This window comes from Xenopus laevis, chromosome 9_10L (assembly GCF_017654675.1).
Source record: "Xenopus laevis strain J_2021 chromosome 9_10L, Xenopus_laevis_v10.1, whole genome shotgun sequence".
NCBI classification, from domain to species: Eukaryota; Metazoa; Chordata; class Amphibia; order Anura; family Pipidae; genus Xenopus; species Xenopus laevis.
The window spans coordinates 90,282,724-91,371,507 of NC_054387.1; the positions used below are offsets into that span (position 1 = coordinate 90,282,724).

The 1,088,784-nt window shown below is 37.5% G+C and overlaps 2 protein-coding genes and 1 long non-coding RNA gene across 11 annotated transcripts; 2 read left to right on the forward strand and 1 right to left on the reverse strand.

Moving 5' to 3' along the window:
* The first annotated feature begins 165,015 nt into the window (after positions 1-165,015).
* LOC108701460 (partitioning defective 3 homolog B) lies at positions 165,016-818,776 on the forward strand. Of its 6 annotated transcripts, XM_018236176.2 has the most exons (22): positions 165,016-166,131; positions 201,401-201,502; positions 285,201-285,369; positions 308,286-308,386; positions 345,906-345,997; positions 351,138-351,224; positions 353,323-353,448; positions 354,506-354,858; positions 359,643-359,782; positions 361,072-361,200; positions 385,961-386,146; positions 393,928-394,098; positions 415,682-415,763; positions 424,962-425,061; positions 426,764-426,828; positions 476,775-476,981; positions 477,999-478,227; positions 544,059-544,154; positions 578,703-578,987; positions 670,136-670,271; positions 748,525-748,598; positions 818,225-818,776. In XM_018236176.2, exons 1-22 carry the CDS (start codon positions 166,012-166,014, stop codon positions 818,553-818,555), a joined length of 3,381 nt encoding a protein of 1,126 aa, XP_018091665.1. In that variant the 5' UTR covers positions 165,016-166,011; the 3' UTR covers positions 818,556-818,776. The 6 variants fall into 6 exon arrangements, with proteins under 6 accessions (XP_018091665.1, XP_018091668.1, XP_041432889.1 ...); XM_018236179.2 differs by lacking the exons at positions 748,525-748,598; positions 818,225-818,776 and adding an exon at positions 728,352-728,811 and having other exon boundaries at positions 165,018-166,131; XM_041576955.1 differs by lacking the exon at positions 670,136-670,271 and having other exon boundaries at positions 165,019-166,131; positions 818,225-818,456.
* Positions 818,777-824,372: 5,596 nt separating this feature from the next.
* Positions 824,373-852,500, reverse strand: LOC108701463. 2 transcript variants are annotated; one of them, XR_001933180.2, is made up of 5 exons: positions 852,411-852,500; positions 844,642-844,703; positions 844,339-844,385; positions 825,355-825,491; positions 824,373-824,897 (listed from the first exon to the last, which is right to left on the reverse strand). It is a non-coding gene; the product is annotated as an uncharacterized LOC108701463 (long non-coding RNA). The 2 variants fall into 2 exon arrangements; XR_005964145.1 differs by lacking the exon at positions 824,373-824,897 and having other exon boundaries at positions 825,208-825,491.
* Positions 852,501-878,526: 26,026 nt separating this feature from the next.
* Positions 878,527-974,717, forward strand: nrp2.L (neuropilin 2 L homeolog). Of its 3 annotated transcripts, none has more exons than XM_018236183.2 (17): positions 878,527-879,287; positions 905,002-905,179; positions 915,054-915,235; positions 918,954-919,184; positions 920,222-920,377; positions 922,057-922,226; positions 925,232-925,387; positions 932,869-933,013; positions 933,752-934,101; positions 935,283-935,427; positions 940,912-941,022; positions 941,738-941,878; positions 947,787-948,058; positions 951,106-951,202; positions 954,177-954,218; positions 970,707-970,760; positions 970,852-974,717. In XM_018236183.2, exons 1-17 carry the CDS (start codon positions 879,215-879,217, stop codon positions 971,148-971,150), a joined length of 2,802 nt encoding a protein of 933 aa, XP_018091672.1. In that variant the 5' UTR covers positions 878,527-879,214; the 3' UTR covers positions 971,151-974,717. The 3 variants fall into 3 exon arrangements, with proteins under 3 accessions (XP_018091672.1, XP_018091671.1, XP_018091673.1); XM_018236182.2 differs by having other exon boundaries at positions 878,528-879,287; positions 970,704-970,760; XM_018236184.2 differs by lacking the exons at positions 970,707-970,760; positions 970,852-974,717 and adding an exon at positions 961,760-967,951 and having other exon boundaries at positions 878,528-879,287.
* The last annotated feature ends 114,067 nt before the right edge of the window (positions 974,718-1,088,784 follow it).

Genomic DNA, 1,088,784 nt, shown 5'->3' on the forward strand with positions numbered 1-1,088,784 from the left:
AGTTCTAGTAAGATATAGGGGTCCGTTTACTAAAGTGCGTTAAAAATATTCGCACAATATATAGACAGAATTTTCGCCAAATATGTTATCGCCAGTTTACTAACCTGCGGTAAATATAAATTTGCGAATTTTCTTGCGCAAGAATAATTGTTCGCCAGTTATCGCATTTGCTGAAAATAACGCTACGTACACATTAACGCATGGTTTACTAAACAGCGAAATGTGCTAAAGACAAAATTAACGCCAGAATATTCGCAAACTTTTACCGCCACATATGAAGTGGCGTAAAAGTATTTTTTCTGCCAGAAAATTCTCAAGGGGCAGGAAATATCCCATAATAATGTTTTTTTTTTACCCATCATTCTTTGCTGACAGGAGAGAGATCTGTAGCTATTGCTGACAGGATGTTTTGGCTTCTGCTTCTATCTGGTGCAACAGCAGCAGTTTCAGCTCAGAGGTGTATTATTGGCAGTGGCATCACAGTCCAAGGATTCGTCAGCCTCTACACTTTTTGGTTTCATTGGGATTGGCTACATTAAACTGTGCATTTCTATGAAGCAAAGAGATTGACTGGTATCATTTCCTATGATTCTATTGGCAGAAGAGTTTATATGATGCAGACATGTTTGATTGGTATTACTCTGGTGATGTTGTTGGATGGTATAATCATCAGTCAATAAAGTTTATAAGTTTTGAAGATGCATTTCTGGCCATAAATGTCACAGTAAAAATTGCCATAATAACCGCCATAAAACAAGACTATTTTATAGCATAAATATTCGCAAAAACGTAATTTTTCGCCAGAAAATTCGCAACTCGCTAAAATTACCGCTAACGTAAGCTGGTTCCTTAACGTAGTTACCGCAAGTGATCGCAATGACTTCTGAGCGCATCGCTGTTTAGTAAACTTAGTCGCTGCGAATATTCTGGCGTAAAAATATTCTCAGCGATAACATGCGGAAACGTAAAGTCAGATTTACCGCACTTTAGTAACCAGTAATTGCTAACTGCTCATTAGTTGCTATAAAAAAGCTTTAGTCCATTTATTAAATCACTCTCTTAATTGCTTGGGTTGATCTCATGCAAATTTACATTGTGGTCAATGCAAATGATAGATTTAAGCTATTAATCAAGCAGGTGTGTATCCCACCAGAAAGCTCAGAATAAACATAACATTATTTTTTTATGCCATAGTTTTATGCACAGTCTTCATGTTTTGAAACCCCGTTCAAGGATATACACATTTACAAGTTTATAAATCACTACAATAGTAAATGTATAGGATATCCCTTGTAATTTGGGGCTCAATGCACTTTATATCATCCACACCATGCCCACTGAGTTCCCCATATGCTTTTTTACCTGAATCTTCCCTTTACTGATCAATCTTGTGATATGGGTTTAATAAGAATGTCTTATTAGTGTCCAATTGTCTTTTCTTCTGCCACCCCCATTCTGTCAACAGGTTACAGGTCTAACTTCAATCCCCCAGATAATCAGTGAATGTTATCTATTGAATGGTTAGTGAACACAGACTACTGAAAACCTCCTTGGTCACAGCTGTCTCCTCAGAAATAGTGATGGGTGAATTTGCGCCGTTTCGCCGGGAAAATTTGCGAATTTCGTGCGAAATTCGCATAACGGCGGAAAATTCGCAAAACTGCGCTGTTTTTTTGACACCGGCGAATTTTTTTGGGCGAATTTATTCACTAGCAGCGAATCGCGCAAATTTGCAGCGAATTCGCACCTGCTGAATAAATTCGCCCATCACTACTCAGAAACACAAATCCCTTTAGGTGTATACCTGCAAGTGTGTATTTACCTATGATCCTCTAAATCTCTTTACACCTGACTTCCTCTTTATCATTTGGGGGTAAGGAGTGTAAATAGGGCACCAAAAATTTCCTAATCTACAACATTGAAGGGATACTGTCATGGGAATTTTTTTTTGCAAAACATATCAGTTAATAGTGCTGCTCCAGCAAAATTCTGCACTGAAATCCATTTCTCAAAATTCTCAACAGATTTTTTTACATTTAATTTAGAAATCTGACATGGGGCTAGACATATTGTCGGTTTCCCAGCTGCCCCCAGACATGTGACTTGTGCTCTGATAAACTTCAGTCACTCTTTACTGCTGTACTCCAAGTTGGAGTGCTATGAGCCACCTCCCTTTCCCCCCAGCAGCCTAACAACAGAACAATGGGAAGGTAACCAGATAGCAGCTCCCTAACAAAAAATAACAGCTGCCTGGTAGATCTAAGAACAGCACTCAATAGTAAAATCCAGGTCCCACTGCAACACATTCAGAAAGCAGATCCATCCTAAAGTGTTGGCTCTTTCTGAAAGCACATGACCAGGCAAAATGACCTGAGATGGCTGCCTACATACCAATATTACAACTAAAAAAAAATACACTTGCTGGTTCAGGAATGAAAATTTATATTGTAGAGTGAATTATTTGCAGTGTAAACAGTGTAATTTAGAAATAAAAACTACATCATAAAAATCATGACAGAATCCCTTTAAGGTTGTCTTATATAAATGTTTGTTTAATGCTGATTTTTCTAAACATTGTAAGTTGTAACCTAATTGGTTATTATTATATTGTTATGTGCTTATAATAAAGCTGTGGCCCTTTATATCCTTACGAGTGGTCTGTTAGCTTTATTGGGTAATGGGAAGGTACTGCATACATACATACAGGTGCTACTATTAGAAAACTGGGCCTTGGCGCTGCCCTAGTCATGTCATTCTTAACCCATGGGTTGAGGCTAGTTCTATTATAGTGTTCTTCTCTTCTTCAGTTCTAATAGAGCTTTATCTATATAGTACTTTATTCTATCCTTCCATTTATATTTGTTGAAGTGGGTTGTGTTTTTAAAATATATTTACAAGCTAGAAATCAAGAAATACAATCACACTTGAAAGCTGGAAGTATTTGTCAACAAGTGCCATATCCATCTATTTATATATCTAGGTCCATATTTTTTTATCTTACCCATTTTTAAATATTGCAAACAGTTTTTTATTAGGTGTCTTCTACATCATCAACATAACTGAATTTTAATTGGTCTGTATATTTTTATTTTAGACCAGAAGCCAGGACCGAGCTTGCCCTTGAAATACAACTTCATTTTCTAGTCTTTACACTGGTATTTAATAGTTCCACCATGTAACTTTATTTTGTAAAAGGTTAATATCTGCAAGAATGTTTGAAAAGGTTAATAGATTGATTTGTGACTAAGTCTACCATTTGTATTTATATTTTATGATGTACAGTCCTATTAGTGTCCAAATTTATTAGGACCTGGCCTATCAAAGCAACGGTAGGAAATTATGTCTGATGTATGAAAATGCATTCTGATATCAGAAACAATTGCCCATTAGGTTGAAGGGCAAACGTTATTTTTTTATTATCATGGTCTAACAAACTAAATTCTGCAAAAGTCAGCAATGAATAATGATCTGCTAGACAGACTGGGGCTCCATTACCAACAGTAGGCAAACATGGCCAGTAATCCATGATAACCAATAACAATCATTCTTTTTCTTGCAGATGAGGGAACAAAGCTAAAAACTCATTGCTGGTTTTTATGGGTAATGTTTCGGTCCACATTGGGACTGTTATCAAGGATTACAAAACATTGGACACAAGCGGTATGTGAAATAAAGACATTTTGTTGTTTTCATGCATTAAGTGTAGTGTGTATATATACAATGTCCTCACTTTTAAAAAATGAAAAAGTTATTTATTAAAAAGAACTGTCGTTTCGGCTAGCACTCTAGCCTTTATCAAAGTGAAAGACATTTACTGCTGTGTGTCTAATAAATACCAAACGGTGGGAAAGTGCATGGAGTGACATCATTAAAAATAATTAGGCCAAAGTAAGACATGCATATAATTAGCTACCAATTAACCCAAACAAATCCCCCAAGAAGGAAAAAATCTAAATAAATAAGTAACATCATTTTTTTTAAACATTTTAACAGTAACATTTTTTTCTTCTTGGGGGATTTGTTTGGGTTAATTGGTAGCTAATTATATGTCTTACTTTGGTCTAATTATCTGTCATGATGGGACCTGTTATCCAAAATGCTCGGGGCCTGGGGTTCTCCATATTGATCTTTCCGTAATCTGGATCTTCATATCTTAAATCTACTAGAAAACTATTTAAACATTTCATAAACCCAATAGGATGGTTTTGCTTCCAATAAGGATTAATTATATCCTAGTGTTATTATTACAGAGAACAATAAATTAAAAATGTGGATTATTTGATTAAAATTGAGTCTATGGGAGACAACTTTTGAATTTGGAGCTTTCTGGATAATGGGTTTCTGGATAACAGACCCCATATATTTGCTGTATATATATATTGTTTTGCTTTGGATAAAATAAATAATAGTTAACAATATATGTGAAACGTAGCATCTTTTTTTCACACTGGATTAAAAAAAAACAATAGGCGCTATTGATTACAGAAAGCACTTCCTCTATTTGTTAAACAGCATTAAAACCTTATAGCACCCAAGTGAACTGTATTTCAGCATTCCCAGACACAGATTGCTTCCAAAGTTACAACTGTAAAAAAAATCAATATACATTTAATTAGAGTTGTAGGTCTATTTGTTAAAGCACCCATTAGATAAGCAGGTTTAATGTTTCAATCAGTTGATTTTGCATGTTTACTCAGTTTTTCTGCAGGGAATGTAATAGGATGACTGCAACGTCTAGCACGGGTTGTTTAAACTCAAGGCATACATGTATTGAAAACAAGATTTAACACCAGCTCTCAGCTTTGGCTCGCACACTGGCACACTCTGCCCTTCTCTCTGCATATGCTGGCCATTCAAATGGAAGTTTTGGATGTCTCACTTTACACAATTACTTCAGGGACTACATATTTCTGCTGGCAATAAAACAGTGATTGGAACGTTTCATTAAAAGAACAGGAAGCTGCTGAAATGCTGTGTTTTATGGCCCCTCGTACGATTTCTTAAAAATTGCTAAGCTGTGTGAATCTACAGTAAGAATATTGATGGATTCTTTCCTTTATAAATTATACACTTGAGAATAATTGATTTCTCAATGCTTTTCAAGGACGGGGGTTGCAGTAAGTGGTTACCAATGTAAGTAAATTAGCTTTCACCATTCTAAATAATAGTTTAGGATTGATGGGTTGTCACTAAATGGTACTTTTTAGATTATGAACATGAACATTTAGCCCAGAAGGGTTTAATAGCCTGACTAATATCTAGAAGAACTAATATGGTGTTTCAGTTGCCAGTGGGAACCCCATAAAATGTTACTATTAAGAAGACGTAATCCTCTTTTTAAACAAGCCCCATTTAATAATAATCTTTGCATACTTGCTTATAACTTATGTATGAAGGCAGAGTATAATGCAATGATTGCTCCAGTAGAGTAGGAATTATAAAAGTAACTGGACCAAGCCAGTTGTTGAGTACAATTCGGATATGAGGTTATAAGTTTTCTTGATGGTACCATGTGAAACTTCTAATCCCTCTTTAAAGACAAAGACACAAGCTGCTATTTCGGGAAATTAGTCACCCAGCAACAAATCGGGCAACTAATTTTCCCGAAACTTCCTTCCCGTCGGCTAGAATATAAATCGCCGACGGGATGGCACACTGATTGCTTTGTCCGAAGTCTCCTTGTGAATTCGGGAAAATTAGTCAACCGAAGAAGAATCGATTTGTTGCTGAGCGACTAATCCCATGACCCTGTGTTAAATACAGTAAAATGAAACAAGGAGCCCTTCAAACACATGTTTTAGTAACAATCAACTGGGACTGCTGTGGAAAACCCAATACTGGCACAATATTTGAAGAAAATGAGCATGGGTTAACAGCAATTTAGTACATTAAGGTGCCAAAGAAAGGTTCCAGCACAGCTCATTACATCATAAAATATACTGTAACCATGGTTCCCTTGAGTGAGTGGCATCAATTAACATAGGGGCGCATTTACTGTACATCTGCAAGTGCAGTGAGCAAAGTTCAATTTTGAGGGCATTTGCCATGTTTTTTTTCCCATGATGCTGTGTTTTTTCACCCCAGAATTACAGTGTTGATATGGTCACAAAGGGGGTGTTGCATCCGGTGCAACTTGTGTACCTTGCCATTGATTGGATGCTACGGAGCTGAAAGTTTTTCAAGTCCAGTTAGCATCATTTCCAGTGTTTGGTGTGAGAGTAACCCAATCTTTTGGTCACAACCACACTATGCCTACTGAAGAATGGCACTGAGGAAACCCTGGAACTACTGAGATGAAAGAAGTGCATTTTCATGAAAGTAATGTGCCTTTAATGAGTAAGGTTTTACACGCAACTGATTGCGGGAACCATTTTTTAAAATGTTTTTTATATTTTTTATATTATAAATTATTAATCTTTTATTCTGGTTTATTTCTTAACATCGCTAACATTGTTTATCAAGATCTATCTTTATGGTAGGGTAGCTTTCTCTTTTTGCCAACCATCATCCTGTATGTTTATTGTCTTGATACTTCAGCAATATGATCAGTTTATACTACTTTGCAAATTTGATATATTCTTACTTCTTACTGCTTCTATATAAAACTCTGAAATGCTTTACTGACCAACATTTTTAGTACTGTTACAGCATACTTAATTCAAATACCAGGAACACACAGGCATACCCCTCTTAAACAGTTTTCTCAGTGCATATTGTGCACCAGATACATCAATAAAGTCTTCTCCATTTATTAATACACCCATTGCTTATCTGCAACTTGTATTTAAGATGCATGTTAGACATGAAGTCCCACGGTAGAATATCCCTGTAGATATAAGCAATGGAAGGGACTAAGTGCAGGACGTGTGCCAAACTGGGTTTAATCCATAAAATTTAAATTAGACCTTTCACCTCATTTAGAAGTTCCCTTACATGTTTAATTGAATTCGTTTTCTCAGCACCTTAAGCAGAAGCTGAGCAAAACCACAAATTCTTCCGAATTATTTTGCTCTGGAAAGCTCCAAATTAGGCAATTCTCATAGAATCCATTTTAAGCAAACAAATTGAATCCCAATTTTATTGCCTTAATTGGAAAACTCCAGGCAAGTCCCAAGCATTTTGGATAATTGATTATATGGGTGGTGGAATCAAGGGGGTACACCTAGATTTCTCCCCTGCCTAACTCCTGTGAATACATGACTGCCAATTGCAGGCAGAACTGTATCCATGGGGCACAGACAGATCTCTGTTTTTGTATCCATTTTGAGCACAGAAAAGTGAGTTCAAAAATGTGCAGGACACAATTGCTGTACTTGGCACCTGCTCTGTATTCTGTATGTCTCTTAGGTGTACCATAATAAAGTTACATAAGATGAATCAAAATTCATAGAACCATATTATAATGTCTATCTATCTATCTATCTATCTATCTATCTATCTATCTATCTATCTATCTATCTATCTATATCAATCATCTATCTATCTATCTATTTATCTATCTATCTTATCATTATCTATCTATCTATCTATCTATCTATCTATCTATCTATCCATCAATCTATCTATTAATCTATCTATTAATCTATCTATTAATCTATCTATCTATCTATCTATCTATCTATCTATCTATCGTCTATCTATCTATCTATATCTATCTATCTATCTATCTATCTATCATTATCTATCTATCTATCTATCTATCTATCTATCTAACTATTATCTATCTATCTATCTATCTATCTGATAGATAGATAGATAGTTAGAATGATAGATATATAGATAGATAGATAGATAGATAGATGATAGATAGATAAATAATGATAGATAGATTCATAGATAGATATATAGATAAATTCTATCATCTATCTATCTTTGAATGAATCTATCTATCTATCTATCTATCTATCTATCTATCTATCTATCTATCTATCTATCAATCTATCATCCTAAATTTTATAAATCTCTTTGCCCCTTGCTGTTTACTGTTAAATATTATCCATTTGTTGTCTGGCCCTGGTTTCAGTCTCTGTACTTTTGTTTTGTGGCATGAATTATTTCAGCATTTAGAACCATTGGGTAAGTTCTATATAGTGTTTTTTTGCAACAACATTACATTGTAATACAAAGTGGCAAAATTTGGTAAAAAGTCTAGTAACCCAGAGCAATAGTTAAATTGTTCCCTGAATAGAAAAAGTGTAGAAGCTTTCTACCTGCTCTCCTCTGATAAGAGATTTTCTGATGAGCTGCATAAACCCTCATGACAAATGACATCAATAGTCTTGTCACGCAAAATCCTTCTCAATGGCTTTAGGTCAAACTTTCCTTTCTGCAGTTTTAATACTGGAACATCACTTTGCATTAAAAAGTATAATACTGTATTATTTGACAGAGCAAATTGAATATGCACAGATGCTGGACAGCAAACAATATCTTGCTTTACTAGAAGAATTATAATTATATGCAAGTGTCAAAGGGGTAGCATGAAAGAAAAACAAAGCACACAGTTGATTTTTTAATACAATATGGAGATAGAATTGTTATTACATTCATGTCGACGTTAAAATAGAGAGTTAAGTGTTCTTGTTAACTAACCCAGAATTTTCTACATATGAACTAAATATTAATGAGTAGTAGGTTCATTTGTGCCACCATGAACTTTGCATCATCATCAAGTTTGCAGCACATACATTTTAAAGTTTAAATAAGGCCTGTTTTTAAGTGATAGGGTTGCTAAAAATTACATACTATACTGCATGGCTGACCAGTTATTAGTTCATATGGTACAATAAAAATCAAAGCAGTCTGTAGCTTTAAGCTGCAGAGACCTAGGGTGCAAATAGTTTGGGAAAGGGGGTGGAGCTACTGCAGAAATCATGATTATTATTATTATTATTATTAATAATTTTCCAACTATGGGGTAAATTTATCAAAGAGTGAAGTTCCGCCACTAGAGTGAAATTCCGCAGCTCTCAATTCATTTCTATGGGATTTTGAAAGGCGTATTTATCAATGGGTGAAAGTGAAAGTTCACCCTTTGATAAATACGCCTATAAAAATACAATAGAAATGAATGGAGAGTGGCGGAATTTCACTCTAGTGGCAGAACTTCATTATTAACTTCACTCTTTGATAAATATACCCCTATATCAGTTCCTATTGGCTGATGGAGGTCAGCACAGCAGCAGAATACTTCAGGGTGCCTAATCATTAGAATCACATACGACCATGGCTGGGGTGGGGACAAAGATTGACATCCTAGCCTTGGGTGCCAAAGCTCCTTAGGCCAAATTGGTGTACAGAAGTCTCATTAACCCCATATCATTTGTGTTCCTTGCATTCTTGCAACATTCCCATTAAGAGAGTGAGCCTAATTGAATCACCTGCGACTTAATCATACAAAATGCATGGCATGATCTAAAGAAAAATTGATACAAATGGCCATTTTTGTTGTTCCACTTTTTGCACCATGCTGTGCACTTTCAAGAATAATCTTTGTGCTCCAAATCGAACAACAAAGACCTGCTTCCGCCCCATGGATACAGTGCTGCTTACATTCAGTGCAGTGCTGTATTCATTCTTAAGGGCAAGTTAGTGCTGGTGAGCATGTGTTGCAAAGGAGCTGCAAAAGGATAGGGCTGCCATGTGCCTATCAAAACTGTGCACATTACACTGGATCTTTATTCAAACACAAGGTGAAGAAGGCAACAATTTCCCTGCCACTAGTCGAATGTTAATAAGGGATTTTGCAGCAAGAAATTGCAGTTCACGTTGCAATGCTAATTTTTGTTTCAGATATACTGTAATTCTGACAGATCCCCTGATACTAAATAATCCACATAGTATTCATTTGGAGATCCAGACATTACTTTTGCTGCGACCTGTAAACTTGTTTGTAACCCAGAAACTAACAGGCTTGTAGCAATTTCATGCACATTTAATTAGCATAAAAACAGCCCCCATTCAGATAATCACATCATTATTCTACTCAGTACGGAGTGGGGATTTCCCATGTTAATTACCTCAAGGCTACAGACTGTACTTTGTTAATATGCTAATACACAGGTATCTCTTACTAAATAAACAGCCCATGTCAGGTTATGCATCAACCAGGCTGCTACTGCTCTTCTAATAACTATTCATAAAGACAGGATCATAATTAACTTGCTGCTAAAGGTTTTTTTTGCTATTGTTGTTAGCAACACCGTATGCTCCATCACCCGTACAGAATCCCTCTTTGGATTATGATTGATACTTTCACTATATATTGGAATTATGAATCTGTTCAGCAGGATCTATGAATTCCGATGAATGGCATCCATAATATTATGCACACATCAGAGAGGAGTGTTTTTAACTCTTGGTATTTCTTTCAATGTTGGTATTCATTTTGGATGCAATAACTTTGCTTGGGAATTAATCACATCCCACAGACACCATGTTTGATAAGTTAGAGCCTGCAAGAACAAGTCCCCTGCAAGTAGTAGTTATGCTGCTGGTGAATGAGTACAAAAGAGGGCACTTTCTAGCTCTGTAATGATGCCTGCTGATGTCTCCAGTAACACCTGAACGCATAGGGAACCTACATGTTGCATGTTGAGTTCCTTTCAGTTGACATGAAGATAGCGAGGCATAGGATTTCCCCCTCTGGTGCAATGCAGATTTTATAATGTTCTGTGCCAACAGGCTTCTGCAGAGTGAAAAAGATGAAGAAAGAAAATGAGATCTCAAGTCACTGTATCATTTTTCCTCCCCACTAATTGAACTTGTCAAGATAATTACTGCAGATTGGAAAATGCTGTCTACCTTTGGCATATGAAAGTAGAAATGGCATCACTACACTCTTATTGCAATGGTTTACTTTGCCATTTGAGGGGGGATTAGTCAGCTCTTGCTGATATTTAATATTTAGAATGCTGTGTACTCCTCTCATTGAGTAAACCTTTAACTCAGCAGTGTGTTTTACAGATAGATTAGATAGATAGATAGATAGAGAGAGAGAGAGAGAGAGAGAGAGAGAGAGAGAGAGAGAGAGAGAGAGAGAGATAGATAGATAGATAGATAGATAGATAGATAGATAGATAGATGATAACTTAATTGATTTCAGTCTGCCCTAATAGGGTCTGTACTCATGGGGGAGTTAACATAAATGCTGAAAGTTGAAAAAAGACTTACACAAGACTAATTTTTTCAGCATTTATCTCAGCCCCTTTGGATACATATTATATAATATAATATAGCACAAATTTGAGTTAAAAACACATTTGTTTTACTACAAATCCATTAGTGTCTTAACTGCTTACTGTTAAGCTAAATTTAAAAAGTATAGGGCAGAGTGCAAATAAAAAAAAGCAGATGCAAACTTTACTGTGTTTTGTACATTTATGCCCTGGCCTGCTAAATTGGAGTTGCAGCAGAAGCATAACTACATGACCCCTGTAAAGTAATATACACAGCTTCTGAAATTGTAATAAGTTTATCCTATTGTCAGTTTTCCTACTGATGGAGCTAAATACTTAGGGGCAGATTTATCAAAGGTTGAAGTGAAAATTCGAAGTAAAAAAATTCGAATTTCAAGCTAATTTTTGTGTACTTCAACTAGGGAACAGTCCAAATTCGATTTGAATTTGAAAAAAATTCGAATGTCAACATTTAACATGTACTGTTTCTTTAAAAATTTGACCATTCACCATCTAAAACCTGCCGAATTGCTGTTTTAGCTTATGGGGGACCTCCTAGAACCTATTTGGAGTCAATGGGTGGACTTTGAAAAATGTAAGTTTTTTTGGAAAATACTTTGATACGTACGATTCCAATGCGCAATTACTTCGATTCATGAGATTCGAATTCGAAATAATTGGAACTAATACGGACTATTCACCTGCAAAAAAACCTTTGATTTTTTTTTATTAATTTCAGTTGGTCTTTTTGAATTAGAATTTTGAAGTTTTTCAAATTCAATCTTCAACCCTTGATAAAACTGTATATACCATATAACTCTTAACCAGAAATTTGTAGAGCAGGCACTCAAAAGAAGGCAATCTTCCACTATGCAATAAAATCAGGTAAATATATTTATTATGTCAAATAAGTATAGCCTGCAGGCAATCTTCAACCAGGCAAATAAAATGGGTAAAAATATTTAAAATGTTTTTTATAATATAACTCTTGCCTAGCTTGTTTTTTTGTGGTTGTGTCCCAATTGCAAACTAGCAACACATTGAGAGCTGATATCATTAATATTTTGTCTATGAGTTATATATAGTGACTGATTTCAAGGCAGCCATGTGCACTTGCTGTATGAAGCTCATTATTTGTCTATAACTGTGCCCTCAATAGTAAAAAACAATCCTTTTCAGTTAATGCTAGGCAAACTTGCACAAGTAACAATGCAAGTCCACAATTCCTTACTATTTTCTTCTTGTTATAAGACAGAACTAATTCACTAACTGAAACAACTTTTAGTAGTTGGGGGAAGAAGAAAAAGAAACACATGCTGTGAGTTTTTTCTAGCTTGTTAAAATACAACACAACTATGGATTTTCTTATGTCCTTTTATCTAAATGACGTCACACTATACTGAAAACCATATTCATCATTAAAGTACATTAGTAAAAATGCTGCTGGGATTTGTAAAAGGGCTTGTAGATTTTATTAAAAAATTTATATTAGCGGCGGATGTGTACTTGCATTCCTCAGGCCCTGTTTTTTATCTACAGAACAATTTCCTGGAATCTTAAAAAGGTTAATTCAATAAATAACAACATATATTGTTTTGCCAGACCTCTGGTATTTTCTTGATGACAGAGAATGCCATTACCAAGGAGACATTGTAATTCTTCAGAATGTGTTCCTATTACACTAACCTACTTAGTAGCAGTAATTATGAACATTATAGATATTGCCGGCTTTAGCAAATATCCCATTTTCTTTTTTGAATCATATAAATTATATATAAAAAAGGACGACATGTTAGATCATGTGCACCATGGTTGGGAAGCACTCAGTCTCATCAAAGATCAAGCTATACTGACAGATGAACCAATAATGAGACACTAGCTACATGACAGTAAAAGAAAGGCTATGTTTAACACATATTCAGCTTCTGAAGGCTCAAAGAACACACTAGGGGGGTTATTTATGAAAATCCGAAAATATCTCATTATTTTCTGAAATCTACTCTGAACCAAATCCACACAGGTTATTTTCCTTTATTTATCAATAGATTTTCCTGAAAAGTTGCCGTGCAGGAAAAAACTTGAAAAATCATGAAAAATTCAGATTGCACGAATTTTTCGCATTTGATGCTCGAAAACTCCGATTTTTTTAGATTTTTTCCCCCGAAAACCACAAAATCTTCGGATTATTGCACAAAACCCAGCACAGATCAGGATATCGTCTTCTTCTTCCATTGATTTGAGATGACAGATTTTCTGATTCTGACATATTCTATCCTCGGAATATAATAAATCTCAAACAATATGAGGTTTTTTTTCCACAAAATATTCAGATTTTATAGTAAAAAATACTAGGATTTTTCACGGTTTTGGACTTTAATAAATAACCCCCTAGGTGATAATATAAAACATTCCAATCTACATATTCAGTGTCGGACTAGCCCACCGGGATACCAGGAAAACAAATTTGGTCTATTTCATGGCCATTCCCTATTTCTATGAGAACAACGAGGCTACATAGATGGAATAATTGATTATAGTATGAAGAAAACAGACTAGGAGAATAGAGGTTGAGTGAGGAGATGAAGAATATTAGTACTGAGAGTGGGCCCCTGGTCTAAGGTTTTTGGGTGGGCCCCTGGTGTCCCAGTCCGACACTGTACATATTGATTTGTAACTGTATATTGATAATGAAACTGTACTGCATTATATCAGGTTTTTTTATATTAAAATGAGGGTACTGAATAAACTATACCAAATAGTTGCTAAAATATCATTGCTACTTATTGTGCATATTTATAATACTTAATGGGGTTTATTACTTCGCACTCTAAGGCCAGGCGAATTTTCGCACTGGCAAATGTACATGACTACGCTGATTCACTAAGATGTGGATTTTCCTGAACGTTACCTCTTGCACCATACTTGCCAGGCGAAGTGCAATAGAGTAGATAGGAGTTCCTCAAAAAAAAAGTTTACATTTTTTCTAAGTCCCAAAAAATGCTGGCGTCTTCTTCTTTTTACAGGGTGATAGGCTGAAAAAGATCGAAATTTTTTTTGGGGTACCCTCCTTCCCCCCTACATTTGATAACATATGGCACCTAAACTATACTGTGGGCACATGTGTAGGGCATTATAACACTGGGCTTGTGTAGTGTAATGTTTTTGCTGCAGCATATACGTCCGTTGTAATTTAACTGCACGCCGTATGCAATGCACTTGCGGCACTTCGATTTCCGAAGTAGCCCGAAGTTTCCTCGTGAGGCAACTTTGGGCGACTTCGGAAATCGAATCGCGGTCACACCAGCAGACCATAATCATTGTGTGAAACAACCAAAATAAAGTTTTTTGCAGCAGAGTCTGCAGTTAGTGTGCTCCTTCCTATCCCTGGTTGTTGCACTCTGTGTGTCTTCTATACAGCATCAACTGCATAGGAATTGGGGTACAGGTGGTTACCTCTCCTTTACAGAGAGTATGGTATTGCCTATATGTCTATGGTGGTTATTTGTCGGTCAAAAAAAAATATGGCCTCTCCAAAAGATATATATTATGGGGGTTCAACTGAGACATCAGTCAGTATAGTGAGAGACTTTACCCACAGCCATTCCTGGGAGGGAGTTGGAGGCCCTGTTGAAACATGTAATAGTCTAGGTATGCAGAGCCATTCTGATACAGCAGCCAGGCATGGACTGGAAATCTGTTGGTTGTGGCAAATGCCAAAGGGGATGCTGTAAAATGTCATAGACCATGGGGTAAATTCCCTAACCAGTGAAAATTCAGCAGCAACAGCTTCGCAGCCATCGCAACACTTCGCTAGGCGTAAATTCGCTAGGACAACGGTAATTCACTAAAGTGCAAAGTTGCATCCAGGGAGTCAAACGCTGGCGAATTTTCGCTAATGTTACTTTAACAATCAAATCGAAGATGTGCTATCGTTGCCTAATTTGCATATGGTGGGAAATGATAAAGTTACATGGACATATATTTTGCAGCAAATACATTACATTACACAAGTCCAGGGAACCTTAATAAATAAAATAGATTTGTTATAATGCCCTACACATGAGCCCAGTGTTTAGTTTATGTTTCATATGTTAGAAAATGGAGGGGGGAACCCAGTTAAGCAAAACATTTTTACGGACCTTTGCAGGCTATCACTCTGAAAAAAGGAAAAGAAGTCAGCGTTTTTTGGGTCTTTATAAATGTTTTCACTAACAATTGAGGAAGTCCTATGCACTCCATTGTACTTCGCCTGTTCTGAGCTGGTGAAGGCAAGTCTGGCGAATGAGGTAATATTTAGTAAAATCTTATGAATTTTCGGAGTTATGTCCATTCGCCACATCGGAAATTCGCCTGGCATTAGAGTGCGCTAGCGACACCTGCACAAGGTCTTTGCGGGCAGTAACGATAGCAAATTGACGCTAGTGTTAGCCACTTCGCCCTTTAGGGAATCTGCCCCCATGACTATTTATATGCCTGGTGGGAGGTGTTTGAGTCTCTGTGTACTTTGAAATGCCAATGCCTATTTTGCCTCCCAGTCCATGCCTAACAGCAACTTTGGCAATTACTCTCTTAGCCCAGCACCAAGCTGGTCTTATACCTTTCTGTCTTTCATTATTTTCTACCAACATATAAGTTCTTTTGTATTCATTAACCCCAAAATAACTATATATTGTCTAAAATTTCCCATATGAACATCTGACATGAGGGTAAAAACCTGCAAAACAAATGAGAATCCTACATGTACTTCTGATAGACAAAAGAGGTTATGATGCCACTAAATTGAGCAATAGGCCCAGAGTGTTCATGGTTAAACACACTTCAAGGTGGATAAGTATCTATGTCTATTCAAGTGCATATATTTTTAAACAAAGCACTTGCTGTGCTGTACATAATTCCTTGGGGTTTGATGATTTTCTTGCAAACCTTGGGCTAACCAGAGAAAGAAGTCAGACACTGACAAAATGCAGATTAACCACAGGAGCAGACAAAGGGCTGCAGCAGCAACAGATCAAAGTGAAGAAGCTTGAAGACATTATAGTGTAATGTGGCTATGCTATGATAGGCTATTACCATAATGAATTCAGCAAGAAAGCAACATGCACTCAAATCCTTCCTTTTGATCTTCTAAATATGCACTTACTATAATCAAGAAAAGACCTACTTATTATTACGGGGTGTCTAGTTTAAAATTTAACCTATCATTACTTTTCCTTTTCCCTTCATTCTTTCATTATAGTCACAAATAACTTTTTTTTCGGACAGACATAGTTCATATTTTAAAGGAAAAATGCCCTTCATGTTGCCACACTCAAAAGTCTAGCGCCACTATTTTATAGCACCTTGACACATATGGCCCAGGTATGGGATCTGTTATCCAGAATACTTGGCATCTGGGGTTTTACGGATAAGGGATCTTTCTGTAATTTGGATCTTTAAACCTTAAGTCTACTAGAAAATCAGTTAAACATTAAATCCCAATAGGCTGATTCATTTTATCTTAGTTTGGATCAAGTACAAGGTATTGTTTTATTATTACAGAGAAAAAGGAAATCATTCTTTTACAATTTGGATTATTTGGATAAAATGGAGTCTATGGGAGATGGTCTTTCTGTAATTTGACGTTTTCTGGATAACGGGTGTCCGGATAAGGGATCCCATACCTGTATTTCTGTATGCACTTTTTGTAATATAGTTCATCAGCAAAATGTGCAGTTCCATTGAAGCAGTAGAAATCTGAATATATCTTCACCCTTAAGCTGGTCATAGAAGCAAAGATACGCTCGTTTGGCAACATCGCCAAACGAGCGGATCTTTCCCTGAGATGCCATTAACGATCATGGCTATATTGGGGGTAATCTGATTGTTCGGCTGTATGGCCGAACGATCCGATTACGATGCGCAAAGGGCTCCGGCGGGATCGGTCGGGTCAAAATCAAACCTGACAGATCGACGAAACGACTGATCTCCGCCGGATGAAAGATGTCGGCACACTCCACACAATCCGAAAATCGTACGAATTCTCGGTTCGTATGATAGGATCTGTGTGTCTATGGCCAGAATTACATGGAGGTTTCTCAGAGAAGTCATTGGAAAGCAACTTTTGGCAAGTAGGAGGCATTAAACCACTGCCACAGGAACAGAGCATCACAATGTCCTATGTGAGACTACTATGATGCTCTACATTGCTGTTCTCCAAAAAGAAATTTTGTTTCTTTGAAAGGGTTCCTGGCATAGACATCTCAAAATATTTATTTTTTCTATTTGGTTACATTTTTCGGTGAACAGAGCTTATGCAAAATACAACCCATATCAGCACATAATGAAATTATAATGCTACCAGAGTAGTTTTATTCCTACAGCTACATGTGGAATAACCATTCCATTATTTATAATATAACTAAAAAGTCACTGAGATGTTAGAAAAGTCTGTCACTTATAACTGCTAAGCAACGGAGCCCATTTACAAAGGGGCCACAGATCTAATTTTCATGAAGGTCATTAACATCCACAGTGCAGTGTCCAAAGTGCAATCTTTGAACCCAAAGTGACATTTTCTTTTGTAAGCTTTTCCCCCAGAATTAGAGTGGCGTTCCAAGCTTGTGGGGAGTTGCCCTCACTACAATTTTGTCCAGTGTATCAAAATTAACAGAATTGCTTGTGTACATTTTTTTTAAAAAATCGTTGCAAGGTTCAGCTAACATTTTCAGAGTGGGCATTCCAGTACGTAAATTGTATTAGCATTTTATTCTTTTAACACAAGTCTACTGTGCTTATTGACACAAACCACTGACGGAACCCTGGAATTAAAGTCACAGTCAGGGTGGCAGTCTTCCCCAGCATCAGTAGGCGCACTTGTGCCAATTCAATAGAATTGGCAGGATTGACATAGCACAACTATATGGCAATACAGGTATGGGGCCTGTTATCCAGAATGCTTGGGACCTGGAAGGGATGTCTCTGTAATTTAGATCTCTAGACCTTAAGTCTACTAAAAAATTATTTAACATTAAATAAACCCAAAATATAACGATCAATTAAGAAAAACAAAAGAATGTGAATTCCTTGATTACAATGGAGTCTAGGCCAGATGGCCTTCCTGTAATTCAGAGCTTTCTGGATAACCTGTACAATGAGCCTGTTTGGACTAATGTATTTTTATGAATATTGTGAATAAGCGCAACATTTGAGTCCTTTTTAATTCAACGGCACTTATGTCTGTAGTTTTACCCTTGAAATATACATAAATCTAGAAAATGAAAACTGAATGTATTTTCTAAGAAAAAATGAAGGAATAGAAGAATTTCTGTCTTTGCAGGAGAAGGAATTTTGGGTCTCGGTGCGTAATGATTTCTACAAGTTCAGTGAAGTGGTTTTATTCAAGATATCTATAGCAGGCTTGTCTTGGTTGAATGGTTCTACTGCAGCATTATTGCCAGCTTCTTATTCCTCTGTTCCTTTAGCTTGGGTTGAGTACATCTGCAATTAAATGGGCTGGAAAAGCCTTGATTGCAAAGTTGTGAAATACTTTCATAAACATGTGGGCTGCTGCTTTGCAAATTGGGCAACATATTACTTTTTCACTGTATTCTAAAGCTGTGCAGAGTAGTAAGGTCCAACAAACTTTTATTTCTAATGTTTCCTATGTATCAAATATGGCTTTTTTTATCCTGCTTAGCAGGGCACCAATTCACAATTCATATAAATCAAGTTGGTGAAAAGATTTGTGCAATTGCGACCTGAAAAAAGCTGATCTCAAAGTAGTTACAGTGTATTTCCTAATCTTACACGATGGGTATCAGTCTGACAAATGGATATAAGTGGCAGACCTCATACAAGCTGGGTCAGCTGGGATAAATTGCCCACTGTTCTCTGTAACAGAAATGAGCTATGTTACTATGCGGGAATCAGATACACAATTAAGAGATACTCTAATCTCTCTGGAGTGGATTACGGTACTTTAGTTGAGATTATAATGAAATAATCTCAAATTTACATAAATGAAAGTAAACAATACTGTAACACTTCTGTAACACTCAGAAGTAGTGATGGGCGAATCTATTCGCAAGGCGCAAATTCGTGACGAATTTGCGTGATTCACCACGAAAATTATAGACGACTGTGACGATTGACGGACGCCCATTGACGTCAATCAAAGTTGACGCCGGTGCCCATTTTGATGCCGGAGAATTGTTGCTGGTGTTAGAATTGACGTTTCGAGATTCTTTTGCCGTTTTCATGAGATTTCGCAGGAAATTTGCGAAATTCGTGGTGAAACGGGACAAATTTGCCCATCACTACTCAGAAGCCCTGGTTAAACAGAAAACTATGGCAATGCCAAATCTACTTGTATTTTGCCCACTGGAGATTGCCTCTCCTGCAGGCAAAAAAGCCTCCAGAAATGCTTTTTTTTCTAGATAAGTGCGTATCTCCGCAGTCAGCTAAATGATTCATCTGACATTGCTCTTATACTCCTGACTTTGTCTGGATTAAAATATTTATGGGACCGGTTATCCAGAATGCTCAGGACTTGGAGTTTTCCAGATAAGCAATCTTGTAATTTGGATCCTTATACAATGTCTACTTAAAATTGACCATTAAATAAACCAAATAGGATTATTTGCCTCTGGAGAGGATTAATAATATCTTAACTTGAACCATTTATTGTTTTATTACAGAGGAAAAGGAAAACAATTTTATTAATATGAAATACTTGATTAAAATGGTGTCTATGGGAGAATTCCTTCCTGTAATTTGGAACTTTCTGGATAATGGATCCCATACCTGTATCTGCCCTTTTTCTGTGAGCATCCTGAGAACTTTTTCTACACCTATGCAATTAGTAAATGTCACTTAAATTGTGGATCTTTCTCATACATACATTATAAAGCTTATTTTTATGATGTTAAATTTCCTCTGCACATTTGTTACCCTTTTCTATCTCTTCCCTCTCCAACAATTTAAGGTGTTGAAAAAAATAACAACCAAGTTAAACCTGGCCTAAAATATATCCAAAATGTTATCAAGCAAATTCTAAGAGGCACAATAAGTTCATATACATTTGGAAGCTCTTTTTGATGTACAGGTCCAAAGCCAATCTCCTAAGCACACATGGGTGGAGCATAAAGTAATGCCACGGATAGCAACAAGGATAGGAGGAGTGGCATCATGACCCGGGCTTAACACAGGCAGGACCCTATAGGAGGGGTTAGGGAAAAGGGGGGTGGTTAACCCTAAGGGTGGGCACTGGTGGCCATTTTAGTGCCAATGTTGATAGCAGGGGAAAGAAGAGAGGTTTCCCACCCATCCTCCCTAAGATGAGATTGGTTGAGGGGTTGAGGGGTAGTGGGTTAGAGTTGGACTAAGTGGGGGTTATGGCAAATCTAACCTAGTTTGAGATATTAATCACAGGAGAAGGGGCGAGCCCTTGTTAGTCTGCTGGGTACTAAAACTGTGCCGCTAGGATAGGCATAATCGTGACGTGATGGTTTAACCCCTAAGGTGGGTAACCATCGGCGGAAATCAGAGGCAGGCAATATATTCAGTATTAATGACGGGCTCCAGTTAGGGAAGGCTCTAAAGGATTTTGAGGCTGATGGCGTATTGTCTGAGCCAGGATGTTGCGGCTAGAGGATATTGCTTGGGTCAAGGAAAAGGCAGTCTGACAAAGGCTCAGGGGGATATTGGTTTACACAATGGCAATGTTATATTCTGATGTTATGAATGTATAATAAAATTTGGTTCTGTTATATATTACATACACATGATGTTAATGTTTGGAGGATTCTGTGGTAAGGTTAATAAAGCTGTGGCCAGGAACATTCCAATAAAGAAGTGTCACACAGTGGTTATTGTTAGATTGAGGGGGTGTAGGCAGTGGTGAATGCCTGGGTCATGAAAGTGTAAGAAGGCTTAGCCACTAGTGATGTGCAGGTTGACCCGAAAGTCGCAAATTGGGTGAGTTTGGGCTGACTTCTACATGATGTTCTCGCGCAGCAGATTGGTGTGGGCTGAATTTTAGCCTCTGTCCACTTCTGCCTCCATGTGCACCTTTTTATTTACTCGTGCTGATGTGCCCCACCCCTTCTGTTACATCACAGCTGGGTGGGGCAGGTATATAAAGAAGGGAGCACACCAGGTTAGTGTTAGGGTCCAGTGCTGCCACATCGACCCACACATCACTATTAGCACTTTAATATTACCAAACAGAAACAAACTTCCATATATATATATATATATATATATATATATATATATATATATATATATATATATATATATATATATAGAGCTTGTCCCATGGAAAGGTAACTGTTGATAACCTTCTCAAATACAAATGTCTAACCCTCTGCTCAAACAAGAACAAGACTAGAAATGGAGGGCTGCTACCATCACTTTCCTGTTGCCCTACAGGCAGAAATAATTTTTAACCAGAAAAATGGACTGAGATGGAGTCACACATGCATGTTTACAAATGCCTAATGAGAAAACAATCTGAAATGTTTATAGCCAGTGTAATTGATGTGCTTTGCTATCACAACATTAAATTGATAGCTTTGCTATCACAATATTATTTAAAGAAATAAAAAAAAAAAAGCATGAACAATAATAACTCCACTTTGAGAACAAGAATGAGCAGAGCAGGACACTAATAGGTACTATGTAGGTGAATGTAGAATAATTCTACAACCAGAAACAAAGGAAAACAAATCCTGATCTTGATTAGTTTGACTTCGATATACTGAGGGCCAGACAAACTACATTTTTAGTCTGCCTTTGGCTCCGCAGCTGATTGTTCAGCCAGACACACACATAATCTGTATACTTCCTGATATAGGAAAGACTCATACTTTTTCTTCCAATAACTTGAGAGTAAAGATAAAAAGAGTCTCTTGAAAGCTCCTTTTTTATGCTTATGGGTTTTCTAATAATGATTAGAGATATAAATATAAATTTAATTTATACATTTTCAAAGCCTCCAGCACTTAAGCCGTGCGATCAAGCAGTCAGTTAATATCTTCTGTAAAAATAGCACATTAGAAAAGGGAAAAGCTGTCCATTTCCAGTTTCAGAAGACATTAATCAAGAGTCCCTCCTGAATGACAGCATCTAAAGTACAAAATGAATTTTTTAGACACCGGATATACAGTATATAGCATGTATAGACATTTCAGTCTACAAAGCATGCATCTGATAAGGGGGGTATATATGAATAAAAAATGTTTCCTTTATGGCAAAAAACATTATTCTTTAAATCATTATTGTCACGGTCGGCTCCCTAAATCCAGAACAGGTACTAAGCTCCCTGGTCACAGCTCTGCTTCTGCCTGTAGCAGCCGCCTTTGGCCTCAGGACGAGCCCTCAGCTACTCAGATGCCGCCAGGTCTTAATAAGAGAGGAGCAAAGCAAGAGTTCTGGACAGGCGAAGGGGCACAGTTGTTACCGAGGTTTAGGACAGAAGGCACCAGTTCAGGGAATAGACGATAAGCGTAGTCAGGCAGGCTGGGGTCGGTACAGGAGAGTACAAGTAGGGTCAGACAGGCAGTGGTCGATTCAGTCGGAGTTCAAGCAAGGTCAATCAGGATAGTTAGGCAGGCAAGGGTCAATACCGGTAGAATCAGAATAGTCAGGCAGGCAATGGTCAGGATTGGAAGCCATAGTGCTTACAGGCGATCGAGGAAGAAGGACCACGCGGCGGTCATCCACCAGGGTACGTTACAATTATATATGAAATTTATTAGTCAATTGATTTTCTGTTAATATGTGAACCTGAAAACTGAGAACCGATCGATCATTTGATTTTTTCGGACAAAACTCTCCGAAAAAAACTTGAACAACTGGAAAACTCGAATTTTCGTGGAATAAACAACTCAAACCTAATAAATCTGCCCCATAGTGATGAAAGTGTAGATTTTTCACACTGTAGTTACAGTATACACTCAGGGGCAGCTTTACATATGGTCGAATATTGAGGGTTAATTAACCCTGGATATTGACTGCTGAATGTAAATCCTTCGACTTCGAATATCAAAGTCGAAGGATTTACCGCAAATAGTTCGATCTAATGAAAAACTGTTAGATCGAACGATTAAATCCTTAGAATAGTTCGATTAGAAGGATTTTAATCCATCGATCGAACGATTTTTCTTCGACCAAAAAATAGTTAGAAAGCCTATGGGGACCTTCCCAATAGGCTAACATTGCACCTCTGTAGGTTTTAGGTGGCGAAGTAGGGAGTTGAAGTTTTTTTTAAAGAGACAGTACTTCGACTATCAAATGGTCGAATATTCTAACAATTTTTAGTTCAAATCGTTCGATTCGAAGTCGTAGTCGAAGGTCGAAGTAGCCAATTCGATGGTTGAAGTAGCCAAAAAAAAATTTGAAATTCGAATTCCTTCACTCGAGCAAAGTAAATGGGCCCCTCAAAGTCAGTATATAATATGTCCTATATATATATCCCACTGGTGCTCCATCCTAACACCATATATTCCAATAAGTAACATCAATGTGGGGGAGAAAAGGACAGAATGCAGGATTACTGCAATTGTGCAAGTTTATTGCAATCCACACAACATGTTTCGGAACATCACTTGTAAAAAGGGTTTGTGATGCCCGAAACATGTAGTGTGGATTGCAATGATCTTGCACATTAGCAGTAATGATGCATTCTGTCATTTTGTCCCCCACATTTATGTTACTTATTGAAAGTGTATATTCCACAGGAGTAGAAATGCATGGAAATAATACCAACAATTGTTGTTGCCATACAAAGTGTATACATCCTCAAGTTTAATTGCACATAGAAAAGGCTTTAAAGGAATTGTTCAGTGTAAAAATAAAAACTGGGTAAATAGATAGGCTGTGCAAAATAAAAAATGTTTCTAATATAGTTAGCTAGTCAAAAATGTAATGTATAAAGGCTGGAGTGATTTGATGTATAACATGTCAGTCAGAACACTACTTCCTGCTTTTCAGCTCTCGTGGTTTACACTGACTGGTTACCCTGGTTACCAGGCACTAACCAGAGACTTGAGGGGGAGCCACATGGGTCATATCTGTTGCTTTTGAATCTGAGCTGAATGCTGAGGATCAATTACGAACTCACTGAACAGAAATGTACCATGTGGCCCCCCTTCAAGTCGCTGACTAGCTCAGAGTTTTAGAGCTGAAAAGCAGGAAGTTGGATTCTGGCTGTTTTATTAGACATCTGTTCACTCCAGTCTTTATACATTACATTTTTGCCTAACTAACTATATTAGAAACATTTTTTATTTTGCACTGCCTATCTATTTACACAGTTCTTATTTTCACACTGAACTGTTCCTTTAAGTACTAATAATAGTTAACTTTAACTACCCAAACAGTATATAAAGTGAGAGTACTGTGAATGATGTGAAAGCAGTTTCTTGATGATGAAAGATGTAATTTGTCCCGATCAACAACCCAGTTATAAAGGATGTTGTCTGTCTTATTGTCTAGTAGAACCGATAATATCAAGTCTCCAAATCAGGTAGCATTTATGTAGTAGTAAAGTACAAGATCAGACTTGTTCCCTGCTCTTTGAGCAATAAACATTGGGATTAACACCTAACCTAAAGACAACCTGCAGTTTTAGGATCCAGTGTGTGTGATTTAAAATCTTTACAATTAGCTCACAGGGGCACACTGGAAGATTGAGGGAGATTAGTCACCCAGAGACAAATCTTCTCTTTTTTGGGGCGACTAATCTCCCTGAACTGCCTCCCCTGCCTTGACATGGGCAGGGACAAATACCTGCCTTTTCCCCCAAACTGGCCTAGGAATAACCAACTCGCTCACCATACATTTTATTTGTTGGAGTCTTTTTGTCCACAGCTTTATTGCACAACAGATTATTTAACAATAGATAACACATATATCAATAACAGTTATATTAACAACATTATAAACATACAAATATGAACAGTGATATACCATTAACATTTTAATCCTCTGCAAGGCCCCTGGCAATGGACCCAATTAGGTGCATGCAATCGTTAAGCCACCAGCCGCTTGTGCCTTCTAGCATGATGGGTACACAGGACTGCATGCTACCCCCAATACAACATACCCTCCCAGAGACCACCGCTCTTAGAGAGGAACACCACCAACCAAGTTCCATTAACCAACTTGGTACTTGGTAAAACTCCACTTAATTAACTCTCCCCATTGCCAGGGACCCGCCGCCCGGCTGTGACAACGGGCTATTCCCTCTCATCACCTCTTGGTTAGTCAGCCCAATACTCACCATTCCACATCAACTTATCCTGTGCCCCACTACCCAGGCCACAATTGTGACAACTAGCACAAAGGGTAATACAAGGGAGGGAGGGTGGGACTCCTTTTCTTCTTCCAAAATGGATGCCCTCCTTAGCAGTTAGTGCTACACATCCCTTTACAACTCCACCCCCCAACTACGTCACTAAACCCACTGCTAATCCCCTGCCAGGCAGCTTTGTCCCGCCCCTGTCATGCACCCTTTGCCAGCATGCACTGTCCTGGGTTTCACTTTCTGCCTGCTAAAATGTAAATCGCTGGCAGAATGGAACTCAGAGTGATTTGTTTTCTGAAGTTGCCCAAAGTTGCCTCACGAGGTAACTTCGGACAACTTTGGAAAACGAATCGCCTAGAGTGCCATACTGTCGTGATTTACATTTTAGCCAGTGGGAAGGCAGGGGAGGCAGTTCGGGGGGATAAGTCACCCCGAAGAAGAGGAGATTTGTCTCCGGGCGACCAATCTCCCTCAATCTGCCTGTGTGCCCTGACCCTTAAGGTGGCTATACACTATAAGATCTGCTCATTTGGCAAGCAGCTGCCTGATTGACATCAGATATCAGTCAGGTAGGCCTGTTGGAGGTCCCCATACATGAGAAGATAAACATCTAAACTGGTCAAAAGGGCCTGAATTGGCATATTAAATCTGTTCATGCATGGCAGACCTTTAACCAGGCTAAATCCAACAATCAGTTTTAGCGCATCTCTACAGCAAAACTTGTTTTCTACCTACAGAAAAATCGCAGTGTAAGAAATAGTCAGCATTTCCAAAAGCAACATGATATTGATGTTCGAAAAAAAAAGTTTCAGGGTGGCCATGATCAAAAGTAAGAAAACCAGTGTAAGAACAGAAGGAAAAAATGGAAAATGAACTTGAAAATGAAAAGGGACTCCCTTAAAAATGCATTCATACTCTTAATCAAGGTGCAGCATCTCCTTTATTTCTCTTTTTATTTATCCCCTTAAAACATAAGAACTTAATAAGATCTTGCTGGAAAAAATAGCAAAACACAGTCCAAACTAATTCCTCCTAAACATAAAGAAAGGTTTATTGATATAAATGGATTATGTCTCTTTTGAGAAAGTAAATAACACAGGCATCGAGACTCTGCCTTGAGAAATAGGTCCCAATAATATGGACTTTTGATAAGTCTTGTTGTACTTAATGATATTTTATTTAAAAATTAGTTTCAGCTACTTTTGTAGGGCTTTACTTTTTAAACTGGAACAACAAACGTCTAATGAAGGAGAAGGAAAGCAAATCCCATGCAGTAACATTAGGACAAGAAAACTATTTTATGTGCTAATTACTGTTACAGTCTTTAATATATTTGCTTTGTTGGGTGTGGTAGTTTGAGTGCCAGGAGCCACAAGAGGAACCACGGGGAGGCAGATTCTCTCACTGTACCCACATATTGTAGCTCATATATAAAGACATAACTAGCATATTTTAAACAGCCCAAGATCAAAGTCGATGCACAAAGCTGGTTTTATCCTTCCAAATCTTGGATTTTTGTTGAACATATATATTTTCCATTGTTCCATTGACTTTCCTTTCTTACAGTCACAGCTGGCACATTCATAGTCTGGAATTCTTTCCCACAATTCCCCTCCATTAGCATTTCATATTGTACATCAATCCTGTGAAAGAATATGTATTATCCCTTTATTGTGATGGGGCTATGTGACACAGGAAAGAATTAGTGAATGTAATTCGTACCTTGCATTAAAGTCTTGTAAAAAAAAAAATCTGCAGATTTGGGTGGATAATATACAATAGTGTGTAATGACACATAGATAGCACATTATGCATTGCAGACACGCCGAGATAATGTACTTTGCATTAGGAAGATAGATAGATACAAAGGATGATTAAAGAGAGGGGAAGGTAATTGATGATTACAAAGATAAATAGGAAAGGCAGGGTATTAAAATAAGAAATATGGGATAATAGAAGCAGAGCTCCCAATTTACTTGACTGCAAATCCCTTTTCTCTTAATTGGTTTAAAAAAAAAATAAAACTTGGTATCACAATATGAGCTTTCAGTAGCTTCTACTTTGCTTCTGCATAGAATCCCATTAAGTTGAAAACAGGATGGACAGTTGTCGTTTGCATAGGCACTTAGAGATAATCTGCTGCAGCAGTTAATACAATTACACAGGATTACTGGATTGCCATTGATACAGAGATTAGAATAAACCCATTGGGATCAGAGAGTGCCCTGGAATCGCAGAGTGTGTCATGTTGAAACACAGGCATCAAATAAGAATCAAATAAGGAACAGCAACAATGTTTTATGTATTGCTTGTCCATAAACTCTCCATCGTTCAGCAGACAAAGTGCTCATTAAATTCACCAAGATTATTCACTTCTATTATTGCATGTTTTCTAAGGAATTACTTTATATACAGTACAAGAAACATGGTTCAATTAACAAACTCTAATGTGTCACTACTTATGACATCTACCCCTCTCTTCAGGTTTGGTAAGGAAGTCTACAGTAAAAAGTTAATAGTTATAACTCCCTAAATGCAATAGGGGGTATCAACCTCCAAGTAGATTTTGTGTGCAAAATCAACTGTGGAATCCACCATCTAGTTATGTTTTGATATAATATTTCTATACTGTAAAATAAAACAGGGTTACTTTTTGGGCAGTTTTGTGGTAGTCTTACAAACCACGGTTACTTAATTTCATGACTAACATACCTAAATATTTAAAGATAAATAAAGATAATTTCATAGACACCCTGTTATTAAAAAGGCTCCATAATTCACCTTATTGAGTTCATAAATGAATTGATTTAGCAGTTTGAAACCTTCTGCCCCCTCCATAGTATGGCATATTAGCGGCATCTGGTCTCCAGGTAGAACATTAATACCTGTGAATCTCTCTTTTAGCTCAGCCCTGGCAGGAATAATGGAGATAAAGTCAAGCTGAACTATAATAGTTACACACTTCACAATGATTTTGGCACCAGTGGTTCTTAAACAGGAGCAATAGGTGTATTGCTGGACAAAGTAGTTAGGCAGGAAAGGCACTTCACTTTGCACACAAAATAGTTGGAATAATCATAATCACATCCCAGTGGTCTCTCACATCACATGTTTTCTTTTCCTTAAAGGAACTGTTCAGTGTAAAAGTAAAATCTGGGTAAATAGGCTGTGCAAAATAAAGTTTTCGACAATTTTTTTGCGAATTTTTCACCATTATGCGAATCTCACTGAAGCGAAACTGGAGAAATTCACCCATCACTGGTATCCACCTACCTTCATTCAAAAGAGATGTGCAATGGGTTCCCTTGTTTTTTTAGACTAGGGACTAACCACAACACTCTTGGCCAACGGTGACACATCCCTCCTACAGGTCACAGGTAAACTACATAGATTTGCAACTGTAGGTAAAGTTAACTTTTTACTTTTTCTACAAATACACAGGCTGATTGGATATGTTGCCTTATTAGCCCATAACAATGCTCAAGCATAACCTTTGTTCTTAACGATAGAATAGACCCCCCCCGTAATATGTGATAAGGTGTTAAGTGGTAATAAGAGGTTATAAAAGTATATTTAAAATAGATCTAGACAAATAAAAGTTTTCAGCAGTTGTGTTGTGGCAAAAAGATGTTTGAGTTCTCAATGAAAACCCATTAATTAATTAATTTAGTGCAGCAAGAATCTCTAGGGAAGTATTATCCGAATAACATTACCGCTACATTATTACATGTAAAAATTTGCAATATTCTTTTAACTTAGGCTTCAATGATCCTCACCTGCCGCTACATTATAAAAATCAGTACCTGTCAGAATATCAAACCCAGACACTAATCTAAAAAACCCTTTGCAATAAATATTTTTAATTATAACTTTTTATACTACCACAGACATCACCCTGGTTCACAGAATAGAAAATGTATTGAACTACCTATGAATCAGCCCCAAGATAAATTAGCCTGCCAGGTCGCCAGAATGGAGGTGCATGGTTAATGATTATTTCGCATCTGCTCCATCTTTAAGACCCTTTGGCATTAGTTAGAGAGCCAGTGGACTTTTTCACAGCCATTTTCTGGAACTGAGGATGCTCACCATGACACTGAGAGAAATTTAGCTTCCATTGTTTCTATTTTCAGTACCAATTAATCAGTGTGCTAAAAAAGGATAACAAGAGATAACAGAGATTTAATCTTGCATCCAATTATATTTTGTTAAACCTGAGGAATATACAAAATAAAATCACAAGCTTGAAAACAACTGCACAATGCCAGCGAATAAAAATGTGTTTACACAAAATGTTCTCTCAGCATCATTTCTACAAACCATGAACAGGATTTAAAGAAAAAAAATTCTCTCACATTCTGTTCATGAAGATTCATGAAGTCAATGCATATTTCTCATTGACATTTACTACAAATACAACTAACAATAACAGCAATGGTATCAGCAGTAACATTTGTATTATTATGTATATGCTATAGTCTGTGAAAATTCATTGCTTCACCCCAATTCACTCCCTTGGGTTCCCAATGATTCTTATTAGGCATGCATACAACGTAAACAAGCACAGGCATGTATGTACGCTGGGAATTGCTGGTAAATTCCATGAGCCTATTTTTTTTCTTCCCAATATTATTTTAGCCTAAATGTTAGCACAACACAAGAATGATAAGATACTGATGGAAAGTTTGGCACAGAAGAATAAATATACATGGCATACATTACATTTCTCTCCAAATCCCACCCTAACTGTTTTATGGATTATGTCCCCAATCAACATTATGGGCCTCTAGTAGGGGATATGCCACAGTTTGGGAGAACCAATAAGCTTGTATCGGAAAGACATGGATATGTCCATAAGTCATTCTTATGATCTAAATGTGCAGTTAAGGTCTTTGTGAATGAAAGAAGGTGTTTGGTTCCTAGAGCACTAGGGTGATTTTTCTTTGGGGCACAATCTATCTAGACATGTTGGATTACACCTCAATGGAAGGGGGTCCGCGCTATGCTAGGAAAAAGAATGGCTAAGACTAGGATGGAGGAGGGTTTAAACTAGGCAGTGGTAATAGTAAGGAGCACATAGTATACCAGTTAAGGAAATCCCACAAAAATGAATTAATTATATCCTTAGATCTATGTGTCCATTGAATAATATAGATTTCAGAGGGAACAGTAGTAACCTCCAATGTCTGCTGGCAAATGCCAGGTAAAATTGGAGAGGTGGAGTTGATTGCATTTAGCAGTTTTGCGTTTTAGGACATTGAAGCAGACTCTGTATAACATAACCTTCTTCCCCTAGCAGCCTGCCCTTGCTAAAACCAATCATAAAACTGCAATATTAAAAATACCAATATAAATAAAGCCTTCCAAACTGCAAAGATTATGTTCACGTTGCCATTTTATGCCCCAGGAAATTGACTAATAAACTAGTCATTAACTGGGATTACAACTAAGCTATCATTTATATTATTGTGTTTTTAAAGTTAACATGATCTTGGAGAACTGAAAACAATTAGAAGATTTAGAAAAAAAAAAAAGATAGACAATTGTGCTTTAAAGGAAATGAGCTTTCTGTCTCATCTTAGATGAAAATGCATTACATAAAACTTTGGCATGCAATTATCAGATTAATTCATATTATCTGATTGTTATCTACCAGCAAAAAGCAAAAAATGAATTCACAAGAACAACAAATAAGAGAAGAGTTTAAATTATCGCTTAGTTATACTGCACAGTAATATAACTATATGCGTTTTATTGCTGAGGTCAAACAGAGATCAAGATGGTAATGACAATAGTATCACATGTATTTTGAAGAATAATGTAAAAAGTAATGGGATATCCAACCTGATCCTAAACTGGATTTTGTGTCGCTTGGATGAGAAGCTCCTCTTCAGAAACAGGGTGACGATTTCTCCTCCCTGGCTATCTCTTATAGAAGGCAGGGAGGAGAAATTGAGTGCCACACGATGGATCGTCACCTTTCTCAAGAGGAGCGCAAGCAGAGAATCGGTAAGTAATTTCTTAATAAAGACTTTGCGCATTTAAAGTGAAAACTGCCTTGGTGTTTTTTTTCGTTAACAAAATTTAATTTTTTAATTTTTTTTTATGTTACTGGTCTTTTAAGGTTACTCAACCTAACATTTTTTGGTTTGGCTGAAGTCAGCACATACATGTTGTGAGTCATTGACAGATTCCACAACTGCCCTGAATGGCACCAATTTGCAATGCGTTTACTAACAAACAGCATTTCTGAGTTTTTTTCCAGCTGGGAAAAATGTTGGGTTGAAAATACATACTAATAAACCATTTATATAAAAAAAAACTATAAGAAAAATCTGCTTGTAAAAAATAAGTATTAAGCATGATAAAGCAATGCAAGGGCCTAAGGGCCAGTTGAAGTGAAATTGGCAAAATTCCTTTTGTTCTGGATAAGCCTGGCATGGTTTGAAATATATCCTTATTTATGATCCTAGATATCGTTGGAACTATGATATTATGTTGGTAGCCACCAACCAGTACTCCTTAAAGCACAAACCCTTACAAAAAAAGTAAATTGCATAAATGTATTTTCACTTACATATAATTCAAGGATATCATTGTAACTATGTCAAAGTGATTCATTGTAGTTAATTCAAAGCGTGATTGGATAGCTAATGTAGGACCTCTGGTTTCATTATACAGTAAACACAATGAACATACCATTATATAGTTATTTTGTTAGCCCTACCCCTGACAGTTCCAAATTGATTTTGTGTTAAGCTGGATGTGCCAAAATAGAGCAGACAATGCTTCCCTGCAACTTTAGGAAGACAGCTGAAACTTATGATCTAAATATGCAGTTCAGGTCTTTGTGTATGAAAGAAGGTGTTTGGTTCCTAGAGCACTAGGGTGATTTTTCTTTGGGACACAATCTATCTAGACATGTTCGATTGCACCTCAATGGAAGGGGGTCCGCTGTGCTAGGAAAAAAGAAAGGCTGGAGGATGGAGGAGGGTTTAAACTAGGCAAGCTAAAGGGTGAGCTATAGTATTAAGGGGAAGCTAGTGTAACTAGGCAGTGGTATTAGTAAGGAGCACCTAGTATACCAGCTAAGGAAATCCCACAAACTAACAATTACTTATATCCTTAGATCTTTGTCTCCATTGTATAATATAGATTTTAGAGGGAAAAGTAGTAGCCTCCGATGTCTGCTGGCACATGCCAGGTAAAATGATGGTATATTTGGTATACCACCTGGTGGGATGAAACATATGATTTGGTTGTGAATTTAAATGGTTACACCCTTTCTAGGAGGGACAGGAGGATTAAAAAGGGCAGAGTTGTTGACTTTATGTTGAGCCATTATTAAAGCCATGCACTTTAATAGCACTGTAGAGGGTGTGGAATCCGTTTTGGGTAGATATTTTTACTGAGTTAAAGTTTACAAAAGAAATGTGTGATTGGTGAATGCTACAAACTGCCCAGAATAAGGAGGAGAATGAAGCCCAGTTAATATTGCAAATGAAAGAGGCTTCACAACTCGGTCAAGTTGTTATCATGGGTAACTTCTGTTATCCATACATTGATGGAGTTTTGGGGCAGCCAAGTCAGTGAAAGCTAGCAGGTTTTGTAAATATGCTAAATGACAACGTTTTATTTCCAGTAGTTCAGGAACCTACTAGGAAAGAGGATCGGGTAATAACTAATAATACCAAATTCATGGCTAACATTTGGGTGAATGAGCATTTAGGCATGATTGGTCATAACATGGTCTCTTTTGAGTTGCAGAGACAACTCTTTAAGGGAGTAACTAAAACAATGAATTTTAGATGTGCAAACTTTGCTAGTATAAGGGCATTTTTGCACTATGTTAACTGGGAAAGATTTTCACAGGATTAAACACAGAAGGAAAATGGGATGTCTGTAAAAAGCTGCTTAATAAATATAGATGTCAGTATATTCCCCTTAAAAGCAAGGAACATCACCACAAAGCAAAACCTTTATGGTTTGAAAAAAGTGTTGGTAAGAAAAAACATGCTTTTAAGGCATTCAATGTAGCAGGGACATGGTTAGCTGGCATGGTGACATGAGATTGCCCCTGTTTAAAAAAGGATCCAGTTTTCCTGAAATCTATGGGACTGTTAGTTTAACATCAGTGATAGGGATGCTTTGGGATGCTTTTGGAAGGGGTAATAAGACATAAGACAAACTATATATTTGTGCACACATGGATTTATGTGTAATAGAATAGATCTACTTAGACTTAACTCAGAAAACTGTGCCGCAAACTGGCAAAATAGGTTCAATGTCTATAAGGTTCTGCACTTTGATATAAATAACTTAAATGCAAGTTATACACTAAATGGTTGTGTATTAGGGGAATCCTTATGTGAGAAGGAGCTTGGAAAATGCTGTGATGTTAACACTTTTAAGAGGGACTTGGATATTTTTGCTTTCTTGAACAAGCATAATATCCAAGGCTATTGTGAGCTATAGATCTATAGTTGTTAGTGATATTGTTTTATATGTAGTTTATTTATGTGATAGTATAGCTAGGTCTGTATAAATGCATTCATTTGGAGGGTTTCATGGACTTTGGTCTTTTTTCAACCCAACTTAAATATGTAACTATGTATCTAGGCCTCACCCCAGTTTTTTGTAATAAGGTTATAACAGAATAGGAGGACTATGGGAGAGAAGAGGGTCATTTTGAAGATGAAAAGGAACACAGTCATAAAAACTAGAGAGAAAAGCACAATTTAAAATAAAATAATCATATTTAAATATCTACATAAAATAATCAAACACAACAGTCTTGCCATCTCAATGTCACTAGGTAACAGAATATTCTAGTTCAATTTCCATCATAATCAAAAATCAATATTTGGTGCTAAGTAATAAAAAAATTTTATGTGCCTCAGCTAGAGCACTTTCAGATTTCACAAATTTGCTTGCAGTGAATTCCTCAGTACATCATATTTTAATTCAACGCAGGACCCTCCAGTGAAATAGGTATTAAAGCACACGTTATTCATTGCATAAAATGGGCCAGAACTGTTGGAAACTGCATACATCTTGCATTTATTTGCCAGTGTCATAAACCATAAAGGCAGATGCATAAGTATTTCAATAAATACCTACCCCATTTAAAATAAAATTTTAAAAAAATGCACTGCCTGGTAAATAACTTTCTGACAGTTGGCAGCAGCCAGCGATACAGTCACTTTAGCCTAGAACCAGCTGAGAAGGCAAGGAATGTATTATTTGCCAATTCAAGCATAAAGTTGTAATGGATTAGAGTAAATCAATAACTGCTTTTTTATGAATAGAGAAGCGTACTGATGCAGGGACAGCCAGAGAGCCTGTAGCGAGACATAAAAGGGCACAGAGCGACAGCTGAAAGTCCTCACCCTTACGCTAACCTTAATCATTCCTGGCAATCACTTATATTCTCTGTAAAGTTCAAGCTTTTTGGTATTCTGGTGCATGGGGCTGACATTACAGTTACAAATATTGAATGAAGTGCTCACATAATTACAGGGTAAGTAAGGTTTGCAACAAATTACATTTAGCTATTAGAGGTGCAACTCTACATAATGAACTTTAGTAAAGCTGAAGGGAACTTTCTGTTAAGTGTTTATATACAGTATATGTATTGACTAATACCATTAACAGTGGTATGCAACAGAGGATGGTTTAACCTTATTAACCTTTTTCACCAAGTATATTCATATTAGTATTTTTACAGAAAACAGAAACATAATTCACATGATGTACTGTATGTTTTAACTGCAAAGTAGACAGAAATTACAGCATGGTACATCTGTGGTTATATATTATGCCAAACAAATCCCATGTATAAATATTGGAACTAAGTTTCTATGGTGAAGTTCTGCTTCAGAATATTTCCTGCCAGACTCTAAGTACCAAAGGATCAGGCCAGACTCCTAGGATGGGGCCATATCAGGCCCTGTCCTAGGAGTCATAGCAAATAAATCTTCCAACCATAGCCCTTTATCATCAGCTATTCATAGCTCTTATACATTTATGATTGTCCTTAAACTGAAGTGTACTTATAACTTCAGCTTGTGTATGGTGTGTAACACTGGCATAATTATAGAGGTCAACCGGGGGAGTCCAGGGAGTAGGGGGCCCAGACTGTAGGGTCTAATTTATCTATAGCACAGATATTATCCCACCCCCCCGCAGGCCCAGATTTCAGACTTGGACGTCCCTAGTCCACTGTGCACAGTGCACATGTCATTGGTTGCGCACACCTGCAGCTGGGGACAAAGTGGCCGGCCAGGTTGCGTTGAGTTGAGGTTTGACTATCAGGGAGTAAAGGTACTAAAAGAATTTTCATTACAGACATAAGAAACTATAACATGAGCAATAGGTCTTTCACAATGGCATGTTAAGGGCACAATACTAAGGTCGAAAAGAATTGTAGAAGACCTTGAAACTAATCTTTTTCCTTTTCTTTTAATTTGACATATCTGGTGTATTATGCACAACAAAAGAAATAATCAATTCACCTATCAAAGGCTGCGATAACTAATCATAACAGACCATAGTAAAGTTTACAGTTGCATCTGGGTAAAAGCTCATCAGGACTTAGTGTCTTCTAATATCAGCGGCAGATATTGTGTGAAGCAGAGGATAATGATAAAGCTGCTTACTGTCTCTGGTGTTCAGAATGATGTGAATGTCAAGTCTAAAGAATTCAGCTTTGTCACCTAGCGATTTCTCTCTTAGATAAAAAAATGATTTCTATTTGTGCTTAACTTCTTCGTTCTCTTGAATCTAGTTTTGTAAAGAGAGGATTGAGTTAGAAAATCCCCTTCTGAGTGTTGATAACATTGTTGATTCTTATACTCCAGAAAGAGGATATGCATTTTTACAAACCTGTCTATAAATCAGAGGTAGCTCTTAGAAAGGCTTATTATAGATGTAATAAAGTGATAACAATCGCCAGCATAACATCTTTTAAGCCACCATTATATTCTGCTCTTGCTTTGTGACATGTTTTGTAGAAAGCACCTTCTCTCCTTAATGCATGTCAAATAAAATCAGCCATTAAATTCCCCTTCATTCCTTAACATATTTCTAGGAAACAGCACCATGGCAAATCATAAATTCTTATAATAACTAAAACACATCAGTTGTATTACCTACTAAGCCATTGGCCAAAACTGTATTTTATACTCTCACTTGGACTTATAATTCTTTAGCGTGTTAGTCTTTGATTATGAAAAACCAAAATAAGAACATTCCAACACTCATAAATACAGTATATATTTGCTTATAATGTTACAGGATGGGAAAACAAAGAACCTATATTAGCATCAGGGTAAAGATATATATATTATATCAAGAGGTGGTCTTGCAAAATCATACACCGAATTGAAGTGTCAAAAATTGTCAATATAATAAAAACCTGTACAATATAATAATATAATAACCAGTATAAAATAAAATAGATTACAAGTTTCGGTTTTACTTCTGTGCAGTAATGTAACAGTGACGTGTATAACATAATGGAACAATAACCCCTATAAACCCTAACACATTACATGTTAAATTAAGAGCTAACACGTTCTGCTGTAATATTTTTTCCATGTGACATGCATTATTGCTGATAATGTCAAGACTTCAGCCCTGGCCATTTCAGGAGTGCCTGAGGCATATTGTTGAAGTTCTAAATACCAGGGTGCATCTCTATACAGCAGTGTAAAAAATAGTGTTGAAATACATGGAATATTGGTACTTAAATGCCCTGGTACACAATGAAAATAATGCATAGTTATAAAGCTACTTAATGATTTTATGTAAATGTGTAGCTGAGAGTAAGGGGCTAAATTAAATATCCCGACTGATTCCCAACAGTTTGATTTTTTTTTTCCATTTAATAATCCGTGTTAAGGAACATTATCCCCTCCATGTCTGAATCTCCTCTCTCCAACACGTTTGGCATGCAGGGAGAAATAATTAGTTTCATCTCGGAAAATAAATTGTTAAACCTAACTGCTTGATGGTATACATTTCCTACCCTTTATAAAATAAGCCCCACCATTGTGATGCCAATCCATGATGAGGAAGCAAAGAGTAGTAAGAGCAGCCATACTGGGGCAGTACACAGAATATCCAAACTGGTAGATCAAGTTGAAAGATGTAAAATGGCAATATTTACTGATATCTATATTCCAGTTTGGGAAGATTCTTTAATAGGCCACTTAATATGATATAAACTATCTGCTGCTTAAGTATTCATTTTGGAGGTAAAAATTTCCTTGAAGTAAGTACATAAAAATATATTTTTTATATACAAGCCAGGTGTTTTGACTTGGGGGGTGTTGGCACAGTGATGAGGTTAACTCATGCTTATCTCCTATGAGTATCCCAGGGACTGTTGCCTTTTTGTCATTCCCCCTCTAGTACTTTTGCCCTTCTTTCCATATGATTTCACACCTCATCTTCTCCATAATGTATTTTCTCCATCTTGCAATTTTATGCCTATGCATTTATCACAGCCTGAGTAACCAGTTGCAGGTATATCACCTTATGGAAGTTATATGTGTAACGTATGGTATTCCAAAACCCAGAGCAAACCCCAAGGTCCCGGTCTCAGCTCACTCTTCTGCCTATAGCAGCTGCCTTTGGCTTCAGGAGGAGCCCTGCTCTACTCAGGTGCCGCCAGGACTTAACGTGAAAAGACCAAGAGGGAAGCTCTGGGCAGGCAATGGAACATATAAAGAAAGGATGGGGAGCAAGGAGCATGGACAAGGAACAGGCCGGGTCAATACCAAACAGACAAAATGGAACCAAATCAGGAAGCAGAAGCATAGTCGGGGTCACAGGCCAAGGTCAAACCAAACAGATCCACATTATAGTAACAAGATCCAGCAGAATAGTCTAAGAACAGACAGAGGTTGGTACAGGCAGCAGAACAACAAGGGTCAAGGTCAGGCAGTGGTCAATAAACAGATCAGGAACTATGGAGCATAGACCTATACTGGGCAATGAGTAAGAGCAGAGTATGGGGTTTTATAGCCAGTCAAATGGCTTACACAGATCATCTGTGGCAACAGGTGAAACAAGCCATTATTACTAGCAATTACAAAGCATAGCCATAGAAGTGAACAAGGGCCTTAACTTTCTGCTTCCATAGAGCAGTGATAATGCAAACAGCATAGGAACACCAGGTACCTGGTTCAACTCCAGGCAGGTTATCACAATATGTATTCCCATGTATGATTTTAAAATACATCTTTCCTCTTTTTAAGGATCCTCTCGTTTTTTTCCCTTACTGTCCAATTTGTATATTCTTTATTCACTCTTGAGCACAAAAAGAGATGTCTTTTGTTTGCAAAGGTTTTTGTGCATGGAGTCTCTCCTCTACCTGTTTATTTTTCTTTACAAACACCAACCTACTTCACAGGGCTGCTTTACTATGATGAAGTTATGCAAAAACAATTTTTCTTCAATCTAAAAAAGCACATTAAGGACATAAAATAAGTCACAAGGCATTAATTGTATGCTGTTAGTCTTTTTTTGGGAGGGTGCACATCTTATGGTTAATGCCTCCTTTAAACCAAATTATAATAATGAAGGCACTATTCTGTATATTTGTTCAGGCTCTACACAAAACATAGATTTCCACCTTTACTGAATCCAGACACTTCTGATCTAGATTAAAAATCACAGCTCACCTCTGGTCCCTGGGTGATTAATGACGAATAGTTTTTCTTCAGGAGTACAGAATTCTCCCTGGGGGCTCCACAGGTTGATAAAGAAATGAATCTCTCAAATGAATAATTCCCAGAGTTGAGTTTTTTGTTTAATAACTCTGTTGTCAGTGATCGATTGGAATAGGTTGGTTGGTGTGTATGTATGCGTGGGGAGCATAAGGGTGTGCATAATGTTAGGATAACAGCAGAGGTGGGGGAGGTAGCTGTCTGATATTAATACACAGCAACTGTTTAGCACAGAGGGAAAAAAATCAATAGATAAAACTCAAGAAAAATCACTCAATCTTTTCTGGTGCCAGCCGTGCAAATTATTTTGGAAACATTTCCTTTTTGACATTCAAGAGCCATAGAAGAATTTGGGCTGGGGAGGGGCAAATACATTTAAGTGTAAATGGAAAAGCATCAATCAGAAGGGGAAATTTATTCTGCAGACCTTTATTATTTTATGGTTTGTTTGTGAGTGAATGATATATATACTGTATATTCCATTCTTTCTTTTATTTAAACATAACTGGATAGAGAGAGGAGGTGATTATTCCAAAGACATGTAGGAAGGGGCCTCAATAGATTTACATATATACTGTTATTTTTGTATGTGACAGCATATTTTTGTCATAATAATATGGTAATAATAGTAACGGGAGGGGAAGGATGGAAAAACCCATCCTGAATATTTACTGCTGTGCTCAGATGTCCCTTACATACATCAACCAAGATGCATGAAATAGTATAAGGTTTTTCTAAATGTCTCTTGCTCAGGGGTGAAGGAAGCGTATGCTATATTAACTACTTGTGAATTTATTGTTACCAAGCTGGCCATAGATTGAGCTAGTGGTTAGTCAGATTTGACATTTTCAGCCTAAATTACCAACTATTATCATCTGTGTCTTCTCCTTCGGTCCTACCCACTGCTGCAAGATTATGGTTATTCAGGTAAAGGAAGTGATCATCCCTCACCCTATTCAAAATCTCTGTGAGGTCCAATCATTCAGTCAAGTTATCTAATAACTTCTTTAGCCTTATGAAATGGATGATTAATTTGTCAACTCTAAGAGACACATTCATCAAAGGGCGAATTTTGAATTTATGTGAGTTTTTAAAAATGCCTCTACAGTCCCATAAATTAGAAATTTGACCATTCTAAATTGATTTAAAAAATCAAATTTTTAAAACTCGGATGAATTAAATTGACCCAAAAACTCGAATCGAATAAATCTGCCCCTAAATGATAAATGCTATACTAAGGGGCAGATTTATCAAAAGTCGAAAAGTAAATTAGAATTTTAATTCATATTTTTGAGTGTCAAAAGTCACACATTCGAATTTTAATCCCCCTATTCAAATGTAAATTCTAATGTGAAATTTATCAAACCTCAATCATGGAAACAATCCTAATTTGAATATTTGCCACCTAAAACCTGGCGAGTTCATGTACAAGTCAATGGCAGAGGTCCATTGAGCCATTTGGAGTTGTTAATAGTCTTCCTGACATTCAAGGTTTTTTTTCGGAGAAAAACTGGATTCATACGAATCTAATACGAATCGAATACGATTCGAAATTTCTGGTCAGAACCATTCAAACAAATATTAGACATTGAAATTTTTTCTATAACCTCCCAGTCGAATTGTGAGTATATTCAAATTCACATGAATTTGAAATTTGACTTTTGATAAATGGGCCTCCCTGTATTTGGCTTCAAAATAACATCGGAGCAGCATAAGTGGGTTCCCGAATGCCAGACCAATAATTCCTAAAAACAATAAACCAATTTTATTCAGTTTTCTACCAACCAAACCAAACTTGACAATGTGTGGCAAATACTGTTCCAGTTTTGTGGCTGCAACTTTTCTCCAGAATGGGAAGAGATTGAGAACAAATTCCCCTGGTTGTTTGTGATACAGGTACGGGATCTGTTATCTGGAAACTCATTGTCCAGAAAGCTCCAACTTATGGAAAGGCCATCTCCGATAGACCCAATTTTATCTAAGTAATCCAAATTTTTTAAAAGAATTTCCTATTTCTCTTTAATAATAAAACAGTACCTTGTACTTGATCCAATCTAAGATACAGGTATGGGACCTGTTATTCAGAATGCTCGGGACCTGGGGTATTCCAGATAATAGATCTTCATACCTTAAGTCTTTAAACATTAAATCAACCCAATAGACTGATTTTGCTTCCAATAAGGATTAATTATATCTGAGTTTGGACCAAGTTCAAGGTACTGTTTTATTATTACAGAGAAAAAGGAAATACTTTTTTAAAATTTGAAATATTTGGATAAAATGGAGTCTATAGGAAAGGGCCTGTCTGGAATTTGGAGCTCTCTGGATATCGGGTTTTTGGATAACAGATCCTATACCTGTATAATTAATCCTAAATGGAAGTAAAAACAGCCTATTGGGTTTATTTAATGTTTACACGATTTTCAAATTAATGAAAGGTTCATTATCTGGAAAACCACAGGCATTTTGGATAACAGGTCCCATACCTGTATTTTTCAAGACAACCAAAAGGTCCTGGTTGTGGACGGTTAGTAAACTATCCACAGCCTGCTGCGGTTGGGAGTGGCCTAGGCATCTACTGAAAAGGCATAGTGATCCCACTGTAAATGTGAGCTGGTAAAGTACATTTTATTTTGTTTGTTGATTGACATAATAAAATTCTGATCTGTTAATTATGACATGATGTTGTTACAATGCTGTTGGACAAGACAAACCTTTGCGTTAACAAGTCTTATCAAATGTGATTGCAGTACTGTAAATGTGAGAGCTATTTGTGTCACACTCCATTATCAGGAATCATTTCTATTACGTTTCAGTTGGTGCTTTTGCTTTTCTGAATATTACTTACTCTAAGTCTAAATCAGGATCTAATTTTGTAACTGAACAAAGACATGCTGTGGAAACAAGCCAGGATAAAGACATGCTTGGATGGATGTCTAACATGGCTATACATTTAATTTCTAAAATTGCCTTGTGGATGTTTTAGATTTGTGCAAAAGCTGTTAGTAATACAAAATGGAAAAACATGTTAGAACTGTAAAGTAATACAATGTTGACTACGCCTTAAAGAACTATGCCAGAAAAGCTGCATCCTTTCTTTCAAACATATTGTTTCAACAAAATGAGATTTTAATACAGCCAAACACTTTTTTTTGACCTGTTATTTAAAATGGTTGTTTCTATTTTAATTCCAGAACATTGACAGACAAACAGTAGTTCCATTTAAGTGAAAGGCATGGTGGCTGGCGTAGTCCAATCTGTTTCTTCCAGCCTGTTAGTGTGCACCATAGAGCTTTATAAATGTCACTCTGAGGCTATGAAAATAATTTGTGAAGATCACCTTTGTCTAAAGGCATCTCATCTCCCTCAGAGTTTAATGACCATGTTCTCCAGCTGCAGACTCGGAGCCCAGAGCTCAACTCATAACTCACAGCATTATGGGCTACGTTTCCTGCGTATCATTATGTGGAAATGAACTAAGAAAACCTTTTCTCTCCAGTCAGCATTCGGTCTGCCTCTATAGCGTATATACTTTGTGGAATAAAGCACACACACAAAAAAGTATCTTCATGATGTGATAGCCAGAGCAATAATATTATAATAAGTGCTCCTGAGAGGGAAAGGTTCAGCAAGAGTTTACTCTAGGGTTTGAAGCCAAGGATATTAGACAACCGTATGGAAGAATAACAATAGCACAAATTCTTATCCAGCAGTTCAATGATGAGACCATTTGCAAAATGCAAATAATAGTGGATGATGAGCAGCGACCATGTTGATATTAATTTTAATATTCTTTTGCATGAGCAAGCCTAAAAGATTTGCCTGAAACTGGCCTTCTTGTATTGCAGCTGCAACTTTTTTGTAGTTTATGTAAACAGGCACCAGTGCACTGCTTAGTGGGAATATTGGATTTAAAAGAGGTTAGAGGGCTTTGTGGGAGGAACCCCAAATAGGTCAAAAGGCCAACCTCCCACCTCTGAATCCCAGCAACTAGAATTCTTCATTACCCCACCATAATAAAGCATATAGCCTCAGTATTTGAGATTTGCTGTTCTCCCCTGGGGTTTTAATAGGGAGATTGTTAGTTGTTATTGACTTGCTGTACAAAACAGCAGTTACCTTTTTCCTTTGGATTCCCAGAAGACTTCTTTGTGTTCCTAGGAACTTGGTAGTGCATGACATATTTTGTGGAAATTCAGGAACTGCAGATCACTTGAGGTAAAAGATAAAAGTTTATTTGACACCAGCTCTGTGGATTCTGAACTCACAATGAGTCAGAACCGCAAACAAAGATATCACAGGGTTCTTATAAACGTGTAAAAAGGGAGTTACCGCAGATCTCAATCGGGCAGGTTAAAAAATCCCATCGGATCCGACCGCCCGTATCGGATGCATTATGATCCGATTGCTGGGCCCTTTGGAGACATCGCCAAATGAGCAGATCTCTACGTCTATGGCCACCTTAAGAATCGCTGCTTGTGTCACACACACACTGGTCTATTTAAATCATTGACTTGAATAAATATTGTCACTTTACTTAAAAATATTTATCTCTGTATTGTATTGTATTATTTCTGAGGATTGGTATATTCTGAGGTACCCTGAGTATAGCTGCTATTTAAAACTAATAGTAAATTAAGCATAGCCATTCTTGGTATAATAAATCTAGCTCTATAATTATCCAAGATAGGTATTTAATCCTTCCCCCTGGAACAAGAAATCTAAAACCTGTAGCTGGGAGATCAGTTACATATTCTTTCCTGTTCGCTTTGGAAAGGAATAATAAGGCTTCACTAGATGCGCTTTCTTTGGCCAATGACCTTTTCAAAATATACACGATTCATTTAGTTAAGGCACTAATGACAAAATGTGATTGATTTTAGGTTTACTGTTTGCAGGTGTAGCAAATCTTGCTTTGATAAATGGCTCTGAATACACTAGCATGCACTTCATCTATTTCTGTGCACAAGAAAACAAGCCGAGCAGTGCAGTTCTACATGCATACCTTATTGGGGCAAATTTTTCTTCACCTCTGATTTGAACACTGCATTGCTGTTCAGTCTTGCCATGGATCTGGGATCAATTAAAAAATATGGCAGAAGAGAAGAACGCATTAGGAATACACAGCATGCTGTGCATATCCACTTGCCATTTATTGCATGTAAAATTATGAAAGAAAACATATGAGAACAATAATATTATATCCTCCAACCGGATTTGTCAAGCATGATTCTCACATAATGTAAATAATGCATCTCAGATACAGATGGTCACATAGGTTGACTCCAGACAGCTGGCTGTATTTCCCTTACTTACTCCTGTAGGGAACAACTGTTTCTCAGCACCAAAAAACGTGACTTTGCAAAAAACGTTCCCCACTGGAGAGCAGTGAATCTCTACGTGTAGATAAATCAAAGCCATATTACCTTGCATGCCAGGGTATTTTGAAGGGACTTAGAGCAGCCCTACTGTTTCAGAGAATCATGGGCATATCAAGAATTAATACTTTTTTACTTGGTTTATGTATTCACCTCAGCTTAACTGCATTCATTTAGAAGACAGATTTCCCTTCTTTACATCCATCTCTTAAAAAGGATTTTCAGCCAATATAACAGCTACAGCATGTATCACTTGAACATTTTATAGCACAATGCCTTAGAGATATGGTTAAGTTAAAAAACATGCAAAAGTCCATTTTGTAGCATTTCCAGAGGCGCTGGCAAGATTCTGGAGTGTAAGCATGAATATTATCAAAGGTGTTTTAAATTAAAGCAATACATCAACTTTTTTTTACTAAAGATATACTTCATACTAAATGTTGATATTTTAATAACAAAAACTTAAACAGGTGCTCAGAGATTGTGTTTGTGCAAAAGTCAAAATATACTCTCAGGTAGTATCAAATGCCATTTAAAAGCAGGTATCCAAGAAACTATTAATACTAATACTAATAGAGGTGCAGCGCGTGCCATACAAGTGGGGATCCCCTTATACAGGTCCACAAGCGCCAGGACTGCCGAATACTGCTCATCACGGAACCGGAACGAAGACGCTGCCACACGTCTCTCTAAGGACTCACAGTCATTCACGGACTTCCGCATGGTCGGTAATATACTTTATCTTGGTTGAGCGGGGCTGCCCTGGAAAACATCCATATTTGTAGGACACCCCACGGAGGCGTCCTTTTGGTCATTCCAATTATTTTGTACTCACCTACAGGGTTTTGGCCGTACGGCAGGTGCATAAAACCCCTCCTCACCCTTGAACATTGAACGGGGTTATTATTTAGAGGAGACCTACCCTGAAGGGGTGCTTTATTGATACCTATTGACTCTGGCACTTTGACACCTGGGATATTCCTTTATTCATAATTCGGTTATAATTAATCGAATACCAGCATCGGATAATTTGGAATTTTCGCTATAGGTGGCTCCAGATACGCCACTTTCACACCACAACATTTAATCATTACCCATGCTGGGTTACACCTATAATATTCACAAGGGATCCCTTTGTACACACAGCGCTGCTTAGTTTGGTTTTAATTGTTTTTAATTTGAGATTTTGGCATAGTGTTGAACAATAAATATTGCCTTTTATATATTTGAAGTATTCATGTATAATTGAGTAGTTGGGGGTCACATGGGCGGGGATTTATAGTCCCAATTGTTGTGTATATATAAACTATTAATACTATTAATTATTAATGAATTAATCATTTCTGTGTGAAAGTGAGGTCTGTGTTGGGCACAGCCTCCTCAGATAGTTGGTCAGACTATGAAGATCTTAGAATAAACAGAAGGGAAGAAGAACACACTCCCATAGTGTAAAATCAAAGAGTACAATGTATTTAATAGAAGTATTGCACTTACAAATGTTTGTTGTACATTCAGCTTGCCAAAAAAAAAATAACGAATTTCGTTGTGGATCTGACTTCCTCAGGTGCATAAACCACAAAAAAATGTGTTGGGCTTTTATCTATTGATAAGCTGAAAGTACTACAAACATTTGAAAGTGAAATTTCCTTCTATTTATTAAATTGTACTCTCTGTTTTTACACTATGGGAGTGCAACCTTCTTTCGTTGATATTTTAATGTCATTTTTATTCAAGTGTAAAAAGAACTGAGGGTCTGCCCAGTTGGATAGGTGCCCTAGGCAACCTAGCTGGCCAACCTGCACCCACCCCCACTAGCACAAATAATGAAGCAGGAAAGTGTGTGATGGATGGATGGATGAGTGGGAGGTGGGGGAAGAGGGCTTGGTCTAGGGGTAGACAGGCAATAGAGGTACATACTTAGCACCTCACCCCCACCATTGCATCCTAGACACATAACTCTTCTGCCTAGCCCTACTTCCAGCCTTGGGTTCACCAGTGAAGGATGAGCAAACTTTTTTGCCAGGCACACTTTTATTCTAAAACTTCGCCAGAGGTGACAATTTTTGCAAATTCGCACTAGAATTTCTGCATTCGTTTTGTTTCCTAAAAAAATACATTTTATGTTTGTGCTAGAAAATAAAAATAACACAGGAAAACACGTGTCATGATTTGAATTTCTCCAGTTTTGTTTTGTTGAGGAAAAAGTGCAGGAAAGTGCCTTCCCCTTTGACTCCAATGCATTTGGCAAATTTTGGGTAAAATGTTTTGGCAAAGCAAAATCGTCCAGTTTCACTCACCACTATAAAGTGGATAGTAACAATTACAGCCAATAATAAAAAAAGAGAGGCACTTATTAACAACTTATAGCAATAGTTCAATGAGATCAAATGTAGGAGAGCTGTGTACACTCTCTCCTCTGTATTGATTTTGTGCAAGGAGGGGGAGGAGCCCCACCCTCTGTCAGCTTACAGGAAGGAAGAGGGAGAGAGAAAGGGCTGCTGGGAGAAAGGAAGTGCTGCTGGAAGATAGAATCAGCAGAGTACAAGCAAATTGTGCATACTCCCAGAGTTTCTGTGTGGGAAAGTTGTTAGGGAATCCCAGTGGCAGAAAATCGTGCTCTCTTTAGGGTGCGTAAGGAAAGGGGGTCCTTGTCAGGGCTCTGAAGAACAAAGCGTGCTCTTCTCAGGGCATGGAAAGCCAAAGGGAGTCATTCTCAGTACTTTGAAGCAACTGCCACATAAGTGGGGATTCACTTCAGCAGTCCAGAGATCATTAGCTGTGTTATTTGCGTGAAGTTGCTCCTGGCTGTCAGGCTACCTGTATCACTGTAATTTAAAGGTAAAGCGTCCTGCCAAATAAATCCATCAACCGTTCCACTGTGTATGTGTATTGCGGATCAGAGAAGTTCCCAGGGAGGGGTATTACAGTTCAGCCTGTCCTGACCTTTAGTGGAGGCACGCCATATTAAAGTGAACCTGCTCTCCCATATAGCGGAGGCACAGGACTTCTGTAGCACCACTAGCAAAGTGCTAGATCTCTTGAGTCAGGGCCGGAACTAGGGGTAGGCAGAGTAGGCACTTGCCTAGGGTGCAAAGCTGGCAGGGAACCAGGCACGTACCTTCTCTGTCGCCTACCCCATGTCCTGTCCCTGATCTCCCCGACTATCGCTGCATTTACTTCATCCTTTGTGCTCCTGCGCACTCCAACCTCAATCTTTTTTTACGAATTGCGCGCGCGAGAGCGCTCCATTTCACTCGTGCACGAGCGTCAATTCGCTCAGCCGGCACCGGGCCAGACAGCTTGCCTAGGGTGCTTGGCTGCCCTGGTCCGGCTCTGCATGCAGTAGCAGAAGAGGGCTATACTAATATCTAATATGCTTCTGCCACAAGAGGCTATTTCTCCACCTTCTTATAAACGCCAGCCTCTGTAAACTATGATACTACTACACTAAGAGCTGAGCATAAGGAGCAAATCACTCTTTCAGGTGAAAATATAATGCTGCAACTTCAGAGAGAACTGCATTACTGGGCTGGGTGCTGTACATGCTAACCCTTAAATTAAATAAGACGTTTGCTTGTTGCCCTGAAAATTCCTATGAGATGCAAAAGGTATATCTATAATGAACTCCGCAGAGTGATCTAATGAGACTTGCAGGGTGATTGCTATACCTGGGCCAAAAGCAAGTCCAGCTTATTCTGCATAGCACAGGAACCTTTCACCAGTTGTATGCTTTTTCTGTGTTTACCATTACCTGACGTTCCAAATATGCACCTACAATGCACTAAGCATTTTTAAATACAGTAAAGATCAAAACTGGTATCCCTTATGCTTTTTTTTTTTTTTTTTAAATCATACCACTGTTACTTGGAACTAAAACTAAAAAGCAAATGTGCCTTCCAGGTAAATAAGTGAAGCAGCACAACCCAAGGGTGCATTTCTCTGCCTGCTTGCTGTACATATTGATAGTTCATCATAACTTCTGTGCATCTGTCATTTATATTACATACCAAGCACAGAAATGAAAAAGAAAAACAACTGGAGACAATTGTCAATTTTAATAAACGTTAATACATTTTGTATCTATGGAAAGAGCAGAATATGTCTTCAAATCTAATCTTGCTGCATTAGAAGCACATAGAGACTGACAGACAGCAAAACAGTTCATATATTCTGAGACAATATGCGTTTGGTTTTCATTTTATATTATATGTGGTTTTTGAGTTATTTAGCTTTTTATTCAGCAGCTCTTCAATTTGCATCTTAACAACCATAACAATACATTTGTAGCTCTACAGAACATTTGTTTTTTTAGAAGGGAGTCAGCAACGCCAATTTGAAAGCTGCAAAGAGTCAGAAGAAAAAGGCAAAGAACTCAGTGGATCTCAATGACAAACATACTGGCCACCAACCATATACTACTGTTCATATGAGAATGTAAAATATGTTGGCCTGGTAAGGTAAAATTCCATTCCCAAAGCAGCCATATTGATTGAGAAAATTAACTCAGTGATTGTAGAAGAGTAGAAGAGTTCTGTTTCAAATCAGAATATGTGCAACGTAAGTTTTATAATAAATTTGCCCTATTTGTGATCCCTTGTTACCCATTTTCTGCCTGAAATGGGGGGGGGGGGTCACCTCCCATGGAGAGACTTCAATGGTGGACAGTTCAGTTAATATCACATCAGGTAACAAATGGGTTCGGTGTGCACTAGAAAAAAAATCTCATTATAATTAAAAAAAGATTTGGATTCATAATGTTGCTTTATCTTAGACCCCTGTGGTCAAACAATAATCTTATTCACTACAAAAGTAAGACCAATGGCTAAAATACATTATACCATTCCCCACAGAGGGACTGGTATGGTCTGAGGACCATGATTGGTCATAGGTACTGAGTAGCTACAGTAGGTTGAGTCAGAATTCTTTGAAAGTCATAGACAGATTTATCAGCCTCGATAATGTATCGCCCATTGGTTCAATGTACAGTAACCCGATTGCCCATTTCCTATGTCGATTGTAAAAATTCCTCTAGCCTCTTCTCATTCTACCTTGACTGCTATCTACATTCATTCCTTAAACCTTTGCCTTATTAGATATTCCCAAACTGATAACTTTAATATGTGTTCATTGCTCAATAATTAGCCAGCTTGTTTTCATATCTTAGGTTAACAACTTATAAGGCAGGGAATGAATACCTATGCCGGCATTGCTTAATGGCAATCTATTTGTCTGTGCAGACTATTCAATTGTAGTCTGCACCTTCACTGTTGCAATGTAATCTGAATTTGTGCCTTAATAAAGCCAAGTTGTTACTAAATTGATTGTCCTCCTGGATGTGCTTTGATCAGCGGTCTGAAGCGAGTGAGTATATGGCATATTCACATGTAGCTGTCCATATTTACTGCCTGTGAAAATCCACATGGCAGTCCCGCTGATGAACTTGGCCACTCTGTTACCAAGCTTCTTCAATGGGTAACGCAGCAGTGTAAGGTTACAGGAAAGTTTATGAAACTATAGTACAATAGGATAGCTACAAACACAGTGTACGTTTATGATAGTATAGCAGCTAAACAAATATTACATTGTATATCAAGATGATTCAGTAATGCCTACATAAAAACTAGATGGTGAGTTATTTATATATTTTTCTATGTGTGGGTCCATTTATTAAAGGTCAAATTTTAGTGGCATTAGAGTATTTTTGAAACCACGATTGAACGCTATTTCCTAAAACCACAAATGCCATTAAACATTATTAAGAGATACAAATATAAAAAGTATGAATGTAAAAAAAAACACTGAGCGATCCGAATTTTTTTTTGAATATATCTAAAACCTCTAAAATCTTAGAAAATCACTAGCGAGAAAAGAAATCGGAAAACCATTAAAAGTCTGAATGACTAAAAAACATCCAATAGGATCAGTGCAGCTCACATGGACATCGACGGCAATTTTCTTTCATTAGAGTATTTCGTGGTTATTACACTTAATAAATCACAATTTGATTTAGAGTTTAAAGAAACTAAAAAGCCACACAGTTTTAGAGGAAAAATATGAATTATGAAAAAAAAGTTAAGTAAAGAGGCCCCATAGTTTTACAATATAGTGTCCTTGTAAACCTAACTTTACTTTAAAACTGACTCCTGTACAAAATTTTGTATGATCTGCAAATGTGGCCACATGACTTTTTGAAACATTTACAATGCAATGGCAGTAATAAATATAAATAAATACTGGAGTAAACCCAGTACTGGTTTGTGTAGCACTCCACTTATATTTTTGGTTCCGTTGTTTTTGATTCTGATAACTTCTGCTTTCTCTGTCGTCTTCAGTTTCTATCTAAGATTTTCTATCTAAAAATGAATGCTAGGCCTAGTTCCCTGTTATATGGAATAGTGTTGAAAGCTAATCAAAAGCTGAGCTTTATCACATCAACTGCCTTTATCCAGTTTACCCGTTACCTCCTCCTAGGAGCTAATATGATTTGCTTGGCATGAGCAATTTTTCATAAAATAATGCTGACTCTCCGTAATCAATTTATGGCTATATTACATTCCCGAATGGCATCTCTAATATCTCTTTCCTCACGGCTACTCACCTCAACTGTGATATGTGTCAAGAACAGACCGGAACCCATGAGTCAACACAAGTTAGGACAAAAAAGGGGTAAAGCGTAGGGTTGGTGCTTTATATACAAGTATCGATCTTACATAGGGATGGGCGAATTTGACCCGTTTCGTTTCGCCAAAAATTTGCCGCTGTCGAAATGTCGCCGACACCCATTAAATTCTACGGGCGTCAAAAAAATTTTGATGCGCAATGATTTTTTTTTTTGACGCGTTTTTTTATTTTTTTTTGACGTACGACACCATGCAAGTCTATGGGCGTCATTTCCGTGGCGAAACAAGGTGGAAAAATTCGCCCATCTCTAATCTTATATATGGTGCAAGATTTTCCCCTTTCCCTCCCATCTGTAAAAACAAATTACAGTTTAGTAAGGGCATCATTATATATATATATATATATATATATATATATATATATATATATATATATATATATAACATACATTTTCATGGTAGGGCAGTTCTGATTTGAGTATTATCTCCTTTTTTTCCATAATTTGGATCTTCATATCTCCATATTTATTTTAAAATAATTTAGATATTAAAAAAACACAATAGGATTGTTTTGCTCCAATACAGATGAATTGTATCTAAGTTGGGATCAAGTACAGGTATGTGACCTGTTATCCAAAAACCCGTTATCCAGAAAGCTCCAAATTACAGGAAGGCCATCCCCTATAGACTCCGTAGATTTAAATAAATAATGCACATTTTTAAAAATGATTCCCTTTTTCTCTGTGATAATAAAACCGTATCATTTACTTGATTACATCAATATATAAGTAATCCTTACTGAGGCCTAATTCCTCTTAGGTTTAATATTTAAGTTATTTTTTGCAGATTTACGGTATGAAGATCCAAATTACGAAAAGACCCCATATCCAGAAAAACCCAGGTCTCAAGCATTTGGATAACAGTTCCCATACCTGTACAAGATACTGTTTTATTGTTACAGTGAAAAATCAAACCATTTTTTAAAAAAAATTTTGATATTTGAATATAGTGGAGTCTATGTGGGATGGCCTTCCAATAATTTGGAGCTTTCTGAATAATGGGTTTCCGGATAACGGATCCCATACTTGTACAAGCTGGGTTCAATGTTGGATGCTACATATGTTTTTGTAATCATACATGACAGATAGTCAGCAACAGCAGTGTAATAACCAAACCCTGCAGGTGAGAATAGACAAAGTGCCCCAAAACCGATGCAGAATATGTAACAAAAATAAACTGCAGTTAACAAAAAAGAGAGACATGAAGTGGGCCATGGCACAGCTATATGTAATTACAAGGAGCTTGTTTGGATCCATGTACCTTTAATGAATAGGGTCAATATGTTCAACAATATTAGGACGACTGAACCATGTAGTTTAGTGGGAACACAGCAAAGCACAAACCTCTGTTACATCTTGCAAGCAGGAATAGAAATAAATACTAACAGCAACAAAGATAGAGTGTACAGTATATGGTAAATATCACAGACGCCAATTACGAGCTCATAATTTAAAGATTTTTGGTTCAAAACTGGTGATTTCTGCCCTAAATTAGTATTACCAGGAATAAAGGCTAAACCATAAAAAAAACTATTGTATTACTGTATAAACCCTTAGATTTTCTAGCCACTAGTCATATATAGTTTCTTTTTACACACAGATTATTATATTCACTTTTCTATATATCCAGTTACAAGTTTTCTGATATCTAAGCACAAAGAAAAAATCTATTTTTCTTTAACATTAGTACACAGTAGCCTTTGATATAACTCATCATGTTGTAGAGATCTACCAAGCACTGTGATGCATTTAATCCTGAGGAAAAATGCTTTATTACTGTATTTAAAGCTCGGGGTTCCCATAATTCTCAGGAATATTGATCCCTAGGTAAAAATGATGCATTCTTTTCTCGCATGACTTTTCTGAGATGTCACTTAGCTGAGTATTCGAACTTTATTGCAACTGCAATTTATGTCTCCTCACTAAGATACAAATCAAAAGAATTGATTTTGCCTTAAACTACAGTATAGATTCCTAATTCCTCATATAAGCCAGCTCCCCATCTCTTTTCATATCCACGTGCACAGCATTCAGCTTTCTGAAGCTTTTTAGTACCTTTGTTTGCACCGTATATGTATCTGTGGAATTTTTTAGGCCAAGGATTTTAATGTATTAAGAAGATCTCTGAGGTGTGAGAGTGGGTCTGGCCCAGTTGGATCTCAGAAAGAATTATAGATGATTTGCCTGAAGAGAGACACTGCATAGTATGCACTGGTATATTCTATGTGGGTAGATGTCATCTATATCTATCTATCTATACATACATATATATATATATATATATATATATATATATATATATATATATATATATATATATATATATATATATATAGGTAATGTAAGGATCAGCACACTCATTTGTAGAAAAGCAAAGTGTATTTTATTTCAACACAGCATTGTGTCCAACGTTTCGGTTCCTCCTGGGAACCTTTATCAAGGATAAAGGTTCCCAGGAGGAACCGAAACGTTGGACACAATGCTGTGTTGAAATAAAATACACTTTGCTTTTCTACAAATGAGTGTGCTGATCCTTACATTACCTGTATCATTAATTTGATCCTGCACCTCAAACTCATCCAAGTATCGAGTGCTGATACCCACAGGACGCATATATATATATATATATATATATATATATATTTATATTCTCTGAAGAACCAGCACTCCCATATATAAAAATATAAGTTTTTATTTCTGTTGCATTCCAACGTTTCGGTCCCTGTTGGGACCTTTCTCAAGGATAATTCAGAAACATTTAGCCAATCTTAAATAGCCTTACAAATTCAAATCTTCCAATCAGTGCTTGTTATCCAAACTCAGTTAATTTCGTGATTTAACCCATTGTGACTTTCTTTGCCTATAGCTTCTCCAGCACCCCAGCTGGAGAAGCTATACCAGAGTGCATTGGAGTGCGGATACTCATTGGAACGTGATATATATATATATATATATATATATATATACACATATACATATTTATATTTTTAAACATTATTCTGCAGTGAAAGCACAAGAGGCATAAGGATAAGGCTTGTACATACATACCCTTTCCAAAACCCACCCACCAATGTTTAAATAATAGGTGGGTGGGTTTTGGAAAGGGTATGCATGTACAAGCCTTATCCTTATGCCTCTTGTGCTTTCACTGCAGAATAATGTAAATACCAGTGATTACCACTAGGTGGCAATCAAGTAGTTTGCTAGAAATTGCCAGCATAGTGTAAATGTCTGCAGCTAATCCAACCATGGTCAATACAATGGAAACTTTTTCTCTTGTTTCAAACAGAAATGAGAGGAAGGGTTTGAGCACTTTGTTGTGTGTAAAAGGCAAGCAGACATCTGGATGCAATACATCAGAGGCATGTGTCATTCCTGCACGCACTTTACAATCCGTAAAACTTAAATTTTCTAGTTGTTTTACATACAAGCAAGCACACGCATACACACCCAAAATAGGCAGCAAACAAGGGACTGTTGTGAAAGGCAGGTGTTTATTCTGCATAAACTATATGAGGTTTTGGCTTTCCTTATAGTAATTAGAATTGAATGAATCAAAGTCCTGTGAGTGCTGCATATTTTGGAAACTCTGTTGCACGGAGTTGCAACCGTTTTGGAATTACAGTAAGATATGCATTGGCATTTTTTTCTCTATCCTCATTTCGGTTGTTGTAGACCAAGGAGGTTATTTATCAACATTCGTAGTTTTATTTTCCATGATTTAAAAAAAAATGTTAGCGTTAAAAACCATGCATTTGAATAATGGTTTAAAAACACACATTTTTCATTATTTATTAAGTATAAAACCGCTAATATAAAACTGGCATCTGAAAGTTTGCACAGTCAATTAGAAGTCAATGGGAGCTGTCCTTGGCGAAATGTACTATTTATTCAATTTGAGTCTTTTGAACTTTTTTGAGCTTGTTGATCCAATAAAAATGATGAATAAAATACTAATTTGAAGTATTTATATTTTTTTGAAAGCTTTATTGGATCTATTATATATTATTTATTAATAAATAAGGTAACATTCGTGTGTTTTTTTTTAAACTGTGATTATTCTAAGTAGAAAAAAAACTCAAAATTAGCACAAATCTGAATTTTGATAAGTAGGCCTCCCTGATTTTGACAGATGCTTTAGAATTAATGATTCAAATGATTGTGGGAAAGAGGCTACATGAAACTGCCAGGATCAGCAATACAGCGAATGGCAAAGCACAGAGAGAAACTTTGTTTAAAGGGGATGTCCACCCAAAGAATATTTTTTATTAAATTGTATAATGAAAATAAAATTCTAAACTGCCTTCTATTCTACATTGAGTAAAAAGTAGGGATGCACCGAATCCAGGATTTGGTTCAGGATTCGGCCAGGATTTGGCCATTTTCAGCAGGATTCGGAATCGGCCGAATCCTTGTGCCTGGCCGAACTGAATCCGAATCCTAATTTGCATATGTAAATTAGGGGGTAGGGAAATCACGTGACTTTTTGTCACAAAAGATGATTTTTTTTCCCACTTTTTCCTTTCTTTCCCCTAATTTTCATATGTAAATTAGGATTCAGATTCAGTATTCGGCCGAATCTTTCACCAAGGATTCGGGGATTCGGCCGAATCCCAAACAGTGGATTCGGTCGAATCCCCAAATCCTTGGTGAAAGATAGTGGATTCTGTGCATCCCTAGTACAAATATACTGTATGGGGCCTATTTATCAGGCTGTGTAAAAAGTGGAGTGAAGTATTACCAGTGATGTTGCCCAGAGCAACCAATCAGTAATTAGAATTTCAACAGTTAGAAAACAAAAGCAAAGAGCAACATCAGTGGTAATGTTTCACTCCACTTTTTACACAGCATGATAAATAGACCCCATATGTTATGAAAGTTAATTCTACAGGTAAGGGACCTGGTATCCAGAATACTCAGGACCTGCGGTTTTCCGAATAACGTATCTTTCCGTAATTTGGATCTTCATAACAGTCTACTAGAAAATCATGTAAACAATAAGTTGGTTTTGTTTCCAATAAGTAGTGATTAGGGAATTTTTCTGGCAGCCATGGATTTGCGGCAAAATTCTGCATTTCACCATCTGAAATTTTTTTCTCGAAAACTGCGAGACAAGATTGTCTCAGAGACAAAAAAAGTCACCATAAGAAAAAACGCCCATTGACCTTAATGCATTTGGACAAAAAAGTCGCCATAAGAAATACGCCCATTGACTCATACCTGTAGTTGCTGTTGATGAAGAAAGCTGTCTGTTTCTTATATTTCCCACTTCTCCTTTCCTTTACTGCACATACCATGGAAAAGCTAATTTAGATACACAGTGGGCATTTTCAGACTCAATCGCCATGTTTATTACAATGCAGTATTTGTTACCTGTTAAGCTAACTTATTCGATTTATTAATCTAGTATATACTGTGGCTACAATTTGGCCTTAGCAAATCTGTTCCTGCTATTGATCCAGTCCACTGTAGGAACCCTGACATTACTGTAACATCTACTGTGGCTGTAGCTCCAGGGTTCCCTTGCTTCATTATTCACTTGCACGTGGATTTTGTAGCAGTCACTCAGAAAACAAAGTGAAAGGGGCATGCTTGGATGAAATAACCTATTAATGAATAGTGTAAAAACACACACAGTCTTGCGTGACATGAGATCTCAGCACCTTACTCACCCCATCAAAATAGGACTGCTGTGAGAAATTGGAGAACACTATTTGAGATAGCAAGTCCGCTTCGCTTGGCGCAATAACGCTAGCGCAACTTCACCAGTGTTCGGCGCCCTGGACGCAACTTTGGATTTTAGTGAATTAGCGTTGTCCTGGTGAATCTAGGCCTGGCGAAATGTTGCTCTGTGAGCAAAGCCATCGCTGGCGAATTTTTGGAGGTTAGTGAATTTGCCCCAAAGTGTAAAAAGGGAATTTTTGTAGGATATGACAAAAAAGTCTTTCATACCTGGTGTATTACCCAAGCACTGGAAAGGTATTTAAACAAGTAAAGTTCATTACACAGAGTTTGACTGAGAGACAAACTCAAACTGATGTGTTAGATGCTGATGATAACATTTATAGGGAAAGGTATGTACGCCCTTTTGTTGAGGGTGCAGAGGGCAATGATAATGGGCTAAGTACAAGATACCCTAAAAGGGACAGAAAAGTCCCTCAGTACTTAGATGACTATGTATTGATGTCAGATTGTAATGATCAGATACTGACAAACATTGACTACTGTTACAGAGCACATGATGTACCACAAACTTTTAGAGAAGCCATAGATTCATCCAGTCACAGATATGGCTTAATGCAATGAAAGATGAAATCGATTCACTAAAAGAGAATAATACGTTAACATTGACTCTACCAGAAGGTAAAAATGCAGTGGGGGGTAGATGGGTCTATGCAATAAAAAGCAATGCAGATGGATCTGAAACATACAAAGCTAGATATGTTGCTAAAGGATACAGTAAAGGGAATTGATTACATGGAGACTTTTTCTCCAACTGTGAATTTTAATTCTATACACATTTTGATGCAAATGGACAGTAAAAACATTTTGAAGATAATCAAGGTGCAATAGCTCTCGCTATTGCCGTCAAAGGTGCAAACATGTTGATATTAAATCCCATTTTCTTAGATTTGTACTAAGCGAGGGAAAGATAACTCTTGAGTATTGTTCCACAAAGAAAATGGTAGCAAAAGTTATGACTAAGCCAGTAACAAGTTTTAAACTTGGAGAATTTGTACATTACATATTTGGAGTATAAACCAGTGTACTATACATTTATGCTAAATATGTCTTTCTGTAATATGAGGGCATGTGGGCGTGTTAAGATACTGTATGTATTAATGGGTGTTCTCTCATACAGATCCATAATGATCTGATACTGATACAGTGTCATGTGACATGATCTTTGTCTGCTAATGCAGAAGTGTTAATAAAGTTATGTCTCCTTGAAGAAAGAGAAGCATGGTGTCTGTGTGAAGTTTCTCCTCTGTCTATAAGAAAGCTGCAAGCTCATGTGAGATTGAGCTACCGGTTATCCCATCTCTTAAGTAGAGAGGCATCAACAAGGTACTGTTTTATTATTACAGAGAAAAAGGAGAATTTTTTTTAAAATGTGGATTATTTGATTAAAATTGAGTCTATGGGAGATTGCTTTCCTGCAATTCTGAGCTTTCTGCATAATAGGTTTCCAGATAAAGGGTGCCGCACCTGTAAAGCACAGGTTTGTAAGCTTCTAAGTAAATCAATCGCACAACCATTTTTCAAGCAAGCAAAGGGAAGAGAGAAGCTTACACTTGATTTTATATTTGCATTGCAACTGTTGTGTGTGTAACAGCTCTGCTATGTGGCATAGAAACATTAACAGAGCTGTGGGTTTGTTGCGGATTATTAACTGATAGCTGCTACATATAAATAGAATAATTAAGGACAGTCTCAAGGACGCCATCCATCTTTCATTGACTTATATATGACCTCAACAGGTCTGACATGGCATCTTTTTTGGATTCAGGCTTTTTGCAGTATCGGGATATAATAAATCTAGAAAATATTTTGGGTTTTTTTTATGAAAAATTCGAGTTTTTGACCCAAAAAGCCCAACCAGATAAGTTTGAGGTTTTAGTAAATAACCCCCATAAAGTCATAACAGCAGGTAGCAAAAATTATGTATACTAAGGGCATATAAGCAAAAACAAAAGTGCAATAAAATAAAATTTCACTATTTGGCAATATCAAGTACCACAAAGTACAAGTTCTGCAAGCTAAGGAGCTTTTTCAAATATTAAACATCTACTCTAAATTAATTTGTTATCTTCATTAACACCACAATGTAAACCCATTGTTGGAACATTAAAATGCTCAGCTGGCTGGGCTTATTTAAGGATGTGGGTCTCTTCTTTCATTTGCCATGCAGTGGAGTTTCTCCTGCGAGCAAAGATCCACAAAGTAGTCCGACGGTGTTTATAGAGCCTTAGGGTCATAGTACATCGGGTGCCCTGTTTCCAAAATGTCCTCTCCCGCAGGTGACAAAGTGCCCAGAAAACTTTATATGGAGATGAATGTAAGTCGCCACCTGTAAAATAATTGCACAAAGTTGCCTTGGCAGAGAACTTTGTGCTATTACCTGATTGATATAAATTACCCACAGCAACTCCCCCCCCCCCCACCATGCTAAGGTGGTTTTGGTCCTTGAGAGGAGATTTCCCGCATAGTGCTCCATGTGCCATCCTCCTTAACCTATACAGTTGAGCAGTCCAGCGCACCAGTGTGTGTGTGTGTACTATGGGCCAAATTCACAAAAGGGCGAATTTTCGCCACACTTCTTGCCACTCTACCAGGGGTAAATTCGCTACCACTATGCTAATTCACTAAAATGTGGAAGTTGCATCTCGGCAGCCGAACGCTGGCAAAGTTTAGCTAGCGTAAATTCATCAACGTGAGCATTTCATAGCAAACTTTCTCTAACGTTCGCTTCTTCCCAGCAAAACTTCGTTAGTACACTTGTGCTTAGGTCAATTTGAATAGGGAGGATACATATAGGTCATATATATGTCTTTATTCGAGATGTTGGTGCAAATGCTTGAAATGGCCACTTATTATTAAAATGTCCAAGGAAGCAAAATAAAGACAAAAGAGATCCTCTAATGTCCTAGACATGAGCCCACCCTAAAACACATGGCGCATGCCCCTTAAATGGTATAAAAAAGGTTAAAACAAAATTTTGTAATAATTACAACTTTTTTTATCAGTTTGCCAGGTCTAAGTTGGCGAAGGAAACTCTGATGAAAGAGGTAATGTTATGGAAAATTCACACTTTAGTGAATTGGTGGAGACATTTGTTCGTCTGAATGAAAATTTGCCTGGTGATAGGGTGTGCAAGCGACAGTCTCTTTCGCCAGCAAATTGTCCTCTATGCCTGTTAGTAAATTGGCGATGTCCCTGTGGATGGGATTTCTGATAAATTTTTACTAGCGACCGCCACTTTGTCCTTTAGAGACTCTGCCCCTATGAGCATTATAAAGGTTGAGAATGTCAAGTGCACTAAAAGGACATTTTACAGAGTGAACGTTCACTTTCACTCATAGTTAATTATGTACCTAGAAATCCCATATACAGTTCCATAAATCTTTGGACAGAGACAACTTTTTTCTGATTTTAGTTCTGTACATTACCACAATGAATTTTAAATGAAACAACTCAGATGCAGTTGAACTGCAGACTTTCAGCTTTAATTCAGTGGGTTGAACAAAAAGATTGCATAAAAATGTGAGAAACTAAAGCCTTTTAACACAATCACTTAATTTCAGTAGCTCAAAAGCAATTGGACAAATTAAAAAAACTGAAAATAAAATGTTCATTTCTGGCAATGACAGCCTAAAGTCTTGAACTCATGGACATCACCATATTCTGGGTTTCCTCCTTTTTAATGCTCTGCCAGGCTTTTACTGCAGCGGCTTTCAGTTGCTGTTTGTTTGTGGGCCTTTTTGTTCGAAGTTTAGTCTTAAACAAGTGAAATGCAGCTCAGTTGGGTTCAGATCAGGTGCTATGCTATTTTTATTTCTCTAAAACCCTAAAAATTCAAGATTTATTAAGTGTAAAAACCACAAAAAACTCTGATACAAAACTTCTCCAAGTAAAAGCAGTCCCATTGAAGTCAATTGAAGCAATGCTGATCCTATTGGACATTTTTCAAACCATTTAGACTTTTTGAGGATTTCTGATTGTTTTTGCTTGTAATTGTCAGAAAAACTTGCATTTTTAGAGTTTTTAGAGATTTGTTTTTTCACTAGTAGCACTTTTTCTGTTGGTACCTTTAATATTTGGATCTTTTAATAGTGGTTTTAGAGAAATAAAGTTGAATAAGCTCTAATACCACTAATATTCAACTTTTAATATATGGGCCTCCAGATGTTAAAATATATTGGAAGAATACACTCCAGGTAGCTGCTTTCTAAATATGCTTCTGTCTAGTGTGATAAAGATATGACTGGGTGGCTGGTTGTTTATTACCTTAATGTGCTTACTATGGATAGATTCCCCAAAGGGCCTATTTACTAATACCCATGTTAGTTCATATACATTAAATTCAAATAATATGGACTTTTCCACTAGTGAGAAATGTTTTTTTTTTCAGTTCAGTTCAGGACAAAGTTATTTTTCTTACATAAGACTATTTATATTCCTCTGAAGTGCAAGTGCCTGCTTTTTACTAAGGTACATCAATTTTCCAGTAAGGATTATTGGCCCAAAACTGCTCTGAGGTTAAATAAAGCATTTTTACCTGTGGCAATATTTTAGAAAGTTTTCCATTTTGTAAAGTTATAGATTTAAAGGCCCCCTTATTGTATTCAGACTGGGTTATGTTTACTTGTAATGGATGGCAATGGGAAAGTCTCAGTGGGGCAAAAGAAGTTGCTGTGCTAACAAAAAAATGTTCATGAATTGTGGAAAAATTCAAGGTTCCCTGATAGGAAAAAACCTTTTTTCACGCAGACGTCATAGGAAACACATCATCGTGCAGTCCCCGTTTTAATGTCTTTGGTGTGTAAAGACAGTAATTAAGAAAAATATTTTAGTTTTACTGTAATTTGACTAATTCATACTATACAAAACAGAACTCTTTTTTTCTCATCAGTTTTCATTTGTTTTACTGGAGGTGTATATTGCTTTGACAGCAAACCCCTAATTTAGAAAACAGTATATTTATTTGGAACTTTAGCATCCCCAGGATCATCCTGCTTATTGAAGGTTCTGCTTGTGTATTTTGGAAAAAAATTAATCTATGCTCATAAGAAGAATAAGAAAAAATAAAGAAATCTTCCTTCACTTTTTAGAAATATATAAGAAAAGAAGATTATGGAAAGCATATATACGGTGTATCTGTATAATATTAAATCACAGTATAAGCTTGTATTGTCAAGGTAGAACAATGCCAGTACTTCCATAAAGTGAAGACCACAATATTCAGGCCACCAGGTGCTGAGCACTACTCTTTTGTGAAACACCAAGGGGCAGATTTATCAAGGGTCGAATTTCGAAGTTAAAAATATTTCGAAATTCGACCATCGAATTGAAATACTTCAACTTTGATTATCGAAGTCAAAGTTTTTTTCATCGAATTTGGGTATCCTGCGGTCGAAGTATAACCGTTCGATCAAACGATTAAATCCTTCGAATCGAACCATTCGAAGGATTTCAGCGATCGATCGAACAATTTTACTTCGACTTCCAAAAACTCAGAAAAATGCTCTAGAAGGTCCCCATAGGCTAACATAGCACTTCGGCAGGTTTAATTTGGCGAAGTATTGAAGTCGACAGTACTCGATTCGAAAGATTTAAATCCATCAATCGAATGATTTTCCTTCGATCAGAAATGACTTAGAAAGCCTATGGGGACCTTCCTCATAGGCTAACATTGGTGCTCGGTAGGTTTTAGGTGGCGAAGTAGGTGGTCAAAGTTTTTTTTAAAGAGACAGTACTTCGACTATCGAATGGTTGAATGGTCGAATAGTCGAACGATTTTTAGTTTGAATCGTTCGTTTCGAAGTCGTAGTCGAAGGTCAAAGTAGCCAATTCGATGGTCGAAGTAGCCAAAAAAAATACTTCGAAATTCGAAGTATTTTTCCTTCTAATACTTCACTCGAGCTAAGTAAATGTATCCTATTCGATGGTCGAAGTATCCAAAAAATTACTTAGAATTTCAAATTTTTTTACTTCGAAAATTCCCTCAAATTCACTTCGACCCTTGATAAATCTGCCCCCAACTGTTATTGCCAATGACACACACCAAATATATTAATACTGCTTCATTCCAAATCTATGAGATTAACATTCAGAATTCAGAAAAATAAGGATAAAAATCTAAAATCCTAAATTTCAGTAAGGTAACATAAGTACAGTAGCCAATATGAACAAATCAATCTGAGCTATAGGTATTATAGAGGAAATTTGTCTGTGAATAATCTCATCTCAACGGAATATGCTGGGAATATTTTTTCTCTTTTGCAGGGGGTAAAATAGAGGAGATTTCACAGTATTGGATCCATTATATAATATACAGTATAATTACTAAATTTCCTATGCATATTCCGAAAAATATGTCCTCATAAATTCATGGTTGAGGGTAACCATACCCAATGCCAAATATGGGTATGAATATATAGTAGTAGATACCCAGTAAATAGTGACTCATGTGAGTAAATTATGATGATATGTGCCAATATCCGTGAACATTATGCATGTTAAAGAAATTATTCAAGCCGCTGTTAAATGCAACAATAGAATCTGCTATCATAAAATCACCCAGAAGGGCAATCAACAACCTCACTGCCTTTACCGAGAACAACCTACATCTACACTGCTTCAAATAAATTCAGTTCATCCAGTCTAAAGACAGGCCTCTGCTTTGTTGAAAAATTATATTAGAGAACAATATGTCCCACTGTCTTTACTGTTCTCAAATTTACTTATAAAGAGTAACCATGTTGCTTCACAAGCGCATTTTCTCTGTACAAAACAAGCCCAACCATAACAGTCTATCCTCATAGTTTAAATCTCCATCCCCTTTACCAGTTTACTTGCACATCTCTGCACTGACTCCAGCTCATTATTATCCTTCTTAAGGACTAGAGCCTAAAAACGACATTGCATACTCAAGGTGATGCCGTGCTAGGGACCTATAAAGAGGCAAAATTATGTTTTCGTCCATCACAAGATTTGTTTTATTTGCTTTAGTAATCACTGCATGACACTGCCTAGAGTTCAACGAGTTCGGCAGCCTGTTATCAATAAAAATCCCTAAATCCTTCTTGAATAAAGATTCTCCCGACACATTATCATTTATTGCATAACTCTCATTAATGTTATTTCCACCAAACTGCATGACCTTGAACTTCAGTTACCAGTTTGCTACCCAGTCTTCTAATCTGATGATCTGTGTGTTCATACTTTGCTCTATTGAGTTGAGCGTTACAATTTTTATTGAATATCCTGCATAGAACTCCAATCAAAGATTGTTAATAGAGTCAACATATAGATTAGAGGATGGTACCTACATTAAAATGAAGAATTCTACAACCACCATACTGAAACAATGACTACATTTTGAAAATAGCAGCAGATATTTCCGCTGACTTATTTGTGCCTTTTCCTTTGCTAAAAAGCATCTTGCCACAACTAACCTTTTATAAAAAATTTTTTTGTAATATCTTTGTGCCTTTTCTCTCAGCTCTTGCCTTTGCTCCACATCCTACGCGAATAATGCCAGTAATCACAGTCTGGCAGTTCACTCTCAGAGCAGGGCTGCAAAATTGATGATCATTCTTCATTGTGAGTTATGACTCAGGAGCCTAACCTCCCCTCTGGTATAAAGCAGCACCTGCCAATCGTGCTAACGTAACATGGAGGGAAATGAGAGGCCTGCAGAATATGGACAGCTTCCCTGCTGACTCTAATTACCCAGTTGGGAATTTTACCTTTCCTCCTTCTAATTTCTATCTGTGTTCTAGCCGCCATTCTACAGGTCTTGGCTCTGTCTTTCAAAGCACACTGAGGGTTGCTCGATTGGATTTCTAATGACTCTTAAAGTTAATAGTTCACATAGTGCAGTTTGGTCTGTCTCTTTATTCTTAAGGGACCGGAGAGCCTAATTCATAACATCCCCAAACCTTCAACCCCTTATGACTAAAATACTTTATTTATGAATCATTCACTTAATACAAGCAAAGAATTAAAATATCCATACAGTAAATATATTCTCAGAGAGATTTTTTTTAAATTAGAAGCATAAATTGTGAACATTGTTGGCCTTTACTGTGACCAGTTTTAGTTCAATCTATTAATGGTGTGGCATATAAAAGCTACCTATCTGCTATCATTTTTGTGTACTGTGCCAGAAATGTTTATGTTGTTTCTGTTTTGTAAAGTCTGGATGTTATCCAATTTATAAATGTGCAGCAGGCAACATGGGAGCCAATGGTCTAAAGTGCTATATATATATATATATATATATATATGTATATATATATATATATATATATATATATATATATATATATATATATATATATATTTATACTGTAGTTTATATGTGTGAGTGTAGAGATCGGTTGGTACAAGTATATGTATATATGCACACTGGGGTTTGTTCGAAAGGGTTAAGGGTTAAACTTGATGACCTTTGGTCTTTTTTCATGGCAACTTAACAATTTACCTGTAGATAGTAAGTACAAAATAGGCATTATTCCCAGTTAGTACCCTTATAATTTTCTATTTATTTAGCATGTCAATGTTTTTCAGCATGCTTATGATGTATTTTGTAATTTGTCACAACTAATTAGATAAAGTCACCCAGGCTTTAGAGATTTTTATAATCAGTAAAAACCGCATTGTAAACAAATTGCTAAAAAAACAACCCCTTTTTGCAATTCAAATGAAAGAATCCCAGAAGTTACGAGCTGGTTGCAGATCAAGAATGCATTTGTAATTTGTGATGTACATAAAAATGTATTATAAATCAATACGTAATTCATAGCCATCGTATCGATTCTTCAGTCAGGGCAAAATGAATTATGGTTCAGTTCATGGTAAGCAAATGTATTCATGGTAACAGAATATGAATTGAGAAGACAAAGCAGGTAGGCAAACACGTGATTTATACAGGGAAATAAGCACTTTTATTGTAAATACTGAGAGGTATATGCAATGAGAATGTACATGGGGAAAGGAGGGTGCCCCTCCTTCAAATATAACATCTTTTGCTATACTTGGCTTGATATACATTTTTTAGTTTTAAAGGGATACTGCCATGGGGAAAAATATTTTTTCAAAACGTATCAATTAATAGTTTGACACCAGCAGAATTATGCACTGAAATCTGTTTCTCAAAAGAGCAAATTTTGAAATCTAACATGGGGCTAGGCATATTGTCAGTTTCCCAACTGCCCCAGTCATGTGACTTGTGCTCTGATAATCTGCAGTCACTCTTTACTGCTGTACTGCAAATTGGAGTGATATAATCCCCTACCTTTCCCCCCAGCAGCCTTACAACAGAACAATGGGAAGGTAACCAGATAATACAAGATAACAGCTGCCTGTACTAGTGAGTGCAGAGCAATTATTTGAGAATTTGTCCACTGGAAAGAAGGACCTTACATGGTGACCCTGTAAACTAGCGACAGGGATTGAAGAACAACTATGTCTAAAACAGAAATCAGGTGATAAAAGGTAAGCAGTCACAGGAGGCAGACTTTAGTGTGGGAGGCCACACTACGGGGCCGCCAGTTGGACAGCACCTATGGTATCTTAAAAATTAGAGCAAATTTGTTCATAGCAACAGCTATAGCTGTTGTCGGGACATCTATGTCTAGCCCCATAGTGACTTCTCCTAATGGATCCCCTAAACCTGTATATCTAATATACTGTACTATAAATATAATATATTTATTTATATCTACTATACATATATGGTGACCTCTCTTCCTGCACCAGCACTACTAGCATCTACAACTGCTTACACTTTTTCCTCTTGGAAGTTTAGTACCTTTTATCTTTAACATTCTTAAATGGCGGTTCACCTTTAGGTCAACTTTTAGTATGTTACAGAATGGCTAATTCTAAGCAACTTTTGAATCGGCCTTCAGTTTTTCTTTTTTTTTATACTTTTTTAATCATTTGTCCTTGTAAAAAACATGTTCTCTGTATGGCTACAAATATGCTGTTATATCTTAATATATCTTTATATTCACCCTCTCTCCTATTCATATTTCAGCCTCTTTTTCAAATCAATGCATGGTTGCTAGTGTAATTTGACCCTAATAACAAGATTGCTGAAACGACAAACTGGAGAGCTGCTGAATAAAAAGCTAAATAACTCAAAAACCACAAATAATAAAAAAAACAATAGCAAATAGTATAAGAATATCACTCTCTACATCATACTAAATTAATTTAAAGGTGAACAACCCTTTACATTATAACACAATACGTCTATAGCATAATATAGCACAATACATTCATTTTGGAGGAAATATGATCATGTGCTTTCTTTGATGGGTTTGCACATACTTTATAACTGAAAGCTGTCGCATTGCTGGCCTAGCGTATACCAAAAATTATGGATGCTAATGACAAAAAGCAGCACCTGTTGGATATGTTATATCAATACAGGAAAGTAACAATTTGGTGCCTGCTTTTATTAGTATATGCATTCATTTATACAGTGATACTAGAAACTCACCCTTGTTATTATAAAGGAGAAAAGGTAAGTAATTCTTATATAAATTGGATTTGTTCTATGATTCATAAAGAATTTTAAACAGATAAAAGGAAAAAGAAAATGGCTAGTAATCACTGGATGTATTGTTTTATTTAGTTATAAAGAAAGAGAAAGGAACAGTGATTTCTGACTGCATATTCTTAATGGGAAACCTGCTTGATGAGCACGGCATGCTTCAGTTGCATAGTTGCACCTCAACCAGGGAAAATATTGGTTTTAATTGTATGCATTAGATCCTGTTGGAGGGATAAAGCATGCAGAACAGGAAGTGAGGAGAGAAATAAGTATCATCCCCACACTAATGACAGCAGTTAATATGCCTTTAATGATGGAATTAGGAAATGAGTGTTGGATAAAGCTAAATGCAAATCAATATTGGTATATAGTTGTTTTCTTTTGAAAAATTAGTTTGAAGAAATTTTCTAAAGGAAAACAAATGTGTTCCTTTATTTTTCTTGTTGATTGTAGTACAGGTGTAATACACCGAATGTGGCCATTGAACTGTGAGCTAATTACAGTGAGAAACAGATGTTACCCACTAATGAGGAAGCGTGATACATGGAGCTCTCTGCTGTTTACTAATGCTTCAGATTAATGGAAAAAAAGAAATCCTATTAGCAGACCACTGGTGGGGATATCCCCAAAATCTGCTTACTTAGTCGTTAGGTGTAATCTTTTGAATTGTTAAAAGCATAGGAAATTGTACAGGAATAGTGAAATCCCTTTCATAATGATCATTTGTACTGTATATAAATGGCAAGTTCACCTTGTAGCCTTTTGTGTTCTTATCCTCCCCATGGTAATACCGCATAATTCAGCTTTTAGCTGGTTAACAAGTAAAGTGCTGGAAAATAATCCTCAGGGGTTCCAGGGGCCCCACTGTGGGACGGGGTTCTCAGCTGTTCTGTCTGTCTCGCTAAAGCAACCCGATAATTAAAATGGCATCAATGTGCAAGTCAGCGAAGCTCACCAATTATTTACTTTGGGCTTTGCTAAATGCATGTTGTAGACTGTGCAGCTATTCTGAGGAGTATGTAAGGGTCTCAAAGGTAAATTCATTTAAAAGTGGAAAATGAAATTCTGCTTTTTAATCATGCTTGAAACATAAAGCAGACACAGGCAGAAGTGGTGATTGTGTTTTAAATTATGCTAAGCTATATTTAGCTCAATATATTTTGAGACACGGAAATGGTGGGAAATAGGGATGAGCAAACTTTTTTTGTCTGGTACAATGAGCAGCAGAATTTGCAATTTGGCCAGCTGCAAAAAGTTTAGGGAACAAGTGCTAAGATTTTGGCATTCGTTTTGGTGCTTATTGCACCAGAAAAAAAAACACGTTTCTCCAGATTGTTCAATTAATCATTAATCATTTTGTTGGTTAAGACAAATTCAACATTCAACAGCATTAAACCTGGAAAAGACCATTGTTCATTGGTTGATGTGTGTATGTTATTGGTGTAGGGCAAACTTTGCCACAGTTACTATATAAACCCATTGAAGTAGTAAATTGTACAGTCATCTTAATTGCATTACAGAAAGTTGTTTGAACCTCTTTGAGAAAGCTGTTCTAAGATGCACTGCCAGATTGCACTAGAAACAGATAATTGTTGTAAATCCCAGTGAAGGCCTGAAGAAAAATTACACATCATATAATATTGTAGATATGCAGGTTATGTCTTTAATTTTGACATCTGTTAAGTCTAGAAGACTGTTAATGCATATTATACATTATATAGACAGTACCTGTCTATACATTATATAGACAGGTACCAATGGGATATATTTATATGCAGTGTATTTTTTGTTTCATTTAAATATTGCTGTTAAGAACACACCAGTCACAATAGAAGGGGGATAGGAAAGCTGTTGTACCTAGGAGACCACACACACTATTACCTTCCATGGGAATTGTTCTTTATTAATGATTTCAGCTGCAGAAAGAGAGAGAGAGAGAGAGAGAGAGAGAGAGAGAGAGAGAGAGAGAGCATTAGTAAATAAAACTACAATAAGTATATTTGTCCATAAGGACAATCTTGGATCATGGATGATATAAATGGCAGAGTACTAAGCCTGGTTTAATGATAAATACCCACCTGTAATATTAAGGTGCCACATAACACTGACTCAGCCAGGGCTACAGCCTTCTCTAGGAACAGAACTAAAGCAGTAATACTGTATATAAATAACTGACTTACCAGCATTAGTGCTCTGATGATAAAATGAACTGGACTCAGTAATGGGATAATGAGCAGGAGTTTCAGATTCTAAATAAAAAAGGGAAAGTTGAAAATACGTGTTTTTTTTAAAAAAAACCTAAGAAAATAAGGTTTTCTGAAATATTTCTTTAATACACCAGCAACAGGAAACACCAGTGTTGTCAAAAATTAAACATCTCTGTATATAATTGTTGATGTTATCAATAACGCAATTTAATTACAATGACCTTTACGTAGGAAAATACTCCAGCCAATAAACACCCAGCAAATAACACAAAACTCATTAAAAAATATTGAGCCAGGCTGCTTAAAATACAAGTGTTTTTCTTTTATTAATAGAACAGAAACATTGGCTGTAGGGGTGGAGCCTATTATTTAAAGATGCACACACATTCACACATTGCACTTTCCATATATAGCATTTTAAGGAGAAATAATCAGAACACATAGGACTTTACACTGCACTTATAAGTCATGTCGTAAATAATATTTGTGTGATGTGACCAATAAAAAAATCACTAAATCTTTTCTTACCTGCTTTTGGTTTTCTGATGGGAAAGGATGGCACTAATAGACACGTACAAAATAACGTCAAAATGATAAAAAAAAGCTTCAAAAACATCTTGTTCTGCTTACTGACAACTGACAAATGAACTAGAAATGAAGAATAATAAATAATGAAGACCAGCTATACCTTTCATTCTCATACACCCATATCTTATATACGAAAGTTAAATTTAGAGGAAACTTTCCCCTTTAGTCAAACAGTTCGTATGAGTTTTTCATTATAACCAGATGAGTTTTTCATTCCGTAATACCACACGGCACATTCAGGTACATGGCACATATATGGCTACAGAAATCTTTGTGTGACATTTATAAAGGCGGCAATTGCAATCACAAAGTGCTCTTTATCAATGATGTGATGGGAAATCCTGCTCACATGCATAGGGCAGTAGGGTCCCACGATGAGATCTTTGTCCTGGACTCAATGGTACCTTAAAGCAGCCCTAGTTCTAACTAGCAATAATGTGTCTATGATATTGCTTCTTCTTGCCTAGATATGAGTTCCACTTCTACAGATCTACTTAGTGTTGGTGTTCTTCAGAGTCCTGTACTTGCAGTGTCGGACTGGGACACCAGGGGCCCACCCAAAAACCTTTGACTAGGGGCCCATCAATTAATCTTAGACAAGGGGCCCACTCTTAGTACTATTATTCTTCCTTTCCTCACTCATCTATTCTCCTTTTCTTTACATACTATAATCTATTATTCCATCTATTTAGCCACTTTGTTCTCATAGAAATAGGGAATGGCCATGAAATAGGCCAAATGTCTAGCAACATGAGGGCCCACTGACACCTGGGCCCACCGGGACTTTTCCTGGTATCCCTGTGGGCCAGTCCGACACTGTGTACTTGCACCTCAGACTGTGGTTCTCCCACTGAACTAAATCTTTTTAGAAACTTAGCTTTAAATACTTTTTGTAAACAGACGATATCAAGATGTCCCATTGAACTTTTAACCATGATCTTTTATTGTATTCTAGTCTTCTACCTCCTCCTGGGTGAATTAAAGTTATATCGAACTTGGCAAAATCAGAATAGTGTAGATCCATCCAAACCTTATGCACACCAGCATTAGTGATGGGCGAATGAATTGGACAGGCACAAATTGGCCAGGAGCAAATTTGCAGCAAATTTCCAAATTTCTTGCCAGCGAAAATTCGCTGCGAAAAATCCACTGCGTCAAAAAAATGTAGGCGTGCGTCAGAATTATTCAGATGCCTATCAACTTTAATGCATTTGGACAAAATAGGCGCGTGTATAAAAATTGTCACAGGCATCAAAATTGTCGCACATCAAAATAATAAAATTCACAATTTTTTTGGTGAAACGGAAACAAATTCACCCATCACTAAAAAACATCTTTACAGTTACTTTTTAGGCAAGGTCATTAACTGATTTAGCACATTGCTTGGGTGTATTTTTTTAACTTTTTTTTTTCAGAAGTTCTGCAATTTGCAATTTTAGCAGCTATCTGATTGCTAGAGTCCAAATTACCTTAGCAACTAGGGTGTGTGTTGAATGAGAAACTGGTATATAAAAAGAAGAGGACCTGATTAGAAAAATAGGTAATACAATGTAACAATTACAATACAATAACAATTACAATATAATTGTAGCATCACAATAGATTTTTGGCTGTCAAGATCAGTGACCCCGATGTGAATGCTGTAAAGAGTCAGAAGAAGAAGGCAAATAATTATAAAAAAAATACATAATGAAGACCAACTGACAAGTTGCTTAGAATTGCCAATTCTATAATTAACTTAAAAGTAAATCAACCCTTTAAGGGTTTGATCACCACTCCTTGATAGCACAGCAGATCAGTAAAAATTGCTATTCTGACTAAAGCTGGCCATAGATGTTGAGATTTTTAAAAGATCCGATCGTCATCTTGAGACCACGATTATCTCGGAACCATTGTACAATCGTACGAATTGACCATCAACTAAAAAGACCAATTGGCCACGAAAACAAAGGGGAGCTGCCTGATTGGCCCTGCAAACATAGATAGATTGCACTGGGACCGATAAAGGTTTTTTAACCTGGCCGATCAATTTCCTGACAGATGTCGGCCAAAAAATCGTAAGATGTACGATCGTTTAAATCCCACTATCCGCACGATAATTTCGAAGGATTGGTTGGACTTCGCTAAAATCAGTCGTTCGGCAAGAAGTATCGTCGCGTCTATGGGGAGCTTAACACACTCCTCCAACAAGGTTTGATACAGTTAAAAGGTATTTTTGTAGACCTGAGAAATAAAGTACAGAATAAATGCAATCTACAACATCCATCTAAGGAAAAATCCTCATAAGAGTTGAACCCTAAGTACAGTTTTTCAAGAAGATCATTTTGTAGCTTAGATTTTCTCAACTATCGAAGAACAAATGGGTACAGATATTGTCAGGCTACGGCAAGCTGTGAGAAAGATTAACACGACAGCGTGCTGGATAATTAATGGCATGTCTTAACTTGTCATCTCTCATTTTAATGCCCTATTAGGACTAATGATACAGCACAATCTTTTCCCCCTCTCCAATCCTGTGGCAATCCTTCTGGGAGGGCACCTGAAAATGACCTTTAGTGTGCATCGAACAGGAGACGTCAGGGAAGCAATTGGGAGAGGTAAATCACAGGTCTCTGATTTAATTGCATTGCCGAGCACTGTATGTCAGTCACTTGAAGAGTAGTGGCCACATCAAACTGTGGATTTGTGTTTCGCTAATTGGATACAGGGAGGAAGAGTAGAGTTTTAAGTATTCAGTCACGGAAACAATAACTTCATGAATCTGCCTGACAGATTGTAGTGACATCCTGTAGACTAACAATTATTTAGTTTTGAGTCTTGATCAGAATTAATAAATGTTTCAGAAAAATGTTATAGTACTTGACAGCAAATCTTGGTCAGCGAAGGGGCTGATTCATGTCGTTCATCTTTCTTTTTAACCCCTATCTGCATCATCATTAGTTACAGTGTCAGCTACTGATGGAATATATTCAATGCATTTTCTTTCGTTATATTTTTTCCTGAAGAAGTGTTATCATGAAATAATACAGAGAGAATAGGGTCAGAATGGGTGGCCAAAAAAGGGGAATACAAAGGTATGGGATCTGTTATATGGAAACGTGTTATCCAGAAAATTACAGGAAGATCATCTCACATACGTAGACTACATTTAAATCAAATAATTCAAAATATTAAAACATATTTCTTTCTTTGTAATAATAAAACAGTGCCTTGTACTTGACCCTAACTACAATAGAATTAATCTTTATTGGATGCAAAACAATCCTATTGGGTTATTCAAATTGATCCAATTTTTTTCTTAAAACAAAGTCGACCAAACTCCCTTTTACTAAATGAACTTATTTATCAATATTTGTTCTCAAAAAAGTCGGAGCGAAAAAACGATGCGGCGAAATCGAGTGTCAATTCTAATCATACGATTGACACTCCTAAAACTTGATTTTAGCGAATTTGCGCTGCAAAAGATCACAATGTCAAGAAACAACTTCAGGGACATCTGCCATTGACTTCTACATGACCTCGACAGGTTTGCGATGGAATATGATAATAAATCTCGAAAAATATAAGTTTTTATTTTTCTATGAAAAATTGGAGGTTTCAACTAAAAAACTCGACCAAAAAAAAAATTGAGGTTTAATAAATGGACTCCATAATGTTTTAATGATTTTTCAGCAAACTGAGCTCAGATTTACTAAAGGGCGATGTGGCCGTCGCTAGCCACAATTCACCAGAAATCTTATCCGCAGGGACATCACTAATTTAGTAACAATTTCCAATCCAATAGCGAAAAAGACCATTGCTAACGCAGTTTCGCGCTCTAACACAGACGCATTTTTGTCCAGGTAAACCGTCGTAACTCCGCAGGTTTAATAAAGTTCAAATTTTACAAAACGTTACCTTTTTCTCCAGAGTTTCCTTTGCCAACTTAGACCAGGAGAACTGATAAAATGAAGCTACATCCCCCTCAATCTTTTGTCTGTGACATCATATCCTGTATGCCGAAATGTCATAAAAGTTGTAAAAAATGCTGTAAAAAATACAAAGTTTTGTATTAGTGGTTTTCATGGCTTTTACACTTAATAAATCTCAATTCTTTTAATTTTTTTTTTAAAAATTAGAAAACCACACATTTTTAGAGATTCGTGGAAATATTCGAAATTTGATTGTTAGTAAATCAACCCCTTAGTATAGCATCTATACCATGTTCAGATTTTCTTATTCAGTTTTTCCACAAATGATTTATGAATGGTGTCATGAGTTTTCTATTCATTGTACTGCATGTATGGATTCAGTTTATAGTTACGATAAGGGTGGCCCAATGCTAAATTTTGTACTACTAATAAAAAAATCTTCAAGCACTTTCCAGATATTTAATGGCTTTAAATGCTTTGTGATTTAAGAAGACTTAGCACAACTCAGCACTTCTTAGCTCTACTATGCAGCCAGAGAAGATTACATCATTGAGGTTAAATGACAGGATTTGCAACTTTCAGAAATTATAGGCAATTTGCAAAATGCCCCAATTATTCAACAGGATGAGGATTTTAAGTATTGCATAATTTATTGCAGGATAGTTATTCTCAAAAGTTTATTTAAAGGAAAGTGTACCTGTAAAAGGTATGTTTACCTTAATATAGTATATTTCAATGGGCTTTTTATTTTGTTAGAATAAAATGTGACTTCTGGACACTTCATAAGAGGGAGATTTAAAGGAACAGTTCAGTGTAGAAATAAAAATTAGATAAATAGATAGGCTGTGCAAAATAAAAAATGTTTCTAATAGAGTTAGTTAGGCAAAAATGTAATGTATAAAGACTGGAGTGACTGGATGTGTAACATAATAGCCAGAATACATCTTCCTGCTTTTCTGCTCTTTAACTCTAAGTTAGTCAGCGACTTGAAGGGGGGCCCCATGGGACATAACTGTTCGGTGAGTTTGCAATTGATCCTCAGCATTCAGCTCAGATTCAAAAGCAACAGTTATGACCCATGTGCTCCCCCCTAAAGTCACTGATTGGTTCCTGATTGGTCACCAGGGTAACCAGTCAGTGGAAACCAAGAGAGCTGAAAAGCAGGAAGTAGTGTTCTGTTATGTCAGACATCCCAGTCACTTCAGTATTTATACATCACATTTTTGGCTAACTATATTGGAAACATTTTTTTATTTTGCACAGCCTATCTATTTAACCAGTTTTTATTTTTATATTGAACAATTCCTTCAAAGGCGTATTCATGAAGTGCGGGAGTACAGAGAGTCTCCAAATTGTACCCTCTAGGGCTCAATATGCAATAAACGTGTGTGAAGCCATTCTGCAACTGAAAATACTGCAGGATGGGGTAGCACTGTATTTAGCACCTGCTAGCCCTTTTTGGACCAATTTATTGTCACAACCTCTGCACCCCTGTTGTTTCCCCCTGCACCTGCCTAATTTTAGAGGTTGAAGGGGGAAAAACACCCCCCCAAAAACACGAACAAGGAAATTGTATTCTTTCCCGCATGCTGCATGCATGGTTCTGTTTATCCATTCCTTACTTTTATTTGAATATGCAAGTTAGGGTTCAAATTTGATTTGAGATCCATCAGAATGTCACGAAAGATTGGGTATTCATCTAAATCCCAAAATAGTGGATTCATGCACCCCTAATACAGATATACATCTATTATACAGAATGCTTGGTATCTGGGGTTTCTCAGTTAAGGAATGTTTCCATAATTTAGATCACCATACCTTAAGTCTGCTAAAATCATTTAAAGATTAAATAAAACCAATAGGATAGTTTTGCCACATATGGATTCACGCAACTTACTTACAATTAAGTACAAAAATGAAAAAAGAAAATAATTTTCCAAAATTAGAATTATATCAATATGCAGCCTTTCTACAGATAGTTTTCTTTTTTAAAGCAAAAGTATATTTAAGTGAGGGATTTTAAGAGTATTAATATATGGACTAGAGGGCAGGTGCCAAACTTCTATAGGAAGTTTATTAAGAATTTTTCTGCAATAATTAAACCAATCACAGACTTAACAAGTCTCAAGAGAAATTTTTTTTGGTCCTCTGCTAACCAAGAAGCGTTTGAGAAGTTCTGTTCACTTCCACTCCAATTCTTGTTCACCTGGATCCCACAAGGCCTTTTTTACTAGACGTGGATGCTTCAGAAGAAGCGGTGGGAGCTATTCTTTCCCAGAGGACGGGAGTCAAAAACATTGTGCACCCGGTTGCTTTCTATTCAAAGAAACTCAGCGCCACAGAAAATAATTATGCGTGGGTGATTGTGAACTATTAGCAATAAAGTATGCTTTATAAGAATGGCGACACTTACTGGAGGGAACATTACATCCCATTTTAGTTTTTACAGACCACAAGAACCTAGAGTATTTGAGATCGGCTAAACGATTAAATCCTCATCAAGCCCAATGGGCTCTGTTTTTCTCACGGTTCCAGTTTCACATTACCTATAAGCCCAGTTCGAAGAACATGAAAGCAGATGCTCTTTCGCGTCAACTCTCTGGGGCAGAATCTACATACAATTCTTCCAACGATCATTCTTCAATCCAAAAATTTTTTTTTGATAAAGTCTTCTTTTGTCAAGGAGGTTGAAAAGACTCACCAATCTATTGAAGAATATTGTCATTCTGAATCTTTACATTTTAAAGATAGGATTCTCTTCCATGGTCAACGAATAGTCATTCCTTCTCTGCTTCATGGTGAGGCTCTTAGGCTCATGCAGGATCATCCTCTTGCGGGTCATTCAGGAGTCAGAAAGACTTTGGTTTGGTAAGACGTTTCTTCTGGTGGCCATCTGTGGTGAAGGATTGAAGGATTGCATTACGTATCTCCGCTCCTGTGAAAATTGTGCCAGATCGAAGACTTCTCATCTTAAACCCATGAGTCTATTGAAACCGTTGCCACCACCAGAGACACCATGGAGTTTCATCTCTATGGACTTTATCGTAGAACTTCCTCCCTCTAATAAATTCAATACCATTTTGTTGTTGTGGACCGTCTTATGAAGCTAGCCCATTTTATACCACTGTCTCATCTTCCTTCAGCTTCAGAGACTGCAGATATTTTTATTAAAGGGGTTGTTCACCTTCAATGTACAAATCTTATGAAACCACTAACAATGCTCTCAATGTGTTAGAAAAACCATTTTCCATAACAAAAAGTAAAAATGCCATTGTAAAAGCTAATTTTTTACCTATTAACTCAGCCCTTCTCCTGTCTCTCTGACCAGTTTTCTGAAGTGATGGGAGTGGCCTATTTTGAACCTGACACCAAGAACTTCCTATATGATGACATCATCATGCCCAGGCTTTGCCCTTACTTGTTTCCTATTGGATGTTGATACTGCCCTCCTCCTAGTAATTTATTGGGTGCTTGTGAATTGTAACCAGTCACATAATTTGAATGGTCATTGGTTGATTACTCAATTGTAATGGCAGAGGTTAACAGACGCAGCATATAAACCTGTCTTGTAACAAACAATCACACAGCCATGCAGACAAATACTGCAGAAAAGGAAGGAGTAACATTGTTTGGCAACCTTTGGCATTAAGCATAATGTCAGTTATTTACAAAATTGCAACAAAACCAGCACTGACTTGCTGAGAAACGTATGTAACTTACACATCTAGCAGGGACAGTAGGGCTGCACCTCACCCTTTTAAAACCAAACACATATGAAATCCACAGGCTGCATGGCTAATTATCAACTCATTTAGATGCTGCAGACTGAACTGATTTCTGTGCAGCCATGTATCATGCATCTAAATGAATTGCTAATTAGCAGGCTGTAGATTTCATATGTGTTTGGTTTTAAAGGGGTGAGGTGGCAGCCCTAAGTCACAGGCAGAGCAGTGATGAGGGCAGGTACATTTTTTGAACATTTTGTGCGCTCTCCCGGGGGGGGCGGTATTTTACCTAGGAAAACGATACCTTTTTTAAGTGTTCCACTTCTGGAACAAGATTTAGAGCTCTAAATACCAAAAAATTAAAAAGTTATATTTTTCATGATATAGGGATCTCTACCAGAAAAATATTTTACCTTTTTTATGAGGTAAATACACAAAATAATACATGGACCCCCCCCCCCAAAAAAAATAATAATATATTTCTGGAAAGTACAAGTGTCATCTCCCATAGTAGCCATTATAATCCAATAATTCAAATTTTTAAAAATGATTTATTTTTCCTGTGTAATAATAAAACAGTCGCTTGTACTTGATCCCAACTAAGATATAATGAATCCTTATTGGAAGCAAAACCAGCCTATTGGCTTTATTTAGTGTTTACACCATTTTCTAGTACTAAGATCCAAATTACAGAAAGATCTGCTATCCGGAAGACCCCAGGTCGCAAGCATTCTGTATAACAGATGCCATACCTGTACCTTGTACTTGATCCCAACTAAGATATAATTAATCCTTATTGGAAGCAAAACCAGCCTATTGGGTTTATTTAATGTTTACATGATTTTCTAGTAGACTTAAGGTATGAAGATCCAAATTATGGAAAGACCCATTATCCGTAAAACTCCAGGTCCCAAGCACCTTGATCCCCCCATCTGCACAGTTGAAGTCTCTGCAGCACACAGCCCACACTCCCCCTCCCTCTCACAAACTTGTAACAGTTTCTCTTCAGTACCTGAATGCTGCTCAAATTCCCCAGCACAGCCCAGCACAGGAAGCAGCGGCAGATTGACAGCAGACATAGCCAATAGGAGTTAAGTTAGCTGCCAGTACAATGTGTGATGTCATATAAGGAAGAGGAAGTGAACACTGTAGTGTTTTTGGGGGTCAGTGACCCCCTCCCAGCACAGGGTCTGTGTGGAACTGAAGGATTAGTACAGGGACACTTCTGAGGTGAATATCTCTTGAACTGTACTTTTTCTGTTAACTATTTCTATGGAAAAGTTTGTTCTATTCATGTGAACTGTTAGATTTGTCAATTTGTTACAAAGGTGAACAACCCCTTTAAGGAAATCATTTGTCTTCATGGGTTGCCCGAGAGATTATTTCAGATTGTGCATCTCAATTCACCTCTAAATTTTGGATGACACTTTGTAAATCTCTTGGAATTTCTTTGGTCAAATCCTCTGCATACCACCTCAGATCAATGGGCAGATGGAGAGACGAACCAGACATTGGAACAGTACATCTGATGATCGTCCTATTTGCAGGACAATTGGGCTTTGCTCCTTCCACTCACAGAGTTTTTGTGAAGGTACCTGTGCGGCGGGGTCGTCCGCCGCACCTTACTTCCTCTTAGCCGCGCCAGCGTGTTTTCGCTGGCGCCTGCTCCTCCATAGGGCGCGCGCGCCGCGCGACTCCTTCCAGTTAAAGGCGCAGGCGTGCTGACGTCATACGTCAGCATGCAAAGGCGGCGAAATTCAAACTTTATTTAAAGCCCATCATGTCCACAGCACCTTGCCCGTGATAGGATTTGTTCTTGGTGCTTTTGAGCTTAAGCTATTTCTGTCTGAACCTGTTTGTGATTCCTGTTGTGACCCTTGCCTGGCTTTTGACTATTCTGACTTCTGGATCCTGACACTTGCCTGATTACCGACTACCTCTTTGATTAACCCTTTGGATTGACAACCCGGTTTGACCCTTGCCTGCCTGACGATTCTTGATATCTGCCTGCCTCGATCCAGCCTGTCTGACGATTCTCTTGCCTGCTCCATTTGTACTGTGACCTTCGGCCCAAAAGACTCTGCTACCTGCCGTGCCCCTCTGCTAGCCAGAACATCTTGCCTTGTACCCCTCGTTAAGTCCAGGTGGCACCCAAGTAAGCTGAGGGCTCCTCCCGAAGCCCAACGGTGGTCACACTACTGGTGAAGCCGAGCCGAGACCAGGGTACTTGGCACCTGTTCTGGTATTGGGTGCCGGCCGTGACAGTTTTCTTATAATAAATCTATTCATTCTTCCACAAAACAAACACCTTTTTTTCTCCAACTTTGGTTCTCACTGTACTATGTTTCCCAGTATTCTTCCTGTATTCTTCGCTCCCCTCGGTTCAGGACAGGCTATCATTCCTGAAGGAGAATCTTGAGATATTGCAACAATCAATTCGTCGTGCTCAAAAACAGTTTAAAGATTTTGCTGACTGGAGACGAGGTGCAGATCCGGGATTCCAAGTAGGGGAGAAGGTTTGGCTGGCCACCACGAATCTTTGTCTTCCCCATCCTTCTAAGAAGTTGGCTCCCAAGTTTCTGGGTCGCTTTCCCATTAAGAGGCTCATTAATTCCGTTACCTTTGAACTGGAGCTTCCTTCTTCCATGAAAGTGCACCCAGTGTTTCATGCTGCTCTACTCAAAAAGTCCTTTTCCTGGTCAACATACCATCTTTTGCCTAGAAGGGGTAGAATTCAAAGTAGGACAAGTTTTGTATACCTGGCTTCGCAGGGGTAAATTGCAGTATCTGATCAAGAGGAAGGGGTTTCCTGATGAGGAGAATTCTTGGGAACCTGTTGGGAATATCCACGCTCCAGAACTTATCAGAGGACCCATCCTGAAAAAACATCCAAGGGTGTCCGGAAGCAACTCCTGGGAGGGCAATGAAACACGCCGGAGTAGACGCCGGATGCGGGCATCTAAATGTGCACTAACGTGAACTCGTGAAACTACGTGACACTGGACGCAGGCTTTGTTACTTTTGGCATCAGGGAATGGTTCTGTGCTTGGTTATAAACTTTGCTCCTGTGAAATTGCATCCTGTTGAATTGATTCCTGTTTTGACTCCTGCTTGCTTTTTTGACTACGCTTGATCTCTGCCTGCCTTGACCCCGGCCTACTTAATCGACTACAATTGAACTCTGCCTGCCTTGACCCTGGCCTGCTTAATTGACTATGCTTGAACTCTGCCTGCCTTGCCCCTGGCTTACTTACTCGACAACACTTGAACTCTGCCTGCCTTGACCCCGGCCTGCTTAATTGACTACGCTTGAACTCTGCCTGCCTTTACCCCGGCTAACTTACTCGGCTACGCTTGAACTCTGCCTGCCTTGACCCCGGCTGAACTACTATTATACCTGAGCGGTCAGTCCCACTTCAGACCAGTTACATCTCCTCACATATTGGCTCAGAGAAAGGGAGAAGCCTGACAACATTGCCCATAACAACACACTGCCAGGGCGGACACATGTTTGCAGGCACCCCTCCTGGGCCCTGGCCAGCTCAATCCAGATTTAGCCTTTCCTCTTAAACCCTGGGTGGCGGGATTTCAGCTGGGAACACTATGCCCACTCACTTGGGGCCATAACTGCCATGCTAATTACCTCTCTCACTTACACTCACTAGAGATTATAATTACACCACTAGGCCTCACACTTCCTACGCTCAGTACCCCTTCCAGGAGATTACTCTACTGCCGCAGTGCCCTCTGATCATCTTGCTTCCCATGAGGCATCTCTTTTATTGTTATTAATGAACACGCTCAATCAATGAGGCTTGCACGCCACTTCTTAAAAAACGGCACTAGCCTGGAGTAGTTCTTTGCACAGCAGGCCACCACCATCTTTCTCCATCTTCCCAGACATTCCCTGCTCAAGTTTAAGTTTGGTTCATTCACAGAACATAATACCTTTGTAGATTATATTAACTAAATGTTTATTTGCAGTAAGGACATATTCTTTGCATTAAACATGTTTTTTTCCTTTTTACATTCCTACATTAGTGTGAATCAACTTTTTAAACATTTATATGTTTATCTGGGGGAAATGCATCATCCATAAAGCTGTGTATGTTGAATGAAAAAACTTTGTCAGTAAAATATAATAATTATCCTTTTGGAAATTAAAAAAATTAAAAGAAAAAAGAATAATCTGTGAATGTTCCTGTGTTTGGCATCATACAACAGTCACATTTTAAACAACATGACTGTGAAAAATATATACCATACAGCAGATGGTCTAATTAACAGGTTGTATTGCATGCCAAGCTTTTCTTGCTTTGTGCAGGTGCAGAAAAAGAGGTAAATACGGAAGGAAAACACCACAGAGCTGGACAGATGAGTGGCATTTATGATCAATGTGTGGCCAATTATACTTACAGAAAAGTCCTCCGAAAAATAAGTTGAGTTGCACCATTCTGGGCCATTGTACATGCTCTTTGGGGGTCAAGAAAGAAACTTCACTTTGTATTACGGACTGTAATAAAGCTGAATGCTGTGGTGCTGTTGTGTGTGAAATAATCAGTTCTGGACCACAGCCAAGTGGGAATAATAGAACTATTGATTCTTTCATGGCTGGTATTTTGTTTTCTTTTGAAGGTAGTGATTAAGAAACATTTTACTTTTGGCTTGTCCAAGGAAAACAGAGCAGGGTCCTTCAGCTGTGAACTCTCATGAGGCTTTCAGCAGCAGAGTTAAAGCCCTTTACTCTTTTTTTATGGTCCTTGTTGTGTTTACTGATCTGAATCTTGTGTTGTTTACTGCGAGTAATGGCATCTTGAGGAAGAAATGAACACAGTGTTTCAAGTTTTGCTTCTTAAGAAACAGTGAAATGAAATTATTATAACAGTGTTTCGTGTACACTTTCTAGTGCCTTATAAAGATGTACAGTTGTACACACAAACAGTTTATGGATGTATTTTTTATGTGAATTCCACTGGACAGAATCTGCACTGAGGGGTAAGTAAAGACTTAGAGGCATATGCCCGGGGTAGCAGCTAGGCTGGGGGGCTATTTAGGGTAGGGGGTAGGGGCTTTTTAACTTTAGGGTTTGCTTCTCCTTTAACCACAGTCAGTTGCTTGAAAAATTCCATTAATTAAAGCTACTTACATCAACATGTGCTTCTTACACAAATAAAATAATATACAGAAGACTTATTTCTATTAAAGAATGAGAACAAAATCTGGTTTGAGCACAAAAGGATATCATAATATAATGCTGTACTGATTTTTATTCTAGAGAAAGAAAATCATGCAGGTAATATGGCTATTATTATTGAAATAATCACAACACTAGTGTAGAGTGCACAACTGTGCACGCCACAGAACACCCAGAATTAAAAAAGAGCAATTGGGTCTTATCTGTGTCAAAGCACAAATATAACTTATATGCTTTCATTTTGTTGATAGAATGAATCCTGTAAAATAAAATCTTGCTTTATGTCACAAGCATCTATTTTGTCATTAAAATCTAGCTTGGCATGCACTATTTAATTACAACACTTCTGTTCCGTCCAAGTATTTTTTATATAATTCATTCTTTAAATAACTTTACACATAACTGCGTCTGTAACATGGATGTTATACATTTGTGAGATAGATTGCTTGTTTAAATATACAGAATGTAGTTTGTAATATGATATCCTTTTGTTCACATTCATTAATAGAAACAAGTATTTTGTGTAAATGGTCACAAATAAGTACTGTATGTATCATGAAAGACATTCATTCTTTGTACTAGGGATAGTTTTCTATACAGAATGTATTTGGGACAAACAGCACCCCATATTCTTCTGTATAGTTGTGTTGAGCTTGAGTAGGACTGCAACGGAAATTGTGTCAATACACTAGGCACATACCTCTATCTGTTTACCCCTACTGTGGATGAGTGAAATGGAGCTTTTTTGGCAATCACCCTAATGCCCCATGTGCACCATGAGCACATAAAGAGGAAAGGGGTAGGGGGATATTGCACATGTTTAATAATTGCCTTCACCACCTCCTTGTCATGGCCCAACTGTTACAATTGGTATCCTAAACCGAGAAAAAACCCCAAGGTCCTGGCCACGGCTCAGCCTTCTGCCTTTAGCAACCACCTTTCACTTCGAGAGAAGCCCTCCACTACTTGGGTGCCGCCAGGTCTTATTATGAGAGGACCAGGGAGAGAGTTCTGAGCAGGCAAGGGAACCACACGTTATACAGAAATGGAGAACAAGGAACATGGTCGGAATCTAAGGCCAGGTCAATACCAAAACAGGCAGAGCGGTACAGATTCAGGAAGCAAGAGTGTAGTCTGGGTCACAGGCCAGGTTAATACCAAATGGGCAGAGCAGTACAGTAGCAGAAGACAAGAGTGTAGTCGGGAAACAGGCCGGTCAATAACAGTAAGTAGTGTAAATATGGAATCAAGAAGAATGGTCTAATACAGGCAGAGGTCAGGACAGGCTGCAAGACAGGACTTGGTCAGGATCAGGCAGGGTCAAAACAACTTATAAACACACAGAAATTGCACCCAGGAACTACGATTAGACCTTTACATTGGGCAACTCGCAATTGGCTCCTGCGGCTATATATATTTGAATCTTGCGACAAACCGTGATGACGACATCTGTGCTTCAAACCCGGAAGCAAGCAGCGTGGCTATTCTTTTAGTATGCGCATTGGCGCCAAAGAAAGATGACGTGGCAAGCATAACTGCCATGGGTATTGTATGGTGACCCAAATTACAGGAAGAACCTTTATCTGGAAAACCCCAAGTCAAGCAAAACCCCAAGCATTCTGGATAACAAGTCCCATAGCTGAGGACCATTAGATGAGCAGCTATAGAAAGATGCGAGGTACTTTAAATTAGGGCATCTTTTTGCTAATATAATAGTGCTTTAATGATCTTAAAGGGGAACTATAGCCAAAATGAAAATTTCATATAAGCTTCCTCATACTGAAGTAAGAAACATTCTAAATGCAATCAATTAAAAATTCTGCATTGTTTCTGAAATTATCAGTATGCTGAAGCCTATATTAAATTTTCATTTTTGTGATAGTTCTCCTTTAAAAACATTTAACGATTGTATTTTTCTGCTAAAGACTTAAAGGGATACTGTCATGGGAAAAAAAAAATTCAAAATAAATCAGTTAATAGTGCTGCTCCAGCAGAATTCTGCACCGAAATCCATTTCTCAAAAGAGCAAACAGATTTTTTTATATTCAATTTTGAAATCGGACATGGGGCTAGACATATTGTCAATTTCCCAGCTGCCCCCAGTCATGTGACTTGTGCTCTGATAAACTTCAATCACTCTTTACTGCTGTACTGCAAGTTGGATTGATATCACCCCCTCCCTTTTCCCCCCCAGTAGCCAGACAAAAGAACAATGGGAAGGTAACCAGATAGCAGCTCCCTAACACAAGATAACAGCTGCCTGGTAGATCTAAGAACAACACTCAATAGTAAAAACCCATGTCCCACTGAGACACATTCAGTTACATTGAGAAGGAAAAACAGCAGCCTGCCAGGAGGCATTTCTCTCCTAAAGTGCAGGCACAAGTCACATGACCAGGGCAGCTGGGAAATTTACAAAATGTCTAGCCCCATGTCAGATTTCAAAATTGAATATAAAAAAATCTGTTTGCTCTTTTGAGAAATGGATTTCAGTGCAGAATTCTGCTGGAGCAGCACTATTAACTGATTCATTTTTTAAAAAAAAATGTTTTTCCCATGACAGTATCCCTTTAAGCAGTGTTTCCAAATGACTGGGATAATTGTTCAGTGCATTCTATTTCAGCTGTCAACAACCAATATGATCTAATAGTCTGTATTAAACAGACATTACATTTTCAATTTGGATTCAACTATCCATGGGACTGATTTATGACCAATCTATATTTTTTTTATCATGCTTTAACGTATACACACTAATACATATTCAACAATTCATTTTCATTTATAATTGCTCAGATCTATTTTAATAAATTAGCCCTTACATCTAAAGTTTTAGAAGAAACAGGGCATTTACTGGTCAACTGTTCAAATGCAAGCATCTTGTTGACTGCTAGGGGTATATGGAACTGGGTAAACTTAGGACCTTTTATAACATATAGGGCTAAAAACTCTTTCCACAAATGTATCTATAATTTCAGATATGATGGATGGCCCAGTGTTGATGAATACTGAATTATGAGAAACCAATAGTTTTATTAGATTAGTGCAATTTTATTTTTGAGGATCCTTTAATTTAACTGAAACGGTGGATACTGAAATAAACACAGAAGTAGTTGAGAAAGAGATACTGCCATTGTGTGAAAAGGAAAAGAATCCTGTGAGCATTAAAAAGCCGCAGGAGAAATTAATAAGTAACAGTTGATTGACCCAAAGGAGGAGCTTCAAGAGAAGCAAGAAACTTCTTCCTTCTCAAGAATAAAAGCAAAAAAAAAAAAAAAAACTAATGAAAATAAAAGGACAAAGAAAAAAGCAAAGCAGAAAAGAAACAGAAAGGAACAGGATAGAATTGGTCCTTCCTTAAACAATGCTTAGGTAATGAAGGAATATGGCATGCTCGGCATTATGTATGAGGCTACTTGTACATATCATCCAAAAGTCATTACCTGCCCCAAATATTTTCCCATTCAATTAAATGGGAAGCAGGTAGGATTGCCACATTTTCTGGAAAAATATATGGGCCTTTGAAAATTTTAACATTTCTTCCCTATTAATAAGATTAGAACCAAGCAGGTGCCACATGTAAAAGCAAGCCTTGTGGCACCTCTAGAAGCAGAGTAATCTGTCACCTATGCAGAAGAGTGGGGATGGGCGCTAATTGTGGCATCTGGGATGGGTAGAGGCTCTTTGATCATGTCATAGGAACTTCCGATGAACGCCTAAAGAAAACTACATTACACAAACAAGGAACTCTGCCTTTAATGTTTTGTGCAATGGAGGAGACAGATAAGTGTGTTAATGATGATCTTCTGCCATACCAAATATAGTACAGTAGAGCCCACGGGGGTTATTTATCAAAGGTCAACTTTAGAACTTCTGTGAAATGTTTTTTACTCTAATAAATTCGAATATACTCAAATGGGAGGTTATTTATGAAAACACCCGAACGTTTAATATTCGATCGAATAGTCGAGACATGAAAATTTGAATCAAGTTTTCCTCCAAAAAAAACTTGATTAACATATTCAAATGGTTCAACGGACCTCTGCCATTGACTTGTAAATGAACTCAGCAGGTTTTAGGTGGAGAATGTTCGAATTAGAACTGTTTCCATGGTAGAGGTGTGATAAATCTCACATTCGAATTTACATTCGAGTTGGTGCTTTTAAATTCTAATTTGAGTTTTGACATACGAAAATTTACCATTCAAACCTTAATACATCTGCCCCTAAATCTCATTACTTATTTCTAAAATTGCCCTTTCTTTGCTTCCACCCCTCTCTCACTTTTCTTATGTTTTTTAAAGTTTGTGATAACTTGAAAAACATTCAATACATTTTTTTTTAAAACATCCAGTTTTGTGTTTGTGTTTGATATAACGGATATTGTTGTATTTATCACTATGTCAGGAATGGAATAAACATTGCTTTTGTCGGCCCAGGCAATTCCTGTATTTTCTTGCTTTGAAAATTGACTTTTCCCAGTGCTGTGCAACCAGTGTGGTCTATGGTCTGTGGTTTATGCAAGGATGATAGCCATATAATGGCAGCTTCATACACATTGTACCTATGCTAGATGCATCTTGCATTGCTTGAGCGTTATATTTCCTGGTTTCAAAAGTAAATTTACCCTAGTGCTGTCAACCATAGCCAACAATCATGACTTTTACCTGCTGCTGATAGATCAGACTTAAATTCTGATAGATTTTTACTTTCCCTATAGGACGGGCATAAGCTCAAGGAACATTTTTACCATCTCAGATAGTACTGGACTTTGAATGAGGGTGCAAATAATCAAGTGTACAATACATAATTAGCTTAACTGACTTTGCTCCCCTAGAGAAACCATTTAAGGTATAAGTATAATAAGTATAATTGGATGCTATTATGCCTATAATTAGGCAGCACTATTAAATAAGGAGGCTAAAGAGATTCTAGTATTATAAGTGCACTTATCCACATTTTCATTTAAACGAAACTAGTAAAAAAATGAATGTGCGCCTTTCATACTAACATTAGTGCTATAATGCAGCTGCTGTGTAAAAGCTAATATATTGAGTGCTGAGACAAAATGAATACCAATCTAGCAACAATAGCAGTAATTATATCAATATCTATAAAAAAAAAAATAAGATGTCTGATGTATTCATGCATTATTCTGTTTCTGTTCCTAATGTGCTAAATGGAGGCTCTCCCAAATCAAAAACCTTAGAAGAATACACTCAGGCTCATTCAATAACACTAGGCAATTTTGCACCTAAGCATTAACTTATGGCAACCGATCCACATTTTAATTTCATTCTTCTACTTACAGTTGTCTAAACAAAGCTTAGCACTGATTGTTCACAATGGGTTACTGCCCAGGTGCAACATTTCCAAGCATTGGTAAATGATCTCAGCTCTGGAGCTACTAAGGTTAGCAAAAAATAAAGAGAGGGAATTTTTTCAGTCACTGCTGTCCAATGCTGTCCACCTGTCACTGCTCTCAATACTATTATATGAAATGATATGGATGCACATGGAGCACATTTTCCATTTGGAGCATACTTTATATTCAATAGTATTACAAGCGGTGACAGACAAAGGACAAACTATGTGCTCTCAGCCTTACATCATCATTCAAATACCTTCCTACTAACTTCTATCATGTTAAGTTTACACTTACATGTTATTTGGGGTAAAGTGCTGATTTCTCTTCCAGTACCTGGTAAAGTTTTGGTAGGACAATTCACGAATGCTCAATTCAAATGCATAGGGTACAACAGATAGTCCATGTGCATTCAACTGCCTTAACCAAGACAGGAATAATAGTCCCTAGACTCTCATTATATAGCCTTAAGCTTTGGAGCATTTGTTATTTAATCAATCCATACATTTCATAATAGATAATAATCAGAGAATTTTTCCTGCCAAATTCGTGAAACGGCGGAAAATTTCGAAACTCGAATTTTGACACCCGAGTCAAATTTGATGCCAGCGTTAAAGTCAATGGGTGTCCAAATAGTGTTGACATGTGACGGTTTTGACACAATCAACTTTTCCGACGCACATCCAAATATTTTTGACGCTGGCGAATTTTTAACTGCAAATTTTCGTGGGAGTTTCACAAATGTATCTGCCGGCGGTGAAACGCGGAAATGTGTGAAACACGAATTTTGACGCCAACATCAATTCACATCAATTTTGAAGCCAGTGTTAAAGTCAATGGGTGTCCGAATAGTGTTGATGCGCAATGGTTTTGATGCATGCAAAGTGGCGAAACGCAGAGATTTGCAGCGAATTAGATCCTGGAGAATGTATTAGCCCATCACTAATATAATATCCGTTATCTGGAAATCCGTTATCCACAAAGCTCCGAATTACGGAAAGGATGTTTCCATAGACTCCATTTTAGCTAAATAATCCACATTTTTAGAAACGATAAAATAGTACCTTGTACTTGATCCAAACTAAGTAATATAAGTCATCTTTACTGGAAACAGAACCATCTTATTGGGGTTATTTATCTAAATTACAGAAAGATGCGTTATCTAGAAAAACCCAGGTCCTGAGCATTCTGGATAATAGGTCCCATACCTGTATTAAAATGGAGGATATTAGGGTATGGACTATTCTTTAAAATAGCTCTTTAAAAAAACTTAAAATAGACATGAGCAATGTAAACGGTAATCTTTCTAATAATTGTATTATTATATGATAACATAATTAAAGAAAGAATGTGTAAATGGCATTATATTTATTGAAACACTAGGTTCAGTATTCCCGTTTAACAAAAGTTTTTTCCAAAGCACTATATTGCATTGCGTTGGTATAACCATGACCATTAAACATGTCATGAAAAGCAGCACAATTAGCACAATTCTTTCAGCACAATTCAACTTCATGCAAAGCCCAAATGACAACATTTCCCAGGGGATTATTTTCAATTTTTGGCAACCATGAGTATGGCACAAATTTTTTCCATTGAACATGCTATATTAGAGGAGTCAGATCATGGATATCATATGACCATATGCATTCAGTACCTCTCCCTTTAGTTAGAACAAAGTGGAAAAATATAATTTGTGCAGGAAATATTCATTGTGAAACAGAAAGAAGAAGAAAGAAGAATCAGATATGAAAGCAATCTGTATGACATTAATATAGCAATCTCTTTGGTTCAACTTGCACCTTTCCTTTACAGTGCACGAAAAATTGCCTTTAGCTGACTCCCATTTTCCAGCACAATTCTTGTGCTGTTTTACACTGACTTTGCAACCAAATTCGTAGCCTCTTGTCAGAGCTACAGATGAAAATGTTCTTACTGTATCACTTTTATGAACTCTTCAAGGAATAACTGGGCCACAAATAGTCACATTTAATCTGATCATTCACCAAGCAAACTTTTCATCATTCTTTCTGGACCTAAATGGGTGCAAAATGTACTGGTGAGCCACACCTCCCTAATTTCAAATCTTGACCTGCTTGACTTTTCTGTACATGAATTGAAACTGTATTTTAGCTTCTGATAAACACTATATGGTAATGTGGATGCCCAATAAAACCACAGCTCATTCGTTGAGATTTATTAGTTTATAATAATATGCAATATAAAACTCTTCTCCCTATAAAGTACCAGTAATCAGTTTGTAATCTGCAATACATTTTATTTTTCAGCGTATTTAAGTCTGCATGATGGGAAGCAATACCAAGCGCTGACTCACATCTTCATCAAATGAATACAAAATGAAAAGTAAATTAGTTCTAGATTTAAATGCATGGGAAAAGCAGATTAGTTTGCGTTTATATTTGATTTAATGAGAGATATCGCGACCTTCCATTAATCAAAGTGTATTACTTAAAGCACCACTTATACAGAAATTTTCAGCATGTCAGCATGTTGTTTGATGAGTGCTGTAGCGTTGTCACAAAGGTGTATAGTCTCCTGGCAAAAATTAGTGTTATAAAAGCAATATAAGTGCATGAGATTCTACACCTAGATGGTGTGATTAATACAAGCCCAAGACTAACAATACATACTACGCCATCTGTGGCTATACACATGTAGATTACAAACTTTATATTGAGCCTTTAACCGTGACCTTCTGAAACCTGCTATGTTCTTCCAGTACATAAGGTCCGAAAATTTGGGGTTTTCAGACGATAACCCTAAAAATCTAGTGATTCGGGTATCAAATTTGAAAAATTTGTACGATTCGCATTTTCGCTCAATTTTATCGAGTTTTTTCGGAACCCTACTTTTTGGAGTTATTTTATTGATAAATAAGGTAAAATTGTGGATGGGAGTTTGGTCGAGCTTGGTTTAATAAATATATGAGCTAAATTCGAGTTTCATTAAATAACCCCCATAAAGTCAAAATAACAAATAAAAAAACAAATAAATACAAAAAGTATTGTAGAAGTGGTACCTATATTGGCTAACAATAAAAATACATTGCAAGCTTTTGGAGCACTAAGGCCCCTTCATCAGGCAAAATACAAATGAAAGCCAGAAAGGCACAGCATATATACTGTTAGATCAGTGAAAGGTATTCATGGGCAATAAATTAGGAAGTTACAGATAGATAGAGATCAAGTGTAGAAATAATACAATGAATTAGGGTGGGTTGTAAATAGTCCAGGAGTTTGGATTCAGTCAGGTCACATAGTGTGACATGAAACCTGACCCTAAATTAAGGCCCTGTCTTATTGTATTAAATAACTCCATACATTTGAATTCATAAATCTTCATTTCCCGTTCAGTTTTAAAGTTCCCTTTTAGAATTAAGACCTTCATGTCCTGAAGACTGATTTTGACTGCAGAAGTGTTGACCCATGTGTATCACATGATTTGGTGTTGATTTTATGTCTGTGATGGTTCATCTTGGTGCGCAATTTTTGTCCTGTTTCACCAATGTATATGCCTCCTGTATAGCACCTAGTACATGTAATCATGTATACCACATTGGATGAAGCACATGAATAGTAGTCCAGAATGGTGTAGACTTTTTGTATTCGGTATAGCAACTTGATCTTTGCACATACCTTTCACTGATCTAACAGTATATATACTGTGCCTTTCTAGCTTTCATTTGTATTTTGCCTGACGAAGGGGCCTTGGTGCTACAAAAGCTTGCAATGTATTTTTAGTGTTAGCCAATATAGGTATCATTTCTACAATACGTTTTGTATTTGTTTGTTTTTTTATTTGTTTTTTTATTTGTTATTTTTGCTACTGGTTACACGGTACCACTGTTTTTGTTTTGTGCTCCCCATAAAGTCCAAACTGAAATGATACAGAGTTATTGCTACCAAAGAGTGGTCACAACAAATTTGAGGACTGTACCCTTTTAAGGTAGGGTACAGCAAAAGCTACCCACGGGACATATACTTAGGGCTTATAATGCCTTGGAAGGTGCTGTTTCACAGAATGGAGAGTACAGGCATAATCTATTCATATGTTTTTGGTATAGCCATTCTGGAGAATATAAGTATAAACCATACGTGTATTTTTTAAAAAAATGGTAAATGCAAGTTCTGCTAACTTGAATGAAGTGTAATGCACAAAGAGCTATATCAATTGTGCCCACACTGTGGGACTGGCCTCCCTAGTGGGAGCCAAATTATTGACTGGGAGCTAGGATGAAGGCCAGTTAAGAAAAGATTAGTAGAGAGTGCCCCAGATATAGCTGGAACCCCAGCACTGAGACCAATTATCCTGAGATGTAAACACTTTAATTACTGTCCTTGATATTCTTGGAACAATGGGACAGATTCAATTCAGTGAGAAAAAGGTTTATAGGGCAATCATAAAAATTAAAACATATCAGTGAGTGAGACACTGTTTATGTTTCTTTAAAAAGTTAAATACACACTGACTGTAACTGATTTTTCAGATTTTATTTGCATTTTGCATTACTAGAGAACCCACCATCATATCCATGGCTTTAACCCAATGAATTACTGTAAACAAAATAATTATTAAGTTGGAAAGTATGCCGGAAACCACTTGTTGCCCCTCTTTCTCTATTTGCACCTCCTCCTTTATATGCATGCAGATGCATGTGCAAGTCTTATCACCTCGAGTACGGAGCACAGGGATTGGCTCAAGGGGGATTTAAAGAGCTAAGAAATCTCCTGCAAGTCCCCCAGTGCTTCTGAACACATTGAGATACGGCTGGGACTGTACATTTGAACAATGAATCTTTAAGACCTGGGGATACCATTTTGTTTCTCAGCAAGAAGAATATGTTTTAAGGGCTCCAGTTGGTGGGTCCTTGATATATATGCCCCAGTCTGACATTGTTGCTGGTGGTTTATGCTTTCAGGCCACTCACAGAGATCCACAGCATTTTAATCTCCAGTACTGAGCAACAGCATGTAAAATGTTAAGTGGCCCACGGGAATGTGGTTCTGTTCCTAAAAATTATCAGCTATAAGGCTCAGCTGTAATCCTTAATAGATATTTGTACCAGATACGCTTACATTAAATGCAGTGCTACTCACAGCAAAGTGCTTGCCTCTAATAGACAGATGTGATCAGCCTGGAATCATCTGCCTGCTGCTGTCCTATTCAGATTTACTATACATCACCAGAAGGTGGCATTATGCTGCTGGTTGTGATGGGTGATCTTTGTAAATTATCACTGACCATTGTAAAGGATTCAGTAGAAAGAATAGGAATGCATAAAAAAAGAACAATAATGTGATTTGCTGCTCAGACTGTGCTGCTATAAATATATTCTTTCATTAGTGCTAATTGAAAACATCACTGTCACTTTAAATATATAGATATACTCTTTTTATAGGTTCTTTATCTGTGAGCTAGTTATGAGGTGTTGAAATATTCTTCTCGCTGTCAGTAAAATCAGATATTTGCCTATTATACTCTGATCGCTGGGGTCATAAAAAACACCCAGGGCGACATGCAGGCAGCTTCCTCTCTCTGCATTGCTAGGAAGGAAGGTTACCTGTGGAATTTTTATATAAATAAGACTGTTGACAGTAGTGGTGAAGTGTCTGTGTAGGTCATGCTGAGCGTAGTTAATTCTACAGCAGGAAACCAGGAAATCAAATAAGCAGGAAAAGTTACAAGAAAAAAACTCAACAACTTTCACTGTAATAGAAAATAAACATCGTTATTCCAAAGCCCAGCGTGGAGGATGCTAAGGATATCCTGAGGAAAGTTTCATCAACCTTGTAGTTTGGCAGAATGAAATCTGCAAAGAATAACCCTTGCTTTTACCAATGGGATTCTAAACATAGATTTAAAAAAATCTTGATAGCATTTGTATTCAGTTAGTGCTGGGAAACCCATACACAATACAAAGATATATTACTTTAAAATATATTGTAAAAAATTGATGGTCAATTCACACTCAACTGAAGCAAGTTATGACACCAAAACAACAGACAAAGCTAAGAAAAGTATATTTTTTTGGCAGAAAGCACATTCCTTTTGTTGAATATAATGGGAACGATATTGGTTATGATTGCATTTGTGTTCTCCTTTCTTTTTTTCAAGCACAAATGCTGTTTTTTTTACCATAAAGCAAAGTTTTCCCAGAATTCCAGTATTATTACGGTCGTAAGGGGCTTTGCATCCAACTCACCAGAAATGAAAGCAAATGTATGTGCATTTTGTCACATATCCGATTCAGCTGTGCGGAAGACTGTTGTCATTTTCAGTGTCTGAGTGATGTCTGACCCCCGACTCTTCAGGCGCAAATAAGCTGTGCCAATGACACCGGGTACAAAGAGAACCCTGGAACTACTGTCTGGCCAGGAGGTGGTACTATTTCTAGGGTTCCCTTGCTTCAATAGGCACAGCAGCACTTAATTCAGAATGGAAGGCTGCACTTGCAGCTGTAAATGGGATATTTTGCAAATTCATTTACTTGGATTCATACAGTAGTCTTCAAAATTCTATCCTAGTGTTTCCCCAATGTTTGCATTTCCCATATAGCAGGAATACCATATTTCTATGCACCATATCATGGGCTTTTACTGTGTCTACAAACCAGACAATCTTCCCAGATATCATACATCACACACCACCACCTATTCAGCAATATCATGAACATATCTTGAAAATGCAAAACAGAAACTTGAATAAGTATACAAATACTAATTTTCAACAGTAGGCAGAAATGCCATACAGGAAGCATCAAGAATATGAAATGATGTATATGTTGCTCTAGTTTGATGAGCAAAAGTGACCAGCATGTTGTAATAACAGTTCTGTACAGGTCTGACCACCAACTCATCTCATTTAGTGGGTAGCACCAGCATCCAAAACTAAAATATCAGATTCTGCATGGATATGAGCTTTCGTGGGCACATTGAAATTTCATGTCCATATTCATGAACTGGATGCAGTTTGAGCCCTGGATATCATAATAGAAGAATAGCAACAGTGAAAATGAATTATAACTTGTTTATTAGGAGTTAAACTGAAATTTATGACATTAATGCTAAACAGGTAAGTGTGGCTTATTTTTTCTTCTGCATGTATATACTTTATATTTGATCTAGAATGGCATGCTAGGAATCTGTACTTTTTCCTGGGATATTAGTGCAGCAGGGTGCAGACACAAGTTGCCATGTTTTTCACACTTGTGCACCATACGATACCATACCCCTCCATTTTGTCTAGTTGTGCAGGTTCTTATACTCCAAAATGGAGTTCAAGAACTTGCACTTTCCGTAATATAGCAGCACCAGTATTAATGAGGGGCAGCCTGGGGGAGGCATGTAGGAATCTCTACTCCCAGAATGACACCCAAGTCTACTTCTTTCTATCAACTTGCAGGAAACAGCAAGGCCCCAAAAAAATAAATAAGCACCTTAGCTCTATCACTGTGGATGTAATTGACCCCTACTATCTGTTGAACTCTTCCCTGTTGCTCATATAAGGCTCACTAAATTCACTACTAAGGTTCACTAGTGTTGTTAGGACCTGCTCAGTTAAATAGTTAGGGCTTGTACATAACACAGAACCATTTACCAACACACAGAAAAAGCCAAAAAAATCAATGCACCCAAAAATATTTATGCATTTTAATCAGGCTTTCAACTGAGATGTAGATTTTGCTGGGATATCATAGAACAGTCTCTCTTTCTGAAATATATAACATATTTTCATTCCACTGAAGAGTTAAACAAACTGTGAAAAATCTCCTCATTCTGAAGCAAGTTCCAGACACACGCACAGCACAAATTCCAAATTGATTGAATCCATTTGTCAATGTATCTTCATAGGTTATGCCATCATGTTTTCTGACAAAACTGTGTAATATGCAGCAGCATTTAATGATATCATCTACAATGTCTGGATCTAAACATATGTCTCCTAAATGTATTCTACATTTATTAGAAAATGTTCCAAAAGAGCATTCTACAATTTGTCTTGCCCTGCTCAGCCAGCTGTAATTAAAAATATGATTTTCACTGCTGTGAAATCTACTGGGGTATGGTTTGAATGATGATATTGAGTAGTTAGTGTATTAACATTAGCAAAACCAGACCAAAGAATGGCTTTTTGGTAAATTCAGCAACCCAGTTCAGTCTTCTTTGCCAGTCTCCCTTTTACTCTGGCAACCAGGCAGTGGTCTGAAGGCATGGATGATTACTAGAAAAAGGCCACAATAAATATAAATATATAAATATATCAACTAAATGTAGCAAAACCAATAAAAACGTCTCTAACTTTCTAAAAGTTATATTAAAGGTGAACACGCTAGTGACTCCCCTTTTATGTAATATATCAACTCAATAATGTCAAACAGCTTAAGGTGTTATGAGATATATTTATAAGGTAATCCCTTTCAATTGTCACCTTTCTACCATGCTTGGATCTACAGCCTAATATGGCACAGTGTTCATGATCTGGCTCTGCACAAAAGGCATGATTTTACATGAAAATGTTGGGCATTAATAAATTGGTGATTATGTTTATTGGTTACTGAATTTGCATTATTATTTCATTCTGATGAATGTCACCCACAGTCATAACCCCATATTCCACTAAGTAGAGGCACCATGCAAAAGAGTACCAGGTACCTTGTCTCTTCCCACAGTAATGCAGAGTGACTGAGGTCTGTCCTGTACCAAGAATTGGTTTTCCCAGTAACGGTACAATACTTTTTACGTGCAAAAAGTGGTTATTATCAGTGTACATTTTCTATAGTTTATTGTACCTGGATAATATAAAGTGCATATTATTCTGCATGTATTTGGTTCATAATCAATTAAGGTCAGAATTAATAGTAGTCCAATTGTAATTTTACTGTGCAGGAGCATTTGAGATGCATTTCCAAATAGAAATGGTATAATTATTCGTGCTGACCCTTTATAATGAACACACCTTACACACTGTTTCTAAAAATTTGCCTAAGATAAGCTTTTATGCAAATTGCTTGTAAGTGTGAGAAATTTCCCCTGAATTATGTAGTTCTCGTGGTGTGTAAATTTAACATAGTATAAAAGAGTGGGTCAGACAAGATATCAGGCTCTTTAGCTTGATTTATTCTTAATCTTAATTTTTTTCAGTGTAACCAAGAGGTGCAGCTGAGAGCAGTGAACTCCACCAACATTTCCATGTGCTCTAACTATAAGTAGTTCTGAAGGCCAAAAATCAGAGGGAGCTTAAAGCTGTATGGGATTAGTGAATTACTCAATAGTGATTTGCTGGGTGTCTCCCTATGGAGTTCTGTTCAGAATAGGAGTGAACAGAATAGGTAGAGAATATACTGTATGGGACTATTCCTTGAACCAAGATGTTATATTAACCTACAAGCCATGGTATCATACACCAATATGTAAACTGTAATACCAATAATGTCACTTGATTGTTGAAAGTATTGCATATATGCAAAGACAAAGTCCTACGCTTATTTCACTTCCCTCAAATATTAATTATACTCAGGACACTACACCGAGTTATTGCCAACGTAAGACAAAGGCCCTTGTATCAAAATGTGTCTTCCATCTTCCTGCTGTTGTATAAATTAATGAACTTATCTCTGCTAGGAATAGCAGCGAATTACAGAGAAGGCCCGTGTAACATGAAATTTGCTAACAAAAGGTCTATGGGTACGTTTTAGATGGATAATTACATTTTTAATTTGAAAGCATTTCCCACAAGGGTACACACTGATGTGTCTTTTTTTAATCCCCAGTAACAGAGACGTTAGAAGGCCAGGCCTAGAGCAGTAGTATTATGCTAGAGAAGCAGCAGCCACTGTCATGTACTACCTTTTCAGGTACAGTATTTAGGGTATTATTATGGGCATAACTACTAACTGCCCTACTAAGGGTAGGCAATGCCATTATTCATAATGGGTAGTAAGCAGTAGGTGCATTCTTCTTCATTGTACAAATATACTCCCATGCATTGCCTCAATGAAGATGCTTGTTCCCAGGCCACTCACTTGATATCAAGTAAGCAGTAATGCAAAGAATGTAGGAAATATCCCAAGAAAATAATTGACCTAGTATTTCACATGACATTAATGCTACTTGCAGCTGTGATGCTTTGGTACAGAACTTCCACAAACATTTTACTGTACATAAGGTTCATGGCACACAAGGAGGAAGCGAGCAAACTCAACTGTGCAGCTTGTCATTTGTATTCATGGAATCCACCTGTCACCAATTCTGTTAATGCAAAAGACAGGCTGCATTATCAGGTTCAGGCTTTTTCAGCAGAATATGCCACCATGAGCCTAACTGAACATGAAAACAAATGTGATGACCAACTGCATTACTAATAAGAAATTACAGCGTCTTGCATAATAGTAAGCACCCCATTGAACATTTCCACATTTCACAACCTGAAATTAAAATGGATATTGGAAATGTATAATTTGATTTATACTTAATATATTTTTCTTGTGGCATAAAATATTTTTATTGTGACACAACAGTTAATTGAACATAAAAGCAGACATTTGTTTGTTTGATACCTAGTTACTCACTAAGCCTGTACTTGGTAGATCCGAATTTGGTTTTAAAGGGATACTGCTGCGGGAAAGCATGTCTTTTATCAAAATGCATCAGTTAGTAGTGTTGCTCCAGTAGCATTCTGCACTGCAATCAGTTTTTTAAAAGAGCAATCAGATTTTTTTTATATTTAATTTTAAAATTTGGAATGGGCCTAGATATGATGTCCCTTTCCAAGATGCCCTCAACCATGTTACTTGTTGTCAACTGGTCTGTAAAAAAAACAGCCCGCCCCAAAAAAAACACCCAAAGGTAAAGTATTGCATTTGTTGTTCATCCCAGAATATAAATATATTTGTTCATTATTTTTTCTTAATGTAAAGTATTTCCAAAAGATATAAAAAAAACCATCATTATATTTTTCATGAGTATCAAAACAAAATCTGTTAAAAGGCACCTGTCATCTAGAAAAAAAAAAGCTGTATTATAAAATCCCTTTTCAGATTAAAAATGAAACCATTCTTTTTTTTAAACATCAGCACCTATTACAGTATAAATGTATTCAAAGAACTTAGCTGTCAGTCATATATTTTCTTCCTGACCTCTATGCCACTGGCATAGCAATAACTTTAATATTTGCACCTGGATATGCTTTTCATGTGTTTGGGTATTTGTGAAAACACCCTGCATAGCTGCTGTACAAAGTATTCACATCACTTTATTGTATTCTATACCAGCCCAAGACAACTATATATATATATCTATATATATATATATATATATATATATATATATATATATATATATATATATATACATACACACACACAGGTATGGGACCTGTTATCCAGAATGCTCGGGACCTGGGGTTTTCCGGATAATGGATCTTTCTGTAATTTGGGTCTCCATGCCTTAAATCTACTAGAAAATCATGTAAACATTAAATAAACCCAATAGGCTGGTTTTGCTTCCAATAAGGATTCATTATATCTTAGTTGGGATCAAGTAAGATAAACTTTGTTATTAAAGAGAAAAAGGAAATCATTTTTAGAAGTTTGGATTATTTTGATAAAATGGAGTCTATTGGAGACAGCCATTCCGTAATTTGGAGCTTTCTGGATATCGGGTTTCCGGATAAGGGATCCTATATATATATATATATATATATATATATATATATAAGCAGAAAATTATTGGCTCATGGCAGCTCAGAAACCAACACAATTAGCATCAGAATTAATAATCAACTCTGTCATCAGTTTTTATGATATGCAAACCTAATTTTCTACTTGATGATTTTCTACAATACCTAAGTTTAACTTCTCAACAGCTGTTTAAAGCACACTAAGCATGTGCTTGTTGCAGACACTCCTAACAAAATCTCAAGATAGGAAACTCTTGTGACAACTTTGAATGCCAGGTCCGTTACTGCTATAGAGATGCTGAACCTTTAGGCTGGTTTAATAAGTTCAATATATAAAATATGGCATATCTAGCCATATTCATTTTTATGGTTTAGTTCTCCTTTTAATTATTGCACACAAGTCACTTTTATGATGTTTTATAGTGATATCATTTATGGAATTAATTTCTATTGTATATTTTGAATCTAAATGAATCTGCACTAGTCATTTTCATTAGATTTTACTGTAATCTGACATCCTCAATTGTAGGGTGTAGTTGCCTTGAGAAAGATCACAAAAGGGTCCAAAATGTTATGTCGGCTATGCATGCTTTTATAAATATACTTGATTTTCACAAAATTACTGGTATTCTCTATCTATCTAATCTATCTAATCTATCTAATCTATCTATTTATCTATCTATCATCTATCTATCATCTATCTATCTAGCTATCATCTAGCTATCTAAAAACTGCATATAAAAAAGGTATATATAAATTGTATAGAAACCTGTTTTTAATAACAAGGATGCATGGGGTAATGGTATCAAGTCTGGAAAGCCAGTATTCTATAAATCAAAGGTTTATTTTACTGCCAAGTATGAAAGAAATGCTTTCAAAATGCCATCATTTGTGCACAGCTGTAATTATTATAGATAGCTAAATATGTGTAATTATCACCATTACAAATAATGATAATAATTTGCTGTTTGTAACCACAGAAAGCTATTGCTATTATCCAATTACATTGAGCCTTGCCTGGAGAAGATATCAAGGTCAATTAAGAACTCCCTTAAAAGTTTTTCTTGTGTGTGTTTTTATTTTGCTTTTTATTTTCCAGTCACTCTTTTTATTTACCATGATACTCAGCAGAAATTATAAGTATCCAATTAAAACACACAAATTATATTATAAGAGTTGTGGGCTAAAATCTTTAACTTGTTAAAAACATTTGGATAGATTTGATAAAAAGCAATGGTTTTAGTCCACAGGGCAATTTGGGGATAACATTAATAGTATAATGGCTGGCTAACCACTGGCTGCAGAATACTGCAAGTTATAAAAATAGTTATTTGTGCTTATATTATTGCAAAGCCCACAGCACTATACACCATGCAATATATAGTATTACAAGACCAAAATGTTATGCTAGACTTGCCCTTTTAGGCCGATTAGGAGTATATTGAAGTTAAAGGATACTGTTTTCACAATACAATTGTGTTATTGGCACTTGGAAACAACATGGATGGTTTTTTAAACCAGTGTAGTTTGGGGAGCTTAAAAGGAGTTTCCAGGAAGAAGGAGAAGGAAAGGCTGCGTTTTGCTCTGCTGGAGAAAGTATTTGAGCATCAGGGAGAGACAGTTTCTATCTCCTGCCTGTGGATATTTTGGTTACTGTGTGTTTCCCCAGGGTGAGGACAGGTCTTGCTCGTGTACCTGCCACGTGGAAGTGGCTACTACTTTCAAAAGGAAAGGTACCACGTGGAAGTGGCTACTACTTTCAAAAGAAAAAGGTAACTTGAAGGTTTAGCCTAGCAAAGGTATAACTGCTGCAACCACCAGAAACTGGGTATCACACGCTACTTGTTCCATCCCAATTTCTAAGAAATAAAATATAGGAAACACAGAGCACTTAAAATTATAAATGGGTACAATGGCAATCTATATTTGATGAGCGGTATGTCACATTCTGAAAACTACATAAAATATTTAGAAAGGTGACTAAATTAGTATTCACTATCCCCAAGGAGTCCTGTGGCACATAATTAAATGTGCTACAAGACAATGTGGACATCCTTATTCTTTATTGGTTCACACTCATAATGCTGTTTTTTAGTTCAGGGGTTCAAGGCATTTTCATTAGTTTGGTATTTCCTGAAATTAAGATGATCAGACCTAATCAAGTGCCATTAGACTCATAACTGGCATTGTAGCTGTATACGACTCCTGACTCCTTATTTGAGAAGCCTAGTTACATTTTCAGCAATGATAGAAAAGGCCTATTGTGTGCATGAATACAAAGGAACCCTGGATTTACTCACAATCTGGTGGGAATTCCAAGGTTCCATAGCTGCAACTGACTTGCACCAACTGAATCAGAGCACAAAACGGGAAAGCAAAGTATGCCCTACAAAATAAGTGCCAATACAACACTAATTTGCATTAATACTGGTGCATCACATGCAAGCTGGTTAGCTATTACATTGGCATTTGGAGGAAAATACTGTGTAGCCGGTAAAATAAAACATAGTGATTTGCACCCAAACATTGCACTTTGTTAATCGTGCTGCGCTTGAAAAGGAGCAGTTGGGTATCTATTAAATTGTATATTGTGAGAATAGAGGTTAAAGTAAAGTAACCACTTTCTATAAAGTATATAATCCCCGCTGCTATATTTTTGTTCTGTACTGTTCATGGAATACACTGTGTAATACTGTCTTCTGCATTGCCAGGGCATTCAATACACTGCACTCTAAACCATATACTGACCCCCTTGATACAAGAGGTGCTATTTCTAATTAGCCTCTTCACAGAATAATCGACAAGCAATAAATTAGTTCAGAAAGATGGAAGAGGGTTAATAACAATGATTAGCCCTCTAAACTGATGCCATGCAATTATTCCTCATGGAAGAGTATCTTGTCCTTTGCTGTACAATTATTTATTGTAATGGATAGTTACATTCACAGCTGATTGATTATCCAGCCCACTTGTTCTGCACTTACATCTATGCACATCATCTCATTATCTTTTATTACCGCTACCTCTCTAGTCCCTTGTATGCTTTTTCCCCTCTTATCTACTGTCCACTCATATTACCACTTATCTCTGCTCTCATAGGTGCTATTAATTGATAATACACAACATATATCTTGATTACAGTGTATAATGTTCTGTTGTCTATGTGTATTTTTACTTTTGTAGCATTTCAGTGTACGGCATATTTAAAGTTACATAAGGAATAAACTTCCTGTGCCTGTAGAGCAATGTCATTAAACGTATTAGTAGTTGATACACACATAGGGACATAATGAAGGAAAATAATGGGATACTACTGAAAATGCCTTGTTATGTGGATTGTTCTTGAATGTTGTCATAAAACAAGCATATATGTTAGAGGGATATATGAGAATTATTTCTTAGTTGAGAAAAGGTCTTAGGTGGCACAGGAGACATGTACAGTACAACACAGAATGGCATGAAATTTAGTGACTTGTCCTCAGGGCCCATGAGTAGTAATGTTACTACTGCCAGCTTGAATTGGGCAGTATTGAATCATAATTGTCCCCTGCTATGGTTGTTAGCTGGCCTTGGATCTTGAGCATAAGGCTTCCAAAACACACAGGATGAAAAGTGCAGCTGACAAAACTTCAACAGACATCCTTTTCAATAAAGAGTGTTCTGTATGGCACTAACATGTATGCTAGAGGCAATGCAATTCCTATATACAGTCTTTCTATAGGAAGCCCTGACTGGTGAATATTTGTTATTTTATTTGTTTTCAGCCAGAATGTGCCTTGTGCTACAGGCCTCAGGCCCGGATTTGTGGAAAGGCCAGGATTTTAGGGGGGTGGCATGCAGCCCAACCACACCTACATTGGTTCAAAAACACAGATGATACACTGGAGATACAATAATTTTTTTAAATTTCCCATGCGCCAATTCCCATTGCTCCGGTCCAGATATATATATATATATGCACGAATAAAGGGGAGGGGACAGGGGCAACGAACGGCAGTGGGCCTAGGGGCACCCACAATGTAAATCCGGGCCTGAGGTAAATACACTTAAGTGGCAGATTCTATCTTGGACTCCACTGCGCCCAATGTATAATCTACTTTTCTGGTGAACAAAAAAAGAAAACAATGCTTTAGTGAACAGCATGAAAACTAACAATCGCAGAAAATAAGGATGTGCACAAAAAAGTCGCAAACTCAACTTTTTATAACTAGGAATTATCATGGTATATAAATTTGCATCCAAAAATAAAGGGATTTCTACAGGCAAAACCTGTTATTAATCAGGTTATTACAGCTGGAAAGGAGTGATGTTTCTTCATCGCGTTTCATTATATGGGCTCTTTTAATACCTACAAATATAAATAAATTACAATTTGCTGCATTGCACACTGAGGCATGCTTTATATAAGATACTGTCTGCTTGCCTGATTCACTACCTTATCGGCTGCCATCAAGGCAACAACTTCACATTTTGTTTTTATGAAAATGATGGCAAAGTATTAAGCCTATATAACTTTCCATTCTTACTGTGCTGCTTTTCATCTGTTAATAACTTCCTTTTAGAAGGAAACATGAATGGTAAATTTAATCTGAGGTGTAAGACTGCAAAGGGACATAATTCAGAAAACTCCTTTGCAGTGAATCTTTGCCAACTTTTGATCAAACGGGGAGTTATCTCAGCAGTGCAATGGCTTCTGTACATCTGCTTTATATCAGTGGTCATAAAAAGGCATTCTTAGAAGGCTTATTGCAACTAATGCTGTGGGAAATCAAGTACCCAATTTCCAATCAAATTAGTATCACTGACTTTGAAAGGATGTCCCAATTATGCCTGTTCAAAAGGAAATACATTTTTTTATGAAACCAGATGAGACCCATACTGTTCATGAAATATAAGAAGCAATACTAGCATTTTGTAGCTGTGGGTATCCCAGAAAAAATGAACCCAAATCATATTTACGGACAGAAAGATAATGTTATTAGAGCCAAAATAAATAGTTTGCTTCTATTGTGTTATAATTTCCGTAAGTCCCAAAGTAGCAGAACAATACTGTTTACAGCACATATTTGCATATTACCTTATGGAACATGACATTTGTTGCAGCTAGATTATCACTGGAGGCTCATCAGGTGGAGATCATTTCACCTAATACACATTAGTGCAGTGCAGCTGGCTGAGGTTTTGAAACGGTTTGTGCAATTTGGAGGCGCTGTTAAAGCTATTGCTTGTTTATTGTTCTCCTAATGTCTCCATCTACTTTTTTATGGCTATTCCACTTGCTTATCACAGTGCACATAACAGGGAAAGAGTCATAAGTCATGTTAGACAATGATACCCAGTGCAATGATGCTTGCTCATTGTATCCCTCTAATTTTGTCCTGGAGACGGCTACTAGTATTGCTTCTCATGAGATACACTTCTTGCCAAATAGCTGTTGCTTTCACTATAGGATTACCCCTCCATATCATGCAGTCTGTTGATGCTTCCAACACTGAATGCAAAGTTGTTTCTCTAACGCTTTGCTTTTGTTATAAGAAATATTTATACTGCTTTGAGGAATTCTAATTAATTTTGCTCCCACACAACAATGTTATTTTGAACAGAATGAGCTTCATTTGGAATTTTCCATTCGCTTTGACAAATAATGTAGTAGGATATCACAGTGCTGCAATGTTGCACAACCTAATTTATTATCCTATTTTAACATATTTAACAATTGAGATTTTCTACGATCATGAATGCTAATATCTCCCACGATGGGCACTTGGCAATTAATGGAAACACTACGGCTTACTGACTTTTTGCTCACTTGTTTCTTCCAGCTGTATGTCATACCACAAAAATTGATCCCCAAAGCATTCGCAATACTCAGAAAAGCAAATATACAAATAAAGTCTACTGATAAATCCTTTCAAACATTAAATAAATACAATAGGAATGTCCTAATCCAATATGGATTACTTATATCTTGGTTTGGATAAAGTTCAAGGTTCTGTTTTATTATCACAGAGAAAAGGGAAATAAATAACTAAAAATATGAATTATTGGGATAAAATTGAGTCTATGGTAGATAATTTGGAGCCTTCTGGATAATGGATCCCCTCAGTGTACACAGAAGAGTTTATTTCCCATTCTGTTTAACTATTATTTCCTCTTGTGAGATCATAAATATCTAACCAAATCCTGCCCAATGTCTGGGGAAAAAACACTTGTTAAGACATTTTATCAACAAACTCCACAAAGAAAAATAGGAAAATTGAATGGTTACTTAAATAATTGGACTCCTGGTAAAATCAAATAAAAATATTTAAAGAGAATGCAACCAAAATATTTTTTGCCCAATAAAAGAAAACATCATTCTTAGCAACTTTGCAATATACACAATTTTTCAATGGTTTTTAAGTTATTTGTATATGTATTGCTATTTTGTCTGTCCCTTTCTATTCTCTGCCCTGGTGGCTCAGACTGTTGATACAATGTGAGACAAGGCAGCTGATTAACAGACCTGTCTTTGCTGGGGAACCAAGAATTTAGCAACATTGTTTAAAAAGTGACAACCAGGCGTTAAGCAAATGTTGATTTCAATAGCCAAATTAAAGGGGAACTCCACACAAACATAACTTGAGCTTTTTGAAAAGTAAACATAATTTCAAGCTACTTTGCAATATACATCAATTAAAAAATATGCAGATATTTCATGATTTTTAATGGTTTGGAACAGTTCCCTAAGCCTAGCCCCCTGCTCTCCTGCTGATCTGTCTGACTACTGCTACTTTGTATCAGCAGCCATGCCCTTAGGCTGCATCCTCCAAACCCCACAATTCCCTGCACATGTGATTTCAAAAAGGATAGGAACATCGAAGTACAATGCATTGTGGGTTATGTAGTTCCTGCATGCTGTCTGTAAGCTGTGGAGAAGTTGTTACAATTTGTAACATCAGTGTTTTAGTCCCTTCTTCCCTGCCAGAATTTCAAATGAGAAAGAAAATGGAGTTTTCTGCACACCGTTGGTAGTTAAAATGCAAAATCTTCTTCTTTTGTTTTTTTCTCTCTTTTTTTGTCTATATATGGGGCATACATTTATCTTTACTGAAATACCTCCAATAGAGGTCGATGTGGCGAATGCCTATATATAGTTCACTCTATGTCTGTTCCTTTCATGCTTATGATTAAGGGCGTGTAGCCGAAACGCGTCAAGTGTGATGCTGTGTGTGCCGATGACTACGATGATTTTGGATTTTAACTACCAACGGTGTGCGGAAAACTTAATTTCCTTTTTCCTGCAATCCAATACGGCATGGGACGCCAAGGGATTTCAGCACCCGATAATACTTTCATGGGCAACCTGCAATGTGGAAAGCACCTGCGGTGAGTCTGAGCGGTATTTTTTGTATATATAGGATTTCAAATGATGAAGAAAAAAAAAGAACTGTTGAACAGCTGGATTTCAGCATAGAAAATGGCATTCATTCATACTTTTTGATCAAACAGGTAAATGTGATGGGTATATTAGGGGTTTATGTGTTATGTGGGTCTCTTTATCAAATCTTGGTTTGGAAGCCGGAGTCCCCCTTTGATATAAAAGCACTGAACATTTTTAATAAATGTATATTGGAAAGTTGCTTTACCAGTGGGTTTACCAGTGAACAAGCTTGAACTACCCTTCACTTATGGACATAGCGTTGTTATACAGAGCATGGAATTTTATTTTATAGAATCACTAACTGCTCAGGATATACTTTAATAGGCCAAGCAAGAACAAAGGGACAAAGAAACACAAGAATAAAAATGTAACTCGGTTTAGATCATAGTGTGCTCCAGATTCATTCCCATGACAACAATAACTGCCTGACATCATTCCATAAAGCACCTCTCATAGAGAGGCACATTTCATTTAGTCCCCTGATGTGCCACTTTACTCATAGCTTCAGTAAGAATACACACATTCATATCTTGCCTGTACGCAGGCGAGTGCTAAATAAATAGGAATAGCATAATGATAGGCAACGTTATATGTTAGGTCATTAAATAAAAAGCCAGCAGATAAAGACATGCATAAAAGAAACAATATCTAAATAATAAAAACAAGTGTGGATGTTTTCGCATCAGGTGCATTACTTTGTAGCAGGTTAAGTAAAATAGCCTTAATTTGAATGGAAAGTCTGTTGGATATACAGGGCCAGATTAAATTCCACGAGAAAACATTATTTTATGGTTTATCATGTGAACATTTAAGGGAAAAATTCATTTTTAGGAGAAAAAACATTTCTCCTAATTCGGATGCAGTTTTTCCTATGGATTTTAATAGAGTTTCCATATCATAAACATTGAAATAAGTTTTCTCACTGAATGGCATCTTTCTCAATGGGACATTCCGGAATTGAATTAGGAGATAAGATTTTCTTAGCAAATTTTTAATCTGGCCCATAATTTGGGAAACAGCCATCCAGTACTGAGTAAAAACAATGGAGCAGATTTACTAAAGGGTGAAGTGGGCTTCGCTAGCGAAAATTCTCCAAAATCACAATTCGCAGGGACATTGCCAATTTACTAAAAGGCGTAGAGGACAATGTGCTAGCAAAAGAACTCAGCACTGATGAAGTTTCACAAGAAATTCCATCAACACTCAATAATAAAGCCATATATGACCTATATGTAACCGCCATATTTAAATTGACATAAGAGTAAGTATGTTAACAAAGTTTCGCTATTAAGAAAGTAATTTTAGAGAAAATTCGCTTAGAAATGTCTGTGCTGATGAATTTTCTCTGGCGAGGCAAAACCAAATTTCTATGAATATGTGTATTCACTGCAAATTAACGTCTGACGAAGTTGCGCAAAGTATGTTGAAGCCTTATGGGATGAAAATTTGCCCTTTAGTTGATCTGCCCCAATGTATCTAGACGGCATAGGTAGTGGCAGAGGGTCAAAATATTTTGCAATTGTTGATGCATTGTTGAGGTAATATTAAATTAATATTTGAGTAAAGGCCCAGCTGTTACTTTAAGAAATGTTTACAGGCTAAAACATATCCACAATGGGAAAATTTGCCAGTTGTTCCGAAGGTTGAATAAATACTTCTTTTACAAAGTAGGATCGTTTTATTAGGAGCTCTCCAGTTTTTTTTTAGCAATTTTAGCAATCTGGTTGCTGTGGTCAAAATTACACTAGCAACCATGTGCTGATTTGAATAAGAGACTGGAATATGAATAGGAGAGGACCTGAGTAGTAAGATGTGTAATAAAAATAGCAATAATAAGAAATGTGTTTCCTAACAGAGCATTTGTTTTTAGATGGGGTCAGCAACCCCCATTTCAAAGCTGGAAAGAGTCAGAAGAAGAAGGCAGATAATTCAAAAGCTATAAAAAGAAAAAATGAAAAAATGAAGGCCAATTGAAAAGGTAATTAGAATTAGCCTTTCTATAACATACTAAAAGTTAACTTAAAGGTGAACCAACTTTTAAGCAATAATGGCAAAAATCAGTGCCTAGATAAGAGGAATGAATTTCATCTGCCTTGGAATTTAGATACTCACTAACATTTCGTTTGTTACATTTCTGCAAGACACTTTAATCTAAGGATCAGTATGTTCTCTGCCTTGGAGAGTGATTGGACAGTTGCCAGGTGTCATGGCAATACCAATAAAATATATTTTTTTACTCACCCCTATCCCATGGAGGCACGTCTTTTCCCATCTGGCTCACATTAGGCACAATCCCATTGTTTTCCCATGTTCTTTTTGCCCTTTGGATGCTTTCCATAGATTTAGCAAAAATTAAATGTATCTTAACGCAGCTGACAAAACAGTTAAGTCCATCTACCCAACCTTTTATGCATGTCTGTGCTGAACAATACAGCACAGTGGTAGATACTATTTTATTTGTTACTATTTTAAATACAATTTTAAAAAAACATTATCAAAAATACAAGTTCATCCACTTAAAAATGGACCTTGTTATATGAATGTACATTTAGGGGTCATTAACTAAACTCTATTTTTTTCTGGTTGAGGTTTTTGGGAAAACACTTGAATTTTTAGAGGAAAAAAACTTGATAACCAATTTTTTCCTTGACCCGACTTTTAAGAGTTATTTTATTGATAAATAAGATAAAATCATGGATGGGAGTTTGGTCAAGCTTGGTTTAATAAAAATATGAGATAAATTCAAGTTTTAGTAAATAACCCTCGTAATCTGCTTGAAAAGGAATGTTCTAAACACTTTTGCAGTAATCATTATCTTAATGAATTTATGTAGAATCTTTTGCTACATAAGTGTTATACTTTATCATAACTTGTAGGGAGATGGAGAGGGGTGTCATTGTTGAGAATCTGACAGATACTTTATTTGAAGAGTACCTCCTATTTATTCACAAATAACCAACAGAATCACCTGAGCTTTTGCTGACTAATCTATATACAAGGTCCCTCATTTCATAATGCTCCTGCTGCAAGCACAAGAGTACTAAATGAGTACAAAATGAAGCAAAATTAGCGCTCATTCACATTGGACTTGTGGCAGGGGCATTGTTGCATTCAGCATCTTGCATCACACCAAAATAAAAATCCCAGGCCCCTATGAATACAGTGCTGTCATATCCAGGCAACACTGTATTCAGACAAACATATTTCTACAGCTATTCTTGAAAATGTAGGGCAGGGTGCAAAAGTGTGGAAAAAATATCAGCTTGTGCTAATTCTTTACTCTTTTCTGGGGTATTCTTTTATTATGTGCATGTGTGCATCCCAACATGGGGGCCTAAACCAGGAGCATTTCTTACAAATATAGCATTTTTCCCCCAACCACAGTGTGGACTCTATTAGAGCTCACCTCCAGTGGGGTAAACATTTTTTTAATGATAGATGCCCTTTAAAGGCAGCACACTTTTAGATGCTGCAATTTCTTCCTCCTCATCTGACTCCCCTCAGATCGGGTTCAATCTCATAAAAAAACTCCTTGACTAAAAGATGGAGTTCATGAGCACAAATCTGCTACTTATTCAGATGGAGATGGCAAACCAAGAGACTTTCAAAGAAAAACAAGTTTTGCATTTTCATGCAGGCATAACCGATATGGCAGAGCAAAGTGCTAGTGACTAACAGAGCTTTGATGTCTATTTCCAGCACTGAAAATATGGACCAGTCTCTTCACCAATTCTAGTTTAAAGGGATACTGTCATGGGAATTTTTTTTTTTTTTCAAAATGAATCAGTTAATAGTGCTGCTCCAGCAGAATTCTGCACTGAAATCCATTTCAAACAGATTGAATATATTCAATTTTGAAATCTGACATGGGGCTAGACATATTGTCAATTTCCCAGCTGCCACAAGTCATGTGACTTGTGCTCTGATAAACTTCAATCACTCTTTACTGCTGTACTGCAAGTTGGAGTGATATCACCCCCTTCCCCCCCCCAGGAGCCAAACAACAGAACAATGGGAAGGTAACCAGATAACAGCTCCCTAACACAAGATAACAGCTCCCTGATAGATCTAAGAACAACACTCAATAGTAAAAACCCATGTCTCACTGAGACACATTCAGAAAGCCAGAAAGCATTTCTCTCTGCAGGCACAAGTCACATGACCAGGGGCAGCTGGGAAATTGACAAAATGTCTAGCCCCATGTCAGATTTCAAAATTGAATATACAAGAATCTGTTTGCTCTTTTGAGAAATGGATTTCAGTGCAGAATTCTGCTGGAGCAGCACTATTAACTGGTGCGTTCTGAAGACAGGATCCCTTTAATTTGTTTTAGGGTGGGCTCATGTCTATGGCATTAAAGGCCACTTCAAGCATTTGCACCAACATCACTTATAAAGACATATTTACGACATATATGTACCCGCCCTATTCAAATTGACCTAAGCAAGAGTATTAACAAAGTTTCAATAGACAGAATTGAACTCTACCGAAAAATTGCTATTATATGCTCGTGCTATCAAATTAATGCTAGCGAAACTTCGCCAGCGGTTGACTGCTGAGACGCAACTTCGCATTTTACTCAATAAGCGTAGACAAATTTATGCCTGGCAAAATGAAAGAAAAATCAAAGAAAGAACCAATAAACGTTTAATATTTCAGAAAGGAAATTTGTGATTTCTTTGCTGTTATTTTAAGAGAAGTAATAAGCTGGGAAATAGAACTGTGCAAATTGCCAATTCCAGGCACGGCAGGGACCTTTAAAAGAATGCTGTCTTCAGTATGGTACAAGAGACAGGATAACAAAGTTTCAAATTAATTTAAATTACATATTTCTAGAGATGTAAAATTTAAATTAAAAGGATCACCAGGGCCACTGGGACTATAACAATTTATCCTTTGTCTTTAAAATGAGCTATATTGTTTGTCTATGCAAACTTGACCTCTTCACAATTAGAAACATATATTAGATCCCCAAAATAAACTTTGAATTATGTAATCATGACAAATCATGGCTAATTGTTATTTTGAAGAGAAACATCATTCTATAACTATTGGTTTAGTTATGTCTCCAACTATAATTTGTGTGAAAACAAACTTGTTGTTTGTGTGCATTGTAACTTTGTTTAAAATTAAAATGTTCTTTAGCTCCTTGACCCCATCCTTTTACTCTACCCTGTAAATGCTGGAGTGAAGCAAAGCAAAAAAATCAAGAAGGGGTCCCTATTTTCCATTTTAACCAAGGCAGTCGTTCCTTTTATCCCACCCATCCTCAACCCAATATAAAAAGGGAACCTGGTCAAAAAGGTCATTTGGACACTCCTGCCCTAAACCAGATGGAGAATGGTAGAACATGTCAACATGGGCTTCTTTTACAATTACGAAGCACAAAAGAAGAGGAACTCCACATTGGGGATTTCACTCTACAGCAAACTTGGGGTCATTGGTTATTACAGGAAAGTTTAAGTTCCTTCAGATCAGGGCAAGGTCCCACCTCTAGCTAAGTGTTCCCCATGCTCTTCGCCTTTTTGAACTCTAGCGCACACTTTTATTTATTATATCTTGCCCCGCTGCAGATTGGTTAGTGTATATGGGACCAAGAGCAAAATGAAAGACCCCACTCCAGTCACTGAGGCTTCAATGATTATTATTTTAAAACTGGTAAATTATTTTAATGCATCACATTAAGGAACATTCTTTTTTTTTCAGTAAAGGGCAACATACTGAAGGTTTTCATTGAGGATAATTCTCATACAATTCTGACCATATAAATGTCTCGGAGTTAGAAACACCCACAGAAAACCTGTCCAAGCTTATGAATCCCCAATACAGAAACAAGCAAGTTACGGTGCAGTCCTTTTGTACTGTATTTGTCTGCAAATTGAGTGTCAATAACATTATAATGAAGTTACAGCATGTCACTGTCATAAAGACACAGACTTAGCCCTGGTGCAGTAACCCATAGCAACCAATCAGCAAGTAGCATTTTACATTAATTTTAGCGTTCTGCAAGTAAATAATCCCTCAGATTCTCCTATACAGCAAACAGCAAATCTGTGATTATAACTGTTTGGTAAAATGTTTTTTATTATGCACTCTGCACCTATTTATAATTATAATTATTGTATCAGGAGAGAGTAATTTACCCCAAATCCCTTTATATAATTAGAAATAGGTCTTGTGTGAAAAATATGTTTAGATAATGTATAAGAAATAATATATGTATGCCAGCTTTAGAGTACGCTTTGTGCAGCAAGCATAAGTGTATTGTTGGAATGCACTGGAACATGAATCAAAAGGGCACTATGCTACAGTATTTAACAACATTGGAACGAATCCAAGCACTTCTCAATGAATCATTGTTTTTTATTGCAGGGATTTTATACACTCAATTGTCAGAGTTAACTGATCCATTGCAAGGCATCAACTCAGCCCAATATAATCATGCTGCTATATGATTTGTGAGCTCAACATACTCCAGCCACATACTGTACAAAACTCATCTCTTCTTTTCCAGGTTATAGTTACAGACAGGGAAGATTAATGTAATTGTCACACTTCTCATAGGGTGGAGGAACTAATTTCCCAGTTCATAACATACTTGCAACATTCGCAAATGGTTCCACAATCTGGTAATTAAGATGCATAAAACTGTATACACTGCTACAAGGTAGGATGGGAAATAACAGTGTTTTATGTTGCCCATAATACTCAACAGAAGGAATCTGCATTCCCGTCCCACAAAAGAACAACATATATGATATAGATACAGCATGTTAAAATTACATTAATCCCAAAACATATGTTGTGATTTGCATATCCAACTTTCATGTAATACCAGGGGGGAAAAAAAAATATTTAGAAGTATCGTTGACAAATGTCCTTGACGTGCCCTATAGTCCATCATTGGCAAGAGATTACTCTATAGGGCTCATGTATTCACACAAGTTCATTGTGCAAAGTAAAATGTCGGACACAAATCATTTCACATGTCCTTTTAACCAGAATGCAAGTTTTTCCCCATCACTTTGGTCATGCAGAGATTTGTGTCCAATGAATGCAATTCCATGTTGTAGCTAATCCTATGCAAACTGAAGCTATTATTTTGCCCAATATATTTTGCTAATATTTTAAAAGTTGGGATTGTGTCACTACTGGTGTTAAAATATTGTTTGAATGTGATTCATTTGGAGCAACTCTGTTGTGTCTATTGACTCAACACAATGTGGGAACCCTGGAAATACCACCATGTTCAAGGTGTTGGTAGCTCCAGAGTTCCCCAGCATCAATAGGTACACTTGCAAGTGATTCAGCAGAAGAGGCAGGGAGTCTGCAAGAAGCATGTTCACAATTTTATAGTCTGACTAATCTCAAAAACTAAAATTGAATAATAGCTTGAATTTTTTTTTAATACAACTCCCATTGACTTCTACATGTACTCAGAAGCAGTTAGATCCGTCATTTTTATATTTAATTTTTAACCTTTAATTTTTATTTGCGGTTTTTGCCACTTTGAATTAAAAGGGAATTATTGTGAAAATGAAAATGTAACATAAGCTTCATCACACCGAAATAAGAAACTTTCCAAATACAAGCAATTACATATTCTGCATTGTTTCTGAAGTTATCAATTTTATCTTCACTATCCCTCTCTCAGCATCTGTTTCTCTTTATTCTCTGGTCATGCAGAAGTTGGGTGTCAGATATTCATTGACAGTTAGATCTAATATATCTTAAACTGTTCAAAACTGCACTGTAAATGAGCCCCAATATCTCTATACAAATGCACCCCTCCGCCATTTATGATCTACAACAAATTTAGATCTACATCATGAGAATGTCTTGCACTTATCATGGGCTGTAAATAAACTTCTAACCGTTCAGCTCCTATATTTTAATGCACACATTTGCTTCCACATTTCTGGTCGAGTCTCCTCTGTACTAAATTGTACCGCTTTACCCCAAACAGATGGCTGTTTCATTCCTTAAGGGTTAAAGTTACTTTTTTTTTTTTTTAGTTTACATTAATAGGATATTCAATAATGAGTCAGATTCCAAAGGTTTCCATGTTAATTGGTTGCTACAGTAAATATGAAAGGTGACTGACTCAGAGAGTTCAAAAGAGTATTGATCATATGGTTCAGATCAGATGGTATTAATTACAGAGCTCAGTTCAGTCATCATTTTCTTTAAGATTTAGGGGTTTTATAATGTCTGCCCTAGCATTAAGAGTCTAATTTATTGTCGTTACACTGCTATGATTCACTATGGGATTTAGCTGTAAGTCAAGAAACTATTGGCATGTTTGACCCATTAAATGTTAAGGCTATTGTCGCATCTTGCAATTTCTGTGCCAATTGAGGAAAGCATGAATAAAAAGCCCTGCGTCTGCCTCGTGTGTGCAATGAAAAACAGATGCCATTGCTTCCACTTCTGAGAATCACAGCACAAATTTTGGCTCAAAAACATTAATGTATATGAACATTGTTTAGCCCTTATCTGTCCCTGTGATCAGCAAGCCATTGACAAGCCATTGCTGCCACCAAAAAGATTATCTGGGCAATATTGCAAGGTTATGCCATAGAGGTTTCTTTCTTGTAAGGTGTGTGAGCAAGATAGGTGAGTCTGGTGAGTGCATTTGACTGGCATATGTTTGTGTGTGAGACTGGTATATGGTTGTGTCTAGTAAGGGTGTGTGTATGATGTATGTAAGAATTAATAAAGTGTGACTGTTGAATGTGAGCCTGCTTAGTAGATGTATCTGGTGAGTGTGTATGGTTGGTGTGTGGGTGTTTCTGAAAGTTTTGAGGCTGAAGTGCATGTGTGGCTGGTTGTGTATGATTGGTATGTCCAGAGGTATGAGACTGGTGAATGTGCCCTCCCTTATGCCCTGAGGTGCCTGAAGTGCTGCCACCCCCCTCAACCCCTGTGCTTAACTTGTTGACATCGAAGTGGAGAGGGGGACAGGTTGCTAGTGCAGACAAAGCAAATGTTCTCCTTGCACTAGTAGAGCCAAAATTCGGATTAAAATAATGGAATTTTGGCTCATTAAGTTACCATTTGCGGCTTTTTTCTGCCCAGCAATCTGGGGGGCACCTCATGGCTTGACTCTTGGCTGGGGAGTCCCCAGTGCTTGATGAGTGTGTGGATAATAACAGGGTATTCCTGGAGAGAGTGTGTGTTGATGGCTGTTTCTATTTCCACATTTAAAGAAGATCATTTTTGACATCCCTACTCATGTATTCCATTTCAGAGTATGAAAGATGAATAATAGTGAAGTCATGAAGGAATAGCAAGGTAGCTCAACTGTGTAGCTATTGTAAGGAGCACTAAGTGAGAGATAAGTCCCATTCAGTGACATTAATTAAACTGCTTAAATTAAACTTGCTATTTTAAATTAAACTTGCTATTTTAATCATGATCTATTTACCTATGTCTTAGAGAAACAAACAAATCTATTTAACTAAGTTGCAGTCTTGGCTCCTTTAATAAAAATGAAATGTGAGTAATGTGTTTGATGGAGCTGAAGCTAATTAACTTGGTGTGAGAAGGGGAAATCCAGTGTGAAATAAAGAGTTCTTATCAATCTGGGTTTTATTCTTTTACTAGGATTTATTCACTGACTTTTCATTACTCTTTGATATTTTTGGGTGCCATCATATTTCAAGTCTGTTGACTTATGCATTGTGCACTTTTTTCTTTAAAGAAATAGGCATGAGGCAATTTCAGGTAACTTCAGAAATCTGAAGCGATCCCATATTCTTGCCGGCGGGAAGGCAGTGTGGGGAGATTAGTCGCCCGCAGTAGAGATTTGTGGCTGGGCAACTAATCTCCCTGTCTGCCACCAACCTTACCCTCTATAAAACTGTCCCACTTTGCCCCCTAATTCACTAAAGAAGAGGAGCAAAAGCCTAATTAAGGATGCAAGAACATTCACTAAAGAGCATACTAGTTAGCAGCATTACTGGCCATCTCTTTTCTTGCATATTGTACAAAGATATTAATTAAATTTTGGCTTTAAGATATTACACTGTAATCAAACACCCCAAGGAATGACATACACTTGTTTATTACCAGTAACTGCTACAAACTAGCATATGTTGATATAATGCTGAAATTTTCTGCAGAGATTATACAGTATTCACAACTATTCTTTCTCCACCAGGGGGAAGTATATGTTACAATAAGTATATATAAAAATATCTTGAAAGAGTTTTATGTACTGCCTTATACAAAGCAACATATTGTCCGAACACTGTTAAGTAAAAGTAATGTGTTACAGTACACTTTTAAGTGGTTAATATACTGTACAGTGGGCAAAATTACCAATACAGAATGGGAGCTATATAATAATAAGCCCAATAAGATTTGATATCCCCTTAGTCAAAATATCATATACAGGTACAGGATTTGTTATCCAGAAACCTGTAATCCAGAAAGCTCCAAATTATGGGAAGGCCATTTCCCATAGACTCCATTATGAGCAAATAATTACATTTTTTTTTAAATAATTACCTTTTTCTCTGTAACAACAAAAAAGGTACCTTGTACTTGATGCAGACTAAGATATAATTAATCCTTATGGGAGGCAAAACAAGCCAATTGAATGTATTTAATATTTAAATGATTTTTTTTTTAGTAGATTTTACATATGGAATCCAAATTACGGAAAGATTCCTTGTCTTGAATACCCCAGGTCCCATGCATTTTGCATAACATGTCCCATACCTGTACCTATGTCATTTCTACTTTAAGAAAATCTTTAAAAAAATTGTATGACTTATTCCCCATGTAGTGTAATACAATTTTCCTAATTGCTGTCTCTATAAAAAAGGCAGAACTGGTAAGGCCAATCTTCAATAAAAGTGCCAGGTGCGTGTAGGTTGGCTCAGGTTTTGGACATGCTTGAACCTACACAGTATTTGTTTTAATTGTACCATAGTTATGCATGTATCGCCTTTATTAAGATTTCATAGCAAATAGTACAGTATATTACAATAAAGTTGCAAACATTTATCCAGCAGGTCGATTGATTCGATTCGAAGTAAAAATCATTCGACTATTCGACCATTCGATAGTCGAAGTACTGTCTCTTTAAAAAAACTTTGACTACATTCTTCGCCACTTTAAACCTACCGAGCTACAATGTTAGCCTATGGGGACCTTCCCCATAAGTTTTCTAAGCTATTTCTGATCGAAGAAAAATCGTTCGATCGATAGATTAAAATCCTTCGAATCGTTCAATTCGAAGGATTTAATCGTTCGATCTAAGTATTTGCGGTAAATCCTTCGACTTCGATATTCGAAGTCGAAGGATTTTACTTTGAGGGTCGAATATCGAGGGTTAATTAAACCTTGATATTCGACCCTTAGTAAATGTGCCCCTTATACTCAAATTGATCGAGTTATCGGTGACGACGGTGAAAAAAAGCTTCAGTAGCTCAAATTGATCGAGTTTTTTACCGGAAAAAAAACACAAAATTTATGAAAGCTAAAAACATCTTCAAATGGTTCAAGGGACCTCTGCCATTGACTTCTACATGACCTCAACAGATTTTAGATGGTGTATTTTTAGATTCAAGCTTTTGCAGTTTTGGGACATAATAAATCTTGAAAAATTTGAGTTTTTTTTTTTTTATCCCAAGTGTTTTTATTGAAACTACCCTTGAAAACTCAATTGTTTTGGGAAAACTTGATATTTAATAAATAACCCCGTAATATGAGATGCTATGATAATAAAGGCAAAAGTGCTTCTCTTTTTATTTGCTAACAATTAAAACATGTTCTGCTGTGTTTAGGTAAGTATTTGAAAAGGAGTAACTATTGTTGTTCATAATGCAGTATACAATTGTATTCATTGATAACCCACTTGCAAACTCTCATTTAGTGCTACACAAACATATTTTATTATATGTGTTCGTTTCCTATACAGAGTTTTAAAATCCAGCCTAAAGTTAAACGCTTGTCTTTGCTTTTTGCATAAAAGATAAGAACAAGTCAGGTGAACCTGCCATCAGAACCTCCCTCTATACCTTAAGAATGCTGACTTACCAGATCTGCCCAGAATTGTAACAACAAATAACAAATATGCATGAAACTGATGAGTTTCTGTCGATAGCACAGCCCACACATTGGGGCATATTCATTTCAGGAACTTTGCCTTACATTCTTGGGAGGACACATATTTATGCAGCTGCTTTCAAAAGTAGCAATCCCAGCAACATTAGGATAAATGAGCAAGGGTTGAGAAACGGTGTAAATATAATTTGAAAATGTGATGGGGTCAAATAAAACACAAAACAAATATGTACCACAATAATTTGCATTCCTTAGTTTATATGTAGGTATTACTGAAACTGGTGCCAACAGGTCTGATTCCTGTGAGATCAAATATATGTGTGGCACTGATATTTTATTTCTTAAGAAAAAATGGTAGCTTGAAAATAAAGCAATATTAACTTTTTCTTCTTTGCATCCATTTTCAAGATTTTCTGTGTTATACCGATTGAAAAAAAATTCCCAAAGTTAAAAAAAATTATTTCCTGTCCGCCCTTGGCAGTAAAAATAGTAATTCCCTGGCAGCCACATAAGAAATAATCATAGTTTTCCAAACCAATAATAGGCCAAGACCCAGCAGTTTCTCCATTGTCTTTTCTTTTTTCTCTGCGACTTTGCAAGGAAAGGTGGCGGCAAAAGTGCCAAATAACATGCCAAGATTCACATCTGGTGATGGATCTTGGCGTTCCAATTATGGTTACGCCCATCCTAGACACTGAAATTGTTACAATAGATGAGTTAGCAAATGAATAAAATCAGCGCTTCCATTTTCAATGAAACCAAGTTCCTGGAACTGGTCAAAAAATATTATGTTGTGATTATCTTGACCACAGAACTAAAGAAGAGCTTCTCACGGTGGCATGGGTAGAGCAAAATGCTCGCTGTCTTACAGACACCAATGTTGGCAGATTTCAGACAAAAACTTGTCACAACAATGTTGTCACAGGAGTTTCCCATCTTGAAGTTTGTTAGGAGTATCTGCTCAGTGTGCTTTGAGCAGCTATTGAGAATTCAGTATATTGTGCATCAGTCCCTAAGCTCAGTAAGTGACAGCAGCACAGAGCATGTGCAGATAATCAGCAGAAAAGAAGATGGGGAGCTACTAGGGCATCTTTGGAGGCAAAGGTCTTTCCTGCTAAAGGGCTGTGGTTACCATAGGTTGGTAAAGAAGTCCAAAACATAATGTACAACATTTCTGCCCTACTTATTTAGTCTTCCTTTAAAGTCTATGCTTTCAATTGCAGAAAAGTGTTCAAGGAACCTTTTGCCTGCATTTTCATGTGGTTTTACCCACATGCTGGGAACCACAATTACAAGTGGCCAAATAGACTATCCCTTCGACAAGCTATTCAAATATTGTTAAATGTTATAAAATCAGCTGCTACAAGTACTATTGAAAACAAATAAACACATTTATTACACTGAAAGCTTTACACCTAATCCTGCCACATTTATATGTTGCTTTGTATTTCAGCAAAGTTGTTGTCAGTGTTTTTAAAGTTATTTGTAAAAATATTTGCCATTAAACGCAGCATTTGCTTAACTCCTGCTTGTTACTTTTTAAACAATGTTGCAAAAATCTTGGTTTCCCCAGCAAAGTCAGGTCTGTTAATCAGCTGCCTTTTCTTACATTGTATCAACAGTCTTAGCCATCAAGGCAGAGAATAGAAAAGGGCAGCCTAACACTGCTTTCAATAGCAATACGTAAATGAATAAATTAAAAGCCATAGAAAATGTGTAATGAATGTATATTGCAAAGTTGCTTAGAATAATACTTTCTTGTATTAAGCAAATTTTTATTTTGGGGTTGACTTGCCCTTTAAGTGTAATTGTTTGACTTGACTAATAATGAGTCCTGTTCACCCTACTATCCTGTACAAAGATCACATCACATAAAAAAGTTGTAGATCAGTGGGATGAGTCTCATATAGGAAATGTATGCCTTCCACTGCACCATTACAAGTATTGTGGAGCTGCTCCCACCAACCCATAAAAAGGTTTCCATAGGTGGGGGCAAACAATGCCCCATTGTAGCTGATGAACTCACACTGGATACCTAGGAATCTTCTCTTACATCCCAACCAATACTCTATGGATTGCAATGCATGGTCTATGGACAAATACAAGGCTGTAACATCCCGTAAAACCCATCTATAAGTTGGTTTCCACTCCATATCATCCAGCATATTGATACACATAGTTGTTGCTCTCAAACAGGTCGGGAGTTTAACAGCCACATATTGTGCAAGTCCTTCATTTAACGCTAATATTCTAGCCACAATTAGTTGTCCTCTTACATCCTCTAATGACTTATGGGCCTAGGGTAGGTCTCAAAATATAAGGGTGATTGGATCTGCACAATTTAAAAAAAATAAGATTAGTTCTCTTTTAAAGGTTAAAGAAATTGAAACAGTCCCGTGTGCCATTAGTCTGTGTGTACGTATAGAAAAGTATAGGCTGAAGCAACAGAAAACCTGTTAACATGTAGCCACTCATTTCTTGCATATATCCAAATATTTCTTGACCATAGTATAAGTATACTGACATAAAGGGGTGGTTTACCTTCATGTTTATTTTTAGTATGTATGAATGGCCAATTCGAAGGTCTTCATTTTTTATTTTGCATAGTTTTTTAATTATTTGCCTTCTTCTTCTGACTCTTTCCAGCTTTCAAATGGGGGTCAGTGACCCCATCTAAAACACAAATGCTCTGTAAGGTTATTGTTATTGCTGCTTTTTATTAGTCATCATTCTAATCAGGCCTCCCCTATTCATATTCCAGTCTCGTATTCGAATCAATGCATGGTTGCTTGGAAATTTGCACCCTAGCAACCAGATTGCTGAAATTGCAAATTGCAGAGATGCTGAATAAAAAGCTAAATAAGTAAAAAAAAAACACAAATAATTAAAAATGAAAAACAATTGCAAAGTGTTTCAGAATATAACTCTCTACATCATCAAAGTTAACCCAAAAGTGAACAACCCCTTAAAAGGGGATGGGATGTCCACCTTCCTGACCACTCTTGTTTCCCCCCTCTATTTCATAGGCAAATAGGTAAAATAACTTGCTTCTCTTATTTTAACCCTCTTAAGTGGCTTCTCTGTGGTGCTTCTCAATGAGAGGGAGGAGTTTTATGGAGGAGTTCATGTGTGTCAGCCAGTCGGATTGCAGGAAGGAACAGATACCAGAAGAGCTGGGATTCCACATTAGCGAATGCTGCCATGCTGCTGCCAATCTGCTGCTGACATAAACTTCAATAAGAGGTCAAAGCGAGTAGGTGACCCTCCACATCCTGATGGTGCCACAGTATTACACTATCAATTATTATGATTATATGTCAGTACTTAACCTTTGAATGATAAATATTTTGTAAAGGATTCCAACTGGAAATATGTTTTGAATGGCAAGAACTGTCAGCTTACAGGCACTTCCAGAAAGGTTAACATCCCCTTTAAAATCCAGTACATAGTGATTGACAGGCTGACATAATAAAAGTTAGGGTCTGAATTGCACAAACCTAATGGAAACCACAAATAGCTAAATAAATGAAACCCTAAGATGCACATAATTAGGCAAAACGAAGACAACATTTTATACTGTATATTATGCTATTAAAAAAAATTCAAATGATCAGTAAGCTTAAAAAGACAATGAAAACATCTAGATGCAGGTATGGGATTCGTTATCCAAAAACCTGTTATCCAGATTGCTCCAAATTACGTAATGGCTGTCTCCCATAGACTCAATTTTATCCAAATAATCAAAAATGTTCTAAATGATTTCCTTTTTCTCTGTAGTAATAAAACAGTGCATCAGACAAACTGAGGTGTGGAGATGGCGGAGATTTTCTTTTAACATTAATAAAGCCAATTAGATATTAGCACAACTCCTCTGCGTTGATCAGTGCTCAGAAGCGAGTGATACAATGTGTTAATAATAAAACAGTATCTTGTACTTGATCCAAACTAACATATAATCCTTTTTGGAAGCAAAACCCGCCTATCTGATTGTTTAATGTTTACATGAATTTCTAGTACATTTAAGGTATGATGTTCCAAATTACGGAAAGATCTGTTATCCGGAAAACCCCAGGTCCCGAGCATTCTGAATAACAGGTCCCATACCTGTAACTGTTTTCTTTTGAAGGCATTAAGGAATTGCCAACAGATGCTGGACTATGCAAAAAACATATAATACCTGTTCTAAAAATTAGCATTTATAATGCTCTTAACATTTCAAATGATATTAATTTACCCTTAAATTAAATGCTTTGCCACTGAATATTTCTAATTGTATCTACTGTATTTTTGTTGTAAAATGTACGGCAAATGTTATAGAAATATATTTATATATATATATATATAAATATATATATATATATATATATATATATATATATATATATATATATTCAGCAGTATAAAATAAAGTAGAAAATGACATTCAGAAGTCTTTATACAGTATGTAGAAAAAATGTAGAACATTAGTATGTCTCTCAAAATGCATTGAGCACTAATAAAATGAAATATATATTCTTAAGGGAAACATATGTCAAATTCTTTAATAGAAAATGTTTACTCTTTGGAGATTACTGTATTGATCTTCTACTGTCAATACATTATATGAATGGGTACATAAAAATAAATGATAGATTAAGTTGTTAGACTTATTTGCCTCAGAGAATCAGCTTTGTATAAAGTTATTATATCTTGGTGATGGAAATTTTCAAAGAAAAATCAATGGAAATGGTATTCAAAGACTGTTGCCACATGAGAGGACCTAAAACCACTAAGGCTTAAATACAAATGTGTATTTTGAAGTATTCACAAATATACAGAAAATGAAAGTAATTTGTAGAAATCGGCATAATTGCAAACTATTGCTTTCATTACATTTCTCTGTGGAACAAAGTGACACAAATTTTACCTTTGTGGAACCTTGCTGGTAATTTTAACAGCCTGTGCCAATAAAAATGATGCTTGATGCCGGAGTAATTGATAGGGAAGAAAGATAACAATATAGGAAGGCTGGTATTTGTTTCTTATATATTATATAATGAACAGTATATTGATATACAATTGACTAAGTAAAGACCACAAAGACATGCAAATGAATGATCCTGTCCTAATCAAATGCTTTTTACACTTGTGGCCAATATACAGCAATAAGTGCAGCTATGGTTTCCAGCATGCAGAAGTAAGGAGGAGAGAAGCCCGTTATAACAATAGTGCTTTGAGTTATGGCTACATCAGTCCCATTACGAATATGGTCCATCTAATGCTCTAATACTTTTGTTGGGGTTTATAAAACTGAAGACCGAAGCGACTTAATCACCTTGTCCTTGATTCAACCTCACGCAAGCTCAATTTATCTTGAGACCAGGGTTCTTTAAACATAAACTAAACGTTCATGTGTGAGTGGCTTCTGATACATGCTAGTACAGACATTTTTAGGCAGGGAACATGCTAACATGCAACTTGTTTTCATCTAGGTAAAGATCAAATATCATGTGTTTGCTATACTACATTTTGTTGTGAGTGTATGTGTGTATAAAAAATTCTAAAATTGTTCTTATAGTATTTAAAAGCAACGCAAGCCAATAAAGTAGTTTTTAGTTTTCATTCTTTGTGATATTTCTAAGAGTTTGTAACTGCAGTCATTTATAAAGACCCAACAAATAAACGTTGCTTTGACTAAGTGGAACTGAATCTTCATTAAAGCGTAGAAGGGTTTACTGACAGCAGCTGTGTTGAAATGCTTTGGCTTCTAGTCTTAATTATTGTTCTATCTACCTAATGAGCTTTCTTAAGGAGGAGGAAGTGGAGGAGTGTGTGTGATTATGTGGTTGGGGGTTATTTAATTAAAAAACAATAAGGGCTCCAACTGCTTTCTGTTAATAATCTGTACCATCCACACCTCCTCCAGATAAGGTTGCAACCTTTTACTTAGACCTATATTAAGCATACAGTCAGGAGACAATGCCTATATACACCAACAATATTCAGAGTAGATAACCCCTTACACATAATCCACTATAAAATATGCGTGTGCTTTCATTTTACACTCCCAAGATAAAAGTTAATGCTGGCTATTCATATTTGCTGATTCTACATGGTCAACTGTAATCTGTTATTCTACTTAAGTGTTTATACTCATTTTAATGCTGCTAAATATTCAGTAGATTTCAATACACCATAGATAACACAGCCATTAATACCAAATAGTTTTTTCATTCACAAGATATGGCCACGCTGATTGGCCAGTTAAGAGCAACAAGAATTGGCCGAAACATAAATACCATTAAAGCTTTGCCTATCCTAGATCACAAAGTGCAGAGGAAGAAGGACTAAAGGCAGACTATACCCACCTTAACTGTTAGAAGCACCCGATGGAGCTTCCGTCCCTGGCACAACGGCATCCAAGATGGCGACACCTATGACCCACGTGAGTCGGCGCCGGCACCTTCACGTCTGAATATGACTATGCTTTCGTCTGACCCCTTTTGGATACCGCTGAACTTTTACACAAAGCTTCCTCCTTGGTCCGGACTTCTCCTATTGGGAGCCGATAAGCCCCCTGACATTAACCCATGGAAGGCGAAGAGTGGTGAAAGGGGTAGGATCACGCAAGACCCTTCTGTAGTTACCTAAAATTAGAGGCTTTTTTTTACACCCTTCATACAGACAAATTTAAAGACATATTCTGAGGCCCTAATTAATGAGCTGCAATTTTAATATAACTTGGTAAAATAGGCCAACTTATCGATAATTTGGGGCCCTAATTTCCCCTAAATTTGCTGTGGTAACATCTAGTTACACCACTGAGACAATTCTCACTACACGCTATAAGAGAGGAATTTTCAGGTGTTTTGATGCTGTGACAAAACACAGGCGAGGAAACACCCCTTCTTCGTTGCTTTAAATAGAACTAGAGGGGCATAATGCAGAAGATGTTTAGCTCAACCAAAAGGTAGTTATAGTGACAAGGTCATTACTTATGAATGTGATGTTTATGAAACTATAACAGGGTGACTGTAACAATAAAGCAATACATTCATTTATCTTTGAACAAATTAAACAGAGGCTGGAATAAACTGGGTAACTACCCCACACTTTAAAAAGACTATGCCAGGCTTCAAAAAGGTTGTTTTAAAATGTACCAAGAATGATAACCCAAATAATACCATACTGTACACTTTAATTATTAAATTCCATAATTTTAAAACATAAATGACTAACACATTTTTAGTAGGGCCTTTAATTCATAGTTTTAGGGGGTTATTTACTAAAACTCCGTTTTTTATGAAAACAAAGTTTACCAAACTCCATTCCACGAATTGAACTAATTTATCATTAATTTTTCTCAAAAAAGTTGGAGCAACAAAACATTGCAACAAAATCGAGCATCAAGTTGTATCATACAATTGACGCTCCAAAGACTTTCCAAAGAAAACTTGTTTTTTTTGGATTTTTGGACGAAAACCCCGACTTTATTGGATTATCTAGCGCACATCACAACGTCACGAAACCACTTCAGGGACGTCTGTCATTGACTTCTACATGACCTTTACAGGTTGGAGATGAAGTATTTTCGCATTTGGATTTTTAGCAGCTTTGGGGTATAAAAAAATGTGAGTTTTCTACTTAAAATCCTTACATTTGAGGTTTAATTAATGGTCCCCTTAAAGTGTTGTTTCTCGTCAATTGTTTAAATGGATGATAAAAGCCTAATACTAAATTATGAGACGTGCTACCATAGTACATCCTATCTTGATCTGTGCTCTTATTTGTAAAATATGTGTGCAGGCTATGGATGGATCTTCAAAGTATTGACAACTATTATTACCTCCTAAACCATTATCTTCTATAGTGAAGTGTAAGCAGAAGTTAACACCTTTAAGAATTTTTAAACTATGAATTGTCACTACAGAATTAGACTTATCATATTGCTTTATGAACCCTTGGCATGTCGACTAGAAGGCTTAATTACTGTATATTACCACATTTTTTCTAAAAAATTTACAGACCAGTTTAGCATGACTAAGCAGGATACATCCACCGAGAATCTATTTTTCTCACCCAGAAACACAGATTTTATACACACTAATAATTCATCTCCTAATGCTTTAAATCCAAAATGACATTTTTTTGCCTCTCAGCTCTGTATTCCCAATTAACAAGGCAGCTTCTTTTGACAGGAACAATTTTTCAATTCGCCACTCTCCGAAGCCCACTGAAAAGATAAAGAAGGTGGCTGAACGCTTTGTGACATGGTGAAGATTCCACCACTATGTTAAAAGGTTTAAATGTCAAGATAGCTTTGCCTCCGCTGAAGTATTTCATGCAGACAACATGTAAAGCCCCCCGGGGGCTGCAATACAAATATATTTTCAAGCACTCACAATTAGCCTTAATAAAACAAATGCGCTTTATTTTACTCCCCAAGCTGTTATATTCAAAGGCACAAAGTACACAGCATTTAAATGGATCTCATTATATCAGTAGCACTACATCTTCCTTTTTATGTACACAGAACGAAACATCTTTTTACTGTCATGCAACATAAAATTGTAAAACCACACGAGTGACATGAAGTCTGACAGGGTAATGACTTTGCACATCCGTTTGACAACTAAAATCTACATACCCATTTGGTAATTAAATGGTAATAGGTTAGATGGGAACATTTCTGTCACCAGAACGATAACAAATTTCCTAAAAATGGGAAAAACTAACCATGTGGATGCCTTTCAAAAGATTACAGTGGAGCATTCATGCATTTTCCATTCCTGGATATTTTTAATAGTAAAAGCCTTTCAGTTTGAAAACAGTCTTAAGACAAGGGCCCTTAAATGTGTAAGCACAAGTAATGACCTCTTACATCCTTGCACAGTTTCATATTTTATTTATAATACCCATATTTCCAGCTGGGTATCCTTAGGATTCAATCACTAATTATTTGAACATGATAAGTGCAAAAAACACTGAGGTACTTGTCATGGTCTATATGGTGTAACACATTTCAGCATGATTGTTAAAATAATGACAGCTTGGAAGGTACAAATATTTTATAACTTTGTCAGCTATACAGGTATATGATCCATTATCCAGAAAGTTCTGATTTACAGGAAGGCAATCTCCCATAGACTCCATTTTAATCAAATAATTCAGATTTTTAAAATTGAATTTCCTTTTCTTCATAATAATAAAACAGCTCCTTGAACTTGATCACAATATACAGTATATATATTCAGTGCAGCGGAGCTCACAGGAGGCATCTTCAGCGCTTTGGTAATCTTCAATAAGTGCCGTATTGGTGCATAAGCAGTTGTAGCAATATTCCGGTCCCGAACAACTGCGCATGTTCTGAAAGTCACGGAAATAACCTAGGGGAAGGAAGAAGACCCGAAGATTACCGAAGCGCCGGAAGATGATGCCCTGAGCTCCACTGCACTGAATCTGCAAAGAGAGGTAAGTAAAGACTTAGGGGCAAGAACTGGCGTTTACACCTAGGCTGGGGGCAGCGGGGGGGGGACTATGTAGGGTTGGGGGTAGGGTTTTTTTTTACAAATAAGGGTTTGGTTCTCCTTTAAGTCTTCTTAAAATAAATTTGAAATGGTTCTTCTTTAAAGTGTGGAGATCCAATTTACAGAAAACCCCAGGTCCAGAGCATTCTGGATAATAGGTCCCATACATGTATTAAAATTTCATTCCCTTTATGTATTGCATATTTTAGCAATCATCACAATTTCAGACACGTGTGTTTTTTTTCCCCCTATAATGCAGCATCTTCCCCACAATTCAAGCATAAATGCAGACACAAGGTGCCTATGCACCTGACGAAATCAAGACAGATAGACTCTGGGGCAGTAAAAAATTTGTTCCCTGAAGTGATAAATGGCATTTCTCAATTTTGCAGTCTTACAGAAGTCTTGGTTTGAGAAATATCTGGAGAAAACAATCTGATCGAATCACAATACTTAAGGGACCTATTTATCATGCTGTGTAAAAAATGGATTGAAGCATTACCAATGATGTTGCCCAGAGCAACCAATCAGCAATTAGATTTCAGCAGTTAGAAAACAAAAGCAAATATCTGATTGGCTGCTATGAGCAACATCACCAGTAATGCTTCATTCCATTTTTTACACAGCATGATAAATAGACCCCTATATGATGTTAGAGTTTTTTGGTAACGTTATAATGGTCTGGGCTCTTGTGCATGGCTTCCTCCAGGGCCCCTGGTTCAATTTAAAGCAAACCTTAAGAGTAAGCCTTCATGAAATTGTTTCTCATGGAGGTGACAAAGCACCTGAAAATATCATTGTATTGAAATTAATTTAAATCTTTACTAAAACCTTGTTCCTGCCAACAGAGAGTTGATTTAGTACAAGCGACAAAACAACCTGTGTGCCATTACCCTATGGCTATAGTGTACAATGACAGTCCCGATTATTCCCTGATTCCTGTTTTGTTGCAACAGCTTGGCAAATGCCTTTTTCAGTACAACATTGCCCCCATAAACAAAGAGACAGCCATAAGTAATTGGTTTGCTGAAATAGGAGTGGAACTTGACTGGCCTGCACAAAACCCTGACCTTACCCCCAAATAAACACTTGTTAGATAAACTGGAATGCAAACTGCAAGCTACACTGTAGGCTTAATGCCCCACAACAGAGTACAGTCTCACTAATGATTTTATTGCTGAGTATAAGTAAATGCCACCAACAAATCTGGGGGAAAATCTTTCCATAAGAGAAGAGGTTGTTATAGCATCAAAGGGAGGACCACATTCATATTTATTCTCATGTAGAATGAAATGCTACATAGGCAGATGTCTAAATACTTTTGTCTTATAGCTTTTACTTTTCATAAACTTATTTTTTTAAACAGAAAACAAGTCTCAAGATAAACAGCATTAGCAGCACTGCAGTGGAGGGATCCAGGATTTAATTCCAACCAGGGAGCTACCAATATAAAGTTTGTATGTTTTCTTTCTACTGTATCTGTTTGGGTATTCTGGTTTCCTCCCACACTCCACAAATGTATAGGCAAGTTATCTTATTCAGTGATTTCCATTATTATGCAGTATTGCTTCTTCTAAACACATGACTTTGCAACTAAACATGCTGAACCATCAGCACCAAAGAATGATCTATTAGCTGTCAAATCTAATTGATGGTATACCCTTAATGTCATGCAATTTACAAACAACGTGTCAACTACTGTGACAAAATGAAGCGAAAATTAACAGGTCTTACTAATGAGAGTTTGTTGAGAAAAGTATCTAGGCAGAATTTATAAAATTTGCAGAAGAAAGTCTGCAAAATTAAATTGGTGCTACTTTATACAACTGATATTAATACTGCATAAAGTAGCAGTAAATATTTATAAATTATAAAGAAACTTTATAATTTCAAAAAAGACACATGCCTGTATATGCTGGGCATCCTACCTCAGTTCCTGCCTACTTCTTTTTTGACCAAAGTAAAAATGTATCAACATCACAACAGTCTTTATGGCTAATATTATACTTATGGAGATTCATGATGTTGTAGATGTTGTAGTTTCTTAAAGATGTAATGAAAAGTTGGTAACTGAAATGTAATGGTAAAGTTGGTAAAGGAAAATACTAAAAGTTATGCCTTTGGGTGGACAAATTCTCCTTTGTGTGAATTTAATATAGATTTTGTGAACCTGGAATCTGTTTAATGACCACTTCAGTCATTGGAAGTAAGATTGCGAATTGTACAGTTTGCGCCAATGCGCAGTGAATGTAATTAAACTTCTGACTGAAAAAGTTATTTTTGTTTCAAAAGATTACAACACCTTCAACAACTTCTTAAAAGTGCCGAATTAAAATTTGCAATGCACAATTTAAATTCACAATACAATAAAAGTTTAAGGAAGAATATTACATTTTTATTCTTGTTGGTGCAAATTGTTTTCTTCTTTGTGTTTTTTGTTACATGTTTTACATCGTTGTTTAAAAATGTGTTTTGTATCAGTAATAAAGACTCTGGATAAGATAAATGCTAAATTAAATATAGGGGCCGATTCATCAATAGTCGAATATCGAGGGTTAATTAACCCTCGATATTCGACTGGGAACTAAAATCGTTCGACTTCGAATATCGAAGTCGAACGATTTTGCGCAAATCCTGCGATCGATCGAAGGATTTTTCGTTCAATCGAACGATTAAATCCTTCGAATCGAACGATTCGAAGGATTTGAATCCAACGATCGAAGGAAAATCCTTCGATCAAAAAATCACAGGCAAGCCTATGGGGCCTTCCCCATAGGCTAACATTGACTTCGGTAGGTTTTATCTACCGAAGTAGGTGGTCGAAGTATTTTTTAAAGAGACAGTACTTCGATTATCGAATGGTCGAATAGTCGAACGATTTTTACTTCGAATCGTTCGAATTCGAACGAATTTAACCAATTCGATGGTCGAAGTACCCAAAAAATACTTCGAAATTCGAAGTTTTTTACATTCGAATTCTTCACTCGAATTTTGTAAATCTGCCCCTAAGTATACATTGAAAGTTCTTCTCCATTATAGCAAGAAATATTGCTTCACTTTAACCTTTCAACCTACAGGTAAAAGCAAATGTTATTTACATTACACAGAATTCCTAGTGCAAGCACCACACCATGGTACGATACGGTAAGAAACTTCATTCAGAAAATGTTTTTAGAAAAGTTTTCATGTTTATAGTTTCATTGTAGTTTACAAAAATGTTCCAGTTCTGGTTATAATAATAAATGAGCTATTGTTCTATCACCCTTAAGCATGGTAGAAGGTACAGTAAGTCATATGTGACATACGCAAGTCTGGAAATAACGATTTAAAGAAATTTGAAGTAGTTAAATAACAATGAAAAGGGTTAAAACTATCACCCTTATCACTCATGCTGAACTCTGAGACACAAGCAGCAGATATGAGTTTTAATGCTGTCATAAATTTTCTCCCATATCATGGTGTTCTACTCTATACTACACTGACCTTTTTAAGGATCCATTGTACCATTGGCTGCCAATGACAAGCATTTTTCTGTAGTTTAGCAAGGCTGTAAATGGGGGGGGGGGGTAGAATTTAAATGGCCAACCAGTCAAAATGCGGAATATTGAAAAGGTCATACTGGTGCATGAATGTGCTATAAGACACCAAATAGCTGTAATTCATTCTCCCAGTAAAGCATTAAAATTCCAATATTTCATCAAGTGACATAGATTGTAATGAGAGCAGAAAATGGCAGAAGGCTTTCCAATCTTTATATATTATAATGGCAGGGGAGCCTGATCGAGTCGAAGCAACGAAGTTTGAAAGCTTTAGTGACAACCTAACATTCTTTCACATGAAGCAGTATCATATTTATTTCAAACTAGTACCTTCCCTACTATATATATATATATATATATATATATATATATATATATATATATATATATATATATATTTATTTATCTTATTACAGGCAAAAAAGAACTGACATTTCCTCTGTAACAACAGCCTTTATCAAAGTGCTAAATTATGTTAAGTATCCACTCAAATACTGTGTTTTGGCAGGAACTACTGTGGCGGGAACTCCAATGTCGTGTTACAGCTGAAACGTCAGTCCTTTTTTCCAGAAATATGTATTATAAGTCCTGAGATAAATACCACCTCTAAATATATATACAGGTGTATATATATATATATATATATATATATATATATATATATATATATATATACTTCCCCAAAATCCCAGCACTCACGATAAATGCCCTTTCATAGCCTGGGTGCATGCCTCATAGCGTTGCATACGATCCTCCCCTGAAGAAGCCGCACAACTCAGGACTTATTGTAAAGAAGTAAATTTATTGAACGCAGTAACGTTTCGGCTGCCACACCATATATATAAATAATCAAAGACAATGTTAGGTGATGTTAGAAAATGAGTTGTTAAACCCTTATGGGTAGAGTTCTTCACTGATTGATAGGTCAGTGCACTCCTCGCTACACTGTTTGCAGATGACACAAAACTATGCAGCCCGGATAATTCCGTCCAGGATGCAGCATCCTTGCAGCAGGACCTTGACAAACTTGCAATCTGGGTGACTAAGTGTCAGAAGAGATTCAATGACAATAAATGTAAATTCATGCGCCTGGGATGTAAAAATGTGCAACACTTATACCCTTAATGGGACTGCACTAGGCAAATCCATAATGGAAAACAGACCTTGGAGTCTTTGTAGATAATAAACTTGGCTGTAGCAAGCAATGCCAATCAGCAGCATCAAGGGCAAATAAAGTCTTGAGTTGTATTTAAAGGGCATAGATTCATTGGAGGAGGGGGTTATTCTTCCACTATATAGAGTGTTGGTAAGGCCCCATCTAGAATATGCTGTACAGTTTTGGTCTCCATCACTCAAACAGGAAAAAGATATGGAAAATCTCAGCTAAGAAGAAAGACTGGTTAGGGTTGTTCATGCTGGAGAAGAGTGCTTAAGGGGTGATATGATAACTATGTATATATATATAAAGGGATTGTACAATAACCTCTCTAATTCTTTATTTGCCAGTAGGTCCTCCAGCTGACAAGAGTGCACCCATTCCGATTAGAAGAATGGAGGTTCCATCTAAATATTCAGAAGGGTTTTTTACAGTGAGAGCTGTGAAGATGTGAAATTTTCTCCCTGTACAGGTTGATAAATTACATATTTTTAAGAAGGGGTTGGATTTTTTTTTTAGCAAGGGAGGGAATACAGGGTTTTGGGACATATCTTATAGCACAAGTTGATCCAGGGACTGGTCCATTTGCCATCTTGATGTCAGGAATTAATTTTCTCACTCTGAGTCAAATTGGAGAGGCTTCAGATGATTTTGCCTTCCTCTGGCTCAACAAGCAGTTAGGCAGGTTTCATATAGACTTACAACCTTACTTGTTAGGTCACATGAGCCAATTAACAGACAGAGTTATGTATTTTGTTTCAACACTTCTTCCTGTTACAGTTAGAGTTGTAGTATTTCTGGTCAGGTGATCTCTGAGGCAGCACACAGACCATCGCTGAATGGTGGCTCAAGGCAAGAGATGTAAACGGGCAATATTTACTTAAATATATAGACCAGTTTGGTAAGATTCTTTAATATGCCACTTACTATGATGTAAACCAGTGCTGTCCAACTTCTGTGGTATCCAGGGCCAAAATTTTACTGGCCTATGTGGTGGAGGGCCAATAATGGAAGTCAGTGTTGGCCACGCCACCTTTTAAACCAAACCCACTGTAAACCAAACCCATATTACCACAAGAACTTTTAAGATCATAAGATCATATCCACATTAACGGTGGTAGCACACCGAAAAAACAAATGGTTGGTGCTCACTGCAGGTAAATCCCTCATCACTCATATGTGAAAAATTGAAGTTATGTTAAAAACATACCTTTAAACCATATGCCAAATGCTAACAAACCCCAAGAACAGAATACATCCCTAACAAGCAGCACTGGGCAAGCAGAGAATGGCACACACAAGCAGCACTGGGCAAGCAGAGAATGGCACACACAAGCAGCACTGGGCAAACAGAGAATGGCACACACAAGCAGCACTGAGCAAGCAGAGAATGGCACACACAAGCAGCACTGGGCAAGCAGAGAATGGCACACACAAGCAGCACTGGGCAAGCAGAGAATGGCACACACAAGCAGCACTGGGCAAGCAGAGAATGGCACACACAAGCAGCACTGAGCAAGCAGAGAATGGCACACACAAGCAGCACTGAGCAAGCAGAGAATGGCACACACAAGCAGCACTGGGCAAGCAGAGAGTGGCACACACAAGCAGCACTGGGCAAGCAGAGAATGGCACACACAAGCAGCACTGGGCAAGCAGAGAATGGCACACACAGGGAGGGAAGGCAGAACAGAGCAGGAGACAGGGAAAGCTATCATTCTAATGTGTACTACATACAGTGACACAGTGCTGGTGCCCCATTAGCATTTTAAATAAGGGGTGAACAGGTGAACAATGCGGGCAGTTTCAGTCTGGGTCTCAGAACAGTACAGGCTTTAGGATATAAACAATAGAGGTGTCACAAGTGTGAGCAATACAGGGGGATCACAGGTGTGAACAATACAGGGGATTAGAGTCTGAATTTGAGGTTTAAACAATGCAGGGGCCAGTTAATCTCTGTATTGATACCTTTTAAAGTTTACATATGGTAAACAGACACAGCAAGTGGGGGGGCCACAGAACGGGGGGGGGGGGGTCGTGGGCCGCATTGGCCTGCGGGCTGCCAGTTGGCCAGCCCTGATGTAAACTATTTGTTGCTTAAGTGTTCATTTTGGGGTATAGTTTTCCTTTAAGTCTACAAGAAAATCATGTAAACATTAAATAAACCTAATAGGCCATTTTATTATTACAGAGAAATGGAAATAATTTTTAAAAATGTAGTTTATTTGGATAGAATGGAGTATGGGAGACAGTGGCATAACTATATGTTACTGGGCCCCACAGCAAATTAATTTTAGGGCCCCCAACATATCCAGAGGTTGTCCTGTTTTTTCAATATTTATTGAAATTGAATATGAACTAGAGCCTCATGGGGCCCCTATACCTCCTGGGCCCCCCTGCATAGAGGGTCTGCTTCCTCTATAGTTACGCCCCTGATGGGAGACAACCTTTCCATAATTCAGAGCTTTCTGGATAATGGGTTTCCAGATAACAGATCGCAAAGCCATGCTCATTAGTACTTTTCCAGCACAATCTTGAATGTGATTTCAATGTCTTCAATGCAGATGTCAAACTCACAGGGCTACAGTATAATTGTCAGGTTTAGTCCATGTACAATTTTTAAATATTGGAATTAGATCATCTTTCCCTCAATCCATGGTACCATAACAATTGTTTGAGGAGATGGAAATGAATGGGCTGGCTAAAATATTACCTCTGGAATATATTTTCTCAAGCTGTTTTGATATGCTTACCTGTTTAAGTTCTCTGTGTTCTGGGTCAGTCATTAAGAATTTGTTTGAGCAAAACCTTCTCTATTATCACAGTGGGAGTCCTGATCTCATGGGATGGTGACTTGGTTCCAAGGAAGTTGATCACAGTAATGATACAAATTGATCCATTTATCTCACCTCATTTTAATTGCTTTAGTACATCAAGCAGTAGATAAACAGTAATTCACAATTAACTGGGAAGAGGGAATCTGATAAGGGCAATTGACGGACTCCTTGATTTTATCTTAAAAAAAACACCGGATGGTGGGGTGGGATTGAGACTACTGGAAAACATTTAATTTTATTAATAATTCTCTCAGACTCTTTTACTTATCTATTTTCTATTCCAAGGACTATGGAGTTTGCGGTTTTGTAGGTTAAGTTAGCCTCTTCCAAATACAGATAGGAAGGTACAATTGAGACCGCAGCCCTATAGTTCTACATCTTTGTGGTGCTCCTAGGGACCCAGAAAAAAACAATTAGCTAGATCTTGGGAGCAACTCCACCCTCTATACAATTTTCACCTTTCCTTAACTTTTAGTTAAAAGGTTGACAATTGAGGGTTCACGATTGTGACCACATTGATCAACTTTTTTACATTTTAGTTAATTTATGCACAAGTCACTTTGAAACTGTGCACTTTAGATCCAATGAATTGGTGAATTAAATTAATTGCACAAGTCACTTTATAAACTAGAACGCATTCTATTAATCTAAAAATGATAGCACAATTGATTGCACAGGTCACTTTACACTGTGCACGTTAATGAATTGTAGTAATAATTTATTTATCAGTTAAGTTGGTTCGATAAAACAAAAAAAGAGCAAACATAATTAATTTTTGAATCAATTGGAGTTTTATACAGTATTGGCACTTAAAATGAATTAAGTTGATTGAATTAATTGTGATTAACTCCTGGTTTGCCTTCAATTGTTGTTGGCGCTGTGGGTTTAACTTGGAATAAAATAAATAAACAACGAAAACAATTGATGATTTTCTTTTTATTTAAAAATGTTTTATTGGGGTTTTCTAAGGTGAACGTTACACGTGGCACGTTATATTCATCAGTATACAGCAGGGTGAAGCTGAACCTACTTAATTTCAACAATAAGCAACATTGTAATTTTCACTATTCATTTAACTTGGTGTTATCAGCCTATCCTAGAGATTTACAACAAAGTATCAAGTTGTGCAATTTAAACAGATAAGGTTGTCCATTCAAAACTATACAATAAATATAAACTAAGTAACCATTATCACTGTGACAAATATTAAGGGAAACGTTTGAAATACAAGAGGTCTTGTAAATTGATACAGTCACAAACAAGGTTATTTTTCTTTCCTTTTTTCTTTATAATGGTCTTTTAATAAAATCATATCCAAAAAATGTATAAAAAATGTTCTTGGTTATAGTCATGCACTTGCAGTAGTGTAGTAATTCTGTGCATGAAGTGTTGCTTTATTGTTCAGTCATCATGGTTTAGTATTGCCTAGCTACTGTAATATTTTACAATAGGCCATCAACCAACCATTAAAGCATTAAACCAACCGTACTAATAATTTCTTTATCTGTTTTCCTGGCATCCTCTACTGTCTGAAGTCTTTTTACAAAGTCAAACCCATGTTCAGTACACTGACATAGGGGAACTCAAATGCTGGGACACTTTTATCCTACAACTATAATATAACTATAATATTGAAAACAATTATAAATTATTGCAAGTAAAGTATATAGTTTGCTCTGATAATCAATATCTCTTTCATTGGAGAACACATGTGTTGCAGTAACTTGTTGCTGGAAGCAGAGTTGGGAAATAAGAAAAGATACTAAAGAGAAATAAACTTGTACAAGGGTGTAACTAGAGACCAATGGGCCCTGGTCAATAATGTGTTCCTATATTCAGAAACGTGTCCCCAGATACCAGAAGTTCCTTAAAGAGATACTGACACCAGAAATTAAACTCTTTTTTACATCTATCATAATATTGCCTCTGAAACCTACTTATAACTTTGCCATAAAGTATTTGCACAATGTTTTTACATTACCTGTCTGATGCATCAGTTTTTCTCATCCTCTTCATGTAGCACTGTGTCTAATATGTTGTGCCTAGTGTGACTTCCCCCCCCCCCATGTCCTGGAGGGTTGGTGCAGTTTGAACCAGTGTTATTCTCCTTAAAATTAACCTGACACCAAGAGCAGTTCATAAATTGACTATATGCCGTGGTGTTCATTTTTTATTTGTCTTCTGTGATTTTTTACCTTTTGTTGAGCTTCACTGAGACACTTGAAGTCATCTATGCCATAGGAGATGGTGTGTCCTGAATAAACAGATCATCCAAAATAAGTATGCATGCACTCCTGCAGCCAAGGCATTAGAGGTTAAAACTTGCAACTTTTATTCCATCTTGTTAAAAGGTATGCGTCCTAACGCGTTTCGTATCAAACGATACGTAATCATAGGCACTTGTTAGCAAACAACCGTTACAGATATTTAAACTTAATTAAAGGAAATGACGTCCGAGCTGACCTTGCATAGGGTACTCCTAGCGGACTCAAAAGGTAAAAAACAGTTAACTCTTAACGATCAGGAAATAGAAAAAGTTACCAATACAAAATGTCATAAATTTGGAATACAATGAAGTTTACGTCTACTGACTAATACATGTCTGTCATAATAAAACAATTTTCATTACGTAAATGCTCATTTGATTTTTAATATAATACAAAATGTAAAATGTAAAAAATGACACATATTTGATTCTACATGTTTCACTCGAAAAAAAGGTTACTCTAGAAACATGTGAAACATGTAGAATCAAATATGTGTCGTTTTTTACATTTTACATTTTGTATTATATTAAATTTGTATCAAATGAGCATTTACGTAATGAAAATTGTTTTATTATGACAGAACAAAATTATAAGCCGGGAAAGGAAGAAAAAGACATAAAAATTAAAGAAAAGGTGAAAAAAGAGACAATACTTGCCAAACATTTGTTTTATAAAAACATACAGTCTCACAAATACGATGGCAGATTTTGGAAGAGGTGTTGGTGTGTCCAAGTAATGATATCAATAAAAAAATAGCTTTACTTAAAAGGGAGGCTTTCTGGATTTGGAAACTGGAAACACTACACCCTACAGGTCATTAATGTTGTAACAGATCAGGTATGAAAGGGATATATAAAATTTGCAAATATATGTGTGTGTGTATATATATATGTATATCTATATCCCCACACAAGTAAATGCTACCATGTATGTGTGATTTAAGACTGCCAGATCATCCATTTTCAACCCAGATAAAAATTAAACATGCTGCATGGCTAATGATAACCATGACGGGGGGCTGCATAGATTTCTACACAGCCTGGAAGTCTCCAAGAGTATTCAGATTTCCCTCAGGGGGTCTTTATCATGGGGAAAAGCATTAGAAGGGTGTAGTGTAAACCAGATTAGATAAGCTCTTTAGGTTGTACAGAATAGTGCTGTTCAAGTGGTGGCCCACAGGCCCATGTTATTTAGCCTGTTGTTCTTTGCTGTCACCTGTCTTCCTACACATACATTAGTGCTTCCTTGTAATTTCCTTGTGACAAGAGGCTGCTCCGATCTGCATTTTCCTGAGAGAATACAATTCTGAGCATTCACTTGTTAAAAAGGAATTGCTAAACACATATTAGAAGAGGCACTCAGGGAATGTGTGGGCAGACAGGATTTGCCTGTGGGCCGCCAATTGGACAACACTGCTCTACATAATTTCAGCAGCCAACTCAGGTTTTATTTGTGCTTTTTGTAATAAGGGCTTAGCAATTCTTTTCTAACAAAAAAACAGGTTGTTAGAAGGGTTTTGCAAAGCACTTATTAGAAAAAGCCAAAAGGATCTGACCAGCAAACATAACATAGAGTATTAGCTAAACCTCAGAGACCACTTAACTAATTAGAGTGGCCAACTGAGGGACAATACCTTTACCTTATTAGGAGAGTGTCACTATCAGAACCTTGCCAGGGACAATATGGACCTTAGTATATTGGAGCAATATTTGGTATTTTGTAGTATATGCTGGCAATATATTTTGGAATACAGAAGAAGCAGCAAGCTACTGTCTATATTTAAATATGGGATGATTAAAATATTGTTTTTGGACCACTTGTCAATCCATCTTAAGACAGTTGCTTGTTTAAAATTGTCTCCTGCATAGCCAAGTAGCACCAAATGTCACCATTTTTTAAAGGGTCAACAAATAATTTACACAAATGCAAACTTGCCCAAATGCATTAGGTTAGCACACAGCAACCAATCAGAGGTTATAGCACTTTAGCTGTAATTGGTCTAGTGCTGCTGGAATAATCAAAGCAAAATATTACTGGTCGCTATAGTGTACTGCAAAGATTCAAACTTGCACCCACTTTAGTAAATTATGTAGACTGTCTATTATGCAAGTGTCAACTTGCAAATGAATAATAATCCAGTGAAGTCTGTAAGACATTTAAAAATGAAAAAAAAAATACATTATTCCATGTAAAATTGTTAAAATGTTAACAAGATTATCAATGTAAAATGATATGACTTAAATGGAAGCCACTTACAAAAATGCTTATTAAAGACAAGGACTTGAAACTATTTCTCTATTTTCCATAAGGCTATCTCATGTCAACATTACAATAACAACATAATTTATAAGAATTCTTGGGTTAAATTTCAAAGAAAGAAAAACGTTTTATAGTGCCTTAATAACTAAAATTCATTTTATTGCCTGAATTATCTGAAAGTGCCTGCTTATGCATATTTAAGCTGCTCCTGTAATGAAGAGATAAAATTTGCAAAATAGGGATTCAGGATAGCTTGTATCTTTATCTCTCTTCTCCTTTCTTGTTTATCAACTATTAACCCAGATGCACAATAAACCGCTCATCAAGGGTAACTGTATTTAGAGTTTTATCTCCTTGTCCAGCTAGCTAACTTGTAATCTTTTTTTTCATGAAAAAATAAAGCACTCATTTCAATAAATCCACTTCAGGCCCAAAATAACACAAGACTGTATTTCAAAGTTACATTTAAAGATAAATAATTATCACTGGAAATATTATGCTAGTTTAAACAAATGGCTTTTTCATGATCAACTGAAAGTTTTTGTGATTATGATGAACACTTTCCATGTAATTGCTGCATGGACAAAATGATTAAAATTGCCATGTGTATTATTGACCTAATGCCACATTGGCAGATCTGTGGGCTAATCATTCACATAGATTGCCTGCTGAGTTTTTTCTCTGGGACATCTACGGTGGGTCTGCTCTTTCTACAGATAACTTAGATTGTCCTGTGTAAGTTTCCAGATTCTCTCTCTACTAGATGCCTCCATTACTTATACACAAGGTTGTCCACTATAGCTTCTGCTCTCACCATTCTTATACAGTTTTCAACCTTTCTTTTATTCAATCGAACTTGCTTCATGTTCACACACTGTTTGTATCCAATAATCTTATGTCTACATTGTAAATAACGTATCTCTCTACATATATTCAGTCCTTGCTACTATTACCCTTTCCCACTATACTGTGATTTGCACCACATGCTTCATTCTTAAAGTCCTGTTACTACGGATATTAGACCATCATTGTGACATCAAGAAATCATGATTTTAGGGATTGATTTACTAGCAGTCAAACCTTTATTCCCCCACATATTTCCTAAGTTCGGGTAGTCTCACTGTATATGAAAAGTGAACATTGGTTGATCAATTTTCATGTTTAATTGCCCAGAATGTTTTTCGAAGTGTGACTCTTCCTACATTTTAAAGCATTTTCTAATTCCTTGCATTGTTTTTTTGCCTGTTCTAAGTTGGTGTAAACCACTTTGAAGAAAATGGTTGCTATTTTTTTTTTTTTAGAATTCTATAAAAATGTCAATAGCACATTTTATTTAGCACCAGGAGATAAAGGTATGGGATCCGTTATCCGCAAACCTGTTATTCAGGAAACTCTGAATTATGGCAATTTCCTGTAATAAAAAACAATACCTTTTACTTGATCCCAACTGAGATATAATTAATCCTAATTAATCCTAATTGGAGGCAGGACAATCCTATTGGGGTTTAATGAATATTTTATAAAAATTTTTAGTAGACAAAGGGATTCTGTCATTTACGATGTATTTTTTATTTCTAAATTACACTGTTTACACTGCAAATAATTCACTCTACAATATTAAGGGGCCCATTCATTAAGCTCGAGTGAAGGAATAGAGGAAAATAGAGGAAAAAAAATAAGAATTTCGAATGGTTTTTTTTGGCTACTTCGACCATCAAATTGGCTACTTCGACCTTCGACTTCAAATCCAACGATTCTAACTAAAAATCCTTTGAATAATCGACCATTCGATAATCGAAGTACTGTCTCTTTAAAAATGTCTTCGACCCCCTAGTTCGCCACCTAAAACCTACCAAGGCCAATGTTAGCCTATGGGGAAGGTCCCCATAGGCTTTCAAAGGTTTTTCTGATCGAAGGATAATCCTTCGATCGATGGATTAAAATCCTTCAAATCGTTCGATCCGAAGGATTTAATCGTTCTATCGAACGATTATTCCTTTGATCGAATTTCCTTTGATTTTGAATTGCGCAAAATCCTTCGACTTCGATATTCGAAGTCGAAGGATTTTAATTCGCAGTCGAATATTGAGGGTTAATTAACCCTCGATATTCGACCCTTGATACATCTGCCCCAAAATGTCACCCCTTAACCAGCAAGTGTATTTTTTATCAGAGCACAAGTCACATATCTTGGGGCAGCTGGGAAGTTGACAATATGTCAAGCACCATGTCAGATTTCAAAATTAAATATAAAAAATCTGTATTTTCTTTTGAGAAACAGATTTCAGTGCAGAATTTTGCTGGAGCATTGCTATTAACTGATGCATTTAAAAAAAAATTACAGTGACAGTGTCCCCAAATTACAGAAAAATCCTTATCCTTAAAAACCCAGGTCCCAAGAATTCTGGATAGCAGATCCCATACATGTATATTTCTTATAATACCTATCTTTAGAAAAGTCTTGCGTTCTGTGACATATAATGCTATGTCACTCCTGCTTTGTATTTTTACTAATATTTGCATTGCTTCATGGTAAACATTTGGGATCAGTAACATTCCTTAGTGGAATTTGTACATGTGCAATTTCCTTCAAATGTATAGTCTAAGAACGTTCTATTAACATTACACCAAGGCTGTTACCGTTATTTTTATTTTATGGCTAATCTTCTTCCACGCGATCTTCTTCCTCCTTTGACCGGCGTTTTGGCGCATGCGCAGTAGGATCGTTTCGCCGGTACGGATCTACTGCGCATGCGCCAAAAGTCACGCGCATGCGCAGAAGATCGTACCGGCGAAACGATCCTACTGCGCATGCGCCGGTCAAAGGAGGAAGAAGATCGCGTGGAAGAAGATGTCGCCTGTGAACTCCCTGGACTGGACCTGCGCAGAAGGGTAAGTAACAAGTTAGGGGCATTTGCCCAGCGGGAGGGGTAGGCCAGGGGGGAGGAGGGAGGGGGGGCAATACACGGGAGGGGGGAGGGGGGTTAGCGCCGACGAGGTTTTCTTCCCCTTTAAATACCTGAAGTCAGTTTAAGTCAATTGACTGTATACTTTGTAGTCATATGGGCAGATTTATCAAGGGTCGAATTTCGAGGGTTAATGAACCCTCGAAGTAAAATCCTTTGAATTCGAATATCAAATTATACTATAATAATACTTCGACCAATCGATCGAATAAAAATCGTTCGACGATAAAATCCTTCGATCAAACGATAAAATCCTTTGAATCGAACGATTCAAATAATTTTAATCAATCAAAGGATTTTTATTTGATCATAAAAAAACTCGTGCTGGGGAAGGTCTCCTTAGGCTAACATTGAACCTCGGTAGGTTTAAACTGGCTAAGTATGTAGTCAAAGTATTTTTTAAAGAGACAGTACTTCGATTATCGAATGGTCGAATAGTCGAACGATTTTTAGTTTGAATCGTTCGAGTCGAAGGTCGTAGTAGCCTAATTGGAGGCAGGACAATCCTATTGGGGTTTAATTAATATTTTATAAAAATTTTCAGTAGACAAAGGGATTCTGTCATTTACGATGTATTTTTTATTTCTAAATTACACTGTTTACACTGCAAATAATTCACTCTACAATATTAAGGGGCCCATTCACTAAGCTCGAGTGAAGGAATAGAGGAAAATAGAGGAAAAAAAATAAGAATTTCGAATGGTTTTTTTTGGCTACTTCGACCATCAAATTGGCTACTTCGACCTTCGACTTCAAATCCAACGATTCTAACTAAAAATCCTTTGAATATTCGACCATTCGATAATCGAAGTACTGTCTCTTTAAAAATTTCTTCGACCCCCTAGTTCGCCACCTAAAACCTACCAAGGCCAATGTTAGCCTATGGGGAAGGTCCCCATAGGCTTTCAAAGGTTTTTCTGATCGAAGGATAATCCTTCGATCGATGGATTAAAATCCTTCAAATCGTTCGATCCGAAGGATTTAATCGTTCTATCGAACGATTATTCCTTTGATCGTTCGATCACTACTCGATGGTCGAAGTACCCAAAAAATTACTTCTAAATTCAAACTTTTTTTCATTCGAATCCTTCACTCGAGCTTAGTAAATGTGCCCCATATAGTTCAAGGACTAAGGACAGACTTAAGTACACTTAGCCCCTCTCAGCTCTATAGGCACTCCTATAATACAGAATGTAAACATTATTGCATGGGTGTGAAGTTGTGAACTTACACTAAAATGATCCTATAGAAAATAATGATGCATTCACTTTGATAACTACCTACTAAATAATCTGCCAGCAAGCCTAAATTCAGCCATTTACTGTATAACGATATGACTAGCTAAAAATTGCAGATGTGCTATGTATTTAAGGGTAATTCTTCACCACCCTACTGAACAAAGGATAACATTTGATCATCACTCATGTTCAGTGTTGCCATGGGAACTGTTGGGTCATCTGTAGCAATGGAAACAGAACAGAAAAAAAATCTTAGTGGGCTTTACAGCTGGCTACGTGGGATTGCCTTTAATAAGATTGCCAACGTTTTATCACGAATGGATATTTCTTAAAGAGAGATTTTGTTTAAATATTGAGATAATTGGCACTAGAAAATTATAAGATGCCAAAGTATAATTTATGAAATGTAATTATTTTCATAGATGTTATGATGAAATGTAAACTTACTTTGCAAAAAATGTTATAAAAATGTCATTATGGAAGGCAATTGTGTTTTTGTTTTTTTTTAAAAGAAAGCATGGCCTTGAGTTAAAACCTACGAACAATGATGTTATGTATGTAAGAAAGGTAAGAGTTTCAGGCACACACATTGTGACTAGACACGTGGATGATACATGTTATATTTCACTATTAAAGTTCTTACCTATGGCAGCTCCCCTCCGCCTTTTTTTTTTTTTTCCTGTGTTTTTTTTTTGTAAATTGGAGACTTTGATAGGCAGTTACATATTTGATACATTTGGCATATATCATTTCTGATTATGAGGATAGAGGATATATCCAGCTTTTTTATTGCAAACATTTTCATTCAGCATAGGTGTTTTTTGTTGTTTTATCCTAAAATCTTTTTGATTGGCGGAGAATGAACCAACATTATTTCTAGGGATGCACCGAATCGCAAAAGATTCGGCCGAATACTGAATCAAATCCTAATTTGCATATGCAAATTAGGGATGGGAAGGGGGAAACATTTTTTACTTCCTTGTTTTGTGACAAAAAGTCACGCAATTTCCCTCTCTGCCCCTTAATTTGCATATGCAAATTAGGAGTCTGATTCAGTTCGACCGGGCAGAAGGATTTGGCAGAATCCAAATCCTGCTGAAAAAGGATGAATCCTGGCCGAATCACGAACCGAATCCTGGATTCGGTGCATCCCTAATTATTTCACATTAATGGTCATGCACTGTTCACTTAGTTTAAGGTTAAACAAATCAAATTTCACTATTATTTGAGCCTTGAGTAAAGATTTATGTTTGTAAGATAACACAATGGAATGCTGAACTAAATGTTTTGTTTTATTTACACCAAATACAGGTGATGAGAAGAAATATTGTTTTTTACTGACCAGGTGTGAAGTACAGGGGCCAATTTGCTCACTGTGCCCATACTCGCTACTGTTTTGCACTCTGAAAATTGCAATTACAATTGTAATTACAATATTACACAAAGTGTAATTATTTTTTATGTAAGAGCATGACAAAATTCTGTATTAGACAAGGACCGCTCACCATACCTGTAATGACAGCTAGAAACCTGTAGCTGGGTGAAAGAAGTATCAACTCATCTTGGAAAAGTGGATATACAGTATATGCATAATTTGGAGTTGTTCTCGTGGATCTCAAGTGGAACACAAGTTGTATACAGGTCCAACTAAAATTAGTTCTGAGTATTGAAATGGATATTTTTTAAAATCTTTGTCCTTTAAAAAATACTACTATTATGCAGTCTTGCTTGCATAATTCCATTTCACAAATAAAAACATACAGAATACTTGCCTTTAAGCACAAATAATTTGGATGGATCATTCTGATTAGTAATGAGTTTTATATTAGAAAAGTGTGAGAGGGTGTACTACACGTGATTTCCTTAATATGATCAGTATAGACGTAGACCTGACTAAAGCTGGCTGATGATATTCTAATTCCTGTGTGATCTCATCATTTGATTTTAAGGATCACAAGGTATAATTTTGCAATTTTATTTCCTAAACATTCCCTTTGCATGGAAATCATGTGAGAGGTACATTCTCTGCATTTTCCAGCCCAATGATTATCAGTCATATATCTTGCTGTCATTTGTAAGCAAATCACTCATCCCGGTTTGATAAACTGTTGGTTAGTCAGAGATTATGGTTGGCAAGTTTGGTCAGCTCTATTTTACCCCTATAAAACACCAAAATAGCCAGAAGCTTTCAGTCTTTACCATGTTGCTGAGCTGTCTACCAAGGAAAAGGTTAACCAGCTCAGCATGCTATTAAAAGGTTCCCTTTGCCTGGCAATGTATTGCAGGTCCCTCAGGCACCAAAGGGATTAATCACAGAAAAAGTCAGAGAGTCCTGATTAACGCCATAACTGATAAGAGCAAATCGAGCTGCGGAAAAAAAATGTATTGCAAAGAAAGAAGTAAAAAACCAAACATTAGGGAATAGGAAAATGTACTGAAATTCATCTATTCATTATCTGTGAGTTAGAAGCCACCTGTTTTTCATAATTGTCTGTTTAAATGAAGAACTCTAAGCATAATTAAACAGCACATGTAGGCCGGGACTGCCTTTCCAACATCAGCAGTTATTAATGGACATCTATACTGGAGTCCCACACGTTTCTAAGAGGCTAATTACAATGTAATGTTAGAGCTGGCAGTTCTGAAAAAAACATTACGTTGCTGCATTAGAATAAGGGGTCTATGTCATGATTGCTCTAAGTGCTTTTACCCCTTTTTATTTATTTTTTTATAAGATCCCTAAGGAGATGAAATTTAGCATAAATTCAGCCTTTCTCCTTCTCCCCACATGATGTGAAGTATAATTTTCCCTGTTTAGTTAATAAGATCAGTGAAATGTATTACTGAGTGTAGTTACAGCAGCATTGTTATGATAGATTTCAAATTGCACATAACTACAGCAAAATCCAGAGCTAGTTTGTAGTGACTGATGCCTCAATTACATAAGAAAATGACAGCTTGCTGGCAATTACACATGTTCCTGCTAAGAGAATAGGGACCTTCCTAAACAACTATTTCCTCTTCAACAAGTATTAAACTGGGACAGAATTCTGACTGTGAGGCTTTTTTTTCACATACGCCTCGCATGATATTACTAACACTGTCACTGTTCTGTTCTCACCCTTGCTAAGCAGCTGCTTTGCAAATTTGTTATTTTTATTTCCCAGGTGTAAGCAACATTAGTACTTACTCACTTGCGCATCTGAATGACACACATGTTAAGGGGCTTCCAAGAGGTGCCCTTGTTCAGGCCCCAGCTGATCCTGGAGCTCAAAAATCTGCACCTATGGGCACAAAGCGCACGGAATTACACCTGCTTTTTGCACTTTGCACCCTTCCACACACCACATAAATGACCCCTTGCAAGTTTAAAGCTAGAAACCTCAGTATTTCTAATTGTTCAGACAAAATAGGGATTTGTCTGGCAAACTGTCTATAACTCTATTTATGCATACCATCCAACCTGTTAACTGGTGCAGGACAGCAGGTTGTTTAGTTATTCCCAGTGGAGGCAGGGCAAAAGCGTCAAGAAAACCCTCCTCCTTCTGTGCCTCTACTTCCTGTCTTCAGTTTTTTTTTGGGGGGGGTTAGTTGACTTTCTGTCTTTATAAAATAAAGAAGCTAAGAAGACCCTTCTTACTAAGTACTCCTGACCTTAGCCCAAATATAGCAGTTTGGCATCAATGATGCCCAAAACATGTTGTGCCACTGACAGCCATACCTTATTGGATGTCAGTGACACAGCATCTGGGGAATTGCAGTCTTATAAGAGCACCAGCTACTGTGTGTTACCTTAAAGGGATACTGTCATGGGAAAAAAAAAATTTTTCAAAATGAATCAGTTAATAGTGCTGCTCCAGCAGAATTCTGCACTGGAATCCATTTCTCAAAAGAGCAAACAGATTTTATTATATTCCATTTTGAAATCTGACATGGGGCTAGACATTCTGTCAATTTCCCAGCTGCCCCTGGTCATGTGACTTGTGCCTGCACTTTAGGAGAGAAATGCTTTCTGGCAGGCTGCCAGAATTTTTTTTTTCCCATGACAGTATCCCTTTAAGATTGTATAACTAATCTAGTAGCACCTGCATGGCCAAGAAGAACTTGGTTTGCAGACACCTTGAGACAGTGGACCAAGTTTTTAGAAGCCCACATCTACTGATGCAAGGGCTCTCTTGGTATATAGATGTTCACAAACTAAGTTTGAGAGCCTCCACAAATATATAACAGTAGGGGGACAAAGGCAAGTCAAATTGAAAATAAGTGCTTATTTACTAGCACATGCACAACATGTTTTGGGACCATGTGTGCTCTTTATGGAGTTTGAGTGCATATACAGATATAACCCACTCCCCAACTGGTGCCTTGTTACTGGATTTTCATTGGAATTACACACCACTCCATCCATTCCATAATGCCCCTAAGTGCTTATTTTAGGGAAATAAAGTCCACTATAATTGCATAAAAAAAATCCAATAAATAAGTACATTTCTCTGTTAACAACATCCATATAGAAAAGTGTTTATCTTTTGAATCCAGACAATGGAGACAAAGAGACTTCTTCTCTCTGTTAGTCACCATTACTGGCCACACCACCGTCTAATAAAAAAGCTTATCATTATTAGGATGTACATTATTTTCCTGTTGCTTATCATCACGTGCTGAAAGTCTAAATGTTGGCTTTAGCAGCACTCTTCCACAAACAGGGAGAGGCTCTTCCAGTATTCAAGTTATTTTTAAGTTCTGAATAGAATCAAACCATCAATACGAAACCCAGTTCCACCATAAACTTAAATTTGGTACAGAATTTATCAAACCTCAGTTGTCTCTGGAAAGTTGAAGGAGAGTGGATGTAGTGGGTAAGAGTCAGGGATCTGAAACATATGGCAGCTCCCCTTGAAAACTTTTTTAGTATGATGTTGATGACATTTAAAGGAACAGTTCAGTATAAAAATAAAAACTGGGTAAACAGATATAGGTAATATAATCAGCGTGCACTTCCTAAATGAGCAAAGATATAAGATAAGCTTCACCAAAGTTATTAAATCTAGCCCGTTCTCCACACGCAGAGTCTCTTTGGGAAACACGTTGTGTCTTTGAATATAGATTAACTCCTCTTATTTCCCACTCCTCCACGATCCTCAAAGACACAAAAAAAGGGATACTTTGTGTAGTGCTAGGCAGTAACCGATCAGTGACTCGAGTGGGGCCAAAACTGTTGCTTTTGAATCTGATCTGCATGCTAAGGATCAATTGCAAACTCACTAAACTGTTATGTTCCATGTGACCCCCCTTAACTCAGAGTTAGAGAGCTGAAAAGCAGGAAGTTCTGTTATGTTAGACATCCACTCACTTCGGCCTTGTAATAAATAAGACTCCCCCTGGTGGTCCAGTGGTGCGGCGGGGACGTCCGTCGATCCGTGTCCGGCGCCATCTTGTTTACCTAAAGGCGCAGGCACGCACCTCCATGTCCTTTCAAGGCGCAGGCGTGCTGGTATGATGACGCCAGCGCGCAATGGTGCCAAATTTGAAACTACAAATGCTCAATTAAAGCCACAGGACCTTGCCCGTGATAGGATTGACATCCTGGTGCTTCCTGAGCCTTGTGCTTCCTGAACCTGTATCTGTATCCTGTTTGATTATCCGTGTTTGACCCTGCCTGTATCCTGACTATTCTGAACTCTGAATCTTGACCCAGCCTGAACTTTGACCACTCTCTTGCCTGATCCCATCTGTCTGATTGATACCTGGTTTTGACCCTTGCCTGCCTGACGATTCTGATATCTGCCTGCCTCGACCCAGCCTGTCTGACCATCCGCTTGCCTAGTCCTTTTGTACCGTGACCTTCGGCCTAAAAGACTCTGCTAATAGCCGTGCCCCTTTGCCAGCCAGAACATCTCTCCTTGTACCCCTCGTTAAGTCCAGGTGGCACCCAAGTAAGCTGAGGGCTCCTCCCGAAGCCCAACGGTGGTCACACTACTGGTGAAGCTAAGCCGAGACCAGGGTACTTGGCACTTGTTCTGGTATTGGGTGCCGGCCGTGACAGGCCTTTATAGATTTGTCATCATCATTTATTTATATAGTGCCAACAAGTTACGTAGTACATTTTTGGCCAAGTAACTATATTAGAAACATGTTTTATTTTGCACATCTATTTAACCAGTTTTTTTTTTTTTTTACATTGAACTGTTCCTTTAAGCATAATGTAGACAGCAGTATTTAAGACATTTCCTGTTTGGTATTTAGTAACAATTCAATATCCTCAGGATTAATATTTTTTTTTGGTTGGGGGACACTGCTACCACATACCGCCAATATTATGTGAATTTCCTAACTTTAGCTAAACATTATTGATTTAAGGTCTGAGAGAGCTGTTGTCTTAAATAATGAGATAAAAAAAGAAAAGCTGTTACCGTATATACTCGAGTATAAGCCGTCCCGAGTATAAGCCGAGGTACCTAATTTTACCTCCAAAAACTGGGAAAGCTTATTGACTCGAGTATAAGCCGAGGGTGAGAAATGCAGCAGCTACTGGTAAGTTTCAATCAAAAAATTTAGGGTTTCTGCTACCATTGGAGGTGCCGGCGTCCAGTTTTTGGATGCCGGCGACTATTCTTGGACACCGGGGGCTGAAAAACTCGGCTTATACTCGAGTATATACGGTAACTCTAAAGCTGCAATATCAGCCATTTCTGTCTTGCATTGTATAATTGCATTGCCCACATCTTACAGGCTCAGAAAAATAATATATTTTTGTTTATTAATAGAGAGTAACAAACCTATGTTTGGTGTACCAAGCCCCATTTCTACCCTGGCAATGACAATAAGTAGAAATAGCTAAGCTGAATCCCTGAGTTTCATTAAAGGGATTGTTCACCTTTAAATTAACTTTTAGTATGACGTAGAGACTGATATTCTGAGACAATTTGCAATTGGTTTTAATTTTTGCTTATTTGTGGTTTTTGAGTAGTGATGGGCGAATTTATTCGCCAGGCGCAAAGTCGTGGTCAATTTGCGGGATTCGCCGCCAGTGAATAAATTCGTGAAACCCCCGCGAAAATTTGCGGCAAAAATTCTCTGGCGTCGGAAAAAACGGAATTTCGCGCAAAATTCACAAATTTTTTTGGCGAAATGGCGCAAATTCACCCATCACTATTTTTGAGTTATTCAGCTAAATATTCGGGAGCTCTCCAGTTTGCAGTTTCAGAAATTGGGTTGCTAGGGTCCGAATGGGCTTCCTGATATCTGGCCAGATGTTGATCGGGCAGGGTTTAAAATACCATTGGATTGCGGCTGCATCTGTTCGATGATGCTGTCCAGAGATCCGACTGCACGTTTGGCTGCATTATGATCCGAATGTTGGGCCCTAGGGTCAGCCCAATATCAACCACCTCAATGAGGGCATATTGGAGAGATATGGCAACCTTTATGCTCAAATCAGCCAGATAGAGCAGGGCAAATCTCTCTTTGACTCACAGCATGTGTAAAAAGACTGGCGATCTCAATGATATTACATATAAACTGTGAGAAAAAAATAATTCAGATTTATTAAACATCTGTGAAAGATTAATAAAATAGCGACAGGTTTGTTATCTCGGAAACAAATATTTTTTAATTATCCTATTTACAAAAGTTCTAAGGGATGCTTCATAAATAACGTATATACAAAATTTAACTTAATTCTCAATATTTACCCTATACTAAAGGTGGGGCACACTGAAAGAGACTAAGGAAATGTATACATATCCCATGAATTATTCTTTAGAGGAACAGTGTATTTCAAATTTCTTGAAGTGATATTTGATTCTAAAAATCATGACCTCTAGTAATAACTCACGCCATAATAAATATATAAACAGCATTTAGCATACATATTAAAAAACTAAGTAAATCTAAAAGTAAACTAAAAGTAAATGGCAATACTTCCTAAAGCATCCCTGACAGATTGCAGTAATTTGGCAAAGATTACCCACATTAATTATAATAAATATGGCTAATTTAAATACATAAATGTAATATTTTGTTTGTGACCGACTAGATAAAAATAGAGCTAAGGACACTGGGGACAGAAAAAATTTAATGAGAAATTCATGAACATTTTTCACAGCTAGAAAGAAGACATTTAACTGTGGGAGGGCTATGGCTACTTATGTGTAATGGGTCCTTTTGATCTGGTGTTTTGACTACAATGCTAATGAAATTCTAAAGAAAAATCTCTTGGCATTGCATTTTAATTACATATATTCTTCTATTTCGTGAGAGCAGTGAGAGCAATAGAATCAAGAATTCAAAGGACATTTTAATTTTAAATAGCTCTTGCCAAAATGCAATGTTGTTTGGTGCAATAATCACACACTTGAAGTATCAATACAGAACCATGAGCAGAAAGAATAGAAAAAAGTAATGTTTAAAAGCATCTGGTGAACGGAGAGCTTTCAGTGTGACTTCATGCTTATGCTTAGTTCCAGGCAGATTCCCATTCCTCCTATGGTATATCCCATTTAGTATGGTTAGTGTTTGTCTAAAAAGAAAATGACTAAGGACAGACCCCTGTGGTACTGACTAATAACACTGGCCCAATTAAATATTTACCACCACGTTTTTTTTAAAATATATATTAAATGGGGAAATGTGTGAGTGTTAAGGACCACCCTATGTTATTTAAATGAGACATAAGTCAAAAGAAATGAAGAAGAAAGCTTTTTTAGAAAGTCAGAGGGGACAGACGCTGCATTTAAATAATACAAATACTATAACAAATGTTGTAAACATCAATCAGGAAGGTGGAAAATATGGAAGGCACAGGCTAAGACTAACCCAAAAAAGTTTTTAAAGTAAAATTATAATGAAAAGATGCAGGTAGAAAGCTCCATTAATTAATGAAAATAATGTTGTTAGTAAGGATACAGAATTACGCAAATGTGCTGAATCTATAGGGATATAGATGGCTCAGCTAAATCAAGTCAGTTGATGACACAGGATACAATATGCTACATTTAATTAATGTAAAAAGGCATAAAGGCATTATGTCTAGCTCTAATACACCCTTGTATACTCAGGGAGCTTGGTTTAGGTTTAGGTTTTTTTTTTATATTGTCAGACTTGCTTTCATCTTATATGTATTGGAGGAAAGTTGATGTAATTCCAGTATTTAAAAAGGGATTACAGTCTCAGTCTGGCAATTACAGGCCTGCAAGGCTGACATCTGCTGTTGGCAAGTTATTTAAAAGTTTAAGAGATCACATTAAAGATTATGTTCTGGATAATGGTATTATACGTAGGAATCAGCATGGTGTTATGAAGGACAGATCATGTCAGACAAATTTGATTACTTTTTATGATGAGGTAATAAGTTGGACAGTGGGGTCGCAGTAGATGTGACCTATTTGAATAATAGTGCCTCATAAATCACTGCTTTCTTCACTATGATATGTTGGTCTTAGTAATTTTGCTTGTATATAGATAGGAAACTGGCAACAGGATCATGTACAGAGAGTGATTGTCATGGTTTCACTCTCTACTTAGAGTATAATTCTTAGTGGGGTGCCACAGGGTTCTGTATTGGGTCCACTTTTACGTATATATTACATTAAAGTTTTTATTAGTGTTGGCAGATGACACAAAAATATGTAGCCCAAATAATGCCATCCAGAATGTGGCATCATTGTGTCAGGCTTGACAGAGGATCAGATCTAGATGGTGGCCCACAGTGACACCAAACTATCCAGAGATGAGAAAAGGTAGCTGACATAGTGGAGAGAGGCTAGTGTGGTCTAAGTGATGTACCAAGGAGTAGGCAAGCAAAAGTCAGACAGGCAGAAATGGATGCTAGTCAAGTATCAGACAACAGGCCAAGGTAGGCAGTGATCACTGAGAGCCAATTTAGAGATGAGTTAAACGAAACAGGACAATAGGAAATCTATAGGAAAACAACTTGATAATCAAGCAAGGTGTGCAGAGTTAAGAATTCTTAAATAAAATCTGTGCAGTTAGGTGGCAGATGAGATGATAAATGTAAGGTTATGTATCTGGGTTATAAAAATATACAAAACACTTAAATCCATTATGAAGAAGAATCTAGGGGTCCTTGTAGATAATAAGCTTGACCACAGCAAAAAGAAAAAAATCAGTCAGCAGCTGTAAGGCTAAATAAGGTTTTGAGCTTTATAAGGGGTATACATTCACTGGAGGAGAAGTCTTTGTACCCCTAAACATATCACTAGTAAGGCCCCATGTAGAATATGCTCTGCAGTTTTGGTACTCAAACGGGTTATTAATGAATTTGCGAGAGTCCAAAGAAGAGCAACTAAGCTGGTAAAAGGAATGGAAAGATTGACTGGCCAAGTTGTAGTTGTTTACATTGGAGAAGAGGTGCTTAAGGGGAGATATGAAAACTTTGTATAAATATTTAAGGCGATCATATAAAAAACTCTTTAATGCTTTATTTACATTACAAGTCCTTACAGCTGGCATGAGAGCATCAATTCAAATAAGAAAGCATATTCCTTAATTTAATTAGAAACGATTAGTTTTGTGGTACTGTATAAAATGCAAAATCTAAGTAAGTCATATCCACTGCAAGCCCAATATCCAGGTTTCTGCTTACCTCCTCATACAACATAAGGTAATTTGGTTTCTAAGGCAAGTTCTATTGTTCATGAAACCATTTTTTTTACAAACCCATGGTACTGTGATTTAAAATGAATTCCTGTATCTTATCCCTTATTAATGCCTCTGATAGCTTCCTTCTACAGATATCATACTAAGAGGCCTATAGTTTAAGGCTGAGCAAAGCACCTTGAATCATGGCTCCACATCAAAGAATTCTGGATATAAAGTGGTCACAGAGCTAAGCCTTTCTAGTATCCTGGGGTAAATGGAAAAAAATGTGGCATGTTAAACCACCTACTAAGCTATATGTGTAGATAAAGTTTGTTCTATCCTTAGCACTAGACAGTCTACGTATATATAAACTCAAAACAATTTTTAAGGTAAACAACACGCTACCAGTGGACAATATTTAGACTTGTTAAAAAAATATAATAATAATAATACATGTTAGGATGAAAATCACAAGGAACATTAGTAACCTGTGTTATATTTCTTACTTTTATACATACAAGAAAAAAGAAGCAAAGCTAAAGGCAACAGTAGGCTTTAAAATAATTGCCCATCAGATTGTAGGGACCAAAGTTGATGTTTACATTGGAAGTAGTTTTAATTTGTCTTGTTACTTGCTTTAAACTTTCAAGAGCCTTATTAATTAGAGGCTTTAAACCAGGGGCTGTTAAAAGGGTAGTTCACTTTTAGTACGTTACATAAAGGCTATGTCAAGTTTTCAAGTGGTTTATTTAAATGTAAACTAAGAAATGCACAGCTCAGACACTGTGACTTGTAGCGCTGAGCTTAATTGTGGAATTGTGAAAAGCACTCCACATACAGTCCTGCTCCTGACTGTTTGCTGTGGTAAAAATATGTAAGAACTTATACTGTTGTTTTTTGGTGGTATCTGCACATTTGTATGATGGCTGTTTCTATATGTAGGAAAGTTTACTTTAAATATTTTATTTTGATTTTAAAGGACCTAGGTGGTAAATTGCCAAAGTTTTATCTGAGAACTGTGGCTTGGCAACTTAAGGAAACATTCCATTCTGATAGAGCTGATAACAAAACAAGAATATGATTTCAGATTCAATGGATAACCTGCAAAAAGTGCTCATTAGGAACCACTAGTATGTCAATACAAATGGCTGATCATAATGACCTACTTTGTTATTTTGGTTTAGCCCCATACACAGGCTAATAACATGATGACTTGGCCTGGAGTGAACTAGTCTACTGTTAGAATGGACTGTAATACTCTGTGACATTGATAATAACTTTTACCAATATATGTGGATGATTTGTATAATAAGCCTCGGTTTGGATTTGAGGGAGGTTATATGCCCTGTGGTAGAATGACCATAGAAATGTGTAAAAAGGTGAGCTTTGCCTTTAATTTCTCCCCAATAGGAGATGAACTCTGCAAGGGAGATGTTACTAAACAGGAATTGTTGTCTTTGTTTAAAGGATATTGCGTTATCCTAGACCTGGAACCTATGTTGGTGCATATACGTGCTTCCCCCGGGATAAGAGGCCTTGAAGTAAGGGTACACAGTACAAAGTGGCGGCATACGCAAATGATCTGCTGTTTTTTTATAACTGTCCCTACTGTTACCATCCCCAATCTGAATAGACTCTTTACTGTCTTCAATTCGATTAGCAATTTTAAAGTCAATTATGATAAGTCGGTAGCCTTGAATGTATCTTTAGCAGACTATACGATACTGTGAATGACACAGAACTTCCCATATAGATGAGCTAAAAGGGACTTTTTATATTTAGGGATCATAATTACCAAGGACTATGAAAATTGGGTGGCAATTAACAGCAAGGCCTTACTTAAGGCAGATTTGCAAAAGTGGACTCAGCAACCTATCTCCTGGTTGGGTAGAGTTAATGTAATTAAAATGAAAGTGATGCCTCGCCTACTGTACCTTTTCTAGTGCTTGCCTCTCCCATTCTCCCCCTCCATATTGAGGTCTTTCCAGGCTAGTATCACCAAGTTTGTGTGGTGTAATGATCCTCTGCGAGTTAAGAGTTCCATTTTGCACAGAAATAAGGCAGACTGTGGGTTAAGCCTCCCAGACTGTATTCGATACCGCACAGCATCTTTCCTGAATAGGTTAATTGACTGTCCCAGGGTTTGGACAACAAAGCTTGGGTTAAAATTGAGCAACAGTCTACCTGTACCCACCTGATCCACCTCCCATGGATAGACAAAACACACAGAAGAATTCTGCATAATAACCATCCAGTGTTGAATTATGCCTTCAGAGACGTAACTTGAGGGGGGGCGGGCCCTGGAGCAGGACGTGCAGTCAGGCCCCGCCCCCTCCGTACGGGCAGAAACGGCCGCATTTCCCTTAGAACACAGTGGCGCGCGAGCTGCCGGGGGGCCCTGAGGGGGTGCGGGCCCTGGCCCTGCTCCCCCGGTAGTTACGCCACTGTATGCCTTAAAGGTGTGGCACAAAGTCAAAGGAAATAGGAAACTCACCAAATATCCCTCCCCACTTATGCCCGTCGCCAACAACCCGGCCTTCCCCCCGGCACTTCAGACAGCCAATTATAAAGATTGGTTAGTTGATGACCATCTACAATTCATGCACCTGATGACACAGGGTAAACTAGCAGATTTCGAGACACTGCAACTGGCTAGGCCCCAGATTGTTCTCCCAAAATTTCAATACTGCCAGATCAGGCACTATTACACCTGCCTAGGAGATAATGCTCGATTAAGGAGAAATATCACCCCATTTGAACTCCTGTGTACTGCTACCCAGACACCGAGATGTACTATCTCAACACTGTACAAACTCCTGCTACCGCAGGGGGACAGTAAGCATTTAATATATATATGGTCATGGAAAAGGGAGCTTAAACTGGATCTTTCAGAGGAAACTATTAAGAGAAGGCTGCACATCCTCATGTTCAGCTCCTGGTGCTGCAGAATTCAAGAAATGAATTATAAGATTTTGACTTGATGGTATCATACACCTCATAAACTGAAACAAATTTTTCCCCAAGCTAGCAATCTGTTTTGGCGATGCCATCGGTCGTTGGGTAACCTGGTACATATTTTCTGGGAGTGTGACGGGTTGAGCCCATACTGGTCCAATATTCTACAGCTTTGTAAGGGGGTCCTAGGATGTGACATTATAGCTTCTCCTGCTCATGTATTGTTGTTTTGGGATGAAGAGGGGACAGAAAACATTCCGGATAGGGCTTTAGAGAGACATCTATTGAACACAGCAAAATTGCAAATTCCACTCAGGTGGAAATACGCCTTCCCCCCAACCCCGAAAGATTGGCTTCTTAAGGTGGACAAATTAGCCAGATTTGAGGAGCTTTTGTCTTTTTATGCTCAAAGGACAACAAATTTTAGAGATGTATGGCTGAGATGGTTTCTCTTTAGAGACACGGAAGACTATAAGCAGATATTGGGCTCATAAAACACCTGTTCGTGGCATGTTATGGCAAACTGAGATTTAAGCCTGTCTGTGTTAGAGGTTGCTGTTTGACTGCAACACAAAATAAGAAATGTGCTATGCTTCCCCCCCCTTTTTTTCCTTTTTTTTTGTACCTCACATTTGTTTTTATATTTTGTTTTATAACATTCTCAATAAAAATTATGATTTTAAAAAAAAAAGGATATTGCGGTCTGGCCCTGGAAGCTATAGTGTTCTGGAAAGAACAGGCAATCCATTCCAATGGTCCAGTTTGCATGTTGGAGCTCACTTTCCACTGAAGGCTGTTCTGTGGAAAAGTATTAAATCATAGATAAGTGTTAGAGCAGGGCACAGATCAGGAAAGTTACCTGTCTGTGTTAAGAGCTCCCATGTCTTTTGTATAGGGAATGGTATCAGCACCACCCATGTATAATTCCTTATTTTTGAGTTCAAAGATAACAAAATATTGAAACTGTGAAGCAGGTTCACTCCCTTTCTAGACCGCATGGATGGATGAAATGATTGCGCTGCCCCCCAGTTCTAAAACCAACGAATGTACTGAGACAGAAGTGTAGGTGAAGGTCGGCCACAGCTTTTATTTATATTGCTCTTAAACATTAACCTGATCCTTGCCAAATCCATTAACAATTATCTTATAGTAATAAACATAACATCTACACTCACATGTTATCCACACCCAATGCTGGCCACTGTGTGTGCAGTGGGCATGTGAGGTCTCACTGTTATAAGAACCAAGGATCAATTAACCAACACTAGGAGTTTGTGTAAGCCTACAATAAACTCCAGCCTCCACCCAAAAGATAAAGTGCTATCTCAACTCTGTCTTGGATGCCAGACAACAATATATTTAAGCCTATATCATTGAGCTGGACTCCATATACCAACATCCAGCTGCCAGTGCCTAACCACTATCCGTACACTATCCTAACCACTATATGTACAAAATGCAAACCCTCTGGTTTTATAACTGGCAGGCTTTATCCTACCTAGGTCAACCTAGGTATCGCTTCCGACTAAATTCGGATTAGATCTGCGAAGAATGGTGGGAAACGGGTGATATCAGATTTTATGAGGGAAATAAGCTCAGAAACTCTAACTTGGCAGAGATCATTGTCCCCAGCCTGTACCACCAGGGCCACAGAACCACCATAGGCTCGGCTGAAGCGGATCACCTTAGAAAGAATTTGTAACCATCTCAAGCCGCTGATACCTCTCCAGATTACATGTGTACTGTAAAAAACAATGCTTTTACCCTCTGGTTTAATCTCTACATGCTGTGCAGCCCGACGGATATAAGAATGCCCAACCAGCAGTACAACCGGGGTAGAATAGCCTGAAAGGAGATAATGAATTAGTCAACAGCTGTGGAATTACATAAGTAGAGTCACCTTTTGATTTCCATCTGCCAAGGTTTTCTTAACTGCTCTTAACTCATACCCTGAATGCTTGCTTCTGTGGAATTGCAGCTGTGGAATTACATAAGTAGAGTCACCTTTTGATTTCCATCTGCCAAGGTTTTCTTAACTGCTCTTCACTCATACCCTGAATGCTTGCTTCTGTGGCACCCCCGATATGGAACTAATGCGTACCAAATTCCTTGCTGTCAAGGTCCATGCTAAGCAAAATGGCTTCAAACTGGTAACTTGTCAATTCTCGTGTGACAGGAAGTGGTGCCCTCTTGACCAAAGCCTGGAAAACATACAGGTAAGTTTTACTGGGCATTTGGGCAAGCTGCATTGTCAATGGCAGACAATGAAACCCAGGTGCCCTGGCCATATATATCTGTCTTTGATTTCCTAATTTTAAATCTAATAAAGTTGTGTCCAAGAATAACATCTTCTGACAGAATGCCCCCTGCTTTGATTTTGCCTATGTGGACTAATTCACTAATGCGGAGGGCCCTGAAAAATTCTAGGCTAAAAGCTGTTTTAAACAATGTGACATCATATTGGGGTCTGACCACAGACCGTATTATGAGCAATAACTGTTGCAACAAAGTGAAGGAGATAGGTCTACGGTTCTTTTTTATGCCACCTCTTTTCTCCACCCCTTCACGGTTTGTCTAATAGCAAATTGCTTTTCTACTGTACATCCTTCTATCCCCTCAACTTGAAGAAAAAAGCAAACCTAGACAGCCGCCTTTGGGCCACTACCACGGAGAATTCCTTCGGCCCTTAGTTTTAACATGTATTCCACAGTGGACTGTAGCTGCTGATTGTCGTCAGTTAAGCACCAAACCCAAACTGTTACCACTTTAGACACGCTTTACTGTTACCTTTTTTGCTGGTGTCACTGGTGCAAGCATCAGGTTCATAAATTGCTCTCGACCAGGAACCAAAGGGAAGTAAGGCATTCCATAACTGTCTAATCTGCCTCTGGAGCCAGCCGTCGGAACGTTGACCATTGGAAACAAGAAATAGCATCAGCAATAGGGTTATCAACTACAGGGACATGTCTGGCCCAAAACCAGATGTTATGAGTTAGGCACAGAAATACTAAGTGCTGAAGCAATGCTAGGATGGGTAGGGAAGAGGAGGTTAGCGTGTTAATGCAGTGAACCACACTTGTATTGTCCAAAAACAGATCTTTCTGTTAGTCATGCAGGGAACCCACAACTCCAGTGCAGCTATTATATGAAACAACTCTAAGAGTGTAAGGATCTTACATAGGCCCGACACACGCCAGGTCTTGGGCAAGGACTCAGCACACCAAGGCTTACCAAATATGGCCCCAAAACCTGCCAAGCAGGCAGCATCAGTGTATAGTGAATTTTCACTATTCGGGACCTCCTCCTACAAGAGGCAAGTACCCACATGTCATTGCGCAACTGCTTCTTTTGCATATGTTATAATGGGCCTTTTGTATAACCTCCTGCAAAAGACCCTGCCTATAGGCATGATGCAGCAGGCTAAAGCCAGCAGCCCAAGGAGGGACTGTATTTTTTGCAATGTCATATTCTTGCTGCCGCACACCTTTGTGACAAAATTAATCTATCTCTGTCAAAGAGGATGAATCTCGTGGGTGAGTAGAAGATGAGCTGTAGTCACTGTACACAGGACTGTGATGACTGTGGCTGGTGGCTCTACTATACAGTACAGTAGTGGGTTTTCCAGCAGCCCAGTGGAGTTTATGTCTGCCTGAGCCCTGGAATGCCGTTTCTCTACCAGTTAAGACATCCCTCCTCCTATGACTAGTTGACCTGTGAGGTGTCTGAAGCACTCCCGCAGGCAAAGGGGTGTTGTTGTGGATGGGTGGCAGATTAGGTAAGGTTGTGGGGGATGAGGAATAAAAGGTGTGCTAACACACTCTGGTCTGTTAAGGGGTGGGGGCACAGGCACATCAAAAAATGGTAGTTCCCTTTCTTCAGAGCTGTACACTACTGGTTAGATTAGTTATTCAATCAAGTGAGCTACTGGGCCAGAGATGTTCTTGTTGTCCTGGTGTCACGTGGCCACTGGGTAGGGGGGATGACAGTAGGGGAAGGGGTGCATCTATCCAAGTGCCTTTGATCATAACTAACATGGTCTGGGGAGTGAGGATGTGACTGCTCAACTGCAGCAACTGTGGCTGCAGCTGAGTGAACCTGTGCAATCACATGGATTTGTGATCGAGCAGATGCAGGTGTGCTACTGATGTGGCCGCCTGAACTCTCTTAGGGGAGGACTAGGGCTTAATCTAGAGGGCAGAGATTGGTGAGCAGGGCAAGATCTAGGCCTGTTCACCCATCAACAGATTTTGCAGCCAGGCCATGCCTGCCTGAGCCATCCTGGCATGAATTCAAGAAGCAATTCTGCCATTAAAGTGCAGGCAGGACCTTAGCAAGAAGATTGCTGCCTGTGTTCTGGTGATGGCACCCAGTGAATGGGGGGACGTGCACCAGATGGGGAAGTAGGAAGGAGAGAATGGGAAGGGCACCACACCGTATTCTCCCTGCAGTCAGCCTGCGCTCTTACTAGGTGCTTCACTCCTGCTCAAATCCATTGTGTACTCCCCAAGCCTCATTTAGAATATTCTTACTTTTAACCATCTTCTCTATTTCACTTGCCTAAAATTACATTTCCAAACTCAATGCTTATTGCATACCTCCCAACATTTGAAAAATGGAAAGAGGGAGAAAAAGTTGTGCCTCACGCAGACCACGCCGATTTTATAACCACCTTCTGATTACCAAGTCCATTTTACAAAATTTGGCAGGTTATGAAAGTTGAACACATTTTAGTGCAATGTTTTATGTGTTATAACAGTTTTGCTAATGAAAGTGACTTGCCCTTTAAGCTGCTAGTCTCATTTCTCCCAAGAGACCTGCTTATCTTTAATAGTTACAATTGTATCTTTGCTTATGTTACATTTTTACAAAGTATCAAAGCACAGTTGCTGAGTGTTTTGGGCTATCTGCCGAAAAGCCTCTTATTTTACTTAAAGGGGTTGTTCACCTTCAAACACTTTTTTCAGTTTAATTGGTTTCACCAGAAATAAAGACTTTTTCCAATGACTTTCTATTTTCTAATTGTGACTGTTTTTCTAATATTAAAGTGTAAAGTTTCATTTTTCACCTTTTAAAGCAGCTCGGGGGGGGGGATAACTGACTCTTTAACTGTTTAAATTGATACATTTTTCAATTCTATTCAGCTGTCTTTAATGAAACTGGGGGAGATTAGTCGCACAGCGACAAATCGTCTCTTCTTCGGGCAACTAAATGCCTTCCTGCCAGGCCCGGACTGGCAATCTGTGGGTTCTGGCAAATGCCAGAGGTGCTGCTATAAGCTGCCATAGAAAGTCAGTATTTAGTGGGTTGGTGGGGGCTGTTTGGGCCTCTGTGTGGGCTGATTGGGCCTCTGTGTACCTGAAATGGCAGGGCCTATTCTGATTCTCAGTCCGGACCTGCTTCCCGCCAGCTAGAATGTAAATCGCCAACAGGATGGCACTCAAAATGCTTTGTTTTCCCAAAGTTGCCTCACGAGGAAACTTCGGAAAGCCGATTTTGTCGCTGGGCATCTAATCCCAGTTGTGTGCCACTGCCCTCAGATGATACGTTTGTTAACTTTCTCTCTGCTGAGCAGAATCCCTGAGTTTCACTAAAGGCAGCTGTTAGAATTGATACAATAGTTGCTAATATTCCACAGATACTGCTGAGAAATGTATCGACTAATTGTATCAACTAAGTGTAGCAAATTGTCAACAATGCTCCTGGATCACTGAGCTGCCAGACTGACACACCACAGACACAAACATTAAACATAAAACAACTTACATTTTGGTAAAACAAATAAAAGTTGGAAAGTAACTGAAAATAGTCTTTATTTATGGTGAACAATCTGAAAACAACTCAACTGAAAAAAAGTGTTTGGAAGGTGAACAATTAAGTTTCAGAAACGTTGTCTCTTTTGCTGGCGTCAGTGCAGGAGATGAAAGAGAAACTCTGGACATGCTTGTTGAGCTCACAAAACGGGACAGTTAAGGGATTCAGTCAGTGGTATTGCAGATATTCACAAGCAATGTCACTGTTTATAGAGAAAGAGAGAGCCCTCATTCTTCCTGCTTGATTTTACTTCAGGAATTCCCCCATTCTCTATTGCAGCCATTTTTTTCTCAGTGAGCTTTGTTGGCAGTTTGTATTTTCCCTCCACACGCAGCTGCCTGCCTTTGGTCACTTTTCTGTCTGTGTCTCTTGTATTGGCTCCATTACCACAGCACTGAGAGGGAGGCGGGGCCAAAGTAGTCCCATTCAGGCATTGTATCGGCAACACCCTCCTCTCCCTGCTGTTGCACAGGAGTCTCTCCCTCCTCCCTCTCTAGTGACATACAAACTTCGTCTGCTCCTCCCATACTGCAGTGCCTGCCTGGGAATCCCGGCCCTGAGCCACACTTCTAACCGGGACCTTGTAAAAGCTTCTTAACCCATGCACCGTCGCAGCAGTCCCATTCAGCCCCGGAAATAGCTAAACAGAGCAGGATAATCCAGCCCATCCCGAGAGACCTGCCTGGAGTGGCTTCCTCATTCCACCTCTCCCCTCCCTTTAAACACACTCTCCTTCCTTCCGCCTCCATGGGGTTCCTACTGCTCTCTTGGGAGACTTTTAAACTACCTGGATAATAAAAAGAAAGGTTTTTATATAATATTTTTTCAGTTGTTTACAAAAACTTCTCATTAACTTTGTAAGAATTTGGGACCCAGCTGGCCATCCACCTGCATTTTTCTCCTTTTCTCAAATTAAGGATTGAGGCTAATTAATGAAACAGTTGCACTTGTTTTCCTCCATGGAGTAAACCTAATTATGGAGCATGCTGAGTACAAACTATAACCATTCCAAGGCTTTGCACCTGTTGCTCCCAGGAAACAACAACAACAACAGCAGCAGCAGAACAGACTGACACTTTGTGTGCAGGGATTTTGCAACTCTCTATTTTTTTTTAACCCTTTTTTTGTGCAAATCAGAAAAGGAATAAAATGAAAGTAACAGTTTGCTTTGGGAAGACTGCAATTGTTGTGCCTTGTAAAGATGGAAAGATGAGCGTCAGAGACCTAATCCAGCAAGCTGCGCAGAGATTCATCAAAGCCAAAGAAAAAGTAAGATCCCATCATAATGCAGACGTGACAGTTGTGATTTTATGTTATTGTGCAATGTATGTTACAGTTAATCTTGGCAGTGGTAACTTAAGTAAACTTGCAGGGTTTTTTTTTTCCAGCTTTTAAATATTTTATTGATTTGGTAGAATGGTGGAGAAATGGAAGGAAGTGGGCTGGTTAATAAAATATAAGTAAGTACACACAAAGTTATCTTAAAAAACAAACTTTTCTGGCTTTATTTCATATGCTGGTTACTGGCCTGAATGTAAAAAAAATATGCACTCCATACTCTAGTGCAATATATATATTTTGCTGCTGCGTCACTGACTGCAGCAGCAAAAAAAAAATTATTGTGAGGCTACAGTTGTATTACTTATTGTTTTTTTTTTTTACTACTTTCTTTCTGTTATTTATATTTCTGTCACTCGTTTAAACCACAGTCTGGTTTCTATGGCAAACTGGACCCTAGCAACAGAAATGCTGCTACTGAAATGTCAAACTGAAGAGCTTTGCTGAACAAAAAGTTAAATAATACAAGATAAAACATGTTGACCAATTGCAATTATTTTTGTTTGCGTGATACAAAAAGTGAATCTAAAGGTGAACTACCCCTTTCAATGAGTGTACAAATTCATTCCTAATTGATAAACTGATAGTTTCAAGAACATCAACCCATTAACTGGTGTGATTATATTCACAAAACAGGTGTGCATCATAATAGGAATCATAGAAAAAATTCTGGTAAAATCTGATTTGTGAAAAACTGCCTTGAAATAATAGTTCAACTGATTACAACCCCTCCCCAGCCCTAGTCACCTGTGACATACTAGCTAAACATGTTTGTCTGTTTGCATGCCATATCTGTGCTTCTCTGTCACTGGCCACTTAGTCCTATATAGTACATTCCAGCCAAGCAGGCTTATTTATTATGCTGTATGAAATTAAATTCGCCAGAAAAACAGTGTAAAAAGCTAAAATAAATGGAAAACTTATCAAGGTGTGTGATATTTGACACCATGTGAATGACAGATTTTCCATTGTTATTTTACACTGCTTCAGAACTTTGTAAGTAAGTTCCGGCGGAAGTTGCTGATAGAAAAAGCGCAAAAAAAAAAAATAAAATGCAATTTTTACGCCATTTTTGACACTGAGATGTGTGCCAAATTATTCTGCCATTTTTTTTACCACAAAATCTCCCCCTTTATGTTCAGTTCCAGTTCTTAGCAATTTCTGGGTTCATGACTTGGCTTAGTGGGTAGCTTTTCAGTATCTTTTTCTTCCTAGTTGAGGAAAGAAGTTGAACTTCTTATCTTTGGGTCTGGTATTTGTCTGAGCAGATGATACACTTTGTATGTTATTACTCAGTACTAATGAGTCTGGTTTGGTGTTAAAGGCAATCTGTTGAACTCCACGGAGCGTTGATGTCCAATTCGTGGCCATGCGAGGACACGCATGCAACGTGTCTGATGTGCAGAAGTTAATGGAAATGAACGTGAAATCACAGGTATAAACTACATTTACCCGACTGTCGGATGTAAACACCGCATGCTGCATTTTCATCCGACAGTAGGATACTTGTAGTTTGTACCTGTGATTTCACGTTCAGTTCCTTTAACTTCTGCACATCCGACACATAGCATGAGTTCAGCCCTTATTGTTCGCGCATTAGCATAAAGTGGTTTATTTTCAAAAGAGCCATTTGCAGCATGGAGGCCAGAGTGAATATTACTTGGATTACAAGTAAAATGTATGGCAAACATATTGCAAGTATCGTAGAACATTTTAATGTAAGACATTTTGAGAATGGTCCTCTTTACCTATTGGTTGTGTTTTTGTATGTAATCTGTTTGCTCAATGTACTCCTTCATTTATTATACAGTGCTGTGGAATATTTTGGAATATTTTCAGGCTTCAACAGAAAACACCATTGGAAATCATCTACTGCTACTTTGGGGGGGGGGGCCAACACAAAAGTGGAGTAGGTTGAAATTGTTGTTAGAAATATCAGAAAGCTTAAACTCTTTTTGAGATGCCATTTTTTTTTGCCATTCCCAAATGACATTTGATTTGAAGTACCAAATTATTCCAGTCCAGACCAATTATGCCAGCTTGAAAGTTGGTCTACGATTTTTAGCTGTATTAACATTTAGCTGGTGCTAATAATGTCCGATTCAGAAAGATTGTTACTCCAACTTTTTGATGGTGACAAAGAAAAACACCCAGATAATGGAATAGGGTGCTGTAAAAAAAGTTGATGTTCATGTGACTTTAGATTTATCGATCAACAATTTCTAGTGTAAACAATAATTTTACACCAATTAATGCCAAATATGCCTTAACAGCAATTTTGTGAATAAGTTTGAGAATAATTTGTGAATAGTCTTATCTGTAGGGGTAGATTGTTTCCCTTGAATTGAATCAACCGTGATGCATGAATTTTCAGGACCTGGGGTTTTCCAGATAAGGGATCTTCCCATAATTTGGATCACATACTAAAAAATCATTTAAACATTAAATTAAACCCATTAGGCTTATTTTGTATTCAATAAGGATTTATTATATCTTAGTTTTGTTCAAGTACAATGTACTGTTTTATAATTACAGAGAAAAAGGATATAATTTTTACAAATGTGGATTATTTGGATAAAATGGATAACCAATCCCATATACCTGTACAGTAAACCATCAATTTTACATGCCCTGATTTTAACTTTTCTCTCATTTTGCACCCTTTTGTGGTCCTTCCTACATATAGCGCATATAATATTTCCCTAATTTAAAATTTTCCCAGATTTTACACAATTTTTTCTGGTCCCCTGAAAACCATAAAATGGGAGTTCTAGTACATGACTACACTTTATAATCTCTTTCTCTATAAATATATATATTATATTTATGCAAATATATATGTATGTGTTTGTAATTACTGTAGTGAATTTGCTTTCTTGTCTATGTTTTATGATGTTATTTGATGATATATTATTCATGTGCTGCACATATCTGACATTCCACACTGCTAAATTAATCTAGGTTAATTACTATGAACAATTCCCATCACCACTTTATGCTCATTTGCGTAAGTGTAAAATTTGAGGAGATGAAAACTGAAACTCTGTGAACATAATACATAAAACAATGAAAAATATTGCAAAATAAGCCCTTAAGCACTACCTTAAAGCCTTGGTAGAAAAAAAGGACATATTTCATAAACTTGGCAAGTTAATTGTGCTTTTGAAAAATTAAATCTATAAACCAGGATCCTGGTTTTGTTAAAAAACAAAAAGATGTTTCCTGGCAATCTTAAGGGCAATGGCACTTGGCTTGTTTTGCTGCCCACATGATATCTGGCCATCTGGGCTTTATGGGAATGACCATCCAATAATTCAGGCCTTTCTTTATAATAGGTTTACCTGTATATCCTTTTACTTCATTTAGAATGCTTCCATACCACTTCAGTGGACCCCATTACTTTATATGATAAACTTGCATAGATATATAGTGTCTAATGAAAGGCATGCATCCATCAAATCAAACATTTTAACATAAACTACAAACTTTGCCTTTTATGCCTTAAAGGGGGTTGTTCACGTTTCAACACTTTTATTTTAGTTCATTTGTTTTCAGATAGTTCATGAGAAATACTTTTTTTCAATAACCTTCTATTTGTAAAAATGTTTCTAATATTGAAGTGTAAAGTTTCATTTATCACCTTCTTATCTCTTTGTAATGCAGCTCTGGGGGTAGTGGGGTCGCTGATTCTAAACGATACATTAGTTGATACATTTCTTATCTTTGTCCCTGCTGAGCTGAATCCCCGAGTTTCATTAAAAGCAGCTGTTATAAATGGAAATGTATTGACGAATGTAGCAAATTATAACAGCACAGTATCTGCACCTGGATTTTCTGAGCTGCTAGACTGAAACACCAGAGACTGGACCATTACATTTTAAACTTCAATTTCGGGAAAACCGTTATAGATATAAAATATGGAAAGCCACTGAAAAAGTCTTTATTTCTTGGGAAAGTGAACAACATCCTTTAATAGAAGCTTTTGAAAAAAAAATGTAGTGGCGCTGTAAAATTTGACGTTCAGAGGTGCTTTTTTGGCAACGACTGTTTTGTCTGTTGTTCCAATTGCTTTTGTAGGAAAGGTTTTTACAGTCAAAGGGATTTTGAGTGACCATCGTTAGAGAAGAAGAACTGTTGAAGATAATTGTGTAAAGAGGAAATAATAAATTTTGAATTATAAGTGTTTAATCAATAAACTGGGTCTCTCTTGGGCCCTCTAAAAGCTAAGTTTGGCCCTAACTGCCCTGTAATACCCCATAGATAAAGATAGAGTTTTTCATTTTTAGACTTACATAATACTGTGATATTGGAGAGGTCACATAGAGTTGAAAAGGTTGCGAATGTTAAATGAGGTCAGTGAACATAAACACTGACAAGCCAAATCCTACTCAAAATAACAAAAACCCAAAACTTTGTTTTTATTAAATATATTAAGTGTTTTCACATCATGACTCCTAGTAATTATATTACAAAAGCTTTATCAATAATGCAGTGTTTTTTCTTAAGATGTTTGGATTGCCCAATTTAGGGTGCAGATTTACTAACGATGAGTTGTGTTTTGAACAAAAAAATCGGGTTTTGAAGGTGAATTGTGGGTCAAAAATGTATTTGAGATTTTTTTATACCCCAACCCTGGAAATAGCTCGAATCCGACATCTAAGACTGTCAAGGTCATGTAGAAGTCGATGGCAGAGGTCCCTTGAACCATTTGAAGATGTTTATAGCTTTTGTGATATTCAAGCTTTTTTAGTGGGTTTCCCTTGAAAACTCTTTTCTGGGTTTTTAACACGGAATTCGCCGATTTTTTGTCCTAAATCAGAAACCATTCAAATTGTGAGATCATTTTGAGTTCATTTGAGTTTTTTAAAAAGCTCACGTAGCTATATAATTCGACCTTTGATAAATAACCCCCAATGAAAGTCGGCCAGATGCTGATCGGGAAAGGTAAAAAATCGTGTTGGGTCACAGCCAAATTTGTTTGTTGATGCAGTCCCACGATCTAACAGCCTGTATTGCCTCTATTCTAATCCGATCAGCCCGATATCGCCCACCCACTTCTTCCTGCTTTGCAGCTGTCTTGGTTTCCACTGACTGGTTACCAAGCATTAACCAATCAGTGACTTGAGGGTGGGGGCACACGGTCCATAACTGTTGTTTTTGAATCTGAGCTGAATGCTGAGGATCAATTGCAAACTCACTGAACAGTTATGTCCCATGTGGTCCCCCTTCAAGTCACTGACTCAGAGTTAGAGAGCTGAAAAGCAGGAAGTAGTGTTCTGGCTATTATATTAGACATCCAGTCACTCCAGCCTTTATAGATTACAATTTGCTAACTAACTATGTTAGAAACATTTTTTATTTTGCACAGCCTTTCTATTTATCCAGTTTTTATTTTTACACTGAACTGTTTCTTTAAAGGAGTTGTTCACCTTTGAGTTAACTTTTAGTATGATACCAGTAAACCCCCGATTCTCTAAAGAATCGTTAATGAAAGAATGGTAACAACAGTGAGGCAGCAAAATGCGATGGGTGCTGATTCACTCTGCATCCCCAGGCAGCAACTGGCGACGCTAATTTGTGGGGATGTAGAGTGAATCTGTGCCTATTGCTTGTTATTACCTATCTGCTATTAGAATTCTTAAATTTTGAGTTTATTGGTAGTAAAGTGTTACTGAAAAATTTCTTTATAAACAACATTTTTTGTGAAAATGTTCTCCTGTCCTTGAATGAGTTCTCCCTGGTGAGCTGTACTTAAAATCTTGACTTTAACATCAGATGAACGCTGCACTCTTGAAAATGCAACATAAAGTTGACCATGACCAAACACAGGCTCAGATAGGTAAATGCCGACTTTATCCAATGTTTGTCCTTGTGATTTGTTGATTGTCATGGCAAATGCAGCCTTAATGGGGAATTGTCGTCGTTTAAGTTTAAAAGGTAATTCCTGGTCAGAACTGGTAAGGTCAATTCTGGGAATCAAAACAGTATCACCGCTATGGGATCCTGTAAGCACTTCTGCCTTGATAACATTTTGTCTCATGCTCTTCACAACCAACCGTGTACCGTTACATAAACCTTGCTTAGTGTTAAGGTTTCTTAACAGCATGACTATTGTTCCTACTTTGAGTATAAGATTGTGTTGTGGTAATCCAGCAGGGTTGATAGTGTTTAAATATTCTAATGGGAAATTAAGTTTCTCACTTTCGTCTTCAAAATCAATACAGTCAGTACTCAGAAAGACACAGCTTTGTCCAGGAAGTAATGCAATCACTTGGTTGTTTATCATGTCAACATCAATATTTTTTGGAGATAATATAGCCCGTTTTGCTAAAAATGGCCACCCACGCAGGTACGCAACCGGTTCCCCTCCTAGAGTGACGCTAGCGCCGCCATTAGACAAACTTGCAAAGGAGTAGCAAGATGGCCGACGCTTATACAGACTTTAGTGGGCGGATGACAAACTCGCAGAGGAGTAGCAAGATGGCCGACACTTATACAGACTTTAGTGGGCGGATGACAAACTCGCAGAGGAGTAGCAAGATGGCCGACGCTTATACAGACTTTAGTGGGCGGATTTGGCAGTGGGCGGATGACAAAGTCGCAGAGGAGTAGCAAGATGGCCGACGCTTATACAGACTTTCGTGCAGGTACGCAACCGGTTCCCCTAGTGTGACGGTGAGCGCATCTGCCTCCCTAGATCCTAACCTTCCAGCGGTCGCCGCCTGAGTGAGCAGGAAAGAAGAGGCGGCGGGAGGCAGAAGGAGACGGTGAGCGCATCTGCCTCCCTAGATCCTAATCTTCCAGCGCATCTGCCTCCCCGATCCTAACCTGTTCTGATCCTAACCTTCCAGCACATCTGCTAATCGAAGGCCGCATCTATGTCTTTCGGCTGAAGTTGCGCGCGCATCTCATAGATCCTAACCGAAGTTGCGTGCGCATCTGCCTCCCCTCCACTCGGGACATAGATAGGCCTTCGATTAGTATATAGGATAGAGTGATATCAATTTTGCAATTGGTTTCCGTTCTTAATTATTTGTGGTTTTTTAATTATATAGCTTTTCATTGAGCGGCTCTCCAGTTTGCGAAACTAGCAAACTGGTTGCTAGGCCCAAATTGCCCCTAGCAACCATGCACTGATTAGACTAATAAACTAGAATAGGAGAGGGTCTGAATAGAAGATGAGTAATTTAAAGTAGCAATAACAATTCATTTGTAGAATTACAGAGCATTTGCTTTTAGATGGGGTCAATGACCCCCATTTAAAAGCTGGAAAAAATTAAAACACTATAGAAAATAATGACCAGTTGAAAAGTTACTTAGAATTAGACATTCTATAATATACTAAAAGTTAACGTAAAGGTGAACCACACCTTTAAAGGGAAACTCCACAAAAACCATAACCTAAGCTTTTTGAAAAGTAACCATAATTTCAAACAACTTTGTAATATACACAATTTAAAAAATATGCAGACTTTTCATTATTTTTAATGGTTTCTGACAGTTCCCTAAGCCTAGCCCACTCCTCTCCTGCTGATCTCTCGGACTACTTTGCTGAGCTGCCTGACTACTGTTATTTTGTATCAACAGCCAGCTGTACTTAGCCTGCATCCTCCAAACCCCACAATTCCCTGCACACGTGATTTCAATAACGAAAGGAACATCACAGTGCAATGCATGCTGTCTTTAAGCTGTGGAGTAGTTGCTACAATTTGTAACATCAGTGTTTTAGTCCTTCTTTCCCTGCCAGGATTTAAATGATGCAGAAAGAGAAGAACTGATAAAAACATCTGGATTTCAGCATAAAAAATTGCATTTATTCTTACTTTTTGAAGAAACAGGTAACTGTGATGGATATATTAGGGGTTTCTGTGTTATGTGGGCGTCTTTATCAAATTTTGGTTTGGAAGCCGGAGTTCCCCTTTCATAAAGTTAGGGAGTATGCTTACTTTGCTTAGTATTTCTGATAAGAAAAGTATCAACTAATGTATCAGTTTAAAGTGATGTCAACAGATTTGCTTTTGGTAAACTTGAGATGGTGAGTAATGAAACGTTTAGGGTAAGAATAACAAAAAAATAAACAAATTAGTTATGTCTAATGTACTATTTAACAACAATGGAACGAAAAAAAGTTTCTCAAAGGTCAACTTTCCCTTTAACTTTGCCAATGAATGAGGATGAATACGTTCATTGTTTGACAATCTCTTACTGCACGTGTGGGAGATGACAACCCTGGGACTAAACGTAAGTTTGTTTCTTCAGCGATGACAGCTAACATACAAAGCACATAGCAGAAATAGTACACTGTACCTCTCAACTAACTAAAAATACAATGGTAAAAATAAAGTCACATTCATTTATGTATATAGAGAATAAAGCCCCTGTTGTAAAATGTAATAATTTTCTGTCAGGGTAGAACATCGTCTGATCTGTTCTTTTACTACTTTATTTAAACTGAAGGTTAGTGGCAGAACGGGAGATGGGCATGTCCGTTCGTTAGTCCGATATTGCAGGTACAGTAAATCTGCACGTCTATGTCCAGCTTAAGGCAGGGCAAGTGCCTGCAAACTGAAATAAGCTTTATGCATCACAGCACATAATGGGTTAAACAGCTTTCAGATTTCAGGTACAGGCAAGCAAATCTTTAGAGCAAGTTACATAAGGGGTTAAGTATTTCCAAAGTCCAGACAAAATATATTGCTGCACTTTTTCTCAACTCGGGGTCCCACCACAGATGAGAAACAGTAGAGTAAAACTAAGCCCAGGCATCATGACCATTAGAGAGGGAAACCACTGTGAGAAGTAATGGCAAGGGAGGTAAACATTCAGTTATGCCAGCAGCCTGTCCAGTCAGGTGAACACAAACAGGCAATGGTAGTGGGTCAGACTGAGGTATTTAAAGGCAACAAATAAGGAAGGCTTTACCATTGAGTTGTATGTGTTGATAGGGCTCTATTTATAATAGAAGCAGCTGAGGACCCCATGCCTTGCAGCTGTACTCAGGATGGTCCTTGGTTTTCTATGTGAGGCCGGCTCGTCTTGCCTTCTGAGCCTTCAGACTAGCCATCTTGCGAGACTGTAGTCCTGCCATCAACCTTGGGCCTGACATTTTGCTGTCTGTGGCTAGCATCCTGCCGCTGTGACAGTCCCCACACTCTTTGGATGGTCCTGCTTCTGATCTGGGTTGCCCTACTGTTCAATCTGCTATAGGTATAGAACCTATTATCCAGAATGTGAGGCCAAATATGTTCTTTTTGCGTAAATATAAGGAATCTGTATATGGCGGATGTACATTATGATGAGAACAGGTAGTTAAAAAACACCTATCTTACCCATGCCTCATATTAGTAGCTACTGTATATGAGTGTTGCTATCATCACCACTATCATAGTGCACTCATAGAAGTGTTTGACAGTGTGTTTTTGGGCTGTGCTAATGTAGATTATGAAGGAGAATATGCCAGGGTACCAACACATGTAGAGTGATTTAAAACATCTTCATAACAGTATCTGTGTGATAGTACTTCAGCATCTTTCCTAGTTTTTTGAAATTCCTCTTTATAGCTTATACAGTAATATGTTTCAGGATCTACGTCCAGCATATGAGAAAGAGCCTGTGAAGCTCAAAACATGTTATTGCCCCATCTTTTGAATGTTCTCCAATGCATACATTTGTTTAAATAAGTAATCGAGTGTACAATATATGAAGTGTCTTAGAGAGCCAGGAGGGATTCTGAGAGATGCCCTAAATAAAGATGCCAATTCTAGATCACTTGACCTTTACTAAAATAGTGCAAAATGCTAAAGACTAGTATTATTTATCATGTTTGTACCCAAAATGCAATATTATCTAGCGGTTCCAGTATAAATTATTGAGCATTTTGTATGTTACAAACGTAGAGTAATAGTGATAGGGTCTCTAAAGCTCACCATACCAAGAAACCACAACAGACCCTTGCAGTTCACCTGGGCTGCCCTGTCTCATCTGTTTTGCTCACTTGCTTTTGAAAATCAGGTCAACAGGCAGTTAGTTCTTTGAGATGTAGATCATACATGTATTATTTATGACACTTGATTTGGAGGACGTAGCTGAATGATGTAAATGGAATACAAGAGAAAGGGAGCTTTTTTTGACCTGTTTTGATAATTATTCAGCTGAGTAGCATATTTTAGAGCGGATCTCCTCACCAGTGATCAGGGAAATCTTTTCAATTTGCACAACCATGGAGGCATCGTCTTGGGTGTTATCTTGTATATTTACCCCTGACACTGTAATATTCATTCACTTGGTGTTTATTGCAAGCATTTGGGCCTAGAATAGAAATGCATAATTTATGAACCTAACCAATTACAAACAGCAACTGATTTAATTTTTTACAATACAGTATTCAAATTTTTGGTGTAATCCTTGACAGTTTTTTGCTAGAAAACTGTGTGTTTATTTCGTTACCTTACATTCAGCCTAATTTTGTAGTATGTTCCTTTTAACAAAAAAACTTGTGATTGGTATTTTAATAATTTACCCCAACAAAAACAAACAGAGGGAAGGCCAAATCTCATTGTATTATGCAATATAATTTTCATCTTGACAATGGTGGTCCAATTTAAGAGCTTTTCGAGGCAAATCAAATGTCATTAAAATGCTTAGGATTAAAGATCAAGAGAATGGTGCAAATGTAGATGTGGTGTGTCAGAGAGAATGGTAAGAATATGCAGAGTTGATGAGTGAGTATGCATATTGGATACAATTGATTGGATTGGATAGAATGGCCAGAATGTATGAAAAATTGTATGCTAGTGATGTCCTGGATAAAAATGTGTTATAATAATGCTAGAAGCTAAACACTTTTTAAGACATAATTTTTAAGGCAGCTGGAGAGCAGGAGTTTAATGTTTACGATATGGAGAACAGAAAAACAAATGTAATAGCCTAAAGCAGCCTTATGCACACATGTAATAGCTGATATTAATGCCTGCTTATCTTTTTAAGTTACACTGTATGATGCTCATTATCTAAATTAGAAGGCAGCTATGTAGGGTTGTATATACCAATTAATCTGAATTTCGCTCTAGCTAAGTTACATATCAGATTCCTATCGACGAATCCCATATGAATTACTAACTGCTGCTAGACTAGGATTCTACATTTTTGATTAATATTCTGCCTGTGTTTCAGTTCGTCCAATTTGTAACACAGCACGTATAAAATGTGAAAACACCCAAGTTATTCAACATTTTGACTTGAAAACATATAGTACAGGACATTTTTTTCCTGCACATATTTGTTTATAAATGTAATAAAATTACATCTGTGTGAGTGAGTTCTCCCAGCACCTCTAGAGAGACAGGTTGGAGTTCCAACGTTGATTGTGAATGGCCACAGGGCAACCCTACTACAGTATGACATAATATAAGTGAGAGGGTTTTAGCATTTTGTGCAGGCAGGTCCAGGTAAAGCCTTAAGGGTCAGGCCACACAGGGCGTTTTGGGGAGATTTGGTCGCCTGGCGACTAATCATCTTGTTTTTGCGGTGACCGATCTCCCCAAGCGCCTTCCCTGAATCTGCGCTGGCTGAAATGAAAAAAACGTTAGCGCTAATCACACGTGGCGATTTGTTTTCCGAAGTCTCCCGAAGTTGCCTCACGAGGAAACTTTGGGCGACTTCGGAAAATTAATCGAATCGATCTCCCCAAAACGCCCTGTGTGGACTAACCCTAATGCTTGTTTCTAAGTTCAGTAATGAAAATATATGATGGAAGGGCTATGTTAGCCAAAAAAAGATAATAGGAGTGTGTCCCCTTGTGATTATATAAAAAAAAAAGATTTTATTCTATTGCCATTACAGATCCCCAGCCATCAGTAGGCTAAATTTATTTATTTATTTCAATAAATTTTTATTGAATATAGCAAAAAAGTTGTACATAACATTATTACCACAGAAGCATCTCTAATACACATTGGTAAACAGAGCATATCAAAGGTGACACAGAAAATCACAGTTGGTATTGAGATATTAACAGTAGAACAACTACAATTAAATGTACCATAAAATACACAATAGTGAATATCCCTATTCAGATATTTTAACTGAAGATATGTACAAAAATTTCATTTATCTATATACTTATATTCTTGACTAGGTAGCAGCCAATTGGTCATAATATCCCCAAAATTATTTTGAGGATCGTATCTAGCCACATCCATAGTCGTCTTTTTGATGATTGGTCTTAAAACTCAATTAATAAATTAGAACAGCCCAATTTGGCTCACAATATATTTATAGAAATTTAGACAGTCCCATGAAACACCTACTGTCCCAGATTCTGTTTTTGTTGGCTGAAGCCTATTCCAGAGCTAGGCACTATTCCACCCATAGCACTGGCTGCCCCCCTTATTTCTCTCTATCTCCCCCTTCTAAACTTATGCCAATGTTATTTAGTTTAGGGGAGATTTCCTCTATACATTGTGTGTGTGCTGGAGTAAAATACCAGCTAAAGGATTAACTTGAACATGCTGAGATCGACGCAAGTATTGGACATGTTCAGAAAAGGGATGCAGACATTTTAATAAAACTGCAACCCTTCTACTATTGCATATGAGGATCTTGCCTCTTTTGCCTATCCCTAGATCTAGCCCTGGACTGAAGTACAAGGCTTTGGAGAGTTGCCTGATAGAGTATGCTTTCATTAGTGGTGGTCTGAGCAATAACAACATGTGTAATTGAAATATTTAGCACGATATGTACAGTGTGAGCTTCTGGCATCTACGACATTGTCCTTTTGCATACATTTTCACTATTGTTTTGAATAAAATCTTTGGTTTTTGTTATTTCTTGGACTAAACTGTGCAAAGACTAAGTGAAAGCAGCTTCACTTCACTTACAAACAACTGTGGGAGAAGGAAGATGCTAAATAAACAATTGCCTTCTAAACTATGGTTTGTTGGTCTTGGTGCTTATTTGTACATTGATAGAGAGGAGGTTGAAAGAAGTACAAAACGTTAACAATAAAGTCTCAAAATGGCATTGCAAACCTAAGTGATGTGCCTCAGGGTTAGATATAGGGGCCACTTTGATTTGTTTATTAATTACGTAATCACTTAAAGGACAAGGCAACCCCTTCAATGATGATTTACCACCAGAAAGAGCAGTTCTAAAATAAAGCACAGGCACTTAACATTTTTGCAAAGAGAGCACACAAACCCTGCATAGCTTAAATTTACCCACAAATATGTCATTGCCATGGAAGTCTGCCGCCTCAAACAAACCATTTGCTTATAACCATGAAGGAAAATGTAACTGCATGTGGATAAAGTATAAAAAAAAGTCAGTGTGGACGTTGACTTCAGCATCATCTGCTATTTGTCGTCCCTCTTCATTGCTTCGTCCAATATAATACATCACTGTATCCATGGAGCCTTGCACACCCCAACAACATCTTTTTGATTGTGATCCAGAGGCCATCTTAAAGGAGAAGGAAAGCTACAGAGGCATTTTATTGCCAATAGATTAGCTGCAATAGTGCAAGCTAGAATGCTATATTTATTCTGTAGAATGTTTTACCATACCTGAGTAAAAAGCTCTAGAAACTGTCTGTTTGTTTAGGATAGGAGTTGCAGTATTAATGTGGTGTGACATCACTTCCTGCCTGAGTCTCTCCCTGCTCTGGGCTCAGATTACAGCAGAGAAGGAAGGGGGAGGGGAAGAGGAGCAAACTGAGCATGCTCTTGCCCAGGGCAATGAGGTTTAAGATGAAAACAGGAAGTCTGATACAGAAGCCCATGTGTACACAATAGAAGGAAAGAAATGCAGTGTTTCTTTTGACAGGGGACTCAGAGCAACATTACTTTGAGGGTTTACTGGTATATTTAGGTGGACCTTTCTGATAAGGCTTACTTAGTTTTAACCTTTCCTTCTCCTTTAATGATGATAGTGGAAGACGGTGGGTACAATCTTTGTGGTCAAAATTTTAGACAAACAAACAGCATATACTTTAAGGTTTTTTCAGCAAAAATAATATAGTTATTCAGAGGGGGACAGGTGGCCTTCTAACAGGACACATCATGCTGTGAGGGGTTTCTTTGTCTTTCTGACCCTTTCTCTAAAATATCTAATGTATATGGCAGTAGAATCCTGGCTAGATTGAATAGTTCTGAACAGTGGCAAGCACAAACATATTACTTTCAGTGCCCTACCCTATGTAATTTATAACCAAATAAAATAGGTCCCAATGCAGCACCCTAAGTAGGGTAGCCACCAGTTCCATTTTTTTCCACAGGCTGTCTGGTTCAAATCAGCTGCCCCCTACATCACCCGCTCCTCCCCCTTTCTGGGATGCCTGCTGACAAAAGGTGGCAACCTAAAGCGCTTTGCTTAGGAAGCAGTGCCTATGAGAAAATTCATAATTAATGTATCTCTGTATTAATATTTCAACCAGTTCACTATTCATGTAGATAGTACCTGGCTCCTATTATGCTCCTGCATGTGACATATGATTGGTCAACTGGCCCTTGAATCTTACAATACGCAGGCACTTTTTACTCCCAGTGTGAGTGGCAGAGCACTTGCTAGGATGCTTTTCTTCAAAACATAATCTTATTTCCCCTTCCGGAGTGCTGGGTCTGTTAAAGGAGAAGGAAAGGTTAAAACTAAGTAAGACTTATCAGAAAGGTGCACGCAAATATACCAGTAAACCCTCAAAGTACTGCTCTGAGTCCTCTGTCAAAAGAAACTCTGCCATTTCTTTCCTTCTATCGTGTACACATGGACTTCTGTATCATACTTTCAGGCTTCTGTATCAGACTTCCTGCCTTCAGCTTAAAGGGATCCTGTCATCAGAAAACATGTTTTTTTCAAAATGCATCAGTTAACAGTGCTACTCCAGCAGACTTTTGCACTGAAATCCATTTCTCAAAAGAGCAAACAGGTTTTTTTATATTCAATTTTGAAATCTGACATGGGGCTAGACATTTTGTCAATTTCCCAGCAAATGGATTTCAGTGCAGAATTCTGCTGGAGCAGCACTATTAACTGATTAATTTGGAAATTTGTTTTTTTCCCATGACAGTATCCCTTTAAACCTCCTTGCCCCGGGCGTGGGCATGCTCAGTTTGCTTCTCATCCCCCCCTTCTATGGTGTAATCTGAGCTCAAAGCTATAAGTGAGCAGGAAGTGATGTCACACCAAGCTAATACAGCAGCTGTTATCCTAAACAAACAGAGCTTCTAGAGCTTTTTGCTCAGGTATGGTAAAACATTCTACAGAATAAATAAAGCATTCTAGCTTGCACTATTGCAGCTAATCTATTGGCAATAAAATGCCTCCGTAGCTTTCCTTCTCCTTTAAAGCCTCTTTTAAAATGATATTGTAAAAATTGGGCAGTGTTATGGAATATCTATTTAACTCTTCTGGTGCTAAAAAATGATGGCTGTCATATTTCCTTACAAGTAACATGAAGATACAAAGGTGGAAATGTTTTGCTTATTATTTAGTAGCAAATGAAAATAAATTCTCAGAGGGGCGCACAGTGTGGCTCCACTGTCACTGCTGCCTGTTGAGTTTTAATTTCAGCATGTCAGACTAATTTGTTCATGCTTACTGTAAATTTTCAAAAAGATCTCTATTCCAGAAGTCAACCATGACTTCGAGCAGCACTGGATCCTTTCCAAGTCTCTATGCTGTAAGTGCAATATTTTTCGTTGATTTATTTACTCCCAAATAACAGGCCATGCTGGATTGTAGGTGTAGTAATTACACCCTGGCAAAATAGTAAATAAATGCTAAAGGTCCATAGGCAGTGAGCGATGCATCTAAAATGTGAAAAAAGTTAAAGGCCACTTTTGCCCAGCTGTGCATGAAAAAAAAAGTACAGTACATATTTGCTGGTGTTTCAATACTGACTGGCGAACAGTACATGGGGGGGGGGTTTAAACAAAATATGGCCCTTTTTGCAGCAGGTGCAATTGACATTTACAATTTAATTAACGTCTAATGAAGATATTGACCTGTGAACTGTTAATTTTCGTTCTTATTTTTAATTTTTTTTGGTTTGGTAAATCATGGCTGCTGTTGCAGTGATATTTGGCTTGGGGAAAGTTAAAAGACTGAATCACTGATGTATACGTTTTCTCTGCCCTGATGCTGGGCTTTGGGATGGGGCAGAATTTTATTCTTTACATGGCAGCTTTGAGCCGGGAAGCTTTTAAAGTCAAAGAAGATAATTAGGAAAAACTTTGTTCTCATTTTATGCAATGTTTTTTATTCCATTTTACCAGTAAAGATATGCCCATGATATGCCTAGAACATTTATAAAGATGCCATGGTTTATTTTGGGGGGTTTTTTTTGTCTGTCACCGTTTCTTTTACCTTGTATATCCTTTCTGCTACCTACTGTGAATGTAATCCATTCTAAACTTTATAATAATTAAACACCCTTTTATTTGTATTGGTGCCTGAACTTTATTTAACATTGACATTATTGCAAACTGGTTTTCCCTGCAAGATCTGTTGTTAGATTTATCTAGTCACTTCTGCTATGAGATTAATAAACTGTTTGTAAATGTTAGTAACTGTTGTAAATGTTTCCCTGTTATTATTGCAGTTGACAGAATTGTGGCATTCAAGTGTGCTCAGTGTCACTTACATGCATAGGGTTGCCACCTCACCCCTTTAAAACCAAACACATATGGAATACACAGCCTGCATGGATCATTACCAATTCATTTAAATCAGTTCATTCTGCAGAGTGCTAAATGAATTGCAAATTAGCGATGCAGGCTGTGGATTCCATATGTGTTCGTGTTTAAAGGGGTGAGGTGGCAACCCTTCAGATACACAGTCACTCCAAACATTTTAAATGCTCTATATTATTATGTATATACATTTGTCGACTTTTCTAGCACCTTCTTGGAAAGATGCAATAATGTTATAAGGTGGAATACATGGCACAATTTGAGCACTAAAGATAAGTGACAAAAGCAACAGAAATTAAAGGGCAAAGTTGAAAGCAGCCAAAAGGGCAAGCACAAGAAACAGAATGAAAGAAGAAATACAAAGGGAAGACATAAGAAACTTGGAAAGAAATACCAAAAGAGAAAGTTGCAGAGAAGTGAGCATTTTGTGCCATAAAAAGAAATAGCACAGCTGGAAGTAAACAGTTCAAAAACAAGTGAAAACTCAATGCAAACTGAGAAAATTAAGTAACAAAAATGTTTTTGACAGACACCATTCATGAAATGGATCGTATTTTGTCTCAAAATCTTAAATATTGATATGATCTTCACTCTCTTCTTTTGTTTGCAATAAAAGTGTCAACTTATTGTCTGTTGGTTCACTTCTGCACAATGCTGCTTAATCTTTGTAATGTACAGTATCAGATCTTCTCTCACAGTGACTCTTTTCTCACATAATCTCAGTGACAAACAGTGTCCGCTCTTCTCCTACATCTTGAAACCTATAGCGGCCCTATAATTAGGTGCAATTAATACAGTAAGTATTTAATGATAACGGCATTGTGTCCCTGAGCTGTCATAGACATTTCACTTGTGAAAAAAAATATAACATAATACTTTTTTAACATATTTATCATTGGTTAAATATGGTCATGTTACACATGGCCAAGCCAGTTCTACCCATCATAGGCCATATTTATTGGGTGTCATTGAGCTCCTCCACCCCCTTCCTTTACATTTACATAGTGATCAGGTAACCTTACATGTGTAAAATAAATAGTCGCCTTTTGGAAGAATTGTAAATGTTGATGCTGATGAGAATGCTAGGCATGGATGTGAAACTTTCTTTCCAGCAAAAGAAATCTGCAAATTTCAAACATTTTACATTAATCGAAGGTACATGTACACATCATTTTTTAAATACATGTTCTTTCACATAACCAAATTAGTGCTTATAGATATTTTCCTGTTAAACCTAAATGTTTAATATGCATTTATACTGCCTGCATTTTGAAATGCGACTAATTTGGGATATAAATAATTACAGGGAAAATGCACTTAAGGTTACAAGCTAAATTAAAACTCAAAAATGTGTTATTAAATGAAAAAGCAGAGTGCAGAAAATTGCAATGACCGTGCGCTTTAAGCTAAATGTTAAGCAAGCAGTATACATGCAGCCTAATTATACATTTTCTAAATAGAGAATATGAAGAGAACATGAGAATTGAGAATATGATATAACAGTCAAATAAATGCAGCTTTTATAAGCCTCCTTGGTTGGACCAGCCACAACTAAGGGGCTGCATGTTTTTTTTTTTTTTTGCTCAGTCTTTCTATTTACCAATTGTTATTTTTACACTGAGCATTTCCTTTAAAACACCAGCCTGAGAAAATAAAAACCTGTTTTGTATAGCATTCTAGTATGAGGACAGGTAATGTAATACTCTTTATCCTATTTTCTAACAAGTTATGGCACCTTTTGCACACACGTATTGAATGTCGTAGATATATCAAACAACCTGGCTACCATTGGCATGAATTTTATCTTTTTGCTTCTTTGTTCTTTAACATGGAAAAAAAATACGTTTCAATTGTTTGGGCAGGGCAATCCCAGTTAGCAAAAGGGAGGGGATGGACATGGGTCAGGCCAAAGGCATGAAAGAAAATGAACAGGTGACAGGGTGGGATGTGTCCCAATATGTCACAATATAAGTAATATAAATAACTTGCATATTTCACAAAGAACATTAAGAGGTGTCCAACTTTATCTATGATAAGGATGTATTTTCAATAAGGATTTGCAGTATACAACCGCATAGTGCAACAAAAATACATTAAGACCCAATACACTTTTAAAATTACATGTTATAAGTAATTCTAATAAATGTCTAGTTTTCCTTTAAATATCAACCAAAGTATGGTTTTCGAAGACTTTTAATTCTTTTATGCCTCAAATCATGATTTCCTTGTCATACAAAACCTAATAACCCCAATGTATATGGCTAATAATTCATGCTCAGGGCTGAGAAAGGGTGTAGTATTGATGCACTTGAATATGCACGAGTCTGTAGTTTCATGAGAGAGGCACAAATGATTTAGCCATGTTTCATCACTGGTCTCTTCCCTGATTATTTGTTATACAGATATGGAAACCGTTATCCATAAAGCTCCAAAATACTGGAAGACCATCTCCCATAGACCTATATTAATCAAATAATTGAAGTTTTTAAAAATAATTCCCTTTTTTTCTCTGTAATAATAAAACAGCAATTAGTTTTTTATCCCAACGAAGATACAATTAATCCTTATTTGAGTCAAAACAAGTCTATTGAGTTTAATTGCTTTAATGATTTGTAGTAGAAATTAAGAAAATACACCTTATCTGGAACACTTCAGGTCCCGCGCATTCTGGATAACAGTTCCCCTACCTGTACATGAAAGTACATGCAGAATAGATAGTGAGGAAGGAGCACATTAACCTGTGGGATAGTTGACATGCTACATTAATGGTCAAATTCAGAGTTACTTAACTCTTCTACTTAGGGGAACCAAATGTGATTGGAAGATCAGCTTTGATGTCCAAACACTTTTACATACAGCAAGTGCAAAGTGCAATTTCTTGCTCAATTATCATGATTTTTACCCAAAATACAGCATTCCCCCTCCCCCATAACTGTTGTTGCAAGGGGAAGATGTGTCTGGCCCAATTGTGGCAATGTTTAAGTATGTTTGCGACTGTACTTGCACTTTAACACAAATTAGACATGATTGTGAAGAAAATTGTAATTTTCACCACTCACTGTCAAAATGACTTTTGTGTATAGCCACAAATGCACTGTGTCTATTGATGTAGGCCACTGTGGTATCCCCAGGCTGCCTTCACCTTTGAGGGTGGCAGTAATTTCAGGATTTCCCTGCCTCAATAGGTGAACTTGCACAATAACAGATGAAGGCCGCAGCGCCAAGTAGGGTTGCCACCTTTTCTGGAAAAAAATACCGGCCTTCCTATATGTATTTACCTTTTTTTCCTATTAATAACATTGGGAACAGCCATAATTTTTACCGACCAGGCCGGTAAAATACCGGCCAGGTGGCAACCCTAGCGCCAAGCAAAACTATACCGAGGTGCAAGGAGCAGCTTCAGATGCAAGTACTTTTAACGAATGGCAAATATTTGTGTGACTGTTCTAAAATCACAAAGGCTCATTTCAGCATAAACAATTCCTTTTTGTCTTACTTACTTTTTTTTACTTTGTATTCAGAAGAATCTTGGTTATCCAATTTAAACAATGTTTTACTGTATTGTAAATATCATGGGGGTCCCAATCAATGCTCTAATACAATGCTGTTCATCATCTTCTTCAACATACTGTACTTCAAATCTGAGTACATTACATTATGTCATAGATAAAAATGTTTAATAGATAGCTGGGACCATAATAACGCCATGGATGGCCACTTCTACCCAGCTCTATTCAATTAATTAATTCATAAAGATTTTCAAAATGGAAGCAACTGCTTCACATGAACCATATGGTGTTTTTTATATATATATATATATATTTATATATATATATATATATATATATATAATATATTTTGTTGTCCCTTTAAATACTGCCAAGATTTTTGCATCTGCATTATTTTGTCAATCCCTCATTTAGTCATCACTTTGTTCTTTTTATTTTTACGTGCATTGATTGCCTAGCTACTTGTATTTAAATATTTCCCCTTTTGGTAGCTGCATTTTTGTTCTCTTTTCTTTTGTTCGTCACAGACAATGAAGGTTTCTACAGTGATGCAGAAGGAATAGACGATAGTGTAATCGAAATAATGTAGGTGCATTACATAGTGATTAATTGCGGGCTTTGTTTTAAAAAAGCGCAATTTACAAATTAGGTACGTAAACCAACCTCTGATCCCTGTCTCATTAAGGTTTGGAAAAACAATGCCTATTTGGTTTCCAAATGACTGCTCTTTTATATTTACCTGACATTCAAATAACTGTCCTAGGAATCAGAAATATTTTTTTTTACATTCATTACCTTTTCCTGTGAGGCAGCAGTTACCTGCTAAATTACAACCGTCTAATGAGGGCCTACACTGTTTCAGCTGCATATGTGCATACAACAATCAACAGTTCTCATAAGTGCAGCAATATTATAGGTATATTCACAGTAAAAATCATTATGAATAATTAGACTGTTCTTAAAGGTAATCTCTGTGTCCCCTATTTTAAGAATTCTTGTTTGATATTCCAAAATCATCATTATCATGCAAATTGTTTTTTTTCCTCAAGATCTGTACTCCCATATGTAATGAAACACAATCACTTTTTCCAGGAGAAGTAAAAAGTAACTTGTAGTAATGAATAAGATGCTTGCTTTTAAACAGGTGACCAGTAAATGCTACCTGCTGATTGCTGGCTGTGTGGGTACTGCATTAGCGGTGTATTTATAACATTGGAGACCAACATCACCGGTGATATTGCCCATAGCAACCAATTAGATGTGAACAGTCGCATACAAGCAAGACAAAAGCAAAGCGATGATTAGTTGCTATGGGTAACATCACCGGTGATGTTTGTCTCCATTAATAAATAGGCCCCTTGGGGTCTATTAATTATGCTGTTTTCTGTTTGGTGTAAAAAGCTGTGTAAAATAAATGGCAAATTTATCAAGCTGTGTTTTATTTTACACTATGCAGACGTCAGATTTACCACCAATTAAGTTAGAAACATTGTTTCTGGCTGTTCAGTGCAGAGAAAGTTGGGACTTTTCAGTACAAACACGGGACTGTGGGTTGAGCTGTCAAAAGCAGGACTGTCCGCTGAAAACGGGACAGTTGGGAAGTAATATCTATCTATCTCTCTATCTCTCTATCTCTCTATCTCTCTATCTATATATTTATATATCCTTGATAAAGGTCCCCAGGAGGGACTGAAATTTCGGATGTAATGTTGTGTTACTAATAAATACACTTCATTCACAAGAAAAAAGAGTGTGCTGATCATTCATCGTTTTATATACATGGTTTCAGAGTTATTGTTAATTGCTTTTTTGCTCTGTCCTTTTACTTCATTGAATCTTTCTGCAGTGCTGGTCCTGACTCTAGAAACACTCAAGCTTGCATTTTGAAAATTGGTGCTTGGCTGTAGTAAGAACCAGCAGTGCAGAAATACTGCTTGCAAGTACAAACAAAACTTGTAATTGCTGTATATACTGGAAAGTTGCTTAGAATGAAATTGTCTTTCATGATGGAATTTTGTTTCTTCAGTAATAGCAAGTGGTCATAGGAGAAGTATTAATGCTTGTTACAATTGTTGTGATGTACATTATCGATAGTCCCTAGAGAAGTTTTTTTTTTTTTTTTTCTTCCAGTCACAGTTTTTGAAATATGATATCTTCTATCATTACCGAAACTGGCTTGTCATCACGTGTGCAAAGTAAGGGTGCTTGGAGTTTTTGTTTGCCTTTTGATGTCATACTTTTGGCACTAGCTGAGGTTTGTAAGGTAGCTGTTGGATGCTGATCAGGAAGTCATTCCGAAATGCTCTGCACATTTTTCATCCCTGTTGATTGTTTTGTGAGTTTAACCCCTTCACACCGTGGGGAAACTGGTGCAGCAGGTAGCTGAGTTTTAAGATTCCTCACTTAAAGGGCTGTTCTACATTATATTGCTGCATTCATTAAAGTGGACCTGTCACCCAGACATAAAAAGATGTATAATAATAGTCCTTTTCAAATTAAACATCCAAATTCTTTTTTTTATTAAAACATTCATAGCTGTTGTAAACTCATTTAAAAATGTTAGCTGTCAATCAAATATTGCCTGCCCCTCCCTCCTCTATGCCTTAGGCATACCTCCCAACAAAAAGGATTTTTTGACCTCGCCCATTTTTTGTGGCCGCACCCCCTAATTTCCATGTTCATTTTACAAAATTTGTCAGGTTATGAAAGTTTTTGAACATATTTCTGTGTTTTTTTTTATTACAGTTTTGCTAATGAAAGTGAATTGCCCGTTAAGCTGTGAGTCTAACTTTTCCCCAGAGACCTGTTATCTTATATTGTTACACTTATTTGCTTATCTAGAAATTGTTACAAAAGTATCTTATCTTCTGCTGTGGCTGTTCTGGGCTCTCTGCCAAAGCCAATTAATTAGAAACTTTGTTTCTTTTTCTGGTTGTTCAGTGCAGAGAAAAACAGGACTTTCCAGTACAAATGAGGGACTGCTGGTTGAGCTGTCAAAAGAGGGACTGTCCCTCTAAAAACGGACAGTTTGGAGGTATGCCTTGGGCATAGAGGATGGACAAGCAATTACTTTCACTTTCCATTCAGCAGTTACTAGATGTCACTGTGCTCCCCACATTCCCCCCACAACCATTTAATTGTGTAGCCAGTGCATGAGGATGGAAATCAGGTCCCCCATTCTGAGATGATGCAAGGCTTGGCTCCTGCCCGCTTGCTATAATTGAGTTCCCAGACTGATGGAAACACAATTCAAATAATATATACAGTGTAATTAAAGTTCATTTTGCTTGACTAACATGATAAAATAGGATTTGTAATAATTTTTTTGGGTGACAGGTCCCCTTTAACAGGATTTTTAAACTATGTTCAGATCTGCTCAGACCAATGCCACATCAGTAAACCTACCCAAATGCTTGGAAGCCCCATCTATTAAAATTGGATTGTTGGCATTCAGATGAATTTTTTAAAATGGCTGAAATTCCTATACATGCTGGCAGACAAACTGTAGGGCTATTTGAAGATGATGTCATACTTTCCTTCATGAATCTTCACACATCTTTAATAAAATAACTAACTGACTTCTATCAAATATCATGGTACAAAATAAATCCAATGTACAAAATGGGGGTGTGGAAGCACTCTAAAGGCTAAGTAATAGTATATTTAAGTATAATGGAAGTGCTAGTTTCCCTAGTCCCCTGTCTCAAAAGTAAGTTTATAAAACAGGGGTTTTTAGTTACAAAGTTATGATCATAAATTTGAAAAAATGGTGGTCCCTAACTTGTTTGCCTTTCGGCCATAGTATAAAAAGTCTTCCTTCTCTGCATAGTAGCATTATCCGTGAATCAGTGTTTGTTGAACCTTGGTTTCAGTGTGAAGGATCTATCCTCCCCCGCCAGTATGTGGCTTTTAAGGGAGAGGAATTGTCCATTTTTAAAAGTATAGGGCCCCATTAGATTAAGGGGGGTATGGGGTGCTATTAAAAACCACATGAAGCTCAGCCACAGCTTCCGGCAACAATACAATGTACAAAATGGGGGTGTGGAAGCAGTCTAAAGGCTAAGTAATAGTATATTTAAGTATAATGGAAGTGCTAGTTTTAGTGCACATTCCCTAGTCCCGTGTCTCAAAAGTCTACAAAATAAATCCAAACAAAACTCAAAGATTGGCAATAAACCTACCAACCCAGAACACATGAAAGCTTCTTAAAAGTAATCTCCCATTTGAATGGAGAGAAAACTTCTAAGGATCCAGAACTGCTATTTTACTCCATAACAGTGCTAACCATAACCACACATACAGTAAATTGGTGGCCATATATATTTTTTGTGCTGCTTTGTGTTGTCTAGAAAACATCCACAGTTGGAAATTCCCATGAACCTCTGACTATATTTTAATGGAATAATGATTTCTTACTTTTTAAATGATGTGCTGCTAACGGTGCTGGTATGTCCATTTGGAAAGGGGAGATTATTGCACACTTATTTGAATTAGCACAACCCTTTTTTGTACAAAGTCAGTGATGGTGATGATTCTCGGAATGGGACATAGACACATAGGATGAGGACAAGCCAGATGTGCCCACTCGCACAAAAGCAGAATGAAAATCCAGTAGAGCAACTTCTCTTTCTGGGAATTAAATATTTACTGTATGTGACGTCCATAATGACCCTGCTACCAGTAATCCTACTATGATTATATGATTAACCTGGTTCCTGAGGATAAATACAAAGCAACCAGCATCTGTTTTGTCCAGATTGTCCAAATTATATATGATCTTTCCAATAAAACAACTACTTCTCCTAAATTCTTAGAAAGTTTAAATATCTGGATTTGTGCATTAAAAGGGCGTTTTGGCATTATGTGTTGCCAGCAGACCTGCTGGAATGCTAAGGCAACGCTGATGGCATTCATGATTCACCATTCTGTTGTGACATCAGTGGGACTATATAGTTTATAATTATTACAAAGCAATGTCTAGTTTACAGTATGTTATCTTAAATATAAACATTTACAGCCGTAATACTTTCTCTGCCTACATTTTTTTGTAGGTACTCGCCATCAGCTATAGAAACATTAGCAGAACGTCAATTTAATATAGATTTTTTTTTTCATTGAGTGGCAGGAAAGGTATTTTGAAAACAATAAGCTCATTATGCATTTGTTTACTATGATCTACCATGTTGTGGATGTACCTAATTTCACAGTTCTTTAGGATGTTTAATTCTAAAACACTTCTGAAACTTTTCACACCAGTAATTGTTCTGTATGTAAGAATAAAATTGTGAGACATAGTGGCAAATTCATTTTATCATTGTAAGGATTTGCTAACCACATTTCATCTCCTTTCTGATCACTGCTTTCTTTGTGAAAATAGTGTTTTTATGGGCATAAAGAGCTTTCCAGATGGAACATATTGGAGTTATATTGATTAATTTTATTATACATTTAAAGTTGACCCGTCACCCAAAAAAATTATTCAAAATCCTATTTTATCACATTAGTCAAGCAAAATGAACTTTAATTACACTATATAAATTATAAGAATCTTGTTTCCTTCAGTCTGGGAATTCATAATTATAACAAGCAGGCAGGAGCCATTTTGTGGACACTGTTATTAAGGCAAGCCTTGTATCATCTCAGAATCTTGTTTGTGCACCAGAATGGGGGACCTGATGTCCATCTCCATGCCCTGGCTACACAATTAAACGGTGAAGAGAACGGGAGAATGTGGGGAGAGCAGTGACATCTAGAAAGTGCTGAATGGAAAGTGAAAGCAGTTGTCTGCCCCGCCTCTATGCCTAGGCATAGAGGCGGGGCAGACAATATTTGATTGACAGCTGAGATTTTTAAATGAGTTTACAACAGTTATGAATGCTTTAATAAAAAATTGAAATTGGATTTCATGTTTAATTTGAAAAGGACTTTTATTATACAGATTTTTGTGTTTGAGTGACGGGTCCACTTTAATAATAAAATGATTTGCAAAAGGTGAAGTCACATTCTAATCTCACATGGGGTGAAAAACTAGGACTTAGAGAGCTATCCTAACATCCAGGGATAGTCATCAAAGCGGCAGATAAAAGTGTTAGAGATAGGGATGCCTATTTGACAGAAGCAAGTAGTTTTTTGGGTGATTCATGTTTTATTGTATATAAGACATGGATCTCACAAATTACGTTTATAGATCTTTTAGTCAATTGATTCACAAGGGTCACTCCGAAAAGGCTAAATATGAATATATTTTAAACATAGACTGTAATATGCCATGTACCAAAATTACACAAAACCCTATTAATCCCCCTGGTCTACCTATCATAGCTGGCATAGGTTCTGTTACAGCCAATTTGTCTCGCGCACACAATGGCAATTTTGAAGTCTCCTGCATGCTAGAACACTTTCTCTGACATACGTCATGCGCATATGCACAGTAAATTATACTGGGAGCATACATCATTTTCTTCAGCATCCGTACAGGGGGTTTAAGTATCTGCTTCTATTTATATTACAATATGCCCCGAGGAAATTGACAATCTGGTTAAACGTGCTGGAAGTCTTTCCGACTTGATGTAAGTGCATTACTTTTATATAAATAAATTACTTTACTTGATTTTACACTATGGGGGCGCTCTCCCCTCTTTTTATGTTTATTAATAAAAGCTGTGTAATGTTATTAACATGTTGCTATGTTTCTACAGTAAGTGATTGTCTATATGAATTCCCATGATCAAACAATGGTAAGGTCAAATGACCATTGATTCTGTTACAGAAAGGCTCATTCCAGTAGGAGCTTAAATATTATGCAGTTTACTAGCAGATCTGAGCATCGAGAATTAAGGTGGCCATATACGGGCAGATAAAGCTGCTGATATTGGTCCTTTAGACCAATTCGACAATTTATCTGCCCGTGTATGGGGGCTTCTGATGGGTCTTCCCGTTCGTTATCTGCCCCTAACTTTTTGCATACCCATCGGTGCAGATTCAGGGATCACAGTTCACGGCAGTCATCTTCCAGGTCTTAGGCAATCTTAGACTGAGACCAGCGAAGCGGTGTATGCGCAGTTAGAGCAATTTCCCGGTTTGCCACAACTGCGCATGCTCCAAAATAGACGGAAATTGCTGAAGCGCCGGAAAAAGACACGAAGACCAGGAAGATGGCTGCCATGAACTGCGATAGTAACAAATGTATAATAAAGTCAGCAAGCAGTATGACAAATTGAGAGAAAGTATATTTAGTATTTGATGGTGATTTGTTCTTAAAAGTGTGGTTTCTATTAGTATTCTAAATCTAAACCATTTACTCTGTGGCTATCACCTATTGGTCTTTGTATCAAACAGAAGTGTGGATGGAAAGAATATACAGGTATGGGATCTGTTATCCAGAAACCAGTGATACAGAAAGCTCAGAATTACGAAAAGGCCGTCTCCCATAGAGTCCATTTTATCCAAATAATTGAATTTTCTCTGTAATAATAAACAGTACCTTGTTCTTGATAGAAACTAAGATATAATTAATTCATATTGGAAGAAAAGACAGTCTATTGGGTTTATTTCATGTTTACATGTTTTTCTAGTAGACTTAAGGTATGAAGATCCAAATTATGGAAAATCCATTATTTGGATAACCCCAGGTCCCGAACATTTTGGATAACTAAAGGAATGAAAATCCAAAGTACTATTACAAATGATGTAAGATGTAGACAATGTATTGTCTGTTAATGTTTATAACAGACGTCTGAATCTCCATAAAAGCACATACAAATTTGTACCCAGAACTCTAGTTATGTATTTGCTAAAGTCTTATTTAATGTTGCTACTTACTGATCCACAAGAGAGTGGCATAAATGTTATGTTTTACGCTGTAAAATTGAAAATAGTATATTTGCTATTTTTTCCTTATTTTCCCAAGGTTCAGTAATTTGCTGAAATTCAACTTGGAGTTCTTCTCTTAATACAGAAAATCATATGTTCCTGAAGCAATTATTGTCAGGACCATTCAGGCCCTGAACAATATTAAATGAGCTCAATGCAAAACATATGCTGGTTAAATATATTTTATTCATATTTTCTGTGTCTGAGTGAATTTATCAGCTGTCCTGTATTCTGGTTCAGTTTTCCTTATGAAAAAATATAACTTTATTTTGAAATGAGCAAGAGGCTTGGGTAATCATTTCTGTATTGTTTGTAAAAACAATCTGCTTGTGCTTATTCCAAATGCCCCTGGCTTAATACAAACATTGAATGCAGCATGTTGAGTAAGCAGTAGGATCCACTGCATAAAGAAAATAATCCTTAAAATAAACAAAATGTCCACAGCTGTTTCCTATCAAGCCCTTCCATAAATGGTAATTTTCTGAAAACTTGTTTAACTATGATAAAATTTAATTTCAAACTCTTACGACTGGAAAATTTGGTGATCAAGAGAATACTGTTGTGAGGGAGCATGCAGCAGCACCTCGCCAATCTGTGACAATGATAGAGCAAAAGAAAGGGTGGTGTTCTTGGAACACTGAGTGGAAGAGAGTATTAGGGTGTGACGTTCTCTTTGGAAAGACCCACATACCATGGCAAGAAAACAGCCAGCAAAATTCCTTCAGTCTTGGAAATATAGCTGAACAGAATTTTTTTTTTCCTGAGTTACACTATCGCCTTCTGACGTTTTTATTTACATCCTTTCTTTTCTTTCTCAGTTAAAAATTAATATGTATCTGCATTTGTTGTGTGAATGGTTGCAACTTCTTTGTGTAAGCCAGAAATGAGCTTAGGGTAGTTGTCCCCTGTTTCTTTTGTATTTCTCTGTAAATACAGCTCCTTCTTTTCTTGGATGTTTCAGGATTACTCTCTCCAGCAACTTTTATGTCCTTGATGTGGCAAGAGGCAATTTGGCCGTAAGCTTATTTTGTTTATTTATATTGTTTCTCATTCCCAGGGAGACCACTTGCCTGTTTCTTGGATGTTTTTTTCTGTTTTTGCAGCTTAAGGATGGCTTGTTTCACCTGTATGAGAGCTCCTTTGACCGCATGTTGTCTGTTCACAGCAAAATCTTCCACATACAAGCACCCCCTCAAATCAACTCCAGGGCTTTTATCTGCTTGATTGATAATGACATAACGAAGCAATTGCCCACACCTGCCCATGAAATAGCCTTTGAGTCAATTGGCCAATTACTTTGAGCCCCTGAAATGAAGTGATTGTGTTAAAAAAGTCTTTAGTTCCTCACATTTTTATGCAATCGTTTTGTTCAATCCATTGAATTAAAGCTGAAAGTCTGCAGTTCAACTGCATCTGAGTTGTTTAATTTAAAATTCATTGCGGTAAAGTACAGAACCCAAAATTAGAAAAAAGTCTCTGTCCAAAGATTTATGGACCTAACTGTATATGTATATTATATATTCATTCACTATTGAAAAAGGAGTTTGCTGATCCTTTATTCCTACATGATTCACCAATTGATCTTGCACCTCCAAACATTGAATGTCAGAGGTGCGGGCGCTCCGAAAAAAAAAAAAAAAAAAAAAAAAAAAAAAAAATATATATATATATATATATATATATATATATATATATATATATATATATATATATAGTCAACTACAAGAGGTCCTCTGCACTCAACCCATTATCAATATATTTAAGACAGACATTTTGTGCATACTGCTACTAAAAAATGCCTTACCCTTTAAACAACACAGGGATTGTTTGTCCATATATTGCAATATATTTAAGCTGGCCAACTACGTCAAAGTCATCCCATATCTGGCCAGTCCTACGCTTAATTTTCATCTGATTCATTAAGAATTCAATTGGGAGTTTTACTTTGAAAGCAGCTAGTAAGTTGCAGGTAAAACTTAGTACCTTTGTAAAATGTATAATTTAGCAATTGAATTCTTAATGAATCAGATGAAAATTAAGCGTAGGACTGGCCAGATATGGGATGACTTTGACGTAGTTGGCCAGCTTAAATATATTGCAATATATGGACAAACAATCCCTGTGTTGTTTAAAGGGTAAGACATTTTTTAGTAGCAGTATGCACAAAATGTGTCTGTCTTAAATATATTGATAATGGGTTGAGTGCAGAGGACCTCTTGTAGTTGACTATATGTATTTTGTGGTCACACCCTTATTGCACCCCCGCCTAATGGTTTTAAAAAATAGTGGTGAGCACAACTTTCCCTTATTTGTTATATATATATATATATATATATATATATATATATATATATATATATATATATATATATATATATATATATATATATATATATATATATATATATATACTATATATATATATATATATATATATATATATATACTATATATATATATATATATATATATATATATATATATATATACTATATATATATATATATATATATATATATATACTATATATATATATATATATATATACTATACTATATATATATATATATATATATATATATATATATATACTATATATATATATATATATACTATATATATATATATATATATATATATATATATATATATATATATATATATATATATATATATATATATATATATATATATATATATATATATATATATATATATATATATTCGGTGGGACCGAAACGTCGGATATGACAAGATCAAGTTCCATCGGATTCTGTTTTCCAACAGGCAAGTGGTCTCCCTGGGAATCAGTTACAAGCTTAATTTCATAAAGTTGCCAAGCCACCAACATGTCAAGGTAAACACTTTACTGGTCATATTATTCATAGGTTGGCACTTCCCTGCTTGGTTGTTTATCTTGAGAACGGCATCTTCTACCAAGGTATTGATCTCACAGGTTGTAAGTGGCAGACAACACCAAAACCCATTTTAAAACAAAATTATAAATATTTTAAGCTAAATGCCATTTTCTTGCAAAGAAAGACAATAAATATAGGTGGGATGGTGTAGTTTTCCAAAAAATAGTGGCAACCCTATACTGTGGTGATTTTGAACAAAAAGGAGCCCATAAAGTGCCATATTCTGTACTGTTGGACCCCACCTCCATCTGTGGCTGTTTTTCCTTTTATTTGCAGTGTTAGTTGTTCTTTTGAATTGTGATATGATAATTTCTCAGATGCTAACACTGCTCTTTATTTAGAGAATCTGTATATGTAGCCAGATGTGCTTGTTTGATTTAAAAAATGTACATTTCCTTTCCTAAACAAACCTCATAATGTAACAAAAAGCTTCTGATTGCCTTCATGTGGATACAGAGTGATCACTTGTCAGTGTGTGTTTCTCAATGAACAACAGTAACAAATACTCATAATATAATGTTGGCATTACTGCTGACTACATTGAAAGGTAATGAGTCCCCCCCAAAATTTGAGGACCTGCATACAAATTTCCAAATGATCTACTACTAAAGCATGTAATTATGGGTGGGTAGCAATCTGACCTGTTCTGAGAACAATTACCTTTGTGTAACCAATATTAACTACTAAGTATTCCTTGAGCAAATAATAATGTGTTATTGTTTGTTTTTCTACTGCTCTATTGCAGTTATACCTTAGCTACCCTAAGTCCATTGTTAACTGGTGCAGGAAGGTGTAGTGTAGCAATAACTGGGTGCCATAGGCTGGCTCTATTCTAGAAAAAAAAAATCGAATTCCCATCTTTATATTTGAAATCCACTTGCCTTGGCACTGTGTTCTACATTCCTTCAGACCACACAGTGTTTATTCTTTGTTCATTCTTGGCAGCAACAGCCTGAGCAGTTGAAATATTTATTCTGGAGATTCTACTTGGCAAGAGTTGTTGTTTTACAAAAAAACAATTGGTTTAATAAGATATGATCAGCCATCTTTAATTAAATATGCCTATTTTCTATATCTCTTACTTTTTGAAAGAAGGGATAATTTGCTTCTTTATTTTAAAGTGAATGCGGAGCAGTTTCTGAGGCTCTATTTGCTTAGTTGTTGACTAAAAAAACATTTATTTTTTTCATTTTATTAAAATGAACATTTGAGCAGGATGTAGAATTTAACATTATATGGAATTAAAAGCCTTCATGCTTTACACTACCCTGCATGCACATTTTGCAGTTGCAGTTAAGATCTAAACTTTCATGCTCTTGTTTTTAGCTGCTTTCTGTGTCTACTGCACCATACTTTAGAGGTAATGCATGGTGCTCTACTCTTAACCTGAAAGGTGTAGTTATTATTACCTTAATGCTTAAGTAATATAAGTGGATTCATGTGATAAAAGATGCCAAGTGTAAGGAGCTCCTTTGCACACTTTAGAACTCATCCTGACATGGTTAATAATGTGGCAGCTCCTCTGATGCTCGATTGCTGCTAATAAATCTTAGTTTATAAGGCCATTCCTTGCTCAAGCTGGCTCTGTGATACAGAACATGCCTAAGCTTTGTTCCTGTGTCTGCTTTATGGTTTGATCTTGTTCATGACTATGGTTTTTCAATGCTTGCCCTGACCCTTTACCTGATGCCGACTACGGCACTATCTCAGCCTTGTTTGTATTTTGTTATTGAGATTCTCTCTGCCGTGTTCTCGATGGAGACCTGTGTTGGCACTAAAGACTAGTAACACATAGCAACCAGTTTTTGGCTTTTGATAAGATACTAGTAAATTCCTACCTGCTTATTGGTTTTTAGCGGTTTCCAGACCTTGGGTGAACTTTGCTCCTTTAATTGAATTACCCCCAAGGTAAGGTGAGATAGGCAGTTGTTGGGTGAGTTGTTCGTAAATATGCATTTTCATGTAGCACATAGATATGTTTTTTATATTGAAGATTTACATCTTTGTTATTTGGTTCAATGTTTCATATGCAGTTGCTTCCAATTAGTTGATATTAATATAGTGCCAACATGATCAGCAGCGTTATATGAAGATAATATAATTAACATCAGTCTGGTCAAATTTTTAATAGTTCTACAATTTCATGAAATACAGAGGGTTCTACAATAAAGCAACTTATCTTCCTTTTCTGGGAGTTGCTTTGTTTCAGCTCAGGCTTGAATCTCCATCTTTATCTGCAGCACAAATCCATTTTATTTTATTGCACCGGAGAGAAAATGTCCCTGGTATCTTTATCTTGTGAAAAAGTGGTTGTACAGGTATAATCAAAATTTTTTTAATGAAGCCTTTTCTATAGAAATTACATCCCTCCGTTGAATGATCTTTACGTTATGTTTAGTAGGAGAAAGCTTTTTATAAGGCCTGCAATGTAGTACATGTTAGTCTATCTCTTAATACTGAACCAGAGCTTTCAGTTCAGTGTATTTTGCACAGAAAACATTTTATACCTGGATATTTGTGCAGTTGTGGGAACTGGTATTCTGCTTACTGTTTTAAAGTAAAAATTGTACAAGATTTGCAGTAGGGCATTCGTTTAAAGGCAATGATAAAAAAATCAAAAACAATGTTTTACATAGTTACAAAATGCCATTATATTAACCAAAAAAGTGTCATAAAAGATTTTTTATCTTTTTAAAAGTTCACATTTTTCTTTTTAAAGCTTCTTTAAATAGGCAGATACTGTGCCCTGTTTAGAAATATTTAATTTAAATATGTAGATTAAATTGATATTCCCAGTCAGATTGATATCTGAATAATTTTTAAATTTTTAGCAATATACGTTGAGAAATTACTTTCTTTGAAAAATATATATATTTTTTTTTTTTGAGGGAGATCTGATGCATACAAAAGCCTTTCTCTGCAAAAATAAACTCTCTGCATACATAACAAATATCAAAATGAACACGTGATGTTGCCCGTTATGGAAAGAGCTTTTTTTTTTGTTTTTTTTTTTTTACAGAAAATCCAAGATCCCAATCATTCCAAGATAATTGTACTGTTACACTTATATAAAGTGACTTGCTGCTGATAGTCTGGTAAAACACAACCTTCTAATCCTGTCATGGTTTTACCATCTATTTTCCTATATTCACTATGTGATTGTCACAGGAAGCCATCTTTCTTTGCAGAGAATTGTTCATTTGCACTCACCTCTAACTGATACTTTTTAACCATTTGCTTAGGAGTATGGAATGTAGGGATCAATGTAATGACAATGACAATTTTTATTGTAGGAACACATTTTTCTCTTTATTCAGTAAAAGTGATCATGGAGACCCACCATAGACAGAATGTAAACCTACTTTGGGTCCTAACCCCAAGAATACTTACCTGCTCTAAATATGAATTCAGTGGGGTTGTTTCATTGCATTTTTGACACATGCCCTATTTGATTCATGTTGAAAATAGGTATATGTTCCCCCTTTAAATATGGCAGACCACTTTATCTTCCTTCTCAATTTACTGTAATAATTGAATTATTCATTTACATGTACACAATAGCTATCCTATGTAAATACCATTTCTTGGGGGAGTCTAATCCAATTAATCAATATTTCTTATGTTGTATGCATTGTTTTGCTATCCGCTTGAAAATGAGGACTTGTAAATCATTGTGACATGAAAAATGTTTATGAATAAAGTACCAGAGAAAATTACATTTTCTCCCTCTTGAGGCCAGAGCTTTTGAGAGGGTTTACTATAGCTTACAGTACATAATTAGCAGTTATTTTGCTATAGCTAATACAGGTATAGGATCCCTTATCCAAAAGCTTTTAATTACTGGCCATGTCCAATGGAGTACATTTTAAGAAAATTATTCTAATTTTCAAACATAATCTCCTTTTTATCTGCAATAAAAAAACCGTGCCTTGTACTTGATAGTAATTAAGCTACAGGAATTCAAATTGGATGCAAAATAAGCCTATTTTTTTTTTTATGTTTATCAAATGTATTATGCACTTGAGGAAGGCTGGTGGGGCCAGAACACGTAGAGCTTCATATTCCTGCAATTAAAACCACTATGGTGAAGTAATATTTTCTCTTTTTAATTGTCATATGGTGCAAATGCCAAACTGTCCATCTGCATACAGTGTGATATAGAATGTTGAATGGTAAAGGAGGCTGATGAATGTTGTTTTTTTTTTTTTTTTTAAAGGAGCCAGGATACTGGGTAAAGGTTCATCACCTAGAATATCAAGATGGAGGTATCTTAGACCCTGATGATGTTTTGGCAGATGTTGTTGAGGACAAGGATAAGGTAAAACAGATTATGCTGTCCAATTATTTTATTAAATGTATTTAGTTTGTAGCTGGTCTGATGGTTCCATATTAGTGGCAAAACAATTCTGCTTGGTTTATCTAATATTTAATTATAATATATGTTTTTCAGTAGACCTATAGTATGATTATCTAAATGACCCAAAAAACCCTTTTGCAGAAAATCCCAGGTGCCAAGTATTCTGGATAATAGATTGCATACCTGCTACTAAAAAACAGTGTGTAGATTAAAGGTGTAATGGACAGCCAACTTCCATATCTGTAACAAAAGTATCCATGATATAAGATGTCAGTCTGAATAAAATAATTACACATCAATTGTCAGTATCTAATATATAAACGAGGGCCCAATTCAAAAATAGAAATATGTCATGAGGTGCTAAGGGAGTAATATATATAATCCGTAACTGTCCTCTTAGGTTATGATGTGGTGAACCAGTCAGATGATGACTAGTCTTAATTAGAACCAGAGCTGCTTAGAGCATAATCCACACCCAAACACAATTGCTAGAACTGAGCTTGCGTATGAATCCCTTTGATTATAGAGTGTGATGCAATGTATTGGTCTCTTGCACAAAAATAAAACAGACAATGTTGTGATTTCATTTCTAGTGCAACCACCCTTTGTTAAAGCTGTGCCATACATTAAAGCATATCATGAAACTATGAAAACTTAAACTGAGGCTGAGATTTACTGGATCACCTCAAAAATCTGTTTATGCACAGGGTTGTTGTGGCAGACCACTTATACTGTAGTGCTTTGTCAGTGAAGTTCCTTCACTTTTTAGTTTTTTTTTTTTTTTTAGATAGATCCTTAACTCCCTGTGTAATGCCTGGTTATATAACCAGATAGTGAGCTACAGTGGAGAAGTTTGGGATCAGGAATCTTTATTGTAAGGCTTCACTGGGTTAGGGCACACTATAGACATGTGGGAAGTGAAAAGAATGATGAATGCAAAAATGAATTAAAAAAAAACAGAAAAACTGCTTTTTAATAATTTAAATACAGTGCCAAGTGAGAAAAAAAGGTTATCCAGTACTATTGTGCTTATGTCTGTACTTAAGCTTGCTGAGACTAGTGATTCATTAGCAATAATTGCAGAGCCACAGGATTAAGATCATCAATAAATATCTTTACTCAACCCAAGATTCCAGGAATTTTGTGTTTTCTTCCAAAGATTGCAGAACTTTTTTTTACAGCTGGAAAAAGCAGCATTTACCATATTTGTGATTAATAAATTGCATTGACTGTACAAACTGATGGATACTTTTATTGAGACACCCCAAACTTTAGTGAACATATCAGATCCTTCTTTCAATATTGTTGTCGAACAGTATGGAATTCTTCAGTTTGTAACCATGCCGAGATAGTAGGGTACCAAGTTTTGTGTGCATGCATTAAACTATTACACCTGGGCAGTCCATACATTCTTTAGAGGCCTGTTGTCATAACTTTATTTGACTGAACACACAACTTTAGATTACAAAAATCATTTATAAATTGTGCTATAGCTATCTTTTGAAGCTTTAAATGCATTTAGCAGTTTAATTTAATCAAAACAACCCTGCACACAGAAATCTGTCACTTGAGTTCCAATTTGCAGTGAAGTTTCTAGATGTCAGATTTAGTTTAAAAGTATATGGTCTGTGTTTTCAAGCAAGCACTTAATTCATGACTTTCAACAAACAGCAGGAATTTAATAGTGTATTGGTTTTTAAATCAACTAGACTTTAAAAACAAATGTCGAATAGACTGTGGTGTAAATGTATATTTAATTGATAAACATGAAAGTCTCCATGAAATAAAACACAGATAAATCATTGTGCTTGTGTATTTTTCTGTCATATAGAATGCACCAGCTGTTTTTCTCTGTCCTTCAATGAAGAAGTACATGTAAACATTCGGCCAACTGCATAATTTTCTCTGTATTGTGTGTAGTTGACACTGCAGTTAAATGAGTTCTGTTTATTTTACACACCCACGGGAGGTTTTAAGAAGACTGACTTCATAAGCGCATTCTTTTCATTTTTTTCTTTTTGTGTTTACGAAAAGTCTGCCAGTGTTGTGACAAATAAAGAGATATGGGCCTAGATATTTCAGAACATACTATTGTAAACCCTTTTAAAGTTCCTCGGCCAGAATGCTAGTTTCTCTGAGTTTATTTACTGCAGATTACTGGTATTTTCTCTATCTGGTTGAAACAAAAAAAATTGTTTGAAAACCCATAATTTCTAACTTAATCTCAAGGTGAAGACTCCCACAAACAAAATCAATCCCTAAATTCATAAATAAATAGTAATGGCAAGCACTCAGGGGAAGTTAGTATCTATGCACAGCCATTTCTCAGGGTAAGCATTCAAGCGTGTATTTATTTTATGTAACCTCCACCCATGGAATACCATTGACAACACAATTAACTCAATATGATACAAATGAATATGTTTTGTGTGCAGGTGTGGAGCCTAATAGTTTAATTGTGTTGATGATGTCACTGGTATTCCATTCCAGCTATCAAATAGTAAATTTCCTGGAAGATAATTAATTAATTAATTAAACAAACAAACAAACAAAAATAAACCCTTGATAAAACTAAGTGCAATCAAAGAACCAACCAGCCCTGTAAGACTTCTGATGAAGTGACTCTGAGGTCACGAAACGCGTCAAGCACATATCCCCTGCCCGCTTGTGATTTTAGAAGGATTCTCAATAAAGTATGTACGATTTTATTAAGATGGTTTCCACGTGATGACTAAGTCTGTCCGGTGAAGTCCCTTTCCTGTTTCTTGAAGACTGGTTTTGTCAACCTTTGTAAGCTCTTACATACAGACTTTTTTAGTGCATTTTTAAAAGCAAGCTAAACTCTTAAAAACCCATAGATTGCATTTGCAAAACCCATATATTGCATGGAAATGGCATATAGTATAACACAACTCTAAATATTCATGAGTACAACCAGGTGGAATATAATGGAATCCAGTGTCGGACTGGGACACCAGGGGCCCACCTAAGAACCTTAGACCAGGGGCCCACCTAAGAACCATAGACCAGGGGCCCACTCTCAGTACTATTATTATTTCTCTCCTCACTCAACCTCTATTCTTCTAGTCTCTATTATTTACATACTATAATCTATTATTCCATCTATTTAGCCTCTTTGTTCTCAAAGAAATAGAAAATAGCCATGAAAACAGGAAAAAATGGCCATGAAACAGGCCAATCATTTTGCTGTTGCGTTTAGTTGTGATCAAGCTTGCGTCTCAAACATGTTAAAAAAAAAATAAAATGCCAGAGTGTGTGTTTATATATATATATATATATATATATATATATATATATATATATATATATATATATATATATATATATATATATATATATATATATATATATATAAATGCAAAGATGGACAGCACTCATAAATATTATGCAAAAGCTTGTATTAAAGTGAAAAAAGCATATACATCACCATGTACACATAATGTAGCGACGTTTCGAGCCAATATAGGCTCTTTCTCAAGCCATGTGAACAAGTGTTTTTCACTTTAATACAAGCTTTTGCATAATATTTATGAGTGCTGTCCTGCTGTCCATCTTTGCATTTGTACATAACGAGGGAAGACCGGAAAACCTCAATGGGAGGTGCACCACAGACAATCAAAGAAGAGAACATAGCATGAGTGCTGTTACTAACCAACACAAGTGGAATTATATATATATATATATATATATATATATATATATATATATATATATATATATATATATATATATATATATATATATATAAATGTCGAAAGAAAAAAGATGCACACCAGGGTTTGTGTACAGAAGATTAAAAATCCATATTTATTAAATTACATTAAAAAATTCGGCCAACGTTTCGGTCTGCTCCTAAGACCTTTATCAAGACCATATTTTTAGTAAAAATATGGTCTTGATAAAGGTCTTAGGAGCAGACCGAAACGTTGGCCGAATTTTTTAATGTAATTTAATAAATATGGATTTTTAATCTTTTGTACACAAACCCTGGTGTGCATCTTTTTTCTTTCGACATTTGGATAATTTTGCCCTTGAAGATAGCACCCAGGTATCAACTCAGAATCAGGCATTACGGTGTGCGTTAAGAACTTCTGGACTATATATATATATATATATATATATATATATATATATATATATATATATATATATATATATATATATATATATATATATATATATAGAAAGAAGATCAGCACTCTCTGTAGTTTTGGTGAAAATTGTGTTGATTTATTAATCAAAAATCACATCTTATCCGACGTTTCGGTCCCACATGGGGACCTTTCTCAATATATATATATATATGCCACGATACAAGGCTATAAGTAATTATTTCGGATTCACATTACATGACAGCTCAGAAACCAGGGCAGTTTGTATCACCACTTAAAAAAAACATGACTTTCTGCTTAGCAATTTGCGATAACCCCTAAGCTTAGCCTCTCAACAGCAGCCCAGAACCCACTGAACATGTGCATGTCACTGCCACCGCTAACACAATCCAAGATGTTGAGCTCTTGTGCGCACATTTGAAAGAATGGATCATTAACTTTATAAAGAGATGCTGAACCTTTAGGCTTGTGCAGTATGTTCATTATATAACTCTTTCTATTTTTGTTTTTAGGATTTAGTAGTTTGATTTAAGTTCAGATCTTATAACTCACTTTAGTTACCTCAATGTAAGGATGTCCAGTACATCAGACCATCTGATTACTATGGATACACTTCAGACAAGATGAATTTATATACTTCAGTATCTGTGTCAATCTGCTTCACGAAACACCATCCTTCGTTCAATTTCACCCATGGAGGATTTAGTATAGAGAATGGAAATAAAATATGACCAAGCTGTGGCCTTTCTTGTTTTTATCCATTATTCCAAGAAGAATGCCTGCGAAATTACACTTGGATATTGTTACAACACGCTATAAAAACTATCCGTATAATTTATACCCCAATGCCAAATAAGTTCACAATATGTGTTTTCCTTATAAAAGTTTAGGAATGGTCCTCTGTAATATGTTTCTGACACAGTATTTTATTGTTCCAAACATCTGATTTATACCATGGCAGAAAATTGCTCTAACATATCTCATACCACCCATTAAAGCTCTTAATGTGGAATTGCACAAGACCTTGCAGATTATGTTTTCTAAATTTCCTAGCACTTAAAGAAAATTTGCTGGAGTTTCTTATAAGCAGACTGCTCTATTTCTGACAAAGTTGTTTTACAAATATAAAGGACTTTCTTTCAATGTTACCAGTTTTTTGTATACTGTGGGATCTGCTTTTTTACCGTCATTGCCTGTAATGACACTCAGCTTCTTCAGCAAACAGCCTGTATTAAAGTGAATCACAAATTTGACATTGCTTGATCAAATTTAAAATTCCTGAATTTATAGTACGTTTTTCTGGATAAGGAATTTTTTTTTTATACATTTGTTATACAACTCCTTGCACCCCAATTTGTAATTCAGGAAAATTCTGACTTGTCTTATACTGGCTCCGGTGGATATCAATTTACTGTTTTGAAGTAGGGATCCCAGCAATTATCTTTTCAGAAAATTTATTCTGTAAAAAAAAATTCCTGAATTTATAGTACGTTTTTCTGGATAAGGAATTTTTTTTTTATACATTTGTTATACAACTCCTTGCACCCCAATTTGTAATTCAGGAAAATTCTGACTTGTCTTATACTGGCTCCGGTGGATATCAATTTACTGTTTTGAAGTAGGGATCCCAGCAATTATCTTTTCAGAAAATTTATTCTGTAAAAAAAAAAAAAAAAATTCCCCTCTCCAAAAGAGGCCTAGTTAAAGTTATGATCTGTTTTGGAGAACATTTTGTTCTCCGAAGTATAATGTCAGATTGGCACTTACTGTATGTAATGGCTGTGTTAAAGATTTTTATTTTTAAATCAAATATGTCATTAAATGTGTAGTGAGTCTTTTACTCTCAGACATATTCCACGCTCTGGCGATGACAGTCGCTTATTTATCTTTATTGCCTGTTTGCAGATTGTACTGAAAATAACCATTTTAGAACAGTTGTAATGTTTTCTCTGCTGTGTATAAGTACTTCAGTAATGATGTGCATCGAGGGAAGTAAATATAATAGCAGCATGGTGCATATATGTAGTTGAGGATGTGTAAGCAGCCACTGCGGGCCCATTGCTTTGCTCAGGTTGCATTATATGATCTACTTTTAAAGCAAATGAGACAGTTTCATCCCAATGCATGCTTAATCTAATTCAGAAATAGGCAACTGTTGTCGCTTCAGTTGTTCCCATTGCAACATTAGCAAAGTCAACACTTTTGAAATAGGGCTGCTGAAAAATTTGGACTGCTAAGCCTGTCTTTCCCTTATCCAAATGTTGGGTATCACAGTTAATAGCTTCCTTTTAAGGGCCGAGACACACGGTCAGATTCGGTGAGATTAGTCTCCCGACGACAAATCTCCTCTTCCCAAACTGCCTTCCCGCTGGCTAGACTGTAAATCGCCGGCAGGATGGCACTCTGAGCACTTCGGTTTCAGAAGTTGCCCGAGGTTGCCTCAGGGCAGAGACACACGCTGTGATTCGGGGAGATTAGTCACTCAGCGACAAATCTCCTCTTCTTCGGGGCAACTAATCTCCCCGAACTGCCTCCCCTGCCTTTCCGCCGGCTTGAATGTAAATTGCTGGTAGGATGGCACTCTTAAGCACTGCATTTTCCGAAGTCCCCAAAGTTGCTTCACGAGTAAACCCTCTAGGCAAGTTTTACTTCCAATAAGGGTTAATTATATATAAGTCAAGTAAAATGGAGTCTATGGGAGATGGACTTTCCATAATTCGGAGCTTTCTGGATAATGGTTTTCCGGATATCTGGTCCCATACCTGTATTTCTCAAGCTGTGTATATATTTTCAGAGACTGCAACTAGCATAATAGAAAATAGCAGTTCTATTGCAAAATATGGCGTTCATCCGTTGTGTTTTTTTTGATAAATTCACCATTTATATTACACAGCTTTTTACACTGTGTTTTGGTGTTAATCATTTTACACAGTATGATAAATAAGCCCCTGGTGTTCTATTGGCCAGATGCATTTTCACTCAAATTCACTAAATCAAACCTTCTCTCTTCTGCATAGGAGACATCTTCCGCATGGAACACTCCTCTGCATTATAAATATACAAAATTATGTTTATTATGAACACCCTCTCTAAAAAAAAAAAACAATAACCCAAGGCAGGAAAGTGGGGTAGGGGACCTTGTATAGGTATTTATGAATTATTGTCCAATGCTGGGCAAATGGTTTGTTTATTGTGCTCGCTGTTGAATGCCCATCCCTTTGAGCAGTTACTGTACATGAGTATACTTATTAACACTAAAATGTGGTACAGGCAGAACTAATTGTTGAATGACAAATGCTTTTTTTTTTTGACACTATATGACCCCTGTAAGCTTCTTACTCTAATCTTCTTATTCTATTAGACATTTTTGATTTGCAATATATTTAAAAAAACAAATTAAATATTATTTAAATATATTTTTCCACAATCACTGGATTAAATCATGTCTAGTATTGGCTGGCTCCTTTTCCATAACATAAATCAGTGAGGTCCCAGTTCTTTCCAAGCTGTGAGCTCAAAATGATATACAATAGAGTCCATTGGCAATAAAATATCAGAAATTTCTGGTAATATTTTTGTGTCCCTACATTTAAAAAACCAGTGAATCCGTGTGATGCTGTACTAATGAACCATTTGCTACAACAAAGTTACATTTGAGGTATTTGGAGCACATTTGAAAATATAATGCATGCAAAGTTCTTTAATCTCAGAAACTGTTTGATGGGTGACCTCGTTATTATTTTCATGTAATGAGGAATAATTTATCTGGAATTACAGCCGTTTTCTGCCACAGGGTTGCTTGTAATCTGCCTGCTGTATCATTGCCGAATGAAGCTCTGTTTATTGCAAACTGAATTGAATCGAGCTATCATTATCTTTTACATTTAACTGACATGTTGTTATTGAGTCAACAGATGAGACTTGTTTTATAATTGCCTGAAACCTATCCAAATTCCACACTATACACACGGAGTGTAATAATAAAAGGTTATGTGAAAACATGTCTTGGATCTGAAAATTATGTATGCTGCATCAAATTAAAAACTGTCTAATCTTTATATACAGTAAACTATTGACAGGGGATATTTTGTCTGCTAGGCTAAGACAACAAGTTCAGTTTGTCATGTTATTTTATGGCTTGTTGTTAACCATACATGAACTTTTATTGTTAATGACCTGTTATAGCTCTGTCTACCAAAGAAATGCATTGGTTTGAAAATCCTCTTGCTAATTTGGTTTCTGATAGCCTTATACAATGAACGGTGTTTGGTGGGGTTGAACTAGATATTCTGTTGTTTCCAGAAAGCTTTGGTTTTAAAATAATGATGTTGGATACAACATAAGAAGCTCAAAATGATTTGATTGATGTGAGTAACCCTGCAAATGCAGTTATTGCTTGGAAACTCACAATTGTTTAATTTTAATAATCATGCGCTACTTGTGTACTTCTTACTGCCACCAATGGATAACGATTAGTGATGGTCGAATCTAACCAAAATTCACAAAATGGCAATAAATTTTCCAAATGCTTTGAAGTCAATGGGACACGGACAATTTTTTTCACTCATTGGAATATATATATTTTTTTTTTCGGTGAAACCTGGTGAAAAATTTTGCTCATCACTAATCGAGATTTGTGGTGTTTAGGTCCGGTGTTGACCTAGGCTCAGGATCTCAGCCCCACCCCCTCACCAACTGTCACATGCACAGTACCCCCCCTCTAAAGGCTATAAAAGGTCGAGTTTGTGAGGTTTTTGTATACCTCGAATAAACTCACAACTTGAATGTTTGCTTATTTATGAAAGAACTGGATTGTAACTCGTGTAACTATTGAGTTTTTGGCAAAAAAACTCAAATCACTCGAATTAATTGAGCTTTTGATCGAAACCACCAAAAAAAAACCCCGAACATCTAGAAGGCTAGAAACCTTTTCAAATTGTTCAAGAGGCCTCTGCCATTGACTTTTATTACATGACCTTGACAGGTTTTAGCTGTATTTTCGGATCTGAGCTATTCGGTTTTTAAAAACCCTAAAAATTATTTTTCTTCTTTTTAACCCGAAAATTACAGTTTTTATTGAAAACTCGAATTTTTCTTTAAAACAATAACTCAATCTTTGATAAATAACCCCCTAATTGTTATTTATTTGGTTTGGGGCATTTTATTTCTGTATAAGCACTCAAGTCTGCCCCCTAAATCTTCTGCCCTACACTCTGGGCTTTGGGTGTCTAAATACAGCCCTGGTGCTTGCCACCTAGGCTCTAAACAAGTACAAATTAAATATGGATACTAGACAGGAATTCATCTTAGAGAATGCAAGACACATAATGCCTTAAATGCAGATATAATACTTGCTTTGGAAAGCTGATAGCAAAGAAGCCATGTGTCAATCTGTACAATTTCTCTTTCAGGTTTAGTTCAGTTTGTAGTCACATTTATCAAACATGGCTGATTTATTATTATGACCTCCAAATGCATTATTTATGTTAATATGTAATTGCTGGTGTCTGAGCTTTTCCATTTTTTCGTTTATATAAATATGTTAATTATTGATCTTTAGTGATAGATTATACACCCCAAAGGCACTCATCAAATTATACAATTTAGATCTAGATTTGCATACTGCTACTCATATGACCCAGACATCTTACTCAACCATTAGGAGGTGCCTGCAGTACCTTAGGGCAGGAGGTATGAAGTGCTGTTATCTGCAGCATTGGATTGCAGAAGATGTAGCTCATTGCCTTCTGATTTGGTACAGTTAGCATAATAACTATTGCTGATTATATACATAAATGCTGTAGTCAGAGCTGTCTAATTATTACATTCCAATGAGTTATATGAATACATAATCAATAATCCTCCAATCACCCCGAATGCTGATAGTTGCCTAACAAGATATTTGAAAAGTGTGAAGGGAAGTACTTAGATTCAGAATTTTCCTTAAAACCTAGTTAAGCTAAATCAACATATTTCCACTGATTAGCTAGTGTTGAGTACCAAGGGAAAAAACGTTAATTTGACCATTTGGGAATGTAGCAGTTCAAGTTTGGGTTAATTATATTGGTGCCACGGCAAAATCTAAAACTTTATAGAGAGAAATGCTTTTAGGAACAGAGACCTTAAATTACACAAATCTTTGGGAATTTATGCATTGTAGTTTTCTCTTACCTATGTTGAAAAATAAAGTGTGTGTATATATATATATATATATATATATATATATTGTAAGAGTTTGGGTAGCTGGGATCAGTTTTCCTGGGGTAACAAACACAGCCCACGGCACAAGCACAACTCATGAGAGAATAGTCTCTTGCTGGCAGTTTATTGTCTCTTGCAGAAAAAAATAAACAAAACAAACAATTCAAAATAAAATCCTTGCCACTTAATGGGCTTCTAACTAATACAGGTCAGTTTTCCTAACTAACCAGGAGAAGGCCTACCGCCTGTCTCCCCAAAACAAAGAACATACAGGAAGATATAAAATCCCAAACCTTTTGGTGATTTCAATCCCTCTCACACAGGCAGCTTTCCTGTGTCTTTTCCCCAGCCAGGAACTCTCCACTCTGGCTTGAGCTGTTTTTTTAATTAACCACCTGAAATACATCAGTACAACTCAAAACACCCGGGCTGGACTAGCAGTCCCGGAACCACTCTGTTAGGAACCTGGGGCATAAATAAGCTCCGTCCTGGACTTTCCCAGGTATCCTAGTAGTGACCTTACCACATACCCCCCCTCCTTGTTTCAACCCAATGGTTGGAACAACTGAGCCCCAACAGGAATGAACCCGGGACAGGGCATCAACATTGCCCATTTCTGACCCGGGCCTATGTTTCACTGTGAAACAGTAGTCCTGCAGCGTGAGGAACCAACGATTCACTCGTCTATTGGTCTCCTTCTTTTGGGCCATCCATTTTAGAGGTGCATGGTCAGTAATAAGGTCAAATTTTCTGCCTAAGAGGTAATACCTTAAGGCGTCTAAGGCCCACTTTATGGCCAAACACTCCTTTTCAATCGTGGCATACTTCTTCTCACAGTCATTGAGCTTTCTGCTTAAGTACACCACTGGATGCTCTTCCCCGTTATAAAGCTGGGATAATACTGCCCCTAACCCTACATCTGATGCATCTGTCTGGACCACAAAGTCCTTTGAAAAATCTGGGGAATACAAGACTGGTTGTGCACATAACGCATCTTTGAGGGCCTGAAAAGATTTTTCTGCCTCAGGGGACCACTTGACCATGACAGAGTTTTTTCCCTTTAAGTCTGTTAAGGGAGCAGCCAAGGTGGCAAAATGAGGAATAAACCTCCTGTAGTAGCCAGTGATACCCAGAAAAGCTCTAACCTGCTTCTTATTAAGAGGGTGTGGCCACTGTTGAATGGCTGCTGTTTTATTTACCTGGGGTTTTACCACACCTCTGCCAATGGTGTAACCTAAATACTTGGCCTCCTCCAAACCAATGGCACATTTCTTGGGGTTGGCAGTAAGGCCTGCTTTACGGAGGGAATCCAACACAGCCTGAACTCTGTGCAGGTGAGACTCCCAATCTGTACTGTGTATCACCACATCATCTAAATATGCAGCCGCATACTGTTGGTGAGGTCTTAATATTCTATCAATAGCCCTTTGAAACGTGGCAGGGGCATTTTGTAGAGAAAATTATTATCGGCTTGGTCCCTAAGTAAAGCCAAAATTAATTAATTAACCGCTCACCCAGCGCAGAGTAGGACCCAGGTGTAGAAACCCTGGGTCTATCGTTGGAGGGTGCAATTTCACTCGGTGCACAGCATACAAATCACAAACACAGCAATCTTAGTAAAGATGAAGACTCACCGAATTCACAGAGTGGCCCGGGTGCAGCGCCCCGAACCCGTAGCTGGGGGAGTAATATCAATGCAGATAGCGAAGAAGCACGCACTCCATGGACCAACGGATAAAATAAAAGATCTTTATTGAAACAGCTAAAACAATGATCCTTACGCGTTTCGTATCCGTAGATACTTAGTCATAGGCATAATTGAAAACAGCCGTGAGCTAACATTTAAACAGATAAAAAGTATTCATTTACATTGCGAGATTTATGTTAGGTATAGACTTGTATTGCATATCTCGCAATGTAAATGAATACTTCTGAATTTGATGCTAGATTTAAAGCGATTAAAGTTTATGTAAATTGTGATTCATTAACTTATCATTGTTAACTTACCATTATTAATTTTAGTGTTCTATCCACATAAATAATAGATCGTTTTGTGTATAAAAATTGTATAAAAATTATGTTAAGAAATATCATATTAACTGTGATTTATAAATTAACTATTTAATTTGATTTAAGAATATGTACAAAAGCAGAATTTTTCGTTTCAGCTGAAACAATTTTAGGGTTAAAAATTTAAAATTCAAATTTAGGATCACTGATTTATACGTCATATCCTTTTTATCTGTTTAAATGTTAGCTCACGGCTGTTTTCAATTATGCCTATGACTAAGTATCTACGGATACGAAACGCGTAAGGATCATTGTTTTAGCTGTTTCAATAAAGATCTTTTATTTTATCCGTTGGTCCATGGAGTGCGTGCTTCTTCGCTATCTGCAGGGGCATTTTGTAGGCCAAAGGGCATTACTCTGTACTGGAAAGAACCGCCTGGAGTGACAAAAGCAGTTTTTTCCTTGGCCTGTTTCGATAATGGTATCTGCCAATACCCTTTTGTTAAATCCAATGTTGTCAGATAACGAGCAGTACCCAGCCTGTCTATGAGCTCGTCTACCCTAGGCATTGGGTAAGTGTCAAACTTGGATACCGAATTAAGTTTGTGAAAATCATTACAGAACCGCCAGCTACCATCTGGCTTAGGAACAAGAACAATCGGGCTAGACCAGTCACTATTGGACTCTTCAATTACCCCTAACTCAAGCATTTTTGCCACTTCATCAGCCACAGCTTTTCGTCTAGCTTCGGGAATCCTATAGGGTTTGAGTTTAACTCGAACACCTGGCTCAGTGACAATATCATGCTCAACAACGGGAGTCTTTCCTGGGAGGTCAGAGAAAGTATCCCTATTCCTCATTAAGAATTCTTTTACCTCCTGTTTTTGGGAGGTGGACAAATTTTCTGCAATGGTAACCTCAGGGACCAGAGGGGTCTCGTGAGTTACCTTAGAAACAGCATAGGCTGGTACTGCAATCAATGATGTCCTGTCTTTCCAGGGTTTAAGTAAATTAACATGATAAATTTGTTCTGGCTTCCTCTTGCCAGGTTCGTGTACCTTGTAATTTACCTCCCCGACTCTCTCAATTATTTCAAAGGGTCCCTGCCATTTTGCAAGGAACTTACTCTCCACCGTGGGGACCAAAACTAGTACTCTGTCTCCAGGTGAAAAGACACGTATTTTAGCATTACGGTTGTATATTCTTTGTTGGGCAGCCTGGGCTTGGGCCAGGTTTTCTCTTACAATGGGCATAATTGAAGCAATTCTGTCTTGCATTTGTGATATGTGTTCAATTACACTCCTGCAGGGTGTCACTTCCCCTTCCCAGGTTTCCTTAGCTATGTCTAAGAGCCCCCTAGGATGTCTCCCATAGAGTAACTCAAATGGGGAATAACCTGTAGAGGATTGGGGAACTTCCCTAATAGCAAACATAAGATAGGACAAAAGGCAGTATAATATTGCAGAGACTGTGAATTAAAGGGGTAGTTATCCCATAAGAACTGTGCAGTATGGTGGAGGGTGCTCTGGCACAAAATAAAGCAAGAAAAAAAAAAAATAAATAAATAAACAAAACAAACAATTCAAAATAAAATCCTTGCCACTTAATGGGCTTCTAACTAATACAGGTCAGTTTTCCTAACTAACCAGGAGAAGGCCTACCGCCTGTCTCCCCAAAACAAAGAACATACAGGAAGATATAAAATCCCAAACCTTTTGGTGATTTCAATCACTCTCACACAGGCAGCTTTCCTGTGTCTTTTCCCAGCCAGGAACTCTCCACTCTGGCTTGAGCTGTTTTTTGAATTAACCACCTGAAATACATCAGTACAACTCAAAACACCCGGGCTGGACTAGCAGTCCCGGAACCACTCTGTTAGGAACCTGGGGCATAAATAAGCTCCGTCCTGGACTTTCCCAGGTATCCTAGTAGTGACCTTACCACAATAAATATATATATATATATATATATATATATATATATATATATATATATATATATATATATATATATATATATAAAATCAAAAGCCAGCACCAAGAGTCTTGCAGTGTCATAAAAGACCCCTGGTCTTCTGGATAACAGGTCCCGTATCTGTATGTTGAAAGGGTCCTGGTCTTCTTGAAGTATGAAGTATTATCAATTTGGTTACAAAAAATACTAAAATACACATGTTGATGCTTTCAATAAGAAGTATGATGTTTCATATATACAGTGGTGTGAAAAACTATTTGCCCCTTCCTGATTTCTTATTCTTTTGCATGTTTGTCACACAAAATGTTTCTGATCAACAAACACATTTAACTATTAGCCAAAGATAACACAAGTAAACACAAAATGCAGTTTTTAAATGAGGGTTTTTATTATTTAGGGAGAAAAGAAATCCAAACCTGTGTGAAAAAGTAATTGCCCCCTGAACCTAATAACTGGTTGGGCCACCCTTAGCAGCAATAACTGCAATCAAGCGTTTGCGATAACTTGCAACGAGTCTCTTACAGCGCTCTGGAGGAATTTTGGCCCACTCATCTTTGCAGAATTGTTGTAATTCAGCTTTATTTGAGGGTTTTCTAGCATGAACCGCCTTTTTAAGGTCATGCCACAACATCTCAATAGGATTCAGGTCAGGACTTTGACTAGGCCACTCCAAAGTCTTCATTTTGTTTTTCTTCAGCCATTCAGAGGTGGATTTGCTGGTGTGTTTTGGGTCATTGTCCTGCTGCAGCACCCAAGATCGCTTCAGCTTGAGTTGACGAACAGATGGCCGGATATTCTCCTTCAGGATTTTTTGGTAGACAGTAGAATTCATGGTTCCATCTATCACAGCAAGTCTTCCAGGTCCTGAAGCAGCAAAACAACCCCAGACCATCACACTACCACCACCATATTTTACTGTTGGTATGATGTTCTTTTTCTGAAATGCTGTGTTACTTTTACGCCAGATGTAACGGGACGCGCACCTTCCAAAAAGTTCAACTTTTGTCTTGTCGGTCCACAAGGTATTTTCCCAAAAGTCTTGGCAATCATTGAGATGTTTTTTAGCAAAATTGAGACGAGCCTTAATGTTCTTTTTGCTTAAAAGTGGTTTGCGCCTTGGAAATCTGCCATGCAGGCCGTTTTTGCCCAGTCTCTTTCTTATGGTGGAGTCGTGAACACTGACCTTAATTGAGGCAAGTGAGGCCTGCAGTTCTTTAGATGTTGTCCTGGGGTCTTTTGTGGCCTCTCGGATGAGTTGTCTCTGCGCTCTTGGGGTAATTTTGGTCGGCCGGCCACTCCTGGGAAGGTTCACCACTGTTCCATGTTTTTGCCATTTGTGGATAATGGCTCTCACTGTGGTTCGCTGGAGTCCCAAAGCTTTAGAAATGGCTTTATAACCTTTAAAATTGAACTCAGGTGTGATAAACCACAGTTAAGTTATTTTTTAACAAGGGGGGCAATCACTTTTTCACACAGGCCCATGTAGATTTGGAGTTTTTTTTCTCCCTCAATAACGTAAACCTTCATTTAAAAACTGCATTTTGTGTTCAATTATGTTATCTTTGACGAATAGTTAACGGTTTTTGATGAGCAGAAACATTTAAGTGTGACAAACATGCAAAAGAATAAGAAATCAGGAAGGGGGCAAATCGTTTTTCACACCACTGTGTGTGTGTATATATGTGTATATATATATATATATATATATATATATATATATATATATATATATAAATATATATATATATATATATATATATATATATATATATATATATATATTTAAAAACTAGTGGTGAGCACAACTTTCCCTTGTTTGTTATAGTTCTACAAGAGCAGTGACCAGCTCCATGTTGTAGCTCCCACCCCCTCCAACTATAGTCAGGTGATCCCACTGGTGTCTAATAAAAGGGCAGCCAAGTTTGGGAGTTTTACTTTGAAAGCAGCTAGTAAGTTGCAGGTAAAACGTATTCGTCCCTTTTATAAAATGTATAATTAAACCATAGAATTCTTAATGAATCAGATGAAAATTGAGCATAGGACTGGCCAGATATGGGATGACTTTGACGTAGTTGGCCAGATTAAATATATTGCAATATATGGACAAACAATCCCTGTTTTGTTTAAAGGGTAAGGCATTTTTCAGTAGCAGTATGCACAAAATGTCTCTGTCTTAAATGTATTGATAATGGGTTGAGTGCAGAGGAATCTTGTATTTGTCTATATATATATATATATATATATATATATATATATATATATATATATATATATATATATATATATATATATATATATATATATATATATATATATATATATATATATATATATATATATATACATTTATCTTTAATTCATTTTACAAATTAGCAAGAATTCCAGGCCAAGCACTCTAATGTTACTATCTTATATTTTAAGATATGATAATGATACAAACATATTTATATATTGCAGAGGAGTTTACTGCTTACTGTGAGAAAAGTTTTAATTTCCATGGTTAACTAGTATAGGTTTTTCATTCAAAGCTGTTGGATAGTCACCTGTCAGAATACCCAAGTGCCTGTCTGTATAATTACATCAAACTCCAATATGCAGGGTAAGTAAAACCAAAATAAACTCTGTCATCTCTGTAGATGTGTGATTAATGCCTTCCTGTTAATTTGCAGGTAATCAGCCTGTCTCAATCCAGTGCAGCCTGTCTCAATCCAGTGCGCATTGCATTTGACAGTAATAGTTGCTAAACTGATTATATTTAAAGGTTTTAATTTTGGGAGAGTTTTATTCCAAAATGGAAAAAAAAAAAAAAAACATGGGCAGGGTGAAGGGGGCTACAACCCACTTTGGCCACTGATACAGAGCAACGGTATGTTCAAATTACATAAACAATGCCATATATATTTCTTACATGCACTGCTGCTGATACCTCCAGATAGTGGATGTAAGAAATATTACCACCAGTGGCATAGCTAGATGTTACTGGGCCCCACAGCAAATTAATTTGAGGGCCCACAAAATATCCAGAGCTTGTCCTGTTTTACCAATGTATATTAAACGTACTCATTAATTAGGGCCGAATGGGTCGCAGAGCCTGCTTCCTGTAGATACGCCCCTGATTACCACAGACAGGTTTGTAATAATTGCATTAAGCGTTGTACAGAAAGGGGCATATTTATTACGCTGTGTAAAATGAAATTAGCCGGCAAATGGTGTAAAAAGCTGTGTAAAATAAATGGAAAATTTATCAAGGTGTGTGTATGTAAAGGAAACTCGTCTGCACCAACGCCATGTCCCTGTCCAAGATGGCGGCGCCCTGTCCTTCCACGTGGGTCCTGCTGGTCGCAGCGCTTTGACGTCAGCGCCTTCTCGCCCGCTGATTGGACGCTAGCGTCTGAACGGGCGACGACGGAACGCCAGCGTCATGACATCACGTCCATCTTTTGGTGCCAAAGGAGGCCTATTTAAAGCAGCTTTTACATTGCAACATTGCCCAAGTATAGGTTTCACTTTGTGTATTCCTGGGTGTGATTTATAGCCTTGTCTTATTGATTCCTGTGTACCAACTTCTGCCTGTTTATTGTATTGACCCTTTTCTGCCTTGATTGAACCCTTTTCCTGGACCTTGACCATTCTATTGCCGAACCCTCTTGTTACCATGAACTTTGGTCTGACGAACTGCTTCCTCCTTGGTCCGCACTCCTAACTGTGCCTATGGGCCCTTACAGTGCAATTTTATGCCATGCGAACCCACATTTTCTGCTGTAATTTTACATTGCTTCCAGCACAATTTTTATGCCGAAGCCTGGCAATTTGTGGTGTATTATGCCACTGTTGTTTTACACAGCATAATATATATGCCCCATAGTCATATATAAATAAATACAGTTAAACTCTATTTATAGTTTATAAAGCCGGCATTCATGTCAAGAATGGGTGCAGTCCAAAGTGTAACTGCCACTAGAAGAAGTGAAATGAAGTGATTATGTTAAAAAAAGGCTTTTGAATGTCTGCAGTTCAACTGCATCTGAGTTTCATTTAAAATTCATTTGGTAATGTACAGAACCAAAATTAGAAAAAAGTTTTCTCTATCCAAAGATTTATGGGCCTAACTGTGTGTGTAGTATAGTATAAGAATATAATGTAAAAATGCATTTAGCAACTACTGCTGACTTGGAAGGTGCTGGTTTTTATTTGCCTTGAGTTACTTTTATAAATAAATGTGTGGAAATTAAAAAGTGTTTATGGATGACAATTGCAACATTTTGCCATTATAAAAGGGGTCATGATTGTTGAGTGTGAGGGGGAAATGAGGAGGCAAGTGGCTTGAGTTTTTTTGGGATCTGTTTAAGATGGAAACAGTAAGGCTAGAGATAATGATGAAAAACTGCTTTGTTAGTGTAAAGTGGCAAAAGGAATTGAATTTATGTTTGGAAAACAATTTGGATTCAAATTTTTTTTTTTTTTGGTGAAAAAACTCATCCTATTCCCCCGAACTTAAAAAATGCAATTTTTTTTAAAATAAATTTTGATTGGTCATTTTTTCCCCAGAATTTCTAGTTTATGGAAGGTTATGGGAGTTTTTATAAACTCCCATAAACGCTAAATTACACCCTTAATAAATATGCCCCTAAATGTAGGTGTGCCAGTGAAATAAAAATGGGTGATTCTGAAAGAAGTGTTTTGTTTATGTAAATATATGGCGGGTATTGCTATATCCTGCAGAATGCACTGGAAGTTAATGTAGTTTGGAGATGCTTCTTTACTTCATTATTAAGCAGACTTGTATTATTTATTTTATTAATCTTACAAAACTCATTTACAGGTATGGGATCCTTTATCAAGAAACCAGTTATCTAGAAAGATTCAAATTACAGAAAATTCCATCTCCCATAAACTCTATTTTTATCAAAATGTTTAAAATTTTTAAAAAAATTAATTTTTCTAATACTTCATCCAATCATGTTAAAATTAATATCTATTGACATGGCAAAGCAAGCCTATTGGTTATGTTTAATGTTAAAATGATTTTTAGCATAGTTAAGGCATGGTGATCTAAATTATGGAATGGTCCCTTATCTGGGAAAACCCAGGTCCAGAGCATTCTGGTTAACAGGTCCCATACGTATGTAAATAACATAAGTGATGGAACATCTAGAGTTGATAGTAACAAATGACCAAGCAGAATAAATCGGAAAACCCCAAAAGCAATCCGGCACAGCCATGGGTGCTGTATGACATGGTGGAGACTCTGGGTAGTAGCTTTCCTTATCTATTAACAAATGGATCAGACCCCAAGTATAGTGTAAATGTTGAGCACAATTTAGTATAAAAAGTGTGCCAGATCACAGAATTAACTATAATTGCTCAGTCTTGAGCGTGTACATGGTTACGTCTTGTATTTCATTGTCTCTTTTGCATACTTATTGGTTTTATTTAAGTTAGTTGCTTTAACATAGAATTTTTATATATTTGTGCTAATATTTGATAATACAGGGAAAAATGTAGCCTTGGGGCAGCAAAGAAAAAAATCTAATTGTCACTGATAAAAATAGTAATGTCCCTGTGCATCTGAGAACACGAACACCTTCTATAAACGTTACATTTGCTGGCAATTTGCAGATGAGCATATTACTAATTACAGCTTAACTCTATCACCTGCTTTCAAATGAAAGTCCTGTCTTCCTTTGAAACTGTGCTTAAAATATCAGAGATTTTTCTAGTTTCTAAACTTATTAGAAATATTACAATGGGAGCCTGATTTGTTTTTCCCTATTCCATTCTCACAACTTTAGTCTTATGGTTTTCTGTTTGTGGTCATATGTTACTTGTCCTGGTAGAATGTAGGCTATTGTAGGCCATATCATCATCCACCCCCCAGACTATATATATATATATATAGATAGATAGATAATATTGGCTCTGTATAACAATAATAGGTATTATAATTAACAATATATTCCACAGTCTGCAGACCCCCACTAATTTCACAGTTACAAGTGCCCATACAAAGGCAAACATTAATTTGCTGATCTAACTGGGGCTTGGTTTAAGAATCCATTGCCTAAGGACTAGATTAGGCCGTGTCTGATATGGATGTTAATGCTTACTGAAAACAGTAGTGCACATCCAGCTAATACATCAATTCAAATCCCTTTGCTGAAATGGATAATTTGAGCAAATTAGCAGAACTCTTAATGTATTTTTGTTTTGTATGTGAGTAGATTTTGGTCTGCAGCTTAATCTCTGGAATATTTTGCAATGCATTTTATTCTAAATTCACAAAAGTTGTATTAGCAAGTTTCATGTACTGTATATTTAGTCGTTTTTCCCTTGGATTATAATTCTGTCTACTATAGTGTTTTATATAGTTGTGCAGTTCTTACCTAGGCTAACCTGCTCTCTAGTGGAACTAAATTAGGTGCAGGTATGGGACCTGTTATCCAGAATGTTTTGTACCTGTGTTTTTTCCAGATAAATTTCTGTAATTTGGATTTCCATACTTTAAATCTACAAAAACATAATGTAAATATTAATTAAACCCAATTATATTGTTTTGGCTCCAATAAGGATTAATTAGCTGGGATCAAGTACAAGGTTCTGTTTTATAATTACAAAGAAAAGGGACATCATTTTTTAAAATTTGAAATATTTGATTAAAATGGAGTCAATGGGAGATGGCCATCCTGTAATTTGGAACTTTCTGTATAACGGGTTTCCAGATAACAAATCCTATATTGGTATAACCACAAACTTGCTCTTACTCTTTCTTTATTTACATCTGAGCGAGTTGTATTTACATCTGAGCCAATTGTATAATGCTAGTGTATATTTCCATCCTACATTATACAATATTAATAAACCCCTCAGAATAACCCACTTGCTCCCATGAGAATATCTTAATCACATGGACTCCTTGGAAACTTCCTTCATAAAAAGAAATTATATTTGACATACAAGCTGCTTAAAAAAGGTTTGTGTTTATTTTAAAACAGAATTTGGGGTTGTCTTTGTTGTTAGTAAAGATTAAGCACACTTTCATTGAACCTCCTCTCACTTGCTGTTATCCATGGAAGGAAGACATTCTGAAATATTTTATACAGCCGGACATTATGACAATAGACTTTATTTTATGTAATGTACCTTTATCTGTCCTGCAGTTTCATTCAAATGCTAAATCTTAGAAAATATATTTTCAATGCTGTGAAAATTAAAACTGTATTTTAATGTCTAATTTATTAAATGACAAAAATGGCATGTGTCTCGGTATTCACAGTTTTATTGCATTTGCTTAATTTAGTTGGTGGAATATGCATGATAAACCTTGCGTGATAAACTATTCATAGATACAAAAATTAATGCAGTTAATTCTAATGCAAATGTCCTATTATGTAATAAAAATTAGATATATTCTTGAAGGGCAGAATTGGGAAAAGATCAGGCAAAGGTTTGGGGCAAAGTTACATTTCATTAGCCTTACTGATCTGTGGCATGTAGTCTGAAATGACATGTCATTCCATTGCAGTTATGTAATTTTCAGTATTCCCTCTCCTTAATACAAAGTATAAAAAAAAAAAAAAAAAAATCAAACAGGAGCAAAGTCTTTTTTATAATACATTCCATCATCATGTTTAATTTTCATGTACAGCTATGGGACCTGTTATCCAGAATGCTCGGGACCTGGGTTTTCCCAGACAAGGGATCATTCCATAATTTAGATCACCATGCCTTAACTATGCTAAAGATCATTTAAACATTAAACAAAACCAATAGGATTGTTTTGCCATGTCAAAAGATATTAATTATAATTTGATTGGACATTTCTGTAATTTGGATCTTCATACATTAGATCTACTTGAAGTCATGTAAACATTAAAACATTTGTATTTTAAATTAAAAAAGTCCAACCAAACTAGAATCAACGATGAGACCTTATTTATTAATAAAAAAGCGCGATTTAATTGGATTGTGGACAAACTTCATAAAATCGAGAGAAAATCTGAATTGTACAATTTTCCCCAAATAGCTCTTTTTTTTTTTCAGGTTTTTCCCCCGAAAACCTCAAATTTTTCAGATTTTTGTCAGAAAAGTCTGAAATAGTCTGATTTTCCAGCTAATTCCAGCGCAGACCACATAAACTTTCAAATAGGAAAGGAACCTCTCCCATTGACTTATATACAACCTGAGTTGTCTGAGATGACAGAGTTGCAGATTCTGACTTTTTCCATCCTTGGGGTATAATAAATTTCAAAAAAATTTAGTTTCTCCCCCCCCACTAAAAATTCAGATTTTATAGTAAAAAAAACCTCGAATTTTTCAAGTTTTTGGCATTAACCCCCTAATTAACCCGATAGGTTGATTTTGCTTCCAATAAGGATTAATTAAATCTTAGTTTGGATAAAGTACAAGGTACTGTTTAATTAACACAGAGAAAAGGAGATTGTTTATAAAAAATTTGGATTATTTGAAAAAAAAAAATGGAATCTATGGGATATGTCCTTTCATTAATTTGTAGATTTTGGATAATGGATCCCATATCTGTATTATTATTATTATATAATTCAGCGATTTGCATATAGATGCTTTTTTTTCCTGTAAACAGCAGTGCAGGTAGTACCAAAATTTCTTCATAGGCAAGTGCCACACTTGCTTGCCTTTTTCTAATATTTGACGTCACAGAACAGAATGAATGTGTGATTGTTGCTCAAAAATACATGTTTATAAGCAGTACAGTTCTTTTCCTTACCTGTTTCTCTGAATTTATTATTTACTATTGAGGTATTTTTACAGCAGAGGTAAAGTTGCATATTAGGCACCAGGTGAAAGCATGGCTATCTACTTAACATGCAGATGACAGTTTGTATTCCTTTGAATTATTAACATGGAAGCCAGACCAGGTTACAGTCACTTCAATTACACCGAAGCTCCTCATTTCCCCCTTGTATTACTTTACTACTACACTAGTACTGTCAATAGATTTTGTGAAAGAACATATATTGAGATAATTAATGTAGAGTTGGGTATTGTATGAAAACCTATTTAAACGGTTTATCTCCCTGTAGTCCATGTTAACAGCAGACAGAACTGATGAGTTTAATTCCAAGAGGGATCAGAATGAGAAGCAAATAGATGCACTGTACAGCATATCTGGTGAAAAACAATAGCAAGAATGTTGGTACATTTTAAGAGAATACTGGTCATCTTGTACATTGTAAAACAATGGCAATCGGAGTAGTTTAAGAAAATGAAATTAAAATATTTAAAATGTAAGTCTAAAAATATAATGGAAATGAGTAAAGTATTCACCCACTTAAAAAAGGAAATACTTTTGTTCTTTGTTTCGGATGGGGCCCGAAATCCTATTTAAGGAATTAACAGACCATTATTTCAAATCCAGAAATTGTTTGTATGCTTGTATAAAAAATAAACCATCATCAGACAATTAGACCATTATGATTAAGTTGTTACAACTGTAAATTGGTTTATGTAGGTTTAAGTGTAACTTTCTGTAATCGTATGCCTTGAATGCAAGGTGAATTTGAGTGCAGTGTGCAAAGTGCAATGTTGCCATGTTTGCCATTGTTTATACCTACATTGCAGCTTTTTTCCATAATTCCAGTGTAATAGTTGTCACAGGGTAGTGTTGCACCTGACACAATCGTGGCTGATGAATTAACTTGTGTGTAATTGTAAGTGATTAAGGGATCTAATCTCGAAACATGTTAGGCCGTTTGCAGCAGTTCACTACAATAAATATTGTCCAGAAGTGCCATCTGCCTGTGGAATGTTTTGATGTAATTGTAATTTGGAAACAAATCAGATGCAATTGCAATAAATATCTTCGGTAACTGGAAACTTTTATGGTCACACGTATTTATCTACATTTGAGTTACACCACAACTTTGGTGGCAGACAGAGAATAATATACACTGAACAGTTTTTGCCAACTGTGCTTTAATTAAAGCAATATATGTTGTCATATGCTATATTTGAGCATCATGATTATGCACAGTGGCCACAATCATGCAAACACCCATCTTATTTGAGAGCCAATTGTGAATATTTCTGTGCACCAGAAATTCAGAAAAACAATTAAAGACGGAAAAAACAGCCATATGGGCAGTAGTGTGACTATAGAGGAAGCAGTCGCAGTGGGGCCCGACTGTGGGGTCTGCTTCCTCTGTAGCTAATTAAAAAAACCTTCTCCCCAGCCGCTCTCTTACTTGCGGCAAGGAAGGGGAAGCATGTAGGCGAGAGTGGGCAGAGGCGGGGTGGAGGCGGGACATGGGCAGGGCAGGATGGGAAGTGGATGGGAGAATGGGGATTGGAGTGCGCCAGCCAACTTTGATAAATATGTCCTGAACTGCATTTATAAATGACACCCATGTGTAAATGAGGGGATTTGATAATCTTTATTTAGTCATAAGTTTTGATATTTAACAAGGTTTATTATTTGATTATTGCTGGACTGCTATATATACATATATATATATATATAGGTGTTATTGTGAAAGAGCTGCTGCTTTGAATGAATAGCCAGATAGGCAGCACAGTTTCTTTCACCCAACTCCTGTTTCTTTATTGCATCAAGGAAAGGTATTTTACAGCAGATACCAATTATGTTGTGCACTGATTTTCCATGTCTTCTCAGAAGTAAGTTTTACTGTCTAATAAACATGATTCAATATAATTTATAACATCTGTGAAAAATTCTGCATGCTTAAGCATGTCCCTTCATATGGTACCTGTGCAAAATGTGTCACTTTACAGCACTGTTTGGCAGATGTGCCCAGACAGGCATACTGAACAAGATTCATCCCATCTGATTCTCCTTGTTCTTTTCTTATTTCAGTGACGAAAAATGACATCATTGTATATTGCTGAGATGTCAGTTAGGAAGTTCTAAAATGACTAAAATGAATGTATTGTTATATTCATAGAAAGAGGAGTATCTGGGGCTTTCCATAAAAGCATAAAGTACAGTACAAGAGAGGGACATATGCTAGATGATGAAATACCTTTATCTTAACACTTTTGTCAAAATGTTTCTTAACTTTTGGAAGCTTTCTTGTAAAAAAAAAGCAAAGGCAGGCTATATATGCATTGAAGTAAATATTATTTTAAGGGAATGCATTTGATGTAATTTTGGTTTCTTTTATCTGGAGTAGTCCATGGAATAATTATTTAAATGATCACAAAGCGGATTATGTTCTGAGATAAAACGACAGATCTACTGATGTAGGCTGTAAGTTTCCAGGCAAGAAGATATGTTTCATTTTCTGAAGATCACCTTGAGTCATAAATGATTTTAATAGTGCCAGTGTAATTTTACATAATATCTAATAAGTAATAAAGTTATAATGTCTTGTACTTCCTTAGAAGAATCAGAATTGTAATGAAACCTATTTCAGTTAAATAAAAACTAAGGTCACATAATTTATGGAGTCTTTTATAACCATTTATCTTCTTTATAGGTATAAATATTGTGCAGTGTTCTGCTCTATAAGGATACATATACAGGTTTGGGACCGGTTACCCAGACTGGGACCTGCATTTTCTGGATAAAGGATCTTTTCATAATTTGGATCTTCATAGCTTGTCTACTAGAAAATCATGTAAACATTAACCCTTTGCCTGTCAAGCACGTACGCTGTACGTTCTGGCAGGCAAGGGCTTTAACTGCCAAGAACGTACCTAGTACGTTCTGGCAGAAATCAGTGCTGATCTCTGCATCAGCGGCTTTAGCCGCCTCTGCAGAGACTTAGCAGTGCTGACAACCCCCTGGGCAACAAGGCTGGGGGGCTGTCATGTCGGCCCTGCAGCAGGATTGTCGCAGGGCCGACCTAAAATCGCAGAAAGAAGCAACTTACCAGCAGCTTCATCCGTCACACCACTTTTAGAAGTGTATACACAAAAAACTCACGAGGGCTTTATTTTTTTTTTACTTTTTCATTTTACTAATTTGTGTTTTTTTTACCCCTAAAAACCATTTGTTTTGGCAGCATGACTATTGGGTAATCGATTTTGGCCACTAATTATGCTGTTGGATCAGTCATTTTGTTATTTCATTGATTTACACAATTTTTGTGGTTTTATTGCAATTTTCTCCCTGCATTATTTTTACTTATGTATCTTTAGTATAGTTTTGCTGTTTGGTGCTTTGGTATAGAAAGATATATTTTACTTTGTTTGATCCGTCAGAATATGTACTTTCCAAAAATATATGCTGTTCTGGGGGCTTTTTACAGTTTGGGGGTCTTACAACACATAACGCAAAGTCGGGGTACTGTTTTCAGCAGCTTAATTGGCTAGTGGGAAAATTCATATGCATGTTTTTCATTTGGGGTCCGTATACACCATATACTTTGGTAAATCTATGCATATTGGGCATCAAGCTATTCAATAGACCTCTGACGTCCATATTTAGGGTGATTTTTCTTTGTACGTAAAACAATTTTCAGAAATGTAAAAACCTCTAAGTTTAGAAAAGCTTTGCAGTTTGGTAGTTTGGTGTAGAAAGACGTCTTTTTCTTTGTTGGATTCGTCAGAATGTGTACTTTCCAAAAACATATGGTTTTGGGGGGTCTTTGCTGTTAGGAGGGTCTTGAGGCACATAATATGAAGTCAATGGTCTATGTTAACAGAAGGCGAATCGGCAGCGGAGAAAACTCATATGCACTATTTTTATTTGGGGTCCGCACATGCCAGCTGCCTTGGTATATCAATGCATATTGGGCATCAAACGGTTCAGTAGACCCTAGGCATCAATATTTGTTATTTTACAATTGTATGCAAGAAATTGGGTGAGATAAATGCAGCCAATTGCAATATTTTTAGGCGAATTTCAAAAATGTAAAAACCGTTGCTTTTATCACCAAATTTAGGAAAGACTTGCGACTTGGTACTTTGGAGTACAAGGACATGCATACCCTATTTGGGTTTGCGGGAATGTGTACTATGGTTTTCTGGGGCGAACTTACTTTTTTCTACCTTTGGCCCCCCCCCCCCCAAACGATGTAAATGTGTTGATTTTGCAGTACCTGAAATGACAGACCATATGGGGTTTTCTTTTGGGGCCCCTATATGCCACATTCTTAGACACATCTACATATTGGGCATCAAACTGTTCAGAGGACCCTAAACTTTCATATTTGGGGTAATTTCTCTTGATAACCTAAAAGTATGTGGGTAATACGATGCTGCAGGGTAGAAATTTTGAGGTGATTTTTGGAAATGTCACCGAAATCACCAAATTTAGGAATGATTTGCGGCTTGGTACTTTGTAGTACAAAGACATGCATACCCAATTTAGATTCGTGGGAATGTGTACTTTCCAAAAATATATGGTTTTCTGTGGTGAACTTACCCTTTTCTACTTTTGCCCCCCCCCCCCCAAAACGATGTAAATGTCTTGATTTTGCAGTATCTGAAATGACAGACCATATGGGGGTCTTCCTTTTGGGGCCCCTATATGCCATGTGTTTGGGTACACCTATACATATTGGGCATCAAACTGTTCAGAGGACCCAAAGCTTTCATATTTTGGGTGATTTCTCCTGATACCTAAAAGTATGTGGGTAATACGATGTTGCAGGGTAGAAATTTTGAGGTGATTTTTTAGAAATGTCGCCAAAATTACCAAATTTAGGAATGGTTTGCGGCTTGGTACTTTGGAGTACAAAGACATGCATACCCAATTTAGATTCGGGGGAATGTGTACTTTCCGAAAATATATGGTTTTCTGGGGTGAACTTACTTTTTTCTACTTTTGACCCCCCCCAAAACGATGTAAATGTGTTGATTTTGCAGTATCTGGAATTACAGAACTGATAGCTCAAATGAGGTGTCTACATTTTAGGGCCCCTATATGCCACATGCTTGGGTACACCTATATATATTGGGCATCAAACTGTTCAGTGGACCCCAGGCTTTCATATTTGGGGTGTTTTACATTGATACCTAATGATTTGTGGGAGATATGATTCTGTAGATTGGAAACTTTGAGGTCATTTTTCAAAAAATTCACCAATTTCTATAAAACATTATATCTTTAGGAAACAATTGCAACTTGGTAGTTTGGAGTACAACGATATATTTACCCATTTTTGATTCACCAGAATCTGTTCTTTCTAATAATGGGTAGGGTAAACCTACTGTTAGTAGAATGTTTGGCCTTGAAATCGGAAGTATGCCGTTTGGGGAGCGGTGCTTTGGAAATTTGGTAGTGTACTGCTTGTAGATTTTGAGTGAGAAATCTCCATAAAACTATATATATTTGGTATTGCCGCGTTCAGGAGACATAGACCTTTCCAAATCGGCTGTGTTCTCATACATAAAGTAAATGATATATGTGATTGTTCTTTGTGAAACATGTTTTTTTTTCATTTTATTGGACACTTAGAAGCCTATATTTTTTTACAGAAGTAGAATTACACCTAAATTCTTGCATATTCTTGCAAATATTGAAAGTTCAGGTTGTCCTGAAAAAAAACAATATATTGTTTTGCTGGGTAAACTAAAAGACCGCCCCAGGAAAGGCCCTTAAAGTGAAAGAGTGCAAAATATCTAAAAACTGCTTGGCAGTAGATGTTGCATCTAGTACAAAATGGCTGGCAGGGAAAGGGTTAAATAAACCCAATAGACTGATTTTGCTTCCAATGAGAATGAATTATATCTTAGTTTGGACTAAGGACAAGGTAATGATTTGTTATTTAAGATTAAAAGGAAAACATTTTTAAAAATTTGGATTATTTTGATTAAATGGAGTATATGGGAGTAGCTCTGTTCGCTCTGAAAGTAGTACACTTTAATACTTTATTCTAGTAACTAGAATGTATTTATTACAGTGAAAATTTAAAAAAGACAAAAGTCCATCTGGTGCTTCTGATGGGAACAAAATCTAGATGGCAAAGTTGGCTGAGCTGATGGTGCCAGTTGTGAGGGTGGGTCAACAGCTTTCAGCAGAAGCAGAAGTATCACATAATGTGTGCAAGGATTTTAGGGGAACAAAGCTTTTCCGCCTACAGGTAATGGATTGATTATCCAGAATTCTTTGGACATGGAGTGCTGTCTGTAATTTGTATCACCATACCTTTAGTCTGCTAAAAATAATTGATACATTTAATAAACCCAATAGGATTGCTTTGCCTGCAATAAGGATTTATTATATCTTAGTGGGGATCAAGTGCAAGGTACTGTCTTATTAGAGAGAAAAAGGAAATAATTATTGAAAAAAAAATTGAATTATTTGTTTAAAATGGGCTCTTTGAAGATGGCCTTCCTGTAATTTTGAGTTTTGTGGATTATAGGTTTCCAGATAAAAGATCCCTTTCCTGTTATTATAGGAGATGCACAATGCAATTACACAGACTTTATTTTATTTAAATGTTGGTTCCCTTGTACCATTTGATACTGTTTCCAGGTGTAGCCTCTACCTTTATTTTGATGATTGTGTCTACTTAAAATAGCAGCACAAATACTGCATATATTAACCTAAGGCTTAAGCACAGGAATATCTTTTTTAATGCTCTCAAGCTGTTTTACATTCACTTGTTGCATATAGTTTATTTACTCTTTTATAAATAAGTCTCAATGTCAAACAACTGTGCATTATAAGCACGGAAATGTCAAAGCAGATATTTCCCTAGGCTTCTCAAGATAGAGGAAGCTAAGGCAAGTACAATAACATTAACAAATGACAAATGTTCTCCTTTATATACTGTATAAGATTGTAAAAATGAGATCATCTATTTTCTGTAGCAACTTACAATTTCTTCTTCATAATCATTTCCCAGACCTTTGTGTGAAGTGGCAGTAAGGCAAAGAATGTGTAAAATCTCAAAACTATGTTGTTATTGTCAATAAATCCAACAGAAATGCACGTCCTCTGCCTTAGCCCCATATTCAACATACAGGTTTCCAAACTTTCCAGTACCTAACCTCAACCACCAAATCTTTCAGCACTAACATTGTGCTTTCTTATGTCAACAATATCGTTTGCTTTAAAATATTCTTCTGTAGGAATGTAAACAAAGATTTAAGTATAAGCACCTGATAAATAGAAATAAACACTTTTAACTCACTCTCACTTTCTTACAAACAGCTAAGACTAATTAATGACTGCACTATAAAATGTTAATTGATATTGAGTTCATAGTTGAAGGTAGATTGCTACTGGCTAAGAGTTCCCTCTGGTAACACTGTGTTAAAGCCTCATCATCCATAAATCTCTCGAAGAAGAATTTTATTTCCTACGGTAATTAAACACATTTTGCTTTCATGCATGCATTTTCTAAAATTAACTGTCTTGTTCACACTGATATTTCACTGCCTATAATTGGTTTGAAATGTGTGGAAAGATTAAAATATTATAGTAGATATGAAATGTTGCATTAAAGAAATCTTCTTTTTGGGTATAGTTACAGAAAGTATAGTTTAAAGGGGTTGTTCACCTTCCAACACTTTTTTCACTTTTCAGTTGTTTTCAGATAGGTCACCAGAAAAAAGGACTTTTTCTAATTACTTTCTATATTCTAATCCATTTTTCTAATATTGAAGTTTAAAGTGTTACTTTTTCATCATGTGTTTCTACAGCAGCTCTGAGAGGGGGGTCACTGACATTAGTTGATACCTTACTTATCTTTGACCCTACTGAACAGAATCCCTGAATTTCATTCAAATTTCATTAAAATAGTTGCTTATATAAATATTTTAAAATATACATATATAAATACATAAACACATCATAATTTAAGGTGACCTTGCATTGCTCAGGAGTCCAGGTTTTTGCTTCTTACACCAGGTTACACATTGTCTCGGAACACAAGTGGTCTCCAAACAGTAGCTTGATTTGCAGTAGAACACTGCGTACCTCTATGCATAATAAAATTCCAGCTTTTTAAAGATAAGTAAATATAGTTTTGTTGAGACAATTTTGTAGAGAAACTGGTAAAATTTGGTTCTGTTTACCAACTGCCTTCATAAGTATTTAAATTTACTTTTACTCTATTTGTGAAGCTTTTTTCATATTAAAAATATGTTGTCTGATAGGAGAATGTACCTCTTACCGCATTTAATTGATAAATCATAAAGTAATTTGTATTCATATGTACATGCGTGAATATTTCAATTTTGTAATTCAAGAAGGGTTGCATCGAATCTTCAATTTCAGGTACAGCCAAATGCCAGGATTTTGATTTAGAAGATCTTGAATAACAAAACCAGGCCCAACAAAATAATTTACTTTTAAAAGTTTAATCAAATAAAAATAAGCAAAGGATGTGTACATTTGTAGCTCAGGTTTACTTTGCTTTTAAAGCTTTAAGGCTATTTGCCATAGGATCTACGGTGCTGTCATACAACTACAACCATGGCATTTAATCTGTGGCACATTACATGTTTACTAGCAACACACAAGGTTCCAGTATCCAAAGGGGTTTAAACCAAAACAATGGCTGGGAGTATGTTAATTCTGTTTATTCATATAAAGACAATGGTACACAATGAGATTTCAGGTTGCCCAAACACATGGCACCAGGTTGCTTGATATCAACCCCTTTAAATCTTATGGGATTTGTATGGCAGTCAGTTTAAAATGTTGCAACCCTTCTCCTGAGCTATAAAAAATTGTGGATGACAAAGCACCCAGAAAAGCCCAGCGTGCCATTGCCCTAATAGGTGTCCCTTTCTGTGCTGATTTTTCCTCTTACTATAACCACTGATGTTCTACAGTAGTTGACAGAGAATTTAATCTTTTTCTAATCTCTCTGAGAGACTCTTATCAGTGTAAGAATTCCGTAGCAAGCTGTGGCAACAGCAGGAGATGGGCCATAAAGCAGGTATTCTCCAGTATCTAAAGAGGCTGTGTTATGCTTCTTTATTTCTGTGATTAACTTTAAAAGCATCCACTTGCTTAATGTGCTTTTAAAAATCTGTTTGAAAAATAAAATATGTAAACATCTGTTTTTTTAATCAGAACACATTCATTCCTAATATGATTAAAGATAAATGAGCCTTTCTTACAACACTTACTGCCTCATATTGTAGGATAAATGGGTAGTTCACCATTAAGGCAACTTTTAGTATGATAGAAAACAGTATATTAAAGCAATTTATAATTACTATTCCCTTTTTGTATTTATTGTCATTTCTGAATGATTTATTTATTCTGCTCTAAAATAAAAAAATAACCAGATGCCATTTTCAACCATTTTTGTTCTGTGGCAAAGTTTCATTCTTGATCCAAAGTAAGATATAATGAATCCTTACTGGAAACCTATCACGTAATGTACTGCTTCTGTTGCTCCTGCATATCATGTTATATGGAAAAACAAAACAGCAAGGTAGGTATTTATGTAATGCAATTCCTGTGACTTGTTTCCTGTGAAAAAAGGGAGCAAATTAGGTTCAGATCATTCTTGTAAAGAAACCAGCATTACTGCACTACACCTACTAAAATGAAAATCTTAAGGTCCCCATACATGGATAGATCCGCTCGTTTGGCGATGTCGCCAAACGAGCGGATCTCCCTCCGATATGCCCACCTTGAGGTGGGCAATATCGGGCAGATCCGATCGTGGGCCCTAGGGCCCAACGATCGGATCCTAGCATTCTCAAACGGGCGGTCGGATCGCGGGACCGCATCAACGAACAGATGCGGCCGCGATCTGACGGGATTTTTAAACCCATCCGATCGAGATCTGGCCGACTTTCGGCCAGATCTCGATCGGGGAAGCCCGTCGGGGGCCCCCATACACGGGCCAATAAGCTGCCGACACAGTCTGTCGGCAGCTTTTATCGGCCCGTGTATGGCCACCTTAAGTAAGAAAATTGAAGTTTTGTCAGTTGTTGACAAGCTGATCTTACGCTACACAGCTTATGTCCTTTGACCTGCTCCAGGAGAATTGCTGCTTTCTTATTAATTATGTGAAAATTGGTTCTGAAGTTGGAAAGAGTTTGCATTGTTTTAGGGAAAAAATGATTTATTGTTTCTTATTTCTGTAAATATACCTACAAAATATGCCAATTTATTGTTTGGACCAAGATTGCTGAAGAATAAAGAGGGTGATAAATTGAAACACTTGGAAATCACAGTACAGGTATGGAACCTGTTATCCAGAATGCTCAGGACCAGGGGTTTTCTGGATAATGGATCCTTCCATAATTCGGATCATATGTTAAGTGTACTAGAATACACCAGTTGTCCATAGATTAACAACTCCTTTTGATACATGCTTGTTACTTATTTTCTGTTATACCAGGTACCCTGCATTGTATATAATTACAGGGAAGGGGCTAGTGGAAAAGGCTGCACTTTCTTTAAGGGGGCAATATTTGAAAATCAGTAAGTAGAAGCTACTGTAAGATAAGAAAATTCATGAGTAGACTGCTGATGAAGAAATGTATGCCTTGGTCTTATATACCCCCTTGTTTAACATGAGTGCAATGTGCTGAACATACTATTTACCCATTGTTTTGATCCTGAAAAATCCATTGTGTTTATGTCTTCGGTTTAACAGGGCAAACAAGGAAATTGAAGCCCCACCATGTTTCGTTCTTGCGAGATAGATAATTGATTTACCTATATACGACCCCATACTTTATTTAAACAGGCAAAAATACATTTGGCCCAAGCGCTATTCGATGGGCTCGCTTAAACAAAGGGGTATACTGCCTTTAAACCTGGAGAGCCAATGCACTACAGTATTAAGGCATATACATAAATTATTTAGCAGACCTTTATGATCCACTTGTTCTGCCTGTGAGTTTATTAACAAAACATGCATTGCTAGGGATGGATGAAGAAATGTTTGATAACCTATGGTCTAATACAGCTCTTTTCAGATCTCACCCCTTTAATATCACAGGGTTGCAGATATTATTTTTCATCTTGCTATAGTATCCATAACAGCAAATAAGTTTGCTCCCTTGTATTACTATTTAAGATTAGGCTCTGTCTACTACACCTTGGAGCCACCCATAGTTACAGAACATCTATTGAATGTACTGTGTGCCATGGACCTTCGTTTGCTTAGTATACATAAATATGACATAAAACTACTTCAAAATTTGCATTCCCCTGTATTAAGCATGCAATAGGAAAATTGCAGTGTATAGTGGCCCTTGGCTAAAGTTATTAACTGTCACTAATTGAGCAAAGGGCACTCTAAACCAGTAAGTTACCCTTTCTTCTAAAGGAGTACATTTGTGTTTCAATTCGCTACATGAACCTGTAGGATACGTTATATGCTTAATAGGGGTTTCATAATTTTCTAGTAAGTGATATGGTGTTGAAAGAGGAAGTCCATTTTTTTTCTGCAGCCACATAATCTTTTGTGGTACAATGTACCCTGTAGGCGAGCAAATTGCAGCAAGCAGCCAGCATTGTCCGAAACTATCTTAGCATACATAGTTTGAAGAAACCAGGCTCTTTCAAATTATCCTCTCTCTGTGCAGCTATTAAAATAATTACAGCCATTTATTTTTTTCAGCTCCGTGTTTCTCTCTTTTGTCTTGGTATCTTGCTATTCTTAATGTAGTAGATCAGCAGTCTGTGCAGACTTTCTGCACCTTTGTGGGGGCCTCAACTTTCTGATGGAACACTCAGTGGTTTATAATAATGAATATGTTCTGTTATTCAGTGCAAAATCCTAATTGAAAATTATGGTTTGTCACAGATCTATTGCTCCATAGAATACAGAGGTCCTGGCTGATGTATTAAAATGTATATATTTTAAAATATAGCTTAAAAGGCAGCTAGAGTTTGTTATAAAATTGCCCTACTGTTTCTCTCTGTCATCATATTTAAATATTGATCAAGTACTATTTGAGTTGATTGACATCGGTCAATCAAGTTCAACCCCTCTAAATTGTGCCCATTACATGCATACACGACTAAACATCTTAAAACCACTATAGCCCTTGATATTGTGCTTTTCCAAGAATTTATCCAAATCACTCTTAAAGGCATTATTGCAATCTGCCATCACAACATCACCCTGCAGGGCATTCCACAACCCCACTCCACCTTTGCTGCTTCAAATGGAAATTCTCTTCCTCGGGTGTAAAGGGAGTCGCCTGTTATTCTTTTCCATGTAGAAAAAAAAATCCCTGTCCTGTAATGTAGTTATCAAGAGTAATCATGCAACTATGTATTTTAAGTAAGTAAATACTTAGAACCCAGGATTGGTTTTGTGATTGTTTGCATTACATTTTTTCTCATGTATAAATTTAAAGGATGTCCCGTGCTTCCAATTATCCTCAGAGGGCTGATTTAAAAAAAGCAGTGCAAGAGGCAAAATGCTAAATTTGGATGCAAATTGTTATATCTTTATACCAAAATTCCACTGCAATAGCAAGCACCCACTAAATAGCCTCAGCAGTGGGCATTGCATCGCACATACAAATATAATCCATTCACACTCAAATTAGTCCATTTTAGTGTACAACAGGATATGCTTTATAGTTTTTTTTTTTAAAATAGGCATTGCAGATTTTTATCTGTGCCTTCTTTTCTTTCATTATGCTATTTTGAAATAAAACCATTTAAAACACAGTCATGATATGTGGAGATAAAGTCACATCTAAGAATGTGCCATTTTTTAACTAGGAGTACTTTAGGTATAATCCTTTGCTACTACAGTTTTTGGTCAAATCCCATTGCCTGGAAATTCCATATTGGTACAGGTATAGGATCCCTTATCCGGAAACCCGATATCCAGAAAGCTCCGAGTTACGGAATGGCTGTCTCCCATAGACTCCATTTTATCCAAATAATCCAAATTTTTAAAAATGATTTCCTTTTTCTCCGTAATAATAAAACAGTACCTTTTACTTGATCCAAACTAAGATATCATTAATGCTTATTGGAAGCAAAACCAGCCTATCGGGTTTATTTAATGTTTAAATTAATTTCTAGTAGACTTAAGGCATGAAGACCAAATTACAGAAAGATCCATTATCCGGCAAACCCCGTGTCCCGAGCATTCTGGATAACAGGTCCCATACCTGTAGTCCTTTAAGACAGGTTTCAAACATTTTATAGCAGAGTTTTCAGACTTTTAGAGATCAAAACTCCCTTTGTGCTGTAAAGTTCAGGACTTGTGTTGAGCCCATCTATCAAAGCTGTCCTAGGGGGGCAACCCCATGGTCTGTGAGCAATATAAAATGAGCACAGAGAACAATACTATTGTTATTTAGAAATGCAGTAAAATCATGTAGATTGTAAGCCTTTTGGGGCAAGAACCACCTTCCTCCCAACTCTTTAACATGTTAGAACTTAATCTTGAATGTAATTTAATTTGGGTTCATTGAACAGGAAAAAGTACTTTCAAGTTTTTCAGACAGAATACTTTTATTAAAATAATAGTAGAAGGTTTGTATGGAGTATGTTTGGAGGTGCTGAACTCATGCAAAACAAAGGCTTTGTGGTTACAGGCCCTCATCTTACAGCACTCTCACTTAATGCATTATACTCTGTAATGAAATTGTGATAAATGGCACAATTATTGGCAAGCAGCTCCCTAAAAAATACTACATAACTGCTCCGCAAATGCTTGACAATCAAATCCACACGTTCAGTTACATTGCAATGGGCACAGCATAGTTAAAATGTTGTCTTTGTCTATATATCTGTTTAATACACTCATGAATAGGGTAAGTGTGGCATCTTTTAGATCATTTCTGTGTTTCCATGGGAATGTGACAGAGCTGAAGTAATTCTTGTTGGAATAAGTAATAATGTCTGTTAGAGTTATCCTTACTGCTACATGTTTATTTTGAAGACTGCGCTACTGATGCATTATATGTCACTAAAAGCTGGATGCAATATAAAAATAACTTTAGAAAGACTAATTGGCACTCTAGCAGTTGTTGACAAGATGGCCCTTTGGTTTGCACCCTATGTCCTTTGACCTGCACTAAGCGTGAGCTGTGTTGTTATTAATTATGTGAACACTGGTCTTGGCATAGCACATTACTTTCTTTTATTCCACAATATATAAACGACTTTTTTTCCTAAAGCATAACAGTCAGAACTCCTTTAGTACATGTTTGCATTTTATCTAGTCCTGTGTTTTTATGATTACCAATATAAGAATCCTTGGGAGAATAGAAAAATATGGTTCCCATGTCATTATATCCTTATATGTTTAAAGGGCACATAAATGCTTTCAATCGTATAGGCAGTGATGTGTATTTCTCTGCCATATTGAGGAGGCTACTTCAAAGGACTTTTTATTGGACTTTATGCGGATATTGTATAAAGTTTCAACATTTCAAACATATGGGCAACAAAAAGAGACACTTCAGAGGAAACGTCACCGCTCTTGGAAGAAGCCTGAACGGCGAAACGCGTCAGTGGTGAGGTAGCAGGTGCAGAAGCATACAGACTGTGGAGCTGGGGCAAGCGCAGTGAATCCAGGTGAACGCTGAACAGACACGCTGGATATGGAAGAGAAACTGTGACGCTACCAGCAGCCGATTTTGATTTTAAAGAGGACTTTTAATCGAACGGAACATTTTATGCTTGTGAGTGCAATTTTATTCATTATTAAAATTTAACTACGCTTCTACACATGCTGCTTTCTTATTGCCCATAAAGGAGAAAGGGGAAAGGAAGACTTAACTCGGGGGACGGAATCCATGTTGCAATAAGCTCTGTTTAAGTTACTTTTTGTGAGTATAATATACCACCGGAATCATTAGGATTGTATAGTGGGTAGACCCAACTTCACCAACAATGGATCACTTGTTTGATGTACTTAACCCACTGTTCACCTAATTAAAATCATTTTTTATGGGATACACTTAATTAGCATAATATATTAAACACTTATATGGTGGTGTTATATTTAAAAATTACTACACTATATTATTTTTTTCCTACTCAAATTTATTTTTGAGGCACACAGCGATTTTTTAAAACTTTAATTTTGGAGGTGGGAGAGAGCCCAATGATCGATGGATTGGGAACACACTGCGTTTGGGAGTCGCTCTGTATTTATTACTTTCTTTTTTCCGCAACTATTTATGATTTTTGGCTTCTTAAAGAAGAAGGAAAGGTTAAAACTAAGTAAGCCTTATCATAAAGGTCCACCTAAATATACCAGTACACCCTCAAACCTCTGAACAGGTAGGGGATCCATTATCCAAATCCCATTATCCAGAAAGCTCAGAATTACGGAATGGATGTCTCCCATAGACTCCATTTTATCCAAATAATCCAAAATTTTGAAAATGATTTCCTTTGTAATAATAAAACAGTACATTGTACTTGATCCCAACTAAGATATAATTAATACTTATTGGAAGCAAAACCAACCTATTGGGTTTATTTAATGTTTACATGATTTTCTAGTAGATCCAATGGTATGAAAATCCAAATTATGGAAAGATCTGTTATCCGGAAAACCACAGGTCCCGAACATTCTGGATAACAGGTCCCATACCTATACTAATAAAACATTACCTTGTACTTGATCCAAACTAAGATTCTTATTGGAAGCAAAATCAGCCTATTGGGTTTATTTAATGTTTACATGATTTTCTAGTAGATCCAATGGTATGAAAATCCAAATTATGGAAAGATCTGTTATCCGGAAAGCCCCAGGTCCCGAACATTCTGGATAACAGGTCCTATACCTATACTACTAAAACATTACCTTGTACTTGATCCAAACTAAGATTCTTATTGGAAGCAAAATCAGCCTATTGGGTTTATTTAATGTTTACATGATTTTCTACTAGACTTAAGGTATGGTGAAACAAATTATGGAAAGATCCCTTATCTGGAAAAACCCAGGTCCCGATCAATCTGGATAAGAGGTTCCATACCCTGTTTATGACTGAGCATCATTCTCTTTCAAATAAAATATTTTCCTGGTGTATTCTTTTGGAATATCTTTTGTGCTGAAACTATTTAAGAAAGTATTTTCTTATGTGTGTATCTGTTTTGTGCTTGTCTGTTTCAAGATTACACATGCTTTTGCATCATGAAATTAAATCTCTGTATGCCTTCTCTACCAGGTGTTTGACATTTAATAATCCTATGTTGGAAAGGGCTTTGCCAGACTGAGTACAGTGTGCACAAATGAGCCTAATGATTGGCAAAATGGTTCTCCGTTTGGTACTCAAGCAGTTAGCTGACACATGTAAAGTACATTTGGGTATAGTTATGCACAGTTGGCTCAAGTAGCACGACGGATTGGCTGACGCTATTAAAGTAGAACTAACAGTGTAAATGCAAATAGGAAAACTAACAGGAATTCACCATAGGAAGTTGAGTTGATTATTTTCTGCTAAGAATTTCTTGAACTTGCACTAATTAATCATTACATGTAGTCAGCCTGTCATCCTGTCATCATACAGTTAATTATCAAAGACTGTGTATTTCAGACAGCAGGGACTCTTTCCTTGTGTTGCTATAGAAACATACACAACAATGACTATTAGCTAAAATTATAGAATATATTATGTTCTAAGCAAATCAGAGTATCACAGAGGGTAAACCTGTGCCTGGTGGGGAAAACTGGGGCATTAACATTCTATAAAACTTCAACACTGAAATAAGTTTTTGTGTAATATTTGTTCCTGTTGTTTGGTACAGTTTCTTTACAATCCAATAGTTACAACCAGTGTATTCATCAAAACACTAAACAGTTTTGATTCCTCATTCATTTTGCCCATCATGTGGATAATGGGTATCTGAACTAGAAATGTTGCTGATAATAGGGCCAGTAAGAGGACATTGTAGTGATGTGCGGGGTCATGCTTTTCCCGGCCCGCAACCCGACCTCCCACCACCAGAGCCCAACTTTCGACTCAACCCAGAAGTTGGCATTAGGAAGGTCGCGAGCGGGCAGAGCAATAAGAAGAGCTCAACCTGCACCCGCCCACCACCCGGAAAAGAGAGTGCGAGGTTGGCCCAAACCTGCCAACAGCTATCGGGTCGGCCCGCACATCACTACTGTACATCTATTACTCTATTACTAGCAATGAATATTACAACAATATTATTTGCAGATTAGAAAGGCAATGAAAAGAATGGGAATGATGTTTCCCTATTTGTGTTATTTGGATGTTTTTCAACATTTTTTTTTATTCTTAATAGTCTGCTTTATGCCCTGTGATTTGTCATATGTGGCCTAAGCTAATGAGATACACAAAAGGTGCCTAGGCTAATGAGAATATATTTGTGGTGCACATACCATACATGTTAATGACTGTGTGTTTTCAGATGAACATTGCCTGACAAGTGCTCCTTCTGGTTCTTTAAAGTGAAGATGTCAGAGAGTGAAAAATATAAATCTGTATTTCTCTGAAACTGTGTATCATGCTGCATATTCTAAAATATATCGCATCATCTGTATATAACTAAAAGGGTAGCACTTACCCTTGGAGACACATTTATCAAAGTTCGAGTTGCGAGTTTTTGTAAACTAAAATAAATGTGAATATACTCGAAATTCGATTTGGGGGGTCTATTTAATAAAAAAAAAAAATCCAATATCTAAAACTCGCACAAATTTTATCGACTCAAAAACTCGAATTAGATTCGAAATTGACTAAACTCGATTTGCGTTATTTCTTCGAAGTCAGGAAGGCTAGTAACGTCCATATTGGTCCCTGGACCTCTCCTATTGACTTATACATGAACTTAGCAGGATTTAAGTGGCAAATAGTCGAATTTGAATTTTTAAAGGGCCAGAGTTTGATAAATATCGAAATTCTAATTAAAATTAGAATTGAGTTTGCATAAATCACAATTCAAATTTGAGTGTTTTGACCATAACATTTTTTTGAAAATTCATATTTTCTATTTGACCCTTAATAAATCTGCCCCTTAGTGAATTTTCGAATGAAAAAAAATTGAATTTCAAGCTACCTTTTGTGTACTTTGACTAGGGATTCAAATTCGATTCAAATTTGAAAAAAATTAGAATATTGAAATTTATCATGTACTGTCTTTTTAAAAATTCGACTTCGACCATTCGCCATCTAAAACCAGGTGAATTGCTGTTTTAGCCTATGGGGGATCGCCTAGAACCTATTTGGAGTCAATTGGTGGACTGGTGGGTAATACTTTGAATTGAATTCCATTGAATGCGCTATTCCTTCGATTCATACGATTCGAATTCTGCCGAATACGGACCTATTCGATCAAAAACAGACATATTCGACCAAAAAAAAACTTTGACTTAATTTTGGTTGGTCTTTTTGAATTCAAATTTCAAAGTTTTTTCAATTTGAAATTTGACCCTTGATAAATATGCACCTTAGTGTCCAGTGCAAATCTTTTGAGCATAATTGCAATGCTTCTATTTATAGCTAAAGCTTTAAAGTATGTAAAAGCTTTACCTACTTAGGGTTACAACTAATGGAACACGTCCCATTGTCTCAGATGGTGGAAAAACATTGGCAAAAACAAATATCCATTCCCAAACTGTCCGGTTGGAGAAAGTACTTACAAGAATGGCACCCGTTTGTCAGTGAACACACAAAGGGCGGATTTCAAGTCTGTCTGGAATCCTACAGATTATATTTTTACATGTCTAAAGATGAAAATTTTCATCTATTTGAAGAAAAATAAGTACTCTTTGACTAGACTTTAAAAAATACCTCTCATTGCTTATTGATAAATTATATTTGTCATTATTGCTCATCCTTTACTGAAGCAAGGTTTTTTAATGAGCACCTACGTTGTGTAGGAAGCTGGCACATTCAGTTTAAATTTTAGGCTATTTAGATTGCATAAACAACAGGTGGCATTGCATTTCAAATTAATTTGCATGTGGCAGCTTGATATCTTTGTTTCATCTACTGGAACATTTTTCTCATTCATTATTTCAAAGTTGTGTTTAAGAAAAGAAATGGTTTGGTTTGTTTCTTAACTAGGTTTAATGTTTCTATCGACACAATTCCTTATTGTAGTGGAAGGAGATATTTGCTAAGATCTAAAGTCTAAAACAGGTAAATGTAAATAAATCTCAAAGGCAAGAATAACAAACCTGCATTAGAAATATTTTGTATGGACAGTTTTATAGATTGGAGGGGCATAAAAAAACTCAGGGGGGCAGTTAGAAATAGCAAATGTAGAACTGGTAAAATATGGTGACTTATTCAAAAAGTGAAGCTGGAAACACAGTGAAAAATTATTATATTCTCACACAAAGGAATGAACAGTCGCACACCCTTCTTTAGATTAGCCTGGGGCACAATATTTGAGGTTCAGGCAACCTCAAGCAATACTGGAAGAAAATATCGGCACACAAGGCATTTAAGTTGCACCCTGCTTGTTTAATGTGCGGAAGATGCAATGTTTCGGGGACACAGGTAGGAGGAGCCATGTTGTGGACACTGTTATAAAGGCAAGCCTTGCATCATCTCAGAATCTTGCTTGTGCACCAGAATGGGGGACCTGATGTCCATCCCCATGCACTGGTTACACAAACGGTGGAGAGAGCAGGGGGGGGATGTGTAGAGAGCAGTGACATCTAGAAAGTGCTACCGGTAAATGGAAGTGCTGAATGGAAAGTGACAGTAATGGTCTGCCCCCCTCTATGCCTAAGGCATAGAGGAGGGGCAGGCAATATTTGATTGACAGCTGAGATTTTTAAAAGGATTGAAAAGGGCTTTTATTATACAGCTTTTTATGTCTAGGTAACAGATCTGCTTTAAGCACTTTCCTTCTATAAGAGAGTAAAATGCACGGGCACTGTTGTTTTTTTTTACATAATATGTCATCTTTAAAAAGCAGCAGGTTGTTTAAGTCCTGTGCAAAAAATTCTATAAATATTTTGTGTAACCAAAAGCATCCCGGCAAAACATTTACTTTGAGGTTCTCTTTTGAAACAACCTTTTTTGTGAAATTCAAAATATTGCAGAACCAGAGAATTGTACCACAAACAGTATCTGTACTTGGAAAAGCTATATCTCCGGCATTTGCAAGCTACACATTCCTTAAATCATCACAGTTAGACAGTAGCTTTATGAACCTATTGTCCTAAGCTTTCTGCACCGGTAAGATTCATAACAATCTAAATTACTGGGTCCATGCTGCTTAATCCAATCTAAAAATGATACTACATGAAGTCTTCCTTTCTGACATTTCCTTTTACTTCCTCACACCAGACACATCTAGCAATTGGCTAATTGATGGTCAACAGTGCAAGTAATGCTGAAGCAAGTACCAAATATATATGATTTGTACATCTTGCTGAGGACAATGGTTATTTTCACCTGTCACTGATTTTTTTGACAGGGAAAAATGGTGGAAAATTTCAAGATGAAATGCATCAAGAAAGATTATAATGTTAGAAGCGCTTCTGTGAATATCTATTAACCGGGAGGATGAATTCTCTCACAGAAAATGATGCTTTATTCATAGATTCTGCTTGGTAACTAGATAATCTAAAACTGATTGGCATTACCATTTCATTTTCATATTGACCTCATAGGGAAAAATTGGACGCCCTTGATGGTAATGTAATTTACTTTTTAAAGCAAATCTGTAAATTGGATGGAAATATGGTCCTTTTCCTTAATTTAATGCAATAGACTCTGGCAAAGGTTGTTTTTTTTTTTTTTTTTTGTTCTTGTATTTTTTTCCTTTATTTTATTTTTTTTCAATTATTATTATTATTATTATTATTATTATTATTATTATTATTATTATTATCATTATTATCATTATTATTATCATTATTATGTCATCTGCCATTTTCTTTAATCTATAAGGTTAATTTAACCTTATCTGTTCATTAGATGCGTGGTAAAGAAAAACCAAGGGATGAAGCCCAGTGCAAAATCCCTGTGGCAGTGCTGGGGCAGAACATCCAAAATCAGAGCACCCAGGGAAGATAAAAGTCTAAACATCTTGAAACATTAGTGACACTAAACCTGCAGATTTGTATGACGCCTCCGTGCAGGTGTAACAGCCAGCAATGGTTATTATGGGTTTAATTATTGCATAAATGTAAGTTTTTTGCCCGAGTCTATGGTATCTAGGAGCTTTTAAGCCTATTGTAATCTACAGGAGTTAGTTATTGTATATTTTATAGCTTTTTGTAAATGCTGCCAAGAAAAAAATCCCTGCTAGCAAGCTGTTGGCATTATCCTTCCTGAGTCCTGCTTATGTGGATGGAATGAACAGAGCCATAGACAGTTGGCAGACAGGCGGAAACGGTGCAGGTTTTATTAGTTTATCTATATTAGTACTTTTAACAGGAGGCCTTCCCGAGGGCTGCGTGTGGCCCTTTAAACACATATTTATGGCCCATACTCTTCACAGATTCTACAGAGATTTTTGCATGGTATAATTATTTTACTATCCCAGCTCACAAACATGAAGTATGCTGCACTGATGCACTACAATTACCCTGAACAGACCATACATTTTAAATGAGGTTGGTTCAGTTATCTTTTATTATTATAAAATGCTGACAACAAGTTCCACGTTATGATAATACCTTTGTGAATGGTTAGAATTGTAATAGGTATGCAAATTTGGCATGCCATATATAATGGGCATAGTGTATTTAGGTTCCTTTTAATTACAAGCGATATATCCATCTAGTGGAAATTAATGTACAGTGTTGACTATGAACAGGATCATTCTTGCACATCCATTACTTAGATATTTAAAGATGTCAACAAGATATTTACTGTAGTCCGTTGTCCTCAAAAGCCTTTTAGATCCTAAATACCAGAAACTCAATGATGCACTTTGTGACAAAGCACCCCATTAAGAATATTGTCAGAGAAGAAGATTATAATGATGGCACATGATATGATGATGGGGTGAGTATGGGAAACGTTCTGAAGTTGACAATGGCATGTTTTTGTGAATATGCTGTACTTTCATGCAGTAGGATCAAGAGGGACATGTTGATAATGACTCTTCTTTGCTGCAAACTTGGTGATGTGGAGGGACTGTGCTGTCTTATCTGAGACAGGATTACAGATGCAAAAGGTGAAATAGATTTAAACAACCCCTTTCATGAATGAATTTAAAGAAACAGAAGACAGTCAGTAAAATGAGTCACAAGATTGGGAGATAAAAAATAAAGTGGATTGCAAATTGTTTGACAATGGCTTAAATTTAATAATTTTTACGTAGAAAATATATTTAATACACTAGAGCAATGAATATCCTATTATATATCAGTGTAACAGATCATAAATAATGTTTTCTGCCCTAAATGTAATCGCACAGTATAGTAACTGTCTGTAGAAAGGCATGACTGTGCTGTATAATGTATGCATGGATACTTGTAATAATAAGATTACTGACAGGACTTACTGAGTTCCCCTTTAAACATTGTAGCAATTTCGTAATGTGTGATTACAAACGTGAGCATTAATGTGTGCTCGTTTGTGGTTGGTTTACGTTTGACAGGGTTTTAAGCCATGTGTAACCACCTAAATAATTTAGGAACTAACCTCCCAGAACTAATCTCAGTGTTTACAAGGCATACAGCTATTTAGACTAAATGCCTGTTATGTTTAACTTAACCTGTGCCATACCAAATTGTAGTCTCCTTAGAATAATGAGGAAGAAAGGAAATCAAAAGAGGTCCACATTCTGCAACATAATATGAATATATATATATATATATATATATATATATATATATATCTAGATGAAGGAACAATTAGATGTAGCTTGAGTTACATTTGTATGGATTCAAAATACACTGGATAAAGTCTCAGTAGAGCAAACTATAAGGATGTAAATAGATGTAAATGTGTAGTCAGAACAAACTGTTTTCAGTAGCGATTACATTTACAAATAACTTTAATAGTATAGACACTTTTTATTTTTTTGTGTATTGGAAAATAGCTGAGGCTGACAATCTTTTTCATTATACAAAAAAATGGGTTGACATTCCTTTGTGTACATTCCCAGTGTTTTATGGAAAACTATTAATAGCACTATATATCAATTTTTTTTTTATATAATTGTATTTATTTATTTATTTTGCACAAATAAAGAAATATTCATATGTACACATTATACTCCTGTATGTTTAGGGCAGGAGTATGGCAGTGCTGTAGCCATTGCTAATCTGAACCTACTGGCATCACACATGCACTTTTATGGTGTTTGTTTAATGATCAAAGCATTGCAAATGCAGTTTCATTTTGTGATTTTTGCCCTGGAGAATGGTGCTGTAGAGCAGTTGGAAATAAAGTACCCCATGTTGGTAATATTTCCCTACTGGAGATGTAGGCGCTACACCATCAGCACGAAAAGTTAGGGATGCACCGAATCCACTATTTTGGATTCAGTTGAACCCCCGAATTTTCTCTGAAAGATTTGGCCGAATACCGAACAAATGCGAATCCTAATTTGCATATGCAAATTAGGGATGCGAGGGGGAAAAATGTTTTACTTCCTTGTATTGTGCCAAAAAGTCATGTGATTTCTCTCCTGCCCCTAATTTGCATATGCAAATTAGGATTTTGATTCGGCCAGGCAAAAGGATTCAGCCTAATCCGAATCCTGGCCAAATCCTGGATTTGGTGCATCCCTACAAAAAGTGATAGCATGCCCATGATATAGCATCTATGTTTCTAGTTTTAAGGTTACTTTATGGGGCAATTAGCTTGTGCAGCAATGAGCTTTTTGCATCCTTAACCTTGAAAATTCTGGCATGGAAAGGGCTAAAAGGTAAGTCAAAACTGCATTTTGTGCTAAATTAACCAAAAAGGTCAAATACTATGCCTGACTGGCATATTCAGCATGATACTGGTGCTGTCCGTTATCACACAGAACAAAGATTCTGGCTGAAAGTGTAATGACTTCAACAATTTGCTCCAAAATGGATAAGATTCATAAGCAAATTAGCAAAGTGCTGTATACGTTACCTGTAAGTTGACCTTATCCTCCCTTAAATGAACAGTAAAATACTGTTGTTCATGTAGCACATCTACTTACATTTGCCATTTTTGTTGCATTGACAGACGCAATCTCCGTAAAAAGTGTAAATATTGTAGCCCCCTTTGTAAGTGCAGTATACATATAAATATGCAATGAAATCATGTTTTGTGACTATGGTATTTATATGTGCCTTATACCTTACTGCCTGTTTGCAAGGAATTGAAAGGAAAGATTAATTAGGTGTTGTTTCCCTTTATTATCTCACTGGTATCTTGAGGATGACTGATTTCTCAGGTAAAAATTCATTGGGATTGCTATGCACATTCCATTCAGGAACTTTAACGAAGACACTTTTCATGGCTTATTTGCACCGGTCCCTCAGGGCACCTTTGGAAGCATTTTGAGAAACGTTTGCTTCCTTGTGATACTTTGCCTTTAATTGAAATGTAGCATTTTCCAGCTGTACCCCGTCTATTTAGTGTAGCTAGGGCAATCGATCTCTATAATGCTGTTTGCACCTCATTGGAATTGCAGAATCTGGGATTTGCATTCAGCATCTTACATGTGGCAGCTGGGAAAAGAGAGGCTTCATTAATTAGTGCCGCAAGAAATCATTTTCTAACAAGCCTGTGCACCATTTCAGTTGTTTGCCGCAGCAAACAGATCAATTCCACTGTTTGCATATTTATCCTTATTCTGCTTCATATCACAATCTCATCTGTTTGTTGTGCAAAGGAATTGTCTCAGGGTACCTTCACCAGAAAGAATTCCATTTTGCTTGTGCAAACTTCTACATTTCTACTATGGGAATTACTACTCCCAGTATCTGCTGGAATGAAAATACTGGGAGTTGGAGATGTGCAAGTGGGAAAGCTGCCTATCCCTTGGGTTATTGTATCATTCCACACTTACACAAGGATGTTTTGGGAAAGCCTTTTCATCGCCTGCTTTCAATGCATTATCTTGTTGGGGGAGGATGATTCTTGTGTGAGGTGTTAATATTTTACATACCTCCCAACATTTTGGAAATAGAAAGAGGGACAAAAAGATCTGCCACATGAAGTGTGACGAAAAATGTTGACCACGCCTGTTTTTGTAGCCACACCCCCTAATTACCATGTTCATTTTACAAAATTTGTTGTTGAAAAGTTTAAACACATTTCTGTGTTTTTTATTTGTTATTACAGTTTTGCTAATGAAGGTGAATTTCCCTTTAAAGGAGAACTAAACTAAACAATCCGGGACTGCGGGTTAAGCTGTCAAAATCTGGACTGTCCCCTGAAAAACGGGACAGTTGGGAGGAATGATATTTTTTTACTGTTTCCTAAGTTTGGTTCTATAGGCTTTCTGCATCCTAATTGTTCCACTATGTCAAAGACATACCTGGTCTGGTCATCTGATTTATTATCAATTCTATTGCTTTATTATAAATTCTACACAGGGACTAAGGTTTACCTGCAACTTGCTTGCTTTCAAGGTTAAAACTCCCAATTGGTTGCTCTTTTATTGGCCACCACTGGGATCACCTGACTATAGCTGAAAAGGTGGAGCTGTTTATCGAGAGTGCTGGGATTTGGGGATATATATATATATATATATATATATATATATATATATATATATATATATATATATATATATATATATATATATATATATATATATATATCTGTGTGTGTGTGTATGTATATATCTGTGTGTGTGTGTATGTATATATCTGTGTGTGTGTGTATGTATATATGTGTGTGTGTGTGTATGTATATATGTGTGTGTGTGTGTATGTATATATGTGTGTGTGTGTGTATGTATATATGTGTGTGTGTGTGTGTGTGTGTGTGTGTGTGTATGTATATATGTGTATATTTGTGTGTGTGTATGTATATATGTGTATGTGTGTGTGTGTATGTATATGTGTGTATATGTATGTATGTGTGTATGATGTGTGTATATGTATGCATGTATGTATGTATATGTGTATGTATGTGTGTGTATGTATGTGTGTATATATATATATATATGTATGTGTGTATATATATATATGTGTATGTGTGTATATATATATATGTGTATGTGTATATATATATATATGTAGGTGTATATATGTATGTATGTGTGTATATATATATATATATATATATATATATATATATATATGTGTATATATGTGTATATACACATATATATATATATATATATATGTGTGTGTGTGTTTTACCTGCAACTTACTAGCTGCGATATATAATAGTCCACGAGAAGCCGGCACTCACAATAATAAATAAATCAATAAATTAATCCTAAATCCATCGAATAAGATTCACACGCTCGGGTCTTAAAAATAATAAAAATGTATTGTTCAGTCACAGACTGACGTTTTGGTAATGGGTTGAATGCAAAGGACCTCTTGAATTTTGTGGTCACAGCCTCATTGCGCTTAATGGTTTTAAATTTACTGGTGAGCACAAATTTCCCTTTTTTGCTGTAGTTCCAAAAACATACAGCCAGGTAAATTGGTTCTTGATAAAGCTGGCCATAGAGTGTGTCATTGTGATTGGGACCATAGATTGTAAGCTCCACTGGACAGTGACTAATGGGAATGATGTATAAGCATAAGGTTATAGAAATGGACTGAATAGAGGAACTGATTATGCATAGGTTTTGTGCCACGTCATCATAGTTCAGAAGCTGGTATTAATATATGTTTCAAGTATACTGTGTGAAATCACAACATAAAGAAAAAAATGTTTATCATAGAATTCTGCATAAAAGGCAATGGTAAAAATACAGTCAGCACCATTGACGGCAAGGTTGCTATGTACTTATTGGAGTTCTAGCAACAAAGGAGTAATGGCAATAAATACTAACTTGCAAATATAAATCATATGAATACATTTAAATTGGTATTAAAGTTGACGGCCCAGACACACAATAATGTTGTGATTTATAGAAGCTATTTATATTTCAGCTCAGTCTTGAAATGATAATAAATGGAAACATTGATGCCGAAGCTATCATTATCTAGACCTTTGGCTCCTATGCTTCACCAAGTCATTCCGTGCCACCCCATTTAAGTAGTCAGTTATCATACTGATCCCATTGAAATTAATACTTTCATATGTTTGTGCCATGATGTGCTAAGACTCATTTGATATCATAACAGTTTTCCTCTAGAAGGTTATGTTTTGCTATTCTGATACAGTTGAGTATTTACAGTATTAGAAAAATGAAAGCGATACATAACTAAATGCCCTTAATAAATGTTTAATTTTTTTTATTTAACTTGTATTTATAAAATTGTCAACATAAAGTGCAGCAATGTACAGACTTGATATAAAGAACACTTTTCTGCTGTACAAACCTTTTAGTTATAACAGACCCACAAATGCAACTAGATCATCTGCTCTTACCTTTTTTAATACCATTTGTGACCCCTTGAGGGCAGCAACGATTTAAGACAGTGGAATAAGCATTGATCTCTGCCATTTGTAGAAAATAACGGATCAGCGGGTGCAAATCTTTTAGCTTTTTACCTAAAGTCTGAAGGAGTGGAAAACAAGAACTATTTAACTTTTTTTCTCACAGCACACTTTCTGTAATCCTGGAAAACAGAGTATTGAATGATAATAAAATCTTCTGCACTCAGCACTGCCTTCATGCTACAGTATTTGAATACAAAGTATGAAAGCAGTACACAGCACTATAAATATGTCACAAAAGGAAAGCTTAACTCCCACCTCTCCTATTTACTTGTTACTGGCTTTGCTTTTTATTTTGGCCTTTTTTGTTTTTCTTGTCTAATTGGAATACAAATTTATTTGCTGTTATTTCATAAAGTTGGAGCTAGTGTGCTCCCAAAATTATGGAAATAAGATTCAAAACACATCAATTAAAATATAAACAATTGCCCTTCCAGTGCAACTTTGCCTTATTTAGATGTTGGATATGTAGGATTCTATATATTTAATTCTGTATGTTCTTTGTATAAACACATTTATTTTACAGCACAGTGAAAAATGTTAGCGCTCTAAAAATGCACGTTAATAATAATAATAATACTTTATCACAGAGCTTAGGAAATCAGAAGTCTGTGATCCTCCATTCCTTTCTAATTTAGAAATCTAATATATGAATGCTTGAACATTAATAGGCATACACATTCACCTCTGTGCCCCACATAAATCAAAATTTGCAAGTGCACTCTTGTTCTCATCTTCTCTGTGCTTTACAATGCAAAAAAATGAACACAGACTGTGCACCAACAGCTGCTGAAAAAAAATATGTAGAACATTTGCCCACAAGTTTGGTCCATATTTGTTGATGGAGTTTCAAACATTCGAGAAATATGGCTCAGATAATCCCGAAAGGGATCAATACCAATATCAATACTCATACACTGATTAACATAACTGATCTATCAAAATAATAAACTCAAACTGCTGCAGACTGTAACAATCAGTACTCACCCTGGTGGTCTAATGGTGCGGCCGCTCCTCTTCTTCCTCTCTTCCGGTAACTTAGGGTGCACGAGGCATGCATTCTCCTTATTTATAGGCGCATGCGTGCTGGCGTGACGTTCAAATGGTATTTAAAGTGACAAATTGTATTTCTCGGTGCCCGTTATAGGTTCATCTGTATTGAGTTCCTGGTGCTTCTGTTCTGCGATTTTGTTTCCTGATTCCTGTTGTGACCCTGCCTGTTTTTGACGATTCTGATCTCTAAAATCCTGACCCTGCCTGGTAACCGACTATTCTTATCTGTATCCCTTCTAATTGATCTCCTGGTTTGACCCTTGCCTGTTTGACTCCGCTTGTACGCTGCCTGCCACGACCCGGCTTGATTTGACTCCACTTTCTGCCTACGCCTTGTACTGCGACCTTCTGCCCAAAAGATCTTGCTTTTCAGTCATGCCCCTTTGCTCATCCAGAACCCTTCGCTTGGCACCTCTCTTATTAAGACCTGGTGGCATCCGATTAGCCGAGGGCTCCCCCGAGGTGAAAGGTGGCTGTTAAAGGCAGAAGCAATAGCCGAGAACAGGGTGCTTAGCACTGGTTCTGGATTTAGGGTGCCGAAAGTGACACAGACGGATGTTCAGCCTATATGACTGAAAGCAAATAAATGGTATGGTTGTGGCCAGCTTATTGAATGCCGTAGGTATACAGGTATGGGACCTGTTATCCAGAATCCTCAGGACTTGGGGTTTTCTGGATAACTGATATTTCTGTAATCTGGATCTTCATAGAAAATCATATAAACATTAAAAAAACAGGCTATATTGGGGATACAAGGTACTATTTTATTATTGCAGAGAAAAAAATAATAAACTTGCATTATTTGGATAAAATAGAGTCTATGGGAAAATGCCTTTCTATAATTCAGAGATTTCTGTACAATGGATTTCTGGATAACAGATCCCATCCCATTATCTACAAATGGATTTCTAGATAAAAACTAAAGCTGTAACATTTGGGGAAATGTTTTCACTTTTGGGCTACAAATTAGTATCTAACGACCAGCTTTCCATAAAGGAAGAGAAAGTGTTATCAGTCATTGCATCCCTTATGCTTCAGACAGTGACATCTGTACTGGAATATCATCAAACCTGCCCTTTGCCCCAAGTGTAATATTATACTTTCCACCCATATGTCCATATGAGATTTAGCATAACTGCCCAGCTTTTGTACAGTAACAGAGGCAAAAGAGAAGTGCTGGGGAGTAGCCTTAAAATAAAGGAGCCCACAGACAGTATAAGTAGGGGTTTATCTTTAAGAATTACATTGTGTTAATCTTTGGAGGCTAGAGAGCCTGTAAATTTTGTCACTGATGCAGATTAAGGGGCTTGAATAGGTTGTTTTGATTTTTTTTTCTTCTTTGTTTATACCCATCACCTGGATTGACACTAAAATCACCATATATGGTTTCTTAAAACTGTTATTTGCATACAAGCCTGAAAGTCACATGGTTACAGTTATGCAGAGTTACAAGAAATGAAGCAGTAGAATTGGCAGTTCTAACTCTTATTAATAAAAAATGCACAAAGCTAAATATATATTAAAGAAATTCCAAACTAAAAATGTCTTAATATTATGGAATAGGGTGCAACAGGGTAGAGACTGATATTCCTTCACCCTGGGTGAAATCCTAGAGAACCTAGAATGTAAATGGGGGCTGCATTTTAAAAAGTCCATGCTATCGGACAGATCCATCAGCCCTATGACATAACACTAATAAAAAGGGACGCTTTTTCAGACCAAAGCATTGCATCATGGGAAAAATACATTCTACACTTTTTTGGTACCATAAAGGTAATAATATATAATATACCCTCTGAGATTTTAGAAATATTTCCTATTTCAACAGTCATTTGACACTGACCGTGCAGCTATAAAGTTCCCCCTACTGTTGAGGTTTATTTTAAGACCTGCAGGTGAATGTGTTGGCATGCTGTGACTGCCCCACTTAATTTATTGCTTGGAAAATAAAACTAGAGGATTAAACCTAGCACAGATTTCATAAGTTTCACTACAAATGTTACCTACATCACTTTGAGAAAGATGGGCAACTTGGGAAATCACCTTCCTTTTCCTGCCTCACAAAAAGCCGTGGCACTCAATAGTTAGTCAAAGTCCAAAAAACTCCAATTAAGCAGAGTCTGTTAAACATCATTCTGTTGGAGGATCAGCAGTTCTCATTGAAGCACTTTATGACTCATGCACACACAATAATGTAGCGCTCCGTGCCATTGCGGGGCCATAAAGAAATGTGTTAGAACTTTCAGGATTTAGCATTCCCCGTTCTGCTTCATTGTATGGAAATTTCTGTAAAAGCAGGAAAATGCAGATTTTTTTGGGGAGAGGCACTAATGTGTAATGTATTTAAAAATATAGAGCTAAATCTTTTTAGATGTCATAATATTAAATGGCTTATCAAATATCATTTACTGTCAACCAGGCTGACTAAATGACATTCTAATGCTATGTGGGGTCTTACAGCTGCAGTGAGCTAATATTAAACGCACTGGAAAAACAGCTTTACCTGGACACAGAGGAAGAATGCTGGTAGCTGTAATTCTGACACTGCTGCTTACCTTAATTCATTTTTTGCCGGTAAATGTATAACTAGTCGAATGCCCTGGCCATGCTTCTGATTCACCCCATATCCCCCTCTAGCCCACAGACACCCATACTCACCAAAGTCCCCTGTGACCTGTCTGGGGATGACTCCTCCCATAAACATAATAACAACGCCCCTTACATCATGGACATGTATGTATGTATGTATGTATGTATGGATATTTGTATAGAGCTCCTTGAGGGCAAAGCACTGTACAGCAAAACAATGTCCCTCACACTGGCCAATAATATGGTTGCCAAAAGGTGGCAACCCTACTGACTAAGACCCAAATCATTTGTCTACCCTTGATATGTCTACTTTAAAGGTGACCATATACAAATACTATCTAGAATCATTCACCCAACAAGCCACATAAAGAGAGAGCACAAATGATTGGAAAAGCAGTAAATGAAGATTGGCTGTGGCTTTCTTTATCCTGCTAGTGCACCATGTACCTGCCTAATTCCCAGGTTTACCAAGATCATAGTACATGGACATATTGGCAAGCTACTATACATACAGTATACCAATAAATTGGTATTGTATGTATATGACCAGCTTAAGGCAGGCAATAAAGAAGTGGTTAAAGCTTACTGAACTAGATGACACTGCATTTTATTTAGGAATGGCTGCTCTTTGCTTGCTTGAGCCAACTTGGCATTTGTACTACTAACACCCCCCTTGAAATACTACCCTATTATTATAGTATTTGTGAAATAAATATATATATTATGGAGTATATTGCTTTGTCTACTGTTTCTACACCTACATCATGGAGAAATTGGAGGGGCAAGACTACAGTGGAGGCCCCCATATATGTATCCTTAACTTTACCACTTATGCATTCCTTTTTCTTACGCCCCCATTCCTTTCAATTAATATCATTAGTGATATGGTTATGACTACACACATTTAAATTGTCATGTCTCTTTAAATGAATATTATTCAGTAATAAAAATAAAGTATCAAGCTGTCATATGATCGCATTTTTGATCAGTTCTCCGAAGTGCTCTTTTCCCCAAGAAAAACACACACTATTAAGTCCCTGTGTTCTGACATAAGGCTTCTTTATAAAAGTGCATTTGATTGGAAAATGAATTTTCCAAATCATTTTCTAAACTGGATATAAATCTTTTGCAGTCATTTTCTAGCTACATACACGTGAAAATGTTCCGATTTAATAGGAAGCATCTGGGAGTGCTGCGTGCTCATATATACGTCATAAATCAGAATGGGTATAACGTTGCTGTTATGCATTTCAATCAAAATGTGACTGATGGCATAACATAGTCTCAGTCACGGGGTGAAGGCTTTTCAGGATTATATTGGGAAAAGTTTAATAGAATGTTTATGAACTGCCTAGATGGAAATATAAGAAAAAACACATTTGGTATCAATCCAGTTTTATGCACTTAACATTTATGGCAGTTTTTGCAAAGCTAGAATGGGACAGGATTTGGGGCCATGGGGATATATGGAACCCTCAACAAAAGCAGTCTAAAAAGTGATGCAGTCTTTCATTCTCTGTCTCCTAAAGTGACGAGATTCCATAATGGATACGTTTTTAGTTCATAAACTTGCAGAGGAAAACTATGATCCACCATTTGCCTTTATTAGAAAGGGAACCAAAAGATTGTTTTCTGTAAAGTGAAAACCTTTCTTTTGTCTGTCTGAGCCTCATTTGCTTTTGAACTAGTTACAGGTCTTTCAGTTTTTGATATCTATACGCACACAATAAATAAAGTATAATAAGAAATAATGCTTGTTATATTGCTTTTCTAATAAAGGGAACGAAAAGAAAGTCCTTCACCTTTACCCTTTACCTATCAGCTAGTTCATGCCTTTCTTTAGTAGCTTTGGAGAAATCCACAGTTAAGCTTTAATCAACTAAACTAAAGATACTTTTTAATAACAGCTGTTTGTTTTAATGCAGGTCTGGCCATTCCTGTTTTTCTTATTTTATTATTAGCCTAATGTAACTGTAAACATGGCGATTTGCTAAAGGTCACCATTTTCCTTAACCAACAGGTGACTGGCGTACACGCCATGGTTATGTATTTACACTTTTCATGTACTGAATTTTATTGACCTTTATAGTCACATAGCTTTATGGAGAACATTTATTATATGGAGCACGGGAGGTTAGATTTATTAACTGCATACATAGACCCATTATGTCATTCTCACTGCATTCTCTCTGGGCACATTTAATGGTCTGGTGGCAGTGTTGTGTTAAAGAGAAACAGTCCTTACATAATTTAAAACATTTTTCAGGTCTTTTAAGTCTTATATATGTAACAGTTCAGTATTGTGCTTGTTCCCATAGCCTGTATTAGAAGGCAATACTTGAAGTAACAATAGCATTATTGTAGGTGAATGTATGGATGGAGCAGGCTGTAATATGGCCTCTTGCTAATAAGGCTTACAATTTATTTCACTGTGAAAAATAGTTCTGCTGGTCATGCAGAAAAAAACACTTTCTGTGGTTACATATGGGACATATTAAACTAGCTGTTATAGCAGCTAATTTGAATGTGTTTAAAAATATTTGTGGAACATCTGCTCTATAATAAACTTTGACCAATAGACCATTTTAAGTTACCTGTACGGGGGGGGGGGTTTCTCTACAGGTCCCATGTACAGGTATGGGACCTGTTATCCAGAATGTTTGGGACCTGAGGTTTTTCGGATAACAGATCTTTCTGTAATGTGGATCTTTATACTCTTAAGTCTGCTAGAATATCATTTAAACATTAAATAAATCCAATAGGCTGTTATTGCTTCCAGGAGGGATTAATTATATCTTAGTTGGAATCACGTACAAGGTACTGTTTTATTATTACAGCGAAAAAGGAAATACTTTTTAAAAATTTGGATTAATTGATTATAATGAGAGATGGCTTTTCCATAATTCAGAGCTATCTGGGTAACTGGTTTCTAGATAACAGATCCCATTCCGGTAAAACATTGTGCCTTTTATTATTCTTTCCTGTAAATAAATGATGATGTTAAAGGGGTGGTTTACCTTTAAGTTAACCTTAATTATGTTATAGAATGGCCAATGCTAAGCAACATTTTAGTTTGTGTGCTTTATTTAAATAAAAAGCTAAATAACCCAAAATCACAAATAAACAATAAAAACCAGTTGCAAATTGTTTCAGAATATCTCTCATCATGCTAAAATTTCAATCAAAGCTGAACAAACCATTTAATGCTTGTCCAGCCCAGACCAGGTGATGTATCATTGGGTACAAGAGAATAAAGACATTTTCCTTGAAAGAATATTTGGATGTTCTATTCTTCAGCACAATGTGGTAAACCCTGCTCATCAGATTGGAAGCAAGTGAAAGTGAAATTTATTTTAAATTGTTGTTCTTCTACAATTCTTTCAAATTTCTCCCAGAGACAGGGGGTCATTTATCAACACTGGGCAAATTTGCCCATGGGCAGTAACTCATGGCAACCAATCAGATTGCTGCATTCATTGTTCTACTTGCAGTTGGCTTTAAAAAGCTAATCGCTGATTGGTTGCTATAGGTAACTGCCCATGGGCAAATTTGCCCAGTGTTGATAAATGAGCCCCGTTACTTGTTTTTTTATCCTCAATCAATACTTAATTCTGATGTTATCAATAGGGACAGATGATAACAGAGATAATAAAGCTGGTGCATTTTTCTAGAACCCTTTGTAAAGGCGCACAGGACAGTCTGATGGTGTAAGTTTTTTACATATATTTAAAATGTTTAATATAAATAAATCTATTCAGCACAAAAATATGCTGAATGTACAGCTATTCATGTGTGCTCTTGACGCAGTTTTACAGAACAACCCTTTTCCAGTCAAACAACATTTTAATGACAAAGAGATCTGTAAATGAAATGTATAGTGTGCAGACTGCTAAAGCTATGTTTTGACGTGTGTCGATGTAGGAAATATGAGTTCTATGTATGACACAATTATAATTCCATGACAATAGCCCTTGGCATTTTTTTTGATAAATTATTTCCACAGTACAGTTAAAATAATTACCTTTCACGTTTCCTTAAAGAGTGATTCAGGTATTCTCGGATGGGTGTGGGGCTGGCAGAACTAAGGAAAAAACAATAAAATACTTCAGTGTAAACACAGGCATAAATACACACATACACACACACTTGTAAAAATGATGTATGGTTTTCTGAGACCTAGATTAATCTAGATAAATTCTTCCCAGTATATACGTCTTTGTGTTCACATTAACATTTCATTTTTAAGATATAGGGTCATAGGGAGAATGACCTAAAGGCAAGGCAGATTATAGTGACAGTTCCATGGGGATTATAGGGAGCAATTAGGAAATGAAAGACATACTGACACATTGGAATGTCATCCACAGGACCCAGTTTCTGTTTACGTTCTGTTTATTAGTAACATATTCTAATTTTGTTATTTTCACAATACCTTATGTACAATTTGCCTACATATCATATGCAGCACTTGGCAGACTCGTCATCCTCTAATCTATTGGTGTTTCATGTTGGTTTCACTGATGTAACTAATCACTCGGTCCTCCTGATATATTTGTTTTAAGTTTCCATTGCACATCCTCTTCTTAGGTTTAGCATTACAGCAGCACTGAAAAGTGTAGGTTTCCATACACTATATGATGGTTCATTTATTCATGGCATTGAAAGTATTTCTTCTTCATTGCACGTGTGCATGTTGATTTGCCCCAGACTTTGCCCCAGCTTTGGATTCACTGTCATTACGTTTTTTTTGGTTTTGTATTATATTTCTTTCAAATAGGGGGTTAGCAGACAATATACTTATACCTAAAAAAAAAAAATCTAAATTCAATAAATATTTTTCCCTACATACAGCTCTGCCTATGTAGATCTTTGGTCAGGTTTATCAGGAGCCAATTAATTTGCTTGTTTTTGGAGTGTGGGACGACACCGGAGTATCCATAGGAAAACCCATGCAGACATAGGGAGCAATACAAACACCCTACAAGGCTAGCATGGTGGCCCAAGCTCAGGTCACCATGCTGCTAGGCACCCTCTGATCCCAAGTCGACTTTCAAAAACAAAATATGTCCCTGTTTGGGGTACTGTTCTATTGAGTGCTGACACCAATATCTTGTCTCTTATCCCAGTAGCGAAAAGGTTGAGCTTTTATATGTGCACCTGAGACAAGATGGTGGTGAGGTGGTTAATAGAGCATCACCCCAGGTCAGCGGGTAAGTATGAATGAAAAAAATAAGGTCCACCAGACCACCTCAAACTAGGGAAGTCGTGTCATTGACACTTATCATAGCATTGCACGTGGGAGGGACACAGATAGACGTTCTTTGGTCCGTCACCCTGTTGAAGTAATGTCACAGGAGTTATACAGTTTGGCCTAGTAACTCATACCAGCCAATCATTGTAGGATATACTATAATTGCCCACTGCTAGAAAGCTAAATCTGAAGCAGACTTTATCCCTGTTAATGCAATGTCCTTAATGATGAGGAAATACATCAGTATCTTTATTAGAGAAAAAGGCATGTATGCTATTGGGCAGTTTGTAAGAACAAAACGTAGCAGATTTTTATCATAAGTAACACTTCTGTTTATTGATGGAACTCCATGCACGTTCGGACATTCATGCACTTACCAATAACATTTTTGTTTGCTCCGACAAGGTCTGCTCCTCCCGTAGCTTCAAATCACATTAAAAGTGAACTTAAATTTCTTTCCTTTTATATAAATAGTTAGTGCTTACAATTTTCGACACACATGTGCTTGTATGGAAAGTCATGCTACAATACAAGGCATTAGATGGAACTGCATACGTGTGTCATTTGTACTGCAAATACATTTGTTAACTCCTTATAATGCTCCGCAGGATCACCTTTGTGGTTGGTGGTTCCATTTCTGCTTTCTGTGTTCATTTTAATAGCTAACCTACAGAACAACCTGCACTTCTGGTAGTTCTAACACCAAGGGGTATGTAATCACTGATCACCATCACATGAGAGACACCCTTATTGTCACCTTAAAGTAAAACTATACCCCTCAAACAATATAGGTCTCTATAAAAACATATTGTAAAACCCTGCTTCATGTAAATTAACCATTTTCATAATAATATGGTTTTTTAGTAGTATGTTCCATTGGATAATCATAAAATATAATATTGGCATTTTAAAAATTAAGGGCAGCCCCCTGGGATCATATGATTCACGGTGCACACAAACATACCAAACAAACTATACTTCTTAGGTCACATGAGCCAATTAACAGAGAGAGTTCTGTCTTTTGCTTCCACACTTCTTCCTGTTACAGTTAGAGCTGTAGTATTTCTGTTCAGATGATCTCTGAGGCAGCACACAGACCATTATGAAATGGTGGTTGAAGGCAAGAGATGCAAAAGGGCGATTTTCACTTAAATAAATATACCAGTTTAAGAGTCTTTAATATGCCACTTACTATGATATAAACTATCTGTTGCTCAAGTATTCATTTTGGGGTATAGTTTTCCTTTAAATAATCTGATTTCTAATTAATATGCAGCTTTCCTAAGGCATTGTTAATAGTAAAATACAGTGGCAATTTTCATTAATGAAGATCCTACCTAATGGATTGTATGCTTTTTTTTATTCTATGGTTTTCTCTTGGGTCTGCAGAGATATTTTTATTTATTCACATTAACGTTTATTTGGCTTCTCTAGCGCAACATTCTGCAGTGCACACACAGCCAAGCAAAGATTTGGGGATTAATGTATTGTTTTGCAACAGAGTTCCAGTAAAGAAGTGCACATGACAGCTAATAACTAAAATGCTTCAGGCTCCTGCAGCAGTGAACTGACATTTTTGATAATTTTATTTTGCCTATTCCAAATATTTAAGCAGCATATTTCACGTTACTTGTAATAAATGGACGCTGACACGCAGCCACAGCACCAGAGGAAGAGCATGGCCCCTGGCATCTTTCTTCTCCTATATATTTCTATTTTGTTGCTATATGCCTGTTATGAGATACCTACAGCTATGCTCCATATCCCAGCAGTTCCATTTGTTTGATTAGCACTGTGTTGGTGTGACAAGGCAATCTATCTTAGGTAATCGATCTGATTAGTATGGAGATGATATGAACACAGAATGTATTGATGTTTAATAGTGCAAGGGGCCAGGTGCTGTACACTTTATGGATGTTATTTTATATGCTTCATCCAAAAGTCTGCATGTCAAATAAGGCAAGCGCAGCAATTTTTCCACTTACAAGATATGTTTTCTGACATAGCCATTAAATGGTATTGTATAGTAAATAAAGGCATCCATTTAATATGATATTTTGCTTCAGCTAAGACAGGGGGCACCTTATTTCATCGTTCAGCTGGGTGGTTTTAACCCCTTTTCCAACAATACAGATTCTACATTATTGCAAGAAAAGTGACAGCCTGCCATCAGCATAGAATTCCTGAAGTGTTCCCACACCTGCCAATAGCAGGGAATGTGTTAAGAGGGTTTGTTTACCCAAAAATATAATTTTGAATAATAGAAGAAAGTATAATTTTAAAGGGGAACTATTGTGAAATGAAAATTTAATATAAGCTTCTTCATACTGAAACTAAATACTAAATGCAATCAATTAAATATCCTGCATTGTTTCTGAAATAACCAAGTTTATATTCACTAGTCCTCCCTCAGTATCTGTTTCTCTTCATTGATTTGTGCGAAACCACTGGAAAAAAACTTGAACGCTATTAACATCTTCAAATGGTTCACAGGACCTCTGTCGTTGACTTTTACATGATCTTGACAGGTTTTTTCGGATTCAAGCTATTTCCAGCTTCAGGGTATAATAAATCATGAAAAAGTTAGTTTCTACTCAATTTTTTTCTAGTTTTTTTAACCCGAAAATCTGAGTTTTGACTAGTGGAAAAAACAACGAAGGGCAGGATGGAGTATACGAACTGCAGGCTCTGCTGCATAAAACGTTATTCTATCACGATTGTCGTAATAAAATGAAGTTTTTTGCAGCAGAGCCTGCAGTTCTTGTGCTCCATCCTACCCTTTGTTGTTTCATGTATTGAAAATGGTCTGCTGGTGTGACAAACATTGTTTAGTGGAAAAAACAACTCCACCTTTGATAAATAACCCCCTAACGGTCAAAAAAGCCAGCTGATTAATAGACTTGTATGCAAGTGGTATTAAATTATTGGCTGGACATAGTTGACATGTACAGGTATGGGACCTGTTATCCAGAATGCTCGGGACCTTGGGTTTTCCGGATAACGGATCTTTCCATAATTTGGGTCTTCATACCTTAAGTTTACTAGAAATTCATTTAAACATTAAATAAAGCCACTAGGCTTTGTTTTGCTTTCAATAAGGATTAATTATATCTTAGTTGGGATCAAGTACAAGCTACTGTTTTATTATTACAGAGAAAAAGGAAATCATTTTTAAAAATTTGGATTATTTGGATAAAATGGAGTCTATGGGAGACAGCTATTCCGTAATTCGGAGCTTTCTGGATATCTGGTTTCTGGATAAGGGATTCTATACCTGTACTACATTTTATACAGAGGCAGAACCTGCAGTGACACACATTTACATTTTCTGTCATTAGGCAAAACTTTATTTTTATGTGTATATCCCCTTTCAAGGACCAGTAAAAATTTGTTTGTACTTAACGAAAGACACTTTCATCTTTTCGCAAAGTCTTTATTAAGAAATACTCTCTGATTCTCCACTGCGCTCCTCTTCAGAAACGGCGACCAAGCGACGGTCCATAGTGCGGCGCTCCATTCCTGCTCCCTGCCTTCTATAGGAGATAGCCAGGGAGCAGAAATCGAGTGCCGCATGATGGATCAACACCCTGTCGCCGTTTCTTAAGAGGAGTGCAAGCGGAGAATCGGTAAGTTATTTCTTAATAAAGTCTTCGTGAATTTAAAGTTAAAAGTGTCTTGGTGTTTTATTTTTTGTAGTAGTTAGGCTGCCTATTTACTTCCTCTATCCCTTCATGTAGATAAAAAAAAAAAAAAAAAAAAAAACAGCACCCAATTCCTTATGCAGTTTCACATTGAACTGGCACCACTTCTCAAAGGTTCTTTTAAATGAAGCAGCCTGAGAAGCTTGGTCAAGTGAGTGGGTCAAGCTGCTTCATTTAAAAGTATGGATGCACCAAATCCACTTTTTTGGATTCGGCCGAACCTCCGAATCCTTTGTGAAATATTCGGCCGAATACCTAACCGAATCCGAACCCTAATTTGCATATGCAAATTAGGGGTGGGAAGGGGAAAACATTTTTTACTTCCTTGTTATGTGAAAAAAACAAACATGTGATTTCCCTCCCTGACCCTAATGTATATATGCAAATTAGGATTCGGTTCGGCCGGACAGAAGAATTCGGCCGAATCCGAATCCTGCTTAAAAAGGCCGAATTCTGGCCGAATCCTGAACCGAATCCTGGATTCGGTGCATCCCTATTTAAAAGGATCCCTGGGTCTCACCTAGGCCTTCCAATTAACTACCCTGAATGCCAATGTATTTGCCGGGGGCGTTAACCTCTATGTTAGATCAACAGCTACACATTTTAACCTGTCTAATCCTACACAATAAACATTCTGCTCCCGCTGAGGAAGGCATGAAAACTCAAAATTCTAGGTGTCTCGTCTTCATCATGTTCTTAAACCAGTCCAGTGAGGACTTTATCTTTCAGCCCACCCCCACACAACCATATAGACTTCAGACCTCAGGACCTTCAACTATGCTTAAAACTTTCAGGGGATTTCCAAACAGCCTCCCCAAAGGTGTTGCTGTTCTCCCTCAAATGTTTCACTTTTACTATCCCGCGAACCACTGTCAGTGCTTGTTTTATATTTTATATTACTCTCATTGAAGAATGAAATGTACAGTGCTTAACAACGTGTTTTTCCATCCTGATAGATAAAACAGACTTTAGTTTCCAAAGATTAGATTTAAAGATCTAAAGTAGTTCCCTCTGGTAGAAAAAAAATAAAGATTAAACACAGTGAAATGATTTTTTCCTTTCTAGAGTGTGCAGCAATTTCATCTTTATGCCTTTTTATGCCTTAAAAGCCACCATAAAGGAGGCTCTCTCAATCTTGGTAATTGTGTTGAATTAATTGCTTTCCAGCTTCTGGTCACTGATCACTCCTTACTAAATATTAATCATAGGTGTTATAATTTCACAGTTGGGTTATCAGAAATAAAGATACAGCAGATAAATTGATTTTGCTGCTAAAATGTATGGTCTGTGGCTGCTGGTTTTTAATGCAAATGTGCTTCTGTTTTATGTGTTCTCTGTTTCTTACATCAGTTCTGCATTCTAATGAGAATGTTGTCATACAGAAACAGCTGGTGACATTAATACTGAACACAAACCTGGTAGATTGTAAAGTCACATACAGAAAAGTTATAGTCATTTTCCTGAGTGGCCTAGCTAGGGGGCATTTGCTTTACTTTTGCTTTACTGTAGTTTTGTTTCACAGATAAAACCATTTATTTTATTTTATTCAAAGAAATTGAACTTAATTGAACATAATATTTAAAAATAATAAACAAAGTAACAAACTGAAACAAATAAAGACATGAGGTCAAAGTTAACAGGTAAAGTACCCCCCCCCCCATTTGACATATTCAGTTGGACTACTTTGAACTTCCAAAAATAAATGTAAATGTAGTGTCAGGTATATCTAATTCCTACAGATTGCAAGAAAGCCATTTCCCAACATCCCTAAAGCTGGCCATAGAAGCAAATATACCTTTGTACAAAAGGAAGGTTTGTACCATTTTTGAACAGTGTGTGCAGTGTCCTGACATTTTTGTACAGTCTTTCAGTTGATCAGACAGGTTAAAAGATTTATATCTGCTAACGATAATATCTGTGCATGTATTGCCAAAAGTCAGGCACCCTCAGTGACTACTTTTACTTACCTGACATTCCGGGCCAGTGCAGAAAACTGCACCAGTCTGGGGTTCTTCTAACGCGCACCACGGAGCGATCTTCTTCTTGCTTTTTTGTTTTTTAAATTTCCGGTGGCAGAAGCATGCACAGTATATCGAAATAGCTGGCTTTTTCGAGTAAGTTCGGCTTTTCACACTAGTGGTGCTCACTAGAAGAACCCTGGGTCGGTGCGGTTTCTGCTGATAGGAGCACCGGCCCGGGATGTGAGGTAAATAAAAGTTGTCACTTGAGGGTGCCTAACTTTTGGCACCTCCAAGTAGAAAATAGTTTTCCTTCTCGTTTAAAGAGCACAATTCACAATTACAATTTGCAGTGCAGCACCAGTCTAATGAGAATATTACATTGCAAATAGTGAACTTTTGTTCTTATTTGTGCAATTTTTTTTCCCATGGGACTTTGATCCATCTGCTTTCCATAGAATCAGCCTGTAGCTTTTACTATCATGCTTTTCTTTCAATTTGTGTATTTGATCAAGGGCGTAACTACAGAGGAAGCAGACCCTGCGGCTGCAGGGGGGCCCAGGAGGAATAGGGGGCCCGATGAGGCCCTAATTTATTAGCAACTTCAACATATATTGGTAAAAAAAGGACAAACTCTGGATATGTTAGGGCCCTAAAATTAAATTGCTGTGGGGCCCAGTAACACCTAGTTATGCTACTGTATTTATTTTGGCAGTTCAGATTGTTGGTATGCACCTTTTTTATATAAGCCCAGCAGAATGAGCAGGGCCACTCTTGCCTCCAGCAGCAGTAAGTAGCCAGTAACCAGGGACGGCAAAATGCCACCTCCTGTAACTTTTTTTAAAATGGAAATTTGGCTCTGCTATTGCAGAGACCGATATGTTGCTCATTACACACAGGTGATGTTGCACCCTATGCTGCACCCTGTGCTGCCCTGAGGTGGCTTTTGTATGGCCACCCCCCTTCCCTTTGTCTATTAAGCATTATTTGGTTGTCCTTAGTTTACCTTTATAATTATTACTAGATATAATATTCAGATGTCTGGGGAAATGCCTCAATATGTTGAGAAACTCCTGCTTCCTTTCTATTTGATGCATGGGGAGTCATCCTAGCGTTTGGGCGCTGTTATGTAATGTATCGATGAGCTTATAATGCATAAAACAAGCTGGAAGCTGTTCTGATGGAGATTGCCTATACGCTTGTTAAACAAAATCAAAAACAGCTTGACGGCATAGTTTTGATCACTATTTTTAACTTCCAAAACTCATTTATCCTCCGTAGATCCTCCGTTCTAATTGCTTCTCAGGAGACCACCACTTCTCTTTTCTTAAGTAACCCAAGTTTCACCCTGGGAAGATATTCTCTCAAGACTCATTTAAAACTCAAAGCAGAGTCAATAAGAATGTTATGTATAATAGATATGCTATAGGCTTTGTGCTACTTTGTGTTGAAAGGTTTACGCTATTAAGCAATGTAAAGTGATTTTTTTCCCCTTTTCCTCCATATTGTGTAGTTTAATCCCGGGCTGCAAAGTATCATAATGCATTATGGAAATCTTTTTAAGTAATAAGCTCTTTTGTTAGCGCACTGGCTTCTCAATTCAACAGTAAATTATAGACTTAAAACAGGAACTTTTGAGAGATATTTAACTTAATTAACCTAACATGTGGATGATGCCTCTCAAAACACAACACTAAGCAGGCTTTACCCTCCACTTACGTTTCATTAAAGCAAAGGCAATTATAACATCAATCTTGCTTACTCTGTGCAAATGTATTTTGTAGCTTTCCTATATTATTTACTGAAAATATCATCTTTATAGATTTTAAAAGTCATCATTTAGCTGTTACAATGTAACAGTATTAGTGATGGTCACAATAAACCTTTCATTGGGACTATGCATGTCTGCTGAGATACCCAACCAAACACATGTAGCATTTTGGCCATGACTAGATCACCTTTACTCTACTCCTATGCGAGGACCGAACTCTCAACTATCCACATACATAACAACAGTTGGTAGTTGTGGTCTATAATGAAAGAAGGATTATTATAGGATTTAGAAATATTTTTTAAATCAGTTCCTATATCAGTGGAGCTTACAATGTAAGGTCTTTTTTACATTACCACACACTACTTTCAGTTTTAGCAGGAGCAAATGATCCGGGATGCATGTTTGTGGAGCATAAGAGGAAACTATAGTACCCAGAGGAAACCCACACATGCACAGGGAGAACATAAAACTCCTCATAGTGCCCTGGCTGGAATGGAACCTAAAAACCCCAGAGCTGCAGACAGCAGTGCTAACCATTGATAACCACCTCTTTCTCTCTTCACACAGCATCTGTAGGACCCTTGTAACACGTTACAGCAGCATTTGCTACTGCGAAGTAGCTATGTGGTAGAACTTACTGAGGGAACAGACTGTATTTGGGTAGACAATGGGAATAGAAGAGAAAAGAAAAGGTCGATTGGTTTAAGAAATGCAGAAGAAAATATTGGAGATCAGCAGGGTAGAAAAAAGGTAGGAGGGTAAAAAATTGAATAGAGGGCAGGATAATTGCCTAAATATAGGATAAGGGTAAAGATGAAACAAGAAATGGAGAATAAGAAGAGAAAAGACAGAGATAAAATTAAAGGTAAGGAAAAAGAGTGCATACGGTTAATCAAGAGAGAGATAAGGATAGTGTTTTGCAGGGTCGGACTGGGGGCCCCAGAGTCCACCAGGGCTGCTGTCTCAGGGCCCCCCTCTGGACCCCCTGCCACAAGTCTTTTTACCCCCCCTCCATTACTCGTGTACATGCGTGCACGGTTTTATTCCTGTGACTGCCTTGGAGAAACAAGGTCACGGCACGAGGAAGAGGTCTGGCGAACAGCAGCGAGCAGGTCTCGGCCGGCAGGGCCCACCAGGTTTTTTCCCGGTGTCCTGCCAGCCCAGTCCACCCTGGTGGTTTGTTTCCTGCTGTTTCCCACACCAGTCTTAAATTGCTGGGACATCTGTAAAAATAAGACAAATGTATGCTTTTGTCTATAGGGTGTGTATGTGAATGCCAGAGCGCTGTTAGCTCCACAGTGATCTCAGCTATGTCAGCGATGTTTAATTTTTCTAAAGTGGACTATTATAGACAAAGCCAGACCAATTGTTACTGGCATCCAAGTCAAATACATCAGTCTCCCTTCATTTCAGAAACATCAAATAGGTCAACCAGTTGGGCTCAGTGTTGCAGGAGCAGACGATATCATACAAAAATAAATAAATACAAAATCTCTACTGAAACCCCCTTACCCAAAAATGTTACCTACACAAAAGCCTCTGCTACCCCTATTTCCACTCTGATTACAGAACTTATATGAATAATGATAATATGGTTACACCACCTCCTCTTTCCCTGGTCTCTTTCAACCTGCCAAATCTACCAACAGAGATGGCATGGAAGATTGTTGGCATCTTCAGTCATAATATAAGCAGACAGTGTTTCAAGACAACTATTTCTCTGCAAAAAAATGCTCCAAACAATTGCAGCTAATGAACCAAATGCATTATTTGTTTTCATCCCACTCAAAATATCATAATCTGCTGATACTTCTATACTTCTGTGATTCATGCAACTGTTGTATACACCCAGTATACACTCAGCTTGCTGCACACATACCAAAATAAATCTCTAATATATGTATATTTCTTTGTGTTAATATATTTTGCTATTGCTAAATTTATCACATCCTTTTCATATTCTTTTCTAACAGGGTCTGTGCCAAAGCAGCTATTCCTTTTCACCTTGTCTACCTTCAAAGCATTGAATCCATGTCATTGTGTTTGACAGCTTTCTGATTTCCTTGTCAGATGCAATTTTGTGCTAATCAGATTGCTTTAGCTTAGTGTCAACGATGCAGGCCATGCATAATATTCTCCAATGTCCACTTGATTGCAGTAAGGCTGAAATGACTTGGGTATTAATCTGATAGAGAGCAGCTCTATTGATATGCAAATAACAATAGTAGAGGTGGAAAGGTGCTAGAACACAATGCGACAGGTGCGCTGCTAGAGAAACAGAAACCCGTAAGAAACAATGTGGTTTTTTTTTTCGGTTTCAGGCTTTGCTGATTTTTTGCTATCATTTCCAAAACCCCTCAACAAGCCTGAATCATTGTAATCAGTGCTGGCTCATTACATCGCCATCATTAATAATAGACTTGATTACATGGTAGACCTCTGGAACAATGAATTTAAATTTCCTTTTTCCCATGCGTTTGTAGGACGAGTGAAATTTTAATTTAGCTATGAGTTATTCCTTTGTCGGATAGCCGATGCAGATGGGTGAATAATCTGCAAAAGTATTAAAATAGGAAAGTGTGGGCAACCTTTTGATAATCCTTTGCTACATTCAATAGATGATTGGGACATTTGGTTAACATATTTTAATGGTTCAATCATTTCTCAGTAAGGGTCATTTGCTTAAGGTCTCACAAGTCGCATCATAATGTCATATTTTCACATGACAATATTCATATAGACCAGGGTTCGGCAAACTGTGCAGCACACTACTTAGCTTTGCAGTCCTCTGGGAAGATATAAATCACTAGAGGCAGAGGTTGTATTGTACCATAAATTTTCATCATCAAGTTACTAATTTTGGCCCATTTAGAGACACCGCAAAGCTGAATTATTACTGATCAAGTACATAGCACTTTGCTGTAAATTTGTACCTATCAAAACCATGATTAGAGCCAAGTGTAGTGGAACCCATCTTGTGTTTTTGCCTTTGTACATATAAATGGAGATGCCATTTTGCTTTGATGCACATTCTTCATAAAGCATTAATACTTTTATACAAAACATATTTGTATATTGGTACTGACTGTATCTGACATTTGCAATGCTGGGCTCAGTACCTTCTGTGACTTTTCATATTGATTATTGATTCCTGTTCAGGCTCTTTATGGAGGTAAAATATTTGCATACTCTTTGAATCCCACTGTTTTATGTGCAGCTGTCACTGTGTTTGCATGAACATTTTGTAATATAAATGTGCTGCAAATAATGCCAATATCACATTTGCCGATGCAAAGTCATACTTCTGGGGTGGTGATCATGCTGTGAATTCAAGGAAACAGTTCTTTGGGGTAATTTATGGTCTAGGATCATGCAGAAGCATATATTCCACTTAATGTCCTTTGTCTGGTTGTATTAAGTAAAAATAAGAATGAGTAATTTTGGCAATGGTTGTTTGTCATCTGCTCTGGTAATTTGAATGCATAATTGACTGATCACAGTGTTAATGCTTCTCTAAAAACAGAACGTCTCTAATCAAATATAATGAGTAGGTTTAGTGCGAAATAAATATATTTTTCAAGATGCTGGAAGTGAGTGCCAGCGAATTAACCATGCTTATGTTTGTTTTGCCCCATCCATGGTGCTCATTCTCTAAAGGGATCGGAACAGAGGAAATCAAATTTAAAGGAGAACTATGCTTCGTTGTGCAGGTTAATAGCGTTTCTCTATCTGGGGGCTGTCATATCCACATTGCCAGTTCTGATCCCTAAGCAACAAATTAAGGGACTTTTGAGTAAACATTCTTCATTAAAATACGTTTATAATAATTGGGACCAACGTATTTCGGTGTTAATTCAGCAGCAATGTCAGGAAAACAGTTTTTATAGCCTAACAAAGTAAATAGGCATGTTTACTGATAATACATCTTCCAGATTAAAGAAGCATCTAACAAGAAGATTGTATACATCTTACTTTCACATATCCATGTCTAGTGATTTGGAAAAGTTTAAGTGATTAATCCTATTTTGAACATGGCCACTCTGAGTCATTTTACTCAGCTCTTCTCCTTGCAACAAACACGCCACCACCAAGCAAGGCAAGTCAAACATTGGCCTTTGACTCTATTATAATTCTTTGCATTGTGTTTAGATATGCTTTTACTACACAGCGATGGAGAGTGCCATTAGTGAGCAAAAATGATAGTCCTTTGTGATGGTGATGTCCAGCTCTTGAGTCGTGGCAGTTCCGTGGTATTAACTCTGTACCCAGTATTTGCAGAAGCAAGCGTGTACCTTTCTGGCATAAAATGCTGATTCTGCTTACATGATAGTAGTTCAACCATTCATCTTTTTTAGACTCCCTATTTTGCAGCCCCAGTTTATTTGTTACAAGTCCCAATTTCCATGCCAGCTGCAGCAATCCAGAAAGCGTGTCACAGTCTTGTAAGAAGAGGTTGTGATGTCACTGCCCATAAAATATAAAGTGTGCTGGTAGTCACCTGAAGGGGCTTGGAGAGCACTGATGTTAAAATCTGTGGAGAGCTTAGGGCATGAGCTGCCATTGTGTCTATTGTTAAAATGCTTATGGATCACAATGTGTCATGAAATGCTTGGGGGCAACAATGTGTCAGGTAATACGTGTGGGCTGCAGTGTGGCATGAATACATGGGGACATCAGTGTGTCATGAAATGCTGGGGGTGTGGGGCAATATGTAGTGAAATGTGGGGCAATAGTCTATAGTGTTGTCTGTCATAAAATATTGATGCATCTAGTGCTTCTTTACTCTTGATGGGACCATGCCTACAATGTTAAAAGATGTGTAATTTTGATAACTGGTAGTGGTAGTTTGGGGGGTGTGAGTAGAAAGTAGACATGGTCAATAATTGTTACCACCTCGGTCCATGCACCAGTTCATTGTTTCCCTCTTTCTATTTTTCAAATGTTGAGAGGGCTACATGATCTGACAAAGGTATGTGGAGGTTTTAACTACTTCGGGGACAGTTTGGCAGTCTTTTATGCCTCCCTGATTGATCTAATTGTAATCTACAACCTAAATTACTAGGGTTAAGTTTTTCTGGCCTGGAAAGAGTTTTTCATTTCAGATCTAGTTTTTTCTAGAAGCCATTTAACTAACACCAAATACATTATATCATAAGCTTGTTGCTTTTTTGTGGTGTTATGCAAGGTAGAGAAATCAGTTTCGCTCCTAAAACTAGAAAAAAACAAACTTTAAACAGACAATGAGCTGTTTCACTACCTATAGAATTTAGGTCTGGGAAAAAGCACATTTTAAGAGCGAGAATCTTTAATGTAGTATCTGTTATAATAAGTGAGGTGTTGTTTTATTTTAGTGTCTAGGGCTTTTGGAATAATTTAGCAAATGTAAATGCCCATGTTTTGCATAATTAGTAATCCAAATTACTTTTTCCACAGAAACGGCTTCTTGCTTTGGGACAGCATTATTCACAGGCACTGTTATCAGCAACTTAGAGGGATAAATCTAATGAATCCACATTTTATTAACCATGAGTTAAAGATATTTTGGAATCTAAAAGCAGCACTTCTACCATAGGCCTAAATCGGGTCTTGTGCACTAAAACAAAGTTAATATCTATACTGGACCATCCAGCTAAATTCTGCAAATGTTACAGGTGAAACAAAGGCTGTCTGATAGTATAGCTGCCATTGTTCCACCATGACACTAAGTATGTTTAATATTGTAATATTTTATATTCATTATAACCATTCAGATTTCCCTTTTGTCTACTTTATTATGTGGGGTCTTGTGGAAAATAATTCCCCCTGACAAGGTCCACCTATGCCATCCCAACACATTTCCTCTTTAGAATTCTAGGGGAATGCTGACAACTAAACCCTTAAAATGAATATGGCTAAAAATGCAATATTTTATATAGTGACCTTATTGTATCAACCTAAAGTTTCAGATTCTCAATAGCAGCAATAATCCAGGACTTCAAACTTGTCACAGGGGGTCACCATCTTGGCGACACGCACATGCTCAGTGGGCTCTGAGCAGCTGTTGAGAAGCTAAGTTTAGCGGTCATCACAAATTATCAAACAGAAAATATAATATAAGTTCAATTCAATTCAATAATTTAATAGATCAAACACCACATTCATAATATTTCAGGTGTTGCAATGTATTTTCAGGTTTCTTATTTTGGTTTATACGTTGGCAGTTTAGATACTTAGGGAAGCATGTAATCAAAGATATAGAAGACCATTCTCACGGGTTTAAAAGGACTAAAAAGACTCTTTGTTATTCTGGTTTCAAAATTATTCAGTTAACTTGTATGACTTCTCATACAGCCTCAGTTTGCACTACTGTGTTTAAAAAAAAAAATCTCTTCCCCCTGTGAACAGGGAGGTAAAGTCTTGTTTTCATATCCTGCTTGATTGAAATTTAAATGTGTAAATTATGTACATTGATCATATTACTTCTATACTTTTTTTGCCCTTCCAGATCAGAATATGGGTTATGCACATACACACAGAGTAAATTGTAATATCAATAGTGACGATGTTAAAATTTAAATAGCAAGCAGAGAAAGAGAGAAAATAGATTTACATACTGGTTTACTGGGTTTTTATTAACCCTGCAATGCCTGTGAAATAATTAAAGCGTAAAAGACACCCGACTTTGTTTGCTATTACCTGTATAAATGTTAATTTGTCATAACTGTCCACAAGATAAGCAAAAAGATATATACAGACAAGCAGCAAGGAACTATATGTTTGGTTATATTGGCACCTGCAATACCTTTCAAATATTTCAATCCTAAACTACTACTTTAAACATAAGCAAAGACAGTTTTATATATCTGCTCATCTAACAAATCATAGAACTTGTCAAAACAACTCTTCTTCATAGTCACTGCTGCTCATTTCCAGTAGCTGTAATATGAATTGAAGCAGTCTGGGAGGATGCATGGATTGCCAGTCATTGCAGAGTGATAGATGCTGGGCTGGATTACTGCCACTATAGGAAAATTTATGGTCATTAAGGGACAACTTATAAAAAAAAAAAACAGGCACATTGCAGTGCCCCCTATTGTATGTATCAATCATGCATTAATGCAATACTAATGACTAAATGACATAATTATGACTTATATTAAAAAAGTAGATAATTTGCAAAGAAATCTCACTTGTTGTTCAAAGAGTGGAAACTAATTGGTGGTTCAAATATTTATAAACCTCCTAAACAATAATTAAGAGAAATACGTTTCCTTCTCAGAGATTGCATAGAACTGCAAGCTGTAAATGCAGGCCCCATGTTATAGGTGCATTTGTGTTGTGAATTCAAAAATTAGAGGCACAAGTGATTTCAGTGCTTCATGTTTTTACCCTTTTTATGACAAGTAGAGAAAATATATTGTACAGTAAGCCAGCGAAGTAGGGTTGGTGGGAAACTCCGGGCAGTGGATGACGTTGGGGGAGTTACATCTTACATCAGGGTGGGTCTATTGCATTAGGGTGCGTGGTTATGACATGGAGATCAGCTATTGGCTGATCACCATGCCATTAACGCCAATGACCTGTCCAGATGACCTTCCAAAAACTAGGCTGTCCAAGTGAAAACTGGACAGGCGACAACCCTACAACTAAGCTAATTAATGAGGCGTTCATGCAAAAACAAAATACCTTTTTCAAAAGAAAATTTACAAATGTTTTTTAATTAAAAAAAAATAGGTAGATTCAGCATAATTTATTTCAGCATTTATTTTGCTCATAAACAAGTGTACATAGTTGTATACTGCCCCTTTAAATAAACTATAGATGGAGCAGTACAAATGATTATTTTTGTTTTAAATAAATGACTTAAAGTCAGCAATAATGCATGTCAAGTTATAAGAGCACTAAAACTACATACACCCCTTTTTTTGTATAGAATTACTTGTAAATTACTATATTGTTACGAAACATTGCTGTTAAAGTGTATGTTCCAGGCTTATGTTCTAATAGAGTGCTGAGCCCTTAGTTCTAGGGAGGCTAAATGCAGAGAGCTGAGAATGGGGTAGATCACATTGTTGTTAGAAGCTAACAGTGATAAGAATACTTCCCACTTTAAAAGTTCTCTATCTATTCTCTGTCTGGTGCTGCATTTAAAAATAAAGTCAAAATATTTTTTTCCTCAGATGACAGCTTTGATAGTTTGTTGGAAAAACTTGTACAAAAATGTAGTGATTCACTCCGGAGTTACGGCAGACTACATTATATGCTGTGATCTGTAGAAACTGCCTGATTTGTGTGTCTCCTAGAAACTCTCTGCATTATTCTAAATCAGAAATATGTCAGCACTTCTGCTTTATTGTTTCCTGTAGGGAATGCATTGCCAACGGGTAATATCTGTTCCTCGATACTGTGAACATCTCCATACATTTCCAGCAATTGGGAACGCGACATTTAGAAATGCAGCAGTCAGTGTATATCTATGTTTTCTAGATACTGTCAACATCTATAGGTTTGGAGGAAGTGTAGAAGTTGTGTAAGCAAAAATACCTTTGGTGTTGGCTGAACCTAAAAAGCTAATAATTGAGACAATTGTATACTAACAAACTAAAAAGAAAAAATATTCACCTAAATATCTAGCAGACAGTAACAAGTCCTAGTTGGGGAAGCATTAAATAAAGAACTACATTTTACTCAATCTAGAAGAAGCCCCTCAGTCTACACATTCATATAGTGCATAAGTGCACTGCTTAAAACTCAATTTATTTTTATTGAGACACCCTTGGCTCTGTGTTTTTGTGCTGGCCAGCAGCGTTGTTAATATAGCAAGTAGTTGAATGTTGTCATGAGGGCAGGGTCGGACTGGAGCCTTGGTGGCCCACCTGAGCTGCAAAATGAAGGGACCTTCTGGCAGTCCCCAGTGCCCCCTCCAGACCTCCAATTCCCTGTGGGGGTCCATGAGGGCCGGGGGCCCACTGGGTTTTTTCCTGGTGTCCCGCCGGGAGGACTGGAGCCTTGTTGGCCCACCTGAGCTGCAAAATGAAGGGCCCTTCTGGCAGTCCCCAGTGCCCCCTCCAGACCTCCAATTCCCTGTGGGGGTCCATGAGGGCCGGGGCCCACTGGGTTTTTTCCTGGTGTCCCGCCGGCCCAGTCCGACCCTGCTTGAGGGCTAAAGTTGAGTGTTTTGCAACCAAGTCCTCTGACGACCTTCATATATGTCAGCTTGTTAATAGGGAAGTAATTTAAAATGTTTTAGATGAATGTCCAAGTAATTAAATAAGGCATACCTGTTATTGCTACAATTTATGTGATTGGTTGTATTTCTGTTACTTTCTAGAAATGTGTAAGGTATAATGCAACAAATTCTTTAGACACAAACATAAAACTTGTAGTATCTCAGGGTTTGAAAGGATGTCATCTAACATGTTTGGTTGACTTAAATTCCAAATGCATTGTCAGCTTTTGCACACTCTGGGATGTTCTGAGGGTCCAAAGCTCTTGGAAGTTTATAGGTCGATATGGATGGATATATACTGTAAATACTGTAGATACTGTAGATAGGCTGATGGATGATAATTAGAGAGATGGATGATAATTAGAGAGATGGATGATAGGGAGATAGGCAGGTAGATAAATATAGCTAGATCAATAAATATAGAAATATAATTAAATGTAGATATATGAATAGATAGATACATATAGAAATAAAAATAGATAAATACATAGATATATAAATATAGAATTATAAATCTGTAGATAGCTGCATGAAAATATGTACTTAAAATCAGTGGTCTTTCTTATATTACGGATATAATCCTATTAAATTTATTAATCCTATTACATTTTTATACAGTGATCTGGTACTATGTTCATGCCATTCTTCTGAGGCATCAGATAATTTTCGCAATTTCATAATTTTTCTTCCTACAGTGTTCTGTATATGAGGGGAAAAGGAAATATAAATAAACATCCCTGGGCAAAAATAAGAGACAAACTTCCTTTGAAATAATAAATAACTCAATATGAAATAACGAGTATTGGGTGAGCACTGACTAAATGTGTGTTTGGGAAAAAAGCCAAGACAGAGACACTATTCAAAGTAACATTTAGGCTACTTCTTCCAGGCATGAAATATTTTATGCCCCTGATTAATGGCTTTCACCGGTGAACATTTACATTTTTATTTTGTTTGTCAGAATATATTGTTTTGCAATTAATAGGTAAAGGAGACATAGCCCGACAGCAGTTTGCTCAATGTGTCTATAAACTGACATCTTGTAAAAAGATAACTTTAAAGGTTTATTAGACATTTTGTGTTTAGGAATAACTGCTTCTTTGTAGCATTTATTGATCTCTGTGTTTCCTTCATGAGTTAATGCCCCTGAGATTCAAGAAATACATCCTAATGTGTCACATGTATCCAAATTAAAATCTAAATGTAATTTGGTGCTCACACTTTTAAAGTAAAAGTAAAAGCTAATGAAATTGTATTCATTGAAAAAGTGACAGAAATAGATATAAAAGATTTCTACTATCTCATATGCAAAACTTTTCCTGCCTTTCCTTACAAAAACCAACTGTTGGCTAGGATTAAACATTTTCTCTGCTGTTTGTGTTGTCCCTATACTATTGAACTATACTACCAAATCTTTTTGCAATGGTTTTAATTCTAATATGCATTGTAATTTGCTGTTTTAAAGATTACACACAGTACAACCACCACAAAAGTCTAATCCCAAAATAAATCTCCAGCACGTATTTGTTCTAGTGAGACCACACCTTCAGATTATCAAAAATATAAAGGCCAGATCATTATCAAGAGTAAAGATGCTAGATATAAGATTTTCCTACCCACCAAACATTGCCTGTATTAATTCTATTCCACCATATTAAATCTTTATATTCTGAGACACTAGAATTTGAAAGCTCTAGTGCATAACATGAGTACTTGTATCATGTTTTAATGAACATGGGACAGAGGGTGAGCAAATAACTCATTCTAGTTTTTATTTATATTGCTAACAACCATAATTTCTAGTTTGGGGGTATTTTAAGGTGGGGGGGAAGATAGGTAGTTCACAAGGTATGTAAAAAAGGGACCTGAAGGGACCTCGTCCAACCTGACCTGACAATTCACCTCTGTCTTTTGCACCTGTCCTGCTCCATCTATGATTTCATGAAGGGAGCAGGTGTTTGCTTGTAAGTAAAGGCTGCTTTTTGCAGAAGCAGGGCAAAGAAACGTTGTGGGCGGAAGGAAGAGTTTGAACCAAATACATCCACAATACATAAAAAATATGTAAATGTTGACTAGTACACTCCCCACTCATGGATAAACCCTCAGTCTCTGTGATGGTTGGAGTAATTCAAAAATGTGGTTATGCACTATTTTGTCTGGTGATGTAAAATATTAAATTATTTTGAACATGTACACATTTTCTCTCAAATACCGCAAGCAATGTAGACATACCTTGATAGCAACCACTTACATCTCCCACTATTAAAATGATATGAGAAGTCAGATTTGATCTAATGAAATAATGTCTGTTAAAAGGACTGTAATGGAGCAGAGCTGGGTCAAGTAATATTGGCACTCAAGGCACTGTTGATGGCCAGGAGGAAAGTTTTGGTGGTCCATTAAGCAGTTGTTGTGGAAATCGGATATCCAGATAGGGGTGGAGTGGGAGTCCTGAGCATGTATGTGGATCCTGTTACAGCAGATTAAAATTCATCAAAAATACCATCCGCAGGGACATCGCCAATGTACTAAAAGGCGCAGAGGACAATTCACTAGAAAAAGAGACTGTTGCTAACTCAATTGCGCTCACTTTCAGCAGGCACATTTTTGTTCAGGTGAACATTCGTTACTCAAATTCACTAAAGTGCGAATTTTACAGAACGTTGCCTCTTTCGCCGGAGATTCCTTCGCCAGCTTAGACCTAGCAAATTTATAAGATGAATCTTATCCATCTTATGTCAGGGACATCATATCATGTATGCCGGAAAGTAATAAAAGTTATAAAAAATGCTGCCATTTTTTCATATTTTAAAGCTGGATTGTCTTTAAAAGTTGTATCTATTAAATTTTTTTTTTTTTTTTTTTACCATTTAAGGGGCATGCCATGTGTTTTAGGGTGGGCTCATATCTAGGGTATTAGAGGATCTCTTTATTTTGCTTCCTTGAAAATTTTTAATAATAAGTGGCCACTTTAAGCAATTTCCCCAAAAACACTAATAAAGACATATATACAACCTATATGTACCTGCCCTATTCAAATTGACCTAAGCATAAGTGTACTAAGTTTTGCTACGCAGAAATGAATGTTAGCGTTCGGGTGCCGAGATGCAAGTTTGCATTTAATGAATTAGATGGCAAAGTGTGGCGGAGCCTTCACAGGCGAAAATTCACCCATTAGTGAATTTGCCCCTTTCTGTGTGTTTAAGAGGTGGAGGCAGATCTGCATAATACAGAAACGGGCCACTTATTGGCTCTACCAGTAGAGATCTCCCCAACATTGTAAATTAATTATATTATTTTTATTATGTATTAAAGTTGAGTAGATCTCCTGTAAGTAAAAGTAGATGAGCCAAACCACTCGTTTCCTTACATAACAGAATTATTCAGTGCTACAAATACTTTGCATTTGATTCTGCCACATTCCTCAAATATGACTTACAACTATGTTAAACTAATTATAACCGAGGTTATTTAATTCCTTTAAATGCATGTGACAGAACATAAAGTTTTTTTTTGCTAAACAAAATTGCAAAATCATAAAACAGGCAATATATTTATTTATGATTGAGAGTCCTGGTCTGTTCAGTGTTTTATTATACATTTTCCATTAGCAGTAAAACTTCTTTTAATTACAATTGGGGAACTGTTCAAACAAATATTTGGCACCTACTCCAGAGCATAACTAATTAAACAGCTCTAGCAGTTAAGATGCAAGGGCTTGTTTAAAAAAGTAGGCTAAAAAATGAAGACAGATTTTTGACCATTTAAACACAAAATGCAAAGCACCCGATTTTGGCCATTCTAGGGCTTATAGCCTATTCCCCACAATTCATATAACAGATATTTCAGATAACAGACCTTATACCTGTATTGTACACCAGCTCAAGGCAGGTGTTTAAATACAAGTATCCATTGAGCCAACGTGAGATGCCTTATATTAATATGTATTGTATGTAAAGTACTTTATGTACATGCATAAAAGGGTGGGAGCGCAAACCGTTTTTTTTATTTTTATGTCCCTTCTTTTTGTCCAGAATAGGATAAAAGTCTTAAAACTATTGGGTTTTTTTTTTAAAGGGAAGTAATTTGGGGGATTTATGAACCCTAAACCTGATAAGTAACCTCTCATACAATATGAGTGTTACTGTTTTTTTTTATTGTTGCACCTTCTCCACTGGCAAGTAGCCCCCCTGGAGTTTTTGAGTCCCAAAGACTTATACAAGTTTCTGAGGGTTATTTACTAAACTCTGAATTTATCTCATTTAAATAAAAAAAATCAAAACCAAACTCCCATACCCAATTTTACGTTATTTATTATTAAAGAAAAGCTTGATTTTATCGGTTCAAGTAAAAACTCAATAAAACCGAGCAAAAACCTGAATAGTGCATTTTTTTCCCTGTTGTTTTTGTGAATCTTCTGATTTTTTTTTCTGGGTTTTTCCCGAAAAGCCTGAATTTTTCATATTTTTGCCCGAAATGTTCCAGTGCAGACCACAGAAACGTCAAAATAGGATAGGGACCTATTCCATTGACTTAAACACAACTTTGGCAGGTCTGAGATGGCAGATTTTGGGATACAGGCTTTTTATTGTATCAGGCTTTAATACATCTTGAAAAATCTGAATTCTAATATAACCCGGAAATAATTGAATTTTGCCCCAAAAAGCCCAACCGGAGTTTAGTTCATAACCCCTTCTGTGTTGCTACACATAATATTCTCTTCTCAGCTCCTATTTGATTGTATACTGGGGTGATTCTATTGCTCTGCTGCCATTGTATATACAATGTATATATGTTTCTGCTATTCTTTCATGAAGGTGCTACATTGTGTGATTACAGCTTCCAGTAGCAACCAATCAGGTCTTGCAATTGGCATAAGCCCTTGTACAATTTCACCTTTGTTCATAAATCAGTCCTATAAAGTCTGTAGATTTGTTGAGCTTTGCATTTGTTGATGAATGTGTGAGCGCCCAAATCCATCAAAATATTCCATGGGGGGGAACAGGGCATATGAAGTTAGCAGTGATTTGTGGACAAAAATATCTATTAGTCTTTCATCATTCTCTTTATGAACTACAAAGTAGATACCACAGATTTTGCTTATTTTATGCAGTAGCATACCTTAAAACATTAGACTGATTAATTTGTGAGGACAGATGTAACCCTGATAGTGTATTGTATGGTTCATTCTCCCATGCCATGGCAATAACATTACTACCAATGTTATATTCTTACATTTAGAGTTAAGCTATTTCCTTATATGATAGAACTTTAGGATCTGCCAACAATGTCTGCATCTTTTTAAATATTTTTAATTATACTTATTGTAAACCGCATTCTTGTGTCACAGTAGAAGTCTTTTATTGGTTGCCAAAGTGTGATAGATTGAATATTTGATTGTTGCATGGGTTACATTTGTAATGTAATTTCAGCTTAAGTATTTTGGGTGGTCTAACCTTTAAATGGGAAGATCATTTGACTTATTCAGGGATAAAAAACGTGCTTAATATAACTTGGGAAACCGACATCTTTCCTCTAGAAATAAACTGTAGAATTAATTTCCAGCAAACAACATATTGCATTCTTTCTTCTCAAGCAAGCAACCTGCTGATTTTATATCTCATCTTAAAGGTGACTTGACATTGCCTTTTTTTTGATCGCCACAATTATGTATTTATTTTTTGGATTTAATAGACCTATTAACTATTTACTACCGGTGCTTGAATCTAGCTTAACATCAATGACTCCCATCTCTTGAGATCCCAGTTTTTTAATTAAGTAAAGTAATCTGATATATGACTTCTCCAACCTTGGATGTTGCAGATGGGTGCACCTTTCAGCTTCCTTCCCACTTATCTCTCCATAAGTTTATTACCTGGAACTGAGCTTTCACTCTGTTCTTGGAAAGTTACCAGTCTTCCTATATTTTTATCTTTCTTCCCTATTAATAGTATTGGCATCAAGCATCATTTTTAACAAACAGGCCAGTAAAATATCGGCAAGGTGGCAACCCTATCAGGAATAGCAGTTCTGATAGCTTAGAAGACTTGTCTAATGGCTTTTTGTCTGATGATCTTGTAATTTAACCATTCTTTTCATGAAAACTTTTATGGGATTCTCCTTTCTCTTCATAAACAAGGTTCCACACAGCTCTTCATTACTCCTAGTACTTGCGCTACAAGCAAAAAGGTTTTTTTTTGTTACCATCTCTTGCTGCTCTAAGTCCATTAAGAATCAATGAGATATAAATGTTGGATGGATGTTGCTCTTTTGTAAAAGGGTGGGTTGCAATAATATTATGAGTAAAATAAATAATATATATATATATATATATATATATATATATATATATATATATATATATATATATATATATATATATATATATATTTACACAGTCCACAGACCAATAAACTGCTGTATTATTCATTTGTCCAAGGAATAGTTGCACACTGGGATTTGGTTACAAAGTAAAAATTCAAATTTTTATTGTCATATTTTAAAATCGGCCAATGTTTCGGTCTCCACTTAAGACCTTTCTCAAGACCTGTATATGTGTATATGTGTGTGTGTGTGTGTACAGTATATATATATATATATATATATATATATATATATATATATATATATATACACACAGCATGATGAATTCTATAATATTGGTATAATATGGTCTAGATGCTCTTCTTTTCCATTAAGGAAGTAGATTTAAAAAAATGTACGTATATTTGAAGTTCCGTTTGAATGGCAACATAGTATTGCCACCAGGCCCGGATTTGTGGAAAGGCTAGGGCAGCAGGATTTTAGGGGGGAGGCATGCTACCCAACCACACCCACATTGGTTCAAAAACACTGGGGATGCACGAAAGATACAATAGTTTTGTAAATTTCCCATGCCCAATCCACATTGCTCAGGTCCCGATTATGAAGGAGGGGCACAGGTGAGGAGCGGCAGTGGGCGCCCTCTATTTAAATCTGGCCCTGATTGCCACCCAAGGTAATACCGTGTGGCACATCACCCTAATCACTCGGCCACACACCAGAAACATTTCATCCTGATCCACACAGCCATCTCACTGCCCACTCACCCCCTCCCCTGCCATTCTCCTCTTGCTCCTACACATTTTTGTTCATAGATGATGCACTTTATAAATTATGTGCAAATTAGGGTTTGGATTTGGTTAAGGGTTCAGACAATGAGTCCAAAACCAGTAACACTTGTAACTGTCAGTGCTTTTCCAAACCTGCAGTTCTATTACTAATTAAACTCTTTGTATTTTGATATATTAAGAAGTCAACTTCCTCTGTGGGTGTTAGGTGTTCTTGTTATAGCGGGTTATGAATTAATTTTTTCATGCTACAAGCTTCAGTTAAGACATGAAAAATAGCATAAGTATGTTTAAATATGTGTTGTAACATTAGTGAAATAAGTATATTGAGTTTTATTTTTTTTTTCCAGATAATTGCTGTGTTTGATGAACATGAAGCACCCAACACAAATGAAGATGCAGCCAATGTCATAGACCATAGCAGCCCTGACCCATTTGAAGCAGAATTATCAGCTCAGCGTTCTGCCTTCCAGCCACTTCGAGGAGAAATTGATGTCACATCTTCTGCTTTGAAGATAGGTATGTGTGTTGACTAGTAGCGGTTTTCAACCTCTACTTTTTATTGTATTTTCCTTATCCTCAAATATTCATTTAATTCTTCATAAAACTTTTTTTTTTATTTCTCCTCACACTGTTTGTTTCCCATTTCCATTTTGTCCTGCCCTCTACATACTCCAATGTTCAATATTATCTGCTTTTCCTTCCCTAACTTCCCCTTTACTTTAAGTCTTCGAAAATATAATTAAAACATTTGGGGGCAGATTTATCAAAGGTTGAATGTTAAGAGTTTATTTTAATTTGAATGAACTCCAATAAACTCGAAATTCTAATAGTATATTACCGGCCTGAAAACTCGAATCGAATTGAATTAGACTAAACTCGTATAGAGTTTTTTTCTGCGAAAAAAACTTGAATGTCAAGAAGGCTATAAACATCTACAAATGGGTCACTGGACCTCTTCCATTGACATATATGAACTTGGCAGGTTTTAGGTGGTGAATAGTCAAATTTGAATTGATCCCAGGGTCCAGGTATAGTGATGGACGAATGCATGCGAATTTACAGCAAAATGGCGTAAAATTTGTGAAATGCATTGAAGTCAATGGGCATCAAAACTATTTGGACGCACTCGTCAATTTTTATATGCGCAACTATTTGGTCCAAATGCATTAAAGTCCATCACTATCCAGGTATGTTAATTCTTAAATTTGCATTTGAGTTTTGACCAAGAATCCAACTTGAAAATTAGAATTTCCAATTTGAACCTTAATAAATCTGCCCCTACGTAAACCCTATAGACACAAGGTTTGTGCTACTGCCTTATCAAAATGAATAAATGTGGTACCACTTAATGAATAAGTATTAAATCAAAAAATACCAAATGAAGTAAAGAATGAAGGAGAAAACACTCACAGTTCACCTCAGTCCCAAGGTGCAAAATCAAAATTACTGTGTCCAAACGGAATGTGAGGGTCTCCAAAAATACGAAAACAAATGTAAAAAGTAGAAAATTTATTAAGACATGATACCTAACGCGTTTTGTGCCTATTGGGGCACTTACTCATACGTAAACCCAATTGTTTTGCCTCCAATAACGATTAATTATATTTTAGCTGGGATCAGGTAAAGGTATTGTTTTATTATTGCGAGAAAAAAATGATTGTAAAAAATGTGAATGATTTGATTAAAATGTACTCTATTCGACATGGCCTTCCTGTAATTCAGAGTTTCCTGGATAACGGGTGTCCAGATAACCGATACTAAACATGTATATTCAGTGGTATGGAAATGTTACATCTTTGCATACCAAAATTTGGTTTTAAACTGATGTAAAGCAATTGTCTCTTTGTACATTGATTGTTGCTTCTGAAAGAGAATTTGCTTAATCCCATATTTAAGTCATGGTCTTAAATACAAATCTGATGAAAAATATTGGACAGCTAACACATACCCTCACCCTATATTAGAGCTTGAGACTCAAAGCAGTATCAAAGTATCACATTGGCATTCTCCTCCACTAATCGACCTTCACACTGAGCCCCTTTGGCCACTGCTCCAGGGGCCAGCCAATCAGTTTACAGAAACCACGGTTCTAGTGTGAAAAGAGTCAGTGCATCTAACGAGCAGCTACTCTAACAGCCACAAATGACTGATGTTGCGCAAATGCCCTTCTGCATACAATGAAATCTCAAATCACATCTCTTTCATTATGCTCATAATCAAGGATATAAGCAGTGTATTTTAGTAATAATACAATTTATAGTGTCATATCTTATTGTAAGGATGAGCTAATGGTAATTAGCTCTTTGATTATCCTCATAACAGCTTGGCATTTACAATTAGAAGAACTAATTAGCTGAGAAATAAATGATAAACCGAAGGATGGATTTCAAGGATAGATGAAAGCACAGTGGACCCTTTGAGACTGAAAGAGCTTGTTGTTGTAACCAACATTTGTGTCACTAGAAATGGAGAATGTTTCCTTCATTAGTGCACCTGTCATGTTGATGTCTGAAAACAACTTTGCCTCTATGATGGCAAAAAGGCTAAAGTATGCATATTGTAGTTTGCCTTCTTTCTCCCATCCAGTCAGCACAAAATAAGAAAGGTTTTACTTCAAAACTTTATACTGAATTAGCCAAGAGCCTATATATCTATATCTATATATATATGTATATATATATATATATATATATATATATATATATATATATATATATATATATATATATATATATATATATATACATGTAGTGATTAGTGAGTTTTTTCACTAAGTTTCCCTGCAAAAATGACTCCTATGGGAGAAAAATTAATTTTTTTTGATTCCCATAGATTTAATGCATTTCAGTCGTTTCGGGAATTTTCGGCGAAACGGGTCCGATTAGCCCATCACTAGTAGTGATATCAATCAATAAGCCGTTTGTAGCTGCTGTCATAGAGGGATCATTTTTTTCAGTGCAATATAATGAGATGCAAATAGAAGAATAAGTGGAAAAAAAAAACCTTTCTCTTTATACATCCTTAAGGGCCCTATCTGTGTTTTTGTTCTCCTCATTCCTTCGGTGTTGCAGTGACAAGTAAATTTTTTCATACTATTAAAGGAACAGTAAAACCAATATATGAAAGTGTTTTAAAGGAATGACAAAACAATGTAGTGTTGCCCTGCACTGGTACAACTGGTGTGTTTGCTTCAGAAAGACTACTATAGTTTATATAAAAAAGCTGGTTTGTAGCCATGGGGGCAGCCATTCAAGCACAGGATACACAGTAAATAACAGATAAGTTCTGAATAATCCCATTGAATACTACAGAGTATATCTATTATCTGCTGTGTACCCTGTGCCTTTTCTCCTTTCTCAGCTTTAACTGGCTGCCCCCATGGCTACACAACAGCTTGTTTATATAAACTATAGGGGTAAGTTTCTGAAGCAAACACACCAGTTTTACCAGTGCAGGGCAACACTACATTATGGGGCCCATTTACTTAGAGCCCATTTACTTAGTTCGAGTAAAGGAATAGAGGAAAAATAGTTTGAATTTCGAATGATCGAATATGGCTACTTCGACCATCGAATGGGCTACTTCGACTACGACCTTCGACTTCGAATCAAACTAAAAATCGTTTGACTATTCGACCATTCGATAGTCGAAGTACTGTCTCTTTAAAAATTTCTTCAACCCCCTAGTTCGCCAGCTAAAACCTACCGAGGCCAATGTTAGCCTATGGGGAAGGTCCCCATAGGCTTCCTAACAATTTCCTGATCGAAGGAATATCCTTCGATCGATGGATTAAAATCCTTCGAATCGTTCGATCGAACGATTATTCCTTCGATCATTCGATCGTAGGAATAGCTGTAAATCCTTCGACTTCGATATTCGAAGTCGAAGGATTTTACTTAGACGGTAGAATACCGAGGGTTAATTAACCTTCGACATTCGACCCTAGGTAAATGTGCCCCTATATTTTCATTATTTTAAAACACTTTGATTTTTTGGGTTACTGTTCCTTTAAGTGTAGCACATGTATGTTATTTTTCCAGTCTGGGTCTATTTGATTTCAAAATTCAGCAAGTCAACAAAGTTTGAAGATTTCAGCTACTTTTCAGAGTACTTTTAATAATTAACTCCATGTGATATAATGTCAAAAGATAATAATAATTTTTTAGCCTATATTTTTTCTAACACATCATAAGTTTTTAAGTGTAGATAAAGTATTTTTTTGTGGGAATTGAGCAGGTCCCAAGTTAAATAATACAATTTGTAGACAAGTTAACCAATACAATTTGCAAGCAGCTTGCTCCAATCATTTCATCTTCCTTGGTGCGTTTATTACCTTTGAAGTGTTAGCTTGTGTAACCAAGTCCTAAGAGACCTATATGATGTTCTTTAGTGCTACTTGTGTTGAATAATATGCCGACAAAATGTCAAGCAACAGCACCACAAATTTCGTTCAAGCATAATTTTTCATTTTAACATTGTTGTATTACAGCTTAGGTGATTTATTAGCGAAACAGTGAAATACTGTAAATTACAAATTTCATCTGAAAAATACATTCCCACCTCAGATGTATTATTTATTTCTCGCCACAAAGCAATCTGTTCAGTTTCAGGATAACATCAATGGAATGTAGTGCCACGCATAGCTGCATTCTACCAGTTGCTTATTCTTGACATATAGTACCACCTACTTAGCCAAACTAAAGTAAATGTATCTGTCTTTAATTCCTTTGAACATCACATATGAAGCATATAATGGCTTTCTAACGTAAAGGCTTGTTTTGTTCTCCCATGTAGTCTACAGCAGAGTCCTTATTAAAAATGTCACATTACTGTCATAGGATTTTCATCCACCTTCATTTCCTGCAGAGCCTTATTGTATAATGTCAGAACGCATATAAAATATGCCTTTCCAAGGGGGACTTTGGTCTGCTTATCTGGACAATTAGCTATTGTAATTAAACCCTATCCAGTCAATGTGAGAAATTGTTTATCCCAGATTTTCACTATGCACATATGAAATTTACAGAACGTGATACAGACTGCCATTTTATCTATTTTTTTTTTAATTGTACGTTGCAGCTATTTGATGACACATCTTCCTTTTCTATGTATTGCAGCTTTTGATATTCCTTTTGTATTTGTTTGAATTTTCACTTCCATAAAAGTCTTTTACTTGGAGCCAAAGTATTGAATCACATTTGATATATTTGGACCGAATGAACAGATCAGATAGCACTGGTCCATTTTTAGTCCTGAACGAAGAGCATTGAATGAAAGTGAGATGAAAAAGTGAGGTTTTTTTTCTCCTTTACACTTGCCGGTGCGCCCTGTTCATTTGCCATTAGAAGATCTACTTTTTAATCCAATAAAATATTGTGGCTTTACAAACCCAGATTATGTGACAGTGAGCTCAGATTCTGACTGATTCACTAAATGGCTACACATGGATTATTTTAACACTGTTACCATTGTTTGCTGCTGAACATGACCCCCTGGTAGAGTCCTGCAGCGGGTCGGGTACCCCCAGGTTATCTGCAAAAACCTGCCGTTCCCTGCGGGTTGCAGGTAGGAGTTTCGGGAGTGGGTACGGTCGGCGGTTCTTCCGGTTTTTGGGTCGTGTGGCGGGTCTTCCCAATAGCGAGTTTTAATTTTTTTTTCTGATCACGCCTACTTCTAATGATGTCACTTCCAGGTTTAAAATGACAGCACTTCCTGATTTACTTATTTTTTTCTGATCACGCTTCTAATGATGTCACTTCCGGTTTACAATGACAGCACTTCCTGTTTCTTGATGGTCAGCGGGTTGCAGATAATGTGCTTGCAGGTCCAAGCGGATACGTATGCGGGTTGGGTTCGGGTTTAACAAATTGCTTCCACACAGGACTCCACCCCCTGGTTCTCCGTATTAAGTATTTTGTCTTGCCCCATTTTTCATTTATTCTTTCTCTGACTTTTTTTTTATACATTAGAATCTTGCCTCTGCAAAGGTAGCATACCGGGGATGTCCAGCCCAGTGCTGGGAGTTGTAGAATAAAAATGAGATGGTCCTATAATTATAATTTAGGGGTACATGAGCATATGCTATAAGTAGTACTTTGATGTCCTGGTAATACCTTTTCTTGTTTTACTTACTTTGTAAAACTTTTGTTAGAGGCATGATATATTCTTTGCATTGTTAATTGTTCAATCTCACTTTCAGTCTCAACATTTTAAATAGATGTTCTACTTTTTGAGCCAAGTGTTGCTCCTTATTTGCATTTATAGCTAAGGGGTGCTCAGGCATAGCCTAATATAAATGTGAAGAGCACCCATTAAAATGTGTTAACAACCTAAGTGCCAAGGCCCATTTTCTCCTCAAGTGGCAACTTTTATATTTCCATTTATAGTACAGACCCTTTCACTTCCACAGGGGCTTCCAAACATCATTAAGACAGTCAAAATAAATAGACTGCAATTGTAAATGCTATATAGAATCTTACTAGTACTGCTGTTTTTTTTTTTTGTTGTTTTCAAAAAGTATATTCACTGCTGTGTTAGCATTGTGTCAAGGAATAGTTTGATGAAATATATAATAAAAAAACACAATGTATGCCAACTATGTACCCAAAACTGCTAGTTTATATAAAATAATGATTAACAGTAATAACTTCAAACTTTCATATAGAATATTGTGATCTTTTTAGATCTTTTTAGATCTTTTTAAATCTTTTTAGATCTTTTTAGATCTTTTTAGATCTTTTTAGATCTTTTTAGATCTCAGCAGTTAAAGGTAGAGTAACAGTGGTTTCTGAGTGGTAAGATTTGGAGAGCAACTTAATATTTTCGAGCAACTGATCCTCCATTCTCTTTATTTAAAATCCAGAGGCTGATGCATGTGCAGTAGAGCAAAAAGGCTGGATTTTTTGTTAAAGTCCAGCTTTTAACTCTAGTGGGCATGCACACCCGCGCAAAGAAAGATGGAAGGAGAAGGATTGCTCACAAGTGCCCCAGACTAGTGTAGTTTTCTGCTAACTGGAGTACCTGCCCGGGGTATTAGGAAAGTCATTACGATCCTTGGTGGATGTCCTAACATTCCCCCCCCCCTTGGATTGGAGCTTTCGTTCTCTTTTAAGGAATTATGGGCAGAGACGAGTCTAACTGGTGGGTAAAATGCTGCTAATATGAATGTTGTTATCAGTAACATCATTAATCTAACTACTTCCCTATAGCGTGTATACTGTATATTTACTGTATGCAACATTTTAACAAGTTACACAGCATGTTACGTCTGGATTACAAACCAATTGTTGTACACAGTGATAAAATGTGCAACTCCATTTCCAAAAATTTGGGATGCTGGGTAAAATGTAAATAAAAGTAGATAGTAGCAAACAATCTAAATCCTATATTCATTTAACAATTGTACATATGACCACATAACAAATGTTGGAAATTAGATGTTTTTGTTTTATGAAAAAAATGCTTGTTTTGAATTTGATGCCAGCAACACATCTAAAAAAATTAGGGTATGTTTCCCACTGTGTTGCATTACCTCTTCTTTAACCACCCCCTGGAACTGAGGAGACCAGCAACACCCTGGAACTGAGGAGACCAATTGCTGCTAAATAGATGGGGACTCCTTTTGGTATTTTTCATTTATAATGTAAGAAATGTTTTCACTGAGTGACAGGTCTGGACTGCAGGCAGGTCAGTTTAGCACCCGGGCTCTTTTACTATGGTGTAATAAGTGCAGAATTTGGTTTGGCTTTGTCTTGCTGAAATAAGGCTTCCCTGAAAAATACTTAGTCAGGATGGCAGCATATGTTGCTCCAAATTCTGAATACACTCATATGAAAAAGTTTGGAAATACCTCTCAGCATGCATAATAATTTACTCCACTTTCAACAAAATACATAACAGTGGTATGTCTTTCAATTCCCTGGAACATCTGAGTACTGGGGTGTTTTCTGAACAAAGATTTTTAGTGAAGCAGTATTCAGTTGTATGAAGTTAAATCAAATGTGAAAAACTGTCTGTGCAAAAAGGGGGGTAACCTTGTAATTTTGCTAATCTGAATGCATGTAACTGTTCAATACTGATTACTGGCAAAACAACTTGGTTGTATTAACTTGTTAAGCCTTGAACTTCATAGGCAAGTGTGTCCAATCATGAGAAAAGGTATTTTAGGTGACCAGTTGCAAGTTGCGCATCTGCTTGACTTTCCTCTGAAGAGCAACACCATGGGATCCTCAAAGCAACTCTCAAATGATCTGTAAACAAAGATTGTTCAGTATCATGGTTTAGGGGAAGGCTACAAAAAGCTATCTCAGAGGTTTAACTGTCAGTTTTAACTGTATGGAATGTAATTTGGAAATTGATGGCCACAGGCACAGTTGCTATTAAACCCAGGTCTGGCAGGCCAAGAAAAATACAGGAGCGGCATAAGTGGAGGATTGTGAGAATAGTTACAGACAACCCAAAGATCACCTCCAAAGACCTGCAAGAACATCTTGCTGCAGATGGTGTATCTGTACATCGTTCTGCAATTCAGTGCAATTTGCACAAAGAACATCTGTATGGCAGGGTGATGAGAAAGAAACCCTTTCTGAACTCACGAGTCGCGTGTTGTATGCAAAAGCTCATTTAGACAAGCCACAGTCATTTTGGAACAAAGTGCTTTGGACTTATAAGACAAAAATGTGGTTAGTTTGTCATAACAAAAAGCACTTTGCATGACAGAAGAAGAACACTGCATTCCAAGAAAGACACCTGCTACCTACAGACAAAGTTGGTGGAGGTTACATAATGCTGTGTGGCTGGTTTGGGACTGGGGCTCTTGTTAAAGTTGAGGGTCGGATGCAGAAACGGAACTAGAGGGGGACGAGCCCTGGCACAGGACCCGCAGCCGGGCCCCCTGCCCCCCTCTGTAAACCCGGAACTGGCCGGGATATGCGTTGCACGCGGACTGCTGGGGGGCCCTGAGGGGGTGCGGGCCCTGGCCCGCTCGCACCCCCTGCTCCCCCGGTAGTTCCGCCCCTGGTCGGATGAATTCAACCCATTATGAACAAATTCTTCAGGATAATGTTTAAGCATCTGTCAGAAAGTTGAAGTTACCCAGGGGTTGGATATTCCAATAAGACAATGACCCTAAACAGACTTCGAACTCTACAAAGGCATTTATGCAGAGGGAGAAGTACAATATTCTGAAATTGCTGTCACAGTCCCCTGACTTGAATATCATTGAAAATCTATGGGGTGATTTGAAGCAGGGGTGCCTAAATGTATGCACCTGTTTAATTTTGTTATGCATATTGCATGTTTTCTGTTAATCCAATAAATATTGTCACTGCTGAAATACTACTGTTTCCATAAGATGTTGTATATTAAAAGGAAGTTGCTACTTTGAAAGCTCAGCCAATGATAAACAAAAAATAATTGAGGGGTTTCCCAAACTTTTTCATATGACTGTATATCATTCAGCATTAATTGTGCCTTCTCAGATGTGCATACTCTCCATGCCATGTGCACTAATATACCCCCATATCATCACAGGTGCTGGTTTGTAAACAGGGCACTGATGATGACAAGACAGATATTCCTTTTCCTCTTTAGTCCAGTGGATGTGCCATCCATGATTTCTAATAAGAATTTCACAGTTTGATTTCTCAGACTACAGTTTCTTCTTTGCATGGTAGAGTTGTAACTTGCATGTTAGGGTGCAGAGACAGACTGTGTTCACAGATAATGGTTTTGGGAAGTATTCCTGAGCCCATGCAGTGATTTGCACTGCACAATTGTGTCTGTATTTAATGCAGTGCTTTCTGATGGCCCAAAGATCACAGCCCTCCAATATTGGCTTTGGACCATGTGAATGGATATTTTTCCAGATTTTTAGAATCTTTTAATGATATTAGGTACTATAGATGATGAATGAAAGTGTTGCAATATTTGGCCGTACAGTGTTTCACAGAGTGGGCTTTCCATACCAAACTTTACTTCTGAGAGACCCAGCCTCTCTGGGATCTATATTACACTATTTTTCCAGTTTGTTGCCAATGTCCCTAATTTTTTCACTACCTGAGACCAGTTTAAACTCAAGCATGTGTTACTGTCACCTGGTAGTGTGCAGGTTGAAAAGGGACTGTACATTGTAGACACAGCTTAATTCATTGAGTGTTCATACACTGTTGCTGTGTATATAAACACACAGAGAAATAATTGCACTGGGGTTTTGCCTGCATCGTTGTGTGCTTGGTGGCACTAAGACTGCTGGAGTTTAAACTGAGGTCTGATGGCTTATAGCTACTTCTGTGCTTGCAGTATTCACGGCACTAAACAATTAATTATACTAACCCATTTGGCATAAAAAAAACTTAGCTACTTTTATTTTTCATTTTCTAGCACAAACTGTCAACCATTCAGCTCGTATATTTTGTTTTCTGTATTTCATATTGGAATTAAAGCAAATCCTAATGAAATTACATTCAGATGATCCATCTTACAGAAGCATTGTGTGTAAGGGATATGCTCCTACTAACAGCCGAGGAATTCTTTGTCGTTTATCAGATAATACACTGTGATGGATGAAGGCTGACTTTACCCTGCACATCTTCTTTTCAGTATTTCTACTTCCCAAACTAAATAAAACCAACTGCAGCCTTTGACTGTCTCGGTTTCTCTGTCTATGGTTGTCTCTTGCCTAATCTAAGTTGAAAAGGTGAGGTCATCAGCCGGACATCTTGGACATTGTGATGAGAATCTAATTATGGATCCTTCTGGCCCTCAGCCCTCTACTATACTGTTATGCAGATATGCGTCTCCTCTAGAGACTGTCAATTAAAGCAAATTGACAGAGCAAAAGACAGTCCTTAGCTATTCCTTTTATTTCCTTCAAAATATGTCTTCTATTGATATTTTCACGGATCCATCAAAAGTGTAAAACAGAACTTTATTTTTAAATTGCTTTAGACTCTAAAATATGTAGGACTCTTACAAAAATAAAGGCATGTTATCCCCTAAATGCCCTTTTTAAAAATACACAGAGAGCAGCTAGAAGTAAATACGAGAGGAAAATGTGGTGCAATGCCCCTTTCTTGTTACCCCTTTCTTGTTACTCCAATTTTTTTTTTCCAATTATTTCTGCCACACCATATATTAATACATTATGTACCATTTTGCATTGGCCTCGTTACACAACAGTCCACTCTCTTCCTTGGCATGCAGTCAGTTATTTGTGCCCCTGGGGCAATTTTAGGTTTGAGTGCCTAGGTAAGCAACATATTTGTGTCCTTCCAAATAATAAATGGGTTCAGCAATCCCTATAGTTATACCAACATATTTTATTGTTTTTATACATCTACATAGAGCTGGGTAGTTTTGTAAAACATTTTCATAAAATGTTAAGACTGATTACACACATTTTCATTTCTATGGTCTTCTCTCTAGGGAAATCAAACTTTCCTCAAACGGCAGATGTCAAAATTCTGTAGTCACTTTGGCAAGCTTTCTTCTGCTGTGCAAATATGCACTTGTCTGTGTATTAGAAGTGTTTGCCACTCAGGACAGCATCTTCTCTACCCCCCCCACCTGTGCTAACCTTTATTAATTATAGTAATAATTCAAAAGTGATCCTATATGATTAGATACATTTCATAAGATTATCAGTGTGTGTGTATAGTGGCCTACTGATCCTGACCACTGTATATGCACAATTGATATCAATCGGTTCTAGGATTGTACACATGAGGAAGTGAAGATGAGCTGTAGCTGCTGATCTGATTATTTGTGGGGCCCCTCAGTCCTTTTGGCCAGTAGGTCAAATGAACCAAATTTCACTGTGTATGTCCATTTTATTATGAAATTCAGGGAAACTAAGCATTCGGAAAGAAATATACAAAATATACAGAGAGATGGGAAGGACCAATGTGCATAAAATGTAGGTAGTGCCACCGGTCAAGTACAGCAAGGGAGGGAGGCAGAAATCTGTGAGGCAAAGTCCCACACAACTCATTGGCAGGTCAAAGTTTCAGTCCCTTATCCCAAATGAGCACACGTTCCCAGGCAGCGCTAGCAGCCCAAAATACCTTTCCCTCAGGTTAGGTACTGGCTCCCGCGTGACAGGCCCCCACTGGATCCTTTCCTCTACTCTCCCCAGGCAGACTCACCCGAGGCCTGGCAGATCTGGCAGGCTCACACAGAGTGGAAACAGGCATCCACAGCGATGATAATCTTTATCCAACAAATAAAGCTTTGATAAATTTGCTGCTGAACTAGAGCTCCCAGCATTGCCTATAGCGCAAGCACACACAGTTCAGTTTGGAAATCCGGAACTTCCGACCCTACTGGTCTTGCTCCCAGGCATGGGGTCACCTACCCCAGCCTCAGAGGCCTCCTGCCTCTACATAGTGGCAGCTGAAATCACTATCTCCTTAATGAAGTACAAACAGCAGAAATCCTCCAGCAGTAATGGCTGTGAGCACATGGCAATCTCCTTTTACAGGGTGCAGCAGCGACACCTAGTGACTTCTTTTGGGATTTGCCATGCTGCACCAACACAAGGGCTCTGGCCCTTAGGAAACCCTGTAGTTAGTCCCAAACAGGGTTTCTGCACCATGAGGCTCCGACCGGAGGGGAATTTACCCTACAGGTCCCTACATGTATATGAAACGTCATTATCTGCATGAATTTATTGGGGCTTCTCTGGGTTTTCTGGTTTCCTTCCACACTATAAAAGCATACAGCCAAGTTATTTGCTCCCTAATGAAGCTGACCTAGTGTGATATAAATAGTGACCTTAAATTGTAAACTCATCATCCCTATTCTATTTAGATTAAATATCTACCGGATATTACATTGCTAGAAAATTAAGCAATTTCTGCGTTTAAGTTCACAGCCAGCAAAGTTACGGTTTCTGTTTACCGACTTGCTTTATAAGCCCACCTTGTTAAGACTTCCATTCAAACCAGATCCCCTCTACACCACCAAGCCACAACTTGATCCCCACCATACCCCTATCAGTTATGGCAACCCTAAAATGATTTCTCATTTAGATAGTTAACTCGGGGAAAGGAACCTAACTTTTATGGTGCTCAGTTCTTTGCCACACTTCATATTGCTGCTATTATAATAACTTATTCATCTCTGCCAAGGCACTGCATATTGTAGGTTTGCTGGTGCCAAATGTATATAAATGTCGGCACAAATAAATAATGGCACTCTGGAAAATGGAGATAAATATGCTCAAATCTTCTGCCCAGTTTTCATCAGTGTTAAAACAGCACACTAATAATGTTGCTTAAATGTTTGCATGATGCAGAAGTACTAGTTCCAGATGTGTTCATTTTAAACATAAGGTATTCTGTCAGCCAAGTTGCATATACTTTCACTCATGCCTCAAATATTATACATGAGGCAACAGCTTTGTGCAGATGTTGTGAACTGCAATCCCATTGTTCCATGCAGAATCTGGTGCTGGCATCACTGACAAACCATTCATCTTCTTTGCCTTTAAAATGACTGCCATAGCAAACTGAAGTTCATCTTCAGGTGACTGTTTAGTTAATCAGCCATCATACACAAAGCTGCACTTGCCCATATGGTTTCTATCAAGCTCCTTGAGGAGAAGGGTAGGGGCAGTGTGTTTACAATCCCAGCATGCGTTCTGAAATAACTTTGTAAGTGGCTTTATAGGTCATAACACTGAACGTCCCCAGTGCAGCATCACATTGATTGACAATCCCATCAGGCATTGGGACACTCCATATACACAAAGACATACAACTTTTCACTCAGAGTGGCAGCTGTTTTCCTGTGTTTAGAAAAGCTTGTATTTTGTGGAGAAGAAAAACAGAAATCTGCAGTCATGGAACATAACACATGAAAGTTAAAGAAACTTGAGGAGCATGTAAGCCATGCATGCATATCATTTTTTATTTATTTTTTTCCTGTAATTTTGATGCGGTTAGTGTATATATTTTAATAGAAGAGCATTCATGTAGCTAAATGTTTTCCAGATGTATTCTGCTTTAGTCTATAGCTATTTTTTTGTTATGCTTTATTCTTCCCATCTTCTAAAAAGGTTTTCTTGCTCACCTTGTAGGTAAAATCTTGCCTTAACCTCATGTTGGCTGGCCAGGGGCGCTGGGTCTCACCCTCTTCTTGGCAGGCACAGCCTAGTGGTGCTAAATACTCTGTTTATGGGGGGTGCCCAAAAAATCCTGATTGTTGGGCATTGCCCTTGGTAATATCCAAAGATATTCCTAGGTTTTCTGATGTACCCTAAAACATTCTTTTCCCCCCAAACTGAATAATTCTGCGGCATTTTTAATTATATCGTGGCCCTGACTCTTTAAAAGAGATTGCAGTGCCCACTATCATCATTACATATATACACATATATATTACATAAGAGTCATGAATATCCTGTAAATGATATCCTTATCAACAGTGCTTAGTGATGTCATCAGTTATAATCGGAGCTTGTGATGCAATTTCTGTCTCATGACTCACTGAAACTTTTGTATTATAATAAATTAAAGTACGCCCTGTTGCAAAATATGAGGATATTAGTAGTCACCATGACCTATATAAAAGCACTTGGCCTTCCATGGTCATGGAACGACTCAGTAACTTATAATATCCTTATATTTTATAAGAGGGGGTGCTTTATTCACTATATATTACAGGAACAAAATTTACAGGAACACAACACCACAGTGTACAGGAACTATCAACAGTAATTTATGTCAAACATAAATTTCCCACGTTTCTCTCACGGGAAAACAAAATACAAATGTGTTTTAAAAAAAACCTCTAAATGCCAAGCCTGAAACTTTTAAAAAACCCAAAACATTATCATATAATATGATAAACATGTACACTTATCTATATCTCTCTCTCTCTCTCTCTCTCTCTCTCTCTCTCTCTCTCTCTCTCTCTCTCTCTCTCTCTCTCTCTCTCTCTCTCTCTCTCTCTCTCTCTCTCTCTTTCTCTCTCTCTCTCTCTCTCTCTCTCTCTCTCTCTATATATTTTTTCTTAGTTAAATATATATATATATATATAATCAAACAGAATGGAATGCACAACCATTAGTATGCAGAAACCTGGGTGCTAGTCTGAGAAGTATGTAGACATAATGATGCAGGGATTGATATATCGATATATATATATATCTATATCGATATATATATATATATATAGTGTGTGTGTATATATACTGTATATCTTGTTATTTCCCACTTAGTGCCAGAGTAATATATTCTTTTTCTGCCTTTTTTTCTCGCAGCACTTCCCCACATTATTTATTAAAGAAGTGCTTGCTTTGTTGAGCTATTTGCTTCATGTTTTTCCCTCCTGACATTTTACTTAAAGACCAAGATAGCCCTGTCAATAGGCGATTAATTATTAACTGGAAAATAATTGTCCATAAATGTATCATATATGTTTTAATTACACTTCTAAACAGATGGTTCGTGTGGCACCCAGAGATTTGCTTTTGCATTTATTTTATCCTCATTGCCCTGGACAAAGCTACTTTTTTACTGTTGGCAAACTGTTTTAATGCAGCGGATAAAATATTTTTATTTTTTATTTTGTTTCAAGTAATATTTTGATATTTTCTTGTACAGCTTCTACCCAGTTTCAGGGTTAGGGATGGAGCACCTTTAAACAAATTAGACTCCCACGAAGCATGACATGAAGATACTGAGGGGAAGCCTACTGCACCACACTGCAACTATCTTGTATCACATTTTTACTTTATATTGCATTTTAACCAGGCGCGCTCCAGGCTGTTTTGGCCGCCTGAGGCAACATTTGAAATGCCGCCCCCCCCCGCCCGTCGTGCTTACCTTAAAATCGCAGAAACGCCCCTGATATTAACTGATGTTTTGCTTGGAAACACATCTCTTAGCATTATATACCTTTAAAAAAACATGGTGTCCATAACATAGGTTAAAACAAGTTTCACTGTCCTTCTCATGAACAATGGTAAATTAACTGAGAAAGAAAATATATACCAATAAAACTAATAAATGCTTATCCTATTATGTTAAAATAAGGCACCCCCATAATAATAATAATGGGACCTCTTTATGAAACATTAATGCCATGATGTCTATGATAATGAAAAGAATCCATTACACAGAAGTTATTTCTTGTAAATTGTATTTATAAAGATTTGTATTTTCAGAAGGCCCCTATCTGAGATCATCATCATCATTTATTTATATAGCGCCGACAAGATACGCAGGCTAAACAGTGGGTTGCAGGCTTTCAGTATGAAGCAAGTGGTCACTGCTTGCTGTATCTATTCTCTATCAATAATACAAAAGAGCACAAATACTTAAGTGTATTTTTTCAGTTATTAAGATTAGCATTGAACTGTATATAAGTGCAGTTTTACTCAGATGACTATGGGCTTACATAGTTGTATGCTAAAGTAGGTATGCTTATGACAACTCTGGCATGGGTTTTTGGTAAAATTTCAATATATAGGTGTGGTGTTGGGTATATATTGTCCATATATGTATGATGGTATTCCAGTCCAAGTACACAATAAAAAATAGAGACTGCACAGCAAATTAAATTTAGCTAGTGACATCACGAATGTAGGCTTTTTGTGGCAATTTTATGTATATCTTTTGTCTGAGGGGTATCTTGCATGTTTCTTGATGAAGGCTCAAGGTAGGTCCTAAAAGGTTTTCCAGTTGCTCTTCCCCTGCCCTAATCAAAGGAGAATTGAGAGGATGGTGATGCAGGAATTCAACTGAACCTCTCTGTAAACTGGGGTGCACATGCAGCTTAGTATATAAAAGGGTGGGGGTAAACAGTTTAAGAACATAGCATGACATGGATAGATTTGTGATTATCTTCCCATCTTTACACCCACCCACTCATGCTGTGCTTATTTGTAATCAGTTTGCTTAATAACACAGCAAGCTTTCTCTCTTCCAGTGACTCGCTCATTACTATTGCTGATCAGAACACAACATAAATCTGCACTTCATGTCCCGAAATGAATGTTCCTTCCACGTGTGTGTGTGTGTGTGTGTGTGTGTGTGTGTGTGTGTCTAATGATTCAAATGAACAATGATGAGTAAGAAAAACATCTTTGTGCATCTGCTTTTTTTCTCCAACTTCCAGTGTCATGTTTTTCTGTTCCCCTTTCAAATTAGAGGTCACTTTCCAGTGGGTGCATTGACTACTCTTACACAAGACAAACATACCAAAATCCATGAGAGATTTAAAAGGTTGGTAAAGGAAAATAAAAGCCATTAAAGTAACTGCCTTTTTTCCACTATGATGTAAGGCGTGCCCTGTGGATCCATTGCTGCCAATGCTATTTTCAAACCCTTTTATCTTTAATCCATATTTTTATCTGGGACAAATGTGCTTGTATTCGTGTACAATTTCTCTTGCAGAGAGGTTTTTGCTTTGATTTAACTTTTTCTTTGAACACTTTTTTTTCTTAGTTAAATAGCATTTTTTCCAGGGAATGCACAATAAATCTAAAGAGATTGTAAAGAAGGGAGACCGAGCTGACTTACAGTTTGCAAAATAGTGGGCTGGGACAATATGAAGAAATACATTAAATATAGCCTCTGATTTTATTTTGATTTAAGAATATCTTTCCCTTTTTTAAACTGTGCAAAAAGAGGTTCATATTGTAGGCAAATGATTGTACAGTAGCTTAGAGGTGAAACCTGAACTAGTTTGGTCTTAACTATAAGGAGAAAACACACAATGACATGATCAAAATTGCTCTGAGACTTCCGAGGAATGATTGCTAATCCCCCTTGGCTTGGTAGGGGTTGCAAAGTTTTCCCAAAGTATGGCAAAATAGTTGCTTGCATAAGGGCTGGCCACCTAACCAAATTCTGCTCAATGAAGCTTTCCAAGAAAGATCCAAGTTGTAATCAGCCTCAAGAATTTCCTTTCCCACAATCAACATTACCATCCTGTTTCACCGTTGGTCAGTAAAAATAACATGCACCTGTATCTGTAGAACCACGAAAATAAATGATGGCTTTATACCCAAGGGGGAGGAATGTGCTAAACGTTAACAGCAAAAATATGTGCAGTTTCAAAAAAACACTTAAACACTTTTTCTTCTTTCGAAACTTATGATGAACTGGGTTTGTGAGCTCAAAGCTAAATATTGTAATATTTAGATTGGAAAGTGATTATTTATATTGGTTTTTTTTTTACTAAAATGTGTTTCTTACGAGATGGCCAAGCTTTGTCCTGTTATAAGGCCTATTTACTTTAACTCAAATTAATCTCAATCCGAAAACATGAAAACTCGACTTTATCAAGAGTGCAGTTCACAATGTCAACAACAACAACAGGGGCATCTGCCATTGACTTCTACATGATCTCAACAGGTTTGAGATGGAGTATTTTCAGATATTTTCGGATTCAGATCTTTAGCAGCTTTGAGGTACAGTAAAGGTATGGGCATACCTTCCAATATTTTGGAAATAAAAAGATGGACAATTTTTTTGACCATACCCATGTTTGTGGCCACACCCCCTAATTACCATGTTCATTTTACAAAATTTGGCAGGTTATGAAAGTTTGAACATAGTTCTGTTTTTTTTCCAGTTATTACAGTTTTGCTTATGAAGGGGAATTGTCCTTTAAGCTGTGAGTCTAACTTTTCCCAAGGGACCTCCTTATCTAAATTGTTACAATTACTTAATTGCTTATCTCAAAATTGTTACAAAGTATCTTAGCTGCACCTGATAGCTGGTCTACTAAGTTAGAAACTTTGTTTTTCTGGCTGTTCAGTGCAGAGAAAGTCAGGACTTTTCAGTACAAACCCAGGACTGCGGGTTGAGCTGTCAAAAGCAGGACAGTTGGGAGGTATGGGATCCATTATCCGGAAACCCGTAATTCAGAAAGCTCTGAATTACTGATAGGCTGTCTCCCATAGACTTGTATAATCTCCTTTGGTCTTACTATATTGATCTGCATTTTCTGAGGAATCTTCCGTATGCGCCAAAGTCACAAAATTTTTATTAAAAAAATCGGAGATATTGTGAATTTCAGCGCATGCGCAGTAGCTCCGCAACGGAAAATTCCTCCAACTCCGCATTCGCCCGAAAATTCCGATGTGTGCACCGTGAATCCTACGATCCTAGGAGGTGGCCCTTATTTTTTAAATTAGCAATTTTCTATTTAGGATTACCCAATGGCACATTCTACTAAAAAAGTATATTATTCTGAAAATGGTTTATTTACATTAAGCAGGGTTTTACATATGAGCTGTTTTATGCAATATCTTTTTATAGAGACCTACATTGTTCGGGGGTATGGTTTTCCTTTAAGTAGTTCATTTCAGTAAGACAGCACTCTGTGCCTAACTGCACCACCTAGCTGTGAAGTCAGAGTTCAGTTCCACACAGACAACTAGTCTATTTCCTTTACAAAGTGCCTTTTATCACATTTTAGTTCTGTTTTGACTCCTACAAATGAGAGATGAATAGAAAGTAGTGCAGAGCAGATCTCCAAGAACTGCTGCCAAACTCTGTTCCAGGGAGGGCTCGACAGTTGAAATCTTCAAGGAACCCCATGGCAATATTTGTCTTTCATGTGAATTTCAAATAGCGGGCCGAAACAGCTGAATCATACAAGAGAACTCAAATGTTTATATTGCTGAAATACCAGTGCTTGTTGCTGAAGACAAACTGCTTGTAGAGTTGTTGAAGTCACGCATTTGTAATTTTTTTTTCCTTTAGAAATTCATTGTATTGTAAACAAAACATTCTCCTAATCCGTTTCAAATTCTAATTGTTACATTCCTATTATGCGAGCCCCCCTCTCCCAAAAGTGGATCTCCACCCAGAAATTGGTGATAACATTCAATTTATTATTAATAGTACATTAGTTAAACATCTTCACTGATTTTAGTTATTTGTAAAAAAAAAAAACGAGAAATCAAAATTTGTATCTCTTTCTGTTCTCTGGCTCTGACTCCCCAAAAAACTGTAGCAGAAGTCTGTTCTCCTCCAGGTTTATTAATCAGCTGCCTTCTATTGCATTATTTCAGGGGCCATAACCTGCAGTGCAGAGAATATAAACAGCAAGCAAGATACTGCTTTCATTAGCAATTACTTTTGCAAATAACTATAAAAATATTGAACTTATTTTACCTATGTACATTGGGAAGCTAAGTTGTGTGACACAGTGGAATAACATTTTAAATTAGCTCTCAGGAAAGGGAACCAGACGATTAAAAGGGGCAGTATACCTTTTTCCCCCCAAAATTATTTCAAGGTAAGTCATGACTCTTTTCAGCACTCAGCAATATTACAAGCATTACATCTAGGCTCCCTAGATTGCTGACAGCCAAAAATTGCATTATCTATTAGATTCACAACAGAGCACAAAGTGTTAAGCTGAAAAGGTGGCCCCATACACTGCAAAATCTGCTTCTTTTTTTAGAGTTTGTCAAAAAGAGCATATCTCAACCTGCTTTGACCACCCTCACGCTTGCCAATGAGACCTGTCAAATGAGAATGGCGTCAATGCAGTCCTTGTCCAACATGATTTTTATGATATGAAACATATATAATAGGAATGACTGCAGGGCTGTGATTGGCTATCCCCCTCATTCTGTGCTTCTTGAAGGGATTGTTAGGACATGCACACCCCTCATGTGAAACACAGACAGGGAAACATAGCAAAACTATAGGGAGCTCCAATTAAAAAAAAAATTAGCCCAAAGTGAAATGAGCACCATATATTATTCATTATTGCCCACTAGATCACTTATCCTATATGTCTCCTTAATAAAATGCAAATGCAGAGCTGTTGTCCTTGCTCTGAGTCCTACCATATTTGAGCAGGGCTGCCAATGCTTCTTCCTACTGTCACTCTGATAAACAAATTTATGTATTCGCATATCCGCTGTTATAGAGTTACGATTGAGCTTCTTTTGCCAATAGTGATACAACTTCTACTTCATACGGTCTTCCAGCTGTTACTTATGACATATACTAGAGGCTGACAGTTGAATGGGCTGTCTGGGAGTTGTTGATCCCGAAAACAATTTTTGCACAGCATTTATCTTATAGAGACAAACATGCTATATATCCCCTGTGGCATTCTGGGAAGAGTTTGCTGTAACATTATTTTTTACTAAACCTACTTTTATTATTCAATTGCAGGCTAAACATCTTGCTCAGAATATCATTCACTAAATCATCTCCATGATGCAAAACTTCTGGATTCACACACACAATATCTTTTTAGGGCAATAAAAAATGTGCTGCCATAGTTCCATCAACTCTGGGAAATGATAATCATTTCAAATACAAAAGGGGGGTGTGGGAGCACTCCTAGGGCTAAGTAAAAATGTATTAAAGTATAATGGAAGTGCTACTGACTTGGCCAAATTAATGTTTTTTTATAAAAAAAAATGGGCGTTGGTTTGGGCAGTCTCTCTCTTAAAAGCCGCAAAAGCAGGTGGCGGGGGAGGATTTAGCCCACAAGTTGAAACCAAGGCTCAGAAGGCATTTACTCCTAGTAATACTATTAAGCAGAGAGGTAAAAGACCTTTTATACTATGACCAGAGGTAAACAAGTTAGGGACCACCGTGTGGGGTTTACCTTGATGTGCTATGGTGACTTATCAACTTTTTGATCATAACTTTGTAACATTTAAAATACATGCACTTGCATATTTATTGAATTACTTAGAAAGGGGACCAGGGTATGTGCATTGATTAATTGGCCAGGTATATATATATACCTAGAGCGGTCAACCCACCCCCCTTTATTTTTTGGGAGTTGTCCCCCGGTTTCCTGTCATCCTACCCCATTCTCCCGAATTTGAAGCATTCTCCCAATTTATTTTGTGCAGGTTCTCTTTAAATTCCAGGCATGCAGTAAGCATTTAGTGACATGATTGGGAGTATGTACGCATGTGCGGGTTGAAATCAGCAGTTGGTCCCCCGACATTTTCTTCCCAGTGGTTGTATACCTCAAGACATTACTAAATTTTGGCAATCCTGGTTATTGTGGATTACACAGATATTTGTATTACATTATTACTTCTAACTTGCAGCTCTTCTACTATCAGTATACCGTAGAATTTACAATATCTGCTATTTTAAATACACCATTTAATGAAGTAATATGTTTTGCCTTTTCATATTAAAGTAAGCAGAATGTGTTTTGTTTACTGCCTTGTTTTCAGCCTCTCTGCCTCTTATCATGAGAAGAAAAAAATCCCTCATTTTCACTGTCATTATGCAAACAAGCTGTCATACATACAGAAAGCTACCCGTTAGAATAATGAAGCTCTTGAGCTAAATGGAAAATTGCGATTTCTTTAATGAATTCGCATTCATGGTGTGGCTATGAAATTTTAGCTATTGGATGCTAATTTCTGCAATGTGCAATACACACACTCCAGATGTTAATACATTTTTTTTTTTTTTGCTGTGGAGGAAACATTAGGTTTGCCCATGGGTTTCTGCCTTGCACCCTAAATCACAGCTACTCATTGCAGAATAGTTTACATACAAGCTGAACCGTACCATCTTTGCCATTATAAGACACAGATTGCATAGTCAAGAAAATGAATATTCTACAAAGTAACTCATTTTCTATAAGCAATTTTAATGCATTACCCACTATCTGGAAGAGGATTACATTCAGTTTGTGCTTGGAAAATCTTAATAAAGTGTTTTCCAGTTACTCAAAATGTAACACATTTGGATTGTATGCATATTTTCTCTCCAAAATGTGAAATGTGACTCTCCGTGTGCACTACAGATTTTTGTGCAGGTTCAGACAGTATCCATGTGGCCCTGTTTGGTCTTACAAATCTAAGGGCTTGATTTTGCAGCTCCAGCTGTCAGTGTAATCATTTCCGTGAAGGACAGTGATCAATAAAAAAAATGCATGGGCATATTTCCATACAACCAAGGTGATATCCTCATGTAATCCTTCTCATGGTGAGATTGATGCACAGATGGTATTGCACTGTGACTCTGCTGCTGTTCACACTGGAGAGGCTTTTTCAGCTCATTACGGTTCTGCGTTATTTGTTTCCATCCCAGCTTTCACATTAAATTAACTCAATTTGTTTTATTGGTATTTAATATATTCCTATGACTAGCACAGGTAGGCTTTGGATGGCATTGGAAATTTTAAATGGCTATTGACCTTCTAACCGCTGAAATGCTGTGGCTTAATCCATTTATTCTCCTCTTGTAAAATGACAGGTCCAGATGAGAAGCATTAACATTTACCAGACATCTCGAAAGGGATTTTCTATTAGGCCTTTGCTTTGTGTTTATTCTCAAAGAAAATACTGTCTTGCAGTGAAGGCATAAGAGATATTAAGAGTGTTTTGTTTAAGTCGTTACTGATTCTTTAACTATATCTATTTCCTTTCAAGTCAGATCTGCTCTTCCTTCATTTTAATGTTTTCTGCTTTGCAGGAACTCCTTTACTAGTGAGAAGGAGCAGTGACCCAACTGTGGGACCAGCTGAATTTCACCCATCTTCTTCTGCTGAGCAGAATGTAACTGATTCAGCACAGGTTAGTGAATGACTAACTCTCTAACCACATTTTGTAAAAATAAGTTATTGTTTGCACAACATCTGTTCATGCATACCCAGCATACTGTATATACTGGATTCCAGTCCAGTAATCGTATCTAGAGATGTATTGGTTTATAATGTATACCAGTCTTAAAGTGCACCTGTCACCCAGACATAAAAAGCATCAATGTCCTTTCAAATTAAACATGTAACCCAATTATTTAATTTAACATGTTTAAATTTTTTATTTAAGCATTCATAGCTGTTGTAAACTCATTTAAAAATCTCAGCTGTCAATCCAATATTGCCTGCCCCTCCTCTATGCCTTAGGCATAGAGGCGGGCAAGCAATTACTTTCACTTTCCATTCAGCACTAACTACACTCCCCACATTCTCTTAACCATTTAATTATGTAACCAGTGCATGGGTATGGACATCAGGTCCCCAGTTCTGATGTGTAAACAAGATTTAGAGATGATGCAAGGCTTGTCTTAACCATAGTGGGGCTCATTTATCAACACAGGGTAAATTTGCCCATGGGGCAGTTACCTATAGCAACCAATCGGTGATTAGCTTTTTAAAGCCCGCGGCTAGTAGAAGAATGAATGCAGCAATTTGATTGGTTGCCATGGGTTACTGCCCATGGGCAAATTTGCCCAGTGTTGATAAATAATCCAAATGTGCACTAAATGGCTCCGGCCTGCTTGCTATAATTATTAATTCCCAGACGGAAGGAAACAAGATTCAAATAATTTTTTACAATGTAATTAAAGTTAATTTTGCTTGACTAACACGATAAAAAAGGATTTGGAATTATTTTTTTGGGTGACTGGGTCCCCTTTAAATCTACAGTGAAATATTGCCTTACTTGAGTGACTTTCTGGTGTCCGAGTGGGACATTTATAAGGATGCATTTCAGTCATACTGGTACAGTCTGCATCGTTTTTGTAGGGTTGTAATGCAAATTACACTGCCTTTCCTTAAATAAGACAATAAAACAAGACTCTGCCAGTGCATTTTACTCCTCTGACTATAGAAGGAATGTGCTTCAAATTAGCGATGCACCGAATCCACTATTTTGGATTCGGCCGAACCCGAATCCGGTTCGGCCAGGCAGAAGGATTTGGCCGAATCCGAATCCTGCTTTCAAGGACAAATCCTGGCTGAATCCCAAACCGAATCCTGAATTCAGTGCATCCCTACTTCAAATGCAGTATATGTGTTTGGGGCTGATTTATTAAAAAAATCCCCCCAAACTCAACTAGCCCTGCCCATCTGTTCCACTTTCTGCCTGCTGAATTCCCAGGCTGTGCAGGGGAGCTGGTGGCACTCAGCACATTACACTGTAGGATAGAAACCAAGTAGCAGCTAAGCTGTCCTGATAGGAAACTGAAGCCTTTCTTTGCTTGTGTGACTGCAGGGCTGTGATTGGCTATTCCCCTTCCTACTGTGCTTTTGGCATGGACCATTCGGACACTTCCACCCCTCATTTGAAACACAGACAGGGACCATTACAGATCCATTGGAAGCTCCAATAAATAGGCAATTTTTGAAGATATTAATTTTTAGCCCCAAAGTAAACCCAGCACTTTGTGTTATTCATTATTACCTACAAAATTATTATTTTTTAAATAACTTATTCTATATGTTTCCCTACTGCAATTGTCCTCTTCTGGCATGGTCGGTAACTGGCCTATTTCCTTTGGATAAGATCACCTATATTCTTTAGATAAATAGATATTTGGTTTACTTATATTGTGTCTGCTAGTTTATTTCTACTAATAACCCCACTGGGTAGAATGGCAGTTTACCAGTCTATTCCCATTCTATCGAAGGTTTCATAATAGTGTCTAAGTGTCAGAGTAGGACACTGATACATGTTACATGATTATATATACACATAACTTTTTGGGCCAATACCCTCTATTATTTTTTGCTGGATAAGTTCTCTAAAGCTCACATATGATGGAAAACTTGCTTGTTTTGTGATATCATCAAATGAGGCATTCTTTTCCTACATAGCCACGCGGGTTATGGACAAAATTGACTAATAAAAATGTTTGGCACCTAGGCCACAGATTGGAACATATGGGGGCTCTACAGACCCTATGGGAATAGATAACATTCTTTGCAGCCTTCACCCTTGTATAGTTGTCAGTCGACCTTAAGAACGGGCTAATAATCAACTTTGCAAAGAATGTTCAAGTTAGTAAGCACATGTATGGCCCTCTTAAAGGAATACTGCAATCGCACCTTTAAACCCTTTAAAACATTTTTTACACAAGTGCCCTAAAGTACGTAGACAACAAAGACTATCCTTCTAGCACATAAACCCAAAATACTGTAGCTGGTGCATAACTAAAGTTAATTTATGCCTTAGCCACTCCTCACCCCAAACCCACAGGCAACCCTTCCACATTTTGTGCTGACTATACTATGTTTCTTTTTGTTTTAAGAAATGGTAGTAATAATTATAATAATAATAATAATAATAATAATAATAAATAATTAAACTAAAAAACTTTTATTTTGCCACTTCCTTGGAGCAAATGTGGGAGGAGAAGAGGGTATTTAACCAAGTTACCAGTCCATAGAAAGGGATTTGCTTATACGTGTATGGGATTTATATTGTAAAATATGTTGGGCTGACACTCAAGTTACAAAGTGCCAAAAAAACTATCATAAAATAATGATTAATAATAAAAAATAGGGCTTTTTTAGTTAAAACAATAGGCAAAATATGTTTTCGACAACACATTTTTTTTTTATATCGTGTTCAGGTTGAACAACCCTTTCGCACAGTGTATTGTGTCTCAGCATGAGAAAGCCCAGCTTGTGCCTCCATTGGGGGGGAGTACCATATTTCCTTGGTTATTCTTCCTGCCATCTGCAGATGACCTGTTCCAGCTGGCTCAATTCGCAGATCCAAGTCTATGGCCAAGTATACATGGTCAGATCCTCCGGGCGCAGTACATATAGTGGGATCTTGAATTTGTTTAGCATTAAAAAGGATATATTTTTTATATTTAGATCCAGTTCATTTTTTGGTTTTCTTTAGAGCCAAGGTCTACTATTTTTTCTAGATCCATGACAGTGTTCGCTTTAAAATTGCAATATATAAATAAGCAATAGAATAAGGCAACCACTGCTTCTCTGTTGCGTTCTCTCTGTATAGATATATCAGGTATATACTAACTTGCCTTCCCAGTCCAAAACGCAGAAACAAAAAACTTGTCAAACCATAGCAGAGTCCTTTAATGATTACTTTGTTTTAGTGTTGCCACATTGCTTCCCTTCTTGCCTCAGCCAACATGTGGTTTGTGCTTTGTGTTACACTTGGGAGGGAGGCTGTCACTCAATGGGATAACACCAAGCCAGGCCACCAGAATTCAGTGCACCCCAGACAACAGATGGCCTCGGCTTTCACACTGACCTTCATGCTGACTATGTTTATAGCTCCATCGCCTCCTTCCCCATTCTTACACCTCTGAGACAGTTGGTCTCTCAAACCAGCTGCTTTCAGTGCATTTGAATTAATCTGCATCCCCAGGGCTGTAAATATTACTCCCGCAGCATTCTGTAGCAATTCCAAGCAAGACTGTCAGACCATTTGAAATCCAGAATTCCCCACAAAACCATCCAGACCTACTGTAAATCTTCAGTTTGCGTCTAACCACTATTAACCCCTTTCTGCTAGCTAGTTCTTATGGCAGAACTAAATATTACCAAGAGAGTAACAATTCTTCAATAGTTTACATTTGAGCCTCAACTCATGACCAAACATAGCTCAAAACTGCCGAATTTCTAGTTTTAACAAGATTTACTTATGCAAGAGCTTTAAAAATGTAACTTTAATTCTGTATAGATATATTTCTCTTTGTGCGGATTGTTGCACTTTAAAATTAAATTGCAGTTGAGTTCGCTAAAATTCATCCGAATAGTAATGCAAAAATTAAATGATACATATTTTAAATTATATTTATTTCAGCCTGTTTGCAATGAACAATATTTTGTGTACTTTGGTTCACTTTAAAAGTGGAGAACCCCACTTTGAAGTGAAAAGATCGAACCTATGATAGATGGGGTTTTCGCTGAACATTGTAACATTGGTGTGGTTTTAGGGATGTAGTTTACTGTACTAGTTACATTGCAAATATATCATTCCTCTTAAAAAAACTTTTTTAAAATGATAACTGTGTGTGGGTAGCCATCTCTGCTCATTATGCATGATACTGTGCTTCCAGATGCAACTGGAAGATCATCATACAAGTCTTTCCATGCAGCTTTTCAGTTCTTATCTCCCTAATTATAAAGAAGAGCTTTAGCTTCTATTTCTCCTGCTGGATGTTATTGTCACATCTACCACTTGGTGGCAGATGTTTTTTGCAAAAGATTTGCAAGATAATTTTGACCTACTCAGCCTTCAGGTAACTTATTTTTGGAAGGGTAATGGGGAAGGGGGTGCCAGGAAACATTATTTACAAGTGCATGCATAGCTTTTCACTGTACAAACAGATATAGACATTCTAAATGTCTAAATTGTCATCGCCACTTATTAAGCAAGTACACGGCAGTTCTTGGCCCAAAAACGTGCATTAGAGCATTTAAATAACCACCTGCATCAGCGCTGTTATGCATCCCATCAGGACTATTCCACACCCTGGTGGTCAGCAGCACCTAAAATGTCCTTGTCACTGCTCCTGAGCTTTAAACTGCACTGGCCTTAGCTTCTTCTTTTTCATGTTGGATGCACATGTGAAGTAGTGTGGAAAGTGTCTTTTTGGGGCCCTGAAGAAGGAAGAAAATGATCACTCCAATGGGCTGTAGGAAAGTACCCTGGCCGGTACAGTTTCAGCAAACAGGAGCACTACCCCAGGGTTCAGTGTCGTATTGGGGGGCCCGGGCCCACCGGTGCTGCTGCTTCAGGGCTGCATTTGACTAATAACTGAAGTGTTGCCATTCTCCATACAGGTAACAGTGAGACATATAACAGACTGACTTGTATTTTGAACCTGTGGTCTATAAAACTAGTTGCCTCGTTGATGTACTGTATGTATGTATGTATGCAAAAATAGCACATCTTTTAAGGAAAGCACGGTCAACAATCATTCTTCTATAAATAAAGCAGTTGGACACAAGAACTATTTTGCAACACACAAGGTAGAGAAGGACAAAACAATATATGGGCAACCTTACTGGTGACCAGGCATTTTACTACATAGATAAATAAATAAATAGACTTCTTACAATCACTCTAAAGAGCTGGTGATAGACATAAAACATCATTGCACTCTGGATTTTCCACAGTACTTAGGAATTTCAAAGAATTGTAGTTTAACTTTAAGATAAATTTTAGCTTGCTATAGAATATCCTCGTTTATCAAATTTTTATAATTTTAAAGCATACCACCTTCTTCTGCCTCTTTCCAGCATTCAAAAGGGGTTCACCTTTGCAGAATGAAAATATTCCCCTCTGAGGCTACATTTTTGTTATTTATTGATTATTTTTAATTTTTAGTCATCTTTATTTTCAGGCAAGAGTAAAGTGAACCCTAGCAACCAGATAGCTGCTGAAACAAACAGCTAAATAATTCAAAGAATTCAGAAAATAAGAATTTAAGACCAAGAGCAAATAGCCTCATAATAGCAATGTCTACCGTTAAACTACCACTTTAAATTGCGTTTTACTCTTCTGTTAGCTCAACAAGGATCCTGTTGGGGTTATATAAAAGCTTTAAAACTTGATTTGGTGTGTGTTTTTTGTTAATGTTTGCAGCAAACAGGCCAATAGATGCCTAATAGCTTGCAAAAAAATGATACAGGTATGTGATCTGTTATACAAAACCTCAAAGCACGGACTTACAGGAAGGCCATCTCCTGTATGACTCAATTTTAATAAAATAATTCACATACCTTTTTCTTTGTAATAATGAAACCTTACCATGTACTTGATCCCAATTAAGATATAATTAATTCTTATTGCTGGCAAAACAGTCATGGAGGGTATAATGCTTTAATTGATTGTTAGCAAACTTAAGGTCTTGTATTCCAAATTAAGGAAAGCTTTGGAGGGTGAATTATTTTATTCAGTTGCATTTTGTCATCACTGAGCATTGTCATTGTTATTTCACAGGTGGAACCAAGTAAAATGGTATCACAAATGTTGAGAAGGGCTACTAAAATCTTTTGTTCATAGATAAAAGGAAAAATGTCAAGGTGCTGGCCATGGTAGATAACTAGCCTTTTATCTGATATTTGCATAATAAAAAAACCGAGTTCTGCCCATTGTGAACATGCAACATAATTCACCGTCTGTTTGTTTAAATTACTCAGCGTGGCTTTATGTTATCGGTGATGGATTTAATCCTTTGAAATGATGGAGGTTTCAGAGAATATGTGTAAGCAGTCCCACTGTGTAAGCCAACGCATGCTACATTCATTACATTGCAGTGTGTGTTTGAGGAGATAGAGGGTGAATTATTGGAGGTCTTGGTTTTAGAGATGTATAAGGGCTTTATTTCAGTATATATATTTATTTTAAAATAATCAGCTTGTCTACAAATGACTGGACAGTAGTAGTAATAAATAGGCATGTCGAGAATAGAGTGAACTGAACAGCAGCATAATGTGAGTATTCTGCCGCACCCAGGAGTTTGAGCTGTCCACTGATAAAGAGACAGTGGGCTGTGTTGCCCTTGTATTTCAGTGTGCCTTTGTTTTGAAAATATAAAATCCTCTGTCCAATGCTGTTGACAAGGCTAAGCACTTCTCCATTACAGGAATGTTGGAAACATTTAGTTTATCTTCTTAATGAGCAAAATCCTCATCTAAATAATTTTGAATGGGGCTACTTGGCTGAAGATGTAGACACCTGGGGTATTATCCTGTAAAGTGTTTTATGAAGACAGATTGGTGCTGTCTAAATGATTCAGGCATACATAATAAGTGAAGCAGAGGTTTGTGTCTGCCTGACATTTTCTCTTTGCTGCAACACAGCCAAGACAACATATTGTGGCTCTAATAGTTTGTGATGGCGTATCATGCCATGGTTCTGTCCAGAGGCTCCTACCAGTGTCAGGGTCATGCTTTTTAATGTGAATATGGAATATACTTCCACTTTACTTTAACTTTTTCAACAGGTTGGGCAAAACATATTGGAGCAGAGTTTATCAGATGAAGATACTGAGCAGATATATTATCCAGCACATAAAAAAAAAATATTATTGAAAAACAAATGTACGAGAATAAAGTTACTGAAGTTACAGTGTTACCCTTTTAGATAAAAAATAACAAGTAAAGGAAAGTTTGTTATTTATAGTATATAGTGATTTTTTTTCTCCATGTGATCCAAAGCATGTTATAGGTATTGCAGTAATTAAGCCAGCCATCATAAATGTACTTAATATGCATGGGCACCTACCCAAGGACTCAGGAAGTTCCCACAGGAGTTTGAACTAAGGTCTCTGCCATTAGATCTGGCATCAAAGGTGGATCACTGACCTGCTACACTAGTAATAATGACAATTGCCTTTTGTTTACCTTTTACAACAAAATTCTTTGTGTGTGTGTATAGTTATTTCTTACATATTTGCATATGATTGGGGGATGTTGTATTTGCGGAAACATTCTTAAAATTGAAATTGCAGAACATTTTATTGTTGCTCATTAGTGTTGACATTATACTGAAATCTTTATATCAAAGCAGTGTGGCATCTCCCGAACTGCATACAGATGTACAGAAATGGAATGCTTGGTGCAAACCCTGAGCTGTGCCATACTAAAGCTTTGGTTGCAAAGTCTGTCCGTCAGGATTTAATTAGGTAATAGGTGAAACAGAGAAAGGTGGAAAAAGAGATTAGTTTCATATAGAGGATGGATAGTCAGCTGCAGCAATTATTGGTGTGGCTTATTTAAATATGGGTGTGCTTTTTACCTTGTGAAATTGGCTTGAGTTTTTCTCGATGCTTATAAAAGGAAGGGCAAAATTCCAGATTACAGGGCTTCTACATCTTCTTGTAGGAAATTCGACATTTGTTTTGCATGAGCTCAGTTGTGATAGTAACACAATATAATCAATAGGCAATGTGTGTCTGCCTTGTGTTAACCCAAAAAAAAGTGACGGATTACTGTAAGAGCAAATCAAGTGTCTGCCTAAGGGTTATGGTTTCCTTCCTGTTTCCTTTCCATGAACCACCCACTCATAACCTGGAAGAAGTCCCAGTGAATTATGTTCAGTGAAACACTTTTATTTATAGATATATAACAAATCCTTATTGGAGGCAAATCAAAAAAAAATTGTATTTAATATTCAAGTAATTTTTTATTAGACTTAAGGTATGGAAATCCAAATTAGGCCCCTTATCTGGAAACCCCAAAGTCCCCAGCATTCTGGAAAACAGGTCCCATACCTGTATATACATTTGTGAAGCAAACCGTTCAACCTTTTAATAAACTGGAGATTTTATTTGAATTTCCATTACTTATGCAGTTTTATGTGCTGTTATGGAAGTTTTGTAATTTATACATGGTCTTAATACAGTAGCCTGAACAGTAACTCCAAAAAATGAAAGTGTTTTAAGGGAATTAATAAATAATGTACTGTTGCCCTGCACTGGTAAAACTGGTGTGTTTGTTTCAGAAACATAACTATAGTTTATGTGAACAAGCTGCTGTGTAGCCTTGGGGGCAGCCAATCAAGCACAGGATACTCTGCTGATAACTGATAAGCTCTGAAGAATCCTGTTGTATGCTGCAGAGCTTATCTGTTATCTTCTGTGTATCCTGTGCCTTTTCTCTTTTTACAGCTTGGAATGGCTGCCCCCCATGGCTACACAGCAGCTTGTTTATATAAACTATAGTAGTCTTTCTGAAGTAAACACACTTGCAGGGCAACAGTATATTATATTATCATTCCTTTAAAACACTTTCATTTTTTGATTTTAATGTTCCTTTCAGCTCAAGGTTGCGTCACTGCAGCTTCTCTTCAGTTCCTCACCCTGCGATTGTTCATTGGGAGATAACATTTTCCAACATGCCTGAACTGATCAATATTCAGTGCAAAACTCATAAAACAGCCCAAAACACAATTATCGCTTACGTTAAATTCCACTTGTCCAGTTGTTCCAAACCCAGCATGTAAAGCTTCCCAATATAGTGTTTTTCCTCTGGTTGTGCCCATGACCTCAGGTGCAGCTGCTTTTCAAGGCGTGTTGTAAGCTGAACCAGCAATTTCTATGGAAAACTGTTGAATTACCAGATATTACATTTATAAAAATTCTTAAAAGTTTACAACTATACACCAACTTCTTTAATGCCTCTCCTTTGAGAGTATCTCTTACAGCATCAAAATGTTGTGAAAATGGCTGCATTCAGGGGTGCTTGATCATACCATTACAACTCATTACTTGAAAAAATCTTGCAAGGAAACAACCTGGAGTAGCAGCTAAACACAGTGGGGCCCATTTATCAACACTGGGCAAATTTGCATATGAGCAGTTACCTATAGCAACCAATCAGTGATTAGCTTTTTTAAGCCAGCTGCAAGTAGAACAATTAATGCCACGATCTGATTGGTTTCCATGGGTTACTGCCCATGGGCAAATTTGCCCAGTGTTGATAAATGAGCCCCACTGTGTTTAGCTGCTACTCCAGGTTGTTTCCTTGCAAGCTAGGTAAATATATTATTAGTGCAGAGATAATAAGTAGTCCGTTATACTGGGGGATTGTCTTAGTTCTGGGAATCTAATTATCTAACTCGCAAGGACCAAATGAAGTGGTTTGAATTGTCCTGTTTATCTCAAGAAATGGCAAAAACACATTTCTCATAATTAAAATATTAGGTAAAACGTATGTTTGGCACAAGCCCGAGGTCATTGGACTTATGTTGAAAAGTTTGTGACCCCTCTACAGTTTTCTGTTTGCTATGAACCAGTGTTTTCCTTTCTTGACACATATATGTCCTTGCTCTTAGGTCTTACTGTCTTACATTGAGATAAAACGTCTGTCATAGAATCTTGAGTTTTAGAATAAGAGAATGAACAGAATGCAAAAGCATAACAGTCTTTAATGTTAAAGAAAATGAATTTGATTTCATGCATCAAAGTTTGAACTATGTTCACGTTTGTTTTAGTGGTGAAAAGTCATGGATACCCAAAATCAGGGCTGTGGGTTGTCAGTATAGAGCTTTTGATGTCTGATTAGATGATCATACATACATCTGGAGTTGGTTAGATTTGAAGGCATTGCTATATTTCACTGTGAAATCTCTGGCTGCATAGAAACTGATTTTCAGGAATCCATTTCCCCCAAAGAGTTCTTCACAGTTTATGTCTGTTCGATTGGCAGAAGTGTATGTTTTCTATCTTTCAGCTCAAGGCTCACAGTAAGTGCCATTTGTAAATGAAGCTGTACTGAAAGGACAAGGAAACCCTGATTCACAGGGAGTACCAGTATGTTAGGCACCCCCTTGTGAATTGAATAGTTACATTTTTCCTTGGGTAAGTGCTTCTTTATGGAGCAAAAAAGCTCCAGCCCATTGAAAAAGTAGCACTGCCATTTTACCTGCTTTTCCCATTTGTCAAATTCTAACTTAGACACATCCACATTAGAGGAACTTTATGAAAATGTTACTTTACTGCTCAGGTTCAAGTCTGTGACCCCATATGAAATAAAAGGCATTAAGTCTGCCCAGGTGCAGTAACCCATAGAGACCGATAAGATGTTTGTGTTTAAACAGGTTACTAGTAAATTCTTTGTGCTGATTGATTGCTATATGTTACTGTACCTGGGCAAACCGAGGGGTGTATTTATTAACATTGGAGACAAACACCGTTGGTGTTGCCCAGGCCCGGACCGGCAATATGTGGGTTCTGGCAAATGCCAGAGGGGCTGCTGTAAGATGCCATAGAAAGTGACTATTAAGTGGGCTGTTGGGGTCTGTTTGGGCCTCTGTGTACTATGAATGGCAGGGCCTATTTTGAATCCCAGTCCAGTCCTGATGATGCCCATTGCAACTCATCTTCATATAGATTTGAACAATCACCTACTAGTTAGAAAACAATTGGTTTATATGGGCTACTGGTGATGTTTTTCTCTAATGTTAATACATATACCCCTTTTTGTCTTTTATTACACAACCCTTGGGGCTGTAGCTGAAACTTTATCAAATCTTGTTCCCCCATGGAGCCTGGCAATGGCAGCATGTAATATATAGATAAGGGGATGATGGCTGATGCATTGTTTGGTTTGTCCTAAGTTTTTATTTTTATAGTATTTGAAGAGTTTTAGATAACCCAAAATACTATGTCTGCTATCCATACGTCACAGACTGGGCCCACTTAAGATAAAAGAAATAGACGTAGTAACAAGGGATCTATTATAAATCAAAGAATACTTGTATAAATAACAGTTTCATGTCAGAGTTCTCTGCATATTCATCTCTTGGGAATTTTCTTACTTTCGTCGGAGCATAGTTTGACTTTGGAGGCCCCAGAGCAGAATTCTGCCTTGTCTCTAGCTTTTATTCAAACTCAGAAGAATGTGTCCCTAGAGAAACAATTGTTTGCTGATGAAAAAAAGGGAGCCCCTCTTAGAAGTATGGTGTCCTTACAGGCTAAAGGTTGCATTAGTGCTGGATCTCCAAGGGCCTATAGTTTTGCTCCTTCTAGTAGCTCTGGCTCTTAACTTTAGCTGCATCTTGTGTGCTCATTGCAGTATTGCTTTAAGCGACTGTATTGCCCGTTATCAACAACATTTTAAATTTCAGGGTCCTCGCATGGTACCCATGACTCAAAAGTCAAATCATTGTTGTGAACTAGGTTATATGTTTCTCTTACACTGATCAGACCAAGAGTTACAAAGCATAATATATGATATACAAGAACCATGAATATCCTATAAATTATATCCATAAAAACAATGCATAGCAATGTCATCAGTTATATTTGGCGTTTAGTGCTGTCGCATGACTCGCTTAAAGGGCAAGTAAATACCTAAATAAATTTGCCTAATAAAAGCCTTATAAATAAAAACATAATTCTAAGCAACTTTCCAATATATATTTATTAAACATTTCCAGTGCTTTTAAAATTATATGTCAAAACACTGCTTTTGTCTCTACTTGGTCAGCATGGGTAACACATATTGAATCAGACTTTGTTAGAAATTTCTACAGGATGGGAGCATCCTTAAAACATATATCATGCCATAGGGTATTACATGAGAGTAGCTTACTTTAACAGCATATATGGACTCCATTTAATTCCCCCTGGAATAAAGATGCAAAATCACATTGAACTATATATGTCTATATGAATATGTTGCTAATGTTCTGACTCACTTTGTTTTTGAATTTTCGTATATAGTAAAACGTAAAATAAAGAATATACAAAAAAAAAACTGCTTATTGATTAGGGCTTTGTGTGGCCTTCTACACTCCTGGGCCCTTCTCTAGGGTCTGCTTGCACTATAGTTATGCCCCTGATAATTGGTATACATTAATTATTTTTCTGTGTTTCCAGGAAGATGAGCGTCTCCATATATTATTCTTCTTATTATAACATTATTAAGTATGTACTTCCACACAATTCTATGGGGCATATTTATTATGCTGTGTAAAATGGAATTAGACTAAAAACTGTGTAAATAGCTGTGTAAAATAAAGAGCAAATTTATAAAGGTGTGTGTAATTTCACACCATGCGAATGCAAGATTTGCCTCTGTTATTTTACATAGTTTTTTTTTTTTGATGATCATCGCCATACAAGTCTATGGGCAGCATTCCCGCGGGACAACAAGGTTAAAAAATCCACCCATCACTAGTGGGGAGTCATTGCTAATGAAATTGAAAGGAGTTACCTTAATGTTGTTAGTTGCAATTTGCTCATCAACAAGTATGACTGAAAAGCTTGAAGATTGAGGGTTTTTTCCTTAGATGAACAAATCAATTTCAACTTATCAAAATGAGTTTTAATGTTCTGCTGATTTGTAATTGTATGCATAAGAGGAAAAGGCAGGTTATTAATTCCAAATGTTTAGGATCTTGAAAAATGACCATTCAGTTTGGGAGTGATATGATGAATATGAATTACAAATGAGAATACATCTAGTATAGGTCAATGTAAAAACAACTGGACTTGCTGAGTAATCAATGAAGATATTTCACTACTCATCCGAGCAGTGAAACGTCTTCATTGATTACTCAGCAAGTCCAGTTGTTTTTACATTGACCTACACTAGATATACTATGACCTGGATGAATGAAAATCTTCATAGTCAAATGAGAATACATTTAGCCACATACACACATAATATGGGCAAATTGTGGTCCAGGCAGTCAGGCTGAAAACAATATACCTGTTCATGTCTGCTGTGGTGCCCGGAGATCATGTGCAATTCCAATATCAAAATAATGTAATATAATCTATTTGTGTTTGTTTGCCTTCTACTTTAGCACTGCCTTTTCATTTGAGGATTTTGGCAGATATATACCCAAAGGAAAATGTTACTTTATTTCTATGTGATCAAGCAGTACTGTACATTTCAGTCAGATACTCTATACTTCATGTATTTTTGTGGAGAGGTCATGATTTGTAGTTCAGTGGGATATGTGGGAGACACGCATATCAGTTTTCCCTCTCTTGGCAGGATATGGTATCCGCCAACCAAGTTGTATTTTTTTTTTTTAATCTGCCATAAACAATATTCAGTCATAGTGGTGAGGACTCTGTTTAAGTAGAGAATAACTAGAGCTCTGTATAAAGAACAACTCTGTTGTGTAGGTGTACATTTTAAAATAGAATTAAAGAATGGATTTGTCTAGTGTTCCTGCTATTGTAAATTTGGTGTTTTGAATAAATGTGATATCTAATTCCTTATCTTAGTGGAAGCAAATTGAGTTCTTGTCAGTAATTGCACACATGACTTTCCTAAACATTTAAGCCTCTTCACTGTTAATAGCTTGGCAGGACGTTGCTATACTTTGCCCTCTGGCTCTAATGGGGTTAATACAAAGTCTTGGCTTAGTCAAGAAAAGTAATAAGGAAGCGGAAACGAGCAGGCAAATATAAATAAAAGATAATAATCAACTTCTGATTTAGCTAACCCCAGAGGCCTGCTGCCAAAGCTGTCAAGGGGAATAATAATGAATGTTTTGGGATTTCAAACTTATTATGGTAAAGCTATTGAATATCTACTATTCTGCTCCAACAATCCACTGGAGGGCATTATATATACCCTTTGGGAAAACTACAAATAAAATATAAATAAAAGTAGCTCCTTTGTATGTGTGTATATATATATATATATATATATATATATATATATATATATATATATATATATATACTTGGTTTATTAGCATGGAACCACATTCCTGATGTGTAATAGAATATTAGATAGGACTGTGTAGCAACTACTACTGAATTCGGGACACCAAAAGATTAAATCTGAGTGGTATTATGAGATGAGGAAAGGGGATAAATGATAAATTTAGTAAAGCACAGACAATAAACATTAAGAATTAGAGCAAAGCAGAAACCATAGAAATTAAGAATCAACTGAGAGTAAACCTGTGAAGTGAAGGCTATCTATGGCACTGGATCCATTGCAACGGGGGTGGAACTTGTGTAATAGTCCACTATATGACTGGAAGCCTAAAATTATATCGACTCAGAGAATGACTCAGTAGGAAATATGTTTATATAGTTAATGCGGGATTTTTGAAAATTGATACATTTAAAGGAATTATTCAGTGTAAAAATAAAAACTGGGTAAATAGATAGGCTGTGCAAAATAAAAAATGTTTCTAATATAGTTAGTTATCCAAAAATGTAATGTATAAAGGCTGGAGTGATTTGATGTATAACATGTCAGTCAGAACACTACTTCCCTGCTTTTCAGCTCTCTTGGTTTACACTGACTAGTTACCCTGGTTACCAGGCAGTAACCAATCAGAGACTTGAGGGGGGGCCACATGGGTCATATCTGTTGGTTTTGAATCTGAGCTGAATGCTGAGGATCAATTGCAAACTCACTGAACAGAAATGTACCATGTGGCCCCCCTTCAAGTCGCTGACTAATTTAGAGTTATAAAATTTAGCTGAAAAGCAGGAAGTTGGATTCTGGCTGTTTTATTAGACATCTGTTCACTCCAGCCTTTATATATTACATTTTTTCCTAACTATATTAGAAACATTTTTTATTTTGCACAGCCTATCTATTTACCCAGTTTTTATTTTCATACTGAACTGTTCCTTTAAGAATGCTATTGTGTGTGTCTTGTTTTTAAACTTTGTTGTATTAACTGATGAATGGCAATGTGGAGTTGTGGTATGTAAGATTTGTCTATATATTAGATTGATTTATAGTGATACCTTAAACGCAGGCTGCCTAATTATGATGTCATAGAATATGCTGCTGTGTTCCCGCCACAAAGTGGATTTAAGGCATGATCATTGTGTATTTGGCACTTTGAGAAAAGCCTTGGTTGGGCCGAAATGACAGTTTTTAATTCTGCAATAAAGAATTTTTTTTTGTAATTTTAAGTCCTGTGAGTGTGGATTCTTGGAAATGAATATATATATATATATATATATATATATATATATATATATATATATATATATATATATATATAATACACAAAAGCCATGAATATCTTGTAAATTATATCCTTATAAACGGTGAGTAGTGATGTCATCAGTTATAAACGGTGAGTAGTGATGTAATTTCTGTCACATGACTAACTAAAATTTGTGTATTATAATTAATAAAGTACCCCCAGTTGTAAAATATGAGGACATTATAAGTTACCTCGGAGTTCCATGACCTGTATAAAAACACTCGGCCTTCGGCCTCGTGTTTTTATATGGTCATGAAATTCCTCGGTAACTTATAATATCCTTATATTTTACAAGAGGGGGTACTTTATTCACTATATATATATATATATATATATATATATATATATATATATATATATATATATATATATATATATATATATATATATATATATATATATATATATATATATATATATATATATATATATATCCTGTAGACCATAAAGTGTCTGATACATTTGCAGAATTTAACATGCCTTGCCATTTATTTCAGTGTTAGGAACCATCTGTAAGGAGTTGTGATTCCTGGTCATTTGAGCAATATTAACAGAGGAGAACACATTTGGCATATGAATGGGGTCCTCACACTGATAAGTGATAGGTCTGTAGCCCATGAAAACAGACTAGAGGCACATCCTGCTTGTTGGCCTCCAAAGGGAATATTTTAACCTGGTTTAAAATTTGAAGGGTGGTCATTAGGTATGACCAGACAGTGATGCCACCCCTTCTGTCATTTCAGCCAATAACGCTTCTATAAATCTTGGCGGAAAAACTCTAAAAATGAACATATTAAGTCAGGGTCATGAGGTTTAAGATTTATCTCCTAGAAGTGTGCTTTTCAAGAACATGAAGAGGTTTGACTGGAAAACTGTTCTTCTCTCTTCTTCTGGACCAGAAATTACTACGACTGATAATTCTGAGATTCACTCAAGTGTGGGGGGGGCATCAGAATCTAGAATTTTTTTAGAAAGTTAGTATTAGATTGTTAATTCTCTCTTCAGTAGGGAGAGGAACCGCAGTTTCACATTACTGTACATTATAATAGGTTCATATAAGGGATGTGTGGGTCAGCAAAAACTCAACCCACAACAAACCCTAACCTGCAAAACCTTGACCTGCAGCCCACCCCTAACCTGCATAATGTTGCCATTGTTGGACCCGCACCTGACCTGTACCTGTGTCATCTTGCTCTGTCTTCCTAGCCAGGGAATCTTGGGAGCAGCGGAGTAGTGTACTTCTCCAGTCTGACCCGCACCTAACCCTATAACCAGCAATGGTTGGCCAAATTTCAACCCCCGGGTTTTCGGGTCAACCTGCATATCATATCATAATGGTTTATTTTAAAACCCAGAAATCTTGATTTTTTTTTTTCTAAACCTCATAATGAGGCACCGCCAATCAATATTCTTAGATGCCTTGGATACATTTTATTTAATCTTTATTTTTTTTGCTTTTCATCTAAGGCTTCTCTTAAGAGTTCTAAATCAAGGCCATGGAACTAAATAAATCTTTTTCCCCCTCATAAATCTTTGCTTAATTAAAAGTTACGCTCCAATCAGTTGTATCAGGGGAGAAATAAACCCCACCTCCTGCAATAAAAATTCTCACACACCAAGTAAATTAAATGTTTACTTTTAAGTCTGCAAACTCACATAGGAACAATTGTTATATTAACCCACTGTTGCATTACTATTCCCAGGCTATGTTTGACAGTTTTTACTGCATGGTTGAATCTTGACATCTAAACCAACTGTTTGTAAACATTGATAACTAATGGTTAAGTATAAACTGCATGTCCTTTAGATTTGTATTTTAATACTTTCTCAGCCCATTGTGCTGCATGGGATATAGGCCTTGTCAGTTCCAGACCTTTCAGGCAGTGGCCCCTCACTCAGATAAGATCTACCTCCAATGATCTTTTATGGGCCTGACTAGTGCTTGAGCTACAAAATGGATCAACTTTGGTCCATTTGACCTTCATATAATGTTGTATGTATGTATAAATTTGTAATACACTGTTAGGCTGCCACAGTGCCATACAATGCATAAAAGTGAAACATATAAAAGCACAATATATTATTATTTAAATGTAATAAGTAATACCAGAAAAGACCAGATGTTCCAGTGGTTTAGAGGCTAGCGGTAAGAGAGAGACAGGGCGGTAGTTACACAAACAGGATGGGTCCAGTGTAGCCTTTTTCAGAATGGGCTTGACCAAGCCTGTTTGAATAACGAGGGGAAATGGCCAAAAGTTAGTGAGGAATTGAATATATGAGTAAGTGCTGGACGAATGTTAGTGGAGATTATTGTTAGTGGAGTTTGGTAGATCAACTAGCAGTTAAGCATGTTATATATAGACTTGAAAGGTTGAACTTAATGGGCGTTTCTTTTTTCAACCTAACTAACTATGTTACTATGTTTTTATTAGTAAAATAGCTCAGTCCTACTGTCTAGAGAGCTATAATCTGGTGATCTACAGACTTTTTTTTACTATAGTATATCTATATTGGTTGAGTGAAGCCCTCCTCGTAACAGAATTCTTATTTTTCCAAAATTGAAATGTACCAGATGCCAATTTCCAGACTGGCTTCAGGCACTGATCAATACATGACATGTGATAATGGATATAAATTATCTGCACAGAAGGAGAAAGGGGACATGTAAGGGAATGCATAAATAACTGCTCCTACTACTGTCACTGGGCACATCTTGAGAGAAATGCACTGAATATTTGTTACTGGAAAGCCATAGAGGGGTTCATGAGGGATTCTAAATGTGCACTTTTAATTATAAAATATTATCATGTATTAACTGCAGGAAAAACAACAGAACAAAAACTATATAGTAATGGGGTTTTAAAGAAAAGGCACCTTTCTCCATGGAAGATGTTGCTATTGTGATTGCAATAGCTTCAGTTACCAGTAACAACCAATTAGTAATTTTTAACAGTCAACATCAAGTTAGTCAATTAAATCAAAATCAAATTAAAAAGACTTGATTGGTTGCTGAAGACAATTGCACTTGCACCATTTAGCATATTATGACAGTGCCACTGGTGAGAAATATTCTTTGGAAGTTCTTCATTATAACCCCATAAGGTAGGGGAAGAGGATATCTTGGGTAGTATAATTGAATGCCATGGTGTTTACATGTACACGACCATGAGTGTGAAGTGTCAGAGAGAATAAGGGGTTGGTGAAGCCCTGCTGAAATGTTCCAGTGAGTAAGTGCCCAGAGAGAGGAGGGCACCTGTATGCTTATTGAATTAAATGTTGATTGTCAACTGCTCTATTAAGATCTTACTGATCTTTATTAACTGTGCTGTATGGGCCATTATTGCAGGGATTACAACCATCAGGGGTTTTAGAGTTCTGTCACAGATTACACAGCTCTTGGACCCACGTGACCTAGAATGACAGGCTCCCCCCACCTTCTCCCAAACTGCAAAGCTGTATAGCAGGGTTGGTGACCTTCACGTCTGGTCATTTGGGTTTAAAGGCTCCATGGTGGGGATCAGGGAGCTGGGCTATCTGCAATACTGGACTTTGGTCCAGTACACAAGCTCCTACTTGCGGATTTCTGGTAATAGTGCCTGGTAATTGAATTGAAATGGGGCTCTCGACTACCATGGTAACTGTTTTAAGGACAACTAAAGTTTAACAAAGATGTAGGGTATAAATGCTGCAGTTTTGGGGTCCTCTACCAACCCAAGGCAACCACAGCCTTTTAACAGTGAAGGTCTGTGCATCTGATGATGCCCCCAATAGATCCTCATCACCTTTTGTGCTCATATACAGCATGTGCACTGGGCTGCTGTCAGTTACCTGAGCTTATCAATAGTCTACTGTGTGTATATTTATATTATATATAATATAAATGTCACAATACAAGGCTGATTAGTAATTGATTTAGGTTCACATTACATGGCAGCCCAGGAACCAGTGTAGTTAGCATCAGAACTGAATAACCATCTCTGTAGCATAAATTTTTGACATGTGAACCTCTTTTTCTGATGATTTGCAACAACCGTCTAAGTTCATATCTCGATAGCAGTCCTGCCCAAACTGGCTATGTGCATTGTTGCCGACCCTCATCAAACATCTGTTTTTGAATTATAAAATTATGCCTGCGGGTTGTACTCAGAGAAGCTATAATAATGTTTAAGGTAACAACATTTTCAAAACTCAGAAAGACAAAATAAAAGATATAAAATGAAAAGCACCACCATCCGCGCTTCATCTCACGATGCAATGGCCCAAACAAAGAGCAGTGTGTGCCAGAAGAGTAGATCTGCACGCTTAATCTGATCATTGCAAATCAAGTTAGTGTGCATGCAGTAGGCCGAAACAGGTGGAAATTAGTTTATCTGCAGCAGACTTTTTCTGTTTGCTTTGAACAGTTCTGGATAAACTTGTTTTGAAACCATATTAGAGTTAGTAATATGTTGCTGAATAAGGCACACAGTTCTTCCACCTGTTTTGTTTTATTTCAGTTATAAGCAACTGAAATCGGTCTCTCTAAAAATAAAATATACAACAAGAAAGAATAGTCGATATGTCAGCTGTATATGGATTCTCAAATTTCTATAAAAGTTGTTTCATATAAAAGGATTCCTACTGTAGGAATATTTTTTAGGGTCAATGTAATAAAACTCCTGGAATCTCTGCTCTTGGAGAGAAAATCCATGGAGACTGATTTTGCCAGTATTGTTTCACTGAAGAATGAGATTTACATTTAAGTTTTTTCTAAAATAAGATATCATTTGAGTTGTGAGTTCATTCAAGGTAAAAAAAAAAACTCTAAAATTCGAGCTTTGATAAATAACCCTAAAACTATCTCAATAAAGCAACCACCTATTAAAAACTCATCCCTAATGAACTGTGATGAGGGAAGTGTATGAATAATATAGATAAGCAAAAAAAAAATCAAATTTTTAATTATAATCATTTTTCTCTGTAATAGTAAAATTGTACCTTGTAACTAAGCTGAATACATTTATATTGGTGGCAATACAATCCCACTGGATCAATTTAATGATTAAATTGTTTTTGGACTTATATAAGGAAGAGCTGTCCAAATAGAGGCTGGTGGGCTGGATAATTGTATGGCCTTCAGTCTGATTAAAGACTCCATAAACTTTTTTTAAACTTTTTTTATTTAAATTGAATTTAATTGGGCTTTCAAATGTACTATATGAGAAATGCTCTTAGAAGTAAGTCTCGGTCTGAAAACAAACCCTTCTTTATTTCCTTGGTATCTTTTGACTATGAAATTTTAAAAAAGGAATTTCTGCATAACATCTGTTTATCTTGGAAAGTAAAAATGTGCAAAAAGGGTAAGAGGGAGTTGGAGTATATATTCCTTTCTAATTAACTGAAATCTACCGAAGAGCCTTTTTTCTCTGGTATATAGACTGATCATAGTTAAGAGAACTCTGGCATACAATCCCCCTTTTCAATAGAACAACAAAAAGACGTGTACTAAAATATGCATAAGGAGACCTTCATTACAAAAGGACAAGTGCCACCTCCGTGTTTAAAGAAAAGCGCCTCACATATGTAATAGCACATACTGCGTAGACTATAATAGAACTGCTATGGTATTATTAAATTCCTTAATGAATCTGCGGTTGGTGTGAGCACTGATGCAGAGGTTCCTTTATGTCTGACTAGTATTATTCACACTACAACATACTAGGACTTTGTTCACTTTTGTCTGTTTTTATGCACTGGTGAACTTTCCCCACTTCTTCTCACCTGAATGCCAGAGGTCTGACTGCTGACCCCTAACCCTACATGTCACTGGTGTGTAGAACTATTGTTGGTCTTCATGTCCTAAGATCACTATCTATGCCCAACAAAACCATCATTCTGTTGTGTTTTTTTTTTATACTGTCTCTTCTATAAAGATTGCATTTATTACAAACTATTGTAGACTTTTAGGAAATGCTAATTATTTCTGCTGAGTGTGTTAAAAGTTGATTTGATATATACATGTATTTGTATAGGTGTACGTATTTATTTATAGACTGTCTGAAAGCCATTGAATGCACATCACATGCTATCACCCAAGTTGTATTTGTATAACCAAATTCACTTTCTAGTGTATTATAATACACAAAAGCCATGAATATCCTGTAAATTATATCCTTGTAATACACAAAAACCATGAATATCTTGTAAATTATATCCTTATAAACGGTGAGTACTGTTGTCATCAGTTATAAACGGTGAGTTCTGATGTCATCAGTTATAAAACGGTGAGTTCTGATGTCATTTCTGTCACATGACTCACTGAAACTTGTGTATTATAATAAATAAAGTACCCCCTGTTGCAAAATATGAGGATATTAGAAGTTACGTCGGAGTTCCATGACCTGTATAAAAACACTCACCCTTTGGCCTTCTGCTTTTATATGATCAAGAAACACCTCTGTAACTTATAATATCCTTATAATTTACAAGAGGGGGTACTTTATTCACTATATAAATGGTGCTTAGAGATGTCATCGGATATAATCGGAGCGTAGTGATGTCATTTCTGTCACATGAGTCACTGAAACATGTGTATTATAATAATCACCTCAGAGTGACCAAGTGTTTTTATATGGTCATGGAACTCCTCTGTAACTTATAATATCCTTATATTTTACAAGAGGGGGTACTATATTTACTATATAATAACGAAAATATATTTGTAGGGTACCACTGATGAGCAAAATAAATTTGCTGATTCTTGCTATTAGAAAATAATCTACTCTGTTTAAGCAATGATCAGTTCCAGGTTTTCATGTTTATAACCGCTAGATGTTGCTGTCTAGATACATTAGGGTTAGCCAGTCCAGGTAAATAATATGATAGCTCCCTCTCCACTATTTATGGGCAAGTCTGCAGGGACTAACTTACATTTGGGGCTCACTCAGATTGGAAAATTCTGTGATAAAGACAATATCAACCTGTGTTTATGGTTCTCTCCCCCAAAGGTCTGCATAGGACCCCTACGTGGTCCATCTGATTTCAGATTCTATCTGGCAAATACAGTATTCATTCATTTGGGGACCTTGCCAGACAAATGGATCTCCTCATGTATAGCCTGCTTGACACTCTGTTAATGAGGGAATACAAAGTTGATTGCTGGTTAATAAGTACAAGGCGCTGTATTAAATATTACAAAAATAAATCAGTCAGAAATGAGAAATTGTTTGTTTAAATGGACTCTGTGGGAAATGGCATTTACATATTTCTTAGCTTCTTATATAATGGTTGCACAGTGTGATCGTACCCAGGCAGGGTAGAGCAGGGGCACTGAGCAGATCTGTTTCTCTCAGCCTGCAAAAATATACAGGCTAGCAACAGCCACTGACAACTGTGTGTGTCCATTGCCTAAAGCCACTTTTTTTTTTTTTTACTTCTCTATCCCTTCTGGTATTCTATGTTTTCTTTAAATTATTCCTACTAATCTCTCTCCTTCATTGTACATGAGGATAGGTTGTTATGATAAGGTCATGTGAAATATCAGTGACACTTTAAATGCAATTAACTCAACTGCACTGATTGCAAACTGATTGAATTTAAATTAAATGCCATAAATGCTCCCCTTCTAGCAGAATTTGCCTGATCCAGTGACCTTATGTCATAGACTGTAGTAAGCAAGCAGGTAAAAGACTTACCAAGAAGAATTACTGGCTTAAATCATACGGAGCAGCTCTCATTGGCTTGCCCATGCTGCTATAAGGCTCTATTATAGTATCCAACAGTGACCAGCTGTAGTATGAACAATTCCAGGAGAATACAATTATGTTCCTGACAGGCAGAAGAAGAAGCCAATCGATACTCAGTCCAGACTCACAAAATCTACATAAATGACAGACTGTAAAGATGACACAATTTAAACACTTGTTCTTTTTTGCTCTAATTTGGATTTAGTGCATTTGTTCTAGGAATTTGGCAGTTTTTCTAAACAGAATGCATACTGTGAAATACAGCCCTACTATACACTGTATGTTAGAGCATTTATTATTGCCTATCAATATCTGCATAATGATAATTAATTTCCATCTTTAACCAAAAATGTGAAGCAGAAGAAAGTAAGAATAAAAATAAATCTACAGGATTGTTTATAGGTTTATAGGATTTTTTTTGCCACCAACATGGATTTATGATAGCTAAGTATATGATTGCATGTTTTTATGGACAAAATATTCCTCAATGACCATTCTTTGGACAGTAGATAGTAGATCTCTGTATAAATTCCATTTTAAATTCAAAGTACTTGGCTTCTCTACCCTACCTGCAAAATCTCTAGAATAGTCCATTTGCATTACACCCCTGGGCTTCCAGCATTTTAATGCCAGTAACATTTTATTTTGAGATTTTTTTCCGCCTCTCCTTAATTTGGGACATGGATGAAAGATAAAAATGTAGACTAAACATGGAAATTTAAAACTTTGCTGTCAAGCTTATGAAATAAACTACTCTTTTGATCACAACAGTAAACCGAGCTGCTATTTATATAGAAGCCATCAAATAACCTTTCAGTTTAGCTGTGCTTAATCTGCATAACAGGGAGCACCTGAGGACCAGTAGGGTTGTCAAAGAAAACTGCAGACTCCAAATGATTTCATGATTTTTTATTAGTTCTTGTAAGTTAATTAATTGATGCATATTATGATCTTTTAAGGTGGATCTAGGTGAAGCAGAGCCAGCTAATTAATGTTGACATTTCCAACCGTGTTTAATTTGTTATTATAAGAAGGCTTTGACTGTATGTTTTGCGATTCAGAGCTTGGCTCCCAGTGGTGTTCTATGGCCAGTCAAAATATCAACCTGTACATTATAATGGGAAGAAAAAGGCACCAGTGGCAATAGGCTGCAATGAATCATCATCTGTTTTCTTTGTGTCTCTATTGCTTATTAATTGTGTTAGATAACAGAAGATAAATGCAATATCCTGTGCTCATGTTTATAATATATATATTCTATATGGGGAAGCACGTTAACGTATGACTGCAGAAAGCAGGAGTGCTGCTAAACATAACAACATAAACATAACATGGAACATCTGAAATGTTGGAAGTGCTCAGATGGCATTGAGAAATTTAGTGGGAAGCAAAGTGTTTTCTCTTCTGCTGACAATGGGATTATTGCACAAAGAATCGCTGTTCCATGTGAAAACCTTTCAACAGTTTTAAAGGCAAGTTTGCCTGAGCCGACTTGAATGTGCAGTGACATTGTATTGTACGTTAAAGGCTGTGGCCCAGACTAAGAGCTGTGGTCTATCCGTTCTCTAAAAAGGATGCAATACCTTTAACTCTAACGGCAAGGCCAAACGTGGCCTTTTTACATTGCGTTTTTAAAAATGCTCCCTCTGACGTAAATACGCATAAACTGCACTACCACTGAAACGAATGGAAAACGCACTATAGCAATTCTCACAGGGCGCTTGCAAGCTGAAACCCGCCATGGGAAACGCCAATACATCAAGAGACTACCAAAACTACCAAATCAATAGACTCTATGGGATCTGCAAGTTTGAAAGCATACTTTACGTAAATATGCAGCGTATTTTAAATATGCTTCCAAATTCTCGTGAGATAAATGACGCATATACGTTTTATGGCCGGTGACGTAATTACGTTGTGTATTGATGATCATTCCTGCCCCATTTTGCATGTAAATAGTTTTTCTATTTCTAAATAGCTTTTCTATTTTCTATTTCCAGCCAGCGGAATTATGGGGAACGAGAACAATGAGAAATGCATGTTGGGAAAAGAAACCTATGTGCTGAAAAACGCATGAAAACGCATGTTGATGGTCGCATGTGGTTTCAGTGGCGGATTTAGGCCAGACAGCTTTTTTTTAAAAACGCAACATAAAAATGCCATCAAAAAAGCCTGTATTAGCCAGTGTATGCCCAGCTGCTAGCAGAATTCAGGACTGGTTTAAAGGAGAAGGAAAGGTTAAAACTAAGTAAGCCTTATCAGAAAGGTCCATCTAAATATACCAGTAAACCCCCAAAGTAATACTGCTCTGAGTCCTCTGTCAAAAGAAACACTGCATTTCTTTCCTTCTATTGTTTACACATGGGCTTCTGTATCAGACTTCCTGCCTTCATCTTAAACCTCATTGCCCTGGGCAAGAGCATGCTCAGTTTGCTCCTCTTCCCCACCCCCCTCCCTTTTCTACTGTAATCTGAGCCCAGAGCAGGGAGAGACTCAGGCAGGAAGTGATGTCACACCATGTTAATACTGCAGCTCCTATCCTAAACAAACAGAGTTTCTAGAGCTTTGTACTCAGGTATGGTTAAACATTCTACAGAATAAATATAGCATTCTAGCTTGCACTATTGCAGCTAATCTATTGGCAATAAAATCCCTCCATAGCTTTCCTTCTCCTTTAAAGGGCATGTAAAGTCTAAAATAGAATAAGGCTAGAAATGCTGTATTTTGTATACTAAATATAAACATGAACTTACTGCACCACAAGCCTAATCAAACAAATAATTTATGCTTTCAAAGTTGGGTACAGGGGGTCACCATCTTGTTAAACATCTTTGCAAGACTAAGACTGTGCACATGCTCAGTGTGGTCTGGGCTGCTTAGGGATCGTCAAAAACAAAGCTGCTTGAATTCTGCATGGCTGTGAAGTAAGGCGGGGGCTCCCCCTGCTGTTTATAAGTATGAATGTTTCCCTGCTCAGCAGTTAGGGACCATCTGACAATTCCTATCCACAGCAGTAAATGAAGGGAGAATTTCACTGTATACAGTCAGGTTTCTTATAAAAATGGTACACATTTTTTAATTAAAGTATATTGGAGATAGGTTTCTTTTTCATTAAATAAGTAAAAATGGGATTTTATTTTTTTGCCTTTACATGCCCTTTAAATAGACCCACATTTATAATAATCTGGACTTAGTAACCAAGTAGCAATGCGTTCTCAAAACTAACCTCACATACGTAACTGTCATTTTCCCCACATTTTTAAAACTGATCAAATGCACAATTTGTCCTATTACAAGAAAGCAATTTCCCTTTTTTCTGTCTTTATTCTGTTTTGTAGTCACTCTGATTTATTGTGCTGTATAGGCTAGCCTAAATGCATTCAAAGGGAGATGTGATAACAGACAAGTCCTTTGCTAAACCAGGCCCATGATCACAGTAATTAATTTCATTAACAGAAAGAGAGCAGCCTTTGTATGCAAAAACCCATTTATTTTCTTTAGCGAACAGGTAACTTCTTATAGATACCCTGCTGCCTCCTGTCTCTGTTTTGATGTGTGCATCATTTATCTGCCAATCTGCGAGTATTTGAACAGTGCCTTCTTTTTACTTATGTACACAGCAATTACAGCTGATTAACTTCCAAATATGCTTCTCTGGAAATTTCGGTCAAACTTCAATGTCCTCGACTGTGAAAAGAAGTATGTTGTAAATGGCACTTCTTAGAACAAACAACATATGCACCAACAGTTGGTGATGTGAAACTTACTGTTACAGGAGATTGTTTATCTGTGGGTGAGATGAATAATGCAGTCTTGTGCTTTGCATATGATAAATAGTGACATTTTCTGATGCAGAATATGGCCTTTGCAGGTGAGCATAATTTAGATATCAAATGAAGTTTCCCTTGTGGTGCCAACATCACATGCTTTTGACTGATGGAATATATTTGAGTAATAAGTTTCCCAGCAGAAATGACAAAGAAGCCATCTTTCAGAGATGCTGGATTGTACAAATGCGTGAGATTGATCTGTTTCTTCCTGCTGCCATTTCACACATTCATATAAACTACTGTATATGCCCCTGGCATCTTTGTATAATGTAAGGAGTTTTTTGCTTTTGAAGGAACGTTGTCATAAATAGAAATGCCTCTGTGCCCCAATCCTACAGTAATACCGGGTCATTTGGATTTGCAGTTCTTGGGAATATTCCAGTGTGTTGAGTTGTTTTCTGGTAATTGCGGGATATATACAATATATATACATTATGTTATGTGTTACTATGTGAGGGCTTCTCCATTTATTGTACTACAGCCCTTGTGCTGTAAAGTGGCCAGATCACATTTACCTTAGTGGTTACAGAGTATAACTTTAATAACTAGCATACACTAGCTTTTGCTGGGTCAGTTATTCTTTAGTTGGGTCTGTGTCCACATATGGGCCATCTTGTCAAATGTCTGGTCAGCATGTGGCAAGCAAGTTGGGTGTGTGTACAGCTTGGCTAGATGCATAGATGAGTACATTGTAGCGACCAGACTTACTATGTAGGTATGCATGTCCAATATGCATGGGCAATTAAATTATACATGAAATAATTGGGACATATTTACTTGGATTTGAACTTGAGAATTCTTCATGATTCTCAGTAGCAAAGCAGTGAATTTTCCCACTTATAAAAGACACTTTCCTAACTGCAGTAGCTTTAAAGCTTGGTACATAATTATAAATAATAATAATTTGGCCCCATATGCCTGAGGTATGCACTGGCCTTATAAATGCAGGGAATTAAGTCATAATGTAGATTCCTAAAGGAATTCCAACAGTTTTCTCACAGATAGAAACCACTTTGCTGACTAATATCATCGTTCCCAAATGTACATTTGTATCGAATCTAAGATTTCATTTAGTATTCTACCAAATCCTATCACTTTTTGCAGAATTCAACCAGAATGAATCTGAAACTTCTGTGACTTCTGAGGACAAACATTTTTTACTCATGGGATTTTTCTCAAATCTGAATTTGCTTATTAGAGTTTGGATTCAGTTTGGAATTTGCCAAAATCAAATGTGAAAAATTCATTATTTTACAAATTTATAAACTATGAATTTGGTGCATGCCAATTATAAACCGATCCCATAGACCTTAGTAGTGTTGCTTTGGCTGATTAGTAGGAATATGTGATGACAACATAGATTGAACTCCTAATGATCTGTGCCTGAATAATTAGCAAATTATATGAAAATACAGATATTTGTGGCAGGTTTAACAAGCAGCGGCTTACGTGTATGGGCTATATTATACATGGCTTTCTAAATTGCTTCGATGTGTTGTTTTAGGGCAACAGATTCTCACAGCTCTCAAAGCAATTTTTATTCCTTTTAATGGGAATAGATCTGCAGCTATCTTCTGATATTGATCTAAATCTTTAATTTGCTAAAACATAGCAACAATGGGGACAAAGGGCAATATAGCTCTTAATTAGAAAGGTTCTCCTTCCATTTCTTGCTTTAAAATGTAAAGCTGTACAAACAGTCTTGTTTATCTTTATCTATAGTTAGGGCTATAAATATTGGAACAAAAATATATTTTTTTTTAATTTTGGTTCTGTTCATTACCACAATGAAATGAAACAACTCAGTTGCAGTTGAACTTCAGACTTTCAGCTTTAATTCAGTGGGTTGAACAAAAATATTGCATATAAAAATGTGAGAAACCAGTGGCATAACTAGATGTTACTGGGCCCCACAGCAAAATCATTTTAGGGCCCCTAAAATATCAAGAGGTTGTCCTGTTTTACCAATATTTATGAAATGTATTCATTAATTAGGGCCTCTTGGAGTCCCCTATACCTCCTGGGCCCCCTGCAGCCGCAGGGTCTGCTTCCTCTGTAGTTACGCCCCTGTGAGAAACTAAAGCCTTTTTTTAAAACAATCACTTCATTCAAGTGATACTGCTTGATTTACGTTTTGTATTGATTGTTTTTTATAGTTTAATTTTTAATCTTAAACTGCTTATACTGGTCACACCCAATTAAACTTAAAAATGATCTGTGTCTGATTTGGCCAATGAGCTTGTGATGTCATTGCACCAAAGTTTATTAGTAAGTAATTGATTTCTGGTGGTTGATGATGGCATGGAATCCCTTTATAGTGCTCACCAAATACACACATGCAAAGTTATAGTTACGTTTTGAGCTTGAATTGTGTCATGTCTCATTTAGTTTTGGCTATTTTGAGTAATGACATTTCTCTAATTGAGCAACAGATTTATAATTATTTACAGCTGGGATTTGAACCATCTTTATAAGATATCATTTTGACTAGTGATCATGATTACTATTTAAACCCTATTGGTTACCTCACTTTAGCCTTAGAATCCCTTAATTACCAAGGGTTAGAAAAATAAAGGAAAACCAAATGTCAGTTGTAAAATGTAAAATTTACTTTGATGGAATATTTAAACCATAGGAATAGGAAAGGAAGGGAAACTGCACAGAACTAATTTAGCATTCTTGAAAAGGCCTCATACTTACAGTTCCAACTATCCCTGGTTTTGCTGGACAGTCAAGAGAGTCCTAACACAAAAAGATGTAGGGACTAACTGGTAAGTGCACAGAACTCTGGGATGAAAAGGCAGTATAAGGCTCGTGGCCTATCATTTTTCATTTTTAATCTGGAGAGTTCTTTGAACCTTACAGGGCCTTTCATGTGTAGTGCCCAATGCTCCCTCTGAAGTGTGAGCTCATGCTTACGCACACAAGTTTTGAGGCTGGCAAAAACAACAGATTGTAGAGCGCACAAAGAATTCTGTGTGAAAACACAAAATTTTGTATTAATTCTGGCCTGAGCACACCAGTTTAAAATGTGTGCACCATATAATTTTTGTGCACGTATATAAGAAGGAACTAGGGACATTTGTAGTGACAGTAGAATACTCTTTTACCTACAATATATTGCCATCTACCATCTGTGAATCTGATGGGCACTTTTTAAACTCACATCCAAAAAATAGCATCTGCTGCTTGGAGTTGCTCTTTAGATTTAGCAGACTAATCAAGATAATTTGGTTTGAATGTTAAGCATTTTTGGGTACCCACCTGAGTGTGCACAACTGTTTCCAGTTGTACTTACAGTGTCTTCTGGGTATTCTGTTTGAGGTTGTGCACAGCCTGCACAGACTTTTCCCCAAGACACAATTGCTCAAAAAAAAAAAAAAAAAAGTTAATATCAAGGCTAAAGAAATATGTGGATTTGTGCTGAATATTTAGCAAGTAATGAACATTTATAGAAGTTTTCACCATTAAGACTTCCATTTTTTTAGTAGAAAGGATGTTTCTGTTTATCTGAGTGAGTAGATATATTTTTATTTTTGTAATAAGCACACATTCATCAACTGCCTATAAACCATATAAAGAAACGAATCAGCACAGCTTTGCATTATGAGGTAACTTCTGGTTCCTCTACCCCACAATGCCTGCTTTATTATTAATACATTTCTTTCATTGTAACAAAATGAGAGAAGAAAGTATCTAGGCATGATTTTTGAACACGTATATTTCATGAGGTTTGTTTACATCTATAAGCCACTATACCTTTTACCACAATTTCTTCCAAATGTCTGCAAAAAAAATTGCAGCATCGGTTACTACAAACGTCTTAAAAGGACAGATGGTGAAAATGCCTTGTTTTCTGAAGGCCAGCAATGCAGTTCCCTGACTTTCCTCATAGCCATTCAATTTATCGAGTTATGCTCATATTTTTTAGATAACAGCAGTAGTGCTTTTACATTATCCTCTGTCAATATCGTTATGGAATCATCGAGGAGAGAATGTGAGAACTCAATTTAAAAACCTTCTTAGATGTTCTCTTCTACAAATTCCTCTCTTGAACACTGCAATGAATATTACGCCACTCCTTCAGGTAACAAACTTATATCGCAAAATACATGTGTAACAAACTTACATCGCAAAATACATGTGTAACAAACGAACATCGCAAAATACATGTGTTTTTTAAGAGATAGCTATAACCTTTTTACTGCTTGAGAAGTGTGCACATAGCATAACGTATTGTAAGCTGAAGAAGAAGAAAAGTACTTAGTATTGATTTGTTCAAAACAGCTTGCTATACAGTGCTGTATGTAATTTATCTGAACATCTATCGGAAGTCTCCTCTTGCTCTTGGATACCATATTGTGGTAGTGCATGCACTAGTTATTCTGTAAGTTAGTACAATAGTTATGTAACCGATACTCGGAAGTTCACAGTAGCCACACTATCCAAGGATCTCTCTATTCCTGAGCCTCACTGCTTGAGTTCCTATGCTGGCGAATTTGTCACTGCAGATTAATAACCCTTACTAGCTTCCTTGAAGGAGCCCTTGACTACTCTGCTGCCTCTCACTCCTAGGGGCACATTTACTAAGCTCGAGTGAAGGATTCGAAGTAAAAAAACGTTGAATTTCGAAGTATTTTTTTGGGTACTTCGACCATCGAATAGGCTACTACGACCTTCGATTCGAACTAAAAATCGTTCGACCATTCGATAGTCGAAGTACTGTCTCTTTAAAAAAAACTTCGACTACATCGGTAGTTTAAACCTATCGAGGTACAATGTCAGCCTATGGGGACCTTCCCTATTACTTTTCTAAGGTTTTTTTGATCGAAGGAAAATCTTTAGATTGATGGATTAAAATCCTTCGAATCATTCGATTCGAAGGATCCTTCGATCATAGGATTTGCTGTAAATCCTACGAATTAGATATTTTTACCTCAAGGGTCGAATTCGAGGGTTTATTAACCCTCAATATTCAACCCTTAGTAAATGTGCCCCCTAGAGTGAGCTATTACAAATATTTCCTAGCACTTTCTACTCCTACTGGTAACCACTTCCATCCCAGAATCACAGCAAGCACTTCCTTCAGCAAATTGAAAGCCAAGCACATATATGCCTTGCAGATCCTGAATTCAATACAATACAACATTATTTGCAAGGCATTTGTATGTTCTCCCTGTGATCACATGGGTTTCCTTTGGTTACTTTTAATTTCTTCCCACACATACATGCAAGTAAATTGACAAAAACAAATGGAAAAAAAAACTTACTCTGCTGTGTCTAAATTTTGTGAATGTCATTGGAACATTAGACTGTAAGTTCATTGGAGTAGGGACTGATCTGAATGATATATAATTTTTGTAAATGGCTGCAGAAATGTGTTGGAAATATAAATAGCAGGAAATAAACAAATAATCAATATTCTTTTCTTGACAATATAGATGGTCACCGCTTAGGAAAAAAAAATACAGATTATATTATATTGAACACATTTTTCCATTCTGGAAAGATTTTTCCAATTCCTTAATCCCTGCTCACAAATTGCAACAGGGATGCTCTGCCACTAAACTCTCACACCCCATAAAGCAGAACTGTGTTCCACTAAAAGCAGTGAAAGATATTCTGCTGAATTCACATATTCATTTGCTTTGATAAACGTGTCAATCCTTTAGATTCTTTCTTGACAGTCAGGAAAGTGTTTTGTGATGCTACTAATATTTAAATTGCTGGGGATCTATAGGTTCCCTATTTATATGTATTTGACATGTAGAAGAGGAATAACTATCCAGCCATTGTGTGGCTACTTCTTTAAAACTTTAAACATGGTTTGTGTTGGCCAAAATGTTTTCCAATATTTTTTTTCTAAAATACATCGGTGAATCTGTTTTACTTTTAATTACTTGTCAGTAACTCTAAATATAATAAATTTTATATATCTGCTAGGTAGATGTTGAATGTGGTCATCCATTTACTAAGGTTCATTAAAGGGTTTGTTTACCTTTCAGTTAAAGTTTAGTAAGAGGTCGAGAGTGATATTCTTAGACAATTTGCTAGTCTTAGTTATTTACCACTTTATTCAGCAACTTTTCAGTTTGCAGTTTTAATGCTCTGGTTGCTAGGTTCAAAATTACACTAGAAACCATGCATTGATTTGAATAAGAGACTGGAATAACAATACATTTTTGTAGCCTTACAGAGCATTTCTTTTTTTATATGGGGTCAGTGACCCCCATTTGAAATCTGGAAAGAGAAGACAAATAATTGAAAAAAATGATAAAATAAAAATAAGTAATGAAGACAAATTGAAAGATTGCTTAGAATTGGCAAAGTTGTAATTGGCAACATTACAATAGACAACACTGATAATTATTTGAACTTTTGATAAATTGTTTTTATTTCTATTGTGGGTTCTTTTTAGCAACAGTTTGTGGCAATGATTAAACCTCACAATATAAAACTCAATATCTTGAAATTCAATGCCCTGCTATTAAATATTTGAATTACCTACTACAGAATATAAAAAAAAAAGCATTAGTGAATGCCATCTGGAGTTTTATGGTTTTCAGTTTCAGGCATTTTAGGAATGACCTCTACGAGCATGATGTCTTTTGTTTGACTTTTTTTGGCTTAGGGGCTTAGCAAAATGCATTAATGCTCGTGTATCACCTGCTCTAAGTAGCTTTTGCTTTTTTGGGACAACATCTTCTAATAATGCCAAAAAACCAAAACAGAAAACACACAAAAAGTATTAGTTTACATCCACATTTACACCCACATTCAGCTTATTCCTTTTGTTTTGGACTAACTATATGTTTTTAATACACACATGCTAACACAAAATGTGGCTTTTTAGGCAAAAGTACATGGTAAATCAAACCTAGAAGGCCAGTTACATTGCATTAAATTAAAACGTAGACATGCCAAAACAATAACCATACATTTGAACAAAGATTGTTTTCCTATATTTGTCAGCCCTCTAGTCTTCTGAAGTACATGTATATGCATTAAATAATCCAAACAAGCTCACTGACTAAGCAGTGTTTTTGGAAACTTCTGTTGGGATGTAGATGTGACTGCTATTTAGAAATACAGTATAGTAACTTTATGGGGCAGATTCACTAAGCTCGAGTGAAGGATTCGAATGAAAAAAATTCGAATTTCGAAGTATTTTTTGGGTACTTCGACCATCGAATTGGTTAAATTCGTTCGAATACGAACGAAATCGAACGAATCGAACGAAAAATCGTTCGACTATTCGACCATTCGATAGTCGAAGTACTTTCCCTTTAAAAAAAACTTCGACCCCCTACTTCGGCAGATAAAACCTACCGAAGTCAATGTTAGCCTATGGGGAAGGTCCCCATAGGTTTGCTAACCTTTTTTTGATCGAAGGATTTTCCTTCGATCGTTGGATTAAAATCCTTTGAATCGTTCGATTCGAAGTATTTAATCGTGCGATCGAACGAAAAATCCTTCGATCGATCGAACGAACGTTTAGCGCTAAATCCTTCGACTTCGATATTCGAAGTCGAAGGATTTCAATTGGAGGGTCGAATTTCGAAGTATTTTTAACTTTGAAATTCGACCCTTAGTGAATCTGCCCCTATGTATCATGGAGCATGAAATTTTTTTTCTTTTGAGGAATACTCAAAGCACAGAAATCATTTTAGGATTTGGCCATATCCTAGCACTTTTTCCTGGACTCTGAAAGCTAAATGCAACAAATTCCTGTTGATGCATAAAGATGTTCTCCAGTTTGGCGCTTGATTTGGTTTCCTATTTAGCTGAAGGTTTTGTGGAGGATTCAGCCACACCCAAAAATAATTGATTCATTGAATCCTTCATTTTTCTCTTTACTCTTATTTAACAGAATTAAATATATTGCAGTGTATTTATTCTTCTTAAATGCACCCAATGAAACATATATTGAGTCCAGGTGTATACGTGTTCCATGTGTAATGTTTATCTGGTTCATCGATTGATTTTTGCTTTTGGGCCGTGTGAAAACACTATATCAAAGGTAATTTGCAAAATTGTTATAAACAGAAATGTAAATTAAGAAGCCAACTTAAATGTTTTGTCTCTCGCACTGGAGGAGATTGAGTGTTTCCCGTCTGGGAGCAATATACAGTTAGGTCCATAAATATTTGGACAGACTTTTTTTTTTCTAATTTTGGTTCTGTATACAATGAATTTTAAATGAAACAACTCAGATGCAGTTGAACTGCAGACTTTCAGCTTTAATTCAGTAGGTTGAACAAAAAGATTGCGTAAAAATGTGAGGAACTGAAGCCTTTCTTTTTAACACAATCACTTCATTTCAGGGGCTCACAAGTAATTGGACAAATTACTTAAGTAATTTTTCAAGTATTTCTAATACTTGGTTGAAAACCCTTTGCTGGCAATGACAGACTGAAGTCTTGAACTCATGGACATCACTAAATTCAGGGTTTCCTCCTTTTAAATGCTCTGCCAGGCCTTTACTGCAGCCGCTTTCATTTGATGTTTGTCTGTGGGCCTTTCTGTACGAAGTTTAGTGTTCAACACTTGAAATGCAGCTCAATTGGTTTCAGATCAAGTAACTGACTTGGCCATTCAAGAATATTCCACTTCTTTGCTTTAATAAACTCCTGGGTTTCTTTAGCTGTATGTTTTGGGTCATTGTCCATCTGTATTGTGAAACACCTCCCAATCAATTTGACTGCATTTAGCTGGATTTGAGCAGATGGTATGTCTCCGAACACCTCAGAATTCATTCGGCTGCTTCTGTCCTGTGTCACATCATGGATAAACATTAGTGTCCTAGTGCCACTGGCAGCCATGCACTCCCAAGCCATCACACTGCCTCTGCAGTTGTACAGATGATGTGGTATGCTTTGGATCATGAGCTGTTCAACGCCTTCTCCATACTTTTTTCTTGCCATCATTCTGGTAGAGGTTGATCTTGATTTCATCTGTCCAAAGAATGTGCTGTGCTGGCTTTTTTTAGATGTTTTTTGCAAAGTCTAGCCTTTCTATTCTTGATGCTTATGAGTGGCTTGCACCTTGCAGTGCACTCTCTGTATTTACTTTCATGCAGTCTTCTCTTTATGGTAGACTTGGATATCAATACGCCTACCTTCTGGAGAGTGTGGTTCACTTTTTTGGCTGTTGTGAAGGGGTTTCTCTTCACCATGGACATGATTCTGCGATTATCCACCACTGTTGTCTTCCATGGATGTCCAGGGCTTTTTCGTTCACCAGTGCTTTCTTTCTTTCTCAGGATGTACCAAACTGTAGATTTTGCCAAACATAATATTGTAGCAATTTCTTAGATGGGTATTTTCTGCTTAAGGATGTCTTGTTTCACCTGCATGGAGAGCTCCTTTGACCGCATGTTGTCTGTTCACAGCAAAATCTTCCACATACAAGCACCCCCCTCAAATCAACTCCAGGGCTTTTTATCTCCTTCATCGATAATGACATAACAAAGGAATTGCCCACACCTGCCCATGAAATAGCCTTTGAGTCAATTGTCCAATTACTTTTGAACCCCTAGTTCAATTACTTAATAATGTACAGAACCAAAATTAGAAAAAATTTGAAAAAAAGTTGTCTGTCCAAATATTTATGGACCTAACTGTATATACAGTAGGTGTAGACCTGACCGATATTGATGCACTGGGTATGGCAAAGAGAGATACATAAACTGTTGCAGAAAGATAGACTTCTAGCATAATAAAGAGCTATGCATGTAATGATGCCTATGCAATATAACAGATGGGCAGGTGTAATAGACTGATGGAGTTACATGGAAAGCAGGAGACTAGGGTATATACAGTAGCAGCAGATGGTGGTGCATAATCATTTGAACACCAGGTATGTTTATTCCAGAAGAGGCAGATTTGTATGCTTAGTAAATAGACAATGTCTACAACTTCACTAATTGTTTATAGTACTTGTGTATATAAATCAAGAGAATTTATGTAATTTGCTAAATGGCCATGCTGTATACACTCAGGGTGGGCACGTCACTTGGATTTATGTAATATCTGTTGCTGCTTTTAATACAAATGTAATTTTGCTACCTTTAACTAACTTAAACAAATTTAAAATTAAAATATTTTTTCTTCCTGTAATGGAAATTGATTGTGGTTTTAGTTGTGTTTGATTTGTTTCTTTCCCTGATACATATAGACCTTGGATTTATTATTTTGCTTAGTATGAGTCAGTTTGCAGCCATTACCCTATACTGGCATAAAGTCAGGAGAATGTCATCGCTAAAGCACAGAAACTGCCATTAAGAATATATCTTTCTACCTGATGTCTGCTAAAATTTTTCTTCTCACCTTCTTAAATCTACAGGGATTGTGCAGAGTACTTGCACCAGATGAACAGAAAGATCTCAACTGGCAGGAAGAACATCCTGGATTACAGAAACCTCCATATAAAATGAGGTAATATTGATAGCAATTTCATCATAGGAATGTTCTATAATTATTGGACAATATGTCTAAATCTACCCTATAATGAGGACAGAAATCAAAAGAGATGCTCACCTTCACATTAACTTTTATTATGATGTAGACAGTGGTATTCTGGACAATGTAGAATTGACAGTGTTTGTTTATTTATTCATTTATTGTAGTCATGTGTGCCATTTTGCTCAACTAAATATGTAATAAAAAAATTAGAAATGATTAAACAATTAACGTTACCTTCTAATATGCAGAGTAACTTGGAAAGATCCAACATATTTACCTATAAAGAGCACAAACCAAGAGTTGTTCATATGTATATCTTGGTTTGTTTAAATAGCTTTGTAAAAAAGCTAAAATGAAAATACAGAGTTGTATTTTAAGACAATTTGGAACCCCAAGAAACAGAAGCAATACGCTGTGGGTGGGCTGGTGCTTCATTGTGTTCAAGCATGCAGTTTCACTCTTTCTAAAGTAAATACTCATACTCACACACATCTACAGATTTATTGACATTTTTTGTTTATGGATTTGAAAACAAAAATGCCAAGTATATTTAACAAAATTAAGGTAAAACATAGACACTTCAAAGAAAAAATCAGAGTTTGATAGATGTCTCTTCCAGCTCTGTATTTAGGTCCTGTGCTGCCCTACACACTGGATCTCAGTGTGCCCCTCATTGCGGAATTGACATTGTGCTCATGACTTCTAGTACTAAATGATAATATGGGATTAGGGATGTAGCGAACTGCCGATTTGGTGTTCGCGAACGCCGTTCGCGAACACCGGCAAAAAATGCGAACGTTCGCGAACAGTTTGCGAACTTCGAACACCTGCTAAAATCGTTCGAATCGAACGATCAAAGGATTTTAATCGTTCGATCGAACGATTTTCATTCGAATCGAACGATCGAAGCATTCGATCGAATGCTTTTCATTCGATCAAATGCTTTCAATCGTTCGAACGAATGGAAATCGTTCGATTTTTAGCGGTCGAAGGAATTCGAATGGTCGAATGGTCGAACGATTTGTATTCGAATCGAACGCGAACTCAAAATGCGTTCGCGAACATTCGGCGGACGCGAACGGTCGAAGTTCGCGCGAACAAGTTCGCCGGCGAACAGTTCGCTACATCCCTATATGGGATCACCAGAGTATCACCTCTTTCAGTCTCTCTTCATGCAGGAGTCATTATTGGTCTGTGCTCACTTTGCTAGATAATCTAATAGAGATAATTTCCTTTCAAAATATCCGACTGTGACACACAGAGTTACTTGATTACTTAGAAAGTTTCTTGAGATGAATATTATATTCAAAGTTTTATAGTAGTTCCCTTTTAAGGTTATTTTTTCATATCAATATAGTTATTGAATCTTCTTGATTTTTTTTTTCAAAAGAGCATCCTGTCTGAAAAATTCATAAACATCTGCATGAGATGGCTCAAGTGCTTTCATCTGGCTTTGCTGATATTTAAAATTTATTGTTGTAAAGGGCATAGGGCTCTCATTGTGTGTTTGAAGGTCATCACAGGAAGGCACAGAGAATTTCTGGATGCATAGCTTCTTATAGCCTTTGCACCAATAAAAGACAGGAAGCTTATAAAATTAAATCCATGTCACATAGCTACAAATTGTGAAACTGAGCACCAAAAATATACTGTGCATTCATGCAGCTCAAATAAAGATTCCTCTGGGAACACTATTAGTAATACAGTATATAATGAGTATATTTGTTAGGCATACTAATATAAAATTGTTTACAGTTTTTTAGAAGTCAATTTACATCTCTTATACCAATTATAAATGGTGGCTGGTGTACTAGGTTAAATTAGAGCCAGTGCAGTAACTGAAAAGAACATTACACCAAATTGTAAAGAATCATTTCTGTTCAAGGGGAAATTCTGTTCCTCAAGTCTAAAGGGGGTGGCTTATTATGTGAAAAATTCCACCATATGTCTATAGTATAATTTAATGTGCTTGTAAAGACGAATCATTGTCACCTTGCAAGCGGCCTTTCTCACAAAGAAATAATCCCAAATTTTGGTAATTTTATTCCTGCACTCTCTCCATTCTGCACTCTCTCCATTCTGCACTTTCTCCGTCCTTTTTAAAGAGATACTGACACTAGAAATTAAACTCTTATTTTAAATCTATCATAATATTGCCTTTGAAAGTGACTTTGAAAACTAACTTTGACATAAAGTATTTGCCCAATGCTTTTACATCACCTATATGACTCCCGGTGATCGCCTATGAGGGGGCTGCTATATTTGTGCAGCAGGAGTCCGTCAGCATTAGAAACTCTGACAGGCTGAGATGTGAAAGTCAGGTTGGCAAAACAGTTAGGTTTAGGAACTTCAACTAACAATTGCTTAAAAAAACAAACCTCTCAGCAAAAACGATCAACATGATCTATAGGTAACTTTTAATGTACCGTATATACTCGAGTATAAGCCGTCCCGAGTATAAGCCGAGGTACCTAATTTTACCTCCAAAAACTGGGAAAGCTTATTGACTCGAGTATAAGCCTAGGGTGAGAAATGCAGCAGCTTATGGTAAGTTTCAATTAAAAAATTGAGGGTTTCTGCTCCCATTGGAGGTGCGGCGTCTCATATTTTGATGCCCGGCGACCATTCTTGGACGCTGGCGAATATTCTTGGAGACTATTCTTGGACGCCGGCGACTATTCTTGGACGCCGGCGACTATTCTTGGACGCCGGCGACTATTCTTGGACGCCGGCGACTATTCTTGGACGCCGGCGACTATTCTTGGACGCCGGCGACCGTTTTTGCGCTTGACCCAAGTATAAGCCGAGGTAGAGTTTTTCAGCATATTTTGGGGGCTGAAAAACTCGGCTTATACTCGAGTATATACGGTACATTCATATTTTAAAAAGTAATTTTATAGTGTCAGTATCACTTTAAGGAATGTGGCCTAAAACTGCACTGCATGCTCAAGATGAGGTCTTACCAGGGACTTATAAAGAGGCAAAATTATGTTTGCTTCCTGTTTGTCATTCAATCCAAGCTTTATTAGAGTGGGAACAAGAGCCAGTGCAAGAGCATGCCCCTTAGTGCTCATCTTTTAAACCCTTGTGCCCCCTGGACACTGCGCTCTGCATGGAGCACTAGATATAAAATCAGCCCTTAGGGCAAGCGGTAAGGACAAGGCCCCCTGATGTTGGCTGCACGTCCTGCCACTCCTACCTTGCACATCAAAATGATGTGCACTAATTATCACACTTAAGTTGATCACACAAGTCTGTGGCCTTTATAAGATCATGTTTGGCGTCATCTCTCTCCCAAAATAGGATCAGGCCACACACACTTCATTTTCACTTGACTGACCCAAGGCAAATTTAGCTGCAGTACAGGTATGGGATCCATTATCTGGAAACCCATTATCCAGAAAGCTCCAAATTTTTGGAAGGCCGTCTCTCATAGACTCCATTTTAACCACATAGTCCAAATGTTTAAAAAATAATTTCCTTTTTCTCTGTAATAATTAAACATTAGCTTTTACTTGATCCCTGTTAAGATAGAATGAATCCTTATTGGAGGCAAAACAATCCTATTGAGTTTAATGAATGTTAAATAATTTTTTTATGGAGATCCAAATTATGGAGAGATTCCTTATCCAGAAAACTCCAGGCCCCAAACATTCTGAATACCAGTTTCTGTACTGCTATTTCACCATATACATATGAGGTCAGATTATATAGTATCTGACTTAATAAACACAAATCTTTCTGATTTCTTTAGAAAAATAAGTGTGTGGCTAACTTTAGCCAGATTATTTGGATTCCTATAAAACGGCAAAATCCTCATAACATAAAGCACATTGTACAATATGTGCCTATGAATTTCATATATACATTTATAGGTAACATCTTGTACAGTTATAACAATATTACAGTATTCTAATCCTATAATTATTGATATCATAGCTGCTGTTAAGCGATAACCAGTTTCTGCAAATACAACCTTTATGCCAGAAGGCCACAGGATGACAGGTCACTTTAAATACAAGAAAATACTTCAGCAGCACTCCGATTATGCTGAATAAATTGTTGCTTTATTCATGCCTCAAGCTAAGCTAAGCTTACGTGAATCAGACCTGGGCAGACAGGTTCACAGACGGCACCCGACGCTGCAAAGAGCGGTGAGAGTGTGTGTGTGGCACTACTTTGTGTTTGTTAGGTCACTTTAAATAAATATTTATTTCTGTATAAATGTATATTGGACCCCCTACTGAGGATTATCAGCTCCTGTAAATATAATGATTGTTTATGTATGTATGTATAGTGCCAAACTAAGAATGTAAAAAGTGAATATTGCAAAAGAAGTCTTTCTAAGCAGTAATTATATTAGAGATTATAACTGTTTTTCTTATTTGATCTTTAGAGGCATTCAGAAAATTCTAACTTTTATAACAAAATGTTGTATTGCATGTGATATTGTTTCTAAGTGTAAATTGTTCCCATTGCAAATATTTTCCTGTTGCATATTTTCTTTTTCTTTTTTTTTTCAATTTGAGAAAAATGCGAAGGAAAAATGTAGTTATACTCGACAATCTTTTTAGAAAATTCAAAACGTGAAGAAAAAAAGCAAACAATTTGCATGAATAACGTATAAGTGCCAATGAAAAATGTTGAGTTTCTATAGATGTCTATGAAAATTTTAAGTTTTAAGATTTTCACAGTTTATTGAAGCAGTCAAGATCAGCTTTGTCTGTGTACAACTTTTTTCCATAACAAAACATGACCACAAGTATTCAGTTTTTTCATAAATCTCAAACTTTTACTCGAGACTTTAAAAAAAATTGTTGCAAAAAAAAAGAAGCTTTTCAAAAGTTATTTGAATGTAAAATATATTGTGTATTTTGGTTGCATCAGTTCTGTTATTGTTAAAAATGAGGACAGCTTATAAATAATGTAAAACTTGATGATATAATAGTGATATAAAGTGCAGTGCTAATAAATAAATTTAATCAATCAAGCAATCAAGAAATGCCATTATTCTCAAACATGCACTAAATGCCATTAAGGTTTTTTTTTTGTTTTTAAATAATAGTCTGCATAGATCTCAATAAATCCTATATTCTTTTCTTCCCATGTTCAGAGAAATCACCAGAAAGGTAGAGATTTCAGGGAGTGGAGGACCACTTGGCATCCATGTTGTGCCTTTCTATTCTTCTCTAAGTGGAAGGTAAGTTTTTTTTCCCTTTTTATTTTAAAGTATAAAATGCTTAAGATGACATTTTTCTTATAATTCCTTAACATTTCTTGGTCTTGGTGCTTCTCAGTTAAAATTAAACTTTTACAGGAAGACTCCAATTTGTGAAACAATGCAAAATGTCGAGATTTTTCTGTCATGGCTATAAATGTCATCTATAAATGACTTCACTGATTCATATATACACTTACATTGCTCACATCAGGTTATAGGCTGGACCAAAATGTCTCCTCATTTTAGGCATTGTTTAAATAATAAGTAACCTTTTTTTGCATTACAACTTTTGACAATTCTGCATATAACTTGCACCTGCCCAGCACTACTTACAGTAGGAAGGAAACAAGTAGGTTATTCTCATTCATAACTCTATAAGAGAGAGCCAAAACATTTAAACAGGCCCATAAAATCCATTTAGTGCTAATTGAACCAGATTAATTTATTATTGTAGGAAGGCAGCAAAATACATTTTAATCTTTTTTTACCTTCTTGTCAAGTCTCTCTACCAGACATGTATTCCCTGTAGTATGTTGTACAGTAACACATGTTATTTTTCTGCCTGCAGTGCATAGTGTCTGCTAGAGATAATCAGGCAGTGATGTTGGGAACATTTAACGAGTTACAGTACATAAAATCCCCCAGCTGGATTTAAAAACTGTCTCTTTGGTAGCACATCAGCTGGTTGAGGATTAAAGCACAGGGCTTGGGTAAATGGGACTAGAAGAAGGACCAGAGTGAAATTCCTATTTCAGGTGTTTTGTAACAATTTTGATATTATTTAGCAAAGTCGCTTAACCTCCACTGATAAGTGAAATGTATCTTGTTGATACACACCAATAGAAGAACTTATGTGACCAGGACTTAGGCTAATGTCACACACACACAGTGTTTCCTTGTCCGAATAATATTGGTGGAGAAAACAAAGATGTGGCCCATTTCCACCCCTTGAATTTAGGCAACAACTGGAATGGCATCCACCCAGGACCAGAACTCAAAGTAGGCAGAAGAGGCATGTGCCTTTTGAGGACAGTTGCTGGGCATGTGCTTCTTCTGCCTGCATTCCTCTACTTTAGCTTGTGCAACAACTCTATTGTGGGTGACTGCTGAGCACCCCATAATAATAATGTGGGGGGGGTGACACACACACATGTCACCTCAGGGGGTAAAGTGATCCAGTGCGGTGACCTACCTTGGGGACCCTTTTAACTGGCCTGGCACTGCATCCATCTTTCAATCCGCACACAGAGTGACCCATGTGTGCAGCGACAGGCAGGTAGAGGTAGTAACTGCTGATATTAAATGTTTTTTATGTGTAGGATCAGAATTTAATATGTTTATGTTAATATATTTATTGTAAACCTGTGGTATAAAATACATCATATTTCTTGTACAGATAAGTGCTCTACATAGTGTTATATGATCATTTCTAGTAGTGTCTCTGCCTGTGTGTAAGGGGTATAAAGCAATAGAATTTGCGCCTGTCTTATGTAGATTACATTGTGTTCCTGAAATATTCTAGGGGAGAGCAAGTACCATAAAACTAAAATCATGTCATACTTCTGTTTTTCTAAGGTAGAGTCACTATACCAACATTTCCTTAGCAGTTTGCTTTCTACACACCCAGTAGTACATGCAAATGTTGCACTGTTTTAAAATTTCAGTCATCACACTGGGCTTTGGGTGTTGCAGACTGCTTTACATGCAGAAGTGCCAATGTAAATAAGATCTCTAGCTGTTTTGGCCTTTGCCCTGACCCTAGCCTAGTGCCTTAGCATTGCACCAAGGGAAGAAGCATTATTGTAGGTCCATTTTATCTGGAAACAACAAAATAGACCTACTACAGCAAGAAAGAAATTGCAGTATTGTCTTATGGTAAAAAAATTAATATGACCCAATCTGTGGCAGGTTCTGGTGACTTCTGCCATTTAAATATGTATTAGCTAGAAAAACAGATGAAATGAGATCTGATATTCCACCTGACTATTACTGCATGGAAATTTAAACAAAAATACTGTTAACTAGAAATTCTCTTGTGGCTCTTAAAATTTCCTAACCTACTTTTGGTTTATGTTAGAGCTCTGGGGTTGTATATTCGAGGAATTGAAGAGAGCAGCCGTTCTAAGCGAGAGGGTTTATTCCAAGAAAATGAATGCATTGTGAAAATCAACAATGTGGAACTTATAGACCGATCATTTGCACAGTAAGTGCCGTTGGAATTGCTGTTTTACAGTAGGTTCCTATGCTTGCTGGCCTAATTTATGCAGAAATGTGGCGCTGAAGATACAGATTCTGGAAAGCAACAAAGGAATTATAGTGATAATCTATTTTTTTTGTACCCAAGGATCTTAAACATCTAGATGAACTAAAAACTGGTTGCCTAAGTGGCAGCCTTCATTCACTTTCTGAATAACTATCTTATATATATATACAATTCAGGATTGTCTTTATTTGCTCTATAATTTATATATTTAGTCATTTTATATACACACATATATATATATATATATATATATATATATATATATATATATATATATATATATACATTTTATATACACCTTCAATGCTTTGTGTCCTGGAGTGCAGGGAAAAACCAAACAGTCCAGCCAGAATAAATACAATACCTATAGAAGGGATGAAGAACCTGTGAGTTTTAGTTGCGTTATGGCCAGACTCTCACAAGGGCCCTAATATTGTGCATTAAACAGTGGTTGTATTTATATAGGAGATTAAAACTCTGTTTAATCTGCATTTTGAAATGAAAAAATGTGTATAAAATGGTAGCTATAATTATAAATGTAAAGTAGCTAAAATAGTAGTGGATATAAAAAAAATAGCTAAAATATAATTATAAATTCGGAATGAAGGTTTTCATTCATCCAGGTCATGGTATATCTAGTAGAAATAAATCTAGAGCAACTGGATTTGCTGAGTAATCATTGAAGACGTTTCACTACTCATCTGATCAGCTTCTTCTGAAGAAGCTGCTCAGATGAATAGTAAAACATTGTTAGTAATTACTCGGCAAGTCCAGTTGCTCTAGATTTACTTCTATTAGATGGGCTTTATAGATGTAATATGATTCAACATAGTGTTTAATTTTGCACTGGAACCATTAACACCTGTACCATCTCAATTTGTTTGTCCTCTTACTTCTCTCATAGTATTGGCCAAAAAAGAATGGATGCTGCAGTTTTTGACTTCTGTAACTGCAAAATACATACACCTTGTTTCTTATTCTTATTCACCCTTTGTAGAGCACAAGATATCTTCCGACAAGCGATGAAGCAACAAAATGTGCTGGTAAAAACCGTGCTGCCAGAAAACCGTGACTTGTATGAAAAGTCTGTCATTTCTTCACTGTATCTATTGGATGATGATATTGATGAGGTTCCTGACATTAAACCACCTCCTCCTCCCACTGTAAATCGAAATGTTAAAATGGCAGAGCAGATAAATGGAGTTGAGTCTACTGGAGCCAAAAAACTGCATCCGCCTCTTAGTCCAAACCAAATATCTACAGGCAGCACGTTCTCTTCACCATCGCTCTCCCCTTTGGGTTTTGGAAACAAGAAAAATGCTAAGAAAACAAGGATTGATCTAACTAAAGGTAGTCACTGAGCTTTTCATACTTGAACATAATTGAACATGCAGTGATTTAACTTCTATGTGTCATGACACTTCTATGTGTTCTATTAATGTGTGTTTGAATGTATGCATATATTAAAATATGATATAATACAAAGCCACACATACTGGTGTATATATATCATGTACACTTTCCACTGTGTACAATTTTTTTTTTTTACAAAAGTGAACTTTAGTAAATTACCATAACAAAGCATTAAGAATCCCTAAACCTCCCAAAATTTCTAATGTCAACTCTGCAGTTATAGATAATAGATTTATGGGCCAATTTGTCAAAAATCATGTTGTCATGTTTGAGCTGATTGATATAATAATTTTGAGTTTCCTAATCTTGAGAGATTTTAATCAAATAAATAATACTCACAAGGTAGTGATACGTTTCTCACATCCCATCATACCATGTAGTCTCTGCCCAATTGAGGACTTAGGTGATTTCTCAAAAAATGTTAATATTTGAATTTGAGAAAATTTGAGAAATTCTATCGTTTTCAAAGTGATAAAATTCAATTCACATTGAAACCAATAGTATTTCGTAGATCTGGGCTAGAGAGCTTAAGCTTCCAATCAGGTCGAGCTTGTTATATCATAAATTTAAAAAAACCTTGTTTTGGGATAATAAACATTTACCAGGAAATTTTTTTTTCCAGCTTTTTTGGTTTCCACTGACTGGTTACCCTGGTCACCAAGCAGTAACCAATCAGTGACTTGAGGGGGGGGGCACATGGGTCATATCTGTTGCTTTTGAATCTGAGCTGAATGCTGAGGATCAATTGGAAATTCACAGTTATGTCCCATGTGGCCCCCCTTCAAGTCGCTGACTAACTCAGAGTTGAAAAAGCAGGAAGTTGTGTTCTGTTAGTTATGTTAGACATCCAGTCACTCAAGCCTTTATAGATTACATTATATCCTAACTAACTATAATAGAAATGTTTTTTATTTTTCACAGCCTATCTATTTATCCAGTTTTTATTTTTATACTGAACAGGTCCTTTAAACCATAAAATAAATACACTAATATCTTAACCAAAGTCATTTTAAAGTGGACCTGTCACCCAGACACACAAATCTGTATAATAAAAGTCCTTTTCAAATTAAACATGAAATCCAACTTCTATTTTTTATTAGTTCATAGCTGTAGGAAGCTCATTTGAAAATCTCAGCTGTCAATCAAATATTGTCTGCCCCTCCTCAATGCCTAGGCATAGAGGCGGGGCAGACAATTACTTTCACTTTCCATTCAGCACTTCCTAGATGTCACTGCTCTCCCCACATTCCCCCAGTTCTCTTCACCATTTAATTGTGTAGCCAGGGCATGTGGATGGACATCAGGTCCCCCATTCTGGTGCACAAACAAAATTCTGAGATGATACAAGACTTGCCCTAATAACAGTGTGCACAAAATGGCTCCTGCCTGCTTGCTATAATTTTGAATTCCCAGACTGAAGGAAACAAGATTCAAATAATTTATATAGTGTAATTAAAGTTCATTTTGCTTGTCTAATGTGATAAAATAGGATTTTGAATAATTCTTTTGGGTGACAGGTCCTCTTTAATGCTATTTCTTTTTCAGTTTTGCTTTAAAGATCTGTATTTTTTCCTAATTCATAGTTATTTCCAAAATCTAAAACATCTAAACTATCACAGTGATTTTAATTCCTTCAATGCTAAAAAAAAAAAATTTTGATTTACTTAGGGTCAAAACACGATGGATTTTCTGAAATGATGTCTGACAATTTTAAATATTTCAGTTTTTGAGAGACTTAAAAATTTACAAAATCTATTCCCAGGATTTCAGTGGTATTGCAAAGATCTGAGCTATAGAGATTAAACCTATCAATTTGAGTTTGTTTTATCATGAATTTCGATTTGGGCTTATAAAAGCTTAAATCATCCATCATCAATCAGCAAATCATTCCAAATCAATAGAAAATTCAATGTGCTTGCATTAGCCTTATAAAACACAATCCTTTGACCTTAACCTTTGATTAATGTGCCCCCCAGCATCTATGTTTTCCCAGCGAGGACTGTGCCATTTTGGAATCCTTTCCCACATGCAGCCTTGAATCATATGCACTATATATTATGTAATTAAATAAGCTTCATGTGAAGAATGAACTAAAAACATATTTGGATTCAAATAAGTAGTTGAAGTTCTTGGATAGAAATTAGAATACTTGTATTTTATGATTTCTAAGATTTAGTTAGAACTTGATGCCGTCATCTCCTATTTAGCACTGTGCTGCATATCTGGAAGAAGGGAGTCACAGTGCCATGTTTCAGTAAAGGACCTGAACTGTAAAGGTGCTTACTTCAGAACTGGCAAAGTCTTTTTTGTTTTTCTTTTTGAACCTTTGCCTAATAATTTGCATTCCTTATCCCTGCCCCTGGTTTTTAGTGTCTAACTGTCTTGGCCAGTGTGTTCCCTTGCCTGTGGTCCAAGCCTGTCTGTTAATACTGATAATGAGGCTTCTGTCGTTGCTACTATAATGTTGCAGTTCTACCACCATGCATTTATTGTTACACACTGCTTCTGAAAGGGCTTGCCCCCTGACTATGCCCCTATTTCTTAATGAGAAACCACATTTGCAATTTAACTATTGTTTGCACTGATACATAGGCTGTAAATAGCCACAAATATCCTGTAAATAAATGATATCCTTATAAACGGTGCTTAGTGATGTCATCTGTTATAATCGGCACTTAGTGATGTAATTTCTGTCACATGACTCACTGAAACTTGTGTATTATAATAAATAAAGTACCCCCTGTTGCAAAATATGATGATATTAAAAGTCAACTTGGAGTTCCATGACCTGTATAAAAATACTCGGCCTTTGGCCTTGTGTTTTTATATAGTCATAGGACTCCTCAGTAACTTATAATATCCTTAAATTTTACAATAGGAGGCAGGGCCGGGCCAAGGTATTTTGGCACCCTAGGCAAGGGCTTCAATCAGTGCCCTCCACCCCCCACCTGGTCCTGCATTAACATTTCCCCCAGAAGCAGTGATTGCTACTTAATATGCCAGAAACTCACTATTTGCTCATATAAACCCACTGGTCTTAAATAACCTACACTGCCAAAATGATATACTTATATAATAATAATAATAATAATAATAATATACTGCATTAAATTGATGTCGACTTACAGTGGTAAATTAATTTTCAGTGGTTCCTCCTTTCTTAGTGATCCTGAAGCATCTACATGTCTCTCCACACAGCAACACATTCACTCTTAAAGGACCAGCAACCCAATTAGTATGTTTATAAGCTCTTACCGTATATACTCGAGTATAAGCCGTACCGAGTATAAGCCGAGGTACCTAATTTTATCTCCAAAAGCTGGGAAAGCTTATTGACTCGAGTATAAGCTGAGTATAAGCCTAGGGTGAGAAATGCAGCAGCTTCTGGTAAGTTTCAATCAAAAAATTGAGGGTTTCTGCTCCCATTGGAGGCGCTGACGACTAATCTTGGATGCCGGCGACTATTCTTGGAGACTATTCTTGGACGCTGGCGACTATTCTTGGACGCCGGCAACCGTTTTTGCGCTTGACCTGAGTATAAACCGAGATTATATACTCGACTTATACTCGAGTATATACAGTATGTAACCTTAGTGCCCAGAGGAAATGCCACAAATTAAGGTAGAACATACATGGTCATTGCAGGTAATGTCCAGGCTGAAACCACAGGTTCTACCTATTACTTACAGTGGTACATTCTCTCTTAAATTGCTCCCACTAGAATGCAATAATTATTACACACTGATCTGCCTGACCCACACTATACCCACACCCACAGTTAATTGTTAGTTTGTAAGGCCCAAGTCCCCACTATAGTATTATTATATTATTTATACTGTGGCAAAAATTCCCCCCGCGAAAAATTCGCTGCAAAAAAAAAAAATTGTTGCACATCAAAATTGGTGCGCACATCAAAATTATTCGAATGCCCATTGACTTTAATGCCCATTTGACTTGGACAAAATTGTCACTTGCGTCAAAGATGTGACGCTTGCGTCAAAAATTGTTGCATGTTAATTATTTTGACACCCATTGACATCAATACTTTTCGCAATTTTTTGCAGTTTTTCGAATTTTTTGCCATTTTGTGAATTATTCAGCAAAGCGAAACTGGACAGATTCACCCATCACTAACTATAGCATGGTGGGCACATTTGCATCATAATTGGTATATCATTCCTAACCGAGCTGCTACACAAATAACGCGAAACGACATTTATTGTTCCAAACAGTGACTATATGATTTTAATTTGTGTGAAATTGAGCTTTTTGTATAAGGTATAAATGCTTCAGTTTTTTGTCAGAGAAATAATTATTTTTCCAACTATTCAGCCTTGTCTCTGGTATGTACCCTCACTTTATTCTAACATCCATTCTAACCAAGACAAGACCTTCCCTGCTTATTAGTGCATAATTCTGAATGGCATATGGCATACGAATATGTATTGTGATTTGAGACCTTGTGATGTATCATTGCATTTCTAATAGCTAATGGGAATATTGTCAGTATTGTCAGTTTATTGTTTGTCTATTGTTTAACCAACAACCATTGCAACTAGAAGCAAACTTAGCTTTGTTCTATGTCTTTTATGAAGTGTGGAAGCTCTTCATATGGGGGAAATAGATATGGAATTTTCAGAATAATTTATAAACTTAGAGTTTTATACAAATGTTGCCTTGGATGTGCATGCCTTGACTGTTTTCCACAATTTCTTTTCTAGGTGCAGAGGGCCTTGGATTCACAGTTGTCACTAGGGATTCCACTGTACATGGGCCTGGCCCTATTTTTGTGAAGAATATTTTGCCAAAAGGAGCTGCAGTTAAGGATGGGAGGCTTTTGTCTGGAGACAGAATACTGGAGGTATAAGAGCCCTGTGAAATATGTATTTCTTATTCAAATCCTGTCAGTCTAGAATTTAGGCATAGGTAATTGAACATACAAAGTATTTATTGGCTCACTATCAGCTGATTTGTGCTGACCAGAATAAAATTGGTGAGATTTAGCAGGATAATTGAAGGCATGAAATCCTTAGAGCATATATAATGAACACACCCAGTTTGAAAAAGTTTTAAAGTAATTTGAAAGCTATTTCTTTTTCAGTTTGCTTTAAGGATCTATATTTTCTTCCCTGTATTAGTACATGGATATTTCCATATATCTCATTATGATTTGGATTATTTTTATTAGATACTTTAGTGTCTTTCACTACTGTAGATTGAATCTTTAGAGGAAAACTAAACCCTAAAAATTAATATGTCTGAAATTGCCATATTTTATATACTTAACCAACCTAAAGTTCCAGCTTCTCAGTAGCAGCAATGATCCAGGACTTCAAACTTGTCACAGGGGGTCACCATCTTGGAAAGTGTCTGCGACACTCACTTGCTCAGTGGGCTCTGTGCAGCTGTTGAGAAGCTAAGCTTAGGGGTTGTTGCAAATTATCAAGCAGAAAATGAGGTTGGCTTGTAATATAAGCTGATGCTACAGGACTGATTATTAAATTCTGATGCTAGTTGCACTGGTTTCTGTGCTGCCATGTAGTAATTATCTGTATTAATTACTAATCAGCCTTATATTATGACATTTATATTTTATGTGTACTGTATATTGTGAGTCGCTCACTAAGTGACAGCAGCACAGAGCATGTATAGTGAATCAGCAGAAAAGAAGATGGGGAGCTACTGGGGCATCTTTGGAGACACAGATCTTCACTGAGCTGTGAATTGCCTTGGGCTGGTACAGAAGCCCAAAACATAATGTACAACATTTCTAGCCTACTTCTTTGGTTAAGCTTCTTTTTCCTTTAAGTCACAAGTCTTGCTGTCACTGCCCTTTTCCTGGTGTGTTTATTACCCTCCAGTAAGTGGCCATAGGCAAACAAATACTTGAAGAAAGTTACAAGGATTAAAAATAGATCAAATAAAACGTCACTGCTCGTACATATGCTAAGTTAACAAAGTTAACACACTTAACACACTGTTTCTGCTCTGTACAAAGGTGTGAAATATTTTTTGTGCAAACATGTAAAAAAAAAACAATTATTTGACAATTTCATCACCAAATTCTGAATATAGGAAAGTAGGACACATGCCACAAATACAGATTTGGCTTTATTGGACATGAATATAACTTGCTGTCTTTTTATGCAGGTGAATGGGAAGGACATTGCTGGAAAGACTCAAGAGGAGCTGGTAGCCATGCTCAGAAGTACTAAGCTTGGAGAGAGTGTTTCATTGGTGGTGGCCCGGCAGGATGAAACCTTTTTACCACGTGAACTGGTAATAAATATTATCTTGAAAAACTTCAGCTTTATGTCTGCACGAGTGTCTCTTTGTGAGACGCCAGACCACAATGATTTACCATTAGTCCATGAAATTTGATTTTCAACCCCTGGTGACATCATAAGCTACGGGATGTGATTTTGTCATGGATATCACACAGCTCCTGATTTATGGAGGAGAAGTCTATGAATATATCTGCCTCTTGGGAAAATGTACAGATGATTTAAAGCCACCATGACAAGTCATAAAACCGTAACCCACCAGGATTTAAAAGGCACACTGAGTTAAAATGGCACGCTGATTTGATCTCAGCATGATAAATGCTTGAGTCCTTCTGCTCTTATTCTATTAGTCAGATCTTAGTTTATATACCTTTGTCGGACCGAAACGTTGGAGCAGTCTGTTGTAGTTCCAACCTAATCAATGGCAGGTTTGTTATTTATATTTTTGAAGATTCACATAAAGAATTGAAGGCAATAGCTGGCCCTATTTTTTGTTACAATTAGTATGTTGTCGGGGGCTTCTGTTATTTCCTTTACCCCCTGTATGTAAAATAATGTACCCCTTTGTCAAATATGACAATATTACTTAGCATAGAGTTCATCAACATATAAATACATAATACTGCATGGTGGGTGCTTTTCATTCATTTGACGGAACTCAAGTTTGTATCTCATATACTGTATAATATAACAGGGCGGGTTATTTCTTATAATCAGATGTGAGACACAAAGCAATTATAGCTCATAGCATCACCAAGCCCCATCTATTTGGGTAATTTGTGTATATAAATATATTGCAAAAAAATATCTATCGAGTTCCCATAGGCTAACTTTCATGCTGTTCGCATTAATGCAAACTTTTTGTCATTAACTGAAGAAAACCACTTTTAAGATTTATTGAGTTGCCATTGACCAACATTTGTTTCCTGCATTGAGCGATTCTTGTTAATCCTAATATACTGTCTTTCTGTCTTTCTTTTACTGTCATTTTCATTTGTATTCCGTGTCCCGGTCAGTTTGAGTCAATATCAGTTGCAATATAGACAAAGAAATGCTGATATTTCTTATCTTGATTGATGTTGGTTTGTATGTTTGACCTCTTGCTGAAGACCAGGCAGGATGAAGGTCTGGTCAAATGCTTCCTTCTGCTGTCTATCAAAGAGATGGGCTGTTGTCATCTGTATTGCAAAGAGAGAGTTGTTGCTATCACAGAATGGCTTTTCAATTTTACATCCTCTGTGTCACTTTTATTCCCTTGCACATGCTGTTGTTGTCTTGAAAGTGTGTGCTTCCTTTTAACTTTCTCCTGTGCCATGCATGTCCAAAGGCTAGCAAAACTGTAGACAGGAAGTCTGATAAGAGGTTGATATCTGGTGTATGACCTTTCAAGTGTGTGGCTGTTTCCCTTTGCACCAAGTTGTTTTTAGTTAAGCAAATTTGTGTCTTGCCTTTGATTAATCGAATTTAGCATGCACTGACTCATCAAGTACTATAAAACCCAATGAATTATCTTAAAGTCTTGAATCAAATAAATAAAAGTGTGAAGAAGTGATTTTCTAAACTGAATTCATCAGTATCACATTTCAGAGTTTCAGACATCATGAGTTTACAGCATTAGCATTTTTTTGTGTAATAGTTTTTCATTAGCTTTATAAAACAGAGAATAAATGACTTGAAATATAGTTTTTCCATTAGAATTTAAATAAAGAAATATTTGTATATAAATCAAGTTGGCAAGATGTGTCAGTTAAGTTTTATCTGATTATATTTTAATACTTTGTGAATGTTCAATGACTTTTGCAGTCATTGGCAACTAGTAAATTATGAGGCATCTTACAAGTTAGAGTAGTTTGTCTTATAAGTTGTTTTTATTTTGTTATTATGCAGTTTTTTTTCTTTTAATTTTTATGATGCAGTTAGAAACCATATAAATTGTATGAAATTAATGAATGGTTGAGAAAAAGCAGTGCCCAGTTTTTCTGCAGGTTACATATGGCAAACTATGTCACTCTGCGTCTCCAAATTGGGACATGTTATCCAGAATGCTTGGGGCTTTCCAGATATGGGATCTTTGCATAATTTGGATCACCGCGCTTTGTCTGCTAAAAATCATTTAAACATTAAATGAACCCAACAGGATTGTTTTGTCTTCAGTAAGGATTAATTAGATCTTAGTTAGGATCAAGTACAAGGTACTGTTGTATTATTATAGGAAAAATGGAAATTACTTGAGGTTATGGGACAGTCTTTCCATAATTTGGAACGTTCTTGATAATGGGTCCCATACCTGTACTACAAGATGCAAGTTGCCGAATAACCTATACACTGCCATATCTGGCTATACATTTTGTAACCCTAAACATCTTTGTCACCTTCATTGCTACACAAAGAAACTTCGGGTGACTTTGGAAAACGAAGCGCTCCAAGTGGCATTCTACCGGCGATTAAGATTCTAGCCAGCGGGAAGGCAGTTAAGATTATTAGTTGCCTGAAGAGGAGGCGATTTGTCACTGGGTGACTAAATCTCCCCGAATCTTCGCATGTGGAGAAGGACCTAGGGATACTAAACTTAGCTATAGCAAGCAATGCCAGTCAACTGCAGGAAAGGCCAGCAAAATATTGCCCTATATAAAAAAGTGTATTGATTTTCAGGAGGAGTGGGTAGTCCTTCTCCATCTCCATTGCAAAGCACTAATAAGGCCCCATCTAGAATACAGAGTGCAGTTTTGTTCAAAAAAGGATATTACTGGAGTAAAAAAGAGTCCAAAGCTAAGTGACTAAGTTGATAAAGGGTATTTATAACAAAAGGCTAGAGAATAAACACTGGGGGCAATATTCCCTCAAAGGTGTTTGCTCGTGGCCTCACACATAACAAAATGTGTGTGCACAAAAAATTTGGTGCTAAAACACATTTTGTGTTATTTCTGACCTACGCACACAGTTTTTTAAAAACTGCGCACACAAGTTTAAAATGTGTGCACAAAAGATTTTTTTGCGCCATAGCTGAGAAGGAATTAGGTGGGGGGGGGACATTGCTGGGGACAGGGGTATAATAACTATTTATAAAAGTACAAAGTAATAATTTTCAGATCTGAAAAAAAATGTAAACTTGATGGATGTCTTTTTTTTAACTTCTAATATGTTACATAGGCCTAAGAAGATCTCCTCTTAAGCAAAAGAGGTCATCAGAAAATAATTGCTTCAAAGATGTACTCATCTTGTAGGAAAAAGTATTGCCATTTAATGGGAAGATCTGTTCACCCTTCATTTCGCTTACAGATCATAATTTCTCCAGTGTAGAGTGAGTCCAGTCCTGCTCAAAGGGACAACAACTCAGACAAATTTAAACACCTTTATTTATGTAAAGAAATGAAACCATATCTGAGAATGTTTATTATTGTATCAAAACATAGCAGTGACTTGTACTTCAGGTGTAATATTGCTTTAAGTAGCTCAATTAAACTGTATTGTCTTATGTCTACCTTATATTATCATGGGAATAAAGTTGGCATGTCAAAAACAGCCGAAGGTCAAACTTCAATTCTTCAGCAGTAATATACCTTCCGATTGCAGTACTATATCTGAGTAATGTGCAATTATAGAATACCATGAGTGCACACAAAGACATAGCACAGTGTGAAATTGGTATTGCAGAGGGCAGTGAAAATGATAGAGGGTTTAAAATATGATGAGAGATTAGCCAGTCTTGACATCTATAGTTTGGGGTGGGTTGGGAGGAGTGTGACCTTCCTAAGATACCCAGCACACTGCAAAAGAAAGAGTTCTATTGATTCCAGCAAGCTCTTTGAAATAATAACTAACTTGAAAACAAGAGGTCATGTTCTGGAGTAAAGGACGGGAATATATTATATAACCAATTGTGACAGTGTTCTGTTGTAGAAAGAAAGTTAAGCAGGCTAACATTGCCAAAAGACATTTATTTGGAGCAGGGAAAAACAATAAAATCACTAAACCAGTAGGGCCTGATTATTATATTAAAATATAAAATTTTCTTCTATAAAATAAACATTGTTTAGACTATGTTTCATTTCAGATAGATGGCTGGAATATAATTATTTTGAAATTAATATACTTCCTATTTTAAGATAGAAGGATATTATAAAGCTGGCCATTCAGTTAAATAAATCTTAAAACTTTTAGGAAAAAAACGTCTCTTAAAATAACTTTCTCTTGCTGATCTTCCCGCTGTCTCTCAGCTGTATCAAAAATCTCCAAAAATTGTATGTAAATCAGCGCCTACGGCAACAGAGAAAGAAACAGAAACAAAGAATAGTGCAATATGTTTAAATATTACACCATGCACCCATTGTCCAAATTATTTTCTTGAGGTGTATTTCCCCTTTAATCTTTCCACTCCTATTGGTGACATGCACGATTTGTCCAATCCGTTGCCACCACCGTTTGGCTAAATTGCCTACTTACAAACTGCAGGTATGGTATATTGCCTGTAGTGTCTAGCGAATCTCTCCCTCCTCTTTAGGTCAGCTTCTCATGTCCCCATAGAGAGATATAAATCCGAAATAGTGTAACACAATTTATTAAAAAGTAATCATAAAAACAAGTTTGCACTCACATTTGGTTTGAAGATTGGTCACACATAGATATATGCATTACACAGGATATTGCAGCTTCTACATGGGGGGCCCTGCCGGCATGAATATTCCCCTTGTGTCTCTTCCTGTGTTCTCTATGTGACTTCACTTCTGGCCTGACGCCAGACCAGAAGTGACGTCACATGGTAGGGCAATGATCTCAGTTTAATATGTCATGATTATAATTCTGTAACTATGTTCTAGTTCCTTCAACATTTATAACTTGTAACTGTTAGGGAAGAACTAGACAAGCGTTTTCCATGCAATTCTGCTGGATCCAACACGCTGCCCCAAAACGCAGGCGTCAAGTCGGATACAACGGAAAACAAGGTAAGAAATACAAATGTCGGATAGTGTTGCAGTGTTGATCCGATGCAACACGAATGTAGGATGCAGACGCTGCACACTGTGTCTGCATCCGACAGTCGTGATGCATCGAATCAATGCTGCGACACCATCCAACTGCTATAGCTTACCTTGTTTTTCCATCGCATCCGATTTGATGCCTGCGTTTTGGCACAGCACGTCGGATACGGCAGAATTGCATGATAAACGCTCGTCTAGTTCTACCCTAGGTCTGGACTAATGGGGTGGAAACGCTTGTCTAGTTCTATCCTTAGCCAATGAGCATTTGTTGACATAGTTTTTGCAAACAGTTATCAGATTGGTGGTCTATAGTGGTGCACTCGCGATATAGGCAACTGCCTGGGTGCTGGTTATAACATAGCATAACAAACCAAAGATAAAACAGCACTCCAAGGCCTTGAAATAGTGAAAAAAGTAGAAAATTTTATTTCAACGTTTCGGCACACCAACTGGGGCAATATATATATATATATATATATATATATATATATATACCTCCTCCAAAGAAGCCGCACAACTCAGGACTTATAAAGAAATGGTGAATTTATTAAATCACACTAACGTTTCGGCTGTCACACCAGCCTTTGTCAAAGTAACAAAATGTTAAAACATTTGCCTATAAATACCCCACCAGTGGCGCGAAAATGTTACAAACCCTCCCACTCTGACGTGTATATCTATAAAAGTACTGACAGAATACTCCCCTACCAAAAAAACCCCAAAGATCAATCAAAGAACAATTGTAACATACATATCCATTCAGTAAGTGAACACTACATGCTAAAAAGTGTCAAAGCTAAAATTGTTTCAATATCTGCTGGAATATCCATCCGATACAAGGTTGCAAGGAGGACAAGTGTTTATACAACAGTGATCAAACATACCCATCATAAAAGGTGTAGTAAAATATTGATGAAATACAAATAAAGTGCACATCCTTTAAAAGACTAAGACGCTAATGTTTAGATTAAACATTAAAAATTAGGTCCGAGCTAGCTTACCGCTGCTGTGTGGCGTCATCCGTCGTATCCGTGTGACAAGCATGTCAGTTATCTGCCTCATGATCACCCCAGTGAAAACCCTTATAGACAAAAAAAGACTCTCCGATCCTATACTTCCCGTGTAAAACCGATCACCCGGTGTGAATTATCTCACCCAATGAGCCCTAAATCGGACATATGAACAGAGTCATTGCGCGCACTATCAGTGTGTCAGTATCAAGCTCGTGTCCAATAGGATTTCTTGTTCATTCATCCCTCTGCATCCGTATGCGCGTCATCACCATGGTGAGTATTGTAGTAGAAATAACATCCGCGATCTGTCAAACGGATCTCACGATTCCCATCATGCCAAAACATCGGGCAGGAAAACACGTAGCGCTCATAGGTGAAAGGTCTCTCAGGGCCATTTGTGTAATTATTCAAGATCACTCGTATAGACGTGTCCACATCACAACCCATCAAGAATGGTTGCTAAAAATAAGCACAAAATAATAAAAAAAAAAACAGAATACTAAAGAACAAACAAAATACCATAAAAACAAATTAAAAAGATTGACAAAACTATACTTTCCTCAATATCTAAAGTGTGTATAAACTCAATCAATAATACTAATACTAAAAGTTTATTGTAACTAGGGTCATATTAGACACCCCAGGGTATGTAGACCTAGCTGAATCGGAGGAAAATCACGCTCCCTCACTGTTCCACTAGCCAGATCGAATAGGGGAAAGTGATCCTTGTTGGTATAAATGACCTCCCTCTGTCCAGTATAGTCCCCCCAAATGGACCTAAGTTAACCATTGGATGTGGGAAATTGTTGTACAAGTATATCTATGTGTGAAATGGCAACAATTACTGTAATAAAAACAAGAGGATACAATCCTATGTTGCTAATCACCCCGTATGCCTCTGTTGTAGTTGCCATTCTAAAGGGTTAATAAAGAAATGTATAAATCTAGACAAATTAGCTTAAAGTCATCCGATATCCACTATCTGCTCGATCTTAAAAGGTAGCTACCCACCCTCATACCAAACTGCAAACCCAGAAACTGGGAACTCCTAATAAAAGGGAGTAGAACAATTAAACTTCACTCATATATTGTAAACACCCCTAATAAAAAGGAGAATAAGACACCATCTCATTCAGGCCACCAGGGCTGATCGTATTTAACCTATGGATCCATCTCAATTCAGCTTGCAGAAGTAGTCTTTCACGATCACCACCTCGCGTAGGTCTTGGAATATGATCAATAATCATGCATCGAAAACTCGCTAGGGTGTGTTTATACTTCAAAAAATGTAGTGCCACCGGGGTTTCAGCCTTGCCGGTCTCCAATGCTTGTCGTATTGAACTTCGATGGTTAGCCATCCGGTCTCGTAAAGTAGTAATCGTTTTCCCCACATAAAACAGTCCGCAGGGGCATTTAATAAAATAAATCAGAAATTTAGATGTACAAGTGAGCCTGTACTTAATTTCAATTTTCTTCCCTGTATGTGGATGATTGAAGGACGATCCTACTATCAGATGACTGCAAGTGATACATGAAGGGCACCTATAACATCCATTCTTGGTTGCCGTTAACCACGTGTTTGTTTCCACACTCTGATAGCAATGTGTGGGGTCAGTTTTGACCAAGAGATCCCGTAAATTTCGTCCCCTTTTGTATGAGATCCGTGGTTTGAATCTGAATATAGGTGGTAAGGTTCTATCTTTCTCCAGAACGGACCAATGTGAATGTATGGCATCCACCAGCGGTTTGTTATCAGGGGTGTAGGTGGTTATAAAGGTCAGTCGTCTTTCGGGGGAGTATATATATATATATATATATATATATATATATATATATATATATATATATATATATATATATATAATATAATATAATGTCCAAAATATTAGAATATCTATCCCACAAATAAGGTCCGCACTCTCAGGTCTTAAACAAATATTAAAAATGTTTTATTTACATGGAAGGCCTTCCATGTAAATAAAACATTTTTTATTTTTGTTTAAGACCTGAGAGTGCGGACCTTATTTGTGGGATATATATACACGCACACACTACACACGCATGCACACACACACTTTCTCAGGGAGAGATTAGTACTGAGTAACAACATGACTAGCCACATTCGGTACTTAACATTTATACAATTAGTCATTTAGTCTAATTCTGCTAGTACTTCCTGGCAGCTGTTATCCTGCAAGCTGAAGAGGGGGATCTCTGCTTACTTCAGAGATAACCTTGATTTGGCTAATTACACACAACAGGAGAGAGTGGTCTGTAATTATTTGAGTTTATTAATAATTCGGTATAATGAGAGAGTCCATCTGCTAGTGTTTGTTACTAGATTACCTCAAAGTGTAACCACCCCACGACAGAAAAGTAATAGGACCATTTTAAACATAATTGCAGCCACAAGGGGGAGTTGCACTTGATGCAATTCCGTCTGATGCATCAAAACACACACAAATTATCTGCAATTGTGCTTAAAATGTCCCAGATGGATCAGTTTTGTAGCGGTGCCTGATTCTTGAAGCAAAATTTTTTCTGTGCGCATTGACTCTGGTGCTACCACTACTTTTGAGGTGGCAGTAGTGTCATTGTTCCAATGTGTCTGTTTTGGCACTGGCCTGCAGTTAATCCAGACTGGCGGGACGCATTGCCTTGGTTACTCAGTCACTAGGACTGCTGTTTTCAAAAGTAGTCTTGGGCATTTGTCTACTTATGAGGGGACTAGTGGTCTAGTTCCCATACACATACCTCCCAACTGTTCCATTTTCTATGGGACAGTCCCAATTTTGACAGCTTAGCCCACTGTCCCGGGTTTCTTCTTGAAATGTCCCGAGTTTTTCTTTAGTCTCCTGCACTGACACCAGAAAAAGATACAAAGTTTCTGAAACTTAATTAAAGTTTCTGAAACTTAATTAAAATAACACACTCAGCAGCTGCACTTAGATACTTTTGTAACTAAGATAAGCAAAGGTACAATTGTAACTATTTAAGATAAGTAGGTCTCTTGGGAGAACGGAGACTAGCAGCTTAAAGGGCAATTCACTTTCATTAGCAAAACACATAAAACATTGCACTAAAACACCCATAAATATGTTCATACTTTCATAACCTGGCAAATTCTATAAAATGGACATGGTAATTAGGGCGTCTGGTCATAAAATGGGTGTGGTGGTCTGCACAAGGCACAACTTTTTCTTCTTCTTTCCATTTTTCAAATGTTGGGAGGAATGCATACAGTGGACCCCCATGGCCACAGCTGAGAATGCAAGCTCCCCCTGCTCTCTCCCATCACTAGGAATTCAATTTACAGTGTAAACACTTGCAGCATTTATAGATAACCATAGAGCATATGAGAGATATGATCCAGAGACATATCCAGAGTCACGTTTAGAAAAATTCATTGCCATAGATAATTTAACTAACTCTGGCTAATATTTATATTTGTTTAAAACTGTGATTTGAATATACACCATTTATAGAATGCTGTTGGTATGCCGGCACAATTTAATTCTGCTGTAGGTTGTGTCTGTGCAGGCTTTTTTTGCACATGTTTTGAGAACAGAAGGACTTTTCCATTACACAAAGCTAAGAAAATATGGATATTCTTTTCATGTGGTAAGGAAAACAAATGTATTAGCTATGGTGCATTATGTGCCCAATAGCAAGTAGTTCCATCTGCTCCATTTTGCAAGAAACTATGTCTGACTGTTGCTTCTACAGATGTCTCAGAGCAGAGGTTAATCCCACCTACACCTGGTTGATTTGCCCACAGGAAAGAGAACCCTGCGCAATCTTAAGCTCAGCCTGTTAGAATTTCATTTTAGTGTTCTTTCTCTCTAGTTCCATATTAAAGTACCATTAATGTTAAAAGGAAACAACCTACTTTTCTGAATTTAAAAGAGGCAATGTTTAGAAGCATTCCTTTCTTGTGAGGAGGCCAATTGTGCAAAAGTACAAAGTTAATAGGCCATGCTTATGTATTTTGCCCAGTTCTCATACAGAAATAAGATTTAGAGAAGAACTGAGCAATTACTACAGCTAAACCAAACGCTAAGGGTGCCACAGATGTGGTGAAATCTGTTCACTAGTTGGTAAACGTGGGTGGCAATTACTCTTGAGAGACTCTATACCGAGATATTTTTCTTACTTAAATATTACCTCTGATACTAATAACAGGTATCTTGGTGTAATGATCAATGTTGTCTCTCCTCAGGTCAGATCTGGACACTGCATTATCTGGCACCTGACCTAAGCTTGGTTTAGTATCACATAGACTTGTAGCTAGGTAATTATCTATGGCCAGCTATTTCCTGCTTTTACCTGCTTCCAGATCTAAGGCTGGAGACATTCATTGGGTAGCTGTTGTACTGCAGATTCTTTGAGACCAGTTGCTAACAAAGTGACTAGAGGCAAGGCTATGGAGTGTGAGCCCCGTTCATCTGTACCATCCCACTGACTATCAGCTGTTGTTTTGGCACACAAACAGTGGCAGAACTACCGAGAGCAGAGGGTGCAAATGTACCAGGGCTCGCACCCCCTGTGGTCCTGCTGGCGATTCGCGCAAGTGCATAGGCGCTGGGGGTGGCCTAGTTGCATAATCTGCACTCGGGCCCAATGCTGAATAGTTACATTACTGCACACAAATGTTTTGTATGATATGTTAGTGTGTGGTTCAAGCACTTCCATCTATGCACTGTCTCTCTTCCAAGGATCCTATACAAGGAAATGCAGCAGTCTCTGTTAAAACTGTCACAATCCCTTTTCTTTAGGATTATATGGCACATTGAGATTATTATTAACGGAGTTCTCTCAGTTCTTTGGTAGGGATATATGTAGGCAAGCTACAGGGTTAAAACCATTGATGCACATCCTTGCCCAAATCTGAACAAACTTTTAACCTATGTGACCTTCATTGTTTGTTCAGTACACACATGAGTTCCTTTGTTCTCTCTACAACTGTAGCTCATAACAGTCCACAGAAGTATGGCCCTAAGCAATATTCTGCTTGGCCTTTGACTGTCTGCTTAATAGTGATAAGAGATGTCAAGACCTCTGTTATTTAGAACCCAGCAAAGGACTGCCGAGAGAAATGTTACTAGGGTGGACATGGGATAGTCACGCATGCTTCTGAAAACAATAAGGCATTTTTATATTTAATTTATTGGACAATATGTTTTTATTGTGAGAAAATCAGACATGTTTTACCACGTTCCCTGCAATAACAAATAAATCTAGCCCATGGCCATAGATAGTAAAATATAATGTAGTTTGTTACATTGAGTGAAATATAAAATAGCATTGAAGCCAAGAAAGTTATGAGCAGGACAAAAGTGGACCCTGGAATACTTTCTATGGAAAGTCTAAGTATTTTGGAAGTAGGGACAACCATCTTGTTTAAAAGTCAATCCTGGGAAATCTTTGGTCATTTATGACACTGGTCTGCCTTTAACCTTAACCATTTTGGTTAAACCCTGTCCCCTTTGTCACCTGTTTGTGGACTCTGTGTCCTATTGGCAATTCTAAGTTACCGTGCTCCATGGAAACATTTTTGCAGCTCCCAAATCACAACTCAGGCACACAGGGCATTACGTCTGCTGCCATTAATGGACATAAACTTCCTGTGCACCTGTCTCTGCTTCTTATAGTGTTGAACATAAAGCATACATACAGAGTGGTGACAAACAGACCTTGGCAAGAAAATGACTACTTGGGTGTTTTTTGGCACCAATATCTGGGCATTTTTCATTAATTACTTTTAAGAGCAGTGAGAGGAGGACAGGGACATTTTGACATAGAGCAGCGTCAGCCAAATGTCTCCGTGTGCATTCCTAAGAAAACTGTCATTTCAGAAACATATTCTAATTGCACATTAGTAAGGAAGCACCCTGTTGCCCCCCCCATTCCCAAGTTCAACTATATCTTTCATTCAAAGCTTTGTCAGATCCTGTTGCTGTTCTGTTCTTGTGTCTGTTTTACCAAATCCATAACTTTAAGGGGCAATAAACCCCCACATATATCTATCTGTACTATTTGTACCATATGTTAATTGGAGAATAATTCTCAATGTATTCAGGCATCAGACATCTTGATGTCTTATATACAGAAATCTACTTCCATCATGTAGCTTTAACTAATACAAATGCACGTGTGAGATAATGATCCTAAAAATGATGTAGCAGGTGCTTTTAAATTATGTTGGGTTCTGAAAATGACATTAACAATATATTTTTTGGTATAAACAATATTTTGTTTATTCTTTGCATGACTTGACTATTGTGTGCTATACAGAACAAGTAAGATCTGTATTTGAATATCTGTCAGTATTCATCTGTTTGGTGAGAATGTATTTAAAAAAAGACAATCAATTGACTGGTCTAGACTCACTAACATTTGTATTATACAAAATAGTAGGGAAAAACATGCTAACTGCAATCTTTCTTTGCAAACCAACTAACCAAGCTAAATTGTGTGTTTCTTTCTTTAATAAACACAAAAATTCCATAAATGCAAATGACCCAACACTTTTGAATTCCTGGAGTGTTGGAGAATTCTTTTTTATGAATGCAAGTCTCTTAATTAGCCAGCCATTTTACTATATCTATATAATGTGATTGTTTATGATATGTATGCAGCAAAGGCTTATACTTTGTCATAACTCATTTAACACAAATTTTTAGCAAAAGCTTGCTGTAAATAAATGGTCCTAGAAATTAAGCCTGGCAGTTGTAAATAGTTAACATTCATTTGTTTGAAAGCAGTGTATGTGCCCTGGTGCAGCATGTAGTTATTATTTTTGCATAAAGCTTACTTGACCCCAGCATGTAAAACTCACAGAAAAATGACAAGTAGGATCACTAATGTGACCTCTGAACTGTAAAATCATAAATTAGGGGATGGGGAATGGATTTGCACAAGGGGGTTCAAAGATCACTGGTGTTAATAAGAGAAGTCTTTAATGGTCTACATATTTGATGAGGTCATCAGGCAAGCAGATCTTTTGCCCTATTTAGCCACCCACATGCCATACTGCAGTCCTGTGTTGAGAGGCCCACAGCAAGGAGCCAATGTGGGTTTCACCCAACAATATTTTCTCACCTGTCAGATACAACCCTTTTCCAACAAAGTTGGAACACTGTGTATAATGTAGATAAAAAGAGAATGGGATTATTTACAAATCATTTGAAACTTAAATAGAATTGCAAATTATACAAAGATAGCATATCAAATTATGAAACTGAGAATTTTTATTGTTTTATGCAATCTATGTGATCATTGAATTTGAAAAACAAAACATGGTTCAGAAATGTTGGGACCGGGGCAACCAATGTATAAAGGTAGGGTTTGTGCCAATGCCAAAAAAAAATATATATGAATTGGTACTACTTCAAAATAATTAATAATGCAAAAACAGAAGTAAATCTTGGAGGATATACTCACAATTCACCTCAGTCCCAGGGTGCGAGTCCAAGACAACATTTCAAAAGAGAGATGTGAGTGCCTCCAATAATTAGTCAATCAGTTAAAAATGTAAAAAATTTATTAGGACATAAAAGACAGGACCTAACGCGTTTCGTGCCTGCTGGGGCACTTACTCATAGGCCTATGAGTAAGTGCCCCAGCAGGCACGAAACGCGTTGGGTCCTGTCTTTTATGTCCTGTCTTTTATGTCCTAATAAATTTTTCAAATTTTTAACTGATTGACTTATTATTGGAGGCACTCACATCTCTCTTTTGAAATGTTGACCAGGGCAACCAATGACTGGAAAAGTTGTGAACCACTAAAAAGTCTGGATCCCAGAGAGGTGTAGTTCAACGGAAGTATAGATGGGGAGGGGAAACGCTGTGTAACACCGCACATGCAAATATTGCCACATTTTAAAATAATGTTCCTAAAGGTAAAATTGCAAAGAATTTTGGGATTTCATCATCTACAGAACAAAATACCATTAAAAGAGTCAGAGAATCTGGAGAAAGCTCTGTTTGCAAGGGAGAAGGCCAAAAGCTCATATTGGATGGTTGTGATATGTGGGCCCATAATATTTTGGTTCTGTGAACACTGAGGGGACTATTTATTAAAACTGGATTTATCTCATATTTTTTATTAAACCTACTCCCATCCACAATTTTAACTTATTTATTAATAAAATAACTCTAATAAATTCAAACCTCCCAACATTTTGTAAATAAAAAGAGGGACAAAAAAGTTGGTGCGTGTAGTGCGGGAATTTTTTGACCATGCCCAGTTTGTGGCCACACCCCCTAATTACCATGTTCATTTTACAAAATTTGGCAGGTTATGAAAGTTTGATCATATTTCTGTGTTTTTTTTCCCAGTTATTACAGTTTTGCTAATGAAGGTGAATTGCCCTTTAAGCTGTGAGTCTAACATTTCCCAAGGGACCTGTTAACTTATATTGTTACAATTACTTATTTTCTTATCTTGAAATTGTTACTAAAGTATCTTATCTGCTACTGTGTCTGTTTTGGGCTTTCTGGCAAAAGCCAATTAAGTTAGAAACATTGTTTCTTTTTCTGGCTGTTCAGCGCAAACAAAAACAGGACTTTCCAGTACAAACGAGGGACTGCGGGTTGAGCTGTCAAAAGAAGGAATGTCCCTCTAAAAACGGGACAGTTGGGAGGTATGAAAATTCTGTGTGGGAAAAGACGAAACTCGAATCGTACAAATTTTTCAGATCTGAAGCACGAATCACTCCATTTTCTCTGGTAATCGCTGAAACCCCCTGAATGTTTGGGATTATCAGACGAAATCCAGCGCACATCACTATATCTTCAAATTGAAAAAGGGACATCTACCATTGACCTCTACATGACCTTGGCAGGTTTAAAATGGCACATTTTCAATTTTGACTTTTAGCAGCTTCAGAGTATAATATATCTTGAAAAATGGAAGGTTTTTTTTCCCACTAAAAATTCTCCTAAAAAACCTTGACCAGAAAAAAAATCAAGGATTAGTAAATACCTCCCTGATTGTTGCATCCACAAATGCAAGTTAAAACTCTACAATACAAAGAAGAAACCATATATAAACATGATCCTGAAACTCAAACACAGCCAAATTCTCTGGGCCCAAACTCATTTAAGATAGACTAAATCAAAGTTATTTGTCGACTGTGATGGTCTTGAAGCATTAAATATTTATATAGTTTTGCACAGTAGACATTAGAGATGTCGCGAACTGTTCGCCGGCGAACTTGTTCGCGCGAACATCGGGTGTTCGCGCTCGCCGGAAGTTCGCGAACGTCGCGCGACGTTCGCCATTTTGGGTTCGCCATTGTTGGCGCTTTTTTTTGCCCTCTCACCCCAGACCAGCAGGTACATGGCAGCCAATCAGGAAGCTCTCCCCTGGACCACTCCCCTTCCCTATAAAAACCGAAGCCCTGCAGCGTTTTTTCACTCTGCCTGTGTGTGCTGAAGAGATAGTGTAGGGAGAGAGCTGCTGCCTGTTAGTGATTTCAGGGACAGTTGAAAGTTTGCTGGCTAGTAATCGTTTTGATACTGCTCTGTTATTGGAGGGACAGAAGTCTGCAGGGGTTTGAGGGACATTTAAGCTTAGGTAGCTTTGCTGGCTAGTAATCTACCTTCTACTGCAGTGCTCTGTATGTAGCTGCAGTGGGCAGCTGTCCTGCTTCTGATCTCATCTGCTGACTGCTGCAATAACAGTAGTCCTTGTAAGGACTGCTTTTATTTATTTTTTTGTTGTTTTACTACTACTACTACTACTACTACTATAAGAGCCCAGTGCTATTAGTCTAGCAGTGTTGGGGAGTGGGACTGGTGTGCTAATCTGCTGCTCCTAGTAGTTCAGCAGCACCAACTTTAATTTTTTTTTTTTAATATTCATTTTTTTTTATTTTACTTTTTTTTATTTTACTACCGCTGTAGTAGTGTATAAGTTGACCTTTTAGGCATTATTTGCCCTGTAGGCATTATTTGCACACTGTTTTCTTCAACCCGCCATCGAGCTGTGTGACCTTGTTCACATTCTGTCTAAATATCCATAATATTACCGTCTCCAGAAAAAACACCGGAGTCACTTTTTTCAAGCAGCCATAATATATTTTACGTAATCCGTATCCACCGCTGTAGTAGTGTATACGTTGGCCTTGTAGGCATTATTTGCACACTGTTTTCTTCAACCCGCCATCGAGCTGTGTGACCTTGTTCCCATTCTGTCTAAATATCCATAATATTACCGTCTCCAGAAAAAACACCGGAGTCACTTTTTTCAAGCAGCATTCATATATTTTACGTAATCCGTATCCACCGCTGTAGTAGTGTATACGTTGGCCTTGTAGGCATTATTTGCACACTGTTTTCTTCAACCCGCCATCGAGCTGTGTGACCTTGTTCCCATTCTGTCTAAATATCCATAATATTACCGTCTCCAGAAAAAACACCGGAGTCACTTTTTTCAAGCAGCATTCATATATTTTACGTAATCCGTATCCACCGCTGTAGTAGTGTATACGTTGGCCTTGTAGGCATTATTTGCACACTGTTTTCTTCAACCCGCCATCGAGCTGTGTGACCTTGTTCCCATTCTGTCTAAATATCCATAATATTACCGTCTCCAGAAAAAACACCGGAGTCACTTTTTTCAAGCAGCATTCATATATTTTACGTAATCCGTATCCACCGCTGTAGTAGTGTATACGTTGGCCTTGTAGGCATTATTTGCACAGTGTTTTCTTCAACCCGCCATCGAGCTGTGTGAGCTTGTTCACATTTTGTCTAAATATTGATAATATTATCGTCTCTAGAAAAACCACTTGAGTTACTTTTTTTCAAGCAGCATTCATATATTTTACGTAATCCGTATCCACCGCTGTAGTAGTGTATACGTTGACCTTGTAGGCATTATTTGCACACTGTTTTCTTCAACCCGCCATCGAGCTGTGTGAGCTTGTTCACATTTTGTCTAAATATTGATAATATTATCGTCTCTAGAAAAACCACTTGAGTTACTTTTTTTCAAGCAGCATTCATATATTTTACGTAATCCGTATCCACCGCTGTAGTAGTGTATACGTTGACCTTGTAGGCATTATTTGCACACTGTTTTCTTCAACCCGCCATCGAGCTGTGTGAGCTTGTTCACATTTTGTCTAAATATTGATAATATTATCGTCTCTAGAAAAACCACTTGAGTTACTTTTTTTCAAGCAGCATTCATATATTTTACGTAATCCGTATCCACCGCTGTAGTAGTGTATACGTTGACCTTGTAGGCATTATTTGCACACTGTTTTCTTCAACCCGCCATCGAGCTGTGTGAGCTTGTTCACATTTTGTCTAAATATTGATAATATTATCGTCTCTAGAAAAACCACTTGAGTTACTTTTTTCAAGCAGCATTCATATATTTTACGTAATCCGTATCCACCGCTGTAGTAGTGTATACGTTGACTTTGTAGGCATTATTTGCACAGTGTTTTCTTCAACCCGCCATCTAGCTGTGTGTATTATCGTTTCCAGAAAAACCAACTGAGTTTTTGTTGTTGTTGTTGTTTTTTTAAAAATAATGCCAGGCAAAGGCAGGCCGCCACGCAGAGGCCGTGCTAGGGCCGTGCTGCTATGCAATCCTGTGGCCCTAGCAAATTTCCCAGTTTTAAAAAGCCAATGACCCTGAACTCCCAAAATGCTGAAGAGGTAGTTGACTGGCTTACACAGCACACCCCATCCTCTACCGTTTCTAACTTTACCACAACATCCTCCTCATCCTCCACTGCTATGGCCACCCCACGTAACACTTCCTCCACCACCGGTGCCCCTTCTTCACTGGGGTCAGAGGAGTTATTTTCCAATGAGTTTCTTGAACTGAGTAATGCGCAACCATTATTGCCAGAAGAAGATGAAGGAGATGAGGACCTTACACCAGATTTAATTCTGGCAGAGAACACGATAGAGATGGACATAATGAGTGATGAGGAGGAGGTCCCCGCTGCTGCTTCCTTCTGTGATGTGTCAGAAGAAATTGATGCATCTGAGGAGAATGATGATGAGGAGATTGATGTTTTGTGGGTGCCTAGTAGAAGAGAGCAAGAGGAGGGTAGTTCAGATGGAGAGACGGAGAGTCAGAGAGGCAGTAGGAGAATAAGACTTAGAAGAAGCAGGGAGGACAGCCCGCAGGGATCAGCAGGGCAACAACATGTATCGGCACCTGTGTTCAGCCGGCCAACGCACCCGCCATTGCCGCCAATACCGCCAACTCCGCCAACTTCTACTGTTACCGCCAGATCGCACACTTCCAAAAAGTCAGCAGTGTGGGATTTTTTTAATGTGTGTGCCTCTGACAAAAGCATTGTAATTTGCAATGAGTGCAGTCAGAAACTGAGCCTTGGTAAGCCCAACAGCCACATAGGTACAACTTCTATGCGAAGGCACATGAGCGGCAAGCACAAAGCACTTTGGGAGCAACACCTCAAAGGCAACAGGCAAACTAAAAGCCACACTCCTTCTGGTCCAGCATCTTACTGCTCTACCTCTGCTCTCCTTGACCCGTCTGAACCACCCTCCACTCCGCCTTCCACCTTGACCACCTGTTCCCATTCCCAGTCATCTGCCACCAGCCAAGTTTCTGTGAAGGCCATGTTTGAGCGTAAGAAGCCAATGTCTGACTGTCACCCCCTTGCCCGGCGTCTGACAGCTGGCTTGTCTGCACTCTTAGCCCGCCAGCTTTTACCATACCAGCTGGTGGACTCTGAGGCCTTCCGCAAATTTGTAGCAATTGGGACACCGCAGTGGAAGGTACCCAGCCGCAATTTTTTTTCTAAAAAGGGAATACCACACCTGTACCAACATGTGCAGAGCCAAGTTACCGCATCTCTGTCACTTAGTGTTGGGCCAAAGGTCCATATGACTACTGACGCATGGTCCTCCAAGCATGGTCAGGGCAGGTATGTCACCTACACTGCCCACTGGGTGAACTTGGTAATGGCTGGGAAGCAGGGAATGGGTAGCTCAACAACAACAGTGGAGTTGGTGTCACCGCCACGGATTGCACGCGGTTCTGCCACCACCTCTACTCCTCCATCGCTCTCTACCTCGTCTTCTTCTTCTTCTTACTCTGCTGCTGGGTCCTCCTTCTCCTCCTCCACACCTGTGCACCCCAGCTCCCCCTAGGCTATTCGACGTGCCAGGTACGCCGTTGTCACGCTGTCTTGGGGATGACGTGCCTGGAAAGCAAAAACCATACCGGATCTGTACTCCTGTCATCTCTGCAGTCACAGGCCGATCGGTGGCTGACCCCACACCAACTGCAGATCGGAAAAGTGGTGTGTGACAATGGAAGCAATCTGTTGGCAGCGTTGAGACTAGGCAATTTAACACATGTGCCCTGCATGGCACATGTGTTAAATTTAATAGTCCAACGTTTTGTCTCCAAGTACCCAGGATTCCAGGACGTTCTCACCCAGTCCAGAAAGGTGTCGGCCCATTTCAGACGTTCCTACACAGCCATGGCACGCCTTGCTGACATTCAGCAGCGCTACAACATGCCAGTCAGGCGTTTGATTTCTGACAGCCAGACTCGCTGGAATTCAACGCTCCTTATGTTGGAACGTCTGCTGCAACAACAAAGGGCCGTCAACGAGTACCTTTTTGAACTGGGTGGTAGGACTGGATCTGCACAGCTGGGGATTTTTTTCCCCCGTTACTGGGTGCTTATGCGCGATGCCTGCAGGCTCATGCGACCTTTTGAAGAGGTGACAAATATGGTCAGTCGCACCGAAGGCACCATCAGCGACCTAATACCCTTCGCTTTCTTCCTGGAGCGTGCCGTGCGACGAGTGACAGATGAGGCTGTAGACCAGCGTGACGAGGAGCTGGAAGCGCACGATTTCTGGTCGGAATCACCAGAACGAACCCAGGCACCTGCTGCAACGCAGGGAGAGGTGCCAGAAGTGGAGTCAGAGGAGGAAGGTGGCTTTGTGGAGGAGGAGGAGGAGGACCAACAGGAGCAGGCTTCCCAGGGGGCTAGTGGTGACCTTTTGGGGACCCCTGGTCTTGTACGTGGCTGGGGGGAGGAGACCGTGGATGATGCAGTCCTTGATAATGAGGAAGCGGAGATGGATAGCTCTGCATCCAACCTTGTGAGAATGGGGTCTTTCATGCTGTCATGCCTGTTGAAGGACCCCCGTATCAAGAGGCTTAAGGAGAAGGACCTGTACTGGGTCGCAACGCTACTAGACCCTCGGTACAAGCATAAAGTGTCAGAAATGTTACCAACATACCACAAGTCCGAAAAGATGCGGCATTTACAAACCAGCCTGCAAAACATGTTGTACAATGCTTTTAAGGGTGATGTCACTTCAGGAACTCATCAACATTCCAGGGGCAGAGGTGCCAGTAATCCTGCCACGAGCACACCTGCAAGGACAAAGCCCTTTGGCCAGTCTGTAACGTCAGACATGCAAATGTTTTTCTGTCCAAGGCAGCGCCACAACCCTTCTGGATCCACCCTCAAAGAACGCCTCGACCGGCAGGTAGCGGACTACCTGGCATTAACTGCAGATATCGACACTCTGAGGAGCGATGAACCCCTGGACTACTGGGTGCGCAGGCTTGATCTGTGGCCAGAGCTGTCACAATTTGCCATGAACCTCTTGTCTTGCCCAGCCTCAAGTGTGCTCTCAGAAAGGACCTTCAGTGCAGCAGGAGGGATTGTAACTGAGAAGAGAACTCGCCTAGGTCACAAAAGTGTCGATTACCTGACCTTTATTAAAATGAATGAGGGGTGGATCTCGGAGGGTTACTGCACGCCGGAAGACTTGTTCTGACTTCTATGCAGCTGTCCTTCTCTTCAAGCCTCATGACTCCACACACAGCTGTCCTTTAGCGTCCTCCTCCTCCCTCCGCCACCGTTACAAACTAGGGTGCAAACCCTACTGGTTTAATTTTTTCTGGCCTCTGTGCTTCAGTGGCTGCAACCAAAAAAACTGGGCAAACAATGTCTACAAGGTCAACGTATGGCAAAAAATGACTATTTTCAGCATTTATATGGCATATTTTTTCTGGCAACTGTGCTTCAGTGGCTGCGTCCAAAAAAATGCATATTTTCTGCATTTATATGGCATAATTTTTCTGGCAACTGTGCTTCAGTGGCTGCGACCAAAAAAATGCATATTTTCTGCATTTATATGGCATAATTTTTCTGGCCTCTGTGCTTCAGTGGCTGCAACCAAAAAAATTTATATTTTCAGCATTTATATGGCATAATTTTTCTGGCCTCTGTGCTTCAGTGGCTGCAACCAAAAAAATTTATATTTTCAGCATTTATATGGCATAATTTTTCTGGCAACTGTGCTTCAGTGGCTGCGACCAAAAAAATTACTATTTTCAGCATTTATATGGCATATTTTTTCTGGCCTCTGTGCTTCAGTGGCTGCGGCCAAAAAAACTGGGCAAACAATGCCTACAAGGTCAACGACGTTGACCTTGTAGGCATTGTTTGCCCAGTTTTTTTGGCCGCAGCCACTGAAGCACAGAGGCCAGAAAAAATATGCCATATAAATGCTGAAAATAGTAATTTTTGCCATACGTTGACTCAACGTATATGGCAAAAAATGACTATTTTCAGCATTTATATGGCATATTTTTTCTGGCAACTGTGCTTCAGTGGCTGCGACCAAAAAAATGCATATTTTCTGCATTTATATGGCATAATTTTTCTGGCCTCTGTGCTTCAGTGGCTGCAACCAAAAAAATTTATATTTTCAGCATTTATATGGCATAATTATTCTGGCAACTGTGCTTCAGTGGCTGCGACCAAAAAAATGCATATTTTCTGCATTTATATGGCATAATTTTTCTGGCCTCTGTGCTTCAGTGGCTGCAACCAAAAAAATTTATATTTTCAGCATTTATATGGCATAATTTTTCTGGCAACTGTGCTTCAGTGGCTGCGTCCAAAAAAACTGGGCAAACAATGTCTACAAGGTCAACGTATGGCGAAAAATTACTATTTTCAGCATTTATATGGCATATTTTTTCTGGCAACTGTGCTTCAGTGGCTGCGTCCAAAAAAACTGGGCAAACAATGCCTACAAGGTCAACGTATGGCAGTTGTTTAAAGAGAACAGTAGATTACTAGCCAGCAAAGCTACCTAAGCTAAAATGTCCCTCAAATCCCTGCAGACTTCTGTCCCTCCAATACAGAGCAGTATCAAGCAGATTACTAGCCAGCAAGCTTACTATCATCTGTCCCTGAAATCACTAACAGCTCTCCCCCTACACTATCTCTTCCAAGCACACACAGGCAGATTTTTCAGATACATTTTTGCCCTTGATCCCCCTCTGGCATGCCACTGTCCAGGTCGTTGCACCCTTTAAACAACTTTAAAATCATTTTTCTGGCCAGAAATGTCTTTTCTAGATGTTAAAGTTCGCCTTCCCATTGAAGTCTATGGGGTTCGCGAACCGTTCGCGAACCGCTCGCATTTTTGCGCAAGTTCGCGAATATGTTCGCGAACTTTTTTTCCAACGTTCGCTACATCCCTAGTAGACATTTGGGAGAATTATTTTTTTAGTTCTGCACGTGTATCTGACTGGCGAAGTGGTCACTTTGCTCCCATGCCCCAGAGACTTTACACCCTATTTACATGGTTGATATAGTTATAGATCCATTGTTAAGGTTTGGATAAGTATTAAAAGTAATACATTTCCAGAATGTTCAGTAGTATATCATGTACCAGATTAAAAAAAAAGGAAAAACTCAAGTGAAAGGCAAATTTCCAGATAATTAAATAATCATACACCTTTAGGGCCCTATGATGTGCAACATTAATCCCTCTGTACATTAAATTTGGATGTGTTTCAAGTTAACGTGCCAAATAATGCCAGCTGTCATAACATATTATCAACTAGCAACGTTAGAAGTTTCCATAGTGGAAAGCAATTAAACAGATGTAGCAGCTTTCAAGGCCTACTGGTCTATAGATGGGATCCTCAGGGACACTTTTAAACTTAAGTCATTCATCTCTGGTTACCATGATCATTCCTGACCTTTTAGCAGAGAAATTAATTTATTCTTATTTCACTTGTGTGTGTAGTAGGAAGCAGAAGTGTGATTTGCTTACGTTAGGCTGGTGTAAAGCAGTTGGGAGGTGTTAGTAGCAAGAAATTATGTGTGGACAGAAATTAATCTTAAGCAACAGGTTGGATTTCTACCTACACAAACCCAGCAGTTTCTCCAAATGTCACTGTGTCCTGGAAAGCTGCACGTGTTTTTGAGTGATTCCCCCCACAACCCCATTTGAAGCCTGTAGGTATTTTTCTGGAAATAAATTTATGGTTGAGAATATCCATAGGAAATGCAACATTACTTGGAGCGAAGTTTAATTACAGGACTATTATTATATGTTAGTCGTCGCTCAATGCAATAATAAAATTACTGTAACCAGATTTTCCTTAGTAAAACTGTGTGCACAGCAAGGTATGAGCAATTGCAACCTCAACCTCAATTAATCAAAGGTAGTGATATGTATTGTATTACATCTCCTATTACAGGAGGCTAAAAGCTTCCTAAGGGGACCCTTAGCATGGGCAGAGCAACTGATCCAAAAGGGCTGACCTGCTGGGCTAACCAATTCCTGAACAGAAGCTCCCAACATTCTGTAACCAAAAGGGACATTGCCACTGGCTAAACACAGACATGCACTCTTTGATTTTGCTTCATTATTAATAATTATATTTTATTTATATACTGCGCTTTGCAGACATTGTTAATTATTCACATCAGTCCCTGCCCAAGTCTAACTTGCAATGTAAGGTCCCTATTACATTCACACAACATGGTTGGTGTCAGATTCATCAGGCTTTGATTAACCTAACTTTGTTTTTTCAGTGTAGGAGGATCGGCAGAGGAAACTACTGGGAAAACTTTAGGATTCTGTGTGCTCTGGTATATGCTATGGGATAACAAATACAACAAAGGAAACAGAATAACAGGATGTGTCCTTGTCCTCACACATTTATGCTTTGAAAAACTGTCATAGCCAAAGGCAGGGAGTTGTAGTTCACTAACAGCAAAAGTCTCAAGATCCATGCCCTGAAATAATATTTCCAAACAAATGGTCACGTTGGACAAGCCATTGTGTATTTTAAATAATGTTACACTATAATGTCTGCTTTGAAGAGACCGTATACCACCTTGTTAAATGAATTCAGTCAATTTTGTCAATTGTTTTAATTGTGAAAAAATTGTACATGGCTGGTAGGGAAACTGAAGCTACTCCATGTTTGGTCCTTGTGAGGTAGATCATTAGATTCCCAGTATACAACCCCTTTCCCTTTGCTGTGACTTTTCTTAGCAGGAGTCTGTTTTGCAGGGGAGTTATGTGTTCTTTTTTTTTTAATGAAATTTGCTTTGTGAATATTGTGAATTGCTCTCATTTTATCTTTTGGTCATTATACAGTAGCATATAATTCTAAAATTGTGCCTATTCTATAATTGGAAACTCTGCTTTGGAAATGGTACATCTCCGGACTGGAATTTTATATGGTAAACTCGGTGGAGGCGTAGACTGGATAGAAAGAGTTAAGAATTATTGAATGAAATATGAGACATTTCGGAAGTTAGACCGCCTGTTTGTCCAAATATGGCTAAAATATGCGGATTAATGTTATTGTGACTGTATGTTGTTTTGATTCTTCTTTTTGGCTAATGCCATACAATACTCCTTTGTAAACAAAATTAAGATATTTTTTCCCCTGTAATACAATTTCTTTTGATTAACAGAAGGGAGAGACAGAAAATCTTGTATTTCCCCCGGACAACACGGCACAAATGACATTTGAGATACCACTGAATGATACTGGTTCAGCCGGACTAGGAATAAGCCTGAAAGGAAACAAGTCCAGAGAAACAGGCGCAGATCTCGGGATCTTTATTAAATCTATCATACATGGAGGTGCTGCCTTTAAGGTATGTTATGGCCTGAATGCATATGTACATACAGATGATTTTCACTCAAAGAAAGTCTGTTTTTTATGACATTAATGAACTTTGGTATGTGTGTGTTGTGCACTCAAACTGCCATTTTCTCATTAAAAAAAACCCCAGAGCTCAGAGATAGCAAGAGCCATTGTAACCAATCTGAACAGTTGCAGAACTTAAAAATATGCTATCAAGAACTTCAAAAGATCTTTTCAGGTTACCGTTTACCTATGGAATCTTTGCATAACCTGCATTTTCCCATTAATGAAAATGAAATGATGTGAGAAAAGAACAAACTAGTGAGAAAACGTTAATCTCACTTAAGATGGCCATAGATGCAAAGATACCATTGTACAAAACGAAGGTTCGTACAATTTTCAGTACAATGGCAACTGGTCGTTCAGACGATCGTACAGGTTAAAAGATTTATATTGGCTAATGTATGTATTGTCTATATGACAATGTCAGTGGGTGACTGTCATTACTATTTGTCGGACATAACTTCCGTACGTTTTCTGTCTGTCAATTAATGACCTAAGCATTGTGTGATTTGTTCTCTTACTACTTTATATTAATCTGAATAGTTAGTTGCAGGTCGGAGATTGGCAAAGACGATTGTTCGCCTGACATAGGCTCATAATCTGCACGTCTATGGCCATCTTTTTTTTTCATGCAAGGCAGAAGATGCCTCTATTTCCTATAGCCTATTACCAGTTTGCTCTTTTTGTCCACAATCTTTATCTGATTCCTCTACCAATATTTTATGCCAAATAAGGCAGATTGGAGCTTTTGGCCCTAGGATCCCATACTTAGATCTCAGTGTGCAGTGCACTAGTCAATGTATGTCACGGCTTTGGAGAAGAAGCACAGGGGTAGTTTACAGCAAACATAGTTTCATAGCCATACCACTGCTATATAAAGTCAGTACCCAATACACTTCCCTGGGATCTAGTCAAATGTTTCATTATTGATATTTATCCTATTTTCATTGCTTCTCACTATCTCAGCAGATTTTGTCATCTCTGTTACAAACATTTGCATTCTGTTTATGCTAATGTTTTTCATCTAGCCCCAGCCTGCTGAGTCAGGCAGTCCTGCCATTAAACTACAGAAAAGCAAATTTCTAACCTATGTTAAATGACTTGCCACAACATCAATCACAGCTGATCCTGTGTCAGTCGCCTTGTATCTTTTATTCACCATTCTGTAACATGACATGCGCTTTTAATACCAAGGACAATGAAAGGAAAAATATCTCAAGGAATGTTGATGCATTCCATCCAAAACTTTTTTATTTCCTTTTTGGCTTGCCAAAGGTACTTCAATCAAATAACCAGGACATAGTGCCCTATTCTTACCATGGTACATTCAATAAAAAATTGACTTAAGGGGCTGTGGCTATTTATTTATTAAAACAATATATTTTTAATTGTCCAAGTATCACAGGGAAAATCACACATACAAGGCTTAGCCACTCAAAAGGATTTATTAACTCAATATTTTGGTACATTTGTTATAATTTGCTTTGAAAGGAATCCATTGTTTTAACTGAATATTCAGCAATGGACCAGAAAACTGAAAAAAACCCATAGGTATGCTGTATAAAGAAAGAACCACTGAAATAATACAGGTATTGGACCTGTTCTTCAGAATACTTAGGACCTTAATTTGGATCTTCATACCTTAAGCCTTCTATAAAATCATTTAAAAATTAAATAAATCTAATTGGTTGGTTTTGCTTCCAATAAACATTAATTACTGTATATCTTAGTTTAAAACAAGTACATGGTACTGTTATATCATTACAGAGAAAAAGAAAATATTTTTCTTAAAAATTAAATTTTTTGGATAAATTGGATAAAATTTGGCACAGTCATTATAATTTGCTTTGAAAGGTATCCATTGTTTTAACTGAATATTCAGTCAATGGTCCAGGTAACTGACAAAACCATAGGCATGATGTATAAAGAAAGAAGTAAGAACCACTAAAATAATACCAGTATGGGACCTGTTCTCCAGAATGCTTGGGACCTTGGGTTTTCCAGATAATGGATCTTCCCTTAATTTGGACCTTCATACCTTAAGCCTACAATAAAATCATTTAAAAATTAAATAAACCCAATAGGTTGGTTTTGCTTCCAACTTACTTACTTACTTATAACTTTTTAATTATTTCTTAGTTTGGGAAAAGTACAAAGTACTGTTTTATCATTACAGAGAAAAATCATTTTATTAAAAAATTTATTTTTTGGATAAAATGGAATCTAAGGGAGACAGCCTTCCCATAATCAGGAGTGTTCGGGATAACAGGTTTTCAGATAATGGATCCCATACCTGTATACAGTATATCAAGGTATAATTGCAAAGCCTTGGCAAAGCCCTTCATTGTATTTAGGTCTCAAAAAGCACAAGTAGTCCAAAAATTGCAGTGCAAGACTAGTCTTTTTATGAAGTAAGTGTTTTCATTTGGTCGTCCAGTTGGACTGATGGAGTCATTATTACACTTTGCCTCTTGGCTGAGCAGTGCGACACAATGAAAATTCTGAGGCTCGTGTATCACTCTGAAAAGAGAGCAGGCAAGGAAAATGACATAGTTACAGATTACAGTATGATGTTAATAGACTCCCATTACTCAACAGCAAAATAAGTCATCTGTTGATGACATTAGGCCCTATATTAACTTAGTGGAAAGCATGTCTGTCTTTTAACACTACAGAGAGCTCTCTAACACGTAAAATATAAATATAACTTGGAAGATGCCACTGAACAAAGGAATCGAATGAAATCTCACGTTAGATTGTGTGTGCTATGTGTTGCTGGAGTAGCAACATCAGGTTTTGCACTGCTTTACATGTGAACAAAAAGAAAAAGCCAAAATGAAAATATCTGTTTAACCAGTTTACATACTTCAGGGAAAAGCATTACATGCTAGTTAAAATGAAAAGTCGAGATCAGTGGTCACCTGGCTGTCAGCCAAATAGCCTTTTAAAAGTCTTTATCACAGCTGGCCTGTCCAGAATCGACTCTACAAATTGCTCACATAAATGTGAGACCCCTTTCCTATATTTCCCATTACTGTCCTGACAGAAGAGTAAATTCCCCCTATTATCTATAAACCACAGGGCACAGGAGAACTCAGTACTTTTCATAAGTATCATGGCTGCAATGACTCGGACTCAGACAATTTCATTTCCATGATGCACTGAACTGTCAGAGTCTTCAGGTGCCATTAAATCACAAATGCTTCTATTCAGATCTGTTTTGCTATTCTTACTCTTTTTTGTACTCTGCCTGTATCTATTTTCAATTCAGTTTGGCTCTTTGTGGGTTGTTGTAGTCAGTTTCCTATGTGGTCGAAATGTTATGCTGATCACCCCTTAAGTTTCATGAAATGTTTTACCTTGTGATAAAAGTAGGACCCCTATGCTGCTTATGTAGATGGCCATTATGCTACACATGTTAAAAGGAAAACATTTTTGTACAGGTATGGGACCTATTATCCAGAATTCTCAGGGCCTGGGTTTTTCCGGATAATGGATCTTTCTGTAATTTGGGTCTCCATACCTTAAGGCTACTAAAAAATTTTTTAAACATGAATTAAACTCAACAGGTTTGTTTTACCACTAAGGATTAATTATATCTTAGTTGGGAGAATGTACATGATACTGTTGGATTATAGAGAAAAAGGAAATCATTTTAAAAATGTGAATTATTTTGGGTAGAATGGAGTCTATGGGAGACAACCTTCCTATAATTCAGAGGTTTCTGGAAAACAGGTTTCCAGAACTCATACCTGTATATGACAATATGTGTGATGCACTGCATTGTTCTACTAATCCTACTTATATAGAGATATAGATGAGCACATTATTTCCTACACTGTCCGCTATTCATTGTTACAGTATAATGGCAAATAATTCTGATTGCAAGCAGTTTTTTATCATGTATTTTTGCTTACAACTGGTACCAGAGATTAACTGGTGAAATATTGGTCACGCCAAGTCTTAGCCTGTGTATTTCGATTTTTAACACAGTGCCTAGCATGACACCTAGTAGCCTTTAGTCCTAACTAGTAATGATTCCATTTTCCAGATATGTGGAATGATCAGTTTGAAATATGATTATTTTGTTGGACAGCAATATCTAGTCTTACAGGAGCCTTTATGGAAAGGACTGGAGATGTCTTCTCCAAGTAAGGAGATGTTTGTATGATAATTGGCAAATTTGTATCTCATGAAGGTGTAGAAATTGTCATAAATTTGGATGGAAGGCAATACAGGTACTAGATTTGCATGTGAATTTTTGGATTATTCAGTATTATAGAATCTGTGCATCATTAGTCTGCCTGCTACTGACATTGTAATAAGATTTTTTTATCACTGTTTTGGTTCCAAGGGGTATTGCCTGGAAATGAAGCAGTTTGTAAGCTGACCACTACTGCCCTACTAAATGTCAAATATTTTTATAGCTTTTGTTTCTAGTAGCTTATCTACATCACTATTGCTGTAGCGGTATTTGCGCTCTGCTTCTAAAGATTTTGTCATTTTTCACTCACTTTAAAGCTGTCAGTTGGATCTCTTCGCAAAGCACTTTGTACAGCTTCATCTTCTATGTGTCTTAGTTATTATTGATACCAAAGATGTTAAGGTTAATATACATACAGCTTTCCACTGAACTGAGGTTTTACATTGCACAGCTGCGACAAGAATGAAATCATCTAGTTCATAACCCTTTTGGGTCTGAAGATATATGTACAATATCTATGTCGTGAACGGAATTTCAAGCAGCCTTGGTGTGCTTTTAAAGTAGACACTCCTTTTGCAAATGAATACATCCCAAAGTTATATAAACTGGACAAAATCACATGTTGTTCCAGTAGGGTCATAATTAAAGACTGTGTTTTTAGTATGTATATTTTTTCCACAAACACAATTCTATTTATAAAAAAATTATTTTTCATGACCTTTTAGATTAAAATCATGTGTTTGTTTTCCTATTAACATAGAGAATTTTCACTTGTTAAGCATACTCTTGAGTTTAAAGGGTTCCTTGAAAAAAAGATTGACTGTTGCAGGTGTATCTGTGGCCTACTAAATGCTCTTAGATTCTGTTCCTCGTATCTGCCAACAGGTGTCGGTTGGTTCTGTATGGTAGAAGACTTAGTTCAACTTGAGATGAACAGCCTAAGACTGGATATTTATGAGACTTGCAGAGTCCATCAGTAACTAGCAAAGATGTAGGACAAGGCCATGGCAGTAGACTAGACTGCAAAGTTTTTTTTATTGAGGAGGTAGAAAGCACACTTCATGTTTCAGGTTAGGCCCTTTATCAAGTGTTGGATGGATTCATAATTGAGATCTGCACTAGATACTCCATGGATTTAAATTGCATGGTATAGCAAATGTTGAGACTGACAATGTGACTGATCATCTGCCCTAACCCTACAGCACTATGTTTGCTTCTTGCAGAATAGCTTGCAGATGTCATAACTTATGTCCTGGAGGACTTGTTTGAAGAAAGATCTTTTTCTTTGCCTTTCTTAGAAATATATTTTTATTTTCCTTATTACGGCAGCAATTCAAAAGATGTAAGATATGGCTGAAAGAAGGCAAGGTGTGGGTCAGATCATTGGTGAGGCTCAGTATAACTGGGCTTGAATTAAGTGGATGGTTAGAGTGATGTAAAATGTCGTAGTTTCCAGCTAGAAATGTTGAGAGACATCTTATTGGTCTGTTTATATCTGTTGACATCTTATTGGAAAATTTACAGCTACAGTATCTGCCTATGTATGGACAAAATTTGGAATAGGCCTTCATAAACTGCAATCTGCTGTAGTTTATAAAAGTTAACTAAACAACTAAAATGCAATGTATGCTAAAGTAAAAGAAAAGGCAGATACATTTAAATGTATATTTTTATCTATTTACTCACCTTTTATAGAATTTATTTGTTAAATGTGTTTTATATTTATAATATGAATTTCAGGAACTGATCCATTCAATTCAAGCCCCTTTTATATCGAGCTACACCAATAATCTGTTCCAAACCCTTCCTATGTTAAACTACAGTAACTCCCATCTCATTTCCTGGTCAATATCTGTTTGTATTGGTTGAGATACTGTATGAATCACCTGAGGAGATGGGTTTGCAGGTTAGTTCAAAGATCAGTTGTCTGTAGCTGCAGTTTTTTAATTAGAGGACCAGAGATTTCATATTTTTTTGGTATAATGGAGATTAAAGGCATTTGTGAAAGCATTTCATTGTGATGTATCTGTACCTTACCCCTCATTCTGTGCAGAGACACATCTTTTCCAGGTGGAGAGAGAAATAGAAACTTGAGTACATCATCTCTTTAGGACAGCAATGAGATTGGAGAGCATCACCTTTCATTTTCACTCACCTCTTTTGTACTCCTGTTAATGTTCCCGTATAATGGTGCTGAGCTGACTTTGTAACAATCCAGTGATTGATCTTGAAGCACTCATGCTGCTCTGAAATATGATCATTGGTGGGAATTGGGCTTTCTGCTGAAATGGATTAGCACCAGGGCTGGTTTAATAGGACATTTATGATGTACTATCCTAGTCGCATAGTTTTAATTAACTAAGGTCATCGTCAGATTAGGGCTGAAGAGAACTGATTTGATGAAGGTATTGGCAGGGCCTGTATATTGACTTTGCAGACAGCCTGACAAAGCATAAATCTGCTACATTCATTTTCATAGTTCTATTCATAAGCATTTCATTGAATGAATATGTTTTCAATATCATTGGAAGCTCATTTAAACAAATGGTGTTCTGCTCCCTTTCACTTCATTAAAAAATGCAATATAGCAGAACTCAAATTAAATCAGTGCAGAGCATGATGGACCATACAGTTTCCTCTAGGGAAAGCAATGATCACAGTAAATTGCCATTTCAGTTATTTGTAAATAAGCAGCAAAGAGGAACTGGAAAATTCACCACCACCAACAACAAAAAAATATTCCGAAGCTCACTGCAAAAGTACAATGATGTTACATATTCAAAATGCAGTCATTTTTAAATATTTTATTGCTTTTTTTATAGACATTTCTGCAGCTCCACATTAGAGTTTTATTGTCCTTTATTTCACTGGGTTTGAATGTAGCTTTCTTTTCCTTTCAAAATATCAACTGTGCCATTATGTTTTCTACTTAATGCTGAATATGCTAAACCTTAATAAATAAATACTAAAAATAGGATGTTCTAAGTCAGCTGCTAAAGCCTCAGTTCATATGTCAATTCAATATAAATGTTTATCTAAATCCATCAAAATATGGCAGATTTTGCACTGTGTTGCACCTAGGATTATCTTTATACTTTGCTTTCTGATTTTCAGTTTTTTTGGAGTTTGAACTTTAAAATGAGTCAAATGTAAGTATATGGCTTACTGTAATCCCAGAAGAATGCATACACTTATGCAGAAACACACTTCTCAATTTGCAGAGGCAGACTTCGTATGGCATAATAGTCCATCTTTTTTGAAAATCCATATCCAAGATGAAAATTAAAAAAAAAAAAAAAAATCCCTTTTGAATTTCAAGAATTTAGACATAATTCCTATGCTTGGACTTTGATAAGATCATGGGGTCTTTGAGCAGCATGTCTATTACTATCAGCAATTGAGTAAAGAAAAAGTTGTATTCGGATTGATGCCTTATTTTTCTGGCCCTTTTAGAAGTATCTGTCATCAACATTCACAATATTTTCTTCCTGTGCTCACCTTAAAATTCTTAACTTATTTTACAGGATGGCCGTCTAAGAGTAAATGACCAGCTGGTTGCTGTAAATGGAGAAAGCTTATTGGGAAAGTCAAATCGAGAAGCTATGGAAACACTAAGGAGGTCTATGTCTATGGAGGGAAATATCCGTGGCATGATACAGCTGGTTATCCTTCGTAGACTGGATTGGCAAATGGAGGTACATTTTGGTGTCTACCAATTAGGCAGGCACTTCTGTTGCTATGTTTCTCATCTATCTGCTTCCTCGTTTGGCAAACTACATATAAATTATTATTATTATTGTATTTATAAAACGCCAACATATTTCACAGTGTTCTCCAATGAATGGCTGTATACATTAAACGTCCAGGAAAACACATAGAGACCACCAATAACCAATACAAGAGGTAAAGGTCCCAAATATAAATATTGAACAAAGGCAGAGGTTTGGAGGGGCACGCTTATTACAGCTTACAATCTAAAATGAGAAAAAAGGTGTGGCTTTGGAGAAATCAGAATTTAGCAAGCTAAAAGACATAGCACCGCTCATGGCAGTAGCTTATAGTGTTTATTGAAGGAATGGTAAAGAAATGTGTTCGTAGCAAATCCTAAATCTGTTGGAACCAAGTTTGGGTTATTCCTCATAAGCACTTGATGAATCTCAGACTTTTTTCTGTACATGACAATGATAATGCTAAACATAGCTACAATGCATGCACAAGGGATGAAATATCACCCTTGTTTACCCACTAACCACAAACATGCTGAACTATTTAATAGGAGTCAGCAAGTGCATATTCTTCCAGTGATCAAAGCTCAGTTCCCTTATGGGTATATAGTATTACTGATCCTTACATGATGGTACTAGATGTTATTCCCTCCATGCCTCCCTTAGATGTCTTAGAAGGGGGTTAACGCCATAAAGATTGCTAATGTGCACAACAGATTTTATTTTAAGATTCATATTTTTACAATAAATATTTGTTTTTTATTTTTTTATTGGACATGAACAAAAGCTGGTTTAAAGAACTAGATCAAGCATGTTAGATGCCACCTGTGGAAGAGAAGGGCTGAATAACCTATTAAGCCACACACCCTCTACTTTTTTTTTTTTTTTTAGTTCTAAAATGTTATTCAATTCATAAAATACAGAATCTGTATTCACTGCTCTGCTTGGAATAATGCATCGGAAGTGAAATAATTAATTTTCTTGTATATCAATAAGGGCAAACTTAATAGTAATATCCAACGTATCGAGCATCTAAGGCAGAAGAATTCACTTATAGCACTTGGTATATGCAGAGCTGTAACTTCTGTTGCTTATCATAGAGCATATCTGGTGTGGAGATACCAGAAGTCATGATTGAATGCAATAAATGACCATTATTCTATTGTTGGGGCACTTGACAGGTCACTGAGTATTTGGCATCCAGTGGAAGCTTCTTTGTTTCCACTGGATGTGGTATTTCTCCCCTCAATTTTTGTAACCTTTATGGTCAGTTCCTGTACCCCGTCCTTGGTAGAGATGTCGCGAACTGTTCGCCGGCGAACTTGTTCGCGCGAACATCGGGTGTTCGCGCTCGCCGGAAGTTCGCGAACGTCGCGCGACGTTCGCCATTTTGGGTTCGCCATTGTTGGCGCTTTTTTTTGCCCTCTCACCCCAGACCAGCAGGTACATGGCAGCCAATCAGGAAGCTCTCCCCTGGACCACTCCCCTTCCCTATAAAAACCGAAGCCCTGCAGCGTTTTTTCACTCTGCCTGTGTGTGCTGAAGAGATAGTGTAGGGAGAGAGCTGCTGCCTGTTAGTGATTTCAGGGACAGTTGAAAGTTTGCTGGCTAGTAATCGTTTTGATACTGCTCTGTTATTGGAGGGACAGAAGTCTGCAGGGGTTTGAGGGACATTTAAGCTTAGGTAGCTTTGCTGGCTAGTAATCTACCTTCTACTGCAGTGCTCTGTATGTAGCTGCAGTGGGCAGCTGTCCTGCTTCTGATCTCATCTGCTGACTGCTGCAATAACAGTAGTCCTTGTAAGGACTGCTTTTATTTATTTTTTTGTTGTTTTACTACTACTACTACTACTACTACTATAAGAGCCCAGTGCTATTAGTCTAGCAGTGTTGGGGAGTGGGACTGGTGTGCTAATCTGCTGCTCCTAGTAGTTCAGCAGCACCAACTTTAATTTTTTTTTTTTAATATTCATTTTTTTTTTATTTTACTTTTTTTTATTTTACTACCGCTGTAGTAGTGTATAAGTTGACCTTTTAGGCATTATTTGCCCTGTAGGCATTATTTGCACACTGTTTTCTTCAACCCGCCATCGAGCTGTGTGACCTTGTTCACATTCTGTCTAAATATCCATAATATTACCGTCTCCAGAAAAAACACCGGAGTCACTTTTTTCAAGCATCCATAATATATTTTACGTAATCCGTATCCACCGCTGTAGTAGTGTATACGTTGGCCTTGTAGGCATTATTTGCACACTGTTTTCTTCAACCCGCCATCGAGCTGTGTGACCTTGTTCACATTCTGTCTAAATATCCATAATATTACCGTCTCCAGAAAAAACACCGGAGTCACTTTTTTCAAGCAGCCATAATATATTTTACGTAATCCGTATCCACCGCTGTAGTAGTGTATACGTTGGCCTTGTAGGCATTATTTGCACACTGTTTTCTTCAACCCGCCATCGAGCTGTGTGACCTTGTTCACATTCTGTCTAAATATCCATAATATTACCGTCTCCAGAAAAAACACCGGAGTCACTTTTTTCAAGCAGCATTCATATATTTTACGTAATCCGTATCCACCGCTGTAGTAGTGTATACGTTGGCCTTGTAGGCATTATTTGCACACTGTTTTCTTCAACCCGCCATCGAGCTGTGTGACCTTGTTCACATTCTGTCTAAATATCCATAATATTACCGTCTCCAGAAAAAACACCGGAGTCACTTTTTTCAAGCAGCATTCATATATTTTACGTAATCCGTATCCACCGCTGTAGTAGTGTATACGTTGGCCTTGTAGGCATTATTTGCACACTGTTTTCTTCAACCCGCCATCGAGCTGTGTGACCTTGTTCACATTCTGTCTAAATATCCATAATATTACCGTCTCCAGAAAAAACACCGGAGTCACTTTTTTCAAGCAGCATTCATATATTTTACGTAATCCGTATCCACCGCTGTAGTAGTGTATACGTTGGCCTTGTAGGCATTATTTGCACACTGTTTTCTTCAACCCGCCATCGAGCTGTGTGACCTTGTTCACATTCTGTCTAAATATCCATAATATTACCGTCTCCAGAAAAAACACCGGAGTCACTTTTTTCAAGCAGCATTCATATATTTTACGTAATCCGTATCCACCGCTGTAGTAGTGTATACGTTGACCTTGTAGGCATTATTTGCACACTGTTTTCTTCAACCCGCCATCGAGCTGTGTGAGCTTGTTCACATTTTGTCTAAATATTGATAATATTATCGTCTCTAGAAAAACCACTTGAGTTACTTTTTTCAAGCAGCATTCATATATTTTACGTAATCCGTATCCACCGCTGTAGTAGTGTATACGTTGGCCTTGTAGGCATTATTTGCACACTGTTTTCTTCAACCCGCCATCGAGCTGTGTGAGCTTGTTCACATTTTGTCTAAATATTGATAATATTATCGTCTCTAGAAAAACCACTTGAGTTACTTTTTTTCAAGCAGCATTCATATATTTTACGTAATCCGTATCCACCGCTGTAGTAGTGTATACGTTGACCTTGTAGGCATTATTTGCACACTGTTTTCTTCAACCCGCCATCGAGCTGTGTGAGCTTGTTCACATTTTGTCTAAATATTGATAATATTATCGTCTCTAGAAAAACCACTTGAGTTACTTTTTTTCAAGCAGCATTCATATATTTTACGTAATCCGTATCCACCGCTGTAGTAGTGTATACGTTGACCTTGTAGGCATTATTTGCACACTGTTTTCTTCAACCCGCCATCGAGCTGTGTGAGCTTGTTCACATTTTGTCTAAATATTGATAATATTATCGTCTCTAGAAAAACCACTTGAGTTACTTTTTTTCAAGCAGCATTCATATATTTTACGTAATCCGTATCCACCGCTGTAGTAGTGTATACGTTGACCTTGTAGGCATTATTTGCACACTGTTTTCTTCAACCCGCCATCGAGCTGTGTGAGCTTGTTCACATTTTGTCTAAATATTGATAATATTATCGTCTCTAGAAAAACCACTTGAGTTACTTTTTTTCAAGCAGCATTCATATATTTTACGTAATCCGTATCCACCGCTGTAGTAGTGTATACGTTGACCTTGTAGGCATTATTTGCACAGTGTTTTCTTCAACCCGCCATCTAGCTGTGTGTATTATCGTTTCCAGAAAAACCAACTGAGTTTTTGTTGTTGTTGTTGTTTTTTTAAAAATAATGCCAGGCAAAGGCAGGCCGCCACGCAGAGGCCGTGCTAGGGGCCGTGCTGCTATGCAATCCTGTGGCCCTAGCAAATTGCCCAGTTTTAAAAAGCCAATGACCCTGAACTCCCAAAATGCTGAAGAGGTAGTTGACTGGCTTACACAGCACACCCCATCCTCTACCGTTTCTAACTTTACCACAACATCCTCCTCATCCTCCACTGCTATGGCCACCCCACGTAACACTTCCTCCACCACCGGTGCCCCTTCTTCACTGGGGTCAGAGGAGTTATTTTCCAATGAGTTTCTTGAACTGAGTAATGCGCAACCATTATTGCCAGAAGAAGATGAAGGAGATGAGGACCTTACACCAGATTTAATTCTGGCAGAGAACACGATAGAGATGGACATAATGAGTGATGAGGAGGAGGTCCCCGCTGCTGCTTCCTTCTGTGATGTGTCAGAAGAAATTGATGCATCTGAGGAGAATGATGATGAGGAGATTGATGTTTTGTGGGTGCCTAGTAGAAGAGAGCAAGAGGAGGGTAGTTCAGATGGAGAGACGGAGAGTCAGAGAGGCAGTAGGAGAATAAGACTTAGAAGAAGCAGGGAGGACAGCCCGCAGGGATCAGTAGGGCAACAACATGTATCGGCACCTGTGTTCAGCCGGCCAACGCACCCGCCATTGCCGCCAATACCGCCAACTCCGCCAACTTCTACTGTTACCGCCAGATCGCACACTTCCAAAAAGTCAGCAGTGTGGGATTTTTTTAATGTGTGTGCCTCTGACAAAAGCATTGTAATTTGCAATGATTGCAGTCAGAAACTGAGCCTTGGTAAGCCCAACAGCCACATAGGTACAACTTCTATGCGAAGGCACATGAGCGGCAAGCACAAAGCACTTTGGGAGCAACACCTCAAAGGCAACAGGCAAACTAAAAGCCACACTCCTTCTGGTCCAGCATCTTACTGCTCTACCTCTGCTCTCCTTGACCCGTCTGAACCACCCTCCACTCCGCCTTCCACCTTGACCACCTGTTCCCATTCCCAGTCATCTGCCACCAGCCAAGTTTCTGTGAAGGCCATGTTTGAGCGTAAGAAGCCAATGTCTGACTGTCACCCCCTTGCCCGGCGTCTGACAGCTGGCTTGTCTGCACTCTTAGCCCGCCAGCTTTTACCATACCAGCTGGTGGACTCTGAGGCCTTCCGCAAATTTGTAGCAATTGGGACACCGCAGTGGAAGGTACCCAGCCGCAATTTTTTTTCTAAAAAGGGAATACCACACCTGTACCAACATGTGCAGAGCCAAGTTACCGCATCTCTGTCACTTAGTGTTGGGCCAAAGGTCCATATGACTACTGACGCATGGTCCTCCAAGCATGGTCAGGGCAGGTATGTCACCTACACTGCCCACTGGGTGAACTTGGTAATGGCTGGGAAGCAGGGAATGGGTAGCTCAACAACAACAGTGGAGTTGGTGTCACCGCCACGGATTGCACGCGGTTCTGCCACCACCTCTACTCCTCCATCGCTCTCTACCTCGTCTTCTTCTTCTTCTTACTCTGCTGCTGGGTCCTCCTTCTCCTCCTCCACACCTGTGCACCCCCAGCTCCCCCTAGGCTATTCGACGTGCCAGGTACGCCGTTGTCACGCTGTCTTGGGGATGACGTGCCTGGAAAGCAAAAACCATACCGGATCTGTACTCCTGTCATCTCTGCAGTCACAGGCCGATCGGTGGCTGACCCCACACCAACTGCAGATCGGAAAAGTGGTGTGTGACAATGGAAGCAATCTGTTGGCAGCGTTGAGACTAGGCAATTTAACACATGTGCCCTGCATGGCACATGTGTTAAATTTAATAGTCCAACGTTTTGTCTCCAAGTACCCAGGATTCCAGGACGTTCTCACCCAGTCCAGAAAGGTGTCGGCCCATTTCAGGCGTTCCTACACAGCCATGGCACGCCTTGCTGACATTCAGCAGCGCTACAACATGCCAGTCAGGCATTTGATTTCTGACAGCCAGACTCGCTGGAATTCAACGCTCCTTATGTTGGAACGTCTGCTGCAACAACAAAGGGCCGTCAACGAGTACCTTTTTGAACTGGGTGGTAGGACTGGATCTGCACAGCTGGGGATTTTTTTCCCCCGTTACTGGGTGCTTATGCGCGATGCCTGCAGGCTCATGCGACCTTTTGAAGAGGTGACAAATATGGTCAGTCGCACCGAAGGCACCATCAGCGACCTAATACCCTTCGCTTTATTCCTGGAGCGTGCCGTGCGACGAGTGACAGATGAGGCTGTAGACCAGCGTGACGAGGAGCTGGAAGCGCACGATTTCTGGTCGGAATCACCAGAACGAACCCAGGCACCTGCTGCAACGCAGGGAGAGGTGCCAGAAGTGGAGTCAGAGGAGGAAGGTGGCTTTGTGGAGGAGGAGGAGGAGGACCAACAGGAGCAGGCTTCCCAGGGGGCTAGTGGTGACCTTTTGGGGACCCCTGGTCTTGTACGTGGCTGGGGGGAGGAGACCGTGGATGATGCAGTCCTTGATAATGAGGAAGTGGAGATGGATAGCTCTGCATCCAACCTTGTGAGAATGGGGTCTTTCATGCTGTCATGCCTGTTGAAGGACCCCCGTATCAAGAGGCTTAAGGAGAAGGACCTGTACTGGGTCGCAACGCTACTAGACCCTCGGTACAAGCATAAAGTGTCAGAAATGTTACCAACATACCACAAGTCCGAAAAGATGCGGCATTTACAAACCAGCCTGCAAAACATGTTGTACAATGCTTTTAAGGGTGATGTCACTTCAGGAACTCATCAACATTCCAGGGGCAGAGGTGCCAGTAATCCTGCCACGAGCACACCTGCAAGGACAAAGCCCTTTGGCCAGTCTGTAACGTCAGACATGCAAATGTTTTTCTGTCCAAGGCAGCGCCACAACCCTTCTGGATCCACCCTCAAAGAACGCCTCGACCGGCAGGTAGCGGACTACCTGGCATTAACTGCAGATATCGACACTCTGAGGAGCGATGAACCCCTGGACTACTGGGTGCGCAGGCTTGATCTGTGGCCAGAGCTGTCACAATTTGCCATGAACCTCTTGTCTTGCCCAGCCTCAAGTGTGCTCTCAGAAAGGACCTTCAGTGCAGCAGGAGGGATTGTAACTGAGAAGAGAACTCGCCTAGGTCACAAAAGTGTCGATTACCTGACCTTTATTAAAATGAATGAGGGGTGGATCTCGGAGGGTTACTGCACGCCGGAAGACTTGTTCTGACTTCTATGCAGCTGTCCTTCTCTTCAAGCCTCATGACTCCACACACAGCTGTCCTTTAGCGTCCTCCTCCTCCCTCCGCCACCGTTACAAACTAGGGTGCAAACCCTACTGGTTTAATTTTTTCTGGCCTCTGTGCTTCAGTGGCTGCAACCAAAAAAAACTGGGCAAACAATGTCTACAAGGTCAACGTATGGCAAAAAATGACTATTTTCAGCATTTATATGGCATATTTTTTCTGGCAACTGTGCTTCAGTGGCTGCGTCCAAAAAAACTGGGCAAACAATGCCTACAAGGTCAACGTATGGCAGTTGTTTAAAGAGAACAGTAGATTACTAGCCAGCAAAGCTACCTAAGCTAAAATGTCCCTCAAATCCCTGCAGACTTCTGTCCCTCCAATACAGAGCAGTATCAAGCAGATTACTAGCCAGCAAGCTTACTATCATCTGTCCCTGAAATCACTAACAGCTCTCCCCCTACACTATCTCTTCCAAGCACACACAGGCAGATTTTTCAGATACATTTTTGCCCTTGATCCCCCTCTGGCATGCCACTGTCCAGGTCGTTGCACCCTTTAAACAACTTTAAAATCATTTTTCTGGCCAGAAATGTCTTTTCTAGATGTTAAAGTTCGCCTTCCCATTGAAGTCTATGGGGTTCGCGAACCGTTCGCGAACCGCTCGCATTTTTGCGCAAGTTCGCGAATATGTTCGCGAACTTTTTTTCCGACGTTCGCTACATCCCTAGTCCTTGGTACTAGCATTCAATTGAAAGTGTAGTTGGTGGAACAGACCAAGGTAGACGCAGAGCTTTGCTGCAAAAAATCTTTTTATTCACACAACATGTTTCGAGCAAAAATGCCCTTTGTCAAGTGTACTCTGCGTCTACCTTGGTCTGTTCCACCAACTACACTTTCAATTTTATTTGGCATCCAGTATAAGTGGATTGTAGTTGGTGCTCCATTATTTTTTCTTGACTTTCTGCTTTATTTGCACCAGGTGGGGTTATAGCTAGATAGATAGATAGATAGATATTATTTATTTTATTATTAACATGTATTTATATAGCGCCAACATATTGCGTAGCATTGTAATAGATAGATAGATAGATAGATAGATAGATACATGTAGTTTAGTAGTAGTAGATTTGCGGCGAATTTCCTAATTTTACCATCCGCGAATGTTTTTGCGAAACTGCAGTGAAAATTTGCAGTGGAAAATTCGCTGTGAAATTGTAGCACGCATAAAGATTGTCACGCCGCACAAACGCCCTTTGACTTTAATTGATTTGGACAAAAGATTAGGACAAAAGAGTCGCGCGTATAAAAATTGTTGCTTGTGTTGAAATTGTTGTGCGTCAATATTATTTTGATGCCCATTGACTTCAATGCGTTTCGCAAATATATTGCCGTATCGCGTTTTGACAGATTCGCCCATCACTATTTAAAATATTTCAAATTAAAATTACTCTTCATAATTGTGCTTTCTTATTTGCTAGGTGTAAACTCTTACTGATTCCACATTGTCAATATGTTAGTCTTAGTAGCTGAAACTGGGTTTCATTTATATACAACAAATGTAATAGATGGGAGTGGTAAACCAATGCACACAATATAAACCACACGTAGATATGCGCTATACATAAATATGAGCAATAGATGTAATAGCAGTAGATGGAATAGATCTATCCATTTATACTGAGAAGTGATTCATCTCCCTAGAGATGCATTAATGGCAGTCATAAATGGATCAGTGAAGCGGTAGGTTGCAGATCATGAAAAAAAAAGAACAGTGTTTGTTTTATCTGGGTATCTGTCTTTCTCGTCTCTATGTACATGCTTGTCTCTCTAGTGGAATACTCAAACATGTGTAAGGTAACAAGGCAACAATCTAAAATTACAATTAAAAATATTACAGGAGACTTTTTGGTTCTGTAAAGAAGAACTTAAGTCTATTAACATGAAATGGAAATTTAAGAAGTGCCGAGGGACTGACGGCTCAAAATATTCACCTTTTATCCTGAAGGAGATGCAGATTTTTTTTTTTTTTTTTTTTAGCCCACAGCCTTCCTTAAATACTCTCTGGGGTTTCACATGGTTCATTCTGTAACATTGGATTATTACTAGTCCTAATCAACAATCACAACACAATTGGGTTTACCATAACACAGTGGTGTGTAGATATTGTAGGCTTAAGTGTAACTTTGTGTCGTAGATCTGTTCCAGACACTTTATACAACAGCCATATGAACATGATGTTCTATAATCACCCTGCCATCGTTTAAAGAATAATCAAGTCAATAATTGTTGATCGTTATTAGCCCTCAGGTTGGGATTCCTGTAGTATATGAAGAAATAACTCATCAACCAAAACCTCAGCCAATCTGACCCTGGCAACCAACAGAAACTTCAGCCAATCTAACCCTGGCAACTAAGAGAATTAAAACATAAAACAGGATATTTGCTGCCCAGAAATAGTTTCGCCTACAATAAAACTGTCTAATTATTTAGGGTTTACTGGTCAATTATGAATTTATGAAACAATAAATCATGTGCATGGTTATTCTTGAAGTGTAAAGTCTGTTTCAGTATCTGAAAAATGAGAACGTGGACTCTAAACTGCCCAGGTTTATTACAGGCTTAGTATCATGTTACCTCGGCATAGCAAATACAGTCTGGCCTTACTGTATACACGTGTTTATCTTGTGTGTAGTAAGCACTTTATCTAAACTATTGTGACATGTTTTGATTAGACTTGCTTATACAAACTTGCAAAAAGCAACCAAATTAAAAGGAGGTAATTGGTAATTGAGTTTAGTAACCATCACTTAATTATCTCAGAGCTGTCACTTTATCTCTAACTATTTACACTGTGTTTGTATGTTGTCTTCTCAAAAACACCTTGTAGGAGTTTGCTTACATAGGTTTTTATTGAACAAAGTTTCAAACAGTAATGCTGTCCTGAAATGTACAATATTGGTAAGCTATTGAGAAAAATAAAGTAGTGTAAATTATTTTAAAAAGGGTCAAATGTGAAGCGCATTACTTGTGTTGTCTAAGTCATTTGATTGCAAAGACATCATCTCTGTCACAAAACCAGAAGCCCTGTCACTTTTATCAAAGAAAATGGAGACAATGGGAATCATGTAAAAACAGGTGCAAATTTTGACCATGAGTTCTAGTATCTGTAAGCTACCAATCAACAGGTAGCATTTACTGATCTGCTGTTTAAAAGCAAACATTTGAATTACCAGGTTACTTGACCTGCAGCAAACTGTGTGCGTTTCATTCCCTTACTGCCAATATCTGTATCAACCAGTATTTAGAACAGGGTTGTCCAACTTTAGACCCTTGGGCCAGTTATAGCCCTTAATTAACTGTTTATAGCCCCAAGGTTTCTCAAGACTTACATTGCATCTGAAGTCGCTTCAAGAGGAAACTTTAGGCAACTTCGGAAGACTTAAGCATCACATGGGTGTTACCAGCAGCGTTTCACTTTATCGCTGGTGAGTAGGGATGTAGCGAACCGCCGCCGATGTGTTCGCGAACGCCGTTCGCGAACACCGGCATAATTTGCGAACTGTTCGCGAACTGTTCGCGAACTTCGATCATCCGAAAATCGTTCGATTCGAACGATCGAAGGATTTTAATCGTTCGATCGAACGATTTTCGTTCGAATCGAACGAAAATCGTTCGATTTTAGCGATCGAATGGTCGAATGGGCGACCGATTTTGACGCGAACGCCTATTGGCGAACGTCGCGCGACGTTCGCGAACTTGCGGCGGACGCGAACAGTCGAAGTTCGCGCGAACTAGTTCGCCGGCGAACAGTTCGCTACATCCCTACTGGTGAGAAAGCATTTGGAGGAGAATAGTTAACCATAGAAGAGGAGATTGGTAGCAGGTGATTAATCTCCTTGTTGACCATTGCCCTTATTTGTTAATACCATCTAGTGATGGACAAATCTCTCCGAAGTCAGTAGGTGTCAAAATTATTTTGACGCGCAACAATTTTGACACGAGCGACAATTTTTATACGTGTGACGCTTTTGTCCAAATGCATTAAAGTCAATGGGTGTCCGAATAATTTTGATTTGCGACTATTTTTATGCGCACAACAGTTTTTACACGCGTGACTGTCCAAATGCATTAAAGTCATCCGAATAATTTTGGCGTGCGACAATTTTGATCAGCAACTATGTTTTTTGTCGCAGCAAATTTTTCCACTGCAAATTTTCGCTGCACTTTTGCAGTTGGCGAAATATGGAAATTCGAAGCGAAGCCATGCCTGGTGAATAAATTTGTCTATCACTAATACTGTAATTTTAGTTTAATCTTTCCCTAATATATGATATAGTGGTCAAAGATCCCACAACATGGAAAAAAACAAGGGTTCTTTAATTAAAAGTGCAAAGTTTGCATCAAGTCTTGTAACTTATAGCAACCAGTAAAATGGTTTCTTTTGAACAGCTGGCCACACTGTGATATTATAAAGAAAAAACAATATGCTGAGGAAACACTGTAACTGAAATTGGAAGCTTTCTTTAAAAAACTCTCTAGAAAAGAAGGTCTTCTTCAACCAAATAGATCTTATTCCAAATGTATAAGAGCAATGGCTAATGCGGTATTTAGCACACTTTTTTCCTAGGTAACAATAGTTGGTATAACCTTTGAAATTATTCCTCATTTTAAAGGGGAGAACCTTCAAACAGCACTGTTTTCTAATCTGCCATTTATAGCCAGTCCAATTCAAGTCAGCAGGACATTATATTCAAGTCTGTCCTTTAAAGGGATGCCTGAGATCTCCCCTTTAATTTAAAAAGGTAGTTGAAAGGTAACGGTGACTGGAGACAAGATAATTAAATCAGTCAACGGGTAGCATGTTGCGCCTGATTGAAAGCATAACATATGATGACTTTTTTTTTAACCTGCAGCAAACAGTAGATATCATTATATTTCCCCAGAAATTTGTATATGCCATTGGTGTTGCTTCTGCCTAAAATATGGTATGATGATGTTTGAGCAAAGTGGCATCATCTCTATGTCTGGTGTGAATTTTTTTTTTTAAGGTCTTTTAAAAAACAAACAAAAAAAAAACTGATGTATTTTTAAAGGAGACATTTTGTGTGAAAAACAAAACAGAAATGTTCCAGTGTATTATACTCTTAGGGGCAGATTTATCAAGGGTCAAAGTGAAAATTTGAAGTAAAAAAAATTCAAATTTTGAGCTATTTTTGTGTACTTCGACTATCGAATAGGCAAAATTTGATTCGAATTTGAAAATAATTTGACTATTCGAATATCGAAATTTATCATGTACGGTCTCTTTAAAACTTTGACTTCAACCATTCGCTATCTAAACCTTGCTGAATTGCTGTTTTAGCCAATGGGGGACCTCCTAGGAGTCATTTGGTAGACTTTCTTGGGGCAAATACTTTGATTTGAATTCGATCGAATGCTAAAACTTAGATTTGAACGTTTCGAATACAGCCTGTTCATCCGAAGGTAAAAACTTCAATTTGTTTTTTAATAGATTTCGATTGGTCTTTTTATATTCGAATTTCAAAGTTATATGTCTCCTTTAACTATTGTATGCACTCAAACTTTTACATTCTATGCTATTGGCATGAGTGTATGTCTAACACATGTATAGCAGAGAGAAGTATATGATTTTTATGTAAGCTGCACCAGTCTTTGGAGATCTATTTTTTCTGCATGACAAGTTGCATTTGAATTAATATGGAAAGATTAGCTGGCATGCTGCACCACATGGAAAACCAATAAATCATCTTAAAGTAGTTGTAGTAATCTGAATACTATGGGCGACCAAATCGAAAAACCCTACTTAAATCCTCAACCTGCATTTGTCTGCATGAATCACCATCCCTCCACCATAGTATTTTTACTCTTGGTGAATGTAAAATGAGGCTTAGATTGAATTTAACTTATCTTAAAGAGAAATTAATTTTAATATGGTGTGCTGGAAGTTCAATCGTAATTCCATTTGGAAATGAGACTTAGTCTCTGTCCTTTCCCTACTGAAAAGATCTGTCTTTCTAGCACAGAGCATGTCGAGATGGACTGAATACCTTTAAACGATCCATTATCTTTTTATTGGTTCAGACACTAATGGAAGCATCCATGACAGCTTTGTTTTACAAGCTGAATACTTTAATTAGGCTGGTTGCTGATCAGTTGTTGGGATATCTATTGTGACATTTATCAAAGAGCCTGAAAAGCACTTTTTTTTTCCTCTTTTGTGTGTATTGTTTGTTAATTCACAAATCCTCATAGTAGTTTAAAGTATAACTGTATTGCTGATCCCCTCTCTTTTATTTACTTGCCACACTTTTTTTTTGCAATCTCTATATTTAATCTTTCTTTAAATTCTGCATTAACTAATGTATCTCATTAAAAATCAGCTTCTTAGCTAGCAAATGGAGTGCAAAAATCTCTACCCCATATCCTTTAAGCAATGGTGTCTATAATCCCTTAGATTTGTTTGCATAATTTCACATTGGGTGACTGTTCTGTAGCAAAGTAAATGATCAGTCTATGGAGAAAAGCTGCTCCTATGTAATACAGTTTAGGAACTTCACTTTTTAACTGTATTTAGGCCATTGGAATAAAGATGCCTTTTTAGTTTTATAGTAATCTCTCTCTATGTAGTCAGATTTAAGTGGTATACACAAATATGAGAGAAAACCAGCACTGGGGTTTTAATTATAAAAAAAATTAATTTGAAAAAACATTGTGGGAAGATCCTTGGTACTGGTTTTCCCCTTATGAGGATTACCTGGGGAGTTTAGTTGTGACCCTGTTTGGCCTTACATATTGCTAATTATGATATACTGTGGCATGCGTCCAGTAGCTCTAAGCCATGCCCCTTCTGGCTTCTTCAAATGTAACACCGTGGGCATATTTGCTTAAGTGTGAATTTTAACCTTGTTTAACATTGTCACCTACAATTTTAGTGGGAAATATTCTCTACTCAATAAATAAAGTATGTTGGACATTAGAGAATTAATTAAAGGTATATTTTCAGACCAAGTTCTTCAGTAAGTATACCATTTTGTTTAATATTAAAAATCTTCCATTTAAAATCTGGCGGGCCAGAAACACCATAAATAACAATATAAATACATAAAAGATAGTTATCAATTTACTACAGGTAGGTGGTCACCTATTTAAAATCTTAGTAATACAATTTTTACTCCTAGGTTGTAATAGGTGGTTCCCCCAGTTTTGTAATAGCGTGAAAAAAACTGTGAGTAATAGTTCTCCAACTTGGAAGAAATATGTGTGGCGTGAGTTATAGTTCTCAAATTCATTGATTAGGTACAAGGTAGCTTTCCCAGTGAATTACCAAGCTAATTATCTGAAGATATAGATGAGAAAGGTTTACTGGGGAGTCCCCCACTTCCCCTCTCTTTCCAGCTGTAAGTGCCCCCCAAAAAAATGGACCATGAAAGTGGTCCATGAAAGGTCCAAACATATACAATGCTATATGGCCAGACCAAACAATTACATGTATTATTGCAAAGCATCACACTAGTTTTACTCAGAGGACTTGTTACGTCTAAAGTTAGCCATGCACAGGCCCATCTCCTACTCTCTCCAAGCTGATCAGAGCATGGTCTGAACAGAGGAGCTCACACAACGGCCACAAACAGACACCTTTTTTTTTTGTGTCAACAATTTGTACAGAGCGTGCAAATGATTGGAACATCAGGAAGTGGAGAGGAGCTTCAACTTCCTTATTTACAGATACACCAGTTTTGTTTTGTACAATTTTATTTGTACATGTATGACCATCTTAAGAAGATTTATAGACATAAGTCTTACATTTTGTTGGTGTGTGTAGGGCCACCTTAAAGGAAAAGCTTGCAGTACTTGGTGGTGCCAAATATTCTATCAGTGAGCACAACGGAGCGATCCACTTCTGTCTTCAAATTTCCCGGGGGAAAAGGCATGCACAATTGAACGAAATAGCCAACTTTAAAGTTTGGCTTTTTGTTCTACTGTGCATGCGAAGCCGCGCGAAGAAGGAGAAAGACGGAAGATCGATCCGTGGTGCTCATTGGTATAATCCTGGGCCGGTTCACTTTTCTGCTGATAGCAGCCGGGGGTTTCAGGTAAGTAACTACTATAACTTGGGGGTGCCTAACATTTGGCACCCCCAAGTGCTGCAAGCCTTTGCTTCTCCTTTAAGAATATTTGTATATGAATATCTTGCATTCCCCATTAAGAGTGTCATAAAATGAAACATCAATCTGCCTTCTATGTATTAAGTTGGTTAACTTTTACCTTTCCTTTTTTTTTGCTTGTACATAATTCTTAATCGTGTAAACAGTTGATTTGTAAATGATTACTGTGTATCCTAGCTGCGGTTTTATTACAGAACAAGAAGCAATATCACAGAAAAAAATGTCATCAAAGAACACTTTTGGCGAATTCTCATGACACAAATGTACTGTTTACAACATGCTTATGGGAATCGTATCCTCTCACAACACCCATGAGCAGCCCATAATCCACTACACATGGTATAGTAGAGAATGATGAATATGTGGTTTTCAGGCTTTTTATATCTACTTTAATCACATTTAAGGATTTTAAATTATTAATACTCATTTTCTTTTTAAATAGATATTGATGATTTAGAAATGGCAAATACACTGACCAATTTAGGAGAAATCAGCAGAGAAATTGACCTAAAAACGATATAATCAATTAAAATATAGAAAGTGCAGTCCATACAGATTCAGTAGTCAGTGTATAAAGTTTGAACAACAGCAGGTGGCAATACAGAGATATGATGCCTGAACATATGGAATCAATATTAAATACATTTTATGCTTTGGGAATCTATACACAAACACAGACTTCAACGCATATCTTAGAAGAGAAATTACTTCTATAAATACACTATATAGTAACTTCATATCCAACACTGGCAGCAATCCATTACTTAATAATTTTTCTTTACTTTTTAATGTAAAGAATATTGACAAATACATTCAGCAGCCTGTGATTTGGTTGTGGGCAGACGAAGTCCTGCTGCAATCTGTTGTGCATTTTTGGGGCTCAAATTCCACCCGTGTAAGCACTTAAAAACGGGGCAGATCTCTGAGATATAACAGCAGTTAAAAAAAAAAAAAGATCAAAATTCGGAATTACTGAGCAGTTGAACGCTATGGACGCAGGGGAAACCTAGAATTACCTGCCTTAAATGTCTGCAATTTTAGGGTTCTCTTAGTGGGTTGCGTCCATAGCTGCAACAGACGTGTGCTAAATGAATTGGACAATCATGCAGTTATTGATGTTGCACACCAGAAATTATGACATCACGACTTTGAAAAACATGCACTGTGACTTGTACACATTTTGGCAAAACAGATGCTAATTTGTGCGTCACATGCAATGGATTTAACATAGCAAGTGCTGGTAATGATGCTGGAATTATATGAAAAATGCTGAATTGTCAGACAAAATATTGTATTTTTTTCCATAAAATTGTAGAAGCTGTTCTATGTTAATAAGTGTAGGCCGTTGTACGTTGCATACAGTGACTGGAGTAATTAAAACTTAGTTTATTGAAAATCCATTAAAAAAAAAACACAAGTTAATTTCCTGAATGTGACATCTCCCCCACGCTTGCTGCATTTCGTGGCTTCTCGCCATTTCCTCAGAAGAATTCTGAGGAAGTGGCGAGATGCCACGAAACGCGTCAAGCGTGGGGGAGATGTCACATTCAGGAAATGAACTAATTTTTTTTTTAATGGATTTTCAATAAACTAAGTTTTAATTACTCCAGTCACTGTATGTACACTTACACCAAGTTCGTCTGGATCCGGGGACGTGATACACGTTGCAGCACAGGTGTTACCTGGACCCGCGTGGACAGGTGCGGGTGAGTACTCGAGGTTTATGCTATTACATACTCTGTTAATAAGTGAGCTTTATATAATAAGCTTATAAACAGGTATCGGATCTGTTATCTGGAAACCTGTTATCCAGAAAGCTCTTTATTACATAAAGTCTCATGGACTCCATTTTATCGAGATTATCCAAATTTTTTAAAAATTTCTTTTTTTCAGTAATACAGGTATCCAGAATGCTCGGGTATCCAGAATGCTCGGGTCATGAGCCTTTCCGGATAACTGATCTTTCCGTAAATTGGATCTTCATATCTTAAGTCTACTCGAAAATCATGAATGCGTTAAATAAACCCAATGGGCTGGTTCTGTTATCAATAATGATTGATTATATCTTAGTTTGGATCCAGTAAAAAGTATTGTTTTATTATTACAGGGAAAAAGCAAATCTGTTTTCAAAATTTGGATTAAATGGAGTCTATCTGAGCCTTTCTGTAATTTGGAACTTTCTGGATAACAGGTTTCCAGATAATGGATCCCATACCTATAATAAAACAGTACCTTCTACTTGATCCAAACTAAGATATAATTAATCCTTATCGGAAGCAAAACCAGCCTATTGGGTTTATTTAATGTCTACATAATTTTCTAGTATGAAAATCCAAATTATTTAAAGAAAGATCCGTTATCAGGAAAACCCCAGATCCCGAGCATTCTGGATAACAGGTTATGTAACTGTATATTAAATATATTAGTATTATTTTATTTTGAAGGTTAATTTTAGTCTTAAGGATTTTAGCAAACTCTTGCTCTTAACTCTTTATCAGTTAATGCGATTAAAACTAAGTTCCATCCCTGCCATAAAGTTAAGTATTGCAATTTAGATTGAACAGTTAATCCTATTCTTGTGCTTGGGAACATTATGCATGCATACCATGGCACATTGCATACTTGACAGTATTTTCTTAGCTTTATTAAACCGTAGATATTAATAGCCTTTAGCAAGTATCCACAGACATCTGGCATGATTGGGAAACATTTTGTTGCCTACGAGACACACGTTCTATCACTGGGCAGCGTCTAAAGGTGCCATCTGTATTATGTAAGGTCAAAACGATACTTTATCTCCCCCGTTTCCTCCATACTGTTTTGCAGTGGGCTGCTTTGTACATTAAATTCATTAGTCTTGATTGGAGCTAGTGTATGCATGATATGGTTGTGGTGTTCAAAGGCAAATCCGAAATTAGGTACAATAAATATTCATTCCATCTTGCCTTTGTATTTGTGGAAATCTGCACATTTCATTGGCAGCATTGAAACTGGATGCTCTGCACACCTTGAGGCTGCTCCACTATGAGACAGCATATTGAAACCATGTCTATGAGAACAGAAGCTCGGCTGTTTTGGACAATTGGCATTGGCCATGTTTGGCGCTTATGCTGCAGGCTATTACTCCAGATGGAGAAAGTTCTGAAACATCAGTGAACCAGAGGAAAACGTGTAAATCCCTTCTTAAATTTATCAACAGGTGTTTTGTAAAATGTACAAAAAAAGCCACAAGATTGCCAGAAAACTAAACTAAGAAGCTTCACTGAGCAGAACTGTTATATAAACTAGTCGTGCATTAGTTTTGTTTTTTGAAGAATATGGTGGGAAGATCAAAGCATATTCTATTTAAAGGAGACATATACGATTAATGAAAAAAAACATAGTTTTGTAGGCAATTATGAGTAATTTATAGTGTTGCTTTTACGTGGTGAAAAAAATTAATATTATCTTTAAAAATAGCCCCTTTATTGGAGCTCCTTATAGATGTTCTCTGGTCACTGTCTGTGTTTCAAATGAGGGGTGGGTGTGTCCTAACGGTCCTGCCAGAAGCACAGTAGGAGGGGGACAGCCAATCACAGCCCTGCAGTTACACAAGCACAGACAAGCTTCAGTCCCCTATCAGGTCCTGCTAGCGGCTGATTGGTTCCTGTCCTACAGTGCAGTGAGCCGAGAACCGCCGGCTCCCCTGCACAGCCTGGGAATTCAGGGAGCAGGAAGTGGAAGAGAATGGAGGGATTATTAGGGTTTTTGCAGAAATATTCAATAAATCAGCCTGACACACTACTTATTTAAGCACAATTCTTCTATTTCTAAATGACTATAATGCACTGGTACGTTCTCAATTTTTACCCAAAATGTCTCCTTTAACATTTTTTATGTCTCTGTAATATACGTGTTGTGTTTTCTTTCTTGCTATCATTGGTAACACTAGGGATGAGAAAACTTTTTTGCCTGGTACAGATTAACAGTGAAAATCGAGGTTTTGCCAGTGGTATACATTTTTGTGACTGTGTACGAGAATTTCACCATGTGTTTTTTCACTGGAAAGCGTTTAAATGATGCCAATGGCATGATCCTTGCATTTTGTTTTGCAGAGGGAAAATAAACACATCTTTTTGCAATAGGGAAAACTCATTTTATTTTGCGCGGAAAAAAAAAAGTTTTGTAGTGGGAATAAAAGCTGAAAAAACTGCCTCCGATGCATTAGTAACACTTGATGTGTAATGGTACATTGCCCTGTAATCACCCCCATTACATTTCTCAGTAGTACTAAGGATCTTTTATGTAAACCATGGATGTCCCTTAAGCTGGCCATAGACGCAAAGATCAGATCGTACGAATTGAGGATTTTCGAACCGTGTGTGGAGAGTCCCGACATTTTTCGTCTAGAGGAGATCGGTCGTTTGGTCGATCGGACAGGTTAAAAGATATCTGTCGGCTGCCGATAATATCTCTGCATGTATTGCCGATCATACAAGACTGTCACCAGCTTTGGTCGGACATAACTATCGTACGATTGCTGTCAGGGGCAAAACATCGGCTGATCTGTTCTTTTACTACTTTATTTGATCAGAGTGGTTAGTGGCAGGTCGGGAGATAGAGAAGTCCAATCGTACGATGATTCGTACGATTGGATCTTTGCGTCTATGGCCAGTTTTAGTACTTTTGCTTAGAGATTTTCTGCCTGGGGGCTGGCTTTTCCAGCCTGCATCTGTCACCCTTCACTTGCATGTTCCTACGTGCTTTTGCTCTTCCACCCCTTATAAATACAGTACTGCCAGATGCAGGCATCCGTTGTGCTCCAGAGTGGCGTGCAGACACCTGATTCAATTCAAGTAGAAAGAAAGGCAGTTTGCGGCCCATTTCTTTGCACTTTGTAGCCAATTTTTTGCACTTTGCATACTACGGTATCTTCCCAGGTCATAAACAAGTATGTGTGACTTTTGACAGACTGTTATGGCTTAGTATTGCAAGCAGACACAGGTGAGGTGTCTCACTCCAGCTTTTGTGGGCCTTGAGACATTACCACCACCTTTGGTAAAAGAATGGTCAGATGTTTATCCTGCCAGAGTGTCACATATATCGTAGACCTGAACTATTTATAGGGAGTAAAGTGGGCTCTTCATATTTTCGTGGTGTCTGTTCTGACACTCTGTGTTTATTTCACGGACATATTCCTAGCACTCGTGCCTTCCACATTACCTGGTTTGTCTGTGTGGAACCACATGCTATGCATGCCTGCAGACAATACTGGAGTTGAATTTAACTCCATGTCCTGCCACCCCACAAAATTCTTTGCGTAAAAAATCGTGGGGCCAAAACATAAGAAATTGTGCTCCGATGACTTTGCTAATCTCAAATGTGTCCATGTGAATTTGAGGGGAATGACTGCACCTGTGTCTGTCACTTTAAATATCATAGACTTTGCTGTATTGTCTTGAAATGGTCTTGAAGTACCTTTAGTATGGTAAGTAAAATGCCTGAGGAATTTAGCAACAATTGTGTTTGTGATAATCATTGAGTGTGAATGCAGATCCTGGAAGTTTGTAGACTGGGGATGGTCCCCAGACTAATAAACTCCTTTTTGGATGGCAATATATTAAAATCTGGCCTGCAGATATGCAATATAGTGAATAACTAGCCCACTTTATTGAAATGGTTGGAGAGCGCCAGTCTCAAAAAAATTAAAATGTTACAAGTTTGAAGAAGGCTGATATTTACAATATAAATATTAGCAGCTATTTTACAATGGATCTTCATTTACATATTCCCCACAATTCTGCAAATGTTTGACAACACTACAAAAATTAGTATAAAAGAATTTATTAAATGGCAACTATTTTTTAACCTGATGTTTTTTTTTTTATCTCTTAACTTCCAGGAACGATTGGAAACTGTTCAAAGAAATACTACAGATAATCTTGCCATCTCTGAACAGAATGGTGTGCAAGAGAAGCTGAAAGGTAAAGTACAGTATGAAGCCCTGATTTCTGACATTATCAATAAGTCTTTATTAGTGCAATACCATAGTGTAATGGAACAGACATGTTAACAGACATGTACTGTAGGAAACGACTGCCAGGTGACATATTTACCAAACATCCTTCTATTAGCTAAATTTAAAGTCTTGTCAAGATACGTTTTAATGGTAATGTATAGTGCTACTCTACTGATTCACATAAGAGACCTATAAGATGCAATTGTGTCCCCTTTTAAGAGTGGCCATTAAATGGACAGTGGGTACCTGTGTTTTGGATCAGATAGATTGGCATGTAGGGTTAAGTAATTTGATTGTGTGATACACAGGTGCCAGGAAGATTGTCTGACAACTGTATTTTCCAAGGCAGCCATTGTTCCCCCACATATGCAGGTTAGATATACTGATATTGAGACATAACAGGCCAGCTGCAAAAATGGACACACACGCCTGTCAAAACTATTGCTTCAGAGTTATATGGGTATGGGATCCGTTATTTGGAAACCCATTATTCAGAAAGCTCCAAATTATGGGAAGGCCATCACCCATAGACTCTATTATAATCTCAAAAAAAAACAAACAAAAAAAAAAACCCTCAAATGTTTAAAAATGATTTTCTTTTTCTCTTTTATAATAAAACAGTACCTTATACTTGATCCCAACTATGATAAAATGAATGCTTATTAGAGGCAAACCATCCTGTTGGGGTTATTTAATAATACATTTTTTAAGTAAACCTAAGGTATGGAGATCCAAATTGCAAAAAGATCCCTGTTCCAGAAAACCCCAGATCCAGAGCATTCTGGAAAATAAGTCCCATACCTGTACATACAGTGATGGTTAGGCAGGTTTGGTTGAAAGTGACGGAATAGCATGGTTTGGTGCATTTAAGGATAAAGACACGCAAATTGAATAGGCCATTCATATTACTGCACCTGCATAAACATTTTGCTTTTTATTAGCTATAAGGCATATGCAAAAGTGAACTTTTGTATTGACATTGGGCAGATTTGCAGTAACCCATGGTGCCCAATCAAATGTTTGTTTCAAATCTTTCACTTGAATAAAGCTAATCACTGATTGGTTGCCTTGGGTTCCTCTGTATGTTCAGAAGGCTGACCAATTGCTGAATTATGTGTGTGCATACAGCAAATTGAGAGCATGTGCTGGTACCATAACCTCACAAATGGTACACTGTGTTACCTTGGACTGGCCCAAAGTAAAAGAATTCTAAAGACAGTTGCTGAACTCTAATTTGAGGAGCATTTATTGGAAATTTTGCTTCAGACTAAAAGGCATATCTCGGAGTAACTTGGTCATTTTCTGTATTCATAAAAGTAGCTTTTTGAGCTCCATGATGCAGTTTTTAAATCATGGTTTATCTTTCAAAATGTTTTTGTTAGTAAAAAATTCACTCCAACAAGCTATGGCAGAGAAATAAAGTAAAAGCACTTATGATAAAACACTATATTACACCACTCAAGACCTAGCATAAGCCATTGGCAATGGGCCAGACTTAAGCTGCAAGAATTTCTTGTGTGAAAAGTGCTGTATAAAAAGTAGCAGCACTCAGTGGCAGTTTTAATGCAGTTTTCTGACAATTTTTTTGACAGCTTTATAAATATGTCCCATAGATTCTGAGAGACAGACTCAGTAGAGGCTTTCCTAGGAGCCCGCCTGAATACCAAAAAATGATCTCCTAAACTTTAACAGCATTTGTTTCTAGTGGAACAGCCTCATTTGTAATGTCTCGGTTAATATGACAAGAATGATTTTTGTGAGTATCTCTGGGCTACACTGTCAGTACATGTGCCATTTGGAGGAATTATTATTTTTGATGTCCTATTTCTGTATCTGACCCTGCCAGTACACTTTGATATATTTTATTGCTTTGAGTCCTTTATGCAACGCTTATATTCTTCCTCTTTTCTTGAGGCCGGTAATGGGCTTTTTGAAGCTGTTGACACACCACAGATAAAATTGTTTTAAAGAGGAACTATTACAAAAAAGAAAATGTTATTTCCGATTCATCATACTAAAATAAGACATTTTTTAAATGTAACCAATTAAACATTCTGAACAGTTTTTGAAATATTCAAGTTACTCTTCACTATCCCCCTCTCAGCATCTGTTGCACTCCATTATCTCGTCATGCAGTTAAATCTAATATATCTTTTAGAGGGGCTACTTTTTCATAGAAGATGTAGAAGAGCTATCTAGAAATCCTGCCCCTCTCTATGTTGAATTTTTGCAGTTGCAGTTGGCAGTTATTTTTTTTAGATATTGTTTTTTACTAGTGTCAGTTATTTGAGTGAGCTCTAATTCATCTGATAGGAAAGGGAGCCCCCCTATAAGATATATCTGATATAACTGTCAATGAAAATCTGAACCCCAAATCCTGCATCAAGAGAGAACGAAGAGAAACAGACGCTTAGAGAGGGATAGTAAAGAGTAACTTGATAATTTCAGAAACGGTTCGGCATTTTAACAGATTGTATTTAAAAAGTTTCTTCTTTCAGTGTGATGAAGCTTATATTACATTTTCATTTCCGAGATAGTTCCCCTTTAAGTTTTGTAAGAGTTCTCAAACTCAAATTTTACTGTATAATTATTAAATAAGGGAATTAATGAATTAAGTCATGATTAAAGCATCAACAGATACAAGTGATATTGGAGCCTTCAGAGAACAAAGGGTGACATTGGTTTTACTACATCTATATGCATAGAAACATCCAGTTCCAGATCAGTTTCTACATACAGGTCAAGATCAATAAGACTTAAGGTGGCCATACACGGGCCGATAAAAGCTGGCAACAGACCGAGTCGGCAGCCTATTGGCCCGTGTATGGGCCCCCCCGACGGGCTTTCCCCAGATCTCGATCAGATGGGACTAAAAATCCTTTCGGATCGCGGCCACATCTGTTCGTTGATGTGGCCCCGCGATCCGACCGCCCGTTACTATTCGTTAGGATCCAATCGTTGGGCCCTAGTGCCCACGATCTGATTAGCCCGATATTGCCCACCTCAAGATGGCATATTGGGGAGAGATCCGCTCGTATGGCGACATCGCCAAACAAGTGGATCTCTCCGTGTATGGCCACCTTTAAGGGAATTATATTTGTGCTGCTAGTGTCTGTGCAGGCTGCCACCAAACAAAAAAAGAATGAAGAAAAGTGTGTCTGCGGCCCTAACTCACCAATGTTTAATCAAAAAAATGAAGTACCACTAATGGGGATAACAGCAATCATAAATGTCTTTCATGGTGAATTGCTTGTTTTTTAGAAGCTGTTGAACAAATCGAACATGGAAGTGGGAAAATGTTACGGAATAATAGCAAGAGCAGATTAAATATATCTGAATAGTTCTTTGTAATGTAAGATAAATATTGAAACAAATAATACATTATACAAGATGCTTCCATAGAAAGCCTACAGAAAATATTTACATATACACATTATTATTATTATTATTATTATTATTATTATTATAGTATTTATATGTTTTTCCTGATACTGACCGTACCTTTTTTATCCTAAAACTCTCAGTATTCCTCACAACTTAACACCAACTATTTTCAGCTATTTTCTGGGGAAGCTATCCCTGTGGTCAGCTGGGAAACAGCAGAGCCATTTTAGGTGAACCATTTAAACACCTGCCTTAGTTTAAAATACAATCTTAATGCTTTTATGTATCGCTTAGATACTTGGAAACAGTGCCATATAATAACACTCCTGCACATAGGTAGAGGGTTACTTTGCAGGTATGTTTAAACTGTAGAAAAGAACTGCCAGGAAAGGTAGCAGAATGCAAACCTTGTCAACATCTCTCTTTATGATTGTATCTGATACTCTCATGCATAAAGAGTAGATAGAGCACTTCTCTTTGGATGATTGCGCATCACATTAGTACCCAAGTCAGCAGTAGCACCATAAGAAATATTTTTGTTTGTATTGACAAGGCAATGTCAAGATTAAGCATAAACTATTATAGTGACCTGGCTCATAACATCTGATGTCATTCCTGTAAAATCATTATCGAAATTGAACTTACAGCAGTTTACAAAAGTCTAATGAAATAAAATCTAAACAAAAAGCAAAAACACACAATTTTGAAGAGAAAACAGAAAATAAATCATCCAGTCACCACTGGAGAACTGCCATGTCTGTTTGTATCCTGGAGTCACCAAGTCTGCAACTCAACCATTAGATTACACTGCTTAGCCAATGTGCTAGTTATTTTGCTATATCAGTAATCAAACTGCATTTCTTGAGTTTGTCAAGTGCAATTTGGAATTGATTGGAAATAAGAGCTTTGTCAGTTGAGATCAAATTTAACTATTTAACCTTTAACACCATTAGTATTTTTGATATCAGAAAAGGGAGGCATAGCAATGATAGAACCTTGGCAGGGGGTCCTTGCTGCTCTGGAGTTTGCTTTGCTGTCATGGCCCAACTTATTTAATAAGACTTTATATTCATAATAAACACAGACCATGAAAAGCCATATATCAGGTCTGCATTGGCCAGTTATCAAGCCTTTGTTGGCATCGGCAGAACCTTGAAATGTATAAAACTGCAGTTAGGATTTAGGTGGTTATTCCAACAATTAGAATATCTATTTAAATGTGGAAAACCTAACAAATAGAGCCTACAATTCATAGAGGATTTTTTTTGGCATACTTTGGCCAGACAGTGGGTGGCCAGTGTGATCAGTAGATTTTGTGATTCTTCCGCTGTTGCTCTATTGCTTGATGTGCCTGCGCCCAAATACATTGTCTCCGGTGTAGACAGACTCGGCAGCTTTTGTGCCGATACCTGATTTTGCATTTCGTGCTGAAATCTGCCGCATCTGCCTGAGCCAAGGCAATTTATTGGGGTATGGGCACATGGAACAGCAGAGCCTCAGTTTCTCCACAGGCCAAGATCTGCAACATCTATCTCTAGAGCTGATTTGGTTCAACATGTGCATGACAAATTGTGCATGGTCAAAATGCATGACCAGCTTCAACTGATAGCATTAACCCTTCAGCAGAACAATAGGCTTAACCCTCTAAATGCTGACTGTCAGCAGTAATTCCTTTATCTCCATTGCAGTCATACTGGCACAGGTTTAAGACTAAGGGCACATGTTGTGTTTTCTCAGCCACCAGAAAAACACTGACAGAGAAAATGCCAATTTGCTCCTTACTGCTCCATGGTCAGGAGCACTGACAGGAATGGCATCCATCTGTCATTACACGTGTAGGATTTTGGCCTAAAAACTGTTAACTGAAACATTAGGAGCAGATTGCTCTTTTATTCTATATTGTTTTGTTGAATGTATGCCATAAGCCTAAGCATATGTCCTGGAAAAGGTAAGAAGCAGTGAGCCTTGAGTGACTTATGCAGCCTATCTGGCTATTATGAATCCCAAAGCAAACTGAAGAAAACTGAAGCATGGATATGGCCAAAAATGCTGTATTATATACTGAACTTATACCAGATCAAAGGTTCTGCAACCCTATAACAATAATTATGTATGCCGTTTCAGTTGTCAACAGGAGCTTCCTATGTAACATATTTTTAGTGTCATAAAATGAGGTTTGTCTGTCACAAAAGCTGATGTTACAGGGATGATTATTTATGATGCAGAATGGACAGGTTTTTCCAACCTCCATTAATTACTAAACAGCCTATTATCATGACTTTGTGTGTAAATCCCTAAACTCTGGTAACTGACAATAGCCCAGATTTACTGTAAATCAGCAGAAAAGAAATGGGGAGCTCCTGGGCGCATCTTCTGAGGCACAGGTCACTGCTAAAAGTGGTGTGGTTTTTCTAGCATTTCTAGCCTACTCCCTTTTTAAGCTTTTAAGTTAAGTTTTCCTTTAAGTAGGATGTCTACCCATTATGTAAAATTATTTTCATGGAGGTACCCATACTGTATGTAATAAAAATCTATAATACAAAAATGCTATCAGCATGTGATAGACACACTTTCAGCCAACATAGAAACTACCATGTGCTACCCACAATTTAGTAGTAAAATGCTTGTTTTTCAGAGTCTGTTTAATTAAAACAAAGAGACAATTCTCAGCCCGAAAATTAGCAATCTCACTTTACGTTAATTGTATATTAATTTTTGAATGAAAGTTGTTCTGCTTCTGCAATTTCTTATCTGCTTTTTGTTAGATCACTTAAGTTTTGTCGGCTTATTTTCCTGGGTCCTTTTGTGTCTAGCAATAATTTAAATTGTGTTGACTTTTGTGTATTAGAGTAGCCTAGGTTCAGGATATATCACAGCTAGCACTCAAAACATTTTAAAATATAATTTCTATGCTATTTTTATAATGGGAAAATGGCACAATTTAGGAATATTCAATCTTTTTGTTAATCCTTTGGGTGTCCTTAAAGGCAGAATCTAACATATGATCAAATAGCACAAAACCAAAGCCCATCTGTGCCATATTTACTTTTGGAGAAGCTATTGGAAGGAGAAAGAACAAGATAAGCACTTGAGATTAGAAGAAACATATGTCACACTGGTAAACTCAAGAAATCTGGAATATGACTTCAAAATATGACCCCTCTGTTTAAAATCAAGCAATGTAATTTATTCAGTATCTGTTTCCTCCTGAACAAAATGTGATATCTTTAGAAGCTTGACTAATCACATCACATGGAATATGTATCCAAAACAAAGCAAATTAAACATTAACACTCATGATTTAAAAAAAAATGTGATTAAAAGGTTTTTTTCAATTGCTTTATCACTTTCAGCTGGAAATTGTATTATGTAGAGTTTTTCTATGGATTTTATACCATCAACATCAATTAAGGAGACTGTTCCATTTGGCCATAAAGACTTGGGGGTCCCCATCCTTTTTAGTCAAACTCAAATGTAAAAAGTGTTGGAGAGCAACACAGGCATTAAAAACAACTTCTTCAAAGTTGCCAGTTAAGTCCTTTGACTATTTAGTATCCCCATGTGGTCTGCTAGCCTACAGAAGGCTCTGTTTGGAGTCTGTTTGGAGAATGTGTATTAGGCCTACAAACCAGGTACAGGAATGGAAACCAGTTTTACAGAAAGCTCCAAATTACTTGAAGGCAATTTGAATCAAATAATTCTAATTTTGAATAATGATTTCCCTTTTCTCTGTAATAATAAAACAGTACCTTGTACTTGATCCCAACTAGCATATAGTTAATCTTTGTTGAAGGTAAACAATCCTATTGGGTTTATTTAATGTTTAAGTGACTTTTCAGTAGACAAAGTATCAAGACCCAAAATAATGTAAAAAAGCCTCATCTGGAAAACCCCAGGTCCCGAGCTGGATAACAGGCCCAATACCTATATTTGAAAATGATTTGCTTTGAGGCTGGTGGGAGTAACACTAATTGAGGATCAATTAAACAGAGTATTGCCTGTGAACAAAGTTCTTTGTCCTGTATGTTTCTGCATGTAAGGTATACGTTCTCCACAACAACTACACCCCCTGGTATTTTGCAGCTTCATTTGATTCAATTCACTTTGGCAATCTCTTCCATGTTTGAGTGTCAGGCCCCGGGCTTACCACACTACCACCTCCTTTTTTCTCTTCTCATTTATGCTCTCCTTACTGATGCCATTTAACCCTTCTTATCATCAGTTTTAGCCTTGCTATCATTTCCCCTTGCCAGAGTATAGTGAAATTCCAAGCCAAAGTCAAGGGATGGATCCTTTCCTGTAAATCATTGCCTACTTTAGCTTTATGGACAACATTAGGGATACAAGATAAACAGCAGGAGAAAAGCACCAGAATTAGATTTTACAAGCTCAACTTAATAATGCATGCCACAAAACATTTAAACATTCCTGTCAAGTGACATGATCTTGACTATGAGAAGGATTTAAATCTGGAGAGGGAATTGCTTGGGAATAATATTTTGATTGTTGATATCTGAGCGGACTTAGTGTTTATAAGGCTAATTGCTGGGAAGTGCCTAATTGATAGCACCTGGTGCCCCACCAGCTACTTCTGCAAAGATAATGAGCTGCATTTGGATCTCTTAAGCCAGCAGCAGAGAGAGAGGTAACATAATCTATCCACCTGCTGTATGGCTCTCTATCTCTTACATCTCAAAACAGAAACCTGTAGGAACAAAATGAGCCATTGTCAGAATTCAGCCATTTATGGTGTTAATGTAGTGAGCTTTTAGCTTGCCTATAGCAGATATATTATGTATGGACATCAACACAGTGTTTGGGACCAGGCGTTTTTCAGATAAAGTGGCTTTCCATAATTTGAATCACTGTGTAAATCTATTAAAAACCTAAGTGAAAAAATCCTAAGAGAATCGCCATAGGTATAGGTTGTGCTTCCCTTTTTCCAGCAAATGTGGTTATTTTCACACTTCTCTTCAAGTTTTATTATTTATTATTTTCTCTCTCTTGAAGATTGAAAGTTTTTTTTCAGTTGTGCAGTGTTTTAAGGGATTCTTATACGAATTATTTTAAATCCCCCCCCCCACAGCATCTCAAACGGATTTAGATCTGAGCTTTGATGTGGTCATTCCAGGGCCCTCTGTTTATTTTTTTCAACTATTACTTGATGCATTTACTTTGTTATGAATGTTTATGGTTATTGTCATGTTGCAATGCCCACTTTCTGTTGAGTTTTTAGCACCATGAAGAATTTTTAGTGCATTCTGTTATAGTGACCTGCACTTGCATTTTGTAGCAAAGCAACCCAAAACTATAACATTTTCCCCACCATGCTTTGTAGTTGTTATGTGGTTCATCTGCTGAATTGTCTTCTGGCACTGTGGCCAAATAACTATCTTCGCCTTGTCTGTCTGGAGCACATTGTTGTAGGAGTTCATGGGTAAACCTCCTGCCACACCTCCCATGGTGATCTAATTTGTGCAGCCTCTTTTTTAATTTAACTTGTGAACTTTTATATTAATAGTAGAGAGAGCTAACTCTAGGTCATGTGATGAGCTTGGGACTCTTAGAAATGCCTTTATTATGACCAATTGTTTGGCAATCTTTAAATCCTTTATCTAAAAGACATATCTATCTGTATAGTTTGAAATGAAGATCAAATATATTTTTCACTGTATTAACATTGGCAAATGCAGGCAGGGCTGCATCGACAGAAAGAGAGAGGTACACCAGTTTGCAATACTTGCATTCAATCTACATTTTTTTCCATTTCTATACACAGATTCATTGAGATTTAATGATCAGAATTCAGAGAATGAAATTCCACCCCCCATCCCACCTTATCCAAAGGAGCATATCATTGTCGAATCTCCTAAACTTAGGTAAGAAATGGATTTCTGTCTTTGCTCTGTTTTTTCTTTCCTATGAAAACATTAATTTAATTGTGTCAAGTAATTTAAGGCTGTAGGCACACGGGCAGAAGGTCTCCGCTGCTCTCAGCCTGCGTATTTTTGTCTAACTCGGTCAATGTAATCTTGCCTTGCTTATCATCTTAGCCACAGGAACTCCTCATTGTTCATCCCTCCATATATAGTTGTTTGAAGTCATTGTTTATCTTTTTACTTTTTGTGTTGCCAACATGCAACAATGTGTTCTATTACTTGTATTTCTTTAGATTGTATTCAAAAATTAATTTCCTTCTGACATCCACTTGATCTTCCTAAGTATACTTCGTGATTTGTAAAATGGCTGTCATGGTATAGTAATTTTCTAAAATTGTTTCAGTGCACACAGATGTGAGTGTCATCTCCTCTCTGTATGATTTCTGTATAAATAAAATTACCTTTAACAACTTAATTTGTAACTCTAGAAGACTGCATGTGTCTGTAATTGCTAATGCATATTCATTTATCGAATGGAAGTCCTATTAGACCCTGCAGAAGGCCACAAATGAAAAAAAGTTTCTTACATTTCTCAATATTTCAATTATATATGAGACTAGTTTATTACTTCATTATACTTATAATATCATTTTAAGTGGTAATATCTTTAAAGTCAGGGCTTGGAGAGTCAGAAACATAAGGATGTCCAGGAATAACACCAGAATGCATAGAAGTAAGAAAGAACTTGGATAAAAAGGAAACTTGCAACAAAACATATGTATATATAGATAGATAGATAGATAGATAGATAGATAGATAGATATTGTATTAACATATTTACATAACAGCTTCTCTGTTTATCTTATTTACTATATTGCTTTAAATGAGATAGTACTTCCTTAAGTCTCCAAATATGCCTACCTTTCAGTCATTGACATCATGGTAAGAAGATTGAACTGCAGTATTTAAACCAATAGAACACACTTCTGAGGATTAATTTTCCAGTCCCTCTCCAATAACTTTCCTATCAATTCACAACCAATTAACATTTATAGATAACATCATTCTCTCTGCCCTTTGCCTACTTCTTAGTGCCATTATACATACTATTTATTAGTGTGCAGGCTTTATGGTAGCGCATGCATAGGTAGGAAAGTGTGTGTGTTGTCATATGTTTATTTTTTTATACCATAACCCAAGGGTCCTCAACCCATGAGCTATATTCAAATGTAAAAAGAGTTGGGGAGCAACACAAGCATGTAAAAAGTCACTGAGAATGTCCGATAACGGTTGCATTTAGCTATTTGATAGCCTCTATGTGGACTGGCAGCCTACAGGAAGCTCTGTTTGGCCGTACATCTGGTTTTTATGCAGTCAAATCTTGCCTCCAAGCCAGAAATTCAAAAATAAGCACCTGGTTTGAAGCCGCTGGGAGCAACATCCAAGGGGTTGGTAAACAACATTTTGCTCACGAGCCACAGGTTGGGGATCACTGGCATAACAACCTCAAACATTATTGCATATATTTGACGTTTGTCTTTTGTTTCACTTTTCTGAACTTGAAAGTCCAAAAAAGGGTGGGTGGAAAGGATGTGCTTTGGGCGCTTGCATCATATTATAGCTTTTAAAGAAGTGTCACGTAATTGTGACTGGCCATTCTTTGTACTTTCTTGCTTCTAAATGGTTTGCTGGCCTTTTACAGGAATGTAGCAGAATCTCAATCGACTGATTCGCTGAACATTAAAGCATCAAGAAGCATGGATATAGGTAAGTGCTGAGCACAACCAGGGGTTAATAAAGCTGAGGGCTGGGTCAAGTCACCAGTGCACACAAGGCAATTCATGTTCATAATCACACCCCAACCTCCCCGCGCATTTACGCTCTCACAGTCTCATCCTGCAGGTGAGGGAGGGAGGAGCTATGTGCCTGGCATCTCCTTACCTTTGCACCCTAGGCATGTGCCTCTTCTGCCTACCCCTAGTTCTGGTCCTGAAAAAGCTTATGTATGTAGTCCAAAAGCTAATTTTGAAAATATTTTCTTGCCCCATCTACCGTATATACTCGAGTATAAGCCGTCCCGAGTATAAGCCGAGGTACCTAATTTTACCTCCAAAAACTGGGAAAGCTTATTGACTCGAGTATAAGCCGAGGGTGAGAAATGCAGGAGCTTCTGGTAAGTTTCAATCTCGTTTTTGGATGACTATTCTTAGGCGCCGGCTACTATTCTAAGGCGCCAGCGAATATTCTTAGGCGCTGGCGAATATTCTTAGGTGCCGGCTACTATTTTAAGGCGCCGGCGAATATTCTTAGGCGCCGGCGACCGTTTTTGCGCTTGACCCGAGTATAAGCCAAAGTAGAGTTTTTCAGCATATTTTGGGGGCTGAAAAACTCGGCTTATACTCGAGTATATACGGTATGTTTCTTTGTGAAAAATGTAAGTCTTGTAAATTCAAACATTTGGTTGAGAGTTTAAAGTTCTTCTTTACTGTATGCCTAAAAGTCATGTTCTAACTGGCTTGTCACTATGAAGCTAAGGGCAGTCTATGGAAGGAAAGTCCTTATTTGTTCCGTAAGGGGCAATATCTCCCATATGGGTTAGTTTTATTAAGCCTCTTTATTTATCAAGGATGCCAATGACAGTTACAATGTTAAAATGGATTTATTTACATTCATTACACTTTTTCTATAGTTAAATGTTCAGAAACAGAGTTAATTGCTATTTATGTTTTAATTATCTTTGTTCTTTTGGTGTAATTGCCAGAAACTAGGACAGTAACTTTGAAAATGTCTATTTACATTGTTTAATTTCTTTATAGCCTTTTTAGCTAACTGTGCGATGGGTTTGAATCCATTTTGAGCAATTACACTTTCAATGATATAATAAAATAATTTTCAGGGGCATCCATACTACATTTTTGTGTTGAAAGCAAAGTAAGAGTTTTGTTTTATTTGGATAGAAGATAATTTTTTTCTATTTCTACCATTCATTTGCAAAGAACACATGGAACATTTTAGCTACTGCAGGGTATTCTTAATGATAATAAGAGTTATTTTGTGCTCTGGTAATTTAAAAGGCACCCATTTGTAGAGGGGGTTGAGAAAGCTGAAGTCTAATTAAGGTCTATGTTCCCTCTGCACAAAGGGGCTGTTATTATAGCAAACCATCTATATACAAAGTAGCTGCAATGACCACTAATGTTTTCTTTCTCTCAGCTTGTAGTATACAACATAAGGATTTCTGTACTGTGCTAAGTGTACTACAAAGCAATTTCCTTTGTTCTAGGGCCCTATTATGTGTAAGTAGAATACTTCTGTATGTATCTCATCTGTGCCTGCAGTACATCAGCCATTATACATATAATTGGCTACAAATGGTCTTCTTTTCTTCTCAAAACTGGTTTGTGACTGTGCTTGTTAAAAATGGGTTGCATCTAGGTGGGAAATCCTACCATGACATTCTAAGCAAAGCTGAATGCCGTGACCCTTTCATAAGAGGCAACTATTTTGTAAAAAATACGAGTATGCAAAGGTTTGAGCTACTAGTTTTTTAATATCCATTTGTCTCTTCTGCCCCTGTGTTAGAGATCTAACTAACCTGTTTCCCTCTAAAAACATAATCATAAGTCTAGCCCCTTCACATGACTATGCTTCTAGGCATTGGCATCTAAAATGCAGGGGCTTTAGTTGCTGCTCATGACATTCTTGTTTTATCGACTGTAAACCTGTTGTAGTTGATCCAAAATACCTCTTGCTAAATGTATTTACAAATGTAGGGACAGGGTCCAAAGTGCCAAAAAACAGGCACCAGTCAGAGGAGAAGACACCAATGCTCTCTCAACCATGTAGATAGCGAGGACTGACAGAAATTGCATCAGCATGTACATGTGTTGGATTTGGGCCAGAAAATGTGCCCCATCTGTGTTTTTGGGCTGAAATCCACCTTGTGTGTGTACCACATTGAGTTTTATAATTTGGCATTTTCACCAACGGCATTTCCCACTTGTGCCATTAGCCTTATACAGGTATGGGACCTATTATCCAGAGTGCCCGGGACCTGGGGTTTTCCAGATAACAGATCTTTCTGTAATTTCAATCTTCATACTTTAAATCTACTATACAATCATGTAAAGATTAAATAAACCCAACGGGCTGGTTTTGCTTCCAATAAGGAATAATTATATCTTAGTTTGAATCAATTACAAGATACCTGTACTGTTTTATTATTACAGAGAAAATTGAATCATTTTTAAAATGTTGGGTTATTTGGATAATGGGAGATGGCCTTTCCATAATTCAGAGCTTTATGGATAACGAGTTTCTGGATAACAGATCCCAAACCTACTTTTTTCCTGCATGGAAATTCCTATACAACAAACGCAAGTGATATCCACCTGATGGTTTTGAATGGTTGCTACATACATTTTTTTTCCCATTTTGGGTTTTTACAACTGGTTAAAGGCCCCCTTTGTGACAATAAAGAATACATATGCTAGGAATACCCAATGATAATGATGATTTTGGTGTTCAAATATAATTATGAAAGGTCCTTCCTCCTCTCAAAACTATACAAACACCATTTAAGCCTTAGGGAACTTAAATGTACAGCTTTGTACAATGCCGAAGGTTCAAAAAACAATTCAATTGAGTATACATTGCTGCAGTTAAACAGAAGTATACAGCTACTTGTTTGACCAGAACTTATCTGTTTGTGTTAATGCACAAATATGTGAACTGCCATATTTTTTTTTTTGCATTGCTAATTACATTCTCAGGTAAAGTAATAAAACAGTATTTTCCTTTTGAAGTGTAACTACAAGTCCAGCATGCATTCTGTTCTGTGTTTCTTGCACACTAAAAGCATTTGGCTATCTATTAATGGTACAAATAGTAATTTGATTGAATAGGGTATTACTTTAATGGAATCTAAAAGCACCCCCCCCATCTATGGATGCTTTTTAGAAAGACTTTATCTTCCATTGGTTTGTATGAAGATTACCTGCAAGTTCCAGACAATATCCTAAACAGTTAATACCTTGAACAGCTTGTCCAAGGTGTAACAAAGAAAAAAATCCCATATCTCAGAGAGATTTAATTCAGCAACCCCAAGGGAGCAAAAAGTTATACAGGTACAGACCTGTTATCCAGAATGCTCGGGACTTGGGGTATTCCGGATAATGGATCTTTCCATAATTTGGATCTTCATGACTTAAATCTACTAGAATATCATATAAACATTAAATAACCCCTATAGGCTGGTTTTGCTTCCAATAAGGATTAATTTTATCTTAATTTGGATCAAGTACAAGATACTGTTTTATTATTACAGAGAAAACGTTGTATTATTTGAATAAAATGAAGTCTATGGGAGACGGCATTTCCGTAATTTGGAGCTTTCTGAATAAGGGGTTTCCGGATAAAAAATCTCATACCTGTAGTGTTCTTAAAAGTTATCCTCAGCAGAAAAGGTTGGTTTTCTATTAGTAAATACAAATATACAGACAAAAGGGATCTTCTGAATAGATCATATCATTGCCAGTACTTTGCTATGCTATCCATTTATGGTGCTTTCAAAATAAAACTATTAATTATAACATTTTCAATATTAATAATAATAATAGCTGAATTTGAGTAGTTTTGGTGTGAAGATACCAACAACAATTACAAGATAAATACACATGCTCACATACACTTTCTCCATACTCTGTTTTTCTAGGCATCAAAATAAACAATAAATACATCTGTATGGAAACAAATATTTCTACACTGCCCGATTGAAAACAGCTCTGCATGTGAATTTATACAGGAAGATTCTTGACATGGTACATTAGTTTTATGTATTAGAGCTGTGCACATATCATGATTATTTTGCCTATAATATTCTTCCTGCTCTGAGGCATCCATGTTCCTTGGGGATTTTTATCACTAGAATAAGCTATTTGTGTATCATATGCATTTATATCATTAGTGTGCATGCATGGGCATGTGTATGAGTGGATATATAGTAATGGGTGTAATAATATTATGCAAAAATTAGATGTCAGTAATTAATGCCTGTGAATATTTGTCAGCTCAGTCCAGTGTTTCTTTGTTGGCCTTATGCTGTTAACTCTTCTCATCCAATTACATTTAAACACTTGCGGTCCTTGAGGGGCCATGTACATATTGCTGTGTAATTCTTGCCAATCACCTCCAGCAATGAACTGGGGAAGTTGTGATCCATCCTGCTGTTGCCTCGATCTCTGATGATTCAGTACCAGCTGAGCTCTCTGCAGGGGCCACAGCTTTCATTTTCAATCTGCTACTGGGTGTCCAGAGAGCGGCGGAAAAAACCCAAAGTCTCCTATTGCGAAGAAAATGCCTTAGTATATGCATATTCTCTCACCAGCTGGAAGTGCTTAATAGACTTTGTTCTTTCTTTTTTTCATCATAAATGCAGGCCAGGTACAGCTGCATCAAATATGCTCAGAAAGAGGGAAACCGTTATATACATACAAATATTTCATCCCTTTTAAGTTTTCGCTTATATATTATTATTTTTATTATTATATACACAGATTTATAAGTGCCAACATTTCACTCTACAGTAATGGGAATGTACATTGAACATAGCAGTTACATATACAAATTATAACCAATACAAAAGGTAAAGAGGGCCCTGCCCAAAAGAGCTTACGATCTCAAAGTAAAATTCTAAAACAAATATTTAATTAATTACATTAAACCCCTATTTTATGTACACAGATTTTATGGTTTCCTGGAATTAACACTGGTTTTTCCACGGCAAGTGGTATCTTTTTCCCAGAATTTATGTCGTCCCCTTGGAAAATTAAGACCGTGGTTTTACTGTACTTTTAAAAGGAGAACTAAACCCTAAAAATTAATGTGGCTAAAAATACAATATTTTATATACTGAACTTCTTGCACCAGCCTAAAGTTTCAACTTCTCAATAGCAGCAATGATCCAGGACTTCAAACTTGTCACAGGGGGTCACCATCTTGGAAAGTGTCTGTGACACTCACATGCTCAGTGGGCTCTGAGCAGCTGTTGAGAAGCTAAGCTTAGGGGTTGTTGTAAATTATCAAGCAGAAAACGAGGTTTGTCTTTAATATAAGCTGATGCTACAGGGCTGATTATTAAATTGTAACTCTAGAGTCTAAATGCACTGGTTTCTGTGCTGCCATGTAGTAATTACCTGTGTTAATTACTAATCAGCCTTGTGACATTTATATTCTATATGTACTGTATATTGTGAGTTGGTCCCTAAGCTCAGTAAGTGACAGGAGCATGTGCAGTGAATCAGCAGAAAAGAAGACAGGGAGCTACTGGGGCTTCTTTGGTGACACAGATCTTCCCTGCTAAAGGCCTGTGGTTGCCTTGTGCAGTATTTCTAGCCTACTTATTTAGTTAAGTTTTAGTTCTCCTTTAACTAAACATCATAGAGCTTTTTATGAATAATAATTCCATTTTTAATAGTAAAAACCTGCTCTTTCTACCAATTGTAATCAATTTAATTTTGCATGCAATAAGAATGCTGAATTCTAATATGACAAGACGTGTGAGAAATGAAGTAAAATGGCTTAATATAGATTTTTAAAAAGGAAAACAAGAAGCATCACATCTCTAAACTGCAAGAGTTAGTTTCAACTTTATATATATGATTTCTGGACAGAAATGTTTTGATATTTTTTATTCAAGATCACATCATCAGTTATATTATCATATTTATTCTGTATATGGAGCTCCTAAAAAACATATTTACTTTTTGTACTATGGGGCAATCACTAGTTAAAAAAAACATGAGCCCCATCATCTTCATATGTATGGGGTCATCGGCCAAGCTTATAGGGCTGCACATATCTTGCATTTCTATGGACTAGTTTATTTTTCTTGTACTATACCTGTCTATTACTTTGATTTACCTGAAGAAATTGCTGCCAAAAGAGAGATTTTCTGTGAAGTATGAACATTTATTTTGCCTAAAATTGATCCATAACTGGTGATTTCACTGTATGGTCTGTAAATAAATTTTTCCCTATGCCTGTTTAACAGCAATGCATAAATAAACTGAGCCTTAGAGTGATCTGTTTACTTGTTCAGCACTGCTGAATGCTGATTATGTGTTAGTGGAATGACCATTGAGTATAAAACTGACTACATCATTTCAAAATGACATAATGCTTCTTAGGCCATTCCCTTGACAGTAAAGACCAATATATGTCCATAACTCTACCAATAATAATGAAAATCTGAAATACCTCTTCTGTGTATTTTAAAAGTACAAGCAACACTGCAAATAAACCACAGGCTATGTCAAAGACCATCTGAAATCAATGTAGGTTAACCAATCGAGCCCCACTTTTTAATTCCCCTTTATTTGTTTCCCAGCCAAAAATGCTTACCTTACCTCTCACTCACCTTTGGTCATGCGCAGCTGTCATTTCCAAAAGCACCTGTACAGGCATTTGCAAAGTCAAGTTAGGCATCAGTGCATAGGTCACATGGGAAACCATCACATAAATATAGAGGAGCTTGAATCTATCTTACAGACAGACTGTGAGCAAAGCATAATCAAAAACTGTTTGTTCAATTTGTGAGAAATTGTTGTTTAGATCTGTTAAGTTATGGTATAAAATTATTGTTGCTAGGTATGACTCTCATATGTAGCACTTTTTACAGATTCAGTGCTGTAAATTTTGCGCAGCATGAAAATTAGAGTTAGGCTCAAAGGTTAAGTGTCTTGTACAATTTACAATCTAAGAGGTGGGGTACGTTACACAAATAAGTACTAGTTGCCAGCAAATGCCAAGTTTGAAGAAAATACTGTGCAAGTTTTTGTTTTGAAGAGATTGAAGGGGTGTTTTTTTTATATATGAATTTGTGGGTGAAATATCAGAGGTAAGGAGAGAAATATTTACATTCAGGAAGTGGCAGTAGATGTGGGTGTTGGAAAAAGATGACCCAGAAAATCTAAAGACATAAGTGAGGCAAAGTCTTGACATGCTTTTAATAGCAGGCAAGCACGGGAGAACAGGAAGATTCCCCAACTAGTGATGGGCAAATCTGTCTGGCAAAAAAATTTGCGAAATGCATTGGTCAATGGCCGTCAGAATAATTTTGACGCGTAACAATTTTGACGTGAGCAATAATTTTTATACCCTCGACTATTTTGTCCAAATGCATTATAGTCAATGGGCATCAGAATCATTTTGACGCGTAACCCGATATACCAAACCTATTGGGGAGAGTGGTTAGAAGATGGTTAGTAGAAAACTTTAATAATCTATTCTAGACAGAATAAAAGTATGGACTTTTGCTTGACAACAACTGGAAAAAAAAACAAATGTGATAGTAAAGGATGGTAGTGAAATTATTAGTGAGAGTGAAGTACAGGTAGAAGATGAGGGCGTAGTAATGTACCTTGAAGTGCCACCACATTGGTGCAGAACTATCCTGCTGCATGGGTTTAAGCAAGAATGTATATGCTCATTGTTCTCTGGGATGCTGCAGGTGCTTACTGGGCAAGTTCAAGGTGTACTCATTCAGCTCTGCACAGGGTTGGGGAAAGACTCTATGCCACTGACGAGAAAAAATGGAACAAATTTGAAAGCATCCATGTTTATGGCAGAATTGTCTTGTACTTTCTGCATGGTGTTCTGAGGCAATGCAAAGGCTGGGTTCCAGCCACAGAAAAGTTGGAAAGCCCAAAATAACACATCATATAGTTATAACTCTGTGTTATGGTATTTAATTAGACTTGAATGTGCCTGTTTCAAGGTATAAACTAGTTTTACTACTGGGCGCAGCAGTAATGCACCTTGGCAAGCATTTGGAATCCACTTAATGGTCAGAGAGCACTCTCTTCCTCTATCCTTTTAGCCAAAACTTACCATACAAAGGAGTGAAAGTTGCAAAAGTACATTTCCTTTAATAGAATACACTGTTTGTTTTGTTATTGTTATTGAAGGCTGACAGAAATGCAAAGGACCACTGTGCATTATTACCCTTGACAACAAAGGGAAGTGATTTGATTGTACCCTTAAAAAGTGTACTGTTGTTTGAGCATCTTTGTAAACTATTGCCTATGCTGGCAAATTGCTTAGCTCCTGGACTGTTTTGTTAGCTTGGTAATAGCAACATAATTAGCTGAGGGAGATAATGGAAAAGAACAGTAATTACCTGATAAAGCAATGGAACCTGACATGTTTTTATACAAGGCACAATTAAAGCCAAGATTACATTGATAAAGGAGTTAAAAACACAAAAACAAATTTGGACTTTGCCAACAAGCGTTTCATTGTGTACAGATTTGCTTTTATGTGTTCTTACTGAACTTTCATGTTTGCTTCAAGTAAATGCAAAATTACTCAGCCAGAAGTTAGGTTAGGCTTGAGAATAGCGACAAAAATGAGGGCCCCTCGGAGTTACCAATTATTTTCCCTCGTTCAATTAAGTGAAAGATGATAATATGCAGCATTAGTAGGAAAGAAATGTGAAACTGATTCAGTGAATCCAAAAAGGTGATAAAACACCTAGCTGAATAGTTCATTCCTGCAAAAGACAGCCTAGGATAGTGTCAGAAGAGATTAGAGATTGAATATTCTTGCTGTCGCGATTGTCATTTGCTGCCCTAGCCAACTAGTTGACAGCTAGACCAAGCCATATTTTAACTGGGTTAATTTCTAAACAGGCCTCCAAGGGGTATCGGTTAAGGAAATCTGGGTATCTGCTCATATAGGGGTTCATAGACATTATGGGGGGAATGTAATAAAAGTCGCAAGGAGAAAAACAATTTGCACCAATAAGAATAAAAATCCACATCTCGCAATGTAATATTCTTCCTTAAACTATTATTGCATTGCAAATTTTAATCGCTCATTTCGAATTTTAATTTTGCACTCTTAAGTAGTGTTTGAAGTTGATCTTTTGGAGCAAACATAGCGACTTTTTCAGTAAGAAGTTTTATTACATTGACTGCGCATTGGCGCAAACTATAAAATTTGCAAACGGTCTTCCACTGTCGGAAGTGGTCTCTAAACAGTTTCCAGGTTCACAAAAGCTATATTAAGCTAAGCAAAATTTGTTTCGCGCAAAGGCATAACTTTTCGTGTTGCGAATAGTTTTTCTGGTACCGACTTTTATTACATTCCCCCGTATGAGTCTTAGGAGCAGCTGTCCTTATATATGACATGGATGATGCAAACCAAGAGAGAAAAGGACTACCAAAATAAAGTATTTACCTGTGTCACATTTTAGTCTTTCTTTGGCTTTTTCTTAGAGTGATCAATTACTACTTGTACATAAAATCTATTGATAAATAACACAACTACGGGGTCTGTCTGTACCCTCTATGAACAATGTCCTGCTAGGTTTCCCTATGCTTTTTTGTCCACTGTAAGAAGTCTCCCTATACTTTGCATTCTAATTTAAAACGCCTAAAACTTCCTTATGAATATTGCACTGCAAATGCTGGCTTTATTTTGAATTTTAAGAAGGAAAGGCTAGGAAGAAAAGATAGGGGTTGGCTTGGTTTTAAATCCATTTGAAACATGTCTTTATATAATATTTCAGAGTTAGCTTTTTCTAGGTTACCTTGATATATATACCAAGGTTGCAATATAAAGCCTGTTCACCTCAACCTCTTTCATTGAAATTTGATATACTTACGTTTCAGACTCCCTGTTCAATATTGGATTGTGTTTTTGTGTTTCAGCTCTCAGTTTAGTTTATGTATATTTCTATTAAAACTGACATGTATATGGTAACCTTAACCCTTGTTGCTGTTAGTAGAAATAGTTTATGCAATTATATCATCATGTTATTATTATAAAAAAAAAATACCCTTAAATGGTCTAGCCTTTTGTTAGTAGATGATTGAAATAGCAATACATGGAATGCAGAATTCAGCCTCTGTTTTCAGACGGGTATCAGGTATTTTAACAAAATGTTGTTTCTGCAAACCAATGACAGCACCTGATTTTACTGGTATAGGGCGTTTTCATTTACCAGACGTTAAATGCGGTGGATTCCATATTCATGCAGACCTATAAATGAGGCTTTGGTACTTCATGAAGGTAGTGTGTACTATGCTGGTAGGTGCCTGTGTATTTCAACTTGCTTATTTTTAGGTCCTTCGAGAATTTTGGTGGTAGTGCATCTGTTAGCAATAATAAACCAACTGTGTTATGAAATGGGTTATTCCATTGGTAGTGCATAAAAAGTAGATTTTAATGGTGGAGAACTGTCCACAACAGGTTTTAGATCACCGATATAAACAATAGGACACAGTGGGAAACTTGTGCTTTTCCCTCACAGTGAGTTGTTGAGAGTTGACAGTGTCTCAAACCACAAGGTACTTGCACTACGCACTTCTGTATAGTTGCTCTCAGCGCTGCTCAGTACTGCCTTCTAAATCGGGCACTGCTGTGTCTGTTAACGCAGAACGCTCCATAAACTGCAGGTACCGCCTGGTCAGGAGGTGGCAGGAACTATCATGCTGAACACCTGAAATGACGCCAGACAGACTTTGAAAATATTTGGAGCAACTGTGTCCGATTTGCAAGAAAGCACAAAAGCACTTGTGTCCATTTTGATGAATCAGGTGTAGCAGAATTGCTAGCAATTCACACGCACACATTGGCTCGAAACTACAGTGGAATTCTGGGGAAAAACATGGCGATTTGCGTTAGGATAAGTGAATGTGCCCGAATATGTTTTCCTTTAGATTAAGGCTGGTTTAGCATTTTAGCAATTAAGGTTTCCAATGTTGTGACTGGAAAGTGGCAGTGGCAACTGGCCCTCTGTAACCATGGTTAACTACATTTCCTTGTATATTTCTATGAATATTAATTAAAGTATATGAACATAGGTTTTATTGCACAGAAAGCTGTATTATTGCCTCTTTGTATGTATTAATAGAGGGTAGAAGCCATGCTGCTTATTGTGCTGAGCTAAAATACAATTTTATCCATAGACACCGGTGGCCAAATTATTATGACAAATGAGAGTATGATTGATTGGATTATTCAAGCAGTAACATCGGGAGTGCCCTTATTTTACTTAGTATGAAGAGCTTTAAAAGCATTTATTGTTCTCAAAATCCATAGTTTTCCTTTAAAACATCCCTTTAATCAATACGGGCAGTTGCCCTCAGGGTTGCACAGAGGTAGGAACCATGCATCCAGCTGTGTTGCTAACACAAGGACCTGTGTATTATAATCTGAGCAGTAATTTACAGAGGTATTCAAACAATCCCTTTAGAAATCCAACTTTCAAAGAATTTCTTTTATTCAGTGCTGACCATTGTCCCCTCTATTGATTGAAATGATTGCACTTTTTCATCTGACTTGATTTTTGTGTTCTCTTTTTTTATGTATTGCCTTCAATTTATCACTGTGCATATTATCAGTAGTTATCACTGTCTCTTTTTCTCTGTAAATTTTTTTCTAATCTGTTCGTGTGTATTGTGTCTGTTCCACAGTCGATCATTATTATCTCTGAAAATCCTTTGCCCTATGCAACAAATAGTGCACTTATTATAAAAAGCGCCAGCTGTTCAAATAGGATCGGGAAAAGAAGAAAAACAACGTTATGCACATTTCTTTTTCATATTTTATTCCCCTTTGTGTTTTTTTCATACATTTAAAGCTAGGGTAAACTAAACAAACCAGGGTAATTGTGAGAGCATATAACTATGCCCTGCCAGGCAGTTTAAGTAATGGCAATTAAATTAGGCAAAGGTCACTTTTCACTGACCGCAAAAGGAAACACCAACACTTTGCATCCGAAATTATAAAAAATAAATGAATATAATGCACAAAAAGCCTCGTTCTCAGAATGGGGGGATCACCATCCTGCCAAATGAATGGAAGACACTAGAACAGTTGCTAGTAAGGTAAAACCTTGCTTGTTTATGCCATGAAAAATGCAGTTTTTTGGGGGGCAATCCACCTTTGTCAAGCGTTTTTCATGAAACTTACAAGGCTGGCACACCTTTTACTGCAGTCTGCTGGTGGATAGCACTGGCAATGGGCACTCTAGTATACCCTCAGCTCCTAGCATGTGCCTCTCGAGGAATATCTTTTTGAAATATGAAAAGTCAATGGGCCATATTGACAGGATATTAACTGTTGTATTTTTGGTATGTTTGCATGGGATGTGGATGGACCCTTTGCTGAGTAACTCAGAGATGTTTCCTTTAACCTTTAGCTTGGGATTTCCTTATTCCAGCTGTTGGATCTGGGCCAATATAAGATGAAAAGACCACTTTATTAGTGTCCCAGCTCCAACAGACTCTTCTGTGGAAAAAAAATAGTTAAGAAGACCTGTTCATTCTGTAATCAGAACTAAATGTGCAAAAAATGATGTTTTGGGGGAATGTTCAATGTGCTAAATATTCCAGCTTCCCTGCAGACAGAATGGAGCCAGGTTAGCAGCTGTCCTGTCATATGGAACGGCTTTCTTTGCCACGAAATTGCTAGGTGTTTCCTGTCACACGTTAATACTTCCTTTGTTTAAAATACTAACTTACAGGAAACAGGCAAACCTCATCAAATTCCATTTACTGTTGCTTTATAGTCAACAGTAGAGATTTTACTCCTATTATGGACATTTTTCTTCACATTTAGTTGTTATTCTGAGATTTCTGTTCAACTACTACACATTTTGGCACAAAGCTGACATATTTTGTATCTACAACAGGTTCTTTCATTCAAATTAAAAGCAAGTTACCTTAAATAATGAAGGTCAGACGTTTGCATCATGTGATTTATCTGCTTTTGTCATGGGAAAGAAATGCTGTTGTGGGTTTTTGGTGTTTTTTCAGTTCATCCTGGAATAGGTATTAAAACTATACGTACCTTAGTCACCTTGCCGTCATTCTGAGCATCAATTCTATCATAGCTAACACTGTGCCCAAAAGTCCCTTGGTATAGCTACAGTTTTAGAAGACATTTTGTTTTATCATGTTGAAAAACTGCATTGGCTACTGTATAGTGTTTTTATCCTCTGTTTAGCAAGAATTACAACTCATCACTTTACACTTTGAGGAACTGTTATAGTAATAGCTAAATAATTAGTGGCAAGCACAGAAAATGATATTTCAGAGATTGGTTTTTCGATACTAGTTTTATAGAGCGATACACTAAGCAATTGGCTACCATTTAAATCTAAAATAAACTGGCAGGCCAATGCATTCAATGTTCTGTTCGGTAAAGAAGCTGCTTCATCATCGGCTCTGCTCATTTTGGAAGTTAAAGAATTTCTTATCCGGAACTCCAATATCCAGAAAGCTCCAAATTATGGGAAGGACAACTCCCATATTGTCCATACCGTCCATTTTCATCAAATAATATACAGATATGGTACTTGTTATCCAGAATGCTTGGGATCTGGGGTTTTTCAGGAGAAGGGATCTTACTGTAATTTGGAACTCCATCCCTTAAGTCTACTAAAAAATCATTTAAATATTCGGTAAACCCAGTAGGATTGTTTTACCTCCAATAAGGATTAATTATATCTTAGTTGGTATCAAGTACAAGGTTCTGTTTTAGTATTACAGAGAAAAAGGAAATAATTTTAAAAAAATGTTTGATTTAGATTTGATTAAAACGGAGTCTATGGGAGATGGCATTCTCGTAATTGGGAGCTTTGTGGATAACAGATTTCCAGATAACAGGTCTTATACCTGTACAATTTTTTAATGATAAAACAGTACATTTTACACGATGGGTAAATATGCTGCATAAATCAATTTTGGCTATATTTAGTTAGAAAATTAGGCTTTTGGTTTTACTAAATCTTTAAAACTTATTCTAGTGGCCCTAAGGTTTGGCAATCCGAATAGTGGAGAAGCCCTCTTACGAGAAATCCCAGGTTTCAAGCATTTCAGATAATAAATCCCATTCCTGTGTATGACTGATTTCCTTAATATGATGTTGTGCGTTGCTTATGTTGTGCAGTAGCCATGTGTACAACAAGATTACAATTCTGTTTACGTTTGTTACTACGTTTGGCAAACTGAAAGGAGTTTGATCTGATTTGTAAGAAATATACAGCAATGATTTTTAACTGCTGTTGTTTTCTCTTTGCGAGCAGTGCTTGCACTTATGTCAGCCCTCTAAATGTGCCTGTATATTATGGAAAATAAATCTAGATTTGAGCCTGTGAACTAATGTTCACTGGTGGTGACGTATGGCCATGCTTTGCCTGACACCAAATGCAGCAAAATCCTCAGCTGTTTGATAAAATACATTTGCAAAGATCCTACAGCAATTTAAATGAAAATTATCTAAGATCCAAGTAAAATATGCTCTAGTTCCTTGCAAATGGCAGAGCAAGAAAGCACAAAAGGCTGTTTTATTCCACATTAAAAGAGATATCAGACTTTCCACATCCTGTGTTATTATTTAATTAGAAACGCTATTGAAGTGAAGCAGTGTAAGGAGCCTTAACTTAATGTGCACCTAGTTACAACCAATTTAACAGTAAATGCAGCAATATTTATTGGACTAAATGCGAATGGATCAGTAACACTAAAAGACAGAACTGTCTGATCATGTGGCAGTGCATGTCTGTATATAGTTTTATTTATTGATTCTGTCTTTCTAGACTAGAGCCTGGTTTCATTACCCATAGTGCATTCATAGTGCCAAGGTGGGGCTATACAGTTTAGAAATACTGTTTTAGATTATGGTGGTCGATCAACTGAAGCCCTAAATGAACGTCATTTCCAAGAAATGTCACAGGGCACCGCAACATTATAATTTAGTAGCTATTCTCCCACGTAGCTCTGTGCTGCAATTTTGGCATCATGCCCCATTTGATTTGTGTATGGAACACCACATGCTCTGTGCCCACAGGCCTACGAAAGAATGTTAATAGTGCACAGTGAGGCCTTAAGTTGGGCTTGCTGATCTACAAACAAGTGTATATAGATTCTTTTTATTCAGTGAAAGCAGATTTGTTTTCACTACTCATTTCGTAATCAGTGGTCAGTATATACTATTGATCTACATGGCTATGAGGAAATGGCTTGTTTTATGTAAATGCCTTGTACTTGTTAAGACTTTCCACATACAGTAATGGAATAGCACCCCTAGTTATATTGCTATGAATGCATCAGCCAAGCAATATAATTTGATCATTACAATTATCCAGAAAGAAAAGGTTATGTGCACCTCTCATACTTTGCTGCCAAAGGGGATAAGAAATTAGATGAAAAATAAGTTGTTCAAATAGAATAATTTACCCCTTATTGTAAAATAATGACCATTTGAAATCATGAGGCAGAATTATTTACTACTATAATACAGTTTCAGTCATGTGATAGAAATTACATCACTAAGCCCCAATTCTAACTGATGACATCACTAAGCTCTGTTTTAAAGGAGAACTATTGTGAAAATCAAAAGTAATATAAGCTTCAGCATACTGAAATAAGAAGTTTTCTAAATATAATCAATCGATTAGTGATGGGCGAATTTCTCCCGTTTCGGTTCACCAAAAACGAAACACGAATTTTGACGCCAGCGACAATTCCGACGCTGGCGACAATTCTGACGCTCATTAAAGTCAATTGGCACCTAGAATTGTCGCCGTCATCGAAATAGTCTCAGGCGTCAGAATTGTTGCAGGTCTCAAATATATTTTGTTGCTGACTAATTTTTGCGGCAATTTTGTGAATTTAGAGTGGCGAAATGAGGAAATTTGCCACGAATTCGCATCTGCCAAATAAAATCACTACAATTGATTAAAAATTTGTTCCCGTTTTTGAAATAATCAAGTTTATCTTAACTATCCCTCTCTCAGCTTCTGTTTCTCTTCATTTTCTCTTCATGCAACAGTTGGGTGTCAGATATTCATGAACAGCTAGATCCAGTATAATTTATAGGGGGCTCCTTTTGCCTAGAAGATGTATTAAAATCACCAGACATCCTGTCTCTCTACATGTAGAATTTGTGCAAAAGGTAGTTATTTTGTTAGACTTTGTTTGTACTGGAGTCAGTTATTTGAGTGAGCTCTAATACATCTGCTAGGAAAGGAAGCCGCCCTATAATATATATTGGGTCTAACTGACACCCAACTGCTGCAAGAAGAGAGAATGAAGAGAAACAGATGCTGAGAAAGGAATAGTGAAGATAAACTTGATTATTTCAGAAATGATGCCGAATTTTTAATTGATTGTATTTAGAAAGTTTCTTATTTCAGTATGATGGAGCTTATATTAAATGCTCTTTTTTTGGATAGTTCCCCTTTAAGGATACTATTTACAGAATATTCAAGGGTATTGATCTATATATATATATATATATATATATATATATATATATATATATATATATATATATATATATATATATATATATATATATATATAGTTATTAAGGGAATACCAGTCAGGTATGGAGTCCTTCTCTTTTTGTTTGTAACCTACAGCTGGATCAGGTTTACAGAGGGTTTGGTGAAACAAGGGCCAGCTCATTAATACTCATGGTGTCTCCAACAGTACAGGCACCAGAGTTGGCCAGTGCAGGGGGTTGACAGGAACCATTTACCATAAGACAGATGTCTATTCCCTAATGCATATAGATTTACTTAGAAGTGCAAGGCTAGGAGCAGTAAAGTTTAGTGACCTTTCTGCGTGATGAGTGAGAATGTTCATGTAGCCTGTGTTCCTTTTTTGGTGATGGGGGGGCTTCTTGTTTGTGTCATGGAACTGGTGTTAGATAAATGCAAAAAGTAAAAGTAATGTGTGATTTTCAACAAATTGTGTTCACTCTTAGTGGCATAATTAGAAAAGCTATGGTGTTAAAAGCGTGTTATAGATGGTAGCATAGTGACAAGGCACTGTGAGCTAGGAATCCTGGATAAAACACACTACTTGGAGTCCCACCTTTGTTTCTCTTTTATCTCCTATTTCTTGTTTTTCCCCTTTTGCCTTTAGTGCCCCTGTTCATGTGTCTTTTGACTATTCTTCTCTCTTTTCTTCTTTTCCTCTTGCTTTCTGCGGGGTTCCTTTTAGATGCACTAATCTATGGCCAAGTTAAGCAGCTGACACATTATCCATGGGGCCACTGGAGCTGCCATACACAACAGATTACAGCCACTACCTGCATCCCTCTCATGGAGGTAAATTGGAGGCAATTTTGTGTTTTGCCCTTTGTTTCTTTTTTGTGTTTTATATCCATCCCTCTTAAAACTGTATAATAATTACAACTAAATATGTAAACTAAAACATAGAAAATCTTTTCCCCATAGATTTGCTTGCATCCTGCTTATTAAACTCTGCTAGATTGTTGCCCACCTTTACAGTTATAGCTCCCTCTGCACAGACATTGACCTTGTTGGAATTTTGTAGGGGTATCTAGCCGTCAGTCATCTTGTGCGTTCCTGGAGTTATAACATGTTGACTGGTTTCAATTATCTGTATTCATGCTGTGAGCTTCATTAAAACAAGAATTTTGATAGATTTGAATACTTGTCACCAAGGAACAAAAACACAATGCTGCCCAGATCCCTTGGTTACTACATATGGAAAATGACGTGTCAAAAAATTATTAGAGATCTTAACTTGGTGCAGGCTTACAGACGTCAGTGCCATTACTATTGAGGAATACTCTAAGGATTGGCATAGGCTTGTATTGCTTGCTGTCCTCTCTGATTCTTCCGTATTCTTTACCTGAATGTTCATGTAGCCTGTGTTCATTATTCTTGGTCACTGGTGCCTTTTTGTTTGCGTGTCATGGAACTGGTGTTAGATAAATGCAAAAAGTAACAGCAACGTTTAATTTTAACAAATTGTGCTCACTCATAGTGGCAAAATTAGAAAGGTCATTGTGTTAAGTGTGTTATACAGGGTAGTATAGTGACAAGGCATCGTGGACAAGAAATTCCGGATACAACACACTGCTTGGAGTCCCACCTTTGTTTCTCTTCTTATCTTCTATTTATCCTGCTCTTGATTTTCCCCTTTTTCCTTTTCTGCCCCTCCTTAAGAACACTGTCTTTAGATTACTTCTACTCTTTTTGTTCTTTTCCTTTTACTGTAGCAAATACAGAACCTTGTAACAATATTATCAGTATACTAAAAGAAAAGAATTTCCCCACCAAAGACTTGCTATTGTTAACAAAACAGAGCAATATTATTGATATAGAAAGAGAGGTAAAAGGGGACAGGGATACATTGTTGGTTCAATAGCACACGGCTGATTTTCTCATTGCAGAACATTTGGGAATCGGCCCTTGAACTGCAATCTTTTGAATCTTCAATGCTTATCAAACTATTCAAGCTTGCTTCCACATATATTGATATTCTTCTTCCTTCAGCAACCCAGGAACAGTGTTCTATGGTTGACAATTCACAGTCATTGCAATTCACAGCTTCATTTTCAAATGTTATTGTGTGTTAATTAAAATATGGTTGCGTCTTCCTACGTCCCAGATACATATCCCATTTTTGTCAGCTTTATTTCCACTTTCTACAAGAATAAGAACCCAAAGATATATTTATTATTATGGTTTGTTGCGTTTTTATGTCTGCTACTGCAGATCTGTTTCTAGTACATTAAAAATGAACAGACTGCTCAAAATATATAAAAGACCTAATAAATTACACAATAAAAGAATACAATTTTAATAACAAAATGCAGTACACTTAATAAATGCGCTTTTCTTTTTCTTCTGCACTTCAGAAATTGAATTAAGTTCTTTAATACGCGCCTTGAGAATAGCTTGATTTCTTCCGCACTAATTATTATTCTATCTTCACCAAGGGATAATTCATTTTAGTCTGAGAGTTGCACAGGCAGTTACTTTATGTAGGGATAATTAACTTAGTCATCCCTGGAAAAAGATGTATATTTGCTGTGAAAGGAAAAGTGTAACCAAAAAGTTTCCATCAAATTCAAAAGGGGACTGCAAATAAATATCTGTGCCAAAACATTAGTATATCATGTGCACTATATGACATTAACATACTAAAACCTGACAAAGATTAGGGTATAACATAGTAACATAGTAAATTAGGTTACAAAAGACACATGCCCATCAAGTTCAACCTTTTAACTCTATTTTAACCTGCCTTACTTCATTTGATCCAGAGGAAGGCAAAAAACCCTATCTGAAGCCTCTCCAATTTGCCACAGAGGGGGAAAAAATTCTTTCCCAACTCTAAGGTGGCAATCAGACTAGTCCCTGGATCAACTTGTACTATGAGCTATCTCCCATAACCCTGTATTCCCTCACATGCTAAAAAGCTATCCATCCCCTTCTTAAAGCTATTTAATGTATGATGGATTCAGGGAGAGAATTCCACATCTTCACAGCTCTCACTGTAAAAAATCTCTTCTGAATATTTAGGCGGAACCTCTTTTCTTCTAATCGGAATGGATGACCTCGTGTCAGCTGGAAGGACCTACTGGTAAATAAAGCATTAGAGAGATTATTATATGATCCCCTTATATATTTATACATAGTTATCATATCACCCCTTAAGCGCCTCTTCTCCAGTGTGAACATTCCCAATTTGGCCTGTCTTTCCTCATAGCTAAGATTTTCCATACCTTTTACCAGCTTAGTTGACCTTCTCTGGACCCTCTCTAATTCAATAATGTCCTGTTTGAACGCTGGAGACCAAAACTGTACGGCATATTCTAGATGGGGCCTTACAAGTGCTCTATACAGTGGAAGAATGACCCCTTCCAGCCCCTTTTAATACAGCTCAAGACCATATTTGCCCTTGATGCTGCTGACTGGCATCTACAAGGACTCCAAGGTCCTTTTCCATAATGGATTTGCCCAGTTCAGTCCCATTAAGGATATAAGTGGCTTGGATATTTTTGCATCCCAGGTGCATGCCTTTACATTTATCAACATTGAATCTCATTTGCCACTTAGCTGCCCAGATTGCCAGTTTGTCAAGATCCTGTTGCAAAGATGCCACATCCTGGATAGAATTAATTGGGCTGGATAATTTTGTGTCATCTGCAAACACGGATATATTTCTTGCAATACCCTCCCCATAGCCATTTAACTGGGGAAACCTGTATGGTGGAAATTATTTCTAATTTCATGGCAGCAAAACCAGGAGCACAGCAGTATAAAACTTCCCAAAAGTCTTTCATCCTTAACTTGGTTATTCACAGACCACTCTATGTATTATCTGCATATGATGATAAACTACTTTCTGTGTGGTTTTGTCAAACCCATAGATTACCATTAATTTTTTGGGGGGGTGGTTAGTTTGGCTGGTCAGCTATGATATACCCTGAAGATCCAAATATCTTACATTGGTCACATGGACTAGTTGACATCTTATTTATGCAGGTATAGGATCCATTATCCAGAAACCTGTTATCTAGAAAGCCCTGAATTGCATGACAGCTATTTCTCATTCTCCATTTTACACAAATATTAAATATTTTCAAAAATTGGTTTCCTTTTTCTCCGTATTATTAAAACTGTACATAGTACTCAATCCCAACTAAGATATAATTAATCCATATTAGAGGCAAAACAATCCTATTGGTTTATTTAATGTTTAAAACTTTTTTTAGAAGATTGAAGGTATGGAGATCTAAATTACAGAAAGACCACTTATCCGGAAAACCCCAGGTCACGAGCATTCTGGATTGGCAACCAATCAGAGGTTTGCTTACATTGCTCAACTTGTAGGTGGCCACTCACTGGTTGCTATGGGTTACTGCCCAGGGGCAAATTTGCCCTGTGTTTATAAATAAACCTCACGGACTCTCGGCATTTCAATTATCGGGCTGTTGGCACTATAGTCCAACAATACGTAAATGTTTGGAGGCTGGACCTTCCTGTGATGCAATGATTTTTTTCTTCATCATGCCCCTTGATCTTAAACAGCAACCTTACGAACTTAAGAATCCACAGTTGTGGAAAAATGATTCTCCATATAATTGATGGCAAACATAAGATAAACATAGGTTAAATAATTTAGTCTTTTACTTTAAGCAGCTACATGGCAAGCACTAAATGCCACATTTATTTAATTGCCCCAAATACAGTACCATTAATTTCAAATGAAGCTCTTTGATTACAGCAACTGGCATGTCTCACTGCAGCCCTCATTCCTTCCATTCATATCCATGGAGGAAGAATTTCAACAGGACCCAGCTGCTGTGACCTACTATAACACCACTCTAGTGAGCTTTCAGTTTAGTCCTATAAAATGTGGCTATGTCACTGGTCAGAACTCTTTCCAGCTGTCAGTAAGCATCAACACCTTGGCCAGATATCAACATGTAACAGAAAGGGCTCTTTCGTGCATTGCTAAGAAATGAAAGTCAAAGAACTTGTTGAAAACCAAAAAAGAAGAGTTGATCCTTCAAACAGGCTATTTTTATTATCAAAATGATCTTTTACACAATGAGCTCAGCATTGATATACACAGTCAGTATACTATGAATCCTGGGAGAGCTCTGGCTTGACCTTACTCTTTAGTGAACCAAGACCATTTTGCTCCCAGTGGCTTCAAAGCAGGTGATTATTTTTGAATTCCAGGCTTGGAGGAAACTTTTGGTTGCATAAAAAGCAGTTGTATTGCCAAATAGAGCTTTCTGTAGGCTGCCAGTCCACATAGGGGCTACCAAATAGCCAATCACAGCTCTTCGTTGGCATCCTCAGGAACTATTTTAATGCTTATGTTGCTCCCCAACCCTTCTTACATTTGAATGTGTCTCACAGGTGAAAAGGGTTGGGGATCCCTGCTATACATCATGACTGACAGGGACCCTAGGGGCAGGGATTAGACCAGAGATAATTAGTTCAGGGCAGATGGCTAGTATCAATGTCACTAAACAGGTAGAAGTCAAAAACCAAATAAATGAGTACTATTTTTATGACATTTCCTATTGTACATTGACATCTATTTCCCTCAAGGTTTAAGTAGCAAGTTTTCAGTTTTTCAGAGGATGTGTTGGAGCAGGAAAACACTTTCCCTGGCACTTTATAAATGAGGTCTAAAGTGATAACGCTTATGACTGTCTGATGTACCCAGGGCCGCCATCAGAAATCACGGGGCCCCACACAACAACATTTTCTGGGCCCCCCTCGCCACGCCTCCCCTAACCACGCCCCCAACCACGCCCCCACCAGTACAAAGGTCTCATGGACATTTGTGGCTAGTTAAGAAAACCAGGCAGGGCCCAAGAAAAAAAAAAACTGGCGGCCTACTAAAATTATATATAAAAACACTCCATTCAGGCGGATGTCGAAAAGCTACATTGGTGGCCGGGGTCACAAAAAAAAAAAAACACTGGTGGCCAAACCCTTCTGCAAGCCAGGGGGCTGCATGGAGGGTCAGGGGCAATCATTGGTGGTCAGTGACTTGCTGAGGGGCCCTGCCACCAGTGTTTTTTTGTGACCCCTGGCCACCAATGTAGCTCTTTGGTATCCCCCAGAATGGGTTAGGTGCCCGCATTGGGGGTTCAGGGGCCCTGCATTGGTGGTTCAAGGGTCCAAAGCCCTGCAAGGGGTTCAGGGGCCCTGCATTAGTGGCTCAGGGGCTCTGCATTGGTGGCTCAGGGGCCTGCGGCCCTGCATGGGGTTCAGGGGCCCTGCATTGGTGGTTCAGGAGCCCACAGCCCTGCATGGGGTTCAGGGGCCCTGCATGGGGTTCAGGGGCCCTGCATTGGTGGGTCAGGGGCCCACAGCGCTGGATGGGGTTCAGGGGCCCTGCATTGGTGGCTATGGGGCTCTGCATTGGTGGCTCAGGGGCCTGCGGCCCTGCATGAGGTTCAGTGGCCCTGCGTTGGTGGCTCAGGGGCCCTGCATTGGTGATTCAGGGGCCCACAGCCCTGGATGGGGTTCAGGGGCCCTGCATTGGTGGTTCAGGGGCCCTGCAACCCTGCATTGGTGGTTCAGGGGCCCTGTGACCCTGCATTGGTGGTTCAGGGGCCCGTGGCCCTGCGTGGGGTTCAGGGGCCTGCATTGGTGGTTCAGGGGCCTGCGTGGGGGTTCAGGGGGTCGCATTGGTGAACAGGGGCAGGCATTGGTGGTCAGTGGCACTTACCTGTAACTGGGGGGTCTCTCTTACACACCCTCACATGGTGACTTCTTCTTCTGTGCGGTCTTCTTCATCTGCGCTGTCATCTTCTTCTGCGCGGTCATCTTCTTCTGCGCTGTCTCCTCCTGCATCCGGCGGGGTCTTCCGCATCATCGCCGTCACCCGGAAGACTGTCCTTCGCCAACCGCGTCTTCACTCTTCTGTCTGCAGGCGGCAGGGTGCCGGCGGTTTAAATAGCGTTGCGCCCGTGCGTACTGACGTCATGTGTACGCACGGGACGCAGCCAATAGGAATAGCCGCTGACACCAATGAAAGTTTCGCCGGGCCCGGTTTCTCTACGTGAAGGGGCCCGGCAATCAGTGAAGTGCGGCTCGACCGGGCCCCCCTCACAGCTTAAAATCCTCCGGGCCCGGGAGAACTGTCCCCCCTGTGACCCCCTGATGGCGGCCCTGGATGTACCTAATGAATAGATGTGCACTTTAAAAATTGTGTTAACCATATAACTGCTGTAATGTAAAATACTAACACCTGGTTATCTTCTTAGTGCCTCCCCCTTCCCAGGTAAAAGTATGAACTATGTTCCTTTACAGTACTTACCAACACATTTGATTTAATGAAAGGTGAAACATGCCCATCCACACTGCATACATAACACCTGAAAAGCTGTGGAGGTATGGGACCTGTTATCCAAAATGATCAGGGCCCGAAGTTTTGTGGATAATGGATCTTTCCGTAATTTGGATCTTCATACCTACAAGAAAATCATGTAAACATTAAATTAACCCAATAGGCTGGTTTTGCTTCCAATAATGATTAATTATATTTTAGTTTGGATCAAGTACAAGGTACTGTTTAATTATTTCCGACAGAAAGGAAATAATTCTTACACATTTGGATCATTTATTTAAAATGGAGTCTATTGGAGACAGCCTTACCATTATTCAGAGCTTTCTGGATAATGGGTTTCTGGATAATGAATCCCGTACCGGTATAATGAAAATAAAATGCAGTTCTGCTATTATAAGTAGCATTAAGCATCCAGGCCTATTTCTTTAATGTTTTCATGTGCAACTCCATATAAGATCATGAAAAACCTGTGTATTGAATCTGGGTGTTGGTTAAAGTAATTGTTCAGGGTAAAAATAAAAACTGGGTAAATAGATAGAAAGTGCAAAATAAAAAATATTTCTAATATAGTTAGTCAAAAATGTAATGTAACTGGATGTCTAACATAAAAGCACATGGGCTGTTGCTTTTGAATGTTATGTTATGGCCCATGTGGACTAACTCAGAGTTAGAGAGCTGAAAAGTAGGAAGTTGTGTTCTGTTATGTTATACATCCAGTCACTCCAGTCTTTATACATTACATTTTTGTCTAACTATATTAGAAACATTTTTTATTTTGCACACTATTTGCCCAGTTTTTATTTGTACACTGAACAATTCCTTTAAATTCAGTTAGAGTGTCCTTAGTTTAGTACCTACATAATTATTGCATACATTTATGCTTTTACAGTATATAGCAAGTCCCCACAACCTTTAAAATTGGGGCACATCCATAGTAAGACGGGGCTAATATTTTTATGAAAATTTTCGCCAGCAAACCTTGTCATGTGAAAGGGACGTTCTAGAGCTTGTGAGTTTAAAATCTATTTACGTGAAATGCTGATTTAATCCAAGAGCTCATCCATTTTACCACCCACCCTTTCAAAAAGCTTTTAGTAAAACCACAATATTTTTTTTTTTTACACCTGTAGCTTCAGTCACCAGTTGCTTTATGTTTAGAAACGGTTTAGTCACATTCCAGCTCTAGGCACTCTCTTTGTATAGCAGTTGTTAGTAATATACTTATTCAATACTCACTAATTATTATTCTTTCTGCATTACTTTAAATGGAAACTTAAGCCACTTCTGGCTCATTTACTTTGCCTGTAGTAACCATAGTAGGCGCTTTTGTGAACCATATCCCATTCTGGGAAAGTAGCTGTTTAGTTAAACAAAGCCAGCATTGCAGGTGTTAAAGCTAAGTAATCCATAGGAACACACTCTTGCTAAAGGAACTCTACTTTTCACATGATATGATGTATGTTGTAGTGACTGCTTATTACTGTATATAATTTGTTGTATGTATTAAGCAGACAGGGAATTCTTAGGTTAGAACATCTTTTCTCCCATTTGAGTAAAAAAGGAAACAGGTTTGGAAAATGAAGCATAGAGCAAAGCTATCATTTATGGATTTGACCAAACTTTGTATGTGCCTTTCTTCATATATATCAAATCTGACGTCACACGGCTTGAACTAAATTTTCTAGTAATAGGACAACTCAGAGAAATGATATATTTATCCAAATCAAGATCCAGTGGTACATTCCTAGCAACCTGGGACCAATCCAGCTCCCAAAATACTGTAGCAGATTTGACGTTATTTGAAGTTATTTACCCCTGCCTCTACTTTACATTGATTTAGATTTGAGCACAAAGTGAGCTGCATCACTTGACTTGCTAATGACCCAACTTTTTTGCTGTATTATTGTTAATCATCATTTTAGTTTTTGATAGATGGCATTCACACTAACTCTGCAGGAGCCATGTGGTGGCAAGATTATAGGCATAATATGATAGGGTGTGACATTAGGGTTTAAAACTATTCAGAAGTCTCCTGACTTCTTTGTACCAAATAATATATGTGCGATACAATGTAAACTGCCTTTTTAGTTGATTTTGAGTTTGAGCGTTTTTCCCCATAGGCTACAAAGCAAAGTCGCCTGCGCTAATTGCACACGCGGCGATGCGTTTTCAATAGTCGCCCAAAGTTGCCTCACTGAGACAACTTCGGGCGACTATAGAAAACGCATTGCCGCGTGTGCATTATTCTCCCCGAATCTCCTTGTGTGGCCTTACCCGTAATCAAAAGCGCTGGTTTTTGGTGCTATGATTTGAAAATTCAGTTTAGTTATGCTGTGGGTTATTTTATCTCTACAAATGAACCATATTTGGTATTTTCACAATGCAGGGACTTTCTTAATCACTTGTACTGTTGTGTGTATAAAAAAAAGTGTATTGCTATATTTTATTAGAGTGGAATAAGTGGAATTTTACAGAAATGTAGATAGCTTAAAATGCTGTACTGGAAAAAAAAAATAGTTTTTGTAGGTAAACTAAACATTACCCCCAGGAAATTTCCCGAAAGTGTAAGACGACAAAATATAGAAAAATTGTTGGCAGTTAAATGATTAAAGCTTTAGGTTGCAAATAAATTAAGCCAATTTATTTTATTGCATGTAATGAAATAAAGTGAATGTAATGGATTTAACTTCCTTTTCATGCGCATAATGCATTTTGAGATTGGACCTATGCATTGCTGTAAATAAAATCCAATGTTTTTTATGTTTCTACAACCTGACTTGCTTAGTCCTCTTGAGTAATAGCATTTGTGATTGCCAAGTCTGTGTTCCCTGAATATACAAAATGTTGGCATTCTTATATAGCATGATGTCCTGGGGCATCACCAGCTGTTCCTCAGGGATGTAGATCACTGAAGATATCTGGAGGGAAGGAGAAATAATACAAATTTCAATACTTCTGTACAGCTAAATCACACAGAAAAGGAGGAATGTATTTCATTAAAAAACAGGCAGTTTCTTGAAGTATTCCTGCCAAACAAAATATACAGTTTCCATGAAGTAGCTTAAGACAACGAAAGAACAAATGATGTATAGTTAGTTACTTGTGCAAAATGTGTTTGGAGTGCTGAAATCTTGTTTTTGTTATATTTGCTCACTACAAAATTTAAATATGACTGTTAAGCTTAGTCTCTTGTCTTCCTTGTACAAACAGTTATTTTTAAATCCAAGACCTGTAGGATTAAGAATTGACCAAGGTTGCTACATATGCACAGATAGACCATAAAGGTGGTCATACACACCTCAATATTGTTCTTTCCCTCGATCATTGTCGTACAAAATATCTTTCATCCACTCAACTAACAGTAAGAACTGAGTTGTCAAATATCTAGGTAAAAACAAAAAGAATTCTTTAGCACTGTCTGACAATTCAGCATTAATGTTACGATGTTCAGGCACCTTAAAAATTAAGTGTATGGCCACCGTAAGGCTGGAAATTGTAAACTTCCTTTGTAAAGAAGCACAATCAGAGCAAATCACTAGTCCATTGAGGAACCCTCTGTATAATGAGCTGTTCCTTATCTGAAAGCCCAACAGTCTTCAGCTGTATGTTGTGTATACATAGAGCTTCTCAGTTGTCTGGCAATTTGCTTTGATTGTGCTTGTATGAGCAGCAAGTAGATTGTGACTTGACTTTCAATTTCAGCTTTGCCCTGTTAAGTTCCAGAAACGCAAATCATACATATTTCTTAATTCACATGAAAAAGCAAAAGTATTTTCAGCATAATTAATTGAACTAATTTTAAAAAAATGGGGTATACTGCCTCTTTAATGTCAATGTTCTAGACCTGCATTAGCCAATGCTCACTCAAGGGTGCAACATTATACTGTTTTTTCTTACCTCCAAACTTTAATGCTTGATTCAAGATACTGATCACTGTAGAACACTACTTGTACTTTTAGGGGGGCATATGCTTCTCCCTGTCACATGGGTGCTAAACTACTTCTAGGCAGCATCTCATTCACTCAGCGGGTTACAATACACTTTCCCACTACTCCTGGGAATACACCAGTCCTATACATTACATTGTTTCTTATATAAGGGGGCAATCTCTGGTCAAAATACCCAGATTATGTCTCTACCAGCAATTTTCTTCACTGAGGTGTATAAACTCCCTAAACAATAGTACCGTGCATTGACTACCATAGGACCTCCTGTCAGAAGTTTGGAAGGAGAATAAGGACAACATAGCTGACCATTGTGTTTATGTAAATTAATACCAAATGGGAAATGTGTGCTCTTTAAGTTTCATTTACTAATTTTACATTAGTGGTGGCCAACTTGTCATCGTAGCTGCACTTCTATCAAACTTCTCATAATCCCTGTGTTATCTAATGCTTAGTGTCACTCTTACTAAATGTTTAATTTTAGAAATGCACAATGACAACATTGGTTTGGAATTTTAAATGATTCAAGTGTACATGAATAAAGGACTGTTTAGATAAGCTATGCCCTTGGTTTAATTTGTCACCTTTAAACAACAGTATCAACCCCTGCATTTATATTCAGTAGGTGACACCATTTTAAGTAGTAGTATATAGTATTAAATGTAGTATGTAATACTACATTTTAACTAGTAGTATATAGTACTAAAACTCAAGAAACAATTATGAAATGCTTCTATACAAACCCAAGACCTCCACAGTCCACTTTTGTACATTTGCGCCTCTGAAAATGCCCTGCTGAATCGTAAGGCTGCCCGTTACCTGAGCTTCCGGCTCAAGTACATAGTATATATTCAATATAAAAATTCACAGTACATAAACAATTAAAAATGTATCCTGATTCACATTAAAAACAAGCTTTTTGTTGTGATCTGAAGAGGTCAGCATTTTCGGTTTGTTGCTTTTTAATACCACTTTCTGCAACTACCATTTTACTTAATTAAAAAAAGTATATATATTTTTTCCATTTGTTCAGAAATGTGTGCTGCCTTAATATTATAAAATACTGTTGCTCTTGTTCCCTAAGATATTATTTATTAGCCATATCTTTTACTAGCCTTTCCCCTTTCTGCATTTCATTTTGATTTATCACTTGGAACTCCTTTTAATATGTATTGACTGTCTGCTGAGGCCTGTGCTGACATTGCTCTTTTGAAATGATGCAGTACCCAAGAAAAGCTGATGAGTTTCTTCTTTATGGACTCTGACATATTAATTAGCAAATGGAATTTGAAAAAAAAGAGGATTTTTTTTTTTTCAAACTCCTCCTCAATTTCAATTTCCCCTGAAACACCTGTCTGAACATATCTAGAAAGGAAGGTCATCTAGAATTCACTTGATCCACTGGAGCCAAAAAAGTAGCTGATTGTTCTTCGCTAGATCCACAGAGCAGACAAGGCCTCTCTGAAACTCTCTTGATATCAAGCCAAGACAGACTATATACCTTGCAATGGGTTGATGACTTTCATATATCTTGGATCCGAATTCTGACATGATAGAAGTGTACAAAGACGTATTGTAGCTAGAAGGAAGTGAAGTTACCTCATTAAACTAGGAAGCCACATAATGAAACATGCTGGGAAATAATATCATCATTTATCATCATTAATTTATATAACTCCAGCAAACTACACAGCTTTTTATTACAGTTTTATAATAAACAAGGGGTCTTAAATAAATTAACCAACATTATAGAATGAAGCAATAGTGTTAGAGGGCCTGTTTTATTTCATACTACCCCCCTATGGTTGGGGGTTGTATATGTAATGTGCTGGTTAAAATGATCCAATGCATTTAAATGTTAAATTGTCAGATCTCCCTCTTGCTATTTTCATTGTAATACCGTTGCCTTGTTCAGGCCATTGTGTTCTAGAATGTACTGAAATTGCAGGGTTAACACACGTCTGCTAGCATTCTGTTACAGTCCTACTGAACTATTTTGATGATTTTATGAAAACTGGGACAAAAGACAGCACTTCTGCTGCATCCATTTGGAGATAATGCTGTTAAACTGTCACATACTGTAAAAGACCATATTAATTTGCAGTTAAAAAATATGCTCTTCAAACGGGGAAAGAAGAGGACGTCTGAAATATGCTTTGCCCTTTGTTCCTCAGTGTTTTTTTATTCTTTCTGGATGGCTCAGCATGCCTTAATTTAATTTAGAAGGCATCACGTCCAACTTGCTTGGACGCGGCACAGGAAGAAATTGCTCCTCAAGTCAGGTTAGTGTGTGCTTCTCTTTGTAATGCTTCCCTTCTTTTTATTTCCTTTACCCCCTGACAGTTATTGGTCTCTCTTATTTCATATTCAAAGACATTACTAATGAGACACTGTTAAATTGCAGAATTTGCTTTATATTATTAACCCTTTGTTGTTGGTCGCTTCAGACTTAGCTGGTTGAGCTCACTTAAACTAATGAATTTCCCTAGTGACTGGGAATATAGCGTTGGATGTATTGAACTGTGAAAAAATGTGTGCTTCCATTATTTGATTGAGTCTCTTTATTAGCCTGTTTAGAAAAGCCTCTTCACCTGATTCCACATTTCCATAGAAGACTACCAGAATTGTAGACATAATTCTCAACCTAATAAATCAAGGCTATAAGACCATAACTAAGCACTGTTTCACACTTTGTAGCATACACTTTAGTATAACTAATGTTCCTTTCTATTTGTATACATCACCAACCCATGGTATTTCAAAGATAATCATTTTTTTTTTATAGTTTCATTGCTGCTGTCTTTCACCATCCTGTAATAAACATACACATTCATCGGAGGCTATAGCATGGGTAGAATCTGTAATTTACTGGTTAAAGTAGCAGTTCCATGAGTAATAAATCCCTTTAAACTTCCCCTCTGTAACAGAGTACAAAGTTATAGCCAGTCCACATTCCAACTACAACATTTTATGATGTTTTAGAAACCACGGGTAGAAAGTGATGTGTTAGAACAATAAAGGTTCTGATTCAAATTTTTCTTTTGGTGGTGGTAAGTTACATAGTAACATAGTAACACAGTAAGTTAGGTTGAAAAAAAGATGAGTTCAACCTTTTAACTTTTTTACCCTGCCTAACACGACAGTTTCTATTATTCTACATCCTCCTCTAGATTGAATTCCCTTAAAAGCTGTGAAGTGTTCCTCTAATTGTTACCCATTCCCACAAGACACTACTTTTATACTATATAGATGCCACTTCCAAATTTTACAACTAAATGCACCACACTGTATAAAAGTGTTATAGATTATGCAACTGGTATCCATCATCTGCCACTCTACTATCCACTTTTTTAATTAATTGTTTTTACTCTGCACAGATGCTATAGTCAAATAGCCAACTCAAGCCAACCTACAGTTCCCCCACCACTTTATTTTCTCTGTTCCCTCTGTCCTGCCAGAGATAATATATTGATTCTTCATGCTCTCTTTTATACAGGAGTTCGGCCTGCTCAACTCCTTGTTTCTTTGTCTGCCTCTGACGTCCCAAGTCATGTAATCTGCTCTGCGGCCATTTGACTTTCTTTCTTTCCACACTTCATCAGGGTTTGGAGGGTTGAATGAATTTGGGCAGACATCCAAAACTTTGTTTTATTGATTGTATCCAGATTGCATTTAGCTTGCTGAAGAAGCTGTGTTACTGGCCTGGATTCACTACTTATTTATCTCCTACTGAGATTTTACTTCATTCTGACATTTAAGTTAATTAGAGAGTTGTGGAACAGAAACCATTGATTGTAAAATAAGGAATCCTTGCAAAATATCTCACAATGTTGTTGTACATTATACAGAAAGTATATTTGGAGGCAAATTTCCCCTTTAGTCATGCATGTTTTGAAAAAAAATACACCCCTTCATTTCTAACTAGCTTAAAGAATTAGAATCAGTTTCAAAAACATCAGGTGCAAAATATTATAATACTGATAGACAGGATCTTGCAGGAACCTCTATTCTTTAAACCTCAGAAATGTTAGTTTGCTCTTTGTTGTTGAAATGTGTGTTCTCACAATGCCTAGATTAAAAGAACTCTCTGATGCCTTTAGAAAGAAGGTTATAGATGTCTATGAGTCTGACTTGGCTTGTCTTGGGCATCAAGCATTCTACTGTATAGAAGAACTTTTATGAGTGAGTGGGTTTATTTTTTTTAAAAAATGGCAATTTGGCCAGGCAGTTGGCCAGGTCATCCAGCAGGTTTAGCCCGAGACTAGAATGCAAGATGCATTCTACAAGAAAGATACTTTTAATGTAAAAGTGGATGAGCCTACCATTAGAAAGAGGCTGCATAAATTAGATCTACATGGGAAGTGTGCCGGGACGAACATCAGGGCAAGACTAAAGTTTGCTCATTAAAACCTAGGCAAAGACCAGGACTGGTACAATGTGCTCTGGACTGAAGAGGCAAACATAAATAGTTATTTGGCCCCAATAGTAGAAGACAACATTTCAGCAGAAGAACCTGGTACAAATTGGAAAGCATAGTGGAAAAAATGCTATGGTGCACAGCTGCTAATATTGTATCAAGGCATAGACAGCACATCAATATAAAATCTACTATTTTTCCTTATTCCAGAGAGTTCTTAAGTATAATGTGATACCATCTGTCAGAAGATTAAAGCTCTACCAAAAGTTGACCTTGCAACATTGCAATGGTCCTAATGATTATAGTAAATGCACCAAGGAATGGTTGGAAAAAAAAAAAGGAAATTAAGGGTTCCAGAATTGCCAAGTCAAAGCCTGGGTCTAAATCCCATTGGGATGCTGTGGAGAATTTGAAATGGGCTGTGCATGCAGAAAACCCCTCAAATATAGCACAGAAGAAAAATGTATGTCTGTATGTAGGAGTGGAAATACATTTCTTCCATATAATGTTTTAGACTGGTACATAGTTTTAACAAATGTCTATTGAGGTTGTTTATGCCAAAGTTGTCAATAACAGGAATTAGTGCCAAGGGTGTTGTTACTTTTTTCTACAGAATGAACTGGCATACAGTTATGGGACCTGTTATCCAAAATACTTGGGACCTGCATAAGAGGTCATTCCAAATTTTAATCACCATATTTTAAATGATTTTATAGTCAACTTAAACATTCAATAAAGCCAAAAGGATTGTATTTCTTCAATAATAATATATATATCTTAGTTGGGATCACATGCAATGTATGTTTTTATTTCTGCATTGAAAAATAAATAATTATTAAAAATGTGAAATAATGAATTAAAATGGGTTCTAGGGGAGATGGCCTTTCCATAATTCAGAGCTTTGTGGATAACAGGTTTCCAAATAAAGGAACGTATACCTGTATATGTTATTTTTTTGTTAAATAAATTACTTTTTTTTCATTAATTGTTCATCAAATATTGATATGTACACATATGTTGGGATGTACTTACTTTTTCACCCAGCTGAATACCAAAACTAAGGTATAAAGATACGAGATTTATTATTCAAAATCAGCATTCTAAACAGAAATGCAGCATATTTTACATCTTACATCAACTGTCCCATTCTTTAATTTTTACAGTGGAAAGCTGACACTTCACATTTATGGGCATGCATCAACTGCGGGTGATCCCATAACTAATAATTTAAACCCACTTCTGAAAGAGCTCAAGAAAGAAAACATTTTTTTTAAAAATGGAGTCATCGGGGACAGCGTTCCTGTAATTCGGAGCTTTCTTGAGAACCATTTTCTGAAGGAATCTCATACCTGTACTACAAGATAGAGGGAGTGACAACCTTCTAAAATAAGAAAATCTAACTTTAGTGATTTACCTAATAGTAGTATATTTAGAATAGAAGATATTCATTTGCCTTTAAATGATCTGCTGTTCGTCATTCTGTTTTATTTGAAACAAGTTTTATTTTGATTGGAATCGCATTACATTCACAATAACGGCAAATTTTCGATTGCCGGGGGGGGGGAGATTAAACATTGCAAACATTCAAAATACTTTTGAGTGATTGTTAAGAAGGCAGTCTCATGCACTTGAGACATAATTATGTCTTGTTTTCTTGGTTAGTGAGGGCTGTCTCAGCTACGGTGCTATTCTGGCATGGTGGAGACTTGAAGTATTTCTGTCATTGTTCATTTACTTGTATTTCTATTGTCTTAATAATAAGAAGCTTGTACATTCAGATCAGAAAGAAGGATGTAATAGTTTTATGTAATCAGAACCCAGAATGACAGATGTTGAGGAGTTTATCTCCCTAAAGAGATACGTTATCTTTATGTTGTAGCCTTGTATGTTAAGGTGCTGGCACTCTATGAGATTAGCTGCCCATGAAAAATCTGCGCTACTGCATGCAACTAATTACCTGTAAATGCTTTCCTTTTGGCTGTAATGTAAATTTCTGGTAGGAAAACATACGTGTTGCTTTGGTTTTGCAAATTAGCCTTAAGTTTCCTCGCAAGGTAACTTTGGAAGAAGGAACCCCCTGATGGTAAAATCTAAAGGGAATGACAAAGCAAGTTTTAGTAATTTTCTGGCCACTTTAGAAGAAATGGATTACATATATTACCAGCATCAATGATGTACAATGCCATTAACTCCTTAACCCTTAGAGGTGAGTGACACTGGATTACTAGCCATTAGGCTTAAAAGTAAAACGATTAATCTTTGAAGGAATAATTATCACATTTACCCGCATGTTGTGAAAACAAAGAGGACTTAGTGTTTTGATGCTGAGCAACAAAGACCAAATGGCTGGTGATAAGAGCCTGTGGCTGGTGGCATGATGATTACAGATCTTTAGCGAAAGGAAATTGGGAATGTTATATCTTTGAGAGTAGGTTTGAGGTCAGCCATCAGGAGATACCAATGCTCAACAGCTGACAGCTAGCGTGCTGAAATAAAGGGACGTATTTAGGGACTGTTGAAAGACACATTTCATGAACAGCTTGAAGTTCTATCAACCCTTTAAATATTTATTTGTATTTTTTTGTGCGGCAGTCAGAAGTGTCACTAGGGACAATTGGAAAGGTGACATGGTGGCTAAATAAATTTTGAACAGGCACCAACCTCAAGGTTAGTGCAGGTGAGATCTGTGGAGAATGTTTTTGTTTTCCTAGATACCCAGAAAGCCCAACTGGAAGTTCAGAGATTGGGAGTTAACACCTGTTTGTAAAACTGTGGCTGAACTGCAACAAGATCATGTTTGTAGTTGTACAACACGTATTCAAGAATTAGGGGAGTTTAAGGGTTTTTTGCGTTATTTAAGCTATCAATGACTTGTTTTGTGGACAGTAAATGCTAGCCTAGAAACCATCTTTCCCTAAACTTAAACTGTTGGCTATAGAACATAATTGGAACAACAGAAAAGTTTATATTAAAAAGTTTATATTAATTTGTCTCTCTCTCTCTCTCTCTCTCTCTCTCTCTCTCTCTCTCTCCTTTTTGTTCACAGGTGTTGGCCATGCTATCATTAATGTCAAGTTTTTTTTTGTCACCACTTCTTGTGACAGTAAAATTACTATGAGACTACATAAGTAGTTCTTGTTAGCAGGTTCCTCTGATCCTATTTTTATTGTGTAGCTTCTGTTTCTAATTCTGTATCTTTCTGGCACCATATAAATGATAAGGAGGATTATCGGAGAAATGCAAAATAAAGACTGTAGATATAGCAGTCTGCAAGTAAAAACATTATATAAGCAAGGAAAAGCTCTACAGCATAAATATTTACATTATTCTGTTATTTCCCTTAGACAAATGCAAAGGGAACATTCTTTGCAAAATGGTATCTGTCATGCGGTATGTTTCTTATTACTAAGACTATTTGTTTTTGTTTTTGCTACTTAAGATCCTGCAAAAGTATGCTCATGTAGAATGCTGACCCATTCAGGTAGTTTGCTAGACAAGAATGAAATTTATGTATAAATATCAACTGTAATGCGGTGCTATGCTGCTGATTTCAAAACTTTAATAGAAGAATATTCTGATGATCTCTGAATGAGTAATGGTGCATGGGGACATTAATTAGGTTCAGACTAAATAAGAAAAATATTTAGATTATGGCATTTTATTGTAAAGGGCTTATGTAAAAGTCCTGTTTTTTAATCAGCCCTTTTGTATATAGAAATCTTTGTGTTCAGTGGATAAGGTTCCACTACTGCCTATTATAAAATCCCCTCCCAAAAGGACAACAGAGTGGATATTTGTAATAAAATTGTTGGCGCTATAAAAATGAATGATGATGATGAAATGCATACTCACATTTCAGTGCTGAAATCTGCACTGAAAGTGTATGAACCCGGCCAATGCATTGGCTCTGGTGTAAACACATAAGACAACAGATATACGCATTAGCCTTAATGCAGTGGTTAATCAATGGGGCCCAGGACTAGGGATGTAGCGAACTGCCGATTTGGTGTTCGCGAACGCCGTTCGCGAACACCGGCAAAAAATGCGAACGTTCGCGAACAGTTCGCGAACTTCGAACACCCGCTAAAATCGTTCGATTCGAAGGATTTTAATCGTTCATTCGGATCGAACGATCGAAGCATTCGATCGAATGCTTTTCATTCGATCGAATGCTTTTCATTCGATCGAATGCTTTTCATTCGATCGAATGCTTTTCATTCGATCGAATGCTTTTCATTCGATCGAATGCTTACAATCGTTCGAACGAATGGAAATCGTTCGATTTTTAGCGGTCGAAGGAATTCGAATGGTCGAATGGTCGAACGATTTGTATTCGAATCGAACGCGAACTCAAAATGCGAACTTCGCGTGACGTTCGCGAACATTCGGCGGACGCGAATGGTCGAAGTTCGCGCGAACAAGTTCGCCGGCGAACAGTTCGCTACATCCCTACCCAGGACCTCCCAGCATGTTTTTGCCCAAACCCCCCCCCCCAGCAGAAATCATGGTGCAAAAAAACACCCACAGGGCACCCACGCCTTGCAAGAAAAGAAAAAAAACACAGGTAACCTGTGACCATGAATTGCAGGTTACCTGCGGGCCCCCTTACAGAGGGAGCAGAACCGCCCACCCCCGGGCCCTAGGGGTCTGCTTCCTCTAAAGTTACTCCACTCTCTTAATGAAAATATCAGGATTTCTACAGGCGTAACAGACTGTACAAGTGCAAACGCAAGCAGCATGTTTTTGCTCATTTATGGCATTTTTGTTTCCTGGCAATACTGGCCCTTTAACAGAACTGCTTTTTCAGTCTCCATAATTTGTTGAAGTTGAAGGCCATTATCATGTTACAGATAATTAGCATTCTCTTTCATCCTCACAACTTTTACAGAGTAGGGTATAGGGCAGAATTCACTATATGTTAAGTCATACTCTATATATAGACAATATTTAGCAGAGGATTTCTCAGTATTAATACCAGGGTTTTAGGATTATTTTACAAGCAGAGAACCTGTGATTATCTTTTCACTCTTAGAGATTCTTTCATTCGTGAAGTATTTTCCTATCTCTTTTCCCGTAGCTTGCAGGGTGTAATGGGAACTTTGTATGTTAACAAAGGGTCCTGCCAGTATCTTATTAAGCTGGATCTGGTCACCTTTTGTGGCTCTCTTTACAGCTAATAAAGGCTTTCACCGAAGACCTAAATATCATCATTAATTAAAATACTAATGTTTCACATTGAATCCTTGTTTAGGAAACATACTTTTTAAAAACATAAACTTGTACTGATGGAGAACAAGTTATATCTGATATTTGTGGTGGCATGTGCCTCACAGACTCCTTTTTAGTTTCACTAGCTTTAAAAATAAGTTGTGATTATGTTTGCAAAAATAAAAATCATAAATCCTGCAGGTGGTTGTTGTTGTTTTTCCATTGTTTCCGATGTTTTTTGTCTTGGGCTGCAAGACTATAAGCATTTTCCTGATAAGGTTAAGCTTACATAATAACTCAGAGTCTTGACATGCTTTCTAATTGCCTCTTGGTCAACAAGCAATTGCCGCATACATTCTTCACTAGTGTTGTCGGGTTCAAGCTTTTGTGAGTGATTGACTGCAGTGGGCCAAACAAAGTAAACAAGGAATTTTATGCTTGCTTAATTCAGGGGCAAGTGGATTTAGATGAAGTGTTTATTCAGTTTTCTGGCTGCCTAGGATTGCAGCGCCTTATTGATTATTTTTATTGGCTAGCAACTGTTTAACCTGACCTCCTCCAGACATAGTATTTTAAAGGCTATAAATTTTACCTTTACTTACGAGCAAAGCCTGGAATTCCGTGAAAGCCTTTTTATTAGTGGTGCCCTTCATGCGTCACCAATAGCAACAATATTTAGTGCTTTCTAAATTGCAGCCACTGTTGGACAATAGGAAGGTGAAGCTGGCAAGTGTAGGTTGGGATTCTCTGATTAGAATGAGCAGGTGAATTGAAGGAAGGAAACAAACTGAAGGGGATAAAATGGATTTCTTCCTTTTCTGTCTCGTTAGATTGTTAGATTGAGTTTTCTGATTGCATTTTAATTTATGGAGAAGAAGAGATTTCTCTATGTAGCAATCACTGTCCCCCCCCGCCCCATTTTTTTGTAAGTAGCTGGAGGTTAAATCTCTGGAAGTGAGATATAGATTTCCACTTTCCTGACCCTGTCTTTGAGATTTTCATTTCACGCTCAAGTTCTCTTGTAAAGTGACTTCCCAAGTCTTGGGTCTGTACAAGAAACTATAGGATATAATGAATTCTTAGGAGAGATTTTTCTCCTTACTCTTCTTCTTTTGGGATTTTTTGTCAACTGCTAAAATGTATTCATGAATTCATAACATTCTTGCATTTTAGAGTTTAAATAAACACATCTGAATACAATGGTTTATTGTATGATTGAATGTATTGGATCGTAAAGGTCTTTTTTACTCACCAAGTACAACTTGGGTTAAACACTTTAATGGGGAAATTTACCTTCACAACACGTTTAAACTTTGTTTTTCTATATTTTTCCTTCTTGAACTCATTTTCGCTCCCCTCATTTATCCTAGTAGCAACCCAGTGTCCCAGGTGGATGACTCGCTAAACTGTAACAATGTTATACAGTAGCTACTAATAACTTTTAGCAGCAACTTTGAAATGGCAGAAATTACAGTATGAAATGGTAACAGTTGATATGACAGACTTGAGTAAAAAGCCAGAAATCATGCTCAGTAGTGGCTAAAGCGGTGAAAATGAAATTGTAACAGTTTAGAGAGTCCACAGCCTGGTTCACTGAGCTGCTACTAAAAAAGGTGAGAAGGTGGGATTTTCCAAATAAACAAAAATTAGTAATTTAAAAAGTAGAAAGATTTTTTTGAAAAAGTAGATAAGGAGTAAAAGTAGAAAAAAGGACAGTATGTTTTTGACGATGAACTGAATCTCAATGTATTCAGTTTGTTTGAATGTTTATTTTTGGTCTGAACTAACAGTATGCAAATGCAGAGTGAAATATACAAACCAAGACAAGCGGTCCTCTGCACTCAACCCATTATCAATATATTAAGGACATTGAAACATTTTGTGCCTTAAGCTACTTTTACTGCCTTACCCATTAAACAAAACAGGGATTGTTATTGTTTGTCTATATATTGCAATATATTTAAGTTGGCCAATTATACATTCTACACAAGTACTGTACTAAGTTTTACCTGCAACCTACTTGCTGCTTTTAAGGTGAAAACTCCCAAATGGTTGCCCTTTTATTGGCCACCACTGTAATCTCCTGACTGTAACTGGAAAGGGTAGGAGAACAAAAACAATCCAATTCCCCAAAAAAAAAAAAATCTTATGAAAACCTAACTATATGTTAATTTTTGTGTTTGGATCATGGTTTCCCTTTCCATTCTTACTTATTGAAGGCAGCATTATGTTGTATTGTGCCTATAGACGTTCGATCATGGAATGTATTGTTTTACAACTAATAACATTAAGGGGCACATTTACTAAGGGTCGAAGCGAATTCGAAGTGAACATTCGAATTCAAAAACTTCAAAGTAATTTTTAGGTACTTCGAATAGGCCAAATTCGACTTTGATTCAAAGTGAAAATGCTTAGAATATTCGACCATTCCATAATCAAAGTACTGTCTCTTTAAAAAAAACTTCGACTTCGCCACCTTAAACCTGCCAAATTGCTATGTTTGCCTATGGGGACCTCCTAGAACCAATAGACAGTATTTGGCTAAGTTTGAGAAGTTGAAGGATTTTTTTGTAAAATCGTTCGATCGTACAATTAAATAGTTTGAATCGTAGTACGATCGTACGGTCTTAAAAATCCCTCGAATGTTGAACTAGCCTATTCGATGGTTGAATTTCGACTTTAAATCTGCCCCTAAAGGTGGCCATACACTGAGAGATCTGCTCGGTTTGGCGAGCAGATCTCTCCCCGTGGGCAATATCGGGCTGATCCGATCGTGGGCCCTAGGGCCCAACGATCGGATCCTAACGAATAGCAACGGGTGGTCGGATCACGGGACCATATCAACGAATAGATGTGACGGGATTTTTCGCCCCATCAGATCGAGATCTGGCCGACTTTCGGCCAGATCTGGATCGGTGAAGCCTGTCGGGGGGCCCCATACACGGGCCAATAAGCTGCCGACATGGTCTGTCCGGCAGCTTTTATCGGCCCGTGTATGGCCACCTCTAGTCGTTCTAGCGCTATGTTTGTCCTTTGCCTTCAAACATTTGTCATTTTGTTTACACCATGGAAAGATTAACTCTGTTAAAAATCTCCATTATAAGCAAAGAGGCCTGCATGCTGTTTCTGGCGTATTGTTATATTGTTAATGAGAATATTAAATATGATGCAGCCAAAAGTGGTCTTACTTCCAGTTTATTACATTTGTTTTGCTTTCAGATTACTTTATGGTTTTGCATCATGGGACTGGTGAGTTGCTCAGGGTCAGTGCCATTCTGCAAGCTGGTGTATATCCGCACACAGCCAGCTACTCCTCCTCCCAGGCATAATGAGTTCACATTTATAATAATTACATACTATGGCACTCACATGGCCTTTGGCATGTCACCCGTGTATGCTCAACTTATTTGTTTATCTAAGTATGGATATGTGTTACTGTGCAAAGGAAGCCAGAGACCAATTTATATCCCTTATCTTGTGAAGGGTCCTATTTCCGTATCTAATTAAGCTAACAAAATCTATAGAGCATCTTAGTCCAGACAGACAAAGCCAGACAAAAGTAAGCACCAGTTAGCGGAATGTTTACTGCTCATCCATTTGAGACTGATCAATTACAAAACTGGGGAGAGACCTCTCAGGAGTTATATTTTCTAATCTGCACTTTTACCAATCTGTTCTTTTCCATGTCTATGAATGAGCAATCAAGCAAAGCAATCTACATTGTGTTAAACACATAGGATAACAAAGCCATTAAGCAGAGTAATTATGGTAATTCCTAGAATGAGGAAAAGCACAAGCTTTTACTTTTTGCATATGGATCCTAAAATGTTACCTCTTCATATACTATGCTCAGAAATATTCTTTAATTGTTCCTATAACATGGGGCTGTAGCTGTTAGGGACAGTTTTATATTTTCTCTCTTTACAAGCAGTTGGCAAATATAAAGGAGTTCCTGTGGTTTTCCTAGTGACTATTTCCTTTGGTTCTGCAAATGCCCAAAATAAGCATGTCTGTGCCAACCCTTTCTTCAGTGCAATAGTTGCACGTGAAACTGATAGGCTTTGACTCTGGAGGGGGGATTGATCAATGCACATTCCCTGGTCCCCTGTCTCCTAAGTAATCCAGTATTGATGCAAGTGCATGTATTTACAAAGACTGGGGTTTTTAGTTACAAAGTTATGATCATAAAATTGGTAAGCCACCATACCACGTCAAGGTAAACCCCATAGGGTGGTCCTAACTATTTCCCTCCTGTCACAGTATTCAAAGGCTGGGATTTCTTGGGATAAGTGTCGATTTCCCATAGGGAGGAAGCACACCAGAAACTTTGCATTCCCTTTGAATCACTTATTTCAGCAGAAAATGGCACATTGAGACATCCCGGAGTTTCTGTTGTGCTTCCTCCCTATGGGAAATCAAATATGAAGACTGGCCTGGAAGTAGCCTGAGGAGCTGAATGCACCCAAAAGAAAAGTAAGTGGTGGTCCGAAGAAAGTGTGTATTGATATATGTTGGGATAAGTGTCTCCTGACCTGGGCATTGGTCTCCGTCATAGGCATGATCCTCACCTACCATAGCATTGCTTTCACAGGCTTAATCCTCCCCTGCTTGTGACTTTTAGAGCTCGCCCAAACCAACACCCATTTTTAGAGGCATAAGACCACATATAAAGTGGTGTGGGGATTCAACCACATCGAAATGTGGCCATTTTCCCAGCAGATTAACTCTGCCAAAGTTAAGAAATAATGAACCATGTTTGACCCCCCCCCCCAATAAAGGTTCAACCAAAATGTACCTTCAACAATCTTGATTTATAACCTGTCTGTTTATTTGTATCCAGGGGCTGCATAACGCAGCCATTGGGCAGCTTCATTATCTGTATTTAGCTGATTGTTTTGGGGAAATATGACTTCCCTTTTAATTAGCATAGTATGAATTCAATATTGTCTTAGGTTGGTTTCTTGTCATTTCATTTTACCTGCTGTTATAAGTAAAAACATGCCTGTCTGTTCCCTTTAAGTAAAGGTGGTATAGGCATCTTTTTTGGATAATGGGGCCCTATCAGGTATAGCTCCCTTTTGCAATAAGTGTGCTTCTGATAAAGGATCTGGGAATTCTCCCACTAGTGTTATTGGGTAAAAGCTCAACCAGATTCATAAACAAATTCTCAAGTTGACTCTGATCTAGGTGGTTTGTCCATTAGGGCAGTATATTTTTCCCAGTACTAAAACTCTAGGGCACTACTGATATTCCATGTATGCTTATCTTAATTATTAGTGTGTAATCCAGTGACTTGGCTGGTGTATGGTATCTACATTGTGGGGTTAAGACCTCAAGCCAGGCTTTGGGTTTAAAGCACCCTTAAATTCAGCCTAAGCTCATGAAAAGGGTTAACTGTTTATATGAACATGTCATTCATTCTACTATAAAAGTCCTATCTGTCTTTAAGAGATCCATTTAAGAGATCCATGTATCAATGCAATTATATATACAGCACTGTATCTCCCACATGCTCTTGTTGCTCAAATTGATACCACATATCCATAGGGTGCGAAAACATGTGACTTCTAAGGACCTCAAAATTGACAGAGTTTTCATGGCTGACACTTCAGGCTCTACAAACACAGCTCAAGTTATCAAAACTTTGCAAATTTGCACTTAGGCTGTAACAGGTGGCCGCCAATCAAATTTATGTTTTCATTTTTTTACCTGCAGCTGGTTGAAAAATGTATGTATGTATATTTTTATTTGTATAGTGCTCCTGGAGGGCAAATCACTGTACAGCAAAACAATAAATTAGTAGTAACAAACAACGGGTCACTTCATTAATAAGTAACACTTATTAAAGCATTATTAGGAAACTAATCACTGATTGGTTTCCATTGGTTACTTATCAGGTGTAAATGTACACAGTGTTGATAAATGAGCCCAGTCTTCAGTTTATGTGCAACAACACTCACTAATAATAAAATATTTCAGTTTGTTTTCATAACTCTTAAGGACAAGTGTTGTGGCCCCAAAGGTTGCACAACGCAGCATGTAACTTTTCATCTGCATATGGAGATTCAGGGCACTTCCATTAGTATAGTCCACATAGAGAAGAATGGGTTCAGTTATGGATTCGTATAGCAAAAAGTTTGTTATTCATTGTAATGAAAAGTAATTTGCGTTGGCCTTTTTTTTGCAATATGAATTAGTAAATAGAAAATAATGGATTTTTTGTTAGCTGCTAAGGGGAAATGTACAATTTATATTTCTATTTATTTTTTTGTTAAAGACAAAATGCTCTTCTTATGCTTTTACAATGTAACAAAATGTTTCATTGTTTCATTACAATGGGTCAAACGTTCCTATGTATTTTCAAACCATGTTTTCAAGCCAGATCCATCTGTGATCTTTAAATGAGCCCCTATGTTTGTTGCCAATGAGTCAGGGAGAGCTTTTCCTGTAAATAAAAGGATGGAGGCATAATGGCCTCTCAAGTGTGTACCTCCTGAATAGTGGTGATTTTCATAAAAGTTCATGCTCTGTATAGAGGGATTACATTCTATTTAATGCTAGAGGAGCTCTGTTGGCTTTGAGTAGTTCAGGGCACAATATGAAACACAAAAGCTTTCTTTCTCCTTTGCACGTATTATTGTTTCATCTACAAGTTTCCCACATGTAAGTCTCTATATACAAGATTTAATGGAAGGCCAAAGTAAAATCCACTAACCACATGGCTTTTTGTATGTTTTTCTGCTACTCCAATTTGGGTTTTGTTCATCGTAATCCAAAGCTTTCAGCTCCTCTAAAGGTTTCAGTTCCTCTACTTCTTTTCTTCTGGTTGAAAATCAAACTAAGGCAATCACGTGTAGTTTTTGTTCGGACAAGTGGCTGTCTACTTATGGAATGTCATTGTCAGAAAAAGTTTCCAAAGCTCCCCTTTGAGTCAGCGCTCAGAAATGGTTCATGGGTCATCTGTATTCATGGTGAATGATATTTAGCACAGATGAAACACCAAGAGTAGCTGGTATTTTCAATCCTGAGATATATTAGTATTTTCATCATTTCCTAGCGTTTTCAAAACTGTTTGAATGGATTTAAGTAAAATGTCACCTTTATCTTAAATGAAATCAATAAGTAACGCTGCAGTTTTTTTCTTTTACAAATAATCGGTGGAATTTTTAAAGAAGCACATTTTTTGAAAGAGTTTTCTAATATACAGTTATGGGATCCCTTGTAAACCCATTATCTAGAAAGCCCTGACCCGTAGGAAAACCAACTCCCTACAGTTAATTAAATCTCTTTTATCTATGGTTGTAGAATTATGATGTTTATTTTGCTTTTTTTAATATTGCTTAGAATCATATTTTCTTTCATTAAGCAATAAACAGTTATTAGGCGGAGATCCTCAAAATCAGGATTTGTTACCATTAATACTCTGAAAACCCTGTTTGCTATGTTTTCCAAATAGGGGCTATAGTTATAACAGCCCAGTGGATAATCTATTTGTACCTGAGAATAATGTGTTTTGTTTGTTATCCAGCCTACATTTGGAGGACAAAGTTTTAAGGTTACATAGCCTCTTTCAGAGTTAGAATTTTACAGACAACACTTCATAAAGATAGGCCCTTGGTCAGCGGGAGGCAACATAGTATGGGGTTCTTAAACTATGGAACTGACTAAACTTGCAGGAGACAGCTGGGGTGAGATTTAGGATGAATTCTTATATGCTGTCCTAGATATTATTGATACCACAGGATGAATAAATGTTTACAAATATAGGCTGTGTGACCTAATGATGGATGATGTACAGTAGGTGGGCCCAAAACCCAGAAGCCACTGCCCTTTTATGCTAACTTAGATTAAAGGACACCGGTCATGCCACAACTCTGTCCCCCACATTAGGTGCTGACCAATATAGTCTGCACTTTGACTGCGGGGAAAAATAGTATTTTGTGAAGAAACCTCCCCCCGGCAAATGTTAAACCACCTGCACTAAGATGGAACTCTATTAGCTTGCACCTCACGTGGGAGAAGTGCCCTAAAGTGGTCTGTGAACAAAAGTAAAAAATACTGCTTTTTCTAGCCAACAACTATGTAACTATATCAATTTCAGATCATTAATGCACAGTAGCTATGCTAACTTGTAGCTAGTAAACCTAAGTAAATCCTTAACTAGATCACTTTTGAAAGGGAAAATTTTAATTAGAATCCTTGACCCAAATAATATTTTAGGCCCATCACTGTAGTCTTTGGGGTATATGCCACTCTTGCCGTTAGTCATTCAAAAATTTGACAAGTGTGCCTTATTAAGGCAAGAGTACAATAGAGAGAGTAACTGCTTAGACAGCTACAGTCAATTAGTTATTCATTCGCAATTGTTATAGTTTATATGATAAATATTGATCAATAGAGATATTTATTGAAATAAAAGGAAAAAATATAATTTCCCCATGTCATTTTTTTGAAAACCGAACTGGCATTTCAAAATGATCATCCAGTTGGACTGATTACTAAAAATGATAAAGTTAAAAGTTTGAATATCCACTTTTTGTTTATCTTCGTGTGCATACTGGGATATGTTCTTAACAGTGATGTTATCTCCTAAAAGCTGAGTTATGCACAAGTGCTCTTATAGACTCTGGCCAACCTAAACTGCCGCTAATTCCAAGGTTCACACATTGCCAGATCTCATGCTAATGTTGTTTAACACCACACCCCTGAAAAAAGCAATTTTGACTGATTGGGAATGTTTGCTGCAACTTGCAGGTGATTCATGGAAAGCTGCACAGACAATCACGTTTCTTTTGAGACGTTGGGTTCAACTGCAATCACGCTGCAATTTTGCAGTTAAAAAAGCCTTATGGGTAAAAAACTTGGTAATTTGTGTGCCAAATTTGCTCTTGGTACACTGTGCTATGTTAGTAAATGAAAAACATCTCAAAATGGATGTTTTCATGGAATGTCTGATCATGTGTGAAGTTTTACTGCAGTCTTTGGGTTGACTTTACACATCATCCTTGCTTTCCTAGTTACTTGCATTTACTCATACAATCCTCTATATTTTGAAGACAATGAAGAAAAATTTGCTGTACTGAAGCACTCTCACTACTCACTATTCAATGGAATTTTCTGTGCACATTAGTGAATATACCCATGTACTTTGCTGGCTATACATTTCATTTACTTGGAATAACTATAATGCTCTAAAGGGGCATCATATTCAATAATTTGGAGTATTAATTTGCTTACATGTTAGCAGGTGAAAGCTATATGATACGATTAGGTATCTGTATATCTTAGCTTTCCTGCTGATGCCTAACATTTTTTGGTTATATATTTTCTTCTGAAGTGCCATATGTTACCTCCCATTGGTCTGTGGTGCTAATTGTTTCGTATGTCTAAGGTTTCTAATGCACATGACATTTTAGGAAGAGGCAGATTTAGCAAAGCCTTCCTGAGCTGAGCAAGTCATGCCTCTAAATCCATTTCAGCACTTGCTAATTTGAGAATAATAGTAGGCCTTGCAATAGCAATTAGTGAACAAAAGAAGAGAGCGCAGTGTGACCTAGCAACCACATCTCCTCCCTCCCCTTTTTTTTCTTTATTTCTTTTATTTTCTTAAACAGATATCAGAGGGTATGAAGAAAGCTGCTGTTTAATTCTTTGTGTGCTTTATTTTGGCACACCACTGCTACTTGTATTCTCTTAAATAATTGCCATACACCGGTTTACAAAAGAACTTTTCAGAAACTAAGTGTCATGATTATTAAATCTGTTTGGTAATTAAATATCAGAATGATGTATAAAGATGAAGAAAATGCCCCTTTTAAAAAAATAAAATAGAGTGATTGATAAAACACATTCATTCTCTAGTTTCATTGTTACAAACATTAAATAAAATAGCATGTGACTGTATCTACCAAGGACAACTCGCCAGTGTCTTAAATTGACCTAAAGAGATTAAAAATAATAAAGATCATTTATTTTCTCAGTTCCTTAGCGGAATAGATAAAACTCTAGCTCTGCGCGTGGCAATAATGCATTGTATTAATTCTCAAGACTAATTGTTTTCCCTTTAAGCATGAACTTTAAATTTTCTGTAGTAAGTAGACGTATGCTATCATTGTTTTGACAACAGCCTCATATTCTGATTGATAGAAATTCTGATTTTCTTTTTTATATGTATAACTATAGTGTTTTGACCAAAATGTAATTACTTAATCAAACTTACGTAGGAATCATGTAACTTGTTTCCTTGGGATGGGAAATCTGTATTTTAGTGGTTATGGCATGGTTTCCAGTTGTCAATAAAGGCAATTCCCCTATGTTTGACTGGTATCACTTTTCTGGGAACATTTCCCATTGGAGACAAAATGATCAATGTGCAAATGCTGTTCATATGAAAGATGGGCATGGTAATTATGATATTTATTTATAGAGTCCTTATCCACAGCATTGGAAATAAGAATATTGAGCAAGCAATGACTTAGAGACAAAATGAGACAGAAGGTAATGAAGGCCTTGTCTGCAATGTCAACACACAATTAGTTAGTTGTATTATAATACTATTGCAGTCAAGTATTAATAGTTTTGTGTTATTTTCTCACCACAGTGGCTTAGAAACCATATAGTTACACTAGCTGATGTACCTTGTGGTAGATCTTTTAAATAATGCAATAATGGTTTAAATAATGTAATAAAATTAATTCAAAAATATTCACACTGTAAAAAATGTACTTCTCTGCGTGAATTTAATATAGGTTTTGTGTGCCCAGAAGTTATTTAGTGGCTACTTTCGCCAGAGGAAGAAAGATTGCAAATTTTATAGTTAGCATATGTGTGTGGTGTATGTAATAAAAATAAATAAATAAAAAAATGAATGAAAAATGTATTTTTGCACCAAAAATTACATAGCAAAATGTAAATTCTTATTCTTATTTATGTATTTTTCCCCTGTTTTTATTGCATTCCCCCAATGTCTATAAAAAATAACACTCTAAATTGCAAAATATGTTTACGGTAAAGTAGATGAATATAATACAGTGTTTTTCATTTTTTAATCAAAGATATGCCTCCTAGCTGGTCCCACTGCCCACTTGCAGCCACAAATTGTATGACTGCACTGGAGTAAGCTGGATCTTTGGCAAAGTGTGTGCCAGCCGGGGTGGTAGCCCCAAACAGTCAGGGAGCTAGGCATGCGGAACAGGAGGATCTGCACAATTGCACTTATGAAAAAATCTGTTTAATAGGCCTTTCAGCTTGATCCCTATATTGAAGTGAAAGCCACTTACTCCTCTAGATTGGTCAATAGCCCCATGCATATTTTATCAGCAGTGATTTTGGTTTTTTGGCTATGATGTTTTTAGGGATAACTGTCCAAAATCTTTACTCAGGAACCCATGTGCTGAGGGTCATCAGATTTCATAACCTGTATCTACATGTGTGGATGGTATGGATGTCAATTGATAACTCAGAAAATGAGCAGTGTATTCCTTTGGTTATTTCAAAGTAGCAAGAGTTAAAAGAGTGAAGGGGTCACCCTTCAGCTGGTAAAAACTACAGTATGTGCTTCAGGTGCAACAAGTAGTTTATAAATACGTTGCTGTGTAGCCAGGGAGGTAGCCATTCAGGCTGAATAGGGCATTAGGGCACATGTTTGCATAGCTGATAACAGATATGGTGTGCAGAATGCAATACCGGGAAAATTTGCACACAATCAGTAACCCATAGCAACCAATAAGCGATTTAATTTTTTTCCCGCTGCAGGTAGTACAGTGAATGCAACAATTTGATTGGTTGCTGTGGGTTATTGCCTACGGGCACAGGAAATTAAACAGGGATCAAATCCCATTTATAACACACCACAGGACTAGTGATGGGTGAATTTGCGCCGTTCCGTGAAATTAGCGAAACGTAATTTTTGACGTCGGCATCCATTTTTATAACGCGCCCGAATTTTCGCGGGCGTTTTGCGAATTTATTCGCTGGCGGCGTATCGCGCAAATTTGCGCCGGGCGAATAAATTCGCCCATCACTACACAGGACCACAGAATGAAAACCTCATTTAAAATAGAATATTCTTTGCTTAGAATGTTTTATATATAAAACTAAGACTAAACTAGTTTAGTAGGACATTGTTGAAAGTACAACAGAGATATGAAGAGGGCCCTTCTTATTAGAAATCTTGCCTTATGCGCTAGCATAGTTACCCATCAATAACTGTTGTTTTTTATCTGATGCAGTTACAATGATGTTCAATGTGTTAAAAGAAATATTTGCCTACAGTTACATAGTCCCCTAAAGATAAGTAAACACATGTTTGTTGTTGTTTTGCCATGACATGTTTACAATTCTAGATGGAAGAGATACTGATACCACAAAATGAAGTTTACATATATATCAGTGAGAAGCATCTTGACTTTATCTATTTGAATGCATCAATGTTTGAAGTGGCAGCATAGGACAATGCAGTCACTCAAGTGGTATCCCTTCTTATTTCAGGGTCTCCTGGGAAAGACTTGGGGCCACGTCTGGGTCTTAAAAAATCCAGTTCACTTGAGAGTCTACAGACTGCCTTTGCAGACGTCAAGAAAAATGAGCTTCCCTTCTACAGACCCAGACCACATATGGTCCGTGGCAGAGGATGTAATGAAAGCTTCCGGGCTGCTATTGATAAATCCTATGATGGACCAGAAGGAGAAGAAGAGGGTATGTAAAGAGATTGACTTTTGGTTGGTATAAAGGAGCCAATTAATTGATTTTTATTGTACTTTACTTTTTAATGCCAGTGGTTGCTTTTTGGCTTATTACGTTGATTTCTTTTCTTTTGGTTTCATTAGTCTATCCCATATGCAAATGTTAATCTGCTATTTTCTCACATACAAATTTTACTGCAATGCATATTCACCTTTGTTTGGGTAAATGTCTGAATATTAAAAAGGGCTTTACAATGAATAGAGGTCTTGCTATAACTGCAGATGAAAAATTGATATACTGCAAAATGTAAAAAAGGCTGAAACAAATAAAATATATTTTACAAATGAACTGTTTTTGCTTCAACGCCTTTACCAGGGCTTTGAATATTTCAGCTTTAGCTGGTAGTTGGTCGCTCTCGGCACAAGTAAATTTAAAAGTATATTAAAATCGCAGAATATAAAAAAAACTTTCAGTTTTACACATTTAGAAACACCTCAGAGAAATTGCTAAATATCTGCTTCTTTAATCTGCTCTCAAAGACACAATATCATATTGTCCTGAAATATTTGTGGACCATTATATTTGGAGCCCCTACTTCCAATAGTTCGGACTTATTTTGATAATAATGGCTGCTTGCAATAAAATTGCTAGTTAAAATATAGTGTTAAGTGTAGAGACCTTAGAAGTGCAGGAACTGTTTGGAAAACCTTTATCAATATATAAAAATCAAATCAATAAATGGCTGATCCTTCAGTGCAATCAGCTAGAGAAATTTACAACATATAATAAAAAAAAAATTGTGATTAAACTGTTTAATGTACATATATCTTTTATGGTAACTTGGTCTGCAACCCCTGTATCTGATTGGTTGTAGCCTGTATTGGTTACTAGGCCTGGAACAAACCTAGCACCTGTTAGTCCACGTAGGGACAAAAAAAATCCAAAGTAGATGCCATTTTTAGAGAGTAATAGACTAATAGAATGATTTTCCAATAGCTTATTCATTTTTTTTTTGTTTTTGTTTTGCAGATGCCCTGTCCGATCTCAGCTCTCACTCTGGCCGAGAATCCCCAAACAGTGAATTTGTTCCACTAGGAAATCAGGAGACCGAGGATACTGATAAATCCAAAAAAGAAAAGAAAAAGAAAGATGCTAAAAAAGAAAAGACCAAAACAAAAGGGAAAGAAAAGAAGAAAAAGGATGATGGGGAAGAGCAGGAGAAGAAAGCCAAGAAAAAGGGCTTTGGCGTTTTGGGCAGGTACTTCTCACCCCAGTCTACGTTATCTAGCTTCTGTTATTATTTATTTATTTTTTCATGGGTTTCATTTCTCACTTTCACTTCCCTTTTCACTGAGTGATCTTATTTATTAACCTGACAGCTGACTTGTCAGATTAGTGGAATTTGGCCTTGAACACATATGGCCACCTTGCACTAGCATTCAGATTATCATCCCATGATTGGTCTCATACACTCAGCCTGTGTTCCTTACAGCATTATATATTTCTTAACCATACCCCTCAGAACAGGGGTTTTCACACTTTAAAAATTGTTTTAAGTTTAACATGTGTTCAAGGTCCCATTAGTTCATAACAACATTACAAATGTATGTACATACTCCGGTACTATACATTCAGTAATTGCTACCTTTAACTGCAAATAAGTATTCATCCTACATATTTCACCTTTCTTGACCTTCAAACTTGGCTACCAGGACTTTATAGAACTGCAAAATGGCACTCTATCTTAATATTGCCCAAGATCAATGCCTCACAGTTTGACTAAAGATTCCAAATGCGTGTTAGAGACCTGGTGGTAATAAATGCAGTAAATGTAAAGTAAAAAATTATTTATTAGGACATAGTAGCCTAATGCATTTCGTTCCAAGCAGGCACTTACTCATAGGCCTATGAGTAAGTGCCCACTTGGCATGAAATGCATTAGGCTACTATGTCCTAATAAATAATTTTTTACTTTACCTTTATTTTTGCTACTGCATTTATTACCACCAGGTCTCGTAGACGCATTTGGAGACCCTTGGACTGGGGTTATAATATGTTGAGACCGCTGGCTAATTGGCTTGACTATATATATATATTTAATATTTTGTTCTTCAGGTGCAGACACATATACTTCAATTTAAAAACTACTGACTAAATGCAGCATGTGAAAAACAAATCCACAGTATCATTTTCTGATTAACTGGAGAAAGCACATAAAGACCATGCACCTGAGCAAACTGCCACAGATAAAGATAGATACAGATTTGAGTGATTTTCTTTCTGAAAATGCTCACCCTTGTGTTGCCTGGAGTGCCGGATTCAAGTGCAGGAGGCCATCACAGTCCTTTTCAGCTGGCTAAAACATGCCGCAATGAAAAGTGACCATTGTGATTTTAGGCTTATGGTTACACCTCAATATGTTTACCATTAATTTTGTTATGTTAAAGGTATATTATTACACATTATTACATATGTTCACAATATTAACTTTTTGTATTTTTTTACATGAAAGATAGTGGTTTAAAAGAAACGATAGTACCTAAGAATGTATATGCACCTTCTGATTGGAGCCTAACCACAGTATTTCAGTGGAAAATGTACAGTAGCTGCAGTATTTTTATTTATTTTATTATTCTTTATTTGTATAGTTTCTTGTAAATATTGTAAGTCCTATATTACCGAATATTACCTAAATTATGTTTAGATATTAGGAAATTATATCCACAACATTTTCTCTCTCTATTGACCAAATATTGCATTATTGTTGTATAGTTTGTTGCCTTTAAGCAAAGCAAAGATTCTGATGGCCTACAATAATGTTTCTGAGAGCTGTCCCGCTGGTTTAACCTTTCTATAGTTTGATGTTTAATTCTTTAGCATCTATTTTTGCTTGGAATCTTGACCCTTAAATGTGCTGACCTTAAAGGTTTACCACTTTGCATTCCCTTGGGCCTATACTTTGCAACTTTAGATCCTGAGTTCTTAACCCAACACATCTGACTTCCAGTGTGTTTCAAGAGGGGGGAAAAATACACCATCAGATATTTCAAAGGATAAAGACGCAGCATGCAGTGTTTCCATCCGACAGTCACCCAGGGCTGTTGAGTCGGTACATAAATCCTTAAACTCTGACTCCTCTGTTTATGGTACCTCCGATAATGTATTGTTGGTCTGTACTGGTAGAACTGGCATGTTTGCTTCAAAAAGACTACTATAGTTTATATAGCCAAGCTGCTGTGTAGCAATGGAGGCAGCCATTCAAGCTGGAAAAAGAATAAAAGGCATAGGTTACATAGCAGATAACCGATAAAACACCATCATATTGGACAGGGCTTATCCGTTATTTGCTATATAACCTGTGCTTTTCTCCTTTTTTCATTTTATAGTATTCTTTTTTTTATTTTATAGTATTCTTTCTTAAGCAAACACACAGCTTTTACCAGTGCATGCTAATAGTATATCATATGTTAATTACTTTAAAACGCTTTAAGTTTTTGGTGTTGCTGTTCCTTTAATATACTAAAGAATTTTCCATGTTGATTGAAAGAAGTTAAGTACACAACATTCAGTTTTCTTTTTATGTAATTATTGAGGAATGGTAACTGAAAAAAATTCTCACCAGTGGTAAGAGAAACCCTTGAAACCATCCAGTAATGTGTGTTTATTTTTCATGGACACCATCCCAGAAATGTAATAAATCTCCCTAAGCTCTCTTGATATTTATACACTGAAACAAGTTGTTTCTGGTCAGGGTGCTCTACAGAGAACTAGTGCAATTTTGGCTAATGAAGCATCTTCTTAAAACCCAAAACAAACAGCTAGGCTAGTATATTATGTTTATTTATGCTGTTAATAGCTTCCTACTTATAGCTGGTTAATATAACAAATGCTGTTCTCTGAATAGAAGGGATTTTGATTCCTGATGGCTAGTAGCTGTATAGCATTGAGAAATCCCAAACTGTCTATTTAAAATCAATTTCATCATATTTCTGCTTAATCTCATTATATACTAGATGAGATTAGTTAATGCTAATTTACTTTTTGAATGCCTGAACGATATCTGCATGACTGAAGAATGTCAAGAAACCACCTTTTCTGAATAGCCTCTCCTCCGAACAGGGACCGTAATTAATACTTTTTATCTTTTATACCTTCGTTCTGGAGATTTTGGATTTTCATTGCACAACAATTTGTCTTCAGTTATTTACTTCTCTTTTTATACTCACCATGAATATTTTATCCCTTTTTTTTTAGCCCGTTAATTTGCCAATTTTCCTTAGAGCAAAGAGCCATGGTGATTTAAATGTTTCATTCTAGTTGGGGAAGAGAAATGGCCCTTTTTTATCATTACTGTTATGGGCCTGTGCTCAGAATGATACTTTTTATGACCGGCGGTGTGGAGTCTGTAATGGAATTGCAGAGTGGATAGTATAATATACAGATATTGACTTCCATTAAGTCGAGCAGTGTGAAGGCTGGAATACATTACATATAAAATGTATTTTAAAGCTGAGTTGCTTACAATGTTAAACATCTGTAGGGAAGATTCCAAATGTATGAAAGATATGAAAAAGCACAATTAGGATTAATTGGTATTCAGTGTTACATGGAGAAGACAAATGTTCGCCATGAGGCTGGATGCTGAAAGTGTGCACTCTGTTAGCATTTTAGGGCATTTACAAAATATTATTAGAACAAACAGTATTTCAGTTCATTCATACAGATGAAGCCACTTGGATTTGTGAGATAAATGCGTCATGACTCATGGTTAATTGAAGAAACTGCGTTATCTAAAGTCATCTTAACTCATTTAATGCATTTAACCTTTCCATTAGCATACCAAAGCACCATTGTGAACAATGGTGAATGCTTTAATTAGATGGGATGTTGTGACTCAGTTTTCTGTGTTAAATGAGATAAATGGGATATCTGTGTTTAGTTATTCTGTGTCAAACAGACAAACCAAAGTGGCTGCATCTGTATATCTTATTTTGCTATTTCAAAATAAATTCTAGTGCAGAAGCAAGCTTTTTTCTTTCCTTATACGCAATACTTTCAGTATGCTGTACAAGTTTTTACTTCTAGGGAAATTTTATGCCAAAATAGATCTATATTACACATATTATATTAAGCACCTCTGTTGATATATTTTTGCAACACCTCAGCAATTGTGGCACTACACCTCCCAGCATCCCTTCTGAAAGTGAAATTATTCGGACAATACATACAGTTGCCTTAGAGCTGCAGTATACACTTAATATACAATTTTGTTATAAAGTACAATAAAAAGGACTTAAATTAATTTAAAAACAATCATGCTATACTAAAAGCACTAATGGAAAATAGATTTGTTGTTCCATCATAGGGGTGGTTCACCTTTTCATTACCTTTTAGTTTGTTTTAGAATGGCCAATTCCTAACCACTTTTCAATGTTTATTTTCTAAAGTTTTATAATTATTTGCCTTTCGTTTCTGCCTCTTTCCAGCTTTCAAATGGGGGTCAATAACTCTGGAAGCCAAAAGAAGATTTCTCTGTGAGATTAAAAATTTTTCTTAAGGTCAATTTTTATTTCTAATAGGAACAGTAACACCAAAAAAGTAAAGTGTTTGAAAGTAATGAAAATATCATATAGTGATGCCCTGCACTGATAAAATGTATCTATTTGCTTCAGAAACACTACTATAGTTAATATAAACAAGCTGCTGTGTAGCAATGGCGGAAATTGAAAAAGGCTATATGGCACAGGTTAAATAGTGGATAACAGATAACATGTTCTACAGAGCTTATCTGCTGTGTAACCTGAGCCTTTTCTCATTGGAATAACTGCACCCATGGCTACACAGCTGCTTATTTATATAAACAAGTCGTGTTTCTGAAGCAATCACAGCAGTCTTACCAGTGCAGGGCAACACTGAATTATATTTGTATTACTTTAAAGGAACAGTTCAGTGTAAAAATAAAAACTGGGTAAGTTAATAAATAGATAGGCTGTGCAAAATAAAAAAATGTTTCTAATATAGTTAGTTAGCCAAAAATGTAATGTATAAAGGCTGGAGTGAGCGGGTGTCTAACATAACAGCCAGAATCCAACTTCCTGCTTTTCAGCTCTATAACTCTGAGTTAGTCAGCGACTTGAAGGGGGGCCACATGGTACATTTATGTTCAGTGAGTTTGTAATTGATCCTCAGCATTCAGCTCAGATTCAAAAGCAACAGTTATGACCCACATGGCCCCCCTCAAGTCACTGATTGGTTACTGCCTGGTAACCAATCAGTGGAAACCAAGAGAGCTGCAAAGCAGGAAGTTGTGTTATGTTACACATCAAATCACTCCAGCCTTTATACATTACATTTTTGTCAAACTAACTATATTAGAAACATTTTTATTTTGCATGATCTATCTATTTAGCCAGTTTTTATTTTTGTACTGAACAATTCCTTTAAAACATTTAAATTTTTTATGTTACTGTTCCTTTAATTCTTATCTTCCTATTTAGACTCTGTCCCATTCATCTTCCAATCTCTCATTCAACCCATTGCCTGGTGACTATAATACCAAACTGCCAGAGCTGCTGAACAAAAATCTAAATAACTGAAAAATCATTAAAAAATACTTCATACTAAAAGTTCATTTAAAGGTGAACTACCCCTTTAAACCTTCCCTCTCTACCCCCTCAGTTGGACATAATCATCTGTGTTTAAACAAACCCATGCCTTCCCCAAGATGCCACCTTTGTCAAGCTTTGAGATAAGGGGCAGCTGCTTATACAGAGGAGTAATTTTTACTTTAACCTATCCCTTTGGTGCGTTAACCGTTTACAATTCAAGTTGATTACTTGAGCATGTTGAATCCTACTGTGATAGCAAAGTAATTGACTGGTTAAAATGGAAGGGGAAACTAGGACTGTCTAAACCCTTTGTAGGCTACAGGTGCTGGCCTACAGATTTAGCTGGCCTGCAATTATGTGGTCATATTAGGCTTTATTGAAAATTCTGAGTATTTCTTCCTAGAGCTCTATTACTACTAATATGGAATATTTTTTTTTTATCATTTTTCTAGACTTAACCTGTTCTCTGTCTCTGAACTTTCCTATACGTTTAATCCTTTCTGCTTCTCACAATGCATCATAATGTTTTGTTCTTCACCTACATACAACGTGTGTGTATGTCACAATATGCATGCAGAAGGCTAAGGATTCTGTCATGTTCTTCTGTGAAATGGAACTATTTTCCTGACTTCCTTCTTTGACCTCTTTGGTCAGATGGAGTATCTTATACCATCTGTACTTCATAGAAATATGTTTATTTTACATACCGGTACTAAATGTAGTTGCGTCAAATAAGATTAAGCTGAAAGAACCAATGCAGACACATTATACATTACATATAATGCATTGCAGATGGATGGGATTCTGTTTATATGTTGAAGTTTATGAACAATGAATAATGCACAACCATGATGATCTCATCACAGTGCTGTACCATCCATACATTCATTCAAAGTAAGGCCCAGTAAACCTAATAGGCAACTATATATATATATATATATATATATATATATATATATATATATATATATATATATATATATATATATATATATATATTTTGTGGTGGGAGGGAAACGTGAGACACAGGTGAAGACATCAACAAACATCATTAAAAAATGTGAGTAGTACATTATCATACGTCATTATGTATAGAAAAATAGATCAGCGCCTCTGGCATCGGAGACAAATAAACATCAGGAAAAAAGAGAGAGAGAGAGAGAGAGAGAGAGAGAGAGAAAAAAATATATATAGTGTAGTATTTTTGTAAATTTATATTTCAATACCACGTGTTATTTTCGGGAAATGTTTCTATTGTGTTACTTCCCTTTAAACTCAGGTGTTTCACGTGCTTCTGTATCCTGCTTAAACCACTCCTCCTGTGCCCTTTAAGTTTTCCCAGTGTGAATCCTTCCACCGATAACCTGTAGCAATGCCTACTTACAAGACCCTGATTGTTAGTTTGCCCGTAATGGTGTCCACGCTCCGTTCCTCCTCCGTTACTTCTTGTCCACTCCCATATATATAAAAAAGACTTGTATCGTGTAATATTGCTTTACTAAAACATATAAAATTTATTTTAAAAAGGTTCACTCACATTTTCAATGTCCTTTATACACATATCCAAAGTAAAAAGGCTGTTTTGCGCAGGTTGCCCAGTTGTTTTCCGTTATGGGAGTTGAAGAGCCGGCTTCCCCTTCTCCCTCGTGGCTGTTCCCCTGCAGACTGCCGTTCCGTCCCCACTGCCTGATGCGTTTCGCTGGTCCAATCAGCTTCCTCAGAGGCAATGGAGAAGGGGAAGCCATTACGGGCAAACTAACAATCAGGGTCTTGTAAGTAGGCATTGCTACAGGTTATCGGTGGAAGGATTCACACTGGAAAAACTTAAAGGGCACAGGAGGAGTGGTTTAAGCAGGATACAGAAGCATGTGAAACACCTGAGTTTAAAGGGAAGTAACACAATAGAAACATTTCGCGAAAATAACACGTGGTGTTGAAATATAAGTTTACAAAAATACTACACTATATATATTTTTTTCTTTCTCTCTCTTTTTTCCTGATGTTTATTTGTCTCCGATGCCAGAGGCGCTGATCTATTTTTCTATACATTGTGAAGTATTCTACAGTTGGGAGGACTGAAGTAGGATCGGCAGGAGCAGATTAAACGAAAAGACTGACTTTTCCATTTATTTTGCAACTTGTTGCGGCTTTGCATCTAGTTGGGAAATTTTTGAACCATACGTCATTAACTGACCCAGGGCCTATTAGCTATGCTAATCTTCTGGTATATACAAGATGTTAAACAAGCTATTAATAAATCTTTCTTTTGATAAATCTAGTTTTTTAAGCAATTTGATTTGTGTTAACTATTGCTTTATCTTCATTATTAAGAGGCGCAGGACCCAACAGATAAAGTGGAAACAAAGTAGCATATCAAGTAAAAGAAAAAGAAAAGTAAAGAACAGAAAAATAGTCGAGACTCAGTGGTAGAACATAAATTAATTATGTGATGGTGATAGTGAGAGGAGAAAGTAGGAAGTAAACATTCGAACCAGTATGTAAGGATAGCAGTCTAACAGACTTGGAGGAGGATGCACCTCCTATCTCCCATAGCAGCTTTAGGCACCCACCTTCTCTATGGGAGGAGGTCCATAAGGTTGGTAAGGGGAGGACTCCAACTACCAGGAGTGCCTTTGGAACTTTAGGGACATATGGTGAAAAATTATGTCACAACTCCCATATTGCGATGCCACAAAGGGTGTCAATTATGGCCTTATTATAGGTCTTGTACAATCATGTCCTGATGACGATTTTGCTATAAATTGCTCGAGGGACCTGTGAATATAATCTTTTCAATTCAAATTAACATTTTAAGATAAAGCCCATATAACAGTGATCGTTTTGTAAATATAGAGGGCCTGTGCCCTTCTAAGGCTCACTGAGACCCAACTAGGAGTCTCTTTAACAATATAGTTATAGACAATTTTTGATCATTTTGGGGGAGTTTACAGTATGTACTGGTTGGTATGAATAGAGAAAATGAAAAAAAGATGTTAAAATCAAGTAAAAAGGAGGAGCACGTTAACTCTTCAATTACCAAAAGTTTTTTTCTTTTTTCATGAAGTAATTTACCATATATTGTTGTTGCATATTATATGAAACTCAAACTGACGCACCAATATAATATATAAATTTGAGTTGCATCCTCACATACTGGTTCATATTTTTACTTCCTACTTTCTCCTCTCACTATCACCATCACATAACTGATCTAGGTTCTACCATTGAGTCTCGGCTATTTTCTTGTATATACCAGAAGGTTAGCATAACTGGTCAGTTAATAAGGTATGTACTACTCTCATTTTTATGGTAATGCTGCTTGCTGATGTCATCACCTGTGTCTCACATTTCCCTCCCACCACTGTGTGTTTAATTTGGCATGGTTTGCTGGGTTTTTTCACTTTGAGAAAGGCTTGAGTGCAGGCCGAAACGTCAGTCTCCACAAAAAATGACTGAAGTCGTGCGGATTAATTTGCTCTGCTGGATACTTATTCTGTGGACTGCACCCAGGCAATATCATCATATACTTTACTAGAGAAACACACAAACATAGCTGTACACACAGAGATTTTTATAGACCAGGGAAGAGAAAGAAATACAGGAAGGAGCTCATAACTTTAAAGATTTGGTTGAAATGTTGTATTCCCCCCAAAGATATTATGTGATTAAATCATTATTTTTCCCTACTTGGTCTTCCGAATAGTACTTGGTCAAGTTGCTGGTAAATCATATTAAAAGAATTCATGTAAAAAAATGTTGCCTGATTTGTTCTTCCCATATCACTTGATTTTCTTTAGGTTCTGTGTGTTTTAACCCAGACCTCACATTACCATCAATGTGGCAGTTGCTATCACCCTTAATAGGGCCTGACTGTTCAACACAAGTGGGCAAAAATGAATAAAACTTATTAAAGTAATTAGCTTTCTATCTGTGAAAGATCCAATCACTCTTAATTACATTTTTCAGTCTAGTTTGTTTTATTTCATGCAATAAAACTCATATCTAATTATTTTTCTTCCCTTTAATTTCCTAGAATGTACTATTTTGCTATCAAATGTCAAAAATTGCTGGCACTAGCAACTTAATTATGCAGCGCTTGTTTTGTGAAGCCATAAAAATATAATGCTTTTACGATGCTTTTTGTAACAATTATATTTCTACATTTAAAGAGAAAATATTCTGATTCATTGATAGATATATATGAATTTGTGTATGTATATATATATATATATATATATATATATATACTTTTTTTTAGCACAATCACTTCAATTCAGGGGCTCAAAAGTAATTGGACAATTGACTCAAAGGCTATTTCATGGGCAGGTGTGGGCAATTCCTTCGTTATGTCATTATCAATTAAGCAGATAGAAGCCCTGAAATTGATTTGAGGGGGTGGGGTGCTTGTATGTGGAAGAAGAGCTCTCCATGCGGTCAAAGGAGCTCTCCATGCAGGTGAAACAAGCCATCCTTAAGCTGCAAAAACAGAAAAAATCCCATCCAGAAATTGCTACAATGTTATGAGTGGCAAAATCTACAGTTTGGTACATCCTGAGAAAGAAAGCAAGCACTGGTGAACTCAGCAATGCAAAAAGACCTGGATGTCCATGGAAGACAACAGTGGTGGATAATCACAGAATCATTTCCATGGTGAAGAGAAACCCCTTCACAACAGCCAAACAAGTAAACAACACTCTCCAGGAGGAGGTGGTCAAAATCCAAGTCTACCATAAAGAGAAGACTGCATGAAAGTAAATACAGAGGGTGCATTACAAGGTGTAAGCCACTCATAAGCCTCAAGAATAGAAAGGCAATAGAAAAAAAAATAGAAATCTAAAAAAGCCAGCACAGTTCTTGAAAAACATTCTTTGGACAGATGAAACAGAGATCAACCTCTACCAAAATGATGGCAAGAAAAAGGTATGGAGAGGGCAGCTCGTGATCCAAAGCATACCACATCATCTGTAAAACCTGGCGGAGGCAGTGTGATGGCTTGGGCGTGAATGGCTGCCAGTGGCACTGGGACACTAGTGTTTATCCATTATGTGACACAGGACCGAAGCAGCCGAATGAATTGTGAGGTGTTCAGAGACATACTGTCTGCTCAAATTCAGCTAAATGCAGTCAAATTGATTGGGAGGCATTTCATAATGGCCCAAAACATACAGCCAAAGCAACCCAGGAGTTTATTAAAGCAAAGAAGTGGAATATTCTTGAATGGCCAAGTCAGTCACCTGATCTGAACTCAATTGAGCATGCATATTTCACTTGTTGAAGACTAAACTTCGGACAGAAAGGCCCACAAACAGACAGCAACTGAAAGCCGCTGCAGTAAAGGCCTGGCAGAGCATTAAAAAGGAGGAAACCCAGAATCTGGTGATGTCCATGAGTTCAAGACTTCATTGCCAGCAAAAGGTTTTCAACCAAGTATTAGAAATGAACATTTTATTTTCAGTTTCTTAATTTGTCCAAATACTTTTTTGCCCCTGAAATGAAAAAAAATAATAATATGGTTGTTTAAAACCCTTGAGGAGGGCAGCTCCTAAAAACAATTTCCTCATCAATGAGTGGGGCAACATTTTATATTTGGCTTATTATTATTTTATTGTATAATAATTGTCAATGTGTATACTTTCTAAATGATGGGCAGCAATGCAGTTCTGGAAAAGTTATAGATTTATATGGTGTTACGTTATCCATCTCCCATAGACTCCATTATCATCAAATAGCTAAAATTTTATAAAATGTGTTTCCTTTTCTCAGTAATAATAAAACAGTATCTTGTACTTGATCCCAACTAAGATATAATTCATCCTTATTGGAGGCACAGCAATCCTATTGAGTTTATTTAATATGTAAATTGTTTTTAAGTAGACTCAAGGTATGGAGATCCAAATTATTGAATAATTCCTTTTCCGACAAAACCGAGGTCTCAAGCAGTTGTTCTGGTTATGGCACACAAAACATTTTCGTTACTTCAGTTGAGAAGCAACAATCTGTGGTCTGTTTTCTATGAAAACAAAGGGAAACCATGGCCAACAAAGTTACTAAGGTGCATCAATGCGTTTTCAGGTTTGAGCAAAATGCCTAGTGTTTTGTAAGGAAGGGTTGCTTTTCCATGAAGTCTCTTACACTTCTTCTATGACAGATCTAGTTCCATTTCTCATACCAACACAAGGCTCAATATCATTTCTTCTGATGACGTTTCTTGACTTTGAAAGGTAGTTTCCTTTATGCAGGACATTTAACTGGGCAATGGAATAACTAAAGGATGGTTTAATATTTACAATTGCTGAAGGTTGTGCTTTTAAATTGAAATTTTTATTATGGGACTTAGGACTATGGTAGACAGAATTATCTTTCATTGAAGGCTGCAGCAGTCAAAACATCCTGGCCCATCTGACAAGGCTTCCCTTTAAGGAGCGAAAACACTAACTTTGGCAGACACAAATGGTGAGAGTTGTGGATAAGTAATGTGCAGGTCGAGCAAAACTCGACCTGCACCCGACCCTAACCCACTGCTCCTCCACCCGCAACCCTAACACATTCCCCTCTTTATATACCTTTATATACCAAAGCCTGCCCTGCTGTGATGTCACAAAATATATAAAGTGAGGCACGAAGAGGCAGAAGAAGGCCACTAAAGTTCAGCCCCACTTCTGATATGTGAATTTGTGAATTTTAGACTCAAATGTTTGCTTATTCATAAAAAAAACGTGAATCCAAAAAAACGATGATAAAACAGTGTAAAAGAACTCATGCATCCAATTCGTATTCTACTCGTCATTTTCAATAAGTCTACAAAAGTGAAAAAACTAATTGAAAAAAATCGCCTAGGACAACTACCATTGGCTTCTACAGAAACTCACACGCTTTTAGATACTAACATTTTCTGAATTTTTTGTGCTTATTAAATATCAAACATTCCTATTTTAAACCCTATTTCAAATTCATGAGTTGTGGCGCAAAGAAAATGGAATCACTGTAAAAGTTCAAATTCGTACGTTGATAAATCAGCCCCTAAATCTTACTTTGGCTAATATAAACTTATTTCATTTTCTTTTGTTTAAGATGACCATTTATAAAACTGAAGCAAAAACAGGGAACTCTGAAACTTGAACTGTTGGAAAATAGAAACAGCTTTCAGCTGCTTAGATACATTTTTTAAAGCATCCCAAACTAATTTCTTTTTAAATAGTCACAGGAAATACTCCCCCCTGCCTTTTTATATGCATTTGCAGAAAAACAGAGACTTTGTGCTGTATGAGGAAACCAATGTTTTGTGTAGGCTTGGACACTCTCCCCGACAAAACCTTTAATTGCTGGCATCCTCCTAATCTCTTTATTATCCTCCTATCAGCACCCAGAACCAGATAATGTCATTCAAGGATGGAGATTTCTAGTCATCTCCTTATTAGATAAAAATTTCAAAGCTCTTTGTATCCAGTGCACCTTCTACACTGTGTATTCTCTAGCATTCCAGGCTCATGAAACTTCCTATCAGTCGTGCTGAGTCTATTATCTGTATTGTCTCCTTTGTATAGGTAGCACTTGAATCATAAGAGCTTTAAAAATATTCTGAGAATGTGAAAATCGCAGTGTAATTAAGCATGAAACAATAAAGCTTCTCACACTTAGTGTCACATCGTGGTTTTTATGTTTGTCAGATAAATGAATGTCATTTCAATGAAATGCAAATTGTATAACCTTAAAGATACAGTGCAAAGCAATTTAATCACAGGCATCTTTAATGTGAAACATAATTCTCTTCACATCAGATCATTTTTGTAGCTTAAGAACTACATCTCCCAGCATCCACCAGTCAGCCAAATTCTATAGCCGGCTGTCAGGATTTGTTAGTTAATAGAAAGGGGTTCTGTGTTTTGAAACCACATTTATAGGTAAAATGATGCTTTAGTGATGAATAATCCTGTGTAGATTTGCATGTTACCTGGAACCATAGCCTTTATTGTACTGGCACACTGGCACTTTCATGTCAGCTCTATAAATTTTATGGCTTGTGGAATGCAAGAGGTTAGATAAAATATTAATTTTATATCATCTATTTTGTGCACAGAACTTTCATTTTCCTTAAATATGAAGGGAAGGGACAAAGTGGCAATGACAATGGGCTATAAAACTTGGCTAGATACAGGGTGACTGGGTGTGCTGTCAGAATGGTCAGCCCTTGGGCCAAACAGACAGAGAGCATACAAGATACAGCCACCTTTTTATTGAAGCAGGAGCCTTCTTCACGTGGTACATGGAAAGATGACATTTTCAAATCTGTGCATGTATGACTAAATTAATTACTTATTAATTACTTGGAACAAGTCACCCAGGTGCTTTTTTTTAAATAAAGCACTGAAGTTGGAACAATGGTCAAAAGTTTTTAAATACCAAAGCGTTTTTCTGCTTGAGGTGGCCATACAGGACCATGGTATCCACTTTGGTCAAACATACAATAACTTCTCATATACTCATTTTATTGTGCTTGAGATGACTTGAGAAGGAGCTGTTGTTCGTCATCTACCAATGCACCATGTACCCACCAACAGATCTGTGACATGACGGGTTGGCCTGTTGACACCAAATCCCAAGCAGACACACATGTCCAAGTGATTGGCAAAATAGTTAAAATGTCGCAAAATGCCCAACCAGATCTGGGCACGTATGGTCAGCTTAAGGCTGTTAAAATAATATTTGACTGTTAAGCACTGGCAGTTTTTGGACAACCTCTAGCAGGATGTTGCCCCAAACTATGGTCTACTACTAAACATAATTATTCACCCACTCAGTCAATTAGATGATATATATACAGCACAAGCTCATTTAGCATCTCCCCCAAAATTTCTTCCATGAATACTCACTCAAGTGGTTTGGCCTTTTATTCAGTATTATGAAATATGGACCAAGTTTAGTCAGTTTTTGGTATAAGCTGAGATGGTGACTTGCCCACGGCCATAGATAACTAATATATTTGTGTACATATGGCATAATAGCTCTGTCTTTCTATCTATTTATCTACCCTTGGATGCACATCAATAACAAAAAACAACAGCAGTTATCAACAATATGTAGAATGCAAAAATATGCAATCACAGAGCTTAAAGCAGTGTAGAAAAATAGTAATGAATACATATACTGTATATGCTCAACATTTTTTTCTCCTGGTGTTTGCCAAATTGGGGGACAAATGTGTATGAGCCAAATTGTGTTATGTTATCTTTATGTGCATGTACATATATAATGTAAATGTATTTATAATTTTTTAATATCTGATATATGCCAGTAATGGGGTATACCACAATGTGACACCCAAATAATTTTTCTAGACTTTTCTAGAGCACTTTCTCAGCAAAAGCTTCCCTGGGGGTTTCTAATGACTAATAACCTCAGTCTGTTCCACAATGTGCTTTCTCCGGGCCATCCTTTTATTGCTAATATTCAGAACAAGAACTACAGTCTGCAATCCAAAGATTATAATGGGAATGTGTAATACCCCGACATAGAGTAGAATGCTGCTCCTGCATAAAGTTCAGCTGCAGCCACTGTGCCCAGAATGATATTTAATATGCATATACTTTAACATTCTTGAATTTTTTATAAGTGCTGATATGACAATGAGCTCTGGATACATAATTTATTTTAATATGTCTTGCATCCTTTGTAATCAGTTGAAAGACTGAAAATGCAAAAAGTGATATTTCCAGATATATTACTGAATGTCGCTGCAGGCAATGTTAATAAGAAAAGTCATGCATAATAAAAAAGCATTGCGTTATAGTGTTTTGGTAGGGCTAATCCCAAACCTAGGCACCCTGTGGCACCCCTCCCAATGCACAAACTCATTTAGTTATTTTTATTAAAGGAGCACTTGCTGAATCACAGGTCAGTCCAATGTAAAGCTTGCCGGCACATTGACGTATTGTATGTACATTGACCATTGACTTTGAACGTGTGTGTGTGTGTGTGTGTGTGTGTGTGTGTGTATATATATATATATATATATATATATATATATATATATATATATATATATATATATATATATATATATATATATATATAGCTGCACACCTTAAAGTACACAAAAAGATCTGGGTGCTCTGGTTAAATAATAGATAGAAGTTGCACGTGGTACCGGCACTCACAGGGTTTGCATGAAAAATCAAACGTTCGATATGGTGAAATAAGAGAATGAGGTTTATTGAATCCGACGTTTCGGTTCCCCACAGGAACTTTTCTCAAGGGCAAACCGTATATACACACACACACATATATATATATATATATATATATATATATATATATATATATATATATATATATATATATATATATACATACATACAAAATGCAAAATGGCAGCACTCCTAGGATTTTACAAACACAATCAAAAATGTAGCACAAAAAACTGTTTTTTGTGTTACATTTTTGATTGTGTTTGTAAAATCCTAGGAGTGCTGCCGTTTTGCATTTTGTATTACTACTATTTGGATTAGCACCCAGGTGGAGATTTTGGCTATATGTAATATATATATATATATATATATATATATATATATATATATATATATATATATATATATATATATATATATATATATATATATATATATATATATATATATAATAGTAAATGGATCCTTGAGAAAGGTCCCATTGTGGATCGAAAGTTGGATATGCACCTGTGAATAAAATTCAACACTTTTTTTCACAAAAAAATTGGAGTGCGGGTCCATTTACTATTTTGTACTCGAAACTTTGAACAACGCACTCACATCGAAAGAAATACGGTAAGAGTGCGCTCACCAAATTGACTATATATATATATATATATATATATATATATATATATATATATATATATATATATATATATATATATATATATCAAGGGAAAGTTGTGCTCACCACTAATTTTTAAAGACCATTAGGCGGGGTTGCAATGAGGCTGTGACCACAAAATACATATAGACAAATACAAGAGTCTTCTGCACTCAACCCATCATCAATATATTTAAGACAAATATATTGATAATGGGTTCGGTGCAGAGGATACTCTTGTATTTGTCTATATGTATTTTGTGGTTGCAGCTTCATTGCACCCCCGCCTAATGGTTTTACAAATTAGTGGTGAGCACAACTTTCCCTTGTTTGTTATAGTTATACAGGAGCAGTGACCAGCTCCATGTTGTAGCTCCCACCCTTCCCAGCTATAGTCAGGTGATCCCACTGGTGTCTAAAAAAAAGGGCAGCCAAGTTTGGGAGTTTTACTTTGAAAGCAACTAGTAAGTTGCAGGTAAAACTTAGTCCCTTTGTAAAATATATAATGAAGCAATAGAATTCTTAATGAATCAGATGAAAATTGAGCATAGGACTGGCCAGATATGGGATGACTTTGACGTAGTTGGCCAGCTTAAATATATTGCAATATATGGACAAACAATCCCTGTTTTGTTTAAAGGGTAAGGCATTTTTCAGTAGCAGTATGCACAAAATGTCTCTGTCCTAAATATATTGATAATGGGTTGAGTGCATAGGACTCTATATATTATATATATATTATATATATATATATATATATATATATATATATATATATATATATATATATATATATATATATATATAATACACAAAAGCCATGAATATGAATTATATTCTTATAAACGGTGAGTATCACCAGTTATAAATGAGTTCTGATGTAATTTGACTCATTGAGGATATTTGAAGTTATCTCTGAGTTCCATGACCTGTATAAAAACACTCGGGCTTCAGCCTCGTGTTTTTATATGGTCATGAAACTCCTCGGTAACTTATAATATCCTTATATTTTACAAGAGGGGGTATTTTATATATATATATATATATATATATATATATAAGTCGGATTTGGACCGCACTCCATAAGAAAGCCGAGGCCTGGGTGCCAGTTGGGTATAGATAAACATATTTCGCCAAGTAACAGCACTCCAAGGAAGTAAACAATGCCAAAAAATTAGTGATAAGCCAGGTTTATTGATTCCAACGTTTCGGCTCCATGTTAGAGCCTTCGTCAGGGAAAAGAAAATTAACAGTGAGTGGACAGGACTTTTAAAATGGCTGCAGTTGGCGCCAAACATACGTTGCTAGGAGCCCCTAGCAACCTCTTTACATAATTAGATCATCGTCCCGTGTAAAAAAAGGTTTAGAGCACAATGTGGTACCGTTGTAGGCGTGGGGGACAATATGCCGTGCGAGTGATCAAGGGTTCATACCTATATTGAGGGATCCCAAGAGTACCGTGGCAGCCAGGCAAGACGCGCGACCCGCACTAGTAACAGCAGAGGTGAACCGGAACTCTTAGCGGTTCCCGACAGAGCAGAGCACGAACCCAGCGCTGTTGCCTAGCAACCCGTAAACAACTCCTGTGTCTCTGCTCAGTGCGGCAGTCCCGTCTCGCTCAGTATTTGGCCATACACAGGGTGCAATAGGGGATATGACTGGCATCTCTGGGGGGAGCTCTTCGCTAATAAAAGCTAAGAGTTAACCCGCATTGGCACAGTATTCTCCCTGAATTATAGGTAACGGGTGCTCAGGTTTAGCATGAATAGTGGGTTGCTCTGAATCGTCCCCAAGTAACCGAAAGCAAATCGTTAAGGGGTCCACATGCTGAAGACAGGTGCTTAAAAGTAATTGGAAGCGCAAGGGTGTCTTATTTAGGGAGTAACCATATATTGGGAACCCTCAGGTAGAACCTAGAGGCCTTGTCCGCAACTGTATCTACTCCAGGATACGCCTGCTATCCCGAATGACGGCATATTGACAAAAAACGAAGGGGGGCAAAAAGGAAACAGTGTAAACGGTAACCACACATAAATAACTGTTAAGAAGCAATTCGGAAGTGGGACATCAAAACAGTACAACACCTAGGGATATTTGCAACAAAGTATATGCAATATAGTAACAACATAGCGGAGAAGTCTGTTGGACACAGGGAAACAAGTAAGGGTCAAAAGACATCAATGATGATAGTCACATGAAGCATCCCAATGGAAGTGATTCATTAAGTCCCCGAGGGGTAACAGTATCTAGTCTGTGAATCCATCGTGATTCTCTTCTAAGCAGGGCTTGATCACGGTTGCCACCTCTGTCCAGAGGGGGCTGGTGGTCAATTGCCATGCATCGAAAGGTAGGTAAGGTATGTCCCATCTGTAAGAAGTGTCTGGCCACAGGTTGAAGGGCCTTTCCTTCCCGTAAGGCTTTACTTATTGTCGACCTATGGTTACTGATTCTTTCCCTAAGTGTAGTTGTAGTTTTACCCACATAATACAATCCACAAGGACAGGTGATGATATATACTACAAACACTGATGTACAGCTGAGTTTGTGTAAAATCTTAAATCTTCTTCCTGTGTGGGGGTGTGGGAAATCAGGACCAGTGAGGAGGCATCTGCATGTAACACAATCCGGACATTTATAGCAGCCAAGTTTTTTCTTTACTGTAAGCCAATTCCTCTCTGTGTGCTCCATCCTCAGAAAGTCTGTACGCATCAGAAGATCCCTCAGGCTGCGCCCTTTCTTGTAGCCCATCATTGGTTTCGGGACCTGATGTAGAGATAGAGATTCGTCCATGTTTAACATTGGCCAGTGTTCTCTGAGGCTCGATGATAGTCTGGGGGAGGCAGGTGAGAATGTTGTGGTGAAAATCAAAGGAATGTCAGTTTTGTCAGTAACCTGTTTGTTTGCCAGAAGTGACGTTTGTGTATGGCGTAATGCTCGTTCCATTTGTACATTCAGTAGTTTTTCTGAGTACCCTCGTTCACGGAACCGAGTGTGCATTTCCCTTATCTGTGTCAGGGCCGTGTCACTAGAGCTATTGTTCCGTATCACCCGGAGGAATTGCGAGTATGGGATACCCCTAATCGTAGCAGGAGGGTGGTTACTCCTGGCGTGTAGGACAGAGTTTCTGTCCGTGGGTTTCCTAAAGAGTCTTGTGCCTATATTAGAATCAGAAAGAAAAATGTTAAGATCCAAAAATTCAATATTATTAGGGTCATATTTCAACGTTAATTTGATAGGGGTATCTAGATCATTGAGTTGTTGTTGAAATAATAGCAAGGCTTTCTCCGATGATGTCCATATAAGGAAGAGATCATCTATATAACGGAAATAAGTAAGAATGTCTATCCCCAGTCTCGGCAGGATGTAGGCAGTCTCAAATTCACACATGAAGAGATTAGCATAGGACGGCGCGAGTGCACTTCCCATGGCTGTCCCAGATATTCGCCTTTACCATACAAGATGCAGACCGGATATTGTTTTCAGAAACTCCGCTTGATATCGCAGTGAGTAAAACTAACCTTGATATCTACCATGAACTGATAAATCTAAAGAAAAAGGAAATAGATCTGCAACTGCACGGCATATACTTGTCCAACTACCACAGACAGAGACTTATCCCCCGTGGATTTAGAATTAACAATATCCCCACCATTGGCCGTAGCAACCCAGAATTTTGTGCAAAGTGGTGTGGCATTCTGAATAGATGTTCCTTTGATCTAATCTTGTTAGTTGTTGAACAAGTGGGCAAAGAACTGACAGCGATCAGAGAGGATATAAACAAATTGGAGGAGCAATATCTGGAATCACTTAAAAAGGACAGTGTCACTGACTGGCTTAACAAACTGAAAGGAGTGGTGGACAAACACAAACTAGATTTGACTAATTTTAAACAAAACAAACTTAGGAAGGTGTCGGACGACTACAAAACAAAACGTGTTTATGGGTGGCTTATGGGGCTTAAATCTGACAATTTTAGATCCACGCTCAGAAGGAGACGTCTCCCAAGAACCCTGCTAACAGTAGACAGCTCCGACCAATCGACAGACTCTGACACCACCACTCAAACCAATACTTCCAAACCTTTTTTAGGGGTAAAGACACGCTCTACCATAGACAGAGACAAAACAAAAGAATTAGGGGCCACACCAGACGGGGGGGCCGCTGTTCCAAAAGGAAAACCCCCCAGGAACAGGAGAACATAATATTCAATCTCAGCAAACATATTTTGACCCCAGGCGAAATGTCCTTACTCTCCAAAGGGTTGTCCTTTGTACCTAGCAACACCCCCAATAACTTGGACATACTGGTCGATATCCATAGGTTTCAGCGCAAACTTAAGCTGAAAGAGCATTTCAAGGAATCCCCTGAACAGACCAGACCCCTCTTCAAGAATAAGAGCACATTTGAGCCTCCAAACACTCCGGCCCCTATCAGTACCTTTGGCAAAATAGTCAGTAGAGATATGAACTACAAATCTAAGGATCCAAAAACATTCAGTAACCTATCCCCTTTGGAGAGACAGGCTATAAAAACACTAAAAGCTGATAATGATCTGGTTATTAGACCGGCGGATAAAGGTGGGGCGATTGTCCTACTTGACTTTATATACTATAGAAATGAGATACTGAACCAATTAGCTGATACTGGAACATATAGACTTCTTCCGGGAGACCCCACCTCCAGGTTCAAACGGGAACTTGACGAGGAACTACTACTAGCAAAAAATGCGGGTTGGATTGACCAGAACAGCTATAATTACCTCGTGACAGAATACCCCAGGACCCCCATTTTATACACACTTCCTAAGGTCCACAAATCGTTATCTTCCCCACCGGGCAGGCCCATCATCTCGGCAGTAGGGTCTCTATACCAAGCCGTCTCCACCTTCATTGACCATTATCTACAACCACTAGTACAACTTATGCCCTCATTCACACAAGACTCCAGCCATGTGATCAAGAGACTACAACTACTAACGAATATTCCTCCACAATGCTTACTTGTCACGATGGATGTAACCAGTTTATATACTGTTATCCCACATCAACAAGGAATCGCATCCTGTAGGAAAGCATTATTGACCTCGCATACTGGATCCGTGCCCACTGAATTTCTTTTGCATCTATTAGAACTCACACTAACCAGAAACTTTTTCAGATTTGAAAAATCGTACTATCTTCAAATATCTGGGACAGCCATGGGAAGTGCACTCGCGCCGTCCTATGCTAATCTCTTCATGTGTGAATTTGAGACTGCCTACATCCTGCCGAGACTGGGGATAGACATTCTTACTTATTTCCGTTATATAGATGATCTCTTCCTTATATGGACATCATCGGAGAAAGCCTTGCTATTATTTCAACAACAACTCAATGATCTAGATACCCCTATCAAATTAACGTTGAAATATGACCCTAATAATATTGAATTTTTGGATCTTAACATTTTTCTTTCTGATTCTAATATAGGCACAAGACTCTTTAGGAAACCCACGGACAGAAACTCTGTCCTACACGCCAGGAGTAACCACCCTCCTGCTACGATTAGGGGTATCCCATACTCGCAATTCCTCCGGGTGATACGGAACAATAGCTCTAGTGACACGGCCCTGACACAGATAAGGGAAATGCACACTCGGTTCCGTGAACGAGGGTACTCAGAAAAACTACTGAATGTACAAATGGAACGAGCATTACGCCATACACAAACGTCACTTCTGGCAAACAAACAGGTTACTGACAAAACTGACATTCCTTTGATTTTCACCACAACATTCTCACCTGCCTCCCCCAGACTATCATCGAGCCTCAGAGAACACTGGCCAATGTTAAACATGGACGAATCTCTATCTCTACATCAGGTCCCGAAACCAATGATGGGCTACAAGAAAGGGCGCAGCCTGAGGGATCTTCTGATGCGTACAGACTTTCTGAGGATGGAGCACACAGAGAGGAATTGGCTTACAGTAAAGAAAAAACTTGGCTGCTATAAATGTCCGGATTGTGTTACATGCAGATGCCTCCTCACTGGTCCTGATTTCCCACACCCCCACACAGGAAGAAGATTTAAGATTTTACACAAACTCAGCTGTACATCAGTGTTTGTAGTATATATCATCACCTGTCCTTGTGGATTGTATTATGTGGGTAAAACTACAACTACACTTAGGGAAAGAATCAGTAACCATAGGTCGACAATAAGTAAAGCCTTACGGGAAGGAAAGGCCCTTCAACCTGTGGCCAGACACTTCTTACAGATGGGACATACCTTACCTACCTTTCGATGCATGGCAATTGACCACCAGCCCCCTCTGGACAGAGGTGGCAACCGTGATCAAGCCCTGCTTAGAAGAGAATCACGATGGATTCACAGACTAGATACTGTTACCCCTCGGGGACTTAATGAATCACTTCCATTGGGATGCTTCATGTGACTATCATCATTGATGTCTTTTGACCCTTACTTGTTTCCCTGTGTCCAACAGACTTCTCCGCTTTGTTGTTACTATATTGCATATACTTTGTTGCAAATATCCCTAGGTGTTGTACTGTTTTGATGTCCCACTTCCGAATTGCTTCTTAACAGTTATTTATGTGTGGTTACCGTTTACACTGTTTCCTTTTTGCCCCCCTTCGTTTTTTGTCAATATGCCGTCATTCGGGATAGCAGGCGTATCCTGGAGTAGATACAGTTGCGGACAAGGCCTCTAGGTTCTACCTGAGGGTTCCCAATATATGGTTACTCCCTAAATAAGACACCCTTGCGCTTCCAATTACTTTTAAGCACCTGTCTTCAGCATGTGGACCCCTTAACGATTTGCTTTCGGTTACTTGGGGACGATTCAGAGCAACCCACTATTCATGCTAAACCTGAGCACCCGTTACCTATAATTCAGGGAGAATACTGTGCCAATGCGGGTTAACTCTTAGCTTTTATTAGCGAAGAGCTCCCCCCAGAGATGCCAGTCATATCCCCTATTGCACCCTGTGTATGGCCAAATACTGAGCGAGACGGGACTGCCGCACTGAGCAGAGACACAGGAGTTGTTTACGGGTTGCTAGGCAACAGCGCTGGGTTCGTGCTCTGCTCTGTCGGGAACCGCTAAGAGTTCCGGTTCACCTCTGCTGTTACTAGTGCGGGTCGCGCGTCTTGCCTGGCTGCCACGGTACTCTTGGGATCCCTCAATATAGGTATGAACCCTTGATCACTCGCACGGCATATTGTCCCCCACGCCTACAACGGTACCACATTGTGCTCTAAACCTTTTTTTACACGGGACGATGATCTAATTATGTAAAGAGGTTGCTAGGGGCTCCTAGCAACGTATGTTTGGCGCCAACTGCAGCCATTTTAAAAGTCCTGTCCACTCACTGTTAATTTTTTTTTCCCTGACGAAGGCTCTAACATGGAGCCGAAACGTTGGAATCAATAAACCTGGCTTATCACTAATTTTTTGGCATTGTTTACTTCCTTGGAGTGCTGTTACTTGGCGAAATATATATATATATATATATATGCATAAAGAACACTGAGCACTCATGGGACTTAATTTATGTGCAAAGCTTTAATGGTGTAAGTCAACGTTTCTATCCTGCACAGAGGACCTTTATCACAAAAACTTCCCCAAACTGGATCCCAGACCTGTACAAGGTAATGTTTCATTATTACAGACAAAAGGAAATCTTTTTTTCTTTAAAATACAAATTATTAAAATGGAGTCTATGGGAGATATCCTTAATGTAATCTGGAGCTTTATGGATAACAGGTTTCCAGATAACATATATATTTCCTTGGCGTAACATATATATTTCCATGGCGTGCCGTCATCTGCTGGGATATATATATATATATATATATATATATATATATATATATATATAAGTATACTTGCTGTGCTTTTCTGTGTTCGCTCCAATCGATGATGCCGTCACATCCCCATACAATATAGAAATATAAAAAGAAGAAGCAGCACTCTTATATTGCAAAAAGATATATTAGAAAGTCAGTGCATCACTTAGCAACGTTTCGGACAACACGTGTGTCCTTTGTCAAGCCAGAAAAAAAAAAAAAAAAAATATATATATATATATATATATATATATAGCGTCAGCACTCTGTTCATATTGCCTTCGGGGTGCACGGACAATTTCTCAAACATACAGTTCAGTTTAGGGCAGCACTCCGCTTCATATGAGTCCCTGAGTGCAAGGTAAAATCTTTCCAAAATATAGCAAATCAGACCAGCAACACCGGGATTTCTTAATCTAATTAAATCACATGAATTACATACATAGAACATATGGAGTTACATACATCACAATTAATACCGGTACAAAAGGTGAGGAAGGCCCTGTGCAGAAAGAGCTTACAATCTAAAGAGAAGGGAATAATACACAAGGTGTGGGAGTGGGCAAGATCAGAGAGTGGGTAAGAGATGTGGTATTGTATTTGGTAGTTAAGAGTGAGGGTAGGCTTAATAAGTGTGTTTCAACTAAACTTGTAAAAGAAATGGAACAATTTTATAGAATGAAGGACTGGAAGGAGTTTTTGTTGTTTTCTCTGCAGGAGAGGTTTTTGCAAGGTAGCACAATTACTGTGTCCAAATATTTTATAGTAGATTATTAGTTATTGCAGGCATTTTTATATAGAAGACTTTAGACTAAAGGAATACAATTTTCACTTGAACCAACACAAATGGGTCTTTATCTTAGGGACATTGAGGCTCTACATAGCCTGCAGGGAGATACTGTGATCACAGATTCTCTTTATGCATGGTTGGGTGTTTTCTAGGGCAGGGAAATATACAACTATGTAACATTATAGATTGTTTTGCAGTTAAAACAGTACATGGTGCTTTTGGTAGTTAGTGGGTTTTGAATAAGTACTGGCATATTTCTACCAATGTCATAGGGAGGCCCATAATGACTGTGTGATGTCTATCAAAATGTTATTCATTGATGTGAAAGTGTGGTTTAAAGGTGAAGTACAAATGTAGCCTGATAGTGGAAACTGATGATCCGCATCTTTGGTTTGTAATGCTCCATGATCCATCTGTAGATTGGGCCACCAAAATTCACAGACATACAGCTGCCGTTCACAGGATTTCATGTAATGCTATTAAATGTATGCAACTATGAGAATGTGTTTGTATTACATGATGCAGCACTGGATTTGCAGAACACTATCCCCGCACTAGTTAAATCGCTAAGCTAAATTATTTATCGCCAATACGTTTTCTACACCCGTATTTCTGAAACTTTGTTTGACTGATGTGTGTCGAGCAAGTGTTGGATGGCGATCACTCTGCTAGCTTTAAAGAGAGTGAAATGAAAGTGTAAATCATACTCTGCTGCCTGTGTCAGATTAGTACTGCTGCTGCTGGCTGCCATTCAGCCTGACATTGCATCTGCAGATTTGTAGGCCTCTGACATAAGCACAAAATATGCACATTCACCAATGGCTTTGGGAAAATGCAGAGTGATTGATTGGCTCCCCACTGAATTGCACATGGAGAGTGGCACTGAGAGCTAATATAATAACCTATCACTACATCTGAGAGCAGAGAGTGTGTGCAAGTCATACTAATGTGAAAGATACAATGGCATATACCTTTTGGAAAGAGGTCTATCCTGTGGGATGTTTTCTTATCTGTATTCCTATGGTCCTGTCCAGCTGAAATCTAAACATTTGTTTCACTGGCAGAATGCTGTTGGTGCTTTCGTGTTAGTAATGCCTATTCAGGAAACAATTTCATGTGTGCTTATTGAAAATTGAAATAAGTTTTTAATGAAAATTGTACAAATATGAATTCTTTGGTGGTTTCAGGAAAAAATTATGAGCAGGGAAAATGAATTTTTGTGAACTCACATAACACATAATTGAGCTTTAGCGTGCTCAAATCTGGCCCTCGAGCAATGTTGGTTAGCAGATCCCATTTGCTGAGACACCTCCATTCCAACACCGTCTTCAACAGCGACTGCAATGAAAGGGTTTAACAGAAAAATATGCACAGTGCAAATAAATTTTCTTTTTGGCGCATTTAATAAAGTTTGCAAACTTCAAATGTATAGAAACGTATGCAGTGGAAAAAATGTGAATTTTATAGTTTGTGCTAGTTTTTTGTGCCAAATTAACCATTTGTAGAACAAATCATCAGCACTCTACTGAAAAGATGTATGAATAATGAAATATTCTTTACCTCAAAGCATAATAAAGCTGGGGGAAGTAAGGGGTTAGTTTATACAGAGGACTTCTCAATGGACTGGTCATTTAATTTTGCTCGTAAGAACCACTAGTAGAATGTAACTTCAGATTCATATTTTGTCCTGTTTAGTGCAAGAAAAAACATGCTTCTTTCTTAATTAAACCAAAAGCAAAATGTATGTTCAGTGCAAGATCTGTTTATTGAAATAATGTTGAATAATTAATTGTTTATTAAAGGACAAGTTAAACCTGTTTCTCTGGAGGGGGGGGGGTTGCCAAACACCCAGTGAAATACATCTCTCTTAATTTTTTCCTTTGCCTGTGTTCCTTTTGAAAGAAAACTACACTGGCTTGTAAAAAACCTTCTGTTTGTCCACATTTGGGCATTGAAATGTGCAGTAGAGTAATACGTTCCAGTTTTACTGTATTGCACATGCAGAAATATGACTTTGTGCTAGTGATACCTGGGAAAAAGCTGTCCAGAACTTAGATTATTTTCAATTGCCCCAATGTATTTTTTCTGAAGCCGAGCACTGGCCATGAAAAAACCATAACAATTTATTTACCTTTGAGGTGCCTAATATTTTTAGGCACCCCATGTCCTGTGAAATAGGCTTTCCTTAGCTTTAAGGTCACTTTCAAACTGGTTAATTCGATCTAATGACACATTCAATCACACCCCACAACTTCAAGTTATAGAGACAACACAGGAACTGGTTAAGAGAGGGGTTGATAAAGGGATTTAAGGATGCTTATGTAATGGCTACTATACCAGCCCATCTACTTACAGCTGCAGTATATAGACATGAGAGTCAACGTGATATACATATCCATGGCATTCTGTATGACGTTGCAATTACTTATGTTGATTTATCTGATTTTGGCCAGGCAAGTTAATATTACATCTTGTTTGTCACTTGGTAGGACATTTATTCTTCTCTTTAAATACATACATATCAAACTGCGGCATCTTTTGTTACCAGGCATCAGACAATTAACCAAATTGAATGAAAGAACAATTTCCATACCTAGAGAACACCATGTGCTTGCTCCTTCGTCCTCGCCAAGCACGTATTCAATCAACCTAATATATTTTGAACACCAAGTGGCAATATTGGATTCAATGAAATTTCTTCTTCATTAACTGGGCTCCTGCAGTCAATTTCAGGTTTTTTTTTTTGTCCCCTTCAAGATGATTGAAGCTTGTCATTGATGTTACTGGGAGAGAATGTATATGTAACAGAGAAGTATTGGTCTTTACATTGACATTGCTCAATTCTTCACCGGATCATTACCCAGTGTATCAAGAATCATCGAGCAGTTTGTTGTAATGCCATTTAGCAAATGATAGCTATTTCCTGAACAACCGGCCTCCTCTTCTGTGCATATCTGTGTCCTCCATCTATCTGTAGTAATGGGGAAAACGCTGCCTTTATTTGTATAATGTCACAGTGTACATTATGTTGTTGAATGCAAATGCATCAAGGTGTGGCGAGAAGCTGCACTTTCTCCAAATTAAAACAAGGAAAAGAGCTGAAACAAACAGCAAAAAAAATGCAATGACATTCCTTAATGGGAAAATCTAGCCTCATACGGTTCTATAGTGAGGGGAATTAATTGTGATCAATGGTACCCAAGTAGTCGAAACTGATTTGTTTTTGTATTTTTTTTTTCTCTTCCTCAGTCTTCCCCAGTCAATTGAAATAGGTTTAGAAGACAAACTCATTGCCACAGTCACCCTGGTCAATGTTTGTGTATTTTGTATCTATTTATCACTGCAAATGGAGAAAATACAAATTTGAAATTCATTGCACACTAGAGTCCTAAGATCATTGCTGACCAGGGCGTTGGTATGTTCTTAGCTTTCAGAAGGTAATAAGGAAATCAAATTGGAGGCTGCACTAGGGTGAGAACTGATCTGAAAGATGGCCAATGTACGTTAATACTTCATTTCTGTATAGATACAAGTAAAGTATTGTGCTGTGTGTTGTATTCTCATCTGGATCTGGATTCACATTCAATGCTGTTCCATACATTGTACTGTTATTAGAAAATGCAATACAGTGCCATCTGCTGTATTATGATAAAGCTGAATGGCTGCATGAGATATTATATATCAAATTGGTACAATTCTCTGCTGCAGTATGTATAGAGGCAAGCCCAGCACTGCACCATCTGTTGTCATGCACTAGGCAAAAGTGTATTACTTTATCAGTGGTTATATGATGACTAGCTGTAAGCACATTCCTGTGATACTTGTGGTGTCTTGAACAGGCACAAGTGTAGGACCGTGTCATTTATTGAGTTATGAGTAGCTGCAAGTGCAGTTTTGAATCCATTTATTTAATAGGAGCTTGCTGTGCCAACTATTGCATATTGTAGATAGACTGCAGAGGCAAGTACACAACTGTGCCATCTTCTACATTTTAAATAAAGAAACAGTAGTGTTCAAGCTGTTCTATTGTGTCTAGGTGCAAGTGCAGTACTGAGTTGTCTATTGTTTTATAAGTAGGTGCAGTTGTAGGACTCTGCCATCTGTGTAAATATGAATAGGCTCCAGTACAATATGGGTCATATTCTTTGTTGTAAATAGACCCAAATATAGTAGTATCCAGAATGCTTGGGACCTGGTGTTTTCCAGAAAAGGGATGTTTTTGTAATTTGGATCTTCAGGTCTTATGTCTACTATAAAACCATGTACATAATGAATAAACCCAATCGGCTGGTTTTGCTTCCAGTAAGGACTCATTATATCTTAGCTTGGATCAAATACAAGGTATTGTTTTATTATTACATGTACCAGGTGATCAATTCATTGTAAACTTATAGAAGGGTACTACTGTACCTTTGGCTTTATGTAGAAGCAGTAGTTCAAAAATTATAGGTGTCGATACAAAACAGCGCAGAGGTTCTGCTGCAAAAGTGCCTTTATTTAACACGACATGTTTTGAGCACCAAGGCTCTTTATCAAGTGATACACTTGATAAAGAGCCTTGGTGCTCGAAACATGTCGTGTTAAATAAAGGCACTTTTGCAGCAGAACCTCTGCGCTGTTTTGTATCGACACCTATAATTTTTGAACTACTATTGATGGCTTTGGATGTAAGCAAGGTGCTGCAATACCTAAACTAAACCACAGAGGAACAAGTACCAGTTTATTACATTTACTACTTTATGTAGAAGCAGCACTGTAAATGTACTGGATTATTATTTGGTACAAGAACAGTATTATACAATATACTGCATTGGGATTAGGTGCAGGAACAATAGTATACCATCTCCTGTATTATTATTATTGTCATGCACAGTACTATACCATCTACTGCATTGGCATTAGAGGCAAGTACAGTACTACACCATCTCCTGCATTGGTATTAGTTGCAAGGAACAATAGTAAACAGTTTTTTGCATTATGATTAGAGGCAAACACAGTACTATATCATCGCCTGCATTGGGATCAGTTGCCAGGAAAAATAGTAAACTGTCTCTTGCATTACAATTAGGGACAAGAACATTACTATATCATCTCCTGCATTGGGATTAGGTGCAGGAACAATAGTAAACTGTCTCTTTCATTATGATTAGGGCCAAGAACATTACTATACCATTGGGATTAGTTGCAGACACAGTTTGATTTTGTGCAAGCACCATACTATATGAGTTTTATGTGTATTCACATGTATAGCCCCCCAGGCTGATCAACTGATCTCATAATTTATAAAGAAACATTTATATTGCAAATATATTATTAATCTCATTAGTATGAGTTGCTATGGATGGGTTAGATGTGTTTAAAGCAACCATAGCTCACAACTGGCTTCTGACGCCCATTAACTGCCTTGTTGCAATCCAAGTGCATCACATACTGGAGTGACCAGCAGCCCTGTTGAAACAGAAAAATGAGCAGCTATGCACGGCAACAAAATCTACCCGTTCTATGGCAGCAAGTGAGTAAAATCGCCCAAGCTAATGAGATTTACACTTATTAGTTGTTTTATATGAAAATTGTTTGTATTCTTGGTGCGTGCATGTGGCTTTAAAGCCTGTCTATTTAAAAAATGAAATGCTCAGCCAGCTGCTTTACAGACTACATCCTAAATGTTGTGCTTCGTTTTCGCTGGTAATAACGTCCATATTTTCTTGTGCCAGCGAAGGGGGTTGTGAAGCGTGCTAGCAATGAACTCTGTCGCAGGCCATTGCCTGGGACCACATGCATCTTTCTAATGCTAGATGGCTGGAGCTCTTTTTGGAAGGAAGCCATAACCTTGTTGCTAACTTTCTTGTGCATGTGTATCACTAGTCGCTAAACTCCAAAACATATGTTTTTTCCCATTTTTCAAGTTGTCTTTACAGTGCTCTTTCTCATCTTTATACAATTACAGCACAGTACATTGCATTCCATCGCTTCTCCCTGCAGCCCAGCATGTGTGTATAATTTATTGCATCTTGTGCAACAAGCATAGCCATAGAAAGATGGCTTATAGTTCTCTCAAGCAGAAATAACATCTAATCTCAAGTCTCAAAGATTTATTTTATTGTCTGATTGGATACCTGTATTTAGGGATGCTACTTGCCTTGTATTATGTCTATTTCCTTTATTTATATAGCACAGACATATTCTGCCTCACTTTACAGAGATCGTTCATCATCAGTCCCTACCCCATTGGAGCTTGCAATCTAAATTTGGTTTATAATGCATATTCCATAACACAGAATTATGGGAAATAACCGTTTCCTTTTCATGGGAATTCTTACAGGGTTCACCTGCACCACTGCAAACTCTATGGTAAATTGTATGGTAAATGAGGTGAAAATTCGTTTTTTTTTTTTTTTTTTTTTTCATATCTTAAGTCTGACAGCAGCAAGTTAAAACTTCCTGTAGCCATTGGTAGGAACTCAAGACATGGGCTGCTCAACAGTCCTTTCCAAACATCCCTGAAACCATAGTTCTCCTGCTGCAGCTATTTTATGTTTTAACCATGCATTGCCTTATCGCTTCTGTTCTTTTGCGTTTTTAATCTGTATATATAGAATATATATATATATATATATATATATGTGTGGTGCCTATGACTGTTTTGTCCAACACAAATTGAGTTCTCTTTCCCTCTGCTATATTTGCATTTTTACTCAATTTCTGAGTTTGAGTTCTTCACTGCTATACCAGCGGATCTAGGCCCAGTTTGGTCACCCACATGCTGGGCAAATTCAGGCTTATCCAATCATTAGGCCAGGAGCAATGATTAGATGGGATGGAGGGGCCTACAGACCTATCGGATAAGAACTGCATCAATGTGCTGATGTGATCCTAGTCTGATGGGAAAATCAAAACTGCCATGGGGGGGGGGGAATGTACATTATAGAACCAAACTTTAATTTAGAGTCCTGTGCAGACCAGGCATCTGAATGGCCAATCTTGCATTATGTACGTATTTCTTTCCATTATGTAACTCCTCTTCTGAACACAAAATTCCATTGTGAATTCCTTGTTTAAAAGCTGCATTTGTGGAAAGTAGGTTGTTGTTAAAGGTATACTGTCATGAGAAAACATGTTTTTTTCAAAACACATCAGTTAATAGTGCTGCTCCAGCAGAATTCTGCATTGAAATCCATTTTTCGAACGAGCAAACTGATTTTGTTATATTCAATTTTGAAATCTGACATGGGGCTAGACATATTGTTAGTTTCCCAACTGTCCCAGTCATGTGACTTGTGCTCTGATAAACTTCAGTCACTATTTACTGCTGTACTGCAAGTTGTAGTGATATCACTTTCCCCCAGCAGCCTAACAACTAAACAATGGGAAGGTAACGAGATAACAGCTCCCTAACACAAGATAACAGCTGCCTGGTAGATCTAAGAACAACACTCAATAGTAAAAGCCAAGTCCCACTGAGACTGATTCAGTTACATTAAGTAGGAGTAATAACAGCCTGCCAGAAAGTAGTTCCATCCTAAAGTGCAAGCACAAGTCACATGACTGGGGCAGCTGGGAAACTGACAATATGTCTAGCCCCATGTCAGATTTCAAAATTGAATATAAAAAGATCTGTTTGCTCTTTTGAGAAATGGATTTCAGTGCAGAAGTCTGCTGGAGTAGCACTATTAACTGATGTGTTTTGAAAAAAAACATGTTTTCTCATAACAGTATCCCTTTAATGTCCAAGGAATGTATGTTGCATATTATTTCCGTTTCTTTCCCAGTTTATATAAGAAATTACAGCTTTTTGCCTTTTGTGCTTCCCACCCTGAGCACACACACACATTTGTACATTTGTCTGTTTATCCCTTACCCTTTATCTTCATCATTTAAAACATATGTGAAGGCAGCGTTGAAGCTGCTGTAGGGAATCTGAAAGCTCCAGCCATATGGAGGCAGTGATGTGCCTAGATAGGATGTCTGAGTGATATGTTTATACTTAACCTGCCGTCTCAGTTCAAAACCCAGAGCTTCAGTCCATCTCTTGCTCACGCAACATTACTTGCACTTTCCTTTTAGGTGGAATGGGAAGTTGCTGGTAATTTTAGAGACAATTTTATTAGAAATTGGATCTTTTAACATTAGAGGAGAGGCGTGCTCTGCCCATGTCTGCTGTTCATAAAACAGATAATAGCAAGCCACACGGCTCCATATCTTTGCTCCCTGTGGTCCTCCTGTGAACAGACCCCCATGCCAGATTTAAAGCTCAGTGCCCATAATCATTTGCCGTCTTTACCTTTCTAATTAAATAATATCAACACAGACTTCTTCCAGACCTATCCAAGGGGAATCTTCATTTATAAACGATTCTTTACAAACCATGCAAAATACATGAATATTCGTTAACTATTTCACTGCCGTGATTTTTAGACTGTCACGTTTGTAGTATGGAAATAGTTATGATACTTGCCATATACCATTGTATTATGCAGATTAGCATTATTCAGGGTACTTATTCCATAAACAAAGAAAAGACAAATGTGGGTTTAATTGTAATTGATAGAATTCTATTCAGATAAAGCTCCAAATAAAGCTCAAAAACATAGGTTTGTGGAGCTATAAGGGCATGGAACATTTGGAAATCAAGTAATGCCCAACTGAGATACAGGTACTGGGGGGCATATGTTTTGTATTTGAATGTGACCGGGGGGGGGACCAGAAAAGAGGAGGTTTCTGTCAAAGAACATATTGGTTGTTTCAGCACATTAGATATATACATGTAGAGTTGGAATCCTAATAAAGGCTCAACAGGAAAATTGTCACCCTGTAATTGTAAGCAGTCACATGTCAATACAATATCATAAAAGAGCAATAAGGATGATAGTCAATGCATGGTATTAATATTGTGCCCTTACAGTCCCCTTACCCTCTCATTCACAACATTCCGCCTTTCCAAGCCTTCTCTTTGTTCTCCCCTATATAACTCTCTGTACTACATCTGTGTAACCCCTTATAACTAATCATATGAATTGTGGGATCTGCAAAGTTTGTCATCCCATGAGGTCAGTGGAGTAGCCAATATGGTGGGAAATGTTTTGTATAAGTTACATAGTTAAATTGGGTTGAAAAAAGACAAAGTCCATCAAGTTCAACCCCTCCGAATGAAAACCCAGCATCCATACACACACCCCTCCCTACTTTTAATTAAATTCTATATACCCATACCTATACTAACTATAGAGCTTAGTATCACAATAGCCTTTGATATTATGTCTGTCCAAAAAATCATCCAAGCCATTCTTAAAGGCATTAACTGAATCAGCCATCACAACATCACCCGGCAGTGCATTCCACAACCTCACTGTCCTGACTGTGAAGAACCCCTACGTTGCTTCAAATGAAAGTTCTTTTCTTCTAGTCTAAAGGGATGGCCTCTGGTACAGTAAAATAAAATAATTTACATTCAGTGCTATTAGAACAACATTGGGTTTCTGAAAACCATTGCTATATGTAGCACCCTGTAGCTCGGTGCAGTGATATAAACTTGTGGAATGCTGCATTGATACAAAAGTCTGATCAGTCCCCTAGCAAATTTGATAGCATGGAAATGTAGGTCATATAGACTCATTCTGTGGATCTTAATAAATACATTGTGTCCCCTTAAAATTTGCATTTACAATGATATAACCGCTGCACCTTTTAGTGGCAGAAAAAGTCAAGATCCTGCCTTTGCATTTTGTTAAACTGTGCATGAATTTGGTGGATTTTATTAAAAGAATCCACTGAATATAAATCCATAGTAGACTGGCTGGGTGAGGCTGCCACAGGCCCTCTTCTCTAACATCATATACATATCTAATCCTCCCCCCCCCATACACTATTTCCCCTTTTCCTCTCCTTCATTTCTCTGTATGCCCTTTTCCTCCAGCTGTTTTTGGTTATTTTTCCTCTATTATGTTCTCTATTCTTCCATCTTGTTATTGTGCCTAGGTGCACCTTGTACTGGTGTTGGATCCATTATCCAGAAGCAGGTTATCCAGAAAACTCTAAATTACAAGAAGGCCATCTCCCAAAGTCTTTTAAGAAAATAACATTTTTAAAAATTGTTTCCATTTTTATCTGTAATAATAAAACAGTACCTTGTACTTGATCCCAACTAAAATATAATTAAGGAGGCAAAACAATCCTATTGGGTATACTGTACTTACTGGGTTTAGCAGACTTAGGTATGGAGGTCCAAATTATGGAAAGATCCCAAATCCAGAAAACCTCAGGTCCCAAGTAGTGATGGTGAATTTATTCGCCAGACATGGATTCACAGCGAATTTCCACACTTCGCCACCTGAAAACCTTTTGGCTAAACTGCTGCAAAAAATCACAGCGGAAAAATTTGCTGCAACAAAAAAGTTGCGCATGTGACGCCCATTCACTTTAATGCATTTGGACAAAAGTTGCACATGTAAAAATTGTTGTGTGCGTAAAAATTGTCTTGTCAAAGTTATTTTGATGCCCATCAACTTCAATGGGTTTTGCAAATTTTTTGGCGTTTTGCCAATACCTGTAACTGTTTTGAATACTGCAACATTGTACTTTGATTTTACATCTTGTGACTTTGTCTTTATTACGAATTGGAATCATATTAGAAAACAAATAGGAGATAACTTCTATGTAAAATTTGGATGTGAATACCATTTTAACTGGAATCAATTCATAACTGAATGGAGGCATATGCTTGGAACTGCTCTGGCTGATCAAGTAGATGATGATTTATTTGTGTATGGGAATATAATCTTAGACCTGAATAATAAGCTGAACAGGCAGACGAGGTATGACAACTGTTTTTTTACCTGACATTGTCATCTCTCGAAACTTCTTATTTTTCAGTTGTTTTGTACCCAAACCATCTGCTCTGGGAGTGTGGAATAGAGTGCTTTGTTTTCATGTCATCATAATATTCTGCTTACTTTTATTAAGGCTGTGACTAAGATAAAGTATTTAGAAGTAATGCAGGCTTGTGTTTCTGATGGATATACATTAAACTATAGTATGGGAACATTGGGAAGAAATGCAATAAAGGAAAGTATTTCTTTTCATAATGGAATATTTTTGTTGCTTTGCTATGATGAAAAAGAGCTAATGAATACCAATTACTCTGTTTCACCAACCAGGCAGAGAGACAGGACAGAGAGTTATGACTGAAAGTAAAGACAATCACCTAATTGAAACAGACAATCACTTAGTAAAGACAATATGTGCATGCTGGCTCACATAATAGGTAAAGAAAACTGTATTTAATTAGGCGGTAGGATATTTAAGGAAGAGACAGAGTGAAGTCTGTTGCTTTCTTCATTAAATTATAAACTACTCCCAGCAATTTACATGCAAAAATTCCCTTCTTCTTTATCCAATTGAATTTTTTTTACCCTGACAAAACGTGCAAATAACTGTTTGACATATTAGAAAAAGAGGAAGGATCAATGTGATTTGTGTATGGATCCTTGAGTTTCAGATCCATCATTTTTGCCCTTATTCTTATGCTACATGTCAAGACAACAGCACTCTCACTGAAAAATTAAAAACCACAGCTCTATTGAACCATGCTGGGCTCTCCACCATTCTTAAACTCTCCTTGGGCAGTACTGTAACATCAGTAACTGAACCACCTGGCTAAGCTTTAACCAAGCCCTATAAAACTGCCTTTCTATGAAAGTCACTTAGTTTGAAATAAAATTGCAATTGTATGTCATTTGACAAACATTATGATTTAGTTTTAAACTGCAGTAGGTGTGCATTTTTCTGGTTATAATGAGTAACGTGGTGTCGTCCACACCCACTGTTTTGTTAGCCAACAGATGCTAATTGATTGTCATTTTATATTTTAAGGGGTTTTTTTCCCAGAAGATGACCAAAACGGAAAGATCCAGCCTAGTAGAAAATATAGGACAGATGTAGAGTAGCCAAAAGAGCAGTGTCAAAGAAAAAAGTATATGGCAAGGCTGACTTTCTTTCCTTTCCGTAGGGGCTGATAGATCACTTGGATTCAGTAAACTGAAATGACTTTCTCTGATTTCTGGCTGCTTTGAGTTTTTTTGGAAAGTTAAGTCCACATTTGTTTTCCCTGGACACAAATCAAGGGTTCAGGAAAGGGAATGAAAACAAGAGGAAATGTGTTTATTAACTTTTTTGACAATATGAATGACATAATATGAAATTTGGAATTAAATCTTTAAACAAAACATTTTATTTGGAGTTCTCTAAAAAAATAAAGTCAGCCAACCGGCTGCCCTTGTGGGAATTATATAATTTCACAGCAACTGATTAGGTTGGCAGGTAGCAGATTGGATGGACTTACCTTGTACATTGAGATGTAAGAACCAGAACACAGACTGGTTAGGCATCCCTGTACCTAATACCTACCATGTCCAGGTCTGGGTTTTGCCCAATTATGTCAAATATTGCATGATAAATTGCTCCCAAATAAAGGGCATATTTGTGCATTCTCGTGTCCCTTTTCAAACAATTGGAAATTGCAGCCAGTGCTAACCAACGAGCCAAAAGCATATCTTTAATTTCTGCATATTTATTACATATATTTGCCTCCATGATCAGTATTTTAAATATGGGCAGGCTTCCTGCGTTGAGGTACAGAGTACTGTGTGTTTGAACATACTGGCGTAGTTCCAGTGCTGGCCAGGCTGTATGAGTCTTCAGCAGAGCAACTGACTTAAGGGGGCCCATTTATTAAACCTCCAATTTTTCTTTTCAAGTATATAGGGGAAAACTCGAATTTTTAGGGAAAAAAAACTAACATTTTTACAGATTTAGTTTACCCCAAAGCTGGTAAAAATCCGAATCCAAAAAATACTCCATCTCATACCTGTCAAGGTCATGTAGAAGTCGCTGGCATTATGTCCCCGTATTTGTTTCTTGAAATTGTGATCTGCGCTGGGTAAAGTTGGGGTTTTCATTGTGACAATTTGATAAAGTCGAGTTTTCGTAGCGTCAATCGTATGATTTGAATTATCGCACGGATTTGTTGCAACGTTTTTCCACTCCAACTTTTTCAAGAAGAATTATTGATAAATGAGTTCAATAAGTGGATGGGAGTTTGGTTGACTTTGTTTTAATAAACAAATTAGATTAATTCAAGTTTCAATAAATACCCCCAAAGTGCCTGTTCCTTCGGGGTGACAAGATAATGGGATTAGTATGAGCACTTGCAGGGTAGTCACTTCTACTAACGGGTAACTCCTGTTATTATTGTTAAGTTTATTCTCAGGCCTGAGGAAAAACAAAAAGTGCTGAACCTCCATTTCACTTTACTGCAGACTTAGACACACATGCTTCCAAAATCAAAAAAATATTGCCCTCGGCTAACTTATTCACAAGGGGATTAAAGATTAGCGGACCAAATAAAGTGCTTGTGGTGAACCATTTAGATGTTTAGCGCGGTTAGTGTATGTACCATTGCCAATGTCCACTGGGATATAACATCTACTGCAGTTGCACAGACCAACTTCATTCATAAGTGCTGTAAATGTGCTTGTTGGGACCTCTTTATAAAGCCACGCTGATTACTATTTCTAACGCCATTCTCCAGAACATAATTTTGAATTTGATTGCTTCAAATAATGAACTATATGTTTTCTATTTAGATCTCATATTGTCATATTATACCCTTCCTTAGGTCCCATGTGTAGTTACAACCCCTGCAAGCCTGTATCTATATCCAGATATAAGATCTTTATACTTGTGTGATTTATGTAACGGGATATCTGAAAGGCAGAGTAACACTGATCTAAAATACATGATTATAAAAGAATTCTAGGTGTCCTTTTATAAAACATATTTATTTGCTGATTTTTAATAGACTGGAGAAATCCATTTTATTACCTACTTCGTGTTACATTTTTAGTCTGCCGAAGAGCAGGTACACGTACCATTACCACTGGTGCTGAAAGAAGACTGGCGATCGTAACCTCATCATCGTTTTGTTCTCTTTCTACAGGAATAGTCACTTTTTTTGCATAAATGATTTTTGTTTCTTCTGTCAAGATGCCAATTTTCCATGTAGGTTTTACACCCCATTCATAAGGCTTATTCATTTTGGAACTTAAGCAGCATTTTAGGGTTGCTCTGTCCCTGATGCGCTGCGGGTTTCTTTTCTTGATTTTTGAAGTGTATTTTATTTTGTGTTCATTGTTCCCCAGTCCTGCCTTCACTTTATTACTTAGGAGTAGGAAGTGGCGGGAGAGTGATCTTAGCTCAGAATGATATTTAGGATGTGCTTATTTGTGACTGCGTCTGCAGAACTCGGTACTTGAGACAAATTGGGCTTGTGTATGATGTGTGTTATTACATTTTATCAGCCAAGCAATTGATGTTGTGTCCAGAGCACTGACTCTAAGGCACAAGGAACCATCTCTTAGTTTAATCCTTGTGATTCACTTTCCTCTCTCATAGCCTCTTATGCCCTCGGTGAACCTTCTGCGTTCCACTTCAGTCCTCTTCCAAGATAGTGCTTTTTACACCGGTAATCTCCTCATCCCTATTTCCATTAACTCGTTTTATCATATATCTCCTATAATTCCTTATTCACAAAAGCCTATGAACTGTTCTCAAAATGACTTTTTTGTTACAATTAGATCCAGATCTCCACTAGAAGATATTCTTTGCAACTGTACATACCTGTAGTGTTATGCACTTACTATGCTAAATCCAGCATTGGGGATTGACAATTAGATTTTATATACAAAACGTTCCCAGCTGCAGTTATTCTACCAGAAACATTATATGACCCTTCAAGTCTTAAGGTCATTTCTCATCAACATATAAATAACCACTTTTAAATCCAGATTTATCCCACTGCAGATCTTTTATATCTCAGTGGGAAGCTATTTTCTTCACTTTGTTTTTCTTCTCCTGTTTTTATTTTAAGAAATATTAAATCTTCAGTAGGATATGCCAGCAGCCATAATTGAATAATGAAATAATATATATAATATTTACATATCTTGTATCACAAAAGTATCATTGTGGCAAATTTCTCATTTACCTTCAAAGTAGCTTCTTTCTGAAAAGCATTGTGCCATCTGCATAGATTGTTATTTGCTTTAAAGAGAGGAATGCCAGAGAGAGAAGCCATTACCCCCAACTCATATTCTTTATATTGTTATTTTAAATCTGACACCCTTCTGTTGGCTTTTTAGTCTTATAGATAAGACTAGCGAGTAGCTAGTAGCGATAAGGGAAATATTTATATAGAATGAACCAGCTGAACAGCAATGATACTGTGTGACACTCCCCCCGGCAGTGGAGCAACTAGATGTTATTGGGTCCCACAGCAAATTAAGTTTAGGGCCCCCTACGTATCCAGATTGTCTTGTTTTAACAATTTATTTTGAAATTGCTCATTATTTGGGCATCATTGGGCCCCCTATACCTCCTGTCCCCACCTGCAGCTGCAGGGTCTGCTTCCTCTGTAGTTATGCCCCTGCTACCCCGTCTCTGAGTTGTAAAGCCCTTCAGATTATAGTTAAAGCTTTCCATGAACTGTAAGCTCTTCTACATAATGATACATTCTACCAATATTGTCTCACTGTGTTGGCTTTCCCTAATAAGTATTTTGTATCATGCCATGTAGAATATGTCGGCACCATCTAACTAAAGAAAAATAATTATCATTTGTGTATATATGAGAGATAAAAATGACCTTAAGGTGGCCGAATTGGCTAATTGTTCCTTGTATGCGGCCTGCCCAACCGATGTCTTGCCAAAACTTTTGCAGATATCAGTTGCACGGGTTTTATTTCATCTTTGGGTTGAGGATCACAGCTATTGACTGTGTCTGGGGGTAAAAAAGGTTGGGGACCCCCAGTTTAAGGGTAATGGCACACATGACGTTTTGTTGCCTGCACTAAATCTGCACAACCGTGAACGACAAAACATCCCTAGTTTTCTTTCCACCAGCAGTAATGTAATGGCTAGTTAGAAGACATACATGTGCTTACTGTTTCCGAAGTTGCCTCACTAGGAGACTTTGGGCTACTTCGTACTACATATGTTTTTCCAGCAGTGATTTTTATTACTGCCAGTGGGAAGGAAAATAGGGATGTTTTGTCGCCCATGGTAGCACAGATTTATCACAAAATGTTTGATGTGCCATTGCCCTTAGAGCATAGAAAATATTTCATGTGCAGGAAAATAAGTACGTAATTAACACTGTGTATTCTCATTAGACACAAATGGAGAACATAAAGCCACCATTTCATCCAGGCTCATGTTAAGACAAACATTTGAGTACAAGAGGCCAGTTCATATTTAAATACGCCCATTCCTGATATGTAATGTTAGACATAAAAGCTCATCACTGAAGGGTAAAAAAAACATATGGCTGCAATAGCTGTGGATTTGAAAAAATGCATTATTTGCGGGGTGCAGGGACTACAGCCACATATCCAACTAATCAGCATGTAGCCTTTACTGGTCACCTGTTCAAAATCAAACCTCTATTGGTTGCTATGTGCTACTGCTTCTGGGCAAATTTAATGCATTTTATTACATATGGGGATATATATAATAAGCTTGCATCTGATAGATATATACTGTTGTAATGTCCTCTTAACAGGCAGTTGCTTTAAAGGAGAAGGAAAGGTTAAAACTAAGTAAGCCTTATCAGAAAGGTCCATCTAAATATACCAGTAAACCCCCAAAGTAATGTTGCTCTGAGTCCCCTGTCAAAAGAAACACAGCATTTCTTTCCTTCTATTGTGTACACATGGGCTTCTGTATCAGACTTCCTGCCTTCAGCTTAAACCTCATTGCCCTGGGCAAGAGCATGCTCAGTTTGCTCCTCTTCCCCCCCCCTCCCTTCTCTACTGTAATCTGAGCCCAGAGCAGGGAGAGACTCAGGCAGGAAGTGATGTCACACCACATTAATACTGCAGCTCCTATTCTAAACAAACAGAGAGCTTCTAGAGCTTTTTACTCAGGTATGGTAAAACATTCTACAGAATAAATATAGCATTCTAGCTTGCACTATTGCAGCTAATCTATTGGCAATAAAATGCCTCCGTAGCTTTCCTTCTCCTTTAACCAGAAGGAAATTATTCAACTTGTGTGAGACATTTTAAAGAGTGACTGGTTGACCAGCTTTGGCATCTCTTGTTCCACTTGTGCATGCAGTGTATTAGAAATGACTCTGCCCCTGCACTTTGTGACCCACGTGAATGCAAACTCCCAGGAGCAGTCAGTTCCCTTGTCATTCATATGAACATCAGCTGTATGAGTTTGCTGCACAATCGGAAGTCTGTATATTCAACAGGAAACAAGGGAATAGATCAGCAACTTCAGTCTTAAAAGCAGTAATGGGGAAATATATAAATGGCGCTAGAGCAAATAATGTATGTTGTAACCCCCCCCCCAACATGTACACATTCACACGTGTGCGACGGAGAGTCTCATATACTTTAGCAAACACTAACTGTAAAGCTTGGCTTTACTGCCTTCAGCATCATAACAAGATAATAGGAAAACAGGCTGTTCTGGTATTCAGGATAGCGAAATGTAGTCCAGATGTTTTTCCGAATACATAATGCATATCACAATATAATATAAATAAAAACAGCATTGTTCTAATGTGATATTGTATTTTTACTTACATATATCTTGGGCACTTCCTTCCAGTGTTTGCCGCCGTTGGTTTTGAACATGGAAATAGAAATTGTTTCTATGTAAATTCTGTTTCCTGGATATATTCATTAGCATCATGGCAGCAGACAACACTTTTCCTGCCACGTTCTTAGGCTTCATAATGACTGTCTGCATATGGAGATCCTGTGAGAGTTCATCCTATTATCTTAGTTAATAAGAGAGGAATTACAGTCTGATGCAATAAATCTTCCCAGGAAATGGGAATTTACAGATGCTCTACAATGTCACATTTCACCAGATGGGGGAAGCAATTTTCATTTGCACTTCTTCCTCTCCGTGCCTTTTCTCCCTGAGGAGCTTGAGGAATTTCTCTTGGTTATCTCAGTACATACAGTACTTGTTTTCTGCCTAGGATGAAAATGTTAGCTTACATTACTGAGAGTTACTGCCTCCTACTATAGTTTACAAAGGCATGAGCAAGCACTACACTGTTACACTTGGAGGCTTAACTATCGGAGGTCAGATTTTAGTGGTTTTAGAGGTTTTTGAAACTACAAGTCAACTCACAAAACTCTAAAACTGTTTTAGAGTTAGTTTTAAATAACATTTATTAAAAGATCTGAATAAAAGAATTGCAAATGACAAATAATGCAAATACCTAAAAATTTAGTTTTTCAGACAATTCCTAGTGAAAAAAAATCCAAAAACTTCTAAAAGTCAAATGTTTAGAGCTTTTTTAAAAACAAAAAATAACCACAAATTTTGAGATTTTTGAGATTCATGGAAAAAAAACAAATTTGTTGTTAGTAAATCGGCCCCTTAGGTTTAGCTAATTTCATACCTAGATTCACACATGTGCATGCACACCAGCTACCAGCACCCCATTAGTGCTGTGCAGTATTGTCTGGAACTCAGAAGTAGAAGCAAATTTGCATCTGAGCAGTAATTCATGGCAACCAAGCAATTTGTTGCTTTAATTGTTCTACCTACAACTGGCTTAAAGGGGTGGTTCACCTTCAAGTTATCTTTTAGTATATTGTACAATGACCAACTCTAAGCAGCTTTTCAATATCTCTTCATTATTTATTTTTTTTATAGTTTTTTTTTTATTATTTGCCTTTTTCTTCAGACTGTTTCCAGCTTTCAAATGGAGGTTGCTGATCCCATCTAAAAACAAATGGCGTGTTGGGCTACACATTTTTTATTGCTACTTTTTATTACTCATCTTTCTATGCAGGTCCTCTCCTATTCATGTTCTAGTCTCGTATTCAAATCAATACATGGTTGCTATGGACCCTAGCAACCCGATTGCTGACAAACTAGAGAGCTGCTGAATAAAAAGCCAAAATAATGCAAAAACTACAAATAATAATAAATGAAAACCAACTGCAAATTGTCTCAGAATATCACTGTCTACATCATATTAAAACATTAACTGAAAGGTGAACAAACCCCTTTAACAAAGCTAATCACTAACTGGTTGCTTTGGGTTAGTGTCCAGGTACAATGTTTTTAACAAATCATAAAGTCCTCTGCAAAACAAGCCAGCTCAGCTGTTTTACTAGTTGTGCCCTTCACACTCACAATTGTTATATTGCTATTTACTGTGCGGAGTAGCTAAGTACTTTATACTTAAAATGGGTTCTGTTTCCCAACATAAATGAAAGTGCTTGCACATCGTAGCAGTGAAAACTGGCTTTACATATGGTTTTCTCCATGCACAGGATGCTGGGGTCAAAAAACAAACTTCTGGGATGTGTCAGAGGAAGAAGAAAACCAGATGAGAAATCACTGTAGAACGGGAAGATTGCGAACACCTAAGGTCACATAATACAAGTAGACCTGGTTTGCATGGGATTACTCCTGCAGGCCTTGTTCATCACAGGATTTCTGTCATTATTTCCCCTTAGGAAACCTATTCAATCATAGAGAAGCTGACTGCGCTGTTATCCGTATCCTGTAGGGATTCTTTTACAGCTATATTTGAATTATCATAAGAACGTGTACATTCTCATTGAAGGGGGAAATTAGACTGTAACATCTTCTAACATTGATTCTAATGCATGGACATTGGGATCAATCAAATATTATTCCCATGTCTGATATTTGCTTTCAGTATTCTTACTGCACTGGGCCTGCAAAAGATAACTGTTAACTGGTTGCTATAGGTGACTGGACTGAAGCATATTTTGACCATTGCCATATCATATGCCCCCATGAACTTCATATAAATAAAAAATTATTTCTAAATTATAAATGATGTTCATTGTCTGGCCACTGACATTATGGGCTTCCTTGCAGAAAATGTTTGGTGTGATTCTTATCAATGCTATAAGGGAAAGTTGCACCATGTTACAAATGGTTAGTAGATGATGTCTCATGCTCCCGTCTCCTATATAGACTTCATTATAGGTTCTCCAGTGTTCTGTTTAGTACAACCTGATAGTAATGTTGTTGCTTCAGTTAATATAACCTGTGTAGCTCAGCCCTAATGTAACAGAATATTTTTAGAAGTTGAATCTATTCTTCATTTTTCATCATTTTATCAATATTACTGAAAGCCACAATGTGGCATCGCATCATGGGGGAAATGTATTAAGGTTCGAGTTGTTTTTTCCATTAAAATTTGAATTGTATTGGAGATATTCGATATTAAACCCCGACCCTTGAAATAGCTTGAACACCAATCAGTTTGACTTTTCAGGTTGCAGGACTTGAACGCGCAGAATCGTTTTTTTGCCATTCAAGTTTTTTCTTAAGTAAGATACCATTCGAGGTTCAAGATCATTCGAGTTCATTCAAGGAAAAAAAGACTTTTAACACTCGACCTTTGATAAATCAGCCCCCGCTTGTCTTCATTTCCAGGTGATGCAGGTCCATTGTGATGCTATCACACTTTCCATGGATATAAACATGGAGCAGGAACTTCGTTATGATTCTCGTTCTGCTTTTGCCTTAACAGTTCAAGTAGAGTCAATGATTCCTACATTGAAGCAAAGGAAAATAAGAACAGTGACACATTGCACTCAGAGCAAGAGCATGAGGTGTAGCAGTTTCTACTTCCAATTTGCAAACACAAATGTTACATTTATTTCTAATTTCCCATAAGAACTAGTGCATGAAGCTCAGTACCTGTAGCTAAGTCTGTAACTCCCCTCTCCCTCCTGATCTGTGTGCTCAGTAATGCTGAAAAGAATGTGGGCACTCTCTTGTCATTTGTTTTGTATCTAAATCCTGATAATCTTGATTTTCTCTTCCTTATGTGACCCATTTAGCAATTACAGTGCTGTCTCCCTCCTCCTTGCCCTTATGATGTATTGCTTTAGTGTCTGAGTGGAAAATCCAGTCTTTGTTGCATCATATTATTTTACACCAAACCCATTCTTGGCTCAGGTGGATGCTATTCCTTTGTGGGTCTTCCAATTCTCAAAAGTATTGAACCTGATCCTAAGTAGTCGCCAGCTACAACAGCGCTGCTTAAGAACCTTTACTTGCCAGGCTATAAATATATTTAGTGAATACAATGAGTGTTTGCATAGGGGGATTCATTACAAACATATGTTGACCATACCCTGATGCTTTGCTTAATGGTTTGCGGTAATTGTGAACATCCCAGATCTGGGAGAAGAGATCATGCTTATGTAATGTTGCTCAACATCAAAAGCCATTTTTATTCTGTCTATAAAATGATATTTCCTGGACTATATCCCAACAGGTGTATCCTGTGTATTGTATAGTGTTTTCTCACCTTTTCACTTTCCACTGCAAGCATGATACACTATGTATGTTTGTTCTTCCATTCAATTACATGATTTATTATTCCATAAATCAGGGATAGCTTAGTAACCATTTACTGTCAAAATCATTACTTATTTTAAAATATAGCAGACTTATAGACAATATTTATACTATATAATATAGGTGCACAGAAGCACCTCAATTTTGATAAAAATGGGTTATTCATGGTTGACTATTGCCAGTGCTTACATACATTTTCTGTTATATTTTACAATTATGTTTATAGATATTAAAATGATTTCTGTATCTTAGCTGGAATGGAAGCTGCACTTGCATACCCACAAAATGCAAGCAATTTATAAAAACAATACTGAAATGTTATTAAAATTGTTTAGAAAGCATCATAATATTTAGGGGCAGTGAAAAAACTCTGAAAGTAAAAGCTGACGAGGTTGTTTAGAAGTCAATGGAATGTTCTCCGACAACTTTATTTATTTACTTTCCCAGCTTATTAAAACATTTGAGATTTTCAGGCTCGTTGAAAATGAATGCGACAATTAGATTCTCACTGGCATGCAACTTTTTCCCCCACGTGCACAAGTTTTGTCGGCACTTTTTTTCCTCGTCCGCCTTTTTGGATTTTCACAAACTCGGATTTTGATAAATCCTTTGATAAATCCCTTAGAGGCACATTTATTAAAGGTCAGAGTTCGAATTCATGTGAGTTTTTTTAAAACTCTATTAAATTTGAATATACTCGAAATTCGACTTTTTTTATCAAAAAATTTGAATAGCTAAAACTCGGACGAATTTTACCGACTCGAAAACTTGAATCGAATTTGAATAGAATTCCTTTTTCGGAGGTATCCAATATGCTTTAATGAAGGCATATATTTTCAAGAGTGCCTAAATGTAGGCAATACATGAATTGACATTGGCTGGTAGCTCAGCTACTATTTGCCATCTGAGTTCTAAGTCTGGTAGACTGAACATTTATAGAACAATATTGGTCTGAGGTGCCAATCTTTTACACATGGGCTCTCTACGTAATTTGATAATAGGCTTGCTGATTGCATTACTCTCAATCGGATATCTGCTTATTTTGTGACCCCACCAAACGAATGCAATCATGCAACCTAACTATGCATGGCAAGCTTTAATACTGACACCAGGGAAAATATCTCACTTCATTAAAACAATCCAAGAATGACCAACAAATCTTCCTCACCAAAGCTAGATACATCAATGAGGCACACTAGAAAGATTTAAAGGAGAAGGAAAGGTTAAAACTAAGTAAGCCTTATCAGAAAGGTCCATCTAAAGATACCAGTAAACCCCCAAAGTAGTGCTGCTCTGAGTCCCCTGTCAAAAGAAAAACTGAATTTCTTTCCTTCTATTATGTACTCATGGGCTTCTGTATCAGACTTCCTGCCTTCAGCTTAAACCTCATTGCCCTGGGCAAGAGAATGCTCAGTTTGCTCCTCTCCCCCCACCCTCCCTTCTCTACTGTAATCTGAGCCCAGAGCAGGGAGAGACTCAGGCAGGAAGTGATGTCACACCATGTAAATACTGCAGCTGCTATCCTAAACAAACAGAGAGTTTCTAGAGCTTTTTACTCAGGTATGGTAAAGCATTCTACAGAATAATGTTATTATAAAAAATATATCGGGAACGGTCCAATTCCTATGACGGACGAATGGCTAGTGTCAGAGGGTTGATATTTGTCACCCCCGCCCTCTACGACGCCATAACGCTATAAGGCCTAAGGCAGGATGGACTACAAGGACATATGGTCTACTGTGGACAATGGTCAATCATATAGCTTATACTAGGCCATACAAACAAAAGATCATCACTCTGTTACTTAAATTCCAGAGTGTCAGCATAACGCCAGTCTGTCTGGTGTGGCCCCCTCCTGCAGACGTGCTGCTCAAATTACTTGAAATACCACAATGGCCTTGGTTAGCCATAGCTGATTGCGAGGCTGTGGACCGTTGGAGCAAGGCACAGTATGTTACCACATTCCGTTGATAACATGTAAGACTAAGTAAATCATTTAGACATTAATTGTACAAGGAGGAGTCAGACTATGTATGGTATTGGCATACTCACATTTGTTATCACCACCATCTATGACATCAAAATGGGTATATAAACTTATGTTATATGGGAGTATCCTTGGAAAGCATTCGGGTACCACCTAGGTGACACACGACTACTTCCCCAGGCAAAACCTATTGTCTTGTATTTTGGACACAATAAACTACATTTATAGGACAATGGTCAATCATATAGCTTATACTAGGCCATACAAACAAAAGATCATCACTCTGTTACTTAAATTCCAGAGTGTCAGCATAACGCCAGTCTGTCTGGTGTGGCCCCCTCCTGCAGACGTGCTGCTCAAATTACTTGAAATACCACAATGGCCTTGGTTAGCCATAGCTGATTGCGAGGCTGTGGACCGTTGGAGCAAGGCACAGTATGTTACCACATTCCGTTGATAACATGTAAGACTAAGTAAATCATTTAGACATTAATTGTACAAGGAGGAGTCAGACTATGTATGGTATTGGCATACTCACATTTGTTATCACCACCATCTATGACATCAAAATGGGTATATAAACTTATGTTATATGGGAGTATCCTTGGAAAGCATTCGGGTACCACCTAGGTGACACACGACTACTTCCCCAGGCAAAACCTATTGTCTTGTATTTTGGACACAATAAACTACCTCATTGTATTTGAACTTGCACTATTTCGTGGTTTTGCTTTACGTACGAGGTCATAGAGGTAGAAATATATTAACAATAAATATAGAATTCTAGCTTGCACTATTGCAGCTAATCTATTGGCAATAAAATGCCTCCGTAGCTTTCCTTCTCCTTTAATGCCACAATTGGATGTTTGTCCAATCAGGAGTTTACAAAGACAAGTCACAGCACTAAAGTAAGTATATTTAGCTCAAGCAAAATCCATGAGAAATCTGTTAGACCCACACACGCTGTATATTGGCAGAAACCTCTCTAAAATGTGCAAATTTTGTGGGTCTTTGCTATACCTAAAGCTAGCACAGACACGGTATTTAACGTAAAACTTACTTTTTGATTTCACATATTGTTTAATCTATCATAATCCCAAAATGGAAGTTTTACATTCAAAACAGATGCAGAACCCCCAAGTGTTGTATCATATGTTACACAGACAGCTTGGCAAAGTCCCATTTGTTATGCCCTTATTGATCTGTAGGTCATGCGTGACTGGAGTAGGCTAAGGATATAACGTAGACCTATTATTACTCTGATGAGTAATACACATGTGGAATTGCACACCCATGGGCTATCCTCTGTCCACAGATTAGCACACAGTTTGTGGACTCTCACTAAATTATTACCAGCAATTTGCTTTATTATGTATGTTACTTGGCATTATAAATATATATTGTTCTCCATCTAACATATGATATTCTGACAAATAATTCAATACTTGATGCCAGAGTATTCACCTTGTACTGTTAGTTTGCTTGTGCCCATTATCACACTGTTTATTTTTTTACATAATCATTTACATTAGTAAGTGCTTAATATAAATCAGGCTTCCTTTCTCAGATTTTTTTATTACATTACTTGAAGTGAACCTTTGCGTGAAAAACAGTTCACAGAATTATGACATCAATTAATGTTGATTTTGTATATAATTTTATAAATAAAGTCTTAGGTATTAACATTTGCTATTCTAACAGGACAAAAAGAAATACAAGTGCCATAAAATCTTATGCTAAGCTGCGTTGTCTAACTTATACACCAATGGTATTTTTAAGAATTTTAAGAAATTGGGTTATGCAGTTTGCTTCAGTTCAGGAATCAAATGAGACTGTTTGCATTTGTTATACTAACTTAGTAAACTAGTTAATTCTACCTGAAAATTGTTTTGTATAGGTTACTGGAATATATAGATGCCTAGGGGCAAATTTACCTACCTCTGAAGTTGCGCCAGCGTTGGCTATGCAGCACTTCGCCAGGCGTAGATTCGACAGGGCTGCGCACATTCACGAAGATCCAAAGTTGTGTACAAGTTTCCAATCGTTTGCGAAGTTGTGCTAGCAATATTATGATCAGCGGTTCGAAGTTACTCTAGCGATGGCAAATACGGCGTCCAGTTAAAGTACAATGGCCGTAAATGCAGCAGCAAACACATTACACTACACAAGGCCAGGGAACCTTAATAAATGTGTTCTAATGCCCTACACATGTGCCCACAGTATAGTTTAGGTGCCATATGTTATCAAATGTAGGGGGGAAGGAGGGTACCCTAAAAAAAATTTCGATCTTTTTCAGCATATCACCCTATAAAAAGTAAAAGAAAAAAAAAGAATCAGCTGTTTTTGGACCAATCCCTATCTACTCTATTGCACTTCGCCTGGTCTGAGGTGGCGAAGTAACGTCTGGCGATAGAGGTAGCGTTTATGAAAGTCCGCAACATAGTGAATCAGCACAGTTACGTCCCTTTGCCAGAGCGCAACTTCGCATGGCGTAAGGGTGCAAAGTAGCGCTAGAGTATTATATACTTAAATTGATTGCGCAAGGTGTCTCTCCAATTTGAAATGGCCTAATTGGAGGTGTCCACATATACTTTTCAAAATTTCAACAAAACCAGATGGGACTTATCCTCCAATAGTATGGGCCCAATTATTTGCAAAATACACACATAATCGTATTAAGGAGTAAAGATAAAAGGCAATATTTATTTAACTACCATGCCACAGATACTTAAAACCATTTAAAATAAATAAAAAACAGCGCTGCGCTGGGTTCAGGGATCCCTTTAACCCCAAATAACCACTTATAAAGAGGACTCCTCTATGTAGGATTTGGTGGAAATTTGATTATGTCTAGGTGGCTCAACAGCCAGTATTCCAATCAAGCGTTAGTAGATACACATGTAAATCCAATTGTTCATGTGAGGGAACGAAAGTGCATCCTTATAATTCACATCCGCAAGATATTGCAGAGAAGAAAATCCTGGTTATATAACACTGAATAGCGTGCTGCAGCTTAGTGAAGGTTACTATCTCCCGCGGGTACAATAGTCCCCGTGATGGTTTGCGGTGCAAAGCCAGTATATCAGGTTTAATGTCTTTGCGGGTAACTGGATTTGCCAATGTCTACTGTCCCATCCATATATTTACAGCCGCCTATTGCTCTCAGTGGCCAGCTGAGAGGTTGCGGCTTCGTGATACTGCGATCACTGACAGTCACCGTATTGTGCCAGCCCAGGTGTAACAGTTATCCCGGCTATCACCAGACCCGAAAATAAAGGTATACAGACCACGTGTCTTTGAGAGTTTTTCACCCGATAATTTCCGCGTTCCATCAACTGGCAGGAGATCTTCTGTCTGCGCACTTAAGTTCTGTTTCGCCACTCAACGTGGCTTTGTCTCTTGACAAAGCCACGTTGAGTGGCGAAACAGCTGTCGAGGCACAGCGCTGACACTGAGTCGTTTGGGATACCCTGCTCCCCTATTTTGGGAACTTAAGTGCGCAGACAGAAGATCTCCTGCCAGTTGATGGAACGCGGAAATTATCGGGTGAAAAACTCTCAAAGACACGTGGTCTGTATACCTTTATTTTCGGGTCTGGTGATAGCCGGGATAACTGTTACACCTGGGCTGGCACAATACGGTGACTGTCAGTGATCGCAGTATCACGAAGCCGCAACCTCTCAGCTGGCCACTGAGAGCAATAGGCGGCTGTAAATATATGGATGGGACAGTAGACATTGGCAAATCCAGTTACCCGCAAAGACATTAAACCTGATATACTGGCTTTGCACCGCAAACCATCACGGGGACTATTGTACCCGCGGGAGATAGTAACCTTCACTAAGCTGCAGCACGCTATTCAGTGTTATATAACCAGGATTTTCTTCTCTGCAATATCTTGCGGATGTGAATTATAAGGATGCACTTTCGTTCCCTCACATGAACAATTGGATTTACATGTGTATCTACTAACGCTTGATTGGAATACTGGCTGTTGAGCCACCTAGACATAATCAAATTTCCACCAAATCCTACATAGAGGAGTCCTCTTTATAAGTGGTTATTTGGGGTTAAAGGGATCCCTGAACCCAGCGCAGCGCTGTTTTTTATTTATTTTAAATGGTTTTAAGTATCTGTGGCATGGTAGTTAAATAAATATTGCCTTTTATCTTTGCTCCTTAATACGATTATGTGTGTATTTTGCAAATAATTGGGCCCATACTATTGGAGGATAAGTCCCATCTGGTTTTGTTGAAATTAGCGCTAGAGTATGTCACTTCGCTAGCGAATTTATGCCAGCCCCCGTAAAGTAGTGAATTTTCACCCTTTAGTAAATTAGCCACCTAAACTTTAACCTTAAAAAAAAAACAGCATTCCATAGTTCTCCTGGTTGCTACAGATCAGCTTTTGGCTACAGTTTCTCTTAATTTAAGCACTTAAAATAGGACTCAAAAAGCTATAAAATAGAGACCGGGGTCCGTTAACTAAAGCACAGTAAAAATATGCGCACAAAATATAGACAAATTTATCTTCCAATATGTTTTCACCGGTTTACTAACCTGCGAATTTCCTTACGCAAGAATATGTGTTTGCCAGTTATCGCATTCACTGAAAATAACGCTACGTACATATTAATACCTGGTTTACTAAACAGTGAAATGTACGAAAGACAAAATAAATGCCAGAATATTCGCAAAATTTTACCGCCATCTATATAATGCCAGTAAATTATTTTTTCGCCAGAAAATTCTCAAGCGGACAGGAAATATCCCATAACACCTTGTTTTACCCATCATTCTGTGACTGTTGCCATTCCTGGCAGGAGAAGAGAGAAGTGACAGGATAATCAAAGATGTTTTGGATTATTCTTTTGTCTGCTGCTACAGCAGCTTTTTAAGGTGAAAGACGATTTATTATGGCTAGGAGGGACCAAAGGCTTTGTCAGCCTAGATTAAACTACATTTATATGATGCACACAGATTGATTGGTTAAACTTGTTAATGAATTTTTTTTTATTATTATATTGGCAGGGGGTAAGTCTTGTGACTGGATGTATTGAAATGTGGATTTATATGATGCATACATGTTTGATTGGGAGAAATCTGTTTACCATGTTGTTGATAATATCTATAAAGTTTAGCAGTTTTGAAGATACTTATCTTTCCATAAATCATGGCATAATAAACGCCATGAAACAAGATTATTTTATAGCATAAATATTCTCAAACTTAATTTGCGGGCAGAAAATTCGCAACTCGCTAAAATTACCGCTAACGTAAGCTGGTTCATTAACGTAGTTACCACAAGTGATCGCAATGACTCCTGAGTGCATCGCTGTTTAGTAAACTTAGTCGCTGCGTATATTTTGGCTGAAAAATAATTGCAGCGATAACATGCGGAAACATATTGTCAAATTTACCGTGCTTTAGTAAACGGACCCCATAGACCAATATACGTTTTCTGTATCTTTATTTACTGATGAATTTTGTCACAAAAAAACAATGTAGTGGTGTTGGGTAGATAAACTTTGGCTGAGATTTAACTATGTCTCTTGTGCCAAGCAGCTCATACTGACCCTGGCTTTCATAACTTTCCCCCTTCAATACTAGCATTTTTGTTTCCCGAATGCATGGGGCCCTCCATAGCATACTGTATTCTAACTTTTTTCCCTGGCTGTTATTCATGTTTTACATGCATGGTCTAGACATGGAAAATATATTAATTCATGGTATGGGCAGATGGCTCTCAACAAGCAGACAGCTCTGTTTGAGGTGTTGGAAGAACAATAAGCTATTAACATCTAGCCTCTCATTAAGGAAGGCAGGAAAAGAAATAAAATGTAGGAAAAAAGAATGTAATTTTCAATTGCCTAGTTAAAATCTTATGATAAAACTATTACTGCTCATATCATCTTTATCTATAGTTCTGCAATAGCCTAAAATACACAAATAAGCACTTCATAATATACAAAAAAACAAATAAATACAGGTATGGGATCAATGATGCAGAAACCCATTCTCCAGAAAGATTTAAATTAAGGGAAGGCAATCTATCCTAGACTAAATTTTAATCAAGTAGTTAAAGTTTTCCAAAAATGAATTCCTCTTTTTCTGTAATAATAAAACAGTACCTGTACCTTGTACTTGATCCCAACTAAGATATAATTGCTGTAATCCTTATTGGAGGCAAAACAATCCTATTGGGTTTATTTAACGTTTAGCAATTTTTTAGCAGATGTAAAGTATGGAGATCCAAATTACAGAAAGACCCCTTATTTGGAAACCCCCAGGTCCTGAGCATTCTAGATAACAGGTCCCATACCTGTGCAAAAAATATATAAAATAGAATAAAATATTAACATCTCCTGCTTTACTTGTAGCCTTCAGCTTTGAGCCTTTGTATGGCCCTGTAACTCATACTTGAGTATTTTAAATAGTGGGTGCATGTTTCCATATATATCTGTGACAACAGTAAGGGCAAAGTGTTGATCCATTACATGCAATGGTTTTGCATGAGAACTCTCGATGATGGCATATAGTATTTTTGGAAACCTACTAGTAAGTATTCAGCTTATATTCTGCCCTCTGTTATTGAATTTATGCCATAAATAATTATACAGGGAGCAATAATTTGGTCAGCTAAGATGTGGAAGTGTATTGATTCAGTCAAAGTTCAAAACATGATTTTTACACTGCACTAATTATGTACCGATTTCATTGCATTTTTGTTCTACAACATAGTTGCTTTTTGAATGTGATGTTTTAAAAATGGCATGCTAATAAGAACTAAATGTAAATGTAACTGTGAAAAACTTTAAAAACTTTGTTACAAAACACATGACTATGAAGATTTTCCTTCATCCAGGTCATGGTATATCTAGTATAGGTAAATCTTAAAACAACTGGACTTGCTGAGTAATCAATGAAGATGTTTCACTACTCATCCGAGCAGCTTCTTCAGTTCAACTGACTGGTGTTTGAAGTTCTCGGCATATAAACTCTTCCACTAATCCAATCACAATGGCACATTGTACCTCTTCAAAGAGGTGACATCTGAAGAAATTCACAGAGGTGTTGATTCTGTGTAGTTACTGTGATAGGATCGGATGAGTAGTGAAACGTCTTCAATGATTGCTCAGCAAGTCCAGTTGTTTTTAGAGTTACAAAACATAATTTCTGCACTCCTCAGCTTGTATTAGGGCAAACTAGGCTCGCCAGAAGGAGGAAGCACTAAAATGAATTGTTTAAGAGAACATTGTTTGTAAACGGCAGGGTTGAATTGATCTGTCTCATTTCCTAGTCATTTGTAGTAACATATGTATGTAGACTAGTTTTCTGGTTGATTATTAACACACACGTGATATATTTGTGAGATGATTTGAAATACTGAAGACACGTTAACTCATTGGAAATAACAACACCCGGTTATTGCTGTGCCACTTGGCACTTCTGTCATGACATGTCTGGCAAATCATCAGCTAAATCCAAAGCGCACTCATGATGAAAAAGTGTTGGAAAATACAGGAAATAAACAAGAAAAAGAGAGGGAACATTAAAACCCTTGGTGAACGTGATACCAAAGTAGTCACATAGAAGAACGATACCTTCACAATCACTGCATTTCTTCAAAAGGGGTATATCGACAATTATCCTAGCCACAAGTCATAGTCAACTCATTCTATCACAATGGAGTGCAAGGATGTTTGAAATTCCATATGATACCTTGTGGTGGATAATGGATCTATATAAATAAATAAAAATACCTCTCTAAATTAGTTTCAGTGTATGACTATGGTCTTCAGTGCTCGCTAGTTCCCAGCCATACAACTTTGGATGTCATAAGTGCCCCTGAGCTTAGCAAATTTAAGAAGGAGAACTACAGTATTCTCCTGTGACAGTTTAAAAGGACAATCACTCTTCTGCCTGTAGGTCTTATAAATCCCTTTTATAGCTTTCTTTAAAGATCAAATAGTACGCCAGTTCATAAGATCAGACATATCCAAATAAAGTTTTATGTATAGAATAGTCCGATGTTATACTTAATTTGATAATCTATTATATTTTATGGCAATAAGCAATATTAATTTGAAAGCACATAGTTAAATTAAAGACGCAAACAAAAATAGAGATTTTTATTTATGGAGAGAAATCCCAGTAAACATATGCTACACCAAGCAGGTGCAAAAAACACATAGCATAACCACAAAGATTCACGGTCATTTATTTTCACTAGATCAAAAGGGAAAGGGGCTCAAGTTCAACAGTGACCCCGTCCTTCATCAGTATCACAGAGTGCTGATGGGTTTCCTCTTGCGTGTTCATTCAACATCTCCTGGTCAGTTCTCTCAGCACTACAGCTGGGTAGTCTTTGAAGAAGTCACTGCATTCATATGGAAAACCCTGAGAGCTGTGGAATAACGTTTTCGCTGTTTTTCCCACAAAATATTTTTTTAATACAACATTTTGTTTCCCTTTTACATCCTTTAAATGTGTAGTAACAAAGTGTTTTCTCTGTATACACAATCTCTACTAAAGAGTACTTCTATTGCCTGTGCTAAAAGAAAGTGTTGCTATAGGGTAGGACTACACGGACGTTTTCGGCGGGATCCAACGCACTGCGAGAAAACGCATGCGACGGAAATAAGGTAAGTGAATGCATTGTCGGATGAAGTCGCAGCGTCTGTATCCGATAGTCGTGTCGCGTCGGATCATCCAACAATGCATTCACTTACCTTAATTCAGTCGCATGCCTTTCGTCGCAGCATGTCGGATTGCGCTGAAAACGTCCGTGTAATCCTACCCTTAGGTAATCTGGTGGTCAAAATGCCTAAAATCACCTGTCATAGCTTAAAATTCATGGTTGCAAAGCTGCTCTTGAACCTTCAGTCATAATGTAATAACAATGGTTTCCAGACACAATAATGTTTTCTTTTTTACAGATTACAAATACTGCAGTAAAATTATAGGTAGCCTCTAATAAGGCAATGCACTAGTCATCATCTGGCCCTTAGGAATCATCAGGAGTTTGGCCAGAATTTTCACTGAAAAATGTTTTCAGTGGAAATTTTCACTTCTAGGCTTGCCATTCATTTTTCCATCCATATTGCTCTGGGTACATCCAGCTTTAGGTTATCATCATCTCCTTTTTTTTTTACAAATACACTTGATATTTTAAACTATCATTTCAATGGAAATCAGTCATTGTATTTATATTTTTGAAAAAGAATTGGCCTTTAACATTAGTATACATATATAACACATAATAATGAGATGGCGTATTGATCTATGAAGAGAAGTTTCCTGCATCCCCTGTCTTTTGATCTTGCTTTGATACAATGCATAGAAGTAGACAGAATCCTTGAGATTTTTCTTGCCACGAGTAGAGCACGTTTCTGAATCCCCATGTTGTGACATCCTATCTGATTTTCTGGAGATGGGGTTTAGCGCCTGATTTCAGGTGGAAAATGTTGCTTTTGTGGAGGTTGTACGTATAATAAAAGATTCATAGATCTTCTGAAAAGCTTAGCACGTGTTAAGGATAGAGAGCTTTTCTAGCACAGGAAATGTCCTTGAAATCTGAGAAACTATTATACTTCTAACCTCATTTGCTTACAATTTGGAGTCATATTGGCCATCACTCTAGCGTGCATGTGAAGTTTCTTTCAGCAGGCATTAGTGCACACGTATTTCATTTTCAGTAATGACATATGTTTAATGGTAATTTATCACACTACCAGAATGCTTCTAACTGTATTTTTCTAGCATTAAGCTGCTGCATAAATTAACGTAACACACGCAGAAACTTGCAATTTGTATGCTTTTTTTTTTATAGCCCCTTCGTGGTCCTGAAATCATGCTTCATTAGTGTTTTATCTGTTTTCTGCTCACTTATCCAATTTTTTCCCTGATTTTAAGCATTTACCGAGTTTTTTTTTCTTCTCTTCTTTTGGTCCCTTCCTAGAAAGGCAGTTTATCAAATGCATCTTCCCTTTTAAGAATCAATAGCATAAACGACACTGTTTCCAATTATGGCAATTATGTGCCTTTGGTGTAATATGTTAAACACTGGGAGATGCCTTTAATTTAAGGAACTGTAAAAGCATGCTGGATATTTATGATTTTTGCATCTATTCCTCTACTCTGTTCTTAATACCTGAGTATGCTAAATGTGTTTATGCCCTTGTTATATATCTCTCAGTACAGTAATAAGATCCTTGCAGGCTGGTTATTGCAACTTAACTGATGTTGTTTCCTTATGCAAATATGGAATGTTCTAAGCCCTTCTCCTTAAGATTATAGCAAATAAAGCCATATTGGATATCTGGGTACGTCTCACACAACAGATACAATGTTGCCATGGTCACCATCCAATCATTTGTGAGATGAGAGTTCTTTCCAGATTTTTTTTTCATCCTGTGGATAATTTCTTATTGATGCTTAATAAAGCAAATGACATTATGCACATTTCAAGTTAGTCAAAATCTATTGACCTTTAAAGTGGCACTCTAAATATGCAGCGCCTGTGATGGCCAAGTCAGCAGTGTTGCGGCTGAATTTCCTCTCGCAGATCACGTCTGTGGCATTCGAGCACATGATGAAATTCATCTTTCTTGGATGTGAAGCTGTGAGGTCTGCATTCTGCAAGGCAGGCGTGACCGAGAGCTCTGCTTCTGAAAGCAAGTCCAAAATTGTAGCATGTCAGATACTGAGAAAGGTACCATTCGCTACTCACATTACCTTTTCCTTCTACAAATTGCCTTTTATGCTCTTTAAGGAAAAAGTGCTTTCTATGGTTTTTTTTTTTGAAGCTCACTGAGTAAAAGATGCTGGTAACTGATAGAATGGAATCCTGGCTCAGAAGGATCCACGTTGTCTCCAGTTCCACAAAACGATGCTCACTTATTGCTCCTGTTTGATATCTATAGAAGTTAATGTTATTCAGTGAATAAAGGATCTTAAAGGAGAATTCAACCATTTTTTAAAATAGCATTTGTTTTTTTAGATGGGGTCAGTGACCCCTATTTGAAAGCTGGAAAGAGTCAAAAGAAGAAGGTAAATATTTCAAAAACTATAAATAATGAAGATCAATTGCAAAGTTGATTAGAACTGGCCATTCTTTAACATAGTAAAAGTTATCTTAAAGGCGAATAACCCTTTTTTTAAATGCAATGTGCTTTGAAAACCTTAATTTAGGTAGGGTTATAATTCCCCTGCACAAAATTGCCTCTTAAAATTCTTGTCGGAGGATAGAGTTGCACAAAAGAACCCTAGGTCACACATACATGTAAAGAGCAAGCTGTAGTACAATTCAGGCTGCTCTGGGGATTTTCCATATGCTTCTCAGGGGGAGCCAGATGACTGCCAAGGAGATCACTGATTATGCCTCATAGTGATAAGGCTTAAGCTGGCCATAGACGCAAAGATCCGATCGTACGAATCAACGTACGATCGGACTTTCCCATCCCTCCACTAACCATTCAGATCAAAGTCTTTACCATTCCGATCAAATAAGAACAGATCACCCAATGTTCTGCCCCTGACAGCAATCGTACGATACTTATGTCTGACAACACTAGTGACAGTCTCCCTCTGAAAATCGTACGATCGGCAATACACGCAGAGATATTATCGGCAGGCGACAGAAATTTTCTAACCTGTCCGATCGACCAAACGACCGATCTTCGACGGATGAAAAATGTCGGGACTCTCCACACATGGTCCGAAAATCGTACGAATCCACGATTCGTACGATCGGATCTTTGTGTCTATGGCCAGCTTAAGCAAGGAAAGAGGTTATTTATGTCAACCATTCCAAAAACATGGTAAAATGCCTTTATTCAGCCAGCTTTACAACAATTCACACCTGCAGTGCCAGAATAAGATGCCTGGTACCACTGTGACTGATATTTCCCAGCACACAGAGCTTCAGCTAACACCTGCCTGAAGAAGTTCAGGTAAAAGTACTTTCCTTAAAGGAAAACTATACCCTGTACGATGTAGGTCTTTATAAAAATACATTGCATGAATCCGCTCATTTGTAAAACCCTGCTTCATCTAAATAAACTGTTTTTGTAAAATTATCTAATTTTAGCAGTATGTGCCATTTGGATAATCCTAAATAGAAAATTGCCATTTTAAGTACAAATGGCTGCCCCCCTGGGATCATACCATTCATTGTGCACTTAAAGCAGTGATCCCCAACCAGTAGCTCGTGAGCAACATGTTGCTCCCCAAACCCTTGGATGTTGCTCTCAGTGGCCTCAAAGCAGGTGCTTATTTTTGAATTCCTGGCTTGGAGGCAAGATTTGGTTGTATAAAAACCAGATGTACTGCCAAACAGAGTCTCCTGTAGGCTGCTAGTCCACATATGGGCTACCAATAGCCAATCACAGCGCTTATTTGGCTCCATCCAGGAACATTTTTCATGCTTGTGTTGCTCCCGAACTCTTTTTACGTCCGAATGTTGCTCATGGGTGAAAAAGGTTGGGGATCCCTGACTTAAAGAAACTGAGGACACCCATAAATGTTAGGACACATGAGCCAATTAATGGACAAAACTCTGTCATTTACTCTCACATATTTTCTAATACAGGTATAGGATCCATTATCTGGAACCCCAGAAAGCTGTGCATAGTCTCCATTATAATCAAATAATCAGAATTTTTAAAAATGATTTCCTTTTTCTCTGTAATAGTAAATCAGTAGCTTTTACTTGATCCCAACTAAGATATAATTAATCCTTATTGGAAGCAAAATATTTTTTGGGGTTTTATTTAAATTTATTCAAAAAGTGATGATATGGAGTGATATTCTGAGACAATTTGCAATTAGTTTTCATTTTTTACTATTTGTGGTTTTTGAGTTATTTAGCTTTTTTTTTTTTTTTAGAACATCTCCAGCTTGCCATTTTAGCAATCTGGTTGCGAGGGTGCCTATTACCCTAGCAACCATGCATTGATTTGAATAAGAGACTGGAATATGAGAGGCCTGAATAGAAAGAGGAGTGATAAAAAGTAGCAATAACATTACATTTGCAGCCTTACAGAGCATTTGTTTGTAGATGGGGCCAGTGACCCCCATTTGAAAGCTTGGGAGAGTCAAGAAGGCAAATAATTCAAGGACGATAAAAAATGAATAATAGAGACCAATTGAAAAGTTGCTTAAATGTAGCCATTCTATAACATACTAAAAGTTAACTTTAAGGTGAACCAGTCCTTTAAGTATTCATTCCTTAAGTGTTTTTAAATTCCCTAACCCTCTGCTGAATTGACGAAGCCTCTCAAATGAGTGGCAAAATATTTTTAGAATCACTCCAGTGCTTTAGACTTATCACTACTAGATAATTTTTTTTTTTTTATTAAGACCTGAATCAATGAAAATCTCAGACAAACGAATAATATTCTGACTGGGCTCAGTTTGCTGCTTAGGAATTGATTTATGTGTAACTCTGCTGTTATATGACAGGTCCTCAGTTTTGCTATGTGTCTGGCAAGATTCTGCCTAGTAGATCCTCATGGGACAACTAGTTACTGTATTAATCTTGATTTACAGAAGGCTAAATTATGGTGCACTGTAACTCTGAGACTACATTCTGTGTCAAATCTCACATTTGACTGCAGTGCATTTCAGGTAAGCCTGGCATGTGATCCTGTATATTTGCAGATGTGCAAGATACTTAGTACTCCGATAATCTTTTAACAGAAGGTTCAACGTTACATGCAGTGTTTTGGGTGCAGAGGTAACATTAAGCCATCTGTTCATACTACTGGGTACTGCAATTCACTTCAATACAGATTGGGACCTGTTATCCAGAATGTTTGGGAACTGGGGTATTCTGGATAATGGATCTTTCTGTAATTTGGATCTTCATACCTTAAGTCTACTAGAAAATCATGTATACATTAAATAAACCCAATAGGCTGGTTATGCTTAATAATTCTAACTTAGTTAGGGTGAAGTACAAGGTACTGTTTTATTTAATACAACAGCTGAGTAATTATTGATAATTATCCAGTTGTTTATTTTTGAATTAATTTATTAGCTATACCATGACCTGGATGAATGAAAATCTTCATAGTCGTACTGTTTTATTATTACAATGGATTTTTGGATACAATAGAGTCTATGGGAGACGGCATTTCCGTAATTCGGAACTTTCCACATAACGGTTTCCAGATAACGGATCCCACACAATTTTGGACTGTAGGATATTTGAAAAGAGAATTTTGATCAAATTTGTTATTTATAAATCGCATGTCAGAAAATATAAAAAATTTTTTTTGCTATATATACAGTAGGTATCAGTAGGTATTTTGATTGACCAAAGATTATAACTCAATTTTGTGTAGGCAGAATATAATTTCCCCAGTTCACATAATCAGCCAGAAACGTACACTCCGCTCTTTAAGAAGTGATTGAAAGCATTCCATGTATGGCTTGAGGTGCATTACCAAAACAAACTCTTAAACAATTATAAAATCTGAAATAGCGACATTGTAACAAGTATTTCTTTGCAATGCAGTGGAGTGATGATAAGTTATGTCTTTGGGTTGTGTGCTTTAGTCTTACTTTATTCTTGCTTTATTCCATATTTTCTTGCTCTTGACGCACGTTCCTAAATCAATGGGATAGAAGGTTGCGGTTGAAAATGACAGAAACACCATAGCTGTGGTTTAACAGGCTCAGCATTCACTTGTAAACACCCGTGTGTAAGAGACCTTAATTGTAAATGGTTTGTTGACAAAGAAAAAGTTGAGAGATTAATTAGAATATTCCTGTGTATAGATATCATGCTAAAAGGTAGGTTTAATGGGAGCTTACCCCCTCCACCAATATAGACATATTCCACTTATTCTCCACTTAGTTAAGTTCTATTGTTTTATAATGATCTTACTAGCAGATTAGATGGAGGCCAATGGTCCAAGTGCTACTTTTGGCATCAGGTCCCCTTTTTTTTATCTCCTTAAGTAATATATCCTCCAAGTTACTATAGCTTTCTTATTCCCTCCAATTCTAGTAACACATATATGACATCTGTGGGATTCTGCAATGACCCTTTATCTTAAAGTATGAATTTTTTTTGTGCTGAAAGATCTAAACTGTTGTGTCCATGCATCCTGCGGCATAGGTGAGGTTACAGTCCTTGAATCACTTTCAGCTTGCGCTTTGACAGCTATGCCAGATTGCAAAACAATATTATTATGTAAATGCTCTGGTCTTGCTTGGTTTAGTTACACTGTGATGTGCTAAACAGGGCTATCCGGTGACACAATGTCTGTGTGTCTGTTATACTAGTGTTAACATTTCCATGCTCCATTGCATGCTACCCAGAAATGTTTTTAGCGAGTGCTTTAAACATGACACCAAACAAATTAAAAGATGGAAAATAGATTATAAATGTGTTTTCAATTTTAGTAGGGATAGATGAGGGTGTGAAGCCTTCCAACTGCTAATGATGTCCAAAAACACTAGTGTGCTTTGAAAATTTCAGTAACCTGGGAATTTTGAGAACTGGAGGATTTTACCCAGTGGTGGACAGGACAATATTTGCATTTAGTTTCTGCTTCAAGCCTATCCTTCACGCAATATAAAGTATACAGTATATTGAAAGGGTTATCAGCATTGAAGTTAGGGTGCTTATGAGTAGTGATGGGTGAATTCCTCCCATTTCGCTTTGCCAAGAAAAACGCAAATTTCCAAAAAATCGTGAAATCGGAAAGTTCACGAAAAAAACGTGAAATTCGAAAGTTTTCACAAAAAAATCAAGCGATTCGGACGTTTTCGCAAAAAACATCGAGCAATTCTAACGTTTTTACGGAAAAATCTAGCAATTCGAACGTTTTCACAAAAAAATCAAGCAATTTGAACGTTTTCATTAAAAAAAATCTAGCAATTCGAACGTTTTCACGGAAAAAACAAGCAAATCGAATGTTTTCACTGAAAAATTTTGCAAATCTAATGTTTTCACGAATAAATTGTGGAAATTGGCGCCAGCGCATTTTCGCGGGAGAATCGTAAATGTATTCGTCGGAGGCGAAACACGGAAATTTGCCCATCACTACTTATGAGCAGATTAGGCCTTAAGAGTTTTGCCATGTCAGTATGTCTGACGAACAAACTGTAAATTTGTTATGACAACATCTTTCACATTCAAATGCAGAAACTAGATAGGTATTGTGTCTCACAAAAGATCATCCATGAATAATAGTCCTCTCTCAGATGTATATTAGGAATTTTTACTTTACAGCAGCTGGAATGTGTACATGATTACAAGACAGCTGTGTTGTATGTGTTGTTCTTCTTATGCCACGTCTAACATTTGTTGATTTTTGGGAATAATTTCCCTTTAACGTTCTAATATTGTACCTCCTAGGTGCATGCTATATATAATACATGCGCGCAGAAGGATATTTCGGGATTAGATGCATAAATTAGCCATTGACATTATTAAGCAATGGCCCCAACTTCCATGCGATACCTTTTAGCGATGTAGTTATTCATAAAATGACAAGCAGACCTTATAAATAATGAAGTGAGTTAATATGACCTGGAAGTCATAAAACAGACACATCCTTTGTGCTATAATTTGCATAGAAAGACTTTAATCACGGAGACTGGCTTCAAGCATTACCTTAACTGGGGTGTTGTGCATCTAAAGGCATCACTTTTCTCGTGCCTGGTTTGTCTTTGTGAATGCACTCCCTCTAGGCACACCACCAAGGCTTCCATATCTATCTAAATGTAATCCATTTCTTATTTTCATGAGTGACATTAAAATCAGATAAAAAAGAAATAATAAAATCAGTATAGTGCACTTGTACTAAGGCACTATACCATATGTAGAATACTACATTTAGCAGGACACACCCAGTGAGCAATATGTGTGCCATTTAAAAGCTTGTTTGGGGAAGGCCCATTGCTCAGTTTAAAGAAAATACAAAGGGGGATCATTTAATTAAGTGAAATATTTGTATAAACAAAGGGCTTCGAATTAAAACCAGGAAATGAATGGGTAATTAATTAGTCACAGGTAAGGTTTTTGAGCCTTTGCAGGAAGTAATCAAACTCAAAGCTAATATTCTCCTATAAGTCCCTTATCTCAAAGACCGAACAAATATTATGTTTCAGCAGCAAATTGCTCGGCTAGTCCTGATGACTGTATATTTTTTCTTCTTTGTTTTACTTGTTTGGCAGTGAGCAGCAGCAAGACATAGGTTTGTGCTCTGTGGTATTTGGAGGAGATTAAAATTAACAGCTTTTGTGCTCCTCTTCTTTTAGTGAATTAAATTGCTCTGTGCCACCAAAACAGCTCAGTATCTAAATATAGAAATCTGTTTTTTTTATACTGGAAAGTACATTTGCATACAGAGTTTATTCAAAATGACACTTTAGAAGAATCCACAACTGCCTGCTGATGTTTTCTTAGCATATCTATCTACTGCATCCTGCCTTTAATACAGGATATAGAATATGTTGACAAAGGGCAGAATCCCATATATACTCGTACTGCAAAAGCAGCCAGGCCAATGTATTCGGAAAATGTGTAACTAAATCTGTTTCCTGAGCCTCAGTCTCTTCCTTTGTTCCCATCAGGCTTATTAAGAAGAAAGAAGAGAAAGGTAACCAAAAGCAAAGCATGCTGAAAGAGGAGGAAAATGAAGTTGAAAAAATGAAGGAAGAACGTGAAAGGTAAAAAGAAAGTCAGGACCATGCTCCGTGTTAAAATAGATTCTCATTACAGAATTATCTCTTTGACAAGTGGAAGGCAAAATAGAGTTTCTTCTACAGAGATAAGTCCTGTGTTCTAGGGTTCTAGAGAGGCTAATAATGCCGCACCATCTTTGTCTGCACGTTTTCATGACATCTGGAGAAAGGCTGAGTGTATTGCTTTACATTTGGGTTCCTCTTATTCACCTGCAATATGTGACATCTAGAGACAAAGAAAAATGAAGCTTACAATACTTTTGCAATTGCTATGACCATTAGTGATTTGCAGGTCAGGAAACACTCAGCCCCTACCCAACCCTAACCCACAGAATGTTGCCACTGTAGGACCCGCACCCAACCTGTATCCAAGTTTTTCCACTCCGTACACTGCTTCTCAAGACAGGGAATTTTCAAAAGCAGAGGTGGAGTGTATTTCCCCAATCCAACCCATACCCAACCTGAACCCATAATAGTGGGCCAAATTTCAACCCAAACCTGCCTGATTTTGGGTCAACCCACAAATCACTAATCACATTGCTCTTATACGGCTATTATATAAAAACATGCACACTACTGCGACTACCACTAACTCTGGTCTGACTCCAGACTGCTGCATACACATTTATTTGTACATTTGTGTTATTCCAAAGTACAGTTTATTAGTAAATTGCATATTTTTGGCCTACAGTAGACCTATAGTTTATGGGATCATTCATCACTTGATCAGTCAAACAGCAGAGCACACAGCAGGCCATAAATTAAGTATTGCATGGCACAGGTCAGCTCTCAGATTTAAAGCTGGAAAAACTTTGCATGCTGTTGAAGTTTTTCTGTGAGGATTGAAAAGCAGTCTTATAAATTAAACAGTAAATCAAGGAGCACGGTTTGATCTATGGGCTTTTAGTTTAGAAATAAACTCGCTATCTTTTGTTGCGATAACAAAATTTTATGCTCAGATAAATTGCTATAAATTCTGAGAGTATGTGGTCTATTTTTCTTTTTCATGGAACACGTTTGTTCATTGAATAAATACACTTCATGAATATGTAGAGGGAATAATGTAACCCCCTATTTTAAAATAAAAGGCTTCATGCCTTGATACAGGTCATGGAATCCAAAGCAGGAGTATGTTATTTTTTATTTTACGACAGTTTTAATGCACCAATTGTCACCGATGACATCACTAAGCTCTTTACGTGCACAAGAAGTGCTGCGAAATTTGTCTTTAATAGGAAGGGGTCTGCAGAACAACTTTCAGTTGTGTGTATGTATGACTGCAGGACATTTTTTTTTCTTGCTGTAAATCCCTTGTGTCCAGCATTGGAAACATTGGAGTGTACCGTGACTGTTGCAGCTGTTCAGATCAGCATTGTAAAACATGTGTATACAGTGTTCACTTAGGTGCTTGCCAGTTAACAGACCATGTTTTGTTCTCTGAAAATACTTTAATTTATTAATAGCACTCTGACAAGGAAAGAAAAATGTGTGCCATCTGCTATAGAACCAGACTGGATAGTCACTGGAAAGTATCTTGTGTGGCTTGTTTGTGACTTAACAGTGCAGCAGCTTCATGCTACGGCAAGTTTATACCTTTCAAAAGGGGTTATTTAATAAGTTTGATCCAGGTCCAATCACCTTTAGCAGCCACTTAGCAGGTAACATTTATCAGACCCCTGATTAAAGGACGAGTAACATCAAAAACATTTTTTTTAAAAAAAATTGTTAGGATACCTGAAAAAAAAAAACACCAACACAAATTAAACTTTAAAATCGCACAGCCTTTATTATGAAATTACTTTCCAAAGCTCCTCTTCAGAAAAGGCAACACGGTGATCCATCACGCGGCGCTCGATTTCTCCTCCCTGTCTTCCTTATAGGAGAGAGCCAGGGAGGAGAAATCGAGCCATGCGCGATAGATAGTCGGTGTTGGCATTTCTGAAGAGGAGCGCAAGTGGAGTTTCGGTAAGTTGTTTTTTTAATAAAAACTGTGTGATGTTAAAGTTTAATTAGTCTTGGTGTTTTGTTTTTTTTCCGTGGTACACTAATGAATTGTTTTAAAAAAAAAAAAATTTATGTTTACTGGTCCTTTTAAAACAAACATGGTTGCCATGGTTTACTGCATCTGGACAAAGGTTGTGTATTTTATTACATATGGTGGATGTTAAATACAACCTTAAATTTGGCTTAAAGCAGTTGTTCACCTTTGAATTAACTTTTAGTATGATGTGGAGAGTGATATTCGGAGACAACTTGCAATTGGTTTTCATTTAGCTTTTTATTCAATTTAATATTTATGCAGCTCTCCAGTTAGAAATGTCAGCAATCTGGTTGGTAGGGTCCACATTACCCTAGCAACCATGCTTTGATTTGAATACAAGAATGGGAGAGGACCTGAATAGAAAGATGAGTGATAAAACATAGAAATAACAATACATTTGTAGCCTAACAGAGCATTCGTTTTCGTTTTTTTAGATAGGGTCAGTGACCCCCATTTGAAAGCTGGAAAGAGGCAATAGAACAAAGCAAATAACTTAAAAAAAAGTCAAATATAAATAATGAAGACCAGTTGCAAAATTGCTAGGAATTGGACATAGCATAACATACTAAAATGTACCTCAAAGGTGCACCACCCCTTTGACAGGAATCAATTATAGATTTATTATTTCTCATAACGGCTATGGAAAGATCTTTTTCTTTCTTCGTAAAGACCTTTTTTACAAAGGTATACTATTACAAAAATAAAATTGTGTTCATGAGATGGGCCTAATTATTCTCACAACGTTTTTTCCAAAGATGTGCTGCCTAGTGATAGAGAGGGTCTGCAGACAACGTTAACTCATCTCTGGCCGATTTCATGTTTGGCAACAGCACCAGTTGCTTCAGCAGATATGACAGGGGTCAATGAGAGCTCTGTTCTAATGGCACGTATCATGTATGTGCTTTAATTTCATCTTCTGTTTCACGGTTATTTCAAAACACACAGAAATCAAACACACAGGCAATAGCAAGTTTGTGCAAAAATGTACTTTTCTGTTTGTATTTTGGTATTGTTATTCTCCAAGCACATGATTAAACACCTTAGGGGCCCCTACCAACAATTTTCAATTGCTAACAAACCCCTACCAGGCTTATGTTCAACATGCAGAGCAGGGCACACAATGCTGGTGCCCCTCCAGAACTTTGTATGAGGTGTGAACGTGTGAACAAGATGGGCACTTTCAGTCTTGGGGTTATCACTTGTCAAGATTTGACCCTGACAGCCCAGTTTTCAGAAGAGGTGTCTAGGTCAAGACAATCTGTCCAGTTTTCCAAATAAGGGCAGGATCTCCCCTGATTGACATGGCATTCAGCCAATTGCTGATCACCACATCATAGCCCCACCCATGTAACAGCCTCACCCACAGTCTCATTTCCCCACCCCTATGCCATCATGTTCCGCCCCCTGCCTTGATTGTGAATTGCACAAAGGTGCAGTGCAGGAGTTTATAGTCTGAATTTGAGGTGTAAACAATGCAGGGGCCAGTTAATCTCAGTACTGATACTTTTAAAAGTTCACACAAGGTAAGAAGTCACTCACAGCAGGCAGACTCACATGGGGGGCTCGTTACATGTTTGGGATGCGGCCAATTGCTGGCTGCCAGTTGGACAGCACTAGTATAGAATATACTGTAAGTACAGATGGGGAAAACACTTTTGAGTTCAAAGGAGCTAACTTAATCAGACTCTGGTACAGATTAGTTCTAGGACATGGAAATGTACAAGAAAATGAGCAGAAAACAGAGCAAGTCAGTCATCCTTTATAAGAGCTTGCTGTTTTTAAACGATTTTGCTCTTTTGTTCTGGATTTGTAATGCCCTGTGCCATAACTGCACTGCCGTGAAACAATGTAGAAATCACATCATTTCATCCAAAAACACATGATCTGCATTTTTCTGCTGTTCGACAGCTAGATCCACCATGTAATGCCAATTTGGCACCCTGTCTACCCAGGTACCATAGAGCACAATCACTTTGCTGCTGGTAATGTAATTGCAGGTTATTCAGTATAGCAAAGGCTCGTGTTAAATGCACAATTCAGATTAGCAGTATTGACACTGCATCTATTCATTTATAAATATCTCAGCCCTGTTTTATGGTGGATTGTTATTAGTACTTAAGTTTCCGTTTAAAGTTATACAGATATGGTATCTGCTATCCAGAATACTCAGGACATAGGGTTTTCTGTATAAATTTCCAGATCTTCATAACTTAAGTCTACTAGACATTCATTTAAATAATTAATGGCTTTGCTTCCAATAAGGATTAATTATATCTTAGTTTGGATCAAGTACAAGGTACTGTTTTATTATTAGAAAGAAAAAGAAAACCATTTTTAAATATTTGAATTATTTGGATAAAATAATTTGAAATGTATGAATTAGAAGGTATAAGGGACATCATATTCATTGGCCAATGGTTAATTTATTTGTGCCTCTTTTCCTTTTGAAAAACATGTGATTTGAGTTGAATAGTGCTGAACACAGTAAAATAGATTGTCATGGGTATGGAACTGAAAACAGTAGATAATTATTGCAAACTGAAAAAAGTTATTCACCTTTAAGATGATAGAAAAGATATGAGAAACTGGAAATGTAAGATCTCCAGCATTTAACTTGTGCCCTGCGATCAGCAGCCCCAATCAGGAGGTGGAAAATAACCTTGCCAAAACAAAGATGGCCTATGGTGCATTTTAATGAGAGGTCATGGTATGAAAATTCAGACAACTAACCAATGAGACCAATTATTAGAGGTTTTTATTGTTTCTTTGCTTAGCTGTTCATAGGACTTAAAAGGGCAGCACGTCTGAGCTCACCACTAAAATTCATTATCTAACAACCCATTAGAGCTCAAGTTCCCTTCTTAATGCCGCTATCGGTCTGTAATGGTGCCTAAGTTATGCGAAGCATTATTGGTAATTGTTTTTCATTAACCTTTTGTCTCCATGCAGCTACTGTAATACAGAATGCATCTTCAAATGGCGATTAATGTGCTTGAAGTTAAAATACTGACCTTCTGTTGAAAGTGTAATACCTAATGCTATGGATATTGGAAATTAGGGCGCAGTTCTACTCATAAAAGCAGACTTTGAAAAACATGTTGCATGTGACTATGCAAATATGGAAAACTCAAAGTACTTAGCTGTCATCCCAGTCAGCACTAAATGTTATCAACTTTGGCGTTTATATCATTATGGGTTTTTTGAGCAAATTAAAGGAGAAGGAAAGGCTTTTGTGCACTTGGGGGTGCCAAATGTTAAGCACCACCACGTGATTGTATTGACTTACCTGAACCCCGCGATCACCATGGAGCGATCCTCTTCTGTCTTCCTCTTTCTTCTTGTGAAAAGTAGAACGAAAAGCTGTACTTTAACTAAAAAGTCGGCTATTTCGCTCAACTGCGCATGCGTTTGCCCCGGGAAATTTGAAGAAAGAAGAAGCCGGAAGAGGATCGCTCCTTGGTGCTCACTGGTATAACCCTGGGCCGGTGCAGTTTTCTGCTGATAGGAGCACCGGCCCTGGGTTTCAGGTAAATCAATACAATCACTTGGGGTGCCTAACATTTGGCACCCTCAAGTGCACAAGCCTTTTTCCTTCTCCTGTATAGGGGGTTTCGAACCAAAACTTTTTTTGTAAAATTTCAAATTTCCAAATACTCATCAATTAAAATGTGATTTTATGAAATACTGAACTGAAGAAGCTGCTCGGATCAGTAGTGAAATATCTTCAATGATTACTCAGCAAGTCCAGTTGTTTTAGAATTACTTTTATTAGATATTTTGTTAAATAGTTATTTGTAAATGTAATTGCCATTAAACACAGTAGTTGGTTGTCCCTTACTGTTCTTTTCACCTACTCCTGGTTCTGACTCTTGAAACAATGCAAGAACTCTTCCATGTCCATGTTAATTGGCTGGCTTCTGCTCCATTGCTTCAGGAGTCAGAATCAACATAGTAGAGACTATGAACAGTAATACATATACTGGTTTTGAAAACAGTTATACTTACATACAGCAGAGCCACCAATTTACATTTTACAGAACAGAAAAAATTGTGTGAAAATTTCAGATTATTGCACACTGTAAAGTTACTCAACTAACTGAGTTAAATTTTTTTCATAATGCAAGAAAAAAAGATATTAGGGCTTATCCCTTATTAGGGCTAGTGGTTAAACATTTTGACATCAGGTGGTTTTAGAGACCGAGTTGGAGATTTACAATTTATTCCTAAACAGTTTACTTCACACCTTTTGGGGATCTATTACATCAGCTATAACGGTGCCTGGAGTGCATTCAGGAGGACTTGTGGAGTGTGCTTATGTACCTCTATCTGCATATACGCATACAAATACAATAATATCTAAGCTTTTCCCTAAATATAACTATGGTAACACTGGTCGAACAGCTGAAGGTTCTGATATTATAATGCAACCATTATTAGTTCTTCCTGCATCTACCTTATGATATATGAATTTTAAACACAGCTAGCTGTAATGATAGTCTGTCATGGTGGTAAGTGTTGGATGCTTCCCATTTGAGAAGAAGCTGCAAGTGTTTGGATGCTTCCCATTCAAGGAGAATTGCAGATCAGGGTATACTTGCAGCCAAAAATACAGCTAATTATAATGATCTATGAAACCTATGGTAATCATACCCAGGCTGACTTTTGTTTTTTGTGATCTTTAGCCAAAGGTCCAAAGAGTAAGGGCTTTGTTCATCCATGTTGCCAAATACTTCTAATCAGCTCATAGTTGTAAGGCTGATAAAACACATCCATCAATCAACTTTAACACACATCAATGACCTGAAAGAGTGGAAATGAGCACAGGTGCTGACCTTGCTTTCTGATGCCTCAGAGGAACACGAAACAAGGGATATCAACATAAAGCATTATCTGGATGGGCAAGTTGTGGTCCGATGGATAGTGCATCAAAACCTAAATGCCTTCTTGGCACGCATTAATAGTTGGTTAGTAAGATTGAAATCAGCCAAACTGCCCAACTATTTATGTGCGAAATGGACGCAATAAAAACACTCTTTTATAGGTAAAGGATTCTAGTTCCAAATGAACGTTAAGACATACAAGGGAATGCTGTGTATGCGCACAAGACAGATTCCTTCACAAGAAAGTGTGTCTTTACTGCAATATATATTTGTTGCTGAGGAATATTTCCAAGCCATTATTTTGGTTAGTTTTCAAGTAGCCAGGTACATGCAGAGTGTGGTGCTCCAAGTCCATGTTTACATGAGGTGAGAGAATTACAAAGCAGTGAGTTCCCAGGAAAAATGGGGTGAGCGGAGGATAATAGAGAGCTGCAACTGTACAGGGGAAATGGTATAGCAACCCTATGCCCTGTAGAGTACAAAAAAATATTGTTGTAGGTTTCCTTTCAAAGCAACAAGTTGATTTATGTAACGCAGCCAGACTAGATAATGTAGTGGAATCTTGCCATACTCTAATTAGTTGTCCTTTTAGAAACCAAATTATTTTAATACCCCAGATTGTCTTGGCAATAATATGTTTGCTTGCAACATGCACTCAGTCCTGAAAAAAGTCTGTTGTATAAGAGAAATGGCTGCTTAATGCAAACAAAACTGAAGTGAAGTTTGAGAGGTTCACTCGCCTGTACTTGCGACTGCCATGTACCAGTATGGCCACAGGCTATAAAGGTTTTAAATGGAATCCAAACTGATTTCAAGATAACAAGATCATACATATTTCAAATGATCTTTGACTATAGAATATTTAGCATTTCGGTCAGAGACAGGTGAAGAATTTCTCTATCTGTTTCCTTTTATTGCACACAGGAAATTAGACTAGCTTCCAGCTTATTGTCATTTGAATTTTCCCTGTCTTTACAATTCATACTGTATTTATTCATTCCGTTTGTTCAGTGTTACTTTCTTTAGCATGAAAATGAATGAGTTCTGTCAACTCTGTACAAAATTGCTGGATCTTTTAGTGAGTATTTGCGTGGAAAAAAAATTTAAATGAAGCCATCATTTTTGTTAAGGTGCTTTGTATTTTATTTAATGTGAATTCTGCTTAATGTCATTAGTCACCGAGTGAGTTCACTAAGGACACACAATACGGTATTGCTGGCTGGAAACAGAAAGGTGTTGAGGCTGCTGATAGCTGTAATGATGGTTAAAGGGATACTGTCACGGGAAAACATGTTTTTTCCATAACACGTCAGTTAATAGTGCTGCTCCAGCAGAATTCTGCACTGAAATCCATTTCTCAAAAGAGCAAACAGATTTTTTAGTATTCAATTTTGAAATCTGACATGAGACATATTGTCAGTTTCCCAGCTGCCCCAGTCATGTGATTTGTGCCTGCACTTTAGGATGGAACTACTTTCTGGCAGGCTGTTATTTCTCCTACTTAATGTAACTGAATCAGTTACATTAAGGGGGGGGGGTAGGGGGTGATATCGCTCCAACTTACAGTACAGCGATAAAGAGTGACTGAAGTTTATCAGAGAGCAAGTCACATGACTGGGGGCAGCTGGGAAACTGACAATATGTTTAGCCCCATGTCAGATTTCAAAATTGAATATAACACAATCTGTTTGCTCTTTTGAAAAATGGATTTCAGTGCAGAATTCTGCTGGAGTAGCACTATTAACTGATCCCTGATTTCCCATCAGGGAATCCCTTTAAGAAACATGTATCCTGATATAGAAGTACGTAGAATAATGCATATAAAAATTTGGTCCAGATGCACCTAATAAATAAAGGAATTGTTACCTAAGTTGCCTATTAATAACAATGATATAATAAACACGATTCCCTTGCAGCGCGCACTCAACAGAACAGCAGACAGTGGTGTGATTAAAACATCCGGTGAATAAAGATGTATTAATCACACCGCTTTCTGCTGTTCCATTGAGTGCGCTCTGCAAGGGAATCGTGTTCACTGTGAAGTCTCCCCAAGCTGTGGGTTTGGGGCACTGCACCGGACCAGAGATGTGGAGCAGTGAGTGACCTGTTAACATCAAATGCTGAACTGTGAAGTTGAATTTTAAGCGAAAGCTCTGGGGCAGCTGTACCCAGGCCCACTTACTCACATGGTGAGCGTTGCATGATTTATGCCTGTTTATCTTAAAGGGCTTGGAATGTAATAGGGTTGGAGTGCTCCCTAACTGGTATATTGAACAATGATATGATGTCTAATTTTAACCAGCCAGACAGGTAATATTTGCTACAACTTGTTCTTTGGCCATAACCAAGAAGCTAAACTAGCTACAGAAGGCCCCTAAGCCATCAGACTGGATGTATGGGGAAACACAGACCTTGATCTGTGCATTTAAATCCAGCTGAATTGGTTTTAGGGCACTCCACCCCCAATTATAATTTGACATTTCATATATAACTGGTGCGCAGTGCCTTATTTCTCATATAACATTTTATTCAGTATTATTCCTCTCCATTAATAGAATAAATGTTGACATCCGTGTATAAAAGTCCATCTTTTAGGCCAAAGAACATCAATACCATGACAATGACCGTGCCACCACCTTCTACTCGAGTTCTAATTGTGTGTGCTACCCAGTTGCAGTGTGTATCCTTGTGCAATAAATGGATTCAGTAGATCTGTGAAAAAAGAAGGGTTTCTGCATATATAATTAAAAAGTGGGGAGCTCATTAAGAAATGTGACAGGGCATTTACGCTGAGTTTAAGAAACTCTTTTGGTACATTCACAGTGTTGTTGTCACAGATTCATACATCTGCTCTATAACTTAGTGATCTGACTAAGCATCTGGGTATCTTGAGAAAGCTCATCAACTTCCAATGTTTCTTGCAGCCAGGAATATACTCTATATTAGAATACTGGAAGCAATTCTTATAGTGTTACAGTTATTTGGAGGTCTTCCAAATATCTGGCTCATGTTTAGATACATCCCTTACAACACTCAACCTGCACAGCTGCACAAATCCTAAAAGTCATGGATCATCATTTTCTGTCTTCCGTCTCCTTCCACTAAAGCCATTAACAAGTGGAATGGATACCTGCGTTCAGGAATATGATTCGGATAATAATGTGCTTATGGGGGGAATTATACTGGTGCGGAGCAGATAGGTCTCCCAACAGGGATATTTAAACAGCAGGAGAACATAAACTACTTTATGCTCTCCCCAAAATGAACATATTGCACTGGAGTCCATCAACCTCTGTGGGAACTGATACAGTGAGGACAGACCGACAAACATGTAAAATAGAACCTATTTTGTGCACAGTTCCTTAGATAAAATAAGTAATAGAAACATTTCTCCTGATGTCTACTATGATATAAAGTTGAAATATATAAATAAAAAGATAATAATCAGTAGCAGATTAATGAGATGTGGGCCCCCTAGGCTACACCCACAGGCCTCCCTTCTAGGTTACTGCTAGATCTAGAACATGCAGCTCCAGGCACTCATGCACCCAAGCTCTCTATGCCACCGCACTGGATCTGCATGCATCCAGGTGCTCGAATGCACCATGCCTTACTCCCAGCAGGTGCTCCTGCAATTTGAATTTGTAAAAACATTCTGTTCGGTAAAACATTTTGTAGAGTGAATGAAACAGACATTCAACATGTTTGGTGACTTACCCTTAACACAACATTTTTACTTTTTGCTATTCTAGACCCTTTATAACTTGATATTGAAAATGTTTTATGGCCTCCAGCATTCTGAAAGTGGTATAATCCTTAGGTTACAGTGGTATTATTGTTATTCATTATCCTATTAATCTTCCAACCTGTGATTGAGAACACTGAGCTGGGGTGGGGCTTTAACAACCAGATCATTTGAATTACAAACTACAGAACAAAAAGTTAAGTAATAAAAATAAAACAAAGAAAAAAAAAAGTGCAAACTATTTTTGAATACTGCTGCCAACTTCATTCTTTAAGGTAATTTCACTGCCCTTTTGAAACAAGAATACAATTAAATTACATATTCTGTACCATTGCTATAAAAGTTGGGTGTGTTACTGCTTGTGGGCTTATCTCTCTCTCTCTCTCTCTCTCTCTCTCTCTCTCTCTCTCTCTCTCTCTCTCTCTCTCTCTCTCTCTCTCTCTCTCTCTCTCTCTCTCTCTCTTTTTCTCTCTCTCTTTTCTCTCTCTTTTTCTCTCTCTCTCTCTCTCTTGTTCTCTCTCTTTCTCTCTCTCTCATCTATCTATATGGAAGTTGTGGCTTGTGGTTCACTTGAAAATGCACAGGTCGTTGTTTAAAGAGAGTTTAGAGCTACCCACTGACAATCGGCTTTACATGTACTGGCTAGATGATCTTTATAAAGGGGGATTACAGTGCCCTAAAAGTCTGTGTACCATGATTTGATATAGTATTTGCTCTTAAGCACCTGAAACCTTTACATCTATTTCTTTAAGCTTTAGAATTCCTTTATAAAGTCATTCTTCGGTGTACAGCCAATGAACTTGCATAAATCTTGGCGCCCAGCCCTCATATCAGCATGGTACCCGTTAAATTGTAAAACAGCATAGACAAAAAGCTTCATAAAAGTATAATAACTCCAGCTAAGGCTTTTCAAGTGCAATTAGGGCATATTTTCTGTTTGTTTTGGATCGTTTTACTGAAATATTCCTGCTGAGACCAAAGTCTTATTTCCAGCAGTGTATCGGATTATTGGTGTTGGAGTGAAATGTCACTAAGTGAAGCTTCTTATTGACACGTGGTGACGGTTACAAATAGTATATGACTGAAGGGTAAATGTTGAAAAGGCTTGCGGAAGAAACATCTAACCTTCATTATAGGGAGAAAATAAGCTTTTATACTATGCCTGCTCCTCCTCAGCTGTACTGTACTGAAATGTCAGCACGCTAATCCAGGAATATGATTAGCTGCATTAGATGTATTTAGCAGATCTCAGGTTGACAGAATCATTTATTGGTAGAAATGCAGAAAGGCCTTTAATAGAAACATTGTGCTTAAATGTGATTTAGGCAAATCTGCTGAGATTTTCACTTTCAAGTGAACAGAACCTTTCTTTGTTGCCAAATCGGATATGGCTCTGAATACGTTTTATAAAGGTGTGCGGATAGGTTTGATGGCTCTATGAAAGATTGCTTTAATACAGCTGCCACCACAACTCAGTGTAGTTACAGTTGTAGCTTAAAAACATGACATTTCTAAATAGCAGTCATGCCTGTTGTAGCCACGTACTCCTTTGCAGATTGCAGGCCCAGAATCATACGGAGCACAGATTGTGGCTGGCACTGAAGGTCATGCCGTGGCACGATTGGTTTGTAGCAAATTTTTTTTTCAGCTATTAATTGCTTTTCCCTTTAGCAACGTGTTTTAAATGTATCCCCGTTGCTTTTCCTGGTGAAGGTGATTTCTCAGTCAGCTCTGCAGAGGCGATTAGAGAAAATGTAGCTAGAAACCACTGAATAGCCTAATAAATAATGTAGCTCCTAGTTTATTCGAAATACCCTGGCTTTGTAGTAAAATCTCAGCAATGAAAGCCAGCTCCTGCTGCAGACGTGCACAAGAGCTTATATCATATGTGCAGCTTCACTTGCACTCTATGCATGCAGCAAAATAATCATTTTATTCATAAGAAGTCATGCCTGTCAGATTTTACCCCTATTTTATGTCTTGATTTTGGTGTTTTTAAAGGGGAAGTTCACTGTCAAATTAACTTTTAGTATGTTGTAGCTTTTCCTATTAACGATTCATTATATGGCTTCTTTTTCGGTCTTTTTCTAGAATTTAGTCTGATGGACTAGAAAAGTCATTTTGGGGGGGCAGTTTATCATGCACCCTCCATAGTGAATAAATGTATTTAAAATTTTGACTCTTAAGGTAAACCCAGATTCAGGGTGGAATATGGAATCCCTGGGAATATGAATCTAGATCAAAGGAAATGTATGTGTGTGTGTGTGTGTGTATATATATATATATATATATATATATATATATATATATATATATATATATATATATATATAGGCACCTATATAAAAAAATTACATATTTTTTTTAGATAAAAAAATCTCCCCAGCTGCCACTGGAGACTTGTGGGCAAGCTGGGGGGCTGAGGGGTATCAGTATACTTCTTTTCAGCGAAAGTGACGTTAGATGTTGTTCACCTGACATCATATACACTATGTCACTTCCACAACAGGGGCCATGCTGAGGTCCAGTGCGCATCAGATCTTAATACAGCACAGATTGTGGTACAAGGCACCCCAAACTGGTGTGTTTTTTAATGAAAGAAGAGCACCAAAATGTCTTTGTCTCTTTAAATAGTATGCAGTTGCTGATGATCAATGATGATGCTCAATATCTATACAGTTTGTTTGTTGATCAATTCTATTTGTGTTCAATTCTGATTTGCTATCTGCTGCCTCGGTGCAAGGGTTAAAGGATCCTCATAACCAGGGCTGAAGGGCTGCATTTGCGATTTTTTTTCAGAACACAGATAATTTTTACAACTGTGGGTGTCTTTTCATATGAGAAGATAATGGGATGCATGCAGGCATTTTATGTATGTTTTTTTTCTATGTGCAAGTTCTTTCCTGTGTGTGTGTGTGTGTATATATGTATATATAAATATATATATATATATATATATATATATATATATATATATATATATATATATATATATATATATATATATATATATATATATATATATATATATATATAGTTGTCCTTCACCCACCTGAGCTTTCAGTAATAACGAATTAGGTCATACGTGCACAATTACCCTCCTACAATCAATCCATGTGTGCCATATCGTTTTTTTTGGGTTTTTTTTGCATAATCATATTTGTTTTGACATGGGAAGAGAAGGTAGTGGAGAGCATAAATGACTAATAAAATTGCGAGAAGCCGCAGGGCAAGTGATAAGCTTTATGAAAATATTAAAAAATATGAAAAAAGACAGAGAGGGGTGTGATACATAAGGCGGGCACAGAAAATGGGGGTACTAGAATGTTAGAATGTAAGAAGAATATAATATGTAAGAGAGGGGCAATATTTTGGAGAAAGAGGGAATAGATAAACTAGCCAGGGCAAAAAAATAAAGAACTGTTGAAAGAACAGAAGAATTTATTTATAAAGGAAAACAATATTCAGAAGTTAAGAGAAAGGGACAAACAAAAGATTAAAGAGGAACATTTATAGGGATATCAGGTTAGAATGTATAATGAAAGTCCTTTGCAAATTAAACTTGAAACCCAAATTCTTTTTTTTCTTTAAAACAGCCACACCTTTTGTAAACTCATTGAAAAGTCTCAGCTGTCAATCAAATATTGACTTAAGGAAACAAAATGTAAATAATAAATATAGTGTGAGTAAAGTTTATTTTGCTCAACCAACTAAGAATTTGGAATAATTTCTTGGGGTGACAGATCCCCTTTAAATCCTGAACACACATAAACACACAGTGGCATGGTGCATCCCTCACAGGAGCTAGATGGCTTTTTTGTTTCTGTAACATGGCTGGATCCTAGTGACTGAACACAAATTTTCAGATGAAATTTTCTGCTTTAATAGCCCCATTTGTTCTTTTATTATATTGTGCAGTGAAATCAATCTCTGAGTTTTCTATCTTAATGGCCAGCGTTATTACTGCGACTTTGCAAATGAAGCACTTTTTTCCTATCAAAGTCTTTTAAAAAATAAGAAAGAAGTTAATTACTGTTAGGCCAATCAAAGCGACAGGGAAAGTAAGTTAAGTGAGAGAATGTGATGTGCAGCCAAAAGGTCTATTGCTTCTATAGATGTCTCACCTATGATCAGTTCAGTGTTATTCTGCTATAAAACTGAGCATGAACAATATAGGTCATCAACTATGGCTGAGAAAAGCTTGAGACTCAACCATCGCCCTCTGCTATACACAAAGTTGCATCTGGCCTTCAGGGCATGACCATAATTGAGACACGTCTCAAAAGATCAAAGATGACTTTTTCTGTGTGTTGTGCCATTTGCACTTCCTGCAGTGACGAGGAATTCTCTGTAGGCAGCTATATCACAATCTGTTCATGGCCAATAGCGATGTTATTCCTACAGTTAGACTGGGTGCTGGTTTACTGGATATGCCAACACCTTCTCTTGGAAACAATGACTGGTAGCAGTACCTTGGTATCTTAGTAGAAAGTAAAAGGAGAGCACTCAAATTGCAGATTTAACTGCTTATGCTTATTTATTTCAGTCTGTGAGACACGACATGTTTCGGGCCCAAAAAAAGCCCTTTCTCAAGTGTAACACACACAGATACACAGTGAACATTTAAACACACCCATTCTGCCAATTAAATCCCCACATCCAATCTGATATGGTATGCAAATTATCAGAAAGTTCAATGTTGTATCCACAGGTGATTCAAGTGCAATCCACAAATCTTCAGGTGATTATGTACTCTTTAAGTTAGTGTCCAGTCATAAAAAATATAAAAAATACATTGTATACATTATTAAGTGCCGTAGTGTCAAGTCGAATAGAGACAATGTAGAAAAACAGCCAAAATACATTCTAATATTAAATACATTGTATCAATGAGTACATTAATTTCACCAACCTGTTAAAAACAAAATTAGATACAAAATGTAAAGGTAAAGTGATATTACCATCTAAAACTACCCTTAGAAAAAGGCTAAAATACTTGAGACAATTAGAAAACTTGAGACTAGGGACGTAGCGAACTGCCGATTTGGTGTTCGCGAACGCCGTTCGCGAACACTGGCAAAAAATGCGAACGTTCGCGAACAGTTCGCGAACTTCGAACACCCGCTAAAATCGTTCGATTCGAACGATCGAAGGATTTTAATCGTTCGATCGAAGGATTTTCATTCGAATCGAACGATCAAAGCCATTCGATCGAATGCTTTTCATTCGATCGAATGCTTACAATCGTTTGATTTTTAGCGATCGAAGGAATTCGAATGGTCGAACGATCGAACGCGAACTCAAAATGCGAACGTTCCCAAACGTTCGCGAACATTCGGCGGACGCGAACGGTCGAAGTTCGCGCGAACTAGTTCGCGGGCGAACAGTTCGCTACATCCCTACTTGAGACAATTAAAAAACTTTAGAACAATAAAATCTTACCCTGTTATAGTTGTTATTTCTGTATTAACTTTTCTCACAACTTCAAGGTCTGTAAGGTAAAGGAGTCAAGATATTAATTTTACAAATAAGGTTTCAGACTCCAAGAATCATTGAGACCATCAGGGATAAGTGTACCTAGCTTCTTGATCCACTTGCCTTCTTTCTGTAAAAGTCTTTTCAATCTATTGTCTCCTCTACTATCAATGGGAGCTTCATCTATAACACACCAGCGCAGTTGCATAGGATTATGCTTACATTCAAAAAAGTGTCTTGAAACAGACGTATCTGTACCTTGGTATCTTATATGTACTCTGGCTGATGAGGGAATTGGTCCTGAATACTTTCCACTTTCCATATGTTTGTTAAGCCATAGTCTTATGGATGATGCACTCCTTTTTGTTATTATTGCTTATAGGCACCTGAGGAAGAGCCTGTTGGCTCGAAACATGTCGTGCACTGTATGAATAAAATGAATCACTGAACTACTATCTTGGTTCTCCGGAGTCCTATGTTATAATTGTTTGTAAAGCCAGCATGGTGCAATTCTGGTAGATATAAATTCAGCAGAGGGCTAAATTGGGATGTTCAGCTGGTAGTTTGGATAGTATTTCTAAGGTTGAAAGAATGCTTCAGTGACATGAAATGTGAGCAGCCCCCTGGTCAATAATCATTGAGGAATTTATACAAAGACAAAGTTAAAGAGGTAAAACTATTATTAAAGGGGAACTATCACTTAAATGATCATTTAATATAATCGTTATCATAAGAAAATTTCTATAACAATTTTTCCGTTTTTATCATAAGAAATCTTATCATAAGAAAATGTCTTAATATAATCAATTAAAACCTCTGACCCGTTTCTAAAATATTCAAGTTACTCTTCTCTATCCCCCTCTCAGCATCTGTCTCACATCATTCTCTTTTCATGCAGGAGTCGGGAGTCTGATTTTGATTGTGCTCACTCAATAACTGATTCCAGCCAAACAAAATGTTCCAGCACAACCCCTACATGTAGAGAGAGATGATATTTGGTGGTTTTAATAGAGTGTGCACGAACACATCTTGTAGGAAAAATACCCCCCCCCCCCAAAAAAAACTATATTACACCTAACTGTCAATCAGAATTAGAAAAGAGCATGAAGATCTACAGGTGCTAAAGGGTAACTTGATTATTTCAGAAACTGGACAGCATTTTTAATTGATTATATTAAGCAAATGTCTTATTTCAGTATGATGAAGTTTCTATTAAATCTTAATTTTTGTAATAATTTCGATTTTAGTGTGATTGTTCCTGTACATTTAGTCCCCCATAAATTTGCCTATGTAGTTCCTCTTCACGCTAAGGTTCTGTGCTGACTCTTGGATTAATTAGATGTGCTATAAATGATTCAAACAATGCTAAATATCAGATTTTTGATTTACCATGGCTGATCGTAGGCTGGCTCAACTTTTGTGTCTCGGAATACCCTTCCTCCCTGTGCTGTTCCTACCAATTAAATGATTTCAAAACCACTCTACAACCGGTATAAACTTAAACAGATATTAATCGAAATATGACTAAATTATTAATCTACCTTGTAATACAACTTGAATTCATTTCAATAGTTTCTGAAACAAGATTATGTGTTGAATATAAGAACTGTCTGGATACAAATCTGTCTTAACCATTTGATTGCTACTGACCAGGAGTAAGTTTCTTTCTTTTTTTACATTAACCCTTAGCAGCAAGTGACCGAACAGATTCAGTGAAAGTGAATTTATCAATAATGAGTCTCCTAAAAACTGCCTTTTGTTTTTTTAGCAGGTTAAGATGTATGTAATATTATAAATGATATGAAATGCACATCAGTATGCAAACAAGCACCCAAAAGCACCCTTTATTGTTTTGCGCACATTACAATGCAACAGCAAGATCATGAAATATACACATCATTATTATTGGGAAACAAAGAGCGTAACTGTTATATACCATCTGAGACATAGCAGCCAAGGAACAGACCTGAGATAAATTGAGTAATCATTGCTGTGCAAAGAACTGAGAATGTATCAAGGCTAGAAACCGCAGTTATTATGCCATTACCGGAGAGAAGGCCCATAAGATGTAAGAGAATGCATTTTAAGATGACCTCTAATGACCTTGCACTCTTTAAACTATAGAGCAGTACACAATCCACAAACATGGCACGTTTTTTTAGAAGATTCACTGTTCTTATAAATGTGTTGAACTAACAGCATATACTGCTTTTTACTGGCGCGCAGTCTAGTAATATTTTATGAGAATGCAACAACAAAAACATATCAGCGGATGATTTAAAGAGTTTCCTCATGTCAGGGTTTTACAAAGTGCCAAAAATTACAGGAGCCAATACAGCACCATGGCTATCTCTTTTTCTTGCAGTTGGGCTTTGGTATATGCTTGTTTCTTTCAGATTTTACTAGATTAAATGACCAATGTCGCTATAAATATCACACAACACCACACAGCTTCACAATAATCGTCATGCACAAAGCTGTATTACCTTTTATTTATTTATTAGTATTCATCAGATTTTCAATGTGCCCTGGTAATTGTTGAGATAAGAAAGCTAGTGTAACAGTCTGTTATAGAAACCCTAGATCAGGGGTGCCCAAAAGGTAGATCAGGATCTACCAGTAGACCTTTAGCTAGTGATCAGTACAGATCTCAAGACAATGTCAACAAACAGCTTGTCTAACTCACTGTCCTGGAACAGAATGCTAACAGTTCTTTTATGGATGTAGATCATAATGGGACACCTCATTAAAAGTAGATCTCGTATTAGTAACGTATGGGCACTCCTGCCCTAGGTGATATCTGATATAAGTTCCATGAAGCATGGAAATCCCCTGCTAGCACTGTTACCCAATCCCTTTGGGGCCCCAGAACTTTCTGCTCTGGTATCTGATAAGTAACCTGCATATAGAAGTAGGGGTAGCGAGATACAGACAGGGATCAGGAAAAACAGTGACCAAAGTCAGTTTATAGGTCAGGGCAGGTGACAACAATTGAAGTCAGGAAATAGGCAAGGCTCAAAACCATAATGAAGTCACAAAACAAAGTTTAGGCAAGATCTGAAATACAGAAGCAAGCTTGGGCATCAGTGTACTGGGAAAATTGTATTTGAAACTGGAAAAGTCGCCAAGAATTGACGCAACAGCAAGCACACTTACACTAGTGAGCTTCATGGCTAGCAAAGGAAGAGAAGAACAATGAAATTAGGATCATTAATAAAAGGAATATTATGAGATAACAGAGTGACATTGATTGTAGTTTTCAAAAAAACTGCATGGCTGTATATTTTATTACTCTTTTGTGCTTTGACTGCAAAGAACATTATGATGTTCCACTAACAGGCCTCTAGTTGTAGTGACGTTCTCAACTTGTTTTCTGAGCCAGTGCTAAGCAGAACAGCAGCTAGTGCTAGTTTTGTAGAAATATTACATGTATTACTACATTCCACCTTCTCTATACAATGACGAGTCATGTACTAACTGCAAACGTAACACACACACAAAATTATGGGCTGTTCAAAGGGTCCATGGCATCTACTGGGAACAATTTGGGAATATATTGTACTGGAACCTCAGCAAAAAAAAAAACTTACTAGTAAATATAAAAGTTCATATAAAAAACAAGTTACAGTATCTTATTATTTTATTCGCCACCATCAGTGTTTAATTAAAGATCAACTTGTTTTAAGCATCACTAACCGGTACTCTGAAATGCCGCAAGCCCAAACCCACTCGTATAATCAATAGACACATGTTAAGCCTGTTTCAGAGTGTTTTGAATCAAGGGAGGAAAATCAATAGTTACTCCAGAGCTTTCAATATACAGTAGAAAATGAATACTTCTGTCATTGAATTTCTCGTTTCCAGTATGAATATAAGCCAGGGAAAAATTCTCAAGTCAATTAGCCGGCACTGGTTAGAGTCAGACATCCACAGAGGTTGTGGGTGGCGTGTAGCATTTGCTTAGATGTGTTTCACAGCCATATTAAAAGCTGCCTAGTTATAAGTGCATTTTAATTGTATTCTGAGCAATGGGTGGTTATTAGAAAGCTATTTTGTAGCCTCTGTATTTATTCCCTTTCTTTATTATTTTATCTCAAGAAAACTCAGATTTACAGCCATTTTCCCCTTCTGTATCTGGCATGAGAAGAGGTTTGCTTTTGATTCTAGGTAGCTGAAAACTCACACTGCAGCAAAAAGGTTACTTAGGTTCACTACAGAAATTAGTCGTGCTATACTTTATACTTGCATCTTATTTCACATAAACATTTTTTAAATTACTCTCTTTCAAACATCAGTAGCGTAAATAGATCTGCAGCGTAAATAGAGCTTTGGCACTGTTGCGCTGCAGCCCTATGGAAACAATGGCTGGTGCCAGAATCATGTTAAAATCAGATGCTGCAAATAATATCCTTTGGTTTTTTTTTATTTTAACTGCAATAACATTCAAACATGATCCCACATAACTGTAAGAACACTTATTTTATTTAGTTTATCTTTTTTGAAAAAGAAAATATTTATTTTAATAAGAAACCATATAACCCCTTTAAAAGATGTCAGTGCTTACAGCACAGTTGCTTTTTCCAAAGGAACTTGAGGGCAGATGAAATTCAAAATTTGTTGGCTGTTGTAATAATGGTAATTTTACCCTTTAAAAGCAGCAAAAATGTATTTTTTTCTTTATTGGGATGATGTAGTTTGCTAGGCTGTTTCTGATTTTCTCTGGTTATTCTTACTTTGCTTGCAAAGTGTTATGAATCTGCTCCAAATCTATACCTTTAATTCTCTTCCAGCTGTCATTTTATTAAACACAAACATGTCTGGAGCCGTCAGTTGATTCCCTTTGTTTGTTCAGATTCATCCTGCAGCCCTTATTTTGTGTGCTCACATTGAGCCATGGAGGGGTTTCGAGCCATCCCAGACTGGTTTGTGTCTCACACTGTTCGTATAACAAGCCCCCCCCAATTCCAGCTTAGCAAGAAGATAGCAAAATCATATCTCCTATCACCTTTGACTACAAAACGTGCTTTGCAGATGACGCTTTGTAGAAGGTGTTTCATAAAAAGGTGCCCTGTAGCAGTATTCTATCTTACATGATAATTTGCCTATTTCATGAATATTTCTATTCCCTTAAAGGCTCAGTAACACCAAAGTCTAAAACGGTTTCCCTTCTATTTAACTATAATCCACCGTAAACTGGTAAGCACCACGTCTTTGTTTCAGACATTCTCATGTAAAGAAAACGTATTGTAGCAGTAGAGGGCTGCCATCTAAGGTCCTAAAGTGGACTTCAGCCCACCCTATACAGTAGACAAAAGGAAACCTTGATAAAGCAGTAAAATATTTATTACCTTTCATTCACTTGGCTCACATAGTGGCAATCAACACACTAAAATTCACAATCACTTGCCATTCATTTGAGATGTCCCATTGCTTCACAAAGGGAAAATTGTCATCTGTGTTAAAATCTGCACCACCTCGGGCGCTAAATCTCCCCGAAATGCTTTCCCAACAGGAATAAAGTAAAAATAACATACGCAGAGGAGCTTCATTTTCCAAAGTCGCCCAAAGTTTCCTGCACAAAGATTCTTCAGAAAATGAAGCAATGTGTATGTTTTCCATTGGTGTTTTACTTTATTGCCGGGGGGAAAGCAGTTCGAGGAGATTTGTCACCTGTGGCTAGGGTTGCCACCTTTCCCAGAAAAAAATACCAGCCTTCCTACATATTTATCTTTTTTCCCTATTAATAACATTGGGATCAACCATCGGCAAGGCCGGTAAAATACAGGCCAGGTGGCAACCATACCTGTGGCAGTGCAGAGACAAATCTCCCTATCTGCCAATATCCTTAGAGGTCTATGGAAAACCTTATGTCTGTACAGACTTGGCAGAGATTGATGGACCCAATCTCATTCCTCTCACCATTGCTCTCATACCAGGTATGCAATAAATTCCAGGTTTCGCGCGAAATTCGCGAAACGGCAAAAAAATCACGAAACGACGCCCGTTTTTGACGCCGGCGCCCGTTTTTTCAACGCATTTTTTCGCCGAATTTTATACCTGCTAATTTTCGTGGGCGTTTTGCGAATTTATTCGCTGGCGGCGAATTGCGCAAATTCGCCGTGAATTCGCGCCTGGCCAATAAATTCGCCCATCACTATTCTTAAACCATTATGGCCTACCTATCACACCGGTTCTTATTACAAGCATGCAAACTGAAGCAGGTAATACGATTACATTGTTGTGTTGTCCATATAGTTAAATGCAAAAATGCTCAAGTGCTGGGATTTAACTTTTGATAACACATCAAGAGATATGTGTGATGATTGTGTAGGACTTTGCCTACATTCACCTACTAGTTTGAGATCACTTTTTTGCTGCACAGAAATATTATACCAGTAGACATGCTATGCAGCATCAGCATTTGTGCCCCCTGCTACAAATACGATAGGTGGCTTTCCACTTGGCCCTTAGCCCATAGGATCCTTGGATCACTGCATCTTTCCTGGTTTCAAATACTACAGTCAGATAATGTAAAATTAAAATGATTTGACACTGCAATTGTACAGCTATCACTTAGGAATAGCACTGAACCACTTGACTATATGATAGATATTAACATGTTAAAGTAACATTTGAAGTTGCAAACCATTTTTTTCCACCCAGTTTATGTGATGTCCATGTTCCTAGTGCTACTTTCCATTCATCTCAGTGAGAGGCCATACAGTATACACGGTGTGTTTCTCCAAGTTAGAATACCACTAGCCCATTGCCATAAGTCACCATTATGTGTGAATCACATGAACGTACAGACATGAGTGATTTCTGCACTTTGAGTTTTGAAGGTTCATGTGGGTACCTTAGTTCACTGACTCTAGATTAATCTGGCTAAGCACCATCACCAGTGCAGATTACCTATGTGCTGCTTACACCACAGAATGTGTTATTTCTTCTGCATATCTGACATTATCTGATCACTTTTTCATCAGATATTATCCGTGTGCCCTGTCCCTAGCATCTCACCTTGAATCTGCAGCATGGAGTCACCAAGAAGCATTTTACTCTGGGGTTTTCAAGGCAATTCTTACTTTACATATCACTGATACTGTATATGAGTCCCTATATAATAATTTCTTTTTTTTTTGTGTAATTTCTCGCCTCTCAAGTTGTAGGTGTTAGAAGTGAGAGGCATTAGAGCTGGCAATATCCTCAGCACAAATGTACCAGAGCCAGCTGCTAAATAGCTCTATGTGATGCATGGTTCATGCATCCAGCCTGTTTTTTTGATAGATGTAACTTCTTTACTAATGCTAGTGATGTAAGATGGATTGCTATGGATTGATGTAATGTGCTTTGATGGACTTTTATGGATGTGTAGGAGCCACTTATATGTGTTATGCAGATTTCAGAATATTTTCAAAGTCCCGATATTATACACAGCACTTTCCCATTCAGTATCAAAGAAGTGAAAATTAGGCATACAGGTTTCTGAATAAGAGCTACTGGATTATGTTTCAGCTTCCACTATGCTTTATCCAAGCCTATTTTCTTAACCCAGAAGGCAGGGAAATTAGAAGTTCGGTCTTTGAAAGCAAACGCCCCAGCCAATTGGGTATTTTCTATTTTAGGCTAAAGATTACATGGATTCTGTCTGTTCTCTTATGTTATGAAGAGCATTGGACATCTGTTTTATACAAAGTCAGTTAAGCAGGCTGCCAATACAGTTTTTTTTCTAGAATAAAACACAGGATAATGAATGCATGTGTTTTTTTGCAATGACAGAGATGAAGAAATTATGGTCCTGGGAAGCAATTCCAGTTCCTCGCTTGTAGAACAATAGCTTTGGCAGAGGCAAAGCACAAGGGCAAGATGTATTGCATGTTTAAGGAAACAATGGTTTGGGAACAAAATGCAATTGCCTAGTGATTACACCCTATTGAATAGAAAAAAAAAATTAATTATGGCTGCTATAATGGGTCTATTCAAATATTGATCATGACAAGTTGTTTCATTTACACTTTTATTGACTGTTCAGTGGAACAAAACTACATACTGTTGTTAAGAAGAATACAGGCAACTGTTATGACGATTGGCTTGCAAATGGTTACAGTACCAGACAAAGCCCTGTACATGTTTTCTAGGCAAGCATAGAAAAGATTGCAGTCTGATACAAAGAATATTGACACTTTGCTTAACCCATGATTAGCAATAATATTTCAGCCTGGCGGTAGTAATCTGACTCTAACCACCTGTGGGACTCAAAATATAGACATAAAAAATGCACTTTAATGGCTAAAGTAGCACTTTGAAAACTGAATGTGGGTTCTAAGGGCAGATCATACAAAGAGAACCAACTTTTGAAAGTGTTGATCTTCATCTGGGGTTTGTTTAGTAATGGGACTAAGTAAGTTTTTCTCCATGTCAGATTTTTCACCAGTGCGTAATTATTATACAATATAATATTTATCACTGTCTACTCTTTGTTTGCTCTAGTAACAAGGTAGTAGTTCAAATGGCTAGAATATGAATAGGGGAGGCCTTACTAAAAAGAAAAGTAATAAAAAGTAACAACTATAAACATTTTAACCTCGCTGAGCAATAATTCTTGGTTGCCAGGGTCAGTGACTCCCATTTGTGAGAGGAAGAAAGAAAATAATTAAAAAACGATAAAAACAAATAAGGACCAGTTAACAAGTTGCTAAGAACTGACCAGTCTATAACATACTAGAAGTTAACTTTAATATTAATACAGCAGATATGTCACCTATTGATGTATCTTTATCATAGAAGTAAAACTATGGACATATGGCTCTTGCAAATGTTTAGGGACATCTACAGATAAACAATGTCCTTTAACACAGTTCGTACCTTCCAACATATTTTTCTTTCTTTCACTGTATATCAAAGGGTGCAGTTGTTCTCCAGACACTCTTCCTGCTCTGGTTTCTAACAAGGCTTTGTATGATCCTGTTTTAAGCTACAGTCATGTTTGTAAATGCCTGCTCTGCCTATACAGTTCTGTTCTGTGATATACAACATAGTCACCTGTGGTTGGTTTTATCATTTATCAGTTGGTCACATCTGTATTGAAACCCTTGCATTTTTAGTTCCTGTCCCTCATTTTTCACTCCCCCTCTCCTTCCTGGTTTCACATGTGTAGTTCCCTTCCTGCTCTGTACCTTTGAAACGAGCCTAACAGGAAATATCCTGAAACACCCAAGCTGATGGAGACATACTAAATCAAGGTAAATAACCTTTAGGCCTTTTCATTTTTCCCATGTCCCAGCTGTCATGTTTGCATCATTTTCACTTCATCCCACTGACTCCATCTGTTGAACCTTTCCAATTCCACTTCCTCGTGTCTGTCTTTATACTTCACGGCAATTCCATTTCTGAAATAGCAACAGTAAGAGAATATTAGTCCAAAGGCAGAACAAGCAGTAAAATCCAACTTTATCTGAAATAGAGCTATATTTGCTGATTTACAAAAACATATTTTCATCGCAGACATTCTTCTTACATTGTTTAACAGGGTAATGATGACAGTTTTATAGTGATGGGTGAATTTATTTGTGGCAAATTATCACGGTTCGCCGCCGTTGAATAAATTTGCATAATAAATTCAGTTTTTTTGGACGCTGGAACAATTTCGCCAAAAACGGACGCCGGTGTCCAAAAAAACTGACTCCGGTGCCGTTTTGCGAATTTTGCACCGTTTTGCGAATTTTCCGGCAAAGCGAAATGCCCCAAATTCGCCCATCACTACAGTTTTATTTTCATGCTGCTGTTAACCAACCAGTTTAGTATGTAGCATTTGTAATACAGGTATGGGACCTGTTATCCAGAATGCTCGGGACCTGGGGTTTTCCGGATAACGCATCTTTCTGTAATTTGGGTCTTCATGCCTTAAGTCTACTAGAAATTCATTTAAACATTAAATAAACCCAAAAGGCTGGTTTTGCTTCCAATAAGGATTAATTATATCTTAGTGTGGATCAAGTACAAGCTACTGTTTTATTATTACAGAGAAAAAGGAAATCATTTTGAAAAATTTGGATTATTTGGATAAAATGGAGTCTATGGGAGACAGCCATTCCATTATTCTGAGCTTTCTGGATATCGGGTTTCCATATAAGGGATCCTATACCTGTACTATGAGTGTTTTTTCTCCATTCTTCTTAACTGCATCTTTTAAAAATAACTAGTTATCTGTTAGCCTTTTCTTCTTGTTTTCTTTGTTATTATTGTATTCTTTTCCACTCAACTGATGACACTTCTCATACAGGTATGGGACCTGTTATCCAGAATGCTTGGGACCTGGGGTTTTCCTTATAACAGATCTTTCTGTAATTTGGATCTTCACTAGGCTACTAGAAAATCATGTAAACATTAAATAAACCCAATAGGCTGGTTTTGCTTCTAATGCGGATTAATTATATCTTAGTTGGGATCAAGTACAGGAAATCATTTTTAAACATTTGGAATATTTTAATAAAATGGAGTCTGTGTGAGACTGCCTTTCCATAATTCTGAGCTTTCTGGATAACGGGTTTCCAGATAAATTTTCCCATACCTGTATCATGTTTTTCTAAACAAAACCACATAAAAGTGCAGCAAAAGTGGCTTTTGATTTTTTTTGGCCTTGAAAGAAATCCCAGAGCCATTCAAGATAGTTCAAGAAGGCTATCTCCCATAGACTCTATTTTATCCAAATAGTCTGAATTTTTTTAAATGTATTTTGTTTTTCTCTGTAATAAAAAAACAGTACCTTCTATTTGATCCAAACTAAGATGATTAGTGATGGGCGAATTTATTCACCAGGCAAGAATTTGCGGCGAATAAATTTGCGAAACCGCAGCGAAAATTCACTGGCGTAAAAAAAATAGACGTCGGCGTCAAAAACAGACGCTGTCGCCGTTTTGCAAATTTTTCGCTGTTTTGAGAATTTTTCGGCGAAGCGAAACACCCCCAAATTCGCCGATCACTAGATATGATTACTCTATATTGGAGGCAAAACAAGTTGATTGGGTTTACTTACTGTTTAAATGATTTTCTATAAGGTATTTTCTTTTTTTTCTCTAGAAAACTTTATCTATGATGCACAAATGAATGTTCTGCTATGTTTTCTCTATTGGTAATGAGTACTTCCATAGCAGATCAAGAGTCCACACCCTCCACTTCTTCTTCTTTCTTTTAACATAGTTTCCATGAGGTGTACAGCACGCTACGGCCTTTGGCTGCCAGCGACTTTAATGACTTAAACATCTGTATATTCAGCTAGGTTTTATTTGCTGTGGAACATTCCAAAATAGTCTTCCTATCCACCCTTCTTTTTCTTATATATGAACACTGATGTGGGCCCTCTGAGAATCCATTGTTGTAATCATTCTCATATGATTGGAAGATTACACAGATTCCTGACCTCAGAAGAACCTTGAGCGCAGAAAGTTTCTTTTCAAGGGAAAGTGGAATGTTCTTATAAAGGAAATTTATAAGAGCCCAGTGCTTTGGGTCTGTGTTTGTAGAGCCTTTTAGAGCTGCTTAATTAATCTAGAACACCGTGAACAGCAATAGACAATAGAGCAGATAACAATGTCAGTGTTTATTCACTGTAAGTGCAGGACTGCTTCCAGTAATTGTTTTTGAGGGGCAGCAACCCCTTGGAGTCACAAGCTGTGGATCAACATTACATGTAGGCTAGGGTGACATAGCACTAGCAGTTGTGAAATTCATTCCTCCAGTTGAGAATTTTAACTCAACAGCAGCAGGTAGTGATGAGCAAAATTTTACAGCCACGGAGTTCCCTGTGGAAAAAGCTGCATTGACAAAAAAGTCTCAGAGACAAAAATGTTGGCAAGACCAGAAAGTTGCCATAAGAAAAAAACGACTTTAATGCATTTGTACAAAAAAAGTTGCAGAGACAAAACAAAGTTGCCACAAGTATAAACTCCCATTGACTTTAATGCATTTGGAGCGAGAAAAAGTGTTGCACCAAAAAAAATTAGACGCCCATTGCAAATTTTTTTGCCGTTTTGCAAATTTTTTTCGCAGTTTTTATGAAACGGGTCAGATTCGCTCATCATTACAGCGTCTCGTTTTTGACGCCGCGCCTGTTTTTTTTACGCCGGCGAATTTTTGCTGCGAATTTTTGCGGGCGTTTCGCGAATTAATTCGCTGGCGGCGAATCATGCAAATTCGCAGCGAATTCGCGCCTGGCGAATAAATTCGCCCATCACTAATCATTAGCAGCAAGTACAAAGATTGCTCATCACTCAACCAGGGTCAGACTAGGCCGGCAGGACACAGAAAAAACCCGATGGGCCCCGCTGGCCCAGATTCACGCCCTGCTCTTATTTTTCCTGCAGCAACCGGCCCAACAAAGAGGTATATTTATCAAAGAGTGAAGTTAGAGAAAGTGAAAGTTCATCCTTTGATAAATACTCTTTTAAAAATGCCATAGATTTAAATGAAGAGTGATGGAATTATATGCGGGGTGTCGCAGTGGGGGGGGGGCTGCAATAGCAGCCCCAGTGGCCCTGGGCCACCAAGTCTGACCCTGCACTCGGCTTATAATAATTATAATAATTTTGTAATGCAAAACCCAACATAAGATCATTGGGGATGGGCCTCTTCTCAGTCTCAAGCTGGCCATAGACTCAAAGACCCGCTCGTTTGGCGACATCGCCAAATGAGCGGATCTTTCCCTGATATGCCACTAACGGCATGGCTATATCGGGGGTAATTTGAACGATCGGGCGTATGGTCGAACTATCAAATTACGATACGCCAAGGGGCTCCGACGGGTCGGTCTGGTAAAAATCAAACCTTCCCGATCGATATCGTGGCCAGAAGCCCCCATACACGGGCAGATAAGCTGTCAAATTGGTCCAAACGACCGATATCGTCAGCTTTATCTGCCCGTGTATGGCCACCTTCAGACAGACTAGTGTGTTTTTACCTCATGGTGCCTGTGTGTGTGCACTGAATATCAAGTTAATTAATGTGACAATTGGTGCATACTGTAGTGCAGGGGTGGCACTGAGTTTACTGTGAGTTTTCTGCTTGGGCACACCCTACATGACCCTTCATTTTATTTTCCAGCTGCTGTGTTAGTGAAGCATGCACTCTAAAGGGAACAAACACCTCTAAAACTCAGTATATATAATTCCTAACGCAAGACTGTCCTCCTGAATATTTAGCACGCTGTTCCTTGCTGTGACATTTCCTGTGCTCGTCAAGCAGTTTAATAATACCAGCATCTGGCCTCCTTGTCTGCCCATATATCTGCCAGTGCTGTGTTCTAATGCAGAGAGCTAACCTGTGACTTCCCAGCTGTTGATGAACTATGATTCCCAGCATCCTTAGCCAGGTTAAGAACCATGGGACTTTGTGTTCGGCAAATGCTCATAAGCACTTATTTCAATATTTTAGTCTTTTGTCAATATACATTTTATTTGCAATCCCCTTGTCTCTGATTACTGCAAATATAGTTGGCAGGCTCGGAAACGCAGTGCTCGAGTGCATGATTCCAAAGCAGCTGTACCGTTAATCTAAAACTGGCACTAAGTTTGCAGGGAATTCTGAAATATTTATTGTGTATCTGTTACCAGCCTATGTACATTCTGGCTCATGCATAGCTCCAGAAGGTAGAGCGAAGCCTTAATGTCAAATGCTGAACTTGTGTAGCATGAAATGACTTTGTGTTGCTTTTAACACTGAACCAGTGGCCATGTGACTGTGTCCTTGTAATGACTTGTTTATAAAATGAGCTTATACATGGGACCTGATGTGACTTTTGTACAATATTGGGGCTCTTTCTATTTTACCTTTCTATAATGATTTTTTTTTTCCCTCGCTCACTGATTATGTTTTGCATTTTACAAACTAGCTCCTAATCGAGTCTGTAATATTCACAGAGTTAGGACATATGTACTTATGAATCCTGTATAGATTGTTTTAGATTCTGGCAAATGCGTTATTATAAGCAGTTTATGACATCAGAGCTATTTTTATTTATGTGACCCTGGGTGACCCCAGATGTTTACAAACAAGGCACTCTCAAATAAACAAGTTTGGTGTTGTCAGAAAACAATTTATCAAACTGTTAGCAGCTCCTTCCCATTATGGTGTGTAGGGAGGGTGAAAATTTGGTCTTTCATAGTTTTTCATAAAAAACACTTTTTTGTTGGTTGCATGGGGTGCACACTTCTTGTATGCTGGAAATGGCAAATAGGCGAAAGTTTTGAAAGTACCAATGCGTACAATACGACCGCATTTGTCCATCTAGTAGGAACAAACCCACAGGAAAGACAACTCAACAATTATATTGCCACTTGGTGAAATGAAAATCCATGAGATGTCAAAAGCAAATAAATATTGCCATGGGCAGTACCCAAATGGCAGAAATTGTTATTTTAAAATGTCTGTGCAAATGGAACAATTAGGGACATATTTATTAACAGTAGAGACAAGCCTCACCGGTGATTTTGCCCATAGCAACCAAACAGATCTTTTGCTATTGTTTTCTAACTTGTTCAAATCTAAATGCTGATTGGTTGCTGTGGGCAACATCACAAGTGACGTTTGTCTCCAGTGTTAATGAAAACACCCCTGGCTGTATTATTAACAGTAGGCAGATTTGCCTTAGGGCAATAGTCCATGGCATCCAATCAGATCTGAGCTTTCAGTGTTGAGCATGCAGCTGGGTGCACAAAGATGGTCATGGATTGGTTAAAAAGGGTCACTGCTTAGGAGCAGATTTGTCCAGTGTTAGTAAATGCAAGTCTACAAGATTAAGAAAATATATATTTTCTACTATAAGCTCATATTTCTGAATGCAGGGTCACAATCTCCTGATGGGCTCCACCATATCCAAAACCACTATTTCCACCATGTCAAACCAATCCCATTTAGCACATTTTTACAATGATTCTGGTAGGCCGACACCAACGTAGTAACATTTAACTGTGTGCAGTCAGTGTGTTAGAAATATACCAACGGTAGCCAGACCAACTCTGTTCTAACTACCTGCAGGATTATGATATAATTCCCTTAGTACTTTTTTAAAAAGAATTTTTCAACACAAACACCAGTCCTGTTGTAGAACAAGCATCCTGCAATCATGTAATCAATGTAACATGGTATCCTAGATGAATATGCTGGCTGTGAGCATCCTTTGTTGCTTTAATTGATATCTGCAACATTGCTTTTTGCTTTGTGGTTTAATAGGTTTCACTTGAGCTTTTGCTCACTGCTAAACTCCATTGTCATGGTTACTGGTACCAACAACAGCAGGACACCGGCTTAGTCATTTTTACCTTTAACAAAGCGTGGTTTTTCTTCACCTTATCTGTAACTTTTTTGTGTTGAAATTGAACTACTACACTAATTCTATTTTAAAGTTGTATGCTATAATTGGAAAAAAAAGGCATTTGGATATTATGGAGCACCATAGATTTTGATCTGTGATAACATTCTAGAATGGGAATTACTTTCAGGCATTAAAAGTGGTGGAATAACCAGAGGTTCCCAAAGACATAACTAAAGGTGGCCGTAGACACAGAGATCCACTCGTTTGGCGATGTCACGAAACGAGCGTATCTCTCCCCGATATGTCCACATTGAGGTGGGTGATATCGGCTGATCCGATCGTGGGCCCTAGGGCCCAACAATTGGATCGTAATGCATCCCATACAGGTTGTCGGATCACGAGGCCGCATAAACGCACAGATGCGACCGCGAACCAGTGGGATTTTTTTTTAACCTGCCTGATTAAAATCACATTTTCCTGCAGACTTGTCTGTACTACAGAGAAATACTCTGTAATACAGAGAAATACTTACATCTACACATACTTACATCTACACTCTGTTACATTAACTATGCTCCCAGCTAATGACTCTACCAAACTACTAGATGATTGCAACAGTATCATAGGAGTCCTTTTGCTATAATTCTAATTGTCAAATCACTGCAAATTACAGCCAAAGGTGAACCCTGTAGACATCTTATGTGCAATGTTTTGAGAGCCATTCTGGATGACCATGCCATAGGCACATCCCCAAACTTGGGGGGGTCATATAATTTCCCTAAAAACACAAAAAAAAACAGTGAATAACAGTGCCTGATACAAGAGCCATAAATAACTGTCTTCTTGGTGAAGGCCAGAGGAACACATTTTAAGGACTAGGGGTTCTGTTGATCTCTGTATGCCCCAGACCTCCTGCAATATCCTCCTGCAATTCTACCATAAAAGTAAAAAGTAAATTGTAGTTTTTACTTAAAGCTCCAGGGTCATCAACATAGTTTGTGGTCTGCATTTTGTATGTCATTTCTTGTGCATATTGTAATTTAATCAGTTGGTTTTCTGTTCACAGCTGGTGTGCTTTCTCTCCCAGTCATAGCAATTAAAATTTCACTGGACCAACTCTTGCCACTCCCTTGTTACAAATAATGCAACCACTAACTTTCACTTTTCTGGGAAAAGCAGTTTTTAGAAACGCCCAAGCTCTGGAAATGATGAAAAAATATATTCCACATTGTATATGCTTATTGCAGATGTTTGTCAAAGAGTATGAGGCATGCAAAATAATCACTTGCCTGCAGACAATTCCTAAGGACATCACTCTAATGGGTAGTCTCATTAGTGCTCAGGTAATACTAAACAATTAGGAGAGTTAGCCTCCCCAAAAAGCGGTCAAGTACCATTTACTGTAATAGGTAGTTTTTCCTCATTAATGTTTCCTATTAGCTCTGGAAACAATAAGTCCCAATGTCACATGAATTCACTGGCTTTAGCTTCCTTTCCTGCTACCAGCATACACTAAAGTCACGTAATTAAATTGCAGGGATGTAAATAACATCATATCTTGTCCTTACATTGTCTAGCAGTATTATTTTGGAACCAAATGGACTGAAATGTATATTAGTGTATATATAACAGAATAATGTATGTACCAATATAAATATGAAAGCTAAATTGTTTATAATAATGTTGAAGCTGAATACTTTGGGGGCTGTTTTTTTTTTGGGGGGGGGCAATGTATGAAGTAAGACAACTCACAAGAGATCTTAATTTCACTCCCGTTCTTGCCTCAATAGTTTTTTCCCCATTATTAGGAATTTAAAAAAAAAAAAGTAAAATAAAAAGCTTGGAAATTCTTTTTTGAAAAAAAAAATTGTAGATAGAAAAAAAGATTGTGGGGGGGGCAAACTCCAATTGATAAAAGAAAATTCATGCAAAATGTAGATTGCTCTTACTTTTAGTTGTTATAGTTAACCTATTAAAACTACAATTTTTATCATTATTCTGCGGTCGTATTGGGTGGAGAGATGTTGGGAGCCTCAACTGCATTAACCCCAGTTGCCTATCCCTAACCAAAATATGCCCCCTCCACTAATTAAAAGAGACACTATATAATGAAAATTCCATTTTGCTATAATAGTTCAGAGAGGCTCTTAATCAGTGAGACTAAATTAAAGTCGATGAGTGTTGACAACTATAGAAATTGTGTTTTGTGTAAGTGAGAATTCCCTTGAGGAGAAATGCACTAAACAACATGTCTCCCTAGAAAACAACAGTTCTTGTCTTTATGTATTTTTAATATTGGTCTCTTCGGCAGCCAACTATATTATTATTCAAAAGCAAAAAAATATATCGAGTATTGCAAAGATACTACTTGGTATCCTAGAAACGAACCGGTGCTCTGAGAAAATGTGATGCACGTCGCTTTACAGTTTATTGTTGATGCTTGTGGAAGGGATAGAATTGGGCTATCCGTTCCAACTACAATTATAATAATATGGGCGTTATTGGAACTATGGACTATTGTATGCATTTTAACGAATGTAGTTTAACTTAACATTATAAATATTTTCCAGTTGGACCAGTTTTCCAGTTGTTTTAAATATATTGATAAAATAATCAGTAAAGACTGGTACTATGAAAATATGAATGCAAGAGCCAAATGTTCATGGCTATGAGATCAAGTCATGATAGCTTTGCCAGATTGTTCTGATGGCTGTAGAAATGTATCTATGTTCTTGCATTGTGCCAGGCTACAGCATTTCTACAACATCTTTTTACAGAAACCAACACAGATATTTTTCTTGTTAAGCTAATGTCACAGCAGTGGACATAAAAGCTGAGGGTCTGCCAAATCTCACTATTGTTTTCTTTGGAAATAGCATTATATATAATGATGAAATCCACAATGGGCCAGGTAAGCTGGGAAAGGATACAATCTGTCCACATTTCCTGAGTTTCTAATACAATACAAAGGTTTTACCATTTTATGCAGAATAAATGAACAGCAAATAATTCTTGAATTAATGTGCCTATAAATATAGGGGCGTTTCCCATCTCCATACACAATTCTATTTTTTTTTTGTTTCAGAATTAACATTAAGCACCAAGAACTTCGAGAACAGCAGGCCAAGAATTCATATGGCTATAACCGGAGTCATGACATGGAAGATGATGATATGGACCCTAATTATGCCAAAGTAAACCATTTTCAAGAAGCTCCACCGCACCATAAGGTGCACCGTCCTTATTCCCCTCCAATAACTGTCCCTCCAAGTTATCCGTGGGAGAGCCAAGTACTGCCAGAGAGAGAAAATCTTCAAGACACTTATGCCAAGATAAACAAAAAGCAGCAGGCACCAGATAAATCTGACAGGTAATACCAACTACCAACTATATCTTGGAGTTCTGTAGGTCTTGATGGTTTGACACTCATTAAGGAAAATTGTAGAGAAAACAACACCTATAATTACACATTACTTCCTCCCCTTTCCTGCTGTGAAACATCAAGGCGATTCAATTAGGTTTTGATGTAAGCTTGGCTTCACTCATTGCCCTTCTAACACTTTCCAGTATCTGAGTGAGTATAAAGCCTCAGCATACAATCTGTGTGCCTTTGTAAAATGGGTTAAGGATTTTGGGAGATAGAAAATACAAAATTCAGGTGGGGCTGACATAAAATTCCGGCACACTGTAGTGATGCCTTATTTTGCATGGAGTAAGCTGTAAATGTAGCCCTTACTCTGTTGCAGAGCCCATATGTTATTGCTGGACTTACAATTCTGGGGTTTTTATTTAAAAAGAAACTCTATTCAATGTAAAGCAACACTGTAGAAATAAAGGCACGGTACCTTGCCTGTTGGTGATAGCTGCCACAGCAATTGTACCATATATTGCAGACTCCTAGGGCGGAAACCATTGGTCTTTCAGTTGAAAGCAAGGGGTTAAAGCCCTAACTGTGAAAGCTACAAGATGCATAAAGTCTACAATGATTTGTGGTATTTTCTGTCTCCATTAAAACTCTCCATGTTTCTTTAGAAAAGAATAAAAGCAGCCGTGTGGGGAAAAAAAAGCCCAGTACTTTATTCACCGCTGCTGAATTGATTAGATGCTTTTGAGCCATATCCTGCTAAGCACATACCCATTTGTGGATATTTATAAAGAGCCAACAAAAGACTTGATTTTTCTGCACGATAAAAATGACCATGTTGAAGAATCAACCTTTATACCCTCAGCGGCTGGAAATCTACCTCTGTTAAGCCTTAGCCATTCATCTGCTAATTCTCATGTTAAATGTCATTCACAATCTGTACATAAATATCTACATTAATTCATTATAGTATTTAAATTTGCTGATTAAATGGTTGCACTTGGGGAAACAGTAATGAACGTTTCAAAATGCTATTTTGCTCTAATAGCGCACTGTGGGTTAATCGTCATTCCAGTAATAATACGCTACCAAGTGCATAGATTTTATATTAATTGTGTTATCTATAATATATGTATGCCGAGACCATTGTGTGTAATTATCGCATTATGTCAGATCTTTGGAAATGACACCTGATTCTTTCCGCTAAAGAAAGTGGGTTCATTAAATTGTGCCTTTTGGTAAAATGCTGGGTTTGCAGTCGTTGTTTTGTTTTCTTGCTTAATCAGCAAAATCGATATCACCTACTACTGTGATCTTCATAACTTGTCTTTATCAATCTATAGCTGGCTATGTGGGCCTTTGTGTAGAAAACGTATAGAATTGACACACTTATCGTTGCCTTCGCATTTCCTGCGAATCATTAATAGAATGTGGCACTTTATGTGTCAGACCGTTGCTGTTACTGATATGTCTGTGTCTGTCCATGGAATTCTCTTATCTCTTTTTATATTGTCTAAAGTAAGTACAGGGTGCTAAGAACATTGGGACAATGAAAATGTATTACTAGAAGTATTAGCTTTAGTTAGTGTGTTCATCTTTTCTACCAGCTCAGATGTGAGTCACCCACACTGGATTTTTCCCGAGCTCACAAAAATATCTCCCCTTGAAATGTATGTCATGCAAACTATTATTTTCTGCTTGTCAGTGATGCTTTGAATAATGATCTCCTTTTTGTTAGCTGGATATGAATGACTGGCCATAAGTACCTAACAAATGTCTAGAAGACGCAAAGAATTGCTGCTTTGTTTATCTTACAGGTTATTGATCTGACTGATGTCTTCCTTGTATGCACAGCTCTGGAATCTATTATCTGGAAACTGTTATCCAGAAAGCTCCATTGAGCCCTATTTAAACAAAGAATTCTTAATGTTTCATTAATTTTCTATTAATTAAGCAATACCTTCTGTATTGATTATAACAATATGGATATTGATTGTAAAACCATCCTGCCTTCGTTTTTTTATATTTAAATCTGTTTTCTAGTTTTAAGATATGGAGCTCCAAATGACAGGAAACCCGCTTAACTGGAAAATCACAGGTCCCAAACATTCTGGATAATAGATTTTATACTTGTATATACCTTATACCAAGTAAAAGGTGGACATGACTGGAACTTTGCATGTTTTGCTTTTCAAGGGTTCCAAAGATTTGGGTGTCTTTTATCTCTCATTGTTCTCCAACAAATATACAGATAGTTGTGTGAAGAGTAACATTCTTCACACAATGAACACACACTTCACAATATGCACTTTTCGTGCATATTTGCTTTTGACCTGGGCTTGGCTGCTACTACCATATTGCTGGTTTTGGCAGTGGTACAGTATGTGGGAGAAACTCAATAGATAATGTACAAACAATGTTTTCTATAAAGCAAATAGAGAACGTCATCTCATGATCATCTGAGCCATGACAAGTGCAACATCAATACTGCCCCATAACATCTACTCTGTTGAAATCCCTTACCCTAAGCATGACTCTGACTCATTATACCTGTTTGGGTTCAAAAGGCCACTGCCCAACTTGTTTGCAATCATTTGGACTTGACAAAATTGTAAACAGCATACTTTAACAGTAATATGTTAACGTTGTTAAATAACTTAATGGCAAGGAACTACTGAAGGCTGCATTTGTAGGAACAGTTCCTGCCCCTAACCACAATCAATTCCCCTTTCTATAACTACCCCCCACACTTTTCATTGGCTTACGGCCACACTCCCTGGCCTCAGATCTAACTTTTCACTCCTTCATTGCCATCCTGCAAGCATCTCATGTTTGCAAATCCACTCATGTTCTTACTGTCCCCTTACAACAAACCATAATTAAATTGCTCAAAAAGGAGGGAAGCTATTAAGGTAAAATGGTACCCTTCTTTCCCATTTTGCTTAATTTGAATTGGGGTATCCAGCCTCAACTATTCAGACTGCAGAACTACCTTTTTTGAAATTTTCTTAACCTTGTCATGGCCTCCTCCCCTTAGCCTGTGCATTGCTCTGTCCCTGTCTCACAGAATATCACAATGGTGGCTCGGGTAGAAGAGGTGACAGGACAATATATACTGATTTGATAAGAATCCGGGATCGGTCATTTGTTAAATTATAAATTATCTGTTGATTTTCAGTCAAAACATATACAGTATTACTGCTTTAATAATAATAATAATTGAAGGCCTACCCTCTTCTTCTTCTCCTGATTTAGTGTAATCATTCCTACAGAGCAGTAGAAATTGGACCTTCCTAATAACTGTATGCAATGTTTTCTAAAACAAAGATGTATATCATTGTAATGTTTTAAATAAATTGTTTTACTAGCAGCACATTGTCTTGTAAATATATTAATCCATTTGTCTTATCTAGGAAAGTACATTTTGCTGTTATCTGAAAATGAGCCTATGATAAGGGACGAAGCAAAACCAAAGGACTACTTTAAACGTCCACATGAAATGTTGGGGTATAAACAGTGATAACACAAAGCTGGAATACATGAACATGAATGGCATGTATTTCAGCAGAACAGTTTAAATCTGCCCCAAAATTCTAATTTTATTGGAGGGAAGTCTCTTGATCCTAATTGCTTGAATCTTTTTCCATTGCAGTCACGCGTTGGATTAAAATGAACAATCACACGTTAATACACTAAATCTGATTTCAAATTTATACACTTTCTCTTTTTGTCTTAGGCATAATAAATGAGCGGAAGACTGTTTAAAATAGTGTATCAGAGTTCCACCCAACATTTGATGCAAGGGCAGCATTATTTTGGATCAATACCTACATTGAAATTTGTACTGAGGCTTTGAATGCGCATTCTAGGGCATTCGGCTTTTAAGTGTCATTTCAGTGTTACACAGCCTTTGTGTTTAGGAGCATTGTCCAACTAAAAGATAAACTTTCAAGATGAGATCTTTGTAGCACATAGCATATCTCCTCTCCAACATGCGACAAAGCATTCAAACATAGCTTTGGATGCTTTGGAACATTGTATAAAGTAATGGTCTTGTAAAAACATGAAGGGGTAAACCATTCTTGTGCCGCTCTAAAAATATTGCTCTGACCAAAATTCTACATGGAGTAAATTTTTTGATGTAGTAGAGTCCAAATTCATGAAATAGCTTGGGACACTAATGATGAAATAATACTGCAACAATCTGCATATGATGTTAGAATAATGCAACAGGTCCCAGTACACTTCACGCTTAGGCTAATCAGGCTGAAACATTGAAGTATAAATCTTAATTTACTATAATACAAGGAATTGCTTCATTATTGTTGGATGGACATGAAAGAGTTAAACTGCTGCTGTTAAAGCCCCTATAACTAGTCTTGCTCTCACGTGTGCAGTATATTGTTGCCAAGCCTAGAGGCCATTGTATTGTTGTTTCTGCCTCAATTATTATGACTGTCATTTGGAAAGAAGCGAATACATTTTACTACAAAAAGAGAAAGATGTTAATTTCTAGATAAAATATAATGAAGCTTTTTCTCAATCACAAATGATAGTTCTGGACATGTTTCATCTCATGCTGATTCTATAAAATTGCCCAGAAATGTGAAAATCCTGCAAATCTTTTCTGTATCGTACACAGACCCATGTTTTCTATCGTTGCTGTATTCTGCATATGCTGGTCATTTCTATGGGGCAGATTTATTGAAGTGTGAAAATTCTAGGAGTCACCCTGGTGCATAATGTCCAATAACCATGTAGTAGTTTAGTGTGGCAGTGAAACAACAGTGCTGAATGTATTCCTTTAGGCCCCAAAGTGAGACTGGAGTGTAGTTGGCAGAGTTTAGGATGTTGTTCCCTTACCAAGAAAAGTGTAAATTTATTTTATGCCCTTCCTTGTTACTAAATAAACACTTTAGTCTAAATGAAGCTTTCTAAAAATGTATGAACCCATATCAGTAAAAAGCAAAAAGTAATTTAAAACAGAATTAACTTCTGATGTCCTCCAAGGTGACAATTTTACTTGCTGTAATTTACTGAGCCTTCTGATTAAAGATCTCATCTTATGATTTGGCATTTTAGTTCTGCATCAGCCTCACCTGGGTCAGCTCAAAATAGCAAGTCATTTGTAGGCACTATGACCTTCTAAAATGGTATCAACTGCCTTTGTAACCTGCCCTCTTGTTTGAGGCCATAATATATTATCTAAGTGGAGAGATTATTGAAGTTCATTTTCACTATTCCTCCTCATTCTGTCTTCATTCAGGAGTTGGGTGTCAGATGAATGATCCAATATATCTTATAGGAGGCTCCTTTTGCCTAGTAGATGTATTAGAGCACCTGAAATCCTGTCTCTCTACATGCAGAATTTGTGCAATTTGTACTGGGATCCATTATTTCAGTGAGCTCTAATACATCTGCTAAGAAAGGGAGCCCCCCTATAAGATATATTAGATCCAGGGGCGCGCCGCCAATGAGGCGAGCTGAGCCGCTCGCCTCAGGCGGCAGTGCCTGAAAAGATTCCAGGGGAGGCAAAAAGCTGCTCCTGCACCTTTAAGAGCCGAATTTCCGGTTTTTGAATTGCGAGAGAGTGCAATTGCGCTCTCCGCAATAGTGTTTCTGCCTCCCCTCCCGACACGTAAGTTGGTGAGGGGGGGTGGCATTGCAGGAGCCGCCTCAGGCGGCTCCTTAGTCAGAATCGCCGCTGATTGGATCATTCATCTGACACTTGACTGCTGCATGAAGACAGAATGAAGAGAAAAATATGCAGAGAGAGTAATAGTGAAAATAAACTATTATTTCAGAATTTTTAATTGATTGTATTTAGAAAGTTTCTTACTTCAGTATGATGAAGCATGTATTACATTTTAATTTTTCACAATAGTTCCCCTTTAAGGTACTGACATTCTAGTTTACTTGCACCATGGCTAACAGTATACCCCACTAAATTTTATTATTTAAAGGGGGTGTTCTCCTTTTAATATGATTTTTTTGGCATGTTATGGATTTCAGCAATGCTTGCGATTGAGTAAATGAATCGATTTGCATCACCATAATTTAAAGAAATCACAAATTTTGTTTATTATACTTAAAAACTATTGTTTTATTTACCACTTTTAAACTTCTGCACTCTTTCGCTTGGCTTTTCACTGGCTTCAATAATACCAATGATTCCAGATTGTTGCACGAACTGGGACAAATACCCTTTGATTCTCTTCTATAAAAAATGTTCATTGTTGTGGAGTGTTTTATCACCCCAAAAACATAAACCAGTATTTTATTTCCATGTTGCATTTGTCTGTAAATTAAAACAATGGACGCTGTTCAGTGTAAAAATGATGTATTGTTCTGTGATATGTCACTGGATTTCTTTGGAATAATATCTTGTGAAGCATTTGCTGAAATGTCTTAAAATATGTATACAGCATACTGACAAATACTTTGTGTACAAACCTAATTTCATTTTTTTTAAGCTGAAAATGTATTTCTATTTTAAAAGAAACCTTGCTCACAAAAGTTTAGTTTTATATATAAATAAATGATTTTCTCTACTTTGTTCTCAGTGTTTGTATATTGTTTGCAGCAGACATGGTAGAAAGATGGCTGACTGAAGATGGTTTAAAATAAAAGGGTAGTAGTGCATCTAAATCAGCGATTCTTTTTGTTCTGCAGCAGAGCAAGTGTTTCCCGTTCTGTATTTTTTGCCTCATTACTACAACATACCTTAGGCAGGGAACCAATGTTGTTTTCATAGAGTGGATTTGACTCGGATAAAGCACATACCTGTACATGTAAAGCACATGCTGTGAAATGTTTTATATCGCTGCTGAATATGTTGGTGCTTTATCAATATAAGGTTAAAATATTTTTGTATTAAAGTGATACTGCTGTTCTTCCAAAAAACAGTACTACTAAGAATAAAGGGCCTCTGTATTCTTTTTTGGAGTATTCTTTATATTTTCTAAAAAAAAAATGTCACCCACTGAAGGTGCAGGCTAATAAAATCCCGCCAGCTCTATGATACTCACACTGGGAGGGAGCTTCTGGTGTGAGCCGCCATGTTGTGCAAAGTGCATACACATAATGAGCTTCTGATGTCATGAGAAAGTTTCAGCAAAGTTTCAGCATTCCCTCATTAAGCACATGCCCCCATATGGCCACTCAAACAGTGAGCTCCCTCCCTGTGCTAGTGTCATAGTGCTGGCATGGGGCAATTTTTTTAAAGAAAAACTACTGTTACCCCACCTGGAGTGCAGGCTCTATTAGCATGCATCTTTGGTGGGTTGGGGAAAATATGTTATCGTAACATGTACCCTTTAAAGCTATGGAAGGATCACACTGCCCACAGCCCAGCAGTAAGGCTTTGAAGCAGTTGTGTTACCCTTCATTTCTAGTAACACTAACATGTTTTTAGCAGATGTTCTAAGGAAAGTGTGTATTTTAAATTAAATCTGATATTTTGCTGAACAACATATTTTACCAAACCCCAAAGAAATTTAGATTAAAACATCTATCTTTTCTGTATTTCTGTATTTTCAACACTTTCTGTTGCCATATATCCAGTGCAACCAACTAATTTTGAATATGTCCTTTACTCACATTTCCCATAAACTAATGAGAATATTTCTGGCAGTTTCTTCTGATTTCATAGGAACCTCCCCATCCAGGTTTAAATGATGGTTCCCAAGCAATCTTTCAGCCTACTGTATTTATTTGTCTTCTTGTGTTACTGCAGCTGCCCCTCCGCCAGCCTTGTTATAGCTCAGATCAGTGTGTTACAGGTGGAGGTAGGTAGTTTCATTGTGATATTGAAATAGCAAACACCATCAAGGTGCCATTTTAATATTACAGTTCTGTATGGATAATGAATTTTAACATTAAGGGGGTTATTTATCAAAGCTTGAGTTTGTGAGTTTTTTTTATACCTCGCTATTCGAATGTTTTCTGATTTATAAAAAAAAAACTTGAATGGGAAAACTCGAATTGATCGAATTGTGGCAAAAAAACCCTCAAAACCTCATGAAGGCTACAAAATTCCTCAATTGGTTCAAGAGACCTCTGCCGTTTTCTTGGAGTATTTTCAGATTCAAACTATTTCCAACTTTGTGGTATAATAAATCTCTAAAAAATCTAGCTAGAGTTTGGACTGAAAAATACCCCAGAAACCTGAATTTTTCTGGTAAAAATCAACTTAACCATTGATAGATAACTCCCTAAATATCTTGAGAAAGGTCTCCTGAGTGTGGAAACTTTGACTTAAATACATCATTTGCCTGATAATATTTGCCTGATATTTAAATCCCTTGGAGTGCTGCTTACTTGGGACTATACTGAAAAATTGGACTTTGCATATAATTAAATAAATATAATATCCAGGAGTGCAGAAATTGTATTTTCTTATTTTTCATTCATCTCTGTGCTCTGTACTATGTGTATATATATTTCAGATAAAATTTGAACCAGAAATACAGAAGACAAAAAAAAAAAAAAAGAAGTATATCCTTTATAGGCATATATGCCTATATTTAAATCACCAACAATTGTTTATCAGGCAGGGGTAAGGGATTCTTATATTATATTTACATTTAGGGGCAGATTTACTAAGGGTCGAATATCGAGGGTTAATTAACAGGGATGGTCGAATTTGACCCGTTTCGTTTCGCCAAAAATTCGCCGCCGGCGAAATGTCGCAGACGCCCATTAAAGTCTATGGGCGTCAAAAAAATTTGTCGCGCGGCGAAATTATTTTGTCGCGCGTCTTTTTTTTTGGCGCACGTCTCCATACAAGTCTATGGGCGTCATTTTTCCGGCGAAACGAGGCGAAAAAATTCGCCCATCCCTATTAATTAACCCTCGATATTCGACTAGGAACTAAAATCGTTCGACTTCGAATATCGAAGTCGAACGATTTAGCGCTAATCCTACGATCGAACGATCGAAGGATTATTCATTCGATCGAGCGATTAAATCCTTCGAATCGAACGATTCGAAGGATTTTAATACAACGATCGAAGGAATATCCTTCGATCAAAAAAGCACAGGCAAGCCTATGGGGACCTTCCCCATAGGCTAACATTGAGTTCGGTAGCTTTTAGCTGCCGAACTAGGGGGTCGAAGTTTTTCTTAAAGAGACAGTACTTCGATTATCGAATGGTCGAATAGTCGAACGATTTCTAGTTCGACTCGTTCGATTCGTAGTTGAAGTCGTAGTCGAAGGTCGAACTAGCCCATTCGATGGTCGAAGTAGCCCAAAAAACACTTCGAAATTCGAAGTTTTTTTGATTCGAATCCTTCACTCGAGCTTTGTAAATGTGCCCCTTAAAGTAAAAAATGTAAAGAAATCATGCAGCTGCAGGGTCATGCTATAATAGATCAAAGGTCATTTGAAATAATATATTGCAGTTATGAAAAATAGAAAAAATGGATACCCTTTTTCATACACTACTTTAATGGATATTGAACCACATACATTATCTTCAGGTGGATTTAGAATTTTATTTTTTGATGATTTTTGCCTTTCAATTGAATTTGGCAATCTTCAGAGACACAAAGCTGCAAAACTTACGTTGATATCGTTTTGTGGCATGCCACTTATTACTTATCTCAACCACCTCTTTCATTTTGTACATGATAGAAGAGGCCACTGGTTGGTGTATATGTTCTTTTTTTTTTTTTAATTGTAATGGCTGTTCTTCAAAAATAACTAAGTGAAGGACCGCTGCTTTGTTTCTGCATCTTGATTCATTTTTTCCTGGTGCTAAAGTAATTTGTTTTCTGTAGAATGTGAGCAAGCATGTATATTAATGATCAATTTCTCAAGCAGTGCACATTAATTCCTTAAAAAGGAACTGTCATTGAAGCTTAAATGCTAATATGCGTACGGTTAATTAAGAAGCCAGAATTAGCTATAAGCTTAGTGAGCACTGAGAGTAAAAGATGGAGAGAACGGAATTCTTCTCTCTGCTCACAGATGACTATAAGGACATTAAAAGTGAACTGGTTCATAATATGCAAAATTAAGATTTCAGAAGTGGCATTTTATACGTTCATTAAATGGCCCAAGATTAATTAGATAGTCAGAGTTGGGCAGAAGAGAAATTGTTTAAATGTTGAGCTATTTGAGTGGAGGGCAGACTCTTTTTTCGATATGCAAGTCTAATTACTTCTACAGCACTTCTCTTTAATAAAAGCATGTTATACAGCCTCTGTACAAACGTATCCACTTTTATAGTTAACCCCTATAGTGCAGCATATTTTGCACTAGGAATTAAATGCTAGCTGACTTTTGAACATTTTGGGGATTATGTAATAAAAGCCACTAAGTTTGCCCAAGGGCAATAACCCTTAGCAGCCAAACAGCAGACAGCATTTACTAGTCACCTGTTTAAAAGCAAGCATCTTATTGGTTACTATGGGTTACTGCTCCTGGGCAAACTCAGTGCCTTTTATTACATAAGCGGGTTAATGCTCTTTCACTTTAGAAAGCCTGGGAGAGCCTCTTGTCAGGTGTACCTACATCTAAAAGAAAAAGTTTGAAGACTGCTTCACATTCTGGACAGGGAGGAGGATTGGTTCAAAGGAGGGGTCAAAGAAGTCATATATGTGAAAACTGAATAAGCAAGTTTGAACAGAGGCCCGGGGTGCGACACTTTGTAGCACATTTATTAAAACTCAAATTCATTTAATGTTTTATGAAAACAAATCTTACCAAACTCCCTTCCACAATTTCAACTCATTGACAATAATTTTGCTTGAAAAAAAATCATAGAGACAAAATGACATAACAAAATCGAGCTTTTTCACTGCGAGAACTTGACTTTTTTGGATTATCAAACGAAAATCCCCAAATTTTTCAGGTTATCCAGTGTAGCTCACAATGTCTAAAAAACAACTTTAGAAACATCTGCCATTGACTTGAACATGACCTTGACTGGTTTGAGATGGCGCATTTTCGGATTTATAGCAGCTTTGGGGTATGATAAAAAAAATTTCCATGACAGTTTTCCCCTTAAAGGGGAACTCCAGCTTCCAAACCAAAATTTTATAAAAAGGCCCACATACCACAGGAAACCCCTAATATACCAATCACCAGGGCCGGATTACATAGCTGGCACCCCTAGGCCCACTGCCGTTCATCACCCCCCCTCCCCTTTATTCAGGCAAATTTTTTGTCATTGGGACTGGAGCAATGGGTATTATATCTCCGGTGCATCCCCAGTGTTGCTGAAAAATGTGGGTGTAGTTGAGCAGCATGCCGCCCCTCTAAAATCCTGCCGCTCTAGTCCCGAGCCTTGGTGGACATTCCACAAGTCTGGGCCTGCCCATCACAGTTACCTGTTTCTTCAAAAAGTATGAATACATGCCATTTTCTATGCTGAAATCCAGCTGTTTAACTCTTTTTGCATCATTTAAATCCTACCAGGGAAGGAGGGACTAAACACTGATGTTACAAATTGTAACAACTACTCCCCAGCTTACAGACAGCATGCAGGAACTACATAACCCGCAATGCATTGTACTGTGATGTTCTGTTCCTTGAAATCACGTGTGCAGGGAATTGTGAGGTTTGGCGGATGCAGCCTGAGGACAGATGGCTTTTGATACAAAGTAACAGTATTCAGCCAGCTCAGCAAAGTAGTCAGAGAGATCAGAAGGAGAGCAGGGGGCTAGGCTTAGGGAACTGTCAGGAAACCATTAAAAATCATGAAAAGTCTGCATATTTTTTAATTGATGTATATTGCAACGTTGCTTGAAATTATGTTTACTTTTCAAAAAGCTAAAGTAATGTTTCTGTGGAGTTCCCCTTTAAGAACCTCAACTAGAAAAAAGCGAGGTTTAATAAATGGGCTCCCTATTGTTAGCCATATAGAATGCTGTTTTAGCACTTCTCCCTGGATGGTTCAATATTCAATCATGCTAGTACAATCAACACATTTCGGGGTTATGTAATAAAAGGCACTAAGTTTGCCCAGGAGCAGTAACCCATAGCAACCAATCAGCAGGTTGAATTTACTGGTCACCTGTTTAAAAGCAAACATCTTATTGGTTGCTATGGGTTACTGCTACTGGGAAAACTTAGCACCTTCTATTACATTTGGGGGATTGTCTCTGAAAGTCTCTGAGACCATGCTAATTTTTCTAAATACATTATGCTGATTGGAGTAAGATTCCAACGTTAGGGGCATTTGCCTGGGGTATCACTTGATCTGCCTAGTCTAACAAAGGGAAGGGATACAAAGTTTGGTCTCTGTTTGAACTCCAATTGGCAAAGGTATCTGGGACCCTGAAGCAGGAGGAATCAGTAGAAAGATGATGAAATTGTAGGTTTAGCTGGTGGGAAGACTAGCTGCAATGCTTACTCTAGGAGTTACAGTCAAGCTTAGGATAGCCATAGGCTCCACAAAGGGGCAACAACCAGAGTACAGACTCAAGTGAATGGCCTCAGTGATAGCAAGATCCAAAAGGGCACCACTTACAGGGTCTTGTACAATCAAAAATGTGAGTGGTTAGATGCCTACACTACCTGTTCAAGCATAAGTCATTAAGCATCATATCATGTAAGATCTATTTACTATTTACTTGCCCAAAAAACCCAATCAATTCGAGTTTTCGGGTTTCACAACTTGAACTCACGGAATCATTTTTTTTCCATTCAAGTTTTTTCTTAAATATGAAACCATTTGAGTTTTGAGTTCAATTCAGTTCAAGGTGTCCATTTGAGGTATAAAAACCCTTTGATAAATAACCCCCTAAATGTCCCAATAGGTGTTTCTTGATATATTAAAAATGTTTTTTTTTGTGCAAAACTGGAAAATTCAACAAACTTGTGGGATGTAGCATTTAATAGCATTTAATGGAATACATGTGCATGGAGCCAAACAAGGACAGTAACTAATAGAAGTAAAAGAGAAATGTTTGTGCTGCTGTCAGCTGAAAGGCTTACACATCTGTCTGTTCTAAGGTATCGTCATAAAGGAAAAAAAGTTCCCTGTGGATACATAGCTAAGCCTCTGCATAAAAACTGTATGTCAAAACTGGCTTTTAGGGTGCACATTTAAATTAGAACATGGGGAACAAAATACCTGTTGTGTTTTTCAAAGTACTTTAAAAAGCCTTTTCTGCCACAGAACAGACAGAAAATTGGCCACTTGAATGTAAGGGGAAAAGGGCACAGTGGGTTTTTTTTGGTTGTTTTCTGACTAAACTACCTGTAATGTTCCATAATTGTTTGAAAGGGCTGCTGTAATTGAGCACTTGTGTTCAGTAAGTGTACTGCTAACCAGGGGTCCAGAAGTGCTTCTCTCTGTTCTCAGGTAATGACAGAGTAAGTCTGTTGCCTTGCAACTGCAGCTTTGTAAATCAGCCCTGTTTCTCCAGTGTAAATGACAGGGGTCCTTATTTATTTATATACTTACCTTTACCCAAACTTTATCTATTCTACTTCACTGGGTTAGGTCCTTCTACAGTCTTCTTAATGTATGGTGACCTGCTCATAATGCATGGGATCAGATTATTTCTGCTATAATGCGGACTATAATTCCTGCTCTATGCCACATACTGTTACCACGTTGGACTTGTTGTTAAGTAGAGGCTTATGGTAGGTATTACATCTGAACAGTTGTATACTGTGGGTTATGTAAATCTGGCCTCAAGAAAACAACTTTGTGAGCCTGGAACAGAATTCTGAGATGTTATTTTAACAGATATTTTTCTAGAAAAACATTGACTGATCTAATTATTTTATTATTGGCATGATTCCGAAAAGCCCAAGTGCCTTTTGACATATGTTTAAAATTCCTCTTTTGTATATGGTACATTTGACTGTACAATAAATGACTTCTATGTGTGATTAACATGTTTTTTCTTCTTTCTTTTCTTTTATTCTTTCTTTGTCTTCTTTCGTCATCCATTAGTTTGTTTCCAAAGACCTATCAATGTGAGACAAAATAAACATGCTCATGTGGATTTCAGAGAAAACAAAGTACAATACACTTTTTGAAAAATTAATGGTAGAGACAAATTAATTGGCCCATGATATATATAATCACTGCTGGTAACACATGAAAGGTAAGCATGTAGGGATAGGCTGTCTTGTTGTTTAATGATGGAAATGTAGCCAAGGCTTGAGCCATTAACTTTAGGATACCCTGAGCCCTGGCAAGAAAAGTTACATATTGTGTGATATTTAGTCTGCAGCTCTTTAACTACAAAGCCCAATAGTTAACTAACTGGCCAAAGTTGTCAGGTAGGTCTGCAAGTTGAAGTGCAAAACAAATGAAAGATACATCCCAACACTCATGATTAAAAATTAGGTATTTTAAAAAGTTGTCCTAGTCGTCACTCCCAGGCTGTGAAAAAAAAAGGTTTTATATAAGAAAATAACTTGCATTTAATGGACAACATTTAAAATCACGCAGTTCCCTTCCTTTTCAATGAAGCTGAAAATCTTGAATATTATAATAAACTGGGAAATAAAGTTGTTAAAGTTGAACTAAACCCTAAAAATTAATATGGCTAAAAAATGCCATATTTTATATACTGAACATATAACACCAGTATAAAGTTTCCCAATAGCAGCAATGATCCAGAACTTCAAACTTGTCACGGGGGGTCATTATTTTGGAAAGTGTCTGCGACAGTCACATGCTCAGTGAGCTCTGAGCAGCTGTTGAGAAACAAATTTATGGGTCGTTGCAAATTATTAAGCAGAAAATTAAGTTGCCCTGTAATATAAGCTGATTCTACAGGGCTGATTATTAAATTCTGATGCTAGTTCTGCTGGTTTCTGTGCTGCTATGTAGTAATTATCTGTATTAAATATTAATCAGCTTTATATTGTGACATTTATAGTCTGTGTACTGTATATTGTGAGTGGGTCACTAAGCTCAGTAAGTGACATCAGCACAGAGCATGTACAGTGAATCAGCAGAAAAGAAGATGGGGAGCTACTGGGGCATGTTCAAATGCACATACCTTCCCTGCTAAAGGGCTGTGGTTGCTTTGGGCTAGTACAGAAGCCCAAAATATGATGTACAACATTTCTAGCCTACTTCTTTAGTTAAGCTTTAGTTCTCCTTTTAAGAGACAAGGAACTCCATTTTGATCAGTATGATCTTCCTTGGGGAATGTTCAGGGAATCGAAACCCTCCTCTCATGTATGAATTGACACTGCGTACGGAGAATCAAAAGACACTGATCAAGAGGCCTCCAAATATATGCACAATGCTCACTGGTGTTTAAGGTGTTTCTAAGCTACAGATATGCAGGCCGCAACATTATCACATACTACAACATAAATACCTCTTATCATTTTTAAAGTCCATTATCAAGAAGCCATAATGTTGTGTAGCCCAATAGCCACAGGGGAGGGGTGTGACATAATTGGGCTCATGGCAATATGATCAGGGCTATAAATTCTGCATAGTATGAATAACTATAAAAACGATTGAAACCATAAAACTATGCAGGTACCCCTTGTGCTCAGCACAGTTATAAAGCAATATGTGATATTGTAGTTGCATTATGAAGTTGTTTTATCTTTTCAGTTTTCCTTTATGACCTGAACACTTAGGAGCAAATTCATGATCCTTTGTAGCCTGAATTTGGGTGAATCATTGTAAGAAACTGTACGTTTTTTTATAGTTCACCCAAGCAACAAAGGATCATAAATCTGCCTCTCTGCCCTTAAAATGAACTGATGTCAAGAGGCCTAACATATTCATTCTTTATCCTGCACTTTTCCTAATTAATTTCTGTCATATAGTAGCACATATTACTGTACAGACTTCTTGAATAAGGTAAAACCAATTGCTGGGCAGGTATCAGGATAAAAATACATTATTTTTTATCTTACATGCATGTGCAGGACGGTTGGCCCCATCCTCACAAAAAAAAATTTGAATATTGCTCCATGTTTGGAAGTAAATGAGTCTCTATAAATGGCTGGACCCCAGTGTCGCTTGCTTCTGTTCTGACAAATGAGTTCCATTGTTGTTAGTAATGTAGGTATGAAATAAAGTGAAATAGTGGAGCCTGTATTGTCAAATAACATGAAATGTATCTAATGGTGGTCATGTGGTCAACCTAACCACTTTACTGCTAATGCTGTTTGTACTGAGTTGTTAAAAACCAATGTTGTCTATAATAAACCAGAAGTACCTTCTATTCTATGTCTTGATCAAAACGTATTACCATTAATGGTCACATTTTGTTTTTATATTATTTTAACTCGAAGATTTCAAGATGCCTTAAAAAGAACAATCACTCTGTCCCTCTCATTCATCTTTTGTGGGTAAAACACACCCCAGACAGATTTAAGTAAATGTTCCTTGTGCACTTAAAGTGTAAAATAACCTAATTTAAATATGCTGCTCTGGAACCAACAATTACTTATGGTGACAGCACATTAGTATCTGTAGCTAAATTAAAAAACACTCTAAGAATGTCACCATTACTCTTTGTTGTTCTTTGTGTCTGTCTTCCTAATGTAGTTTCTTCTTTTAACCCTACATTTGGCAGGCAGTGTGCTGATCAAATATTGTCATCACTGTTTCCATCTGCACATTCTTCCTTCAATTCACTATATAGCTTTCTAAAAAAAACATAAATAAATAACACCTCTAACTCCTGCTGTTTTGAGGATGCATAACTTTTTCAATTTTTCTCCCCTATAAAATTCTCTTCTGCTTCTGCTGGTAATACATTCCCAAATCCTGGTCCTTGCCACATACTGTATGTATTGCCTTTTGCCTACTACATGATTGTCATTTTTTTAAACCCTTTCCCACCTTTCCCCCATCAAAACTTATAACTCCCTTCTATCCTTTGCTAATTACTCCCATGCCAGCTTACAACCCTACTGCAGTTGTACTCCAAACCATAGCCCCTGTTTAATTCACAGACATGATATTTGTGCACTTGTACACAATCTGCAGAATGCATTTGGAGGAAATTATATTCAAAAACTGACCTTCACCACCATATTTAATTATAAATTTAATTATACTTAATTTCATGCCTTAATTCTGACCTCTACCAGGGCAAAGGCAGTCTACAACACTTCATCATTATCATAATTTATTTATATAGGACCAGCCTGTTACACAGTGGAGCTCATTTATCAACACTGGGCAAATTTGCACATGGGCAGTTACCTATAGCAACCAATCCGTGATTAGCTTTTTGAAACCAGCTGCCAGTAGAACAATGAATGCAGCAATCTGGTTGCCATGGGTTACTGCCCATGGGCAAATTTGCCCAGTATTGATAAATGAGCCCCAGTGTGTTACATTAATAAGCAAACAGGGGTCTTGCAATCACTTAACAAACAAGGGTTACAGATAAAAATAGGATCAGGGAGCCCTGCTCACAAGAGCTTACAATCTGGTTTTCATATTCCTTTCCAAAAGAATCACTCGCCTTACTACACTCTTTCCGGACTGAAAGACAGAAAGAAAGATCTGTTTTAGTATGTGACTGAGCCTGAAGTTTCCTAGCTTCTCATTTCCTCACCAATTATAAGTTGTTCCTTTGATCGTATGCTTTCATTATTAACCTTTGTGCTTCTGTCCTTATTCCAGCACTTTCACATATATTCAATTCCTCTCTAGCTTCTAGAACTTTCAAACAGGCCTGTGTCAAGCCTATTCTCCAAAAAGCTACAATTAAACCTTTCTGTATCTAATGTAGCATTAAACTCTCTTCAGAGAGTTTCAGAACTTCTGTTATCTACTGTGTATCCTGTGCTTGAATGGCTGCCCCCATGGCTACACAGCAATTTGTTTATATAAACTATAGTAGTGTTACTTAAGCAAACACACCAGTTTTACGAGTGCAGGGCAACACTAAATTATACTGTCAGTTATTTAAAACACTTACATTTTTTGGTGTTACTGATCCTTTAAAAGCAATTACAGGGCATTAACAAGCAACCAGAAAAGGTGACAATAAATCAGATATTACCAATACTCAAGGCCACATTGTGTATTACCTGTATTTTTCCCTTACTGTTTTAATTAGGGCGCAAGGCTTGATTAGTACATTCCCACTATATGTGTTCTTTCTCATTGTAAGAATTGTGAAAAAATGACTGACTTAAACCAGTTTCTACTTCATCATTAGGTTCTCTGAGCTCAACAAGTAACATGAAGTGTAACTTAAGTTTAAGATACAATGTAGTATGAGGTTCTCCTAACATCATCTGTAAAATACGTATAAGCACAGATGTTCCATTTTATTTTAGATAAAATACTTCCCTTTTCATATACTCCTTTTTGTCCACTTTCCTTCTTAACATTTCCCAATGTACATGTGCTGTATTCCCCTAACAAGCAGACATATTGAGGTGTGGTCAAGATATTCAAGGTTACATATGTTTGTGAGTACTGAACACTCCACCTGATTATTCCCACTAGTTACAGACGACTTGCCCTTGGTTGTCTATTTTTCATGAAAAATCAATGACAGAATAAATTATGAACAGATTTGTAGATGCAGCTGTCTATGGAGATTTCAGATCTGCCACTGTCAAAGCAAAAAATAAGGCAGCTCCTCTTGTGTATCTGCATGTGCAAACAAAATTAATGTTCTGCCTACCTAATCGAAAATAAAGTCATATTTTATTCTCTATGCAGGGGAAAGAAAAAAAACCCACGTTAACAGATTATGTTTTCCAATAATGGATTTTATTCATTTACATTGGCATAAATTACTGATAAGTCTCTTGCAAATTACATATGGAAAGCAAACATATGAAGGGCTGACATTGCTTAATGAAATGCCACCACTTCTTTTTTTAATAACTAGACAGAAGTTCAGTGCTAATTTCAGCCTCCAGATTGGTCACTTTATCAGGTGAGGGAGAGGCGTTCTGATCACAAATAATTTCACAAATAATTTCTTGACATCAAAACAACTAGGGACACATTTCAAATTGAGTTGTCACTTCTTATTTATTTGTGAGATCTTTGTTTTCCTAGGGCATTCTGACCATACTCACACTGTCATCTGTAAGTGGATAGCACTTGAGTTTACAGAAAATAAAGTGTCACTTATGTAAATCTAATTTTAATTGTGCTAATATTTCCTTCTTATTCCTTAAAGATGATTCATGTGAGAATCCCAATGCACTGATTAGCTTGTTACATTTGTTTCCAATACCATGTAGCCTAAAGAGCACTTATTTCCATTTCCTATTTCCATTTTGCAAAATGACAATTATTTTGTGCATTTATATTTAATTCACAAAAGTTAAGATTATGGCTCAGTTATATTTTATTTCTGAAAAAGTACGGTAGCTTTTACCTTTCCAATCTTATGTCAGTCTTTTGCTAGAATGTTGTTACATTCACTAGTCCATCATTTGCTCTGTCAGGATGAATGTTAGCTTAATGCTTTAAGTTTTTTCCCAAAAATACACCTAATTTTGTTGATCCATGTAAATAATAATAAAAATGAAAAAAAACCCATATATATAATAATGTATCAGATTGGATATAGAATATACCTGAGGAGCGTAAACAATGGGCCCCAAAAGTTACATCAGCTTCTTAAACAACACAAACTTCTTGATATGTGAAGACTTTTGATGAGCACCTTACTTAATTTTTTTTATGCTTACCATTAAAAATCTTCTTCCCTAGTAATATCTTATGATTGAGACCTTCATAGCTAGACACTTCGATATCGGTGGAAGTTGTTAGGCACTTGCTTTCCCCTGTCAATCACTGATGTGCCTAAATTCTTTGCCATTAATGATTGATGGGGGTTGCAGTTGAAAGCATTGATAATCCTGTCCTCCAACCAAGGTATGACATGTGGCTGGAGATCAATGGTGTTTATTTATTGTAGCATGACTTCCTGACCACTAATGAGCTGTATTTGTGGACACTTGTCTGGTGCATGACCCCCTATGGGGACCCATGAGATATATTGTGTGTGTATATATAGAAGATTCAGTTTGCGTGCTATTCTCTGTTCTTGTACATTGTTCAACTACATACTAATCGATTATCAGATAGCGTGTGCAGACATTGGAGACTTATATATATATATATATATATATATATATATATATATATATATATATATATATATATATATATATATATATATAGCAAGTCACTGTGGGGGTAGGGATGGGATGTTGTTAATGCTAAACTGATCTGTTTGCTACTAGTACTTCTCATTACCAATTTGTGTTGTGTTCATGAAAGCATTGCAATTCTAATGGCATAAACAAATGTTTTATAGTAATGTTGTTATACTCTGTTTGGTGTTTCCTCTGTGTTATTGAAAATAATGTATTTGATTATAGTTGCTGAAAGCTGCCTCAGAGTGTAATGTGATCCCCCTTTTGGAAGGAATAGTCTGCAAGATGTGTGACTTGAAGGAAAGAGAACTGACTTCCTTCATTAGCCAGAAGGAAGTAGTGGGAATCCTGTTAAGGGTAATGCACATGGGGAGATTTGCAGTGGTTTTTCTTCCCAAACATCCATCACTCTGGGTGGGTCCCCCCATTCACTATCACTGGGGAACATTACACTTTTATAATGTCCTGCTGAGGGTAATGGCACATTGTGATATTTGTAGCAATGTATCACATAAAAGGATGTGCAGATCTAAACCCCTGTTCAGTGTGAGAAACACAGCAATTACACCTTTTCCAGCTCAATGACACAATCACTGTGTTTCAAATTCACATTGAATTGAGGACAGAATTGCAGTTGCATCTTTAGTGGAACAAGAAGTAGAAGAAACCTGCTTTTGTCATGCTCAAACTTTGCAAAAGTTATTTGAAAAAAAGTTCAAAGGAGCCAGTATTTTTGCTCATGCCAACTGTTAAACGAAGGAAAATAAAGGCAATACATATATTATTATTATTAGTTCAGTGCAGCCCTCAGACTACATTTTGAGTATATTGAAAAAAACACTCAAACAGATTACATTATATTTCATATATGACATCTTTTCCCTCTCTCTCATGGGATTATTTATCAAAAGTAAAGAGTTCTGAACACAAATTTGCCAAACCTGAACTACACAAATGTATTCTGTTGTATAGGGCTTTGGGATTCTCTCTTTTTGTGATAAATCATCTCTTCAACATTTTGCCAAATATGTTGTTTAATGCTTCTGACTCAAAATAAATTCCACTGTTTTCTTGTCCATTTAAAGGTGTTGCCTGCATACTCTTGGTACGTGTACATCTTAACAGAGGGTTATATTAAAGTGTGATGGGTAAAAGGAGGATAAATAGGAGCCTTTGTGAATGAGTCTCATGCAGCTGAATTATGGTTTATTTATTTATTATTAATTATACACAAGAAAAGCAATCTTGCGTTCAGAGAGATGGAGTAAAGATTTTATTTTTATGCTTTGTTCATTGATGGTCAAGATATAAAATGACATTACAGTTCTTTCAGTAGGGAGTAGTAAAAAGGGCTGGGAATAGAAAAGAATGTTGTATCTTGATGAGATCTGAGTTCCAATGAAATGCTGAATAGTGGGCTTCAGAGGTAATAAATTTTAAGGATATTGTGTTCAAGACTGAACATTGTTGACAAGTAAGATTGCAGTCGTATCAAAAACAGTTAGTCTTTCAATCTTTACTGACCTTAACCCTGCTTTTTATGGCTAAATGCATGTAGTGTTAGCCTTGTGCAATCTTGTCTTGCTATACAGCCTTAGTGCTGCCATGTATGGCAACATGTTCCAATGCTATAACATTTTTCTCTTTTCTATTCCTTGAGGCGTGCTGCCAAGTAATTTAATGTGCTTTTGCAGGTAGGCTGGAATTGAGAATCCACAAGTTTAACTCTTATGTTATGGGGAGATGCTGCATTCATTTCAACCATACAGCACATTGGGTGGATAACGAATGCCACTGGAAATGTTAGAATAATTCAAATTTTGAATATAACCTCTGTAGTTTATTACTCTGCATTGGAGGCTCATTGGACTTCTTTTGCTTTGCCTTATCTCCAACATACAGTATATACCCGTTATACTAATTTCTAAACCAGCACCACCTCACTACTTAGTTCTTACCTTTGTTTTTTTGTTTTTTTGCATGGCAAATACAAATTTTCTTGCTTCTTGAAAAGACATATATTATTAATGAATAATAACATCTTTATCAAGTGATTATATGCAGTTTTTGCTTGTTGTTCTGGACCAGCTATGATCATCCAAGACATATATAACTGTCAACTTTGAAAATGTTGTTACAGGGGGACCTGCAGCACACATACACATAGCCGCTCATGATGCTGTGCATTCACATACGTCTGCTCACGTCACAGAAATGTTCTGCATGTGAGCTCATTGGGTTTTTGCCCACAAATAATCCAAAATTGTGGCAAATCACCACAAATCATTGAAATACTTAAGAGTGATGGAAGACCAGGGGACAGAGCCCAAAATCTGATAACACCTGAAAAAATAGTGGTATTGACAGTTCTGCATATTCCCAGAAAAATTTAAGTCTTAGGAAAAAACTGATTTATGTCTGGACAACACTTGTCTTGTCCAAGCTACAAAAAAGATGTTGAAACGTTTATATCAGAGTCAGAAGGTACAATCTTGAACTATGGAACATTTTCACCAAGTAAATTTTACAATTCTATGAGGTTATCCAGGGGATAACTAAGCTAACATAGCTTAAAGGTATCTCACTGTACTGGTCATTACACTATGGATTTTGATCCTGCTATACCTATGGAAAAACATAGTAACCATGTTCATGAATGAGATGAGGCCATGCTAAGGCAAGTGATAAGTCACATATTGGTGGCCAGCCAGACAAAAGTGAAAGGGAACAATCGCGAAAATGAAAATTTAATATAAGCTTCCTCATACTGAAATAAGAAACTTTCTAAATACAATCAATTAAAAACTCTGTTTCTCTTTGTTCTCTCTTCATGCAGCAGTTGGGAGTCAGATGAATGATCCAATATATCTTATAGGGGGGGGCTCCCTTTCCTAGCAGATGAATTAGAGCGCACTTAAATAACTGATTCCAGTACAAACAAAATCTAACAAAATAACTGCCTTTTGCACAAACTCTGCATGTAGAGAGATATGATGTCTGGTGATTTTAATAAAGTGAGCTCTAATCCATCTTCTAGGCAAAATAAGCTCCCCTATAAGATATATTGGATCATTCATCTGACTCCCAACTCCTGAATGAAGACCGAATTGAAAAAACTTTTTTCAACTTCGAAATATTCAAAACGGTAATTTATAATGGTGTGAGGTGCTCAATGTAGATAAGAGCTTCCGTTAATACGTACAAAAATTGGAACAAAGGCACACTCACTACAATGCATCTGAAAAAATTCAAATTCTTTTCATTTTTATTTCTGGTGTGATCTCAGCAAACGTTTCGGGGCAAGCCCCTTCATCAAGTGCTACTTACAAAATGTGTGCAAACAAACATTTAAAGGGAATGAGGAGAAATAGATGCTGAGAGAGGGATAGTGAAGATAAACATAATTATTTCAGAAACAATACAGAATTTTTAATTGATTGTATTTAGTAAAATTTTCATTTTTGCGATAGTTCCCCTTGAAGTTTAGGCTGGAATAACCTGCAACTGAGCTGACAATACCTTTGTAGTAATCAGAGAAAACAAATTAGGAGGAAAACAAGTATGTGTTCAGAAGAATGTGGCTTTTAAAGTAGATATTTTGTTTGTCTATTGAAAATCCCAACTGCCTGTCCCAGGATAAATTTTATTGTAAATTTAAAGGAAAATTATACCCCCAGAATGAATACTTAAGCAACAGACAATTTATTTCAAATGAAGTGGTATGTTAAATTTTTTTTACCAAACTGGTCTATATATTTAAGTAAATATTGCCCTTTTACTGTACATCTTTTGCCTTGAACCACAATTTCATGATGGTCTGTGTCTGTGACCAGAAATACTACAACTCTAAGGGGCCGATTCACTAACTTCGAGTGAAGGATTCGAAGTAAAAAAACCTCGAATTTCGAAGGTTTTTTTGGGCTACTTCGACCATCGAATGGGCTACTTCGACCTTCGACTACGACTTCGAATTGAAGGATTCGAAGTAAAAATCGTTCGACTATTCCACTATTCGATAGTCGAAGTACTGTCTCTTTAAAAAAAACTTCGACCCCCTAGTTCGGCATCTAAAAGCTACCGAAGTCAATGTTAGCCTATGGGGAAGGTCCCCATAGGCTTGGCTAACTTTTTTTGATCAAAGGATATTCCTTCGATCGTTGGATTTAAATCCTTCGCATCGTTCGATCGTACTATCTGCGCTAAATCCTTCGACTTCAATATTCGAAGTCGAAGGATTTCAATTCCCAGTCGAATATTGAGGGTTAATTAACCCTCGATATTCGACCCTTAGTGAATCAGCCCCTCACTGTAACAGGAAGAAGTGTGGAAGCAAAAGACATGTGACCTAACATGTATGGTTTGTTTGTGCACCGTGAATCATAGGATCCCAAGGGGCAGCCCTTATTTTTTTAAAATGGCAATTTTCTATTTATGATTAGCCAATGGCACATACTACTAAAAAAGTATATTATTATGAAAATAGTTTATTTACATTAAGCAGGGTTTTACATATCAGCTGTTTTATGCAATATTAATATTATACCTAAATTGTTCCGGGGCTATAGTTTTCCTTTAACTGGAACAATTCCAGTGCCATAATGTAGATACCATTGTGAAACTACTCTCTCCACTTTCTGCCGTTGTAGGGTTTATTTCTGCAAATCAAAGCTACAAAATATTTAAGGAAAACCTTTATATTTTTTTACAAACACGTTGGGTGGCCTTACTCCAACATGGCTATAAAGCTAAGAAATATTGCCCCAGGTTTGTCTTTTTGTTACCTCTCTCGTGACTGATCAGAGCACAGGGTTTCAATCATAATATGGATCACATAAAACTATCAGCATGCCATTAAATGTGTCAAGAAGCCATTCAAATGCATGAAATATGGCGTGACATGAATGCTTAGCAGCCCAGTGAAAGCCCTCATTTATGACATGCACTATATTTCTACACATGGGTATAATAAAATGTTACCTAGCACCATATGCTTAGGCAATTACTGATTTGCTAATTCTGGTATAGTTTGCCATAAATTAATAGTGCAGTGTGCTGGTTAAAAGTATAAGCATCTCCATAAAGCCACATGTTCCCTTTAAGCACCTGTTTCCAGTTCTGTACCTGAAACAACTGTATTTTTTCAGATTTGTCAGATTCAGAATTCTTCAGTTTTTCAAGTTTGTCTTGGAAGGCTTGCTGGGGTTTAGAACGTGTTAGGTATTATAAAAACTGCTAGGGATTGAGAGACGCCATTGTACTTTAAGCATTTTGGACTTATGAGCCATTAAACAAGTTCCAAAACAAACTTTTCCAAATGGTATTGAATGTACGGGACTTTGTGTGTTTCTTCCGTAAGCTCAGCTTCATCCTTTTATTTAACTATGTCACTGAGCTTTAAACATTCATTTCACCAGCCGTCCACATTAGCAGTCACCATTGCTCAAGGCACATAAATCGAAATATTATAAAGTCATTTTAATGGCGCCGAAGCTGTGTTGCCTGAAACAGACAGAGTTGAGTTATAGGACCATAAATGGAAATGGACGTATTTGAAGAATATTTGTATTCTGGTTTGAAAAAAGCCTGATGAAATCTCCGAACACAGCATAATTCCCTGCTGCTGACTGATTTAAAATATTGGTGTATTTACGTTTTGATGAACTTTTAAAAAAAAACCAAAATCGAACAGTTTGATTTATGATAAAATATGAGTAATCTATGTGAAATAAGGTCTCTTTAGTTTAATTAAACGTTAGCAGGCTATCCATATGCAGGTTTCTGAATCTCAGCATATTTACACAAATGTGCCTCCAGACCATGATCACATCCACACAGCCAAACAGCTGATTGGCAGGGCAGGTATGCCTTTTTTATAGTCCATTTCCAGAATTAAGTCATAAATCTTTAAAACACAGTTCCAGCATTATTACAGAAAAAAAAGCCCTTCTAAGCTGTCGAAGTGTAACATTTGATCAGATTTATGGGTGCTGCATTTTGATAGATCATTTGCAGAGCTGCTTGGGCTGCCCTTTCTCCCCTCCCTTCTCACTAACTCTCTCATATGGAAGAAAAAAAAATAAACATATTATAGATTTTACGTATTAATATATCTATGTAGGTAGCAGCTGCACTTAAACTAAGTAAAAAAAATGCAGAAGAGGCCACTACATTGATTGATCAGTTTGAATCTTTTATACACACAGAAAAAAAACAAATTTTTTAGTAAGCAATACATTAAAATACTGTATTATACTGTATTTATACTTTAGGCTGCCCCTAATTCACTTGAGTAAAGACATAGATTTTTATAAGTGGGGAGAGTTTGAAGTGAGGCATGAATATATACACGGAACAATATGCACAATGGAGAGTCATGACACCTTTCAGTACAGGTATGGAACCTGTTATCCAGAATGCTTGGGGTTTTCCGGAGAACAGATCTTTCTGTAAATTGGATCTCCATACCTTAAGTCTACTAGAAAATGATTTAAACATGAAGTAAACCCAATAGGCTGGTGTTCAAGCCTATTAATCCGTTAATAAGGATTCATTAAATTTTAGTTTGGACCAAGTACAAGGTACTGTTTTAATATTAAAGAGAAAATGGAAATCTTTTTTTTAAATTTGGATTATTTGGATAAAATGAAGTGTATGGGAGATGTCCTTTCTGTAATTCTGAGATTTCTGGATAATGCATCCGATACCTCTGGTATGTATAAATTAGTTTATATAGTGCTATGAGGATACCACTCTGCTGCATGTTTTTCAATACAGAAAAGTAAACTACACCACCATTAAATACCAAGCATACCAAGTGAAGAGCCATTCTTCCGCCCCCACTATTTACTGCAATGACTGAATGCAAACTTTGCACTGGCAGCAGTGCACTTGAATTTCTCAGAAGTGGCCTGATATTGGCTTTGTGACTCATTGTTTCCAGAGCTAATAGGAAGCATTAATGAAGAAAAGCTACATACTATTACAGTAAATGGCACTTGAGTGCTTTTTGGGGAAGCTTTAACTATCTTAACTCTTCTGTATCAACATAAGCACTAGTGATAGTGATAGAACAGTGGCATTGTCCCCTCATTACTGTCAAGACATGTATGGGTAAGTTGTTCTATGTCCACATTTGCATCAAATAACCTGTTATTATTTGTGCAGAGGTTTCTCAAAAGAAAACCTTATCAGTGCACCAGGACATTATAACCAAGGCCTTTGGTTCCTCAGTACCCTATCCTTACTTTGGGAGGGATTTGCCTTGGCTTTTACCATCCAGTGAATAGAGGGGTGCCTGTGAAGTCCAATTATACCATTCATTCATTCATCTCTGCATTCTTGGCACATTTGAATTCTTTAAAGAGGGTTTATTTTATGCAGGCTGGGGTGTTTGGGTGGGTGAGTTTGAGTGCCTTACCAAGGTATAGGGTAAAGGTCAACGTGCTAAATAAGATTGCAAGCTCTTCTTATTTTGACGTCTTCAGTCGTTGTACCTGCCAGGCTGAATGAGTGGGCAGTGAGAGTGAAAATTTTTGTATCCATTTGTATCAAAGGGTGAACTTTTACCTGTTCATAAATTTGCATTTAAAAATCGCATAGAATTTAACAAAGAGCATCAGAATTTGCCACTGACTGACTATAAATATTCCCCTAATTATGAAGTTGTGCACCTAGATCCTGATAACCATTCCTACATGTGTGGAATATTCTCTTGAGTGATCTGTGTCAACCATTGATTTAAGTACTAATTTCTCCCTTTCAGATACAATAAAAACATATGGAAAAATGCCCTTATGTGCTGGTTAGTACAAGTAAAAACAATTTTAGAGAAGGAGAGAAAGGTACCCTGCTTCTACCAAGTTAACACCCACAATTGGTTACCCAAGAGCCAGTGTTTTTTAACTTTACAAACAAATAACCACTAAAATTTGAGAAGTAAAAAGACATTGGCTCTTGGGTGATCAATTGTGGTGATAACTTGGTAGAAACGGGGTACATTTCTCTCTCTCTAAAACTGTTTTTATCTAGCTACACTGACCCAGGTCAGACCTCTGCTTTAATCCAATGGATATAATTATAAGTAGATAATCAAGGGTATCCATTGTTCCTTTTGTAATACAATTGGTTAGTTCAAGTATTCATAGGTATCGCTCAACATTACTGACACTTTATTTTATCATTTACTTTTTATGTTCAGGAAGTAAGGAATTGAGCAAGAGATGCTGAACATTGAGCACTACCACCCAAGAGCAGAATGGTATTGAACTGCTCAAAGCAGATGAACACATTTCGACCAATGAACACCCTGAATAATATGTCACAGCAGTAATAACTTTCCTAACTATCAGGAAAATGTATCAGGAAAATGTTACTGCTAGGAAAGTTGTTAAACATCGAAAACTAGAGGAACCCTGCAACTACCGCCACCTTCAATTATGGTGGTTGTGCAAATTGCCTTAGCAGATATTGTTTTGACATCAAGTGCCAGGAATTATACATTATGGGGCCAATTCATTAACTTCGAGTGAAGGATTCGATGTAAAAAACTTCGAATTTCGAAGTGTTTTTTTGGCTACTTCGACTATCGAATGGGCTACTTCAAATATGACTTCGAATCGAATGATTCGAACTGAAAATCGTTTGACTATTCGACCATTCGATAGTCGAAGTACTGTCTCTTTAAGAAAAAACTTCGACCCCCTAGTTCGCCACCTAAAAGCTACCGAACCCAGTGTTAGCCTATGGGGAAGGTCCCCATAGGCTTGGCTAAGTTTTTTTTTGGTCGAAGGATAATCCTTCGATCGTTGGATTGAAATCCTTCGAATCGTTTGATTCGAAGGATTTAACCGTTCGATCAACCGATTATTCCTTCTATCGTACAATCGCAGTATTTGCGCAAAATCATTCGACTTCGATATTCGAAGTCGAAGGATTTTCATTCCCAGTCGAGTATCGAGGATTAATTAACCCTCGATATTCGACCCTTGATGAATTTGCCCCTAACTATAAACATTTTCAGTGGAGATTAATTAGATACAACCCTGAAATTCTGAAAGCTGAATTCTGGTTAAAAAAACATGGGAATTGTGTCTGAAATTGCACACTGCACTTGCCTTCATAAATGAGCCCTTTAGACTATTCGATTACGGCACCTGATATTTTGTACTGATTGAGCTTTTGTCTGCAGACTATCCAAAACATGGCAATGTCTGTGTTCAAGATGGGAAATACGAATGTACCAGAGAAAGTGACAACTTCTCTCAGAACCTGTAACTACATTTTGTTTCAAAAGAAGTCATCATGAATTATTTATCCAGCATACATCAAATTCTAAATGTAAATACATTGTCCATAGAAAGAAATCCATTTGAAATGAATGCAGAACAAGTTCCTATTTCCAATGGGGGTAAAAAAGCAAATACTTCTCCGTTCCAAGCCCTCCAATTGTACTGCTGTTTGTACATGACCAATTTGTATTAGTTTATAGTTACATACAGCAGTATGAAAGCTCTTCGAACCTTCCAAAAAGCTTTATTTGCTCCATCGCTTCTAGCTATGTTTCTATGTTAAATATAGCTAAACCACCTGCAAAAAAAATACCGCTTAATTTTGTGATCGGAATGTTCACATCATTTCCCTGTATGCAGTGACCAGCTAGTCAAACATTTAAATGCTTCATACACAGACTTGTCTCTCCTTAGTGTAATTGTAATTAGACTTTGAAAGGTCTTTACCCTGCAGGAAAAAAACAGGCAAATTATTCAAGGTAGCATTGCAATCAGAACATCTGGTGTGTTTCTATAGAAAGCGTGATGATGATTGCCTTAAAGCTGTTCTGCTGTCGATTTTAGAGCTCAACCATCATACTTTATTTTTCTCTTGTCAGAATAAATAGATTTGTTTACTTAGGCCCATATGTTTAAAAATCATATTTCCATTCTGAAGAATTATGTAGAAGGGCATATACATATTCTTACGGAAAGCAAAAGAATACTTGAGAATAAAGAAGGTATATTTTTTGTCGTCCTCCTTTGTTACATGATAGATACTCTTTTGCTAGTGCTTTGAGGTTTGATACCATGCCTTGAACAGCCTTCCAGCTTAAGACCTCTATGGTTACCACAACAGTATCTCATTTTTATTCTTTTTTAAAACTTTGGTATTGACTACATTTTGGATATTTTGCATGCAGTCCTGCTTTTTCACATTCGTGCATTAATGGTATACTTTTAATTTGGATTTTCTACAAATTAATTTTTGTTGTTCTCAATGGCTTTTCAACTTTCTCCACTATCTAGGTACAGGGCTCCCCAAGCTATTTTGCCTGTGAGCCATATTTAAATATTAAAAAAGTTGGGGAGCAACACAAGCATGAAAAAAGTTTCAAGGGGGTGCCCACTGAGGACTGGCAGACTACAGGTGGGTCTGTTTCACAGTACACACAGTCATTATGCCTCCAAAACTTGCCTCCAAGTAAGAAATCCAAAACTGAGCACCTGTTTTGACTATACTGGGAGTTTTCAGAGGGAGAAATGAGATACGGTTGTGGCAACCATATTGGTATCAAACCTCAAAACATTAAGAAAAGTGTCTATTAAACTATCACGTAGCAAAGGATAATGACAAAAAATATACCTTCTGTATTCTCCAGTATATATATATATATATATATATATATATATATAAAGCTTGTGAATTATATCCTTATAAACGGTGAGTTCTGATGTCATCAGTTATAAACGGTGAGTTCAGAGTGTGCTGATCTTCTATTCATCATATATATATATATATATATATATATATATATATATATATATATATATATATATATATATATATATATATATATATATCGATGTTGCTCGCAAACCAGTGGTTGGAGATTTCTTATCTAGGAGTTCAGATGGGACCAGCTAAAAAGGTGTTATATTTCATACGTTTTCATCCAAGAAACACATTTTTTTCAGATTGTTCAACTTTGGAAATTATTTTACAAATATAGTTACCACTGTAAGGTGTGACAGATTTTTTATTAATACAGAATTATTATGAAAAGTGGGAAGAGTTATCAAAGCTCAACTAATTTTTCACAGAAGTATTTTAGGCATTTAACTGTATGATGAGAAGTATTCTGGTTGAATCCTCAGTAATAATGCTCAATAAAGACCAGAAATTATTTTTTCAAAAAAGCATTGCAAACTGTTTCACTTTGAGTGGATTAACACAGAGGTAGATAGATACGTCACTTTTCTCTTGTTGCAGAGAAGATGGTAGGGATGAGTCAGGGACAGAGGAAGGAACAGAGGTTGTGAAAGGTGCAGGAATTAGGGACAGAGGTATGCATAGGAGCAAGGAAAAGGGTCAAGATATACATACCAAATAGGATAGACATAGAGATAGGAGTAGGAATATGGACCAGAATAGGCACAGGAGTTGGTGTGTGGAGGCATGATCTGCTCTCCTTAACATCTAGTACTTTTAATACTGGTGACCTTGAAGGAGAATGTAGCATTATTCTATGATGTGCTACGATGAATTTGTTTCGATTGAGCTTGGTCCCATTGCGGCACATGTCCCACATAACAGGTGAGAGCTGTAAGAATGGACTAGAGTCACCTCATATATTCACGGAGAGAGAAGACCAAGAGTCCTGGGGAGATCCACTTTACAACCTCCATTTCCATAACTATGAAGAGGATATACAAGTGAATACAAGCCCCCTTATCTCAAAGAAAAGTAAGTTTCCAAAGTTTATCATTTTTAATAATAATACCCAGCTTTTTTAAATTTTGATTTAGAGGACATCAGTCTAAGTTTCAATTATATTGGGCTACAGCAAAATTGCATCATTTTACTCGCTTAGGTGTCTTTACACAGCTCAACATCTTTTGTTACCCTTATTTGTAAAGAGGTCAGCATACATGGTAACATAGTGCACCCTCTAAGCATTGTCTCGAATTGTTATCTTAGTAACTTTTTGGGATGGTCTTAACTCACAACATGTTAGCTCCAAATTGCCACATAGGAAGCTTGGGTTTTTGGGACATAAATCTACATTAATCATACATTATACTTCGTATTGAGAATTATCTCCCTTATCTCTTGTTGTCTTTAGAACCACGTCCAAGAAGTAGTTAATCCCCTTCTAACATTGACTCCTTGGCCACATCCATCCAGCTGCAGGGATATCCCAGGGAATATTGCATTGGACTATGGATTATAGTCACACCAGTGATCAGGTCTCGGGTTGCAAAGTTAATGTTTGGCTTCTAGAATAATTTTAAAAGTTTATTGTGACATTCTTTCAAACTGATTTCTAAGCAAAGTCATTTATAATTCCTTTCATAATTATCTTACAGAGATCCTAGTGGGGATGATGCATTGTCCATGGTTCTGTTGGACAGAAGCATAGGTAGGTCAGTTTGAAGTTGAATTTGTGCTTTCCTTGGGGTTCTATTCATTTATTGACCTAAACTTACTCATCTCAGAACATTTTCCTTTAAATGTGCCAACTAGTCCTAGTCTTTCTAGTTACCTTCATTTTTTGGCCATGGCCCATAAGTAATAAACAGTCAGACAACAATGCTATCCACTAAACCATTGCACCACTCTGCTGTATTAAGATTCTAATAGGTCAATTTGGGTTCTCCATATAGGAGTGGTACACCAATAAACACCTTAAGTGAATTTGAACTAAAATCAAACCTCTTAATATTACTGCCTTAATAGCTGTGTATCCAAGGCTAAACCTGGCTGAAAGAAGGAGGTTACAGGTAGTTTGCACACTTATAACACCATAGTAGCCTACTAATGATATTCCAAAGAAAAGTCAAAACTTTCGGTGTATTAAAAAGACAAATGTATCTTGTCTGAAGGCAAATATATGAAATCAAACTATATTTGGAACAAAGTTGTTTGTTTTATATGTATTGTAGGATCCATTCATTTTTCTAATCCTTGCCATGGCATCCATAGAATTGTAGCATAGAAAATGCATAGCAAATGAAGGCCACTTCTTTACTCAGAGCATCCATGACATTTTCCAGCTAAAACCTTTTGTTTGCTATTGTTGTTGCCCAAATGTTCTTAATGCACATGGTACAAGGTTTGAGTATGCCAAAGAGGCACTTAAATACGCTGGGCCTCAGAATTGTATCTATGTTGCACATGCATGTATCAGTACTGTATTGAGGTCATCAGATATTGATTGAGCAGATTTAAAAACCCTTGGAGGCATGCGTCATATCATCTAATGATACGGTCCTTGCTCCGAAGGCATGCATGTGCCATCATTGTGATCTGATCGCCTGGCTTGAGGGCCAAATGATTGGATTAGCTTTTATTGCCCACCAGTTGTCAAATGAGCTGATCTTTTAGGGCTAAACTAAATGGCAAATTTTGTAGGATGGTGTTGGATCAACGGAGCGTAACCTACAAGTCGGATGTGGTGGCATGGGTGTACTGTATAATGGTCCTTGTGTAAACGACATTTAAGATTTGCCATCAACACTGTTGAATGTGGACACAGCATCTGACTTCATCTGATCCAACATTACAGCTATGGCTATGATCAGATTTTTTTGATCCAACAACATTTCATGTTGTTGTGTGTTAATATCAGATAAAATCTAATCCACACAATCTGATCAAAATCTCCCATGTAGTTTTGCCTTTAGTGTATGGTCATTCATTTATATGGATCTATAATGGTCTACAAAAAAAATGGAAAATTTATCTACACAAGCTCTCATACATTTGGCAACCAGTGTGACTTAGGCCCATATAGATGCATGTAATGCAGTTTTTTCTATGTTTAAAAGGGGATAAATTCAGCCCAATGCTTTATTACCTACAAGTGGCTCCTCCAGTGCCATGGGTCAGAACATTATCCTGTGCATTCTGTCTGTATGCAAGGCTTAGCTTTAACAGGCTGGATGTATTGAACTAAGAGAATGCAGCATTTAGGAGTCCTTTTCTAACAAATGTACAAAGGACAAGGAATTCACCTTTAGGTTTTAAGAAAGAAAATCATTTACTTTCTTGAAGAGAAGTGAAGCTTCTTCACTATGAAAATGGTGAAATAATAATATAGTCTGCAACTGGAAGTAGCATTGACAGATTCTTTTAGTACTTACAGTAGATATTTTCTAAGGCAAGCACAATATCGAGGGTTTAGAAATATGGATATGTATATTTTAAGCTACTTTTATAAAACAATTTAACTAATATCTAGTATCAACAAAGACAGCCAAGACAGAGAAAATAGTAAAGACAAAGTAGAAGAGACGAGGAAACATAATAGTGGTGAATTGGTGGTTCGGTTTGTTGGAAGGTCAGCAACCGATAGTCCAGTCATACAGAATCACGATAGCTATTTATGAATTACGATTCTAATGACTGACATTATTACAAAAGTCCACAGTGACACGAATGTGTGCCTGGCAATGTTTACTTTTCAGTCTGCAGTAGTTTGTAGGCTGCTTCATCACTCATCATTGCTTGTCTTATCACCTGCTGCACTCTATTCACTGGACAAGAGAACAGGAGCTTCATTTAATACTGGTAAATGATTAGACTCTATGGGGCAAATTTACTTGCCTCCGAAGTTGCGCCAGCGTTGACCTCGCCGCACTTGCCAGCCATAGATTCGCCAGGGCTGCGCTAATTCATGAAGATCTGAAGTTGCGCACAAGTTACCAATCATTTGAGAAGTTGCACTAAAGATGTTACGATCAGTGGTTCAAAGTTACACTAGTGATAAGAAATTTTCGTACGCCGTACAGTTAACGTGCAATGGCCGTATATGCAGCAGCAAACACATTACACTACACAACTGGCCAGGGAACCTTAATAAATATTTTCTAATCCCCTACACATGTACCCACAATATAGTTTAGGTGCCATTTCTTATCAAATGTAGGGGGGGGGAACCCTACCCTAAAAAAAATTCAATCTTTTTCAGCCTATCACCCTATAAAAAGTAAAAGACGCCAGCATTTTTTTGGGACTTAGAAAAAATTTCAACATTTTTTGAACCATCCCTATCTACTCTATTGCACTTCGCCTGGTCTGAGGTGGCGAAGTAAAGTCTGGCGCAAGAGGTAAGGTTCACGAAATTCCACAAGTTAGTGAATTAGTGTAGTTACGTCCCTTCGCCATAGCGCAACTTCGTCTGGCGTAAGGGTGCGAAGTAGCGCTAGAGTAGGTCCACTTGGCTAGCGAATTTACACCAGCACCCATTAGTAAATCGGCGAAGTGGCAAAATTATGCCACGCAGGTGAATTTTCACTAGCGCTAGCCACTAAGCCCTTTAGTAAATTTGCCCCTATAGGTGCAAGGCACAAACAAAATTATACTTTTTTTTTTGCATTAGGGCACAATTTTTTGTTTGTTAAAGTATCATACAGAACAGAAATCTTTTCATTGTAGCATCTAGTGTAACTTCTTCCTTTGAGTCCATTACGACAATTCTCTAGGTACAATGTAAACTTCTATATCACAGCTGCCTTTAACTAGGAGTAAAGTCTAAAAAGAGAAGTAAGTCAATGCATAATGTCTACAAGGACTTTGTTGCAATTTGCATGTGATGTATATACTGTACAGTATTGCACCTTTCCTTTTGTATTTGTTTGCACCTATTTACGAGTATCAAAGCTTGCACCAGACACAAGCAGGCACTAAAGGGCGAAGTGGCTGACGATAGCGTCAATTCGCCAGAAATTCCATCCGCAGGGACATCGGCAATTCACAGACGTAGAGGACAATTTGCTATCGAACAAGACCGTCGTTATCGTTCGTTTTACTGTACATTACCTCTTTCGCCACCTCAGATCAGGTGAACTAATAAAATGAAGCAACATCTTCCTCAATCTTAAATCAGTGACATCATATCCTGTATGCCAGAAATCCATTAAAGTTGTCCAAGGTTGGACTCTGGAATTCTAGCTGAGTATGGTGGTTTGCCCCAATTTAGGATGAAAGTGAATTTTCAGGGTTGTTTAGAAGGACATATGATGAAGTTGTTCTAGGTCATTTCTCTACAAGATATACAGTAGCTTAGGGATTAATTTGGACCTCTTTTCTGTCTCTGAGATTACAGAGCTGGGGTGAGACTGAAATCATTTCATAGACTACCTTCACAGTCCTCCCTGTAAATTTGTTTTGTGGTCCATGTGTTACCCGGCAGGTTATCTCCACCTAACTTCAGTAATAGGAACTAAAGGATCATAACTTCAAAAATCTTAGGAACAAATATTTCACAATATTCACATTTATTTTAGCCACAGATGTGACAAATAATATATAAAGATCCTTTGAGATGCAGGTGGTAAATGAATATCCAGGATTAGGAGTGGGAGCAGCAAAATCCCAGCAATATTTCAGGATTTTTACTGTTCAAACTAATTTGATGCAAATCCTTGAAGTCACATTAAAACTGAAAGCGAAAATTCTTTTGCTTACAGATGATATCAAGTTTTTATTTTTATCAAAATGCAATATACAAATTGAGAATCTGATTCAGTTCAGTATCCACCAATATCTTTTGGAGGAGGATTTGGTATTTTCTCAATCCACATATTATGTACTCGGTGCATCTTTCATTTTCCTCAAAGGGGTTTGAAGCACAACTGGGCCTTTTAAAATGAGTTCATTTTGCTTACCTTTAAATCAACAATGGCAAGTAGCATGTTGATGAGCAGAAGCAGTTTATTTGACCCGAATCATTCGGTAACCATTGGTGTTCAGAGCATTACAAGAAGAGAACTTGGCTTCAAAACCATAGGCAATATACAAATTGGACAGGCCTTTTTGAACGGGCTCTTGAACTGTTTTCGACCTTCCGTTTAAACCTTTAACCTTGGAAATGAAACATGTATGCAAGAAGGGTCAATAGAAACAGTTTATGTGCAATAATAAATCTGAATTATAGTCTTCCCGCCTCAAAGGTCTGGAAGCAACCAGCATGCTCTGTGAGGTCAACAGTGCAGAATATGGGCTTCACCTTTATTCACTGTAATGTACCACATACATTCTGTGATTTACAGAGGTTTTGTTAAGACATCGTTTCTGTCCTGTGTTTGATCCAGACTACAAACCATAGTATCACTGTTCTTATTTGATCACATTATGCCACCAAACTCACTACACATTCTGTAGATAGATCAGTTCTAAACACTGTTATTAACTTAATCTTTTAGCATCTCTGCTCATCAAGCTCCTCTGTACAACTGGCATAACACGCTTGAATCCGCCTGCAACATTTGTTAAATTACCCAGTCATCTGTTTATAACTGTATGCGGTGTCTTTTGGAACCAAGTGGTGTTTTTATTTTCCATTCATAATCCTATCGAGCAGAAGGCTTCGTAGCTTCCGCGCTGAGCTGTCCAGCAAAACTGACAAACATTGTGTGAGACTAGTGCAGCTTTACAACATGACTGTAATTTGAAGTATAGAACAAAAGCAGTGCATTAGTGAATCTTTTAATGCTAACCCTTTAACCCAGCGGTTGGTAAATGGCTCCTTTTAACTGGTCTTGTGGCTTTTAGCAGTTGGAATATTTTAGACTCTGACAAGGATTTGCCACTCAGTTTAATTAAAAACACAAAGCCAAGAATATTACTAAAAGAGTTATACAAAGCCACTTGACAAGTTAAAATGATGAGTAATTCCCCAAGAAATCCTAAGACTAATATGCATTAATATTGTCCTCCTGTTCCATCAGAAGTCTGCATCACAGGCTTCTGCCTAATAGCATCATTTGGCACAGCATATTAGATTGTTTTTCATGTGCCTACAGTTTAACATGTCTCACAAACAATATTATTTCTGTTTACAACAATTAATTCTATGAAACAACCAGTTATTCACCATTCATTAAATTGTTGTGTTTCTTAAAATAACCACGTTTTTGTGTGTGCAGTAAAAAGGTAAAGCAGGGCCCTTGTTCAATAGATCTTGATAATTTAGTCACTAAACAGCCGACACTTTAAATAAAACGGTGATTGTCAATTAAAAAGAAAAAGTTTTTTTTGCTGTTCTAAATGCCTTTATTTTGATTAGAGCTAGGAAAAATAAATGGGTCATCCACAAGTAGCTGAAAGAAAAACAGAAACAGGTTTAATTATATGTTTTAATTATAAAAAAAGGATCAATAGTTGCGAGAATGTCATAAATCAGTCACTGACTGTCAAGTGCCACACCAACAATGTATGGTCACATCACACGGCACACCACATATTTACTTTATTATTATTAATTGTGGCTCATGAATAGGATACCATTTATATGTTATAGCAGGGTAGTAGGGAGGTGACAATAAGCATGGGTTTAGGTATGATAAGTGGCAGTGGTAAGGAGGCATCCTTGAACTAAGAAGGGGGTTTCAGACAGGTCCTGACTGAAAATTAAAATAGGCCCTGGCATTTCAGGTACACAGAGGCCCAATCAGCCCACATAGAGGCCCAAACAGCCCCCACCAGCCCACCAAATACTGACTTTATATGGGACCTTATAGCAGCCCCTCTGGCATTTGCCAGAACCCACAGATTGTCAGTCCGCAATTGCCGCCCCTATACCTTCCCCATAACATAGCATTCATTAAAGATACTTGTGTCAAAATGTGCTTCTTGCACTTCTGTATAGTTGTGCTTGGCACCACTCAGTCCTTCCTACTTTCTGTTCCCTGAGTGCTGCTGCTACTATTGATGCAGAGAAACCCTGGAGCTTCCACTATCTCCAGAATAGGTGGTGGCTCCAAGATTTCTCCAGCACCGTGCAACAATCAATACAGTTTAATTGTGCTGAAAGAATAGGGCGCACATATTACTTGCATGCCGAACAGTGGAAATTATGGCAGGCAGACTCCAAAAATATTCTATGCAACTGTGCCCAATTTGCGACAAAAAGCAGCCACATTTGCAATTAATTTATCAAATTGAATGTAACTGCAGTAGATGCTTTAAGAACATTGCCCCTTTGCAACCATAATGATGCCAGAATTCTGGGAGCATTCTGTGGCCAGTGATGTCAGGGGGTGAGGCCACTGACATTAAGGGGTCATTCCATGGCATAAGGCGAAGGGTCATGACATGGAGGTGATTGATACATTTTATTCATTCTATCTGCACAGTGTTGTCTGGTTTAAGGACTCTGAAACTCAAACATGTAGTTTTTAACTGGACAGGCCATGTAGAAACCAGACTATCTGGTTCAAAAACAGACAGGTAGTAATCCTTATTTGAGATCCTTGAGATACCCATAAACTAAATAGTAGGGGAGAGGATTATGTACCTATCAGTTGGCTGAATGTTATATTCATCTGTTTAAAAGCAGTCATCTGATTGTTTGCTAGTCACTAGACCTGGTGCAAGCATTGCATTTGAATTTTTTTAATACATTATTCTTTAGTGTGCTCAAAGTGTAGTTCTTAGTTATTAGAACGTGCCTTCATTTAAATAATGGCACTTGACTGTGTTACCCTGAATTAGGAAAATACACCTGCACGCAATTACGGAACATTCAAAATGTATAAAACACATAGTATCTTCAATAAAAATGTTATGAATTATAGCCACTTAATGAAATGTAATTGCAAGCCATGTGTTACATATCTTACTAAAATCCATGGGAATAAACGAACACTCATATGACTGATTTATTCCCTGAACAGTTCCTTCAATTCTAACCATTCCCCCAATAAGCGCAGGCCCTACCCTACCCATTAAGCCACAACCAAAGGCAGTTATTAGTACAAGAGTAACACATCTTACAGTATGGCTATGGAAAAAGATTTTAAAAAATTGGGGGAAGAGTTGCCTTGGACCAGACAGAATAATCAACAGTCAGAAACACCTTTATAGAGTCAAATACAAAAGGTCCTCTGTACTCAACCCATTATCAATATATTTAAGACATTTTGTGCATACTGCTACTGAAAAATGCCTTACCCTTTAAACAAAACAGGGATTGTTTGTCCATATATTGCAATATATTTAAGCTGGCCAACTACGTCAAAGTCATCCCATTTCTACACTCAACTTGCATCTGATTCATTAAGAATTCTATTGCTTCATTATACGTTATACACAGGGACTAAGTTTTACCTGCAACTTACTAGCTTCTTTCAAATAAAACTCACAAACTTTTATTGGTCACCAGTGGGATCACCTGACTTTTAAAAATTAGTGGTGACCCCCACTTTCCCTTGTTTGTTTATCCTTTATAGAGTCAATATACCCCAAGTCAAGAATGTAATTACACATACTTATAATGAAATAAGCATGCTCAGACCTTTAAGAAAAACAAATAAGAACAAATGCGATTTAGTGTGATCCGTGTCCATTTTGTTATTATTTATTATTGTTATTCCAGCTTTGTTACTTTTATTGGAGAAAGGAATCCAACTGCAGCAAGCGAATTAGGTTGCCAAATAATAGATTTACAATGAACATCATACTTTTCATGAGAGACAGATTTGTGTTTATATATAGCAGAGAGAGGGAGAACTTTTTGGTATCTGTACATTCTAATAAACATTGCTGGTGTTACTTTTATTTTTTAAGCTCTCAGTATTACACTTGATCAAAATGGCAGCACTAATAGGTTCCTTGAATTAGCTAATGAATTCTGAGAAAGCTTGTTTACAAAGCTCCTACAGCTGTCTAGAAGGAACCTGCCATGGCACACAGACAAGAGGCACTGCAAACCACAACGTGCGACAGTTTTGGGAAGCTAAAGAAAATAAAATTACATTTTAATAGCCGTCATAAAAACAGCAGAATGGTCCAGATTCTGGCAAAGGTTAGATTAGTTAAAGTTTTTAGACAATATCTGATGGAACCTCTTTTACCATAAATACGTGGTAGAGCCCTCATCCTGTCATTAAAGGAAATCTGTTGCTTTTAGATACTCTGGCAACTTCTAAAGGAAGAAGTGAAAAATATATATCCGTATATAAAAGGAACAGCTATTTGCTGTTTCTAAAGAGAAAGCAATACAATATGTGTACCAGCATCTGCAGTGCTCCCATACTGGAGTCGTAGGTGCTTAATCTTAATAAATTAAGATGCATGAAAACCACTTACTGGATTCATCTGGCAGAACAACATGTTTTAAATGCATGGACCATATACTGTAGCAAGGGCTAGTGGCCTAAATAGATGTTACTGGGTCGCACAGCAAATTAATTTTAGGGCCCCAAACACATACAAAGGTTGTCCTGTTTCACCAATACTGTATATGTTGAAATTGCTCATTAAGTAGGGCCTCATGGGACCTTCTATACCCCCTGCCGCTCCCCCCTGCAGGCGCAAGGTCTGCTTCCTCTGTAGTTAAAAACTTGGCTCATTTCAGAAACCCATGGCAGTTGGCTTTCTGTGGTTTCCCTTATTCTAAATGATGTACTGATAACAGGCTTATTAGTTTCCAGGCTTATTAGTCTGTTCTGCCCAGGGCCATGTGCTTCCTTTTCCTAAATCAGTTAGGAGTAATGAAACCAAGCATTAAATGGGTGCTGTGTGTTACTACATAACTCCTAAAGAAGTTTTTCATCCTTAGGGTGGTGGCACTTGTATTCAGAGAGCTTTCTAAAGCTGTAGTCTTTGGGTCTGCTGCACACCATAAAGGTAGTCACATCTCAGTGGGTAGTACTTGTGCCTTGCAGAGCTGGGGTCCTGAGTTTGATTCTGGCATGGACACTGGAGTTTGTATCTTGGCATGGTTACCTCACCCACTTTAAAGCAAACCAGCAATTTTACATATAGTGATATTGGTGTCCGTCATTTGCTAGTAAAGTGCTGGATAATCAATATGAGGTCTTTCAGTAAGGTTGAATACCATTAACTGGACAAACCTTTTAGTTAATAATCCAAGAATAACATTTTTTTGTCTTTAAAATGTATCTGCAAAAAAGTAAAAATATTGAGTGCATTAAAACTATACACAATAAGGATGTGACATGGCATTGGCAGCTAGCAAAGCTCATGGCACTTAAAGATTTCCTAAAAAACCACACTGAGACCATATTAGTGATAATGTATAAAATGATATATGCACTAAAAAAAAGGTAAAAGATAACTGCCCCGTAGAGCTTACAGTCTAAGTATATAGTGTTATTTATTTATACTTTACCAACTCATTGCATAGTGCTTTCCAACAATTGTAACTACCTGTCTCAGTGAAGTTTACAATATGTTTTTTATCCTTTCACCAAAACATACGCATTAGGGTCAACTTTATTTAGAACAATCACTTGAGCAAATCAAAATCTATAGCTTATTAAACAGGCTTTGTTCAACAAAAAAAACCTAGCGAGTAGATGACAAGGCTTTTAAAGTCCATGGAGTTATCAGTCTGTCGGATACATGTGATATGAACAATTGGCCTGGGGGTTGGACAACAATATCAGATCCAGTTAATAATTAATGTGTGGCCATATTGTCCAATGGTTGCCTGAAGCATCTATTATACACTATGATTAGGTTTCCTTCTGTTCTAGAAGGACAGTATATTAAAGCTGCCCCTGTAGAGGTTAATGTACCTTCTATATAAGTGAAGTTGTAGAGGTCAATAAGAAGTAGTGTGCAATGCCTGTATACACAATAGCAAAAGGTTAGGGAGACCCAGTGTCGGACTGGGATGTCAGGGGCCCACCAGAAAACCTTAGACTGTGCGCCCACTTTCCAAACTATTATTCCTCCTCTACTCACTTAACCTCTTTATTCTCCATTCTCCTTTTATATCTACTTACTATACTCTTTTGTTCCATTATTAAGCATCTTTTTTCCTAAAAAGAAATAGGGAATGACCATGATATATGCCAAATGGTTAGAAGCAAGAGGGCCCACTGACACCTGGGCCCACTTGGAGTTTTCCCGGTATCCCGGTGGGTCAGTCCGACACTGGGGAGACCTTTTTATCTAGGAGAACATCAGTGGCGGAACTACCGGGGGGAGCAGGGTGTGCGAGCGGGCCAGGGCCCGCACCCCCTCTGGGCCCCCCGGCAGCTCACCCGCTACTGTCAAATGCGGCCAAAAGCGGCCGAACGGAGGGGGGCGGGGCCCGGCTGCGCATCACGCACCAGGGCCTGCCCCCCTCTAGTGACGCTACTGGAGAACATGCTGTAGTATGTTGCATCTTGTTTCATGAAATGTTTTGCTTTCTAGGTTGGGAGTGGGAAAAACAAATAACGTTATCACAGTGCTGACGCCAAGGATGGAGAAGGCTATCATTTTTATGATCATTTGCTATTTTTTTAGGAACTCCTCATTTATTTCCAGCATGAGATTGCCTTATTTGTCTGCAACTGTCATTGATTATACTTATTTTATCTCAAGTACTGAGAATGTTTACTTAATTTACTATGTTTCATTAGAGACCAGGGACCAAATTCCCTAAGCGGTGCAAATTCGCTAATGACCGCTTCGCAACACTTTGCCAGGTGTAAATTCACCAGGACAATGCTAATTCCCTAAAATGCAAAGTTGCGTCCAGGGCCCGAACGCTGGCAAAGTTGTGCTAGCGTTACTTCGCCAAGCAAAGCGTAGTTGCACTAGCGTTGGCTAATTTGCATACGGTGGGAAGTGAAAGTTGAATGGACGTATATGTTGCAGCAAATACATTACATTACACAAGGCCAGGGAACCTTAATAAAATAAAATAAAGTTGTTATATTGCCCTACACATGAGCCCAGTGTATAGTATAGTGTATAGTGCCATATAAGGAAATATAAGGGGGGAACCCTGGAACCCAAAAAAATTTTTTATTGACTTTTGCAGGCTATCACCCTGAAAAAAAGGAAAAGACTCCAGCATTTTTTGCGACTTAGAAAATTTTTCAACCAAATATTGAGAAAGTCCTATGCACTCCATTGCACTTCACCCGGTCTGAGGTGGCAAAGACAAGTCTGGTGCAAGAGGTAACGTTCAGTAAAATCTGCATCTGAATTTGCGGAGTTACACTGGTTCGCCTGGCGTTAGAGTGCGAAAGAAATGCTAGCATCTATCTCCTTCACTAGCGAAGTGACCCCTGCACCCATTAGGGAATCGGCGTAGTTATGTAGTTACATCACGCTGGCAAGTTTTCGCTAGCATTAGTCACTTCGCCCTTTAGGGAATCTGCCCCTAAGAGGCACATTTATCAAAGGTTGAATTTCAAATTCATGCAAGTTTTTTTTTTTTCAAACTCCTTTGAATTCAAATATACTCTAAATTCAACTAGGGGGTTATTTAATAAAAAAAAATTGAATATCTAAAACTCACACTAATAACTCGAAAAACTTGCTTCAAATTCGAATCAAATTCAACTGAACTCAATTCGAATAGAATGTTACAGTGTTACATGTTCGAATTGAATCAATTCATATGAATGTTACAGTTACATCTGCCTTTGATGAGAGTATTTTGTTCTATGAACGTGTGTATAGAAAAAGCATAAACTCTGGTGTCCTGAGTTTAACCAGCACTTTGTATCAGACGGTGATTACCAATGGTAATGACTAGAAAAAGTGCTTTTACAGCATAAACCATCTTTAAACAATTGCCTGTAGCCACAGAAAGGAATATGGTCTTTGAAGAATATTATTGATGATGTCCTTGCTTGTTTAAACCCTCCTCTGGCAGTACATTGCTTTTCCTTTTACATTTATTTTAATAAAGCACAGACTAGCTTTTCCCCAAAGCAAAGATTCCCTGTTAATATCAGTGCACAGCGCATATAGGAATGTTAAGCATTACTCCGAAGGTCAGAATGAGTGGAGCCAAACTATAGCTGTTTTTGAAACTCTTGTTCTTTTTTTAACCTTAGGTGCTACGTTTATTACATCTAAATCCAATTGTACATGCAACAATGATACATCCATGTAGTTTTTGTTTGCTTCCTAGATGTTATAATAAGTGTATACACAATCTCCTATACTTTGACATAAACTGTAGCTTTCCTTTACAACAGGTAATAATAATGCAGTGCTATCTCTAGAACTGGACACAGAATTCAGGTGGCACCAAAAATAACACTTCCTGGTGTCACCTGACATGTTCTTTATTCATGTCCTGAACAAGTTTCTTTTATGTGAAATACAAAAGCAGTTGCCAATAGCAACCAATCAGGTCTTTTTTCATTTAACTTGTAGCAGATTGCTCACAACTAATTGCTGATTGGTTGCTATTGGCAACATGGCTTGTTGCAGTTAAGCCCCCTTGTTTTTATTGCTGTGGGATTGCTGTCAGCTTTACTCTTAAATGTTGCCTTTCTATTACAGAATCTGTCTCTGCAATTCTATTCTTCGCAATGAAAATGTTGCCACTGAAATAATCTTCCACTTGAGGTTCATTAATCAGCTACTGACAGAGCTGGTGTCAATCCACTGTTTAGTGATGGTTGTGGACAAACATTAAAAAAACATTACCACCTTCTAGGGTTCTCCATTACACGAGACTGTGTGTAAGCCACTGCTCCTTTCTCAAAGTCACTTCTCAGCTTGCAAACAAACAAAATATAAAATGGGAAGCCCTCCATGCAGCTGCGTTGAGCAATGGAACTTTAATTTGGAAGAATTCTCCTGTGTAGACAGTACAGATCATATGTGTAGGGCAAATCAAATATTATTGTATTGTGACGTAATTGGCCCTGAATAAGGGAGGCGCTGGCCCTCAGAAATGTCGTCCATTGTGTGGCTCAATAAAACAAAAATTGCATCGCAAGAATTTGTGAGTGCTATAACTTCATTCATATGTTAATGCACAATTGTGACATGGACACGCATCCAGAAGCAGAGGGGCTTCCTATATGTCTATATTTCTGGACTCTCCGACCATTACCTGATCCAAAGTCCAGACAGTTAGTAGTTAAATAAGAAGGAAAGGTTAAAATTAAGTAAGCTTTATCAGAAAGGTCTATATAAATACACCAGTAAACCATCAAAGTAACACTGATCTGAGTCCTCTGTCAAAAGAAACACTACATTTCTTTTCTTCTATTGTGTACACATGGGCTTCTGTATCAGACTTCATGCCATCAGCTTAAACCTCCAGGGCTAGGACTCGAGCATGCTCAGTTTGCTCCTCTCCCCCTCCCTCCTCCCCTCCCTTCTGTAATCTGAGCCCAGGGCTATGAGTGAACAGGGAGAGACTAAGGCAGGAAGTGATGTCACACCAAGCTAATATGGCAGTTGCTATCCTGAACAAACAGCTTCTAGAGCTGTTTACTCAGGTATGGTAAAGCATTCTACAGAATAAATTTAGTGTTATAGTTTGCACCATTGTGTTACCTCTGACTTTTCAAGGCTTCCCTTGGTTAGTGACAAGGTCATTTCGTCCAACGACATTTCTAGGGTGTGATGAACAATTTTGTTTATAGGACAATGTTGCCCTAATAGAGCTAAATAGACCTTCTTAAAGCATTTTGTGTTATAACTGAGCAAATATTATGGTCGCACCCAGCGACCCTGTTTAACACGTGGGATTTCTGTGTTTACCATGTCAGACAGCCGTGCTCCACCACTGGTGATCAAAAGCAGCTCCTGGTACCTTTAAAGGAGAATTCAACCCTTAACTATAAAAACCCTACCCCCTACCCTACATAGACCTCCTCCCCCCAGCTGGGGGAATTATCCTAACTTTTAACTTACTCGGTGCAGATTCAGGGATCGCAGTTCACGGCAGCCATCTTCTGGGTCTTTGGGTCTTCTTCTGGCACTTCGGCAATTTCTGTCTATTTCGGCACATGCGCAGTTCTCGTGAACCCGGGAAACTGCTCCAACTACATAGTAAGTAAGGTTGAAAAAAGACACATGTCCATCGAGTTCAACTTTTATTTTTTTTTTATTTTTATTAAAGGGATACTGTCATCAGAAAACATGTTTTTTCAAAACGCACCAGCTAATAGTGCTACTCCAGCAGACTTCTGCACTGAAATCCATTTCTCAAAAGAGCAAACAGATTTTTTTTATATTTAATTTTGAAATCTGACATGGGGCTAGACTATTTGTCAATTTCCCAGCTGCCCCTGGTCCTGTGACTTGTGCCTGCACTTTAGGAGAGAAATGCTTTCTGGCAGGCTGCTGTTTTTCCTTCTCAATGTAACTGAATGTGTCTCAGTGGGACATGGGTTTTTACTATTGAGTGTTGTTCTTAGATCTACCAGGCAGCTGTTATCTTGTGTTAGGGAGCTGCTATCTGGTTACCTTCCCATTGTTCTTTAGTTTGGCTGCTGGGGGGGAAAGGGAGGGGGTAATATCACTCCAACTTGCAGTACAGCAGTAAAGAGTGATCGAAGTTTATCAGAGCACAAGTCACATGACTTGGGGCAGCTGGGAAATTGACAATATGTCTAGCCCCATGTCAGATTTCAAAATTGAATATAAAAAAAATCTGTGCTCTTTTGAGAAATGGATTTCAGTGCAGAATTCTGCTGGAGCAGCATTTTTAACTGATTCATTTTGAAATTTTTTTTTTCCCATGACAGTATCCCTTTAACTACCTATCTGCCAGTTGATCCAGAGGAAGTGCGCATTCGCCACTTCGCCGGTCTCAGTCTCAATTACCAAAGACCCGGAAGGTGGCTGCTGTGAACTGCAATCCCTGCATCTGCAACGAGGGGTAAGTATAAAGTTAGGGGCATTTAAGAGCCAAAAGTCCAGTTTTTATCCTTCAACCTTCAAGTCCAGTGAGTTCAGTTACACTCCCTGCACTAGTGATTTACCCCCTCATCACCCCTGTAAAAGTTTCATGTGTGGGTTGAGCGTTAGTACTGGAGTGGCAACAGGGGGCAGAATTGTCCCTGGTCAAGACATACAGAAAAAAAAATAAAACACAAGATAAACCAAATTATATGTTTTTGGTAGCCAGCATGTTGTCCATGAGTTAATATTTCACATTTCTGTTAAGAATTCATAGACTGCTAAGACTCTAACAGATTCAGGCTAGTTTTTGGTTTTAGCAGCGAGAGAGGCACGCATTTTTTTAAATTATTTTTCTTCATCATTTGCGTGACCCTGAGCTATCATGTTTATCCTATGGAAATGTTTTTTTTGTGTTCTTTTTCATTTCCTTATATAATTCTTCTCTATCCCAAAGGGATAGTGAGAAATTATTCTTGACTGCTATTTGTTTTGATTGAATATATTTAGCAAGCTCTTTAGTGCAGAAGGCTCTTAATGTGGTTTTAAATACAGTAAAGTGCAGCAATACTAAAGTATAGAAGTATTTTAATATTAACAGTAGGAAATGAGGCAGAATGTTAAATTGCTTTGAATTATGTGATGGCCATCTCCTTTAAGCAAATAATTCAGGGTTTTAAAAATGATTTCCTTTTCACTATAAAAATAACAAAACAGTACCTTGTGCTTGATCCGAAATAAGATATAATTAATCCTAATTGAAGGCAAAATCATCCTATTGGGTTTGATTAATGTTTTAAATGATTTTTTGCAGAATTAAGGAATGTTGTATTTCTATATAGGAAAACAAATGATTTGCACATGTATCATAGAGGTAGTAGTGTTGGATTAAACGGGTAGTATACAACTATATACACCTTAACACCTCAACAAATTCGTATTTTCTTATTTCTTTTTAATTGTAAAGAATTTACTCATCATTATTGTTATCCTTATAGCAGATAGGGAGATTACCAGTATTTTGCTACCAAAGCAATTTCCACCTTGGTGGACAAGCAGCTCCTCTATTGATTTTAAAAGTAATCATGTGGATTACTTTTCTTTTCCTCCTCCCACATTTGCTCTCATGAATCACAGGAAACTGCCAACTGGAAGTTGTTCAAATTTGCCCAATTTTGCTCAAGAATAACAAAAAAATATATATTTGTTTCTTAATTAACAAAAACCCTGCTGAGAGTAATTTGCTCTTCTTAACTGGGTGACTCTTGCTTCGCAGCAGCAAATACATCTGGACTAGAGAAAGTGGGTTTCCCAAAGGAGTTGGTTTCCTCTCAATTTCAAGAGTATGTCAAGAATTTATTTAAAAAAAACAACCTCTTTAAAGGTTCCACATTGGTCTTATTAATGCACTTCTTCTAATAAACTCTTCAGTCATAATCATTATCATAAGTAGTAGCAGTTACACTCCTTGTATAAACACAGGCCTGGTGCTACTATGGGAATATCACAGTACATCAAATCAAAATGGTGCACACAAGGGACTTCATAATGTCAGGAAAGTGTTGTTTATTTTAAGTCAACATTTCAGTCCTCCTAGGGACCTCCCTCACCCACCCTAAATGCCCAAAGGAATGGAATGTGTAAAAGTTCATTATGAAGTCATAGTAAACAAGAAAGGTGGAACTGTGCAGCAAAATGAATAAAAATACAAATGTAAGAAAAAAAAAAAACAACATAAAAAATGCTGTAGTAAAAATGCTGAAATAATTCATTATGGCTATGTAGTACAATGTGTAGTGTAATAATGTGGCCATTCTTCCAGTGTTTAGGCAGGATATAGAGACTGCTGCCAATATGAATTAAAGCTGGCATGGAGGAAAGTGATAGAATCCTGATTGTACATTTCCTTCTGTAGCTTTTCTCCATGTCAAACCTATATACAGCTGTCCATATGGGTTCATGTGAAGTCATATTTTTCCCAGTTTTGTCTTAATTCAAATAAACAAGTGAGGTTTAATTTTTATTGCCTTTATTGTTTTTGTCCTTTTTTTTTAAAAAAAAAGATCAGTTAAACCCTAAAGGTGGCCATACACTATTAGACCTCGCCAAACGAGCGGATCTTAACCCGATATGCCCACTAACGGCAGGGCGATATCGGGTCAATCCGAACGTTTGTCCCTTAGGCTGAATGATCGGATTACAATGATGAGAATGGGCGCTGACGGGTCGCAGGCCCTATCTACTAGCCGATGTGGTCCTGGATCAAAGGAAAAAAAATCAAACTTGCTCGATAGATATCTGCCCGATTTTGGCCCAATATCAATTTGGGGACCCGTCAATAGTCTCTTCACACGCCATATAATCTGCGAATCAGTTTTATCGGCAGCTTTAATCTGCCTGTGTATGGCCACCTTTATATACATAGATTCATACATACCGTACTATTCATTAAAATTAATTCAGAACAAAGTCAAATTACATGGATTGTGTTTTTTTCCCTTTTATTAAATAGTTTATAGGGTGGTTCACCTTTACATTAATTTTTAGTATGTTTTTGAATGGCCAAATCTAAGCATTTTTTTCATTGTCATTATTGATTTATTTTTAGTTTTTGAATTATTTGCAGTCTTCTTCTAACTCTTTCCAGCTTTCAAACAGGGGTCACTGACCCCATCTAGCCCATCTAGGCCCTCTTCTATTCATATTCCAGTCTCTTATTCAAATCAATGCAAGGTTGCTAGGGTAGTTTGGACTCTAGCAGCCAGATTGTTGAAACTGCAAACTGGACAGCTGCTGAATTAAAAGCTAAATAACTAAAAAAAAACACAAACAATAAAAAATTAAACCAAATTACAAATTCTCAGAATATTACTCTCTACATCCTACTAAAATTGAATTTAAAGGTGAGCAACCCCTTTAAGTGATTGTGCAGATGAAATAAATATCAACATTTTCTTGGAACAAATCTGAGCTCCCCTTGTAGAACCAATGAACAACTCAGAAATTGTTTGCTATTGAAAACTTAACATCATATTTTGGTCTTTCCAGTGTGCTATGTTCTAATCCCCTAAAGATTACTTCAGCTACATGGGCCAACTATCATTTCCGAGTAAGAATCTCTCTTTGCATATCTCTAAATGTCATATCCCAGATTTGATAACGTGTGCATACTAGTTTACATCTTATGCTGAAAATCTTGATATTTATTTTATATTATTGCAAAGTATTCATACCAGTATAACAGGCTCTGTCAAATACCAGATGGATACGATAGCTTCAGGGTAGACGTCAAATGTTGACTACAGCCGCACATATCATTTGGAAAGTGCTGGGAAATTCTGATTAACGTAACCACAGCAACAAGGAATATACATTTACATTTCTTCATTTTCCCTAATGCCTCATATCATCTCCTTATGATGTCTTCCATATCTATATATATTTGTCATTTGGAACTATTTGGTCTTGCAATATGTTAATAAATGCAATAATGCTCCTATTAAGATTTTAATCATCGAGCAAGGTTCATAATGGTGAAAGCAATATATATGCTCATATTCAGGAAACGTGTTGTTCTTTGTGTTCAATAAATGTATAATCTCTAGTTTATATTGATAATGATGGAGATGGAGGCCTTGTACAATGTCTGATGTAGGTAGGCTCAACTAAATATTACATATTTAAGAAACTCAATGCACCTTTGTTTTTTTGATATAAAAGATTTACTAATAATTACAGAAAGAATAAACCGTCTTCCTCAAAAGTAGTGACAAAAGGAACGATAATATAGTGGACAAAGCTGAAAATACAGTATTCAAGTTCAGCATTGGCTTTACCAGATGCAACAATGATGGGAGTGGGGTACCAGCAGGTCTGGACTGAGAGTCAAAATAGGCCCTGGCATTCCAAGTACTAAAAGGCCCAAATAGTCCTCCACCAGCCCACTTAATAGTGATTGTCTATGGGACCTTACAGCAACCCCTCTGGCATTTGCCAGAAACCAGAGATTGCCAGTCCGGACCTAGATACCAGGCTGCCGCTCTGTTTGTATGTTCTCCTCCTCACTCCCTCATTCTTCTCTTCCTGATCCCTTGCTATAATCTTGCTATAACAGTTTAACTACTAACAAACAGATATTGCAGCACAAACACTTGCCCAGTAATTAGAAGTCATAGGGGGAGGTTGGGTGCCAGACATGATACTGGCACAAGTTGTCTTCAAAGGGTATTTGTCAATGTAATTGCAATTGAAAAACATTATTTGCCTGTGCCTTTGTGCACTGCAGGTTCAGACTTAGTGAAACAGGAATCCGCTTTTCTCCAGCCATGACTGCAGTTCCCATAATGCATTACATGTATCTTTACAGGTCTTTGCAGAGACTATCAAGGAAAGGCATTTACTGCTTGCAATTGTGATAAAATTTAAACTAAGCTCCTTGTATGACATTTTGTTTTTTTACAAGAGGCAATTATTTTTACAGCTACTAAAAAAAATAAAAGGACATAGTAAATCTGCTCTTTTGTTAAAGTTTAATATATGTTTAAATTATGGTACATGTCCTTACCTATAAACACTGTAAGTTCCCTGAAAGCTGTTGTTTATAATCCAAACTGGAAATATTATATTGAACCTTGCCTGAGAGATGGGACACTGACAGTTATAATTTCACGGCGAGTGCTGTTCAACATTTGTATAATTAAAGATTGACCTTTGGCTGTTGTGGAAAATTTGATGAAAACGTATTCAAAATACCCAGGCTCAGTATAAAAAATTCAAGAATGTAATTTATTCTTAGAACTAACTACATTTGAGTGTGGTCCACCTGTTTGGTAAAGAAATATGTCCTACAGAATTAATATTTGTAATTTCAATTTTCTTCTCATTGCTCCATGAACACAAAATAGTATTTATTTGTAGCAAGTCCTAAATGAAACATTTTTGTATCAGGGATCCTACACATGGGTGTTTTTTCCTGCGCACCCCTGCATTAAGTCTCAGGCAAGCACCAAATGCAGCTGGAATGCAACTTGGTGACTCTGGGAGTGCAATGTGATCAGAAAGATTGCATTCCTTCCTGCCTTCCCCTGCAAAAGATTGCATGAAAGATCCACCATGGGGGAATGCAGGTAAGAACACTCATGTGTAAGAACCCTAAAATAGGAGAATGAGATTCAGCATGCAGAGCTCATTAGCTGTTACATGTTACTGAAAAATATCAGTACAGTATATTGGTTTCTATAAAGTAATAAAAGATTATAGATTAATGTTTTGCCAGTAAAAAACAAACAAAAAAATCATTGGAGAATTCTCTGGCTCCCTGTGGGTTAATATGGTTAGCCTTAAAGTCAGATGATTTAGTGAGAAAAATAAACAGAATAAAGCTCTGCGGGAAATGTGTTTCAGCAATTTCATTAACATAAAATATTGACAAAGATTTTCTTAAAGTTACTGAGCACTAACAAGTTAAACTCATTCAAAGTAAATTACATGTTTAAAGTACTTGCCCTGACTCACTCAGGACAACTCAGAAAGGTTTTGTACAAAAGCAGAATTCATCAGTAATTATGAAAATTGAAATAAATTGCAAATTTCTGGTGTTTATTTTCTACAGAGGAAATATTTTTTGTGTGTGACTGTGGAATGCCCTGCCAGATGGTGTGAGGGACAATTCTGTTAATGCCTTTAAGGGTGGCTCAGATGATTTCTTGGACAAGCATAATATCCAAGACTATTTTGATCTTAAGTTCTGCAGTTAGTTTGATGTTACATTTAGTTAGATATTGGTGTATATAGTTTATATATGTGAGTGTATAGATAGGCTGATATGAGAGTCTGTGTATGTATATACAACTAGTGTTTTTGCACCTTTTTGAAGCAGGGGTAGTGAGCAGCGTGCAGCCAATTAGATTATGGGCATATATGTTTTTTATTGAATTAATTGTGTCACTTTCCATCATGAGGACATAGGGTAGCTACTTATAATACTTTCTGTGGCAGGCAGGCATACTCCTGGTTACATTGGGTTGTAGAGCAGTAGAGAACCTTTAAGTTAAAAGTTAACAGTTAGGAGCCCATTCACTAATGGGCTACTTCGACCTTCGACTACGACTAAGACTTCGACTCGAACGATTCAAACTAAAAATCGTTTGACTATTGGACCATTCGATAGTCGAAGTACTGTCTCTTTAAGAAAAAACTTCGACCCCCTAGTTCGCCACCTAAAAGCTACCGAAGTCCATGTTAGCCTATGGGGACGTCCCCATAGGCTTTCCAAGTTTTTTCTGATCGAAGGATAATCCTTCGATCAATGGATTAAAAATCCTTCCAATCATTCGATTATTCCTTCGATCGTTCGATCGAACGAATTGCGCAAAATCCTTCAACTTCGATATTCAAAGTCGAAGGATTTTAATTCGCCAGTCGAATATCGAGGGTTAATTAACCCTCGATATTCGACCCTTAATACATCTGCCCCTTAAAGTTAAAGGGAATATAACTTTGAAAGCTTTTTGAAAGGTAAACATAATTTCAAGCAACTTTGCAATATACATCAATTTAAAAATATGCAGACTTTTCATGATTTTTAATGATTTCTGACAGTTCCCTAAGCCTGGCCCCCTGCTCTCCTGCTGATCTGTCTGACTACTTTGCTGAGCTGGCTGACTACTGTTACTTTGTATCAACAGCCAGCTGTCCTCAGCCTGCATCCTCCAAACCCCACAATTCTCTGCACACATGATTTCAATAAGGAACAGAACATCCCAGTGCAATGCATTGTGGGTTATGTAGTTCCTGCATGCTGTCTGTAAGCAGTGGAGTATTTGTTACAATTTCTAACATCAGTGTTTTAGTCCCTCCTTCGCTGCCAGGATTTAAAATGATGCAGAAAGAGAAGAACTGTTAAACAGCTGGATTTCAGCATAGAAAATGGCATGTATTCATACTTTTTGAAGAAACGGGTAACTGTGATGGGAGTTCCCCTTTAAGTTAAAGGCTTTAACAGCCCAACTGTTGCAGAACTTCTGTTCCTTTGTTACACCCTTAATATATTTTGCCCTATGTGATGTCAATCTTAAAGTGTGCATCTTTACAAAGATCACGTGAACAGTATCACGTTTTTCTTCCACTAACCCCGATGCCTCACTACTCATTTGGGAAACCCAGTTTCTCTAGGGCAAATGTATCTGCTGCTGCCAGAGCACAAAGTTTAAATACGAAAACTACACTCTGCAGGGTGAGTTCAGCTTTCTGTTCCTGGGGCTGTATTTATTGTGCTACTACATTTCTTTTAATGTTTATTGTTTTCGACTTGTATTCTAATTAAGTACACGTAATCCAGCTTTCTAACTCCCGCTGAGCAGTTTAACTTTGACAGGTCTGATACAGTGGGAATAATGAAAGCAAATACAACTGGCTGTTATAGGTCACTAGACAAACCTTTCCTATGTCACTACAATTCCCTTGTGTTATATTACAGTAATGCAGACAGACTGGTAATAGGTCACCATCTTTATTTCCCAGTCTTCTCCCTCTATTTCCCAAGGCAAAAAAAAATCTGACATCCTTCAAAAGCAATTAACTACATAAAACATAACACAGCTTATGCCAATATGTAAACTTCTCAGTGTCCTATACATTCCAGCCTGAGAGCTGCTTAGTTCAGACTTGTGTTCATATTTTGCTTCATATTTTTATGTTCTTTAGCACTTAAATCAAATTAGAACCTTTCAGTTATATCAATAAAAACTTTCAGTACAGAATGTCCATGTCTATCTTTTTAAGGAGTATTAAATAAAGTGTGATTAAAAACCAACAGTGAGCTTTCCTTACAAGAGGCAATTATGCCACATTTCAGGGTAATGGCACACCGTAATATTTGTTGCCCATGGTTAATTCTGTCCTGCGCAAATCTCCTGAAAATAACTTGCCATGGTATAACATTAAGTTCACCACAAGTGCTCCTGCCTAATTGCGGGAAATCTCGTATCGCTACATTTTCCTGGGATTAAGCCAGTCCATCTCAAGTAATAGGTTTTACTTGCGGCAATCGTAATGTTATACTATAAAGTCGTTATTGGGAGATTTGTTGCCATGTACCAAAGATTTAACCATGGGAAACAAATCGCATTGTGTGCCATAACCCTAAGAGCAATGTGGATAGTATCTACTAGGGATAAGCTTACCCTTTTTTTGTCTGATACAAATTTGTGGCAAAATTCATGTTTTCGCGGGTCAATCTGCACAGGAAAAAAATTGTTTTTTGCATGGGGAAAAACACCAGTTGACTCTACTGCCTTTGCCATGACAAAAAAAATGCCCATTGATGCCAATGCATTTGGTGTGAGAGAAAACATGGAGCAAAAAAGAAACCCATTGACGCTAATGCATTTAGCAAAAGTTTGCAAATTTTTCCACAGTTTTGTTAATTTTTCAGCAAACCAAAATAGGTAATTTCACTCATCACTAGTAGTAATTTAGTGGATACCACCTTTTCCAGAAATAAATACCCAGATACTGTATTTTTATCTTTTTCCTTATTAATAACAATGGCATTAAGTATGAATTTTACTAGGCTGATGGCAATCCTACTTCCAGCTCATTTAGTTTGGCACTGTTTAAATAATATTTTTCACCAAGATTTTGCCTCAGCACAACTAGAAGATCTATAGAATAATTCTATACTATATACCTGGCACTGGATTTCTGGTCTGGTGCTAGGCATAGAGTACAGCCAGACACTGACTATATGTCCTTTTTTTGTGAGCTTAAGGTACTTGCATATGGGATCAAAGTAAATGACCCATCTAGCCTGGGTAGATATTATCAATGCCACAATACAAGACTTATTAGTAATTTCATTCAAATTACATGTCAGGTCAGAAACAGAATCAGACATATTTTCAAAACTTTGCTTGTGTTATTTAAGCACTGCAAAAATTTTTCCTTCGTTGTAAAATGTAGCTAAGAAAATATTCCAATGGTAGAGACCTACATTTACTTTTCAAACTAACCTAGAAGATGTATTTGTTTCTAGAAGAGAATAGTTTCATATTAAAGTCTTTCTCCCCTCATATTTTACCAAAAGCCGAGCACAGCTAACCCACTGACGAATTTAGAGTTTTTTCTTTTTAAAGATAAACTGTGATCCCAATGGAAAAACAGAAATGATCCATGGCAATGGCTTGTTTTTTTTCTTCTAATGAGCAAACTAATCATTTGTAGAGGCAATCCAATATCCCCTTGTTCCAAGTCCAAAGAATCAAATTACTCTCCGGGTAATATAACAATTAGAGAAGAAAGAGGCCAAAAATGCTTTGATGCTCGAAAAATGAAGGCTGATATTTTGTTTATACTTCTTGGTGCTTAATGAGTTGTGAAAAGGTGATTCCATGTGACCTACACAGCTGATAAGACTTGCCTGTTAACATTGCAATGCTTAAGGGACACCTCAATTTCCTTTCAGTGAAAAGGTCTATAAAGCCCTGCAGTGTTTAGTACCCTAGAATGTTAAACAAGATTGAGCAAATCATTTCAGAATTTGGTTTATTTTGGTGAATTTTAACATTTTCAAGATATAACGCTACTAGATTATTGTTTTTTAAAACTTGTTTACAAGTCATTCAATTTGGCTAAAAGAGAGTTTAACACCTTTGGAAGGTGATACAGATCACAATGGGGATCATTTAGAATTTTTGTGAATGAGCATAATTCCCCAGCTGGTATTTGCATGTAAGATACTGTGTATATATATATATATATATATATATACACAAACAAGGGAAAGTTGTGCTCACCACTAATTTTTAAAACCATTAGGCGGGGTGCAATGAGGCTGTGACCACAAAATACATATAGACAAATGCAAGAGTCCTCTGCACTCAACCCATTATCAATATATTTAAGACAGCGACATTTTGTGCATACTGCTACTGAAAAATGTCTTACCCTTTAAACAAAACAGGGATTGTTTGTCCATATATTGCAATATATTTAAGCTGGCCAACTACGTCAAAGTCATCCCATATCTGGCCAGTCCTATGCTCAATTTTATCTGATTCATTAAGAATTCTATTGCTTTATTATACATTTTACAAAGGGACTAAGTTTTACCTGCAACTTACTAGCTGCTTTCAAAGTAAAACTCCCAAACTTGGCTGCCCTTTTATTAGACACCAGTGGGATCACCTGACTATAGCTGGGAAGGGTGGGAGCTACAACATGGAGCTGGTCACTGCTCCTGTATAACTATAACAAACAAGGGTATGTATAAAATGCCTCTGTCTTAAATATATTGATAATGGGTTGAGTGCAGAGGACTCTTGTATGTGTCTATATGTATATATATATATATATATAAATTATCTTCAGACCAGCACTCCCTTTAAAAAAATGTTGTTGTTTATTATTACATAGAATCAAATACCCAACGTTTCAGTCCACATTAGGACCTTTTTCAGGACCTTGAAAGTTTTTTAAAGGGAGTGTTGGTCTGAAGATAATTGATATAAATATATATATATATATATATATATATATATTTATATTTATATCAATTATCTTCAGACCAACACTCCCTTTAAAAAACTTTCAAGGTCCTGAAAAAGGTCTATATATATATATATATATATATATATATATATATATATATATATATATATATATATATATATATATATATATATATATATATAGACAGAGGCATTTTGTGCATTTTATACATACCTTTGTTTGTTATAGTTATACAGGAGCAGTGACCAGCTCCATGTTGTAGCTCCCACCCTTCCCAGCTATAGTCAGGCATAGCTGTTTTTCTAAATCATTTATGATTTCACTGTGTACAGAAGGAGAAGCACAATGTGTAGGTGCTAGTCTAGTAAGCAATATTTAAAAGAACTGCTATCCTTCCATAGTCCTCATTTGGATGTTCATGCTGGGTGTCTGGAAGGTGTGGAGAGACCATGTAGGTCCCATGTTCAGCCACCCTAATTCAGCAATGGCAGCGGCAGCATTACCCAGTGAATGTCTCGACTAATACTAGTTCATCTCACTGCAGTCTTTCTGAAGCAAAGGGTTGTTGCCACAAGGATCTATTTGTGACTCTATGGAATCCGTTAAATACCACAAAATTGTCCTGTCTGGTCATTGCCTGAAGGCTATTATAAATTGTGAGATATATTTTTGGATTCTTGAAGCATATTTTAAATAAACACGGTTTCTGGAAAAGGAACTCCTTGCACAGAGGAAAAGTTGTTTGCAGTGTTAATATTTTATCTGTTAACAGCTTTATATTCCCCACTAGAATCTCAGCCATAAAACATAATTTGGAAGCAGATACATTTACATAAGAATAAAGAATAGGTGACAGGGAATGTGTTATACGACAATGTTTAAATTAATAACTTTGGTGAAACACTTTTCTACTTTATTTAACATTATTGTTGTCAGGCATCTTGTCGAAGATCATATTTTTCACATAGTATTCTTTGAGTAAAGTCTCTGGGGGAGTTCTGGGTTCTGTTTCCAGTGGCGCCTCTGACCACCATGTTCAAGACCTCATGTTAAGGGAGAAGTGTGTTGCAATGCTTTATATGCCAAATATCTCAGCTCACACTTTAGTACGACCTTTCAATTTCCTACCTCTGCAACCTAACACCTGAGAATACAGACAAGATACCCAGTATGACAGTAGCCCTAAACTAATATTTGGGTGCATATGTATTGCAGATGTAACAGCTCATAATCATTTTGATGATAACCCATGCACAATGCAGGAATAGGAAATACCTGCACTGAATATTGGTTGTCTTCAAACTTGTTGCAGTTTGAGATCTAAGGATGACTTTTATCACTGGTTTCTTTGGAAAAGAATAAAGAAATTTGAACTTGCGTTCTTTTATATTTATTTTTATCTATCCAGAATAATTTCTCCATCTCCCCACTCTACTCTTTTTTATATACTATAATATTTTTCCTTAGGCTAAAGACTCGGATACAAAAACATTTTCTTTTTGAACCCTGGTTTCATAATTCATGTCTTTTCAGGGCACTTGAATGCAGTAGCATTGCTGTATGTGTCTCATGCCTACATTTCTAAGAAACTACTGTTTCTATTTCCGTAGGTTTGTGTGAATCTGCTTGAAAATGTGACAGTTAGACCATCATCCCAGCATGGGTTATAGATCCCCCATGGATATTAATCAAAGCACAAAATAGAAATGACTGAGAACAAAAATAATAGATAAAGAGGAGGCTCTACACAAATGTAATTTGTTTGGAATATTTTCCTGATGCCATATTGTCACTTCTTTTGTAAACCAAATGATCTTAGTTCTGTTAACCTGCGGAGTTCCAGAGACAGCTCTGTACTGGAGACTTTGATAGAGTCAAGATTTAAATAGAAGTCAAAATAAATCTACCGCTTTAAAATCCTCTTTGTAAGCTTCATACGTACATGATAAAATAAGGCTGTTGACAAAGTGCAAATTAGAGTATTGCACACAAATTGTACACAATTGCTGTTTACAGTAAAACTGCAGATGGAGAGAGAAGAAATAATGTATTGACAACTGATCTCAGAAGAAACTTTGAGGAAAATAATTATTGTGTGCATGTTTGTAACAGCAGAAGGGGAAATTTAACTCATCCTGCATCAGAATAATGTGCCACTTGGTTTAATGTTTCAGCCCTCTCTAGATCCAGATGCTTTTATTATTAATGAATCTAAGCATGTTCTGCAAAGCTGGAATGAAGCCCCATTTGATTAAGAGAGTCGTGTTTTTCTTATCCTGTTCAAGAGTTGACCAAGGCAGTGGCCAACATTATATACATTACCTGTTTCAGTAGGTTAAATCCTCTTCTCAGCTACAGATGCTCTATCATCATGAATCATCCATTTGTAGCTTCACATGCTGAATAGCAAGATACATTTATACATTTGCCCTGAATGTTGAGTGTGGAATGGCTGAGCTCTAGCTTTGCCTATGCTGTTATAGATATAGGAGGACCCATAAAATGACAGTTTAGGAGAATGGAACCTCAGTGAAATTATAGGCCAGGTGGATATCTAATTTGGTAACCAATGAAACACAGTATGTGATTTTGCTTAACTCCTTTTTCCAGTAGATCAATCTTTGATCTTGAATTGTTTACACTCGAGATTCTACATTTCCCTCAAAACTTACATATGACTGCTTGAAGAAATGTGAATTCTTTTGACCTTGTGTATACATTTCTATATGTATTTTTTCACAAAAGGCTATAATGTCTTCAGTCTTCCTCATTTTATAGAAGAAAAATGTTTTTGAAGAAAAGTAGAACACTGAATTGGATGGTATTTTTATTTATCCTGCCACCTACCCCCCCCATTCTTCTTTCTGTGCCAATTTCCCCCCACCCCAACTATTATTTCTGCAGGAACTATTTTTTTTCTCTACAATGAATGCATAAATACCAACACTGCAACTTAACCTGATGAATAAAATGGAATTTTTAGGTTTCATGGAAATACATGTAAAGGAAGAAATGATTGCGCTTAGGAAAGTGTATTTTACATCTTTCAGAAATGATCTTATACAAGTATGGGACCTGTTATCCAGAATACTCTGGGCCTGGGGTTTTCCAGATATTCGTAGAATATTTTGTAATTTGAATCTTTCTACCTTAAGTCTACTAACAAATGATTTAAACATGAATTAAACCCAATTGCCTTCAATACGTTTCGATTTTATTGTAGTTTAGATCAAGTACAAGGTACTGTTATAATATTACAGGAAATCGTTTTTTAAAATTATTATTTGATTAAAATGGAGTCTATGGGAGACAACATAACAGTAACTCAGATCCCATAACTGTAGTCTCATGTCAGGCCTAGCACTTTAATATTAGGAAATGAGAATTAAGGTTACTGAATGTTTGATTTAAAGGGGATCCCTGCTGGAATGTGTGTTCAGTCTACTATCAATTTAGTAATTGTTAACAGCTTAACTGTGACATTGCCATCTTAAAGGGAGTGGTTCACCTTCAAGTTAACTTTTAGTATGTATATATAAAAGCAACTTTTCAATTGGTCTTCGTTATTTATTTTTTATAGTTTCTGCATTATTTGCCTTTTTCTTCTGACTCTCTCCAGCTTTCAAATGGTGCTCACTGACCCCATTTAAACAACAAATGTTCTCTAATGCTATAAATGTATTGTTACTGCTACTTTTTATTACTTATCTTTCTATCCTCTCCTAATAATATTCCAGTCTCTCGTTTAAATCAATGCATAGTTGCTAGGATTATTTGGACCCTAGCAACCAGCTAGCTGAAACTGCAAACTGGAGAGCTGCGGAATAAAATGCTTAAAATAATTCAAAAGCCACAAATAATAAAGCATGAAAACCAATTGCAAATTGTCTCAGAATATTACTCTCTACATCAGTGGATGTTGCTCCCAGTGGCCTCAAAGAAGGTGCTTACTCGTGAATTCCTGGCTTAGAGGCAAGTTTTGGTTTTATAAAAACCAGGTGTCCTTCCAAACAGAGTCTCGTGTAGGCTACCAGTCCATATAGGGGATAGCAAACAGCCAATCGAAGCCCTAATTTGACATCCCCATGGACTTTTCCTAAAGAAACAGAGAGACCTTTTAGAGCTGTTTACCCAGGTATGGTAAAGCAATCTGCAGAATACATATAGTCTTATAGCTTGCAATATTGTGCCTAGTCTGTTAGCAATAAACTGCTTCGGTATCTTTCCTTCTCCTTTAAATGTGGCTCTTGAGTAAAAAAGGATGGGGATCCCTGCTCTACATCATACTAACAGTTAATTTAAAGGTGAAAACCTTTAGGTTTAATTAAGGTGTAATTAAGAATAGCGCACCATTGCCATTTATTATATGAGACTACATATATGTAGAATAAACAAGAGCAGGGTTTAGCATAACCCTTACTAGGCCTGTTGCTGGGTAGAGTCTTATAGGTAGCCATTTAATTAGATGTTAGATTGCATACAATTATGCTTATTAGACAAGATTAGTTTCTGTGGAACACAGCTTGTTCATCCATAAAGCTTGCGTACATTGAGACAAAGTATTGCTGCTTTACCAAGAACAACATCAAAGATCCAAGCCACTTGAAAGCTGCATTGATTAATGCTAAATCACTGCTTATTCGTCTTATGTTCCTAGAATCACGGGTAGTTTTTATTGTGCATAGTGGAGATATAAATATACAGTGAGTAAACACTGGTGACCTCCAAAAAAATCCGTGCTCAGTTGTAATTACTACTAGGGTATTCATAGGCCAGATCTATTTTGTATGTTCTTTATCTACACAGGCTACTATCAAAGTTATAGTACTTTTTCTATACCCATCAAATACCCTACTCTCCCAAACCACAAAAACATACAGGCAGATTTATTGGCTCCTGATCATATTGCCCATAGTGTGTGTAAATGAGCAAGGGACCTTAGATTGTAATGGGGCAGGACCTAATGTAATTTCTTTAACTGTGGAATTGGTTGGAGCTTTATAAGTAAGGGTCAATAATTACCAGTGTCCCCAGCTCTAATTATGCATCCATTGGTAACTGGCCACACCCTGAGAAACTAGATTTTCTGACACAGTCACTATTCCAGTGAGGAGCCGGCTACACTGGCATCATCAGAACAACATTTAGACATGAATCAAAAATCTTGATAAACCTTTCTACATTTCCCCAGGGACAACTGAGCAATCTGTGGGCAATATTGGATAACAGTCTTTCTAGGCAAGGGTTCTATTTGATACTCACTCATGAGGAGACAGAATGGCTATAGACATAGGAGACTCTGTAATGCATTTTCAGTGACTTATTTAATGCCTTTAAACAGTATATTCCCTGTCTGACCTCAGACAGTAATTGTCTCCCAAAGCATGGTGCATGATTCTACTTAAAGGGGTATTACATTTCTATATACTGTAATTTAAATTTATATAAATAAGCCATTGTATTTTGTTTACCTAAATTTCTTAGAGCTTAACATTTGCAAGTTGGTCACTTTCAGACAACATAGTGGGGCTCATTTACAAGCGAAATGCAGTGGGCAAAGTGCAATTTCAGACTTAAGTCAATCAAGGTGATGCGTCTAATGCAATTGTATCCAGTGCGGCATTAGCATTTTGATACGTATCGGATGTAATAGTGCTGTTAATCTTCAGTAACACCATTGAAAAGGGGCTTCCAGCACACTAAAAATCTGTGTAACCAGGGTAAAGTAAAAATGTTTCCTTCTTTTATTAGTTTACATAAAAAAAATGAACATCTGGGAGATGTTAATTTTTTATAATGTAAATTAATAAAATGTTTTTTTTTTTTATTTTACACTTGTGGCCCCATGGATTTTCTAGTGTGCCAGAAGCCCCTTTTAATACTTTTGCTGTCGGTTTATTGCACCCCCTGAGAGTAAGGGTCTGGGTCCGGTGCACCTGGACCGCCTTTCTATTGGTGAGTGTATTAACATTACTTATTTGTGGCTAGTAAAGGGGCAAATCTGTCCCGGCGACACGGCAAAAAATTTGTAAAACGCATTGAAGTCAATGGGCATCAAAATAATTTTGATGCAAGCAACAATTTTTATACGTGCGACTATTTTGTCCAAATGCATTAAAGTCAATGGGCGTCCGAATAATTTTGATGCTCGCCAATTTTTTTGCACAACAAATCTTTTTTGATACGGATTTTTCGCAAAAACATTTGCCGTCGGCAAAACATGGATAATTGCCAAAAATCCAAGCCTAATGAATTTATTTGCCCATCTCTATTTGTGGCATCTTTTAAGGGCAGAAACACACACCCACATTCGGGGAGATTAGTTACCCGGCGACAAATCTCCTCTTCTTCGGGGAAAATAATCTCCCCGAACTGCCGAAACGGCAAAAAATTTGCAAAATGGCGCCGGCGTCCGTTTTTTGGATGCCGCCGTCCGTTTTTTTGATGCTGGCGAAAATGCATCGGCGTCCAAAAAACGGACGCTGACGAATTTTTGCAGCGGTTTCACAAATTTATTCGCTGACAGCGAATCGTGGGAATTCGCCGCGAATTAGTGCCTGCTGAATAAATTCGCCCATTGCTAGTAATTTCCAGTGCTTGGCATCTAAATGATGTCTGCATGTCATTATTAAGGCTGCATCTAATGATTAAAGGATCACCCTTGGATATAAATACCTTTAATGACTGTTGACAGTTTGTATAATGGGTGTGTCCTTCTTTATGTGAAGGGGTTATAATTGTAGGTAAATTTGGTAGAAATTGGGCTAGTGAGAAGCAGCTACATCCCAAAACCCTTAACTGGTTTCAAATAATAGAGATTTATTTGGTGTTGGCGATGGTGCATATTGCAGCCATGCAGTCTCATATCTTGGTAGATGATGCCCTGGACTACATGCAGAAATTCGTAAAATGGGGATATTACCATTGCGAAAGAAATGGAAAGAAATACCAAGACTACTCTTATAATTGTAACTGGATGTCATGAATAATTCCTGCTTCTCTGGCAACATCTGTTGACACAAAATGTCTTATAATGTTTATAACTCTGGTTGTGCAATGAAGAGGGTGATGGGAAACTCTCCGTTTAATGCAAATTTATACCATTACACGGGCAAACATTTCCATTCAGTCAGTCTGAGACTCAAAACACGACGTGAAATTCTAAACTGACAATTCTATCAGAGAATGTCATTTGTTTACCACGTGGCGGTGCAAACTATGAAAGCTTATTAATTCCCATGCCATTTCGCATTTCATGTCTGACAAAGATGGAAACCTTACCCGTGGAATTATGTTCTTGGAATGGATTTTCTAGTTATCAGTTATTTTGTTTACTCTGCCATTTTTCTTTCTCTAGTGTATCCTACATTTTTCTTCGTTTGCAGAAACATCTTCATAAATCTGGGGGTGTTTTCAATTTAGAAAATAAATGTTATTACATAGACACCAGTTATCTCCATCTCGCATCTCTCTGGCACAAGTTTCTGACCTGGTTTCCAAAGGGAAGGTTGATATCTTCTTTTTTGTTATATATTGATCTTTTTAAATTTTGATGGGTAGATAAAGCAGATCTCAGTAGGCGTTTGATGCCTTTAAGCTATGGCAATCATTTATAATCACTTGACATAAGGTTGTACAGGATATTTGTCATTCTTAAATTGAGTGCATGTCATTTCTTCTGTGTACTAAAGGCTAGTTTCAAATTACATTTTGTGAATCCTGCTCTTATAGTAAATCTTGCAGACAATAGAACACATATTTTAGGCAAATAGAAAGAAATGAGGAGCTTGTCACAACTGGGTTTCTTGTGGGTTTCCACTGTTATACGGCTGCTGGGTTTTAAAATACCATCTGTACAATTGTTATTTATAGTTGAATTGTTTTAACTGGAGTTGTCACACCAGGAGGTCCAACGGTGGTTTGAAACTCTTCTTCTATTATAGGTATGTTAATGCATCCAGCATTATTCTCCTGAAATGCATAGGTTTATTGGATTTAAATGAGGCTTGGTGGTACTGCAGGGTCCAGACTTTGACCACTTGCATTAAGAAGACCAGCCCCACAGGACTAAATAGTGAACAAAGAAATTGCTCTTAAGTCACCAAGACCACCCAACCTTTCCAACTGGATGCTGTTGTCGCCTTCTGGGAATTTGTTTTTACAAAATATGAAGATACATGGTCTCATGAAGATATTTGAGCTGTACTGGCTTCTTGTGTGACTATATGCTCAAATACTATACACCAGGGGTTCCCAACATTGTTAATCCTTTCAAATGTAATAAAAGTTGGAGAGCAACATAAGCATGCAAAATGTTCCTGGGGGTTCCAAATAAGGGCTGTAATTGGCTATTGGCACATAGCTTCTATGTGCTATATTCTTGCAGCCTTCAGGAGGCTCTGTTTGGCAGTATACCTGGTTTTTATGCAACTACAAATTGTCTTCAAGCAAGGAATTAAAAAGTAAGCATCTGCTTTGAGGCCACAGGCAGCAACATCCAAGGAGTCAGAGAGCAACATGATACTCACAGGCCACTGTTTGGGGATCACTGCTCTACACCAATAAAGCCAGCAGTGTGTGACTGTTAGTTATTTGCATATATACAACATGCAAAGAAACCCTGGAAGTAACACCTCTTTAAGACAGATGTTAATGATCCTGTTGTCCTAGCTTTGTACACATGGTAAAGATAATGAGTTTTAGGGTAAGACTTCACAGACGATTTCCGTGCGATCCGACGCAATGCGCAAAAGCTCAGGCGGCATGTCGGATGCGACAGAAATAAGGTAAGTTAAGGAAATGTCGGATGAAGTCGCAGCGTTGATCCGACACGACTGTCAGATGCAGACGCACCAAGCAGCATGCAGTTATCACAGATGTTTACATGTCAGAGAATGATGGAGGAAGAATGTTTTCATGCCAAGCCTTAAAACTTTTGAACATGTCAAGTAAAAGGGACAATGGAGGTTAATGTGTAACTCCTTCGACCTGTAGGTAATACAGATCACTTTCCCTTCTGCTGCTCATTTGAGATCTCTTTCTTGGACCATGATTCTCTGTAAACACCTTTTTGGAGGATAAAATTATTTTGAATGGATACAATTGTAAATAATGGTATACTTTTCATGTGCTCTTTGTATTTTGTTGTCAGATATGCCCTTTAAAGATTGATCACAGTGCTTTTCGTTTGCACTCAACTTTCATTGTAATCAACAGAGATGCATAGATATTCAGAACAGCTATCTTTGTTTACATTGAAGAGATGTTCAGATAAAACAGCCTATGTCTATTTTTCATTCCATGTCCCTGATTACTAGCGATTAGGCTGAGACTGTGGTACCTTAGGCGATGGATCATTAAACATATTCCTGTTACAAGCAATAACACATGTAATTACCAAAAAGCAGTGAACGTTTTCATTTTCCATCCTTTCTGAGCCACATACAGAAGGTGCTTTAAATATCATTATCTGAAAAGCTGAACATTGCTTGCCAAAAGCTTCTTTATTTTCATTAATGCGTAAAGCATACAAAAAAGTGATTTATTTTTATTAGGTGTTACTGCTCTAAATGACACTTTGTACATCAAGAGTTGTCAAAGCTTAGTCTATTATTTTACTGGCTTTTAAATACATCATCTACCTTTGGAATATTTTCAGAAGGTTTTGATGAGCAAGATTACAAACAAAAACATATAAAGCACTTAAACCAAAAGCCCAATGCAAGCCATCAATTGGCAGCTTTCTGATCAAGACAGGGCAGTTGCCCCAGAAATTTTTATTCTGCATAATGAAAAAGACAAATGCAGAAAGAGGAGTATTGCCACCAGATTCCAGAGTAGTTTGCCACAGTAATCAGATGCTTGTTATTGCCCTGTAAATTAGCATGATAATGTATCAAATGGCTTGTTTATCTGGTCCAAGCCCAGAAATCAATGAATAAACTTCTTGCAGCATGGAAGCAACTAACTTTACCCATATTAATACAAAGTGAATTTGTGCCGCTATCAATTCATAAGGGGCAACTAAGTGACGCCTGTTAATCATTGTATAGTGACTTATATGGGCTATGTTTATTTTAAAGTTTCAAAAATTTCAAAGGAGCAGTATTTTCCAATCAAATATTCTCTCTAGGGGGGAAATTCACTAAAGGGCGAAGTGACTAACGTTAGCGAAAATTCGCCAGCGTGACGTCATTTTGGGACTTCGCCGATTTACTAATGGGCACAGGTGTAACTTCGCTAACGAAGGAGATTACACCAGACGAAGTTTCATTCTGGCGAAAGAGCGTTACCTCGCAAATTCACTAAGATGCGCCTTTTACTCAATGTTTCCTGTTCCTCCAGACTTGCCTTTGCCAGCTCAGACCAGGCGAAGTGCAATTGAATGTATAGGAATTTTCTAAGTCCAAAAAAATGCTGGTTGTCTTTTATTTTTTCAGGGTGATAGGCTGCAAAATTCCGTAAAATTTTGTTTTGGGTAGTCGGGCTCCCCCCTACATTTCCTAACATATGGCACATAAACTATACACTGGGCTCACGTGTAGGGCAATATAACAACTTTATTTTATTTTATTAAGGTTTCCTGGTCTTGTGTAGTGTAATGTATTTGCTGCAACATATCCGTCCGTTCAACTTAAACTGACTGTCGCATGCAAATTAGCCAACAGTAGCGTAACTTCGCTTTGCTTTGCACAGTAACGCTAGCGCAACTTCGCCAGAATTCAGCGCCCTGGATGCAACTTCGGATTTTAGTGAATTAGCATTGTCCTTGCGAATCTACACCTGGCGAAGTGTTGCGATGTGAGCGAAGCCGGCGCTGGCAAATTTCCGCAGGTTTATGAATTTGCCACTATGAAGTGTGTGTATGACTCATATAACGTCTTTAGGCTAAATTTGGGACTGTGGAACCAAAGGGAAGTTCTGGAGATCCAGCAACCTCTGAACTGATAGGTGGAAGAGGCAAAATAAACTAGAGATGCACCAAATCCAATATTTTGGGGTTCGCTGAGTCCTGAATCCTTTGTGACAGATTTAACTGAATACTGAACAGAATCCAGACCCCAATTTGCATATTAAAAATAGTACAAGGAAGGGCCAAATAGAACTGATGAGTGATGGAAAGTCATATGATTTTAAGAACTTGGTTGTGATTTGGCCGAATCCTGCCTGAATCCCGAATTGTATCCTAGAATAGACAGACCAAGTAGTCAGTTGCTACCACAGTGTATGTTACCATGGTTTAAGCAGTTAGTATTCCTAGTATCCCCTGCCTTAATATATTCTACCAGATACGTTTTGTGTTTGCATGGAGTACACAAGCATTTTACTTTGAATAGAGGAAGTAGCAATACATGAAGAGACTATTAGAAAATGTAAGATTCATCCAAAGTGATGAATAAAATGAAATAAATTACCATACGTGTGGGTCTAATTATAAGCACATCAATTTATCGTCTGGGAGAAAGAAAACGCTTACATAAAAACACTTCTGGGTCTGAGCTGGGCATTAAAGCCCCCTGCACAACTAATTTTGCCGTCATAGTTTGAATGATGTGTCACAAGTACAATTCCTTCTGAGCCAGTAATTCGTTCATCTTCTGCCGACTGCAATAAACATCCGCACACTTCTGTAGTTAGAACCCACTAGACAGAAAGATGGAAAGACTAATCAAAGGAATTCATTAGTATGAGGGGCAGGCAATGCATGTATGCCTAAGCTGCTTTGTGTTATCAAAAATCTGAACTAAAATGAATTTGTGTGGCAGCGACTTTGCTTGTTACTGTAAAGCTCTTCAGCCTTGGAAGATATCAATTACACTGGATTAAAGGGATATTGTTCATCACTGATAAAAGCAGGTTTGTATAGCTTATTTGAAATCTCCTGCTAGTGACAAATTGTGCCACAGCCAAAAAAACGAATTCAGAACAAATTAGAAACCTTGGTAAGCAACAATATGTATTACAGCTGCCCTGGCGTTGCCCTGTGCCCATCCCATTTTAGATTTTGCTATTGGCTGAATTGGTGAATTGTGTTATCACCAGTGAGATGTGCAGCTTAATTAAAAAGTTAAATACCATAGCGTTTATATATAGTCAGAAGCAAAAGCAAGTGGAGCAGGCTAAGTATATTTTTTCAGTTATTCCAAAGATTTTCTTATCCAGCAGCTTATAAGAATGTAAAAATGGTGTGTGAAGCAAGCAATAGCAAATTAGCAGGTAGCATAGTTTTAGACTTTTTTTTAGCATGCAAACAGTGTGAAAATGCTTCATGCATAGTAAAAAGTATTAATTGGGTTGTACCTTTACTTGAGTACTTTCTGGCTTTTCCCTGTTTGGAAACTTTGAAGTCAGAGTTTCCAAAATAGTGAAAGCATTTTCCTTTGAGCTAGGTCTGAGCAGGTTCCTTGCCCCAATATATGTCTCCTGACTTATTATTCTGCCCAAGAATAGTTCTGGTTATTACTTTTTTTCTGTGGAGTGTTTGTTGGTGCCAATAAACCTAATTGTAATCAGTAGAGTTGGTTTGAATTGGCGAGGCCTGTGTATTGACTATAATAACTATATAATGCCTTGGAGAAAAAAAAACGGAGAAAACTCATATTTCAATTAATACCATATTTCCAAGGAATATATGATTTCTCTAAGATTGGGATTATCCTGCCCAATTTTCCAAATGACTCCATAGCTCATTCTAGCTCTCTTTGTCCATAATTATTTCCCCCTCGTATGTGGTTATTATAGTAATCCGTATGACATAAAAAAAAGAAGCTAATCCAGCCGATGCATCTCTTCTCTAGTCTTCTACCCACAGTGTGACTGAAGTGAGAGGCAAACTTTTAGAAAGAGCCAGTGCTTTACTATGGATCTGCTTTCTGACAGGCTATTGTTTCTCCTGCTCAATTTAACTGAAGGAGTCGCAGAGGGACATGGATTTTTCCTACTGAGTACTGTTCTTATATCTGCCAGGGAGCTGTTATCTTATTACCTTCCAGTTGTTCTGCTGACGGCTGTTGAGGGGGGAGGGAGCGGCGGTGATATCACTACAATTTGCAGTGCAGCAGTAAAGAATGAATGAATTTATCAGAGCACAAGTCACATGACTGGGGGCACCTGGGAATCTGACAATATGTCTAGCCCCATGTCAGATTTCAAAATTAAATATAAAGAAATCTATTTGCTCCTTTCAAAAATGAATTCAGTGCACAAATTGGAGCAGCACTAATAACTGATACATTTTGAAAAAAACACATTTTCCTAAGACAGTATCCCTTTAAAAGTGAAAACTGACCGTAGAGAATGAAAGCTATAGACCTCTAGGATATTTTTGGGGTGATTTATCAAAGGTTGAGTTGTTTTTTAAACTGACAATTTTCGAGTTTTTTGGTATTTTTCAGTCAAAGCTTGAATTTTTGCGTTAAAAAACAAAAAAACTAGTTTTTCGAGTAAAAAAAAACTAACATTTTTCAAGATTTATTATACGCTAAAGTAGGAAATAGCATGAATCTGAAAATACTCCAGCTAAAACCTGTTGAGTTCATGTAGCAGTCAATGGCAGAGGTCCCTTATAAACAATTTGAACATGTTTGCAGCCTTCATGTTTTTCTAGTTTTTTGTTGGTGGGTTTCACTCAAAAACTTGATCAATTTGAGCGATTTGAGGGAATTCGAGTTTTTCACCCCAAATTCACTCTTTCTAGTTTTTCCCATTTAAGTTTTCTTTTGTTAATCAGAAAACATTCTAGTTGTGACTTTATTCAAGATATAAAAAACTTCACAAAACTCAAAAAATTGACAGTTGATGAATAACTCCATTGTATGCCATTGATAACATGACTCCAAATGTAACCGTATATATATATATATATATATATATATCTGTAAGTAGGCTATAAAAGTCTATGGGCGTCAAAAAAATTTTGACGTGCGGCAAATTTTTTTTGACACGCGTCATTTTTTTTTGGACACTCAATGCTATACAAGTCTTTGGGCATCATTTCCGCGGTGAAACAAGGTGAAAAAAATTGCCCATCCCTATCTGTAAGCAGTGACCTTCAGTAGAAGTGTTATCATGAAAAAATTGTAAATGTTTATTAGGTTTAGTCAAGCAGTAACATCCCCCTGACCTTCTAGAAAAGCGATCATATATCCATAATTAAACAGTATAATATCCATTTAATGTATCTTAAACACCTAAAAAATCCACCAACTTGTCTGTACATCAGAATCACCTGCATGAACTTTGCATTTTATTGGACAAACTAATTTATGGTCAGGATAAGTCCTGAAAATGAAATATGGAAACTGATTTTTCCCCCCCTTATAGTGCACTGCATTTAATAAAACATACGACTATACACATATTGTGTAACATATTTAGTAACATACAGGATATACAAGGTAGCAATCTGCTCTTGGTTATGCAAAATTATTTCTATCGTTTAAAATACCTGTTTCTTTGCTCATTATTGCTAATTGAAATTCCTTTGGAAAGGGGCCATGCAAATATTAATTAAAATGTGTTATTTACCCCATCTCAGTTAGCTGACAATAACAAGTACATGTGCCAGTCCTGCGGTGTATTGCACATTAGCAGGGAAGCTGCATTGCCTTTGTTATTCCTTTTGATGTTTGATATTAAAAGTTCATTAGAGGGGGAAAAAGAGCCCCAAATTCTTGACCAAATAACACGAGAAGTTATTTTTTTCATGCAAATGTATATTCCTGGGGGAATATCCTTTACCTGTAATGGATATGATTCATGTTGAAATGTTAATATGGCAGATAATGCTCTTTTCATTCAAATGCAAATGTATTTACTGGCTTAATGTTTTCAATGGAATTGCTGAATAGCAAATTAATAGTCTAGTTAAACCTTATAATTATAACCGAAGTCTTCGAATGCTCAGTGCTTTTGATAAATACTGCACATTTTATTTCTGATTTCAGCCTTTCTGCAGCGTGGTGCGTGTCATATAAGTGCATTTCCTGCGGTGGATTCTTGTTGTTCAAGGCAATTATATCTTTCTGTTGAAAAATAATCAAGCACTAATATGTATTTATAATTAAAGTAGCAGCAAGGTTTTCTTTACAGAGTTTCTTTCGGTTATGGCAGATATGAATATTGAAGTGATAAAGTGAAAGACATGTTTGCAAAGATCTCTGTGAGCTTTACAGAATAATTACATTTTAGTAATAGTAATTTGGAACAAAATATATATATATATATATATATATATATATATATATATATATATATATATCACACAATCCAGTGAGTATCTGCACTCCAAGGCAAACAATATTGCAGCCTATGGAGCCGGGGTGCACCGTTAAAATATATATATAACCTTGTATTCAAGAAACTGGTACTCCCATGTAAAAATTCTCAATTATGTTTTCCGTTGGACCGAAACATTGGATAATGGTACAATGGAATAAATTAAAGATATATATATATGTATATATATATATATATATATATATATATATATATATATATATATATATATATATATATATATATATATATATATATATATATATATATATATATATATATATATATATGGGACCTCAGGGCTTTCCGGGCTTTCCGGATAACAGGTCTTTCTATAATTTGGATCTTCATACCTTAAGTCTACTAGAAAATCATGTAAACATTGAATAAACCCAATAAGCTGGTTTTGCTTCCAAAAAGGATTACTTATATCTTGTTAGGATCAAGTGCAAGGTAGTATTTTATTATTGCAGAGAAAAAATAAATCATTTTTAAAGATTTGGATTATTTGATTATTATGGAGTCTATGGGAGACCATTATAACGTAATTTGGAGCTTTCTGGATAACGGGTTTCTGGCTAATCGATCCCATACCTGTATACACACATGAAGAGAAGTATATAAAATGTGATAAGATCTTTCATAGGATCATGCTACTACAGCCTTTTGGTAGACATTATCAGACCATTTTCCCACTTGCGGTAACCACATGAGTGGCCTGAAAAGTTTTAAGTGACCCCATTGTCAGATGTTTAGGCAGTCCAATCATTCTCTATGGGATAAAACATGGGACCAATAGAAAAGTGTAGCTCATCCTACTACAAATAGGCCAGTGACCCTTAATAGGCACAGATAAAACTCATTGCCAACAAGATCTCCTTTTCTAAGTAATTAGGATCTTCTTGATCTGATTGAACTTCATCAAGATAATTGTGTGATGGTCCCAAACATGAATACAGGTATAGGATCCATTATCCGTATACCCGTTATCCAGAGCGCTCTGAATTATGGTTAGGCCATCTCCCATAGACTCCATTTAAATTAAATAATTAAATATTTTAAAAATGATTTCCTTTTTCTCTGTAACAATTAACCAGTACCTTGTACCTGATCCCAACTAAGATATAATTAATCCTAATTGGAGGCAAAACAATCCTACTGGGTTTACTTAAGGTATGAAGATTCAAATCATGGAAAGACCCCTTATCTGGAAAGCCTCAGGTCCAGAGCATTCTGGATAACAGATCCCATACCTGTATATGGTCAGCCATATTTATCAGAAAACGTATCCAGCCAAATTTTGCTGTGTGGCTAGCATTAGGGTTGTTACACAAACAAGTAAATTTAATGTAAATTTTAAACAGAAAATTATTTGATTTGGCAGTTTAACAGTGTTCGATAAGCAGGTATTATGTTGTTTTTTAACATCTTTTTCATTGACTGCCTAAAGTTGGTGTATTTTTCTTGCAAAATAATGATTTTTTCAATACTTTAATTACATATATACCTTGCACTGGGGCACCTTAAGGGTCAGCAGAAAGAATCCCAAGGCACACAGGATAATTGCAAGCAAGCTGCCTTGCGTGTTTATTGTGAAGCACTTCGCAATAAACACGCAAGGCAGCTTGCTTGCAATTATCCTGTGTGCCTTGGGATTCTTTCTGCTGGACTTTTTGGGAGGCGGCCGATCCTCTACCTTCGTGCACCAGGTGTCGTTACTCTAATTTATTAAGGGTGTGCGAGAGCCATAGTTGAACTATTAGTATTAGTATACTAGTATTAGTATTAGTATTATTAGTATTAGTATAGTTGTCAGGACACACAGGCAGAATCAGGGAGATCAGTCGCCTGGGACAAATCTCCTTCGGGGCGACTAATCTCCCCGAACTGCTTCCCCTGCCTTTCCGACCGGCTAAAATGCAAATTGATGGCAGGATGGCACTTTGCACGATTCGTTTTCAGAAGTCGCTCAAAGTTGCCTCACTTCGGAAAACTAATCAGGCCGAGTACCATCCCGCCGGTTATTTACATTTTAGCCGGCGAGGAGGCAGTTCAGTCAGATTAGTCGCCCTGAAGAAGAGGAGATTTGTCTTCGGGCGACGAATATTCTCAAATCTGCCTGTGTGTCCTGACCCTAAATGATTTGTGTATGAGTCACTTTTACAGATTTGCAAAACCACTGCCTACTCATTTCTAGAATAATAGCTCCATAGCTCAATGTCTATGGCACACCAGAGTGAATAATGCAAGAGAGCCACTCATTGCTAACCCCAGTATGCATGAAGCAGTTCAGTTCCCATAGAATATCATGGCTAGAGGCTGACTTTGGCTCAGGGTGTTCTGGTAACCTCAGTATTCCTAAAACAATTATGGTAATCAAAGTGCTCTTTGCATCACAATCCAAGGTTAGCCACGTAAGGGGTGATGAAATCTGTTTTGTCATAATTAGAATATAATTCAAGGGTAAGCACACAGTATGATTAGTAAATAACAATACCAACAATTTTAAAAGCCCACAAAGGGAGATATTGGAGACCTGTGTCTTTTCTCCTTTTTACTTGCTTGATTGGCTGCCCCAATGGCTACACAGCAGCTTGTTTATATAAACTATAGAAGTGTTTCTGAAGCAAACACACATCTTTCTTCATAAAAGATTCAGCCGAATACTGAACCAAATTGGAACCTTGATTTTGACAATGAAGGTGGGGGAGGGAAAAAGAGAGCCACGAGTCACATGATTTTAAGGATTCGGTTCGGCCAAGTACAAGGATTCGGCCAAATCTGAATCCCAACAAGAATACTGGATTCGGTGCATTAATAATGCTAACAGCATATTACAGTGTCGGACTGGCACGGCGGGAAACCGGGAAAAAACCCGGTGGTCCCCAACCCCCTCTCCCGATGCTCGTTTTTTTTTTAAAAAAAAGGATTTTCGGAGACAAACTGCGCAGTGTGCACATGCGCACTGTTGGGGCGCAGAGGGGGCGCTACACGGCGTGTCACAGCAGGAGAACGGGGGGCCTGTAGGATGACCCTGGTATATTATATGTTAACCGCTTTAAAACACTTTAATTTTTTTCTGCTGTTACTGGTCCGTTAATTGCTCTGTCCTTGCCTGTTCTGTTGTATAACACAATTCTCCCTCCACAGTCAGAAAAACAGCTGCCCACTGTAATATATAAACATTACACCAAGCTCTTTGAAACAAGACTGATTAATATTTTTTCATCAAGCGACAAACATTCGCTGTGCTTACTGTTAAAAAGGTGGCACTTCTTTTCAAAGAGCACGTCGTGACATTTACACTGTGTGACTTTCTAGAAAACAGGCCAAAATCAGTGCATGGAACTTACTGAAAAATAAACATGCCCTGGAGAATTAACACTCACTCACAATTAATGTAATAGTAAAGACAGGAAAAAAAAATCAATTGTTAATTGTAACTGTAAAAACAAAACTCTTATGTTGACACAATGTTTTGGAATAAACGCACATTCCATAAACAATGCTTTATAATAAAGTTTATTTTATCCATGTTACTCTTGCAGGTGAGCGCTGGGGGGCTCATGTGAATGTTTAAGACCTTTTAATGGGAGTTTCCATGTTTCTATTTAATGAAGCAATCTACTGAGGTCAGTGACGTTTGGCATATTTCATTTTAAACGCAGCTTTTCGAGTTCCAATATTTCATCAGGGCTACCATTTCAATTGTAACAATGGAAACATTTCTGTATAATTCATTCACTAATATCTAGAGAAGCAAAAAAGTGTTAATCCAAAATCTCATCCCAACTGACCTTCAAGTTGGTCTTTTAGGAGTATCTAGTTGAGCAAAGATGCATCTTTCCCAAATTTTCACCCTAAATGATTTTCTAGTTGGATTCTAGAAGTCACTGCACAAGGAGATCCATCACCTTCATTGTGTAACTACTGTTTTTGGTTAATGGCACATGAGTTGCTAAGGGTGAGGCCACACTGGGTCTTTGCAGCGACCAATCTCCCCGAACGCCTTCCCTCACTCTGCGCCTGCTAAAATGAAAAATGCCGGCGCTAATCACACGCGGCGGTTCGTTGCCCGAAGTTGCCACACGAGGAAACTTCGGGCGACTTCGGAAAATGAATCACCAATTGTGATTAGCGCTGGTGTTTTTTCATTTTAGCCGGTGCAGAGTGAGGGAAGGCATTTGGGGAGATTGGTCACGGCAATGACGAGGCGATTAGTCACGAGGCGACCAAATCTCCCCAAAACGCCCAGATTATCCTTACCCTAAGTAGTTCTGAGGCTGCTTTCAAAGCACCCTTCCCCATCTGTAGTGCAAATAATATAAAGCACTAGGCAGTACAGGTATAGAACCTATTATCCAGAATGCTTTTGACCTGGGGTTTTCCAGATAACGGCCCCTAATTTGGATCTCCATACCTTAAGTCTAGTCAAAAATAATTTAAACATTAATTAAACCCAACAAAATGGGTTTACATCAAATAAGGATTAGTTATATCTTAGTTGGTTGTAGTGTACAAAACTTGAATCATTTGCTTAAAAGGTAGTTTATTAGATATGACCTTTCTGTATTTTCTGGATAACGAGTTTCTGGATAATGAATCCCATACCTCTGTATGATTTTCAGACTGCTGTAATATTCTAATTTAAGGAGTAAATGTGATGCTTCCAGACTTTGGTTGTCCATTCCCCTGATTGGACACCCCACCACTAGCAGTATTCTGGCATAGGGTAGGATTCCAAATTATTTATATATGATATGGTTGTCTTACAGAAGCAGGAATAGTTTAGTCATAGAATGCCATCATTGTTAATCTTCCCCCTATGTATGTAATTTAATGTCATATTAAATACTAATTAAAGGAGAAGAAAGCCCTAAATAAAAGATGTGGCTAGAAATGTTGTATATTATGAACTGGAGATTCTAAATCAGCCCAGATGTTCAGTCTTTTGCATGTCACTGATTTCAACAAATTTTCCAAATGACAGCAATGGAAAAAATAGAAACACCAAGGACTAGTGTCCTGCTGCGTATCACACGTGGAAAGAAAGGCTTTGGATAGATATTTTGCAATTATTGAATCCTGAATATAGGAAAAGGTTTACTAAATTGTAGCTATTGTTGCCATTGGGTGAGATTGTCCCACTAATAATTAATCAGATCCTCAGATTTTTTGATAAAGGGAAATTCATTTAATAGGAGAAAAGTTCTTTCAAAGGAGTTTTGCCCACAATGCAGCATCCTTTGCTTGGCTAAATCTCCAAGTGGGACTTTAATACACTAATGAACATGAATCTCACTAAATCATGTGAACAAATGGAGTGTGATCAGGAGTGTGTTTGAGCTTAAGCTTTGTCGATAACTGTTAAATTAAAATTTCTTGCAAAATAAGTCCGATTTTTGTGCGTTGTACTCTTTTCTGTGTTAGGATCCAACGTGCAAAAAAAGGATTCCAAAATTATATTACATTTCTCGTCAGACAGCCTTTTAACATTCTACTTCTGTCCCTGGCAGACACAGAATAAGTCCCATTGATGCTGTGCATGGTGGATATTATATCAACGAGGAGACAGGGCAACATACCTGTAAAGGGGTGGTTCGCCTTTAAGTTAACTTTTAGTATCTTATAAAATGGCTAATTCTAAGCAACTTTTCAATTGGCCTTCATTTTCTTTTTTATAGTTTTTGAATTATTTGCCTTCTTCCCCTTCTGACTTTTTCCAGCTTTCCAATGGGGGTCACTGACCCCATCTAAAAACAAATGCTCTATAAGGCTATAAATGTATTGTTACTTTTTTTACTCATCTTTTTATTCGGGCCTTTCTTATTCTTAATCCAGTCTTCTATTCAAATCATTGCATGGTTGCTAGGGGAAATTACACCCTAGCATCCAGAATGCTGAAATTATAAACTGCTGAATAAAAAGCTAAATAACTCAAAAATAATAAATAATGAATTGCAAATTGTCTCAGGATATAACTCTAAACGTTTACTCAACAATGCCTTTACCCCAAACTAAAAGTGAACCAGATTTAGTTGGGCAGTTTCTCTCACTTCAACAATTCTGTTTGGCTATGTGGACATGTATGGCACCTCCTGGAAAGAACCATTCTGATATCCAATAGAATTGCAAAGTATTTACAAATAAAATCTGTCTTTATGTGGATGTGGGGATATTTAGCCCAAATGATTGGAACAATGTTATTTAGCCATAGACTTGGGGTCATTCCATTTTTAAATTATTTCTAGTTGTACAAGTGCAGTTTAAGAAAGCTAACTGAATTCCGTTCAGGAAGGGTTCTGTAACAGTTAAAACATGCTTATATAATGGTCACACTGACATTATATCACCCCAGCACCAGAAAGATCAATGCTAACAACAGACACCTAGCAGCTGAGACACAGTACATGACGCCCTTAAATAAATCAAAGTTGTCACACTGTAAAAACAATTAGCCTCTTAAAATAAACAAGCTTTTTGCACCTTCCCAAAAAGAAAAGGCAACTACTTTAAAATGTTAGAAAAAGTTTAAGTATTGTTTCAGGGATTCTGGCCCATTTGATATAAGCCATCAAAAGTGTGCATGGTGGCAAAGGCATGTACTTATTTTCCATGCTTTCCTACAGTGGCCTGCAAAATAATAAATACAAAAAATAAATCAAGGTAATTTTGCTATAAAGATAAACCATATATGTTTTGTGGTTTTTGAGATTGTAATAGGTTTAGACTTTGAAGGTGAGAGCATTAGCAACCCTATTGTCTGTGCACTTTCTATGCACTCGCTTCTTTCAGTTGAGGGTTGTCAGCTGAGCCAAAAGCCTGTTATTAGCAGCCTAAAAATGCACAAATGCGCTTGCAAGTGTAAACGACCAGGTTTATGTTTTTTTTTTTGTGGTTTTTCAATTATTTTCGCTTTTTGTTCAGCAGTTCTCCAATTTGGAATTTCAGCAGCTATCTGGTTTCTTGGGTTTTGTTTACCTTAGCAACCAGGCAGGGGTTTGAATGAGGAACCTGAATATGAATAGGAGAGGGACTGAATAGAAATATAGTCATAGGGGCCGATTCACAAAGGGTCTAATATCGAGGGTTAATTAACCCTCGATATTCGACTGGGAATTAAAATTTTAGCTCAAATAATGCGATCGAACGATCGAAGGATTATTCCTTCGATCGAACGATAAAATCCTTCGATTCAAAGGATTTTAATCCAACGATCGAAGGAATATCCTTCGATCAAAAAAAGTTAGCCAAGTCTATGGGGACCTTCCCCATAGGCTAACATTGAGTTCGGTAGCTTTTAGATGGCGAACTAGGGGGTCGAAGTTTTTTCTTAAAGAGACAGTACTTCGACTATCGAATGGTCGAACAATTTTTAGTTCGATTCGAAGTCGAAGGTCGTAGTAGCCCATTCGATGGTCGAAGTAGCCCAAAAAACACTTCGAAATTCGAAGTTTTTTTACTTTGAATCCTTCACTCAAAGTTAGTGAATCGGCCCCTTAGTGTTCAAAGGTTGGCACTTCCTGCATAGTAGCATTTCCTGGATAAGTGTCTCCTGACATGGGCATTGCTTTCAGTCAGAGGGTTTAGTCCTTTCCCACCATTAGCTTTTAAAAGAGAGAGATTGCCTAGACCACAGCTTTGGTTCCACGGACTTAAAGGGGATGTAAAGGCAAAAAAATAAAATCCCATTTTAAAAATACTTTAATTAAAAAAATGTGTACTGTTTTTACAAGAAACCTGACTGTATGCAGTGAAATTCCCCCTTTGTTTTACTTGCTCTGACTGCTGCAGATAGGAGACTTCAGATGGGTCCCTATGTGCTCTGCAGGGAAACAATCATACTTTCAAACGACCACCTTACTTCCCAGAACTCGAGCAGCTTTGTTTGTTTCCCTGTAGAGCAGCCGGTGACTGTGTAGAGATGTCTACAGACCCAGAGTAGTCTGCATATTCTGATTATTAATCAGTCTTGCTGTCGGCTTCTATGGCAGATATTATTTGACTTGTGCAGTTTTGATAATTTATGATGACCCCAAAGCTTAACTTCCCAACTGAAGCCCAGACCACACTGAGCATGTGCGTGTACAGCATTTCTAGCATTAGTCTATTTTAGACTTTAGTTCCCTTATAATCCTCCCCCCGCTTGCAGCTTTTAAGAGAGAGAGACTGCATCCATTTTTTAAAAAGCCTGGGACCACAATTTAAAGGGACAGGTGTGGGAGTGCTACAACCACATGGAAGCATGCCCTGCAGCATAACTTCCAGCAGAGTAACTGCAAAAAAAAAAAGGGGGGGGTTGTGGGAGCACGCCAAGGCTAAGCAAAAATATATTTACAGTAAATACAATGGAAGTGCTACTGATCTGGCTAAATTACCTTCAAACATAGAGAAAAAGAAGGGAGATTGGTCAATGCACATTCCCTGAAATAGGAATATGACATGCTATAACATTCTAAAAGTTAACTTAAAAGTCACCCAAAGGTGAACAATCCATTTTCCTGGCTGATTTTCTACAGTGTGAACTAGTTACTGGAGAATAGTTTAATGGGAGATGTATTTCCCCTAGATTCCTCTTTTACTTCCCTATGTACAATGGTGATGAGTGGGTTAATTCCTCTAGAAAGCCTCACCTGGGGAATAATTAGCAGGCTGGATCTGCTAGCTGCCCAGAGAGAGGGGTTCCAAAGTGAGAGTCACTGAATGGGTTGAGATCGGGATCTGTGTGGAAAGAAGGGAGCAACTTGGAGTGCTGCTGTTTTTCTCAAAGGAAAAGAATTCTTTGAAGGTACTGTGACCCTGTGGAGTTGTGCTTTTGTACTTTGATCAGGAATCCCAGTGGGGGACAGGTGTTAGAGAGGGAAAATATCCCTGATATTAGTTAAAGAAAAGGTTTTGTTTTATTTTGATTATGCACCTGTTTGCTCACAGACTATTGCAGGATATGTTGAGATACTTGTCCCACTCACAAATGAGCAGATTGAAAAAAAGTTCTCATGTAGTATTTCCTTGTGTTTTGCATCATCTGTTCTTCCTCCTATTTTAAGATGCCAAGGCCCTGTTGGTAAAACAAATGGGCAATATGGACAGTATGTGGATGTTCAGAATGAACAGATAACAAGTTGCACATGTAGAATATGACCATCCAAAACTCTTAACACATGACTCTTAACGCATATTTACATGTATACATATATATATGACATACTGCTTGTCCTGTACAGTCTATAGGATCACTTTGTCACATCAAGACAAGGCGAGTAAGACATTTGCTGAGACATCAGTACTGATATACTCATTTTGTGCCAGAAGATTTAAAGGACCAGGGTTATATTACAAAAAAGTGGGTGTTAAAAAAATATGAGTGTTTTGAAATAATGCTGGCAGATGATGGTTTGCCTAAGCTTCCAATGCTTTGAGTCCTAGATTGAACTCCAGCCAGAGCATCTGTACGGAGTTTGTACTGTAAGCTCTTTTGGTCTTCTGCATGGTTTTCTGGTGGTTTACTGGATCCTATAAAAACTTGATTGGTAAAGGGATAGATAGATGAGTGTAAGCTCCACAGGTTCAGGGTCTGATGTATAATCTCTGCATGGTGCTGTGGAATTTAGCCAGTTCTTTATAAATAAAGAATAATAATACAAACATATTTTTGCCTCTTCTATCTTGACTCTTATCGACTTATAGGCAAGTGCCTGCAGCAGAGAAAGACCTTCAAGAGACAAGAGTTAAAGGATTTAATAGATCAATGACCAATTCTCTCCAGATCTTATAATATGTCTCCATTATTTCATGTTCTGCTGCAGTATAAACAGCCATATTCATGCAAACCTAAGACAATCCCCTGCATTTTAAACAGGTTTTTTTTCCCCATTCCTGCTTGCTCTAGTTTTGCCATCTGATTAAAACCATATTTTTTGGTTCATCCTTTTCAAATGTAAAATAGACGGATGGCGCTTTATCATCAGAAAAAAAATCTACCTTTTTGCCACAATGTGGGAAAATTGGGCATTTTTAATCGTCTTATCAGTCTCGTTTTCGTTATTACTGATGACTTCATTTGGTTAGAATTCAATGCTTTCAGATTCATTGGGGTAAACTAATAGATTATGTATGCGATATTTGCACAGTGCTGATTGAATTCGTCTGCTGGGCTTCAATGCAGTTCATATATTCATATAATTGTCAGGAGCCAAGTTGAAATTCAGAAATGTTACACTTAGAATTTGCATGCACCTCACATTACCTGGTGCTGCCTAAAGAATACGTAATGCCAGAGTATAACATTACAATACAAGCCCACCTTAGCATGGAATATGGCCTGCACATTAATCCCTCAGTGCCACAGTGAGACGAATATGGAGGCGTATCATTCTTTATCTCTTAGTTTGGATTCTGTATCTAATAACTGTAAGTATGTAGATATTTTTCAGCAGTATTTTTAGTTTTATTTTAAAGAAACATTTTATAACACATGATGTTATCGAAGGTTTTCCTGTGTAATGTGTTCTCTGTATCAGTGCATGTTTGTTAGGTACATATGTTTCTGCTCAAGCCTATCAATAGATGGGTGCAATTCTGTACCCCTTACCCCCACATACTGTATACATGTACAACCTAAATATATAGCATTGAGTGACGGCACACAGAGGAATATAGTAACAGCAAAACAAAAAAAATGAAACTAAATCAAGGTTTATTTATTCCAGCCAGGCCCAGACTGGCAACCTGTGGGTTCTGGCAAATGCCAGAGGGGCTGCCATAAGATACCTTAGAAAGTCACTATTTAGTGGGCTGGTTGGGAGCTGATTGGGCCTCTCTGTACTTCTAATGCCAGGGCCTATTTTGACTCCCAGTTCAGACCTGATTCCAACGTTTCGGTTCCATGTTGGAACCTTCGTCTGGTTTGTCTGGTTTGTCAGGTTTTCCCTGACGAAGGTTCCAACATTGGAAACGTTGGAATAAATAAACCTTGATTTATGCTATATGCTCGATGCTATACATATACGACTACATGTATAACATATATATAACAAAGGGTCATTTTTTTCAGATGCAGTTACTCATAAAAACCAATGATGTGTTTTAAATGGAGGACCAGTAAATTGTACTTTCTGTGTTTACTGTACTACAGGTATGGGATTAGTTATCCGAAAACTCATTATCCAGAAAGCTTCGAATTACAGAAAGGCCATCTCCCATAGACTCCATTTTATCCAAATAATCCAAATTTTTAAAAATAATTTCCTTTTTTCTTTGTAGTAATAAATCAGTACCTTGTACTTGATCCCAACGAAAATATAAGTAATCCTTATTGGAAGCAAAACCAACCTATTGGGTTTCTTTATTGTTTACATGATTTTCAAGTACACTTAAGGTATAGAAATCCAAATTCCATTATCTGGAAACCCCCATGTCCTGAGCATTCTGGATAACAGGACTCATAGCTGTATATTGTAAATTTGTACAGTGCCGCATATCCTTGTAATTTTTATATAAGAAATGTAACAAACACACATACCTGCTATAGGTGATAAGGACCCTTAGTGCACTTGTGCTTTGGGCAATAGTAAATGAGATCGTCCCTCCAACATGTTGGAGTCTTCTCAAACATACATACAAAATATTATATCTGATGAACAACTAATTGTCTGACTAGTGATGCAATGCAGTGTAATGCAGCTAGTTGTATTGTAAAACTAACTACGTATGGGTTGTGATTGTTGGGCAATAGTGATAAGTAACATTTTTTCCAGGTATGGATTTGTGGCACAAATTTCTGATTTCTATGTGTTTGCAAATGAAAGCCCATAGACTCCAATGTATTTGTACATAAAGTTGCTACAAAAAAAAGATGCCGTGTAGTTTGAGCATAAAAAGTCACGGCATAAAAAAACTACTGTGTGAAAATGCACCTTGACTTAAATGCATTTCGCAAATTTTCGGAACAGATTTGCTTATCTCTATTGTTGGTTGTTTTTGGAAGCATTCATACTGAACTTTTCCACTAATATTTTTCTGAAAATATTTTCTGTTACACCTGGTTTAATCACTTCGATCCTGTTTTTGGCAAAATGAGGAAAAGGAAAATAATGGAAAATGTCCTGTCTGTTTTCTGAAACTGATTGAAATGTTGTACAGGTAATAGAAGTTTAGTAGCATTTTATTATGCAATGAAATTTCCATTTTGTCATCAACAGCTGTTTGATTTGGATGGAAACTTTTAACGCTTTATGAATAGTCAGACCTGTTACAGCTCTACTGAGAGTTTCTGTAGGGCCCTTTGTATATTAACTCGATTTTATAGGAAGTGATGGGCGGCCCTTCCTCCTGCTTTATGTTTCTTCAAGTTGCACGTGGGCAAAGTGATCATAAAAAATTCATGGGCAATGCTCCTGTGTGTGATCAGTAAGGAAGGAGATCTGGAGAAATCCAATTATATCAACCTGTTTATGTCACAGTAGAAAAAAAACAGTTTTTATTGGAACTTTACATTTTATTTTGACTTCTGCGGCCTATGACATGTCACTGCTGCTCTTTTCATCTGGAACTTACATTATAAATTGTAATATCATTTGTTATTTGTAATAAGATATTTCATTTGAATTTTTTAAGCAAGGGTGGCCTTTTAAAGATGCAGTCAGTCACTATTCTACTATAAATGTAAATGATTTTAGATTGCATCTGCCACTTTGAATGACTTTCTGACAATATAGTGTATTAGTAGGAATTCTTGATGTCCGCATGGTGTACTGTATGCTTATGCTTAATGTAAAATATTCAAATAACATTCAATAAACAGCACCCCCACTGGTACCTTTTAACACTTTGATAACAGAGAGTGCAGTGCATTGCTGGCAGCTTTAGCACTAAAGAAGCACATGTTTGCTCATTGTGTTCATAGCATTTCTCCTATAATTCTTCTAAATGCCTTGTAGCCAACATTTTCTCCTTTCTAGTTCTATCTAAAATCCGTAGGGAAAATAATCTGATTGCAGTTTCAAAGGCAATGAGTAAGTGTGGAGGATACTGCTAGGGGTCCAACTGAGCAACTGTACATCAGCAATTATAAATCCCTTTGATCTGTTAGGATTCTGTTTCCCTATGTTATCAGCCCTCCAACACTGAGTGTGCTATTGCACCTACCACCTGTCATCTGTTGTGAAAAAACACTCTGTTTCATGTGTGAATGACACCAATTCTACATTATCCTCATAAAACCCAAGAGGTGGAGGAGTGGCAGGTAAATAGTCAAGTGTGTGACTGGCAGATAGGAGCATATGTGCTTGGTAACCTGTTCGGTGCTTTGACAGAAATTAGGAGTACGTAACTGTGCACAAACAATGACTTCATTTAAAATAAAATCAGGACAGGCAGCAAGGTGAGATATAAATCCATAGTGAGGCTGAAGGTTAGGGCAGGCAGCACGCAACATCAAGTCCTTATAAGGGCAATGACAAATGAGGAGATTAGTCACCCCTCAATTAATCTCCTCTAGCATGGGTGACTAACTCATCCAAATGCTTCAGGTGGCTAGCATGTGATTCACCACTGGGGAAACATATGAGGCGCAAAAGTTGTATGAAGTTTCTGGGCAAGTGTTTTCCCACTGGAGCCACTAATGTCTAATGTCTTCATTTGTCATAACCTTTATAAGGCCATGGGTCAAAACTGGGAGATGAGCTATAAGATGGCAGCCCGGTGGGCCCTGGACACCCTAGTCCGATGCTGGATCTAGAACACAGAAATCATCTAATGATCCAGCAATGAGCAGAATGAGGAAACTGTCTTAAAGGACCAATTTTTAAAACAATTTGTCAGTATACCACAAAAACAAAAATCACCAAGACTAATTCAACTTTAAAATCACACAGCCTTTATTAAGAAATAACTTACCGAAACTCAGCTTGCACTCCTCTTCAGAAAAAGCGATCCATTGTGCGGCGCTTGATTTCTCCTCCCTGTCTTCCTTATAGGACAGGGGTCTTCCACTAAAGAAAAATAGTCTGTAGCCGCAAATCACAGCTTATAAACTTTTAAGAGTTTTAACCTTTTTTTTTAATTTTAACTGTTACAACAACAGAATACAACAAACAGAAGTGCAGTGTGTATGTGTAGACCTACTTTGAAATAAATCAAACACTGAATAGTCCTATAAAATGCTAGTGTTCTCATCTGTTTAATGTGATTTCTGTTTCTGAAGCTCCATGCTGATCTTCTCTCTCTTGCCTGTCATTCCTGGGTAGGGTTGCCACCTTTTTTAAAAAATTTAACCGGCTGGTGGGGGACGGGGACACAAAGGGGCGGGGCGTGGCGTCTAAATGGGCGGGGCGTGACGTCAAATTGGGCTGGGCAGCGCCACGGACGCTGAAAGAAGCACAAGTAAAGTGAAGTTCCAGGGGATTGGGGGCAGGCCGAGGGATCTTTTTATTCGTATTACAAATTTACCGGCAGCTACATTGCCGGTAAATTTGTAATACCAGCCCCGGCCTTGTCAGGTATTTTACCGGCTAGGCCGGTAAAATACCGGCCGGGTGGCAACCCTACTCCTGGGACGTCTATACAGCCCTCGCACCTGCTGGCGGCTTCCTGAGTGTGCGACCTCGGTAAGCTAACCGTTAGCTTACCGTGGTCCCACACTCAAGAAGCTGTCAGCAGGTGCAAGAGCTGTATAGATAATGTGACAGGCAAAGCCGCAAGACCGAGCCACAGCAAGCAGGATGAATAGCCGCGGGTTGCCTACCCCTGTTATAGGAGATAGCGAGGGAGGAGAAATCGAGTGCGGCACAATGGATCGTTGCGGTGTCGCCTTTCCAGAAGAGTAGCGCAACCGAAGTTTCGGTAAGTTATTCGTTAATAAAGGCTGTGCGATTTTAAAGTTTAATTAGTCTTGGTGGGTTTTTTTTCATGGTTTACTAACATTTTTTTTTTTTTTAAAAAAAGTTGATATTACTGTTCCTTTAAATAGGCCCTTGGTGTCAGGATTGTAAGCACCTGGCCTTAATGATAGGCGGAGATAATGGAAACAGAGAAAGTAGCATATGTTTATCAGGATTATCAGCATCGATGATCTTCAATAGCCTCCAGTGGTTCAATAAAGAAATGAGCTTGCAGGTTTCTACACAGACCAGGGTTTGATTCCTGAAAGTTCCTGACAAGAAAGACAGGTTAGGTGGAGGGACATGGCAGTGCTGAATGTATAATTAAACAACAATGGGGTGTAAGGATTTCCACTTTACTATAAATACTACTGTTGCAGAGGAGCAAGTAGTAAAATCACTCCCCCAAGTGCCCACTATTGAAATGCAAAGGGTTCCTTCACTTTTGTTTTCTAAATTGTAGTTGGCTAATCAAACCCACTTTCTGGTTGTTATGACTAACTGCTCAGGGACAGTCTTTTTGTAAGAAATGTACTTGTTTCTGAGTTACTGTAGACTGCAAAGAACGATTTGGCATGTTGACAGCCTGATATGGGTAAGGCAAGCTGCAAACAAACGTGCATACAAATTCACATTCTCTCCACCCAGGATTAGGATGAAATAACTGTTATACATTTGCTATAGCATGACTCCCAAGGGACAGCAGGAGTGGAAACAATTGCTCACAAGTTCCCACTTATAAATGGTTTTCATGAGAAAATTTGCAGTTCAAATGTGGGGATATTGTACAAATGGGACAATGGGATGCTTCTCAGCTGATTTACTTCCAGACACATTGCAGCTGCTCCTTGTTCACTCATAGGCAAGTAGTAAAACACTGCAACATGCAGACAGTCATGGTACTAAGGGGGCTAAATCCCATAGCAGCTGAGTTTACTTATGAAGAAGGCAAACGATGCTTATACTGTATCATTATATCATGTATTAGTATTGCCTTACTATTTCTCTCCCTCAATAGTTATGTTGGGGCAGAAGCTTAGAACCTGTAATCATTTTTTTTGGCACTGCCACCATGTGTAGTAAGCAGGGATGTTACAGGGTGTCATATTAATCCTCTATTTGTTTATCTACATTAAATAAATCAGATGTATTCAGAACTCAATGCAGGGGTCCTGAAATATGTGCTAGTCTCTATCTACCTATTGCTGCAAGTCTTCCCTGCTCTACTTGACCTGCTGTGCAGGAGTAGGACAGTAAAGTGCAGGGTATAACCATATAGAGGGCAGCTGACCTGGAGCATAATGTAAGCTAAGCCCTAAGGTTTAAGGCTGCTTTGGCACTTCCTATAGGCAGCATATTGGTTTACCAAGATAGGGAAGGGAAGGCATTATACAGGGCTCCATCCAACTAAACACCTATGAATTGAATCAAAATGCTGACTGGGCGTTAGGCCTGGTCTCCAACTTCAGTGCCCAACCTCACTATTGCTCGTCTGTAGTGATGGATGAATTTATATAAAACTCCACTATCTACATAATGTCTACCTGCAATTATAACCTTGCCTAATTTAGAAGCTTTTTTTTTTTGCTCTAAAAACTGAACTTTTCAGACTTTTAGATATTCCTGTTACCTTATAGTACTTTACCTCAGTTTTGAATTTCCACCTGCTGTTTCTCTGTCTCGTCTCCTTTTTGGTGAATTTTTCCCTTGGACCTAGTTGTGTATCTATAGAGAAAGCAGGTCTGCTTCCTCTATAGGTAACAACAAACCCCCCCCCTGCACAGCTGCTTTCTTACCTGTGGTGGGAAAGGGGGGCACAAATCGGCAAATAGAGTAGGAGGAAGCAAAGTGGAAAGTGGGCGGGAGGATGTGGATCAGAGTGCGCATGTCCCCTCTGAAGATCTTTTTGCAGATATAATTTATTTACATATTTGTGTTGTTTTTTGTTGTATAAAAGAGAAGTACCACGAGTAAACTAAATATATAAAAAAATATAGGGGGAAATGTTAGTTCTTATAAAAAGTGTGACCAATTCAAAGTCAAATGAATTCAATGAAACCCAATTCTGATTGTGCCATAGGCACCTGTTAGTTTGTCTGTGCACTTTACTTATAATTATCATTTCTTGTTCTTGACATTCGCCCTGTACAGTTGCTTTGGCAAAAGTACTGGTGTTTTGCTTTTAAGGAGGAGAAATGTGTACTGTATTCGGTGACATTTTGAAGGGAAAATAATTTTAACACCTTTCTGTATAGTTTAGGATTGGGAAAGGTCATTATGAAGAAGCAAGGTGTCTATGAATAATGGAGGCCCACCAGGAGCCAACAAATAAACGATAGATGATGCCTCACTGTTGCTTCCAGCAGGGAAGTACGTGTGATGATTATTTTCTCATTTGCTAGATGTTTTTCTTTTCTCTTCTTCTTTTTTTTTTTTTTGCAAAGTAGAATGTCTTTTTATGCATGAAAAATGCTTTCTTGCAGGTGTTGATATGAATAAAGATTCAATCTTGCCTATTCTTTGCTCGGTATTATTTCAGCTTTTGGGAAATGGGAGAATTTTTTGAACAATTGTGTATATAACACTGAATATTCATGCTCCCTGGTTTTTAGATAAATGAAGGACATTTTGTTGTCTTTAGGAAATGTTTTTCCTAGCAATAAAACAATCCAGATGGTATCAGAACTCGTTGAAGTATGTGTAAACCTTTCAAATTTGCATTGGAGCAAAAACACAAATTTGGGGGGTATGATCATGTATTCATTATGTTGGCTTTGCTTTTGCAGCGGTCGCTCAACATCTGGTACCGCAGATCGTATCCAGCAGCTGCGGATGGAGTTCCACCAAGCAAAACGGGAAGGTTTTCTAATGCATGAAGATGATGATGAGTTGGGAAGACCTCTGGAGTACGAACAGACATGGGTATGTCTCACTTCCTGTTACAACCAAATTGAAAATAATCTTGATTTAATCTGATCCAAGTTACTGTAGACAATGTAAACAACACCAATAGCTGCATCTTTAATTATAACATTCCAATACTAAAATAGAGAATATATAAGCTGAATTGTTTTCTCATCTTGTTATTGGGCAACATCACAGATTCTCTCAATGTATTCGTGGTTAAAATTGCAGTTTTGCTTAATTTAATACAGCAATTACAGTGGAAATTCTTTGTCTTACATCGATAGTCTTTATGATAAGGAATAGACAATTAGTTATGAGTATGTTTTTAAAAGGGACATGACATCAAGGTTCTGAAGTATCCATTGTATTATTGCTACAAGCTTTTGTCGTCATTTTTGTGTTTTATTCTATAGCATATCATGCGCCAAATTCAGTCTGATGACTGAAAAACAGATTTTCCTATAGACCACACTACAGATCCTGTATCCTGCGTTTACCTTTTTTTCTGTTTGGTTTACTTGTTTGTTCTTCGCAATAGCTTAGAAAAAAATAAAATCTCACATTTTAGAATACAAATGTGTTTGAAGCAATATGGAGTGACAAGGAGACTTTCAGTATATGTGTAAGCACAGTTATATGCCACCAGAGTGTTTTGAAGGAGAAAAATAATAGACAGAAAACGATAACAGCAGATTGACAACCAACTGGGATGCATAAATGTGTATATTTATATAGCTAGGAATTAGTTTGAATCCAGCTATTTTTCTTACCGACACATTTACTGGCCTTCATTTCAATACTCACATCTTCCTCTCCATTATTTATCTGTGGTGTTCCTTATTTGCCCTACCCTAAAACTATTTATGTACGTTTCATGAATAAATTGAGCTATTCGTTGCAAAGTTAATATTTCTTGTTGTTTTTTTTCTGCATATTATGTTTAGATGTAATGCCTCCTATTTATCATTGCTGTACGTCTCAGATTTGCTGACCTAACTTATCTAAGGAAAGAAAGTTTGTAAGTTTTTGTTGTTTTTTTTTTTCTAGTTTGCTCTCTCTTTTTCTTTATTTTGGAGGTTGGATGTAGATTGAAAATACAAAAGCTGTATGGCAAAACACAGAATTGTGATGAGAGCTAAGAAATATAGGGCATTTTTCCCACTGGAGGCACTTGAAACTGCCTCTGCCATAGGGTAGATTCCAATAGCAACCAATCAGTTTAGATCAGTCTACTATAAGGTATAGAATTATCTGATTACTTGCTATGGATAAGTGCACTTGTGCAAGTTAGCATGCACTTATTAATTATTAGTAAATTTGGCCCTTAATAGGTGAAAAATTAAGCAACTGTTCACATTTTGATTCAGGGCCTAAAGATATTTTGAAACATTGGGAAGATACGCCAATATACCTTTTCACATTTCTAGGAACCAATAGGGCATACTTTACTGTTAGGAAGGACCATTCTATTGTCATATATCCTGAGTAGCATCTCCTTCCTATCAGAAATAAGGATATCTATCAAGGCATGCTCATGCCATCTGTGTAGCTTTTCAAGGGGATATTGTAAATATAGATATTCAGTTGCAGTTATATCATCCCATGACCAGGTACTTTGTTAAACCAATGTATTTGCAGAGTTAAAGTAGCTCAAACATTCAAAGCTGACTCAATAGATGAGCCTTTAAGAAGTCAGCTACTCCTTTCTATCTTAGAGAACAACAAGAAGAACCTAAGTCATAGTATTCCATAGTTACTGGGGCCTGGAAATTAGGATGGCTGTAGCCCAAAAGAGGGGGTCATTTATTAAAAAATATAAATGTGTGTTGGCATCCCTTAACATTCTAAAAGTAATCCTGCTATTCCATATGTATGTAAGCCCAGAGAGACCTTAATTATATTATTTTCAGGGTTGTCTGACTGTTGGGTTTGATTAGACCGGCCGGGGTCAAAGTCAGAACCAAATCCAGATTCACCAGGAAATACAACGTCCTGCCAGCTGCTTGAGTCTACATATAAATACATTAATGTAATGATGTGCTTATTGAATTTGCACTGTATGGGTTCCCTGTACCTAAAAGGGTGTACATTTTGTGGTTAGAGGAACTGGGGAAATGATTAGCTTGGGGCACTGGAAACCAGTTCACTGCTATAAGGCTTTTATTGTTAGCAAAATATGTTTTCAATTAGGACATGTTTTTAGACTACAAAATTCATAATGCTACATGATTAGTTATTGCTTGCCATAACTTTAAACTGTTGTGATATTATGGCTTGCCACAGAAAAAGGATCTACCTTTGGTGCTCTTGTTTTGTGAATTTCTTGAATCTTGGCCAGGTTTGCTGTAAAATTGCCATATATCTGCAGTATCTGCACTGTCTTCCAAAACCACAATCAGAAGGAATAAAAAACTTGATTGAAATGACTCATATTCAGTGTCGGACTGGGATACCAGGAGCCCACCAGAGAACCATAGACGTGCGCCCACTTTCCACACTCTTATTCCTCCTATCTTCACTCAAGCTCTTTATTCTCCTAGTCTTTTATATCTACTCACTATATTCTTCCATTATTAAGCATCTGTGCCATAAATAAATAGGGAAGGACCATGAAATATGCTAAATGGTTAGAAGCAAGAGGGCCCACTGATACCTGGGCCAGTCCGACACTGCTCATATTGACTTTGTTTCCCAGAAGGTATGGCAATGATCCTGTTTGTATTGGTACTACTGTATTTGCATGAAAGTGCATTGAAAAAAATACAGCATATCAAATGTTTACAGTAAGCCCCATGATTTTGAGACTCCTAATGCTAACGTTTAATGGATGTCAGCTCAGGTTACACGATAGGAAAAAGTATCAACTGTATACACTTGAAAATGTAAGAATTCAATATGTCACAAACTTTAAATTACATTTTGAGTTGCTAATTTTTGACTATTCAAGTAAATTATTCAAGTGAAATAGGTTTTTTTTGGTGACAAGTAGTGATTAGCAAATGTTTTCGCCAGTCATGAATTGGATGGATGACCATATAAAAGCACAAGGCCAAAGTCATGTGACAGAAATGACATCACTAAGCTCTGATTATAACCAATGGCGTCACTAAGCACCATTTATAGGATATCATTTATTGGATGTTCATGGCTCTTGTGTATTATATAGTGAATAAAGTACCCCCTATTGTATATTATAAGGATATTATACAGTAAGTTACCGAGGAGTTTCATGACCATATAAAAACACGAGGCCAAAGGCTGAGTGTTTTTATACAGGTCATGGAACTTTGAGGTAACTTATAATATCCTTATATTTTGCAACAGGGGGTACTTTATTATAATACACAAGATTTAGTGAGTCATGTGACAGAAATGACATCACTACTCACTGTTTATATCTGATGACATCAGTACTCACCATTTATAAGGATATCATTTACAAAATATTCATGGCTTTTGTGTATTATAATAATATTAGACACTAGTGTTATAAATAGAAATGAGAGAAGAACCTTTGAATCCATTTTGCTTTATGTTACTTTAGTGGAATTTCAAACAACCTCCTTTCCTAGCTTCTTTACCTTAGGTCATGGCCCCGCAGGAGTCACCCAGTACAACTATGAAGCATGGTCATGGTAATCAGAGCAAGGCCAGTAATCAAACAGTTGTAGGACGTAAATGTTCAATCCAGTGGGTTAAACTTCAGTTCTACCCAACTAGCCAGCAATAGCATATTATTATTGCCCAAGTGGCAAAGCAGTATGTCTGGGGAAATGCCAACAAGCAATTTAAAGGCAGAGTGGGTGAAGAAAATTGTCCTGAAAATGGCCAAAATAAACAAGCATTCTATTGTTTTCTAACTTAACCTAGGGTTGGAGCCATTTTCCCTTTTAATAAACTGTGTGTCATTTGTAGCTTGTATTGCTACACTTTTCATTGCTTCGAGCACAGTAACTTTGCATTTTGTTTTGTGTCTACCTTACAGTGGGTACAGAGAAATCCCATTTTATAACGCCGTATATTGTTTTTATAAAGCAGTTTATAAAAGAGATCCTCGATGCCTGTGGTTATTTGCAATACACTGTGAAAATGTAAATCCTCCAGGCAACAAAAGCGTTAAACGTTGCACAAAGAGAGGCAGTTTAAAGCTCTTGATCCTTGTACTGAAGTCTTTACATGGCAGAGGTTTTACAGACACATATTAGGATCTGTAAGAGAACACAGGTTGCTCCAGTGAGATTGATTTAGTCCCCTCTGTGTAAATCAGTTTCCAGTGTGCGATGTCTTCTCTCCAAACTTTTAACCAACAAGGCATGTTGAGACACAGTTGGTTACATGAACTGGGGTCAGATAAATCCAGGAGTTGCTAAGCAATGCGTCGTGCCTGGAACACGCTTAGAATACTAATGTCTTTGCTGCGCTCTGAGTACATTGGTGCCTACACCTGCAGAACATGCAGCGTTTGACATCTAACCTTTAAAGAGAGAACATATTCATCTCCTTCCATTAATGACAAGTCTCCAAGGGACTCCTTCCACCCGTCTTTAAAACTGGACAGCTAATCGCATTCCCTTTACATGAGTCTTGTCCCTGGCACTGCTGCTGTGTCATTTTAGGGATGCTCAACCATTGAGCAGATATCTCACTAGAAAATGTTACAATTCCCATTAAATACCTGGGAAATGTAAAGCACTGTGGGTACAGACTTCATAGTGTATAACCTTGCTTGCTTAAAGCTGCAATTAATTGTACTTACTTCATTCTGATTTCTTTTTTTAATGCTTTGCAGCTGTCTTTTCATAATACACATTAAGGGAGTTACTTATCAAAGGTCAAGTTTGTGAGTTTTTTCTACCTTAAATAACTCACAACTCGAATGTTTGCTTATTTATGAAAAAACTCAAATGAATGCAATTGGGGGAAAAACAATTGATTCTCAACTCAAATTGATTATCTGCGAAAAAAAACTCTAATACCTCAAATTGATCAAGTTTTCGAGCGCAAACCACCAAAAAAAAAAACAAAAATCAAGAAGGGTAAAAACTTCTTCAAATGGTTCAAGGGACCTTTGCCATTGACTTCTACATGACCTCCACTAGCTTTAACTGGTGTAGTTTCGGATTCTGGCTTTTTGCAGCTTTGGGGCATAATAAATCTCAAAAAAATTAGTGTTTGTATCCAAAAAAATTCAAGTTTTTAGTGAAACTACCCTAGAAAACCTTCTTTTTCTCAGTAAAAACACAACTCGACCTTTAATAAATAACCACCTAAGACAAATGTTTTGCATATTTTGCTGTATTGGTATTTACAAGGAATTCTAATTATGATTAATCTCTGTAAAGCACTATGGATTATGTGGGCACTATATAAAATTAAGGATAATAATTCTAAATGCAGCTTAAAGTGTAGCAAAGTGGTTATTCTATTCACAAGACCTATAGTGAGATATAGAACCAGTAGATACAAAACAGGCTTATTACAAACATAGGTGTTAAATTGCACAAATTAAATTGTCAATAACAACCAGGTCTTTGCTTCTATATTCTAATTTTCTTTTTAACTAATTGCCAGTTGGTTGCTATTGGCAGCTGTATTTGTTCAAATTCGCGCTTTCAGATATGGCATATGGCTGTACTGTAGATTTGTGCTGCCATAGTTGTAAATAGCCATTAAATCGTAAACAATTTTTTTAACTTTAAAAATATGTTAAATTGCACGAGTGTTAAATAGTCAAACTTTTAAAAATTAACTTTGAAATATGCCTTTGTATTGTGTAATGCTGGTATGAAGAGATGCAGATACACTATACTAATATTCCTGTTGGTTTCATCTACTTTGTTAGAGCTTTAAAGCTTTCTTTTGCCCTCCTATAGATTTATTTTTCCTTTCTCTGTCCCATGATCTACGTTATCTTTATCCAAACCCAATCAATTAGTCTTAATGACCCTACCAATGACCTGATTCATGTGCAATCTGATAATGCGATCTGCACACTAAATTACCAGTGTCAGTACAATTTAGCCACGTGTATACAGGCCACCCATGCATAATAGACTGATGACCCTCTCGTGCAGATTGTAATTATCAGATGAATTAATTCTCTGTTTTGGGCAAACAAGTTCATTTGGACTTATTTGGCACATGATGAAGAGCAGTGCTGTCCAACTTATGTGGTACAGAGTTTTTCTGGCCTACGTGGAGAAAGGGCCGATAATGTAAGCCAGTGTTGACCACTCCACTTTTTTTTAAACCACACCCATGTTATTAAAAAAAATGTGGGTAAATGATACCCACATTAATGGTGGTAGCAAAACAAACAAATTACTGGTCCCAGCGTATAAATTCAAGAGTTGTATCGCTGTGAATTCCTAGGAGCCAATAATCTGACTTTACATTAATGGTGGTAGCACACAGAAAAAAACAAATGGTCGGTGTTCACTGCAGGGATATCACTCATATGAAAAACTATATTTCATATTAAGACATACCCTTAAATCCGTATGCCTCATCCTCCGGTGTGGATAACACAGCAACCCCCAGCACATGACACCTTAGGGGCTGCTAACAACAATTTGCAAATGCTAACACATCCCAAAAACAAAACCCTACCAGGCTCATGGCCCACCGGCCAGGCCCGGACTGGCAATCTGTGAGGGGCTGCTATAAGATGCCATAGAAAGTCAGTATTTAGTGGGCTGGTGGGGGCTGTTTGGGCCTCTGTGTGGACTGATTGGGCCTCTCGGTACCTGAAATGCCAGGGCCTATTTTAATTCTCAGTCCGGACCTGCCACCGGCAGAGTATGATACACACAGGGAGCATAGGGCAGGAAGAGTATGAAACATACCATTTTGTTTCCCCTCCAGCAGCTGTATGAGGTGTGAACAGATGAACAATATAGCCACTTTCAGTCTGGATATGAGGTGTGAAAAGTACAGGGCTTTATGGGTGTGAACAATGCATGGAGGATTACAGGTGTGAACAATACAGGGGATTACTGCCTGAATTTGAGGAGTAAACAATGCAGGGGCCAGTTAATATCTGTAGTGATACCTTTTAAAGTTTACACAAGGTAAGCAGTCACAGAAGGCAGACTTTCATGTGGTGGCCACACAAGGCGGGGGGTGGTCGCAGGTCATCAGTTGGACAGCACTGATGTAGAGCATGCAAAAATATTTACTGTACTCCATCCCAAGAAGCATTGGTTGAGAAGAAGTTTGGCCAAAAATTCTGTTATGTATTAAAATAAGCTCCTTGCATCTAAACAATGCTGGAGAATGACCTAGCAAGTGGGTCCCTTGCTAGGGACTACTATTTTATGCATGACAAACGCGCAGGCCCAAGAATATCGATTTCTCAAATGCTACGTAGCACAGAGCCAAAGTCTGATAATACAAGGTCCAAGGTATTTTAAGACATCTGTGAAAATTGAGAAGAAAAATTGAAATCAGGGTTGCCCAGCCTTTCAGCTGTTGCTTTATAAACAACCCCCTACAACACCTCCAAAGATGGTTATACTTTAAGGCTGGTGTGTCCAACTTTGTTTATATTAAAGTAATATGTAAATCAGGATATTTATCCCTTAGCTGGTTGGTGGGCTACCTTGATGGTTATACCACTACATGCGAAAAATGTCTGTTATATTTCACAAAGAAATGAACTAAATGGTAAAATTTTTAAGGGACATTTATTGTAAAGGCTTTAAAATTTCTAAATGAATTACTGCCTTTAGAAAACACATCTGGACAGTTATATCTATACTCTAATACACATCTGTTTCACTGTATTAATAGATTCCGTTGTGCAGACAATCACCCATAGAGATACCATGTGCTGTCTAATAAGATCGGTTTCCTGTTGCAAAGTCCAGATCCTGCAGAAAAACTGTATTGGGACTTTTCTCTCATTGGCAAAAGGCCAGTCTTAGTACTGATCAATGTTCCCCTTAAACCAGAGCTTCCCAAATGATGAGGCTCGTCACCCAGGGGGACAAAAAGCAGCAGATAGGAAGCTCAGCCTAAAAAAAGATTTAGGAAAAACACAATTCACTTTTCTGGATGCTTTATGAAAAATATTGCAGGATGACAGTTATGACAACATTTTGGTATCTGGACTTTGTTAATAAAAACCCTAATACATACAGACAAATACTGTACATACACCATAAATGATTCATGATAGGTTAAAGTTAAAGTCCATACACTGTGCAGTGAATGTTTCCAAACAAGTGTTGTGTGTAATTTACACTGCACACACATTGCATACAAATTCTAAAAAGTTACATATAAGATTTGTTTTCTATACACTCTACAGAAACTTATAGTGTATTGATTACCCCAAATGCTGCAATAATGCCCAGTAACCAGAGCGTGCTACCATACATAATACTGACATTGTCTGCTTTTGTTCTTGTGTCATCTTAAAACAACCTTTGGCAATAGTGAGCAGTATGGTGACCAAAGCAGATATACAAGCGAGCCGCAAGATAACCCCAATTCTCTGATTATTTTCTACTCCTTGTTGTCACACCATCATATTGACTTATAGTGCTTTTGCAGTACTGCATAAATTTTTAGTCCAATCAGTTTTTGAAATCTCAGAAGGGTACGATAAATCATTTGACCACTAAGTGTCTGCAGTATCTTTCATTTGTCACCACCAAAATACAAAGGAATATATGGTTTGCTTTTCTTTATTTTTCCAACCCAAAAGCATTACACACGTCTGTTAAAAAATAAAAAGGTTGAAAAAACTACTTTGGATTTTAATGAGCAAATAATTCCAAGTTCAGGATGCTGGCTTTTCAGTACATTACCCTTCCAGAAACCTCAGACGTTTTCTTTGGATTGTGGCTAGAAACCAAGGTTTTAGTTATAAGCATTCCTATCCTGTAATGCAATGGGAGAAGTTGCATATTTGTGCTACACCAGTGGTTTTCTCCTCCACAAGCTTTTCTGACTAATAAACTCTCAAAACCACCAAATATGCATTTTTGAACACAATTGCCTTAGTAGGTAAAAAGGATCAGTATTGTTACATGAAACCTTCTACCACTTTATAACAGTCTTCGCTTATTTCAACACACAAAACAGACTAAAGATCTATAAATGTTGGTCCCAGGAGCCTTATTCACAAGTTCTCACTTATAGCAGAAAAAAATTAGAGAAATGTGGCACTATTGATCTCCTCACAAAGACATGCTAACATTTATTATTTGCCAAACAGCAGTGCAAGCTGTTGTTGTGCGCTTACGCAAGGTGGTTTTGGCCAAACACACAAAACTACTGGTGCTGCACCTTGTGCAATCACATACAACAATAGGGAGACATTTGCCAAGATAATATAAAAACTATTTTCAATATCACTTAATTCCAGAGTTAGTTTTAAAATAGGGAAATTAATGGGTTCCGCAAGTAAAAAATGTAAAAGAAAAGAATAAAAGGCACATATTGTGCACAGTTTCTTAAATTATTTCATTATTTTTCACAGGGAGGCCCTGACCCACTCCCAACCTGAAGAGTGTAATTCTAATAAAGCTCTCCATAGACGCGACCATTCTTCTTGCCGAACGACCGAATTTAGGGAAGCCCGACCGATCCTTCGAAATTATCATGCGGTTAGTGGGATTCGAACGATCGTACATCTTACGATTTTTTGGCCGATATTTGTCAGGAAATTGATCGGCCAGGTCAAAAAATCTTTGTCGGCCCCAGTACAATCTATCTATGTTTGCAGGGCCAAGCAGGCAGCTACCCTTTGTTTTTCTGGCAAATTGGTCTTTTTAGTTGATGGTAAATTCGTACGATCGTTCTGAGAAGATCGTGGTCTCACGATCAGGATCTGATCTTTTAAAAATCTCAACATCTATGGCCAGCTTAAGAGCTGTAATGCATTAACATTTCAAGATTCATAGGTTGGGCATTCCTGATATACATTATTTTGCCTCTCATGTTGGTGCCTTTCTGCATAACCAAGGGTCTACTAAAAATGTAGAAGGAGATAATCCAACAGATTTCAGAGTTTGCACACCAAAATGCTGTCAGTGCTGCAGCAACATGGAGCAGATCTTAAGGGATTGGTATGTTCTCTGCTGGCAGAGAAAATGCTTTGTGTGCCATTAGCCTTTGTAGAGAAGGACCTCAAAATATGTTGTATGCAGTCTACTGGCATATTTTATCCTGAGCTACTGCTCCTGCAAGAATATATTTTTATCCTCTGTGCACCCATTGTACAGTGTGGACATCCACTCACTAATTCATATTTGGCTGGAATCACATATTCCAACTGACTCTCTTATGTCTTTGTTTGAAAAAAAGCATACAGTTAGTTCCATTGCGCTCTGTAGCTCCATGATATCTTAAACTGTTATATCCTTGTCATGTTTGGTAGTAATAACTGCTTTGGGGAAATTCTTGCTTCCTAGTAGTGTTACCTACTCAGAAAACATGGGTTGTTAGATAGAGTCATCACCTTTTTCCTTTAAAATTGCACACATATGAAATCAACATGCTAAATGGATAATTAGCAAGGAATATAGATACCTACTGAGCAAGGTTTATTTGCATATTTGCAACATGTGCCTTAATAAAATGCTAATTAGCCACAAGTGGAATATGGAATCAGTTTCAAAGAAATGACATGGTAACTTTACTGCTAGAGTAAATTGTTGCGCTTTTGTGGGAATAAGTGAATGGCCAGTCTCACTTTATATTTATACATTGGCTATAAAACATAGGATATAAAACTCATCAAGTAAAACTAAAAAGATCAAATAAACATCATCACAGGAAGGGTGCTACATTGCGAAGTGAAAATAATGAATTCCCTTTCTCTTTAAAAGAGTGTGTAGGCCTAACTTATTTTACCAGTCAATACATGCAGTAGTTCGGTAAAATATTTACACACTCCAAAGTACAATTTTTTCTAGATGTGCTTATTTAGAAAGAAGATCATCTCCTGTTTTAATGGTTGAGTTAAATAAATATATTTTTGTATAAAATAAATGGGGCAAAACAGATACTGTGATTTTGTACCAAAAATTAGCATTAGACCCACAGGTTTACAACAGTTAGTAAATTGTACGCAGGATAACGTGTGCCTACAAGGGAAATGGTGGTACGCAGTTGGCACTTGGGTGCACAGCTACTCTAGGAAAGTATTGCCTAAAGACTAGTTAGGGATACATTTGGCGATAATCCTATTTGTTCTCCTTGATACTCCTGGAAGCCCAACATCAAAGTAATTTGGCTGTAAGCTAAAAGGTTGATATTAAAATGCTTTCAAAATCTGCAAATTTATGACTAAGGAGGTTCCTGACCAAATGCTGTACCTCAAAGAGGGGCTTGAAGTAATAAAGCCTGAATACCACTGTTGTGTCTGAAAGAAAAACTATACCCCCTGAACAATGTAGGCCTCTATAAAAATATATTGCATAAAACAGCTCATATGTAAAACCCCACTTCATGTAAATAAACCAGTTTCATAGTAATATACTTTTTTTTAGTAGTATGTGCCATTGGGTAAACATAAATAGAAAATTGCAATTTTAAAAAATAAGGGCTGCCCTTCGGGATCCTAGGATTCACTGCGCACACAAACAAACCAAGCAAACCGTACATTTTAGGTCACATGAGCCAATTAACAGACAGAGTTATGTCTTTTGCTTCCACACTTCCTGTTACAGTTAAAGTTGTAGTATTTGTGGTCAGCTGATCTCTGAGGCAGAACACAGACCATCACGAAATAGTGGTTTAAAGGCTAGAGGTTTAAAAGAGTAATATTTACTTAAATATATACCAGTTTGGTAAGATTCTTTAATATGCCACTTAATTTGATATAAACTGTCTGTTGCTTAAAGGAGAAGGATAGCTACCGAAGCAGTTTATTGCTAATTGATTAGCCACAATAGTGCAAGCTATAATACTATATTTATTCTGCAGAATGCTTTACCATAAACTGTAAACAGCTCTAGAAGTGCTCTCTGTTTGTTTAGGATAGCAGCTGCCATATTAACTTGGTGTGACATCACTTCCTGCCTTTGTCTCTCCCTGCTCACTCATAGCTCTGGGCTCAGATTACAGAAGGGAGGAGGAAAAGGGAGGGAGAGAGGAGCAACCCTGGAGGTTTATGCTGAAAACAGGAAGTCTGATACAGAAGCCCATGTGTACATAATAGAAGGAAAGAAATTCAGTGTTTCTTTTGACAGAGAACTCCGAGCAGCATTACCAGGCCCGGACTGGCAATCTGTGGGTTCTGGCAAATGCCAGAGGGGCTGCTGTATGGTTCCATAGAAAGTTACCATATAGTGGGCTGGTAGGAGGCTGTGTGGGCTGGTAGGGGGCTGTTTGGGCCTCTGTGTACTTGGAATGGCAGGGCCTATTTTGACTCCCAGTCCAGGCCTGAGCATTACTGTACTTTAAGGTTTACTGGTGTATTTATATAGACCTTTCTGATAAAGTGGACTTAGTTTTAGCCTTTTTTCTCCTTTAAGTATTTATTTTGGGAGTATAGTTTTCCTTTAAACTTGCATACAGTAGAGGGCCATGGTGGCAAATTGTGCCTTTTCTGTGTGTATGGTCACTCCTCACATGTAAAGAGACAGGAGATGCACACTTTGCTGATTACAACTAGCACAAATGCAACTGTGATGTATTCATTGGAAGACCAGCATTGCAGCAGGGCTTCATGACGTGACTGGATGGTTAAACAGCTAAGCTGAGAAAGACATTTTATGAATATTTAATTAATAAATTACAAAAGTATAAAAAGAATTATAGAAGTATCAAAAGACAGAAAGTTTAATAACATTGTTATATGTAGTGTGTTCTACTGTATAATGTAAACTGACTAAAATTGATAAGGCTATTAAAAGACATATTAGTGTTTAGTGATCTGTATAAAAGCACTTAGCCTTCAGTCCCCTTATTTATAGGGTTACAAGACCCTCAGTGATCACTAATAGCAGTTAAGTTAAAGTTCTCCATTACAAACAGTACATGCACAGCAACATTGTGTGGTATCCATTTAGTATTGATATCCCAGCTTTAGTTTGTAAGATTCCATGATTTTTCTTCAGCACTAATTATCTGATGTGCTTCAAGGTTATATAGATGGCTGCCACTTAAGGCATAGGACTGCAGCATATGCAGAACTTGAAAGGGATTCTGATAAATGATGGGCGAATTTGACCCATTTTACTTCGCAAAATTCTGATTTTTATAGTATAGGTTTTAACTAAATTGTGTATATTGCAAATAATTCATTCTACCATTTAAAATTGTATTCTTAAGCCAATAAATTTATTTTTTTAGTTATTGGTGTGTAGGCAGCCATCTCAGGTGATTGTGCCTGGTCATGTGCTTGCAGAATGAGCCTGCACTTCGTGATGGAACTGCTTTCAGATAAGCTATTGTTTCTCCTACTCACTACCACTAGGTAGGGGCATGGCAATATTTTTAGCAATGTAGGTGTCATGGAGCTATTATCTGGTTACCTTCCATTGTTCTATTGCTGCTAGGGGGGGGAGGGAGGTGGTGATATCACTCCAACTTGAAGTACAGCAGTAAGGAGTGACTGAAGTCACAAGTCACATGACTAAAGGCACTTGGGAAACTAACAACATGCCTAGCACCATGACAGATTTGAATATTCAATTCAAAAAAAAAAAAAAGTTGCTCTTGAAAAATGGATTCAATGCAGGATTCGTCTAGAGGACCACTATTAACTGATGCATTTTGTAAAAACATGTTTTCCCATGCTTTAAACAACTGTAAGTGAACACATACTGGCTTAGTTTTCCAGCTTTGCATATTAACCCAAAGAAAAAATGTAAAATGCAGTGAAAACACATGGTACAATGAATAAAGCACATTGTTTTTTTATGGGGACAATACATTTAGGGCCGGCACTACTGACACTTCTCGGTGTTATCTATATACTCCATCATTTAACCTCAAATTTTCTTATGATGCTGCCTACCCAGTGAGCTATTACAATTAATAACCAAGACAAACAGCTCTGTTAAATTCAATCTTAACAAAGTAGTTCTGGATCATAGACTTGCCTAGAGTGCATTTTATAAGTTCCATTAACTTCTAATTTTGTTTATTTTGAAAGCATTTTAATCAATTTGCCACTCACAGTGTTTAAGTACAAAATGGAAATATTTCAGTGCAGGCTTGGCTGTATGAAAGCGTCACTATTCATTTACCCAAATAACTGATTTCAGTGAAAACACAAAAGTAAATTACTACTTTAGAGAGCTGACTACAGCCCAGGGGAAATTTCTTCACTTTGCGCCATTTCCAGCTTTCTTTAAATTTCCTTGCAACAGAAGAGAATACAAATTCTTTTCTTTTAAAAGGGGGATATGTATTGGAAACTTAATATCTTCACTTCTGAGAACTTCTGCATCGGAAAATGATTTTGGCCTTGCTTCGAGTGCTAAATTCATGACTATCCGTGCCTATTATTTTTCAGCTATATTTTTATTTTTAGAGCCACAGAAAATATGATAATAAAAATATAGTATATGTAGTTTAAAGTTAGCTGTAACCAAAGTTAATTCAAGATGGTCTCTGCGGAACTCTGCATTACTCATAAAAATTTTTTTTTTAAAGGATATTTGTGTATATTAGATTTAGAGAATAGAAAGATACTCCCTGCATAAAACATTTATTCATTTACCCCAAGATGAAAGTTGCTTAGATAAATGGTAGGAAAGCTCTAGATGTTTTGTTTTGTGGCCATTTTTGTTGATTCATGGTGAATCATGTGTTTAATAAATAGTATTTATCCCCACAGGGAGTAGAGATTAATTTAACTTGCTTAACCAGTATTATTATAACCAATAATTTTTCATGTCGCAGGTAGGCCACTTGAAAAATTGAGAAGTATTATTTTTGTTGTACTGTTTTTTCTATTGTGAGTTTGTAGCACACTCTATACTCATTTATACAAGTATTGTGGATTTGTTTAGGACAAAGAAGTTGAAATGATGAGAGGTGGATCTTGCTACTTAAACACTAGAAGGAGGAGAAAGGCTTGGGATGCTCGATTAAATATCTTATCTGTGGGGTTTGTGTCCTGGTTATGAGCTTTGGTTTGGAAATAGGTGACTAGGGAGAATGCACTGGGTCTGACCTAATTGTTTCTTTATGCTGTACAGATGAAGGAATGAAGAAAGGCCTAATTTAATGGACTCATAGGTCATAAGCTAATAACAAACAAGTGAAATTCCCTTAAAGGACAGACCAATAAAACTATATATGAAAACAATTAATTTGACTTGACATACAATGAATTTCTGTCCTGTACATAAACATAACATTTTTTTTTTAATAATGATGCTGTGCAGACTGACTTGTATTCTAACTTATATATACTGACTTATATACTAACGTTTAGATTTCCTGTTTTTTGTCCAACTCGAAAAAAAAATTCTGGTCATAAATGTGACTTGAGAAATTATTGGCAACTTTATAAACGGAACTTTCAATTTAATTTTATAAACATGTAAGTAATCTTTAAACTGGGTGCAATGGTTTATGCCCCCTCCAGGCAGGCAACCCATTTAGGCATGAAATAGTGCATAAGACCTGAAAATGAATTAGAGAGAAACAAAAAATAAATCACACTTGAACAAAAAATATTACCCCCTAAGACATCTTTACTAAAATAGACACATTTTTCTTTACAGGTGTTAGTAAATCAATTTTACATATAAATAAGGTAAGGGCATGTTTATTTTATTGTGTCAAAAAACATTTATTATTAGTTGTAGACTTATATCTGTTTATATTACATGGTATGGGAACTATTATCCAGAATGCTCAGGACCTGGGGTTTTCTGGATAACAGATCTTTCTGTAATTTGGATCTTCTTACCTTAGGTCTGTTAGAAAATCATGTAAACATGAAATAAACCCAATAGGCTGGTTTTGCTCCCAATCAGGATTAATTATTATAGGATCAAGTACAAGTTACTACTATTCCTTCTAAAACGTGGCGGTCCACGTGAAAAACTTTAAAGGAGAACTAACGCTTAACTAAAGAAGTAGCTAGAAATGTTGTACATTATGTTTTGGGCTTCTGTACTAGCCAAGGCAACCACAGCCCTTTAGCAGTAAAGATCTGTGACTCTGAAGATGCCCCAGTATCTCCCCATGTGTCACTGCACATGCTCTGTGCTGTTGTCACTTACTGAGCTTAGGGACTGACTCAAAATATACTGTACATATAGAATATAAATGTCAAAATATAAAGCTGATTAGTAATTAATACAGATACTTGCTACATGGTAGCACAAAAAACAGTGCAATTAGCATTAGATTTTAATAATTAGCCCTGGTGCATCAGCTTATATTGCAGGCCAACCTCATTTTCTGCTTGATAATTTGCGTCAACCCCTATGCATACATTTTCCAAGATGGTGACCCCCTGTGACATGTTTGAAGTGCTGGATCATTGCTGCTATTGAGTAGCAGAAACTTTAGGCTGGTGCAATAAGTTCAGTATATAAAATAAATATGGCATTTTTAGCCATATTCATTTTTAGTGGTTAGTTCTCCTTTAAGGATTAGAAGCAGTAGCAATTAACCTGTTTTAATTGTACAAAATCCTCAATTTCCTATTTGTTATTTGAGTATACCCAGTTGTGGGGGCACATTATTTGTACATCCTGCACTATTATATGCTTTTTACCTTTCATGAATGTGTGAATACTTAAATACACCATGCTTGATGTATAATTACTTTTAAAGTTTGGTGAGTAGACAATTTTACCATAGGGTGCCTGATTTATCATCCTTGGTCTAACCTACCTTAAGGGTCTACAGCACATGGCACTTTTCTAAAAAACTTTTACAAAATTAACATACCGTATATACTCGAGTATAAGCCGAGTTTTTCAGCCCCCAAAATATGCTGAAAAACTCTACCTCGGCTTATACACGTGTCAAGCGTAAAAACGGTCGCCGGCATCTAAGAATAGTCGCCAGCGTCCATGAATAGTCGCCGGTGTCCAAGAATAGTCTCCAAGAATATTCGCTGGCGTCCAAGAATGGTCGCCGGCATCCAAAAACGAGACGCCGGCACCTCCAATGGGAGCAGAAACCCTCAATTTTTTGATGGAAACTTACCAGAAGCTGCTGCATTTCTCACCCTAGGCTTATACTCGAGTCAATAAGCTTTCCCAGTTTTTGGAGGTAAAATTAGGTACCTCGGCTTATACTCGCGACGGCTTATACTCGAGTATATACGGTAGCACAGTGTGTTGTAATTGGCACTTTATTATAATTAATCAAGGGTACTGCACCATAGTATCAATTTTGCACTTCCCTACAGAGATTTGTTAAGTACAAGTTACTATGTTATTATTACAAAGAAAAGGGAAATTTGGATTATTTGGATCAAATGGAGTCCATGGGAGATTGATTTTTACATACTTTCTGGATAGCAGGTTTCCGGATAGCAGATCCCATACCTGTATTCTGTTTATTCCATATCTGTCTCACTTTACTAATCAAATGATTTTTGCTTAGCTTTAAGTGCTAAATTCATGTCAATTATTTTTAAGCTATTTATTTAGAGCCACAGAAAATGTGATAAACATACAGTATCTCTAGTTTACAGTTAGCTGTAGCCAAAGTAAGCGCAGGATGGTCTCTGCGGAACTCTACATTTCTAACTCATAGACCCCCGGATAAAACATTCATTCATTTACCCCAAGATGAAGGTTGCTTAGATAACTGGTGGGAAATCTCTAGATGTGTATTAACATTTTTGTTGATTCACTGTGAATCATATGCTTCATAAACAGTATTTATCCCACAGGGAGTAGAGATAAGTATAATCTGCTAAGCCAATACCTTTCATGTCACTGTTAGGCCACTTGAAAAAATTGTTCTCTATAATCTTGTCCTGTAGATCAATATGGGTCACAAAGATAAGTCATATAAATGGCTATTTAAGAAAGATTAGACTTAAGAAATAACTTATTAACTATGGAGAATTGACAAATGCTTTATCCTTGCTTATCTATGATTTGAGAGCTGTCTGGAGTCTTGAGACCCCAAACAGCTTTGGTGGCTAGACATCCAAAGGTCAGTCTGTGCTGCATTTTTTGCACATAACTGTTTGCCTTTCTTTCACCATATTCAAATAATTTAAAAATGATTTCCTTTTTCCTGTAATAATAAAACAGTACCTTGTAACTTAGCAGCATGAATCCATATTGGTGGCAAAACAATCCTATTCGTTTATTTTTTCCGGCAAATGAAACGTATGGCAAAATTCTACTGCAGATTCATAAACATTTTAACCACTCACAAAACATGAATTTCACTGCAAATCTGTATCATGCAAAAAGTGTTGTCATCCCTAATACAGAAGCACCAACCTGTGGCATTGAGCGAGAGAAAATGCACCCACTGCAGAGAGTACAAGGGCAAATCATTTTATCTGTATGTGTGAATGAAACAATAAGCCTCTTTAGACCAGTTTACATTTACATTCTATAGTAGCCTTATATTTTGGAAATAGAGGTACAATAATTATGGTAACAATAAAGCAACATGTGCCCTACACGCTTGAATTTTACAGAGTTTCAGAAAAGCTCTCCTATGAAACGGAAGCGTGGCTTTAAATAGGGAGAATAAACTGCTTTTTTGGAAATGCACAAAAATGACCTAAAGCAAGTGAGGAGAGCAGAAATATGTAGGTTAGACATGAAACACAATAATTGTACGACATGCTTATCAGTAACAAAATAGTCAGATGTATTTTAAATTGTCTTAGATTACTTTTTCATATTTGCAGAAATAAAGAGCATTAGTCAATGTTATCCAACTGGGTCTGAAAGTTTATGCTAATCTCAGAAGAGAAAAGTAGACCTAATTCGCTGTCAGGCAAGCAAGAGATAAGGAAACTCCAGTTAGTAGGTCGCAGGGATGTTTGAGTCTCATAATATACTTAACATTCTGCCGCCAGCTTTATCACATCCACATCAGCCTTTTATCTATGCAGCATTAGGAATGCAGCAGACGTTATGCTGAAAATGTGATTTTTCTGAAAATTGCCAGTTTGTGTGATGCAGCATTCTTGCAATACTTGATGGGAAATAGTACTCATTAGTTGTTTTCTCCTTCTTATACAGTATTTCTCTGGAAACCTCCATTTCTTAAACCAAATGTTTACATAAGGTGGCATTACACCAAAAAACACCACAGAAGCACAAACTGTGCAGCAGAAGGACATAAGTAATAGATGATTCATTTTGCAAGTAATAATGGTGTATTAAAAAAGATAGCAGGGATCATTTATGACCACAAGTGCAGTTGCAGGTCCACTGAATTGGGCTCAGACAAGGGCACGAAAAATCCTAACCATTAAAAGTATGCTCAGTGACACTGCCTTGCTCCTGCAGCAAATAAAGCATAAGAAGTGATGGGCGGATTTGCGAAACGGTGCCTCGTTTTTGCCGCCGCGACATTTTTTTTGACGTGGGCGAATTTTCGTCAGTGAATTTTTGCGGCCGTTTCACAAATTTATTCGCCGGCTGCGAATCTCGCAAATTCGCCGCAAATTCACGCCTGGTGAATAAATTCGCCCATCACTAAGCATAAGTGTGTCTATTGATGTATGGGGAACCTGGGAGCTTTAAGCTGGCCATAGACTTAAAGATCCAAACGTACGAATCGACGATTCGTACGATTTTCGGACCGTGTGTGGAGAGTCCCAGCATTTTTCGTCCGGCGGAGATCGGTCGATCGGACAGGTTAAAAGCTTATCGGCTGCCGATAATATCTCTCCATGTATTGCTGATCGTACGATTTTCAGTGGAAGACTATCACTAGCTTTGGTTGGACATAACTATCATACGATTGCTGCTGTCAGGGGCAGAACATCGGCTGATCTGTTCTTTTCTACTTTATTTGATCTGAATGGTTAGTGGCAGGTCGGGAGATGGGAAAGTCCGATCGTTCGTGGATTCGATAACCCTGTAGTGGGTAAATAAAACATGGGGATTGTGTCCGAAATTGCACTTGGCACACTCTTTAACAGATGGCAGATTGAAGCTCAGTACTTTGGAAAAAGTCACGATCATTTATATTGGGGATGCACAAAATCCAGGTTCGGTATTCAGCCAGAATTCAGCCGTTTTCCTCATGGCTGGCCAAACCAAATCCTTAAAATAACATGACTTTTCATAACAAAACAAGGAAGTAAAAGAATGCTTTAATTGCACGCTGCGTGTGTGGTTCTTTTTTTTCCCCTTGCCGATCCTGATTTGCATATGCAGATTAGGATTCCGGTTCTGTATTCGGCCAAATCTTTCACATTTGGGGGTATGGCCAAATCCCAAAATAGTGATTTCGGTGCTTCTCTGATTCTTATGCTGTGATTTTGTACAAAAAAATGCAGTAAACCCCAATTTTTAAATTTTTCAGGGGACTGTTAAAACGGCATAACTTTAAATTTTCAATTTGGGAAAGAAAAATCACAGCTTGCCTGAATGGGACTGCGACAAAACAGCGTCAGTTCTAGGAAAACATAAAATTGGGGTTTGACTGTAAATCATTATCCTTTATCTATGTTAATTTGTATATTTTTGTTTGTGTATATTTGTTTATTGATTGCAATATGTGTCCCCTTGTTTGTACTATTAGTTTATTGTCACAATGTGCAGAGTGTACTCAGGAGAGGTATATACAGTAAAATAAAGATACCGTGCATGCCAATGATTGAGGATAATTCCTGTCTCCCAACTGTTCAGCCAACAAGTTCAAATTCCACCTCATCATATCTATGACTTTGCAGATGTGGGAGCTATAAGTGCCAGCATCCCTCCAACTTATCTCTTGCTCTTCAGTTGTGGCTGCCCTTTGAGTTCCAGTACCCCTAATAGCATATCTTCATCCTGCCGCCATCCAAAAGTCTCCAAAAGCCATCCCCTCCTCCTGTTTGTAGGTATGCGGCTTCTTGTTCAATAGCAGCTTGTGGGTGAAGCATGTCTTAAACCCCAGAAGTACAATGAACAATATTATAGAGTATTCTGCAAAATGATTGTATCTGTATAGTTCTCCTATCGGTTTGCCACACAATGTAAATATGATTTAGGCAATTTCAGTTTAATTGTTCTTGTTATGTGCCTCTTTGAAAACCATATTTTAAAATTTCTTTTTTACCCTTTACATTCTCCTTGTGGTGACTAGTGTACAAAGCATCTTTCCTCGGCCTTTCCTTGAGTTTAGCTGGAAACACCTCTACAGGTATGAGATTCATTATCCAGAAACCTGTTATGTAGAAAGTTCTGCATTACGGAAAGGCCATCTCCAATAGACTCCATTTTATGAAATAATCCAGTTTTTATAAAACTACTTCCTTTTTCTCTGTAATAATATAACAGTACCCTGTACTTGATCTAAACTAAGATACAATGAATCCTTACTGGAGGCAAAACCGGCATATTGGGTTTATTTAGGGGGTTAATTACGAAACCCCCGAATGCAAAAATCACAAAAAAATTGTGATTTTTTTTTTTTTTAAATAAAACCGGTCTATTAAAAAAATCACTAATTTTTCTTAATGTATGAAAACCAGAGGATGGAAAAGTCTGATCAGAAAATCCGGAAAATCTGGCATCTCAGACCTGTCGAGGTTGCATATAAGTCAATGGGAGAAGTTTTCTGAGTTTTCGGGCAACATATGTGAAGTGCATATGTTTTCTTTCCACTTTTATTTTTTTACATGCGGCATTGCTGTTGAGAGAAGTTGGGACCCGCTTTTATTCTGTACACATTTTTGTATGAAAAATTCAAAGAGAGAAATTTTATAGTAAAAAAAAAAAAAGTCATTGAGAAATTTCATAATAGTTTCAGAAAGGGAACTTTTGAAGTTTAGTTTATCTTCTGCGGGTTTCATCCTGTTACATTAACCACTGGCTGTGGCAATTACGTAAGTTGATCCGGTAAAGTTTGTGTTCTGTAGACAAGCCTGCTGTTCCATATAGTCAGCATGTTGGTGCTATCACTAAACCACTGTGTAAAGATATATGGCCTGGACATGTTCAGTCAGTTACTTTTGTCTCGTGCCAAGGCCTACAGTTAACATTGCATACGCAAGATAATGGCATTGTATTCAACTGATGATAAAACAACACAATTGTAAGTTTTATCACATACTCAGGCCTATTATTCCCAGCTATAGTTACAAACTCTCACTAAACAGCCTTTATCTTCTCCACATATTCCAGTATAAACTGCCAGATCCAGACAAGATGTCCCACTCCAAAGATCAGGAACAGTAGAGCAAAGGCACCACAACAAGGTGCAAGTCAGTGTTTTGACTGACGTGCAGTAGACATTTGAGCTCTTTTTTTTTTTTTTTACAAATATAGGGCCAGGGGTGCAAAAATGGGCTCAAACCAACATCATTTTTGCATTTTCGCTACATGCTGTGCACTTGGCAGAATAGCCACAAACCTTTGTGCTTGGAAATGGAGCACAGAATGAATTTGGCAGTGCTGTAATCATGAGGGGTGAGCTGGTATAGGCATGTAGGCATCCCCCTATCTTTCCTCCCTAACATAACATGTAAAGTAGCCATGACACACAGTAATAATGTTCTTTAATAAAAAAGTGTTTAAAGTATTAAAGGTCAATAAATAAACCAGACTTTACTTTGAGCCAGGACCACTGACCAATTCTATCTTTCATCTTCAGGGTAGGACTGGGCTTGGGGGTACACTGGGAAAAAAACCCGGTGGGCTCCAGCTGGCCAAGACCTCCTCCCTGCCCTTTTTGGCTGCGGCCACCTTCTCCGGCCATGGTAGTAGCAAACAAAGGTACCAGTATGCGCGCGAGGGGGCTAAAGGGGTGTTGCAGTCGGTGTCCGGAGGGGGGTTTGCGCCAGGGACATGGGGCCCTAGTCCAACCCTGATCATCTTCTATCTATCTATCATCTTTCTATCTATCTATCTATCATCTATCTATCTATCTATCTATCTATCTATCTATCTATCTATCTATCATCTATCTATCATCTATCTATCTATCTATCTATCTATCTATCTATCTATCATCTATCTATCTATCTATCTATCTATCTATCTATCATCTATATATCTATCTCTATGTGATGTGTATATGTGGTTTTTAAGATTTTTAAACTTTTAATCTTTTAATTATTTCTGATGATATTTTCTGAATAATCAACTGAACAAAACAGCTTAATAAAAACTGCCCCAATGAAATACAGCTCGTTGTAAAGTAAGAATGCTTTGTAAATGATGGTATTTAATACAGTTTACTAGGAATTTTCAGTTCCAGGATCCACAGCCTGTCAAACTGTTATATGTGTATGATCTGACCAGTGGCTGACAAGTCACACATAGATATATGTGGATTTTTTTCACAAGTGTATTCTAACAATGTCTATTTGCAAATCAACAAGTTCTGTGTGACAGGGCGGAATCTCATAGGGAGAAGAGTAAATGCAGAGAAGAGGACAGTTACCGGGACTAATTGCCCCCAGTGGTGTAAGGTGCATTACAAATGTGCCAACCACAACCCTTTCTGTCTGTTTGGCTGGATCCTCTCAGTGACTTACTACATGCTTGTCACTTGTAGTGTTCAGCCAAGGCAATGGGCTTTTCAATATATAGTCTCTCAAGTCACAGCACCACTCCAAGCAATTAACTGCTTGTCATTCATTCACAGCAGTACATCTAAACTGGAACGCCGTTAGTTATAAACCTGCAGGTTTCCTGCCCACCAAAAGCAGAGTACTGTAGAACCGCAAGCCCACCCTTAACACAGCACCGGCTCACTCCACTCTACAGGGAAATTATACTTACAACATTTTACCTTGATTTATTTGTCAACAAATTAAACATTAAAGAAAAAAGTTTCTCAGCAGAAAGTGACTATACATTTCCAGAATAAACTTAAATTTTCCATATAACTTAAACGTAGCCCAAAAAACAAGGGTTTTAGCAGTCAATTCTATTTTTATAATGTCCATTTAATTAATTGGCACCTGCCAACACTGCTTTAATAAAAGCACAAAACCAGATTGTTTGCTCAGGCTTTAATAACAATATCATGATATTATATATACCTGTTTCTTTTGTAGGCACAGCGTCCGTGACAAATGCTCTTCTAGGTCCTTGACAAAGAGGTAATTAAACTAATACTTTAATTGCTTATGCAAGTGTTTTCACAGATAAATAAATACCAATCTTTGGTATTTGTTCGCGAGTTTCTGGAATAATAGCTCTAATAACAAGTGGCATGACCTCTCTTGAATTAAGAAGAAAAAATTTCAAAGCTAGTTACATTTTAATGCAAATGTTACCTTTTGTAAACGGATAGTCTGAAAGAAAAGGTTTCCATAGCAACGCTCGCAAACTAGTAACCTATTTATCATAGATTTTGTGTGAAGACGGAGTCGGAAAGCAAAATTTGAAGGGGAGAGTTCTCCTTTTGATGTCAGGTGTTTTTGGTTTTAGAAGACACAGCATTATTCTAGACAAAATTTGGAATACATTAGCCATATTTCATTTTGTTGCGCTAGGGAACACATCCAAGAAAATGATCATTTGCAGGAAATGGGAAAGCCATTATGTAAATGTCTGTTTAATGTTTACTTAGCTCTCTACCTTACATAGAGATTTATTCTCACTTATTTAGGTTAAATGAGGTGCTAAATAAATGCAATAAATATTTCGATTTCTTGATATATGTACACTTAAGATGGTCATATAGGGGCTGATAATGTTGAGTCATCTGGCAATCCCAGACCAGGTCAGCAGTGTATAAGGGCCAAAATGGTAGACCCCTGACTGATATCTAGTAGATACTAAAAGGGTGAGCTGGAAAATCTCTTTGGGTAAGGGTTGCATCTTCAAATGCTTTCCATGCAATTGGAACAGCCTCGGATGGCCAATTTTGGCAAATGTGTCTTGTTTGGGGATGTCATCTGGGTGTTGATCACCAGCAGCATTACAGTAGTTTGGGGGCTATGACATGTAATGTGCCACCACCACTTGTAGCAGCAATTAAAACACTGCTAGTCTCCCCTAATTCCTTCACTTGCTGGTGGTTTTAGTAGCAGCGAACATGTGGTGCTTTCCATTCAAGTAAAATAGCTTGAAGAAATCCCTGGCATTATTGGCACGGCACTGGATTGTCAAGTGTGCCATAACCTTTTGGCTGTGGACTCAAGGGTGTTTAAACACAATTACCATGCAGTGCAGTTAATTCAATTTATTGAATTAAACTTTTTAAGGCAACTACAACAAAAGTTTAAATAGTCAGCATCCATACAAGGAAAAAAAGGGTAAGTAGATAGGATCTAGCTATTAAATCAAGTTCAAGAAGTTAACTTTGAAATACTAAATAGGCTAGTAAAATTTAGATGTATCCAGGAACAATGGTGAATATAGAATTTAGTCTAGTTGATCTGTCTTTCCTTGCCAGTTTGTTTTAAAATATTTTCCATTAGAAAGGTATTTCATGTGTTGTTTTTTTTTGTACTTTCAAATCTAAAGACCATGGCTTCATTGACACATAAGACATTTAGCTCATTGATACAGTGCAGTTGTATGTGGTCCCTTGATTAGTCTGCCCTGAGGGTAGAAGCCCATGAATACATTTATTACTGCATTCTACAAGGCACATTGGAAACTATAGTTTAAGACTATTACTAATTGGATCTCTACACATCTCTGCTTATTTGACATGTGAAAGTGTTGCAGAAGATTACAGATACAATACAGGGGGAAATAATACACTGTAGGGAGAGCTTACAGACCCAGGCTAGGGACAGATGGGCTCTTCTGTTTAGAGTTTAACCGCAATGAGAAATTGGACAGGTTTTCCTGTGACTGTCTGCCAGCTTCTAGCTACATAAATATGTTCCGCCAGTGATCCTCTTTACTAGTTAATGCTGTTGGCAGTATTCCTTAAATGACACAGGCTTACTTCTGTGGGAACCCTGCCTCACAGGTCTCCTTTGCTGGCCTAGTCTCAGGGCCGGATTTACATAGTGGGTGCCCCTAGGCCCACTGCCATTCGTCACCCGTGTCCCCCCTTTATTTATGCAAATTTTCATGATCGGGACCTGAGCAATATGGACTGGGCACAGGAAATTTACAAAATTACTGTATCTTCTGCACATCCCCAGTGTTTTTGAACTAATGTGGGTGTGGTTGGGCAGCATGCCGCCCCCCTAAAATCCTGCCGCCCTAGGCCCGGGCCTAGGTGGCCTTTCCACAAATCCGGGCCTGCCTAGTCTCCATGTAGCTGCTAGAAAATGTCTCTCTCTTTTCAGCCTGCAATTCATTACAGTGAAATAGGATTACACCAAAATGCTGTTAGGACCATGGGGGAAGACTGAGTAGCATTGCCAACCCTTGTATGGAACAAAACATGACACATGAAATTCTTTCTGTGTTCTTCTGGTTTTTCCCTTAAGGTGGCCATACACAGGCAGACTAAAGCTGCCAATATCGGGCCTTTAGACAGATTCGGCAGCTTATCTGCCCATGTGTGGGGACTCCCAACGTGTCCCCCCAATTGATATCAGGCCAAAAATCAGCCAGATATCAATCGGACAAGCTTGATTTTTTCTCCGATCCAGGAACGCATTGGCTAGTTGATGCGGTCCCTGCAACCCGTCGGAGCCCAGCCATTGTTTGTCATACGGGATAAGATCCACTAGTTTAATGACCTCGCCAAATGAGCGGATCTAATAGTGTATGACCACCTTTACTTAGTAAACTTTAGCTTAATGCTATGCAAAGGGTCCATTGTTTTTCCTGTTACCTTTGTATTTTTAGGTCCTTTTTACAACATGAATTCTTATGATTCTACTTTGCTAAAAGAGAAATTAACAAATACATCATTCACCAGTCAGATTATACACAGAGAAGAGGCAGTTTCAGTGTTTTAGTTAAAAGTACGTGACTCTGATGATTTCCTTCTTCATTAGTGCTTTAATATCCTTATCAGTCTAAGATGTAAAATATTTTAATAATTCGAATAATCTCACTAATGAAATGATTGTGATGATAAATCGGCACGTAACCTGTGAGTTACAGGTTTCAATTTTAATATAATAAGACTGTTATGCCTTCTTAGGAGATTAAATGAAGCCTAATAACTTTGTCATAAATAGCCTAATGTGTAACATATCCATGAAGATCTCATAACAGATTCGGCTCTGGAACTATTAGTAATTACATCATATAAAAACTGAAGATAATGAGACCATTGTACAAGGGTTATTCTGTGGCATTAAATATTACTGGTAATAAGTATTAAAAAGGAAAATGGCAGAGATTACTGTATATACAAAATACTGTCCTGAATTTGGGGTACTGTCAAAACTACCTCTGCAAAGCTGAGCTGCAGCTTGGAGGCCTGATGGATATTTATTGTGCAGCATATGCATTTGCACCTTTATTGTCTTTGGATGTATATGACTGAGCAACAAGTTCAGATTCATTGTGAAATTGTTTCATACAAGGGCAGATGAAAATGATGTTAGGTGCACTGCATTAATACCATTTCTAATGTATTCTTTGGCCAGCATTTACTAATATATGTCAACCAGATATCAAAGGTGTTTGCTGTTTATGAGACCAGTGTGACATATAAACACAATTAGTCTAAGTTTGGGCCAAGGCATATTTTTTCCTCTGATTTAGACTTTACCTAAGAATGACTTTTTCGTGGAATTTTTATAAATGATGGATTATTTCTCTCTCATAATTTTCTCAAATGTCAAATACAATTCATGACACATAATTGGATGCAATTTCTGTTTTTGTTCCAATTCCAGCATGCTTGTGGCTTAGGAAAGAATATATATTATTTCCCAAGATATGAAGGATATTGGGAAAAATATGTTTCTTCTTTGGAGGAGTGACTGTTCTCTTACAGTTTGGTATCAGATGCAGAACACAACACAGGCCTAATGTAACGGTTGGCACCCTGAATCTAGAACCAATGCCAAGCATCCCGGTCTCGGCTCGTGCTTCTTCCTGTAGCAGCCGCCTTTGGCCACGGGAGGAGCCCTCAGCTACTCAGATGCCGCCAGGTCTTAAAAGGAGAGGTGCAAGGGGAAAGGTTCTAAGCAACGAAGGGGCACAACTGTGAGCAAAGTCTATGGGCAGAAGGTCGTGGTACAAGGCGTAAGACAAAATCATAGTCAGATCAGGCCAGGTCGAGGCAGGCAGAGAATAAACTTAGTCAGGCAGGCAAGGGTCAAAACCAGGTAGTCAGAAGGATGAGGCAGAAGAGGTAGTTGAAATTCAGGCAAGGGTCAGGATACAAGAATTCAGAATAGTCAATAGCCAGGCAGGGGTCAAAACAGGATACAGATCAGAATCAGGAACAGATAGCTCAAAGTTAACACCACCAGGATAAACCTATAACGGGCAAGGTCTAGGAGCCCAAATGAGCCTTTTATAGTGGTTTGAATTTTGCGCCTTTGTGCGCCTGCGTCATTACGCCAACGTGTCCGCGTCTATTTTAGAAACAAACATGGAGGAGGAAGAAGCATGGCGTGGCGGGCGTCCCCGCCGCACCACTGGACCACCAGGGCAAGTCGTTTTTATTACACCTATTCAATCACATATTTAAAGACTTACATTTTCAGATTTTCCTAATATCTTGAGTGAGCATCAGCTTTAACTGCTACAACCCTGCAAAATACAGCTGGAGCAAACATTCACAACACACCAGGGCTCCCATAATACAGTACACCATGGCACTCGGGGGAGATCCTGGCCCCTCCGCTGCCTGAGGCAGCAGCAGTTGTTGCTGCCCCCCCCCCCCCGGAAATTCGCTCTAAAATTACCAGGAGCAGCATTTTTACCGTCCCCTGGTACCTAGTCGGGCGCTGCAGCCTGAGGTGACACCCCTGATGGCACTGCACAGCATTTTTCTTTGAGCTTGCTGCTAGTCTGGACTAACATCTCCTCCAGCCAAGACTCCAAATTCCACAATGTTCTTGCATGATTCTTTAATTATTTGCTTATCATACCTCCCAGTTTTCCCATTTTTTGAGGGACAGTTCTGATTTTGGCAGCTTATTCCACAGTCCTGGATTTTTATTAAAATATCCTGAGTTTCAATTTGATCTCCTGCACTTACACCAGAAAAAACACAATGTTTCTGAGACTTAACAAAATAAGGCTTTTGGCAGAGAGCCCAGAATACTCCGCACCTCAGCTCTTCCATGACCTGTCAAATTTTGTAAAATGGACGCTGTATTTAGGGGGTGTGGCCAAAAACATGAGTGTGATTTTTTTTGACCCTCCTTACATTTATCAAATATTGGAAGGAATGGTTTATCCCTTGGTTTCTGCTGCATTGTTTCATAACCAGCAGTGCAAAGACTATTGACAGACAGGTATTGCTTTCAATAGCACTTTTTTTTAACTAATGAAAATTAAATTAATAAAATATTTCATATTGAACATATACTGGCTTAGAATTGTTTTATTAGGGAAATTTTGCATTTTTCTTCTTTAGTGACATGATGACGTTTGAGCCAAATGTCATGAAGCTTTTCTTAAATGGATTCTGTAATGGGAAAACCTTTTTTTTTTTTTTTACAAAATGCATCAGTTCATAGCGCTCCTCTACCAGAATCATGGTTCAAGAATAACATTTTAAATGAATTATTTATTCTACACATAGTGTAATTTAGTAATAAAAACAATATCATAAAAATCACAACAGAATCCCTGTAAGTTGTTTTGTCAAAGTGGTGAAATATAAATGCCCTATACAAGTGATAACCAAAATATAAGACTTCTTGGCTGTATATGTCAGCATACATAAAGACAAATAATGTTCTACACAACGGCCTTTGAAAAGAGTTTGCAGTGTGGCTGGTTTGTTTATTATCAACATTTAGATTTTTATAAATGCAGATGCCCTTTATGGTGGGCCCCACAGCACTAGTTTCACCATCCCATAATTTTAAAAATGGCAGTTCCTGAGAGTCAGACTTCTACACAACATTTTAAATTACACCGTCACCCTTCATAAGCTGCTCTCACTGACACCTATAACTAATGTTTCAGTTGAAAGCTGTGAAAAATAATGCTTAGTACCTCATGGAAAATTGCCTTAATCCACATTTACTTAGACATCAGGGAGACACAGATCTGTGTTTAATTAATCACATACTGGCTAGGTCTGGTGACAGTGTGAGCCAAGGAGGTTTAGTAGCAGTATTCATTTCTCTTCTCTAATGGTATATATTAAGATATGTGGATAACGTGTTGAGTTTATAAAGTGCTAACAATATTTACATTAAACGTTCTTATTTTGCTTTGCACCAAGCAGCAATTACCTTGGTAAACCGTGGAACAAAAAACAAGAGTTAAACTGAAAGTTAACTTTTAGTATGTTATAGAATGGCTAATTCTAAGCAACTTTTCACTTGGTCTTCATTATTTCTATAGTTTTAAAAGTATTTGTCTTATGAATCTGTCCAGCCTTCAAATGGGGTTACTGGCCCCCAACCAAAAAACAAATGCTCTGTAAGGCTAGAAATGTATTGTTATTGTTACTTTGTATTACTCACCTTTCTATTCAGGCCTCTCCTATTCATATTCCAGTCTCTTATTCAAATCAATCCATGTTTGCTAGGGTAATTTGGACCCTAGCAACTAGATTGCTGAAATTGCAAATCGGAGAGCTGCTGAATAAAAAGCTAAATAACTCAAAAACCATAAATAATTGAATATGTCTTAGAAAATCAGTCTCTACATCATACTAAGGGGCACATATACTTAGCTCGAGTGTAGGATTAGAATAAAAAATACTTCGAATTTCGAAGTATTTTTTTGGCTACTTCCATCAAATTGGCCTTCGACTACGACTTTGAATCGAACGATTCGAACTAAAAACTGTTCGACCATTCGATAGTCGAAGTACTGTCACTTTAAAAAAAACATCGACCTCCTACTTCGCCACCTAAAACCTACCGAGCACCAATTCCCATAGACTTTCCTAGCAATTTGTGATCGAAGGAAATTCGTTGGTTTAAAATCCTTCGAATCTTTGATTCGAAGCATTTAATCGTTCGATCGAACGATTATTCCTTTGATCAAATGAATTGCGCTAAATCCTTCAAATTCGATATTCGAAGTCGAAGGATTTAACTTCGAGGGTCGAATATCGAGAGTTAATTAACCCTCAATATTCGACCAATAGTAAATGTGCCCCTAAAAGTTAACTAAAAGGGTGAACAACCCCTTTAAGGTAATAGGACAATTTGGGGAACTTTGCTGGCTACAATTTTTGCTATTTTAGGAGGCACTACTATATTGCCTAAAATCGCCCCCATTGTCTTAAAGCACTAGTGCAGGCCATTTTAAATGACTGTGTCAGGGCACTAATGCCAAAGCAAGCAAAGGGGACAGTTTGGGAAATTTGTTTCCAAAAGTGTCTGAAATCACCCACATACCATTGCCTTTACTCTCAGGCACAGCAACATTTCTACTGTGCTTTTATTATTATTATTATTATTATTATTAACATGTATTTATAAAGGGACTTACTCCACGTCAGTCTTGGCTAACTAACTGGGAAGGTTCCCAAAATTGTGGCGCACGGAAGCCAGGTTTGCATACATAAAATGTAATATTCCTTTTGTATAACACCAATGCACCTACTGGTTGGCGCTAATTCATATGTCTAATGGAAATTCAATATGGTCTAGAGGAGTCACCGGAAATAAATTCTTGCAAATCATGGTCACTGTGCTGAACCAGGTGCCTATAGACAAATAAGTGCACACATTTTTCTCGCTAATGACTTCACTTGATTACATGCTAATGGAAGACACTGCATTTGATGAGTTTTTGTGCATATGTCTGCTGATAGTGACATTCTGTCTTGGATATAAATTGTGTTGGCGGATCTTTGTGCATCTGACTCATGTATCAAAGTATCTCTAATTTGAATAGAAAATAATAAAAGAAATGTTAGTAGGTTATCTCAGGGGCCCCTGTAAAAATGTGGTATATGGATCCTCATTATATCCCTAAAACAATTATCTCCCCCAGTGAACAACATTTTCTCCCACGCCCTGTATCGACCAATACCCTGTATATCGACCAATACCCTTGTAAGATTTTGACTTGTCTCCTTCACACTTCAGCTAAATTAAATAATTATAATGAATTATATCATTTGCAAAGTCACATTTTTCTTTTTGAATACATCTTTTTTGCATTTGCCACAATCATAAATCCAATATTTATATATTATAAATGCCTATTTTTTCTATTATCTTGACCCACTCAATGTGCTGTATCCCTTCTTCGATAATTGAACCAAGGTAAGACGTAGAAGTTATAAGCAGAGGGGAAAATTTCTTCTTAGATCCTGTTGACAAAGTATAGTGATTTCTGTTTGGATAAGGAGACATCAACACACACACAAACACCCATGCACACTTATAACTCCATTTGCCTTGCAAGTTATCATTTAGGCTCTTTTGTTACGATATTGTGTGGTGTAACGACGGACTAATATAAGTAATTAATTGGAAGTTATACATAATTGAACTGTCAACTTACAGAGATAAACTACCTCAGGGCAGCAACGGAACCTGATCCATACAAATATACCTGGGAACTTGACCCTGCAGCTCTATGCAGCTGTGCTAAGGAGTAGTCAACTTTACATGGCCTTATAGTTGACAGCTGGTACATCCCTGTGAATTAAAGTGTCTTATTAAGCCTAATGAGAAATAGCACATTTGCCCAATATATGAATATCTTTATATAACAAAATATTTATAGAACTATAACATATTTATATAATAATATATATATATATATAAAAAAAAGTTTAGATTGCTTAGATTTATAAATGTCTTATTAACTAGCCTTTTGGGGCCAGAAATCTAACAGTGAAATAGCACAGTGCATATGCCTACAACGTATATTTTTAGGAAAATGAGTAAGAGCAAGTGATATCTTTTATTAGTGAATTATAAAATGTAAGCTTTTGGGACAATTTATGTTCATGCTTTAGTTATTGTTTGTCATACAGCTATTTTCCTAAAAAAAAAACAAAAAAAAAAAACGACATCCTCTTATATCAACGACTTTAGGAGTGTCAGATATAGTGAAGGCCATAGTTATAAAATTGAATGGATTGGTTAAAATGTTGATAAACTTATCCGAAAAGCTCAGAATAACAGGAAGGCCACTGGCCATAGACTTTTTTTTAGAATTAGAATTATTAGATTAAAATGTAATTTCCTTTTTCTTTATAATATTAAAACAGTACTTGATCATGGATCGATTTTAAAGGGAAAAAATCGAATTTTTAGAGATTTATTATACCCCAAAGCTGCTAAAAATCAGAATCCTAAACTACTCCATCTCAAACCGGTCAAGGTCACGCAGAAGTCAATGGCAGATGTCCCTGAAGTTGTCTCTTGACATTGTGATCTCCGCTGGATAATCCAATAAAGTCTGCATTTCGTCCGTAGTTTTCGTTTCGACAATTCAATATTCCAATCATACAATTTGAATTGATGCATGAATTCGTTGCAACACTTTTTCACTCCAACTTTTTCAAGAAAAACTATTGATAAATGAGTTCTATATGTGGATGGGAGTTTGGACGACTTTGTTTTAATAAAAATTAATTGGAGTTTTAGTAAATAACGCCCTCAAGGTATGGAGATAGGGCCGTGGCCGGTATTACAAATTTACCGGCAATATAGCAGCCGGTAAATTTGTAATACCCCTAAAAAAAGCCCTTGGCCCATCCCCAATCTGATCAAAACGTACTATTTTCTCTGCCTTCAGCCCATCGTGCCGTGGCTCTACTCCCTTTGACGACATGATACATCCCCTTTGACATCACGGCCCGCCCCTTTTGTTCCCGCCCCCACCACTGGCTGATGAAAATTTTGTTAAAAGGTGGCAACCCTATATGGAGAGCCAAATTCCTGAAAGATCCCTTATCCGGAATACCCCAAGTCCCTAGCATTTTGGATAACAGACTCCATATCTGTATACAAATATCGTATAAGTATAAGATCAATATTGATATTTTGTACTGATTAATGTTGTGATGCATCCTGGTTTGCATGTTTTCTTTGTTTCAATAACATAGGTAATGTGTGTGTATGTGTATGCATACAAGCTGAATCTGATAAGCAATCTCCAAGAATCCTTAACTCATCCCCATCTGTTGCAAAAGAAAGGGAGTACAGGGATGTGTTTAAATAGGAAAGGTGGAGCCCAGGCAACTAAATGCAATGCACTGTGTATTTATACATGCTTGATACTGCTTTCAGGATGTTTTTTTCTCTTGGTATAAAGACTGTCTTGTCAGTTAAATGATGTCTTGTTCAGTTTAGATAACCCCATTGTATCACTGTTTTTCTTGCATCAGCGCATCATGTAATTGAACTCACTATAAGCCCTATGGCTTTCACTTTGCAAGGATAAAGCTGAAGGCTGTAAGTCCAAAAGAAAAGATACATTCCTGGCTCAGTCTTGTAATGAACCAAAGAAAAGACACACGCTGATTTTATTATATTATATAGAAGTGAATATCTAATGATATAACTGGGGCCGTACTAATACTGTTAACTCTTTACAAATGTTATTTATTAATTTTTAGAAACCTATAGTCACACTTCTTTTCCCACTTAATTTAGGTGATTATAGCCTTGTTTTCTGATTACCCTTGGCAATGGCTTAAAAGTGACAGTTGTATAAATGTGCAGGCCGATAAGCACACATTGCATTATCCCTGCTGATTACATGTGGAAGGCTTATTAGTTATTAAAGTGCACTGGAAATTGTGGAAGGCTTATTAAAGTGCACTGGAAATTGCATTATATAATCCCCGTGATTGGTTATTTTATGAACCCTGAAGAATAAAGCATTTGGACTGAGGGTGACAGCTGAGTAGTAGCCTTTGTGTTTGTTAAAAGAGAACACGTTAAGAAGATTTAGTGCCTTTTAGGCAGTCCCCTTTGCCAGTAGTGACCTCTAACTGGTAGGGGTTGTAATAGATAATAAAGCAGGCTCTCTGCTGGCAGGCTGCCTGCCTCTGGGAAGCCTTTTCATTGTCTGTTTTCATTAGTTACATTGTTCCTCGATTTCCTGTTTCTCAGAGAAAAACTCTCTTCCCCGAGCAGCAGATATCAGTGGAAAGGGTCATCTATCAGGTAGAAATGTTACTTGCTCCATGGGCAGGGTAAAATTATAGCCGAGGGATCTGTCAGTATAGTTTTCCTTTGCTGGTTACAGCGGCAGAACTAAGGAGCAGATCATTGTGTTGGAAATGATAATTGTATTAAAGAAGAGCAGCTCGAGGATTTGAGTTATATAAGCCATTTAATGCAACCCCTTCTTTAGCTTATAGGGGCAAAAAAGTCATAAATCACCGTGTTTGAATTCTTTACTGGTGATCAGTGAACTTTGTATATATGTATATATGTATGTATGTATGACTTTATTTGTAAAGCGATGTTAATGAGCTGCAGTGTCGTACATTGCATAAAAGTACAATATGAATAAAAGTACAATATGTAGAAAGTACACACAGGGAGGACAAGTCAGTCAATAAATACAATAAATATGCACAGTACACAGAGCTCATAGAAGGACACAGAGCTGAAGTGCTATGTGGTAAGAGCCACAGTAGAAAGGAGGTCCCTGTCCATAGAGCTTGCAGTATAAGTACTTGTGGCATTTTGCTTTTGATATAAATTTCACAAAACTGTGGAAAATTCATTGAAACTGCAAAATTTTGCCAAATTGCTTTGGTGTCAATGGAAAGGTGACCTAGCGACAGCATTTACAGTACCCTACCTTGTTAGAGAAGCTCCTTTCCTCTATGCTTCAACTGTTCTTCATAGAAAGAAAAAGGCTCCCATGCTGCCAATATCTTCCAAACATGGTGCCCGGACAGTATCTTAGATAGACAGAGGTAGGGCTGGGGAAGCCTCAAATCACATTGGTTGATGTGTAAGGCAAGGGGAATATTATAATGCTTTTTTTCCAGTGCAGCAGGAAATCTACCACATGGCCAAATTCTAGCAAAGATGCAAATTTCATTGCAAAAATTGTACTGGGCACAAGGTATGGTCTTCCCTATGCTTTACACCACGGTCATCCATGGGTGCATAATTTATGTTTAGGAATTGATGTGACATGCAACACATGCACACACTAAAACTGACAGCACTTGTAAAGTTTGACATGCCGACATTTAATTGCAATAAATACTATTCGCCAGATTTGTGAGTCCCGTTTCACTTGCGTTACAGCAAAAATTCCCTTCCTTTAGCTGTGAAAAATGAGTCTATGAGCTGCAAAAACAGTTGGAAAGTATTTAAACTTGCTTGCACATACATTAAAGGGGAGGGGGTGAAAATCAAGGCCCTCTAGTCTTTTGAGTTTAAGTATATTAGCAGCAATTATCAGGTGCTTCAATATTGCACACATATCTCTGGGGTAAGAACAGTTTTCCATGCTGTAAATATCCATAATAAGTGCTTATGACAAATCAAACAAATACATAGGTATTCTGCATTTATCGATGTGGCATCATTTGAGAAAAAACAACATCAGGCAGGCACCAATCCGGTCCAATCCAATCAATTTGGTGCCTGCCTGATGTTGTTTTTCCATGAGTTACTCCCCTGTGCTGATGGTCTGGGGCATGAGCACCCGGACCCAACTGGGAAAGTGGTAAGCTTATCCTAATGATACATAAGATTTATGCTTTTCATTAAATTTTGGTTCTTTGCATCATTTGAGGTCAAACTCACAGAAGCAGCTTTCTACTTTTATTTGACCCCAACCTGCCCAAGATCCGCAAAGACCTTTGTGTATGATAGTTTCAGAATTTGGCATTTCCTTAAAAAAATGTCTCTTTCATCTGGTTGGGGTATTCATCTGGTTGCTCAGGTCTCATAGGCAGTCCTCATTGTGTTTTTATGCCCCCAGCCTGTCCAACAGATGTATAAGCCATTTTGTACCACATTACCATCTTAATAGGATTTGTTTTGCAGACACTTGGGTGTAAAGGACAAGTTGCTATCTAAATGGAAAAAACTGGATGTCACAATTATGAATGAAGTAGTTAGAATTTTAGTATTTTTTTGGCTAATTTAATATTCTCAAAAGGTATAACCATGTTCTAAACTTGTTCTTCCTTAGAGCAGTTTTTCCCTATCTTTGGGAATAACAGGCAAGGGTACTTGCTGAGATTGTCTATCATTGTATAGAGCTGCCAATCTGGTGTTCATTAGAGGCAATTAAGAGATGGAATTAAGAAAATCACATTATAGGATTAAAAGCATAAGAAACCACCCACAGAGCAAAGGACAGAGAAGATGACTGGGAAATGTGTTTCACTTTTCTAAAGACAATGGCAGCCAGTGGGACAGTTTTGGATCACAGAAAGGCTAAAGTGGCTAATCTGCAGGGTTAAAGACTAATGCTCCTCCTTCCTTAAACACCTATTATTTTTCACCAGATTCTAAAGATGGCTTTCTACAGACAGATATTTCATACAGATTGGAGAATGTGCGTCTGATTATGGTTGGCGCAATTACATTGGAATTCTAAGAAGGAATGTTGCAAATAAAACATGGCGAATTGGAATAAAATTAGCATCCACTAGAATCCTAGGCTAACAAACAGCACATGTTGCATGCCAGCATACACTGGGCAAAACCTGCCCCATGTGTACAGTAACAATTGAATTTGCCCTCTGTCATATGGGGCCTTTCTTTACCTTGTTCCACCATTGCTCAGTATATTACCCAATAGATTGGATTTTTTTTTTAAATGTGACAGTTATTACCATTTTATACACAATAGGGTCATACTAGTAATACCTATTAATGCAGGATGCTGTCTTTCCAGGGTAGCTAATTGAACAATTAGCAAGCATGTTCCACCATTCAGCCAATACGAGTATCAAGTTTTCACTTGATTATTAGCATAGGCCAAACCGTGTGCATGAGTTACCAAAGAAGATGCATATTTATATTGGCTTCAATACATGGAGAGCAAGTTGCATTCCTGTTTTACATGTGTCAGTGAAGGTCTGGTTTCTGTAATTTATGGTGGCAAAAACAGTGTGACTGTATGATTTGGTAGGTGCAAGTTCATTGCAGTTGTATACCTACAAAGAAGACATACATATAAGCCCTGGAAGTGACACTTCCTCAAGGCATGTGCTAAATTCAGGGTTCCTTTAAACCCTTGTGCCCTATTCTTTGTACCGTTTAAAAAATAAAGCAAAATTTAGATGGGCGTGTATTGATGCAAGTACCTCGGGAATAGTGCTTGAATGGATGCAGTTTTGGCACATTTTCATGACAAAATACCTTGCACTCATCTCTATTTTAGCCACAATATCCCCTATTACTTTGTATTCAACAGGCCCGGATTTGGGGAGAGGCCCCCTAGGCCCGGGCCTAGGGCGGCAAGATGTTAGGGGCGGCAAGCAGGCCCCCTAACATCTTCTCTATAACATAGTAAAGCGGAGCGGTCCGTGACCGTCACATTTCCCTATTGACTCGGCGCAGCAGCTTGTGTGGACTCCTGCTGTGCGCCTGCCTCTACTCTACAGAGAGTAGATAGCAAGCGGTGTCGGTGCAGATCTCCACTTCTTCCGGTCTGCGATCTGTGACGTTGCCGCGTTACCATGTAACTGCGCATGCGCGCTTCATCGTGACATCATTTGTGCGCCACACAGGCACGCACGGCGCCAGAGTAATTAGAAATAGAGTCTAGAGGATTGGGAAGGGAGCAAGTTCAGGCAAGAGCTGCTGAGCGCATGCGTGCACAGAAAATACGGGGGGGGGGGGCGGCACAGTAGCTGGGCCTAGGGGGGCAGGAAGGGTAAATCCGGCCCTGGTATTCAAGCCGGGTATAATAGAGATTTAGATATTAAATCAGCAGACATGTTTACATGTCTACAAAACACATTTGTCTTTACATTCTTGGAAGGTGTTTGATTCTGTGAGTACCCTCCCATCAGGAAAGTGTCTTTTGAACCAGCTTCTCTGTGCCAGTGGCCTACAGGAAAACATCAGAAACATGTCCTTTAATGAAATTCTACAGTGGAATCTGGGATAGTACTTAACTCTAAAGCTGTAAATGGATCATGTCATCTGATTGCTATAATCCCACAAACCAGAATATGATTGGCTGTTATCACGGATGTACAAGGAGAGGCATCCAGTCTGAGCTTGTCCAGACCCTTCTGATTTACACAAATGGAGTCACACACCTGTAGTTAAGACATGAGCTGGATTTTCTGTTTTCTTATGAACTAATCGCACATGCTGTCCTGGTATTTATGAGCAATATAAACTGTCCCAAGGCACCGATTAGAAATCTATGGCATTCATAGGTTATGACATAATAAACCATAAGGCTGGAGTACAAATGCACAGATTTAACTCCTTCTCAGTTTTTGTGCTGCAACCAAAGCCGAGATGAAAATGTGTTGCTAATTTCATCTCTCAGTACTGGCTTAACCCATTCCCTCATGATGTATGTTCAGCATATCCTCTAAAAGGAGAAAATTACCCAATCTGCGGAGAACTTTACCTTCAATGTTTAAAATCACTTTGATGCAAATGTGCCTAATTGCTTATCTTCCCGTTCAAGTTATAGAAATAGCCACACTGCTGCTTTTATCAGTGTGGCTCCTTATATGAACTTGAACTTTAGAATCTTTATAATTAAAATGATTTTATCCCAATTATGCATTCAGTATTGATTCAGTTGAGACTGATATGCATTCCTAGGTGATGGATCTGATTTAGATTGAACCTTCAAAATTGATTTAATTTGACCAGATTTGTTAAAAGTTTGATAAGCCCGTTGGATCGACTAGGATTGATCCATCCATAGCAATTATTATTGCCTTTGGCCCTTAAATAAGCATATTATTTTTTTTTCCAGCAGAGGACAAGTAGCTAAAAAACCTTTTCAGGCCTGCCAAGTCAATGCAAAATAAATGATAATATGTGCAAAGGAAAAATGTTTTCAGTACGAACAGGTTTAACAGGTTTAATTAGATGCCTCCATTTGTGTCTCAGACCTCTGTAGGGAATTTCCGCAAATCATTTGCTCCATTTACTTGTCAGATGTTGCTTAGCAACTCCCCATATTAAAACCAAATTCCTATTTCCTGAATTAGCCAATATTGGTGGTGTTGATGGGGGGGGGGAAGGGGGACACGGTGTCTTCAACAATCAAAACACACCAATGGCATAAGAGTCTGTTCCTGTCACTATATTGTCAGTAATGATGTTTCTGAATGTAACAGGTACAGCACAGAAAGTATGATCATGTTTTCTCCAGCATTGTACTCCACCAATCAATTTTCTATGGTGTGGTTAGAGGTAGGCAGCACCTTAGGCTAACAATTATTTTTGGGTATGAGCATGGCAGAGAGTCGATTAGCGTTGGTACTAGTGGATTTAGGTGATTCTCATAGGGACTACTCAAGGGCAATTTGGGGTGTTTGTGGCACTAAAAAAAAGCAGTGATAAAAATACAAGACTATCCATGTGCCATTGCCCATAAAGGAGGGCAGTGGGATGACAACATTTTAATACCTACTTGTGTAAACAAATTGAAGCTATCAAACCCTCTGCCTTTAACTAAATACAAGGGGCAACCATGTTGGAGTAAAGATAAGGGTTATCAGTCTCACATGAGTAGAAAGCTCAAAGAAGCATTGTAATTATAAGGGCAGAGACACATGGTCAGATTCGGGGAGATTAGTCACCCAGCAACAAATCTCTTTTTCGGGGCGATCCGAGCCCATCCCATCGGCGATTTACATTCTAGCCTGCGGGAAGGCAGTTCGGGGAGATTAGTCGCCCTGAAGAAGGGGGGATTAGTCGCCCTGAAGAAGAAGGGAATTTGTCGCCGGGCAAATAATCTCCCCAAATCTGAGTGTGTGTCTTTGCCCTTAAAGGATTGTGTCACTCCAATTCTGTTTCACAGAAACCTCTGCTGACATCAGTCAGTTTCTGTGTGCTAATAACATTATGTGCCCGATCACAGTTTAATGAATAAACCTGCAAGGCATCGTCTCTCTAACTGATTACTCCCAAATGCTACAAAGTGTACAATGCAGGTTTAGTTACACAGGCACTGGCTATTGCAAGGACTGAAAAAAAAAGGGTATCAGTTCCATGGCTGCGGGGCAAATGAATATTACTAGTTCACATATCAGGACATCAGTGTTCCTTAGGGTAAGGCAAGGAAAAAAGGCAATGGCACACTGGACACGATCAAGCAGGGAAAACCCTTGCAAAGATTTATTTGCACACGATGCAACGTTTCGGGGTAGTCCCCTTTGTCAAGCACGCGGCGATCTTTTTTCTATTGTCGCTCGAAATCGCCTAGCGAGGCGATTTCGAGCGACAATAGAAAAAAGATCGCCGCGTGTGTTTTTACGCAGCGATTCCCCATAGACGCCAGCGCCACAGGTTCGCCAGCGATTGAGGATTAAAAGTCGCGGCGAATAGTCGCGGCGAGTCAAATCGCCGCGCTATCGCTTAGTGTGGCCTTACCCTTAGGGTATAAGACTGCACTGGCGAATATTGGTTACAGAAATTAGAGAATTGGTTACAGAAACGCCTTCCCTGCAACATAAGGAAAAGACCCAGCTGGCAAGGACACGGGACTATGGTTCATATTCAGAGACATTTACTTGTATTTTGCAGGGAAAATGCATACCTGTATTTAGTGAAAAGCCTATTCAAATGGGGTCTTTGCTAAAAAAAAATTTTTAATTCTGGAATGTTCACAATTTAAAATAGTCTTTCTATGAGAGAGGGCTGGATGGAAGTACTAGCTACACCATGTGCCTCAGATAATACAGATAAGGGATCTGTTATGTAAAAGGCTGTCTCCCATAGACTCCATTTTATCCAAATAATCCACATATTTTAAAATGATTTCCTTTTTCTCTGTAGTAATAAAACAGTACCTTGTACTTGATCCAAACTGAGATATTCCTTATTAGAAGCAAAACCAGCCTATTGGGTTTATTTAAGGTAGTGGTAGAAGACTTAAGGTATGAAGATCCATATTACAGAAAGATCCGTTATCAGGAAAACCCCGGGTCCCAAGCATTCTGGATAACAGGTCCCATACCTGTAGTTAACATTGAAAAATATCAACATCCTTCTAAGATGCTTTGTAGGTCATGAGACCTATTTACTATGTACATGTTAAAAATATTGTGGGAGTGGTTTTGAGACCCAACCCATTCCCATAATTCTATTGGGAAAATGGCAGAATCTTTTCCCTTATTCTCAGGTATTTTACTCCCTCCAGATGTTACTGCTTTTTCAGAGCCAAGCAGATGTCCCTCCTTTCCTGGCAGCTGCTGCTAATGCAAGCATGAGTTGCCAAACAATGCAATTATATGGTCACTACATAATCATATCATTTTGCAGTTTTCTTGCTGTAGTAGTGAATAGCCAATTGGAGAATAAGGACACCTGTCCAGGATGAAGGGAGTAGGAAGGCAAATTATTTGTTCTTAGTTCTCCTGAGCTTCCTGGATGTGCACAATGGAGCACTGATCAGTTGTAACTCATGCTTTAAGACTTTTACACGGAACCTCATGCTGTAAAAACTTAACGCAGCCAAGAGTTAAATGGGGGTAATATGACATCCTCCCAAATCCAGCCTTCTGGGCACCACTTCTATTTAAGCTAATTTATAGAGCTGTGCACACCAATCATAAAGCCTGATTAAACCGGATTGCCTCCAACTACAGAATTTGTTTCCCCTTCCCTAGTATATCTTTATCCATTGGTTCCCATTATAAGTTTTATAAATCACTGTAGTTGGCTGTAGTTATGCAAGTAGTTATAGTTTACAGTGCTACAATGTTCTAGTGTCACACAAAGCAACAAATGTCACAAATAGGAGTCTACAAATTAATGAAATAGATCAGTGAATAATTAAATTAAAAAATTGGATCAGTGAATTCCATCCCCACAAAATTTTTGTTTTTTCACTCAGGACCTGGGGCTAGCTAGATAAGAGATCTTTCCATAATTTGAATCACCATAAATGGGTCAAAGTTTTGAGAAAAATTGCAGTTTTAATGGTTTAATGGATAAGGCCCTTAATTTTTTGTAATGAAGGCTTAAAGTGTGACCAGGTGAAGGGAAGGTAACAGACAGCTACATGCTTTATATTTTTCCATTCAAGTACAGTGGTGGCTAACTGAGTATTCCATGCAGTACTTATTTATACATCACTGGTACTGCTACAGAAATATAATTGACTAATCTTTATTCCTATTTGCCCCACATGGAAGCCAAGTTCCACTCTGAATCTAATTAGAATTATGTGGGTTTCTCTTAAACCTGCTGTTAAATCTGTTTGGACAATGATTATACTTGTGCACATAAGTGATCAATAACCTAATGCATAACTAGTGATTTCTTGTCCCGATCCTGGGGCTCTCAAGAAGCTTGGCCCAGCTTAAGAAGTCAAATTAAAATCCCTTAAAATGTTTGGATTGCCATTCCACCGGTCCTTAAAGCCCTGGACACGAGCAAGAGGACTAAGGGGCACAAATTTAGAGGCACAGTCTTGCTCTGGTAACTTTATATTTCATTAGTGTTTTTTACAGAACACAAGTAGCACTTTCAAGGTGCTATATATTTTATATCCAAACTGCTATAAAAAAACTTAAGAAGAAATGGCTTGACAAGCATTGCAGTCTATATATTGTGTTGCTGCTTCACTTAGACAGGAAATCCTCTGGAGGAGTACAAATTAAACTTGTAGTATTTATCTCCCTGCAGCTCAGGTGCCAAAAAAGTGATCAATTGTGATTTTATTATTCTAACCCTTGCAGTGCGGGGTTCAATAACTGCAGTTGAGATAATAACCCAACTGACAAGCATGGAACTAAACGCTGGGCTAATTTAGCAGCAGACTTTATTGCTTTCACATTTGCTTTAAAATCTGAAGGGTGGAACTACCCTGACCATGGTATAATAAATCTATATTATTGCACAGTTTTTCATATTATTTATTGAATATCCCTAGATTAATTCAGATTTTAATTATTAACAGTCAAAGACAAACATTTACAGTTCAAAGGCTAGGATCCTCTCTTCTTATAAAATCTACATGTTGCCCAGTATGAGATTCAGAATTTCATTGCAAAGAGGAAACGCTTTATCTCAGCCTTTCTAAAAATAGATAAATAGATCTTGGATGTTTGGAACTGCACCTGGTGATTCTTAAAGGGCCCCCTATTAGGGATGTAGCGAACTGTTCGCCGGCGAACTAGTTCGCGCGAACTTCGACTGTTCGCGTCCGCCGCAAGTTCGCGAACGTCGCGCGACGTTCGCCAATAGGCGTTCGCGTCAAAATCGGTCGCCCATTCGACCATTCGATCGCTAAAATCGAACGATTTTCGTTCGATTCGAACGAAAATCGTTCGATCGAACGATTAAAATCCTTCGATCGTTCGAATCGAACGATTTTCGGATGATCGAAGTTCGCGAACAGTTCGCGAACAGTTCGCAAATTATGCCGGTGTTCGCGAACGGCGTTCGCGAACACATCGGCGGCGGTTCGCTACATCCCTACCCCCTATCTGCCAGTTGATCTGACCTTCTTAAAGTTCATGCTTTTTAGTGCATCCCCTTAGTCCCAAAAGGTTATTTTGAGGACTCCAAGCAGCTGGCTGTGTATTCTCAGAGATTGATGATTGCTAAATAATTTACCATGTGTGGATTCCTACGTTTGCTGTAAAGGATTTTTTTGCTCTAGGAATGGCCATGCCAAAAGTCAGGTGAAGCCTGAGATGTGAGGAAGTGTCTTAGTTCTTTGTGAAATCTGATACTATGCATAATCCTAGGTAAATAGAGAGGTGGCAGCCATGTCGCTGCAGTTAGGCTTTAGCTGGCACATTTCAAACATGACTTTACAGGAATTTGATTTATGAGGGTCAACTACTTCTTTCAAATAAATAAACAATCTATGGTTATCACTAGGTTTTAAAGAATGTATGTTGTGACGGCTCAGTATACAAAATGTTCTTCATGTTTCATGTCAAATAATGGTGTGCAGCTCAAAACATGGTTTTTGTGTACTCAAAGATATCTGATGAATCACACAGGGAGATTTGAGATGTACAGAATTGCACTGAAGACTTATCTAGACTCAAAATACAGTTTAGAAGAGGAAAATATTCCTCCCCATCTTCCTGGGTAGAAGATTATCTACGTTTACAGGCTAAATACCAAGCTGCCATTCGCTATTTATTTGTAGTATTTGTGTTCTAGTAATATTTATCTGACCTATCAAAGGAGAATGAGGAAATGCTCTTATTGATCTCTGTGTGCTGGGATATTAATAGCGTGTTTCTTTATTATGCATCAGAAGACAAGTGAAGTATAAATTTATTTTATATTTCAGTTGCTGAGCTAACTGTATTTCTGCATTTATTACAACCTCCAGAATATTTAATTGAAACTATTGTTCCACAACAATTGAAGTACACTCAACTGCAATCTTACTGCTATATGATAATAACAAAAATTATTAATGAACCATTAATCAAATATATTATAACTATTGCAAGGGCACTGATACCCAGAAAATGGAAAAAAAAATTGAACCTCCAGTCATATCAGAATGGGTAAATTTAGTAGAGGAAACCACGCATAATGAAGAGATAATAGCTTTTAAAAGGGGTACTTTACTCAAACACTTCCAAAATTGGAGACTTTGGTCTGATTATAGTAAAAAGTACAAAAATAAAAATGTGATACAAAACACCTCCTAACCTATAATGTATTTATTTATTTTTCACAATTTTCTGATAGTTTCTATCTCTAACATATATAAATTATATTGTCTTGGAATAGCATAAAAATATACCATTGTAAAACTTTTCAATTATTCATTGTGAAATATGTAACAAATTCTTATGTTTATGTCAATATTCTATACTTTAAACCCCCCCTCTTCATTCTGTACCCACCCCAATCCCCTTCTTTTTGGAAAATGAAAAATAAAAGAAACATTGAATTGAAAGAAAAAAAAAATGATTTGACCGATTAATCTCTGGTACAAACACACCAAGGTTAATAGAATGAAACAGAATACTGGTTCTGAGAGATGACTGGATTTAGAAAAAGTATTGCAATCACAAATAATTTACATTCATTGAAAATGTTTCATTGATGTACTGTATATTGAACAGTTGTTCTTTCATTAGACAAAATGTTATTGCTTATATACCCTTTAAAAAGTGTCTGAAACAAATGTATCTTGAAGGGGAGCTCCACCCTGTTACCTGGAATGCTCAGGACTTGGAGCTAAGATACAGGATCATAATATATAATAAAAATATAGAAAGCATTTTAGGCTAAATTCTTAATTTAATCCTTGGAGAGAGAGAATCTAATTTTTAATCCATACTGACTCTCTTCTTTCTAACTGTTGGCTAAGATTACTGCCCCGGGCTTAATTGACCTGTTCTTGTACCCCCTATTTCACTCAGGCCGTCGTATGTTTAGAAACATAAAAATGTTTAGCCACAGATAATTCCAATACGTAATATTTTTCTCAGCCTTAATTGTATGCTTTTCTTTCTCTGGTCTTTCTCTGGTGTTTGGTTTCATATATTACTCTTATGCTCATTCAATTGAGTCCTCAGACTTCTAGATGTCTGTCCTACGTAAGACAATCCATAGGGGCATTTTATTAAATAAATAACCCCAGAACAGTTACATGTAAAGTGTCTTTTCATCTCAATCGGTGTGCCCTTGGTTGGATGTGATATGGTCTTGTCACTTATACTACCCCTGCAATATTCACATTCACCACAACCAAAGGTACCCATTTTTAAGGGCATTAATAATCCACTTTTCTTTACAATATCTGTCCTATTGATTTTCCCCACATATATGAAAACAATGGGGAGGTCTACAGCAGCATTTCAGGGGCTACTGCCACCTAAGCCAACAGCCCCGATGCCGTCCCCCCCCGCGCTCCATGCTTTCAACTTCTAGTGTCCGTGCGGATCCAAGGGAGGGCTGCATCTTAGTGCAGTGAGCGCTATTGCTTGCCTTATGGCAGGAGCGGCCCTGGAGGTCTCAATATTTTACCTTCTTCCTGTTCTAATTGCAATATCCTCCAATATTTAAGAATAGTTTTTTTTATATGTGAAGTCAAATTTCCGAATGTTGAAACAAACACAGCTTTATTATATCTTTGTTGCCTTTTCTTACCTAACCAATACATCCTCATGTTTCGCTTTACCAAAATCCAATTTTATTTGATTTAATTGTCCTTCATCATTACACAGCTGAAGAAACTTTTTAACCATCGAATCTGCTTCGCGTTCATAAAAATTATCATTAGATGTAATATGCTTTACCCTACTTAATTGACTGTATGAGAGGCCTTTAAATAATCCTGGGGGATGGCAACTATTGGGTAATAAAATATTACACTCAGTAGGCTTATAATGTATTGTAGTAACTATTGTGTTATTTTCAGTTTTTATATTAACATACAAAAACACCAATTCATATTTAGACCGTTCAGACAAAAACTTGATGGTATCATGGACCTTATTTAATTCCTGTTAATTAATTAGATTTTGCAGATGCCATTCAAAAGAACTGTATTTACCTTATACAGGTATGGGGATCTATTATCTGTAAACCGATATCCCGGTGGCTGAGTTACTGGAAAGTCATCTCCCATAGTGTCTATTTTAAGCAAAGTTTAAACATTTTAAAGATGATTTCCCTTTTCTCTGCAATAATAAAATAGTACCTTATATTTGATGTATTGGTAAATTAAAGAGGCATAAATCCATATTGGTAACAAATAAATCCTGTAGGGTTTATTTAATGCTTATTTTTTGTAGACATTAAAATTATATTGATCCAAATTACGAAAAGATGCCCTATTTGGAAAACTCAAGACCCAGAGCATTCTGGATAAAGCAGCTACTGCCTGAAGCGAGTTTATCATTGCATGGCTGAAATGAATCTAGAATTCTGGGGTGAATGCAGCATTTTGGGTAAAAAAGCATGGCAATTTGCATCTGAATTGCACTTTGTACACTGCACTGTGTTCACAAACAACTCTTGGGTGTTTGATTACAGAAACAAGAAGCAACAACATGCCTGTGATTCCCCAGATTATTTCAGTAACACATTTTTATACAATATATATTTACAGTATATATTTACTTTCATTCAAATTTTGTATTTTTTCTCTTAAAATTTGTGTTTTTTTATTTCGCTGAAAAGCTCAAAATTCGAGATTTATAAAGGGTAAAAACCAAAACTCTAAAACTCTAAAAACTTTAATACAAAACTTCACCAAGTTTCAGCTGTTGAGGTCCTATGTTGATAAATGGGCCTCCCAGAGTCTGTACAATGTTGCATTTATGACCTTACGGGCCTAATCGTATAAGGAAGATAATAAGTGTACAAAGGAAACTAGAATCAAATTTTTCTTGGGAGTGGGGATTAAAGTCGTATTTGTCATCATTCACATGTTACTGCATCTGGAAATGAAAAGGCTTACATCATACAAAGGGCTATTGAATTTTTTTGCATTGAACCAACTACGAGAGACATCAATGATGTGATCATGTAATGCGTGTCCCTCTTTCAGGAATGTTTCAACTTAAATAGCTGTAATGATAGATAGATCCATAATTATGTATATAAAATGATGTGGTCAGATATGATAATTGCTACACATTTAGCAATCGGCATGTATGTTCTCTTGTAAGTTTTTTGTTGATTCAATGGAGCTTTATTAGAAGATATCTAAAGCAGACAGAGAATTGCTAAAAATTATGTCATCAGCTTTTGCTGGAGCTTTAGGAACAAATAATATATTTGAGAAATACTGAAACATGTATTACAAATATTCAGGTATCTCTGTGGGTATTACAGAGGAAAATTATTATTGATAAAGACTTAACGCTAAAACGTGGGGATAATTTTCAATATATTACTTATAAAGAGTTCTTTCTTACAATACCGTACAATACTTTGTGTATGTACAATTTATTGTGAGTGTACAAGCCCATAACTTTATGTGGCAAGCTCTACTGGGCAGGGATATATGTCAGAAATATTTACTTCTATACTTTGCAGAGTAACATCAGTGGCATGTGGGTAATGATAATTATTTGTCTCCAGAACAAAACCAACTATATCCATTATTTGTCTAAATAAATAAAAATAACATAAATAATAAATATATTAAAACTATATATATATATATATATATATATATATATATATATATATATATATATATATCTGTTTTGTACTTGAATTGACCTTTCTCCTGCTGGAGTTTGCTGTAAGCAATTCCAATAACAGATTTTAAAAACCTTAACTGAACAACAACAAACCTCAAAACCTAGACCAGATCCAAACTAAGCTGCGAGTGCTTAAGCAAATCATCTCATCTGTTTCAGACATCTTATTTCCTCCCCAGAGTGCCATTATGATATATGTGTTCTTTCTAGTTTCAACACAGTGCCATAAACCCAAATGTCCTGAAACATAAATGTTAGGTGCCTTTTTTCCTGTCCAATTCTCCAAGGAAAGGGATGGAACACGTGTTTGAACAGTGTTTTTGCTCTGTACAGTATAACATAATTTTGCTGTGTTGATGTTCATCCATGACATGAATTCCAGCAGAATTCTTCACTGAAATCCATTTCTCAAAAGAGCAAACAGATTTTTTTTATATTCAATTTTGAAATCTGACATGGGGCTAGACATTTTGTCAATTTCCCAGCTACCCCTGGTCATGTGACTTGTGCCTGCACTTTAGGAGAGAAATGCTTTCTGGCAGGCTGCTGTTTTTCCTTCTCAATGTAACTGAATGTGTCTCAGTGGTACATGGGTTTTTACTATTGAGTGCTGTTCTTAGATCTACCAGGCAGCTGTTATGTTGTGTTAGGGAGCTGCTATCTGGCTACCTTCCCATTGTTCTTTTGTTTGACTGTTGGGGGAAAAAGGGGAGGGGGTGATATCACTCTAACTTGCAGTACAACAGTAAAGAGTGATTGAAGTTTATCAGAGCACAAGCCACATGACTTGGGGCAGTTGGGAAATTGACAATATGTCTAGCCCCATGTCAGATTTCAAAATTGAATATAAAAAAATCTGTTTGCTCTTTTGAGAAATGGATTTCAGTGCAGAATTCTGCTGGAGCAGCACTATTAACTGATTTGTTTTGAATATTTTTTTTTCCCCCATAACAGTATCCCTTTAAGGACTCAGTCTTGCATGATATGGTAAATTGATCTGTAAATAGTTTTAATTACTAGTCTTTTATAAATTTCCCTTGGGGCTCTACTCTATCTTTAAGTGGTGTTGTATTGAGGCCAATTAGGGGCCTGCCTGACGATATAACATTGTAGGCCAGTTTTGTTGGGCATGAACAATGAATATTTTTAAACTGGTATGTCATAGATCATGAACAAAACCTAAGCACTCGCAATAACTGTACCATAAACATGCATAGTCTAAGGCAGTTACATGTAGAAAAATCAGATTTTCATATAAAATAGGCTGCAAGTGATAGCACCGATTGCATAGATTTGGCTGTTTTCAGTGAACAAAAGGGTATGCAAAGAACACTTTGTATTGGTTAACCACTATGGGGTATAAGCTATCAAAACCTACTAGCCAAATCTGGTTGTTCACTTCCAACACTTTTTTCAGTTTGGTTGTTTTCAAATAGTTCACCAGAAATAAAGACTTGCTTCAATGACTTTCTACCTTCTATTTGTGACCATTTTTCTAATATTGAAGTGTATTTTTCACCTTCTTATGTCTTTTTGAAACAGCTCTGGGAGGGGGGGGGGTCACCGACTCTGTAAAACATTTTAATTTGGTACATTTAGTTCATATGCTTTATATATCTGAGCAGAATCCCTGCGTTTCTTTAAAGGGATACTGTCATGGGAAATTCTTTTTTTTTTTAAAACGCATCAGTTAATAGTGCTGCTCCAGCAGAATTCTGCATTGACATCCATTTCTCAACAGAGCAACAGATTTTTTTATATTTAATTTTGAAATCTCACATGGGGCTAGACATATTGTCAGCTATCCAGCTGCCCCAGTCATGTGACTTGTGCTTTGCTAAACTTTAGTCATTCTTTACTGCTGTACTGCAAGTTGGAGTGATGTCACTCCCCAGTAACGTAACTAGAGGGGGGCGGGCCCTGGTGTGGGATGTGCAGCCAGGCTCCCCACCCCCCTCAGAACGCAATTTTCCACCCGGAATCAGTGGTGCGTGAGCTGCGGGGGACCTTGAGGGGGTGCGGGCCCTGGCTAAATTGCACCCCCTGCTGCCGCATTAGTTCTGCCACTGTCACTCCCATCCCTCCCCCCCCAGCAGCCTAGCAAGAGAACAATGGAAGGTAGCCGGATAGCAGCTCCCTAACACAATATAACAGCTCCCTGGTAAATCTAAGAACAGCACTCAATAGTAAAATCCAGGTCCCACTGCGACACATTCAGTTACATTGAGTAGGAGAAACAACAGTCTGCCAGAAAGCAGTTCCATCATAAAGTGCTAGCTCTTTCTGAAAGCACATGACCAGGCAAAATGGCCTGAGATGGCTGCCTACACACCAATATTACTATACTATACTATATACCAACTATATATATATATATATATATATATATATATATATATACTGTATATATATATATATATATAAAGTTCCTGTGGGGCCGCACTCCGCTAAACTGTTTCAAAGTCGGGTGCAAGGTAAAAAAGATTACATACTGTAGAAAAGACCAGCAACACCGATATATTTTGTGCAAAAATTCAAGTGTATTGAAAATGCATGTACAGCCCTGTACATGCATTTTCAATACACTTGAATTTTTGCACAAAATATATCGGTGTTGCTGGTCTTTTCTACAGTATATATATATATATATATATATATATATATATATATATATATATATATATATATATATATATATATATATATATATATACCTGGACGAGCAGGAACGCACGACCATGAATGCTGCAAGGGCCGGGTGCCAGTCTGTAAACACATACAAAATCCCTCCAATGACGGCACTCCAGAATCAGTCACGCTTGAGTCAGTAGATAAATATCTTAAAGGTTTATTAGGATGAACCAACGTTTCGATACCACACAGGTACCCTGACGAAGATACCTGTGTGGTATCGAAACGTTGGTTCATCCTAATAACCTTTAAGATATTTATCTACTGACTCAAGCGTGACTGATTCTGGAGTGCCGTCATTGGAGGGATTTTATATATATATATATATATATATATATATATATATATATATATATATATATATATATATATATATATATATATATATATATATTACCAACTAAATAAAATGCACTTGTTGGTTAAGGAATGAAATTTTGAGAGTGAATTATTTGCAATGTAAACAGTGTAATTTAGAGATAAAATGACATCATAAAAATCATGACAGAATCCCTTTAAAGGCAGATGTTATAATTATTACAATAGTTGCTCATAATCCACAGATGCTGCTGAGAAATGTATCAACTAAGGGTTATTTACTAAATTTAAAATTTTTCTGGTCAGGCTTTTTGGGGCAAAACCTCAATTTTTTTGTCAAAAAAAAAAAACACTCACATTTTTCGAGCTTTATTATACCCTGATGCAAAAAAATAGAATCCAAAAATCTTCCCTGTTAGGCCTGTTGAGGTCAATGGGAGACGTCCCTATGCCAATTTGAAGATATCGTAGTTGCGTTGGGTTTAGACAGATGATCCGAAAAATTTGGGGTTTTCAGGCAAAAACCAGAAAACAATGAGCGATTCAGGCAAAAAGTCCAATAAAATCATACGATTGGGTTTTTGCTAGATTTTATCGATTTTTTTCTGATCCGATGTATTTGAGATTTTTTAATGATAAATAAGGCAAAATAAGGCAAAATCAGGAATGGGAGTTTGGTCAAGGTTTTTTTATTGAAACAAAAAATATTTAGAAATATTTTAGAATATTGCAGATGCTGGATAGACATATGTATAGAATATAAATAAATAAAATACCGTATATACTCAAGTATAAGCCGAGTTTTTCAGCATCCAAAATGTGCTGAAAAAGTCTACCTCGGCTTATACTCGAGTCAGTGGGCAGTAGCTGAGATTGCAGTCACTTTTAATCATTCCTATACCAACAGTTCACTTGGGGAGAGACTGCAATATCACACAGCGCCCTCTGTTGGCTATATGAAAGAATAACAGTGCGCCCTCTGTTGGTTATATGAAAGAATAACAGTGACTGCAATATCACACAGCGCCCTCTCTTGGTTATACGAAAGATTAGCAGTGATGACAATATCACACAGCACCCTCTGCACATGGTAGTGGGACAGTGGGACAATGCACACAGTAATCCGTTTGGCAATTCTCTGTCACCATCAACTTTGAAAAGAAGTCTGGTTGATCGCGTGGGGGGGGTCGCTTTGGTGGAATGTGCGCTGCTGGGAGACAGGGCTGTAGTTGTGTCTAGGCTTATACTCGAGTCAATAAGTTTTCCCAGTTTTCGTAGGTAAAATTAGGTACCTCGGCTTCTACTCAGGTAGGCTTCTACTCGAGTATATTTTACTACTTGATTCAAACAGTAAAATGTGGGTTCTAGATCACCTTAACTTGGTATCTAACCATAATGCCATATATGTTCTTTGAACATTTCTAGCAAAATGTAAGTGAAGGTAAACCACGATTTTACTGCATATATGTTGTTTACTCCATTGCCATTAAACAACAGCTAGAGGGCTTGCATAGCATATACTACAAAGTATGGCACAGGGACAGTTTATAATAAAGACACTGTATTACTGGTAATAGGTACCGACAACACAGCACAATGAAATAGGCAGGTTAACGTAAAACATGTTGCCATTACATGAAAAGCCCTGTTTAAAGCATTCCCTCATGCAAAGGCTTCCATAACTTGATAGAGCATCATATATATCATGCTTACTGCTCTGTATTTCAGCAAGACGACAGAAATAATGCTATTTGCACTTCATTTTTTTGGTGCTGTGTCAGAATGTTACAGAATATAAGCATTATGTGGTTTTTCAAATAAGTGCAACTTGTATCCTTTCAACAAGTACCAAACGTATGACTGTACTTTGTCACTTGACAGCAGAAAGAATGGGAATATTATCGGAACAAAAAGCCTAACTGAGAAGCACTTATTCTTTTGCAGTCTCTTCAAACAAAGGTGAGATTTTACATACTCCAAAGGGGACTTTGTCATTCTGAGCAGAAGAACGCAACCTGAAAGATGCGGGTTTATGGAACACAGATTGTATGTGAATATACAGGCCTCAGATCATAAGGCTTTTTATCTGCTGGTAAAAGATTGGAGAAGGAAATGCAGAGTGTTGCAAAACAATGATTGCAATTAGATTAATTGCTGGCAAGATATGGGAACTTACATATGTTCCTGCGTGTTTCATAACATACACTGTGTCTTAGCAAGTTCAACATTACCATTAGCCTTTCTGTAAATGACTCATAGATTACAGTGAGTTATATTCTTTTACTCTATCATTTTAATGGCAAAATTGCTATTGAAGTTCTACTTGTCAGAACTTTTGCAGGGGCAGTTCATGTTATTTTGTACATTGTCTTAAGGCCAAGTCTAAAACATTTATTAAATTAATATAATATTTCCTGGATGAAACCACTTGGTAGAGATAAACGGAAACCCAATATTTGTATATAAAATGTTAAGTAAATCCAAACTGTTGTTGTCCATAAGGAAGAAGCTATAGTTTGTCTGTTGTTGTAGCTCCAGAGCAGGAACTTTCCAGTTCATGTGACACCAGCTGCTGGTGCATCCTAGTAACTCTTCATTTCTTAGGAATTTATTAAAGTAAATATAAATATTTATGGAGAGGTCAAATACCCATAGTTTCCAATGGTTGTTGTGTAAAAAAAATATCACATGAGATGTGAGTACAGTAACAAACTACATCAAGATATGGTAAATTAGATTAGTAATGGGTATTGCATATAGGCACTCAAAATTATATTTGGGGTACAATTGAGAATTGAGCTCAGGGATTCTACAACAATAGATATATAGGCTAGAATGCTGATGGTAGGGCTGAGACAATGATAAACAGGGACTCATAATTTTTTTATTGTAGGGTTTAAAAATGAACTATAGCAAGCTGACCCCGGCAGCTATGCTGGAGTAACACCAATAGATCACACTGGAAAGAGAATAGAACACATGTATTGAGCAGCATGGTGTGTGAATGTAAAGGGGAATATCAGGCTGAGCAGATCATTGGGCTACATGGTAGAAACTAAGGACTGGTTTGGGAGAGAAAATGGGGGGGTGGGTTGACAAGAGTATTATTTGATTATTTTGGAGAGATATAGTTATCAACTTATAGGGACAGCTGGGGCATAATACAAATAGGGGTATTATACGACAGAGGATGGAGAAGAATGTTCTGTATGAATTGCAGCAATTTTATTGCACTCTGTATGGATAATGGAAAGTACCAAAAAAAGGAGTGATCAATACATTGTCCATATGAAGTGTTCTGGTTGGGTGCCCAAGTAAGAAAAGGCTGGAACTGCCAGATTGCAAGACAGCTGCTTGTCATTTGCTTCCAATATGGAGAAAATATAGCGACCTTCAAGGTATTCACTGTGTTTTGGGGGGGAATGTAAGGAAGGAACTTTTCCTTTTTCATGCTGGGTACTTTTATTTTAATGTAACCATGATACCAAGGCCATGTTAAACTGCTTTATTCAGTTATTTTTGTTTAACAAAGTAATCACTGAATTCCACATCATAAAGTTTCCTTGGGCATAATATCACATACTGTACCATATTCAAAAATGTGTCTTAAGGAGAACACAATATACTATTTACATGAGATCCTACGACAGTTCAACTAATAAGGGGGTATAGTAAGTGCAGATAGACATACTGTATGCTAATTTGTAGACTTGAATTGCCTTTACGAATGGGCAACTTAATCAGCCCTGATCTGCCATGGATCAATCATTTAGAGCTTTAGGCGGCATAACGGGAGTATACTAGAGGCTGCCTCACAACTGGTGCTTATGTGTATAACTCACAGGTTGATTGTATGACTTGCAATCCCATGCTCTGCAAACCTCATGAATATTTCTCAATATCCAAGCAATGTGTGTATCACAGAAAAGATGAATCTCTTTACAGTAGGCACGTCAGTGCATGTAGTGAGTAATGTTACCCATTCTAATTCTGCACACAGCTAATGTTCAGCTTCTCCAAATACCTTCCCTTTGCATTTAATGGCTGTGGAAAAAGCCTGTTGTCCATGAAATTGCTTACTTTCTCAGTAATGGGTGTGTGTGTCCCATTGAAGATCCAGTTATCTTAGCGCGCATGTACATTTCTGACTGCTGCACATTCCTTTATTTAAAAGCTTTTTGGGCAACTTTTTTCTGTATTAAATCACGGCAGAATAATCATTAGTCTAACACTTTCTTTCTATTCATATATCCAGGTGTTACTTTAGTAGTTTAATGCAATGATAAAATGATTAGTGAATTCTATAGTATACAAGGTTAATATTACTTTTATTACTGAAAATATTTCTGGCAAATTACACAGTATTTTAATTAGGAATTGAATTATTAGGATGTTCTTAATCACATATCAGTATGGATTGTGGGATAAATCCCACACAAACACAAATAGAACAAATGTAAACAGTGCTCCTAATGGCACCATACCATCATTTACTTATAACGGTTACTTGTCTTGAAAGAACCTGACAGACCAGATATGTTTTTAGACTGCGTGGGCAAACTACAACTTGCATGGGCAAACTGACAACTTGCTATAAGAATTACATCAGTGTATGAGAGTGTTTCAGAGTACAAAACCTTTAAAGGGATACTGTCATGGGAAAAAAATTTTTTTCAAAACGAATCAGTTAATAGTGCTGCTCCAGCAGAATTTTGCACTGAAATCCATTTCTCAAAAGAGCAAACAGATTTTTTTAAATTCAATTTTGAAATCCGACATGGGGCTAGACATATTGTCAATTTCCCAGCTGCCCCAAGTCATGTGACTTGTGCTCTGATAAACTTCAATCACTCTTTACTGCTGTACTGCAAGTTGGAGTGATATCATCCCCCTCCCTCCCCCCCCCCCAGCAGCCAAACAACAGAACAATGGGAAGGTAACCAGATAGCAGCTCCCTAACACAAAATAACAGCTGCCTGGTAGATCTAAGAACAACACTCAATAGTAAAAACCCACTGAGACACATTCAGTTACATTGAGAAGGATAAACAGCAGCCTGCCAGAAATAATTTCTCTCCTAAAGTGCAGGCACAAGTCACATGACCAGGGGCAGCTGGGAAATTGACAAAATGTCTAGCCCCATGTCAGATTTCAAAATTGAATATAAAAAAATCTGTTTGCTCTTTAGAGAAATTGATTGATTGATGAGTAGCACTATTTACTGATGCATTTTGAAAAAAACATGTTTTCCGATGACAGGATCCCTTTAAATTGACTAACTAAAAAATAGATTGAGATCCTATTTTGCACAGTTCATTGGGTAGGACTTTGGCTTTGTGGCACTGTGAGATAAATCCCAGTCAGGGCACTATATGCAATCGGTTTATATGTTCTCCTGTATGGGATATGTTGTCTGTATGGGTTATCTTTGGGTGCTACAGTTTTCTCCCACTCTCCAAAAACATACAGGCAGGTTAATTGGCATATGACAAAATTTGCCATAGTGTGTGTGAATTTGATAGGACCCTTGTCAGCTCCTCTGGGGTAGGGTCTTAAGTGAATGATGTATAATCTTAGTAAAGCTCTGTGGAAATGTGCTGGCACTATATAAATACCAGGAATTAATTTAAAAATGAATTAAACAAAAAAGCTTTAGAGCATCAGACTTTTTAATATACATATTTACTCCCTCTCTTTCAGAGGTACCCAAAAGAAGAGGACAGGTACATTCAGGATAAGATATGGATGAAGGCTGTTCTAAATACTCACAGAAAACTACAGAAAGGTTACAAAGTTTCCAATGTGCAATACATCATGGGCTGTATATAATGCTACTGCAGTAGCAGCATTCTACAGAATAGCTAGACATTTGTTTTATCTTGAACCAGCCCTTACATTCCACCTAAGTTCCCTATCACAGTGGCACACACTATAGTCAATTTTTTCAAGAGCCAACCTGCCTACAGTATATCTATTTAGACTAAGTGCCCATAGAAAATCAACGGAAGCACAGGGAGAACATACTGTACAAACTCTTTGTAGAAGCCTTGGCTGGAAATCATGTGAAAACTTTGATGTTGAGAATTAAGTGGTCATGAAAGAATTACTGTAGAAAAAATTGCTGTTAAATGGACTTGCCTCTTGCTCTGAATTTGCTGTCTCTTATTTACTTGCTTATTTATTAAATCATAACGCTTTCACCATATGATGATTTCTGGTTTTCATTGAGCCACTAACAAGCATTACAAGGGTTAAGTTGGCCATACATGGGTGATAAAAGCTGTCAACAGACCGAGTCGGCAGCTTATCGGCCCGTCCGTGGGGCCCTCCAACAGGCTTCCCAGATCGATATCTGGCCGAAAGTCGGGCAGATGCCGATCGGGCAGGGTAAAAAATCCTGTCGGATCACGACTGTGTCTGTTGATGAGGCCCATGATCTGACCGTCCGTATTGCCTACATTATGATCGAATGGTAGGACCCTATGGCCCACGATCGGATCAGCCCGATATTACCCACCTCAGTGTGTACGTGCACGCAGTGTCGGACTGGGAAACCATTGGCCCACCCAAAAACCTTAGACCAGGGGCCCACCATAATACCTTAGACCAGGGGCCCACTCTCAGTACTAATATTCTTCATCTCCTCAATCAACCTCTATTCTCCTAGGCTTTCCCCTTTATACTATCAATTATTCCATATATTTAGCCTCTTTGTTCTCAAAGAAATAGGGAATGGCCATGAAATAGGCCAAAGGTTTAGCAGCATGTGGGCCCACTGACACCTGGGCCCACTGGGAGTTTTCCTGGTATCCCTGTGGGCCAGTCCGACACTGCGTGTATGGTCACCTTACACAGCACATAACGCTCCTACCAACAATTTTCACACCTATAGACTTTCCTGACACAATCCAAGAGGAAGCAGAAGGGTGGTATTTTTCCTGTCACTTTTGGGGCAACCAATGACCCCCTACCCCCCAACTGTACAAAGACATTGGCAGACTTACTTTCTTTTCCTGATGAAGCGCAATCTAATAGGATCATACATTTCAAGAGGGTCCATATCACAAAACAGTACTTGGTTTATTCAGCCAAAATCTGCCAAATTTCATTACTCCATTAACGTCAACATTTTCATAGAAGAGAAGTATCTGATTGAGAAACTGAAAGGTTCTATTTATGTCTATTCCATGGGCAAGTCACTCATACCATTCAAATTTAAATTTATTTATATTACAGGGTAGAGATTTACTCTATCTCTCTGTAAAATCAGTAGCACTATAGATGAATAAGTAAATAATAAAGGTCAGTGCCCCTTTGACTTTAAGCTTGTCTGATCTTCGTTATTAGACAACTGAATAGATGTTATTTAGAATTTCTAACTCAAGTCTATTATAACTGAGCACCCAGACAATCATGCATATGTATATATATTAAACTGAGTAGAAAATTCACATTAAATAAGTCTTCTTCAGCACTGTGATTAGCTGCTGACCTAAATTACAGTCTGGATATGTAGACACAGGAGTTGTATTATGTATGTTTTCAGTGAACAACAATGCAATAAATACAGTGAGAAGAGAGAGGATTGAGGGATTATTTGCAATCAGTCTATCACCTCTTCCTGTTAAAAGGCTCTCTCTGTACCTTACAATTATCATATTTGACAGGAACATAGTATTACATTTGCATTTACTCTTCTTTCCTCTCATCCTGCCTCCACTGTCTCCTGGTCTTAATTTCTCACCCGCACAGTTGCTTTACTGTGGATGTTGTTTTTTTATTCCCCCTCCTTTCCATCTTTAAAGTGTAGATTTCCTTGTCAATGTATTTGTCATCATTTCTTTTAAATGAAGGATTGAGAAATGTGATTTGGAAAGCTGCCAACCTTCTCACATTTGGCTGTAGGTTGTCGTTCCCTTTGATTAAATGGTGTAGAGACATAACTTCAGCAGGAAAGGTGAAAATTGGTATCAGAATAGCTTTGTGTGAGGCTGGAAATTATAAAATGGGAGAAAAGGAATAGGCTCAGGCTTGAATAAAATGTGGAACATTGCAGATAACCACACAGTCATCCGAAAAAGGATTCACAGTGTAATGCAAGTCCATTTACTGAAATGCGTTGCAGCCCCCTCCAGCATAAAAGGCATCTACTTGGTGCCGGAAAACATAGTTTGTTCTTGAGCTCATGACAATAAAGCATTTGTGACAGGGACACCTCTGTGAAAGGCAGAGTTCCACTGGGAAACAAGTGTTTTCAGACATTTATTGCTTCCAAAGTTAGCCCCTGAGATATCAGTGCACTATTTTACAGAAACTAATGATTTCTTCGGGTAACAAGTGATGCGGCCAGAGAGAAGTGGAAGATGGAGAGTTGTAGTTACATAAATCTGCCTCACTGGCTGAATGTAAACAAAAACGTGTAATACTTATATTAGTGGGACCAAGCCCAGTTCTCTTCTGCTATTACAAATGGTTTGTTCTAATTAGTGTCTTTTAACACATGTGCATGCCATCACCTTTCTAGCCACACAACACTGTATTCATAACGGGTGGGCAAAGGGAGACATGTACCCCCCCCCATCTACTCCCTAACCTGCATGTCATTCGGATTTTTTTTTGCAACATGGTGCAGACCCCAACCAAACCAGGGGGGAAGTTTTGGCTGAATAAGAATGAAGGGCACACTCTTGCAGTTCTTCCCCAATTACCCCCAATGTATGTCTTAGGTAGTAAAGTATATTATTGTGCCCACAGGCAGTCCAGCTTGAATGCCATGCAGGGCAACATAAGCAGGACTGGACATCATGTCTCTCAGTAACAGGCACCAATCGTTGCCCCTCCACAAGCAGTAATTGATGCAACTTCTTCTCAGACAAACTCTCCTCTCTTCCTTTAATTATAGTCATGTTCTGCTGCCAGAAAGTGCATTCCTCCTCAACATTGTTAATTGTCTTGATATATTTCCTTGTTATTTAGACCATGATGCACCTCAGTTTCCCTCCTTAGGACAGTCTCTATTTTATTAACATGTTTCTGTAGGTTGGGCCTTTAAAACAGAATACAATTTCCATGGTTAGGTCTCACCAAAATACCTATAAAATGTTTGACTACACTGAATACTTAATTATACTAAATTAAATCTAAAGTTTTAATTCCTAGATCCCTTTCTTCTGCTGTCACTCAGTAAATCAACAATATAGTCTGTACCCTGCTTTGAGATTTCTGTGTCTTTTCCATTATTTCATATACTATCTCATTACAAGTCAAATAATGTACTGTTGCTAGATTGGCCAGTCGTTGAGCCTCCAGCTGTTGGACATTCCCATCAGCACTTGCACTTCTCAACACTGGACTTTTTAATTTTGCTTCAGTAGCTTCCACACAAACAGATCAGATGTTCTCCACCTGCTGAATTCTTTAGTTCTTCACTTAACACCCAAAGGGTACGGGAAAATTAGGTTTTTTCCCTGTGGACTTGGCATGAGGTCAGACTCATGTCTCATTCTCATTGATCTCATTATGAGAAAATAAGATTTCACTTTGAAATGTACTAGATACATAGTACAGGTATGGGATCCATTTTCTGGAAACCTGTTATCCAGAAAGCTCAAAATTATAGAAAGGCTGTCCCCCATAGACTCCAAATAATCCAATTTTTTAAAAATGATTTCCTTTTTCTCAATAATAATAAAACAGTACCTTGATCCAAACTTAAGATGTCATTAATCCTTTTTAGAATCAAAAGCAGCCTATTGGGTTTATTTAATGTTTACATGATTTTCTAGTAGACTTATGGTATGAATATTCAAATTATGGAAAGATTCGTTATCCGGAAAACCCCATGTCCAGAGCATTCTGGATAACAGGTCCCTTACCTGTATAGGAAAACAAAACTGGTTTTACACATTTGGAGGTGATCATACAGGAATAGGGATGTAGCGAACGTCGGTAAAAAAGTTCGCGAACATATTCGCGAACTTGCGCAAAAATGCGAGCGGTTCGCGAACCCCATAGACTTCAATGGGAAGGCGAACTTTAACATCTAAAAAAAAAATTTCTGGCCAGAAAAATGATTTTAAAGTTGTTTAAAGGGTGCAACGACCTGGACAGTGGCATGCCAGAGGGGGATCAAGGGCAAAAATGTATCTGAAAAATCTGCCTGTGTGTGCTTGGAAGAGATAGTGTAGGGGGAGAGCTGTTAGTGATTTCAGGGACAGATGATAGTAAGTTTGCTGGCTAGTAATCTGCTTGATACTGCTCTGTATTGGAGGGACAGAAGTCTGCAGGGATTTGAGGGACATTTTAGCTTAGGTAGCTTTGCTGGCTAGTAATCTACTGTTCTCTTTAAACAACTGCCATACGTTGACCTTGTAGGCATTGTTTGCCCAGTTTTTTTGGACGCAGCCACTGAAGCACAGTTGCCAGAAAAAATATGCCATATAAATGCTGAAAATAGTAATTTTTCGCCAATACGTTGACCTTGTAGACATTGTTTGCCCAGTTTTTTTGGTTGCAGCCACTGAAGCACAGTTGCCAGAAAAAATATGCCATATAAATGCTGAAAATAGTCATTTTTTGCCATACGTTGACCTTGTAGGCATTGTTTGCCCAGTTTTTTTGGTCGCAGCCACTGAAGCACAGTTGCCAGAAAAAATATGCCATATAAATGCTGAAAATAGTCATTTTTTGCCATATACGTTGAGTCAACGTATGGCAAAAAATGACTATTTTCAGCATTTATATGGCATATTTTTTCTGGCCTCTGTGCTTCAGTGGCTGCGGCCAAAAAAACTGGGCAAACAATGCCTACAAGGTCAACGTATACACTACTACAGTGGTGGATATGGATTACGTAAAATATATGAATGCTGCTTGAAAAAAAGTAACTCAAGTGGTTTTTCTAGAGACGATAATATTATCAATATTTAGACAAAATGTGAACAAGCTCACACAGCTAGATGGCGGGTTGAAGAAAACAGTGTGCAAATAATGCCTACAAGGTCAACGTATACACTACTACAGCGGTGGATACGGATTACGTAAAATATATGAATGCTGCTTGAAAAAAAGTAACTCAAGTGGTTTTTCTAGAGACGATAATATTATCAATATTTAGACAAAATGTGAACAAGCTCACACAGCTAGATGGCGGGTTGAAGAAAACACTGTGCAAATAATGCCTACAAGGTCAACGTATACACTACTACAGCGGTGGATACGGATTACGTAAAATATATTATGGCTGCTTGAAAAAAGTCACTCCGGTGTTTTTTCTGGAGACGGTAATATTATGGATATTTAGACAGAATGTGAACAAGGTCACACAGCTAGATGGCAGTTGGTTGAATAACACACTGGGCAAAAAATGCCTACAGGGCAAATAATGCCTAAAAGGTCAACTTATACACTACTACAGCGGTAGTAAAATAAAAAAAAGTAAAATAAAAAAAAAATGAATAATAAAAAAAAAAAATTAAAGTTGGTGCTGCTGAACTACTAGGAGCAGCAGATTAGCACACCAGTCCCACTCCCCAACACTGCTAGACTAATAGCACTGGGCTCTTATAGTAGTAGTAGTAGTAGTAGTAAAACAAAAAAAAAATAAATAAAAGCAGTCCTTACAAGGACTACTGTTATTGCAGCAGTCAGCAGATGAGATCAGAAGCAGGACAGCTGCCCACAGCAGCTACATACAGAGCACTGCAGTAGAAGGTAGATTACTAGCCAGCAAAGCTACCTAAGCTTAAATGTCCCTCAAACCCCTGCAGACTTCTGTCCCTCCAATAACAGAGCAGTATCAAAACGATTACTAGCCAGCAAACTTTCAACTGTCCCTGAAATCACTAACAGGCAGCAGCTCTCTCCCTACACTATCTCTTCAGCACACACAGGCAGAGTGAAAAAACGCTGCAGGGCTTCGGTTTTTATAGGGAAGGGGAGTGGTCCAGGGGATAGCTTCCTGATTGGCTGCCATGTACTGGTCTGGGGTGAGAGGGCAAAAAAAAGCGCCAACAATGGCGAACCCAAAATGGCGAACGTCGCGCGACGTTCGCGAACTTCCGGCGAGCGCGAACACCCGATGTTCGCGCGAACAAGTTCGCCGGCGAACAGTTCGCGACATCTCTATACAGGAATGGGGGTAGCGTTTAAGAGGGTTGTAAATGTGGTTGGGTACAGCATTATAAAAATCCAATTCTAGAATTAGCTTAGATTGGGCCACCCTGGAGACATGTTTATTTCTCATTGGTTCTTTAATACCAACTAACAAAACAGAAAGCGCAGCACAAAAATAACCTTTTTGGTAGGCATCAAAACATACCAGTCTGCATAGTATTCATTTTGTCTGTGATGTATAACACATCAGAAGGGAGAAGGGAAAACAATAAGCAATTTCCAAAGTTTTAGAGGACTGCCCAAGAGATGATTTAAGTGGGGCATTTTGTATATAAAAAAATAATAAAGTGTGTACAGCCATTGTTTCCATAGCATCATGGGGCCCTAGGTTTACTCCCAGACATAGCAGCAATAGCCAACCTTTTGTAACACTAATATACTGTAACTAAATTGTAACATTTTTTTATTGAGTTTTATACAATATAATAACACAGTCAGATGGACAAGCAGAGATGGAATTATACCAATACCACACCTATTGACTTCCTTACTCTCTGGAGTTTTATCACCTCTCCTTTCTTTCATGCACAGTTACATTCAGTCCAAAATAAGAGTTTTCTGGAAATAGAACTCCTTGGCTGCACTAAGATCATCTGTTTCTGGACTCTGTTTCTGGACTCTAGCTAGTAAAAGTAGATTATTGGAAAATGTAAGTACTAAAAATTTCATGAAATATTATTACACAATGGAAGATAAAAATGCAAAGACTTATCACCTGCAGGATAAAGAATAGAACATTTTATTAATTCATATGGTAGAATTATCATTTTTATAAACAAGTAAAAAAAAAAATCTAATTGGTGGCTCTCCAGACTAGGAAATGAGTACAGCAATAGTGAAAAGGTTCAGGCTGAGCATGCCAATACTTTCTGTATCTTCTTTTGGGCTGTCTGGTTTTCTGTTGGCACAACAAATATGTGCCATGTAGTCGACTGTAAACAAGTATTTGTTGGTTTGAACACCAAATTTGGACACTACATTTAAAAACATTTTCATACATCTTTTGTATTACTCTCTGACTAAGAGGCTGTTAGCAACAAGTTTTGAAAGGGCTGACTTATAAAGGATGACGAATGGAGAGGTAGGCCTATATTGAAACATATTCATGATTCAGTATATTCACCCCTTTTTAACATGAGCTCATTCAGTTGGGCTTGTGTATACAAGGTGCATAAACACTAAATTACCGAAAATAAATATACTTTTTTTATATGAATTTGTGCATGATTTGACCTTGACCTTGATAGTCTTTGTACTCATTGGTACCTTACGCTCACAGTGTACTGCAACTCTTCCCAAACCTTGTCCAATAGGACTTCACCTCCCAGAATCTATCACTTTACAATGGAACATAGGAGAACGCTGCTTTGCAGTGTAAGCCTAAGGGGGTTGCCCAAATTCACGTCACAGAAAATTTGTGAAAACCACAGGAAAGTTCACCAAACAGAGAACATTCGCTGAACGCAATGTGAAAAATCCACATTTTTTTGGCACAGAATACATTGAAGGCAATGCTTAAATATTGTTGCACTTTTGTGAAAATAATTATGTGAAATGTGGCATTTTGACATGAATCTGAAAATTCTGTGAAATTAGATATGTAAAAAAATAAGTTCATAAATTTTTTTTTTAAGTTCACGTATTTTTTATGCAACTAAAAGAAGCCCCTGTCAAAAATTGGGGTATTTTTGCCTTTAAGCATACAAGTTAGCAGTAATATTGCTATATGTTTGATCACTGCTCAACAGTTAAGGCAGTATTCTCCAGTTACCCTACCCTTGATCCAATTACCATACATGTGACAATGTTAAGTAGAGTACTGGAGTATTGTTCTGCCATGTGTGTAACGTGTGAAGTCAAACCTGTGTATAGTGTTGTGTTATCCAGTAAAGTAGTTTTTGGGCTGCACTGTGTGGTGCCAAGGGGTTGCTGCTCCTATGGTGGGTGGCACAGCTTTTTTTTTTAATACAAACCACAACAAATATTAAATTGTTAATAGTAAGTAACAGGAATGTTACAAATAAGTTTCCTTTTTATAGGTATTACGGTTATTGTGCACAACTGTCAAAAGAACATTCTAGGATTAATGGGAATACAGCTTTAACTCAGGTTATAATAATACTTCATAATACCCAGTAAAGACAAAATGCAAAAACAGATAGAATTTGCAGACATAGAGGGCAAAACTGGAAGCTTTGTTATAAGTAATGTGATGTAAAAAAAAACCACACACACACACACACCAGAAAAAACCCAACATTTCCACCCAGTCCAAATCAATCCCTCCCTATTTGCATGATAAAATATGAACAGCCTCATTCATCAGTTGCACAGGTTGTAGCCAAGGGTTTCCCTGTGTTGTTCCTAATAGCTTTTCCAGGCCCACTAATGCATCATTAGCACTCTCAAATGCAGTCCCATACTACAGAGAGCTCGTCAGATGTAAGGAATAATATTTGACTACATGAAAAATTGTATCACAATCACTGTTTCTATAGTAACTTCATCTCCTAGCAAAGTTGACTGGAGATGCCCTTTTTTATTTTCTTTTGGAAAAGCAATCAAAAAGTAGACATTTCAAAGAAGGGTTATCTTTCTTAGAACCTTTCTACTTTGTTTGTCATCTGACAAAAATAAAACAGTGGATTCTTTGAACCTGCCTGTAGTCTAAGGAGGGATTATTATACAACTGACTAGACGGAGAATCATCATTACTTGCAGTGTTGTTTTTTATGATAAGTTTCTTTTTTCATAGGAGTACTGTGCTGGAACTGCACTAAAGACAATAAAGGATCTTGGTAATGCCTGTGTCTTATAAAAAGACAACCATTGCCTAAAACAGCTGGCTGGGACACTCAACTGCTGTATAAGAATGAAAATGGGTTTAAATTCCATGCACACTTTTTGTCACCTTGAGCAAATTCTGCGCCACAGATCCGCAAAAAATCTCCTCTAGTTGGGCAGAAGCTTGAAGCACTACATAACAATCATGGCTATTGACTTGAAACCCTCTGTTTGGGAAGTGAAAAAATTTAAATTTATTTTTAATTAAAACTTATAATTTGAACAAAGGTCTATGTGTTCAAAACAGTTTGCTGCCTGCATTCAGTAGTGCTGTATTCATTTGGGACAGAAGGGAGGGGCACATAGTCATCCCCTCACCTGCCACCTACCATCACTTAACTTGATTCTCATTCACACAAGTTAGGAAGCACCGGCAGGTGCAGGCTACATTGAAGCTCTGTGTTTGCCTAGAGGACTGCCTTGAAAGCAATAGAGCTGTGTTCTGCACTCCATATCAGACTTTTTATTAAGGTGCAGTGTGCAGCCACTGCACTGGCATCCATTATGGCAGTAAATTACCCCAATGTTGTGGTCTTCCTTATGTAATTTCTATAGGGGCTAGTAATAAAAAACAGCAAAGGGTCAGATGGAACATAGGCATCTAACAGGTTGAATGAATGTAGTTTAACTTGACCTGCCCTTGAGTTGAGCATTACCAGCTTAGATCATTATCCAATGCAAAATATAGACTACACTGGTCTCTGCTTCCAACATATGATCACTATACCATTTAGTTTGTATACCTGATATATTTTATTTTTCCAAACACATTTTAGATTGCAAGCTCTATTGAGCAGGGCCACTTCACCTCCTGATTTTTTTTCATAAATAACTTGTAGCCGTAGGGACCCTTGCCTCTAATGATTTTTCTTTATAACTTGTAGGGGGTCCAAGGTCACCAATGGTTTTTTTCTTTAACTTGTAGGGGCCCTGACCACCAAAACTCATAAGGGGGCCCTGGGCACCAAAGTAATTTTTTTTCAACTTGTACAGGGGCATGTAATGTTTTAAGGCTTGTGTCTTGTGTGGCAAGGGGGGCCCAGAAAATGTTGTTTTGCGGGGCCCTGTGATTTCTGATGGCAGCCCTGAGCATAAGTTTACAAACACTCAATGTATTTTGGTCCCCAAACACCAGGACCTTTGTATGAGGCACATGCAAAAAAGTGCAGGCCACTATAGTTAATACTGGGGGAGAACTACAGGATAACGATAAGTTCTATAGCTGAGGAGGACTACATTAAAGTTCTGCAGCATATAAGTGTATCTATTTGAAATTGTAAACAGGTACTGCACACATTTTCATTACAGCTTCTTTGTTCTTCTCGGGAATGCTGGAAATATAATTTATTGTCTATGCACAGATGTCATAGCTTGTTTTTAAGACCTAAATAAGTTTTAAAGTAAATTAAAGGCAAATTAATTTGAATTAGCCTAACAGACCTTACACCAGACTTATGTACTTTGTTGTGAATGAACTATGAACAAAGAAGAATACAGGGCTATGTTCTTGTTTGAATTTTTTAGTGAGTAAATAACAAATATATGAAATGCAAATATTAAACTAACCTTTTTTTAATGGTAATTTTTGTTTTACCTGTCATTTAAAATACTGTAAATTGGGATTTTTTGCCCTGAGATAACAGTGAGTAAATAACAATCATATCCTGACAAGATGGTTTAATAATTAAATGTAGTATGTCAATGCAAATAAGTTTAGATTTGTTGATTATGTGCCACATAAATTAATATATTTATTATCCTAGATGTATCCTTAGATTTATTTATTTTTTATTTTTATTTTTTTTTTATTTATTTTTATTACTGTTGTAAGTATTTTTATAGAAAACAAATTAAGCTTGAGCTCCCCCCAGGACAGGTAATTGTTTCACTCAAGCCTTTCCTTAAATTAAATGTGCCTGTGCTTTGTTGCTAGTGGGACCCTAAAAACCAGATACCAATTTATATTTCAAAATAGAGAGCTGCAAAAAAATATCTTAAATTAATAAAAATCAAAAAGGATAAAACATATAGACCAACTGCGTATTGACATAGAATAGTGTCTTTATTAAACGTTTATATTAAAAGAAACGTTATGCACCGTATGCATAGTACTAGTGGCATTTTTAGGCATTTAGGTCCCATACCTGTAGTAGCAAATACCAATAGGTAATTAAGCATCTTATAGGGAATTAAATCTCACTATTGGTAGAGAGGGGCAATGGAAGCAAAAACAATCCCACATATTTGCAAATGGTTTTGTAATTTGCAATTATTTTTTAACCTTATGGGGGCACTACATTGCCAGAAAATAGGCACAAAAGTAATTGCAAACAATTTCCTTTTTTCTAGAGATGAAATAAGTGTTGCTTAACTTTTAGGGATGGGATATCTTTGAAATCCTCAAGTAGTGTCAAAAAGAAAATATTTTTTCATCAAGGAGAGTGATATCTTTAACCACAGGCAGAAATCAGTATGTGAGAAATATGTCTGGTCAAATAAACTCTCTAAATCCTCTGTTATTCTCTGAAAACTGGACAGCAAGACCCAGGATTTCTAGGTATTTTCCCATCTCTTATCTAGAGTTGGTTGTCTGCAGATTTTTCTTCTTCTGGAAGTCTTTAAATGCTTTTTTGTCCGAACGAATCATTTTTTCTTTATCTACCATAGAGGTAGGAGATACATTTATACTGACTGGACGTGCCATTTTAATTGTAATATGTGTAACTTTAAGCTGCACTGATGTATGAAAGTAGACACCTCTTAAAAAGTGGAATGCTTACAATGCTGGTGTGTGTTAGGAAAGGTCACAACATGAGATCAACGGAAATTCACTGCAGTGTTATGCATGACATTAGGAGTATGGGGTCAAGCTATAAAAAAAAATGACTATGAACTCAGCCTTGTGTTATCCCAAAGAAAATAACTTGTGCTGCATTCTAATTTCCAAGTGTTCCAGTGCGCTACACAAGCTGCCAACATGTTCTGCTGTAGAACATACTGAATTTCAAATAGATTTCATGACTTGTTTATAATAATATCGCAGCTCATTTTTTTTTACAACAGTCTCCATCCATCAGCCTCACTTGCCCAATTTTATATGTAGAATATGAATTTACATTCTGATGAACATCTGCTTTTGTGGGAAAAGAAAAGATTTTGGTATGATATATCGTGCTGTTTCATACTCTGGGTTCCAGAACTTAAAGACTGATGACATGGTTTATTAAACACATGTTATAGCAACAATACATGAATGCTACAGTTTATTAGCAACCCATATGGTCTATGATCCTGGTATTGCCATAGAGTAGAGGGGCCGCCTTCAGAGACACAGCCTGCACTGTATTACTTATTTCCAATGTAGAACTTCAATAAAAACATAATTTGTGCTCTTGGCAAGTATCTAACAATGGGTAATAATCCACTAAAGTAGATTTTATTTCTTAAAAATCAGTCCTCAAAAATATTGAATAAAATTTCAAAAGTTGTAATCAAAATACTTTATTTTCCATAACCTTAAACTGTGTGAAGCACACAGCATATTGAGACTCCAACCTGACTCCCTTCTGATTCTGCACAAAGCACAAATTTCCCACTGTCGCACCCCCTCCTTTCTGCCATCAACCTATCTATAGGGCTAATTTGCAACCCCAAAAGCAGCATGCAAAGTGCAAAAAAAGTGTTGCAATTGCCCATTTTTTTCACTGTGCACACTGTGGTCAGGTGTGTGCAAATAGCCGCAGACCTTTGTGCTAAGTTTTGGCTCTGGCTTCAGTCCGTCATTACTTTGAATCATAGGTGTCCCCCCACCCATCCCTAACTTGTATGTCACAAGCACAAATTTAAGAGCATCATGGAGGCATTGCATGCAAATAAAAGGCTATTGGTCTTTGTTACAAATATCTTTATCTGAAAGTGCAATTTGCATGCGCATATGTTATATTTAAAAGTAGAACATCTATTTTCTTTGTATCTTAGCCTTGTTTGTCTTACCATATGCCTTTATAGTTTAATCTAAATTAAATGAGGTTAAAAGCCAGTTGGAAAATAGCAGTAACTTACTCTCTGGGCTAGGTTAAATCAGCCAATGAATGCACACAACACTGTCCTGTCATTTATTCCTGCACTTCTTTCCTTCGTAATTTAAGTTCAAGATCTCAAACCTGAAAAATGAATCAGGAAAAAAACAAACGGATGTAGTTGATATATGGCTCATTCCATTACAACTGTTGTTTTTAATTTCATAGTCATAGGGGCAAATTTACTAAAAGGAGAAGTGGCTAACGCTAGCGAAAATTCGCCAGCATGACGTCATTTTGCTGCTTCTTAAATGTACCTCATTGTGTAAATGATTAAATGAGGACAAACTTACATAGATAAACTGTAATTAGCACCTTGAATCACCTACTTGATTAAATATAATTGCTTGTGCAAACAAAAGCTTGTTAACACTATTATACATAACAAGGTAGCAATATAAGTGATGTAAACCTTGTATTTTTAACTTTGTAGTTCCACTTTGATCCACTTCTGTTCTGTCACCCAGTATCTATGAATTGCACATTGTGTTAACATTCCATAGGTCACACAGCCTTCATTTAGAAGCTTCCTTCCACCAGTACCCAGGAGGCATTAAATGTCTCTAGCACTGCTGCACCAGTCAAGTATCTATGTGCCTGAGGGCAGGTGTGATGCCCTTTTTAAGTAACTGTATTGACTAAAGTCATTCTAGGATAACCCCTTATGGCAGTGAGTAGGGTCTTTCATAGTCATGTGGTGTTGCTTTTGTTTCCAAGCAGCTAATGACTTTTGACAATTATTATTATCCTTTATTTATATATCACCAACATATGCCATGGTGTGCTTAACAGTCATTTACAGCAGTCATTGTACCAGAAAAGCAGTTGCAGATAAATCCTTATAGCTAAACACCTACATAGACAACAGGGTGATTTTATACACCAGCATTCTGTAAAATTCCTATGAAAAGTCACCCAACAAAACATTTGGAACGGTTTCCATTTCATATTACATCACATACATAACAGATATACATTTTGTATTTTATTAACTGCATTCATTGTGGTTTTTTTTCTAATCCTGGCGGGATATACTACCTGTGGCAGTCTAGTCCAGTTCTGTAACAGATGGCGTGGCACCCACACCCTCCTTCTATTCTTAGTTTTGTGCTAATAGATATTTTGCTGGCAAATTTCCAACGTAACTTAACATAACATTAAGCTTAAACTGATAACATATGGATTGGTTACTGGCCACGAGATACATTTGGCCTGCTTGTTAATTTAATAGATTTTATGCAGTTTACTAGATGACCAAGGTACACAAGTCAGTTGCTTGGAAATGGAACAGAAATTGAACTGCAGGCTTTGCATCTTGTCTGTTGGTAGATCTCACAAAGCATGGCTTTTCACTGCACTACAGACTGTGTGATCAAGTTTGATCCAACTTTTAGGTTGGTTCAAATCATATGGTGACAGATGAACAGTTGAGGACATACTTGGTTGAAATAGCTTTCCCGGCCTAACATTAAACAAGGTGCATCTTTTGTCCAGGTCTAGTCCCCCAACAGCTGACCAATATATTCTACCTGCAGGCCGGGACTGGCAATCTGTGGGTTCTGGCAAATGCCAGAGGGGCAGCTGTAAGATGCCATAGACACTCACTATTTAGTGGGCCGATGGGGGGCTGTTTGGGCCACTGTGTGGCCTGTTGGGGCCTCTGGGTACCTGAAATGCCAGGGCCTATTTTGAGTCTCCGTTCAGACCTGTCTACCTGGGTGACTTGACCAGTAATAATGTCCTTAGAGCTTGTTCCTTGCACCTTTTAGCAGTACCCATTTGCTCCTCCCCAGGTAACTTCACATGATGTAAGTCAAATGATCATATTTGATGATACTCTTAAATATTGATCTGTGGCAGACAGCCAAGCTCAAAATAATATTCCAGAAAAATAATACAGGACTTATTATTTGATCGGCCAGGTTAAAAAAACATTATTGGTCCCAGTGCAATCAATCAATGTTTGCAGGGCCAAGCAGGCAGCTACTCTTCAGTTTTGCTGGCAATATCGCCTCAAATGGTCTTTTTAGTTGATGGACACATCGGGGCAAATTCATTAAACGACAAAGCGCCAAACGCTAGCGTGAATGCGCCAGCGTAGCGCATTTTCGTTAATTCACCAATTCACTAACGGACGCTGGCGTAAATTTGCTAGTGTTACTTCGCACCCTTATGCCTGGCGAATTTGCGCAACAGACGTAACTACGCAAATTCACTGACGTGCAATTTATTCTGAACGCTACCTTTTATGCCAGACTTCCTTCGCCACCTCAGACCAGGCGAAGTGCAATAGAGTAGATAGGGATTGCTTCAAAAAAAGTTACAAAAATTTCTAAGTCCCAATTTTTATGGGTGATAGGCTGAAAAAGATCTAAAAATTTTTTGGGGCTACCCTACTTCCCCCCTACATTTCCTAACTCGTGGCACCTTAACTATACAGTGGGCACATGTGTAGGGCAAAATAAAAATTTTATTTGCTGTTTTGAAGGTTTCCCAGGCTTGTGTAGTGCTGCTACATATACCTCCATTATAACTTGAATTTGGCGCCGTATGCAAATTAACCATCGCTAGCGTAACTTTGCTTTGCTTGGTGAATTAACGCTAGTGCAACTTTGCAACCTTACGCTTCCCCTGAGTGCAACTTCGGATTTTAGTGAATTTGCGTAGCGCTGGCGAAAATACGCCAGGCGAAGCGGACGCTGGCGCAATAACGAATTTAGTGAATGTCCCACATCGTACATTTAAACGATCATTTAGAGATAATCATGGTCTCACGATAACGATTGGATCTTTTAAAAATCTTTACATCTATGGCCAGCTTAACTGTGACTACCATAGTATTCTACTTACATATCTGTATGTTTTCTTTTCCACTTTATAACATGAAACAAGTTCTTGGTCATAATCATAGCTTAGGAAAATCTATTCTTTTCTTTGCTCACACCATAATTCTCCTTCCATAACCCGCATTAAAAAAATCTGGCAAGGATATGTTTTTAGTTATAAAAACATTTGAGGAAACATGGAACATCCTCCTCTGTCTGTTTTTGTATGCAATCTGTATGTTGTACAGTGCTGTGGCAAATGTAGGCGCTTTATAAATGCTTTTTAATATTAAATTAAAATACATAAATGAATGTGAAGGTTTTAATGCACTGTGTATGCCTTTCTAAATGAGACTGGTACTTTAATCAGGCAAATGGGAGGTGGCTGAAAGGCCTCTTAGCATATTTCGTACATTGCCTTAAGGTTTTAAAAACACAAAGACTCAGGAACATTTCTTAATGCAATGGACACAGAAATTGCCTCAGGGAGACTCGCATTTACAGAGGGGAGAAAAAGTCTAATAGCATCCTTTTAACTAGGCATTTAAAGCTTCATCTCTAGTTGTATAGGTGAAGTAGGGAACAGAGCTAAAAGTGGCCTAAAAGCATCTCTAGTCATGCTGTTTGCCCTCCCCGTGTGAGACTTTTCAGAGTGCATTATGCAGCCGCTAGCGAAGGTTACCCCTTGAAAACAAACCGAAGTGCCGCTCTGGTATTCTAGCTGAGTGTTAATAGCTGAAGTGCTTTCACCCTGATATCCCTTTCTTAGCTGTGTGTATTATCTCCCGAGATAGAGATAATAAATCTATTGTGCTTTTCTCCAGCAACCTTCCTGGATCAGATAAAGGGGATTTCAGCCCTATAGGGCGATCAGTATTTTCATATGAGGGTAATGCCAACATTTTAATATTTTAAGATCCTTCCTTAATAATCTCCCCTTGTTCCCATCAACAGAGAAACACTGGTTTTTGGGCATTTGGGGAATGAAGGGAAGTGAACTAGGTGCTAAATCATTGAAGATTAGAGAAGAAGGTATTAAAAGGCCTAAATACTTGAATTAATGGAGCAATGCTGTAATTCAAGGATAAGGAATGCAAGGCAGCACTGCTACTGAATTAATAGCCATTCCAAGTGATGGCATCACAGACAAAGCACACTCTTTCCGCTATAATGGCCATGGAATATCCATCTGCTGCAGCACCTGTGGTCAAAAAGCAGGAGACTGTCAGCCTGCACCAAAACACAGATGGCCTCCAAAAGGTCTCAAAACTTGTGCATCCATTGATGATTAGATATTATGGTTTTGAAGAGCTGTTCAAGGAACAGCTCTTCAAACATGGACCATTTGGTTGGAAAAAGGTTTTAGAAATCTTTTATTCTAAATAAGACATTCAGCACATGCAGTTAGATATAGAAAGGGCTGGTGGCATTACCATTTGCTGTAACATAACATTAGCCACAGACAGTCAATGACATAACATGTAATGTGTTTATATTATATAAGTAACAATTTTGATTATATTGTTGAATATGAGCTTCACTTCATGGAGCTTTCTAATTATAAACAATTAAAAATGATCTTCTGTCTGAAATAATCATAGAAATAATTATGAAATAATAAGTCATTATTCACTAATCCCTCTCAGAAATCCCTTTCTCTCTCTCTACACGCACAAGTTGGAGTGAGATTTGGTCCAATATGCTGGTGTGTGCTGCCTTTGCCTAGACAATGTGTCAGAGCTAACTCTCTTTCAAAATATCTAACTCTGACACAGAACTACACGTAGAGAGACAGATTGCTGAGAGGGAGATAGTGCAGAATAATTTGATTTCAGAAATGGATCAGAAAATGATTGACTGTATTTAGAACGTTTACCATTTCCATGAGATGAAGATTATATTTTCAAGATAGTTCCCACGTGCTGCTAAAGTAAATATTGCACCATTCCTATCTATCCATGATATATACAGTAAATTAGTGGCTTGAAGTTCAGAGTTCTGCACCCACGCACAACAGGGCAGAGGCCTGGATCTGTGCTGCACAGGGTTATAAGAATGTCTAAATATATATATATATATATATATATATATATATATATATATATATATATATATATATATATATATATAGGTATATATATATAGGTGTATATATATATAGGTATATATAGCAGTGTTTAACTTTTTTTAATTCAGGTGTTTTTTGAGAAAAAAATATATCACAAGTTATAACATAAAATGCTGGTATACTGTATGTGTGTGTATATATATATATATATATATTGTTACGTGCATCCTGTAAGTATTAGTGGATATGTTATGGGTTATCTTTCGGGTATAACTTCATCCATGGATCCCAGATTTTATGGTATGAGTGTACATCCCTACTGTTAGCGCAGAAATCATTTCTCCAGCCCGCAGATAAGCATTCCAGTTCAGTAAACGCAGCTGAGATGGTTTTCTACCAATTGGAAGTTTTCCCCTAAAGGGTGCTGGGCAGTATTCATTTAGATCTGAGACTTCAGGATTGCAGCGTATACTTTTAAAAAATATAAGGGCTAGTGACTAGCGAATTTGTCCCATTTCATTTTGCCAAAAAATGAGCGAAACTGCAAAGAAAATCGTGAAACACATTGAAGTAAATGGGCATCAATTTTTTTATGCGCGACAATTTTTCTCACTCCAAATGCATGAAAGTCATTAAAATCAACTTCTTTTGTCTCTGCACCATTTTTGTCCAAATGCATTAAAGTCAATGGGCATTTTTCTTATGGCGACTTTTTTTGTCCAAATGCATTAAAGTCAATGGGTATATTTTGTCATGGTGACTTTTTGGTCTCTGCATCATTTTTGTCTTGGTGAATGTTTGATGCAATGTTTGATGCAGTTTTGTGAAAACATTTGCAGATTGTGAAATGTGGAATTTTCTACGTTTTTTTTCCCACAATTGTGGCTGTACCGAGATTTAAACTTAGTATTATTGTGCTCGACATTGTGAGTATTGTTTCAGTTCTGACTTCTGGAAGTGAATGTTTAGCCATGAGTCGGTGCACCTATTCCAGTCCATGTTGGGAACACTGGAATTTCTGCCAGTTCATCAATAGGCACACATGCATGCAGTTCATCAGAACTGATAGGGCTGGTTTAATGGCACTTGCTGGAAATAGACGCAAGGATCAATGAGGAGTATGTTTAGGTGTATGTTTAGGTGCAACAACATGAATTATGCTACCTTTGGTTTTCCCATTTGTATGGATCTATTCAATTATATGATTTACTGGTAACCTTTTGCTGATAACAATAACTATATTCAAATACTTTGCTCGGCTAATATGACTAATTAGTGGCATTAAGACAATCGTTATTTGATCATTTTCATTAATACGTTTACTTTTATAACAATGGACGTAGAGCCATTATTCATCAGCTACTTTTCCTCAATTTTAAATGATTTTTTAGTTAGCAACCCCTTGCTCTGTATGGAATACATATAAATATTCTATTGCTGATTGTAAGACTGCAGGAGCTTTTGTGGGTCTCTGGGAGTGTGCTCGAGTGTTCGTGCAGAGAAAGTAAAGTACAAGTGGTAATTCGGTTAGGATTTTAGGCACTGACAGAACAGTGCAGTTAAACCTGCCTGCTACCTGTTCTCGCTAATGAATTCTGCCTGCCTGTCAAGGCCTTCACCTTTGTGTGCACTTCATTAAATCAAGTTCACGCTTATAGTTTAAGGGGGGAAAAAATGAAATTGCTGCATTGATCTGCCAGTACTGGCGTCACTGGGCTGAGTAATGTCCCCGTTTCCAGCAGCCGATATAGAAAATAAGTCACTGCTGTGTCGCAAGTTAACAGGTATTGTGTTTGTGGTGTAAGTGATCTGGCTGGCTGTCCTAGTCCTGATATCTTGTAGGCCAGATACTTATATATATTTATATTTTTTTATATTTACAGGTACCTGTTAGAAGCCCTGAAGCCTCACGTCTGCGGTATGAAGGGATGGAAAGACAGTATGCATCCCTGCCCAGGTATTTCATGGCAAAATTCACTATGGGAATAATGCACATTTGGTTTTTATATTTTTTTCCTTTAATTTTTGAGTGTCTGCCAGTAATAAGTAGTTTACACAAGTTGTGATCTTGCATTCTTCTATTGACAGCTTACTACAGCTAAATGGCCCACAGGTTGGCAGCCCTTTTTTAGGCCTATGCAACGCTTGTTGCTTTGACTGTTGAGGTACTTTGAGGAGGGAACACTGTAATATTGCGCTGCTGCATACTTCTTTACGAATTGTTAGTCAAGCAAAAGCAACTGTGCATTCAAGCTATTCACATTATGGCAAGTGGGTGATTAAGGCGTTTTGATGGCACAAGTTCCAATAAATAAGAAGTAAAGTAGACAAAATGCTATAACTACAAAAAGAAACATGCCAGCCTAAGATGCATAACCTTTTTATATATTATTAGCTGACAACTTCAAAAAACTGCCGGTAAAAGCCCCATGTAGTCTATATTAATATTTTCTGCTGTCAGTCACAACTTAGTTTCCATAGAGGCGGAGCTTCTACAGGCAGTGACATCACGCTGCCAACTGGAAATTATTTTCTTCCACATCTGATTCTTAATGTAAAACAGGTTTATGCTTGTGCCTATGAGCCTTGTATTTTATGCTTTCATGTTCATTAATGAACCTTGTCACTGTTCATTTAAGCCACAGGGCAGTGTTTTTATCAAAGGTCGATTTTCAGAGCTTTGTGAAGTTTTTTATACCTCGAATGAACTCACAACTCAAATTTTTTCCTAGTTAAGAAGAAACTAAAATGAATAAAACTCGAATCAGTAAATTAGAGGTGAACAACCCGAAAAGTGGAATTGATCGAGTTTTCTGCAGAAAAAAAACTTAAATTGACCCACCAAAAAAAACTTGATCATCGTGAATAGTGATGGGCGAATTTCTTCGCCAGGCGCGAATTCGCGGCGAATTTGCGCGATTCGCCGCCACCGAATAAATTTGCGAAACGCCCGCGAAAATTCTCGGAAAAAATTCGCCGGCGTCAAAAAAAATTTTCACGGATTTTTCGCCATTTCGCACGAAATTCGCAAATTTTTCGGCAAAGCAAAACGGCGCAAATTCGCCCATCACTAATCGTGAAGGCTATTAAGATCTTCAAATGGTTCAAGGGATCTATGCTATTGACTTCTACATCACCTCAACAGGTTTTAGATGGGAGCATGTTCAAATTCAAGCTTTTTCCAGCTTCAGGGGATAATAAATCTGTGAAAAAAAGTTTCTTTTTAACCCTGAAAAATGTAAGTTTTTTTTTATTTTTAACCCAAAAATTTGAGTTTTGATACCCTCAAAAAAAATTTCGGGTTAAATACAACTCAACCTTTTATAAATATGCCCCTAAGTTTGTATTTGCTTGTATTCCTTTCTTTGATATCAGAGGCCTAACAATCATCTGCATATATCATATATAACATATATTTTGTTATATTTCTTATTCTGGTGACTTTCAAACGTATCTTTAAACTAAAGCAATAGTACAAAACTCTCAAACATTGGGGTGAAGGGAGTTCTTGGAAGCCAGGCTGTAAGGATGTAAGTTGACATTGCTTTGAGCTGTATGTTTAACAGGGATGGGGCAGCTTTTGGGCAGTTATTTTATGTAGATATCTGTATAATTGGGGATTTATATCATTAATGTACTAAGTTACTCTGCTAGTTTAATTAGATGGACAAATTGTTGAAAAATACATGTATTGGTGCCTTTGGGGCACATCCATGTGATCTTGCATTGGCTAAACATTTTACACAGTACCCCTAAGTGAGTTTGTTTTGCAGGCCATAGTTAATAATGTATATTAAAAAATCACCAAAAAATGCTATTGGGCAGCAAATGGGCACAAAAGCTGTGCATGTCTTACCCACCACATGTATAAACACCGTGCCACAGTAAGTATAGTCCTCCTGAGATAAACGAGCCGTGAACAGCAGCGAACAGTTTGCACTGTTGGTTTATTTTAAATATCAGGAAACCAATTCTAAATGTTCCAGTCAGACTGCATCCAGACATTTTGTCCGAGAACAAGATGTTTAAGCTCTGGGCCAGTTCTGGCCAAAAAAAACAATGTACCCCATGCCAAGAAAGAAAGGAACTCTAATTTAGAGAGAAGCGCGCCATCCAAGCATTACTTATTAGTGCCATTAATTTCAAGAAGATCAGTATAACAAAGATAAATTGTTTTCATTAATTCAGTGGAAAAGAAGGTGACTTTTTTGTTCTAAATTTGGTATTGAAAACATTTCTGTTAACTTTTCTGGTGCCTCAGCGGAGTTCATTTCGGGTAGCCAGTAGGTTAACATAACCTGCTCATTTATTTTCCCAATTAGGGCTTTTTAGCATGCTGTAGTGCCTCCTCTGCCACTAACTTGCACTGATTTTCTCTTAGTTTCATTAGTTTATTGGCTGGCTTGAAAGCTTTTCACTGGATTTCTTTCCCCTGTATTCTCAGAGTAGCAGAAGGTTGTTTTTCTAATAGGTTTATTTTTTCTGCTGGACAGTGTTTAGCTTTGTGGTATACGATTCACCACCAGTCTACATTATTTAAGTGGTTATGACTGCAGAGTTGCAGCAGCTGTGTTGTCTTACTCTGTGAAAACTGATGCTTATGTTGCCTTAACTCATCCAATACCAAAGTCCAAAAAATAAATAAAGCTGGCTCCCTTATCTTGTGTAACCCAGTGTCTTGAGATTCCACATCAGGCTGGCACCCTGCTTCTTACTCAACATGTGGAATGTATAACAGCTGAGTGTTGCCTAGTATTTGTCTATTTCACAGTGCACCTGGATAAAGTTTTTGAAGTGTTGTGCCACCCTATGTGCACAAAATATCAACAGCCCGGGTGCTAACTGGTCAATATAACTGCAAATAAGTATAGCACTCAACCGGGGGAATGTAATAAAAGTCGGTAACGGAATATTTGCAAAGCGAAAAGTTATGCATTTGTGTGAACGAATTTGTCCCGTTATGCTTTGCTGAAAAATTTGCGAATTTCCCGCGACACTGTCGAAAATGCGCTGCCGTCCAAAAAATGGACGCCGGTGTCCATATTTTTTTGACCACGGGAATTTGCCGCAAATTCACTCCTGGCGAATAAATTCGCCCATCACTAGTGAACAAATTTGGCTTTGTGCGAATTGAATATAGCTTTTGCGAACCCGGAAACTGTTTAGCGACCACTTCCGACAGTGGAAGACTGCAAATTTTAGAGTTTGTGCCAATGCGCAGTAAATGTAATAAAACTTCTTACTGAAAAAGTCATTATGTTTGCTCCAAAAGATTACGACACCTTCAAGTACTTCTTAAGAGTGCGCAATTAAAATCCGCAATGAAACAATATTACATTGCGAGATGTGGATTTTTATTCTTATTGGTATGAATTGTTTTGCTCTTTGCAACTTTAATTACACCCCCCCCCCCCAACAGGTCTTAAAAATAAAGCAACAAATATTTATTTAGAACCCAAATGTTTTGGTCACAACCTGTGAACTTACAGGATTTGAAAAGAGCAAAACTTTTTTTTTATAAAAATCAACGTTTCAGTCTGAACCAAGACCACTTGCATACCGGTAGGCTCGCCGATCGTGTTGGCCAGAAAATTATCTGGCACCTTTGAAGTCACCCGAACATTGGCCATTGTTAGTGCTGAATCGTCAGATACAGGTAGAATTCTATTGTTTCTACCTGTATATCTGACGATTCAGCTCTTCACATGTGCATTGAAACAAACAATCTTTCCTGGAAAGATTTATCCAGGAAAGATCATAATTGTTACATCTATGGCCACTAATCCTTCAACTACTGTACATAAATGGGTTTATTTAGGGGTTATTTATCAAAGGTTGAATTTCGAGTTTATGTGAATTTTTGTTAACTTTAATGAATTCTAATGTACTCACAATTCGAATAGGAGGTTATCGATGAAAAACTTGAACGTCTAATATTCGATCGAATGGTCCCGACCCGAAATTCGAATCAAATTCGAACCGAGTTTTCCAACGAAAAAGAACTAGAATGTCAGGAAGGCAATTAACATATTCAAATGGTTCAATGGACCTCTGCCTTTCAGTTGTTTAAATGGGTCATTGGTGGCAATTGGTGAGCACTGTGCATAGGTCCATGTATTTGTATACTCAAAAAAGAAAAATGCACGCACAGAACCTCACATCAAAACATTTAACTGTGCAAATTCACCAAAATGTGTCAACAAATATGTTAATAAATATGTCAATACATTTAATTGTGCATATTCACCAGTTTATGTTTATGAACACTTGTTTATTCATGAAATTGTTTATTGACATATATGTTGACACATTTTGGTGAATTTGCACAATTAAATGTTTTTATGCGAGGTTCTTTGCATGCATTTTTCTTTTTTGAATATATATCAGATCTTGTATCAGATAATGAGGGTGGTAGGGCACAGCAGCAGGTGTGAGAAAGATGTAGCATGTGGGGGAGAGGGAGAGAAGAACATATTGTTTGTAAGGATATCATTCAAATTTAGTGCATAGGAAAATGCCAGAGCTGTAGAATTTTTTTATGTCAACACACAGAAACACACACTCTTTCTCTCAATCTCTCAGTAAGAGGTCTTCCTTTGTATGTCATGGGCTTGCCTGACTGATAAGGGAAATTTCTAGTGCTGATTTCAGTAAGTTGTGTATATTACAAGTGTTTACCAAATTGCTGTCTGGAGCATTGACTGGGGCCATCGCCAAGGACCCCTTTCTTCTCTCGCTGTCTAGTTTTCATGACTGCAAATCACCATTTGTGCAACAATACAATTGACATGAGGAGCTTCTTCTGTTATTGCCACATCAGTTCATATCTTGAAACTGGCCTGAAAGGGTTTGGCAGCCTGAAAATGAAGCCTGTTTAACAGTGGTTTAAAAGAGATAGGATTTACTCATGCTTAATAATACACTCCAGCTCAGCATTCACCCGTTGCTGGGGGGCACACAATAACTACTGGTAGTTCTGTCTGGAGAGCATTTAAAGTAAACACTGAACTGTGAGCTTATTGGACGCTAATCTCAGCTGGCTTCGACCTCTGGAAATGTAATTTGTCACTGAAATGTAAACTGAGCCCTTTGAGTTGTGCAATACCTTGATTAAAGGCAGAAAATAGAAGCATTTTAGATTAAGGAATTAATTATGGAATCTTAAAATGACTATATAATAAAATTAAAGCTACTATTTTATTGATATCATTATATGCTTTATCTTTTGTATATTTCCTATTAAAGTTGTATATAAAATGTAAATACACAGTATAAACATATTATTTTCCACCTCCCTTGCAACTCCTACATTAGAATAGCCCACATCAGCACTCTATCTCTGAAACTCCTTTTCTTAAGACTTGTATAATGTATGGACTCTTATATCCATTATCCAGTACAGTTTTCATACTCCATCAATCCTTATGTCACTCAGTGTGGAAAAGCTTTGGGGGGAACTGTACAATACACAAAGTTTTCTAAAGCTCTAGTGACCTATAAGATTCTGGGGAGATTAGTCGCAAGGAAACTTCGGCATCGATTTACAATCTAGCCGGCCGGAAGGCTACCCTTAATGTGTTTTATTTCAAATTTCAAGCGCAACAGTAACAACTACCTGCTATGGGTTGTTGAACTGGAGTAAACTTTGTACCTGTTATAATATTACCTTATAAAAAAAGTAGCAACATTTGCACCAGGTCTAATAACCCATAACTACAAATCATATATTTGCTTTTAAGCATGATATCAGGTAGAACCCCCTTAAGTCTTTTTTTTTCTGTAAAGATAAAGGTGACCATACACATACAATCTACAATCTATAATATACAATTAATATATATAATGGTATATAAAGTGTATGGAGGGGTTGATATGAGTGTGTGTGTATGTTTGGGCACTGGGTTTGGTTTGGAGGGGTTTAATGGTCTTGATGGACTTTTTTTTCAACCTAAAGGTCTGACAGATTCAGTTGGCAGCTTATTGGGGAGATTATGGGGCCCACCGATGGGCATCCCCAATAGATATCTGGCCAAACGTTGATCAGGCAGGGTTAAAAATCCCATCTGATCAAGGCTCGAAACTGTTCATTGATGTGGTCCTCGATCCGATCCCACATATGCTCGTCATTGTGATCTGATCATTGGGTCCACAATCAACCCGATGTCACCCACCTCAAGGTGGGCATATGAGGGAGAGATCTGCTCATATGGCGACCTCAAAGAACAAGCAGATCTATGTATGTATGGTCATCTTAATTTAACTATGTAACTATACAAAGGCCAGTTGTGTACACTCTCTAAATGAATGGACTTTTATTGAATGAGAGACCATTAACCTTATGGCCACTCCTTCTATTAGGAGAATATAGGAGGACAGACATGCAATGGTCACCTTTCTGTTGGTCCAATCCGATGAAAATTTGCAGCTGCCATACACACATATACACAAAATTGTATGAAGTTATATACAAATCTGTTGTATGAAAAAAAACACACCCCTACAGCTTTCTTTCTCGAGAGCTACATTAGCTTAAAAAAAAACGCAACCTTGAACTGAATATTTGCCTTTGAAATTAGTTGCAGAAAGTGTCACAAAATAATCTCAATTATTAAAACATTTTGAAAACTCTATTTGAACTTGTAAGCTTTTATATGCCAAAGTCTTACATTTCAGTTAAATATCGAACATTAACATTTTTGAAATCATAATTCAAAATCATGAGTTTTAGTGCAGAAGATCTGAATTGAGGTAAAAAGTTGTTGATAAATCCTGAATCTATCTATCTATCTATCTATCAATCAATCAATCTATCTGTCTATCATCTATCTTTCTATCTATCTATCTATCTATCTAATATTCTACACCAACTTTGCATGGTGACTTGGCTATTATGGGGATACTATATAGGTTTTATTTTGTTGTTTTTTTTTTTTTTATTTCCTGAACCCCATAAAAATATATTTCTATAATACTATTTTGATAGCATTACTGTGTTTAGAAATGTCTTGTAAATAGAATTGTGTTCTTATGTGGCAGGTTTTACATTTGAAATGTGCATTTATAGTCCTATAAAAGATGCACATGCAAGTCATGGAATGTGGAAAAAGATCAGTGTTACATAATGAAAATACAACATGTGAGCCCAACTGGGACAAAGCTTTGAAGTTTATATTCTAGATTCTTGTGTGGTCTGAAGTGTAACACATCACATATGTCACATGTATATTTTATCTGTCCATCATGTGCAGTATGAATAGGTTACACAAAGGTATTCTTTCTGTTCTGAAACAGAAATATATTTCCAAAAAATGTTAATTGTTTGTATGTAATAATAGTTTTCATTTGCAGTGACGGGAATTCCTGAATTGCATTTACCTTTATATTATTCGCAAGGAATTTCTTCTGTCCAGCCTGCTAGAAGTGGGTGTATTGGTTAAATATTTAGGTGCAATTGTTTGAAATGCATTCTAAAGTACGTTACTCCATATGTTCTATGTATGTAATTCATGTGATTTAGTTGTATAATCACATTTACTTTACAATGCTACGCAATATGTTGGCGCTATATAAATACATGTTAATAATAATAAAATACGAGCTTGCAGGCAAGTTTTATAGCACTGTGTTATCACACAGTTTGTTTCATTCTGATTTTAACAGAAATCAATAAAACAAGATTAACTGACCAGGGACATCATACAATCAAGTGAAATTCCAGAGTTAACTAGTATCAGTGCATGTACTCGCATACTCTTCAGAATGGTACTAGGTACATTTTAAATTCAAAAGAGCTACGAACTTAGCACCATCTGATTGGATGTCATTTTACATACAAAATCTACAGAGAGGATGAACCGATTCATGAGTTGATATTGAGCAGCTATTACTGTTCCCATCAACTACATTTTACAGGTTTTGGGAGGATGTAATAATAGTTGTATATGGGAAGAATTTCATAAATTAACTTAAATTCATGTTTCACCATGTAATTTTCTTTATTATACAGTATCTACATTGTATATTTTAATTGTGCATGGTGCACATTTAAAGGGGTTGCCACCTTTTAGTATAATATAGAGAGTGGTGTTCTAAAATCAATTTGCAAATTATTTTTATTGTTTTTATTTCTTGTGGTTTTTGAGTTATTTCATTTTTTATTCAGCAGCTCTCCAGTGTAGAATTTCAGCAATCCAAATTGCTGTTCCAAATTACCATAGCAACCTAATGCATTGAATTAAATAAGGGTCAGGAATATGAATAGGAGAGGGCCTAAATATAAAGATGAGCAAAAAATAACACTAAAGAGCAGTTGTTTTTTAAATGGGGTCAGTCGCCCCCATTTGAAAGCCGGAAAGTGTCAGAAGAAGAAATAGAAGAAAAATGAAAATTCAAAAACGATAGAAATTAATACATTAACGTTTCTTAGAATTAGCCATTCTATTACAAACTAAAAGTTAACTTAAAGGAACAGTAACAAAAATTAAAGTGTTTTAAAGGAATGACAATATAATGCTCTGTTGCCATTCACTGGTGAAATTGGTATGTTAGCTATAAAAACACAGCTAGTTTATATGAACAAGCTGCTGTGTAGCCACGGAGGCAGCCATTCAAGCACAGGATACACAGTAGATAGCAGATAAGTACAGAATAATCCCATTGTATCCTATAGAGCTTACTTGTTTTCTGCTGTGTATCCTGTGCCTTTTCCCCTTTTCAGCTTTGAATGACTGCCCCCATGGCTAGACAGCAGCTTGTTCATATAAACTATAGTTGTGTTTCTGTAACAAATATACCAGTTTCATCAGTGGATGGCAACAGTTCATTATATTGTCATTCCTTTAAAACATTTTAATTTTTTTAGTTTTACTGTTACTTTAAAGGCAAACCACCTGCTTAAGGGTGGTCTAACTTTTTCAAGACATTTTATTTCTCACTGGTGCAAACTATACATTTAGCAGTTTTTGTTTCACAGGTTGCTAAATAGTTTCATGATTTTTCATTTTTTATTAAATTTCTCCCTTTGTGCATTTACTTGGGCCCTTCTTCTCAGACAATGGGGATAATAAGTAGATTCCGACATTGTTGGACAAAGGTATAAAGCCTGCTTTTTACAAGTAACATTTTTAGTGCTTGGCTATCTAGGTTATCAAATGGGGATCTACACTGCTAGCTTAACTACGGTAAGTTCTAATTTTGTGTCTGCTGTTTCTTGTGTATTGTTCCTTGGAAGTGAATTAATAAAAGCACAGCTTAATATGCTGGTGATACATAAATTATGATCTCCATGGACAAAGCCACATTCAAGGGCTACAAGGGTGATAGGAGTAAGGTTCATTGGCAAAAACGTCAACTTTTGATTGGTAAAGCATTTGTACAGCAGCTGCCAAGAGTAGTTATACATCTAACCTTCACCTCAGTATATAATTACCTAAAGTGAAGACAGTATGCATTAAAACATCTTACCCAGATATGAGGATACCAGAGGCTTTTTGCTCCTATATACAATATTAACAATTATTAATGTCTCTAGACTGACATGAAACAGGACACCTACTTCTAAAATTCCACTGTATGTCAGTTTTAGTTTTTCAAGTCCTTTGCACTCTAGAGCAAAGAGCAACTGTGGAGTCTCTTGTGCTTTATAATACATACAATTAAAGTAAAAGATTGAGGTTGAGTATCGAAAAGGAACCCATATGGAGCCTTAGAGAAGGTGAAAAAAATACTGCTGCAGGGCAAAATGCCATTGGCTTAATAGTAATGGCTCTTTGAATCTTAATGAAAGATGGTGTAAGTGCTGGAGATTCCTACTGTCAGCTCAGTGCTGCTTCTCCGCTAGAACAACAAAAAAGCCATCTAATTTATATTCATGTTCAAAAGGGCACGTCCTTGCTCTCATGCTAAAAGGTGGCAGTCTGTGGTCTATTTTCTTCCAATTAAACTTACTGAAGACACATACTGATATTTTTTGTATAAATTTATTTTAGTCTTAGATCAAAGTTCTTTCTTTTATCACCTGAAGTAATAATGCCAGAGCTTTCAGTTGTGTTAGTGAAACGTATGCACACACATGCACGCACACGTGTATACATTATTTTGATTTGTGCAGTTATTTCAGACTACATTACAGGACGGCATCACACAGAGTAAGAAACTTAGACTGTGCCATTGCTATATATAGCTTTCGCCTGCTGACAAAATGTTTGCAAAAGGGGGGCAGCTGTTAAACAAGTGCTGGTCTGATCCTCTGTGACTTATAACCGGCACCTGCTATCTTTATGATACTTACCACTAAAGGGTAGATAGATTGCTTTTGGGATCTCTGGTATTGGTGGCAGTTACAGAGAGCTGTAGGCAACTCTAATTTATTCTAACTATTATTTTTGCTCCATCCAATGGGCCCTTGAACCAGTCTCAATGCAAATTGTGAACTACACAAAGGGTGTGGGGGTTTTTACCTCAACAATGGAAGTTTGCAAACTGTCCATTGTCTGTCTTCAACAGACAATGGACAGTTTGCAAACTTCCATTGTTGGAACAATCAACATTTTCTATTTAGTTCTGCAAATACATAAAATGTCTATGCAATGTAATTTGTCATCTTGTTAAATGTAGGGTTTAAGGAAATAAGAGAGCTTGAATATATGAGATATGGGCATAGTGCTCTTCTGAAGCTCTAGTTTATGAATTCATAGACTATCCCTGTCTATACTGATATGTTGTTTGGCTGACTCTTTACTACTGACTTTTTGCCTAATCCTTTCAGGATTAGTTGGTTTATGGCCCTGATGTTGATGTCCTTTTAGATGTAATTTAGTCCATTCGTTCAAGGGAATTGGAAATTCTTAGTCCAGGGCAGTCTTTCAACCTTAAAGAGATATTGACACCAGAAATTAAAACCATTTTTACATCTATCATAGTATTGGCTTTGTTTAGTACTTATAACTTTGCCATAAAGTATTTGCTCAAAGCTTTTACATTACCCATCTGACTCCCTGTGCTCATGTATGAGGGGGCTGCCATATTTGTGCAGCAGAAGTCTGTTAGAATCAGAAACTTTAATTAGCAGGCTGAGATGGGACAGTCAGGTTGGCAAAACAGTCAGGTTTAGGAACATCAACTAAATATTATTTACAAAAACAAACCTCTTCGCAAAAAAATGATCAACATGACCTATAGGTAACTTTTAATGTACATTCATATTTTAAAAAGTAGTTTTTTAGCGTTGGTAACACTTGCTTACGCTTAGTCCAAGGCAGTGGATCCTCAACCAGTGACCCATGAGCAACATGCTGCACACCAACCCATTTGATGTTGCTCCCAGAGGACTAAAAGTAGGTGCCCATTTTTAAATGTCTGGCTTAAGGTGGCCATACACGGGCAGATAAAGCTGCCGATACTGGTCGTTTAGACCAACTTGACAGCCAATCTAAGGAGAAATTGTAAGGAGGCTTCTGACGGGTCTTTCCGATCAATACCTGGACACTATATCGATCGGGAAGGTTTGATTTTTCTCCTTGGGAGCCCATTGCACTCGTCGTAATCCGATTGTTTGGCCATAGGACCGAATGTTCAGAATACCCCCAATATAGCCCTGACGTTAGTGGCATATTGGGGAAAAGATCCGCTCGTTTTGGCAACATTGCCAAACGAGCGGATCTTATAGTGTATGGCCACCTTTAGAGGCTAGTTTTGGAAGCACAAAGACACAGTTTTATGCCAAGCAGAGTCTCCAGCAGGCTAGCAGTCCATATCGGGTTACCAAATAACTAATTATAGAATCATCAAATAACTTTTTTCATGTTTGTGGGGCTCACCAACACTTCTTACATCTTAGTTTGGCTCACAAGTAAAAAAAATGTTGGGGATACCTGGTCTAAGGGTTTCAAACTGGTGAAGCCCATAATGGAATCAAATCACAAAAGTCTATCAAGGAAAGCCATGACCTTGGAAGGTCCAGTTACCAAGGCCTGATACATTGTTTCTCTGTCCTCCAGCCTGCCCCCTTCAGTGAACTAGACTTACCTGGGTCAACCTCTACTTATATTCAGGACAGAACAATAGCAAGAGAATGTTCTGTAAATATTCTTTTGACTTATCTGTTGTGAACATAAAGGTTGAAATTATCTCCCTGAGAAAAAGGGTGGGTTGGGGGTGTGCAGATCAAACAAAGTTTCTGCAGAAAACTGTTGTAAAAACGTGGCGATTGCTGCACAGAAGAGACTAACAATATTATTTTTTAACGTGCATTTAAATTCCAGGGAACACAATCAAAAGGCTGATCAGAATATTCTAGAAACAGGATAGGAAAAAAAAAACCAGGTACACATTGAGAATAATCTCTAGGAACAGGAACATTAGAGCCAGGAGTATGGAGTCCTTAAGGTGAATTGTCAAAAACAGAGTGAAAGAAGTCAGGAAAACACAGAGGAAAGCATTGTTAACAGAAAAAGAGCTCTGGCCATTTTTAAAATGTAGCCATTGGGAAGTGACCTTCAAAGATTCGGCAATTATGAAACGCCCATAAGCTATAGCCCTAATTGACCATGCCTGGAGCAACTGTACAGATTATAAGGCAAATCTGTTAACCTACCATCAGTTTCTCTAGATCAGAGGGAAAGAGAAATGTCATAAATAGCAGGCCACAGTATCAAAAGCAGTCATACCCTCAGCACCCCATTTTGACCTATTCAAATGAAAATAGCATAGACAGACATTACACATACTTCTGTGTAGCCTCTAATCATAGAAAGGCTTTTATCCCTCACACTGGTCCTCTGAAGATTAATGTTGTGTTCTGCAGAACTGTTTGCAGTTCTCCATGCTGAGTGATTGCAGAGAATTTCCAACTATATTGGTAGAGATATTGTAGCCATAAATATTCTTAAGAATGTAAGCTTCCTCGTGAGAGTTACTGGGAAAAGTTACATGGACTACAGCAAGAAAAAAAATTCCTTCATGGCAGCTTTTATTTTATATGCTTTTGCTTAAAAAGCTAATAATAATACATATGCGCTGGGATAAACGTTCCAATAAAAACCTCCAATGTGTTTGAGTATGTCGTAATAAAAGGGAGTAGTAAAATTAAACCCCCTAGTTGCTGGCCTAACTCTTTTGAAAGAAATCCTATTTTGTGCACTAAAAGTTGAATTTCTATATTCTTCACAAACAGGGCCGGATTTACATAGAGGACGACCCTAGGCCCACTGCCGTTCGTCGCCCCTGTCCCCTCCCCTTTATTCGTGCAAATGTTCATCATCAATGGGGAAATTAAAAAAAACTATTGTTTCTCCAGCGCATCCCCAGTGTTTTTGAACCAAAGTGGGTGTTGTTGGGCATCATGCCGCCCCCCTAAAATCCTGCCGCCCTAGGCCCGGGCCTAGGTGGCCTTTCCACAAATCCGGGCCTGTTCACAAATTGAATTCTTTGTCTAAAAATTTTAATTCCTCTAAAACGCTAAACAGTAGAGATTTATTACATTTAAAAACCACGAAGTCAAGGGCCTATAGAAATAAATGAGAGCTGCACTGACCCTAATGGACCTTTTTTTTAGCCATTCAGACTTTTAGAGGGTTTTCTGGGGTTTTTTGCTAGTTTGTCCAAAAAATGCAAATTTTTTTTCTTAGTGCATCATTCTGTGTGGTTTTTTTTTTATTGGTGCCTTTCATATTTCAATATTTCAGTAAATTACATAGCATTTGTGGTTTTAGAGAAAATTAGTTTATTCATGGTTTCAATAGGCCTCCAAGTAACTGCAAGCAAGATGATGGGTGTACGGCATTCCACTTAGGTGTTTCCTGATACCAGAGAACTTGCTGACCTTCAGAGAGTTTAAAGGGATACTGAATCAGTTAATAGTGCTGCTCTAGCAGAATTCTGCACTGAAATTCATTTCTCAAAAGAGCAAACAGATTTTTTTATATTTCATTTTGAAATCTGACATGGGGCTAGACATATTGTCAGTTTCCCAGCTGCCCCAAGTCATGTGACTTGTGCTCTGATAAACTTCAATCACTCTTTACTGCTGTACTGCAAGTTAGAGTGATATCACCCCCCTCCCTTTTCCCCCAGCAGCCAAACAAAAGAACAATGGGAAGGTAACCAGATAACAGCTCCCTAACACAAGATAACAGCTGCCTGGTAGATCTAAGAACAACACTCAATAGTAAAAACCCACGTCCCACTGTGACACATTCAGTTACATTGAGAATTAAAAACAGCAGCCTGCCAGAAAGCAGTGCAGGCACAAGTCACATGACCAGGGGCAGCTGTGAAATTGACAAAATGTCTAGCCCCATGTCAGATTTCAAAATTGAATATATAAAAAAAAAATCTGTTTGCTCTTTTGAGAAATGGATTTCAGTGCAAAATTCTGCTGGAGTTGCACTATTAACTGATGCGTTTTGAAAAAAACACGTTTTCCGAAGACAGGATACCTTTAATGATATTAAGTGCCACCCACTCATATATACTGTACATAGGGTTGTGACTTTTAGCTGAGAAGTGGGAGATTTGCTTGCTTGGGCAATTCATTTTGACCACAGTGAATGAGGACTAATTATGGAGTAATATTTGTGAGATGCTTGAGAAAGCATAACAGCTTTAATTCATGGACCACTACAGATAAATTGAGTGATGGTAGTCTGGTAAAACATAGTGCAGTCTGAAAATACTTTGACATAAGTTACAGTTTACTACAAGATAGATTTGTAACCCTAACCAACATTTAGCCAAATTACACAACAAACAGAACCTTCAAAAGGATACTTGACCATTCTACATTTTTTTATGCAAGCAAAACTCACAATAATAATAGCTATACATCCCACACATGATCATTTTTGCTAATTTGGTGTAATAATAATAATAAGTGGACTCACACTGTGGCCCTCTACAGACCTGCCAAGGTCCCAATATGTACCTGACATGATGGGACTATACATTCTTTCTTATTGATCTTGAAGTCCCAAGCAGATATGCGATGGAAAGATGTTGACCCATGACCCAATATGCTTCTAATTCAGTCAATAGCAGCAAAGTCATCGGCCAATAGAGGCCCTGGTATGGCCATTTTACACTTTTAAGAATTTAAATTAACCTGTAATCTGTATTGTTTTTAGATGACAATATTTCTTTAACGAAAGACCTTTTTTCAGTTACATGTAAATAGAACAATGATTTAAGTATTCATATTAATATAATTATTTCCAAGGGAAATAGTTTATGCAAACAATTAAAACTACCCTTCGATTTTTCCTCTACATACAATTTTTTCTGCAATGCTACTAAACTTAGTTACAAATGATCTCTGTGGAAATCACAAATTAGAGTAACTTTGCCACTCTGAAGTTCTATAGAGTTGGGCCAGTAATAAAGTTATTGATGAAGGAAGCATTGTCCTACTTTCTGCTGCTTTCCCTTTCAATGAACACACACGATTGACAGTTACTCCAAGCCTAGAAACTTGGGTTTGAATTGACAGTATTTTAACTTCCTACATGCTGATGCATTGGCAGTACCATAAAATATAGCTTTTTTTATACTGGAATCCCTGCCAAGTTAAATCACTGTGATTTACTGGGCATCATGTTTTTGTTTGGCAGGGGTTCCTATAACAGAAAGTTTTATTTGATATTATTTCCAAGGCACTTTACTTTAGGACTTTAGGACAAGGAGCACACTGTTATTTCAAAATCAAGGTTTAAAAAGATTGTAGTCATAAATGACTTTGTATGTGCGGTTTCCATAGGGAGTAATTATAGCTGCAAATTCTAGATCTTTTCTTGTGCTCCAGCTGAATGTTATCTGCTGGCACAAACTCATAGTATTATGATTTGCTATGAAGTCCAGTATCTTATCCTTTATTAACCCTTCGAAAAGATTTCCTACCACTGACGTCAGACTAACTGGCCTATAGTTTTGAGGCTGAGAACGGGATCCTTTTTTGAATAGAGGCATCACTTTAGCAATTCGCCAGTCTCTCGGCACTATGCCAGATCTCAATGAATCCTGGCATACTCATATTATTCACTTGTTCAATTTGCAGTTTTATATTGGTATAATTGGAGCTCAAAAACATGTCTGTACAATACAGAAAAATAATCAGAAATTCAGAACTTAATGCTTGCATAAATAAAATAACTATTACACACTTTTTCTATTATATTGTATTCTCATAAGTACAGTTGTGCATTTCTATATACTAAATATATATATAGTATGGTACATGGGTGCTCAGATTTAAATTAATCCAAGATCAAATTCAGAGAATATAAATGTCTAAATAGTAGTTATCCCAAAGGATAATGAAAATACCTGCACCTGCATACAGATTCAATTCATGGCATCCTAAATATCAAACAGGTTGCCAGAAAATCTTTCAGAATAAAGTCTATTATAAATGATATTAGGCCATTTCTGCATCTGTGTATGTGTCACCTGAAAGTGTGGAATCACAATGGCTTCATAAATTCAGAGTGACTCTTGCCTGAAGCACATGGAACAAATGGACCAGAAATAACAATTAATGTAAAAAAGGGAATTCAACATTATACTTTGGTTCAAAGGTAAATTTCCCCCTTTAGAACAATTCACCAACAAAGCAGAGTAGCATTTTAGAATTAAAGCATAACATATACAATATAAAGTGTATACTTTTATTAACTAAGATGAGAAGCACAATAAGCTTTTACAACATTTCAGTTTCTTTTTCAAGCGGATTGTCTTGACTCTGAAAGCATGTTATGAATACTGCAATTTAAGATGCAGTTGCCATGATTTTGCTACAATGCCCAGTTTTTTCCCCAGAATTAATGCGTCATTACATTCAATCAGATTCTATGGTAATTTGTCTGACTCAACTGTGCTGTGCCTGTGCAACTGCATCTGATTCGTCAAAATGGATCCAACTCTGCATGTGCTATATCACGAATGTAGGCAATTGACCGAATAACTTTGCAAGTCTGCCTGGTGTCAGTTATGGTGTTTGGCATATGAATGACGTGTGCCTGATTTTATTAGAAGCAGCTGGATTTCAGAGATAGATGCAGGGCATTGAGGAACGCTTGAAGTGATGGCAGCTCCATGGTTTGCACAGCACAGTGCCTCAAAAGTGGATTAGTGCTTTACAGGAGGCAGGAGCATAACCTTATGTAAGTGCAAATAGCGGATATAAACGAAAGTAGCTTTAATAAAAGTGGTTGCCCATTGCGTATTTGGACATAAATGAGTCCTACTGTCATTACGCCAATACCTTTAATACCTTTACCTGGACCAAGGGGAAAAAAAACACATGGCAGACTACTCAGCCACAAAGGAAAGCATAGCCCCTTAATCGAAATATACTCTTACAGAAGGAGCTATTAAGACTCAAAGCAGTATTGTGATTTTTCACAAAGGCTGTAGATAAAGGCAGTCTGAACCTTGCATGATGACTTTGTCATAGGTAAGAAAATGAAATTCTGTTAAAGTGTTGAGATATTTTACCTGTCCAGTTTAATTTTATACAGTATGTGCTTCAAGTAGCATTCCATCAAGGCCCCTTTTCTCAAAACACAGATGGTGCAAAATTGATTTTCCAGCACTGGCCAAATTTTTCTTCAGCCAATGGGGCTTAGGCTAATTGGATGGTGACCTAGAAATGGCCTGGCAGGGTTATGAACAACTGATCCATACATTGCAGTAATGGCCTGTCTAGTTAACATCCTGATGAATTTAAGTCTAGTAAAGAGGGAAATAACACAGCAAAAATTATAATGCCTAAATTTGCTATACAATACATAGGGGTAATGTACTGTAATTTATATGGCAAAGTTAAGGAATGTGGCACAGATATGGAAGTTTGCACATGTTACTCAGCAATTTTTGCTTTCTCTCTTAAAGTATGGTAATAATGGGAGTTTTATAGTATTTTGTCTCCTTTTGCTCCAGGGAAAAGTAGTGGGGACATGACACTGAAAACTGATTTAGGAGAACATCAGTGAAAATGTAGTTTTTATAACACATGGAGATTAAAACCCTCCAACTATATTACACATGAGTGACCATTTTGAGCAAATCAGCAGTGGCGGAACTACCGGGGGAGCAGGGGGTGCGAGCGGGCCAGGGCCCACACACCCTCAGGGCCCCCCGGCAGCTCACGCCCCACAGGCAAATGCGGCCGTACGGAGGGGGACGGGGCCCGGCTGCGCGTCACGCACCAGGGCCTGCCCCCCTCTAGTGACGCTACTGCAAATCAGACATAAAACACTCTCCATAAAGACATGAAATGATTGGTTGATATTATTGCCTTATTCAGTATTCCCTATCACTTATGAGGAAACAACTTTAGTAATACAGTATACACCAAAATACACAATTTTTTTCTCAAAATGAAACCTCTGTAATTGCGAGAGGACCTTGGGCCTAGAATAATAAACGCATTCCTAACACCCTATCCCCAAATTAACACATTTATGGTATCGCAGCTTCCACTATACATACAGTATTTGTACATCAGTAATGATAATGCTGGAGAGGGCCTTGTGTATTAGGCCTATCTGCTAGAAAACCTGCATTCCTCTCATAAACAGCACTACAGGGATCTTTACATAATGTGGACCACCATGCCTTAAGGCTACTAAAAACATTTTAACATAAAAATCACCAATATGTGCCATCAAGGTGGATTTATGCAAGGTTAGTTATTAGTGATGGGCGAATTTCTCCTGTTGGCTGAAAAATTAGCGAATTTCTCGTGAAATTCACAAAATGGCAAAAAATTTGTGAAAAATTAGTGAAACTTGAAAATTGACCCCCGTGTAAATCTTGACGCCGGCTTAAAGTCAATGGGCGTCCAAAATCTTTTGACGCGGATTAATTTTTGTTTGAAAGTTTCCTTAATGTATTCGCCAGTGTCAAAACTCAGAAATTCGACACAAATGCGTGCCAGGCAAACTTATTTGCCCATCACTATTAGTTATCATTAAGTAGGAGGCACTAATAGTACAATCTAATCATTACAGAAAATTTGACTTGTAATATTCAAGAATTGTTTGTTAACATACAACCCTATGGAAAACGGCAGTGTTTCAGAGCTTTCAGATGATAATATACAGGTATCTCCTACCTGTACTCTAATTTTAATATATTTTTTGTTCTTACTAAACAAACCCTTATTAAGGAATTATATTGAAAAGTATATATTTCATTTGAGTTATCCATGCTATGGTTTGAGTGTGTGTTTCTATAGTTAATGTACAGTATTACCTATGTCTGACCTACATGTTCTCACTGCAAGTGGCTACAATCTTGTTTAAGTTGCTTTTTATGTCATTATGGTTCTCACAATGGCAGGGCCTCTTATTAAAGGCCCCCACTCACAGATCTGTAGATGCCTCATACATGTGTTGAGATCTACTCATTAAGCTCATCAGCTAAAAAAAAGATCAAAGCTACCAAACAGTATAGATGACCAATATCTAACAATCCGACCCACTTAAGGCAGCCTTTACTTCAGCCTTTACTTCTGCTATACCATATCCCAGTCAGGAGATTCTAGGACACTTTTAATCTTATGTAGTGTTATGAATTATGATTTATTATTTTCCCATTTGCAGCTTAAAATGAACAATGGCATATATTACCCTGTGAGTACCTATTGGGAAGCTACACTAAATCAGTAGGGGCTCTGATGTACATGGTCACAATTTGACATTTTGACACTCTTAAACTGATAAAAACATTGATAGGCAAGGGATGCATCATCTGTAAATCTATTATCCAGAAAGCTCCAAATTACAGAAAAGCCACATCCCATATAGTCCATTATGAGCGAATAAATTCCATTTTTTATTAGTAATGATTTTCCTGTAATAATAAAACCGTATAAATAAACTATTTATACTTAAATATACGTTTGTACCAATATTTAAATTACTTGTAAAATCACAGTTTCTGTAAAGATTATTCCTCTTTGCCCTGTGGTTGTTAAAGTGACTAGTGCCTATTATCTGCAAATATTCACCTTTTATATAATTTATTTCAATTAAAGTTGAAACCAGGTGAAAGTGGCTTTCACAATAGTGGTTCTCATAAAATGATATTATTACAATATGGGCAACAAAAAACCTCCATGAAAGTGACTTGTGCAATAAATCATTAAAACAACCAAACATTACACCGTGCTGATGTTTCCTCAGTAATGTTGAACACTTCAATTACATTGAATTCATATTACATTGCATGTTTAATAGTGATTCCCACAAAGTGGTATTCACATACTGTATGCAATAGTGATCCACTGAATCCACTATTTTACGATTTGTCCAAATCCTTTGTGAATGATTTGGCCGAATAACGAACTGAATCCAAACCATAGTTTGCATATGTAAATTAGGGGAAAAGGGGGAAAGTGAACCGTTCACTGCATGCACAGTTAGAACATTTTATATCTCCTTGTATGTGATGAAAAATCACATGATTTTTTTGGATTTGGTTCTGCCAGACACTTGAATTAGGCCTGCTGAAAAAGGCAGTATCTTGACCGAATCCTGTATTCGGTGAATCCCTAGTATGCAAACACCAATTTAACTTGAAGTGACTCATACAATAACTTAAAGTTTAAAATATCATGTCTTGTGAGATTTCAGGTATATCTCAGAATTTACCTAGCCAGACCCAAAATTGGAAAACAAAAATACATAAGGTGGATATAATTTTTACTATTTGTGGATATCACAAAGAGGGTGAACAGCAGTACACCAAGGGCTATGGTCTCATTAGTTACCTTCTCTAGTACTCAGGAGGGAGCTAAAGGCAGGACACCAAGGGTTGTGGTCTCGCTAGTTACCTTCCCTAGTACTCAGGAGAGAGCTAACGGCAGGACACCAAGGGTTGTGGTCTCGCTAGTTACCTTCCCTAGAACTCAGGATCAAGTACCTTGATCAAGTACCTTGCACTTACCTTCCCTAGTACTCAGGATCAAGTACCTTGATCAAGTACCTTGCACTTACCTTCCCTAGTACTCAGGATCAAGTACCTTAATCAAGTACCTTGCACTTGATCCTAACTAATATATTTCTTATTGGGAGGAAAAATAATCCTATTAGGTTTATTTAACATTTAAATTATTTTAGCAGACATATGGTGATCCAAATTATGGAAAAATCCGGAAAACCCCAGGTTCAAGTCATTTTGCATAAAATAACCTTTCTAAAATCAGTCAGTGCTGTATTCAGGTCCGGTGCCACTCTAGGGCAGTGATATCACTTCCATTATGTGTGATGTCACGCCCTCTAGGAATGACTCCTCCACTGGCGGTGGCTGGGGAGGTTTTTAAATTTTTCTTAAAAAAGCAATAACATAGGCACCAAGAGCCGCCCCTTAAAGCACATTCCACATACATACAGTAGGAGGGGACAAGAAGCCAAGCAACAGTATTTATGCTGCTATTTGCACTGGAACATGCCCTGGAGTACACATTTCGCTGTCTAAAATTCAGTGTCTTAAAATGAAAACTGAATATTTTATAGGAAAACAGACAGTATTGCCACTTCTCAGCAGCAGAAATATATACATATATTTATATATTATATCACCAGCCTCAATCACCCTGCGGAGCCACACACCGCAATTTATCAGCTTAATACCTGTGATTGTATTCGAGCTTATTAGCAACTAGCAGAATAATTATCAAAGGCTCTTTTATTTTTATTTTAATTGCTTTACTACTTTTAATAAAATCAGCAATTTTTTTAAGTCCCACAAACATTCCTCACCACATTTGTGGATAAAATGTAATTTCCCTGTCATTTGCTCTTTGACCTGTAAAAACCAGAGAAAACTGGTTACTTGCTGTCAGCCTATTTGCACACAATATAATAATGGCCTAGAGGAAGCAAACAAGCAGGAGATGGCTGGTTTAGCAAGAAAAAAAACCTTGCAAGGCAACATATCTGCCATTTTCCTGCTGTCACCTGAAAGTGTTGGTAAGGGTTTTTATGCTGTCCTTATGATTGACCTCAGGTCTCCAGTAAGGCAGAAATGCTAACCCTTTTAAAATTAATTCAAGATTCCTCTGAACACTTACTAAACATACAATAGTTTTCTTAGGCCCTGTTTTTATTTTCCAACTTCTGTGGTACCGAGGGCCAGTTTTTCGGAACAATATGGTGATGGATCCATGATGGAAGCCAGTGCCAGCCCCTCTTTAAGCTTTATATTCAGTGCTTTGTGCCTTGTTACATAGTTACATAGTTAAATTGGGTTGAAAAAAGACAAAGTCCATCAAGTTCAACCCCTCCAAATGAAAACCCAGCATCCATACACACACCCCTCCCTACTTTTACACAAATTCTATATACCCATACCTATACTAACTATACAGTTTAGTATCACAATAGCCTTTGATATTATGTCTGTCTAAAAAATCATCCAAGCCATTCTTAAAGGCATTAACTGAATCAGCCATCACAACATCACCCGGCAGTGCATTCCACAACCTCACTGTCCTGACTGTGAAGAACCCCCTACGTTGCTTCAAATGAAAGTTCTTTTCTTCTAGTCTAAAGGGGTGGCCTCTGGTACGGTGATCCTCTTTATGGGTAAAAAGGTCCCCTGCTATTTGTCTATACTGTCCTCTAATGTACTTGTAAAGTGTAATCATGTCCCCTCGCAAGAGCCTTTTTTCCAGAGAAAACCCCAACCTTGACAGTCTACCCTCATAATTTAAGTCTTCCATCCCTCTAACCAATTTAGTTGCACGTCTCTGCAGCTCATTTATATCCCTCTTAAGGGCTGGTGTCCAAAACTGAACTGCATACTCCAGATGAGGCCTTACCAGGGACCTATAAAGAGGCATAATTATGTTTTCATCCCTTGAGTTAATGCCCTTTGTTATGCAAGACAGAACTTTATTTGCTTTAGTAGCCACAGAAGGACACTGCCCAGACTTAGACAACGTGTTATCTACAAAGACCCATAGATCCTTCTCATTTCAGGAAACTCCCAACACACTGCCATTTAGTGTATAACTTGCATTTATATTATTTTTGCCAAAGTGCATAACCTTGCATTTATCAACATTGAACCTCATTTTCCAGTTTGCTGCCCAGTTTTCCAATTTAGACAAATCACTCTGCAAAGTGGCAGCATCCTGCATGGAACCTATAGTTCTGCACAATTTAGTATCATCTGCAAAAATAGAAACAGTACTTTCAATGCCCACCTCCAGGTCATTAATAAACAAGTTGAAAAGCAAGGGACCGAGTACAGAGCCCTGCGGTACTCCACTAACAACACTGGTCCAATTTGAAAATGTTCCATTTACCACCACTCTTTGTAGTCTATCTTTTAGCCAGTTCTCTATCCAGGTACAAATACTATGTTCCAGGCCAACATTCCTTAATTTAACCAGTTACTTTTTGTGTGGCACTGTATCAAATGCTTTAGCAAAGTCTAAGTAAATCACATCCACTGCCATCCCAGAATCGATGTCTCTACTTACCTTCTCATAAAAAGAAATTAAGTTAGTCTGGCAAGATCTATTATGCATAAAACCATGCTGGCAGAAACTCATAGTATTATGATTTGCTATGAAGTCCAGTATCTTATCCTTTATTAACCCTTTGAAAAGCTTTCCTCCCACTGACGTCAGACTAACTGGCCTATAGTTTTGAGGCTGAGAACGGGATCCTTTTTTGAATAGAGGCACCACATTAGCAATTCGCCAGTCTCTCGGCACTATGCCAGATCTCAATGAATCCTGAAAAATTAAGTAAAGAGGTTTGGCAATCACAGAGCTAAGCTCGCTAATTACCCTGGGATGAATACCATCTGGTCCTGGACCTTTGTTAATCTTAACATGTTCTAGTTATTAGACCAGTGTGTTGTATGTGACTTGGCTCCAGTGATGTTAATAATCCTTTCTTAAAAACTATTTCCAAGGTCCGCGTGGCACTCGTCTCTCTTACCTGCTTCATTTAATTCTTAAGGCATCTTTATATAATAAGAAAATGTATATAAAGTGAATATATAACTTAGAAGGCATTTTCCTCATCATCTAAAGGAAGGAAATTTTCTATCAAGTCAGAGATGACTGAATACAACAGAAAAAAGACAAGGACACAGACATATCGTATCCTCTGGAGTAATATATATATATAAAGAACGAAACTCACATTGTTCTTCAGCAGAGTGTGTTCATTGCAGCATTTAACATTCTAACGCTTCCTTTGGTAATCACAAAGGGCAGAGGTTTAATGCTAATGAGACAGAACAGGTGTAGTAAAGGCAACTGATTGTTTCATTATGCATTGACTTTTAGATTCTGCAGACAACTGATGTATGAAGACTTCTAAGCATTACAAATTAAGCTAAGAGTTTGTGAATGTGGTGTTACAGCACTGTTTTAACTTTAAATTCAATTCTATGTTCTCCCCTTGTAGTGATTTTTGTTCCATAGAGCTAACGATCTAATTTATGCCAATGGAGAATTCGTTTTAAGCACAAAATTATCTTTCTGTGTCTCATGCATTACACAAGGTGAGCAGGCTGTCTCTCTGATTCACATGCAGCTGTGCCCATGAGATTGATTATAACCGGTTACCCTTAAACTGTAAAGCTGTGCAGTATTCTACTTTTGTCAAAAATACCCTCAGTTATGGCTTTACCTTGTGTGTACAGTTACATAGGAATTAATAATCCGCATCTCCTTCCCACCAACATCCTGCCAACTGGGTTAAAAATGAGTCTAGTGTCTGGCGTACCCTTGGGAGGTAAAGCAAATAATCAAACCTTGGCTCCACTGACAGAGTGTTTTCCAATGAGTTTCCAATGAGTCACTTTAAAAAAAATGTCCTCTATCTTTTTTTGCAGTACTACTATAAAGAAGAACTGAGGTCTTATAATATACTAACATACACTGCACACAATGTGCTAATAACTACACGGGCACACTTACACTGAATACTTTAGAAATACATTTTTTATCTTGTTTTTGTTAAAACATTTTAGAAGTTGATTATTTACGGGAAATGTTAACTAAAAACAGGAGGATGAAAAGACTCAGAAACTGAAAAAAAACTCTCATTCAGTTACAGTGTTTCTCAACCTTTTCACTAAAATAGCCCTCTAGCCACCCTGCTCCTGTTCAGAGAATACCTCTTAACTCCTGACAAACTAGACAGTAGCGCACAGTTCTAAGGGCATTGTCCTTTGTTACTGATGGACTGCTGCTTCTCACACTGACCTTTATAATTGCCCATTTTTCTTCGCTACATGAGAAGCTGATACCATTCCTCTCACTTCTTTGTTAAATGATTTGACTGCACAAATGGTCAAGAAATTGTTTGTGAAAAATTGAACTGCATGCTGTTACACACGTAGAAAAACTAAAACCAAACCCACAAAAATTAATTTTAGCTATCAGGAATATGTATTTTATGTTTCATCAGCATCAGTCAACTTAGTGCTAATTTGCTGTTAAACATTTGAAACTCACTGTTTTATGGAACAGGAAAGGTTACTAGGTTTTCTATAAGCTTGTTTGTATTTCAATCTGCTAAAATGTGTTGAACTCTTCAGTACCTCTTCTGTGATAGAATGCCTTGAAGTTTAAATATTATTAGCCAGGCATCTATATAGCATTATCGTTCTTTATATAGCACCAACATCCTTTACACAGCACTATGCAGAAATTATTCATCATTCACATCAGTCCCTGTCCCATTAAACCTTACAGTCCAAAGTGTGTACCATTCATACATCTATTTTAGTAGAAACCAGGTAACCTGTGTGTATGTTTTTGATGTACCTGGAAGAAAGTATCTGTGCCTAGCACATAAACTCGCTTTGTGCCCTTTTTGACCCCAGCATTAGTGTCACTTATCAATGTAATGGAAAATGCCACAACGAGGTAAATGGTATCAGTAGAGAACTGATGAGCATCGATATCCTTAATTGTTCTTCAAAATGTGCTACAAGTCACCAGCATATTTTTTCTTGGGTGCTATATCTATCTATCTGTCTGTCTGTCTGTCTGTCTGTCTGTCTGTCTGTCTGTCTGTCTGTCTGTCTATCTATCTATCATCATCTCTATCTATCATCTATCTATCTATCTCTCTATGTATGTTCAGGATAAAATATGTTCGGTCAATGAATGAGTTAGTGAATGCATTGGCCCTTGTAGGTGGCCGTTGGCTGGATGGGCTGTTGTCCCACAATGATCTGCTTTGTATTTACTATACTACTCTATTCTTAGATCTCTGTTATACTTAATCAAATCCTTTGCATTCCAGTATCACACATACAAGCATAAAACAGATATACCCTGGTTCTCATAATCTCCCCACTTTGCTTGTGATACAGACATACCTTCTCCTTAGCAACTGTCTTCGCTTTGCTTAAAACATACTGTGGCTAAAACCAAACTATTGATCTTTATAACTTCTGCACTTGTGTTGTGCCTAAAGTGTTACTGTAAAAAAACATCCAATCTGCCAATCGTTTTTTATTCACTCCCCATATTTAGCTTTGCACAATGCCTGCTATTTTTACTGACATTACCTGTTTTCAACCATTCTTCGCATTGGGTATGTATAATTTATGCGAGGGTATGGAGGGGTGTGTGTATGGATGTTGGGTTTCATTTGACGTACTTTGTCTTTTTTCAACCCAATTTAACTATGTAACTATACAATTTAACTATGCTTGCAACTAAAGGTTTTTTAGTCTTGTGTCATATTCTAGTACACTGCAATACACTTTTTGGTAGACAAACAATCTCCAATCCATAATAAATAGTGCAGCCAGAATTGTGCAGATGCCCACTTGCCCACCAATAAATCAGCATGCCTTTAATATCTGCTATGGCATCCTGCCATATATTTAACATACGAAACCCTCAACAATGCTCCCCGGTCTCTGGATCATTTCTTTAATCCCCAAGTGCATCCCTTGACATAACCTTTTCTGCAGATAACCTCCGTCTCTCCTCCTGCGTCATTTCTTCCCACTCATGCATCCAAGATGTCTCTGGCAGATATTTATCCCCTGGAACTTTATCCCTAGTGTTAATAGGTATCCCTAGTGTGCAATCCTTCAAGTGCCCAAAGAAAACTCCCCTCCTTTTACAAGCATGTAACATTTAGATCCCCTTAAGCTAATGTGCTGTTTTCTGCACCAGCAGAAACAGACAAAATGCCAATCAGATCCAATCAGGTGCTATGATGATATTGTTTATATATAAATTACTGCCACGTCAGAAATACAAAAATGCATCTGACTGCTTATACACGGCATGGCCTATGAGCTCAGAGATGTGGGGGATTTACAAGCAAAACAATATAGGATTTTTAAAGGGGTTATATAAAAAGTGTGATGTTCAGTGTTGGTAAAGTCACCTATAGCAAGTAACAGCAGGTAACATTTATTTATAGAGGTTCTGCACGTGGGAAAATAACGTATGGCATAGGGATATATTTCCGATGCAAGAGTTTGCTTCAAAATCCCAGGTTTAAACAAAACTCTCCTCCATGCACATAGCTTGCTCCACAGTACAGCTCAAAATTACAGTTCTAGGGTAAAAAGCAAGCTCAGTTTTAATAAACTTGAGACAAAACTTAAAAAAGATTTTATTAACACCCAAGTAGTAAAAAGGGGGAAAAACAGATAATTTCTAAAATAATTTAGTACTGTAATATTGCAAGTAAAGAGAGTGGAGCCATAGATAAAAGAAATCCTTTGAGAAACACTGTACTGTGCTGTTAATTAGTTTCCCAAGAAATGTTCTAGCTGCAAATACATCAAGCTTCATTGGACATCTGAGGGTCAGTCCACACTGACTATACTCTAATACTAACTGAATTCCATCCTGTGTTACACATACAAGCTCACAATAGGAGAAGCTCTGCCATTCCAGTTCAAATGTGTCTGTACCCTTAGAAATTAGAATGATATTGTGTCTTCCATGTGCATAAGGTATATATATATATTTTTTTAAATGTACACTTTTTCTTATAGCATGAATCAGAAACCTATAAAAGAAACTTTTATTTACATAATGGCTCACTAAGTGTAATGTCACACGGGACATTTTTAAAAACTCAATCTGCAGCGTAATTGTGTTAATAAGGCATTTATATTGTAATGAATTGCCTTAGCCAAATAGCATGCATTTCTGTCACAGGACAGTGCATTTTTTGGCACTGGCTGAAAATGCCATTAACTTTCCTTGATCAATGCATCATACAACACTCTTTCACCTAACTAATCAATTAAAATCATAGTTGGAATGATAATGGCCACAAATTTAATAAAGTCACTATAGTCCAAACTTCATTAAATGAATTAATTGGAAAACACCTTGCAGTAAAAACACGGTCTCCTGAGAGCCCATCAGTCTGCCTTTCCTTCTGTAATATCGTCTAGATGGCAATCTCTTTCCTCTAAGGATACCCACCACCAATCCAAACCCACTACTGCCCAACTTTTGCCAATCAATCATCTTCAGGACCCACCAATAGTGACAATTTTTTTGACGCGGTGGAATTGTAGACGCAGTTTGTGAAAAGATTTTGTGGGCAGCAAAGCGCAAAAATTCGCTGTGAATCCATGCCTGCCAAGTTTATGCGCCCATCCCTACCCACCAGAATATTGTAGTGCACTTTTTCATCACTCCATCAAAACCAATGATCACCCAACTTACATGTTAAACCATCCCCCACGGCCTACTCTGGCAAATGAGAACAGATCTCCTACTGACAAACTGACAAGGACCCACCAATGCTGTGACCACTACCAAACAGCAAAATTTACCTACCTCCTTCTCAAACCCCTAACTAATAACTTGTGTACCCCCAACCTTCCAAGGCCACATGAGTGAAAACTAGAAAAACAAAAATAATATGGAAAAGTTTAAAAAAATACCTGGTGGAAATCAGTTTGAATAGGTCCACAATTCAAATCACTGTAATTCTTTGTGATGCAGCTCATTACTAGGATGTTGGCGGGATATCATATGAGCTTGCCTACTGGGTACTTACATTGGCAACAGGTAAACACATTTTTCATGCATTTCAATCAATTTTTGTCTAATGATGTGTGTGGGCCTCTTAAAGGAATCAATTTTGCTGATCAAAGTCTATCCATCAAACTAAAAAATTAAGGCTGACTGATGGCCTGAATCGTATCAGGTCATTGGCAAACCCAGAAATGCTTGGCTTATTAAATGCCACACTACCATCTATGGCTCAGATTAGTATAATTAAACTGTCCATGTGTGCAGCCACCATTCATTCCCCTGGCTCATGTGTAGTCAGCTTTAGTCATGTGTAGCCTTTGCTTTGGTGACATTACATTTCAAACAAAGCTTTATTTACATGGGATAATAGGTTAGTTATATTGAGTTATACTAACTCCATGTTGTTATGGCCCAGAAACACATTCATGTTAGTCCATGTCCAAAACAAACAACTTTTTCAAATAAATCATTTGAAGGGATCTTGTAAACCTAAATACAGGTGTGGGATCCTTTACTTGGAAACTCGTTATTCAGAAAACTCCAAATTATAGGAAGGCCATCTCCCCATAGACTCAATTTTCATCAATTATTTCACATTTTTAAAATGTACTTCTTTTTTCTTTGCAATAATAAAACATTACCTTGCACTTGATCCCAGTTAGGATGTAATTGATCTTCAGTAGAGGCAAAGAAAAAAAAAATTGGGTTTATCTAATTTCTAAATGATTCTTTAGTAGTCTTAAAAGTACAATGATCCAAACTATAGAAAGATCCCTTATGTGGATAACACGTCCTATTCCTGTATACAGCATGTGCATAAAAAAGCCAATCTGATACTATGCTACTTTCCAGCATATATTAATTATAAATGCTTAATGATTTTTCCTAACATATGATCCAAATTCCCGAAAGATCCATTATCTGGAAATCTCCAGGTCCCGAGCATTTTTAGCTGCATTTTCTGTTTAGGGTTTCTATAGTATATGATCTGCTGCAATCCAGCCAGCGCTTAACAACAACCACTCTTAGCGAACTAAACAGATGGAAATATTAAGCAGGCCAATTTTCAAATGAATAGGAGACCAAGACATTGTATACATCTGTGCTTCATAAGTTATTGCACTTGTTCCGACTGCCAACATGTAAAAATGTATACAAGTGCTTGCAGGGGTCCTGAGAAATTGCATCTGCTTACTTCTATGTCCATTACCAAAAACATATATTCAGCAAGCAGTTTGGAAAAAAATATTGTTGTCTTGTTCCCCCAATGGGATTTAACACAATCCTAACAAATATGTTGTGCCAAGAATTTGTTCCTTTGATATCTTAACAGACTGTACGTTTTCTTATTTGTTTGACTAAACAAGTGTAGTTGTACAAGTGGTTGCGATTTTACATTACATCCTACCACTGGGGCAATTCAACTCCCTGATAGATGGTTTACTACAGAAATGGAGAACATTTGTCTGTTTTGAATGAAACTTGTGTGAACTATAATTGTTAGTTCTAAATATCCCTGGTCGCCAATAAGAGTAAGGTTTGGGATGAACACTAATTTTGTTGTGGGATCAGACTACATGTTGGTCCTCAAAAGGGGCTTGAATTTAAAAAAAATCTCTGTGACATAGTTATTGGTTGATGAATATTCCTATAGCATTTTTCTCATTATGATGATTTCAAATAGTCTCAGAAATGAGAATTTAAAAAGAAAAAATTGTGAAAATGTCAATTAAAAAAGGGTGGCAAGAAGTGGTGATGTATAAACAGAAGGCCGGGTGACGCATATGTCGTCAATAATGTTTTGTTTACTAAACAGATGCTTCACAAACAACCCAGAAGTGCTTTGCACCAGTGGAGTAACAACAACACGTCCAGGTCGCTCTTTGTGCACACAGCAGCACTTGTATCTTAATGAGGAATATAACACTGCCTTTATTCTCACTATTTATGAGGGGTGTGCTGAGGGGCTTTCCCTATCCAGCCACCTATGGGGATATGCACAGTGCTGCAGATGCCATGTACCTACCACTTGTCTATGACAGATATTACATTTAAGGCTGTGTTGTACCTGTAGTACAGCACAATGCACTTGTCCAAGGTGCAAACACAGACTGCAACAGAGGGTTTGGTAAATGACCCCTATTAGATGTTAATGCAGTTGCATGTGGGTCTGCAAGTATTTGAGGTGCTTAGAGTTAGTGATGGGCGAATTTATTCGGCAGGCGCGAATTTGCGCGATTCGCGGCAGGCGAATAAATTCGCAAAACACCCGCGAAAATTTGCGGAAAAAATCCGTAAAAAATGGGCGCCGGCGTAGAAAAAAAGGGCGCCGGCGTCAAAAACGGGTGCCGGCGTCAAAATCAAGATGCCGGCGCCATTTCGCGAATTTTTCGCCGTTTCGCGAATTTCGCAAATTTTTTGGTGAAACGGCGCAAATTCGCCCATCACTACTTACAGTGCCACATTTTTTAAGAACCCCAACACCACCGCTTTTTGAACTATAAAACAAGTGTGCTACAACATAACTAGTGATGGGTGAATTTGCGCCGAAAAATTCGCGAAACGGCGAAAAATTCGCGAAACGGCGCCGGCGCCCGTTTTTGACGCCGGCGTCCGTTTTTTCGAAAAAAAAATTGACGCGGGCAAATTTTTCCGCGAATTTTCGCGGGCGTTTAGCGAATTTATTCGCTGGCAGCAAATTCGCCGCGAATTCGCGCCTGGCGAATAAATTCGCCCATCACTAAACATAACCTTTTTTTCCCCATGTAAAAGATTAGGTAGAAATGATTTCAATATGGTAGTGATTTAAGAGGATCATGTTGGACATACAAGTGTATAGCCTTGTAGAAAACTCATATTTCCATGTTTGCAGAGTAACTTGAACGCATGGATAAGATGCATGAAATTTATGTGCTATTTTTATGAAACCAAGGAAACAAATGTCCTTTCTACTTCCAAATTACAGATGGAAGGTTGTAAACTAGTAAATGTCACACAGGGCAACTTTAATTATCAATTGCTCCAAGGTCAGAACAAAAATTATGAATTCTAATAAATGTGCCATGCCAGTCTGTCCCCACATATATATTATAGGCACACAACATCCAGGGTTATTACCTGCCATTGTAAGTGAGATGTGTGCAGTTTAGCAGCGAGACGTTTATTTAATGGGGCAGTTCAGGACAAAATATTGCCCAGTATGAATCCTTTATAGTTTAATTAATATTCACCATCGCGGTTTTATAGTTAGCATCATTATTATTGCTGTGAATATTTTTACTAGCAGCAAAAAAACAGAATCTGTATAAAATGAATAATGTTGGTTTAACTGCATGGTTCTGTTTATTAAAAAGTGCAGTTATGAGAAGAATCTACTGGAAAAATGAAAGATTTTTTATTAATATTGTGTTTATAAAGTGCAATAAAAGAGCAAATAAACCCCTTTGCAAATGTATAAAATCAGAGATGAATATTCAGTAATAAGGGGAGGAAAACAGGGAACTCAGCAGCTCTCAATGATCTGCCTGTAGTACAAAAAGAACATCGAGATCAGTATGGACCTGCATGTTTCCTCTAAGACAGTGATCCCCAACCAGTGGCTCATGAGTAACATGTTGCTCTCCAGCCCCTTGTATGTTGCTCTCTGTGGTCTCAGAACAGGTGCTTATTTTTGAATTCCAGGCTTGGAGGCAAGTTTTGGTTGCATGAAAACCAGACGTACTGCCAGACAGCTTCCTGTAGGCTGCCAGTCCATATAAAGCCAATCACAGTCCTTATTTGGCATAAATTGTTCCATGCTTGTGTTGCCCCCAACTCTTTTTACATTTGAATGTGGCTCACAGGTAAAAAAAAAAAAAAAAAAAAAAGATTGAGGACCCTGCTCTGAGATGATGAAAGTCTATTTTCTAATACTTTTACCTATTTTTTTTTTGTCTTATGATGGCCTGTGTAATTATACTTATATGAGAAGGTGAGAAGTGAAAATGAATGTGCAATTTTGAATGCAAATCAAATTTTCTTTTTTACGTATAAAACGGTATTTTCTCCTATAATTCCAGAGTACTAGCAGTTGCACTTTGAGTTGCATCTGCTGCAATTTCATTGACTCTAAACAGCATTTTGATGCAAATTGGGTGTGAGCAGCTTCAAAAATTCCAAAGTGGGTGTTACATCACTTCTGGAGCTTGCAATCAAAGCTCAGTTTGCATCTGATTTACTATGCACAGATCTGGTGGGTAGACAACATATCGATAAGGTGAGGATACACCTGATTTAAGACCAGGAAACAGATCTCTGCTCTTTTCTTTAGATGCAGCTGACTATGAATAAATCCATTATGAGCTTGTTCATTGTGGTCCTTCTCTAACTACACTCTTCTTGTATATGTTTCTCATGTGACATCAGCAGGGAACACTTTAAACACAGATTTTTCAAGACATATGAGCAGATGGGTTTGACTATATGAAATGGTGGGCAGGTAAGTGTTTAATGTACATTAGCTAGGCAAGTCTTGTGTACTTTTATGGTAGTGGGAACATGAACTTTACATCAGGCCTTCAAGATGTAGGCCTCCCCGTCCGGCCCCTACTTTGAAGTGCGCCGGCGCGCACGCATTCTGGCGCGCTCAGCGCGCACGCACGATGCTGTACTCGCCGCATCGGCGCATGCGCAGGCTGCGCGGCGCAGTTTTTTCTTTCCGATTTGTGAATGGAGAGAGGTGGTCTGGCCCGGCGGGGGCCCATGAGGGTCGGGGCCCACCGGGTTTTTTCCCGGTGTCCCGCCGGGCCAGTCCGACACTGCCTGAAACACAAACTTAGTTTGTACAACATGGGCCAGATTCGATTTAGTGGGAAAAATTTATCTTCTGGTTCATCTCATGAAAATTCAGCTTGAGTATATGAGGAAATCTGAAGACTAAATTGGGAGACACATTTTCCACATATAATTGAATCTGACACAGTTCCAATTGCAAAAATATATCACATTTTTTGGTTTTAATTGTTGTTGTGTTCTTATGTATCCTATGGCTGATCCAATATATCAGGGACTGTCTTTTTTGGATAAATACTGATGTCTTTTTAGATTGCAGCTTGTTTCCAAAATTAAATGGCCAGGAAAGCTATTCACTTTATGACCTTCTAGTGCTGCCTTAGAAATGCCATCCATTTGCTTCTACAGAGAATAACTTCTATATTTTATATTTGACTGGAACCAATATCCCTTATTGTGCTATATACTAAATATATTTTGGTATAATTTAGTGTGAATATTAGTTTTGTTCTGCAAGGCATCTTCTTGACTCTTTTGATGATTTTTTTTAAATCAGTCATGTTTTCATCAATTTAGCCCATTGATTGCTGCAGAGCTACAGTTCCGTCCTGAGCTGGAACTGCCCAAATCAGGTTTAACGGTATTGTTTTATTCTTGTTTATTGGCTTTTGTATTAAGCCTGTACCCTTATGTCGGTAAAATAAAGACATACATAGGAGAAACAATCTGACACATTACTCAGTGGCATACAGTGGCCTTGCTGCCATGAGATTCTTGTCTCAGGTAACCACTCCAACTGGGTTACCAGAAGCAGCATTGTGGCTCTTCTCGTGTAATTGCACTCCCTGCACTAGTGATGTAGACCCTCCTCATCCCACTAAGACAATGAAAAGTTAAGCACATGGGGGGGGTGAAGGAGGTGGTATTGGAAAGGCTGCCTTAGGCTGCACAGGGCCCATAATCGGCCCTGGTGGCATAACTATAGAGGAAGCAGACTCCACAGTTGCTGGGGGGAGCAGGTTGCTTGCTCTATACAGTTTACCCCGGGGCTCAGAATGTTTTAATTGCGGGGCCCAGACTTGAAAATGTACACCACTGACAATACTTACCTGTGACAAGGAACCCTTCTACATTTCAGATATCGTTTAGAGGTAGGGTTGCCACCTGGCTGGTATTTTACCGGTCTGGCCGGTAAAAATTATGGTTGATCCCAATGTTATTAATAGGGAAAAAGATAAATATATAGGAAGGTCGGTATTTTTTCCCAGAAAAGGTGGTAACCCTATTTACAGGTATGGGACCTGTTACCCAGAATGCTCAGGGAGTTTTCATGATAATGGAGCTTTCCATAATTTGGATCTTCATACCTTAAGTCTACTTGGGAAAACCCAATAGGCTGGTTTTGCTTTCAATAAGGATGAATTGTATTTTAGTTTTGATCAATTACAATGCACTGTATATTTATTATTACAGAGAACATTTTTTAAAAATTTAGATTATTTGGATAAAATGGATTCTGTGGAAGATGACCTTTTTGTAATTTGGAGCTTTCTGGAGAACAGGGTTCTGGATTACAGATCCCATGCCTGTATTTTCTTAGGGGTGTGTTCTCCTTGTGCTTGTATGGGTTTCTGCCAGGTATTCGGATTTCCTCCCATGCTCAAAAAACCTAAAGAAAGGTTAACTGGCCATCTTGTGTGTGACTGTCATGTGATACAGATTTATTCCCATTTGTAATAAAAAAGCAACATGAGTTGCTATAGGTTACCATACCTTATTTAGGGGTTATGTAATATAAGGAGTAGTGATGGGCGAATTTGCGAATTCTTTGGGAAAAAGTGACAAACTAGCTACTTTCATAGTGGTTTTTATTAAACTTTGTGCTGCACCTCACATCACTAGGCTTTGCAGTGTAAAAAACGGTGTACAATTTGTACGTATTTCTTGACTTCCGCTGTTATCAATGTAAAATAAGGATGGAAAATCTGGTCTTCGTATGGCATAAAATTATACACATCTTGATAAATTTACCATTTAGTTTAGACAGTTTTTTCAGCAAATTTCGTTTTATACAGCGTAATAAATATGCTCCTAAGTACACCAACCATATATTAGCCTCATCCCAGAAATAGCTGATTATTTTGCTGCATTGACTAATTTAACCTGCAGGATTGTTCCCTTGGCTGCCTGTCAATAGTGGGTGTATTGTCAGTGGTTTCATGTGGGCTTTTGTTTTTTTTATTTATAGATTTTACCAGCCCTCTGTTTGTTCCACTGCTTGTCTCCTTGACAGTTGAGAGTTATAGGGTGTGTGTTCAAGCTGCCTTGATTTACAGATTGCCTACACCGTGTATAGACTTTTTTTTCACACTAGATATTTCCCACAAGCAATGTTATCTCAGTTCCTGGCAAGACAGGCTTCTCAACGCAAGGTTCCTTTTAGTCTATGAGATGTACTTTGCCAAGCTGACTAGACACTTTAGCATTTTGATTGACACAAAGCAGCAGGACTGCCTTTAGATGCAATTAACCAAATCAGACAAAATTAAGTGTGACTTTCTATTGCCTATAGGCAAAAGCAATCGCTTTGTGTGTACATTTACATTACAATGAGTTGCTGTTTTCCTTTGACACAAAGAGGTTAACTGCAGGCAGCGCTCTGATCTTACCAGCATTCACATAAATAGGTGTAATGCTCTCTTGGAGACGTTTATATTCCTATCCAGTGAACATTCATAATTTCTCTATCACTGCAGCCTTTTGTTGAATGTATTTGCACAGTGGCCCCCGTCCAAAAAATCAGAGCTCTGCTTGGAGCCAACAAACACAGAATTAAATATCCTGGGCAGAGAAAACCCTTTGGCCAGGGAACATTATTGCTGGAAGAAGAATAGCTGAAAAGATCTATGTGCTTGGATTAAACAAGGGTGTGACTTGGAGGAAGGTTCTGTTCTTTTAGTACCACAAAGCTTCTAGATTGAAAAGTGCATGTGCATAACAGTATGCCTTATTTATTCAGCAAAATTGCCTTCACCATGATGGGCAAACATATGATCCATTGCTCACCAATGAAATGGGTATATCCACTAAGCATCCATTCTGTTGATGCTCGATAATAAGTAGCTGAATGTAATGCTTAATAAAGGCAGAACTTTGTAATTAATATATAATTGGTTCTTTGTTGTAAAACTGGACGTGTGCCTTTATATAGTCATGGAATTGTTTGGTGACTTTAAGGGTAAGATTCGGGGAGATTAGTTGCCCGGTTACAAAGCACATCTTCTTGGGGCGACTAATCTCCCAGCAATGCCTACCTGCTGGCTAGAATCAAAATTGCCGGCAGGATGGCACTCAGAGTGCTTCGTTTTACTAAGTCGTCTGAAGTTTCTTCATGAGACAACTTCGGACAACTTCAGAAAATGAAGCACTCTCAGTGCCATCCCGCCAGCGATTTAGATTCTAGCCAGCGGGTAGGCATTGCTGGGAGATTAGTCGTCCAAAGAAGAGGTGCCTTTGTGCCGGGCAACTAATCTCCCCCAAATAGCATTGTGTGCCTCTACCCTAAATATAGATTGACAGACAGATAATTAGATAGACACAAATAGATAGATATTTTTATTAATATACACACACACACACACACTCTTTCTCTTAGGATTTAAAGAATTGGCAAACAAAACATGTAAATAAAGTTATACATACAAATGCACAAAAAGAAATGTTTATATATACACACATACATATATTATAATGCAACATTATCCAGAGTGGCTCTGTAATGGATAGTCTGGTGCTCAAACAATTCATCTAATCACTTCCTTCATTGAGAGCAATCATTGTCTTTGATACACTGATCACATAACTAACTAGTAAGAAAGCTGATGACTGTTTGGTGATGGCAGTGCTGTTCTGCACTTCATTGTTAACAACCATGACCAGTGGTCATCTGTTAATGGCTGGAAAAGGTTAGAGTGCATTAGAATAGCCAACAGGGGGTCAATGGCTTGTAATTATTGGCAGGAGCAACTGACAATTAGGTCTTTCAAAGTCATCTGTTACATTTACTGGGCAATTTCTATGCAGATAACTTGTTCTGCTCTGCACTGTTTTTATGTTACAACATAAAGTTTCAAAAGTTTAGGTGGAAATGTTTCGTTGAACAGAATTTCCCTTTAATTTTTATTCTTGAGAATTCAGCAATCGCTATAAATGGCGTATTGAGATTTGAAAAAAGCATCCATATTGTATATGAATGTATGTATTGAGTTTAATTTTTAACTATTGCTTTACATTCATTTTTTGTGAACTTTGCAATCTTTACTATGTTTGCTAGATATAAATAATAAAGCAAGTATGTACCTTTGTAAACATTGCTAAGACAGATTGCTTGAAGATCAGTCATCTTGACCAAAGTTGAAGAGAAAGTTAGTATTGTTTCCATTGCAGAAGATGGGTGTATGATTATTACTATTGGAAACCTTGCTTTTTGGGTAGAAACATGGCAAACCGCATACATATCTTGCATATTGCAATGTGCTTAGAAATAAACCCTGGTAGTCTGGTCTCTTGCTTGCTTAGACTGCAGCTGTTTTTACTTATTCTTGTTAAAATAATGGTAACTAACTGCAGATAAAAATGTTTTTAAGTACCAGTAGCCGTTATTTTTGATTACGCTATAAAGAGCGATATATGAGCTTGTAAGAAGTTGATGCACCTTGTCGAATCATGCAATATGACTACACACTACAATATCCAGGGATATTATCCTCTCTGTTTGGATCAATCATATCCCAATTTTTTCATCTGCAGAGTTAGTTACCATTATTTTAATAAGAATAAGTAAAAACAGCTGCAGGATATTGTACAGTGTAGGCATATTGCATGATTGTAATTTTTTTTTAAGTTTTGCATGCTCTAAAAGGCAAAAAACAAATGTTATGTATTATTATTATCATTATTATTAACAACACATAATTATCAAGTGCCAACATACTGCAGAGCTGTACAATAGATATGTGTGTGCATGGAACAGATGGGTAAAGAAGGCCCTGCTCAAAAGAGCTTACAATCTAAATGATAAAAATGAATAAATGATAGAAATGAATAAGAAAGAGATCTGATGCTTATTACTGAACTTAGAACATAGAACGTATTCACTGCATATGGTGCTTCTGTGAAATGTATGTATGTATAACTTTATTTATAAAGTGCTACAAGGATATGTAGTGCTATACAATCTTACAATTAAGAAAAGTATACACAAGGAGGATAAGCAGTACAATAAATAAGTATAAAAATACAGAGTTTGAATGCCAGTAAGAAACACAGTAGGAAGGAGGTCCCTGCCACATAGAGCTTACAATCTATGTAGGAGAATAACATATAGACACAAATTGGAAGGCAACAAAGGTTTGGGTATTGGCCCTTAAGTGTCAGGACTGGCTTAGACTACATGTTCCCCGAAAAGCACCAATGTCTCATAGGCTGTGTGTTTCCCATTCAAACAAAGGAAAATCAGTCAATGATCAAAATGCTCATAGCCCTGAAAAGATAAGGAAAAATTGGAAATATTATTACAAGCTGACGAGCGAGATTTCAGGTGCGTTTAAGATTGCGTTGCAACAGGGAAATACATGCTTGACAGAAAGGAGAAAACAGTTGCCATTGGCTCAATTACCACTATGCATGAATTATTTTATTAAATATTCACCAAACATCCAGCTTCGGGCTGTACTGTCTCTAGTGTCTTGCCAAACCACAGAGATATGTGAATCTAGTGCTTACAGTAATTTAACCTATGCTTTCCATACAAAGAAAAAAAAACATATTTTACATTGGGATATTTATATCAACTTTGAGAGAAAAGAAAACTGAATGATGTGGCAGTGCCGGCTTTAACATCCATTAAAAAGAATGTTAACCAGACACTTATTTTCTGGTGGTTATTCTGTTCCTCACCAGTCCTTCATGGGTGGCCTGAGCTTCATTGCCAGATGGAAAAAGTATTGTCAGTAATTATATATGTATGTTGAGTGTGGAATATCATCAGAATGGAACTGATGTGTCCCATGCCACGTAGAAAGAAGATGGATTTTATACATATCTTTATATCTATACAATACATTTATATGGAAGGTCAAAAAAACAAAAAGCTCCCTTTTGCAGGGATTGGAATATAAAATGTTGAAATTTATAAAAAGAACACTGATTATTTTATTATATTATGATTATAGCTAACACTCCACACAATTGCTTAACTTGGTAAACCCATACAGGGTGTCAAAAATGTGCTTTTGTTGGCAGACAAGGCTACTGGAAAAACTTAATTTTAAAAGTCGCCCCAAGTGAAACTTCAGGCTAATTCGTAAAGCCATAGCGATCCAAGTGTCATCCCGCCAGTGATTTACATTTTAGCTGGCGGGAAGGCATTTAGGGGTGATTTGTCGCTGGGTGACTAATCTCCCCCCAGTAGCCTCGCCTGCCACCTCCCACTGTGGCCTTTCTGATCCCATGAACATCTAGTCACTATCTTCATTTAAATACATCAGTTACCTGCCAATTTCTGACTCCACAAGGATGTTCACAGAGTTAGGGTTCAAAAAGCACCAAGGTACATCCAGAATTCTAGTTGTAGAAGCAGTGCCAGCCATAAAGGAGTTGACTTCAGTGAGTTACACTATGCCTAAAGTGGAGAATAAAATGGTATAGGTACTGTATAATATACATTATCTGGAAACCCATTATCCAAATAGCTCTGAATTATGAAAAGGCCATCTCCAATAGACTCCAAACAATTCAGATTTTAAAAGTTATTACCTTTTTCTCTAAGACAGTACCTTGTACTTAATCAGGGCGACCAATCTCCCCGAATCTGCCTGTGTGCCCTGACCCATAACCAGATGATAAGATACACTAATACAGAAAAGGCCATGGACACTATCCTGCAGAAGAACACCAATGGGACCTATTATCCAGAATGCTTGGGACCAGTTATCCAGAATACTTGGGACCTAAGGATTTCTGGATTAGGGGGTATTTCTATAATTTGGATCTCTATACTTTAAGGGTAAGGACACACTGGACGATTTGTCGCCAACGTTTTTAAAAAGCAAATCGGTGACATATCGCTCGTTTTGTCTCTGAACAAAACCAAATGAAAGACGCCAGCTCCTGTGCCCACAGCGCGTTTGTGAATCGACTGTAGCTCCAAAACGCACTGAGACCCTTTTCCAAGCGATTTATCAGAAATAGCATGTACTTAGAAAAGCACTGAAATCTCCTAGACACGCACACACATACAGATAAGTAGCAGCAATTGTATTCAAATTACAATGCAAACGCAATGACGCAAGAACGCAAGCACGTAAAGACGCCAGGTTACAGCGGGAAGCAAAAACCGTTTCCGGTTTGGGTGGAGCACGTACCGCACAGAGTAATGGGATACAAATCGCTCTGTGCCAATAGTCGCTGTGAATCGTCTGTTCAAAAAAGACGATCGTCTTGTCGCCGCGATTTACTTTTTAAAAAACGTTGGCGACAAATCGTCCAGTGTGTCCTTACCCTAAGGGGCCGATTCATCAAGGGTCGAATATCGAGGGTTAATTAACCCTCGATATTCGACTAAGAACTAAAATCTGCGATCGTGCGATCGTACGATCGAAGGATTATTCCTTCGATCGAACGATTAAATCCTTTGAATCGAACGATTCGAAGGATTTAAATCCAACGATCAAAGGAATATCCTTCGATCAAAAAAACTTAGGAAAGCCTATGGGGACCTTCCCCATAGGTTAACATTAACTTCGGTAGCTTTTAGCTGCCGAACTAGGGGGTCGAATTTTTTTTTAAAGAGACAGTACTTCGACTATCGAATGGCCGAATAGTCGAATGATTTTTACTTCGAATCCTTCGATAGTCGAAGGTCGAAGTAGCCCATTCGATGGTCGAAGTAGCCCAAAAAAGTTAATGAATCGGCCCCTAAGTGTACTAAAAATCATTGAAACATGAATTAAACTCAGTATGATTGTTTTTCCTCCAATAAGGAGTAATTATATCTTTTTGGTTCAAGTAAAAGGTACAGAGAAAATGAAAACATTTTTAAAAATGTTAATTTTTATGATTAAAGTGGATACTATGGGAGATGGCCTTCCCGTAATTCAGAACTTTTTTTGATAATGAGTTTCCGGATAATGGATCCCATAGCTGTGCTGGTGTTGGGACTGTCAGTAAGAGTGACGCACTTGGCTTGCTCCTTGTCACATTTAGGGAAACATTCTATAGCCGTTGCAGAAAACGTTGTCTGTGTGACATTAGCCCAAGTTCAGGACTGCTTTCTATTCTTTGCCTTTGTTTTCACACTAAACCAAATTGACCTTGACTCATTCAAAGTATATCATTTTAGAAAATTGAGCAAATGTTTTTGTTTCACTAGCTTTAAATTTCAAAACCACCAACTGCTGGCATTGCCAGCCATCGCCGACTAATTTAGAGCTGTGTTAAATAAAAACATACTCGAGTGCTCAATGTAATCTATTCCATACGTTCAATTACCAGCATGTGCTTTTACTTTCCAGATGAGAAATCAACATTGAGACATTGACGGCTCGTTCTGTATGTCCCATAAATTGTGTGCTGCATTTAGAAAGTTTAAACAACAATTCCTAGGATGTATATCACTTTCGGCGTGACTGGCAAACATAAAACATTTAACTGTTTGCATAAAATCTAAGCATTTGAAATAACGTGTGAAAAACAAGAATCTCTTATGCAAAACATATGGGTAAAAACAAATTGACATGTTGAGATCCATTTGAGACTGTAAACAGACCTAACTTGGTGAAGATGGAGGCAGATGTAGTGGTATATTTATAACAACGGCATTGATATACACAAGACAAGGGCACTTTAATGCCAAGGTATGCGGTGTAGAATCATGCTTATAAATGTGTTTCAGAATGTAATATTAGATAAAGAAGTGACAAAATGAGCATTAAGGCCATTGCTTTTCGCATAGCATTTTATACATCTTCTCCCAGCAGATATTTTGTGCTGCCTGAAATTGTCAACTGTCAATTGTCATTGTTGTGAGTTACGTCAGGCAATTTTAGCATTTGTCTGGTAAAAAACAAAATTACCATTTTAACAGAAAAAATGCCCCATATTTGATAACTGTAGTCGCAAGATCTCATTTAAAAGGACACAGATGCTAACACTAGCAAGGCATTGAAGGGTAAGAAGCCCAGTTGGTTTGCAGTTTAGTGGATTCATTACTTAACTGTCTGACTGCTACAGTTGCAATGTGGTAATGTTATAAAATGTTTTAAATCATTTAACAATAAGTCCAATGGCATGAGCAGGGGATACCGGTCAATCTGGAATTGTAGATTTTTTTCTAGTAGACTGGTAGCTGTGGACCCATTTTTCTATTCAAGTCTATATCCGTAAATTAGACTTTGGAAAAACATATTCTCCAGTCATCTCCAAATTCTAATATGCAATCTTAAAGCTGAAAAAATGAATATCAGTGCTGTACATTGTCAGGAAATTGGCCTAGTGTTCATTATCTGTCAGTTATAAAAGCTGTAATACTTTTGTTCAATTTTGTACATCTGCTTTACTTTTGGTTTCTTTTCTCAGCATTATGTTAATAATGATGATAGTCAATGAAGCTTTAGGGGCAAATTCACTAAGCACCAAAAATGCGCTAGCGACGGCTTTGCCGCACTTCGCCAGGCGTAGTTTCGCCAGGGCTGCTCAAATTCACGAAGATTCGAAGTTGTGCACAGGTTACCGAATGCTTGCGAAGTTGCGCTTGTGATAATACTATAAGCAGTCCAAAGTTACGCTAGCGATGCCTAATTAGCATATGGCGTGCAGTTAAAGTACAATGGACGTGTATGCTGCAGCAACTACATTACACTACACAAGTCCAGGGAAACTTACATTAAATAGAGCTCTTATATTGCCCTACACATGTGCCCACTGTAAAGTTTAAGTGCCAAATGTAAGGGGGAAGGAGGGTACCCCAAAAAACATTTTAGATCTTTTTCAGCCTATCACCCAGTAAAAAGTAAAAAACGCCAGCGTTTTTTGTAACAGACAAAAATTCATCTATTTTTAGAGAAACTCCTATCTACTCTATTGCAGTTAGCCTGGTGTGAGCTGGCGAAGTAAAGTCTGGCGCAAGAGGTAATGTTCAGTAAAAAACGCAACTTAGTTAATTAGCGTAGTTACGTCCCTTCACCAGAGCGCAACTTCGCCTAGCGTAAGGGTGCGAAGTACTGCTAGAGTCTGTCTACTTCACTAGCGAATTTACGCCAGGGGCCGTTAGTAAATCAGCGAAGTGGCAAAATGACGTCACACTGGTGAATTTTCGCTAGCGTTAGCCACTTCACCCTCTAGTAAATTTGCCCCTTAGGGTGGTGGCACACGTAGCGTTCTGGGGAGATTAGTTGCCCATCAACAAATCTCCTATGCCTTCCTGCCAGCAAAAATGTGAATCGCCAGCAGGATACTGGAACAATTGGTCAGCACTCACCCAAACCACAAATTTGTCAAGCAGGTGCACGTGCGAGGTTGTCCACTCCAACCGGATAAGCAATGCACGACGAAATCACAGCACCATCCAAATCGTGTATAATCTTAAAAAGCCTTTATTGGATTTTCTGGCTTGGATCTCAAACCAACAACGTTTCAGGCCTATGTGGCCTTTTGTCAAGTTGATGTCAAGTTGTGGTGTTAATAAATGAGCCCTTTAATGCTCAGCAGTTTGTTTTTGTCGTAGATATTTTTGATATTGAAATCCCGGTCAGATTAAGCATATGTTACAATCAGTTTTTTCTGTATAAACCGAGGCTGAGCATTTTTATTTTTGCAGTAAAGTTATATTCAGATGAGGAGCAACACAAGCATGAAAAATGTTCTTGAGTGGAGCAAAATAAGGCCTGTGATTGGCTATTTGGTGGTCCCTATGTGGACTGCCAGCCTACAAGAGGCTCTGTTTAGCAGTAAATCTGTTTTTTATGTAACCAAAACTTGCCTCCAAGCCAGGAATTTAGAAATAAGCACCTGCTTTGAGGCCACAGAGAGCAACATCCAAGGGGTTGGGGAGCAACATGTTCACGAGCCACTGGTTGGGGATTACTGGGCTATAGTGTAGCGCTTCAAAGGAGGAGCCAAAGCCTTGCCCCCTGGGATCAGAGAGAATCGCTGCTCAACTTTATACAGCAGTTGCTTTCTATTCAAATCAGAATTTGTAGCAGTCTTTGGTGCCTTTAAACAATAACCAAAATAGAATATAAGCACAAATAATGCATGCACTGCCTGGTCAAGGGAAATCTATTTGAAGGCAGAATTAATAATTGTCTTTTTGATGGATTAAGGAGGACCTCAAACAAATACTCTATATAAGGGCATATATTTTAGTTAGTATGTAGTAATTATATATTTACTTATATATTGTGATAACAATTGCTATTCCAAAGAGTCGTTTTTTCCTCTGAAGGGATACATCACAAATATTTCCATTGTTCCTGCCACTTTTATATTCCTTGGCTGTTACAAGCAGAATAAAAATGTCTTGTTGACTTAAATAAAAATCAATAAAACATGCTCAGTCCTTCATTTTCATTAGGCAAATCTGTCACTGGTAATGTGCTGTTATGCATTCTGTATGTATAACAATGGGTATAGATTCCAGGTTTGTGATACAACTGCTTTGCTTATCACTAGAACTGATCTGCAATGGATTCCTTTCTGTACTGATTTTGCTTATATAAAAACAAATAGAAATATTCAGATGTTTTTGTATTAAAGGAACAAACATTGGGCAGCTTATGTTGTCATCTTAGTTTGCTTTTATATAAACTAGAATCAGGTACAGGTATGGGATCTGTTATTCGGAAACCAGTTATCCAGAGCGCTCCAAACTATGGGAAGGCCATCTTCAACAGAATGTATTTTAATCAAATAATTCAAAAATGTAAAACATCCTTTTGCTCTGTAATAATAAAACAGTACCTTGCATTGATCCCAACTAAGATATAGTTAATTTTATTGGAGGCAAAATAATGCTATTGGGTTTATTTAATGTTTAAATGTTTTCTTAATAGGCTTTAGGTATGGAGTTCCAAAATTACAGAAAGACCCATTATTCTGAAAACCCCAGGTCCTAGGCATTTTGGATAACAGGTCCCATACCTGTAGTGCAATTTGATTTTCTTTATAGTTAAATAAGTTACTATACTTTTAAGAAACTAGCCTTACTATTAGTCCCCAAACAAGTGCGTCCCATCTCTTAACAACCGTCAGTACAATGTCTACTTCCATCAATGCAAAGGTGTTTCAATCACAACAGTCCTCCGCAGAGTTTGTTGGGTTGAATTGGGGGTCATTGGAACTTGTAATGGTCCTTCAGGTAAGGTTCACCAGGCATCTTTAAAGAGACAACTCATCTCAATTCAATGTAAGAGTATTTTATTAGCTTTAGTGGACATTGATTGACACTGCCTAGAGTTGCAAAGTACATAATAACCCTCAAATCCTTCTCAACAAAGGAGGCCACTGAAAAAAATCCATTTACTGTATAACTAGCTTTTATGTTAGTTTTGTGCATAACCTTACAATCATGAACATTGAATCTCATTTGCCATTTAGCCTCCCAGTTCTCCTGTTTATTCAGATCTCTCTTAAACCAGAAACAAACTATGCACACTTTAGTATCAACAACAAGAATGTAGGGGATATTTACTGTGTTCATTGTATCATTGTCTAATATCATTTCTTCCATGAAAAAAGGGGACATTTATAATCAAATGGATGTTAGGATATTCTGACTATTTCTTCATTTCAGTGTTTACTTGTCTTTTCTGTTGAAAACAGACAGGAAGTACAGTTGATTTGTTTGCAGCGCTGATGTTGATGCTGTCCCTATATTTTATACATATATATATACATATATAATGTCCATATAGGTGAACTCACTCTTACCGGAATTTAGCAGAGGTGGGTAGGGATGTAGCGAACGTCGGAAAAAAAGTTCGCGAACATATTCGCGAACTTGCGTCAAAAATGCGAACGGTTCGCGAACGTCGCGAACCCCATAGACTTCAATGGGAAGGCGAATTTTAAAAGCTAGAAAAGACATTTCTGGCCAGAAAATGATTTTAAAGTTGTTTAAAGGGTGCAACGACCTGGACAGTGGCATGCCAGAGGGGGATCAAGGGCAAAAATGTATCTGAAAATACATTGTTGACACAGCGCTGCGTTTGTGCTGTAAAGGGCAGAAATCACACTACGTCACTCAGGTGATGTTTCTGGACACGGAATGTGAAAAAGCTCACACAGCTAGGTGGCACTTGGTTAAAGACTGGGCAAACAATACCTGCAAGGGCAACGTATACAGTAGTGGATACGGAATATATTATTGCTGCTGTAAAAACATCACTCAGGTGATGTTTACGGACACGGAATTATTATTGTTATTTAGACAGAATGTGAAAAAGCTCACACAGCTAGGTGGCACTTGCATACCTCCCAACTGTCCCTCTTTTGACCACTCAACCCCCTGTCCCTCTTTTGTACTGGAAAGTCCCTCTTTTCTCTGCACTGAACAGCCAGAAAAAAACCAGTTTCTAACTTAATTGGCTTTTGGCAGAGAGCTCAGAACAGCTAACAGGTGCAAATAAGATACTTTGTAACAATTTTTACTCTGGTTGGTGCTGGTGGTGGTGAACTACTAGGAGGAGCAGCACACCAGTCCCTCTTTTCTCTGCACTGAACAGCCAGAAAAAAAAACAGTTTCTAACTTAATTAGCTTTTGGCAGAGAGCTCAGAACAGCTAACAGGTGCAAATAAGATACTTTGTAACAATTTTGACTCTGGTTGGTGCTGGTAGTGGTGAACTACTAGGAGGAGCAGCACACCAGTCCCACTCCCCAACACAGCTAGACTAATAGCACTGGGCTCTTACAGTAGCAAAGTAAAAAAAACAAAAAAGAAAATAAAAGCAGTTCTTACAAGGACTATTGGGTTACAGGCAGCAGTCAGCAGATGAGATCAGCAGCAGGACAGCTGCCCACAGCAGCTACACACAGAGCACTGCAGTAGAAGGTAGATTACTAGTCAGCAAAGCTACCTAACCTAAAATGTCCCTCAAATCCCTGCAGAGTTCTGTCCCTACAATACAGAGCAGTATCAAGTAGATTACTAGCCAGCAAAGTTACTATCAACTGTCCCTCAAATCACTAACAGCTCTCTCCCTACACTAGCTCTTCCAAGCACACACAGGCAGAATGAAAAAACGCTGCAGGGCTTCAGTTTATATATGGAAGGGGAGTGGTCCAGGGGGTGTGGGGGTGGTCCAGGAGGGAGAGCTTCCTGATAGGCTGCCATGTATCTGCTGGTCTGGGGGAGAAATGGCAAAAAAAAAACGCCAGCTAAGGCGAACCCAAATTGGCGAACGTCGCGCGACGTTCGCGAACATTCGGCGAACGCGAACAGTCGATGTTCGCAGGCGAACAGTCCGCGACATCCCTAGAGGTGGGTGCGTTGGTCAAAGGCTTAATGATACATCATGATAAATGGACCCGCACTCCAAGGTTTTTCGTGAAAATAGTGTTATTCTTGGATATGCGTTTGTGAATAAAGAATAACACTATTTTCACGAAAATCCTTGGAGTGCGGGTCCATTTATCATGATGTATGTATATATATATAGATATATATATATATATGATGCTGTTATAGATATAAGGATAAGTACACTAAAAGATAATAGCACACAATACAAACCAGTAAATACCAATTTTTTATTGGTTTTCCCTCTGATTAATAAATAGCAAATGCTTTGCTGCACAATTCCCCACCAATAATCCTCACTTTATGTTTTAGTTAGAGTTTACCTAACTACTCTATTCCTCACACTCTCTCCCATGTATTAATCTGTTTTGCAAACCTGCCCCTGTTGACATCTTTGAAATTGGATGACTTCATGGAAGTATTTGCACCTTGTGTTCATTTAAAATTCCAACCACCAACAGAGTGGCCAATATGACCCTGATCCCTGCAGCACAAGATGGGTTAACCTCTTACTAACTTATCTGGCACTATTACATAGCTCCCTGCTGGGAGACAAATTCACAGGGATTCCTCTCCTGTTACTTGAGATGTAGACATTTTTAAGCAAGTCTGGAATCCCTATGGATTTTTCCGAAGGGAAAAAGGGAAAAAACATTTTTTGTTCATCTGAGGGTTTCACAGCTGTTTCATTTCACAACTGGGTCGCTCTAAACCAGCCTTAGTTAATTGCCGTCAGAGATAACCAGAAACACATTACGGTGAGTGAGGTGACATTTCACACCAGGTTGGGTGCAAGGACGGCAACGTGAAATTGATGTTTTCTGTCTGCCCCTGTCTGGAATATCTAGTACTTTCCAATCCTAGTGGCTGCAGCAGAGGTTTTTTGATGAGCTCTAACACAAATAGCATAAAACAAGCATGGCTTGCATGTAGGGTTGCCATCTTTTCCAAAAAAACATACCGGCCTTCCTCTTAGCTTTATCTTTTTTCCCTATTAATAACATTGGGATAAACCATCATTTTTACTGGCAAGGCCGGTTAAATACCGGCCAGGTGGCAACCGTACTTGCATGATCTGGACCATTTAGAGAATGGTTGACTGTAAATGTAAGTTTTCTGACAAATAGTTCTCTATCACTGTTTATAGATATGATCTAGATATAAATCATTGGCCCTGATGTTGGTATTTGCTGAAGTGCATCAGTAGGTAGAAGTGCCTCACAACCACGCAAACCTTGCCATTATTATTTTTTTTTTTTTAAAGTGTTTTTATTGGTTTACACTTGCCATTATTAAACCTTGAAACCATGTAGCAGAAATAAGTTATCCTCTGGTCTGTTAAATTGCTGGCTTTTGCTACCTTGTTTCTGGACTAGGCCTAGCCAACCTGGCACTCTAGGCAACCTGGCCGGCCACCACTCTACCCCCACCCCTGGGCATGTATGCGTCATAACAGTGGGGAGGGTGGAGAAGGGCAGGGGAGGCAAGAGCAGCAGAGGGAGCACAACAACTGGACTAGGGGTAGGTTGAAAACCATTTAACAAGTACCTGCCCAGCACCCCCATCCCCACATCGTTGAGTCCCAGACAGATACTGTTTTCAACGGCACTTAATTAATTAATTTTAAAATCATGAAACTTTCTTAATGAATGTATATTGTAACGTATGCAAAGACGTTTAGTGGAGGAGATATCTTTTAATGTCATGCTTTGTAGCCACAAAAGTCATCCATTACAACAGGGGCATTTTTATAAACATCTGTATTTACTTTTACACCAGACTTAAGCCTAAAGATCTGGCATTGTTTATACCACTCTAGACCTTGTTTAACCATTGAAGTCAGTGGGACAAACACATGTAGGAAAGAATTGCTTGCATGAAAAATGCTGTAAAATGCTTAGTAGAACACTCAGTGCTTCTTGTTATGTGGCTTTTTTCAAGCTAACACCTCTATTTATGTCAAAATTTTATACTCAACATTTCTGTAAAATACTTACACAGCTCTGTAAATACAAGTGAGTTTATATGGCATTTTATGGCACTAACATGGGGATAATTAGTGTAATATAAAGATATCTTTACACCTTTATATTAAGCCTTTTAGGATTTTTTTTTCCAGATTTTGCTCTGAGTTGTAAGGTAGATTTGTCAGCTTTTAATTGTTCAGGCCCCCAATACAATCATTAATGGCTTTCAGAGGAGACAAGTAGTTGCACATGGCAGATTCTGCAAGCAGGGAAGGTGCCCATACACTAGCTGCCAAACCAGGTCTTGTATGGTCAGCTTAACACCAATTTTGGCTAAATTTTCCTCAGTTATGCAAATTTTTATGCAATGCCAAATGCCGCAAGTTTTATCATAACTACTAGCCAACTTGAAATGACTGATTTGAAGGACCAGGTCCCCTCTATCTGTGACTTAGTGCAACTTTTGCCTTGAGAGTACCTTTTTAAAGGCTTGCAACAACTCCCACATAATTTATTAGAAGATATTTACTGTAAACGTGTTGTAATATAATATATTAAGGTAGAATTACACAGGAATAGTTAAGTGAATACATTTACGCTTTTCAAAATATCATGGATATATTATAACAACGCTAGAAGGTATGGTATGTGGGTGGCAATGTTACACAATTAGACACAACTGCTTCTTTATTCCATTACTCGCCCACAAAAACAGTGAAGCTGACATGTCTAACAGCTAGAGCCCGTCAACAGTATAAATCAGTGGGAAGGGCCTTGCACAGAAGGTGATAGAACAACAATTACATTTCGACGAATTAACTCGCCAGGCAATTAAGTGATTTTTCTATAATCACACAGGGCAATTTGGAATTGGGAAGACAAGGCCACTATTGTAAATCCCTGTGCAGCCTTCATGCATTCTCTAAGCCTAAATACAGTATATTTGACTGGCTTTATTTCTGTAATAATATCACAGGGTAATACCTCTGGGTAATAGAAATGATTGTGTTTTAGAACATCTGGTTAATGTTATTTTCAGGAATCAAAAGTAAAAAGTTCATTTGCAGAAACTTTATCTACAGCATGACCAGTTCAGCCAAGCAAAACCATTGTCATTTTGCATCCATATAAAATGCATAATAAAAAAGATTTACACCACGATAATTAGCTGCAGCATTATCCTGGTTGCACCTATGTTACCTAGGAGTTATCTAAAACCAACGCAACCTATTATGATTTAGGTGGAAAATGCAATGTTATAGGGGTAAGAAAGCACCTGTTTTTGTGCAGCCAGAATCCCTACATGCTGTTCACTACCATACACAAATGTTGCAGCAACTGATCAGAACTCGCATGAAAGGCTTATAAAAGCAGGTACATAAAATGCCCAAACTGAAGCCCAGGCATTTGGTGCCTGGTCCTACTACTTTGAGTGTGTGTCTAAACTTAATAATATACTGGCACTTGGCGTCCATAAGGTCCATATGAGTGTATGCGGTATGTACCAAATAAATCCACCCAGCTTTCAAAGTTTATGAAAAATAAAATTTTCTTTACATACATTGGCTCCATTACAAACTGTCGTTCCAAAGCCTTTCATGCAACATAATACCAATGCATCTACTTGTGGAGGATATATTGCTGCCTTATAAGTAATGAGTATTAGGGGTGGTCTGACTGGTTTGGCTAGGTTTACATGCAATATCACTTATATAGTCTCCTATACACTAATTCAGTTGCGAGACTTAAAGCACAGAAAAGCACCACTGATTTGCGTAAACAATTAAGAAGTGGAATCTAATTGCATAAGAGCTTACAGTTAAGGTACAAGTATTTTAAACACTGGTCTCACGTTTCCTATAGCTTGGTTACTGGAGACAACCCCTTTTCTACAGCCTGTTTAGCTTAGAGTAATTAGATAAACACAGTGTGGCATCCTGAAACTCTAGAGCACAGCAATTCCAGTACAAATAAAGAAAACAACCCTCTGTTTAGTTCACACCTCATCGAATCTCTCCATCTCAATAGGAGTTATTTCCTCACGGCCCTACCAAGCCCATAGGACTCCATAATTTAAGACACTTATTGAAATGATATATTTAAGGCCTGCATTCATTGCTTCAGGGAAGGTTTTTTTTTTCTTCAGGTCAAGAATTGATAGCTTATAATGGGCAATTAGCCACTTTACTTTGGTAGGAGAACCTATAATTAAAAAACCAGAGTTTATAACATGGATTGTACAAATTTCCTTAAACAAGATGCTACATGCTACTTGCTACAAGCTGGCCCTAGGCTTTCTATGGACCCCAATAACGAAGATCCTTCACAATACTTGCTATCTGGCGATCCCAAAAGAAAAGAAGAAAACAATCCTGTGCTTAGTTTCTCATTAGATCTCCATAGTAGTTATTTACTCATAGTCTTACAGCCGATTGATAAGCCATCTAAGGCTCCCTAATCCAGGACACCTGTAAAAAATTATGTATTTGAGGGATTGCTTTCTATGCTTTAGGGAAGGAGTATTTTTTCCATGTCAAGAATGGCTCTCCTATACTGAAAGAACATGATAATAGAAGGTCAGTAGTATTTATGAGATGTATTTTTCAAACACGTATGATACATTTACTTCCTTGCTAATTCTTGTGCAGGCTGATCCCAGGTTTTGTACAGATCCCAATATCCAAATTCTTACAAGGTATTTATTCAGCCAACCTGTTGGGGATACAATATGACTTCTTACTGATGCTGATTAGGCTAAAAAACATGCTCTCCATGGGGTATATTTATCAAAGAGTGAAGTTAATAGTGAAGTTCCGCCACTAGAGTGAAATTCCGCAGCTCTCCATTCATTTCTATGGGATTTTTATAGGCGTATTTATCAAAGGGTGAACTTTCACCCATTGATAAATACGCCTTTCAAAATCCCATAGAAATGAATGGAGAGCTGCGGAATTTCACTCTAGTGGCGGAACTTCACTCTTTGATAAATTTACCCCTTTGTCCATTGTGCCCCTGAAAAAAGGAGCTTGATGGGTATATATGTTATATGTATGTATACTTAGATGACTGTGACCTGCCACGTGACCAAGAAAGTTTCACGTTTTGCACCTTACATTACTGCATATGTTGAGCCTAGAGAGGCCAAATTTTTTGTGCCAGTGGAATTTAAATGCTACAAAGGGCACATTTTGACCAAACCCCAACATTTAGCATGTGCAGGTAAAAAAACATGAGCTCAGTTATGTCTGATAACAATTACAATGGGAAATGTTCCTCTGAAATATTGTTTTCTTCTGTAAACAGCAACTACCCGTTTGGATATATTATGTTAATCTATAAATCCCTTTGCAAACACGTTCATGAATGTTAAAATATTTTTTATTTTAGCAACAGCAGGTATTTTAGTTAAGAGAGAGAGAGGATCACGCTTTAATTGCTGCCTGCAGAGCCACTCTACTGAATGAGCCGCATGCCCCTACCTGCCTGGCATCGCTAAAGAGGAATTATTTCCTATAGGTACAAGAATGGTAAAATCTGATCTTACATTCATCCTGCTGAGCTGTAAACTTAAATTTTTCTCCAAAACAAAACCATTGTTTGCCTAATTGTGTTTTTGAAGAGCTTTAGTGTCACACAAGCGAAATCTGTAATGATGGGTGAAAGCTGTAATTAGATCTAAAATATAACGTGTGATGCTTTGATCAGTTGTATGCTTTAGATGTTATCACTTGTTAGGCACTCATGTTACCTTTGTATCAGCAAAATGCTGGTTCTCTGGCTGTGAGCATATCAACACCTTGGCACAAAAAGCATCCGTAGCAGAAATATAAATGCTACATATGCCATGGCGATAAGGTGCCAAGAATTGCCACTGATTGCTTCCATTAACTACAAAGACAGGTGCCATGAGAAGCCTACAGCCCACGCAAATGGTGACAAATGATGGAGATTGGCAACTTGTAGCATTTTCAGAGTAGCCAACAGGGAGTAACCAGCAGTGTAGGAACTCAGCAGCAGTGGTGTGCTCTAACACTCCACCTAATGAATATCACAAGATTTGAGTTTAAATTAACACAATGCAGGTTAACAGGGGCTTAAATGACTGTGAAAGTAATTTTTCAAGTTTCCAAGAAGTAGCAATAATGCTGAAAATTCTTATTTACTCAATCATGTCCATGCTTGAAAATAATACAGCATAATAAATACTGTATATCGCAAAGTCTATTGACCAGTATCAATGCTACAAGATTATCTGGCCAGTGTACGTGTAAATCATAGGGGACTTTGTAAAATTTTATTGGTACAAACATGGCAAGCTTTAGGGTAGGGGCACACTGGGCAACGCCTTCCCTCTATCTTGTGCCGGCTATAATGAAAAGTCGCCTGCGGCATGGCACATGCAGCGCTTCGTATTCCGAAGGCGCCTCACTGTTGAGACTTAATAAATACATACAGGATGCTACAATGAGTAATCTTCATTATTATAGTACATGTAACTAGATATGAATGTGGTAAAAAAAAAAAATACATGTATATAGACATTGTAGTTGATCTTAAAAATAAAGTGACGTTTTGTTTTTTGTGCAGCTCTGCTTTTGTGTCTAAACATGGTTGCATTATTTCATGGTAACTATACTATGAACAGGGGCTGCCTTTTGTAACTTGAAACATTATTAATCGGCAATAGTTAAATGCACATGCATTGGCCAAGGCAAACAAGATGTTAGCTTCCATCCATACTGCACCAGTGCATGCATGCAGGAAAGGAATGGTTCATGCACATAATGAATTATCCATTAATAAACTTTATTTTGAAAACAGTGCATATTTTCCCTTTTGCTCCTCCCTTCTTTTTCAATAATGTAAAATAGGTTACTCTCATATTGCACATCCTGGACTAGAAGTTCCGGTTCTCAGATATTTCCTTCTATCAGTCTGTGATCCTCCACATAACAACACCGATACTTATAATTCTGACAAGTGTTTGCAATTGCCTTTTCTGTAGACATCAGAGATAATAGTTTCACAGAATTCTTTGAGTATCAGAAAAAGTGTGGCTTTGATCACGACACCTTTCCCCCAGTGTACTCGTTTGTAGTGCTTAGGGGGGAAAAAAATCTTTCCTTCTCTTATCCACAGCATGGGATTCTTCCTCATTTGCATACAACAGGACTAATGTGTATATATTTTGTTCTAACGAATGTGTTCTGCTCTGCAAATATATGTATATAGCTGAGTGTCCATGTTTACACAATTAGAATGTGTTTTTACTGACACTCTGGATTTTGTGTATATTAGGCAAATCTACATACATATATTGTATGTAAATGTGTTCTCGCAGGAACAAGAAAGGACATGTATACGGTTTAGTGATACCTGCTTACACGCTTCCAGTCTGCTAAACAGTCTTCTTCTATAGTAGGACAGAGGCAAGAGAAAGCCTTTTCAGTTGCAATTATTTGCAGCCAATCATACCAACGAAACTATAGCAAGGTGGCTGTTATACCAATGTTTTTATAAATTTGTAATTTAATAAGCTAATGGGATCCAGCCTGATGGTCTATTAAGCTACTGGCATGGCACATGGAAAAACACAGGCAATAAAAATTTCAATCTGGTGTCATCCACCCTGACAGGCTTGGCATCTGACTGTCCGTGTTATCAAAGGGCAGATTTCAGGCCTTGTGTGACACAAGTCAGAGGGCACACGGACTGCTTTCAGCCGATGGGGGTTTTTTTGCAGGATTTTTTTCACTCCTGAATGTAGAATGTGAGCCCCAGACTCAACGTGGTTTGCAGCAAAATGAAAGCAGCAAAAAGTGTGGGCATACAGACACTCAAGGAGTTCCACAAGGGTCACAAAGTAAAAAAACGTTTAAAAAAGTCTTTATTCAAAGCTACATTAAAATAAGTTAACATCTCCATAAACCCTACACATTTTATGCCCTAGGGGTACTTAATCATGGGCTAGGTCTAAACAAAAATAAATAGGTATTTATACAATGCACAACAAATCAGAGGAAATATGTGGGGCAGAGTCTTAAGGCACACATATTTAAATTACTAGTATAATGGAAAAAATAGAGGCAAGCAATCTAGGAAGAATTCAACAATTTGATTCTTCTTTGCATTTTGCTGGTAGTCACCATGCATGAGCAACATTTTTGGAGGCTGCCATCCCTTTCTTCAGACATATCAAAAAAGGCAACAACAAAAACATTTTGTGCTTGTTTGATACCTCCAAAATGCAATGAAATAAAAAGAATCCAATCCTTGATTTATTGCTGGAGTGCCTGCCTCAAGTTTTTGTACTTATACGGACTTGTCCCAAGTGTACAAAAATAGAATATCTTTGTTTCGACGTTTCGGCTCTAAACTCAAGCCGTCTTCAGGAAGTCGGCTTGACTTCCTGAAGACGGCTTGAGTTTAGAGCCGAAACGTCGAAATAAAGATATTCTATTTGTACACTTGGAACAAGTCCTGTGAGTGCGGTTCTTTTTGCAGCTCTGTATGATATTTCTAACCAGCACCTGGGCAGTAATTGCATGATTGCATGCTAGGAATTCTTCCCTTACTTGAATGTGTCCCATTGACTTCAATGGGCTAAGCCTAGTTGGTGTAAGTTTTGGATTGTCTGGCATTAATAAAACAGTCACCTTAAAAATATACAGATTTGCACTTCCTAATGGGCTTTAATTCATGCCTAAGGACTGCTACAGAGCCTTTATAAATGTGCCATTTATTTTACAAAGTTTTTTTGCCATAACATATTTTACTTAGCTAAATAAATGCAACCTTCACTATCTTTAGAAATTGACTTTTTTCTTCTGTAGGTAAAAAGAAGAAATTGTAATCAAATCTACTTATTTGTTTGAATCATAATTAGAATCAGCACTGTGTGTATTAGTAGTTATTGGGCGATTAATAACACGCCCTTAAGCATAAAATGAAGCTCGAACCACAATCAAATATGTCAAAAATGCTTTCCTTCCCCTTTTTGTGTTTTGTTATACCCAAGAATCCACAGCAGTTTTTGGTCCAAGGACGCATTAGGAGGAATATGACACTGCTGGAATTCCAAACAGAGGCCTTCAGCTAAAAACAGCCTTCTCCGTACACACTTGTAGGGATTTATTTTATCTGATGGCTGGAGTCCTTGTGTTTATAAAAGGACAGGTTAGAAATCTAAACAAGTTTGTGGAGCAATCGATGCAGGGTGTGTGCTTGAGATGCTAAGACCCTGGCAGACATGTGTCTGCTTCCAAGAGCTACAAGTGCACATCACACTGGGTGCTGGGCTCTAGGAAAACATGTTTCCACTGACAGACCTATTGTTCCTTACGTGTCATTTTGAAGTGCTACACAGTCAAGTGAATAACAAGTGAAGTGACCTAATTGTCCCTGACAATTCCCTTATATCTTTAAGGGGTCCTTCAACCAAAAACAGTTTTTGTTTGCATAATATAATCTAATTCAAAAGTTGTCCTTGGTTTAGGGTTGGGGCAGATTCGGGGAGATTTAGTCACCGGGTGACTAATCACTTCTTCTGCGGGCCGACAATTTCTTTGATTTCCAAAGTCGCCCGAAGTGCAGCGAGTGCATTAGCGCAGGCGATTCTTCATTAAAGCAGGTTGAAGGCAGACGGAACGCAGTTTGGGGAGATTGTCACTCCGCAGAAGAAGCAATTAGTCGCCAGGCGACTAAATCTCCCTGAATCTTCCCATCTGCTCCAACCCTAAGGGGGCAGTGTGTTATATATTTATATACTGTGCATGTGGATATGTGCATATAAATATATATACTATACATACAGGTTTGGGAACCATTATCCGGAAACCCGTTATTATTAAGCTCCAAATTATAGGAAGGTTGTCTCCTATCGACCCAGTTTTATGAAGATTCAAAATTACTGAAAATTATCCAGAAAGCCCCAGGTCCCAAGCATTCTGGATAACAGGTCCTATACCTGTATATGTGCCTTCTTACTGTTTAACTTGTATCTGCATTATGTAACTGTGCAGCTTTTTAATTACAACTTTCTGTACAGTTGTTCAGTGCATTTCATCTCCCATCATCATCATCTGTGGGTCTCTGGTATTATTATTATAATAGCACCAACATATTGTGCAGGACTTAATTGAGATTTTACATTATTTCAATCAATCCCTGTCCGTTTACAAAGGTCTTTATTGCATTGACCCATACTAGTTGCCTGAAATTACACCTAGTTCAGCAACAGCTTGCAAATCCGACACAAGGAAATATTCCCAGGGCCTACGGTAATGCAACCTCGCTGATTAATTCCTATAATAGCATTTCATTTTTTAAGCGTTTTCTCAGACCAAATGTGGCTGTCCTGCTGGCTTTTTCCATGTTCCCCACTGAAGGTAGCCAATCTGTGTACTCTACAGGCTGTGACATTCTACAGAGTCTGTGCTTCAGTTACAAGCAGGTGGTACATATCATGGCTGTCCTTACCTTATCCTTGTAGGTATGATGATTACATTTGTTAAGATCACTGGGTGATGGTGGGTGGTCTGTGAATCAGTGAGACAGGGTGGGTGGTAAATGGTATGGGAGTTCTTTTAGTGTTTATAGCCATTTGCAGTAGCATCAGGTTTACTTTTCTCCTGTAAAAAGAAAATGAAATACTCTTAGCCTTCCTAAACAGCCCAAAGGGTTGAATTCTGCAAGCAACCCTCTGACTGTTACATTGTCCTTTGCTTTGAAATGGGCAAGAATGAATATTAGGATAGCCTGGAAGCATGTTGTGCTTTGTATATGAGTATGGCATAATCTGATTAATGCTTATTGGGCTAGATTCATTACAAATACAAATACATCAATCTCTAGTGCTTTTCATTTTTTATCACAAATATCTGATTCACAAGAAAAACTGTCAGAACTTTTAACAGTTTTTAAATGTCGACTTTTTCGATTTATTTTTCTCGGTGCCACAATATATTAACCTAACACTGATCCATGAGTTCTGTTATAATGCCAAATTTATTTTTTGGCACAGTCGCAAAGAAAGTCTCTTGGTGCAGCAGATGGTGCCACTGGTGGGCAATACATACTGATGTGCCATGGGGGGAGGATATATACTCATGGTCTATTGGCGGAGGATACATACTGATGTGTTATTGATAGGAAAACGTACTGCTCAATATGTCCTCTAATTTTGTTTTTGTTAGCCACGTGAGTAATTATTTTCTATTGAGAGCTCCTTTTTTAATAACTTTATGTAGGAGGGTAAGTCTAAGCCACTGTGTTCCCCTATTTAATCATTTGTTTGTATTCAGACACAGTATACCTAAGCAGGGATTCTGAAACACGTCTTTATTTGAAGAACACACTGTTCAGAATCTCAAGTCATTACAAGTCAATGTTTTAGGCAAAGTCATGCCCATCTATGGCACTGGATTGATAAAGGCCATGGATAAGCACAAAAAGTCAATGAGCCAAAAAACCTACCACTTTTTGTGTATCTAATCTGAGCATTAATACCAATTTGCATGTGTAGGCTACTCTACTCAAGAATTACTTTAGGAATTGTCCAACACGTGCTTTTTGCTTTGAATTACATTTTACCCCACCTGTTAGTGTTTACAGCTGAATATATAAAACCCAACAAGTCTTATGTTGGGATACGTTGGGAAATGTCTTATGTCGGGAAATGTAAATATCTCTCCAACCAGTGCTCTCTTTTAATGGTTGTCAGCACATCTGTACAGTGTGAGCTTTATCTGAGAATGAGACATGATGCAGGATATGCAGTGGTGATAAGCTGGAGAGGTTTATCTCAAGACAAAGTATGTGCATCTTGTGGAACACACGTTTCATGTTTGTAATTTCACACACTTTAGTATTTTAGTGTGGAACATACAGTTTATGAAACAGCATGACAAGCAGCTAGCTTCACGCATTTTTCCAACTAAGTTGAAGAATAGAGGAGCCTTTTCTTATCAACATGGGTGTTTCAGTCTCGTACTGTAAGTCAGCAATCACTAGCACAACCTAAACAGGAGCAGAGGCATTTGCCCTAGTGTGTTTCTCATTCTCTAGACCATTGATCCCCAACCAATGGCTCGCAAGCAAAATGTTGCTCACCAAGTCCTTTGATATTTTTGGATTTCTGACTTGGAGGCAAGTTTTGGAGGCATAAAACCATTTGTACTGCCAAACAGACCAGCCAGTAGTCTGATAGTCCACATAGGGGCTAACGAATAACCAATTGCAGTCCTTGGACACTCCCTATGATCTTTTAAATGCTTGTTGCTCTCCAACTTTTTTATATTTTATATTATACTTTATTTTATGTGGCTCATGGGAATATAAGGTTGGGGGCCCCTGCTCTAGATTGAGGCACTTTAATAACCGTGAGATGTAAGAGATTTAAAAGCATGCTCCAGTGGCCTCATGTCATTCTTTGTGCTACATCCAAAAAAATTGTCAGTAGTGCTGTGCAACATAATGCATGAGCAGCCCTTTACAGCCTTAATAGCAGTGTAGCTATCATATAAAGGGCAACGTTTCCTTGGTCTTCTACCCACTTAAAACATGGGCAAAAGTGCTGCTCTAACCCTCTGACCTCCCTCCCTTACTCTCCCCCCCCTTTTTTTTCCCTCCCTGCATTCCTACCTTTATTATTCACCTTCTTCCTCCCCTCTTGGTACTATACGAAGCATTGATAGCGGATTGGCCAATACTTACCTCATACCACAGGCTGAGCACATGACGACGGCACTAATAAAGTCATTTACTCGCTAATATACTCGATACCAAGGTTTATTGATAACACATGGAAATGTCTATAGCAATGCCTGCAAGTTTTACTGCTCCAATCTAAAGTAATGTAACTATACCATTCATAAATGTGCTAATATTATGCTTGTAAGAATTTTTCTTTTTTCCATGAAAATAAAAAAAATTACATGGGCAAAAGTGGACTACAATATCTCACCTTTCAGAGATTCAGAATTGATACTCCAAAAATATAATTTTTACTATAAACACTGTACTTAAAGCTTTATATAGATTAAGAGAATAACCAGTTTGGCAAACCCTCCCTTATGGATAAATGTACAGTCTGACACCCAAATATTTAATATTGAGTATTTAAGATCAGAGTTTCACACTTTCATATAGTACCTAGACTGTGTACATATGGTTAGAATTAAGGGCAATGGCATAAGACATTTCTCTGCAATATTTTTTTGGAGTAGGTTCCAGTAATAATCAAACTCACGTGGCATAAACACTGTGAATCCCATTAATATTACTGGAAAGAATGTGATTCATAGACAATTTTTGTACTCAGAAAGAAAGTGTTAAAAAATGGTATGTGTAGTAGGCCTGAGCCACACATCACACTACAGTTTCATTTGAGCACGACTCACTCATGTTAGGATTATAATTATATTTATCTTTCACACCTAGTCCTCCCCCTGTTCTTTTTCTAACCTGGTATCCTAGTACTACTTGAATAGTGACATACAGGTAGCAGTTTAGTTTTTAGCTCTATGAGACAAAAAGTTTAAAATCCCCCTCCATTCATTTTGAATGGGAATGGTCTGCAATCTGGTGCTGTAAAGTGACAGACGCTTACCTTATACCAAGTGCTTGAAGGTAATTCCAATTGATAGGAAGGGTGATTTTAAGTTTTTTTTGGCCAATGACCATGCTACAAAACACCAAACTGCTCAAAACTATTATTATCTACCATAAAACCTTACACACCAAAGCTGAGATCTGTAGAATTTAAGTGATTTAATTTCAAGCAATTCTTCTGTCAGTATAAAAAAAAATGCCCATTTTCTGCCTGAATATAAAAGTGGCTACTTTCTGCCTGAATATAGTGTACAATATTGCATAAAGTACAGTCATTTTGGAAACCTTTATTGTTGAAAAGAAAATAGTTGTATTCTTACTGAGCAAAATTGGTATTTCTGTAGTTTCCTTTTACTTTCTGCCAAATAAGAGTAGTTCTACACTGCTTTATGGCAGGGGATTCTACATATACTCATAGGGCCAGAGCCAATGCCCCACATGATGAAGCCGGATCAGTTACCCTTTATCTGAATGGCCGAACAGCATCAGTTACTGATGATATAGATCTAACAAATAACAAACAGGGCCCTACAATACTTTAACAAGCAAGGTTTACAGAATGAACTTTGAATAGGAGGGCCTGTTATTATTATTTTTATTTAAATAACGCCAACATTTTCCGCAGAACTCTGTAAAGATTATACATCATTCCTATCAGTCTCTGCCCAAAGGAGCTTACAATCTAAGATCCCTATTATGTTCACACAAACAGTCAATTTTTATCACAATCCAATTTATCTGCCTGCATGTTTTGTTTGTTTTTTTGGAGTGTTGGAGTCCCCCTATAAAACAATGTCTTAAATATATTGATAATGAGTTGAGTGCAGAGGACTTCTTGTATTTGTCTGTATGTAGTTTGTGGTCACAGCCTCATTGCACCACCTCTTAATGTTTTAAAAATTAGTGGTGAGCACAACTTTCAGCTTACAATATAGTTGGATGTGATAGCATTAGCATGTGCCCCACTGATGACGGTCCTGTCCCTAAAACTTAAAATACCGATCATTGCCTTTGTTTTAGGATACTGCTGTCTACACATTAAATACGATATCATTTATAGTTAAAATTCCCTTTTAAGGGTGCTGTTTAGCTCATGCAAAGCACACAGTATCAGAGTTATTTTCAGCATTTTTCATTTGGCTTCATCTGTAAAAAAAAAAAAAAAAATAATATGCCTGGGAGTGATGATTGGAACTGGGGTATAAGGAGTAGGTGTGAGAGAAAAGATACCAGTTGTCTGGAAGTAAATCCCATTTAGAAGTCATTTTATAAGTATTTCGAGTTTGTCTCTTCCTTCAACACACAGTCTGGTCAGTCTCAGTGAGTTTTTCGGTGTGTAAATCCCAGAGGGTGTATGTTAGCTCTGTGCACGTGCAGCCTGTTCTCCTTCCTATAGCAATTCTCATTTGATTTTAGACAGGAAACACTTGCACTAAGTGATTCCAGTGGGACAATTATTGCATTGTTTTTAGGCTGATCTTTTTTGTCCCATGTTTTCTGAATTTTGTGTGTAGCAGATGGATCTTTTACTGGGGGAAGCGTCCATCAGTGTTGTTTTCTGGTCAGAAAACCATATGGCTCTATTTCTATATGTCACTGATAAACACCAAAGGGGGGAAACTACCCATTTGCGGCAGAGTACTTGTCATTCCAACAAGGGTGCAGTAAGAAAGCCACAAGCCTTGGGCAACTTTCCTTTGTTTCCATTTGGAAGTTGGACTTTTATTCAAATGTATTACAGATTATTCTCCGTAATACTGTTTTTAGTAATGTATTATGAATCCATGAGTATTTTCACAAGGTCATCATTTACGGTTATTACAAAAATTATATATTATATGAACCCTTCAAATGCTACATTCAGATTGGGCCACGTTAATGTTCCAGTGCCAAGAGCAAGGATCTCACTGGTCACATGAAATTTGTAATGGAAATAACTTCAAGCAGGTGAACCTGAATATGATAAGGCAGCCAATAAAGAAATGATCTGTGTTTATTGAAGTCGACATAAGGAAAAGGAACAGGTGCGCTCCCTAGATCAACAGCTGTGGGAGTAGATAAACCAATATTCCATTATAGGAAAAAGATATCTCCAATTAATGTATCTTAGGAACATATATTAAAAACAGGAAGGAAATGTAAATGGTTATGTGTTAGAACTCCTATGTTTATTGATATAAGAGGTCGGCTATATCCCTTGTTCAAAAGTTATAGCAGATAAAGGTCTAATAGTAAACTCACCTTCATGAAGGGCCCCTGGCCTTTACCCCTTTTTTGGCAGTTATTAAAATAGCTCTACATTCAGACCTATCAGATCACTTTCTAAAGCTGTTCCACGATCAACCCCCACCCCACCGCAAGTGTGCTCCACTTCCACTGCCTCTGGCTCAATAATGCAAAATATGTCATTGGCTGATGTAAAAGCATATAAGTACAGTGATACCAGGCCTTCAGGAAGATGAGGGTCAGGGGAAATGCTAAGGGTAAGGGGGTTGACATTATCTAGCAGAGTAAAGGAAACGTTTATTCATTAAAACTGATAGAAGCTGAAAGTAGTTGTCAATGTGAGTGCATAGGGTCTGTTCAATAATCATTACCTGTTATTTTGATCATATTTAGGGCATGTTTATGGCTTTTTTTGTGCCTTTGATTCACATTTGAGACGCTGCATGAAGAGCAGCTGAACACACAAGCTAATTGACTCTTCTGCTTGTTTGTACACATGTGTACATTTGGATTTGTGCTTCAGTGCATTCTTTAAAGAAAAGATGTTGCATTGTTTTGGGATTGACATGTGCACATAGTACAGTGGAGCGGAGAGATGCATGTTGGACTCACAAAAATGTATTTAGTTGCATATAAATGTAATACACGCATCTTAACCTGCTCAACATGCATTTTTAGACGCATAAAGGCATTTTTTGTTACTGAGTTGTAACTTGTACAATTAAGGGTAGTTGTGCCTCCAATCACTGGCACGATCAGGGTGGTTTCAGCTGCAGATATGCAGTCAGTAGGCACGTTTGCACATGATTCAGCATAGAAGGCAGGACAAATGCAATTGTGCTTGCTGCCTACAACTGTACAAAAATGCAAGGGGCCGGTTTGGTCACAAGTATATTTAATAAAAAGGGTCAATAAATGCAACATTTGCATCCATTACAGCATTACCGCACTTATGGCAGGGTCTGTAAATGACCCCTTATTGATTAATATTGCTCATATAATTAAAAACAATTGCAGCAAGTCTACATTTTCAAGATACTTTGGTATTTTGGGCCCTTTTGTTTTGAAAAATTCAGTAAAATGCATGTTCAATAATTATGTTCTCTATCTATTCCCTTACTGAATCTGTAGCCAATACATGTACAGATATGGGATCTATTATTTGGAATGCTTCAGACCTGGGGGTTTCCAGATAAGGGATCTTCCTGTAATTTAGATCTCCATACCTTATGTCTGCTAAAAATCAATGAAGTGTTAGCTAAACACCATAAGTTTATCTTGCCAATACAGATTCATGCAGTTTAGATAGGATCAAGTACAAGGAGAGAAAAGGGAAATTATTTTTAAAAAATTAGAATTATTTCCTTAAAATGTAGTCTATGGGAGAGAGCCAACCTGTAATTCAGGGCTTTCTGGATAAGAAATCCCATACCTGTATTAAGAGTGTCTGCAAGTTTCATGCACCCCAGTTTATAGTTCAATTTTGCAGTCACAATGACAGGAAGAAAATATGAATGTACTACTCGCACAAATACCTTGTGCTCTGTATTAGTTAGTGCATTACATCCAGACTTGTCTACCTCCTCAAAATAGCTCTTCTCTTCAGAGTGGAGCTGGAGGATACATACTTCAGACTACTTATTAACTTCCCGGGTAAGGTGACAGTACATTTATTGACAGATAAGAGCACTTAATACAAGAAATCTAGCGAGGTATTATGTTTTCTCAGAAAGAAAAAAAAAAGAATTGAATTCTTCGAGTCACAGATATTTCTTCCTCTTGAAAACTGTAACTGGACAAAAAAAAATATCATTACATTTGTGTTTGTTTTTCTAAATGACTTTACAATGTCCGTTTTTAATAGCATGCCCTATCCATGTCCACTGTTTTACTAAGCAGCTAGAGCTGAAGCGTCAGGTCCTTCACCTGATGAATAATCTTTCTATCTGATAAAAAAAATGTAATGAAGGTTCAAAGGGTCACTGCCTGTTTTTTTGTACTGAGTCAGATTATGCAGAAGGCAACCAAGATTCCTGCCTAAGGCCCCATCAGTACTAGGGGATTACCGGTGCTACATACCAAGCTCTAGAAGCAGAGAAACAATGTGCAACATTATTTTTGACTTTTTTTTCAGTACCAGTCATGTAGTAGTTACGCATATATATAGGCTCTCTGAGAGAGCAAATGATTGCCCATTCTAGGGCATCTTTGATTTTCCTTTATTTCCCTTTATTATTTTATAGTATATTATTATATTTTCCTTTGTTAAAATCTCTGCCAGCACTGCATGTACAACTCATATTAAGGTACAGATAAATATAATGGGGCACATTTTGGAATCTTTACCATTATGTGAACTCTGTGCAATGCAAGAATGCTATATTTCTCTCTTTTGCGGCCATATTGGCTAGTGCCTTGTTAATAATTATGAATGAGACCCATGCTTAGTTGAATTCATAAGGCCTATATATTTTTTCAGCATTAGCTACTATGCTTACTCCCTCACATTCTTTAAGACTAATAAAGTTGTTTCCATCAACATGACCCATTACTGGTCCGTGTCTAAAATCTTCTTAGGATAGGATGTTTTTTTTCTCCTTTGAAAATGGCAGATAGTCTCATAAACCTACGTGCAACCATTGGCTCTGCCTGAGCACCCACTATTATGGCGATTTTGCTAGCTTATTACCTGATAAGTGCATTTATTGGCCAGTGTTGCCTTAAATAGAATTCTTTCCATGATGATACCATTCTGTCCTCACATCTAAAATGTCCCGAATGTCCCGTTGATCAAAAATGTACCTACTATTTTGGTTGCCTACATTCATACGGCCATCAGCTAATCCTTATTTTCTTACATGACATTTTGAAATCAGGATAAATATATTGGTGTTGCTCTTGAGCTTTGATTCTGAATAAAAAAAGATGCACGTGTCTTTTAGACACTGCTATATTTATGGTCCTGAAATGAACACTTATTTACTTTCACCTTTCCTTTTCTCCACTGGAGAAATTGAACAGAAAAAGGGGACATTTACAACTGCAAGTCCAGTGTGTGACATGCAAATTTTGGAAACAATTTGCAATGTTTTTTTACCCACAATCCAGTGTGTGCCACTATTTCATCCAAATAATCAAAAATGTTAGAAGATGAAAAAGATTATTTTCTTTTCTCTCTACAGTGTCCTGTACTTGATCCAAACTAGATATAATTAATCCTTATTGAAAGCAAAAATCCTACTGGGTTTAATCTTATTTTAGTAGACTTAAAGGAATAGTTCTGTGTAAAAATGAAAAAATGGGTACATAGGCTGTGTAAAATGAAAAATGGTTCTAATATAGTTAGTTAGCCAGAAATGTAATGTATAAAGGCTGGAGTGAGCAAATGCCTAACATAACAGAGCACAACTTCCTGCTTTTCAGCTCTCTAACTCTGAGTTAGTCAGCGACTTTAAGGGGGGCCACTTGGGACATAACTGTTTAGTGAATTTGCAATTTATCCTTAGCATGAAGCTCAGATTCAAAAGCAAACAATTATGATCCATGTGATCCCCCACAAGTCCCTGATTGGTTACTGCCTGCTAACCAATAAGTGGAAACCAAGACAGCTGCAGTGTTCTGGCTATTATGTTAGACATCCAGTTTCTCCAGACTTTATACATTAAATTTTTGGTTGACTAACTATATTGCAAATATTTTTTATTTTGCATAGCCTATCTATTAACCCAGTTTATATTTTTATACTGAACAATTCCTTGAAGGTATGCTGATCCAAATTATGGAAAGATATGTTATCTAGAAAACCCCAGGTCCCAAGCATTCTTTAATGAATAGTGGCAATAAGCTCTAAGATTGTGGCCCTATAGTTTTTGCTTGAAAACAAAACCTGTGATCTGATTAACATTTGTCTGATCAAATCAAATATAATTTTAAGTTGCAGACACTTTTCTGCTTTAATTTCCTGGTACATATGGGTGTTACCTACATCTAGTTTAGTCTTACTTGCAAAAAAGGTTAATATAAAAACAATATGTTCTCTATTTGTCTAGGCAAATTAATAGATTAGTGGGCAGGCAAGACATGCTCAAGTTGATTTTATTCAACTCTCACCTGGTAGGGTCAGAGGGTGTGGGGAATGGCCCAGATCACAGATCCTGCAGGTTTTGTTCTGCCACGCACATCCCAAGAGCAGGTGACATGACACTTTGGTTCTAAAATTATTTGATCAGCCATTACCTAAAATCATGGATGCTTCTGAATGCTGTGCAACCTTCACTCTGAAACCCAGGTCATCATGTTTCCGCAACATGCAATTCCTAGAAACAGATAACCCATAAACATCTACAACTAGAATTTACCTAGGCTGCTAAAATATATATATTTTGTGTTGGTGGCAGGCATAGGATTAAACTGTACTCAATAACATTCAAATTAAGGTTGAGTAACCTTTACTGGGTATAGGTTCATTGTTGTCTCTTTGTTGTAACTATGGAAAGATAATTATAATGCTATATATGATTTAGTGTGGAAAGTGAAACCCAGGACAGTGCATGCAGGCAAAGGGTGCATGACAGGGGCGGGACAAAGCTGCCTGGCAGGGGATTAGCAGTGGGTTTAGTGACGTAGTTGGGGGGTGGAGTTGTAAAGGGATGTGTAGCACTAACTGCTAAGGAGGGCATCCATTTTGGAAGAAGAAAAGGAGTCCCACCCTCCCTCCCTTGTATTACCCTTTGTGCTAGTTGTCACAATTGTGGCCTGGGTAGTGGGGCACAGGATAAGTTGATGTGGAATGGTGAGTATTGGGCTGACTAACCAAGAGGTGATGAGAGGGAATAGCCCGTTGTCACAGCCGGGCGGCGGGTCCCTGGCAATGGGGAGAGTTAATTAAGTGGAGTTTTACCAAGTACCAAGTTGGTTAATGGAACTTGGTTGGTGGTGTTCCTCTCTAAGAGCGGTGGTCTCTGGGAGGGTATGTTGTATTGGGGGTAGCATGCAGTCCTGTGTACCCATCATGCTAGAAGGCACAAGCGGCTGGTGGCTTAACGATTGCATGCACCTAATTGGGTCCATTGCCAGGGGCCTTGCAGAGGATTAAAATGTTAATGGTATATCACTGTTCATATTTGTATGTTTGTAATGTTGTTAATATAACTGTTATTGATATATGTGTTATCTATTGTTAAATAATCTGTTGTGCAATAAAGCTGTGGACAAAAAGACTCCAACAAATAAAATGTATGGTGAGCGAGTTGGTTATTCCTAGGCCAGTTTGGGGGAAAAGGCAGGTATTTGTCCCTGCCCATGTCATGGAGCTGGAGCTGTACCATGAGAAACCAGATGTGAATCTGTATTACTTGTGTTACTATGCAACTCATGTCTAAAATATATGATTTTATTTACATACTCATCATAACCTTGTGATTCTCTTTTTTCTAGACGTGGTCCCTTCCAGCAAGCATTGTTTGTGTCTGGGCCCTCTACAGGATATAATGAGAGAGATCCGCCATATTACTATGATGTAGCACACATTAATCAAACGCCTAAAGGAACCTATTCCCGTACCCAGGCTCATGACAAAACTAGTTATCGCATACCTCCTTACCAGCCTCCACAGGCCAAAGGTCCTATCCGCCAAGATGTCCCACCTTCTCCACCTCAAAGCCATCGACTCCCAGGCTATAGTGCTGTAGTAAGGCCAAGACAAGAGGAATATCAATGCAGATCACAAGATCTGAGGCAGAAAAACCCTATGACTGCTGCTGTATAACTTCCAGTGCAGTTGGTGATTCAGTTCATCATAGTTACTTCTGGTAATGGCAGATCATATGTATATAGACCTAACATTAATTCAGTTATTGCCAAAATAGTCTGACGGTACCTTAAGGGCATAGACACACTGGCAGATTCGGGGAGATTAGTCGCCTGGCAACAAATCTCCTCTTCTTCGGGGCGACTAATCTCCCCGAACTGCCTTCCCCTGCCTTCCTTGCCGGCGGGAAGGCACTCTGAGCACTTCGTTTTCCGAAGTCGCCCGAAGTTTCCTCATGAGGCAACTTCGGGTGAAGAAGAAGAGGAGATTTGTCACCAGATGACTAATCTCCCCGAATCTGCCAGTGTGTCTCTGCCCTAATAAAAGGTGTTACAGAAACCTTGTGTAAACCAGCTATTCATCAAAAAGTGCATTATAATATTGACTGAAAGTTACTATGTTAAATATATATTTTAATGTGCATATTTTAACTTTTTAATGAGAGGTAAAGGTGTTTAACATGTTTTATAATTGATATATTGGCTTCTCATGGCAGTCATTGAAGTTTAAATCACATTAATACTAGATTTAAGCCAATGGAGTCAATCATGTATTAGTGCCGAAAATATATTCCTATGCATTCCAAACTCTACCAATACTTTAAGAATTCAGAGTTCTAGTGAAATAATTTCATTTTTATGTTAACTGAAATGAATGGCTTATGTTTATTTGACATTGTGCCTAGCCTGAATCATTATTCCTCATCATTTGTTTACCCTCCATCCAACTGGGCTAAAACAGCATTTAAAACGGTTTGGTGATTTGCAACCAAAATCTATAAATATTGTATTAGAATGGGGCACCCGAAGAAGCATTTTTTGCTATCGAACTCTGGTTTGATATAGACAGGCCAAAATGGAATTTGGCACTAAAGCAGTCTACCGATGTGTATGTTCATCTGATCAGCAGGCCTGCACACTATCAAAGAACTGGATGGTATACCACTCAGATATGTCTGGCAAACTTAACTGTCTTTGGGGGAATAGTAGTTTTACAAAGTCTTGAAAAATGCAGGTTTACCACCATTCTACAATTAAATCTAAACCATGTCTCCCAATTTGTGCTTTGAAGATAATGGCCTGCACAAACAATCATTGGCAAGCAAGTACACATTCAAATTGTCAGTGACTTTAACTGCATCTCCAGGAGTTCCAGGAACATTCACCACAACTCAAGTGATTCAGGGCAGGTTTCAGAGTAACGATTAGAATTTTGGGTGTCTAGTACAACAAAATGATTCGGGCTCCCTGTTACTAATCAAACAGCAAGTGTTGGCTTCAAATATGCTGCAAAGAAACATAAAGCACACAATGACCCAGACAAGAAAAAAAAGATGAAAGGTACAAGTAAGTTAGTGTTCAGCATGAATCCAGCCCACAGAATGTATTGATCCAGCACTAAGTGTACAATCAATACTTTCTGTCACTGCATGCTTTTTACTGTGAAAAATATATCATAGTTACGGAAAACTGCAAACCTCTGCCCAAGCTTTCTATTTCTTCATATTCTGCAGATGAAACGTTCCCTGCTGTTCTTTAGTGGTTCCTATGGTATGTTGAATAGGATGCCCATTAATGAAATGGATGCCCCAGGGTGGATTTTTCTGCTGTCCCTGGATGGTCAGCTTTATGTTCTGGTGGTGAGGGGGGAGACCAAAACACAGGAAACGTAACTAGAGGAATTTGACTGTTAGTCAAAAGCATCACAGGGCAGCCAAGAAAAACAGCAGGAGTTATGTCTATTTGTATTACCATAATAAGACTACATTTTTCCCTGCAGACTTTGATGCCAATTTTATTTGTGTGACTTAAAGATCTTGTAAAATTAAATGAGGTTCGTTAAGAGCCCAAACTAGTGTGTAGTATCCAAGGGTCCACCCTAAATGCTGTGCATCCCATGTGTATAATAAAAGTGGAGAATGTGGTGGCCCTCCTATACACATTTGCCATGTCTGAAGTGAATGGAGGGATTACTTGGGTTCACTTTGTCACTGGGTGGCTTAGGTGACATTTTTATAGAACTGAATGATAGGGCATTGCTATCGGGTTTTTTTTTTTCAGTTGTTTTTCAGTTATTTAGCTTTTTGTATGGCAGCTCTCCCGTTTTGTAGTTCTGCAGCTATATAATTGCTACGCTGTTATTTACCCTAGCAACAGGTAGTGTGATTTGAATGAGAGACTATAACATGCCAACTTTTTCAAATATGAGAACCTGCTTTGAGGCCACTGGGCGCAAAATCCAAGTGGTTGGTGAGCAACATATTGCTCACAAGCCACTGGTTGGGGAATCACTGGACTAGAATAAGAATAAGCAAAGAACAGATTTGGAACAAAATATAAATACAACAATAAAATTGTAGTGTCAAAGAGCAATAGTTATTGGTCTGCTGGTGTCAGCGACCTCATCCAACAACTAGAAAGATGCAAGAAGGCAAATAGTTAAAAAAATAAAATAAAGAATACTAATTGCAAAGTTGCTAGGAAAAGGACTAACATACTAAAAGTTCACTTAAAGGTGAACTCCCTTATCCCTTATAGGGCAGGGGCACACGGGCAGATTCAGGGAGATTTAGTCGCCTGGCGACTAATCGCCTCTTCTTGGGGTGACAATCTCCCCGAACTACCTTCCCCCTGCTAAAATTACAAATCGCCTGCAGCAATGCACTCACGGTGCTTTGATTTCCGAAATCGCCAACGTTTCCTTGTGAGGCAACTTCGGGCGACTTTGGAAATCGAAGTGCCGTGAGTGCCATTGCACTGTTGTTTTCTCATTATAGCACGGGAAAAGCAGTTCAGGGAGATTGTCGCCCCGAAGAAAAGGCGATTAGTCGCCAGGCGACTAAATCTCCCCGAATCTGCCCGTGGGACCCTGCCCTTAAGGTAAGCTTAAGATTGATCCCTCCAAAGACCTGTTCCACCAATAAGCAGAGATTTTTTTTGTCCATTGATTTTCTGTGCAGCTCAATGCAACTTGAGCTTATTCTGGGAAAACCATAATGAGCCACAGCTTCCTAACCAGTCTCTCCTTGCCTGACTTGCAATTATAATTGTGTACAATATTGCATGTCCATATTACTTCACATGATTAGTAGCCTATTGGCAGCCAACAAAAAATGAATAACAAAGCTTTCATTCTTGTGCTGCATTCTATTCACAGTGCTGATTTGCAAGCCTCCATATATTAGAAAGATGGTAATATTATGGGGGACATATAGGGTCAACAACCATGATTTGCATTTTACACCTTTAAGAATAGGTGCCTTTAAAGGCTATTTTTTGTAAATCTAATAAAAATTACCCCCCTAAATAAAAAATCCATCCTAGCACTACCTAAACATTCTACTTCATTCTATCTGATTTCCCAGTCAGCATCTCTCAATAATAAAGTGGAAATGTTACTTATTTATCAAAAAATCTGAAAAAAACAAAACAAAAACTTGATAGAATAAAACAGTGAAAAAAACTTGAGAATGCATTGAATTCATATTCTACTCATCAGCTTTTCAAACCATAATTCAAATCTATGAGTTATAGTGCAATTGTGGGAACATTTTGAATTTGAACATTAATAAATCGGCACCTTAGATTGGCTGCCAAATGGGATTGATGGGGATCTACAGTTTATCTCCCTGTAAAATAACTGCTTTGTTAACCACATACTTTTGTAGCGGAGGTTTTTATTTTGTTTTGTGGGAAAAGTTAAGGTTATCATCTCTGTTACTATTCGCTGTGATTCTTCATTTCTTCCTTGGAAAACGGGAGTCATTAAAAAATCAGAGAAAATTGCTGAGTGTCAATAGAAACCTTGTGGAAATATTGTTTCCAAGAGACACCTGATTTTCTTCTTCTACACCTTCATTAGATTGCCCAGCTTATCTTTAATCCATGTGTAATAAAAAGCAGAGTCTGCCCCTCTATAGTTATCAATTTAGAAAATGCTTTTTTAATTAATTCTCAGGAGCCGGCCTGAAGGAACAACCACTTCCATTTGTACAATTTACAGTTAATCTCAAATCAAAAATGAGGTATCATTTTGCTCATTGTATCTTTTTAAACATCTTAACCCTTTTACAGTGGGGATAGTATTGTATAGAGTAAGCCCTTAAAAATGAATAATAAAACCAAATATGGATTTGATATTTAACAGCATACAGGATGGTTCATTTTCTAACAATTAGAGCTTTGGTCTATAGTCAAGATTTCAATAGGAAAAAAGACAGACTGAAAGAAAATTATTTATACATTACTGGCTTTGCAAAATAAACTTTTTCTATCAATGTTTTTGTTTCTTCTTGAAGCCCATTGTTTTGGCATGACTCACTTGCATTTGGAAGCCTGCCCTTAGTTGGAGAAGTCAAAAACACACACTCTCAGGAAACTTTCCCCTTTTTCTTTTGCATCCCAATCCCTGCCAGTCGATTCAGAAATGTGTTGATAGGTTATGGATAATGTTTCTTGTTAGAAAGAATTTCAGGACATCAATGGGGCTTGTTTAACACAGGTAGGAAACTGCTTTAGTTCAATAAAAATCTTATCGTCCAACCAGCAGTTTGTTTTGATTAGCCGATTGCATTTAGAAAAATCGAAGAAAGTATCTTGGCTGTTATAAACTTCTGCTGTGAATGATTGCACAGGTACAGTAAGATTGTCAATGAGTGGAGCATATGTATTACAGATTGTATGTTTATTTGGCCACAATTTATACAAAATCACTTGTTTAGCTAATTTTTACAAAGATCCCATACTGTATGTAGGAGAATTACAAATCTATAAAGTACAAGTGGTTGGTTGTGTATGGTGCAATTCGAAATCAGTGAACATGGATCTATTAGGGCTGAAACACACGTTGCACCTTCTTCAGATACAACGCAATGAGAGGAAGCAGATGCGATGAGAAGAAGCGAATGCGACGAGACTGATACGCTGAACATAATGTAAGTAATACGAATGTTGGACCTACAAGCTGCGTGCATCCAACACGACACAACTGTTGGATGAAGACGCAACGTGCGGTATTCGCATTCGACAGACGTGACGTGTCGGATGCACGCAGCTTTTAGGCGCATCCATCTTGTCGCATCCGCTTCTTCTCAATGTGTCGGATTTGAAAAAGACACCGTGTGTTTCAGCCCGTACACTCCAATTTATTTTAAATTCTTTGTAATTAATATAAACTACGTTAAACAAATAGGTTCCCAGCAATATACAGATGGCTAATCTGCTAATGTTGAAGATGCAATTACCTATGTACAGTTTCTGATAGGAATGAATGGAATAAAACCTGGAAATATGTTATTGTGACCAAGGTGCTGTTACTGCACAGCTCACGTTCCTCTAGCCTAACCCTTTATTATTGTGCTTTATTTTTATACTGCCAACATGTTGCATGTCGCATCACAAAGATTCTTCAATATGTAAATTAAAAGTATATTTTCTACCCCAATATATGGTAGAATTAGGTTGGGACTAAGATTTAAAGTAAGCTCTGTCACATGGGGAGGCCCATTTATCAACATTCTCATTTTAGTGTTTTTTTAAAACTACAATTAAACTCTTTCTCTAAAATCACAAATGTCTTGTAATTTATTAAAGGGGTAGTTCACAACTTTGAGTTAACTTTTAATATGAAGTTGAAAATGAAATCAACCATTCATTGATTGGAATATGAATAGGAACGGGCCGGAACAGAAAGAGGAGTAATAAAAAGTAGAAATAACAATACATTTGTAGTCTTGCAGAGCATTTGTTTTTAGATGGGGTCAGTGACCCCCATTTGAAAGCTTAAAAAAGGCAGAAGAAGGCAGAAAAATAAATAATGGAGGCCAATTGAAAAGTTGCTTAGAGTTAGCCATTCTATAACATGAAAAGTTAACTAAAAGGAAAACCATCCTTTAAAAGATCTGAAATATAAAAAGTGCAAATGAAAAAAAAACACTGAAGGATGCAATTAGAAATAAGAAAACCTCTAAAACTTTGAATTACTAGCGGAAAAAAATCAGAAAACCATCAATCAGTCCAAATTACTTTAAAAAAGGTCTTATAGGATCAGGGCAGCTTCCACTGAATTCTATAGGACCTCAACTGCTTTTACTTGCCGAAGTTTTGTATTAGAGTCTGTTGTGGTTTAACACTTCATAAGGAAACTTCGGGCGACTTCGGAAAATGAAGAGCTCCGAGTGCCATCCCGCCGTCGATTTAGATTCTAGCTTCCGGGAGTCAGTTAGATTAGTAGCCCTGAATGAAGAGGCAATTTATTGCCACGCGAACTAAATCTTCCCGAATCTGAGCGTGTGTCTCTGCCCTTGGAGTTTTTGAGAAACAACAAAAAACAGCAGGTTTTTAGAGAACAAAATCCGATTTGTGAATAAATAGAAATTTGAATGTTAGTAAATAGGCCCCTTAGACGGTGACTTCTTTCTTTGGTATCATGTGCTCACAATCTTTAAAAAGTTATGAAATCAAATGTACTGGGCTTCCCAATAAAGATCATATTTACAGTAACGGTATAGTCATATTCTGAGATCTAGTTTTTTTTGTTCCTCCTGATAATTTCATGAATATTTAAGCACACCCAGCGATGTTGCCAGCATTGCCATTCATGGCAGGTCAGAGCTTAGTTAGCACCGCTGGTGTTGCCATAGCAATGCTCACCAGCTTGGCTTTGGATTTGTGCCAGGTAGGAGAATGTGTTAAGAGGATTTTTATGTTATTTTATATAGAGCAAATCAATAATAGTTTTTTGTAAGTTTAATACTGACCTTTATTTATAAGGAATTTTCATTCTTGAGAGTGTTGCGCAGCACAAAAAGCTATCTATTAATCTAGAAAGGTTTTTCCCCTGGAAAATTAAAAGAATCTGGCCTCGCTTTAACCCATTTGTGGTGCAGACATGGAGCTGTGGAAAAAAGTAAAAGCACATGTTTTGGAAACAGATCTGTTTTATATTTTCAGACAGTACATGGCGATAAGACAGCCTAGCTGTAATATTTAATTTTATTCTGCAGGATTTATTTTAACGTCATATCAGTACACTTTATCCCCTTACAGCTCATCAGTTTGATGTTTTCTTTGTCTGGGGCATTAGTGCTCTGCTTGGTTGTAAGCTTTCTTGTAAACTTCAATTATTTTGCTGTGCTTAATGCTGCCCTTAGACTGACAGTGGGGTCCCGAGTAGCTAAGCAACACATCCCCATAACTCTCTTTATCTGGATTCTGATAGGTGAATGTAGGTGGTCAAAGGGCAAACAAACCGCAATGGGAAGGTTTGTTCTAAATTCTAAGAAAACTATAGTTGGTTCATCTGCACCAGTATACTGTTGTAATATCACCAATCTAGACCCAATTAACTCCTTCAGTTACAGAAACCAACCTCCAAATCACCCAAGCTCTTAAAGGATTGACCATAAATGAAGTAACAGAAAATATTTATAGCTATTTACATACATACTATAAAACTGATTAAATTATTTTCCCCAGATTTCAATAGCATATGATGGATATTTAACACGAGCAACACATCTTTTGAGCTTTATAGTGGCAAGCAAAATCACCTAGGTCTGCAACAATGATTGTAAACCTGTAGGGTAGAAGCGATTCGGGGAGAGTTAGTCGCCTGGTTCCTTCATCTTTGTGGCGACCAATCTCCCCGAACGCCTTCCCACTGTCTTGCGCCGGCTAATATGAAAAATCAACTGCGCTAAAGCACACGTGGCGCTTCACAAGGAAACTTCAGGCGACTTCGGAATACAAATCGCCGTGTGTGCTTTAGCACAGGCGATTTTTCATTTTACCCCGCGCAAGATCTCCCCGAATCGCCCAGTGTGCCCCTACCCTAAGTCTACTAGAAAACTAAGTTAAACATTAAATAAACCCAATAGGCTGGTTTTCCTTCCAATAAGGATTAATTATATCTTAGTTTGTATCAAGTGCAAAGTTCTATTTTATTATTACAGAGAAGAAAGGTAATCATCGTTAAAAATTTGGATTGTTTGGATGAAATAATTCACAGCTTTCTGGATAATGGATCCTATACCTGTATCAACTCTGCTTGACATACCCTTCTCGCTTTTTGGGGGCAAAAACTACCATTTTTCATTGGAAAAAAAAACTTTTCAGATTTATCATACCCGATGCTGCAAAAAGTCTGAATCCAAAAACCAGACATCTCAAACCTGTCAAGGTCATGTATAAGTCAATGGCAGATGTGCTTATCCCAATTTGAAGATATAGCAGTCTACCCTGGGTTTAGCCCCATAACCGAAAAATTCAAGGTTTTCAGGGTACCTGAAAAGAATCAAGCGATTCGGCAGTAAAGTCTGAAATATTTGTAGGATTTGAGTTTTAACCTGATATTATCAAGTTTTTTTCCGACCCGAATTTTTCCAGTTATAAATTAAGTAAAATTGCGCATGAGAGTTTGGTCGAGCTTTGTTTAATAAAAAAAAAAGGAGATAAATTCAGATTTTAGTAAACAACCCCCTTATAGTCTCAAATCTTTTCCCATAATTAATGCTAATTTATTGGAAAGTATATCATGCTGTTGCAACTGAAAATCAAAATGCACAACATTCAGCAGTAGTTCTAGTTGGAAGTCTTCCAGAACAGAGGTTATTATGACAATCTTTGCATGGCCATTGCATGATTTCACAATTTTTCTTGAGAAAATATGAGCACTTTTCCATATTGGATATGTTGCCTATAGAGCTGCCTCTGTTATTGGATTGTTCAAAAGTTTCCTGTTACAAAAGGCCTTACAAACTTCTATACAGTGTCACTAAAGGTGGCCATACATGTGCAGATTTGCTTGTTTAGAGGGGTTGTCAAATTGGCGATATTGGGCTGATCAGATTGTGGATCCTAGAGCAGATTTTCAGCCAGACATCGGTCAGGGAAACCCAACGGAGGGCCCCTAACATGGGCCCTTGTCTGTTGACAGCTTTTACTGCTCTTGCCTGTCGGCGGCTTTTACTGCCTTTTTTCCCGTTTCCTCCTACTTGAGTTGTTATGATGCTGCTATGGTTACAGCCAATTAGCCTGTGTTTTGGAAGAAAATCTAAATCAAAATAAACATTGTATTTATTGCAAAGTTATTTGTTACTGTGATTGCTATTGAAAGCAGAATCTGTCAAAGTGTTTATGTTCTCCGCTCTGCTGGTTCTCACTCCTGCAGGAGAAACCAGCTGGAAACATTGTTTCAAGAGTCAGATGCAGGAGTGAGCACAGAGCAAGGGATAAACCAAGGGATACTACTTTCAATAACGCTGAAAATTCTTCATATTTATTAGAAGGTTACTTCAATTTCAGATCAATGTAACAGATAGCGACCTCTCAAGAATGGTGGGGCAGCCAATGGAAAGACAATGAGAGGTTTTAGCTCTAAAGTTCTGACTCTAAAGACAGTCACATGTCAATTATGCCAAGTAATATGTGGGGCTAGGTTTTACAATTCGGCAGTGCCTCTGAATTGGCAGCACACAGCCAGCAATGAAGTGTAAGGTGCTATTCAAGGTTGGTATACTTTCCACCCTGTTGGCCAATAAGCTGAACATACACAGAGTACAGTAGGGTATGAAAGCCTACCTATTGTTCTGATTGGTTGTGCTGGATCTCTTCTGTTCCTCATCTGCCAATAAAGCATGCAGTTGTCCGACATGGTGCATTGGCAGATGAAATTTCCATAGCAGAAGAATATCTTTTAGGATCAGCGGGCCACCATTCACCAACTAATAGTCATATTCTTTACATTCGAAGCAACATAGCTTGTCTGGAAACCCACAACAGTCAATGAAAACATACCATGTGAGGTTTTCAAGCTCTAGTAACAAGTGTCAGGTCACCCATGTGTGTGGCCCAAGGCACAATAGATGATTTGGGGTATATTGCCAAAAATGTTTATCAATAGCCCAAATTTGTGAGGAAAAACTTGATCACCCACCATTGCCCTGTATGATAAGTGTCTAAAAAGAATTTGTCAAAGCTAATGTCAGGTGATCCTCAAAACATGGCATGACGTGTCCTTGGAGGGGGGGGGATGTATTCTAAATTAAATAGTTTGTACGTTTTTCTATTAATAATGGTCATGTATCTATAAAAATAAATGACCACCCACCCTCAAACTGATTCCTCAAGATTTGCACTTGCATCTTAGCCTAAGCTATATAAGCTACAGAATACAGCAGGCTAATTATTGCCTTTTAGTATGTCTTTGGAAAAGAAATAAAAGAAATCTGTGTGAGCGCAGTTTAGGTACCTTTTTCCACTCCCATAATCCTTTGTCTTCAGCAACCTGGAAAATAAAACAATCTGCCAGGGCAATGCTGTTGGATTTGCAGAGCGACTGTGATGAATTTAACATACTTGCTGATTTAGGATTTATGTCTTTAGTGGAGTCGCTGCAGTCAAGGCTGGATTTACCTGTTTTGTGTCTCTTGGCACAAAGCTTTTATAGATGGAAATTGTTGCCACATTATAACAACACTTGTAACCCAGCAGTTCCATAGAGCCTACAGATTTCAGAGTTGTCAATTACACACATTTGCAGCACTGGGGCAACTAAATATAAGACAAGCCGCTATTAAATGTTGTGCTTTAATGGCTAGTGGCCAGAAGACCCTAAGCACACAATTATTTTGACTGACTGGAGCCTTGTCTCTACCTGCAGTGATAATATATTTAAGAGCACAGAGCACATATTGCAAGGATTAGGGGCTTATTTCCCTAACTGCCCATGGTACAGTTGGTATCAGGTAAAGTGACCAAGTTGCATGCTGCCTAATTGTATTCATGCGACAGTGAAGAACTACCTCCTGCTCAGAAGTGCTTAGTCTTCCAAAAATTCACTGAATTACTTCTGATTACTTCTCTGGACTGATTACACAGAGAAAGAGAGAATTTTATCCCAAATTGCATCAATTAAAGGGCTATTTACCAGCATAATATAACAATTGAACATGTTGTCTGTGAACCTCAACTTAGATACCTAACTTTTTACTTCCTCTACAGAACACACTCTTTATTGTTTATATAAATACTGTAAAAAAGATCTTTAAAATCTTGTTGTACCAGCAGATCAAAGATGTTTTTGTACCAGCAGTTTTGCTTTTGTTACTGTGTCTATCTATGGAAATTATACCTGTCTGCTTTGCATTTAAATAAAAGCAACAGGGATTATAAAAGCTTTTCTGTTGTGATTCCTTTATGTTTTTCTCACTTTGCAAGAAATGGGTTGCTGATACATATAATGAAAGCAAAGGTATATGCTCCAAGTGTTACAGTGACACACACAAAGGACTTTATTGCTAGAAGTACAATAAATGGAGGTCGTACGACCAGTGGCACACATGATTGTTGCCTAGCTATGCTTTATTTATACACTGTGAGAAGTAGGATGACATGTTCATGTTGCGTCTGAATGTGTCCTGTGATCACACCCTTTGGGAACATGCCACCATTCATGACAGAGAAATACTGTTTTGGAACCCTTGCAATAAGACATTTTGGTTTTCTTAGCCCCCTGGCAAAATGCCCCTCTCCGTCTGTCATCACTCAGTGATGGTGACAGATGGGGGGGGGAGGGTGACATTCAGACTTTGGCATCAAAACACCAACAGGACATTTTTCATTTAATAGTATTAGGAGCAGGGGCAGGTGGAGAGGGGCCACTGCTATTTTCCACTCAATAACAGTGTAAATGTCCTTTGTGCCAGTGGTCTAAACTGAATAGCAATCAAACTCTAAGGGCATGGGGATGTTCCCAGTAACCTTACTACAGGTGTGGGGCCCGGGTGCAGGCCCCCGACCCCCCTCCAGAAGAAATCTTTTCTCACCTGAGGGGTGCTGGTCCTAGTGCATTTGCTGCACCCCCGGTAGTTTTACCACTGGATGTTCCAAGCTTTTTTATGCCAATAGATTTCCAGCTCAGCAAATTGGGCCCCATTACCTTTAGGGCTAGGGCCAGATGGGGCTGAAATTAGCCTGCTGAAATCCGCAGGCTGATTTCAGCCTCTCACTACTATCAGAATCCTCTTCTCTGCACCGGAGCCAACACAAGGCTCCAGGACATGATAAAACACACTTTGCGAATTTGAGCGCAGTGCATCTTTTGAACACGTGTCAAGCACAAGACAATGCAGCAAGTTGCATTTTGAAAAAAAAACAAAATAAAACACATAAGGGAATCAATTAGCGCCTGCATTTAGGTGTCAGTGTATAAGAGCCTTAATGCTAACCTTCAAGAATCCTGCTGTGTTATAGAATGACAATCACGTGACCCACAAATGCACTAGTATGGTCTACATGGTTACCATAAAAGTCAATCGAGCTGGAAATTACGCAGGTTTCAAACCACTGTATGCCCCTGCCTTAAGGCTCATGTCATGTGAGGGGTCATTTACAATGTGGAATGAAGGGTGCAAAGTGCAAAAAAACAGGCACAACAGCACAGTATCTTCTATGCAGGATCAGTTGCCACAGGCACCTTTGGCCACCTTCATGAATACAGCACTGTCTACATTTGTCAATGCTGTATTCATGAGGGTGGGCCGGGGGAGGCACCTAGGAGTCCTTCCTGTCCAGCCTCTACCCATCCCCTAACTACTTGTGCATCATTCAAACATCCACCAACACTGTGCACTTTACATTGAATTTGTTATTTGATACAAGGTAAAGAGTTTATTCTGCTGGCCCCTAGGTCATTCAATTTGTACAAGATGTTCCCACACTGCAGGTTGGAAGGTGGCTAACAGAAATAGGTAAGTCATATATGAAAATAAAATAAAGGTTTACTCAAGATAGAATTTACAGTACAGGTCTCTCCACAAGGAGCTCTGTTTATTTATCCACAATCCAAAATGAAAAGATATTTGCATGATTTGGCCAAAGCAGTTGGCCAACAATCAGATCAAATAAAGCAATTTGTGGCTGTTTACTGCCAGAATATATTACATTGGTTAGTATCTAAAGGATCAATCAGCAATCAGATAATTTGGGGGGCCAATGTTTTGGGCTGTTATCAGAATCTTCAAGTGTATGGGTACCATTAAATTCAATTTTATATGGAAAGCCCTGAAACAGGAATATATTTTTACATTACAAAAATATAAGTGGAAAAATGTAATATCCATTTAAGATTTTCCCACTGAATGCACAAAATTGGATATTGTTGCAAAAAAAATGGTGCAACTGGCAGAGGTTTTAGAGTATACACTGTTAAAACTGAGACAAATGTATTCTGTAATTAGCCAAATGAAAAACCAATTAGACAAATGCAGATGAATATGACAATTGTGCATCATTGTGCTGCCAAGAGATGAATATTCCAAAGCACAGAGGGGACAAGCAGGACACCGGAGGATTTTACTAATGGAAGGAACCCAGAGCTTATTTCAAATAAATCTACTTAGTGATCTTCAGTGAGCAGTTTATTCATTGTTATCTTTTTCATCATTATCTCAGTGTCCATGTGCAGGACTGGTTTTCCTAATAAGGGACATTTGGAGACAGAAAAATATACATGAAAAGGCTTCTAGCAAAAATGTGCCTAGCTCTGGTATTTAAGCCGTACATAGTTAAACCAAGGAAAGAATTGCAACAGCAGATAAAACTAACAAGCACTTTTGCTCTGCCCAGTTACTTATCTATGGTAAGAACACATTTCCAGCCAGCTCTTATCACTGTCATAGCTATGGCACACATTGCATATTGGGCATCACAAAGCAGCAATGGTCATTACACTCAAAGGACCATAGATCTTAGTGTCACTATCTGCTTATTCGGGGAGCCAGAATGATCGAAGGGCCTAACCTCAATGTCGATCTCTTGGATAGAAAATGTCTTTGTTAGGACATCATTACATTGTGTACTATATTTATATGCAGGTATAGGATATATTATTCGGATTTCTTGTGACCATAGGTCTTTCCATAACTTGGATATCAATACTTTTTCTGCTAAAAAAATTAAACATTAAATAAACCCAATAGGATTTTTTGCCACGATATGGGTGCATGTTGCTTAGTTAGGATAAGTTAGGGTTACAGTGAAAAAAATATGAGCTTGCTAGATAAACTGTTTCTGAATAAGGTATGCCATACCTATATATATATATATATATATATATATATATATATATATATATATATATATATATATATATATATAAAGTTCAAAGTGGACCAGCACACCAAATTTTCAATCAAAAAAAGGTTTATTCCAACATCACTTTAGTGTCCAACGTTCGGCCCACATTAGGGCCTTTATCAATCCTTGATAAAGGCCCTAATGTGGGCCGAAACGTTGGACACTAAAGTGATGTTGGAATAAACCTTTTTTTGATTGAAAATTTGGTGTGCTGGTCCACTTTGAACTTTATATACTACGATTGACCAAGCACCCACCCTCGACAACCAGGAAGGAGTGCAGGTACTTTATGAATATTTATATATATATATATATATATATATATATATATATATATATATATAAAAAAACATAGAGATATTGGCACTCACGAAAAACAAAGTCCAATGATGCCTGAGTGCTTGTTTCAAAAAATCAAAATAGTACAACTAAAAAACCGCACTGCTCAGGACTTATATCTGTTTAAATAAAAAGTTTATTTTATTGGCACATACTGACGATTCAGCTGCTGCTGCAGCCTTTTTCAAAGCAAAAAAATTAATAGATCCACCAAGATAAATACACAATGTTGGCGCGAACCTCTAGTGACCTCACCAATAGTGATGGGTGAATTTATTTGCGCGATTCGCCGCCAGCGAATAAATTCGCGAAACGCCCGCGAAAATTCGCTGCAAAAATGGGCGCCGTTTCGCAAATTCGCCCATCACTACTCACCAACGTGAAATGACATGTAAAAGGTGTTAACCCCTCACCCCTGATTAGAACACCCGGTGATAAAACTCGTAGTGCACCCATTATGGAGCTCATCTAACTTCCATTCATTAATACCATAACTTGTGTGTCCTGTGTCATACAATAAATTAAATCCAGTGTTTAAAATCACAACGTGTCAAAGTTTATTAATTAGTTTAAATTCAATCTCCCTATGCTGTGCACACCGTGTATTCGGTGTATAATACTGTGACACTTCCATCCCCAAAGCACAACAAATTAACAAAATAACATTTCTATATCCAACCACACTGTAACTAAATAACAACCTGTGTCACTATATGCAGTCAATCTTTGTAACTCACTCTTCATAATCTCGCTTATCGGTATGTTACATATGTCCGGATGTCTCCCATTAAAATTTTAATTTTAACACAAGTCATGTGTTTCTATAAAGGTCATGGAACTACAAGGTGACTTTTACATTTCATTAGGGTTGCATTATCCTATATGATGTACAAATGATATGAGCAACTTACAGTATTTCTAGTCTTGTACAAATCCCAGGAGAAGGCTCCTCTGCTCTCTCCATACTGCTGCTTTCCCACCTCCACCTCAAACTGTGGTCAGATATACATGTGCTAATTCTTCTGAACAGTTCTTAGCACTTTTACTCTTATGCCCAAAGGTTGCCATAGACATAACAATTAATATCTTTCCTGGAAAAGATCTCCAAGAAAGATTGTTCATTTCCATACACACATGTAGAGCTGAATCATCAGAAATGCAGGTAGAATCAATAGAATTCGACCTGTATCTGACAATTCAGCACTAACAATGGCTGATGTTCGGGTGCCTTCAGAGGTGCCCAAAATAAAATTTTCCGGGTGGCCTGATCGACGAGCCAACCGATATCCAAGTCTTCTGCCGATATCGGTCAGCTAGTCTTTCACCATACACGCACTGAATATTGTGTGAAAATTAGTTTTGTATGATATTATCGGTTCGTCTATGGCCACCTTAAATTCCCGGCACATATTCTAGCAAACCAACTCATCCCACCACAGACATTTAAGATATTCTGGCAACATCTTTCCTCTCTTAAACTTCAACCTTGTTGTTTTTAAGCAAGTTATCACTACTAGAAGTGTCACTGCTCTGCCATCCTGGACCACAAAAGTTTCACATTTTGCACTGCTTCCCCCCGAACACCCAACCAGCCCACTTGATGCACTTATAAACAAATCCCAACACCAGTAAAACCCTATCAGGTTCTTTGTCCTGTATGAAAATACTCAGCCTTTGGGCTTGTAACTTTATTCAGTCATGGAACTACTTAGGGCCTTATAATATCCTTATATTTTATAATAGGGGTATATTATTACATATACACTACACAATGCCATCTTATTGACATCCTTAGGCATTGTTTATGAAGATATAGATTTAACTAGCTTGTACATTAGATCATTATACATATAGATGATAGATAGATAGATAGATAGATAGATAGATAGATAGATAGATAGATAGATAGATAGATAGATAGATAGATAGATAGATAGATAGATAGATAGATAGATAGATAGATAGATAGATAGATAGATAGATAGATAGATAGATGGATAGATAGATAAATAAATAGATAGAAGGAAAGATAGATAGATAGATAGATAGATAGATAGATAGATAGACAATGCAGTATATTTAAATCCTAATCAGTTGCATTCAGGCTGCAATTTGATGGATCTGAATCCTGCACACAATGACATTTTATATGGCTGTATTTGTTCAGTTGTATCCTAAAACACTTAACTACAATAGCTGTAATCAACCTTTGTCATGGAGAGAGCCACTTCAGCGTGGAACCTCAGAGCTGCATTGAAATGTTCTTTTTTGTTTTATACATCTCATCGAGGCTTTATATTATTCCCTTTCTCTTTTTAACCACTCTGCTCCCAAGCTCCTCCACTCTAAGCACAAGGAAGGTCTCATTCAAACACATAATCATGTTGGCTCCAACACACTGTGCAGCATTAATCCTCCAAGTGATAATTATCTTTTTTCAGTTTCACATTTGTAATAAATATGAACCTGAATTAGAGAAGGATTTAAATACAGAATAGTGAGACAAGGTATTTCCCTACAACTAAACATGATGGGGCCGATTCACCAAGGGTCGAAGGATTTTAATTCCCAGTCGAATATCGAGGTTTAATTAACCCTCGATATTCGACTGGGAATTAAAATCCTTCGACTTCGAATATCGAAGTCGACGGATTTTAGCGCAAATAGTTCGATCGAACGATCGAAGAATTATTCCTTCGATCGAACGATTAAATCCTTTGAATCGAACGATTTAAATCCAACGATCGAAGGAATATCCTTCGATCAAAAAAACTTAGGAAAGCCTATGGGGACCTTCCCCATAGGCTAACATTGGGTTCGGTAGCTTTTAGGTGGCGAACTAGGGGGTCCAAGTTTTTTCTTAAAGAGACAGTACTTCGACTATCGAATGTTCGAATAGTCGAACGAATTTTAGTTCGAATCCTTCGATTCAAAGTCGTAGTCGAAGGTCGAAGTAGCCCATTCGATGGTCGAAGTAGCCCAAAAAACACTTTGAAATTCGAAGTTTTTTTACTTCGAATCCTTCACTCGAAGTTAGTGAATCGGCCCCGATATGTCTACAAATATGGCGAAACAGTGCTTTATACAGTGCCATTCCCCTAATCAAGATGGTATAATAACCTATAGCCTTATAACAATGTAACAGTATGAACTGGAAATATGGATGTGCCTCTGAGTTATTTCACACCCCTCTTGTCTGAAAGCTGCATTCTTGTGGTCCCTGGAAAAATGAATGTAGGTGGGATTCAGTGTTTTATCTCTTACCTTAGCAGCAGTGGGGATCTGCCTGAGCTTTCTAGCAGATGCAATGTAATAAAGCAAGAAAACATTTCATAATAAAATGTGTGTATTGTAAACCTGACATTTGCAAAGCCCAGTTCCTCGGGTATACTTTTTCAGTGCAGATGTGATACAGATTTTATTCCCCCGACATTAAAATGTATGAACTTTATTACTGTTTATTTAAGGCAGGGATCTTCAACCTGCCGCTATCCAGCTGTTAGGTTACAATTCTGTGCGTCCCCAGACATTTGATGAGACTCTTCTCAGTCTGTGGAGAATAACAATATACCAGGTAGAGCCAAAGACAGTTCTTGGGGGTATGCTTATGGTTATTTCACAACATTTTTCTGTTCTCATCATTCATGGTCTTACCAAATCGAATAGACAGTATACACCTCTTTTCAACATGAGCTCAACAAATAGGGCATGTGCTGAACATACTTTTTGCCTATCGTTTATTTAAGAAAAATCTATGGTTTCTGTTATTTCTGGCACTAAACAAAATATGAAGCCATTTTCATTTTAGCAATTTATGTCACTTCCTGTACCTGAAGAACTTCAAAGGAACTGATAAATGTAATTACCAGTCAATTGAGAAGCCTCTGATAATGAGCTGCTTAAATGCTGCTGCTTAGAGAAGACTAGTGCCACATGGTGCTGCAATCGGCCTGCTGAAAATGAGCCCCTACACAGGGATTAGCCTCCTCTCCTGCCTGCACCTGGAACCATTGTGTCAGCTGGGGTGCAGACACACAAGAGTTTGCATTCTTGCACCAAAATCAGCCACATGTGCTTGCACCTGAGCTGACCCAACAGTTCCATGTGCAGGCAGTGAAACTGGCTTCATATTTTGTTCAGTGCCCGAAAGAACAAAAACCATAGATATTTCTTAACTTAAACAATAGGCAAAAAGTATGTTCAGCACATGCCCTATTAGTGAGCTCACATTAAAAAGTGGTGTATGCTGTCCTTTTAAGCAACCAGAATGGTAGAGACACACCCACCCTATTTACCTGTCTCCCAAGATGAAACAGCCATTCATTCACATTAGAAGTGAGCAAGTGTTCTATATGGTGATATCTAGGAGTAACTTATCTTAATCACCTCTGGGAATTTTAGTAAAGATAAACATAAAAGCAATTAATCACAAGGCTTTACATTTAAATAGATGTGTCTCTGGTATATTTGCTAATATATACCATTGAGTGATAAGACAATGTGCTGTCTGGTTCAGAAAACAAACAAGATAAAAAATTTTTGGCCAAAGTGAGGATCGAAGCAAAGCACAGAGACCAGGGAAAACTAATGGAATGGCAACCTGACCAATCTGCTGTTCGATTTTGCTTACAAAAGTAATATACACATTAAAGCACAATATATATCTCCATGACAGTGCAACATTTTTCATTTTCTCTTTTGTTGTTAACATTTAAATTGTATTTAATATAGGAAAGTATTACTTAAGCTGTGTAAAGGAAACCGATACTCACGACCATGCTTTGCTCCAAGATGGCGTCCAAGATGGCGGCGCCCTGCTCCGCCACGTGGATCCTGCTGGTTGCAGCGCTGTGATGCCAGAATGGGTGCCGACGTCAGAGCGCCAGCGTCAACGTCATGTCCTGCTTTTGGCGCCAAAACAGGCCTATTTAAAGGCGCTTGAACACTGCAACACACTGTTTCACTTTGTGCATTCCTGGGTGTGACTCTAGTATTGTTATATAGATTCCTGTGTACCGACCTTTGCCTGATTAACCGTTTTGACCCTATTCTGCCTGGATTGACCCCTTGCCTGAACTTTGACTATTCTATTGCCGAACCCTTTTGTACCTTGAACTTTGTTTGCTTGAACTGCCTCCTCCTTGGTCCGCACTCCAACTGTGCCAACTGTGCCTATGGACCCTTACAAGCTGTTATATTTAAATTGTATTCCTATTTTCTGTTGAATAAAACAGGTATTAAGAAGGATAAGTAGTTATGCATTGGTCATACCCACCTATCTCTAGCCAAAAAATGCAAAACTTTTCATGTGATTCAATTCTGAGCAACAAATGGAAGCACTGCATTAACTATGATTTCTTGAATCTCTGCTTTAAAGTATATGCATCTTTGTATTTTATCCTCTACTCAGCACTCTTTTTTTTTCTCTCTTTGGTTATTCTTTCTGTTAATGCCTTTCTTGCTTTTGTTTGTTTTGTGAGGCTTGGTTGATCTTGCAATAAACACAAGGCACTCAGACGTTTTCTCTACTGTATCCACCCTCTTTCTCAACGGCACTGAAACAAAACAGCTATACGTTTTACAGCCAGGAAGAGAGCTATCAGTTGGAACCTGTTAACTGTGCTTGTAAAAGACCCCTAAAAGGATGATATCTTTTATTTTAGAATGTGCTAAAGGCACACCGGTCCCTTACACCATCATTAAGCAAGAGGCTCAAGACAATCACAAAGTGCAGGAGGAGAATGAAAACATATCACAGAATATAAATATATGTCTCCCATGAGATGATCTCTGAACTAAATGCAGAATACACAGATAGTTAGGTTTTTATTACAGTATTCCATCATATCCTTCACTTTATGATTTGTCAAATAGATTTCAGGAAAAATAAAGTGCACTTGTGACAGTCAGAAGATGTGTGCATAATATTTACATACTATTGTTTCCAGCATTGTAGTAGAGGGAAGATCATTTGTGGATCTTACAGTAACCATAAAATCAGTCTGAAGTTTATTCTTCTAAATTCTCTCTAAATTAAAAACTGCCATATGTTATTTTCTGTAAAAAGAAAGCATAGCCTTCTCTTTGCTTGCAATACTATCACTAGTGAAACAAGTCAACCAATGATCCCAGCCATATCAACACCCTTACCCTCCAAGTCCCCTGGATCCCATTGTAGGACAATGCTGAGCTTGAAATAAATATCAACAAAATTCTATGACTTCTTTGACTCACCCTATGAAAGGACTCCATCAGGACTATTTATTAAGATTGAGATTTGTTCAGAAAGGAGAAGACAAAGAGGAGAAAACACTTTTTAGACTGACACTAGAATCTAATAGTTATTTACTCACATGTGGACAGTTGTTTTTTGCCTCAAAAGCCATCAGAAATGGCACCATTAATACTACTATCACCTAACCAGAGATTTAACGTTAAACATTGGTTTGAGACTCACCCACTACTCCTGGTCTTTATCTACCATTCATAGGTGCTTAGCATCAAAGGCTGGCCAAGGTGAATAAATGTACAACTTAAGGTACCCATACATGGAGAGATCCGCTCGTTTGGCGATGTCGCCAAATGAGCGGATCTCCCTTCGATATGCCCACCTTGAGATGGGCAATATCGGGCTGATCCGATCGTGGGCCCTAGGGCCCAACGATCGGATCCTATCAAACGCAAACGGGAGGGCGGATCGCTGGGCCGCATGAACGAACAGATGCGGCCGCGATCCGACGGGATTTTTAATCCCATCTGATCGAGATCTGCCCGACTTTCGGCCAGATCTCGATCGGGGAAGCCCGTCGGGGGCCCCCATACACGGGCCAATAAGCTGCCGACTCAGTCTGTCGGCAGCTTTTATCGGCCCGTGTATGGCCACCTTAACATAAATCTTGTATAAAGTTAGCACTCAATTTGTTTGAAGTGGATCTGCCTTCATATTTGAATTGTAATACCAAATACTGACTGGTCAGTATACTTAAAAAATTAAAATGATAGCATAGTATTAAATGTATTTTAAAGAAGATGTTTCCAGCCCTGGTACAAGTTCATTGGTCCTTTATGGCTTCATTCTGTACTTACTCTACTTATTGTGTGCGTCTATGCTCTAGTTTCTCTGCATACAAATGATATGGATACAAAAAAGCTTCAGTTTGATTCACTCCAGATCTTTTGCAAAATGTAAGATGGATTTTTTTTTATATGAATAACTCTGGAAATTGATGTATGTTCTAATCCTAGAAGTATGTCCTGTAAGCATTGTGCATGGCTGTGTGACCCCGGCATGTCCCTGTGAGTATATATCCCCGGCTGTGTATGATTTGTGTGTATGATTGCTTGAACGAGAAGTGACATTTTTACGACTGGCTGCGCCTGTGTTCTATTCATTATAGCCCACTGCAAGCTTTATTAACCTAGGTATTTGGAATCGAACTTGTCTGGGTGATTAATATTTGTCACACAGTAGGGAGAAGCTGTAAACACAGGATAAATTCAAATGTTTTATAAAAATCTATGGAATCAGGATATCACAATTCTGACTGTATATCATGTGCTTTATACTGTCTGGATTACTGAAATTGACTTTATTACACACGGGTTTATTTTCCTCAAGCAAGGGTGGAACATTGCTATTGCCAATGAAAATGTGATCCTTAATATTTATAAAACAGACCGAGCATGGGCCAAAAAAATTAGAATGTCTATCTCTAATAAGATTATTAATATATAGGTATGGACCGGTTATCCAGAATACTTGGGACCTGTGCTTTTCTGGATAAGGAACCTTTCTGTAATTTGGATCTGCATACTTTAGGGCTACTAAAAAAAACATTAAGATTGTTTTGCCTCAAACAAGCATTAATCATCTTATTTGGGAGAAAGTACGAGGTCCTGTTTTATTATTACAGAGAAAAAAAGAAATCACTGGTAGATGGCCTTCCCATAATTTGGAACTTTCTGCTCAGTTTTGGCTTTTGGAAACTTATTCATGTAAGTTTGCCTTGCAACTTTACATGATGAAATGATGCAAAAAAGGATTAGCACTATCTAACCACTGTTAAGACTGTTCTTTACACCACCGAGTTGTGGGAATGTCTGTTCTTTTCATTAGCTATCCAGTGTCCCAATGTGTATATAAAATTTCATATTGTTTTTGTTCTTTCACTTAGGATCTGGTTGCCACAAGCACTACTTGTTTCTTGTGTTCCTTGTCTTTTTAGTGTATATACTATATTAAAATATTAGAACTACTCTTTAAAGTCTTGCATCTGAAAATTATATTTGGCCTATGTTATAAAAGCAGCACACAAAAAAGGACATTTCCAACGTGTTTTAAAGGAAAGTAGGAGACATGTAAAAGTACAGTAGTGTGTACACGCTTACATTATATATTTTTTCACTAAGCAATAGAACATGACCAGATTCAGTCTTTCCATAGATTTCTATAGGGTCCACTGACGTCTTTGAACCAAATGATCATTTTATCATTATGCAGACCCCTAACATTTAATTTAGTGGATAAGCCACTGCATGGTAAAAAAAAGTGTTGTCTGGCATCATTCTGCTAATATTCTTCTAAAGAATATACTTCTTTATAAATACTACTAAGAAATTGTATTTAGTTTTAAATACTGACGGCTTTTAACTGATGAAGTCTTTGGGGGGGAATGTGATAAAAAGTTGGCACGAGAATACAAATTTGCAAAATTTAGATTAAAAAATTTACATTTCACAATGTAATATTCTTTGTTTGCATTGTGTATGTTAATGATGCATTGCACACTTTTAAGTGACAATCTATTGGAGCAAACAACTTTTTCAGAAAGAAGTTTTATTACATACACTGTGCACTGGCACAAACTATAAAAATCTTTCTTTCACTGTCAGAAGCAGTCACTAAACAGTTTCTGGGTTTGCAAAAGCTGTATTAAATGCACGCTAAGCAAAATGTGTTTTTGTAAATGCATAGATTTTTGCATTGTGACTATTTTTACCGTTACCAACTTTGATTACATTGCCCCATAAAAGTCTGTATCAGTGTTTAAGTCTGTGTCATTTTCTTTTACAATGCTAAACTAGGGCTTTGTATATTAAAGGGATACTGTCATGGAAAAAATGTTTCAAAATGAATTAGTTAATAGTGCTGCTCCAGCAGAATTCTGCACTGAAATCTGTTTCTCAAAAGAGCAAAAAAATTTTTATATTAAATTTTGAAATCTGACATGAGGCTAGACATTTTGTCAATTTCCCAGCTGCCCCAAGTCATGTGACTTGTGCTCTGATAAACTTCAAATCACTCTTTACTGCTGTACTGCAAGTTGGAGTGATATCACCCCCCCTCCCCCCCCAGCAGCCAAACAAAAGAACAATGGGAAGGTAACCAGATAACAGCTCCCTAACACAAGATAAGAGCTCCCTGGTAGATCTAAGAACAACACTCAATAGTAAAAACCCATGTCCCACTGAGACACATTCAGTTACATTGAGAAGGAAAAACAGCAGCCTGCCAGAAAGCATTTCTCTCCTAAAGTGCAGGCACAAGTCACATGACCAGGGGCAGCTGGGAAATTGACAAAATGTCAATGACCTGTACAAAAACATTTGGCATTCGGCCTCTTCCCTTTATGTGTTCATGGAACTCCTTATTGATCCTCAACAATAATCCTGGTATTATTAACTTTATAATAGTCAAATTGCCTACTTTTTTTGCTTCACTATCTATTTGTTAGAGAATAAAAAAAAAAGCGAAACCCTGAAAAGCGGAGTACAATTTTGCTTTAAAACTAAAAATCATATTAAAAGTATATGTCTTGATGGTTACAATACAAAAACATTTATATTTCTATTTTTTAATGACAGATCATAAAAAATTGCCTGGAAAGTGCATTAACTGTAAACATGTCACAGCTTGAATCACTTCATATATTCCCTTTCAATCATTCCGATGACATAGCCATTAGGAACTGGATTGGCAGCAGCAAAGTTGTAGGTTAATAAGGTGGAAAAGTTTATACTTTTAAAGACTTTCTCTTATACGTGATGTGGTTAAATCCAGGAAGACACCCTGCTTTGAATTCATACAAAACCACCGTGGTGGAACATATATTTCCAAATAAACACATTCTGCACAGACACTTAAAATGTATTTTAGCAGTTAGGTCTTATATACTTATTTGTGGTGTATTTTATTATTTTTATTTTATAATTCAAAATGATACTCAAAGAGAAGGACATTAAACATAGTTATGGCCTTTGGAAAAAGAGTATGGCTGTCATAAAGAACTGATGAGAACATGTATGTAAAGGGACTATGAATATACTGAATAGATCAGTGTATTTTGTGTTTTCGTTCTACTTCCATGCACAGATTCATTTTGAGGTAGGTACAAAGTTTGTTACAGGTCTGTTGTAACCAATCAGGGGGTAGAATTTACTGATCCCCTGCTTAAAAGAAAACTTTTTTTATTGATTGTTTTGGTTAACTGGGCAAACTGTGCCTTTTAGTACATATGGGGGTAAAGGTTTTTTGTCCATATTATTTTATTTATTATATTCTTTTCTGAACTATCTGCTATTCTGCCTGCAATCTTCTTCCAGCCTGTCATACAAACAACTGCCTGGTTACTAAGAAAATAGTTGAAAAAAATTGAAAAGAATTGTATCAAAAAATCAAACACAGACTTAGGATATGATTATCAGTGGTGTAGAGTAATAGAGGAAACAATTTTCTTTGGGGCTTCACATGCATCCTCCAGTGTTGACTAGTTTCTTCATTTATGGTGGGCTTGGAAGGGGCTAGGGAATCATACGACTCCCAAGACAATACAGGATCCCTTGTCCCTCAGGCCCTCACTGTATGGTCCCTAAATCACTGATAACTCTCTTTAAATTACACAAGCCAGTGACCCAAGGGAAATTTTGAGTGCTTTTTGGACTCTAAGCCCCAAACAAATGTTAGTAGCAAGCAAGGTGCAAGGAGTGATTTCAGTAGATTTGGTGCCTTCTACCAAGCTACTAAAAAATTGCAATAATACAAATGAGACACACTCTCCCCAAGGACAATAAACCCTCTACCTAATCAGAGAATGCTCACACCTAGAATAATATAGAAAAATGGAGATACTTAAAATCCAATTTGATCACATCAAGTGCAAACAGACCCTAACTGAGTGGGAAAAAGTTTGTGACACAGCGAAACTCCCCAGCCATCTTATATCACTTCTTTATAAGCTACTATTGCAGAAAAAAATAGCCCCACTTACCTTACATGTTACCCGGTCCTGGGAAGAGGAATTCCACCTACATCCACCTGCAAATGGAAGAAGAAGATTGGGAGAAAAGATTAGTTTATTAGCGAAATGCTCCATAAAAAACAAATTCTTAGGAAACTCTTATAAAATTCAATCTAATTGGCTAGATAGTGTTAACAATATATACTTAATGGAAGAAACCACTTCATCATTCACCAATAAACAAAACAAATTCATAGCAACATGGCATCCCTGGGTCTATTTTCTAGATAAACACAACAAGCTATAATATGAATATAATAGGACCGTACTTACCTGTTTATTTATATCTTTGTTCTGTTCACCTAACGTATATTGCACAGGTTTCTTTATGTACCCTAGAAAAGAGAAAAAGAATTGTGTAACTATGTACAGTGACCTTTGAGACATTCTGTTTTATATCTGTGCCATTTTTATGCAATAAAAATCTAAGTTGGATCCCCATTTGTCACTGCCCTAAAAGCTCATTTTAAAGGAACAGTAACACCAAAAAATGAAAATGTTTTAAAGAAATGACAGTATAATGTATTGTGCCCTGAACAAGCTGCTGTGTAGCCATGGGATACACAGTAGATAAGATACATTCAGAAGAATCCCATTGTATACTAAAGAGCTTATCTGTTATGTTCTGTGTAGCCTGTGCCTTTTCTCCCTTTTCAGCTTTGAATGACTGCCCCCGTGGCTACAGAGAAGCTTGTTTATATAAACTATAGTAGAGTTTCTGAAGCAAACACACCCATTGATACCAGTCTAGCACAACAGTACATTATATTTTGATTAGTTTAAGGCACTTTTTTGTTGTTAATGTTCCTTTATGGCAAACATCCTCTAACACCAGCATGCTCTGGTAACTGTCCTCCATTCCTTAGGCAGGGGTGTTAAGCATCTATTGGTTGTTTCGCACAGATTTTAAAGGGAATTGACAACCTAAAAAATAAAGTCATGCCTAATAAAAGAAAACATAATTCTAAGCAACTCGGCACGTACATGCATTACAACTTAAGTTATTTGTATATTAAACGCTATTGAAAACAGTGTTTGTCTATCCCTTTCTATTCTCTGCCCTGATGGCTCAGACTGTTGATACGATGTAAGACAAGACAGTTGATTAAAAGACCTGTCTTTGCTGGGGAGGCTAAGACTTTTACAACATTGTTAAATGCTGCTCTCAATAGCAAATGTTTTTACAAATAACTTTAAAAGCACTGACTTTTTTTAAAACTTTTACATTGGAAAGTGGCTTCGAATTATGTTTTCCTTTATTCAGCAAATTTTTATTTTGCAGTTGACTTGCCCTTTAAAAAAAGATATTTTGTCCTACAAAGCCCACCACTTTTTAGCTTCGCCAGAGTGATAGTTCCAAGATTGAGAATATTGAAGCTCCTTTTGACACACAGTTGCATTGCATGGTGTACACAGAATGCTTACTTGAAATACACTGCAATATTTTACAGGTCAATTCAACTGCACCCTCAATATACTTTAGACATGAAATTTATTATTATTTATTATATATTGCAAATATATAGTGAAAAACAATGCTCAGTGCACCAATGGGGGAAAGGAAAAATTAACTCTGAATACACCCAGTACAGAGAAGATTTAGTTTTTTCCCTTTGATTTTTATGAACTTCTCAAGATCTGGCTCATTACACCTATCACTGCCTTTACGTTAATGGTTTTACATGAAACCAATTGAATGTCTGCTTACTCTAAAATCACATTAATTACACCCAGTTAAGCTGTTTAACTGCTGAATCTGTTTACGCAGAAAACAGACTGACCAGCTGGGTTGCTTGTATGTACATACAGGTGTCAGGACGGATGCCTATACATACAAGTGACAAAGAGCTTTGGTGGTCTGAAAAGCAATAGAGGGACACCACTATGATCAGTGATGTGGACAAAAAAATTCAGGAAACTACTGTCAGAGCTGAATATGCAGAAGGCAAAGGTGTTATGTACTAATGCAGTTCCTGTAGTGCAAGAGTAAAAATTCACACCTACGCCCACATAGGTACTATGTGTAGAAAACAACAAGATGTGGTTTTGATCAGGATTGTGTTAACTGATCTTAAAGCTCTGACTACCCTGCAAAAGATGTAACTAATGCAAGTAAGCACATGCTGACCAGTAGGAGAGATTGATAATTTCACATTGCAGGGTAGTAAAAAACACACCCTTGACTCCAGTTGGTTTCATAGTGCACATCTAGCAAATGATTAGTGATGGGCGAATTTATCCCGTTTCGATTTGCCACGAATTTCACAAATTTCCCGCGAAACTGGTGAAAGATTCACGAAACGGGTATTTAGACGCAGGTGTCTAAATTGGCGCTGTTGATTCCACCGATTCCGAAATGGGGAAAGTTGCAGTGAATTCGCCCATCATTACTGTCTGTAGCATATGCAAGTATAATTGTATATAGGTATGGGATGCCTTATCCAAAAATCTTTTATCCAGAAAGCTCAGAATTACTGGAAGGTCACCTCCTTTTTAAGCAAATAATTCTTATTTTTAAAAATTATTTTAATTTTCTCTGTAATAAAAAAACAGTGCCTTGTATGTGATCCAAACTAAGCTGTATGAGTCCATATTGGTGAGTCCATATTGGTTGTTATTTAAAGTATGTTGATCCAAATTACAGGAAGATCCCTTATACTGAAAACCCCAGGATAATAGATCCTATACCATATCTATATATATATATATATATATATATATATATATATATATATATATATATATATATATATATATATATATATATATATATATATATATATATATATATATATATAAATAAGGATATTATAAATTCCATGACCATGTAAAAGCACAAGGCTGAAGGCCAAGTTTCTATGGTCGTGGAACTCCAAGATGACTTCTAATATCCTTACATTTTGAAACAGGGGGTGCATTATTATAATACAAAAGTTTCAGTAAGCCATGTGACAGAAATTACATATCTAAGCTCTAATAACCGATGACATCACTAAGCACTGTTTATAAGGATATCATTTACAAGATATTCATTGCTCGTGTTTGTGTGTGTATATTTGTATATTAAACAGTATATCTATATTTTTTTTTTCAAAACTGCTATTAATCACCCTATCATGGGTCAATAGCTCAGACAAATGAGGCTTGAAGGAATTTCTTTGACATGGCCATATTTGTGAATTGTCCCTTTGATCGCCCATGCACCTTACTCTCTTACAATTCAGTGGTCTCTGTTCTCCACAAGGTATAATTTGCCTTTGTAAAACATGCCAATTACTTGTGTAACTAGAAGTTACTGCCCCCTTAGCGAAATGCTTATATTCCCAATCACTAATCAAGATCCTCTTTTAGGATCCAAACACCACACTCAATCAATGTGTCAGCCTGTAGCAGCTAAACAAATCCATTAGGAACAGGTACACGGGGAAAAACAGGTACACTGGGGGGCAAGTTTGGGCTACTATAGTGCATATGTTTTGCCACTGGTCCATGGGAAGGGAACTTTGGATCCAGTAAGCACACCCCACAGGGAGGGACAGGGGGTCATGGACCTTGGACCCACTTGCCTACTTTTGAATGGAGACTCCATGGAGGGAGGACTCAGAGAGGCAAGAGAATGGGCCAGCGGGGGGCAGAAGAGTAGGAGGGGGCGGGTGGGTAGGGATTGCTGTGTACCAGGCTCCTCTGAAGAGGCCTGGAGTACACTAGTTATGCCAAATGTCCCAATTGTCTGTGCCTTTAAGGGCTTATTTATAAAACTCAGCAAAGTGCTATGCCTCAAAACAGGGCAAAAAGTGTATACATGGTGTACAGGTATTGGACCTGTTATCCAGAATGCTTGGGACCCGGGATTTTCCAGATAAATTCCATAATTTGGATCTTCAAGCCTTAAGTCTACTAGAAAATCATGTAAACATTCAACAAACCCAATAGGCTGGTTTTGCTTCCAATAAGGATTAACTATTTATTAGCTGGGTTCAAGTGCAAAGTACTGTCTTTCTATTTCAGAGAAAAAAGGAAATCATTTTTAAAAACTTGGATTATTTGGATAAAATAAAAAACATTAACGTTAAGCAAATGTTTACCTTCAGCATAATATTTGTGAAAAACAGATAAAGTAATTCTGCATAATAGCATATGGAGAGAGACAACCTGCAGTTTTCTTTATAAACCTTTGCAAATCGTTTTGACCAGATTCTTTTGTGATTTTGATATTTCCTTCTTTTCTAAGGAATAAAAGGCAGCGCAATGAGATGAGTGGAATGGCTCTGGGAATATTTTTCACATTTTTTTGTTTACCTTGGAAAAGGATAAATGGGAACATCATACCGAAACAAAGAACTGGTTGTATGGAAGCGAAATAATACACATAAGCAATTGTTTGCGTTATTTTTTTCATGGATTTTTTAGAGATAATCCATCCAAACAATGATTTAGTTTTATTTGCAGGACATGTCACTTGTTATGACTTTGGGGTATGTGCATTTGGGATAATAAATGGCCTCTTGCATCCAATACATTTTTCTTAATACATAGTTCTCCAGTTTCAATCCCCATTGACCACTAGCAAGCAGGGCTGTCAGTGTCTCGAGTAAACATTTAATTCCCTAATCTATCACTCGGAAACTCTATAAGATATACATTAATAGAACAGTGATGGCTAGAAACGTACGTCAGCTATACAAGAGAGCTTTAAACTCTCTGCTTTGTCTCAGCAGTTTGTAATATTATCAGAAATATATGTGTTTGTTCTCAGTCTTCACTAAAGTACTGATTTAGCACAGCTTCTATAGTCGCAGCTCTGCCATGAGCTTTATAGTTACCCGAATAAGGGGAATACGGTCACCAGAAACAGTTTTATCCTTAAGAAGTGCGCCTTTTTTGTGTTTGATTTGTTGTTGTTGCTAATGGATTGAATTATCAGATATCACAGATGAACGAAAATTACTTTAAAAGGCAATGGTTTGCGTCTAGTTTAAGTCTTGCAAGACTGCTGTCTCTGAGAGCTTATATTTATTGATGGCATGCATTGCATTGTATTCAGTTGTGTTGGCATGCAGCACAAATGTACATTCATTGGTGAGAAGGCAAAGGCACAAAGCTGTCATGCATGTGAGCACAGATGAATAGATTATTCTGTGATCGGCAGTAAAGCTAGGTGATATGGTTCAATGCAAGACCAGTCACTGGGTTTTCACAGTATTAAAGCAAATTCCCACTGTGCACCACTGCAGATCAGTATCTACATGCCTGTGTCTATATATGTATGCTTTTCATAGCTCTATACTCAAGTATATATATATATCTATATAGTCAAAAGAGAAACTGCACCAACAGGACTTTATATGAAATAAAAAAAAAGGTTTTATTGATCAACGTTTCGGCTCAACCGCTAGAGCCGTCTTCAGGAACTAAAAATTGTTCATACAAACAAACAAACTTTAAATGCCCCCATTACCCGCCAAAAGGGAAGTGACAAGTGAGAAAGTAGGAGTGCACATACTTAGACATCTAGTGACGTGACAACCTTCATCTTCAGTTAGAAATAAATAACCATCCATAGTGTGTGTTATAAACTGTCAGTGATATGCGTCAAGGTAAACCCCATACGGCGGTCCCTAACCTGTTAAACTGTGATCAAAATTTAAAACCTTGGTTTCAATCTGGACTAGATCCTCCCCCGCCACCTGCATATGCGGCTTTTGAAGGGGAGACTGCCCAGACCAACGCCCATTTAAAAAAAAAAAAATGTGATTGTGAAGAGACTATAATGAATGCCTTTCTGCACCCTTGACTCCCTGCTTTTGCAAATGGTCAGTGATATACAGTATATGATAGATTTTTTAATATATCTGCTGAACAGAAATATAAGTTGTTTCAAAACAATAAAGATATGATGCTCCATGGCTAGGTGCTTTCACTTTGCTGCAGCTCACTGGCTGTGAAATTGACTGATTCCTTTGTCTGTCGCAGGATAAAGACATTATACATTAATAGGATGCAGACAGTGGAAAACATCCATTAGGTAGAGAACAAAGCAGGGACTTACTAGACTGGTCATAGAGGCAAGGAAAAGGTTTTCACAACAATAAGCTACTTGATTTTCCAATCAGCTGGAAAACTGGATGGTGCAGGGCTCTTCATTTACCCACACTGACGGGGTCGATGAACCCCTCATATAGCATTGGGGAACAGCATGCTCCTTACTGGCTTCATTGTTTGCTTGCTTCACTTACTCCAGTCATTGTTACAGGAGAACAGCAGGATAAGTATCATTTTACTCTGCGAGAAGGAAGAGAGATGGCACAAAGAGAAAGAAAAGGAGACAGCAGACATCTCTTTATCTGATAGGAACGGACTGCTGCAGAGGCTTGATGATTTACAATATTTCTTTGGTATACTACCATCACCAGTCATAAGGACAGAGGACCAGGCATATTAATATGTCAAACTAAACTTTAAAAATGTCCGAGCTTATAAAATCCAGTGTATCACTTTTAGTGTCCAGAAAGGGGATCTTCACTGGTTTTGCACAATGAAATAAATTGGAATTCTATGCACCTTTCCAGTGCACAATCATTTAGATATTTTCAGATTTGCAAAGGCAGTTGCAGCAGGAAGCAGTATTTGTGTATTCCTTTCTGTTTTCTGCTTCTGATTTTTGAAACAATGCAGTTCTCCTCGAAGTCTGTTAAACAGCTGACTTCGGTGGCATTGTTTCAGGAGTCAGAACAGGAAAGGCATACAATAAAAACAGACAATAACAAATTGATTTACAAATAATATTAAAACCATTGGACATTATTGGAAAGTTACCAAGAATTACAATTTTGTTAATTATGAAAAAAAATTACAGGTATGGAATCTGGAAGCCCATTATCCAGAAAGATAAGAATTACAGGAAGGCCATCTCCCATAGACTCCATGTTAATAAAATAATTCACGTTTTTTAACATGATTTTCTTTTTCTATGCAACAGTACCTTTTACTTGATCCCAGTTAAGATACAATTAATCCTTATAGAGCAAAACAATCCTTCTGAATTTAATGTTTTAATGTTTTTTTAGTAGACTTAAGATTTGGAGATCCAAATTATGGAAAGCCCCCTCATCCGGAAAACCCCAGTTCCCAAACATTCTGGATAACAGGTCCCATACTTTATATAGAGGCTTAGGGTGTGCATTTAAAACAATTTAAATAACAAAGATAAATTGCTTCTGCTTGCAACAAACCAAACTTATGGTCAGGGCCGGATTTACATAGTGGGCACCCCTAGGCCCACTGGCATTCGTCGCCCCTGTCCCCTCCCCTTTATTCGTCCAATGGACCAAAGCAATGGGGATTGGTGCATGGGAATTTAAAAAATTACTGTATCTCCAGCGCATCCCCAGTGATTTTGAACCAATGTGGGTGTGGTTGGGCAGCATGCCTCCCCCCTAAAATCCTGCCACCCTTGGCCCGGGCCTAGATGGCCTTTCCACAAACTCAGGCCTACTTATAGTGAATGATGCTACACACTTTTAATTGCTACACACTTTTACTTTGTAAACATATTACAAGGGCATGAAAAACAGACACTAAATTTCCCATATTTATATGCAGACAGATTAATGATAAGGTTGCACTTCTCAATATTATGTCATATTTCCACAATGGTCATTCTCTTTATTAATGTATAATACACAGGAGCCATTAATATCCTGTATATTATATCCTTATAAATGTTGCTTAGTAATGTCATCCGTTATAATGGATGATTAGCGATATCATTTGTGTCATCATCAGTGAAACTTGTTTATTGTAAAATGAATGTACCGTTTTAGATTGTAAACTCTGTGAACAGGATTACATAAACAGACAGCAGGTTAAAGTCCATTATTCACATTGCTAGACTCTGTGAGCAAACAGGTGCATTAACAAAATAATATAAAACAAACCCTTTGCCACACTTGGGCTTTTAACTAATACACAGGGTATTGTCCCTATTAGAATTCACATCTGATTATAATAAAAATATATATATAATTCCACAGAGGCTGTACCTTTTTGATGTCCTTTTTTCCCAGTTGTTCCACACAGAAGGCAGATCCCCACTCAGCTCCTAACTCTCACTCTGAGACCAGCCTGCTAATTATTCCCCAGGTGAGACTTTCTAGGAAAATTAACCCACTCAGGACTACTGTACACATGGGAATAAGAGATGATATCTCCCGTCAAACTGTTTTCCAGTTACCGGATCATAGTTCCTTGAGCAGGGCTCTCTTTAACCTTTAGTTATGATTTGTGTTTGTCTATGTAATCTATATGTTTAGTGTATATAGGTATGGGACCTGTTATCCAGAATCCTTTGGATCAGGAGTTTTCCAGATATTTCCATAATTCATACCTTAAGTCTACTAAAATTACATTTGAACATTAATTAAACCCAGTAGGGTTGTTCTGCCTTCAATGAGGATCAATTATATCTTTGTTTGGATCAATTACAAGGCAATGTGTTATAATTACAGAGGACAGAGGATATCCTTTTTAAAAATTTGGATTATTTGGATAAAATGGAGTCTATGGTAGATGGTCTTTTCATAATTCAGCGCTTTCTGGATAATGGGTTTCTGGATGATGGATGCCATACCTGTACTCCTATTTATTGTACAGTACTGCAGAACATAATGGTGCTTTATAAATACGTGCTATTAATAATAATGATAATAATACCCTCTCTTTGCCTCCCAACATCATGAAATCTGTGTGACAAGCACCACCTTTGACACCGAATGCCGTATTGTAACCCCCTTATGTGTCTCTAACTGTAATACCTGCTTCTTCTATATCTGCTTCTGCTTATCTGTATACTGTATGTGACTTCAATGAAATGTTATTGTAACTAATTTTTTATAAGCACATAACTTTAAAAAGAAAATTAATTTAAGTGTGAAAATATTAGTTCTCATAGAGAGGGGCGAATTTGACCCGTTTTGTTTCGCCAAAAATTTGCCGCCTTTGAAATGACGCTGATGCCCATGAAAGTCCAAAAAAATTTGTTGCGCAGCGAATTCTTTTTTTGACGCGCCTCTTTTTTTTTTTATTTCTCGCACAACGCCATACAAGTCTATGGACGTCATATCCGCAGCAAAACAAGGCGAAAAAATTCACCCATCCCTAGTCAGGAAAAGCACACAGCTCTTTGATCTGTTTATCCTGGGCAAGGATCATGTCATGGTTAATAATAGCTTGGTACCTTAGGGCTGGGACCAATGAGCGTTTTTCCTCAGATCGGCGCCCACTGACAAAATGTAGAACGCAAGTTGGACGGAGTCGCAGGCGTCAAGATATAATTGGACTGAGTGAAAAGTCGCAGATAAAAACTACATTATATCCGATGCGACACAACTGTCAGATGTGAACGCAGAAAGCAGCGTCTTCATCCGACAGTCTGACCGTGTAGTTTTTAACTGCGTCTTTTCGTTCAGTCCAATAATATCTTGATGCCTGCGTCTCCGTCCAACTTGTTGCCTATGTTTTGTCGCCGGTCGCTCATCTGACGAAAAACTCTCGTGAAGTCCAGCCCTAAGTCTGAAGACACATGTTTATAATAGTGAATCGGTTGTTGTGATGCTCATCACTGCACATTAACAATGGTGAGACAGTTATTAGCTGTTCTTTGGATGGAAGCCCTGTTCAAACAGATCTGGAGCTGCTCACCAAAACTCTGCCTGCAAAGTCTTAACTAGTCACTAGTATAAATGAACCCTAAGGCTGAAAGGGATTAGTCTGAACATAACAATTACGCACTGGAAAGGGTGTGCAATTGAGAACATGTATCTTTTTTCAAAAACAAGTCCATGAAAGGCAAGTGAGGACATGTTATAAATCAATTATTGGCCAATAACAATAGGTGGCTGTCTATACTAAAAGGTCTTGTAGAATGATTCTATTAGGCACTAGGATTGTGCCATTCAAATGATTCATTCATAGCCAAGCATTGTTGGTGAAAAAATAACCTTTTGAATCAATCTTCCAAAGGTTTATTTTTCTCAATGTTTTGGTCCCCCACAGTGACCTTCGCCAGGAGTCAAATAGTGCAATAATATATAATAACCCATATATAAAGTGTAATATATATATATATATATATATATATATATATATATATATATATATATATATATATATATATATATATATATATATATATATATAATATATATATATATATATATATATATATATTGTATATAGGAATATAGTGTAAATATACAGTATATATATATATATATATATATATATATATATATATATATATATATATATATATATAAATATATAAGTTGTGCAAACAAGCAGTGAATGATTTAGACTGAAAAATGCAAAACTGGCAGTATGTTGCTCCCAGACATGATTGCATAATGAAAATAATAAGAATGTTTCCTATACAGTATTGCTTCCATAGACCCACAGGTTGCAATATAGCCCTGCTATCAATATGGACTCTCGCAATCTCAATCCATGTTGTTCTGTATTTCTGTTCATTGTGCAACACAATAGTTAGTCTATTTGTGGAGTCTGATTGCCTAGCCAGTGCCATACATTACAAGAAGTAGGAAAGTTAGTATATGTTGATTAAGCTAAAGATACTTCTTATGAATGTTGCCAGATGTCTCTTCAAAATGCCATTGATGAGCTCAGTAAAGGATCTCTAATCAGCAAGTAATGAAACAGCAGGGGGTTAATCATCTCTGTCATTGTGTTCATGTTCTTCTGTCAGTGTGTGCCAGTATGTCACTCTTTTGTGCTAGTATATTGTGCTGCATGCTCGTATGCTATGCTGTATATGTCCTGGTGTGCAGAAATGTCTTACTATGATGATGTTTGGGAGTGACGAGTTCTCATTTCATTTATGTATTTTAAAATTTTAATGACTTTGTTATCTTAGCCCTTATCACTATCACTCTCATCACCTAAATCAGGCTAATATGTAACAAAAAGTTACAGTTACCCATGGTAGGTTTGTTTTTAAACAGGTAACCATTAAAGGAGAAGGAAAGGCATGTTATACTTATGGGTGCCAAAAGTTAGGCACCCCCAAATGATTGTATTTACTTACCTGAAACCCCGGGGCAGTGCCCCTATCAACCATGGGTTATTCCAGCAAGCACCACGGAGCGATCTTCTTCCTGCTTTTTCTTCTCACGGCTGCACATGCGCAGTAGAGCAAAAAGCCAGACTGACTATTTCGTTCTACTGCTCATACGTCTCCCACAGGAAATTTGAAGAAGAAGCAGGAAGATGATTGCTCCGTGGTGCTCGCTGGAATAACTCCGGGTCGGTGCAGTTTTCTCCTGATAAGTACACTTGCCCGGGGTGTCAGGTAAGTAGAAACAATAACTTGGAGGTGCCTAACTTTTGGCACCCCCAAGTAAAAATGCCTTTTCCTTCCCATTTAAATGCTACTTGTTGATGGGTTACTATAGGTGTTTAGACCAGTAGCAAACGGTGCACCTTTGGTTACCTAATTCCTTTTTACATTGAGTTATTACTGCCATCCATGACTGGAGCACCTGTACACAGGTGTAACAGTTTATAACAAACTATATACAGTTTTACAAGGTATAAATATATATATATATCTATATATATCTATATCTATATCTATCTATCTATCTATCTGTCTATCTATCTATCTATCTATCTATCTATCTATCTATCTATCTATCTATCTATATCATCAGACAGCAATGTAAGGATCTATATAAACAGTGGGGAAGTATATCCTGTCTGCTGTTAGTTAGACTCAATGTTTATATGTTTAGACCATTGCTGTTTTCCTGGCACTAAGGGTTGAAAAGATTTTACAGAAGACAATGTCCCACCAAACCATATAAAGAAGAGCTTTCAGAATAACCTTTCAGGCATGTAATAAGTTTTATGATTCATTACATTCATTTGTATTCTTTGCTGAGCTCTAGATAAAATAAATTCACTGTACTCCAATTGGCCATTGGATATTCATTTTTCACCATGGATTATACCCTTTGAAATTGGCTTACTCAGTGACACGTGGCTTGACTGCCTAGCATATACTAAGCAACTTGCCCTTCTTTGGTCGGCTCAGGTTAATTACGATAGGTTTTTGGTATTTGCTGAAAAATAGTTTTGATATGCTAAAGGGCATCTGCTAAAGAGACCGTCACGGAGAACTCATGTATCATCATGAATCGGATCCTTTCTAAAACCACGCTTTAAATGCTTTATCTACTTTGCTGCCTTTTGTTTTAGTTATGTAAATAAGCAAAAGTAATGTGACCTCCATCTAAAATGAAAAACACATGGTATAAATACATATGAAAATGAAAACATTATCCATTAAAAAAATGAATTAAATGAAAACACATTATTCATTACTATCCATGGTTCAACAGGAGCTCTCATCTTCCCAAGCTAAGCCGTTATAAATGAATTTTATGCAGTTAGCATGTATATATCTGCTTTGTTTAACCTTCTCTTAGAGTACCCATAGCCTCGTGTCTTTTAAAATCTCCCACTCTTAAGGCACAATTGAATCTGAATAACAGAAAAAAAAACATTTATAACATTCACCTATCTATATATAATACTTGCTCAGGGTCACGCCTAAAGACCTCAATAAATATTTGTATTAGGCTGACCGTTTTGAAAGTTTCCTCTTCAGTCTTCCGAAGTCACCTGAAGTTTCCTCTTGTGCCAACTTAGGAAGATCGAAGTGACACATGGGTTTTACCACCAGTGATTCACTTTATTCTCTAGTGTAACAATTCCAACTTGGCCAGGCAGTGTAGTTGATCTTATTTGGGGCCTTATTAGTGCTTTGTAAAGGAAAACAGTTACCCTTTCCTCCACAAATCTCTGTCCCTTTTTAATACAAACCAATACCTTGCTGGCCTTTCCTGCTGCTGACTTATATTGTTACAGATACATTTGTTATGCACAAATTCCACCAAGGGTCTGCCTAAAGCTGGCCAGAGACAGACCCATCTCCCGACCTGCCACTAACCATTCCGATCAAATAAAGTACAAAAGAACAGATCAGCCGATGTTCTGCCCCTGACAGCAATCATACGAAAGTTACGTCCGACCAAAGCTAGTGACAGTCTCCCTCTGAAAATCGTACGATCGACAATACATGCAGAGATATTACCCACAGCCAACAGAAATCTTTTAACCTGTCCGATTGACCAAACGACTGATCTCCGCCAGACTAAAAATGTCGGGACTCTCCACACACGGTCCGAAAATCATACGAATCGGAGATCTTTGCGTCTATGGCCAGCTTAACTCAGTTCATGGCAAAAACAAAATGCAGGTGTCGATTCAAGTAGATCTAAATACAGAATATTTTTATTCTTTTATTTCTTGTCACTGTTTTTGGGAGAGATTTAAAAAAGCATTAATAGAAATGGTTAAAATGTACTTTGTGTGCCTTGCCACATCTAATGCAGTATTTTACAATATCTGCTAGTACTGTATGCCTCTTTGTGCATGAGCTGTCTGACCAGTTGCCTTAGAGCTTTTTGCTTCCCAAAAGTTACAGTGGATTTGTGACAGGGTGTATAGTTCCATGCCCTAAATCTGTGTGAAATCATTGCCCACTTCTGAGGTTGAAGATTCCTTGACACAGTGGTGTTCTGTACAAAGCAGCTGAACTGTACATTCCATTTTGCTGGGAAAGCAGTTATAGAGGTGCACTGTCTCTAGAATGGCAGGATAACTAATATAATCTACTACACTCTCTGTTGTTAGTGCCCTTTACATTTTAACCCCAACTGTTGGAAATGTTAAGGCCTGGAGAAGAAACTGTAATAGTAAGGCTGAGTTATTTCAAACATGACACTAGAGACAACCTGCTTGTGTCTGATTCATTCAGGAAAATTCCAGACTCACTAATAACAGACAGATGTATTGCATCAAAGAGACAATAACCTCACTCATGCTCTTTCTACAACACTACTAAATATAGGGATTCCTATGAGGAGAACAGTGTATGAAAAGGCATTAAAAAAACTGACACTTGGGGTTGGAAAGAATGAACATATAAAAAAAATCATACAGCTTTTTAATGAATCTCTTCTCTTCAAAGGTGTCTGTTTTTTGGGTTGAAAAGGTTAAATTATATCTAGTAATGCCTTTTTCTTGTGAAAGGCAGACACGTGATATTTGAAAAACGTGTGCTTCTTCATAAAACATTAATGACAGGTTAGCATGCCTCATTAGGCTAATAGGACCACAATGTATTTTAATCTTTAACTTGATCAGAGTGTATCACAAGCAGTCAGGGGTGAAACCGCACATTGGAATGTTTTATGATTGAGGGGAACATTTCAAAATGCTTTTACAGCTCCCAGCCTCCTTGGGCTTCACAGTTTTGACAAATTACTTATTGATGGCTTATATTTAATGTTTTTTTAACTTGTTGCAGGAAGAAACAATGTTTCTATTATAGTACCCAAAGGATGCCTAGCAATGAATACAGAATTTGTTTGTACACTTATAAAATCACAATTAACTACAAGACATCTGCAATGTGTATACATATAAAATAATCTGTTTTCATCAAAGTATTATATTCAGATACTTGGCACAGTGATATATATATATAGTGGCAAGAAGCAACAACAGGGAAGACAAACATCAATATTCTGTAAATACATAGAGTTACAAAGCTGAAGTTCCATAAAACAGCATATTTGTCTCACTAAGAGCCCTACAGTGATCAAATACTGACATCTTGGGGGTTATTTACTAAACTCCGAATATCCGAAATTCCCAGAAATCTGAAAAATTTGTGATTTTTTTTATATAAATCTGACTTTTAAAAAAATCACAAAAACACGGCATCTCAAACCTGTCGAGGTTGCATAAAAGTCAATGGGAACAGTCCCATTTATTTTTGGTTATGTCCGGGGTTTCGGCAATTTCACAATGTTTTCGGAGCTTTCGGGTGAAAACTGTGAAAAATTCGGAGATTTCTGAGAAAATTTTCACGAAAAAATCGTGAAAATCTGAGCTTTTCCCTCAAAGGTGATTTTCGGGAAAATGTAATAATAAATAAGTGGGTTAAAAACCTGTGAGGGTTAGATCGGAGTTTGTAGCAGCCGATATTGAGATAAATTCGGACGTTGATAAATAACCCCCTTTATGTACTAATAGCTGTGAATCTAGATAAACACTTAAGTATGCATCTCACAATACGAAGGGGGTTATTTATCAAGGTCCGAATTTATCTCAATATCGGCTGCTACAAACTCTGATCTAACCCGCTCGGGTTTTTAACGCTTATTTATTATTATATTTTCCTGAAAATCACCTTTGCGGGAAAAGCTCAGATTTTCGCGATTTTTTCGTGAGTTTTCACCCGAAAGCTCCGAAAACATTGTGAAATTGCCAGAAACCCCCAACACAACCAAAAATCAATGGGACTGTTCCCATTGACTTTCAAGCAACCTCGACAGGTTTGAGATGCCGTGTTTTTATATTCTGGCTTTTTAGCCCTCGGGGTTTAATAAATTCTGAAAAATTCGTGATTTTTTTAAGTCCGATTTTATAAAAATAATCACAAATTTTTCAGATTTCGGGGAATTTCGGGTATTCGGAGTTTAGTAAATAACCCCCGAAGTGTAGTAAAATTTACACTTTAATGTGCCATGTCTCAAACCATGACACACACTTTTCATTCATATGCGTAACAGAATGCATTTATTGGGTGTTTCTCCTACAGCTGAAATACACCAACAGGGAAGCAATATGTGTGGCATAATCCTAAAGAAAAGAAAAAACTGGGGCTGACCAAACAAACATTACCAACTGTTCATATGACTGGCAAGCAGCTGCAGGCTTGTAAAGATATACATATATATGTATGTATAAAAGAAGGCTACAATAACACCTTAAAATGACCCTTTAAGACAAATTAATGGGCACTGACCTTTTGCACTTGGTACAATTTAGATAAAAAAGGAATGAAAAAGTCTAAAAGCAGACAGGAAAATGGATAGCATTAAACACTGTCAAATTCTCTTTTCAGCACAATCCCCTTTAACTGTGCATTTATCCACTCAGATCTTCACACTAAAATGAACTTTTACCTGCTTGCTATTTGCCCTATAACTGTATATCGTCAGTATTCTGTCCTAGAAAGAATCAAACAAAGACAGGACTCTTGTAATCTTAATCAGCACCTGGAAAATGCCCCTTTTTCCTTGCAAAAAAACACTGTACTAATTGGATGGGCCGGGCAGCAGAGGAAAGAAAGGCTGCCATCATAGTTGCCATGGTGACAGTGTGGCCCTATGTAATGGCCAGCTGCTTGTCTTTGTTACTGAAGACAGCTGAGGTCCCAGTTTTATGCAACCTATGGGCCACATATGTCCCCATCAAACAATCATTTTTCTCACCAAGTATCACACCTTTAGCGATCAGGTCGGATAAATTCAACCTAACACTCTACAGAAGCTTTACACCAAGGAGTATTATCTTAACACATTTAATAAAGGCTTTTTCTCCCTTCCAATAGCCTTTTTGTTGTCTACTAAAAATCCTATCAAAGGCAAAATTATGTTTCTGTGAGATTTGAAAAATGGTTCTGTGAGCAGAATATTATCCTAATGATATTATTTTTGCATTATTAATGTTAACATCATTTGTTACAGAGGAAGAGCTAGGAAAATCATCATTCTGTAATACTCTGTGAATAAAGGGTAATATGAAACAGTTCCATTAAAGCAACAAAGCTCAGCGCATTTCTTCATCACTTTGCTGAGAAAAGACAGAAATAACTATTCAAATGTACAATTTAGAGTCTGATCTACTCATATAACGTACAAAATATGGGGTTCCAGGGTTCCTGAGAAATAAAAGTGTTAATTGTAAAAATACATGGTATTATGGGTAAATTCATACAAATATATTAATGAATTCCAATTATTATTAGCATGTATTTTTAGAGTAACAACATATTCTGCAGCACTGTAAAATAAGTGGGTTTATACAGAATAAATACAGAATTACATACATAGGTGGAGTTCCCTACCCAAAGGAGATTACGATCTAAAAGAGAGCTTACAATCTAAAAGATTTTGCAACAAAACAAAGTGAATTTAAATTGAAAAATTGAAAGACAAATCTTAATTTGTATTTGAGCATTATTTATGGGGCAATGGAATTACATATTGGAGTTGTTGCCAGTTGTATGAGCCCATTAATGATGCTGTAAACTATGCCAACATAGGAATTAGATTGTGGAAGCAAGAAATGATGGGTGTTATATTTTGCACCAAGCTCTTACATTTTAATTTACTTGCACACCATATTGTGTACTAGTTTATTAAATGAAGAGCTAAAAGCAGTTTAGTTACAGCTGTGTGCACTGTGCTCCATTAATATATTAACTCTTTTGACGGTTCATAGCGAATACACTCACTAAGTGCACAGTGCATGTAGAATTAATTAGCATCTCTAGCAAAAAAAAACAGTGTGGGTTTAAGCATTTGATTGTACTCCACCCAAAAGTAGATCAGTCTACCCCAAGATAACCAACTTACCCAGCCTGAGCATTACTCTATCTTATCTATCTTGCAAGCTTAGGAATGGGTGTGGGGACAATTGGTGGAATTTTAGGGTTGGGGCAGACGAGCAGATTCGGGGAGATTTAATCTAATTGCCTCTTCTGTGTGGCGACAATCTCCCCGAACTGCCTTCCATCTGCCTTCCGTTTGTTAAAATGAAGAATTGCCTGCGCTAATACACTCGCGGCGCTTCGATTTCTGAAGTCACCCAAAGTTTCCTCATCATTCAAGCATACGGAAGGCAGACGAAAGGCAGTTCCGGGAGATTGTCGCCACGCAGATAAGGCGTTTAGTCGCCAGGCGACTAAATCTCCCCGAATCTGCTCGTCTGCCCAAACCTTAATGTTCTTCCTGAGCCCCAGTCTCAAATGGAGACTCATAGTCTATCATCATAATGTAGTAAGGGGTAATTTAAACGGGCTAGAGAAAGAAGTGTAAAGCTGGCCATAGACGCAAATATCTGATCGTACGAATTGAGGATTCGGACCGTGTGTGGAGAGTCCCGACATTTTTCGTCTGGCGGAGATCGTCGTTTGGTCGATCGGACAGGTTAAAAGATGTCGGCTGCCGATAATATCTCTGCATGTAATGCCGATCGTACGATTTTCAGTGGGAGACTGTCACTAGCTTTTGTTGGACATAACATTCGTACGATTGCTGTCAGGGGCAGAACATCGGCTGATCTGTTCTTTTCTGCTTTATTTGATCGGAATGGTTAGTGGCAGGTCAGGAAATGGGGATGTCCGATCATTCGATGATTCGTACAATCGGATCTTTGCGTCTATGGCCAGCTTTAGAGTGTGCCCCTTAATGCTTATTCAGCCAGTACTTTTAATGTGTCAGAACAACCACTTTTGCTCATATTTGTTTTTGCAAATAGTATGAAAATCGCAGCTAATTTCAAAATGGGATTGTGCACAGTCAGCAGGAGAAAACTACAAGGGCCGCGACCCTCAAAGGCTGTGTTGATCCAGGATGCCGATACAGGGGGAGACTCTTCCGGTGGTGGCCCCAGTGGGCCAATACTGGGTTTGGTTTACTTCTGGCACACAGTATTAAAACAGTAGAAGTATGCCTCACCTGCTGAAGCAGCTCATGTGGAAACCCTGAAATTACTGCCATGTTCAGGGTGGAGGAAAATGCAAGCTTTTGCATGTGTCAGTAGTTACACTTGCACAGGATTCAGTAGAAAAGACAAGACTAACAGAATGGCATTTAGTGCAACTATAAAGAAGAGCAAGGAGCATGAGCACGCATGGTGATGGGGCGCTGGGAGTGGCTGGTGGTGGGATGAGGGCCCATGCTAGGGGTAGGCAGACAGAAAACTGCTCTAGGCATGTGCCTATTCTGCTTTCCCCTAGTTCTGTCCCTGGTCTTAGGCTGGTGATGCAGGTGAAATGCTAATAGCAGATCTCATAGAACAAAACATTTGCTGACTCTCTTTTATGTGGCTTCCCACAAAGAGGGAATGATTTTTATGTGACGTTGACATGCCAGTTAGATGCCACATGAAAATACTTAGGGCAATAACTTGTGTAGTGCATACTTTTTGTTGCCCATCATGATCAACAAATGCTCAGAATTGCACTTTATTGGAATCGGCTGGCACATGGTTGCACCAGAGATCCCAGAAAATTGCCATTGTAATCAAGGAGAAGCAGTTCCAAGCATTTTGGATGGCAAGTTACCCATAAGCACAGTGTAAGCCATTAGTATACATACAAATTGTGTGCAGCAATCAGGCAATACACAGAGCACGAAGAATTAACATTGCTACAAAACAAAGGCAATGTACTGTACTCTTTGCCCTGCTGATAGCTTCATTTTCTTTAGTTTTGCCAAGAATATTATTCCATGAATGTTAGAGAAAGTTAGTCTAAAAAAGGAAAAGCAGACAGACTCCCAAGCACGTTACCCTATGCAGGATGAAAACATAAAAAGACAATCTGCCAACTTTCACATTTGTTCATCATTTAGTAAGTATGCTAAACATGCAATTCTTCTCTTTCATTCTGACCCAGTTGGTCTGCGCGCCTCCAATGAATGATGCAAATGTTTTTATTAAATGGTATGCTATATACTGTGTGCTGCATTCCCCTTCCACTTCTTTTTAACATGTTGCACATAATTGTACTTTATATATTTGTTTGTATATATTCTTGTATTGATCTGTTTGTTCTAATGTATTGTTCTGCTGTACAGAGCTGTGTACATATTGCTATATAAATAAAAATAAACATACATACATACATAGACATAAATTCGAAGTTTTTTTCCTTCTAATCCTTCACTCGAGCTAAGTAAATATGCCCCTTAGTGTGTGTATATGTTCCCACTGTACAGAATAGGCGCTTGATGGGTGGAAAGTGGTGGTGGGGAGATGGACTGGACCACTTTACACTAGGGAGGGGATGAGATGGACAGTACCACTTGACATGGAGGGAAATGGTTTAGGGGTGGATGGCTTTACCACGTCAAAAAGAAGAGAGGGGACAAGATAACCATGCAAATTCACAGAGGGGAGTGGAGATGGACCATATCACTTGAAACCAGAAAAAGGTAAAGATAGACTGTCAGTCTTCACAACAGGGGAGATGGACCATACCACTTCAAACCAGGTGTGGAATTTATCACTTGACTGGGGTGGACCATAACACTTAACGGCTGATGGACTGTACTACTTGATAATAGTGGGGGGGGGGATTGTAACACTTGAAAACATAAAGGATAGACCGTCACTTTACCAATTGATACTGGGGAGGGGTGATGGACCATAACACTTGACAGGTGGAGTAAATGGACTGCACATCCTAACAGTAGTGGCAGGGGAAGATGGACCATACCACTAGACACCTGGAAGGGGGAAATATGGACCATGCTACTTCACACTGGGTGTGGGGAAATCCTGCCCATGCGATGCTGCAGGCATTATACCTTGTGGAACTTGATGATGGTGGATATGGATAGATGATGCCACTTGTGTTAATTTTTAACTTTGTCCAGAACACATGGCAGTTGCATTTAAAAATAACTTTAAATGTGACATAATCATTGGTGAGTGATGTGAGGTTCTAGGGTGGGAGGAGGGTGGAAAGAGAATCTGTTACAAAGTATTGTAATGCTCAATGTACACTTCTAATCATTGGATGGTCTGTAGACCTACTCCAGTTTATGTTTGTGACCCTCATTTACAATTGTATTGGCATGTTGCATTTTGTTTGTGAACATGAATCTGCTTGGTGCAAATAATAAAGACATATATAAAAAAATTAAAAAAAAATAACTTTAAAAGCACTAAAATGCTAAGTTGTTTAGAATTATATCTTTAGGTAATATTTTATTTTTGGTCTGACATTCCCTTTAAAAGTAATGGCAAATGGTGTGATTTTGAACATTTGAAGCATCAGCCTTTTGCCGCTCTGCTGGACAGTGACAACATGGTCCATATTGCCCCTTCATTCCTTTGAATTGAAGTCATCTGGGGCCCATCTTTTACAGGAGATATGGAAAAGGCCACATTTTTTAATAATAATCTTCTGCACAAAGTTAATGGAGGGGTAATCTGGATTGTTTTGTTCTGTGTCCATGGGGCTTCAAATTGTCCCGCCCATGTACCAATACCCTAAAAATAACCATGCTCACCCAGTCACATTCCTAGACTAATCAGTATAATCCTCTGCATTATCTAGAACCATTGAGGCTATCATTCTAATTGTTAGGATTATCAGTGAACACTATTATCTTGGATACGTTATTGCAGCATTGATTAAGATAACTAGTCTCTTTTCAGAACTGTGGACATCATTAAGTTACTCTGTTGAAAGGACAACTTGGTGTTTTAGCTGTGCAAAGCAGGGTGGCGAATGGCAGACAGAATTGTTAAAAATAAAAAGAACTTGAGGAAAGGCATATATAATAAGTATATATACAGATCTGCTATCTCACGTATGCACATCATGGCCCCATTATGTATGAATGGATATCTTACAGAGTGAAACATTATCCTGAGACCTGGGGCCTGTGGATTTCAAGCATGTGACTATGATGAAATGTCAGCTTTCATGATAACTTAAGTATTATCTTATTATAAATTAGCAAATACAATATAAGATGCCTATCACCTTTTGTGCTTATATGTTTTTAATGACTGATGCACTTTGCTTTGCATGCAGTGACTTGTTTTAAGCTAAGCAGTTTATGTGTTAAGTTGATCAAGGAGGGATATTTTTGCACTAATAATTAATTAATACCTGTTGAGTGTCAAGGTATCCTTCTTTATTGCTTTCTTTTGTTTTTTATTTATAGTTTGGGGACCAGAGCATATCCCACTTAGGGTGTAGGTTAGCCCAAGTAATAACTCGCACCATTTCTATATCTATAGTATGGTTCAGCAACTGATGCTATTATCAGGTGATAATAGAAATAAACACCCAGTGCATTGTACTGCAGGGATTAGAGCAGTATACTGATTATCTGTTATTGAATATTTATATATTTCAATAATAAAATTTCATTGGAACACAAAGGCTCAACAGCAGGAAACCATTTCTTGAGACTGTGCATTTATTGTTCCATTTCGCACTGGTAGTGGGGGAACAAGGAACTGAGATCATAAGGCTTGGTACATACCAATAAAAGGCATAAATCTTTTACTTATTTATATATTTAGTTGTTTTCAGATTAATATGCAGACAACCCCATTACTTACTGGTTACTATGAGCTAGCACCTATATTAATAAAAAAAAGCCCTACATTGATCCACCATCAGTAGGTCCACTAAGGGTAGAATTGCCTCAGCCTTGCATGGATTTAAGTCTATTTCTACATGGTACTTATTATATATAATTCACAAAACCACACGCCTATAATCTTAAATGTAATTTCCTACAATGCTAAATATATTAATTTAAAAAAAATTCTGCAGAGTTGTACTGAACTCTAAATCCCATCCCTTTAATTCATTTCACATAAATAGTGCTTTAGATGAATACATACTACTTAACTACAGAGAAATTAGTCTGCAGCACATATCAAAATTAATTGCAGACCAGCCATGCAGCATACAGATATATTATATATATCAAGTTTTAAAGGGAAAGTTCTGGTGACCCTACTATATGCATACATGCTAACATTTCCCTTTATGGAACTTTGATCTGATTTGAATTGATCTCATTTTTAAAATAAAAAAACACAACCAAACTGCCATACCCGATTTTACCTTATTTATTGTTAAAAAAGCTTTATTTGGGTAACAACTTGATTAAATTGAGTGAAACCAGAATCATACAGATTTTTGTGGCTTTTTCCTGAATTGCTTGAATTTTTTCTGGCTTTTCCCGGAAAAGCCCAAATTTTCGGATTTTTGTCCGAAAAGTCCAAAATGATGGGATTTTCAGACTAATTCCAGTGCAGACCACAGAAACTTGAAAATTGGATAGGGACCTCTGCCACTGACTTGTACACAACCTCGGCAGGTTTGAGATGGCGGATTTACAGATCCAGGCTTTTTGCTGCACCGGGCTTGAATAAATCTTGAAAACTTCGAGTTATTTAAAAAGCCCTGGAATATGACTAAAATACTGTATTTTATATACTGCACAGTTTAAAGGTTTAGCATCTCTGTAACAGTAACAATCCTTAAAGGAAAACTATACCCCCCAAATAATGTAGGTCTCTATAAAAAATATATTGCATAAAACAGCTCATATGTTAAACCCTGCTTTATGTAAATAAACCATTTTCATAATAATATATTTTTTAGTAGTATGTGCTATTGGGTAATCATAAATAGAAAATTGTCATTTTAGAAAATAAGGGCAGCCCCCTTGGATCGTATGATTCACAGTGCACATAAACATACCAAACAAACCATACATGTTAGGTCACATGAACCAATTAACAGACAGAGTTATGCTTTTGCTTCCACACTTCTTTAATATGCTACATAATTTGATATAAACTATCTGTTGCTTTAGTATTAAAGCAAAGTAAAGCAAAGTTTTCCTTTAGGTCATAGATCACCCTTGTATAATGAGTTTATATTTTATAATATCCAGAATATCTGGAGTTGGTCCCTAAACATGGGTTACCAGCCTATAAACTATGCAGCTTAGCTTCCTGACATTGAACACTGAGCCAAGCCTCTGCTCACCTCCTTCATATGGCAGCTTTAGGAGATGGGTCAATAGCCAGGGTATCCTTGCACTATTTCTGTAAGGGCTCTTACACACGGGCGTTGTGCACTCCCCTGCGTTGCACTTTCTTCTGTTCAGCCACAGGGGAGCGCAGGAGTAGACGCACTGAATTATTGTCAATAAAAATGCAACATGCTGCTACGCAGGTAAAATGCCTGCGTTTGGCACTTACATGCGTCTGTGTGAGTACAGCCCCATTGACAATAATTCAGTGCGTCTACTCCTGTGCTCCCCTGCGGCTGAACAGAAGAAATCGCAGGAGAGCGCACAAACAAACGCCCGTGTGTAAGAGCCCTAAAGGAACCCTTTGCTGATGTGTCCACCAGCTTGATAATGACCTGCAATCTACAATTAGTGCACTGCAATATGATCAGATGGGATGCTTGCAATGAAGTACAGGCAAGCTAAATTAATTAATGCACTTGCTCAGATAATTAATGCACATGTTGCCAAGCAACAGTGCAGCCAGATGTTTCATAGTAAACAATGTGATTAACAGATATGGAACAGTTTATTTTCTTTTGTAAAGCATATTCGGGGGATTTCAATATATTTTATGCATGTGGAGCTATATGTGTGAATATATTTCAGTTCTTTATTTTATTTCATATCTACCCACCTCAAAGCTATGGCTCAGGCTAAGTATGTGGCATCTTTGCAACAGATTATCATATCCTCTCTTCTCTCTCTGTACTGCACAAGGAAGAGCTAGACTGTTTAAACTAGCTGCACGTTTGAAGGTGTGTTTTTTAAACAGCCTAGTTTATAGTGGACATACAAGGATAGAAAAGGTTTCCAGCTTCCAGCAGAGCTCTCTAAATTCAGCTGCATATAAAGTTAGTGGCTATGAAAGGAAAGAATAGATTTCTTTGAAGCAGATGGCAAATAATACACTTCCTTCAGACGTGCTCCCCTATTCAGCAGGTTAAATTCATTAAATCCTCTATCAGTATCTTTAATGCCTCTCAGGTCCCTCTGGGTGAATTAACCATAAACTCCTCCATTTGTATAGTGAAATTTCGCATCTTAGTGGGAGTTCAGCTGCAAGAGGGAAGCCTTAAAATCTGTGCTTTTCAACACAATCTTACATTATAGCCCCTGACATTTATATGCAATCTAATGAGGAACAGTATGAAAAAAGAGCGCCTGGCACTCTACACAGGGTGCAAGAGGTACAAAGGTTTTTTTCTTTAACTTAAGTTTAGGAGCAAATTGTGACTTGCATAAATAACGGTAAATCTACTTGCTTCATGTATTGATACATAATATGATTCATTTAGCAGCTACAATTGCAATTGCATAAAACATGGAAATAGATAATAGGTAATGCAGCATTGGATGAAGAACATGAAATGAAAACAAATACATATATTCTCAATAGGCCACTAGTAGAGACATGCAATAAATTGAAAAGCATGCACACAGTTATTGTTCATACTTGCAATTTTTATATTATAAAGTATTATATTATATTAAATATAAAGATTGATCCTGGAAGGAGCACACACCACTAAAAATCAAATGCCTGGGTGCTGGTGAATAATCAACAAAGAAGAAAATTTGAAAAATAGTTCTATTTCAAGCTTGAAATAATACTATTTTTCGCTTTTTAAAGATAGTGCTATGTTCTGTTTTTTCTTATATATATTTATATATATGCAGTAGTGAATGATCAGCATACTCATAGAAGTAACTAAAGTGTTTTATTGGTAACACAGCATTATTATCCGACGTTTCGGTCCCACCTGGGGACCTTTCTCAAGGATAATGCTGTGTTACCAATAAAACACTTTATTTACTTCTACAATGAGTGTGCTGATCCATCACTACTGCATATATATAAATATTGATCGTGCACCTCTACTCTATCTACTCTACCTGAGATTGAGTGCGGACACCCAAAGCATTTCTATATTTATATATATATATATGTGTAAGAATTATGGTAAGAATTGGCTCACCTAGACTGGAAATCCATTCTGAACCCCAATAATGTTAAGAAAAATGTTATTTCAAGGTATTGTTGCAACTCAAGCTAATGAGCTCTTCAAAGCCAAGCCACTGGTTGGGATCACTGCTCTATGCTCTTGTGCCTGGAGCCTCATTGCTCTCTGCATCATATGTCAATTTAGGCAAAAGGTGCAGAGTACAAAGCTATTACATACTTACCCCAAAAGATTTATGTTGTTATTGTCACAAAAGGTAGGAATTACCCTCTGCCTCAACTTTTTTCATGCTTGCGTTGCTCTCCAACTCTTTTTACTTTTGAATGTGGCTCACAGGTAAAAAAAACTTTGGGGACCCCTGCCTTAATAGGTAGCACAGTAAAGCCACAGCTGACTTGTGCCAAGTAACTCAAATGCTAATACTATTAATGGTGTATCCAACACGTTTTCCTAGTTTACCAACAATGATACAATTGTGCATCAATATTGTGGTGGACACAACTTAGCATACACCCACAATTACCTTGAAATTCTGGGAAAAATGTTGCCTCTGTGCCTTTATATGTTTTCCTACCAGTATGTACTAAAATCTGAACATTGTTACATCACTTGATTTGTGTTTCTGGCCTGTATCCTATGCTTATTCTCATTGAACTGTTTTTGCTTTTCTTACCTTCTCCTATACAATCACTTTAATGGTATATCATTTAATAAGCCGCTAAGATGTGTGATTTCTTTAACGAGACCTCCAAGTGCACCTAGACTTCTTTTGGGGTAGCACAGGCAATCTGTATGTGCAGTTATAGCTTTGGTTGCTAAGAAATTAGGGCCATACTTTTAGAATGGGCTTTGCAATCGTATTACTGCAAGTCATTAGTGCTACTAATTGGACAATCATCTGACAAGCACCTTATTATTTAACGAGAGGATAGAAATGCAGTAAACAAGAAGATACAATTAAATAAGCCTTTATGATTTGAGATGCTGTATCTGCTTGTAATGCTGCTCATTCCCAAGTGTTTGAAGATGGAAATGATATAAGAGTATATTTCACTGAAAAACTCCTTTCTACATGAAACTCTACAATACCTTAATAATAGGTTATCTTTTTATTGCTACAATTAAAATTACTGTAGTATGAAAGTTTCACAATAATTTGTTTTTGTATAGAAAGAATACTCCGATTTCCAAGGACCTGATATACCTGGATGCCTAAATAACAGGATTGCGGAATAATGCTGGAGCCATTCTTCCCATGTTAGAGCATTTTAAGGGGGTTATTTACTAAAACTGAAATTTATCTCATCTTTTCATTAAACCAAGCTTGATCAAACTCACATCCATGATTTTATCTTATTTAAATATAAATAACTTTAAAAAGTTTGGTTTGGGAAAGACTCGATAGAATCAAATTGTACACAAATATTTTTGTATTTGACACCTGAATCGCTCAATTTTTCCAGGTTATCGCCCGAAAACCCCGAATTTTTTGGATTATTGGATGAAACCCATCATAAAAGGGACATTTGCTATGGACTTCTACATGACCTTGGCAGGTTTGACGTGACGGATTTTTAGATATGGACTTTTAGCAGCTTCGGGGTAAATAAATCTCGAAAAATTCAAGTGTTTTTTTGTCCCACGAAAAATTTGAGTTTTTGTCCAAAACACGACCAGATATAAATCAAGGTTTAGTAAATAACCCCCTAAGTGTTATGTATAGTGTAACACATTTGGGGTGGAGGCCCATGGCAGTAAGTAAGGGGTACTTACTTTGCCTCTATAGGGCCACTATACCCCCTCCAGAACTGTGCTGGGTTATACACAATACTCCACTCATGTTTAAGAACTCCCCCAGGCTGATCTGGTTGTAAATCCTTGTATCTTAATGTCATTTGGCATGGTCATGGCCTATGCAAAAAACGTTACACTTCCTCTGATCTATGCAGAAGCAAATGTAACAATATTAGGATCACACTGAATTGCACAGAGCAAGATGTTTACCACTGAAAAAATATTTGGTCAAAATCTGTTGTTTTTCATCCGTTGGATCAGTTTGAATATTGTTTATTTCCTGCAGTAAACATATTTCTCTTGACATTCCAGGAATCCATTCCCTAAGCTGATTCTTTACTGGTCACATGCTCCCCCGCATGGCCATATGCTGCCATTACAACTGGTAACAAAACAACTTCAAGCCCAGAAAAGATAAAGGTTCAGGAGGCTTTCTAGGATGTAGGCAAACTTTAATCATTACTTAAATCCAGCAGATACCTTCTATTAATCACAGTTTTCATTTGCTAATTCATTATGTGATCTACAAATGCTGAATCTCAGTAAAGTGTGCATTTGTTTTGTGTTGGTAATATGAAACCTGCCCTTTACATGTTAATCTTGATATGGATATCTAATCATCTAAATCTACTGACACTACTAATTAATGACAAATTACCATAGTTTATTTTACTATGTCTGGGTGTTTACGCAGGCACTAGACAAGGAGTGGGTGGGTGAAGCAAGGGAATGCAACTGAGACCTAAAAGAGAAGACTAATTACAAACAGTGTGGTTGTTAAAATGTACAGTATATCATTTTATATAGAATTGGGCGTTGCATTTTCGGTCAGATGTGGCCTTGCCTTTAATGCAGAACATCTTAGACATGAAATAATCGTTACCCACAGATTTAAATATGCTTTGTAATTTCAATACAGCCATATTTAAACATCTCAAATTCTTAATTTCTGAGCTATCCTCAACGGCAAATTTGGCACCAGTCCAAAGCTGCGCCCAGACATGTTATTTTCTCTTCAGTGTATTTTTGGGGGATGCTTATCCAACTAACTGCTTTGAAATTCACTGTGAAAACTATATGGAGTCTGCTTTCCAGCATGCAAAAAAAAAAAAAGAAAAAGAATGGTCACTAATCACACGTTTCTGTTTGATTGGCAGCTCAGCAAACAGAGTGGGAGTGAAAATTAGGCAGGTTTGAAAACTAATGGCTGCAGTGGGTGTGAAAAGAGACCAATCCCTTCAGGGTCTTCACTGCTGGGAGGTCAGCAAAGGATACTCTATTTTCCTTGTACTTACTGCATTTTCTTAATGTCACGGATAAATGAGTACCAATTTCTGGAACAGGCCTTTCTCAATCTAGATTTTTTTTCAATTTATTTGTGTCTGTGTTAGGTTATTGATAAAACCTTAAGCTTTGGTGTCTTTGTTTGCCAAGGAAGAAAAAGACTGGTCAGCTTTCCTTTGTAATATCTGATAAAAAAAAATGACTGCTAAACAAGCAGTGTAGTTCCCTCCATCCAGCATTAAACCACTTTTGCTCTTCTTCAAATGCTGGTTGAAATGGAAGCGACATTGCCTATGCCTACTGCACACAAGACAGACAATATGAAAGTGCACTAGTCTTTACACTTGACTTGTTCAAACTACAGACTTTTATCCAATTGCTGTCAAACTGGCAGTCTGTAGCAAAAGACAAATGTCAGTTCTTTGACTGGGACAGCGACACTCACCTCTGTTGAGTTGTATTGGAAATAAATGCAATGTGATTTTTTTTTCCAATACAACATTTTTATCGGACTGTTCAATGGAAGCAAATAGATGAAAGCACCACCTGTGCAATATAGGCAGGCAGTCCAAGTGCAATCTAACCAAAGTCTATAGTCTGAATAAGACATAAACGGGGGATGTAATTAAAGTTGCAAACAGCAAAACAATTTGAACCAAGAAGAATAAAAATCCACAGTGTCCTTTTTTCTATGTAGTTTAAAATTCCACTAAGAAATATATAAGAGATATTAAATAAGTGAACCAATTTATGATCATGGTTTATCTTTTTTAACAATTCGAACCAATAAGAATAGAAATCCACATCTCACAATGTAATATTGTTCGTTTTATAACATTGACTGTGCATTGGCACAAACTATAAGATTCGCAAACCGTCTTCCACTGTCGGAAGTGGTCGCTAAACAGTTTCCAGGTTCGCCAAAGCTATATAAAATTCGCACAAAGCAAAATTTGTTCACGCAAAAGTTTTTGCGTTGCGAATAGTTTTTCCGTTACCGACGTTTTTTTACATTCCCCCGAAAGTGTCCTTTTTTCTATGTAGTTTAAAATTCCACTAAGAAATATATAAAAGATATGAAATAAGTGAACCAATTTATGATCATGGTGTATCTTTTTTAACTTTATGGCAATGGAAGTCTATGTGCATTAAATTAAGTGTCATATCATCATCATCATCATTTATTTATATATAGCGCCGACAAGATAGGTAGTGCTTATACCTGGAAAATTCTGATCTGGGAGTAGATTGAAACCAGCAAAGACTTTTGTAACTGCAGCTTAAATGACTTATAAACTTTCTTTAGAGTCACCAGGGAGTTGAGGACTGTGCTATGTTTTGAGAAGAAGTCCACTGGAATGCACCTGAGGCTACCCGTTCATACCACTGGCTGGGGAAGGGGGAATGACGGAGGCTTTGGAAATAATAAATTTACTATTTGTTGTGAAAGAGTAAAGGCTAAGAAGCAATTTTTGGATCCACCTTTAAAAAGCCCTTACTTTTTCCAAGAAATATAATTTTATTTCCTGAAGGTGAGAGGTGCTGGAGGATTTCCTGATAAACTCTGTGATCCGATAAAAGTAAAAGCCAACTTAAAAGCAGTGTTTTCTGGATCAAATTAAAGTGTGAGGCCATTGTCAGATGTTTCACAAACACTGCCTGCAAGTTATTAACGTATCTGGTGGTGTTCTAACATTACACAGGTCTCGACAACTGCGAAATAACCGTTTACACAAACATAATGACAAAATAAATGACAAATATTACTGCAGTGACAAGTTATGTGAAGTGGGCCTCTAGTAGGGGTTTACAGTGCTCCCTTTAATCCACAGAAGCCTAGCAAAGGCCCAGAAGGACTACAGCACCCCTGTTTGTAGCTATTTTCATCCTGCTCAATCATAAACCTGAGGATTTTATCAGGAACCAGAAACTTGGCAGTCAGTATATAAGGCCCATATATGTTTAGCTTCCTGTGGCAGCACATGGCAATGCATTTGATAGCACGTACTATACACGGGAATCATATAAGGTGAATTTCAGTGTATAAACCAAAGAACTGATCCTGTACAAGGATGTGAAGTAGTGAAGGTGCTGGGCTTCATCAAAATTTCACTTGAACAAGCGGCAAGAAAATTAAATATGGTGTTGTCAGCGGGTTCAGCTAATACATATATGGGCTCATGCACCATACTAGTTAGTAAAAGCTGAAACTCACTACTCTCCTCTGAGAGCAATTTGTTGCACTCCCCTTAGTGTTTAATTCTCAATGTTGCCCCATGTGACTTAAGCCTTAGGAGGGCAAGTAATTATTTTGTGCACATGTGCCGCAGGGAACCTGGAGCTCTTCTGCTGATGTTGAACTATAAAGCCCAACCTGTGCAGGGAATACTGGAAGCTGGAGCTCAACAACAGCAGCAGATTGAAAACTTCAAGCTAATGTGTGTATTATCAGGAGACCGTAACACCTGATCTTTGGCAAAGATGACCCAAACCAAATGTGTACAATGCAGTTTCCTCCGTCAATCCACTTACAAAGGTGGGAAAGGACTTATGAATTTTATAATAATTCTCTGCTGCTTTATGTGACAAAAAAAATGAGGTAGGGCACGATGCCAAAAAAGGCATACAATGTGTGGATAAGATCATTGTGCAGATTTAAATAAACTTCTCTCTGCATGGGAAGCTGCAGCGTGACCCTAGAGGCAGATATACTATGCAAAGAGCACAGAGGTCACAAAGCAAAAAGGGAGGCATAAACATTATATCCGACATCACCACTGCCCTGAACAGCTGCCGTCCTTTACTCATGTGCAGGCCAGATTATCTCACGCCACTAGGAATTTGCTTCATACACTCTCTCTTGCACTGGCTGCAAAATGCAGTGGCTAATGGGTATTTGATTGTTGTCTGAGGGGCTGGGAAATTAAGGGAATTATGCAAATATGAGGTGGTTGTGTGTAAATTTAAATCGTAATACTATATTGCATTGTTTGGCCTCTTTTATTACAATGGCGGTACCCCAAATTAAATTCAAACATTTCCTTTTTCCATTCACTTGATCAATGAGCAGTGTGACAGAAAGGTGTCAAATGATAATCAGTGTGGATTCTAAAATTACAGGGAAACTAAATATCTGGTGCTAGTGAGCCCTTAGCATAGGCTTCACATAAAGGTGGAGTATACTTAAAATGGTATAGCATCTTTATGATATATATATATATATATATATATATATATATATATATATGGCACTATAGGTAGTGGTGTAACAATATGGCTGGGCAGAAAATATTGTGAAACTGGTGGTCACAGGGGACAAAAGTGTTTAACTGCAATGAGGATAGCGTCCTTAAGGGCTCTTATACATGGCCAAGTATTCCTCAATTATTGTGAAGGGGGCTATGCCCCGAATGCAGGTGAAATGCAACATGCCGCGTCCCAAACTGCATTTGTCGCTTAAATACGTCTGTGTGAGTACAGCTCCCTTCACAATAATTGAGTGTGTCTACTCCTGCGCTCCCCTGCGGCTGAACGGAAGAAAGCACAACGCAGGGGAGCGCAGGTAAAACCGCCCGTGTGTAAGAGCCCTAAGGTCATTTTGCAGCAGGGCCCTTGGGGGTCTAGCTACCCCTTTGGGAGACAGAGATAATAATCACTTTTGATATAATCTCCTATTTTATAATAGCTTTGTACACCACCAGCTTTCAGTATATTTTTGCCACAGTGTAGTTAGACCTTCAGAGGTGTTGCACCTAAGAAGAGTAGCACAGGTAGACCTTTAAGTGTACGGACATAAACATGTTGCTGACGGCCTCCAATTTACCGTAGCAGCAGTTGATTACAGTTCAGAGGTACACAGGCCCCCGTACTTACTAATTGTTAAAGGTTTCTAAGTGCTTTCTAGTTGGGGCGATCAAACTATGAGTTATGAACAAAATAAAAGTATTGTGCTGCACACAATAGATTTCCTATTAATGATCAAGGCCATACATGGTTCATGTATTTGGCATCTCATAAGCCTTCGGCACAGCAGCTACAGGTCTTGTTGGAAACCATGGAGTTAAATCTTAAAGCAGCTAAAGATTTGCTGGAAACCATGGAGTTAAATCTTTACATTAACGGTTAGATTTTATCTCCCTTTATAAATTAAGTCTGGAAACAGCAGTGTGAGGCCGATCAATGAAAAACTGTCATGTTTGGCCACAGTGTGTGCAGGCTATATCTGCCACCGCCACAGCAGAAAGGCAAATTTTCTTTGTGATAAATGCACAACACAGCTATCACTCTGAAGATATTTTATTCTCAAAGAGATCGGAAAGCTTTCATTGATAAAAGGGTATTGAGCTGACTCATAGAAATGCCATGAAATGGAGGTCTATTGTGTGCTCTAAGCACTCATGTCTATTTCTGTGTCAGTATAGTTTTCCGTGGTAAAAAGGAACCAATTTTAGGTTATTTATTGGGTATTGGATTTCCAGATCTCTGTGTCAATATGACAAATCCTCTCTGAGTAGCGGGTTCCCTATCAGCATACAGAAAAAAATGCACAAGAGATATTTCTTTCTTTGCAATTGCTCCCTTTTCAACTAAAGGCAATTACCTGCACTTTATTTCTATCTCATAACATGGATAAAAAAAAAAGTATCTATTGTATAAATTTAACACAGAAAAGCATTTGGCTGTCTGGTTTTCCTACTGTACAGCAATATTTTACTTTTATGATATACTCGCCAATCCGGCTCCCTGAAGCAGGCTTGGAACATCAGAGTGTAAGCTCTTGGGCAGACTCCCCCAGAAAGCTTGGTTGTATATGTATAAAACTCACACCAGAATTATAACCCTGCTTTATAACAACTGTGGGGTGAATGAGCTTATATATCCATATATCCTGATTATGATGGGGGCAGTTGAGGACATTTGACAACAACACGAAACTGCCTTGCTGTGGAATGCTGTTATCCCTAGTTGCTTGGGCTTCACTGCAATGCTAGGGCCACTTTTAGCAATCATGAGCAGCAGTGAGATCTACAGTATTTCTCTGCCATTTTGTTGATGTTGAGGTACAATGGGGGACAAGAGCAAATCAGATGAGTGGCACAGAGCTGCACTCTCCAAAAGCCCAGTACTGGGCACCTGTACCTGTTGCTTTGTCTTCCTGCATCTGAGGGTTTGAGATGCAGCTTTACCTATGGAGGAATGGTCTTGATCTTGCTCTGCATCTCCTTGCTTCTGATATAGATCTGATATAGGGTATTATCTCTGTATCTCTTCTTCTACAGATATGCTATTCTCTATCTCTGTTTCTCCTGATATATACTGTACTATTCTCTCTCTCCTGATATGTGACATTCTTTCTCTCTCTCTCCTGATATATGGCATTTTCTCTTTCTCTCTCCTGATACATGGCATTCTCTGCGCCTTCAGATAAATGGCATTCTCTCTCTCTCTCTTTCTGCTTTAATCAGAGACAGGGCTGAGGGGGCGTGGCCAGGCTGTGAGTGTGTAAGAGAGAGAGAGATTGTAGCTCTGCCCCCTATGCTGACATCCACATGCTTGTCTCCCTGTATAAGGGAACGGAGTGCTGGGGAGGGAGGTAGATAGAAGACAGGGGCTCGGGGTTTACACTTAAGACAGCAGCCGCTTGTGCGATCACTGAAGCCTCCAGCCAGAGCCGTGCCAGGGAACTACAAGGATTGGCTCTGTCCTGCTGCCAAACTGCCTGTTGTAACTGCCAGTGTGTGCTGCAATCTGCCCTCCTGTCTCCAGTGGAAATAGCAGCGCTTTCTTGGACACCCCAGCATCCACTTTCCTCTACTCCTGAGCAGCGGACTGAGGAGCCTCCCAGGGCTGTTTTTAGGGGTTTGCTTGTACCTGCTGCTGGGAAGCTCGAATTAAACAAGTGAGGGACCTGGGACTGGACCGAATCGCAGTTTCTAATCGCCTTGTGCTGAGCGCCAGATAAAAGAGAGGCAAATTGGTGCAAATCAATGACTTGCTAACAAGGCAACTCGTGGGATCTTTCTTGTCAATATGGATGGGATTGCTTTGCTGCTTGGACTTATTTCTCTCTGCTCGCTGGGGGCCAAAGTCTCAGGCCAAGAAGGTAAGCGGGGACAAAGTTACTGTTTCGGGTGTTTTACTGTCTTCTGCGTCTGGTCGCATTTAGTCGCTCATTGTATCCGACAGCTCCTCTTCCCTTTCTCTCCTCCATAACAAAACACATTTGCGTGTGCGAGACGAGCCCTGGCTGCTGCTGGATGTCACATCTGGAGTGCATCAAAGTTCACAAATACTACAAAGCCCTTTGCCAGGCTCTTCTTTTCCTTTGCTCCCAGGGGCTGCCTCCAGCGCGTCTTTAATCTTTTTAATCTTCCATTTCAATAGCAATGAGATGCGTTACTGGTGTCGAAAAACGCGAATTACAGCGATGCGGATCTGTATGATAGGGCAGGAGATTTTAGCTATTGGCGATTATCGCAGTTCTGTAGCTGTTGGCGCTTTCACTGGTCCCAGCTGTGCGGATATTCGGAGAGTGCGCGATCCAACGCCGGGGTCGCTCATCATAACGCTGCGCGACGGCTACAGTATGAGCGGGCGCTCCCAAGCTGGTGGGAAGTGCTTATGATCCCTGGCGGTAGATTGTCAGTTGCTGGGGATAGAGAGGGGCAGATGGCACTGGAAACAAAAGCTCTGCCCAGCTGGCAGTCCATATCCGTGGCACAGACACACAGCGCTATTTCATTTCTTCCAGCCATGGGCAATGGGAATCCAGCTGGAATGGCAAATTCCTTCTAGCATGTGGCACCGAGATATACTTGATATCTATGGAGTTGATCCACACCATTCGGTCCCCATATTAATTACACAATTACAATTCCTGGGCAAGGTTAATGTGAAAATGTAGGGCACAAGTAAGGCAAGGAATGGGAACATTGTGTTTTGGTGATTTTCACTGGTGCCCCTAGAAAAACAGTGACTGATACTGGAAGGGTGAATTCATCATTTAGTAGTTTCAGCCTTACACATCGGAGTTCAAAGGGCAGCCTAGGGTGCATTGTATTTTATTGCTGGGCATGGGATTCACTACCCACCTTAGCTTTATACTATTTCCACACCAGGGCAGAGATTTTTAACCTGCCACCTTACCCTTGTTTCATTTATAGTTACTAAAGGGCCAACACTTGAGGGGCCAAGCAACTAGTTCTTGGGATGGGCATTCCTGGGTCTCTATTAAGCAGGGCTGTGTGTCAGGATACAAACAAATTAACAAATGAGCTTTACTATTACTTGTAACGCCGTTTTAGCTGTGCCCTTCCCTTAGTAATTAGCTCCGTGCACCCCCTGTATTTTGTGCAATACACATTTGGAGTTTGAACCATCTTCCTTTCTTTCCCTAGAAAGTCTCACTGACTTGCAAATAAGATTAGCATCTATTGTATGGGGGAAAGACAATTGAAAGCATAATTGGCACTATTCTGCCAACAACAATGAAACTACAATGTAACAATGTAGATATATACAACCTGACATAAGAGATCATTGTGGGGAACCATAACTCCTAACTGGCACCAGATTTGCACCAATAATCACTGATTGAAATAGATTTGAATAAAGAACCAATACAACCCTTCTACAAATAGTTTTTTTGTTTAATAAAGGATCACCAAGTCATATAGCATATGATTTGTAGGGGACTGTACAGAGGCAGAAGTGGATCTGATCTTCATTACACACAGGCCAGGATATCTCTGCATTAATTTGGGATTGTGCTTGTCCTGCAGATCAGTGGAAGTGAGGGGGAATGCAGGAGTTTGTGCAATGCTTTTCTGCAGAGGCTTGGAACACTGGTTGAATATATAGTAGGTATTTGATTTGTTCGTGTGAGCAGTCAGCTTGCACAGTCACTTTGCTTTAACATATTGAATTCTGAATCCCTGCCAGCTAGGGTTAGTGGACTCACCGGCTGTCCTATATCATACAAAGTGGTTGCCTCTCTAAATAAAAGTGAACAAACCAGCTAAAGTCATATTTGTACCTGTGACAGGCCTAAGAAATAACATCTACTAGAATGTGGGACCAGGCAGGAGGATCATATTGTGCATATGGCGTTTTCCCCTATTCACATTGCAACTGTCATGTTGCATGTTTAATGTAATGCTACATTTTTCAAATAACAGTGCAAGTCCATGGTCCTCCTGTTGGAATATTGGTACACTAAAAGGTTGAGGAACACACGACAGACCCTCTGTATCTATACCCATATAATATAATAAAACAGCTTCAAAGGACTGGCCTACTGTGTAGGGACCAGTGCACCTATATAGTACTATCTGCTTGTTGAATGCATTGTTTACTGTGTAACAGACCCTAGTTTTTTACTTGGGGAATGATGGGATTTAAGCCTGTAACACACACACACACCTACAATGACTGAGCATTGTTAGGTTCCATAAGCAGGAGCACAAATAATTCAGCTTTTCCCACCATAGGGACCCAAAGTAAGTCACTTATTGAAATTGGAGCGCTCAGGGATCAGCACTGACATGAAGCAGCAAATTGCAGAAGGAAGGAGCCCTGTGATTTCAGAAAGAGGATTATCTATCTCAGTGTTGGGAAGGGATTGCAGAGCGCAATGGCATCTCATGATCCCTGGCTAGCTAAGTGGCTTTGGCAATCATACTTCTCCAAAGATCCCCATGTGATTAAAACTTTAAAGGGTGGAAAACATGCCTGGGGGACCAGAGCCATAAATACCCACTCTGTCTACTCTCTCCCAAAGATTTTTTAGGGACAAGCAGCCTCTTTTTCCTTTGGTAGAAGGAATTATGCTGTGGAATAATTGGATCATGGAGGCATGTAGGATCTTTATAGGATCAAAGCGTGGCCACCTGGCTTCTCAAAGCCAGCAGCCCAGGCACACACTGTCCATTTTTTTTGGAAAACACTGTATACAGACAGATTTAAACAAATCACAGGATACATTAGATTTTCAGAGACATCATCCCAGGCTAGTAATATATCCCAAATGGCAAACATATGTTGTTTTTGCTTTCCCAGCTACAATGTAGACAGAGATAGCAAGCATGCTGTGGTATGTGGTGTTCTTTGGTCTTGCACTGCTCTGTGCTGTGTTAGTAGGGAATATATGTTTTTCCTGGGAAAAGAGAGGCTACGGTTTAGCTGATGATTAAATGTGCCTTTTGCATTTGCATAATTGCATTGCTGAATTACTGTTCTACACAGCTTGCAATCTACTTCTAATTCCAGCTCACAATTGCTTTAATGCTCCTCTATATTTAACTTCTCCCTTCAGGTGGATTGACATTAGGGGAGACTTTGGCCGGCAGTTGATTTCCTATTTATCGATGTCCTTCATTTGTTTTGGGGGGAATGTGTTACATTCTGTGCAGTTTTAGCACCTTCTTTTAGAACACTGCAGGGCAGGCATGCGGAATATTTAGGCTTGTGTAGTAGCTGTGTAAGAAATATTTAAAATCACTGATATATTGACATATACATGGAAGGCCAAAATAGGGGGGCTGTGGGAACCTCCTGCGTAGTACTTTTTGTATTTATGCCATGCAGCGATTCTATATGTGCAACACATGCCTATGTATATTTCATAAGTAGCAGTGTAACCTGAGGTCTTGGACTGTACAGATTTTTTTGGGGGGGTAGTGCATGTGGAATATGTTACTGACCGCAATACTCATTTAGAGAAAGATATAAATACCCTATTAAATATATCAATAAAAAGTGAGACTTATTAAGGCATTGACTGAATGAAATATCCCCTCCCCGCCCCAAACAGCTTGTTTTACCCAAGAGAGCAGGCTTGGTTCGGTGCAATTTGATGATCAAGTCTATAATAGGTCTTCATAAATGGACTGTTCCATACTCACAAGGCAGAGATCCTCCTAAATGGCTATTTGTTCCCCACTGCACTTTACTTGGGCAGCCTGTCAGCTGCGTCACCACATTAACCCTTTTGTGTTTGGGAGCCAGAGGCTGAGACATATGTGCGTTAATCCATTTTACTGTTCCTTTGGGATGTTCATGTGCGGTCCCCCCCACAATATAGAGTCAGACAATATCACCGCTGCTTTCTAGATAGAAAGAGCAGACAGATTGAAAAGCCTGTGCAGTAATAGAATGAGCCAATCACTCTGTTCTACCCAGAAGTGCTTTCTGCAAATGAGCAAAGATAATTGTGTTTCACCCTTTCCAGAAGGGAATGCTCCATGCTGCTTAGCTACAAAAGGTGGAACTTGTATATCACAATGCTTTACGTTTTGGATGTTAGAGAAATTCCAGTTGTTTGCAAGGCATGAAACCCTGCCACAAGAATAAGTGCAAAAGCGCACATGTATTGCATTTGAACCCCGAGTCACCATGAGCCGGGCTTGTTAATTTCACTAGCACTAGAAATAATATTTTACTGACTTTATTTGGAAAAAAATCTGTATTTTCTACTGAGACAAAGGCAAGATTTCCCTGGAATCTTTCCCTTGGAATCCTTTTTAGGATTTTAAGATATTTACAACCAAGGAAGTTTCTTGGAGTTTCATCACTCAAGAAGTATACGTATCCACTGGTCATAAAACCATTCATTGAGCATTACAACTTGGTATTTTCCAGTTGAACTGATCACGATTGGTCTGTGTGTGTTTTGAGTTGATCATAAAAATGTAAAACTAGTATAGATGTACTTATAATTTACCAGTTTATCTGCAAAAAGGGGTTATATTCCACCGGTCCCCTGGAAGGTATTTCAAAGTACATTTAACAATTCAGCTTGTCAGTTCATTTGTCTCAGTAATATAGTAATAGGTTTTCCGGTCACACATGTGAGCATTTGCTGGGAATTAATGGTGTACAGTAATTCTGGAGGGATTCCGCAACATGCTCAGTGCATACAGATGCGAGGCGACTGTATTGTTTCAAACGATGAAACCAGAGAAGGAATCTTCTGTTGATGGGTATATGCTCTTAGTAATATAGTTCATCAGTCACCTCAACTTTAGAGGCACCACATACAATTCACATTATTGCAGAGATTAGGGTGTATTTACATTTTGGAAAAACCATTTTCCGTCTCCTTTCTAAGTACTATTTAATATGCAGCTTGTAGATTCAAAGGGCACATTAACTAATTATTGTCCTTGTCCATATTGATTCCGGCTCCTATGCCTCCTATAATGTAGTGCTTATGGCTTGTCTGGGCTGAAGAATTCTCTGTAGACGTTAGAAGAATCACCATATGATGTATGATACTATTTGCTAAGACACAAAGAGAATGCTTAGTGCAATCCATATGGCAACTTCCATTTGAATGAATGGATGCAAGTATGCAGGGAAGGTTTATTGAGTGCAGAAAATAAATTGCATTAGTTAGAGAGCCTTCATTTCATCTATTTTTGCATTCTTTTTTTTTTGTAAGTGGAAGTTGTCATATTCGTTGCTAAGACAAATTTAACGGAAGTTGCTTTCATTTTCTGAAATTTAACACTGCCCCCAGTAAAGCTAAATTATCACTTTCTTTTTTTAAATAATTGATGGAATAGAATATAAATTTTATAATTGACTAAGGCACAAAAATATAGTAAAATGGCTCTAATTTGTGAATGCTGCTTGCTATATCATCATGTAGAAAGATATTTGCTACTCATAAAGCAGAAGTATTCTTAAAGCTACAGCGCCCTCTACATCCCCGACCCATGAGTGTACTAAAGGGCGTGGGTTCAGTAGTTAATGTATAGGCTTTGCCTTTCATTGTGTTACATCTCTAACTGAATTATTATAATTTGCGTCTGGCGGCAGAACCAGGGGTCATAGTCAGGATAACCAAATGGAGCAAATACTTTGTGTTTTCTGCTCACAATTGTGTTATAATGATTGATACTCAGACACTCAGGACAAAGAAAACTAATTAATGAGCTAAAAAAAATCAATCAATGACAGAAGAGCAATGGGGCAAGGAACTGATAACAAGTTCAATCTTGATAGGGGAAGTCTGTATTAGAAAAGTAAATGCCATGCCTTTGGATGCTCTTAAATGAGGCACAAGCAGCTAATGAATTACCCACGTGCTATTATAGAATAGATTCAGACCCCAAAATTGCCATTATTTAGCACCATATGTGCAAATGCATAGTTTCTCTATAGGCCACAGAGTACAATTTAAACAGAGACAAAATGATACATTGTACATCCTATTCATGAAGGAACTTGCTTTTGGCGTCAATTCATTCTGCTGATGAAATGCGTGCAATATGCGGTATTCAACTGGAATTCCGGTGGAAAGGCTGCTTTTTGGCACTTTGCATTTTCTCTTCCCGCACTGCAGCAAATCACAGATGCATTGTGAATGCTCCATGCAAAATGTGTGCCAAGTAATAACAGCTGAACTAAGCATCTCAAGCACAGTAGGAGCCTTACTTTTACCACTAATAAAAAAAAGTCATAAATGATTTACTGATTTTTTTAGATTCTATAATTGCCAAGTCTAATGTCACATTACATTAGGTACCAGTATTATAGCTACAAAAAAAAAAATCTCCTGGGTTTTTGTAATATTTGAGACAGTAAAAGGCATTGTGGCCTGCAAGTGAAGGAGGATGAGGTACAATATTTAACACTTCACCAGGATTGTGCTTGATCTGAATGATATAGCAGCTGTGTTGTTGTGTGTGCCTATGTGTATGTCTACTTGTAAAAAGCCTTAATTGACCTCAAGCTTCCTGTTACCTTTATCATAGTAAGTCTATTATGCACCAACAGTGCCGAGCACTAATACAATTGCTATAGACTCGAGGGCTTTTTAATTAATTCAGTGGCGCTCGCATCCTAATTCTTTCCCAAGCTGAATGTCGTTTTTGTGATGTGGCTGCCAAGGTGGTTGAAATCATACTGAAAGTTTTGTCTTTCCATATATAGACTAGACTTGTGGTTCTATGGTCCAGAAATAGTGTGTAAGCAGTTGGGCAATTCATAGAACAAAGTTAAGTTGTAAAGACTCCCTTGAGGTAAACGGAAAATGCAATTTTATGAGGGGACACTGCCAGATGACATCAGCTTTGGCATTCTTCATAATAAAATATGAGAAGCAATATATTTATGGCCACTAGGGGGTTATTGTAGTCTCTTTGGAGAAAGTCTCACCAGAGGAAGCCTGTATTTATATGCAGATAAGCACGCATACCCTGTGTCTTCTTTTATTTTACTAGGACTGTTTTTTTTCAGAGGAAGTGAATAGACGATAAGCTGTAATTACAACTAGGGTGTATCTTCCTTTTAACAGTGCGGCGGGAAAGAGGACACACTGAATTTGTGATATGTAGTTCTGGCTTATGGCCGTATGTTTCCACATAACTGTGCAGCAAATTGTTACCTCCTTGAGGAAAAATGCCAGCGCTGGCTGACAGTATAAGTGATGAGCTGAAGCAGGTGTTCAGCAGGGGCACAATGTACAGCTATCCACCTGGCCTCCAGTTATCAGACAGCCTTCATACCCTTCAGTTAAGGAACAGCGTTGCAAACACCACTTATTTGCTGATTACTTCGCTTCCGCTGCGATGTCAAATATTAAAAAATGTTGAGAACCCATGCATATATTGATATTATTTGGCTCTCTGAAGATACTAGGGGGACTGTAATTTAGAAATAGCTGTGAAGCCAGAAATTAGCATAACCCGCTTAGCACACCATCATTAAAAGCAAACTTTATTGAAGTTCTTCCCATGGGAATGTTGCAAATGTCTATTAAATCAAAAATATATACCAATTATGAGCCCACAGGCCAGTCTGTAGGATATAATGCCATTTTTCACTGGTCCGACTGAACCCAAATACTGCCTCTTTCCGTTGCACATTGAACATGCACTTAGGGGTTAACTTCTTTTTAGTGGGATGAATCCAAATGGTTAGTTCATCAATTTGGACAGGAGTGAGAGAATATGATATGTAAAATTACATGTAAATTACTAAAGTAACAGCACCCCCCAGCAGCAAAAAAGATATATCTCCTTTTAGGTTTCAAATGTGAGAAAACATGCAATTACCATTTATATATATATATATATATATATATATATATATATATATATATATATATATATATATATATATATATATTTTCCAATGAGTATCCGCACTCCAAAGCTGGTATCAATGGCGGGGTGCACGGTAATTGTTTATGTATCAAAAATCTTCAGACCAGCACTCCCTTTAAAAGTTTAATAATTTTATTATTCTGTAGTATTCGACGTTTCGATCCACATTTGAAAAAGGTCCAAATGTGGACCGAAAAACGCCGGATTCTACAGAATAATAAAATTGTTAAACTTTTAAAGGGAGTGCTGGTCTGAAAATTTTTAATATATATATATATATATTATATATGCTGTTTTCATATCCATTTGCTTGCTTTGGTTAACAAGAAGTATATGGGCCAATTTTGTGCTGTTTATTATAGCTACAGGCGTGGCTGAGAGATTGGGAGTAAAAGGTATGGAAATTAGATGAGGTGAGGAAAGATTTGCCAAATTGGGGATGTTCATGCTGGAGAAGAGGTGCTTAAGGGTTGATATGATAACTATGTATAAATATAGAAGGGGATCATAAATACTTTATTTACCAGTAGGTCTTTCCAGCTGACACAAGTTCACCCATTGCGATTAGAAGAAAAGTGGTTCCGCCTAAATATTCAGAAGTGTTTTTTTACAGTGAGAGCTGTGAAGATGTGGAATTCTCTCCCTGAATCAGTGGTACAAGTTGATACATTAGATAGCTTTAAGAAGGGGTTGGATGGCTTTTTAGCAAGTGAGGGAATACAAGGTTATACTATTTCTCATAGTACAAATTGATCCAGGGACCAGACCGATTGCCATTTTGGAGTCAGGAAGGAATTTTTCCCCCCTCTGAGGCAAATTGGAGAGGCTTCAAGATGTTTTTTTTGCCTTCCTCTGGATCAGCTAGCAGTTAGGCAGTTTAAAATAGAGTTAAAAGGTTGAACTTGATGGACATGTGTCTTTTTTCAAACTTACTTACTATGTTACTATGTAATCCAAATTACAGATAAGATCCCTTATCCAGAACATCCCAGGTCCCAAACATTCTGGATAACAGGCCCCATACCTGTATTGCATTATGTAAAAGAGTGCCCCCGGTGGGCACATTAGTGTGAAGAGTGGTAGACTGCTGCTTGTAGCAGTCTTTAAACATCGCTATATGTCTAGGTAAAGTGACCTTCTTTGTCAATAATTTAAATTTCTAGGCTTCCTTGAGGATGAAAAAATGGAGTGGCGTTAGTTCTTGAAAAGTGTCTCCAATGCTACTGAATGCAATTGACAACCCATTTTCTGTGACACTTTCCCTTTAAAGATCAAATGCTTTTAGTTTTTCATTTTGTCTTTTGGGCATCTAATGCCCTGCAGTGAAACACTAAAATGTTACCGACATTAGGATCCAGATGTTAGTTTGGTAGATAAAGCTTCTTCTAATGCTCTGCCTGGGGCTGCTGCAGCAGGACCATATTTTAATCCCTTTACTGCCATATGGCCAAAGCAGCACATTATCTTCTATTGGCCACTGGCAGCAGTAGGGTTAAGTAGAATGAGTTCTTGAGTCACTCAGTGTTTTACTTAAAATAACAGCTCTTTGTATGAGTTAAACAATACAAGGAAATTGCTAAGGTAATCAATTAATATACGGAGATGGAATAATGTGTGCACAGTAGGTTATGTTCAAAGGTTACTGCCTGTTAAAAGGAAAGAAATGTAAGATGACTCCTTATAAAGGAATATGTTCTCATCATTAGCAACGATCTATAGGTCATAGATTGTTATATAATGACTGTGTGTGTGCTGGGGGATTCCACCATTTACTAAATATCATAGTTCTATCAAGTATGCACAGTTAGGTAGTGCAGGGGCAATTTTTGCTCATTAAATTAAAAGGATCCCTTCTTGCACTGGATGGAGACATCATTTTTTGAAGGTGTGTTCAGGGGCCTTATCGTGTTTGGCTATTTATGGTTGTGAGTCTGTGCGCAGACTGCTGTAAAGTGCATTGGGGCCAGCGTTTGGGCACACAAAGTCATTTTTACACACTTCACACGCAGGCAGCTGGCATTCTGCCTCTCTGATGTCTGTGTCTGAAGAAGGACACTTAAGTCTGGCCTAAATCTAGCTATGTAATAAACTGACTGTGTGGGTGTTGTAAATACTTGAGCACACACACGATTTTTATTATTGTTTATATGGCTCACAAACGCAAGCCACTTGAAATTTTTAGCTGTGAGTTTCTGTGGGAATGAGAGCAAGCATTCTATGTGTGTGTGTGGCAGGAATATCAGATATGATGATATCCAAAATAAAGGAAGTGTGTTTTGTGGAGATTGGGTTATCTTTTCCCTAATCAACTTATGTCTCTAACTATTAAGGAGGAACCATGATAGCAATTGGCATCATCAAAGTTTCCTGTCCCGATTCTTCTCTTTTATTAATAAAAGTTACTAATAAATGTACAGCGAGGCTGTTATATACAATTACTGATTTTAATTAGCACTAATTCGTAGAACTCTATAGAAGCTGGAAATATATTAAAAATATTACAGCTGAAATGAATAAAAATGATATATATATATCTCCCTCTTGAAAATAATGGCGTGAATGAACGTTGAGAGGTTATTATTATAGTCAGAGAATGTCACTGAGCTGTGAACACATGATTACAATGTGTCAATTTGTGGAGTAAATGCCTCTGGGGTGACCTGTGTAATACAGTGCTCTTTTGCAAAGCATTGTGGTCCTGCACTATAGAAACCTTTGCAGAAGAAAGCATTTCTTTCTGGGGGCTTAGGAAGCTGTCAAGTACAGATAAGGCTCTTGATCTAATCCCTTAGGGACACCGGTTTGTATTATAAAGGAAAAAATTAATTTCTAACTACTGGGATTCCAGCCAAATTATGTGACCTTAGAACGGTGCAGCTGCAGTGTAAAAATAAACCACCGATAAGTGAAATCTGTGAATCCCACCAGAGTGGATGGCTAGAACAGAGCTTGTTGAAGTCCCTTTCCAGAGGAAGGGGGGGGCTGCTTCACTGCTATAGAATGCCCACCAGTTGAGTCTAAAGCTGCCAATAGATGTTGAGATTTTATAAAAGATCCGATCGTCATCGTGAGACCACGATTATCTCTGAACGATCGTACAATCGTACGAATTGTCCATCAACTAAAAAGACCAATTTGCCAGGTAAACAAAGGGTAGCTGCCTGCTTGGCCCTGCAAACATAGATAGATTGCACTGGGACCGACAAAGATTTTTTAACCTGGCCGATCAATTTCCTGACAGATGTCGGCCGAAATCGTAAGTTGTTCGATCGTTCGAATCCCACTAACCACATAATCATTTCGAAGGATTGGTCGGACTTCGCTAAAATCGGTCGTTCGGCAAGAGAAATCTTTGCGTCTATGGGGACCTTTACAACAATAGCACTTTCAAAAACTGGGGAAGTGTAAAACAGAGAACAGGGAGCAGATACAAGTTCAATACTTTGTAGGACCATTTATTATAATGGAATATTATACGTTTGCACATATGATTTAGCAGTGAAAGTTTCAGTTCTATGACACTATTTAATCAATAATATATATATATACTATAACAAACAAGGGAAAGTTGTGCTCACCACTATTTTTTAAAACCATTAGGCGGGGGTGCAATGAGGGTGTGACCACAAAATACACATAAAAAGCAATAACTCCAGCAGCACTCCGATATGTGAATCAAGGGTTATTTATTCATGCCATTAGCAGAGCGACGTTTCGGGCTATTCCAGCCCTTTATCAAGCTTGATAAAGGGCTGGAATAGCCCGAAACGTCGCTCTGCTAATGGCATGAATAAATAACCCTTGATTCACATATCGGAGTGCTGCTGGAGTTATTGCTTTTCATTTGAATTTTTCCTCGGGCAGAGAGGAACACAGCTGTGCACCCGACGCTGCAAAAGGTGATTCTGTGTGAGTGTGGCACCTTACTGATTTGATTTGATTACACAAAATACACACACACACTGAATATATATATTCAGTTCATTAAACAGGGCATACACGGAAAATTATTTCTTCTTGCAATCTTCTTTGCTCTTTTATTTAATAAGATGTTTACTCATTTGTAGGTTAGTGACACTGACAGACCTAGTTCTATAGAAATCAGCTTGTTTTCAGAAACATGGTCCAAATCATTCCCCTTTATCTCTCATGAGTTTATTTAGAGCCTAATATGGTCTTGGAATTTTTTATCCCCAAAAGAAAGTTGTACAGCTAATGCCTTTTCATTTTACTGAAGATCCACTCAAGGTTAGGGAATTTCCTTATTGTGCATGAGGCCGGGCATTTCCATTGAGTCAGCCTGCTAGTGATAATTTTAGACATTTTTTTGCCCAGAAGTGCTCATGTGACATGCTGCACAGAATATATATTATTCCGAGAAGAATCTGTGTCTGAGTGACATGCTGGGAAAGCAAAAACCATAGTAAGTTGTGTTTAGACCCTTTATAGTGCACCCTTCTTATCAATGTTACACAAGTGTTTTCTGGCCAGCACCCCATAATATAATATTTATAGCATGCACTGTGTACCAGATTGTCTCTCAGTTTTTCAGCCTCTCGGTCTTTCATCATAAATTTCCCGCTTCCAGGACTTGGGACTGCAGTGTACTGTAAAATTCATGGCAAAAAGTATAGCATTCACTTGAATATTGCTCTCTAGTTCATCTTAAAATAATCTTTTTACTACGATGTAGACAATGCTGTTTTCTGATTTTTGTTTTATTTTTTAGTTTTGTTATGCAGTTATTGTTTGGCATTTTCTACTATGACTATGTGGTTGCTAAGTTCCATGTTAAGCTAGCAACCACTACATAATGATTAATATGAATTTAAAATAAATAAGCTTTAAAGGGTTTGTTTATCTTTGAGTTAACTCCTAGTATGCAGAAAGTGTAAAACACAATTTGCAGTTGGTTTTACAGTTTGCAGTATCAACAATGTGGTTGCTAGGGTCCAATTAAATGTAGCAACCATGCATTGATTTGAATAAGAGACTGGAATATGAATAGGAGAGGCCTGAATAGAAAGATGAGTAATTAAAAGTAACAATAACAATACATTTGTAGCCTTACAGAACATTTGTTTTTTTGATGAGGTCAGTGACGCCCATTTGAAAGCTGGAAAGAGTCAGAAGAAGAAGGCAAATCATTTAAAAATTAGAATTAGCATGCTAAAATTTAACATAAAGGTGAATCACCCCTTTAAGTAACCTTAAGGTGGCCATACACTATTAGATCCGCTCATTGTCGACTTTAAAGGAATAGTTCAGTGTGAAAATAAAAACTGTGTAAATAGATAGGCTGTGCAAAATAAAAATTGTTTCTAATATAGTTAGTTAGCCAAAAATGTAATATATAAAGGCTGGAGTGGACAGATGTCTAATAAAACAGCCAGAATCCAACTTCCTGCTTTTCAGCTCTATAACTCTGAGTTAGTCAGCGACTTGAAGGGGGGCCACATGGTACATTTCTGTTCAGTGAGTTTGTAATTGATCCTCAGCATTCAGCTCAGATTCAAAAGCAACAGATATGACCCATGTGGCCCCCCCTCAAGTCTCTGATTCGTTACTGCCTGGTAACCAGGGTAACCAGTCAGTGTAAACCAAGAGAGCTGAAAAGCAGGAAGTTGGGTTCTGACTGACAAGTTATATATCAAATCACTCCAGCCTTTATATATTACATTTTTGGATAACTAACTATATTAGAAACATTTTTTATTTTGCACAGCCTATCTATTTACCCAGTTTTTATTTTTACACTGAACAATTCCTTTAACCCGATATGCCCACTAACGGCTGGGCGATATCTGGTGAATCTGAACGTTCGGTCCTGGGGCCGAACAACCGGATAACAATGCTACAACTTGACTGATCGATATCTGCCCGATTTTTGGCCTGATATCGATCGGGAGAAACCGTCAGGAGCCCCCACACATGGGCAGATAAGCTGCCGAATCAGTCTAAAGGACCAATAACTGAATCACAAAAATGGAGTGCTGCTCCAGGCCTGTAACACCGGATTGGTGTCAGGTGCCGTCAGGTATCGGGCCTAATGATGTCCAAAGCCCAAAAACTGTATATAGCAAAACAAAAGACCTGTGGCACAAGTCTTGATAAAGGGCCCAGCAGAGGCCCGAAACGGTGCCGCTTAGTTTTGTGAGCTGAATAAACACTGATCACAGAATCAATGGCATCAGTTGTGCCACAGGTCTTTTGTTTTGCTATATTAAGGACCAATATCGGCAGCTTTAATCTGCCCGTAAATGGCCACCTTTACAGAACAATAATTGCTATCTAGAATAAGGAGACAAAAACTGTTAATAAGCTTATTGAATACATACTAAAAGTTAATGTAAAGGTCAGCTTAAAAAACTGTGAACATCATTTATAGAATTACCTGAAAGGGAATTTTTTACTTTGTAAACTCAATAGAGCATTCAGTAGAAAAAACTGTGCAGGAACCGACCCTTGCAGCCAGTTTGTAGATTAGGCCCTCTATGGCCTCACATGATGTCTGTGTGTTATATATGTTTTGCCTCCATTAATAACCAGTTGATCATGCATGTCATGCCATGACATTATGTGATGCTTTGTTAATGAGCCCCTTTATATTCCAGTGTACATTTTACTCTAATGTTTTTGCGTTCTCAAAATAGGCAAAAGATTGTATTTGTATATATGAGATATGTTGTCGTTTCTGGAACCTCTTTCAAGTGTCTCTGAATGTTACCACATGCTCTTTTTAATGTAAAAGCAAGCTGTATTTTAGTATTAATAACCTTCTGAAAGTATTAGGTGTCTCTCCTGAGGTTTGTTTTCTTCCAAGTCTGTTATCGGTTGATATTTGATAGAATAGAGCAAACAATCATGTTATGGTGGGAAAATGATGTCATGTGTGTGAATTCATCTAGTAAGCATTTGATATGGATCCTGGTTAATGTTTAACCCATGAACGCTAAACAAGGCCGCAGATTTCAAATACTTCATTTTAACCTTTTTTTAAGCTTCTTTTTAAAAATAACCTATTACACCTACACTGACAACTTTTTGTAACTGGTGGGACAGTTATTTGACATGATGTATGGTATGGTCACACTCTGTCAGACTGAGTGCTGATCATTATGGACTGTGTTAGTGATGGTGCAAGTCACTGAAAATTGCATACATTTCTTTACTAAACAACTGGATCACTGGTAGCTGCCAGTGCAATTAAACTTGACAGATCCACGTGAGTATAAATAGAAACGCTTGCACTTACCAGCTTGTGTATGCCCTGTAGATATGTAAAGCCACACACAGGCATGACAGAAACTATGTTCCTGTTTTTTTTAAGTAATGAGTTCCAGTTGCAAAGTAAGAAATATTTTTCTATGGCACGCTGGGTGTTGAATTCAATGGAAAACACCTGACTTCACTAGTACGGAATTTTCTCAACTTGAAAATGCACAATGCATTGACAACTGGTGTTATTGAGAGGCAGCAGGGGGTATTGGATGCTTCTTCAGTTAGCTGAAATGTGCTGGCGGTGTAAATGTCCATAGCTTTAAATCTGTTTGCATTTGTCCCCATATGTCTCCCAATATTGGAACCCTCTCCATAAGTGAATGTTTTTCGCCAGCCATGGATTCGCAGTGAAATTCCACCTTTCGCCATGTGCAAATTGTTTTTGCGAAACTGCAGCAAAAATTCACCATGGACCAAATAGTCGTAGAGAAAAAAATGTCCATAAGAAAAAACGCCCATTTTAATGCATTTGGACAAAAAACTCTCCATAAGAAAAAACCCATTGATGTTAATGCATTAGGACAAAAAAGTTGCCATTAAAAAAAAAACGCCCATTGACTTTAATGCATTTGGACAAAAAAACTCGCCTTAAGAAAAAACCCCATTGACGTTAATGCATTAGGACAAGAAAGTCGCCAAAAGAAAAAACACCCATTGACTTTAATGCATATGGACCAAAAAGTCGCCATAAGAAAAAACGCCCATGGACTTTAATGCATTTGGAGCAAGAAAAATTGCCATTTTGTGCAGCTTCGCAAATTTTTTGGCGAAGCAAAACGGGACAGAATCGCTCATCACTACAAGTGTGTATGCTGCACTTCTGCACATTTCATTTTCACTTATGCAGAACTCATTATTTTTCTTTCTTCACGTTTAATTTTACACAGTGAAAGATGTATTCTGAACTCCTCCATTCAACTTACAGTGCTCTCTGTAATTTTCAAAAGAATGACTTTAAACACATCACACAACTTTAGGAGGCCACGTTAAATGACAATGTTAGAATGATATTCAAATATATACACTGCAGTCGTCAACGCATTGTATGATCACTATAACAAAATGAAGATATCCTTTGGCAGGCAGATCAGTTGAAGGATCTGATCAGTTGAAGAATCTGATCATGTTGGAAGGCCCTGGTTGAAGGGGCAGTATTTTTTAATTAGAACACTATTTGTTAAGACTGTGGTTGAAAAAATATAGCGGAATATGTAAATTGCACACATACATGTCAACCTTATGCGTCAACATATTGCATATTATAAAAAAAAGTCTAATCCTTTTCGACACCACTCTACTGTAGCTATAGAAAACCTGTGCTATAAGCTGTGATATCATGTGTATCTCTTGTGTAGGAACTAACTTGCTGCTGAAAACACAGGATTGACACATCACCTGTATAGCCTGGTTTATGATGCTATGATTCATTAAACAATTTTGGTTGAGTTGCTGCCCGGCAGTCACATTTATGGCAAAAGCTCATGATGTCACATAGTGCTTTTTACGGTAATAATCTTCCACCCAAGGGAGATTGCAACTCTCAACAATGGCTGTAAGAAATCTATTCCTGCCTTTTTCCTTGGCTTTTCTGCGACTCTCGGGGGGGAATGAAACATTCATAACATGAAGGAACAACAGAGTTGAAGGAGCAGACGCTAGGATTACTGTGGTCTAAATTGGCATGTCTGAAAGAGCAGGCCTCCAGTTGTAGAAAAGCTTGGAGGAGAGCCTATTCATTTAGTCTTTATTTAGTGAGACCAAATACAGTGGCGGCAGTTTTATTTTGGGCCTTCTTTCGTTATTTCTAAAAGACATTTGCTTGAGACAAGCATCACAAAATAATGCCAGCATAAAAAAAGGATTTCTAATTAGTGGATAAAGAGTGTGAAAGATTCTTCCCTCTCTGGGGAATTGAACCGGTTTAGCTCATCTGCAGAATGATTCTCTTTAGCGCTGAGCCATTAGTACAGCTCTCAGTGAATGTGTTGGTTATTCAGCTTCACTTAGGCCACAGGGAAATCTCTCGACCACTTCACACATTCCAGCATGTGGTTTTTAATTTAATTTATTTATACAAACAAAATTACATTTAGGTCAAGATATGCCTCCCTGATCAGGTGTTCCCAAAATAACTGCTTTCCTCTAAATACTCTGTAAATAATTTACTACAGTCCATTTATAGCTCTTCACTTGTATATTTTTTAAATTGAATACAGTTTATTTAAGGTATTGCAACACTTTGCAAAAGCCTGGAGTGAATATGTTTTAAGTCAGCTGTGGAAAACTAGAATGACAGCAGTATATACAGAATATACGAAAACCTTGGGTGGGAATATAGATTTAGTAGGGGTATGGTAACCATGGTGTCTAAATGGCAGTTGTACACCATACACTGAATGTCATCAGAGACTACCAAACTATTGCCATCTATTTCCTTCTCTTTATATATATATATATATATATATATATATATATATATATATATATATTGCCTTGTACCCCCTACCCCTTTTTTATGATCAGATGAGTACTCTGCTGAGTCAGCAAGGAACAGCAAGGAAGGCATATGCAATGTACTGGCACAAACACATGCTTATCGTATGCAAAAACCAGAATTGAAATCTACTCCCCGTTGTTACATTATATTGATCTGCTGTCAGTGATGTCAAGTAATACCCTGCACTGAAGAATGTTATTGACAGAAGTAGGTATAGACCTAGATAAGGGGTTCTTAACCTATAGCTCAAGACCAAAAAATGGGTCAATTTGCTATTTAGGGTAAGCCACAACGATACCTTTAAGTGGCATGTTCACCTTAAAATTAACTTTTAGTATGATGAGTATGTATGTAATTGGTCTTCATTTTTTATTATTTGGATTTTTAAATAATTTAGCTTTTTGTTCAACTCTCCAGCTTGGAATTTCAGTCCCTATCTGGTTGCCAGGGTCTTATTTATCCTAGCAAACGGGCAATGGTTTGAATGAGAGACTGGAATATGAATAGGAGGTGGCCAGAATAGAAAGTAAAATAAGTTATGGTGGAAAGTAATAATAGCAATAGTGTTTTGGTGCTGGGGGTCAGAAGAAGAAGGGAAATAATTCAAAAACTATACAAAATAAAATATGAAGATCAATTAAAAAGATACTAAGAAATGGCCATTTTATAACAGACTAAAAGTTAACTTTAATACAAATTAAGTTATTACTATTGGAATACAATATTTTTTGTAGAGTTTGTATACAATTGTAGTCACAATAAGATACATAGTTAATTCTAAGATGTAGCTTGGGATTTAATTTGGACTTAATATAGGTCCAATACACTAAATGTGAGCAAAACCCTGATACAGAGCAAATTCCTCAACCAAAAGGTTTAGGATATGGGTTGGGGCAGACTGGCAGATTCGGGGAGATTTAGTCGCCTGTCGACTAATCGCCTCTTCTGCGGGGTGACAATCTCCCCGAACTGCCTTCCGCCTGCTTGAATGAAGAATTGCCTGCGCTAATGCACTCGCATCGCTTCGATTGCCGAAGTCGCCCAAAGTTGCCTCACGAGGAAACTCCAGGTGACTTTGGAAATCGAAGCACCGCGAGTGCATTATCGCAGGTGATTCTTCATTCAAGCAGACGGAAGGCAGTTTGGGGAGATTGTCGCCCTGCAGAAAAGGCGATTAGTCACCAGGCGACTAAATCTCCCCGAATCTGCCCATCTGCCCCATCCCCTCAAATGGTTTGGACCTTACTACTTCATACATTTGTCAGTGTATGAGGATGCAGCAATAATCCACTTGTTTATTCTTATTCTGTTGCTTTTTTAACTTATTATGTTTCAACAGTTGGCGTGTCTGGGTCTTTTTTACATCAACATCTTTTAATATTAAACCTCTCCAGTTGTATAAACAATTCAAGCGCAAGGTTTTCAAATAAAGGTGGTACCAGTGGCGTAACTAGATATTACTGGGCAAAGATTTATTGAAATGGTATACAGTGTCGGAGTGGGACACCAAGGGCCCACCAAAAAACCTTAGACCAGGGCCCACCAAAAACTTTAGACCAGGGCAGGTCCAGACTGAGAATTTAAATAGGCCCTGGCATTTCAGGTACACAGAAGCCCACATAGAGGCCCAAACAGCCCCCACCAGCCCACTAAATACTGACTTTCTATGGGACCTTATTGCAGCACCTCTGGCATTTGCCAGAACCCACAGATTGCCAGTCCGGGCCTGGACCAGGGCCTCAGTACAATTTTTTTCCTCCCCTCAATCAACCTCTATTCTCCTAGTCTCTTTTCTTTACATACTATAATCTATTATTCTATCTATTTAATCTCTTTGTTCTCATAGAAATAGGGAATGGCCATGAAATAGGCCAAATGTTTAGCAGCATGAGGGCCCACTGACAACCTGGACCCACCGGGAGTTTTCCTGGTATCCCGGTGGGCCAGTCCAACACTGATGGTATATGAATTAGGGTCTCATGGGGCCCCCTATACCTCATTGTGGAAGGGTTTGCTTCCTTGGACCCTTCTAGCCATTATAATTAAGCATGTATTACCTGATTCTATATATTTCATTCTGTGGATTCTTGACTACTCAGTCGGTCATAGCTTGAATCTCCAGACCATCATTAGTACTGGCAGAATTATATTAGCTGTTATGTCCGGAGCAAACAGGATGTAAATATTCCCTAACGCCATTAAATCATCTATACTCTGCACCATCGAAATTACATTTGTTTGTGTTATGAAATTACCAAAACTCATATTTGCAGCAGATGAAATTACGAGAAGCAGAACAGATAATTCCATCAAAGCATTAGTTTGAAGAAAAAAAAAATTAAATGAACATAAATTGTTTGGCCCTTTATTTGGAAATCAATAGATTGTGGCTGTTTTAATTCTGTTGGATTACAATGCATTATTTATACAACTATACATAGTTGTTTTGAATAGCTTGTTATTCATTTTGCATTCACTCTTTTTTATCTACTTTAGGCCCTAAATCATCCATATCTTGTTCCTGTATAACCAATGTTCTTTGCGCTATATATATATATATATATATATATATATATATATATATATATATATATATATATATATATATATATATATATATATATATATATATACAATCATACAGACACAGAAAAGTTCAGAAGACCTGCATTGACCTGCATTGCCCCCTAATTATTGTACTTTCAGTTTTACAACTTTGAAATCATTCTGTGTAATTTCCCTGAATGTTAATTCTGACTGAATAAACGACGGAAGTGTTAAGAAATCAGTTGCTGCGTTTAACACAAGAGGGAAAAGTAAAATTATCCTGTCACCAAATGAATGCCTTTTACAGCCTGTCCGTTGTCATCTTCTTACATTTTGTTGCTCAGAGCCATGCGGCACACGAGCGGGTGAGGAAGAGCGCTGAAATGAATTAAAAGTGCATCAAGTATAATTATCTTTGTGCTCCAATTATTCAGTTACTATGACATGCAATTAGATACAAAACAATGGAGGCAGAATGAGGTGGCTTTAGGGAAGATGACATCTTTTCAAAGAGGAATTTCTTACCAAGTCTTAACCTATTAGGAACGTTTGTTTTTTAAAATATATATTTCCTATGTCATTTCGGTCAGATCTAGCTGGAAAAATTGTCTTTTCTTAGAACTGAAGAATACCTGATGTGCAGACTTCACTCATCTTAAATGATGCTTTAGATTTCCTACCTTGCAGACTGTTTTTCCCCATCAACATGTCTGTTTGATTAACTCTTTGAACTTCTAGTTAATAATGTAAGCCCAGCCGCCCCGTGATTGGTGTCTTTCTATAGCAGGTCTCTGGCTGACCTTTGCAGCTGATTTATCATTGTGGAGCTTAGTTGAAATCATACAAATTGGAATGTCAAAAGTGATCTAAAGTTGTCTTTACAGTCATGTCTTTTTTGTGACAGTTTCTTCCTCACTGTAAAAGTAATATAGCGACCATTGAAGCACAAATATAAAAACTGAAGCCATTTGAGTAATTTAGTGGAGGGGGTTGTTTCTGAAAACATAGCTACGACATATGTAAACATTACATATGTAGCTCACCTTAGAAATAACTTTAGTCTTAGAGTAAGCTTGAAGATGGTATTTTTTCTATTTTGAATGGATTTTAAATAATTTGACTTTTTATTCTGTCTATGTGTGTGTAGTTGCCAGGGTCAGAGGCACTTAGCAACCAGTAATACAATCCCGAGGCTATATTTGTATTCTTCACATCATTTTATGATCTCTTATCTTTTACTGTGTGGATGGCAATGGATAAGCTTTTTGCTGCTGGAATACATACCCACCTGTGTGCCATTAGCCTTAGGGTCCCTGTCACTTACAAACAACTGCTGGGCTGATAGCTTGGAATTAGCAGTCTATGCTGGTATACTGTAAATAGATATTCGGTAAAAAAATAAGTAGAAAGTCAGTAACAAAGTAGGTACTAAGTAGGCAATAAGGACTCTGACTGTCAGAAGCCTTATTTTGGGTTCAGAAATAAATCATGTTTTCTAAGTGTGCAAAGAAAAAGTTGCTGTGTTGACAGCCATGCTGAAACTATTAGTTGTTTGAGAAAAAATTGGTTTGTTTGCACTAATGTTTTTTTTTCTTGGGTACGTCAGGATGTTGTAGAGGTCACATCTGTTGGCTTCACTCGAGAAAGGGTTAAAATTATTTGGGGCAGAAAACTTAATGTGGGTGAACTGCAGAAAGAATAAACTCCAGCTGCTGCGTCATGTGGTAAACATCAGACAGGCCGGGCCTGAAACAAAAACCACATACAGTACACAGCTAAGGCAACAATAACAAATTCCGATGGAGTGCTGAATGCTTGTGATTAAGACCACAGACCAAGATAGTGGTTATCTGGACAAGCTGACATGGTTTTGCAGCCGGCCATGCAAACAAAAGGCCCTTGAAATATTGAGATGTGGGAATTGTGGCTCTTTGCATCCTTTTTTATTTATTTATTTTAAAAATGTTGGTTACTCAGTAACAAGCAGCTATAACCTTTCAGATGTTGTTAAACTACAACTCCTAAGTAGGACACTTACAGCTGAAAACTGATTATGGGAATTGTAGTTGAGCAACATCTGGAGGATGTAGCATGTTTTTCCATAGAAAGCATACGTAAGGGTAGAAGTTGTAACGAGATTGAACAATGATTGAATCTAACGCTAATCAGTGTAAAAAACTTTTTTTCTAAGGGTAGAAGTTGTGGTGCCAATTTTTTTTTATTTTGTGCAAACGGTGTCACTTCCAGCACATGGAATCATTAATGGTTTTATCAGCAAACCACTGGTCATAAGTCAGCTGCATGTGTACACACAACTCTGGGACATATTAGCAGCTCAAGGCTGGCTCCCATGCTTCCATTGGGCCTGTATTTTACACTTAAATATACTAAATAGGCCATTGGCAATGAAATACTAGATCAGGAGAGTGCCACTTGCCAACCAGGTGGAAGATACACAAATACACACAAAGGCTGTATATATTAAAATTTTTAGGTCTGACAATTTTATAGATGCTTCTTGTATAAAACTGCAGCGTAATGGGCATGACCTGTGGTGTCTATGATATAAACAGTGTAATCTAACTTTAACAACCTGTGAGAGCAGGGTTATTTCCTGAGAACAGTTTCTTTTTCTATTCCAGAAATATTAGTGAGAACTTGTGGGAAGTAAATGACGGCTTGTGAAATCTAGGAACTGAAAGTAAACATTCTGCAACAGTACATCCTGTTTTGTTCAGTTCTTTGAATGGACTCAATGAGCTAAGGGCTTCATTTGGACTTCTGTCTTTCCTTCATGCAAGTAATATGACATGCAAGAGGTATTATGTAGCGGAAAACACCCAGATTAAACAGTTTTACCAACCACAGAATCAGAGCTTAATAAATGTAGCTCTTTCCAAAGGCCTGCACAACAGTATAGTCAATCTGTGACTCCCTCCACAGTCATCCAGAAGCTGCAATCAAAGTTACACTGTGAGCTGGACATTTATACAATACTTGCCTGTATCAGTGTCGGATTGGCCCACCGGGATACCAGAAAAACTCCCCGTGGGCCCAGGTGTCAGTGGGCCCTCTTTCTTTTAACCATTTGGCCTATTTCATGGCCATTCCCTATTTATTTAAGGGGCTTAATAATGGAAGAATATAATATATTATGTAGAGATAACAAACTAGAAAAAAACAGGTTGAGTGAGGAGAGGAGGAATAATAGTCTGGAAAGTGGGCCCACAGTCTAAGGTTTTCGGGTGGGCCCCTGGCATCCCAGTCCGACTCACTCTTGTGCTGAATTGGCCAAAGTATAAACATTCTTCATTTTGTAAATAAAATACAAGTGCCTTGAATTAATACATACAATTCAGTCAGTATGATTGCAAAGTGTTTTGGTTCTCCAGGTATTGCTTTAAAATGGCTGGCAGGAGACGGGTACTGGCCGGACAATGTTCAGATTTTTTAAGCACAACCAGTCTTCCCAGACTCATGAATCTCGAAGCATCATTTCCCTGCAGTACTTGGCAAACTATAGGAATGCAGCCAGAGCATTTGTCCCTAGACACAATTTTCCAGCACATATATAACCTAAAAGGAAATAAACATGCAGCGGCAGTGAAATTTTCAATACCTACAACAAGCTCATTGTGCTGTGGAACTTCAGACCTTGGTAAACACTTGAAAGGAAGTCCCTTTTTCCATAGAAAAACAATACAACCTGTAATTTATACATCTGGCACTCTACGGGAATTGTTCTTCAGCTGGCGCATAAATTCTGTACATTGATATATCTCAGCATATAAAACTCTAAACAGGCACAAGCTCAATTACTAATGCAGATGCTGAGACTCATAGTAACCGAGATATTTGATTTTGTCTATGTAATGGGCATTAGGCAAATTTTACATTTATCAGAGCAGCAACAGCAAATTGAAACAGTGGCATGCTAGAATGAGGCTTAATACTAAGGGTAACAATAGTACATAGTGCACTGTGAGAAATAACAGTTATAGTTTAGCTCCTACCTGAAAGCAAACTGGAAAAATGTAGTAATGTCAGAAGAATAGGCATATAGGTTGGAAATAAATAACCTTGTGTACTTGATGGTGGTTGTCTTACAGTCTTACACAGGTGTAGAAAACATGGGAACTTCCTACTAGGACGTTATTTGCTTCCCTGGAGTAGGCACTTCTTGTAGCATATTGAATACTGATGGCTTATTGGGTGTATTGCAGGCATTATTTTGCATACTTTAAAAAAATCAGAATGTAAAGCATCAGTAATCTGCCCCCCTTTATCTTGAACAAAGGCCACTTATAATTTGAGTGGAAGGGTGATTGAATCATGAAGAGGGTGACATACACGAATAGTCATGCAAGTTAATTAGTAACTGTGTGTCTTTTCTTTAGCATCCAGTGTTAAAGGAACAGTTCAGTATAAAAATAAAAACTGGGTAAATATATAGCCTGTTCAAAATAAAAAATGTTTCTAATATAGTTAGTTAGCCAAAAATGTAATGTATAAAGGCTGGAGTGATTTGATGTATAACAAGTCAGTCAGGACACTGCTTTTCAGCTCTCTTGGTTTACACTGACTGGTTACCCCGGTTACCAGGCAGTAACCAATCAGAGACTTGAGGGGGGCCACATGGGTAATATCTGTTGCTTTTGAATCTGATCTGAATGCTGAGGATCAATTACAAACTCACTGAACAGAAATGTACCATGTGGCCCCCCTTCAAGTCGCTGACTAGCTCAGAGTTGAATTCTGGCTGTTTTATTAGACATCTGTTCACTCCAGCCTTTATATATTACATTTTTTATTTTGCACAGCCTATCCATTTACCCAGTTTTTATTTTCACACTGAACTATTCCTTTAAGGTGGCCATAGACGCAAAGATCCGGCAAACGAGCCGTTCTTTCCCCGATATGTCACTAACGGGCATGGCTATATTGGGGGTAATCTGAACGTTCGGCCCTATGGGATCGCAATGGGCTCCGGCTCATCACACGGTCCGAAACTCGTACGAATCCTCGATTCGTATGATAGGATCTTTGCGTCTATGGCCACCTTTACAGTTATATATTGTGTTCAGTGCTATTTACATTACAACTCTTTGCAGTAAAAAGATGTTTATGCTTCTTTTACCAGACATCACACTGGTCTACTTAACTGATGTGCTGATTGCATCCATCCTAATAGAAGCTGCGAGAAATGTTTCAATGAGTAACATTGGCGCACATGAAAAACATGTAAAATATATTACGCTATAAATAATTGCGTAGAAATTTACAAAGTGAAGAGTTCCTTTAATGTGATGTTGAGTGGAACTGTACAGATGATATATTTATGCAAAGGAGCTGATAATGACAAACCTTATCTGTCTTTACAGGAAGCGTATGTGGTGGCCGTTTAAATGCCAAAGATGCTGGTTATATCACGTCCCCGGGGTACCCAAATGATTACCCACCTCATCAGAACTGTGAATGGATAATCAGTGCTCCAGAACCTAACCAGAAGATTGTACTCAACTTCAATCCTCACTTTGATATTGAAAAACACGACTGCAAGTAAGATCTATGCACTATTCATGCTTATTCGGTAACATAAGGGTTGCTATAGATTTCAGCCCTTTTTTTCGGCTTTTCCCCATACAGAGGGCTAATTATATGTTATATCCACATCATTCGTTACACGCTCTTGACACGGTGATGTCATATATAAATGTGAAACTCATACTTAGCCATAGAGGTTTTGTCTAATAAAAAAAAGAAAATGTGTTTGTCTCTAATATGTGGAAAGAATTTATCAGGAATTCCTGTTAACCTCCTTCTATTGTAACCGCTTGGAATCCCACTGCTTATGGTAATCAGATGCACACTGCTTTCATAAAAAAACACAGTTGCCAGTGATTATAATAGCATCTGCTACAGTTTCGATGTTAGAAAATATATAATAACCTTTATAGTATGTACTCCAACTCAATTGTTACTGTGGTAGCTTTTAGACTGATTATGCCCACCTTTACATTAATTGTAAATGCAGTTGGGACTTACCTGCTACCTATTTGGAAGAATTCTTACCAGCCTATGATTTGCTTATCTCAACATTTTTTTATGACTCCTTATTAGCCCTCTAAGACACTTAAGATATCTGAAGCAGGTCTTTTTCCAGTATCAGACATGATGTTTCACATGATGTCATTACCCTATGGATTAAACAGAAACCTTGTTTGACCTACTGTGTTGAGGTTTCTTGAATCCTAGCACTAAGTCATTGATTGGTATCGATTGGTCCAACACACTGGAGAGTTTTAGGCCAAGCACCGGCTTGCTGATTGATCTCCCCAATTTCATACTATTTATAAAGCATGTGCATTTTTTTCCAATCACTAATGCACCGATTGAGTCATCTAGCTATGGCCATCACTCAATGGCGTATCAGACCTGCAGATCACTTTTACTTAACCATTAGACTATGCCATCAAATATAAAATTTGCAAGAACCCCATCCAAGAAATTACTTCAGTTGTAGCCATTGGGTTAAATAAGCAGATAAACTACAATTGTTCAGTTCCTTAACTAACTTGAATTCTTTGGCAGAGTTTTTAATATGATGATTCTTTTTGAAATTGAAAAAGGGCTGCTTAAAAGTAGTGTGTTAACGCTAGTATGCACTTTAAATGCATTTTCATGTTCGAATATTCTTGTGTCATAAAATATTGATGCTCTGACCCACATATGCCAGTCTCCATGTGTACATTTTGCAAGACTTCCATGGTACATGTTTACTAAACACCAGGAAGCTGGAAGACATCTTGCAGTTCATTAAAACATAAGTACCTTGATATATAATATTTAATAATGATATTAATATATGCAAAGCAGTTGTTTTAGGAATTATTTTTAAAGTAACAAAGTGCAAAAGATGATTCTGATGTAGAAGGTGTTAAATAGTTTTCTGAATTTATTAATGCATATTGCAACAGGGAAGGTGTTAAAGGCAGAAACATCCATATTGTAAGAATAGGATCATCTGGTATATGCTCAGCTTTACTGTCATAAAGGAAGTGGTAGAATTTAGGCAGGTGAATAATGCCTTTCGTTGCAATATTATAAAAATAAGCTCCAAAAGAAAGTGGTTCATTTTTGAACTGGAAAACTTTTTAACAGAAGAAATGTATTATTTTATAAAAACAAGCACAAAACAAGATAGAAGAATTTATACTGGGATTGTTAAGATACAAACTGCAGAATGGCCTCTTTGTCTTGAACACTAATGTTTGGGGCTAATTATCGGAAGTGTACATTAGTGTAAAAATGGAAGCAGAAATGTGTCTGCCCTTATTCCCTTGACTTCAATTGCATCAACCTGTCACTGCACATGGATGAATATATCTTTAAAATGACACAGAAACATTTTTGGCTTAAAATCTTCTATGTGTGAGCAGTGAAGTTAATCACACCAGTCAAAGGCAATACTGGGAATTATGGTTTATGTTTTGAGAATCTAGTGTTTGAGTGGGACTGCCATCAGAAATCCAAGTGTAATCCTGAGGCCTAGCATAAGGATGCCTAGTTGGGACCCTCTTTATTTATCAAACAGTTCTTTGATTTGATTTCTTATGCTGCCAGATAAAAGTGTCCAGTACAGCAGTAGCTCCCTGGTGGTTCACCTGGCCTAGTGCAGCCAACAGGCAAAGATTTCCTTGTTTCTCATTAGCATTTAAAGAAAAAAAATCAGCTAGTTTAAATTTCCACATGAAAGTATCTTGAGGTAGATGATAAATTGAAAAATCAAGGCTGCAAGCTATTCCCAAGGCCTGTACTCGAGAAAGCAGATTTAGCCATTTTGTTTGCTAGATATAAGCATGGGGAGGGCAGGAGACACACGTATAATCAACATTCTTCATTTCAGTTTAACTATTTGCTGCTTAGATATAGAATCAAATGTTAAAAAAGATTGTATTACAGGTATGGAAACTGTTATCCAGAAAGTTTGGGACCTGGGTTTTCTGAATAAGGGGTCTTTCCATAATTTGGATCTTCATACCTTCTTCTTCTGAAGATTTGTCTGAAGTGTACTAGCAACATTTATTTTATTTCTATAAGGCTCCATGACATTATTGGTTAAACAATTGCCAATTTGACTAGGTAAAACGTATGGAAGCTGTGATATGTTGGAACTATGCTACGAGATTATCTAGTGTGAAAAAACATTAAAATGTGTGCAGAAATCTACGGTTATCTTTTCAAACTGTCAAGGTAGGTGAGCTGGCGTGTTCTGTACAAATCAGGTTAGTCTTACATCTTGAAACAATAGAGAATTACTGCTAGCAGTGCATATTAAGCCAGGCGTGCAAGCTGATTCTGGAAAGTCATGGGTTGGATATCACTCTTTAGCTTTTTGTCATGACAATTACATCAGATTATTTGAAGAACTCCAGGTTATAGAATAGCTATAGATCTTAGCCACTGAAAGCCAAATGTATATTCATCCTCAATACAGCAGGAGTAGACAATGCAGGCATAAGATCAGGCATGTTTTTGTGTTATTTATAATATCTATCATAGCAGATGCCCCATTGGGCCTCGGAAAAAGGTCGTGGAACAACCTGCCCCCAACCCCACTAAATAATCAATCTGTTTTAAAAATGCATCATATCAATTCTGAAATCTGGGGTTAATTTTTTAACACAACACTGAGACAGATCCATTGACCTGCCTGCATATTTATGGGATGTCAGTGGCCATCCCTAGAGTTTTGCTGCTCATGGTTCTCTAAATTACTCTTTGCTTTTAGAGAAATCTTTAGGGATGCCTGTTACCTAAACATCACTAACTGATCCTGCTCATGGCACAGCCTCTGTAAACAGCATTATCTCAAGCCCCATCAAGACATTATTACAAATGTCTTTAACCCCTTGCCTGCAAATAAATACCCTGACTATTTTTAATTGAATCTGTCTACTAAATTCAAATACTAATCCACATAAAATATCCCCTTGGCCATTGTTGAGCACAATGTTTGTGTATAATGAGAATATTGGTGTAACGCGCAAACCTACAATTTAATCGTATGCATTTATCAATTGGCCCAGTCTTTGGAATGTACTCCCTTGTAGTTAATTCTGGTGCTGCCAAATCAAGATGTTCTTTTTCAGTCTACATTTTACTAATCTTGAGAGTGGTGACTGAATTTCAGTGATTTTGTCATCTAACCTCTGTTATCTGATCTCCCGAAGCATAGAGGATGAGTGCATGGATTGGTACTTATTTTGTATTTCGCTGGTGACAGTGACATTTTCAGCATTGTCCACGCTGGGAGACTGTATCAAAGTCTGACCCTCCAGCCCATTTCACTTTAAGCTTTGCTCATTTTTATTGAGCTCTGGGAAATCTAATAAAGTGTTGCAGAAGGTAATTGATTCCTAACTCACAAGGCTTTCTTACTTGAGGGACATCAAGGCTATTGAGGCATATTCAAGTGCACAGTGGTATTACTATATCAACTTTAATTTTAGGTCCCCAACATATACAAAGATGAACCTGTTTTACCAATATATGTTGAAATTGCTCATTAATCAGGGCCTCATGGGGCTCCCTAAACCTCCTGGGCTGCCCTGCAGCCACAGGGTCTGCTTACACTGTATTATAGAGGTGCACAATGCGCCTGGAGTTGGACTGTCCTGAACTACATATACTGGCTAGTCTTCTACTTGTTGCATATAATTTGGATTTATTCAACCTGTGACCCACCAATTTTCTTGGAACAGTAGTTTAAAACAACTGAAAGGCAGCAGGTGGCCAACTATGTTAACATCTCTCAATAAGCTGCCAACCATCCATTCTAAGCTATCCTCAAGCATACTGTCAGTATTTAATCCACTGAATTTAGCATTTTATCCTTTTTATGACCTCATCATTTCCTTCTGTATTCTATTTCATCATTACTGTCTTATGCTTCCCAGAACCAGTCCACGATATTAAAAGGGCACTCGTTAAATACAATTCTGAGATATAAAACAACCAGCATCTTACAACGAAATATAAATCAATGTATTCATCCTTGTGTAGCAGAGATTTTGCAATGGCAGCAGTCTTTCTAGACGAAGCAAGCTGGGTGGCACCACTTCTTTCCTGTCATCTTTTGGCTAATTTATACCCTTTTTCTTTGATGAAGGAGGATGTTCCAAAATTGGTGTTCTGGATTTAAAACTGTAATTAAACTCCAGCTTAGACATATTTATAGAGATGATTTTAGGGGGCAGAAAAAAGCTTTAATTAATGTGTAAACTGTTTGAATGACAGCCTACAGAGAACCCAAAATTAAACACAGGCATAATTTCTGACAATGGTTAAAATGATTTCTATTGTTAGTCCACTTAATTCAGCCATCCAAACATTTCAGAATGACACCAACATAGAATATCTCCTTTATAAAACGAGACTCCTTTAGCATGTAATATGCTGTATTCTGTCGTTACACTGTGACAGCAAGCAGGGGGACCAGCTGTTTAAGAGTTAAATAAAATGCTCACATGATAGCTGTTTATCCACTGATAGGATCGTTCCTGCATTATAACTTGTCATGTGCAATGTGTTTCAGTTAGGAGCCTCTCTTTCTTTATCTCTTTTTCTCCCTGTCTCTGGCTCTGGCTGATAAGAGAGAATATCAGAGAGCCCATGATTTAAAGCTAGAATGGAAAATTCAGCCTGTTCCTTCTGGTAACGTTTACGGTAAATTAAATGTATGAAGGGATGAATGACAAGGGAAATGGCTAATAACATATATACATTTCATAATTTGTATTTTTATCTTTTATATGTGCCCCTGTTTTGTTTGCCTTTCTTCCTGTGCCTTTGTAATGTGTACGCTTCACTATCTCAGTAATAACAGTTGCTTATCACTCACACTGAGGCAACTTTCTATCTATCTATCATCTATCTATCTATCTAGCTATCTATCATCTATCTATCTATCTATCATCTATCTATCTATCTATCTATCTATCATCTATCTATATCATCATGATCTATTTAAACCATTGAAATAAGCACCCTGGTGCTGCCTGGCTCAAGGCTACAAAGCTGGATTTGGTCCTTCAGTGGGTTTCTATTGACTTGAACATGCCCAATGAATTCTATGTAAGACCTTATCATTTTTGGTCCCAGAACATGGTGTGGTTAGATATTGCCTCATTATTATGTTGGATGGTATTGCTTAAGACAGCTTCACTGACTCTGCTCCCAGCAGGACAGATTTGTGGAGAGGCCACAGAGGCCTGGTCCAAGGGAGGCAAAATTGTAGGGGAGGCAGCTCAGCCGAATCCTTAAGGTGCAGTGGGGACAAGCATTGCTGGGGGGGGTTTGGTGCACATGAAGGTCGTCGGGCGCAAGGACCATATGGCCTAGGGGCGTTGCAGAGGGAAATCCAGAATGCTGCTCCTCGGGACAACTTTTAGATTCTGCTTAATTTGTGGGGCCCTTCAGGGGGCATCGACTATTATCCAGTGCCAATCCAGGCCCTGTGCGCCTTGACAATTAAGTAGAATATCACCTCATTTTCTATGTGCTATAGAGCACACCTTATCATTCTTACTTACGACACACTTCAACCCTGCCTTTTCCTGCTGTATAAGCCCTGCCTTTTCCTGCTGTATAAGCCCTGCCTTTTCCTGCTGTATAAGCCCTGCCTTTTCCTGCTGTATAAGTCCCTCCCCTTTTGCAGTCATGGAGTCTGTCTGGACACCCTACTGTCACATTTGCCCTGACAGGACTCCCACTTCTTCCCCCGTGTCGGTGGCCCTCGTGCTATCTGTATACAGCTACTAGAGGGGTGCCTATATTAAACTTCTTTGCCAACTAAAGTAAAATGTAAGCACCCAAAATGGTATGTTTGTGTGTGCGCGCATTTATTAACATAAAACGAAGTGATACAATTCTGAAACTGTCAGCAATATAATGTATCTATATGTAACATTTTCTGGCTGTCATAACAATAAGTATACGTAAGCAAAATGCTGTGTGTTTATTCAGACTTATGTATAGAGGCTTATTGTTTTCCAGACAGTAAATAGCATTTACAAGTGTGGTGAACAGGCACAGTGTGGAGTTTTAACATCTTATTTTCATGCCTGAGGCGCAGATAGTGGAGCTGGGGGAATATTCTCTCACTGTTTGAGATGTCTAGCAGATCACTCATCTTGCAGAAGATTGCTTGGGAGATAGCTGCTGAGTGAAAGGAACCCACAGAAGCAGAACACCGCACCGCTCTGTCATCTGCACTGCTGCTATGTACAAATCTATTCCCAGGCCATGGAAGTGTTGCAGCCCCAGTCTTGGGTTTCTTCCTGACCGCCCCTCTGATGAAGGGGATGGGAATACAGTTGTTTTACATGGCAGTATCCTTGTAAACAAACAAAGGGGAGAAGCCTGAGACTGCTGCAGGAAGTCATTTTACAAGGTGTTAAAGTGCCATTCATGGTCGTGATGATGGTTTGGGCTAGGAGGGGAGAGAGTAAATAAACATCTGCCGGGAACATTAACTCCTGCATGGCCGCACTAGCATGAGGATCCAGTGCATCGGAAAATGGGCAAACTCTAAATGAACAGCAGCATTTAAAATCCTTCTTTTTGTGGTTGGAAATTACTCACCTACTTAGATTTTAAGCTGTCTCCTTCCTCCTCTGTTTCATTTCACACAGCGCTTAATCATTATCAATGTATATTTATATGTGATTCTTACAATGTTTGTCCCCCCTGTCTGTACTATTACTGTACTGTAAAATATGTATCCAAGTAGTGCTATATGGAGGACGATATATATACCCCATCAGTTCTTCCAGGGTTTTACAGCTGGTGGGAACTGCAACTCCCAGCTGCAATTTGTAATTCATAACGCTTATAGGGTTACAACTTGACATGCCCATGTAGTAATTAATGATGGAGGTCTAAGGAGACATCCATCACCCTAGCATAGAAGAATATTAATGGTAAAGTAATGACTAAGTGCTGTACATTTACTGATTAATGTATAGAATTGTGGATTGTGTTTATGTATGGGGTATGTTCTTTCCCCTTCACTCTTTGCTGTGTGACATAGAATACACTGTAAAAGAAAACAGTTTGATGTATGCTTCTGAAAACAGCCGCACATTGCTAAAGGGGAAATTTAACTCATTTATAAACAGAAAATATTTAAGTTTTCATTATGTACAGTAAACGTATCCTTTTCTGTACATGGAAAGATATTTTATGTGTTCTCTTCTGTGTATGCAGAGGCACCATCATGTATGGTATGGCCTCATACCTCCTCACCTAGGGGGTCCTAATTATTCCAGTTTCCTGGGTCCCATGGGCGGTAAGTAAAAATTAAAATGCTCCATGCACACATGACCATGCTCCTTATCCACCCTTGTCACATCTTATTTTGTTCATATGGTGGCCCTGTATGTATGTATGTATCAGTGTGTTTTGAATGCTTCTATATTGCTACCTCCATAGTTCTCAACGAAAGAGTGCTACACTGCTACTGTCAGTCTGCAGATGTTATGCCCCCAAATAAAGGGGGTTCTTTATTATAGTCCAAAAGCTAAAAACTCAAATAATTTGTTACAATAAAATCCAAATTTGTAGTGGACAAGATTTCAAGATTTATTATACCCTGAGGATGCAAAAAGTCCAAATCCAAAAATCTTCAACCTGTTGAGGTCCTGTAGAAGTCAATGTCAGAGGCACTATTAGCAATTTGAAGATATTACACTTAGTGCTTTTCCGCAATTATTCCGAATTCAAACATAGGCATTCAGACATTTTGTCCGTCAAAGAATTTTCGTGGTTTTCGCGCAATCCAGAAAAGTCGCAGTTTTCACAGGACAATCTGAAAAAATAGCATTTTTTCCATGATTTTTTTGTGTTTTTTTCAATGATAAATAAGGGATTCTAGCTTGGTCTGACTTTTTTTATTTAAAACATCTGAAAAATTTGGATTTTGATAAATAATCCCCTAGATGTCTGTTATTGCCTTGCAGCTCACTAGTGCTAGTTCTAGGTTGGTTCCTCATCAGATACGAGAGGTTCCCGGAGCTCTTCTGTATTTGCTATTGTTCCTTGTGGACTTAGCTAGTTATTAGAAATGCGTGCTCTTATGACTATGTTCCTTCAGTCTTTTTGGCTTTCATATTTTATCTCAGATGACGTTTTGTTGAATGTAGAGTTCTGAGCTTATGACAAAAAGTCTCTTTGTTATAAGGGAATGTTATTAGTTAGGGCTAAGGGTTTCTAAGAAAGGCTAGATGATAAAAGGAAAAGAGTCCAGAGGGATATCAAAGACAAAAATGCTGCAGTTTGTACAGTTCTTTCCTGCTTTGGTTCCAACATGACATGCAATGTAAAACATATGGCTGTGGAAGGGATCTTGTGAATCTTTCCAGAACTGTATCCTGTATTCAACAGGCAGAAATGCTGCCTGTGCAGATTGTTTACGTAAACACGGTGCATACTTTGACATGTATTACTCCCCCCAAAAAGTTGCGCGTTCGCACTAAATAAACAGCAAGGGTTAAGCCTGCATTTCTTTGCCTTGAGTGCCAGTGTTTTCTACTTATCCTGATCCTGCCATACTATGGACACATACATATATACATTTTCAGGTAGATGTATTTAATATCTAGAATTGCATTTAGTTAGGTTAACACAATATTTAGCGGATCCAGAGACTTTTTCTGGCCTACATTTGTATTAAATTAGCAGTCCATAGTCTGTGAGGCTGGCCCACTATTCCTGTGCAATTGAATCCACACATTGTGCAGATCGTTTGCTTTTTGAGAAGTGGCTTAATCTGATCATCCATAATATACTGCTGCTTGGCAGTATTGGCAGTATTATACACCAAACACATTCCTAGAAGTAATGGTGATAATTGAGTGAAGTCTCTGGAGGTTGCCTTATTTGAGAAAAGTAGTGTAGTAATGCTTTCTCTTAAGTACAAATACAAATACAGAGAGATGAGGTTGTGTGTAGTCAATAATTTATGACTTCATCATTTACTTTGCATTTAAATTGAAAGTATATGCACAATATAAATTACCATCAAAATATACAACATCCTGTAATATGTGTAGCATAGTCAGCGTTTTTCTGCTATTGACACATGTCCTTGAAATGCTATGTTTTCAGATAGTCTGTTTGTGTGAAGAAGCTATTTAAGCACAAATAAAAACTGACTAATCTCACATGTAATTCATTTTCTTGGTATATCTCAAGAGGCATGTATCTTTTCTGGCCATTAAACTATATGTCACTTTATTGCATTTAATAAGCTCTGTCTATAGCAGTAGCTGCAGTTCAGCGACAGATGGAAAACCCACAGCTTGACAACAGGAATTGTTAAATAGCCACTTAATGTATCTCATGCTAAACTGACATTTTCTTTTTCCAATAGGTATGACTTTATTGAGATTCGGGATGGCGATAGTGAGTCAGCAGAGCTATTAGGAAAACACTGCGGAAACATAGCTCCCTCTACCATCACGTCATCTGGATCCCAAATGTACATTCGCTTTACATCGGACTATGCCCGGCAGGGGGCTGGATTCTCACTGCGCTATGAGATCTTTAAAACAGGTCAGTATGCTGAGCCAGCTGAAGTCATGTAATGGTTGATTGATTAATTGCAATGATGTGCAAAGGTGTGTGTACTCCTTCTGGAATATCTTTTTTTCTATGTTTAACTAACTTTTAAATTAGTTCTGAAACGGCAAATCAAAAGATTCATCTTTGGACATGGGGGGTTATTATTTAGATGTGTCTTTACTTAATACTTTGTGAAGTGTTTAATGGGACAGTTGGTCAAATGAGTGCTGTTTGGCCCTCTGAGTGTGTGGTCAAATGGCAGAATATTGGTTAGATAGCATGTGTGTGTGTGGCCTGCTTTAATCATTGGGAACTGCCTCTGTGTGCTGCTCTGTGACAAGTAATTGGTCACATTTTGGGTTGCTTTCAATTGTGATTAATCCCCTCTGGAAATAGAAAGTGAATAATATTGACCCAAATTACATGATGTTCAATATTAAACATTATTCCGTTTTATTGCAGACGAGTATTTGAAGTACCTGCAAGCCTGAGATGTGTATATGTGGGTATTCTGTACACTAAGTCAAATACATGTCTTTTTTTATATCACAAAGTGCTCCCTATTGTGTATTGTACTATGAATGGCACACACAATGTGTCTATTCACAATGAGGTGCCTCTAGGAATGCAAAGCTCTCTTGTACATCAAGCCATCATTTTGTATTACCAAAAGGAGAAAGGAAAAGCGCTTTTTTGTTTTGCCATAGATCATATGTATCACTGTGTAAAATGAAGAGATCCCTTATAACCCAGCTCACTATTACTCATTCTGACAAATTGCTTTGATTCAAATTGATGCATATACTAAATCAATAGATGTTTATGGCCGCTAATGCCCACGTCCGAGTCAGCCTTAAATAAGCTTGGAGCAGATAAGCTGAGTGTACTGTTAGATCTTTGCAGATCATTAGGATATTCACATTATAGCCTTTCCAGTCAGGTAAAACAAGTCAAGTATTGAAGTCAAGGGCAAACATACTGAAGGACAGTCACATTTTACAACCAAAGACACAATGTTTCACTCCTTTACTACCTGTAAATCGTTTATTTTTTTCTCTCTATTAATTTTAGATATATCTGTCTAGTCTAGTAAATTCTTCATTCAAATTAATTTAGCCTGTACAGAAACAGTAGGGTATTAAATATTAAATAAATGCTGCTATGTTGCTCCAGAGACAGTCCCAATCTTTGCATGCTAATTGTATACACATATAAAGATAACAGGTGCAAAAACCTGTTTTCTACTTCTTTCACCCAGAGGGTTGTACTCAAGGCCAAATTTAATGCTGGTGCGCCCCTAAGCCACAAGCCCCCTATCACCCTCCACCCTTGCACTGTATTAAATGCCCCATAGAGTAGCAACAAGAAAACATAATAGTGTATATAGACAGTATAGCAGTTAGAATATGATGGTATTTTTCTTATATGGATTATTTTTTATAAACATTCATGGGAAGTGAACGATCAGAGTTATTTGCAGAATGCATGATGAAATGTGCTTTTCTGCCAAGTGAAATGCAAATGTGCGATTTCGGAATTAAGTTTTGTGGCTAGTCAAACAATACTTTTCTCTAAGCCAAGCCCCACATTTTCCTATAAGTTTTTTTTCCAGCAGTTATCCATCAAGAATACTGGGGTTAAGTGCATCCTCCTCCTCTGTCAACAGCCTTCTTTGTGCTCGTTGGGAAGCCAATGGGTCAGAGTGCCTGGGGCTGCAGAGTAGGGATGACCACTGCAGGGTCAAGTAGAACATAACAGAGACTGTCTCTGCTGTGTCTCAAAAGTGGCACTATTCACATTTTATTTTTGGGATCTTATCATGGAGAGCTCAGAATTAAAGAAATGTATGTAGAATATAAAAAGCCACCAACCTAAAAGAAAGAGTGCCAGATTTATGGCACTGATAGGACTAGAATGCTGACAGGGACTTAAATGTTTTTAGTATGTGGCCAGTTTGTAGCTGTTAACACAATACATAAAAAGCACCTCTTCCAGCCTATTAAATTTCTCTTTTTTGAGCAGGATATAAACACGAGTTTCCTAGACTTCTTTTTATATGTATGTTGAAACCTGGTACTCTTTTACTGTAATTGAACTACTTGTCCAGAGATCCTCACATAAACCCTGACATAAATCAAGGAAGATGGTTAAAAATAGTGTGTGTCTGGGGTGACTGTTAAAGGAAAACTATACCCCCAAAATGAATACTTAAGCAACAGATAGTTTATATCAAATTGAATGACATATTAAAGAATCTTACCAAACTGGAATATATATTTACATAAATATTGCCCTTTTACATCTCTTGCCTTGAACCACCATTTCATGACTCTATCTGTGCTGCCTCAGAGATCACCTGACCAGAAATACTACAACACTAACTGTAACAGGAAGAAGTGAGGAAGCAAAAGGCAGAACTCTGTCTGTTAATTGGCTCATGTGACCTTACATGTGGTTTGTATATGTACACAGTGAATCTTACAATCTCAGGGGGCGGCCCTTATTTTTTAAAATGGCAGTTTTCTATTTATGATTACCCAATGGCACATACTAATAAAAAAGTATATTATTATGATAATGGTTCATTTATATGAAGCAGGGTTTTACACATGAGCTGTTTTACTCAGTATCTTTTAATAGAGACCTACATTGTTTGGGGGGTATAGTTTTCCTTTAAGTCCATTCATGTTGCAAAACCCCTCAGTATATGGTGTGGAAAATGGTACCTAACTGTGCTGGCTGTGTGAGACAGGCAGAGAAACATTTTAGCAGTCCCTTCTTCCAGAAGCATTCAGATGTGTTCTGCATAAGTCATCTAGCTATTGTCTTGGGTCTTACATACTGTATAAGATTGTGCGTGAGCAGAATTTTAGAGCAGGTTCTGCATACACATCGGCCTAACTTGTAGCAACGCTGTGTACCAGAGTGAAATATTTATGCACATAATACAGAAGAAAGGGAAGATTTGGGAATAATTAAATAGGAAAGCTGAAGGTTGAAGGTTACTGGATATATGTGTCTGAAATTGCAAAAACAGCTACCTCTCAGCATGTTCACTTATCTGGATAATAGGCTATTAATAGTTGATATTAGTAGTCATTTCTTTTATTGAATACTTTGGTAGAACCTAAAAGCAATAGAAAAAAAAAATTGATTTATAGAGATAAAAGACATCAACTGCTACTATAAACATTTTGGGATGTCAAGCATAAACACATACGTAAAGGTGAACTAAGCATAAAAATATACTCTGCTAAACTATGTGTATTAACAAAACTTGTATTCTAAGAAAATAATACATTGCCACTCTTCCTTCCTCTGTTCTAATTGTAAAGTTACTTTTAACACAGAGCAAGACACTACTTGATATACTTACACGGTTACAAGGTAAGGGCCTGGTTACTGGTCCTAGTTAAAGTCCTGCAAACAAAAAAAAAATATTCCATACACTGTAGATAGCATTTGATATTGTCATTTTTGCCTCATACATCCAATTAATTGTGTTATTTGGGTTTTCTTCCTTGTGTTTCTTATGAATGCTTTTTTTGCTCTCTCTTTGGTTCTGTATACATAAACATTTATAAGAAATATATTCAGTTTTCTGGTATAGGTGCAACTTTTCTTTAATGAGTAAGCACTATTTTAAACAGGGTGTATCTGTCCAACTATCTAACATAAAAGTTGGTATATTTTGTTACTGTCTGTGCAGGATCTGAAGATTGCTCTAGGAACTTCACCAACAGCAACGGTACTATTGAGTCTCCCGGCTTTCCAGATAAATATCCCCATAATTTGGACTGTGTGTTTACCATTGTGGCCAAGCCAAAGATGGAGATCATTTTACAGTTCCATACATTTGATCTGGAACATGACCCGCTCCAGGTTGGCGAGGGAGACTGCAAATATGACTGGTTGGACATCTGGGATGGAGTTCCAAGTGGTAAGATTGCAAATCCACCTTTCCTTCTCTACAAGTAGCTCTTTCTCATGCTTGCTTAAAATGTAAATTACAGTAGAATGACCATTTTAAGTTTTTCAGGGGACCCAACAGAAATGGTTTAAAATCTGAGAAAATATATGTATTATGCAATTTATATTGGAGGAACACAAAAAAAACTGTTTAAAATGAGAGAAAACTTAAAATCGTGGTATGTGAAATTGAGGTTTTACAATATTCCATATACTCTTGCTTTGGTAAACCATGCTGTAAAGGCAGACCACTTGGTCCTTCCAGAAAAGGCTTTCATTATCACTATATTGTCAGTCTACAAAAAATGCTTATTTGCTGATGCTGAGAAAAAAGTGCTTGATCAATCCCATCAACGATAGCTTAGTCAAAATTAGCTTGTTTTAAGCAAACAAAGGCTATGTGTCCAGTGATATGTAACTGGTCATTCTATCTGCCCCATACTAAACTGAAATTATAATTTTAAACTTAAATAGTGGCACTTCAATATAGTCTACACTGCAAGTAACAGAACCACGCTTACCAGCTAATTAGAATTTACTGGAACCTATAATATTTCTGAGACGCTGATGTGAAATAAAATGAATGGGACTGACTCCAAGCAATGAGACTAACAGTCTGGATGTTGACCAGGATATCTTATTCCAGCAGTAAAAGTATTAACTTGCCATGTCTTCCTGTGACATGTTTTATTATTTTCTTGCTCCTTATTCCGACTGTCAACAGCACAGCAATGCTGAGCCTACTAGCACTTCCTATAAATCAGCCTCTCTGCCCTTTTCTTTCTGCCTTACATTCATGATAATAAGAAATCAAATCACTACCATTTGGACTGCAGTGTATTGGATGGGATTACTGGAAGTTGCAGCTGCACCCTGCTTACACCATTACTGCCGTTGTCCTGTGTGGCAGATAAGAAAGCAGTGGAGTGCAATTAGGGGAACACAGAACCATGTGTCAAGCTCAGTGCCCTCAGCTGATAATATTAGCACTTTCATTTTTCTTTACAGTGGGCCCCTTGATTGGCAGGTATTGTGGCACCAAGACCCCGTCAGAAATCCGCTCATCAACTGGAATCCTTTCACTCACCTTTCACACTGACATGGCGGTGGCTAAGGATGGCTTTTCAGCTCGATATTACCTTGCCCCTCAGGAAGTCCCTGAAAGTAAGTTGAAAATCCTTCTACAAGGCTGTCAGGCTATGACAGCACAGCTTTTCATCTAACTGTGAGCTTGTCAGACAGCTCATCTTTTTTGTTGGAAAACCAGAATTATTCTCATTTCCCATTTCACTTTCTATTAGCAGCATAAGTGACAGGCTAGTCTCGCCTGCTATGGGATGTAGCCAACGCTAAAATCCTATGGCGTTAAACCATTGTTCATAATATCTTCATTTTTGATTCTGATTGTGTCTATCATTTAAAACAAATGTTTTCTTACTTACCAATGGCTATTGTTCTGTTATTCTGACCCACAATAAATGTAATGGCAGTCATCCTTCTCACCCCAGAATTCTACAGCCTTAATGGTTTCTTTTCACATACAGCAGGTTAATACAGTTTTGGGAGAATTGCCACTTTATTAATAGTTTCAACCATTTATTCTTTGATATGCTTTCCAGAGGATATTTTAAATGTGGGATGTACAGTTAAGTCTCACTCATTTGCCAGCAGATTCCCACAATGCCCTGGGAATAGCATTCCTGCAGACCAGCTTTAATTAAAGAATATTTTTTGGTGGGAAACTGTAGTGTTTATAGGTTGTGAAACTGAGCACAATCATACATACATGCTGATGCTTTTTTAATTAGAGCATTCAGACATTTTTCCTCTTATTATGCATTTTGCTTATTTTCCAAGTAGCACCTTTGTGTCTGCAGAACATCTATAGTCTTACAAAACAGCACTTCAGCATTCGTCTGCAGCCAATGTACAAAATTATTCATTATCATTCTCATATCATTAGTGTCAGTTGGGACATTTAAGCAGACACCATCAGGATGAAAACATGGTAGCAGATATCAGACACTAATTTGCAAGGAAGCCTGTATGAAAAGGCTAATCACTGGGTTCGTTGGCATTCAGGGTGTGTAGTGATATATAAATCTGTTGGATAGCAATTGTTTGTGCTTGGTGTATATGTATCCAGTGAATTAAACAAAATGGATATAATCCAGGGGTATTTTGCAATTGTCCTGTTCTCCTTTACCTTTTGTAGAAATCATGTCAGGTCTATATCATCCACATACATTTATAGGAAACCCAACATGCCTTATGTTTTGGGGCATGGGTGTCCGCAGAAAATGTTCTGGGGGGGGGGGCAAGTGAGCTAATATAACAAAGGGTAGCATCCCACTGACTATTCATTACAATGCAGAAGATAACCTAATTAAGGCTTGCCTTGGGGTGGGAAGTATAAAAAACATTTGTGTTGTTGTGAATTAAATTTACAAACAATTTCTTGGAACTAGCTGGAGAAGTCAGGGTGGGGCAACTGCCTTCTCTTGCCCCCTTCTGAGGACACCCATGTTTTGGGGACAAAGTTGATTGAAATCACTGCATAATGCCTATTATTTTATTCACAGTCCTCAGTCAGTCTTTAATATTAGCAGGGCCTCACTATACACTGCTGCTCCATGGCAGTTCCCTCCATGTCTGTTTTTACAAAGTGAAGATTTCATTATTTGGGTGGTTGGAATTCACAGATTTGGCAGAATAGTCGTGGCCATTCATCCCCATTGGTAGTAAATCCTTGTCTAACTATTACAAATATAGATTTATTTGATTCTGTAGCATAATTAAGAAATGTTATGATATACTTTTTCATTTGCTTGCTTTGTTTCCAGCATTCCAGTGCAATGTTCCTTTGGGTATGGAGTCTGGGCGTATTTCAAATGAACAGATTACTGCTTCCTCTACATACTCAGATGGGAGGTGGACAGCCCAACAAAGTAGACTCAATAGTGACGATAATGGTTGGACTCCCAATGTAGACACCAACAGGGAATATCTGCAGGTAAATATAGCTTCATCTCCCTTTACATTGACATATATATAAATTAATTTATATTTATTTATTTTTATTTTATTTATTTTTTAAAGAAATTACTTATTTTAAATGTATCTAAACCCATCAAGTAGAAGGAAAGGAGTAAATACAATTCACTTCAATAGCAGGAAATAACTTTTTCATCAGGAAAATTTGAATGCGATCCCGCGGATTGGCTGAGTGATTTGCTGCTTCATGGCCTGTGTACACTCCTTTCTGGAATTGGCATTTTTTATTGCACACAAACAGAATTACTGAGCAATTGCAATCGCCTTAGGTGAATTTGCCTTGAAAAAAGAAAGAGAAATCACATCATTTAGATCACTACTCTTTAGGCAACACTGCAGAACACACTGCAAGTATGTCAGGCATAAAATAGCTTTTTTATTTGCTTACCCCCCCTCCCCACCTCCTGCATCATATACTGACAGGCATTAGTTCCAAGAAAACTGCAGGAAAACTAATCTCGGTAGTACTTGGGCTAGGTATTAAATCTGTATGGCGTGTGTTGTAACTCAAGGGGAGGTGGTTTGCAAGCAATGAAGTGAATTTATGTGCTCCAGCTTCCTTTAATAAATATCCCTGGCAAATCTGATAATACACTGTTTTAAATGCTCTACACCAACCAGCTTCTTTTAATGCATCTTTCTATGATGCAAGAAAGCTCAAACCTCAAACATTGTTTTCTTATAATTATAAAAAGCTTATTATATAGAGAGCAACATGTGGGGGCTTTATGGAGATATAAGCTATTGCAAGAATGAACTTGTGTATAACCCCTTATATATGACGTCTTGCATGAACACACCTGCAATGCTGCTATGAAATTAATTTGCGAACCAACGCCAATGGATAAGCAGAGAAGCTTATGCAGCACTGGTTTAAATCAGGTATATTGATGTATTGTGTCGAGTTCTTGTCAAGTGCTCATTTGAATCCTTTATAACGGTGTTTTGGAAGCAGTTGCCTTGCATCGGGGAAGGTATTCCACTTAAGTGGATCTCACTGCACCATGCTCAGGATTAATTGTTAGTCAGGAGGCATAATGCTAAGGCTGGTGGGAGTGCCGTAATGAATTGATCCTCTGCAGAAACAGGCTGCGGCGCTTTAAATCACCCCGTCACCAGTCAGCTCCCTTAGGATGAGAGCCAAGTAGAACCAGCATTTAGTGGACAAGAGAAATGTCTAACTCATTCTGAGCTGGAACTTAGTACAGTGTAAAAATATTAACCCATTAAATACTGGAGTATAGTGTACCGATAAGTAATAGTGTTTATGAGTTCTGCACTTTAAAACTATCTATCTATCTATCTATCTATCTATCTATCTATCTATTTCAAGCTATGTGCTACACTAAGCACTTAGGGGGAAGTTTGCAAAGAGAACAAATATGCAAATTAAAATTTGCCTGTTGCAATGTAATATTCTTCTTTAGGCTTTTATTGCATTGCAAATCTTAATTGCGCATTGTGAACCTTTAACACCTACTTGAAGTTAAACTTTTGGAGCAAACAACATTTTCATTAAGATGTTTCATTACAAAATTGTTCACTTTGCAAACATTAATTGCAAACGGGTTTTTGCATTAGCAACAAATATTACATTCCCCCTTTAGTCTGCAAGCAGTGCTTCTGTGATCTTCTGTTATCTAACCCTACACAGTTCAATTCTTTCAACAAAGCCTCCCAGCATAAAAGGCAGGTATCCACAGTTCTACAAAAAGGCAAACATTTAGATATTTTTTTGTATATTCTAATTGCTAGGAAAACCAAAACCAGATATGTAATGTATTTGTTGTTTTTAAAGTCAAGATGTAAAAGCAGAATCTGTATGATTTCAATTGGAGAGAAAAAAAGTTAATTATAGATTGTACACAGCTCATGCTCACACAAGCAAACAAAATCGCACACACTCCCCACACAAAACACATACCTGTTGCCAGCAAAAATGCTTTCATAGACTTTAAAATTAGAAAGAGAAATGAGAGGCTGTGTCCGCAATGTGTAATGGCTTGACTTACATAGGAGGGCACGGAATGTGTTAAATGATCATCTGCTAACCTTTCTTCCCCTGCACTGTGAAGGTTAAAGCTTAAATGGCAGCAGCGTTTCACAGTCCCACCTATGGCTCCAAGGAAAAGGACATTGTCTCAGCAGGGCTGGTTTCCAACTGCCAAATACTGAGATAATTTATTCCACATTAGTAATCTGGCAAGGAAAAAGAAGCCACCAAGCAAAATGCAAAGTGTCTTGGACAGTTACTGCATTGGATTTTTTTTTTTTTAAGCAAACCGACAGGACTGCATAGTCTGCTTTCTGTATAACATCATCCGGGTGTTAACTGCTTCAAAGAGCTTAATGCATTCTTTTAAAGTCACATTCAGGCCTGTTCCAGTACTTCTGTGTTGCACTGGAACATATTACTTTCTAGTTCTAGTTGTTGCTAATAGATTAATAAACACAAATAAATGTGAAAAAAAAGAAGTAATTCAATGTTTAAGGGGCCCAAGCCTCTGCAGATACTTTTAATTAAAACAGAGGAATAATCAATAACAGACCCAAAATCTTTCTTTTTGCTATGAACATGTGGTATCATTGTTATGTTTTTGACATTCATATGTACTGTAAATGCCAGCATTTGTTCAACAGAGTGTCTGCCGTAAATTAGAGAATGGGAAACCTCCTCCCTAAAGGCCCTTAATGTTATTCTTTCATTTGTTTTTTTTTTCCATTTAACTTGGTTCTTTGAAATGTTTAATACAGCAGAAGACATGTGCCTTATATTAATATGAAGTATAATTGTTAGTTTACAGCATTAATGTCTGTCGTTGGACAACACCACCTTCAGCAAATGCCATAAAACAATGTACAATTTTTTTCCATTTCATCAAATAGGCTTTGTACAGTAAATAATGTAGATTTGGAGTGGCTCAAACAAATCTAATCACTTTCTAATTGTTGATATATTTACAGATAGATCTCCGGTTCTTAACTTTGCTCACAGCCGTAGCAACCCAAGGGGCAATTTCACGAGAGACTCAGACATCATACTATGTTAAATCTTATAAACTAGAAGTCAGCACAAATGGTGAAGACTGGATGATGTTTCGCCATGGCAAAAACCACAAGGTAAGACTGGGTCTCCTACTGTGTCAAAGTTTTTCAGCTGTAGATGCTATAGTCAGTCCCACCCAGTAAGAAGGTAGATTGTGTGACTAAAGCAAGAATCAGTACAGATTGGGGAGTTGTTTTTGGCAGTACAGCTAGGTTTGGATAAGCATGACATACTCAGAAAATGTTATTGATCCCCATAGAGAGGTAATGTGATGACAGTTAGTTGTTAGCACAATGTACCATGTTAATGACAGGCCAGAGCAGCCACATGACTCCCACAGTGTTGGCCAAGAGTTTAAGACTTGCCTGCTTGGCCCATGATTTTCTTCGTAAAACTAATATAATTTGTACCTGCCATTGAATATTTTAGATTGCTGAGATTGTTTTATTTTGTATTTATATTCTTCATGCTTGTTACTGGCTATGAAATTCTGAGATTCTGAGCAGCTGTACTCGATTGAGTTGGTTTACCGTGCAGTATATCACACTTTTTCTGTCTTTATTACAATAAAAAAAGGTTTTATAAAGACAGTTTGTGATTCTTGACAGCAAAGTACATCAGACCTTGCCTTCTTGCTCTGCTGAAGACTGCATGACCGCAAGTCAAGGGGAAAATGTTTTTCCATCCTTATATTTTCTCTTTTACATTGAATTCGTTGAGTATTTATGTCCAGTCCCCTTGCATGCTGTGAAAACAATCACAGAACCACATGAACTCCCATTCAGGAGCTAGTGAGGCCTGAATCTTGGGAAAGAGACTTTCTACAAACAATTTCAAGGAGCACATATCCAGGAACTGCTGTGAGAGAACAGCCTAAGAGGACGTACAGACAACTTGGCTGCCATTTTAAAAGAAAGGAATGTACCTGCATAAATGAAGGAAGTTAATCTTTAGGGACCCACATTCACAATATTGCTCATGTATTTTCCAATTGCCCTCCTTATGGACATGTTTTTGCATATTGTGAATGGATCTTAAGTAAACAAGCTTTTTAAATTGAGCTTAAATAAAAAAATACCCTACCATGAACTTCTTGTAGCAAAGGCACAAGGCAGGTTTAGAGGCCACCCACAGCAGGGCATGGCTGTCCCTCCACAAGTTGCCTTTTCGGCCACTGTGACAATGAACTTGTGTCTGAAAGTACTATTTTATTGTGATAATATATACTAATAGCTATTTATAGACAGTTCAAGCCACCACAATGCAAGCACATGTTCAGTTATATCTGAGAGTGTTTGATAGATAGATAGATAGATAGATAGATAGATAGATAGATAGATAGATAGATATTCCTCTAAATTTCCTCTAAATGTAAGAGGTAGAAACGACTACTGTCATCTATTTATGAAAATATAAAGGCAATTAACTTATATCTAGCTTTAATGGAAAATGGTATACTTTGCCTATTCTTAGCTCCATTGCTTTAATAAATCTAGTCTGTGTTCTGCTCCTTCCTGGCATTATTTTGTTAGGTTTTCAGCATTGCTTATTGGCATTAGCAGGTTTGATGAAAACAGATTAAGAGGTATGTGGCCTGACAGAGATATATTATCTGAGACTTCCGCCTGCCTCTGCCACCTGCATTTGTTGGAAGGACATCTAGCATGTTCTGTGTGTTATTTAGCAAGCTGCTATGGAAGACTAATATCTGTCTTTGAAACCCAACCAGAACAAACTGTCAGTATGAGTATCTTATTAGAGAATCAGAGCATCTTGCCCTGTTGCACTGCAACCTGGAATAGAATTTTAGGACTGGCTGCATAAAGGTCACATGTTTCCATGAAATTTTAGTAATGGAATATAGATAACTGCTGCATGTTTTACAATTACTTGTATACTTAAAGGGGAGGACTAAATACCTAAATGCCATCTAGAAAGTCTCCCCAATACTTTTACTACCTCTATGGCATATTGCACCATGATCAAATTTGATAATGTAAAGGCATTACCTCTGTTAAAAGCTTATTCATGAAAAAGACAAGATCAGCAACCATTATTGTTAAAAAAAGGATGTAGCAGCAAAAAATTGTATATTTAATGCAAGGGACCTTTAAATGGGGCATAATGGTAGATTACTGCAGTATTATGATCTCGGTAGACATGCCAAATAGATTTGTCATATCTGCCGCATCTTGATTCCATGCCACAAAGGAGGCAGGCATTTAAATAAATGTATACAAGTCTATATATGTGTCAGGCCATTAAAAGCTTCTCTGAATTACTCCCTGCTGCCTGATGGGTGGGCCAGTTGCCAGCTGGAAAGAGGTTTCATAGCTCAAATGTACTTTCTGAGCAGAGAGAACCATAGCAAAGGTACATATTTTGTCTTCCATTATTATATAAATGCAAAAAAAAGTCAAAGCTTCAAAGTGTTCATAAACTCAGTTTTAGGGCTTATTCCTATTATTCAATATGTGATCTTAAAAGTAAAGAGAAGTAACTCCTGAATAGGATCCTTTTCATTTCACAGTGTCGCTGCTGGAACATTGTCAGCAAAGTAACACAGCAAGAGCTCATACTCACAGCAGGTTATATTCTGTTAGAGTTCCGCTGAACTTCTTTTGCAGTCCAGTTGACGACAGTGCAGGAAATATAGGGATCCCTCTGGGCCTGTACTGACACATGAGCCACATGGACGAAAGCAGCTCCTCGAACACAGAACAGAAGTGTAAATTCTTCTTTTCTGCATTCCCACAGCTACATGCTTTAACAGAGTCAGCCATATAATCTACATAAGTCAACTTTTTCAGTTGAGTTCTGCTTTAGCGCCTACTTTTAGTTTTGCCCGGTTTTCTGACTTCATTGCATTTGAGGGTGCATTGCTAAGTGGGAGTTGGGTTTCCAAGCAGGAGCTGGTAAAACCGGTCTCACTCTTCGTTTAACTTGTATGAACTATGGATGGGGAAGGCATCGATGCCTACTGCTGAATGCAAAGACCAGAAATAAATTCCCTTCCTGCTGTCAGCAGCACTAATACAGCATACTAAATGCAGACGGATAGAAAGGGAATGCCTGCTTAATGAGTTCTCAAGGCTGTACGTGCAGATAGTGAGAAGAGCCTCAGAACGTGTGTGCGCGCTGCTCAGAATCTCATTTGGGAGGAAGATGAGTTCAGTGTCCATAGTTATGTCAAATCCAGGTCAAATAGCTCACTTGTCAGTTCTGAGCTTACAGTTGCTGAAGAGCTGTGTATATGATAGCCTTATGTTAGATGTGTAAATAGAAAACTTATATAAAAAAAAATAAAATGCTGCAACAGCTGCAACTTGACCAAGATGGTAGTGTTTGGACTACTTTTTGAAAGATTTCAGTCTTACGATGCATTAAATATATTTTATGCTTTTTAGCATAGTATTCATCCCCCAGGGATGACAGTATCTGGCAGTTAAAGAAACAAAAATCTTGCCTCTCTATAAAGCTAATGGCACATTATTGCTCTCTCTGGATTATCAGAGGCATGTTATTGCTCTCACTGGACATCAGAGGTTACATCATTGTCAGACTTACTATTTGTATAGCCTGAGCAGCTGCACAGGGGGTCTAAAGTCCTGGTGAGCTCTGGGGATTAAGTGAAAAAGGAAAGACCCCCAAACACTACTCCAGCACACTGGTCCCATGATGTACACTATAGGGCACATTTACTAAGCTCGAGGGAAGGATTAGAATGAAAAAAACTTCAAATTTCAAAGTATTTTTTTGGGTACTTCGACCATTGAATAGACTACTTCGATTCGAACAATTCTATTCGATAGTCGAAGTCTTGTCTCGTCTCTTTAAAAATACTTCGACTACATACTTTGGCAGTTTAAACCTACCGAGGTTCAATGTTAGCCTATTGGGAACTTCCCCAGCACTTTTCTAAGCTTTTTATGATTGAATAAAAATCGTTCGATCAATCTATTTTTATTCGATGGTTCGATAAAAGTATTTGCGCTAAAATCCTTTGAATTCGATTTCGAAGGATTTTACTTCGAGGGTCGAATTCGAGGGTTTATTAATTCGACCCTTGATAAATGTGCCTCTTTATGTCAAACACCAGGCTACAGTGGCATGTGATTTAATGTGGCATACTTGCAGGGACTTGGGGGGCCAGGTTGGCTCCAGTGTATATGGGGGAGCAGGTTGTGGTAAGTCCCATTCCCATTGCTTGGTTTTGAAAAATGTCTGTTTAAAACTGGTATGAATTAACACAACCTAACCTAATGACTCAACCAATATTACTGGTAAAATATATTTGGTTAATCTATTCAGTCCATTAAATTTAAAGAATTTGTTGATGAAACTGCTTCCTACATATTCCCTGAATTACATATGGTGGCAGTTTAGCACATTTATATATATTTATATGTGTATTTCAAGTGGGCTAATGTAAAAAGTAGCTACAGGTGCACTGCAAACAGATGGCCAGAAAAGCCACAAATAAAACACAAGGCATTTTTGTGCCTATTGAGACATTCAGCACAAAGCTAGTCAAAGCATTGTTTTAAAAAAAAAGTTGAGAGTTTAAGGCTTTAAATTGCCTTATGGATTTAATGGTGTTTTAACTTTACGTTACAGCTAACTGTGAAGTTGGCATGTTTCCCGCAACAGCTGAATCTAATGCAGCGTTTAAAGCAAGGAGTGGGGGAAAATATTCGCCCAGCTATTTGTCGGCGGCTTAAAAGTAAAATGAATTTCACATGATACATAAAAGGAAGGAAAAGTACACCTATAAAACGTTGCACTAGGCCTAGATGTTCGCAGCCCTGCTAAATTAAATGCTGCATATGAAAGGGTAGGCATAGACTGGCTTAATGCGCACAGATATTTATTAAATGTGTGCAAGCTGATTTACACAAAAAAGTATACAAGGTCTTGCAAAGTAAATCACATTTTTATAAAGATTTTTTACTGAGATTGATCTAATTGTTATGACACAATCCTTGGGTACTACTAGTACATAGGAAATGCCCTGAAAATTCACCCAAACGTAATCAAGCTGGGTAGGAATATGCACCTTGCTGTACTATGACTTATATCACAGTTGGATATAAGCTCACCCAACATGCTGGGTGTTAGAGCCAAGTAGAAGATGAGTACCCAACTGCATCATCTTGCATATTCTGTGCATAGTTAGTAAATCAGTTGGGACAGCAAAAGCAAACCTGTGATCTGACCAGAATACATTGGTTGTCCTATAATGTCCACCCAAAGTTAAAGGGCCAGATGAGGGCATACAGACTGAGACATCTGGACTACCAGATTTTCTAATTGGTGAAAGAGAGGGGAAGCAGGCATTGCAGCATTACACCTTTGTACATATGCTCCTTGTCCCTTAATTTGATATTATTGCAATAAATGGCAGCCATTTTCACATGGTGCTCTCAGAAACCTTATGTAAATCATTTGCCTGTTTCGTACCAAGCTGCACAAACCTTATTTCACGTCTCATTTAGGTATGCAATGAGACTGTTATTGCCTTCTGCTCTAATACACAGAAGCTGTAAATTGATCAATTGTGAAATTTAGGAAAAAGTAGCTGGAAAGTGTAATCAGATCTGATGTGATGATCAAAAGTTTGGTCTGACTGTACAGTCCTCCTCGCAGGGCTACTATCAGAAACTGATTATTTCCTCTGGGGCTCCCATACAAGGGGAATATTTTGGGGAGCCTATGACATAATGAAAACTATCTCTTTCTAACCATAAGACACTTGCTATTGGCTTATAGGCAAAGAGTTGACTTGCCATTTTTGATTGATGTACTACAACAATTCCCACTCATATCAATACATGCACAAAAGTGGAAAAGTACTGAAGTGCATACAGTACATTTTGCCTTTATGCTGCTTTCTTACCGTATATACCCTGAGTACCCTGAGTATAAGCCGAGTTTTTCAGCATCCAAAATGTGCTGAAAAACTCTACCTCGGCTTATACTCGGGTCAGCGGTATCCAACCCGAGTAGCTGAGATTTCAGTCACTTTTAATCATTCCTATACCAACAGTACACTTGGGGAGAGACTGCAATATCCCACAATGCCCTCTGTTGGTTATATGAAAGAATAACAGTGCGCCCTCTGTTGGTTATATGAAAGAATAACAGTGACTGCAATATCACACAGCGCCATCTGTTGGTTGTATGAAAGAATAACAGTGCGCCCTCTGTTGGTTATATGAAAGATTAACTGTGACTGCAATATCACACAGCGCCATCTGTTGGTTATATGAAAGAATAACAGTGACTCCAATATCACACAGTGCCATCTGTTGGTTGTATGAAAGAATAACAGTGCGCCCTCTGTTGGTTATATTAAAGAATAACAGTGACTGCAATATCACACAGCACCCTCTGTTGGTTATATGAAAGAATAACAGTGTGCCCTCTGTTGGTTATATGAAAGAATTAACAGTGACTGCAATATCACACAGCACCCTCTGTTGGTTATATGAAAGAATAACAGTGACTGCAATATCACACAGCGCCATCTGTTGGTTATATGGAAGAATAACAGTGACTGCAATATCACACAGTGCCCTCTGTTGGTTATACGAAAGATTAACAGTGATGGCAATATCAAACAGCAACCTTTGCACATGGTAGTGGGACAGTGGGACAATGCACACAGTAATCCGTTTGGCAATTCTCTCTCACCATCAACTTTGCAAAGAAGTCCGGTTGATCGCTGGGGGGGTCGCTTTGGCAGAATGTGCGCTGCTGGGAGACAGGGCTGTAGGTAAAATTAGGTACCTCGGCTTATACTCGGGTCGGCTTATACTCGGCTTATACTCGAGTATATACGGTATATTAATAGATTATAGACCCTGTGTGTATATACAGGTTTTCATTGTACATGGTCTGGATTTTCCAGTGCACAGGGTTTGGATTTTCCAGTGCATCAGCTAGTAGTGATAGTCGTGTATGTTGCAGATGGTGCCACTTCTTTGCTCTGTTCCTGGATGAGGGCCATGATGTGTCTCCGGCGCTGCATCACACCATTCTTGGCAGGGAGATGGAAGTGCATAGTCATGATCAGTGCTAATGTGTACAGCAGCTACATCTATAATTTAAACATCCACAAAGCAACTGAAGCATGAACACCAGATGATTCCTATTGACTGGTCATGTCTCTGATAAGTAGAACAGGGACTGCACTGTAATGTATAAGGGATAATGGATGGAGATTAGAACAGAAATGTCCACACCCGTTTTTCTCCTTCGTGTTGTCTTCTTGTTAACCCGTACTCTACCAGAACAAACAAGAGAGAGGCACTGTAATGAGCAACAGCAGAGATGTCAACCACTACCCCATGCTGTTAGGATGGTAATGATGTTGGCATTTAGTCAATTAGTTACATGGGTTAGTTGATTTCTCTGCTGCAACACATCCAAAAAATGCTTTTCCTATTTCCTTGAAATGGCCCCTATGTTGAGGTATCAAACATGACAATTTACCTGGTTTATATATAATTATTTGAATCTCATTTTAATAAGTATAATTCTGTTCGATTTCTAGATATTCCCTGGAAACACAGACCCGACAGAAGTTGTCTTAAACAAGATTCCTCAGCCGGTGTTGACCCGATTTGTCCGCTTCCGCCCACAGACCTGGGATACTGGAATAGCAATGCGGGTTGAGCTGTATGGCTGCCAAATTACAGGTGAAATTTGGCTACGTGTGTGTGTGTGTGTGTGTGTGTGTGTGTGTGTGTGTGTGTGTGTGTGTGTGTGTGTGTGTGTGTGTGTGTGTAAATATATGTGTAGGATCTATTATCTGAAATGCTTACGTCCTGGGCTTTTTTGGATAAGGGGTCCAAAATTTAGATCCAGTATCAGTGATGTGCTGGCCAGTGTGATACCTGCAGGACTCGAGGGTCAGTTGGGTTTGGGCTGGCCCTCGCACTGTATATTCAGCCCGTGAGTAGGTTTGGACTGAGCTTTTCCTGCCCGTGACCTATGTGTGCCCCACTTTTGCATCCGGTGAAATCTATTAGTTGATGTGCATCAGCTTCACCCTCTCCGTGATTGCATGGACGCAGGCAGGTGGAGCTCAGGGATATTAAAATAACCCATAGGCAGAGTTGGGCACAGGTTTTATGTTATGGTCGGTTGCAGGATGACAATTTGTTACTAATCCCTATACTTTAGGATTGTTTTGCCACCAGTATAGATTAATAAAACATAGTAACAGGTATTGTGTTAGTGTAGTGTAACAGAGAAAAAGGGTGTAATGTTTAAAAATTATGATTATTTAGATGCTGTGGGATGGCTTTGCTGTAATTCAAAGCTTTCTGGATAATGAGATAAAGAGATAAGATCTGTTAAAGGCAGATATCTTTTCCTTTTTTTAAGGGGAGTTGAGCTGTCATTATTTACTTATCCTTTTCTCTTGGTAACAGATTCCCCCTGCTCTAATATGTTGGGAATGATGTCTGGCCTAATCTCAGATTCCCAGATCACGGCATCATCAACCAGAGAATACCTCTGGTCCTCTGGAGCTGCCCGTCTGGTAAGCAGTCGTTCAGGCTGGTACACGCATATTCCAACAGGACAGATTGGAAAGGAATGGCTTCAGGTGGACCTGGGCATTGTAAAGACTGTGAAAGGAGTCATCATACAAGGAGCACGTGGTGGAGACAGTCTTCCGACCACGGAAAATAGGGCTTTTGTAAGAAAGTTCAAAGTGGCTCACAGCCTGAATGGGAAGGACTGGGAATACATACTGGATTCAAAGACCGAGCAGGCCAAGGTATGTAAAATAGCTGCTGATGCATAAATGCCAAATATTATATTTTGTTAATAAAAACAGAATGTGTGTAGCATTTATTTAGTGGCATTTGTTTATATTACAACAGCTAAGATAATGTTTTGCTTACAACCCAAAAAACAAAGCTGTTTGAACATAAGCATTACATTAGATTTTTTTTAGCTGATATTGAGCATTCGTCAACCTAACTTTTTCCTATACTTCAGCACAAAACTGTCTGCATTCCCTGTCCCTCCATCTGTAATATGCCACCACAGGGTTTTTGGTCTGGCCCACTGCTTGCGTTCCTGGTTTCAAGTGACCTATAACACTTTTATGGCATCTTATAGAGAGAGAGAGGTTACTTCACAGTGATAGTTTAACAAAGTTCATACCAGCAATATGCTGTTTTTTTTTTTTTAATATAAAAAAGGATAAAAGAAGAGTTTGATTCTCCTAAACATAAGGCACAAAATATAAATCCCTTCCAGACTCAACTGCTTGCAGTAGTTCCATAGGTCTAAATAGAACACCATCTAGTGGTAATAGCAAGGAAATATACCCATCCTTATAATTTAGAATAATATGACAGTTAATTTCCCTAAAAGCAATGGCACTTAGGGGGTCTTATTTACTAGATGAGTAAATACAATTTGCCCACACTGCAACATTGTGTCTGTTAATTGCAGCACATTTGCTCTCAATAAGGTGCACCTATTCCATAAAAGAGGCCCAAGTTCCATCCGTGTCAAATATAGCCATCTCTATAATATTGTTTGAGCACGATTTAGCTGGCACAAGTGGGAACACCTACAGCACAAAATGCAGAAAGAACCCTTCTTCTTCAAGCAGCTGTAAAGTACAGGGCTTAATGGGCGTATAGGCGCAACTATTTAATTTCTTTCATAAATAAGCCATAGGATGTTTTAATCATAGTTGTCCTATCAAGGAGAACTATAGTGTTCCATTACCTACAGCACTGATAAAGGAAATATCACACAAAACAGTGATTTATGCATTATTTAGCAATATTGCTCATACATGAAACATAAATGATTTTTATTGTGTTGATTTAGTCTTTATATTTTAAAATGCATGAGAAATAAACCCCTTTTGCAATGTGTAGTGAACGTTTGATTGGTGTCTGCTAAAATGTTTTTTTTTTCCTCTTGTGTCTCTTGTAGCAGTTTGAAGGGAACATGCACTATGACACTCCCGAAGTACGCAGGTTTGAATCAGTGGCAGCACAATTTGTTCGTGTTTATCCAGAAAGGTGGTCTCCTGCAGGAATGGGCATGCGGATGGAAGTGCTGGGCTGTGACAGACAAGGTGAGATGATCATATCCATAAAAACACTACAAATATAATAAGTTCTATTATATATATGTTATTTATGTATATGTTATATATATATCTATATATATCTATATATATCTATATATATCTATATATATCTATATATATATCTATATATATCTATCTATATATATATATATATATATATATATATATATATATATATATATATATATATATATATCTCTGAATCCAGGATTCGGTGCATGCCTAATATATATATATATATTAGGCATGCACCGAATCCTGGATTCAGTCCGTGATTCTGCCTTTTTCAGCAGGATTTGGATTCAGCCGAATCCAAGTGCCTGAACGAACCGAATCCAAAAAATCACATGACTTCATTGCACAAACAAAGGGCTCCACACGGGATTTTCTTTCCCCCTATTTTCCCTAATTTACATATGCAAATTAGAGTTTGGATTTGGTTCGGTATCCAGCCGAATATATATCATAGAGTTATATTTATACAAAAATATAACTGGCTTCTAGAACACATCATAGTCACGGATAGAATATACTTGAGGATGCCTGCTTATCGGATATGCCCCACATATCTGTGAAAATTGAGATCTACTCTCCGTATGGGCTCTGTGACATGCTCTGGGGTTTCACTGAAACACATCTGGGAAACACATCTCCTGCAGTTTCCATTACAGGAAGCGGCAAAGAGCAACCCTTAATACACTGCTTTGCAATGGTCAAACAGAGCACATAATTCACTTCTGACAGTTTTCTGTTTTGTCGGAATTAAGGTATTACATTTGAAAAAGTTTTTTTGCCCCATAGACATTTAGGAGCTTTTGCATGAGTGTATATTCGGTACTGTGCCACCATTTTATGGGGCAAATGTCAGTGTTTGCTGGATGTTTCTGCTCTACGTGTACCAAAAGGAAATGTAATAATAAAATCTCCTACCCATTTTAGGCCTTTAAGTCTTTTAGATCTTCAGTTTATGTTTGTGACAGATACTGCTTTGCCCTTCCAAAGTAAAATGTATATTCTATCCAATGTCTTTAATGCAACAGTACCCCAAGTGGCCATATTATCATGAAAATTGCTTATTTTTACAGAAGCCATACCTTTTGAAAATGCAAGAGAAACCACACACAACCTTTACTTTATTTCAGGCTAAGCGTTTCTTTGTATAATGTACCTTTAATGCTCTTTGGAGAGAAGATGAATGGAAAAAAACCTTTTATGTTTGCAATGCATTTGAAACTGGTTTATTTGCAGCAGTGATATAACCGCGGCCGACCCCTAACTTGTGGAATTCTTCTCCTGGACATTTAAGTCCTGATTTCTTAATCCCACTTGTCTTCACCTCATTCTTACTTTAAAAAGTCCGAAAGCAAATCCCCACTTCGATTCTGCACGCCTGTCTTGATCTCCAAGTTATGTGAGTAAGGCTGACAGCTGCCAGCTCTGCAGTCTTTCCTTTTCCACTACAGTTTCAGAAATCAGAGTACTTGGCTGGGGTTAATAGCTGGCCACATTTACACTGAGGTGCTGATGACTAAAGGTTGAAGGTATCAGATGACCTCGGGTCACTAAAGGAAGAAGCACTCGGTCATGGTTTTTTGAATCTCTTGTGAGCGGCTATCTGATGCTGAACAAGAGCCTGCAAATTCCACATTGCTCTCCAGCTAGGAAAAATAAAAGGATCCATCCCTAAATGACCCGGTTCCTTTTAACCCATCTAGTGCCCCAGGATATATGTTATATATTGTGTCACTATGCACTTTAACTTTAAACAAAGGTAGCAAAATATAACCGTGGCACCTTTTAACAATCGCAATTAACCCATTTAACTCTTTCAGGTCTCTTTTGATCTGCAACACGTATAAAACCTCATAGCTGTCTGGAAAAGAAAATGAATATCTTTCCTATTAGAGGATGGTTTTCATTTAGAATTGTAACATTTATATAGAAGTTAATTTTGTTCCCTCCCCAAGTTTTAACATTGGAAGCATACAGCTCCATCTGGCAGTGCATTGTCATGTAGTGGTGCTGGGGCTTTGTGTTTGTGGTTGTTAATCTGCTGCACAGAAATTGTGTAAATGTGTATGGTGGATTGTGAGAATTCATGTCCTATCTATAGACCCATAAATGGAGGTTGAAGCTGTAGGCAGCTGCACATTATTCACATAAGGAAATGAATATCAAAGCAATAGTCGGCTGCAGTTAGAAGTCCTGCCTAGTAAGCTCCTTTCATTTAAGGTAATATGTGCCAGTTTTCCTATAGGCACAATATTCCTGTAAGAATCCTATTTGCAGTAAGTGGCCCCCTGCAATAGCCACCACTATGGCTTTAAATAGTTTGTAATCCCATTGCCTTTGCTTTGTGCAGGCAGTAACAAACAATAACGTGAAAGCTGCTTGCAGAGCATTTGTTTCATTTTGATGAAAGTACAGCTCAGGCTCAAGAGCTAAATGTGAAAACACAGGAATACAGAACACCTGAAGTTCATTCCCAAAGCCCAGTGATCCTCTGATGTATTCTGTTGTTTTGAGCCATGCCCTGCATCTGGTATGGATCCTTTTTGAAGTTCTGAGTGTCTGCTTTCAATTACTGCGCTGCTGGGCGGCTCAATCTGGAGCTGCTTTTTGCTTGTCTGTGCTCAGAAGGGGGCTTTCTCTTTTCTTCACTTTCTATTTCAAACACCGCAGCCTCCAATCACTTCTTTTCCATTAACTCAACAACAGCGTTCCACAGTGTTGTATCATAACGAAAATCACAAATGGCTCCATCGTCACATGGGTGCATCAGGTGCTCTGGGGCCTTTGACGTATGGGGGGGAAGAGAAGCAGCATGTGACCTGTGTGTGTCGCTATAGAGGATGAACCGTTCCAGCTGGCGTAGCATGGAAGTGAAAGCGGACATGAGTCAATTGAGCATATGCTTATATTTTATTTATACCTCTAATATGTTGCTGTTGCCTACATTTATTCTTTTAAATAGATTTTTTTGTCTTGAGATGGCTGTATTTGGTGAAAATAGTATTTCCATATGCAATATTGTATTGCAATATTCAATTCTATGCATGATATGGAAGCTTTACAAACAAAGCTCTACAGAGCTGCCTTATAAAAACAACTTCCACTAAATTGTCTGTTCTTCTTTATCATCTTATGATAAAACCCCTGTTTGGGAAGTTGAATATATTGCTTTTATTATAAACAGACAATTTGTCCACCTTTACCACTGATTCGGCGCATTTAATAAATAATTTGTTCCGCTCTATAAGGAATGCAGTGTGAAATCTCCGACGCGCTTAGATGAGAATTCACATGATGATTGTAAGGCAGCAGATTCTGTCTAACCTAAATATCAACAAGTCATACAGCAGCAGTGCTATCTCACACAAGCTCAAAGATATTTTAGTTCTGTTCCATGACAGCTGTTCTCCAACTATTTTCTGGTTTTCCATGCTCTGTAAGGCGGGCAGGGGGTATGTTGAGAAATGGTTCCCTTTATAGCAGCTATTTATATAACTAAAATGAATGTGACCTCATCAAGGAGGAAGTGGTGACACTGTCTTCCGCTGGTTAATTTGTGCTCATTCTTGGCCACTTCCCATTTAGAGCAATCCGTCACAGCTTCATGCTTGCACTTTACTTGAAAAAGCAAAAAATGATTTTTTTTTTTTCATTATTCAGTGAGATTATACATATCCTGTTAAACCATAAGCACACTTAAAATAAAAGCTGTTAGTCTGCAGATCAAGTTGCGTAAGAATTTTTTTTTTCTGAAATGCCTTCTGCAAGGTTCTTAAAATCCTCTGTTCAAATGCAGCACCCAATATCCAGAGAGAACCACATACATATGGGGATTCTGGGTGTTAGATGCCATCAAGAGCAGAAGATGCACTGGTTGAAGATACTCCATTTTAAGCCATATGGCAGTCAGCCACAGTCAGATATTGATTTGGGACACTACAGTCATGCAGGGTTGTTGAACTTGGTAGGATGAGAGGCTGTAAATCACCTTTCTTTATAAAGCTGTTGTCCACAGCAGCCAAATTTTTATAGCAACTGTCTCTTGTAACTGTTTAGCCCTAGTAAAAACCAAGCACTTAAAGAGCCTAAAGGTGCCAACTCCCTCTAACTAATCCCAACAACAAACAGACCTGATTAGCATTCTGCACTAATGTAGTCAGAAATGCTATAAAGTAAGAGATGAAAATTGCTGTATCGGGTGCTGCATGTTTAACTTGCCCTTATGTATATTGTCTTGTAGTCAAAGTATGAAAAACATGCACCATATTGGAAGTAGTTCATGCTATGGAACACTGTCTAACCATGGTTATGAGTGGCAGCTAGAAATGACATTTGCCATGACAAATTGTGTGGAGGGCAGAAATCAGCTGCATTGAGGCCTGGTATTCATGGGGTTATGGAAGGGCTAGAAAGAACAGAAGAACCTTTGCTTACATTTACAAGAACCAGATTGCAAGAAATGCTAATTTTGATTGAGTTTTTCCTCTAAGGAGAAATCTTAGAAAGACTGGGTGTCCACGTCAATGCTTTTTGTTTTTGTTGTACAGAACAGCACTTTCATTCCACAAATCCTTAGGGCCGAAATCTGAAGCAGCAGTTTTGTGTCGAAGAACTCTTGCCCGTTTGGGAGTACATTTTTCTAGTTAAACTCTGATGCTTTATCCAGTGCAGGAAATATGAATAGTAAAATTATGGGAGGTTAAAATGGATTTTTCGCTTTCTCCCCAGAGCCAATGCAAGCCAAAAGTTGCCATGGAAACCAAACCCACTAGAGACTTCTGGCATTTTTTTTAAAGAGCAGGAAATGCTTAGGGCCCAGTGTACCAGCATTATGCGTCTATGGTTCTTACCACAGATATTGCAGCTCTAGATAGAAAGTAGGCATCCTGGCATTGAATTACAAGCCATCTGTTAATCCCAGCTAAGATATAAATACTTTACCTTTTATAGTATTGTTGTGATAGCTTTTTGATTCGCTGCTAACTGACAGACCTGCTAACTGAAATAAAGACTCAGCTCTACTAAATTAAACTTTTCTACAGTAACCATGGATAAAAAACATATATTATTAATAATAATAATAAATAATTATAATGATTAAGACACAAATTGTTTTAATAGCTCAGATATTCTGCCATTTTTTACAATTTATTTCCCCTAGATTTAGCTACAGATATAGATTCAAAATACATTTTGATAAAAGATCTTGCAAAAGATGTTCCATCCTTTGAAAATGTAATAAAAGTAAACTATTTGGCCAAAACTCTGTAAAGTAGTTAGTAGAAACTTAAAGCTACAGGTGAAATTTCTTTATTTTTTGCTTTCTATGCTTTTTTATTTCAACTTAAATGATGCCCATATTTAAATTCTGGCATCTCATATTTTTCTGTTAAAACAGATTATTAAGTGGTGAGCCCTATCCACCAGAATTAACCTTATTTATTGTTTTTGCTTCAGAAGTGAAACCTACCACAGAGACTGTGAAACCCACAATGAAGACTGAAGAGGTAACAACACATAATGTGTCTGAAGAGGAGACCACGGAATGCGGAGAGGCTTGTGTTGATGGTAATTGTGCTTGTTATTTTGCAGTCCCTTGGACTTAATATTGTTTTGTAGGTGAACGATTAGCTATGTGCATTGACATAAATTTACTTTTTTATTTGGCCACTCATTTTAATCTTCCTAATTGGAATATTATGCACTTAAAGGACAGTGACATTTGTTTAGGGATGGCTATTTGTAATGTACTCCCTCTGAATACAATGGTGTACTTTTATCTGTGCTTGGTTTGGGGGGCTTAGGTTGTAAAAAAGCTCATTGGCCTAGGGTATTTTCCCCCAGAGCACAGTGCTGCCATCATGAATTCTTTCCCAAGTTTCCCTTATACTTGTCTATGACTTGTTCATGTTCTGTCTGGGGGATACTCCGTTCAGGAGCCCCATAGTAGAGGGGGCCCCAGGAGACACAAAGGTGTGGATCATGAATCACAGAGAGTGTGAGACTGGCATCAGAGTGAATGGGATTTGGGTGAATCACATTTGGGGTTTTGGCCTAATGGAGTGTCATCTAGGTGGATCATCCTAATTGTTGGCAGGGACCATGTGGGGTTGGCAGGGCTGCACAGTTACTGATGACAACCCTAGCATGTGCTGTATAGTATAATAATTTAGAATTATAGGTACACAAATTTACTTACAGAGAAAGTCATGCAGCATTGGCAATTTAGCAAATAAAATGGAAAGCCTATGGAAGTAAATTCTCTTGTTTATTTTCCCCTAAGAATTTCAGTACCCGCCTGGATTTAACTGCAAATTCGACTATTCAGATGATGTGTGTGGCTGGACACACGATACCAACGCTGACTTCACTTGGTCATTTCATCCTCATAGTCCCTGGATGGGTCACTCTGGTACCATTGCTGGTAAGACAGTAGATCTACATTTAACCACTAAATCTCTTGTTATGCTATATGATTGTAACAGTTACAGTCTGTTATGTGTGAATTAAAACATGCAGTATTTAATGTATTTTATAATGTGTCAAAAGCCTAGACATGCTCTTTTGTCAGCTTTTGGATTCAAAATGGTTGCATTGCTGAGCCAATAGCAAACAAGGGAGCATGTATATGTAGCAATCTCCTGCGATGGTTATTCTGGATTAATACAAGGTAAATAATGGTTCTTCATCATATAATATGTAAAAGCTGTTATATTCTATGCAATAAAGAAATGGTAATTTAGTAAATGCAGACTAGTCCTTGGCTATCACTTGTTCTCCTGTGGTCCTACGGTTCTCCTATTCATCTGTTATATGAGTAAACAGTAGTGTTTTGATAAGTGTGTTATCTGATTTGCGATCCATTTATTCCTTGTACTGCGACCAAAGGTATAATAACCAAAAAAGCCATCTATACATGTCCTGATAATATACAGTCCTCACAGAAGCCTGTCCTTGTATAGATTTCAGTGAAAACCTGCACATCGACCTTACAGCTCTCTTGAAGCTGCTAAGTAAATACAGAGAAAGCAAGTGAGACTTTGATTAGATTAGTTCCATGTGGCCTGTAAAGAGCAATTCATTGCTAGCATGTCTGGCTTTTAAAGGAGTTAAGGTATTGTATCTGACTCTATTTGGCATGAAGAGATATTCAATATGCTTTAAACTCTCTGTGCTCATTCTAATTCATAGGAAAGAGGCATATTGTGAAATGACACATTTTTCTTAAAAAAGGTGTAATCCCTTCACACCATCATCTGTTTTAATTATGAACATGGCTTTAAAAGAAAGTCTTATGAATTATTTTTCACTTTTTTCCTCCATTTTTGCATGCACCTTATCAGTTCTACCACCTAACACACAATTATTAGAGTGCACCATAGTTACCTCTCCAAAGACTCACAGACTGTAGTCAAAAGTACTTTTTCTAATGGCATATAAGTGAAACTCCAAACCACCACGTCTTATTAATGTAATCTATGGCACTTCATAGCATACCAGATAACATTAACTTCCAACATACTAAATACATTGTGCCATCAAGCAGTATGTCTGGTCAAATGAAAAAGAAAAGGTGTATAGGGCCCCTTACTAGCTTTACTAAATCTGTGCTTGTTGTGAACACTTTTAGAGTACATCTATACTGCAGCATTGGCTCACACCCAAAATAACATTTTTGTTCAAATTAGGGCTCATTTAGTAAGACAAATGGAAAGCTAATGAAACCCTCACTTCTCTCTACTAAAAAGATGCATTAATGAGGTGTTATTCTCTAAGACTTTCTTACACCTCTCACACATAACTGACTTGCATTCATTTATTTATACATGAACATTTTTCAATAAGGCACAATGCATTTTGCACCCCTATTGCCTTAGCTAATTTGCAACTATATTTGTAAATCACTCACAAGTTGCAATGTCTGCTACTTAGTTGGCACCAACAATTCTTGGAACCAGTGCTGCAATGTGCCTGCTTTAGCCACCCATGTCAAATTTGGTTCACTCAATCTGTTGGTCCGTGGGCCAATGAAATGGATCATAATAAGGGCCTTTATAGAGCTACTCAGAGAGAACAACAGTGGACCATGCAAATATATATTTCTCAACACTGTATAATACATTGGTATGAACATGCAGATTAACACACAAAAACAACCAATAACCAAATAAAGAGGGCTCTAGTTCTGGCCCTATCCACAGTCCATTAAACTGCCAGTTTATTCTGGATGGTCCAAGTCAGCAGCTAGAACTGGACGGTGCATGTCCTTTGCACTCCTTTTAGATACGCCCTACTCTTTCTTTTTGCACCGCATATTGGTTATGGTAATTGGCATTTCTAATGACACATATACTTCCATTCTATATTTAATCCTCATTAAACAGAAAGCCAAGATCGAGCAGCTTCAGTATTTGTGATGCATGTAAAAGATTACATCTACTAATAACTGAGCTATATATTTTCAAAATGTTATTGTCTTTTATAACAACAAAGAACAGTTTAAAAAAATTACCATCCCTTTTTGTTATTTAATAAAATAACAAAACTACAATCTAAATCTAAACTACTGTCCACAAAGGAGTTAATTTTCAGCAGCCTGCAACAAACAATATGAGAACTTACCAACAGTCTCAGCAGAAATCAGTTCTTGCCCATCTCTATCAGGCTAATAATGTTTAATTAATATAATGAGCCTTCTGGATGAACAGAATAACCTATTTTTATAACCTATACTGTAGTTGGCTTTTAATTTTCGATCCCCTGAGATGTTATAATTGCTTGTTATTTTCTTAACCCTTTCTGTTCATTCACCGAAAAGAAGTATAATAGTTAGGTTTATCAAAGTGAATCTTGTCTAAACCCTTTAATAACTGATTTTATCTTACAACAAATGCCTAAGCCAATGTGCAGAGAAGAGGCAATCTCTAGGTTGTGTCAGAACTAGAATCACAGAATAACAGATAAACAGGAGGATTGCACATGTAGACAATAATAAACAAGCAGAAGCTTTGTTTTATTCTGAAAACCAATCATAAGAAATATGTGTATATCTTTATGTATTATATTTATGTGGTAGTGTTGAGTGACAAGAACACCCCTAGTGGTTATGTACAGATAGTGCTGTTATACTTTAGGCCTTAGCAGAGGCAAGCTGCATGTTTGCCCCAATACACATGTATACATATAAATATAAAGCAAAGGAATGTTTGATTTAATATGAACACACAAAGTCAGAGTCCAATTTAACTGCTTAAACAACTGAAAGGGAATGTCACTGCTAAATAAGATATAGTTCTTTACCAGTTGTCTGTTTCGTAAGTGTATCTTCATATATGTTTTGTACAGTAAGTTTCAGTGAAAAGTTAATTTCTTGAAGTTTAAATTTTTCATGTTACGGTCCCTGTTGTCATTTGAATCTATGGTACTGGTATGTAGGCTCTGGGGTGTGTCTGCCATGAACAAAAAGCCCTTAGTGTTTCTAGGCCTTCCCAGAAACTGCTGTCATGCATCAAACAGTGCCTGGAAAAAAAGATTTGTCACAGGCATATAAAAGCTTTTCATATTTGGGACCCAGATTTCCCACATCAGCCACATCAGGGAGACAGAGGAGGCATCTGTATGTCAGGAACAAAGACAGGAATATCCAACAGCTAGAGGCTAGAATGAAGTGACATCAGTGTGGCACACCTTTATGTTTTATGTACTTTCATATACTTTTAGGGTACCTCAAAATGACATATGGCATGTCAACTGTCCTCTCAGCATGCCAACAAAACGGTCCTTTTTTGTTCACAGAAATAAGTTAACTTTATACTTCTGTATAGTAAAGTTAAGACATACATAGCTACAAAATGGGTATTGATAGAAATGCTCCTGGGTAATATTTAGGGATTTCTCATATTTCCCTATAACCTTAGTAGAGCAGAGGTCAGATATACCATTACAAAAAATATAAAGCAGGACAAAGAACTGCCTTACCATGCTTCAAAAAATAAAAATAAATTCATATGGACAAATACAGATAGATATATTAATCAGTCTGACAGCAAATAAAAACATTATGCCCATGTGATTAAGAGAATATTTATGAAAACCTAAGGAAAAGTAGGGATGCACCCAATCCAGGATTCGGTTTGGGATTCGGCCTTTTCAACAGGGTTAGGATTTAGGCAAATCCTTCTGCCTGGCAAGACCGAATCCTAATTTGCATATGCAAATTAGGGGCGGGAAGGAAATCACATGACTTTTTGTCACAAAACAAGGTTGTCAAAAATGTTTTGCAAATTAGGATTTGGTTCGGTATTCAGCCGAATCTTTCGCAAAGGATTCAGAGGTTCGGCAGATTCCAAAATAGTGGATTCGGTGCATCCCTAAGGAAAAGTAACCCCCAGATGCTCTTCCAGTACAAAAAACAAGAGTTGTACAAACTTTCAGCCAGTAGAATTGGAGGCAACTGTAAGATTCTATTACCAAATAATGTACCCCAGCCTTTGGGTTTAATAACCCAAGTGTAAAATTATTATCCATTCAGTCTCATTAGTAAAAAATGTGCAAGATGATATGCCAAGAAAATGTTTATTGAAAAAGACCCCATCATTCTTAGGGTCCTTTATGTTCAATGTGTCGTCAAAATTCTACAATGTGCTATAGGATTTTTTTCGCTTATTTTTCTTTACAGTGATAGCCTCTTGCCTTTTCCCTTGAAAGAGTGTAAATCACTCTATAGATCCAAAGGAGGAGGATGAGAATAGAGAGATGCTGTTGGGTTCATGGTGGTCTTTCTTGTGATGTAAGACAACAACAGTTTAGACAAAGGGAAACAGCTGTGATGAATTCGGCATATGGAAAAGTGATATGTTCATTTTTTTTATCAACATTCAGCCCAGGTTACTCTTGAATGTTTCATCACATGGAAACAAAGTGACTTTTCAGGATTACATATTAAGGTTTTTAATCAGCAGAAGTGAGATAATGTTTATGTTGCAATGATATAGGAGAGGCATTGGCTGCACTCGAGTATTTCAGTGTGCTGTATTTGACATTTTGTTGATTCCTTTTCTACCAGTCTTTTTCCATTGTGTAAATTATTTTCTTTAATTTTCACCTGGGAATGAATTTAGAAGCCAGACATGACTTTCAGTTTGACAATTTTATTTACAATATGTATTTACAATCCTTATTTGTAATAGTGACATACTGCAACCTCAACATTATCATTACTAGTCCTAGAAAAGAGATATAGATTCAGATAAAACACACATCTAACGACAAATTAGAGTATACTATATGGGATTTCAGATACTGGAAATAATTTTACCTGGGAATGGAAACTTTTTATTACCTGATTATTTGTTTTACTAACACCTGGACATTCATTATATACATCATGTGACCAAGAAAAAAACTCTGTGTGTCATTTTTTTTATGTCAACAGAAATCCTGGATTTCGCTTCACACTCCTGTTTTCCTTCAGTTACCTTTTATTTTGCATTGTTTAGTTAATATGGAATGTCTATATGTTCACATTGACACATTATGTACACTTGAACACTAGTTCATTCTCTAGTGTAGGTTCCTCTTTTCATAGTATCTCTTACCATTAATGTGGTTGTAAAGTCAATATATGAGAATTAATTAATTGTCAAAAGATTGATAACATGGGTGGTAGATTTTAGATTAATCACAGGACACTCAATTCATTTTGGTAATAAATAATTGATTATGAGAGGTGGTCCAATATAATCAGGATTTGATGTGGTATTGGTTATCCCAAGGAGGAAATTAAACAAGTTTCAAACACAAAAGTGGATTTTTGCAACATTATGATATAATAAAGTCATAAACAGGGTTTCTTTCTCTTTCCTCTTTAATGTGAATTACAAATGTGTTATTGAAAGAAAATATCTGTCTGTGACAAAGTATGCCATTGAAACAACCAGTAGTCAGCTCTCCTGCAGCCAATACTGTTCCCACAATGCCTTGCATGTTCTGAGATTCTCATTCTTTAGGGGTCTGTTAATTACAGAACATTATGCAAGATATTGTGAGAAACAGAAATTTGTCTCAATGGGAGCTGACTATTGGTACAATGGTACATTTAGTCAGGACCAGAAATGGAGGAAATAATTTAATTTAGAAATAATTCCCGTTATTATGGAAAGTTGCTTAGAACAAAATGTATTGTGCATAATGTTATATTTGGATTACCACCCGTTTAATATTGCCTCACTGTTGTCTTATAATGTACAGTGTGTGAAACATACATTTATTTATTATTAAGGTAGTGACTGAAAGTATGAAGCCAATGTGTCCCTCTTCTTCTTTATATATAGGAAACAGCAAATATTATCTGAGGCTACCAAGCAGTGGAAGGAGGGAAGGACAGCATGCACGGTTACTGAGTCCGAAGATGTACTTGCCAAGAACTGTCCTCTGCATGGTGTTCCGGTATAGAGCCTCAGGGAGCAGTGGTGGAACACTTCAGGTGTCGAGGAAATCTAGTCAGGAGAACAGGTTGCTTTGGAAGATGAAAGAGGAGCAAGAAAGTGATTGGAGAGAAGGCCGAATCATCTTGAACAGTTCCAAGGGAGAGGAAGAGTACCAGGTATGTGATGGGGATTTTGAGACTACCAACAATTGTTTGAATCCAGCTACAGTCTACAAATCTGACTCGTTATATGGTTGTGATGATCCCAGCACCACAACAGCTGGATCAGTGTAGGGTGGACCTACTATTATTTTTTTTTATTTCTTACACTTTTTTCATAAGCATCAACTGTATCTACATATATCATAAGAGCTGGTGGTGCCTGAAATGCGAATTCAGTATGGGGGCAGAGGAAAGTCTTCTTTATAATAAGTGTTTTAGGGTTAATACAAACGCCATATGTGTCTTTGATATTTATAGCTGATGCTACGAGGTGGGCGTATAAGAAAAAGATAAACTAATGTCAGGCTGTAAGTTCATAAATTGATATTTCAGAATACTGGCAGACTACCTCTGTTAGCTGCAACAGAATTATATTAAGCAAATTTATAGTGTTTATTTAAATATTACAGTAGAATCTAGATGACTAATATCTTGAGTTAAGCAGGATTGTTTTATGCTGTTTTGTGTGTTGTTATAGCAACTAAATGGTACAGTGCTGTTATTCAGAAAGCACTGATCTATGGCAGCATTTGGCTTTCTGTGGATGGCATTAGTTTTTGATGTATTAGGGAGAATGCTGATGCCTTGTCTTCCTTGGAAAAAATATTCAGTGCTCCCTGTAGTTTAAGTATGTAGGCATCTGCTCTGTGTTTCAAGTGGCATTGTAATCGAATAGAAATGACACATTGCCACCTACAGTCGGCATTAATGGAATAAAGACAGCTGTCCGCTGAAAGGTACATGAAAAATGCCTAGTGTGTATATATGTGAAGGGCTGATTTGAACTAAAATTATGCTTTTATTGGATTTGATCTATTGCCATCACAAAACAACTGATTCTGTCTCTTTTTGAATGCAAGTATATGCAAAAAGTCAAAATCAGATTCAAATTGTGGCACAGCATTAGAAAAAAAAACAAACTGTAAAACTTAACTTGGGTATTATATGATGTGCAAGGTTAAGGTCAAGAATAGCTATTGTGGTAGAAGCCATGCCAAGTTTTACACTCAGCGTTCCATGAAGTATCAGCTGGTTAATATATACATTATTTATTATAAGGTCAATGTGTTTGCAAATGCAGATTGAAACAAATGGAAAGTGGCGCTGCTCCTAAGAGCTTGCTAGCAGTCATGCATAAACTTGTGTGTTTTTATGTACACTTGATCAGTAGCGAAAGGTTTTCTTAACAGAACAGATGTACTCATCAAGAAAAATATGAGTGATAATAAGGTGGCAAGAGCTAATAGTGAATATTCTCAAGTATGATGCATGAATGCCTGTATAGGTAACAAGAAAACCTTGAGGTGATAATAAGATAATCACATGTGGTGGGAAGGAACTGAATCTTTTGCAGGCAAGAATTATTTGCCTTAGGAGAAAAAAATGTAATCTTTTCTACAATGGTTTTAAAGGATTTGCATAGAAATGGATCTTGGTTGGGGTTGGTTTTGAACATATTATTCAAAATAGGATTGCTGTTCAAAACTTTAAAATATAAATAGGGAGAATTTATAAAAGTATATGTTATCCTGCATGCTAGAATGCATGGCCCTCTGTGCAAGGCAGATTTTCAGCCCATATGGCCTTGCATGTGATATATATGGCACCAAGTCAGAACATACCAGTTCCAGTGACCAAATGGAAACCTAAAGTTATCCACTTCTTCGGTGCATGTAGCTATGGTGCCATGTGGCTTATTTTCCCTAGTCAGTCAACAGAAACTACATTTTGCTCAAAAAGAAACTGCACAATGCAGCCCTTGATGAAACACAACATAAAGCTTGTATCTGTGTTAATTTCATTACATATAGGAATTGGATATGGAAAGCTGTGCTGGTGGAACCTGGAAGACAAGTTAGAGCTGTTCTAGAGACTCATAAGTAGCAATGTTGGCTTTAGGAAAATGACAGCCATATATCATTATACTAATTTAAAAAGCAATGTTTAATCCAACTCTTCCATTTGAATGTGAATGCAAAAATGCAATGGGAAGTAAGAAAAACATACTGAATTCCTTGTCCACCCTTTCTAATAAATGCAAAATAATACGAGCCTTGCGCAAGAAGCAGAGGATTTAAATGAACACTTTTTCTACAATATGTGATAATTAAAAGAGTTAAGACCAGCATAATTGTAAAAACAGCTGTTGAAAGAGCACATTTTTGCAGTGCTGTTGCTTTAAACTAGAAAGGGCTGCATTGATTATAAAAGCAGGAGGTAACTGTATTAATCAACACAGAGTCACTAGGTACCTTGGCGTTGAAAGGAAATGAATTACATTTTAAATTCTAATTGTTTAGTCTCTTCTCAGCCAGAGGGACCTACAGTTAATGCACAGCAGACTTTCTCTGGCTGTTAACGGTAGCTAGTAGCAACACAGAGGCACTGAACACATACTCAGAGCTGGCTTTGGAATATGAATTATGTACAGAGTGCAGTCCCTTTAGAACTATATTTAACAGAACAGGCAGTACATTGACCCTGAGCCAAACTGCAGTCTTGCATTGTGTTTTGGGGGGAGGCAAACTGTCTTCTTCAATCTGCTTTGCTGGGGTGACTGGCACATAGTTTGAGGATATTTGTTAAAGTTGGAAAGAGGGATGCCCATTTGGTGTATAACTGATCTAATAAGGTGGCGAGAGACTAATAGGTGCGCTTAACTGCCAGGGGTCATTTTTATTTTATAGCTACAGTATATGCAGAAATTGTAGACTAAAGCCTTCATGATTATCCTTGCTGTTGCTCGGAGATTTGTCTCTGCAGCTTATTAGGATCTGACCTTAACTTGATGCATACTTCCATATATTTGGACTGAAGAACAACATTTTGATCATCTGGTCAGATAAATGTATGTCCATCTCCTCTGGTTGTATAGCAGTTCCCCTGGTGTGAATTTTTATTTAACTTTTTTGGGATTGTGGGAAGTTGCTGTATTTCTCCAAGCAGACTAGAACTGGTTTTGCAAAGTAAAAAAAAATAACCATTGTTTTAACTTTTTGCAGGTTGTCATTGAAGGCATTGTTGGCAAAGGGCAGCCAGGGGATATAGCTGTCGATGACATCCGAATAGCTACTGACATACCAGTGGAACACTGTATGGGTAAGTGTTTTTTTAAAGAAACAATCAGCAATACCATGCATATACTCTGTATGGAATGTACAGTATCATATGATGATCATTTCCCTATCTGGAGGACCTAATGGAACTAGATGATGTAAAGACCAATAAAATTAGACCTCCAACAAAAAAAAATGAAAGAAAATGTTCTAAACAACAACAATTAGAATCATACGTTATCTCAAACATCTCTTTGGTTTTGGGGTGCTTTGTAGGTGTCACTTTTTACCCCTGCACTGCTGGTTCTGGTCTTGAAACAGTTTTGGTTTGAGTGTCAAACACTATGAATGACTTTGTAGTTGTCACACATGGCTGTTCCCTTCAGAGTTCTACCTTCTATGTTTCTGATAACGGGGAGGGGCAAACTCATTCTGCAATTCTATTAAAATTTTGCTCCAGGAGAAAGTTTATGTCTAATTAATTCTTCTAATTAATTCTTCTCTGGTTAATTTGTAAAACGCATTTACAAAAAGTTCCATGAGGATCTGAAAAAGTCTTTAGGCTCATTTAGTGATAAATCCCAGTGTAGGGCAGGCATGCTCTGTGCGCTTGTGCCGGTTGTACCTTTTGTTTGCAGATTTGGTGCAAAGTATATTATTTCCTTTGGCAGGTGTTAAATATAAGGTTCCCACTGCACATTGCCCCCATGTGATCTCTACCTAGTGCTTAATGGATCACCTGCTGTGGACTAGGGCACACGTGCCCTATAGTTAATGGCATAAGTGAAAGAACAGTGTTTTATAAGCAAAACCATTGCAGCTTGTGTGCATCATATACAGGCACAGGATTTTTAGAAATCCAATTTTCTTTGGAAAGAAAACTTAACCCAAAGTTCATGGTAAACCAGGGCACAAAAATAGATGCAAATCTAACAGACTTTACATTGCAGCAGGTTCATGAGAGAGGTTACTGTACATGTGCTGTACCCAGGGATGTGTTCCAAAGTGGGTGAGGAAAACGCATCATTAGGCCATGAACAAACAAGATATTGAAAAATGTCAGTGTATCATCATTAACTTTTCAACCATGCTCACTTTTTACATAACAACTTGTCTCAGGGGATACACACCAGCTGCCAGTCAGTGTTATACGCATGAAAGGATTGACAGGCTCCAAGGGAAGCTTTGCAGCCTTTCCCTGCCAGAGACTGTCTCTTACAAATTGTGAGACAAATGCTTGGCAAGCTTCTCTGGCAAAGAAGGGTTAACAGTGACGAAACGAGAAAAAAAAACACTGAAAATAAGATTTTGTGACATCGTCACATATGTCACTGTGAAATATCAGGCTTACTCTATGGGTGCATATTTTTATGGAACACATCATATGAAATCTCTGAGCATAGTCAAAAATGTCATAAAAAATGGCATGCATATTGGCATAGTCTATAGCAATACACACATAAGAATTCCAGTATAGCTCTAATGTCACCAACAGTCAATGGATTCTGGATGTCACTCCAAAATCACATATGTATGCTAGTATTTATATCTTTCTTTCATGTGCTGTCGATGGGCCCCAGTCTTAAAAACTAGTTTTCATATATGGAATTGGCAACTTGCAAGCAAAGGCTTTAAAAAATGGTGTTTTAAATTGATGCTGCTTGTGCCGATTAAAAATCTGCAACATGTTTAGGGTTGAATCCAATTAACATAAGGCCTATGTTATAAAACACGATTCTAGAGTAGAATTTTCAGGCAAGAATTGTGTGAAAATCAGCAGTACTGGTGTTTTTTACACAATTTTCTGACAGCAGTGGCAGGCAATTTTGAGCCATTTAGTCATGCATTTGTAAAAGTGGAGAAATGCAGCAGGCAAAACACCTTATTTGCCATAGGCCTAAGATTTCAATAAGACATAAAACTATCTTATGATAATAACACTTGTAAAAGCAGTGATGAGCAGGTGATTAGCCTATATAATCATTGAAATGATAATGTAACCCCAAGCCAATACACAGACTGGTTCATTTTGCAGTACGCACAGTATTTCCATGATACAGCATCTGGGAATCAGTTACCAAGATCCAATGGCCCAGATGAGTGGGATTTGGGAGATCTGGACCAGAAAATTACTTTTAGTGCAATAATCGTGACTGCAGATAGCTCAATCGAATAGCAAGTGACCATGGCAATGAGTTTAACTTAATTCCGAGGAGCAGCATGTCACAAGGCAAAATGACTTTTGATTTTACTTACGCCAAAAGGTTAAACAACATATTAACATAATACACATTACCATATGTGAATGACAGTCAGTTGTTAGCTAACAATGCTGGGGACTGTAGTCAACTACAGCTGCAAGGCGTCAAGCATGAAGTTAATGAATACCATCATTATTAGATAATTGTTTTATCCCAGTATAAAATCACAGATTACACACAACTGACCACACTGTGGTTCTTACTTGAGCCTTGCAGACAATGGACTGAACGGTTGATAATGCAGCCAATCAATACACGTCATTTGCACACAAGCCCAGCATTGACATTGCATATTAAATGAAACGTAATGATTCCTAGGGGAGGTTTCCTGCTTGCATTTGAAATTAACACACTAATGTGACTTGCTTCTCTGCTTCTTTATGGGTTTTCCAACCCTCTTTTGTCTTGCTGTCATCTGGCTGTACTCTCAAGGTTATATAGCTTTAGAGCTGGAGTTTTAAGGATTTTTTAAGGAGTTTTTTTAGGTTAGCAACAGTTTCTTGAATTGTATTGTCACAAACTTCTCCTTTTACGTTAAAGCCAGCAGGTTAGATTTACTTTATTGTGTATAAATATAGAAGTGGCATGCCTTATGCTAAGAGACACAAGAGTACGCAGATTCATGCCCCACAGAGCTTACAATCCAAGTGGAAACATTCCGTATTTAATGTGTATAACAAACAAAAATAATCACTACTTTCTAATACTTTTTTCTACCATTTTAACAGTGAATATTGTTCGTCTTTTTTGTTTTAGAACCTCTCACAGCCTTTCCAAGGAATCCAGTATTCTCCCCAGGTAAATTGAACTCTTCGTTTGCATCTATTCTGTTATTTATATGTGAATGCAATTAAGAAAGACCATGAAACCTTTTTGAAGCCAGAAGGAATAGAGTGTTTAGTGCATCTGCACATGGAAGTTAATTGTATAGGTTTTCTGAAATCCTGAATTTTGCCACATGCTTAGCAAATATTTTGTGCTTGTACCTTCTGTAATTTCTGACTGTGCCTCCTACACAAGGATAGATAGATAGATAGATAGATAGATAGATAGATAGATAGATAGATAGATATGGAATATAGCCACTGACTTGGCTGACTTGAAAAACTATTAATTCAGTCTGATGTTACTGGTCATCATCACCAGCTGATTTTCTGCTTGTATCCCTATCCCTGAGATAATAGGTCTGCAGTAAATGAACTAATCGTTGTAAATCTTCCATTAAAGGTTGAGATTAGAACAGTGATGTGAAATTGCTATTGCCATCCACAATTTCAGACAGCGCCAAGCTCCTGAGCAATAGCTTTGAAGGAGGCAGTGTCTGTGAAATACAATCTGCTATCAGGGCCTGTAAAAACAATGTACTTTTAAGTATTTGGACCACACACACACACACACACTAACACACACAGAAGCCTATCAAATAATGTTTACTTTCATTAGATTTATCTTTATATTGGCAGTGAAATACAAAGGCAGAACATGTACCCTCATTATATTACTCATACTCATAATTATTTTTAAATTCTGTTTAAGTGTTAATTTAACAAAGAATGCATCACACAAAAAGTAATAGTTCTCAAACAGTTATCAATATATTGCCAAAAGGCATTCATCTATTATCAAGAGAACACTGTACAATCTTCTCTGTGGAAGTAACCATTTTATCTCACATTGATGGCACCTGAGGAGTTGGTTCTCATTATTTTGCAGTAAATGCTATTTGCAAAGGTAGCACCCCTTTGGGTAAATCCACACTGGGCGTTTTGGGGACATTTGGTCGCCTGGCGACTAATCGCCTTGTCTTTGCGGCGACCGATCTCCCCAAACACCTTCCCTGACTCTGTGCCAGCTTAAAATGAAAAAACGCCGGCGCTGATCTCACGAGGAAACTTCGGGCAACTTTGGAAAACAAATCGCCGAATGTGATTAGCGCCGGCCTTTTTCATTTTAGCCGGCGCAGAGTGAGGGAAGGCTTTTGGGGAGATTGGTCACCGCAAAGACGAGGTGATTAGTCACCAGGCGACCAAATCTCCCCAAAACGCCCAGTGTGGCCTGACCCTAGAAAGATCTATATGATTAATGTATATGTATCTTTATATAATGTCCATTATGCCTCATTGATAACATCATGACAGATTACTTATTCTCTACCTGATGAAATAATCCTTTGCTAGTGATTCCAGTGACTTTTATTTAGCTACAGTGAGTGTCCTTCTGCATTGCTGCACAGTACTTTATTCAGTTACTGGAAGCTCACAGCAAGTGTTGAGTGTCATATTGTTGAGCTGTCTTAAATATATGACATTAATTAGGGGTTGATTTATCAAAAATCAAGTTTTTTTTTTTTTTGAGAACGCAGTGAAGAAACAAACACAAGTCCGTATATTCTCGAGAATATTCTTTGTAACCAAAAATAGTCGCCATTTATTAAACAATAAAACCACGAAAAGTCGCCAGAAAAAACTCGACAAGTAAAAGTTGGCGAGGTTGTATAGAAGTCATTGGTAATGTTCTCTGACAACTTGTTTATTTATTTTCCCAGTTTATTAAAACATTCAAGATTTTCAGCCTCATTGAGGATTAATGGGACAATGAGATTCTCACTGAATATTTTGTCGCATTCTTTTTCTTATATATGCTAGCATTCGAGAAAAAAAGTCACACGAGTTGTATCTGCCTTTTATTTCCTCGTCCTCATTTTTGTCACAAACACGGATTTTGATTAATTTGCCCCTTAGTTTAACAGACACACAGTTCTTAAGCTGTTACAGCAATACAAAATTTTCATACATAATTTCGTTTCTCCAACCTATTCCTAAAGTAGAAATCTGGGGGGGTCTCTTTTCCATATTTTTAGCTTTACATATAACCTGTGTAGTGTTACATTTGTCAAAGGCATCCCTTTCTAAGTTGCACCTTTAAGGCTGCATTCAGTGCAAGGATTAAGATCACAATGCTTACAGGCAAAGGGGACTTATTAAGTACAGTTCAGGGCTCCAGAGCATGTTGCAGACCTAGGTACCCCTTCTTTTGCATTTCATGCATCATGTGAGTTCAAGGGAATCCCCCACTTTCCACCCATGTGGCATGCCTTCTTTTTACAGTGCTTAAACACAAGCAGAGCTGCAAACAGAGACAGGTGAAACTGTTTAGACAACATTTGTGCGTTGTGAGCAAAAACATGACACTTAGCACCTGTTTTTTGCACCTTGACCCCTTCTCCCATGATCAATGACTGAGACCTAAGTTACTGTTAGTTTTCCTTTTTAGACTTGTTTGGAAAACATCATTTCCTTGGAACTCACGTGACTATTACTATTTCAAACAACAGAAGTCTTGCTTTATGGCAGGGATTTTAAATGACTTCACACATCTATTCTCATTCACAATACTGCTGCTTGGAGATGTGGCTGATCTAACAATGAGAACATAAGTAAACAGATACATTTAATTGATAAACTCTCTAAAAAAATTACAAAAATATATGTAATAATGCATGGTATTATATTACAGGGGTTAAATGGGATGGATTTTGAGGCTCTTAAGCGAAGCATAGTACAAATGACCTAAATATACATTTGCAGAATTTAAGTTCATTCTTTCTTTTGGCAATTGTCTTACTTTTATACAAATGTCAAATGCTTATAAACTCAAGAAACAAAAATGCAGCTATTTGCCAAGAGCATAGCTGAATATTAGCCTTTAGTTCTTGTTGACTTGCAGTTGTAAAACAAATGCCTCTTTTCCTAAGACTGACAGATATATAAACCACTTCTATTTATATAGTAACATTTCTCAGTTTGTCAGGTCTCCATTTGAAGAGACTCATAAGAGTATTTATGGGGGAGATTCTTCCAAAAAAAATGTTTGTGGCAGTATTGAGCAATATACACAAATACCTCTTTTTTTTGCCTAAAATATTAGCTTAATAGATTTGAATTAACTTTTTTTCCTATAGTCAAGTTCAGGCATGGGTAAAGAACTGGCCGAATCCGAGGGGGAGTGTAGCCCCAGCCATCATCTCCTACACATACACATGCTGACAAGGGGTCACATGATCATCAGTCCGAGTGGCTGTTTTAGTTACAAACAATAATATTAAATAATATAATTGCTTCTTTTTCACCAGGTTAATGTTACTGTCTGTGATCCTTCACATATTCATATATATTCATATCGCATACTTTTACCTTATTTGTTGTTATTTGGAGGTTTCTCTGAGATTTTCCTATTCTGCAGTACTTTCTCTCTGAGCTTGGATCATTTTTTGCGTATAATATCAACTACCATGACTGTGAACCTCAAGGCAGAGCCAAAGAAAACACAGCAACATCTTGCCCAGTACTTAAGAATAGCATGTTCCCAAAAGTTATTTTTAGCTAAAAATTGTGAATCTTGCTCTGTATATTGCCTCTTAGTACTAATGTTAGAAGACAGCACAGTTCTTTGATTGGACTCATTTAACTAATATTTAATTAGAAATCTTTCTTGCAAAAAATAAATATTTTTTTATATAAATATATATATATATATATATATATATATATATATATATATATATATATATATAAATATATATATATATAGCTTTACATATACAAGTAAGAAGAAGTGTAGGAAACATAATAAACAAGAACACATACACGTACATTTTGAAAGAGATATAAATTAAATTGCAGCTTTACTGGCAATCTTGAATTCACAACAATGTTTGGATACTGTATGTACCTAGATAATGACATATAACAATAATTATGACCCCAGTCACCCAATAAACATCATAATTGCACATTAAAGGAGAAGGAAAGGTTAAAACTAAGTGAGCCTTATCAGAAAGGTCCAGCTAAATATACCAGTAAACCCCAAAGTAATGTTGCTCTGAGTCCCCTGTAAAAAGAAATACTGCATTTATTTCCTTCTATTGTGTACACATGGGCTTCTGTATCAGACTTCCTGCCTTCAGCTTAAACCTCATTGCCCTGGGCAAGAGCATGCTCAGTTTGCTCCTCTTCCCCCGTCCCCCTCCCTTCTCTACTGTAATCTGAGCCCAGAGCAGGGAAAGACTCAGGCAGGAAGTGATGTCACACCATGTTAATACTGCAGCTCCTATCCCAAACAAACAGAGCTTCTAGAGCTTTTTACACAGGTATAGTAAAACATTCTACAGAATAAATATGGCATTCTAGCTTGCACTATTGCAGCTAATCTATTGGCAATAAAATGCTTCCGTAGCTTTCCTTCTCCTTTAAAATTAAGGGGCTTAATTATCAAAGGTCGAGTTTGTGAGGTTTTTTTCTAACTTTTTCTACTTCGAATACTCACAACTCGAATATTTGCTTATTTATGAAAAAACCTGGATGTAAAAAAACTTGATTGAATGCAGTCAGGGAAAACTCAAATATTCTAACTGATCGAGTTATTGGTGAAAAAAACCTCAAATTTTCAACCAAATAGAGATAACCATTGTAAAAAAAAAAAAAAAAAATCATGAAAGCTAAAAGCATCTTCAAATGGTTCAAGGGACCTCTGCCATTGGCTTCTACATGCACTTGACATGTTTTGGCTGTTTTTTCTAATCCAGAAAAATGCTGCCCGTGTGACTCCATTTATTATATCTCATCTAGTTAATTGTTGTATCAAATGGCATCTGTTGTATCTATTTTCACAGTTTGACTGTAATGGTGCAAATGGTTTACCTCATTTCACCAGTCAGGTTAACTCCCCAGCTCCTCCAGTAGCTCCTCCAGGCTCCAGCGAGTGCGGAGGTGTGTCAGTAACAAATGATTACATACACTGTTGCTCTTTTTGTAACAGATACAAGTTTGTGATGTCTAGGATTACTTTTTTGAAGTCCCCAGATGAATTGTTTGTTTGAGACACCCAGAGATAGACACAAAGAGATCCACGTAGATAGTGAGGCATGAATATAGACATTGAGGCATGTAGAAAGAGCTGTTACTGTTGTAGAGAGGCATACATACAAGTAACATACAGAAAGGGAAAGGAAGACACATGAACACAGTTTTACATGTACAAAGATAGAGAAGTAGGCATAAAAGGGAGTGATTGAGACAGACAGAGAAAAGGAGACACATTCCTACAGACAAGCAGTGATGGCACAAAGTGAGAGAGAGGTGCACAGACACACACGTATATACAGGGACAGTACAGAGGAAAATAGCGAGATACATATATAAAGGTTGAAATCTACACCTACAGAACATAGAGAGACAACACCATGGAAATAGTGTGAATGATAGACTTTAAAATAATCTAGGCAGGCATTTTGCACATTTTCCATGGAATAAGTGAGAATAATATTGGGCACTGTATCGTATATGTATGTCTTATGTAATGTATGTTGAGGTGAAAAGAGAATTGGGTCATTTTTAAATCTTTGTATAGGTAATAAAAAAGAGTAGAACAAAAACCAAAAACTCATCCCATGCACAACTTCATTTTGGCATGCTTTCCCTCTGATCTTATTTCTGTTAATGTATCCTTCCACCCCTGACCAATTCATCTTACACAGAGGTTGACTTACCCTTGCATTAAAGCATAATAAATTGTCAAGCCTGTTCTGGTTAAGTTGACAGATTAAGCAAAGGAAAAGCATTGCTGAGTAAGCAACAGACAGACAAATACATGATAAAGAATATTGGCTGAGCCAGTGTTATAGGAAACTATGTTTTTCAAGGTTTGGCCATAATGTGGTCGTGTACGCGCCTCTAAGAAATTTATCTGGGTGTCATTCTATCAACATAAATTTTGAAAATCACCAAGGCCAATCTGGCTCAGAGTAGAACAGTTTCACTGGCGTCCCTGATCATTGTGACCATTCTTCCATGTTTTACTGTTGGAGATTTAAAGCTACTGTTATGTTTTCAAAATCCTTTCAGAAATGTCACAAATCAAGTGACTGTTTAATGTCTCAGATTAACTGTTGATAATTTAAGAGGGGCAAAATTTGTACAACGCTCTTCCTGTTTAGACCTACGACTAAATGAAATTACCCCCATGAGCTGTTTCATTGTCCAATAGGCCATTAACTATAATAATATATTGCTTGAAATTAATACAAACTGTCAGGGCTACTAATCTCCCCAAACTGCCTCCAGCCGGCTAGTATCTAAGTCGCCAGCAGGATGGCACTCGGAACTTCATTTTCCGAAGTCGCACAAAGTTTCCTCGTGAGGCAACTTTGGGCGATTTCGGAAAGCGAAGTGCACCAATTGCCATCCCGGCAGCAATTTACATTCTATCTGGCGGAAAGCAGTTTGGGGTGATTATTCACCCCAAAGAAGAAGAGATTTGTTGCTGGACTAATCTCCTTGAATCTGAGCTTGTGTCTCTACTCTAAAATGCCACAGAGCGGCCACCACAAATATCTGTATATTTGTATGTTTAATCTTTGCTTCACTTTGACATTTTCCATATATAAATATCCCGTGTCATACAAAAGTAGTGCCAGACATACACCGCGATAATGACCTTGTTTATAAAGAAAAACACATTTAAAACTAAAAACCTACAAAAGCATCCATATTGATGACAGTTGTGTTGCTTGGATGGACCATTAAATCCATACACTTTAACTTTAGATGTGTTGGGCCAAAATAAACCCCTTCTGAAATTTGAATTGCAATGCACTGTTTCTAATTTGCTTTTGTTGCTTCTTAATAGAGCAGACTTACATGACATCTTCCATTTGAAAACAAAGTGGTTGCTTCTACCAATATTTTTTTTAGTGTCTGATGTTACGAAAAAATACTGGAGGTGTTTACACAGCTTAATCTATGCAAAGGCCTCTCCCCTATGGTCCACACATTTGGCCTTTGGCCCAAAGAGGCAGATTGTGTGTGATTCTGTAACAGAAGTGTAAGAACAAATGCATTCATCCTTATTTTTTTACCATTGGGATTGGGAATACAGCTCTGTCACTTCAGGGACAGCAGACTGAATTTCCTGTTCTGATAAGTCAGATACAATCTGTTTGGGGTTAAACTCCCTCCTGTTGTGCCCACTACCAGAGTGTTGGTTTGATACTAGGCTAGATCTGGCCAAATGGTCTACCTTATGTCTTGTGTATACCCTTGTTTTACTCATAGTCCCATCTTTTCTGTTTCCTAATCTGTAACTGTGCTTCTAAGGAGAAGTCTATACTGAACATTTGGCTGAGGAAAATATTTGAGAGTTAATTTGATAGAATGTTGCATTGTTTGCAGTTTCTTTCATTTAGTAAGATTGTGCTAATTTAAGAACAGCATGTATGATTTCTGATGATTTGAGTCCGACTAAATCCCAGCTAGCAACACTCTTCTGTATCTCTCCACCAGGGGGCACCCTACTACCAGGGAGCGAGCCCACAGTGGACACGGTGTCAGTGCAGCCCATTCCAGTCTACTGGTATTACGTTATGGCAGCAGGAGGCGCTGTTCTGGTGCTGGTCTCCGTCGCACTGGCCTTGGTGCTCCACTACCACCGATTCCGCTATGCGGCCAAGAAGAGTGACCCTGCCATCACCTACAAAACTTCACACTACACCAACGGGGCCCCCTTGGCAGTGGAGCCTACTTTAACTATTAAATTAGAACAAGACGAACGCGACCACAGCTCGCGGTGCTGAGGGCAATCCCGACGCAGGATCTAGACTTAACAGACTCCAGAAAGTTGGCTCAATTTGCACTTTTATCCTCTCATCCCTTACATCCCTGTGACACTTCGTTCTTCATACTTATGAACTCATAGACACCTGGTTCCCATGACTGTCTCTAAAATCTAAATGCTGCATCTTGGAAAATGTTTGAAAAGAAGGCTATGCCTCCTACAGCCTAAACGCTTTTTCACATTTTTTTAAAAAGACTAAAATTTTGAAGGATCTCTTGGTTTAATTTTGTGCTCCTTCTGCCAGATGGAAAAAAATGCCTGAAAACATGAAGGAAGGTCTTGAAGAGTATCTCCCTCTCCCCACTTACCCGTTTCTTTCTCTGTATATTCCTTATTGAGTATATTGCCAGGGGGAGGGATTTGTAGGCAAGTAAAGAAACAAACACAGACTCCGTTTATATGGTAAAATTAAGCCACTATACAGGCCTATTCCGTGAGGCATAATGTGCCTTACAGCTCAGCTCCACTTTCTCTATATTTTTAAACAGAAGATAGAACAATAGGACCTGGTACACTGAATTGTGAAACCAACTTTTTTTTTGTTAAGGTCCATAGGCCAATGTTTTTAATCTCCTAGCACCAGCCCCTACGCTGCACTAAACAGCTCAGGTTTTAATGGATATCCTCACAGGAACTCTGTATCGATCTGCTTAATTATATTCCAGTGTTTCTTTGAGGATTCCTTGAAAAGTGTTTTTGGGGGGCAAATGGCTGGTGTTGAGAAGTACTCCAGTATGTCTATATTTGAACTGCTTTGTATCACACAGAACTAAAATTAATCTCCTATTGGTCCACACATATACATTATGAGAAAAACACATAGCAGAATTGTTTATAACATATCAAAGAAAGGGTTGGAAACCTCCATGCTTTTTTTCACAAGGCTTTTATAACATATATGCAATTTAACACAGATGGAGAGAGTTTTTTACCCTTTCACTGCCATACTGAACGTAGCATTTCATAGACTGCCCATCCACCAGTAATAAGGTACCCATATCATGGAAGTTGGGTAGTTTATATTCTTACTGCCTCAAACAACTGTCTCTTAGGTGGGGCCCATATGCGTAAATTATGGTTTGGTAATTCTTACTGACCTTTACCATTACTGATCCGGCTCATGCCCCCAATGATATTAGATCAGTCCCTAAATTGCTAGGCCATGCTTTCAATTTGTCATATAATGAGAGGATTAGCACACAATGAAATTAAAATGTCTTTTGAAGTAGAGAAGGAAGATTATGGCACAAAGAAACAGTGGGCAGGCAGAGTTAGAAGCACTTTTGCTGAACAACAGGACAAAAGCAAGGAAAAAAATAAAGGGATTAGTGTGCCTACAACAGTGAGGACAACTTAAGACCAAAGTTGTCATTCCGTGACTATAGCTCCAACAGGGAATCTTAAATCCTCATCTTGTTGCAAGGTACAAATACTTAACTAGCACTTGAGCACAGGTTGAGCTAAAACTTTCTTATTTAACTATACAGACTTATTGCTTATATTGTGGTAGTGTAATTTAAAGAACACCTTACAGACAAAAAAGCTATTCCCAAGGGAACTATTTCTAATTCAATATCTTATCACATCTACTGTTGTATAGGGAGGACTTGAGCCATCCACACCTATCCAGAAAAGAGCAGTTATACATACAAAGGTTTTTAATAAAGGGTCAACATGGCCATTTTTGACCAATTTCTCCATGAGCTAAAAATCAGCATTTTTGGTTTGGCCATCCACACAAACAGTTCTAGCTCTCTCACTTATATTTTCAGAAATTGTATCCCTATTAAATAATAAGCCTTTACAATCCATAGAATGTCTGGGAAAAGTGGTGAGAGATCTACAGTATAAGATCTATAAGTTCTGAAGAGCTTTATCAGCATTAAGACTGTTCCAATGCCCTGCCAGTGTAAGTAAATTAAAAATGTGATATTTAAAAGCAGCTGAGACCATCTTTTATGATAAAGAGCTTCTAAAGCCTCCAAAATATTACCAGGAGATCCTGCAGAGAATACAGTGTCCAACCTAGTAGGCTGGTGCTGACAAACATAATTGTTATAAATGTGGCTTCCCAAAAGATCAGCTGTCCATCATACAAAGAATAAAATGGACACATTTGACTCATTACAGGCTGCACATGTGTAATATAAGTTAATAGATTTCCACATGCAAAACATTGTTTTGAAAGCCTTCAAAAGATATGTCATTATTGATGTTATGATTCACTAAAGAAAATGTGTTTTTTTCATCATATGGAGTTACTCTTATTATCAGGTGCAACAAAGCTTCTTAATGTCAAACGTAATCCAACGTAAGATCCTTTTCAGCAACAGAACTGTAAGGGCAATATGTCTGCATTGGTTCCTCAAGAAATAGTACAGCAGAAAGAAAAGAAGGGTAAACCTCCATATCTGGGCAATAGATTCTTGTCAGTGCCATTCATTTAGTGATTCTTATTATCTATTGTGTCTTTTAAATTGAAACTATTCCTTGGGAACAAATGCAGAAAAAGAAACTTGTATATGTATTGTCACTACAGTTATCTGTAATTTAACTTTATTCTTAACTTCTGCCTACCATCACCATCTGTCCTGCCTAATGATGTCTATAGCCCAACTCCAAACCAGGACATACAATAAGCTACAAGCAATGGCGTAGCGAACACACTACTGTACAATACCATTACCGTTATGTGCTTTTGTAATTGTACAAAAAAACAACTGTCACTCTCACAATTTACAGTTTCAGTGTTTGTGGAGCTTGAGAACAATCGATTTTACATACATTTTTAAGTAGCAAATGGGTGGCCTTATATGCTAAGTGACATAGAAATGTATATTTTTTTGTATCCATGCTGTTATTTTGGTGTTTGAATGTAAATCTCACAGATATAGTATACAGTGCACTGCTGTGTATAAATAATTTATGCGCCTTTTGTATTAGAATTGTTTTGTCCGTTCAACATTTACTTAGAAATCTTTGGTGGCATCAAGCGTGCTTTACGAATGCGCCGAAATATGTTTTGTACATTATCAAGCTCACAGGGAAGCAGTCAAGGAAGATTGTTATACCCCATGCCAGATGGATGGTAGAGATGACTCTTTTTTTCTGGTTCACGTCACATAATATGATGTAGATTTGCACGTCTTTTGCCCAATTACCACCAACATTTCTGTTGAATTTCTGGAAGAAGAATTTATTTTATCACTAGAATACTGATATATCATTGGGGCAGGGAAATACATTTTACAGTACAAGCCTGCAGCAAAATGAAATGCCAAGCCTACCACTATCCTACCCAACATCCTCCTACAACCAGCTCCTCTTAATAGTACATGGAAATCCCTGATGCTTCACATACAGTACATGCTATTGAGGCATATGCCATTTTGAAACCTGCTTATTGGGATATTGTTGCACCTGCAGAAGTGATCATCTTTTTGTTTTGATAATACACTGAATCCCCAAATTACGGTACGGTTTCGGTAATGATATTAATTGATGTGTTGTTATGTAACACACACTGATTCTTCTGCACTGGTTGTGCAGTTGTATGCATGAAAGCTTGTCATGTATATCAGGGAATATACAAAACGGTGCAACCAGAAACATAGGGATACGTATGACCCCTTGTTACTTCAGTTCTGTTAAGGCCGTGAAATATATTTAGGCCCTATTTGAAGCAAATGGTAAAGGTATATCTTTTCAGAATAGCCTGGTTGTTTGAGGATGACGAGAGCTATAGTTTCCTACCATTTGAAGGGTCTTGGTTTCACTTGTGATATATAATTGTGCAAATCATTTGCGTCCTACTGGAAACATATATAACACCTCACCAGCTGTTTCCAGGCTGTCTTATGGCACCATGTGTTATCTGCTTTTGAATCAGCAAAATGGTTAAGGTGAAATGGGTTCATATATTTTTTTGGAACGCACTGAAATCGAGACATTTCCTATGGTTTAATCACATGAGGGGACTTACAGCAAGCTTTTAGAAATCCCATCAGTCTTATAGTTAGTGTGTCAGACAGCATCCCTCTATCTATTGCTCTGTAATTGGTAATTATGCTGCTAGTTTTCCCTCATCTGCTGAATCCAACAGCAGTATCTAAGGCTTGCCATCTGTTACCACATGCTTAGAACAAAAGTTCAGTGATTGTAAATATCATTTACTGTTTGACTTTAAAAGTGAATGTGAGAATAACAATGAAAAGAGAAACAGACAGCATTGTGCAAAAATAAGGAACTTTGTTGAGGTTGGTTTTAAAGCCTTCTATTTTATCTTTAAATGGTGACTGCTTTATTTCATATTCAGTCCTGGGGTTTTCTTTTTAATCTTTTCTTTCCTCCAACACAAGTCCCACATCCCTACTGATTCTCAGTTTCTAATAACCCTTGTTTTTTTTGTGTGAAAGAACAAAATAGATAGCAATGGAAATCATTTGGTTTTGAAACCACTGTGTTATGACTATGCACAATAGGTTATTTGCTAAATTTCAGTGCAACTCTCAAAACAAGCCATAGGGTAGCAGAGAGAAATGATGGCAAGCTCATCACTGAGAATCCTTGATTAAGGGAGTATTAGTGAAATGGGAACATTAAGTTCCCATACTTCTATATTCTGTCTGTTTAATGAACTAATATAATCACTATTGATTAACAGTATATTTACATTGAGAATCTGTCGATTTTAAAAATGGCTGGAATACAAAGTAGACATGGGAATTAATCATGTGCTGCATTGTACAGCCCTTTGATGCTCTAAATGCCTCCTGGGTTGGCTCACATCATGTATAGTTGGTATCTGCAGACTTACCCAGTCTTAATAAGAGCACAGTTTCCAGATTTTTACTGGGTGCTAGTATTTTCTTGGGAAAATGCTTTGGGAGCCACAGCTGAAGACTTTACTGTAACCCCAGTTCATAGAAAAAAAATCTTTTAGGACAGAAAACGATGGTAATTTTTCGATTTCAGGGCAACACTTAAAACAATATATAGGCATGAAGCCAAGGCTCCTTACAGACCAATAATTTGGATCCTTTTAGTGCTTCAACTGTTGTTTAGCTACAGTGGACCTCATCCAAGGCACATCAGTGTTCTACATAGATTTACACCTGCTGTTATGCCACAAGTTGTCTGTACTTCCTAGAGTGCAGTGGAAGGATGTAAAATAGGTGTCAGAGACCCAAATAGGACAATAAGAGATAGGGATCTTTATCTATTATAGACATACGCACACAGAGCTTATCATTCATTATACTAAACAAATGCACAGTAGTGGACCACTTTGCCCATACATAATAACCAATGCATTCATTTACTTGTATAGCCTCTTTGGAAATCAGATATAGACTGTTAGGCATAAATAGATAATGAGTGCAATATTGGGCATCCCATCTGTACATACAGTAATGCTACCACCACAAGTAGTGAAACAAAAACATTTAGAAAAAGCCTTCTTTCATATTCTTGTGTGTTGTGTATATCTGTCATTATTAAGACTACTATCTCATTAGAAGTCATTTTTAAATTAAAATATGGCCAGTAGGCCCCCAAAATATAGCATTTTCACTTACCCTTTAGTTAATAAACATAGCCACCATTTTACTGCCAACATAAGGGGCTGCAGCTTCAAACACTGGTTGTGCATTATGACTTTTGTATTTGGAAGTCCCACCAAAATTAACTGCTGGATATAGACATTTGATTATTCTTCCCCGGGTTCCCTCCCCTGAATCTCCGCATCTCTTGCTTTGCTCTCTGCCTGTGAATGAACGAAAAAAAAAAAAATGTTATGGAAATTTGAATCTTATTTGAAAATGTGCTGTGTGGAATGTAATTAAAGGATATTTTTGTACAAACATCTGTTTCTCTTTATTTATCACTGGAAATGGTGCATGCACTTAAACAGTTTAGACTTTCAGGCACTTCAAAAATCCACAGCTTTTTTTCATTCATTCTTTCTTGTCCATTGGTTAAAATAGTGTCAGCATTTTGCCTGTATCTTGAAGTTTCTAGCAATCAGCCACCAGGGACAATTGTGATGGGTGTTCCGGGATTTTAGTCAAGTTGCTAAGTGCTAAATTGCCCGAATGCGATTATAATGATGATTGTCCTCCCTCTGGTGTATTATGAAAAATGGAGTATTGTTTCCTATCTCCCCATGGACCCTTGGAAGAAATGAATCTGTACCACATTGTGCGTCACATGCTTAAACAAATTATCATGTCAATTTGATTTTTCTTTATAAAAAAAGCCTGTTTTCCTGGGAGCCTTTGGTCCCTCAACCTAAGTGTCTTAGTATCTATCTTAAGATATACAGCACAGTTCTGTAATATTTGGCTCAAGCAGTGTGACAGTGTACAAGTTAAAGGTACATTTAAGTTGTACAGGTAAAGGATCCCTTATCTGGAACCCGATATACAGAAAGCTCCGAATTACACTCCCATAGACTCCATTTTATCCAAATAATCCAAATTTCTAAAAATGATTTCCTTTTTCTCTGTAATAATAAAACAATAGCTTGTACTTGATCCAAACTAAGATATAATTTATCCTTATTGGAAGCAAAACCAGACTATTGGGTTTATTTAATGTTTAAATGAATTTCTAGACTTGGCATGAAAAAGAAAGAATGAAAAGATCCGTTATCCAGAAAACCCCAGGTCCCGAGCATTCTGGATCACAGGTCCCATACCTGTATTACATTGGTTTAGAAATACTATGATAGATATTAGCAGCAACTAAAGGATAATAAATAAACCACCCCTACTCGCATAACGTACAGTATGATATATTTCATCATCAGTGGGTTAGTAAGGCCATATAAAAAGAACAAATCCCCCTGTGGCATCATCATAAGAGGGCATATTCATTCTCACAGGTAGATAAATCACAGACAGATCTCACAGTTAATAAGTAGCATTTCCAAAAATATGCAATTACAGAGGGCTGTGACATACTTGGTGTTTGGAGTGGGGGTAATATATCCAGTGAAACCTTTAAACTGAAATATTGTGTGTCTTATGCCAACCCAACAATTTTAACCTACTGAGAACGATTGTAGTTGGTCAGTCTAGTGACAATCAAAGAGCAGAGGTACGGTGAGGAGGCTTATGTTTGTGGGACCTTGATCACATCATACACTGACCATTTGTATGAAAGCGGAACTGAGCCCCCAAGTGACAAGTGCGTTTAAACACCAGCAGTTTTCAGTTAGTCCATAATGATTTATATTGTTTAGAGTAGTAGAATCTGCCAGCTTGCAGGGTCCAAACACCTTTCCTTCAGTCATCGTTTTTATTACTGTCATTTCACAGTATTACATCCTCCCCTCTCTCCTTTTGTTTTATTCTTTACCATTATGTCTTTGTACAATTCTTGTTCTTTTTTATTCCCTTTTTATTATTTTCTCCATTAAACATTATTTCCTTCATTCTCTTCCCCCATTCTGCCATTTGTTTTCTTATAGAGGCTGTGTTAAAGGACTATAAGAATATATAAGGACTATTTATTCCAGGGTCCATTGAACGTTTTCCTGATCTCTTTTAGGCCAATCAAACTTGGAAAACTGTTTTCAGATTTGTTTTCTGTTAAATCTCAAACCTCTAACAGCCTACCTATTTGTGTTCTTCTGCCTAATTGTGTGTCAGCAGGGGGGGGGGTGATTTATCATACATTGTACTGTGGGGTCCACACTTTCCTTACTGTCAGGAAAATTGAACTGACACTCAGGAATGTGTTAGCAAATTATCAGATTTATCAAAGCTTAACGGACAAGGGCATTCATTTCCAATCTGTATTTTTCCCCAATGCAAATGCATGTGGGGAATTAAGAATCAGACAGTTAATTGGAATGATGTTGTTCTAACAAGGAAAATGGATTGCTAATCTGAAATGATCTGTAACTTTTGAATTTTGTTGCCAGTTAGTATATTTTACTGATCATTGAGCACTCCAGGTATCATATTTTAGTAATCCCTTTCTATACATTTAAAATACACGGCTGTCGCATGCCTAGTTTTATTCGAACATTGTGTTTTTACACTGGATGGAACTCTACAGCTGCCTAAATGGAATTTAAAGCTGACTTTATTTGTTGGATCTGCACTAAGCACAAGGAATGTTGGCTATGCTATTTAAACTTTAATCGGGTGGCCTTCAGCCTTGCCTTGATCTCTTCTGGGTGGTCCAAAGGAATTTACTTCAGTGAGAGTTTGTACTGCATGTCAGCGAAATGAGATGTTTAAATGTAATTCGGAGATTACACCTGCCTTTCTCTGGCTGTCAAAAAGGTGTTCCCATGGAGGTACAGATGCCTGAAAGTTTTTGAAGTGCTTATTTTAAGACATACTTACATGTGTCTCAGCTGTAGAGTAATCTCCCCCTTTCTAAATAAATCTGTAATGATATCAATGTATTTATTTTACAGAATTAATGATTCGAGCTCTGATTATATACATAATTGAAGAGCGGCTTTATGTTACAGTGTTGAAATGTATGATGTATATTCTTTATTTTTTGATTTATAATTATTGTGTTGTCATGCTATAAAATACTTTTTTTAATGCAATTCTGTTTGATTAAAATACATTTTTTCTCTTTTTAAATTAGCAGATATTCCAGTGCTTAAAACAGACCTGGGACACAACTTTGGCAGAGGAAAAATTGGTAAGTTGAAAATAATATCTTTCCCTTAACAATATTATGGTAACACAATCATTAATAGTAACGCTAATTGTTCTTGTTTGTTTTGTTGTAGGTGACTATGATGAACTCTACACAGCTCTCCCTACCAGCAATGTGGTAACGCCAAGATCTGACAAAGACGAAAGTTGGCTTTACACACTAGATCCAATACTGGTCACCATCATTGCAATGAGTTCTCTTGGCGTTCTCTTTGGGGCTATTTGTGCTGGCCTTCTACTTTATTGTACTTGCTCCTATACAGGCCTCTCATCTCGTAGTTCCACCACCCTTGAAAACTATAATTTTGAACTATACGATGGCATCAAACACAAGGTGAAAATGAACCCCCAGAAATGTTGCTCAGAGGCGTGACAGAATGTACCATTTAAACACTGTACAATAATTTGGCTTGAGGAGGACAGCTTTCGGAAGCCATCTACTGAAACTGAACATGAAGGATAAAAGTAACTAACATAGTTACTCTTCTATGTGATGCTACAGATATTTTCAAAAAGACCCAATGATAAGCATGTGTTCTCAAATGGAGAAAAACCTGAACCAGTTGCCTGAAAGGTTGTGGTATTGCCAATGCCAACCCTTCTGCTAAATCCACATTAAACTTTTTCGCTTTTTTTTTTTTTAGTTTTCATCTATTCAGATGAGCAACATGCACACAGGAAAATGTTGCCCTGAGATATGGAGCCTCTCATTTTAGAGATGTGCTGATTTGTTGTCTGTTGATTTTGGGAACAAGAGTAATGTTGCAGTGGAATAGACACTTATAAGACTTTTGAATGAAAAGGTGCACAGTGGTGTCATCACACAAGCAGAAAAGCCTTAAAGTTTTGTGAATAAGAGCCATTTTCTACAACCAGGTCTCTTATGGGAAAGTAATAATCTGCTTACTTAAGAGATCACAATATTTTCTCCCTACAAAAAAAATGCCTAGAACAAAAGACTCATTTCTAAAGGGTTTTATATTCAGAGCTGGCTTTGATTGTACCTTTATGTATTGTATGTTCAAGGAAGGTGGGAGTTTGATTACATTTCATGTTTTGCTTTGTTTTTTTTTTTTTTTTGGTAAAGCTATTGAAAACCCCATTTTACCGTTCACTGCAGTTGTAAACATTGTGGCATATTGAATTTAAGGTGCTAAAAATATTTTTTTTAGTATTTTAGGTGAATGCTAAGGGTTTCAACAACTAGAGGTTAGACCAGGGTTAGCCAACTCAGCTATCTGTTAGCCACTATCTTGTGCTGATATACTTAGGTTTCTGGTGGTTTAATTAGAAACTTTCATTTTCGATGAAAGATTTTGAATTCTTAGAATTGTTTCAAAATAATCTATTTTATACAAAATATTTCCCTTGTTCGGCGTTTTATATAAGTAACTGCCATAATTAGAAGATTTCCACTTAATTACTCTGTAATACCCTTCTATTACTTTTGCCCATCACCTGCTAAAAATTTGTGAATAAAACATAGGGAGACCCTACCTTGAAAATAGGCTCAAGGTCATGCCACATACTGAGTGACAGGTGAACATATAATTTATCATTTGGCTATGAAATATAGTACTTGACGATGGAAAGAACTATATTGGCCTTAGAATAAGGATATTTAAATGCAGTTCTGTTACACATGAAAATGTATGTTTATTGGGAGGAACAATAGTAGCTTTTTATGGAATGCGATCTTTAATATTAAGGGCACATAGTAAGTTCTCTAGCCCGTTGTCATGTATTTCAAGCATGTGGGGCAGAGTTTGCTTGAAATTCATATTTAGGCATGTAGAAGTTCATTTCCACCGAAAAAAAATACCATTGGAATGTTCTGTGATTATTAGACCTGCCAAATCATGAAATACTCATTTCATGTTTCTCACATTTCAGCTTTGCAAACTCGTATCTCCTAAAACTAAAGGCTAATTTTTTTGTGATGTTCGGTCACTCAAGAAATACATGTGTAAGCACTTAGCATTTTTTCCTAAATTCTCTGTATTTACCCTATTTATTCTGCTGCCAGCAAATGTTGTTTTATATAACATCAATTGAACATTGCTGAAACTTCTCTTTATAGATTTTTAGGTTCAACGCTTCTTATGCCAGAGAGATTTCTTGGTATGAGAGTGAAGTAAGAGTCTTGGTAATGATCATATGCCTTGAACTGAATATGGTTGTTTTAGCAAAATGGGAGATACTTGTTTATTATGCCTCCAAGGAATTCTTTTTTTTTTTTTAACGGAAAACAGGTGTGGTTTATAGTGTGGTTTATAGTGTGGCAGCAACTTTTTACAAAACCATCCTTCTTCATGCATACTACTGTTTCCTGCTTAAGTGCCTTCAAAAAGCAATGTTTTACACAGCATGAAAATACAGAAGAAGACACACAACAAATGTTAACTATATTTTACAGTTTTTTGAGAATTTAAACAAAAATTTCCTTTTAAGTTCTCCCTTCCTCCCACATTCCTATTTGATCTATATGGTCAGGTGGCCTTATTTGGAAGTCTCTGGGTAGTTGTGTGTATCTCGTTTGCCAAACAATATTTAGACTCAGTTTAGTGACAGTCTTTTTACGGATGGTCATGCATACAGGCCTTTATGTTGTAAAGCATGTGTCTGTCTATTTACGTCTTACAGTATATGTTAGAATACAGGCAGCTATTTTGCTGAGAGTAAAACTTGATGTATCAAATTTGCTATTATAGAACGGCAACCATACCATAGAACAAAATACTTTGTGGAAAACTTTATTGTCTTTCCATGGAGTAAGATAGCATTTAGGTACCTTTGTAACACTGTGTTTAGCACAAAGGGCAAATCATCTGATGGAAACACTTTCAAATGATCTTCAATATCTTTCTGAGTGCCTCCTTGACAACATAATGGATTCTTTTACACATTAACAAGGACAGAGAGTAGCTAAAATATTAGATATTGGTGTATTAGGAAAGTGGAAAATGATGGACTTTTGTGATATGTGTCAAGAGTATTTGCAGCTTTTTGGTAGTAGCCCCTTGACTGTTTCTTCATTTTGCTGTTTACATTAATTCCCATTCACAATATTACCTCTCCATATCTCGTTTAATAAGTAAATACAGTCGTTTTTAACATGCAGAGAAACACAAGCAGTTAATGCAAATCTATTACACGGGAGCCAAATGTGTTCATTCGGTCATATTACAATGCATAGATCTGAAAACAGTTACTAGTAACCCTATATGATCTGTCACACTGTATGCCAATGCAAGCTTCTATATTAATATCAGAGAAACAAAATGTTTGGGTTATATTGGGAAAGGACAGTGTATCCTTTACTAAATCTGAAGACTTCTTCAAGCTACATTGGTAGCATATTAATTTAAAATATCCATTGAGAAAGCAGAAATAGAAGCAGGCCTTTTCTTGGCTTGTTCCTTGGCAAGTGTTCTGCTAAGTGGAGAACTTGTTTTATATATTTTGTTAAAGTGATCATTTCAGTGCACGGGTTGCTTATAAATATTTCTTTAAGAAGTAATATGGGTGAGACCTTGTTCAACCTGTGCAACTTATTTCTGGATATTTGACAAATAAAGTAGTCTTAAGGTGGCCATAGACGCAAAGATCCTATCGTACGAATCGAGGATTCGTACGATTTTCATATTGTGTGTGGAGTGTGCCGTCATTTTATGTCCGTCGGAGATCAGTCGTTTGGTCGATCGGACAGGTTTAGATGTTGAAATATTTGATTTGATTTTCACATTAAACAAATAAAATCAATAGACAGCAAATATTATGCAGAAGAAGAGAAAAAAAATAAATAAAAAACGGTACAATCGACTAAATAGTATGTTCTTGTCAAAAAGTATACCATATTAGAAAATTAACAAGAACTAACAAAAATTAACTAACTAACTAAGTCAGTGGATGCAAATATAATAAAGGAAAGAAAGAAAAAGCCCATTAAAAATCTGGAATGTCAGATAGATCTTTTACAGTTGAAGAAACCGCATAATATGATCACCAGGACAGGTTTGATTTTGACCCGACCGATCCCGCCAGAGCCCATTGCCATACGGCCGAACGTTCAAATTACCCCCGATATAGTCATGCTCGTTAATGGCATATAGGGGAAAGATCCGCTCGTTTGGCGATGTCCCCAAACAAGCGGATCTTTGCGTCTAGGGCCACCTTTAGTCTAAAAAAGAGCATATATATACTGTATATATATTGACCAACAGTACCAACATAGTAACTGTAGAATATTTAGGGTTGATTTGGCTGACAATAGTCAGTAATCTGAAGGATTCAAATTTAAAACAGGAATATTCTGGCAAAAATGTAATATCTATACTATGTCCTCAAAAAATTGACTGATTGTCACTTGGCCTATACGATTGCAGATTTGCAAGTCTAAACATTTGATTCCTCTATGGATTGCATTGATCTGTATTATATCATATTCTAAAGGTCAAAACTAAATGATTAGTGCCTGGAATAATTGCTCTTGCTTCTGCAAGTATTATAAAAATGAAGGTAATATGCTCACCTCTCTGGCTTGTTGAGCTTTGCAGATCATCACATTTTCCAGAAGAGTGAAAACACTGGAAGGCCTGCTTCCTCTAACATTTTAACATAACCATGAGTTCTGATGACAGATAGCTTGGCTGTGTTGTCTCTCTGAGGAGCTATTACCTGAAAGGCCACATTATTAGTCTTTGGCAAATGGCAGGGCAGCCCAAATAACCATAATAAATGGGGAAAAAAAAGTTTGGTTTTCTTGAATAATGTTAAAGCAGTACAAGTATGGGACCTGTTATCCAGAATGCTCAGGACCTGGGGTGTTCTCGTTAATGGATCTTTCCGTAATTTGGATCTTCATACCATAAGTCTACTAGAAAATCATTTAAACATTAAATAAACCCAATAGGCTGGTTTTGCTTCCAATAAGGATCAATTATATCTTAGTTTGGATCAAGTACAAGCTACTGGTTTATTATTACAGAGGAAAAGGAAATCATTTTAAAAAATTTGGATTATTTAGATACAATTGAGTCTATGGGGCAAATTAACTAAAGGGCGAAGTGACTAATGCTGGTAAAAATTCACCAGCGTGACGTCGTTTTGGAACTTCGCCAATTTACTAATGGTCGACGGCATAACTTTGCTAGCAAAGGACATAGACTCTAGCGGTACTTCGCTCCCTAACGGCAGGCGAATTTGCGCTCTGGCAAATGGACATAACTACGCAAATTCACTAAGATGCGGATTTTAATGAACGTTACCTCTTGCACCAGACTTGCCTTTGCCACCTCAGACCAGGCAAAGTGCAATAGAATAGATAGGAGTACCTAAAAACGCTAGCATCTTTTCCTTTTTTCAGGGTGATAGGCTTCAAAAGAGCGTACATTTTTTTGGGGTAACCGGCTTCCCCCCTACATTTCCTAACATATGGCACATAAACTATACACTGGTCTCATGTGTAGGGCAATATAACAACTTTATTGGGCATGTGTAGTGTAATGTATTTGCTGCAACATATACATTCTTTCAACTTAAACTTCCCTCCGTATGCAAATTAGGCAATGTTAGCGCAACTTCGCTTCGCTTGGCGCAGTAACGCTAGCACAACTTCGCCAGCTTTCAGCACCCTGGATGCAACTTTGGATTTTATTAAACTAGCATTGTCCTGGCGAATCTAGGCCTGGCGAAGTGTTGCGCTGTGCGCGAAGCCGACGCTGGTGAATTTTCGGAGGGTAGTGAATTTGCCCCTATGGAAGACAGCCTTTCAGTAGTTCTGGATAACTGGTTTCCAAATAACAGATCCCATACCTGTTATCAATTACTCATCAAATGTCACATTTTAACAAAGATTTGGATTTTTTATAAGGTGACCAGTAATTTTCTGATTCAACAGTATATCCAGGAATTGAACACGTAAACATTAATACAGACAAAAAAAACAGTGTCAATACATTTTGTGTTGTTACATATTCTGCACACATTTTGCAACTATGTGCTCTGCTGTAAACCTGAAATTCACAATGAGTTTATTGCTATTTGCTGCATTTAAATCCTTTCTCTCGCAAAGAGTCCAGCAGTGCATTGCCTTGCAGGCTTCTCTGGGGAGTTTAAAAAAAACATCCTTCCATTTACTGGCTGAGCCAGAATAAATGGATTTAAAAGCTTTACTGTGATTCTTTATGTAAAAGAAAATACAATGTAAACTGTTATGTAATTTGTATAAACTTTTTTTAAAATGACTATTTAATAAATAATATGCCAGAATTGTTGGTGTCTCTGTGGTTTGTTTAACATTACATACAAAACAAAGAGTGTCTCCTACTGACGTTGAACTGCACATAACAAAAACAATATTTCATATCAAATAAACAATTAGTAGTTGTAATTTTACTTAACAAAATGAGCAGTACCACCTGCAAGAAAGTGAGAATAAAGTGGGCACAGCAAAGCATAAGGAACCATGTCTTTGTTCCGCTAGAGGATTTTTTCTTGACTGTTAGTAAAAAAAGACATTAATGGGGGTCATTTATCAAACTGGGAAAATTTGCGCATGGGCAGTAACCCATGGCAACTAATCAAATTGCTGCATTCATTTTTCTGCTTGCAGCTGGCTTTAAAAAGCTGTTCACTGATTGGTTGCTATGGGTAACTGCCCATGGGCAAATTTGCCCAGTTTTGATAAATGAGCTGCCCATAAACTTATGGATCATCAAACGTTACACTTTTCTCATATGCAGATTTGAACAAACAGGACAAACCTTTATCTGCAAGGTTGTATTGCCGCTGTATCTGATTAGAAGGGGTCATAAGGCCCCATACTCTTGGACTGATTATAAATCAGGGAAGACTGCAAATATATTTTTGTTTTTTAAATTATTGTATGCTATATATCTTTATTGAGTGGTGGCCAATGTTTCAACCTTCAGTGATTCGACATTCACTAGATCCACCAGTTGTGTCTTCCTTGTAATGAATCGCTTAAAGGGGTTGTTCACCTTCTAGCACATTTTCAGGACGCTTTTCATATAGTTCCCCAGAAATAAGAAAACTTTTTAAATTACTTTCTATTTTCTATTTGTGACCATTTTTCCAATATTGAAGTGGAAACATTAATACTTCACCTTCTCACTGTAAGTCAACACTGGTGTGGGGGGTGGAATCAACGACCCAGACACAGGAACATTACATTTTAAGCTTCAGTTTTGAAAAAATGGTAAAAAACAAAGCAATTGAAAAAAAGTCTTTATTTCTGGTGAACAATCTGAAAACAACTTTTTTTTGCCCGATCATGTGCTTTCGGAAAGAGCCAGTGCTACACTATGGACTTGCTTTCTGGCAGGCTGTTGTTTCTCCTACTCAATGTAACTGAAGGTGTCGCTGTGGGACCTGGATTTTTACTATTGGGTTATGTTCTTATATCTACCAGGCAGCTGTTATCTTGTGTCAGGGAGCTGTTATCTGGTTCCCTTCCCATTGTTTTGCTGTTAGGCTGTTGGGTTGGTGATATCACTCAAACTTGCAGTACAGCAGTAAAGAGTGACTGAAGTTTATCAGAACACAAGTCAAATGACTGGGGGCTCCTGGGAAAATGACAATATGTCTAGCTCCGTGTCAGATTTCAAAATTAAATATGGAAAAATCAGTTTGCTCTTTTTAAAAACAGATTTCAGGGGAGAAGTCTGCTGGAGCAGCACTATTAACTTACGTGTTTTGAAAAAAACATTTCCCATGACAGTATCCCTTCAAGCACCTTTTCTCCAGTGTAAACAGCCCCAGTTTTTCTTTGTAACTGAGATTTTCTATACCCTTTACCAGCCCTTCTCTGACCCTCTCTAATTCAATAATACCCTACCTGATTGCAGTTCTTGATTGCAGTTCCATATGCCTGAAAATACAGCTCTATTCAAACTGATGCTTCACTGGGAGGCAATATAATATTTGGCAACAATCAGCAAGAAGCTCTATAATACACCATTGAATGAAGGGAGTTTTCATGGAGTTTCATTTGCCTGCCTGCTGGGCTGGAAATTCGTTATGCAACAAAATGCCCTGAGTTGCCCAGTGTGCATTGCCTTTATCTTTTCATTTATCTCCAGCTCATGAGGACCCTCACAAAATGCAATCAACAGTGTGACTGATCAGCGAGCTTGTACAATAACTCACAACTGTCTCACATAACATTTGACAAGGAAAATGATAGAGCTTTCAATCTGTTATTTTAACCAGTCTGTTTCTGCTTTGTGGGCACAACTTAGCCAAATTTGTTACTATATGCCATTTTCCCATTTATTCCTCTACTTACTGCTGAAAAATACCTGAAGAAATATAAATAATGATAATACGCAAGAAATCATGGTGTTTTTCATTGTCCAAAGGCAAAAACCCTTGACTTATTTTTGTTAATGATCTTTATGTGAATATATCTTCCACAAGAGCAGGGCTACTGCACTCTGGGAGGTGAGCACCTACAGTTCTCTACTCATTTTGCAAATCGGCAAATTACGTTAATTGTTCACTGACCTAAGATGAGCAGTGGGCTAAAGAAAACAACATAGTCAATCTTAATCAATCCTTTGGCCGTTGTAATTATTCTCCCATGTGATGCCGATTATTTTACTCAATCAGTAAGAATGCTGGGATTGCGCTGAGTTCACTAACATCTCTCACATTGATCTCTTAATGCTCCAAGTAAAGGACATTGCATGATCGCTGCATTGATTATTTGAAAACACTATGGTGCAATTTCTTATCTAGGGATATGAACAGTTAGACTTGTGCAGAGAGAGTAATCAACACATTTACATTAGCTTTATGTATGGTCCAGATCTTTCAGGCCTATTTTGCTTAATTTAATAAGCAAGGTTTATTATAAATAACATTATGTTCACATTGATTTGAGTTGCTGTGGAAATAAAATCAAGTTGAAGAAACACCAAAGTCCATCAAGTTCCCCTCCAAATGAAACCCAGCATCCATCCATACACATACACACTGACACTGACCCCACCATACACACAAACTATATGCACCAATATCTGTACTAAATGTAGATTTTAGTATCACAATAGCCTTGGATATTTTGTCTGTTCAAGAAAACATTCAAGTAATGTAAAATAGTAATGTGAAAACATTTACTGAATCAGCCATCAGAATATTATCTGGCAGTGCATTCTACAACCTCACTGTCCTTGTTGTGAAGAACACCTACACTGCTTCAAATGAAAGTTCTTTTCTTCTAGTCAGACAGTATTATTTCCCTCCCATTCCGTATTGGTAATACACATCACATTGTACTATCTGCTTATTTACCATAGGCACTTTAGTCTTTCACATATTGCACTTTAATCTGGGAATCCTGTCATTCTGCGCACTACTTTTCCTAACTTCTTAGACCTTAAGGTTGGACCTATTCACAGTGTGTCTACTGCAATAGCACTGGGTGAAAAAAAGCTCTAAAGGGTCTACTGGGCTTGAAGGAGGAGGGAAAATATTGTGTTTGATGATGGCTTGAGGAGCATTATACTGACTCGAGTAGCCGAGGTAGACTATTTCAGCACATTTTGGGTGCTGAAAAACTCGTCTTATACGGCAATTATTGCCTCACAATACTAGGCATGTTGCAATAGATAGCCCCTGTTTTTACCTGATGCTGTAAGTCTCTTGAATTTTATTTGCCTTTAAGAGTGATCCATTTATTGCTCAGAATAACTTTTTATTAAAACAGCTGCCAATGTTTTGGTTTAGAGTTCTGGGTCCTTTTTCAAGTCTTGAAAAAGATCCCAGAACTCAGACTGAAACACTGACAGATGGAAAACCAGTATCCAAAAAGCTCTGAATTATGGGAAGACCATCTCCTACAGACAGGGTCGGTAAACCAGTATCCAGAAATCTTAGAATTATGGGAAGACCATCTCCTACAGACAAGGTCGGACTGGAGCATTCGGGGCCCACCGGGGCTGCACAATGATGCACCACTAAAATTCCAGCATGCGCATGTAAAAAACAAACGCACGACAAGAGCAGTGATGAGCATGTGCGTAAAACTGCATGGGCAAAAAATGCAGCGTAAAAGAGTACAAGCAGGCCAACAACGGGGAGCCAGGTGTGAGCCCGCCAGCCCAGGCCGACCCTGCCTACAGACCCCTATTTAAAACCTTTACCTTATGCTTGATCCCAACTAACATATAATTAATCCTTATTGGAGGAAAAACCTTATTGTGTGCTTATTGTGTGTGAAATACCAACAGCGCGAAAAGTATCAGGAGGGAGTGGCTGACATGAGGTATGCAGACGGGAAGACACTGCTTTGTGGTATGCTATGATGTAATGACTTTATATTGATTTTCACAGGTTTTTATACTATTTGCTGTGGTGATTTTGCACAAATTAATGTCTGAAGTGAGTTACTTTGCATGTTTCATTGACTATTTGCCATGTGCTATTGGACCCTTGCATAGTGCTCACTTATAGATTGCATGTCAAAGCAGTAGATGAATACACAGTGAGACGAGACGACATGGCTCCAGCTAGTACATATCACAAAAAGGTACATAGGATACACAATAAATACCGTATATACCGTATATACCCGAGTATAAGCCGAGTTTTTCAGCATCCAAAATGTGCTGAAAAAGTCTACCTCGGCTTATACTCGGGTGAGTGGGCAGTAGCTGAGATTGCAGTCACTTTTAATCATTCCTATACCAACAGTACACTTGGGGAGAGACTGTAATATCCCACAATGCCCTCTGTTGGTTATATGAAAGAATAACAGTGCGCCCTCTGTTGCTTATATGAAAGATTAACAGTGACTGCAATATCACACAGCGCCCTCTGTTGGTTATATGAAAGAATAACAGTGCACCCTCTGTTGGTTATATGAAAGAATAACAGTGACTGCAATATCACACAGCGCAATCTGTTGGTTATATGAAAGAATAACAGTGACTGCAATATCACACAGCGCCCTCTGTTGGTTATATTAAAGAATAACAGTGACTGCAATATCACACAGCACCCTCTGTTGGTTATATGAAAGAATAACAGTGACTGCAATATCCCACAATGCCCTCTGTTGGTTATATGAAAGAATAACAGTGACTGCAATATCACACAGCGCCCTCTGTTGGTTATATGAAAGAATAACAGTGCACCCTCTGTTGGTTATATGAAAGAATAACAGTGACTGCAATATCACACAGCACCCTCTGTTGGTTATATGAAAGAATAACCGTGACTGCAATATCACACAGCGCCATCTGTTGGTTATATGAAAAAATAACAGTGACTGCAATATCACACAGCGCCCTCTGTTGGTTATACAAAAGATTAACAGTGATGGCAATATCACACAGCACCCTCTGCACATGGTAGTGGGACAATGCACACAGTAATCCGTTTGGCAATTCTCTCTCACCATCAACTTTGCAAAGAAGTCCGGTTGATCGTTGGGGGGGTCGCTTTGGCAGAATGTGCGCTGCTGGCAGACAGGGCTGTAGTTGTGTCTAGGCTTATACTAGAGTCAATAGGTTTTCCCAGTTTTCGTAGGTAAAATTAGGTACCTCGGCTTATACTCGGGTCGGCTTATACTCGAGTATATACGGTATGTAAACATTTGAAATGAGCAATATATTGACAGAAATTGAATATATACATGTATAAACCTTTAGAAATGTGCAAATAAATTAACAGTAGATGAAGTATTAAAGGATTCTGGACATATAGTAAAGTAATCTACAAGGTTTGTGAAAAGTAGCAATGTACTATGCAAATGCAGATATAATGTGTGCAAAAGTGTCAACAGTGCTTTGTCAGCAGGAGTATAAAGGGTTTTTTTTCAATATCTAAAATCCTGGCCATGCAGGCTGCAGACAGAACTTTGTAACTGAATAATTAAACAAAAATGTATCCTAAACATAAATGTCCTCTAGGCTCAGCTTCTCAAGGCAGGAGAGTATACTGGCAGAATGATATTCTATGCCAAGTTGTTTTGAGGCACAAATGACAAAAAAGCAACCTCCTAGGCTCTTAAATCAGCACTTGCGGTCTTGCTCTTTAGGTGGGGACACAATTAATCATGACTCAGGCACAAAAAACTAAGTTTATTATAGAAATTGTACTTATTCACATAAACAAATACTATATCAGTATCAAACCCTGTACAGGTATGGGACCTGTTATCCAGAATGCTAGGGACCTGGGGTTGCTAAATAAGGGTTATTTCCGTATTTTGGATCTCCATACCTTAAATCCAGCAAAAACTCATATAACTATTGATTAAACCTAATAGGATTGTTTTGCCTCTAGTAAGTATTAATTATATCTTAGTTGGGTACAAGTACAAGGTATTGTTTTATTAATACAGAGAAAAAGGTAATAATTTTAAAAAATGTCTGTGGAGAGATGGCCTTCCTGTAATTTGGAGCTTTCTGAATAACGAGTTTCCAGATAACGGGCCCCATAATTGTACACACTTCTACAGTGCTAATTTCATCTTTGACAATTTTTGGATATGTGCCCTAAGTGTAAATTACCCCTTGTGTTCTTAATGTACTGAATTATTTTACCAAACAAACCTGTGTGGTATTTGCTACCAGTTAATAGTTATTCATAGGTAAGAGTACCAACCTTAGTGGACACTAGCACTAAACAAGTCAGAGGATTTTACTGTTATACCTAATATTGCAGTATTTTATTTTGGTATAATCCAATATACAGTATTACAAAAAAGGTATGTTTTTCATAAAAATGCATTTATTATTTATATGAACATGCTTTCAATGTGGCCTGTTTTATTATATTTTATAGAGACCTGCAGTCCAGACAATATACATTTATTTTAATCACTTCTACTATTGCATCATCTATTTTACAAGGGACTCGTCCAAAGTAGCGCACCTGCCTGACAGATAAGATTTCATTCAAAAACGCTAGCTTATTACTGGAACAGAGCAGTATATATAGTATATACAGCCTGTATGTGTTTTATTGATATTATAATTGTCTCAACCTTACATGGATGTTATTTTATGAATCTCAGACCAAGCAACCGAGGTTCCATTCTGTAGAGTGTCCCATAAATAAAAGCGGGGATCCTGGCACCTGCAAATGGTTTGATATTCAAGGTTGGCAGATGGCCACTGGACTTTTTAAAATAACAATGTAATTTTATTTACTCATCTTTATCAGAAAAAAGTTACACCCCTTTGTGCTTTAATTTGCAACCTTAGGATATCAGCCCAATGCAGCCCCAGCAATAACTAGACCTGGAGCAAAGTTCCATTATAGTATTATTAGCATCAGTTTCTGTGGATAAATTGTTGCCTGCAAGAATCGAATTCGATGTAAAAGTTTTTCTCTTTGTCCAAGATTGAATGCTTTAATTCTGTGAGTCATGCCATCTGGGAATCCTGTGAAATAATGAAGTGATATTTGCTAATTTGTCCATATGTTCATTAACTAAGTCTTGGTGTGGACGTGAAAGAAAATCTATAAAGTCAATGCTATCAATCAGCAGTGGTTCTCCCTCTGTCCCTTCTAAGCACTAACAATTAACCGGCCTACTGGAGAGTGCTAACATTCCTGCCTCTGTTGAAGACACAGCTTTTTGTACTACTTGAAATAAAATTGAGACAAAAGTGGAATGTAGACCCTAAGCATGTCAATGTACAGGTAACTGCTTGCCCACATTAACCACAAATTCTCCTTAGGGCAGAGACACACATTCAGATTCGGGGAGATTAGTTGCCCAGCATCAAATCTCCTCTTCTTCGGGGCAACTAATCTCCATCAACTGCCTCCTGCCGGCTAGAATGTAAATCGCTGGCGGGATGGCAATCAGTGTGCTTCGTTTTCCGAAGTTGCCTCAAGAGAAAACTTCGGTGACTTCAGAAAACGAAGCACTCCGAGTGCCATCCCGCCGGCGATATAGATTCTATCTTGCGGGAGGCAGTTCAGGGAGATCAGTCGTCCCGAAGAAGAGGTGATTTATCCCCAGGAGACTAAATCTCCCCAAATCTGCCCTAAAGGGAATTTGTGGTTAATGTGGGCAAGCAAAATTGTGCAATATTTTGTCTACAATGTGTATGCAAGAGATGTCAGCAACTTGGAGGCAATGTTACACATGCGGCACGATTAAGAATAAAGAACAATCTTTATTTTGAGAGTGTTTCATAAGGAACAGTGGATAATATAATGCTGCCCTGGAAATCTAAGAGAAAACCATAAACAAGCAGAGTGAAGGTGCACATGCTCCTGAAGTGTTATATCTGTACATTAAAGAAAAGCAACTCCACTTCAGTTAATCTCAAATATCAGTCAAGGATGGGAGTTGCATATTCTAATGCTGAGACTGGGGTTCTTTCCACCATTACATGATTATTTATTGTATTTTTGTCTATAGCAGGCCCAAACACTTGAGCTGTAAAGGTATGTTAAAAATGGCACCAATACAATTGACATTGGCAATAATGCACAGCTGTAGAGCCATGCAATGACTTTATTTGTGAATTAGTTGGCAAATTTAAATATTGGTATAAAAAAGGGTTGTGCTGCATGAAAACATTTGGAATGGCTTTACATTTTAAACGTATTTTACACCAATTTTCAATCCAGCCATCTGAATTTGTCCCTCTGTATTCTATTGGTTATGGCAGGCCTGTGACTGTGTAATGTAATGACATCATTTTAGGACTGGCATCAAACAAATAATACAATTTGAAAATATGGAATTATGCCTAAAGATTTCCACTATTGAAATGGTGTTAACTGAAGTGCAAGGAACATAATATAAACAGGTTTTACATAATTTTTAGATAAAAAATGTACATAGCTTTATAACTATGGCCCCTAATATATGTTTTTCTCAACAACTGTTTTCCTATTGTCATGGAGTTCTTTCCATTGTTAGCAAAATACATCCTAAGCAAAAACAATGCATAGACACCATTGGCAGATTCACTAAAGGGCGAATTGTCGACAGCGACCGCTTCACACACATCGCACCACTTTGACAGTCGCAGATTCGCTACCACTATGCTAATTCATTAACATGCGACTTTTCGCTAGCGTTACTTCAGCAGTGCAAGCATTTCATTGCGAAGATGCACTAGCGTTTGTTTGTGCCTAGCGTAAATTCGCTAGTGATCTTGCGCTCAGGTCAATTTGCATAAGGCGGGTAATTTAAAGTTGTATGGAGGTCTTTATTATAAATGTTGGTGAAAATGCTTTTTTTACTACTTTTTTTTACACATGTCCAGGGAACCTTAATAAAGACAAGAGAGTTAATATAATGCCCTACACATGAGCCCACTGTAAAATTATTATTTTTCTATATGTTAGGAAATGTCGGGAGAAAACCGGTTACCCAAAAATGTTTGTTTTGCAGGCAATCCCGCTTAAAAAAAGGAAAAGTCGCCAGCGTTATTGAACTTTAATGCATTTTCGGCACACAGGATATGATGTAAGTGACAGAAGATGGAGGAAGCTCTAGCTGCTTTATAGCACTTCGCCTGGTGTGAGGTGGCGAAGTAAAATCTGGCAATAGAGGTAACATTCAGTAAAATCTGCACTTTACTGAATTTGCGTTGTAACGAGTACGACCATTCGCCACAGCGAAAAGTTGCCTGGCGATAGAGTGCAAACGAATGCTAGAGACGGTCTCTTTGGCTAGCAAATTTATGCCTGTGCAGGTTAGTGAGTTGGCGATGTCCCTGCGGATGTGATTTCTGGCGAAAAGTCTATAGCGTTAGTCACTTCACCCTTTAGTAAATCTGCCCCCATAGTAAAAGAGAGAAGGGGGATTTGCTGATGGCAGGTTTCAGTGCAAAGTACAAGAAACAGAGACATGCTTTTGACACTTTGCAGCCTGTCCATCAAGACCTGCGCCTCCTCCGCTAATACACCAATATCGGTGTCCTGCAGCATTCAGCATTCATGTAGGGTTGCCACCTGGCTGGTATTTTACTGGCCTGGCCGGTAAAAATGATGGCCAATCCCAATGTTATTAATAGGGAAAAAAGAGACATATATAGGGAGGCAGGTATTTTTTTCCAGAAAAGGTCGCAACCCTAGATTCATGAAGGTCAGTGGTGGCAATTTAGGCGACGCCCTCTAACTATATTCTAACATATATTATTCAAAGATGCTTCTGCCCTCCAGTGCTGTGCCTGTACCTTGCATTAGATTTAGAACCTGGTGCAAAGCAAGTGTTTCTTGAATGAGGAGTGTGTTTTTGTACTCTTTAGTGCTCTAGCACTTGCCTCTGCATTTACATTGAACTCCCCCCCTCCCAAATGTATATTCTTTCATTTGGAAAAACTTTGCCACAATAGTAAATGAGCCATGTGTGTTTTCAGTGTGAGAAATACTATGGAATTCTCTTCCAAAACATTTTCATTGGCATTTACAATAGATTTAAAAAAGTGCTTGATATCTTTTAGTGAGAATATAAAAAAAAATATCAGTATATAATAATATAAATACTGGGTCTGTTGGTTTTGCCTTCTTCTGGATCACTATTGTACCATCAAATCGTTTTATTAACATCAGCATCATTATACAGACCATCATTCTGTTCCAAACTTTCTGTGGAACGGGGAGTGACCTCATACAAACTCATACACTCATTGAACCTTAGAAACTTACCTGAATGCTGGTTAAAAATCAAAACAAAGTGGATTTTTTGTGTGCAAACCACATTGTTTTTTAATCACAATATTGTATGTTTTTTCCCCCAGAATCATCCATATTTTTCTGGAGTCATACTGATTTAAGCCCCTTTGACCCAGTTACCCTCTGTAACCCGCTGTCAATAATTTGTACCTGATTTATCTGGCATATTAAATTAAGCCCTTGTTTTTTTTGTTGTAATGGGTAGTTTTTCAAGAAAAATCATACCAAAAAAGATTCCTGTGCAGTTATGACTTTAGCAGCAGATTTATTAAATTCATGTATTAGCCATTAAACCTCTATTTTATGTATACACGAGAAAATAAAAGAACTTCATCTAGACAAAAGCTATTCACATCAAGTTGAATAACCAAAATATCAGTAATACAAGAAATACATTCTTATCACAGTCGGTCAAATATTAGATGGGGTGACAGAACAAATTCCTTTGTTTTCAGTCATTATAAATATTCCTTTGGATCATGAAAAAAATGTAATGGTTTTAAATAAAGAAAATCTATGTGAGGAATAATGCATCACATTTCTAAGGTTATTAGGAGTTATTATCGAGGACTCCCATGACCGTGTATTAACCCAAGGCTACAGGGACAGAGCTTTTATATGGAACTATTCTTCTCATTCTTTTATTTCATGTCAGTGAGTCATATGGTACAGGTGACCTCACAAACCACCACTTATCAGGATGTGTTTTACAGGATATTTACATTTTCATGTTGTTAAACTAGAAATAGAAATCTTGCTATCCTTTATGGATTTTACATAGAATTTAACAGATAGAATGTTTAACCACTCACACATCTCTGGTCCATTGAGTTTATAATCTGCTACTCCTACCACAGACCAGACACACACAGATGCACACACTACAGTAAATTTTATCAGAAGGCAGTTTACATTTTTAGACTGTGGAAGGAAACCAGAACACCCAGAGCAAACCTACATTGACACAAGGAGAACATACAAACACAATACAGGTATTCGTCTGGATGGCATCAAAGCGAAGTCGTGAGAGCTTCTGGACAGTATTGCTAACCATCCTGACAGCTACTGGATAGCATTGCTAACTAGTATGGCTCAGTGCTTTCAAACATAATGGGGCTAGATAGATAGATAGATAGATAGATAGATAGATAGATAGATAGATAGATAGATACCGTAGATAGATAAAGAGACGTTTCAGCAGCTTATTGTGCAGTTAAAGCATTGGGCCATCCATGGAGAGATCACTGTTGTAGTATGGCTCAGTGCTTTCAAACATAATGGGGCTAGATAGATAGATAGATAGATAGATAGATAGATAGATAGATAGATAGATAGATAGATACCGTAGATAGATAAAGAGACGTTTCAGCAGCTTATTGTGCAGTTAAAGCATTGGGCCATCCATGGAGAGATCACTGTTGTGCAGTTTCACAGTATATAAAAACCAAGTGCAATCGGCAGCAACCAACAGGCTCCATAATGTTTCAAAAACATCATCATTCTACAAAGGCTTCCTATAAAGTGACTTATTACCATGGAAATTACCTGTATTGGCACAGAGGAATATGTTATGTTATGTTATGAGTGAATGCCAAAGAAGCCTTGATTCATTCTCCCTATTCCTTGACTTTGCAAGAGGTCATAACTGGCCAGAAAGGAATAAAAACAATTCATTTTCTCCACATCTCCGTATCTGCAGTATAGTTTTACAGTTGGTATGTGGTCTGTTTATTATAAATTCCAAACACATCAAAACAGTCGCTTCCTTAACATTTCACAGCTGCAGAGGGATCATTGGATTGATTGCAGGAAGGGAAAATTGTATGACGGCTTTTACTTATCTGTTATCACCTACAGTACAGTTCCATTACCGGCAGTCTTTAGCTTATACTTTCATGGTTTTCAAATACCTTACCTAGAATATTTAAACATTCCTATTCAATAATCTTTACAGCAGGGCCGGGCCAAGGTATTTTGGCACCCTAGGCAAGGGTTTCAATCAGTGCCCTCCACCCCCCACCTGCTCCTGCATTACCATTTCCCACCTTACCATTCATATTACCTGTGCCAGCAGCCATTATGTTGCCCTGTGTACCTTTGCCAGCACCTATCATATTGCTCAATTTTTACCTGTGCCAATGGCAGTCAATCCCTCAGATTGCCCCCAATCTGTACCTGTGCCAGCATAAGCCAAAACATCCATCATATTGCCCGAAACATCTGTGTACCTGCGCTTTCAGCCATCATATTACCCCATGTACCTAAATCAGCAGCAGTCAATCCCTCATATTCCCCCCAATCTGTACCTGTGCCAGCAGCAGCCAAAAAAATCCACAATATTGCCCCCAAATATGTACTTGTGCCAACAGGAGCCAAAATACATCATATTGCCGCCAAATATGTACCTGTGCCAAGAGGGAGGTAGGGAGTGCTTTTGTCCGCAGTATGAATCACGGGCAAAAAAATGTTAAAGGCCAAGCAAACCAGGGTTTAAAAAAAAAAAGAAAAAACATTCCCCTTAAAAGTGCGCCCTCCCAATGATTGCGCCTACTCTGCCTAAATCTTAGTTCCGGCCCTGCTTTACAGGCACCGGTATATAGAAGTTACAGTTATGGCAAACAAACAAAGTGTGCATAAACTTTCCCCTTAATTTCTCTCTTTTCTTTTTATCTTCTTCCTTTAAACCCAAAGGTGGCTATAGGTGGGCCCTGGGGCCCAATGATCGGATCATACCACCGAGTATACAGGTAGTCGGACCAATGACCACATCGACCATGCGGCCCTCGATCTGACGAGATTTTTAAACCTGCCCGATCGACATATGGCCAATTTACGATCGATCGGCCCATGACACATTTGGGGGTTAAGTGATAAAAGGCACTAAATTTGCCCAGGAGCAGTAACCAATCAGCAAAAAGATTTTTATGGTCACATGTTTAAAAGCAAACATGTTATTGCTATTGCTGCTATGGGTCACTGCTGCTGGGCAAACTTTTATTACATATGGGGGATGTAGTTTTGACTAGCGAGGTGTACTTAGGCAGAACCTAGGCAGTCAATATCACGTTACTCACCCGTTGCTGCTTCCAACGGAAACCATGCACTGCCCTGAGCCTACAGCATAGGGTTTTGAATAAACCATATAGAAATAGTTGCCACTCCATCACTCCAGTCCAGGCTTATAAATTCAAAGCTGGTATTTCAAAAGTTACTTAGCTTTTATAAACCTGGACTGAAGTACCTGCCAACTCTTTCTAAATGTTAACAGCTTTTCTATAGGTCAAGGTGATTAAGGGAGTTTTGACCAATAGGTTCCCCCTGAGAAGTATGAATTGACCGTTTTGGCTGGGCGTTTGCCTGAGAATTTGTGTCATGCTTTAGTGCAACATAATGAAAATCAGCCATGAGAGAAAAATTATTCCATTTGGAATCTTATTTGTAAATTCAGCCTACAGTTTGTTTTTATAAGAAGTAAAAGCAGAAAGACATTTTTGGAACCTGAACATTTTATCAGCTAATATATGGCACATTTTTTAATCTAATTTGGTTTTTGTTTACGCTTATCCTCCATCATTTTTTTTTTCTAATTTGCTATTGTCTGAAAAAATAAAAGCTTAGCCTGCTGAGAAGCTAAGCTTAAGGGTTGTCACAAATCATCAAACAGAAAATGAGGTTTGCCTGTCAAATAAGCTGATGCTACAGGGCTGATTATTAAATTCCAATGCTAATTGTGCTGGTTTCTGAACTGCCATGTACCAATAATCTGAATTATTTAGAAAAGTATATTATATACAGTATATATTCAGTAAATTGTGAGTCATTCCCTAAACTTAATAAGCTTAGTAAGTGACAGCGGCACAGAGCATGTGCAGAGAATCAGCAGAAAAGAGAAACGGGAGCTAATGGGGCATCTTTGGCATCACAGATCTTTACTGCTAAATGGCTGTGGTTGCCTTGATCTGGCATACAAGCCCAAAACATAATATATAACATTTTTACTCTACTTCTTTGGTTAAGTATTAGTTCTCCTTTAAGATCTCCTTGATGGAGGCATTCATTTTGAACATTTTTTTTTCAGTAAATATACTGCACAGATGCAGATAAGGTGCTATGAGTTTGCAAACACAACTGAATGTTTCATATCTGAGTAGTGGGGCTGAAAATGATGCGTGCATAGAATGTCGTTTTGGCGAAAATTGTTTTACTTTTCTGCATATTTCAGTTAGGGGAGAAAATACCTCTTTGTGACGCCTGTCATTCACTAGAATGGAAATAACACAGGCAGGCAGTTTTTGGCCCAAAAATGCAAGTATGCACGTACATGTTTACATTCATGTAACTGATAGCTGGCACAGAGATTTCTCTACTGGCTGAAATATGCAATGGAGACGTATTACATAATGAAGGGAGTACATTTGTGATGACAGCATCGCCTTAATGCCTGCCATAAGCAGCTTGTAAGTACAGGGCTCCCTCGATCATTCTGAAAGATGTTCAAGCTAGGGGAATGACTCCTGCCCCTCCTGTATGCAGCATTGATAAACGTAGGCAGCATTGAATGCGAAGAGGCACACACAAATGTCAATTCCATGGGACCAAAATAAAAAAAACAACACTTTGTGCCTGCTTTTTGCCCCTTTTTTTGTAAATGAGGCAGATTATGTGATGCACACATGAAGGAATTGTCAAGGCTAAGACTGAATAAAGGTGGAGAAACCTCAAACAATGCTTGTGTATGTATCATGCCTTGAGAAAACGATAAAGGCAGTTTAATAAGTGGAACATATTATTCAGTGTCCTTGACCCTTGTTTCAGAAGCGCAGTTTGCTTTCTATTGTAACATTACTCTTATATATTGATAGTGTCAGCCCCATTTTAGAAATTAAAATATTTTCAAACAAAAACACACAATTTACCTGTCATGAACATCTGCTTTAAGGCACATTGATGGAATGTAAATATATCAGCTGTATAAGAGCAATTTCAGACAGGGCAAACCCAAACATTTTGCCACTTAATTGGCATCTTGTGGCCTGCATGTCTATTATTTGTGCTTCTGTGCCTAATAAATAGATGTTTGCTTCCAAACATGTGAAGGGTAAATGGTACCTGCTGTTAATATGGGCCACTAGACCTGGTGCAAATGTTGAAACTTTTATAAAATGACCTCCCTAGTATGATGTAGACATTTATTTTAAGAAAGGTGGTCTGCTTTATTTGTTATCTGTTAATTTGCTTGTTTTTAAGTTTAATCGCCGTGATGCCCTCTCCTATGCATCTCCCATTTAAACCTTTAGTTGCTAGGGGAAAGCATCACCCTAATGGATAATCCATTCCTAACTGGAAAGCCACAGAACAAAAAGTGAAATATTTTAAAAACCACAAAGAATAAAAAATAAAGAACAATGACCCACTACATAGCATTATAAAGTTATTATACATAATTGTGCCTCATAATGCCACAGCTAATATTGAAGTACACCATAATAAATTATTGTGCATCAATATATAACAATGACCCATTGCCGTGCTCAGATATATAGAGAGAAGCACAGAAATCCCTATACACAGTTCCCAGCTGATGGTGAAATCAATTGTAAAATACACACAATCTCAGAGAGCATTCATTATTAACCATTTTTCAGCATCTTTAAGTTGTAGGCCATCTTCTGTTTTCAGCGCTCTCATTGATTTACACACTGATTCAATTAATATTCCTTATAGTCTAATAACAAGCTGTTCCTTGTCACATGTTTTGGTTGAATATTAGGTTTGCTGGGACATTTTTTTTATTGATCCAAATAACTTACACAGAGTATCTCACTTACACCCAATCAAGCACTTGCAACCCTAGCTAAAATTCTTAGCTAATGCATGCATATGGCAAATATCTGCTCTCTGCCCCCCCCCACAGCAGATATGACATGGTAAATGCATACTAATCAATGGCCAGCTTTGTTAAATGGCATAATATATATATATATATATATATATATATATATATATATATATATATATATATATATATATACACCATGACTAGCCTATGACCGGGGGGCAGATTTATCCGACAATGAAAGTCAAATTTGAAGGATTTTTAAGATCATACAATCGTACTTCGAATCGAATCGTATGATTTTACAAAAAAATCCTTTGACTTCTCAAAACTTAGCCAAATGCTGACTATAGGTTCTAGGAGGTCCCCATAGGCTAACATAGCAATTTGGCAGGTTTAAGGTAGCGAAGTGTCGAAGTTTTTTAAAGAGACAGTACTTGAATGGTCGAATAGTCGAAGCATTGTCACTTCCAATCGAAGTCGAATTTGGCCTATTCGATGGTCGAAATACCCAAAAATTACTTCAAAATTCAAAGTTTTTGAATTCGAATATTCACTTCGACCCTTAGTAAATGTGCCCCTAAGTATCCTTGGTGAACAGGAAGCGCATCAGGCTTTCTCTTTTTAATTATGGAAAATAAAATTAAAATTTTTAACTTTTACCATCTGACTCTGGCTTCTCTACTTGGTGTGGTTCGGCTTGTGCCAGCCTCTTTTGCTGTTACCTGGTGTCTGCTCCCTTTGCTGAAGGTCTTGGGCGTGTGCACCCCACCTCAACCCATTATCAATATATTTAAGACAGCAACATTTTGTGCATACTGCTACTGAAAAATGCCTTACCCTTTAAACAAAACAGGGATTGTTTGTCCATATATTGCAATATATTTAAGCTGGCCAACTACATCAAAGTCATGCCATATCTGGCCAGTCCTATGCAGATTTTCATCTGATTCATTAAGAATTCTATTGCTTCATTATACATTTTACAAAGGGACTAAGTTTTACCTGCAACTTACTAGCTGCTTTCAAAGTAAAACTCCCAAACTTGGCTGCCCTTTTATTAGACACCAGTGGGATCACCTGACTATAGCTGGGAAGGGTGGGAGCTACAACATGGAGCTGGTCACTGCTCCTGTATAAACTATAACAAACAAGGGAAAGTTGTGCTCACTACTCATTTTTAAAACCATTAGGCGGGGAAGCAACGAGGCTGTGACCACAAAATACATATAGTCAAATACAAGAGTCCTCTGCACTCAACCCATTATCAATATATTTAAGACAGAGACATTTTGTGCATACTGTGCTCACTACTCATTTTTAAAACCATTAGGCGGGGGTGCAACGAGGCTGTGACCACAAAATACATATAGACAAATACAAGAGTCTTCTGCACTCAACCCATTATCAATATATTTAAGACAGAGACATTTGTGCATACTGCTACTGAAAAATGCCTTACCCTTTAAACAAAACAGGAATTGTTTGTCCATATATTACAACGATTGTAAAAGGTAATTTTTTGGCATAGTGAAGTTAGTAATCTGTTACAAAAATTTATAAAAATGTGTTCATTTGCAAAGTCACTGTGGGGCTCATTTATCAACACTGGGCAAATTTGCCCATGACCAGTTACCTATAGCAACCAATCACTGATTAGCTTTTTAAACCCAGCTGCAAGTAGAACAATGAATGAAGCAATCGGATTGGTTGCCATGGGTTACTGCCCATGGGCAAATTTGCCCAGTGTTGATAAATGACTCCCACTGAATGCAAAAACACCTAATTAGCATCTGGTTTGGAGAAGTGCAGGAAAGCGACTTCTAAGTACTTAATTTATCGGTTTCTACATGGCAACCAAGTTTTCCCTGATACCTCCTGGAGGAATATTATCAAGCAGTTTCATACCCGCCAGAAACACAATTGTGCTAATGCACAAACTCTTTGTTCTTCATGGTAATATGGAAACATAGTCGATAAAACAATAAAACAGTCACTGCTGGTTGGCACATAAAAAACTGGGTGGGGGCTCACATATTCTGGTGACTAAGTAATTATGTTCATTGCTCTGATATAACATAATGAATTGTTTTTACATAGATTTATGTAATATGTCATGAGTGGTGGGAAGAGGTGACTAAGCCGATCAATACTGAGGAACAATGAAACAGGGTCCGGTTCTCTCTTCCCCAGGCAGAGGCACACTCTCACTTTAAAAATTAATCATTATCAGGACAACTGATTGCATTGTGTAAGAAAAAGATAACATACACTGTTCTATATCATTCCAACTGTTTTGTAGAATCACTGAAAACGTATCAGGAAATAAGTTTGTTGCTGATTTCTAAGAGTAATGTATAATGTTTACCAGAAATTTGCTACAGCAGCAAACATTAAGCTTTAATGTATCGCTAGTTAGGACAGCTGAAAATATATTAACAATATGGTATGGTCATAGGTTAAACCAAAGTGAATTTTAGCTGCCAATCAACATGACAGCTTCCCTAAATATGAAAAGATATGGGTTTATTAACCATTCTTTAGGTACAAGTTTATGTGCAAATGCCCCCCTAAAAACCCAGTCATTGGCAGTTGCACGTGAGGCAATGCAGGCTTTTCACAAGGCTCCCTATGGCTTTCTTGGCAGAAGGTACGTAATAATTAATCCAGCACACGAAGTTTGCTCAAGGGTTATTACCCGTGTTTAATGTCAAGCCAAACAGGTTACAACGTTTCGGGGGCGTACCCCTTCGTCACGTACCTTTCGTTGGGGGTGCCGTCCTCCTATGATCCATGCACCGTGAACGTTGAAAGAGGGACCAGGTGTGCATCTGCATTTCGTTTGGCTGAAGTTCGTTTCTTGGCAGAAGGACTTCCCAATGAAACAAGATGAGGGAGGAGTTGAATGACTCTGTGAGCCTAAGGGAATTGGTTCCTACAAGTCAAAGATACATGATAAGGGTAAGTACACCCTCTATGCTATGATACATTGTCCAAGAATACCTTTTATTATTATATTCCACAGAGCTTTACACTTTACATACCACCTTTGCATTGAAGTTAATCTGAATTGCAGAAGGTAAAACATGTTTGTGTGATTATGCAAGAAAGGTGTTTTAGGACATTGCGTCGCCTGCGCTAGAAGCCGTTTTCCACTGGCACCAAAATTTCTACCCTAATGGTTTCATTTCAATCTGTCATATTTGGTATTTCACTGTAAAAAAAAATATTTATTTTGGAAGGTCAGATAATGTTTATGCACTGTTTCTAGATAAGCCCAGCTGAATGATCTCATGTCAAAAAGGGGAATGTTTTACCTTTAACATAGCAGGCGACTTTCTTTTGTAAGGGATAAGCTTGTATCAGTTTTGAGCTTAACGTTTGCTAATGTTATTCATCAGATAAGTGCATATTTGCTTGTACAGGCTAACTAACAGTATCAGAGCATGTCAGGAGCCTACTGTAATGTTTCCAGCCTTTATTTAGATAGTACACAACCTCCATGACCTTTTTGACTCAAGATGTAATAAATCTGCACTTGCTGATGGCTTCCTGATTTAAGAGAATCAATGTTATTAAACATACCACAAAGTATGCCAGGCTGCACCAGCATTCCTGTCTCTAGGCAGGAAGCACTATATAAATTAAGATAATGTCTCAGTACTGTAAACCCTTCATACACCACGCATCTTATAGTATTTTTTTCACAATATCCTTCTACATAGCGGCTTCTTTGATTTCACCCACCATGGAGACATGGCTGCTTTCCTTGCTTTGTCCAAGACATGCTCGCCGTTTTTAAGGGTATAATTTACAAGCTATTCATGACTTTTGTGTATTATATTGTATATATTGCACAGGTATGGGACCTGTTATCCAGAATGCTCAGGACCTGAGGTTTTCCAGATGATAGATCTTTCCGAATTTGGATCTTCATACCTTAAGTCTACTAGAAAATCATGTAAACATTAAATAAACCCAATAGGCTGTTTTTGCTTCCAATGAGGATTAATTGTATCTTAGTTTGGATCAAGTATAAGGTACAATTTTGTTATTTTTAAATTGTCATTATTACAAATTTGGATTTTTTGATAAAACGGAGTCTATAAGAGACAGTCTTTCCGTAAATCGGATCACGGGTTTCAAGATAATGGATCCCATACCTGTATTGTAAAGGGGTAGAAAAGGGACAGCATGTACCCCCACTCGCCCCTAACCTGTGTGTCATTCAGACATGCAAGTTATGCAGCAGCTGAGGGTGTAGACTACAACCAGTCTTGTACTTACCTCCTGCCCTTTGGCTGGCCTGTACCCCCTGATTCTGCTCTATGTGCCTAGCTCTGGATTTTCAAGACAAATAAACCGCTATGTGCAAAAAAATAGACAATTGCAGCCTTTTTTTGCACTTTTCACACTGCTTTCCCTAAACTAAATGACCCTTTGTATATTTCTAAAACATGCTAAATGTTAATGGTGAGATGAACTGTCCTTTAAAGATAAAATAATTAGCATTATTTGTATTAAATTGGGCTCTTAAATTTCTTATCTCTGCCTAATGTGCCTGTAACAAATGTTTTGCCTTTGGCAGGAGACACGCTTTATGAAGCACAAACACTGCAACTTTGCATTTGACCTTCAAGTGGTATAGCGAAAGTAATCTAAGCTTTTCAGTTTCTACAAAGGCTTGATAAATCACAGAAAAGAGAAAAGGCTGAAGTTTGGGATTATGGAAAACAAACCAGATTTCTGGCCAACAAAGCCCAGCTATCTGCTGATCCCAAGTGCTGAGCAAATCCATATCAAATACGATGGAGCTGCTATAATAGCCTTCGGGGCATGATCTCAAACAACCAAGAGCTGGCAGCACAGAGAAAACTGAATTTATGGACTTGGTATTGCAATCTTAAGGTACATAAGAAGAGCAATGAATCTGAAGCAGATCTGTCATATACCTAGACAAATGTCTGAAATTCCTGACAACAACCATAAAATAGGACGGGAAGAGGAAATTGAGTTTCGCTCCGGAGAGGCCAATCACAACATTTTAAACACGAGATGAAAGGTGTTAAAAAGAGAGAGATGGAGAGAGCTGTAATACATTCCACTTACGATGCACACAGCACCCAGGGAATCATTTTAACCAGACAGCTGATGTTTTCCAGAATAAATGCATCGCTTCTGATATACTTTGCTCAGGTTGCAACACTAGCTTTGAAGCTATGAAACCCTATCTTTATACAGCTCATCTGGTGAGCAGGCAGGACAAAACAAATAAAACAATATGACATTAAACTCCCTGTAATTAAATCAAATGCTCAGATGTTGAAAAACATATTCAACGGATAATGGACATTGAGTGGTGGCTGGTTTGGGATAGTATGAGATAATGAACAACTTCTGCTGCAGTAAGGACTGTGAATCATGAGCATGTGTCTTGCTGCTTAAGGGAACATTATTAGTTCACAAGGGCAGGGCTATAATAAGGCTGGATGCAGACATAATCCATCAAATGAAACCTATGGTGGTTTTGCTTACTGATGACCCACATGGTGGGCATCCAAAACATGTCTTCCCAGCCCTTAGGTTAAAAGGATTACCAGAGATGCATATCAGTGCCCAAGAAAACATTTAACATATGTCAGACCTTATTGTAAAATACTTCCACTTTCACAGAAAGCTTTGGCGCAAAGCTGTGACAAAAAAAAATTGGAAAAATGTGTCTATACTTAGCTTTAGGTTGCTGCCACCTTTATCCCAAGCATGTTTTTTATTTATAAACACAGCTTGATAAAGACAGGTAATTAGTTCTTCCATGTTTTGATGTAGCATGAGATAAAAGAGCGCCGTAATCAAGTGTTAAAAGAATTCTGTCATGGTTTTTATGGTGTAGTTTTTTATACTGTGGCATTTGCAAATAATTCATTTTACCATTTTAAGTTTTAATATTGTTGTGTAGGCAGCCATCTCAGGGCACATTGCATGATACTGTAGTTTCAGAAACAGCCAGCACTGAACTATGCAATTCCTTCCACCTATTCAGTCTTCCAGCACCAAGGACTCAGCTTTTGCTCCTGCATGGGCGTTATTTTCGTATATACTGTTATGTGGAGCATGGGAGCAAAACAGACAATTAAAAGTGGACCTGTCACCCAGACATAAAAAGCCGTATAATAAAAGTAATTTTCATATTAAACATGAAGTCCTAATTATTTTTCTATTAAAGCATTCATAGCTGTGGTAAACTCATTTAAATCTCAGCTGTCAATTAAATATTGTCTGCCCCTCCTCTATGCCTAGGCATAGAGGTGGGGCAGACAATTACTTTCACTTTCCATTCAGGACTTCCTAAATGTCACTGGTCTCCCCACAAAATGGCTCCTGCCTGCTTGCTATAATTATGAGTTCCCAGACTGATGGAAACAAGATATAACTAATTTATATTGCGTAATTAACGTTTATTTTGCTTGACTAATGTGATAAAATAGGATTTTGAATATTTATTTGGGGTGACAGGTCCCCTTTAAGAGTTCATTTAGATTTATACATTGCTGAAACTTTCTCCATTATGTAAAAGGGGGTGGAGCCACATAGTGCGATGGCCAGAAGGCAGAGAAAAGTTATGTTTTGAGCGGATTGGGATGGGCCAAGGACTTAAGTTAAGGGTATTACAAATTTACCAGCAACTACATTTTCAGAAAATTTGTAATACCTGCCCTGGCTTTGGGGGCAACTAGAGTGCCAACCATAGTTGTGGCACACAGGGCATTGTCTGGCAGAGGTCAGACAAGCCAATGCAGAATGCCGAGACCAGGGGGTTCAAGTTTTGCCCTCCCCTAGGCTGTTTATAACTATTTCATTCAATGCTAAAATAGCATCCTATTATATAGATATATATACTGTATATAATGGAAAGAAAAGACCAGCAGTAAGGGGACTTCAATGCAAAAGTCTATATTCAGTGATTTTAAGTGACTTTAATTATGTATTGAAGTCTCTTGAGTGCAGTTCATTCTTTCCATTAAATAATGAATTTTACTGTACACCAGGGAACATATATATATGGGGTGTGGTGCGGTCTAATTTACATGTATATATGTATATACACACATATATATATATATATATATATATATATATATATATATATATATATATATATATATATAAATATATATATATACAGAATGCAATACACAACACAAATTATATAAATGACATTTATGGTTTATACAGGCTGATACATTTGCTCCTATTTAATGTTATTGTCAATGATTTTGTTAAAAAATAAACACTTTCATATTACAGTTTCTAGCCAAATTGAAACAGCAGTGGCAGAGGCTAAAACTCTCAGTCAGGGAACTGCTGGGAATGTACAGATTGTGAATTCAACACTGTGGCCTAATAATGCACAGTCACAGGCAAAATACAGTGCTAAGGAAATGGATTCACCTATACTGCAAAACCATACAGAAAATACTGCTTTCGCTGTGGTTCAACACAACACACTGCAAATCATGTCACATGTCCTGCAAAAGCTATACGGTGCCGCAAATGTACAAAAGTAGGACAATTTGCTAAGATCTGCCTTAGTGTTAATGAAGTCACTACTACAAATGTCACAGTATTAAGTGTGGATAAAGCTGACACATTTATTCCAGACAAGTTTATATGCACTGTCAGTGTTAGTACTGCTTCTGCTGAGAAGGGACACTCCATTAACCTGATGCTTGATACAGGTTCAGCTGTTTCTATACTACCAAAGGATATTTTCTTGAAATACTTTGCAAAAGATCCGCTTGTTGCACCTGCCCTGAAACTGGTCAGTTACTTAAAGGATCCAATCCCTGTGCTTGGTTGCTTGACAGTGACTTTACAATTTAAATCAAATACTGCAAAATGTGACTTTTACATTGTGAATAAAGGTACTGCTATACTTGGAAGGGATCTCTTTGCTGCATTAAACCTACAATTAGTTGATGGTCTCATTACTACAGCACCAGTGTCTGCCATACAGCCAGTGTCTAAAAATTCACCACAAAGCAACACTTCACTGGGCTGTGCAAAGAACTTTGTATACAAAGTTAAGTTGAGACCCAATGTAAAACAGTACCATTTCCTGATTCAGCATGGAAAAAACTTGCTATTGATATTTTCAGTCCTTTTACAGATGCTCCTATAGACTGCATATTTGCTATAACCTTGATGGACTATTACAGTAAATGGTAAGAAATTGCATTTGTTTCTCATATAACATCAGCAACAGCAATAACATTTCTGTATACAGTCTTCAGCAGAGAAGGTAATCCAAAGGAGTTTATATCAGACAATGGACCACAGTTTGTCTCATATGAGTTTGAATCCTTTCTGAGAGAGAGGAATATTGTGCATAGGAAATCTTCAGTGTATTACCCACAAGCAAATGGAGAAATCAAGTAATTCAACACAAGTCTGAAAGATGCACTACAGACAGCAAATCTAACTGGGAAATCTTGGAAAGTATTTACAACAGAGTTCCTACATAACTACAGAGCAACATGCCATGCAGCAACCCAATCATCTCCAGCTGAATTATTACATGGCAGACAAATGCGCACTAAGTTACATGCTGCAGACTTCAAGCTTCCACAAAATACTGTGCCTACAAAATCATCTACTGCTGACATTGTGAAACGTCAACAAGCCAAATGCAAGGCTTATACTGACAGAAAAAGTGGTGCAAGAGAAGTACACTTTTAGCCTGGATCTTTAGTCAGAATTAAGAAACCAGGAATACTGAAACAATGACAATCTAAATTTACTACACCACTTGAAGTGAGACGCCAGTGAGGACCATACACATATGAATAGTCTGATGGACGCATATGGAATGCAAGTCGTCTTGCTCCTGTTAGGAATGACTTTGGAGAAGCTCCATTTGATGAAGGACATTTTCCTACTCCTGACGTGAACTGCAATAGGCCTGAAGAAAGTGAACCTATAAGGCATACTGAGAGAATCAGAAAACTGCTTGCATGTACAAAGGACTTTGTTATGTGAATAATGTATAATATTGTTTTAAAATGCATACTGTTTAATTGTTGCTGTTATTATAGTAGTCCAAATGCTTTCCTACTATAAGGGGAATATGTGGTGTTTGTGCAGATGGCCTGTAGATGTCACTGTGCTCAGACTTATACTGTGCATACTTCCTGTCAGCTTATAAGTGAAAGTTACTGGTGTGTAATGCCTGCATGAGCCTGCTAATAAAGCACTGTTATACTCTACTCATCCTCGGCTACCCAAAACATAACAGATACTTACAGGAATATCCAGCAAAAGGCAAACAAATACTCACTCTCTTTGGTCTCAAAAGAACTACAGTTTTTGAATAAAGGTTAAAGCACCTATAGAAATAGTTTTAAAGTATTCTTTTCATAAACAAGTTCATGGCAGAATTCATAATACCATATACATTCAGAAAATTAACAACCAGGTAATAAATATTTGTTAGTTTAATGGATTTTATGTAGATTTATGTAGAACATTTCCAATAAGGAAACAACTGATTTGTAAATATTGCACACAGCAGTTGTCCACAATATACGGCACTACAAAGGTCTACCTGCATTTCCTCATTTCCCTGTGGTGCAACCCAAAGTGTCAGCTGAAAACATTACTTTACGATAATAGATGTGAGTCCGAATTCCGTCTGACAATTCCTCAGTTACTCATGATGGGCACAGAGTTTGTGTATAAAGTAATAAAAGCAATAAACAAGGAATGAATGCAGCCTTTTCCATACCATTATAATTGTATACACTTCTAGAAATGGTCTATTTGCATTTTATTAGAACCTGCTCTCTTAAAGCACTGCTTATTGTCTAGGTAGCTTTCTAAAGACCTCTCATAGCCAGTGTTTATATTCTTTTGCATGAAAAGGGTAAAATTAATTATCATTGCCATTTATCATGTATACTGCCATGGGCATTGAGTTTATAGTGTGGCATTATCAATTTTACATCACAGGTTTTTGAGGTTTTTTTAGCATAAATACTGATTCATACCATAAAAACACACCATCATATATATTCCCCTTGTTAAAGAACAATATTTGAAAGTATAGTGACCATTTGATACATACCTTATGCATTTATTAAAATGTGTTGATGCTGGAATCCACTACTTTAAACCTTAAAATACCTTAAACATGTATTTTACAAAATGCATCAGGTAATAGCGCTCCTCCAGCAGAATCCTGCTGTTTTTAAAAGATACAAACCCCTAGTTTGGGCCCTGCCCAGACATGTGAGTTGTGCTCTGATAAACTTCAGTCACTCTTTACTGCTGTACTGCAAGTTGGAGTGATATCACCCCTCCCTTCCCCCCACCATCAACAGAACGGTGGGAAGATCACCAGATAACAGCTCCCTGCCACCCGAATTGCTACAATGCTTTCATGCCACACCTAGTGGTAGATATGAGAACAGCACTCAATAGTAAAAATCTATGTCCTGCTAACCCAAGCCATGACTCCTTCAGTTACATTGAGTAGGAGAAACAATAGCCTATCTGAAAGTATTTCCATTGTGAAGCGCTGAATATTTTTGAAAGCACAAGACCTGACAAAATTACCTGAGGTGGCTGCCTACACACTAATATTACAACTAAAAAATGTACACAGTGTACAAAACTATACCATAAAAATAACACACAATCCCTTTAAAGGGATACTGTCATGGGGCTCGACAAATTGTCAGTTTCCTAGCTGCCCCCAGTCATGTGACTTGTGCTCTGATAAACTTTAGTCACTCTTTAGGGTTGGGGCAGACGGGCAGATTCGGGGAGATTTAGTCTCCTGGCGACTTATCGCCCCTTCTGCGTGGCGACAATCTCCCCGAACTGCCTTCCGGCTGCCTTCTGCCTGCTTGAATGAAGAATCGACTGTGCTAATGCACTAGCGGCGCTTCGATTTCTGAAGTCACCCTGAAGTTGCCTCACAAGGAAACTTCGGGCGACTTTGGAAATTGAAGCGCCGTGAGTGCATTAGCGCAGGCAATTCTTCATTCAAGCAGGCAGAAGGCAGTTCGCCATGCAGAAGAGGCGATTGGTCCCCAGGCTACTAAATCTCCCCGAATCTGCCCAGCTGCCCCAACCCTTACTGCTGTACTGCAAGTTGGAGTGATATCATCTCCCCCTCCCTTTTCCCCCAGCAGCCTTAACAAAAGAACAATTGGAAGGTAACCAGATAACAGCTCCCTAACACAAGATAACAGCTGCCTGGTAGATAAAAGAACAGTACTCAATAGTAAAATCCCACTGTGTCATATTCAGTTACATTGAGTAGGAGAAACAAGAGCCTGCCAGAAAGCAGTTCCATCTTAAAGTGCTGGCTCTCTCTGAAAGCACATGACCAGGCAAAATGACCTGAGATGGCGCCTACACCCCAATATTACAACTAAAAAAAATACACTTGCTGATTCAGAAATGAAATTATTTGCAGTGCAAACAGTGTAATTTAGAAATAAAAACTACATCATAAAAATCATGACAGAATTCTTTTAAGGACTAAAATAGTGGTCAGGAAGGCACTTTTCAAAAACAATTACTCCTTAGTGCTAGGCTATGACATATAACAAGAGGAAAATTGTTAGAACCAACTCTAGAACCAAGAGCTCACTAGTGTTGGCATTACAGCTGGTGAGTGTCGCAAATTTATTATTAAAAACATGTGCCGAAGGCTCTGTGCTTAAAACAATAAAAGCCTTTTTCTTGCCAATCAAGTTTATTCATGAAAAGTTTATTACATAACATAACACAATATGAGGCAATGAAAAATTTACATCATTTGGTACTTTTTTTGTTTCATGAAACAAAGCAGTAATACAATTCAATATACAGTAATACAATAATGTAGCTCATATAACCATACATTTTCCATCCATGACTCCACGTCTTTATTTTTTTGAAAACCCCAGTTAATAAGGAAATGTTCTCCAGGCTGCAGAGATGATTCATATTGGCTAGCCATTCGGAAAACCCTGAAGGCTGGTCATGCACCCGATGTCTTGTAATTATACTTCAGGCCTGGAAAATGGGAACTTACAGTGCAATGGCTCTGGTGTGCTTCTTCACTCTCTTTGGGTAACAGGCCAAGAATAAAGTAATTGGGGTTTAGCAGGATTTCAGAGCCTACGAATGAATCATATCATCCACAGACTTCCAATGATTCAAAAAGAGTATGATGCAGTGTCTGAAACCTTCAGCGAAGGAGTGTTTGAGGGAATATTTTGTGTGCTTTCTCTTATGCACAGTAGGATCTGTGAATCAAGTAGACCTCTTCATTAACCTGTGTGTTCGGTAGAAATTTTAGCCGTCCTGTTTAATTTCAGCAATGCCCTCTAAAATTTTTCTTTAGACTCACTAGCAGCGTGCAAGCAAGCATGATACAACATATATATAGATTCCAAAATTCTTTTGGACTCTGTATTTGTAGACATAAGACCCTCCATAATGCCACTAAGTACATTACACTAGGGGCACATTTACTTATAGTCGAATATCGAGGGTTAATTAACCCTCGATATTCGACTGCCAAATTGAAATCCTTCGACTTCGAATATCGAAGTCGAAGGATTTAGCGCTATTCCTACGATCAAACGATTCGAACGATTCGAAGGATTTTAATCCATCGATCGAAGGATTATCCTTTGATCAGAAAATTGTTAGGACGCCTATGGGGACCTAAGGGGGTTGAAGTATTTTTTAAAGAGACAGTACTTCGACTATCGAATGGTCGAATAGTCGAACGATTTTTAGTTCGAATCGTTCGAATCGAAGTTGAAGGTCGAACTCGAAGGTCGAAGTAGCCCATCCGATGGTCAAAGTAGCCAAAAAGAACATTCGAAATTCGAAGTTTTTTTCCTCTATTCCTTCACTCGAGCTAAGTGATGCAATTCTCTCACAAATGAATGGAGCCTTTTCCATGACATTAAAAAGTCAGTTTCAGAGTCCTTCCTCAAGCCTATGATCTTGTTGCCAATGGGAATAAGGAACCTCCTAGTGACACCACATGCTGTTGTCATGAAGACACAAATCAAATATACATGCACGAGTAATTAGCATAATCTGAAAATAGCAACTGAACTTAATAAGGTAAAGCTTATTGGGGCACTGGTATCTGATGACAAAAATTAACCAGAGCACTAATGCTATGCTACTCATAAGAATAAGGATGGATGGATAACAGGAATATACAGAGATCATAGAAATTATTCATGACATTCATGTTTAGGGCAAAGAGATAAGTCACCACAAAATTAACCAATAAAATACTCTACAAACCTAATCATTTAACGGGCTCTATGGGGAACTGCTTGGAGTAATTCCCTAAGGCAGTGATACCCAACCAGTGCCGCGTGAGCTACATGTTGCTCACCAACTTCTTGGCTGTTGCTCCCAGTGGCCTCAAAACATGTTCTTATTAATTAAATTCCAGGCTCGGTGGCAAAGATTCTCCTGTAGGCTGCCAGTCCACATAGGGGCTACCAAATAGCCAATCACAGCCCTTCTGTGGAACCCCCAGGGACTTTTTTCATGCTTATGTTGCTCACCAACTCTTTAAACATTTGAACGTGGCTCACGGCTAAGAAAGGTTGGGGACCCCTGCCCTAAGGTGTGACTGTTATATACATATGGTGCTTGGCAAAAGCTGGGGGTGCACAGCCACAAGTGAGCCCTGGAATAATCACCTCCTCTGGGCTTCTTTTTCATGTTGCACCTACAGGACCTTCCCACTTGAGTCTGCATTGGAAAGAATATTGTAACTACCAGTGATACATCTGTTTGAAACCTGTTTTTGGTTGTGATATTCCGAAACCACTGTAGACATATGTAAGCTTGTAACTGTTATTCCAGCATTTCTGCAGAGCTATAAGATGTTGAGAAATTCACTCCCTAAGGCTGCTATTTTGCTGACATTTGATGTGATGGTAATATAATCAGTAATATAATAGTAAAAGCATATTTACAGGTTGCTTTTATATGCCTAGTTTTGAGACACATTGACCCAGAAAGTATGATTTTAGGGCTTTAACTGTCAGTAATAGTATACTGATAACAGCCCAGTGGATTTCAGAATATTAAATGCAATGCCATTATGTCTTTATTTTTAAACTTCTGTCCCTCTATTGCTCTATTATTTATCTATTATTTAATTTTTATGCAGACATTTACAGCAGTTTTCAATGGATTTATAGTTGATATCAGTTCCGGATTGTGTGGGCGCCCCTAGGACTGCGCAGTCCTAGCACCTGCTGCCCGCACCCCCCCCCACTAGCGCATGCACCAGAGCACTGGGGAGCAAGCGGCTGGGCGGCATGCCGCCCCTAATATTTTGCCACCCTTTTTGACCTTGCCACAAATCCATGATATCTAGACTAAACAATATTTAAAAATGTTAATTTACTGGGCACAATTGCAGGGGAGCAAACGGCATTGAGGGCAATAAAAACATGGTGTTCTGTGCCTGTTTTTGCACTTTGCACCTTGCCCTATTTAGTATATGAACCCCAGTATTTTATAAGTTGAAGACTTTGGGATCAGAGGAGGAGAATAGTATAACACAAATACATATTAAACAATGTTAAGGTTCAAATGGGCATTTAAGGCATGTTTCCACTACACTTGCTATAGCTGTAAAACATATGCTCAAAATTTGCAAATGTAATCACGTAATTATCAACCATAGAAAGAAAAAAACATATTTGAAATGAAGTGAGTCTTGAGAAAGAGTAGAATACCATTAGCTTATTTATATTTAGTGTGTGGGAAATTTATTTTCAGCAGTGGAAAAACAAATATCCATAAGTTTCCAATTAACACTTTGGCACATTATGAGAATATTCCACAACAAAGAAACAGTGTGAATGTAACAGCGATTTACCCTGGTTCACCACAATCTAATCTTGTTAGCATATTATGGCTATGCCATTTTATAAACTAAAAAGATATTGGCACCAATAATGTGCAATGGGTTAACCTCTGCGTGCTGAAAATATTTTACAATATTGCATTGCGCTGTACATTCTGGTCAAGTGTCCAACACATTTACATAGGTTCACATGGGATGGAAGGGTCTTCTCTTCCTAGCATTCTACGGAGCTATTGTATTGGTTGCAATGGGTTTCTGCACCTGGACCCAATGGGCCAAACAAGGGCCGGCATTACTCAGCATCGAACCACCGACCAACAATGGGAGTCACAAATCCTTTCTGAGATTCCATCGCGAGGCCAAGCTGTACAGGGAAATACTAGAGAGTCGCGGAGATCTTCTCTTCTAGCTCACTTCTCTTCTGGAGGGGGGTCGGGGAATGATGGTATCCCCCCAGGGAGGGCAGATAAGCGGCTGCCCAGGGAGATAATGGGTCGGACAAGGGGTTTAGGCTGTGAGGATCTCACCTATGTAACTGGCCTCAAGTATGTGGGCTCTGGATTCACTTGCCCACAAGGGAACTTTGCGTAACAGGAAGGAGATTGCACTCAAATCTGTGCACAACGACGGCAACGATGTGACTCGATGCATGCAGCGCTATGGCAACCTCACTGGCTGCCACACGCTCTTCACAAGGAGGTCACTCTGCTCCGGACCTTGCACCACCCAGGCATTGTTACGGTAAGAGCATATCAGTTATTTAAAGAGACATTACCGAAGTTGTCACAACAAGAAACTGGCTATTGCCAGATTTTAAAAGAGACCAATTCTTCTAGGAACTGGGAAACCGGCATGCCACAGCTGCATTGCTCATAACCTCCGGTTGTGGCAGAAGTCGGGTTATGGAGAAGATACGGAGTGCAGAGCTGCAGAGTGAGTCGCCATATCGCCGTTTTCCAGTAGACAGAAAGCATTGCTATTAATAAACTTTATGCAGGATAGATCTATTATTAGTGTGGATAGAATGGATTTTTTAATAAAATTTTTTTTAGTGTTACAGTTCCTTTAACAAACTACAAGTGAACTCGGTAGTCCTGAGAAAGCCTTAAACATTTACATTTTGCAAAGCGTCCAAGGCTGAGTCTTTATTTTTTAATATGTGTAAAATATACTTTACACATTTAGATTAAGCCTGTAGGTATATTACTGTAAGACAACAGATTAGTCATTGTTTATATTAAGGAAGTTAAGGTTTATATACAGGGACAGTAAAAGCCCAGCCTATCTCTGAATTTACAGGAATACTGATTTAAGTGTATGATCTGGCTTGCTTGGCCTTCTCAGTGCTCTGGAAACCTGTTCCTGAGAGTATAAATATTTACATAGAATACCGCAACAATTGAATAATAAGAATGGACAGACGTTTTTATGTCATTCTTCCACCATTTTTTTTCTACTTAAATAAAGCAGACTAGGACACTAAACAATAACAAAGGGCATGGGAGCAAAACCATACTAACGTATGGTTGAGGATGAGGTAAAAAGAGTCCTGTGGTTCAAAGCTTCTACTAAGTCTGTTAGTATCCCGTATGAAAATATGACCGTTATTACAAATTTACCCTTAAAGGGGAATGAAACCTAGTTGGCGCAAAAACCCTCCCCCCCTCCTGTGTGTTGCCCACTCTCCCTCCTCCCCCCTGACCTACCCGTCCCACTGGGCAAATGCCCCTAACTTGTTACTTACCCTTCTGTGCAGGTCCAGTCCAGGGAGTTCACAGACGACATCTTCTTCCACACGATCTTCTTCCTGCTTTGAACGACGCATGCGCAATAGGAGCATTTCGCCGGTACGATCTACTGCACATGCGCCAAAAGTACTTTGTGACTTTTGGCGCATGCGCAGTAGATCCGTACCGGCGAAATGCTCCTACTGCGCATGCGCCAAAACGCCGTTCAAAGCAGGAAGATCGCGTGGAAGAAGATGTCGTCTGTGAACTCCCTGGACTGGACCTGCACAGAAGGGTAAGTAACAAGTTAGGGGCATTTCCCCAGCGGGACGGGTAGGCCAGGGGGGAGGAGGGAGAGTGGGCAACACACGGGAGGGGGGGAGGGTTTTTGCGCCAACTAGGTTTCCTTCCCCTTTAATGTAGCTGCTGGTAAATCTGCAAAGCCCTATAAGCTCCTCCCTTCCCTTTTTTCTGCCGATCACATCTTCTAACCCCAGATCCGCCTGTTTTCCTGCCCAGTACGACCATCTCCCTGCCTACTTTCCTGCCCTATCCACCTTTTCCTGTCCAATCCACTCATTTCACCTCCCCTATGTGTCATAACCCATCTCCCCAGAACACAGCCAGCCCCCAACCCCAGGTGCTATTAGGGGGAAAAATGTGGCAACCCTACATGAAAAGGAATGCACTTGGCAACTTTGAAGTGGTAAAACAGAGTGGTCTCTTTGTAGAGACACATGATGATCTAATATTATTTCAGACACAGCAGTCTACAAAAAAACGTTTTATTTGCAAATAATTTAAGAAATTGTTCCTTCATTCTTAAAATACCCTCAAGTGTCACTAAAATTATATTGTCTATATGGTGTATATATGGTATGGGACCTGTTATCCAGAATGCTCTGTACCTGGGACTTTCCTGATAAGGGGTCTTTCCATAATCTGGATCCCCATACCTTAAGTCTACTAAAAAATAATTTTTAGAATTAAATAAAACCCAATAGGATTGTTTTGTCTCCAATAAGGATAATTTATATCTTCGCTGGGATAAAGTACAAGGTACTGTTTTCATCTTAAAACTTGAATTATTTGATTAAAATTGAGTCTATAGGAGATACTCTTTGTGTAATATGGAGATTTCTGGATTAAAATTTTCAGAATAACAATTCCCATACTTTTATAAATTAATATTGCAGCCTGGCCACATCCTTCAAGATGTGTGTCAATGTAATAGGGAATTATTGGGGTAATGTAATAAGAGTCACAAAGATTGCACCATATCAGCACATAACACCATATAAATAGCATTTACTGGTCATTTGTTTGAAATAAAATATTTAAGGGTTTCATCAAATTAAAATTAAAACATTTATTACATTAGCCGCTTAGATTGTAAGCTCCTCTAGGGTAGGTACTGATGTAAACGATGAGAAATCTTTCTAAAAAGCACTGATCAAATGTGTTGAAGCTTACAGCTTATTAGAGAGAGAGAAGGTCATCAGCAACTTCTATCTTCTTTCAGTAAAGCTTGTTTCTTTGTAACAGGACCACAGCAACTCTCCTACCATTCTGTCCATCTTTTTGAACGATTGAAGTTGAATATCAAATGTTCATATACCAATATATATTAAGACAATTATGTCATATGCAAAAAGTCTATAGAGTTATTGAATAGACTGGGGACCAAAAAAAATCACTCATCTGACCCATTAGACTCTAGTAGGAATTAAATTAGTTCTGTGCATTGCCATAATTCTCTGGTTGAGACAATGGATCCTATTTAGGATGGGTATCCTTCTCAATCTCAACATGCTGCTGCTAGAATTAAATACTAATTACTTATAGTCTAGAAATTGCCCTGGAAACTAGATTCAGTTAAGGAGGTGGTTCATCTTTAAGTTAACTTTTAGTATGTTATAGAATGGCTAGTTCTAAGCAACTTTTACATTGGTCTTCATTATTTATTCTTTACAGTTTTTGAATTACTTGCCTTCTTCTTCTGACTCTTTCCAGTTTTCAAATGGGGGTCACTGACCCCATCCCATCTAAAAAAACAAATGCTCTGTAAGGCTACAAATATTTGTTATTGCTACTTTTTATTACTCTTTCTATTTAGAACTCAAATACCACAAAATGAAAACCAATTGCAAATTGTTTTAGAATATCCCTCTCTACTAAAAGTTAATTCAAAGGTGAACAACCCCTTTAAAATCACACAAGCAACTTTTATGTGATTGTTTTTTTCAACCATCATGCAACAAACTGTCCTCCATGAACACAGGCCCAAGAGAGAGAGGAGGCTGGTAGCACCTCACCAATAACATTTAACAGTCACATTGGGAGATCTATACATCACTGTCCACCTTGTTGAACTGCAAAAATTCTCCTTAAACAAAAAAATATAAGTTGCTTTCATTATTTTTTCTGCCAGATCACAGCAAAAGCTCCAGGTTTGCATAAAGAAAATGTAAACACCAGAATAAAGTTTTTATATAGCCAATAAATATAAAAGCAACTAATAGACATTTTGCATAATTATTAACTCCTTTTTTTTTCACAGTTCCTGGAGCTTATTATTGCATTTGTAAATTATACTAACCAGAAATTATTTCTTTGATGCAGAATTTATTGAAGGCCATTAAAGCAATCAATTTTATCAGAAAGAAATGGTAAAAAAGGGAAAGGCTTTTTAAAATATCATGTTGGCAACACGAGAAATGTTACATTTTGAAATGCACAAATATAAGCTTTTCACAAATGGCCACATTTTATAGTTTCATAATAAATTAGGATGGAATAAAGCGACGCCAAATCATTTAAACTGGTCCACAGAAATATCTTTCCTGAGTCCAAAGTAACCTTATGGCTTGAAATAGACAGACAGATTGAACAATATCTGCCCATTTGGGCTGGAGGCAGACTGGTCAGATAACACTACAGTTGGTCCCGGAGGCGCTTCTGCCATTATAACAACACAGGTCAAGCATTGTATTGAACTTAAAGAAAACTTTTCTTGCCCTCAGATGATTATAATATAATATTACGCTTTTTTAAAATAATGAAACGTGTAAGTGAACTTTAACATTTGTTGTCTTTACATTGTTTAAATGTAAACTTCTTAGGTGACTCTGGTAATTTGGGGGTTAATGGCCATGAATTGATTTTAGTTGCATTATGATTCTGAAAGCTTTTCTGGATGACAGCCAGCTACTAAATAAAATATGCTTTTGGGCTACAACAAACATAGGCTGCTGCACGGTGTAAGATATAGTAATGTCATATTGTGTTATTAGCTTTTTTTTACCTTAGAGTCCCAAGCAAATGGCAACTCTTACTCACAAATAATATTCTACACTTCCCCGGGAGTAGATTCTTCAAAATCTCTTTTATTCAGTCAAAGCTGAAAACTTATCTCCTGCTTGATTACAGCTTTTTTCTTCTTTGCCTAATTGATCAAAGGCCTGGCCAAATCCATTTTTGTTCCATTTCAACAGCCAGCCCTGATATCCCATGGGTCCATGAGACTACAAAGGCTGCCTTGTGAGTGGCATCTTGTCACAACAAATTGTCTATGATTTTTTCAATAAACAAATGCTCAGGGATTTTGTACAGTTGGGATCTGAAAACCTCTTTACGAACACTTCAGACACATTAGACAGGAGAAATGGATGTGACCAGTGCCAAATCCTAATAATTAGCAGTCCTTTTATTTTCATTTTATTTAGAGGGTGTTGCTAAGAAGAGCAGTAGGAAAGGAGGAGGTGGAAGAAGTAGAGAGATGGCTCAATGCAAAACAACATTTAAAAACCAGCAATGATTTCTAAATAACACATTTGCATTGTAGGCCTATCTTTACAATTCCTGTAGCATCAGAACCTTATAGCTTTCCCCTATATTTGTGTTTTTGAGACCTATTATTCAGAATTCTCAAGGCCTTGGGCTTTCTGGGTAATGGTTCTTTCTGTAATTTTGTAGTTTACTAGAAAATCATTTAAACAGTTTTGCTTCCAATAATTTTTAATTATATCATAGTTTGGATCAAGTACAAGCTACTGTTTTATTATTACAGAGAAAAAGGAAAGCATTTTTTAAAATTTGTATTATTTGGTTAAAATCGGCCTTTCCGTAATTCAGAGTTTTCTGGATAACAGGTTTTCCAGATAACAGATCCCCTGCCTGTGAAATGCCTGCTTCTGCTTATGAATGAGTACAGGTGCAATGAATAGGTACATATTAGGCCAATGGCACCGCACATTTCTATCAATTCTTTGTTCATACAGCAGAATATATTATAAATGGTCACTAATGCCAAACAATTATTCCTATGGGTGAATAAACATAAGCCCTTTCCATCTTTCATATTTTGCCCCCCTAATGTGTACAGAATTTTACTTTATTAAACAGGGGGCTGCACAGGGAACAATTTCACTCGAATGTGCTCCGGCCTAAGGATATGCAATCAGGTAAAGCCCTAGGCATCACAGCTCTGACATATCAGCAAAATGTAACAAGATGGTGTGCACCAAACAATTACAATGTAGTCTATCACTTTGTTTGGCCATTCTCCAGTTCTGGTCAATGAGAATGGCAATAAGCCAATGAATAATAGTGCACAGCAGAATCAGCAAGCTTTTAGCAAAACCTACATAGTAGCTAGGGAAACAATGCAACAGGAAAATGTTTCTACCTTTACTTCTTAAATATCAGGCAAATACATATTGAACATAAAAAAGGGGGTTAGTATACTTTTAACATGCATTTAATATTTTACTGTCATCATCAAACATCATATATATTTAGTACTTATCACATACATGCGTATTCTGGGATTCAGCTGGGGCTTCCTTGTTCCTTCCCTTGAATTCCATTTTCTATTGTCCTGCAAGATAGCCTTTTTCCCCCAGTTCTATAGCTTTTCATGGCAGTGCTCTAATTAAGCTGGATACCAGCAGAGTCTGCGTATATGCTGGGGCTCTAAAACCTATCATGTATTGTTCAGTGAACCCGTAGAGTTCAGCTCTTTCTATAAGGAAAAATGGCATATTAGTAGTTTAACACAGCACAACAATGGCACATGCAAAATGACTTGAAAGTCTGTGTCTTGATAAAGGGCTGGATGGATTAAATTAATGTCACAAAAGATATTTAAGTCACACAGCATAATGGAACTAAAAGATATTATATGTTCAGCTTTACTTTCCTACAGATGCCTATATTGAATTATTAACCATTAGTTAATGCGATGTTTTATATAGCAGAATTTAATAACAATTATGTGGCATACTTATTCAAGGGAACACAAATATTTTTACTATGTTTTAAGTATGCTTTGTGCTTATCAAAAACATGTAAGTCTAAGCAATACACCTGCCATAAATGAGAGAAGGGTAGCATTTTTCATTTGGGAAATTCAGCCAAAATGTGATAAATAGCATTCCATGGGTCCAAGCCAAAGAAACAGAGGTAACTGCTTGCACCTCACTAATAACATTTACAGGCATTTGGGAGATCACTATACAAGAATAGGCAATGCAAATATCAGCCTCTCCCAGCTCACCATCTGTATTTGGATCATCTGCACAGTCTTCAGTCATTCCCGAGATCTCAAACGTACTAAAAGTTTGGACAGCAGCACATACTCCAATTAAAGTAAAATAAATAGTCTTTATTGGCTCCACATTAAAAACGGGCAAGAGGATCAAGGCCCAACGTATTTTAGGCTCTTACACCTAAATCATAGACCTCATAGTGCTTCTGATTAAGGACATAAAAGCCTGAAACATGTCAGGCCTTGATTCTCTTGCCTGTTTTTAATGTGGAGCCAATAAAAACTATTACGGAGCGTATAGCTGCAGAGATTATATCTTATAGGGAAGGCTACTGATTCTGAGTGAGAAAATGATCTCATAGACATAGACATTCACACAAAACAAATGATTTGATTTATCAAATTCTGACCAGCAGGATTCGCAGACATTCAATATGGCCAAGAATGTCAAGATCAATTTGATATGCCAGTTCACTAAATGTGATAAATGTCAATATTCCATAGAAGGCTTTGGGCACTGTAACATATTTTTAGTGGATTTGATCAATATTGTTATATTCCTTTTTCCTGGAAGTGTGAATGCAATTTCTAGAGTAAATGGTAAAATTTTACTGATTACTTTTTGAATTGATCTTGGCATTTCCAATAATCAACTGAAAAAGTTGATCCATTATGCTTGTTAATAAATCTATCCTAAGTGTTAAAATGTAGCAAAAAAAACAACTTATAGGACATTTTCCGGTATTTGACCTAAATACTTCCTTTTTCCTCACAATTCCTGGAGCTTATACTTGCATATGTAAATTATGCTAATCAAGAAGAATTTCTTTGAGGCAAAATTTATTGAGGTTAATTAAAGCAATCAAATTCAACTGAACGAAACACTAAAAGAAACATACATTTTTTTTAAAAAAATCATACATTTTTTTAAAAAAAATCAGGCAACATTGTATTTGAAAATGTACAAAAATATTTTTGAAAGAATCCCCTTATATACAGATGTTTCTGACTTTGCTTGCATGTTCTGCTTTGCACTATACTGCAAAAGTCTCCTTCCTAAGTCTCCTTTTCTAAGTCAGATAAACTCTTTACTAGTAATCCATAGGAGGAATGGTAAATTGAAGGTGACCACAGGGTGTTAGCACGTACTGTATTTATAAAACTCCATAATATTTTGCAGAGTTGTACAATAAATAGGTGCATACATTAAATATACCAAAAACAACCAATAACCCCTACAAGAGGCAAAGAGGGCCTTGCTCAAAGAGCTTACAAAGCATACAATTTAGGGACAGATTTATTAAAGATCAAATTGCCTTTCTTGGTAAATGTTTATGTTTTACTCACTATTTTTTTCACATTTATAAAAGTTCTCCAAAGTTTCTCCAAAATTTATGATGTTGGAAATTTATCACACCACTGGGGTTATGTAATAAAAGACACTAAGTTTGCCCAGGAGCATAGCAAACAATCAGCAGGAAGCATTTATTGGTCACTTGTTTAAAAGCAAACATTTAATTGGTTCTATTGGTTACCGCTCCTGGGCAAACTTAGTGCATTTTATTACATATGGGGGTACAAGTTCTGTAACCCAGTAGAAATCCAATGATAGATTTATAAATGCTAAAAAACTACTGGCAATATAATAACTTTGATACATTCAGTTAAAGGAAAACCAAAGTTGAAATCACTGGGGGGGGGTGCCAATTGTTAGCAACGACAGAAGAAGCTGAAGATTAGATGACAATGAGGATCTTCTACTGGTGCAATTTTAGGGTGGTGGCATACAGGGAGATTAGTCACCTAGTGACAAATCTTCTCTACTGCGGGTGATTAATCTCCCCAAATGCCTTCCCACCGCTAAGAATACGAATTGCCGGCAGGATGGCATATGAATCGATTCGGATTTCTGAAGTTGCCTCACGAGGAAAGCAAACAGTATCGCCAACCTGGGGTATTATTTAAGCGTTTATAATTACTGGACCAGTTAAGCAATATACCTTGTTTCTCCCAGTAAAAAAATTCTATTACCCAAATACTGAGAGTAAACCCTACACTGGGGCTCAGATCTGTGTCTGTTCCTGAGAAAGAAGGACACATCATCCCACAGAGGATTCTGTAGAACATTGTCGCTGCCAGACGGCCTATGTTACTAAAACTCAATAATTGCTTTTTTAAACACTTTCAGAGTGTAACTGAGTAAATTACCAAGACAGAAAATAATTACATGCCTTGCAAGAGGTGCACGAGAGAGAGGTCTTCTTCAGCTATTAACTGCTTTCATTCATTTGCAGATAGTAGGAATCCATGCAGTGCTTTGTTTATTTGCAATGTGATGCTTTATTAATTGCTACTGACAAAATCCGCAGGATAATTAAAACTGATCAAAAAAAGAAAGGAACTGTAGGCACATGAAAAAGTAAGTTGGAATGTTTATTAATATTAATGAAAATTGCATTGCTTTGCAGTGAAATTCAGTATGCATACAAGGTAGAAAAATGACACCACTTTTTATGGCCACAAGCGTGCATTACAGCTCCTGGGCTTTACTAGATCTAGGTGCAGCTTTGTTTACAAACAGGCTATAAGTGGGTTATTGTATGTAAAAGCATGTGATTCCTTTTACATTAAAATTAGCCCTGCTATAGTGATAATCCATTCATTCGGAGAAACTAGGAGTTCAAAACTTATTTCTGCAGTGGAAACTAGTTATAAAAGGGGTTGTTCAGTTTTTCATTAACTTTTAGTATGATGTAGAGAGTGAATTTGCAGTTGCTTCTCATTTTTTATTATTAGCGTTTTTTGAGTTATTTAGCTTTTTATTCAGCAGCTCTCCATTTTACAATTTCAGCAATTTGGATGCTTTGGAGTGCAATTTATCCTAGCAACCATGCATTGATTTGAATAAGAGACTGGGATATGAATAGGAGAGGGCCTGAATATAAAGGTAAATAATAAAAAGTAGCAAGAACAATACATTTGTAGCCTTACAGAGCATTTGTTTTTTGATGGGGTCACTGACTGCTATTGGAAATTTGCCACTGTGAAAGTTTGGATAAGGAAACACGTCAGGCGTGACATCACTCCAATCAGAGTGGAACATAAAGTGGCACGGATGTGAGTAGGGATGTTGGCAACTCCATTACTCTAAAAGCATAGGGGCTTTCCACTGTACCCTGGACTAAATTGCGCTGCAAAGTGAATTTCTAATGCACTCAAGATTCTTTTATATGTAAGTGCAATACTTTGTTTTACTTTTTATGATAATCATAAATTATACTATGGGCGCTACTAGAGGAGTTTTGGCACCTGCTGATGCACCTGTTGCTAGGGGTCTGAAAGTAGGCAATTCTGTACACCAAAAATTAGTTGACTCAATCCGGAATTCCGTTGCATGCAGTTTGCCTTGGTACTTTAAAAGACACCCTTTATTTTAACCATTTGTGTTTTGTAACATTTAAGATTAATTTTCTTATATAGGCTACAGAGACAGCTGCCTAGGGCACAACAGGTGGGAGGGGTCAGTACTATAGCAAATGGCAGCTGGAAGTGAAAGAGCAACTGACTGGCATGGAAGATGCAAGTGACTGGGTGTTCCTAGCCCCAGAAACCCAAGCCACATGCCCCCAGGTTATTTGTCTAATGCCTCAGTTATCATTTACTTCTTGATATGCTTAAAGGGGAACAACTCTGAAAATTAAAATTTAATATAAGCTTCATCATACTGAAATAAGAAAATTAAATACAATCAATTAAAAATTCTGTACTGTTTCTGAAATAATCAAGTTTATCTTCAATATTCCTCTCTCAGCATCTGTTCTCCTCATTCTGTCTTCATTCATGAGTTGGGTGTCAGATGAATGATCCAATATATCTTATAGGGGGGCTCCTTTTGCCTAGAAGATGTATTAGAGCTCACTCTATTAAAATCACCAGACATCATGCCTCTCTACATGCAGAGTTTGTGTAAAAGGCAGTTATTTTGCTAGATTTAGTTTTTACTGGAATCATTTATTGGAGTGAGCTCTAACACATCTGCTAGGAAAGGAGCCGCCCTATAAGATATATTGGATCATTCATCTGACACCTAACTGCTGCATGAAGAGAGAATGAAGAGAAACAGATGCTGAGAAAGGGACAGTAAAGATAAACTTGATTATTTCAGAAACGGTACAGAATTTTTGATTGATTGTATTTAGAAAGTTTCTTACTTCAGTATGAGGAAGCTTATATTAAACATTCATTTTTGCGATAGTTCCCCTTTAAAGGAAGCTGGGAGGTATTTTGATTATCTTTGCTGTCCTATAAAGTAGGTGGCAAGCCTGTGCTCTTTTTGGAAGCAAGCAGCAGTCTTACAAGAAGCTACAAAATTATAATTATATAAAAATATATTTTAAAAATTTGAGTTATATGCTTAAGAATAGATTTTATGGGAGATGGCCGTCCCATATTTTGGAGCTCTCTGGATAAGGGTTTACTGGATAAAGAATCCCATACTTGTAACGCCACACAATCTGCACAGCTAATTACAGATTTCAAAACCAGTCATATCGGTTTTCATTAGGAAAATGTGCCCAGGGTAAAAAAGTGGCTTAAATTCTGTCACTGGAAACATCAGAGAACATTGTGACAAATAATAACTGTAGATGCAAACAGCATGTTATATTAACAACCAGCGAAAACTGCCTTTCACAATATAAAGGAAAGTGGTTTATTTCTTAGATCAACAGATAACTCCACAGAACAATGTGAAATGTAAACAGGAAGAACTCCATGAACTGAGAAAAGAAGGCACAGGATATGCAATGACTGGAGTCCGGTAAGGAGCCTAGGGAAAAATGGAATCAAAACTAGAATTCTAAAGGGGAGAGACACACAAACTTTTGGGGAGATTTAGTCGCCCGGCGACAAATCGGCTCTTCTTCGGGCGACTAGTCTCCCCAGAGCTTTGTTTTCCAAAGTCTCCCGAAGTTTCCATCGTGAGGCATCCTATCCCCCCCATATATATTTAGGAACAAAGGTAAATCATCATAAATATGAACTACAGGGGTCGAGCATTTTAATGCCAAATGTGCATGTGATCACCAAATTGTATGGCACATGGACACCCCAAAAACTTTTGCTTCTACTAAACACATTGACTGCAAAAAATGTTTCCTTTATAAAAGCAAATTGTTCGCAAGATTTCATGCTATGTCTTTTCTGTTTTTTATTTTTGATGTATTACAAAATGTTGAAAATGTTTTTTTATGAAACATCCTAAAATCTTCTTTGTCTTACTTGAAACATGAATAGCAAGGGTCTTCTGAACAGCTTGATGATCAATATGTAGAGGATTACAAAATAATGTGAAATATTGCACATAAATGTTTTATAGGCAAAATTAACAATGCAACAGGTGTAATTCTCTTTCTTCATAAGTTTGTAACTCACAAAACTAACAAGGCAACTGGTGTCTTGGCTGGTGGAGATGGGACTACTGCAACATTGTCTTAATGGTACATGTAGTCAGGACAAGCAGTGCAGAGAATAGCAGAAGACAAATACGCTTACAGTTTAAGATTTGCAATTAACCCAATTAACGTCTAGAAAAAAAAGTTATAGTGTTGTAAAAATTCAACAAGACTGCACATACAGCATTATTTATTGAAGTCTTAATATTCCCAATGACCTGCATGTGGCATTATCACAATAGTTATCTCTTGTTGAGGTTCAGTTTGTCTTCCCATAATGGGTTTATTTGTCATTCAGTTTTTATTCTCATTGTATTTTTAAATTTCCTAATATACAGCTAATTAATTGTCAGATAACTCCTTTGGAACATATATTTAAGATCTGGTATTTTCATATGTGGTATACGGTTGTAGGGCACCTAACTGATCTTGTACTAGTTATACTTATATACAGTTTGTGTTTGTCTATTATATTTTATATAATAGCTAGAAAATGTTTTGGCTTAATCTAGCTCCAAACAAATTTGGGTCCGCATGTTTTATTCGAAGATCTTTTATGTAATGCTTTCTTGATTTCTTGTATTCTTATGTGGGTTATATTCACCGTAACCCACAAAAAAAAATATTGGCTGTTTCAACTGGAACAATGGCCTTCTGAAACTCAGTGGGATTCCTATCAACAATGCAATACAAATATTCCCGCTATTCTGTTGTCTCTGCCTATCTTCATTGTGAAAAAGAAATTTACCAGGCAGGGGTTATTCCAAAGACTGCAATGAGTGATCACTATGATGTCTCACATAAACATCTGCCTTTTTCCAGAACAGAGATTCATTGTCCTATTAATACTTTTATTTCTCAGGGGTTGTCTGTTTGATGTGTTCTGAAGATACAAAATGAAACTTAATTTTGTTTTCTTTCTGTTCCATTTACTTTCTCTACATGAAAATCAAAACAGCAATCGTAATGATAATCAAAATCAGGCATAGTTTTTCTACAATACCAGAACTACAGTACAAAAAAATCTGAGTACAGTATTGATGTATAGAATATCATTTTGAGTATCATTTTGAGGTTATGAAAAATACTTAGACATTAAATACCCAATATGATTATTTAGCTCCCAGCATGTACAGTGGTACTTGAATATTAGAATTTTTAATATATCTGAATTAATATGATCTAAATTGTGCTCTGTTTTTCAAATCCTAAAACAGGATAATAAGGACCCAGATAATCAAACGAGTCAAAAACATTATACTTGTTCATTTATGTATTGAGGAAAATAATTCAAAATTACATATTTGTTTCTGGCAAAAGTGTGTTTGTAAACCTTGAGTATTTTTAGTTCATTTAAAAGGGGAAATTCCGGTGTTTCAAACAATGAGATGATAATCAGGTGGGAATGTGGCAGGCCTCAGTACAAGTGAGAGTGGAACCCATTGATTGAGAAAAGAGAAACGTGTTTTATGTTCTTTTAGCTTGAACGTCAGAGTTGAGCCTTAATTGTGATTAGTTATAGTAATACGTCAAATCAACTGGACTTGCTGTATTTTCTTTTTCCATAAAGACATTTTGCTAGTCTCAATTCAGAAATGCCAGTCAGTTGGATGACTAGCAAAAAGTCATCAAGGAAGAAGAAAAAACAGCAAGTCCATTTGATTTGACTTATGACTATAGATATACTATGACCTGGATGAATGAGAACCTTAACAGACATATTAGTTACTGAAAACTATTTTCTTGCTCACAATACAGCTTATCTAGAAATGATGTTGTTATACCTTGCAGATCAATAGCAAAACATCTGGTAAAGTTCAGGTAAACATTGTCAAATATTACAGAATTACATAAAAATTGACAATTTGCTTTGGAAGAGCTTACTTTTGGTAAAGTTGAGCTGATTTAGTGAAATGAATTGCAACTTGTTCTCTCTGAAATCTGTGTCCTGGTAAGTGTACACATGGGGTGGGAAAAGTTGCATTTCTAGTCTCATTAGGGATGCCCAACCTGCAGCCCACTGGGTTGGAATTGCTAAAATTGCTAAAACATATGGGGATTAAACATACCTAATAACAACTGATCACCATGTCTCTTGTTTAAAAACAAATGTATTTATTGTTGCTACGGGGTACTGCACTTGGGTAAACCTTCTGCCTTTTATTACATATGGGAGTTAATGTATATAATTATCTTAATACCAAAAAAAACAAGGGCAATGTTTGCACCACATCAGTGTGCAGCAAGTCTGCCCTGGATGCTGGTGTCCTGAGTTTGATTCTGAAAAGGAATGTATATGTTCTCCCCATGTCAGTGGCTCCTGACAAAATTGACCCTATTGTGCTATTGTGTACTATAGATTGTAAGCTCCACTGGGGCAGGGACTCATGAGCATCATGTATGATCTCTGTAAAGCAATGTATAAATGGGTCAGCACTATATAAATAATAAACAAGTAAATCAATAAATTAAACTACTACTACTAACCCTTGGCCACCAATCAAGTTTTTACTTTTAATTTACACATCAGCAAATTACATTATTTATAGTTTCGACCAAGTCAAGACAAATGTTTGAAAACCTACTCTACCAATGAAAGAGTAATTCCAATATTTCACTTGCACAGCAGTTAAGCATTCATTTCAAATACCCCATTTTCCAAACAATATTAAAAGAAATATATACTGAAAATGTTTGTAAAAAAAAGTTTAGCGCAGCAAATCATGACCAGGTCACAAACCTCAGTTTGCAAAGAAAACTTTGCATTTAGAACACTAAATTCCATTTTTTTGGCACAGCTCAAATGGGATTGAAGGATTTGTTTCTTGAAAAAAAATTCATTCTTACAACAATATTATACAGACCAAGACTGCAAATAACTTGTGATATTGCTGTTAAGTAAGAGTAAACAAATTGGCAAGTGTTCAAACTGCAAACCAATTTCAGTGGTTTGCTACAAGTAATTTTTGAATGTTTGTATAAAAACAAAATGTTGTAATAGTTTCATGAAATTAGCTATAAACAAGAAAGGAATCAGAATGCAATTATTGCATGCTCTTAATTTTATATGTTCCTCTCAGTATTATTTGCCATGGTATCATAGAATGGAGAAGGATGAAGCCCAGGTTCAGTGTAAGGATGGATGCAAGAACTGACAGGTATCATAGCAACTCCATAGAACAGGGAACTAGAGCAAAGATATATTGACGACTTGACTTTGTTTTGTTCTTACTTATTAGAAACTGCAATAGACAACAAGGATATATATTGCTACCTTTAAGATCTATGCTAATATAATAATATTTAATTTTTCACAATTTCCTTTTTTTCTCCACACAATCCTCACCACAATACTTTGGGGCTGAGAATCATGGCTTCTATCCTCCTCCTGAATGCTAATTCGTGAAACAAAGTATAAGGCAGAGAAATATTAATTTTATATGTATTTCTTTACATAAAATTAATTAGATGTTTACTTGCAAAATTGAAGCTGGGTCGCCTGGTGATGGGTGCTGAAGCTGGCTTTATATTTCAATATTTTTATTGTTTTACAACAAAGAGAAATGCAATGAAATACAGTTATGATATTATTCAGACAGTATAAGAAAGCATACTGGGAAAATTAATTCACAAATCATTTTACGTACAAATCCCATCATAACATGGTATTACAATAAACAGTTTACAACCAACCGTTTCATAATTGAATCATGTCAATGAAACGTTCACACTTACAAATTGACAAAACCTAGTATTTAAACTATGAGATTCATACACTAGAGGAGTAATACGGTAGAGTAGTACTTAAATGCTCAAAAAAGCAACTGGATAGTCCGCCCCATACCTATATTCTAGCCAAGGAGTCCAAACCCGTAGAAAATTTTGGTGGGAGTCCAATAAGATACTGGATAGTTTCTCTTGACCCATAATCCAGTCAATTTTATTTTTGGTAGCAACAAAGGAAATTTGTTTCGTTTTCCATGCTTTTGCAATAGTCTGTTTCGCAGCAGTCATTATGGAAAGAACTAATTGAAACTGACCGCGAGTTAATGAATCTGGCTTTTTACACAAAAGGGCTGTACTAGGATGCTTAGGGATGGAAATATTGAAAATTTAAAAGATCATATTATAGATCCTAGTCCAGTGTCTTTGGGCTATTGGACATTGCCACCATACATGAAACATGGTCCCTTTGTGGTCAAAGCCCCGAAAACATCTGTCTGTTGCCGTAGGGAAAAATTGTGCTATTCGAGCAGGAACCAAATACCAGCAAAACAAAACCTTATAGTTTGCTTCCAATAAAGTAACATTTCTAGAGGATCTCCTTACATTACTCCATATGGATTCCCATTCCTCAAGACTCATATGATAGTCCATATCCTTGTGCCATGCCTGTACATATATTAGTTGTTGACAATCTGTAAATTTAAGGAAATTACCGTATAGGATTGAGATTACTTTTCGTGCTTTGGGAGCTTTACAACACCAAAATTCAAAAAAGGTTCAGGTTTGAATCCCTTCCTTAGAGGAGTCCCATAAAGACTGAACATAGTGCAAGAATTGGCATGCTCTAAAACATTCATATAGAGGAAAATTATATTTAGCAATCAAGTCCTGCGGGGTATATGGGCCAGACAGGGAAAGTAAATGCCCAGTAGTCATAATGTCCTGATCAACCCACCACTTAAAGGCTGTTTGGCGAGGACCAGGAGGAAACATCGGGTTACCGAATAATGGGGCATTCGGCAACATTGAAGATTTCAGGGCAAACCGATCACATACAGTGTCCCAAATCTTAAGTGTATGTTGCAGGCAAATGCTACAGATTTTAGGTCCAGTCTTAGAGGGACACCAAACTAAGGCTGAAGGTGAATATGAAAGTAAGAAAGTAAGGTCTCGAGTTGTACCCAATGGGGACTATCTAATGTTTTATGAGGCATAAGAATCTGCGATAGGTGAGCAGCTTTATAATAAAAGGACAAGTTAGGAAATCCCAAGGCCCCGCAGTTACTGCAGCTGGCTTTAATTAGCTCTCCCATCCTAGTAAAAGCTTCTGTGATAATGAGATCCACAAATTCTTACAATTTAGCAACAATAAAGTGATGTGATTTAGGGTTATGTTAAATTTAAACTCATTATACTATTTTAATATATAGTGTTGAAATGATCACTCTCATTACACTAACACAAATTTTACAAAAATTTGACAAGGTTTGACGTGTGAGGTGCATTTCACACATACATGATGTTGGTGCTAATGCTCTGAATGGCTACAGATACATGTTCTGAACCTTCCCACCACACAATTGGTTACACACAGAAGAACAAAGGTTATAATTTAGCCTACACATGAAAATGGTAAGTCAATAATTTGTACTCATCCAATTACTGCTTTATTGCTTAGAGTGGAAATATAGCACTTTGCACCTGAAAAGTAAATGAAGCATTTATCACTTCTTTTTTATAGACCCAGAATTTTCTTTCTACACTTGAGGTTGGCCTAGGTCACAGGCATTGTGTACAGGGAGGAAAGTATGTGAAGTTTACTCTTTCTGAACTCATTTAACCTACAGAAATAAAATGGTAAACTGAATGGTGACTGGTGATATATATTATATATACTATAATTTTATTATAACATGTTATTTAGATACTTTTGAAATTGCGGGTTTCTGCATTTGGCTATATACCGGTAACTGTTTAGGACGTGAAGCCAAATGTTGCAGTAAGACACACAATAGGAATAGTCATCTCTGTCCAAAACCTGTGTGACTTCATAAAATGTCTGAGAAAGTATAATAATAATAATAAGTGGCTAAAAAGTAGACATTTAAATGCAGTGATCTAACTAATAAACTACAACAAAATCCAATATATTTACAATGTTAATATTCCAGTCGTACAATCTGCCCACTTTCTGTTTACCAAGACCGTTGACTCTAACAGGCAGATAACATTTTTTATATTCCAAGTTGTAGACAAACAATTCAGAAACTTCTGTATATAAAAATTGTTAATAATTTGTTATCTTAGATAATCTATTTAGCTTGTTTAAAATATTTATTTAGAAACAAGTAATTCAATGAAAATTACTCCCCAAAATGAATAGATGTAAACGTAGTTACTTTACATATATCTTATATCATAAAGTGCTTTCTCAGATATTAGTAATTTTAGAAAGTTTAGACAGTGGAATACCTATGCTGGCATTATTTTCTTTGCTTTTCTGTGGGACCAAACCCTTGGGAGAAACATAAAAGATAAGGTACACACATTACATTTTAACTTCTCATACTGTTTGGCAAATTATGGTGAAATAGCCATCAAAGCTGAAACCCATTATATATTTCTTCTTTAAAGCCAGAACCAAAGAATGTCTAACCCTTCAAATTATATGAAAACTACAAATTTCTCAATCTAAACAGAAGCACAGTTTTCTGTCCACATACCTCAGAGTAGTTTGGTTAGTATTCCTTATTATGCTAAGAGTATCATAATTTAGTTATATAGCACTGACATTTTTCTCTGTGTTTTAGAGATTCTCATATCAGTGGAGTTTACATTTTCATCAGAAGCCATATAACCATGGAAATCCATGCAGACAAGGGGAGATCACACAACCTACTTGCAAATATTGCAAAGCCTGGAATCAAACCTGGAAATCCAGTGCTGGAAAGCAGCAATGTTAAACACTGTGAGCATATGCTGCAAAGCTTATAACATCTTTATGAGATGACAATTATTTAATAACCTTGCTATATAATTTCCAGGGCACACATTTCTCTAATAAAGATGGTATTAGATCAGCAACATTTACAGATTTCATGTAGTGAGATTTCTGCTTTAAGTGTAGGGAAAGATATAGAATGATGGTAGTTCTCAGCCAAGGCATATGAATATGCACCTATATATCTTACTTTGTGGTGTTTTATGTAGTGTCATTCTCCAGTGGTAATTTAATGGCAGGTATAGATGAAGGGTGGGCAGTCATACACAGTTCTTGGAAATATGTATTTAATAGGGTGTTCAGAACTCTGCAATGGCCAAATGTACAATAAATGTCAAGCAATAAAAATGACTCTCCCAGTTAAAGATTTGTGGAAATAAGTTTCAGCTCTAAGAAAACATTTACCTTTGTCATGGAAACTGCCTTGTACGAAGCACATAATTCAGCCATGCTTATTTATACTGAACGAAAGAAAGTCCGTTTCATAATCAGAGGATGTTTCTTTTTCTTCCAAATGCTGACTTCCAGCCTTTGTTTTATTTTGTGGAAAGGCATGGGAATAAAAAAAATATACTCAAGATACCATAATATTAAAATTCTCTCAACATTTTCATATTTGCCATATTATAGTATTCTCAGAGGAAAGGAGAGAGGAGGACAGGATTGTACAGAAATAAAAGGCACTCCAAATGAATGTTAAAAGGTATAAGACATTTTTTTATTACTTTCTTTTTATGAAATTATACCAATTATACCTAGATCTTTACATAGCGTTTTCCACTCCTAAACAATGAGCATTTCCTCAAAATGCTCAAGCTGCACTCTATTTTCTGATCCAGATTTTACATTTAAATTATCAGCAAGTCACAGAATGCATTGCTCTTAGACTTAAAGGGGCCTGTACTAAATGCATGCCTTAAACTGGCAGTAAGGGCAGGCACCATTGCTGCATGTGTAAGTGCAAGATGCAATGGTGTCAGTTTATAATCTATAATCTTATGGTTTATTTTATTAAAAAATCTGTAGTTCAGGGTCTACAAGTAGAAATTGATAACTCACCACACTTGGGAAGAGGCCCAGGTGCACTGACCTGAGCCCTAGGGATGTCGCGGACTGTTCGCCCGCGAACTAGTTCGCGCGAACATCGGGTGTTCGCGCCCGCCGAATGTTCGCGAACGTCACGCGACGTTCGCCAATTTGGGTTCGCCATAGCTGGCGCTTATTTTTGAACTCTCACCCCAGACCAGCAGATACATGGCAGCCAATCAGGAAGCTCTCCCTCCTGGACCACCTCCACACCCCCTGGACCACTCCCCTTCCATATATAAACTGAAGCCCTGCAGCGTTTTTCATTCTGCCTGTGTGTGCTTGGAAGAGCTAGTGTAGGGAGAGAGCTGTTAGTGATTTGAGGGACAGTTGATAGTAACTTTGCTGGCTAGTAATCGACTTGATACTGCTCTGTATTGTAGGGACAGAACTCTGCAGGGATTTGAGGGACATTTTAGGTTAGGTAGCTTTGCTGGCTAGTAATCTACCTTCTACTGCAGTGCTCTGTGTGTAGCTGCTGTGGGCACTGCTGCTGATCTCTCATCTGCTGACTGCTGCCTGTAACCCAATAGTCCTTGTAAGGACTGCTTTTATTTTCTTTTTTGTTTTTTTACTTTGCTAGTTGCTACTATAAGAGCCCAGTGCTATTAGTCTAGCTGTGTTGGGGTGGGGAGTGGGACTGGTGTGCTGCTCCTAGTAGTTCAGCACCAACCAGAGTAATTTTTTTTTTTTAATATATATATATTTTTTTTTATTTTACTTATCTCACTGTTCTTTAACGTGTCCAGTGCTGTTTGCTGTTCTTCATAGTAGTGCACCAATAGTAGTGCACTTGCAGGCATTATTTGCCCAGTGTGTTCTTCAAACAACGACCACCTAGCTGTGTGAGCTTGTTCACATTCTGTCTAAATATCAATAATAATACCGTCTCCAGAAACACCACCTGAGTGACGTTTTTCAAGCAGCAATAATATATTCCGTATCCACTGCTGTAGTGTATACATTGACCTTGCAGGCATTGTTTCAATTTGTTTGCCCAGTGTGTTCTTCATTTTCAAACAACGGCCACCTAGCTGTGTGAGCTTGTTCACATTCTGTCTAAATATCAATAATAATACCGTCTCCAGAAACACCACCTGAGTGACGTTTTTCAAGCAGCAATAATATATTCCGTATCCACTGCTGTAGTGTATACGTTGACCTTGCAGGCATTGTTTGCCCAGTGTGTTCTTCATTTTTCAAACAACGGCCACCTAGCTGTGTGAGCTTGTTCACATTCTGTCTTAATATCAATAATAATACCGTCTCCAGAAACACCACCTGAGGGACGTTTTTCAAGCAGCAATAATATATTCCGTATCCACTGCTGTAGTGTATACGTTGACCTTGCAGGCATTGTTTCAATTTGTTTGCCCAGTGTGTTCTTCATTTTCAAACAACGGCCACCTAGCTGTGTGAGCTTGTTCACATTCTGTCTAAATATCAATAATAATACCGTCTCCAGAAACACCACCTGAGTGACGTTTTTCAAGCAGCAATAATATATTCCGTATCCACTGCTGTAGTGTATTCGTTGACCTTGCAGGCATTGTTTGCCCAGTGTGTTCTTCATTTTTCAAACAACGGCCACCTAGCTGTGTGAGCTTGTTCACATTCTGTCTTAATATCAATAATAATACCGTCTCCAGAAACACCACCTGAGTGACGTTTTTCAAGCAGCAATAATATATTCTGTATCCACTGCTGTAGTGTATACATTGACCTTGCAGGCATTGTTTCAATTTGTTTGCCCAGTGTGTTCTTCATTGTCAAACAACGGCCACCTAGCTGTGTGAGCTTGTTCACATTCTGTCTAAATATCAATAATAATACCGTCTCCAGAAACACCACCTGAGTCACGTTTTTCAAGCAGCAATAATATATTCCGTATCCACTGCTGTAGTGTATACGTTGACCTTGCAGGCATTGTTTCAATTTGTTTGCCCAGTGTGTTCTTCATTTTCAAACAACGGCCACCTAGCTGTGTGAGCTTGTTCACATTCTGTCTAAATATCAATAATAATATCGTCTCCAGAAACACCACCTGAGTGACGTTTTTCAAGCAGCAATAATATATTCCGTATCCACTGCTGTAGTGTATACGTTGACCTTGCAGGCATTGTTTGCCCAGTGTGTTCTTCATTTTTCAAACAACGGCCACCTAGCTGTGTGAGCTTGTTCACATTCTGTCTTAATATCAATAATAATACCGTCTCCAGAAACACCACCTGAGTGACGTTTTTCAAGCAGCAATAATATATTCCGTATCCACTGCTGTAGTGTATACGTTGACCTTGCAGGCATTGTTTGCCCAGTGTGTTCTTCATTTTTCAAACAACGGCCACCTAGCTGTGTGAGCTTGTTCACATTCTGTCTTAATATCAATAATAATACCGTCTCCAGAAACACCACCTGAGTGACGTTTTTCAAGCAGCAATAATATATTCCGTATCCACTGCTGTAGTGTATACGTTGACCTTGCAGGCATTGTTTGCCCAGTGTGTTCTTCATTTTTCAAACAACGGCCACCTAGCTGTGTGAGCTTGTTCACATTCTGTCTTAATATCAATAATAATACCGTCTCCAGAAAACACCACCTGAGTGACGTTTTTCAAGCAGCAATAATATATTCCGTATCCACTGCTGTAGTGTATACGTTGACCTTGCAGGCATTGTTTGCCCAGTGTGTTCTTCATTTTTCAAACAACGGCCACCTAGCTGTGTGAGCTTGTTCACATTCTGTCTTAATATCAATAATAATACCGTCTACAGAAACACCACCTGAGTGACGTTTTTCAAGCAGCAATAATATATTCCGTATCCACTGCTGTAGTGTATACGTTGACCTTGCAGGCATTGTTTGCCCAGTGTGTTCTTCATTTTCAAACAACTGCCACCTAGCTGTGTGAGCTTGTTCACATTCTGTCTAAATATCAATAATAATACCGTCTCCAGAAACACCACCTGAGTTGTTGTTTTAAAAAAAATGCCAGGCAAAGGCAGGCCGCCACGCAGAGGCACTAGGGGCCGTGCTGCTATGCTATCCTGTGGCCCTAGGAAATTGCCCAGTTTTACAAAGGCAATTACCCTGAACTCCCAAAATGCTGAAGAGGTAGTTGACTGGCTTACACAGCACACCCCATCCTCTACCGTTTCTAACTTTGCCACAACATCCTCATCCTCCTCTGCTATGGGCACCCCACGTAACACTTCCTCCACCACCGGCGCCCCTTCTTCACTGGAGTCAGAGGAGTTATTTACACATGAGTTTTTTGAACTGAGTGATGCGCAACCATTATTGGCAGAAGAAGATGAAGGAGATGAGGACGTTACACCAGATATAATTCTGGCAGACAACACAACAGAGATGGACATAATGAGTGATGAGGAGGTCCCGCTGCTGCTTCCTTCTGTGAGCTGTTAGAAGAAATTGATGCATCTGAGGAGAATGATGATGAGGAGATTGATGTTTTGTGGGTGCCCAGTAGAAGAGAGCAAGAGGAGGATAGTTCAGATGGAGAGACGGAGAGTCAGAGAGGCAGGAGGAGAATAAGACTTAGAAGAAGCAGGGAGGACAGCTCGCAGGGAACAGTAGGGCAACAACATGTATCGGCACCTGTGGTCAGCCGGCCAACGCACCCGCCATTGCCGCCAACTTCTACTGTTACCGCCAGATTGCCAGCTTCAAATAGGTCAGCAGTGTGGGATTTTTTTAATGTGTGTGCCTCTGACAAAAGCGTTGTAATTTGCAATGAGTGCAGTCAGAAACTGAGTCTTGGGAAGCCCAACACCCACATAGGTACAACTTCTATGCGAAGGCACATGAACGGCAAGCACAAAGCACTATGGGAGCAACACCTCAAAGGCAGCAGACAAACTAAAAGCCACCCTCCTTCTGGTCCAGCATCTTACTGCTCTACCTCTGCTGTTCTTGACCCGTCTCAACCACCCTCCACTCCGCCTTCCACCTTGACCACCAGTTCCCAGTCATCTGCCCCCAGCCAAGTTTCTGTGAGGGCCATGTTTGAGCGTAAGAAGCTAATGTCTGCGAGTCACCCCCTTGCCCGGCGTCTGACAGCTGGCTTGTCTGCACTCTTAGCCCGCCAGCTTTTACCATACCAACTGGTGGACTCTGAGGCCTTCCGCAAATTTGTAGCAATTGGGACACCGCAGTGGAAGGTACCCAGCCGCAATTTTTTCTCCAAGAAGGGAATACCACACCTGTACCACCATGTGCAGAGCAAGTCACCGCATCTCTGTCACTTAGTGTTGGGGCAAAGGTCCATATGACTACTGACGCATGGTCCTCCAAGCATGGTCAGGGCAGGTATGTCACCTACACTGCCCACTGGGTGAACTTGCTTATGACTGGGAAGCAGGGAATGCGTGGCTCAACAACAACAGTGGAGTTGGTGTCACCGCCACGGATTGCACGCGGTTCTGCCACCACCTCTACTCCTCCTTCGCTCTCTACCTCGTCTTCTTCCTCTGCTCCCTCCTCCTCTGCTGCTGGGTCCTCCTCCTCCACACCTGTGCACCCCCAGCTCCCCCTAGGCTATTCGACGTGCCAGGTACGCCGTTGTCATGCTGTCTTGGGTAGGGATGTAGCGAACGTCGGAAAAAAAGTTCGCGAACATATTCGCGAACTTGCGCAAAAACGCGAGCGGTTCGCGAACGGTTCGCGAACCCCATAGACTTCAATGGGAAGGCGAACTTTAACATCTAGAAAAGACATTTCTGGCCAGAAAAATGATTTTAAAGTTGTTTAAAGGGTGCAACGACCTGGACAGTGGCATGCCAGAGGGGGATCAAGGGCAAAAATGTATCTGAAAAATCTGCCTGTGTGTGCTTGGAAGAGATAGTGTAGGGGGAGAGCTGTTAGTGATTTCAGGGACAGATGATAGTAAGTTTGCTGGCTAGTAATCTGCTTGATACTGCTCTGTATTGGAGGGACAGAAGTCTGCAGGGATTTGAGGGACATTTTAGCTTAGGTAGCTTTGCTGGCTAGTAATCTACTGTTCTCTTTAAACAACTGCCATACGTTGACCTTGTAGGCATTGTTTGCCCAGTTTTTTTGGACGCAGCCACTGAAGCACAGTTGCCAGAAAAAATATGCCATATAAATGCTGAAAATAGTCATTTTTCGCCATTACGTAAAATATATTATGGCTGCTTGAAAAAAGTGACTCCGGTGTTTTTTCTGGAGACGGTAATATTATGGATATTTAGACAGAATGGGAACAAGGTCACACAGCTCGATGGCGGGTTGAAGAAAACAGTGTGCAAATAATGCCTACAAGGCCAACGTATACACTACTACAGCGGTGGATACGGATTACGTAAAATATATGAATGCTGCTTGAAAAAAGTGACTCCGGTGTTTTTTCTGGAGACGGTAATATTATGGATATTTAGACAGAATGGGAACAAGGTCACACAGCTCGATGGCGGGTTGAAGAAAACAGTGTGCAAATAATGCCTACAAGGCCAACGTATACACTACTACAGCGGTGGATACGGATTACGTAAAATATATTATGGCTGCTTGAAAAAAGTGACTCCGGTGTTTTTTCTGGAGACGGTAATATTATGGATATTTAGACAGAATGTGAACAAGGTCACACAGCTCGATGGCGGGTTGAAGAAAACAGTGTGCAAATAATGCCTACAGGGCAAATAATGCCTAAAAGGTCAACTTATACACTACTACAGCGGTAGTAAAATAAAAAAAAGTAAAATAAAAAAAAAATGAATATTAAAAAAAAAAATTAAAGTTGGTGCTGCTGAACTACTAGGAGCAGCAGATTAGCACACCAGTCCCACTCCCCAACACTGCTAGACTAATAGCACTGGGCTCTTATAGTAGTAGTAGTAGTAGTAGTAGTAGTAAAACAACAAAAAAATAAATAAAAGCAGTCCTTACAAGGACTACTGTTATTGCAGCAGTCAGCAGATGAGATCAGAAGCAGGACAGCTGCCCACTGCAGCTACATACAGAGCACTGCAGTAGAAGGTAGATTACTAGCCAGCAAAGCTACCTAAGCTTAAATGTCCCTCAAACCCCTGCAGACTTCTGTCCCTCCAATAACAGAGCAGTATCAAAACGATTACTAGCCAGCAAACTTTCAACTGTCCCTGAAATCACTAACAGGCAGCAGCTCTCTCCCTACACTATCTCTTCAGCACACACAGGCAGAGTGAAAAAACGCTGGCAGGGCTTCGGTTTTTATAGGGAAGGGGAGTGGTCCAGGGGAGAGCTTCCTGATTGGCTGCCATGTACCTGCTGGTCTGGGGTGAGAGGGCAAAAAAAAGCGCCAACAATGGCGAACCCAAAATGGCGAACGTCGCGCGACGTTCGCGAACTTCCGGCGAGCGCGAACACCCGATGTTCGCGCGAACAAGTTCGCCGGCGAACAGTTCGCGACATCTCTAGTCTTGGGGATGACGTGCCTGGAAAGCAGAAAACATACCGGATCTGTACTCCTGTCATCTCTGCAGTCACAGGCCGATCGGTGGCTGACCCCACACCAACTGAAGATCGGAAAAGTGGTGTGTGACAACGGAAGCAATCTGTTGGCAGCACTGAGACTGGGCAATTTAACACATGTGCCCTGCATGGCACATGTTCTGAATTTAATAGTCCAACGTTTTATCTCGAAGTACCCAGGATTCCAGGACATTCTCAGGCAGTCCAGGAAGGTGTCGGCCCATTTCAGACGTTCCTACACAGCCATGGCACGCCTTGCTGACATTCAGCAGCGGTACAACATGCCAGTCAGGCGTTTAATTTGCGACAGCCAGACTCGCTGGAATTCAACGCTCCTCATGTTTGAACGTCTGCTGCAACAACAAAGAGCCGTCAATGAATACCTGTTTGAACTGGGTGGTAGGACTGGATCTGCAGAGCTGGGGATTTTTTTCCCCCGTTACTGGGTGCTTATGCGCGATGCCTGCAGGCTCATGTGCCCTTTTGAAGAGGTTACAAACATGGTCAGTCGCACCGAAGGCACCATCAGCGACCTAATACCCTTTGCTTTCTTCCTGGAGCGTGCCATGCGACGAGTGACAGATGCGGCTGTAGACCAGCGTGACGAGGAGCAGGAAGCGCACGATTTCTGGTCGGAATCACCAGAACGAGCCCAGGCACCTGCTGCAATGCAGGGAGAGGTGTCAGAAGTGGAGTCAGAGGAGGAAGGTGGCTTTGTGGAGGAGGAGGACCAACAGGAGCAGGCTTCCCAGGGGGCTTGTGGTGACCGTTTGGGGACCCCTGGTCTTGTACGTGGCTGGGGGAGGAGACCGTGGATGATGTAGTCCTTGATAACGAGGAAGCGGAGATGGATACCTCTGCATCCAACCTTGTGAGAATGGGGTCTTTCATGCTGTCATGCCTGTTGAAGGACCCCCGTATCAAGAGGCTTAAGGAGAAGGACCTGTACTGGGTCGCAACGCTACTAGACCCTCGGTACAAGCATAAAGTGGCAGAAATAAAAAAATGCATTTACAAACCAGCCTGCAAAACATGTTGTACAATGCTTTTAAGGGTGATGTCACTTCAGGAACTCATCAACATTCCAGGGGCAGAGGTGCCAGTAATCCTGCCACGAGCGCACCTGCAAGGACAATGCACTTTGGCCACTCTGTAACGTCAGACATGCAAATGTTTTTCAGTCCAAGGCAGCGCCAGAACCCTTCGGGATCCACCCTCAAAGAACGCCTCGACCGGCAGGTAGCGGACTACCTGGCATTAACTGCAGATATCGACACTCTGAGGAGCGATGAACCCCTGGACTACTGGGTGCGCAGGCTTGATCTGTGGCCAGAGCTGTCACAATTTGCCAATGAACCTCTTGTCTTGCCCCGCCTCAAGTGTCCTCTCAGAAAGGACCTTCAGTGCAGCAGGAGGGATTGTAACTGACAAGAGAACTCGCCTAGGTCACAAAAGTGTGGATTACCTGACCTTTATTAAAATGAACGAGGCATGGATCTCGGAGGGTTACTGCACGCCGGAAGACTTGTTCTGACTCCCCATGCAGCTTTCCTTCTCTGCACGCCGCATGACTCCACGCACAGCTGTCCTTTAGCGTCCTCCTCCCTCCGCCACCGTTACAAACTAGGGTGCAAACCCTACTGGTTTGGTTTCATTTGAATCAAAACTTTTTGGACAGGTAAATCCTGAGTTTTTCTGGCCTCTGTGCTTCAGTGGCTGCGACAAAAAAATGACTATTTTCAGCATTTATATGGCATATTTTTTCTGGCCTCTGTGCTTCAGTGGCTGCGACAAAAAAAATGACTATTTTTAGCATTTATATGGCATATTTTTTCTGGCCTCTGTGCTTCAGTGGCTGCGACCAAAAAAAATGACTATTTTCAGCATTTATATGGCATATTTTTTCTGGCCTCTGTGCTTCAGTGGCTGCAACAAAAAAAAATTATATTTTTAGCATTCATATGGCATATTTTTTCTGGCCTCTGTGCTTCAGTGGCTGCGACAAAAAAAAATTATATTTTTAGCATTCATTTGGCATATTTTTTCTGGCCTCTGTGCTTCAGTGGCTGCGACAAAAAAAACATAATTTTTCAGGAAAGTACACATGCCTAATTTTTCAGGGTTCTGCAACAGTGGCAAAATCGCATCTTTTATGGTCACCGCAGGTGATCAATAAAGTAGACCAAAACTGGGCCCACACTGCAGAATCAGTGTTTTTTGGTTCACTTCACTGTACATTGAATTACCTCTGCCTGACCGTGCACGTGCACACAAGCACGGTGACTGCTAAACACACCACTACAGAAATATTGCCACCAACAGGACGAACATCCTGGAGGTGACAAGCAACTAGTAATTAAAAACTATTATTTGCTCACTTGACGGTATCATTCATGAAAGCTCTTTGCGTTTTTTTGCTTTGCAGTAAGCGCCGCGTTTTGTCTTTGCGTGTGAACAGGCTGTAACCTTTACACGACTTGATTGGCATGTAGACGCCGGACGTTTTAAAGCAGTTTATTACACAAGTTTAGAAATGTAGTGTGATTTCTGCCCTTTACAGCACAAAACGCAGCGTTGTGTCAACAATGTATTTTTTAGATACATTTTTGCCCTTGATCCCCCTCTGGCATGCCACTGTCCAGGTCGTTGCACCCTTTAAACAACTTTAAAATCATTTTTCTGGCCAGAAATGTCTTTCTAGCTTTTAAAATTCGCCTTCCCATTGAAGTCTATGGGGTTCGCGACGTTCGCGAACCGTTCGCATTTTTGACGCAAGTTCGCGAATATGTTCGCGAACATTTTTTCCGACGTTCGCTACATCCCTACTGAGCCCTCAGCACGGGGAGCATTTTGGAGCAGGCTCTCAATGAAGGCAATCTTCCACCAGGCAGATACATTTCAAAGTGAAAAGTTTACTGTGTCCACAGCCTTACACGTTTCATGATAAACACTTAATCATAGGCTGTGCTTAAGTGTTTATCACGAAATGCGTAAGGCTGTGGACACAATAAACTTTTCACTTTGAAATGTATCTGCCTGGTGGAAGATTGCCTTCATTGAGAGCCTGCTCCAAAAAGTTTTTTTGGTTATTTGGTGAAAACTCATGGATGAGATTCAGTTTGAGGAGAAAAAACTTTTATCTGTGTTCAGTTTTTTCCCATAGACTTCAATAGAGTTTTCACTCAAATTGAAACTTTACGTGATAATACTTTTTCTCACTAAATTGAGTCTGGCCCAATGTGTGTTATTTTGATAAGTGCTACGCAGAAGCACAAATCAACATGTCTCATGCATTGGGCCTCCTACTGCTTTATTAGTCATTTTGAGAATCAACACCTGATATAGAACTGTTGTACCCTTTGGTGGATATCCTATACATTGTCTGGCTGAGTATTATAAATAGTGATGGGCGAATTTGAGCCGTTTCGCCGAAAAATTCGCGAATTTTGCGTGAAATTCGCAAAACGGCGAAAAATTCGCGAAACGGTGCCGGCGTCTCGTTTTTGGCGGAAAAAGGTTTTGACGCTGGCAAATTTTTGCCGCTGAATTTTGGCTGGCGTTTTGCGAATTTATTCGCTGGCGGCGAATCGCGCAAATTTGCCGCAAATTCGCTCCTGGCGAATAAATTCGCCCATCACTAATTATAAACATAAATTGATACTTAAAGATATATTTGATCCATGGGTTTTAGGATTAGCAGAGAAAATCTAAGAGATACAGCTGGTTATTGTCTTTTCAAATGGATGGCAGAGAGGGAAATTCATCATTCATCTAGTCTTTTATAGCAGTTTGTTTGCTAACAAATGTTTCCTCTGATGAATTTAAGCTTAAATACTTTATATCTCAGACACAAACTCTGTTGTTTAAAAAAAAATTATTACATTTAAAATTAATACAAACTTTAAAAAATACAAGGAAATGTAAGTCTGGGGTCTTCTAGGCCTTCTACCAACCCAGATTCCCCAATTAGCTCCCATCCCCAGTCCCCTGCATAGGTGACTCATTACCCCATTTCCCATTTAACTAAAGGGAAACAATCTAGGGCAGGTAGTGACTTTTGGATCACAGGCACAAGTAGATGCATACAAAATGCAGAGTGTGCTATAATCCTTCACCTTGTAAGCATTTGAGGAAAAATTACTACCATTCTGTTCCTTTCCTTCTGTTCTGTTTCCTTTTTGCTTTCTTCTTTATCTTTACATTTTCCTTTTCATTTGCTTTGTTGTCTTTTTCCTGCTTCTATTTAAGCTCCTCCTGTAGCTCAATCAACTGTGGCTGAGTAATCTTCTCCTGTGGCTCTTCACTGTTCACAGGATTTGTTTCAGTTAAATCAAAAAATATAATTTCACTGATTTAATAAACTGTTCCTCATAATTCAGTAATCACCAACACTGGGCCATCCAGTATATCCCATATCTGAAACCATGAATACATTTGCAGACAGGGTACAGTCAGGTCATTATCACATGTACAATACATTGAAAACACTTATATTAAGGTATGCTTGAGCATAATGTTAGGTATGATCTTGACATGATATTTACCTGGCAGAGAGATGGCAGTATGCTTCTCACCAGGAGATTCCACTGCAATTAAAAATAATAATTGTATTTATTATATTGAGATTCATACACAGCTACTTGTTTTAGAATGTAAATGTTCGTGAATAGTCTTTATCCTAAACTTATCCTTTAATTTCTAATAGATTTCTATATTATATAAAATTACCAGAATAATCAGAAAGAACTTTGAACAAATTATTTAAAGTGTTTAGTTACTAAAAGACATGTTTTGGGGTATATTAAACTTGTCTGTATCTTTCATTGGGACCAAGTAAAAGACAATTGTCCAGTATCATTACCCTGCATAAAGATGGCAGTATTCTTCACACTAGGCGATTCCACTGCAATGAAAAAAAAATACTTTTATTAATTATATTGAGACTAATACACAGTAATATGTATGTAATAAGAAATGCACTAGTATTTACATTATTTTGTAAATATTTACATTTTGGCCTTCTATATAAGAATAATCAGATAGAATTTTGAACTAATTTTTTGAAGGGTTTAGTCACCAAAAGTCACATTTTTGGGTATATTTCGATTGTCTGTCTTTCACATGGATCAAGTGAAGGAATATTGTCCTGTATCATTGTACTCCGTGCGGTGAATGACCCCTTTGTACAAGTAGATGTGGTGACACACAATATGAGATATGATTTAACCAATAATAATATAATAATATTAATAATATAATACCCATGACATACTCATTAGATGATATGAAATGAAATGAAGCAAACTCGAAGGCACTTTAAGGTCAAAGATGTTCTATGCCTTTTACAGTTGAACAAATACAATTACATCATGTTAAAAATCCCAACCTTTTGTACATCTGCTCCAGCATCTTTTTCCAGTTACAGTCTATTGGTTAAATGACTGCCCATCATTTTGGGGGTGATTTATCAACATTCAAATTTGAATTTTTGCTATGATTCGATTTTTTTTTGTTGCACAAAAACGCACAAAACACAAATGTTTGGTATTTATTAAGCACAAAAACTTCAAATGTAAAACTTCGGCATCTAAAAGCTTGCAAGTTCAATGGGAGTTGTCCTAGGCAAAATTCAAGCCCAGATTTTTAAGTTTTTCGAGCTTGTAAACTCAGAAATTCAAGGTATTCAAGTTTTTTTACACAATTGCATTCAGTCAAGTTTTTTCTGTTTGGATTTTGTAATAAATAAGCAAACATTCAAGTTTTTTTTTTTAAATTGTGAGTTTATTCGAAGTAGACAAAACCTCTAAAACCTCACAAGTTACATTTTTGCTGAATAAGCCCATTCATGTGTGGTTCCCTGGGTTTACAGTTTTAATAGACCCTGATTTGAAACAAAATAAAGCAGGGGTGTAATGTGGGCTGTGACCACATACTTTAAAAAAAGAAAGGGAAAAAAATCTTCTGTGCTCACCTATATGAATATATATTAAAGTTTATTGAGATATTTAAGTGCACAAAATTTCCAAAGGGCACTCACCTTTCAACAAAAAAAGAGCTTGTATGTCCATGTACTGCAATATATTTAAGCTATCCAGTCACGTCAAAAGACATTATTGGTCTGTTTTTTTTTTTTACTCATTTAGAAGTACATTTTCAATTTATATAGTTTTACCTCAAACTTGCTTTGCTAAGAAGTAAACATGCTTTTTAACATACATGTGAAGTCAATGACTAAGCAGTGAGCAACAGGAACAGCAACCACGACCCCTAGAATCTTCCCATCACATTCAATTCAGCTTGATTGTCGAGCCATAGGCTTACATGTTATAGAAATATAATATCTAAAAGCCTAGATCATCTGTAGAAACTAATAAGTAAAAGAAAAAATCAACCTACTAATGTAATTCTTGGTGTGACTCCGCTTCAAATTGGTTAGGCTTGTTCTTGAACCATGACTTGTGGTGGTATGGTGGTGAGCTATGTAGTGCAATGACTTAAACAGTAGGAGAACCTCTCCAGAAAATAATTTTATTTGCCCCATTGGCTAAAGCTACTATAGCTTAACTATTATCATTTCATTTTTGATTGGTTGTTTGGCACACCAGGGCTTAGAAGACAGCATTGACAGCTCACTGCAGACATACTACATACTAGTTTCTACACACCAGGCCCTCCAAAAATTTTGTTTTTCAATATTAACAAGTGGTGGAAAAGTAACGGAATTGCCAAACAGGGTAGTAATTACCTGCATACTATAGACTTTGCCAAACAATCACAGGGTAGTAACCACCTGTACATAATAGACTTTGCCAATTGCCCAAGTTTCTTTATGACAGTAGGTATGATACAGAACAAAAATATATAGTCAAGTATTTGTTTTAAAAGCCTATTCCCCCTTTCTAGAGCTTTAGTCATTTACCGTACTTTTTACCTGAGGTTTTAAAACAGGTAGGGAAGAAAGCCAGTTTATAGTGAAAACATACTCAAGTGCCCCCTAGAACTATGTGTGTGTATGTGTGTGTGTGTTATAACTGGGTAGAATAAACAATCATAATAAAGTGGAGACTAGTAGAATTCACATATTTGCATTCATTATAATAAATCGCTGACTCTGTACCTCCAGTCAGCTAGATTGTGTACAGTTGGCACTTGCATGGCTGCATCTTGCAGCAGTGTGTGCATTGTATATAGGCAGAAAACAAATCTAATTAGAGAGATTGCATTCCAGATTAAAGTGCAGGTATAGTTTTAACTTCTGCAGTACTTTATTAAATGATGTCATTTAAGGTTAAAGCAGGCAGTAAAATACATGAGTCAATTGGGCCTTTATCGAAGCCACACAAAAAAAAATCTAGATCTTGGCAGAACCCAGAGCAGAAGAGAGTAAATGGAAGAAAGAAATTGCTGGCTGATGTAAAGAAACCATAAGTGTGTATTTAATTAAAATAATATCCAAGTATTCAGCAATGCTGCCTGATCAGCAATAGATGAATTGTAATCCTATTTTCTTAGCTTGGGTTATTGATGCATAGTTGTTTAATGCTTTAAAGTCACAGCATTTCCAAATGTATGCACATATCATTCCAATGGAGCCAAAAAGGATTATCTGAATCCCAAAGGCCCAGTTGTTTATTAAAGGGAAAAATGGTGATTATATCCATATTTTTGTAGGTTTCACCCCGTTTTAAAGCACAATCCCATAGGGAAACAAATAAACAGGCTGGAAAATAAAAGGACTGAAACCCAGTGTAACAACTGGAGGAAAAACAGCATTAAGAAATGACTGTAAACATTTGGTACCCAGAGGGTAACGGTACCAAAAACAAAGAAGAGGATTTAAAGATACAAAACATATTTATGAAGAGGTATTGAATCCTCTAGAAGTTAACTGGAGAAATTACTCACCCAAAGACTTTGAATGTCATTAATACATATTAGTAAATGAAAAAAGTGAGAGCCTTCTTAAAACAGAGGATAGTCACATGTCTCATGCAACACATAAAGCACTGCCTTAAAACCAAATATCATAGACTTTAACCTTCATTTAAAGGGCACTGGTTACCTTTTTTTTAACGCACCAGAGGTTATGTGCACATGCACATAAAGAGCAAGTTCTGCAATGCGCTGATTATGTGCATGAAGTCAGAGTGTGAGAATAGCTCATTCACACTATACAAGATGGCATTTTAAAAATAAAAAAGACTATTGTTGTTTTAAAAGCCTATCTTTATTAGCCCGCACCTCTGATGGGTAAAAAAAAAAAAAGGTGTCCAATGCCCTTTAAAACAACAATCAGAAAAATTACAGTCAATGGTATTGCTGTGTAAAGGTAAGATAACTTTGAGGATGAGATGATATTATCTACCCAAACCAAAACACTGCCTGCCCTATGCTCCCTACAATGGCGTTACTAGATGTTATTGGGCCCCACAGCAAATTCATTTTAGGGCCCCCTTAAATATCCAAAGGTTTTTAGGTTTTACCAATATATATTGAAATGGCACATTAATTAGGGCTTCTTGGGGCCCCCTACACCTTATGGGCCCCCCTGCAGCCACAGGGTCTGCTTCCGCTGTGTGTGTTATAGTCTGCCTGCCCTATGCTCATTGTGTGTGTGATACTCTGTCTGTTCTATGCTACCTGTGTGTGCCATGCTCTGTCTGCCCTACTCTGCCTGGGTGTGCCATACTCTGCCTGCCCTATGCTCATTGTGTGTGAGATACTCTGTCTGTTCTATGCTACCTGTGGCACATGAGCCTGGTGGGGTTTGTTCTGGGGGTTTGTTAGCATTTGGAAATTGTTGTTAGGGGGCCCTAAGTAGTTTAATAATATGGTGGGGTGCTGTGTTATCCACAGGGGAGGAAGAGGCATATGGATTTAAAATTATGTTTTAATATGACTTACATTTTTCACATGATATCCATGCAGTGAGCACCAACCATTAAGTTTTTTGGTGTGCTACTCCCTTAATGTGGATATGGTCTAAAAATTTCTTGTGGTAACATGGGTGTGGTTAAAAGTGGGTGTGATATAAAAAGGGGCATGGTCATTGACTTCTTTTATTGGCCCTCCATCATGTCGCCCAGGAAAATTCTAGCCCTCGGTATCACAAAAGTTGGACAGCACCTCCCACTAGATTAATTAAACATAGACACAGGGACCTGATTACTATACTGTATTAAGGGACAAGCAAAGGATTATAAAGCGTTCATCTTCATTCACAGGCATACATCCAGTGGTGTCATCCATTCATTTAAGATCCAGATCATAAGTGTGATTGTAGAAAAAAATGCTGAGTTGATATATAGAAATACCAATCAGCCATCGCTCCCTGACAAAGTCCATGACCTTGGTGTATGCACAGTAGCTCAATTTGGCTGGCAGCACCTGCGCATTGAGAATCATATGTGAGCGCACTTTGAAAAATGGGAGAAGGAACTTGGTTTAGGGGTCCGTTTAATTTTGGCACATTGTTAGGAGCAGCCATGGTGATGACGCCAAACATGGGAACATGGCGGCTACGGCCGAAGATGAATGGGCAAAATTATCAGAGACTTAAGGAGGATTTCGGTTAACAGTTTAGCAAAAGGGAATTAGCCATCAGGTACACCAAGGGGGGTGCTACAACATAATAAAGATTTGAGATAAAGCCTTTCCTTGTCCTTTTAAGCAGCTATGGAGTAGTTACATGATTCTAAAAGACTAGCCTTATCATTACCAACATCTGAGAAAAAAACTAGACATAGTCTCTTCAAACGGCTTGGCCTTCAGACAGATAATTCATAAAATGTCAGGTGTTTTGCATGCCTCAAAAAGATTTTAACACTGGATAATGGGTAAACTTTACTTCAGTGAGAATACCATGATCTTTATGTAGAGCAAACTGGTTTATGCTTCATCATCAACTATTCCTGTTCTAAAAACTGATTTCAGAACAAAATTGTGTTTCATACTTAATAGACATCAGTCTTGGAAGCTGGAACACAATTTCATTCTTCACGGGGAACAAAGAAGATGGCGTCACAGCACAATGGAGAGAAGATATTATTTCATTCAAATGAGAGACACGGCGCAGCATGTCACAAAGTCACTAGTGATCATCAGGCTAATTCACATCTTCACTCAATATAATATTCTGTTTTGTTTCATTCAACAGGAGAAGTGAGTTTTCTTCAATCTGATATTAAAAAAAAAAGCCTGCAGAAGATTTACTAAGGTTATTGCATTACTTGACTGGCGAGGCTCCAACAGAAATGTCTTTTTAAAGTTCTAGCCTGCAGAGTGGAAATTAAGCAGATTCATCAATGTGTCTACAAAGCTTCTCCCTGATGTTGCGACTGTGTAAAAACACCAACTCCCAGTAACCAACCTATTGCCTGAGAAATGAGCCATTGGAAATTGAAGTGTTTTGTTTATCCAACACACAGCCACTGCACAGTGCAATTTTCCTCACTCTGTCTTATTAATGATGCAAGTCATTTAAAAGCACAGGGGAATCAGATTCAATTATTACTTTACCCTTGATTAGTAGCCCTCTGTAATGATAATACTGACCATGATGAGTGACCACATAGACACAAACCCCAATAAATATATTCACTTTATGAGTTCACTGCAATTCCCCACGAGCAAAATCCGGCCAGAGGTAACAAATTAAGATTGTCTAAATCTGTTCTCAAAAAATTTAATTTTAACTGATTCTTCACTGAAAAGAATTCACTTTAACCAGCAGTTCAGAAATACAAATGGCACGGAATGTAATTTGAATGCTAAGGTAAAGCATACAAGCTAGCCACAAGTCTCCATAACCTTTCAAGGTTAGGGCTAATCTTTCAAAATAAATATTTTATGTCGATATTTTTTTTCCTCTGGATTGAGATTTTCATTACAAGCACACAAATGCATATGAAAAAAAAAAATGAATGCAGTCTAACCAAGTGTCCTGCTATGCAGGGATGCATGCAGATCCTTTCACCTGATTGGATAGCTTGTCCTGCAGCCTGTGACATCACTAGGAACCCAGGAATGGTAGTTCTGAATGTGCTTAACGGCATCTATAGATCTAACTCTTCAAGCTTGTTGGGCAAAACGGGCGAGCTAAAGTTAATTGCATGTACAGAATATCATGATTTGCAGGGGCGTAACTACAGAGGAAGCAGACCCTGCAGCAGGAGGGCCCAGGAGGTATAGGGGCCTCATGAGGCCCTAATTCATATACAATATCAATAAATATTGGTAAAACAGATCAACCTATAGCGATTTTGGGGGCATGAAAATAATTTGCTGTGTGGCCCAGTAATATCTAGTTATGTCACTGATGATAACATTTGTTTTCAAATTGCAATTTCAGCAATCCTGTTGCTAGGGGCCAATGTACCCTAGCAACTATTCATTGATATGAATAAGAGACTAAATGTGTATAGGAGAGGGTCTGGATATGAGAGATATGTAGCCTTAGAGAGTATTTGGTTTATAGATGGGGTCAGTGACCCCCATTTGAAAGCAGGGAAAAGTCAGAAGAAGAAGGCAAATAAGTAAAAAAATAAAAATAAAAAAAATAAGACCTATTGAAAGGTTGCTTTGAATTAGCCATTCTATAACATACTAAAAGTTAACCTAAAAGGGACTCATCCCTTTATGGAATATTGGCCTTGAACGTAATATTTGTATTTAGTACTGGCTGAATAAAATATTTTTTAGTGAAGAACCTCACGAGTCCATGGTCCTTTGCTGTTTTAACTAATTCATAAATAACCTTGATGTTGGCATGTGAGTAGTGTCTATTTTTGCTGACAATAATAAATTGTGCAACACTATAAGTTCTATGTATAGTTCTGCACAATTTAGCTTTGCAAAAGATTCAACAAAATTGTAGAAATGGGCAGCAAAGTTTAAATGTTGCTAAAAGCAAGGTGATTTCAGAATGGTTTGTTTAATTACTTGTAAGGAGCCGATGTGCTGTGTAACTACAAAACATTCTGAGCCTTGACACAAACTCAATAAAAGGTCATGGGTCAGAAACCATGGAGGCAAGACCAGAGGAGAACAAGGGCAGGAGCTCTTTAATTAGACTATTCCCTGCAGCAGGGTCAGGAAGCAAAGACAGGAGAGACAGTCATTGATACAATTACCCAATACCAATCCTGTGGCTTAACCTGTAGAAGTGGCCCTTATACACCAGGCCCTTGGTTTTAAACTAGGGAGTTCCTGACAGGTTAGGCACTTGGGTACATGTTATACATTAAATGGTAGCGTGTTGGGGCCTCCATAAATGAAAAGGATTTGGGTGTTTTGTGTATAACATATATTGCAACTTTAGCGTGTGTCTACTAAAGTGAATAATGTAAAAACATAATTGTGCATCTTCATCTTCATTATGCAATGTAGTACTTGGTCCCACTCCTTAGGAAGGATATTACTGAGCTGGTAAGAGTGCAGAGATGTGTAGGGTTGTTTTCTCTAGAGAAAATGTGTGGGTGGGGCCGCATATAATACAAAGATACAGAGCATTTTTTTTCAAAGAACAATGGGCCACCCCTTTAGAAAAGAGTAAACTGAACTTTCTCTTGAAGTGGCACAAAGAGTTCTTCTTGCGCTGGGGATCATGGGGAGGGGTTGGAATTGATGAACTATTATTTTTTTCAGCCCAAATTAACTATTAAACAAAAAGGGGAAAGATTTTTTCTTCATATGCTTATGAGACATACAAACATACAACCATATGCATGCTGAGAGACCTTTTCATACAAAAAAACAAATAGGAAACTGATTTTGTATAGAAAAGTAGAATATCTACTAAATTAACGGAAATGCTTTGCTTCCTCATACTTTATGCTAGAAAAGTGGTGTTCAACTTCTTCGTACTGAGGGCCGGACTTTTTCTGGTCTATGTAGTGGAGGGCCGATAATGGAAGCCAGTGTTGACCACTCCCTGTGTTTAACCACACCCACTTTAAACCTATAGTAAACTGACTTGTGCTAGGGCAGTTTAGCTACTTTCCTTGGTGGGCTGAGACCACTGATGAGCTCTCTTTCTCAGGGGTAAGCCCTCGCAACGGTGTGGAGGCAAGGGTGTAGTGTAACTGTAACCTGGTGCGATAGCACAATGATGGGCGCCAGTAGTTCTTTAACAGTTAAACAAAGAATAGTATTTATTGAACAATAGCACATAGATCATTTAGCACATTGATCCACAATGGAGTATAGAACATACACAGCAGCATAAAGGAAGCATATACTCACAGCACGTATAGGCTGAATCCCCACAGGCTAGGGAATATACAGCAGAGAGTAAGTTGACAGCATGTGATGGGTATTGCCCAGTTTTCAGGAAATCTTCCAGTGGCAGACTAGGGGAACTCCTGACATCCCTATCTCAACACTTGGTTCCTTACTCTGGGTCATTGATACCCTGGGATCTTAATCCCTCTAATCTCCTCGGCGGAGCCTTGAGCTGCTCAACTAAATAACCTCTCTATCACTCCTAGAGTGATCTATAAAACGAGTATAGCTGTCTAATTACTAGGGCCAAGGCGCCTAGGGTCAGCACTACCCATTCCCTTCCAGCCTGCTTGGTTGGGCTAAAGCAATGGACCCAGAGCACATGGTTCCTAAACCTTTTATACTTTGGCACAGTGCCATCTGGTGTACACTGTGTGAACTGCAGGGGTTACATAAGCACAAGGTCCCCATAAGGACCCACTAAGGTGTCCATATTACTAGGGATGTGCCTGTCTGTAAAGTGTAAGGGTGTCTAAGATTTTCACATCCCTACACCCCTTTTATGTGCTGGGCCACACAAGGGGGGATCAAGGACCAGATGAGGCTCACGGGTTGCCAGTTGCACAGCACTGCCCTAGAATCTCATCCTGAAGATTGGTCTCCTCCCTTTCTGGGTCAAGGAGGAAGGCTTGATTTGTAACTGCAACTGTAGCAGGATTTAGTGTGACCAGGGAGTACTAGATCTATTAAGAAAATGACAGTTACAGAAATGTAACTTGTTATTCGCAAATTATTATACAATTTCAAGGTGTGCTTGCTTTTTTCTAGTGTAAAATCCCTAAGAGATTATATTCGAGGAAGATAATTCTTCATTGAAATGGAAAGGAGCATATCACATAAGGAAAAAAAAACCTTTAGATCCTTCAGGCTTATACGGAATCTCAAATATTAAAAGACTATTTTATAAAATGGGTGCTTGAATATGTCAGGAGATATGTAGGATACCTTCTTTCAGATTTCAGTACATTGTGTCTGTCAAGGGTTTCTAAAATGTGTAATTTGTAGTCAGGGTATCAGCATTATCAGTGTGCTTGATGTCACTTCCAAAACAAACTTATTTTCTGGCGTCCACCACAATGGGCCCTCTACCCCTTACCTGGATTTAAGTGGTAAGTCTCCATGATGATTGGGGGGGTGTTTTAATTTACAAAAATGTTTCAAATATAATATATAGGCACATACACATATCAATATATTAAGGGCATTGAAACAGTTTGTGCCTAAAGCTACTTAAAATGCCTTACCCTTTAAACAAAACAGGGATTGTTTGTCCATATATTACAATATATTTAAGCTGGCCAACGATGTCAAAGTCATAACCGGTGTGGCCAGTGGCCAGTATTTGTCTATGTGAATTTTGGTCAGAAACTCATTGCACCCCACTTAATGTTTTTAAAAATTAGTGGTGAGCACAACTTTCCCTTCTTTGTTATAATTTATGCAGGAGCAGTGCCCAGCTCAATGTTGTAGCTCCAAACCTTCCCAGCTATCCCAGCAATCCCTGTTTTGTTTAAATGGTAAGGCATTTTAAGTAGCTTAAGGCACAAATGTTTCAATATCCTTAACATATTGATAATGGGTTGAGTGCAGAGGACTTTGTCTATGTGAATTTTGTGGTCACAACCTCATTGCACCCCCGCTTAATATTTTAAAAATTAGTGGTGAGCAGAACTTTCCCTTGTTTGTTATAAAATATATAGGCACCCGAGGGCCATATAAACTGTAGTCCTAGGCACAGGCCCTTGGGTGCGTATATATAAATATAGTCAGAAGGCTGGAAAAGTGAAGGAAAGGAAGTGGGATCAAGCAATAATCTACAAAAAGGGAACAAGACGAGGCAGGGCATATGGCATCCACAGTAAACGGGAGGTAAATGTATTGAAACATCAGCACACAGAGGGGTAGGGCAAATCCATAACAACCCTGAAGCAGGAAAGCTGAAGAGGCAGGCTGTCAGCATAATAACAGCTTAACCCTTAACAGTGGTGGAGGTCACCAGCATATCCACCAATCAGGCAACAGCGAGAGCAGAGAGGCGAATCATCCTAGTCATCAAACACCCATTTATGAGTTCTGTATAATGAGTTCTGGCCATTGCCTACACCTTGTCATTAAAGCATTATTCCAGATATGCACAACCTACATAGCAAACAGTAAATCTTATGTAGGCAATTCTATGTATGTCCCAGCTCTTTATCTTCCTTGGGTGGGAACTCTTTATTGCTATTCTCCATAACTATAAACCCCTTTAAATATATGCAATTGGGAGGCAAGAAACCATGTCAGCAACATACAACCTTAATTTACAGGCTTAATTTACTTTGAGGTGTACCTTCTACATAATTCTATGGCCACTCACTTACTTCATGTCCTAAAGCTGAGACAGGAAGTGGAAACCTGACCCCCCTAAGCACAGAGATTCCGGAAGGTTTTAAGTTTACGTAAATGCTGTAAAAACAGCATTCATTTTAGGTTCCTCTAAAATGAATGCAATGGAGAGCACATATCCACACAATTAATCTATTGAAGTTGGGGAACCGTGGTGCTACTGTTACCCAGGACCTGATGGTAGCACCAGGGTTCCCAAAGCAGGTTGTGTGCATAGGAGCTTTTGAGAAAGCGGCTAGTGGCTATAAAACGCATCAAACCTGTTTTTTTATTTGTTCCTGAATTCTACTTGATTTTAGTGAAATCGATAAAGGATTATTTTTAAGAGACTGTGTCCTGTTGGTGTTCCGTGCTAAAGCTGTTTCTTCGTGTGTCCATAGGAGCATCAGAAATGTGGCAAGTGAATCAGATGCGGGAAGCGTTTTGAACAGGTGCTTGAGAATTGAAGCATCCCCCACTTACAAAATACTAGACACAGCTTTCCCTTGATTCGTGTCAACTGCATCCGTTAAGATACACCATGTGCAATTGCAGCAGACTCAACTCGATTGGCCCCAATTATGCTGGAACTATGGGAAAAATGCAGCCGTTCATAAATTACCTCTCTTATTTTCCTATAGCAAAATATAACACAATAACATTCTAAATGATCTTATCATGGCTACATACATGGTTACACAGTTAGTGAGTTTGAAAAGAGACATGTCTATTAATGTTAACCTTTGCTAAATCCTTTCTGTATTGATAGAGAGAAAAGCAAACATCAGCCTTTCATAGCAGTAGGAATGAAACTGTATAGAGGAAAACATCCCTCCTGACCTGATAACTGTCAATCAGAAACAATTTTATTAAATGGTCAAAAATATTAGTGCATATTTTTTTTTCTAGAAAAGCATTAAGTCTATATTAAAATTCAGCCTGATGGTTGAATTCAGATTAACAACTGTTCAGGGCTGTATTTATATATATATATATATATATATATATATATATATATATATATATATATATATATATATATACTGTATATATATATATATATATATATATATATATATATATATATATATATATATATGCACCAAAAGGTTCATCCCCAGCCACCAAAGACTTCCTGTGTAAATCCCACGGCAAAGTTGGAGGGGTGAAGGGTACCTGGCCCAGCGTTGACAGATGTGATATCACACCATCACATCCGCCATGTCTGGTGATGTCATAGGGGGTCTGCTTAGGTCAGCAGTTAAGTATATTTTTAAAGATACAGGTATGAGATTCATTATCTGGAAAACCTGTTGTTCAGAAAGCTCTGAATTGTGGGAAGGCCATCTCCCTTAGACTTCATTTTAATCAACTAATTCAAAATATTTTTAATTATTTCCTTTTTCTCTGTAATAATAAAACAGTGGCTTGTATGTGATCCTAACTAGGACATAATCAATCCTTATTGGAGGCAAAATAATCTTATCTGGTTTATTTAATGTTTAAATTACTTTCTAGTAGACTAAAGGCATGGTGATCCAAATTACAGAAAATCCCTTACCCAGAAAACCCCAGGTCCCAAGCATTCTGGATGACAGGTCCCATACCTATAAGATATCTTCTACCATTTTTGTGTATGAGGGTAAAGGATTTTACTTACTTTAAAAAGGATAGTAACACCAAAAGAGGGTGTAAAATGTTTTTTAAAATAATTAAAATATAATGTACTGCTGCCCTGCACTGCTAAAACCTGTGTGTTTTTGCTTCAGAAAGACTATTGTAGTTTATATATTTGTATGCTGCCGTGTAGCCATGGGGGTGGCTATTCAAGCTGGAAAAAGGAGATACGGCACAGGTTACATAGCACATAACAAATACGTTGTGTAGAATACAATGGTGTTTTACTAAGCTTATTGGTTATCTGCTATGTAATCTATCTGTGCATTTTTCATTTTTCCAGCTTGAATGGCTGCCCATGTGGCTACACAGCAGCTTATTTATATAAACTATAGTAGTCTTTCTGATGCAAACACAAAACTTTTACCAGTGAAGGACAACAGTACATAATATTTGAATTTGATATATTTAAATCTTTTGGTGTTACTGTTCCTTTAAGTAATCCCCAGAATCCAGCCTAGGGCTGCGCCTAGTTAGAGTTTTGAGTGGTTTAGAGAGCTGATTTACTTTTCCTGGTAGTTTCTTATTGGTCAGGTGTTTCAGATGTCCCTAGTCGTTAAAAAAAGAAATTATCATAAATGTTGTCACTATGGACCCCTCATACACAGTTGCCAAAGTCCTCAAATTAATTTAGGCACCAATGCTCAAAAAGCAGGAGTCCATCCCCATCTCACACTAGCTACCTTACACTTGTCTCAAACTCCAAGATTATGTTAAACATGGAGGATTCTCACACTAGTTCTCATTAACAGGCTCTCTTCTCCTCAACTCCCATTGAGGTGTTCTTCTGTCAAGCTACTTCTTCCTACTCCCCCAAGCTTCCAGGTACCTTCCACCTATCCATTTGGGCCAAAATAAGCTAAACAGGGTAACCTATCTCTTTAAACACTAGGGAGTACCACTTGACAGGTCAATAGGGACATCCCACCACCCACAGGGCAGAAAGGCTACACTTAGCCTTTAATCATCTGTACCAGCCCATGTCCACAGCAGCATTTTAGCAATGATAATCTGTTACTCCAAAAATGTCCAGAGTAGCTTCATTAGGAGGACATTATAGACAAATAGCAGGGGACATTTTTACCCATAAAGAGGATCGCCAGACCAGAGGCCACCCCTTCAGACTAGAAGAAAAGAACTTTCATTTGAAGCAACGTAGGGGGTTCTTCACAGTCAGGACAGTGAGGTTGTGGAATGCACTGCCGGGTGATGTTGTGATGGCTGATTCAGTTAATGCCTTTAAGAATGGCTTGGATGATTTTTTGGACAGACATAATATCAAAGGCTATTGTGATACTAAACTCTATAGTTAGTATACATATGGGTTTATAGAATTTATGTGAGGGTATGGAGGGGTCATTGTCAGGGTTGAACTGTATATATATATATATATATATATATATATATATATATATATATATATATATATATATATATATATATATATATATATATATATATATATATATATATATATATATATACACACTTAATGGGCTTCTAAATAACACAGCTCAGTTTCCTAACTAAACAGGAGCAGGCCTACCACCTGTCTCCCAAAAACAGAGAATATCCAGAAAACAAATCCCAAACCTTGTGGAGATTTCAAGCCTCTCAGTGAGTTCCCATAGGCAGTCTTTCCTGTCTTTCCCCCAGATTGGCGCTCTCACTTCTGGCTTGATCTGCCTTTTTAATTATCCACCTGAGATTCCTCAGGTAAACCAAAAACACCCAGGCTAGACTATCAGTCCCAGAATCTGTTAGAAACTTGAATCTGTTAAGAACCTGGGAGATATGTAAGCTCCACCCTGGACTTTCCCAGGTATCCTAATAGTGACCTCACCACAATATATACAGTATATATACAGCATATATATATAATGGACATTTATCAAGATCATATTGTCACAGAAAACGAACCGAATAAATAGGTATAATCAGAGACATTGACATTACATGGCAGTAATAGAAATGATTAATAATCATCCTGTATCTTTAGAGAGCACACTGAGTATGTGCAGTATCACAGACAATCAAAAGATTTCCTAAGTGGGGGAGATACTATGGACACAACTACATCATAATCTAAAAGTGGATCATAGAGGATTCTGAACCTGTTGGCCAGTACAGCAAGTTCAATAAAATACATATCTTTTTATGCTTTAGTTCTCCTTTACATGAGTTCTACAAAAAGACCAAGTTAATGAACAGAATTATGCAATTTAACATTGATTTCAGTTGAATCCTATATAACTAGTTTCATTAGTGCCTCGGTGAAGTTATGGTTAATAATAAGGGATGTTACTACAGAACTCTTAAGGTAGAACATTCTGCTGTCGTGCAGTAAAACAAAAATCCTGAGGATACAGGATGAAATCCTTGCTATCATCTGACAGTAGATTGTTTCAGGCTGCAGCTCCACACTTATCTAATACATCCCATGAGAGGAGGGACGCAGAGGAGTTAAATTATCGGTTAATCATACTCTACACTGGCTCGACTGTTTTTGAACAGGAGAGATTATGCAAACAGTTAGTAACTTGAAGAGTTCTACAACAGGAAAACATGCTTTTTTCAAACAATTTTGAAATCTGAAATGGGGCTCGACAGGTTCGTTTCCTGGGTGCCCTAAGTCACGTGACTTGTGCTCTAATAAATTTCAGTCACTCTTAATTGCTGCACAGCAAGTTAAAGTGATATCACCCCCCCCCCCCCCCCAGCAGCTTATCAACAGAAAAATGTGAAGTTAATAACTCCCTGGCATCTGCATTGCTAGGTGTAGATATGAGAATAGCAGTCAATTGTAAAGCACCCAAGTCCAGCCATGTGCTGGCTCTTTCTGAAAGGACAAGATCAGGACATGAAATGGCTTCCTACAAACAAACAAAATTATATTTGTTGGGTTAGGAATAAAATTTTAAATGGTAAAGTGAATCATGTGTAATGTAAACAGTGTAATTTAAAAATAAAAACTACACAATAAAAATCATAACAGAATTCCTTTAATTCTGTAATTTTTTTTAATTCTTTAAAATAACCACATTGTACTGCAGAAATAGCTAGTGTTGGCAGTTACAAATGGCCCCACATCAACTACATTTTCTATAACCTCCTGGACTTAAAATTATCATGAATAACGGGTCAAGTATAAAAGAATCATATACTATACAGTGGTGCTTGAAAGTTTGTGAACCCTTATTACATTTTCAGTATTTCTACATAAATGTAATTTATTTCACATGTCCTAAAACTACATAATCAGAACCCCATTTAACAAATGAGTCAAAAACATAATTCTTGTTCATGTATTGATTGAAGAAAATGATCCAAAGATACACATTTGTGTCTGACAAAAGTATGTGAACCTCTAGGATTTTTTAGTTCATTTAAAGGGGAAATTAAAGTTAGAAATCTGGGTCTTGACTATCCATGCCTGATCTTAGCAATGCATGTTTGTGGAAGTGCATCATGGCTCGAACAAAGGAGATTTCTGAGGACCACACAGGCTGGAAGAGGTTACAAAACAATTTCTATAGTGTTTGGACTCCACCAGTCAATCATTCCAGACATGTACTGCATGGTTGCAAATTAACCATCCAAGGTTGCAGCAGGCATCTGAACCAATTTCCAACCAGACATTCTGCAAGTGGATTTCATAGGTTTTCAGGTTTATTAGAATTAGACACCAATCCTAGCTTTTAACCTAATTTTTAAGGATAAAGCAAAAGTCCTCCAACTGAGCTGACAAGGCATATGGAACAGGGTGTTCTGCTGCATAAGTCAATGTGTGTGAGCAATGGATTTTGTCTATGATTGATTTTTGAAAATGCAAAAAGAGTCAATGAATCAGAGCCATCCAAAACACAAAAAAATTTAATTTATTCTTTATGGTTTTCTTTTCAACAAGATGCAAAGCATATGCGTAACACAGACATGTCTGCTTCAAATATCCAGCAGAGGGAAAAACATACTGGCACTTATTTTTATGCCTCCCACTGATGTATAATGCATCTTGCAGGGTTGTGCTGAATTCTGCTTAGTAAAAATGTACATAAAATACACAGCAAGGAAAGAAAAACACAAAGAAAGGTTATGTGTACTAGATTTTTTTGATACTTCCAACTGTTATCCTCTTATAAGTATAATCTATTAGTATAGCTTTTACCTTATCTATGGAGCATTGATTTTATATTAACATGTTGCCAAAAGGCCAAATCCAGAAGAATCCAGAAAATATATAGCCCAATCATATAGCTATTGCCCGTCCAGCTTCTCTTACTAGTAGTGTTTGACAACAATGCAATGGGGTCCAAAATCACCAAACAAATCACTCATAAAACCCCAATACTTAATGAAAAAAATTGATTTTAAAGCTTTTCATTTATTTCTTAAATGTTCTATTGACATTATAGTCAATTGTTTTGCATAATGAATTCATTATTGATTGTATGTCATTTAATGTTAAAGTCTGGAAGGATATAACGTCCTTGATAAAATGTATTTTTTAGTGGACCATATAAATACAATTAAGAGCACCATTTTTAATAAAGAGTATATAATAATATAATATATTATATTATAATATAATAAGAAACGATAGTAATTTTACATAAATTTTTGCGCAGATAATTTGTAGCCAATGATCTCAGTCTGTTCATATAGACATTGGGGCTCTTTATTAACACTGGGCAAATTTGCCCATGGGCAGTTACCTATAGCAACCAATCAGTGATTAGCGTGTTAAAGCCAGCTGCAAGTAGAACAATGAATGCAGTAACTTGATTGGTTGGCATGGGTTACTGCCCATGAGCAAATTTGTTGTGTTGATAAATGACCCCCTGTGTGCATCCAACAAGCAAAATGTAATGTTAAGTGAGCATAAGTGCCTTTTTACTACCAGCACACACAAACAATCATCATTACAAAAAATCATAGATGTATAATGTCTGAATTAAAAGACAACGAAAGCCGCAAATAAACTCTTATGTGCACGTTTTTTGGTTGCAAATGGCACCAGCACTCCCATGTAACATTAAAACCCTTTGTGTTCTGGCACACACACACCATATGGATGTCATTTTGCTTTGGACTTACGCATGTAGCAGATAGTGTGTACCCAGAATGTAACCAAGGACACACAATTAGCTTGCATAAGGCAGGTATACACCAAAATTATTGAAACCAGAGCAATCTGCAACAGAATGAAAGGGGTGGATCACATGTTAGTATGTTATAAAATGACCCATTCTAAGCAACTTTTCAATTGGTATTTATAGTTTTTTTTTTAATTATTTGCACTTTTCTCCTGACTAGGGTCGGGCGAATTTGACCCGTTTCTCTTCGCCAAAAATTCGCCGCCATAGAAATGTCGCCGACGCCCATTAAAGTCTATGGGCATCCAAATTTTTTCTGTGCGTCATTTTTTTTACACACACCGCTATACAAGTCTATGGGCGTCATTTTCACGGTGGAACAAGGCGAAAAAATTCACACATCCCTACTCCTGACTCTTTCCAGCTTTCGAATTTAAGTCATTGATCCTATCTAAAAACAAATGCTCTGAAAGGCTACAAATGGACTGTCATTGCTACTTTGTATTACTCATCTTTCTATTCAGGTCTCTCCTGTTCATATTCCAGTCTCTAATTCAATCAATTCTGCTTGATGAATTCTAATGACCCCTAAGATTAGCTTCTCAACAGCTGGCAAGAGGACACTGAGTATGTGCAGTGTGTATATCTATGCAATGCAGATGCTTGTGTTGTTTCTCAGCTCAGGCACCCAGGTGAAACAACCATCTATGGCGTGCACCTAATGTGTCTCTCTCTCTGGGAATAGGGGAAAGTCCGGTCTCTCTCAGTCTATGACAGTCTCTTACATATTGTGCAGCTATTGTTACTGTCAGTGCCTCTTCTCCCAGTAGGAAGTGGAGTTTCCTCTCCTTTTATGGATGTGAAGTCTGGGATGTGATGGGAAAATCTCTGGAAGTGGGTGTCCCTCAGTGCTGAGTATTTGGGGCACTGTAACAAGAAGTGGGCCTCATCCTCCATGGCCTCCTGGTCACATTGCTGGCACAGTCTGTTCTCTCTGGGTCTGTAGGTCTGTCTGCGCCGTCCCAGTTCTATCTCCAAGTTGTGGGCACTCAGTCTGTACATACTCAGGATCTGTCTGTCTTTGGGGTTCTGTAGCCTTTCCAGATATGGGGCCAGTCTGTACTCTCTCCCCAGTGATTGGAAGTTTCTGGGAATTTGATATTTCGTTCCTCAAGTCACAGACATATTGCTCTCTGACTTTGTTTATTTTTTGTGTTATTTGGCCTTTTGTCAGTTGGTGGGAGTCTTGGGTGGGCAGGCTGCTGATCAGTTGTTTCAGGGCGCATGGTTTGCCCTGGGTCTGGTTGTTCAGCCAGGCTTTATGGTGGTAGGTCATGGGGCTGCTGTTCTGTAGATGTGCCCAGTATGAGAGCGTCCTCTTCTGTATGGCAAACATTAGGGGAAATCTTCCCAGCTCAGCCGACAGGCAGAGTTTGAGGTGCTCCTGTGGACCTGGAGAAGGTGCTTACAGAATTCCAGGTGGAATATTTCTGTTGGGCTAGAATCCCATTTGGATTGGTCTGGGTAAGTGACAGGACCCCACACTTCGCTTCCATAGAGGAGGATTGGAGCGATGACACTGTCAAAGATTCTAAGCCAGACTCTCACTGGTGGTTTAAGGTGGTACAGGTGTCTTTTGATGGCATAGAAGGTCCTGCAAGCCTTGTCTTTTAGGGCAGCTATTGGTGGTTTAAAGCTTCCTGATTGGCTGATTTCTAGGCCAAGGTAGGTATAGCTGTCAGTGCCATTAACCCTTTAACTGCCAAGAACGTAGCTCCTACGTTCTTTGAAAAAAGGCTTTAAGTGCCAAGAACGTAGGAGCTACGTTCTTTACTAAAACAGCTCTCTCTCTGCACACACTGCAAAATCAGCGTGCAGAGAGGAGCAGCTAGCAGCAGAACCCCCTAGGCAACGAGCTTACCTGAAAAAGATCGGCGATCCTCCACTCCAGAGTCGCAGAGAGACGCAGCAACAGCAGCAACCGATTCAGCAGCTTCCATGTCCCAAGCATCAGCACAGCACATGTTCCTGCTCCGCCCACGCACTTCCTGGTGCTGTGACTCGGCGTGTTTCAACTGAAAAGCACTGAAAAGGACTCCTCTTCATCTAGATTTGGTAAGTGCCCCTTATTTTACTTATTTACAGGTATTTACAGGTATTTACAGGCATTTACAGGCATTTACATATACACAGTACACATACTAGTAAAAGTAGTTTTTTTTTTTTTTTGATTTTCTGATTTTTTTGATTTTTCAAACTTTTGCACATATATTACATACTCAAATACATATATGCAAATATTTATACACTTTTTAGAGCTGTACATCCATGCATACACAAACACACACTTATAGGGGTTTTTTTTTTGTTTTTTTAGTTCATTTTCTAAGTTTCCCTTATGATATTTCCCTAAAAACTTTAGATTTCACAGCATGACTACTGGATCAAGCATTCTGACCTCTAACCACGCTGTCGGATCAGTTATTTTGTTATTTCGTTGATTTTCCTAATTGTATTTGCTTTTTGTGATTTTTATTGCAGTTTTATGCTTGCATTGTTTTTCCTTATGTAATGTTTTAGCCTCATTTACACTTTGATAATTTGGGATAGAAACATATTTTTAGCAACTCTGTGTTCGTCAGAATGTGTACTTTCCAAAAATATATGGTTTTGGGGGGTCTTTGTACTGTTAGGGGGTCTTACGGCACATTATATTCAGTCAGAGTGCTATGTTCACAGGAGGCGAATTGACGGCTGAGAAAATTCTTATGCACTGTTTTTATTTGGGGTCCGCACGTGCCCACCTGCTTTGGTTTATCTATGCATATTGGGCATCAAACTGTTCAGTAGACCCTTAGTGTCAATATTTATGGTGTTTTCTAATTGTATGTAAGAAATTGGGTGAGATAAATGCGACCAACTGCAATATTTTTAGGCGATTTTCAGAAATGTCATAAAAACCGCTGCCTTTAGCATAGTATTGCAGTATGTAAGTTTGGAGTAGAAAGACAATTATAGCAAGTTTTTATTTAGCAGAATGTGTACTTTCCAAAAATATATGGTTTTGGGGGGTCTTCGTACTGTTAGGGGGTCTTACGGCACATTACATGGAGTCAGAGTGCTATCTTCACAGAAGGCGAATTGACAGCCAAGAAAATTCTTAAGCACTATTTTCATTTGGGGTCCGCACGTGCCCACCTGCTTTGGTATATCTATGCATATTGGGCATCAAACTGTTCAGTAGACCCTTGGTGTCAATATTTATGGTGTTTTCTAATTGTATGTAAGAAATTGGGTGAGATAAATGCGACCAACTGCAATATTTTTAGGCGATTTTCAGAAATGTCATAAAAACCGCTGTCTTTAGCATAGTATTGCAGTATGTAAGTTTGGAGTAGAAAGACAATTATAGCAAATTTTTATTTAGCAGAATGTGTACTTTCCAAAAATATATGGTTTTGGGGGGTCTTCGTACTGTTAGGGGTGTCTTACGGCACATTACATGGAGTCAGAGTGCTATCTTCACAGAAGGCGAATTGACAGCCGAGAAAATTCTTAAGCACTATTTTCATTTGGGGTCCGCACGTGCCCACCTGCTTTGGTATATCTATGCATATTGGGCATCAAACTGTTCAGTAGACCCTTGGTGTCAATATTTAGGGTGTTTTCTAATTGTATCTAAGAAATTGGGTGAGGTAAATGCGACCAACTGCAATATTTTTTGGTGATTTTCAGAAATATCATATAAACCACTGCCTTTAGCGTTGCTTTGCAGTATGTACATTTGGAGCAGAAAGATAGTTTTAGCAAATTTTTATTCGGCACAAGGTGTACTTTCCAAAAATATATGGTTTTGGGGGGTCTTCGTACTGTTAGGGGGTCTTACGGCACATTATATGGAGTCAGAGTGCTATCTTCACAGAAGGCGTATTGACAGCGAGGAAATTCTTATGCACTGTTTTCATTTGGGGTCCGCACGTGCCCACCTGCTTTGGTATATTTATGCATATTGGGCATCAAACTGTTCAGTAGACCCTTAGCGTCAATATTTATGGTGTTTTCTAATTGTATATAATAAATTGGGTGAGATAAATGCGACCAACTGCAATATTTCTAGGAGATTTTCAGAAATATCATAAAAACCACTGCCTTTAGCGTTGCTTTGCAGTATGTACGTTTGGAGTAGAAAGACAGTTTTAGCAAATTTTTATTCGGCAGAAGGTGTACTTTCCAAAAATATATGGTTTTCTGGGGTGAACCTAGTTTTTTGTACCTTTGCCTGTTGCAAAATGCTGTATATGTGCTGGTTATGCAGTATCTGGAATTACAGAACTCGTATGGGGTGTCTTCTTTCTGGGGCCCCTATACGCCACATACTTAGGGGTACCTATGCATATTGGGTATCAAACTGTTCAGCGTACCCCAGACTTTCATGTTTAGGGAGTTTTATATTGCTATATATTGATATGTAGGAGATACAATGCTTTAGAGTTGGAGTATTGAGGAGATTTTTGTATATGTCATAAAAATTGCGAAATGTAGGAAAGCTTTGCGGCTTGGTACTTTGGAGTAGAAAATCGTGCCTACCCATTTTAGATTTGTCAGAATATGTACTTTCCAAAAACATATGGTTTTCTGGGGTGAACATAAATTTTTGTACTTTTGCCCCTTGAAAAATGCTGTAAATGTGCTGATTTTGCAGTATTTGGAATTACAGAACTGTCTTCGTTCTATGGCCCCTATATGCCATATACTTATGTGTACCTATGCATATTGGGCATCAAATTGTTCAGCAGACCCTTGGCTTTCATATTTAGGGTGCTTTTTCTTGGTATATAATGATATGTGGGAGATACGATGCTTCAGAGTTGCAATATTGAGGTGATTTTCTGTAATGTCATAAAAATTGCCAAATGTAGGAAGCTTTACGGCTTGGTACTTTGGAGTAGAAAGACGTGCATACCCATATTAGATTCGTCAGAATGTGTACTTTCCAAAAACATATGGTTTTCTGGGGTGAACATACATTTTTGTACTTTTGCCCCTTGAAAAATGCTGTAAATGTGGTGATTTTGCAGTATTTGGAATTCCAGAACTGATAACTCGTATGGGGTGTCTTCGTTCTGGGGCCCCTATACGCCACATACTTAGGTGCACCTATGCATATTGGGCATCAAACTGTTCAGCGGACCCTGGGCTTTCATGTTTAGGGAGTTTTATCTTGGTATATAATGATATGTGTGAGATACGATGCTTCAGGGTTGCAATATTGAGGTGATTTTCTGTAATGTCATAAAAATTGCCAAATGTAGGAAAGCTTTACGGCTTGGTACTTTGGAGTAGAAAGATGTGCATACCCATATTAGATTCGTCGGAATGTGTACTTTCCAAAAACATATGGTTTTCTGGGGTGAACATACATTTTTGTACTTTTGCCCCTTGAAAAATGCTGTAAATGTGCTTATTTTGCAGTATCTGGAATTCCAGAACTGATAACTCGTATGGGGTGTCTTCGTTCTGGGGCCCCTATACTCCACATACTTAGGTGCACCTATGCATATTGGGCATCAAACTGTTCAGCGGACCCTGGGCTTTCATGTTTAGGGAGTTTTATCTTGGTATATAATGATATGTGGGAGATACGATGCTTCAGAGTTGCAATATTGATGTGATTTTCGGCAATGTCATAAAAATTTCGAAATGTAGGAAAGCTTTGTGGATTGGTACTTTGGAGTAGAAAGACGTGCATACCCATATTAGATTCGACAGAATGTGTACTTTCCAAAAACATATGGTTTTCTGGGGTGAACATACATTTTTGTACTTTTGCCCCTTGAAAAATGCTGTAAATGTGGTGATTTTGCAGTATTTGGAATTCCAGAACTGATAACTCGTATGGGGTGTCTTCGTTCTGGGGCCCCTATACGCCACATACTTAGGTGCACCTATGCATATTGGGCATCAAACTGTTCAGCGGACCCTGGGCTTTCATATTTAGGGTGTTTTATCTTGGTATGTAATGATATGTGGGAGATACGATGCTTCAGAGTTGCAATATTGAGGTGATTTTCTGTAATGTCGTAAAAATTGCCAAATGTAGGAAAGCTTTGCGGCTTGGTACTTTGGAGTAGAAAGACGTGCATACCCATATTAGATTCGTCAGAATGTGTACTTTCCAAAAACATATGGTTTTCTGGGGTGAACATACATTTTTGTACTTTTGCCCCTTGAAAAATGCTGTAAATGTGCTTATTTTGCAGTATCTGGAATTCCAGAACTGATAACTCGTATGGGGTGTCTTCGTTCTGGGGCCCCTATACTCCACATACTTAGGTGCACCTATGCATATTGGGCATCAAACTGTTCAGCGGACCATGGGCTTTCATGTTTAGGGAGTTTTATCTTGGTATGTAATGATATGTGGGAGATACGATGCTTCAGAGTTGCAATATTGAGGTGATTTTCTGTAATGTCATAAAAATTGCCAAATGTAGGAAAGCTTTGCGGCTTGGTACTTTGGAGTAGAAAGACGTGCATACCCATATTAGATTCGTCAGAATGTGTACTTTCCAAAAACATATGGTTTTCTGGGGTGAACATACATTTTTGTACTTTTGCCCCTTGAAAAATGCTGTAAATGTGCTTATTTTGCAGTATCTGGAATTCCAGAACTGATAACTCGTATGGGGTGTCTTCGTTCTGGGGCCCCTATACTCCACATACTTAGGTGCACCTATGCATATTGGGCATCAAACTGTTCAGCGGACCCTGGGCTTTCATATTTAGGGTGTTTTATCTTGGTATGTAATGATATGTGGGAGATACGATGCTTCAGAGTTGCAATATTGAGGTGATTTTCTGTAATGTCGTAAAAATTGCCAAATGTAGGAAAGCTTTGCGGCTTGGTACTTTGGAGTAGAAAGACGTGCATACCCATATTAGATTCGTCAGAATGTGTACTTTCCAAAAACATATGGTTTTCTGGGGTGAACATACATTTTTGTACTTTTGCCCCTTGAAAAATGATGTAAATGTGCTTATTTTGCAGTATCTGGAATTCCAGAACTGATAACTCATATGGGGTGTCTTCGTTCTGGGGCCCCTATACTCCACATATTTAGGTGCACCTATGCATATTGGGCATCAAACTGTTCAGCGGACCCTGGGCTTTCATATTTGGGGTGTTGTATCTTGGTATATAATGATATGTGGGAGATACAATGCTGTAGACTGGACACTTTGAGGTCATTTTTCAAAAATGTAAAACATTTTTATAAAAACTGCTAACTTTAGGAAAGAATTGCAACTTGGTAGTTTGGAGTACAAATATATATTTACCCATTTTGAACTCATTGGAATCTGTTCTTTCCAATGAGGGGTAGTTTTTTAGGGTAAACCTACTGTAAGTGGAATGTTTGGCCTTGAAATCAGATGTATGCTGTTTTGTGGAGCGGTGCTTTGGAAATTTGGTAGTTTACTGCTTCAGAGTTTTCAACTATCGAAGTGAAAAATCTCCATAAAATTATATATATTTGGTATTGGTTTGTTCGGGAGACACAGAACTTTCCAAATCTGCCATGTTCTCATGCATAAAATAAATTATGCTTCTGATATATGCGTTTGTATCATGTGAAACTGTTTTTTTTTGGTTTTTTTATACACTTAGAAGCCCATATCTTTTTACAGGACTGGAATGACAACTAAATTCTAGCATATTTTGAAAGCTTAGGTTGTCCTGAAAAAAACAATATCTTGTTTTCATGGGTAAACTAAAAGACCCCCCCAGGAAAGTCCCCTAAAGTGAAAGAGCAAAAAATGTTCAAAAACGGTCTGGCAATAGAAGTTCCAACTTGGCCAAATTGGCTGGCAGCGAAAGGGTTAAGTGTGCAGTTGTTTATTATGAAGGAGGGATTTTTGTGTTGTTTATTCTTCTTTTGGAAAACCCTGACCTTCGTTTTATTTGAGTTAATGGGCAGTGCCCATGTTGTGCTGTACTTCTCCAGTACTGCCAGGCTGGCTTGCAGGCCACTCTCTGTTGGTGACAGGAGAAGGAGATCATCAACATACAGCAGGAACTTCACCTTGCTGTCATGTAATTTCAATCCTGGTGCTGAGGAGGAATCTAATGCTGCTGCCAGTACATTGATGTAGATGTTAAATATAGTTGGACTCAGGCTGCAACCCTGTCTGACTCCACGGTCTTGCCGGAACCACTCGCTTCTCTTCCCGTTAATCTTCACGCTGCATTGGTTCTCAGTATATGAGCTCTTTATGACATCATATGTCTTCCCTCCCATAACAAACTCTGCCCATACCTGGCCTGAGTGGCCTCTATAAAAACTGCAGTGCCACAAAGCCACATGAGAGGCTACTCAATAGGTTTTTATCAACCCTACTTATATAAAAGACCTTTCCCTGAGAGACAAGATCTCATGTAATACATACAATGCTTGATCAGAGAGCAGCCTAGAACAGGGGAAACCACTGGAATGTAATGATCCATATGGCAAGGCTGGATTTAAAGCCCTGTTTCTATCTTTTAGGCTGCTGTCACTCAGCAGGATAAACCTTTCATGTGACACTTGTATAGCAAGAATTTTAAAGTCTTTAAATCAATGTATAAATTAGGGATGCACCGAATCCACTATTTTGGATTCGGCCGAACCCCTGAATCCTTCCCGAAAGATTCGTCCGAATACCAAACCGATTCCGAATCCTTATTTACATATGCAAATTAAGGGTGGGAGGGGGAAACATTTTTCACTTCCTTGTTTTGTGACAAAAAGTGACACAATCTGCCTCCCGTCCCTAATTTGCATTTGCAAATTAGGATTTTGCTGCATCCCTAGTATAAACAATGCCAAACTAACTTTTACAGGTATCGGACCTGTTTTCCAGAATGTTTGGGACTTGGGGGTTTTCCGGATAAGGCATCTTTCCGTGATTTGGGTCTCCATACCTTAAGTCTACTAAAAAATCAATTATACATTAATTAAACTCAATAGGATTGTTTTGCATCCAATTGGGATTAATTATATCTTAGTTGGGATCAAGTACAAGGTACCATTTTATAACTACAGAGAAAAAGGAAATCACTTTTAAAAATTTGAATTATTTGATTATAATAGAGTCTATGGGAGACAGCCTTTTCATCATTCGGAGCTTTCTGGATAACAGGTTTCCGGATAATGGATCCTATACCCGTAGTAGATTCTGCCAGCTTTATATCGATGTACAGCAATGTATATTAAAACTACAATCTCTAATACACATCTATCATTTCTGACTGCTCAATCGGCATATGGCTGAGTACATATATCAACACTCCATTTACAGATAACATGTGTATTCAAATTAGGAAGCATGGGTTATGAAATCGCCTAGCATGGCAGAGGCCTGCAATGATGCAGCAAATGTAAGTGTATCTATTTTCATTCGCCAGATGTAGCAGAATCTGCTAATCTTAAATACAACAAGAATCTTAAGAAGTCTGCCACCGCTTCAAAGTCGTTCTGATTTGAAGGGCTACAGTACCACTTAGTGGCCATATGGTAAAATGACTTTTGAGATGGAATTTTTTTTAAACACAAAGATGTTAGCATAGGCTTGGCAAGAAAAACCGCAATGGAATCCCTAAAGGCACTGTGGGTTTGTATTCATGGTTCATATGGTCCTACTGGAGGATAGTAATTGACACAGTTAATTCTTCCATTCTGCTTAGACCCTTTGTCCCAACAAAGTTCCAGAAGAGCATACATTTCCAACTGTAATCCTTATGGGAGAATATAATAAAATGGATACATAAAAAATATGAGCAATGCTACTATTATTTGAGTGCCAACACTGTTTGATCTTTCCCCGTAGTGATGCTCGTAAACAAGGGTCACAGCATAGATCACAATGCAGTCCAGTTATGTAGAACCTATTGATTTATGTTTCTACACAATGGTATTTGTATATTGGTGCTTTTGATTCTGTATTTATTGGAACTTACTGGTTCTAAATTAGGCCATACAGCTAAAGATCCATTTTTTGGTCAAAGCTTAAAGTATACTGTCATAGGAAAATATGTTTTTTTTTATAAAATGTATCTGTTAATATTGCTCCTCCATCAGAATCCTGCATTGAAAAACGTTTTTCAAAAGAGCAAACTGATTTCTTAATGATTTAATTTTGAAATCTGACATGGTGCTAGACATGTTCATTTTCCAGGTGCCCCCAGTCATGTGACTTGTTCTCTGATAAACTTCTGTCACTCTTTACCATACCTCCCAATTTTGGAAACAGAAAGAGGGACAAAAAGATTTCCCGTGCAGAGCGTGGCGAAATTGTTTGACCACACTATGTCCGTTATACAAAATTTGGCAGGTTCTGAAAGTTTGAACAAATTTCTATGGTTTTTATATGTTATTACAGTTTTGCTAATGAAGGTGACTTGCCCTTAAGGGTCAAGGTACACAGGCAGATTTGGGGAGATAAGTCGCCCGGCAACAAATCTCCTCTTCTTCGGGGCGACTAATCTCCCCAAACTGCCTCCCCTGCCTTCCCGCTGGCTAAAATGAAAATCGCTGACGGGATGGCACTCATAGTGATTAATTTTCAAAGTCACCCAAAATTGCTTCACAAGAATACTTCGGGCGACTTCGGAAAACAAAATGATCCGAGTGCCATACCGCGGGCGATTTTCATTTTAGCCGGCGGGAAGGCAGGGGAGATTAGTCGCCCTGAAGAAGAGGAGACGCCGGACGACTAATCTCCCCGAGTCTGCATGTGTGCCCTGACCCTTAAGCTGTGAGTCTAAATTCTTATTTTATCTAAAACTGTTACAAAAGTATCTTAAGTATGTATTCTGCATAACAGGGGATAACAGGACAATGTCTGAATGATTCAGATGATTATTTAATACCTATATAAGCTTTGTATCAATCATATATCGTATATAGATAGATAGATAGATATATATATATATATATATATATAGATATATATATATATATATATATATATATATATATAGATATATATAGATATATAAATATGCTATATAAAACTCTACAAAAAGGTCATCTCCCAACAAGTAAATTTTAAGTGAACAATTCAATTTTTTTTAATTGATTTCCCTTTTCTCTGTCATAATAAAAAAATGTTAAAAAGTGCCTTGTAGGCAAATTTCTCCCGTTTTGCCGAAAAATTCATGAATTTTCATGTGAAATTCCCGATCAATTCGTATCAATTTTGATGCCAGCTTTAAAGTCAATGGGCGTCTGAATAGTGTTGACGAGCGACTTTTCTGCCAGTGAATTTTTGCAGGCGAATTTTCACAGCGGAACGTGGAAATTCGGCTACAAATTTGCACCTGCCGAATTTATTCGTCCATCACTAGTGCCTTGTACTTTATACTAACTAAGATGCATGAATCCACATTAGGGACAAACTATTCCTATTGGGTTTATTTAATGCTTAAATTTATTTTAGCAGACGTGGTATGGAGATCCGAATTATGGAAAGATCCCTCATCTGGAAAACCCCAGGTCCTAAGTATTCTGGATAATAGATCTGCTACCTGTTTATCAGTATAAGACAATTGCATACGCTAATCAGTTGCTTACAAGCAATATATTTGCTAGGGATGCACCAAATTCAGTTGTGATTTAGCTGAATCCTAGTGATTTAGTCAAACTGAATCAGTTCTAAAAGTTACATAACTTTGAAACTCTGCATAACTAAACATGACAAATGTTTACCATCAATGCATTGTTTTCATATTTAAATTAGGGTTCCAATACAGTTTAGTATTCAGCCTAATCTTTTGGTTAGTATTAAGGATCCAACCAAACCTACAAGCTATATATTTGTTGAATCCCTAATATTTGTATTGATAAAATGCTCTAATATTTAAATAATTTTGCTGTGGAGAACTGCACTAGAAGGGGCTCCACGACGAAGGACCATAAATAACTTCATATTTAATCTAATCATCACTGCTTTAATGTTCTCTTTTCTATTTCAAATAAATAATTTTTTTTCAAAATTAAATGTTTGCCGTCTCTTATATAGGAATGGCGCTAAACTAAAAATCTGCAAAAAAAAAACAGTAGTGTAACTACCAGGTGCTGGTTCCCTCCACACAAAAGAAATTTGTAAAAGGACAAAGTCACACAAATGTAAAAAATAAAGAAATAGTCGTTTAGGTATATAAATATATATTTATTTGTATATACCGTAAAGTAAAATTGCTTAGGATGCGTTAAGAGCACTTTTGCAATCTACATTCATTTGTTGCTTTTTTTTTCTATTTCAGAGCTATTTAATCCACTGCCAATATAATTACTTTTGTAACAACAGTGCCACATGCTGGTCAGTTCCTGTAACTGTACAGTTAAAGATATATACCTTCAGAAGGAAAACAGAGAACTGTTCTTATGTTCTGCTCAGGAAAGAGATCAGAAGTCTCAGATGCCTTTCCCCATTCCTTTCTGAGCAAAGAGCAACATCTGAAGACTTCTCTGTTTGCCTTCTGAAATACAATAAAGGCTGGAGTGAATGATGGATGTCTAATATAATAGCCAGAACTCCCTGCTTTTGCACCTTTTTAACCTGTCAGTCACTAACTAGAATAGGTGGCACCAGGGAGATGTTCAGTTAGTTAGCTTTTTATCCTGACCAGTGTGCTCATAAATAAACGATTATGTCCCATATAACCCCCTTCAAATCATTGATTGGTTACTAAGTGGTAACAGGTTAGAGAGCTGCCAAAGAAGAAATGAGTGTTCTGGCTATTACATAAGACATCATTCACTCCAGCCTCGAAAGATTACATTTTTTACTAACTATATTGAAAGCCTTTTTTATTTTGCACAGCATTTCGATTTACACATAAAAATAATGTGTAAATAATGTTTTTTAGCAATGGCTAATATGTAGACATGACCTTGTCCTTATTCAAACTCTTTGCTGCACATTGTGGGCTCCTTATAATACATGTGATAAAATATACAAACATTATTTCTAATTTGCTGCCTTGGCTCTTTTCCCTTCTCTCTAAATATCCCTAATCCTTTTTTATTATTTCAAAATCCGAGAAATTATTTAATAGATTGTTGTTACTTATTTTATCCACCTGTAATGCAATGGCTTTATACAAAGCCCAGCTGGATCATTTGGGAAGCAGTTTTCCCTGCTGGCCCCTGATGTACATGCAGGTGTGAGTCCACAGGCAAAGATTAGAATGTTTTTCTGCTTGCTGGAGAAACAAACACATGAAAGATCTGAATGAGACTACAGGGAGGTCCATAAACACAACATAGCTCTTGTGGCCCTCACAGAATACAGTCTATTGATGGATGGACAAAATGCATAAGATATGATTAAATGGCAAATATTGCACACTACACACTTATGATTGCTTGGCACAACACTAGATGCTAAAATAGCACAGATTAGCCCATGAAAACACCATATATAATGTGCTTGCTCCTACTTGTACGTATCTATACTGGTGCAATGCACCATTTATGTTGGAATTCTAAGAATTCTTAGAATTCTATGTTGGAATTCTAAGAAGAATGTTACATTGTGGGACGTACATATATATTTTGTACTTTGCAATCATTTAGTGAATGAGCCTGTATACACTTAAGCTAAACTTTCTACACACTATTGAAGTTAAGATAAGCTGTGTTAGTAAATGTCTTGAGGTTCTCGATACTTGACCAAGAAAGTTATGCAGCAGCACTTTACATTAGGTCTTACAATAATTTAACAAGGTTTACATCTTAAAAATAGGATCAGATGACCCTGCTCGCAAGAGCTTATCTACAGTATACCAATCTACCGCCTATACACAAGAAAAAAAAATTACAGCAAAATACATTTAATGGCTTGAGAATTTTCATGGTAGAATTAATTTTTTTCTAATGTACACAGTGTAATATAACGAAAGCTTAACTAAAAACGTAGGCTAGAAATGTTGTACATTATGTTTTGGGCAATTACAGTCCTTTAGCAGGGAAGATCTGTGCCCCCAAACATACCCCAGTACACATAGAATATAAATGTCACAATATAAGGCTGATTAGTAATTAATACAGATAATTACTACATGGCAGCACAGAAACCAGTGCGACTAGAATCATAATTTAATAATCAGCCCTGTAGCATCAGCTTATATTACAGGCCAACCTCATTTTCTGTATAATCATTTTCAATGACCCCCTAAGCTTAGCTTCTCAACAGCTGCTCAGAGCCCACTGAGCATGTGAGTGTTGCAGACACTTTCCAAGATGGTGACCCCTGAGTCAAGTTTGAAGTCCTGGATCATTGCTGCTATTGAGAAGATGAATCTTAAGGCTTGTTTAATACCTTCAGTATATAAAATATGGTATTTTTAGTCATATTTATTGTTAGGGTTTAGTTCTCCTTTAAGGGACACCTGTCCTTGGCTTGGAGTTGCTTTGCCTTTTCAATATTTCAGTCAACAATTAACTAATTTTGTGTTTTTTACATGTAAAATCACTGTTCTAGTTCACCATCCATCATAACCTTCAGTGCAAACAATTCTTCTACTTACATCTGTATTTTCCTTTCTTGGTTCATGCTCAGTTTCTGCCCTCTCCCTCCTTCTTTTTTTCTTTTCAATGTTTTTTATTTGATTTTTCAACATAGTTAAAACAGACCATGAATGATAACATTATCTTAATGAGTATGTAAGGTCTATGAAAGAAACAAAAGGTGAAAGAAAGAAAGAAGAATGGCACATATTCAATCAGTAGGGCCAAAAGAAAAGCAAAGAAGAAAATAAACAGTAGGTTAAATCAATGGATTCAGCGAGTTGTGTTGATATTCCATTTGGCAATTCCTGTGAAGTCCTTTTTCATAAAAGGAAAAATGCTCTTTTGGTTGGCAGCTGGGGTGGATGAAAGCCTTAACACAAAGGAGAGATTCTTATATATTATAACTATAAAGACATTGACGGCGTTAAAGGAACATTAAGATGAAAAAATGAAAGTATTTTAAAGTAATAAAAATATAATTCAGTGTTGCCCTGCACTGGTAAAACTGCTGTGTTTGCTTCAGAAAGACTACTGTGGTTTATATAAATGAGTTGCTGTGTAGCAATGGGGGCAGCCATTCAAAGGAGAAAAGGCTCAGGTTACACAGCAGATAAGCTCTGTATGGGGCAAATTTACTAAAGGGTGAAGTGGCTAACACTAGTGAAAATTCACCAGCGTGACGTCATTTCGTTACTTCGCCGATTTACTAACAGGTGCTGGCGTAAATTCTCTCGTAACTATGCTAATTCACTAACTTGTGGATTTTACTGAACGTTACCTCTTGCGCCAGACTTGCCTTCGTCACCTCAGACCATGGCGAAGTGCAATAGAGTAGATAGGGCTTGCTTCAAAAAAAGTCCCAAAAAACGCTGGCGTCTTTTACTTTTTACAGGGCGATAGGCTGAAAAAGATCGTACATTTTTTTGGGGGTACCCTCCTTCCCCCTACATTTCCTAACATATGGCACCTAAACTATACAGTGGGCACATGTATAGGACAAAATAACAACTCTATTTTATGAAGCTTTCCCAGGCTTGTGTAGTGTAATGTATTTGCTGCTACATTATACGTCCATTGTACTTTAACTTGACGCTGTATGCAAATTAGGCATCGCTAGCGTAACTTCGCTTTGCTTGATGAATTAACGCTAGCGAAACTTCGCCACCTTTCACCTCCCTAAGAGCAACTTCATATTTTAGTGAATTAGCGGCGCTAATGGGAATAAATGTATTTTTCCAAAACTCTGCAATTGTAATTTTAGCTGCCAAGAAAATAAATATTATCAATGTTTTCATACAGTCGTTTAATATTTGGTATCTTAATGTTCAATAGAGGGTGCTGGGGATCCTTCTTGAGGTTAATTTGTGTTACTGAATATATAATATTATAGACCCAAGACTTACAGGGATCCTGTCATCGGAAAACGTGTTTTTTTTTTCAAAATGCATCAGTTAATAGTGCTACTCCAGCAGAATTCTGCACTGAAATCCATTTCTCAAAAGAGCAACCAGATTTTTTTATATTCAATTTTGAAATCTGACATGGGGCTAGACATTTTGTCAATTTCCCAGCTGCCCCAAGTCATGTGACTTGTGCTCTGATAAACTTCAATCACTCTTTACTGCTGTACTGCAAGTTGGAGTGATATCACCCCCTCCCTTTCCCCCCCAGCAGCCTAAAAAAAGAACAATGGTAAGGTAACCAGATAGCAGCTCCCTAACACAAGATAACAGCTGCCTGGTAGATCTAAGAACAACACTCAATAGTAAAAACCCATGTCTCACTGAGACTCCTTCAGTTACATTGAGAAGGAAAAACAGCAGCCTGCCAGAAAGCATTTCTCTCCTAAAGTGCAGGCACAAGTCACATGACCAGGGGTAGCTGGGAAATTGAAAAAATGTCTAGCCCCATGTCACATTTCAAAATTGAATATAAAAAAATCTGTTTGCTCTTTTGAGAAATGGATTTCAGTGCAGAAGTCTGCTGGAGTAGCACTATTAACTTTTGAAAAAAAAACATGTTTTCCGATGACAGGATACCTTTAAGAACATTGGGACATTCCCACCAAATATGCAGCAAAAAGACAACCTCTGGATATGTTGGGGGCCCTAAAATAAATTTGCTGTGGGGCCCAGTAACATCTAGTTACGCCACTGTCTATAACGCTATATTTATTATTATAAAATAGTGTGTTTGCGTGTTTGATGAATAATTGTACACAGATACTACTTCACTAACTCTGTAAAGTAAATATACAGATCTGCTGGAATATGGCGCAGAAAATATTACAGTCCTATCAAGGTATCAGCAATCCAACAATTATATCTATAAGAATCTATGAAGCATATGGAATGGTCTGTTGTATAAGAATAACAGCATTTTGTCCTTCTACAATGAAACAAACTGATGTTAATATACACTGACACAGTCATACGAGGGCAAAGGAAGTATCTTAGGTGCAATGGGGAGGAAAGATATATGATCTTTGTTCAAAAGACAAAAAGCTATTTCCTACTGTTTGATTAATATTTAATTTATTATTAAAAATGTATTTCTTGCATTAATATTAATATCTCTGCACAGCCAAGCTACATGTAGGAACAGTACAGAAGTGGACAGATATAATCCAATGCATATTTCACAGCTCTGAATAATGTGACTGCTTGACCAAAGTACCAGGAACAAGAGCTGAATAAAACCAGACTCCTGAGGGCTTTTTATCTTTTAAATGCAATAGGATAAGCATATTAAAGGGCATGAATTAAATAAATAAGTGTGATTTACTAAAATCAGTGCTTATTTGCACCAGTGCAGTACCCAGCAACAAATCAGCAATTTGTTTTGGCCGATCTACGACAATGCAGAGATCTAATTGGTTTCCATGCGGTACTGCATTGGTGCAGTATATTAAATCAACCCCCATGTGGTAAGCTCTTCTCTAGTGCTGGGAAACATGTACTAGACATGATGAGTACTTTTGTATGCATATTAATGATAAATTAGCCCACTGTCTCAAGTACCAGATGGCTTAGGCACTGCTAAAATTGCTGTTCACCTTTAAATTAACTTTCAGTATGACATAGACATTTCTATTCTGAGACAATTTGCATGTGTCATTCTTTAAAAAGTTAAAAAGTTATTTAGCAGCTCTCCAGGAATTTCAGCAGCTATCTGGTTGCTAGGTTCTTGTTTACTATAGCAACCAGGCAAGCTACTTATAGTCTTAATGGGACTACACTAGGCAAATACATAATGGAGATTGACCTTGGGGTTTTTGTAAATATTAAACTTGGCTGTAGCAAGCAATGCCAGTTGGCAGCTCAAAAATGTTTTGAGCTGTATTAAAAAGGAGTATAGATTTGTAGGAAGAGAGGGTCCAATTTACAAAGCACTGGTAAGGCCCCACCTAGAATATGCCATGCAGTTTTGGGCTCCAGTGCTCAAAGAGGATATTATAGAATTAGAGTAAGCTAGAAGGGTACGAAAAGGGACAATTTAATAAACTGTCTAAAGCTTTATTTACCAGTAGGTCCTTCCAACAGACACAGGGCATCCATTCCAATTAGAAGAAAGAAGGTCCCATCTTAAAGGAACAGTTCAGTGTAAAAAATAAAACTGGGAAAAGGGCTGTGCAAAATAAAAAATGTTTTAAATATAGTTAGCCAAACGTAATGTAAGGCTGAAGTGAACGAATGCCTAACATAATAAGCCAGGGAACCACTTCCTCCTTTGCAGCTCTGTAATCTATTAGTCAGCGACATAAAGGGGTGGGACCACATGGGACATAACTGTTCACTTAGGGCAGTGGTCCCCAACCAGTAGCTCGTGAGCAACATGTTGCTCCCCAACCCCTTAGATGTTGCTCTCAGTGGCCTCAAAGCAGGTGCTTATTTTTGAATTCCAGGCTTTAAGGAAACTTTTGGTTGCATAAAAACCAGTTGTGTTGCCAAACAGAGCCTTCTGTAGGCTGCCAGTTCACATAGGGGCTACCAAATAGCCAATCACAGCCCTTTGTTGGCATTCTTGGGGAACTTTTTTCAGATTATGTTGCTCTCCGGCCCTTCTTACATTTCAATGTGGCTCACGGGTGAAAAAGGTTGGGGATCCCTGACTTAGGGGATCCAGACTCCCTCGCATTGTCATTTTAAGCTTCTGTGTCAGGTTGAGTTCTGGGATCCAGTCACCAGTCCCGGCAGGGAAGGGCTGGCCTGTAACTTCAATGCACACACAAGAACATTCATCAGAAAATTTGTTCTCTTCATCCGAGTAGAATCTGGTGCATGATTTTAACATTTCTCTCTTTTTCTTTTCCTCTGATTTGACCACCTGTCTATCATACTTTCTACCTTTCCTTGCCTTTATTGTCCCTTCTCTCTTTTAAGCAGTCAGTGGTCAAGGGCTTCATTTCATTTTCCTCATTTATGCAAGGAATAGCGTCAGGTTCTGATTTTTGTTTCTCCATTTTCCAAGTAGGTGTCTCATTTTTTTTCTTCATCATTTATACAGGCATATAAGGGTCTGTATGAGAACACAAGACTGCTTTGTGTCTTTTTCTCTATTTCCTCCTTCATAAGGCGTTTCTTATTTTTCCTCTCTTTTCTCACCATTTTTCTGGTATTTTCCGCATAGTGGAGGGTTTTTCTTCTGGTTCCTTCTTGGTAGTCTGTTTCTTATTTCTTTTCACTTTTCTTACCACCTTTTTTGGTCTTTTTCTCATTTAAGCAGAAAGTGCGTTTGGTTACATGTTCCCTCTTTTGTGCAGGGAGTGAAGGCAGGTTCAGCATTCTGTTCCTCCTTTTTGCATTGCAAAGTCATTGCTTCTCTGTTCTCTGGCTCATTGATCTCTTCTTCTGTGCAACTGTTTGATGAATTGTTTCCAATTTTTTCATTACTGCAGGGTTCTGTCTGTTCATCTGTTTCCACTCGTTCGGCCTTTTCCTCCTTTAAAGAGATGGTGGAGAGCTCACTGGTTTTCACTTGACCATCTTCACAAAGAATTGAGACCTCATTTCTCTCTTCCTCTTTTATGAAGGAGGTTGAAGCATTGTTTAGCTTTTCATTACTGGTGCAAAGTTGAAATTTTTCTTCTGTCTCCAACTTACTGGTCTTTATAGTTTGTCTCTTAAAAAAAGTGAACTTCCAGAATTGGACCTTTTTTTCTTCCTTGTTTTCTGCAACACGGGTATTTTTCACTGGAGAAGTTGCATAGTTATCTTTTGATGGATCTTTAGTTTTACTGTATATTTGATACTACAAATGTTAGGTTTTAGTAGCTAAAATAGAAAAAGTTCCTAGCAGAAGCCATGGAATAACCTAAGTGGAAAGGCAAAACAAATAAATAAGTTAAAGGGGTGGTTCGCCTTTAAGTTAACCTTTAGTATTTTCTAGAACGGCTAATTCTTAGCAACTTTTCAATTGATCATTATTTATTTTGTATAGTTTTTAAAATGTTTGACTTCTTCCGACTCTTTCCAGCTTTCAAATGGAAGGCTACACGTATAGTCATTGCTACTTTATTACTTGTCTTTTTAATCAGGCCTTCTGCTATTCATATTCCAGTCTCTTGTTCCACTCAGTCCAAGGTTGCTAGGGTAATTTGGACCCTAGCAACCAGATTGCTGAAATAGCAACCAGATTGCTGAAATTGCAAACTTGAGAGCTGCTGAATAAAAAGCTAAATAATTTAAAAACCATAGCCATCGAAAACCATTTGCAGATTGTCTCAAAATACAAAAGTTTACTCAAAGTTGAACAACCCCTATAAGCAAGTGAATCCTATTATTGCTAGTATAATACAACAATTACCAAATCCTAATCTATACATGGAAAAACATTTCAAAGTAAATAGTTCTATTTTAGTCTCAATGTCATATTATTAGCAACTTTTCAACTGGTCTTCATATTTTGAGTTTTTAAATTATTTCCCTCCTTTTCCCTGTTTCTACATTTGAAATAAGGGTAACTGACCACAACAGAACGTCACAACAAAACTTACATCTCATTTGAGTTTACCGAGTGCTCAGTCTGCCACAGATAAAAATGTAAAATGTAATAGGTCTCCAGCATTTCAAATTTGCATCATAAGCTGTATTTAAATATTTAAAAGCACTGCAAAGTTAAAGTCTCTGTGCGATTATATATTTACTAAGATATGTTTTTTTAAATAAAATATTCCTTTTAAATATACTATAGCACAGTTTACACAGGTATTCTCTATTTTTGTATGAATTACTTCCTTTCTAACAGATAATAAATATAATAAATAGAACAAATAGGGGGTTATGTAATAAAAGGCACTAAGTTTGCCCAGGGACAGTAACCTATAGCAACCAAATTTAGCGCCTTATATTACATATGGGGGTAAAGTTCTGAAACACAACTTTTTTAACTTTCCATCATTGTTGCCACTGTAGACATGAGTTTTTCGATGTTCTATAATGCATCATCATCATTGCTACAGAAGTATAATCAGTATAACAACATTTTAAACAAGTATAACATGAAGAAAAAGACAAAAATTAAGAGATTCCAGATGAACCAAATGAAGGTTGAACATAATGAATGGTCTAAACCGCAGTAGTCAATCAGACTTCGAGGCAGCATTAGAGGCAGAAGGTCAATAAGAATCTAGTTTAAAGGAGACATATGTAAAAAACAAGAATGGGCCAGTGCATTAAACTCTTTTAGATATAGAATAAATGTGCTTTAAAAAGTTGTGTTTCTGGTTAATTGAAAATGTCTGCAAAAACCCTACTAGTCCCGGCCATCTATTCCACTTCCGGTTGCCTTCTTTCCCAGACTGTACAGGGGAGCCATCTGCACTCAGCACACTGTTCTGTTGGATGGGAACCAATTAGCAGCTAAGCTGACCTGTCTTTGCTTGTGTGACCGCAGGGCTGTGATTGGCTGTCCCCCTCCTACTATGCTTCTGGCAGGGACTGTTAGGATACGACTGTAACAGGGGCAAATATCACCAGTGCCTTACCTGTTAACTCTTGAAGTACCACTTACCTTTTGTGTGGGTGAACCCTTGAGTGAAACACATCAAGTGGGGAGTTGCAGTTCTTTACTTGTCACGGCCTTCAGAAGAACAGCAGCATATTCACAGGGCTCAATCTCCCAGCCTTTTGCAGAACATTGGCCGCAACAGCACATTGCCAGGGGGACACACGCTCGCAGGCATGCCTTGGGCCCTGGTTGGCTCACTCTCCAGATCTAGCCTTTCCACTGGGAACACTATGCCCACTCACTCATAGTTCAGGCCATAGCTACCCATGCTAGTTACCTCTCAAACTTAAGGTGGCCATACACGAGCTGATAAAAGCTGCCAAAAGATCGAGTTGGCAGCTTATAGGCCCGGGTATGGAGCCCTCCGACAGGCTTCGCTGATCAATATCTGTCCGAAAGTCAGCCAGATGTCAATTGGGCAGGACTAAAAATCCCGTTGGATCACGGACCGCATCTGTTCCTTGTTGTGGTCCCGCGATCCAATCCCCGGACTCCTGCTTTATCATCATATAATCATTGGGCAATAATGTCCAAAGATCAAATTAGTCCGATATCAGGGAAATTCCACTTGCTTGGCAACATCACCAAACAAGCAGATCTCTCTGTCTATGAACACATTTATACTCCCTAGAGCGTACTATTACACCACTAGGCCTCACGCTACCTAGGCTCAGTACCTCTTCCAGGAGATGACACTACTGCTGCAGTGCCCTCTGCTCATCTTCCTTCCCATGACATATCTCTGATCTCACTTCCTGAAACCTTCCCTTTTATAACTCCCTATTCTCCACCCACTGGGGCCTTTCCCTTACAAATGTTATCTTATAGCTCCCCTAGTGGCAAATCTGAAATATATGTATTAACCATTACTTACCATTTATATTAAACCATTAACATTTTACCCTATTACACGCCCACCCCTTCCCCATTTGAAACACAACAAGGACTAGGGAACATCTATTGGGAGCTCCAATAAAGGGGCTATTTTTCAAGACAATATTAATTTACAACCATAAGTAAAAATAGCAACATATAGTATACATTATTGCCTACAAAATTAGGGGTGTTTCATTTATCCTATATGTCTCCTAAATAACCAAAATTGTGCATTCTTAGACAAAGCCATGGTCAGATCAGGTATCAGAAGTACTTTGTCTACAAATGCGTGAAGCCTCTTTTTAGAGATTCTGTAAGAAGGAAGGAATATAAAGGGAAAACAATGTGTGTCCCAAAAATTGAGAGTTTTAGTTCTGCTACTTGGATATAAATAAAATAAATAATGAAGATCAATTGAAAAGTTGCTTAGAATTTGCCATTCTAGAACATACTAAAAGTTTACTTAAAGGTGAACCACGCCTTTAACGAATCCACAAAAATGCATACTTGCTATCTATAGGCATCAAAACCGATTCTTGTGTTCATGAATAGCTATATTCTTTGTGGTTGACGATCATGGTTTAAGGAAGTGGTCATAGGCATTATACAGTGCATTGCATTCAATTCATGGCATTGCAGTCAATGGCATATTTAGTCCAGTTTCTGCTTTTCATCAGTGTTGATGACAATTTTTGGATTGTTGTGCCCAGTGTTACCATCTCTCATTTTAATGCACATCAAACACGAGAAACTTACTTCACAGCAAAATTTATTAATACATCCAAAAAAAGAAAGAAAATCATTTTGTCACACTATATACAGATAATACACAATTATTTATACACTTATGTCATATTTTTAGTTTTCTTCTTTTTACACAAGAAAAATATACATAAAAATGTAAACTTCTGTATACAAAAACCCTTGAACAAATCAAACGAGAACCAGATAATAAAAGATCAATCTATTATTTTCCGCTGTAGTTGGTTTTAACTCCTCAGATGCCTGAGAGGTCCCCCAACACCCTGCAATGCAGTGGTTGTTGACTGCTGGCACCCGCAAAGTTAAGTAGAAAGGTGGTACATTCATTGGCAGAACAATGGGGAGATGCTAGCGATATCGCAGTACAAAAGATGTGTAACGGACATATCTCCTGTATTCCTTGATGAGCCTTGGCCAGCAGCTAAGTACTTAGGACATACATTGAGCAGAAACTTTAACAGTGATATTGGATTAACCCCTTCAGTGCCCAAATGTTAGCTTGTTTTATGGTGCCATGCACAGGCTATCTTTAAAATAAAAATATTTATATATATTTATATAGAATAATAAAAAGGGCATGAGTTGCTCCATACCCCTAACCTGACTGCAATAACACCAAGGCATGTTCATTTATATTTTATTAATCCAAGATAAAAACAAAGAGATGAATTCCAATAGAACACCCTTTGCAATATGGGTCAAGTTTGTGAAGTAGCAATTAGCGATAGTTTCTCAAGCACTGATTAACCCTATACATACCATGTAATGTAACAATGGTTTACAATACTGCAAATGAAGATGCTAATAAAAGAGTGTGTTCAGACGTAACCCTTAGCTCCGTTGCCGATCTACTCTGTTAGCCTGGTTAATGCAAACTATTGTCACAATTGGTATGGAGTAGACAGATTGCTGTTTTGAGCAGTGAAGGGGTTAAACCAAATGACAGCGCTGTATTCAATTCTAGTTGCTGCCAAAAATGAGCTTTCTGCAGACCAACGAATTGCAAGAACCAGATTAATCGTCGCAAACAAGTCACATACGACAACAATGCATTTAGAAAATGCGCCTTTCCTTGCTACCATGCAGCTACTATACAGAATGGAGAGCCATGGATTTGTACTCAGCCACAACTAGAGGCTAGGTGCAACTTAGATCTGAGAATAAAATTATTATTCACACGTGTAACAAAAAAAAAAAAAGGTCTTAAAATAGCATTCTGCATATTAAAATGAATTCCGTGGGAATAATGCCAAAATGTTGGTTTTGTGCACTTTTTATTGCAGTCATATAGCATGTCAGACACGAATCTAGAAATTGCTTTCTGCTCTAATAAATTTATCCCAATCTGCTTGAAGTCATTAGGATATGGACAGAATCAGGATTTGAATGGACTCTTCATACTTATCCCATAAACTCGGTTTGAATGTGCGCAGCCACCGGGGGAGCTGTATGAAAGGATTGGAAATAAACGGTATTTCTGTATTTCTGAAAACATTTGCATCCTGTTAGGGTGCAGGGGCAGAGATTGCAACTGTGCCAGGAACCAGAGGGACTCCTTGTAAGAATCAGATCGTTCACAGGGATCTATAACCCTCTAATTCCAACATGATTTATAGCCGTAGGTTCTCCATGACATCAGGAAGGTGAAAATACTGCAAATTGCATACAATTCTTAATTTCACACATTAAAATAACTCACATCCAGACACTTTAAATTAACACTTTCTTTAGACATCACAAACACTCAGTACATCACATTCACAAGACACTTGCACAGTCTTCAGCATGGAAAAAATAGGGAAGGGGGGTATAAAGTCTTTACTAGATATAGCTTAATTAAAATCAGATCATATGCTGGATGAAGTTTTATGCATTTTGTACAGGTATGGGATCCGTTATCCGGAAACCCGTTATCCAGAAAGCTCAGAAATACATAAAGACAGAAGTCTCCAGTAGACTCCCATTTTATCCAAATTTTTAAAAATGATTTCCTTTTTCTCTGTAATAATAAAACAGTTCCTTGCACTTGATCTCAACTAAGATATTATTAATCCTTATTGGAAGCAAAACCAGCCTATTGGGTTTATTTAATGTTTAAATGATTTTCTAGTAGACTTAAGGTATCCAAATTAAAGATCCCTTATCCGGAAAACCTCTGGTCCCGAGCATTCTGAATAACAGGTTGCATACCTGTACTATAATACGGGCATTGGGAAAGGAGCTTTATCTCTGAATGAAAAAAGAAAACACTAGTAAACAGTAAATATAGGATCAACAAAGCAGTATAAAGTTCCAGCACAGACCTGCAAGGCAGCAAGGAAAGAGCAACACCCCAACACTGTGTATTTCCAGTGTAGCAAGGCATATAACTATTTCTCTTTATATATCAAAGTAAAATAAAAGCCTGTATATATACTTTTTTTTATAGAACTATTAAATACACATATGCAACATAATTCAGTTTACAGCTTTAGTATAAAATGTATAATTTACGAGGCAATGTTAGCATAAATTAATATAACTTTTCCCTTAAAATCTACTTTAGGCATTCAAAAAAAGCTCAACAGGAGAGGAAGGGATGGATATCTTTAAATAAAACATTAAAGTCGAGAACAAAAATGGATATTAAACGCTCTGAATATATGTCAGTCTGGAGAGGAGGGCAGAAACGCGACCAGGAAGATGAATGATAGCATATATTTGTTTTACTTAATTAGAATTTTTACATTTTGTTAGTATTATAATGTCCCTCGTTTTGAACAAGGGAATCCCTGAGACATAATAAATTGTGTGGCAGCTACTAGGGTACAGAAGTGGACCAAAGCACCCAATAGTGATGCATGACACAGCATAGTCAAAACAAGATGTAACGGCATGGTCTATGGAGCATATTATGGAAATGAATGGCATAGTTGTTGTAAATGGGATCATTAGCATGGTAAAGAAAAGCCCTAGCTTTTATAGAAGATAATTCATGGCAACAAGTTTCAGCCTTCCAATATTCTTCCCCCTCTTTGTATTATGGTATATTCTGGACCTGTAATAAATAACTGTATTTCACAAAGTTATTATTATTAACATGTATTTATATAGCGCCAACATATTGCGTATGCATTCCATACTTATTATATATGAGCATCACTCAATATCACCTTTGTAGTGGACAGTTCTAGGGAAGGAAAGCTACATTTGAAACATAATAATTCTAAATATTTATGTCCCTGTTTATACTCCTCCGATTTTAGGTTCAAAATATCAAGCATATTTGGAAATCTGGAAATATTGGCTGCAAACAATTGCTGACTGATGTAGTCTACTAGCCTTACAATGCTAAATGGGAAGTTCACCTTTATTCCTACACCATATTCGTAGCAACTTTTTCAATAGTTTTTGAATTATTTGCCCCATGGTCACTGATCCCATCAGCTGAAAAGATTGCTCTGTGAGGCTACAATTTTATTGTGATTGTTACTTTTCTACCATTCTTTGCAGACCTCTCCTATTCATATTCCTGCCTTACGTTACGAATGCCTGGTTACTAGGATAAGAAAGACCCTAGCAACTAGACAGCTGTTGAAATATCAAACTAGAGAGCTGCTGAATAGAAAGCAAAATAACAAAAACCATTAAAAAAAAACATCTGCAAATTACCTAACAATGTAAATAGACTTGAACTTTAACCGATTTCTTCAAACATAAACACAACCTACAGTGTAACACAAGAAAAGTGAAGTACCCCGATTGTTGCAAAAGAGATACAGATCACATGCCTTTTGTCTAAAACCCATTTAAGCTTCATCATAAAAACCCACCAATATAATGAGCTTATACATCTAGCATTGTTGACACTTATGCAACACTCCCACTTTCATTTCTTCATCAGATTTGGAATGGAAAAATAAAAACGGATGAAAATATAGCAAAGGCTTCCATACACAGCATATACTATTTACCGGTACATAACTGATGACATAACCTGGATTCAATGGTTACACTGTTGTTGGACGTTTCCCATTATAAGTGGTTTGGGTTAAATAACTGCATTGCTATAATATGGAGTTTGCTGACAAATATAATCCTTAGTCTACAAGGCATATTTTTGGTCCTCTCGAATGTAAGAATAAAATGACATTTCCAATAAATAAAATCTGTGCAAATTAAAAATAAACATGGACGTCATAATAAAAGCATAACTATTGTACAGTCACTACAGTGCTAATTTTCCATCATGGCCATTTTTCACATTATCTTTTTTAATATCTACTACATTTGAGAAATTAAAAAAAAAAAAAAATGTTAACCTTAATGGTTGGCTACTTTCTCAACCCTTGAGGAAAAAACAGCACAGTTTACATAGCATCGTTCTGAGTAAGTGCGGTTTCTGAAAATCACAGGGAAAATATGTTAAAAGGGAGCTTTGCATAAATTGCTCTTTTAAAGTGTATAAATGCAAAGGGAGGACTTGGATGTTGAGTTGAATAGGGCTGCTTTGTAGTGATGTGTGGCCGGCCTGAAATCCGCGGGTCGGGTGGATTCAGGGCAACTTCCACACGAGGGAGAGTGTGCTATGCCTTTCCCCTTCCATGATGTTAGAGAGTGGAAAAGTGGACGTGGGTATATAAACATGGAGGAGCACTGGGTTAGGACCGGGTGCATGTGGTGGAGGGGTGGGTTAGGTCAACTTTTTGTCGACTCACACATCACTACAGCGTTGCTTGTTTTGCTAAATGGGCTTTTACTTTCAGACAAATGGTGTTGCTTTGATGCAGTTCTCCTATCTCAACAGAATATTTTATTATGGATTCACAAACATTTTTTTTTGCAGTCAATGGCATATTTAAAAACCTAACAAATCGTATCCTAATAGCTGCAGACTGCTATGCTTAAAGATTGTGCTAAGTTCTCTGCCTATGAATATCACACCAGTCTATAATAGATTGTAATGAAGTCACCTAGTTTACAAATTGGAACATGCTTGCAACAGCCTACACATTTACATGTGTTTCAATTGCTCTGAAATTAATCGGTGTTCACAAACAGGCATTATACATTGCTAGCTATGTGGTTACGTAGACTGACGACAATTACATATGGGTTCTGTGCCAAATACCAGAACCAAGTGTACCAAAAGCTGCAAGTACACGCAATTTCCACTAACTCTGAAGTTCATGTTCACAGCTTATATCATGAAACATAAGAATGCCCAAAATTGCACACAATAACTACATGATCTAGAGAACAATAGATATTCAAATCATTACCATACACCTGCAGTCGTGTTCTGGGGCTTAGAAAGGTAAAAAAAATGTTTTGGATAAGGATAACTTTCTATTGAGAAAATTGCACTGGTACCAAGTATCGTTGTATAACTTAACTAGAAGGGCTAGACATGAATAGATCACAGACCTCATCCTCAAACATGGCAAATCTTGAATGAAGGTGGCCACAGAGGTTCAGATTTTATTCCTACAATGACAAACCTTCGGATATCGATCATTTGTTTCAATGCAACGATCCACAACTAAACAATCAGATTAAATTGCAGGATTAAGCAGAAAAAAATAAATCAGATGACGTTCTGCCCATTAATTGACAAACAACAAAAGTAAGAAAGTTATGTCCCATAAATAGTAGTGATAGTCACCCATGGAAATCGTCAGATAGGCAATACATGCAAAGATATTATTGTTAGCTGGCAGAAATGTTCTAATCTGCCCGATCGACTAAATGACCGGGGAAGATTATGGACTCCACAAATGGTCTGAAAATAATTTCATACGGCTATATTTTTGCATCTATGGCCAGCTTAAGATGTGACTTCAACGAGATGATCTTTCAATACATGCTTCAGCTATGTTCCGAAGGACACCCTGATTAAAAGATATTGCTGAAAAGAATCCTAAAAGTGACAATTTATTATGCCACCCACATTCAAGGTAATCCATGATTACTAGATTTGTCACCAACAGGTCTGATATCTGGGCACTAGGTATGGTACATAGCCACAGGAGTAAAGAAAGTATCTTAAATTGCAAGTTATTTTCCAACAAAATGTTAAATAATGGGGTGGAGGAAAATGATACATATAGGGAGAAAGAAGCCTAGGACTTGAGAGTTTAAATTAGTTTTGTAAAAGAACAAACTGGTTAATACAGATATTGCACAATTATCCATAAAAAGAGGTTATTGATAAGCTAAGGTGGATTCATATTGCACTCCTAAACAAAACAACAGCACATTAGCAAATAATCTAAGACATCAAAATAACACTTATAGAGGGTACTGGAACATAGTTAGAACAGTGCATTTCTCCGTGCTGACAAATTGCAACCAGAAAGAAAATCTGGATTTTTTTCAGAAAGGTTTTATTTTATTTCACTGGAGAGAAGGGCTAAGGGCCATAAGAAAACTTTGGAATGCTCATGAAGTAAAGGACTGCCCAAAATAGAACACATTGCTGCAGATAGTTCAAACTTTACTAGCTAGCATCTTAAAGGAGAAGGAAAATTATTTTACCTTGGGGTACCAAAAGTTAGGCACCCCAAAGTGGTTATATTTACTTACCTGAAACTGCACAGACCCAGGGTTCTGCCAGCAAACATCACGGGGCGATCATCTTCTTCACTTCGTCTTCAAATTTCCAGGGGCAGACACATGCGCAGTAGAATGAAATAGTCAGCTTTTTCTGTTAACGTTTGGCTTTCAACTCTACTGTGCATGTGCAGTCGCAAAAAGAAAGTCGAAGCCGAGAGAGGATCACTCCGTGGTGCTCGCTGGGAGAACCCTGGGTCGGTGCAGTTTTCTGCTGATAGGAGTGCCAGCTGGGGTGTCAGGTAAGTAAATACAATCACTTGGGGGTGCCTAACTTTTGGCACCCCCAAGCAAAAAAATCTTTCCTTCTCCTTTAAGGAGCTAACACTACATATACAAGCTAACTTTGGTTCACGTAATCTAACTCTATAGCACTTGCACTAGAGCTTATGTAAGAAGCATGGGCTGGCAGGTGTGCAGACTCACTATTTATAAACACTAGGCAAATTTGCACCTGGGCAGTAACCCACGGCAACCAATCAGATGATTGCTTTCAGGGTTCAACCTGCAGCTGGCTGAAAAAAGCTAATCACTGATTGGTTGCTATGGGTTACTGCCCAGGGGCAAATTTGCCAGTGTTTATAAATGAGCCCCACTTTGAGGCAAAGGTGAGTAGGTGGGCACTATAGAAATGTCTCAAAATGGTGTAAGCAGATAAGCGGCAATACAACACCTATTAGCAGACCCGGCAACTGTAGAGGGGCCAGAAAGAAGTTGCATCACCACAGCAACATCGCTTCGCAGGGGATCCAAGAAATGAAGTGACACCACTGTCTCTATTAAGGTACATTCAACCAGCATTATTCTGACACAAACTGCTTTTAATAATGGCAGAAATAAGAATACAAGCAGCTAGATTTTTTTTTTTTTTTTTTTTTTTTAAATTGAGCTTGGATTGACGTCATTATTTTTAGAGCCAAAAATAACTGTAACCAAAGGGTTAATGCGAGACTGCGTGTTTTTTTTTTTTAGAACAGCATTTTCACACATTATATTCTAAGACATAAGGTCTGTGGGCTTTGGCAGTACAATAAAATATGGCGTACTCGAATATTTAGAATCTCTGCCAAAAATGAAACAAACAAAAAAAAAAAAAAAAAAAAAATTATATATATATATATATATATATATATATATATATATATATAGAAAAAATGAGCACATGATATAAATTTAAAATACCAGAGAATTGTGTTACAGGAAAAAATTGTTAATGTGATGTTCCTTGTAAACATGGGGGTATATTTATCAAACAGTTAAGTTAGAGATGACAATACTCTAGAGTGAAATTCCGCCACTCTCCATTCATTTGTATGGGGTTTTTTAAAAAAAGAGTATTTATAAATGGGTG

Excerpts from the sequence above, each read along its gene's own strand:
- LOC108701460 (XM_018236176.2), top strand. The coding sequence starts at position 166,012 with ATGAAAGTAACAGTTTGCTTTGGGAAGACTGCAATTGTTGTGCCTTGT. Across the intron at positions 359,783-361,071 it reads CTGGAGACAGAATACTGGAG|GTGAATGGGAAGGACATTGC; the intron begins GTATAAGAGCCC and ends CTTTTTATGCAG. Across the intron at positions 748,599-818,224 it reads CAGTATGCATCCCTGCCCAG|ACGTGGTCCCTTCCAGCAAG; the intron begins GTATTTCATGGC and ends TCTTTTTTCTAG.
- nrp2.L (XM_018236182.2), top strand. The coding sequence starts at position 879,215 with ATGGATGGGATTGCTTTGCTGCTTGGACTTATTTCTCTCTGCTCGCTG. Across the intron at positions 920,378-922,056 it reads CCCTCAGGAAGTCCCTGAAA|CATTCCAGTGCAATGTTCCT; the intron begins GTAAGTTGAAAA and ends CTTTGTTTCCAG. Across the intron at positions 934,102-935,282 it reads CAAAGACCGAGCAGGCCAAG|CAGTTTGAAGGGAACATGCA; the intron begins GTATGTAAAATA and ends TGTCTCTTGTAG.